Source organism: Aythya ferina (genome assembly GCF_964211825.1).
Source record: "Aythya ferina genome assembly, chromosome: 1".
Lineage (NCBI taxonomy): Eukaryota > Metazoa > Chordata > Aves > Anseriformes > Anatidae > Aythya > Aythya ferina.
In genome coordinates, this window is record NC_140296.1 from 92,947,557 (window position 1) to 94,021,962 (window position 1,074,406).

The window sequence follows — 1,074,406 nt, forward strand, 5'->3', positions numbered from 1 at the left end:
TTTTTTTTCCTGTGTTCAGTGCCTAATTAATAAAGGCACGTTATATTTTGGCAGGGTGACTGAAAAAAAAAATAGGAAAGCAAATGCAGAGGTCTGGGATCAAGTTACTGTGGTAAATAAGATAGCTGACATCTAAAGAAAATATGCGTATGTATACAAACAAGGAGGGTTGCAGTGCTGCAGATAGAGTTTCTGGAAGATTAGTTTTTTGTCTAGACACATGTATGTGGTGATTAACCTTTTAAGTAGGGAGGAAAAGACTTTTTGCCTCAGTTGCACATTGAGTGCATCTGCTCAATATTAATACCACGGACGTTTGCATTCAGGGTACATTGAATCAACCAGAGCCATTTTAACAACTAGTAATCGCCTGACTGTTTGATAAGAATGGTGTCTGCAGGCGATCGCCTGTTGCAGAGATCTCTCTGACAGCACGAAGCCCCTTTGTCCTGTGTGTGTGATCCTCGGGTGTTCTGTGCTCTCATGCTGACTCATCCCTCCTGCTCTTCCTGGCCCACAGAATCTGGCCCAAGCAAGTCAGCATCTTGCCCTTCTGATAACAATTGACCCTAACTAATTAAGTATCTAACTAATTAAGTATCCCCCAAAACTTAAATGATCTGCTTCAGGAGGTAAAAATGAAGCTCACTGGAAGGAAGGGCTTTGAGGAGGCCAGGCAATTGAAAGTTCTCAGAACCTGCCAGAAGGCTCCTTTTAAAAATGATCTTGACTTTCCCTGCAACCCTTGCTGTGGTGTCTCATCATCTCAGTGTGATTTTATTACTAATATTATTAACATCTCTATGAGAACAAATCTGTATCTTGGGTGTGCTGCAACACGGAAAACTCCAAAACAATTTTTTGGAGAAGCTGGAAATCGATTCCTTTTCAGACAGAACTTACCTTGGAGAACTAGTGAATGCCAGCTGCTCTCCCAGCTAAGCCTTTTTCAGACAAATACCAAAGTTATACTGATGCTGTTTCTACCTGCACAACAAATAAAAATACGTAAGGGATGTGCAATCTAGATTTCATTTGCCAATTTGTTACTAGCCTTTTCATCTATAGCATATGAAGGTTACATTTTTTCAGCCGTGTGTTGGAGATTTTGCATAACAACTGTTCGGTAACAAACTGGAAATATTTTGAGCCAAAGGAGCGATGTTGTGTAGTGTCGTGTATTGTCATTGTTTATTGCTGAGACTATTATTTAATTGAATGCTGTCTGTGGCACATGGGCTCTGAAGTAAAGGAGCTACGAGGTACAGAACTTTTCCTCTACTAGTGTTTTTATTTTTGGTCCTCAATGTATCAAACTTTTTTTTTTTTTTTTTCTTTAAATCAGGTAGACTTGCTTCAAAAGCAGTAAGATCCTGTAGTTATCCGTAGAACTTTGTGCACCTCAAAATATGCGGGAATATGGGGTAGCATCCTAAAATGTTTATTCTACAGCTTGTTGCTGTACAATAACAGAAAACAGAGGAGATTGCATCCTTCTCAGCTATGGTCGAAGATGAGTTCTCTCTGGAAAACCTACTGTATTGTGCCATTACACTCTAAAATTAAACTTTTCTTTTGAGATGTGCCAGTAGCAAAAGTATTTTGCAGAAACCTACCAGTCAGTTTCCTACCTGTCTAAACAGCTAAGTATCTGTACCTTTTTTGTTGTTCCAGAAAGTGTTTGAAATTACCAGCTGGATAGCAGCTGAATTTATTTCTGGAACTGAATTTTCTGTCAGTTTGTCAGAGGAATTTACCAGAGTTCTGTACACAAAAAGATGCTTCAATTCCTCACCTGGAAGACTGTGAATGGAAACAATGCCACGCATCTAAATGACAGTCATATAAAAACTGTGGGTATTACAAGAAAATGGAGAGGGAAAATAGCTTTGTAAGTGGGGTTTTGTGAATTCTTTTTCAGTAATGGTATTCCCTTGACACTGTTTAGACTATTTAAAGTAATGCTCTCTCCTCTTAATTACTTTAGGCCTTACATTTGTTACTGTTATAGGCATACCTGTTGGAAAATCCTTAACCCTTTGTGTTTTTGGCATGCCCATTCATGGCTGTTGTGAGTGTGCTGGCCTGATCTGGCGTAAAGGGAGGAGGAAACTTACTGGAGGAGGGTCCCACCAATCTGCACCACAACCCACAGCAAAGCTCTGCTCTCAGTAGTTTTGGACAAAGACAGTACAGCTGAGTGACTGCATCTGTGAGATTAGCTGCCAAGGTTTGTATTTACACAGGGGCTTTTGCCCTGTAGCAAATCCAAAGCATCATGTTGGCAACAGGACAACAAAAAAAAAGGCGTTTCCATCACGTTTGTCATCAACTCAGAGTGATTTTCTTCAGTGCTGAGATGCTACTACCGTATTCACACTGTACATGGGAAGAAGCTGTCAAATTTTCTTGATTAAAACTGTTATAACACTTCTAAGAAGCCACAGTTACTTCTCAATGCAGTGCAACAGTGGTTGGAAAATACATTTTTTTTTTTTTTCCCTAAAAAGCTTTGAGAAAGCTGTTTTGGATTTCTTTTCCCTCCTGGGTCCCAAAGTGCTACTCTGCACGTGCAGTGCCGACAGTTGCAAAATGCAGAGGTCGACTCAAACAAATTCAGCGCACAGAGCCCTGCTGATGACTGACACTGGATCATTTTCTAGGAGAGGCCAAGCTCACCGCTGCTAATCTGACCTTCCTAACAGCTAAGCTGAAAGGGGCAGAAGGGGTGTCCTTTGAGAGGGGCAGGGGAAGCCAAGACTCTTCCAAGCGACCTCAGTGTCTCGCTCCTGGAGTCAGGATTTCATCAGCATTTGTAGTGTGGTGCTGTCGTCTTTCTGTCTTACCCATTTCAAGAAAAAAGATTCAAAGCTGGGGAAAAAGAGGCAATGAAATACATTGGATATACAACTTTTTTAATAATAATAATAATAAACCAAACAAGAAAAAAAGAAAACAAAACAAAACAAAGCAAAAAAACAGAGAACACATACTTAACCTGCTATACAGAACCGTGTGGTAAGATATGGTGGATGCTGTCCTGTTAACTAAATATTAGTTATTATTACGTTAAGATGCTTTTTTTTTTTTTTTTTTTTTTTTTTTCTAGCAGAACCTATACTGTTAAGCGTAGAGGGGAAAGTGGTAGCGTGTACTTAGTTTACCATACATTAACTTCAAAGGTAAAGCACACTCAGTGCGTTATATGCAGCAACATGCGGGCCGCAAAGTGTAAGATGCACAAATGATAAGAGTGTATAGCAGGTCTACATTTCATCACTTCTGGAAAGAGCTTGTGGGCAGCATTTTCTCAAGCCTGAACGTCCTTTCTCACGCACAGAAGAGACCTGCTCCGTCCTGTACGTGCTATCTGCATGCAAGTCTGACGTAGGAGCATCACGGAGGGGATGATATTAGAATAAAGAGGGGTGCTTTACAACCAAATTGCAAAACAACAACAACAAAAAATCAAATGAGCACATTAAAGGGAAGGGTGGGGAAGTTCCTACCCCCGCTCTTTGTTGTGCCAAGGAGAGGGGGATAGAAAGAAACGGCTCTCAAATCTGCTATATGGGCTGTGCTGTGGATAGGTTAAAAAAAATACAGTAACTGCATATGGGAGCTTTTCTTCCACACACACACCTGTGTTAAGACCATGGTCTGAGTTTTCAAAGGAATAAAGACCTTTGCCTGCCATACAAATGGCACCTGTACCCAGGAGCCCACATGACAACAGAGAATTCGGGATGTGTTTTCAGAGTAATTATGGGTACATACGTCAGGTGTTTGGATAAAGGGGGGTTCTTCAGGGAGCTGTCTTAAAAAGTAAAGAATAGTTCCTTTATTGTCCTCCTGCGAAGTCTGAACTGAAGCAAACAGATTTTTGCTGTGGAACAGTGGAATCTGTGACAAAACACCATTTATAAAGACGGAAAAGAGAAGAGCTCAGATTGCATAATCAAAGAGGAAAAAAAAAAAGAGAAACTTTGTCCTGGAGGCAAATGCACCTACTTCTCATTCACTCTCCTCCCTTTTCCACTACTTTTCCCATGAAATACATGCAAATCCCAACACGCAGCAAGTTCTCCTCCAGGCACGATATACTTGTGTGGTTATGCAAGTCAGAAGCGGGTTGAATAGTGAGAGATACGGGGCGCTCCTGGCTGAGCAGCCGTGGAGAGGAGCGCTGCTGCCTTTACCGCTGCTAGAAAATAACCCGGTCACCCCTGAGCGCGCTTCCAGCGAAGGCATCGCTGTTGTTCTCATTACATGGCGCGCACGTTTCCTGGTGATTTTGTTAATTTTAGTTAACTTCGTCTTCTTGCAGTATTGGCGGTGCTTCTGAGTCTACACAGTGGAGAAAATAAATGAATAAATAGATAAATAAATAAAGGGCGCGAGCGTTTTATCAGAAGGAAGAGTGGCTTCAGGGGGAGGTCAAGCACAGCGGGCGCCTGCTGTTACCGACCAGCGCCCCCAGGACATCACACACCCGGCTGCTGCCCTTCCTCACCCACTCGTGGGCTGGGGCGACCCCAAACCCGGCCCCGGCCCCGAGAGACCCCGAGGGGATCGTGAGGGGCCATGAGGGTGCCGTGACGGGACCAAATCCCACCCCCCCCCGCCATCTCCACCCTAACGTGGAGGCGGCTCCTGCGCAGGCGCGCCCCGGCCCGCCTCAAGGTGGTGGCGGTTGCGGCCGTTGGGCGGGCGTGAGGCGAGCCCTGGCCGCCTATGGCGGGGGCTGAGGGGGCAGCGAGGGCTCCCTGCCGGGGCTGTGCCTCGGGTCCTTCGGGCAGGGTGCTGCGGGCACCGGCCCTGGCCCGATAGAGGAACCGTCCCTGTGAGAATTTTGTGGCAGTGATGCTCATTTCCACGTTTGGAGTAACTTTGTTGAAGTACTCGACGGTGAAATCTTGCAGGTTAACAGTGTCTACCTAACACCACAGAGTTGACGCGCTGACTCCTGCGTGTTTTTCCACTGGCACGCTCTATATTTTTAACTAGCATTACGTTACTACCTGACTTCTCAGCAGTCGACTCAGTAGCAGCAGCAGTGGAGGCACAGGCAGGCTTTTATACTGGTGCTTTAGGCTATTGGAAGCCATCCGTCTTCCAGATCTGTATGTGCTGATAAGGGATGATACGAACCTCCTCCCACCTGCTTGTTGCCATCCTCCTCCCAGAGTTTGACTGGGTTTTTTGTCTGGAAGATGTTCTACAGTGCTTCTGTGGAGTTAAATTATGGTAGTGGATGTTTGGGACGCTGATCATAGGGCTCCAGCTGTATGGCTGTAAGGAAAATGTCACAACGGGGGGCTTCTGGCAGGGTGTAAATGTTTGTGAAATGTGGCCACAGATTCCTAAAATAAAGTGTCCAGTAATCAAAGAAAAAAAAAAATAACATTTATGTCATTCAGGAACCTGTAATCTTAACTGCCGTTTTTACAAGGGAAATCTACAAAAATGTGATGCAGTAACTAAAACTTCTCTGTACTGCTAAAAATTGTAGGCGATGGCCCCTGGAAGCAAATTTAAGAACTCTGAAATGATATTGCCTTGTGAATGGGAAGAATGCCTCTTTGTAGGAAAACGCATGGAGGAGTTTTGTGATCACGTTGCAGGACACTTGAAAGAGTATCTACAGCACACCCTGGAAACAGCAGGTGACTTTTGTTTCATGTCACACAAATCGTGTTGCAGTACTGAAGATTATTTTCTAGGTTAGAAAGTAATACTGACTTCAGTTTACACAGACCTTCATAGCTTCCCAAGGACTTAGCTGCCCAAAGCCCTTAGATGAAGATTTACAGTTGCTTTTTATTTGAGATCTGATTGTCTTGGATCTTTGTTTCTATTGATAGCTGTTATTAAAATGGAAAGAGACTGGAGAGGTGATCTGGGAACTTCTGCTGTGGGTTTTTCTAAGGTTAGGTCCTCTGCAGGTTGAATTGTCTAAAACAGATTTTAGAGAATTACTTTTGAATGGCAGAGTGCTTCCCTTTCAGGCAACCGGCCTGGTGCTTCTGAATTCCAGGTTTGAAGTAGCAGTCTTATGAATCTTAATAGAAAAACAGAAACTTTTATTGTTCATATGGTGTTTGCCTTGTTTGGTTACAAACACCAGTGCTGTTTTATGACCGGTGTTGTATTTTACATCTTTTTAATGGTACTAAGTGTACTTAAAAGGAAAACAAAAAATCTGATTCTGCAGAAAATTATAGGCAGTCCCTGTGGATGTAACAGCAATAATATACTAGACTTGTTAATATAACTATTTTGGCTCTCGTGTATCCTGCTCTTTATTCTTAACACTGTAATCAAGTATAATTACAGGTGTAGACATTTTAATTAAAGGTGAATGAGTTTTAATTAAAGGTGAAAAAAGTAGAATTGAACCAACATTAACAATGTCTGTGTGACCTAAACCAGAGAGTACCATAGTATATACCTAAGAAAAATACAAATTTTTACAAAATTTTCCTGTTGAATCTGTTAAGCGCCTTTCTGTAAAAAGTTGTGTTTGAAGGTACAAAGCACTCGAGTAGTGCTACAGCTTTAAGATAGTGGAAAATCTGTTTGCCACTGAGATTTGCAAGTTTTCCCTACCACATTATCAGCAGATAGCAATTACCAGCATCCCTGATAAGGCTACTTACAGATGGTGGGGTTATTGCAAATGTAAGTGCTGTTGGTGTTCTCGCTGTTGCAGCAACGCCTGCAGGTTTCATGCAGAGTTGTGTAAAATGTTGTTACTTCTTTCTTGTGTTTAGAGCATTACCGGTGTTGGTGGAGAAACTGTGAATTTGGGGCAAAAGATCCCAGAGAGCTGATAACACACGTCAATTTTCACAGTTACCACACCAAACTGAAATTCGTGGGCTCTCGGTTACGGGCATTGCACCGCGACTTGCCAGCATGTTTGCTGACCAGCCGTAGCTGGCATCAGTTACCACAGACCTCGGAGGAGTTTGTCTGCAATTGGGAGAACTGTAATGTAAGTTGTGTATGTTGAGATATTACTGACTTTTCTGATTTCCTAACTTTACCTTTGGATTTGACTCACTACTAGGATTTTTTGCTCAAACTTACCTCTGTACAAGGCTTCCCACTACCCTCATAAATTAGATCTGGGGGGTATTATGGTAGCACTCACAAAAATGTAAACAAGATACTTGTATAGCATATATGACTTCAAATTTTCTTTCTCTTTATGGTGACTAAATTTTTCGTGCTTTAAGAGCATACATGCAAAACTGTAATATACCCAGTTGAATGTTAAATTAATCGATTTGGTAGCTTCTAGAGAGGTCCAGAGAGCTTATCATTTATCTAAAGAAAAGTGTCAGAATATCTGATGTTTCCTTGGTCAGTTTGAAATGTTGTTTTTTGCTTTTGGTTGTTGTTGTTGTTTTTAATTTTTGACTGGAACAGAAATCAAATGCTTGCAATAGGCTTTTCATACAAGTCTCACATTCAAATGTGGCCAGGATTGGTTTGACCTAAAAATGGGCTGTATCTTGACCACTTTGTGGTATCCTGTACTAAAGAAAATGATTATCCATTCAGTTCCAGCTGTGCTATTTGTGCATCACATGAACCAAGATGATTAACAGCTGCTATATTTTTTTTTTTTTTTTTTTTTTTTTTTTAGAATGTTAATGTTAACATAGTGCTGCATGTGCTCTTCTGTTTCTTAGAGGTGTTTGCTCCTGATCAGAAGTGGTTTCACACTGATGTGATATTATAGGGTGATATTATAGGGAAGCACTTTTCCCTGTCCCTGTTGGACTCAGAAGCTCAGCTGTTATTCCTGGCCAGTGAGCATTACCTTTGCATCTGTAGATGTGATGCCTTGCAGAAGAGCTTTTCATACCGCCCCCTTCTGTGTAGCTGTTGCACAAATTAGTTTTTAGACAGCTCATCTACACTACTTCTGTCTCTGAGGTGAGATAAATTGCCGCTGTGTATCTATCCAATCTACACTACTTTTTGCCACGTTGTATGAGTTTTTGATTTAATTTGACTTAAATGATATAATTGAAACCAAAGTGATACTGGAGAACAAGATACACCTGAAATGAGTTGTGCCATGGGAAAAAAAAAAAAATGTAAAACTAGACAGTTTTGTAAACCTTATATGGGTAAATCTGATGTAGGCTTAGTAACATCAAACTACAAATCAAAACAAAAACTCTGTTTTTGAAAGGCCTTTCATCCTGTTACCTTCTGTCTCCCAGGGCCCTCCAATGACGCATGGGTTATCATTCTTAAATCCTTATCTATGACTTCTTCATATCAAAGTTGTGTTAAATTTAAATTTATGACATAAATTACGCTGTTTGATGTTACAAACAAGAGCTAATGAGGATGAAAATATGTCCGTGCAAGAGACTGTCAGACTGGTGATGCTTTATATACATGCTGTATCCCTCACGTACACCACACTGTTGAATTAGAGTAAGTGTAACGTTGGAATGAAAATGTTTTTGTTTCCTGGTGGTAGTTATAGTCCATGCTTTGTTTTGCTAACCTTCTCCTTACTAAGTATAAGGTTATTTCTAGTTTCCTCTTAATGTTTCAATTTACAGATGGTTTATGCCAGAGCATATGTAAAGGGTGAGTGTCTGGTCAGGCGTATGTTATTGTTGGACAGAATGCCCAGAAATATCCATTTGGCTCTTTTGGCTTTGAGTTTAGAATACCTACACCCAAAAAATGCTTTGATATCTCTCTTTGATTTTTTTTTTTTTCCTTTATATAAGGAATGACAAAATCTGCGAGCAAAGTTTATAGGGAGAGGTAATTCTGTTGTCAGTCAATCTGTGAGAAATTCTCCCTCTGTAAGTAAGCTTTTATTCACTGTTGGATTAAGCATGGAAATACCCCCCGTCTCTTCTTTTTAAAGCTGTGTGCCTGAGCATATAATACAGAGCATTATTTATGATAACTTTGGGATGGTTTGCATAGTTTGATTACAAACTATTACAAACAAATGTTATTTCCATTGTGCCTCCTAGCTTGTAGGAGTCATATTTCTAACAGTAGTTATTTTAAGGTATCAATACTTTTTAATACATACTAATCAGCCTTTATTTGCACAATGCAACAATTGGTCCATGTACTTTAAAAAATGAAGTTAAGAAAAACTTCCAAGCCCTCTAAAGTTTGATTTTACTGCATCTGTCAGTAAACACAGTCCTTGAAAAGCACACTTAAAAAAAAGAAAAATCTTCGTGTTCATCAATTTCATGTTCTGTTTTTCATTTCTGTAAGCGGGCGCTTGTGGCTGATGGACTCCTTTAGTCCATAGCATTTTGCTAAATCTTTTTATACATGTTTTTTCAAGTTCAAACTATGTTGTGAATTTTATTAATTAAAAGAATGTTTCCCAACTTAGTAGGCAGGCTAGACTAGACCCAGGAGGTGGGGTAGGGCGCACTGCGAAGGAGAACTGTGAGGGCAGGGAAAGCTGCTTACATTTCCCACCCTCCTGCAAATATGTTCCCACAGTTATGAATATAATTCTCTTTGAAAATCGGCTATACAGCTTCCCCCAACTGTTGCGGTGCCTCCTACCGTGTCAGATTCTGGTTCCCCAAAGGTAAAGCTCCTAATTGCGGCAACAGCCCCCAAAACTTCTCTCCTCCTCTATGTACAAATAAAGAAATGCTCAAGAAAGTTCCGGGGAAAGACTCACAGAGATGGTGCCAATAAATAACAGCGGGTTTAACCCCTCTATGGTCACTGTGATGAGGAAGTGAAGAGGCTTTCCATTGCTGTCGAGCTTAATCCCTTTAGTTGATTCACCTTAATATGCCTGCATGTTTTCATATACACAGGACCTTGGATTTCTCAGATCATGTTTCAAGCCCTTCAGAGGAAATAAGGGCTTGTCTTCCCCGAGGAGCTATTGTGAAATACATTGGAGTATGAATTAAAAATGCAGCAGTTCTCCTGCATTAACTCCTCATGCGAATGCTCTGTTCTGCGCAAATAATGCCTTTTAACAGCTTAGCTTAATCCACTCTCCAAAGATTAGGATCATTAAAAATATAATACTAAGTGAATAGTTTTTCATTTACATATTTTTCCTAAAAAGATAAATCTCTTTCAATCTGAATCAACTGCACATTATCTGCAGTGGCAATACCAGCATAAGGAGGGTTTTTTCCCCCCCATTTCCTCTCCCTAGCATTTAAAGCCAGATCAATTCAGATCAATCAGATTCTGTTTAATGCCAGATCTGTTTAATGCCTTGTCCCAATTCAATGTGTAGCCTCACAAAACGGGGCTAGTGCAACGGGGAGGTTAAGGGGTTACGTTATTGGGAAATGAGAGAGGGATACTTTAAGCTGCCACTGAGGACAGTCTGCAGCTGGATGATGCCCTTTGTGACTTTAAGAAGGTGCAGCATGCAGTGTGCTCTCACTGCGGGTGTGGATTTTTGTGGACTGAGGAAGAGGCTAATTAAAGTCGAGTTGCCCCTTGTCGCACACACCGACTGGTGGAGCGCTCTATCTATAACACCTAATTCAGTCTAATCATCGTGCAGCTTTCCTATTTCCTTCATAGCCTTCCCGTGAGCAGGTAGAAGTGAAGAATGGGTAGCATTCCCTCAATTAAGCTAGACAGGCTTCAACTACGTGATGGTAGGTCCAAATTCAGGTTTTGTGGTGGATACTGCCGAATGTTCTACATTTTTATAACGATGTAATTTTCTTTCTGTTGGCGTGAGTTAATTAAATGTTACTGCAATATTTACTGATGTCTGGTTTCTAAAAGCACTTAATTCTATGGTCCTGTCAACTGATTTCCTGCCAAAACTGTCTTAACTTCTCCATGCTTCTTTTTTGTTGTTAGGTTGCTTTCAATAATCCAGAGTGGTTCTATCAACATGTTGCTCATCATGCTTATGCTACTGAGGAAAAAACTGTTACAGATCAGAAGAAAGCTGTTTATTGTCACTGGAAAGGTAGTTCATATAAAAATTTAATTGCAAAAAATAGTTTCTCTGCAGTGTTTCTTATAAAATTAACTGAGTGTTACGTATTGCATAGGACATTATAAAACCTTCAGATTTTCTTTTACCTAAAATAGTTGCAGAACACTTTTATTTTATAGCATCCATGATTTAAATAGAATAGTTCATGTCATCCAGGGGACCAAATGCATTCAGCTCCCACTTAGAGTAAGCTGAGAAATGTCAGTACTGACCAGGGCTGGGTTTCTTCATAATTCAGTCTGTGAATGTCAGTTTGTATACCATTCAAAGAGACTTTTCAATTATATTCTACCACTCAGGACCAGGAATGTTTCCCTCACGATAACCTTTGATGAGCTTACTCTCTGCTTACTCTCACCTGTCTCTTCAAATCAAGGGAAGCACACCTATTGTCATTATAGTTTTTCTCAACTCACTCTGTGGTGAGAAAGAGCATTTCTAATGCATTGTCTGTGTTGCTAGCTACCTCTCGTGTTAAAATTATCGTCATGGCTTCAAAGCAGATGTTCTGCCCTTGGCTCTGTTGTAGAAGCCACATTCCATTGACACTCTTTCATAGCAGATGCCTTTATTGTTTGAGTAAGAACAAAAGTATGGACTGCCATCTGATGTACATGCCATTCAGCTTCAGACCTACAAAGTGTATGAGCAGAGCCTCCCAAGAAGAGAAGGCTTTCTGCTCAAGAATAAAGAGACTATTTGTTGGACCCTGGTCCTGGAGCAGATTCATTCTGTTTGCTTTAAACCTGGCAATTTAACATGTATCAACAAAGTACTGGTTTGACTGGAATCCTCTTTATATCTAACCTATATCCTCTTTATATCTAACCCCCCACATACAAGTCTTTTCAATTTATTAAAGTTACTTTTTGGATTAGGTATTCACTGTGGTGATGGCCAAATCCAGTCCGTGGATGCAAGGCAACATCATCCCTTTCCATCATGAGAACAGATGCACATTTTTTTTTTTTTGGCTGGGGAACTTACTCCAGTTTCCTGATAGTGTAAAATCTGTAGTTCTTAGAGGAAAATAAAATCACATATCTGTGTGATCATAGCTTTCAAAAAAATATCATCTTATTAGAACAGCTGAAAGGATTCGTCGGAATCTATGGCGTGAATAACAGAATGGGTAAAGGGAAGTGTGAAAGAAAAGGAATACAACATCTTCAAATATGTTGAAGAAATGCCCTGCTGCTAGGAACAGTGAAATCTGTTCTCCGTGTTTGTGGAAGAAATGATGTGAAGTAATGAGCTTCAGTTGTAACAAGAGAGGTGCAAGTAGGAAGTTAGGAAAGTCATTTTAAAGGAGGATATTAAAGTACTGTAGCAGTTGCCTCTTGAACTCATGGAAGTTCTCTGTTACTCAGGAACTGAAAAGACCTCTTCTGAGACCGAGATCCTGCCTCAGAAAAATATATACATATATCCTGGGTGTTGTGGGGTCTATATTAGTCTGTGATCTGGACATTCAGGGTGGTGATTAACTTTTGAAAGCAGCATGCAGAATCATCATGTCCAGGAAGTGAAAGACAACTTTTCATTCCAAACCCCAAACTTAAGAAACACACACAGGCAAGTGAGGTCTCATCTCCAGTTGGCATGGAACACGGCCAAGCCAGGAAGCTCATTCAGCAAGTCCAAGGCAGGGCCAGTGAGGTGCAAGGCCCCGCACAGCATCCCTACAGTGCACGTACATGCAGGTCCCAAGACAGAAAACTTAGTGTGCATGAGTGGAGGTTTCTTGCTGCTCTCTCTCTCAACTTAGCTGTTTTTTGTGGAATTGTCATCGAAGGATATGCAGCATCACCATATTAGAGCAGACCTGACCAGAAGTATTCTGTACTCAGTAAAGATGAAGGAGACACTGATGATCCTATTTCCTCGTTGTAGGCAAGGTGAGGTTTTAGGTTTCCTTTGTCTTTTAATGAAGGGTCTAGGGCTTTGCCCTTTGCTAAGTATGGTAATCTGAAGCTCAGAGGTCCTTTCCAGGAAGTTGTCTCTATTCTACTGCCTGGTTTGGATGTGGGTTGTTATCAAGACTATGGCATTGTTGCTCTATTAGAGGCAAAGTCCCCATGAGTAGTAAAAATGGAACTTGGAACTCATGATGCACCTACTTGATTAAATGAGCTAGGTGAATCATTTCTGTTAAATTAATTTTACATATTAATTTCTGAGACCTAAAGGTACCCAACCTATCATTGAGTTTGATTCACTTGATGACCATTTTCATGCATCATCCACAAAGAATCTTTTACCTTTTCCTACCTCTTGTTCTTGAATTTGAATTTAGTCTTCTTGACTCTTAAGAGTCTCTAATTGGGTCCAGGCTGTTACTTCACCTTTCTAAAAATGCACTTTTCTGCATAGCTGTTATCTTTAGTAGGTAGATGAGTCTTGTGGCAGCTTCTCCTTATGTGATACGGCAGGGTATTCTTTCACAACTATCTGAAGTTTTCTACCGAGAGCTCTTCTTGAGCTTCATTTACACCAACACATTAACCTACTAGACCCTTATGTGTCACATGTCAATAACCAGAACTTTCTAGTTGTGTTGTTCTTGCTCTGTGTCCACAGTACCAGTCTGTTCCTGAGCTCAAGAGGTCTGACACTGCTATTTATATGCAAAGATTGCTTGGTGGATAGCTGACTGCTTGTGGTTAACCACTACGCGAACGTGTATGTAAAGATAGAAAATGTGGAGATAAAAAAAAAAAAAAAAAAAAAAGAGGTCAGTAAGCGGAGTTCTTTGACGTGTGTTCTCTACCCCGTCTTATTCTCTTGTTTCTCAAGGGAACAGAGAACATGCATTTTGCTGGGGTTCTGTGATAGCAACAGAGATAGTAATGAATTTTATCTCTGTTCTACTTCATGAACATACAGGTAGAGTCAAAAACTTTGATGCCTGATGGTTGAAAGTATAGGAGCATGCATGCTGCAAATTCAAAACTAGGATTTTCTTAAGGAGGACGTGTGGACAACAAAGAATTGTCTCAAAGAATTCTGATTACTGACAAATAATATGACTTTGTCACAGATATTTGCGGGGCTAAATGTCACATGAGGTTTGCAACAGTCTGGTGGTGGTGGTTGTTGTTTCTCCCAGAAGAGGCTTTACTTTGGGTTTCTAAAAATACAATGGTAAGACATGTGTCTTACTGTTTCTTTTCAAGAAATACTGTAGCACTCACCTGCAGCTGTTTTGTTTTTTTTTTTTGTTTGTTTGTTTTGTCTATTTGTGCTAGAGTGCTTAGGAGTATTTAAAGGCAAGCACAAGCTATGGGATCATTTAAGAACCCACACGCAAGAAAGAGTTGTAGCGTGTCCTACTTGTGGAGGAATGTTCTCCAATAACACTAAGTTTTTTGATCATGTAAAGAGACAAGTTTCAGAAGATAGTAAGTGGATATGCTTTTATTTTGTGTATGTTTTAAAGAGATTTTCATTTAAGGTGTTTTATAATAAATGTACAGATGTAGTCTCATAAATAATTCTGTTCTTCTTATAAGTCAATCTCATGAAAGCATGAGTATGTTGGTGATGGAAAGTAAAAGCATTCTAGGTTATTGACAGAAGAATTGACTCAAATTTCAAACTGTTAGTGTTTTGAACGCTGTTATCTGACTGAGGATGGAATTAAGTTACTGATAAAGAATCCTCCTCATTAAGCCTAAACTCTGCTTTTTTCTGAAGAGTATTGGTAATGAAAAATAATACTGAAACTGTCCCAATGTTGTATTAGCTTATTCACAAAACTGGCAGCTATAGATTATTAATTAATATATCTTTCATAAGTGATTTGTATTGCCACTAAATAATTTCTATTTAAATTCAGAACAAATATTTGTTTGCCAGAACTGTCACAAACATTTTGCCAATGAAAGGCTGCTACGAGATCACATGAGGGTACATGGTAAGTCAGAGCTTTTTAAGATTAAAACATGCTTTTCTCCAGGTCATCTTATAGAGCTTTTGATTAACTACAGAGTTACTGAGGTATTGTTGTATCAGCTAAGAAGATTAAGGGACAAAACTAGGACAACTGGGTTACAAATTCTGGAAAGCAAGAATTTCATTGCCAGTCCCACTAAAGCAAGGGAACTCCCTTCTTCATGCCTTCTGATGAAAAAGTTTAAGGCGGATGTTCAGTGTGGGCTTTTCTATATTGCAGTAGCTTCCTGTGCAGATGCTTTTTCTTCACTTGCATCCCTGTTTACTTGCTTTCATGACTGGGCAAATGGTTAAAGCCAAAGTATTGTTTTAGCTTGAGCTGCAGCTCTGCTCACTTCGCAGTACATAATCAACTTCACTCAAATGGCATAGTCCTTCATTGACCTAACCACAATCTCCCTCAGGTCCCCAAATTATTCCCACAAGTTATACTACAACAGCTATGACTTGCTGGGAAAGAATCCTACAGCATCCAAGCACAAGGAAACATGTGATATTGCTCTTGGACATACAGGAAATACAGAAGCCGAGAAGCGGGTGGGTCTTTGCTTTGGGAACAGGAATATTTGAACCATGTAGCCAGACCTGGGTACCAGTTATTTAGGTTGTATAAACATATGAGTAGCAATGTGCAGACTTGCTCAGTCATGGTAGATTCTACATTCTAGTTGCATTTGTAAAGAAAACATGATTTTTCACTCTCTGCAAATCAATGCATTGATGCTTAACAGTATGCATTTGATTTGGTGCTTACTGTGAGCTACCAAGATTAACCATGTTCATATTTAAATATATTTACACTTGACGTGCATCTACCTAAAATATCTTAATTTTAATATTTTATGTCAGAAAGTAGAGAGATTTTTGTTTACTAGACTAGTTATATTCCTTTGTGTCAAGGTGATTTTGGACAGAAAATGGAAATAGATACAAATTTATTTATTTGTATTAGCTAATGAAGCAGTTTAAATATGTTGAGGTTGCTTTTCTTTGTTTAATTAAAGCATAATACACATTAAAATAGACTTGATATCTAAAATAAGACGTGTGGTTAACAGGGCTGTTTGTTTCTGGCCCCTCTGGCTGCATCTAAACCTTTGTGAACTGTACAAGGGGCCTGGCTGGCCTTGTCCCCTGATAATTCATCTTGTGCCCTGCTTGCACAGCCAGGGAAAATCACAGGGTGGCTGGACCTAGGAACAAGGATGATGTGATCCTGTGTCATGTCCCAGTAAACCACTGTGAACCAGCTGCAACGTGAACTTGGCTGAAGAAGCTGTGAAGCAATCCTGGGTCCAATTGTTTAGGCACAACATAAATCTCTTCAGACATTAGAGCCAGTTACTTTCTCGGTTCATGATTCAGCTTTCTTTAAAAATTCTGGCAGCATACATGTCTGCTAGTGCAGACTGCCAGTGCAGACATGACATTTTAAGATTCTTACTCCAGCATATTTCTTAATAGCTTTTGGTATAGATAAATAGTGAAAATTATGCCCATCTATAAGAAATTAGCCAGAGATAAGTTGTGATGTGAATGCAAAGTCTGTGGGTATTTTGAAATTGCTCCCCACATGGATACATTTATGTGCCAGAAGACGAAGTAAACTGTTGGATACTACCATTTCAAGAGACTTCACTGGTGCAGTTCTACAGGTTGTTACTCCAGATTAATTTTGCACTTGAAGCTATTTATTTTAGGGAGAAAAAGAAATTATCCTACCTCAAGACAAACTTTGAGGAAAAGTGTTTATGCAGGGATTCCAGAGCAGTTAGAACACATTACACTTCCTTTTTTTTGAGAAAACATGAACACTTCAACTGCATGATTTTCACTGGCCATCTGCAGAGCACCGGTCTGATTATAAAATAAGGCATTATTTCAAGGTCCTAAATATAACAGGTTTTGTTGAAATCCCATACTTCTTTGTTAAGATTCTTCCTACCACATTCATCAGGTTGCTGATTCACACGCAGCAAAGCAAGCATTTGTTCAGCTTAAGATGCTGCCGTCCTGCCTGCCAACGTGCCAGAGGTTCTCCCCTGTTCCAGAGTCAGCAGAGCAAACCTGTGCCTCAGCCACTGCAGTTCAAAGTCTGGCAGCTCAGCAAGCACCTACCATTATTATGCCTTAAGCAAACGCATCCGAATGTGAAACGGGGAGGCGGAGGGCAGACACATATTCCTTCTGCCACCTTTTTAAAGAGTGGTAATACCTTAAACATTAAAGGTAGATTTGCCAGTGCTTGTCTGTCAGAAGGCCTCCAGACAACGTGCACCTTTTAGGAAGCCTCCCAAAGTGCTACAGGCAAGAAGATAATCATCCTTTTGTTAGAGCCTGGAGAGTGAAACATGATCCTCTACATCTTTTTCCCTTACCTTTTTTGAAAGTAACTCGAAACATTGTAATGTTATATATACATATAAAAGATTACTGGTATTTGACTACTCCTTCTCTTCTACCTGTGTTCCATTTTTATCTCCTTTTTTTCTCTGTATATTTTGTTTCTGAATTATTGTAATCTGTTGATTCTAATGTGAGCTTGTAATACATTTTCTTGTCATGTGCCATAGTGGACTGAATGTCCTCCTGTCATACAGGACTGAAAGTATCTTTCTTTCTACAGTTAACCGTGTTACGTGCCCGCTTTGTGATGCAGTATGCACAAGCGTCTCCTCACTGAAAGCACACACCAGATACCGACACTGTGATGAACGTCCTTTCCGTTGTCACCTCTGTGACAGCAGGTCAGAAAATTTTAAGGCTTGTAGCTCTGTGAGCAGAACTGTAGAACTGAGTTAGTTTTTACATAGGAGTTAACAGAGATAAGAAAACTTTTCAACCATTAAAACAGTCAACTGGTCAAGGAAGAAATGTAATAGATTTATCTGCTGTTCATCTGCCTTCATCTGTTAAAATGTTGTAGTTCATGAACTTCTGGTAAAGAAGGATTGATGTTTTAAAGGGGACTTTTCTTGGCAAGACTGTGTGGACTATAAAATGGTCCATGATAATGGCAAGTGGAGATGTGTGGCAGTAGTGCCTTAAGCGGTGGGTTTTGCCATTCTGAATGGCCGCTGGACATTTCCTGGGAGAGTCATAATCTTCTGAGTGACTTTTCAGCCACAGGTTCACTATACCTTTTGCTGTCTGATTTTTCTGTGGTGGTTTCTTTTCTGCTTTCATCATATGATGCCAAACAACAATAAAATAATAATATTTCTTAAAAAAAAAATGTAAAAATATACCACTGTGATGTGATAGACCAAGTTGTGTATGTAAGCACTAGGCTGGCAAATTATGTGTAACTTTTGCCAGGGAAGATGAGAGGTCTAGCCTTTTTATGCTGAAAGTAGGGTAAAGTAAACAAGTATTTAAGTACTCTTGTGTTCATACTGTGGGTGGACACAAGGAAACAATCTGAATTTCTACACCAGAAATAATGAAATGACTGATCCGTAATGGACAAGAATTTTCTCAGTGTGAACCGAAAGAGAGGCTGATGCCTTGCAACATAGTTGTGGAAAAATCACCTAGATTTGGGCATGCCATGGATGTGTGGGAAGAAAGAAGGAATGGAAAATGAAATACAAAGCACATCAAAGAGGTGTCTGCATTATCCCCTTTTCACAGGTGGAAAAACTGAGGTAGAGAAGAGAAGTGATTTACACATATTCCGCTTTCACTTGTCATTGTCAGAGCCAAAAATTACTACCTCCCAGTCCTAAACATTAACCACAAGACTACTCCTCTGTACTATTATATCTGTTATTTGTTTTACCTTGTTTTCAGTTTTAAGAACGCATACGATCTGCATAAACATGTTGAAACACACAATGATTCAGATGCCTACAGCTGTGATGTTGAAGGATGTGGTTTTACTTCACGGACTTTACAAACTTTGAAACAGCATTACAAGAGAGCACATGTGGTGAGTATATTAAATAGCAGAGTAGAATATATTGCTATAAGTGATACTAAGTTTCAAATCTACATGTGTTTAGTTTCATATGAATGAAGGAAATATTTCATTTTTCCATCAAATCAAGTATCTATTTGCGCATATTTCTAGGACTCTTGTAAGTATTATAAAAATACCTGATTCATCCTTCCCTATAGATTTCAATTGCTTACTTTAAGTACATGCAGTTGCATACTCACAGTCTTGAATTCCAGCCAACCCCCCACTTATGTTTTTTTTTTTCCTCTTCTTTAAAACAACATGCCAATCCTAATCTGAAATGCAAAATATTTCAGGGATTAAAATCCAATGTCACCTTTCTTCTCATGTTGATACTCCGCCCTTAGAGCTAATATGTAACCTGGAAATAGAGAAACTATAAAGCATGTAATGCTTACATCACCTCTGATCATGTGAGTCTTTCATCACAACATTAAAATATAGTTTTGGCTGCAATAGTTCATGCACGTATTTTGCCTGTTTCTTCAACTTTCTGAGTTATGACCACTGCTATAATGTAAACTGTAAAGGTTTTAGAGGAACTATATTGTCTCACTGCTACTGAAGATTTGTGCAGTACTGAAGGCATTAAAGACAATTTACATGTTCAATAAGGTTCCTTAAGCAGACAAGTTTGCCTAAAACTCACACATTTTAAACCTTTTTGAAGTTAACTCCCTAAAAGGTTTTTAGCTAGATAGTGTACTTTCCCCCTTTTCAACAAAGGATTAATTGTCCTCATGTAGATGTGCAAGTCTTAAATTACTCTAACGCTACTTCTTTCCAAGAGCAATGGTATTCTGAAATACAAATGCCACATCTGTCAGAAATGTTTCTGCTGGAGTTATTCATTGACCCTACATCTTCGAAAAGCACACAATCTCAGCAGTCATTCTCGTTTCAGGTATGTCACCAGTTGATTCTTGTTCAGATTATAAAGTAACTTTTTTTTTTTTCTTCTTTTTTAAGGTTTTGTATAAGAGATCCACATATTTAATTAAATGTTGTCTTATGTTTGGTCCAGCTTTAACTATTCTGTGAAATATTGTGAAACAATTTATATCTTAGATTTTGCTATCATGGTGGAAAACCTAGTGTAAAGATGGTCAAAATGGTTTTTTTTTTTTTTTTTTTATAGCCTTTACCACTAGGAGGTTTTTGTAACCTAGATTGTTGAAAGAATTTTGTTTTTGACCATGTAAGTTGTATCCACCAAGGAAGTAAGCTGTGCATAAATATATCACCAGCTTCTGTAGTACAAAGAAGTCACACTCTCCATTTTGGGACACATAAAATATAATTGTGAATAGGTATTTCTTATTTTATATTAAGTGATGTGTATTTGATGAAAAATACTTATTGGAACCCTATTGCACTTGTCTCTTCATACAGTGTTTTTTGTTTGAGTACAACATAATAAATAGCAATCTGATTCATCTTCTACTTGCAGACATTTTCAATTTTGGCAATCATATTAGGTGGCATTTTCTGCTGTAAATACTGTGTTTGTAACTTGCATTTTCAATGCTATTCCCTTAGGTATAAAGAAGATGATGAGGGTCACATGAGTTTGAATTTAGCAGTATTTAATGCTGTCACAAGCTTAGGTCAGACTCTTAATAACAAGATGATAATAAATAAGTCACCAGTAAGTCAAAATAGTTTGGGAAGAGAAGGAGGGGACTCTTGTGAAAGAGAGACTTCAACAACAGAAATACTTTTCGCGCAACTTCAGCCGTGGTCACAAGCTACTGGAGAAAATGTTCTGGTAGAAGCAGAGTCTTCTATACTGGAGCCGGTGTATTCGGAACTTCAGACCGCAGTACAGACATTTGAAAGCTCTTCTACTTCCTCTAGAGTTGATGAAGCCACACCAGTGAATGTGAAGGAAAAACTAATAGAAATTGACCTGGGCTTGGGAATTCAGATGGCTTTCTAGTAATATGGTGTTTTTGTGGATTTATCTGTGAAAAGTATACTCTTCAGAAGAGGTGTTTTTTTTTTTTTTTTAAGCAAAAAATATTAAGAAGTTTGCACTTCTATCCTTGTCAAAATCTTGTGTATAATACTGTCTTTTCTCTGCTTTCATGTTAAATTATTCTAATGTGCTTAGAGTTTATATATGCAAGACACACAATATTATGCACATAAAATATGTTCATTAATAACCCTTTGGAGAAGAAAGTTTTAAGTTTCACATATTCATATAGCATATATATGTGTGTGTGTATTTATTTATTTATAAAACAAATATAGCCCTTGGGGGAAAGCATTGACACAATACACAAGACAAAGTTTGAAATGGTAGGGAATACATCCCATTATTTATTACTCCACTACGCTATTTATTAGAAATCAGATAACAGCTTGTGTGATATATACGTATATAAGTTACATTTCTTAGCTTTATAGACTTTAAAATTATTTCAAGAGTTATTACAGAGACAATTTTATAATGGACTTTTAAGCTACAATTCACTGTTAAACGAATGCATTAAAATGAAAACAATGGCTATGTATAAATAAAACAGTTAAAGATGAATTTAGGATTTATGTAGAGTTTGCTGTAATTGAAATTTTATAGCTATTTGTTGGGTGCTGCAGGTACAATGACAAGAAAGCAAATGATATTGGCAGCGTAGCTAAAAATGCCTTCTTCGTTTCCATAAATATTTCCACATAGCCATGGTTATTCTGACCCACTAGGAAAAGTGCTTGCTAAAACATTATTAATCTGATTCTTGTATTAAGGGCACAGACAAAAAGATAGCTATCTTTCCTCACAGTAAAAATGAAATCCGATGTTGAAAACATTTTTAAAACAAGAACTGAATGAGCCCTGTACAGCTGAGAAGGTGGTGGTCAGGCAGCTATGAGACTGATTTTCAGTGTATTAGCGCTGTCCCTGGAGAACCCAGAGGTAATCCATGGGAACACATTGCTGTGCTGTCTGCAAAGCAGGAACTCTCAAGGCGGTGGTGGATGTCCACAACAAGGTGGACACTACAATCACTGTCCCTTACCAAATGATCATTTCCTTACCTAGGCGAACTGATGCTAAGGCCCCAGGACAAACAATCCAACCTGCACGTGGGTGAGCCCCCAGCCAGCAAGAAGGGAATGAGTATCAGACAGACTGGGAACGGTTTGGACAAAGACAGGCTGTCTGAAATTGAAATGAGAATGAGCTGACCGTGCAACTTCAAGGCAGCCAAGGATTCTGGGCACTTGTATTTCGAAGGATTTACACTCTGCATCTTCTGTGGAAAACTGCAGTTTTCTAGAGAGAAAAGAAAAAGAAACAAAAGGCCCCTGTCATAAACACAGATCAAAAACATCAGCAGTGGAAATCTCCCATAGCCATCCATGTCGTTACTGCCTTGAAAGTTTCTGCTTTGCAGGCAGCTGAGATCTTTGTGCCCAGATTTTAGCATTATTAAATTATGCCTGGCTGTAAATTGTGGCAATTCAGCTGATGTTTCAAGAGCAGTTGATCCATCTGTGCAGAGGGGGCAGGCCAGACAGCTGTGGGTGGTAGCCTGATTTTAATCTGCCTTTGTGCATGAATCAGAGACCCGACATTTTTAATACTTTACAATACAGGTAAAACTGACTCACGTTTCTCTGGGCAATGAATAGGCACCACTATAGCCTCTGGGACTTCCCCTGCTAAATATCAAAGGCCTGCAACAGACAACAGAGGTGTTAATGCTTCCCAAAGAAAGAGTCCTTTATAATGGAAAGTATTAGTCAACCAAAATACCGTGGAGCCTTTTCCAGATCTTTTATAATAGTTCACCAGAAGCCTCCAATCCATTATCCAACAATTTTCTCCTTTGGGCAGATGCCCATGCCTGCCTGATTTTGGAGTTTGCTGCCTTTAGTGCCAGCTGTGCTGCAGGTACCAGGGTGAATTAACACAAGGCTCATTCAGGACCAGGGCTTCACACGACAGATTTAAACATGGTGTTACAGATTTGGTTATGAGCTTGAAAGGCAAGAACATGGCCTACAAGTTCTACATTGCTGCAGCTTTGTGTGATCCCATCAAATTCATTTTTGAAGACAAAACTGTGGGGGCAGGTGCAATGGGATGATCATTTGTTAATGGAAACCTATTTTGAAAGTTGTATTTTCAAATCGTTTTCCATAGTTATGCTGCTTAATGACACACTAGAGCCTTATGCTATTGTGGCTTGGGTACCCGCTCCACTTTATTATTATTCACAGTGTTTGCATTCACACAAGGGCCTTACAAAGCTAAAAAGTTAAATCAATTTTCTTGTCAGTCATCTAGTCTAGAATTTGCATTCGTACTCTAGTTTGGATACAGAGGCTTTGTTAACACTGTTGTATTTACTAGACAATAGTAGTTTGTGACAATGGATTTCAAAGATACCTTTTCAGAGTTTTTTTCAAATTGATGTTAAGATTTTGGTGTTACATTAGCACTCCAAGATGCTGGCTTGCACGTAGAAAGAAAAATAAAATATCCATCTGAATTGAAGAACTTCGAAATGATTTATTTTTTTTTCCCTGAGTTTGATACCAAATTATAAAATTTTCGTGCCAGTTGTGCTTACTATAGTGAATGTATGTAAATCCATTTAGTTTTGAAAAGTGGTTTTTAGTTTCTGCTTAATTTCCACCGTGACTCTGAAGTTCCCTCTCACCTGCCAGCGCTGCTGTGTCTGGACGGGTCCCGAGCGGTGTTTCACAGCAGTGCCCATAGAGGGTGCCTGCAGACTGGGAGCTCTGAATCACGCCGCGAGTTGGTGGCACCCGCTTGCGTGCGACGCGGGGCACGAGTTCAGCAAATATCTTTTTCGAACCCGCGCGTTATTCAGCGCTTCCCGGTAGACAGAAGCCCTGCGAAGAAGCGAGGAATCGTGCGCTGGCATCTGTGGGACCCAGCTCGAAAAACAACCTGTTGCTGAGCGCATCAGGTATGAGGTGGACGTGAGTCACGAGGGACTTGTTCTCCTGGAGCCAGATCATCAGATAAAGCCAGCTGGCGAAGGTCCGACGGAGTCTGTGGAACAAGCGTAGTGCATAACTGCGGGTCTGGCACGGGACCGCTGTGGATTTCAGTGGGACTGGGCCGGCCCTCGCCTCTGTGGAGGGAGAAGGAGACAGCTTGCCAGACTGGCAAAGAAACCCTTTGATGATGACCTAGGAGATGGTGCCCTGCAGCGCAGCTAACAGCAGGAAAAAATGTACCTAAAAATGATGGTGTCTGCCAAGAAGCAGAGCAAGACCGAGCTTGAGGAAATCATGCAGAACGCCTTTTTTGTTCTCAGAGGTCTGAGGACGAAAATTTAAAACTAGGCATTCTTCTCCCTAATACCACAGAAACAGCACTATTATTCATTGCTTACGCTAATGTGATTAATCTGATTAATCTTTTTTTTTTTTTTTTTTTAATTGTATTTTTTTTCACTTTGTACAAGCTCTCGACCATCACAAACAGACTTGATAATGAGATATATTTGCAACTGAGGTTGCTTAATCCTTCTCACTTAAATTCCTGAACGCAGGGCTTTTTCTTATCCTTGCAAAGGAAAAATGTTAACAAAAATAGTTCAATAGTTTCTAAGGAAGCAGTTATGAAAAAATACAGTATTTTTCCTTGAAAAAAATAATCTCCAAGCTGGATCATTAAGTAGTTCTATTATTTTGCACATGCTTTAAAGTGTAGCATTTGGAAGAGGAGTATTTGCTCTAATCTGGTTTTTGGCATGTAATTCCACAAAGCAAGACATGTTAAAAGCACTTTGCAAAGCCTACCTAAAGCCCTGAAACGGTAATTTTATTAAATCACATCAAATACAGAGCATATTCTGTTACTGTCTCCACAGTGAGGAGCTTATGTGATCTTAAGCAAATTATGATCTCCCTCAGTTTTTTGCCCATGAAGAAGTGTCCTCAGGTTTACCAGGAAGCACACAATTATCAACCTGTGCTCCCGTTGGCTCACATATTGCCAGCATGAGCACTAAGAACTCACTGGTAAAGGTCCAAGGATGGTCCCCAGCATGCCTTTTAATTCGTGGCTTACTTGTGTATGCTCAAGGTGTAAAGGATCTGATTCTTGGGGTGCTGGGCAGGCAGCGTCCATTCATTTAAACTCTGAACTAGGAACTATTCATACATGTGCCCGTCTCTGGGCACTGAGAACCACAGTGTGCATTTGACTTCAGTATGATTACCTATATTGTAGGTGATTTTTTTTTTCAGTGGATATTTTAGTGTAAGAATCCCCACCCTCTTCCTTCTGCTCTTTCCACCTCCACACCACAACCCTCATTTTTTTGTGAGGGTGCACTTTGCATGAGATCGGCAAGGAATTCCTTAAACTGAGTTTGCCGCTGCATCTGCTACCGCGTGCAATTGTGCCCCTTTCATCACCTTCTTTGGAGGCAGTTCCCTTCCAGCCTGCTTGCCTCCCTCTCTGTTGACATTAGCCTGTGGTAAGTCAGGCCAGCTTTCTCGCCTGTCTGAAAACTAAGCAAGGGAGTGGTGTGGTTTGATTTATTTACTTTTTTTTTTTTTTCTTCCCCTCATGTGAGATCACGGAGCTGATTCAGTTACAGTTCAACCATCGAATGCTAGTACAACTGTGTGAGCACTAGTGCCAAGACAAAAGAGGGGACGGCAAACCTCCTTCAGTGATAATGTCGTTTTAGATCAGCTTAAGCCAACTGCAGTATTGCAGCGTTTGTGCATAAAAACCTAAGCCACAGTTTAAGTGTTTGAGGAGTGGATGAATAGATGGATTTGTATTTTATCTTTCGGAAAGCTGCAGATCAGTGCTGGTCTGTATCAGCTCTAAAGCTGCTGTTACATGGTTGAAATCTGCTGCCCCTTCACAGAGCATCTTAGCTGTAACAAGAGCCAAGGTGCCCGCCAACCTTTTGAAGCTTTGGGCTGGTTTATCTCACACGCATCAAGCAAACCTTTAGAAGGGTATCCTTTTAAAAAAGAAAAAGCCAAAGCACTGTATGAAATCCTGTTCTCTGGACCAAAAAATACTGCAAGTAGAGAAACAAGAGTAAGAAGGGGAGTTTTCTCTGTGATGCCCGTACATGCACATGAGAGGAGAAGTTAAACAAGACTGGTTACCTTGCCACAGAAAGATACATTAGGCTGGTTTCACATGATTTGTTTTCAATAAATCTAGTATTGTCTGCTCTTTGCCATCCTGGCTATCTGCTAGCATGTTTTATTTATTTATTTTAACTGGGGAGCTGACTGCTGTGGGATTCCTTTGCCACCATCTTTCTTTCTCTGCTTCTTAAAGAGATTTAAGAGATGCTTTCTCTGCTCTTCTGGTGCCCTTTTCCAGTCTTCCTACACTTCCCCAACTAAAACCTCTGAGGCTGTGTAGCTGTTCTCTAGGCACCTTAAGTGTGATTTTTATTTAGGCTTAGCCTTTCTGAAAGCACTTGAGTAATCTAAATTCTCTCAGACCAGCTCTTTTGATGTTCTGTCATGAGCTCTCCATTGCTGCTGGTGTGTGCTGAATTAGCTCTCCAGTCACAGTGCAGGTAAAAGGTACTCAATCCGTTTCTTGCTTAAACTCAACTGCAACCTGAGTTTTGCATAGTTCATTTTGTTTTACAGTTTTTGCCATCTGTCTAATGAAAGAGGTGCTTGAATGGTAATGTATCATTAGTGGAATAAAACATTTGGTGTGCTATTGGCAAGTCAGTCATGTACACCTCCAGAAGGCACAGTGTCCAAGGCCCTGCTTCAGCAAATTTCTTCAATTTAAGCAGAGCTCCTTGAGAGCACAGAAGTCCCTCCACATGGATCCTGCTGAACCCAAATCAAAACAAGGAACAAGTCAGGATAGCCAGGAGGAGGAGGTCAGACAGAGGTGTACTGTTGGGTCACGCAGGTGGCCTAAGGGTTTGTCTCTGCTCACAGTTATTTCTTGTTCCTAATGGATTTATGTATATACGGTCTCATTCAGAGTAAGCAATTGTTTCGTTTAATCCAGAGTAAATTAAGCAGGAAGGAGTCCATGTGGAATAAAGCCCTGAGAACAGACTTGATGTCCCATGTCTTGGGAGTAATTAAACGTTTCTATAGATTCTTTTAAAATGGAGCTTTGTAAAGACAACAAAGTGACTTACTTATATTACCCCAGCTTTAAAACACATTGTCCTCTGCCTGTTGCCTAACCCGCCAGAGTAAATTGTACACTAACTGCCTAGAACAACAAACCCGGGTCTGATATTCGTTACAACAAACAAACAGGAGCTTTATTAACCTTTAGCCTTGTGATAGGCATGAAGGTCACGATGCAGATAGCAGAAGCCTCCTTAGGATTACATGATGTACCAAAGGTTGCAGGCTCCTTTTTCAGCTGCAGTGTCTCAGCAACTGATCACACCTCATCCATCAGTCCTGCAATTAGACCCCAAAAAACAATTCAGGGACTGAAGTCTGCAGCTGGGCTAATCAAAATCCCTCATGCCAAGGCAACTATAAAGCACAGACACAGGAGTGTGCCAGGGGAGGTTTAGGTTGGATGTCAGGAAGAACTTCTTTACCGAAAGGGTTGTGAGGCATTGGAACAGGCTGCCCAGGGAGGGGGTTGAGTCACCGTCCCTGGAGGTCTTACAAGACGTTTAGATGTAGAGCTGAGTGATATGGTTTAGTGGGGACTGCTAGTGTTAGGTCAGAGGCTAGACTGGGTGATCTTGGAGGTCTCTTCCAACCTAGATGACTCTGTGAGCGCACAGCAGCACAACCTCCCAGAGCCAAAGAGGCGCCGAGGGACCCCCTCCGGGGCTGCCCTCCCGGCAGAGCCCCGACCCCGGGGTGCAGGAGCCGGGGAGGCAGCAGGGGGCGGCCGCCCCCCGGGGCCCGAGCCTCTCCTCCCCGCCAGCGCCATGGCGGCGGGGCCGGGCCCGGCCCAGGAAATGACGGCGCCGCCTCCCCCTGCTCGGCCGCACCCGACTCACCTGGTGCCGAGCCGAGCCGGGCTGTGCTGAGCCGAGCCGGGCAGGGCAGGGCTGGGCAGGGTCGGTCTCAGCCATGGAGAGCGGCTCCCCCTGGGCCGTGGGGCTGCTGAGAGCCTTCGAGGAGAGCGAGTTCGGCAGCTGGGAGAAGATCGGCTCGGGGGGCTTCGGGCAGGTGTACAAGGTGCGCCACCTGCACTGGAAGACCTGGCTCGCCATCAAGTGCTCGCCCAGCCTCCATGTGGACGAGAAGTAAGGACCGGGACCGGGACCGGGACTGGGACCGGGGCAGGGAGGGGTGGGAGGGCTCGGCTGTGCCCGCTTTGGGAGGAGACCCCCAAAACCTCGGGGATTTTGCTTTCTTATTTTATTTTATTTTATTTTTTTTGGTTCGCCTACGCAGCACATGCGAACGCGTAACAGCGGTGCAGACGCTTCCAAGGCCAAACTGGGTTGTCCATGCTGTCTGCCCTGCTGGCGTGCCCTTGTTTTTGGGGTGGCGAAGCAGGCGGCGTAGCCCAGAGCCTTGGGAGCGAGTGAATGAAGCAAGCCTGGCCTCACGCACGCAGCCCATGGCAGCCACGCATGTGACCAGAGCGGCAAAGACAGCCTGGAAATTCATCATTCCCCAAGCAAACGTGGCATTTATCGCACTCAGGCGAAGCCCAGGCCACCACGAGATGTGGTGGGGCCGGGAAGAGCGACGCTTGGCCGCTCGAAGCAGCTCGGCTTGGGAAGAGCTGCAGTGTGAGCCCGCCTGTGCGCTTGGGGCCGCTCGCAAGGCGTTTTGCCCTGCCCCGGTCCAGTGCTTCAGTCCTTGTGAAAGGAGTGGAAACACAGGATGGGGTCTGGAGGCTCCTTGCCCCTTGCCAGGGCAAGGCACCGTGTGGTGGGAAGGTGCTGCAGCTTGGCCGCCCCCGATGGAGGGCACGGCACGATCCCAAATGAAGGGGGACGGAGGGTTTTGGGATGCGCTTTGGAAGCGTCCCGCTGGTCTGAGGGACAGTGGCAGCTTCACGGCAGGTCAGCATCTGTGCAGGAGGTGGGGAGCGCGGCCAAGTCGCGCCGATGGAGCTTTTCCAGCTCCACCTCGATCGCTGGGATCTCCGCCAGCTCACGAGCTGATTCTGCAGCTCGCTCCATGGGGTTGAGTCTCAGAAGGTTTCCCGTGCTGCAGTTCCTGCAGCAGCAGGAGATAAGCTGGCCCGGGATTGACGGTGTTTGTGAGCCCGTCTTCTGCAAGAGTGCTGGGGTAGGGGGGCGTCTTGCCAGCCTGAATTTGCTGTAGGCATGGGTTACATAGCAGAGTGAGATGCTTCTTATTCAAAGGGGAGAGGGAGAGTTGAATGTCTGCGTTGGGTAACTGTGCTGTCTGTGAATAAAATGGGAAAGACCTCAGAGTGGCAGAGGATGCGTTATCTGGTGAACCCACAGGCCCACCTACCTTTAAAGCTTCAGAGTAGGTTTCAGACTCGATGTGTACCGAGACCTAATCAAATGGTACCATAGCTGGCTGATTTTGCCATTGAAATTAAAGCATCCCTTAAATATAAGGTAGAATGTTTTTTACACTTTTTGTTTGTGGAATATGTTTAGAAACATATTCAAAAGTTAATTTTTAGAGTATAGCAGAAAGGATGTCGCCGCCTATTGTAACGTGAACGATTAATTTTGAGAGATGCTACCAAATCTCTGTACCGGTATTCGGTGTGCAATAGAGATCCACCCGTCTTTCAGGGGTTGTGAGGTTTGCAGATGTGAGAGAGATTGTATGGACGTGATGTATGGTGAACAAAAATTCTGTGGGAATCTGCGAACTTTGAGGGCAGGGGACTCCTGCAGCGTGCAGCTCATCTTGGCAATCCAGTTACTGAAAGATGGGTGTATTTGTTTTACTACTGAATATATTTCATGCACTTAAGGGGAGTGGGGAGTGTTAATTAGAAGTTGGAGGGGTCCCTGGCCTTTGAAAAAGCTGTTTCTGCAGAATAAAACTGAGCTGAGATTGTGAATTCGTGGAGGGGGCCGGGGGGGGGGGGGGGGGGGGGGGGGGCAGGCACAGACAAAATAAAACACCGCCCCTGTAGTTCACAGGCTGTTCGAGCTGGTTGAAACAAGCCTGTATAATTAAACTGTTAATCCAGGAGGTTCACTTGACAAGCTGTTTCTTGGAACTGTCTGGAGACACAGAGTTAAAATTACAAGTGATATCAGAAACATTAACTGCATAGCACTGAAGCTTTCTTTCTTTCTTTATTTGGTACCACATTAAAACCCTGTTTGTAATGGTTTGGTGGTGGTAGTGCTCTGTAGTCTCTCCTACTGTTTCTGCAGTAGATTTGGAGTAATTCCCTTGGCAATTATCTCACTGGAGAGTGAAGTGGCCTCAAGCAGAAGAAGATTTTATTCTTCAGAGATATTTTTCCCTTTAAACCCAAGCCCTCTCAGGCTGTCTAGCCAAATTCCATTTCTAAACCCTTATTCGTTCCCGCTTTCTGTCCCCTGACATCGTGTTTCCCACGTGCAGCTCCAGATGCCCTCACTGTAAACCTGAAGAAAAGAGTGTGTGGCCCAGAAAGGTGGAGGAGGGTACGCCCAGGACCTGCAGTGGAGAAAGCAAAGTCTTTTTTTCCTTACCTCCGTTGGCCAGAGCAGAAGTCTAGCTGGAGAAAAAGGGGGCAAGCTGTGCAAGAACAACCTGGAGGTGAATTTCTTGTAGCCGAACCTAATCACGCAGGCCCTAACGAGCCCGAACAACGTAGCGGTTCCCAGAGAGGGCTCTTGGCTAGGTGTGCAGGGTGGCTACCAGGTGTGGAGGTGGCAAGGTACGCCTCCGTGGCTGGGACAAAATGAGCAAAGCCCTCTGCAGGACCTGGATTTCGAAGTGAAGTGGGACTTAGAAACTGAGCTGGTTTTAGGAATTTCTTGCTGTTAGCAGATGCTGCGTTTATTCAGGTGGCCGATGAAGGAGCCTGGCGAGGGCTGCCCGGTGAGCTTAAAGTTGTATTTTTCTGCACAGAACACTATCTGTAGGGCATGAAGACTGGGTGCATGCAAATGTGAGTACAGCTGTAATTCTCGCAGGTCTTGCAGCAGCAGGGCTTGTGCTACAAGCGTCGGGCCCCGCTGCATCTTTGGGAGAATCCACACAGCGCGGCCGCAGCTCGGCCTGACCCTCAGCAGGAGCAGGGGCTGCCTCGGGGGTGCCCGAGGTCCCACGTGCTGATTTAGCTGATATTTCTAATTGCTTTGAAAATGGCTGATCATGGCTGTCAGCATCTTCTCTGGAAGATGTTATCTGAACCCAGGGATAGATCTCTTCCAGTGCGTGCCCCTGTCCCCTAATGCTTTGAAAGCGTATGTACCCTTAGATTTAGGGGAGCTGAGCAGTCCTGGATGCAAACTTTTCTAAGAAATCACTGTAATCTTAGAATATGTGGAGGGGGAAGGGAGACGAAGTGGTTAGAGAAGATAATTCTGACTTTTTAACCACGTAGGTGCCAAATAAGAAGCAGTAACAGAGGCTAGGCCCATGCCTCTTGACTTAGAAACCTCACAAGCATCTTTTTTCCTTTGGAGGGAGTTTTCTTGGTGATTATTGGAATAATTTCTAAGCACTATGAGTAACTGAGCAGCATAAAAAAAACAGACTTTGATCTGCTAAAACTGGACTTCAGCGATACCACAGCGTCCTTTGCTGTAGCATTAGGGCTTGGATGTTGAGGCGATGGGCACACCGACAGCGGGGCGGAAAGGGCAGGTAGGGACCTTTCATCTCAGCCTGGTCTGAGGAGCTGCTTGTGCTAATAGGATTAATGCAAATGCACTCCAGCACTTGACTAACGATTTAGTTGTATTCGGGCTCTCTTATCTTTTGTCCCTTTTGTCTTTTTTTTTTTTTTCTTTCCTATTTTCTGAAGCATAAGTGGGGAGGTCTGGTCTGTGTTTGAAACCTGTACCGCAGTGGCTATGCTGGATCACCAGAGGTTTCATTTTTGAATGCTGCGATATCGGAAGACCCTAAAGGTGGTGGTGATCGTACGTTTGTTTATTTATTTATTTAAACAGGTGAATTGGATAAAGGATGCTTGCCTGTTAATTAGTCAATTTTTTCACTCGACTAACTGAGCGTGGTCGAAACAGAAAGGGAAGCTTTTTATTTTGCTGGAAGTGGAAATCCTCTCTTTGCTGGGGAAAACAGGCAATTTCGAGCAGCTGCTCTCTCTCTCTCTGACCTTGGTGACTCTTTCTGAGCCTGTCCTTAGCCAGGGAACCCCTGGTCCCCGTGAGCCCGGCGGCTCCTGTTAGGTTTGAGCTGTTGCTGGGCTCCTGCTCTGCCTCGGAGGGCTCAGACGGGTGTTTTACATCGTGACTCCAGCACTCAGCTCGCTGAAGCCTGGTGAATTATGCTGGCTATGCATGTGGCTTGGGGGCAAGGAGTTGGTTGTGTTATTCACAGGCGCTCCCTTCCAGCATGCCAGAGAGCAAACTGGGTACTTGTCTACAAAGGCAATTATTTCACAAGCAAGTTGCTGTAGGGAGCAGCAGGAGCCAACATGGTTAATGGAGAGAAACGATTTCACTTATCTTTTTTTTTTTTTTTTTCTTCCCAATATCTTGTCCTTACCTCTTAAGTTGTTTCTTAGCCTGATCTTACCTCGGAAAAAGGTCTGCTGCTTCTTGCTAGGTCAGACCCACCGCTAAGGAGAAAAGTTGGGCATATCAGATCTCTGCAGCCCGTGGGTGCTCGGTACCTCCTGAATAACGAGGATCAGCCTCGGACAGGTAGTGCTGCAGTGCCACGGCTGGATTTGGGTGGAAGGGAGGCTTTTGCCTCATCCCCCTGGTCGCAGCAGGGAGCTTCCCCTCCTAAAGGATGAGTCTGAGGGGCTCTGGCTGCCAGCCCTGGCTCTGTGTGCTGTCAGCCTGTGTCAGCAGGGCAGCTGAAGCAGTGCTGGCTGTGTTCACTCCTGGTGGAGGCAGCCTCCTGACTCACAGAAAGCTGCTGGCTTGAGCCCGGGGAGGTATGGCAGTGGCGAACCTGGGCATTACACAGCTGGGGCTTCTTCCTAGCCGCCGACACATCAAAGCGGAGAGGCAGGCCGTGCACGGCTAGGGGGATTTGTGCTGCTGAAGTCTGCAGCTTGCCTGCGGTTCGGCAGCTCTGAGCTGTCATCGGCAGCACAAAGCCAAGCCAGTAAATGTGACAACGTGCCTGGGGCAGAGGCTGGAGAGATGCAGCCTGGTCCAGCCAGGCAACGATCACGAAATGTGTTTTTCAGTTTCTTAATTTCTTAGGAAATTAAACGTGGTGTGCGCTTTTTTTCGGGAGCGAGCAGCCACTCCATCCTTTACCATATTTTCTCTTCCACGCAGGGAGCGCATGGAGTTACTGGAAGAAGCCAGGAAGATGGAAATGGCAAAGTTTCGCTACATCCTCCCTGTTTATGGCATCTGCAAAGAGCCGGTTGGCTTGGTCATGGAGTACATGGAAACAGGGTCCCTGGAAAAGCTCCTGGCTTCCGAGCCTCTGCCCTGGGAGCTGCGCTTCCGAATCATCCACGAGACGGCCGTGGGCATGAACTTCCTGCACTGCATGTCCCCTCCGCTGCTCCACCTGGACCTCAAGCCTGCCAACATCCTGCTTGATGCCCACTACCATGTCAAGGTATGCCTTGGGCACTCTGAGCCCAAACCCCGCTTTGGGATATTCCTGCTGTGCCGAGCTCAGAGGCCAGAGAGAGGCCCAGAAGCGTTCCTTTTGATTTAGGAAAATGCCCGCCAACCCAACCGCTCCGATCCTCAAACTTGTCTACCTGATTTACGCACCATTTTGGTACATAAACAGAGGTGGAGTTGCAGGGCCTGTGAGAAGGTGGGTGCTAGCATAGCAGACTCGGGGGTTGTGAGCCCAGCGCCTTCTGCTACAAACTTCCTCACAGACAGGCCATAAAGCAGATGAGAACACAGAGATTCACGCTGCTTTTTTCTCCAAGTCATCTCTGCCAGTTCTGCAGCTCCCAGTGGCAACCTTGTTCTGTCTGGGTCCTTCTGGCTTTGTACGTTGCACTAAATACCCAAATCTCATGTACAGTGGGAGTCTGGAGAAGCAGAGCCTTCCTGGAGGCAACTCGCTGTCTTCTTTCCTTTGCCCAGAGCACATACAGTGAAAAAGTATCCCTGTCGTGACTGCTTATGCATACCAGAGGTCACTTAGGGAAACGTTTCTGGCTCTATCAGTATGGAATTATTTTTATCATCCTCTTCCAGAGTAAGCTAGCATGTTTGCTGGCCTTCTTTGTTGGAGGTTCTGTTCTGACAGCTGGTCTATGGAGATTTGTTTGCTTTCTAATTCTTCCTTTTGGAGAGGAAAGAGACTGAAGTGTACCTTTTCCCTGAATTTTGTTTTTATTTTTCCAAATCAGTAGCCAAATTATTGAGCCTAGAAGTGCAGGATTAACCATACCTGGGTGATATAATTCAGCACAAGTAGTCACAGATCTTTCAGCACCATCATCCATCTTCTCCCTGTCTTCCTGTCCTCCTCAGTCTGGCCAAATGGCTGTGGATTTGTTGTACTATTCTAAAACTGAAGTTTTCAGGAAATGGAAATACCTTCCCTGATGTCTTGAGAGGGTTGGAGCCATAGGAAGCATGTGCCTAATGGAATCAGTCTGGACACAGTCACCTTTTTTTCTAGGGCACTTTATGGTTTACTTGTTAGGAGGATTTTCTTCTTGAGGTACAAGACAACTACAGACAGTCCTGGTATGATGGCCAGAACATCAAGATCTGAACTGTACGAAGTATATTCCCACACGCTGGTGCTCAAAGGCCTTTGTTAAGGATTTATTTACCTAAACTTTATGCACGCTTGCATAACTTCTTAAATTCCTAATTCTTGACTCATCTGTGAGCCAAGATGTGAAGGCTGTATTTTTCTCACCATTTCAGGAGGTTGAAATCTTGCCTGATATCTGCCTCCTGCGTAGCCTATATCTGCACAGTAATACGAGGGGGCAAAGTACAAAATGCACACACATTTTTTTCAGGTGAGGTCATTGTCAACATCCCTAAAGTGTTGCTGCTTTGTGTTCCGTATGTAGAGCATGTTCTTCAGACCCTTTCCATTAAGCTCAGAAAAAAATGGTCTGATCCCAACCTTTTTTTCCAGCCAGAGCTCTTCTAGATCTGCAGGCATCGTGGAAACCCCTCCATGCAGCAAAGCAGACGTAGGAACCCACATGCAAAATAGGCGATGTGCATATTCTGTGAGGAGTTTTCACTTTAAAAATGTGGCCCCAAACCTCCTTTTTGTGTGATGTGAAACTTGTAATTAAATTTCAGACCCTGCAGCTTGATTTAATGTGCATTTTCTTGCTGGAAGGCTAATGAAGCTAATGATTGAAGTGTTTTTACTTTTTAAACGTTAGTGTTAATTTAGTAGGTGACCTGTCCCTAATAGGATCCTGAAGTGTGTGAAGAGATGTTGCAGACTGCAAAAGAAGAGTTTGGAGGTAGGGAGGATTTTTATAAGCTGTTTGCCCTTGAGCCAGGAAACAGACAGACTTACAGTGGAGTACATTAGGAATGCTTCTGTGCCATGTTGCTAGTTAAATGGAAACACACCCTTCTTCTTTTACGAGCACAACACTTACTGTAAAAACCCCAAGTGAGGATGATGACTAACGCAGTGGTGTTGCACACAACTTATCATCAAGTGGGTGCCTCCGTATCATAAAGCCGTCTCCTGCGTGTTACATAAGTGTGGGTGCTGAATTTTGTTATTGGCGGGGTAATTAAGAGGGTGAGATTAGCCTGAGCTGGGATGCAGATAGCTGTGTATTTGTTAATTTTCTCAAAGGCATGCTGGGGGATTCTCTGGTGATTTTAAGTGTATGTATGTAACGTGCAACTTAGGATAAGGCTTTGCTATCCTCTGTAGGATGCCTCCTGTCCCGAAACGAGTCTTAGGTGGGAGCTCCCTTCCTCTCCATATCTGGGTTGCCTTAAGCAACGTGGTTTTCTTGGGAGGATTATTGCATACCCAGGCAAGCTTTGCTAGCAACAAACAGCCTGCGTTTTTTTCCTTAATTTCAGCCTGTTGCTTCTCTCTGTCAACAAGATCCACCCTGCCCCTTTCTCTGGTGTTTCACACATGCTGCCTTCAAATACTTACAAGCTGCTTAACACCTCGCTTTCGCTCACCTCTACCACATCTAACGAGCTTGTTCTTCAGCCTGCTGTCCCCTGTACAAAATCAGGATCCCTCCTCCAGCTCCCTGGGATGTGGCAATTGTCGGCGGGGAAGCAGTGCCGCATTCCTGCGCTGCCCTCGCAAGCGGTAGCACACTCAGTGCTCGGAGATCCCATGGGATCTCTCTCCAGAGCCCTCCGCAGGTGAATACAGCCCCTGTGCAAAACCTCTCCGCCTGACTTGTTGGCAGCTGCCGTGCCCACATGCTCAGTTACTGCTGCCCAGGTTTATCTTCTTAAAAGAGTTACTTTTCATTCAGGTTTTTAAAATGAAGCTGGCCTGCAGCTTAATACCTTTGGGGAAAAACATTACTGTCCTTGTTTCTCTTATACAGCTTATATGTATAGGTACATACACTGGCAAATCCCACCAATTGTTTTTCATCTCCAGATTTTCTTTCAAAGAATTTGAATCAAGATGAGCTCGCAGTTCCTTTCCCCTACTTTGATCCAACTGCAGCCAGGGTGAAGTTTGCTGCTGTGCTGTGCTGGCAGCACCCAGAGACAACCTCTCCATGTTTAGTCAGTCTTCACCTTTACTTGGTTCAGCTGAAGGAAAAGGCGGCAAAATTCGTAGAGTTTGAAGTCAGAAGAGGCCTAGACAGATAGAAAATGCGTTTGTCATAAAGCTTCTCTATGTACTGTAGGTCAAGGTAATAGCTGGAGGCCAGGCTGGTGACAAGAGGTTCTCTTTCATTAGACTAGCTGATGCAGTTAACACAGCCACTTCTTTTTTTTTTTATCAGCTGCAAATGCTTTCCTGTTATTAGAAAGGAGAAGAGGCTTTGTTTTCTGTGTCCCTTCTCCATTTCCCACCCCTCCTGATCAAGGTGTCTGGGGCTTTTGTTACCTGGCTCTTTGATGCCAGCCAGCCAAGCTGATTCTCACCTCGATCAATTCTCTCTAGTAGTGGCAGAGGAGAGCAAGCAGAACCATCCCTGCTGTGGCAATGCACATTTATGATGGATTAAAGTGGATGTTTGACCGTGGTTTCTGCTCTTCTGAAGAATCATAGAATATCCCAAGTTGGAAGGGACCCATGAGGATCATCGAGTCCAACTCCTGGTACCACACAGGTCTACCCAAAATTTTAGACCATGCAAACATCTCAGCTAAAACAGATTTTAGAGTTAAAGCTTCAGGACATGTTAGAAAAGGATAGGAACACAATCTGTTTTAAAAGGACTTTGTTTTGTAGCTAACTGAAGTCTTTCTACCAGTGTTTCTCAACATACACGATTGAAGTTGAGGTGCTAGCTGTGTCTACGTATGGAACCAAGAGAATTATTTTTTTATTCCTAATGTTTTGTATTCCGAATCTATAATCCGTGTAAGTCTTTTAAAACTTTCTTGCATTTTTTAGAAAAACAAACAAACAAACAAACAACATTTCCACCTTGTCTTCAGAAAAATAAAGAAGAAAAAAAAAAAACAAAAACAAAAGCCCATCATCAAAACCCTGTGGACAAATACGGTGGCATCCTCAGTCACCAAGTGCACAGACAGTTGGACCAGAAACAAATACCAGGAATGCCAGCAGAGATTAAAAATTAATCTGCTTTATGTTACCTATTTGTTGAAGGAAACCTTTGGGTGAACTCTGTCCCTGAGTCCATTGAGGTGGATTCCTGAGCCTGATTTGCAGAAAAATGACATGCAGCATCAGGAACTGCGTGCGTGCATTAGGGTGGGCTATTGGGAGCCATCAGTTTCCAGGCATTGTTTTTGTTTCTAGGAGCTAGATCCCTGCACTGCTTGGGTTACATGTTTTTAAAAATAAAAAAAAAAAGGAGAAGAAAAAGAGGGGAAGAGAGAGATTTTGGTCTCTACAGAAGCTGTAAAAAATAACTTGGCCAACTCAAGCATCTAAAATCTTGCAAGTGAGTGGATTTTAGCAAACTGCAATGGAAATGTTTGCCATTGACAGAAGCAGCTAGGCTGCGTGCACAGAACACTTGATTTAAACCAAACCAGTAAAAAGGTGTATGGAAAATGCCCTTCAGATCTGCAGCCTGGCAGTCATGTTGCTGGGCTGCGGGCCGGGGAGCACGTGCAGCTCCCCTCCCCAGTGGCTGCTCACGTGTTTCTTTTCATGCAGCCCTTTAAAAGGCCGAGAGCACCTGAGCTGTCTGAACATGTACAATCCCACTGCCTGTGTGGGGTTTGGCCCATGTTTCTCCTCTTCTTCCTACCCCTTCACCGCATGTTTTGCATGCAGCAGTCTGTCGCCTCCGTGTCTCCCCTTAACTCCGCGGGTATTAGGTATGCTTCTGAAGCGTGGTGGGATCCATCCAAAATGAGTAAGGCGAGGAGCAAGGCTACATGCAGAGCATGACACACAGGCACAGGGCAGGTGCTGGGGTGGGCTTGGGGCCGGTGGGGATGTGAGGAAGGAGCAGGGACGCCTGGTGCGGCAGAACCAGCAATTTCAAGGCAGGAGAGATAAGGCAAATGGCTGCCTTCCACCCACTGCGCAGTTCCCACTGACGTTAGAAGAAGCTGCATGACTAACTAACTACCCCATGCAGCGTGGAAAATTTACCCTAAAGGGACTCGGGAAAGCCACAAGGGCTGTCTGCGGCATCCTGCTCCTTTATGTCAGCCTGGCAGGTGACAATTCTCCGTGCGCCGGCGCTCTCTGCTGTGTTTGGTGCGACTGGGGCTCTGCTCTGCGGATAAATTGCCTTTTATTTTGTGTAAAACCTGGCCCTTCACAGCCAGGTTTGCAAGGGGAAGCTGTGCTGGCCTGGAGGGCTGTGTGTGGGGTACACCATGTGCTGTAGCAGTTTTTTGGTGCGTAGGCTCGGCGTGAGGCCTGCTGCGTGCCCTGTGGCATAGCTGGTGGCCCGCCGTAACGCAGCAGGGTCACCGCGCTGCCTGCAACTCATCTTCTCTCTTCACCTACACAGCAGGAAACCTGGCATTGTTCGGGCAGAGAGGAAGGTGCCTTTCTGTAAAATTACGCCTGCGTGCCATGTGGATTTCTTGAGGTGTGTGTGCAAGCCCTCTGCTTCGCGTTAATCAAAGCAGAGCAGCGCTCCACCAGGCTGGATCTGTTCGGGCTTGCAGGACTCGGAGCGTTTGCTAACCTGACACCGAGGGCTTGCACGATGCTGGCGCTGTGCTTTGGTGCTCCCGTTGAGCACCAGCTGCCCCCAAATCCTGTGGCTTGCTGGGGCCATCGATTTGGCTCTCACCAGGGCAGTTGACTTGTTGATCTTGCCTGCTTGCTGGGAAGAAAATTGCACGGGAATCTGCTCCTCCAGATGACTTCACATTTTTGTCGTCTTCCAAAGCCATTCCTGCGTTGCCCTACAGATTTAAGATCCAGGCAGGCAGCAGGTGGGAAATACCTGCGTGCTAGGGTGCAGGCCCCCTCCTGAACGTCTCTCCCGAGCTGTTTGTTCCTGGGAGAAGTTCCTGCCGAGGCTGCGTGGGCTGGTTTGTTTGTTTTATGACAAGGGGAGATTCCTGGCATCTGTGGAGTGATGGCTCTGCAGCCTGCCTCCTCTCCGGCAGCGTGGGGCTGGCTGCAGTTTTACCCCTTTCCAATAACGGGGACGTGTTGCAGCTAGCCTTGCGGTTATCTTTAGAGAGAAGCTTCTGAAAGGGTAGAGCCGGAGCCTCTTTCAGAAAATAAAATGAAGGTTTTTTTTTAATTATGCCTCTTGTTTTGAGGGAAAACTTTCTCAAAGGAGAAGTTGTGAAGATCAAAAAGGTGCTAGGGGAATGAGTCATTGAAAAACCTGAGCATTTATTAGATAAAAAGAAGATACATGTCTTTTTTTTTTTTTTTTTTTTTTTGGTGGTGGTGCTGGGGTTGCTTGAAGGAGAAACCTTATCTAACGTGTAGACCAAAATCAGTGGGCAGAGTGGTCAAAAAAAAAAAAAAAGGCTTGGCTCTTCTTGAAATTTCCACTTAACATAATAGACATTTTTGACCAGTGGGAAATAAGTAAGACAAAGGAAAATTCCTTGCCTATCTGTTTGCTTGATGATTGGTATGCCTTTGAGAGCAAATGAATGCATATTTGTTTGACACTTCAAATTAAAGTGGAGGTGTGTTTTCCTTTTTCTAAACTTGCTGTCACTTGTTTAGTTCACTTCAGCTGTGTTCACTGCGTCACTGCACCGACTTGCTATATCTGCTAGTTGCCAAAAAGAATTCCCCGTGTGGGTTCAGTGTGTGTGTCTGTGTGTTTTAAACCCTTTGTGCCTCTGGTGCTGGGCTTGGTCCTTGCTGGTATGGTCAGTGGAACAGTGATATCTGAAAGAGCAATTCTCTTGCACTCATTTTCAGACCACGAGCTCGAAAATAGGTGCTCAGAACAGTTCAACATAACATACAACGTGATGTTGCTTATGGAAAGGGGGTGGCGAGACCAGGAATTGCATTAACCTGTAGTTTGCACTAGCTGAATTTTGACTGGTTTTAAATTGCAATAAATTGGCTGACTGTTTGTTGTGTTTGCTGTGTAATGGGCTGACATGCCGCTGCTTGCAAAAAGCTGCTTAATTTTTTTTAGCTTAACCATAAGAAGAAAAGCCTACCACAGCGTAATGCTTCCAGAGTGTGCTCACTGTTTTTTTGGGGGTCATCTATCATTCTCTACAGAAAAGTTTTCAGCTCCTCTGAAGTCTAATGGTAGCATGCACTTAATTCTCTCCCCTCCTCCTCTGTCTTTTGCAGATTTCTGACTTTGGACTCGCAAAGTGCAATGGCTTGTCCCATTCCCATGACCTCAGCATGGACGGCTTGTGTGGCACAATTGCATACCTTCCTCCCGAGCGCATCAAAGAAAAAAACAGGTGTTTTGACACCAAGCATGATGTGTACAGGTCAGTTAACTGAGAAAACACCTAAAAAAGGGCTTTAAATTAATGAGTCCTCTTTTTTTCTGTTTATAACACTTAATTGACCACGAAGCCCCTAACTCTTGTTTGAGCCTCGTTTTGCAAAGGCTCGTGTTTAGTTCTCTTTATGCAAAGTCTTTACAACGTAGAAGACTTTTAACAAACTGCAGCTGATTCTGGTCTTCAGCATTATGGAAATCATTCTAAGAAACATTTATTTATTAGCAACTGTCATGGGAGGCACTCAGGGCACCTTAAATTTCCCCGTCAAAAGGTACATCCTGACCTACTTTTCTAGTCTGTGACAAAATTCTTAGCTATCTTTGGTGGATTTCATCACTATCTCTTTGGTTTTTCTTTCATGGTAAGGTTATTAGGAAAAGGAAGTCATAGATGTAGATTAAAAGAATGTCATGTTGGAAGAGGAATGTTTATATATTTTTTATAGTTGTCTTGCAGGGTAGAAGTATTAAATAACATCCCCAGTAATTCTTTGCTGCTCTCTGATCTTGTTAGTGTCTTTGTGGAGTAATTGGTAGATGTTAACAAGAAATCAGCATTCTCTGGCAGCTCTGTGTTCACTGCCTCAGGTCCCTCCCTCACAAACTAGACTTTCAGATCATGGTTCTTGGCTGCATCTCGCTGTGTGTGTTTCTCAGCTGAAATGCACACAAAAGTGAAGGCCAAGAAAAGAGAACTTACCAAAACATGTTATACTTCTGTATAGTGGTAGGTTTTTTTTGTGGTTTTTAAAGCTTTTCTAAAAGTATTTTTTTGTATTTGTTTGTAGCTTTTCCATTGTGATTTGGGGAGTTCTTACACAGAAAAAGCCTTTTGCAGGTAAGTCTGATGTGTTGTGTGTTGTGTTGGACTTCTTTTTCCCTTTCTTCCATTGATAAACACGCTTCCCTCCCCACCAGCCCCAGTTTACAAGTATGATGCATGTCCTCCAAATTCCTACAGTCTTATGCCATCAGCATATGTAAGATCTCAAATGCCAAGCGTAATTTTAAGTCCTCCTTTGACCTACATCCTAAAAGCAGAACCTATGGTGCCACGGTGTGCCCTGATGTGCACCTTTTTTTGCAGTTTGCTGTATTTTTTGTTGGAGTTTGCTGTACTGATCCATGTCAGTGTGTGGCCTGCTCAGACTTCTGTCAGATGTTGGTGGCCAGCAAGGAACAGCACAGGGCAAAGCCAACTGGCAGGCAGCCATCCTGTTTTCAGAAACAGCTTCTCTGTAGAGAGGCTCTGGAGTTTATTTGTAGATTGTGGGTGCAGATTTAAAAAAAAACAAAAAAAACAAAAAAACTCTGCCTGTGAGAGTAAGCTTTGTTCCGCCCCACAGTAAATGTACCAATCTACAGGCAGTTATTTATTCTTTATGACTCTTTTCCTTTGTATGCAACTAGCCTATGTATAGCAAACGTGTTTGAGCAGGTTCCAGTCTACTATTCATTTTTCTTCTAGTGAGAGATCCCGTTTAGCCCAGTGGTTGGCTTAAGAATCAAGAGCCACATTGCTTCACTGCTTGACCTGTGGTCTTCCTTTACCTTTATGAAAAGTTCGGGTACCTGGTCTTTGTGAAAACTGTTCTTCAGTTTTCTTGTAGCAGATACGGAAATCCAAAGAGATGTAGCAAAGCACTGTTTTGGTGTTGTTTTTTCTTTGGTTCTGCACCTTTTATGGGAAGAAAAAGCACACAGTCGCTTACTGACGATTGATTTTTAACTGATAACTGGAAGTAGATGTTACTGTGTTGCTGAATATGGTGTGGGAGAATAGGTCCATTTTTTCCTTTTTCCCCTGTTGGCAAAGAAATCTAGCAAAAATATTGCATGAAAAACAAGTTTTTGCCTAATACACTGTTAATGCTGTTAGACAAAAGAGAAATCCTTCCTTTTGCTGCGAGAGCTTCATTTGTGTGCTTTTGCTTTACAGAGGAAAACAACATTTTACATATTATGGTAAAAGTAGTTAAAGGCCACCGCCCAGAGCTACCTGCTGTTTCCAAATCCAGACCTCATTCATGTAATAACTTGATCAAACTGATGCAAAAATGTTGGCAAGATGATCCTGGTGAACGGCCAACATTTCAAGGTAAGATTTCCTCGTAACTTGGCCGCCTATTTCTTCTTCTATGAGTCATGTTATTGCTCAGGACTCTGCTAATCCTTGGGGTAAATGCTGTGAACCTTTGTGACAGAATAAACAGAGCACATTGTATGGGAGAGACAATGATACAGGCCACTTATTCATTCATGGAGGAAGAGATTATCTGGGGACAAGTCTGACCATGACAGCGTTATGTAAACACGTCAGGAATAAGATCTGTACTGAGCCAGTTGATCTATTTAGCCAGTACCTTGAGGGGAGGTGGTTTATGTTCAATTCTGATCGTTTGTATCAGGGTATATGCCTGTCAAGCTGGACTTGGTGTGCTTTTTTTTCTTTTCTTTTCTTTTCTTTTCTTTTTTTTTTTTTTTTTTTTTTTTTTTACCATACCAAAGTGTTGAACACCCTGGCTCTTGGAATACACCATTGTGTGCTAAGAAACAGAATTGCCTCTTTTTGTTTTTCTTTTTTTTTTTTCAAAACAATTTGTGCTTTTGTTTTTCTGCCCATAACAAAGGCAGCTCTGCTCAAAGGTTTGAACTCACCCAAAGCACCTGTTACAAACTGAGGTGTGCAAAGGAGTGTAGCGAGTACTATCTCTTAGTAGCTTTATTTCACATTAATGACAGAGATTTGCCTCTTCCCCCCACCCACTTCCATGTTCCTGCCCAAACAAAGTATGGGAACTAATGGGAAGAGGTTTTGCATCTTTTTGGAACATATTTTTAAGTCTGCTAGCAGTAGACTAGTTTACAGTCCTGCGGTGTGGCCATCACGTACCATAAGTCTGGTCTGAACGTGAAAATGAACTGTTCAGTCAGTCGTTTGCACTTTTTGGTTAGCTGCAATTCTGTACCTACTGATGAGGTGCTGTGTGGAATAGCCAAAACAGGAGTCCTCCTCCTAGAACATCAAATAGCCGTTAAGCTCTAGTGATAAGAAAGGCAGCAGGGCATCTCAGGAGAAGACTCCTATTTAATAGCAAACAAACAAGACAAAACAAACAAAACCCTGTCTTTCTTTCTTCAAAGAAATCACTTCAGAAACAGAGGCCCTCTGTGAGAAACCAGAAGATGAAACAAAAGAAATGATAGCTGAGGACGTGGACACCAAGAGCTCCCCGAAGCAACGGTCTGAGGTATTTTCTCCTATCTAGTGTTAAATTGCACTATTTTTTTTTTTCTTTTTTTTTTTTTTTTAATGAGAAGCAGATACTTCTGTGACCTGTACCTTCCAAACAACCTTTTCTTTGTTGCTTTTTAACACCTTCTTGCCTGGTAGGAGTGGGTCTTGCTGAAGGCCTGGAATGCAGAAGTGGCAGTAGATGTACAAATCAGCTGCACAAAACTGAGTGCCAGTGGACCCTTGGGCTGCTGAGGGACATCAGGACAGTTAGGAAGTAAAGGCTGGAACTGTGTGGGTGTGTCTGATCTTAAAAAACGCTGTAGATAAAAGAGCCATGTGGCTTTAGTGGCTGTGAGAGTACTGATGAAAGCTTCTCTCCTGCATCTGAAAGTTTTCAGTGGCCTTATTTGTAGGATTCATTTAGCAAGAATGGTGCTTCAAGGGTATCTGCAAGCTAACAGTGAGGTTTCCTCTCGCAGAAGCTCAGTTTTCCTTGTTGACCTTTGTAAAATGCTTGTGTGCTTCTCTTGAAGGGGATGTCTGCGTTATCCCAGCCGAAACAGGAGCCTGTTCTAGCATCAGTTAAGGATTACAGTCTCTCAGAGTTGTTGTCCCAGCTGGATTCAGGGATTTCACAGACTATGGAAGGCCCTGAGGACCTCAGCCGCAGCTCTTCTGAATCCAAACTCGCTGCCAGCGACAAGCGGCTTTCAGGAGTTTCGTCCGTAGATTCCGCTTTTTCGTCCAGAGGCTCCCTTTCCCTTTCCTTTGAAAGAGAGAGTTCAGGTAATGGTCGGGTTTTTTGTTTGTTTGTTTTTGTAATTGTTTGGACTAGGGCATGGGAGTTGGTGGGTCAGAGAGTGGTCATATGGAGAATAACATTCTGGAAATCACTGTTAGCCTTGCTTTCTCCTGCTGTCAGCACTACAAATTTGTTTACAGGAGGTAGTTATTTAAATAAAATGGGTGAGGAGGCTCCTAAACACGGTCTAATGAGAAACAATAAATCTCATTTACTTTTGAAAACAAGTGACCTGAATCCTCATCAAAGCAATTACAGAATCAGTCATGGAAAGGCTGGTTGGAAGGGAGGTCACCTAGTCTAGCATCCCGCTCAGAGTAAGACTAAAGCCAATGCCACGTGCCAGAAGAGCTTGTGGCTTCTTCAGTTATACAAAGCCCAAGTCTGAGCACCTGTCTTTGGGGAAGGCTCAAGCAAGTTTCTCAGCAGCTCCCATGAACATTGTAGTAAAGACCACCCTGTTGTGCACACACCCCTCCATTTTCAGTCTGCGCTGCAAAAAGCAGGCGTCTATTTTCCACTTCGGCAAACTATGACTAGTGCAGGGAGACCAACCACAGCATCCTTTGTTCTTAGTTTCATTGGAAACAGGATAAGGACAAGTGTGGGCTCCAAATCTGCCCTGTGAAATGGTTCTGAAACCTCTGCAGGTATGGCAGTGGGAGGGGGAGGCAATTTTTGCAGTCTGAAGTCATTGCTCAAAGCCACCAGCTGTTCTAGCCAGGGACACGTAAGGATTGGCAGGTATCAGCATTGTGATGTTGTCTTTTTCCATCTAGATATTGGTACTACAGACATACAGAAAAGGAAGCTAACGGAGGCCATTTTAGCTGGAGACACCAGCAAGCTGATGAAGATCCTCCAGCCTCAAGACGTTGATATTGTTTTAGATGGGAACTACAGTCTTTTGCACTTAGCTGTTGAAGCTGGTCAAGAAGAATGCGTCAAGTGGCTCCTCCTCTACAATGCTAACCCTAACCTCACCAACAAGAAAGGATCCACCCCTCTTCACATAGCCATTGAGAAGAAAGTTAAAAGCATCGTGGAGCTGATTATGGCAAGGAAAATCAATGTTAATGCCAAAGATGAGGATCAATGGACTGCTCTTCACTTTGCTGCCCAAAACGGGGATGATTTCAGCACCAAAATGCTGCTTGATAAGAATGCATCCTTGAATGAGGTTGATTTTGAAGGCAGAGCCCCCATCCACATAGCCTGTCAGTATGGCCAAGAGAATATTGTGCGGATCCTGCTGAGGAGAGGCGTTAGTGTGAACATCAGAGGCAAGGATGACTGGGTGCCCCTGCACTATGCTGCCTGGCAGGGCCATCTCCCCATCGTAAAGCTCCTGGCCAAGCAGCCAGGTGCAAACGTAAACGTGCAGACCGTGGATGGGAGGACCTCGCTGCACTTGGCTGCTCAGCGAGGACACTACCGCGTCGCTCGCCTGCTCATAGACCTGGAGTCAGATGTCAACATACCGAACGCGCTCTCGCAGACTGCTCTCCACATAGCTGCCGAAACGGGCCACACGAGCACGTCGAGGCTGCTCCTTAAGCATGGTGCAGACATCGAGGCGGCAACAGCGGAAGGATGTACGGCTCTGCACCTGGCCGCTCGCAGTGGGCATTTAGCAACGACGAAGTTGCTGATAGATGAAGGGGCCAGTGTCCTGGCCAGAGGCCCTTTAAACAGGACAGCGTTACATCTTGCTGCGGAAAATGGGCACTCTGAAGTAGTAGAAGAACTCGCCAGTTCGGGAAATATCAACGTTTCTGATGATGAGGGGTTGACAGCTCTTCATCTGGCTGCACGAGGAGGGCACACAAAAACGGTTGAGGTTCTTCTGAAGCACGGGGCGTTCACTGACATGCAAAAACCCACATTTCAGACCCTGCTGCGGCTTGCTCAGCAGAGCAGTAGTAGCTCAGTTACTGTCTTGTTAAGTGAGACTTAATTGAAAGGTATGGGACTTGCTACCTTTCTACCTGGTGCGAGAAGGTTGCTGGAGCTTGACCCGTGAGGGCCTTCTCCAGCTGTGCAGTGACCTGCTGCTCATCAGCAGTGTCAGCAGATGGACTGAGGGGCAACCAGCAAGAAGCTACTCACGTTTGAGTGTGGGAGTGAGGGCGCACATGGACTAAGGCCAAATACAAGTTTAAGAGCTGGAGTGCATCACACTGTGGTCTGGATCATCCATTGCAAGTGTGCCTGCCCCACCTGTATAGTAATATTCCCCTCCCAAGGATGTTGTGAGGGTCAGATGCAACTCGTGGGTTCCCCCCTGCTTTTTTTTTTTTTTTTTGCTTTTTTTTGTGTTTTGTTTTGTTTTGTTTTTGACACGCTGAACTAATTTAAGAACTAACATTCTACTTTCTGATTTTCCTCAGAAAAAGGATGGGGTAGATTTCTGGCTTATTGCAGTGATCTATATTTTGGGCTTAAAGCCTTTTATGATAAAATAAACCCAACACAGATCTGCTTGAAATGAATGCAAGAGAAAAGGAAAAGTCTGTTTAAAGTATAGTTAATCATGAACCTTGGCTGATCTTCATTGTCAGAAGGTACTCTGTTTAATTGGAGACACATTGTTTACAGATTTCCATGTAATCAAAACAGTTGAGGCAGACTATCATTAACAAGGAAGGATCCCAATGACACATAAGCAGAAGGAAAAGCTTAACGCAAGTATCTTCATATACAGCACCACCTTGTATGTGTTCTGAGATTGCTAAGCTGAACTAGGTGCTTGGAGGTTTGTCTCAAAAATTCAAAAGTTAAAGATTCCATACGGGACTGCAACGGGATGGTATATTTTCACATCGTTATATCTATTTGCAGAACAATGTTTGGAGGAATATGTTAGAGAACTATAGCAGCCATGCCACAGTACATGTCCTAGGAGAATGAACTGTGTGTTGACTACACTGATATACTGTGTATATAGTATTTCTACCTGTTGTATGCTTTTTTTCTACTGAAGAAAATAGATTGCTTAGAGTGGGTATGTTTTAATACGCCTTTTAATTTCACTCTTTTCAAAGTTCAAATGTGATACATTATTAATAAAAGATTGTGTTCCATATCTGCTTGTATTTTGTAGTTTTTTTAAGCAACTGAAGACCCAGCAGCCAGCAGCAGCACGCAACTGTAATGTGTTTAATGATGCTGAAGGCAAAATAGTTGAGTTGTAAGGCACTCCTCTTTCTACATTCCCCTTAGGTTTTGCACAGTAGGTTAGGAACTTGAACGAATGGGAGGTGTTACAGACATTTATAGAATAAAGACTCGCATAACCTAGCCTGTATGTGCCAAACACTTTGATATACAACTGGGATGCTTTCCTCTAATGCTGTAACTGTTGAGGGAGTTTGGTTTTCTTCCCCATTTTGAAGCAAATCAAAGGCATCTGCATCTTCCCTTTGTCACTAAGCGCTGTGACTCGTGGGCTGCTCCTCAGCAGGGCATTCCCACCATGCATGCCACAGGGCAGGCACGTGTGTTGTGCTTTGCTCCTACCTCCTGGGGAGCCATGCTGCTCCTGCTTTCAGGACCTTTGTTGCAAGTACCTGGCATGCGAATGCCAATGCCACCTCAGTATCTGATTTTAGGAGTCCACATGATCTTGTGGGAATCTAGCCTGAAAGTCAATACTTTTTTTTTTAAAAAAAAAAAAAAAGAAAAAACAAAAACCAACTCATTGGTAGCAGTAGTAGCTGAGGGCAATGAAAAAGGAGGGCAGGTGCCTGCAGAGGGTGTTTGCTACTGCTTGAGATCGTTCGTGGCTGTAAGTAGGGTGTCTCCCTGTACCTGCCTGCAACTCCCCTAGCTAGATTTCCTGTAGCATAGGGCTTCTCACTTTATATAGGTGTGTAGATGTGAACTGCTCCCTATTCAAGACATTTCATTGCCTGCCTACTGAAACCATGTTAAGAAGCAGGTAGTGAGGCTGAGCTCATGCCAACATATGGAGGTTACAAAGCAGTATACCTCTTACCGGAGCATAGCAGTCACAGCCAGCTTACTAAACATGAAGGCAGTGAAACTTCTCTTTAAAAAAAAAAAACAAAAAAAAAAAAAAAAAAAAAAAAAACATTGTAACTTTCTTACTGCTTCTTTCAACCTCTTCTGAGACCAATGCAGTCGTCATGTTTCATTAAGCTGTACTTCATCACTATCTCTGCATAGAAAAGTTAGCCACAGACCTCGTACTCTCCCAAGTCTCTGTGCCACTGTGATTAAACATTTGGCTTGGCCTGGGACACGCCATACACTTCTGTTTCAAAGTCCTCCAAACAAACAGATTTGAGATACTTTAATTCCAGTGGTATTTGCCTGAACTTCAAACGAAGAGCTGTAGGACTGGGTAACAGCAGTCTTGTGCCTCCTAATAATGCCAGTGCATGCCAGCTAGACAAAGGGAAAGTACACTTATGCTTTTAAAACAACTCGAGCACTGCTTCGCCAGTACATTCCTTCGGTACCTAATAATAATAGCGCATTAGCTTCTAATTAAACATGAAGCCACACTTATGAGTCTTTATTTTCCATGCAGTCTTTCACAATAACAGGCAACAGCTATGTATTACATAGAAGGCAACAGAGCCGTCACTGGGAAAAAAACAACGAAGGGATTGCCCGACGTGCTGCCAGTATTGTAGGGGGCATTTTTCCCCGTGATCCAGCCTGCCTTGGGGGCAGGAGGGGTGAAATAGCAGCATGGTGCTATATTAGCACTAACGCAGCAATTATGAATTACTGCTTTGTAAAGGTCTCCTGCGGGTGACTTTCCTGGTCGTGCGTGTGCTGCTCGCTGGCTGGCTCAAGTCCCAGCTGGACTGCTACCTGGAGCTTACAGGTTTTTCTTTCTCTTTTCCACACCTTAGCCATGTTCCTTAAAAACTACCTCAGAAATACTCAGGATGGCCCATTGGTGATATCTGGCCATGTCACTATGGCTGAGCACGCAGCTGATGACTTATTTTAGACTGCTAGCCTACAAACAAAAACTCCATGTAAAGAAAAGTATATCTATAACCCCCCCCCCAGGCCCTACTGTAACTACACAGTTGGTATCAGATTAGTTATTTTTACTCCTCCAGTTGGCCGAATATACAGAGCTGCATTGAGGCTGGAAGGAAACCTGCTCCCTGCACTGCTCTCCACCAGCTTCCCTCCCTCGCCCTCAGCTCACGCCCCAAGTCAAGCAACGGCAGGGGTGGGAGCCATCGCCTCGCACACAGCCTCTGCCCACTCAGCCCTCTGGCTCGAGCAATCACACAGCCCCCTAAAAATCACACAAAACCCCCGTGTGTTCAGCGAATGGTTTCAGTTTATGGTGTGAAAGCAAGGGGGGTGCTGCAGATGGGCTCCAGGTGCCCGGTGCTGCTCCCTGCAGCAGGCCAGGGCTGGCAGGAGCTGGGCCTGGCAGCAGGGACCGTGCCTTGCATCACCACCCCGACCCAGGCCTCTGATGCTGGGGGCTGAGGCAGCCCCCAGTGTGTGCCCTGTCTTCCCGGCAGCCTGTTCCCAGCACCCGCTAGGGTTATTTACCCGCTCCTCAGAGCGAGGAGCTGCAGCGCCGTGTTCCTACAGGCCTCGAGAGGACTCAACAAGCCTGCGGTTCAAACACGCTTGGCGGCAGGCGAGGGGAGAGAATTGCTGGGCGATTGCAAAGAGGCCCGGAGGCAAACCTCAGCCCTTTCATTCCTGCCTCCTCGCTTGCACCACCTCGGCTCCGGGCAGCAGGGCTGCCAGAAAAACAAGGCGTGTGGGAGCCGCGCTGCACCGCCAAGGTCTCCTTCGGTGGAGGGGTGAAAACCCGCACGAGAGAGGCGCTGAGCTGCTTTGCATGCGAGTCCTGGGGCCCATGGTTTCTGATAAGATGTCAGCAGTGCTCAGCCCCTCCTGCTCTTTGGCCAGAACCGCTCACACGTGCGCCCAGGTCTCTGCATGAAGCCTTCGACTGCTTTTGCAACAGAGGCTGGGTAGTGCAGGAGGCTGCGTGGCCACCGCGCTCTCCCCACTTTCAGGACGTGCTTCCAACCCCAGGCTGCGGCCAAACACTAAGTAATATCTCCGGGGACCCAAGCTGGGGAAAGGCTCCCAACCTAAAGCTCCTGCTGATTAAACTGAGGGCAGCGGCGCAGGAAGCTGTTTCAACAGAGGAGGGAGCAGAGGGCAGATCCCAACACGTCGGGCGGCCTCGATAACGCCGTGGCTCGGCGTCACGGGATGCCGGCAGCCAGACACGGGGCAGCTGTTGCAGGGCAGACTACAAGCGGCACGGGGAGGTGGCTCCATGGCTTTGCTTCATCAGGGAAGCTTGGCAGGGAGGCTGAGGTGGGGAGGCTGCAGCAGGGAGGCTGCTGGCATGAAGCCTGCCTATCGATCCAGGTCCGGCTAGCAGCACCTTTGCTGCCACCGTCATCCCATCAGGGACGGCAAGATCTTGTAGGGGACCGCACACTAGGCACTTAAGAAAAAAAAAGAAAAAAAAAAGAGGGTTGAAATCACCGCCGCTGCCACCTTATTTGCCTTTTGTTTTTGAAAGGCTGTGGGAGAGAGTTTTGGGCTTTCCATTGCAATTATGTAGAGCAAAGACCATTTAAAAGCTAACAAAAAGCAACTTGTGACCTGCATGGAAACACTTGGCTTTGTGAGGCTTGAGAAGAAACATGCAAAAGCACAAAACAGATACTAAAACTGTGGCAATGACAAGGGAAAGACACTCCACACTCTTCCTCGGAGGGCAAATGGGCAAGGGTCCATTTGCAGGTGCTGCCCCAAAGGTTTTGCCCCTACATCTTCCTGGAGAGGGGGCATTGGCCAACCAAGTAGAGGCAGGGGTCAGTGACCTGATCCTAGCTGTCATGACAGAGCATCCTCTGAATGCACAGTCTGCCCTGTGGAAAAGCAAGAGGCAGTGGAAGACAGCTGCAGAGAGCAACCCAGGGCCGTGACAGGATGAAAACGGGGCTGCAGACTCACAGTATGGCATGAGAGAAGACCTTGCCAACTGAGTGCCACCAGTCTCCATCACTTCATTGGATCACAGGAAATCCTGACAAAAACAGTTTTCACCTGGGCTCATGCCCTGACTCTGCCTCAAAAGGACAAGGTCCAACAGATTTCCTCTTAATCCATTTAAATAGGATCGCTTTCCTTAGTCCACCAACAGACTAAGCATGCCAAGTCCAGTACTGCCATTCCTGATGTTTGCTGTATGTTTTAAAACCACTGGTGAGACTGGCTTTGTCACGGCATCATCTTGCTTTTTGCAGAGATGCTTAGCTAAGGGCATTGCAGGAGACTAAGCAGGCCACAGTGATAATGGACACTGGGGACTTTTATCAGAGTAGCTATATGCAAAAGCATTTGTACAATGTGGTTTGGGCATTTGCAAATTGAAGTCTAGTAGTTCATGTAGGGTGAATATAAAGGCTGACTTCAGTCTAACCTGTATTCCCTCTGCCAGTTTCAGGGGCTCACAAAAATCTCTAGTGTCTTCCTTTAAATATATATGTATATATATTAATGCAATCAGCAGGATAGTCCATGCCAGCTTGAAAAAGATGCTTGATGCCTTGAGAGTAACTTAGCCTTGACCACCAGCTCCCCAAAGTAGAAAAACTCATTCCCCTGTATCTTCCCACTCAGTTCTGATTCTTGAGGACAGCAGCAGCCCTCAGCCTGGAGCAGCCCTGGACCATTCTCCCTCCACTTCCAGCTGGGGCAGGACCTCTAGGACACGTGGAAGGTGCCTGGCTCTCTCCCCATGTTAAAACTCCTGTTTTTTTCCACACAAGGCTGCCTGCAGAGAGCCGTCTGGAGGAGAAGGAGGAGGAAGGTGCACAGCACAGCCACTGCTGTAGCAGTAACCGTGGCAGGGGAAAGCAGAACAGCAAAGGGACACTCAGTGCTGATGAGCAACTGGGGCTTCTCTTTCCATTCGACCTAGGGCTGTAGTTGGATGATGGTTTGTTAAGGAAAGGTGGCACAGCCCCACCAGGCTCTGACTCAAACCACTGTCAGCACCACTCTAGTTCTCCCCTTGCCCTTAGCCTTTCTGTCTTTGGCTCTGCCAGTATTGGGTAAAGAGAGAACAGCTGCAAAGAGCACCCTCCCCAGACCAGTGTGATGGCCAGAGAACTTTCTGCTTGGCCTGTCTGCTGCAGATGGTGGCTTCTTCAGATGCCATCTTCTCTCCCTTCTCCACCACGGGTGGTAGAGGTGATGCTCTGTGGCACCATGCAGCCTCCTTCTAGCCAACATTTCTATGCAAGCACAAAGGCACCCCAAAATACCCCCCACAGGGCTTAAAAGCCTATTGTTTCTGTGTAAAAGCCCCAGAACCGTGGGCCGAGGTGTGCCACGCAGGGCCCTCATGCATGCCACCAGCCAGCAGGCAGGGCACTTCCTCGGCTGCTCTCCCACCCTCTCCTGCCCTTTACTCGCCAGCTCCCAAGGAGATGTGTCGCACACAGGTGTCACAACAACGCGTTACAGCTTCCCAGAGAAAGACCCGAACCACTCAGCCCCATAATGAGCACACACCAGCCCCGGCTGCCACTGCGTCCCTACTGCTGTTTGCAAACAATTAGCAGGGACGTGGGGCAGGGTGAGGCTGGGCGAGGTGAGAGACCAGAGGCAATAAGGATGTGATCTGAAGCTATTCCTGCTTTTTAATGCGGCTGTTTCTTCACTTTGATCACAGGGATGGCCCGGTGTGTGTGCATGTGTACCTACCTACACAGGCACGCGCACTTCCCTACCCACACATGCAGCCATGCGGGCGCACACGTGCCCACGCTCTGCCTTCACACACGTGGGCATGCATGTGTTTGCACACACAATCACAAATGCTACATTCCCTTCGTATTTTAATGGTGAAAATTAGGTGCTTTTCAAGCCAGGGAGCTCTCAGACCACCACATCTAGCAAACTCACCCCAGTCCAAGTCCCGTACTGCAATTCTTTGCTTTCAGAAACAGGCTACAGAAAGCACAAAGGAGACAGCAGCAATGCACTGAAGTTCATGTGATGCTTTGCTAACCTAAGCCCGCCAGCCACTCTGTAACACACCACTGCAGCTCTCCCCTTTAGCTACTCTATCCCAGCTCCCTGTGGTCTATCAGAGCATCCAGATGGCCAAAAGCTGCCCTGGGGTGTATCCCTCCAGGCTGCCAAGTCAGACACATCACAATGCAGCCACAGCCCTGCAATCCAATCCCTCGAGGTGCTGCTGCTGTCAGAAAGAAATCAAATCCCAGCTGCAAAAACAAGAGGCAGAAGCATCCATTTGTGCAGCCACAAGCACTGGTTCAGTTCTTCCTGTTTAGGAACGCCCAGCCCAGTGAACGCAAGCTGGATCAGAGCAGCATTCACCAAATTCAGTGTTTTGCCTCAGAGTTTTCAGTGTTAAAACTGAAGGAAGAATCCAAAAATAATTCTGCTCTAAGCAGCTGGGAAATAAAAGGCCCAGAGGGAAAAGACCTTCCACATTGCAGTAACTTACCACTGTGTTTGCATTACTTATAATAAATATATAAAGATTTCCAGAATCCTACACTGTTCTTAAGAGTTGCCATTTATTGTGTGTACATATATAGACATATGTATATTGTGTACATATATAGATAGATATAAACACACTGAAGCATCTATTTGACCAGTCTAAAGGCATACTGCATTTGGCTTCTGCTTCCATTTCTGGTTGTAGCAGAGTAAGTCGTGTTTTCCTTCTCTCCAGCAGGCACCTGAGCTACAGGACACAAACTGTCATGGTTTCCCCTATGATGCCACCCATCCACAACTGCTCCAATCCCACCCCATCCAAATCACCCAAATCCAAATGCAGCAGCCAGGGCCTGGCCCCAAAACGGTGCATAAGGGTGTGGCTCCGGAGTCCCACCAACACAAAAGCTGGAGGAGCTGGGCGAAGGGCTGGCAGCAGCTTATCAGTTTTTGAATCTCGCATTTTTACATTCCCTCCCCTATCCCCCAGCTGCCTTCTTCAGCATGCTTTTCAGTAACTTGCTTTGCTGATGTGTGATTGGGCTGACTTTTACAGTAATAGGAAGTCTTTGGTCCATAGGAAAGCTATTTATGAAGTACATTTATTTATTGCATATTTCATGCCCATGCATGTGTACAGGGAGCATCTAGCTGCTTGTGCCCCTAGACCCCTTCCACAAGCAGCAACACACCAAGCCTCCCCATGCCCTACTGCTGTTTCTCCGAGCTCTGCCTCTTCTCCTAATGGCCTCTAAGCCCTAAATATATTTCAGATTAACACAATTTACAGGGGATCAAGATGCAAAGGGGCACGCCGTCGGCCAGGGCTGCGCCCTGCGGCCTTGCTGGAGGAGGATGTCTTCCTCGAAGGCCTCCCGCGTGGCTGTAATCGCTGCCTTCCATCAGATACGGGTGCTCCTCCACCACTCACGGAGAGGAACCAACCTGGGGAGAGCAGCAAGCAAGCAGCAAGCGAGCCAGTGCACGCCAGCGCTGCAGGAAGCTTGTTTTCTGGCTGGGCCTGTTTTGGGGAAAGGCACGGGCTGGGTCTTGCAAGATGTCAGGGCCCGGGGCGGCTCTGCTGCCGGGGAGGACAGGCAGTATGGTGCTTTCTCGGCTGCCAGGAGCCAAGTGGTTTGGGGTTTGCACCCCCAATACCTCTTCTAACTTGCCAATGACCCTCCTGAAGAGCCAGCCCCGTTCCCCTCCTGTTTTGACCTAAAGATGTTTTGCTGCAGTGCAGTGAGGCTGCGGGCACCAGCGCAGAGCGTGGCTGCGGCGCCTGGGTTGTGACAGGGCTGGTGTGTAATGAGGCTGGTAATGCTACATCGTGACACACGTATGGCTGCCGGATTTCCACTGAACACGATTGTTGAGGAGCCAAGAAGAAATAATCCTTTAACTATGGATTAAACTTGGTCTATTTGGCATCCCTTCATCCGTTCAAGCCATTGGAAGAACGTGGGCCAGGAAGTGGGCCATGTTCCTCACCAGGAATGTTCACATCCAGCCGAGATCTTCTCTAACATATCTGCAGATAGGAAGTTAAGAGGCTCTCCAGGGAATGGCTGCTCCAAGCCAGGGCTTGCTTTATGTCCAAGTTGCACTTGATGCTGATCCTTTGTCTTAAAAGACCACCAGGCTACAAACGTACCCATCCCATCTTATTCTGGCCCCATTCTTGACCACAACCTTGACCCAGCAGGCCTTCAAGATAACTCCTAGATGCCAACGCTTGCTAGCTGTGCTGTAACCCTGGGGTGACCCAGCTGTCCCTCCCGGTGCGTAGGTGTACCTACAGCCACCGCACATGCCAGCAGCCCAACCTCCTCCACTTCTTTGTCTTAGGTGTGCCAGCTGCTCCGGAAGGGTGCTTCAGGCTTGCTGTCTTCACCTCCTGCTCCTCTCCTTGGGCTTGCCCTTTGAGCTGTCAGTGACTGAAGACATCCAGAGTTGAAGGGTGAAGCCTCAGTGACTCACAGGGGGAAAAAAAATAAAAAGAAAAATAAAGGATGGGCCATGTGCTTCAGCCCCCGTTGCAGGTGTTTTCTTTGTATCCTGCAGGGCTGTACTGTGTGCTTCTGGAGGCTGGAGGCTGTGGGTGTCTGCTCCCCTGGAGAAGCTGTTCCAGAGGTTTGCAGGAGTGAAGCTGCCAGTAGCAACTCCTGCATTTCAGTCTACGTGACACTTGGTCCAGTCACTGCAGATTTTTTCCTCCCTCCTCTGCAGGGACCTTCTTTTCTTCTTTCTCTTTCTCCTATGATGAAGGCCCTCAGAGATCCTTCATTCAATTCCTTCTGTCTTGGCTGAGCCACGTTTTTAAGGATATGTCTCTAGAAGCAGTGACATAGGATGAGCTGCTGGTAACTTACTGATTCAATGAAAAGGAAAAAAAAAAAAAAGAAAAGAAAAAAAACACCAACAACTCCTGAAACAGAAATATGGAGGAGGAGGCAGAAATCAAAAAGGCATCTGGAAAAGAGCAGCACATTGTGGAATTATGCAGCATCCCTGTAATAAAAATCAGTTATTCAACTACCTGTGAGGGCACCTATTTGCATTATTCATAGGGTATTAATTACACAAGTCTTAATTTTTCTGAATGTTTGCCATTACAGCTCAACACCTGCAGCAGGTAGCCCAGCAGCGCTTTGCTGCCTCTGCTCCCCCCCCAACACAGTCTATTCAATTTTCTCCTCCTGCCTAATTATGACAATTACTTTCTTATCCTCCTCTTTTATTTCCTTTTACTTGCCTTGCCTGAGCCAGCTGTTACAGCTTTAATGTTCTTGTAGCAAAGTTGTTCTCTGCGAAGACCCCACCCGAGATGGCACCGTGATATCAAGCTGGTATCAGGTAACAGCTGAAATCAGCTCTCCACCAGGTGTTTTTCTGACAGCTCTTACCAAAAAGGAGATTGTGGGTTTGTTTGATTTTTCCTCTGACTGCTGCATCTCCCCATGGCCTCTTCTTACCACCCCCTACTGCTCAGCAAGTGCTGGATGAACACAGACAGGCATTTTTCCAGAGGTGGCAGGTATCCAAACACGGTGCCTGGGGAAGGGCTTGGCTGATGGCCTAAGCACAGCAGTGGCCCAGCTCCTCCAAGCTGAAATCCATGGCACCAAGTGTCTAAGCATCACTGAGTGCTTACGGCCTCCTTGTAGCAGGACCAGGCACCCGCTGCCACGCTGGCTCCTCTCCTGCATGTCCCACATCACAGTGCAGGGGCTGCATGCAGACCACAGTGGGTAGGACCAACAAAGAACCAAAAGAACATGCCTGCAAATGCTGGATATGTATTGCCAAGTCAGAGAAGAATAAAACAAGGAGAATGGGGCTAGTCATCCCAGTCATTTAGATTATCCATTACATAAAAATTTTCACGGCCCAGTGGGATGCAACACGCCCAACTCCAGGCCTCCAGTAGGCCTCAGGCATGCAAAAACTCCCTGAACAGTCAGTGGAAAGAAAAAGAGGAGACCCCAATGTGTTTATTCCTCCCACATCAACTTGTGTCTCTCTGTGAATCGAGTGACCTGTGCTAACCAGTGAGGGAGTGCAGACTGCCCAGATGAACCCCTGGGAATTGGGGTGTCCAAAGTAGGGAGAGCCAAATCGCTTCAAGGCTGCCTACGCTTTGTTGTTAAAACAGATCCAGAAAGAGCCAAAAGTAAGAAGCTCCTGTGGCATGCCTCAGGGTATCACCAGAGTTATCAGAGAGGTTTGGTCCAGGAGCTGGAAAATTGTGCTCATGACTGCTTGCTGTAGAGACTCTGGAGGAAAGAGGAGGACTGTGGTGGTGACAGAGCCAAGTATCTCATCTGATGGGTCCTCCTAGGGCGAGCACTCTTTGTGAGAGATTGCTGTCAAAACTAATTGTCTAATAGCTTAGGTTGGGCTGAACTGACCAGCGTAATGGGATAACAGTAGGGCTAGGGTTATGCCTATGGACAGGGACAGAAGGAACTGAAGAGCCAGGTCTACTGCAGTGTTAACAGCAAGGACCAAAGATCTAGACAAAGTCCTGCTGTCTATAGGGGTGAATGGGTCATCAACCCTTGAGCCAGCAGTGCTTCACTGAGGTGGTCTCCTGTGTTAGAGTTGGGCCTTAGGGCAGCAGGATTGCCCCAACAGATGGTCCTATGATGCCCTGGTGCTTTGGGACAGGTTTTTGAGGAGCTCTAGGTAATTCTGAAGTTGGATGAAGACTCCTGGATATAGAGAACCTCATGACTAAAGGAGTAAATTGGATAGTCATTTGGTACAGATGGGTTTGAAGAAGTTTAGAACTGAACACAACCTAAAGATAAGGGAACCAATAGGGGTTATCAGCATGTGTTTTGTTTTAGGCTATTCTGATAAATCTAGAATTAGGGTTAAGAACCATAGGATCAAAAGAAATAACCCGAGCAACATCTCCTAGGTGAATTCAGGACAGTGGTAGTAGTAGGGACAAATAACACCCAGCCTTCCCATTAACACCTAGCTATTTCCATTTGCCCTAGACAAAGATAGTCTGTTCCTGGCTCCAGTTTCACATTCAGTGACCACATACTCTTCACAATTAGTATAACTTCTGCTTTTCTGAGACCTAACACCTGTCCTACCCCTTGTCTTGAGCCTACAGCACAAACCCTTCCACTTTTATGCTTTTTTTTTTTTTTTTTTTTTTTTTTTTTTTCCTGTATACTAGGTACAAACCATAATGCCTGTTCAATTAGTTGAATATGGCCCAGAATGATCAACACTGAATTCAAGCCAGGAGGCACCAGCTCTCATTTTAGCCTTACAGAAAAACCCATCCCACTTCTGAGCAAATCAAAGCCACTTTACCTCCCCAGGATGCAACCCTTATCTTAGCCAGACAGGCTTTGGAGATGCTTGAATTATATCAAAATTCAGCTTCTGCTCTTAACTCTCTAGTCCAGTGATCCTAAGCTAAGCCTAAATAGATCATGACCCTTTTGCCGCAGGTGATGCTAGTCTTACCTGGACTACAAGAACCAAGCAGAAATGGCAGCTTTTTGCAAACCAGCTTGAGCCCTAACCCTGACCATTGGCTAGATATCCTTGTTTACAGACCCTGGTACAAAATGAATGAGGACTCTTTCACCATATGATAGCCATCCCACTTTTACATCCATCAGGACCCAGCAGAGCATTAACAAAGCCCAAGAGACCTTCAGCCCATGCTAAGCCAAATGCTAAACATCATGCCTTCTCACATGCTTTTTTCAAAACACACCTGAACAAATCAAAGGCCAATGTCTTCCCTCGGGACACCACCCTCACTTTTGCTTGTTTAGCCTTGCAGGCATATACAACATATCGACCCAGGCAGTTCTTTAGAGCATTCCCTTTCCATGCAGTCCACCAGACATAGGAGCCACGAACACCCACCCACATGGCATCAGCACTAATCAACGCCTAAAGGCAGTGGAAGCGCCCCAGAAAGCTCAAGGCAAGACCAGGACTTCATCCAACAGGAGCCAAGAAGTTTCCTGTATTTCCATATGAAATTGAGGGCCTGGGATATGAGCTTGTGCAGCATCCTCAAGGGCTTAATTGTGTTGTGTTCTTTTTTTTTTCATAAAGACAAGCTCCTGGAGGTATTGTGCTAAGATGAGGGCCAGGCTTAGGAACATCAGGGTCTGAAGAGCCCAAGTAATTCACAAAGCTCAGATAAGTAGGAGGAGAGCTGGCATTAAAAAGAGAAAATTACTTTTAGACTATTTTGGGATAAAGTAGGCACTCCTACATATGTGTCTATGGGCACACACTTAATGCTTGGGTTGGAAGAGCCTGTTTTCCTGTAATTGGCCAAGTGGGAAGGCAGGCTGGGAGATGGTGTCACACTGTCGGGGTTATTCAGCCCTTCTCACCATCTCAGCGAGCACTATCTGGCAAACTCACCATCAGCTCCACCCTTGGGGCCTTCCCAGCTCCAGCAGCAAATCTACTTTTTTAGGCCATGCTGGATCTCCTCTGCCCGATGGTAATTTCCTCAGCTCCGGCATCTGGTGTCTCCTCACCACCCTTGGGCGAACAGCAGACACTCACCACAGCTGCCAGCAGCCTTCTATTACATATCAAAGGGGGAGGATTGGGCAGGATTAGGGATCAAAACCATGCATGGAAGATCTCAGACTGCTGCTGCTGCTGCTGAATCATTCAAAGCTTGGAGGCTAGGATTAGAGATGGTGCCACTGGAAGCCACTAGCTCTGGCTTTTTTTTTTTTTTTTTTTTCTGGGACAGGGAGAGTTTGCTGGGTTGCTATTCCATGGCAGAGTAGTTTTTAAATATAGGGTTGGCACTCTGGCCCCAGCTGTAAGCCAAATGATAAATCCTGCAGATTTGCATAAATACTGGTGTCAGAAAGCCTGGATGGCTTCTACGTAACTGTGGGGCATGTGTGGATCTCCTGGTTATACAATAGCAGAAGCAAATAACTTAATAGGTCTGTTGTGAGTAAAGCCTGCTTCAAAGGCTGGAGTTGAAGCCCTGATTAAGAAAACCAAGGGCTGAAGAGCTATGCTGATTTACACATTTTGCAACACCTCCCAAGGTGGAGTGAAGGCTACTGGTAATAGCAGCAAGCGTCTCCTGGTTTGTCTTGGGGCACAAATTGTTCTCCAGGCAAACATGGACAAGCCTAGAATTGGGCTTAATTTTAGGCAAAGAGACAGCAGGGACTGAAGACCTCTTGCTTGTTGTTTTCTCTCTAGCCTAGAGCATTACAGTGGGTGCTGCCCTGACAAGAACTTACCGATCTGTTCAGCCCTCAGTGCCTGGCTGGTGCCTTGTGTTGGTCGGGGTGCTGTGGGTAGTGCTCAGACAGCAGCCCTGGGATATCCATAAGGCTTAGCCCAGGGTCAACACCAGCAAACCCCGCAGCCTTCACTGGGATGTCCAGCAGCACCTTTGCTCCTCAGCCCTGGCACGTGGAGCCATCTGAGCATAAGACCCCACACTCCCACAGCAGCACCCAGCCAGGCTTTTTACCTCCCTCCCTGCCACAGCTGGTGTTGGCCTGGATGATCACTTTGGATTTTTCCATTTCTGTTTTGTTCAATTTATAGCCTTACGATTTTTAAAGTTAAAAAGGAGATGAAGCTTCAGTTAGCAAGGTTGTTTTTGCATATTCCTCTGCTTACATTTACAGAACCCCCCTCAGCTCCCAATGATTGCTTTTCTGCTTCAAGTTAGCACCGTTAGAAATTACATTGAAGCCGATGCCTAACATGAAACAATACACACTACAGTTTATAAATTAACATTTTATTTCAGTAATCCTTCACATGAGAGGTACACGGGCTCGTTTATGTACCCCTGCCCACCTTCATGTGCAATTATTATGCTCCTGAATTTTAATAGATATTGGGAACGCTCACCGGAGTGAGAACAGACTCTCTTCACTGGCCACAAACATAACACAATGGCAGTAACATTTTTTCCACCCTGCTTATTTTTGATCCTGGCTTCTTATTTAATAATAAACCAGGCTGTGAACGCTCTGACTCATCTCTTGTTTTCTCAAAATAGTGAGAAGTTCTATTTATTTTTTTAATCAGTAACTACCTGAGAGAAAGGAATGCCTCATATGATAAAGGCATTTAATTAGTTTGTTTGCTGGTAAGAAAAATATGTAGGTGGATGTGGGCTAAATGCCAAGCCTAAGTGGTCTGGCTTTACTGACAGTTCAGCAGAAGAAAAAGATTAGACGTCATGGAAAAAATGACTCCCTGAACAGGAAAAGCTGGACATGTTGCATATTTCTCCTCGTGATCTAGCTTTGTAACAGTAAAAGGAACCACTAGCACTAGCTAACAGAATGCACTGAAGATGCAAAAGGGCCACAAAACAGCAAAAGGGCAACTGAATCAGAGGACTTGGCCAAACACGTGAGATTTCGTTCAAGTATCCTAGTTTTCACTGTTACCTTTAATATTATTATAGGAAAAAATGAGCACTCCCTCATGTGCCCAGACTGCACAAAGGCCAATGTGCCAGCACTGTTCAGGGGCACGGTGAAGTTTTGGCTACACTACACAGGTTTCCAAGCAGACTCAAACATCAGGTGACTTTTATTTATAATGCAGACTGCTCTACAAAGCAGAGTACTATTTGTAACAGGGTTTGAAAACAAACAGCGCTCTATCAGTCATCCTAATCTTGGTTTTAATGCTCTTCACATTCCTGTGGATGCGAACCACTTGAGATACAACATGCCGTAATCCCAAAGCACAACAAACACGGAGATCTAATACAGGAGCACGAGCCTGCTTAGCCCTTGGCCGTTCTTCCTGAAGGCCACGACTGCATTGCAGCTGCAACTGGACATCCTTTGTGTTTTGTTCACGAGCAGATCCTTCTGCTGTGCTGCTGCCGAGGAGCTATTCCCAGCGTTTGAGTTCACACCATGTCCTGGAGCGGAAGCACGCCTGTCTGCACCGAGCTCCTCTCCAGGGCATTTCAGACAAAGCTTTCCAGCTGGCTGCTACATCAGGAAGGTATACTCGTGTGTTTTGGTTACCGTGTTTTATTGCAAGTCATCCTTTACCCTTTAGACTCGTCCCAGGAAACAACTGGCCGTCCTCGTGCCTTTCTGGAAACCCGTGATTCTTATCACGGTGACCTGTACTACTTTGTGATCGCTCAATTAACTGCCACCTTCGGATTGTCAGATCAGTTTCTATTCGCCAGGTTACATACTGAAATGTCCACGTTTTGCTGCCTCCCATTTCTGAGGTGAGCTGTTTACAGCACGTTGGAGGAACCTGGCAGCTCGGCTGCTGCTCCAACAACACCTGCTTTTGGGAAGGCCAGATGTCAGTTTGCTGCAAGGCCCCATCCCTCAGAGAGGTGTGACAGCTGCCTTAAAAGACTCACATCCATCCCCCCCCATACTGTAGGGTCTTGTCACAGCCCCTCCTCTTATATGTCCATGTTTTCCCCTTTCACAACTGGGGGCTTTGCGTGCACGACCACATGGGTTCTGGTATGTAGCTCAGGGGTGCAGATCACAGTTTATCCACAGCCTCAGCTGCCACCCAACATCCAGTCAGGTGTGTGTAGGTGACAGGTTTGCAGTAAATCTCCAGGGCAAACTGAGCCCAGGTGTCTCGTTTTGAGGACCAGGTCTGATATTTCCAGTAGTTGTTCATGATGGTGCAGGGACCTGCTGGATGGGAGAGACAGAGATGTGAACAGAGAACAGGAATCCACCTCAGGTCAAAGGCCATGAACCATGAGCAGATCAAAAGATAAAATAATTCGGGTGGGTGGTCTGGTCCTGACCAGCACAGACACCTGTCTGTCACCGTTTTTCCTCCTACAGGCTCTTCCCTTGCATAAGCTTCTCCTATCCCATTACATCTCTCATTTCCTTCTCGCCCCAGCAAGGCTTCCTCCCTGTGCTGTTGCACAACTCCCATTTCCCTGGGAGACAGCTGGGAAACCTACCTGCATCGACAGCGACTGGCTCAGCACTGCTCACTGCTGAGACAGGAGCCCCGAAGGTTTTGCCCATGCCACAGGCTAAAAGAGTGCCACCTTGGCCGCCGGTGCAGCAGATGCAGCTCAGGTACTGGCAGGAGCTTGTTCCCCCTGGCACGGTACCAGAAATCCTCCTTGCACCCAGGCAGGGTTTGCAAGTTGTTATTTTACTCCATCGCATCAAGAGAGGTGTTGGACACCTTAAACCTCGTCTGGTTATTTACCTTTCTAGGGTGTCAAGATGGGAAGAAAAGAGCCGGATTGGCTCTGAAGTTTCTCCTCTAGGAGAAGTCAGAAGTGAAATCCTGGGCTTATAAATCTGTGTTTTACCCAATCTGCCCCTGCAGAGTGGGGCTGAAGGCTGGCACCCACAGCTTCTCCCTGCTACATCCACAGGCTGCTGTCCTGCCAGGGCATGCGGGCTCCTGCGAGTTAATTTATTCCTTCATATTTTATCATCTTCTCTCGGTCACATCCCCTCTGGCAGGATGACACAACCATCATTTTGCAACCTGTTGCCTGCACTCACACCAGCGTGGTGTCCCCTCCTCTCCTGCCATTCCCCTCCCAACCTGCGGAGCTTCTCCCTCTACCACAACCACAGCAACCACACTGCTGATCTGAAAGCTGACTGTCTAACGCAGCGGAGGGAAACCTCCACCCTGAGATGCTGACAACTTCACCAGCTCCATGTAGGCTGATGCTTGGTTTGGGGTCACTGGGTGCCACAGGGAGGCCGAGCTCAGCAAACTGAAGAAAGGTGGTGCTGTGGGGTGGGAGGTGCTGGGCATGGGGGATCAGGGCCATAGTGGGTATGCAGCCCATTTTTATAGCCTGTCCTTATTTTTAGTCATTTGACTAGCATGTTTTGATACATATGTCAAATCTTTCTGTCTTGAAAAACCTCAGGTAAGCAAACTGGATGATCAGATGTTGTACATGAAAGGAAAAGAGTTGAAAAGTGAGAGGAAGCATCAATGTGGAAATGCTTCGCCTTGTCGACACACAAAGGCAGATAGATTAAAAACACCAATTAAAAACAAAAACAGGAATGACAATTTCATTTTAGTGAAACCCGTATTGACATGAATAATAATTCTGAAAAAAAAAAAAAAAGTTTAGTCCATAAAACAACTGCCCCCAAACCCACTGCAAAAAAAGTGTAAAGCCCAGCTCCTCCCACGCTCCTCCATACTTTCATTCTTCCTTCCTAGTGATGATCTGGAGGAGAATGGTGAGTTTCCTGGCCACAGGAGATGTGGCACATGGAAGGAGGTGCAATGCTGACAGAAAGAGAAGTAGGAGAGGTGGGAAGACTGGAAAATACATTCCTTAAGGGAGAAACCAATACTTGATGTGTACAGTAGGAAGCTCATGCTCAGCTTTCACTCAAATGCCTTCTGAGCTGAAAAATGAGTTAGCTAATAACCTGCACGTTTCCTGTACAGTTCATCTGGGAACAGCATCATTTACTTATCATCAGAATTTTTATTTAGACACTGAGTAATACGCTCGACATGTAAATAGGTCAAAGGCACTATTCGAATGGCAAGTATTGATCCCAAGATAACAACTTCATAAAATTTCACCTAGTTAAATATTGACACATGGAAAAGAGCCTACATCTGGGACATTTTTCACTCCTTACGTTGCACCAAATTATTTCTATCCCTTATATCACTTTCTCCCCGTTATTTAGAATTATGTGTTTTTTTTTTTTTTTTTTTTTTTTATCTCATCTTTTGCCTTAAAAGACACCTTGATTTCTGTTGTTTGTTCACATGTTGGTTGAACACACTCTGCACATTATCCACTTTTCCCTATAGATGCACAGGGGAGGGATGTGCTGTACCCAGTGTCCAGTAACCAGCTGGCAGGTGACAAACCCCTTCCTCCCATCAAGTGCAGCCCCAAGCAAAGAGCATGCCATGAGCTCACCAACAGAGTGGAGGAGAATTAGGGAGGAAGAGGAGTCCTGATCCATGCTGGAACTGCTTCAGAAATGCATAATAACAGCAGCAGCACAAAGAGCCTCAACACCAGCAGCCGAGTCCCCCTCTTGCTGTGATGCGGTGCGGGAGTGGTGTCAGTGGGCAGCCTGGCGTGCGTGCGTGCACACAGACAGACGCACGGACACACGGGCACAGACACACTGATTTGTCATCGAGTGTGCGTGACCAGTCCTCAGCACGACCGGTTATCAGCAAGACAGCTACGAGAAAATGATAAAGGTCGAGGTAATTACGCTTGCTTTTCTCATTGCTGGGTAAATATTGTGGGACTCATTCTTAAGAGTGCTGAGTCCCTTGAAGTTCACCCAAAGTCACTCTGAGCCTTGAAGGATCTGAAATATCAGACACCCATGAATTAAAGAAAACGGATCAAAATACACAAGGGAAGAGTTTTTTATTTTGAGAAAAAAATATATATACAATTCTAATAGAACCAAGATATTTTGCAGAAAATATTTTATATGTTTTCAAGAGAAAAAGTGATCAGACAAGTTTTCACATAGACCAAATGGAATGAGAAAATATTTTGTACTGACAGTGATTTTTTTTATTACATTCTCACTACTAAAATATTTGAACTTACATAACTGTAGAGCATAAGATATCAATACTCTCAAAATGGAAGTCTTTGGATAATTTTCATGAAGAAAAACTGAGTTTTGTTTTGCAAGAAATGTGGACTTCTTAAGCTCACGCAGGATTTAAGTGGCAACGTTGGACTTCAGAACAGAAGTACTAATTCTTCAGCAGCTCCACCACTAAAAATGTGTTTCACCTGATTAAGTTCTGTGGTAAGGCCTGTAATAAAGTCAGGAACCAGATAAAGATACTGTTCTTTAAAGAGAGGGGAAAGAGTCTGTAACCCATTCTTGCTTGGAAAAGGGTTTAACTTAATGTATCTTTCCACAATGACTTATTTCTTAGACTGGACAGAATCCTTTCAAAAAACACAGAGAAAAACCTTGTGGCATGAATCAAAACCAATTAATTTCTCACTTTCCCACAGGGAGAATTGGCCATTGGGCGTTTTCATCTCTGCATCCTTAAATTGCTACGTCCCGACAAATCCCAGGATAAACCTCAGCTAATCAGATCACACAGTCTCACAGGTTTCAATCCTTGAACATCTCATAAAGTTTACACCATAACACCAAAAGGTCCTTGACACCTACAGCTTAATTTGCTGCCATTGATCGCTCCACTACCTCATCCACTTCCACTTTAATCAGATAGGCTGCAGTGTCAGAGACCCACTGAATTAGCTACCTGTGGCGTAACCTTGGATGCGTAATACTGAGTTTTATATTAATAAAGGCTGATATCACCATGATGCACTCCTGAGACAGATATGAGATGCTGAAATGGGTGGGGTAATGGTGAACTCCACCCTTTCCATATATATTCGTTAATAACTGGTTTCCCTTAATAACGCTCTTCTAAAGGACAGACCTTTTCCTTCCCAGCAGCCATACATAAAACCCACATAAGCATAAATGGAGATGTTTCCCATCAAAGCATTGCTGTTGTGCCATGTCAAAAAGTACATCTCCATCAAGCCAGGGGCAGGCAAAGAGAAAACCTTGCACTGAGCTTATGAAAGTGAAGTCAGTGGGCTCTGTCCTGCCTGTGAATGAGCCCTTGTGGACAAGATATTACCATTCCCATACACACCCCACTCTTTTCCAAAGGTAATCTCTTCACTGAGGAGGAGCCAGAAAAGGATTTATGCCTGCCTTGCACCCACTTGGGTTTACAGCATCGTAATGCAGAAGAATCAAGGCCCAGATTTGCACACTGTATGTTTTTATCATTAAATTCCTGCTAACTAGCTTACAAGTCCATCTTGCAACCCGCTTTTGCTGTAAATAATTTTTTTTTCTTTTCCCTCTGCTATTGCCACACAGCATGTCATTTTCTCTCAAGCCCTCCTAAAACTTCCCCTCCTTCTTGCTGTGCTAGTTTCCATATAAGTTAATTGGAGAGAGATCACCAGCTGAGTGAAGTAAGGTCTGAACACAGCTTTGTGTCATATCTCGCCTTCTGTCTGTAAGATAAAGCTGGGTGGAGCGCGGAGAGGAAGGAGGGCAGAGGGGAGCTGGTGTGGGGCAAGCACGCAAGACCCGGGAGGGAGGTACATGGTACGGGGCGGGTGAGTGGGGAGCACTGGGAGGATAGTGACAGACCCTGGTATCTGAGTTACGTACGCAATCCCTCCCTGCAGGGAGACAGCTGTGGCAATTTTGGCAACGTGGTGCAGCGATGGAGGGATCTGCGGGGGGACAGCATGGGGCAGCCCAGGAGGTTTTGTCTCCTCCTGGAGAGGATGGGCAACATCCAGGTGCCGTGCCAAGCCTGGCCTTGACTCAGCACGGCGCTGGGTCCGGGACACGCACCTGGCGGAGATCAGAAAGGACCTTGTGCTCATCACACAGAGAGCATTACGGCAGCTGGAGGGGAAGGCAGGAGGGCCAGATCCTGAGGTGATTACTCTGACCTTAGTCAGTGGGAATTTTGCCTGAACAACAACTGACTAATGGCTCTGTGTGTTGGCACACGCATGACACACCGCTGCGTTTTACATGGGAGTTGTCTAGATTTCTAATTAGTTTGCATTTGTCCTGGTTGCATTTTGACAAAGCAGCAACAGACAAGCCTATTTTGTCCTACACCCCCCTGTATTTAATTGCATCTGTGATGCATGTAGGAAATGCCTGGGGGGCCTTGCTCCACACCACAGCGTGGCTCCAAGCACACAATGCAGGCTCACGGAGCTACCAAACCCCATGCTCACAGCTGGCTGTGGGCTTTGGCTGTGCTGCAGGGATGGTGGAAGGGAAAGTTCAACTGTTTTTTGGGTGATAGTATGGCGCAGGAGCATTTCCACCATCCTTGTGGACAAACTGGACACAGGCTGGACACAGTGTCTCCCATCCAGGTCTTCTCCAAGGCTCCCAAGTCCCCTCCCCTCCAAGCATCTGTGTGGCCTGAGGCTCACCTGGCCGTGACAGCTGCCCTCCCAAGCCTGGTTTCCTGGCCATATCCCTCCGGCCCCTCTGAGCTCACCCTGGAGTTGCTGTGCAATGCTCCTCACATGTTGTAAGGTGTTTCAGCATCTCCGAGCCACCAGTAATAAAGGTGAAAAATAAAACTCTCAGCCCCGCAGATGTCTGCCAGCAAATGTTACTGCAGAACTCATTCTGTTTGAGGCTGAAAGAATGTAAGTACATGACAAGGTTTACAAGATGCCTATTGCTACTTTGGATAGAGAGAAGAAAGGATTCCTCTAGCAGCACCTGCAATTTCATTACCTAAATCCAAAGGAGGACATCTGTGTGTCATTATCCAGCAACACGCTCTCAGTCAGGGATTTAATAGCAAGATACAGAAAAGAAAAATGCCATGTGTGCCAAACTAAATATTGGCTTTCTGAAACATAACCTTTTGTGATAACAACAGATCAAACCAGAGATCAGAGTGCAGTGTGTACTCCAGACAGCCAAACAAGAAGTCAGATCGTGATGGAGGACGGGAGGGTTCTCCTCCCTCTCACAGCCTCGCCGAAGCTGATGGGAACATGAGGAACGGCTGAGCCCAACGTGATGTTCGACCTGAAACCTTCATCAGCTCTGACAAGTGCAAGCAGAGTACATTTGGCACCCTCAAAATCTATTTTGATCTTCAGATAAGATCAGTTTACTAAAACAAACTTAGAAATTGCAAGCTTTAGTTGCTGGCTTAACAAATGAGACCGGTTCCAGAAAAGCTTTTAAGGGCATAGGTCAAGCACGCAACACCAAAATTAATAGCAGCAATTTAGGATGCTGCTACCTGCTGAACTGTTTGTAACCCTTGTGCTGCATGGCCAGCCAACAGCAAGGCTGTTATGCAGACAACATACCATTGCCTTGACCTGGCCAGCACTGACCTGCTGGGATAGCTCAGAGCCTAGGGTTAGGGGCAGACACTTGGGACCAAGCGAGCCAAAGTGCAGGGACATGACCTCTCTGCCACCAAAGGCAGACCGCTGCTGCAGAAAGGCAGTTTGCCCTTAAACCACCGCAAACATTCCTGTTCCAAATGTGGTTTTTGACCCCATTTTGCTGTTTAACTGGCAACATTAGGAGAGTATTCGAATAAAGAAAGAAACAGAGATTGAATTGATTACACTCCAGGCAGGACTGTAACACATGAGGGATTCCTTTCCAAGACAGGGAGGAATTCAGGCTTCCAAAATGACCAACCCAACAGTTGCAACTTAAGAATCCTGCTCAGTCTGAGCAGACGCCAAATTTCCTATCCAGCTTGCATGTGGGGTGACGGACACCCCTCTGGTCTCATTGGCAGTATGCTTTGGCATCACCATTGGTCTTAGTGAACTTGCTCTGTAACTTGGTATTTTACTGAATAAGTGTGTAGAACAGTTCCTTGGCTGGTAGGGAAGTTCACACTGCTTCTATTTCTGAAGTTACCACACATGGTAACTCAGTCACATTACAACAGGATATATAAATCCTTGCATACATAAACTCTTAGGGGAAAAAAATGCCATTACTCACTTGGATTTTGTCATTGTTTGACTGCTTCACAGACTAGATACAGGTGGCAACAAGTGTACGTGCACAGTTCCACAAAAAAAGTCTTAGCCATTTTGGTGAGTAATATAAAAGACACAGAAGCCTGCATTTTCTGACCAAAATAATTTTGGATGAAAAAATACTCCAGCCTCAGAATCCACTTTTATTATTATTATTATTAATATTAATTCATTGGCTTGTTTGTTTTGTGCAGTTTCAGGTTTTTCTGGACAGCTTACCAGAATTTTCTAAGATGTGGACCCATCATACGGTACAGAAATTCAGGAGTATGCTTCCCTCATTGTTTTCTGCTGAGCTGAACTCCTTAGAATAGTTATATTTTTGTTATTATTATGATTTTTTACTTACACAAGCCATAGAGCATTTAGTCACTGGAGATGTTTTTCAACATAGAAGCTTGGTTCCAGAAGAAAAAAGGACACAAATTGCCCTAAATTCAATGCCTAGTGGACACCTGAAAATCCAGTGGCATCAGGTGAAAGGCTCTAATCTGAAGCATTTATGGACCTTTTTCTTTCTTTCTTTCTTTCTTTCTTGCTTGCTTGCTTGCTTGCTTGCTACCTTGCTTGCTTGCTTTCTATAGTTTTGTATTCACCGTAAAAGCAATTAAACCTCCAGAGAGGAATTCCATCTTATTTATCTATAAATACCTAATTATATGCTCGTATCCACAGAGATACAGAATAGTCACCTACCCTAAGTGCTGACCTCTGTGCTTTTTCAAGACATTCCCATGATGACAACAGACCTGTGCTTATATGAACATCTCTCTTGATTTCACTCTTTTATACAATTCAGTATCACTGATAATCAAACACAAATAAAAGATTATTCTCCCCTCCCCTGAAAAATCTCAAGTATTTCAAGGGTGGATGAGTACTTTGTCTGGGAAGCAGGAAGACAATGTGTCAACAGACAAGTTGCCTTCCAGAAGTATTAATGTTTAGGGCACAAAAACAGATGTGGCGATAAAAGTCTCACAAGGGCAATTCAATCCTGAAATTAAGTTGAGACACTCATCAGTTGCTGCATCTGCTTACTGTGAATAGTCTCCTCTCCTGGAGAAATTTCATCAAGAAGAAGAAAAAAAAATAGTAGAATATAGGGAAATAGTCTCCTACAACCACACCCTGCAGAAGCATTTCCTTCCTTTACTAGTTGAAAAGTGCTATACTACTAATTTCTTGGGTTTACATTTTTATATATGTATATATTTATTTATATTTTTTGTCACTGTGGATTAGTACTGAAGTTAATAAATTTCTCTGGAGAGAGGTTTAAGAAACAATGTCAAGAAGGAGTGGCTTGTTTGGAAACATAGTGACACAGCCAGACACACTCAATGTCAACACATATTTCAATGCACTTGCACAAGAAGATATTATGGGAGAGGTCTACACTGTAACTGGATGAAATACTTCTGTTTGAATCAATAATGTATCATCATCACGATGCACATTGGCCTGTATCAGGTTCTACCTTATGGCTTTGGGACAGACATTCATTACGAAGCCATCCTTTTGTCATGAGGAACAATAGGTCATTTCTTTCAGCACCCCATTAGTGATTTGTCTACAAATACTTGAGCTCTCAACTCAAGCGTACAACTGGCATAGCAGCCCTAGAGAGGATTGCTTCATTTAGTAAGAAAAAGTGAGCTGTGTCTATTAATTAGATTTCTGTGTTGAAAGATACCATTTTTAAATCTATGTATTTCATACAAGTGACCTAAGCTTCTTCTTCTGCTTCTTCTGACAGACTTTAATATGTGTATACATATTAATACATATGTATATATACATATATATGCGTATATACATATATATGCGTATATACATATATAATATATGTAATACATATAAAAATATATAAAATATATAAAAATATATAATACATATATAAATATATAAAATTTTTGAAATAATTGTCCTGTTCCTCCCTGACTCCCCACCAAGAAACCTGGTATTTTGATTTCTTTGATTAAGGTATTTCAAATAATACAGTTTTAAATCCAGGTGAAAAAACTTCAAGGGGAAAACAGAGTCTATTTCAGATTCTTTCAAGCTAAAAATTGTCAGTGTTTGTGAAGATGTTTTCTGTTGTCTCTTTAACTCAATAAATCAATTCAGAAATGTTTCTAGCTGATCTTTGCTCCTTTACATTTTCCCTTTGCTCCCCACACTGCTGCCTTCCCGTGTCTCTCTTTTCCCTCCTCTTCTCCTTGGACAGGATTTTGTCATGGACTTTTTCTTGGCTTTCTGTGCAGCTCAGGGTCATGGCCCAGATTTGTCTCAGCTCCATCCCTGCCACCACTGCAGGGTGACCATGGCCTCTACTCTGCCCCAGAACGACTTGTGCTCGTGTTCCCTGCCCTGATCCAAGGCAGGACCTCACATCAAGGCTCAGCAACTTGCTGCTACCAGAATTTGAAGCTCTTGCTCTCCTTCCTTCCTCCTCCACCCACCCCACGGCAGGCAGCAGGGCAGAGGACACCTTGACTTTTGGGGTTTGCAGAGGGAAGGCAAGGGAGGGCAACTAGGAGTCAGCCTGTGGGCAGTCACCTCCTCCTCTGCTTACCTAACACACATCTGGCCCACTTTCCGCTCTCTCTTTTTACGAGAAGCCTATTGGTCACATACAACATCTGGCATTATTTAACCATCATGTTTGTCTTTGCAGAGCCTGATCTTGCTGCTGACTCCCACGGCGGTTGACTCAAGTGCACCATTTGCTTAAATAATTTAGTTAAAGACTATATTGGTAATATCCTCAAAAGAAGCACAATCAGCTTCTTGCACATGCTCTCCGCTTTGCATACCTAAATCTGCGACTGGCCCTCTAGAATCACCCCAGCATACAAGCAATCCCAAACTTTATGGAAACATAGATCTTTACGTGGATGTTAGGACTTGGTTGGACGTCTAACTAACAGCCTCAGTGCTACTACTGAATGCAGATCCAGTCTGCTCTTCACGACAGCTGAAGAGAAGCTCCACCAAACTTGGGCAGGAAGACAGAAAGGCAGCAGAGCATGATGTTCATAAGTCTCCTTTGCTCTCCTTACACATCTAGACTCTAAGTGTCTGTTGGAGGGTTGCTTCTGGTTTTGTTGTTTTTTAATGGACACAGCTTTAGCCCTCATTGTTGCAGGTGAGGTCTGCCAAAAAAAAGAACGAAGAGGAGATAGTCCCACAGGCCCGAGCTTGCACAGCTCTCCAAACAGTGACTCAGCAACCAGACCTCTCTTGGCCATCTCACAGTAACCTCGGCACGGCAGAGTAGCAGCGATGACAGTTCAGTGTCAGCATTAGTTCTTCAACAGAGGATCCTGTCAGTAGGATAAGCAGAGGCTGTGGCAGGTGTACAGACCAAGAAGAGGTAGGAAACTGCAAGGAGGGAACTGCAAAGTCGGAGGAAGGGAGGACACAAAGATGGAAATGGGAGGGCCAGGGCACGGATGGAGAGAGGAGGAGAGTAGAGTCAGGCAAATCAGAAGTAGTAGCAACCTAAAGGGCTAGCTTGTGAAGAAACCATTAAAACAGAACAAAACAAACAACAAAAAAACACTAATTAAAGCCTAGGGAGAAATTATATCCTTGCTCCCTCTATGCAAGCTTCTTCTTGACAGCAGGGATTCTTCTACAGGGAGAGACAAAACAAAGAGCTGACCTTTGAGCTAGACATTCCTATGATGAGGCTACACATAGATCTACTGCCCCAGAGGGGTCTCGGGGCTGGGACCCCCCAGCACTGTGACTGAGGGAGCACGACCAAAGGAGACACCACATTGTCTTCCCAAGGGGTGAGTGCCTGGGCAGAGGAGGAGGTGGGTGAGGTGCCAGCCTCCTCTGGCACTGCCATCAGATGTGGGCCGTGATGGAGCTGCCTGCCTCCCAGCAGCAGTCACTGCCGAGCTTTCTGCTCCAGCCTGATGCTTGCCGGGGACTTTCAAAACATCCAAAAATGTGAGAAATGATTTATCTTTTCCCTAACGCAGCCGGCTCCCCTCCCAACATCTCGCAACACCCCAAGGGCACAATTAAAGCCTTTCTGGATAAGAGGAACACTCCCTAGAGTGCTAATCATGCTGGAAAGATTGTTGGAGAATTTGGAAACCTAGAGCTTATCTCCTGTGCCATACAAAAGGAGATCTGCTTCTGCAGACATCCTAATCTGCAGGATTCTATTTAAATTTCGGCTAATTCGCAGTCCCACACTGGGAATAAGAAAAGGCTGATTAGCAGTTGGGTGAATCAATAAGTACCGAATGGCCTAGAGAAGTGGGAACATTCATTTTGACTCTAATAAAACTGGGAAAGCTGTGGGTGGATGACTAAAGGGAACAAAGGGCTGCTTAACAGCGTTGAGCTAGGGTAAAAAGGCCAGGAAGAAAAGCGCTTATAAAACTTTATGACTAAGAGCAGAATGAGATGAGAAAGGCACTGGAAGATGTGTTGGGTCAGGAAGCACGCCACTCAAAAGCCACGATGAGTCACACCGATTCGTGCCTTTTAGGACAGGAGGTCTTCTTTGCTGAAAGGGTCGAGCTCCCCTCTTTGATGCCCCCCAGGGATGGGCTGATATCCTTCAGTGAATCCATGGGACTGCTCAGGGGAGGGCCGGCCTCATATTTCAAGGCAAGATAAGCACCAAGGCGCCGGAGCTGCTGGTTGCTCCAGAGCTGCATTAAGAACCTCGGCACTTGGAAGAGGGAAAAGATTGCCCAGAGGAGGCTTCGGGGCAACAGACATGCCCTGAAGGACTCGAAACGAGGAGACAGAGAGGCAGCTCCAGCCTTCGGGAGAGGAGGCCAGGAGATCAACCAAGCCGGAAACGGAGCAACCCGGGGCCAACGTTGCAGCACTTTGTCAGGGCCTGTATTTCTTCTGCCCGGGCTTTGTTTGCCCTGTGGCTATACGGGGAACTTTCTCCTCTCAAGTTGTCAATTTGCAAGTCTCGTGAGCCTTTAGCTTGCTTAATAATCTCTTTTCTGCTAATACATATTTTGAGGAGCAGCCTGCCCATGAAGAACAATTTCCTTCTAAAAGTGCCGAATGGTTTCAGGATTTTGAAACTGCAAAAATGGAGAGCTGTTGCTCAGGCTTATTAAAAAGCTTAATGAAACATTCAAATCAGATTGTTTCCTGTTATGCTTCAGAATCAGTATACAGTATTAAAAAAACAAATACAGCACTGGGATAGATACCTAGGGTTTTTGTGACTTGATCAGCTTCTAATAATTTTGCCTTCTTTTAAAATCTAAAATCCCAAACCACTTGGCATCAGTGTGTAGCAGGCCAGAGACGACACTCAGCACGGATGTGCAGTTCCAAGCTCTGTCACAAGGTCACCATTCCCCTCACAGAGATTCAGCCCAGATTTTGGCTGCTTTCAAAAACTTTACAAAACACAAGCCTGCTGTAGCTACACAGAAAGCAACCAGTGGTGGTTTTTTGTTTGTTTGTTAGTTTATTTATTTTTGGTAAGGCTAAATATGTTTTTTGGACACTTTAAACCACAGCCCTTTTCAACACGCTAATTTTCTTACTGAAAGATTTCAAAAATCTTTGTTTTCTACAGAAACTTTGAACTTCTGCTACCAACAGAATCAAAAAGACAACAAAGAGGATGAAGCTAGTTTGGTGAAGCAGACACACCTGGGGTGCTGCCCAACAGCAGAAGTAAACCCTCAGCTCAGCTTTTCATGGCAGATGATAGAGTGATATCCAACCTCCAGCAAAGCAAAGGGGAAGCCCAGAGAAAGTAGTAGGAAAGCAGTGCTTGGGTTGTTCCTAGCCCACCTTACAACAACAACAAAAAAGTCCCAAAAGAATCAGAAGAAAGTCTCCTGGTTTCCAGACAAGCTTTGTAGACTCCAGAGGTTTGCAAGTTCAGGTAGAATTTGGCTATATATGCTTGTGCTTGGATATTTTCAAAATAATCCTGACAAATACTGAAGTACCTGGATTGTTCCAGTTCCTTGGACAGAACAGAGCTGCTTATGTGCCAAGCATGAAACGCTTCAAAGCTAATCCTTCTTCTGGCTTTTAAGATGCACAGAGTGATCCATGTGCTCGCAGGCAGACAATGCATTTAACAGGGTATGTCAAAATGTATTCAGAGGACATGTTTACTCTCATACATTTAAAGATGTCTCATTGTAGCATGGAAACAGTGATGAGTGCTTTGCTTTTGACACAGGTATGCTCTCGGGGCCAGAACCGACTTTCAGGGCTGTTCCACGGGCATGTGGAGGAGGAGGAGGAAGCCCGCAGCTTTCCAAACCGCAACAGGGTGCTCCGGCTTTGTTTCCCACACCTCAGGACTACAACTCTCCTATGGGAAACTGCAACTACTCAGGTCAGGTTACTGACTGAGGACACCTAGTGGGGTTTTGCTTACACACCAACACCACAAAAAAAAGTCATTTCTGCGAGACTGATTTATAAAGAAATATTACTACCATTATCCCCTTTAAAACAAACAAGCAAACCCCCCAACACATACTTTTTTTTTTTTTTTCTTTAATGTAGTTACTGATGCTATAGAAAAATCCCAGAGTATTTTCCCAAATGTTTGCTAAGCTTGGACATTCCACCACACGCGGTTTCATTTTCATTTTCTTTCCATTTCTTTGATGAGCACAGTGTTTCTCACCTAGGTCAACAGGCCACTGTCATATTTTGAAAGTGTTTTACGGACCTAAGCCCATCAGCAGAGTCGAGCAGGACTAGCAAGCTCATCAGCTCTACTGGTTAGTAGGGGCCCATCGCCTCAAATTAGCAAAACACAGGATGGGAAACAGTAATTAAAGTTGTGGGTGGGCAGAACTCTTATTTTTTATCCATTTTTAATGGCTAGAATATTATTCTGTTGACAGTAAAACAAATAAAATAAATACTTGAATGAGACTTTTATGGTTGAATCACTAACATACTGTGCTCAAGTAGGTTATTGATGTAGATGCAGTTTGGTGAGATTTTAAAGAGGATGCTGTAAAATCCATCCACAGTTTCCGTTTTCTGTGGCAGGATTGACAAGATGAAAGCATTTTAGGATGCAATATGATTCTCAACAGAACTTTTTTGTGGGCTGAAGCACCTTCGGATTTCTTTGAGATGAGCATTTTTGTTTTGTTTTACTGCAGTTCTGTGAGAAATTGTTTAAAAAGCCGAAGTTAAATGCTGTGTGTCACCTCATGACTCGTAGTCCATCTTCTGCTTTAGTTCTGAAGCTGAGCTTTTGTTAGATCAGTGTTCTGGAAAAATGATTGCCTGTTCTCAGCTCCTTCAGAGTATCGATTTAAGGTATTATCTGAAACCATCAGAAATGAGCAGCTAAACTAACAAACTTTATCTACTTCACTGCAGATTTAATTAAAAAAAAAAATCCCCAAACACCTCCTCTTCAATACCTGATGGATGTGCTCTGAGTACCCGCACTGTTCTTTCACCCCACCAGATAGATCATGCAATGATTGATAACTCAGCCTGTGCTCCAGCCTGCCCCTTAATTGCCTTAAATACCTGTTTCATCATATTCTCCTTGCTGGTTCCCATGTTTGAGAGGCAGGTGAAGCCAGGCAACAAAGATGTTTGATGGCTTCAAAGTAAAATAGAGGCAAATAGAGACAGCAGAACTTCTTCCCACCCCTCCCAATCAAACCTAAACCCGAAACACACTTCAGTTTATGAGTGGATAGACTGGGGAAGGTGATTTCTCCTCCTTTCTCTCCCATGGCAATGCAAAGCCAGCAGCCCCCAGGAGAAGCAAGCACCAGCCTGATATGGGTCAGAGCAGCCAGGGTGGAAGAAGCAGCTCTAATATACTCTAATGACAGACTTCACAGTGGAAAAACCAGGATAATTTAGGATCTCTTCCTAGTAAGAAAAACAAGGGAAACTGATAGCTGGACCACTATTTTGTCTCCATCTGTGTGAATTCACCCCAATGTGCAGGAGAATTCGCTGGTATGAGACAGTACTGTTACTTTCTTAGTGTGTGAAATCAACCTGCCTTTATTTTGAGTTAAGTAAGTGCCGAGTACATGGAGGGTACAAGGGCCATCGTGAGCACAGCAGCGTGAGGAAGAGAATGAGGAGAATGGATGAAGCCCCACAATGGCTTGTTCGCTGAAGCCCTATGGCTAAAAAGCAGGGTCATGTCCCCGAATACAAGGCAAGCACTAGATAAGGACACGGCTCCTTCGGGGAGCTGAAGGATGACGCATTTTCCATTCACTTAGGTGCTAGGTCAGCCTTTCTGAACCAGATTTCCTTTCTACCCACGCTGTGTTTGGCACTGTCTTACTGAATGAATTTCCATTATCGGGTACTGATAAGAGCAAGATACAGGCTCCATTGTTACCCCAATTTTTCAATTCCTATTGAGAGAATCATATCATGTTACCAAGCGAGCAGTTCGTGCCAGGAAAACAACACTCTGCAGTCGTCCATTTGGAATAATAAGCTATGAAATTCACAACTTTGGTAGGAAAAGCAGAGGTAAGATGAGCTCATGAGAGCATGAATTAAAACCTCTCAGCACTGCTGAGGACTGTGAACGCTAGCACAATGCTGCTTCTTGGGCGAGACATGCCTGTTCATGAGATGTGTGCTTTTGTGCTGAAACAGTCACAGCAGCAACACACCACTGCTTTTCTTCACAGCTTCCCAGAACACAGTCAGCTGATTCCCAATGACTTCAAAGCTTACCTGTAATTATACTACAGTGCAGAACCAGACATCTGCTGGGTTATCTCCCTTTCAGATGCAGTATAGCCAATGGCTCTCTAATACTTTGTTCGGTGTTATCTAAACTATCTCTGATAGAGGAACTTTTACTATCCCTCTCCCTTGGAAGATTAGGGCTTCTCTGCCACTCTTGGCGTTAGGTGCTGTGGTTCCCTGGGAAAGGTAGCAAGGCTTTGCCCTGTCCCTTGTTCTGAGCAAGCCATGATTCACTGTGTAAACAATACAGCCCAATAAACACTCAGACACGGGCTTGACTTTTGCCCCGCGCCTCCTGGATTCTCTCTAGGCAGCTGCTGGGCACAGGGCAGAGTTACTGCCAGCACTACCCTTGCCCCCAAATGTGCATGCACTTCAGATGTGTACCATGATAAGGCAAGATTATCAACAAATAAGGAGCTGCTGGGATGAGAGGATTATCCTAATGAAGGCCATGATACAAGGCAGTCTTTTTGGCTAAAGATCTCACTTTCCTGCACTTGCAGTGGGTACAGGCAACCTATAACCGCCCCTCTGCACCCTGCAGGCACTGTGGCTGGCCATGCCATAATCCCACAGGGTTTCATCATCGGGAAAGTCTCCTGACATTGAGGCTGTTTTCTTTGCCTTCGCAATGCTTCCCTACCTGGCTTAGAAATTTAAATGTGTTGCCAATTCTTATGATTTTATCACAACTGTCCCACTTTTTTTTTTTTTTTCTTTTTTTTTTTTTTTAATTAAAATCTCAGTTCCCAAAGGCAACCAATTATGCAGGAATCTCAAGTTTCATTTCAAAAAAATGTTTCCAGACCTCAGAAATGCTAAGAAAAAGTTTGAAAAAGAAAAAAAAATCTAAAGGTTAAAAAAAAATAGAAACAAAACAAACAAACAAAAAAGAATTTTCCTGATTAGAAACAAGAAACCCAACTTTAGTCTAAAGTTTTTTTTATTATTATTATTTATTATTTTTTAAATTACTTTTACCTTTTTTTTCCACCTGGAAGGAATAGGGCTGAAGAATGAAGCTTGAGTCAGTTTTGACTGTCTGGGACTACTAACACTGAATTTTACAGTTAAGATGACAAATAAAATCAGATTAGTATAAAGAGGTCAAAATCTCATACGCAAGGAGGAAGGATAATTATAAAACCTGTTTATTGTTCTAATCCCTGTTATGAATGTCTCAGATTAATTGAAATTTAATTCTGTTTTGGTTTTGCTATTGTTTATGCAGCACTAAGAGAACATCAGACACTTTACAAAAACTGCAGGCTGACTTAACTGAAATACAAATACATGACCTTTATATGAGGGATGGAAGCTGAGTGTTCTTTAATTATGTTCTCTGGCTGGTCCCAGACTGTACCTTTCGCTAAGCTGAATACCATTAAAGACACAAAATGCATGCTTTGTGGAGTACTGGCACCAGAGGAAGACAGAAGGATTCAGTTCAACAATAGCTTTCCTGTTCCTACAGGACAGCTAGTGTCCTGGCTAGCAAAATGCTTAAATATCACCAGTTCCTTGCACGTGTCTTTGCTTCATTACAACCATGCAAGATCTCACACAAATGCATTGCTCCAATTACCTCCTCTGATGGAGTCTGTCAAAGAATTTATTTATTGCTGCCCTGAAAGGGCACTTCTTCAGGTGAGAACACCATTACAAAAGGCACCATATAAATGAACACTGCAAAAACATACCTGGCCAGAGAGGACTTGAAATTTGCAGCCAAGAATTCAGGCAGTGATATCCCAGGTGAGAAAGTGGACAAACAGGACTAGGTGGAGAGAGTAAGGCTGCAGACTGGTCTAGACATAGCAGAGTGGCCACTAAGGAGTTTGGAATTTTATTTATTTATGTATTTATTTAACAACATCCACTGAAGTGGCACATTTGAAAAACACCATATGACATGAGCCCTTCAGCTCTGTAGCAATGCAATGCATGACTCCAATGCACAATACCGGAGAGAACAAAGGCAAAGATGATCTGATCAGAATTAGGCTCTCAAAGGGAGACTCAGTCAAGGCGAATTCTCATCCAAGAGCTGCCCGACTGAGGTGCAATTAAAATTGCAGCGTTGCATTTACTTGGAGGGGGGAAGGTGTGCTTTCGGTATTCCATTTCCTTGTTAAGCAGCCACATACTAGTGTGTGAATGCCAGACATTTAATCACAAAGGTATGTGGAAAGCATGCGACATCCACGTTCCCACAATCCTTGATGCAATTTTTGTTTGTTTGTTTGTTTGCTTGCTTGTTTTCTTCTCCAATCTATGCAGTTTTAAGAAAGAAAAAAAATAAAATAAAAAGTCAATGAAAGAAGCCAGAGTCCGGACCATTGTTTGCTCCAGCTGCCCCAATGGGACTGCCCTGACCCGACAGCACTGGAGCCCCTGAAAAGCTGTGTGTGCGGGGAAGCCACAGTTTGCTGAAATGTCTCCTTCGCACTCTGCATGACAGACACGGTACGAGCTCTGCAAAGCCCTTGGGCAGCCCTGAAATCTAGGCAAGGGCAAGGGGACCCTTCTTGAAGCTCAGGGTCTGCACCAAGCACCACTCAAAATTTAGCTGAACCTCCAGTTCTGTGTAAAAAGAGCAATTTTAATTTAATTTAATAAAAGATCATCCCGAAGGGGATAGGATTTCCCTTCACAACGACGATGGTTTTGGTCTCTGGGGCCCTGGGCGAGCTCTGGGCCCCATGGTGACAGCGCCCGGCCCGGCTCCAGGCCCTGCTCCCGCCCCACCGCCGGGCCGGCGGCGCCCTCTGGCGGCCGCGCTGAGCATTGAAAAGGACCTGCAAAACATCTGGGAAACTCCTAAAAATGACAGCTGCAGGCTACTTTCCCATGTGATGGAGCTGTAGAGCTCTGGCTCCGCACAAGAGAAGGCTTTCAGCTGCATTTTAGGGTGGGCCACAAGCTTGAGCAGGGGGTTGTTGCTGCGTGGTAATTTAGTTCTTCTGCAGTGACCAGGGTGGGTCTTTTGCTGCAGGGGAACAAGTCAAGACAGCTTTCATGGTTGTCCAAATTAGCACGTGGAGATAAAACCTGTCTTTGGCCTCACTGCTGCTGTGAAGGGTCTCTCATGGTGCAAGAATGGAGAGACATAATGAGAAGTGATGAAGCCAAAATAGCAGACTACAAACAACCATACCAGTCAATAGGACTTTACTTGCAGAAGTTTGATTCTTTTCTATCTAAAGTATATGGTCAGTTATGCTTGATCAAGTCTGTAAGGTCTGTAACCTTTCAGCGCTTATAGGTCAAATAGCGCCCTTGTTTGTGAATTACAGCTGCGGGCAATGGCTTAATTCCTCTGTTCCAGACCTTGTCAAGATGAAATCATTGCGGTTTCTTGTTCTAGTCTTCTATGTTCTCTGCATGCTTCACGGCTGCCCTGTTATGTGTACACATCTTTCTCCAGTTCCTCTCTCCTTTATTGCATCTCCCTTTTGATTCACCTGCTGCTCCTCCACACAACCACCTCATACATAACTTTGTTCCCCTTGAACGTTTCTCCTGACCTCCAGAAAAAAAAATGTTACTTGCCTTTCTGCCTCTCTCTACCATCACTAATGCTTCACATCGCTTAGTTTCTAATTCCTCATTCTTTCCTATTCACCCTGCAATACTCGTGGAATTGCAATACATGGGACATAAGTTATTTAATTCTGAGGCAAAGTGTACTTTACAGTTTAAGACATCAGAAGACCAGATTTTAGTCAGATGAGGGCAGTGTTACAAAATAATGTTGGTTCCCAGTTTCACACGTCACTGCTTGTCCTCCCAGTATAATTAAAAAAAAAAATCTGTTTTACAGCAGGGCCACAGTGACATTTTTCCAGAGGCAGCAAGTGCTGTGGTAGGGGAGAGAGCAGCCAAGGACAGGAAAAGAGTCCTCAAGCAGAACTTGCCTGCCAAAGGCAACATGTTGCTGCAGCCCAAGATTTCTGCACTTTTTTTTTTTTTTTTTTTTTTTTAAACCTGAAATTTTAAATTAGAATGACTTGGCCCCTGTACATTAGAGTTATTTTGTACATATATCACTCTTTTATCTTACTCTCTAGCCCCTTTCTCTTACTTCTCCCAAACAAGTTGCCACTAATCGTTTGACCTACCATAGAATGGTAATTTCTTTCTTTATGACAACATGACAAATGGCAAGGATGACAATTCCTGTTTTAGGATAAAGGCAGATGCCAGTCTCTAGCATATGATAAATCTAACAAATATTTTATGTGCTTACCTGGGGAGGGGATGGATTAGGTCAATGGAAAGCCCCTTTGTCAAAACTAACTGAAAGCAGTGTTTGCCAGGGTAGAAGTAAACTTATGTAAATATCCAGGGGCATTTCTTTTTGAAAAAGCCCATTTAGATAGTTCATTTCCAGTGAGTTCATTTTCAGTGCAGTAAGCTGAGAAGCAGCTGCGGAATTCCCAATAGTGGTTATATAAAAGTTGTGACTAATCATGTGGGGAACATTATTCTTTCCCAGTTTGATTCAGGCTGTGGATCTTTAATTCTTCCAGCCTGATTATCCAGTATCTCCCAGTTACACAAATAATGAAAAAACTCTTCCCCAAAATAATAGGTAACTGGAATACAAAATAAGGAGAATGCTCACATGCAGCTAGCATTTCATGCAACAGACTATGGGCTGGATTAGCAGGGGCCATGGCTGAAGAAGGATCACGTAGGTGACTGGAGGTGTACAGGCTGAGGCTGTATGTCAGGGCTTCACCATAGACAGGAGAGGAGGCCTTAATCCGAATCTTCACGTACCTGTGTACACAGGGCCTGAAGCTCATTTCAGTAACTGTCCAAAATCACTGCTAAATGTCTTGATGAGGCACAGGTGTTCAGAGAAACGGCTGATTTAGGCAATTCTTTGTGGAGCTGGATGTTAAAAGTTGGGGATATTTTGCCTGTCTACTTCCAGATGTGTCCACAGAGCGCTTCACAACCCCCTACAATGTAATTAAGTGTAGGGCACGAAAAACTTTGTGTTACAAAATAGTAAAGAGACTTGCCCAGGTTTATAGAGTAGCTCAGTGGCAGAGAGTACAGTGAAGATGAGGTAACTGCTCCTTGTCGTGGTCAGGCAAAACAGAAGGGCAGAGAATGGCTTTCCATCAACTATTGGGAGCATTTGGTATCCATGTAGCCTATTCCATGGCATTCCTTGCACCAATAATTATTAATTAGGTTGGTATGGCACGATTAGCTGATTTAATAAATAGCTGGGCTGCTTAGATAAAGCCCTTGCTCGTCCTCTTCCTACATATTGCCTTATGCCTAACCATGTGCTTCAAAAGGCAGTCCCAAATCAACGAAGCAATTGGTGGTTGAGTTTTTAGAAGCCATTAGATCAGTTTAGATTAATGTTAAACTTCAGCTCAGTGTACTTTTTCTTACAGCATAGCAGCTACCTAATGCTATTCCCCTGGAACTCAAATACCTTAAATTATAAAATGTATATGATTAATACTAACACAAATAAAAAATGAAATTACTACATAATTATTACCCAGAGGAATTCTTACCTAATAGCTTACCCAAAGGGAGAAAGTGGTATCTGTAAATTACAAACAGGCAATTGATTTACAATATCTCCTCTGTGAAATACGGGATTAAGATCATTTCTCAATCATTTGTCAGATAATGGCCTGTTGGCACTCACGATACCTCCGAAGGCTGCTCAACTCCTCGGTAGTTGCTAGGGAACATTGCTGCAGCTTAAAGGAGTGTAGCCATGCCCATTGTTCTGCTGTCATTTACCTGCTACAGTGACATCATTTGGGGTTTATAAACATTTATTTAGTTTGTGTGCTTTCAAGGGACCAATTGTTGCTTGAAGCCTCTTTAGTCTGCAGGTTACTCTCAGGATGTATACACCAGACAAATAAAAATGAACCTATTTCAGATGTGAAACTGTAAAGTCATGCTGACAATACATACATAGACATAATTCAGGAGTGGTTGCTAGAAATCATAATTTCCCCAGAAGTTACCTCAAAGAAATTCAATGACACTACCTGTGCAAAACACTGAAAATTGCTCTCAAGGATTGGCTGTCCAAGCCAGATTTCAATCCTGCCTGCTGTAGTAGTTTTATCAAGATCAAAATATTTCACTAGCTTACTTACAGAAATGTAATCCAAAAAATTATTATTATGCAAACATGAAATGAATCTGTCACCAAAAATCAATGCTCTGTCTCTGTAACCCTAAAACAGAGTGTTATCTTTAAAAATGAAGAAAATGGTATTATTGAAAACTGAATTCAAAACCATTACTTATTTTAAAATGCCAAAAAGGGGGAATCAGCCCCAAATTCAGGTATCTTAAGCTCACGTTACTGACTATGACTCCACTGTACAATCAGCAGTGGCTGGAAGGCAATTCATCTCATGCTAATGTAGAAACTTTGCTCACACAAGGTCATCTACATGGCAGAAACCTAAATTTAGACATCTGTATTTGGAACCAAGTCCTACCCTTGTCTGTCTGTCTCTGTCTACCTTCTCTCCACAAAGCCTGTTCCCCAGTCACAGAAGGAAATTAGACAGATTTGTCACATAGAAGATTCTCTCAGCTTTTCTGAACAAAAAGGTGGGATTCTCCTTCCTATCCAATCCTATTCACTCAGAATGCCAGGCAAACTAAGCCTACAGCCAGAAAAGGCACAAAACCAGCCACAGAAACACCACAACCTGACTGTGCCATTATTTATATGCGCAGCACCCTCATTGTTCTCAGTGAAGACCCTTCCTTTTGTTCAAATCTGGAGAAATCTCAAATGCAGGTGCAAGGTGATGTGTGGGAGGGGCAGGGGAAGTGGGGCAGTGGAGAAATGTAAATCCCCAATTAACTGTCTTCTCTGATTACTGCTACTGGGAAAGGGGAGAAGGGGGAGAGAAGAGGCTGTGTAGGTTGAAAGAGGAAGCAGGATTTATCACCTCATCTGGGATTTAATTCCATTAACCATTAACGAAGGGGACAATCCTGGTGCTTCCCTCAGCTGTAGGAGCTTTCCAAAGTCCCAGAAAGAGGGAAAACGTAGGTCCCAACACGGTTATGTCTCCAAAATGAATGGATATGGCTCCATACTCACCTGAGGAAAAGAATAGTATTATGAAATTTTATAGCTTTCTCTCCCCCCTCCCCTTTAATATTTATCCATTATTATATTTAATATTGGCAGTTATTTTTATAGGTAACCTGTTGTTTAAGACAGCAGGTTTTACTCATTATCCTGGTTCAAACATGGTTAACCATGCCATTTGTTCTCCCAGCTGTGACCAGAAAATTGAACACTGTAGAAGGAACGGGAAAAAAAATGGAGCAGATCCAAAAAGGCTGCTGCCAACAGTACAAATACACATGATAAATTATGACAAGATGTCACTAAGCTGTTTTTACCCATTCTCCCACATGTTGATTTAGATTGGAGTACAGGGGAAAACAATACTTGATGGATATTCCATTCTCTTGAGACAGATAATTGCCTGTAGAGCGTTTCTGGATGAGAGGTGATGATGCTCAATGACTGCTTGTTGGCAGTGTTGGGGCTGTGCAAAGAGCATAGCACAGGTTTGTGTAACATGCACATAGTGATGGCTGTGTACATTGTCAAGCCAAACGAAGCCAAATTTCTTTGGTCTGTCTTTTTCCTCTTCTTTACTAGAAGACCTATCTGATATTTATTTGTATAAAATATAATCTGGCCTCCCCATCTTGGTGTCTGAGTGGCGTACTTGTGTTTATTCTCACAAAACTGAGCAGGCTGCTACTGTCTACTGACATTTAACATCTGAGAGAAGGAAGTCAAGAAAAAATAAGTTCAATTCTCCTTGTAGAGCCAAAGTACCCAAATTCACTGAAGCCTGTCCAACCCCCTGTCAGCTGCCAGCTGCCCTGGTACTTCTCGGCTGTGTTACCTGGAGCCTTTGGTCATGCCCAGCTGCAGAGGTGCTGTGAGATGGGCCACAGGTTGGGAAACATGAGCTGGGACATGGACAAGGAAAAAGACTTCAATCCCCCTCTCATCAGATCCGTGGCTGTGACTGGAAGGTGACTTCCCTATGCCAGGATGGTGATCAGATTATTCCATATGTATGAAGGTTGTCTGCCTTAGGGACATCTTCACCCTTGGAGCCAGTGTTTCCTTTGATTTCTGCAGGATCCAGAAGAGTCCAGTTATATCCACATCCTTTTCCTTGTCTCCTCTTAAAATGAAGACAAGTGGTGAGGAGAAAAGAAAGCTCAGGTCCTGCCCCCCCAGGAAGGAGTACCTTGGCACGCACAGAGACGCCTAGGGATGTCTCCAGATATACAGCTTCATGTTTTCCGCTTATATTTCTGCAGTCCGCTCGAATGCATTATCTCCTTTTGGTAACTATTTCCATGAGCCCTTTGTTTAAAATGCTTATTGTATGTAAAATTTGTTCAGTGTAACTTGAACTCTGTGAGTGCCACAGCCTAGCACGTGATGGGCACATTGTCTCGGCTGCATGCCAGAGCGGAACAGAGTTGTGCAACCACTAATTATAAGATTATAAAATAATAACACTTTAGAAGCTCAACAGCCCAAAGGTAATATTACTATTCAAAGTTTTGGCTTTATGAGGCACCAAAGGGCACCTTCAACTCAGAACATTCAGCTGTATGTTCAACTGCTAATATCCTTTATCTTGTTATGGCAATTCCTTAAAAAAGACAGATGGAAAAAATATATTCTCTTCTTTATGACTGATTTTGAAATTACATGCTCTAGCATGGAACTTTCAACAAATGACTGTATTGTGCGTGTAAGATAAGACAGAGAATAACTCTAATTATTTTTTTGGTTTAACTTTGTGCCCAAAGAGGCTGCTAGGTGCATTACCTTCTTCACTAAATTAATTTGGACAAAAAAAAATAACAGAAGGCAAAGCTCTGGGACACTATGCTAAAGCAAGATCTGCTTGGATCATAAAACACAATAAATAAAGGAAATGTGGAGAAATAGACCTGATATTCTACCTGAAACTCAGGCTAGCTTTTCTTCCTCTTATTTCACTCTACAGATAGGTCCTTGCACCAACTATGCAAAGGACTCCTGTGCAGTTTATATCCTGGATATAAACCACCAAAGTTCACCAAGGACTTTTTTCACTCTTCTTAGAATTGTTTCACATTTGTCCTCTCTTGACTATGTAAGAACTAAAACTAAGACAATATTCAGACAATATTCTGCCTATATCCCAGAATATAGGCAAAGTTGTAGGATCACAGAATAATGGAGGTTAGAAAGGAGGTTGTTGAGTAATCATAATAGGGCCAATTAGCTCAGGCTGCTCAGGGCTTGTGCCACTGAGTTTTCAGTATCTCCAGGGATGGGGATCCCACAGCCTCTTTGGACCCCTCTTTCAGAGTGTGTTGGGTCTGTCTGAGCTGGAGTCACCTTTTCCCTGCAGCAGCCCACACAGTGCTGTGCTCTGCACTTGTAGCTGGAACAGCACTGATATCACTCCAGTGTTGTGTCTATTGCTGTGTAGTGCTGGCACAGCATCAGGACTCCTTCCAAGCCCCCAAGAGCCAGCAGGCTGGGGGTGGGCAAGTGATGGGGAGGGGACATTGCCGGGGCAGCTGACCTAAACCAACAAAAGGGATATTCCATAACACCTGATGTCACACTCAGCAATAAAAAGGGGGGCTCTCGTGGGGGAGGGGGCTGTTCCTCCTGAAAAACCACTACGTGTTTTGAGGCCCTGCTTCCCAGGACGTGGCCAAACATCGCTAGTTGATGGGAAGTAGAGAATATTTTTTTCCCTCTCTCTGTGCTTCCGTGCAGACTTATTGTTTCTTTTGTTTCTTTTTTCCTCCCCATCCCCTTTCCCTTTAATTAAACCTTTCTCATCTCAAACCTTGAGTTGTCTGTGTTGTATTTTCTCCCCCTTCCTCTTTGAGGAGAGGGGGAGTGAGAGAGCGGTTGTGGTGGAGCTTGGCTGCCCACCCGAGTAAAACCACCACACAGAGTATGACCAGTCTCATGGTGATAGTTTTTTATTAGTATTTAATCAGGTTTTCCCATGTTTCAACCTTGTCCTGTCACTCTGCACTTCTGAGGAAGGCCTGGCTTCATCTTCTCTTCAATCTTCCACTAGGTCAGTCCAAACAGTGATAATATTCTCCTTGAGCTGCCTCTTGTCCAGCCTGAACAGTCCCAGATCACTTTGTCTCTCCTTGTACATGTCCTTGCACTCCAGGCCCCAACCATCTTGATGGCCCTTTGGTGGACTTGCTCCTTCTATAAGTCCGTGTCTTTCTTTCTTATACAGGGGAGTACCAGACTGCTCACAGCACTCAAGATGTGGCCTTATGAGAGCTGAGTGGCTAGCTAACCCTTCTCAATGTCCCTCTCAATAGCCATCATATCAACTGCTCTCCCAGTAGAAACTTCCAGTGCCCTTTAATCCCATTTCTTAGGTTATTAATAAAGGCATAAAACTGAATTGGTGCTAGTATCGGTCCCTGAGGAACACTGCTAGTAACTGGTCACCAGTTGGACTTTGTACCATCGACTGATTACAAACAATCCTCTGAGGCTAGCAGCACAGATAATTTCCCACATGTCTTGCCATCCACATATCTTGTCCATATCTCATCAGTTTTGCAATAAAGATATTGAAGAAAACAAGTTAAAAGGCCTTACTTAAGTCTATGAATACAGCATCCACTTCTCACTCTTCATCCACAGAGCCAGTCATATCACCATAGAAAACATTCAGGCTGGAAGGGCACAGTTTGCCCTTGGTAAATCCATATTTCCAATCAACTTTTTGTCCTTCCTATGCTTGGAAATGCCTCTATCAGTTTCCCAGGGACTGAGGCAGGGCTAACCAGCCTCTAGCTCCCCAGATCCTCCTTCTTGCCCTTTTTGAGGATGGGTGTGACATTTGCATTTTTCCAGTCATTGGGAACCTCCACCATGACCAACGATGGAGAGTGGCTTTGCAGTGGCATCAGCTAGGTCCCCTGGATGCCTCCCATCTGTTTCCATGGACTTGTCTATGGCTAATCAGCTGGAGCTCTCACTAACTCCATCTGCCTGAACTTTGGGTATGGATGCACTCCCACAGCTTCTGCCAGGAAGTTCAGGCACCTCAGAGGCCTGACAGCAAACCTTATCAGTGATAAACAAAGGAAAAAGGGCACTGAGTATGTCAGCCTTTTTTATCCTTAGTCACTGTCCCCAGCCTCACTGAACAGCAGGCCTGCGTTTTTCTTAGCTCTCATTCTTCTGTGGATAAACTTACAGAAACCTCTCTTGTTGCCCTTCACATCCTTTACTAGGTTCACCTCCAGGTGAGCTTTGGTTTTCCTAACCCCATCCCTGTGTGCTCAAGCAGTGCTTCTGTACACTTCCCAGGTAGCCCCTCCCTGCTCTCTCTTTGAATTGGGAGCACTATACAAATATTTAGAGCTTTAGACTGTTTTACACAAACATCCCACTGCAGGTTTGTACAGTCAATAATAGATCGTTTTTGTCCTCAATTAATTTTAAAGTGAAGAAGTTTTCTGATTTTCCCATTCCATTTTTGATTACATACCAGATTAATTTTATGGTTATTAATTTTCTGTTATTTCTAGCTTATGTCTTTTTTTTTTTTTTCTAAGACTCTTAATATCACCTTCCCTTGATTTGTCCTGACACTGCCTTTGACTTTACTATTCCTTGAAATTTTATTAAAGCAACATCCATATATTCCCTTGGATCTATGTTGAGCTAGTGTAATTGTGGGGAACTGAAAAAAATGTGTCTGTCATGATCCAACTGAATCCTTGCGTAACTGCACTGCCTTTAATTGGTTACACCTGGGGTTAATTTCACCCAGTTCCTAGCAATATAAATTTACTACATTTAGCTTAGGGATATGGTTTAGTGGGGACTGTTAGCATTAGGTCAGAGGTTGGACTTGATGATCTTGAGGTCTCTTCCAACCTAGAAATTCTGTAGCTCGATACATCAGTATTATTAGATAGGTGTTTTTAAAAGCTTGTAATGCCATCCAATCTGGTAAGTCTTTATGAGTTGCATGTTACTATATAGTAAAGGGACAAGGCATAGCAGTCTGTATTTTGCAGCACAGAATGCATCAGGTTAACAAAGGAGATTTTCCTCATTCTGCCTTTTAAACTGAAAAGAATTCTGTGTGGTTATACTACTTCTCTCTTACTTGGAGTTAATGACATGACTAACAGATTTGACTAAGTTTCATGGGGAAAAATCCAAGTGGATGGCAACTCATAATCTGATTTTTAGGTGGGACAAGCCATCCCCATCTACACTGATATCCCCCAATCCCATTTCACTGTTCTCCCACACCCATAAACTAAAGCAAGCTCTCCTTCCAATATTGCCTAGAATTGTGATTATTCTGACTCTTGTGATTCATTCAGTTTACCTATGTAATAGTATGTGCATGCATTTAAAATGTAAATGTATTAATCTTATTAAAAATATTGCTTGATAATATAAGGGCTTATAGCCAAAACCAAGAAACTGCAGCAACAGGAATGGTAATTTACACTGTTCTCTATACATACAGTTACATTTTCAAATAACAATAAGTGGTGTGTATAACAATGAAAGTAAATCTAAGTAATGAATAAGAAAATCCACACCTATTGACGTTACTGTGATAATAAATGTCTATTTATTGTCAGCAGTTAGGTGAAGGCAAAACCAATTACTTTCATCTTTTCAATTTCCTTTAGTGGAAGGCAACCTTTAACCAGATATACAGTAGAACTATATATACCTATATTTCACCTTTATGCAGGAAAGCTCTTTCACTGGGTAATATTGAACAACTAGAATAGCATCACATTTTTCACTAAACCCACATACTTTTATTCTTTGAAGGCATACATCTGTCTATGTATCTATTTATTTATCTATGTAGGAGTCAAACATGCAAACCTTTACTCTTATTTTCTCCTTCTCCAAATTTAACAAAAACATTTTTATTCACTTTTTTTTTTTTTTTTCTTTTAATAACATTTCAGTTTCTACTCCCATTGAGTCCTTTTCAAAAACCTTTTTTACCTCAGGTAAATCTTGGTATTGACAACTCGGTCAATCAAAAAATAAATTTTGGACAGAAAAACAAACAAACAAAAAACAGAGAAAAGCCCATGGTTTTTATTTCAGTTTTTAGGAGCAATCTAAATTCTATCAAAAAGATTGTCTCCCAGCTGCCTGACTATGTTTTGGATTACAGGGAAAAATGTGATTCTCTGAAAATCCAATTTCTTAGAGCTGAATCAATTTTAATAATTTTGGCCAGAAAACAAGGGGAGGTGGGAAAGGATTCATGAAATAGAAGTTTTTAATTTAGCAAATTATATTTTTCCACATAACAGCTGTCCAAGCTTTTTTTTTCTATTTTTTTTTTTTTCAAGAATACTTAGATTTCATAAATAGCTTGACTTCCCCCCCCCCCCCGGTTTTAATTAAGCTTCTTTACATACACAAACATCTTCCATCCACAAATATATATATATATATATTTATATATATAAACCTTAAATGTACAGCTCTGCTTTGGATCTTTGGACTTTTGCTTATGTTCATAAAAAGAAGTACAGTGGCCACACAGTTTCTGTCTTCCACATACACATAGCTTAACGTAGCGTAGAGCAGCACCGTGACAGTACCATGCTCAATAGGTCTAGCAGCTCCAGTCACAGGAATGTCTGGGATCTTATCTACACTGGGGGAAAAATGCACGGGGTTAGAAAGCAGAGGTGTCTCCAGGCTCACTTTATTGCCCTCTGCATTCCCCACCCACCACAGAAACAGCTTGCCCTGCAGCAAGGGCTGGCCGCATCCAGCACACCTCAGGGGCAGTGCCCCCAGCAAGGGGCCCTCGGCTCACAGCCTGTTTGCTTTGGGAAATTTCAGTTCTTCCAGCTGACAGCCAGAGCCATGTCACAGGTATTAACTGTACTTCACCTGTGTTGCAATCAAGGGCAAAAATGCTGCTTTGCAATCTCAGCCTTGTGCTTTTAAGTGAGATGTTCCATCAGATTAGCTGCAGCAGGAAACAAGTGGATATAAACCATGGGTCCGTGCTGGGCTCTGTGAGGTCAGCCTTCCTTGCTAAGGATGAAGGTACATTGTATTCCTTTAAAAATGAAGTACCTTACTTGGTGTGTGACAATGAAATAAACTGTACTTTAAAGAAGATGGCTAATGCAGTTTCTTTTCAAAGTATTACTTTTTGTGATTGCAGCGCAGTCTGTGAGAAGCTGGATTTTTAAGGATTTTTTTAATTTTTCTTTTTTCATTTTACTTTTTGCTTACAGACATTAACATTTTGACGAGCCTTAGTATTTCTCTTTATGTACCTTGCCAGCATCTACCTCAGCAGAAGCCTCAAGCCATCTGAAGACAAATTCCCTTTTGCCCTTGTAGGAGGTAGAAAATGAACCAAATAAAAAAATAAATAAAAATACCAAAGTCTCAGTTCTCATGGTAGATTTCTTCAAGAAAAATAAAAGGGGGGGGGGGGGGGGGGGGGGAAGAAAGCAGCAGCTTACAAACAGAAGGCATGAAGGGAAGATATATAAAATAAATAAATAAAATATATATAAATAAAAGAGGGAAGCCTCTTTTATTAAATAAAACAACTGGGATGGGCAGAGAAAGAAGAGGGGAGGGTGCAGGAAAGTGGTTTACAACAGCAAATAATGTCAGATTCTTGGGTGAAGGAAGAGCTGTAGCTTGCAGCTACTGATTATTACAATATAATGTTACTTATCCCAAGGCAGGAAGTTCTTGATTTAAAAGTTACCCCTTTTCAGTTCACCTGCTTGCATGGTTCTTAGGACCCCAAAGCATGTAGAAATTCCTATATTTTCTTAAAAAAACAAACAAACAACAACAACAAACTGCCTACTTTTTAACTTTCTTATCATCCAGGGAAGGTTCCAATCCACTAGCTGTACATAGCTCTTCAGGCCAGTGTCTCCCAGTGGCTTGGAAGAACTGCCGGACCTTGATGCTGAGATTGTCTACAGTGCTGGTCACAGGACAGCGTGTGGGCCCACAGGCCCCTGGTCAAGCCAGGTGGCATACACTTAGGTCAATCCTTTTCCTCTTCTGCTTCAATCTGCAGAAAAAGAACAGCACTGATGCACTCTGCTCCTTTGCCATGGGTTTCCACAGGAAAGCATAGGCATGTCTCCTGTAATTTCATCTAGGAAGAAGTGAACGCTACTTATGGTGCAATATGTTTTAGGAGTAAATATTTATGCATGTATCATTTCAACTTAGGTAACAAACAGTCAGTTGTGGTGGATGAACAGGATTTGGTGTGTGAAACACAGCATCAGATCTCAGCATTCCTCTAGTTCCTCCTAAGGGATGTGTGACACTTAAAAACCATCAATACCAAAAACATACACAGGCATGAGTGGTACATGTTGTCCTAGCATCTCACACTTCAGGTGAAGTTATCTGCAGAAAAGCTACACAAAACTGTGCCCAGCAACCTTGACTTATGTTTAGCAGAATGGGTAAGACATGCACTAGTTTCTGGAGCACATGCTAGCTTTAGACTTGCTAACACGCAAGAGAAAAAAAAAAACCTATCTTGTGACACAAAATAGCTGTCTTTCTGTTTGTTTACCACACAGCACTATTGAAACAAGTCTTTCAAGTCATCTTGTAGCAGACTGCTTTATGCAATACTCTATTAAAAGTTTGTCAGATGAGGGTTGTTACTACATCTCCCCCCTTATTTTTTCTGCAGCTGATGCACTCCTCATGTGAAAAGCCTGTTCCAGCTGCCTGCCCTTTAAGGCTGACAGAGCCAGTCTGCCTGCCCAAGAGGGTATCTGTCTGTCAGTTGGTCTCTGGAGAATGTGGAAGACTTTTTGCAGTGAACTCTCTATCTTCCATCTCTCAAACCATCCTGTTGGGACTCCTGTTCCCTAGTTTCACCCTTTCATGTTGCTTTGAGTTCAAATGATCTGGAACAAAGCCAAGCAGAGGGCACATTTGATGCGGGCAGTGTCACAGAGTCAGCAAGGTTCTTCCTAGAAAAGAAAACATCCTTTTTATTCAGCAACCCAGGACAAAGTCTGTCCTCCGAGTAGGCCCTAATGGAGTAGCTTGAAGAGACTGGGAACAGAAGAGCACTCCCAGCTCTGAAGAGCAGGGGTCTTCTCCAAGACCACTCCAACTGCTTCTTATAGGAAGCTGTTGCTGCTCTGTGGTAGGGTGGGATATGGGGAACAGGTTGCTGGTGCTTGTCACAGGTGCAAGTAGCCTACTGTGAGCTGAGATCAGAGCCAGTGAATCTTCAGGGTCATATCCCTGTCAGGTCAGCAACAGCAGAAAGGGTTACTACCTTAGCAAGTATGGTAACACTCAGGTATGTCTTCCAGATCTAGTCACAACATCTTTAGATACAGCTGTGTATGTTTAAAGATTCACTTAGAGGTCTGATCTACTTCCCTCTTATATTCAGTCCTCATCGTGGACCTGGGGGTCATTCTGGATAGTCTTCTTCCAGAATGGCAGATTCTCTCTTCCAAAGCATTTTTTTTTCTTGCCACCAGTCAGGATTATTCTTGTTTGGAGAAGCATAGAATTTTTCCTTCAGGATTCTGAAAGGATTTTTTTTTTTTTTTTTTTTTTTGTAGTGGCATCCTTCATGGAGCCTGTCACTGCAGCCGTGGAAGGTAGCACAGCACAAGATGGACCATCTGTGATTGCCCACAAGGAAAAAGAGGAACACACCTGCCTCTTTATCATGAGGAACTGGGCTTTGAAACAAGAGAACCACTTTGAGAAACAGCAGGCTGTGCTTGATCATCCCTTCAGGAGAACATTGGCTGGTAGCATGCCTGAGCAGGTTGAAGCCCTTGTTTGCAGTGAATACAGAACAGCCATCAGGAACTGGTTAGGACTCACACTGCCCTAGATAATCACATCACTTAAATAGGTAGAGAAATACTAAGAACAAGGATGAGATACCTTGATCCCAGACTTAGTTGTAGACCTACGCACATCAAGCAGCAACTGTGAGAAGAATTTCCCAGTATTTTTTCATAAAGACAGAGATCATAATGCCTTTGACCTTCCATATGCATTTTAATATCTTCTTAAGACAGGCCTGAGTAAATATCAAACTGGGATGTGGTACTGACAATCCTGAAGACGGTGAAGAAAGACCAAGAATGCATAGCGATGCCGGCTCTGCACTCACCTTCAGACTGAACATAGCTAAGTCTGAAAATACTTGTCAGAAAGCCTCAGGGGCTTCGTAGTCTACATCTTACCTTAGGTCAGAGATTTTCTGGATGTGATAACAGAAATATCAGCAAAGGTACCACACAAGTACAGTGGCTGCTCTGTCTGCACCAGGCAGGAGAACTATCTTGATTTGGCAGAGATCTGTTCTCTCTGTTTCCTTTTCCAGGGCACAGAGTTTTAGTAGGTCACATTAGGTATTTGGCAAGGTTGTTTTATGCTCACCTACGAGATGACATAAGTAATCTGTCTGCATGGACCACAAGACTTGAGGGAGGGTAGGGAAGAGTTTTTATTTCAGCCTTAGGGTCTAGCTGACTCTTCCACAGCACTTTCAGTGGCTAAGTTGGGCTTTTTGCAGATCTGCCATATCCACCAGCCTTTGAACATAAGACAGAATAGATCTGAATACATTGTGGTGCATTGAAAAGAAATCTCTTGTATAGGTCTATTATTCTTATGGGCAAACATCCCTAGCAGAGTCTGGGGGCAGAAATCCCATCAAGGCCTGTGGTACTTCCTAGGAGGATACGAATCATAGAATCAAAGAATCATAGAAAGGTTTGTGCTGGAAGGGGTCTTAAAGACTATCTGTTTCCACCCCCCTGCCATGGGCAGGGACACCTCCCCCCAGCCCAGGCTGCCCACAGCCCCATTCAGCCTGGCCTTGAGCACCTCCAGGGATGGGGCACCCACAGCTTCTCTGGGCAGCCTGTGCCAGCGCCTCACCGCCCTTAGCAACAGTTAGTATACATTGTGCTGCTTATGTATCTTTCTTTCAGTGTGTGTTTTATAGTTCCATCAAAAGTCCCCATTGATCCTGTACTTGTGGATCTTAGACAGTTCCTGGTTGGCTCAGTCATGAGACTTTTGTGAGCTTTATGCAAAAGCCAGGCAGGAAAATCAAGTTTTTGATACAGAATAGCACTAGAAAATAGCTTCAACTCAAGGTAATTTGCAACTGCTGTACTCCTGAGGGAAAGCAAGACTGGCAGGAGAACAGTATGTGCTGTTTATAAGAGGCTGTGAAGATCATAGTCTCACACATAGCCAAAGGTGTATTCGAAGCACTCTCTGTAATAGTGTTCCTTCCAGTTCCTTCAGTGGTTACCTACGCTTAGAAGGTAGCTTCTTATTTGTGCAATTTGGAGACGGAAACCTAAAAAAAAAACTTCAATGTTATTATGGAGAATTGAATGGAAGGAAAAAGAGAGAGGGAAAGGAAAGGAAAGGAAAGGAAAGGAAAGGAAAGGAAAGGAAAGGAAAGGAAAGGAAAGGAAAGGAAAGGAAAGGAAAGGAAAGGAAAGGAAAGGAAAGGAAAGGAAAGGAAAGGAAAGGAAAGGAAAGGAAAGGAAAGGAAAGGAAAGGAAAGGAAAGGAAAGGAAAGGAAAGGAAAGGAAAGGAAAGGAAAGGAAAGGAAAGGAAAGGAAAGGAAAGGAAAGGAAAGGAAAGGAAAGGAAAGGAAAGGAAAGGAAAGGAAAGGAAAGGAAAGGAAAGGAAAGGAAAGGAAAGGAAAGGAAAGGAAAGGAAAGGAAAGGAAAGGAAAGGAAAGGAAAGGAAAGGAAAGGAAAGGAAAGGAAAGGAAAGGAAAGGAAAGGAAAGGAAAGGAAAGGAAAGGAAAGGAAAGGAAAAACAAGGTTCTTCAACCTTCGTTTTTGTTCTGCAGACCAGTAATTTGCCACCTGTCTCTACTGTTCTGGGGGCCTGCAAAGCACAGCCACGAGAGGTATTTCACGCTATGTAACACATTCACTGTGAGGCTGGCTGAGATTCTCATCCTTTGTGTATCACAGCTACCTTCTTCAGAAAGTTTCACTGAAGAGATTTCTTTCTTGTGGGTTTAAATCAACCTGCAAGCATGTGTCCAAGCATGTGTCCACAGCTCCTGCTGTTAAGGAAGGTTCAATCTTTTAGGCACCTCTGAGAGAGGTACACAGAATTTTTTCTTTAGACTTTTCTTTTTCTGCTCCCTTTCCTTTTACTCAGGTGATGGGAGGGCAATCAGGACATCTCTCACTTCCAAGAGCACCCTGAAGAAGATGCCAGTGTTAGGGATGTTACCCCATAATAGGAATGACAGTCTACCTGTCTTTCCCTTTGTGGTTTTAGCTTTGGGTATGCAGCTATGAGCATAATGGCATCTACAAAAATGGACAGCCAGTTTCAGGGGCATTTCACAGGACTGCTAACCTGCATTAGGACACTGAATGTCCCCAGGACAACAGGATATGGAAATGTCCTGGCTGAAAACAGACAACTGTTACTTCTGGGAGTGAGAGACTGATTTGGGGGTGTACATCTGACCTGTTTAGAGCTTTGCGAGGTTGCTGTCCTCTCTGTGTTCTAAGTCTGTGAGCAAGAGACACTGCACCATTAATAAACACTTGCACCATTAACCTATGTACTGCCTAGCCATATTTCAGCATTTAATGCATTCACAGCAGCATACTCCATATGGGGCCTGCTCTGCCCCAGGAGGGCTTCCTATGCTGTGTTTAGCATCCCAGTTCATCTGAGGCAGTGCAGCTCAAATACCCTTCTGTCTGACTGCTTGAAAATGCTGCTGACCATGATGGTGTGGTCTAACAGCACAGAAACATTAGAGGTCCATCTTTCCAGTTCTTATCATAAGGCTACTGCAGCCTGTGCCCTACTCCAGCACCAATATCAGCCAGCTGTTCTCTCAGTCCATTCCCTGTTTAGGGGACTGGGTTAAGGTTAGTTCAACCAGTTAACTCTCATGAGAGCAGCCAAAAAGAGGGAGGAAACAATGCTCGCTTTAAGGTCCATTTTGCAACTGCCTTTTCCAGCCTGGGCTGAGCCTGGGCACCCTCCTGGACCTGTGCTATCCATACTGCAGGCCCAGCATCTGGCCCAGTAGCATGGCATGGCGTGGTGGCAATGCCTAACTCAGGCAGCCTATTTTGATATTGTTTCCTGTTCTTACCGGGCTCTTGTAGCTTTTCTAGCTCCATCATATACTGCTACATTTTTTGGATCAGCGCACTCATTTCAACACAGGGTTGCACTAAAAATACACACAGATTCTGGGTACATAGGGTGCAGTGGTCTCTTTGAAGTCTTCTGATAACTGACTAGCTCTGAATGTCTGACAGTCGAGGGGTTTGTGCTGAATGAAATGACTAATGGTCATCTGGATTAATTTGTCAACTGTTTCATAGCTAAGACACAAATTGCAAGTCTCCTCAGACAGGGTTCAAACACGTGGTGTCTTGCTGAAATACAGGAACTCTCCTCAATCATTAGCTCCATACCTACCCTTCTGGTTCATACTATGGGCTGCTCAAAGTCGATTTTTTGTGGATTATTTTTTTCTGTTTTGTGGGTTCATTGCCCTAAATTCATCTCATGGTTCCCAACAGTCACAAGGTAAACTCTTCGCTGAGTTTCATCTCTAATTTCTGCAAGGATATGAGAAAAATCATGTTTTCTGGGTGGAATCCCACAGTTCTTGTTTTAAATGCAGTACAATGTTAAAAGATGGTCTACTGACTAGGCTTTCCTAACAAATCTCAGTGGTATCAAGACACACAAACAAGAGCAGAATAACATAATTTTAGGGGGATTCTTTTGTATTTATAAACCATAGAAAGTTTAAGGCATTAAAAATATTAAAGCAAACAAACAAACAAACAAAAAACCTGCATATTGTCTAGCTCTCCTAAAGGCTGAAAACATCTATGACCTTTGCTGTGGTCAGGAGTTCAACCTTGGTTGTTCCTGCTGGTTTGGAGAGATTATAGCGCTGCCCCAACCCACAACCCTTTGAATTAGTCCCCCAAGTTTGAACCTTCAACTGGTTACCGATTGACCCTCCTAGCTTCTGCAGTTGTGCTCTCCTGATAAGCCGGTCTCCTCAGGAACAAGCCTGGAGAGCACAGCAAGTGGCAGGACACAATTACACAGAGCTATTCTTGAACACCCATGAACTGCAGTCCACAGTCATAACTCTCTCTCCTGTCTCCACACACCCAGTTTAAGGAAGATTTAACTCCATGTTTTTGTGCAATTGGCATCTGGCAATATTCATGCTCTTTTCAAAGGTGTGAAAATACTCTTTATTGTGCCAGAGTAGTTCAGCAGAACTAAGTTCCCTGGAAACAGGGCATGGGATTGCTTAATCTTGAAGATGAAACAAGAGAGAGAGAATAAGGTAATGCTTTCAGTTCTTGTATAGGTAATGCTAACAGCTGAAACATGTACATAGACATGGGGAGAAGTTAAACAAAAACAGAGGCGTACAGGAGTAAAATAAATGAAAATGACTAAATGCTCACATAAATTATTGATAGATATTTGCAATGTGCCTCCCACAAAATCTGAATAAGGGAGGACAGTTTTATAGAAACAGACTTAAAAGAAATAAAACACAAAATGGAAATACAACCCCTCAGTACAATTACAACCCAGTTGGTGCACGCTTGCCATCTGTGGTATTAGTTGGCAATGTAATAGCAAAAAAAGTGGCAATATTAATGCAGTCCACATACATCTTGTCTCACAGAAAATCTTTTTACTCCTCAAGTAACATTCCTGTAATATTCCATGCATTTCTGGGTACAGAAGTTCCCATATCTCTGAACAATTTTTAAGCTGTGCAGTCAATAGCAACACGAGCTTTAGGAAAGCAGCAGCAAGAGATCAACACTATTAGAGAGAGGTGAACAGAATCATGTGGAAAGTGAAATCTGCCTACCAATATAGAAAGGTGGAAAGCATTTGTTTGAATAATAGAACAAGACTGGAAAAAAAGGAGAAATTTAGTGTAACATAAGAAAAAAAGCAAAATGGTAGAACAAAGCTTGGGGACATGGAAAGTTGTCCCAGACAGGACTTTTCATGGGAAATGAACTAAGTAACCTATTTTTTCATGCCTTTTGCTCCCCTAGCTTCTCTATGGATAACAGAAAAGGAGGAAAACAATCTGAGAACAGATACAACATGTTAATAAAATTAACTCTCACTGAATCTACTTTTCTTATATGGATTCCATCTATGCTATCTATTCTATTTACTCCTCAAAGAATGTGCAGACAGACAAGAAGATGATTGGGATTTTGTGAAGAGTCTTTATCAGCCCCACTTTTCCAATGTCATAGTTAGCAACAGTGGTAAAAAGTTACCACTTAAACATGGGCTTTGTTAGCTTTGTATGTTTTTTTGGGAGACACTGTTTTCTTACCCAATAATGTTGTTTTCTACAGAGTACATGCAATATTCGTAGAATCACAGAGTTGGAAGGGACCCATCGAGGAAATCATCGAGTCCAACTCCTGGCTCCACACAGGAATGTCTAAATGTGTTTCATGGTACCTATAACTTGAAATGTTTTAAATAAATCAACAATGAAGATGCCAGCCATAGCTGGTATTTGTTTGGTATTTGTTTAATGAGTACTGTTGTTGTTACCACAGAAATATTTGGGAAAAGAGGTCCATCACCAGCAAAAACCTGTATTAGCCAGCCTGTACTCATTTCTCAAGATGAGTTCAAATTACTTTCTGAAAATTATTTACCTGGTGGCTGTAGAGCAGTTGATGACCTATGTCCAACCAATCCCAAAGAAAGCAAACACTTCCAGTTAGCTTCCTCTAGCTTCATATGAGGCTTTGATATGTTTTGATGTGTTTGGGATTTGATACCAAAGGTGTTATAAAACTAGTAAGACAAAGTTTGATAAGTAAGTGGTTAAATCAACATAGGAATTTCCTGTTCTAAAACATGCTTGCTTAGTGCTGAAGTGTTGGCAATTACGTAAAGGTAGAATTAAAGCATAAATCTTTCACCTCTTAGAATAAAATAGTAATGCTATGGCTATAATTATTCATTAGAAAAGATCTGCTTCCTCATGCTGCTTTCTCTAAAGGTAAGTATTTTGGCTTGGTTTCATTTGCGCCTTTAAACACGAGACTTTTTTACACAGGTAGCAGACAAGCAAACATAATTCTTTCTGAAGGAATTAATGCAGCAACTGAACAAGAATAAACCAATGAAGAGAGTCAGACCTAAATCAAGAATGATGAAGTAAGACAAAGAAATCTAAACATATGTGTATTCTAGTCATTAAAGAGGAAAATGTAGCAAGTGGTAAGACAGCTGGATGTATGATGTTCTTTTACTAATAATGTTTATACAGAGGTGTGGAATAGTAACTACTGACTCAGAAAGTTTCAAAAACACAATTTTTTCTCCACTCCAATATGTACCCATATTGCAAACAGGGCTTCACTGAGGCACTTCAGTTTGTTTTTTTTTTTTTTTTTTTTTTTTTGAGTGAACTGTAAAATGTTGCTGGAAGTCTTTACTTACAACCATAAAGTTATCCTGCAAAAACTCATGGAAAAACGTCTAGATGCTTTCTTGGTAAGCAGAACTCCCTGAAACTCAAGGAACAGCAAAAATACCCTTACTAGGAATACTGGTTCAGATTTAAAGAAACAGAAACCAAAATCTTGCATTTGCATATGTAAATATCACTTTCCCATAATTGCAATTAAATATGTTTTTCCCCCCAAAATTTGGCTTGCTGGAAAATACAAGAACATGAAGGTGAACTGCATTTTCACTTGCCTATAGCATGCCTGATCCAGTGAGCTGGGTCAATTATTTTGTTTGTGACCGATCCACGATTTACAGTTTTCTGACTTCATCTCCCCAGTTTATCATGGAATTAAAACAATGTTCAAATGTTGATAAAAATCAAGTACTTCTACCTGATGCAGGAACAGACCATAAAAGCTTGCTTAGCTGCAGGTAAATATAAGGAGGACATTTTATTTTTACCCTTTTGTAGCAGTCTAATCAACAAGTCTCTGAGCACTTTTACAAATATTTGGTTAAATGTGAAAATAACTACAGTGCTCCCAATAACACATACCTTTAATTCCCTTTTACAGAAGAAGAAATGAAGGCAGATAGGGACAAGTCAGCCAAAGCTATGCAGCAAATTTGGAGCAGAAGTAGGACTGAAAGTGAAGAAAACCCTAAGTCTTTATTATTCAGACAAACAAAAGGCAATTCTGTTCGGATACAATTTATCTCTGGTTATCTCATGCAGGTATTCAGAAAATTCAGCTCATCTAATTCCTTTTTTTTTTTTTTTTTCCTTCTGCCTGGAATTATTATGAAAGAAATCAAACTCAGTGGAACAGTGGTCTTTCTGGATCTTTAAAAAGAAGTTATTTCTTGATATAAGATGTTATGAGGAACACTCAATACTTTCAAAACAAAATATCATTAAATGATCAGTTAAGAAAATCTGGCTCCTCTAAATTGATAGTAATTTTCTCCAAGGTTATATTTAGATTAAAAACATAACATATAATTACTAATTAAAATAAATAAATAAATAAATAAATGTGGTTTGTCTTTTTATTTTCCCTGTCAGCATTTTTCTGTATTTATCAGCAAAACTAGTACATCTGATCCTAATTTCTACTAAAATACTAGTAAGTATTGAGTCACTTTCCTTTTGCAAATTCCTATTAAGTATTTTTAAATGCATCTCACAATGTATTTGTGTAATCTCTTTTTTTTTATAAGAACGGTAAGACCAATCTGCATCGAAACTCATATTCACTGATGCATTTAGTTGCTTCAGGCCTGTTTGCTGGCACAAGAGTAACTATAAATCTGGTTTAACTGGCTGAATACATCAGATTTATGGCTGCTTTGTGTTACAGGTGCAACATATAGCTAACAACCAGATCAGTGAAAAAAAAGTCCCAAGTATCAGAAAAAGTCATACAATGAATTAAAGTTGTCATTCAATTTCTGTGCCACAAGACCATCGCTATTTGAATGTGGATAGCAAACCAAATTTATAGGTCAGATCCCATTCTGATGGAGGAAAATGCAGCTGCATTAACATGGTACACCCAGAAAAAATCACACAAAGAACAGTATTTGATCTTTTATTTTCTTGTTTTACAATAACAGACAAGAAACACATTGAAACTCCATGCAGTTCAAGGCAAATTAAGGTCACTTATTATCCCTGACAGTTTCTTCCCTCTGGGAGAAAGCAAAGAATTTCATAACTCTAAGACTTTCTTTGTTTCTGTAGGGGAAGTGTGAGAGAGAAAGAATCAAGAAAATCCTAGATAATTTTCTGGTTTTCCATCTTTGTAGGGCTTGAAACTCCAGAAGAACTTCCTGAATGGTTGGGAAAGAAGTGAGAATGTTCCCAGGGCCACGCCTCTCTGATCTGCAAGTGTGCGTTACCCTCTCCCGGTCCCAGATAACAGGTAATTGGTTTCAGTAGTTGTGTTTTTTTTTCAGCATCTTGAGTTAATATGTTAACAAAAGACTACCTTTTGTTTCACAGGTGTTCAACAGTTAGAATAAGAAATGATTCTTGGAGATGTCTGCCCATTTACTTTGATTTCCAACTAGACCTGAAGCAGGTAAGTTTATGTGTGTTTGTATTCTTGATAATACCAGCAGATGCAAATGTACTACCAAAGTCAACATACATTTAGTTTTAGCTTACTTATTAAATAACTACATTTCCAAATTTTGAGAGCTTACTGATGTAGTTTTGTGGATGAATGCATAACTGTAGCATCTCTCAGGCAGTGCTGAACAGAGGTGTTTCTCATGGTGCTGATGAAGAAATGCCATAATGAGATTCCCAGTGCTTAAATTTGGGTGAAGGCTGTTGAGTTAGTAATAGTGGTGAGTTGGATTAGCCGGTTTGTCATCTGAATGGTTTTGTCAAACTGGGGGCTTTGGCACCGAATTTGCTTGGAGATGCCTTTAATTCTGGTTCTCTTGGTGGGGTAAAACAGTCCTGTGCTGTGGTCCCAAAGTGGCAAGGACAAGCTCATCCTGACATGCCTTAAGGAAGCATTCTGTAGCTTTGCTTTAGAGAAACTTTATCTCTCGTGCCCTGAGTTTTTTATTGGACACTAGAAACACATGCAAAAAATCAGACGTAAGAAAGAAAGACAATGGAGTGAATTATACGTTGGTTATTAACAGAGTAGGAAATGAACTGTGTTGATGGAGGACTGCGGGAACAGTACAAGTTATGATTAAAGGGTGGGCAGACTTGCCTTAAACAATAGAGTAGAAGTGGGAAGCAAAGAATGACAAAGTTTTCCTGTGGTGGGATGGTGGGTGATGCCAGACACTTAAGATCTGTTCATTTACATGCTGAAATTCCGATGCTTAGCACAAGTATACAGGAGCATTAACATCCGAGCCTGTAAAAACAAAAGAGCACCCTCCCCTGCCCCTCACATTCATAAATGCACATTCATAAATATGGAGGAGGAAGCGGTTCACTGAGCGCTTAAACTATTAAGTGAGAAAAAGGTGTTTGGTGTGAGCATGGAGACAACCAGTAGCAGGCTGGATGACGTCTGAGTCCTCGGACACCTGGAGATCTGGGCTGCTGGACAAGACAGAGCCCCTCGAGAGCAGGACCCCTCTGCAAGCATGCACTGGCCCTGAAACACCAAACCCAGCCCTGCCCTGTCGAAGGCGGCTCGTACTGCGTTACTAAAATGAAGGCTTGGCATCCTGTGCTGCTAAAAGCCAGCTTGAATAATTAAAAGCCATACACACACAAATATTTTGTAAGAGCTTACAGGACCACGACTAGTCCTCGGCTAGAAAAGACGAGCTGAACAGACCTTTCAACTTCTGCTGCCAAGAGGAGGCAGTGTCCCCCTCCCCACCTCCGCCTCCGCCGCTCCAGCTCGTGTCCCTTTGACCTTTGTTAGCAAACTGAGTTAAGCTTGCAGAATATTAACCAGTTTAAAAAAAAAAAAAAAAAAAAAAAAAAAAAAAAAAAAAAAAAAAGAGGCTTTTACTACGATAGAGCACCAAAATGTCAACCCTTCAGTGAGCCAGAAACCAACCTCCCAGCCTGAAGCAAGAAAGAGAAGAACTGGGGAAATGAGGGAATGCACTTTTCCCTGACCAGCTCAGCCGTTCTGCCTGAAAAGAAAAGGTGTTAACAGTGTTAATCAACGGGCTGCTGGCGGGTGCCCAGGTCTTCAAGTCTGTAACTAAGCAGGGTGCCATTAATTGTAATGGGGCCGCACTGAATCCCTGCCATGGCAGATCCGGTATTATTTCGTGGTCCACAAAGCCATGTGGTTACCCATCTAAAGCTTCTCCTCAGCAGGTCATACTTATCCATACCCTGCTACCCTGTCGTCCTGCTTACTTTTTTTTTTTTTTTTTTATAACTCCTGAACTGATGTAATACATTAGAAGTGGCTACATATGGACAACATCAATATATAGAGGGATTTTCCTAGGTATTTTACAACTCCCTTTCTCCTTACCTTTAGCCATTGTGCTAGGTATTTGGACAAATCCAAAGGGGGAACTTAAGCACAGAAAAATTGCCTTTGGAAACCTAAATTGTTAGGCATCCTAATAACTGAGGGAGCTGTCTTGAGAGAGGAATGGAACACACCATCAGTACAGGAGCTTCCAAATGATCTTCAAAGAAAAAGTGAATTTTGAAGGTGAAGGCACGTTCAGATTCTGCCTGTAGAGCAGCACAGCTCTCCTTGATGGTCATGGGGCATCTCTCTTTTGTGGCTGTGGTGACATGTGGCAGTTTTCAGGGCCATCTCCCTCTGTCCTGGCAAGGAAGCTTATCAGGAAACCTCACGACCAGGCACCCTGCTTCAAAAGTAAAATATCTTTAAGCTCTAAAGGCCACTGGCAGATTTAAAGACAAGGCAGATTTAAGGACACGATTGGCAGATTAAAGACAAGGACAAGCCAAAAAGGTGAAAACTTTAGAGAACCATTGTAGGCATGACTTGGGACAATCTTACATTTTTCTTCAGGAGAAATTCAAGACCAGTTTCTGCAACTAAATCCACAGTGGAAAATTACTGAATTTCACCAACTCCTTTTGGGAAAACATGAGCAGAAATAGCCCCACAAAAAGGTCCAGCTGGAAAGTCTGCGCAAAAGTTTAAAGATGTTTCAGCAAATGCTTCCCACGTATTAGTACTAAAAGATCAGAATAGTAAGTTCATAATGTCTTTGAATAAATATTAAGAAAGCTTAGTAAAGCTGGAAAAATACTGAAGGTATGATTTTGGCTTCTTGGTGCCCTGGATGTGATTTCTTGATGTGCGTTTGAAAATATAAACAAAGCCCAAACACTCATCATGCCATGCTTCGGGACTTTCCCTTATCTGGAGTCTCACTGCAGAGGTGTTAAGCACAGCATGCAACGATGCTGTAGCTAATTTGGGGCTGTTATTAAAGTGAGTGGAAGTTCTCCACGCACCTATGAACTTACGCAGTTATACTCTGAGGCTTTTGGATGTAAGTCAATTTTTATTGAACTTGTGAGTTCAGTTTTGGCAGAGAACAGCCTTATTCTTTTCTAGATCTGCTTTACAAGTGAGTTAACCCAAATCACTCGAGTCTTATAAGACTCTGACTTGAGACTACTGACAGCACTAATCTTTTAAGAGTGCCCCTTTCTTAAGCAGACCTCAACGGTAAAAGAAAAAAGGAAGTAATTTCCCAGGCCAATTTTACGAGCGCTCGCTATCAGCTTGGTTTAGGGAAGGGCTGAGGCTCCTGATTTGCATACGGCGCTTTGAGAAGCAGACGGATAATGAGTACTGATTACTGATCTTTAAAAAACTCCGTCTCAACCCCCCCGCTCGGGGGCTGGTGTCTCTCGCTGCCCTCTTCCCTGTAGCGGGTTTGTTTTGCAGACGGGCGCAGGAGGTAGAGGAGGAGGGAAGAGGAAGAGGGCTGGGGGAAGGGAAAATCCCGGCTTCCCCCTGCCGGTGCCCAGCCTCGGCGGGGGCAGGTGCCCGCAGGTGGATGCGGTGCCCGGCCCCTTCCCTCCTCTCCCCCCGCCCCAGCTCCTCCCCGGCCGCCGCTGCTCCCGGCCGGCGCCGCGTCCCGCTCCGGATCCGCTCCGCTTCTGCTCCGCCGCGGTGGGGGCGGCCCCAGGTAAGCGGGGGCTCCCCCTTGCCCGGCCCGGCCGGGCCTCGGCGCCTCCGGGGCCGGGGGGCTGCCCCTGGACCCTCACTTCGCCGCCCGGTCCCGGCCGCCCCCCTCTTCCCGTTTTTGCTGGCGTTTAACCGAGGCTTGGCTTTTGGGGGCGCCGAGGGACCCCGGTGGCAGCGTGGAGGCCGTGTCCCCCACCCCCGGTCCAGCCGCTTGCCTCCTTCCCAAAGGCTGGCCCTGCAGCGGTGGGTGAGGCGAGGTGGGACCTGGAAGCCGGTAACGTGCTTTTTTGGGGTGCTGGGGCCAAGCTGCAGAGAGCTCTGTGTATGCTAAAGCCGCCCCAGCTGGTGCTTCTCGAGGTGAATGTTATCTGTTCGTGCCGTCGTGATGAAGGGAAGAGAGATGCTGTGAGATGGGGCAGCTCCTTCGAGGTCACGGAGGCCGTGGCTGTTCCTATGGAGGTTAAACCAAACCTAATTCTGGGACCTCCTTGCTGTGTCACCGCCGTTTGGTTTCTTGTAAAAGCGCTGGCTTTTGGCTACAGGTGGCACGGTTTGTTGAGTAGCATTTTGGAAGAGCAACGTTGTTGATATGAGCAGAGCGCCTTCCAGGACGATCCATCTCATCAAAACGTCCAGGCCAAGACCTTGAGGGTTGGAATAAAGCCCCCCCTCTGCACGCTGTTTTGGGCAGCTTTCTTGGTGATCACACCTTACCGGCACCTAGAGTTTCACTGCAGGTTTGCAGGGCTGTGTGTAGGTCAGTGAATTTGAGAGGCTGCTCTCACACTGCGCCGTTGTCCTGAGTATCCCTGTTTGCCCTGAGTTAAATTACACCTTCAACGCTTCAGAAAGACCTGGAGGGAGCAGCTTCCCCTCTGACGGCTGATTTGTGCTAAGTGGGGCAGTGTTAGGTGAGGAACGAGACGGATGCTGTGTGGGACATCGAAAGTTTACGTAGGGCAGCGGATCTAGAGCAAATCTGTTGTGGCAGTCCAGCCTAGGTCGAAATGGTATTCTAGGAAAAACAGATTGAAGCAGCATTCTGGGTTGCTGGTTGGAATATTTCCCTTGGAGATGCCACTCCTGGAGGTACAGGACCTTCCCCCGCTGTGTGCAGTCTGCCTCAGTGCAGGGTCTGCCCACCCTGAGCATCTCTGGTGCTGCATCTGCAGCTCGGCTGCATCTGCGCCACTGCGTTAGTACTTGTCCTGTGTCTTCAGTGCGTGGATCCCTAAACCAGTCCCTGGCAATGAGGGTTCACCCTGTGCGTTGGATTCAAACCTCCTGCTGGTCAGCTTGCTTTTCTTCCTTATCTGCCATAGACCCCTTGAAAGTGGTTTATAGCCCCTCAGCAGGTGGAGCTCACAGGTTGAAAACAGCTGACCTAGACAAATACCTAAATAAGCCAGTTTTGTTAACATTGCTAGCTTTTATTTATTTTTCTGCAGGGTGGGTGCCTCCTGCTAAGTGATAACCATGTCTGCAAGCTCATTTGTTTGCAACTTGGATGTGGTAAATAGGTGTTCTTCAGAGCTTCCTCCCTCCCCGCCCCCCCCCCCCCCCCCCCCCCCCCCAAAGAAGCAGCCAGAGGCTCTCACTGCTGCAACCCGAGACTTGAATTTTGCTGCTATTGAAGCTGAGGTTGTTTGCTTCTGCTATAGGGGAAATGGGCAGAGGCAGAACTGGGGGTGTAATATAGGGAAAGAAAGCACCGAAATGCCAGGCTGGCAGTTAGAGCATCCTCTAGCAATTCAGTGATCAGTGTATGAGGTGCTGGGTGCCATGGGCAATAGCTGCATCCGTACCAATGGATAGATCCAACTCCCACCATACCAGGAAATCTGATTCTTTTGGACTCTTGCCCTCCCTGTCTTGGAAACAGCTTTTAGTAGGGCTATAACTCTTCTGCCACTCATCATCCACTCAGCTAGGCAACGCCTTCTCTGCCTCCTTTCCCACTCCACCTTTCCTAATTGCTTGCATGTGACTTTTTTTTTTCCCCCCTTATACATAAGCATCTCATTTACTCGTGATAGGCAGTTTCATTGGTAACGTTTGTTTTCAGGGAAGATAAATAGAGCATTACTCATACTATGAATACAGCATCCTACAACAGTTTAAAATGAGACTGGTACGCGTAGAACTTAATACCTTTTTTTTTTTTTTTTCTTTTGCCTGTGAAAGTAGTGTGAATCTTGGTTTGCTGGCCTCGAGAATGCTGCTGTATTGTGGACTTTATTTGAGTTTCTGGTAGAGCTTATCAAGAGGTGCTGTGTGTTTTTTTTTTTTTTTTTTTTTTTTTTTTCTTTTACCACCTGTTGATAAGTGGTTCTATAGTTTAATGATGTTTTAGGAGCTAATCTGGAAGAGCTCCAAAGCTATTTCTTAGGAAACCTAGGAATGCTGAGGCTCTATTGTGGCAAACTGACTTTCTTGTAAGTATTTGCAGTCTTGTATAGTACTCTGCAAGACCATAGAGTCACAGAATATCAGAGTTGGAAGGGTCCCACAAGGATCATCAAGTCCAACTCCTGGCTCCACACCGGACCACCCTAAAACCAGACCATGCGTCTGAGAGCCTTGTCCAGACGCTTCTTGAACTCTTGTCAGGCTTGGTGCCCTGACTACTGCCCTTGGCAGCCTGTCCCAATGCCTGACCACCTCTGGGTGCAGAACCTTTCCCTAACCCCCAGCCTGACCTTCCCCTGTCCCAGCTCCATGCCATTCCCTCAGGTCCTGTCGCTGTCCCCAGAGAGCAGAGCTCAGCGCCTGCCCCTCCGCTCCCCTTGTGAGGGAGCTGCAGGCCGCCATGAGGCCTCCCCTCAGCCTGCTCTGCTCGGGGCTGAACACACCAACACTTTAATATTACTGCTTGGGCACACTGAGCAGAGCTTACCCTTATTGAGAAGGTTAGTTGAAAAGTGAGAACACTGAAATAACTCAATTTCAATTACTTTAGACATTCAGGTTCTTGTTGATTTGGTTTTGACCCATACAGAGGTTAAATTTCACCCCAAAGGAATAAATCACATTTACTGCAATGATAAACAAAAAAAAAAAAAGGGAAAAATATCCAGTACTACTTCCAGATGTATTAAGGAAATCTTGTTGATGAAATTATATGAATATTCTTATTTAATTTATTTCCTCTTTGAAAAGTAAATGGATTTTTAAACCTTTTTATAGTTTATTTATAATTCATGATGTTTTTAATGCTGCTTGTTAAACAGGGACCTTGACCATGTTTATTTTTTGTTGTCCAGGCAGTAAAGGCAAGAATTGCCCATTGTGTGAAAAGATTATGCAAGTAAATTTGGAATCACCTCTTTGCTCATTTGCTCCCCACCACTTACTATCACGATTGTCTACCCTTAGCTACTGAAGTTTCTTTGATAACATAAAATGGTTGGATGTAAACTAATAAAAGCATACTTCCTTTCTAGTATCATCAAGAGAAGCCATAATTTGTTGGTTTATTCTGTATTAAGATTGAGCTTTGCACTCCATTAACATTTTAATGAGTATGCTGTATTTCTTTATCTGGATAATAAGAATGGATATTTTTGGGTATGAATTGGTGTTAGTCACTGCTTATCTAGATTGGATACTTTTATGCTTGCTTCTCTTAGAAGCTGAACTTGTCTTTATGCATTTGATTTTTAACATTTTTTTTTTTTATCTTGTGTGCACGTGTTTGCTTTTACATAGGTATAGTTATCAGGAACTGGTCTGTTTTTTACTTATTTATTCAGTTGATGGTCTTTATCATAGAGCTTAGCAAACAGCTAATAGCATTTCTGCTTAAGGAAATGGCACAAAATATGCATTGAAGTAGTAAAGAAATACAGGAAGTGTACTGTTAGCAATATAATCTTGGCATCATTAGCCAATTGACTGAATTTACAGTGTTCTATTAGTATGGTTGAAGGTAACTGTTCCATCTTGTTGACTTACACGTGTCACCTGTATACAATATATAGCTATCTCTATGGAAAAGGCTGTGGAAACTAAGGTAGCTGGTAGTACGTGCAGAGTTCTGCACCTCTAGAAGCATGGTACTGTTCTTAATTAGCAGTTACAACATGGTGAGTGATAAGGAAGTAACATTTTTATTTCTTGCATGGAGAAACTAGGGTAAAAGCCTAGGGTAAAAGTCTGGTTTTATGAACAAAAATGGGACTCTATCTCCTGTTTGTTTTTCCATTGTAATTTTTTTTATTTGTCTTTATGGGATGTTGACTCCTGGTTATTGAAGGATGCACACAGTATAAAAGGAGCCATGACCTGTTGCTGCTGCAAGGAGGCGAAAGCAGAGGCTTGCCTTCATCTGGCAGTAGCAAGGTGAGGGGCTAAGGAGGACGGGGCGGTGAGGAGCACCTACTGCTGAGCAGCGCCACTCTGCTCAGTGCTTTTCTTGTCCATGGGACAGTGGTCGAGAGGAGGAAGACAAGCCTTTGGGGGACTCATGTTCTAGGGAGTCTATATCCAGTTAAGTAGCAAGTTATCAAACCAAGTGGAGACCTATCAAATTACCACTTTTTTTTTTTTTTTTTTTAAATATACAGGATTGATTTGCAGGAAGTCATTGAAAACTTTTTTTTTTTTTTCCACAAAAAAAGTGTTGGATTCAATTTGTCTTGGGTGAATCTAATCTTTTCAATTTTCTCCAATTCTGACAACTTTTCTTGGGAAAAAAAAAAAAAGATGCAAGTTTTCTAAGTCTAATAAACTGTGACAGAACTGTACTTATAACACTCCTTAGACACATATTAGAAGGAGCTAAGATATTTTAATAATGGCTTCCTGCTGTGAGACAGTGTTCTATAGAATAGGATGGCTTGGGTTAGAAGGGGCCTTGTAGACCATCTACTTCCACCTCCCTCCTGCCATAGGCAGGGATGCCACCCACTAGATCAGGTTGCCCAGGGCCTCGTCCAGACTGGCCTTGAACACTTCCAGAAATGGGGCATCCACAACCTCTCTGGACAGCCTGTTTCAGTGCCTCACTTCCCTCTGAGTGAAGAATTTCCTTCCAGATCTAAATTTCGTTCTAATCTAAATCTTCCCTGTAAGTCCCCTTCAAGTACTGAAAGGTTGTAATGAGATTCCCCCAGAGCCTTCTCTTCTGTAGGTTGAACATCCCCAGCTCTCTCAGCCTTTCTATGTAGGAGAGGTGCTTCAGCCCCTTGACCATCTTTGTGGCCCTCCTCTGGACCTACTTTAACAGATCTACAACCTTCTAGTGCCGATGGCTGTATATTTTATACTCTTACCATTGGCTATTATTAGAAATGTTCAACATCTTTGATGATGACCTTGATGAGGGAATAGTGTCCACCCTCAGCAAATAGGCCGATGATACAAAGCTGGGAGGAGCAGCTGACATGCCAGAAGGCATGTGAGACCTGGACAGGCTGGAGACCTGGGCAGGAAGTAGCCAAATGAGGTTTAACAAATGAAGTGTAGAGTCCTGCACCTGGGAAGAAACAACTGCTGGGCTCCCCGGTACAAAAAAGACAGTTATCTCCTGGAAAGAGTCCAGCGGAGGGCCACAGAGATGGTACAGGGCATGGAGCATTTTCTCTATGAGGAAGGGCTGAGAGACCTGGGTCTGTGCAGCCTGGAGAAGAGAAGACTGAAGGGAGATCTTAGCAATGTTTATAAATACCTGAGGTGTGGGAGACAAAGGGAGATGGCCAACCTCTTTTCAGTGGTTTGTGGGGACAGGGCAAAGGACAATGGTCAAAATGGAGCACAGGAAGTTTGGCACCAACATGCAAAATAACTTCTTTGTGGTAAGGGTGATGGAGCACTGGAACAGGCTGCCCGGGGAGGTTGTGGAGTCTCCTTCTCTGGAGATATTTAAGGCGCATCTGGTTGCCTAGCTGGGCAACCTGCTCTAGGGAACCTGCTTTGGCAGGGGGGTTGGACCTGATGATGTTTGGAGGTCCCTTCCAACTCCTTCAGTTCTGTGATTCTGTGAAATTATAGCATTATTTCTTTGCTTTCAGAGTTGTGGAAAAAAAAGCAAACTTGATTTTTGGAACTTCTGGAATGCTGGAGAGCCAAGTGCTTGTTCTGCTTAATATTGGAGTAAACTGAAGGGTTTGAAATTCAAGGGCTTGACAGCATATGAATGATGATTCCCTTTCGTTCATTGGCTATGCTTTTCCCAGTGCTGTAAGGTGTTGCATGACAAGCTGATCTGCAAGGCTTTGCACCCTGGACATTGTCTTGTTCTTTGAAGCCCACTGCAGGGATGACTTCCATCCCTGTGTTCTTGCATAGGGATCCCTGTACCCTTTAACTCTGCCATCTCACTTTAAGGAACATTTGAGGTTTCTTCAGATGTACCTGGTAATGTGCCATTATAACTTGGCACATATTTGGGGAAGTGACTGCTGGGGGAAGGGAAGGTTAATTCTGTGTTCCCACCAAACTTTTTTCTTATCGATGTGGGTTTCCACTACTTTTATGTGGGATGTAAATTTTAAATCTGTCAGATGTGTGAGCCTGAACTATTGGCCTGAGATAAGGCAGCACCATGCTTTCCAGCTCTGTCGCTCTTGGAATGGGGACTGTTTGGCAGGTCAGTTTGTTTTTCCATGGCCCAGCGTGCTTATCCGTGAATTTGCTGCAGTATCCTTGATTTGTTTGTAAAACTTTTTGAAGTGTCTCAGTGATGTATGTTCAAGAAACCTGGATTGTATCATTATTGGATGCTAGCCATCTTTTTTTTTTGTATTTGAAACGCGCAATCTAATGGGAGTCTAGTGTTTTTGGTGTAATCTCTTTTTAATACCATGGCAAATAATTTCATTGAAATGTGTATGTACCTATGTCTTGCCTATGTTTTGTGGTGTGATAATGGAAAATCTCTTATTAGAAGTTAGAGAGGAAGTAGTTTAACAAGAACTGAAATGGGAGAGGTGGTTAACAGCGAGTTAAACAACAGCGATTTCTTTTCTTTTTTCCCTGTAGTTAATTAAAAAAATAGAATGAGGAAGTCTGTCATCTGCCAGCTTGTAAAGAATTTCAAATTGAAATGTAGAAAATATTCTTTTTGTTTGTTTGTCATGCCTGGCTTACCTCAGAATCACCTAGTATTCTTCCTTCCATCTGTTAACATTAAATTTCTGTACCTTTTTTCCTTCCTTCTCAGAGAACAAGGAACAACAATATCTTCCTGTGAAGTGTTACTCGTCCTCTGAGTTTAGGCAGAACTGCATTTCCCAGCTCTACAATGAAGAATTGACTAAGAAGTGATGCGACATAAAAGAGAAGTCCTGCAGACTTAGTCACCAGTCTTGATGGACTTACTGTAAGTAGGAGAAGGACTTGTTTTCTCTTGTCTTCCATGCAAGTAAGAGTTCAACTGTGTGTTATTTTATTTGTTTTTTGGTAGCACAAATACGCAAATACCATGATCAACCTTCCTAAACTGTCACGAGGTATTGGCATGCTCTGGGTGCTAAGCTGTGGTTGACATCTGCTTCAAAGACACTTGAAATTCAGTTCTGGGTGAGGTGACATCTAGGTGCAGGCTCTAAAACAACCTTCTGTTTTAGGCTAAATTATGCTGTGTCTTAGTGGAGCTGCTTTTTATAGTAGCGGCTTGCAACAGGGGTGGTGGCATTGTGCCGGTGTGCGGGGCTTGTTCTGGAAGCTGGAGAACTGTGTTGCTTAGTGTATGACTGAGGCACTTCCTGTGCTTTTTCTCATGTAGGGTAATATTATGAGAGGTCTCTGTAGATTAAATTATTTATTAAAATGCTTGCGTATGGCTGTGTATAGCCACCTGTGTTAGAAAGGTGACAGCAAACATTGTGCATTTCTTGTGTTTCTGCTAATCTTTGGTTTTACCTAATGTTAATGTTTAACTTCAAAATAAACTGCTATATGCCTGAAACTTTGGATGCAGCTCCTTTATTTTACTATTTCAGTAAGATTTGTATTGGTGTGGCATGCTGTTTCACTGCCATGCTTCTTTCCCCTCTTTTTGGTGTGGTAGCCACAAAGTATAACCAAGAAGAAAACTGTTTGCAACACAATGGAGTGAAAATGGTGTGGTTTTCAGGGATACCATCTGTAGCATTATTAAATGAGAAATTAAATTTCTATTTCCTTATGCTTTGTTCGTCTTCTTGTTTCCGTGTCATAAACTTCAGTGATACATGAGTAAGTGTTGAGAGAGGCAGGAGGAACTGTGCCTGGTGCTGACAGCAGGTGGGTTGCTGCCAGGGTGCTCTACAACGCTCCTCCTGTCAGTGAGGGTGAGCACTGCCTCAGTCTTCTCGGTTTGCTAGGTGCTCGTGTTGATGAATAGTGGCCACTGTATAATGCTCAAGGTTGTATTGAGAGGCTATTGAGATCTGATTTCAGGCTGTACCTTAATTTATACCCGCTCTTGAAATACTTCCCTATTTTTTTCCTCTTGATTTGGCATTTTTTCAAAGGAAAAACAAGAGAGGTGGATAAAGCTTTTGGTTATGATCATTTCCTGTTCCTTTTTTTTTTTTTTTTATAGGTTCAAGCTTTACTTCCAAACACTTGAGTTGTTTCAGTACTACTGACAAAGGAAAGATGACCTCTACTGTAGTAAGTAAACAAAATGCTTCTTTTTTTCTTTCTTTAATGGGGTTTTATTTCTTTACAAGTAACATACTATTGAGTTATGTACTGGTTAGTAAGTCTTTTAAAATGTGGATATAAGTATTTCTTGTGTTTTTTGCATGAAGGGAAAGATACACTGTGGGACAGGTATAAGAGGCTTGAATTAACTAGGATTTCAAGTGCTCGGATACCTCTAGGAGAGATTTATGCTTTTAAAGATTATGTTTGAGAGAGATTAGCATGGCTTCTGATTTAATTCTTAAATCTCTCACAAGTTAAGTATTCCACAACCTGTTGTTAAGCCAGTGTGTTTCAGAAGTAGCTCAGGTGCACTAGGTCTTCCTATAGGACAGAATGGCAAGTAAGCATTTTTCCTAGGCATGGACAGCTGAGTGCACAGAGGCTGTTAGTTGCCAGCATTTCTTTTGATGGTGGTATTGCATAAAACAGTCCGTGCTGCTTATTTGTTTGCTGTCAGATGTTCCAGTGAAATAGTTGGTACAGTCACCTGGTGGGCTGGGTTCAAAAATCCTTTCTAGATGGAGTTACTTTGGACCAGGAAACTGATCTCTTAATATGCCTTTGGGCATCACTGTTATTCTTATTATTCAAAGTATGAAGTATTAGGCATGTGCTGTAAATCTCTCTCCATGCAAATTTGAGTCACTGGTATGTATGAGCATGTGTGGTGGATTCCTATGGTAGCAGAATTACTTAGTAGGGTTCTGTATGGAAACGGTATCTTAAATTTGCTTCGTCTTAATCACAGTCTTGCCTTTCTTTTGTTTCCTTTCCTGTAATGTTATCATTTAGGGCCCACCGCCATACTTTGAAAATCGTGGCTTTCAGCCAGAAAACTATTCTGCCAGGCCACCAGCAGGTGCTAACCCATATCCACCATACTTCTCTACAAATGCTCCATCAGTGCCAACCTATGTCCCAAGAGTTTCAACCTACCAGTCGACTAGTCCAGTAGCCCCTTCAACTGGGAGGACTTGTTCATCAGGCAAGATTTCTTGGGATTTTTTCCAATTTTAGGCTTAATGTCTTCCAGAGTAAGGGGGTCTTCCCTTCAGATTCCGGTGTTGAAGGAATATGCAAGAGCCTGCTTCCTCCTTGTGGATGAAGAAGTGGTGGCTGGGATGCAGGTGTAACTGCATCCGCAGTGAAGGAAGGGTGTTGGAATGGAGAAAGTCTGGTGGAAAAACACCATCTACTTTTAATTTCAAGGAAATATACGTAATGCTGGTCTCCATGTTGGAAATTTCTTATTTGTAAACCTAATTTCCCTTTTTGCCCTTGTTTCTGTTTCAGGTGTAAAGAAAACCATAATAATTATAATATCCATTTTAGTAGTCATTTGTTGCGCAGTTGGTGCTTTCTTCATTTGGTATTTTGGTAAGAATTACTTTTTTGTTTTGTGTTCAGAAAGAAAGGAAGTAATATGCTTATGGTTAGAAGTATGCATTTTTTTATCTTCTTATGCTGAATTAAGGATAGGAAAGACTTTGTTATCTATCTCATAAGAGATAAACTGATGTTGCTTGAAAAGCCACAACTATGTGCTTTTAAAAATTATTTTTAAGTAAACAGTGTTGCTATTGCTTTCTTTTCCATTTGTCAAGTAAATGTTTTTGAGATCAAGCGATGTCATCACCTTTTTGACTCCTGGAGCAGCTTATTCAGTTGGCTTTTCTGGAAAGCTACAAAGCGTCTGGGAAAAGCTGCTGTAGTACAAGTGTACATCGCAGTAGCTTTGCTGCAGAGCAGTTTGATGTCTTACAAGGTTTTTTTGCATTGGTGGATACCTGGCATGTGACTGTCTGTGGACAACTGATCCTACAGTACATTTCATTAGGGAAATGACTACTGTATATCGTCTCCGACATGAAACTCTGTTCTAACTTCTAACTTGACTTAAATTCAATGGAAGGAAGGGGACTGAAGTAAATTTGTGTAGCTTAACTGGTAGAGTGTAAATGATTAAGATGTATTTTATTTTTGTAAAATGGGATATCTCTCGGAGCTGAAGTTATTCATGATATTTGTCTCTTTGATGGCTTTGATTTGAAAGTATGTTAAAGTTGTGTGAGCCCAGTCCATGTAACCACCGTAAGCTGGAACACAAGTGATATGTTCTGTGCAGGACAGGAAAGGAAGAGAGAAGGTAGTTTATTTAAAACTATTAGATGACACTTTTGTGTTGTTAGGGTTTTTGTTTGTTGTTTTTAACTCTGATTTGTATGGGGTGAACGTAGTCTCGTTTTAAACAGGACTGAAAGCAACAGGATGTAATTGGAGTAATTTCTTTCTTCCTCCTTTTCTGATTATAAATGCTATGCTTTATCAGCGTGAAGTTAATTCCTTTTAGACAACTTAATGGTGTTTGTTTATTCAAGGGAGGCAATGGACAAAATCCAATCAGCTGCATCAATAATTTAATTTGACAAGCAATGTAAGGGAGAGATAGCAATAAATCTTCTGTTGTGTCAGGCTAGGTCTCTTTCTATTTCTGAGTTTGAGCTTTCTGATGCTTTGCTCCATCAAACTGGCATTCTCCTTAAGGTGAGAGTTGGCGGTAGTTGCCTCAGGCTAAACTGATGTTCAGTCTAATAACCGTGCTGCTTTCTCCTTACAGTAGAGAATCCTTGCCTTGGATCGTTAGAGTGTGGGTCTTCGGGAGTGTGCGTGTCTCCCTCAGATTGGTGTGATGGAGTGACCAACTGCCCAAATGGGGAGGATGAAAACCGTTGTGGTGAGTGCTGGTGGTCAAGGCAGGGGACCTGTAGCCAGCTGCAAGCATTCTTGAGCAAATCCCCTTGTCTAAAGCTTGCCTAAGTTACCATAGGGCTGGCTTAGGCTCAGTTATATCTCTAAAATGCTTTAGGAAGTTTGAGTGCTTCAAATCCTATATTTAGACCTTCAGCCTGTTTTTGGTCCAATTGCACAGCTGAAACAAAATGGCTGGCTCAGCAGGTCATAGAATAATTAAGGTCAGTATAAACTTCCAAGATCAGCTGGTCCAACCATCCCCCTACCACCAATGTCACCCCTTAAACTGTGTTCCTAAGCACCACGTCCAACCTTTCCTTAAACACCCCTGGGAACTGTGACTCTACCACCTCTGGGCAACCCCTTCCAATGCCTAAAAGCTAAGCTGGTTTGATATGGAATAAGCTTTAAAATATTACCTTCTAATTTAAATCTACTTTGTGCAAACCTGAATATAACATTGGTTCTGGAATGAACAGTCATAATTGACTTCTTAGTAGAACTTCAGGTGATAGTGGAAGTCTTTTTCCATATATTTCACATTCCTTCTTCTCCCAATACTTTATTTTCAACTTTATAACTGCTTTGTGTAAGAAAGCTTAGTCTGATTAATGTTTCCAACTCAAAAGGTGTCAAGAGGAGTTTTGGTGTAGAGCTGAAAACATAAGGTGGAAATGGATTCAATTTACCCATTCCAAAGGTGTGGCATCTTGATTCTAACACCTGTGTTTTGCTCATTCTCTGTTTGGGAACTCTTCTTCTGTACATGCTTCATGCAGTGTTAGTATTTACTGACATATGCTCTAAAGCTGTTCCTCTCCGTTTGGTTGAATAATGTGTTTTTGAAGAAGCTTGTTCAGTCTGCTCTTTCATTTGGACTATTTTATATTGAATTATTCTGAAAATAAGTACATAGTAGGGCATAGAATGTCAGAGTTAATTGCTCCTTGTTACATTCTTTGTCTACAGGCGCTTGTCTGTTTAGTGTATTTAAGTTATTATATATAATAACGGTTTCTATTTTATTTATACATAATACACGGTTGTGTAGGTAGATGATAAAAGTGCTTGGGTATTTCAGTCTTCTGCAGTGGTGGAATATGAAAAAGAATTTCAAGAATAAAAACTGAAATGACAAGATGAAAACTATGTTGTACACTTGCCTTTTAAACTGGTAGTTATTTTAAATTGCCTTGCATAAAGGAATTAAATCGCTGTTATATTTCTGTCTACTTGGTATTTAACCAGAATTTGAGTAGATGGCAGCATTAGATTAACACCGGTTTATAGATGCAAGCAAATATAATGGGTATTAAATAGCTTTAAGTAGAGAAAGAAGAAGTATAGCATGTGCGGTGTTCTTATATTCTTTTTTTTTTTCTTACTTTTCTGGCAGTTAGACTTTTTGGACCAAACTTTATCCTTGAAGTTTACTCACCTGTCAGCAACACCTGGTATCCTGTTTGCCAAGATGACTGGACTGATGATTTTGGAAAGATTGCATGTAAAGATATGGGCTATAATGTGTAAGTCTAACCCTTATCAGTCTTTGAAAATGCATAGAATGGTTAAAATTTCCCTCTTGCAGTTTTTAAGAATACATATGTGAAATAAAAAGCGGCTGGCAGTCTCCTGAGGACACACATAACAGATGCTGGTGTGAAGAGCAGCATAAACGTTTGTGGCCAGAATGCTGTCCATGTTCTCCCTGTGTAAACGCTGTAGCATAAATTCTTCCACAGCTGAAATACTTTGTGTTGCCTCTCTTTGATGTGGTTGGCAAATACTGTCTTCTGGTGGGGGTGGGGTAATGCAGTGAATTTATTGTCCAGGAAGAACTTGCACACCTGAATTAAGGTCTCTGAATCAGCAATGCCTGAAGTAGTTTCCGATCAGTAAGACAGCCCAGCAGCTACTGTACAAGGCTGGTCCTCATCCAGAAAGCCCTGCAGAGCAGCAGCACTTACTGCCCCTGCAGATGTCCCACAGAATGTGGCTGTTACATCCTATGGGACCTGAACTTTGCTATGCCCTATAAATGTACCAGCAAAGGCATCTCTTCATTATGTTCTGTTTCATAAGGCTGAAGATTCCTACCATGTACGCGTACTAGATAAAAATATTTTAATCTAATAACTGTCTGATGGGAAACTGAGATTGAATGTTTAAAGAAACCTGTTTGTCTGGCATTGTACTGCTCCATTGGGTTCTGTGCTTAATATAAAATATATATTAGTGTTGTTCACGTCAGAAGCTCTGGCTTGGCACCATTTATTTTCACTCATTTGAAAACTGAAACTGCTGTGTTTCTTAATAGGCTTTTTCTGTTTTACAGAGATACATATTACTATAGTCAAGGAGTAGCAGCTGAAGTCAGCTTTAAAAGCTTTATGAAGCTGAACACAAGTGCTGGGAGTACAGACTTGTATAAAAGGCTATATAACAGGTATCTTAAGACAAACTAATTACCTTTTATAAGGGGTATCTTTAGCTGTTGTGGGACACACAGCTTCTGCCTACAGCATAATGCAAGCACTTCTTTCTCTGGGGATTGTTGGAGGGAAAGAGGCTGCCTTTTAAATCTGCTTGCAGCAACTGCTCTTACCTCTGTTTAAAAGCACATCTGTCACTTTTCCATCTTTCCACTCCTTTTCAAAAAACAGAGGTGTCCCATCCTGTTCCCATGCTGTATAGAAGGTTGCCCTGTCTACTGTACCTTAACTCTGAAGCCTCTCATTTCCTTACCCGTAGACTGCTGTACCTGCAAGGTTTCTGTGGCTCCCTTGTTGTTCAAAGTCTTCTATGACTGCTTCATAAATCATCTCAACTTTATCTTATGCTGTTCTTTATCTTGCTCCTCAATAGGCTTACAAGCCTTTTGTGCTGCCTACCTCTACTGGAGTCTGCGGGCTTCCACATGACAGTTTTGGTGAATGCAAGAAATGGTGGAGGCCAGATGGGTGTTGGTAGGGTAGCTGGAGAGAGTGAAGAAAAGAGGGAAGCCTCACCAGGAAGATGAGTGAAGGCAGGGCACATAGCTGGAACGGGTAGGAAGCAGCTGGAGGGTGAGCTTTGCCCGCTATTTGCCTTGCTAGCTGCCTAAAAGCCTGTTTCATTATTTTTTTTATTTCTATTGCAGCAATGTCTGTACATCAGGACATGTGGTTTCTCTACGCTGCATACGTAAGTGTCCTTGTTTTCCAGACCTTTGCATGTTCACACCTTTGAACGCTGTGGCAGTAAATCTTTCTGAATCGACGTAAATAATTGCCGTCTTTTGATGTGTAGATGATTTAACCGTGCTTCCCAAGCTTCACATTTTAAGGAACAGAATTGAGGAGGAGACAAGGGGGATATTAGGTCCCCAGTTGCTCTCTCTCTGTTGCTTCTGGTTCCTTTAAATGGCTTGCCCGTGGTGCGCTGTGGTGGGAAGTCTGTAGTGCAGTCACTGACATGTGGCCATCAGGTGGACACCGTTCCTCACCATAATAACTGTGGTGAGGTGACTCCTGGGTGTTGCCTGTTCCATTGCACAACACAATGTTGTGTGTTTATGTGGCTCATTAAAGATAGTCAAACAGCAGCACTCAGAGCGTTCAGTGAACCACCCTCATGTGGTTCACTTCTGAAGTGATGAACTGAGGGCAACAGCTACCAGCGAGGCAGGGCAGTGTTTGCGATGTGAAGGGTGCCTGGGCCGTGTGAGGCTCAGCCCCGCTCGATCCCATGAGTGAGCATTGTAGGGTGATGGCTGGGATGTGGGATCAACCAGTAGCAGAGTCTGCTCTCCCCTCTCTGCTGTGCCACAGCGAAGCCTGGGCTGAAGAAACCACCTTCGAGACCATCTCTCTCTAACGCCTGTCTGTGTGTGCCTGATTCCCCAGAGTGCGGCCTGCCCACCAAAAGCACGGCCATCATGAACAGGATCGTGGGCGGCAGCACGGCGGCGCTGGGGCAGTGGCCGTGGCAGCTCAGCCTCCACGTGCAGGGCACGCACGTCTGTGGGGGCTCCATCATCACCCGCGAGTGGCTGGTGACCGCGGCTCACTGCGTGGAGGGGTGAGTGCCATGTGGGTCTGCCTGCAGGTGGTCTTCCTTGCTTCTGGCTGGCAGGGGGGCAGAACAGATCTTGCAGCTTTCTGCTTTAAAACAGAGTCAAATGCAGGCATTGGATATGGTATTTTAGCTATATAGACTTAGTGTTGAAGGAAGTATTGGAAGCTGCAGGTAGTCTGATTTCTACAGGAAGAAAATTCTGTTTTGCTTGTTGAAGGGGGAAATTAAATTGGACGGATGTGCTGGGCACGGACACCCACCCAACTTAAAAGGCATATTCAAAGCACCAAACTGATGCCAGACAACACAATGCCGTCACAAAGGCATTACACTTTGCCCCCAAAATGTCCAACATTACAAAACTGTAGATGTGATCAGTTCAAACATGTCTGTACCCTTTATTTCCTCTTATCTTTATGCTATAGAGTCAAGCAGTAAAGCCCAAGTCAGTGTTAACTGTAGATTTATACCTATCCAAGGAACACTTTTTGTAGGCATTGCAGGCATGAACAGAAGAAAATAAAAAGAAAAGCTTTGTCCCTCTTTAATGTGAAAGTACAGTTTTAAAGGACAGTTAAGGGTGTTTTGTGGCAGATTGTTTCCTCTTCTATTGGAGGAAAATCCAGTAAGCAAAAACATTTTAACGGTTGGTTGGCTGGTTCACAGTTTGAGACGCCGCCATGGAAAAATAACTTTGTCTTTCACCTTGAGAAAGGAATGCAAGTGTTTAGTTTTATGTGAAGATCTTATCCCCCCCCTCTGTTTTCAAGTGTGAGCTCTGTAATACGCAACGTGTTAGGAATGGCAACCAAAGTGTAGCTGGGTTAAAAATAATACGTGCTTTCAGGATTTTTTTTGTCACTTCTGAGTGAGAGAGTTTTAACAGTTGTGGAAAGCTTTCTACTGAGCATTTGTAAATTGTACTGGATCACAGTAGCTACTTAAATTACATCTAGACCATATGCTTAGCATTTTTTTATTTTTAAAAGGCAACAAACACCACCAAAACAAAAAACCACAACCCAACCAAACAGCCTAATAACATTTTCAAGATAATGAAATTCCTTCACTAGATCATGTTTTTACTAATTCTGGCTTCTGCTGTCCTTCCGTGCTTTGGATAGTGCACAAGTGATAACACTGACATGTGAGACTTTAGAAATAACAACTTGATCCCTCAGCAACTGAAATCAAAAAAGAGGCTTCAGTGTTGCAGTCTCAGCCTATAATTTGCTGTGCTGAGTGACTAAGGGGATAGACAGTAATTCTTAATCTATTTGAAATATTTTTTGTATATTTATGAAACTAGAATCAAGCTTTCACAGACTTAGTTATCTTGTACTCTGTCTTTCAGGAAAACTGACCATGAGATTTTTTTTGATTAAATTAGCTCCCTTTTATGCTATTTGTCCATTTCACCTTTTTTTTTGATGTGTATGAGACACAGGTATCTGGACAAGGATGTCTCTTTTTTTTTTTTTTTTTTTTGAGGGGGGCATGTTAATATGTTTGGATTAACATCAGTAAAAATCATGCTGTTAGTTGGCTGATGAGGAAAGGCTGGCCAAAAACGGAAGGCGTGAGTTACTTTTTAATTTATCTTCAGAAGTGGTAGTCAAATGCATGTATGTTCTTGGTGATGGATGCTAAAGACAATTGTTTGAAGTTTGTAAGCTGAACTCCCTACCAGGGAAACAAACCTTTTAACATTTTTTTTTTTTCTGTAGACAACTTTCTGACCCATATGTCTGGAGAGTTTATGCTGGGATTGTGAGCCAGAGTGACATTACTTTAAGAGCTGCATATAAAGTGCAACAAATAATTTCCCATCCAGATTATGATACAGACACTAAAGACAATGATGTTGCCCTTATGAAGTTAGAGACACCGTTGAGTTTTACTGGTAAGTATTCTATTCTTCTTAAGGAAAAAATCCAATGGCAATGAGCACATCTCCTAAAACTTCTGAAGGTAGTGAAGAAATCTTCCTTGCAGATATTTACTCATGGGAAAAGCAAAATGTGGGTAGAGGCACCTTCAAGTGCCCTTTGATTTCCTAAGTAGGGTTTATTTACGTCTAGTACCAGGTAAGGGAGTTTGGACTAGGTTTAAGCTTGTTCGCTTTTCCTCGTGGTCAGTAATGTACATTTGCTGCAGAGTGCTGTAAGGTGTTCAAGTGTTATCACTCCTGTATGTGCAGTCTCAGAGAGTAAGGGTGGAGCAACTGACTAAATGGTAAACTAAGCTATATCAAATAACTACTGGGGTGGGGGGGAACACACACCACCCCCACCCATCCCACACCCACAAAGTCCAAAGAAACAAAAACCCTGTCCTAAGAAGTTCCTGCTCAGAGGGAAGAACATAACACCTCACGTTAGTAGGTTGCTAACCTTTTTTTTTTAAACACATAAAGCTGAAAGGGGCTTTTCTTAAAAGTAGATGCATATTCTTTGTAAGCAATCAGGAACATGAGAAGACAAAGCATTATTTACGCTTTTAAGTGCTTTATGTATATGGGTCCTATATGTGTATAGGTGCTTTATGTACAGGTACTGTATATTTCAGTGCATCAGTTTAAAACTACTAGAGGTAATCGGGAGGGGCTCATCTTCTGCTGGGTGTAGGGAGGTTGCTTTTACCAAGAAAATTTGTCTTTTTTTTATTTCTGCATTTTATACTTCTTGTATACAGGCATTGAATCCTGCTTGCGTTATTTTCAGCAGGGTTTTGTAAACAGAATGAAGCCAGCTGTTAGAAGTCTTTGTTCTCTTCTTTGTTCCCCTTTACTGATCAAGAGGACTGGTGTTAATTGTTGATGAATTGAGCTAGAACCATTAACTGTGTTTGCTCCTCACTTTGAGGTCAGGATGCGGTAGGTAGCCCTCTGGGAAAGGGCTACTGCTGCTTGTGTTGCACAGTATTGTATTATCCTTAAGGAGAGGAGAAAAAACATGGTGTGTGTATATATTTAAAGCGAGTTATGGTCATGCTGAGAAGTTTCATTTGCACTTTTTTTTTTTTTTTTTTGCATTATACCTGGACATCTGGGATTGCAGACTGTCACTGTGTGTTTTTTTTTTTGTAGATACTGTACAGCCAGTTTGTCTGCCTAATGCAGGAATGACGTTCCAGCCCAATCAGCAGTGCTGGATATCTGGATGGGGAGCAGAGTACCAAGGAGGTAAGAGTGGTTCTGGGATGTTCGGGTCTTCTACAGAGCTCGTCCTCTTCTGGCTAGGTAAATGTATAAGGAGGAGAAAGAAAAGGGAAGCAAGCTTTCTTTCAGTGCCAGAAGGTCCTGGTCTGTGGTAGGCATGGGGGGAGGGGGGCGGGGGGGCAGGCTGTTGGGGAAAATGGACTCTGAATTTGGGTATTGCTGCCCCTTTGTTCTGGGCTGTGAAACAGAGAACCTTCTTACCCCTTGCTTTGCTCATGGGCCTTTAACAGCCCTGTGTCTTATGCAGTTGATTCAGGGTTGTGGTGAGCAGGTCCTTGTTCTTTTGCCTTAGGGTACACCGACAGCAATGCGGAGTAACTTCCTGACCTCTGGGAAGGGAGTTGTGGTGTCAAAGTGTTCTGTGTGATAGACCATATGTCTTAAGAGTCCATGCCAAAGTTTCTAGCGGGTTTATTTCACCTTGAACAGTGCTAGCTGCTGGGATTTGTAATAGCAGTGTGACCTGAGGCTTGTTCTAATCTTGTCTTTCTGTGTGTGTGTTTATGTGCATGTTTCAATTTTAGGTAAAACATCAACTAACTTGAATTATGTTATGGTACCTTTAATAGAACGTTCTAAATGTAATTCTATCTATATCTATAATGGTCTGATTTTGCCTACAATGATCTGTGCTGGATATCTAGAAGGAGGAATTGATTCCTGTCAGGTAATTATTACTAATAAACACTTGATAATAATCTGGCCGATTTATTTTTCATCTTCTTAGTAGGAATTTTGTCATCTATTAATTAAAAACAGATCCTACAATTATATATTTTTATGACTAACACTTTGGTTGGGCTTCCAGTTCATTTTGTGGCATCCTGAATGGTAGCAAGTGCTGAAGTCTTGCTATATATGCCAAGAGGGTAAGGTGCCACTTTTTAATGCTTTGAGGATGTTTTGTGATTGTGTACTTGAAAACGAAGCTCTTTGTAATCACTACAATACCCTAGCATTACACTTGTGAACAAGAAAGTCAATGAAGTCTTATCTCATCCAGTGCTTTGGGCAAACAATTTTCCTTCCTATGGCAAACAGTTATCATTTAATACTGTAATTGCCATAGCATTTTGTTTTAGTTGTTCTTCTGAAATGGTCTCTAGCTTTTTTGAAACCTAACCTGTAGTCCTGAAACGAAACGAATCATATTCTGTATCTTTCCCGATGGTCAGGCCACTGATAGTATGGATGTTTTGTGCAGGGTGACAGCGGAGGTCCTCTGGTAACAAATGAAAACTCCGTGTGGTGGTTGGTTGGAGATACCAGCTGGGGAAGTGGCTGTGCTACTCCCAATAGACCTGGAGTTTATGGGAATATGACTGTGTTTACAGACTGGATTTATAAAAATATGCAGGTAAGATATTTTGGTCTTTAATATTTTTAAATGCCCCAAATATCGAAGCTTAAATTTAATTATTCATATCCTGTGAACTGCCTGATAAAGCTATTCCATTGAAAAGCATCCAAATAATGGATAAGATGGTCTGTTAGCACAACTATAAATTTTTGTTTTTTTTTTTTTTTAAACAGGCAAACAGATGACAATGCTGTCTGTCCTTGTTGATGATCCATGTTTCTGAGAACAAGAAAAAATGAAGCCATGGGATATTTATTCACTTTTACAAATGATTTTTCTCCTTGAATTTTCTTTTTAAAAATAACATGAAGGATTGCACACTCGGTTCTGTACTGGCTACAGTGACTGATTTTAATCAGTGAAGGATTATCACAATGAGCACCTTTCTTCTTGATGTGGTGCCTGGCAGAAAGTTGTTCTGCCAACTGCTTTCTGAGATGTCTTTTTTTAGTTGAGTACTTTCACTTGATAATCAGGTACAGGTTTATAATGGCAATTGTAATCACAATTTAACGTAAGATTTTTGTAGCTGGATACCGAGAAGGTTTAGTAGCATTTTAAACTGAATGTTAAGTAATGTGAACATTGAATCTCTGAGCTGCTGGTTGGCAATTTTAGAAGTGAATGTTTTGTGGTATATATGAAGGGAAGTTTTCATGCACTACGGTAGAGACACAGGAAAAAAAAATACTGTATATTCAGGTAGTTAAAAATCCTCAGGACCTTGACTGCCGTCATTCAAGTCAGACTGTTCTGAGAGAGCAGCCTGGCTATCTCAGTAATTAAAAGTGCTCTTCTGCCTTAAACTGCTCTGAACCTGGAAAGGGCAGGACCTGCTGTCACTTGATGTGGACCAAGGAGAGGGATGCTTTTGGAGCTGCAGTGGGAAGCCAGGAGTTAACCATCCTGACAGGGGTCCCTGGCTGAGCACATCGTGATGACTCCTGAACTCTCCCTGCTGTGAAAGCTGACGTCTGGTCTGTCCTGTCCTGTCCAAGAGTCTGTGCTGCAGGCAGCGGACCTCTGGCTGCAGTGCATGTCCAGAGGCTGGATGTTCTGTGAGAAGAAATACAACCCCATGTTTCTGCCTAACCAGATGAACTACCTCATTTATTAAATTTGGCTTTTAATTCCTTAGAGCTGTCCTTTGGGTACCTGTATGATGCTTTTAGCAAAAGGCAGTTAATATCACAGTGCCACCTCGACTAGGATTTTGAAAATAATTTATAGCCAGTACACAGGATCAAAAAGCCATAACAAGTCACATTTGTTAAGAAAGATAATTTTTTTTTTTTTGAATGAAATGACTCTACTAGTCTTGTTTTCTCTTTTGGTACTGAAATGCAATTATCTTGCATGTAAACACTGCACCAAATAAATATATTTTTTTCTACAAAGAACTTTCCTTTGTAGTGTTTTCTGTCTGGAATGCTTTGGAAGCAATTGCTGAATTCAGTGTCTGAAATCCTCTGAGTATCTGATTTAAGAAAAAAAGAAACAAGAGGACAAAAAAATGTAAGAGGGTGATCAAAGAGATTCCTTTAACTCCAGTATTTCAGGTCCTTAGAGAAATCCAGAAGAGCTGGATGTCCAGGAATGCTGGATGTCTTCAGTGGCTGGGTCTGATGAAATCACATTTCTGGTGAAACTGAGGTAAAGGGAAGCTTAGCCTGAAGGCAGTGAGTTGAGGCACTTGCACCCTGTTTTGTTATTGCATTTCATGCAGCCTGAAGCAATGTGCATCTGCCTCTTTTCTCAAGGTGCTACAGGGTGTTTTCAATGGCACTAGTGTCAAGTGTGCCTCGGGGTTTACAATGAAGTAGTCATTGAATTTGAAGTACATTCAAAACAGAAATTAAGTATGTTCATTGTTTTGGTATCAGGCCATTACATGGCTCGTGAACTGCAGTGTTGCAAGTCTCCAGTAGCAAATGTGGAAAACTGTTAATAGTGCTGAACAGGGTTGTAAAAGCTGTATCTTCCAGTGGGGTGAGGGCTGTGCTGCAGAAGTCAGCCACCTGCTGCTGCAGTGTGGTGAAGAGGAGGCTTCTCTTGTAACCATCTTGGAAATTACTTCATGACAAACTGTCATAGGCATGTGTTTTTTTAGCTCTATGCAGCCCATAGCACAGTTCTGCCCATAAATCCTCCATGTGAAAGATGTCACAAATACAGTGCAGTATTACATTTTGTCCCTGCTCCCATGAAACAAAAGACATCTTTTGGAAAGGTTTTCCTCCTCCTTTGCGGGGTAAGATGACAGGTACCAAACTCCATGCTGAGACATCCTTCCAGTGTTCAGTGTCCATAATGGATTAAAACACCCAGGACATCCAAATCCAGCTGTCCAGTGAATCTTCCATCAGACCCAAAAATTCAGCCAAGGCTCCAGGAATCCAAAAGAAAAGAGTCTTAGGGTTTCTCTACAACTCTGAGATCTGAAAAAGGAGAAGCAGATATAATATAATCCTGGGGATATACTTATCAGATGTAGTTAACTGTATTTCCCATTAGGTTGGAACTGTTGCATACCCACTGTGCGCACCATCTCTACCTCCTGGGATGAGACTTAACAGTGATGACACCTTGCACAGGCATCCTTCAGGCAAGGGCAGGAAATAAATACAGCAACCAGCACAGAGCGAAGCAGAGGAACGCTAGGGATGGGTAGTAAGTGCAAAAACAACAGACCCACCAAAACTGGAGTTCAATCTTTTATTTTAAAAAATATTTCAAAATATGCACAGTAGACAAAGTTTATAAAATGAACATTTAGAAATAGGATAACATTCATTTAACCACATCTCTACTAATGGAGCATTTTAAACAAGAGTAGGTGTTTGTGTGTAACAGACTATGGAAAATAGGACAGAATGGACCACTCTTGAAAATTTGAGAAACTGGCAGTAAAGGTCAGTGCTGACTTTATGTTTCAGAGGGTTTTAGATCAGTAATACTAGAAAATCAAAGCAGAAAAATATGTCTGAAAAGTGAAGAAATCTACAGACAGCTAAAGTCCTTCAGACATTGGTAGGCTTTGCTGAGCCGATTAACTTGGCCACTGAGGTAATTCCTAATTTTAGCAGCTTCACTGTCCTCTTGAAGTAAACTGTTTAATTTTTCCCTTTCTTGCAAAAGATGCAACATTGAGGTCTGCAAGTTGTCGCCGAAGTCATGAAGGACAGCAGATAGGATGATCAGAGGAATCTGATTGGAGAGGCGTTTATTTGCTGCCTGCAAGGAGGAAAAAAAAAGTTACAAGATTTATTTCCCAAAAAGAAAAAAAAAAAAAAAGGGGCTATAGGTAATCTACTAAGTGACAGCATGTTTTAAACTGTTATATTGAGTTACTGTTCAAAAAGTGAGTGCTTCTAGGAACTAAAAAATGTTTCCTGTTAGTCTCTCTCATGCCTAAAAATCTAAAAGTTAAGATTTATGGGAATAAATCAGCTGTTCCTTTTTTTTTGGTTGTTTTTCTGTGGATAAGAGCCAAGGTATTTCATTCCCTACTTAGCTCTATCGGCTATCATTTTTAAGATTTATGCTAGGACATACCCACGAATAAAACTTGTCAACAATTTCTGGTATCAAACCTGTTCTCTCTGAACACCACCAATCTGTTATGGTACTGGAAATTAAATTGCGCTTTGTTTGTTCCCCCCAAAAGGTAGCAGATTTCTATATCTAGATGGGGTTTCAATGTGATTGTCCTTTTGACTATGACGGGTTTGGAGTAAGCTTTACCCTTAAGGGAAAACATCTTCAGCAACAGTGAGACTGGGCTGCAAGTACATCTATTGGAAAAACTATAAGAATTTTCTACATAACCTGAACAACTCTCTGGCCTGGTTTATCTATGCAAATGGAAACAGATTGTCCTAGAAGAAGTTGTGAGGCCATTTCCATAGAGATGGCCTCAGGGCATGGGGGCTTAGCTGGTGCTCTTGGGTGATGGGAGGTGCAAAACCTCTCCGAGGCTGGGAGGGAACTGAACCCAGCCTTGGAGGCCTTAAAGGGTTTAGGCCACCATCTCCAGAAAAGTCTAAGTTTTTTTTTGGCTTCAGATATCTTTGGAGCTCAGCAGCTGCAAATCTTTGATCTACAAGGATGGGATCATACTTATGGTGAAAAATACTGAAGACTAGATACTCAGTTTCTCTTACTAGTTTGCAGAGATCTCGTAATAAGGAGCAGTTCAGCTGAGTCAGCAAGAGACTTACTGAGCCTATGCATCCTCCAGGCACTGCTGACTATTGCTGGGGGGTGTAGATGCCTTAAAAAAGGGTGTTTTTCTGCAGCAGAGCTCTACCCAGAACTCTGGCAGACCTGCCATAGGTGACATGGGTTCATGCTTGCCAGGTTCATGCTTGCCATTTGCAAAGGCCATAGGTGCTTAAGAGCTTTCCCCTCATTTCATCTCATCTCATCTATTTGGCCTCTCATAAGTTGCATGGAGATGTGATGCCCTGGCATCCATTGGTGATTGTTGAAAAGGCTGTTTAGGGCATTTACAAAAATGTACAACTCAAGACTTTGTGGTATAGCAGAGGGTATTGTGAGGCTGGAGGGAAGAAGCTTATGCAATTCTGCTTTTATCTCTTGCTCCATTAAAACTGATGGCTTTCTCTCCCTCTCAGTATGGAAATCTGGAAGAGTAGCCCGAACGTTTAATTGCAAGAATTTGGCAAAACCTTGCTATTGAAATTCAAGGTGAACCACTACCTAAGTTACTGCATTATTAATATTAAGTTGGTGCTTTCTGAGTGAGTTCTATGAAACAGAGACCAAAAGCACCTTCTGATACTATGCATTCTCTTTGCTTTCTTGCTCTGAAATATTCTTTTATTAAAGTACCCAATTTTCTTTGCTTAACACCTGCTGAGCTATCTGCAATGTGTTATATTCACCTGATCTCTATATAGAGCCAAATTCATTTTAACCAAACATCTGATTACCACTCCTCCCGCCCCATGAGTTAGTACCCAACTGGCAGCCACAGCAACCACTTTCTGGAGGTAGCAGGATATGCATGATCAAAGCTCCTTTACTGGAATACGGGTCTTGCCATCATCTGAGTATCAATAACTTTTCATTACAAGGCTAACAGCTCTCCCCCATCTTCTCCTCTCCCCTAAACCAGGTAAGTAACAGTCCTTCCATCCCCCCAGCACTTGTCCCCATAGGAAAAGCCAGCCAGAGAGCATTGCTGTGCTGGCTTGTAGGCTGTAAACTCACAGTAAAATAGGCCTTCGTGTGAGAAATCATTTCCTGGATGAAGATGGCATTCTTATCTGAAACGGATCCAAAACTGATCTTCTCCTTCCCACCGTCTTTGCTGAGTATTTCTGCCTTGGCAGAGTTTAAATCATCCAAGTAGATGTTATCCTGGCAGTATACGATTCTCTCCATTTTAAACTGGTTCCGGATGTGATTTTCAGCATTCATTGCTTGTGTATTTCTAATGACATCAATTCTGGCCTAGGGAAAAAAAAAAAAAGTTCTGAGATGCTTAGCAGTGTCCTTGGGGCAAGATGAGGTGGATGTGGTATTCCACACCTCACTGCAACACTGGCTAATCCCAGGTTGGCTCTTGGTGCATGCAGTAATGCTCTAGCTGCAGGTTCCTCTGCCACTGCAGAAAGAGCAGGAATAGGCAGCATTTGGTCTCTCCATTAAACAGGAGTGGGTTCAATCATACCCTGGTGCTTGGACCCTGAGGGAAAATACCAAGATTGGTGGGAACAAGCAGCAACTGCCAGAAATTAGTTCAGCCAGCCCTCTTTTTTGCATGCCTTTTGGATGCTTTTGCATGCATTTCAATTGCTTGTCCCTCTTGCACTAAGCTGTGATAGCAGGCACTGAAATGAAATCCATTTCCCCTCCTACTGGTCTCAAAAACTGCTGTTTCCTGTCCGTTGTCAGCAAACCAACCTTGTCTACCTCCTTGCTATCTGGCATCTTCATTAAAATAATCTGATGCTTTCTGGCCTTTTTGGTGCTTCCACCTAGAAGCCTGCAGGAGCAACAAATTCCCGTTAGTCATCCTTAAGGTCTCCTAAAATGCTACCTTAGCATCCCTGCATCAGAATAGTTTTTTTTGTTTGTTTGTTTGTTTGTTTGTTTCCAGACTCTGCCAAAACCTCTTCCTTTCTTAATTTCTCTGATTGTGCTGTGCCTAAAGATGCACCCAAAATTCCTCTGTGCTTGGCTGAAATAGGTTATTTGCTTGCTGTCTGGTTGACTTGGGACTTTGGTAGGATTTGGCCATGCAAGTCACATAGCAAATCACCTGTTTCACTCACATTTGCCTTTGAGTTTCCCTTTAACCATTGTGCCATGTGAGTGGGCTCTGCTTTCTGGCTGGCCTGCGATGCTTCTCACCTCTTCCTCAAAGCTCTTTCACAGAAAAGGTCTTTGAGGACATCAATGTCATTTAACTCCACCCCAAAACCTGGAAGCCTCCAAACTGTGAACAGGAGTATGCTGGCTTTCATGGTTAAATGACTTTTGGCTTGTCTGCCACTGTTCCTTTTTGTCAAAGGTGAGAAGCTTGCCCTGGCTAACACCCTGGCTTTCCTTTCAGAAAGCAACAAGCACCCCCGCAGTGCTCAGAGGCTACCGACATGCTTAGAAATCATTGCAGGACTTAGAACTGAAATTAATGATAGACTTTTCAAGGCAGCCACACCACATTTTCTGTGCACAGAATGCAAAGAAAAATGCACTTTCATTAGTGTCATTACAAACACGTTTGTTTTCAATTTCTTACTTACTTTATACAAATCATAGACTGTCATGACATTGCATGGTTGCATATAGGTAAAACAACGGGATAGGTACCATAAGCATGGCTGTATTTACAAATTACATTCTATTTTGCTCTTGAATTATCTCGGGTTATAGCTAGTTCCTCACCTGAGCAGCTCTATTTAAATTTTGAAAATTAGCAAAATGCTTGTTAGTGAGCTCCAGAAATTTCTCTTCAACCAGTCCTAAGGGAAGAACAGACAGACAAAATAAAGTCAGGTAAGCAAATAAGTTTTTAAAGCTATTGGCAATACAAGGCTTGGGAAAACCACTTGCTTTCTGCAGTATGCCCTTATAACTAATATAGACAGATGGGAATTTAGATTTCTAGGTTGAAGAGCATGAGCCATTCAAGACCTCCTGTAACCACTTACTTATCTTGTCAGAGATTAAATATTGCTGAGATTTCATTGATAAAGCAATTTATGTGCTTGCAGCTGTGTTTGACCAGGTGGTTCATCACTTGGCCATGTAAGCACACCTCAGAGTGGCCTTCCCAGGGAAGCACTGAGTCTGGCACAGATGCCAAAGCTCCCTTCTAAGGCAAACATGGGAATAGTGACATACTTTTTCCTTTGGTGTTTTTTACTGGATACGTAAATCCCTTTCCCCCCCTCCCAGCAGTCGCTGTTTAATGTATATAACATGCAAAGAACTGGCAAAGAAGCTAGAATCTTGGTTTAGGTTTTGTGCATGCCACTCCTTGCACCTGGGAATACCAACCAGCTTGGCTGGTACCAGGTACTTCCACTGCACCACTTCATTACAGTGTTATCTATTATAGTTAACTAACTCCCCATTCCCAGCCATGGGGAAGCGTGTTAACAAATTCTGAAGAGCATGTCAAAACAAAATTATCAGGCACACCAGCGTCACCCATGTGATGGCCTCATGTGGCCTGTAAAACATACGGATCACGTTGTTCAGTATCACAATAGCTGGCTCCTCTAGGTCTAGGATTTGCTCTTTTATAATGTCCTCAAACGTCCTGTAGTTGATGAAGCCTGGAAACTCCCGTCCACGGTACTGGTCTTCATATTTCCACATTTTACTGGGTATGCTTTTTTGAACTGTAATATTAAGATAACAATGCTTTACTACTAAGTCACTGCATAAATTTCTGATTAAAGAAATTCTCTTAAGTTTCTTAAAGAAAGTCTCTTTCTTGTCTTTGAAAATGCTCTTGTGAATAACAACTACTGAGCCCATCTTTCAAGCAACGTGGTTACTGCAGAATGGAGCTCAGAAATACTGGTTCTTCGTGGAGATGCTACCCTCACAATATTGGCCAGTACCAGTCACTGCTGAGTTCAAAACCAAACCACAACAAAAAAGACCAAAATTACAAAACATGAATAATAACAACAATACCAACAAAACTAATTAATTACATTGTATAAATATTATTATTGTTGTATTTTCTGTTATTGAGAAGAACGGTTCAGAGAATCAGCACCCAATTCTCTGCCAGGGTTCACAGGCTTGCTTTTATTGCTCTGCTGAGAGAAGAGAGGCTCAGACATCTCTGTAAAGACAGCAAGCTGGGTCTCTGTTCCTAAGAATCAAAGCATAACTTGCCTTGCATAACAGCAGATAAATGCTCCTAGCTTCTCTCAAATAAGGTGTAAATGATGGTTTCCTATACTTACCCTTGTCAGCATTTTCCATGAGAAGTAGTCCCCATGTTTGAAATTCTTTGCGGAGTTTTGCAAAAAGTCTGATTTCATTTCCAAACAAGTGTTCCTCTCCACGTATCACCCGAGAGACATCTTGATTAAATAGCTTGATCAACTGTAATGAATTAAAAAGAAAAAACGAAACAAAACAAAACCACAATGTACTAAAGTTTCATTTCTTCAGACTAACTTATACCTGTTAAGTAAATCTGCTGTTGTGATGGTGAGATAGGATTAATTGAAAATATTCCTTCCTTAGAATTTTTATGCTCTTAGCCTTTTTTTTTTTTTTTTTTTTTTTTTTTTTTTTTTTCTTTCCCTGTGAATTCTTAGAACCATTTACTAAATTGTAATGGACATATTGATATCAGTAAGACATTTATTCTCACGAGTGCTGTAAACAATGGAAACTCTTCAGAGAATTTCAGTGAGCTGGGCAGAAAAGAGTGTAGATTTTCATTCTCTGAGATGCTTGATTTTGACCAATCAAACAATTTGTTGTTGAGCTCTTTCGTCACATAATCAGAGGAAAAAAATTGCTAGACAGGAACATGAAGTCCTGCAGTCCAAAATTTTTGCAGGTATAATGTATTCCTGCCAGAGGTCTGCCTAGGTAGCTCTCAAAACCCTGCAGTGACAGATCCAAGAAGCTCCCTGGTCCATCCTGTTGCTTTGCTATCTTTAAAAAGGTCTGCTCAACTCTGTAACTAAATCAATATTGATACTTACATCTGTGAGGAAAGCCAGCTTTTCTGCTTCTACTGTGGGTGTGCCTCGTCTGTATTTATGTAGTTCCTGCACTGATTTTTGCAGCACCTCACGTATTTGGTTCTCTATTGTAGGCAAAGTTTTCTGGAAGGTAGACAGGAAAGAAGGACTGTTAGGTAGGCTGAACACATCTGGTTTGGGAAGGAAAACAAAACAGCTGCAGGAGTGACCTAGGCCTGTACATGACCTTTGCTGCTCTCAAGTCAAAGAACTCCATGTCACCTGCATCCCAAGCGTCACGGTGGGATAGCACCACCGTGCAAATGTGGCCTTATATGTCTCAGGGGCTACCTGAGATACCGGGGTGGACCTCCCTGCAGAGGAGCTGCAGTCTAGGCTTCACATACAGTGAGCCAAAAAGTGTCTCCTGGCAGCTTGTGATGGGAATGTACTGATCCTTCTATTCCTGACAAATACACGGTTGGACATGTCTGTTTGATTGCTTTTTTAATGTAAATTTACATAAATACAGATTTTTTTCCTCCTTCAGGGCTGAGTTTAGATGATTGTTGTATTTTAGCATTTCCCTTCATGGAACAGCTTATATTATTTTGGATATATTTCTATAAAATAATAAAATATATTATTTTACTAGTATCATAAAATAATTACATCTTAATTGAGATTTTGAAGACATTTTCACTTGATAGAAATTACTGTGTTTTAGAAAGCTGATAGTAGTAACTTGTTGCTCACCCTATCAGCACTTTACAGACAAAAAAAGTATCATGACTGCCATTTAAAAGGCAGGGGTTATAATACACAAGCAGATTAAATGAATTGCTTATTGCCAATCCTTTGCTTAAAGGCAAATCTGAGGACATACCATGGTTTTCCTTGCCTCTAACTCTCACCTCAATTTGCTCTCAGATTGCCATATTGAAGGATAGTTAAGTATCCTTTAAGTATAAGAAGGATAGTTATGTATGCATATAAAGAAAAAAATATTGCAGTTCAAGGGGGAAGGGTTGGATGTATTTTTAGGTAGTAACTGGTACACATAGCTTAGTATGACACCTCTGTTACTTACAATAATATGTGCCACAAGTTCATTTGTGAGCTTCATTGCCAGATGAGGAATAGTAGCCTTGTTTTGATCCAGAAGAATGCTGCAAAAAAGGGGGAAAAGGAGGTTTGGGACAGACCATGTTTACAAGGTAAGGAGGCAGCACTGATGATGTTCTGCTGCACACACTGAGTAAAAAAAAAATAAAAAATGCGGCAGCAGCCAAGGGCTCTGTGGAATCCACATCTTCTCTGCAAGATTTGCTTAACAACCACTGCAACTAGTGGAGCCAAAGGAAACAGAGAAGAATTAAAAAATGGCCATTTCTAACAACAGATTATTGTACTGCTGTTATTCCTTCATGTGGGAAGTATGCCGGTTCAAAATCCTTTTTACCTGTTATTCTTCATGTAATGATTGATTTGCTGCTGAGTTGTTTTCTGGGGAAACATCAGCACAAACATTATCTTTTATCATACTGAATTTTGTGGTGTTTTCCAGTGAACAGAAATACTTCAGTACTTAACTGGTTGTGCTCAGATGCATAATTTGACTTCTTTGGGACTATTCTGATCTCCTGAGGTTAATTGCACTTGGAATCATAGAGTCATCTGGGTTGGAATAGACCTTCAAGATCATCAAGTCTGACCATCAACTTGCCTACTGAGTCTCATCAGCAAACCATGCTCCTTAGTGCCACATCCACGTTTCTTAAATATCTCCAGGATGGGGGCTTCTCCACTTCCCTGGGCAGCCAACCTCTCTGTGAAGATATTCTTTCCTTCATCCAACCTAAACATCCCAAGTGGCCCAATTTGAGGCCACTTCCTCACATCCTACCACTTGTCACCCGGGAAAAGTGGCTGACAGACTCCTTGCTGCAACCTCTCTTCAGTAGCTGTAGAGAGCAGTGAGGTCTCCCTCACAGCCTCCTCTTCTCTAGACTAACCAACTCCAGTTCCCTCTGCCCCTTCTCGTAACACTTGCATTCTCATCCCTTCCCTTCACCAATTTTGTTGCCCTTCTCTGGTTGTGTACCAGTACCTTGATGTCCTTCCTGTAGTGAGGGGCCCCAAACTGAACACAGTACTCAAGGTGTGACCTCACCAGAACCAAGTACAATGGGACGATCACCTCCCTTGTCCTGCTGGCCATGCTATTTCTGGTACAAGCCAGAATGCTGTTGGCCTTCTTGGCCACGTGAGCACACTGCTGGCTCATATTCAGCCGGCTGTTGACCAATACCCCCAGGTCCTTTACTGCTTGGCAACTTCTCAGCCAAACTTCCTCTCATGAAGTCAGAGTCAAGGAGAGTTACAAATCAAACGTGCAACAAAAATATATTTTAAAAGAGTATTTGCCATGTAAAATTATTCTGGCTTACTAGAAAGCAATACTACATGGACAATGAGAAATAGTGAGTATAATTAATTTTTGGTTTTAACCCTAACTTAAATCTCAACACGTCAACAGGAAGATTTGAAGTGACTTTAATATGCTTTGGGTTAGGTCCTTTATATGAGAAGTACCTGAAGTATTTGTGAGTCTCGAAGAATTGTCTCTCCTGATCGATGGCAGATGCCAAGGTCAGTTTGTTGTGGATGTCACGTTGACCACGACACTTCACAATCATGTAGCCTTTTCTGAGGGGGATGACCTCATTTTGTACTATGCTAATGATGGACTCTTCAGTTCCTATGTCCACCAGATCAGGTTTTGTGAGGATCCCTGTGAAGTCACCCAAAGAGAAAGTTAGTCAAGTACAGAAGTTGACAGTGGAAGAGGTGCAGTAGGACATCTAGCTGTCAGAGTGGAAATGTTCCCTGCAGCGTTTTACAAAGCAGCTGTTCTTCGTTTCATTTTCTCTTCTAGAAAGCTCTCAGCTCCTGGACCTTGCACTGTAATATTTGCTCTATAGTAGGGTTCCCACCATGCCTATTGCTTTGCAAACCTTTTTAGCAGGGAGCAGCAAGGTTTTCCCACAAGTAACTCTGAGATTGTCAATTTCCAGTTATTTACAGTGGGAATGCCAGTAAGACTCAAAACTGAGGTATGTTTAGAACTACTCCAGCTTTGTAAACAGTTTATTTAGATATTTTTATTTTATTTTATTTTATTTTATTTTATTTTATTTTATTTTATTTTATTTTATCTTATTTTATTTTTATTTTATTTTATTATTTTATTTTATTTTATTTTATTTTATTTTATTTTATTTTATTTTATTTTATTTTTCCCTTCTAGTAGCTTTGAACTAGAACTTTGCAGTTCTGGTGTGCAGTGCAAAACATTTGACCTTCATGGAAGTAAAAGATTCATACTTGCAGTCAAAAAAATATCTTACCAAGTGTCCTTTCTCCCTTAGGGTCCACCTCTTGAGCCATTTTCAGTGCTTCTGTTGTTGCAATATCCACATTACATGGCACCACTATCAAATTGATTGTCTCTTTGTTGCTAATAATTTTTTTAATTAGCATTTTGATCTGAAATGTAATACAGTAGTAATTCAGTGAAATCAAATGCTTGCATGTAGGATATGAGCATTTCTAGCAATATAAGCCACCTCACTGTCTGATGACACGAAGTGTCACATACACTGAGAATGCTATTAAATAGTAAAGGATAACATGGAAATGTGTCAACAGAAGAATGCAGCCTGTTTTCCTACATAAAGATAAATCAAAACACCTAATGTGAATGAGAGCAGATTATTGTTAGGCTTGTCCTGAAAAAAATATGTAAATTAGAGAAAATTTAACCCCTCATACTATGTAAAATTTAAACTCATACATATCATCTTTCATTAAGGAAGTACTAATGATATTTCATAAATAATCTCACATGAGAAAAATGAGTTATGATGCCTAGTTACACACTTATGGAGTGAAAGGAAGTCACTATCCTGACATGAAATTTGTGTCTCTGAAAGGAGAAAAAATATCTTTGGCTTACCTTCCTGTGGATGATTTGTGAAAAAACATCTCTCATGACACCTAGTTGGTAACATTTCTATGCTTCAATGCCAAAGCAAATGAATTTTTCAGAGTTTGTGTTGTATTTTAAAAGGCACACACAGCTCTATTGTGTTTATACTGAAGCAATTTAACTCTTTATTCTGAGTATTGGTAAAGGTGTCTCTTCTCTAATCCCCATTCATCCCAATTTCTGACATGATAAAGTGCTATAGCACAGACATATAAGTGCTATATGTCTGAAGCATGCAGGCAGCTGGGTACAATGGGGCAGTGTCACATCAAACCTGCCACTTTCTTCTGAATACAATGGAGAGGTTACTTTCTGATTGTGAAATGAACACTTTCCTAGAGAAAGAAGACCAGACGGTCTATTTTGTCTATTCATCCATGTCTCTGTTTTAATGCTGATATGTCTAGTTTAATTTGTTCTACTTTTATTCCAAATTCTTGTGTAAAGGTATTTTAGGAGAGACAATATAGTCAGCTCCTGCACAACACTCTCACAGCCGACCCCATCTTCTGGAGTTTTGTGTTCCCCAGCATTTCCTCAAAAAGCCACCAGGGGAAGCATAGAGATATCCTCCACGTTAATGTATATTCTTTATACTACAGAAAGGGTCTCTTCTGATCTGGTAGGCGATGAGAACAATGAGCATGAGTACCCTTCTGATGTATGTTGTAAGCAAGGGATGACAGTACACCAAGCCAGTAAGAGGGCTGATCTGCATTCTTGCTCAGGAATAACATAGGAGAACTCAGTATTTCCCCAGCACTGGGAAGACACAACCCTCTTGGGATGCATCTATCCTCCAGCCTAGATGCATCCTAATTCTAGATGCAGTCTAGCCCAGGGGCAGTGCTGTGTTCAGAGACCTGGGTCTGTGTGGATGGGATGTTCTGTGCTGCCCTGGCAGGCACCTGGGGTGGATCCTGGTCATCGCTGTTCCTATTAGGACTGTTTTCCTGAAGGCCTGGCTGCTTGCTAGCATAGCTATCATTCTAGTTCAGAAGCCCAGAACAATTATTGCAATGTCCTGCAGCACAGATCTGTATGTAAGGTAGGTTACAAAAATGAGTCTTTCCATAGGTTGGCATAAGAGACTGCATTTTACCTGTTCCCCAATGTCTTGTGGCTGATTCCTCATGGCCACTCTGGCAATTCCAGGAAGATCAATTAGTGTCAGGTCTGGGACATACGGGGAACAGATTTCTAGGGAAATTAGTTCTCCACTAATGTTGCCCTTTGTACCAGCCACAACATCCTGAGCTGCAAGGGGAAAAGAGCAAAGCAATGAATACAGGCTTCAAACGATGCATCAAAGTGAGGAAGAAGTGGGAATCCCTGGAAATCTTTAAAAGACGTTTAGATGTAGAGCTTAGGGATATGGTTTAGTGGGGACTGTTAGTGTTAGGTTAGAGGTTGGACTCAATGATCTTGAGGTCTCTTCCAACCTAGAAATTCTGTGATTCCATGATTCTGTGAATATGATGACTTCAGGAAGTACATACTACCACCTAGGCAACTAGTCATTTTAGGCATGATTTTTTTTTTTATTTTTTTTTTTCTTTCCCAGATGCAGGCATGAATGTAAATCTATTTCTCTATTTCTGCAAAAATCCAAGGAAATTATTATTGACTATGTGGAGTCCTTTTGGAATGGGAACTGCAGTATTTCACAGACCATATGCTTGTGGACTGCAACATATGAAGACAAAATACATACAAATAATTAATAACAAAAGTGATAGGATAAGGTATTATTCAGTTGCAGAAATTATTCCTCAACATCAAGATACTTTGTAGACATTAATTCTTGGGTGTTTTAAAAGATCAGTAGGTACTATTCTATATTCTTCACACGTTGATAGTAACGTTGAGAGGCCAGGCATTTTGTCCCAGATCTTATAAGGCAACGATGGACTGTGAGCAGCACTGAGGAGCAGGGAGACACTGTGACCATTCTCATTAAAGATTTTCAGCTCTGTAATTAGCTTATTCAAATCATACCACCTACCTTGCAGTTTTTGAAGGATATATTGAAAATCTCCAAATAACATATTGAAAAACTAATGAAACATTACATTGAATAACAACATTGTGGAGCTGTCCTAGTCAAGGAAATATGAACAATCTCACTTTCACATTTAGGGCAAGTGCTTACTACCTTTTAGGTATGAAAAATGTTTTCTTTTACCACAGGAAATACAATAAAAGTAAAGATGTGACATGGGAAGGGCAGTACCTGAGGCTGTGGTCACACTAACTGATGGGAGCTCTGTATGCCCTTCACTCTGTCATCTTTTAACTTTCTCCAAAATCATTGGATTTCCAGCCACAGACATCACAAGCATTCCTCAAGGTTTTGAGCTGATGACACAAACCATTTAGGGCTTCTCATGTTTCAAGCTTGACAGACACACTCCCCAAACTGGGCAAATGGCAGCTATCTGAGGACATGGCCTGAGCTTTTATCAGACATCATGGACCATCTTCATCACTGAAGCAATAAGTAGCACAACTTTCTTAACCTACATGTATATTGCACTCCCTCACCTTCGTCTGCTTTGAATTCAGCTTTTAGCAGCTATGATCCCTGTGTTAGTCCACAGACTTCAGCTCAGCCTAGGAAGCAGAACAAGGGTTCAAAGGAGATTGAGCAATTCAGATCAGGGCAATATGCTACAACTCACCATTTCTTATTGCATTCTCCACCTCTGATGCATGCTGCAGATCTGTACTGATATTGCGGTAAGAAAGTTTCCCTTTCCATTCCTGCGAAGTGGGTATTTTTTTCAGTTTAAGTTCCAGGGGACATCGAGTAACGATACCTACAGTGATGCCAAAGACAGAGGTAATGCCATTAGCAGTTGTGATACATGGGAGACAGAGAGTGTGTGCGCACAGCATTGCCTAATATTTCAGAGAGCTGTAAAGAAAAGTTTCAAGGGACATGGCCAAAGGACACTCATCTGACTTCCCACTTGGTGTCACCAGCATTATGTGATGTCAAATGTGGCTTGGCCAGCCAAGTCTTGCCTTGCAAACCTACAAGGATGGAGATTTGTTCCTTTCTGCATGACCTGTTTTGATGCTGTGCCTACATATTATGAAATAAAACCTTTTTCTCAAGTCCAGCCTGAAAGCCTAAATGTGCTCAGATATTGACAGCCAATACAGGACTTGTAGAACCCATGTGTGTGCATCTACATGTATGTAGATGCACACACATGTATGAAGCTGGAAAATTAATCTTCCTGAGCTGCAAATGAAGTCTTCCAATTATCTTCTCTGATATCCATATGCTAATAAGCAAAGATATACATTTTTTGCCAAACAAAAAAAAATCTGTAGGAAAATCTTGGTCCAACAAACAAACAAACTAACTAACAAAAACCAGAAGCAAATTTCCAAACTAGTCACTCTTTGCTGGAAAATACACATGGTTAGATGATGCTGCTGCCTTTCAGCCTGTCTACAGTTTCAGGCAGGTATCATAGAATCATAGAATGGCTTGGTTTGGAAGGGACCACAAAGATCATCTGGTTCCAAATCCCCTGCCATAGGCAGGGATGCCACCCACTAGATCATGTTGCCCAGGGTCCCATCCAGTCTGGCCTTGAACACCTCCAGGGATGGGGCATCCACAACCTCTCTGGGCAACTTGCTCCAGTGCGTCACCACCCTCTGAGTGAAGAATTTCCTCCTAACCTCTAATTTAAATTTCCCCTCTTTTAGTGTAAAACCTTTCCCTGCTTGTCCTATCATTATCTTCCCAAGAGTCCTTCTCCATCCTTTTTATAAGACCCCTTTAAGTACTGAAAAGCTGCAGTGAGGTCCCCCCAGAGCCTTCTCTTCTTTAGGTTGAACATCCCCAGCTCTCCCAGCCTTTCTTCATAGGAGAGGTGCTCCAGATCCTTGATCATCTTTGTGGCCCTCCTCTGGACCTGCTCTAACAAATCTACATCCTTCTTGTGCTGGGGGCTCCCGGCCTGGACACAAGTGTGCTATACTACATGCTTCTTATTCCTGCTCCTTTGACCACCCAAACCACATGACCTGTTTGGGTAACACTACGGTGCCCCACCTTCACATCCATTTCTTCAGCTGGAAACCAGAGCTAAGAAAGCCCCTGGAGTCTCATCATTCAGATATAGTCTCAGTCATGGTGTTATCTACTCCCAGATACCAGGAAAAAAACACCACCATCAAAAAATGTTTCACTTTATCAGAGTGAAATTCAGGTGAGAACCTGAGAAGGTGATTTCTTACCGTTGCCCCTAGGAAGAGAAACACCAGACAGGGCTTCGAGGATGGAGCTTTTCCCAGAGCTCTGGTCTCCAATCACTGCGATTGCAGGCAATGACAGGTCTTTTTCTATTCCAAGTGCTCTCAGGCTGTCAATGAGATCAATGCAAGGCCGGATCCTCTCCTCATACTGATTGTACAAGGTGTGTTCTGCTGCCTGCTGGAGTTAAACTTACAATGATCTTATGAATTTTCCATAATTTTAAAATAAATTATTTCCACAAAACAAAACAAATAAAACCCCAATATCCTTCTTGGCACATTTTCCAGTTCATCATTCTCTAGTAGACCTTATGTACTAGCTTCTGGCTGTACCTCGTATCACTATGCATCCTTGCACCTCCATGCTATAAATGGATGATTGTAAATATATCTAAATCAGTTGAGGTTGGCTCAGTGACTGAAACAACCTTGGTAAAAATAATAAATTTTGTATGCTGTCCTGAAAGGTGAAAAGTGAAAGGGGATTTCAACTTTAATTTTTTTTTATTTTTTTTTTAATAACTGACATTTTCTTCCAGTCATCTACAGATGTACTGAAGGATATGTATGCAAGTACAGACTGGTCACTGTAATAAAACAATTTAGTACAGAGAAGATTATCAAATCTTTGTTTTGAAGTTTGGAGATTTAGTTGTTGAGCAAACACCAAATCATTCTGCTGTGGTGTTCTTAGTAGGTGGCTAAAATCTCATGATATCATGATAATCTCATGATATCTTTTCTCTTTTTGCCTTTTGAATTATTATTATTATTATTTAATACTAACTGCAAGGTATTTTACACATGCTCTTCATTTTCATGAAACCAGACTGAGTAATTTCCAACCCTTACCCAGCTGGTCCACCTGCTGTTAAAGATGTCTATTTAAGTGTATAAAGATCATCCTGGTGCCTTCTCTCAATTCCTCTCACTGTATTCCAGTTGGCCATCTCCAGAAATGCAATTTTGAGAATATCAGTATTTTACAGACCGTAACAGGCCACCACCATCACTTTTTTTTATAAGAAAGCCACCTCTGAAAATATCTGTCAGATGTAATCAGAAAGCAGATTTTTCTTTCAAGATAAGAAAGGGGATACACGTCCCTAGCTGCAGGAATTTAAAAACCATATTGTTAACTCTTCCCCAGTATCTTCATTACAGTGTTTGCTGGCTAGTAAATCCCAACCATTCTCAAGGAACCCCATTAATTAAAAAAAAAAAAAAAAAAAAAAAAAAGACTTAAAAAAAATCTTTTCCAGTGTTATATATACAACAGATTATTTTTAAGATTTCTTTATATTTCTGTTGAAGGTTGCAGAGCCTCAAATAAAGAGTATCTCAGATTTTAGGATTCCCATTTAATGCTTGCTAATTGTTCCTAATGAAACAGATGTATCTCACACATTAAGTTGGCTGCTATGACTCTGCCGTGCTTTTTACCACACCTACACTATTTATGCCTTCTGATTAATGGTAGGCACACATCTTCCCAGCTACACAAATGAGTGCTTGGCCTTGATCCCCAAAGTTCTCCTCTGCTTAGACTTAACAAGTGCCTGAAGGAACAGAAAATTTCATTTGGAGCACAAAGTGAAGCACAAAGGCGAGCATGAGAAGATCTGTGCTGTTCCAAGCTGCTTGCCTTACCACGTCCTGTTCTCCTTCGTGCAGATTCATGGACACCTTCTGCTCGTGTTGAGACTCTCTGGTAGTCTGCTCTGGCACAGGAAAATCTATTTCATCATCCAAGTCTGGTGGCAGTGGCACTGCAGAAGCTTCTGTACATACTGGTGAGAAAAGTGATTGAAAACCATCTTTCATCAGGTTAGGACTGCGTCTTTTGGCCATTGATTTGAACTTGGGACTTCTGCTGTACTGGCTGTACATGTTCCACTGGTCTTCTGGCTTGCTATGTGGCTTGTCTGTGTTACGCTGAGTAGTGATTCTTATCAGCTCCAACCACTCTTTTGTACAGCTTCTGAAATCAAACATGGGGCACTGAGTGACTCCAACTTGCAACAGAAACCACAGCACAGAAAATCAAAGCACTGTTTTTACCTACTGGTTCAAACCCTTAGCAGAGATTAAGTGGCAGAATTCTTTTCAAATCAGTAAAATTGGTCTCCAGAGTTGAAACACTTCTCCCCACCTCACTTAGGCCTTTTTTTTTTTTTTTTTTAAAAAAAAAAAAAAAAAAAAAAGAGAATTTGCTACAGGGTAAACAAGATTGTTATTATTATTATTATTATTTTTTTTTTTGGGGGGGAGGAGGTGGTGGTTTCACACTGATGGCTAGCTAAACTCCAGAACATCCTCTCTCATTCTCCCTCCTCAAGAGAACATGGGGGGGGAGTAGGGGAGGGGGGAGAAGAAAATACAATGGAAAAAGATAATGGGTTGAAACAAGGACAGGGAGATCACTCACCAACTACTGTCATGGGTAAAACAGACTCAGCATAGGGAGATCAGTGTAACTTACTGCCTATTACTAGCAGCCTAGAGCAGTGAGACACTAAAAGCAAACCAAAAACACCTTCCATTCATCCACCCTCATTTAAGTCCTCCCACCAAGCAGTGCAGAGGAACAGAGAATGGAGGCTGGGGTCAGCATAGTCCCATATTCCAGTGAAAATGAATGCCAGGGATGAGGCATATTCCTGGGAAAGTGATTTCCAGAGAGAATGATTTAAAGAAATAAACAGAACAAACAAACAAAAAAGCATTATTAAAAAAATTAATATATATAATATATTAATATATATATAAATAATATAATAATATAAATATATATATATATATATATTAACCTGCCTGTCTTTCCCAAAATCTGCTTATGCTAAACACTTGGGAAAATTATGAAGTTTTGAAATTATGAATGATAAAAAACACATTTTATTTTTTTCTGAAAGTAACTCCTGTCCTTTGATGTTTTTAGTTGAATTAAGCATACAGGTTTTGTCTTTTTAGCAGATGTCAAAACAGGAAGATTAGACACAACATAAGCTATTTTTCCAATGCATAAAAGAAGTTTACAAACAAATTACTTCCTTAATTGCTATTCAGTCTCTTTTTAATAAAGCAGTACTTTTAAAAAATATTCCTGTCTCCTTTAATCGACATACAATATAAATGTTTACGAGGAAAAGCTTGATTTTTTATCAACAATAAAAGACAACAGAACTACTTTCATTTCCATATAGGTATTCATTTCTCATTTTCCTCACCTTTTTCCACACTTCCCCTTTCACTCTCGTTTCACTATGAACTTGATCTATTAATGAATTTTAAGTTTTTTTTTTTTTTTTTTTTTTCCTTGAATGATGACTCAGAGCCTCATCTGTAATAAACATTCCCCATTCACAGGCAACCAGATTCTTTTGTGTTTTTCTATTGCCACAGAAAATAAAGTACTGATGATAATGTTTCTGATAATAATCCCTTCTACTGCCCCTCTCTCCCATTCTCCACCCTCTTTACAATTCAGTGGAATGAATGCATTCTACTCGTTTTGGTTTTAACATAAATATTACCCAGGAACAATTGTCCATCACTTTTGCATTATTATTTATATTCATTGTGCTGAGTTGAGAGCTGTTCTTGTACCACTATTAGCATATGGCCTCACAGGCATGGATGTAGTTCCTTCAGACAGTGGCTATGCAGCAAGCTTTATAGTGGCTAGGATGAGATGCAGAAGTGGTGAAGTGAGGCCACCAGGAAACAAAAAAGAAAAAAGAAAAAAGGCTCCTGGAAGATAAACTTATGGCACCTGGGAATATTAGGGACTCTGAAAACATGGTGATAACTTTGAAATGTTTTGCTGCAAGGGCTGTTTCTGACCATGTACATAATAGCTTCTTTTAGCAAGGAGATAAACAGCTGCAGTGGTTAAAGCAACCTTCTGAAGCTGGCCAGAGTCAACAGGCAAAACCTGGCACCTGAAAGACATGTACTGATTGCACAGGTCAGACAACACCCTGCTGACACCAAAACTGCCATGGCATTGGTACAATACTGGTTTCCTCAAACTTTAAGATTTTGCCTGCCTCTGTGCCAGCAAGGTCCTCCTGTACCATAGGAAACTCTTCCGGGCAGGATGACCCAGTGAGGGTGGCACAAATTGCCAGCCTGGAGACAAGTTGCTTCTTTTTCCTCTGACAATCCTGGCTTTACATCTCCAGAAGAAGTCACAAAACCTATCACTGAATCCAAAATGCAAACCATGGTGCTGAGACTGCAGCCTCCCTCCTCTCTTCTGAGCAAAATTTATCCAGTTTGTGTCCCGCCAGAGGAGCGCACAGACCTCTGCGTGACCACAGGATAGCTGTGCAACCTGCACAGCCTTTTGTGTTGTGATTTTTAATTCTGTCTTCTCAGAAAAAAAGAAAGCAATGAAATGCTCACAATGTTATACGCACAAACCGCTGGCTAGACCATGCTACTGAGCACTGCCTCCCCACGTTACATATTTTAAGGAGTGTATTCCAATTTAAATGCCATCTTTCGGTTGTCTTCTTTTAAAGAGAGTTAAGCCAAACTGAATATTTTTTTGTTTTAACCTGTGCTATATTACTATAGGTTGGTAGAACTACTAATTTCTTTAATTTTTCCCTACCCCAAAAAACAACAAATTCCTCTCCTAACAACCTAATTTTTAACCACACTTACTTCAGATTCTTATGCAGCCTTCTCACCAACTATTAAAGCAACAAAGACAGCAACTAAAATCATATGGTTATTTTTAAAAGAAGGTAAAGGAAAAGTTGTACCTCACAGTACCTGTCTGGCAGCAAGGAGAAACAGTAACTGTTCTCAATTGCTTTGGGTGCTTTTTTATGTACAGGCTCCACCTACACACTCTGACAAGAACTGGGAGAAACGAAACTGGTGCTCCCAATTAACAGCTTTGGAAATAGGAACTTGATGTCTTTTTCCTTTCTGCACTGCAGAGGCCAGAAATGAAACTCCATCCTCATCCTGTGACTTCTCCCTGCAGCGGGACCAAAATATGCAAAATAGGGTGCTGGCAAGCAACAGCTCCTTGTCTCACCCTAATAGGCTGGCTCACCAAAGTGGCCACTCTGCACCTCTGTTGCTCACCAACAATATTGCCTGGCACCTCTGCCATTTGTCCTCTGGTCCCACTGCAGCGGAAAACAGGGAGTTTTGTTTCTGGTCTCTGCTAAACATCAGGAAGAGAGCTGGCTGGTGTGTAAAGAAAAGGATCGGGGAGGAATTTATTGTTTACCGGGATGGGGAAAAAATCAAAGAAATTCATGTCTTGCTGCTGCCCAGCACCCCAATTTGTACAAATGGCAGGAGGCTTGTGTGTGTGTGTGTGCTTTTGGCATCTCCATGCCTGCCCCTCCAACTTGGCCCTACTGGCAGGGCTGAGTCATTGCCGCCCTGCGCTGCTGCCAGGCATTTCTCAGGGTTGCTCATCAGTTCAGGGCAGGTGAAGTCTCCAGTGTTTCCGCACTGTTACTCAGAGTCATTGACTGTCTTCACTCTCCTGCCCCCATTTTTGGTGTTTTATGGGTTCTGAGCTGTTAGGCAAAATCAGCTTTCTCTGTTATTTCTCATTTCCTCTGTTTCTGACTGCTGCTTTTATCAGCCACTCTCAATTCCATTTTTTTTTTTTTGAGTGATTCTCAAATTGCCCAACTTTCCCCTGCAGATTAGACTGACCAGAAATGGCACTGTTGCAGTTTCAGAGCCAGCCCATCTTCCTCCCTCCCTGTCCCACCTGCTGCCACCCCCGGGTCACCACTATTAGGGCTGGAGCAGGTCCTGGCCTCCCTCTGGCACTGGTCATCATGCCCTTAGGCATGTAGGAGACAGACCTGCAAGGGAATAAGTTCCCACATACACCAACTGGGTTATTAATTTTGAGCATTGCCGATGGGGTTGTCTTGGTTAAAGGGTTTTGTTCAATCCTCTGCATGTTTCAGAGAGGAGTTCTGAGCAGCACCAGAAGGATTCTGCAGCTTGCTCTGCAGGAACAGGACAGGGTTCTCCTTTCTCCCATTGTAGAGATTTAGGTTCTCCTATTTTCTCCTGAATCAGCGTAATAACATCTTTAACACACTGGAAAACCCACTGGGAAATAATGCATTGAAAACAGGTTTCATCTTTATGTAATGACTTATACCAGCATGTCCCACCTGCAGTACAATTCCACGGATTAAGACAACACAATAAAGGATGTATAAAAATAGATTAAACTGAATTTCATTCAAATCTCAGCTGTACAGAGTATGTTTGGAAATAATTTTGATGAAGAGAAAAATGGGACATACTGTAAAAGTATTGATCCTTGTTGAATCACACAATATTTAAGCCTGTGAGCAGCAGCTGTAGGAAAAGCAAGTGAAGAGAACAGCTATGTCACTGTACCTCCTAAATATGAACCATTTGCTGGCAAATCATCTTGCTGTGATGTCCACCATGGGGGACTTAGGTCCCATCCAGGCAGGAGGCTGTTAACAGAGGGTAGAGCTGCTGGTCAAAGCACATGTCCTGTAAGAGAAAGGGCAGACACTTCTGTAACCTTGTTTTGAGAGAGGAGATGGCTCCACTTCATCATGCTGCAATGCCCAGGAGAGACTAGAGTGTCAAGCACATCATCGCTGCTTCTCCACGTTTCTCCTACCCTCTGCTGAGCAGAGAGGGAACCTCCATTTCCTCAATTTTACTGCATCCCTAATGCAGGTAGAACCAGCCCTGGCAGCTGAGGGAGGTGGTGCTTCCCTGCTGAGGTGCTCTGTGAGAAAAATGTGGAAAAGGAGTGCTCACACTTGGAGTGGACCATGCTTTGGTCCATGTAAAACAGGAAGCAGCAGGGAATTTTTCCTTCACTTCTTTGACAAAGTACCTCCGGTTATTCAGTAAGTGCGGTGTTCCAGAGCAAGGTTATTTGGCATTGAAGAAGCAGAAGAGATCACCCCATGGCAGATTATCTATGGAGGTGAATGAGAGAAGATAACCTGGCTGTGCATTGAAATCATCAACAGCTGGAGATCCCTCAGAGTAGAAGAGGGCCTGGCTTGGTCAGCAATTGCATGGACTGGAAATGGACAAAAGCTCAATGCTAAAAGCCTTGCCTATATTGCTTTACCTAGAGACGATACGAACTCACTTTTTCTGTCTTTCCCTCCAAGTCTCTTGCAGTAATGTGGCTTGCAGAGGCAGTGCTGTTTTGTCTAAGGGTGCATTTTACTCCATCTCCATTACATGCTTTTGAAGCAAATCTCAGGGTTGTCCCCAGCTATTGCATTTTGCCTCATGTCACAGAGGAGACTTGGAGCATCCTTTCTGGATTGCTTTGGAGCCAGAGAAAGCCAGCAGATGTGCTCCAAGATCATACCTCATATACCACAGCCACTTGCAGGTACATGGTCCTTGAGAGCAAACAAGATCATATGAAGCAACCTCCTCCTCCTTCCCATGGACTGTTCAAAGAGTATTTTGACACACAGACCCTCTCCTGTTGGTGTATGCCAAGGGAGGCAGGCATGGCCTAGGTGAGCTGGCAAACCACGATGAAAAACAGATGGGCTCTGTGGTCCCAGGGACAGAAGAACACAGGTCCACCCGAGCAGGACCATCAGCTATGCCAGCCCTTGGGTGACTCTGCTCCCCAGCCCTGCCTGTCAGACTGAGTTATCTGCTGTAAAGCTGGCATGCCTGGCTGTAATATACTTGTGTGTTCTTATATGTGATAACAAAGAACACTGCGTTTTAAGTGAAGGGGGTTAAAAGCCTGATCCTCCATGTCAGGAGAAAGCAGTCTCAACAATAAATGCTAGATTCCTTGGTGTTTGATAATGGCCAACTGCAAGCTAATTACCGCTGGTGCCTTCAATAGCAAAGGAATGACTTATGAGGAGTCATGTGTCTTTAAACAGGAAGAGAATGCCTACTTCCCATTCCTTCAGCGTGAGGCTTTGCTTTGAACACGTCATCTACAGAAACAAGTTCAGCAAGAAGTTATTTCCTGTTCTGGCTTTAACTTGCTGAGTAAACGCCCCTGTACATGCACTGAGTACTGGCAGTGGGGATCCTGTCTCTAGGCCGGGATTTAATGGCTGGTTGCAGAAGTTGCTTTTTAACAGATAATGAATATCCAACAAAATAAGGTCCCTTGGGTCGCAGATGCCAGGGTGGTGAGCATCTGTGGGAGATCAGCCACAGATGCCGAACCCAGAGAGACGATGGGGCTCTGGCTGGGAAGCTGATATATTTATACAAGTAAAAGTCAAAGCATCCCAATGTTTGCAGAGCTTTTCTGTGAGCAGGGGCAGTCTCTTGAAAGGCACTGAACAAAGCTGTGGTTTGTTTCCCAAGACGACTGCACAGAGCACAAATGAAGGCTGTAAGGTTCGTTCTAAGAGAGTCCACTGTGTGCCATCATGTCTGAATTTAGGGAAACAACTCAACTCAGCAGGCAGGGGTGTTATTCTGGGAACAAGGAGACTTTAATTAGGATTGTGCAGAAGAATTCTCTTCTGAACCAGGGCTTGAGTTTTGCAGCCCCAGAAGGTTCTGATTTTAGGGCTCACTCTGCACTTTTTCTTTCTCTGCTCTCTTTGACTCCTCAGACATTTATCGTTGCCTTTCCCTTTGACTACGGTTGAAAGAAGAAGTGAGGGAGTTTGCTTTTTGCCTTGCAGCATCACTAAGATGCTGCTGCTATTGGAGGAAAGCCCTGTAATTTGTGTGCAGGGGTGTGAAAGAGTGAGCATGGATCCTGGCTCCCCTGATAGGCAGTAGTGCTTTTATGCAAAGCAGAGCTCTGGGCAAGTATTGGCCACGTCATTTCAGGAGCAGCCTCCTCTCTCCTCCCTGTGTTTCTGTGTCATGCTTACTGGAACTCATTTTCCACAACATTGCTTCCAGATTGCTTCTTAGAAAAAACCCTGAGGCAATCAAGTCACTCTTCACACAAAGGTAGGGTAGATGAGTCAGCACACCAAGCCATAGGGGTTGCAAGGGACTTCTGGAGATCACTGAGTCCAACCCCCCTGCTAAAAGCAGGTTCCCTACAGTAGGTTGAGCAGCAAAGTGTCCAGGCTGGTCTTGAATATCTCCAGAGAAGGAGACTCCACAACCTCCCTGGGCAGTCTGTTCCAGTGCTCTGTCACCCTCACCATGAAGAAGTTCTTACAACATATTTGTGTGGAACTTCCTGTGATCCAGCTTTTAGCCATTGCTCCCTGTCCTGTTGCTGCACACCACTGAAAGGAGCCTGGCCCCATCCATTTACCTCCCGCACTTTAGATATTTATAAACGATCACATCACATCTGTCTTCTCTTCTCCAGGCTGAACAGACCCAGGTCTCTCAGCCTTTCCTCATGGGGAAGATGCTTCAGGCCCCGTATCATCTTTGTGGCCCTCTGCCAGACTCTTTCCAGGAGATCCCTGTCTTGTTTTGTACTGGAGAGCCCAGAACTGGACACAGTGCTCCAGGTGAGGCCTGACGAGGGCAGAGTAGAGGCAGAGGATCACCGCCCTTGACCTGCTGGCCACGCTCCTTTTAATGTACCCCAGGATGCCATTGGCCTTCTTGGCCACCAGGGCACACTGCTGGCTCATGGCCTACTTGTCATCCACTCAGGTCCTTTTCCTCAGAGCCGCTTTCCCCCAACCTGTACTGATACATGCAGTTATTCCTCCCCAGGTGCAGGACTCTACATTTGCTCAAGACTCTATGTTGAACCTCATCAGGTTCCTCTCTGCCGAACTCTACAGCCTGTCCAGGCCTTGCTGAAGCTGTAGTTGCATGCAAAGTTCTGTAAGCCCATTTGCTGTTTCTATATGATCCACACACTTAAAAATACTGGGAAACCTGTGACCATGCTGGTGATCCTTGCAGAACAAACATGAGAACTTGGACAGAAATGGTTGCAGACCACCCCATCCACACTGCACTTGGGAGAGGAGTGAAGAAAAGTCTAGACTGCTAATAAATCATGCTGGTGTTGGGATATTACAGTGAGTTGTCAGCACATGGAGTCCTTCACTAGGGGTGGGGTAGAATATGATGTCAATGTTGATGGCTTCATCCTCCCCTCATTTTTTTTTTCCTCCCTCTCTTCCTCCTTGTACTTATGGTCATTTCTATGCTCACTAGCACATATTTACACCTTTCTCTTTCTTCATTGGTATGTAGTTCCAGGTTACATCTGAATTCACAATATGCGGTACCATTTACACATGTGAAATAGCATTTCCTTGTTCTATTTACTTCACATACAGCCAGTTATGTCCAGCTCCAGCTCCAGCTCTGAAAGTTTTTGTGTTATTTATTTTTTTAATTGACCATTAGTGAGTTGGGTTTCCAGTGCCAAGCCCATGTCCCATCTCTTACCATCCTGCACCTGCACTCCTTGATATCACAGTCCATTTCTTTACTTCTCGAGTCCTCTGCTGGTTGTATTTCCCTACATTGCATCATTGTTTTGGAGTTGCAGATATCACATTTTACTATTTGTTATTGCTTTTTGTGTAAAACCATGGTTGTACCATGCCAAAATAAACAAAAGTAAAACAAACTAGATATAGATACCCAGTCAATTACAGAAACAGTTGTCATAGCTTAACCAAGTAGGCAGTCTACAAGCAGACCATAGAAATTTCAGATAGAACAGATCTGACAGACCCCAGTGCTGAGGCCTCACAAATGCAGCATAAAGGTTTATAGCCTGTGGGTATTAATGACAATACCAACTAAAAAGCTATGTGATTACAGCATGTTGGAGTATCCTTCATCTTCTACATTTGTGGGGAGTGAAAGAAATTTGTGCTAGCCTGCTGTTGTTTAACCCATGAGACAGCTGAACAGCATTTGACCTTTCCCCCCTTCCCCCCCCCACACACAGTGGGATGGGGGAGTAAACTGAAAAGTGCAAGAAATTACAGATTGAGATAAGGACAGTTTATTAAGGAAAAATAATAAAAGAAAAGGATAAAAAAATAATAATAAAAAAAGCCAAGAAGAATAAGCAAAGGAAGTAGCAATTGATGCACAATGCAGTTGCTCACGACTGGCCAAATTATGCCCATCCAGTCCTCAAGTGATGGCAGCCCCCCAGCCAACCCCTCCTAGTTTGATTGATGAGCATGACACCACATGGCGTGGGACATCTCCTTGGCCAGTTTGGGCCAGCTGTCGTGGCTGTGTTCCCCCCAGTTCCTGCTGCATTCCCAGCCTCCTTGCTGGCAAGGCAGTGCAAGAAGCTGAAGAGTCCTTGGCTCTGTGCAAGCACCTCTCAGCGACAATATTGGTGCGTTACCAGCATTATTCTCATTCCAAATACACAGCACAGCACCCTACCAGCTACTAGGAAGAAAATTAACTCTCCCAGCCAAAACCAAGATGTAGCCTTAGACCCTCTCCTCCAGAAACACATGCTTTGCTATGCCAGAACAGCTGCAGACTCATTATATTTGTGTTATGAAACTACACTTTCACTCTCCAAAAGCATCATATACTTTTACAACTACAACAATACCAATAAAGCAACGGTCAGTTTCCAGCAATATCTTATTCAAGCCTTCCCATATGCTCTGCTATGCAGCATTGTTTGAGCTCAGCAAAACAACACACGTGGGGATGTTTAATTTCGCCTACTTGCAGTAACACCCCAAGCTCCAGGCTGTACCTACATGAACACAATCTTTGCAGACACATTTCTATTTTAGCACCACGACTAGATTCCTTTGCAATCCCTCTGACCTGTTGCCTCCTCTAGCACCCAAGGCTTTTAGCTGCACATTTGTGTTGGCAAGGCACACAGCAACAGGGAGCAGCTAAGGAACACATTCATGCTTGCCACCTCTGCTTCTGTTAACAATCCAATTATTTGCCAGTAGCCTGGAAGAAAATACTTACTGTGCTCATCAGCAAGCAATAAAACATTTAAAGAGCTGTATGAAAAAAAAAGCAGTAAATCTTAGGACAAACAAAAATACCTCAGCAAATAGGTCAATCTTGCCCATACTATTTCCTGCAGCAGATGGTAATCAGGGCTAAAATTGGTACCAGCTGGGGCATTAGTGCTTCTGGATGTTTACAGGATTTTTCTAATGAAGTTATTGTAGGGTTGATATCTTTCTTTCTTTCCTTCTTTTTTTCATGACAAAGAATTATAGGTGAGATTATAAGGAGAAAAAAATTTATAGAGAAATTATAAGGAGAACAAGAGAAAAGGACTAAAAGTACGATCGACAAGCAATTAAAACTAGGAAGGATTACTTATTGCTAGAACAATGCTTATGAAAAATTCCAAAAATTATCAAGAGGAGTGCCTGTTATTTGTTTTGGCTTTGAGAGTCATGCATCTCAAGGGCTGATTAAGGCTAGAGGGCTTCAGTAAACTGTTGAGCTATTGACAGGGTGGAGTGCTGTGTGTATTGCTAAGAGCTTTGCTGCACTGCAATGCCAGAAAGCAGGGGTGGAAGTTCACAGCTGGCTTGAAGCTGGCTTTGGCAGCAGTTGAGCTGGAGCAGTTTCAGGACTGTGGTGACAAGTCACAACAGACTGAAATGCTGTGACTATATGGAAAGCAAAGAGCAATCCTACAATCTTCTTTATAAGTGAAAAGAGACCATCAATATTAGGAAGATTTTGAAGGGAAGAATAAAACATCTCTCAAGAACCTCCTGGTCTAGATCAGTTGTGCTAAGCCATGGAGCTTTTCTGCAATTTGTTTGAATGTTGGCCATGGCTAATGAAAACTGTGCTTGAGCTGGTTAAAGAAGCTTGCCTACAGTTTTGCAGATGGGCCTATTTCCTCGAATGCCTTAAATACTTTTTTTTTTTTTTTTCCCTCTGCTTTTGGAAATCCTTACCCTTGTTATCTGCTCAGTCCTACCTGAGAACAGGCTCCAACTGGTAGATTTACCTGCAAGTTCTTCTGTCTGCAGGAGAACATCAGTCCAATGACACCTGAACCCAGGTCTTGTGATCCAAGCCAGACAGTAACGTCTCTGTTTTCTCACCTAACATCTTCTTGCCAAGCCCCAGTACCTCTCTGGGATAATAACAAAAGGGAGGCAGTGATGCAACCAAGTCTGGTCAGTCACATTTATGAGAGCATGTGACAATGTAGGAGTGTTTATTCCAGCAGGGTCATCTGATGGAGGATTTCTAAGCTGGAAGACAATCATGAGAAACAAACCTCCCAGCCACACTAATTGGTGGGCTAACAAGCTACAAGTACCACTTCCAGGAAGGATGAACCTTGCAACTGATAAGATTGTGAACCAAGGGGCCCACCCTCGGAGGGTGCAGAAATTGCAGAGCTCAGTAAACCCACAGTGGGAGCAGGAGGAACAAAGTGTGTTGGGGGGTACAGGTAGAAAATATCATGAAAGGGCTGGTTGTGTGTAAAGTAAAGCTGGTCAGACCGTGGGTGTGGGTGCCCCCAGCCTGTGGTGTCAGCTACTGGAGCGAGTGCGATCCTAGCTTCAGCTACTGGGGTGAGCAGAGAGATTTCCTGCTCCCAGCCGTGGGATGGGAGTGGTGTGTGTTCCCAAATCAGCTACTGGGGATTGGGACTGGCATGAGTGAGGCAAGAACAAATACTCAAGGTCTAATTCTGTCACTTTTAGTTCTTGCAGGCAGTAAAATCTGATCATGTAGCACAATAATGAGCCAGGATGGGAGGAAGACTGGAACTAGAGACAGATGTGACTTCAAAGCATGAATAATCCTTTGGAAAGGCTTACATCAGGACTCAGTTCCTCTTTTCCAGGTACAAGTTGTCATAGACCTTCTGGCCTTGGGGAGAAGGTAGAAGTTCAGTCTCATTCCTGAAAACATTTTGGTAGTAAATGTCCAAGAGATAGAAAGCAGCTATAGGAAGTATAACTTCATTAGATATATATATTTTTTCATAAGTACATGGCTTATGAAAATATTCCGCAAACTTCCCAGTTGGCAATGGATAGCATTACACAAAGAACCTAAAGCAACAGTTACCACTGAGAAACCGAAAATGTTACCTATTATTTGATCGGTATTTCCTATTACTGCCATCAGGCCGGACTGCAAGATCCATCAGGGATTTTTAAGAGGCACGTCAGGACCCTGAAACACTTTTGATTCTCTTAAACAGAAAGATAAAAAAAGGCTTCTGTCCTGGTACTCCATTCTTTATAGGATTGCTTCTGTCACGTTTACACTGGAGAGAGAGGTGGGGATGGCAGCTACTTTGTTTCCGTCCAGAAGTCTATCTAAATGCCCAGGATATATGAAGGGCCTATATGGACACTTCCAGAGAGGAATGCTGACCAACAGGCTGCTGCCTGTGGAGATGCTTGAAATGGGAGCCTGCTGCTGGCAAAGCACGGGGGGGGATTTGGCACGCCGCCGGCAGAGCTGCTGGCTCCGTTGCCAGCTGCAGGAGCACGGCCAGGTGGCAGCAGGTACCTGTCCGGTGTGGCAGCTCTGGGGACCCTACAGAGCCGGGATGTGGAACGGCACTGCTGCCACCTGCTGCCGCTTTGCTTTCAAATGCATAAACCCATCCCTGAGCAGTACTGCTGCCTAAAGCTCACGTTTTCCCATTCGATGTGTGTACTATGGCTTAGAAAAAGCCTGGTTCCTCTGAAGGCTTTAGTCCTGTTTGTTGGTGGTGACACCCATCCTTTACTAACCACGCTGAGTATTATTTCATGAGGCATGATGAAGACCACAGCGCTTGCCTGACCGAGAGGAGTGCAGCAAGTTGCTTCCTACCTGCTGCTTATGGTCAACGATGTTACCTCAATTCAACAGTGCTGTCCACTGATGAAGTTTGCTTGTGGTCCACAGTGAGTGACAGAGAAGGTAAGGAGATCTGCGCAAGGGATCCTATGCACTATTGCCTCACCTTCAAATAAAACTAAATATTTAATTTCCTGATTTTTGTCATCACGTTGAAATCCAAAGCTATTTAACATTTGCCCAGGTCACCTTTTCAGAATTACCGTTCCCTGAAAGTGCTTAAATGCTTTTCACTCCAATTTAGAAGGCAGTTCTTTTCAACGTGCTCACTGTGTATAAAATTGAAATCCCATTTTCAAACCAGTTCTCTGTAAGATTGCTTTGATTGTAAGATTGTTCTTAAAAGTGATTGAAAAAGTGACATCTTTTTACTCAGGTGATCACTTCTCTGTGGTTTAATGAGGTCAGAGAGGTATCAAAGCTGGTGAGGCTCCTCCACCTACCATATGTAAGCACTGGGGCAGGAGTGAAGGAAAACAAAGCCAACAGCTCCTCAACACTTCACAGTATTACCTGGCTTTGTCTAGGTGACCCAACTGCATCTCTGAGAAAGTGAAAACTTGACGGAGCATTTTGCAGGGATGTGTTGTGAAGAGCACTCTGGTAGTCAGCTTTGATTCAAACTGCCAGGACATACCTTTTCCTGTTGCCCACTTGTAAAGAATGGAGCACTGTGAACTTGCTCCATAGGGATGGGCAAAGAAACCAACCCCTCTCTGTAGAAATAAAGGCACTAAAAGCTTCCTTTGGAATTGTTAGGTAAGGCACACACTGACTGAAATGGCTCTTGCTCTGTAAATCACTGGTAGCTTATATGCACTGCAGGTGCTTCTACCTAATTAGCTAAGAAATTAGAAGACACACAGTTAATAGAAACTAATTGTATTGCCAGCTGGGCAAAACGTGTCTTGACACATTCCCCACAGACCCCAAACAAGCAGTACCTGTGTGATCTGGATTTGATGGGCAGGGTGTTAATAATGCAAAGGACTGTGCTTGTATCTGGTGTCCCTGTTCCCAGGTACATCGGAGCAGTTATCTAGTGGGTGGATGTGCAAAATCGAATGCCCAGGGCCTTCTAACAAAAAAAAAGGTTGTTTGGGCAACGGGGTAACATTCTTGTCATGACATTAAGAGGGGATTTCTTTGAGGGTGTTAAGGCTTGTAAGCAAACACAGGAGCAGTAAAGCAAGATGCTGTTGAGGCTTGGTGATGGCAGAGCTTTGGTTGTACTTTGTATTTTGCTTTTTATCTCCAAAGGGTAGCAGCAGTACATGTTGTGATAATTGCTAAACAGAAACTGATGTAAAATTTAATTGTGGGCTGGAGTAGAAGGCAATCACTGCCAAACTGCACTGTCCCAGGACTGTCTCAGAGCTCGACATCCTGAGGCTCACTTACCATTATTACTGTAATTACATTATATCAGGCATGTAACAAAGGGTGATTATGATGTAAAGGAATAGTTATGATGTAACTGTTCAGCCAGTAACATGAACGCTTCCTGAACAAATTACTGATCATGTGAAGGTGTACACTTAAGAAAATGAACATACACAAGCTGTATGCATTAGCACAGATTTGTCTGACATGAGTGCTGAAGTAAAATTGGTTAGATCACTTTATCAGACGCACAGGTGAGATGTAATTTATCTGCTATAACATCCCTAGGAAGCATTTACAGAGCATCTGCAGCCTGCTGCTTTGAATCTCCTGAGGAATAAGCTCTGGAATATCTCTAGAGCTCCAGAAAGCTGCAAGTCTTGCATGCAAAATAGATGCTTATGATATCTCTCCTTTCTCTTGGTAAAATATAAGAAACAGCAGCAGATGCAGAGTACTTTTCTTAACTGAGAACTAGCCTGAAACTTCTGGCAGATCTTGGGTTTCTCATCCAAATCTCTAGGTTTCAAGAATGCATCCAAATTTAGGACGTGGCACAACAGTTCACTGCAAACAGTGCATGTACTACTAGATATGTAAAATACCAAAATGAGGCCTTTTACCTATGAAATCTGTAGGACGAACAAGCAAAAGAACAAAAGAAGAATGACTTAAATGTATAAAAATATTGAAACAGCCATTTAAGTACTCATTTTTTCACTGACTAATCAGTTGCAAGGTGATAAGGAATAACCGTTGTGAGTCTGCCAAAATCAAATTGTGTTAAACTAATTTAGCTGCTTTGTTTGGCAGCGTCCCTGGGCAACGGAGCAGTTCTTAAACTGGCAGCAGAAACTCTAGCTTTAGGGACTGTGGAGGGAGCTGCTACCAGAAAGCAAGGAACACAGCAGTGAGTAGTGGCAGCTATGACAAGGGTAGAGATAGGGAGCACTGCTGTGAGGGCTTTAACCCTTTTAAGAGAAAGCAAGAGCAGACTGAATCCCTGGCTGTTGGCAGCCACCCCCTCAGGTCACCACTTCAGATCTTCTCCTGCCCAAAGTCTGGAGTGCAAGACTATAGTACAGAGCTGCAAAGGCTGCTTGTGGCCCATTTGAAGCACAGCATGTTAAGAAAGTTGCTGCTAAATGAACATTTCAATGATGAGAAGAATGTCAAGAAAGATTAAAACGCACCTGGTAGATTCAGTCCAGGAATGAGAGGATGAGGACAGTCTTCAAATACATAATAGACGGGCGTAAGGAGAACGGTGTTAAGCTATTCTCTGTGCAATTGGCTTGGCCCATTTAGGTTAATTCTGTATGTTCAGCTGTAAACAGTGAAATGCTACAGGAAGCAACTTCAAACAGTTGAAAACTGTTTGAATATTACAAGAAGCAACGTGGCATCTGCTTTATTGGATGCTTCTGAACAACAGGTGGGACAAACACGAGTTAAGAACAGTCCAGACATACTTCTTTTACTTCAGAAAAAGGAACATTGAATAAATGGATCCTACAGTTCCCTTTCATATATATGTTCCATTCCAGTTAGCATGAATAACACTTAAGCTTGCATGAAGTCAGTACAAATTTTTAAATTAAGTTAAACATACAGGAAGGGAAAATAAAACAAACCAAGTAAATTTGCAGCTTACATTTGCTAAAATAATTAAAATATTTTGGTCTTTACATGTTAACAATGTTATTCTATATAGTTAACATTACCAAAAACAGCTCAACAAACATAACAACTCTTTCCACGCTTCTTCTGAAGAGAAGCAAAGTTACTAATAAATTAACATAAAAATAACTTGTTTTATTGCTAGTGATTTTATATTACCAGTTATACCAGGTTCTATTTGTATGTTAGTTTTTATAGGGAACCAAAAAAACAACATGTATTGAAAACATAACTAACAAATTACTATGGGCAACGTACAATCACTTTCAATAATCCTGGTATTTTACAACTGATTGCCTGACCACTGTAATTCTAAACCAGAGTATTTTATTCCCACTTGTCATCAAAATATCTATTGTTTTCAGACTACAGAAAAACCTCACAGTTGAAAGCAAGGGTAAAACCTGTACATGACTTATTTTACAACTGCTGGTCAGATGCTTACTGCGTTCTGGATGCAGCCTACTAGTCATACTTATAAAAATATAGAAATATCTTTATTGATGAGGGACACATTTGTTCAGATCAAGTTCCTTGGGATACAGCCCTCTATCACAATTTCAGCTGGCCAGCCACTGTATCTGTTCTTGTCTTCATCAGAGTGGTTTATCTGTTTTAAAGTAATAACAATCTTTATCATCATCATCAATACTTGGTTTATCATTTACAAATTAAGTTTGTTAAATCTCATTTCTGTCATACAGATAAGCACTTATGGGCTTATAGAAAACAAATACAACAAGGTCACAGATGTAAACACAAATCTGATATAAAAATGGTATTTTTAGACTTCCTGAAGCCTGAGGACAAGTTATTCAAAAAAGTTTTTGTTTTTTTTTGATGCAGGGATTGCTGTTCATGGACAGCCAATTTGAGACTGCTCAGTTTTGATATAAAAGCAGTCATCATTTTTAGGAAGTCCTTGGAATTTGTCCTTTTAGAAGAAAATGCAAGATTCTATACAGCATGTCAGATTGGACATTCCAAAACTGAGACTATCTAGAATCATCGGTCACTTCTGAAATTTGTCTACAGAAACAAAAGTCTCAACATGATTTAATGCTGCAGTGGTAGAAGCCAGTAGTGTACGTGGCCCAGATTAAAAGCAAAGAATGATGACACATTAGAGAACTTGATTTGTACAACTGAGGCTTACTGAACAGATTACAGTTAAGACAGATGCTCCATGAAATCTGCACCTGAAGGTTATACGTGATATACAGACAAATACAAAGTGAAAATAAAATTAACCTGACCTTTTCTCTTTGGATATCATCTGGCAGCTTGAAACCTTTGGCAGCTATAAAAGCCCAGCTTGACCTGAACTTCATATTCTGTATTTCTTTACTTCCCAGGGCTTCTATTAATGTTTTGGCATCACTTCGTAACCTAGGAAAATTTAGAGAAAACATATTAAAAATGCATAACATAAACAACCTGAAAAAGAACACAGTGGCTTCATGGTTTATGTCAATAGGTCAGCAGAAGCAATAATAAGAAGTTTAAAACTTCCCGAGTGCTATCTTAGTAGCATGCCATTAAACTTACAGAACAAAATTATATATTCCTCTCTGCTTCCCTGATGTTAATACAACTTGTTTGTAACAGCACAATGGAAGTAAATTTTGTCTCAAATACTGTTTGATATTTCATCCCTTTTTAAATATGGACAAGGGCATCAACTGTTTATCAACCAAATGATTAAGATTGTTCCTGTTTAATTATGATATCATCACTTCAAAACAAAATAACATACAATTTGAAAGGACTTGAAGAATCAGGTTAAGATGTAAAAAGGAATGCTAACTACATACATTCCAATTAGAACGGTAGATAGCTTCTTAACAGAAGAATGTGACCCAGAGGTAATAGCACGGCCCTTTATGAGAATAACCGTTGTTTTTAAACAAGTTTAACACACTCCTTCCATCTTTGGAAGCATCAACATACATGATATGGACAAGCACTGAATGCATATGAAATCAAAACCTAAAGAGAAGCAATGAGAGAACAACCCTGACTACATGATGAAATAAATCATTCCTTTACACCATTTCAAAAGAGTGATTGTCAGACTATGTGCTGCTCTCTCTCTCTATTCTCTCAAAATGAATTATTTGCTTACTGGGTGCTTCCATCGTCATGAGTCGCCATCAAAAGCAGGGACCCTTGTGGTGCATTTTTGATGAAAGTCGCCAGCTCTCCTGAGTGCTCTGTTGAATTAATTACACGGCTAATTATTCATTTCTCCCTTATATACACACATAACAAATTCCACCTACTTTCTATTGCTTTCAAATTCTCTTCGCTTTTTGGCCTTGTCTATTCAAAATGAGACCTAATTAGGCAATTATTCTCTTTGCAGGCAGAGGACCTGTCTAATTCTGAAAGATGGAGAAAGCTGCTAGCTCTCACTGAAGACTAGGAGAGCAAAGTTAGATCTACAGTTCCCAGTAAAGATACTTCTGAACCTCTGAAAAATAAAACATTTATACACAAATGTATAGATGGTTTCTTATGTTTACCTCATATAACAAAAGCAGGGAAAACATGGAATAGTCCAGCAGAAGTCACTGATATTCTGTGCCTTTATTTTTGTGTGCTAACTACTATGCTAATTGTAGAGCTAAGTAACACACCCCATTGTATGCCTGTTTTCATTAAGAGGGGCTGCTTATTTGCAGCACTAAGCTATTTATTGGTTTTGTAATTGCTAGGCATACATTATATTCTACAGAAAATAAGCATCTTGTGTAACAGGAACACTGGGGACATGGCTGTCTACATACTGTATATAAAACTGTAGCCCCATGATTAGACCAAGTGTGATTTCTATGCATGCATGTACATGCATGTATGTGCATGGCCATAAGCATTCTTAAGTGGTCAAAGAATCAACTGCCAGTGCCTCACAGCATTCTGTTTCTCCTTACTAGTTAGTAAGGAAATTTGTATCATTCGAAGTCTGGAAAATGTATTGAAAGGTATTCTTAAAGTAGATCTTCTTTCTAGACGCATTGAAGGATACCAAGACACAGACTAGCATATTTTGTATGATGATTTTACAACCAGAATAGAACAAAATATAGCAGAAAATTGAATTTGCTGACTGAGATACCACATCTGGATGTGGTATCTGCAAAAGTGCTATCCTTACCAGACTGAAAAAATAGAGAGAAAAAAAGGACAATTAATTACAGTAAACATTAACTAACTCAACCAACAGGAGAAACACAGTTTTTAAGGCAAAATTTTTTGTCAGGAGACCTGGCCACAGCATATCCTAACAAAAACAACAGCTGTTAGCTTCTAGCTGATCCCTTTCAATGAGACAGTCATTTAAAAAGCAGGATAAATATGTAATATGTCTTTACTTAACACTAAAACATTAACAAAAGCTCTACTGTGCTTTTTCCTACCTCCTTCCCACATGTCAAAAAATTTTGCTGATATCACTTTTCCTGTTTTATCTGTAATTAAGAAAAAAATGAAATATAAGCAAGAATTATTACATTTAGTCAGCATACGCAGCAGTTTCAGCTAAGGCAAGGCATCTCCAGTTTTCAGTATTATTGTGCTTCTGAGTTACCTTTTGTTTGAATTTTAAATTGGAAGGAATATAGAAAAATGTAAGTTTAAGATTTGGGTATAATATTTTGTTTTGTATAGTCTCTGCCTGTGGCAACAGTCAGCTGAAAAAAATTGTTCAGAAATCACTTCTATTACAGCACAGACCTGCAAATTGTCAAAGAAAATCACACTGGAAATAAATGAATTCTCCTTTCAACTAAAGGAAGTCACTTGCAGACTGAATCTGAATCATCATTAATGATTAAAACATTTTTATTACTTTTTATTTTAAGGAAGGAATACAGTTTATTGTGCACTTTCATGGTCTTATATATACACACATACAACACTAGGTCACGGCCATACATTGGCAAACTGGCTAAGCCTGGGTGTATGTGAATGGGCCTATTTGGTGCCCTGATTCAGATGTGCAGGCTCTCATACTATTTGAATCTCAGTGGACAGAAACTCAACACACAGACATCATTATCATGACAAAAATTGGACATGCAAACAATTAGTCATTCCAAAACATTATGGTCAATATTTGTAGTTGGTTATGCTGCTGTTGAGATGGTTATTTTTGTTTTCGGAACACATGTACAATTGGACATACTTTTCAAATTTCTAAATTCATGTCAACTGAGCTAATTTACTTTGGTTATCCTATACCCCTGCTATGTGAAAGGTATTTTTCTATTTATTATACCGTCAACTTATTTCTTATCATAAGATCCAACAGTTCCTGATTTCTTTATAGCATATCTTCGATCCACACATGGTAAAATACTGGAGGAAAATTCTTCCAATCACAGGGCTCTAAATGTTAGGTTTATCACACTGACAAGGAGAGAAAGTGGTAAAATCTGTCACTAGTGAAACAAGATCCTAGAACTGGGCTTCTTCTAAGTGGAGATCACCCAGGAAAGGGATAGGACTATAGTATGGACAGCGGAGGTCCACACAACTCTTTTTCTCTTTCTCTGTTTGTAACTTGGGCTTAATAGCTCTGTCTTCCTTCTTACAAAAGAGCACATTCATTCAGAAAAAAAAGAGAAATTTTGAAATAAAATATGAATGTGGATGCTACAAGAAATTTATTGGACACACTCATTAGTTTGACTGATTTAATTAGAGGACATGCAGAAAATATGTTTCACTACAAATTACTTTGAGACACTGGACAGATTTACCTGCAGGGGGAGATGGATGGGTAGCTAAAATGACTATGTATGTGATGAAGGAAGTGCTTTTTCAGTCTTTTAAAATGTGTAAAATTTGATATAGAACTTCCTCATTCAAGATGGATGCAAAGGCATCTACGTCTCTATGCTGAAAGCTCACTGTTAACTGTTTACCTACTATAACCAGTAAAGCTTTTAAGATTCCTCACTGGAAACAAGAAAACATGCAGTAGTTAACTGGAAAAAATACATCACACTTCATAGTCCCAACCTCATCACCATACCCATTCATCTAAATTAAAATGGTTCATCCAGATCTGGAACAAACTACAGCTTCTGCTCCTCCTATGAGCAAAGACATATAATGGCAGTTTAATTTTAATCAAGCCTTGAATTTCTCTTTCCAAGTCTTGAATTTCTCTGGAAAAGGAATTTGTACCTTGCAGCAGAACTGCAATTCTCAGTTATGGTTTGCCCCATCTGTAGAGCAGTAGATATGCTTTAAAACAAGGACAGAACCTGAAAACTGAGTGTTACTGCTGGAGGTCACAGATATTTTGCTATGTTACTTAAGCAGCAGTAATTTTTTCTGACAAAATACACATATACCACTTCTGTATGCACATTTGTTATTTTCTTATATTGATTATGAACGTTTCTTTTGTTTATCCAGAATACTACTACTCATGCAGTATTTTTTCTTATATTTAACACAAATCAAGTTTGCAATTGTCTTCCTTTTCTTCCATACTACCTACTAAAAAAATCCCAACATTTTAAATTTATTCCATTATAAAATGTCTCCAACATTTTTTTCTCTTACTTACAATTCACAATGGCAATGTTTATACCTCTTCCAACATTACCCTTCTCTTCACTTATAATCCTGGAATTGAAATAAACATAGTATCAGTAAAATTCATCCTTCCAGAGGCTCTGATCCAAAGTCAGATTCACCAATGCTAAGTCACTTCTTGGTATTCTTGTTTTCTTCAGTTATTTAATTCAGGAGTTTGTAGTAAACAAGAGCTATGGCTTAAAAATCTTGCGTATTATGCCAGTTCATTTCCTTCAAAGATGCACAATGAGTCTTGCAAAATGAGCCAGATCAAGACAGATCTTTTTCTACTTTTTCTTTCTGTCTGCTTTAGTACAAAGCAAACGTAAGAAAATGGTTTTTGTTTGTTTGTTTGTTTGTTTTTGGTGGTAGTAGTCTGTGTGGACTACATCAACAAGAAAAATCACTTCAGGGTTTTAAAGTAGGTCTACTTGTCCAGTTTGAAAAAACTAAGAATGAAACCGACTTTCAGAAGATGGTGACCATTCAACAAGTTTTAAGCTGTCTATCCTGAACCACAAAAATCATAGTTGAAATGAACAGCTGAACGCAGCTTATACAGAGGAACAAATAAAATAACCTGAGATTTAAGGATTAAAAAAAGAAAGAAAAAAGATCTAAATAGTGTCATCAACAGTTTGGAATTATTTCTATCTACGCTTAAATGACTGAGAGGGCACGTCTTCTGAGCACTCATATTACAACTACTTAACAATAAAAAATTATGAGTCAGTCAGAGCTAATAGAAGAAAGCCATTCGAACACCTAGGAGACAGGGCAAAGGGAAGTATACTACACAGAAATTACAAGGTCCACAAGTGGAAAACACACCCTTCAGTGAAAACAGTATTGTTACAGTCACCCATATGACAAAAATGTTCTATTCAAAAAAGTAGAACACATAGGAAGTAGAGAAAAATTTAAGACAACTTAAAAAAAAGGTGTTTATAAGTATATATTCAAGCTATCTCCAAGTTATCTTTAGTCCCTATATCACCATTTTTGAGCTTTTATTTTAGGCCAGAGTTCCATGGAGAGATGGATTGTCTTGATTTGAATCATCATCGCAAAGCCCATTTGAATGAAGGAAGCAGAGATGTTGTATTTAAGATGGACCCCATGAGGCATGCTGCACAAAAAATACCATAAAAAGTGAAACCTCAGACAGACATAAGGAGACAATAATTCAGAATTGGAACAGAAGGGGAGAACTCACATGCTCCTAAGAGTCTTACAGCATACTTACTAGCACTTAAAAGGGAAGATACAACAGTGGCCTTCTTATTTTTTGCATATCTTTTTGAAGAAAGAAACCTTTTCTTTCCCTTGGTAGGAGCCTACTTGCTGATAACGTACCAAAATGGAACACCTTTCTTCATACTACAAAGCACTTGCTTATATTTATAGTCAGGCTGGTACTTACAGCTCATCCTCAAAACAGATTTTAGCCAGATTTCCTGTGCCACCACCACTACGAACCCGATAGGCATAGCTATCAGGTAAGCAGGGAGACCAGTGATCACATTTTTGCCTTTTGGGAGCTGGAGCTACAACAACAAACATAAGAAAATGTTTTCTTGAATGCCACATAAAAAATTTCTACATGGAAAGAACCACTTAATGTCAACCTACTGATCTCAAACTATATATATGGAGGCCAATCCTGCCAGTTTTTCAGTATCCTGCCAACATTATCATAGATTTGCCTGGCTTTAGGTTATCGTTGGCTTTCAAACAGCTGTTGGAACCAAAAGTAAGCTTATTTAGATAAAAAAAGGTCCCATATACTCGATTCAAATCAGACCATACTAATTATTCTGTTGTTTCATTTAACAGTAAATGAGGGCTAGAGGGATGAAGCATTCGTAATGATAGCTTCAAGTAAATAGTTATAATTCTAATTTTAAATATTTTTCACACAAGAACATAGTCACACAAAGAGAAAAATGTACAAATTAAACCACGCAGTTAGATCAGAGGAAGAAAAATGAGAACTACGTCACAGTCTGGTTAGTTACTCTAAAATACGTGTGATAGAACCAGAGCTGCTGCTGGAGCTTTGCACATGATTACATGCAAACAAATAAAGCACTGTTATATTACTAGTCAATTCTTTGCATTTGCATACTGCTAAATATAGGCTGACTTTATCTTTCATCAAAGATAGTGTCTAAGGAAGTTCAGACTTGCACTAATTAATTAACTTTACACAGCCATCTCATTCTTACAATAGTATACTAGTTAAAAAGCCATTTGTCATTTACACTGAATGTTAGGTAAAAGAAAAAAAAAAAAAAAAAAGGAAATACAATTATATACCCTTCAACACTGGTTTCTTTCCAATGTCTTGAAGATAAACGATAGATGTTGACATTGAGTCTTCGGATAAAAGAACAGCAAATAAGTATCCCATGTACCAAGCCAACAGTGATGCCAACAGAAGCCCTGAGAACTTCACAATATCTGCCAAGAAGAAAGAGAAAACCACAAAGACATAAAGATATACTCATAGCAACACACAAAATAATGTATTTTTTCTGGCATTGCTGCAAAAGTGGCCTTCAGAGATGCAGCAATAGAGAGTTTGTTGCATTCCCATCTCTGACAACCCATTTCATTTCTAAAGCTCGATCATCAAGGAGAAATACCCCCCCCCAATCCCCTCAATCCACGACAATAATACTGCAAAGAAACATGAAGTTCAACTCAGTCCTAGCAGAATTTGACTCTGAAAAGTAAGTACCAGATACCACACACGACTATACAGGTAGTATGCGTTTACCGCTGGTTTTGTGCAACAGGCAGATGCTACAGGAAGGGTTTAAACACCTGCACTGGCCAAGCAGGGAGCTCCCTTCACCCCCAGAGGTAGAAGACAATGACGGCTTTGCTGACACATGGGATCTGGATCTAGATGACTCAGGCATCAAGCAGGCTCAGGAAACCTTCTTCACCAGCAGCACTGTTGGGCTGGAGAGCTGTGCTCTGGCAGAGATTAAGTTCTCAGGCTCACAGCCAGGCACCACAGCTTCCACCTCAAAAGTTGGCAGACCTAAGCCTGTATGCTGACAGGTGAAGGCTTTTTTCCCCCCATGCCTTGAAGACAATTGTGAGGCACCTCCTGATGACCACAGAGCCCTGTCAAGCCTGGCACAGGAGGGATTTCCTGCTGCAGATGTGCTCTCACTGGGGACAGGTGGAGAACCAGGGTACCTGCCCGGCCGAGTCGCTGGGTGCTGCAGGGCTGAGCACACTGGACACGGAGAAGACACTGAGCAACAGGCAGCGGGAGCAAAAAACACACTTTGGTTTTTTTTCCACAGCAAAACCACACTTTGTGGAGCCTGACCGCACGCAGCTCAAGAGGCTGTGGGGAGGAGGCTTGTGCTGCCTGATCACCTGGGCAGCAACCACCTGCACTCTTTGAGAGTTGGTTCCCTCAGGAGCAAAGGCTGAACGAGCGCACCCCTTGAACGCCTGTTGGTGAGTGTCTGTGCAGCACTTTGTTGGGAAATGTGGGCACGGGGTGCCTCAGAGTCAGGGATCATTCTACAGAAACGCAGCATCGTGGGATGTGTGAGGTGGGAAGGGACCCCTGGAGGCCACCTGCTCCAAGCCCTGCCCAAGCAGGGCCACCCAGCGCAGGCTGCCCAGGGCCGTGCCCAGGCGGCTTTTGGAGATCCCAAGGAGGAGCCCCCACAGCTCTCTGGGCAGCCTGTGCCAGGGCTCCTCACCCGCACAGCACAGAAGTGCTGCCTGCTGCTCAGAGGGAGCCTCCTGGGCTCCACTTTGTGCCCGCTGCCTCTAGTCCTGGCGCTGGGCACCACAGAAAAGTGCCTGGCTCCGTCCTCTTCGCTCTCTCCCTTCAGGTATTTATGGACATTGATGAGATCCCCCTGAGCCTTCCCTTCTCCAGGCTGAACAGCCCCGGCTCTCTCAGCCTTTCCTCACAGGAGAGGTGCTCCTGCCCCTTCATCATCTCAGTGGCCCCTCATTGAACTCTCTCCAGTCTGCCCATAGCTCTCTTGTACTGGGGGCCCAGAACTGGACCAAGCACTCCAGGTGTGGCCTCGCCAATGCTGAGTAGAGGGAAGGATCACCTCCCACTCACCTGCTGACATGATCAGCCTAATGCAGCCAAGAATACCATTATCCTTCTTAGCACCAAGGGCACATGCAGACTCACGTCCAACCTGGTGTCCATCAGGACTCCTAGGTCCTTTTCTGTGGAGCTGCTTTCCAGCTGGGTGTCCCCCAGCATGTCCTGCCTGGGGTTGTTCCTCCCCAGGCGTAGGACTCTGCACTTCTCCTTGTTGAACTTCATGAGGTTCCCGTCAGCCCATTTCTCCAGCCTGTCCAGGTACTATCAGCAGCATTTTGCAGGACAGGCTCTGTTTTCACTCAGGCTTCCCTACCTGCCCTTTCTCCTCCGTTAGGGCAAGGAGAGTAAAGTCAGCAACAGGGGAGCCGGGAGCCAACCCATCACATCAGAAGGCTGACAAGAACAACTGCATCATCAGGGCACCAGGACTGCAAAACACCAAGGCTTTGAGGTCGTGAGATACTTCCTGGTCTTTACATGTCCCGAAACATAATGGTCCCTTAAACAGAAAGTTGAAAATTCTGAGTTTTGCAGTCCTGAACATCTAGTTTAATAAAACCATCGGCCAAGAATATCCAGGAAGTTCACTTTGCCAACCTGCCAGTACATATTGCCTAGCCGTAATCTTCCTTGTAATTGCTTACACTTAAGAGGACGTTTCTTTTCTTCCTGGAACAGCCCTCTGCAAATTTTATGATTTCTGCCGCTTCCCTGTTTTTGCCCTCTCTGGAATAAAGCCAAGTTGTTCACTTCTTCTCTTCAAGTCTTGTTCTGCAGGTCTTACCACCTTCCGTTGGCTGCCTAACTGGTCTGCATACTGTACTGCAGAAGAGACATCTGGTCCAATACACACATTCTGGTGGCTCTGCTTCTGTTTATTCATGTCAGAAGGAAGTTTGACTTCTTAAGTAGAAATTACTGCCTCAAGTTCAGTTTATAATCCCCCATAAAGAAATCTATTGTTCTGCAAGTATTTGAACTCTCTAGCTATTCCCTATACTGTATTTTATGTGACATTATTCCTGTATCGTACCTAAAAAAAAACCACAAACAAACCAAACAAAAACCCACACATGAAAAACAAAATACAGAAAATACTAATTGGTAAAGTTAACACTGAACATTAGTAAGGAGAGTCACAAAAACTGAGTGTTCTTTATACTAGCAGTAACAGTTTCTCTCTGACACAGTCATCATTAACAACTGAGGTAAAATTGCGGTACTTTTGCCCTTGAATCTCAAAGAGGAAGCACAGAACCACAGAATGGTTGGATCAGGAGGTACCTTAAGGAATGGTTTTGGGTGGAATGGACATTAAAGACCATCCAGTTCCATCCCCCTGCCTTGGGCAGGGACACCTCCCACCAGCCCAGGCTGCCCACAGCCCCATCCAGCCTGGCCTTGAGCACCTCCAGGGATGGGGCACCCACAGCTGCTCTGGGCAGCCTGTGCCAGCGCCTCACCACCCTCACAGAGAAGAATTTCTTCCTTATATCTAATCTAAACCTACTCTCTTTTAGTTTAAAGCCATTGTTCCTTGTCCTATCATTATATGCTCTTGTAAAAAGTCCCTCCCCAGCTTTCCTGTAGATCCCCTCTAAAACCCTGGCAGGTTGCTATAATGTCTCCCCAGAGCCTTCTCATCTCCAGGCTGAACAACCCCAACTCCCCCAGCCTGTATTCACAAGAGAGGTGCTCCAGCCCCCTCCTCTGGACTCACTCCAACAGGTCCACATCCTTCTCATGTTGAACGCAGCACTCCAGGTGGGGTCTCAGAGGGAGACCCAGAGCAGAGGGGTACAATCACCTCCCTTGGCCTGCTGGCCACGCTTCTTTTGATGCAGCCCAGGATACGGTTGTCTTTCTGGGCTGCAAGCACATATTGCTGGCTCAAGTTCAGTTTTTCATTCACCAACACCCCCAGGTCGTTCTCCTCAGGGCTGCTCTCACACCCGGCTTGTATTTGTGCTTGGGATTGACCCAGCCCACATTTAGGACCTTGCACTTGGCCTTGTTGAACTCCATGAGGTTTGCACAAGCCCACCTCGAGCCTGCTCAGCTCGCTCTGGATGGCATCTCTTTCCTCCAGCATGTTGACTGCACCACACAGCTTGGTGTCACCCTCAAACTTGCTGCTCTGTATTTCACTGTCCATGTCACAGACAAAGATGTTGAACAGTGCTGCTCCCAACAGCAACCCCTGAAGAACACTACTTGTCAACTGATCTCTACCTGGACATTGAGCCACTGACTGCAGCTCTATTTGAGTGTGACCATCCAGCCAATTCCTTGCCTACCAAGTGGTCCATCCATCAAATCCATGTCTCTGCAATTTAGAGACAAGGATATCATGGGGGACAGTATCAAATGCTTTGCACAAGTACAGGTAGATAATATCAGTTGGTTTTCCTCTATCCATCAATGCTGCAACCCCATCATAGATGGCCACCCAGTTTCTCAGGCATGATTTGCCCTTAGTAATGCCATACTGTCTGTTGCCAGTCATCTCCTATTTTCCATGTGTCTTAGCATAGTTTCCAGGAGGATTTGCTCCATGATCTTGCTAGGCACAGAGGTGAGACTGACTGGCCTGTAGTTCCCTGGGTCTTCCTTTTCTCCCTTTTTGAAAATGGGGGTTATGTTTCCCCTCTTCTAGTCAGCAGGAACTCCACCTGACAGCCACAACTTCTCAAATATGACAGACAGTGTCTTAGCAACTTCATCTGCCAGTTCCCTCGGGACCCATGGGTGCATCTCATCAGGTCCTATGGACCTATGCAGCTTCAGGTTCCTTAGGTGGTCTTGAACGTGATCTTCTACAGTGGGTGGTTCTTCATTCTCCCTGTCCTTGCCTTTGCCTTCTGTGACTTGGCCTGTGTGGCTTCTAGAGTACTTGCAAAAAAATCATTGAGTACCTCAGCCTTCTCCATATCCTGGGTGCCAGGTCTCCTGTTTCCTTCAGGAGAGGGCCTACATTTTCCCTAGTCTTCCTTTTATCCCTGACTCACTTACAGAAGCATTTCTTTCTGCCCTGCTTGTCCCCGGCCAGATTTAATTCTATCAGGGCTTTAGCTTTCCTCACTTGATCCTTGCATGCTTGGACAACTTCTCTGTACTCCTCCCAGATTACTTGTCCTTGCTTTCACCATCTGTATGCTTCCTTTTTGTGTTTGACCTTGGCCTGGAGCTCCTTGTTCATCCTTGTGGGCCTCCTGGTATTTCTGCCTGACTTCCTCTTTGTTGGGATGCACTGTTCCTCAGTTTGGAAGAGGTAATCCTTCAATATTAACCTGTTTCCCTCCAGAACTTTGTCCAATGGTACTCTACCAAGCAGATCCCCAAAGAGGCCAAAGTCTGCACTCCTGAAATCCAGCACAGTAAGCTTGTTGTATGCCCTCCTCACTGCCTTAAGGATCTTGCATTCCACGATTTCATGGTCACTGCAGCCAAGGCTGCCCTTGACATAAACATTCTCCACAAGCCCCTCCTTCTTCGTGAGAATGAGGTCCAGTGTAACACCTTGATTTGTTGGCTCCTCTGTCATGTGGAGAAGGAAGTTATCAACACACTCCAGAAGCCCCCTGGTTTGCTTATGTCCTGCTGTCTTCTGTCCACAACAGACAGCAGGATGGTTGATACATTTATCAACTCTCCAGCACAGTTTGTATTCAGTTCACAAAACTGCTGTAAAACATTGCCAACGAACTTCTGGTTTTGTTTTCTTGGATTCAGAAGCCAGTGAGGGACTGCACTGAAGGAATCTATTGGGTCAGAGGTTGTGGATCCTCATCAGTATTACATTCAGAAAGAAAGACCAGTATGGGTTTCACATGCCACAGAGAGGCATGTTGTCAGCAGTTAACAGGTGACACAGGTTTTCCTCCTGCCACCTGTACAAGGAGAGGGATCAGCCACTCGGGGATATTGAGCAATACTTAGTGTCTGATAGATGAAAGGGCAGAGGGGCACCCAGTGGATGAGAAGGCATGGGCGATCCAGATGGCGGTAAGGAAGGGCATGTGAGAAAGCACAGGGAAAGATCAGTCATCCCACTTGCTGGCAGGTCTCACTTCCCTTCCTCCATCAGCAGCTTGCTTGTACCCTGGCAGCAATTTAAGTGCAATACATTCCTTTCCGTGTTTAGCTGACCAGATGTTCACGCTGCCACACCTCACTCATACATACCCACCTCTACAAGGCAGAGTTTTAAAAGGGGGAAAAATCGCCTCAGTTCTTCTGACCTACGAGTCTTGGTGTCGATTTGCTGTAGCGTTGGCCAGGGGCTTGCAATTCAGGTGACTGCAACCCGAGCAAAGCCGAGCGCTGCGGGAAAACGAGGGGCGCCCTGTGTGGGTGGTGTTTCGCAGGGCCAGTTACCTACCTCCTGCACCCGAAACCCCACAAACTTTGAGGAGGAAGAAAAGAGAAACGGAGGAGAAACCAAGCCCCCTTTCCCCGGCGCAGGGGCAACCCAGACCCTGGCTGCCCTCAGGGGGCTGTGGCGGCCATCCCGCCCTGCCCGCAGGGGCTGGCGCTGCCTCAGGACCCACCTGGGGAGGGCGCAGGGCAGGACGAGGCGCCGGCAGCCCCCGCACCCGCTCCTCACCCGGCAGGGCGAGCTGCCGCCGGGCTGCTACTCACTTTGCCGGTTCAGCCACATTATTCGGGACGGGGATGGGTTGGTCGCCTGCCCCCCTGCCCGCCGCCGTCCCGCGCAGCAGCTCCTCCTCCTCCGCCTTCTCTCCCTCAGGGGCTGGGCACTGGCTGGGCAGCCACCAGGGCGGCGGCTCGGGAAGGGGAGCGGCCACCTGTCCGCACCGCCCCGTAGCCCGCAGCCCTGGGCGATTTTTATTTCTTCTCCCCGGAAAGAAAGCAGGAGGCTTGCCGGGGGTTGCGCCGCTGCCCCGAGCTTAGGGCTGCCCCGGCCCCGAAGCGCTACCGGGCAGGGCAGGAGCTGCCGCCGCTGCCATTTTCCGAGGGAGCCGCGAAGCCTTGCTACGACTGCCCCGTTAGCTGGTGTTGGGGAGGGCTGGGAGACATGGAGGTCTCCCCTCACCTCCTAGGCAGGGGCGATGAAGGGCCAGACACCGGTATTAGCTGAGGCCGCTCGTTGAGGGCACGTGAGAGTAGGAGGAAGAGGATTTATTGGTGAAGCAAACTGCCTTTTGCGCTCGTAGAGTACAACCGTGGCTCCGCTCCAGAAAAGATAATGCCCCCAACATGATCATACAGCTGCATAAGAGATAGTGCTCAAATTTCCTGCAGAAAGAAAACAGCTTACCTGCAGAGTCCGAAGCAATGCTCATGCCATCCAGCAGTCTATCTGAGAAGTTGTTTTGCCCCAAATCTCAAAGTGAAACAGTTAATTTTGGTGAAGGGTCTAGAGGGCAAGAGGGTGCATTGGGTTTATGTGGCAAGGTTTTGGTAGCAGGGGGGCTGCAGGGGTGGCCTGTGTGAACAAAGCCCAGCAGCTGCCCCATTCCAGAGCAGCACTAGCTCCAGCCAGCTCCAAAAGGGACCCACTGCTGGCCAGAGCTGAGCCAGGAAGTGACACTAGTTGGGCCTCTGGGAGAGCAGAGTTAAGAATGGGGAAAAAATGTATCCAATAGCAGCTAGGAGAGAGGAGTGATAACACACTGAGAAGACCCAGCCCTGTAGCCTCCAGGTCAGTGCAGCAAGAGGGCAGGAGGTGCTCCAGGCAGGCAGCAGCAGTTCCCCTGCGGGCTGTGGAGAGGCCCCTGGTGGAGCAGGCTGTCCCCCTGCAGCCCATGGGTCCCACATGGAGCAGATCTCCACGCTGCAGCCCCCCCATGGGTGGAGAAGCCCCTGGTGGAGCAGGTGGATGTGGCCTGGAGCAGGCTGTGGCCCATGGAGAGCCCCCGCAGGAGCAGGAGGTCTGGGGGGAGCTGCAGCCCGTGGAGAGGAGCCCATGCAGGAGCAGGGGGTCTGGGGGGAGCTGCCCCCACCCGTGGGGGCCCCGTGCTAGAGCAGTTTGCTCCTGGGGGACGGACCCCGTGGGATGGAGCCGTGTGGGAGCAGTGCTTGAGGAGCTGCTGCCTGTGGGCAGCCCCCACAGGCTCAGTTCGAGAAGGACGGCATCCCATGGGAGGGACCCCACAGGGAGCAGGGACAGGGAGGGACCCTGAGGGAGCGGTGGAGACCAAGCATCAGGGACTGACCGCAGCCCCCATTCCCCAATCCCCTGCACTGCTTGGGGGGAGGACGTAAGAGATGGTGGGTGGATGGAAGGTGTTTTTAGTGTGCTTTAATTTCTCACTGCTCTAGTCTGCTAGTGATAGGCACAAAATTATATTGATCTCGCTACACTGAGTCTATTTTGCCTGTGATGATAATGGTTGAGTGTTTTTCCCTTTCCTTATCTCAACTCTTGAGCCCTTTCCATCATATTTTCTCCCTTTTTTCCTTTGAGGAAGGGGAGTGAGAAAGCTGTTCTGGTGAAATTGAGCTGTAGCAGGGCAAAACTACCACAGATGTATGAGGAGCAGCTGAGGTCCCTTGGTTTGTTCATCCTGGAGAAGAGGAGAATGACGGGAGGCCTCATGGCAGCCTGCAGCTTCTTCTTGAGGCTAAGAGAGGGGCAGGTGCTAAACTTTGCTCTCTGGGGACACTGACAGGAGACAAGTGAACGGAGCAGGGAGCTGGGACAGGCAATGCCTTAGGTCTATCTGGTGTTCCAGCAGATGGTAGCTGTGCACTGGCCAAAATGCAGAGTAGGATCCCATTAGGACCCACTCGCCATTCCAGATGCAAGCCCTACCCTTGGCACCTATCATGGCCACTGCCATTAATTATATGATTAGTAATTAATAATAATAGCAATTAAATGATTAGTAATTAATCAAAGATGTAGGATGCAGAACACTTTCAAAATATTATTTGTTAGTTCTGTAGCGATTCATTCTGTAATTTGAAAGCTTCGAAAAAAACCCTAAAACAATCTTCACTCTAGATACTTGTGAGACTGTAAGACCCTTTGGTCTTACACAGAAGCAGCATAGGACATCTATTCACAAAACAAATTACTGCTGCAGATGCAGCAGTACTAGCAGCTTAGTACTAGCAGCAATAGCTCAGTACATTATAGGTCCAAATCCACTTATCTTTAATAGTGACCTAAGCTTCTCAGAAGAGAAAAGGAAGGGGAATGACAAAATGAAAGGAAGAGGAAAATCCCCCTCTTAAAGATGGATACTGTGATATGTCCCTGCCTAGGATATCTGTAGTCTGTTCTCTGGAACTGCTGCTGTCAGTACAGTCAGTAGGCCTGCAGGTCCCTATCATGCGCAATCCCACACAGTCAACAGCCAAGTCTGGATGTAAACAATTCTGTATGATTCTGTGACAGTGTGGGAAAATGGTGGATTCAAGGTAATCAACAAAAAAGAATATAAGCAAACCAGAAAACTTTATGCAAATATATCAGCAGTTAAAAATCACTATAAAACAGTCTAGAGAACATTTAAAGTATACACCAATAAAAAATATTCTCAGTGAGACTATGGAAAGCTGAAGTTAGTGGTAAGTATATGTTTAAAAAAAGCTTCACCAAAGGAAACGTAAGTAATCACAGAACTGAAGGAGTTGGAAGGGACCTCGAAAGATCATTGGGTCCAACCCCCCTGCCAAAGCAGGTTCCTTAGAGCAGGCTGCCCAGGTAGGCATCCAGACAGGCCTTAAATATCTCCAGAGAAGGAGACTCCACAACCTTGCTGGGCAGCCTGTTCCAGTGCTTCGTCACCCTCACCACGAAGAAGTTTTGCACGTTGGAGCAGAACTTCCTGTGCTCCATTTTGTGTATTCTCCATGTTCTGTATTCTCATGCAGAATACTTCAGAACTGTGCTGGGTGCATAAAAATAAAGAAGCTGAACAATCACAATACAAAGTATTGTTTACTCATAAAAAGTAGTTTATTTTACCTGCCAACTATAACAATTACATGTGCTGATATTCATGTATAAACTGTCAGTGCAGATTCTCGGACTCTACGATAACCCACATTTCTTAATAAATGATATTGAATTTCTTAAAAAACAAACAGACACAGACAAATGAGTTAAGGTCTAAGCATTAATTACTTTTAAGCCTCTGGAAGGAAAGCAAAAAGCCATTTATTGTTTTGGTGTAGAAAATGAAGAATAGTTAATGTTCACAGTTTAAACATCCATCACAATTACATGTCCTGAAAAACTAGACAGTACTTGAATTGAAAGCAATTATGCACATCCTTGTCTATATTGCACCATGCTGATCAGAAAACCCTGTTCTTGCAATAAATTCTTATTGCCTTGTTGCAAACTGTCCTGGTTTCAGTTAGGACAGAGTTAATTTTCCTCCTAGTAGCTGGTAGGGTGCTATGTTCTGGATTAGGATGTTGTGTTGATAACACACTGATGTTGCAGAGCAGTGCTTACACCAAGCCAAGAACTTCTTAGCTTCTCACTCTGTCCTGCCAGCAGGCAGGCTGGGGGTGCAGCAAGAGCTGGAAGGGGACAGACCTGGGACAGCTGACCCAAACTGGCCAAAGAGTTATTCCATACCCTCTGACATTGTGCTAAACAACATATAGGGGTGGCTAGCCAGGATGGGGGCCCGGCATCAGCTAGGCATCAGTCAGTGGGTGGTGAGCAATTTCATTGTGCATCACTTGTTTTGTACACATGGTTACTAGTAGTACTATTATTATTCTGTCTTAATAAACTGTCTCTATCTCAACTCACAGGCTTCGCTTTCCTGTTTCTCTCACCCATCCCAGAGAGGGAGGGGGGGGGAAGGGTGAGCGATTGGCTGTGTGATGCTGGTTGGGTTAAACCACAATACTGGAATAGATTAAAGCCTCTTCAAGTCAATAAAGATACCTGCCTTCAGCTCCTCCCACTCTCCCTGACACTCAGAACTATCCTGCCTCAGGACAGATCTCTGGATGACACTCTTAAGTAGTTGCTTAACCTTAGACAAATCCTGAAGTGCATTCAGGAGACATAACGATAAGAACATGCTGGTCTGAACATCCCAAGGATAGTCCGAGTTTTGGAAAGCTACCATAGCTCTCCTGGTGGAGAAGAAAGGGAGAGTGAACAAGGGGGAAAACACATCTTCCCCTGACCTTACCTCAGAAACTACATATATTAACATCTACGCCTTTCATGCTTTTCCTTCAGGGAGCCAGTCTACGGAGAGGTCGGGGGAGATATCCAACAATAATTTCTTTCTCTCAAGTTATCTCCTTGAAGCTAAAACCCCGAGTAATTTAAAGGCTTTTGACTTGCATATTGTGAAAACAGCATTTCTTTTATGAACAGCACATTCTCACAACTTCTACTTAGTGAAAGTTACGATAATGCCACCAGTATATATCCCAATCTGTTTCTACTTACCACAAGGCAAAATTTGAACTCATATTAAGGCACCTTTTCCACATTGTGTGTTGTTGAATCTTAACAAAGAGTTAAGAACATTCTTCAAAGTCAGGCTTACCTGTATGCGCTTGAGCTTCTGGGGTTGATTTTCTGCTGCTGTTTTTTTTTAGGGCTGGAAAACAAGCTTAGAATCCATGTAAGCAATTCCACTGAAAACAAGACAAGGTGAAGGAAGTACTCAAACTCCTCAACATTAAACAACTGAGGAACTGAGTAACACTTACCTGCCAGCTTCTGAACTTGAGTCACTGCCACGCTGCTTCACAGTGACTTCGCACCACCAGGGTCTCACCAGAGATCTGGGGACCTTGCAGTAGCACGATTCTCAGAGAACCCCTTTCCCCCCCATTGTTTGTATTTACAACTCAGGTAGCCATGCCTTTAACGGCAGCTTCAATTTTTCATCCTTTTCTCTCACAGTCTCTGCATGGTCACGCTGGTAAAACCACAGGGTGGCACGGGCCTTGGTCCTGCTCTGCTCTCTTCCTTTCGCAGAAGGACGCTTTCCCTGATACCTCAGACACTGGTTTCTACAGCTTGGGAGGAAGATAGTCTCTCCTCACTGGTGGACCTATTCCAGATCTTTCTCCACAGCCGAGACGCAGGCCTGTAGGGAAGAGGAGAGGCTTTCTTCATACTGCTTTTGACTTACATGTTGTGAAAGTGGTATTTCTTTTAGGAACAGCAGAGTCTCGCAACTTCCACTTAGTGAAAGTTACGATAACTCCACCAGTACCTTCCCCATCGATTTCTACTCACCGCAAGGCATAATTTGAGTGCACATTAAGGCACCTTTTTCCACACTGCCTGTTGTCGAATCCTAACAAATAGTTAAGAACATTCTTCAAAGTCAGGCTTACCTGTAAGCACTTGAGCTTCTGAGTTGGTGGGGCTTTCTTTTTAGCTTTCATTCTCATTATATTTCAAAGGGCTGGAAAGGGAGCTTAGAAGCCACGGAAGTAATTTCACTGAAAACAGACAAGGTGAAGGAAGTACTCAAACTCCTCAACATTAAAGAACTGTAGAACCCAGGAACACCTACCTGCCAGCTCCTGAACTTGGGTCACTTCCACACTGCTTCACAGTGACTTCGCACCACCAGCGTCTCACCGTACCGAGAGGGCACCAACAACGTAGCTAGCTCATAGAGTCACTAAAATTGTTTCACAGAGATGGGAGAAAACGTGAAGAAAAAGCAGCCCACCGGGGAACACTGAATCCGCTCCACCACAACAGCAGAAAAGCACCCTAGAGAACCTGAGCCTCAAACTCCCCACTGGGAAGGCAATTCCCCACAAGTCCTCAGGCTTCCTATAGAGCAAAAGTCAAATGATACACACCTGTCAGGTTTCACCTCACAAGGGTGGAGCCAAGAGACCTCCTGGAATAGGCTCATCTACCTGGCTTCAGTCTTTTAAGCTCAATTGCTCCTTGTCACTAATAGAAATAACCTGACAAGGGGCTTAGTGGTTAGAGCTGACCTAATGAATTAACTACAAAAAGTGCACAAGGGTCATATTTCTGTTAGTCATTCTGTGAGGACAAGTAGTACAGAGCCTGTTTAAATAAATAAATAAATAGATAGATAGATAAACAAACAAATGAAAGAAAAGACATCAAAGAAAAAAGAAAATGACCTTAAAGGCAAAATTGCCATCATAGATTTTCATCTGTCTAGTCATGACAGATAAAGAATATAGCAATCAGAGTTACTTTTCTTGGCATTAATGGTATTTAAATCTGCTTTTCTGAGATGTCTTCTTTATGCAGGACTTTTCAAAATCTAGCCCCGTGACCTCTGACTACACTGTTTACTTCCACTGCGTATAAGCTATCACGTCTGAATGCCAGGATCCGGATCGTCACTCACTATTCAGGTCAAGGACTGGGCCGAAGGTTTGGGCTTTGATTTGGTTACATGCCTACATTGCTGTTTCCTGGCAGGTCATGGGAAGAAGATTGGCTGGCTTGAGGGAGCTCCTGTACACGTGGCTTTTAGGCTGCAGCCAAAGTGTTTGTTCCTCTAGATCTGGAAGTCTGAAGAGGGTTGCAGTCTCCAAGCTCAGATACAACCACATGTTAGTCTGGCGCAACTGATTTTTGTGTTCCTTGCACTGGCTGTGCAAGGAACCTCCTCTCCAGAGGCAAGAACATGCGTCTCTTTCGTGCTCCTTCATTAGTGTCGCATTAAGGGGTGTAGCTGATTAACCGTTATGGGACCGGTCGGATTCAGGGTACCGAATCTGTCGGATACACCAATAACGCGTTAACCGTCTGGGGTCCGGTCGGATATTCACCAATAACCTGTGAGCCGTCTGGGGTCTGCTTGGATTCAGAACACTGAACTATCACGGTCACAGATTCACCAAGAATGTATAACCACCCTTACCCTAGTTGCACTTAATGAGAGCTATGACAATGCAATCAAGTGTGATTTATTACAGCAACAGATAACCAGGTTCTTTGGATTGCCGGCGATAGTGCCTGTCTGTAAAAGCAAGCTAGCATGCATGAAATACACAGGTGTTACAGGTGCGCAGCCTAGAAATTAATGCGTTAAATGGATCAAAGATCCTAGAAAGATTTATTGTTATAAATTAGACCACACAATTTACTGGTCTATTGAAATTATTTTATTAATCAAGTAAGCAGACACAAGCAAAACAGCGCTGGGCGGCTGGGGAGTCTCCGCTCCGCAACAGCACGCAACTTCCCCTTTCCAGTGTCACTGTTTTATAGCACTGAAGTTCTGGCTTGTCGAGACTTGTCGAGACCTGTCGAGACCTGTCGACTTGTCGAGACCTGTCCTGAGATTGCGCAGTCTGTTGTTGGGAGTCGTTGTTCTTCCTCCGGTGATCATGCGTTGTGCTTGTGTTCAGGTGGGGGCAAAACAGGATGTCTTGCTTTGTCCCCATGTTACAATGCCGTGAGTTGTGAAACCTTATCTCCTCAGTAGATTCTTTAAATTCTCAAGGACAATGAACAAACCCCTACTAATTTATCACAATCCCTCCTTTTTCTTTTTCAAACATATTTTGTTCATTGAATTTTTGCAATATCTGCTTACTGAGCATCAAAGTTTCTGCGTTGTCCTCCTCCTGCTCAAGAGATTCATACTTAGCACGCACAAGCATAAGATGAGCAGCTTCTAATCGACTTTTCACAATTGCGATTACTTGATTGAATATACATGGTCCAAAAGTCAGTGTTAATATAAGTAACAACAAGGGGGCCCTGCTATGGTTGATAGCAGGGTAGTAAGCCAAGGTGAGTAATTAAACCAGGATTCATACCAATTCTGATGAGCCTCATTTTCCCTTTTGCGTTTTTCTAATCCTTCCCGCAATTTAGTCATTGTATCCCTTACCACCCCAGTATGATCTTTACCAGATGGTATTCAGCCACTGTGTGATGGGTATACATATACTCTTCAGTGTGGTATAGAATCCTTGGTATAATGACCACCTGTACACAAAAATCATGAGATGTGTTAAACAATTTTAAAGATAGGCAAGGAGTGACTCCCAACAATGAACATACCCACCTAGTGTTATTTGCAGGAATTAACCGTTTATGTGTTTGGTCCATTCTTATTTTTATTTATTTATTTTTTTTTTTCAGTGGCATGGCACAGATCATTTTTCTCTCTTGGAACTGTGCTGATACATCTACCTTTTCCCGTAACTTGGGTCAAAGTTATCCCGATTTCCTGACTCCAATTGCACTTGGAAGAATTTGAATATGGGGGCTTAACACTTACACATAGCCAGTACCCTTCGGTTATCTCCTTGGGTACAACCCCTTTCTTTTTTTTCACAATGCTTGGAAGCAGTGTGGGAAAGGATAACTCTGTCAACTTATTAGAAAACACTGTACTAGGTTGGGCAGTCCCAGGTATATTTACAGTCTGGACAACCAAACCTTCCCCTAGTAACTCTTTATTAGGCCCGACTACCTTGGAAGTCTCGGGTTTTCCCTTCTTTATTTGGATGAGTCCTCCCCTATCTGTTCCGTGTTCGTAAAATCTGACATTTTTCCTAGTACCCAGCTAGTATCGTCCGAGTTTGTTATATTTATATATAGAACCTTGCAAATTTCTTTATTTCCGTGGAAGGTTCCTGTATACCCTATACCATGGCCTCACCACCTGTAACGGGGATCCAATTGTCGGTTACAACTTTGCAGCCCATATCCCACTTGTAAGAATTTATCCCGACCAGCCCCAAGTGTCCAGTCTGTAGCAATGGTTTCACACCCCCGGTATGCACAGTAATACACGTTCAGGCATTTACAGTACCCCTTTCCCGGGTTAGAACTTGGGCAGAAATAAAATCCCATATATTCCCAGCATCGGGGCCTCGAGATCAGCTGACATAGTGTAGAAGTAAAGCTTGGCCCCCCCCCGATGTTATCTGGGTTGCAATAACCTGTTGATCTTCGAATCAACTTAAAGTCCATTTAAAAGGTTGGTGGGAGTGGTGTTGAGTCGCTATGCAGGATGAAATCAGTGCGAGAACCCCCAAATACCGATAGGAATGGCTGAGGCCCATTTCTTTCCCCACTTATTCACTCCTCTGCCTCACTCGTCAGTTGGGTTGCAGCCAACTACGAGGTTTTAGTTCTTCTCGGCAGCAGTAGTGTTCTTCAGGGGAGAGCCTCTACCTTAACCCACGGTACCTATCGAGTTTGTCGCAATGTGAGCTCCAGGTCTTTGTTTCCTGGAGCGATCTCCCACTTCTCGTCACAGATGGGTCCTTTAACACGGCTGGCATGTGTCCATCCTTTCTCCGCAGTCCAAAGGGCTGTTTCTGTAGTAAGCAAAACAACATAGGGGCCTTCCCCATCGTGGTGTTAAAAAGAGTCTCTTTCAAAGTCTTCATTAGAATTGAGGGTGATCAAGTGGCAATTCCAAGTCATAGGGCATACCATATAGCATTTCAAAAGGAGAAATTCCTACATCAGTTCTGGGCTGCATCCATATGTTTAACAGTGCAAGGGGTAAGCATTTTACCCAAGAAGCCTTAATTTCCAGCATAAGTTTTGTTAGTTGTTTCTTAATTTCACCATTCATTCGCTCTACCTTTCCAGAAGAGGAGGGGTGCCAGGGGCTGTGAAAATCCCACTCAATCTCTAAGGCCTGCTTTAATCCTTGCAGTAAAACTTTACACTCATTCAGTCACATGGTCAATTAGGACAAACAAGTAACTCAGTAAAGTCTACCTGTATACTTTGGAAAGGTCAAAGCCCTGGCTCCTGTCCCCCTCTAGATAGGTTACAGAAGACCTTTTTTATTTACCTTTTGACATATAGTACATCCTCTGCATGTGTGCTTCCCTAAAGTATATATTTCTACACAGACATGCTTTCTTAGAACAACATCACACATTGCTTGCACCTCCCAATGACTCTTCTGATGTAAAACAGTTAATATTTGCCTCATTATCACTTTATTCAGCATTTCTCTCCCATTGGGGAGTATCGATTTTCCTTAAAATGATCCACATATTTGTAACATTAATACCTCCTTGGGAGGTTGTAATTGCTCCAAAACCTTTTTTAGAATTTACCCAAATAGATAGGTGGCCCTGTAAACCCCTGAGGTAAAATTGTCCACCTATATTGTTGCTTCCACCCCCATTTCAGAGTCTTTCCAGTCAGAGGTGAATATACGTTTGCTCTCAGGGCCTGAGAGCACTCCATTAATAACACTGTTATTCCAGTCTAACAATTTACTAGTTGAATGCCCAATTTAATCATCAAATCCCTTCCCAACAAGTTAGTTTCCGCCTTGGATACATACAATAATTGCCCAGTGATCATTTTATCCCCTGGTCTCAGCTTAGTATTCCCCAAAAGTGGCACTGTTATCCCAGTACCTTCTACCCCCATCACATTTAGGGTTTCATTAGTTAATTTAATCCCTGAAGCTTTACAAGTCAGTAATGACTTAGCTGCCCCAGTGTATTGGGTTTGCTGGCAAGGTTCGGGGGGGGGGGGGGGGGGTGGGAGTGGGAAACTGCAGTGGCAGCCCCCGTGAGAAAAACCCAGAAACCTCCCCGTGGTAGGTAAGGGACAATTTCATCTGGCCCCAAAGGGGCCCACTGCTGCCCAGAGCCAAGCCATAGCAACACAGTCCGTGCCTCTGTGAGAGCACATCCACGAAAACAAACAGACAAACAAACGAACAAAACCCTGCTGCTCAACAGCAGTTGGGAGAGCGAGAAACCCCCCCGCAGACACCAAAGTCAGTGCAGAAGGAGGGGGAGGAGGCGCTCCAGGCGCTGGAGCTGAAGCCCCCCTGCGGCTGCTGGAGAGGCCCCTGGTGGAGCAGGCTGTTCCCCCCCTCCCCGATGCTTGGGAAACTGAACAAACATCACAGCAAATATGCAAATATACCAAAACTTCTAGACTGTTACTTAGATAATGCCTACATCACCTTTCCCTGCTCATTCAATTTCAAACAACTCTGTTAAATACTACATGCCACACCTTTAACACCTTCAGCAACCCTTTTAACACTTCCTTTATCTTTCTCCAGCCCGTACTTTTCTAATACCAACACCAAAGGCTCAGTCAGAGTCCAACTTAATTCCATACCTTTTCCCTCCAAGATACTGAAACAACATATCAAGCAATATACCATATTTCATCCCATTTTCCTTCTTTCCACAAAAAAACAACATTAACTGTAATATGGTGTTATAATTAATAGTTCCATTTAGGGGCCACTCCGCTCCATCCTCTAGTTTATAAAGTGGCCACCATTGATTACAATATTTGATAAGAGTTCTTTTACTTTCTGTACACTCTCACCCCACTATATCCCTCCAATGTGTTAGTATACACCCTAGGGGGCTTTTCCTCGAGGTTTCTTTGCTTTGAACATTTCCTATTGTAATCTACAGTGGTTAATATTCCACTGTTTTCCTAGAAGCTCTTTACTAGTCAATCCCAATCCCTCCAAAATCCACAATATATAGATACACAAATAAAATCAAACCACTGTAAATTAACTGCCTGTTGACAATTACACTGAGGACATTTAAACCTGATGAGCCGATAATATGCCTGGGCAAATTTTGTTCCCTTAGACATACACCTCAATGGCAGTTCTTATATTTACATATTTACATATTAACATATGAATAAAAGAATACTTTAACAAAAATGCCCGGGCTTTTATATATACAATATACAATGTACAGTTATTATTCCAGTTAGAATTATTCCTCAGCAGCTGCAAACACTATGCCAGTTGCCATTAGAGCTTGCTTACCGTCCTCCTGTCCTTTTCTTAAAATCTCGGACATCCCCGGAGTTAATGGGGATGGCCACATATTCCATTCCTGGCTGGGGTCCCCCCATCGCTATTTCTCGTAGAGGATATAATCCCTCCCTTAAAGCAGATTTCTGATTTCTTGCCCTGCTTCTGGTTACTGGCCCCTGTGTTTCATGATCCGATTCCGATTCTCCTGGATTAGCTAATTCGGGGAGTCCATTAAGGACGGGAGCCGTTGGTGCGGGCAGTGGAATATAGGGCGGGGGCGGTGTTGGGACTTCTAAGTCCTTTCTCTTTTTATCCCGCCCTCCTTTTTCTTTTAGAGGATATAGATGCATCCTCGTATCTGAATTTATCCAGAGGTGCACATACTCACTTTCTTCTAGACTAAAGGGTTCCTTTGAGTTTACATAAATATTTAGGCCTGACAAACCCAATCTTCAAAAGACCCAAATACAGGCCAGTAAAGGTGGTCTCCTCGAATCTGTTTACCACCCCAAACTTCAACACAATAATGTATCATTTTTTACTTTATTCCTTCCCCGCCTAAAAGGGGAATCATCCCAATTCTTAATCATTTGTCCTAACGGACTATCAGAAGGAACAGAGGGTATCCCTACAGCATTGGATCCCTCCCTCATGGGGCCAGAAGGCTTACTTTTCTTCTGTCCCATCTTCCGGAGCACCTTCACACACACACACACAACGCTTCCCCCTTTTCGTGGCCCAGTCCCTCGCGGGAGGTGGGAACCGCACTACCGAGGGGTCCGCACTCGCTTCGTCCGCACTTGGACGTCTCAAATGTCGTGCTCCGGGATACCCAACCCCAACCGAACGGAACACCGGCCTATACTTACCCACCCCGTGGGTCTTCGTTCGGGCTTCGTGCACAAAGGTTGCCTGGGGTTTACCGGTTTTATTTGCTTGTGTCTAATTTTGGGTTCGTCGGTGAAGGGTTTGATTGAAAGTAGTCCTAGCGAAGGCCGCTGAAATCAGCGGGGCGCCCCCTCCGAAGGTCTTTCAATCAGATTGCCTTCATCCGAGTCACGGCACCAAATTGTTATAAATTAGACCACACAATTTACTGGTCTATTGAAATTATTTTATTAATCAAGTAAGCAGACACAAGCAAAACAGCGCTGGGCGGCTGGGGAGTCTCCGCTCCGCAACAGCACGCAACTTCCCCTTTCCAGTGTCACTGTTTTATAGCACTGAAGTTCTGGCTTGTCGAGACTTGTCGAGACCTGTCGAGACCTGTCGACTTGTCGAGACCTGTCCTGAGATTGCGCAGTCTGTTGTTGGGAGTCGTTGTTCTTCCTCCGGTGATCATGCGTTGTGCTTGTGTTCAGGTGGGGGCAAAACAGGATGTCTTGCTTTGTCCCCATGTTACAATGCCGTGAGTTGTGAAACCTTATCTCCTCAGTAGATTCTTTAAATTCTCAAGGACAATGAACAAACCCCTACTAATTTATCACATTTATAACTGTTATATATGGAGTGGTAATTCGTGTCGAGAAAATGGTTGATATTAATAAAGAAGGGGAACTTTGGGAATGTGGCCATGGGCGTTGGAAAGCCCCGTGGTTGAGATAACATGAGACTCTTAACGACGAGGCCACCAGGAATACAAAAGAGTTTAGAGGGAACAAAGAAGGGTGATTCAGGAGACTCCATGCAGTCTCCGGTTTCTTGTTCTCCACTTAAGGCATGGATGTTTCTGGGTGTTTGCTGTTGTCCTTACATTCAAAGTTGTTTGAGCAATGAAAAGTTGTTTTGAAAAGAACTGCTGTGGAGAGAAGGGTATAAGAGGGGAGCCTGCCCTCAAGATAAAAAAAAAAGGCAACGCGATGAAGTTACATCAATAAAGAAGCAGGAAAAAGAAGTGAAGAGGAACAGGCTGGCAGAATGGAGACCAGGACGGGAACAGGCACTTTGATTGCCTCATGAAGATAGGTTCGGCCAAACTCAGCAAACTGCTCAGAGAAGCTCGTACAGATAGTCGCTGGAAATAGGCGCACTGGAGCTGGAGAGAAGCTCGAGCTGAGAGAAGCGGACCTGTGCACACAACTGCCTCTCGCTGGTAAGCAGTTGCGCGTTATGGGGAATCATACGTCCTTATGAACAAAGACTGTCCTGGTAGCCTTACAGCTTATTCTCCTTATTAACAATCGGACAGCTTATGAGCCTCAAATATGGGACCAAACTGAGGTCAAGGTGTGGGACTCTGCAACTAAAAATGACAAGGTTGCAGTGGGATTTATCGGCACCTGGCGAGCAGCCTCTGAGGCCTTAAAGAGCCATGTGGAGCCACAATCACAAACGTGTGGCTTGCCAGATAGTGAGGGAGCTGCGGGCTCCTTTACTGATCCGACTGCTACGCCATGGGCCCCTCTGCTGTTACAGCCATCGAAGGCTTTTGCTGTTGCGCCCCCTGCTGACCTGAACGTGCCTTTTGACCCAGGCCTATTGGCCTTCACAAGGAGATGGATATGCTTTTCTTCGATCTGGGAAGAACGGGATACATAAGGCCTGAAGACCGAGTTGCTTGACAACTTAAAGCGAGACACATCGCTCAAAAGGAATGGAAAATGGAGACTGTTAAGTCATGGAACTTAAAGGATTGTTTGCTACCTTTCCTGATTGTACGTATGTATAGGCATACTTGCGTTTAGTATGTAAAGCAATGTTCTGTATATTTAGAACGCTTGATGTTTGTGTGTGAGTGTTGGTGGAGCGCACACCCAGCACTGTTTACTTGCCTTTTATGCCTTTTATAGCTTTTATACCTTTTAGAAATATTTGTTTTATAAATATTGCAAAATTCAGATTGAGTTGAGACCTCATTTATAACAATAACCAAGTGTTCAAATCTCACCCAAAGGCATTCCAAATGGGCGGGGGGAGGAGGGGAGGGGGGGGGAGAGTCTCAGCCCGTCGACTGGTCCCAGGAGTCAGGGGGTCCTAAGGATGTTGTATTCCCTCGGGGTGGTATCTCCCCTGATGGTGGTATTTTCCCTAACATCCCCTCTCTCTTAGGCCAATTTATATTATTTTCTCTCTTTTGGGTGGAGCTTGAGTGGCTCTAGTCAAGCATATCTTAGTTATGATTGGTGAAAAGTTCTCCCGTCTCCGTTTAAAGTATTAGGCTCCGAGAAATTCAGAGCGCATGCTCGGTGAGGGGTGGTTGCTGGTAAACAAAGCAGGATAGATTAAAGCCTCCTTCTTCAAGTCAGTAAGATATTGGGCTACAAAGATGGCGAAGGGCCTAGAGGGGAAGTCGTATGAGGAGCGGCTGAGGTCACTGGGCCTGTTCAGCCTGGAAAAGAGGCGGCTGAGGGGAGGCCTCGTCGAAGTCTACAGCTTCCTCGCGAGGGGGAGTGGAGGGGCAGGTACCCATCTATTCTCTTCAGTCACCAGGGATAGGACCCACGGCAATGGTGTCTGCCTGAGGCAGGGGAGGTTTAGGCTAGACATCAGGAAGAGGTTCTTCACTGAGAGGGTGGTCGCACACTGGAACAGGCTCCTCAGGGAAGTAGTCGCTGCACTAAGCCTGTCAGTGTTTAAGAAGCATTTGGACTGCGCACTTGGTCACGTGGTCTGAATTTTTGGGTACACCTGTGTGGTACCAGGAGTTATACTCGATGATCCGTATGGGGCCCTTCCAACTCGGGATAATCTATAATAAATCAGGATAATTCTATACCCGCCTTTGGTTTCAGTGAGAATTCAGGCCCTGAAAACAACCCAAGTTTCTTCTGGATGGTGTTTTTTTTCTGAATAGGGTAACTTCATTTCCCATTTGAAGACTTACGAGGATGTAGTAACAAAAGTTACAAGGGCAGAAAACGGTACCTGAGGCATAGGCTACTTTGCAGCCGGCAGCAGACTATAGATATGATATTATCATTGCAGACAAATAAGATCTATGTAATGTGAAGTGTTCCGGCGTGCTTACGCTCTGCCAAAGGCCAGAAAATGGGACCTTCATTTTAAGACTGTATGGAAAAGGAAACAGAAACAACAGCAATAGAGAAGGAAGTTTTCCTTCACCTAAAGTTTATTATTATACATAGGGCCGCTCCTTGATAGGGAAGGTCTCCTCACAGGCAATGACATAGGCAAAGCAGAGACGCTTAACGCCTTCTTTGCCTCTGTCTTCAATGCCGATGATGGGCTTCGGGACTCAGGGTGCCCTGAGCTGGAGGACTGGGACGGTGGGGATGACAAACTCCCAACCAACCCTGAACGTGTGCGGGATTTGCTACTCCACCTGGATCCCTACAAGTCCATGGGTCCGGATGGGATTCATCCCCGGGTGCTGAAAGAGCTGGTAGACGTCATCGCGGAACCTCTCTCAATTATTTTTCGACAATCCTGGGAATTTGGAGAGGTCCTGGTAGACTGGAAACTGGCAAATGTTGTGCCGATTTTCAAGAAGGGTCAGAAAGAAGACCCTAGCAATTACAGGCCTGTCAGTCTCACGTCAGTGCCTGGTAAAATCATGGAGAAGATGGTTCTCGAACTTATTGAGGCGCACCTGGGGGACAAAGCAGTCATTGGTCCCAGCCAGCATGGGTTTGTGAGGGGTAGGTCCTGCCTAACTAACCTGATTTCCTTTTATGATAAGATCACCCGTATGGTGGACCAAGGGAAACCAGCTGATGTGATTTTTTTGGACTTCAGCAAGGCTTTTGACACGGTTTCCCATGGGATCCTACTGGACAAAATGTCCACCATACAGCTAAATAAAAACATCATACGATGGGTGAGCAATTGGCTAACGGGCAGGGCCCAAAGGGTTGTGATAAATGGGGCTGCGTCAGGCTGGCGGGCGGTCACCAGTGGGGTCCCTCAAGGCTCCATTTTAGGGCCAGTACTTTTCAATATTTTTATAAACAATCTGGATGTAGGAATAGAAGGTATTTTGAGCAAGTTTGCTGATGACACCAAACTTGGAGGAGTTGTGGACTCAAATGAGGGTGGAAAGGCCTTGCAGAGGGATCTGGATAGGTTGGAGAGCTGGGCGATCACCAACCGCATGAAGTTCAATAAGAGCAAGTGCCGGGTCCTGCACCTGGGACGGGGAAACCCTGGCTGGACATACAGACTGGGCGATGAGACACTGGAGAGCAGCCTAGAAGAGAGGGATCTGGGGGTCGTGGTAGACAGCAAGTTGAATATGAGCCAGCAGTGTGCCCTGGCAGCCAGGAGGGCCAACCGTGTCCTGGGGTGCATCAAGCACGGCATCGCTAGTAGGTCAAGGGAGGTGATTGTCCCGCTCTACTCTGCGCTGGTGCAGCCTCACCTCGAGTACTGTGTGCAGTTCTGGGCACCACAGTATAAAAAGGACATGAAACTGTTGGAGAGTGTCCAGAGGAGGGCTACGAAGATGGTGAAAGGCCTGGAGGGGAAGCCGTACGAAGAACGGCTGAGGTCACTGGGCCTGTTCAGCCTGGAGAAGAGGAGGCTGAGGGGGGACCTCATTGCAGCGTAAAACTTCCTCGCGAGGGGGTGTCGAGAGGCAGGAGACCTTTTCTCCATTAACACCAGTGACAGGACCCGCGGGAACGGGGTTAAGCTGAGGCAGGGGAAATTTAGGCTTGACATCAGGAGGGGGTTCTTCACAGAGAGGGTGGTTGCACACTGGAACAGTCTCCCCAGGGACATAGTCACTGCACCGAGCCTGTCTGAATTTAAGAAGAGATTGGACTGTGCACTTAGTCACATGGTCTGAACTTTTGGGTAGACCTGTGCGGTGTCGAGAGTTGGACTTGATGATCCTTAAGGGTCCCTTCCAACTCAGGATATTCTATGATTCTATGATTCTATGATTATTTTGCAACTCCTGCAGGTGTCCACAAGAAATTTTGCCCCTGCCCCCAAATTCCCCCAAAGAAAAGAAAAAAAAAAACACAAAAAAACACCTTGTGGCATAGAGGTATAATTTCAGTTCACACCAGAAGACATTCTTCTCACTGAAGCGCAGTTAAGCCCCACAAAGTGCCAAAAAACCTGCCAAAAAGTAATGCATTTACAAGTTAGTTTTACATGTTAGCACTATTTACTTGTCTGGTCTTGCCTGCAGGGCTTGATCTATCTGGGGGGGGAACATGTAATGCCGTGCAAGGTTGTTTGGGTGTATGACTGACAACACGACTTTAAAATTTTGAACTGTTTGTATAGAAGCAAAATACAGAAGAGTACACTATCCCCAAGGGAAATGTAGAAACTACCCATTGCTTCTCAGGTTTAAAGGTAAAAGGTGTAAGTATCCGTTAAGGTGTAAGAAAAAGTGTAATCAGCTCTTTGAGTACAATTCTTATGTACACAGGAACATTTTCCTCTCCAGTTTCCAACTTGGAGTGCAACATTTTTCATCATGCTCTTAGATGAGCATTCTGATTCTAACAGCGGTTCCTAGTGCAAATTTCCAGAGAAGAGAGGAGCAAACCAGTCCTGACTGCTTTGGATGGGATGGAGAGAGCAAACAAGCGTAAATGAAGAAAATAAACCTGTAGGAATGTCTTCAGACAATTGTCATTGTCCAACAGCTTTAAATGGGTTGAATCCTTGAAAGCTAATAGAATCTCAGGTAGCATCACTGAATTTGAAGTAGTAAGATAGACTTGCGTTGGTGCAGAGCCTCAGTCACAGTTTAAATTGGCACAGCCTCTAACTTCATGAGAATGGAAGAGAAAAGCCTATCTTTCTACCTTCTCAGCTACTGGTAGCCTAAGAAAAAAACATAAATATTTGTTAAAATTAAAATGTAATGTCTCTGTAGGACATTTCACCAACTAAATAATATTCAGAAGTAACCAGACTACAAATGAAAGGCAAGATGAAACAGAAGAAGGTACGTGCATGTCTACGTTTACTTGGCAATTGACACGCACCACAATCTGCAGTATGATTTCTAGTGCCTTACACCATTCCCCTTCCGGAGAGAAAAATGGGATTCCCATCTTATTTAAGGGGAGTGCAATCCCCCTCAAAACCTGAGAGTCTGGCTTCCGCTACTGAATACTGAAAAACGTAAGACTGGGCAGCACTGAACTCAACTGAGAAGGGAGGATGAATCTCTTTGGATCTTCATGTAACAGCAAGAAAACTCAGATTCCAGCCCTAAGCAACTATTTTTAGGGACAGGCCGGGAGCCTGTTCTTTTTAACCCCGGGTCCATTTCAGCATCTTCACGGCTAAAGAAATGATTGAGTGTTCTGTTGAATCATGTTCAAGGCGGAAAAAACTCATGTTCCTACTAACCTAAAGAGCTTAATATCTTGCTTCTGTCCTTAAGACGAGTTTTGGATTCAAATGTACTCCCTCCAAGATGAAGAATTACCTTTACTTTGTGGGACTCATATTTTGCATAGGAGATTTGTTACTTCAGACTTCATAATGTCTCTTCTGGATGAAGGGAGTTTGCAGATGTATAAAAGGGCAAGACAACTTCCAAAAATACTTTGCATTTCCACAAAACTACTTGAATGTATTCTTGCCAGTGCAAAAACTCCTTTGCAAACCACCACAGATTAGACATTAGTGCTAAAAATTTGTGGAATGCATTGTTTAACATTTTTCTGCATACTTCCAACTTTATGAGCCGGTCATGCTGAGATGATAGCTTGAGGTCCCAACCATGGCTTAGGATATGCTGTCCACCAGAGAAATTCCTCCACATAAGATGTCTTCCTTAGGAATTAGGTACTCTGTGGCAATCTGATTTTAAAGTTCCTTTAAAATATTCCTAGTGTTATGTGTTAAATCACACTGACTTAATCCAGAACTTTTTTCAGCCAGGGTTATTGACCAGAAATTCTTTTTAACCATAAGTAGTCAAATTTTATTCAATAGTCAACTCATCTTTCCTTTCTTTTCTAGTCTGGTTACTACTAAATATTACATATTCGGTGAAATGTCATAAAAAAAAATAAATTACTTTTTTATTTTAACAACTTTTTTTTTCCTACATATTCCCCTCCCGTATAGATCAAGCCCTGAATGCAAGACCAGACAAGTAAATAATGCCAACATGTAAAACTAACTTATAAATGTATTACTTTTTGGCATATTTTTTTTTTTTTTTGGCAATTTGTGGGGCTTAACTGCGCTTCAGTGAGAAGAATGTCTTCTGGTGTAAACTGAAATTATGCTCAATGTCTTTTTTGTTTGTTTTGTTTTTTCCTTTTTTTTTTTTTTGGGGGGGGGAGGGTGTTGGGAGACACATAATAATTCCTTGTGGACACCTGAATTGTTGTATTACATGTTAGAATTACATGTCCTGAAAAATTAGATTGAGTACTTGAATTGTAAACAATTCAGCACATACTTGTCTATATTGCACTGTGGTGATCAAAAAACCCTGTTCTTGCAATAAATTCTTACCGTCTTCCTGCAAACAAACTTAAAAGGTCTAGATGGGCCTAAAAAACAAGAGAAGTGTGAATGACTGATAGTTAGAAGTGTGAATGACTGATAGGTATTAATATGTGTCAGAGTAGACAGTTTTACAGTTTTGGATTCAAAAAGCCTGAAGCACAAAGGGTGCTGGTAATTTCAGACACACAGGAGAAGTTTAAGCATAAGAATGAACTGAAAACATCTAGTGATCCTGTGAACAGAGCTGTGCAATGGTAGGTGGGCTTCACTGAAGATTAGGACAGTAGGACAGTAATAAGCAAAACCAGACAGCTTTCCAGTCTGTGAAATAAAAACACCACATTAAACAGTTTGTACTTGCCTGTCATGCTTGATCAGTCCCCTTGATTTATCAACATGCCTACAACTTACTCCCATTAAAGAAAAAAACTCAGCATAAAAATAATAGGTTTCTAAAATAAGGGTTTTAAGGGAAGGGAAGAGGGTTAATTCTAAATGATCAGTATGTTAAGGACCTTTCTTAGGTCGGATATTTAGGGGGAAAAAAAAAAAAAAAAAAAGAAAAAAAAAGGAAAAAAAAAAGGACGTTTAATTGAATTCAACCAAAGCAACAGAATTTGCTGCTCAAGGACTCAAAACTTGCATTTGAAAAACAACACTCGTGCGCCACCTCCCGGGGTTCAAAACGCAGCGCACTTAACTTGCTCTCTAAAGGTATGAAACCAATGTAGTCTGAGAGGCTGTCCCGTGACAGGGACATTCAGTTTGGGTGCCTTCTTGTTCTGGAGCTTAGGCAATAGTCCAAAATACTTCAATCAATTCCAGATGATCAGAAGCTTTATCTTCTCGAGTTAATTGTTGCCTACGCGTGTTTTTTTTTTGTCCAATATGGAAATGCACTGACAAATGATTGAAGAAAGAATGTCTCAAGTCATCTGAGTGTAAGCAGGAAAAATCACTTCGGAGCTAAACATGCCTGCCTCCTCCCCTTCCTGCAGGGTTCAGCAGTTCTGCTTTCTTTTCAGAGCTAAAGCCAGAAGTTAGCATTGAAAGTCTCAAAGTACTAGGAAGAATTTGGATGGATATGATTTATCGGCTTTGAAGTTCATCTTAATAGGATTTAAAAAGACACGCTGAATGGTTTGAAAGAATTAATCATTTATTTTAAGCAGCAGAAAATTTGATTTTTACATAGTATTTATCTGAAAATGGCAAGACCTGAAAGTACAAAATACCAACTTTTGGAAAATTCAGTAATGACGTTTGGCAGTAATTGGGATAGACAACCTAACATCACCTGAACACTAAATTAAAAAAAAAAAAAGAAAAGACTGTACCATTTTTTTATGATCCACTTTACTGATCCTATTTTCCTTTCACTCCATGTTACATGGCACCTATTACAAAAAAAAAAAAAAAAAAAAAAAAAACAAAACATATGAAGAAATGCCTCTACTAGATGTACTAGATGGAATCATTCCTTAAAGGTGAAAACCTTTCCACACTTCCTGAAGAACCATCAAATAACAGTTGACATGTTGTTGGTCTTAAAAGGTTTCTGTATCTCCATATAAAATTTTCAATAAAAAATGTAAACTGCCTGTTTCAGATAAATCTTATTTAAACATTCCACCTTATGTAGTTTTATACACACACTGAGTATTGGCTAATGACGCATTTTTTTCAGGACATATTGCAGTAATCCATGCCTTGGTGCTGTCAGGAAATTGTTGTTTGTCTTTTCAGTACCACTTCAGCTTGACTTGCTTGAATCTGTATTTTATTTTATGTTTTTTCCCAGAATTTTCCAGAGGACAGCTATATTGCAAATACAGCCATTTAAACATTCAGTTACATGACTTGCCTCTAACAAAACAGGAAAAAACATACCCTTTACAGGTTTGACGTATTTCTGTGAGGGAAGGTAGCCTTCAAAGAAGAATATAATGATTAAAACAATGTAGTTTATTCAAGTATTTTGCTTACCTACAGATCACTGTAAAATAGCAGTAAGGCTGAATTGTTCAACTTGAAAAAGCAGAAGTTTCTCATTCAGAAAGAAGAACCAAAATCATTATGGTTGGTGGGAGACAAAACCAGACAGGCCTTCAATGGGGGCCATCACCTGCTTAAAGAATGGCGCTGACTCACTGTTCCTTGTGGTCCTCCCTCCCTCCACCCATGTGTTTCAAAAGGGCGGAGAACTAGGAAAAAGCACAGGTACACATCAGTGGTTTCCAGGGCTTACTCCCTGGAGGTCTGCCCCGTGTTATGCAGCTACAGATCTTAGTTCTGTATGCTGGGAAATAAGTCCAAGAAGGGAAGAGTGTGCCACACCAAGTGCTTTACAGTACTGAGAAAAGAATAACAATCTGGGGCCAAAAGTACGGGACCAGCAAGGAAGACCAGTAGCTAAATATGTCCAAGTGAGAAGTGAAAGAGGTCTAGGGGTTGGAGTCAACAGAACTCTACATCCTCAGCCTTGATCTGGAAGTCTAGGAGAAGACTCAATAATTTGGCATTTCACACAATCGGCCAGCCTCAGCTCACCCTGGTCCCTCTGTCAGTTAGTGCAAGTCTTCATGGTGGCTTTTGCAGTACAGATTGACCCCATCCAGTGGTTTGGCTGCAGCCAACAAATAGATTTCAGGAAATGTTCCTGAGGATCCATTACTGGGACTCCAGATTATTCACAAGCCTCATCTAAAGTCTAATTAGGCTCCAAAAGACAGAAGATCTGACTGGCTCAGATGATTGCTCTTATCCCATTACCATCTGTCTTCTCTTTTCTGAACAGCAGAAAGGATTTCAGTAACCAGAAATGAACAATTTTTTTAATTAGAGTCAAGTTTGACAGCAACTAATATCTTGCTAAATTGTACAGATGTTTCTTAAAAGGATCAATCACTTATGCTCTTAATTTTTATTAAGTGAAGCTATGAGCAGCTTACTTATTCCTCTTTCTTTAATTTCCTTTACTTTCACATCAATAGGTCATTGTACTGTCAATAGGTCACTTTATATGACGAGGCACTACTACTACTCGTGTATATGAGGCTCATGTCAGAGGTCAGAATATGACAACCAACCAACCAACCTTGCTGTTCAGAACCTCTATAGAAATGAAAGAACATTCCAACAGCACAATAGTTCGGGATTATTGGACAACTTAAGAACTCTCCTTGAAAAAGCACCATGTTAAGAGGCTATCAAAAAGGTTAGTATACAAATGAGTTATCCTTCCATGAAACATAACGAATTCATAGAAACAACAAGTTAGGGCCTAGTATAACCATCGTTTGATTTCAGCTGATGAAGAGTTAAGTGTTAAACAATTGATAGGTTAACAAGAGATACAAAAAACAATAGCTCTGTGGTTACAACTGACTAACATGCATAACATCAAAGCTGAGAACTGGAATGGCACCCTGCATTGATACATTGCTTTTAAGTTGGTCCAACATACAAATCCTAAGTGCAAGGTCTATGTTTTCTTCAGCTCTTAAACTAAGCCAAAAAGGCTATGATAAGATTTCTAAAACCTGTGAAGGCAGTGGGATATAACTAACATGTTCCCATGCCTGAACTCAGGTTTAACTACTTTAACTCAAATCATGCATCTTCAAATCCGTAACGACTGAACTGATTGTATCAATTATCTAAAAGGCTACATTCAATGAAACATGGCTTTCTGACATTTTCATGGTACGATACTCCATTCACATTAGGAGAATGCTGGTTCTGCAACAAATATTTATATGTGTACCAGGAATGATTTGGAGTGCTGTGATTTGGAGTACCCTGTCTTCCATAATAAATAGAGAATGTTTTACACCACTATCCTTACCCAAAGAGTTGCTTTTTGTTTTGTTTTGTTTGTTTTTGTTTTTTTTTTTTTGTTTGTGTTTTGTTGTTTTTGTTTTTTGCTGTTGTTGTTTTTGTTTGTTTGTTTTTTTGTTTTGTTTTTGTTTTGTTTGTTTTCCTCTAGGTATGGTTTAATTTGATCTCTGAAGTTAGTTAGCAAGAGTATAAAATGCCTCATGGAACTCTACTTTAAAAAAATGTATTGGGGAAAAAGAACACTGGTGAGACACACTTGGTAACACTGTAGTCTATCATTGCATTTATTCTTTCGTAGAAAAATGCTCAAGAGCATTATTTTTCTTAATGTGCCGTAGGCTAAAATGAACCCTCAAGGGCCTCTATTGCTCTTCTTGTTGCCAGAGCAACAAAGCAATACTCACCTGAATATCTGCCAGTGTAAGTATCAATTTACAAGCTGAGATGAATTTTGTGCTGCTAGCAGATGTCACTAACAGCATTTTTACTATAATCCAAATTTTAGGGGTGAGGTATGCCATGAAAACCCAAGAATATATTACTGTTTCATTTATGCTACTTGATTATTGCTCATATAATTCAAGTATTTCTATTAAAATGTCTTGACCAATGACATTTGAAACAAAAGGGTAAAACTGAAAGGCTTTTATGTGAAATCCTCTGCACTAAGAAGACTTTGTTAAACAACTCAGAAGATATCTAGCTTGTCGTCAGAAAGCACACCAGCAACCTTTCCCAATAAATTCCTTTGTAAAACTCCTTGTTGTAATGGAGCAAGAGAGCTTAGGGAAAGGGAAGAACCTAATACATACAACTGTTACTACTTTATGAACTGAAAGGGCTCATTGTTTACCACTGTATCAATCCAAACATGCACGATGTGTTTCTGTTTGAAACAGGTGACAAAAGCATTACTTGTATTACTGTCCCGTAGAAGAAGGAATATAACTTTGAAATGGTTTGCTGTGTGTGGAACCCAACGCAGGAGGATGACGTGGAACCATATCAGAACTGGAAACTTCACTCTTTTCAGAGCAAAGTCTATTGCTTTAAGAAAAACCCAAAGGCATAGCTTCTTCTTTTTATAAAATGCACTACAAATTCTAATTGTAGGACATTGTGAAAGAGACAAGTGGAAGATATGCTAGGGAGAAAACACCTAAGCTCTGTTGTTTCTTACATTCCTTTTAATTAATTGCTTTTCTCCCCTTACAAACTAAGAGGAAGAGGAGGAAGGAGGCAAACTCAAAATTTCCTCCTACTTGCAACTCCTAATTCCAAAAAAAATCAACTTTTCCATATGTTAGATCAAAACATGAATCATTACACTTTATGCAGCCAAACAGTCTGAACGTGCAGGAATTAAAAAGAAAAGGAAAACACAGGGACTTCCAGTTATGAACTGATATACACATTAGTTTAAAAAACAGCAGTGCTTTATTTTCACACATGGTACTTGTACTTCTGTAAAAGCATCATTCCTGAAAAAAAAAAAAAGAAAAAGAAAAAAATAAATCTTTGCTTATTCCCTGCAGAGTCAGAGAGTCAGAAACAGAGGCAGTGTGAATCAGAAAGCTGCATGGAGGGATTACAGGCAGAAAAAAATTCTAGGCAAAGGATTGGGAGATTCTGAGCTAAGCTTCCTTTTTTTTTTTTTTTTTTTCTTTTCTTTTCTTTTTTTTTTCTTGTTACCCACACAGATTTGTAAACTGCTGTGCAATTGAAATGCAAAGGATTTTTTTTTTCCAGTTATTTATCAAAGAGATAACTAGTACTTGTCACTGGACTCCTCAACCTTGCATTGTTTATCTTTTGAACCCACTATGCAAGTGCTCTGGAAAAATGCTCTGGAAAAACGATGGAGGTGCAGTGCTCACTGACTAGATACACAAAAAGTTGTTCTGTCTGCAAAGAAAATGCCATGTTGTGACTTCTACATTAAAATCTATGCTTGCACAATGGAGGTCTGGCAAATACTTTCCTTCCTTCTCTTTCCCTTCATATTTTTCAGTCTCACTGCATGTGTTTTCAGTCAGTCAGTACATAGACTTTTCATTTGACTGACACACCACTGGAGCTAAACAAAAAGCCTCCCACCGTTGCTCATGTTTAAATACAAGCCAGCATTAAGGCTTTCACTTCACAGTCTGTCCATGAAGACATACTTTTCACTTGAACTTATATGTTGCTGAGCTCAGAAAAGAAAATCATTGTCTTTCTCATTTTGTTGTTTTATTTTTGTTATGCATTCCTAGAAATAGGAAAAGAGATGACAGAACGTGGACTTTAGGACTATAATGTCTATATGTTTGCAATCCAGCCTTAACTAAATATCACTCATCCTAAATTAAAACAAAACAAACAAACAACCACACAAACCCCCACATTAGGGGGAAAACTGAAAGGCTTTTTTATGCAGCAAAGTGGAAAGTTATGAAGTATTAATTTCTATAAAATCAACTACTTAGAAGCACAGGAGTTACATTTGGACATCCTGTGTTTAAAGACCAGTTCTAAGTCACATGCTTACCAGTGGTAGCATCCTTGTAAAATTAAGAGAGGTAGTCTTGTTTTACACTAAGGCTGAACAAGTTTGTTTCCCAGTTTTTACCTCCTCAAGCTATTTTGCAATGACGCTCAGGAATGGTGACCCTCTCAAGTGGCAGCAGTAATTCTGAGGAATGAAAACCCAAACTGACATTTCTTCTTGACCTCATTTGCTTTACTGCTGCATATGTCTGACCTTTCTCTTTTGCCCGCACCGTAAGCACAGCTTCAAAATGATGTAAACACAAAGCAGTATTCATTTAATATGATTAGTAAGAAAGGTTATTATTTTTTTTCTCTCGTTTTCCTTTTTTTTTTTTTTTTTTTTTTTTTTTTTTTTTTTTTTACAGTCAGGGTTTGATTAGTTAGAAAATACTAACAGCTCCTTTGTTGTGAAAGAAGAATGGACAATTTTGTTCAGATAGTGGAAGAACATTATGGTGTTGTTTTTTTTCTTTCTCTTTTTTTTTTTAAAAAGAAGGTACTACTGAGAGCATAAAGGCTCTTTGTACTGCAGTAGCAAATCCAGTACCGTAGCACTTATGAGGTGGTTAACAGTGCTTTGGTTCAGAATCAGTGTTAGAAAATAAAGCGTAAAAAGTTATGATATTGGGAGGGATTTCCACAGCAATTTGTAATGGATGTAAAAAGGACTGAGGCATTGGCTTCTTCCTGTTGGCAAAGTACTTTGCTCTTCATTCTGTTGAAGTCCCAGGTTTCACAACTGAGGTTCTCATTTCCATCGGTGTCGCACTAAGGAGGACTCATCATTGACCACGTCGTTGTCAGTGTAGCGATGCTGACAACGTGGTGGAATAAGCAGCAGGATGATCAGTGCAAGGAGGATAATCCCACACAGGCTCATGAGAGCATAGGAGGCAATCCACAACACTGGTTCATGGAAAGAAATGACAGAAACACAGTTGCTTGCAACATCTTCTGTTGTGAAGGGACCTTCAATCTCAGATACTGGAGAGCCATCGACTTCTGAGAAATTACAAAATGAGAAACATTAAGTCTGTAAGACACCATTTAAAAGCAAACAACAGCAGATCTATCCTAAATAACTATATACCCCTCTCCCTCCATCATCATGCATCTCAGCATACTTATTTTTAATCTGTTTCTTATTGAAAAAAAATGCTAGTACTCCATGTTTATGAAACGGAAATCTGAGGTATATGGAGACCATAACACTTCCACATCTACATAGGCTGTCAATGAGAGAGCAGAAATTTAACTCATGTGTCCCACAACCCAATTTAAAAGCCCCAGTCACTGGATCACCTTTTCTTTCTGAACTAACATTTCAGAAGCATCAACTTAATGAAGCTTAAAAATTCTACATTACCAATACACTGGAGTAGTTCAGGGTATGGGGAGCTTTTGTTGTTTCTGGCGTTTGCAAGAACACCTCAGAGGATTCTTAGATCTTCTATGTTAGCTACCTCCCAAGGTCTTAGGGAGAGCAGCATGCAGGTTCTTTAGCTTCACAGGTACCTTAGAGGGCCATATCCTAAGCACAAGGCACTGGGCAGAAACCAGCAACATTAGCCTTGTGACTGGTACTGCTGAGATGAAAATTTAGAAGGAAGAGGAGGTAAAGCAGGGATGGCTCAGTAACAGACGCAGAGGAAAGGGGAATGTTGGAGGGGATGCTCAATATCAGTAGTGATGAGCTGGGACATGAAGGAGCAGTGCTGTAAACAGGCAGGGAGAAGCTAACCAAGCAACTCAAAAATGGATGAGAAAAAAATAAATCAAGAAGCATGAAGGGATGCCTTGGAAGCTGTTTTTGAACAGCCACACATCTTGGTAACATCACAGGCTGTGTGACTTGTTTCATTACCATCACAAGCCAGTACTTGTTAAACCAGTATTTACTGAAAAAGGTTATGCTGCCCATGGTTGTCACAGTAACCATGGCAAGCACAGCAAAGTTCCCCTGAGTTGTGGACAGGGCTACGTGTATTGTAAAGGCAGAGCAAGGGAGTTGCCTAGGGCAACAAAATATTCGGAGCATTTCATACCTGCAGGTCTGTGGCTGGGGAAGGATGTGTCTTTTAGCTTGCTTAGGGGGACCAGGAGCACAGTTAGCCTGTGCATTTTAGAAAATTTTCCAAATGGTTGTATTCACTTTTCTAGTCAGATACTCCAAGACACATTTGTGTATTTCTTATAAAGTCCTCGGTTTTAAGCTTCCTGCTTCATTTCTTGTTCATTTTACACACACGCATGCTCATGCGAAATCATGAGTGACCAGTAAATGAGATACTGTAAACAGTATCTCATATTTACATAGAGATATTTCAACAAATTTCCTGGAAGCACAGTTAAAGAGATTGGCATGAAATACGCTTTGGAAGGAAATGGAGAGATCTGGTATTCAGTCCCCGGCCTCCCATGACCTCATATTATATAAAGGTTTAAGTCTCATTAGAATTAATTCAACTTAACGGTAGGGTGCTGCTGAAGGGGGCAGTCCTGCTTGCCCTCGCTGCCTCTTTTGTGTTGATGTTAGTGATGGGTAGGTTGCAAGGACAGTCAGAGCAGCTCACTGATCTGATGGAAAACACACCTGTCATAACAAACTAATGCCAAAGCCAGGAATTGTCTGTGGGATCATTCACTGAACCAACCCTTTCTCCTGCTGCAAGTGTGGGAAGTCTTTAGTGGCATGGCGCTGTTAAAGTGTGCTGGGTGAAACCTAAGGTTGTACCCAGAAGCATCCTGACATTGGTGAGTACCAAACATGTGTATCTCAACTCATCAGACTGTGTATCCTGTATCATCAATACATCTTTGCCAAGGCACTGCTGTTGCACAGGTATGGTGAGGGAACTGCACAGGAATGGACAGAGTTGCAAAAGACTGCCTCGAAGGTCTGTGGCAGAAACAAAACTGAAATCTGTTCCATTTGTAGTCCCAGTATTACATTTTTTCTGCCATGCAATTATTTCGTGGAGATGTTTCACTCCCTGTCAGTCCCCCACCATTTACTCTGTCTCTATTAAGTCCTTCAGGAAAACCAAACTAAGCCACATATAATACTGATATAAAATGCAAGGCATAATTATTACTATTTAGGAATTCAGTATTTTGAAGAAGAAGAAAAAAAAAAGCAGTACAATTTTCCATCTTGTAGATAGCTTTGAAAATAAACAGTCCCTAATTACTCATTATTTGGCTTGAGTACAATAACTACTGTTATTAAAAAAGGCAATACAAACTTGTTGCCATAGTGGCTGACATTGTAAATTACATTTTGAGAATGCTTGATAGCAGCATAGCCTCCACTTTCTTCCATCCAAAAAGAAAACTTTTCCTTCACCCTCTTCTACCCCCAGGGAAATTGAAAGGAAATAAAAAAGGTGAAATTAGTCTAAATTGTTCAAACAAACCCTTAATATAAATCAAGTCCCATACTTAACCTATCATACATTAGATAATAGGATATTTTGGCATTTTCTTTTTTAGAATACTTGGTTCTAGCTACTTACAGTAATTTCTTGACCTTGAAAACAAATGGGATTTTCTATGTTATTGATGATTACAGGACAAAAATGGCACCTCTGGAAAAAATCTATTTTATAACATCTGTGTATAGCTCAAAGTTGAAAGGGTCAAACACTCTTTCTTACTACCTTGGAAAGGAAGCAAACCTAAAGTTAGATCGAGTATAGCACAGAATAGTAGAATGCTGCCTGGAAGGGACCGTTGGAGATTACATCGTCCAGCCTCCTATACAGAGCATGACTGTTACTATCACTTGATCAAGTCAGCTACAGCTATGACCAGCCAATTGCTTAACCTCGAGGACAGAGAACCCATGATCAATCTGGGCAATGCGTTTCCTGTTTCAGTGCTGTACTTCTTTCCTTCTGAAGAAGGATTTCCTAACGTTGAACTCAAATCTCTGAATCTAACTAGTGGATGTTGCCCTTTGTTACATGGTTTCACTTGCATTTAGCCTTCATGCATTCAACTTGGCGCCCACCATAACTCCCAGCTCTATTTCTGCAGGGCTGCTCTTCAGCCAGCCCCTTCCCAGATGGTTCTCATGCAAGAGGGTTCTCTTGTCACGACGCAGAACTCCACAGTTCTTTTTTTCATTGAACCTCATGAGGTTTCAGCTGCTCAGTCCTCCATGTTACTATGACCTTTATGGCTTGAAGCTCTGTTATTCACCATGACAGCTGTTCTTCCAAGTTTAGGGCTTAAAAAATTGGTGAGGGTGCATTCTGCCTCATCACAGTTTAGTGTAGAAGTCACTTATGATTGCAGTGCTTGGTGCAATTCTTCTCTTCAAACACTCAAGCCTTGCTTCTGTGATTTTCTCGTTTACTACAAAAATAGCAAGGGGTGTAGTCCTACTTGATGCTGAAGTACCATTAGGTTGCATCACTTAACATGGTGATCTGAACATCTGGTCTCAGGAATGGGCCTGACCCCAAACTTTTCCTACTCATCCTTTAAATACTAGGATATCTCTGAAATTAAAAACAGACAACTTGAAACGATTCGGAATAATTAACAGGTAATAAATAAATAAATAAATAAATAAAAGGAAATAATTAACAGGTGGAATAAGTCCTATAGGGCTTCACCTAATTGAGGAAAAAGCAAATTTTCCTGCCACAATCGATTAGCTTCCCACTGCTTTCTAACTAACTTTCATCGCATTTTTTTTTTTTTTTTGGGGGGGGGGGTACATCCTGGAGAATGAAATCAAAGGAAGGAGAACTGAATAGTAAGTAATTTCTCATCTCAAAACAAGTCTCAACAGAAACTTGGAGTTCAATGAAGTTAAGGGCTTTAGCCTTATTTTCTGTTTCTGCCATTTTTAAATTCAGCACATACCTGTTTAGTACCTTACAAAAAGATAGGCTTAACTTTATTGGTAACATACGACTGTAAACAAGAAAGTACAAGTGAATACAAAGAAGCACAACCCCACCAAAAAGTCCTTTATATTTCTCTATTTTTGATGATTTATGCTGCCAGTAATTCAATTTAATTTATGCCTGCTAACAGACTAAAAAGATCCAAATAAATTACATTAATATAGTTGCTATGAAGGACATGGCTGGCCTCCGCAGGAAGCCAGTTAGGCAGCTTAACCCCTCACCCTGCACTGACTGCTCACCACTCAGTGCACAACCACTCACAGTTGTGGTTTTCTGATGAAAGCAGTGTTAAATATGGAAACCACAAGCTGTGAAGAAGTGAATTCAGAAATAACTGGCACATCCAGAAAGTCATCTGCCCCATGTGAATGAAGTCTGACATATCGGTTTATCTTGTCTCAGTCAGTGGTTTGTATCACCTGATTACTCAAGAAGCTAAGTTCCCATGATGTTAGGTTAGACATGTGCATGAAACATGGACAAAGAAACAATAATTAAATGCAATCTAACACCAGCCAGGGGTCATGATGTGTCCAAGCTCATGTGGATTCATATTTCTAGTCAGCAAGCTCAGTTCTTCTGCTCTAGAGGAGGTTGGCAGATCTACATGCAGTGGCCAAACTCCGTGTTTCTGTTTAGCAATATTAGCATTAAGGTACTATTATGGTTCCCTGACCATTTTTCTCAATGTAGACGTGCTCTCAAAGCATTTCTTATGAGCACCAGCAGGCTAAAGTGCCCTGCCAACCTGATGTCAGTCAGTATGTTGTGTCAAAATGCCCCTTCTCCTCTCCATTAATGACTGCAGCATGACAGGAACAGGAGGCAGCTCTAGGCTTGCTAAAATTGCAGTCAGAAAGCAAACAGAAATGTGACAGGCAGGAAAACCTGGCCTGTAGTATTTGTCTAGTTACACCCTCCTTCCAGATGCATTCAAAATGTCTTTTGTCACTGCAGGATCTCTCACAGAGGTCTTCATTAAGCAACCTGCATCTATGTCTGGATTTTTTTTATTTTATTTTTTGCTCAGCAAGCTCAAAGACAACAATTTGAACCCATTAACAATGGAGAAATTAAAAGGGGAAAAAAAAAAGGCTTTTAGAATGCCCTAGAACTATAACTCAAACTACCTAGTGTCTGTCTTTTTTACCCCTCAATTACCTAGTTGCATTAAGCACTCAGGTACTTACTGCCCTTACCTTCCCTATCATAAATACTGGGGAGTAAAGTAGCACAATCAGTCACACTCCATTTCTCAAGCAGATAATAGATGCTACAATGTTTTTTCTGGGCATAGACCACCTCTGTTTGGGATAGTAACTTCCATATGGGTACGCAGCCTTTCCCTACTCTGCAGTTTGTATGTTCTTGCAGTACCAAGGCAATGTCTCATCAGAAAGGAGAGGATACACCAAAATTTGTATTTGTCTTTAGCTACCCTTAGTGAGATAAGATGAATCATGGAAAAGCAAGAAAGTTAACCAGCACTGTGAAATCATCTTAAAATTATCAGTGCTTCTCTTCAAATTTCTTCAGCAGCTAATGAAAATGTTAATGGTTTTCTATTTACACCAAGAAAACTATTTGTTTAGAACTAACACAAACATCACGAGTCTTAATTTGAGTCCCATTTTCATCTTTGCCTTGAGCATTTCTGAAGGGCTGAAAAGGCACAATTTAGAGAAAAACGTGAGTAAAGTACTTCACATCACAATGCAAAAATTAGTTAAGAATCCATTTACATGAAAATTAGAACAAGACTACATAAATAAAGCTGCATTAAAAATAAGGATTCTCTTTCCCCAACTGTACTGGGGAAACTGCACACACAGACATCTTAGAAAGAATATCCTCTCAGTGGGAAGAATGCAGCTAAGATATCCAAAGCTAATGATTTACTTCATACCAAAAGACTGTTGTGTGCAATACAGTCTTTGTGTGTTGTTTTTTTTTTTCTCCCCTTAAAATCTGAATGCCATAGGATTGCTCAAAAATATTGCCCTCACACTTCATTGGTAACCACACTGTCTCGCATCATGTAAGGGACAAGGATGTTTTTTTGAGAGTAGCAGGTGTTTCCTAACTTAGCAGTCCTGAACAGTATTTCTCTTACCTGCACATGGACTCACTGCAAAGCCCACTCTCCTCTGAGCTCTGTCAAATATTACGTAGAAGCCTTCCATGACTGTAGCACCAATAACCAGGGCATTCGCAGATGAAGAGATCCCAAATCGGTAGCACTGCAAGTTCTCTCCTATTCCAAGGATGGGTTGAATATAAAGCTATTAAAAAAAAAAAAAAAAAAAAAGTGTAAGAAGCAACACCACACACAGTATTTACAAGATGACAGTCCAGACCTTTTTTTACAATCAAGCACACAAACTCCACTGGTAATCAAGAATTAATAGGATCAAACAGACTTCTGTATATAATTTAAATTTAGTCAAAGTGCTTACGTGCAGGTAAGAGGTAAAGCTCTTGGAAGTCTATGATTCAATTTGAACATAATCATTCAATACATGAAGAGCACCAGCAAATTCACAGAAACCATTTTTTATTGTATGTTCCATAAGGGGGGATAGGTAAGAAAGAACTTGGAATGTTAACTTGAATTAGAGAAAAAAACTATTATTTAAAAAACATTATCAGGATACAATTGACTCAGAGCATTCTCTTCAGTGTCATCTAGATGTTTCCAGATTCAAAAATTCAAGTCACATTTTACCCCTTGTATCCTCAGGGAAGATGAAAGATTGACATGCTACATGATCAATACAGAAAAAGCTTATCGTGAGGCTTTACTATATTTCAAGTTAAAATGTACTTAAAAGGTTCATTCTCCCCTTTGCTCCTGACCATCCCCAGAGGTATTAGGTTGTATTAGTAATCTTAGAGTATATGAGGCTGTATTGCAACCTATATAGGGGAAAAAAAAGCCAGAGAGCAAAATGAAAGTGGCACAACATTACATTCCAAAAGCTGGCATGGAATATTAATAAAAGATAAACCAAACAAGTAATATGAACTGGCAAAGAGATCATACAGGCTCCTTGCCAAGAGTGTCATTTTCAGGAGAAGTGCTCCAACTCAGAATGCCATGAAAAACAAATCAATTTGCTTCCCCCAAAATGAGAAGATCAAAATGAGTAGCGACATTCTGTATCAATATCTAATACAGCTAATGCTCAAGAAAACAAAACAAAACTTGCATATTTTTCCTGACAATTTGAAAAATTCATTTTCAGCTGCATGGACTCAACTCAAGGAAACTTTTTTTTTTCTTTTTTTGGCGTTAGGTGTTGAGTCTTTTCTAATACGCATGTTTCTTTGTCATTTTTCCCTTTTAAATTTTGATCTAAAAAAAAATCATTAAATTCCCTCACATGCAATAAATTATTTTTCTGTTACTGCTACAAATAGTTTCTACTTTTTAAGAGTATATGCATTACAATAGTAAGAATAAATGTGTAACTGAATAAACAAAGAAAGATGAGACCTGTGGCAGGATAGAGATGCGAAATGACCTGCTGGAGTTCTCATCCCTCATGTAAATGGAGAGTTTGGGAAATAAGGACCAGGGTCTTTCAGTTTTATCCCAGCAAGCAAGCTGTGTACCAGTCCAGAAACCAGAAGAGAATTCTTGTACCTATGAAAAAATGATGCATACAGATTACATACATTTTGATAGATTTTGATAGCTCTGCCCCAACACAAACAATTTAAAGAAGATAGTTTTTAAAAACACAAAGCAAAATACAAACTACATGAATGTTTAATGAGCTGCTTCCATTCCTCCTACACATTGTTTTGTAGTCAACTTAACTTGAAGACATAAAAATGTCAAAGGAGGGCTACAAGGATGGTGAAAAGTCTGGAAGGCAAGATGTGTGAGGAGCAGCTGAGGTCCCTTGGTTTGCTCAGCCCCAAGCAGAGCAGGCTGAGGGGAGGCCTCATGGCGGCCTGCAGCTCCCTCACAAGGGGAGCGGAGGGGCAGGCGCTGAGCTCTGCTCTCTGGGGACAGCGACAGAACCCGAGGGGACGGCATGGAGCTGGGACAGGGGAGGGTCAGGCTGGAGGTTAGGGAAAGGTTCTGCACCCAGAGGGTGGTCGGGCACTGGGACAGGCTGCCCAGGGCAGTGGTCACAGCACCGAGCCTGCCAGAGTTCAAGAAGCGTTTGGGCAAGGCTCTCAGACACATGATCTGATTTTCGGGTGGTCCTGTGTGGAGCCAGGAGCTGGACTTGATGATCCTTGTGGGACCCTTCCAACTCAGATATTCTGTGATTCTATGAACTTCAGGGTTTTGAAGCCAAGGGATAAGCCAAAATCCCCTAGCATCCAAGGGAATCAAGGTCTGTTGGTCAATGAAAAGAAACACATCCCTCTGTCTCTCTTGCTGCCCTTCTACCAACTACCAGTATAACTTGACATGCTTTTGAAATAAGGTTGATTAACAGTGTTTCTTAACGTATCCTTGACACTATCAAAGTGAACACATTAAACCCCTACAGAGCTTCTTCCCCTAAGACAGAAATCTTGCCTGAAGTGCATACTGCCTAAAACACACAAAGTTGATGTACTGCCAGATCAGAGGAAAACACTTCATTACTTGCATGCAATGCTTCATGCTGGCTTGGCTCTGACTCCCCTGTGAAGCAACATATAAGGCAGTATCTTGTCCTGACATTGTAGAGCCAAGCAGCTCAGGTGCAGAAGAAAGGCGGAATCCAGTCTTTCTAACATCCTCATTTGTAATTATCTGTGATATTGATTGTTTTGCAAACAGCATCTCATACATTAGCTATATGGCATTTTACAAGTGACAAGTGTTCGCACCCTCCCACATCCTTGCCAATTAAAAAAACATTCATTAAGGCTGTATTAGAGGCCTTATACTTCCAGGTGCTTCTTGGGCTAAAAAGCATACTCTCATATAAACACAGAATGAGACTTACAGCCACAAACAGCCTGGTTTTACACTTAACTCTCAATGCACACTTCAGTAAGTCTCTTGGCATAGGACAGAAATGCTCTACCCGTCATGGCCAAGTCTCAGGTCACACCTGTTAAAACACAGTTCTCCTCTCTTTCCATTTCCTATTGGAAAGCAAAGCTTGTGATGCGAGAAGAGCTTCCAGGTAGCACCCAGACCAGACAGACAAAATCTATCAAGTGCTCTATTTTAAGCACCTACTTTGATTTCCCAGTAAGGCTGCTTATTACAAGGCATTTCTTTGCCTTACTTACGTATGCTGAACAAATGCGTTGGGAAGGATTTGGCTTTATGATACCCAAAAGGTTACTAAAATAAAGATTTTAAGTGTATGTGAGCCTTCCCTTCTCTAGCTTAACAACTTAGCATTACTTTGACTGTGTGAGGAGACATGCTGTTCTGACTTCAGCTCAGTGAGGTGCAGTAGCCGCCACTCCTCAGTGGCTCACCTCTACACTTCACACCTGCCATCATCAAACTGTATCTGTAGCTGCCCCATAAAAGAATTCAGTCCATTTAAGTGGGGTTTAAAAAAACAATCTACACCATCAAAGAGCAGAAAGCCCACAGACTTTTTTTTTTTTTTTTTTAAATGGAGCTGAATAAAGGAACACTACACGTGCAGTTATGCCAACATACCTGAGGGGGCAATAACATCTTGCTGGGAAGCTTGTAAGAAACAGCTAGGAGCAGGAACTTGTTAACCTGGTTCACCTATGGTCAGAGCAGTATGTCTGACTACAGCAGATGATTTTACATTTCAGTGATACATAGCCTGCCTGATGCACAGGGCACTAAGAGTGCATTTGTGATGCCATGGTATAACTGCTGAAAGTATCCATTTTGCTACCATTGCTCTTACAATGCCAGAAGCTAATCCTTACATCTTGTAATTATTTTCTTATTTAATAGACTATATCTCCTTTGTTTAGAGCTGTGAAAATAACTTCTGGTGTGTGTAGAGGGAAAGGAGTACAAGGTCCTTGAGACTAAAAAGAAACCCTAGAAGAGAATGAATTTTTAACAGAATGAATAAAAATCATGAGGTGAAATGAGTGAGTGGTTCCCTTCTAATATTTTATTGATCAGTTGACTATTTGGCATGTGGAGGGCTCTTGGTCAAATGCCCTCCCGACCAACATCGGGGAGGAATCTAGACCACTGTAATCACTTCACAGGAGGATGTGTACCCTTATTACAAGAGCTCTGGGGTTCCATTCTCCACCCATTGGCAGCAATTTTCCCAGTCAATATTTAAGTGCTTTGAAAAGAGTAGAACTTTTCAATCAGGGAGATAGAGCTACATAAGATAATTCATATATTTATTTCAGATATTGGACATGTATTGGCAGTGAAGAACTCCTCAGGCCAAATCTCTGCTCTCAGTCAGGCAAAGGGTCTCAGTCTTGAACTATCAGTGTACAGGCAAATACCCTGCCTTTTGGTCAACTGGCCAACAGCCTGCTTACTGCATTTACCATGATTTGTCCATCCTAGCACTGTCCATTCCTGAAGCCAGGATAAAAATATGAAACTTGTTGACATTGAAATATCTGAGATTTATTCTTCAGCTTTAACCTTCTCAATGCTGTTAATCGTATTCAAACAAAAATTATGAATAGCTTTTGTTAACCAGAAAACACTGCTCCAGTTACTCTATGCTGAAATAAGTCCGCCATGCCCTTGCCCTACTTCTAAAGCCCACTCTATTTCCAAAGAAAGATACTTTTAAACATAAATAATGAAGTTCAAAAGCAGCTTTCTTGGTATGAACAATCCTTATGAATGGCATCCATTCTAAACAACAATAAGATTTATATTTGGAAATCAACTGCTTGCAGTAGCAGGTTCTTTTACTTTATAAACACTGTGTTTTGAATGAAAGGACTGATTTTTGTACCCTTAATACTATGCATTGGAAAGACAAGGATTAAGTCCATATTTCTGAAACATTTAGAGCAATATACTCAGTCTCCACACTGTTTCTGATGCATTTTTATACATGTGCCTCTTGCCTGTATTTGGACTTATTCTCACCTCTCTTTCCCTCTTCTCCCTCCATCAAAGACCATCCATCATTTTTTATTTAATAATAGGAGTACACCAGGAAAAGTTCTTCTCTCAAGTCAGAGACCTCCTGACTTACCTGGCAGATAGCAAAGATGACACTCCTTTCAAAGATCATGCGATCACTTAATAGGAAGTTAACATTTCAAGCAGAGTTAATTACATTAGCTTACCAGGGATTTGCGAGCTATTGCTTGCACAACAGCACTGAAGACTTTCTGGGGCAGACGGAGGAGAGTGGTCCCACTGTCTACTATCGCTTTATCAGCATTATACTAGGGAAGGAGAAAAAAGAGATAAATTACACACTGTAGTTAATGTAATGAAGATTAAACTGTTTCATAGTGATTACAAGGCTGTTCCTTTTTGGTAGCTGTCTTCATAAAACTGTACGTCACACTTTTCAGCAGCTCTCTTGAGCTGATAGCTTGAATTCAAATGAAGCTTGAGAGCAAAAACAACGTAATGACAGCCTAGACACAAGAGTGAACTTATCTGCACTAGTCAAAAAAATTATTCCATCTCACCACAGCTGTTGCAAGTGGCCAAAGTGTCCTAGAAAGAAGTATAGCACAGCCTCTCAGAGATGTACACTAATCCACTTTACCTCTCATATGTATTGGGCACAAAGCACTCTCATGTTTAGTTCAGGCACAGGGTAAGCACACTGATGTGGCTTACATACATGTCCATGCCCTGAATTTTGGTCTCAGCTATAATGAAAACAACTCACTCTAATTTAAACATAATACAGCAGCTTGTTTTTAATAACTAGTGTTTCTACCTTGAGAATAGTCAGGGAGCATAAGTCCTCATTACATGTCAGGTTTGGTTCTAACTCAAGAGTACATCTTGTCTCTTAACTTCAGACAACCATGAAAACACAGGCAAAAGCAACTACAAAGAAACTGGAAAATTTCAATCCTGCTGCTCCAAAGTCTGCACAAAGTCCCTCAGTATAAAATTCTCTTCATTATAAAAACCCGAGTCCTCAGGCTGATGAAAAAACCTCTGATGAAATATCAGAGGTTTGATATTTAATCAAACTTCAGATACACTAAAATCAACGAATAAATATTTTAAGAGCTACATATTGATTTATGGACCCTTAAAAAACTTAATTAATTAAGTTAATTGTAAAAAGAAAAGGCAAGCAGCAGTGGCAGGTATTCGCATTAACTACTTTTGTTACGAGGTTAGGCAGCAGCATCAATATAACCAAACAATTATATGTTTATGGCATAATCAAAAGACAAGAGCAAACAGACAGCATAAACTTTTAGGAAGAGGTCAAAGAGAAAGTGAATTCTAGATACATTGGTTTAGATATTATCAAGTCACAGGCACTATCTTCAGTGCAGTGATAAAAATAAAACCCCACATAAACTGACTGACTTTCTTTTTGAAAGAAGAGGTGCTATAGGCTGCCAAGCAGCACTGAACGAAAAGCAAACAGGAAAAGCACTGATATGCACCACCTGCCGTTTATCCCACACTCAGAAACATTTCTGACGAGGGGAGAAAAATATTATGGCATTGTGGAATTCATTTTAACATATTTACAATACAAATATGCAATCGCCAAGATCACCACCTCAGGAAAAAAAAAAAGTGGGTAGATGCACAGCCTAAAAGGGCCAACCACTAACATAAAAAAGCATGCAGAATTCCTGCCTTATAGATTTCCATGCTGTGTACAATGTACTTTCTGTGTGCAGTAACTTCTCGCCTTCTCAGTCTTGCTGGTTAATATTTAACAGAGCACCCTAGGCAGTGTGCACCAGTGGCAGCTTTGTGCTTCCTCGGCCCTGCTCTGCCAGGGTCCTGGCCAAAGCTGCAGGGTTATTCTGGCCCTATCCCCAGATCTGAAGTGCAGGGGACTGTTTTTTCCTTGCCAGGAAAGGAGTAGTCTCTGGTGACTGTTACAAAAATGTTCCATTTCCTAGAAAACAATTAGGAGAAGACAGGGCACATAGTTCATCACTCCACAAAAAGAATTATGCATCCTTGGCAAGCCCTTAACTAGCTAACTTTTCATCATACTAGCCTTAATTTACTACTCTTCCCCTAAACTTCTGCTGGGAAATATCCTTAAATCAAGAAAGGAATGATGCTTTTTGTACCAGTGATGTGCATACTATGCTAATACATCCAAGGTGAAAGCAAACCATAGCTTAGAAAGAGTAACAATAAGAGGAAATTTTCATAACACTGCTACATTTTTAAGTGAGTTGTTTTTTGGAAACAGCATGTATTAAACCATCAGCACAAGGACTCCTCTTCAAAATATATTGATTGTTTTTTAAGGTAGGAAAGAAAAGCAAACGTATTTATGTTAGAAACCCAGCAGTTCTGCATTCCTAACAATATAATAGAGAGAAATTTAAATAGGCCTTGGTCTGCTTATTAAGTTGAAGGTGATATGATCAATTTTAAATATTTTATATAGAAATATGAATTCCATATTTTATATGGAAATATATTTATCCCTATGTAAGTTTTTTATCATTAATTTCACATAATTTGTAAGAACTATTAAAACTTTAGAATGATCATATTCCACTTATTTCCAGCTAAGAGAACAAGCACAAGACAAAATTAAGATGTCTTAGGAAAACAGGGCATGAAAATTATAGAACACAAATAGCAACAAGCAACAGCAAGAAACAAAGGAAACACACACATATACATATCCAGAAAAACAAAACGGCTTTGGAGCAAAAATTCCACCAATATAGTCTTATCAAAATGATTCAGTGACTACAAAACATTATTCCTAATATGAACATGAAACATATACATGAGGAAAAATAACTGGTAAGGCTGAAGTGAGCAAGATATGGGTTTGGGGTTCTATGACCATGGGACCTTGTTTGAGGATCACTGTCCGCTTGGGAGGGACACTAGTGGAGAAAAGACAGTTTCGCTAGTAGGATAGCTAACCTTGTTAGGACGGCTTTAAGCTAAGAAGGAGGGAGAGGGTAACCAGTAGCCCCATGAAAGAATGAGTGATGCACAGGGCTGCTGAACAATGGGCATGGAGTGATATAATCAGAAGGGATCACAAAATCGATGATAGGGGGCTTCAGAGGGGTCACCTCCAGCACTTACAGGCTAACAAGGAAAACGCCTACAAGACAGCATTATGGAGAAACCTCCAAATATTTTCTAGGAACTAAACATGCTGCAGTGTCCCCTTTTAAGTGCATACGCATGCAGTATGGGCAATAAAAAAAAAACGAGTAAGAGAGGTGCACGTGTCTGCAGGGCAAAGAATTCATGGCATCACTGAGACATGGTGGGATGGTTCCCATGACTGGAGTGTTGGAATGAAAGGATACAGGCTCTTTAGGAAGGACAGGCAGGGGAGACAAGGGGGCATCAATTGCTCTCTATGCCATTGAGCAGCTGGAGTGCATGGAGCTCTGCCTGGGTCAGGATTAAAGGGAGGGCAGGGACAGGGGACATTATAGTGGGGGTCTACTACAGGGCACCTGACCAGGAAGAACAAGTGGATGAGGCCCTCTACAGACAGATAGGATCAGTCTCACATTCATACGCCCTGGTCTTCATGGGGGACTTCAACCACCCCGATATCTGTTGATTGCAAATACCTCTCTGCAGTCCAGTTCCAGGTTCTGTCCTCCAACCTCCAGCTTGAGAATTTCAACCTGATAATACCACTCCTCTTTGATAGGTGTGTACCATATATCACCCCTGTAGAGACTTGGTTCAATGCCACCTAGAACCTGAGGGAAAAGAGAAAAGAATTCACACACTTTAAAATCCTGGATGTTTAGTTCTGGGGCAAGTACAGGTAAAAAGAGAAACGTTTCATTGTGATAGCACATCAAAATCTTAATTTAGCACAATTTCTGTGGATTTTGCTAACAAATTCTTTACCAATCATAGAACAGTTTGAAACAACTAGAAATTAAGATGTTGCTTCAGTAAACCACCATTCCAATGCTGGGCCAAATTTCCAGGGCCTTCTAACAAACTCACACGGATTTTCTTAAGAAAGCTCTAGTATTTCAAATCAAAAACTTATCTTTGGTGGTTTAACGTAGGCAATGTATAAAACCAGGACAGAACTGAAAACTTGTACATTATAAATCCGCTTTATCAGATCAAAAAAGCCTTAATGCTGCTTATCAACATTTCATTTTTTGTATGAACGGACGAAATAGAATGTGACCATTGTGTTGTGGCTACCACTATTAGCTTCTATCAGGACTTTCATTGAAGCTGTCTGGGAGCATACCAGACCATCAGACTTTGAATTGAACTAACATAAGAAAGTTCTCTCTTGGGCTTCATCTATCTCAAATGATAAATGTAAATCCCATTTACAGTAGTATGTGAATTTACAGCAAAATAACTATTCGTGATTAATTCCTTTGCTGATATGTTTATTTCAGCATAATTCATGAAGAGTTATTCCAAATAATGATTTCACATAAATAATAGCCAATTCTTGGAACCACTAAAATGGGTGGAAAGACTTCCCTGATTAATAACAAGGGAAAGATCTGGTCCTCAATTTTTTCCTTTGCTCTGTTGTCTAAAAAAAAGACAAAGAGCCTTGATTCCTCTCCCCCTTTTCACATCATATAAAAAAGTACTACAGCATTTTGATAAATCTGAACAAGCTTAGTAGTTAAGTAAGGGAAACACAATAGGTAAGGAAGTGCACCATTAAATTTATTTTTTCTTTATTGAAATGAGGATCCAAATGCCGAAGTTTACTCAAACTTGAGAGAGAAAAAAAGAATGGGGAATGAAAACAAATAGATACTTTTAATTTTGCTTAAATGCTTAACTTTGCCTTAAAAGAATGTAAAACATTTCATATATTTAACTACTAAATTTGGAAGAAATAAGATAGTCATAGAAAAGAGGGAGAGAGTTTAACAAAGATACATCTTCCCTCTCAGATTGACAGATACCCACAAGACTACCTCCGTTGGTACCGCTTCCGGAAACAGGCAGTCCAGCACCACACATCTGCAAAGAGAAAATGTTGGGGATCTTTGCCTGCCTCACAAGAGAATCAAAGAACGTCTCCACAGAACTTGAAGGCTTGAAGGTGAAGAGAAAAAAAAGATATATTAATGATTGCAAAAGTATTCATTATAAAGTTTCCATGTAGAAATGAGCAAGTCATTCAAATAGGACTACTTTTAGCAAGTAAATTGAATTTCTGACAACCAAATGATGAAAATCCTATATAAGTCATTAAAAAAACAACACCTGTCATTTCCCTTCTGTTGTTCTTAAAAGCATTTTTACTCTTGACCATTGTCACAGAGATCCCTAAAGCATGAAAGTATTTTTGAACTGCAGTTTTCAAATTCAGATACTAGTTTTAGTTTTCAGGCAGAAACTCTCAACGATATTTTCTGCTTGCAAGACTCTTTGGGTTATTAGAAGAGACAAATATGACACGCCCTTCCCACCTCCCATGCTTAGTTTTTAAACACAGTTTAATTCTAAAGAACTTTGAATTCAATGCCCTCATTTCCTCTTCTTTCTTTTAAAGAACTTTCTGTCTAAGTTCAACTGATTACTGACTAACAGGTCATTTCCTACACTGTATACCATGCCTACCTTTGCATCTATTGGAGTATTGCAATTTCACTGTAATTCAGATTTCTGTGTGAGTACATCTGATGAGAGGCAGGGCCACTGGTTAATTCGCAAGGTGCCAAGTGCTCTTACTGCACAAAGCATAAAGCAGCCTCTGAAGCTAACATTTAAGTCTTTGGAAGAAGGGAAAAATAAATACCCTGAATGCACTATTTGCCCAAAGCAGAGTCTAAGAAGCAGCTCCTCCCTGTCTGTCTGTTGACAGCGCATGACAGCAGCTAAGGCAGAAGTCAATACAATGATCACACAGCTCTTGAATAAAGCTTTTTAATTCCAGAGTGCAGACAGTATTGAATCATTTATTCTAAATAGATACATCTCAGTTTGTGAATTTTTCAGACAGTTCTGTGTAGGCTGGAAGCTATGACTATGTAGCATTACAATCACATTTTCAGTTTTAGGTTGTAAACTTACCAATTTCAGTCTATAAATTTTAGGTTCAAATTTAAACTTCTACCTGAATTTCTTACCTCCATAAGAATAGAATGTGTTTGGTTTATGCTCATAAAAACAAGGTAGCTAATATTTGTTCTGAAATTACCCACATTTGCCCTCCATCTCAACCTTTACTTAACGAATGGAGAATGCCTTAGAACAAACTGCCAAGGGCTTTGCAAGTTCATCAGTCCATTGACAAGTCTTGAAGGACATTATTAGAGCCCTAATAAATGCTTCCCACACACATACTAGAAGCCTTGTAACCTTTACTCTTGCACTTTGGTACTACAAGCTCAGTAAAAGCTTATTCATTACAGATGAGCTAAAATTGGAGCCTTTACCACCAAAAAAGACTAAATCCTCATATGGGACTGTGGTACCATCACAAACCAATTTGTTCTCTCTGGAATTTAACAAATGCAAAAGATCCTCAGGAATGAGTGGTTGGAAGGGAGGAACTTTGTGCTGACAGATCACCTACCCTCTTTACTTTAATATTTAGATTTCTATTTATCATCATTGCAAATGATAAAAGCAGGAGAAAGGATCATTTACCTTGGCTAAGGTGCCATAGGCAAGACCAAGAATCCCATGCCATTGAACCCCTGGTAAGAAGAAATTCTCTGATTCAAAAATGGTTGCAATATTGATGGTGTAGCTGCCATCAATTCCTTTGGGGATAGTAATGACATCTGTACCCAGCACTCCAGTCCAGCTTCCTTGACTGTACTTAACTGTGACATCGATCCCTTGAGATTTGTATGTACTTGACCTTCAAAAGGAAAAGATACACTTATGCATGTGCTGTTTATTTACAATGCAAGACAACAAAATACCACCCAATATTATTTTTTCCCAGAGAGGAAAAATAGTGAAGTCTGCAAAGTTGATCACATATCCTTACAGAACAGGGTCATATTGTAAAAGCAGTACCATGTGATAATAATAATAATAAAAACCCTTGAGCTCCTGTTTTTATCCTGAAGCCATCAATGACTCAATTTTTCACAATGTGATTTTTTGTTTTTGTTTTTAATCTAAGATATTACACCATCCAGTGCAATGTGTCCCTGACTCGGACTAATCTGTCACAATAGAAGCAATACTCTTTAACTAGGGATGGAACATATTAAGTGGTGCTAGGAAATAAAAAGCTTCTGAATTCTAATCTAATACTGAAATGCCAAGTTAACTGAATAGCTATAGACTACTACCTCATTAATAGTATTAAAATTCTATTTTGGGTAAAATAGAATATTACGGTGAGCAACAGCAGTAAGACACAGGTTGTCTAAATCTGCAGTCTGGCCTGCCTATAAAGAAGTAAGCAGATTTGGATATAACTAACAAATGATTCACTAACTTATAGGAGGAAAGGAAGGAGTTCCTTCTAGACAAAGATAGCTAAAGCAAAGGAGCAAAGAAAAAGAATCCTGTTTAGAAGGCTTAACAAAAGTATTATAGAAAACACCATGAGATTTTTCATTTTAAAATTCTATAGTAAAAACATAGCCATCACCTTCCATCTGCGTCACTACCATAGTCCTAGATCCCCTACAATCTATTTTGGTCCCATTCCTTGGCATGCAGTTTCTCCTTCTAGAGACACAAATGACCATGCTTGCTTCATCTGAACAGACTTTTAGCTTGACACACTTTTTAAAAGTAATTTTAAAAGAAGTACATGTGTGTAACACAATAGAAAGGTGATTTATCAGGTGCGGACAGCTTTATCCACCCAGCTTTAATCTAGCAGCTGCTCTGACAGAAGCAGCTGTGAAGCTGTTAGGTCTGTGGCTGGAGCACAGGAGATGGGAGCTCGCTGACAAGAGCCGACTCGGAGCCAGCTCATCCATGGATAGCTTCACAGCCACCCCTACCTGAGCTAGCCAGAAGAAAGCTGGTTTGATTTTGCCTGCTTTGGGGAACACTCTCCAGATGGCTACACAGACAACTCCCAACCTGTTTGAACACAGATCTCATCTTGTGGAGCAACTTGACCGTATGGACCATGCAAGTGATTCTCTTCCTATCTAAGGGAGAGGGGAGAAGGAGTAAGAGGCCAGGCTCTAAACCCGACTAGTTCTTGATACTCCCAATGCCTAAGCCTTCAAGGGTCTTCAGGACCCAGTGGCTTGTAACATCCAAGACAGCAGAAATAAATCAGGCAATAGGCCATGTTGATTATAGATCAAAATGCACAAACGTGCCTGAGATTCTGGTACTTACTGCCTGTATCCAGTCACTGCTACTACGGTTTTAACTTTATATGTAATTTTGCATTTCTGTGACATTTAGACAAAGGAACGTCTCTGCTCAGTCATGGTCTTCAGAGCACCACTGTGATACCAGAAGTATCTTTTATAAATCGAAACAGAGTCCAAACAACTAGTGACATAAAAGAAACCAGAGGGACCAGGAAAAGGAAGGGAAAATACAGTGCTGTTCATGTAGAAAAGTGTATGGCTGTGCAACTGAAGAGGAATCATCTAAAACTGGAGAGAAAGGTGAGTACCAGGAGAACATCTGCAAATACAGACTGTACATATGACCAGCAACAGTAGGAGCACATAAGTCTTCTTCCCTCAGGTAGGAGGCAAGAAGAATCCCTCATGGATTGCACTCTGGAACAGGATACAGAAAGACTGGGATCATGTATTGCTGATGAACTTTTCTGTGGAAAGGCAGGACAAGTCACCTCCTCTGTGCCTCCCTACCTGTAGAAATGGGTATGAGTATGGGTATCATTTCACTTATAAAGCAATGTCATATTGGACACATATTGACACAAATGTCATATTGGAGGGGAGGTCTTATTATTTACATCAAGGAGCAAAATTCCTACTGTCCTAGGAAGGGATCTTATGCAGTCCTTGTGGCAGTAATTATATTCTGTTCTGCAAAAACATTTCCTGTTCCATCTTACTGACTGTAATCAGCCCATGTTTTTCCATCTCACTGCTCCAAAAGAAGGAAACGTCTTTAGAGGTCAAAATGAGAGAATTGTTTTAATTCAGAGGTAGAGTGCTTTGAGACAAACACACGGCATAAGAAATTCCAAACAAACCATTTTGGCTATGATACAAATATAAAAATTCAACTCTTCCAGTAGGACAGAGTGTACCTTTGCCAGAGGAAAGGATAAAGGTCTAATAGATGATAGTTCTGTGGTACCACCACTTCCTTCTCCCTCTCCTTAGCAGTTACCGTCTTCTCTCCATAGCACCAAACAGAAGAATGGTTCTCAGACCTTGAATAGCTCTCCAGCCTTATCTCAGAAAACTAGCAAGGAGTTCATTTCCTCATGCAGAATTGCTCATTTCCAGTCTATATCACTGGACAAAACATAGCCAAAATATTATTTCTCATGTCATTCTATATTTGAAGGATGCTTGACAAGGCAAAAGCAAAACCACTAGGCAGAAAGCCCTGCTTAACACCGACCTCACCAGACATGCAACTCCTTCATTCCATGCTCTTCCATTGCCAGTCTGCAATAAACCAGGACTTCATGTTTTCTTGTTTACCCATTCACTTTTTCCTAAGCACCCAATCAACATCTCTACAGAAAGCAATGGGAAAGAAGGGATGGAAAGAAGCAAAGGACCAAAAAATCTGAACAGAAATTTTGATCCCCTCTCTAGTGATAGATGGCACAAAACAAGTGATTCAGGGCCAATGACTTTAAGGCAAAGCAAAAGTGAAAACCCAACAACCAACCTAACTGTCTAAAGAATATTTCACAACCTAAATTACTGTTTTTTAACCAACAAGTCCCATTTAATTTGCAGGGGTTCTGGAACAAGTTTATAATTTACCCCAAACCATAAAACTTACAGTGCACACGACCAAACACACAGGATCATCCTGCAAAGCAGAAGCTTTGTGTTGCTAAATGGTATGTACTTAATTGTATTATATCAGTTTATTGCTCATAATTTTCTTACCCGCCTACCTCATCAAATGATCATCTCTCTAGTAGTTTGCTCTTGAAACTTTATACTGTGAGGCAGCAATACTCACACTGAAATAAGACTGGATATTATTATAGATACTACTGCTGAATACTGACAGCCTGAGTATGTCACTCTTTCACATAACACGCCAACACTGATTTAGTTTCAAGTGTGAAAATCCTTTTATAAATTTAAGTAGCTCTTTTATCATAAGTAGCACATTCAACAAAACCTACTTATTATTTTGAACAGCATGAGAAACAAATACTGTGACTGCTTTTTTCAGTTTAGGAGGACAAATCAGGCTGTTGCCCAAAATCTTACATAACTTGGTAACTTATAAAACATGATCATCACAGCAGACTCAGAAATTTTCACAGCAGAATTTTGTAAGAGCCACTCAAAAACCAGTCATGAAAGAGTTCATGAAAATAGCTCTATTTATTTTGTACATAAAATGCCAGATAATTGAATAATGCAATTATATGATATAAAAATGTGACACATAACGTGATTTAATAAATTACTTCCAAAACTGCTCAGGGAGGGTTGTCCTGAAAAATACACATGCCATGTTCTTAGAGACTCTAAAACAAAGACAACAACTTTTCTACACACCCTCCCAATTTCAGTCCAAAAATAATAACACACTTAACTTTATATTTTGATAATTTGAAAGATATTGGCAATCAGGAAATTCAGACCAATCACTGTATTCCTCCAACACAATATTAATATTCTAATAAGCACACATCTAACTCAGTCCCACAAGATTTATTAACTTAACAAATTACTAACCCTTCACTCCCCTTGTCTTCAATTTGCAGTTTATGACTTTGATATGGAAGCACTTCATAATGATAAAAGGAAAAACTGCAGGACTAATTACCAGACAAGAGGTGATGTCTTTATTTAATTTTAAAGTGTCCCAGATATCATGGAACAAAAGTACACATAGACTATTTGTTTCACTTACACACAGGTAAAGGTCACTCTTGGGTCATTTTTCAGATCTGGCTGATGTGATAACAAGGCCCCTGCCTACCATCTGTACAAAATCGTGACTACAGAGAAAAGACTGTCCTAAGGCCAGTCTCAAGAAGAGAAAGAAGCAGGGCCCAAGGCCCTATAGGTCCATTGGCTTCACATCAGCTCAGGAAGAGACACAGAAACAACCTCCTGCAATCCATTCCTAAGCACATGAAGGACAAAAAGGTACAAAGGGACACTCAGTGAGCAATTTCACAGACATATCATGGCACTCTAAGACACTACATTAAGGAGCATAGCTGGCATTCCACACCTGGAATACTGTGGCCAGCCATGGGAACCCAGTTCAACGGGGACAGAGAGAAATAGGAGAGGAACTGGCAGAGGGCTACCAAATAGGCCAGGGACCTCAAACACAGGAGGAGAGCTTGCAGGGACTGGGCCTGTTTTGTAAATGAGGCTAAAAGGAGAAGTCATAGCAGCTTACACTGACTTGAAAGACAGCTACTAAAATGACACAGACAACCTTCTTTGTCAAGCGATCATACAAGGGGTATTACCCCTTGAGTAACATTTTTTGAGGTTCAGTTTGGATATTAGGTAGTAATTTGCACTCCTGGAGAGTGTGGCCCACCACTGAAACACACTGCCCAGAGTTCATGGATTCTCCACCCTCAGAGGCTTACAGGACTTGGCTGGACTCAGCCATGGCTGATCCAATCTAATGACAGCCCAGCATCAGGGGCATTATGTACTAGGTGACCTACAGAATTTTCTTTCAAAGAGCATTTAAACGTCTCACCGATTCAATAGGGCCAAGATGCCCCCCAGATGATAGTTATGCTTAAACTTTGAAATGAAAAAATCACGATGTAGCCAGGTTCAAGCATGCTAATACCTGCACTTTATTCTGAACATATTCCCATTCTCCATCAATCCAAACCAAACCAGGAACTGCTATTGCAATTGCTCTCTTCTATTATTGCTTCAGTTTGAATCATTTGATAAAGCACCCTTAACTCTCCAGGGACTAATTTTCAAGGTTTCATTATTAATTTTGTACCAAAGTTCTGAAAACACAATGTACACAGAGAACACTGGTAAGAGGCTGTAACCTTCAAGTGATTTCACAGTCTTTCTCAACACAGAGCATCTGTTGTTGTTGCTGTTTGTAACAGTGTGTGGTTCTTATAAGAGGCCTTGCCCTTCCAAAGTAACGTCACTGAAGAGAAAAGGGAGAAGGAAACACTTGTGCTTTTAATTCCTGACAAGTAAGTTTCCTTATAATTGTAGCCACTACCTATGGAAGGGGACCGCTGACAAGCAAAATTCTGCACTAGTGCAGAAATAGCTCTCAGGTGCAAATTCTGGACTTTTCAGACCTATGTGAAGTATCTCCATTAACAGCTGAATATGTGACAGGAGGTTAGGCTTTTGTACTAGGCAGCATGGAAATACTGACTTTGACTCCATTATCAGTGCATCTTATCGGAAGAAAACAATACCCCATGTTAAAATACATGAAGAGGTAATGTTCTCCTGCCTCCCTGTCCTCTAAGTAATTTGAACCATATTCTTCAGCTAAAGATAGACACTGTTTTGTAGAAATTTACCTGAAGTAATTTAAACTAGAGACAGGCAGAAGGGAAGGAAGAAAAGAGGAAAAGTGATTCAGACTAAGCTGTGCTTGGCTATGACTAATGTCAGCTCTTGCTAAACAGCAAATTTTGTGCATAACAGGCACCAAAATCTCCAAGTTGTATGTTATAAACAACCCAATTCAGCACAGGGTCTGTTCCAATCACTGGCTGACTGAGGTCCTTATCCAAACTAAATAACAAATTAGTTTTTGACTAATCAAGTTTTGTGTCAAATGAAATGTCAAGCAGCAGATAGGACTACTGTTTTTTATTTTATTTTTTTAAGAAAAGGGAAATAAATTTACATTTCTAATTCCTTCCAAGACTATTTGGATAAGAATTTGGTGAAGTTGGTGTGATTTTAGAAATGATTTTTACCCTGTGATCTTCTTCCTTTTTCCCCAGCTCTAATCAGTATTGGGTCCAGATCTCAGTCTTGCTGTTATCAGTGAAGACCGTTTGTGGTGTCAGTCTGGACTCTGCATCAAGGAGAACCAACCTTCTGGTTCAGGCAGCAAACACCCCAGTGTCATGGGATGTCAGAGAAGCCCCACAAACTTCCTGATCATCCTCTATGGCATGGAGCAGTCAGAATCTAAAAGACATCCTATCCCACCGAGGCGTGCAGAACAGGTACTTACAGCTCTGTATTGAAGTAGGAGGTGACATCAGGATCAGGCACACCTGCTACAGCAAAATTACTGCTTCCAGTGTCAACCAGAATATTTAACTGCCGAAACAGAAGAAAGGAGAGGTGGTTTTCATATTCAACTAAACAAACAAAAAAAAAAGAAAAAAAAAAAGAAATCATTAAAGTTTTTTGTCTAAGCTACCTTTAGTTTAAAAATGAAGACGACAGTTGTCCTGAAAAATAAATGCAAAATGTCACTTTGGGGAAAGACATGCTGCTGTGGCCCCTCTAGAATAGCTGATTATAATCAAATGCTGTAAAATAGTCATGGTCACAGAAGGGGAATATCCGCCAAGCCCATATTTATTCAGCAGATGAATTCATGACCATCTCAAATTTCTTTTTGGCCAAGTCCTTGTGTCTCAGCAACCTGTCTCATCAGGGACACATGCTGCTTTGTGCCCTCTTTAAAGTACTGCTTGCCTTAGGGCTGATGAGGTTTCTAGGTGAGGTCTGAGCAGAAAGAAGCAGAAACATGAAGCTTAGCAAGCACTGGGAGAAGGTGTAACTCCTTTTGAGCGGTAGCAACCTACCACAGTCTTCACTGCCTGGGAACAGGAGGATGGCAGACTTACAGACACAGTGAAAAGCACTGATTAGTCGGCAGCTTAAGAGGGGGACCACTTGTTCAATTAATTGGGAGGATGACTGAGGCCAAAAAATGACTAACAAAACCACACAGAAAAAAATGAGACCTTCCCTTTCCCCATTTGGCTCAGGTGACCAGTCAGGTTCACCACAGCTGTGTGAACACTTGTGCTAGCACGAAGCAGGTCACAGCATGGGAATGAGCTGAGATGCAGGATAACTTCTTTCAGCAACATTGAAACTACAGCTTGGGAGTGTCATTAATGATAATTTAAGTCTGTCACTACCAAAAGTGGTGGTCACACTTTTTTCCTGCTCTTGGCTGGATGTTTCCCATGGCTTCTTGGCATAAGTACTAGTACCCATGTGGCTGTGCTACAAATCCACTCAGGTTCCTTATCTACAGTTGCAAAAAACATTAGTAATCTGTCTTATCAGACAGCTACTTGAAAAGAGATGGGAGGAGCAGATACTAGAAAAGGGTGATTGCCCTTTTCAATTTGCTGGATTGTAAGAGAGAAAGATGGGGGAAATGAGCTCAACGATGACAAAGGAAATGGAGAAACAGAATCAAATTCAGAAAGGAGTGTAAAGACATAGGAAGATAAAGCACTTAGAGAAGATATGCTGAATTCTTCTTTAATAGATTTTAGACTGAGCACAGGAGAAAAAAAGTGTGAGCTGATGTTTAAAAACATTTTTGGTTTGCTCATGGAGGAGGAGGAGGAAGAAGGTTGCCCCTGTTTTACCTAGTAAATAAAATCTGGGACTGAGGACTGTTAAAAAAAAAAAAACAAAACAAAAAAAACCCAACAACAACTAGTAATCAATGGGACTCTCTTTTGAACTGCATGAACTCTGCCATTGGTATTCCCAGCCCTAATCATACAAAAATTTTAAGACTAAACATAAACAAAACCACAACTTCAGTCAAGTTATTTACTTGCCTCACTGCATCTCAGATTTTAGATTAAGTGAAAACAATGCATTAAAATTTATTTTGCAAACAGACATGCTAGACGGACTTCTAGAAAGAAAAGGACATATCCAAGTTCACCTGGCTCCAGGAGCTGAGGCTTTAAAAGAAAGTAAGAACCTGTGAGGCATGACTTGCAAGAAAATCCAAAGTTTGCTTCATACTTTGTTTCACCAAGATTAAAATCTAACATTCTGTCAAACACCTAACAAAGTAAGAACTGTTCTTTTTTATTTTTTTCCCCTCTCTTTTTTTTCCCTCTCTTGGATAGAAATTGTATTAAAAATAAATAACAAAGAGTAGCTACAATGTGTGCATCTATCAGGACCAACAAAAGTTGCCTCCAAGGGGTGCTGCAGGGCTTAAATTAATTAGCATTTCCAAGGCAGTCTGTGATGTTTGAGTAATGGGCACTATACGTCAACTGAATAAATAGATATAGGTGTTACCCTAACTTCAGTAGTATGTATGACACTGTACATGGAGGAGGACTGGGGAAATAAAATTAAAAAGAAATAAAATAAAAAAAGCTCAACCGCTAACTATGACTTATATAAAAGATATTTTACCCCCCACACCTTGAATAAAATGTTACTATCACAGAATTCAGAAATCACTGAAGAAAAGGGCAAGTTTACTGCCCACAGAACAGAGCGAATCAACATTTCCAAAAGAAAACTGGTATCTCTCCCCTCCAAAAAAAGGGGAAAACACAAAGGCAGCTAACCATGCAGGTCCCAGCCCACTCGGCCTTGGCCACGCTCACACGACAGATCGCTATTGAGGCTGACATTCCCGATCTGCATGTTTGTGCATAATGAGACGCAGGCGGCCAGGGCAGACACAGATTTATTGTGGCCCTTACAATAGTGCCAGTGATTAGCAGATCATTTTGGGGTGGGTATAACTGACTGGGTGCTCTTTCTCTGCCTGCCGCCCTTTCGGTCCGAATTTTCTTTAGTGCCTCCACGTCTCATTAAGATCCACTTTCATGTTGTCACTGCCGGAGACTACTTTATTCTGTGCCAGTTCTCTGACAGTTTAACTAGGCTGCTGGGCAGCTTCCAGACCAGCTCTGGTAAGTCACGGGGTGGCAGCTGGAGGCCTCATGGTCCAGGGCTGCCTGCCCTGCCCCGTCTCCAGAGGTCAGCCCTGCCCAGTCCCCTGGAGATGGAGGCGAACACGCAGCACGCTCGCTCCCCAGTCGCTGCACTTCACCACCCGCTCAATGCCACCTGAACACATTGAGCTGGAGAGTGGCCATACTTCTCTGTACCTTCACCTTTCCGTAGCAGGAAGGTACTGATGTTGAGGGAGAGCCAGCAGGGGTGTTTGCATCCTCTTCAACAGCCTCCTGGCAAAGCAGCAGAGAGACCATGAACCAGAGCTCTCCTTGCTGGCAAAGCAGGTCCACTGGATTTATGACAGCCACCTCGAAAGAATCGTGTCCTGTCACTTACAGCTGATTAGTGATTGGCATGTTTTGTCAGAAAGTGTCAGGTGAAGTCAGATTTGGCAAAAGCCAAGATCAGAGAGGCACATCTGAATGAAGCAATGAAGGAGAAATTGTCCAAAGGCTGCTGACTGATCATGTGCTAGTCATAAAAAACGAAAGACTCCTTTCCTTTCACACTGCGAGGCACAAAAGGAAAGCCTACAGTTGGTGGTGGATTTTTATTTTTTTTTTTGAACATTTCCAAGTTCAATTTCAGATCTATACAGCAGATATAAAAGCCCTTTTTTTTTTTTTCCCCCCAAAGATCACCTTTACCATAGCCGTGTGTGATATATGGAGTAATAATTCATGTCAAGAAGATGGTTGATATTAATAAATCATTAGGAGATGTGGGAGTGTGACCATGGTTGGGACAAGCCCCATGGTTGGTGATAACATCAAGTTCAATTTCAGATCTATACAGCAGATATAAAAGCCCTTTTTTCCCCCAAAGATCACCTTTACCACAGCTGTGGGATGTGAAACCTGCACCTCATACCATACTAGGAGATTATTTTGCTGGATGCATTTCCTGAATAATATGGCTATTAATGAGAGGTTAAAAAAGACTCCTGGGTATAAAGTGACCATGATGGTAACAACCACCTGAGCCATGACAAACTTACAGAGGAAATCTGCCACCCTATCTGTATGCCATTAAGTTGTGCTCAAATCAAAAGCTGTTTACTGAAAGTTGTGAACATGGAAATGCATTGCCAGAGAGGCAGAAGTCTCCTTGGGCCATGCATCTTATATGTTGTTTTTTACTCCAATTGGTGGAGATGCTGAAAAAATAAAACAGTTGTAATAATTCATTTCATCTGGTAGTCAAATACATTGTCAATACTTCAAGGATCCCTGAAGCTTTCCAGTATTTGATTTAGCATCAGCATCAAATAGCACTTACGGTATACTCTCCTGCTTCAATAATTTAACTTACTACTGTCTTTATTTTTTTTATTCTTTCCACTGCTGAATATTGTTGTATTTTGATACCAGTAAAATTTTTCTATTGATCTATCATCTTTTTTCACTCAACAAAACTTCTTTTGTCTGTGGTTCAGGTACTAGCCCTATCTCTTACCGCAAGTGATGTCGATGCAACGTCATCAACACTAGGAGTCATCTATCCCTACTTTAACTGCATCAGTGAGCAGTAATGTGCAGTTTGCAAAACACACCATGTATTCAGAAAGTGACTTCCTTGTCCTCTAGCAGGGACAAACCTTACCTTTGTTCTGACCTACACTGTACTCAGACTTGGTGAAGTTTCTCTTTCCTGTTTTAGTCTGAGGTCAGAAGTTTTTTGTAATGCTCAGAAAAACATACAAAACCAATCCCACAGGCTGCAAGTGCATAATGCATTTCTTTGAAGCAGCTCCCTGTGTGGCTTAGCATACACAGTCTTTGCCAGGTGTGGAATCCCAGGGCTTGCATGCAGCCCTGTTGCACTGTTGTTTTTGATGTAATTCCCCAGGTAACCCACCCCGAGACAGTGATAATCTTCATCCCCATTAAAAGAAGGGCCTGTGGAAAAATACACTATAGTTTTTTTGAGTTAATGGGCCTGATTCTTCTAGGTCAAGCAATGAAGACTTATCACTGAACAAAATGAAACAGACTGAAAAAATGCATTTGGATCTTCATCCCTGCTTCAGCTGATGCTTGGGGGAATAAAGAACAGAGTAAGACCTGCAGAGTTAGACCCATAGATATAATAATGAATCTCATTCAGTTGTATGTTTACTCTGGGGCTCAGTCAAAATCTTGATGTTAGGCAATTGACAGCTTCCATCATGCAAGCCAGAAGGTCCAATGAAGCTGGATGTGTAAGAGACCACAATGAAAACTACAAATGAACATGCCTTCCCTGGGATTTTAACTTGACCGAATGCCCTCCCTTTCTATTCCCCTCTCTCCCTTCCCCAGTGAAGTGCGACCGTTTCATGCTAGTAACATTCATATGCCGTTCAAAATCTTGTCCTGCTGTGCTTTCTTGATTTCTCCCACACACACGCTTAAAATAGGGTTTATAGTCCTACTCTGCTTGATCGAGTATGCCACACAGTGAACCATCACAAAGTAAAAATGTGTGTGTTTTTTTTTTCCACATTTAGAGACTATAAATAGGAAGCATCCCATTACTGGCTCATGTGCTGTTGCCACATATCATGATGGCTTAGCACAAGTCCACACCATCTAAAAACCCCATAACTTGCAACATCTCTTAATTCCCTCTCTTTCTTATTTTGTCCCATACATATTAGACCCTACAGAAAAAAAAAAATTTGTTAGACAGCGCTTAAAAAAAAAAAAAGTGCAAAGAAGAGCTACATTTCTTGTTAGAGATTAGCAGCTAGAAATCATTTGGGTAACAGCTCTTCTTTTTTAAGCTGGTTAATAGATAGGAAAATTAGTTGCCAATTTAAATATTGCCTCATTTAACACAACGATTCCTAATTACATTATCAGCCCATCTGGCAAGAATTGCTTACAACCATCATGCAAAACAGAAAACACTCTAGGAACTATATGCTGTGTTTGCCTACAGTTATTATGTGTTATTATTGGCACAGACTGTCAGTCAGGTTATTTCAGCAATTTGTTTCTACAAATTAATAATGTTATAATATAAAGTGGCTTTTTAAGAAGAGCTACTGTACACTACTTTCAGTGTAATCTGGAATTAGCATTTACAGCCTAATTTTTAGTAAACTAATTCGGAAGACCAAGGTTTAATGCAGATTCTTCATCTCTTCTTTTTAAGATATGGAAATAAAATCTAATTAAAACATGAGTTAGGGGAACCTTTGGAAGCATGTCTAGATGTAGGGGACTGCAAAGTTGCACATAGACTGAAAAATCGTCAGTGACAAAAACACTTCTGCTTGTAGAATTATGTATATTTTGCTGGAGAGGCAAGACTGAAACAAAAAAGGGGTAAGTTTGTCAGTCCATACAAAATACTGGCACACTGCTGCTGAACACTGGAGCAGGGACAAGGTTCTCAGATTTTAGCAGTCTCAAGAACAGTCCCAGGACTGGAACAGCCCAGTCCTTGTTACTCTGCAGCACTTCACAGGATGTGTGTGGTGGGAAGGGACCCCTGGGGGCCACCTGCTCCAAGCTCTGCGCAAGCAGGGCCACCCAGAGCAGGCTGCCCAGGGCCAGGCCCAGGTGGCTTCTGGAGATCCCCAAGAGGAGCCCCCACAGCTCTCTGGGCAGCCTCTGCCAGGGCTCCTCACCTGCACAGCACAGAATTGCTGCCTGCTGCTCAGAGGGAGCCTCCTGGGCTCCACTTTGTGCCCACTGCCTCTTGTCCTAGTGCTGGGCACCACTGAAAAGGGCCTGGCTCCGTCCTCTTTGCTCCCTCCCTTCAGGTATTTATGGACATTGATGAGATCCCCCTAAGCCTTCCCTTCTACAGGCTGAACAGCCCCAGCTCTCTCATCCTCTCCTCACAGGAGATGTGCTCCTGCCTCTTCATCATCTTGGTGACCCTCTGTTGGACTCTCTCCAGCCTGCCTCTCCCTCTGCTACTGGGGAGGCCCAGAACTGGACCCAGTACTCCAGGTGTGGTCTCACCAGTGCTGAGCAGAGGAATCCAGAAAACAACTCTGCTGTCTGACTGACAGCCTGGCCACTGGTGACGTTTGAAAAACACCCCACCCAGAGCCAAGCAACTCCCTACAGCTTGGACTATAACACACTTCACCTTTGAGGAGGAGGAGGAAGCAGGAAGCCCATGTTACACTGGATCTGGGAGGAGAATTTCCACGTGGTGCATTGAGGGGTGTGGGGGGTGTCAAATCACAGGAGACAAATTATTTGCTACCACCCCCCCCCCAAGAAATCCTCCTGTTTTCACAAGAAAGGTCTAACTATTCAGATGAGATATGTGAGGCAGTACAAAGAAAAAAAATGGAACAGAGATTAATGATTTTCTAATGCAGTTTGCTAAGCAGGTGGTGCCCACGTTTCACTGCAACATCATGCTTAGGACACCGGAAGGTGATCTATTGCAGCTTGAAATCTTGGCCAAACCAGAAAGTCAAGCGAGTTACTAAAGATTATTCCTTCTCTGGTGATTGCAGGAAGTTTGTCAGAGAAAGTGTAGAACATAAAGTACATTATGTAGTAAACTGGAGAACAAATTGTAAATGGAGGCTCTTCAGGGCTACACTAGATTAAGCCACAAGAGTTTGTTTGGCATTTGCTGTCATTCCCCTCACCATATATTCAGTTTGTGTCAGGACCTATGATTTGGTCCCCTATTTATACTACCCTTACCTTCACTCTCCCCACCAAGCTCCTGAAACTCATCTGTTACGGGGCACTGTCACACTCACATTGGGCTAACAGAAGACAGAGTCTTCTGCCTTCAGTCTTTTCATGGTCTGAACTGAACTGCTGGACTGGGAAAAATACCATTTCTTTTTTTTTCCTCTCTGAAAAGCAATAATCTCTTTCTTAACCAGAAGATGAAAAGTACTATCAGGATTAGCCAATCTTTCCCTGCTTAAGAGCGCTGTGTGTTTCTGTAGCTGACATTTGTATTAAAAACACAAATGCTAAAGATGACTGATTGCTCTGAAGTATCAACTTGCTAAACTAAATTGTGAGTTGAAATATGAGCGTCTGACTCTGGGACTGATGAATAGTCATTTTGAAGAGAAATATTACAAGAAGTGCTTTATATATATTATCATTTTGACAATAAGGGAAGGCTATTATGGTTTAAAGACCTCCCTCCCCTCCCCAAAAGAAAATAAAATTTGGCCAATCAATCCTGGTAAAAAAGCAAAATATCTATTCTTCATTTCTGCGCTCTCCTTTTCACCAGTTCTTTCACTTTCCTAAACATTAACATTCTAGCTGCACATGCTGTCTCATGTGGTATCTTATTTTTCAAGCTGAAATTTATTTGCTGTGTCTAGATTTATCATACAACACATCCATCCTATTCATGCTATATGAACATGCTTCGCTGTTGAACATGAGCTATTACTTGTTTATCTTAGAGCTGTGTGAATCGTAGCTATTTTGTCTCACTGCCTTTTCAGAAAAGATTAACCTTTTTTTTCTCTTTTTTTCCCAGATATAAGTCCCTCTCCCGTATTACTGACTTGGACACCCAATAGCTGACAAAGTATTTAAGTGTGTGAAGCAACCCGCTCACTCACCTTAAACATTTATGCCTCAACCGAAGGCATGCCCTCTTCCAGACATTGTGTTTTAAGGAAAATCTGGACTAGTTAGAGGAAGTTCATTAATGACAATCATCTAGCAGTCTACAAAAATCTGTAAATAGACATTGGTAGGCTCAGACTAGTTTGCAAGGCTGTGAAGAACTGTGATCGTCTTTTAACATACGTATGATTACACATAAGCTCGTTGTCTCTTCACCAGCCTATTTCTAACTTCTAAAGTGAAGTAGGAGAGAGCTAGCTCTTACTAACAGCAGTAAGACACCAATATGCTCACAAATTTCAGTGAGGAAAAAGTATATTTGTTTCTATATTTATAGTAAGCATGTTTGTGAATTCGAAGATTACTATGTGCTCATGTAAATGGAAGATAGAAGATAAAAAAAAAAAAAAACACCGTGAAAATTAAGAATGAAAGCAGAATACATCAGGTATTTACACATAATTATACACAAAGCCCTGATTAAACCAAAAGCAAGTTTCCACCTGTTAGTAGATGGAAATCCATCAGTTTTCCACTAATTACAATACAGCACTGAGAGACAAGAGAGAGAGGATGAAAACCACTGGAACCAACTCTCCCATCTAACTGCAATGCTCGCAAGGAATCTCAGTGCCCACTCAGCCTTGGTTTAGAGGGATGGACTATGTCTGATCTCTATGCAACATCTGAATTAGAAAGCATCTCATCTAGAGTTCACTCCTCCTTCCCCAATGACCGAAGTGGCTAAGGTGTTGGAGAGACAGCTATTAATTTATAAATCCAACAGCTAAAAAACAAAAACCAAAACAACACACATTAGGAGAAACACCTGCAGCCTCCCTCTACCACCAACCTGAGACTTGGAGATATGCTTGTGAATGCCACAACAGATTTCACAGTCACCCTCTCAACCTGGAGCCTGTTCTTGCTTTGAAACCACCAAACACAGCCAAGGTAGAGAAGACCTCATGGGCAAGGCTTTAAGTTCCTTGGACCGATGGCCACCCAGATGAGATAGCTACTAGTTCATGGAGAGGTGTGCGCTGTAGGTGGACTTGGGGAAAAGGGCAGTTTAAAACTCCCCAGTAAATAGCAGAGCAATAGAGATGGGGGAAGGAGTGCACATCTGTGTTTCACAATACAGGAACACCCGCAAGCCATAAAGGTTTTCACTGTCCCCAGCCAGCTCCTCCTCAGTAAGCCTCTACGCACTTGTACCCACGTGCTTAACCACACTTCATTCCTTAAGTAAAAGAAAACACTGCCAAATACTTTCAGCTGACCTGAAGCTAAACTTTCACTGTAAAACTTACAACCATCTCACTGGAAAATAAATAAATAAATAAATAAAAAATAACACATCCACCTCAAGTGTCTTAAGCTAAGTGTCCTCTATGTCTGTTCTGTTTACCAGTATTTCTTAGGGCATAATTCTTCTAAAAATACAGTACTATGCCAAACAATTTCAGAAGTTTTTTTTTTTTTTTTTCTTAATAAACAAACAAACAAAAAAAAAAAACAAACAGGAGAAAGGCACTCATCATACTAATATAATATCATATTAATATAATACCTTTCAAAATATGATATCCAAGCAGGGTTTTGTGCTCTGTGTTGTTGTTTGTTTGTTTGTTTTTTTAAAGGAAATGAAATCAGTAAACCTACGTTAATGTATTATATGCAGTGAATTAGTATAGTTAGAAGCTGCATACAGCTTAGAATTTCAATTTTCTGAGGCTTTTGCTCTCCAAAATTAGCTTCCAATTTATTTTGTTAGTTCTCCCTTTTCTCTTCCTCTATTGTTCATTAGAATCAGAGAAACTGTTGTGTGATAAACCTTGCATTTTTAGTCTTTTTCTACCTAGCTTCAGAAGTCCTACCCTGTGTTAAAAAAAAAATCAAAAAAAAACCCTCCAACTGCAGTGTCTGTAAGATTGAAAGAGTTTTGTGCATTTACGCAGAACCACACTACAACAAATAAACTGAAGAAGGCTTGACCCCACTAATCTTATGACCTTCCTCATGCTGTACAAGCTTCTACACTGTGAGTCACTATCCATGTTTACCATGCCAGTGGGAAATGATATAACTAATCAAAGGCCACATTTCAAGCTTCAACAAAGCTTATGAAATCCATTCTTAACACTACAGTGAGTGAGAGGTTAGGAGGTATCTCTATCCTCACAAGTGCTGTTGTATTTTTTTAAATCTCCCTTTTGTCAAATACACCATGGTACCCTTACATTTCAGTGGTGGGCAGTGCTGGCAGAAGCCTCTCAGGAGAGCCTCAGTCTTGCTCCTGTACTTCCTCATCCATTTAAAGGTCTCCCTCACACCAAAGATATGAATCTCAATCACAAATTTAAGTAAAGCCCTGGCTTTCATAGTGCACCAGAGATGTGAAACTAAGCGCCAAAGCTGCTCCCACAATACTTAAGGAGTTTTTGAAGTCAAAGATGAACTTTGAAAAAAGCTACGTTTTGAAGACAGGTAATGAGAAAAAGACATTTGCAGGATAGCAGTGAAAAAAAAAAAAAAAACACAACACACAAAACAACAAACCACAGTGTTTTAAGAATGCTGAATGCTTGGCCTGATCTCAAATGCCAGGCCCTTTTCCCTCTCCTCCCCCTGTCAGCTCACTCCTGCAGATACACGACTGTGTTCAGGTTTTTTCCTCCCTGTCAAGATGTTAGCTTTGTAGACGGGTGTTTTCAAGTGAAGGTTTTTCAAAGCCTGGAGAGCTGCAAGGAGGAAAGGTGAAGGAAGGACAATCCTGACATGACACATTGGGCTGAGCTGCTCTCCCCAGGCAGGCTGTCCTCATCCAGGTGCCGTACTCACACTGTAGGGCCGCCACTCATTGTAACATCCTTCCAGTTGCACCTAATGACTCGCTTCAGGAAGATCTAACTTGTATTTTTCAGTGCTCTTCTTAAAACAAGACATTGAATATTTATACAGTATTTTTCATCCATACTCTTAAAACACTGTAACAAAACCAAAGTGGATAAGCATATTTTTTATTGGATTTTCTCTATCTATACACCTCAACAGTGAAAGAAACATTCCAAAAACATGAAAAGCAATGGAAATGACTACATGAGAATGCCCACCTCACTGCTGAAGTGGAGTTTGTGGCTGCGAGAGCAGCCTCTCCCTCCTGGAGGCCAGAAAACCACAGACTAGCTCACAGTCACACATCAGCATTCCTGGATTAGCCAGGATTGTTGGACACAAGGAAGTAAAAACGTCAGCACCTTCCTTGGAAAACCAACTATGCAGCTCCTCATATTTCAAGTCATGACCTCTGCTATAAAAATGCCACAACTTGTACTTCAGGACAGGACTTGCAGCACTGTTACATTTTGATTAACATAGGAGAACTTCTATAGTATTTTACATGGCAGTATAGGGGTGTTTCCACCTAGTGAACAGAAGAGACTGGTCCCTGCATTTATACATCTTCAAACTCCTTTGAACTATCTCATCCCCATGTGCCAGAGCAGCTCCAACCTCCATTCCTCCCTTTCTGCCCCAAAACAGCCACCATCACATACTTCTGCACACCTACTGGGTTGCTGCCATATAGATAGCAAGGGACACGACTGGATCAGCTACTGCAGGAAAGAGGTGAAAGGGAGGGAAGAGATCAGAAAAACCACCAGGTCCAGCTATGTCAAGCACAAGGACTATAATTTGGCTATTCAGATTGCATTCACTGCTAGAAAAGCTGTGCCACATCTCTGGGGAAAGGTGTTGGGTCAAACAGCTGCCCGCTGCTCCGTGCTGTCTTGAGCGGCCATGGAAAAGTACACAAGCAGCCCCAGGTCTCCAGGCAGAAGCAAGGTGATGCAACTCCAGTGTTTTAACTTCCCTTGTAATTAATACAGGGAATGCAACAGACGGAAGGCTTCTGCTCCCCATTCCACCTGATCTATTTAGGGTATTACCAAAGAGTAGAATTTGATTGCCATCGTTGGCATTTCTTGGAATCATACACTGGTGTTCAAAGGCACACAGAGAAAGCAGCTTTCAAATCCATAACACCGGGAATAGCTACTTGATTGGGAAACAAACAAACAAACAAGCTGCTATGCTGTGTCACAATCATGTGTTTGATTTATTAAAAATAAGTACAATCTTTTTTTTTATTCATATTTATCCTAACATTTTTACTTAAAAATTGGCAGGGCAAGTTAAAAGGCAGATTTGATTTTCATGTGAAATAAGATATGATTTCTTATTTGCAAAAACAAAACAAAACACCATGCTACTCCCCATGCTCTTGGACTCATTTATTTTTCTCTCTCTTTCTCAAATATGCACACTTTACTCTCTTTACCCTGGCTAATACTGTGGAGGCAGCAGCTCTGGGAAATGAACTGGCTTTGCCTGTGGCTCATACATCATTACAATTGTTAACTAAGTTCCACTATAAAAATCTTTATTACACAGGAGAACACAGAAGCGTGCAAGAACACAGCTTTATTTTCAGATAACAGGTTGAGTTTGTAGGTCAGGAAGTTAAAAGACTTTTTTTTATTCTCGCGGGTTTACAGAGGTTGCTTCATGCAGAGGAGAGATTCCTGGTACTCTTTCCTCCAAATATCAGTCTGTATGTAGAAGTAAACTACCCTCTGCTTCAGCCAGGAGCTAAAAAACACTGTCTGATGATGGTTTCTCAGGATCTGCAGCAGCCCAGGGTTCTAACACTTCACATACTACCTGGAAGGGCTTTCCTAAAGTCTTGCAGCATGCAGTCACACTGCTGCCCACGCTGAAGCTCAGGCCAGTGGAGTTCTAAAAGTCTGGCTATTGGCAATGGCAAACACTGCAGGGCACACCCACCATTAAGAAAGCTTCCAAACCTTAATAAAAATGTGCAGATAATATCACTGGTATTTGGGCACTTGCCGAGACAACTCTGAAACAATAAGGAGAGAGCCAACGAAAGTTAACTTTAGCTGGAACACGTAACATGCGCCAGCATTCATGACTACTGCTGCTGAGAACTTTTACAATTTTTTTTTCATACATTATTTATCTCACCAGTCCAAATGCAAAAATCTGGCATAACGGATTGTGTGAAATGATAGTGCTATTCCCTGAAGGACTTTGCATCTGCGAAGAAATGAGAAGATTATTCTGTGACAGATAAACTGAAGCAGTGTGACTGCATCAGATGTTTTCTTGCTACAGCATTTCTCAGACTTCTTGAAAGTGTGACCACCTTTGGACTCCTCTGTCTCTTATTTGCAACCTGAGAGTCACAGAGAAGAAAAACGAATGAAATAATAAATAAAACTCTCTTTATTCACAGGAAAATATCAGCAGGATTGATGAATCAGTTTCTGACAGGCCTCACACTTCCCTCTCACCTGTGGCAGACATCTACCAGTCAGCACACAGCTTTCCGTATCATGCTCAGGCAGTATGACAACACTGCCTTGAAGCTCCTCCAAACTGGTACAGAGTGCTCTGTCTTGAAAAGATGTTTCAATTATCAATTTCTTAAGCTGCAAACACTGACAGTCAAAGTTTCTGTATTAATAGGCTGATCACAGTGGAATTTTTGAATTTATGTTTCCAATTAAGTAGAAAACAGTAAGAGGAAAAAAAAAAAAAACTCTAAAGATTTTGCAGTCAAAGTTGTAATTTGGAAAACAGATCTGCACTTGAAACTTACACTTTCTTCCCTAATACTATTTAAAATGTCGGGGTGGTGGAGGGAGGTCGGGCGGAGCAGGACCCACCCTTCCATATCAGAGCTTTGTAGGTAACCATTCTAGTACTATAAAAGCCTCAGATGGCCAATCTTCTCCAGCATGCAGACTCCTATGGCAGTGAAGTGAGAAACTGGAAGAGCCTGGGCTGGGGAAAAAATCCCCTCACCTGGCCCTGCTGTGAGGTCTTGCGCAGGCTCCGAGGTGCTGGCCTCCAGGCGGCTCGCATCGGCAGATCCACAGACAAATATCAGAAGGAATCACCTGAGGGAGAGCTGCCAAAATGGTCCGATTGCTTTTCCCCTGTCAAATGGCAGGAGCTGGCCTTTAATGAGAGAAGGCTTATGGTCTGGCCCTCGAGTGCAAAGGTTACTCTTAGCTCCCCAGTTGTCTTTTTTCTTAAACAAACAAACAAAAAAAAAAATGGGAAAAAACCATGCTAGCAGGCAATTTGAGATCCCTAGGAATTGATTCAGGTCTTTAAATAGGAGCTTCCCAAGTGTTCCTGCAGCACTAATACCTTTACTCTTTTAAATTAAAACTGGACAAACATTTTCCCTAAACACATGCAGCCTAGCTTAACAGCAGTTTTTGCTAGTAAGTACAAAAATAAACCAACCATAAAGCTAAATAAAATCAACTAATTTTAGTACACACAAGCTGAGCGAAGACGACAAAAATCCACAAATAATTTACTTTTAACAATTAAAAATTATTAGTAAGCAGTGGTGAGTGGAACAAGGATTGCAGAGTGCAATTACTGTCTTAACAGATTCTCTTCAAAAGAGCCTTTTAATTATGACACATTAATCATATCCCATGAATTCTAATTTTTACTTGTATAAGATTTTTCCAGCTCATTTATTTTCTTCTGATTTGCTTTCCACTGTACCCCACAGACTTCACCTACTCGAGAAGGACTCTTACAAAATAGAAACGAAGATCCAGAATATCTTTCCCCTGCTGCAGCCCTGTAAAGCAGTAGTAGTGAGAGGTCCAGCTGGCCATTTTTTTTTTACTGTGATGTAGACATATGCAGAGAAAAGAAGACAGATAGTCAGCTAACATGGTATTTTAAAACTAAGGGAACTCATGTGCAAAATACTGCAAATAAAATCTATTCCAGTCCTGGACTATTTAAGTGCTTTGAAAGGCACTGAGCCAACAGATACAAATTGAAATGTAAAACTTTTTTATTTTAACAGCAGCCTGGTATCTGTAGAACTCGTACACCATTTGCTTCACAAGCTCAGATTTGCATAGTAAAATGAGGCTGAAAAGCAGCAAGATGCATGACAATCCCATCAATGGCAGGAAAAAGCATTTCCTTTTTCTGGGGCAGCTGAATGCTACCTCCTTTACTTTGAAGACAATTTCAAATCCTAATCTGGTCAGAAACAGGAGCAACAAGTTCCTTTACTTATTTACATAAATTATGATTAAATCTATATTTTACAGCAAGTAAGAAATGGGAGAGTGGTGCATTTGATTCATACTGGAGATGCACATGTGCAGGGCTATATAATTGTCTCAGCTTCATCTTTCAAAGGTAGTTGCACTTGACAATGACCAGATTATATTTCAGGTCACTCACTTCACCTACAATAAGTGAGAAAATTTCAAAGATAAAAAAAACGTGGAGACAAAATGTAACAGTTAATGTGTCTGCACAGACTAGAAGTCACAAGTGCACTTCACAAAAAGAAATACCACTACAAAATGTAGTAATTTTTAAATGGGTCTTGCCAAAGACTGTCCCTAGACCTGACTGGCCTCTGGTCAGAGCTTATAAATAAATAAATACTTTCTTGATAATCCCAAACATATTCCATGTGGGCTTTTGTTCACTGCCTTGTTTTCGTCTCACTCCTACTGTAAATCCCAGCTGATTCACTCCTGCATAGTAGACAATATAGTTATTTGCCCACTGGCTAATGTACCCGTTCCAATTGAACTGATGTTTTTGCCTTGGTAGGGGATGAAATGCATGGAACAGTAAAAGCATGAACCTGCCACCTCTTGCCTCTTCCCTGATCTTCACAACAGACCTTCTGTCACAACCCACCAGGAACCACCAGCATGATTGTTATGACCAGTGACCACAGATAACAGCTTCCAGCATTGCTCTGAAAGTGAGTGACTTAAAAGAAGCAATCTTGTGGGAAACTAGTGGGGCTCTAATCGAACCTACTTGTGCTGGGAGAGGAGCACATCCTGAGGAACAGCCATGATGAGCCTCCTCCCTCCAGTGTCACTGCACATAGACATCGCAGTCCATTACAACCCTCTCAAAAACACACCCAGGCAAAGCCTTGCTACAAAACACTAACTGTACTATACTCATGGTTTGGACTATTTTTATAGTACAGGTTCCACGACTTCCATGCAGGCCCTTTGCAAGGACTGGTATTGTATGAAGAGGGTGCCAGAATGTTGATCTGTAAAGGCAGGGACACTTTTGTCAACCTAAATCTAGTATGTTTGTTTACTTTGTCTTTGGCCAAAAATATATTATGCCTCACCACATTACACCACAGTATTAGTCCTGTCTCCTACAACTTTCAGGTCCTTGTCCTTTTATTTTGCTGGGATCCAACAGCAATCCAAAAACAAACAAACAAACAAAAAACCCCAGACAAGTAAAAAACAATAGCAACAACAAAACTACCCAATTTATCCATAGTACTTATCCAACAGCAGCAACAAACCCTATCCAACTGCATTTCCATAGTATTTCCATTAGAGGGATCTGGAGGGATTTTGAGGCTGCCACCTCAAAATACTCCAATATGCCCCAGTACTTGTCTTTGCTCCTCAAGCCTTCCTCCTTTCAGCTTCTATAAAAAGCTAAAAAAATCAACAGAAAAGGCACATGTAACTATTAAAACCAACAACAAAAAAAAAAAAGAGAGAGAGAGAGATAAGAGAGATTTGAGTTGGAGCTTGCGTTCTGTCATTTGAACCTAGATGGATAACATTTTCAAAAATCCTTGTATCTGAAAAGAGGGTAAACTCTTCAACAAAATTAAGACAGTAGAGCTAAGCTTCTCAGAGAATGACACAGCTTCAGAAACCAGGCCCTTACCACCTATTATAGTAAGATCAGTGCAGTGATAAAATTGCAAAAGTAGCTGATTTTTTCCTCACACTATTCATTCCTTACAACTCTCATGAAATAAGAGCTATTAACAATTAAGAAAGAATGGCTGCATGTTCAGAACTTGCTAATGTGCATGTTCATCACCTTCAAAATATCAGGCTATAAATTATAAGAGTCCGTGACACACTTAAGGTGTTTAATACATATCCTTCTTTTCTCTAATAGCTGGAATAAATTGAAGGAAAGGTAACCTCTCACCAATTACATGGAATTGAAGTTTGTGTTTTGCAGCAACTCTCACGTTAACCTGCTAGACCCAAAACTCATGTTAACCTGAGCAAGCTTACAGGAGAGGTTTATGCTCACCCCCTGCACAGAACAAACTGCCATAAAGAACAATAAACAAAACCTCCTCATGCATAGAATGAAAGATTTAAAGTTCAGAAAGGGCTTGTGTGTTCAGAGCATAAATCAGATCCTGTTGTGGTTTCAGTACCCACTAACCAAAGCACACCTAGAGGACTCTGAGCTCTCAGAAGGTGCATGCTGAGCCTCCCTTTGCAATGATGTTGCACTTACAGTATTTACATGATTTCACCAAATGTGCAGTTTGGAAATACAATGAGACAGGCAGGTTTACCTCTGCTTCATATAATCAAGACTAACATAAGTGGCAAGATGAGACAACAGTAGGTTCTTTGCTAAGATATAATGCTGTCCAGATGGACTTCAGGAAAGCTGTGAAGAACACAGGGTGCCTTAGGAGTTTGACTATTCCATTTGTCAAAAGTTTGTAAGAGAAGCAAAATTAATATGAACAGAACTGTGGTGAAGAAAGTGGAAAAAACCCTAGATGATCTTTGATTCTGTTCCTCACAGGGTTTCTCAGGGCAGGCAAAACAGTAAAAGATAGAGCAAAGGTATTCCATCAGATTATTTAAAGAAATAAAAAGTAAGAGCCATGCACACAGTTCATATTGGACCCTTGCCACCTCATATTTAAATCTGGCATTGGAGAAAGCACACCAATGCAGACAGGTGTAAAGCATGTAATCCATCAGAAGTAGGACACAATACATCCTTGAAGAAAGAGACAAATACATCACACTCTTCAATACAATACAAAACTTTTTCCTTTTTCAGCTTTCACATAATTCCTAAGTAGAGCTGTATGTGAATTAATAAGAATTAGCTGGGGAGAATTAGTGACAGCTGACACTGATCTGGTAGCTAGTCTGGAGATCTATTGTTAGGATACTGTATCGTAAAACTGGAAATGGTCAGAAATAGTTTGGCTGCAAACACTTTGCAAAACTGGACTGACTGCACTCAAATTTCGTCCCTTGGAAAAAAAGAAAATCTGACTTCACACAACTACTCTATTTTTATATTGGCAGAACAATTATTTCAGAACTGCCATTGTGAAGCTCAGCTCTGTACTGTGTTTATCTGCTGTATGACAAACCAGCATTGAAATGAAAGCCAAATTGCATGTCTTAAATGACCTGAAAAGAGAAGTTCTTTCATAGTAGCTTCCTTCCAAGAGCAGAAATTAAAAAAGGGAAATTTTCCTGCAAACACAATTGAGCAGTAATACAAGTTCAGCAGTGCTAAAGTCCCCTGTGAAACAAATGTTTATCCCCATACCGGCACAGCAGGCTTTCAGCACTAAATGCACGCTTGCAAAGTTACCAGGCACCAGCAGTCCTGTAACCACAACATTAAATCTTGTGCCTTTTTTCACCACCCGCTATTTGGTCTCGGTCCACTGCTGCCTTGCTTGCATTCGCTCACCCCCTTGCCAAGGCGCTGTGTGGAGCGGTGGCTCTGCTCCCCACCTTTCTGCTCCAGTTTCTCCATAACTCTTCCTCACTGGCAGGATTTCTTTTCCCCCAAGGTGAAGTGTCAGGGCAGCAGTGCCCTGTACGTGGGCTCAGTGGTCCTGGGAGGGAACTGGGTGAAAAAGAGTCAGTCTGGGGGAAGAGTCCCATGCTGGAGGGCTGGAGGGGAGAAGGGAGGTGTCCAAGCATCACCGTACACCGCAGCTTCTGATGGGTGGCAAAGTCAGAATGGGAGGAACATTTAACAAGAAACATCCCTTTCCTACCTGATCATGCCCCACTCTGACTTCAGTGACTGCTTGCTCAAGGAGTTTAACATGATCCCAGCACTTGGCAGGGCCAAGATATTTGCTTTTAGTGTGAGGACTGTGAAGGACGCAAGTGGAACCAGCCTGTAGCAGCTTTGCAGCTTTATGCTATTTGTTGTAGAGCAGAAAAGCAGCAAGCGCATTTGTGGTCTTAAAGTATTCCAGTTTCAGGCAGGAAAGAAGATAACAAATTCTTACCCAAAGCAGCTAATAAATTTTAACACCGCTCTACTGAGTTGCTACGCACTGGGGTCTGACTTTTTGGAAACCCAAATGCATTTATAACCTTACTTGCTTACATTTACAACCTTGGTGGGCCTTGTCCTGTGAATAAAACTTTGTACATGCTAACCACCAGTAGCAATCTTTTAAATAATTAATTTTGAAAGAACTCAGAACTTAGTTCGAAATAGTAAAAGCTTTGCAGCTGGATTCAGAGCTGTTTTTCAGATGTAAAACCAGAGAGACAAGTTTAACTGAAACCTCACATCACATGTAATGCAAGCAATACTAGCTGTTAAGTGAAGTCTCAAGGTGCACTGAGGGCAGACATCCAGTTACATTATCAAGTGCCTGTCATATTTTTCCTTTTCCATTTCTTTCACTTTCAAAATCCCTGTAGACGTGTAAGGAGATGACATCCTTTACTTTCACTATTTCTTCCTAAAATTATTTTTTAATCTAAGACAGACTGAATTGCATTATTAGCCCTATCAAACCTGATATCTGGATTCTGGCAGAAACCAATATTGAATGTTCCCCTGAGTAATGAAGACCACACGATGCCACACTAACAGAGCTCACCACACACGCAGCCTGTAACATGGAGGGAAAGATTATTTCCCAGCCTCTGTGGCTATCGGGCCACGCTTTGATACATTGGACGGGGTCGGCTCCTTCTTAACTACATGTATTGATCGTACAACAACGCAACCCTGTTTAAATACAGGTGTTGAGCCTGATGGCACGGAGCAACAATCTGACCAACCCTCTTACGTCCAGGTGTAAAAAAAAAAAAAAAAAAAAAAAAAGTAAGGATCCCACAGAATCGCAAACATTTAACAGCCGCACGCTCCCCGTTGGCTAGGCGTTTCGGCATTCCTTAGCTCTTTGCCAGCAGCCCGGGAAGAAGAAAGGAGAAATCTTCTGTGCAGGGCCAAGGCCGGGGCTCGGCCTGCGAGAAGAAGGGAGGCGAAAAGCCCCGAGGGCCGGCAGGAAACGAGCTGGGCTCAGCTGAGCAGCCGAGCAGCCGTCTCGGCCGCCCCGTGACTCGGCGGGGGAGGCTCGGGGAAACTTCTCATCCCCCCTCCCAGGGCTGGCGCTGCCTACCCGCTGCTCAGCTCCAGCGGAGGATTTGGAGCGATTCTCGCCGGGGGAGGGCACTGCGAGCACATCCCCCCCCCTCCCCGGAGCGCCCAGACGCGGCTTTAACAGAAAATAGAAACACACCCGCGCGGATGGGTTACTCTAAGCTGCGATCGCGACGCTTTGCAATGGGGGGCCGGGGTCTCCGTCCTAAGCGGGGGGTCCCCACCCTTCGGGGGGGCGGGGGTCCCGTCCTAAGAGGGGTCCCCCCTGGGCTCGGCAGCAGAAGTTGCGTCCCGCCCGGCACGGCACGGCGAGAGAAAGTTGCGTTTGGGCAGGAACGGGGGAGGGCGGCAGAACCCAGCTGCTGAGATGCGACCCCCAAAAAATATCCTCCCCCCTTCCAGAATATCCTCCCCCCTTTCTCCCCGGCCCACTCCTACCGCCTGCGGCGGGGTCCCGAGGAGCATCTCCAGGTAGTACCCGCGGCCGGAGTCCCCCTGCAGGTTGTCCACCATGGCCAAAAAGTTGATGCTGCCCCCGGGCTCCGAAGCCAAGGCCAAGCCCCCCGGCTCTGCCGGGGCATCCCGCTGCCGGCCCCCGCCGCTCCCCGGCCGCAGCGGCACCGGGGCGGGCGGCGACCCCCGGGGGGCGGCCGGCTGGGACACGCGGAGCGGCAGCGAGAAGAAAGCCCGGCACAACCCCGCGGCGCCGGCCAGCAGCAGCAGGAGGCTGGGGGCGACCGGCGGCGCCCCCATCCCGGAGGCACGTCCCGGCTGTTGCGGGGCTCGGCAGGGAGGCAGCGGTCGCCTGGTGCCGGGCTGGAGCAGCCGGCGAGAAGAGAAGGAGGAGGAGGAGAAGGAGGAAGGCGGGAGCGGCTTCCCCACGCCCCGGCTCCATCTCCCCCCTCCCCTAGGCGCCGAGCTCCTCCTCGCCTTCCTCCCGGCCGGGGAAGTTGTGCTGCTCGCTCAGGCAGCCCGGCCTCCGCCGGAGGGGAGGCGGAGGCTGCGAAACTTGGAGGCTCGGCCCCGGGGCGGAAAGTTTCCGAGAGCCCCGGGGGGATGGCGGAGGATCCGTGACCCCCGGGGATCCGCGCTGTGGGGTGGCGGTGTCCGTGTGTCCCTGTGGGAATTCATCTCCTGAATCAACGGCGCCTTGCCATAAAACCCGGCACGACAGACGCCTGCTTGTGAGAAAGACCGACTGCAAGGCTTTAAATGTCTTCATCATGCGCGGAATTAATAGCGGCAGGCCAGTGCGGCCTTTCGGGGGATGGGAAGGCTTGGCCAGCTTTGCCCAGGTACTTTGGTGTCCTAGGCACACCCTAGGCAACTGCCCGTTCTGTCCTTGGGTGTAAACCTGCTCCAAGCGGAGATCTCTCTCAGCGAGGGATTCATCCCTCCCTGCAAAGGAAGAATCCTCCTTAGGGTTTCCAAGTGTTTCAGTGAACTTGAGTGAAGTTTCTTATGGACGTGCTGGTGCTTGCTCCCAGGAAGACTGAGCAAACCCTTTGCTGGAAGGGCACTCTGGTTATTCGTAGCTAGCACCAGAGATGCTTGCAAAGGGTAATGCTTGCAAGGCGATTGGAACCCACACACTCATCCTGAAGGAAAAAAGGTGCCTTCACTTTCCTCACTGACTTGTTTTCTATACCCTGACTTGTGATTCAATTTCTGGAACCCTTCTCCTCGCATTGTAACTCATCCCTTAGATCATTTCAGTGCTGCTGGGGTATTTCAGCACAAGGTGTTGCAGTCCCTGACATCCACCTCAGAGCTCTCCTAAGGGAGGAGAAGTGCTCTGTCATGCTCTCAGCCTTACTGTGCTGGAAGTGGGAAGTGAGCAGTGGGATTGTCCTGACAGAGAACTTGAGTAGAGGGCATAGATAAAGGTTGCTCTGTTTTACTTGTGGGAAACAATGCATCTTACTGAAAGGCTCAATTGTGCAAACTCTGCACCTCCCTGGCCGCAGGAAGCTTTCTGCTTGCCTGACAAGTAGGAAGGTGAAATATTGCAGTCCTGCTCTGTGTAGCTCCACCTGCTCAGGACAGAAGAGCTGGGAAGTGCTGCACTGGAGGGATGGCAGCTGAACACCTGGGGGAGCAGCAGCTGGGCTCAGAAGAGGTTATCTCCAGGGTGCTACAGTAATGGCTTTTACTGATGCGGCTGGGATAGCAACGGGTTATGCTGCAAGGCCTGTCTGGTCAGAGCTGAGGCTGAAGGGGATTTCAAGTGGTTAGGGCTCTTCATGGGTGAGCTGAGAGCTGGATAAATGCCCCAGCCCCTCTGAGAAAGGAAATGTGGGAAAAAGCCAGGAGTATAATTGAACACCCCCTCAGAGTGGAAGGGATATATTTATAACAGTCAGCAGCTATATACATTTTGTTTGAATTCTTTTACAGTACAGTAAGCCTTCCCCCCGCCACTGTTGCTAAGATACATTACCATACTTCTGGGCAAAGCAATCCCTGTCAGAGGAAGTGTATAGTTCACGAAGTATAGGAGATACAGCATAGCCTTTAAGTGTTCAAGCAAAAATTTGTCTTTTTTGTCAGACCGTTTGTTAAAAGTTCCTCATGTGCTGTTTTGTGCAGATGTTGGTAAGTCTTACAGCACATGTATATCAGAGAGCTGCTGCATGGGGTGTATGTGTAACCTTTCCATCCTCCCAATCACATCATCACAGCCGGGCCCGTGTTTGTACAAAACAGCAAGTTGTGCAGTTTCTGTCTGCCTTCATCTCCCCTTTATTTACCTAAGAATCTGATGAGGCTTAGACTGTACTGTGTGCAGGTGAGTAGACTTTGTGCACTTATGAACAATAGCGGGAGGGGGCCTTGTAAGAGCAATACAAACAACTGCTTTTGGAGAAGACATAATAAACTCCTCCTAGAGAGCAGAACATAACTGTATACAATGTTCCATAGAGAGGAAATCATCTGTATGCAATGCAATTGCATTCAATGTGCGTGTTTATTTGTTTGTGTGCCACATACACAAAATAAATGAAATGTTGGAAATACATACAAATAAAGGAGTGTCTGGAATTCTTATTTTATAGAATTTTTGAAGAATCTATTTTTTTCTTTCTGTATTTTTGTTATTCCAAATATGTACCTTTGAGTAAATAGCTTTTAAAAACCTTTAAATATCAGCCTGTGAGAATAGGTCTCTTTAAAAAGTCATTATTTCCCATGTCAATTTGCAGGTATATCTTGACTTGGATCCAAGTTTGCATTCATTTACAGAACCACGGAATCACAGAATAATCTAGGTTGGAAGAGACCTCCTAGATCACCTAGTCCAACCTCTGAAACCATTTGCTTTGCTGGTATTATGGTGCTTAAAACCTTGAGCCACTTGGAAGTGAATTGATGCACATCTCTATAATATAACCTTCCACCAGTATTTACAGAGTACAGTGTGTCATAAACATGTAACTGTTGTGTGTTATGGACAAGGTATGTCTGAGGGACATATGTGTCTGAAGTCTGAGGGACAGTTGCTATATGGAGATACTAAATTAGGGCTGTTGGGAAAACAGGAATGAAGAAGGCTGAAGATGCAGAGGAAGTGCTGGAGCTAATAGGAACAGAGGAACTCTGGATGACTAAAAAGAGATTCTCTCTTTCCAAAAAGGGAAGCTATTAGGGGACTGCTTAGACTGAAGTGGTTCTCAGTTGTGCCTCTGAAGAAGTCAGGCTGACCTATGCTATCATTATACAATGATAAGGCAAGATGGACACGAAGACTTCTATTCTAAAATTGCTTTGTCTACTTTCCATGTTCCTACTGTTAGCATAATCAATACTTCAGTTTTAAGAAGGCTGCTCTTTACCACTAATTGCACACTGATACGGAAAGAAACCTAGCTGGATCTGCAGTGTACAAATGGTTAATTTGAAGAGTGCAATAGCATTAGGAGAGGGGAGATTTTGTTCTTGCACCTCACTGGGAAATGGTCTTCTCTGTTTGCGGTCTTCTTGCATCAGCCTTTTCATACTTTGGGCCTAGTCCAGGGAAATACTGCTGGCAAGTGACAGAGCAGTAATCAATTAAGCGGCAGCAGAGACCACATGGTTTGGCTCTGTTGCATGTCTGCCAAGGCAGAACGTCTTCCAAAGCAATGAACAAAACAGCTGCCCTGTGGGGTGAGATAGGTGCTGTTCAGGAGAGCTATTCCAGTGATGCTCCTAAGACTCTAGTAGTATCTCATGTGCCAAAGTGAGGGGCGTGGACAGTCCGGGGTTTTGTTTAAGGACTGAGCATGTGCACAACGTGTAGAACTAGCCCCAAATTTATCTTGTGGCTGAAGAATACATGGTTGGGTACTCCTGTGGTCTTGTAAACTGTGGGCCTGGAGTAGCTCATTGCTAACTGGGAGGGTGGGTGTTTGAGTATCTGCTCCACGTCTGAGGCAGACTTCAGAATTCTGGTTGAATGCATTGACCACTCACAGAAGACTGTTGTTTTTCCTCAGAAAGCTCTGCAGGCATCCTCGACTCTATTCTCTAGCTGGCACCACAGAAGAAATCATTTGTGGGTTAGACCTTAAAATGATCTGATATCGACCTTCTGATTCCAGACATTCCTACACCACAAATAGGCAATAGTTATAAATTTATAAACTATGAAAAATTAAACATGCAGTGAACTATAACAGGGCTTTAAAAACACCATATTCAGAGCTGGCACATACTGCTGAGATTGCTCAGATATTTTCATAACTGTGTGGGGCTGCAATCTCTTTGCCCAGAATTGATAGACTATTCATTTAACAGTAGGAGTAGAAAAACGTGCTAGTTAGTGGATATTCAGGAAACTAGCAACGTTGGTCAAGATTTTTCAGAAGTGCTTAGACCTCAACATTGTTTACTGGAAAATGGAGGAGATGGGATATAGAATCCTTGTGAAAGTCTGGGCATTAGTCACTTTTGGGAGGTAAATGCACAGAGTACGGTTTTGTTCCAGTCCATCTGTGTACCAGATGTTCAACAAAGGAGGTTATAGGCATGTTCCTGGCTGCACCCTGCTTAGAAGCTGCAGCCAGGATCTGTTTGTAAATAACCTTGTCATTTAATGGAGCTGTGTGTCCATATCTATGTCCATCCTTTGGAGACACTGAGGAATCTTATAACTAATCCCATTGTCCACATGGCCAACTCAAAGCTGTGAATTTACTGTCTGTCCTTGTTTTCTTTGTGGTGTTCTGCTTATCAAATTCATGCTGAAAAGTTCAAGCACTAAATGATCTCATGAATGGCAAAGTCAGTTCCTGTAGCCTGTCTTTATATTTGTAGCCTGCTTTTTTTTCTTTTTTCTTTTTTTTTTTTTAATCCACCTTTCCTTATCAACCTGATGTTGATCATGACAGAGTCCCTGAAGACTGGATGCAGCAAGTATGTTTGGCCATAATCTATAAAGAGCTGCAGTTTCTTTAACTTATATTCCATAACTCAGTGTCTGCTGGTTGGACATGGAGCTTCCTTCCTTTCCCCTCCTCCTGGACTAATAAATTACTGGCTTCTAGTTTAGATATACTGAGGTAGTAAATAAAATCTGAAATGCTGAAAGCTGAATGTGAACCACAGAATTCAGGCCAAGTGTCTGATTGACACTTGGATGAAAAAGAATTTGAAATTATGATCTAGCTATCTGTAGTTACACAGAATTTTCACAGAATCACAGAATCACAGAATTTTCTAGGTTGGAAGAGACCTCAAGATCATCGAGTCCAGCCTCTGACCTAACGCTAGCAGTCCCCACTAAACCATATCCCTAAGCTCTACATCTAAACGTCTTTTAAAGACCTCCAGGGATGGTGACTCCACCACTTCCCTGGGCAGCCTGTTCCAGTGCCTCACAACCCTTTCAGTGAAGAAGTTCTTCCTAACATCTAACCTAAAACTCCCCTGGCTCAACTTAAGTCCATTCCCCCTCGTCCTGTCACCAGGCACGTGGGAGAACAGGCCAACCCCCACCTCGCTACAGCCTCCCTTGAGGTACCTATAAAGAGCGATAAGGTCGCCCCTGAGCCTCCTCTTCTCCAGGCTGAACAAGCCCAGCTCCCTCAGCCGCTCCTCGTAGGACTTGTTCTCCAGACCCCTCACCAGCTTCGTCGCCCTTCTCTGCACCCGCTCAAGCACCTCCATGTCCTTCTTGTAGCGAGGGGCCCAAAACTGAACACAGTACTCGAGGTGCGGCCTCACCAGAGCTGAGTACAGGGGGAATAGTAGTTAGTAGGATTAATTAAAGATTTATTATTTTTTTAATGATTATTTGCAATCTGATAATAGGATCTTTTTGTTTTGTTTTGTTTTGTTTTTCTAGTGTTGAAATGATCCTTTATTTATAAAATTTGCCCCTTTTTTGTTCCAAAATAGTAGCAGGGATATGGATGAAGTATACATCCCACGGGAAAAACAAACAAACAAACAAACAAAAAAAACTATTACGCTGCTCCCAGTGACCTGGATCTAAATAATCTATTCTGTGATCCATTTCTTTCCAATGAAAAAATAACCTAAAACTGGAGCTCTTTTTTTTTTTTTTTTTCCCAAAATTCTTAGAAAGATTGAATTTCTTCTGTGAAGGCACATAAAGATGAACATGTGCATGAAAAATGAATATGTTACTAGTGAAGTAGTCCTCAAGCACTGAAATATTCTTGGCATCTAAGCCAGAGGGAAAACCCAGTGCATCTGAGAGAGGTTTGCAGCTATCAGCTTGGCAAAATAAGGTTTTATTGTTATCCTTCTGGGCCTCTGGAGACCCCTGAAATGCTTTACTGGGGCTAGAGAAAGGTGAAACGGAATTGTGTTTTACAGAACCAACTCCAGTAGCAACTGTAATGCTAGTTCATGATGTTCCAGGGTATATTTAGCCTTTTGAGTGTTACTGCTAATGATAAGCCCCAAATGCTACTTAAAACTCACACATACTTTTGAAAACCGATAATGAACTGTTTTTAGTGATGAATGTTGGTCTTCCTGTAGGATAGAGCTAGAAAACAGTTCAGGTACTTTAAGGTTAAACAAGTCAATCAGTTAAAGGACTGTTATCCTACAGTCACCTGGTAATGATAGCAGATGAAATGATCCAGATAAAGTATGTCCTAAGGCAAAACACTATGATCCCACTTAAAAAAAAAAAAAAATCCATGATCTTAGAAAGTGTGATTACATTATTAATGTGTAAAATTGTTACGTGCCTTTGCACTTCAATTTTTCTCCGTCTTTACAAAAATTCATTATTCCTCATCAGATACAGGCTTATAGGTCTTCTCATAATTTATGTCTCCTGCCGTTTGTTTCAAGTACCCAACAATGAGAATAATTATGCTTGCCTTTTTGTATTCTTTGTTTTCAGGAAACAATGCATCAGGGAGGCTGTTTCAGAGACAAAAACTCTCACAGGCAGACAGCCAAGAGGCAGAAGTCTGAAAACAGCTGAAAAAACTTCAGGTGATTCTTCCCTCATTTATTGTATTTAGAGCCCATTGAGGTAAACCAGGCTGATTTGTTGCTGATAAGGGCAAGATCTGGCCATTTTACTTCAATTTTTCTTTTATCTGTAATAGTTTATACTACTGCTTATGATGCATATTAAAAATACATATTACTTGGAGCTGGTTGCATGACTTCTGGTTGATAATGCCCAGCAAATTAGAGAAGCTTATCGCTGTGCTAATCTTAGAGGGTGAACTTTTTCAGGCTGCAAGTCTGCCAGAGACTTATACTGTTTTGTGCAAGTTTGTTTCTGGCCTTTCTGAGAAATGCACTGGAGAAAAATACTGTGCTCTGCAGCTTAAAGAAAAACAGTCTAGTGGGAGAATCTATTTATTTATTTATTTATTTATTTTTGTGAGGAGCAGATCTGGAATGCCTAGGTACTAGAAAAAAAAAAAAAAAGTCTGAGCCTTGTCTAGTTATTATCCCCCCCAAACCTCAATTTACATGTGCACAGCAGCAACCCGCCTAACAGCTTATTTCTTCCAAAGACTCCTTTTACACTGAACTTGTTCCATCTCTTTGTTGGCCTTCATCTTCAGGCTCAGGAGCGCTGTTTGGTCCTCACCTGGGGCTCAGTAAGACTTTCTTTGGAGTTACTGCTCTTTGGTGCTGCACTGCTGGATGCAGGAACAGGGATCTTAGAAATGACTATACGCCTCTGAGGAGAATGCAAGAGGACAAGACAGCTTCCACAGTGATATGGAGCAGGGCTTGGTTTGGCAGGAGCCTCTGTGAAGAGGAGAGCTCTGAAAGTGCAAAGAGAAAGGGACATGCACAGCAGCATGACTTGGAGGCAAAGAAGGGGTGCATATGTGGGAGCAGCAGGAGCAGGCTATCAGCACAGAGCTGAAGAGCCTGTGGTAATTTTCAAATTCTTCTTAACGAATGAGAATATGAGTGCACAAATCCAACATGCCTCAGATGTATTAGTTTGTTAACTAATTAAGAATTTCCATAAGGGAATCTTTTTTTTTCTTTTTTTTTTTCCTCCTCTTTTTTCTTTTATCAGATCAAGTAGACCTTCTGGATTCTTACAGGCATGTCATTGCTTTTTCCTTCATAGTCTCTCTCTGCTGGATGAGTTTATTGACTGCATTTTAATGCCTTCTGAAGAACCACACATAAAAAAATACTAAAAAAACCCAACACCTTCACAGTACTCTGGTCTCCATGGCAAAGGTTTGGCTGCTATTGCTTTTGAATATGAATTTCGGGATATAGTACTGATAATCCTATTAGTCTGTCTAGGAAACAAAAAAATATGAAATGAAAGTTGACTCAGTGTTGCAGGTAATCTCCTTTATTGGACTTGTATGAGAATACATGTTTCAAAGAGAAAAAAACATTGAAAAATGGCTGTCTCATATTTCAGAAAGGCTGAAGTTCCATATTTTGACTGTACGAAGGGACTGGGTGTGTTTTAGGTTACCTTATGTTCACAGTACCCTATCCATCTCCTATACCCTTTATGGGTATAACAAATGAGAGCCGTATCATGTGGTTTAGGTTCACTCTATTAACTATAAGCTAACTCTGCATTATATAGTTCATGATTACCACTTGGATTTGTAAGAAAGTTGGCAGGAATGCCTTCTGCTAGGTGACTTTGCAAATGTGGCTGTGGCTGCTACATGTAGTACCTAGGAAGTTGGTGTTTACTGTACTGTCTCTCTCCAGGGAACCAGAAAGGAGGACACAGCAACTCTTTGAGGCTTGGCAAAAGAAAATCAGAGATGTCACTTCCTACTCCATTCCTGCCAAATACAGTTAGAACTTTTGCTGCGGAGAACATCATTTAAGGATTGCAATTAAACCTTGACATGTGAAATACTTAATTTTCAGCAGCTGATGCCATAAACAGACTGCAGATACTAGGAATGGAGTATAATTTGTTTTTCTTGCAATGAATACAAGGTATAAAGTGTTTATTGACTTAAAAAGAAAAACTGAACAAACAGAATAAAGAAGAAAGCATGCACGGATGCTTTGAAGGAAAGAATGTTTTTATTTCATACTTTGAAGAAATTGTTCAACTAGTTCATCCGTGTAAAAATGTGACCCCTCTAATGCTGCCAAGGGCGGTGAGATCAGGGATAATCTGTTGAGGAAATGCAGCTCACGCAGGCCAACAGGCATGTTTTAAACTGACAACACCATTGTTTCAAAGAGGAAAACATGAAGGGGAGAAGAAGGGAAGTGGAAGGGGAGACCAGTACTGAAGGGTCTCCTTCAGCATGAAAGGAAATAGAAAGGGAGACCAGTACTGTTCTTTGCTTGCTGAATAACCCCATTACCTGTTCTGAGGAATGTTGTCTCTGCTCTTTGCTATAGAAACATGTAGATTTGGGGGACAGTCAGACTGCTGTATATTCTCCCCCATAAACTCCCACAAAAAAACAAACAAACAACAACAAATAAAAAACACAGCTGAATGTGATTAAGATGCTGAATAATAATTAATAAGCAGGGAGAAAGCATGAGAGAAAGCTATTCTGACGGTCTTAATTCTCACTTTAATGTAGGGCTCAACTTCATGTTCCTCGTGTTCTTCATGCTCTTTTAAAGTAGTTCTGGTATACACATGCACATGTTTATCTGTATGCATGCACTGTCTTTGCAAACCCTGTAGTCCAAAGAATAATTCTCAAGCCTAATGGGGGAAAAAAATAAAGCTTCCTTTGTACTTAGGAACATGAAATGATTCTGTCTGTTTTTTTCCCCTAGAGAGGCCTGAGTCAGTGAAAATGTGGGATTGGAGTGGAATGTTTTTTCAGTATAGTTTTGACTCTTGCAAGTAGAGCTGTACTGGAATTCAGTAATGACTAAAGAGCAACCTCTTCTGAAGTTAGCACTGGTGATTGCTGAACATTTTCCAGTAGATCTACAGGCCATTTTAAGACAGAAATAAACAACGCCTTATTTGTTTAAAACTGCAGCAAAAACAGTTGCTGCTGAAACTAATCAAGGTACATGTAAAGCACATGTTTTCCTTCAACTACAGAGATTATTCTTCTAAGATACGTACAAGTATATAACTCAAGTTACTTTAACTCTCTGAAGTTCATTTGATCAGTGTTTTTGTCTTACACTTTTCATTTTTCAGTCTCACAGAGAATTTATCAGTGCCTTCTCTTATTTCTGGTTGTCCTTTCTCTATATTTTTTTTGGTTTCCTACTATGTAAGCTGGCATTTATTTATTTTTTTTTTCCAGACATGCAAGAATGCAAGAAGATTACTTTCTAAAGCACCTTTCTTTTCTTTCCTTATTTTCTGTGGACAGCAGACTAGAAGAGTCTTTAGTCCTTGTTCTTGTTATCGCCCTGTGACTTATTTTGGCTGTAGTCATTTAACATTTTCATTTTGCTGTTTTTAAAGTCTCCCCTAGAGCTGTCTGGGCTACAGCTGAAGGTTAAAATTCCCATTTTCTTGAGTGGGCAGTGATGGTATACTTGTAGCAGAGATAAGTGGTGGTGGTATTCTATGCACTTTAGATGTTGCTCCTTCCCCCTGTCGTATGACTGCTTTGCCCCTCTGGGAAGAGAAACCCCAGACACAAATCAGTGTAAATCACCAAGCTAGGAATGCACTAAGTTAGAAAGAGATTTCACAGGTGAAAAATGTAACCTTAATGATAGTCCTTAAGCATTAAGGAACGAGCCCTTGAAGCTCTTTAACACTCCTGCTCTGTGTCATTCTACTACCACACATTCTTGCCTTACACAGGAATCAACTCTTCTGAGCTGTGTTTAACACTGGATAATTTCCTTCTTCTTCATTATTGTGGTACTGGGGTTTTAGCTCATCTTTCTTCCAACCTCACTGACTGAATTTTCTTGAGTTTTTGACTGTTTTGAGGTGCTTCTCTTAGAAGGTTGTCCAGGGTATTGTTTCCAGACTGTATGTTATCTTTACATTTACCCTATCAGCAGCACTTTTGCTCCTGGCCAGTGATATTGGAATGCTCATAGCACCTAGGTAAGTTTCTTCTTTCTTGTCTGCTCACATTCTCATCAATAATTCTGTTTCTACCTCCCTTATCTTCCTCTTGGAGAGATACAACTGTTTTAAAGATAACAAAAACAGAAATTCATTTCTTCCCCTCTGATTCTCACTATTCATCTTTCTTTTCTCAGTAGCAACATTTGTGTCATTTTGGTTGTTATTGCCAAGAAAATACCTTTTTAAAAACAAGTGGTGCTCTGCCCTAGACCCTTCTCTCCCACACTGTCAAAACAGGCATGTATATTTTTAAGTACAGTCACCAAGATTCTTCATTTTGGTTCAGTGGATAAGCTCCTCCATGTTTCTCTTGTTTTGTACCTCAACATCAACCATATTATCTATGCCTATTTTTTCAGTTCACTACATACTCTTTGCAGTCTCTTAAATCTTATGCAGATCAGACTGATTTTTCACTTTTTGCTATTCCTCATTGTTCCTATCTTGTATTAATACTATCTATTGTTAGTCTAATATTCTTACCCTCTTATTATGGTTGTTCTGTTTATTCTTCTCAGCTCCCTTACCACCTGCCAATTCAAATGTTTCATTTTAGCAGAGTTTTCTCATTCCTTAACATTTCTACATCATGCTTTTCTCATTTTGTCCTTTGGAATTTTTTCATTACTCCTTTCACTTCTCATTTGTTTCCACAATTTAAATCTCTTTTCAAAAGGAATTTCTATGTTCTACTACTTAATCCCCAGCATACTGTCTCTCATATTTCCTCAATGCTTGTTTTCTTTAGTAACTATACAGCCCTGGACAGTATTGAGCTTGCATGATGTTTGTGCGTTGTTGTTGTTTATATAATCCTCCTCCAAGAGTCATACTAGAAACCATTAATAAATGTATAGGCCTTTTATTTCCAGGTTCATCATTACCCTGATTATAAGTAGAAAAAGAATAATTTCAGGATTATATTTCCCAGAAAGACAAAAATATCAGGAGACCCCTTTTGAAAGGGACCAAAGATAAAAGAACTCACAAGTATCTTCTGTAGTGCCTGAAAAAATACTGCAGTGGAAGTGCAATCCAACAGTGGAAGGAGAGAGAGAGGAAAACCTTGAAGGATGTACAAGGCCCAGCTAAATGCAACATTTTGGGCTGCAGAAATTTTCTTGACTTTTTACGTCCTATCTGAAGCACACGGAGCAAGAAAAAGGCTAAACGGGTGCTATGCTGGAAGCCTAGAGGCAGAATCCAACTGTGAAGGTCAAAGTAAAATACATCTGGTTTGGGTATACACCATACTGTTTAGGGTCCTGATTTTATCTTGAGCCTTTTGTTATTTATTGTGTGTCTCTAGCACCTAGATCCTGCAGACAGGTACTTTAGGTCTAAGTCTCTTCTTTCATTAAAAAAATAAAAATAAAAAAAAATAAAAATAATAAAAAAAAGCTTGCTTCTACCCTTACATTTCTAGAGGAAACAACATGTGATGTGAATATGTCTGAAAGGTTCATAGACCAGAATGTGGTTGCTATATGAAGACTTTTTATTTTTTAATTATGTTAGGACTTTTAAATCCATGTTCATGATTTGGAGGACAGGTGATTTGTTATTTGCCGTCATATTCACAGTTTTAACATGTGGAAATAGTTCCCTTTCCTATCAGAGATGAGGAGATGTAGAAGGATCGCTTCTTTTGGTAGGCCTTTGTAATAGGAGGAACAGTGGGGGAGAAGAGCATTTCCATACAAAAAACACTGAAGGAGCTGAGTTTACATGATACGATTACTAGGGGAGAGGCAGAGTTGTGTGCAAACTGAGGAAACTGGAAGAGAGTTCTGAAAAACTGTTTCATGTGCTTGCATGCCTGAGAGGATAAAGATCTCTTAAAGTATGCTTAGCTGTAAGTCCTGAGTGGGCTTATGCCTGCAGTTCAGAGATGTCAAGCTTGGAGACCTGCAATATGGCATGCTAGCTCTTTAGAGACCTGAAAGAATGGCTGGCTCCACTGTGCAGTTCAGTGATGCACAGCTGTGGGGATTTAGACCAAGCATTTGATCTCCTGTTTGGCTTATAAGAACCAGCATAGAACAAGGGAAAATAATGACAAAGCTTCTTAGAAAGGGACAGGATATGTTTAATGTAAGGGGAGCCTGAAGAATCCTGCACTTTTTGCTGCGAGGAGGAAAATGCAGATAAATGAGTCAAGTAATGAGGATTGGTCAGGAGATTTCTCACGAGGGTATCATGATGCTCATTAGCCTTGAAGGCGAGACTAGCCTGAGGCCACTTTCAATATGTTGTTTAAACAGTGGGCCTAGTTCAGGGGCTCTGGCAGCTAATTTACTGCTGCTTCTATGACACCTCAGGAGACTATCTAATTGCAGAAGTAGTTTAGCCCATGTAAGGGAATTCTTTAGTTTGAATGTCAAATTGTAGAACACAGCTATAGTGCTTTTGGACCTCGGCCAGTATGTGTGTGTCTTGATACACCGAGCCGGGTGGGTTTGCTGGTCTGGAGAACATCTGTCCTGTGGTCCCTTGAAAGATGTATACATGCTGGACACAACTCTTGGGCCTTTTCTGTCTCCTGTACTGCAGTGTCATATAGTTTACACTCACAAAATATCTCCAGAAGGAAATGTTCTTCAGGAGAAAAACCTCTTTGTAGTTTCTTCCATATCCCAAAAGAGTATTCAGGCAGACTTGCTGCTGGACTGTATTATTAACACATCATAAGAATTGGCAGCTAGTCTAGTCAGGTTAGTCTGAGATTAGGGGACAGAAGGGAAGAGGCTTGCACATGCTTCCCACCTAACTGCAAAAGCAAGGCAATGTTTGCTTCAGGGTGCCTGCATACCTCTCTGGGCAAAAGTCACAAAGTGGCATTCTGTCCATGGCTGGGTCCCTTTGTCTTCTCTCCTCCTGTCCCCTGACATTTTTGCTCTGCTGAAATATATCTGAATGAGCATTCCTATGTACATAGGGACACAATCATTTTAATATCATACAGTCATAGAAATATCTGGCTGGATGGGACCACTGGAGGTCATGGAGAACAGCTTCCTACTTAAAATCAGATTATTCCTGACACTAGGTCAGATCAATTGGGGTTCTCTCCAGCCAGGTCCTTCTGTAAACCTCTGAGGATGGAGAATCCATGATCTCTCTGAGCAGTGTGTTTTCACAGTGTGCTGTGCTGTCTTATATGTTCAACCTGAACTTCACAAAACGTAACATTTAAATGTTACCTCTTCTGTTATTTCCTGACTCTATGGAGAAGGGTTTTTTTTTTGTGTGTGTTACATTTGTAACTGTCTTTCAAATCAGTGTAAGTTGCTATGAATTCTCCTTTCAAACTTGTTTACAAAACAGGCCAAGATCCCTGCAACCTCTCCTCACAGGTCCAGAGCTTGAGGTCCCTGACCTATTTGGTGGCCCTCTGACAGTCCCTCTCCTGTTTCTCTCTGTCCCCATTGAACTGGGTTCCCACAGCTGGCCACAGTATTCCAGGTGTGCTCTCACCAGTGCTGACCAGACAAGGATAACAAACTTGCTTGAGCCTGTTGTAGTTTACTGTATGCACAGTGCGAGTGCACTGCTGGCTTTTCTTCGGCCTGGTGTCCACCATCACCTGAAGTCCTTTGGAAACAACTGAAGAGTCCCTTGGAAGCAACTGACAGTTGCTTCCCAGCTTATGGTGATACATGGGGTTGTTTCACCTGAGCTGCAAAACTTTGTCCTTCTCCTTATTGAATGGCATGAGGTTCCTGTTGGCCCAATCTTCCACTTCTTCAGGGTTGCCTTGGATTTAAGCTGTGCCATTCAGCATGCCAGCTATGCTCCTTAATGCAGTGCCTGAGAGTGCAGTCTGTCCCTCAGGTGAGTTCTTGGTGGAGATGTTGAACAATTTTCCCTCCACTGATGACCCCTGGGGCACTCTGCCTTACACTGTCATTGATCTTTGCTCTTTTGGGTACAGTGGCATAGCCCAACGGTCTGTTTGTCCAGCTCTACAAAAATAGGAATGCTGTGGAAGATGGTGTCAAAAGCCTGACTGAAGTGAAGGTGTGCTATAGCCCCTGCTCTCTGCCCATCCCCGTAGCAAGTCATTTTATAGAGGGCAGTGGGGTTGGTCAGGCAGGGTGATAGGTCTGTGAAATTGCTCAGTGTCCCTTTGTACCTTTTTGTCCTTCATGTGCTTAGGAATGGATTTCAGGTGGCGGTTTTTGTGTCTCTTCCTGAGCTGAGGTGAAGCTAATGGGCCTGTAGTGCCTTGGGCCTTGCTGCTTTCTCTTCTTGAGACTGGCCTTATGACAATCTTTTCTCTGTAGTCAGGTCACCTTCCCTGATTGTCAAGATTTTGTACAGATGGTAGGTGGGGGCCCTGCTATCACATCAGCCCGCACTTGCAGCACCCTTGGGCAAATCTTGCTGATCTGGGTTAGTTTTTCTGTATAGTCTTGTAGTGGGTTTACATGGCAAGGTTTTGGTAGCGGGGGCTCATGGTGGTGGTTTCTGTAAGAAGAACCCAGAAGCTGCCCCGTGTTAGGTAAGGGCCCCACCGCTGGCCAGAGCTGAGCCAATAAGCAATGTTTGTGCCTCTGTGAGAGCATATTTAAGAAAGCGGGGGGGGGGGGGGGGGAAGCTGCTGCTCAGCAGCAGCTGGGAGAGAAAGCAATGAGAAACAGCCTTGCAGATGCCAAGGTCAGTGCAGCAGGAGGGCAGGAGCTGGAGGGAGCTGCCGCCCACCCGTGGGGGACTGGTGCTGGAGCAGTTTGCTCCTGGGGGATGGACCCCGTGGGACGGAGCCGTGTGGGAGCAGTGCTTGAAGAGCTGCTGCCTGTGGGCAGCCCCCCCAGGCTCAGTTCGGGAAGGACGGCATCCCGAGGGAGGGACCCCACAGGGAGCAGGGGCAGGGAAGGACTGTGAGGGAGCGGTGGAGACGAAGTATCAGGGGACACCCCCATTCCTCGTTCCTCTGCACTGCTCGGGGGGAGGCAGTTGAAGAGGGTGGTTTTAGGGAAGGTGTTTTGGTTTCTTTCCTTTGTTTCTTACTTTTCTAGCCTGTTAGTAATAGGCAATAAATTTATTATCTCCCTATTCTGAGTTTGTTTTGCCCATCACAATAATTGTTGAGTGATCTACTGGTCCTTATCTTAACCCTTGAGCCTTTTGCATTGTATTTTCTCCCCCTTTCCCTTTGAGGAGGGGGAGTGAGAGTGGCTGAGGTGGAGCTCAACTGCCCATCCAAGTAAAAACACCAAAAATCTGTAACAAGTTACTCTTGCATGGCTGGCTACACTTCTCCTTCTCAAACTCTGTGATAAGGACAGCAGAATTAGACAAGCCTTTAACTCTGAAGACTAAGGAAAAAATTAAGCATTGAATACATTGCTACTTTTGCATTGTGTCTCTGTGTGTGTACACTGAAGTACACACTGTATGTGCATACACTGTTGGGATGTTCTCAGAGGGTTTTTACTGTAAACTGCTGATACTGATTTAAGAAAAATAAAGTCTTGCATTGCAGTAGATCAGCCCTGTTCATATTACTCAAAATTATGTCTTAGCTGAGGTGCAGCATCTTCTGTCTGAAAATGTTTGTTGAAAATTTCTTAGTTAAGCTTCATTTTGATGAAACAGTCATGCTCTGCAATTGTAGAAAACTCAGAAGAATGTGCATCTGTTTTAAATACTTTCCTTGAGGTGTTGTATGGTTTCAGAGCATGTTAATACTGATAATGACCGTAGCTCAGCTGATGCATAGTAATTTGTTAAGCTGTGACACAATGTCGTCCTCAGAGTACTTTGGAGGGAGCTGATCAAAAGTAACGTGAGAGTGTTGGACTCCTTCATCTCCAGAACATTTGCTCTATTAAGGGCTTTTGTGTTCCCACCAGGATGAGAGCAATATAACTGTGTGTGACTTATATCCTCCTTTTTTATAGTTCTAGTAATAGGTAGTGATCTGAACAAGAATAAACTGGGGTACTCTTCTGTCATTTTAACTAAGAGATAATCAAATTATCTGAGAGATCTGAAGAATTTGATGAAGGTGGACCATAACTGCAAGACAAAGGCATGCTTTTGAATAATGGGAACTTTAAACAGTTATGTTACAGCTTATGTAACTTGGTAAAAAATTTAGATTCAAAGAAACCAGCCTTTTATTTAAAAAAACTCTTTCCCACTTCAAAGATCAAGAGGTTTCTTTATGAGAAAGGAAGGCAGTGAATTCATAACAAACAAGTCAAACCACAGATGCTTTGTGTAATAGTAACCTGTTGCAGGCAACAGAGATGAAGGGCTCATTTCCTCTTAGTGTAGGAATGACTGAGCTGAGGACACACTGGGGAAGCCACACCAGACCATGCACTTTCTGAGCTCAGAGCTTGGCAAACATCGACTCAACGCCTGGAATAAGTCCAAACAGTTTTGGGGAAGTTATAGTTACCTGCTTTGCATCCACCTGCCAGCATTATCTCAATGTACCCTCCTCCAGCAGGAATCGGGAGAAATGCCAACAAAAGGCCATTGTGTTAGCTTTTCCTGGTGGAAAATGAGCTTTGTATAAAGCTTCATGTTGCCTTGTGCTATTTCTGACCTTCCACAACATCAAAAGGTAAGGTTTGTATCCAGGCTAAAAATATAGCTGGGGATATACCCAGTGTTTCAAAGCATAAGTTTAATATGCAGAATTAATCTCACAAAGAGTACTTTCAGTCACAGTACTTCCGGTCAACTATACTAACAGTGAGGTGCACTATGGATTTCATTTTTTGCTTGGAACTATCTGAAGTGTAGTAATTTTGGTAAATGCTGGACCTTGAGTCACAACATTTTAAGTAATACTATTTTGTGAAGATTGCTAAACACTTCAATCTCTTTAATAATTAAAACTTTTGAAACTAAATAAATATCCAGCAGGTCCTATGTGAGGCAATTAGTGGAGTGGGGTATTTTCTCCAAGGCAATGCTGTGATGATTTGAAGTACCAAACTATCACATCTGCATGTGAAAAATTAAACAGACTCACATTTTTTATCATCATCAATACAAATGAAAAACAAAACAAAGCATAAAAATGCCCTTAAATATCTCATAGTTTTCATGCCTTTAAACAAAAGCTATTATGGAGTAATGGTTCAAGAAGTGAATATGGAGTAATGGTTCAAGAAGTGAAAATATCAATTATTTTTTATTATTAAAACTCAGAAATGTTAAGGAACTAACTAATTATTCAGGTGGAATATAGTTTGTTGTTGGTGGTGTGTTTTTTTTTTTTTTTTTTCTCCATTCAGGAACTGTTTATAAACTGTTTCTGAATTCTGCAAATCAGTGGCTTATATAGATGAACAATTTTCAATTTACATGTGCAATCTATTCAGTTTGACTGTTTACCCTCTGTGATATATGTGTGGTTGCATGGCTACATAGATTTTCCTAGACTGAAGCACAGATTTTTTAAGTAGAATGCTGAATAGTAAATATTTGTGCCACTGCATTGAAAAACTTGATTATGTGCAGGCATTTTGGAGAGAATAGATATTTTTCAAGCATTCACATGAATCAAAAAGCTATTCATTGGAATGTTTATGAACTTCAAAGCAGGGGTACATGAACAGAAAAGAGCATAAGAGTGCTTCAGAATTCAAAAAGGCATTCTTAAATATCAGTTGGCTGTGCCAGCCTTAGGCCAAGTGTCACTGCTGTCTCTCTGCTTACTGTTTAATATTCTGGTGATATAGGTACTGAATATTTGGAAAGGCAAAGCGTTCTGTTTTTGTTAAAATATTTATGTCATCTAGGGGTTGTAATCTAGGGGACTGCTGAGATCTGCAGGCAACCAGGAAAGGGAACGACGGTATTAAAAATGACTGTCATCCTTCACAGACAAAATTTTTTATTTTAATCTCTCTTCTGTAAAGCTGTCTTGAAACTGTTAGACTGGATGAATGATCCAGGTAGTCAGGGAGAGTTTGAAGGAATTGCCACCTGTTGACTGTTGAGGGACTCCAAAATAAGGCTTTGGAGGGATGTTTTGTGGTTTGTTTACTTGGAATTTCGCAAGTTTCTCTAAACTGAAAGGGACAAACTAAGAATAAGCTGACCACTGGTCAAACTGGATAGTTTCTACTACAAATGTCATACTTGAAGCACGGTGTGTGTTGTTTGATCAATAAATTACATGCAGACTCACCACTGATCTCATGATTCTTCAGCCATGAAAGAAATAATGTAATTGGGAAGGAGTATCCCATGATCGAGTGTGTTTCATTCAGCACTGAATCAAGTGCTACTTCTGTCCATGAAGATTTTCAAAACTCTCCTGAATGAGGCCTGGAGCAATGCTATCTAACTGTGAAGTTGGCCACGCTCTGAAGTGGAGGTCGGATCAGAAGTCCCAAGTAATCTGAATCTTTCTATCATTCTAAGTGCTGAACAAAGTGCCCTCCAGAAGAAGAAGGAAAAAAAAAAAAAAAAAAGCAGAGGGCACAAGAAATGAGATTGATATCTGTTTCTTACTTGGGCCATAGGACAGCATTCCAAAGAGCATGACAGCTGGAGTCTTATCCCCTGATTTCATTGAGCTGGTGCACTGTTTCTTTATTCAGCCTTGTTTTTTCTCCCATGGACTTTTATCTCATGCCTAAAGTCACGGGAAGTGAAGTTTTATGCTGCATTTCTTCTGAGTTTATCAGAGAAACGTGGCTTTGTATTATGTTAACTGTCTTGGCTAAAAATACTTCTAACGTGTTTTTAAACAATATAAATATCAGGCTAGGAGAAGAATTGTTGTGTAATTAGATATAACAGTATGAAATGAAGACAGAAGTGTAGGAGAGAGAACAGGGAAGCCTTTCTTTGAAAGACTTCAAGGGAAAAAACAGAATTGTTTAAGTCATTTAAAACTAGTCTCAGAAGTGACTTGAGATTAGCCCCCTATAGAAATATTTGAGATCCCTTGTCTGAAATTACTGACCTCTTGCAAGTTAGAGAGGACAGCATATAATAAAGTCTAGTCTTTCTACATCCCAAGGATTTCTGCAGTAATGCATCAAAGTAACTTTATAAATAATATTTTGTTTTGCAAGTTGTTGTGGGTTAACCTCTGCTGTCTGCCAGGTGCCCACCATGTCGCTCTCTCATTCCCCATCCTCAGCAAGGCAGGGGAAGAAAATAAGATGAAAAAGCTCATGGTTTGAGATGAGTACAGGAAGACCTTTCACCAGTTACCTTCACAGACAAAACAAACTTGACCCTGGGAATATTAATTTACTGCCAATTAAAAATAGAGTAGGATAGTGAGAAAAGCAAACAAACAAAAACCCCAAACAAACTGAAAACACCTTCTCCACCTCGCTCTTTCTTCCCGGGCTAAATGTCAGTCATGACATCTTGACGCTTCTACCTCCTCCAGGCCCTGAGTAATTTAGTGGGGATGGGAATGGGGCCTGTGGTCTGTTCATAACACGTCGTCACATTTCTCCTCACACTTTTCCCCTGCTCCAGCATGGGATCCCTCCCACAGTATGCTGTCCTTCACAAAAAGTTCCTATGTGGGGTTCCCACAAACTGCAGTTCCTCAAGGACTGCTGCAATATGGGTCTGTACCACAGGGTGCATCCATCAAGAGCAAATTGCTCCAGCACAGGTGGCAGTTCCCACAAGAACTTCTGTTCTGGTGTGGGCTCCTCTCCATGGGATGCAGCATGGATATCTGCTCTGACATGGTCCTTCATGGGCTGCGAGGGACAGCCTGTTTCACCATGGTCTTCTCCATGGGCTATCGGGGAATCTGCTCTGGTGCCTGGAGCGCCTCCTCCCTCTCCTTCTTCACTGACCTTGGTGTCTGCAGGGTTGTTTCCCTCATTCACAGCTCTTGTGCAGTGTTTCTTTTTACACTTTCTTAGATATGTTATCACACAGGTGCCACCAGTGTTGCGGAGGGACTCAGCTGTGCCCCGCAGGGGGTCCATTTTGGAGATGCCCAGAACTGGCTGTGTCCAGCATGGGGCAGCCCCATGACTCTTCTCACAGAGGCCACCCCTGCAGACCTCCCCAGACTACCAAAACCTTACCATATATGCCCAATACACTTGTGCTGGCCTAAGCCTTAGCCTTTCTTAGCAGAAAGGGCTTCTGCATGTATAAAAGCTAAGGTATGTTTAGTATATTTAAAATACACTGTTGGCTGCGCTCTTACATAAGTCAAAAAATGTACTGAGAGAAGTCCAAGTGGGTTACTTAAGTAATGAATGGATGGCAGTAACTATTACAGAGAAAGAAATATAGGCTGGTGGGCTGATTTTCTTAAAGCTACAGGAAAGGAGTCCTGGTGTAACCTCTAATCACCTGGGGCAGTGCAGCCATCTGACCAGAGGGACTACTGATCCAGGGAGATAATCATTTGGTTGATGGTGGTTCATGACAGCCCAGATCACATGCTTGCTTAGCCTTATAAATTATCTTCTGTGAGTAAGCAGATGTCACCAGGTCTTTCTTAAAGTTGAAAGGGTAATATTCAGAGATCTGTTTGGGGCCAGCACATAAAGACATAACATTACTTTGAAGAGCCATTACCACTAAAAAATAAATTAAATGAGAGTGTTATCTTTAGCTTCAGCCTTGAACAATTTTATTAACTACTTCTAGAGAACAGCTTGGGACAGAAAGAAATGTTGTTTTGCAAAATGTGCAACTTCATTCTTGACCAGGAGGAGAAATTAATAAATTATTAACTACTTGCACAGCTCACAAAGCATTTCAGTTGAGGAGGGTCTGTGTTAAGAATGATCATAAATTGTATGGCTAGGGCAGCTGTAAGATGCTGAGGACTGGGTTTGAAAGTGTTCAGGGATAACTCTGTGATCTATGAGAGAGGGTCTCTGAGTCTGACAGTCTTTGCATGCTTCTGACAAGTATGCTGGTGAAATCTCAAGGGGTTACTAGTCGTGTGTGTTGCACAGTTTACAGATATTTGTATTACTGAGTGAACCACGTCTGAGAATAAAGTGAAAGGTAGCTGTTGTAGTCAGTGAAATGACAAACGATGAAGGTTATAAAGGACTTTGCATTTTAAAGCAATCTCAGTGAATAATGGTGTAGGAAATATAGACTCCTTGCATGCTGATGTATCAAGTCTCTCATTTCAGTGTCTCATTCAAATCATGAAACTACTTAGAGCAGTACTTTTCCTTTGATGATAATAATGTTGTGCGTATGAAGCAAGATTTCATTTTTGTACTACCTGGAATATTTACAGCTAGTATTTTGTTATATGCTGTTACATGTGAAGAAATATTTTGTTTATCCCCATGAGGTGTTAATGTGTTAGTACAGAACCTCATGAAAATGCAGTTGTAGCAAGAGACAAGAAGATGAACCATTTAGATTGTCTCACGCATAAAAGTGCCAGCCTAGCACTGGTGTCGGATCAACGGAAGAACCGGATATATCTGTTGTGGTCTGCTGTTGGCAATTCACTTTACCAGGTGAAATGTCTGTGATGCTGAAAGTGGACTTCCTACTGTCAAATACCTTAAATACAAGGACTTTTAGTTCAGAATAGTTGTTGTAATGTTGTGTATTAAGAGGACTGTATCCTGGCATTAGTACATTCCTGCACAGGAATTTGCTCCACAAATGTAAAAAGCTCTCTTCTCCCTTGGAACATTGACTTCTCTAAGTTCTGGTCTTCCTGACCACTGCTTATGTTTCACATTGAACAACATTGTTCTGAGACATGTAAATGAGATAACCAGTGCAGCTGATGAAGAGCTCAGATGTCTGCAGTATAATCTTACCCTTGTGACTTGAATGCTTTCTCTTTCAGAAGAGAACACTTAAAAGTACTGTGAATTTTTGTGGTTCTATTTTTGCACGCTATCTGAAAGAAGAGCACTGTTTATCTGTACAGAAATTTATTTGTCTTTACATATATGAACAAACCAACAAGCTGTTTATTTCCAGACGTAGATTTCGAAAGGATGGGAGCATCAACTTCTATGTGGAAAATTGTTTGTTTTGGCATTGATTCCTTATAAAAAGTAGTAACCGTAATGAAAAAAAATTATTTGAGTAATAACCACGCATCGTGTGTCACTTATGTACATTCATTTTAGCTATGCCTATTTTATCAGAGAAAAAAAAAAAAAAAAAGAAACATACAATTAGGAAATGGATAACGAATTTTTCATTAATTTCTCCAAATAAGCTACATTTAAAAGTCCTTTGGTTGTTAAAGAGAAGTCTAACTGGGAATAATTTTCACTTTTGAACAATTTTCACTTTCTGGTCACATTTCAGGATATATTCTTGTTTTCCATTACACTAAAGCAGGAAGAGTCCAAGCCTCTCAAACAGGTCGATTCATGTCCATTCCCACCAGATGTCAGTATGATATAGATAAAAAGAGGCACTAGCACAGAAACAAATACTTCAGCTCTGCAAAACTCTTATGCCAGAATTTATTAGTCATGGCAGTCTTGTAAGGCACATTTGTCTCTTCAGGCCCAGGATAACAAAGTCTATAAAGAATATTCCTTACTCTGATGGTGTTGGCACTCACCCAGGATGCCAAAATACCAGGCTGAGTCCCTGATTTTGAGCTCCGGGCAGAGTCTGGAGTGTAGGGGTGTTCAGTACTTATGGCAGCTGGCAGGAAGAAGATTGCATTTGTTTATATCTTTTTTTTTTTTTTTTTTTTTTTTTTTTTTTTGTCATACTATTTTCCATGATACTTGTGGCCAAAATATAAAACAAAACAAAACCCCACAATGCTGCTTCTTCCTCTCTCCAGCACCCCCTCTTGAAGTTCATATTTCTAGACCAGTAATGATAGCTAATTGGAACATTTTGTCCTTACAGTGCTTTCCATTTTATTTTTTTCTTTCTATGGTATTCCAACAGCTATCTCCCCGCCCCCCCCCCCCCCCCCCCCACACACACACACATACCTCATCTCTGAAACTGGCCTTAAAATAATCTGAAAAGAAAAGCTGTGGCTATGTGAAGGCCATTCATTCTGTGAGGAAACTGTGCAGCTTTGAACACCAGGAGAAATAAATAGGGAGTCTTCTTGTGGAATCATTTGTTTTTCTCATCCACCGTGTCTCATTCTTGGTGCTGAAGGCTCCAGAATCCTGCCTGCATGGGTGACAGAAAGGCAACAAAAGGAAGGTACTATTCAAATTAACAGGCCATTTTTTTTTTTTCCCGCACAAGAGGATTCCTGTCCAGAGGTGATTGTGCCTGGGATTAGTAGGTGGACATTTACTATGAGAGATAAAGGGATTTTATTGCTCCCCTTCCAATCCTCACAAGCTGTCTTGAAATATATGTCTACTGTTCTCCAGCTTTTTTTGTTTTTCCCACAGCTTCATGCCTGTGGCTCTTCCTTGTCCTGTGACAGGGGAGTGATCATAGCTGGAGGCAGTGATTGGTCACCTCTTTCACATCAAACTCTGTTTGCCCCTGTTTTGCAAAGTAGGATTGGAGAGGACCAGGCAGGAACTCACCCAGGTCCCACCATCTCAGACAATTGGCTAATAGGTCATTTAGTCCAGGAAAGCCCAGGGAATATTCATTCTGCACGCTACAAACCCACACACTCCCCAGCTCCTTGTAGCAAGTTGAAAAACTTTCACACAAAGTATGCAAAAACTTTGAGGTGCCAGAAAAAAAAGATTAAGAGAGAGAAATGCCTATCTCATTCCTGGGGAAGAGTTTAGGATGTATCTTCCATCTAGAGTCTTCCTGACCTTAAAAGAAACATTTCCATCTACTCTCCTTTGTGGGGAAATGAAGTTCCAGAGGTGGGGACTGACTCCCTTCAGATCAGCCTTGTTATTGCAAAGTCTGCGTCTTCCATAGTCCTAACTGGAGTTTAGTCCAGCTCCCATAGACAGACTGGGTAAGGCACGAACAGCATGGCATTGCTTGTATTGTGCAAACTCTGAAATTCATTTTTCAAAATTACTGAGGACTGTTGTGCAGCAGACTTCTTTATATGCCTCATTATACTTTTTTTGGCTAGTGTATTGCAGGCTGCCATATGGCTCAATATAAAAATCTTTATGGGTATCTGCTGTCTCTCATAATACATAAAGATATGTTAATTAACACTAATTAAATCAATCTAAAACATATATGAAACATAGCCTTACAAATTAGATAATTGAAGTATGTTGGCCAAGTCCTTAGCTTTTGGCTAAATACTAACTGTTCAAAGTTGATACCTCATGAAGGCACTGATAACACTCCTACTCTGTGCATGGTTATGATCTGTGGATATTCTCATGCTGGTAAGTTTTCTTCTTCGAAGGTACAGGAACAGGAATGTAAGTACATGTTGTTTTGAGCACAGCTCAAAACCACAGCCATATAACATAAGCCATCAATTACTGATTCAGACATTGAGAAAAAGCAGGAAAACAATTAAACACTTAGAGAAACACCTTTCCTCCCTCTCCCCAGGATCATCATCACTCCACCACCTCTTCTCCCCTCTTCTGTGTCTCCACTTCTCTTGTTCCTGTGTGTTAGAGTAAGTCCCTACCAACTCCACTGGGGAGGCAATGGGCAGCAGGAGGTGGGATCACTGTGTAATTTTCTTCTCTTCCTTCTCCTCCTTCTCCTCCTTCTCCTCCTCCTCTTCCTTCTCTTTACTTTACTTTACTTTACTTTACTTTACTTTACTTTACTTTACTTTACTTTACTTTACTTTACTTTTTGCCTTCTAATCTTTGCTTCCTGATCTTTTCCTCTACCGCTTCCTGCTTCTTTCTGCTCTGGTGAGGGATCCTCCATGAGCTGCAGTTCTTTCAGGGATGCTCTGGCATGATTTTTACCTCAGGGGTGTCCCTGCTTTGTGATGGGTCACCCACAGCCATAGTCCTTCTTGGGTGTTCTTACTCTTTGACTGTGAGTCACCCACTGCCGAAGTCCCTTTGGAATGTCTCTGTCCTAGCATGGCTTACCCGTAGCCACAGTGTCTCCATGATGTCCCTGCCCCAAAGTGGGTTACCCATGTGCTGGCATTCCTCAGGGAGAAACTTTCTTTGACACGTAGTGCATCCTTCTATCAGTGTTTCCCCAGCTGTGTCCCCAGCAACCTCTTCCACATACCCCCCTCTGTCATTTCTCCAAATCCGTCTTTTTACTTTTTTGTTCACAGGTCTCCTTTGGTGTGTCCTCTTGTGTCTCCTGCCACTTGCCACCATTTCTTATAACTAAGTAGATGTGCCATCCGCTTCTCTGACTGGTTAAAATTTTGGAGTATAGGGTGCTTTCATCTCTTTCAAAGCTGTCTGGACCTGGCTGTGATTAGCCCTGGACAGTTCATGGCCTCCTCCCACGCAGGCCACTCTGCAGTCCCATGCAGTACCCAAACCCTGCCAGTTATGCTGGTACAACCATTCCCAGTGGGGCATAAGTGTCCTAGCTTATCGTCCAGGTGTCTGTCCATATACAAACAGTAGCTGTGACCATGTATTCCAGGGACTGACAAAACACATCGTTCTAATGTCACCCAGGCATCTCATTTCTGCTTGGCTCAAGCCTGAAGTCAGTCCTTGGGCAACTGCAATTCCTGTGTCAAAACTGTTACACATTGCAGCCAATTATTGGTGCTCAGTAACAGCCCTTGCTGTATCACCTTGTATCTACATATCTCTGTTGGGTTCCCATACTCTCATCCCTTCCTCTAAGTTGGTGTGAAGGTCCTTGCAGCTCTTGGACATAAGAAGATTCCATCAACTGGCTTCCCCAGATCAACTATATGGGTAACCTTGTTGTAAAAGGAAATTAAGTTCATTAAGCAGGATTTCCCCCTCCTGAACATGTGTCTGAAACCGATGATAGTATTGTCCTTCAGGTGTTTTTCAGTAACTCCTAGAATAATTTCCTCCATTGTTTTATCACAGAATCACAGAATCACAGAATTTCCTAGGTTGGAAGAGACCTCAAGGTCATCGAGTCCAACCTCCAACCTAACGCTAACAGCCCTCCACTAAACCATATCCCTAAGCTCTACATCTAAACGTCTTTTGAAGACTTCCAGGGATGGTGACTCCACCACTTCCCTGGGCAGCCTGTTCCAGTGCCTCACAACCCTTTCAGTGAAGAAGTTCTTCCTAACATCTAACCTAAAACTCCCCTGGCTCAACTTAAACCCATTCCCCCTCGTCCTGTCACCAGGCACGTGGGAGAACAGGCCAACCCCCACCTCGCTACAGCCTCCCTTGAGGTACCTAAAAAGAGCGATAAGGTCACCCCTGAGCCTCCTCTTCTCCAGGCTGAACAAGCCCAGCTCCCTCAGCCGCTCCTCGTAGGACTTGTTCTCCAGGCCCCTCACCAGCTTTGTCGCCCTTCTCTGCACCCGCTCAAGCACCTCGATGTCCTTCTTGTAGCGAGGGGCCCAAAACTGAACACAGTACTCAAGGTGCGGCCTCACCAGAGCTGAGTACAGGGGGACGATCACCTCCCTAGCCCTGCTGGTCACGCTGTTCCTAATACAAGCCAGGATGCCGTTGGCCTTCTTGGCCACCTGAGCACACTGCTGGCTCATATTCAGCCGACTATCAACCATCACTCCCAGGTCCTTCTCTGCCTGGCAGCTTTCCAACCATTCCTCTCCCAGCCTGTAGCTCTGCTTGGGGTTATTGCGCCCCAGGTGCAGGACCCGGCACTTGGCCTTGTTAAACTTCATGCAGTTGACCTCAGCCCATCGGTGCAGCCTATCCAGATCCTCCTGCAGAGCTTTCCTACCCTCAAGCAGATCGACACACGCACCTAACTTGGTGTCATCTGCGAACTTACTGAGGGTGCACTCAATGCCCTCGTCCAGATCATCGATGAAGATATTAAAGAGGACCGGCCCCAGCACCGAGCCCTGGGGGACGCCACTAGTGACTGGCCTCCAACTGGACTTGGCTCCATTCACCACGACTCTTTGGGCCCGGCTATCCAGCCAGTTTCTAACCCAACGAAGCGTGCGCCAGTCCAAGCCAAGAGCAGCCAGTTTCTTGAGGAGAATGCTGTGGGAAACAGTGTCAAAAGCCTTGCTGAACAAAAGCCTTTACCTGACACTGAAGTGAGACTGACTAGAGGGAATGGCCTCAAGTTGTGCCAGGGGAGATTTAGCTTGAAAATTAGGCATTGGAACGGTTTGCCCAGGGAGGTGGTGGAGTCACCATCCCTGGGGGTGTTCAAGGAAAGGTTGGACGTGGTGCTTAGGGACATGGTTTAGTGGGTGACATTGGTGGTAGGCAGATGGTTAGACCAGATGATCTTGGAGGTCTTTTCCAACCTTAATGATTCTGTGATGTGAGCATATTCCAAGAAATATTCAATGTAGCACTATTTTTTTTCTTCTTTTTCTAAAAGATTTCTCCAGCTTGTGTATTTCTTTCAGATTACTTATTTATTTGAAGGAACCAAAGTGTTTGCTGACAGAGGCATAAGACCTTTTATAGGCTAAAATAACAGCAATCTATCTCCTGCTATGGCTCTCTGGCAGCTACTAAATCAATGACAATAAAACATCAATGGTTAACACAGTACAGTGTTTTCTGAAAACAAACAAAGATAGGAGTGCTCATTATGTTTCTATAGTTAAGCACAAAAGGGTACGCAGCCTAAAACTGGACATTCAGCATCTACGTTATGTAGAAAAAAATCTGGCATATTCTTCTCAAAACTGCAGTGTTAGAGCCAGACCGATAAATAATTGTAGGGGCCAAATGGCAAATTTCCCAACTTTGGCAGTGATTTCCTGTTTGACCTTGAGAAATCACTTCCAACCCTTGATGAAGTCATGGGTGCTGCTATTTTTCTTTTGGTAAAATGAGAATAGCATTATTTTTTGATCAGTTATTTGAGCATCCCTGAGGGAAGGCACTAAGAAAGTATTGATTATAGAAGTTGTATTATAAATGTTTGCTGGAGCAGAATTCAATTCATAGCTTTTCCACAGGAACAGGAGAATCAGCATTGTGAGAGAACTTGCACATGATGTGAAGTAACTTGGTTTTTGAGTTCAGTTTATTTAGGTTGCTTGCAGATAAATCCTTGTTTGGAAAGAAATGATACTGGATTTTATTTGGTTGTATCTTTGTCCTATTAAAATCATATAGTATTACATTTTGATCTTTGTGGTGTTCCTTAAAAGGACTGAAAGTAATAGTAAAATATTTATTTTGTTTGGAATGCATTTTAAACAGAATAAATATTTATTGTTTCAGAAAGGAGTGTGTGTACATTTTCTGAAATAACTACTTAAGCACAAGATATGATTTTGCCAAAATCATGTAAAAGTGATATAAAAAAGGCTCATAATTAAAAATAACATTGTTGCTTACTTAGAAGAGAGAACTGTAACAAGTTACTGTATTTCTTTTTATTTACAATACACATTGATGGTGAGGTAGGAAGTAATGTACACTAGCCAGTGTGACTGTAGGAGCAAAAGCACTTGTTAAGATTAAGGTTCATTTGCTGTAGAAAATAACATAGGTGTCAGCTGAAGGGTAGCCATAGAGTTGGAAGAAACATCCAAAGGTAATCAAGTCTAAAGAAGATAGGTAGACCTATGTGATTTCTGACAAATGTTTTTCTAACATACAACTAGATCTCTAGTGATGGAGAGGCAGCCTCACCAGGAAATCTACATTTCTACTTTGCTACTCTTTTCAGCAAAATATTTTTTCCCTACTGTTTAATCCTTCTCTTTCCTGCTGCAACTTAGCCTTCCCTCCTATCTATTATTTCCATGAAGAACGGATTATTCCTTTTCTCTCTGTGACAGCCTTCTATTTATTTGAAGATAATTAACCTTTTTTTCTTTACTCTTCCCTTTAAACTGAATATCCTACTTCTTTGAGGGTTTCCTCCCCTTTGGATTCTTCTCCAGTCCACACTTCCCTGAAGAGCAGTGCCCCAGCCTAGAAGCAGCATACTGGCTGTGTTTTTGCAGAACAAGGCGATTGATTCATGTCTCAAAATCCTTACTTCTGGTTCTGTATCTCAGTGTGACACTTGCTATTTTCACAACAATGTGACGCTGCTGACTCATGCTCAGCTTGTCATTGACTGTAACACCTGCATCCTTTCTTGCAGAGCTGTTACCTAACCTGTTCCCTCCACCCCCCTACCCCCCACCCCCCCCCCCCGGTTCTGTATTTGTACAGTCTGTTGAGTGTAGAATATTGTACCTGTTGAACTTCATTCTTTTTCTCATTTTGCTAGTTCGTAAATATAATTTTGCATTCTATTCCTCTGTGTATCCTCTAGCCTTATTCCGTAGTCATAGTTATTAATGAAAACACTGAACAGGACTGAATCTAGGGTTAGCATATGTGGATAGTTCTTTCTAGACTAGGTTTTACAGCTTGATTATGTAAATAGTATGTCAGACCATATCAAAAATCTTATTAACATTACAGCAGAGGACATCTTCTGCCTATCCTATATTCATAAGACCCCTTTCCCTTTTATAGATAGAAATTGTATTGGCTTGAAATGAAAAGCTTTTGGAAGCTTACAGGTATGTTCTTTTATCCCAGACTATTTACAGGGCTTATATTTACAAAGACCAGTCTGCACTTCCCTGTTTTTTTTTGTTTTTGTTTTTGTTTTTGTTTTTTGTTGTTTTTCTTCCCCGTTTTTCTTTTTTAATGATGTGCACAGTTATGCCCCATTACAGCTTTCTACTACCACCTCACCTGTTTTTCCTTGTCCTCAAAGATGATTGCTAAGGCTTCTGAGATTGCTTGTGAGAATTCTGTAGAAACCCTACGATAAAGTTCCTCAGGCCAAGACAATTACTATCTTTCTTTCATAAGGGAAGGATCCTTTGTTCTCTCTTTTGTTATGTCCTTTTGTTAATAACAGTAACAGGATACTTTACAGGGCACATGTTTGTAGTGAAGACTGAATGCAAAAAGAGCACTAACCATACTAACCATTGTGGTCTTTTCAGCATCATCTGTCAGTCACTTTACCTTCCTGTTAAATAGCAGAGTAACACTTTCCATGCTTATAGTAAACAAAGCTTTTTTTTTTTTTTTTTTTTTTTTTTTTAGCCTCTCTCTTACTATTAATGTAATGGAATAACTTATGGAATGATTCTTGTTACCCTCTGTGTCTCCTGCTCTTTGCTGTCTCCTCATGTGCTTATGTTATTCTTTTATATTTGTCCTTGGCAATATGATTAAATTTCCATCTACTCTGTTCCTCCATCTTATGTCTGACATCAGTGAGCAGCTCATGATATACCTAAATTGGTCTATTATGCACAGTAGCAAAATGAAAGATAAACAGTTTCAGCTCTTGATAATTTTGCCAAAATTACTACCATGCAAGAAGTGTCAGTTTCTGAGAACTTTTAGCATTCATTATTTTGGGAAATTTGACAAGGTGAATGTTAAAGACTTGCTTTTCTCCCCTCATTTTCCCTCTCACTGCAGAACAATAGCAAATGCCTTTGAAAAAGTTCTTTGATAAGTTTTGAAGTAGGGTAACCTGTGGTTTAGTCTACTCTGCTGCAGAGATAGACCCTTGCTAGTGCTCTGTGTCCAAAGAGAGACCAGATGTGCCATTTATACTACATATCTTACTGTCCAATGGTTCCTAATTAAGGCAATGCAAATGACTAACAACAAATGGCTAACACTAATACAATCCAAGAGCTGACTTCAGTTTGCAGTTCAGCTTTAGATCCATATTTGAACTGCCAGTGTGGTAAAATAATTTGTAATAACTACTGTAATGACAATCATCGGCATATCCCACTGAGGTGACCAGAGAAGCTTATTTTAATTCAGCATCTCCTTGTATATGAAAATGAAAGACAAAGATTAATGCACTTCTACTGAGCATATTTGAACATCAGTAGTGAAGGTACATTAACAAGACAACTCTCTAAACCCAGTTAGCTAGAGTAGGTCCCAAGGATGCAGTCTTACCTTGTTCGAGAAATGTCACCTAACATTGTAACATGTGTTACCAGGAAACATACTGTTTGATCATGTCAAAAGCCTTCAAGGAACCAATGCTTAGATAACCTAGAGATAGTTTGCCCGAAGAGTTTTAAAGGGAAATCCAAGGTAAGTTAAGAGAACTCATTTGTACAGTTTGGAATTAATGTGACTCATCACAATCATCTAGGAAAAATTCCTTTAAAATGAGAATAGAAAGAAGAATATGACCTTAGATGACTAATTTCATTAGTTTGACTAATGTTCGTTGAGGATTTTGAAGATTTAAAGCACCATATGAGGCTAAGTATTCTTTTAGACTGCTGCAGGGTTGGATAAATGATCTCACATTTCTCACCTGCCTACACTCCATGTTTCCACCCCCTCTGCTCACAATCTGGGTTTTGCTGCTCTCCCTGGCCTAATGTCTCAGTATGTTCTGACTCCTCCTTCATAGTGCCAAGATGCACTGAGGAACTGGCTTGAAGTAAAGGCAGACACAGATTCGTGTTTACTTTGTACATACATGTATACTCAGACATTACATAATTTCTACGAATTCTTATATATATGTAAAGACACAGTTGTGGGAAAATAGAAATATGTATCAATTTTTAATTTCAGTGCACTTGCCATTGAGCTGGGACCTGTGCTTGGATAGTGTCTTGGAAGATGGTTGGCCCCCAAAGCAAAGGCTGAGGTAGTGCTTTGTGCAGAATGGGAGGTTTGTGGCAGGGGCTTCCTCGCATTCTGTGCATTGCTTGAATGAACAGGAGTGTGCTGTTCTTAGTCAATTCTCATTCCTACAGGAAAAAAAAAAAAAAAAAGTCCTGCAAGGCCCCGTAATTTGGCTAACTACTCAGGCCTAACATCAAATCCTTGGAGACATCATGAAGAGGCCTTCATTCTGCAGCAAACAGATTGGCACTGCAGTGATGATAATTGTAATTATCATGAGCATAATAAATAAATGGCAATGTATTTTGCTAGCTTTAGGGGCTTGAGTAATCTGGCAAACAGCTTGCTGCACTCTGTCACACAATAATGATATTCACTGCCAGCCCAGGAAGTTTACCTAGGGGCTGTGACTCATGTTTGTTTTGAAAGGCATGGCATTAAAGGCCTGTGAATTATGTCTGCTGAGAAGAACACTGATTTAAGTAATTACAAATGCGAAACTAAAACAAATCCACGAGGCAAAAAAATGCTAATTGATCACACTCTTCCACACACTTTAAGTCTTTATTTGTCTTTAAAGAAGTTTTTGCCATAGGGCTAGGTTCCTTGAGACCATTTAATTTCTGTCTGATTACTGGTGCAGTACTGTAAGTCTGCCTGCATATGTGTGTGACCTCCTACCCTTACCTGAGCAGGACGTGTTGCCCCATCACTGCTCTCCCTGCCAGAACACAGTGGGGTAAGGAAGTGCTCAGTCAGCTCAGGGAAAATGAGACGCTGGGTGAAAAAGTCCTGGTCAATGCCAGGAGTGAGTCCTTCAGATTTCTTTTCTTACCACTCATTAAAAAATTGGTTAACGGTCCTCAGGGTTCATATTGGCCCATGAAAGATTCATGAAAGAGCAAATGCACCAGTCCTGGGCATTTGCTAGTGCTGCTCCAGGTACAAAGCCCTGCTGGACTCCCACAATTCACAACTGAGTTGTGGGTCACAGGCCAGGGCAGCCAATGGACCTGCACAAGAACCAGGAAAGAAACTTTATTTTTGTTTTGGAAATGTGTGGAGCATCAATTGAGCTGCACTGGACTGTACAGAAAGAGCCAGCATTGTACTTCCTTTTTATATTCATAATACTGAAGTTATGCTTATAAACATGTGCAGCCATTTCCTACCAACAAAGGGCTGCTATGGAGCTAGCAATTTGCCATCAGAACTACACATCTCTTCCTATAGTGTACCCTCACCCCCACCTCTCCTTCCTTACTGAAGCCTATATCTTTATATTTCCAAAAAACCCACAACAGTGCCATTTTAATTGTGACAACCTTGGTGGTTTTGGTCACAGTCACAAGCCAATTTTCACTGCCTCCTCACCAGCGTAGTTACAGCAACAGCAGTCTTACAGCCTGGCATGAGGGAGTTTCTTCAAAATCGCACAATCTGTGATACAAGAGAGGTTCCATTTGCCACGTCTGATCACTTCTCATCGGCCACAGTGGAGCAGGCATCTGAGGCTCAGACCATTCACTGCTGCAGACCTTTCAAGTGTGTGAATCTTCTGGGCTTACCTGTTCAGCATAAAGTATTTTCTGTACCAAACTCTAATTCTGAAGATATACAGCCTCTTGTCTGTGAAGTTCTAAGGCTTTAAAACGATCAGGAAGAGGAAAATAATCAAGGCACTGGAGCATCTCTCCTGTGAAGAGAGGCTGAGAAAGCTGGGAATGTTCAGCCTGCAGAAGAGGAGGCTCAGGGGGATCTCATCAATGTCCATAAATATGTCCATCAAATGTCCATAAATACCCGAAGGGAGGATGCAGAGAGGACAGAGCCAGGTTCTTTTCAGTTGTGCCCAGCACCAGGACAAGAGGCACTGGGCACAAACTGGAACACAGAGAAACTCTGAATACCAGGAAACAGTGTGGGAAACAGTACTGACACAGGCTGCCCAGATTGCTGTGGAGTCTCCTCCTTGGAGACCTTCAGAAGCTTCCTGGGCATGGCCCTGGGCAGCCTGCTCTGGTAGGCCTGTTGAGCAGGGGTTGGAGCAGATGGGCTCCCTTCCCACCTCACCCGTCCTGTGATCTTGTGAATTATCTGAAGTCTTTTGCAATCGATCATTTTTCTGAGAGTGGATTTTCATGACTGACTCAGACTAATCTAAGTCCAGGTTACTAATAGTCCTGTCCTTATCCCTGTTGCTGGGTGTATGTTTCTAGCCATCTTTAAAGGCCACTAACTCCAATGTTTTTCAGCTTGTTGGGGTCACTGTGTACTGACTTACTGTAGCATCACAGTTGCTCTGATTCTAGGAAGGAGCCACTGTGTAACCCTGGATTTGGGGAAAGTTGAGGCTTGCCATGACTTGCTACTAGGGCAGATAAAATGTTATAGCAGGTAAGCTGATTTCTGGGGGTGCATTGGAAAGATGCTAGGCAGACATTAAACATACATTTTTTCTTGTCTGAGAAGTTATCGATGTACATGTTTTAATTCAAAAAGGTAGTTAGTATAGAGATGGTTTCTCATACTGTTTATCTCACCTGTAGGCAACTTCATCAGCTGCTAGCAAACAAAAGGTCTCCTTTGTGCTCAGAGGACTGCCAGCATTAATGTTCTGCCATTTTTATGCTGTAACAGATGCATGACGAGCACCTAAAATAAGGTGCACAAACTGAAAACACATTTGTGTCACAGATGGCTAGTTAGTCAAATGTTATGAATGGCACCTTAAGAGGAATGCTTTAGAACAGGCTCTGATAACCAAGAGATAAAATACATTTTTTTTCCCCTTTAAAAATTGCTCCCTATAGTGTAGTTTTAGGCCACTGAAAAATTTAATTTCACTTCTGCTTCTGATCCTGCAAACAATTGGGTAGGCGCTTAGCAGCTTTGCTAAAGAGGCCAGAGTGAAGAATAAATTATAGCTTCAATCATTTCTTGTGTGCTGAACTGCAGGTTTCAGTAGCATGCTCCCTGGGGCTGCAGCGGGTGAGTTGTCATGGCAGCATGATGCTCGGTGCACGGGCTCTCTACAGCAGGTTCTCCTCCTTACTCTGTGTTCCTCCACTTCATGCCATGCCATCCAGCATGCCTGGGGTTCAAGTGCTGGGGCTACTAGATGCATGACTTTGCTGGTAAACTGAGAGATTTTTTTTTTTTATCATCAAACCTCATTACCTCTGCCAGCCTACCAGTTTCTCACTTGGGTATTGTTTAGAGTCACTGGCAACCTTTGCTATTGCCAAGCTTTTAGTCAAGATGAGTCAGGCTAAAACAGACATAGAAGAGTAATGTGTAAGACTTGGAAAAATAAGTTAAAAATTGTTTGCATTTGCCTTCTAGCTTCTGAATTATTCACAGCACATTTGTTAGGCACTTCTTTGCAAACTTGGAGGCTAGAAATCACTTGAAAAAAAACAAGGAAGTTGAGGTACTGATATAGTCTCTTGCCTCTAGGACTTCAGACATGAAGGAAAACAACATGGCTAACCAGAAAAAGCTAAAAACTGCTGCAGCTGCTGGGTACCCCACAAGACAGTTGCAGCTCTATATAGTAGTTCTGACATTGTCAGCAGCCTTCTAGCAAGGAAGGCAGCCCTTGGCCAGGGTCACAGCGGCCCCATTTCAGCTGGGTGACCCCATATTCTCCTGGATCTGTCCTATCATTTCTTGAGGCCTGGGGAGGTTTGTTTTTCAAAATTTGCTTCCATTTTTTGTTCATTCTCACAATATACTATAGTTATTTTTCTGTTGTGTTTAGAACAATTAACCTGGTTTCACATCTTCCGCCAGCATTAATTAGAAAATTTCCAGTATTTAGTATGCATGGCCCTTCCATTTGCAGACCTGTCAGAAGGGCTGGCATGAAGATATAGGAATATGTTAGGAACATGATATGTTATCACTGTGTATCACTCATGCTTGATATTTTTATGCATATTGCATTATCTATATAATGCATCCTATTCATACTGTATACCTTTAAAATAACACATTTAAGAAGTTTTAAGGTTGCATATGGTAAGTGTTGCAGTAGCAGTAAGCACTGAAATTTCACAGAGAAATAATGAATCTTCTTTCGTAACCAAGGGATGCTATGTACTTAAAGCATGGCGAATATGAAGTAATATATACTAAAAGCAGTAGTTCAAAAATACATTTCCAGTTTATAGGATGGTAGCTCAATAATAATTCTTTCCACTATCAATGGGATATGTTTTGATTCAAAGTTCCATTACAGAAACTGCCTATTTCTGTCAAAGTCTTGGCTCAGAAGATTCACTGTTGATCCCTGTGAAAAACAGGTGATTGGATTTTACTCTCATTATCCTGCCTATAGTTGTACTGAAGTGTGTTTTAAAAATATGATTCTGGGAAAGGAGAAGGGAGAAAAGATGGAGATTATAACAAGCCCTAAGCATTAGAAATCAGACAGAGTCTCCTTGGGCAGCCAACTAACCAATATCTGCCTCTGATACAGTTGATGTTAACCAGTGTCAGAGCAAAGAGGCCAAACCAGGAGGGCTCTAGTTCTCATTAAATATAGCATTTCCTTCTTGTAAAAGGATTATCAGAGGGAAAAAAGAAAACAACAACAACAAAAGCAAGCAACAACAAAACACAAGAACCCATACGGCATTTGGGTAAATAGAAGTTGGAGTGGAAAGACTGGTTGAAAGTTGGAGTGGTACAGACTGGAGAAGTGGGCAGAAAAGGAAATAAAGATTGGTGTGGGGCAGGGATTTAAGGAGGACAGCTTTTCATAACCTACTTCTGTGAAGAAAAATGCCAATGTTCATAAAGAGAGAAGGAAGACAGATGAAAAATATGATGATTTTTGCTTTGTTGGTGTTGCTTGTTTTTAGCCTTTCTGTATAAAGAAATGGTTGGGTAAGTAAAGCATGGAGGGAAAGACTTCTGTGTAGGGTTTTACAAGATCACTGATACATGAGACACCAAATCTACAGGAGATTTTATCTAAGTGTTGTAGGTATCAGCTAAAATCTATTATGAGATGCAGATCAAGTGCTTGGTAGTTTCATATGCTATGGAAAAGTTTGGGGAGTGTAAGGGCATGTTCCTTTTGGAACAAGTGTTGGTCACTTGAAAGAGTTAAAGGACAATCAGTGCATTTCAATTTTTGAAAGACCTTGAGAAGTAGGGAATTCTTTTTCCTATTACCTCTTTTCTCACCCAGTAGGCAAGAATGAGAGAGTTCTCCTCTTAATTTAAATAATGGCAAAAGCATTAAAAAAAAAATCTGTGTGTATTTAAAAAGATGCAGTGATTCACTTACATTCTAACAGCTTGCTTTCCCCCCAGGAATTAAACAGCAGCTACTAAGGAATAACATTTTAAGTTCTTCAGGATTGGATGACACTCAGTCAAAGGTGTTACAAGAAATGGCTGAGGCTTTGGATGAAAATTCGTACTTGACTTTTAACAAGAAAGTTGCAAACTACTTGAAGAAGATAGTGATATGCTAATTTTTAGAAATTATAATTGGTATAAGCCCAGAAAGTTTAAACAGGTTCATTTGACATTGTTTCCAAGAAAACTCCCAGAAAACCTTTTGCCTCACTGGGGTGGGGCAAAAATTAAACTACAGTTGTGTAATGAAACCAGTCAACATTACTTCCAGGTAGATTAATAATTCTCCAACTTTATAGCTTTTAATGAAGCAAGGAGTTATTGTTGGCAGGATTTGCTCTGATTTCTCTGAGGTTTCTGAATGGCTCCGGCCTGCCCCTTTGATAGAAGAAAAATTAAGTCAGTTACAAAGGGAGCAGTAAGGTGGGTTAAAATCAGCATTGGTAATGGACCATGAGAGCAGTGCAGGTAATGAGGGTGTTAATATAAGGTTTCTCCAGAAATCTGTTCTTGGTTCAGTGCTATTTAGTATGTTCAGAGCTAATCACAATAAACCCCAGGTGATGACAGAAATAAATAAACAGGAAGTGGAAGTTAGCCTGTTAGTGGTACAGGCTCGCCTCAATCTCTTGAGGAGGTGGGTTCATCTGAACAACATGCATTTTACTAATGTGACATGCCAGGGCATCCATCCAGGGACAAAGAAAGGAGGGCTCACTTATCAGACGAAGCAGTGTGTTTCGGAAGCAGCAGATCTGCACAGGAGGCGGAGGCACTAACAGGTAATCAATCAAGCATGAGCTCCAGTGCAGCATCATAGCTAAATAGCAATGAAAAAGGAGGCAGGGGGCAGTACTTCTGATTATTAGCGAGATCACTCTGGGAATACCATCTGTTCGGGTGTCAACACTTTAACAAAAGAGTGGTGACAAGTTAGAGCCGATGAACCATGTGAGGTCTGCAGAATTTACCTTATCAGAGAGCAAGTTGAGGATCTCAAATATTAGTCAAGATAGCAAAAATTGCATTGAAGTATTAGACAGTTTAACCTGTCAAAAGGTGGCTACATAAAACGGCCTGAAATTCCAAAGATACCAAATATTTGCAGCTGTTGTTGACATAAATAACTTTTGCAGGTGCTCAGCACCTCCCGGAGTATTTCTGCTTAGGAGCTTAGCCATGAAATCAGGAATGTGAATTTTATTGACTGATTCTGAATTTCTCTTTTACAATCAGGGAACATGGACAGCAATATTTTTTATTTATATTTTTTTTAAATATTTTTTTTGGTCTTACACCTTGAAGTCAATTCCCTCTCCTAGCCCAGAATTTTCCTCTGTGACTCAGCTAAAGGGAAGGCATCTATCTCCCCAGGCATGTGGCATCCTACAAGCTGTCCTGGCCTTAGATGTGTGCACCTCTACACTCATTAGACAGAATAACTTTGTTTTCTTACAAAGCCAAGCCTCAGTTCCAGTTGAGCAATCTGCTATCTATGCCAATCTTCCAGCCTGATATCACTGACTGTATTGCAGACTTTTCTCCTTACTCTGCCCAGGCTTTCAGTTTTAGTCTGAATATTCCCCTTTTTGGAAAATGATTATTTAGCTAGGCATCACAAGCTAGCTTCTCTGATATAACCTTTGTCAGGGTATTAAGGTATTTTTCTTAATGGTTATATAACAAATACATGTATTTTCTCCTAGCACTAAGCAAACCAGGCAAGAAAAGATACCAAGTTCTTGTGTGTATTAACACAGGAGTTCAGTGCAGCTTTACAATCTTTCCTCCAGATACATTTACCAGTATCTATTCAGGGAGCTGTACGAAAATACTGTGGGTACATTGACATGTTCTCTTGAAATCCTCACACTGTTCTTTGAAGAAAATGCATCACAGAAATATTTCAGGTGTCGTGCTGCCCATGAGTCATGTATAAAGCTCTCGCTCCAGTAACATTTTTCTTCCAAACAGTGTTTTTTTTTTTTTTTTCCTGCAATCTGGGACCCTAAGTGTTTTTCAGAGTTCCTGGTAACAGAGCTTCTGCTCACACAGCACTGTGTCTGGCAGCAGGAGCATGCACCGAGCTCTCCCATGCCGCTGGCACACAGGTGAGCAGCTGCTCCTGCCCCCAGCCTTGGGAAGCCATCTGGGCTCCAAAGCAGGACCTCAGGCAGGCGGGTGAAGGCAGTGGTGGTACTAAGACCATGCACTGCAGCAAAACATACATCCCCTGTTCTGTGGAGGAGGACAATAAGAAAGACAAGCACAAAAGTAGACAGAAGTCTCTTAGTTGCTTTTTCAGTTGGGTGAGAGGTTGCCATACAGGAGGGAATTAAGCCATGTGACGGAGAAGAGGCTGTGGGATATGCCACCCACTGGGGCTGCTGTCACTACAGCGTCAGATATGATGCCCGAAGGTCCTCCCCACTGAGACACACTGAGGAAAACCAACAGAAAGGAAGATTGCTAATGAACTGCTTGAAGGGAATGAAGGGAATTGGTAATGAAAGAGAAGAAATACATGGTGGCAGGGGAAAAGAAGACTTCGCAGATCAAAGATAAAATCTGATCACAGTTTAGATAGTATTTTTTATATATGTATTTTTCTTCATAAATGACTTTTGGGAGGAAACTGCTTGCTTTCATACAGTTTTTCATTTCTTTCAAGAGGTTGTAGGCTTTCCTTAGGACTATACAAGAAAGGAAACTCTTTGCAAAGTCTATCATTTTCAAAACTGAAAGCTTTTCTAGCTTAGCAAAGAGGGAGGGAGAATGTGGAATGTAAACAAAATAGAACAAAACACAACCAACTCTCAGTTGGTTGAGTTTTCAGGTGTCAGATTGTGTCCATAACACCCACAAAACAAACTTTTTTTTCCCTTCCCTGGCAAATAAAACAGAAAATCCTGTTCTCTTCCCTTGCCCTCTCCCAGTTTCCAGTTGTAAACCACTGTGACTATGGGATGGATGTGATGGGCAGCATGAATATGATGAAGGAAGCAATATTGAAGGGGAACTACCCAGAGAAAGGGGCAGGGAGAGCAATGAAGGCAGAGGAAAGCTTATCTTCAGCAGCGACCGCTACTGGGGAGAGAGGAATAGAGCTGTGAAGGAAGGGAGGCAGCAGGGTGGGGGCTGTAGTGTGTGAGGAGTAGAGTAGAGCTTAAACCTGGTCAAAAGGAGGAGGAGTGAGGGCTTGAGATTTGAGTTTGTATCACAGTGAGGGTAGATGCTTCAGTTTTAGGATACTGTTTTGTTTGTTTGTTTTTAAGAGAGATTGACTTGTAAAATTCAAATGTTGTTTTGGGTTAGCTGAGCTTCACAGTGAGATGCTTTTTAAACTTTTTATTGTTGTTTTTGTGAATAAATGCACTTTTCAGAACTGGTGTGTTTAAAACTCATTCAGATATAGTGGTTGCTCGCCAACCCCTCCAGGTAATCCTGCATGCGTATTTATGTCTGGCTGTCTGCTAGCAGCCAACTAACTGTGCTGAACACATTTTGCAGGTGAGGAGAGAGCACCAGGAAAGTACCAGGTAAAGGTGTGTAGTTCAGGCAGTCATTGTGAAGACAGGAGAAACTACTGATTCAGCACTGTAATGTTTAGGTAAATGCTACAACAGCTATTTAAAAGAGAAAAGAGAGACACATTCTTCTGTATGACTCACTAATCACTGTCTGTGCTGTAGAGCCTGGAGTACAAATTCCTTTTGTCATGAAAATGCTTGCTCCTTTGATCCCCACAACATCATTAAACAGTTCTAAAGAGTAAGTAAATCTTTTGGCACACTCTTTGCAAAATAAGCATGTCAGGATTCAGACGCATGTGGGTGTGTTTGTGATGCTGAGGAGATTGATACTGATACAATTTTTAGCAGTGGGTGCAGACTGTGTATTGCGTTGGAAAGAGAGAGAGGCTTTCCACCTCCTTTTCCAAAGCATTTATGTAGAAAATTGAAATGCACAGGGTAGCCATGCAGGATCACTACACAGAGGCTGCCACTGCAAACTGAACACTATTTTGTCCATCAACGTTATGGCTATGCATGTAAACCAGCCTATCGACACATAGTATGTGCCCATCAGCATGCTACCCAAAGTATTTTTGAAGAATGCCCTCTGTGTTCTCATAATTCAGGCAAAATACATAGGTTTTGTTTCTGGAGTGTCAGATGCTGTTGAGGACATCGCCAGCTCTTTCCCATGACCAGACAATGCTGCAGACTGGTGGAGCATAAGCTTCAAATTATGCCCTGTCTTTGTGGGGACCTGGTGCAGGCACAGTGGGTTTTTGCGGGGGTTTCTTCCTTTATCAGAGCCCATGTGCATTTGAGTTTGTGAATCACTGTCTCAGCTGCTTTAACACCTGGCAATGGTGGTCTCTTCTGGCTCTGTGGACATGAGCTGAATGCCTGGGTCGACCGATCTGCAACTGGTAAATTTAGGGCAGGGGGAAATAGTTATCACTAACAATTTCACCAAAGGTTCTGTGATATCTATGTAGTAACTTCACAAGGCTTTAGCTAAAATGGGAAAAGCTTATGAGCTTACTGGAAGACTAATGTAAAGCTAAACCATTCAAAGAAGAACGACTGTTTAGAAGTGTAAGAACAGCGTTCTCATGCCACATAGCGCTCTGTGTTAAATAAGTTTATACCCTTCCAACATACCATCTGGCAGCAAATAGTAGATTGGTTTGCATCCCAGCCTGTGATCTTGCAAGAAAAATTAAATCATATATAATAAAATGCACTTTAAAAAGACAACATTTTCAATAATGTTCAGTGGAACTAATGGACTTAAAAGTGTTTCCAGTTATCTGTCGGAAAATGTTTGGGTAAACAAGTATCTGCTCTCAATTGTGGTGTGCATTGGCATAAAGGGATTTATGTCATACTCAGAAACACTGTTGTTTGTGCACATATGCACCCTCCAAGTGTTCAGAACATCCAAATCTGCATTTGTGTCTGAGCCACTACAGTGGGAGGAATCGGATTATGGGTTTTAAACTGGTGTAGGCTACCCAAAGTGTGTGCGCAAATGGTTGTGTGTTTGGGAGAAAATGGAGCAAGTGTGCTTTTTTAGGAAGTCAGAGGGGTCCATACTGGTTGTAGTGTGATACAGTCTGTGGAAGTTCATGTGCCCAAAGCACCTTAGAATTGCCTTCCCTCTCTGAGCTGAATGCCCCAACATTTTAGGGGAGATTTATTTATGTCTATGTTGGGTAAGGCAATTACTCCAATTTAAAGCATCTTCTTTCTTAGTAATATGGTAATTCAAGGAACACTTTGGGCTAAATTCAAATCCATTTAAAGGATGTAGTAACTATTTGTTTAATTTTTTTCAGCAAATCAGGCAAAAATCTTTTATGTCATTAGATCATGTATCTCTAGGAAAATAAACAAGATAAAATACATACTGATGTAGCTGCCCTTATTAGGTTTAATACAGGGAAATTAGACTGCCCACTGGATGTATAATGAAATGATTAGGTAGAACCTTCTATCTAGCTGTATACACAGGGCTGCAGAGATTTGATTAGGTTATGTGAAAAATAACAACGGAGACTCAGCTTTATAAGGAGGATGGGTTAAAATAATTCACTAAGAAATTGCTGTAATTAAAAACACTCTAACTGGTATCCAGAGTCTGTTTGTCTCCTTTCATTAAGGGTACATTTTCAGGTTTACATTAATATTCTCTGTGCCTTACCTGTGTCTGGGAACTCTTTCATTTGTCACTCCATGTAAATTTAAATTCGAGCCTCCCAATCAGTTTTTTGAATTGCTAGGTTATTGAGTAAGTATATAATTCTTAGCTTAGCCGCTGAACATCTGTTGCCATTTGTGTCCAATATGTAATTACAGCAGGGGGAGCTGGACAATCGGAGATTAAAAAGATGCTGCTTAATCTTACACCACATGTTTCCACTTAAAAAGAATAATACGCTAGAGAAATCCCATTGTAACTCATGGTATATCTGCTTCTCTCCCTGTTCCTGCTCTGTACATAAGATTTCATTTAATTTCTCTCTGAAATCACTGAAGGCCTTGTATTTGGACCTGGGAGTGCATTTACTTAGGCCTCGTGTCGCCTGTGTGTTACAGCATGATCAGAAGGTCTCCATTCCTGTTTTTTTCCCAAATGAAAAATTGTGGTTTTCCTGTCCTCTGTGTGTATACGTGTATTTCTATGGACTAGAAATGGAGCTGAATTTTTATCGAGAGAACCAAACATCTGGGGAAAATGGGCTCTAGCATTAGTAAACTGGGCAGAAAGCTTGGATGTGGCTGCCTCTGGAGGCTGTTATTGTAATCTGCCCTCAAGTTTTGTGGTTAAGGCATCAAATGTATCTATGAAGGAGACCATGATGTGTCTTTCCCTATTCACAAGATTGGACTGCAGAATTTCCAGCAGGACTGTTCAGATGCATGTGCATTTACAAGAGAACAAGAAGTAGCAGCTGTGGTGTGGTGAAGGCAAGTGCTAGGAAAGGGGCAGAAGGCCAGTGGTTGAGCAGTCATCAAGATGGCACAGTATACTTTGTCTTACTGCAAAGCAGTGTTATCAATGTCTTTTCGTAATTACATTTATGCAAATGGGTACATAAAAGCGGATACAACACACTGAGCTTTAAGAAGGGACTGGAAGAGAAGAATTGGATGCTGTATGGAGCAAGAAATGATACTGCAGAGGCAAGCAACATGGCAGTAAAGAGTCACAGTGGTGTTTCACCTAAGTGTGAAAATGTGTGTTGGGCACAACCGCAGAACATTCGTGGACTTTGTCCCACGTATATCCCATTGGAGATGCTGCTGACAGAGTACTATACTTGCTCAGCAAGGCAATATTCTGAGTGTTTTCTGGATACTTGGGCATGAACCAAAATATTCCAACAGCTCATGCAGAGGAGGGAGCTCTGATAGCAGTTCTGTTGGGATATTTAGCTTCTGCTAAGGAAGGAAGCTGAAGAGAGGCTCACTTAATCCATGTGTTGTAAAGGCTTTCTTGTGATCCTTTTTCTTCCTGCATGTTCACCGCGGCAATGTGCTTCTGTCTGTTCAGACCACTGAACTATTTTCCTGCCCATCCCTCTCTCTCCAGGTGTGAACATAGTCTTCACCTCTCTACAGAAGACCTGCACAACCACATTCAACAGCATCTCAACATTTGACAGTCTTCCTAGGGAGTTTCATGGGGCTGAAACTGAAAAAAGACAGTGTACATGGAGTTCAGATTTATGCCTTACTGCTTTAGTGAGGGGCATATCAGGACAGCTACTCCACCTCAGCTAAAAGTTGTCCAACATCCTCTACTCAATGTAAACATCAGACCCTTCAAAAACAGGAACTCGAAGCTCTGACCAGACAGGCATATGCATGTTGAGTAACTTGTTTGAATTGTTTGCTGGTTCCGTTGAGAAGGTATGTGGAATAGCAAGATATAGGCATTGAACTGGAAGATGACAGATAATTTACTTAAGGTGTGGGTGTGTGGATGTGTCTGTCTGCAGTTTTTGTGCTGCTTAACTGCCAGTGGTACTTCAGTATTGTTTTACTACACTTATAAACCTTGCAGCACTTTTGAACCATCCACAGTAAGAGGTAGGAAGGCAAGAGACAGCACTTGCATTACCCACACAGGTCTCCATGCAGTTGGCAAAGCTCATTCTCAGGCAATGTTAAATTTGCATCCACATTTAATACTGAAAACCTTACTTATTTTGCTGTAATATTATTGTTTTCTTGCTTTCCTGGTCACTCACCATTGGACTCCACTTGTCTTTGTAGGTCTATTTTTCCCCAAATCTTCAACCAACCTAAATTCCACCAAATTTTGATTGCCTCAGAAATATTTCAGGAGCTTTTCTGTAAGTTTACATTTTTCAAGTATGCTGTATAATACATTTTTCCGTCTTGTATGATGTCCTTGTAAAATCATGTCAGAAGAAACAATGACACTTAGCACACTGCAATTTAATTATCCATTAAAGTTCTTCAGGAGCCATGTTAGTCTGTGGACCAAAATAACGGTACAGGCATCTTTGCAAAGTTTCACTGGGTTTTGTCAAGGTCTTTAAGGTCCCTTCCAATACAAACCATTCTATGATTCTATGAAGATGTGGTTTTTGGACTAGCATGTTCCACTGCTTTATCTTAGTTATGCTTGAAATCCTTACTGATGAGATTTCTTGGAACACATGAACTCTTCCTTCATGTAAATACACAGTAGCATCCAAAGGAAAAAGTGGTGATTAAAATACATACATGTATTTAAAGAGCAAATGGTGTTACTGTAGCTGGATTGCATTATTTTGGTAATTCTAACTTAAAGAACTCTATTCAGTGGAAAGATCATAAGGAAAAATCAAGTTTGTCCTACTCTACCCATGCATTAAAAATTAAGTTCTAGGTTTCCATCAATATGTCTGCCCGCACTAGGTGCTGACCTGATCTTGATTTATTTAGCATTGTGTAGAGACTTCGTGGCCAAAGCCAGGCTATGACACATACCTTTGCTTTTTTGTGCTGCCCACAACCTTGAGATTGTCCTGTGGGGGGGGTCTGAATGTCACATAGGTGTGCTATTTCTCAAATGTTGCATGCTCTTTCAGCAAGGAAGTATGTTTTATTTTTCTGACAGTATGGACCTGATTTCTTAAACACAGAATGTGTTGTCTGCCCCTCCTCACTGCTTCCTTCGAAAGACACCTTTAGAAAACGATTGCAAATTCTTGCAGAAGGCTTACAGTGACAACACTGAGAAGACTCCAGCTCTACAAGAAAATGATTGATGGTCAGTGGTAAGCACCCGCATATTGCGTCCCTGTTGAAACACATTCATTTGATCTCAGGGGCATTCATTTAATCTAAACTGCGTTTTGCAAACTGGAGTACACTGCTCATGTTATAGTGAAGTAGGTTTTTTTGACAGTGCCCATTTGTGGGGAATAGTATATAACATGGAGTGTGTATTACTGAACCTGTCTTAAAGTAGAAAGATATGGGAGTTTGCTAAAGATGAGATATACTTCCAAAGTCCTGTTCCCTAAAATGCAGGTAAAAATAGCCAAGCTCTTCCTTTACAGATATCACTTAATTTGTTCTCCCTCAGCAAAAGCACTTCAGGGGCTGCAGAAACTGCAACTTGGTTCTCTTTAGAGAGAAGAATTTTATCTCCTGTCTCATTAGCTTGCTTCAAAGTTCATATTTTTTTCCCTGTGCCAGTCAATGTTTGCAAAGCTTCCAGTCTCAGAAACTCCTTAAAACTTGTTTTGCTGAACCATAGCCATGTTAGTGTGCTTTTCCATTGACTCCAATAGGCTCAGCATCAGGCCAATAAAGGCTATTTGTCAGTGTATCCATGAATTATATTGACCTGTATCGTGCCAAATTTCATCAGTGTGTTTGCAGTTCCTAAGCTCTATGGCACAACAAGAATGTTATATAGTTGGCACTGCTTGGAAATTGCACAGCTTTGTAGTGCTAGGCAAATAATAATACTATTTTCTATCTGCTAATGGAAGACATGAAATTCTTTTAACAAATCTATATGCTGCTGTTCTGATGGGGGCATTTGTCTCCCCCCCTCCCACCCAACAAAATGGATTTTCTGACATTTCTGTGACCTCTTAGAGAAAGAATTAGGTGCACCAGTTACCAAGCAACAGAAAGTCAGGCAACACACTTTCAAAGCGCTCTAATTGCCCATAATGGTAAGAGCAGCATCCACATTCACAAAAGCTTCATAGACTTGATACTTATTCTGCTGCAGGAACTCATTTACCTTTTATCATCAGTATGGTGTTAAGCTGTAATCACCAGAAGGAGGAGATACAAGTCTGAAGGGTCTGTGAGACTTGGACCTGCTCTGCATATAGAAGGCCATAAGGAACAATTGTCCTTTTCACGATTCATTTTGTTTATCTAGGATATTTTAAGCACTTAACTCACAAGAGGGAAGGCACATTCATCTCTACAATATTAAAATCTAAGTGAATGTAAAAAAATAACTCACAAAGCATTTCCGAGATTTAAACAAGAAACCAAAGGAAGTCTTTGAAGGACAATGCATTTTGACAATTTATCCTCTAAGGTTTTAAAATGACATGTTTCTTGAGTCACACAATGAAATCTTAATGGAGGGAGGAGAAATATACGGTTGAGTATTAGAAAGATTTACTCTTTTCCCACAGCTTGTACCTGACTGCATGTGAGAAATCAAACTGTTCGACACCTCCTCATATAGCACATCTGGGTCACTGCGTGCCACTCCTTGAAGCTTTTCCTTCAAAGGCTGGAATAGTCTCCATCTACTCCTCACTACCCACTTCTCTCAGGGGCTTTAAGAAATATTTTGCTTCAAGCACCACATGGCTTCTCATGGAAACCACCATTATGAAGGGGCAATCCTTGTCTTTGCCACTGGGCCTTTCACCTTTACCTCATCATTTCCTGCAAAAGATGGTGTTGGCCATGGGCTGGGGCAAGCGGCACTCACTAACTTCATGATCCCACTGCTGTGCCTTGGTGAAGCCCTTTCAGTCCTGAATGAGAGAGGTTGTATGTCTGTGCTCTGGATATCAATAACCCTCTTTTCTCCACTCTGGCAAAAGCTAGATTTAGTGTTCAAATGGGGCTTGCCAGCATTTCTGTATATACATTCATTTATTTTCAAGCATACAGGTGTATTTCTTTAGAAACAAGTAAAGCTCTAGGGCTTCATTCTCATGTTTTTTTTCTTTTGTTTTTTTCTTTTTTCTTTTTTTTTTTTTTCTTTTTTCCCCCAGGGTTAACTGCAGTGACGATAATAGACATTATGTTGGCATAAGTAAAGGCAGGGACCAGAAGCCAAGTATTTTGGCTTAAGACCCAAAGCAAAGCATACTCTAGACTTAGCATGGCATTCTAAGTAAGAAAACACCTCACACATGAGATATTTCTGTAATATTTTTTTTTTTTTTTTTTCCCTTTTGGCTGTGCTTCTGTCCTCTCACCAGAAATGAAGTTTAATGGAGTAGTATCATACAGTGGAGGTGAAATGGCCAGGGGCTCAGTCATGCACTCTGTCAAATGCCATAGCTCCAGTCCAGTAAAGCCCTTAGGCATATGACTGCTTTCAGAGAGTCTCACAAAATGATACAATACTTCAAATTGAGCCATGAATTACCAAAAAACATGTATACAGGATAGGTAGCTAGTCACTATTTTGAATTGTTAAGAGGGAAAAAGTGAAGCAGAGGTTAAAGTATCTACACGCACATAGACATTTGAGCTCTGTTTTTCTATTTTGGACCTTTTTACTTCAATGACTATGTAATTACCATAATTTCCAGTGGAGTTACTTTGAAATTACTATGTAGTTTACTGTATCTGTCTAATTAACTTGTCTCACAACTGTAAGTGGAATGTACCATCATTTCCAATCTGGAAAGCACTTCTTTGGAACCATATTCTGACAATTCAAGAATATTTCTGCTATGTTTTCGGCTCTTAGAGTAGCTATTGTTTAGAAACATACAGTCTTGAGGCTTGAGAGTAAATAGAGAATTATTGTGTTTGCCTGGTGCTTAAAATGAAGCCATTTTTCCTGTGTTTGGTTAACCCACTTTTAATAGGAATTGATCATACTGTGAATTAGAACTTCCATTAGGAACTACATGTCAGAAAAGCACAAGTGGTTCTGGTTGAATTTAGATTTTCACTGCTGGAGGGTGCCTGGGAGCATATTTATGCTGACTCTTGCTGTTAATGTGGAAATATAAGTGGTATCCTCCTGGAGTTATACGAACCCCTTAAATCTTACCTACCCTCTTTTTATTATAAATTCAAATATTAACCTTGTAATCAGCATTGCTGTTGGTAAATATGTCAAGAAATAAATATCAAGACTTATCTGTATGAACAAGGTTTACAACTGAGAGTAAAATGGGGAGAGCAAAATTGGAGAGGAAAACTGCAGAAAGGTTCCCATCCTAATATGTTTTATTTTGCCTCATTATTGCAATCATTGTGGAAACAAACTTTACTTCTAGTACATCATTACTGTACTTTGTATGATATCCTGATATCAACAACAGTTGACTCAGCCTTGTGATAGGAGAAAAGTATACAGATATTGTTATCCAGTTATGAGAAGCCTTTGTAGACAGCTTGATTAAAGCAAAACAAAACAAACAAACAAAAAACAACAGCAACAACAACAACAACAAAAAACAGTTCATGTCCTCTTGCATTTTTGGCAACACACTAATGAAGGTTTATGCAAGTTCCTGATGATAAATTTGCTATCACTGCAATGAGGGCAGTGAGAGAGTGAAAGAAAATTATGATATATACATACTCTCATGATGTATGTGCCCTCTGGAGAAAGAGATGCTCTGGCTCTCAGCATAATTCTGCATAGTTCTGTTTTCTTGTTTTTGGAAAGATTACAGACCAGAAAATAAGGGTTTTCTATTGCCACTGAAAGGGAAGATCGAGAATGTGATTTTCATTGCTCATTCTCCCCACCCAAAAGCACACAGACACATTTGTAAGTGTGCTCTCCAAACTGTTAACACATGTAAAGGATTTCTAAGTCTCAAACACTGTTTTCTGTCTTTCTCGAAGACTGCTGCAGGGAATGACTTCAATATATGTTTAGTTTTGATTTACTTTTTCTCAGTGGTTAGCATTATATTACATGGCAAAATATTAACTGTCCGCCATTAATTTTCTTTACCATTATTCCAGCTTTCTGAAGTTGATAAAGTCTCTGAAAAGTTTTCATTTGAACTTTAATCATCCTCAACTCATGCCCCTGAACATTCCCTATGTAGGTTTCTTATGCCTGACACTAAAATGAGCAGCGCTGCAACCAGGTCTTATGAGCAGTTGTACCTGTTACCTCACTTATGTACAATGGTTTTGGCACCCATCAGTCAACTACCTTAGTAGCATGCCAGGGGATCTGGTACCTCCAAGGAGAAGTTCCTTTCTGTGGTGTATATGAGGGAAATGAGAAAATTTTCCATACTGAAATGTTTCACAAAGCAGGGAGATATGTGCTCTCAGAGCACATGGCAAATTAGCTGGGTCTGTATGCAAAACCTTCCAGGGACTGAAATGAATTGAGGGAAACTGAGAGCCTTTTTACATCCTTAACATAAAAACATACGTTCACTTTCTGAAAGTTCAAAAAAACTTCTTTAAGAGGATAGGAAAATCCTCTTAAGACAATGGGGAATACTCTTAAAGAGAATGGGGAAAACTAACTTCTAACTCCTTCCTTCATTTTCTTCATCTAGTTAACTGTTTTTGAGTGACAAAAGTGATTCATATTTTCTTCACACTGTTTTCAAAGACAGTTCCACATGTCCTTTGCAGCAGAAGCCCATCTGTGAAGCTTTTTAGCTCTGCTTCTTACCTCCAGTACCTTCAGCTATTGTCCTGACCTGGAGATCCCATTTCTTTTGTGTTCAGGATGAAATCCAGTGCTGTATGAAAAGGATGATATGAATGTATCTGTCATTTGAGAATTCACATTTCCTGCTCTGGAAATTGGCAGAGTTTCCAGGTTCTGGACTAGCAGCTCTCAGCGTCTCACTGGCTGCAGATTCCTCTAGCTCTCAAAAATGGAAAATTGCTCTGGATTTGTTCCTGGAAGGCACTATGAGTTTGCAAAAAATGATTGCTGCAGAGGACCTTATCTGTATAGCAACCCTTGTTGGCATGCTCAAGAAAAGTAAGTTCAGAACTGTTGTGATATGTACCTACAACTGTATTTCATTTATTTCATAAATACTATGCAATATTACAGGCATAGATTAGTCAGTAAAGTCAGATGTAGGTGCTGGCTGGGGCTGCTGGCACTTATCACGCAGATAGCAAGTAGCAGTAGTAACTCAGTCCTACCAGGAATGGCAACATATATCTGCCACCTTGTTTGTGTGCTGCCTCCTCCTAGTCACCTGGAGGCTAACGTCAATGGAAGATATACCAGTTCCAGTCACGCATGTGAAATATTAAAAAATCAGTAAGCTGTAGAGATGGCATCTCTGTCTTCACTGTCAGAGCCTCCTCCTGAATACAGTAAGTACTGTGTTACAGCTAGAGAACAACTTGTTATCTAGCTTGAAAAGTGGCAGTCTGATGCAGATGTAACCAATCAATGTCTGATTTTCATCTATTTGACTCAGAAATTGTTCACACTTTTGGCCCTCTGAAGCACGGGTTCTACCACATATCATGCTGTACCTGTTCCTAATTCCTGAGAGCATTGCTCATGAGTAACTTCTGTACCTAACTCATAACAAGCCACTCTTGGAGATGTGCTCTTGGGTGAGGGTTTTTTCACACTGTTTCAGAGAGAAGAAGACTGCAGAAGACTGGCTGTGGTCCTAGAAACTATTTCAGCGACCACTCAGATGCATGGATCTGAGGTTGCTCAGGGCCTGGTCATTGTTACAGCCTTGTTGAGCTGGGATAGCTCTGTAGAGCTGGGATGTGTGCTGAGCACTGTGCTGGGCTCTGGGGGCTTTGTAGAGTTGTGCAGCCCATTTCTCTTTGGGAGAGGGACCTTTAATGTGAACTGCTCTTGCTTCTTTTGGTTTTGATCACCCCAGGTATCGCCATTGCTTGCAGTGATAATAAGTACTGCAGGGAAGGAAAAAATGGCCTTTAAAAGCCTACTGATACTATTTCATGAAAATACTTTTCTTTTAAAAATAAAGTTATCTTCTCAGCCACGGTAAAGATGAATGAATGTTGAGGAAAATATTTTTGTCTTGGTGAGCATCTTTCTACAAAATCCTCATGCCCAAATTATTTAGAATTTTGGCTGTCAAGAGGCCAGATCTTCAGAGTCCAGCCCTCTGAAACAGATAAAATGGGTGAAAAATCTCAAATTCAGAAGCCTTTCCTTTCCCTTCTGATCTTCTCCTTATCCAGGCACATATAAGTCTGTTTGGCCTTTTCTGTTTTTCTGAAAAAGTCGACATGAAAGGAGTTAAGGAACCAGCTTTTTGACTTTGACCTGATTTGTCCTCACTGTCAGGAAGCCTTTGCATTCTCACCTCAGACCCTTACCATTCATCCATGTGTCTTCCTCGAATGGGGTCAGTATCCTGTTCTGTGAAATGGATTTGCAGAGCATTAACCACAGGACAGGCTCCAGCCTTGCAGGTCAGTTCCTCACAAATTTTCTATACTTACCTGGGAAGCAGTGTGGCCAGCCCCATGAGTAGAGCAGGTAGATTCTTTTTCACTATATTATTATATATTTTTTCCAAGGAGAGCTACTCCTTGCCTTCACAGGTAGCAACAACCTGCTGTTCTGCAGACATGACCTTCAGTGCTGGGTAGGCTCAGAGAGGCTGTTTATGCGCACAAACTCTTGGAAAGTGCAAGCTATCACAGGGTGACCAGGTTGCAAACTCCTGGGTGCTACAAATTAGTTTTTAGCACTTCATAGAAACTCTTCAGGTGTTTTGCGCAGCTGTTATCTCCATCTCTGAGGTTTGTCTGGAATGCTTTGACAACAGAAGGCAGGAATCTCAAAATAACCTGTTCACTGTCTTCAAGAAGTTCATCTAAATGCAATGCTGTCAGTGAAGGTATGTTATTCTGTTTAAACAGGTTCACTTCCTGGATGTTCTTTTTCAAATCCTCAGTGGTAAAGGGAATGTAGGCCCATGACCTCAGATGAATATCCTGATCATGTCCACCGTCCTGTCTGAAGTAACAGCTTTCTCATGAAAAAATGCAAATGGTATTATCTCCTCATCTATGTCCCACTTTTTCCATTTTTATATCAGTCCTCACTCTTCTTTCTCACATGTGGTACAAGTGTTCCACGTTATTTGACTCCTCATCATGCAAAGGTGTTGTCTGGTCAGAAGCACTATGTTGTCTTTGCTAAAGCACTAACTAGGTAGTTTGATACAGCTTTCAATGAGACATTTCATGCTAACCAAGGAAGATATGCAACGTTTACCCATGTATATCAAAAGATATGATTGCATGATAGAAGTTATGCATGAGTTAGGAGCTAGACAGAATTAAAGTTTCATGGATCTCTTTTGTTCCTTTTTCTTTTTTTTCCAGCAATGCAATATTTTGAATGTAATTCTTAAAAAAACAAACAAACAAACAAACAAACAAACAAACAAAAAAAAACATGAAATCAAATCATATGAAGCTTTACTGAATCCTTTATATCAGTATTCATTCAGATTCCCAGCTCAGATCTGAACTAAATGTCAGGGAACTGAAACTCTTTTCTTCTATCTTTAATCCATGAGAAAAAAGTACAACACAGACATTGCTAGTGGGTCATATGCTATTTACTAGCAACAATTGCTTGAAGGATATGTCTTAAATTTTATTTCTGACTTTGGGGAGTGTGGTCACTTAGAGCTGTCACTGACAAGCACATTAACTTGGTACATTTGTGTGGAAAGACAGCATGAATCACCAGTGGAGATGTGAGTGGGCCACCTTACAGCTGAAGTCATAATTTCATATTTGCAGGAAGTGAAATATAAAACTAGTAAATGTTCCTATTTCTAAAATGGGCATGAGATTATGTTTGTCTAATCCTCCTATGAAGAATAAAGCTTGACCAGTGGTACAAGCAAGGAAGTGTTATAGAAACATTAACCAGTCTGTGAAAACAGCCATTCTCTTGGATCCTAGAGACACAGTCTTTGTCCTTTGGAAATTATACACAAGCAAATAAGGCATTTCTAACTTTGTCTTGAATTTCTAGTTATCAGTGCCCTCTTCTTCAAAGAGGGGCCAATATATCTGCACATGTTCTGTATACTGGTATGTTGAACCTTTCAGTAGAGGTTATCATACCTTCAGATAGCTATGAAAGCCCAATATGACTGCGTAATCTATACACTTCATTGGAACTTTTGGAGAGCATTGACATGTCTTTTTTTTCATCTTAGGCATCCACACGAACTGATGTTTTCCAGAAGACTAGGTGCACATCATGGCCTGTATCATGCATGTACATTCTGTATGCGTTATCTTCCAGATTAACAGAGGGGTAGCTAGCTCATGTCCTGCCAGACCTCCATCTTTGCATTGACTGTATAGAAAGATCTGTGGAACCAATTCATGAAAGATGATATTTGCAAGACTTTTAGAAGTAAAAGTCTAAGGAATGTAGCCATGCACATGCCAATGAAGTTGCAGATGCTTCTAGGATTAGCTGAAAGCATTAGCTGATATCAGCACTAGGCAGCCCTGCAGAGTTGGCTCTATATCCAAAGCAGTTCTAGTCCAGGCATGAGATACCTCCTCTTTGACAAGAGCAAATAACTACTTCCTGTGTCATACTACAGATATGATAAATATCTAACAATGCAGTAGTCCTTTGTTCCTGTTCTACAGAAATGGATGCTCATTTTGGTCTCTGTATTACTTGAATGAGCATACAAAAACAATGAATGAATCAATGAGAACAGGAGCAGTAGTTCAAGGCAACGCGAAGGAATTCAAGGTAATGCAATTCTAAGGTATATGCATGCAAGGAAAGAAACCAGTCTCTGAGATTTGTGGACCAAATGGGGTGACTGTGCTGCACAGACTCCTTTACCCACTAGCACAACTTGGGATATGTGGAATTTGGTCCAGTACAATCCAGTTCTAATGAAATCCCCTGCTGTACCACATAATAAACAAGAGGTGTTGACTGACTGTGTACTGATTGCAGTTTATGAAATGAACAGCAGGTGGGAGAGAAGCAATATGCATCCTCTGGTAGACCTCCAGATAACAATGCTACATCTGAATATATGAAGCACACTAGTCCTGAAAAGAAACCTTTTATATTGTGCTACTTGAAAATGGGAAGTGGGAGGGAGCAGAGTAGAGGGGTAAAGGAAAGGGGAATGTGAAATAATGGGATTTGTTTATAAGATTTTTCTTTACAGTCTCTTTGGTCCTTTTCTTATTTCATACTCATATTTCTCTGTTTCCTGACAGTTTTGTCATCTGTCAGCCCTTCCCAAGCAGTATGCCTCCAGATGATATCTACCCACCTTGGTGGCAGGAACCTCCCTGGCTATTCATCTGTCTCTTGCTTCCTGCCTTTATGTTCTGTCAAACTGTTTATTTCATATCAGGTTCTCTGTGCCCCATCTTGCTGCTGCCCTTAAGCCTAACCATCCATTTCCATTAAAATCTAAACATTAGAATCATAGAATATCCTGAGTTGGAAGAGACCCATAAGGATCATTGAGTCCAACCCCTGGCTTCACACAGGTCTTACCCAAAAATTCAGATCATATGACTAAGAGCACAGTCCAAATGTTTCTTAAACACTGACAGGTTTGGTACCATAACTGTGTCCCTGGGGAGCCTGTTCCAGTGTGTGACTAGCAATGCCATGTTTGATGCACCCCAGGATACAGTTGGCCTGCCTGGCTGCCAGGGCACACTGCTGGCTCATATTCAGCTTGCTATCAACCACAACCCCCAAGATCCCTCTCTGCGGGGCTGCTCTCCAGAATCTCATTGCCCAGTCTGTACATATAGCCAGGGTTGCCCCATCCCAGGTGCAGGACCCGGCACTTGCTCTTGTTAAACTTCATGCAGTTGGTGATTGCCCAGCTCTCCAATCTGTCCAGATCCCTCTGCAAGGCCTTTCCACCCTCAACAGAGTCAGAAACTTCTCCAAGTTTAATATCATCAGTAAATTTGCTCAAAACACCTTCTAGTTCATCCAAATCATTTATAAAAACGTTGAAGAGAACTGGCCCTATATTTGATACCAAATTGCACAGGTAGGCATCCAGATGGGTCTTGAATATCTCCAGAGGAGACTCCACAACCTCTCTGGACAGCCTTTTCCAGTGCTCTGTCACCCTCACCATGAAGAAGTTCTTTCACATATTGGTGCGGAACTTCCTGTGATATATTTTGTGGCCGTTGCCCCTTGTCCTACACCCACAAACCACTGAAAAGTGGTTGGCGATATCCGTTTGTCTCCCACACTTCAGGTATTTATAAACATTGATAAGATCTCCCCTCAGTCTTCTTTTCTCAAGGCTGAACAGACCCAGGTCTCTCAGTCTTTCCTCATAGGGAAGATGCTCCAGGCACCATATCATCTTTGTGGCCCTCCACTGGACTCTTTCCAGGAGATCCCTGTCTTTTTTGTACTGGGGAGCCCAGAACTGGACACAGTACTCCAGGTGAAGCCTGACCAGGGCAGAGTAGAGGAGAAGGATCACCTCCCTTGACCTGCTGGCCATGCTCCTTTTAATGAACACCAGGTTCCCATTGGCCCTCTTGGCCACGAGGGCACACTGCTGGCTCACGGTCAACCTGTTGTCCACCAGGATCCCTAGCTCCTTCTCCACAGAGCTCCTCTCCAGCAGGTCATCCCCCAGCCTGTACTGATACACATGGCTGTTCCTTCCCGGGTGCAGGACTCTACACTTGCTCTTGTTAAACCTCATTTGGTTTCTTCCTGCCCAGCTCTACAGCCTGTCCAGGTCTTGCTGAATGGCAGCACAGCCTTCTGGCATGTCAGCCACTCCTTCCAGCTTCATATCATCAGCGTACTTGCTGAGGGTGGACACTGTTCCTTCATCAAGGTCGTCAATTAAGATGTTGAACAAGACCGGACCCAGCACCGACCCCTGGGGAACACCACTTGTCAAAGGTCTCCAACCGGACTCTGCACTCCCGATCACCACCCTCTGAGCTCAGCCAGCCAGCCAGTTCTCAACCCACCTTACTGTCCACTCCTCTATCCCACACTTTCTCAGCTTGGCTATCAGGATGTCATGGGAGACGGTATCAAAATTCTTGCTAAAATTAAGGTAGATGACATCCACTGTTCTTCCTCCAGCTACCCAGCTGGTAATGTCATCATAGAAGGCAATGAGGTTGGTTGAGCATGATTTCCCCTTGGTGAATCTGTGCTGACTACTCCTCATAACGTTCTTCTCTTCCAATTGCTTGGAGAGGGCATCCAGAATAAGCTGTTCCAACACCTTTCTGGGGACAGAGGTGAAACTGACTGGCCTGTGGTTTCCTGGATTCTCCTTCTTGCCCTTTCTGAAGACCAGAGTGACATTGGCTATCCTCCACTCTTCAGGCACTTCTCCTGTTCTCCAAGTCTTGTTAAAGATGATAGAGAACTGTTCAGCAATCACCTCTGCTAGCTTCCTCAGCACACATAGATGCATCCCATCAGGACCCGTGGATTTGTGTGCGTTGATCCCACTCAAACACTCCTGAACCACCCCCTTCTCAAACAGAGGGGAGCTCTCCATTTCACAGACTCTTTCTCCTCCCTCCAGGGACCAGGAGTCCCAGGGGAGACTTTGAAACAAAGACCGAAGCAAAGAAGTCATTCAGTAGCTCTGCCTTCTCAACGTCCCCTGTTACCAGGATACCTGCCTCATTCAGCAGGGGACCCACATTATCCCTAGTTTTCCTTTTACTGTTTACATACTTAAGAACAACAACAACAGCAACAAAAAAACTTATTATCCTTTATCTACTTTGCCAGCTTCATCTCTAGGTGGGCTTTAGCCTTCCTCATTGCATCCCTGCAGGCCCTGGCAACACTTCTATACTCCTCCCAAGGGGACAGGCCCTTTTTCACATTTCATAGACCTTCTTCTTCCTTTTGATCTTGTTGATGAGCTCATTGCTCATCCATACAGGTCTCCTGCCCTCCTTCCCCAATTTCCTACTCTTTGGGGTGCACTGATCCTGTGCTTGGAAGAAGTGCTGTTTAAATGTTGCCCTGCTCTCACAAGCACCATTGCCTTCTAGCAAACTAGCCAATTAGATACTCCCAAATAGGTCCCAAAATAGGTCCCAGAAGAGGTCAAAATTGGCTCTCTGAAAGTCCAGGGTAGCAATCCTACTTTTTGCCTTACTTCTTCCACCAAGTTCCATCTTGAACTCCACCATCTCATGATTTCTGCATCCCAAGCTGCCCCCAACCTTCACATCCCTAACAAGCCCATCCCTGTTGATAAGAACAAGGTCAAGAAGAAGCAGCACCCCCCACCTAGTTGTGTCCTTCACTACTTCTGTCAGAAAATTATCTTCAACACATTGTAGGAACCATTTGGACTGCTCGTGCCTGGCCAAGTTGCTTACCCAACAGATGTCCAGATGATTGAAGTCCCCCATGAGAACCAGCATTCTGGATCATGACGCAACTTTCAGCTGCTTGTAGAAGGCCTCATCAACCTCCTCCACCTGATCTGGTAACCTATATCACACCCCCACAACAGTGTCACCTATACCAGCTTTCCCTTTAATTCTCACCCACAAGCTCTGCATTTGTTCTTCAGCCTCCCCCAGGTGGAGCTGGGTACATTTTAATTGCTTTCTCACTTAAAGGGCAACTCCTCCTCCTCCTCAAATAGAGGGGCCTTTGAAGGCTCCCTTGGGCAGAGTTTGAGGAGCATCAGTTCCTAAGGTCTAAGTTGTATTCCTGGGGGGGAAATGTCAATCTTGAGTATGTTATTCACTGGAGAAGAATGCTTAGCAGGGGAGTGATTTGGCAGGCAGCTATGTGAGAATGGGAAAGAATATAATAACAATCCACAACACAGAAATCATGTGAGAGACTTGGGGTCAGAATGAGAAAGTACTCAGGGATGAATCCTGAGGACCTGGTAGCCTAAGGGCTCTTGAGATTAAAACCTGGCCAGATGCACAGAAAAAGCTCCAGAAGGTGGGAGAATGGAGTGAACAATGTAGGTAGTACAAAGTTGTATGTGAAGAGGGGATGTGAGAAGAAAAAGCAGACTGAAACTAATGATATTCACAGTGTACTGGGTAGCGAGACAGAGGGTTGGAGAAAGAAGGACTTTCAGGAGGAGTCAGGCCCAGGCTGGAAAGGAGAGGAAGAGAGATGAAGGAATAGCAGGCAGGGAAAGCTACCTGTGTTGTAACCTAAATCCTAGCAGGGGCAGGCTTTGAGAAGATGTTTTTTAAGTGTGGCTGGCCACTTCAAATAAGAGTATCCAGGGTGGAAGAAGGAGGAGAGATTGCTGTTATAAATTCAGAATATGGGAGCTGGGGCTTCTCAGAAAGTCAGCTCCCTGTTAAGTGAAAAAGTGTAGCTCAAGGGTTGAGATAAGGATATGGGGATCACTCTACAATTATTGTCTCAGGCAAAACAGACGCAGCACAGGAAGATTAATAAAATTTATTACCTATTGCTGACAGGCTGGAGTGGTGAGAAACAAAGAAACAAGCTGGGAGTACCTTCCCCCCACCCACTCTCTTCCACCTCTTCCTTGCCTTGAGTAGCGTGTGGGGGCTGTGGTCAGGCCATGGTGCTTTGTTTCCACCACTCCTTCACAGTTGCTATCTCCCCTGCTCTGGTGTGGGGTCCCTCCCATGGGGTGCCGACATTCCTGGGCTGGTCCTATGCAGGTTTTTCCACAGGTGGTGGCGCTTTGGGAGCTGCTCCAGGTGTGGGCCTGTGCTACAGGGTCTATTCATCAGGAACCCGGTGGTCTGGCTTGGGACACACAGGGGACCTCCCCCTTCCAATCAACTTCTCCTGCTTGGGCTACAGCATAGATATATGTTCCACTGTGGTACACCATGGGCTGGAGGTGGGGAGGGAGTCAGCCTGCTCCACCATGGGCCTCTCTGTGAGCTTCAGGGCTGCCTTGGCTCTGGCACCTGGAGCGCCTCCTCCCCCTCCTTCTGCACTGACCTTGGTGTCTGCAGGGAGGGTTTCTCACTCCTCACTCTCCCAGCTGCTGTTCTGCAGCAGTTTTTTTGTTTGGTTGTTTTTTTTTTTTTTTTTTTTTTTCTCCTTTTCTTGGATGTGCTCTCAGAGGCACAAACTGCATTGCTGGGCCCCTTTGGAGCTGTTTGAAACAGGCCCTTATCTGCCACAGGGCAGCTGCTGGATTCTCCTCACAGGGGCTATCACTGCAGCCCCCCTGCTACCAGAACCTTGCCACGTAAACCCAATACACTAGGGCAAGTAGGTCATTGCTGACCTGTAAAGTATCAGAGTTTAAATTAACTAATGAAACCCTAAACGTGATGGGGATAGAAGGGACTGTGATAACAGTGCTACTTTTGGGGGATACCAACATGAGACTAAGGATAGAATTATCAGTGGGCAATTATTGTACATATTCGAGGCTGGGACTAACTCGGTAGGAAAGGACCTGATAATGAAATTGGGCATTCAAATAGTAAATCATTAGACTGGAATAACAAGTGTTATTGATGGGGTGCTCTCAGACCCTGAGAGCAAGGATGTATTTGTTTTTGAGTGGAAAGATCCTGAAATGGGGAAGAAGCAACAATACAGATGGACAATTTTACCTCAGGGATTTACAGGGCCACAAAATTTATTTGGGCAAGTTCTAGAACAAATTTTTGAGCAATTCCAACTTTTGGAGGTGGTGTTACTGTTACAATATTTGGATGAACCTTTATTGTCAGGACGAGAGAAAAGAGTTGTGAAGGAAACCACCAAAAAGCTATTCAACTTTCTCAGAAAACAGGGCTTGAAGGTATTGGAAAATAACTTAAAATTCATAGAAAGAGAAGTCATGTATTTAGGGGATCTAGTGTGTGAGGGGGAACGAAGAATAAATCCAGAGAGTACTCAGGGAATTGTTGAGCTACCCCTACACAAAACTAAAAAGAACTAAAAAGTTTCAAGAGAAAAAGATCTTTAAGGAATTAGGAGTCACAAAGTCCAAAGGAAAATAGATGCTTCCTGATGGGAGAGAAATGTTGAATAAAATGCTAATGAGGCAAATATTAACTATTTTACATCAAGAGAGTCATTGGGGAATTCAAGCAATGTGTGACTCTATGCTATGGAAATATGTATGGAAATATGTATGTATATATATATACTCTGGCTGACCAAGTATGCAGAAGATATGTAGGATGTCAAAAGGTAAATAGGAAAATTATCCACAGTCAGCCCCAAATGGGGTGAGAACCAGGAATTCTACATTTCTAAAATGTACAGATAGATTTTACAGAATTCCTTAGAGTAGTTAGATTTAAATACTTATTAGTCTTGGTCAATTATTTGTCAGGGTGGGTGGAATCCTTCCCTTCGGTGTCTGTTACTGCAAACATAGTAACTAAAGTAATTCTAGAACAAATAATTCCCAGGTATGGAATTGTTGACAATATTGCCTCTGATCAAGGAAATCACTTTATGTCAGAAATATTACAAGGGCTAATGTGGACTCTAGGAATTAAGTGGAAATTTCATACTCCTTGGCATCCTTCCTCTTCTGGAAGGGTGGGGCAGATCAGACAGTAAAGAAGCAATTAACGAAGTTCTGGAAACTCAGCTTTCCTGAATGGAGTCCTTACATTTGGCACTTCTACAAATCCAAACTCCACCAAGAAAAGATGTGGGAGTTTCACCATATAAAATATTATTTGGATTGCTGTATCTGGACAAAGGGAATGAATTACCTCAATTTGAGACAAAAGATGCTTTTCTGAAGAACTATATACTCAGGCTGTCCTCTGTCATCTCTGAGGGCCTGTGGATCATTAGCTCAAACCCCACCCCTGCAAGCCCTGATCCATCCATTTCAAGCAGGAGATTGGGTTCTGATGCGAACATGGAGAGAATCGAAACTGCAAATTGAGTGGGACAGACTGTTCCAAGGGATTCTGACTACTGAGATGACAGTAAGAGTGGCTGAGAAAGGGTGGACTCATTAATCCCAGGTAAAAGCATCAGTTAACCCTGATACCAGAGACTGCATTAACAAAGACTTTTAAGGTTAAAATTGTTAAAACTTACTATGGCAAACCTTTAACTTCTCCTTAGAAGAATTCTTAATTAATGAGTAAAAGGAATTGAATTACACGGAACTAGAGTGTTTCCAGGGAACACTCTCTGGAAGTGGGAAAAAAAGAAGGGCTGGGGGGGAGAGGTATTTAATTCCCACCACAAAAACCCTTATTTGTGATTTTTATTTTATTTCTTTATTATTATTTCTTAATTATTGTAGGGGTATATATAGAAACTATGTATTTTAATATTATTTTAGTAATATCTATTCTCAATGGATTAGTGATAGAATGGAGGGGAAAAAAAATCAGCATTTCCAGTTAATAGAGAACATCTCTCGAGTTCTATTTCAAAATAATTGTTGAATTTGCAACCAGGTGCCTAGAAAGACTGAAAAGGCCTTGTCCTTGATTGCTATTCCAGCAGCAACTGTGTCTGGATTCTCTAGATTTCTAAAAGCATCAGATCATACTCAGTCCCAGGAAGGAATAGATTTTGAAGCTGAGCTCAGCTCCCTACACGTAATCCTGGCTACAATACAGTGTGTTATGAAAGGTGCCTTTTAAACAACACTAATAGAAACTCAGGGGGCAATAGTACTGACCCTGTATATGTAGATATTATCCACAAAGTAAGGAATAACCCATACTGCACCGAATATGGTAGCTACCGGAATGCTAATATACATAACACACACCAGATACAACATGAGAATCCTGTAACCGGATGACCTGTCCTGAATGGCAATGGGTGGTACTGGTTATGTGGCCATTAAGCCAGTAAGATGTTGCCCCTAGGATGGAAGGGAGCTTGCACCCTGGGGGCAATAATTCCAAGTGTAACTATTACTGAAGACCTACAAAGCCAAAGCCCATTTGAGACCACACGCAGAATTAAGTAGACTCTAGATAATCCTCTAGTAAAAAGAAACAGGCCATTTCACAGTTTTGCAAGGTGTTTTTTACCTTGGTTAAGGATGAGTGAATTAGGAAAAGCTATTGTAAATATCTCAGCTATAACTGAAGAACTAGAAAATAACACTCTGGATGCAGTCCAGGCATTACAAAAGGAGGTAACAAGTTTGCAAAAATTGTACTTCAGAATCGAATGGTATTAGACTATTACTAAGCTCACAAGGAGGACTGTGCACTGTAATTAATGCTAGTTGCTGTATATATGTAGATCAAATGGGATGAACTTGATTGATCTCGAAAATATTTGGGGAAAAAAAATCATACATAGAGTGGCTTAGAAACATTTATGAAAAACTACATGTTTCTAAACATGTTTAGAAACATTTGTGAGAAACTAACTTCATGGTTACCTGAATGGAATTGGCTCAAAAAACTATTTGTTGGTATTATAGTAATAATGGCACTGTATATCTGTCATCCCCTGTGACATCCAAAGAAGAATATTGAACCTTAATGCTGGAAAAACTCAAGAGTGGGGTATGTGAAGAGGTGCAAAAACAACCATGGGAGTAAGAAAAGAAGGGGGGGGGGGGGGGGAATTGTTGGAAACAAAGTTGTGTTTTTGCAATAGGAGGTGTTCTTGCAGTAGAAAATTCCACTAACCTTGCATGTTCAAAAGTGATTGTGCAGCATAGCAGTGGGGAGTATGTTAAGCAGATAAGGGGAAGGTCCCACTGTCACAAAATAAGAAGGATAGCTAAGAAAAACAGGATGAGCAGTACGAAATCAGTAAAAAAAAAAATAAATAAAATAAATAAATAAAATCACAGGCCCTCTGGTCACGGGAGAAGAAGGAAAAAAAAAAAAAAAAAGGAAAATGAGAAATTAATGGTTGGTCAAAAAAAAATTGCACTTATATGGTATAGAAGTGCATCAAGGAGGTTGTGAACCTGTAGTACTTAGCCAATGAGGAAATGGGAGAAATTAGGTGTCGGGTAATAGGGAATATAAGGTTATGTTAAACTTTTACTGTGCGCTCCTGTTTGTAGGACGCCCGCCGTTGCAATTGCAAATAAAATAGCTTCACAGAAGATCCTGTCTGAAGAAAACTATTGAGATTTGTCTCATATTTCTAACAGGCCTTCGAAGGCTTCTAAAACAGACCTTCGAAGGTTTCTAAACACAGGCCTTTGAAGGCTTCTAAAACAGGCCTTCTAAAAGGCTTCTAACAGGCCTTCAAAGGCCCTCTAAGAGGCCTTCTAAAATGCCTTCTAAGAATGCAATTTATTGATATTGAGTATCAATTAAAATAATACAGCCTTTTCAGGGAGGAGGTCATTTGTGTGATGCTTTATGACTGTTGATTTGCGGTCAGATGGAATGGTCATGAAAGGGCCGTCAATCAGGCAAAGGTCATAAAATGCACACGTCAGCAATTAAAATCAGCTGTATTATGTGGGCACCCAGCAGGGCTGCCTAGTTAAGGCCCTGCCAATGTTTTGATTATTACAACTCTTTACAAGCATTCATGCTGTTCCTCTTGCCTCACACCCACATTTAATATTTGACCCTTTCTCTCTTCCTGTGTGGCTTAACTGCTTATCCTGTGCATTGATTCTCCCCTGCAAGATGCAGTTTCCTGTATATTTCCCTCCCTCTAAGTCACACTAACCACAGAAATACAAAATTGCCTTATTCTTTTCCTGAAATGTAGGCCAGATTTCTCCAGTACCAGAATTCTGCCAGCAGTGCTTTTCTACCTGCTGTATCTATTGCATTTCTCCAGTACCAGAATTCTGCCAGCAGTGCTTTTCTACCCGCTGTATTTATTGCAAGCACCTTGTCTTACTGAAACGTCACCTCTCTCTCTTCGCATTTCTCACCCCTCCCTTGCTCCTGCCTTGCAGAGGCAGGCATTTTCATCACCTGCAGGCTGAAAGGAGAAAGGTACCCTAGGTACCCTAGGATTTATGCTGAGCTTATCGACTGCAGTGGCACTTTGCAGGATCGCCAGGTCTGCCTCCCTGCAGCTGCTCACAGAGAGACTGCATGGAGACCGTGTCTTTCTCTATCACCTTCACGCTCACTGCACGTGCTTGAATTCCTCTTTTCAGTGTGCCTCATGCTTCTCCCTGTTGTGTTTGGGTCCCTCCCACAGATTCATCTCCCATACCTTTATAGTTACACTGACTATTGAGCTCTACCAGGGGAAGATTTTCTGGGCCACAAGTACAGACTGTTGTGGGACTGTCTTCTCCATGCTACAGTGTGTATTTGGGGATGGTGTGCCTTTTACCATACATCTACCACACCTACCACCTGCACATGTATTGAAAAGACTGTATGATGCACAAATATTGAAAAGACTCTATAATAATTTTTGAGTACTCACTTGTCTTTATGTCACTATAATACTCCTTCACTGTAACACTTATGTTGCTTAATAAAATGACATGAGTGTAAAACTATCTATGGTGTTTCTGATTTTTTTTTTTTTTGGGGGGAGGGGGGGTGGGAGTGTAGACAGCCTTCAAATAAATCCTGTGCTTCTCGTTTTGTGATGTAGATTTCATTTTGGTTGAGAAATTACCAGAAGGACCTAGTGGAAAGATCTCTCCTGCATTCTCTTTGTGGCCATCTCTGATCAAGGAATGAATCAGAGACTGTGATTGTGTCACATAAGCACAGGCAGGTAATGGCATTTGAGACTCTCTAGGGTATTCAAAACAGCAGCCAAGAGCTGGTAGATGTGATGAAGGCCCTTGAGGAGGCATGCATTTTCCTGGTGAGGTAGTGAGGAGTACAGTGGCTAAATGATCTCCACTCTCTCTTGCAGCTGAATCCTTCAGTGAATGTCAAAATTAGACTGTACTGACAACATACCCACATTTTATGTTGCCACTTTCCCACCTGGTAAGAAACTTGGAAGGTGCAGGCATACTCTGCTTTAGATTTTTCAACTGCTTTGTTTCCCCATGCTAATTAGAGGCTGCAGTTACTATCCATGTAGCCTTAGAAGAGCAACAGCTGGTCTAGAAGTTCAGGGAACAAGGAGGGAACTTTTGAGATGTTTTGTGAAGCTCTGGATGAATCAGAGGAGTTCTGGAGAAAAGGCACCTGTCTCATGAGAAAAGTTTTGCATTCTGTGAGATTTGAGCCTACACTAATGGTTTAGTAACACTCACATTCTTTGTTACATGCAGGCTATACCAGCTGGCAGATCAGCACAAGGGAGCAACGCACCTGCTTGTGCTGCCTGCATGAGGCATAGTGAAGAGATTTTGTTCTGTTTTGCATGAAATGCAGTTTTTTTGCACAACAAGGTGCAAAGTAATATACTTTAAGTAGTGAGTTCCAAACTTTCAACTTTTGTTCTGGCTTGCTGAGACATATATTTTAAATAACATATTATAACGATGTTCTGGTAGGAGTTTTGGAATTATATAATCGATGAGGAACGCTGAGTTTAAAGATCACTTTTTTATTCTCCCTCCACCCCCCCTACTATCTAGCACATATAGAAATAAAATCACCCAGCCAGCTGCGCACCCCTAACCTCACAAGTACTAGGAGTGAGCTCTTCTGCCTCTCCAGTGCTGTGCTTCCACTTCCAAGCACTTGTGGCTGCATGTGATTCCCGACCTCATTGAAATCAGCAGCAAAATGCTAGCTAGCTTCATTGCTGCAGGATCTAATATTCATGGCAAATACTTAGATTCCAGATGGCTAGGAAGATTTCCATATTCCATGTGCATTATTTCCATATTTTGTAGAATCATAAACATATTTTGCTTTTATCTGTGGTATTTGTTTTGTTGTGGCAGTGGACAGTGAATTATGTCCTGACACCGATGTTTCCAAGGCACTGATACCAATTTCAGAAATGTTTCAGAAAGTTCTCTATACTCATTTAGCTTTAAAAGTACTTACATGCACACAGTTCTGTGTGAGGACAAGCGAGAGAGGTTAAGCTGCTTGCTGAGTCACCACTAAAAATACATTAATTTATACCTTGTCAAACCATATTTTGGTAATTTATTTTGGTGTCCTTTTCTCCACTCCTTTGGTAAATGAATAGACTCTGTTGATGCAGTAGGCCAAATTAAGTGTATTTTTTCTTGAAGGAAAGAGTTTGGTTATTCTGTGTACGCAGTAGAAACCTGAACAAGAATTTGTCCATATGCTACTTGGAAAAATTAACTTAATGTTTGACTATTAAGGGCACACATTAAGCAGTGCTAGCTGATATAGCAAAGCTGATAAAGCAAGGCCCACCTGGTCAAAAGCCTCTTTACGCCCTGTATGAGCTGAGCAGGGCCTTGGACTCAAGGTTGGTGGCAGTGAAAGATCCAGGGTGGGAAGAAGATTTCCCCCACTAGCACGCAGCTCTGCCACTGTAAAATGAGGAAAGAGGAGACATGAGAGGGTGGGAAAGAGCATGGGCACTGGGGGAGGGATGTGAGACAAAAACAGGAGGAGCAATTCCAGGGTTTCATTGAAGTAGCGAGTCCCAGAAAGGTAGCAAGATGACAGCATGGAGGGTCTGTTTCTCTTCTTTTATGAGATCCTCCATCCTAGGAGTGAGAAGGGTACCTGCCTAGGGAGGAAGGCAGGGAAATGACACTTGACAGGAGGTATCATCAGCATGCCAGTCATGAGGCAGGGAATCAGCAGCAGGGTGCTTTCAAGAAACTTGCCTCTCTTTGCAACCTTTAGCAGCCTCATCTGTGCACCGTCACGGAGATGAGAGGTACGTGACGGCTGTGCTGATGAGGTGACAGTCACACTGATGGGGAGGTTCAGGGCTGAATGGCTTCCTGGAGGTGTGCAGGTGGTTGTTGATGCTTCTGGCTGATGTTTTGGAAGAGGTACTTTGCTTCCCTTCTAGCTTAAAGAGATGGCCAAATACAAAGGAATTAAATGTCAAAAACGCACGTCAGGACAATCCTAGATAAGCTAGCAAAAGCCAAGAAATTCAGGGCTGCTTGCAGCTAATGCTGTGATTTTTGCCAACCTGGAGAACACAGGGAAAAGGGTAGTCCCAAGGTCACTTCAAATCACAGGGCTTTGTGAGGCATCGTTCCTGTTAGCAGAGGAGTGGAGCTGGCAGATGAGACTTGCAGAGGTATGGGCCTATAAAAATACATTATTAAAGAAAATCTGAATGAAATGGCAAACAGAATAGAAAATAGCAAATAATACTTACAGCATTAGAAATTCATTTCAGTTTTATGGAATATAGCTTGGGTATAAATATAAAGCATTACATTAAAATTCATAATAACAGATTATAGTCTTCTCTCCTATCTGTACCACTGCAGACAGTGTGAATGCAAGAGAGCTAAGCTGAGCAATTTAGAGGCAAGATTGATAATTCATGTGGCAGCTAATGGTGGCTTCCTCCATTCACCACTTCAAAAGTAACCAAGATGTAGTGCCACCATCCCCAGTGACAGCTGTCCAGATATGTCAGCCTGACATCAAGGATCAAATTGCTGCAGGTGCTGAGCAACACAGAGGAGCTGTACTGATGGGTGACAGCAAAGATGGAGGCATGTGCCTGACTCAACATGAGCTTCGTCTGCCAATGCCAGCTTTTTAATCTTCTACAATTTTAATAGATGTTTTTCTACAACTTTAAGGTATGCTAGTTTCTCTTTAAAATTACTCCAGCTGAACTGGACACATATCTACACAAAACAGAAGTAGCAGCAGTGCAGCTAAGATTTTCTCACAGTTTTCCTTTTAATAAGGCTTTACTAATCTTCTTGCTCTGTTGCTGCCAGAGGATTTTGGTATTGTGTCCTATGTAAGAGACAGGAATTGCTTTCTATTTCCTTGAATTTCCAGGAGAGCACCTTTAAAGTTGCCAAGGTGGGAGGGGAATGGATGATGTTAATCTGTGCACAGGGTAGTGATGAATGTAGATGCTTGTGGCTGCATTTTCTGTGGCTCAGAGTCTGAGAAACCATTGCTGTTCCTAAGTTGCATTAATGACAGGGGTAACATTTTCAAAAGCCTCTAATGGGATATCTTTTTTTTAGTCAGTTGACAGATTTGAAATTTTTGCCTGAGGTACTTATTATGTTTGAACAATATTGTAAAATATTTTTTTTTATTCAAACATCATGATTACTGTCCTGAGCTCCAAGCTCATGTGATGTTTCTTGTGAAGCTAATCTGCAACCCAGAGCTGTTTTGCATTAGAAGACTCTTTGATTCAGCAATGTGAGCAAAGTGCTGCTGTAGGGAATACCTGGGCTGAGGAATTATCTGAGTTGTCTTTCTCCAAAAAAGAGCACAGAATTCTTCAAAAGATGATGAACGTTTTGTAGTAGATGTTTCATAAGACATGAATGGTATTAGCATTGTGATCTGGAAAGGCAGAAAAAGCTCACAGTTCTGACTGATGTGGGTTCGGGCATGGACATTATCACTGGAGAACAGAGTTGCAGCATGGAGGTAACAGCATTGTCCCCATAAATACCTGGGGCATTTGTGCATCCTAGTAAATGCAAAAGAACATGGAAGAAGACATGTTTGACTTCATCACCCACAGCAAAAAAGTGCTGCACAGAACAGGTACACCGACTCACTGTCCAAAGTCAGTCATTGCTGTTGTTCTGAGGTCAGAGGTGAGGGTCACTAGGGAATTTATGCGGAAATCTGATCATTCCTGATGGCATCTCATCTGCTCTGAGATAAGTTTTGCTGGTTTCTTATCGGTGTGCACCAAGTGCTGTGACTGTGGCTGTTAGCAGTGGAGGCCAGAGCTTTCACACCAAGTCAGGGAAGGCAGGGTTCCCTCCTCGAGCTGTGAGCTGGCTCTGAATGTGCCTTTACATTTCCAGTGTCCTGCCTGGCTTCATCAGCTCTTGGTGGCTGTCAGCCCAATGGAGCTCCAAAGTGTTAATTGGTGTCTCATCAGCAGGCCACCAAGAATCTCTGGAAACCAATGCCTGAACTCTCTGCTGCTTTTGTTTGATGTGCTTGCATGAGGCCTTGTGTCTTTGTGTTAGTGCTTGCTACAATAAACTTGTATTGATCCACGTCAGTTCAGGCATTTTACTTGCTATGCTCAGCGAGCAAACATCCAATGGTCACAGGTTTTGCGAGATCATATTTAATATCATCATAAACACTCATAAATAAAGATGGTTATTACTGTTAATCTGTAGTCATAACCTTGAAACTAACAGCCTGGGAGATCTGAGCTTCAAACGGGTGGGTAGCACTGTGCTGAGGAAGAGTGTGTGCAAATTGAAATGTTAGCATTGGCTTCATCCCTGGCTGTGCAGCTGAGTACATTTTATGCTGGACAATGGTCCTTTCTGGGAGAGGGAAAAGGAGTCACTTCATCATTCTGGGGCCGTATTCAGCAGCACACAGTCCACAGTGAGTCATTGCTGAAATGAGTGGCAGGGCAGGAAATCCCAGCTGTCGGGAGCAGTTGGCTCCTGTGCAGTTATGAAACATTCCCTCTGTCGCCTGAATCCCCCTGCCCCCAACTCTCCCCCCCCTGACACCCCACAATTCCACTCCCCCAAGATGAGCAAGAGGTGATTTTTACCACCTATTTTGTGTAGGTCTGGATGGCTGAATCAAGCCCAGTATTTCTAGCCCTTGTGACTACACAGGGAGCTTAAAAAAAGTAGCAGGAGCAATGCCTGACTAGTGTGGTGACGGCTCCTGTAAGCAGCAATAGCAATAGCTCTGAGATGTATGAAATGCCCAAATGAATCTTTTGGGTCAATTTGAAACCTGAAGTTGGGAAAGGCTGACGTAGCTAATTTCACTGCTAATCAATTTAGCAGAAGGGTCTGGTTAGTATGGCTTTGTCTTAATCCTAAATCATTGCTTTGGACTTTCCCAAGGGTCTCCTATATGCTTTACTCTGAATGTGAAAAGCTCCAGTTTTCTCTCCTTCACTTTCAGCTTTGAACCTGGAGCTTTGCACTTTCTGAAGAAAACTGCAGTGTGCAGAACACTGATGATATACAGCGGGATAAAATAAACTGAATTTAATGTAGTATAGATAATGCAGTGGATTCTGCATTACTGTATACTTTTTCATGTTTAATCCTAAAAAGGCCTCTCCACTGAGATTATCTGATTTTTCTCTAGATGGCATTTTGCAGTTTTTCTTCATTTTTTTTTTTAGCCTAGTTTTCTGGGCCTGCACAATAACAGGAGACCTTTGATTATTCCTTATAAAGGAACTAAATATATTTGAGGACAGGAGTGAGGATAAATTCATAAATAGAGGAAAGCCTACATGAAGGGCAGTCATATAGATGTGAAAGAGTGTCTGGGAAAATATGAGCCTTTCTCTGCCATTCATAGGTGAAGGTATACAGATCCTCCTTATATTAGATACTGGGGGCCAGATGCAGGTAGTATGCATATGACTTCCATGTCTTCTCTTGCTCCAAAGCTCTCCAGTTGGAGCTGTATTAACAATGAGCCATTCTGAGTGAAGCCATCCATCCATTCTGGGGTGAGTGTACCCACTGACCATGTAAGTCAGGGAATATTGAACTGATCGTATCTTGGCTTACACTGCAGCTCCCAGCACAGCTGCAGGAGCTGTCAGAAATGCAGGAACTTATAGCTCAGAAGTGAATACGAGTACATGACCTTTGGTTCCATTGTCAGTGAGAAACAAAGAATTTTTTTAACCATGGTCTCAGGGACTTCTGGCATTCCTTTGGGGTATGAGTGGAACTATGGACATGTATAGATTTTTTTATCTTCCTTATGCTTTTTCAGCATTATGCTGAAATAATGGGGGGATAAAAAGAGAAAATTATTTTTTCTGGATGTTTATTTTGGAGACATTGAGATAACCTTCCTCTCAGCCTCATAAAATATCTTATGAATCAAAACTGTAACTTGAAAGGGGAGAAGCAAACATACTGTCCCCCCATATTACACCAATGGACTAAAACCACAGGAAAACAAGGGCTGAAGAGTGCAATGCAGCAAACGTTGCAAAGATTGCAGCCTGAGAGTTTTCTTGTTGGATGATCAGAGAGGGATGGGACAGGACGGTATGCACGCATTCTCTGAGCTTTATATTCTAAATCCTCTCTTTTAATCTTTACCAGACAGAACGATTTCTGGGGAATGAAGGCACTTCATACAAAGAGAAAGGTGACATGACACAGAATACCTGTAAGCAGAAGCTGTCATGTGTTTTTGATCATTTTTCTGCTGTAAAAAAACACCCTGATGCATCTCATCTTTCAAGAAGTAACCATAGTTGTGTCTCTCATTCTGTCTAGTTCCTTGTTAATGTTCACTGCTCCAGCCCTTTGAGCTTTCCAGCTGCTACACATGGGGTGAGCTGTGGTGCCAGGCAGACTTTCCATGTTTTGAGCTTTCCTATACGGAAAGAAAGAATACAGTGGGCTATAAATGGGAACACAACACAGTGGTATATGGGGCACAATAGGGCAGGATTGTGAGGATGCTGGAAAAGAAATTATTTTCTGAGTCTCAGAAAGATACACTGCAGAAGTAAGACATATTGTTGAAGTGGGCTGTTTTTATTTATTTATTTTACTTTTTTTTTTTTTTTTTTTTTTTTTTTTTTCAGTTTCTTTCCATTACCTTCATATAGGAAAACCTTCATAAACTGGTGGGTTCAGTAATCCAGTAAGCAAATATTTTTTTTACAAGCATCTCAGATTGTGACCACTCTGTGTGCAATTGCGAATGCACCCAAGGAAGCAAGAACACACCTAGGACAGAAACCACAGGCACCATCTGTCTTTAGTTAGGAAGTGCAGTCTTTCTGCTGCTTCTCCACCCCTTTCGACTCCCCTCTTCAAACAGATTCCAGCTATTATATGATCCTTATATAAAGCTCCATTGTTCCTCCAACAGATTTCAGTACAACAACAACAACAACAAAAAATCATTTTATTTTCTCACTGATTATTATGTGAAGTTTTTCAGCAACTGAAATTAAATGGCCACCATTCTTATGCTGTAAATTACTTTTTTCTTTTTTTTTTCTTTTTTTTTTTTTTTTTCCCCGATAGGGAAGGGAGATGGGGGAGACACAGGTCACAGCCAATATTGTTTAAAATGCTTTTTATTCATTAAGCTGTTTTCAGCGATAAAAACAAGCTGTTACTATTAATGGCAAATGACTGCACACAGCACATTCACTCTAACAATTCACTCACACGGTCACTTATCACACAGCTTCCAGCTGAAGCAGCAGCTTTGAAGCCAACCTCAACCTTTTACTCAGAAGCAGAGGGTTATACTGGTACCCTGGTGGTTTCTGCAGAGTTTTCTGGGGAAAGTCCTTCAAAGGGTCCGTTCTTTCCACAGGCATATACAGAGTCTTGCAGTCTTTGCATACAGCAGTTGCCACCTTCTTGGATGTAGTCTGACTTACACAAGCCACTGTTAGGTGCTCATGTGTGCACTTGGCTGTATAACTGCAGCCAACTCTTGGTTCTAGATGTATCAATTCTTGTACGTTCAGCGGGACTATTAATCTCCAGGACTTCTCAGTTCTTGGGGAACTTTCACTTATTACATTCTCAGCATGTCTTCTTTTTGGCGTGGTGTTTTCTTGCAACATTTTTTTTTCCCATTCAAACTTATAGGTAGCTATAGAACCCACTCACACAGAAAGAGCCTTTATGACACTGAAGTATTACATTATAAAGTTTAGTGCATATTTTATTTCTTTGCCATTAACAGTAAGAAGCAACACATTAATGACATGGAAGTAAAAAGAAATAGTGGTAGTTATTACGTTCATCCATCACTTATGCCAAACAGTGCTGCAACAAGGAGCATAAGCTGACAAAACATTGCTTCAAGCTGTGCCATGTCAGTTAAGTTTCTGCAGGTGAATACTGCAAGATCATCCCCGTGACTGCTTTCTCTGAGGGACTGTAACCAGTCGTGGATGAAGTGGTTAAGATCAAACAGATCATCCATTCTCTCAACCCTTTCCTCCTTCCTCAAAAGTGAGTCAAAGTCAATACATTTTTAAAGCTAAAAAGAATTCATGTGAAAGACCAGACATAAGCAATACCATCCACCTTACATTGATGCTACTCAGATATTGAAAGTGAAAAAATTGAGAGTAGACAGGAAAATGCTGTATTTATCCTCAGTGAATTATGAAGTGAGGCTTGGTGTCACGCTCTCCCACCTCAGGAAAATGAATAGCTCCACTTCAAGTGTAAGGCTCCTTCCAATGTGAAACCAATTTTCTAAGCATCTTTCTCTTGATGGGACTTCCTCAGCAAGATCAGGGAATCTAAGGTGTTGCTAATGTTTAAAACCACAAAGAGTAAGAGGAGACTAAAAAAGTGAGTTTCTATAGTGAAACTTCCACTGCACAAAGTCAGAGTAAGTTTTCTGCAGGCCAGAATGACTCCTTCATCTAAACAAGTCAGGCAAGGGAGAAATTCTAGGTGACACTAACTGCATCCCAAATAGTGCCTGATATTAATGTGGAAACTGAGGACAGGAAAACCATTGGGGTGTTTGACTGTTTTATCATAATACCTAAGGTAAAGGATGCTTATGCTAGAAATCTCTACAAAGTGCATACAATGCACTTTTCCTGAGAAAAGGCTCTTGAAAGATGACCTTTGTGCCAGCGTGTCCTTTGGATTGGAGTATTCAGGAAAGGCGTGCTTATTTCCTTGCTGCTGAGGTCTACACACATCTCCATAGATGGCAGCCATCCTGTTTCTATGAGTTTTTGTCCAGGAAGAATAACAGAGAAGCCAAATGAAGAGACATTGTTGGAGTGCTACCAGAAAAGGGGAATCAAAAGAATATGGCTTTCTGCAATATAGAGCAGGTCGGCAGGGGGTCAGCAGAAGGCTGAAGGACTGAGAAGGTGATGGTACCTGGCAGTAGAGAAAAACCACCCTTTTAAGCAAAGGAAAATGTGTTCCCATGGCACAGATCTGAGAAAACTGATGTTTTGTGAACACCAGAAGACAAGATTTGTATCATATGTTTTCCTTTAGGTTTGAGCAACTACTCAGACAATATGCATTTCATTCTTCGTTTGTCACCAGAATGCCTTGATGGAATGTCAGTCTCTAAATCTGTCAGTTCTTTTGTCTGTTTCTGTATTTTGAGGGATATGTCCTTGTCTGCAGTTCTGGAGAGAAAACCTAGGAAATGAATACAGAACCCACTGCTGCTCTTTAAAGTTTTTTTTTCCCTTTTTTTTTTTTAAATTTATTTATTTTTCCTATAATGTATGTGTGCACCCCTGGACTAATCTTGAATGAACTGACTCAGGAGAGAAAAAAACGTAATCCTTTGGACCATTGAAGGTGTGTCTGTGCCTGTGATCCTGGCTCAGGTCTTCTCTGCCTTGAGGAGTGCAGGCTGCCATGCTCAGGGTGGCATCAGTCCTGCACACCATGCATGGGCTGTGGGAACAAGTGGCCTTACCAACTATGTCCTCTGTCTGCATCAGCAGAGATGTTAGTACTATCAATAGCTCCTGGGAAATTAAGCTGTTAGTGAGCAAAATGTGGCTTCTCCGTTGTTCTGTGGGTAATACACTCTATTGATCAGATTTATTCACTAAAGCATTGGTAAAATGTCTAATGGCATGTCCGAAAGCAGAATGCTTGGTGACTGTTGTCCCTTCTACACTGGACTCAAATGCCCTCTGCAGCCAGAAAATCTGAGGCACCTTTTGATAGCTGAACACAGTCTATTGCAGTTCTTCCTAAAATTTTTGAGGTGTGTGTCTTTTAGTGATTCTAAGATTCTGAGCAGATTTTTAATTCTTTGTTTTGGATACAGTATATTGCATAATAAATCTGAAAACAGTCTTTTTTTTTTTTTTTTTTTTTTTCTGGGTCAGCTGTCTATCGTTTCTGCTGGTTTCCATATTCTTGCTGATTCCTGTGAGAATACTCAAAGTATAGAAGGAGAGGTGCATGAACAAACAGGTCAGTCACGTTGCTTTCCTTAAAGATTTAAAGGGCTCACCTCTTACTACAAAAAAATGCAACTTTTCCTAGTATTGTACTCCGTGCTTTCCTGCTCCTGGTCCCTCCTTTTCTTTTGTTAGCTAACCTGTGTGAGTGATCCCCTTCATTCCCTTATCTTCCTCTACTATTGGAAGTCTACTTTCCTATCCCTCCTCTGATCAACCTGCCTCACAAACACAGCTATCTAGAAGTCTTCTCAGTTTAAAACTCTCAGTTTCTGTCCCAAATCCTTCCCATTCCCACCTCTATCTGTATCTCCATTTCCTGGTACATGGTTCTCACGTAAACAATGAATTCTGGTTTTGTCATTTTGTGGAGTAGCAATTGTACTTGGCTCCAAAACTAGTGGTCTCCATACAAAGATATGTACAAAGGTTTTATGAAGAACAAACAAAGAAACAAACAACATAAAAGAAAATAAATAAAATAAAATAAAATACAAATAAAATAAAGAGTATCTGAATGCAGGAAGTATTTTTCCTCTGGTCAGCCTTCTGAGTGGCTAGAAATGAAAGAATAAATGCCAAAGGTAATAAATATGAAGCTACACTACTTAAGATATTGTTAAAAAACAGCCTGGGGTAGAGCAAAATATATTTATCCCTTTTGTATAAAATTATTCTACGTACAGAAAACCTGAAATGCCAGGCAGCAATGTCATGGTTCAATACAGAATAAAACAGGGAGGTTTATTTATTTATTTTTTTAAACAGCACTGCCTCATGATCTGTTCCTGATAATGTCAGGAAGTCCAGGAGGGTTGCAAATCCACATGGTGAAGAACAGGCTGGCAAAACCCTGCTGGTGCCTTTCCTGAAGCAGGAATAGACATGAGTAGGTGCAAACTTTGGAAATACTGCACTCATGCAGTGTCTTTCAAGTTCCTATACTTTCCTGTCCTCAAGCTCCATTTGGGAAATGACCTCATGCTGCAGTGGGAAAAATGCAAGCTGATGAAAGAAAGCCGTATGGTGACAGAGTTTGCTCTTTAACAACTGCTGCTGATCAGGCCTTCGTTCTATAATTTCTTTATATGAATAACTGCTGATGAAACTGAAAGATTTTTTTTTCCACCAGAAGAACTAGGTGATCTGGTCCACAATAAAACTGATTTGCTTGATTTAGGTGGTACCACGAGGAATATGTAGATAACATGTTAGAGAAACTTATGCCTGCCATGATTTCTTAAAAATCCTAGTTCTAAGGAAACAAATGCTGTAAAAGTGAAGGTGGAGATACTTGTGAAGACTTTAAGTGAAACTTAGAACAGAGTCTGTATGATTGACTCTGTACAATATTCATACATGAAATATAGAATTCCAAACATGATCTGTAAGTGAAACGTAACAGTTAATTTACTAACTCTCATTAGGACTCACTTTTTTTTTTTTTTTTTTTTGCATGTACCCTTTGTGGTTTCAGTAGATTGTCTAGGCTGAAATTCCAATCAGACCAGTATGAAAGTGCTTAAAGAAGATTAATGGACTAATTTTGGTGTGTCTAAGAAGCTAAGTAAAATTTTTTCAAAGTACTTCTGGTATTTAGATGCAGATATCAATAGTACATGTATTCCTGAGATTAACAATATGTATCAAAAAACTGATGCATTACTTCTTCCTTCAATCATCTGGTCTTGAGGACAGTAGTTTCTCGGAAATAGTGTTTTAAGAGAAATAGTAATTAGAACACTAAAAATAGTGAAGAACAAAAATAGTGTTCTAATTACTATGGTGGCTGCATTTTGATTACAATGAATCATAAAATCATAGAATGGCTCGGGTTGGAAGGGAGCTCAAAGACCATCTACTTCCAACCCCCCTGCCATGGGCAGGGACACCTCCCACTAGACCAGGTTGCCCAAAGCCCCATCCAGCCTGGCCTTGAGCACCTCCAGGGATGGAACATCCACAACTTCTCTGGGCATCCTGTGCCAGTGCCTCACCACCCTCTGAGTGAAGAATTTCCTCCTTATATCTAATCTAAATCTCCCCTCTTTTATTTTAAAACCATTCCACCTCATCCTGTCATTATCCGATTGAGCAAGCAGTTGCTCCCCATCTTTTTTATAAGTCTCCTTCAAGTACTGAAAGGTTGCAGTGCAGTCTCCCCGGAGCCTTCTTTTCTATAGGCTGAACAGTCCCAGCTCTCTCAGCCTTTCTACATAGGAGAGGTGCTCCTGCCCCTTGATCATCTTTGTGGCCCTCCTCTGGACCTGATGATGATATGTCTCCTTTGCTTCATTGTCATGCCATAAGCATTTTGCTCTTTTGTCAGTATTTTAGCTCTTGGTGAAGTTATGTTGCTGCTTAATTTTTGGTATCATTTTTATCTTGCTTTGAAATACTTGAGTTTTCAATACTTAACCTCCTACCACCTCTACCACTGCTTTAAACTTTAAGCATATTCAGTCTGATGCATTAATTCAATGATTTAATCACTATAGCTAATTGAAATGGATGGTATGTTCAGGATTACTTTGAGATCCAAAAGTTTGATCTAATAAAAACCCAGAACATTTTCTATCTTCTCGTGAACGTTTCTGCCTATTACGCAGTCCCCCTTGGGGATAGGTTTGAATTCCTTACAATTTTATTGGGGTGAAAAAAAACCAAACTAATCCAAACCAAAACCAACTAAAAAACAAAATAAAAACAAACAAAGAAAAAAAAAAAAACACCAAAAAAACATGACTTGGGCTGAAGATATTATTTTAAGTGACAGCTTTTTCTATCTTTGTAACAACCCTCCTATTTGCAATTCAGTGATGGTACGGATCATCAGCTTTCACTTTTTGCACAGTAGACTGCAAAACAGCTACTCTGTGTATTGAACGCTGAAAATTCAAGCTGATAATTGTTTTCATAGAGAACTTCATTTTGAGATGCTGTGCCTACCCACCAGAAATTTCTAGCTCCCCTAATAATTTGCAATTCCACTATTTCCCTATTATATATCCAGTGACTATGGATTCCATTTAGTGTTTACTTCTGCAAACACAAAAAGCCTCCATCATGCCTTACTCCATTCAGGCACCACAGGCTTTGTTTTGTCTCTTTTCATAACTTTCTCAGAATACACAGCATGTATCTCACTCAAAGTTCTCATTAATACCCTTTACATTTTTAAAATAAGTTTTTTATTTTAAAAATAAGTTTTGTTCACTATGTGGAAAGAATGTAAAAGTTCTTTCTGGATATATACTAAGATAATTAAATGTACTTCAGGGTGATATAGGAATTCAGCAAAACGTGAAACAGGGAATAATTAAAATTATTACTCCTTCTTAACAATCACTGCTGCGTTTTCTTTTGTAAAGAGTATCATATATATGTGACTGTGTACACACACACACACATATAAAATGTCAGGGCAGAGGGGAAAAGGGAGGAAAGTAATTTTACCTCAATCCTATTCATTCAAAGAGATACCTAAATGTTTGTCAGTGATGGGAACAAAGTCAAGGTCAAAGGCAGTGGCCACCAGATGGGCCTGAGATAGGGCTCCATCACCATTTGCCACCTGTGCTTATTTCTAAGTTTTCACACTAGAATTATTACAGAAAGCAACAGCTTTATGTAAGCAGGGGGTCAGAGATAATATTATTGCTAAAATCAGAGCTGTTTCTTTATCTCCCCATGGCTGGGCAGAAGACAGAGGCAGGAGGTAGCTCCACATGATGACAAATTACCAAAGTAGGTGTTTTCTGGGAGAAATGAGTGCCTGGCCCTGCTCTGCAGCCCTCCTATCATTTCATACTGCTAACACTGAGAGCATAGGAAAAGAAAAACACAAGGTGTACATCCTTGCCTAGTGTTCAATACAAGGACCAGTGGGTGAAGGGAGTCCTGAATCTGGACTGCTCTCCTCCTTATCCTTTGTTCCCTGTCTCCTGGGCTCAGATGTGGCAAGAAAGCAGTACTGCAAGCTGTTTGGGCATCTCTGGGCTGAAGTGCTCTGTGGTGTTCGTGGAGAGAGGCAGAGGAATTTCATGAGAGGTGGAAGACAGAAAAAGGCAGACAGAGTCCTTGGAAAACTTCATAGATTGCTCAATATCTCCCTTTCAGCTTGCTTCTCACACATCACCCAAGACCCCTCTTTGCCCTTGACCACTCCACTCCCTTGGATATTTCTCTGTGATTGTCACAAAAATGGAGTCATGTCAACATGCATGAACTGGACAAAATCAGTTGTTTTGCGCCTTGTACTCACAATGGAAAATAGAAAATATCAGTGTTACATATACTACAAATCAATCTGAGCTGGTCTGGCAGGGTGACATTGTCTCCATAAGTGTCACCTGGATGAAAAACACAAGGAGTCATCTTGAACAAGCCTTATCTATACCTTGTTTTACCCAGTTCACCTGTCTGTATTTTAAGCCATTTCTATGCATTGTTAAGACATTAGAGTACAATTTATATATATATACATGTATTTCATATATATACTAACACTTACCACCATATCAAAATGTCCATGTTATCTCATTCTTGTAAATACAACTTGGGCTTCAATCCTAATCAAATACAGTGCTAGTAAGCATCCCACATATTCAAATGGAACAAATGTATCAAATCATTATGTTATTTTTGAAGAAACAAGGAAGTGTCCAAGGACTCAGTTTCTTCTGCTTGCATACCTGCAACAGATCCAATCAAACTATCTGCTTGGCTGTGTAGTATTATTTTTCTATTTCTTAATCTTCTCTTACACTTGTGTTTAGTTTTAAATTAAAGAGAGGTACACTGGACAAAGTAGTTCAAAACTAACTCAGATACTGGAAGCCTGCTGTGTTTGTATTTTCTATCAAATTACAGATAATGTAGCTTTCTTAACAGCTCTACTCAATACAAAATTGAAATCAGATATCCCTACAATGTGTTTCACCTGATAATGAGCATATCCCATCTGAAGGGCAATGCACATTCACATTCACATTTTTCCAGTTTATATTGCTTTATGCTTTTTTTTTTTTTTTTTTTTTTCTTATGCAGAAATAATGCAGATAAAGTGTAAATATAACTGGTTTTAAAGCCTGTTACACGAAGGCGTCTGAGAAGGTGGGATATAACTTTCCAAGGCATACCAGATTCTATCACTATATGAATTGGTTACTTCTTTCAAGGGTAGACATCAGGGCCCTGAGGGCACTAACAGAGCAGAATGGCTCTGACCAGCCTCACTTGGGACCCCCTTTCCCTGCTCATGGGCATGGAAATCACAAGGCAGACCAACAATGAGGAGGTGTAAATAATCTTTTGTAATAAAGAGCAAAGGTCTTGTCGTTTGATGATAGTGACATATGCTAATTTTCTCACTATCATGAGTTATTGAAGTAATGCAAACTGCTCTAGTTAAGATTTTACCCATTATTATTGCTGTAACACCCAAAGGTTTAAATCAGTATCCTTCTGGGATATTGTTCACTTTATGAACATGCACTAGGAGTCCAGAGAGTTTATACGCAATGTACTGAAAAGCATAGGAAAGGGAAAATCATCATCTTTGCTGGGAGGGAGCATCAACATATACAAGGTCAAACAAATGCCAATCAGATGTATAGAGATTGAGCTAATCAAGCATTGGCAAAAGGAAATGGATGTGATGAACTTTTCATTCCCTTTCAGCCCTCTTCATGGTAGTCTTCTCTCCTCATTTTATTTTTTCTTTAAGGTTTATACACCCTAGTCCTCTAGACTAGCTGGCTGGAGAGTGGAAATGGAGATGTGAAAGGAAGTGGGAGAGACAGCAGTATGGTGAAGTCCTTCATCAATGCTGGATGGCTTGAAGCTGGGGATCTTTGCTGCTAGGAGCACAGGAGCGATCATTCTTTAAGCTCATGAACGTGAACTTAAAGAAAGTCAGTGAGTTAACACAGGAGATTTGTTGTATTAACTCTAATGTTTTTCCTACTGTAAGTAGATTAGTGTTAAGACAGTGCTTGCTCCTGATTTGCTAGGAAACCTAGGATGACTCTCTCAGCTTTTTCATGAACATAGTAAGACCTGTGCGTGATGGTGTATCACAGGTGAAATGGCTGTAACCTGTGTCAGAGAGAGGTATGAAACATTTGCTTTCTCTAGATATTTTTGGCTGTAAAGTTTGGGTTAACAATACTTTTCACTGATTCTTCTGGCAGACTCATGCCACCCATTAAAGTAGGTCATTCAGATTTTTTACACTTAAAAACCTTCCACAAAATTCTCACTGGTGTACATGTAAATAATCTCTAAATGATGCACAGCTACCAAATTTTAAGAAGTTTCACTCACTGACATACTCATTATTCAGATAACCAAATATTCAATCAGTCTAGGGTTTCTCCTAAAGCTTCACAGTTCATGAAGTTTTCACTGAAGAACTTTCCTTGCTTTAGATTCCTTCCCTGTACTGTTTGGGAAGGCACATTCATCACTCCTGTCCTGTCTCAAATCAGAAATCATCTGCTAGCACAAGTCATTCAATAACTTGTCTTTCTAGGTGGGGTAATGGCAAGTGGTTGTCAGTGTTAGAGCAGGAGGAATTAATGTTCTTACATATGAACCTAAAAATTTGTCTGCTGCTGTAGCAGGATAAAATTTGAGTCAGCTCTAATACTTTAGAGGTGGTTCACAACAAGGTTGTTGTGAACGTGAAATGTTTATGCTACATATGAAGGACATTCAGTTTACACATGAAGAAAAGTAGTTTAGAGAACTGTGATGCCTTCTCATGTTCAGGACATACTCTCTCTGGCAAAAAGGGATAGTTTTTATAGCAGGAAAATAAATACAAATAATTTACTTTGTAAGTATTTTATTTATCTGAAAATAAAGTTTTCTTACTGCAGCAGGATGAGTCAAGCTGAGCCCTGCAGAAGAGACAGAGAGGTTGGGGGTGTGACCTTCTGGAGCCATATTACAACCAAGCTGATCCTACTGGGACTCTGCAAGGCACAACAAGTGCCTACTAGCTCTAAGTCCTCTTATCACCTATCTTGGCATTGAAGGTGACCTTGGAATTTGTCCCACCTGATGGAGATTCCGTATGTGTTGCAAAGGAGCTGCTTCACCTGCTACAGAGGCTGGAGCTGACTGGGGCAGGTAGCAAGATGTAGTTCTCTGCTGCAGCTGGTCCTGCATTATTGGCTCAGTGTAGTGAAAACGAAGGTGTAGGTGGGGCCAGAACCAGCAGCTGATGGTTTAAAATCAACCTAGAAGCTGAAGGCAGTATTGTCACTGGGCAGTATCCCTGACTGCATGCAGTTATTCACTTCAGCTTTGATGGTTGTGTTCAGTAATGCGTCTCCTCCCCTTAAGTCTCTCTTGACCCTATGCTGCTCAGTCTGTGACCCTTGGGCTTTTTGTCTTGTTTTAGGTGTCCTGCATTTTCTAACAAGAAAAGGAAGCTTTGTCAGTTTGGTGGATTCACAGCCTGACTTGCTGCCATCACACTGGCCCATGCTTTCCACAGGCAGTAAATTTATTTTATAAAGAGCTAACAAATTTCATGAGAGAAGACATTCTTTTCAAAGGTACACTGATATACAGAAATGGTTATTTCACATCTGGAATCTCTCTGTATGGGAAGTTTACATAATTTTATAACTCATCAAATTTAAGAGATGCCCAAGCACACTGAAAATAGGACCATCAAATTGTAGGAGATAAAATTTTCATAGAAAAAGAAAATTCCAGCAAAATAAGCAAGGTCTGTGGTGTTTCTGTCATCCAATAGGAAAAAAAAAAAAAAAAAAAAAAAGATATTCAAAAACAAACAAACAAAAATCCCCAACCCAATACTGCCTTTTATTTTTTAACTCTGTTTAAGAAAAAATGAAAATTTCCCAACTTCCATTAAAAAGATAAAAGATGAAAAATATACTTCTCCACGTTTCATAGAAAACTGCTCTGTTAAATCTAAAATTTAAATCATAGTGTTTGATTATCAGTACTCACCAAGAGGATTACAGAACAGTCATTAAATCTTATTACAAAGCGAAGTGCAGAAAGTAATTGCACATATTTGTAAGTAGCTTAGAATTGATTAAAAATGCATAAAGAAAAACTGCAAAATTTTCTGCAGGCTCAAGCCTACTAGCCCCTCTGGGTAAACACACATCAGCTCCTTCCTCCAATAACCGTCTCTGTTTCCTCCTGATGTGGCAAGATGAGGATTTCTCCCTGCTTTAAGGACAATGACACTGTATGTGCGATGGCTTGAATTGCTGTGAGCTGTAGGAGATGGGGAAGGCCTATATTCATGTTAAAGTCAGGCAGCTTTAAGAGAAGCTCACAAATTTTAATTTAAGCCATTCCTCAGGCTAAGCCTTTCCTTCTCCACCCCCATCTTCCACCAAGGGCTGTTTTAAAGCTGTGTTTTCAAAGCTGTGTATGGGGAATTAAGTGCTCCGGTTCCATGACTGTTAATGTGATTTTGTGAGCAAATACTCTCTACTCCAGCACAGTGCAGATACCATAGTCTGCTATGAGGTTTTATACATTCCTTGAACTCAAAGGAGCTGTGCCAAATCAAGGTAACTTTAGAAATGTATTAGCTCTGAGTAAGTTGCTGGCACATGGGGCTTTCTGCTGTTTGTGTTTGGGCTGGTCAAGGAGGCAGACTTTACTGGCAAAGGCTGGGCAGGAAGCAGGGCTGGGAGAGTTGGGTGCATTAGTTGTTTGGATGTCACACAATGAACTAACTTAAACAACTTTCTGTGCTCAGTTTTGGTCACTTGTGTAAAGATGTGTCCCCCACAAGACAGCCTTTGCCTAAGCCATGACAAATTTGATGTATAATGCAATGCAAGCAGTAGTCTGGTCCCATGCAATCCAGGGCTCAGTATGCAACTTGTTAATTTTAACTTTGCATTTAAGCTACTCACATGTCTCTCCTGGAAGTATTCAAAATATTCTTGTGGCACTGTTGTGTCATGGTTTTCCTTTCTTCTTGGATTCACCTTTTCTCAGCAAGCATGGTAGCTGGTGGTTAGGTAGTAGGTTACTTTCTGATTCTTTTTTTTTTTTTTTTTTTTTTTTTTTTTTTTTTTAATCAAAATGCTTTTTCCAACATAAATCAAACAAACCTCATATTTTTCATTTTGAGCCCAAACAGTTTGAGGAGAGAACAACACCAGTGCACAGGAGGAGAAGGGACATACCTTTTCCATCTTCTCTCTCTTGTCACCTTCAACCTGTGGCAGCACATAGACAGAGCTGGGACTGGAGCCTTTAATCACTGTGAACGAGGCAGAGAGAAGCTTGGCCTCGAACCTGGTGTACAATCATGAGGTGACTTGTGGTGCAGTCTCTCTAGGATCATTTTTTGATCACAATTCTCAGAGCTAAGGCAGTTTAGTTATGCTCTACTGTGCCCATTTGTGGGGTTGTGGTAAGGAGGGCATGCAAGGTTTCTAATTACCCACCGCATATTGACAAATTTATGAGATTTCATCTTATTTTCCTGTCTCAACTCTGACAATCATGTGAAAATAGAACTGAAAGGATTACAAAAGATTTTGCTGTTCTGTATTTATTTAGAACATCTATAAGGGCTTTTGAATAATCTTTGTAACTAGGAGAAAAACGCACATTTTGTCTACTTATCTTCAACTCACTGCATAGAACTAGACCTGGATGGCTGTCCTTCAAATTAATACGAATTTAAGAACTAAAGCATTACATAATGAGTTGAGAATATATCTCTCAGAGTTTACTATTGATTTACTGTCCTAACATTTCTGAGAATTACCCGTTGCATAATCTATAGAACCAAATGATTTCTTTGCAAGGTTACTGCTATCTCTTAAGGTTTTATCTAAAGCCTTGAAAACTGGTATTTTTTCCCAAAGTCACATAAGAATCTTATGTTTCTTTCTGTTGTAAAGAAAGTTGCTTGCTACAAGGAGTGTGCGGACAAGCTCAGATGTCTGAAACTCCGGGAGAAGCAAAGGCCTAAGGGCCAGGAAGCTGGCCACAGAAGTGACCTGGCACTGGCGGTGCCCTCACTGACAGGCACTGCCCTGCAGGGTCTGAGCATGGTGGCTGGACCTGGGGTCCATTACAGCCACCAACAGGGTGAAGATGTGAGCCAGGGCCAGCATCCATCTAGGACATCCAGTTGTGAACTGAAAAAGACAGGGCCAGGATCAAGGGCTGGAGACAAAGCTTTGCTCTGGGCCCAAGGGGTTCATCTAGGGGACAGGACCAGAGGCAGAGAGAGGGACAGGCTACAATGTCTCTCTGAGGGGTCCATTGAGGAGATGAGCTGTCATAGTATAGGGCTGAGGCCCATACAGGAGGCAGGCCCATGCGCAAGGGTGGGGGTCCAGGATCAGACAGGTCAGGGACATTGAGGACTATTAGTACTTTTAGGTCACTGACACTGAACCAACCAAAGGCCAAAGAAATCTGAATATAAAATGAATACACAGATTATTTTTTGAACTCATAATTTTTAAGCAGGTTTCATTAATAAGGAAAAGACAGGGATACTTCCTGAAACATAGTTCATTAAAGAACATGTGCTATGCCAGAAAAGGCTCACTGTATGCTCTGGTTGCATCTACTTTACTTTTTCTACACACCATAGGATTCAGCACTGATGACTACTGAACACAGATTACTGTGCTAAATGAGTCTTTGGTCTTACCCAGTGTATCTGTTCATATATTCTTATATCCCTCTGGAGAACTATTTACAAGACACCCACAAATAATAAATGCATTAAAATAAAGAACTGCAGAATTTCCTTTTCAGGCTATTTCCCAAAGCAATGATCAATGGTTTTCTACTGAGTTCTTACTACCTTACTCTGTCAGAGATACTCCAACTCCCCTATGAGGAACGTGAAGTGAAGTTCACCCCACACAGCCCTACTGCCTGTGGGCTCAGATGTCCCTCAACAAGAGAGCCACATCATCACTTAGTCTTTCTGTTTCCCATATTTGTGCAGTTCCAGTAGCAGCTGGGCACTGCAGGAAGTGGCAGTTCTCTGGGGAGATTATACCTCTGGAAGCAACCTAGATATGGGGCGAAAACAGTGGACTCTTATCTCACTCTGCCAGCTTGATGTTTACTAGTGATTACATGCATCTACATAGAAACCCACACAATATGCACACTCTCTGGTCTCCCCAGTTGCTGCTACCTCAGACACACAGGCCCCTGTGACCATGGTCTGACTCTGCTTGCTGGCACATAGATATCCTCATGAAAACATGCACATAGAATAGAGAGCCCTTGATGCAGGAAAATAATCAGAAGCAGTTTGATGAAAAGACAGAAGAGACATCAGTGATCAAGTACAGAGCATGTCCTGGTAGGTGTACTGATCTGTATCCTGTTTTCACATGATCAGCTGTTTTATTCCCTTATCCGTCTGTTTTCCCATTGTTATTCCTCCCCCAACCTCACTGAACCTTCCCTTTCCCCTCCTTTAGTTTCTCCCTTAAATGTCCCACTGAAGTCTTAGGCAATCCCACGGTGCTCTTCCCATATTGCATAATGAGTGCCATACCCATTGTGTATTGTGCTGAAAGGTGATTGGGAGTGCCTCTCCTGTTGACTCATCTTCATGTATGTCACCCCTGAGACCATGGGACTGACAGCTCTCCTGAGATGGCTCAAGCCAGGTTGGGTCAGGGATTGAGGAGATTGTTGGAGTTCATCCATCCTCATTCGTCAGTGCTCCCTTTGGTTTAGTCATATAAGTGCTCCCTTTGGTTTAGTCATATAACATAATAATCACAGAGCAGACGGTCTTCTCTTCTGTATTCCACTTCTTCCCTTGCAATTGCTTGAAATAATTATTCTTGTCCTGAAAATAAATATTTGCCCCTATTTTTCTAGCTCATCCTTGTTGAAAATGATGTAGTATGTTTAAATAATCAGTAGACCACTGTGTAATTGGAATGTGTGTAATTTCAGTTACAATAATTATTATTCTAGAGGTTTTCTGGGTTTTTAACCCATGTCAGACAAAGCTACACCTAGAACAACTCCCTTCTGAGCATGGAATGCACTCAGGCCTATGGCCTGAAGCCTCACTGAAAGCTCAGCCCCCTTCTTCCTGGGTCTGACAGCATCTGGGGCCTCTGGCCAGGCTGCACTGCCTCATGGCATAGTCTGTTTTCCACAAGGGAGTTGAATTTCCTACTGGTTCCTTCTTTTGGGACATCTCACTTTTAAAAAGCTAAGATGGTTTCTTCCAGGTGTGGAAGAACTGTACCTGCCTGAGTGAATTTCTGGATATTGACTTGCAGCTACCATCCTGGCTCTGAGACGTGCTGTCAAGGTCAGGTAGCAGAGAGGACTCCTGATATAATGAGATAGAAAGCAGTAAAACAAACCTCTGAAGTGCCTTAGATATGAAAAATTCCCAGGCCAGTGCTGAGAGGACTGTAAAAATCCTCCCAAGTGTGCTAACTGCCCATTGATTAAAATAAAATAAAATAAATAAAAATTAATTTTTACAGTACTCATTGACATGTCACATATACCAGGAAACCTGGGTGCCTGTTCCACCACTAAATTATAGCTATAGGCTGGGTCACCTACAGATTGCCAACAAGATTTTATTACTTGTGAATAGTAAAAATAAAAGTCTGTCTAAGAGAAATCCCAAACAGAAAAAGCTGCCAATTAGCAGGTTGGTTTCTATGATTCTGACCTGGTAAGCTCCTGAGCTGATTCCCAAGGGCAGCCAGTAGGCTCCTCTCAGACCCAGGACTCTGTGTATTTCTTCCAGTCTGGTCTATAACATCAGCAGTCAGAGATTCCCTGCAGGTCTTCCTAACTGGAGATGAGCTCTCCATTATATTTTGGTGTCTGAGGAGCTGTGCTTCATGCTGCTTTCCAGGTACTTCATTTTGCTTAAGTGAAGCAACAGTGTTACAGGTTCCCTTACTCAGACTTAAGAAGCATCTGGGAAAAATGGGCTTTTTCTTGGAGTTTCTGAAAGTCTTGACATACTCCCTTTCAGTACTAAGGAATGGGAACTTCTGTAACAGATTTGTATTTGTAAGTGCATTACTTAGGAAACATCTGCCTATTGTATTTAAAACTCTTGATCCATTAAAACTTCATATTTTGTAGCAGATCAGAGATTTCAGTGGTCCTTTGGCACTTTCAGATTGTCACCCAGCAACATTTCAGAGTTATTTACCCTCTTTTCCAGTCACATCTCACAGCAATGAAAGAAATTTCATGAAACCCCAGAACTGTTTGCTTTGACGTACAGCTGTAATAAGCCTGAAGCCAGCTGATTACTACTGAAAGGGATATTTTGAAAATCCTTTTGGTCCTGATTTAGGAAACTGTCTCTATCCAGGGATCACAGTTCAGCATATGCTTTAAATGTGATGACAAGCCATGGAAGTCAAAAAGGTTTCTATGTACATGCTTCCATGTGATCCTGAATCTAGTCCTTTGTTGGTAAGAGGTATCCCTTATTATTGCTCTCACTCTCTTACACTATCATTTGTTTATCAATAGCAATGGAGAATGGAGGAGGACTGCAGTTTCTTAATCACTGCCTGGAGAAAACTGTAAGCTGATCCCAGTGTAAATGAGCATGCATGAGAATTTGCTTTAATAATTTTCAGTCCCTTTGGTAATGAAGAAATTTTGTTTGATTTTTGCCATTTTTGTTTTTAATCTTTTTACTTAGTGTTTTTAGGCAATCACTATTTCAGTGGCTTATGTTCTTGGATTTTTCTTTTTTTTTCTTCTTCCCAGGAGATAAAAACATTAAAAACCTCCCCTACTGAAGTCAGTGGTAAACTCCCACTGAATTCAGGATTTTACTCAACCAAAGAGTTTCTTGCAAATAAGGTATTTAGATACTGCACTCCAGGGTGATATTCACAAATTTAAAACTGTTTCCTCAAAATAAAAATTCTTATATATTAGCATGAGAAGGCCCTAACTGAAATGTTTCTTCTTGAAAACGGATTCACAGCCCTGGAATTTAAAGTTGTCACCAAAAACTGCTTTGACAGCAGTGAACTCAGCTGTCCTGGCTGTTTTACACAGTGCCAAAACAAATGGTCAGTGGTTTGAAAAGGAAAGAAAAGAAAGAGAGAAAGAAAGAGAGAAAGAAAGAGAGAAAGAGAGAAAGAAAGAGAGAAAGAGAGAAAGAGAGAAAGAGAGAAAGAGAGAAAGAGAGAAAGAGAGAAAGAAAGAAAGAAAGAAAGAAAGAAAGAAAGAAAGAAAGAAAGAAAGAAAGAAAAAGAAAGAGAAAGAAAGAAAGAAAGAAAGAAAGAAAGAAAGAAAGAAAGAAAGAAAGAAAGAAAAAGAAAGAAAGAAAGAAGAGAGAGAAAGAGAGAGAGAAAGAGAGAAAGAAAGAGAGAAAGAAGCAAAAACCAAGAATGAGAGCGTTTGCCTTCCTGCTTGGCAAATATCAGATAGATATCATTTAGGTGCAGACTCAGGTCCATTACACTTGTGCAAATCTCAGCCAGGCAGTGGTGCCAGTTGTGGACTTGTGAATCCATGGAAGACTTTCAAGTCCCAAGTAGCCTTAATCAGGTACTGATCCCAAAGTCACACCTGCCTGGGCTACACTTTGCTCAGAGGAGTTTCCAGTGCTGGAGTCACCATATTATTTTGCATCCTTCAGCTGCTTTCTGGCCACAGGTTGAAAGTCCCCCCAGTCACCCAGGGCAATGACTGCATGAGGTCACCTGACAGGACATGGCTTGTCCCCTGGCAGTGGAAAGTCCAGGTGACAGGGTGCTGAAGGGACCATCATTTATGTCAAGGGCTCATTTTGAAGGCAAGTCCTCATATGTTGGCCCAGGGGCATAGCCACCTTCTAGCTCTGTAACCCCTTGCCTTGGCCTGCATCTCTTTGTGATGGTGGAAGAGAAAGACCATAGGAGGAAAAGGATGAAGAGAAGAGTTCTGCACAGCACCTTCAGGACTGCTGGTCTGAGCTCTGAGGATGGGAGAAAGAAGTCATATAACATGTCAGAGAGAAAATAAACAGCTAGGTGGGTGAGCCTACAGCAGAGTGAGACCTAAGAGGCAGATAACTGCATTGGTAACCCTAAAGCTGGCTCCATGATCCTGTGACACACTTGCTTATTGGAGAGGAAACTAGGAATGTGTGAGAGTAGTTCTCTGATACAGTGAACAGGTGGATGAAAGGATTTAGGGATGAAAAGGAAGTCCAATGTACCTACACAGAAGAGAGATTTGTTTCTGAAAGGCTTTTTCTCTGTGTAACACAGGAGAGGAGAGGAGAGGAGAGGAGAGGAGAGGAGAGGAGAGGAGAGGAGAGGAGAGGAGAGGAGAGGAGAGGAGAGGAGAGGAGAGGAGAGGAGAGGAGAGGAGAGGAGAGGAGAGGAGAGGAGAGGAGAGGAGAGGAGAGGAGAGGAGAGGAGAGGAGAGGAGAGGAGAGGAGAGGAGAGGAGAGGAGAGGAGAGGAGAGGAGAGGAGAGGAGAGGAGAGGAGAGGAGAGGAGAGGAGAGGAGAGGAGCTGGAAGGGACCTTCAAAGATTGACTAGTCCACATGCCTGACCACTTCAGTACTAACCAAAAGTTAAAACATATTATTGAGGGCATTGTCCAAATGTCCCATGAACAGTGACAGGCATGGAGTAACAACCACCTCTCTAGGCAGCCTCTTCCAGTGTCAGACCACCCTCACAATAAAGACATTTTTCCTAATGTCCACTCTGAATCTCTCCTGGCACAGCTTTGTGCCAGTCCTGCCAGTGGTGACAAGGGAACAAAGACCAGTGCTTCTCTCTCCACTTCCCCACCTCAGAAAGTTTTAGAGACCAACAAGTTTGTCTCTGAGCCTCCTCTTCTCTAGAGAAGACAGCCCAAATGTCCTCAGCCTCTTCTCATAGGACACCCCTTTAACAGCTTTGTTGCCCTCTTCTGGAGTCTTAAAGGTATCTTAATGTCCTTTTTATATTGTGGGGCCCAGAACTGCACACAGTATTCAAGGTGAGGCAGCACCAGTGCTAAATATAGTGGGAGAATCACCTCTTTCGACTAGCTGGCTCTGCTGTGTTTAATGCATCCCAAAATGTGGTTTTCCATCTTGACTGCCAATGCACACTGCTGACTCATGGTGAGCCTGCTGTCAAGCAGCACCCCCAGATCCCTTTCTGCAAAATTCTTTAGCCAGTATACTTTGAAAGGTATAAGTAATTTCTTTTAAGAAGGAAGTAAAACAGAGATGCTTTGTGACTGAGAGAACCCCCCAAGCTCCTCAGCTGCCATGGCCATTTCTATTTTTATGACACATGGGTGGAATAATAGATAGGGCTGCATGGGTCATGGGGATGCTGATGAAAAGGAGCTTATTTAAATCTGAGAAGATTAAGCACATATCAGCTTTGTATGTCTGTCTTCCATGCAGACTAATTAGTGGACATGGGAAGATGAACAATGAGAGAGAAAGATTCTGAGAGAGATCTACGATATGACCTAACCTTTAAAAAATGACTACCGAGCTTCAGTATCTCTCGGTCTGCATTTCTCTATGAACAACTCTCAGTGCATCCTAAAAATTAGTCCGCTTTAAGATGTCACTGGATATGCATCCAGTAGGAAATGGCACACAAAATCATAGGTCATATATCAGATAAATATCAGGAACTGCAATTATAGAGATGTGCATTCTTACATATGCCTACGTACACGTACATAAATCTGCCTGCAGATCTAACTAGTGCAAACAGGTAATTCTAGCTATTGTTCGACTGTATGCCAAACCTACATAAAATGTACCTGATTATGGTACAAGAGCTCTAAAAATAAAATATTAAGGTAAAATAATACTGTACTCTTTATACAAGTACTTCAAATGGAATACATAATACAAAATATTGATTCAAGAGGGTTGCTGTATTGAAAATCAAATGAGTTTTTGCCAATGCTGAGAGCAGACAAACCCAGCATAATCAGCCTGTTCAACTAATCATTACAGCAGTGCTGTTGGTAGCACTCTACTTAACAGTCTGTCAGCAATTCCATTAAAAACCTTATTTTTCAGGTTCTTATATTTTGGCCATAAAAAGTTGCTCCAATTTGAAATTAAAAATGACTTTAGAGATGTGGTGGAAGAAAACTCTGTTGCCCCTCTGCCCCAGTTGCTTTTGAAAGGTCTGATGCTAGGTCATCAAAGTCAGCAAAAATTTTGCCTTTTTTTGTCAGTAGGAGTAGAATTGAGATGAAACGGTCTCTCTGTGATTAATTGCAGTTAACAGTAGCTTTGATTTTGACCTTAGCTGAGCTTACATTCTCTGATATGTTTTAATCACCAGCATGTGAGGAACTTTGAGGTGTCTCAGATTTTTTCCTCAAATCATAGTTTCCTATGGTGCAGTCCTTGGGAAGAAAAAAACAAAAACAAAAACAAAAACAAAACAAAAATAATAATAATAATAATAAAAAAAACAACCACTTTTGTGATGTGATGCTTTGGTAAATGAAGGCCAGCACTGTGGCTCAGATTTCAAGTCCAGTTCAAGCAGTTGCCTTCTGTGCCAAAATGGGACCTTCCTAGTATAGCACTTATGCTGAAAGCTGGCACTGGAGGCAGTGGACTTTAGGACAGCAGAGTAATCTACTATCTTGAATAGTGCAATGTAACATTTATAAGATTTGACATTTAGCTGGACGAGATCCTGAGCAACCTGATCTGACATTGCTTTTGGACCTGCCTGGGGATGGTAGTGGTTTGACCAGGTACCTCTTGAGGTCCCTTTTCACTTCCATTACTCCATGGCTCTGGGGAGTTATTTGTTATGCAAGACTCTGTAATGTCTGCTAATACAGAGAGCTGGTCAGATTCCTGTTCACAGTAACATATAAATATAAAACTTTCTGTTGCTTTAGGACATTGAGAGTCAAGCTTTGCTTTGATCCATTATAGTTGTGATTATATGTTGCTGGAAAAATGGCTTGGCTTGCTCTTCCATACCCAAAGTGAATGATTTATCTGACATGCTGTGAATTCAAATTTTTAATTCTTTGTCTCTTTGGGGACCACTTAAAACTTTACTTACACAATAGAGGTATATTGAGGTTATTAAAAGGTACTTTTTAGATTTCTTAGACAGTGACTAAGAAACAGCATGGCAGCTACAAGAAAATAATCAATATGAAGGAACACGTGAACTGAGAAGTACATCAAAATGTCATAAACTATGCTAGATCTTAATATGATAATTTATTATTTGCAGTCATGTAATATAAATCACACCAGTCTCTGTATTCTAAAGAAAGTAAAACTATCAATGTGATGAGAAAAGTATCAGTTTCCAAGTAAAAGTAATGTCTTGGTTTGAAAGTTGGCAAGCTTTGTGAAACAGAGAGGGGAGACTATGACCCTGTAGAAAATCTGAAGTAGGATGACTTGTTGAACACTGGGAATTTATTTCCATTCCTAAAATGGCACAGCAAGCTTGTATTCGAGTTATGACAGATATACATCAGAGTAAGAAGATAAAAATTATCCCTATATAAAGCTATGTGTCGCTTTGTAAAATGAAATTGTTAATAAGATCAAAAAAAAAAAAAAAAAAGATGATGTATTCATCCAACTATTATGATATTTTGGTCTAGGTCTATTGCTTTTATAATTAATTGTTTACTGGCTCAGGAAGTTTCCTGAATACACACAAGTATGTAGAGGAGAAGCTTTTCCCAAATTCTATGTAACTCTTTACTTATTGTCTACTTAGAGTCAAGCATGCCCGATTCTTCAGTTACTGCTAGCTCCTAGCCAGCTCACCTACTTTTGAAACATCTATTTGCTGCCATCATTTCAGTGACTGCTGTACACTTTGGTTGATTTTGATGCTATCTGTTGGTCAGTGTTGAGGTAATTTCTAATCTTGGAACAGGTGTTTGTTTGTTTGTTTGTTTGTTTGTTTGTTTGTTTTATAAGACTGAAAACGTTCTACCGTGTGGCTTTTAAAACTAATAAATAAATAAATTAACAGTAGTTTCTGTGCTCAGCCACTTTGCAGTCTTATACCTTCCTCCTGAGTCAGCTACTGTGCTTGTTTGCTCCATCATTATCCTGGCTGAAAAATGTCAGAGTGATGGAGTACCTACGAACAGTTTCCCAGAGAAAAAATGAAGGGATTTGCTGAGTGAGCACGAGATGTGTTCCATGGAGAATCCTAATATCTGGTGGCAAAACCAGGACAGAAACAGGTCCCCTTGCAAAGAGGCTAACCAGTGATGGAAACAGAATTGTCACAGAGCCTAAGGAGCAGAACCATTTCTTACAGTTTTTATTTTTCTGATGGTTGTGACAGGGCTCACACACAGACATGCACATACATAAAGTATGTGTATATATATTTATAAGAAGAAATATGTACACATGCATATGTATATAAGAAAACCACATCCCCAAAATGTTAGAAAAATGATAAGAACTACTGGTACATATTTTAAATGATTCCCCTCTCCATGTGTCTTGACACAACATTTAATTACGTGACTGCATACTAATTTTTCCAGAGGCAGGCCGTACCCTTCAGCATATGTAAGAAGCAGAGTCCTTGGAAAGGGGTGAAATTCTTTCCAGTCTGACTTGTTGCAGTGGAGTTTCCTAATTGTATTTTTGAACAATGTTTAGAATTTAAAAAATAAATAAATAACCTTACAAAATTATATTTCCACCCTCTCCTGTCCCTGTCCCTGATCTGCTTTGCTCTTCCTATGTATAAGCACATTGGTTGTAGGATTGGGCTCTACCATCAGTGGTGTGGTCTTCTTTCAGTGGAGAGTCACAAGCAGCTATGCATAGCTGCTGTTTCCACCAGCAATGCGCCTGAAGACACCCTTTGCTATTTGTATTGAGTGGACAACAGAGAGCAGGACTGATCTCCAGGTCTCTGGCAGCAAATGTGCTGTACTGGCGATCACTTTCAAGACTTGTCCTAAACAGCATCTTGCACTCTTTTTCCTTTTCACACTTTTCCCACTCATTCCTCCCTAACTGCTCCTTGCCATTGCTATTTCTGCCTATTTCTTTATCCCCACTCTCTTTTTTTTTTTTTTTTTTTTTTTTTTTTTTTTTTTTTTCCTGAGAGGCTTTATCTCTGATAATGAATTTAACATGTTTTCCTTTCCTTCAGCCTCTGAGGCCCCAGCCAAGTAAACTTTTGAGAACAGAATAGTCTCCCTATCTTCTTTTCCTACTAGTGATATCTCAGTAGAAGGGCTAGCAATTTTAGGAGGAAATCCTGCTCAGCACCTCCATCCTTACATGTAAGCATTTATTCTGCTTGGCATTGAGAACCTGCAAAGAGATGGAGGAGGCAGGCTTAGCTCACATCTGTTAGCTGCCCAAATGCAGCACAGAACAGGTCATTCTGCATTAATGAATTGAAATATATTGTTTGCTGTTGAGGTTAATCCCTAACCAACCCAACAGCACATCACTGGGCCTACTGCAGGTCCACCTCTCTCTACTGTACCATCATATTTCAGGTTCCTGGATTTTGGTAGAAGAATACTTAGAATCTGTAAAGAAAATGGTTACATTTTTTCCCATTTCTTTTCTTTCTTCTTTTTTTTTTTTTTCTTTTTTCTTTTTTTCTTTTTCCCCCTAGCTGGTCAGTTATAATTTGTTGAGAAATGCTTGAAATACTTTAGCTGAAACCTCTCAATAGGATCATCGTCAGAGAAATACTCTCTGTGAAGCCTGTAGCCTGGTCATCACTGTTCAGTAGCATCAAAGGCAGCAAAAAGCAAGGGGTTTAGATTGGAAAGCACTGGGAAAACTTCATTATCCCCATTACTGCATTACCAGCCTTCTTCCTGGTTGCATCACACAGCTCTCCAAATCACAAGCAGCATTGTAGAAGTGGGAGAGTGGGGGCTTTAACAATCTATCTCCACAACCTTCTGGGAGACCTATGGCCTGAGTTAATTATGTGTTGACAAAACCACCTTTGGCAGGTTGCCTGGAGCATTGTAACCATGGAGGATCATTTCTTGTCTCTTTCTGGGTGCTAAAAAGAGGTAATACCCATACGAGGAAGCCCTGAAGCTTTCTAACCCAGATGCAGAACAACAGGAGCTGTTCTGTAATTCATACTGCATACAAAAGGAACATGTTCACACCCCCAGAAACCCTTTTGCACAACGAATAAGTGTTAAGACTCGTGCTGAGCATTACTTTCCAAAGTAAAGCAAAAGATTTTCCTGTCCCCAAGTGGATCTGAAATGAATAAGAGGAGGTGTCTTCATGCATGCTGCTTGGTTTCTTGCATATTAGTTTCTCTGTGTAAATTGGCTGTCTTTTTACCAACAATTATTGTGTTCCACTGATGGCAAAACTGCCAAAATCCTTTGTGGAGGTGGAGAAATTAATTATTTTTGCTCAGGTCTGAGAGTATCAAAAAGGGAAACTTGAAACCTTTGTTCTGTTCAGTTTTATTCTACCCAGCTCTTAAGAATACAGAATGATGCTGTTCACTAGAGAGAGATGTACTGTATTATTTCAGAGGTTTATTGTTACCAATATAATTTGGGAATGTGCTTTGCTCCCTATGGAAAAAGAACTGTTTCACAATGTACTGTACTTTCTCTTCTGATGTTCTTGGTCCTGCTGGATGAATGTGCAAGCAGTTTGGATAGGACATTCATTCTCCTACAAAGTAGATAAAAATTATTCAGAGGATGTCCCTGGTCACATACTGATCTTGTTTTTTGTACAGTGGAGCCCACAAATAGCTATAGCAATGTCTCCTATCTCCTGCCTCTCTATACTTTCTATGATGTTAGGAACCATGCAGGTGTAGTGGAGGTGGCTATCAAACTTGGGGTTGAGATGTTGCACAAAGCAGGGTGCTTGAGTTGTCTTTCTATGTCTTAAACACTTCACAGACACAAAGTGTCATAACAAATTAACAAACATTAATTCCATAGAGTTCCTGTGCCTGGAAGTGTCTAGAGGATGTGTCAGTAACATGGTATGAAATAAGGTATCACGGGGTTCACAGAATCCTGTACCAAACCAACAGAAGCCAGCCTGGTTTCTGGGGACACCTGGTTTTGGGAGGGGACCTGCCACCCAAAGATATGACTACTAATCCCACCCTTGCTCAGGAAATACAGTGGGGTGGTTGTCCCTGAGTTCCATGACACAACTTTCAGGGCTGGCGATCTAGGGTATAATGAGATGCTACATGAAAAGTTGGGGGTAGATGGGTGTTCTCAGGGTTATTTTCATGCATGGACATGAATGGGTTTTGTTTTGTTTTTAAATAGTCACATTTCAGAGAATAGTAACATTAATTTCTAATTCTGTTCTGGCGATTATTATTTTCTCAACAGGCACTCAAAGCATTTTTTTGAGGAAATCTTGCTTTTAACCATCTCATGGTATCCCATCATCCTATGGTTACACACCAGCAATTCCGCCAGCTCCTACCCATCAGCTGTCCTTTACTCCCTCTTACATTATGCCCCAGGCCTTGCTGTTCAGAAGTTCACTTCAACTGACGACAGCAATATGGATGTACTGCAGCTGTCCAGTTGCAAAGAAAGGTCCACCACTTAACATTTGGCAGGCATCTGACTTTTGTGCCTTGTAGTCACATCACAGTGTCGTTGCACACTGTAATGACCAGGGTGCCTTAATGAGGAAAACCTCTCGCCACTGCTGATGCAAAGTTGACAAGTAGGACATCAATACCCAGTGAGGTCAGATGTCCTACCCAAGACTTTACTTACTGTTGTATTAAAACTTTACAGACACAGGAGAGGGAAGAGTGTGGTGCTTTTTTGCTCAGTGTTGTGTAGGTTTTCTTATTAAATCAGAGAACAGCGGACTGTAGCCACCAGCTCTTCCTCAGGAACACAGCCCAAGCAATGTAATTTGTTTGGAATGGGGCTGTGTGTTGGGAGAAACTGCCCTCACTAAGTGTTTCTAATACCCCTTTAACTAAGATGGACAAATGCTCACTGTCTGAATACACAAATATATTTTGTATATGATTTCAGTAAAGTTTTGGTCCAGTTTTCCTAAGTTTAAGGCTTACACATATTCCTGTGCACTGCTTCATCAAGTTCCAGAATAACAAGAGGTTTATGTGTAAGACCATTTTGTCTCTGATTTAGAATACAACAATAAACCATTTAACACTGTTCTAAGAGGGGAAAAGTCATGTTCTCTTAAACCTGAATTTTAATGACTTTAGAGTGAAAACCAAAGTGAAATTAAAAAGAATTTTCAGTGCCATAGATGGCCAAGCCAAGAGGGGAAAGTATGTTACCCAATTTGTTAGGTTCAGTTTGAAATTTTACCACATACAAAAAGCTTCACCCTTTCCCTTACATAAAGGACTTTGTTAGGATTTTTTTGCAGGAGCAAAATTTTATGCCTTGCTCATCTCACAAATGGATCTCAATCTCCTATAACCTTAATAGCAAAGGTTACAAAAGGATTCTTCAAAATTCAGTTTTCATAAGGAAAAGCCCTGGAGAACAAATGATATTAGTCCCGAGGAAATTACTTTTACTGCACGTATGTGACTGTAACAGACTGAGAACAAAAATCGATGGCTTATCCGCACAGCAAGAACCCTTGAGATTATGGAAAAGCAGAGCTTGAATAACTTATTTTACTTTCTGAAAAAGCACTGGAAGGAACACAAAACAAAACCAACACAAAAAATCAACCCATTCTCTGTGTAATGCTCTGTGCTTGCTGCAGCCTTATTTTGCCCATGTATATTGCAGTGCTGCAGAGTACCTGTGCCTAAGGGAACACTAACCTTTTCCTCAGGTGCAGAATAGGAACATGAGAAATTTAAGTTTTTGTTCCAGTGTGGATTTCCTGAGTGATATTCAGTAATTCATTTAATCTTACCATGTATCAATTCCACACTATAACAGGAGGCTTTTATTTTCCATTCTTTTCAACAACATTGTGAAAATGTATCGTAAAAAGTTCAAAAGATAAACAGCCATGGGAGCTATATGTAATTATATAGATAGATAACTCTTCTTTCTCCTCTTTTTCTGTTTTCTTTTAGATATCTTTATTTGTGATTTTAGTAGAAAGCAATGATACAGAAGCCTGTACTACTCTAGAGTATCTTGAGAACTAATTGCATTGGAGTGTTTTTTCTGTGTAAGGAAATTGGGTTTCTCTTCTGGCTGGAAGCAGTATACAGACAGTGAAAACTCCCCTAGAAGGGAGTACATGGGCTGAGTGGCTTTCAATACCTTTATATGATCATTTGAGAGGGGAATATTGGTCTGCAAATTGGAATAATTTAGGTCAGTTTCTATTGTGTGTATATATATATATATATATTTTTACCAGCTGTCCTGGACAACAGACTAATGCTAGTTTTGAGTTTCTGTACAGACTATTCAGTGTTGTCAAGGTAATTTGCACTGGTCTGCAAGTCTTCTGAGTTTCTATTAAGTCAAGTGGGTGATTTTAAGGGAGTTCTTCTGCCTCAATCCATTCACAAAGCAAACCCTGGCAATTGCTGTTGTGCCTTGGAGTTGTTAAGTCGGGTTTTCTCAACCTGTAATTGCTTTTACTGTAAGCAGATAGGAAACGATGCATATGAGTTAGTGACTGTTCTGTTCATGTTTGTCTTGTATAGGTGCAATGGATATATATATATATATTAGCATACTTATTTTCACTAGAAGTTACTTTGGTTTTGGGGGCTTATGAAAAGTTTCCGAGCCCCTTCTGAGCCTATTTAAACGTTTAATCTATTTTGTAACATGTTGTCCCTCTTCCTTGGGGTACAAGATGCTGACACAAAAATGTTTGAAGACTTTATCCCAACACCCCAAACTCATTTTCAGTCCATGGCTTCTTAGGAGCATTCGGCATTTGACCAGCCAAGATAAAGCATCACTTGACAGAGTGACTGACAGCTTTACTCATTTGACGTGATGAGTGCGTGTCAGTCTGTCAGAGCACGCACCGTCGCTGAGCTGGCATAGGGTTGGTAGCCCTGTTTTCCTCCCTATTTCAGCCGCTCCTGTTTAATCACAGGTTTCCTCTTTTGTCTTTCCCAGGCAGTGTTGCCATGGTAACGGTGTCTCTTGACCATGCTGCCTTCCTCCCATCAGGGCTACCCCTGTCAGCCTCCCATCAGCAAGGTTTCACCTATATCAGAAGCTCTCCCTTAAAGCTACTTTACCAGCATACATGCGGGTAGTTGTCATAGCCCTTGGTAGAGGTGTCTCTGGATGTTGCAAGTGGAGTTGCCAGGCTGGCACATGGTTTTACATTGCACGCTTCTGCACATTAATCACTGGGGAGTAATTTCCCATGCAAGACATCTACAGCAAACTGCTCTTGGAAAAGTTCAGCTAAAGCTATAGCTTTCTGTTAAGGTTTGTAGGCAGTGACGCAGCATGGTAGACACAACACTCTGCATCTGTCTTTTTTAAATAAGCCAAGAGTTTCTGTTTTCTAAAGTGACTTATGAGTTTGGTTTGTCAAGCCTGTATCCCTTGAAAAAACCTGCATTTTCAATATTTGTTAGGTAAACCAAACAGAAACAACCCTTCCTTTCCTTCACCAAAAATCTCCTCTTTTATTTAGACTTGGCCTGATGCTGGTACTCTCCAGCCTTGATTCACCAAAGCTAAACATACAACTTCAAAACCACCTGCTATTGCCAGGATAGAGATTTTCCCAGGCATATCATACAAAAAAAAAAAAAAAAAAAAAAAAGTTATAGTGTTTTCTATTTTTTATTTTTATTTTTGAATTGTTGCTTGCTGGTTGCCCCTCAATCATTTTCCTAAACCCTTTTAGATCTATCTGACTTTTGAAACAGATTAATTCAACAGCTTTACATTTTTCAGTAAGACCCAGTGGTTAGAAGAACATTTTATAGGGTTTGAAGATTGTATTGAAAGGATTAATTTAAAATAAAAAAAAAAGTTTCCATAAATATCTAAATGCATAAATGAATATATTTTTAATGAATTATGCAACAGTCTGTCACAACAGGCTATTTATACAAGAGATTTCCATTTGACAAAAAATAATGCATCTGTTTATTAAAATAAGGATTAGTCTTATGTGTGTTACATGTGCATGCTGTTTTATACCTTTTTGTGAAGAACAGCAAGTTCAAACCTAAATGATAGACTCCATACACAGTGCAGCTAGTGAACAGGTATATGAATATGAGGTAGAGGAAAAGTATAGATAAAATATAGAGAAAGTATCTGGGAAGACATGATATAATTTATTCTGGAAACCTTGCTATTGAACAACAATTTACCTAAAACTAAGCTGAAACATATCCAAGGTACAAAATTAAGACTGTAAGAGAAAATTGTATACATCTAAAGATGTATTAGTAAACTGGATTCCCTCTTTATGTAAGGTAGTCACTTGATATATGGGCCATGGGTGCTGCCTGGCATCACTAAAAATTCAGTGGAAAACTAGTGAAAGTGGTAGCTTATTACTCTAACTGGTAGACTGAGTAAAATGGTACCCAACATATCTAATAATCTTAAGTATAGAAACATAATGATAGGATCTAAATTAGCTGATAAAAAAGAGTCACTAGGGAGGCCACTGTGAATAATCCTCTGAAAGTGTCATCTCATTGTCTACAGCATTCAAAAAAGCAAGTTGGATTAGAAAAAAGGAAAGGATAAAAACTGGAGAGGAAAACCTCATATCTGTGCCAAACTCCCTGGTGTATGTATATTCTGAACACTTTACAGTTTTGGTCATACTATTTCAGAAATGTCAGTGAACAAAAAAGGTGTGGAGAAGGCAAAGAAAAATGGCCAGGGATATAGCATAGATTTCCAGCTGAGTGGAAAGAGTTGAAGTACACCACGCTTCATCTTTGAAAAGAGAGAAGCACCAACAAGGGCTAAAAACCCACAAATGTTGTGAACAATTTGAACAGGGAGTTACTTTTGCTGTTTCTTATAACACGAAAACAAGGTGACTAAATAGCATATTTAAGACATAAATATTTTCACTTACCATTTAGTAGAAGCTGTAGATCTCATTTCCACAAGATGTTGTGGATTTAGAAATATAACTGGGCTGAAAAAATATAATTGGATTAAAACCAGGATTCAGCAAATTCATGGAGACACCTTCACCAGTGGCCACTGAGTAAGAAGTTCAGATGCAGCTGTGGCTGAGAATCTGCTTGTGTTGTTAGGGCAGTATACCAGGGCAGGAGTGCTGTTTTCTCTTCCCATAGCACCACTGGAAAATGAGGTTCAATCACCACTTTGAGAGAAAGACTTTGCACTCCACATGTACTTTGATCTGGTCCCACTGGTCTGTTCTAATATATCTTCTGACATGATGAGATGGAGATAAGAGTGTTCCCCTGTTCAGGTTAGCTTGTCTTTCTCGACAAGGCTGAATAGACTGGAGCAAGTACTCTGCTAACACAGCTCCAATGCTCCATTGCTACAGAACTATTTCGACTTCTCAGTTGCATAAGGCTATTTCTCAATAGCTTCAATTTCTATGCTGACGGCTTTGTGCAGATATAGTCAGTGTTCAAAATTCATATCTATTTATTGTCTGAGGGTTGGATTTTCACTAAAGAAAAACATTATTTAATTAATGTTGTTATTTTATTTAGTGATGAGTTTTTTAAAACAACAACAAATCCAATAATTTAATTTAAGTGAGAGCACATAAAGTTACTAGTCATTATAACTTAGAAATGTCCCTGACCTATGAAGTAGCGGTTATAAAATGAAATATAATAGGTCAAATTCCTGTAGAACTGTATAGAGGTTGAATTTGATTTTAAATAATACTCTAAATCTTTTCCATCAAAGCTCTCAAAGTACTTTGGACTTACATGACTTAAATCTCAGCTGGGTTTTGGAAGCTTTTTTTCTGAAAAAATATCACCATAAAATGGTATTTTTTCAAGTTCACTTTTATAGACTTTTTTTCCCTGTTGCTTTGGACATAAATTACTTTTCCATTCCTGGTAACTAAAGTCCTGGGTAGCATTCACTGTCTGGAAGTAGCTACAGGAAATAGAAAAATTACAGTTTATTCTGATGCAGTGGGGTACCTATGAAAATGTTCCTATGCACAGCAGTCCTATTGAGACTTTCAGTGAACTCTGTTACACTATTCATTAATTACAGAAGAAAATCAGGTCAAGAATAGATTCCTGCCCCAGAGATTATTATGTTCCTGTTACAGCCATGTTGTGCTAAGAAATACCAAACCACATCTTTTCACTTCAGATAAATTTCAGTTTGCACCGCCAAATAACAATATATAGTGTAAAAGCCTCTAACCTAAGCCAGCCTGTGGACAAAATTTCTCCAGATAGACATAAAATTGTATCAAGAACAAATCCCCATATTTTTTTCTCCAAAGCTAGTAAGAATTTTACTTTTGTTTGCAGTAATAGTAATGTAACTTCAGCATTGATACCTACTTGAAAATGTGCAAGTTCCTGCTTTTTCATATTATTCTCTGAATGAAAATGTGAATGACTCTGGTTCTTCATTTTGTTTTCAGTTTTGGGGCGGCAAGGCAGATGGGAGCTCTTATTATGTTTAAACTGTTTATGCCTGGAACTGCAAGTGGAATGTCACATACTTCTTCATCAGCCATAATGAGTCAACGTATGTGAAGAGTTCAAGATGTTCTCTTCAGCAAAGCAAGGCAGCATGCAATGGAGAGAACAACTCCATGGTTTTGTGTTCACAAATAATTACAAATACTTAAGGAAATGGCAGCGCTACATATCTGAACAACATAATGCTCTTCCAAGGTCAGATAGCAGTGTTAGGTGCATAATAATGACTAGTGCAATGTACTAAACTGAAGTACTGCTCAGTTTTACTTGTCTCACCTCAACAAGGATGAAGAAGTAAAAAACACACTGAAGTGACAACAAAAATGATTAGAGGTATGCAGAGAGTTGCTTGAAAGGTAAGATTAAACAAGGTAGAAGTAGCTAATTCCTAGACTGTGCAACAGGAAACATGATAGGTGTGTAAGAGATGGGTCTGTAAGAGAAAGTCTGATAGAGGAAATGGATTGGACTCTTTGTTTACTTTCTTATACACTCATGCACTGGGTAGCTATAGAATGCCAAGTAAGTAACAGCTTGCAAAACTCCTATCAGGTTCTTTTTCCATATATTATTCAGCACAGAAAAAAAAAAAAAAAAAAAAAAAGGAACTTACTGCTACAGGATATTATTAAAACAACTCACTGATAGCAGTGAAAACAACTGCAGTAGAATATGAAAAATGGAAACACTTATTTTCCAAAGGACACAGTCTTATGAGAGCTCAACCCTTGCACTTCAGGACATAAATTAAGAACTAATTAAGTGGGAACACAAATTAACTTTCATCTTGGTCATAAGGGTATTTATTGCTTGCGCTCCAAAGCCCTGTCAGGCAATGGCTGACGCTGGTGATGTGTCTGACAAGATGTGACACAGGCCTGATTTGGTACAGCAATTTCTCCAAAAAGTAGAGAGCAGAAGGGTTGTGTTATTCCTATCATATATTATCTAATATGCTTGTCAACCACAAAAGTGATGAAGTATTAAGAGGTTATGTTTTTAAGAAGCTTCATATTCCAAGAGACTGAAATATAGAGTAGGGTTTAGAAGACAAATTCTTTGGAGCTGAAGTTTAAGTGGGAAGAATGAAAAAAAAGTGGTAAAGCTTGGATCAGATCCCAGTTGTCTGATCTGTTCTGCATTACATGGATTTTTCTCAATAACACATTCTCTAAAGTGTTATCTAATGATACCATCACTGGCCTGAAAGGTCCTTAGTTACTCAACATAAATGTACCAGGCCTGCTGTCCACAACACGTGACTGTACCTTGAGGTATATGTTTAAACAAGTGAGCTTAGTTTGGTATTGCACAGCTGACCTCTCAGCTCCACCACTTTGCAGTTTAAAAGTCTGAGCACTTACCAGGTATTTGGGCAGCTTTTGCAGCCTGCACTGAGCAGCATGTTACTGCAGCTACATTGCCACAATCTATAGAAAATAAAACAAGCTTGGAGTCACTTTTCAGTGGTGCTGGCAAAGCTGAATGAGGTCATCCTCATGGAGCCAGTGATCAACACTGAAGATAGTAAGGAGTGGAGGAGGGCTGAGCTGAACCACTGAGGAGAACTGGATGAGGAAGGACAGAAAAGCTGCACAACTTTAGGAGCTGCAGATAAAAGCAGGAGAGCTGGAGGGGTTCGTGGAGTTTCTGTGGCCCTGAGAGAGGCCCTTGGGTGTTGTAGGGTCTTGTGGAGCCTTTGGAGGGCTGGGGGTGCTTGCAGGATATTTCTTTCTCTCCTGTCCCTCAATTTGTCATTTCCTGGAAGAACCATCCCCCTGCTTCTTTACTTATGGCTGTTTCTTTTATGGTGCTGGAGCTCCTTCCTCCTGCCCCAAGTGACCATGTACCTGCATACCCTTGCAAGAAGCCCCTTCACCCTTCTGCAGTATTTTCCTTCTCCTCCTCTTCCTCCCTAGGCAGCTTTTGCTCACTTGAGCTATCTGTGTTGCATGAAGAGGGAGGGCTAGGGACAGGGAAGGGGCAAGGTCTTCTGCAGCAGAGGAAGGGCAAATATAAGTGAGTGGGGAGAGCAGTGGCAGAGGATGTGGTTGGTTGAACCTGGAGGGTTACCACAATCTGTTGCTCAAAGGTCAGTCACTCTCTCTCTATTTCTCCGAAGCAGGGACTCTGGGATGCATAGTAGTCAGCTGCCTTAGGCAAATGCTGGCTTTGTCTATACATAGATCCAGTCTTGTACATGGGTACATTTGTCTGAGCTACAGTCACCTCTTTGACTTACAGAAATAGTCTGAGCTCACCCTGGGAGGATGGTAGCTGGTGGTGGGTGGGAATTAAGGGGAAGGATTACTGTTGCGCCTGCAGAAGGCTCCTGCACATTGCCAAAATTATTTGTCTGAGACTTAGACAAACATCTTGGAAAAATCCAGTCAACATACTTGTATGCATCCCACAGTCAAAGCGCAGGCACGTATTTATCAGAAACCTATCATGTACCAGATGGTAGAATAAAGTGGTTGTTTAAACACACTGTGACTTAGGGTAACCTGGCATAGCACATTCTCAAAATATGCTGCATGTGTTTCTTCACAGATCTCAACTAAAGTATAGCAATGAATATCTTCTTAAAAATCCTGGTAAAACAACATGTCTTTTGTTTCTTATGTGTTATCTAAGAGTTGCTACAGCAAATACAAGGAAAGAGATCTGTAATTGGGCTTCTCTGAATACAAGCAATGCTGAAAGAGTGATTTTCTTTTAAAGTAGGGGCCTCCAACCAGTGCAGTAGGTTAAGTCTTGGGGGACTTGCATGTCAGAACTTACCCAGAGCACTAAAGTGCCATGAGGTTGACTGGCTGCTCTCCACAGAAGCCCAAATCTGTTCTCTTCCCAATATTCTGGCCCAGAATGTATACATGAGCTTTGCCTATGCACAGAGATTTGTTTAGATTTGGTTAGCATGGAGATAGCATGCTTCCGGAAGTGGCATGCTGTAGTGAGTTCATGTTCCCCGTTTTATGGCTCTGTGGGGAAGCTATGACTGCCTGCATGGTCAAAATGCTCTCTGCCTAGCATCTGTGCTTAAAAGACAGCCGTTGGTCCCCACCTAACATGGCTGTGTTGACTCAGTTCCAGTGTTGGGTTATAAGGTAAGTTCAGGAGTTTCATAAGACAATGATTGCAAGCAGTTCTTTTTAATAAGTAAAGCAAAAATCTACTGGGAAAAGACAACTTATTCTTTGCAACATGCCACAGCCTTGTCTTGATGGGTCAAATTCCTGTGATTCAGAGCCCCAGAGGAACTCCCCAAAGCTATAATCATTGAGAATATGCAATTTGTAAAGCACCAGCTTCCTTGGGGGTGAGCATCTCTAAGATTTTCATCAAACCAAGTATATGGTAAGAAAATGTTTCTTATTGAATTTTGACAAGTACACTTTCATAGTTTCTTAATTACTTTTCTCAGTTCCCAAATATTCAAGTAAAAAGAAAAATAGAAAATATTGCACTTGAATATTTGGTACAGGTTTTATTGTTTGTATTTTTTCTCTGTTATATAACTGCTTTTCCCTTCACTTGAAAGTGTTATTACTCATGTGTGATTCATTATCCTCTCCCCCACCTCCCATCTCTGTTTTTTTCCCTTCTGAATATGATCTACTAAATTTTATGACAATATTTTCTGAATTACTTTCCATTTCTGCTAATGCTGTGGAGGGAATACAGGCAACAGAAAGCAAGCAGGTTTCTAGTCTCACTTATCTATTATGTGAGGAATTATGAACTGAATTCTGCTTGTGGAATCTCCTCTTCAAATAATGTCCAAAGAGGCTTTTACACTTCAGCTAGTTTTCCTTATAACAAATTTTGGTAGCCAGATTTATTGGTGTGATGCCCATGCTAGAATCCACAAACTTGGCTCTCAGAATTTTCTGGGTGACAGAACAAATCTCTGTGTAAACCAAAAGTGGGCTGGATCTGAAAGCAACTGCAAGACAATAAACATGCAACTCTCTGTGCAGTTGTACAGAATCACTTTCTAGAGAAAAACATCAACAAAACTTCTAAATCTGTCAACAGTAGTTTTATCAGTAGGCAAGATTTCTTGTGAGTACTACCCCATCCTGTCAAGCATATGGTCAATGACTTGCTGTGTCAAAGGAGCAATAGCATGTCTGTGAAATGCAAAACACCACAGGATCAAATAAAGCAGAAAAAAATACTAAACAACACAAAATGCATTGGAATGATCTTTTCTTCCAACGCAAGGCCTCGCATAAAATCTGAATTTTCTTGATCCTGTTTAGTCTTTTTCATGAAATCTACTTAAACTGTGCCTTGCTATTTCAAATGGCTTTGATATACATGTATATACATATATATATATAGATATAGATAGATATCTTAAAATCTGTTTGTCACTGCTGCTCTTTTCCCATGAGGTAAACATACGTAGTTCTTTGCCGCTATCTGAAGTTTATTTTCCCTGTCCCTGAGAATTAAAAATAATGATAGCTTCTTCAGATGTTTGCCAGGAGTGTTATGAGTATGCTGGATTGGGACCAGAAGACAAAGGATGGCATCTTGATGCTGTATCCAGCCTTGCATTCTGTAACCTCTGTGATTTCACTGTTCTTCATCTATAACTACAGGGTCCGTTGCTGAGGAAAACATGGACAAAACCGTACAGTTTTGCATTTAGACTTTAAAGTCATGTGATGATACCTGGGCACTAAAGGCTCTTCTCAAGTTTGTAGTCTGTAGAATAGGATTTTGTAGGGACTTATGGTGATGGAAAGCCTACCAGCCATAAAGCCTGAGACTCTGGCTGGATAACCTTACGGGGGCATGTGATTTGGTGTCCTCGCCATAAATTGGAAAAAAATAGGAGGAGTGTATTTTATCAAAGTGCTACTTAGTAGTTAGTTATTTTTATATTAATTATGTCAGAAAGAAAAGAGAGCAAGTCATATCATCAAGATTAATTGTAGAATAGGATTAAACACTTGTTTCTCACAAACCTAATTTATAAACAAATTTAACATATGGAATATGTTATAAATGGTGTCCAATATGTTGATAAATGGTGTTCATTAGATGAATACTCAATATCTATCCCATTTCAGGTATTAAATGAGATTGCCAAAATAGAAAAAAAAAGAACTACAGTTTGAAATAAAGCAATTTTTATTTCATTGTTATTTTTCTATTAAGAATCTTTATTATATTTTAATATAATTAAAATAAGTAAAAATAATATCATCAACTTCTAAAATAACTTCTAAAATATACAGATGAATAGTGCTTCATAAAACGAAAGGTAAATGAGTGAAAGCATGCATATTATTAAAATATGTCTGTCACTAGTTTTAACAGTAATTCCCTTTCTGTGTGAAAGAAAAACTATTGTTTGTTCAATCTTCATATAGTGCAGAACATTCTGGTCTATGACTCTTGGGCACTGCAATAACTGGTAATGAATTAGTAGAAGAAATAATGAGTTTTAGAAACCAATGTCTTCAACAAGACATAAGGTACCATCATGGCATTATGCAACCTATTACAACAAACACAGAAAACTTCAAAGCATATTTTCATTCCACAATTGTAAGATAATAGTAGATCATTATTAAAATTTAGTGATCAGGCTTAAAGGGATAATTCAATAGTACATGATTATTTAGTAAAGAAAACCTTCCTCAAACAATATTCTTGTCTAAGTAGTATCAAAAATGTTTAAAAAAGAAGAAAAAATACAAAATTAAGTAAATTGGATAGGACATTATGGTTAAATTAATAAAGAGATTCTCTTAAGAAATGGTGTTACTAAATCAAAGTATGGGATTTGGAAAGAACTCTTGAGGTCATTTGCCAGTTTCTGCTTAGGGTCATGAAGGCATCCTTACGTGCATTATTTCAGAGAAGATAGAATATTTTTCAAGAAGGTCGAATTACAATAGCTGTGTTGTATGAATGTCAAAACGGCTAGACGAGCTCCAATATAAGAGGGTTAGTGTTAAAAATACTGAAAGTTGAAAAAAAAAATCAGTCCTGTTAAGTACTATAGAAGGAAAAAGTTGAACGTAATTAACATGAAGAATTGTTTGCCTTAAGTGCAGTGAGGTATTTTTATCATTTTATATTGTAGGTAAGAGATGCTTTCTGAAAATATTGTCAAATGCCAAACTCATATGGCAAAAAATGAATAAATAGTGACCAATTTAAAGTACAAAAAGGAAAGAATTAAAGAAAGAAAGAAACAAAAACAAAACAAAACAAAACAAAACAAACAAACAAACAAAAACCACCACAACTCTCAGCTTTGGTATTTAGTTAAAGTAATCACTATCTATTTTAATTACAGACCCAGGATGGAAATGCAGCAGAATTTAAAAGAACATGGTATTTGCACACATTTAAAAGCTTCCCTAAACAGAAATGCAGGACACATTGAAAAAGAGTAGAAATGGATTTCTGCATTTTATATAACACAGGCAGGAAGGTGTAAGCAAACCTAAGAATTGTAGGAAAATTCTTCTTTTGCCCCTCATACACATAGATGATAGCTATTGTAAAAGGGAGAGTGCTAGTTTTCTGTTTTGCCTATGTTACTTGATACGCATATACAGGACATAAGGGGCTGAGAATGAGCTAAGTTGAACTTGCAATAAAATAACGGTGTTGATAATACTAGTAAATCCTTTGTTGTATTTAAATTGGCAATTAGTTTTAGTATGGCTAATGACATAGTACTATGACAGTAGCATGGGTATGGCTTTAGTATGGCTAATTGCCAGGACACCTCTACTGCCCTTGCAATTCTGTGACCTTTAGAATGAAAGGCAACCTTAAGATAATAAACTCAGAAAGATATGACACAGTATGTGTTGCTGTAAGGTCCATACAGAGCATACTGTTGTCAGGCAAACGCACTGCAAAAATTATGACCTCATTGCACTTTAGCAATAATAGGAACTGTGAACAAGGTAACTTATTAAATTAGGTTATGATTAAATTCAGCTTAAAAGACAGAATGCAAACCATATCTTCTTATAGTTACAGTATTCCCCATGTGAACAGAGACAATTAGTTACCAAGGCAAATTTGCCTCAGATATCAGAAGTAAATCCTATAATCCAGTCTGATTATTGTTTTCATGAGAAACATTTAAAAATCTGAAGATTGCTGCAGAGTAGTCACCTTTCTTTTTTTGCTTCTGTTATAACCTTCTCAGATACTATATGGAATAAGAATCCTTCACAGAGATCTGTGGAGGCATGGTAGGTATATTGATTTTGGATATCCCTAAAATCAGAGCCTGGCATGAGTCTGAATCTGTAGAAAAATGATTTGAATTCCAGTCAGGCTGCTATTCTAGAAAAGCAATTTTTTCACTCTTCAAGGATAGGTTTTGACTTCCTCTGAAGCTGAGAAATTCCCAATGGAGTCTTTTAGAAATAAATATTGATTTCTCCTTTTCTCTGTCCTTTAGACTAAATTGCAGTAGTCCCTCTCTTATCCGTCCTTGCATTTTTTCATATGGTTGTCAGTTTATGTTGGTACATTTGATTATTAGGAAAGCTCCAAAGTCCTAATTCTGTTACTCATAGTTCTAAATAGTTCTTGTCTTAAAGGTTTTAAAGAAAGTGTCTCTTCCTTAGGAAAAAAAAGCATCAAAGGACTAAACACTCTATATTAGGTAACATTCCAAATATATCATCAGTTCAGGAAAATTCAGTTCACAGTACATTTGATTATTCTGTGATGAAATCAGGTATATCCATCTGACTCTGGACAACTTTTAAAATTGATTGGAACTCCATCCAGATGTACATGTATCAGTCATGTGGGCCCATGTGAACTGCATGAGGTTCAATAAGTCCAAGTGCAAGGTGCTGTATCTGGGATGGGGCAATCTCAGACACGAGCACAGACTGGGAGAGGAACTCATTGGGAGCAGCCCTGTGGAGAAGGACTTGGGGGTTCTGGTGTAAGAAAAGCACAACAAGAGCAAGCGGTGTGTGCTTGTAGCCCAGAAGGCCAACTGCATCCCAGGCTGCATCAACAGAGGGGTGGGCAGCAGGTGGAGGGAGGTGATTGTCCCCCTCTGCTCTGCCTTGTGAGGCCTCACTTGGAGTGCTGCATGGAGTCCCAGCACAAGCAGGATGTAGATCTGTTAGGGTGGGGCCAGAGGAGGGCCACAAAGATGCTCAGAGGGCTGGAGCATCTCTCCCATGAAGAAAGGCTGAGAGAGCTGGGGCTGTTCAGCCTATAGAAGAGAAGGCTTCAGCGAGACTGCATTACAGCTTTTTAGTACTTAAAGGGGGCTTATAAAAGAGACAGTGATTTTTTACTCAATCAAATAATGACAGGACAAGGAGGAATCGTATTAAACTAAGAGAGGGGAGATGAAGATTAGAGGTAAGGAGGAAATTCTTCACTCAGAGGGTTGTGAGGCACTGGAACAGGCTGCCCAGAGAAGCTGTGGATGCCCCGCCCCTGGAAGTATTCAGGACCAGGCAGGATGGACCTTTGGGCAATCTGATCTAGTGGGTGGTGTCCCTGTCCCTGGCAGGGGGGTTGGAGCTGGATGGTCTTTAAGGTCCCTACCAACCTGAACCATTCTTTTCTACAGCTTTCTATGGCCAAAGGCATGCCAGGGAGCGATGTAATTTCTCACAACTAGTGCTCTTCTTGAATGTCAGGTATCTACTTATGGCAAGACTGAGAATGGACCTAGATATAAAAATGAGACTGTTTGTCCACAAGAAGATGTCTTCATGCTCTAAGTTTGTATCCTCTGCTTAATCATGTGTTATTGTAAAATTGGTAAGAATACCTGTATACAACTTGCAGGACTTCTAGCAATATTAAAGCATGGAGCTTTGCATGAATGTATAGTTCTTGTAGCTTGAGAATTAGAATTGTTGGCTAGTCTCTTGATACAAAAAACATTTGTGCCTCTGTGACTGTGTGACAGTGGAACAAAAAATACTTGAGTATTTACCACACTAATCTGAAAACCTGGGACCTTCCATGGAAATAACACTTCCTTGCACGTGCAAGGGAATGACAGGGAAAGTGGCAGACTGGTTATTTGTTCATAAATGGAAAAACTTTCCCCCAAATAAAGTAGAATGACTGTTTGTTTTAGTAATTCCTAGCAGCCTGGAGGCATGCCTGTGGCCAGACACATCATTTGCAGCTTCCTGGGTGCATTTGTAAGCACTCATCATAAAAGGTCCCATTCATTTTGATACATAGAAGCTTGAATCAAAGCATTCTTTATACAAGTCTTGAAAAGATGCTGTTGAAGTTGTGCTTTGAGAATAATTATGGTTGAATCTTTGTTCCATTATATCTTATTAGATTAATGCAGCAACACAGCCACATAAATAGCCAAAGCTGAAATTAAGTCATGGGAAGAAAAGTGTAAGAATAAAGGACTGTCCTTTCTTTTACTGTCTTCTGGAACATTTTAAAGGGACTATTTGCTAACAACAATATATTTTTCTCCTAGAAAATAAGATTCACTGAAGTCTAAGGGCTTTAGCTTAGATTGCAAGAAGAAAAAATAATTAAACAAATGTAATACATTTAAATGTGAAAAGGACAGTGGTGTGTGCAATTCTGCACATGATGCAGATCCAGTTGTTTCTTTATATAGCTGAAAAATTTCATATCCCTCAAAAGCTTTTGTTCCAGTGTCATTACAGGAGACTGTTTCATAGCAGCTCCACAGCTCTTGAGAGTTATTCTTCCAATGTCCTCAGGCCATACCTATTCGGTGTCCTGGGCATTTGGTAGGCTGACACATGGAGATACCACAAGAACATGAAGTGATGAAACATGATGCAGGCAGACTGAACTTAATTAATGGGCTTTCAGCAAAGCCGCTTCCAGGTAGGACTCCGTCCTATACTTACAATAAATTGCCAACTTACCCCAGGGCATTTTTGGTTTAAATTAGCCTGGTGAGATAGTTATTAAGGTGTGTGCCCACTAGAACCTCTGGCTTATCACTGTCTCAGGAAACTAGAACTTATATCAGTGCAGTAAATATGATGAGTCTTTGAAACTATAAATCAATTGATCTTGGAACAAGTGCTCTCAGTAACAGTGGATGCTGCAGAGGAGGTAAGTCCTTTGGCATGCCTGTCTTCTCTCTGGAGCACATTAGTTTTGCTTGTGCTATGATTTGAGCAGTTGCTCATTTTTCACATATTGCATCTGGAATGATTCCAAAGAAACTGGGAGATAGTTCCATTGACATCTGGTTACTGACATATTAACAAGGACTTTGGCTTCCATTTCTCACATTTCTTCCTAAGATCTTTATATTGTTGAATAGTACCAGCATGAGGGTCAACAAAACTTCACAGCTTCCTGCAAAATCAGGAACTGTAAGAGCTGGTCACTTTGAGGTGTTTCTATTCCATTACATGATAAAATATACTCTTATTCTTTTTTTTTATTTTTATATTTTTTTTATTTTTATATGCTGATATAAAAAGAGCTTTCAGATTGATTCCTTGATTCCTGCAAGTGTTTATGCTAGGAGAGATCTTGTTGCATATGTTCACAGAGGGTGAACATAAAAGGGGCCCAAAGATAGACAAAAAATCTGTTTGATTATCTGACAAATAGTTACAGAAACACTTTGCATATTTACCCATTTTATAAAAGAAACATATTGCTATGCAACAAAAATATGTTTACTGTAAAATGACATAGACAGTAGTGCTTGCAACATACTTGAAAGAGTTGGATTTCGGAAGCAGCTCATTTGCATGGAACACAAGAACATTTGAAGGCTACGAGACAGCATCAAGGGATAAAATAAAAACACCCACTGGGACTGATCTCCATTAATCTTAGTTTAGTTTGGTTTTCTTTTCCTCTCAGGAGTGAATGTTTGTTTAACTATTAAATCAGCTCATGAAATCATTCTGTTCTCAAAAGTATAGTGAGTAAGTGCCTTGCTGCCAGATTAGTCTAAATACCTCTTGAATTGATGCTAACTTTTATTATATACATAGCAACTTATATTTCTATCCCTTCATACAAAATAAATGCATTCTTACTTATGGAGTAGTGGTCTTTCTCAGTTACAGCCTAATTTTACAAGCTAATTTTTTACTTAGTTATCCCAATAGATGGCTGGCATTCATGTTTCAGCCAGGCTGTGCCTCAGTGAGGCATCAAACTGAAGCCAAATTGACGTAGCACTTTGCAATCTCAATTTTGTTAGTAAAGAGAATGCCTAGAGTTTAAAAAGTGTTGGACCTTTGATATGGAAGAATAAGATAGTGCAACAGAGAACTTTTAAGCTCAGCAAGATGATATTTTTTAACTCTGTGAGATCTGTGTAACAATCTCTATGTATCTGAATGAATGATGTCTTCAAGCACTAAAGTTAATAGTACGGTAAATGTAGCTTTTACAATGCATACATATATAAAAGAGAAAATAATTGTATTACGTAACTAAACAACTAAAATCCTTCTTTCCAATCCAATACTTTAAACTGTTACATGAGAAAAAAGAGGATTTGGAAACCTAACCAACAGAACAAGTTTCAGTTGCTTTTAGTTAATGTGAGGTTAAATATATTTTCCTCTGTGACTTGGTAGCAGAACAGAGACTTTCCTCTCTGGATAGCTATGTTAGATAATGCCTGGGTTTAAAAATGAAAGCCATTACCCTTTGTATATAACTGTATGGCAGACTCTAGTTTCTTGTGTGTTTTCACAGAAAATGTAAACTTTTGCTGATGGTCACAGTTGAAGAGATTAGGGTTTGCTGTTGTATTTGATTCTATAGCTTATGGATTTGCAGATTTGAACCTAACAGTGAAAATAGAAAATTGTCTTACATTACTCTTCCAGGAAGCATCGAGATTATTCAGTGGTATTTGCTGAGGCTTGTATTATTCCTGCTCTGTGCCTTGAAAAGTGGCACTGGAGTTGTTTGAGTCTAAAGAGAAGGAAACTGGATGCCAGCCATATAAGCAGGTAAAGTTTCTTCTCCACTGAGTTTCTTCTCCACTCTGGAGAAGGTAAGAAACAGCAAGTTAACATTTTCACAGGGAATGTTTGTGTTGGCCTATCTCATGACACACACACAAACAAAATGGCTACAAAAATTGCAGCATGCCCATCAATGGAGAACATATTTTGTTTTTCCATAAGAACAAATTGGACTACCATGTGTCAGTAATAAGTAAGATAAAAATATTAACAGCAATCCTGTTTTGAGATACGGAAGATCAACCGAATTCTCATGTTTCTTTAAAATCATTTTAATATGATTAAAAGTCACCTCTTCCCACAGCTATGGTGTCTTTTTTCATATGTAAAATTCACGCAATAGTTAATAAAGATGTCCAGTATCTCTCATAATAAATTATCTATCTCTAGATAAGTTTATGGTGACAGTTTAAAGCACGCAGTAAGAACAGATGTTAATAGTAACAAAGGTGAGACATAGGTACCTATAATTAGGCCATGGAAAAGCAATTATCACCTGTGCTGCTAGGGGCACCAGTGTCCCAATAGATTTTTTTTGTTTTTTATGGGGTACATCTTGTCTGTACCAGCAATACTGTGTGGGATGGAGTTCCAGCTGAGAGACATTTCATTCAGAGCAAATATTGAAACTTTACAGATGGCTCTCTGCAGCTGTATTGAAAAGACAAACAGCCTCCAGACAAGCCAGCCCCACAGAGCTTTTTACTTGCTGAGTTTTAACAAGGTAAATGAATAGCTAGGCAGATGGAGAACCAGAGCTGGGATGAGAAAGTAATGGATGTTGCTGGAAACAGGTGTGCTGATGTTGCTCGAAGTGGACCCCTTCAGCTCACTGTGCAATGAGGAGGCAGCAAGGGTGCATAGTGCTCTGCCGAAGCCGAGAGCATGACCCACCAAAAGTCTGACTTGGCAGCATTACAGGCTGGAAGGAAGCAAGAGGGCTGCACATGCACCCGGACAGGCAGAACCTGGCTGCCAAATCCTGCCCTGACCAACCCCATGGGGAGTGCCTGACCTCTGCTGACACTCAGCCTCTGTCTTGCTCACAGAGACAAAGCTCAACTGGTTAAACAGGCTGAGGTTCTCTCAGCCAACTGGTGCTTAAAATCTGCTACCTATGACTCAGCTTTCCTTTTGCCCCCTTTCTTTATAACCATGGCTGCTTATCCGACCACCACAGCCATTTCCAGCTGTGTCCCTTGCCTCTGCATCTCTCTTTATTTCTATGAGGACATGCTTCAGGCATAAATATCCCTCAAAGTATTAATTGAAAGGTGAAGAACCAGCTGCGGCTCCTGATTTGCCTTTGTTTGTATTGATAATGTCATTCTTCAAAACTGTGGAAGTTTGATCAGCAGAGTCTATCTTTGCTGCAGAAGGAGGCCAACAGCCACTGAGAAATATGTCTGGGATGCTTGCTAAATCTGTCCAGTCTCAGCTAGCAAGTACTTAAACTAATTTTTGGCAATAGCTATTTAAATGGCCAAAGCTTAAAATAAGCAACATGATAAAGTCTTCCCCTGCATTCCACTTTTCTACCCTAAATTTTTTCCCCCTTCAAACTGAAAGTCTGTGGTCAATGGGGATAAGGCTTCATTATGTAGGTGGAAAACAGGAAACATATTTCAGATGACCTGCTAAACAAACTAATCTTATTCAGAAAGAAATATCTTCCTTTTCCTGGATACATAGAAAATCAGATGCATGGTAGGGCCAGAAGTGGGAAATAAATAAATAAATAAATAAATAAATAAATAAATAAAAAGTGGATTTTGCCTTGGGTTCAGTTCATTACAGAGAATCTCACTCCTGTGCAATGAATGAGGAGAATTCATGTCACACAGGTCCTAGGTAAGTGCAAATTTTTGGTGAATATCGTGCCATGTTTACTGTGAAACAGAATTGTTATTTTTAGAAAGGTCAAAAATGAGCTCTTCTACTAAAGAGTGGATTTCTCTCAGTTGCAAGGGTCATGCATTATGATATGTGAAAAGTTGAAAAGAAGAAAAAAGACTAGTATATCATGAATTTATAACTTCATTATGTTTTTGTTTTTCAGCCTAAAGACATTGCTGCATACCCCATGAACATGCTATATACCTTTAGGGCTGCAATAGAAGAGACATTTCAACTCCCTCAATTGAGTTGCAAATAATGGAAGATTTCTCCACTGAAGCTGCAGTCAAGCAAAGGTAGTTTGGTTTCAGAGATGATGCAGTAAGCCAAAGCAGATTTTGAAATCATGGTAGTTTTCTACAGTGCTCCATAGCTCTATGAAATAAGCACACATGGGGCTTTGGGCTCCTCTTCACAGCCATGCCTGGACATCCAGCTTTTTTCACAGTCCCATATCCATCATTCCCTCTGTAGTCATAAAGTTTCAGGGCAGACATGATTCTAGCACAGGTCAGTGGCCTCTTTCCTGAGGCTTATTTCTCTCTTACAAGTAATTACAGAATTGTTCAGTATGAAACAAAATCATATTTTGAAATCATTGACTGTATTTACAATTCATTCAATATCTTTTTCCTGTGTTGCTACCATTTATCTATCAATAGGTTCAGTGGTCCCGCCTAACAGATATTGTGGGGCAACCTGGTTTTCAGTGTGCCTTCAAGCTGCTGTGCGTGTAAACATGCAAGTGTACAGTCACCTGAAAATATCAGCATGTTTGGTGTGTGAGCATCAGCAAGAACATAATTCATTTTGTCACCTATGTGAGATGCTGCAGTAAACTATGTGTAAAAACTTATTGGATAAATACATTTTGTGCCATAAAATTCTGTCACCTGCAAAAGCAGGTGTTAATGCTTCAGGAAAACATTCATATTGTAGACAATGTTGCAGATTGCAGAAAATTGGAGTGTGTTTGTGTTTTTAAAGCTCTTCCTTTAGCATTTGATTATTCTTTCAGGGCCAATGTGTTGCTGCTGCTTATCTATACATTGACACGATTGGTTCCACATAGAGCATTTGCTTGTATCTAACTTTGTTTGCAAAGACTATTTCAACATGATGCCGATGGGGGTGGGGGTGTGAGAGGAAGACAGAGAGAGAATATTTTTAATTAGTTTTGTGTAGGAGGGAAGGAGAGGACAGATGTACATTTTAAATGTATCCTTTTTTTTTTTTTTTCTTTATACATTTTTCTTGTGATATCAAGCAGCAAATAGACCAATCACAACAGGCGGGTAGCTTTATTTGTTCTGTTTTTGGAAGACTTGGCACTGCTAAGCACTCTTATGATGCCTTATTGTTGTTCCTGCTTGACATTCCCTGTCCTTGACATCTCCCTCCCCTTGAATCGATGATGACTGCCATCTTAGCCCTCAGGCTTCTGCACGGCTGATTTCTATTGAGCTAGTCTTGTTCGCTGTTTCTTGCTGCCCTACTTTTGCCCCTCACCACCCCCTCTTATAAAGTCTACGGCAACTTTAATTTGGCTTGTGACCGTGGCTGCTGTGGAGAGCTTTTTGTTTTTTTGAAAACAGGAGGTTTGCACACCCAGCAGTATTTCTGGTGGGCTTTTCTCTGCTCTGGCGAGTGGCGTTTGCAGAGCATCGAGGGAAACGGCTGCAACCAGGCTGCATCCTGCTTCTAAGCAGTCTGACACAAAATGGCAGTTTGAGGCGATCACGGTCACTTGCCTGGATAATGTATTTGAATATAAAAGTGAACAATTCACAGTAGCAATGTAGTTTCTCAGTGGATATGGCTATCATGAGGTAATCGCACCCATGGGGATTAGAAGCACTCGTCTGTTCTTGATTCTTGATCACACCCCAAGGATGTGATTATCCCATGCCAGTAGTCATATTTCTTGTTATATCTTATTGCTTAATTGCAACATCTTAAAAAAAAAAAAAAAAAAAAAAAAAAAAAAAGAAAGAAAGAGAGAGAGAGGGAGATCAGGTGAGATATTGCTGAAATCACTGCAAGAGAGTTTGATAGTTTCTGAGCTTCTAGCTATGTTTATTAATTACCCCTTCTCAGAGAATATCCACAGAGGCATACTTTCAAGAGACATTCCCCCTGTTTCTCACACAAACAGATATGTGGCATAGTCTCTTTCCTGGTGTCTCATGCACTGCTGCAGGCTCTTGATGTCAAAATATACCAGCTGAGAATTTAGGATAAGAACAGCCATAGGCTTTCCTCTGGTCCTCAAGACATTTCAAGTCTATACTTTCCTGATTAGTATAATACCCTGTTTTATCAGGACCACAAATATTTTTTCTCCTGGTCTCCACATGGTAACTTTTACAGCAGTGCATGGAAAGCCTTAGCATAACAGAAAACAGAAAAACATAGGAAATTCACCTGGGAGTCCTCTAACCTATATTTACTTTTTCCATAGTGAGAAACATTTGAACAATTCCTTAACATTTATAACTGCACATCTATTTGAAATAATTGAAACGGAAACGTTAAAAGAAATTACATTTTGCTAATCCATTTACAATGGTATAAATTGCTTCTCATAGCCAACTGCCAGGCTGGCTGTTTTATTTAATAACTTTAATGCTGAGGTTCCCTGAGGCAAGGAGACAGTTATCCCACCAACTGCAGAAGGTTTTACTGAAGTGTCCCCTGGCTATTGTCCAGGGACTGTGCAAGAGTCTAGCTAACAGGTTCACTTGCATTCCCCATCTCTGACAAATACAGCTGTTATGTTTTAATGCAAACTAATTCAGAATGAAATAGAAAAAGGCATAAACAAGGCATCCTACCAAATCAGACTGTTTTATTATTATACATTTGTGTCTGGGAAGCTAATAATTTATCATTGTAAAATATTATATTTTAAGAGCCTGGGACTGAGCAATTATGACCTTACCAGCAGAATCACAGATGTCCCTTAAATTTAAAGGACTCTCAGAAAGAAGCAGTGTCTGGAAGGACAACTCACAAGTACAGTCATTTGATAGTCATTGCTCTACATAACTGTATCTATGGCATTTATTCCTAAATTCAGTAACACTATAGAAGATAATTCTTTTTCTTCTCTCCATGATTTCAGGCTGTGAGTAAACATGGCTTCTCTGTTTAGGAGTCACCTAACATAGGGAAGATGAGAATCCAACCCATTTCCCCTGCTGTGAGCTCTGCAGTACTCTCAGTCTCTTTTGCTTGTCCTATGAGGGACAGTGTTAGATTTGGGCTTGGCCCTTATCACATTAGTTCAGCATACTGTTAATTGCTTCCATCTGATATATGTTAGAGGAACACTGGGTTTCTCTAAGGATTGAGAAGTTGCTGAGTAACACACATGAATCTGCTTTTCAATAGTAAGACTGCACTGCTATACATGTCCAAATGCTGTAAAATGTTAATTGTTTCTGAAGCTTAAAGGAACATGAACTCCCTTATTAGGGGGCAGACTGCAGAAAAACCTGTCAAATGAATTTTTTGTAATTATCAGAAATAGAACACAGAGAAACTAGCAAAGTATATTAAAATGTCTGTGGAATCCATGTTTTTATTAAAAATAATTAGCCATTGCTAATATATTGCTAAAATAGCAAAGATATAACCTGCTATGTCTTTGTTTTAAATTGTATCAATCATAACTTAATTATCTTTGAAGTATATAGGATCATGACTGTTTGTTGTTGTTGTTGTTGTTGTTGTTATTCCCCTCAAAGAAGTGCATTTTTATTTTCAGGAATGTTGCCCTGAGGACAAGATTTGAAATTGTTCTCAAGCAGATAGTATAATTAAGGATTGATCTGCACAGTGGGGAGAAGTTGGATGAATCAGATGCTGACGTTTCTTTCTTTGCACTTTTTCTTTATGATTGAAAGTACGGATTCCTCCCAACTAACATAAGACACTTAACTATGTTGAAGATAAAGAGTTAGGAGTTTAGATATCCTTGATTGTCAAAGATTGTCAAAGACAGATAGGCACTTCCAGATGGCAATTTATTCTATATCTCATCATTGGCTTTAGCAGGAGCCTAAGGCAAGTATTCTCCTGACTTAGACACCTCAGGCAGGTACCTGAGGTTGAAATAGGATGAAAGTAAGCCGAAAATTTTGGTTTGGTTTAGCAGAGACTATTTCTTCTCAATTACCTGACTTGGAAACAGTGATAAATATTCACATGGCAAATCTGCAGTCATAAAGGGAGGTCTTTAGCTTGTTTTCAATACCTTGATTCTCTCCCTTAAATATATTTTCATATTAGTTTTAAGAAGAGTTCAGCAGTATGTCAGGAACTGGTCTTGGGATCCCCACTGAAGGCATGAAACCTTTAGTTTAAATGCCCGTAGTTTGATCCTAGCTCTAAATCAAACTTCTTGAAGAAATGTATGCATTGTGCTGTCAACATTTTTATGCAGAAAATACTGGGTCCCAAGGTCACAGTATTTCTTTCTACATATAGGGATATATAGGGAGATGGATATCTCATGCCTTTTTCCTTCATGCTACAGTAGAAAATAATATCTGAGGAAATTAATCTGCTTTGCCACATGTGATATTTCCTTTGTTAAAAAATTATGTCCATGATAAATCAATTAAAGAACAGATTTGAAGAGACATGCACTGTGTCTTTCAAAAGAGTACCTGGTTGAGATGGCTAAAAATATATACCCTGACAAATAAAAATGGTTTGGGATATGAGTTGCCTATCAAGCTCTTTCTGTGCAATATGAAACTAACTATCAATTATATATAATCATCCTGTCACATATAACAATAAAATGCAAAAGGCCATAAAATAACAGCACAGAATATCATAAATAACACTTATGAGGCTTATCTGACCGAAGACGGGGAAGAGCAACAGAAAGATACAGGTCATTATCTACAGATGCTTATGAAATTTGTTTTGATTACAAAGAAGAGGAAACAATAAGATAAATCTGAAAATAGACTGGAATGTAATCTAGGGGTATTCTGTAGATTAACCTGACTCAATACTGTAAATATCTTTTACTCTGTGAAACCTCAATCAACATTAATCAATTTGATAAAGCTGCTGATGCTCTCTAGTAATATATATAATTATTGAACTTTATAGAATATTTTTGTTGTTTCATTGGTGCAACTAAACAAATGTTTCTCTGTGATGCATTCTCTAGGATGCTGTGAGAATCATAGAACAGTATTTACATATCATGAGATTTAGTATCTTCCAAAAAAAGAAAAGGATTCATGAAGAACAGCCTTTCCCCTAGATGAAAGGACATTCTCTCTAATGGGCTCTTCACAGGAAATTGAGGGAGGAGCTCAGTTTATAACTCTGCAGACCAAGAAATCAAGGCATCCTGAATTTCTTTTTGTGAACAGAAACCCAAAGTTTTGGTATTACCTTTTTGACTCGAGGAAACTCCCTGCAGTTTTATGAAACTGGTTTAGCAATATTTTTTTGTGATTCCTAATTTTTAGTTTAAGCTCTGATCCTATCTGGCTTTAAAACTTGCCAAATTCATCTTATCTACCAAAACAGAGAATTTACTTAAGAGATTAAGATTTGGAAAATTTAAAGTCACAGTCACCTTGTTGATTAACTTATTCTCTTCAGTGCATGACCAAGCCCTCACTTGTATCTTGATTAAGCAGTTTCCCTTTGGTGATGCCTGCCCTGGTATTAGTTGGGACTGAGTTAATTTTTTTCCTAGTAGCTAGTATTGTGCTGTATTTTGAATTTTTGATGAAATTAGTGGTGATAACATGCCGATGTTTTAGTTTTTACTGAGCAGTGCTTACACAGAGCCAAGGACTTTTCAGCTCCTCATGCTGCCCTGCCAGTGAGGGCGCTGGGGGTGCACCAGGGTTTGGGGAGGGACGCAGCCAGGACACGTGGCCCAGACTGACCAAAGGGATGTCCCACACCACATGGCTTCATGCTCAGCAATAAAAACAGGGGAAAGAAGGAGGATAGGGGGATGTTCAGAGTGATGGTGTTTGTCTTCCCAAGTGATCATTATACAAGTACATGTATGTGATGCGCCCTGCTTTTCTGGATGTTGCTGGACACCTGACTGCTGATGAAAAGTAGTGAACAAATTCCTTGTTTTGTTTTGCTTTTGTGCATGGCTTTTGCTTTCCACAGCGAACTCTCTTTATCTCAACCCATGAGTTCTAGCACTTCCACCTTTCTGATTCTCTCCACAGTCCCACCTGGGGAGAGTGAGTGAACAGCTCTGTGGTGCTGGGCTGCCTGCTGGGGCTAACCCATAATGCTGCCTCTCTTCTGGCAATGCAAAGTTTATGCTTTTCAGCTGAAGCTGGCCATAAAAGCCAGACTGCCATCTGAGGTACTCTTCTGGAGTATTCTTTAGTGTCATGTCAGTTTTCAGTAGTTTACCTTCCTTACTTCATTTGTTGTTTGTTAAGTGCTTAGTTAGACAAAAGCTAAAATCAGAACCTACATGTAAAAGAAAATCCCCGTAGTTATTACTGTTGTTTCACAGTCTGGCACAAACTACATCTCTGCTATTTCCCTATATTACTTATATAATAGATCTTATGTCACCTCTTAAAGTCCAAGTTCCTTCTGACTAGGCAGATATAAATTATTTCTCAGAATTAGTATGATTGTGACAAGATTTAGATGTACAAGGTGGATACAAATGCCCAAGAAAGCAGGTGTGTCCCATTGCAAGGCAAATTTGGTCTTTTACCTGTTATTTTTGAACAGCTCGAGAACTGAGAGTAAAATTTAGTTACATGACAACGATAACGAGTAGAGGACAAGCATCAGTTCTGTGCAAGGAGGGAGGTTGTGGTGGGGAAGTTGTATCAGAAAGGTAAGAAACAGACCTAGGAAATGATTGCTTGAGGGTCCTTTGTTGTCACTAACGCTCATTAGCTGGTGAAGTTCTTGCTGGCTTATTAGCTGTTAGATCCTGAGAAAATAAAAAGAGATGAGCTTGAAAAACTTTAGGACTGTGCATTTCTAAGTCTTTTTGGTTATATTGCAGAAAGAATAGTTAGCAACTCTCTCTCTTTCACGCATTTTTTCCCCCTGAAGATAAGCAGTTCTAATAGGCTAATTTGAGTTATTTTGTTATTTTACACCTCTTTTATGCTCTTCGCTGTAGCCTTGACCTCATGATTACTGAGTAAGCTTCATAACTGTATCTGTATGACTGCTTCAAATGCATGTTCAAATGCATTCAATGGCATGTTCCCTTTTTAAATTTTATGGAAGGAAGAGAGACCAAGAGAGATCTGATCCATTATGAATGGCTCTGAGACATTAAACCAGTCTACGGGAGAAAATCTGAGGTTAGTGCAGAATTAAACCTTGTCACAAATTTTTGAAATGAATTGATTTATTTAATTGATTAATTGAAAACCTTTCTAAAATTCTCTGAGAGAAGTTACAGGTTAGATGTCTAAGAATTGTTTTTCAGCCAAAGAGATTGGTTTGCGGTTTAGGTGTGTTACAGCTTCAGAATGTGGCCTTGCACTGAAGAAGTACACCATGAGGGTGGCAGTAAGAGCGGTCTGAGACACCTTTCTGGAATCTAAATCAAACAAATCTCATAGGAGACTCTTTCAGAATCTATTTCTCATTATCTTATAGATAATCTAGAGCCGGGGCTCAGAAAACCTTGTCATTCATCAGGGCTTTCACTGAACTGCTGAATCTTGGTGCAAAGGAAGGGTCCAAGAAAAGCCCCCAGTGCAGGAAGCCTTTCAGCTACAGATTGTTAGGAGTGAGGTGAAGTGTACAGGGAGTCCTGGCTTCATACATGGCTTGCTTTTCTCCATCTGCTACTAGGAAGTGGCTACTATACAACTCTGTGGAAGGAAAACAAAAACAAACAAACAAACAAAACACACCACCAACAACAACCAAAAAAAACCCACAGACTTTCTGTTCAGTCCAGGAAGCTTCTCTTGTCGTGTGGTTCTTCCTGTTATCTAAAGACTAAAGAATAACATAGACCATGCTGTGACTATTCTGAAATCTCACAAAGAGGGTAAAAGAAAGTCCTTCTATATTTTATTAAAAGCATCTTTCATAATGATATATATATATATTAGTTCTTACTTTATCAAAAACCCTAATTTCTGCTGAATTGATATATCTTATACACATCCAGAATCTGGATTGTCTGGAAGTCTCTGGCTTGTGACTCCAGAAAATCAAACAGCCTGAAGGTGGTAACAAGGTCATGATTAGAGATGATGAGTGGTGTTCGTATGAGTTGGTTTCCCTGCTCATTGAAAACCTCTGAAACTAAAGTTGAAATTATTATAATAATTTTCAAATTTGGAGTAAAAACTAAGCAGGTTCCTTTCCTAACACTATCACTATTCGTTCAAAACATGCCCTATTGATCTCGCAAGAAGAGGTCAGGAGAGAAAATGCTTTCAACTTAAATATTTTTTAGCATTCTAATGTGTTTTTTTTATTACATGTAGATCAACCTCAACAAAATATATTTCCTAATCTTGCTCTGCAGGGCAATTTCTATTTTTCTTTCCAGATTATTCCAGCTGAATGTCAGATTTCCACTGCAAGCTACTTAAAATGGACAAAGATTTAGCGGTATTGGATTGACAGCTTGAACCAAGGTCTTTTTTGGAGCTGGTGTGTCATCAGAGAACAGAGCACATGTATGCAGGGTAATTTCTGAGGATGCTCTTATTTGGAAGACCCCTTGGAGCAACCGGCTATCGAAGTTTCTTACCCAATCTGCAAGGAGAAAACAAATAGAAAGGAGGCTCTGAATCACAGCATGCTTAGGAAGAAGGATAAATTTGCTGTAAAGCTCACATGTGAATTCATTTGCCTTTTGAAGCCTTAAGGAGGCAACTTTTAAATCTCTACCCAGTCAGATCAGAACATGCAGCTATATCCAATCCATAGGAGAAATTACAATCATTTTGGCTAACATATTCTGACACAGTTAATAACCCCAATGAAGGCAGACCCAAGGTGACTTACTTGCTGTGTATTGTTGCACACAATATATTAATCAGAAAAGCTCTGCTTGTGGAACACCTTGCAATACATCATTATGCTGGACCCAGCAACCTCAGTCTCCTGACAAAAAAAAAAGGGGGGGGAGGAAGAGGTCTTTTGGGCTAGGTGAACAATCTTGTTTGAATTTTGATAATGCAAATGCATTTTGATTTATTGCAATATGGAAATCCATCAGGGGAATATCATACTTCCCCTGGTATGAATATCATGTAAGTGATAACAGCCAAATATCAGAACTGGAATGAAGAGAAAAAATATTCTATGGGTGACATTGGGTGGTTTGAGGTGACAGACAGGTGTCTGCAAAACCAGACAAAAGCCATGGGGAAAATATAGGAGTGTGCCTATCTAGTAAGTGTGTACCTAGCTAGTAAGCCCTGATACTTTGTGGCTACTAAATCCTGTCTTTTTTTTTTTTTTTTTAATAAATGTTGAAGTCAACTCTCCTTTCATCTTTGTGGTAAAGAACAAGATCCTGTCTTCCTGTGTCCTTTTTATTTCTCAAAATACAGTGTCAGGTTTGGTCATATTTATTTATTTCGGCAAGATTTGTGTGTATGTGTATGAATTTAGGTTTTCCTGTGTATTTCTCAGAGTTTTGTTTGTTTGTTTGTTTGTTTAAATTTTTGATCCTTAAACGAAGATGTGTAGAATTAAGTATTGCTGGTCACTTGTTGTCCAGAACAGTGTATTGTCAAGTCTGTACTTCTTTCTCTTCCCCGAATCTCAGAATTCTTGCTGTATTTCATAGTGTTTCCTCAGCTGCTTGAAAGGTTAAGTATGAAGTTAATGAAGTTATCACCTCTGAGGAGAAAGACGAAACCCTCTTATATTAAATGAGGGCAGATAAACAGAAAATATATTAATTTTTCAAACAGTTTATTGTAAAAAGTGATCACTCTAATTGAAAATTAGAGATGTTCAGAGCATTTACAGACATTCAGGGTGCAGTTTTCAGTCACCCTCAGATTTGGCCAAACTTTGTTGTCCATAAAGTAAAAGGGATGTTTCCCAGAATCCTCACTGGAAGCAGGATTTAATCCACTACTTTGTCCTAGGTTATCACCTATGTACTCTTATAATATTGATATTTGTCAAAATATGAACATCACTAGGTCTGCTTTATGGCTCTCTGCAGGACACTGGTGTAGAAATGCGAGCGGGTTCACACTGTCTGTTTTAATATCTAGTTAGAGAGATTCTGTCTCCTGAGAAGTATGGCTAGAAGAAGTCATAAAGCACTAAAAGTATATTAATGTACAGTTTTAAGACAACTCATACAGCCTCCTTACAGTCTTGGTATCTCAAGAGTGCTTGTTTGTCAGAGCCTTGCAGTTGACCTTCAGGAATCTCTTGAGCATATAAATGGAGCTGTGATGTATAAGAGCTTCTTTCCTTAGATGTTGTTTTGACATAACTTGACCCTGAGTGTCTTTTTGAGAATGTTTCAGGATTAACAAAATAACAAAGATGGTAAATTCAGTGATTTGGATGTTGCTAATATTAGAGTTGCCTTGGCAATGACAAATAAGCTAATTGGGATATAAAGCACACTACTCAAGGAAGTCATTCTCCGTCATTAGAGGCAAAACATGGATGATCAAGTCTGATATATTTAAGATAAACTAAATTTCTGGCCTACTTCTAATATATATTCTAAGATCCTTAAGAAATCACTTCCTAGAACATATAGTAAAAATTATTATTATGTAATATTAATGAGATTTCAAATCCTTAAGGACAGTCATTTCATAGGATATAGTGAAAGTTCAGGGTTTGCTAGCATTGTAAAAATTGATTTAAAGAAATTAAGAACATAAATGAATACTCTGAATAATAAATATAGCATTCAGGGTCCCAGGATAGAAACAAATTATCCTTTAATAAGGCACACAAAGTCTCAAGACGGAGAAGAGATACCTTTCTGTGCCTGCTTGCTAATAGATTTATACGTATTTTGTTGGTGTGCTTCATACTGAGCAGTAGCCAGATAGAAAGATTGCTATTTTTTAAGAGCAAAGGACATAAATATCTTATTATAATACTGCTATCAACAATTTTACATAAGTGTATGGTTGTAAAATTACTGTGAAAATGTGGTATTTTATTATCAAATATTTTTCTTTTACTTCTTCCATCATTTACTTAACTTGTTTTGATTGTCTGCATGTTGTTTAATGAAGCCTGTAATTGCTGGACTTTGTTAAGCACTGATAAAATAATAAACATACTATTATTTCAGAAATAAGACCTGAATATTAATTATTTGGATGTTAAAAGTATGCTTATCAACAACAGCAAAGATTCTCTCAACTATAGATTGGTGAGCTTTGATACAAACTCTTTACAGTGAATTTACAAAATCTTTATACTGCCATATGAATACTGCTGCCCATTACCCAGTGTTTTTCACACATAACCTTTCATCTCCTGAGTCTGAGCCTCCTCTGAGTTACTGCAGGTTTATGCCAGAGTGATTCCATTAACATAGTTCCTCATGGAGTCATCTGGATTTACAGAAGTTTAAAGTAAAATCAGTAGACTGCCTGGGGAATTCTGTTGGAAATGTATCTTGCCACAGTGAAGAGTGTAGACAACTTGTCCTGTGACAATTTTGGGTTGCGTGAATGCTAAATTTCAAAACATGTTTTAGTGTTCACTTGGTCTGAATCTTAGAAAATTCTCTTGCAAGAAATGTGATTAAAATTAATTATCTGACTATTTTTCAGAGTTTGTAATTTTTCTTCTCCTTTGTCACACTTGGTTGTTGTCACAGATGGCCAATCTAGGGGTTCCCTTATTTCCTTTCTGTCTGGTGTGTATAGTTTGTGTGTGTGTGTGTATTTGAGGTTTGCATATCAGGCAACAGAAGAGAGGTTGTGCAGTCACAAAGAGAAACACAAAGAGAAAGTATCACAAAGAGAATGACTATTTCTATCTCTGTTATTAAATATTCTTCCTTGGTATACTCAGTATAAATATATAACACTGTCTCTAGGCATTTATCCTTGTCATTCCTTGAAGAAGCGTTAGACTTTTCCCGTTCAGGAAAACAGCTTTGCTTTTATTTTGTAAAGACACACATCTTTCTGATCTTGTGTTAGTACTTTCTTTTGGATGTTGTATTTCTTCCACTGAAATCATGACCAAAGAAATCAAAAGCATTGCTGAAAATGCTTTTGACTATTTTTTTCTGTAAAATTCAGAAAATAAAGGAAAAAAAAAATACTATAAAGTTGCAAAGCAGCTACCAAACACACTATTGCACTAAACAATATTGGTTTTATCTTCTCCTTGCCATCACTTCACAGATTTCTAATCAAGACAGACTCTTGAACTCCGATGGGAAATTGGTGAAAATAAGAAAAAATTCAATTATTTTCATGTCTAAGCTACTAAAATTGATTTTTTCAGATGTTATCAAGATGGAAGTGTAAACTAATGAGTAACTGTGAACTAATTTCCACATTCACTGGGAATTTCAGAGTTCATTGCATAAACACTTAGCTTTTTTTTTTTCCCTTAGATCAGCAATGTAAAATTCTCTGCCTCATTTCAGATAGTGTAATTAATGAATCTCAAATATTCTTAATGCAGTATTTTAGTTTGTGCAAGTACATTGTTAAAAAGTGGAAAAAAGAAAAAAAAAGGTAAGCAGTATGAAAAGACACAATTTTAGAAGGAGGAGTAAACAACTAAATAGGTTTCTCAGTCAATTATCCTGTCCTGTCCCAATAAAAAAATGTTCAATATTTCAAGATATTAAAACTTTTGTAAGCTTCCACTTTTACAATGTACTAAAGTAGAAATAGTTATTCTTTCTTGAAAATTTATTTATTTATTAAAAAAAAAAAGAAAAAATATAAAATTTTTGATTAGAATAAACAACTACACCACAGTTTTAGAGCTGGAGTTTACAGATGGCCCAAACTTTAATCCCAAATCTGAATATGTCTGGAGACTGGGACAAGATTCAGATTTTTTGACTTGTATTGGTATGTACTGTTTCTTTCACCACAATAATAAGATTACTGTCTGTGTGCCATTGCAACAGATCATTGTTTTTAAAACACGGTGTATTTTAACTGATGTGATGCCAATACGCATGTAAAGTCTTCCTAAGCTTAAATCCTGATCTTGAATTGCTTCTGCTCTTGGCAGACTTAGTATAGCCTTCCATGAGGACCTTCTGATCAGCCACTCACACTCATGGAAAGCTGACCAAAAAGAAAATATCCAACCTAATTCACTTTTACTGTGAGGAATTCAGGACAGATTAAAACAAGACATTCATAATACCTGTGATTTCCTGTTCAATGGGGGAAATATTCTTGAGATTTTTGACTGTTTCTATTGAAGACTCAGATCTGGGCTTTACTGTTTCCTTTAGAATCTGTAAAATGAGTGAAATGAGTGATGTTCTAAGAACTGCAGGCAGATTGTAATATAGCTAGCACCACTGTCACTTGGCAAAATAGGTTTCTGTTGTTCACAGATCAGTCTGTGATATAGTCCTTCCTTTGTGTCTGACCACAAAACCTTTGAGTCCAATCTCATATTCAGCTGCAGTTTTTAGTTCATACTTTAGTACACTGCCTCTCATTTAGTCTCCACAGCTTCAGAAATACTGTGGTTGTTTTGACCCCTTGCAGGAACCAAAAGCTACACATGTCAGGGCAAGCACTTCTGGCTTCTATTCAATGGTTCCTCAGATACCCTACTGTTTTAGGAAGGAGGTGTAATGTACATTGAGGAGATGAAAAGCGCCATGTTTATCAATACTTGCTTTGATGGGTAGGATAAACCTTAATCTTACACCTTAATCCCACCATCTACCTCAGATCTGATAAAAAAGGGGTAACTCATTTCACTGGAGCTGTCTCCAAGATTAACTCCAAATATCAACGTGGTTGTACTTTGAATGTCTCCTCCAACAGAGAGATGTGTATGGATTTTCCAGCTAAGGGTGGGTCTAAATAGGAACTGTAAAGCAAATGGTGGGTATTCTGGGATCTGACCTCCAGTTTATCTCAGCTCTCAGAGCAAGCTTTTTGTTTAGCTGAGATATGAAAACACTGATGCCATGTGTTTTAAAGTCAGAGCAAACATGGAGCTGTCATAGACCTCATTTTGAGGGTACTGTTCATCAACTGAAGATACAAGTCCTTGAAGTTGATCTAGGTGGTGGTCCTTGACCTGTGACAGCACATTCCACTTATTTGCTGTTTACATGTGATTTTCACTTATGGATAGAAAAGATAATAAAAATACCAAGCATTTTTAGTTTAGGTTTGTTGATCCAAATCCATGTTAGTTTGAATCAGCTTTTTAGACTAGCTGTAAAAAATACTGCTGCCTTCTCTTGTCTGCTGTAAACCTCCCTGAAATAAAACCATGGTCTGATCCCTCTAGACTGAAGCAACAGTGTCTTATTCTCTCATTGTCACATATCTAATTCCTGTATTTTGCCTATGAACATCTGAAATCTGAGACCCCAGATCCATTAAGTGTCTATTTACATGTACAATCTTATTCATCTGAGTTAAGCACATAGATAACGAGAACATAAGAGGGGAGAAAAGCATTAGGCAAGAAAAGGCAGATACAAGTAGCCTCACAGTTAAGCACATGTTGGTGTACTGATTTTAATGTTATTAAAAATTGAAAGGGAGAAAGAGTGTTGTTCCATGAAGATACAAAAACACTGTTTTCTTTTGTCTGCTTGCTATAGTATATGTTCTTGAGTTTAGCTTGTTCAGTTTTGCTTTCTTTGACACAACATCACAAAACAAACAAACAAACAAACAAACAACAACAAAAAAACAGCCAGGCGTTTTGGAGACTAGATGTTTGTGTGTAGGTCAGTTGTGGATGGCTGCTTTCTTACTGAGTGATTAACAATAAATATTCCTGTCACAAACACTGGCTTGAATTTTCTGGAAAGTAATTAATTGCACAAGTAGTCAACTAATAGTGGCAGCTGCAAGACATAACTTAGCCTTTTTCTTACTAATGTAAGTGCTATGCTTATGCTAAACTGTTCTGAACATCTCCAGAGTATTTTGCATGTCTGAGAATAATATTCTCCATCCACTCCAAATTCATGTTGGCAATTTATACAAGCATCTTATCACATTGTGAGGAAGATGTGAGAAATGGTGGGGAAAGGAATATTATGGAAGAGGATAAGTGTAAGGATATGTTGCTGTTCTGTCCATATAAATTTGAAGTTATTTTGCAGTTATTCTGCACATCATTATGAAAAGAATGGCTTCCAGCTATCAGCTTTGATCTTGGTGTACTTTACTATGTAAAAAAGATGATGTGACAGAAGGGATGGAAAGAGAAGTTTACCCAAGAACTAATAGAGAGATAGGTAAATGTGCCAGTTCCTAAACAATAAAATGTTCTTATCTTGGTGACCTGAATGAATATGTTTTTACTCTGTTCACCTCCCTATTATACAAACAAGTTCTTTAAACAGGATTGTCAATGCTAGTAATTTATAATACCTGCATCTTACACAAAAACTCATCTGTAGCTCTCCCAAAGTGCATTGCAAATGATGTATAGATTATTAATTTGTTGAGCAAAACCTAGGTGAGATATTGGTTTTTGAGATGTGAATATGTTAGCATAACTTTTCAGTATGTGGACATATTAAATCCTTTAATAGATATGAAACTAATTGTGCAAATTTTGTTTTCCAAAACCTGGGAGGGCATAAAGGCCTGAGAGATTAGATATTCCTATTTCCTACAACACAAAAAAAAATCTATTCCCACACAAATTTAAGGAAGCCATTGATAAAAATAAATAAATAAATAAATAAAATAAATAAATAATAATAATAAAAAATCAACTCAAGTCACTTATTAGAAGATGTTCTACTTCCATCAATCACTACTGGTTTCAGCACAACTATTTCTCCACACAATCCTTACTCACAGAAATTGTAGCTTCTAATCAAATGTTCACTTAAGTCTTAAATAAAATAGCCAAGAACTACAAAAGCTAGCAGTACCTCCCAGAGACTAGCTCAGTATAACTTTTGAGACAAAGGCTGATTTTTTTTTTTTTTTAGGGAAAGAATGAAATAAAAACTTCACTGGGAAACAATTCACATCCTTAAATGATCATCAATAAATCACCTCTTTAAATAATTGTCAATGAATCTGAACATTCCTACCTATTCACAAATATCCCCTACAATTACGAGTTTCTTCTGCTTGCTTTATTGGACTGATAATGACTAGTAGTCAGCAGTACACAATTTAAATTGGCAGTCCACATAGCACGTGCAAGGGGAGAGCAATTAACTGAAATACTGAAAAAAAAAATGAGTTAATTTTCATTCAGTGTATTTCTAAAAATACTTCCAGGAAAATAAGCAGCTAATGTTTGCTCTTGTTTCATTATTCTGGGAAACTGGAAAAAAAAAAATAAAAGGAAAAAAACTTTTAAAGTTGAATGGAGCACAGTCATGAGTGAGTTGATTAGCTATGCAGGGCGTTGCCAGACATCTGCAAGAAACAGTTCAATAACCTGTAGGAGATGCAGACACGACAAGGTACTAGAAACACATGAAGGATTTGCACCAGAAGTTATATGAACAATCAGTCTTGGATTCTGCTTAACTCCCCATTCCTGAAGGCCCCCTGAAGGTATCAGAAAATGTAATCTTTCCAAAATGATAAACAGCCCTTTCTCATCTTGGTAGTTTAACTTCAGAAAGGTGAACACTACCTGTTTATTTGACTAAGTAGTAATATGTAGAGGTGTTTTGTGAGAAAAGAGCCCAGCTGCCTTTTATTCTCTGAAAACGTAAGTTCTGCTTGCTCAAGAGTCTCTCATAACAGACAGACATAGGTGTTGCCACAGTGGTGCAGAGATACAGACAGATATTGTTGTGTCACCAGTGAGACTGAGCTGACCAGCTGAATCTATAATTATGGTTCAAGCTTTTTAAAATATTGTTTTTATTTGATAGTAAGGGAGTAAGATATAAAGCCCTGTTATTCAGGCTGTAGTTCTGCTTGCTTTAATGTCAGCGGGTAAAACTCTCTTCAGTTCTGTTTGTACTGAATTACACTGCATAGATCATTCTCAGTTCACTTTCTTTTAATTCTTTAGCACTCCTAACACATAACTGCATACTCTATGTAAAGCTGGCAGCAGTGGGGAACAAATTGATGTTACTCTTTTCTGTCAATTAAAATTTCAGGGGATTGAGTGGACTGGAGGAGAAGGTGTCTGCACTTTCATGATTGCTACATTTCAATCTCGGAGTTTCAAAATTGGCATCTCCCTCATTGTGTAGCAAATCCCTGAGGGAGAACCACAGGCTTCTAGTTCTGTCCCATTCTGTGTTATAAATGGACTCCAAAGCAGACTCTCCTTTACACACTGTCCTTTGAATCCTGTGACTCACCTTCATAAAAGCTGTCTTGGTCTTGCAGTGAAATTGCTCCTCAGCTCTCACATCTGTAGTACTGAGCAGCCAAGAGGAAGGGAAAGACACACAGCTCTGTAACCCTGCTCTACTGTACACTGTCAAAACCTGCCAACGGTTCTTCACGCAAATGAGCTTCCAGCTGACAATGTATGTTTTTAATTTAACTCACATGGTTATACATGGGCAGGTGAGAAGGGCCCATTTCCCTTTTTCATTTCTTTTTTTTTTTTTTTTCCCTGTGCTGGTAAATGTATTTCATCTTGAAACTCTTGCTTTGGATTAAAAAGCTGTTGCCTTTGGCACTAAAGCTGCACAGCAGGCTGAGGAAAGTAAAGCTTCCTTTCATTGCCATGTTTGAAACTAGAAGTCATCATATTACTTTAACAAGCAGAAATGAATGAAAATGTTTAATATGATTATGCAAGCATGAGTAGCCGTATTACTGTGTTCTAACTGCTGCAGATTTTGCTCTGTGTGATTCCTCATGCTGGAGGATAACGTGATTGTCTATTTTCCACTAACAGTCAAGTTAGGATTTTGATAAGTCTTGTGAGGTGAACTCTCTGGTGATCCATTTACCACCTTTTCAGAAATACAGCACCTTAAAAAAAGGCTCGAACTGTACATCTGGAGTTAAGTTTTGCTGCCAATGAGCATTTCATACCTCACAGTTATGTATCATTAAGTCTTTGCACACAGGAAGAAGTAACAATCTTCTGTGTTTGCTTCTGTTGTGGGACTGCGTAGAATAGAAATTAGTTCTTGGCTTGTGACAAATCTGAGCAAACCACTCAGAGCATAGCCACTTGAAAAAATCCCTGTCACAGAGAAAGAACAGCATTAGCTTGGGTGCCAGAAGCAACGTTATCTTGTGAGCATGGTGTTTCTCCAATTAGTTGGCTCTGGATGTATTGTGCTGTATTGTGCCACAAAACGTGTCATTAATTGCTTTGTGTTTCACCTCAACACCAATTTGGGTGCTGATTATGATTGGTGAAGGAGGCTGGGATTCATCTCTTCTAATTTTGGATATTGAAGTGGGAGCTGGCTGAGCCTTCTTTGCATAGCAAAGAGAGAGAGAAAGTGCACCTAATGATATCAGCCTCACCTCTGTCTTAGCCGGGAATGAATATTCTGATGTTGACCGTTTCTCTCCAGACTACAATTTCTCCTTAAAAGATTCTTATTTTAGAAAAGGAATTTTTATTTAGAATAAATTACAGAATTACAAAATCAGAAAATCATTAAGGTCGGAAGGGACCTTTCAAAGTTTTCTAGTCCAGTCCATCTGTTAAAAGCAAAGTCAACTACAGTTGTGTCCAGTTGGGTTCTGAATACATCTGAGGATGAAGAGCCCACAGCCTTTCTGGGAAATGTATTCCCAGTGTTCAGTCACCCCTAGCGAAATAAATAAATAAATAAATAAATAAGTTTTATAGGAATTTAATATATTTCAGCCTGTGCCCATTTCATCTTGTCCTCTCACTGGGCAGCAATGAGAAGAGTGTTTCCATCTTTTTCACTCCTTCTGCCAGGTATTTGATAAGATCCTCCCTGAGTCTTCTCTTCTCCAGGCTAAACAGTCCCAGCTCTCTTGGTCTTTCCTCATGTCAAATGCTCCAGTCCATTAATCATCTTTTCGGTCCTTTGCTGGACTTGTTCTAGTGTGCCCATGTCTCTCTTGTACAGGAGAGCCCAGAACTAGTACTCAGATGTGTCTCAACCAGTAGTGGGCAGATGGCAAAAATCACCTCCCTGGACCTGCTGGCAGTGCTCTTCCTAGAACCCAAAGCTGTCCTCAATTTTGCCATAAGTGAATGATCTCTGTGAATTTTTCATTTTTATTATGATTTTTTTTTCTACCAAAAAAAAAAAAAAAAATCCAACAAAACACCTTGATTAGTCCTTCTAGCATTAATATTTTTTCTCATGCTTCTTCTCTGACACAGACAGGCCTAACTGTACCCAGCCTCAAAGCTTGTCAGATGTGAATCAGAGCCTTGCCTTGTTAGTGCAGTAATTAGTCCATGGTGATAAGACCTCTCTCTTGGTGCCTCATTAATGTGGCTTTATGGCTTTTGGACTGGGGCTGACTCATACCTGGCCAACTCAGAGGATGGGCAGGATTAACACAGAGCTGTCTGCATCAGACCGTGCAAGTGGGCCTCTCTAGGTTGTAAATAAATTAAGGAAAGGATTGTTGGTTACAATGGTATTGAGCTGCTGATTATAAGTGAGTACTACAGGTGCTACTACAGTCTGGATGGTAAGAATATCCACATATTCATGCTAACATCTTCATTGTCTAAGAAGGGACATTATTTATTTTTATTTTTATTTTTATTATTTTTATTTTTATTTTTATTTTTATTTTTTTTTATTTTTAATCTTTGGAATATGGACGCACATAATTTAGTGTTCTGATTTTATCAAGTAGTAGTGAATCTGAATGATAAATAAGTATGCTATGATTTACCCTTATGAGTTTTCCTAATACTTTCTTTTTACGCCTTTAAAATTAATTACTGAGAGAGATAGTTACTGAACCATAGTGCTTAAGAACTGTTTTGTCTCCTTCTCTTCCACTCCCAGCCTCTTTGCAGAGTGAGACAAAATGGTCACTATGCACATTACTTTGGAGAAAATGACCTATACAAGACATAAAGTAGTGAAGAATTGTTCCCATATACTTGGATTAGTGGTTCTGGGCTAAATTAAGCTCACTGCACATGTGCAATGCACCAAAGTCAATGTAAGGATCTCATGAAAAAGTCCAGATTCTGGTAGTTATTCTTCCAACATACACTGGGGTCTGAAATTGCCATTGTTAAAAAAAAAAAAAAAAAAAAAAAAAAAAAATCAGCAGAGGAGGGGATAGACTTACCTATAGAAAAAGTACTAAATGCCCTTTCATTGCAAAAGAGGACCTAATAGTAGTTTTTCCCATTAATCCATTAGTCACTCATCTTAATTTTCTTTTATCATTACCAAAATAATTGAAAACCCAGATCTATATAGGTAAGTTCCTGCAGGCTCGTAATTGTTTATTGTATCTTTTGAGCCTAATTAAGAATCAGGTACATATTGTACTAGCCTTACTAGAGAAAACTAAGAAAAAGGTATTGTCTGTGTAGGGAGCACACAACACAGTAGGGCTAGTAGGCACAAGAAACGAAGTGGATTAGGGTGTTTTGGAAGCACAAGGGAACACTTAGAAAAGAATTCAGTTAAAGTTACAGAAAAAGTTACCATCTGACAAGAAGGACCCAGGGGCGTTGGTTGATGAGAAGCTTGACATGAACCAGCAATGTATGCTTGCAGCCCAGAAAGCCAACAGTATCCTGAGCTGCATCAAAAGAAGCATGCCCAGCAGGTCAAGGGAGAAGATTCTGCATCTCTACTCTGCTCTTGTGAGACCCCACCTGGAACACTGCATTCAGCTCTGGGGTCCCCAGCACAAGAAGGATGTGGACATATTAGAACAAGTCTGGAGGAAGGCCACGAAGATGATCAAGGGGCTGTAGCACTTGTGCTGCAAAGATAGGCTGAGGAAGTTGGGGTTGTTCAGCCTGGAGAAGAAAAAGCTCCAAGGAGACCTTATAGGGGCCTTCCAGTACCTAAAAGAGGCTTACAGGAAAGCTGGGAAAGGGCTCTTTGTAAGTGGGTGCAGTGATAGGACAAGGGGTAATGGCTTTAAACTTAAAGAGGTTTAGATTAGATATAAGGAAGAAATTCTTTACTATGAGAGTGGTGAGGCACAGGAACAGGCTGCCCAGAGAAGCTGTGGATGCCCCATCCCTGGAGGTGTCTGGGCAACCTGGTCTGGTGGGAGGTGTCTCTGTCCATGGTGGAGGGGTTGGAACTAGATGATTTTTAAAGTCCCTTCCAACCAAACCATTCTGTGATTCTACTATTCTATGGTCGCTTTCTTAACTAATAAAATTTTATCATGACATCATCAGGGTATAGTGGCAGAGAGAGGACCTAAGAACAAAGAATGGTTTTCATAAGTCTTGCAAGATATTTTTCCTTCCATAGACAGGAGAGACTGTGAATAAGCATACAGGCAGATGATATGGAAATGGATATAAGGATGATCGAGGCCTGGAGAAAACAAAAACAAGAGGTTGATGGTTTGATGACTAGCAATGAAAAGATGGCTTCATATTCGGGTTTCTTACTTGAAATGGAAAGGATTTTTTTTCTTGAAGTAGAGAGTTATGAACATTTGTAAACAAAGTGGGCTTCTGTGACCTGTCTTAGGTGGAACATCATATTGAAACATTCACCCAAAGGCTATTTTAGGTTGTGAATCTTGGCATCTTTGCCTGCTTTCTACGAGAGATATCATTTCACATTGTCAAATGCCATTCAGAAGTAAATTTTTTTCCATAGTATTTTAGATGGTAAACTTTGTCTTTGTTAAAAGTGTTTTTAAGTCCATTTGTTCAGCATTTTTATTTTAGCCTTTAGACACCTTTGTTCTTTACTCACAGCAAGTAACCTATGTGTCCTGCAAAGCTACAAGATCTTGTCTTCTAAAAATGTATGAACATTTCTGATTTACAGGATTCACTTGGATCTAGAAGCCTGTTTTTTTTTTTTTTTTGTCACTCAGAAGACATTAGCTTATGTAAAAGCAGTTGCATGTTCATTTAGCAGTTGTATACACAATACTTGCACTTCCTTGTTGTAGATGAATTCTTGATTTACAAAGATACATTAAAGTTTGAGATCAACCAGCTATTCCGTTAACCAGCAGTTGCTAAAAAAAAAAAAAAAGCAGTGCAGTTCGTGCAGTTCTTGCTATAGATGTTGTAATTGTTCTTACTGTTCTTGCTATACATGTTGTAATTATTCAGGCACCGAACCAGGCTTTCTGTGAATCAGTATTCAGTTATAGGAACCTCAGTGGGAAAAGGTGCTAAAGGGATAGTTCTGAAGTTTTTTTTGTAATATACAAGAATGTTTCACAGATGATTTCTCAAAAATGGGAAGCTATGAAGTTTTATCATCAGATGTCATTCACAAGTCTGGTGTTTCTCTGTTTTTCCCCAAGCGGTATAAATTAAGACATTATCACTATTATCTGCAATATACTTAGATAAATCTCTATTGCATTGTCTTGCAGAGATGAAATAAATCCAGGCCATTTGGAGAAAAAATGGCATTCATAAATAATATCAGCTTATCCACAGATAACAATACAGGATTTAATTTGAACCATTTAGTACCAGGTTACAAATCTTCAGCAGTCTGTAAGTCAGTTTTATTTTTTGCAGCAATATAAATTACTGTGGTTTGATGGCTTGATTTGTTTGGGTTCACATAAACTCCCTGTGAATAAAATCTGCCAATTTTCATGGCAATATAATTTTCAAATGCATATTTTTGTATAAGTGTTCAATACATCTTGGTGCCAAGAACCTGTGCTTATGCACTGTCCAACATACAACATTATACCACAGTGGTATCTTACAATAATATTCTTTGAAAAATTAGCTGTAACCCTAAAAGCTCAGCTCTTGCACTGCACACAGGTGAGACAGACTGTCATCCCTCCCCTTTCTTTACCACACCTTTGCAACTTTTAACAGGAGCCTGGTTAAGTCAAAGGACTTGTGCCCAAGGATGTGGAATAAGATAGCATAGAGCTGATTGTGGACTTGCGTCAGATTTTACAGGGTGCATGGAAAATGTCTTCTTTTTGCCTCATGTCACAAGTTGGAAACTGTTATTGGGTGTATATTACTGTTGTTAGTTGGGGGGGAGAGGGCATATTTTAAATTATTGGTAGGACAGTAAGAATGTGATGTGGTATAAGTATGAAACTCTAGCTTTCTGATATCTCTACAATAAAAAAAAAAAAAAAAAAAAAAAAAAAAAAAAAGAGATGAAGTCAGGAAAATATAGGAATGTAAGCCTTCTCATACAATATTGACCTTAGCTTTGTCTGCGCAGCCATTGATGTTAAAGTGAAAAAGGTGCAAGAAACATAGAAGGTGCAAATATAAAACTTTCCCCCCAAGTCTGTCACTATGACTACTAACAACTACGGATTTTATTTAGACTTTGGAATTAATTACCTCAGGAAGTCATTATGGCAATTGTAAGCATCATGCTCTAACGTTTAAGACTATCTTCAATTATTGAAGTTATAAAGCTTAGGATTCCTGAGATCTATATAAAGTTTGAACTCTATGGTGAAATATGATCTTTGCCTTAGTGACTTCTAGTGGCAATGAGATTCACAGTTTATTAACTTATGTAAGGAAAAGTTTCCTCTTAGTGGTGTTAATTATAGTCATAGGCCTAGCTTTATAAATTGATCTTTTTTGCTATGCTAGGCACACCTCCTTTTGCTTTAATAGCTATAAAAACAAAACAAAAGATATTTTAAAATTATTTTTATTATCATTTTTTTAATAAGGGCACTTTCACACATCCACTTTTTATCTTATTTTATTTTAACATTTAATGTTAAGAGCAAGAAATTTTATTTTAAAGAATAGAATTGAGTGACAAACTTACATGTTTGGCAAATGTTTCTACCTTTGAAGCAATATCAGTGGAAGCCTGGGGGAGACAAAGTTTCAGAATGTTAAAACTACAAACTTTCTTTTTAATAATACATGAAGCTGCCTTAATAAATCCTTATGGAAACTGTAACAGCAGCAGCTAATGACTGGTTTTAGTTAATGACCCATTAACATGTTAGCAAAGCAACCACTAACTGTGATACTTGGCGAGAATCAGTTTCAAAGGGACGATTAATATTAAAATGTGATGTTGATTTATTAACCAATACATTTGAAGGTATTACTTTCTACCTGGAGCAATGAACACATACTGCAGTGGCAGTGTTGGTAAATCAGTAATTCTGTGAGGGTTAATAATCTGTTTTTTTCCAATCAGGCAACAGAAGAAAGAAATAGCTGTCCCTCCCCAGGGATGTTATTTGCTGAGGCAAATTTCAGTCTTGGATGGTGCTTTAAAACAATGTTGCTACTGTGGGTCTTAACAGGGCACCTAGAAATCTGAGTCATGTAAAAGCCAAAGATATGAAGACCTACTTTTGCCTAATGAGGTCAGGGAAAGGGACCTTCCATTAGTTCTTTACTGAGGAGGCCAATATAACGAATAACATTTAAAAATAAACAAACAAGCAAACAAACAACAACAACAACAACAAAAAACAACAGTAAGTAAACTGTCTTGGGATGTCTAAAGCCACTGCTTTTATGTACTTAATAAGTATTTTTTGGACATATGTTACAGGCCAAGACTCCCATTTCTGTATAGTTGTGCTCTTGCACAACAGAAAGCCTTCTTGAATTGTATCCTCGTGACTATGCCTGTTGTTGGAGTCAGTGCTTCTTTGGCACGAATAATATCTGTTATGTGCCGCTAGTTCTCTTTCTATGTGTATTTCAAGTTTGTGTCATGTATATATTTGCTTTTTGCTTTATTTCCACCTCAGATAAGGTAGAGGCAAAGAAACCCACCCTGTGCTTAGAGGGGTAGATAACCAAGTCTGTGTAGGGATCTCTTGAGGAACAGGTTCCACTTCCTCAGGTGAGGCTTCATGAAATTGCTGTCTTTTGCACATCGAGTTTTATGTTGTTCTACAAAATTCCAGAGTTATTGATTGTGGCCTTCATCCTCATTGCTTCTCAGAACTGAAGGCTATAAATCACCCAAAAAACCTTTCCCTGAGTTTCAGTTCTTCAGAACTGAAAGACAAGCATGTTCTTGGCACTTTCATTACCAAGATTTGCCTGCCTGAGCAGTCACTTGACTTCAGCAGGCTTCCTTCCTTCATTCCTCTCTTCAGTGTGTCAGATTGTGCCATGTCCCAGATCCCCATGTCCTTTCTATCAGGAAAGCTCCAATGCTTTGCAAAGAATTAAACTTTTTTCTTCTCTAACTCTACAAATGGAGTCACTCAGATCTAGAGACATGAAATGTGCATTTGAGGGCTACTGCTTCCAAAACATCCTAAGGGCTTTAAATCCACACATCTAACTTAAGTGTATTTATGTTGTAGTTAGATCCCTTTCCCTTGTTTGTAAATAGCATTGTGGTAGGGTTCAGCTGCTCAAACATGTCTCCATGTGGTACACTGTGGGTGAAATTACAGTATCGGTTACACCACTGGAACCAAATAAGAGGCAAGGTCCCTCACATCCATCATGGGGTGCCAGAAGGTAATGGCATGTCAATAGGTACTTACCTGCCTGGACATGCTTAGGCACAATAAAGCATTACAAAGTGGTCAAGCAATAGCTATTATAAGTTAGCTATGATTCTAACTGGCATCCTGCCAGCAATGTTTTGGCCAGTCAGCTAAAGAGAATATTAATCTGAGGTTAATCCATAGCACTGTTTTCCTTTGCAGTTTGTGTCTGTAATATGTAAAAGTGTGCATTTGAGCTTTTTGAACGTTTGCTAGTCAGCATGAGATGCCTGTCTGCTGAACAGTTTGCTTCTCCTGAGGCCACTTGACCATGGAAAAGTGAGCCCACTTACCTACAAGGTTCTACCAGCACAGTGAATGCAGATGAAATTGAAACAGAAGCCCAGTAGCAATTTGTCCATGGAGAAACAAGTTCTCTTGAGTAATCCAAAATACTTCGCATTCCCCTGAGAACCTTTGCACACTAACAGTACCACTGTATAAAGGTGATGATGACAAAGGCAGACTCAATTTATTATTGAGCTGCTGTTCAGTGGAATCTTCGCATGTTGAATTTTTTCATCTCAAATCCAGAAGATGTGAAACAACTGATCCCAGTGAAGGGCTCCCAACATGCAGTACTGTCTTGAACTTTGTTCCTCTGAAGAGAAAGAAGATACACATAGGGTTACTGCCATGTCAAACCAAATTAGAAGTTTAGTCATGCTGTTTCCTTATTTGTGTCACCTACTGTTCTCAGTTGCTGAGAATCACTGTAAATACAGATACAGAGACGCTCTCTTAGTCAATATGGGTAGTGTTTTATTTCAGGAGAACGAGTTGCTTTTTTTTTCTTCTTCACTTTTTTTTTTTTTTTTTTTTTTAAGGAAATACTTGTTTAAACATTTGCTCAAGAAGCTGTCTTCTGCCCAAAAAGTCTTGCCCTGTTTTTTGAGTCTTTCTTTCTCTTTTCCACCAATGAACAGTGGTAAGACGCAGCTCTAATAACCTGAGGAGTTCCCTGAGATTATAAAGGAAAATGGAGCCAGGACACGTTCAGAAAGCCAACTCTGCACTTCAGTTTATAGCAGTAATGGAGCCTGAACTGTTGTTCCTTGTGACAAAACAGCTAATGGTGCCTGATTTAAAACAACCTTTGCACGTCAGTGATTCCAGTGCCAAAGACACCGGTCATTCTGGTTTCAGGCTTGGGTAAAGCCTGAGACTGAGCTATGTATATCAACAGTGATCAGATAGAGATGACAGTGAAGATTTTTTGCTTCACTTTTTTTTTTTTTTTTTTTTTTTTTTTTTTTTTAAGACTTCTTGGCCCAGCTTGGTATAGCTGATGTGGCCTTTATTATTATTATTATTTATTTAAGAAATGACAGCAAAAATCACATTGCTGCTTTTTGGCATCTCAGAGAATGCTACTGCACAGTTGCTCACCTGCCCTGAGGCTATGCTTCATGAGAATTCACAAGTCTGAAGTGACCCCTCACCTCCTCCTGTGTTTAATGGGCAGCTAAAGCAGCTGAGGTGCTGAGGACAGGCAGTGCTACTTTAGGCTTACTTACAACACCTAGCTTTGGTTGTCATCTAATCCAGTTCTGATGCTTTGAATGAGCAACTTGGTTAGAGCCTAAGTGAGGCTGGGGCTTGGATAAATGCCAGCTTGCTGATTCTCTGCCTGATGAAGACTGAGGAAAACAACTGGAAGATTTGGCAGAAATTACATCAGCATCCCTAATTGAGAATGTGCACCTGCCACTTGCTGTTCAGATCTATAACTCAGGTCTTTCTAAAATTACACCTGCTCCTTTCGCATGTTTAGTTAGAAGCTGTTGACAAGATTGTGTTTTATTATCTCTGCAACTATTTTTTTCTCTGAATGTGGGGTGACAGGGCTCAATGTGAAAGCTGTTTGGAACTTCAGCTGGCGAAGTGAGGAGAGCCTGGCCATATACTCACGTTTAACTAAACCCAGATGCTACAGAAAGAGGGGGAAAGATGACAGCCTTGCACATGAACATGGTTGCTGTGAAAAAAAATGTAAATTTGGTGGTGGGAAGGGGCTTGTTAACTTACTGAACTAGCTTTTGTTACAGCTGCCCATAGGTTTTAGATATTCCTTTCCCTCTGAAGGGGACCCAAGTCTAGGAACTCTGATGTCTCTGTGAGAAAGCCTCCTTGGGAATAATTGTAAATAGGCAACTAAAATATACAATATTATATACAATCAATGGGAGAAAGTTAGCTGGGTATGTAGTGTTCATCCTTCTCTATTGTCTTCTTTTTTCCCCTCTTCCCTATTCCTCACATTTTGTTCTTTTAACATATGTATATTCAGAACCACGAATAATTAAGATAACAGTATTACATGATGTTCATCCAGCCTGAAGAGAAAGTTGAGGTAATTTTAGGTAATTACAGAGGGCAAAACTGATCCCCAGTTACCTTCAGTAAGGTATTGAAATAGCTTTCACATGAAGATAAGATCTTTCATAAGATCCTTCATAATGTTATCTCTTAGAACTATCTCCATAACAATATATATGGTATTAGAGAGATATATATAGTTATACTTGCATTTGTAATGACTTGGGTACTTTCAGAAAGAAAAAAAAAAAAAAAAAAAAAAGTGCTAGGCAGATAATAGAAGATCTTGAAAACAAACTCAGAATATGCTTTCATGAATTAAAATTGAAAAATATGTTTAGCATATCACAGGGAATGGAAGTCTATACATTCTCAGGTTGAGGTGTATCTTGTTCTATTGTGTTAGTCAAAAGCAAACAAACAATAAACAAACAAAAAACATAAGCAGAGTGCTACTGTGGGACTAGGTATGCCTACATTCACCTCCTGGCTTTTCTTGCCTCAGAACATGCATGAAGATTCTCAAGTCTCAGGGATGCTAGTGACATGAAATCCCTGATTTGCTTCTTGGCAGGTAGTGGTCTGCTGCACTTATTCCTACTGAAGTATCAGAACAGAGTAGAGGAATTGTTCTTCCTCTTGACCACCTGTATCACCCTCTACCCAAATGCTGAGAGTGCTAGCCTTCAAAGTGGGAGATCCATGTTCCCTGCTTGATTTGGAAAAGGATTCCAACTCTTTTGCCTCAGAGAAGATAAGGTTACAATGGCACTGTATGATAACTTTTAAATAGCTCTCACCATAGCTATGTGAAGAGAGTATAGAAGATTACTACTTTGGGAAAAAATAGGAGCAGGGTTTAAGCATCCAAGGCAAGTGAACTACTGTGAACAAGATAGGGTAAATAGATTCAAGGTTTTCTTTAATATTTGATGGAAAACCCAAGTCTCTGCCAACTGTTGGGTGTAGAGCAAGTACAGAAGTCTACTGTCTCCTCTTCTGCTTCTCCTGAGAGAGGACTGATGTGGTGTCAGCACTCAGCCACTGAACACCAGTGACCATTGCCCAGTTCATAGGCAGTGGGCCCTTCTCTCTTAGGTGCTTCCCATCACTTGAGGCTTCTCTCCACTTATTTTATTTGAACCTAATTCTGCAGTACCTAGTTGTTCTACAGTACCAGGATGCCGGATGCTATAATGGGTTGTGATTTCTTATATATATCAGTTCACTTAAAATTTAACTTTTGCAATGATGACGAGTTCAATACCTGAGTCCCTTAATAGATTAGCCCTTGACTGCCCTGTGTTTCAGTTCTTCATTGATACAGGCATTAACTACAAAGTCTGAACTCTCAGTGATGCTGTGGAAGACAAAGGCATGAAAGATTGTCCAGTGCAGAGACACAGTTGTGAGAGGGCAATAGAAGCAGATAAGGTAAGTCATGAGGAAGAGTCTGGATCACATCTCTTTGTAACAGAAGGGTTTGGATCACATCTCTTTGTAACAAAGATACAACTATCATCTATCCACTCTGTGGAAGCGCAAAGCACTTCCTGGGAAACTGGATTCTGCATATTTCAATGTTACTCAATCATCATGAGGCTTTCAATAGCACTCATTGCAGGGTGAGACTGTGCACCACTAAGGAGCATTAGGAAGCATCCCCCAAGAAAAATGGTGGGAGCAAAGCATTAAACAATGTTCTTGATCTTCATGTTTTAGCATTAAATTAATTCCTAGACATTCAGTATTTATTGTCATGACATTTACAATATGACCTCCATGCTACAGGTTTAGGAAATCAACAGCTGAAGTATTTAATTTAAGAACCAAAAGCAAGACTATCTGATATTTTTCTCCTCTGCTGGCTTACCAAGCCGTCTTGATAGATTTAAATCAACAGGAGAGTACTTGTTTCACTACTGATCATTACTTCTTAAGGAAATTATATATAAAATTCCAAGGAAAGATGTTTCTGAATAAAGGATTCCTGCTGTCCATCCTATGATAGAAAAATAGTACTGTTCTATAGAAGACTTGCTGTTGTTTCCATATATTTAATTTAGGTAAGAAGCAAAAGGAAGTCAGGTCCATGTTTAGAATCTTACAAATAATAAATCCAGTATTTTTGCAGTTGGTCTTAATTTGAATTTTGATTTTTTTCCCCTTTCTTCTTTTTTCAACAATCCTTTAACAGGTATTTTCAAGAGTTATATTTATTTGCAGGGCTACTAATATATTGTCACAAGTGGTCTCAACTCAGGGAATTTCACTTAATTAAATTTATTGTCAATGAATATAAACTTTTAATTACTAGTTTGGGTATTGGGAAACAAAGACAATCAATTAAACAAATACTTAGGGAAACATCTTACCTCTCTTTCCCAAGGTTCATCTTCACTCTAGACACCTGGATTGGAACCTCTGGATTCTTCTGTGGGCTCCAGACCCCTGGGGGTGCCCCTTTCCTAGTGTGATTTACCCACCGGCCACAGTCCCTTCAGAGACAGACCTCCTCTTGTGTTTTCTTTTGTGCATCCTCATGTGTCTCTTTTTGTGTGTGTGCCCTGTCCCTGTGGTTACCACCCTTTATTAAACCTTCCTGGTTGCAGATGCTGCTCTGGCTGCATTACTGGTGGGTGATGCTGGACCCAGCTGTGGTCTCCACGGGGCACTCCTGGCCTTTTCCCACACATCCTGCATCCCCCTGCTACCCAACTTCTGACAATTATGCCTATTACATATATAGGGAATACACATAAATCATGTATATATACGTATGAATCATTTAGTCAAGTCTGTAGATATCTTGCCAGTCCAAAAGTTAAACAGTAACTAATTTCAGACTTCAAATGCTTCAGGATCTTTACATCTACTGTCTTGTCTTATTCTTTTATTTCCTTTTTTTTTTTTTTTTTTTTTTCTTTTTTTCATGTAGTACATCTTCCTTTGTTGTTGTTGTTGTTGTCGTTGTTCTTCCTGTTGAGTACTATGCCTTTATCAGTCTGTTGTTCAGTTGCACGTATAACCACGTCAGGTATTCCATACAGCCTCTTCAGAATGAGGATGTTCCGAAGACCTATCCCCATTTCACCTGTGAGCCCATCTTAAAGGCCTGTGCCTGTTTTGTTGCCAGTGTGACTACCATTCTGTTCTAGGGAAAACCACTTTAAATATTCTTTTACCTTAACTTGCTGCTCAGCTGTATGAATGCCTAAGGAGAAGTTTCATTTCTCCCAGGTGGATAAGGAGCTAAATGTCTGCAGGACCTGCATCTAGGATCTGTGGTCCAGGTTGCAAGACAAACTAGTGCTGTCACCTGTCTGGGAGAAAATATTAGATTCCGGAGAGCTCTAACACACTCCCTCATTTACTCACATATAAGTGAGAAATCAAGCTATTCCATTCACTGAAAGATTTATGACTCAGCAAGGATATTGCAAGTGAAGAAGGTCAATATTCGGGATCCTTCCTTTGAAAATACAGTTTTGTATGACTGATCAAACGTCCTTAAAAACGGTAAGCACCGTCCTACGAACAACCCAATGTAATACTTTTCCCCAGTGGCCCCTCCAGCGTGCCGTCTAGAACGCCTCGACGACGACGAAGCATGCACTTTGTGCGCACACAGCCGGCACCGCGAACAAATTTACCTTTTACAGCGCACCTGGCCGGCGTTTCTTTTGCTCTCCGGGCTTTTTCTCCTGCTTTAAGACCGCGGAGGGCTGCAGGCGGGGCTGAGCGCTCGCTGCGCGGACCGGCGGCCCCGCAGGCTGCCAGCAGCCCCCGGTCCAGGCGGCCGGACCCGGTGCGCGCTGCCTGGCGGCTCCGGCGGGGGCATGTGGATGTTGGCCGTCGCCTTGCTCCACAGCATCTCGCACGGTGAGCACTGCGCAGGGGGTGGGGGGTTCGGTTCCCCGCCGCGGGGAGAGGGGCGAGGGCTCCCTGCGGTTGTGTTGGCGGCAGGCTGACCTTCCCCGGGGGAGGCACGGAGGAGCCTCCCCCCCCCCTTCCCCCCCCCCCTCGTTTTGGCAGGTTATCATTTTGGTTCTTCTGAAGCGGCAGCCAACTCCGTGCCGCCGGTCGCTGCCTGGGAAGGGAAACTAACGCGGGTGGTGTTTGCGAGGTCCGCGCTTAACGCGGTTTGTGCTCTCGTGTGCTTTTAGAAAGCTACGTGTAAGAGCTGTGAGTGTTATTTCTGGTGGGTTGCATCTAACAGTTTCCTCGAAATCCTTATATAAATACATCGTTGACACACCAGATTTAGAAATGGGTTTTTAAAAATATCTGCTGCCTTTACAGAAGTATACTTGGTAAAAGAAATGATTAGGGTAAATATCCGAGTCACAGAGGAAATATCTGTTACATGATTTAGAAGCATCCGCTCCCTGAGAAGTCCTCTCTTAATATTAACTATTAAAGACGAATACTATATCCCCAGTGTCTTGTAAAGCTTGTTTGGGTGAAGCCATTCCTCTCTTATGTGAAAGGTTTGTAATCCTTCAGCTGGATGTATACACATGTATTTTGCCATTTTCCCACAAAGCTTTGCCAATGACCATCAGTCATGACCTGAAACAGCTGCTGATCACTTCTGGAAACCATACTGAGTGCAGAGGTTTATGATCTGAGTTCAGAAATGAAAGCCTGTACTTACAGTGCTGAAGATACCTGATGAAGATCTCAGCATGTGAATTTAAAATTAATGACAAATGTTAACATGCTAATTCTTTCTGAGTTCTCAACAGACAAAAAGCCTGAACCTCATATGGAAAGAGAAGTTCATATTGCTGCAGTTTTCTTATATTCAGAAATTCATTTTCTTACTGTAATTTGAATTAACTAGTCAAGGAAACAATAGTTGAAATTTTTAGCTTATACAGCAGGATGTTTCAAGTGTACTGAATTCTGTGATTTTGGAAAAGGAGATGTTACATCCATTAACTCTTTGATCAACCCTTAACTTACATATAACCATAAAAGTTAGTGAATTTAATAAATCAGCCTTGAAATAGCTTGGCAACATAACTAGGTGGTGACTCGCAGACCAGGAAAACAATACAATATTCATTTGAGTGAAATCAAATACTTATTTTATATTACATGGAGTATTGATGTATACCTTGCCTCTTAGGATTATTTTCCTTCCTCAGCATCTAGTATTTTCTTCTGTTAATTTTTTTTTTTTTTTTTTAATAATGCTATTTTGGTAGGAAATCTTTTTAATCTGTTTATTGACTTTTAGCCAACTGAGTATAACTTTTTTTTTTTTTTTTCCCTCCCCCAATCTAAGCTTTCAGGCAAAGGTATGTAGGCCAAAATAATAACAAGTAATTCTCTCAACGTTGCTGTGTAAGAAAGGCAGGAGATGTTATGCAAGACAGGTGTACCTTTTTAAGACTTCTAGATTAACATTGAGCTAAAAAATGCTTAAAGCCCATCATGTTCTAGTCCTATCATTTCACAGAAAGAGTTATTAGAAACAGACAGGATCCAGGTTTATACAACAGAAGCAGGAAAGTATTCTGTGTGAGAGGAATCTCAGGTGGGGAGAGAGAGAGAGAAAATAATATCTTAAAGAAAGAGATGAAGTGGTGAGGATGTGATAACCATGTATAAACCATAATGTAAAAAAATGGACGTCCTTATTTGCTTTGCAGAACAGGAGATGTAGAGGCTAACATCACTGCTCTATGCCTTCTGTCAAACAAATGAGTCCTCCCCACCATATGACTGTGTCCTGTGTGCTGTTCCTGCATCCCAGGATGCTAGGTGGGGATCTTTTATTTTTTATTTTTTGGTAGTTTTGGAAAAAGTGTTCCAGAGCAGTGGGAGAAAAGGCATTTTAGCTACTTCCCACTCCTCCAAATTGTAGTCTTTTCCAGGCAAGGTGGGCATACTCATTTTCCTTTTCCCTTTTTGTATCCTGTAAAAATGATATTTACAGTGATTACTTAGTAGTAGTCATTTTATAAACACTTAAACTCAAAGAAAAAAACAACAATTGTGGTAACTGTTAGTAAATGTAGGATTTCTAAACAAGCCACTATTATCTAAAAATAAGTAGTGGTGGTGAAGAGACCACTGACAGGTGGATGTACTTAATCAAAATAAAACCACCCAAGGAAAGCTGAGCAAAACTACCACAGCACCAATGTGAGGTGGACCTGAATCAGCTTCTCTGTGGAGAACAAAGCCAGCTGTTTTGCTACAGAATCTGAGAGGGACTCTGATAAATATTGTCCATCCCGCCTGCCCAAAGCAGAGGTAAGCACTATGGCAGGTTGCACAGGAATAGGTCCTGTCAGGCTTTCATTGTCTCCAAGGATGAAGACTTCACAGCTTCTCTGGGCAACCTGTTCCAGTGTTAAATGACCATTAGTGGACATTCTTGTTTTTTCAATCCCTTAACTGACTTTGTAACCCCTCACTAGACCCTCTGCTACATTCATGTCTTTCTTAGACAGGGAGCCTAGCTCTAGTACACAGTACTCCAGATGTGGTGTTGCCAGTGATGATGTGATAATGGTGTTTCTTTTCTTCTCTGACACCAGTCCAGAATACTGCTGTCGCTCTTATTTACTCAGATGTTTATTTTACTGTGAAACCCTTCAGTAGACAAGGTACACCATTGCATCTATCAAATGTTGCTTTCCTCTGTTGCTGATGTCCTTCATAGCAGCACCCTACCAAATATCTCCCATGAAGTACTTGGAGTCACTTCCCAGCTCCAACCAGTATATCAATTTCCACTTGTTAGCCAGACTCTCAGACTAGTATTTTTCTGCTCTTGTCTTTTTGGAAGGAAATTCTTATATAAGATCTCCATTAGCCTCCTTCAGATCTTGCCCGTGGACTTACAGTTGCTTCAAAATGTGGCAATGCTTTGCTGCTATGGTCAGTGGTAAACTTGCCTTAATTTAAGGTGTTAATGGTGTGAGTTGTTTTAGCTTCTTTGTATAGTCAATGAAAAGAGAGAAACAAGAATTTCAGGTGTGCAATTTGTGTTCTACTTTGGTTAACCACACTAAGTAGAGAGAAATAACCTTAAACGTGCATGTTTCTCCCTTTTGACTGCTAACAGGGACGAAGATCTCTGGCAGAAAGCGAGAGCATGGACAAGAGAACTTTGCTCTATATTTTTGTGTTTCTATGGATTACTTCTTAATGTGAACGATATGAAGAAAGTACGCATCTTCTGCTTATCTGGAAATATTTTACATTAGTGAAACTTATATTCAGTATTCGAAGGTAAATACAAATGCTGTTACCTCTATAGATTTTTCTTTTATCTGTAAAAGCAAACAACGTTAGGTTATTATGAATAATTTTGACTCCACAGTGCATTTTCTAAAGTGGTGTGCAAGCACATAGTCTCCTGGTGGTCTGTGATAATGCGTATAAGATGTGAAAGACTCCAAAAAGTTAACAAAAGCAGAGGTTCCCAATTAGTTCTGATGACCACACCTGCAAACAACAAGTTGCAGCAGGGCAGAGGCAGATGCTTTGCACCTGGAGCCCCTTTCCAGAATTGGTGAGAACTGTAATGTGACCAACTCTGAACAGCTGGCTCAGCAGTAGGTCATCTGTGTTGAGGAAAAACTTGGGATCCATAAGGTCAGCCTCTGTGAAAGTCTCTCCACTATATGTAGTCTGTTTTGGTGAACTGTCAGGGGGTTTTATGTTTTTATTTTCTATCCCCTCTCCAATCTTGTCCCTCCTCACCAAAATACTTTCCACCTAGTTGTTTGTGAAGACTTCCTCCAATGCCTTGCTGTCAAATGTTTATGATCTCACAGAACAGTCTTTGTTACAAAGTGGGAACAAGAATATTTTATGGAAATAAGAAGCAGAAAGATCTTCAGAGGCTGAGCTCTGCTTGTCACAGGGAAAGTCTATATGGCGTGAAGGGGGAAAAAAAATCACCCATACATCATTCATGTCTCTCTCTAAGACAAATTCTGATATACCAGAATGAACATTCCCAACACAGATATGTGAATGGGGAAAGTTTGGTTTAAGCTCGTGCTCCTGACTCTTGGGGCAGACCATCTGGAGAACCTATGACAGTCTGCTTTTGTTCTTGCGATGTTATCCATGACAACAAGTTGGCGAAGAAAGCATTCATCACAGGCTGTCCCTGAAGCAACCTTCTCAAGGAGCAGACTGGAGCTCATGACGCAAGAAACGCTTCTGGCCAACTCCTCCCGTGAAATGCACACCAATAACTCAATGGAAGCAGGAAGAAGAGCAGATGGAAGGGCTACCGTTGCCCCACACGAGCAAATGCAATTTATATCTGTTTCCTTTCCTCATTTTAACACCCTCCCCGGTAGGCTGTTGCTTGGCAACCCTGCCTCCTTGCTCCACAGCTGCTCTGCATTTCTTCTCCCCCCCTCAGCCCTCACGGCTGCACTGGGGTTGGGAAGAGGCATGACCGCATGTGCTCCCAGCAGTCTGCAGGCAGAGATATTGCCTCTTCGTCAGCACTCTAAAACAGGTAGGAGCTGCACAAGGAGGAAGATGAGAGGCCAGAGGACACTGCATTTTCTGAGGCATGGCGAGCTCTGCTCTTCCTGTTTCCTTCTGCATACTGACTGTGGCCGGGGGGGTATTGGCTCCCAATAATTCAATTCTTCTTTTGTTTATGTGGTTGCCATTCTGTGCAAGCCACTGGCATCCTGGGCAGGTAACAGAGAGAAAGCAGTATTTGGCTCAGGACCAGGTGCAACCTTCTTCTCATATAATTACAGTGCTTAATGAATTGCACTGTAAGAATTATTAAAAAAAAAATAAATCTGCAGAGCTCTGAAACAAAAACTAATTTATTCTTTTTTTTTAAAAAAAAAGCCTTGTAGAAGCTGCAATACTTCTTTGTATTTCCTTCCCCCCCATTCTTTTTTAATAAGAGGCAGCTCTGTATACATACATGCCCATATTCAAACCCAGAGTAGTCCTATGACTCTTTTTTTTTTTTTTTTTAAAAAAAGACTCAGACTCTTATCCAAATAATCAAAAACCAGATTTGAAGGTGAAATAGCACTCTTGACTCTGCCATTTCATGCTACAATATTATGATATATACTGTATGGCATAGCTATGCCTATGATTTCAGTATATGTAGTTCACTCCATCGTATCTTGGTATTAAAATCATTTTGTGCTGTGGTCTTTAATGTCTTGTTTTTATACATACATCAAACACACAAAGGGTTTAGTTCATCTGTATTTGGAGACTTTTAAATGGATATCTGCAGTGCCACAATGCTTGTATGTCATGTTATACTACTTTCCCTTATGAGAACCAATTAGTACCAAGAGAAACCTTTATGCCCTTCTGCAAGCCCAGTTTTTCACCCAATTGTCTTCTGTTATCTTATATGCTGTGTCCCAGCTTTTATCTGGGAGGGATTATGTGCCCATAATCCTTCCTCCTCCTTTCCCCCCCCCCCCCCCCCACACACACACACCTTTTCTATCATAGGAACAAACTTGTCTGTATGAAGATATGAAAATAATATATTTTTTTTCCTGGCCTTTTCCTTCTGAAAGAGAATATTTTTCTTGTAGTTGACTGCTAATCCTGTAAGTAGGCAAGAATCTTACCTTTTTGTTTGTTTGCAAGGTGTAATGCAAAAGAAGTCTTCAGGCACACGTGCAAATGATAATAATAGCCCTATATTTTGATGATCTTGTTTTAAAGAGGAAAATCTGGTATTTTCCTCAAGAAAACATCAGTCACATAATTCTAAAATTCTACCCACAGACTGGATTGGATTTTTCCATGCCTTACTCTACCATGTTTTTCTAAGAAAACCTCTATCATAGGGAAGGAGGAGAGAAGTTGACAATGTTTGAACATACTGGCCAGTTTCAGTTTGGTTGATGAGTGTAAGAAAAACATAGTTAATTCATTGCATTTATGTGTGTATAAGTAACATTCACCTGGGCAGAGAAGAGAAAGTAATCACCCTCTAGGTTCTTGAACACATTGGAAAATAATAGATATTTGAGAATCTACTTAGGTATTCAGTCATCTGACCAAACACCAAGATGAAATTCTTGGTGTTGAAAATTCTTGAATTCTTGAAATTCTCTTCTCACTGATTCTGTGCTCACAGAACCACCTCAGAAAATAGGCTGTCTTGTTTTTGTCTTCCAGATGTTTATGGAATGAGAGCTGCAGCAGTAAAGAGGGAAGGGAAAAAATATTAATTTTCTGTTTTAAGCTTGGTAGGCAGAAACAGTCTAATAAGTCATCTACGCTGTTTTGCAAGCTGCTGCATATCAAGACTGGTTGATTGTATGCATATTGTAAAGACAGATCAGGTTAGAAAGTGCATTTTTTTTTTTGCCAGATAACAATATTTTTGCACATTATCAATTTAGAATAGTTAATGGCTTCTCACAAAGCTTAGGAAGCAAATTGTACTTATTGCCTTATTCTGGAAGGTGAACAAGATAGATGTCACTAGTATAGATGCTCTTAAAAATAATTATATGCAACTGTTTAGATTTCTTTGTCCATCTTGAGTATTCCCAGTATTCAGATTAATGAACAGCATTTCAACTAGTATCTTCATAATAGTACCAACAGAACTTGAAATTGCTTTTAAATTCTTAAGTCTCATGGAAAATATTTAATTTTTGCAGCTTGTTCTGATAAAAATGGCTGACTGTGAGCTTATAGATACAAGCACTAAGCTTAGTAGCCAGTGAATATCAGAAGGTTTAGCGATTGGTTTTGACAAGCATTCAACATTTATCTGAATCTTCCCAGTATCAAATCGGGCATGAAGTCTTGTGAGGAAAACCTGTTTTCATGAGGCTTTTGATTCTTCCATTTCTAGACCAATAGAAACTACTGAAAAGCTTTCCCACTTCTGCTTCTCTTCTATTCTTAACCATTGGCCCCTTCATGCATCTTGCTTCATTATGGCTACAGTGATAAAGTTCTGGACTTCCACAAAATTTGGTGAAGACTTGTTCAAATGTGTTATATTCAGCTTTAAAATAGATTTTATTTAGAAAGAAGTCTCGGATCTGAAAACTTTGGATTAGTATTTACTTTATCCAGATATTCACAAGTTCTTTACATGACTCCTCTTTACGTGTTTTTATTAGAAGGGGAAAAATATAATTACTGAAATGATCCAGGCTTTGTTTCTTTACTGGTGCTCTCTTGGGGTGATATGCTTCTGCTTTTTTTTTTTTTTTTTTTTTTTTTGGTTTGTTTGTTTGTTTGTCTTGTTTTTAAGCTAACTGGGACTACAACTCCTTCAGTAGAAGTAAAACCAGATCTTACTAAAATGAAAATTGTAACTAAATTTATAGCTATAGTTGGTTTACTTGGATGATAACCCCCATTAATTATCTTCATCTAGTCTACAAACTAGGTGACTGACATTTTTGTTTCTATTAACTGTGCTGAAAGAACATACTCAAGAAGACTACAGTCAGGGAAAGGGCTCTTTAATAAAGAGACCCAGAATGACTTAGAAACTGAGGGAGGAGTGAGCGTAGGTATCTTTTCTTCCAGAAACTGGACTGATCAGTCATCTAGATTCTTGTTTCACCTATGCTCAATTTTATCCACTAGCCCCTCCCCCCAGGTCTTCTGGCTGTTGAGAACTATCTCTGACACCATGCTTTCTCTTCACTTTTTGGACCACAGGGATCATTTCTTGTGTCTTCTCACAAAATGGGAGCATGATGTACACACGTTGCATTTACATATCTTGCCATTTAGCCCTTTCCAGGTTTACTGAACTGAAAGGTAGAAGGCTGGGCTGATCATTGTCAGTCTGATTGTGCTAGTGGTATTTCTCTTTGTACTTTATGTTGGTGGCTCAGGACACAGCATATCTTGAATGTTTACATCCAGGACTGTCAGAAAGTATGCTGATGTTCTCAATGCTCTATTGAATTGGATGGCTCAAATGTTTTGGGGTTTTGTTGAGGTCCTAATACAGGATTTTTTTGCTTGTGTTTTCTGCAGTATATTGTAATCTGGACTGTTCAGTTTTTGAGCTACGCTTAGGATGATTGTCAACTGGTGTATGCTGTTGCCATTTCAAGAGGTCTTACTCAGAGTCTGCGTGGTAGCTGCAGAAAGCTACAGAGTAAGGATGATCAGCTTGTTACAGTCAACCAGTACAAGATCTAAACCCTGTTTAAGAACTTAATTTAAGACCAGTGTAAGCTTTCAGATCATTAATCACAGCTACAGGAATAGTTGCACGGGATTTATTATTATTATTTTCCAGAAAAGATGCGTAATTATCACATAATCACTTTATCACATAATTTGAAATTATGTGCAATTTCAAATTGAGCTCTCTTGCTGGAAAATGCTTGAGTTTGTTTTAGGGAGAATTCTATAGTTTCTATCCACCTGATCTAGAACACTTTTGTTGGCTTTAATCAAATGGAAAACCACAAAACAGGATTCTCCTTGGTTGATGACCTTAAGTAGCCTTGTTTGCTATTGAAGCCTGGTCATGCTTGATTTTTCAGACTTGAAAGATAGCATTCTGACCAATTTCTTGTACTCTGAAATGTACAAGTTATCATATAGTCTTGTTTCTCCACTTTGACAGATTGTTTAATTTTGGTTTCGGTCAAGTTATTCCCTGAGCAGCAGAGCCAGTGAACCCTGCTTTCATGCCAGTGTGTCCTGTCTTCTCCTCTCTCCCTTAAACCCAGCTCGGAGCTATGTCTGAATATACCGAGTAGCTGGCTGGCTGATGGTTAAAAAGAAGTTATATATCCATTGAAAGTTGGTCCCTTGCCTTTAACAGTCACAGAAGAACAAATTAGACTCTTCTAGTTTGATGCTGTTGTTGCTTGAAATGCACTGAAACTTACAGAAAATCGCTTGAGATTTCTTTACATGAAACTGAAATTTGTCAAGGGCTTCCAGAGTTATGTAGATGAGTAAAGGAGGTAGAAAGCTAAAAAGATGGTATGTTTGTTCTGTGTGGTACAGCACTGTTTCTCTTAAGCCCAAAGTATATTGGGCTTCAAAATGGAAAATAAAGCAGTTCTGAAAGAGCTGCATGAACTTCTCCAAAATACTCTCAGATGAACAATTATGCATTTCTGCTAGTCACTATCTCTCCTCTAAACAAAAAGATAAAATAATAGTCATTTTTAACAGAACTTCCCTCCCAGTAAAAACAAACTTCCTCTTTCTTCCTTGCAGATATTTATATTTCTTTTATTCATTTTAATAGCATCAGATATTTCTTTGCACCAAGTGACTTGTCTGGATACATTGTAGCCTTAAGGGCAACCATGAGCAACTTGTCCTTGCCCAGTGTTAGTTTCATCTCTCCTACTTTCACTTCAGGACTTTGGTGTCTTCTGGCTGATATCCCAGCCGAAATGTGATGCAGGGCATGTCCGTGATGGAATTCACTGTGTTTCAGTTATGACTTTGGTTTTCTCAAGAATTAGAGTGCAAGGCTTTATACAAAGCTTTGCAAGTGCATTTTGGTCAGTTCTTTATGTCTCTAGAAACATCTCCAGACAGATTCTCCTTCCTGTCTGGCTGTCTTGCTGAGTTTTTTGTTTATGTTCATCCCACTGTTTTTAGAGAGGGGTCATCCTTTCTTGCGTTTCATTGTGGTGAAACAAGGCTGAGGCCATCTCTGCCTTTATACAACTTTTTTTTTTTTTTTAATTAATGATGTCATATGAAGACACCCAAATGTGAAGTGATCCTGCTTGGTACCACATGGGGATTTTGCAGGTTGAGAGTCTGTATAGCTTTATTGTGTTTGCTTTTCATTTTATAGCTTAAACTCAGAGCAGCCCTAATGCTGTTATGTATTTCACAGTATTGATTTTTTTTTTTTAGCTGTCTTCCTTTAATATTTTTTCACTTCTTTTTTTTCCTTTTTAGACCAACCTTCACATTAAAAGCGATTTCTGCATCTTTTCTTTCTTTCATAGTTACAGAGACTGTAATTTATTCTTTCTTTATTGGGGGGGGGGGGAGTGAATTTGTTACCACAGGAAAAAAAAGAACCACATGAAAGGCCAAACTATATCTGGGGCTGTGGAAGTTCTGGGAAAGGCAGAAGTTTCTTCCCCCTCTTTCAGCTGTGCAAAGACTCCTAGTCAGTTCTTGGACGTGCTCGCCTGCCTGGGCTGTGACCTTCCAGCAGGGCCCCCTCCTCCGGTCCCCCCCCACGACTTGTCAACACATTAGTCATATACAACTCAGCTGATGCCAAACGGCCGCAGTTCAGCCAACTATTGAAAGGCAGGCTATTCCTCTGCGTCCTTCTATTGGTCTTGGGTTTTTTTTTTCCACCGCGGAGCCTCGGTGCTGCTTTAAGACTGCGGGAGGCAGGGGGCCGAGCAGCGGGACCGGCGCGATCCGACAGGCGAGGGGAGAGGAGAGGAGAGAAGGGGAGTGGAGGAAAGAGGAGAGGAGGGGAGAGGCGAGGAGAGGAGATGTGCCCGCCTGCCGCCGGGCCGCCGGGCGCTGCGTGAGGAGCCGGCTGGCCGGGGCTGGGGTCTCGGCGCTGGGGGCTGCGGGCTGCGGGCCGGCCGCCTGGGCCGGGGATGCTCGGGTGCCGGCGCCGGAGGCCCCGCTCCTCACCTGTGGCCCTGCCGGCGCGGCCCCGCGGGCGTCTCCCCGCGCCGAGGACGCACCTGGGCGCCGCGCCCCCGCCGCCCGCCCCCGCCGCCGGCCGCCTCTTCCCCCGCCCGAGAGCCGGCAGGCGAGCGTCGGCGGAGCCGCGGGGCTGCAGGCGGGGCTGAGCGCTCGCTGCGCGGACCGGCGGCCCCGCAGGCTGCCAGCAGCCCCCGGCCCAGGCGGCCGGACCCGGTGCGCGCTGCCTGGCGGCTCCGGCCCGGCCGTGGGCGCGGCGGGCGAGGGGCAGCGGCGGGGGCATGTGGATGTTGGCCGTCGCCTTGCTCCACAGCATCTCGCACGGTGAGCGCGGCGCGGGGGGGTCCCCTCGGCTTGCCGGGAGAGGGGCGAGGGTCGCCGCGGCGCCCTTTGTGCCGGACGCGGCCGCCGGGAGAAGGGCGAAGGCGCCTCGGGAGCCGCCGGTCCCCGCCGGGCGGGGGAAGACGGGGCTGGCAGGGCTGGGGATGGAGGCGCTTTCCCTCGCCTCCCGAACCGCCCGAGTGCGGAATTTTTGCTAAGTGCCGGCTGAGTGCGCGGAGGCTGTCTGAAGGGCTTTCATCCCCAGCTTTCGCGCTGAGACCTTTCCTGCTTTTACCTTTGCTTCTTAATCGCCCCGCGCTTTCACCTAACAATTTCATTTTTTTTTTCTTTTCTTATTTTTTTTTCCTTTCCTTAGTATTTTTTTTTCAAATACTTTCAGATTATTTCCTCTCCGTTATTTCACTAAAAATCTACCTGCTCCCCGGTAGTTTGCTTTTTTATCCCCCCCTCAGTCACTTATGTAAAAATATGCACGGATAAGCATTACATCATCTGAAAATGTTCGAGACAGTCGATTATAAAGTTAGGAAGGAGAAATTAGAGTGGAGATGTAATGAGGATAAACCTATTCTGTTTTATTTTCTCTTCATTCTGCAAACTCTCTGACCTTTTTTTTTTTTTTTTTTTTTTGTAGCTTCTCGAGTATTATTATTTTAAGTAGTGGATGGGGGTATTTAGGAGCACTTGGTATATGTGATTGAAAAGAGTCACATAAAACATGTTTAAACTGCATAACTTTTATTAAGATGTGTGTTATCGGTGCGGTTTTAAGGATGGAAAACAAATTCTGCTGTAGTGTGTGATTCTAGCTATTCCACTACATCACCTGCTTCTCGGATTTGAGAACATAGCATTGCCTGTAATACATTACACCCTGACAGTTAAAACAGAAAGATTAAACACACAATTTCCAATATAGGCAAAGCAGGTAGAGTGGGAAAATGATTCTTGCATTGAATGAATGGGAGAGAAGCAGAGGGCAGAGCGTAAGGCTTTCCTGGAAGATACAAATAATTGAACCTCTACCAGAGGGTGAGGGATGAATGCTGGATGAGGGTGTCTTCACATCTGCTTAAGTATACACTGGATGAGAAAATGCATTGACAGGCATGGCCAGTCCAGTGCAACTAGCTGGATAGGTCATAAATCAGGAGGTGAATCTTAAGCATGTGTTTAGGGCTATCTTGAGATTTTTTCATGTTCCAAGTACTGCAGAATGCAAAATGACTGAAAATCTTCAAACCTTAAACTTTACATTTTTTCATTTTGTCTAGCAGTAAGACAACTGCAACAAGTTTTAACATTAAGAGGTTGCTTGCTTATTTATTTATTTATTTGTGTCAGGCAGCACTGTGCCTTTCTCTGTTCTATTCAGGCAGATCTCTTGGAAGGAGATACTCGCTATCAATGAGACAGAATCAGTCTGAAAGTATATCTATTTTTTTTACCAGTGCCGTTCAGTTAATCCTAGATTTGCACAGAAAGGAACACTCTTTCTATACAGAAATCTTACGTTTTTTAAAAAGAACATATATACTTTCGTCTGCTGTACTGATTATATATATATATATATCATATGCTCCAAGTTAGGTAGTTCCCTTCTCCCCCAAAGGATTTTGAAGGAACCGAATAATTTTACTTTACGAGGTTGAAATAATATAGAAATTGCTTTAATTTACTCCTTTATCTATGAAGTAAGTAGTAATTTCACTTTCAGTATCCATGTGTTTTTGGACCACGGTCAAACAGGAAATTGGATTCCAAATGTTTTTGTTTTTAATAGTGTAAAATGTAAGTGGTACATGCATCTGCATAGATTCTATACTGTCATGCAGCGATGTTTATGCACTTGTGCCTCCAGGTTACTAAAATAAAATATTTTATGTATGCTGGTATTGTAAGATAAAAGCATTGTAGAAACACTTAATGGATGGTTCAATGATTCTTTGCAAACTTAAGTGTTTTTATTTCTGACATCATACCTGATGTCAATATAGGTATGCATTTTGAACCTTTTTAAAGGAAAATTTTGGAACTGACACCTATCTTCATATTCAGTAGTACTAATAATAAAACCCAAGTTGTTCAGTTTTATTTCTGACTATTGTATCAGAGCCAAGAGTCAGAGAATAATATTTTTAAAGGACTTCAGGTTTTAATGCACTGTCATATCAGATATGTATCTCTTTGAAGGAAATGACTGCATATATAAATAGAAATGTCACATATACATTTGTTTTCATTATTCTATCTATAACTATATCTAATTCCATTGTGTGAGAGGTAGTGTTCTTCTATGACTATATCTTTGAGGAGGGGGGAGATGCTGAAGCTACCGAAGCTTATTTAGCTTCTTATTTAACTCCTTATGGAACCATACTGAATTAACTTCAAAAACAAGTACATGTATGAGTGGTTTTCAACTGTGTTACATCTCATTCTAATTTTAACCTTAAAATGTGTAAGATTGTTCATGTTTATAATCTGTGACATTATGTGTTTTTTTTTTTTTTTCTTTTTTGGGGGGAAGGGAGGAATAGGTAGCTTAAACCCATAAAGTGTTAATTCATTTTTTAACCCTGTAGTTGTTGTCTTGGGCTAAATTTCTACTGAAGATAATGGAAATTATCAGAATAACAATAGCAAGATTGGCCCCCATATTTCCCTGCAGTCACTCAGCACAAATACATTTTGTCAAATTAGATATGAGTGGTGCCACTGGGTAGGCTTTGTGTTTGTAAAACAGCTTCCTTCTGGGGACAATAAAATACTGACATGCTGTTACATCCAATTAGTATTTCTGAAACCTGAAACAAAACCTTCCCAAATACCCTGTTAAAGTTCTTTGATTTATAAAGGCTTTAAACTCTCCATGCTGAGAGTTTCTTAAAAATACAGGTAACAGGTACTGTTAACCACAAACGTACTGCAGCCCTAGTAAATGCATTTCAACCTTAATAAGTGCACGGGACTGTACAGACATCAGTGGGAGCTATGCAGCTGCATTCACCACTGTGAAAACCTGAGTCATGCTCAGTTACAATCCTGAGCAATACTTGAAATTATCTTCAAGATTACTGTACCTGTACTGCCTTCTATGTTACTATACTGAAGTATTCCATAAGCAAACATGTACATTCAACGGTGCTGATGAAGAAAGTCCGTTATAGCCTGGTCATAACCAGTAAGGGGGTATTTTGCTGATAGCAGGGAGGGGAGACTATGAAAAGAGAACACCCTCCTTCAAAATCCTGGTTATAATTTTGTGTGATAAAGTTAGTTCAGAATTAAGGGTGCTCTTTTCAGAAATTAATATCATCCAATAGCATTTAATCTGTGGTATAGGTATGCTGAACCAATTTGCAGTCTGCTTTCTGGCTGCATTACTTATGTGCCTGGTGTCCAGAGTTCTGCTGAAATGAACGGAGCATCAGGAGACACACGATGCAGTACAGTTGACACTAAAAATAAATTCCCATTAAAATGACTTCCCATTTGAACCTGCAAGTCTAGAGTACACACACATCTCTTTCCCTCTCCCTGTGTCTACAACTATGGGTTTTAGTAGTGCACTAGAATACTGAGAAGAGCAGCACACTGAGCTGAGAGCAGGGGTTAGGCTGGAGGAGGAGCAGCATCGATAGTGCTGGTGGTGCCAGTGATGCACTCCAAAGAAAATGGTGACTGTGCTAGGCACGAAACATTTAAGGAAGAGAAATCATCTCTAAAATCTTTGTAGAAACATTGTAGTATGTGTATAGCTTATGTGGAACTGCATAACCAAATCTTTTCCTTAGAAGTGTCACTGCATGTGCAGGAAGCATTGAGGTGACTGTATGTTTGTGGAAAGCACAACACAGCTGATGGTGTTTCTAATCTTGTGTTACCCATCAGCTACAAATAGCTATTAATTCATTACCCGATGTCTAATAGAGAAATCTGTAATAGCTAAGAAGTCCAAGCACACTGGAGATCTCTATTCCCATTTCAAAAGAAAGCCTTCACCCTGGGCTGTGCTCAGGAGGGATGACCCCAGGCCTTAGCGTGGCTTGATGCAGGATGCTGCCGGCACGGCTGAGCTGGTGCCACACGACACTAGTGGGCAGCAAACCACACGAGTCTGGCGGCATTTCTGACAAGCAGTGAAAATGCACGGTACCCAAAGGAGGCGTTTTGTCTTTTTTTTTTTTTTTTTTCTTTAAATAAGTGGTCACTAAACTTTTTGACTAGTGGACACTGCATTTTCTTTCCACAAGGGCTGAATAACAGATGTGTGTGTACAATGAAGGTCGTTTTGGGAACAGTTTAAAGTTAGGTTGATTTCTGTAAATGATAAAAACAAAACCATAAACCCTGCGAAGTAGCTTGCAGCTATGTGCTGGTTTTCTTGCTGATTTCAGGGGCGTCTCCTCAATGATGCTGCATCCAGAGAAGTTTTGAGTTGTTTTCAATTTTGTTTGTTTTTGAGTAAATTTTGTCATGTAATATACCATTAAATTAGATTATTTGGGAAAATCTTGTGGGTTTTAATGAGCAGCTCATCTGTAAAGTTCCTGTAGCACATGAGCTGTGCAAGGCTCTGATTACAGCAGCAGCTGTGCTCAGGATGGACCTCAACTTTTTGTCTCTCTGCCTGGATAAGTGTCCTCATGAATATGTCATTTTCTCAGGGCCAGTGGTGATTGGAGAGTGAAAATAATCTCTTTTACCTATTCAATAAACATTGAAAAGATAACAAGAAAAAGATATGAAACTGAACGTCTTGGGGGGGGGGTGGGTGGAGGGAGGTTGCGGGTAATGAACTGAGGAGTAAAACATATGGATAGCACTCTTTTCCCTTAAAGTTTACTATAGTTAACGTGTCAAATCAAGGCCTCTTCAAATGTACTACTCATTTAGACTTTGATTTTAATTGAAACATGCTATGTCTTGGTCTGTCAGTCTAGAGATCTTTCAGATTTCCATTGGGGAATGCACTAATTCCAGCTTTCACTTTAAGAACTGGAGAAGGAAGAAAAAACATGTTACATTCAACTTAATTATGCTAAGGTACAATTATTTGATTTTTTTTTTTTTTTTTTTTTGAAATTATTTCTTTTGAGTTGCTGAAACTAAAAGTAGTAAAAAAAAAAATCAGTTTAAGCAATACAGGTCTGTAGATCAGAATACTCAATTATTTCAAGGTGAATGTGTAGGTGTATGCCATTAAAACACTTGTTTCACAATATAGCTTGAGATATTTCACAATCCATTTTAAACAGCACTTCCTTTCTTTTAACCTGTTTTGAAATCAATGAAATTAAAATTTCAAACAACTTTATTATACAAAAGAAACTCCATCTTCTCAATCTTTGTCTTTCTTTTAAATGCACTTCATCAAACAACTGATATTTTCAAAAATGAAATCTCATAAAATGAGAGAGATTTTATAAGAGCCTATCGCAGCACAATGTTTTGGAGCACTGAAGAGAACCTCTTTAAGAACAAGCCACAGATTCCTCATGTACTGTGGGCTTCAATTGTCATTGCTTTTCTTTTTATATCACCATTCACATTTTTATTATCTCAAGTATTTTTTTTGTTAGAGTATTGGATTACTCATCAGAAAGAGGTTCATCAATGGGCATTTATCATAGTGAAGTGGGCAACAGATATTATGATGCACCCAGATGAAAGAAAGAAAGGCAAATGGATGGACAGAGAGGGTGACAAAGATTAACAAGTCTTCCCAGCATCCCTGTTTAAGCTATTTTTACTTAGAAAGCAGGGAGTAAGGTTTAAGAGTGAACCGGCAATCCTATTTATAGAAAGACATTTTTAAATGCAAAGACTCGAAGAAAGAGAGTCACCTCCATACTAAACATCAGCCTCCCTGGAGCTCCCTGGTAACTGAGGGAGGGAGCAGCCCGGCGACCCAAGCTGCATTGCTGATGTGCCTCTGCTGAAGCTTCCAGAAGGACAGAGCCTACGCAAGCACAGGGGCATGGGCCACAGCATGGCCTGAGAACTGATCTGAAAATAGCCCACGGGTGCATGTCAGTGTGGCAGATGCACAAGGACACATGCAAGGAAATGGATTTGCACCACCTGAGAAACCGTTGGACTGATTAATATTCAAAGCCTTAACATGCAGGCCGCTGTAGAGCTGAAGACAACTGTTCTGCTTGTGTATCTCTAAATCTCGTGTGCTGGGAATATAGTTCCTTCTGATATCAATATCTATATTTATACATAGTTTGTAATTGCTTAAAAGCTACTGTGTATGGAATATCTGGCACTTGTTCTGCTGTCCAAGTGTACTGATGCTATTTTCTTCTAATTAATCGCATGGTAATCCCATGCAGAAGATTTATGGCTTTAGATTTCTGTTTGTATTAGGCTAAAATGTATCCTTGGTAACCTCCTGTCATCTAAAGTAATTTTTGAAGAAAGTTTTGAGGAGCCCTCCAATATCTTAAGAATATCAGAAGCATGATTCCTGAAAGGACCAAGAATCTTTCAATGCAACTGGAATATAATTACGTTGCACGGTGGCTTCAAATAGTCATTTATCTATGTAATCTACTCGCAGTGATTCTGTAGATAAGATCATAGTGCTGCTCTGTCCATATAAATATCTGTTGGCATGAAATCTTTACATGTTGTTTTGCCAAGAAGTGGCTTATGCTAAACCTGCACATTAAGGGTGTTTGTCTCCATCATTTGTGAATGGCAGCCCTTCACCGTCCCACTTTATTGGTGCTACAGAATTAAAGAATTTGCTGAAAGTTGTCATGAAAGAAAGGGTTTAAAACTGCTTGCGTATTTTCAGCTCTGCTCTTTAGAGGCATCTCCATTATAACATGTAGTTCAGTCTCCTGGAGGTTTAATAATATGAAGTTAAAATACCAAATGTAAGTCTTTTGACACACATATTTTGTTTAACCTGACAGAGAAGACTAGGTGGGGTATTGAAATGTACAGCCTTGGAGAAACCCAGGTGCTGTTGCTGCCATGTGTGCTGGACTGGATGAATTGCATGGTAGGATTTGAATGCACTGAAATGCTGGTTGATCATTTGCTTTTTTTCCAGACCACAGGAATGAGATGCATAAAATTAAAGCTCTGTTTTTTGCTTGCATGATTGCTTTGTCCATCAGAAATCGTTATTTATTATTTTTATAAGCTGTATTATATTCTAAAACTGAAAGCATAAAGGAATTCCCTGGGATTTTCTCTGGGGCTGTTACTTGGGATTTTGGCCCTGACCTGGGAATCACACCTTGAATGCATAAAGTCAGTCTCTTGAAAATGAAGAGGTGAGTGCATGACATGCTGTTAGACCACTTCTGCCTTGATCTAAGGATAGGGGCAGTCCTTGACAAAATCCTTTTTGTTAAGAAAAGCTGATTCTGATGTCCCTTGAGGAGGAGCTTAGTGAAAAAAGTGTCATTCAAGCAGACCAGACTGAGGTGGCACTCAATTTAAACAGGAAAGCCTAGTGTGGTTCACTTTCCAGAACGTCCTACATCTCCAGCTGGCTCTACACTTCTCTTCCCATTAAGTAGTTTGCTGTGGGTAGTATCAAAATATACTGGTGTTCATGTATTCCAGGGAAGAGAGGTGGACCATAGTTTGTGTTGCAACTGCAGTTGAAAGACATGAAGCTAGGCCTCACTATGTCATGATAGGTAGTTAATTTAGGAGATTCTCACTGAAGTCTCTGTTGCCTCAATATGTCTGTAGAGCTTATTGGCATAATAAAGTGAATCCTGGTAGTCTAGAGTAATGATCTGCTTTATACTAGTTCATGCTTTCAGCTGTACATATTTGGGAAGCTTCCTTTTGTACCTTTCCTTTCTTCCTAGGTCTGTTGTATGACTCAAAGGTTTCTCTTTCATCTTGGCAATGTGTGTGTGTGTGGTGTTTTTTTTTTTTCTTTTTTTTTTTTTTCAACCTTATTGCATAGGGGGTTCTAGAAAGCAGCTTTTTATCATTACAAGGGTGAATGGAAAGCACAGAGAGTAAGGCTCAACAAGTGATGGGAGATGCTTGCCCTGTTTGGTTGTGATATCAGATGAGGATGGCGCTTTTTGTTCTTGGCTTTTTGTGTGTGTTAAAAAGTACATAAATTGATGCTTGGGGGGAGAAGGGAAGGGAGGGGATATGAACAGGTGGATAAGGTGAGGGAGGGAGAAGGGAGAGCTTCAAACTGTGTAGAGATCTAGACAGCATTGCAAGTTGTATGATGAGAAGAGGCAAGGCAAAGAGCCTGAAGCCCTGTGGGGCAGCAGGAGGATGGTGTCCAGAGGCCAAGTCTGAGCGCATATACATTATGGCAGGAGGCTCTGAAGTCTTTGTGCTTCACAGTTTGCAGTGGGGAAGGCAAGGCTGAACCAGCTCCTTTGCTAACAGGAACTAACAGGAACCATGAGTAGGGAACCCAACAAGCTGTTGCTTTGGGACTCCCCATTGCTGTTTCCTATATCCACATTGCTGCTGGTCTGTACCAGGGAGCAAGCTGATATTCCACGTGGGTCCTCTGTGCTTTGTGAAGGGAGAGGTCAAACTCCTGACTGTTTTTATCCTTTACCTACCTGTGTTCAGCCTTTTCTGTCATTTATGTCTGCTCATGTTGTTTCAACTGTGATACAGGCTTAATTTGAGGCCTTATGCACTTTTATCTCCACCTTATTCTTACAGTTGTTTGTATTTATTTGGGCAGCAAAAGTATTTCTTGTCCCTAGAAGTTTGTCCACTGAAACAACAAATGTATTTGTGCGAGTGAAGGGGGATCAAGGACAGAAAGCAGACCTGTGAATGTCAGTGCGGCTGTAAGGTAGGATGTGTGAGTCCCCTGTCTGAGCAAAGGACAAAGAAACTGAGCTCCTTTATTGGGCAGAAGGGAGATAATTAATCCTCAGAAAAAGAGGCTGAGCTGTCAGGCTTTCACAGAAACACACTGGCAGCTGTGATTTGTTGTTCTGCTTTTGGGAGCCACAACTGGCAGGTTTGGTGCAAGGGGGGCTGCTTGGAGCATGCGCCCGAACACCCGGCCCTGCTCCTCAGACCCTCCCTGGGTGTTGGGTCCTGCAAGCTCTGTGTGATGACAGAGGTAAAGGCTTTTGTCTGAAGGTCTAGAGGCGAGTGTAAAGGTGATGCAGAGGAAAAGAAATACCCATCTGAAGAAACTGTAGCTATAGCAGTTCAGTGCATATTTATTATGTTCAAAAGTTAGTCCCTAGTGGATAAAAACAATTATAATATTCCTACCACATCTCAGAATATGTTTCTATAGAAGAGAAGAATGCTGATTTTTTTTTTTTGGTGATTACAAAGGGAGTTAATGAGTTTAAAAATATATATTTTCCTCAGCTCCATAATAGCGGTCTGACTGCTCCTTAATTTTGAGAAGTTTTGAGATTTTTTTTTTTTTTGATCAGTAAAATGTGTTTTTGTCTCAGCTGTGTTCAAAGGAAAAAAAAAAAAAAAGCTTGACCACTATATAATGCAAATGCAGTTACTCTTGTACCTTACATCATCTCTACCAATCTTGGTCCCTAGTGTGGACATTCATTAGAGGAGGGGATTATGGCTGGCTGAGTACCTTAGCTCTGGCATTTCCAAAGACCAGTGAATTGGGCCTTGTGCTCAGAGAGTTCTGTTTAAAATGAGGAGTATGTATTAAATAGCTAGCTCATAAAAAATGAAAGAATTAGGACATGGCACAATGTTGGTGGTCTCATGACATCAGAAAGTGGATGAAACAGGGAGCTATACTACTGATACCATCAGGGGATGCTATCGTTTGGCTCAGGCCTGTTGCACTCTTAGAGGGCAGTAAGAAAAGAGAGATTTAGGGAGATCATAGAATTGTTTAGGTTGGAAAAGACCTTTAAGATCAAGTTCAGCCATCCACCAAACACTGCAAATCCACCTCTAAACCATGTCCCCAAAATGAATGGTGGTGGTTTTCTTGTGTTCCATATTATTTCTGACCATGGTGCAGTCTTAAGTAACATTACCAGCTCTATGTCGCTCCCCCATCACTTCACTGTACTGCTTTTTTTGTGTGTGTGAAGTGATGTGGAATCTCCTGTCTTTGAAGACAGGGCTTAGAATGAAACAAGCTAGATAGTAAAAACAACTTAAAGTTATGTGATTTTAAAATATCTTACTTTTTAATAAAATTACTTTTGCTTTTTAATTAAATGGACTCCATATATGCTGGTATATGACCTCCCTCTTTGATCTGGGAAAGTTTGCAGGATGGTGGTTCTACCTTAATGCTAGTGAGAAACTAATTTATATCCTTTTATTAATTCATCTATCAGTCACGTTTCTTATTAAAAGTGTGACAGTGCCTTAAAGTGATATACTGTTGACACAGCTCTTTGCTGCTGGGCTGCTTTTTGGAAATGTCAGCTGCAGTGGAAAGCTGCACACTATGCTCTTGAGAGTCTCCAGGCTGCTTGCACCAATTGCATATAGTGCCCAGTATGCAGAAAACCTAGGGCATACTGGCCTTATGTGGTAATTGGTTACCTTATTTTATTAATGTGCAGTCATTCTTAGAAGGCTAAAGGGTTATTAGTATAGCTCTGTAAGAGGGATATAATCAATTTAAATTAGCTCACCGTTGAGCCTATATGATCTGGCATCTTTAAAATGTAGGTAAGCAGCTCATCATTTTGATTTCTTATATAATATTGTAGGAAACTTTTTTCCAAGTCCAATCTTATCTATGAATGGTGCAGTTCATCACTTAAATATTTTTAGTGTCCAGAATAAGCAATTTGAAAAGATAGTTATTTTTAAGAATAAATTACTTTTTCTTTTTTTTTTTTTTTTTTTTAACATAAACAAAAGATGATTCCTATGATCCTCTCCACCCGGCATTCTGCTTCTCCCCTTCCACCTTCCCACACAATCTTCCAGGCTTCCTTCTGTCCATACATATCTTTTCCTGCCCACTCTCCAGACACAAGTGTTGTTTGATTGTTTGGGTATGCATTGGGATGATTTTCTCACCTACCCAGGTTTCTGTTTTAGAAAAGTGATGTGATTTTACCAGGAAATCTAGACAATATTAGGCAGAATAACTCTCTTAATATGTCTTCCTTTCAATTCTCACCCTCAGCTCTAAGCCGAAAAACCCAGTAGTGCTGATTTAGACTAATTACTTTAAATGCAGTTTGTAAAAGGATGCTAATACTTTGCTATATCCCTGAAGGTCGTCTAAGTGATCTATAGTTAAACATTCATGTGGGAGACTCTTGGGGGAGACAGCAAGGAATGATTATAATGGAAACACTGTGGGCTAAAGTGTGTGCTCATGCTCAAGTCTTCATCTGGCAAAGTAGGGTAGCGGATTGTTTCTGGGGTTTTAGAGCTATTCCTTGTATCTGAATAAGGTATAATTTGTAGACTCAGCTTCAACATCTCCCATGCTGGAGAACTGTGTGTGGTACAGGACCAGAGTATTTAAACTGCTTTTTCAGCACTGTGAACCTCCATCTCTGTTGTGTTTCATTATGGAAAAAAATAAAAATCTGTGCATGATCTTGCGTCATTAAAATGTGCTGGGTGCCCAAGGTGTTTCTTCATCTGTTCCTCTAGCAGCTTTTCCCCTCAAGTGATTATGCTAATTAGTGTTTGATCAGATGATTAAATTATAATTCGATTAATCCTGTGCGCTAAACGCTCTGAATGCATTTCCATCGCCTGAATGCCTTGTGCTTAAGCATTCCTGTTTGCAGCTTGATATGAAGCTCTTGCCTTTTCCTGTACCTAATGGCTTTTTCTATTTTAAAAGCACTATAGTTCCCTTTGACGTTAGGAAGCAGAGGAATGGGCTTTTGTTTCCTACTGTACTGAACAGAACCAGAAATATGTATGTTCCCTTTATATGAACCAATTATTTCTAGGGATTATATATATATATATAAAAAAAAAAAAAAAGATCAAATATGTTTTTCTTTTAATACATACCCCTCATGTTCCATTCATAATATACTGAGGCAAAGCAGTGATATAGCTAAGTCTTCTATCCATTCCCATTATGAGTTGTGCTTTCCCCTAATAATTCTCCCCTTTTCAAAGCTGAATTTTTTTTTTTTTGGTCAAGAAGGCTCTTCTCTGCAGAACGTATTGGTATGTGTGTGACTTGGTGGGGAGGGGGGGGAAGCAGAAGGATGTTTTTCCTCCTTTAACTTACTTTCCTATCCCTTTTCATCCAGGCTTATTTCTGCATGTCACCTGTATGAGATAATCTCCAGTCGGAGTGTAGAAAACAGGACACAGAATTTATAACCTTGGTGCCACTGTGAGATGAATGTTTAGCTGCAGCATTGCTTTCTTTGTCTTTGGGGTCCTGCATTTTTAGGTTATTTAATGTGACTAAGATACACGGATTGGAGAGTAAAAAAAAAAAAAATCATAAAAAGGAGGTACTTAGGGTTTAAATATTAGATGTAAACAGTTATTACATAATTGGATGTGTTAAGTCATTTCTCCATTTTTGCAGACGTAGGGTACTCTCTCTGAACATCCATTGCTTCCTCTGTCAGAGACTGCTGGATAGTAATGAGTGGCCTGAGTTCAGAAAAGAATGCTAAATTTAAATCATTTGGTTTGTTTCCATTCTACAGTGCAAAAAAATAAATAACCCCAGCATATAGCAACCTTCCGCCCTCTCTTTCTCCCTCCATTTCTCTCCTCAATTTTCCTCAGGGGACATGTGAGACAGATTGAAAATAGGGTTGCCAAGACCTTGTCTAGGGGGATTTGGCTTTGCTGTACCCCAGGTGTGGGAAGGTAGAGCAAAGAAATAGGAATATAAAGGATGTTTTCTCTTCTCTCTCCCTCTCTTTGTTTACCTTAAAAGCTGTCAGAGACTCATAGAACTCCCGTAACATCTTATTTCCCTTCTTTCAGACTGTCTAGGAAGCAATTTTACCTGTGAGGTGACTGGCATGTTACAATCTATTACCAGCCATAAAACAACATGGGGTAAATAAGTCTCCATAATTAAGGTCACAGAGGCCAAAAGCACCTTCATACTTTAAAGCACAGCCATGTAGCAGTAATTGAATATTGAGATCTCATCAAGCTTATAGTCTATGTCTTGTCGATGAATTCAGCCTCATCTTTCGCCGGGGCCCTAGCCCGTGAGTCTCTCTCACCCTTGGCTCACTTATGTATGGTTTTACCTTGGGTAGTCAGGTGTGCATCCTGGGCAATTGTCTCACTTACTTACACTCTCCAACAAGGTTGTGGGCAGATGTTCATTCTGTAAACATCTGTGCAGATTTAAGGAGCTGCAACCTTTGGATGCCTACTTCTGCCTGGCAAGGAGGGGTTATAGTTCCAGTTCCTGCAGGTTACCCTTTGAATAGTGGTGCTTTTTTTTTTTTTTTTTTTTTTTTGAGTGCTCTCTGATCTCTTTTAATAACAGGCTAAGATTAATGCAAACCTCCTGTTTTAAATTGCAGCTGATATAGTTGTCTGTAAGCAGGACCACTCACATGAATCACTCTGCTGTCATAGCTGTGTGGGGTAGAAACCTCCATCTGGAAAGCAGTGATGAGTAGCTGGAGGCAGTAATGCCTTCAACTGATTCAGATAAATAGGTCTGGAAGCAGGCTTGTGTCAATGTCCCCATTTTTAGAACTGAAAGAATTAGGCTAAGCTGAATTAAGGCTCTAATTCTAAATGAAAGTGCTAGCTTAGGGTGGTGCTTAGCTCGTTCTTTTTTAAAGTTTAATTTCAGATTCATTTCCTGAGTCTCCCTATGTGGACAGGTCCTCAGACTCTGCCTAGCCTTGGGTAAGCTACTTAAGCTTGTGACCTGAGGATGTTACTGCAAAATAAGCTAAGCTGTGTGGGAAGTGCTCTAGATATTCCATGTAAACTAACCGTATGCTTGCTCTTTTTTCTTAATGGAAATCATCTTTTGTGTGGTCTTCCACAGCAGGCAGATGGTGATCTTCATCATGGTGATCTTAGAGTAGGGTAAGTAGGAGTATCCAAGTAGGAAACTAGCAATATGTCTGTGGAGGATGAGGTTCCCAACGATTTCTTCTTAACTCTGGATCTCACTTCCTTATCTGTGTGGTGGGAACAACTTTTATACCCACCTGGTAAGCAGTCTTTTGGCTGAATATAAATATCCTTAGCTCTTCTGACTTCTAGATGTTGAGAAAATCGTGTCGTGCAGTATGCATGTGCTTTTGAAAATGCCATCTCTGTGTTATTTAGCAGTCCTTTCCCTGGTAAATACACATGCTGATAATCTAGCAGTAGAGGTCAGTACTGATTTGCATTGGAGAAGCAAACCTAAAATAAGGAGGAAGAGGCACCTTCTCTAACCTACAGTATACAAAAATACGACCCATTTTTTTGTTAATGGTATCCACTGCTTAAGTTGTGTTGTTCTGTGATACCTTCATATAAAAAACTAACAGTGGATAGGATGACACCACCAAGGTCCTTAGGTTTAGCTGTTGCTATTTTAAGCATACAATCTCTTCCTAAGTGTGTTAAACTCTGCTTCAAGAGTATCTGGACTGTAGTTAGTCTGGCTTCCTACCTTCAAATAGTTACAAATAAAGAGGGATTGTGAAGATGGTCTGTCCTGGGGGACAAGTAGTTCTGAGCTCAGTGGTCCTAAGTCTTGCACAGAAACTTGATAAATTTTGTTTTCATTTTAAAACATGGTACTGAATGCATCTGTTCTTTGTGGCAGGGATAGATCCTCTGAAACAACCCATAGTATTAGCAGATTTGTAAGAAAGTTGCTGTTGTCTGACACACATGTTGTCCTTTATGGGAAATAGTCACACTTCCTCAACCACTTTTAATGGATGTAAACCTTCCTCTTTCACTCTCCCAGATACTCTCCCTCACCTTCTCACTTTCTCAATGTATTTGTGGTCAGCTGGTTTGATTAAAGTTGAGTGTGGTGATTTAAAGCTTATATCAGCTTGGTGTCTTCAGATTAGGTTGCTCTTCATAGTTGCCAGTGTTGTGGTCTGGTGATCAGGGCTGTGCACAGTTTCACCTGGAAGGGTAAAGGAGAAAAAGAGCAAGCCTGCAAGAGGGAGCAGCTCCCTCCCTGTCACGGTACTTGAAGCCTGTGCTAGTGCTGGGGAGAGAGACCATCACGCTTGGTACCCTTGTCCCAGTTTCTAGCCCACCTGTGTATATTGTTTGCACTATTGACTACTCAGAACTTATAATGTCTTTTTAGAAATTGCTGCTCCTGTGTTGCACGCTGAAGTACGTAGTATGCTTAAGGAAAATGTAATCAATTCTCCTTTTCTTGTTTTTATTTGCAAGTATGTGCAAGGTGCAACTTCAGGCTGGCTTAGTGATTGTTGGCATGTCCAGTGTTTAAATGTGCCATTTGTAGGCCTGAGAACAGCATGATGTGGGCTGCTGCCTTTTGGATTCCACCCCACAGCAAGCTGTTTTGAGGACCCAATGTAGAAGAAAAAGTAACTTTCACTCTCTTCATCCCTAAAACAGTTTACAGTTAGGATTTCTCACATTACAGGCATCACCGGTCCACACTGGAATTGTATGGCTGACCACCTCTCTTGCAGAGGGAAAGAAGTGGGTCAGAAACTTATCAGAACCTAGCAAAGCCTACAGCTACTTTCTCATACAGTTTTGGCCCTAACTTTTAAAACTTAGTCCTGGGGTGTTTACTTTTTTAAAAGCTCCATTGCTTTATTCCAAGTATTTTTTATTTATTTTTTCTGCCAGAGAAAATATCTTCTGTGTACTCCTTAAGACTTCACAGGCTTTTTGCTTTTCCATTTTCCTCTAGCCTTCAACTCCTGCAGATATCTAGTCTGCAAGAAGCATGTGCATTTAGAGTCCTGTCCTGTCCAACTGTCTTGAAAATTCACTTGCCATGTATGTGGCTCTGTTTTCTCGTTTGCAACAACTATTCTGTGCATATTGAGAAAAAGAGAGGGACAGGGAGGTACTAAAATGAGAAAATGGTTCCATGGCACAAAACTGATTTTTTTTTTTTTTTTTTTCCTTTAAGAAAAAAAAAGTCTACTGAAAATTCTGAGTTGGGTCCATGAGTCCCTAATAAGACTGTCTGGGGAGTGGGGTGTGTGTCGGGGAACATACAGCACGTGGGTTATCCAGTGTGTTGTATTTTCAAGGAGGAATTAGTTCTACTTAACTACTATATAAACTTAATCTGTGTACTGTACATACTTAAACACTATACAGTTCATATGGGGAAGATTTTCTTTGCTGTAGGGCGCAGAAATTTTAATTTTAATTTTCTTGCTTTTTGTCTTTACCTCTGACATTAGCAATAAATAGTACTGTAATAGCTTGCACCTCAGTCTACTTCCTCCTGGTGGCTTCACCTCTCCTGCCCTGGATTTTCTCTGGCATCATCTCATAGCACTTGTTAGTTGCCAAATATTGATTTGAAAGTAAGGAGAGCAATTCACTTATGTTTTATTTTCCTTAAGTCATTCCCTTTTCTGTCCTCCACCAGTCACACTAGAAAAGTAAATATTCAAAGATAATCCAACCTCAGAGCTGATTAAAATTGAATAAGAACTTTTACTTTAGCCTGCCAGAGAGAAGCTTGGATTCAAACACCTGGAGTGACTTACTTTTATTCCCTCTTGGAAAAACTAACTTAATCAAAATAAATGTGATTCCACAAAGTCAATATTTCTTTCATGTTGTGCCTGTGCTTTCATCAGGTTGGTGTGTGTATATGTGGGGAGAATGGTTAGAAAGAATATTCAGAAAAATGCTTTCTGGCAAAGAAAGAGATCACAGTTCAGATCAATGAAATTTCCATGGAAAAGAGAATTGGAGTGATTTAACTTTATCAGCCAGAAATCTTACATCTGGGACCAGTTATATCTTACTGGCAACTCTAGTGAATAAACTTATTTGAAAAAATATCATAGGAAAAAATAATTTTGTTAAACCTCAAAAACAAAACCTGGCATGCAATTTCAAAATGAACACATGTATTTTTACAAATCCATTTTGACTTTTGATCATGATAGGTCATAAAAAATGTGAAGGTCCTAGCGAAGTGGTGTTTAATTTGTTGTGCTGTGGTACATGATTGCAACGTGCAAATGTATGAGAAAATGTGTCCTTTTGCAATTGAAGCTCTCAAGGGACACGTGTCAGCAGTGATGCATTAGCAAAATACTGAAAATATGCATCTACCTGAGTTCTGTTTCCTCACCAGTGTACCCAAACCATTTTAATCCTCTTATTTGTGAGACCCTAGCCAATTTATTAGGTCTGACTAAAAGTCACAGTATTAGCCCTTAAGCCATACCCAGTTTGATCTGAACTATGAGGAATCTGTTCCTAGACGTGTCTCTTTGGCCTGTTCTCCTCCATGCTATCAATTCAGGAATGACACAGTTGCTTTGTATGTGCTGGATATGAGGAGTTGGTCATGATACTTATGTGTCTATTTGATCTTTTGGGGTTTATTCCAGGATAAGATTGTTATAGCCACAATTAATGATCTCGAAGTACTGGGGCAAAATCAAGACTCATTTCTGGATGATGCTATAGCTAATATTAACATCTGAAGGACATGCATTAGTGCTTGCGTGAGGAAACCTCTGTGTGCTTTATTATTATTATTAAGCAATCAGGGCAGCAAGAAATGCTTTCTAGATCCTCTTTGTGTATGTATTTTCACTGCTTAGCTCTCCTAAACCAAAGTTCCTCTGTCCAGACTGGGAAAGACATTGTTTATTTCATATCATAAAGAGGTATGGTGCTCCAGGACATAGGAAACAAGATTGAGCAACATTATATAGCTTTGTGATATGTGCTGAAGTACTAAACATTATTAGAGGTATTTGATATTACAAAACATCCTGTATTTTCTAGTACATGTAGCAAGTAATTGCTTGTTCTTGACTGTATTCCATTGTTTTTGGGTCTAGTTAACAGTTGCATTTGTTAGGACACAGTTGCCCAATTAATTAAGATATTGATTGGAATATGAAACACTGCATGAGGTATTATTGACAAAGAGCTTCTATTGCCAGCCTGCCCTTCTCTTCATTCAGAAAGAAAAAGAAAAGTGAGCTTTGAGTTATCCTATGTGGTCATTTTTTTTAAGGCATGGTATGAACATTTTTATAAAAACTATTAAAAAGAAATTAAAGAAAAATTCCAATTTTATGTTCATGGTCTGTGGTCTAACTTATGTGACTGAAGAAATATACATAGTCCGTGTATACGTGTATATGTAGTCTATAAACTTCATAGACTACTGATATACTTTTAGACATACTGATTGACAAGTCATAAGTAGTGCTCCCAGCAACATTTTAGTTCTGTGGATTTACAGCTCATTATCACTTATGCTATCTAGTAAAGATTTAAAAGTGGTACATTTTTGAACCTGAAATAGGAAAAAATGTGACTAAAATAATTACCTCCGAAATGTGTATTACTAGTGTTATCGAATCCTTATTTTAGCAGAGGTGCGCATTAGTGTTTTAAAACTGAGTAGCAATTGACATAGTTTCAGTGGAAATATCTCTGCATTGAATTTGAAAGCATATTTGATCTTAATGGCTCCATAGTAGGCAGAAGAACAGTGTTACGGTGTCTAGGCATTAGACCTTAGAAGACCTAAGCTCAAATCCCCTGCTTTGCTGCATATTTTCAGATGTGATGTCAAAGAATTTGTTTGGTTTCTATAGGTGCTGCTACCTCACTAGTTAATAAAGGTGTTCTGTGTCTAAAGATTTTAGCTTGAACGTGGTCAGGAATGGCCACGATATGGGTACACCATGCTAGTGGTTAGTAAATAGAAATTTGAAAGAAAGAAGAGTTTTTACTGGGGGGTGAATCATTACTGAAGAGAACAACCCACAGAAAGTCTTATTCTAAGCAATATAGCATTGTTCTGCAGGCACTGCAAACCTTGGAGATGAAGGAAGTACATGTCATAAGGATGAAAGTAAATAAATTACCCCTGTGTACCTTAGTCTGAAAAACCTAGAATGCTCCAGCTATATGCACATCCGATTGCACTACAGTTCATGGTTAAGAAGGAAATGTGTTATTCGGGTGAGAAATAAGTTCCCAGGTATCAATTTTATTTTTCCTTCTCTGGATCAAGGGAGCTCTTTCAAGATAATCTGATTTCAGCATTAACTGTGAATTCCTCTGGCTGCCTCTGGAAAGCTGTGCTCTCTGCGCCAGGCAGTAATTGCGTTAATCATCCATTTTTAAATAACCGCATTTGAAGTTAAGTTGAGAATTGCTTTTCAGATCTTTAATTTGCTTTGGAAAAGTGAAATAATTCCCACAAGGGTTGTGCTAATCAATATTCCAAAGGCAAGTAACCTTTGCTAATACTTGAACATGGGATACTTGATATTGTTCTGCTTAAAGAATTCTAAAGAAAAAAAATACTCCAATTCCATCTGTGATTTGGCAGGTTAATAACTTTTCTGTCTGCCAGGCATAAGGATTTTTAGTAAACAGGAGATTCATCAAGTGCAGAATTGCATTGTATTATCATCTTTTCATTGTTGTTGTTTTTATTTTAAGCCTTCTTTCTAATATAAATGATGACAAATTGCGTAGTTGTAAATTTGAAAGTCCCTAAATGGTGTTTTTGTCAAAGCCTTTATGCTGAAATGCTTACTTGGAAAGATTTTAAACCTCAAGAGCCGGGGGAGGGGTTTTAATTATTATGCATCATGACACAATGCATTATGCATCATGGTTGTTTTTCTGCTTTTTAAACACTTGTTATGGATGATGAGACTAATATAAATGGACATACAGTGAGAGCTGCTGCAAAACCTTCTTATGATGTCATATTCTGTTTCCAAGGAATTTCAGCACTGCTGTACTATGAAACCAAAGGATAAGTAAACTTAAAAAGGCACTCAAAGAGTGCTAGTAATTAGCTGCCAGGTAGTCATCAAGGCAAGGTTTTTCCAATGGTCCTTTCCTGGTAAACTGGATAACAAACCCATTAGTTGAAAACTAAAAATGATGGAGTGTGGGTGATGTTGTCTTGAAATTTGACCATACTTCCATTGAAACCACCTGAAAATTACTACTGAGGCTCAGAATTTGCTTTCTTTAACTTGCTTTTCCCCCCACCCAGGCATGCACACTACTGAAAATATAGTGGTGGTGAGACTGATTAAAGAGCTGATTGGATACAATAGATTCAGTGTTAGAGCTGCTCTTTCTTCTTTCCTGCTCCCCATTCACACCCTGCCCCAAATAAATGGTGACTTTTCCCTTGAAAACAATCTGATATTTAGGTGTTGCAGAGGTAGAGAAGGAAAAAAAGGGAGAACTGTGTATTCTTTTCTTTAATAAAACCTATTTTTTAATAGTCACAGAGATTGCCTGGGCTGCATCCTGTAGAGATTGAGGGAGAGAGAGGAAGGCTGGTTTGTCTGAATAGATATTTAAGGAGTCACAGCAGGCAGTGGATTTGTGAGAGGAAAAAAAAAAAAAAAAAGATTCTACTTCCCCAGAAGGCAAATAGAATACAATATTTCATATTTGAGGGTTGGGGAAATGAAATTTCAGTGTCATCATGGACATTACAGAAGATATCGCTCAGTGACCCACAGACAGTTGGCAACTGCATTTGTCTCTGAGATGCTTATCAGGAAAATCTCAAATCCACCCTCCTCTGGCCCCCTGTATAAGCAGAATTAATTGGCTGGCAGTTGTTGATTTTTTTTCTCCAAAAAGGGAATAAAAAAGTCCTCTTCTCCCTCTATGTATGTATGCTATGTATGCTGTTTCATAAAGGCTGCTTTGGTTCTGCATAGACTGCTGCTGAGGAATACATTACATTTGTAGGAGGATGGTGTCACCTTCACTGCCCAAGCCTGAACTGTGAAGTCACATACTGGTATGTGAGGAAGGGCTGCAGCTCTGCCTGTGGCAGTGGTGCCACACACTCCACAGCTGGGAATAGATATCTGTCTCCGGGCTGAAGCTGGGGGTGCAATCTGGGGCTCTGCCATGAGACATGAAAGCAAATTTGGGTTATTACTTTTTTACTTTATTTTTATTATTATATTCAGTATTCCTAGAATTTTTTATATTTGTTGTTACAGAAAGATAACTACTGCCTCCCCCCAAATTTAATAAGACAGTAAAAATATCTTTGCTGTGTTTCAGTGTTGTTACTCTGCAGTAGATGTTGGAGATAAAATCTTACCTCTTGCTTTTTCCCAGTAGCTCTGGCTAACCTTCTGTAATGATGTAGAAAGAAATGTTAATCATGTAGTCCCTCCTTTTCATTGCCAGGGAGGGCACTGAGTGGAAGCCCATGTTCAAGAGCAGGACCTGCATGTCTTTGTATCTTGTTTTACCTATGCTGGGATAGCAAGAAAAAGCCAGCTCTAAGATCCTATTATCTTATATATCCTATAATACATCTTATAGATGTATTTTCAACCAGTGAGAGTTCTGTTCAGTGTCTGGGATGTTTAGAAGAGCCTCTGTCATGTCAGCTTATGTGTTGAGTTCTTGGCAACTTCCACTTTACTCTTGGGCCATGAGGTGCTTTCTTTCCATCTCCATTTATTTTGCCCAATGCAAGCCTTTGAACAGTTCATCCACATAACTTCTCTATGCTCTTCACACAGGATTTCTTCTTTGTTGTCCTATTGAAGTTCCCTACAGTGTCTTCCATGTGCAGCTACTTGTTCAGTCCTAACTTTTCATTGTCTTGAAATGTCCTGGGACTTGCAAAAGATCCTTGTTTAAACTGTGATTATAGTCTTCTCTTTGCAACTCCTACATACTCAGAGAGGTGAAAAGAAAATAGGAATGGAGATTATACAGTAAGCAACAAGATGAATAAATCTGTTTTTGTTTTGTTTTCTTTGACTCTTTTGCTCTGCTTCCCTTTCTGTCTGCATCTTCCCATCCCTTAATGTTATGCCATAGTTTATCAGAGAGATTTTCAAAGAGGATATAGGAACATAGCTGAAAAAAAAAGAAAACAGCAACAAAATTTGAATGGCTATGTTTCTTCTAGACCCTCTTGCGCCATTTCCTTGATGTTAAAAACCAGTGTCCTGCCAAAAGACACATTGTAGTTCAGGTTATTCTAAAAATCCACATTTCTTAGGATGGGCTGTTACTGCTGCCATGGTAACCTGTCTCCTGGTCAAGTTGGATGGGCATGCTGTGTTTAGCTAAGATGGATGTGACTTGACCAAGCCTGGTGGTTGTACCCACACAGGTAACCTTCCTTTACTGTGGAAGAGCACAAACAGAGAAGGAGGAAAGAAAACTTTTTTTTTTTTTTTTACAAAGGATGTTTTCTGATATCCAAAAAGAGAGCACAAAGCCTGAATTACTTGTAAGATGCCAAGCAGAACCTGCTCTGCTAAAGTGAGAGTTCATCCTTCATTCCTGCAGGTGAGAAAATGGATCCTGTGACCAATGATCTTCACAGTAGTGAAGTATGTGGGAAAAAAAAAATGGAATGAAGAGAAAAGTACAGAGCTAGGAAGGCTAGACCAATAATACAGCTGTGAAATCTAGCCAACTACATTTTCTCTTTAATTCTGAAAGGCATCAGTTCTCCTGGACAAGTCTTGCAGTCCCTCAGCTCTTGAGGGAGAAGTGATTGAATGGTACTAGCTTGACCCAAGAAAAGAGAAAACTGGGCTGCCCATGTTTTCCTTTTCTTTGTAGAAGTTTCTGAAGAGAATTATTCTTATTTCTCCTCCTTTTCCCTTTCGCGTCTCCCCATCTGCAATATGTCCTGTTGTTTTTTCTTCTCCCCGACACACCCTTCCCTTCAACCCCCTATAACAAAAGAACACATTTAAATGCATTCACACTTTGTCTTGAGGTTTATTAGTAGACAGCATGGTCAAGCATATCTGTTCTTTCTTCTCAAAACCTTTATTTGAATGCAAATACAGCAATATGGATGTGAAGTTTCTGGCTAATAATATAATCTACATTGCATGCAGTCACAGAAAGGGGTTCCTTGCCACCTTTCTTTCTAACAGTGGTGGTGGTTGTTACCTTTGAACATCTTCTGATGTACTTTCCTCAGCCTGAGGTTTTTGAATGTGTCCTGTGCAAAACTGAAATCCCTATTGTTGTTAGGCACTACTGGGTGAACCAAAGGAAATGCCAATACTGTGAAAAAGTTGTGCCAATTTACAGGAGGATTGTTCCCACTTCACTGTGCCCCTGCTGTTTCAATGTGTTTTATTAGGCTGTAAGAAGATCTGAGAAGAAAGGACAACTAGGATGTGTTGCTGTGCTGCTTACTCAAATTTGAGCATGTTCAGCACACGTGCATTGTTGGTTTGCTTTCGGTCCCATTAAATTTAGTCTTCTTTCAGTCAGCTTCTGTGGGTGTATTGAAGTTGTAGTAAATTGCTTTACAGAGAGCTATACTGTCTTTACAGAGAGCTAGACTTTTTGTCTTTTAGAAATAGTTTATGGTATCATGGCTGTGTAAAAATGCCATAGTTTTGTATAATAAACCTAAATAAGAGTAAGCCTACACAAGATATTTTTCTTCTATGTGTATCAAAAAAAAAAAAAGTTAAAATTCATAATGAGGCACAAGACATTTCTAGAGTACTGGTTGATCTTTTTTTTGTTGCTATAAGGCTTAGTAGAAATTTGCTAGAATAAAATCCATACTGTTTAGACTGAATACTGGCAGGGAACATTGCAGCTGAAGCTATTGCTTATGTGTGATGCTCAGCTTAGCAAAGGAGAGGGCTGCACCTAGTAGCCACAGATTAAATGACCTATCAAAACTCATTCCCCCCTACCCCCCCCCCCTTTTTTTTTTAAAGCATTATGGTGAAATGATTTTTTTCATATTTTTCTGTATTTTTTATTTGTTTTATTTTTCATCCAGTTAAGTTCTTGTTCCAGTGAGTCCTTTTACCTTGTTTCATTTATGATAAATGCCTCTGTTTCAGAATCTTCCTGTGCTGAACGCAACATAGAAGCATGTGACTAGACATGAGGATGAAAGAAAAGCTATCCATTTTCTATTCATTTTGTGAACAAAAATGTTCACAGAACTTGCCCTAAGATATAGAAAGAGAGAAAGGAAACACATTTGGAGAATTTTTGGCACTTTTTTTTGATTTTAATTAGAAAATTTGACATCTGCAAAATAAAGTTTCCAGTTGTTATTAGCTCTCAAATTAGTATTCTCCATTTTAAGAATGCTTCCTAAAAATTTTCGTCAGATGAAAATGGTATACTGAGCATAAGCATTAAATAGGTTTTTACATAATTAAGAAATGAGCAGCAGGCTGTGACTTTGAATATTTGCAGCACAGAATGATGATTCTCTCATTGCTGAGATTCTATTAAATTTGACAATGAGAGAATTCATGGTTGACTTGTGCTTGGTGGTCTGTCAAGTCTGAAGCCAGTGCCATTTATTGAGGTTTATAAACTCTTTACAGAAGCTAGATTTTCCTTTGTACGCTTTTTTAGTACTAAGGTTAACCCCCTTTGTGACTTAACACCTATGCAGTTAATGTGTGTGTAGGGAGAAATGTCATTAATCAAGTAGCAACAGCTTCCGAGCCCAGTGAATTCTGATGAATAAACTGTGGAGCTATGTTAAGATATAAATTAAAAAAACAGAAGACTTTGGGGGATGGAAAACAAGTACCTTTGCCAAACATATCTGATCGCATCCAGTTTGCCAAGTTAAGCAAAGAATTTTAACATGAGGAAATAAAGGGGAGAAAGCTGTTTTTTGGAGTATAAAATGTCTGGATGCACCACTTATGCAGATGAATGTGACAAAGTAGAGGAGAAATCAATATTTAGAGATTTCTGGATCTTTCTTGCTGGAATGCTTTCTCCACAAACAGAGAACAAAAGACTAATATTCATTTGTTATTTGCTTGCATGGAAATCTTGAGGTGTTCTGAATTGTATGCAGTGTCTGGGAAATTTTTATCTATTACTGATGAATTTTACTAGTTTGTCAGCTGTTGCAAATGTAATTATATTTGAGTTGACAGTTGTTATTTAAAGCTTTAGTTTCAGGTGCATACATGCTTCCCATAAATCTAGCTTTTTATTCGTTAAAATATGGTTCCTATTGTCCTTCCAAGAGCAAATTTTAATCTGTCTGGGATTAAAACGGATGCATCAAAATAATTTTGTGCATTTTGGAAATGTTTAAGTTTAGACCAGTAAAAATACTTTGCATCTTCTTAATCTCAAAATGTGACAATGTTTTATGTAGGTGGCTGCAGAAAGAAGAGGAAGAAAGGGTAAAACTAAACTGTACCATTGAAACAGAAGTTTTCTTCTGTTGGCTAAAGCAAATTATGTATGTTCTATAATTATGTTTTCTGGAGCTCCTGTTAGTGTTGATGAGCTAAATACATTTATCAGTGAAAGAATAGGCCTTGTTTTATATGTCTATGTAGTTTAACATATTAAATGTACATTATATGGTTTGTAAAGGCACTATCATGTCAAAATGGCAGGATGGATGAGGGATGGAAGGTTCTTCTGGAGCCTATAGTATGTTATTTAGTTACTTTCAAAGACCGACTCTTATTAAACTGAAGTTATTTTTATACAATGGAATCTTGTTATTCTACCCCCTTAGTTGTGATCTTCACCCAGCCTTTGTTTGTTGTATATTTCTGTGGCAGCATATTAAATAGTGGGACAAATGCAACATTGTCTCTAGTGCTTTAAACAACAACAACAAAAAAAACAAAAGCAGCGAAAACCTCTTTTTACCAGGTAACTTTTTCTATTTTTTTTTTTTTTTTTAAGGCAATTTAGGAAGCCTAAGTGGTTGCATTATATGTACTTGCAAAGATACCTTCTCTCCAAAGGAAACTTCATCAATATCATTTAATGCAAACCAGTGGTCTTTAAGGCAATGAAGATATGAGCTTTGAAGAAGACAAAATACTGATTGGAGTGTTTGTGATATTTTGCATGTGAATTTCTTGGGGTAGGATTTTAAGAGAAACTGAATTATGGTGGGACATTCCCTTCCTGTGTTCCCCCCAACACTTTCCTTTTCCTTGTAACAGCAGTAGCTGAGCTAGTATGAATGATATCTTTTTTGCAGCACTTAAAAATCAGTGAGAAGACTTAAAAACTGACAATTGTGGGCCTATCTGTGTGTACTTGGACTGCTTGTCAAGTGTACAATGTAATTATTAAAAAAAAAAAATTCCTCTAAACTTCTTTACTGAAAGTATCTGGATGAAGGGGGAGCTGTGCCTTCCTTTCTGCAGGTGCTTTCATAGCTTAATAGTTCTGGATTGTGTTCTGCAGATTTTCTTCCATAAACAAAAAGTTTTTCATCACGATGTCTTTCTCTTCTGACAAAATGAACATTGACTTCCATCCCTGCCTCTGTTCTCCTTACTGAAGGGAAGATCTCTCTCTCTTAATTTCTGAATGAGAGATCTGTCTCTGTAAGAGTCTGAGGTGGTATTTCAGACACAGTGACTGAATTCCAGAACGTCATATTCAAGCCTTTTTTTTTTTTTTTTTTTTTTTTTTTTTTTAAAAAAAAAGACAACTCTCCAGATGAAATAATTTTTTAGCTCTGTTATGAAAGATTTAAATTCCTCTTTCTGATATGATTTACACTGTTCTATTAATTATTGCTATTATCTATTTCATCATTCTTCATAAAATTCACCGGGAGTGCAACAGCAATCCACTGGGCTAGCGTTAGTGTTGGGCACTTCGTTATCTTGTTTCAGCTGTTCGTACATGTTTTGCTTGGGTGTTTTCTGGGTGTGGTGATTTCAAAAATACCTCTGCTTATTTGGACACTGAAGGGTGGGTGTTGTAAAAGAGATAATCAAGTATTTTATAGCTGTTCAGCTGTGTGGTATTAGTTTTGTCCATTTCTGTTTGAAAATGTCTTCTAAAAGATGAGAAGTGTAATGTGGTATAAAGTAAAGTTAGGTACCAATATCACAAGATTATATCTGCTTTTCATTTCTCTAAATCCTGCCCTCCATTTCTTTTTAAATTATTTTTTTATGCAGTCCAGCCACGAGTGGCTGATCACATTGAGTTGTTCTCTGTAACTGACAAGATTAAAAGTATCGTGTACAAGTCAATATGAAACCTTAACCTCCTCTATAGGGCTACTTGCCAGGGAGCTACTGAAAGAGTGAAGCATAATTATAACACCTCCCCCCAAAAGGGGTGCTTTTTAACATTTTGGGAGGGCTTCTGCAGGTGGTGAATGAAAGTTGGTTCAGAACCAAACTTCTAAATCTGTAACAATAAAAAAAACCTGCAAATGATAGGAGAGCACATGAAATCTCTCCAGCACTGTACACCCTCACCAGGCATGCTGCCAAAACCACAGCTTTTTAACTAAACAAACAAGTGAAAGAAACCCTTAGGCTATGGAACAAGAAAGTTTTTGCTTCTAACAAAGAAAAACAAAATTTGTTTTTGAAAACGTAGGATTTGTGTAACCAACTGAATTAAAACATTATAGTACCTGGGGTCATGGGAATCCCTATGGGCTGTTTGCTTCAAGCCTTATTTAAAGGAGAATCTGTAAAACTATTTTTGACCTAAATAAAGCAACAACCATAACAAGCCTTTTTTTTTTTTTTTTTTTTTTTTTTTTTTTTTTTACGATGATGATTCAATAGGAGATTGTCTGCTTTGAAAACATTTCTAATATGGTGAGGGAAACATCAAATGAGATTACATCAAAAGGTGAAATAGAGCCCCCCTAAGGGGAATAGCTGCACATAATTCTGTACAACTTCCACATTAGAAATAAACAGTGTATTATAACAGCTTTGCATAGAAAGGCTGAAAAGTCGTATTTATTTTCTAAAAAGAATTGAGTCATTCCTGCAATTCAGATATGACAGTATGGTAAATCATTCATCTTGAATTCAGATTTGCTCCTGTCCCATGGAGAGCTCATATTTTTGTGGTTACCAAAAATTATGAGCTAGTGGACCATAAAACACCCTACAGAGAAAAGAGAGGGCCCCAAATCAGAAGTGACCTATTGTCATTGTCTGTCGTATTTTACTTGGCTTGGCTGTTATCCTTTAGCATCTCAATACTTGATTGATTCACTCTGCTCATAGAATTTGTTTGGGAGGTACTCTGGTGGTAGCTGGTGGTAATAGGTATATGATTAGACTTTTTCTCTGTGTTTTGTGGAGGGGTGAGGTTTGTGTTTTCTCTGTGTATGAGATAACAGTGCAGCAAATCTTTGGATAGTGGGTAGTGACAGTAAGGGCTTCAAACCCCATGGGGACCCAGTGACTCCTGGTGCTTGGGAGCCATGAAGCCCCACGGAGAACACGTGTACAAGCTCCAGTATGTTGGTGAGCTGCAACCATGGTGGGGAGATGGCAGACAGTGAGAGAGGAAGCTGCAGGAGGTTTGCTGTGAAATACTCCCTTTTAGCTCAGCTCCTGGAACCACAGAGGTCTTGCAAGATGGGTGTGTACACTGGGGGTGTGTGGTCTCATGGAGTAAATGCAGAAGCAGTAAGTGTGCGTGGCTAGAGCTAGAATCCAGCAGGTGAAAAAAGAATGACTTGCTCACATGAGAGAGTAATATGAGGGAATTGCAGGGATGGTGTAGAGAGTGTTCAGGTTAGTGCAAATCCAGCAAACAGGTGCAGTGCCAGAGTCCTCTGAGGCTGACTGCCAGCAGGGTGAATGTGGAGCTGAGCCCACTGGGCTGAACCCTGCGTTTCATGCTTCCTAGGCAAAGCACTGTCCTCCAGAGCTAAGTGTGCTGTTGGGAGCCACGGGACAGATCTCCCTGCAGCTCTGGGGTATGGGAAGTGCACAGGTGTGCTGCATTTTCCTCTCTGCTGGGCTGATGAAGGAGCTCAATCCCTCTCTCTCCTTCCTCTTAGTGGCACAACCATCCTTCTGTGCGCCAGTCGTGTTTCCTTGCTGGGGCCATACAGACAGTACACCCTCAACTATGTGCTTGCAGCAGAGGGCATTGCACTTTCCATCGCACCTCATGCATTAATTTTGCATTAGTTCTCCATGGCAGGTGGGTTTATTTCCTCAGAGCAGTAGCGTGTGTAGTTTGCTTCCTGGTGTAGAGGGGAAATAGCAGGAGCCAGTGTGGTAAGCTCTTTGGGACCTGTGGTTTCCCTGCCCTATACCACTTCATCCCTGTTCACTCACCATGACAAGGGGACTTTTAAGACCTCAAAGCAAATGAGTATCAAAAATCGTTTGGAAAAGTTGGCATTTCCTAAGATTTACAGCTCTCTAGCTTCTGTAAAATATAGATTTGTGTCTTTTTAACTCTTAGTATAAAATTCTGAATTTTTCTCCCCTGTTCATTCATTTCTGAATGAATTTTTAGAAATTCATTGAATTTCTGAAATTCAGTAGTGCAGATTTTAACACTCATTTGTATTATTCTTCACATTAAAATCTTTCTGGTTCAAGCATGGTATAAATGTTGGGAAATCTTAAAATATTTCTATATGAAAACTAGGGTTCTGCTGCCTGCCAAGATCTTACCTTGTTTGCACTGTTTGCCATTTTTCTGAAGCTTCACATCCTGAGCTTAGTGATTTGTACAGAACTGTAGCCTTTGTTGTACTGTTACTAGATGCGTTGGGATAAATTGAAGCTTAATTTCTGAGCTGTTCTGTAAAGCTTTCTTTTTTAAAAAAAAAATAATAATAATAAAAAAAATATATATATGTATATGTTTGTGAAAATTATCCAGTCCAAAGATTTTGTTTGCTTGTTTTTCAGTTTGTTGACATGTTTGTCTTGTTCCACAAATGCAAGACCTTTTATTTGTTGCTTACAAAAAAACCTTTTTAACCTGTCTTGGATGTTATTGCACATCTTTATACTTTTCCCTTTTCTTGAAAAAGTCAATGTGTTACAATCTTCGATTTTTTGATGATACCCCCCACAAGGGGGATGATTCTGACACCTGAGACCATGTCACAAAGCTTAAGTCTCATGTTTTTAAATGTAAAAATATTCAGTATTTTTGAACTTAGGATTTTAAAGCTAATATTCATAACTGGGGAAAAAAGTAAAACCAGAATCCTTTTGAAAAGGTTTTTTAGAAATGGCCTTGTTGAGATAAAGATCTTATTTTATTCATTTCTACTACTTATACTCTGAATCCTACCATGTTAATAAATAAATAAATAAATAAAATCTTCTCCCTATTTCCTTGCAGTTTGGACAAATGCTAGGACAGCACAAGACACGTGGTGCTCAGGCTGTGCTGAGACATTGGTGCAGCCTTGTCCAAGCACCTGTGAGGGGTGTCCACACCCCTGCCTGAGGCCCTTTTGTGCCATGCAGGGAGGTTTTGCTGCTTCTCAGAGTGTCTGGAGCCACCCTTGAGCACTGTCTGGAGAGGAGAGCAGTCTAGAAGTTATTTTTCCAATTTTCTTCAAAAGTTCCTGTTTCCCAAACTACTTTAGGCAGTTCCTCCTCTTTTCTTTATTCTTGTTCTTCATGTGAAGAAATTGCTCACCTTGGTCAAATCCAGAAGTGACTGTGGGACTGTACATTGGGCATAATTTTCTTCTCTTGTCCTGCTGTGGCAGAGATGAGGGGGAAAGACTTGTGCTCAACCAGGGTTGATCCCAATTTTGCTCTCCTCACCTCTACATGTAGATCAGCGTGTACATGTGCAGTCATAGCCATGCCAAATGTCTCTCTCCCTCTCTTTCACACACAATTCTAGCTGTTGTTTGTGCCTTGAGTGGGTTAATACATTAAAATTGACCGAGTTGTGAATGGGAATTGTCTGAATCTCTAGAGCAAACTAAAACAAGAGTGACATGAGAAAAGCAGTCATCAATTGTTGCCTGATGATAGAGAAGGTTTTAAAAATCAAACACTCCACTATAGCCTGACTGTGCACAGAGAAAAACCTAATTAATTATAAATAAGATGAATAAATAATTTAAATGTATCACTTATTTCTCTTTTATAGTTTAACTCAAGAAAAATCATTTCAATTAGAAATTTCAACTCAATCTGAAATGCAGAGAGGCATGATGGTTCAAGATGGATGTGAAGTCCTTTACAATTCTCCTTCAAAAATCTGTGACTTCTTTTTACAACTAGGGTGATAAAGGGGGAAAAAAAAAGATTCCTGAGAGACAAAAACAAGCAAAATTTCCTTTGATAGGGTAACAGAATGTATGTTTAATTTATGAATTAATAAGCATGTTATGTGTGATGTCCAATTTGTCAAAAATGTCTTATTTCCCTTAGCATTCATGTTATATGTATGAAATAGATGCAGTTTTTTTTTCTATTAATTATAGTATCCCATTTCCTCAAGAGTAATGAAAGATAATTCATTCCTGTGCTCTGACCCTAACTGGCTCCTTGGTATTACTGATGAGTTTTTTTTTTTTTTTTCCCCCATTCATTTCTGACCTTGTGAAAGTATTTATGTTGGACTCAGTGATGATGAATGCAGAATGAACAAGGCAGATTAAGGATGAGAGAGTAGATCTAGAGGGTTCGTGTCCCATCTCCTTGGTGACATCAGCTTGTGTACACTCCTTAACACTCAAACCTGAGGTCACTTGGCTCTTCTGGAAGATCTTTGGGCCTTGAAAAACATCTGTTGGCTATAGCTGTAAAAAACGTTTATGATACTGATATCTCCAATGCTGACTTTTCCCCCCTCTACTTTTATGGCTTTTAATAATTTTAAGGATTATAGCTAGGACTATGTTTATTTCCGTGTAGATCTTTGTTTTTGTCTTACTGTTTATTTTTCTCAAGTTTAAACAGGTATGTCTGTATCTGTTTGGTGATGACTCTATTCTAAAGCACAAAATATGGTCTAATTGCTTCAAATTACTGCTTTTCCTTTCAGTAGTTTCTTGTTTTGTATTTTTTTTTTTTTTTTGAGCTACTGCTATGTAATTTCCCTGTTTGCTTGGATCTATCACTACACATTCTCCTCAAGAAACAGGCTGCTCACAAGTTATACTGGTGTATGCTTTGTTAGGTTAAAAACTGTCTGGATAGCTGGGCCCAAAGCGTTCTGGTGAATGGAGTCAAATCCAGGTGGAGGCCTACTGGTGTCCCCCGGTGACTAGTGGTGTCCACCAGGGCTCAGTACTGGGGCCAGTCCTCTTTAATATCTTCATCAATGATCTGGATGAGGGCATTGAGTGCACCCTCAGTAAGTTTGCAGATGACACCAAGCCAGGTGTGTGCGTCAATCTGCTCGAGGGTAGGAAGGCTCTGCAGGAGGATCTGGATAGGCTGCACCGATGGGCTGAGGTCAACTGCATGAAGTTCAATAAGGCCAAGTGCCGGGTCCTCCACCTGGGATGCAATAACCCCAAGCAGAGCTACAGGCTGGGAGATGAGTGGTTGGAGAGCAGCCTGGCAGAGAAGGACCTGGGAGTATTGGTTGATAGTCAGCTGAATATGAGGCAGCAGTGTGCTCAGGTGGCCAAGAAGGTCAACAGCATCCTGGCTTGTATAAGAAGCAGCGTGGCCAGCAGGGCTAGGGGTTGTCCCCCTGTACTCAGCTCTGGTGAGGCCGCACCTCGAGTACTGTGTTCAGTTTTGGGCCCCTCGCTACAAGAAGGACATCGAGGTGCTTGAGCGGGTCCAGAGAAGGGCGACGAAGCTGGTGAGGGGCCTGGAGAACAAGTCCTACGAGGAGCGGCTGAGGGAGCTGGGCTTGTTCAGCCTGGAGAAGAGGAGGCTCAGGGGCGACCATATTGCTCTCTACAGATAACTTAAAGGAGGCTGTAGCGAGGTGGGGGTTGGTCTGTTCTCCCACGTGCCTGGTGACAGGACGAGGGGGAATGGGCTTAAGTTGCACCAGGGGAGTTTTAGGTTGGATGTTAGGAAGAACTTCTTTACTGAAAGGGTTGTGAGGCATTGGAATGGGCTGCCCATGGTAGTGGTTGAGTCACCATCCCTGGAGATCTTTAAAAGATGTTTAGATGTAGAGCTTAGGGATATGGTTTAGTAGTGGACTGGTTAGTGTTAGGTCAGAGGTTGGACTAGGTCATCTTGGAGGTCTCTTCCAACCCAGATGATTCTGTGATTCTGTGACTATACAAAAAATACATATGCTTACATCTGTGGACAGTTGCAGGTGAGAAATATTGAATGTAGTGAGAAGAAAAAGTTTTATTAGAACTTGTTTGGAAAAATGCCAAACCTAAGTTCAGTGTGGATGTTTTATTTAGGCTAACATCAACCTGCTGAGAAGTACTCACAGAAGTTTGATACCCTGCCATATCCCACTTCTGATGCATTTAAAATTCTAGGGATATTGGGCTAATGTACAAAGTGTTCAGCAGATCTCCCCCCTTTCACGTGTACTCTAAACCACCATTAGCACTTTTTTTTTTTTTTTTTTTTTTTTGAAGGTATTGGCACAGCCTAGACAATTTCTAGAAGAAAGAAAATGTTTATAGATTATACTAAAAATAGATGACTGGCAAATTAGATTGAGAGATTTGCAGATTTTAAAGGTTACACAGAAGAAAGATTTAATGTGCAGCACAAATACTGTTCTGTGGCTGGGCAGAAGCTGAAAAACAAAAATAGGACTAGGAAATTATATGAATCAGGACGGAATCAGATCATCAGAAATCTTAAGAAGGTGCTGTGTGAGGTAGCATATACTAATTACGGGAATAATTATCAGGAAAAAGAAGGGAACAGGAAGGGTGAAATCAAAGAGGAGAGAGCAAAGCTGGCAGAAATAGAAACAGAGCAGCAGCATCTTATGACCGTGACTGAAAAGGAAGGTGTGTATACTTATGATATCTAGCAAAGCAAGATGGCGTTATTTATACAACTGTCTTAAAGGGAGTGAGTAATTAACATAAGTCCATATTCTTCAGGTGAATTTTGTAGCACCAATGAAATAGCCATAATTTTTTGTTTCTTTCTACAGGGTTTGAGCATTTCTTTCTGTGGAGTTTTCTATCGAGTGGCTGACAGATGTTTTTCTGTCCTCACCCATAACTTTAAGATCACATATTTTAAAAGTTGGGTAAAATGTTCTGCGTGCCATTTGGTGATACAGTGGCTTGATTAAACAAAGCCTGCAGTAAGGAAGGGGTGAGAGTTAATTTGAGATCAAGGTAAGACATTTAGGTGACTATATATAAATGACTATCTGCTTGCAAATTAGGTAGGTGGCAAGCTCTGATTTAATCGGTTGAATGCTAGCTATTATAACCAATGGGGAGCAGGGAGCTACTCAGCACATCCTGAAGTTGACCTCAAGTTGGAGACTTAGTTGCCCAAGTCTAGTTGGTTAGTATCCCTTTTGAGTTCTGTGTCATATTCCACAATCAGCTGTCTTGGGAGGGTTGGGTCCTCCTGCAGGTCCAGCTCTGCGTTGGTGTCTTGTAGAACAGAACTCTAGATGTTGATCTTTAGTCAACTAGCTCTTTCCCCGTTTCTATTTCTTCTCCACCTTGAAGTGGTCGTGGTCAGCTACATCTCTTCCTACATGCTTTGGAGACATAATTTGGATAGTTGATAGGCTATGATGGGATATGGACTCTTGGATTTTGGTGTCTTAACATTAATTTAACTGAAACCTACAAAGAACAATATAGCTATTCATGTAATAAGTTTTGGTACTATCTCACCCAAATCATGTTAGAAAGATCTGGGTTGTTTCCATCCTGCTCTCAGGTGTGGAAATCAATCAGAGGTTGCAAAATTTTCCTTATTTCTAGAGATCTTTAACTACAGTCATTGATGTTGCAAGTAAACCTTTTAACTTCACATCCAATGCTTCTGCAGATGTTTCACCAGACCAGTTACTCATTGTTTTCTGGGCATGGTTGCTTAGCAAGGAAAAATGAAAACCTCAACAATTGTTTCAGTCCTGTATGACCTTACAAAATGCTGAGATTGTATTATGTGTATTAAAGAATTCCAGTATTCTTTAACATTATTTTGTGATCAAATTCTTATAACCCTTAGATACAAAAGCTTCATATTTTTTTAAATATTCCAGTTTCCATTTGAATTAAGTGTAGTGCTGTCTCTTGGTACATGGAAGTCCTGATGTTCAACAGGCCAGGTGTGCACATCTATGTTTAATGATTTGGTAAGGCTCTTCTACCTTTCTCTGTTCTGAATTTCCTGAGAAGAGCTCATGAGTATGCATTTCTGATGAAGCATTTGATGGAAAAACATTGTAAAATTTGTTCCCCTTCCTTATTCAAAGAACATTTTTGTGCGGATGTGGAAAGCCTATATTTCAGCTTATAGAAGAATCAGACAGCTAATGGGGGTGGGGAGTAAGGTTTTAGAATTAAATTGAGGCTAAAGGTGTACTGGAAGAGAAGTCTTAAAGAATAAATGCTCTTTGCTCTTAGGCTTTCTTCAGCTCTTTTCTGATCTACTGAGGCTTTTAATTCCAAGGGCTTATTTTGTTACTTGGAGGTCTGAGATTTCAGCATTTTCCCAAGGCTATATTATAGACTCATATGATAAACATATTAATGCTACAAATATTTTGTTTTATGGGTAATAAAACAAATGTCACTTGTGGTAAGTTATCCTGTATGTTTATCTAGTTCAACAGATGTTTTAATGCCCTTTAGCAATCATATTAGCCCCTATTAGTAGCTAGTGCATGAGAAGTTGCAAAAGCATCTCTGGAGAGGCAGTGCCACTTCAGGTTGACTTATCAAGGGCCTGTGTATCAACAGGCTGCACCATGTTGCTGTTTTTATTATGTGATAAACTGGCTGGGGAATAGTTTCCTCCTCATACGATAATTCTTTTGATTGCATGATGGAAAGGGGTTTTATTTTATTGTAGTGAGTAAAAATAAAAGAGAAAAGTCTTTATTGAAGAATAACCAATATAGGATACAAAATCATTTTTTTTATCAAAGGAAAAAAAGTTGCTCTGAGTAGAGTGTACAAGCTGAGTAGTATAAGTCAAAATCCTTTTCTGTAGGAAACATTCTATTTAGTGTATGAAATAAGAATGGATGAAGATTTGACCAAACTAAAACAATTAGGAGAGCTGGGAATAGGTATAAGAATATGTTGAATGATGTAAAGTATTCAGATGTCTAGAAAAAAAAAAAATTACCCTGTTTTCTCACCTTACCTGTTTAGTGTGGGTCAAGCATTACGTAAAGAAAACCCTGAATGCCTGAGGGTATTGGAGACATTTGTTAAAGTTTATAACAGAGCTCTTACTTCGTGCTGTAGCTTCCATCTCCATGACGTGTTGGTTTAAAACAGTGATTTGTTTATGGAGAGATAAGATGACCTCAGAGTACTATGGTAAAGTTGTACCACACTGGACTTTTTCCCAAAAGAGTGACAGGTGTATGTTCTCTGTGGTGGTTGTGTCCACAAGGGCTGCTGGAACAAATGGAGAATTTGACTGCTACTAGGAAGGCAAACAGTATTATTGCATGGGGAAGGGGGGGTATGGACGTATGGACACATTTCTAATTGTGGCCAAGACTCTTGCTCCATGCTCCACTGAAAAATAGATGCTTATCTGTTAATATTACCTAAGGTCGGTAAGTTAGTCCTTCTGTACTTGATCCCAGGCTCTACAGCCCCATAAATGCTTTGAGAGGCCATTTTTGCTCTCCTGGCTTGTGGCTCTTCCATAGGTGGTGAACTGAGTGCCTAATGTCTCTTGAGTAGTTTTGTTCACAGCTTTGATGTGAAGTTGTTTTATGTCAGGTGCATTTACTGAAAGTAGTTGTGTAGGTTCTAGCTGCAGCCTAGGAGATCATAGCATATAGCTTGCGTGCTAATGCATATTGAGAGAAAAAAAGGTCACCATAGGCCAGACCCTAAGTACCTTTTGGGATCTTGTAGCTGAGATATATTCATTGTCTGTTTCCTTTTGCTTTTTAATTTGTTTTCCTTCAGAGAAGTATGTTGGCATACTTATGTTTTCGTGTTTCTTGTAGTGAAATGTTTGTCTGAATCCAGCTTATTTAGTACACAGTTATATAGACTATGTTCCTACCTCCAAATGTTTCCTCCTTGGGCTCAGTGAATTTTAATAAGGTCCCATTAGTTTGAATTAAGTATAGAAGTAAATTGGCTATTATCTATGTGGTTGTTTTGCTTGTAACTTGTATATTTTTGTGTCATATTCTTGTGTAATATTACTGAGGACATGAAACTGGAGAACATTTCTGTTTCTTCAGCTCCAGCCCCCTGTGACAGCAGGCAATCATAACATCATTGTGTAATCTACCTATAAAATGTACTTGTTGGGTTGTTTGTCCCTCTTAGTTGTATTGGGATAATTTGTTTTATTTTGGCTTTAAAACATTTTAATTTTCTTACCAAATACCTTCACAGTTAACTTTGTTTCTTTACTTATATTGTACTTGAGCTTAAGCATCCCTCCTACTTTTTCAGTGTGCATCTCTCTGATGTAAATACACTTGGAGGAGGACAGTATTTAAAACTCTCTAATGCATTATGAATTCTGTGCATTATGAATCAAATACCAGCATAGCTGATCAAAATTAGATTTATTTTCTTCCAAAAAATATAATAAAGAGCGAACCATTGAGCATTTTATTTTAATTCTGTAGGATTTACCCAGCACCTTTTGATAATTAATGTTTTTGTTTTTACATGTGATATTGAAATATACATGAAAATTCATTGATTAAAGAAAGCAGAGAAAATTGTTTTAATCCCACCTTTTAAAATAAATCTTTTGCTTGTGTTTATAACAATATCTCGTTTAAAATCATTGTTTCAAAATGCAAGGTAAAGGGCTTATTTCATTTAGTGGTATGTAAATATATAACTTGTGTTTACAAAGGTATCTGTCAGTGCCCTTACAATGATTTCAACCCTTAACCTGGATTTTGGCTCACCATTTTAGTGCAGGAATGAAAATATAACCTCAGGAAATAGGGTGGAAAATCTGTCTATATTACTGTGTCATCTGACATTCTAATCACATACAGAGTTCATCAGTGTGCATTAAGGTAGTAGTTGATTTTTAGCCTAAAATATTCCCAGTTTTACAGCTGCTTTATTTCCCTTATCAGCCCTCTACCATTTTGTAGTTGTACAATCTCTGATATGACCATTTGTTGTGCACTGGGAGAACCTATGACAACCTCTGTCTGCCTGCATCCTGTAAAGGGCACAGATGCTGTAGAAGTCTGTGGAAATGTTCATGAAGACATAAAACTATGTCTTAAAACTATGTCATAAAATTATCACTCAAAGCTGTCCTGTTAAGATCATTTTACATCTTGGAAACATGCCCCCATCCTTTGCCATTCTCCTGTGTCTCAACTTTGGTTTTAAAATAGCATTAAATGTTATGTTAATGTCTCCCTTAAAATCTATCCTTAATACATGTATTAATCAGGGTAAAATACAGTATCCCAAAACATCGCTAGCACTAAGCATTAACATCAAGAAAATATGTGTAGGTTCTGCTTAAATGAATATCTAAACCTTTTGTATTCTTAAGACAAGTCACCTGTGTATATTTTTTTTCAGGTGCTTTATAGCTTAGGCAATTTATATGCACTTCCTGCATTAAAATAAAGGTAATTTTGATAAATTTTGCTGTTAATTCTATTATTCAAAGATTAGTGAAACTGTGCCATTCAAAGCAATGGGCATGCTTAAGATTCTCTACTAGGTTGTTAAGCATTACATATACTCATTTCTTAACATGGATCTCACTTTCATAATGCAACATTACAGTAATATTTTTATAAATAATAGTAATGTATCTATCACCTCTAACTGCATATAATCTGAATAATGACTAGACACCTCTTCTGTCTCTGTGAATATTTCTGATGGTATCTGAGATTGTATGTGACCTATATATGTGTCCTTCTCCATTGTAATCAACGTTTCTTTCACTGTACATCTGTCCTGTTCATCCATTGGCCTTTACTTTGCTAGGATTGCCTGTGGAGTTTGAAGGCACAAATCAAGCGTATAATATTAAGGCTGCCCATTTTTCTCTTTTAGATAGGCACATAGCATTCCAGTCCTGAGTCCCTCCCAGTGGCAGGAATTCATGTGGAATAAAAGATTTGGAATGAAAGCTTTGAAAATGAACATCTTTTAGTAGTTTTATACTCCTAAATCTTTGTCTCTGCACTTGGAGTAACCTAAAAGCATTTATTAATATTTGATGGGATTGTGAAAGCCCTAGGTATGTAGATTTATGGAAGGTACAAATGGCTCATCTGAGCTTAAACATTCTTGGTCCCTATCTTTTTGCGAAAGGCATGTATGCCCCTTAGAAGGGGAGTGCCCGTAAGAGGACTCAGCTTGATGAAAATATACGCCATTGCATACTTATTCCAATAATTTGTAGGTGATGCTAGTATGAGATGAAAGCTTTCACATTTTACTTAGTGAACTGGATGAAAAAAAATCTTTTGTCTCATTTTTTAAAATAGCTTGGCCAAACTTTGCAGTAATCTACAGATATTAGATCATTGCCTGAATCTCCATTCTGAAAAGGGGTTTGCTAGGTTTTTAACAGCTAACAGCAAGATCTGTTAGTATTTTTGATGGGAATGAACTTTGATTTGTTAAGCTAATGATTTGTAAGAAATTAGATTTGGGATCTGGAAAATTTGGGTTAAGGAAAGGTCAAGGAATTAAAAGATTATTATAGGCAATAAAAACCAGATGGAACACAACATTATGCAGTGAGGATGAGTTCCTGTCAGGGCAGGGCACATGAAAGGCAAAACACCCAGGGGAAGAATGAATGTGAATTTGCCAGGACCAGCAAAGCAACTGATGTCACACAACGTGAGAATGAGGTACCTTCATTTTGTTTCTGCCGTGTAGGTGCAATAACAGAGCTCAGGCTGACATTTCTAGTATGTTACTGTTATTCTCTAGCCCCAGATGTGCTGCTGTCCTCCACTAATATCTTTCCATCTGGGTGAACAGTTCAATTTATATATGTAAAAATAACTCTACTAATCCATGTGACACTGTCCCACAGCATCCTGCTCTCACTTGTCTAGTGCATTGGCTGACAGCTATCTGGGCTATCTGAAGGGTGCCTTTCAACCCTCCTTTTCTCTCATAATCTCTGCTTTGTGAGGCTATGAGTTCAGGTGATATAGTTCTGCTGCACAGGGCATGTGTGTTCAAGAAAAGTTAGCGGCTGGCTAGTAAGTGGTAGAGCTGAGCTGCGAGTTTTTTGTGCACAGCACCAAATGTCCCTGGTTCAAGCCTTGCACCAATGTCAGCCACACAGCAATGTCATACACCACCATGGGAGAGGTGAGCAAAGCAGGCAACACCAGTGATCAGGCCACCCACAGATGGACCCATTAATCTGTTCAGTCTTGCTGCCCATCAAAAGTGAAAGTCAAACTTGCTGTGGGAGCCCTGCCAGATTTGAGTCATCATTGTGCCTGTGGGACTTGCACTGGAGAAGATTGCTGCTTGTCCTGGGAAAATTAGGCAAGAGTGACACAATAATATTTTTGTTCTGTGTGTAACACACAAAATATTGCCATTACACATTTGTCCTGTTATTTAATTTGTGCTGGTAATGTGTATTGCTCATTCTTAATGGCTGTGTTTCCTTGGTGCTTCTGCAGGAAATTATTAGGCCAGTATTATGTAATGAAGGTTACTTAAGCCTACGCATGTGGTGTTGTCTATAATAAAACCAGGGATTAGAAGGAGCATGTGTTCCAAGATAAATAGAAAGCTTTGGAATGACCCAGAAATAGTTTATCGTGACCTTATTTAGTGATGGGACAACTGAGGTAAAGGTGATCTATGGCTGGTGCTAACTTGTCTCTACTGACTTCTAACTTGCAAAAAGATCCTCCTTCCATGAAGAGGATAAGTTCTCTAAAGCAAAATCTCTTTTAAAAACAGAAAGTCAGTAGGCTGAAAAATGTATGTTACCAATTTGTATCCCTGTTTAGTTTAGAGGTGGCAATGCAAGCTATAACAATGAGTGTAGCATGTATTCTTGGACATAGTTGCAATTAAATAACGTATTCATTAAAGTTGCATTGTAGTATTTATATAATTTATTTTAGAAGTGCAACAAAAATGAGTGTGTATGAACTCATGACTACAGAATTTAGTTAGAAGGTTCCATTGTGCCATCTTTAACAGAAAAAACAAACAACAAAAACAGGAATCAAAATGTTCTGTATGACTTTTTACTCACAAGCAATAACTAAAAAAGTAAATAAAAATATGTATTTTTCTTTATACCCTCATTTGAGGAGAGGAAAGGATTGTCTTTAAAATTATTTCACTTTCCATTATTTAATAACACTGAAGATTTCTTTCCTGAGCTGTTCCATGTCTCCTAAATTTTTTAAAATACTATTTTCCTCAATACTCTTTTTCCTCCTCCATACTGCTAAGACTTATTTGTTTAGTGGCTGAACTTACATAAACAACCAGCCTTGATTTAAGGAATCCAGATGATTAGCAGTTTAGTAACCTGTTTGGTGCACTATCCCAATGGTAATGATTCTGTTTTGTTTGTTTGTTTTGTGTGTGTGTGTGTGTGTGTGTTTGCTTTGCAAATGCATGTTTATTACTTGAATTTTGCTGACCTCTGCTTTCAGTATAAAGGCTGAAAAAAAATAGTGCCTCTTTTTCTTGAAATTCTACAGCTAGAAAATGCACAGTGAAGCAGCTTTGTCTCCATCACAACTTAGTGCTGAATGTCTGCATGTTAACTGTTTGAACAGTCTCTTCTTTGGTAAAATCTTAAAGCACAAAAGTGAGATTAGAATATATTTGTCCTTCATTTTCACAGCAAAGCTGCAAGGTTGTACTTGGCAGAGGTCTTGTTTTTCAGAAGGTGTCTTTCTGAGGACTCTAAGGTCCGTGCTTGAGAAAGTATAACATGAAGTTTTTGGATTAAGTTCAACTGGCCTAAGTCTGGAATTCTGACATCTTTTATAATTACAGTCTGGTAGAAATGTTTTACAGACTTTTGTGATGGTTATTCCCTAGTCCTTTTTTTGTTGTCATTTATTTTCCCTCTACACACACTAATTTTTCATCCTCTTCTTTTCCTGCCTCCCTTCCTCCTTCCAATTTCTTACACCTTTTTTGTGTCTTCTCTTGCTAGCACCCCTCCTGCTTGTGTCCATTTCTGATGAAGAAATAATAGAATAAAACTGGGTGCATTATGAGTTCTTTATATCAGTCAATTAAATTTTTGAAATGGGGAAGAAAAGTTTGTTTTTGTGGTTGAACTGAAGTAAGAAAGATGAAGTGAAACTAATTTAGAGATGAAGCATAAAAATGTCATTTAATTTGAATGCCGTCTTGAACTTGGGGTCTAACAGCCTAAACATATGAGGGACAGGGAGAGGAGTGAAAAGTTGTATTTAATTTCTCAGGTTAAAATAATAATATTATCTTAAATAGCGAATAATATTGCTATGAAATGGCCACTGTTTTGTTTAGGAAATGTTGAAATAAGTCTTTCAGCAATTTAGATAAAGCACTGAAATAATGTTATGTTTTAAAATATTTTCCTATCTTCATCCCTTTTTTCCCAGTCAAAACTCTTTGCAATACTTGACCTGAAATAGTGAATCCTTTCAACACTCTCTGCTTCCCCCAAAATGGTTTTGGCACTTTGTAAAGGCTATTAATAGCTTAGACAGCAATATCCATTGCTTGATCTATCATCTACGAAGCTAGCCACTCCTTTGTAGAAGGCTATCAAGTTGGTCAGCCATGACTTCCCCTTGGTCAATCCATGCAGACTATCTATGATGATTTCCATGCTCTTCATGTAGAAATGGTCTCTGGGATTAGCTACTTCATTATCTTCCCAGTAATGGAGGTGAGGCTGACGAGTCTGTAGTTTGCTGGATCACTGTTCTTGGCCTTTTTGAAGATAAGAATGACATTCGCTTTCCTCTAGTCCTTAGTCACCTCTCCCAGTTACAATGACCCTTCAGAGATTATCAAGTATGGCCTTACAGCATGAGGTCAGCCACCTCGAACAGCACTCGTATAAGCATCCCATCAGGGTCCATGGATTTATGTATGCTTTGCTTAGGTATTCTCTGACCCAGTCCTCTTCCAGCAAGTGTACGCCTTTCTTTCTCTAGACTTTCCCCTGATCTCTGGGACCTGAGATTCCTCAAGGCTGGTTTTGCTAGTAAAGATGGATGTAAAGATGACATTCAGTACCTCAGACTTTTCCAGTGAAGCTGCCTAGAGATTTGACATCATACCTTTTCCTGTAGGCATTAAACTTTCTTTTAAAACTAAGTATTTTCAGACAAATTACTTTCTCTGGAGAGACATCTGTATTTAGAGATTCTGATGAGAAGAGGACACAGCAAGTGGTGCTACTGATAGCAAATGATTTCAGTTCTTCCTCTTCCAAAATATAAACATCTGCTCTGCTATATGTTCATTTTGGGGTTTGGGCTGTTTTCTTTTTTTCCTCTTTTCCTTCAGTTCCCTCCTGCAGGATTTTGTACTTTACTGGGATACTACTCCGTGTAGTACAGCTCAGACTTGATACCTTTATGCCTCTTTTGTTCTTTTTTCTCTTCCAAGTTGAAAGCGGTGCCATTCTCACACTGGAAAAATAAATATAATGAAAACAAATCAGTCTGCTCACAGATACTGGCTTTTTCTTTCCACCAATAGTAATACGAGGATGCATATACTAAGGGTCAGTTTTGTCCAAATGAGAAGTATAGATCTAATAATGTAGCAGTATCATTTTACTTTTTTTTTGTAGATATTTCTTTTTGTCTCTTTACCATAAACCTATTTTCCATGTAAAATCTTTTACAGCTTTTCTCTATTATCAAATGCACAAAAATTTGATTTTCTGCAGCATTTGGCCTCTAAATCAGTTCCTCTGTACTTTATATTCATAATGAAAGGAGTTGCTAGCTTACACCTGTGAGGTAGAGGGCTGTAAATATGATCAATAGCTATTTGTATTCTATTACTTTTATCCTAGTTATATTCTTATGGGCAGGATGTCAAATTCATTGTAATATTATTGATTAGTCAACATACTATAATAATGACAATTCAGCTTTTTGTCTTGATGGCAGGTTCATGGAGAAATTTGGAAACCATTTGTTATGTGAATAGTGATATAAAACCTTGACATTAACACCAACCATGCTGCGTGTTCCCTTCAAGTTTTTAGCGCATTGAACATCACCTTCCATTAAGTTTAAGCATGTCATGCAGCTGTACTTTAAAGAGCTTTACTTGTTCGTACGTTAAAAAAGATGAGGCAGATGAATATGTTTTGGATTTCCCATGCTGCCAATGGATTGCAGGAAGAATTCAGCTTTCCTTGGAGTTGTGGTCTAATTGATACTTATTAAAAATAATGAACTATCTTACTAGTTGTACTTTTCTGCTGCAGATTTAATTAGTGTTCGCCTCCCCTCCTTCCCCCTCCCCAAGTCCTTTGCTAGGCTGACAGAGCTAAGAGGAGGGAAACTGAAGCAATTTGAAACCTTGTTAGAAATTTATGAAGTGCTAAAATGTTTTATTCCCAGAGGCTGGTTTGCCAGCTGTCACTGGTGAGCCATTTGCTGCCTGCCTTAGAGTGAGGATGCCTGTGATAGCAGGGGGAGGCAGCAGGCCACAGCCAACATGAGTGTGTACATCATTTGGCAGATTATACACTCCGTAATTAGCAGGAAGTAGAGTGAAACTAATTATTTTTCTCCTCAATTGGGCCAATGACATTTGAGAGTAGGACGGATGTTGTGCTAGATGGGGAAAGAATGGAGGTGGTCCTCTATCTCCACATCCACTGCATTGGCACCCTCTGTGCTGGTGGGGATCCCACTCCTGGATGTTCTACTGAGCAAGGAAAAGTACCTGTACCTCTCCCATGTGCAAAGTCTGTGGCCAGCAGTAGGAAAGCTGTGTATTTGCTCTGCAAACTTCCCCCCCCCCCCCCCCTATTATTAGTGGTATGTGAACATGATCCCTTTTGGCCACAGAAAAGTTAGGGAAAGACACTGTTCCAGGTCACTTCTTGAGCAATGCTGTATAGGATGGTGTGCAGGCCTTAGGAAAGAAGGTGCATTTGTCACTTAGTAAGTCCCCAGCAGCTCTGCATGTGAGTTTAGAATGACTGATTTGGCTGAGAAGTAAACTTCCAGTAGGCTGTCTAGGCAAGTCAGTTTTGGCAAAGGGATAAAGAGTCTATTAGTAGCTTTAGTGTTGAATTTTAATTTGTTTCATTAACGAGAATGAAAATCACCCTGCTTCCATGTTATAGTTCTCTATTACAAGGAACAGTCACCCCTTGCCTGCACATCTAAGCTGCAGTTTGGAGAACAGATATCTTTTCTCCCCTATAAGCTTGACCTTTAAAGTTCATTTCTGTCTGTGCATTTCTAAAGGAAGACTTTTACAAGGTCAGTTTGAAGACCTTATTATTTAAGTGGAGTTACTTGAAGCACAGTGCACGAAAAGCATACTTCTAGAAGATGAACAACTAGAAAATATATTAAGGGGGTTAAAAAAAAAAAGTAGCTGCTGATTTCTGCCTTCAACACTGGGTGAGCTTTAGTGTTTTAAAAAGCAGTCACTGTTTTTTGGCTTTGCATTTTTTTGACTACCTAAAATCATTGCTTTATATTTTCAGATTTTAGGCCTAGGTTCTGTTCTCCATCACCTGGGTCATTTGGCTTGTCCTTTAATTAGAGTAAGAAGTGCACTTTTTGTGTGTCTGTATGGGGGTTTCTTTTTTTCTTTTGTTTTCCCCCACCCCATCTTATATTGTTCCCTCAAGTATTGTATTGATCATATTCTTAACACCTCTAATGACATTCCCTCAACTCCCTCCCTAGGCAGATCATTTCTTTAGTTAATTGCTGTTAAAGTTAGTAAAAACATAATGTGTGTAGCCTTATTATTTTCTTCCCCTCATTTGGTTTCAAGGCATTTTGTCCTCATTATGCCAAATAGGCCTGAGGAATTCACATCCATGAAATACAAAGACCAGGAAAAAATGTGTTTGTGTATACTTAGAAAGAGAAGCCAACAATAACAAGGCATTTAAGTATTGGCTATGTACAAACTGAGCTGCATGCTCCGTGTAGACAGTACACATCCTTAAAGAATGACCCATTTGTAAAAAAGCTTTAAAAAATAAAAACAAAACACCACCTGCAAAATGAAAACAAAACTCTTTTTCTGAAGAAATACCTGAAGAGTTTTTCTGAAGAATTTAAAAGTAACTATTCTTTTGTATGTTTTAGTTTGTGTTGACTCTTGATCTTAAAAACATAAAAGAATCTGAGCTTCTGAGGCTTGAGTCTTGAATGCATCAAGCAGACAATACTGCATTTACATTATATTGATGTTTAAAGTGTATTTAAAGACACTTGACTTTCACTTCTTTACCTACTTCCTCTTCTTATATGTGCAGACAATGCACTTTTATGGAGTGCTCTTGCCTAGTTTTCAGCTACCAGTGTTTGTGTCGCAGCATCTCACATGGTCCATAGAGGAACCTTGAGAATCTTTGGAAGTGTAGGTGAAACTCAAATGTTTAAAGTCCTTCATCTTCAGGCATTCGAATTCACTTTTACATCACTGTCTCTCTGACATCCCGAAGTGGCTTATATTGCACTGCCTGGGTGACCTCCCTGCCCTCTGATGGGTAGCTGTGATGTACTTCTTGTCAGAGCTCACCGCAATCTACCTTGCTAATGTAAGGTAAAGTCCAAATGAGAGTAGAGCTAACCTCAGTTCTTCTTTTACACTTTCTCCTCTTTCCCTGTTAGCACATCCCACTACCAGTGTTCTCTCTCTTGCCAGCCATAGGTGGGTTGGAGCTGTGACAGCCAAGTACAGGTGGGTGAGTGATGTATGGGGGCTCACCTGGCCCTATTGTGAGCTCAATAAGGGCAGTGCAAGAGCAGGCTAGCTGGTAAGGCTGGGTAAATTGGTGGGCAAGGGAGCCCTGCCACAAAACAGAGCATGTGTCTCTGTCTCCCACTTAATGCTATATGTTTGCTCTCCCTGTCATTTTGGGAAACTGGCAGATGTGCTTATGCCTGAAGCTTGCCTGGAGTATATAGGGTGTTGGAACACACAGGGATTCATTGTTTTCCTAATACTGGGAAGTTAGTGCAGCTTAGGGGATAATGGAACAATGAAAGATGAGTCAAACTGTTCTTCTGGGGATTGTGTCCTCCTGGTAGCTCTTGGAGAAGGCAGTGCTCTCTACAAGAACTAGATGGGATTGCTGGCCGTATTTATTGTGTTTTGTACAAGAGTGCTTGCCTATTCTCCTTTGCTTGGGGACCCTTCAAGCAGTTTACAGGTGTTGCGAGGACAGAAGTGGAGAAAAAATAAGGAGTTGTGTGGGGGGAGGAAATAATTTCCACTTTAGGATCATGAATTAGCATCCAAGTAGAGAAATGTGAGGTGTGGACAAGGAAGGAATAGCGCTGCAAGCAAAAGGGACCAAATGGAGGTTGACAGCAGAAGGAAGGCTTGCTGTTGGATGCTGTCAGAAGAGCAAATAGCATGCTAACGTGTATTCAGAAAGGTGTGGAAACTAAATGGCAAGAAGAAGTGAGACTGTAAATACTGAATGATATCCTAGCACTAGTGAAATAAATTGCTGAACTCTCACTTGACTTCACTGAGCCCTGGATTTATCTAACAATGAGTTTTTTTTTTCACCCCATCTCTAAAAGAAGTCCAGAGACACTACACAAATGATTGAAAATGAAAGGGGACTTCCAAGTGGTGGGGAGAGACAATAATATGATTACAGTTCTTAGTTGAAGAGGTGTCATGGCTGAGATGAAAGATGTAAGAAACATATAGCACAGAGAAGATGAAGTGGATTGTCTTAGGAGTTAAGAACAATAGAACATTGAAAGAAATGAAAAAGAAATAAAACAAAACTATTTTTCCACAGTATATAGCCTGCTTATTTCATAACCATAAAATATTAAAATATTGGGGATTGAGAATTTGGCAGGTACAGGACAAAAAGATTGATTTTCATAAGATGAAAGGCTGGCTGAAAAAAATGTCCAAAATAAAAAATAGGGTGAAAATACAAAATTTATCTTTGTTTCTGACGGGATGAAGGACAAACCTCCTAATAATCCTTGTTTTTAATTCGTGACATTTTGGGTGGACACCAATCCAGGCTCTTTCAAAATTAAGGAAATTTGTTTTGGAAGGTATCTGATTGCATGTCTGTTTGTTACAGGCCTTACTTGTTAGATTTACTAGTTGTTGTCTGAGATGGCCTAACTGACGAGGAAGATCCCCTAAACAGAAAAGAACATTGAGAAAAGAAACTAAGCCTAGATATGAATCTTTGTTTTTACTTTTCTTCACCTGTTTTTGAGCTTTCTCTGTACTTAGTACTGCACCGTTACCTGCATTTGCATAATAAATTTGTTAAAAATACCTAATTATTTTACAGTGAAAATCTTAGTCTAGCTTTTAAGATTAAATACTGTTTAAAAAAAAAAAAAATCTTAGTGATCAGAATTTGTGAGAAGTTTCTGTATTACTTAACCTTCAGCACCTCAGCTGTGCATATAGGCAAAATGTTTTTCTTTGTGTGGAATAAGAATCAGTGTTTCCTTTCACCTAAGCAAGACAGATCTTTTGTGAGTTGCTGCCAGAAGAGTGGCCACCAGTGGCTGAGCTCTTTGAAGCAATGGTACCCCCAAAGTAAGCTGTTGCAAAGTAATCTTTATAATTGCTTACTTGGGAGCAGGGTGGCTCAGTGGTAGCAGAGCAGCCACATCAGTGTGGAGCTCCAAGTAGCCAAGCCTACTTAAGCATCAAAGTGTGCTGCAGGTATGGTTGCACTGCAGCAAAACTTCATCTGTTGCTGTTTTCTTAAAGCAAGTTTTGTGGGGGCTTGTGTAGAGCTGTGGTTGAAGCAGTGTGACTACAGCTAGGTAAAAACAGCTACTCCTGTGCTTTGCAAAGACTGGTGTAGCCTTGATCTAGGGAGAGGCGGGGTTACACTTCTTTAACCTTCTGCATGACTAGTGCTGCATGTTTGTAAGACTCGGCAGTGCCCATAGTGAGGTTGGCAGGTACCTCAGCTTTTTCTGTGAATCTTCAAGCAATTATTATATTTCTTGCACATCTGCCTTCATTCCCCTCCTTTACACCAATTATAGAATCTTAACGTAGACCTGAAAAGAAGGTTGCTTGTCAGTTTATTTTTCCCACTTAGATGGTTGCTGTCAGACTGCTTCTTGCCTAGGAACTTCCTCATGTCTGTTGTAGAAAGACACAATATCTGAGCCACGTCTTATATGATTAAAACATGAAGCTGCAATTTTAATAAATATAATGCTGTAATAAATTGTTCCGTAAAGATATGTTTTCTTTAATAATGAGGTCTATAGCAAACCACCTGAGTCTCCAGATGAAACTTTCATATATTCCTCTTCTTTTGCACTCAGTTTAACATCAAATATATTCTTGTCCATTACATGGTTAATGAGTCATCCTACCATTCTGTTGAAAGTTAACATATACAGGCTTTGCAGAAAGCCTGTGTAAAATTTTAGTATTGGCAGAGTGAATTTGCACAATCTGCTGATTTATTAATATTCTGAAATCCATGTGAGCCACTTATGTATACCCTTCATTTCTTTCATGAATGTTACCTGTGCTTGTTATCAGGATAAACCCAAGTTTCATCCATATCAACCATACGATTGATAATTTCTACATAGTGCAAAACTGTGCTTCAGATCATCAAAATATGGATCAGTTAGAGGGCTTTTCCTGTTTACTCAGGTCTCCCAGGATAAGCCAGGTTATTGTTTTTCTGACCACATTTAGTTTCTTACACCTGAGATCCATTCTGCAGGATAATGTTTTGGATGAAGACACTCATGACAACATCTGAGGAGAGGTTGCTGGAAACTGCAAAGTGGGGCTCGCATATTGTCCCCAAAGTAGTTCACCTGATATTTTGTGCGTGTGTGTATTTAAGAGAAAGCAATTATATTCTTAACATCATTTACTTAAGATGCTCAGTTTGATGTAGCACTTGTGATCAGTGTAGCATGATATGCTTGCCTTTTTCCCACTAGATCAATCACATTTGTTTATTAGTGAGATATATACGTAGAGAATAAAGATCCCAAGGGCTGGAATCTGGAAGAAACAAATTAAAACAAATTATTTCCAACCTTTCTAAGGATAAGAAATACAGAATTTAAGATCCTGTTGAAATCCCTGTGGAAACTGTCATATTATCCTCTGAATCATGAAAGCATCAGGTTTCTACGTACATCTGTGGTATGATACATTTTATTGTTTTGTTGTTGCTTTACACAATCTGAAAAACTGTTCCTGTATTTGTGCATGTGTTTGGTCTTGTCAAGGATGGGGCTGTTGCTGTGTGGATAAATCACTGATTAGAGACACAAGAAATGCCTGCTTGCTGCCATTGTTCTGCCCTTCCATAGTTGCCTATATTCTCAAATATTTGTTCAATTTTATATTAGGTAAGAGAATTCTAAAGAAAATCACATGCGAAAGTAAGACTGTTCCCAAGGGTGACATTTTATTTGATCCAAATGTAGAGTTGCTTTATTTCCCCACTCTCAGGGCTAATGTTCTGGGAGGCTAAAAAGGACACCTAAGCTCATGAAAACTGATACAAAGGTCAATGTCTTCCCTTCCTTGCAGCCGAGTCCTTCATGTAATTAAATGTGCAGTACTTGAAGCTTACCTAGTGCTTTTTTTGTGTGTCATCTTGACTAAAGATGACAACAGATCAATGGGAGAATAAAAACAAGCCATTAAATATAGGTACAAGCTTAAGCCAAGTATTCATTTCACTATGGAACAATAAAACAAACCAGCACATTCAGAATTTTGCTGAAAAGGTTGTTAAAATACCTGATTATACACGATAGTGTTTGGCAGATATCTAGGAATGTTTAGTTGAGTGTTTTTGATTGGAAAAAAATTGATGTGAAGTATATTGGGAGTGGGATAGGTGTTGTGATTGGGTGGTTTTTATTTATTATTTTCAGTTATTTTTTACAAGTCTGGGAACCAGAGAACCAACAACTAAAGACAGTGCAATTCTCTATAGGCAGCCACAGTATTCCAAGTTGTGGCTAATGCAAGCAAATGAAGGGAATAAAAAGTTTTAGTTGTGCTGTAGCCTAACTACAGTGTAGAAAATAGGGTGGTAGCCTTTGCAGGGGAGTAATTATAATGTACCTGTGTGTCTGTGGGTTCTTGCACTGTCATTTCCAGCCATGAAGCACTGCAGGTGGGCCATTAGTTTGATCTAGCAAAATAATGATTATAGTACCAAGCACGGTACATTTGGCCATTAATTTGCCTGTTTTAGTGTACCAGCTGTTTGGTGTGTACACCTTTAAAGGTGATATAGCAAAGTGGAAAAATTCCAGAGAAAGTTTAAAATTCCAGAGAAAGTTTAACTATTTGTGTGTGTATATCAATATATGTGTGTGTGTGTGTATACTCTTTCCTTAACAACTTTGTCACTAAGGGAGAATATTATTATTTCTTCCTTTTGTAATTTACCAGTCAGGTGATCTGATTAACGTTTTCAATTCATAGAAAGGAATGGTTTAAGATGATCATAACCATCCATGCCAGACACTACATTCCCACATTTCACGTTACCATTCCCAAAGTGGTGGAATAAAGATACTGTCTTCCCATTCTGGGAGGCATATTTTTTAGTGGAAGAAAAGGAAATTCCCATCTCTCCTTCCCCTCCACCTACAGACACTTGAGAAAAGAAATTTTTGAAAATCCTGGATGAAAAAAGAAGAGAAGGAGAAAGATGAAATAAGATTCTCTGATTTGACCCTCAAAGTTGAAGTGACTGACCTATGTGCTCTTTGTACATTATTTGCTCTGTATTTGTGCATGCAAACAGTCTCTAGGGATAACTGGTATTTTCCTCTATGCGGACTTTGATATGACAAAACAGTGATAAAGTTTCAAATAATAGTTGGTGGATTAAAAAAAAAAAAAAAGAAAAAAGAGCTTTCTATCTGAATGTTCTACCCTTGGTGTTTCTCTGTCTCCATATGAGAAGCAATATAGGAGTGATGAATTTAAACTCCATTAACACCGCTGTACATAGTTACAGTGGTTTTTTTGTTGTTGTTGTTGATATTCCTTTTGTGTTCTATCTGTATGAAAAGCTTCCCCTTCACACAGTATTTTGGGTGAAATGATGGCTAGGAAGCCAGTATTTTTAGTCATTGGGGTTCCTGGTCTTCTCTTTTACTTACCTTTTTCCTCTCATGCTGGTTTCTCAATGCTGTACTGATTAGTTATGTGCTGGTATTAGTAATGCCACTTCTAGGACTTGATCCCATGGGAAATGCTAGTCATGGCTGATTATCCAGAAGCCCGTTCTACTCAATGAATTTACCAACCGCTGCAAACCTACTGCCAGCTTAAACCATTATGCTGCACAAAACTATTTCCTTTTGTAATAATGCTTTGAACTGGGCATAAAATAAAAGTATTTACAAATACACAGGAAGTTCAAAAGCAGCTAAAATTTCTTTCTTCTGTTCTGCTATGATTTGCTTTTCCTCTGTGTGTAACATAACCTTCATACACCTACAGCTGAACACACTTTCAGAAGTTGCTGTTTTCTGGCAAGCATGTCCACTTATCAAGTCTATGGGAGCAAAGAACTCTTGTTATTCCATAAAATAATTCCCATTATCTCCAAATAGTGTTTGTGTGTACTCTGTTACATCTACCTGTGGTTACACATATATATTAGATGTGGATTCATTTGTGTGATGGGAAAGCAGACTACTATCTTTCTATCTTAATCTTGTTATTTACAGATACAGCAACTTTAAAGAGATAAATATAAGTTGGGATGAATATAAGTTTAAATAAATAAATAAAGTAAATTAGACGATTTAATTCCTGTTCATATTCCTGTTCCAGCACAAAGTGTCATTAAATTGTGATAGTGATTACACATAATGACTACTTGATGCTTTGATTTTGCTCAAAAGATCCTTTTTATCTCATCATTATTTACTCTTTAAGCTCTGCTTCAGATTCTACGTTGCTGTCAATTTATAAGATGCAGATACTTAATTAGCACTGATTAGAAACAGGAGTGTGTGTGGGAGAAGCTATTTTGCCAAATACAGTCATTTTATTAAGCCTTAAATATTATGATTTAACGTGGTTGATGAATGAAAAGGTGTATTTGCAGCTTGTTAAGGTTAGTGTGGTCACACTGATTTGAATGCAGACAATGAAGCTGATGGGAGAAAAGTACATTGTTATGGTTGGGAGCTTCCAGAGAAAGTGCTTTTGCCCTGGCCTGGCATAAAATGTAGGAACTGGAGCTATAATGATTTAACAACTACCAGCAACACAGGAAACAATAAGAAAAGACTTGCTTAGAAGTAGACTTTTAATAAAGAGCTAGATAGTAGGACATCTCTACTAGCCTTTTCTTGAAAGATGTATCGTTTACCCAGACTCAGTATAATGCTGAAAAATAATACTGGAAGGAAGGAGCAAGATTTATGAGAGGAAAGGGAAATCCATAAAGGTAAGTTGGGAAGGTGACAAACCAGAACAAGATAAGGAAACTGAGATGATTTGAAAATTAAGGATGGAGGAAGTCAATGAGTGTGGAAGAACATATCATTAGTGAAGACGTATCTTGCAGGGCTGAAATTCCGAAGGATGTCCATGTTCTGTCCTTCAGTCTTCAGCAAATAGTGGTAAAGTCAAGGTGAAAAACATTGAAGAACAACCTAGAAAATTACCAAATAAAGCAAATATTTAAAAATGTTCAACTGTGCCAAAGCAATTCAATCCTTAAGAAATCAGTATTAGGAACTTGATTTTAAATTATTTTAAAACTTCTGCAAGGGCTCTCATTAAGTGTATTCTTTCATGCATACTGCACTGGACTGAATGTGGTTAAGCAGAAGAGTACATTAAAAGCAATCTTCAAAATGTGTGTTGTGTCCCAAGATGGAAACAAACAACAAAAAATATTAAACCTTACCTCATGAAATGCCTGTTCATGATAAAACCAGATTTTGAGAAGCAGCTTGCTTAAGACATGAAAGATCTGGTGAGAATGATGAAGAAGCAAATGAAACATCAGGGAGATAATGTTTTTGCAGAAAAGCCACATGAATTCTCTGTGGTGACCTCTTCGACTTTTCCATTTGTGACGCTCCCGGCAGCAGAGATGTTTTAAAGTTGGATTATTGGTCTCTGGTCCATATAAAGTGTGCAGAAGGTACAAAACTGGACATGAATTCCACGATTTGTCTGCACTGGCAATTCTCAAGACCTAAACTGCCTGCACAGAGAGGTTTCACAAGAGCAGCTTTTCAGTCCATTGTCAGGACAATTGTACTTGATATTGCTGCACAGCTGAACTAGAAAATCCCTAATAATTCTGTGCACTTTACTTCACTCCCCCACTTTGAGGCATAAAGTCTTTGCCATCCTCATTTTCTTTGAAAGGTAATTCTCAGGAATGATCCAAAACTGCAGTGCAAGTGGAAGAAATTTTAGAAGAAACTCAGCCATGGATGGGAATCCTTCAAGAGTTGTAAATAAAAATAGATATGCAATTACATACAGAAAGTGATTTCTGTTAACCTTTTGCTTATATTGACTTAGATTTTCTATTTTTATTTGGGTATTTAATGTCAGGGATTTTTGTTGATTTAAAGGACTATGGTGGAGAATTATAGGCTGGCAGGTCTTTGTCTACTTGAGAAAGATCAAAGTTATTAGAGCACATAGGTAAATGCAATATACTGGGGAAAGAAGTTTGATAGAGTTTTTAGGGAATCAAAGTGGATAGACAAGGAGAATGCAAGAAAAAAGGATGCAAAAATGCGGTCAGTATAACACAATTAGATCTTTAAGAAGTGTTCATCAAAGTGTCATGTGAAATAGTATGGAAGAAAGATGCCACAGGATAAGAGAGATCCTTATGAAGATAAATGATAGCCTAGAAAACAAACAGGAAACAAACATGATTTTCATGCTGTAGAGAAATCACTGTCAGGAAACATCTGGATTATGGATTTTTCAACATACGCATAAATGAACTGAAGAAGGTCATAAATCATAAAGTGAAAAGGTCTTCTGATAAAATAGTATTTATGATAGCACAACACTATACAAGTGTAATTCCCCATGAGAGACATCACTGGGGAGTATAATGGAGAGTAAAGTGAGTGTTGAACACTGCAAACAGAAAAAGTAGTAGTGTTATAATGGACTTCAAATTAGCTGTTACCACTAGGAAAGTATGAGAGACTGTTCCCTAAGTATTCTGTATTAGCCACTGTTGGAGGTTGGATGATGGGTAGACAGAAGGTTGGGATGTAACCAAGAGACAGACAAGCCTTGCACAGCCTAAGGACTATTATCTGTTTATCTGCTGCTGCTGTTTTACGTTGACACCAATGACACAGCCAGGAGCAGTCTGAGGAGTATCAAAAGAGATTACAGAACCTTGGGAGTGGCAGTAAACAACTCGGGCGCTTTTTTTTTTTTTTAATGAGTCTTGCCAGTCACAGGAAAGGGGATTGAAAGGGCCAGTCAAATCTGGCAAATCAACAGATGGTTTTAGAACTGGTGCCATAACCAGAGGTTTAGCTGATTAGACTATGGGATTTGCTTTGAGAACACTGGTCTGCTGGGAGCTGATGGATCCACTTGTCAGAGAAAGGGAAGAAGATCTTTGGTCATAGGCATCAACAAGGGCTTTCAACTAGAATTTCCAAGGGAGGGGAACCTCTACTCCGCTCCTTCCAGTTCAACACTGATGTCAGTGATAAATGCCCAGAGCCTGTAGAAAGGGCCATGGATCGGCAGCAGAGCACCTGAAGAGCAACAAAGGAATTTCAGCCACTCGAGACAGTAAGCCACGTTCACCACAGGCCCAAATTCCATCTCTCTATGTCAATACATGGAGAATAAATATGCGTGCCTATAAGGTTATGATGTCATTGGCATTATGGAGTTGAGCTGGGATGGCCACCATGACTGGAGTGTTGGAATGAAAGGATACAGGCTCTTTAGTAAGGACAGGCATGGGAGACAAAGAGGGAGCATCAATTGACCTCTATGCCAGTGAGCAGCTGGAGTGCATGGAGCTCTGCCTGGGGTTGGGTGAGGAGTAGACAGAGAGCTTGAGGGTCAGGATTAAAGGAAGGGCAGGGACAAGAGACATTATAGTAGGGGGTCTACTACAGGACACTTGACCAGGAAGACCAAACAGATGAAGTCTTCTACAGACAGAAGCAACTTTGTGTTCACAAGCCCTGGTCTTTGTGGGGAACTTCAACCATCCTGGTATCAATTGGAGAGAAAAGACAGCAAAGCATAAGCAATTCAGCGTGTTCCTGATGATAACTTCTTTCTCCAAGTGATAGAGGAGCCAATCAGGAGAGGTGCTGTGCTGGACCTTGTTCTCACCAGCAAGGAGGGTCTGGTGGTGATTGTGAAGCTTAAAGACAGCCCTGGCTGCACTGACCATGAAATGGTGCAGTTTAGGATCCTGAGGGCAGGGAGGAGGGACTAGTCCAGTCTGCCCTGGACTTTGGGAGAGAAGACTTTAGCCTCTTCAGGGATCTGCTTGGTAGAGTACCATAGGACATGGTCTTGGAGGGAAGAGGGGCCCAACAAAGCTGGTTAATATTTGAGATACTGGGAGAATGATGAACCGACCATCTGTAGGAAACCATATCTGAGACCAGCTACGGAACTTGAAGCTGTGCAGGACCTGATGAGGTACATTAATAGGTCCTGAAGGTACTGGCAGATGTAGTTGCTAAGCCAATATCCATCATATTTGAGAAGTTGTGTCAGTCTGGTGGAGTTCCAACTCGAATGGAAGAGCGGAAAGATAATCCCCCCCCCCCCAAAAAAAAAAAAAAAAAAAAAAAAAAGGAAAAAGGTAGACCTGGGGAACTACTGGCCATTTGGTCTCACTTGCATAGCAAGATCGTGGAGCAGATCCTTCTGGAAAGAGTAAGACGTGGAAATTAAAGAAGAGATTGGTTATAGTGAACATGGTTTCACTAAGGGCAAATCATGGCTGACAAATCTATTGGCCTTCTGCAATGGGGTTACAGCATTGATGGATAGAGGAAGAGCAACTGATGTCATCTACCTGTACCCATGCAAAGTATTTGACACTGTTCCACATGGGATCCTTGTCTATAAATTGGAGAATCATAGATTTGAAAGATGGACCACTCAGTGGGTAAGGAATTGGTTGGATGGTCACACAAAGAGTTGCAGTCAATGGCTCAATGTCCAGGTGGAGATCAGTAATGAGTGGTGTTCCTCAGGGGTCAGTACTGGGACCAGTGCTGTTTAACATCTTTGTTGGTGAAATGGACACTGGGATTGAGTGCACCCTTAGCAGGTTTGCCAATGACACCAAGATATGTGGTGTGGTCAATGTGCTGGAGAGAAGGGATGCTCTCCAGAGGGACCTGGACAGGCTCAAGAGTGGGCCTGTGCTAACTTCATGAGGTTCTACAAGGCCAAGTGCAAGATCCTGTATCTGGGCTGTGGCAATCCCAAGCACAAACACAGGCTGGGTGGAGAATGGATTGAGAGCAGCCCTGAGGAGAAAGATCTGGGGATGATGGTTGATGAGAAGCTGAACACGAGCCAGCAATGTGCACTTGCATCCCAGAAAGCCCACTGTATCCTGGACTGCATCAAAAGAAGCATGCCCGGTGGGTTGAAGGAGGTGATTCTTCTTCTCTAGTCTCCTCTTGTGCGACTCTAGCTAGAGTACTGAATTCAGCTCTGAGGCCCCAGCATATGGATGTATTAGAATGAGTCCAGAGGAAGGCCACTAAGATGATCAAGGGGCTGGAGCACCTCTCCTACAAAGACAGGGAGTTGTTCAGCCTGGAGAAGAGAAGGCCACAGGGAGAAGGCCATAGTGAACTTCCAGTACCTATTGGGGGCCTACAAGAAAGCAGGAGAGAGACTCTGTCAGGGAGTGTAGTGATAGGATGAGGAGTAGTGGTTTAAAATGAAGAAAGGGTAGATTTAGATTAAATATTCGTTAAAAAATATTTACTATGAGAGCAGTGAGGCACTGGACCAGGTTGCCTAGAGAAGCTGAGGATGCCCCATCCCTGGAAATGTTCAAGGCCAGGATGGATGGGGCTTTGGACAACCTGGTCCAAACCTTCCAACCTGGTGGAAAGTGTCCCTGCCTATGGCAGGGGTGGAACTGGATGGTCTTTAAGGTCCCTTCTAACCCAAATTATTTTGTGATTCTATGATAACGTTTTGTTTTACAGTTATACATTTTTATTTTTTTTATAAAGATTTAAGGATTAAAGAAAGATTTAAGGATCTAATAATTTGTTTCCCTCTCCTTTATGTAGGACATTGTCATCCTATTGCCAAAACTAATTTAATACAATTATTTTTTGCAGGTATTCTTAAGGCATGATCTTTATAAATAATTTTTCTAGGGAAGCTGGAAAGGAACAGATTTGTTTGGACTCAAGTTACAACAGCGTAAGAAAAGTACATAGTGCTGTTAATTGAATTGTGTAAGTCTTAAAAAAAAGAAAAAAAGAAAAAAAAAAAAATTCATGTAGGCCAGTCCCACTGAAGGCCACTGATGCTATTTACTATCCTTTTGGATACATTTATCAAAACGTTTCTTTAGACTAACTCTTTTAAAGTGTACAGTTGGAGAAGAGAATGCCACAATTCAAAGATGATACCATTGCATAGTGGACTGAATATATATATATATTCAGCTATGGTGCATATTACTTTGTCTAATGCCAAAAAAAAACAACCAACCAACCAACCAACCAAAAACAAACAAACAACAAACAAAGCATACACACACACACACACAAAAAAAAAAAAAAAAAAAAAAAAAAAAAAAAAAAAACAATAAGAGATTTGCTGCCATGAGGATGTAGGACCTTTTTTCCCTCACTGCCCTTGCGTCAGAAAGTGATACTTTGTTATTTGTATAAATAACATTAAATAAATGATGTAATAAATAATTAACATTTGAATGGCTAGAAAGCACAGACACAAATTGTCACTGGTATTTAAATGCTCAAACCACTGGAATTCAGTAAAGCTAGGTTTTGCAGTTGCTGAGACTTTGAAGCTTGTGACTACCTTGTAGTGACACTGAAAATCTGATGGGGGACTGAAACAGAGATTGCTGAGTTGCAGCCCAGTGTTTCATGTATTCTGTTTTTGTTTTCCAGGTAAGCAAAGAAGCTTTTAAGGCAAAATATTCTTGAATTTTGTCAAGAGTATCTAAAATGTCCATATACTGCCTGTTCAGTGTTTTCATATACATTTCTTCTTTTTCTCAACTAATTAGCATGCTAAACTTGCCACCTCCAAACTCTGAATGTTATCTTGGGATCATTCATAATGTTAAACTACTCTTCGAGAAGTTATTTTTATTTTGGTAGTATCTCTCCTCAGTTTTAGGTTTTATGGAAAAAATGTGAGGTGTTGTCATTTTATTTTAGATATGTTTATTTTTTTCATCTTAAAACCTTTCCTTTTGCAGCAAAACCAAACCTCTGAAACTTTTAACTGTCATCAAGAAAAATAAATGTACTGATGTCCTTGGAAATAGATTGTGTGTATTTTGAAATACTAATATTTTCTGTATGTTTTTTTTGGTATGAATTATATATTAAGCCCATGGAAAAGAAAGCAATAGCCTGCAGCTGTTCAGATAGAGAACATTGCAGAAGTTATAGTTTGTTTGTTTTTGTTAAGAAGCCAAATTAAATGCTGAATATTTGTTTCAGATCTGCCTTTTTTTTTCCTCTCAAGTGATAGGTACAGTGAATGTCTAATTTCGTTTTTGATGTTTTTGTTATTAAGATTTGAGTAATTTGTCACAACCCTAATCTTCCATAGCAGTAGTCATGAAAACCAGTACATTATGCTTTCTTTTTATTTAGTGAGATCTAAACAAAAATTAGTACATCATGATGATCTCAGAAGCAGTATAGGAAAAATGTGAGCAATAACTAAATGCTAATGAGACTTCTTTTCTTCATTATGCCTAGTTGTGTTGTAGTGTTTGAGCTACTTAATGCCTACATAATTACTGGTTTTGTTTTGATGCTTACTAGAGCCAAATCACTTCAGGCACCTTTCAGCAGTTTGATTATTAAAATATTCAGTATTGTATACAACTTGAGTTCTCTTTGCAGAAGTGGGGCTGTCTGCTTACACTTATTGTTACTGGCTGCTTATGGTGACCAGAAGTAATTGTTACGTGGTGGAATCATTTTGTTTTGTTTTACTATTTTTCCCCTCCCCTTTATTTGAACTCTGCATTACTTGAGAGCCATCCCTCAAGCAAGACAGGCAGCTGTGCCCCCTTTGCTCCAAGTTCCTCTGCCAGTGCTGCACATGGTGTGTGGGAAAGGCTGCTCTTGTTCTTCAGATGGGATGTTGCTGTGACTCAGCCCAAGCCAGCACTGTCTGATATGACGGGCAAACTGTCAGAAAAAATACAGTCAAATTGAGCTCTTGTCCCCGTGGGTGAAAAAATCTAGCACAGTTGTGAAGTAGCATTAGTGTAGCAAATCGTTTAAGATGTGCTGCATGTTCTACAGTGGTTTGAAAATGCACAGCAGCCCAGAAAATCCAAATGGCAAGTGGCTGTGCTCTTAGAGGGGTTTCTAGACCAAGCAAAGGTTTGCTTAAGACAGCCTTTTCTAGAACCAGGGTTTTGATCCCTCCAGAGTCATCCATAATGATATTGACTGTCTTGCCTCTGACCCAGGAACTTCTTCCATTGCTGCATTTTCAGGAACGAAGCTTGACGTGTTCTGCTTCTTCAGACTTTTGGAATAAGAACTAGTGGAAAGGGGAAGAATCACAGAGAAGGGGTGGGAAGCAGTAAACTCATGCTTCCTGAATAGAAATTCCCTTAAGCCACAATACTATATGATGTATGATGCAAAGAATTCACCACACTGATATTATATTTTGTCTGATATGCTAGTAGGTGATGATGGTGACGTGGGACCATCAAGACTACAGGTTTTGTTCAATATTTCCTGACTAGGAAATAGAGAAAAACACAGTACTACTGTTTAAAGGTGTCTGGAACAACTCTGTTTGTCAGGCAGTACAGCAGGGGTAGCTCTAGCTATCCTCATGCTTTGCTTATCCCCATGACCTGGTGGGTAGATTTTGTGTTTTCTTATAGGGAAGAAACTGTTGTTCTGAGCAGAACAGTGTTTATGTTGGAAAAGGTGTGCTACCAAAGCTTTGACCTGATTCTTTCTGCATTTTATTTTAATGCTGAAGGATTTAACAATGTTTCTGTGTGACTTCTTGTGGTAAAATCTTGTACTTCATATGCTGATACCTGTCAGCATGTGTTTCAGATGCCTGTGCTTGTATTTACTATATGAGCTCGCTGAAGGTGTCTGAGTGAAGAGCTGTGCAGACCCAACCTAACTCTAGACCTCCATTCTTATCTTTCATTTGGGACAATATTTTTTTCCCAAATGTTCAGTTCCTCCAAGGAGAACATACTTTCCCTTCAAGTGTCTGAATAAGGAGGAATAATGTGCATCAGGACCTTTCCCTCAGCTTTCATCCTCTACTTTGTGTCCTCTGATAGTTGAATAATACTTTTGCTGATCAAAACTTTAAGCTTATTATCCTATTGTAACAACGGGGTAGACCTTTGAGTGGTACATGCTCAACCCTGCTATAAATGTACAGAAAATTTTACTAGAGTCGGTGTCCTGGAGTGATGACAAAGATCAGTTTTAATTTGTAGATGGCAGGGCTCTGCTGAACTTGTGGTAATCATTGCTGGTGAGGGCTTCTGAAGACTTCCTGAGGGCAGGGGAGGATGGAAAGCTTTCAGGGTCTGGTGGGAGACTAAGGCCCACCCTTGTTGTGGACCTTACCCGCATGAAGTGAAGGTCACATACATGAAAAGTCAGAGAAGAGACCATCCCAGAAAAGCATTCCAACTGTTTTCTGAATCCAGATGTTAAACCTTGCAGGCTCTTGCATAGTGTTAGAACATTCATATGAGATGTGATGAAAATGACAGAAAAATTAATAGGCTGTGGGACTCATACTGTAGTTGACTGCTCTGGTCTAAAATACACTCATATCTATCTGTGGGAGATCTTCTACATCATTTGCTTCCCCTGCAAATTTTTATTTTACTTCCATCTTTGTGTGGAAGATGGAAGTAAAATTATATATATATATATATATATATATATATATATATAAATTGATTATTTCTTACACAGATCCAGTGAGAAATATGCTAGCCTTTGCTGTTTTTTAGTTGTAAAACCCTCTTATCCTATTAGGATGTGATGCAGGTGGCTAGCAGTGTACTATAAAAGAAGTATTAGGTCTGCTGCAGTGTTTTCAGACAAGCCCCAGACTGAAAACTGATAGATCTCAGCCAAAGGATCCTTGTAAGAAATGACTCTGTTTATGGAAAATATGGTAATTTTGTAAGTCAGTCAAAATAAAAGCTATACAAATATTGATTAAATATTTTTTTCAGAACTCCATGACAAAGCTAAGTAACTGTATTCCTACTGCTCAAATACATATATATGTATATAATATATATATATATTTATTTTTTTGAGAGAGGGAGAAAAGGTAAATATGAGGCTCTTATTTCTGTATTGTTGCTTTTGATGATCTCACAATGTGTCCTTTATGAGAAAATAAGTGGACTTAAGGTTATGAATGGACTTTTCAAGAGCATGTTTTTTGTCCCTAAACTGACAACTATTTATTTGTCTTTTCCTTAATCTCTCTCTCTCTCTTTTTTTCCTCTCTCTCTTAGATAAAGGAAAATAATCTTACCTACACATCTTATTCTAGTAAGCACTGGAACACCTATCCCACATAGGCTGAATAGGTAGATATTCATTATTGAACACACAATTAAAAGTAAGCATTTAACGACAAGTAGGTTATTCGTTTTTAGCTGGTTAAAGGCTCTCATGACTTGTTTCCATTGCATTTGAGCATTAGCCTGTATGCTCAGGTCTCTACAGTACACTCTGCTAAAACCCACACTTCTCCCCCTTCCAGAGATATATCTCGTTTATGAGTTCTACTTCTTTTTATGGTTTGACCTGAAGACCTTTTCTTTTAATTGTGGAAGATTGCTTTGATTTAATGGAGGCTGCTGTCCTCTGAGAATGATAATGTAATGCTTTGTGATTTTTCCTGTAGTGTTTTTTTTTTTTGGTACGCAAAAACAATTGCATACTTAATTATCCTCATTAGCGGTTCTGATTTTGAAACTGATTCAAATGAATACCCTTTTGGAATAAAAGGTTGAGTGCTAGCATATTGAATCAGAGTAGCAATTTGAAAAAGCATAGTCAATTTTTTGTTCCTTTTGGACATGTAATTTTGTAGTGTTTAGCCCTAAAAAAATACTGGCTGCAATTACACAACACACTACATAGGAAGCAGTTCTTCATTTAGAGATTACATACTGTGGAAAGAATTTTGGCTTTCTGAATGATACCAATTACATAATCATATACATTTAAGCAGCAGAAAAACTAACCAGCTCATCTGTACTTGCTTCAGACTATATCCTTTTCATTTTATTTCCATTGCATCATACTGGAGTAACAATTGTAACAATTTACATGATCAGATGAACAGCAAAAAGTCAAACACCCATGATATGCTTTCATATGCTTTTTTTTTTTTTCTTTTTTTTTTTTTTAAACCATGGTAAGCTAAGTCTTTGTAATAACTACTGAAACTGACTGAGTGAAGTTAGTGAATAACTCAAAGTTTGTTTACAAACATAGCCCATCTTCTGGGACACCCTCTGCCACTATGCTCTGAATATCAAGTCTGGGATAAATATCCAGAAGGAGTGATCAGGATTGATTTTGTCATCTTGCTTCATCAGTCTTTGATAGACACCACAAAGAGAAAGCAAGGAACATTTTAGTCAAATTCAGAGGTTTCAGGTTTCAAAGCACTGGTCTGAGGTGCACTGTCTCTCTCCCTTTGCCTTGTTCTGATCAAGGCTCCTGCAGGTGCTAGGGCTCATTTCAAGCCTAGCAGGGTGGTCTGTTGTGGACTGCTAGCAGGTCACCCATGCACAGCTCTCGTTTTGGACAAATTAGCATTTTCTAATTGAAAAGTTGGTGAACAAGGTTCTTCTTGGTTCTGCTTGTTCACAGTTTAGAAGACCTCAATAAGAAGTATTGGAAAAATTTGTTTTGCTCAAGCAATGGATGCTTAAGCAGTTGTTAGCAGAAGATTATTTTTTTTTTTTTTTTTTTTTTGGGGGGGGGGGGAGGAGGTGGAGGAAAGGAAGCGGGGAAGAAAAGTTTTTTTCCTGCCAATTTTTCTCGTGAACACCTGTGATCTGACCAGTGCGAAGCACAAAAGTTATATTCCTTTCTGTAGGAGATGACAACTACAGACAATAAATATATAAATAAATTCAGGCTTTCTCAGCAGTTTGCAAGAAAGTGGCATTGATCAAAGAAGTCAAACTGGCTGATAGCAGATAGACTTTTCATTTGATTCCATTGTTGACTTGATTTACAACTGTTGTATGTGGTGTTTAATTGGTGCTTTTGTATCCACTTATAATAGTGTAGTAATGTAATAGTCATCTCTGTTAATTATACTTGTAATCTCAAATCTCAAAGTTTGTACATTTGACTTGATTTTGTTTTCCATATTCAGGCCATTTTGTGTTGATCTAATCTTTTTCTCATCTTTTCATCATTCTTTAATCATTCTTTCTCATCTTTATTATTGTTGTCTTCTTTGTTCTTTTAGTTTATTTTAGTAACACATATTTCATAGCCTGGTCAGAGTTTTATCTAGTGCTGTTTTGCTATTCCCTGGTCTGGAAGGTAGCTATCTTGCCTTCACCTGTATCTCATTCCCTGCATGAGCTCTGTTTTACCTCTCTGTCCTCAAATTGTCAGGAATATCCAATCCTTCCATTTTAGAGAGGTATATGAAATTCCTGCCAGGAGTAAAAATCTAAGCCAAAATTGGAAAAAGGTCACTCATTTTACTCTTGCTGTAATAAAAATTATAATATTTAGCAACCTTATACTTTAGTCATTAGATAAAACCCCTAGAGGGAGACATGATCACAGATGGATTGTTGCAATTCCCCATCACTCTGGTCTTTTCACAATAGCTGAAGTAATTTCTCTAGGTTACTTTGCATAGCCTGTTACTTGATAATTGTGCACTCTAAGCAATGCTATTGTTTGTAGATGTCCATTTTTTTTAATTTTTATTTTTTATTTTATATTAGTCTTTCTCTCTCTCTCTCTCTGTCTCTCTCTCTCTCTCAAAAAGTGTCAGCAATGGTGACATAGTAAGGCACCTTGAAAAAAATTCATCCTGAATAAAGATGTAGTCTACCTAGACTTCAGCATGGCCTTTGACATGGTCTCCCATAGTATTCTCCTGAAGAAACTGGCAGCCCATGGCTTGTATAGGTACACTCTTTGCTGGGTTAAAAGCTGGCTGGATGGCCGAGTCCAGAGAGTAGTGATGGACAGACTGAAATCCAGCTGGCAACTGGTCACCAATGGTGACTGGTTAGTATCTTTAATATCTTTATTGACAATTTGGATGGGGGAATTGAGTGCACCCTCAGTAAGTTTGCAGATGACACCAAATTGTGGGGAAGTGTTGATCTGCCGGAGCGTAGGAAGGTCCTGCAGCGGGACCTGGTCAGGATGGGTCAATGGGCAGAGGCCAAGGGGATAAGGTTCAACACGGCTAAGTGCCACATCCTGCACTTTGGCCACAACAACCCCATGCGGTACTACAGGCTTGGGGCAGAGTGGCTCGAAAGCTGTACAAAAGAAAAGGACCTGGGGGTGCTGATTGATGTCCACCTGAATGTGAGCCAGCAGTACACCCAGGTGGCCAAGAAGGCCAACAGCATCCTGGCTTGTATCAGGAGTAGTGTAGCCAGCAGGACCAGGGAGGTGATCATCTCCCCGTGCTCTGCTCTGGTGAGGCTGCACCTTGAGTACTGTGTCCAGCTTTGGACCCCATCACTACAAGAAGGACATTGAGGCCCTGGAGTGTGTCCAGAGAACAGCTACAAAGCTGTTGAAGGACCTGGAGCACAAGTCCTGTGAGGAACGGCTGACGGAACTGGTGTTGATTACTCTGGAGAGGAGGAGGCTCAGGGGAGACCTCATTGCTCTCTACAACTACCTGAAAGAATGCTGTGGGGAGCTGGGTGTTGGCCTCTTCTGACAGGTAACTAGTGATAGGACTAGAAGGAATGGCCTCAAGTTGTGCCAGGGGAGATTTAGATTTGGAAATTAGGAGAGACATTTATTCTCAGAAAGAGTAGTCAGGCATAGGAATGGGTTGCCCAGGCAAGTGGTGGAGTCACCATCCCTGGGGATGTTCAAGGAAAGGTTGGACATGGTGCTTAGGCACATAGTTTAGCGGGTGACATTGGTTATGGTTGGTCCAGATGATCTTAGAGGTCTTTTCTAACCCTTATGATTCTGTGATTTTAATAACATAGCTCACCAACACGGCACCCTGCCACTCATCCAGACTGTCTGTGGCTCTTCTCTGCATGAAATAATTTTCATATTTGTGATTGTATTTGTAATACTTCTTCTACTAGTTTGAAAGGCACACCAATGCACTCTGCAATGTTTCATTTATTATTTGTGTGTGTGTTTATGTGAAAAAGATTATTTAGTACACTGTATTGTTTGGATGTTGAGAGGGTAATTAACCTACATGTATGATATGATCCTATAATTCAGTATCTTCATACATAATTTATTGTTTAGAGGTATCCAGACATTTTATTTCAAATGTTTTGTGCTTTTCTGGTTGCTTTTTCTTACATTAATTTATTTAAACTGTCTTAAAGAATATTTGCCTTTAACAGTGAAGTATCAAATTTTTATTTTCCTCTGATGAGGAGGAGTTTAATATGGTGCTTAAGTTCTGTTCTTTAAATTTCTCAATTTTTTTGTTGTATTTGGGTCCCAAAATTTCCCAGATAAGTTTAAACACTAAAAGTCAAATGCATATTTTACTAATAACAATGGCACTTTTTTTGTTGTTGTTTAAACCAATGACACTAATGACAAGTAGAATATTGTTCTTCAGATGTGTACACTTTTTCCTTAGCTTTAAAGAAAACTAGATGTGAAGGTATTCAGAACTAAGTTAAACTCTGCCTAATAGCCATATGTTTTTGAAAGATTATGCTCTTAATCTCTCTTTAAATGGTGGAGATGAAGGACCAGATCAAGTGCATGATTTGCATCCACCAAAGTGGGGTCTGGAGTGTTCTTAGACTGTGTTTGTCATTCTATGTTAGCTGTGAAGGAGGCTCAGGATGGCTACTCTCCTAACCTAGGCATGATGCCTGAGGTATCTCAGGAAATAGCATATTCCAGAAGGCACACTGGCTCCTGTTCAATTTTACTTTTTATTTATTTCCTTAAATTTTGATTGAAGATTGATGTGTTGTTGAGACTACCTGTGTTCCTGGTCACCTATTAAGTCTGTATCTCATCCTGTTTTGTACCTGCCGTATGTGTGTGACAGTATGCCAGCAGCAGAACTCCCAACTGTCAATTTTTACTGGAGTATGTTGTCCCATGATGGTACTAAATAGTTCCAGGCACCTACTGTTCCATCTGCAGACTACAAGTGTCAGTGCTGGGAAGAAGCTTACTGAAAAAGGGATGTTCTAATTTGCAACAGAGGTGAAGTTTAGACTTTATTCTATACTGTCCATTTTTATGTTTATACTTTTATTATATTTTGGGGGGGTTGCCTCCAAATTTCCCGCATTTACTTTGCTGGTATTTAGCAGTGAGAATTTTTTAAATTCTAAGGTGAGACTTTCTATGACCTACTAGATCTAAAGAAAATAATTAATTGTTTCCCAATCCATCAGTCCCATCACTGTGGAGAAAAGGAAAGGAAATAAGGGAAGTGATTGGCCTGCTCCACTCTGCACTGGTGTGGCCTCACCTCGAGTACCGTGTGCAGTTCTGGGCACCACAGTACAAAAAGGACATTAAACTGTTGGAGAGGGTCCAGAGGAGGGCGACGAAGATGGTGAAGGGCCTAGAGGGGAAGCCGTATGAGGAGTGGCTGAGGTCACTGGGCCTATTCAGCCTGGAGAAGAGGAGGCTGTGGGGGAACCTCATCGCGGTCTACAACTTCCTCACAAGGGGTAGTGGAGAGGCAGGTGACCTTTCTCTGTAATCACCAGTGATAAGACCCACGGGAACGGTGTTAAGCTGAGGCAGGGGAAGTTTAGGCTTGACATCAGGAAGAGGTTCTTCACCAAGAGACACTGGAACAGGCTCCCCAAGGACATAGTCACTGCACCAAGCCTGTCTGAATTTAAAAAGTGATTGGACTGTGCACTTAGTCACATGGTCTAAGCTTTTGGGTAGGCCTGTGTGGTGCCAGGTGTTGGACTTGATGATCCTTATGGGTCCCTTTCAACTTGGGATATTCTATGATTCTATGAAATATTAATGTCCAGGGCTGTGGCAAACTTGATACTGTGCTGTAAGACTGGTAAGACTGTTGCTATAAACCTGCTGTAGTGCAGAAAAGGAGTCATCTGCTTAATTATATAATTTATATTTTCTACTTTTATTTTTATTTTTTTTAAATAATCTCAGTGCTCTCTTTGCTTCAGACTTTCACTTTGATTCATATCTTTTATCTATATTTCATGCTGAATTTGATTAATCAAAAGGATAAGGAGAGATTTTTTCCTTTGTTTTTCAGTTGCTATTCGTTCAGAACCAAACTTTCCCCTTGAATAAGCATTGTGGGAATAGTACTCAGTTTATGAGTAGGACAGGAAAAATAATATAAGTATCAAATAATTGTTAAGATTTGTTTTCCAAATATTTTTAAGACTATGTTGAGTTGTCTGTCACCCAGAGGTACCTCAGTTCTTTCATGTAAAGATAACTGTGGCTTTAAAAGGTCAATATAGCATATAGAAAGAAGGGTGTGGAAGAATTTGAAAAACAAAGAGCTAGCTGTAAAAATCAAAAATATTATCTGAACTTATTAAAACTGGAGAAAGAAAGCTAGAGAAAAAGAATATGATGAAAAGGAAATATGCAACACTAAGCTGCTCTAGTATGTTCTGGTCATCTTTCATCTGTGTTGTAGCTGGTGCTGATCCCTCCAGGATGTGAGGTCCTACACAGACCAAGCCCAAGCCTGACTCAGTGTGGTAGTTTATGCAGCGTCTTCTCTCTGGTGTCTTGGTGACATTTCTTTCAATCCACTAAAAAGGATTATGAAGAAACATTTTCAGCCTATTTTGTCTTGTGCAACATATAATGAAGCCCAGGCAAATGACACCCTTGTAGGCAGAAATACCAGAGGTGTTATTTGCTAGGCTCTTATGTAAGACTTTTGCATCGACAGCATATGTATATGTAGGATCATAATGTCCTGGAGACCTAAGCAAGGAGTGACATTACCAGATAAGAGTAAAGTTAACCTCCGTACAAACTAAAAAAGCTAGTCCAGTCTCTATGTCTGTCCAGTCTGTTTATGTCTACCCAGACTAACTGGCTGCACAATACTCAGTCTTATTTTCTGTTGCTGAGTGTGATCGATTTACAGCCCCACCGACCAGCTTGTCTTGAAATAAGCCAGCTTACTTGACAGGAGACTTCTCAAGTGCTAAAAGAGAATTTGTATCCGGTTGACATGTTCAGCACTTTGCTAAGCAGAACACGGCAGCGCTGTCTCTCCTGAAAAGGAAGAGAAATTTCCTTGGCTATTATACTTTGTCAGTTCTCTTTATCACTTCAAGTAGTTGAGTCTAAGAAATTTTGACTGAACTTGCAAAAAATACATCTTTCCTTCCTATTCTTGTTGTATGAATAAGATTATGGTATCTATTTAGCCTAAGATTCAAGAAATGTCTCTTGTCCTGTGTCTATCGATCTGATAAAATCTTTATGTGCTTCTCTAACCATATGGATAAGGAAAAAGACCTTCACTTTGTTGCCCTGAAAAAAAATGCATACAGGTGTAGATTGTGTTTGTCATTTCGGGGTTGGGGTACCCAATGAGTTCTGAGATGCAGGCTTCCTCCTGTTTCCCTCAAGTATTATTGGTTTCAGTAATAAATAAATAAATAAATAAATAAATAAATAAATATTTTTTCCAGAAGAATCTTTGACTTTCTTTCCCTTGGACTGCTAACTGATACTGATGTCATCTATTCCAAAGTGCTGATACTTTTTTTTGTCCAGGCCAAGTGTAATCAGATGCCACTGCTGCTCATTTGAAGTCCAGCTTAGAGGTTTCATGGGGCCTATTGTTTCAGAACTAGCTTTTGGGGAAGGCCTATGCCTGTTGCTTGGGCACTTGTCATTTTAGCCATTGTTCTGGAGATAAAACATTTTAAAAACCTTGTTTTCAGAGCAGTATTTAGGTAGTATGAGTCTAATATTTTTTTCCTCCTTCTGTTCTTACCTTTGTTTTGGTTCATCACTATTTCTATTCACTGTTTTATAGCTCTAACTTTCATCAGATTTCCCTACCTCTCTCCCTTGTAACTTTTAGTCTGAGTTTGCTGCTGTTTACTGTAAAATACGGTGTTTAATTGGATTGCATTTTACCATTAAGTAACATATAATTCATATAATTACATATCGTCTTTTACTTGCCTCAGTTTCAATTAGGTTTTGATGTATCACTTGTTCTGTTACTTAGCTAATCTCTTTCTTCCTATGGAAAATTGCAGAGAAATATCTTTTTAATAAAAGACCCTGAAATCTCATTTTTGTTGTTGATTGTATCCAAGTAGCTTATGCATTGTTTTCCACTACAAAATGCATCTGGATTGTCAGCATTGTGTATATGTGTGTATATTACAGCACCATAGTTATTTTCCTTGTATCTTTGTGTGTTTGTCTGCCATTAAGATGAATGTGTACCAGATGCTTCTTTAAAACGAAGCACTATTGTGCTGGCTGATGGATGGAAAGTTTGTTAAAAGTAGTGAAAGCTTCTACAGGGGATACAAAGCAGCTGGAAAAATTCATTGTTATGTGCTGCTAGTATGAATCCCTAGTTTGGCTGTGCTGCATTTCGATTAGAAAGTTAGATTCTGTAGAAGTGTCAAACATAGTTCCCGATATTATCTATTTTTATGGCATTTGCAATTTGGTATTCACCTTTCTTTGCCAGCAAGTCTGCCATTTTATATGAATGTTGAGAAGCAGTTTAACATAAAATTTGGCCAGTGTGAACTGTATTTATTACCTCTATGTGAACACCTTCTTGGCCAATGAAAATTAAAATGCCCTATTGATTATTTCCCTTGTATTTGTAGAGAATAGCTTGTAGAGCAGATGAACAATGCCAAATTCTATTTTTTTTAGTTCTCTATTATGTTACCAACAATACCGTTCTCTGCTTCAAAGTACAACTATAATTAGAAACGTATTATGTAAAAGTGGCACCATCTTATTCAGCTGTGCTTCTTCTTGTGTTTAGTCCTATTATGTGTCTTTTTGCTTTTCTGAAACACAAGTTTCTGCTAGAGCTGAGCCAACTTCTTGCAAAAGACTTATTCTGAACTAGCACCTATCTCATCTGTATGCACGGAATTGTTGGCTCCAGTGCTTGAAATGTGTTCTTTCTAAATCTCCAAGTGCCTTTCATCTTGTTATGCGATGTCGTTTTATTTGGCTGTCTTCTGCATGTGAGATATCTTTCCCTATTGCTTTAGGAGAGTCTTTCCTACTTCTCTCTCTCTAGGGACTTCCAGAGCCAATCCCAACATCTTTTAAAGTGGACTCTGCTGACAGTCAACACCAAGATGACATTTAGAAAAGAATCTCTTCCCACCTTATGCCTCCTTCCCTCAAATTGCCTGGAGAGAGAAAGAGAAAATAGTCCATTTTTTGTTCCAAGCTATTACAAAACTAAGTAACAGAGGTAGACAAAGTGCTTCATGGCTTCATCTTGGGATTGCTAGTTATTTCTGGAGGACAGTAGCACCCATCTTGTGTAAATAAAGGTTAGACCTGAAATCAGTCTTGTTGATGCTTACTTGGGCCTGATGAATTATAATCACATTTTCAAAAACATACTTCTTACTTGACCTGCACAGGAAAATCACGTCAGAATCTTCTGTACTCAACACATTTTGAAATATGCATCTTTTTTAGTAAAATTGGTAGATTTTTGTGGTGAGCTGTATATACAAATGTACTATAGGGTGGTATTATTGATAACATCTCTTTTTACTGAAAAATAAAAATCTTGTCTTATGCTGATTTTCTCTCAAGCAGAAGAGCAGTAGAAAAGTATTTCAGATGAAATGTCAGGCCATCTTCAATCTGTCTGAAGCTTTCAAACCATCTGGGTAATAGCTGAATATCCTATGGAGGAAATGTGCAAAAGAAAGAGGGTTAATCCTGTGTTCTGACCAATACTGACATGTTTCAGTGTGACAGAAACTGTTGTTCATGGTTGGGCAGGGGACTACAGTCACACAGATGGCAGAACCACCATTACAATAAATGTGCTTTGTACTTAAGTTTTTAAGTCTTTGTTAGAAAGACCTGGGCAATTATGTAATGTATCTATTAAGTTGTATCTGTATTAAAAATAGGCATGTATTGCTATTTAGGATTTACAGGGATTTTTCATTGTTTGCTTAGTCCTCCTTATTACTTTATAAATCATTCTGCCATGGAAGGACTGTAAAAATAAATCTGTAAGTGCTAACAGAAACAGCCCATGCTTCAGGCAGGAATTTGATATTAGAAATTTCATGGAATCAGATAACTACTAGATTTTTACTGGTGTTACAAAAAATGCTACATCAGCAAATGCAAAAATGATCAGATTTATTTCAGTTCACAGTACAAAGTAGGAGTTTCTCCATTTCATCGTTGTATCCAAACCGTTTATTGGGTTTACTTCAGTGTTATTTTCTCCTAAAATGAGAAAGGTTTTATTACAGTTTGCATTAGGATCCAAATATTTTGTTTAACTTCCCTAACATCATAAAAGTTTACATTTGATGTTGTGACAAATAACAGTCAAGTTGTTTTGTGTAGCTGAAATTTACTAGATTTTCAAAGTCTTTTTTTTTTTTTTTTCCCCTTTCTTTTGTCTTGCAGTTTTCAGTGAAGATCTACACGCCAGTCTATATTTTGTCAATGCATCTCTGCAAGAGGTAGTGTTTGCTAGCACCACAGGGACATTGGTACCCTGTCCAGCAGCAGGGATCCCCCCTGTGACGCTCAGATGGTATCTAGCAACGGGCGAGGAGATCTACGATGTCCCAGGGATCCGCCACGTCCACCCCAATGGCACTCTCCAAATTTTCCCCTTCCCTCCTTCAAGCTTTAATAACTTAATCCATGATAACACTTACTATTGCACAGCTGAAAATCCTTCAGGGAAAATCAGAAGTCAGGATGTTCACATTAAGGCCGGTAAGTACAGTCTTTTATGTGGCTCAAATGGGATCAAGGTGGGAGGAAATTTGGGTGTTTCAGGCAGTGAGTAGCCAGTAGTCTTGCATCAAAGGAGATGGGCCAAAATGGTAACCTTTGAAACTCTCAGAATATTAAGTGAGATAGTGTATTCTTCTGTCTTCAAGATTTGATTTTATTTTGATGGTGAAAAGTTAGTTTTCCAAAGATAATAATCAGTTGAGCTTCTGGACAAGTATACGGAAAAATGAACCAATAATGAAGTAATTAATCAGACCATGTTTACTCATTAAAAAGCTGTGAGAGAGAAGGAATTGGTATTGGTAGGATTTTGTATAATATTTGGAAAAAAAGTGAAATGCTTGCCTAATCACATCCCTTCTTGGTGTGTGCAGACTGGGTCAAACAGTAGAGAATTAAAGAGGGATCAAAATCAGACTTTTTGTTACAATGCATAAACATATGCATACTTTTTGAAGGTTTTGTGTACCCACTTCAGCTAATTAAAATATTCAAAGAAACAAAAAAAAAAAAGCTAGTCTGGAAGCTGACCTTTGCCTAATGCAAATTTTCATAGACTTTTTGTTGGTGGTGGTGGTGGAGCTGTGATAGTCTTTTCTTAGAAAAGAAGTATCTTTTATTTGGAAATATGCCTTCACAGGATTTATGTAGGGAAAACCGCGAACAGTTACCAAGTAGACTTTGACTTCTTGTTTGTAAGTAAGAGATTTTTTTCTGCTTTTCTTAAAAATAAGCTACTATTCAGAGATTAGTAGTTTATAGTCGATTAGAAGGCGAGTTTGGTTCTGTTTTTTTGTTTGTTTGTTTTTGTTTGTTTGTTTTTGTATTTCTGTATTTTGTTTAATGAATTTTTGGACATGATATCTGTCACACTTATATTTAGGAAGAACATAATGTTGGTTGTCCTTTGTGGATTTGTTAATACATCCCAGTTTTGTACTTTTGGGGCATTGTTTCCAATTTTTCTATTTTTTCAGATAAACTAATGAGATGTTATAAAGAATGCTAAAACTCACAACTTTGTTAGGTAAGGCTCCGAACTAATACTCATTTAGTTATGAAAGCATAGGATTTAGATGACAGAATGTGGCTGTGTCCATTGCTCAGCATTGACCCATTTATCCATGGAATTCCAAAAGAAGTCTCCCTGTCCTGCTTTAGAGGAAAAACCTCCCAAATGGAAGCAGGGTATGAAAAAAGACTTTGCAATAGGTACAATAAACTAACAACTGTTTTTAGGCCAAGTCAGAAATGCCTTTTTTTTTTTTAACACCCTTTCCTCTCCTTTTTAGCCTCTTACCTCTTGGTCCATTATTTATATAGATAATCTGAAGCTTGGATAGTAAGTTATACAAGTCTCCTTTCTTCCTATGGACCACTGTTGTGTGCCAGAGCTGTTGTTGTGCCTGACAGGAGACAGTATCTATTGTCTTGGAGACTTTAATAATCTCCAGAGAAAGGAATATACAGTTTTGAGAAAGTCTCCTATGTGTAACAGTAAATGTATTTTATGTTCAGATGGTAAACCCTGTGGAGCTCAAAGATGAAATGATAAACTTCATTTGTTTTTGTATTACTTTCAGTCACATTTCTGTTCAAATGGTAGTAGAGATAAGCATTCTTACTTCCTGATGATTATGGTGTTTTTGCATATGATGCACCCCACTCCTTCCCCTCTCCCCAAACCAAATGAAACAGAAAATCAAAAAAAAAACACTCTAAAGAGATAAACCTATAGCTAAAAAAAGACAGACTTAGCTCTCTTCCAGACCAGTCTGACAACGGAATAAAGGTGTTTACGTCCCTTTCACCTTCAAGCTTTTCTGTGCAATAATGGCAGGGAACTATTTATTTATTTATTTATTTTAGAAAAGACTGAAGTTTTCGTATATATTCATGTCTCTGGGAATTGGGATTTTCAAAACAATCAGCAAAACATCCATGGGAACTGGCAAACTATTATCTGGAAATAACTGAGGAGCCTCTGAAATCCCAGTAATGTAAATTTCTCAAACAAAGAAGTGAATAATAAACCTCTTTCCAGTTTTTGTGCCCTACAGGTGGTTTCTGTGTTTGCTTATGGAAATATCAACTGGTCAGTCAGCTGAAAATCTCCAAATAATACGGGAGATTTTCAAAATGGCCAGAAGTTTTGGGAAACAAACAAACAAACAAAAAATAAAACAAAACAAAACACATCTTTAGCAGTGTGTTAGGATATTGCTGTTAAAAATAATAATAATAAAAAAATAAAAATAAATAAAAAAACAACACTTGCCTGTAAATGATGGAGTGTGAGCATTAGTCAAAAGTCAGCCTCATATATATGACCTATGTTCTCTGGAACACTCCCTCCAGTGTAGAAAAAGATTGGGGGGACTGCTTCATTACAGGGCAACCACCGTTGTAAATTCATTGCATTAAAGGTACTTATAATATTATCAGTTCAGCAACTGTGTCTTTATCAAAGGTGTGTTTATAATAGGGTTAATAAAAATATCTTTTTGATTAAAAAGAAATTGTTGACTTTTTTTTGAGTAGTCTATCTTATCACAGAAGATGGATTTATCTTGATTTTTAAAAAAAAAAAAAAAAACACAAACAAACAAACAATATTTAATTTATCATTAAATTTATTCACTTTTGGCTACAGTTCCTAACTGCTATATTGCTACAGTCTTGTTTAGGGTTGAGGTGGGGATGGAGAATTCTGGTCTTCCTTCTCACAGTGGTGGCACTAAACCTAAAAACTTGCTACTGTTTGCATTTGTGAAAAATACAGTTACACTTCAGTACACTGTTTGTTTGTTTTCTTTAAAGACACTGAGTAGAAGTGACCTTTAAAAATTCCTATGCTCCTGGTGTATTGAAATACATGCACAAAAGCACTTACTGGCTCTTAAGTCTAGATTGTAATTGGTAGAGCTCAGTGTATGTTTGCAGGCAGGGTATATGGGCAAGAAGGGCCACTGGTCAGCATTGCTGACTTAGTTACATTGCTGCACTGGGATTGTTCTTGGCAATAATTTTTACCTTCAGACACATACATGCCTCAGACACATCGTTTTACAATGCATTCACCCCTATTTTCATTGAAACTCTCACTTCACCACTACCTCAAGATACATAATTACATGTATGTTGGCTGCAGTGATTTATTTTCTTGCACCTTCACCTTATGATACTGTGGAGGTGCTACAGTACTGCTTGTCCTTCTTGTCTTACCCACTCACTACTACTTGCAGTATATAACATGTTTCTTCTCTGCTCTATCTTCTCCTCTGTTAACTATTACTTGGAGGCTTTTTACCCCTCCGTCTTCATTGCATTGTTTCAGTGTCAGTTTTCCTTCTTTCCATTCTTTTACTCAGTGAAACTTCATCTCATCCCAGCAATACTAGTTTGGTGTTAAGAATTTGTCATGTTCTTTTTTTTCTCTTTGGCTAATTATTTAATTCTTCCATTTTCCAGTCAAATCACATCCTGGATCTCAGTGCTCTCAACTTTGCTATTTGAAACAACTCCCTAACACAGTTTCTGTTTTCTTATCACTGGCTTATTTCTTTCACTGCTGGTCAACTGAATGCATTTCTTACCTTACCTGCTATCATTTCTCCGTGTCTCAGAAACACTTTGCTTTTTCTCTGGCTGTCATTTTGTGGTAGTTTTACTCAAGGGGGAAGCTGAGCTCCACCACAACCACACTCTCACTCCCCTTCCTTGAAGGGAAAGGGGGAGAAAATATGATGCAAAGAGCTCAACATTTGAGATAAGGACAGGGAGATCACTCAACAATTATTGTGACAGGCAAAACAGACTCAGCATAGGGAGATACAGTAAGATTTATTGCCTATTACTAACGACCAACAGAAGTGAGAAACAAAGGGAAGAAACCAAAAACACCTTCCCCCCATCCACTCTCTTCCACCTCCTCCCTCTGAGTGACACAGGAGAATAGGGGCTGCAATCAGTTTTACAGCACTTTATCTCCACTGCTCCTTCTCAGCCACTCTTTTCCCCTGCTCCAATGATGGGGTCCCTCCCACGGGATGCTGTCCTTCCCCAACTGAGCCTGTGGGGACTGCCCACGGGCAGCAGCTCTTCAAGCACTGTTTCCACACGGCTCCATCCCACGGGGTCCATCCATCCCCCAGAAGCAAACTACACCAGCACGGGTCCCCCATAGGAAGCAGCTCCCCCCAGGCCCCCTGCTCCTGCGTGGGCTCCTCTCCATGGGCTGCAGCTCCAGCCCAGGGCCTGCTCCTGCGGGGGCTCTCCATGGGCCGCAGCCTCCTCCAGGCCACATCCACCTGCTCCACGGGGGGCTCCTCCACAGGCTGCAGCGTGGAGATCTGTTCATGTGGGACCCATGGGCTGCAGGGGGACAGCCTGCTCCACCAGGGGCCTCTCCGCAGGCTGCAGGGGAAATGCTGCTCTAGCATCTGAAGTGCTTGCTGTCACTGACCTTGGGGTCTGCAGGGCTGCTTCTCACTCTCCCAGCTACTGTTGTGCCAAATTTTTTTTTTTTTTTAATCTCCCCCTTCCAATCCCCCCCCCGCACACGCACACTTAAATATGCTCTCACAGAGGCGCAAACAACAATGCTTATTTGCTTGGCTCTGGCCAGTGGCAGGCCCATTACCTGACATGGGGCAGCTTCTGGGTTGTTCTCACAGAAAGCACCCCTGCCGCCCCCTGCTACCAAAACCTTGTCACATAAACCCACTACATGCTTGCATCGATTTTCTCTTTCAGTTTTTCAAAATCCTCGATGACACTGTCCTTCTCTTCTACACATTGGATGCCTTATTCACCCACAGTAGTTGTATGTAATTTATACCTTTTGATAGAGCAGAAAAAAATTTGTGATGGAAAAGGTGGCATGAGAAACAAGACAAGCAGCTGAAGACTTAACTGCCTATATAAATATGCAGTTCTTGCAAAATTCTTTCTCTTTGCTCCCAGGATGACATAGGGAAGGAACACAAAAACATGGTGAAGTGCAAATTTGGAGTAAATGCAAAGATCTGGCCTCTTTTTTTTTTTTTTTAATTATTTTGCAGTCAGCCTCGCAATATAATTTAATCAGATTAAAAAAAAAAAAAAAGTCACACCTGAATAACATTCCTGGGGGAACTTTGTGATTCTAACCTAAGAATTAGGAGGTATGTGTGATTATGATTTCTTTAACGAAACATGTACTTCTGTTTTCAGTTTTACGGGAACCCTATACAGTCCGTGTGGAGGACCAGAAAGCCATGAGAGGCAATGTAGCAGTGTTCAAGTGCATTATCCCCTCCTCTGTGGAGGCATACATCACTGTTGTCTCATGGGAGAAAGACACAGTCTCGCTTGTCTCAGGTAGGCTTTTATGGCTTTCTTTGCCACTTGGCAATGGCAGCTGTGGTTGCTGGTTTTTGTTGTTGTTGTTGTTTTTTTGTTTGTTTGTTTTTCCAAAAATGCCTAATGTTTGCTTTGAATCAATTATAGCTGAATGGTGTGTCATCTTTGCAGTAACATATTTCACATTAGCGCTGCTGCATCCTTATGACTGTGTGTGACATGAAGGTTTTAGACAGCCCTACTTGTTCTAGCATGCTTGAGGGGGAAATAACATGTTTTTTGTTTTATGCCAGACATAAAATTAGCTTCCTGGTACTGTAGCAATAGGTTTATGTTTTAACTTTGATAAGGAACCCCCACTACATGCCAAATAAATTTGAGTGTCATAAAATGTGTTTAGGTGTAATTGTTTTTCAGTAGTAATGTTGATTAAAGAAATTCTGAGTTTAAGTTTATGTTTAAATATGGTATGTAATTGGTAGTCATACTTTCATAATATTTTTATCTAAAGTATTTTCATAGGTAACACTGGAGTCTTAGGCACATTGCAAACTGGGCTGTAAGCCAAACACATTGAAGTGAAAAAATCTATTCTAAAAGTTATATGTATTAATCTATTTACTGCCAATTTGTGGTATTGCTTAGGAAGTACAGGGACTTCAAGCAGGGAATATCCAGCATTTTAAAGCATAAACATTTTAAGAAATTCTTTAGAGACTATATATATACATTAAACATATTTTTAGTATGGTACGTATCTAAATTATATATTACACACAGTGCTTCTGTAGGTATACATACAAATGATTTACATGTACAGGAATTTGAAATATATTGTTCCAGGGTAGTGCACAACAGGAAAAATAGTTTAAGTTAAATGTTGCTACAGAGGATGTTTAAGAGTATGTTTGTGTTTATGATCCTACAATGTGGGGAAATGTTTTTTCACTTCTCAGCAAATTAATAATCTTTCATTTCTGACAAATGTGACATTGATGGAAATATTTATGTTTTTATATGACTCATGTTGTAGATTTTATTTCTCTTGGTAGTTTATTGATTTCTTACATAAGCATTTTTTGGTTGTTTTTTAATATTCTAAATAGCTCTCTAAAGATTTGATAGCTATTTAAGTGCAAGATAATTCATGATCAGTTATCCTATATTACTGCCATGTTGTTTAAGCTTGGTAAATCTACATTGTTACGTTCCTGGATTTTGGTCTGGCATATTATTTTTGTCACTGGGCAGCAGACACAAACGTGTCTCCACAAACAGGTTTTTAAAATCTGAACTGTAGAACTTACCAGTGGAACAACTCAACCAATATAGTAAGGTTGTAGTGAACGTAATAATGAGCTTTCTATTATTCTGCTTATAAAAATACAGAACTATGGTTAAGGTTATCTAATCCAACAGTGGGTGGATGCGTCTCCTTGGCTTCATCTTAAAATAGGCTAATAGATGGTTCATATACATCTGTCCATAAGAGAATTGGTTGACAGAAAGAATATGTATACCTACATAGTTAACTACTTTAAGATTTTTAAAAATTCATTCATTTTATATTACAAGAAAACATTAATATTTTTTCTTCAGGAATAAGGACATACAGGTCTCTGTAACCCCTTCTTTAGGGAAGAAAGTGTGACATTTCTGCAGACCATCATGACTGCTTTGTTAAGATAGTTTCATCCTAGTTAGTCTATCTTGATTTTATCCTTCAGACTTCTGGGGGATAAAAGTGCATAACAACGTTTAACCACAGAGACTGCCATGGTTCTTGTTGACTAGGGTACAATCACTAAGAAACTATTACAGTTTTCAATACTTAAAAACAGTTTCTAATTATCTCACTATCCCCTACTTTGACAGTTAGAAACCTAAAATATCTGTTTAACATATTGGATCATATCACATAAAAGATTTAGTTTCAGAGATGAAATCACAGGTTAGATTACAGGTTGATGCTATCTGTTGTGCAAGGGCAAAAGTGAGACAGGAAAACGTTGCTCCAGTTTAACCAAAATGATTGTAAGATTTGTTTGTTTACCACTTACAGTCTTTAAATGCAACTTAATAGTGACAGCATTTAAAAACCAGAGCCCATGTGTTTTATATATAAAATATATATATATATATATATATATTAAAATTGCATTGAGTTTTGCTCGTAATCAATTTTGCAATAATCTGGCCATGAACTCAAATGGTGGATATTGATCAAGCATGTCTTCTTGGAATGTCAGTGCTGATGAATAAGATGCAAGATGTAACACAGCTATTGAGCTATTTTCCACTAATGATCAGTATTCTGAGGAAATTTATATGCCTACTTATACAATCATTATCAGCATGTTTTTTGTTTGTTTGTTTTTGATTGTTTGTTTTTTGTTTCCCAAGACAACAACAACAAAAAAAAAGTGGTGAGGCTTCTTATGTGAGTGGTTTAACAGACAAACTTTTCTTCTGGAAGGTCTTAGTCCCAGTGCAATTCTTCCCAGTATAATTTAGAATAAAATTATATTTTGTTTTTATAGAATTATATATAATGATAAAATTATATTTTATTATTATATCATATTTGTATAAAATATTTCATATACCTGAATATCTGTAGCACCATTCTGACTGCTAGGGTAGAAAAATTTGTGGGAAAGATACTTTTGAACCAGAATTTTTTCTTTCAGCTGTTATTTACTGTTTTAGATATCATTCCTCCTTCTATGCAAATTGAGTATTTTAAAGGAAAAAAATGAAAGTGATCTTTACTGTTAAAAAGATCTAACTTTTGCAAAGAACATTTTTAGATGAATATTCTTTGATTAAGACTTTTTTTTTCTTTCTTCCCGTCCTGTTGCAGAACTGGACATATGGGTATATCTGCTTTTGTTCTGTAATTCTTAGTTATCAGAAGAGAGCACAGTGAAGTTCACAGTAGTCAAAATATGTAATAAATATCTGGGTAAAAGCATCTTCTGTTTCCTGGTAGTCATGCCTCCAGGTTACTGTAAAGTAATTGGGCGTTGAAACTTACTAAGACGTATTGCTACAGCATTTCCAAGGAGTGATTGGATAGGTCAGGCTCCTTGTTCAATAAAAGGTGCCTACTTCTGAAGCTAGTAATAGTGAATTCCATGAATTTTCCGTGCAAAAGAACAGCTGTGGACTAAAAAGTTTTGCATCTGCCAGAGAAATGGCCAGATAGTTGAGGTTTTGATCCTACCTTTTGTCTTTCAATATGACAGTAAATCTGAGGCTAAAAAGCTTTTTCAGATGAATCTATTCTGGGAAAAAAAAAAAGCTAAACCTCAACTCCCAACAATACACAGAAATATTTTCATACAAGAAAGATCCATTTTGAATAATATTTGTTAGATGAAATATTTAGCCATCTCTGCTAAACACAGCTGTATTGCATGCTCTCACGATAGACACAGCAACAGGCCTTTGCAGTTATAAGTCCACTACAAATGCATGAAATATATCTAATTTTCCCATCTGTGTCTCCTAGAAAAAGGAATCAAACATTCCAGTGGTGTGTGTAGTGCCTAGCAATCTCTAAAATGCTGGCAAAATAGAAGGACCAACAGCAATTTTGAGAAGTCTTTGTGAACATGCAAAGTGCATGTTGTCACTGTACAAAGCTCTGCAGCCGTATCTTCAGGATCTTTTTTCAGGAAGATGCTTCTTGTCTGAAGAGTTGTAAATTGTCAGTTGACTTGAAACTGAGTCTGAAATTCACATGAATTATAAATAGTGTAATAATGTGCAGTTTTCTGCCTTGTATTTGCATCAGTCACCAGCTCTTATGCATTTTCATTAGATGACACTAAACATAAAAGCTTAAATAATCCTCTAATGTTGTATGACTGATAACTGCATACAGCTTGCTTAAAGGTCATGTTTCCTTTCCTTCTCATTGCTCTCCTTCACAAACCATTCCCACAGAAAGAGACTTTTGGAACCTGTTTTGTGTTGACCTTGTAACCATTGAAAACAGCATAGGCCCTGCAGGACCAAAGAATGCAATGAAGTACGTTTTTGCAGGCTACAGCTGTAAAAAAGAGGAATGATAGCATAGAAATGTGTCATGGGTGCAGACTGTGCTCCTGCTGCTGTTGAGCAACTGCGAGGCAGGTGGGAGACTATGGCTTGTCTTGTCTTTGTTCTTCACACACAAAATAGTGAAGCTGGACTAGAGAGGAAGGCAAAGACATAATAACTGCTGATTCTGCTCTGTCTGGGTGAAAACAAAGAGCAGAGTCCGTTCATGTGTTAATTAGCCCCGGAGAGAGCAAAGGATGGGTGTGGTTGTAGGGGAAAGTAGGCAGAAAGGAATTATTAAAAATAAAGGTCAGTAGAAAGGATCAACAAAGAGACAGAAAAGAGAAGAATGAAGAACAGATGGAAACCAAGAGAAAGGCTGAAGATTAAATTTTGGTCAGTGACTACATACTGTATTTTCTTTATGAATGCTATCCTGGTGCTGATAACTATGAGGCATTTTCCAAGTATCTGAATACCTTAGTGCCATGAGCAGGATCGTGAATAGGTTCATGCCCTAACCTTTCTGAATTCCTATTTTCCTGTCTAATGACATACCTTGCTAGAATCTGTCCGATATACATAGAATGCAACTGCTTTAAAAAGGCAGAAGAGAGACAGATAATAACAACTGTGCACCATGACATATTTAAATTTGTCCAGAAAGAATAGCAGCTCGAATGAAAGGTGTGTAAGCATGAATGGAACACAGCTCCCCGAAGGACTTTGACTGACATGCAGACGACAGCCGATGAGCCTTTCAGACAGCACACTTTACTTCGGCCAGAAATTAGACACAGTGGACCACAGTTTGAGAAGTGTCACTGATGTACAATGACCTACATTTGATGTAATGAATTGCATTATTTATTTACATGCCATTCCTCAAGTCTTGTCTTTAAAAGGCTCAGAGGCTGTTGGATCTCTTTCTGCACAGAGGGCTTTTCTGAACTGCTGCGGTTGACAGCAAGCAGTCAATGTTTGCCAGTAGTTATCACGTGGCGGCATCTGAAATGCAGCACTGCAGTTTTTGTTTGTGCTGGGGTTTGGAGATTACAACACTGATTCTGTTTACATAGAGTGATCACTTTTTTTTTCTTTTTTTCTTGTTTTCCAGCTATGAGGTTTGTACATAGAGGGGAAGAAGAAATCTCTCTTTATAAAGAGTGGTCCTGTGTGCAGAGACCCGTGCTCAGAATTAGATTATTACTGATGATCACACTGGTTAAGTCCAGCCATTTGATTGAGGCTGTGTCTAGTAGAGATGAGATGTGATCTTTCTTGTTTTGGTTTGATGTCAGGGCTTAAACATGGTTGCCAAACAACAAGCATTCAGCAGACACTCAGTGTATGCCACAGACTGCTCTTAGATGCAAGCTTTTTTCTCGGTCCAGGTGCAGTTGGCTGAAGTGTGATTTTTTACACTTTGGCAATGTATATAAAACAAAAAAAGTTATGAGTGTAAACTACCTTCTATCAGAAAGATGGCAATGGGATTTAAACCTGCTATTCAAAATTGTGATAGGGCAGAAAATAAAGCAGTCAGACTCCTATATCTACTGAACTTCCTTGACTCCCTGGAAAGATAATGTGTGTAGTTTTCAGCAATGCTCAGGTCAGACTGTAGTTTTGCTTTTGCAGTAATGTGTTTTTTAAGCTTCTTGAAGAGGTGTAAAGTGCACATGCCCATCCCTAAAGACAATATGCAGCTTCCTCACTTTCTCTTTCAACAAAGCTGTTTTCCTATGGGACTTTGGAAAAAGTCATTTGCTACATTATTTAAGAAATGTCTCTTTACCTTCATTTTTTCCTAAGAGCACCATTCTTTTAAGATCAGACTATTTCAGAATCCTAGAAAGTGGAGACAGTAAAAACTTAGCACTTCCTGGTTGTGCAAACATTTTAATGCTTTGCTTTGACTCACTGTAAACCAGGATTGTAACAGAACAAGGCAATGTACCTCAGCTCTTCATTGAAGGACCTTTCTTCTGGCTACTCTGCAGCATACGGTCCATTGTTTCCTGAGACATTACACTGGAGTATTTTGATCAGACTAGTCATTCTAAAATTAGAGCAGAGGGGTAAATAGGATTGGATGCAAGGGGTTCCATGGCTTTATAGATGTTTAGAGTAGCTTGGAGGGATGAAGACGGACAGCATCTGACTCGCATGTCATAGGCTTGTATTTTGATAGCACAGAAGATAGGTGATAAGACTGTAGGCAAAGGAGTTTGCATTTAACTGTCACAGGAAGCATACATGTGAAATTGAATTGTTAATATCACAGACACTATTGTTGTCCTCAGAGAAGGAACTTGCGGATCTTCTTTGGCATGACTGGATATTGTGGCTGCTCTGAGGGTGGGTATTTGTGAGAGACAGGGGAGAAAACAGTACCTCAGTGTGGTATCTTATTGCCTAAAGTGCTGAAAGCTGAAATTTGTTTTGTCTCACTCCAGCCAGCATATTTAATACTAGTATGCTTTGCAATTAGTAATAATATTACTGGCGTTTCAGTAACAAAATGTGTCTAGGGGACAAGTATGTTGTAATCTTTTTTTCCTCTGTTTTGGATGGCCCTCTACTTCCATCAGTTGGAGGTATCCTTTCCTTCTATTCACTTTAAAAACAAATAAAAAAATAAAATACATCCAACACCCCCTCAATCCTCTTTCTTTATTTTTTCTCAACCATCTATTTTTTTTTTTTCTGTGCTTACTCAATTAAGAAGCATGAAATCTTGATTGGATTCAGGCCCCCTTCAGAATTACATCTTGTGCTGTTGTGAATTAATTGAAAAGAGAGGGAGAGAGGGAGGTTGTAACTCTGCTTTCTTTGTTAGGGCTTCAAATATTTGATATGGTTTATTGATACACATTTCTCTCTCTCTTTCCATCTCCATGAGTGTGTGTAAGTGTATACACCCACATATATAGATACCTATCATGGATCTCTACAGGCCTAAGAGTCTGTTGGACCACACAAAACATTATTACATGTGATGCCTCAACTGTTCTGTTTTACCACCTTGTTATTGATGTTGCAGGTCATGAAGAGGTTTCTTTCAGCATGGTTGAATTCAGTGGCACAGTTAGTTTCTCACTGGAAATATCTGTCGTATGATCTTCCCTCCAAATGTTCTTGAAGTTTCATTCATTTTCATGGGGTGAATCCCATTTTATCATCTGGCCAGACCTTTCTGGCCTCAGTTCCTGAAATATTAATTCTCTTTGGGGTTTTTCTAAAACCTCTAAATAAATATGGGCTGCACTTTAATTAATGTGGTGTTTACCAAATCTTTATTAAAGGTGAAATCAGAGCAGACCGACTGGTAATCTTCATAGGGGTTCACTCAATTTTCCATTTTGCCTTTGTTCTTTGTTCACAACTCTTAAAGCAGGTTTTGGTTTATACAATTTTCCTGAATATTTGAAGCAATATATGTATTGACTTGGTATGATATACAGGATATTTTTTTTTTGGTGATATTTAGACAGCAAGGCCTACTACTATCAAACTTCACACCAATGGGCAAGGAACAGTAATATATGTGGGTGATATATATGCTTATATAAATGCTTTTTATTTTATTTAGTAGTGGTCATAGCAGTGTTTTCTTCTTTATAATCTGCTTTGCTAGTAGCTTGTGATCTTGTCACCTTGAATGGTAACAGATGAACAGATGATCAAATTAAGTGCTGTACGCTGGGGTTTCCCAACAAAATCCTATCTAACCTGAGCAAACAGCCAATGAGCTCTGACAGTTTTGCTGTGAGGGGACAAAATCGATGCATGAGATTCATTTTAATGAGTGCATGCCTTACTGCCCAGGACGCATTGTACCATACAGCTTTCACCTACGTATGTGGTTTAGTTGCACTCTGAGAGGGGTAAAATGTCAAAACCACCACCAGCCATGATATTGATCTGTATTATTGTTGTTTTTAATGCATCATGGAGACTCCTAACAAGTGACATCTGTAAGAAACAAAAAGAGACACTTGTTGTACTAGCTAACTGATTTCCAGCAAAATATTGTTGTACAGCACAATGTTTTCACTGTGGATAAGCCTGCAAATTTTTAGAACTATAGATAGTCATACAGATGCTCATTTGGTTTGTCTTCCCCAATGAGAGCAAATTTATATCTGAAAGGTTCATTAGAAGAATGAATCATTAGAAAAAAATGAAGTGCCTGTGGGGTAGATCTTTGACATCAGCATCCCATCTCTGCTGTTTCACCTGGGTTGCTAAATTGTAGAGGCATATTTTAATACCAGTATGTATGTTTTCTCTTCAGACAAAGTTTATGATGAGGACCAGGAAATATTTTAGTTAGAATCCAAGTGAATTTTTACTGTCTGTGATCTGATAGGTGAGCTCAGGCTGTGTGACTGCACTGTGGTGGAGCATGCTGTGCTCTGATGCAGCAAGGTTGTGGATCCAAAGGCTAAATACTTTTTGATGTAAACAGTGGCTGTACCAAATTTCTTTGGTTTTGTAGAAAACTTAAAGCTAGTGAATTTCTCACAAAAGTCAGAATGCAGAAGAAGAGAGATTGAAGTGCTTAGATGTTTTTTTTTTCCTCAATAAAATTGCACTGAAATTGATATTAGATATTGTTTTTCATGGAAAAAAAAAAAAAAAAGTCTCAGTTTGCTAGTTCATGGTTTTTTTTTTTTTGTTTGTTTGTTTGAAATAAACTCTCCATGTTTTTACCATGCACTCAAATACTGTTTATGTTGAATGAGTCAAAATGTTTACTGCAGGCCACGGAGCCCAACGTGATGCCATGCTTTCAGCTGGTGAAGGAGTGTGATCTGCACAGACCTGTCAACAAAAGCAGGTCAGCAGGATTGAGCAAGAAAAAAAAAATCAATAAATCTTTGAATTAATCATGTAGCTGCCAGAGAGAATTATGGGTGCATGGAATGAAGGAAGTAGGTATATATCTATGGCAACTATTCTCTCCTGCCTTATCGTATCCTTTTCTTTTTTTTTACACCTGCAAGTTTTCTCCTCTCTACCTCCATCTGAGTGGTCCTGTCTTTATTCTGATACCATCATGGAATACTCACCACTCATTTTAAAGTGACTAATTCAATATGGATTACAAAAAGCCCTTACTGTTCTCTCTCTTCACTGCTACTTTTCTCTCTGACTTTTGTGTGCACTCAATATGAATTAATACAGGAATTTCACCTCCACGTAAAACTAAGATTGCACATCTTGTGCAGTGAAGTAGAGCAAAAGCAACTGCTGCTTCAGTGAACAGAGGAGTTAAAAATTCATGCCCATGCTTCTGATGTCTCAGGTGAGTGGCCATCCTCCTTGAGCCCTTCTGCAGCAGCATGGTGGGGGATGAGCCCTAACCAAGATGGGGCTAAACCCATGGGCCAGGTCCCTCATCCTAGGGCTAGGCACCTCTGTCTCACAGGGAGCCATGGCCAATAGACATCATTACCAAAACAGAACATTTCAAACCCTGATCTCTGAAGCTGGGCCACAGTTGGATGCAGTCATGAAGAATTAAAAGCAGCTCAGGAGGGAGCAACCCGACACCAGGGATGTGCTGGAGAGGACTGTAAGGTATTATGAATTAGGAGATGCATCCTCTTGGTATATCTTTGTGGCTTCAGCTCTAAGCTTGGGTTTCATTCTCTCTTTCTGTGAAGGATTTATTCTTCACTGTGGTGCCCTGGAGGGACTCTTCTAATATAGCTTCCCCATGCAAAACTTTGTTTTAGCCTGGAGAAAAGAAGGCTCAAGGGCAACCTTATCACACTCTACAGGTACCTCAAAGGAGGCTGTAGAGAGGTGGGGGTTGGTCTGTTCTCCCACGTGCCTGGTGACAGGACGAGGGGGAATGGGCTTAAGTTGCGCCAGGGGAGTTTTAGGTTGGATTTTAGGAAGAACTTCTTTACCGAAAGGGTTGTTAGACATTGGAACAGGCTGCCCAGGGAAGTGGTTGGGTCACCATCCCTGGAGGTCTTTAAAAGATGTTTAGATGTAGAGCTTAGGGATATGGTTTAGTGGGGACTCTTAGTGTTAGGTCAGAGGTTGGACTCGATGATCTTGAGGTCTCTTCCAACCTAGAAATTCTGTGATTCTGTGATTTACTGCTGCCCTGCTTCTGAGTCTGGTAGTGAGGAAGGCTGGTGAAATTAATGCTCCAGTGTCTTTAAATCCTCACCTGCTCTGAAGACAATGCTCTCCTGTCCCTCCTCTGTGCCCAACAAAACTCTCCAGCTGCAGAACTTGGTCGTGCTCCACCACAAGGATATCTTCTTGGCTCTCTGCCCAGGGATCAAGTCTGTCTCTCTTTCATCTGGGGAATAACCTAGTACTGGATGCTCACTTTCACTGCAAATTCAAATTCATTTTCCTGTTTTTTTCCATACCTTTCTTTTCAAATAGATTGTGATATTCATAAAATCCTCAAGAACAATTACCCTGCTACTTGTGGAAGGTCAGGGCAGCTCTGTGCAGGGATTATATATTCCTGCAGGGAAAACAGAGCTGACATACAGCGTTCTTTTTTTTTTTTTTTTTCCCTTCCAATTTCATGCCTAGTTTTTTTTTTTTTTTTTTTTTTTTTCTAAATGTTTTTCCAATTTCTCCATTAAAAGAGAGAACTGAATTCCTGACACACTCAGAAAATGCATTTGAGTGCAGCTGTGGATCTGATTTTTTAATGTTTGAACTAAGAAAGACAGATTATAATTTTTTAGGGGCAGAGAATATTTTTAATGCCCTTCCTTTGTAAAATGTCCTCCCCAACTGCATCTAGTTAAATATTATTGTCTAATAAACACACATTTTACTTTACAGAGGCATAACCCATAGAAAAGTAATGTATATTTTTCTGATATATATATATATATACACACATATATATATTTTTCTGCAAGCGATCAAGTGCTAACTTGAGTGCTAATGATGGAAAAAATATTTCTCTCTGCTTTTTGGAGTTGCATTTGTTTTGAGCATGTAAGCATGTCTGTACTGAGGACTGAGAGTACTCCATTTTCTCTTCTGATCTATTGCAGTTTTTTACACAACATGGAGGAGAAAAACATTTATTTAAAATTAGAGAATGTTTGTAACATGTAAAAGAAGAAAAAAGGCATGAACTGAAATGCTGAAATTAACTTGTGGAAAAAATATAGCTATATTGTCAGTAAAACAGATCCCTTTAATGTATTAAATAAGATGCAGGGTTTTTTTGTTTGTTTGTTTTTGTTTTTAAGGATAAAACTAAACAGAAATATTCCATATGAAGAAATACTGATTATAGTTACTGTGTTCTGAAAGCAAATCACTTCTGTAGGTTATTTGTTTCAGTGAAATTTCAGTGCAGTTGTCCAGCGAATGTAACAATCTTTGTATTTATGCACAATATAATTTAAAATATTTTGAGATCTTATTGTATTTTTCTGAAATATTCTGCAATTTTTTCTAAATTATAACAAAATAACTGAGCAACTGCTGACGTGAGTGGAAAGGTCAGGAAAAAAAAAAAAAGAAAGAATTGGGAAAAAACAGCCCCTCTCATAAATTCTATTGTATTTAAATGCATATACCTTGTGGAAGAATCCAGTTAAATAAGGGGATTAATGTAATTCTTTTTACTCACATAGATGTTTTTTGAATGTATAAATATACTAAATATCTTGAAATCTTTTTTTTTTTTTTTCTGAAAACAAAACATGGATTTTCTTGGAAAAACAGAGCAAGAGAATCAAAATTGTTCTTTTCAAAGTGGATGTTTGTTACTTGCAAAAAAAAAAAAAGCAAAAAGCAAAAAAAAAAAAAAAAAAACAATTGTAGGGATGGAAAGCAAAAGTGTACCTATAAATAGGAAGTGTTTGGATATTGTATGCTGTGCCACAGCACTTTTATAGAATGAGTGAGAAAAAGAGAATCTCTCTAAGCCCCTCTAAATGTCAATTCCCAAAAAAAGACTTTGTGAGTTGCTGTATGCATTTTCAGAAGGGATTTAAGAAGTTATTTACTAGATTTTGGTTTCTTTCTCTTTCACATGTAGTCTTTGTTTCTTTGTTGCATGAGCTTTGTTTGTTGATAGTACTTTGCATCTATTTTATTTTTCTTTTTTAAAGTGCTAAAAAAAATTAGATATCACAAGGCCTGTAGAAAATCAGAAAAGCTTGTATTTCTGCCTGCTTTGGAGTCTGTTCCCTTATGAGAAATTCAAAATCCCTTTAAGTTAATTCAATTTCTAAGCCTCATTTTACATAGATGGAAAACCAAACCAAACCAAAACAAAACAAAACAAAACAAATAAACAAAAAACAACAACAACAACAAAAAAAACACCAAGCTTCAAGATTTCCTGTTACTCATGGAGGCTGTTGTGAAAGCTTGGGCAGGCTCTCCTAAACAAAGTTCTTTACTTGGGCCCATGCTTTCTACCTCTTCCCAAGTGCTAACAGCAAAAGGTGCAGATTAAGTGTGAGGGAGTTTTGTAGGAACACGTGGTACTTTGGTGGCAATATTTTATATTCCCATGAATAAACCCAGTACCACATGTCCTCAGTGCTTCAGATTTATGCAGCACTTATTACCTTGGACTGGAGCAGCCTGTGTGAGGACCTGGAAGATGAAGCTCAGTGGGAGAGGTGGGTTTGGAAAGCATTGCTTAGAAAAGTAGTCAGTTGAAAGAAGATGAATTTCCTTTTGCTGTGGCATTTTCATTTAGATTTATGTTCTTATTACATTCGATACCTAAGGGTAAATTGTTGTAAGGAAACCACAGGAACATTAGACCATAAATGTAAATGTCCTAAATTTGTCAATTGTATATATATTTAAAATCAGTGCAGTTTTAATCAATGATAATTATTTGCTTTTAGAATCAGAAACATCTTCCTCTTTCCTGTCTTAAGGAAGATTTATTTTTTTTCTTTCTTTCTTGTGATTGATATCCATTGCAGGAGACTTGTGGGATTTCAGGTCTTTCTGAGTTAGCTGTACATTTTTTCTGTCAATTACTATGTTAGGAAAAATATGTACTTGTATGGCTGAAAACACTGCCTTCCTGTAGGAAAAGTCATGTTGAACCAAAACAAAGAAATAAAAGACTGCAAGGGTTGCAGGAAAAATGCTACAGTATTTTATTTAAAATATTTTCAAAATGAAGTATTTTCCTTTTCCTATTGAAAAGTTAAAACTGTCTCGTAACTCCTCACATAATTTTTATAGAGGAAAAAAAATTGTAGGACAAAATTTCCATGATTTTTGGTTGATTGCTTCGTTTTGTTATCAATTATAGCAGTGTTACTTTTTTTTTTTTAATCATTTTGTTTGTTTGTTTTTGATGTGCTGCTTATTTTTCACTCTTTTATGAATTTCTGCTTTGGAAAAGGAGTACTGAACATTTTGGGTTAATTTAAATAAAATGTGGATGCTAACATTCACGTAGGTTACTTTCTTTGACATAAAATTGCCAGAACTCAGAAAAATTTTGTGTGTAACCACTAAACTGCACCATTTATCTGAGCTGCTTTTCTTAAATAAAATCAATGCTATTTTTGCATTTCCCTAATGGGAACCTATTAAGCTAAGTACACAGGCATTTTTAACCTCAGACACATTGCAGGGGCAAGTCAGTATGGGATTCAATCCAGCATATTAATGAGGAGCATTGCAATACATGATCCTGTGTTTGGGCAGCTTGGCTACTGGATTTAGAAACAGTTTGTTAATGTGCTGTGTCATGTCAAGATGCCAGTCTAGAGGGTAGTTTAAACCCATCCATCTCTAGTACTCCAACAGGTATTTCTTTGCCTGCTTGACTGTTATTCGGAATACTTTTAATGCTTCTGTTCAGAATTCTCATCTTTTGGAGTTCACAGATGGCCATAAAAAATAAATTCTGGTTTGAAGCTTGGCTCCATATGATTTCAGTTTGAACTATGAATGATCTATTAGGCCACTGTATATTTATGGCCTTTAAAGTCAATAGGGATGGGAACTGCAAAACAGTTTAGGAAAGACTGGCTGTATGAGTGTATACTATGTGAATTGAAATGAGGGGGAAACTAGAAGAGCAGGGGAAGGAAAAGTGGTTTATATTTATTCTGATTTGGGAAGTGTATTTTTGCTTGCTTGTTTTTAAGAACAAGGAATAGACAGAGTTTCGAATAGAACAGCAGTAAAATGTATACGAGAGATCAAAGCCAGCAGACTGCAAGCAAAAATAAGGCTCCTTTCCTTCTTATACTGCAACAGGTATCTTCTTAGCTTTATATAATGTTGACCTAGAAAGACTAGGAAGAGAGAGAGGAGAAAGCAATTAGGCCAGGTCTCAGCATAACCAGCTGCCTCTCACACTTAGTCCAAATGTATCCATCTGTTCCCAGGAGAGAAAGTTTCTTTCTATTTCTAAAACAACAGGGAGAGGTCAAAACGTGACTTCTGGGGGTTTGGAGAATCTTAGAATTGAGGTAAACTAGGGTTATTTATTTATTTATTTATTTATTTATTTGGTTAAAAAACTTTATTTGAGAAACTTTTATGATTAACATACCATGTTTTCCTATATATGTGAATATATATATATATATATAAATGCCCACTTCCTTTTTCTCTCCTCTTCCACAAGGCCTTACACTTTCTTTGCTAGCATAAAAGTGTGAATTTAAACAAAGACATTTTTGTGGCATCCCCCCTCTTCCTTACCCCTCCAGACTAAGGACATTTTAAGAAATTGCATGATGTCTGCAAATAGGAAGTGAGGATTTTTAAAGGAAGAAGGATGAGGAGAAAAAACATTACACATATTCTGTTGCATTCAGTAACTGAAAGTTGCAGGGAGAAGTTGGGACAAAATAAATAGTTATCTCTCCATCTGGTGGTGTTGTGACTGGGAGATAGACAACTACATTGGGGAACAACACTGGATAGGGGCTGAGCAGAGCTTTATGTGAGTTATTTCCTTTACTGATCTCTGGCAGCCTTACTCTTATGTGTCAGTTTGTGCTTTTGAGGTTTAATTATTTGGGAAATCTTTGACTTCTACATCTATTTTACAAATCTTAGGCAAAGGGATTAGGGTGTAATCTCCAACCAAGTATGTGAAGGAAAAGAAGGAACTAAACATGAGTTTCTGTTCTATTTCTTTTGGGCAACTTTTCATCCAAAGTGACCAGCATGCTTCTATTTAAACGCTTCTAAAATAATAAAATTCATTAAAAAAAAATGCTGAAACTAGTACATCCTCTAAAATACTTAAACAGCATAGACTCAAGCAGTCGAATAATGAACTGTACTATGCACTTAAAAAAAAAAAAAAAAAGCTGATTCAAAGCTTTATTTCTTGTTGTTCTGTTGAATCATCAAGTTTCATCAATAGGGCTTAAACTGATAAAGTATTTTGATTTGAACTTCCTTTAGTCATTATGACCCCTATCACTTGGAGATAGCTGATAACACAATTACTGCTATTCATTGGCAGGCATTGAAAATCATCATTTGCACTTATGGGGAAAGGGGTTCAATGTAATTAAGAAATATGCCAGACACTCATGTGAAGCCCTATCTGTTGATCACTGTAAACCAATAACCATCACGGTGGCCTGTAAAGTAGTTTCCAATTATTGCTCCTCTGTGCACTTCTTCAAGCATAGCACTCCCAAATCCATCAGAGAAGACACAGGAGTTTTTTCCATTTCCATTTTTTCTCCAAAAGGTGTCTTCAGTTGACTCCTGGTAGCTCGAGGATTGGCCCTTGGAAATGTCAGGCTCCAAAGAAGAAACTGGATAGTCTTACATAGACACAAGGAGTACCTAGGAAATGGGCCTTGTGGTAGATTATTTTCTGGTTTATGATCATTTAGTTAGGCAAATTTTGGTTCTTGGGGGTAGGGAGCTGAGGTGACAGCAAAGAGCATGCCTTCAAGATGTTTAGGCTCTGCTGTCTTTGTAGGCTTAGAACATGACAAATTATAGGATTTGCATTCAGATTTGTCACCTTGGATGGTGGTTATCTGAGGGATGTTAAACTTGAATATGGGGATAATTTGTGGATGGTAACATAGCATTTATACTGCGGCCTTCAGAAGGGTGAACCAACCTTGGAGGAGTGTTCAGCTGTGTCACAACCTTTCCAGAGCTCCTACAACAACCGCAGGCAGGGGTGGAAAAGGGGAGCAGAGTTGTACATGGTTCAGCGTCTGTTGCAGTTGGCTGCTTCCTTCCCACTATCCTGTCTTATAACTTTTTCTTATTCCAGTGTTAGATGGAGTCATATCTGTAGATATCAAGTAAATCATTTTGAAGAATCCTTTTCATTGCTTCCTTGATGATGAGTTCAGCTGAAATTTGCATTTCTGAATATTTGGCTAAACTTCAGGAAATGCCTTTATAATATGGAGAGCAAAGCAGTGGAGTAAATTTCAGTTATTTGACGATATGTTAAGATAGTTGATGATAGAAGGGCCCATTGTCTGAAGAGTCCTGAAATTCAGCAGCTGTAGCTCAAAATAAGCAGCAGCTATCATGGCCCTCAAGTGGCCTGTGTTAGCCAAAATGTAGATGTTCTTGTACCTGGTGGTAGGGTAGATCAGCCTTGTTAGATATATTCACCAAGTGAGTTTCCATGTCTGTTTTTCTTGAGCCATTGTCAAGATCCAGTATAACTACGGGTCCACAAACTCTCATGCTGCTTTCATGTTGCATGAGCAGTCTCAGATGTCTTTGAATTGGAGCCCTTACGTAATAGCAGTGGGCATGACTCAGTTTTTTCTAATAATAAGCAAACCTTTTTGTTTTATTTTCTGTAATTAAAAGGGTGACTGTAAAGTTACTTTAGAACACTTAAAAAAGACAAAAAGCAGTTAGCCCCTTTCCCCCTCTCTCTTGGAAAACAGTGCAGAATAGTCCTTGGATGTATAAACTGTTGAATTGGCAGAAACATGGAAATGCTGTTATGATAAATCACAAGCACCCTTCAGTGGCTCAGAGGATATTAAAATGTCATAGTGAAGCAAATCAGCATTCTCATTCTTTACTCCTGTCTTTGAGGATACACTTTGCAAACTATGGGAAAAACAGATAATTATGTCTAGGAATTAGGGGGACCTAAATATTGCTGTACAGCAGTGAACGATTAACAATATTTCTCACATAAGGCTTTACACTTTGCATATATAAATCTCTTCCTATGCAGTAAGTAGTAATTCAGTAAGTGCTATCTCTATTCTGCATATACAAAAACAGACATTACATGAGCACAAGAAAGTATGCTGGAAAGAAAAAACAAAACCCAAAAATCTCATGGGTCGAGGTAAGGATAATTTAATTAAAGGGAAAAGGAAGTTTGAAAACAAACAAAAACAAACAAAAACCCAACAAGCAAGCAAAGGCTGTGTGGAAGCACAGAAAGAGAGAAAAGAAATTACTCTCTACTTCCCATCAACAAGCTATGTTCAGCTGCATCCCAGGAATCAGGGCCTCTTTACATGAGGAGTTTCTTTGGGAGGACAGACATCTTCATAATGAGAGTCCCCTCCTCCCCCCTCACCCTCCTTCCGCTTTCCCACCTTTTATTGCAGAGTGTGACACCACATGGTATGGAATATCCCTTTAGTTGGTTTAGATCAGCTGTCCTGGTGATGTCCCCTCCTCACCTCTTGCCCACCCCTGGTCTGCTGTCTCTTGGTGGGGGTTGGAGGGAGTCTGATGCTATGCCAGTATTGCTCAGCAATTAACAAAACACTGGTGTGGTAACAGTGCTGCAAGTGCAGAGCACAGCACTGTATAGGCCACTGCAGGGAAAGTTAACTCCACCCCAGCCAGACCCAGTACAAAGCCCTTGGGAGATATTTGTGTAACTGAGGTCAAAACACATCCCTGTAGACAAACATACGTCTCTCTCTTCCTCAAAAATTCCTGTGATGATGGATGAACCTAACTTCTATGAAGTGAAATTCTGAAACCTATCTTATGTCTTTCAAACAGAAAGCACCTACGTAAGAAAGCTATCACCAAGAAAATCGCCTGGTTGAGTTGGTTTTTCCTCTTTATGTGTCTTGTTCTAAGTTCCCTGTTCGTCTGACATTCCAAAACAATATTGCTGCTCTCTGAGGAAAGAATATTATTGCCTTACAAATACAAAAATGGAATGGAATGGAATGGAATGGAATGGAATAGAATAGAATAGAATAGAATAGAATAGAATAGTTCAGTTGGAAGGGACCTACTAAGATTATCTAGTTCAACTGCCTTGACCACTTCAGGTCTAACTAAAAGGTAAAACATTATTGAGGGCACTTTCCCAATGTCTTTTGGACACTGCCAGGCACAGGAAATGAACCACTTTGCTAGGAAGCCTCTTTCAGTGTTCAACCACCCTCACAGGAAAGAAATTTTTCCTGACATCTAACCTGAACCTCCCCTGGCACAGCTTTGTGCTGTTCCCGTGTGTTCTGTCATTGGTGACCAGGGAGGAGAGGCTAATACCTCCCTCTCCACTTTCCCTCTTCAAAAAGTTGCAGAGAGCAATGAGGTCACTTCTTGATCTCTTCTTCCCCAGACTGGACAGCTCAAGTGTTGCCAGGTGTCAGCCTTTCCTCACGTGACATGCCTTCCAGCCCTTTTACCAGATGAGTTGCCCTTCTCTGGACACATTCAAGGACCTTAACGACCTTGAAGTCACACCAATGCTAAATACAGTAGGAGAAAGGGGCCTCTTTTTGCTGGCTGGCTAGCTATGCTGTCTTAAATACATCAAAATGTGGTTTGTCCTCTTGTTGACAGGCCACAGTACTGGCTCACATTGATCCTGCTTTCAAGCAGCACCCCCGGATCCCTTTCTGCTGAGCTGCTCTCTAAGATGTGGAGTAGGAAAAAGAGAAAGACAAGTTCAGCAATGTGGGCCTGAACTGAATGGTAGGCAGGCTATTCCTCAAGTAATGATGCCAGTGCTTGCACACGGGAAGTCACAAATGACACTGTAGTTGCTTTAACTGTAGGTTTCATATTACCATTGTTTGGTAAAGCTTTTAAAGAAACTTTGCTGATGTCAGTTAGGGAACTTGACATTTTTATTTAAGTGTTTCTAATCTAAAAGATTTAGTTGCCTTGACTTCACACCTATTTTCCAAAAATGTAGTGACTAGACAAGATCATAAAAAGCACTATAACACCTGTTGACAGAGCTGATTATTACTGAAAACAATAGAAAGTAAATACCTTAGTATGTGTCAGAGGTCACTGAAAAAGCATATTCAAGGCTCCTGATGTAAAGCAGATAGATATTCTGTTATCTGTGGATGTTTTGAAGAGCAAGTTGCTCTTTAATGGGATCCTCTTTTCATTGGACTGTCACCACTGACTGCTCTATTATCTGTTCAATTATTATACATTTCAAAAAATATGACTTGTTCTGAAAAATTATAGTTAAAAAAAATGAAATGAAAGTTTGGAAAAATGTTGTAGCTGTTACACAATATGCTAGCTGATGTTCCTATTAAGAACCAAAGCAGCTTTTGTAGAGGGCCTATTTTATGCAAAGGCATACATAGTTCTTTTCTTTTGCCTCAAAGGATGGATGATTTGTATTTTAAAAGGAAAGGATACACTTGACCTCCATAATAGTTTTGTGTTGGAAAGGCTGAGTCACCCAGGTTTAGAACTGCTACTACCACTTCCTCTTCCACAAATGTGTGCGTGCCTTTTTACAGAATATGCTGTATTGTAGTTTGTGCACAACCAGACTTCATGGTGACAGGAAAATTTGCATTAGTTTCATACAAGGGGGAAAAAGAGGGCAGACAAGAACAATAGATTATGTATACTGAACATTGCAGTGACACATGGACAGTACCTGAAGTGGTACTGAACAATTATTAGTTCAATTATTAGTGGACAATTATTAGTGAACAAAAATACTGAACAATAATCATAAAAATGATTAGCAATGTCATGCTAATATAACCTTGATGAACCCTGTGTAGTCTCCTTCTTCATGAAAATATCATGTATTTCTTCCTGAATAAAAGAATAAAATTCAGGATAGCTTTTTTTTTTTTTTTTTTAATTATTATTATTTAATTTCATCAAAAAGTGCATTATAAAACTTCTATTTGTTTTAAAACTGTGGCTATTGATCAGTGTGGAAATGAATAGTGACCTCATTTTGCAAAGTTTCTCAATGTTGTTGTGTAATGAAAATATTTCCAGCAGTATTTTTTTTCCTGTAGCTAAGCACAGGGTCTTGTATTATTGTTCACCACAGAATACTGATGTAGACAAGTCAGTCTCTAAGCTTCAGCAAATGAGACAGTTGCCTAGGGCAGAGACTGCCAAAAGGGGCTAAATGTCCTTGGCCACTCTCTCCATTTTCCCACTGCATGGGAGAGTCTTGGGGGGTGTTCACAACAGCCTGCAGTTCACCAGTATGTCTAGCACCAGGTATCTGCAATGCAAATTTTTGCATTTTGTAATGTAACATAAAAGTGACCGCTCCAGGTGCTGTTGTATGACAGGATGGTCTGGATCATGACCACAAAAGAAAATGCTATGGACATTTTATTCTCTCCGAAGTCTCATAAGTATAATCTTCTGCAGTTCCTCTGGCAATCCAGTATTTCTTTGTCCTGCCTTTAAGGAGCAAACGCAGCATGCTGCTGCATCTCTGAGCTAAGCAACGGTCTGTCCTTCGGGAAGGGAGCTGTTGTTTTGCTCTATGCTGAGCAGGCCTTGAGAAAAATTACCTATTTTTCCTTACTAAAAATTGAGTGCCATGGGACTGTGACCTATGGTTGTGTGTGTGTGTATACGTATATAGGTAAAGGGAAGGCAGAGGAGAGAAAGATGAATAGCGTTCCTATTAATTGCTCCTGCTCCTACTTGCTGAAAAATGTCTTCTTGGAGAGATGGTTCAGCAGTAGGTGACTGCAGCAGAATATGAATGGGGACTATATGGTCTTTATGCTACCCTTTGTAAATGGATTATTGCCTTCTGGCTGTGGTTTACAGTCACTAGCATGATCAGCTTGTAAGCAGAAGGTTGTGCCTTCCAAGCAGTTTCCTAAAAATGGAAAATCTCTCTTGTGTATGCATATTTAAAAGAGAGATACTGCCTTTATTATGCAGACAGAACACATATAAAGGTAGACGAGGGCTTCATATAGCATGGTTATCTTTGAATTTTCTTTCAAATAAAGCAAGCAAAATTGGGAGCATATTTCTGTGTGGAGGTTAGAGAAATGTGTGTCTCATCTAATGATAAGCAAAGGACATCTGGTTATACCATCCATCAGTCTATTGCCTAGAGCAACAGATATTCATGTTTGACATCTCTGTCTTTTGGGAGGGGGAGGAAGGAAAGGAAAGACTGTTTTATCAAAATGCAGGAGCTGAAGTTGTTGGCTTCTTGTGCTGTTTTCCCCAAAATTCTTTCTAGTTGCAGTTGCTTTGTTCACTGCTTGTGGACAACACTACTTAAATAGATGATCATGTAATACATCCCAAAAGATTATATTAAAATAATTTGAACATTAAGAAGGTTAGAACATTAGCTTTAATTATTTTTCTTGCTTTAAGTTACAGAGGATTCTTTACTTGAGAAAATCTTTTTTTTTTTTTTTTTTTTTTTTTTTTGGTTAATGTTCCAAAAACATCCTAAAAGATAAAAACATTTTATTTAGTCTTAAATATATTGGCAGTGCTCCTCTAAATTTTGACATGGGTCAGTGGATACTGATTGACAGTACTAAAATCAAGAAGAAACTCTTTTCCTACATGGTGATGTACAGCTGGAGCTAGTATCAAGTATGTGGTATTTGTAAGTCACTGCCTTGAACGTAGCTCCTCTCTGGGCCGTTAGTAATGAGAAAAGGGTATGGCAATGTATAAAATTGGTTGTATTCAGTTTTATGGAAGGTTGAATTAGAAATGGATATCATTAGTTTTAAGAGATTTTCTTATGAATTTTTAGTGTAAAAGCATGTCTGCACACATTGAAGAAAATTTTCAGTTGAATCTAAAACCTTCAATGTGAAGCCAGTTATGTTCATGACAGAAGATTTCTGCAAGTCTCCTTGTTGAGAGATAACTCATTTATTTCAGGTAAAACTTGTTTTCTGTCTGTCTATATCTTGGTGGAAATGGCAAATACAAGTTTGTACTTGTGCATTTAATAGAACTGAATATGGCAATGACTGATATGATACTTTAGTAATAGATAAAAAGAATCTGTAACTAGGGTTTTTTTTTGCAACTGCATGAATAATTGAATTTCTGTTCTGTTTGGCTATAAAACTAAATAACATACTTTTTTTGAAAACAAAACCAAAACAAGATATGAATCAAAAATACATTTTTCCCCATTTTTTCCTCTGTGTATGGAACAGAAAAGATAGAATGCTTCCTGTGAATAACACAAAATATTTCATTCACGTTGAAGCAAAGCCTTTGTTTGTGTATTTTTAGCTAAAGCAATAAACTACAAAGGAAAAAATTTGAAAAAATTGTTTGATTTTGTTATTTAAGACAGAGAACACCTAACTGTATATTACATTCTCCAGAATTCAACTTTTTTCTTCTGTTCTTCCCAAAACTGCTATCAGCAAATGTCTTCCACAAATTTAGACCAATTTCAAACCTAATTCTATTTTGAACCATGCATCTCAGGCTTCCGTGCACTAGAGGGCAAGTTCTGCAGATAGACATCTGCTTGCCTCTATTTTTATTTATTTTTTTTTTCCTATTTGTATAGCACTGATGGAATCATTCATAATTTTCATTTGTACTGTATTGAGCACCTAGCACTTTCTGCTATGGGAACAGTTTTATAATCATATTGTGCTGTCCTATTTTGCAGATGCAAAAATTATAATAAGCAAATATGAGAGCAAGTCAGTTTTGTTTGTATTCAGTACTTATTTGCTGTGGTGGCAGGGATTTATAAAATCCCAGAAGAAGATAAGTAACTTAATTTCTGGCCCTTCAGAGCTTAATTGCTGCAGTTTAAATGCAAATGTTATTATTTCTTTTATATTTAAATAAAGATTAACATTTCAATAATAGGTGTTGCTTGAGAAGCTGGGCTTTCTTTTTTCCAGTGTCTAAAGTTACAGAAATAAGATCTTGAAGGTGAGAAAATAGGTATTTGAAGCATGCAAAATCATTACTGTTCCATGCAAATTATGAAGTCATGGTTTTTCTGACTCATATTTTGTGAAAGAAACATGGTTTTCATTTATTTTGTTTTCAGTTTGATGTGTTTTGAAATATATGTAGTTCACATTTTTTTTTCACTTACGTGTTTAAGCTGCTGAAAGTACTTTTTTTGTATTGCCTGAGATCCTATTGAACTATAAAAAGCTGGTGCAGAATTAAATAGAGGAATACAGTGGAAAACAGTGGAATATAGGTTGTTAGTATGTGGTGTTGGAGGACTTTTTAAAACCTTGATGTGTTTATAAAAAAAAAAAAAGAAAGAAAGAAAAGAAAAAAAAGGTAAAACCTCCTCCAGCTAGAAAAAAAAAAGGAAAACACAAAGATAAAGGTATGCCTTTAGAAGGGTCACACAAAGTATATAAAGCTTAGGCCTAAGTAATAGATCAAGAATTAAATTAAATGACTTACAAACAAAATTCCACTTATAGCTTAGAAACTTGCAAGTTCCAGGTCAGTTTAGGAAAGTCACTGTGTTGGATGTTAGAAATTGGAGAGCTTCTGAATAAACTAAAAATATCTAATTTCTAAGGGCAAATATTTTTTTCAGGCTTTTGTTTTCTTATTTAATCAAAATCTAGCTACTCTTCTATGAACTTGAAGATAGCAGTATCAAATGTGCTTAAAGTAAATATAAAAAGCTTAGAGGTACTTCATATTTACGTAGTACTGTTATATTGTTGCAAATGCACAGCTATAATGGAAGTAAAAAGCTGGAACCTCCAGGACCCCAAAAGATCCCTAACCCTTAGAAGTCTCCTGTCTGTGCAGGCTTATGCTTAGTATGCCAATGCCTATTCCTGCTGAGGGCAGTACTCTGTGACAATGGCACGCATGGACAGATATTGGGTAGGAAGGATGGCCTCAAAGCAAGGATTAGCTTTTTTGTGTAAACCCATGATGAACCAATCAACATGATCATGAGAGAGGGCAACAAATCACTTCCCAGCCAAAACAGGTTAGCTCTCAGTGTGCTCCAGCACAGGATGATCATAAAATCATAAAGGTTGGAAAAGACCTCCAAGATCATCTGGTCCAGCCATCCCCCTACCACCATGTAGGGACACGTAAACCATGTCCCTAAGTGCCACATCCAACCTTTCCATAAACGTGATGTTTACTTTTGAAGTTGAGCATGGCTTTTTATCATTTATTTTACTTTTAAACACAGTTCAGCATCTGATGGGCAGGTTGTCTGTTGGCACACTGCCAGTAGCACAACTTTAGGCTGACTCTGTGGAGATAAAGCACATTAGGAAACTCATAGCATGCATGTACGAAAAGAAAGTAAGCAATGAAGAACTGAGACTATTTATATGTTTTCTTGTTTATTTGTTGTATAGAAAGTAGATTAAGACAATAAATGATATAAACCATTCACGTTTTTTAAACCATCATATTGTGCAGCCTCTTGCTCTGCATTACAAAGTAACTCTGTCTTATGAAGAATGATAACCTGCTTCTAAGGCCCATTCTAATTATACACCAACCTTGAACTCTTAAATAATCTTTGTTGCATGATTAGAAATTAGATTCTTGTTTGACATACCCTTATCCTTTACAATATATTTTTTCTATAGCTTTGCAGAAATATCAGGAACAGGAATGAAAGAAAGGTACATTTTAAAATGGACTAAGAAGGGGAAAGGAGGAATTAAAAGAAGGAAGTAACAGAAATACAGATGAAGGTGTATTAGTAGCAGTGTTTCTTCTGTCCCAGAGGATCTTAAAAAGCTTTACAAAAATGTTCAAAGGAAAAATGCAAACGTCTCTGCTAACCTCTGTGTGGGTAGGTGCAAAGAACTTCTACTTAAAAGCCCTACAAACCATTCTAATTCCACACTGAGTGATAGATGTCCACAAAGATTTGACCTTATCTTTTTCATCCGCAAAAATAGCCTGTATTATCCAGATTTGTTTTTCCAAAGGCATGGTACTATCACTTGGTTAGTTTGGATACACAGACCATAGTTGTATCATCCTGGTGTTTCTTGGTGTAATTTTCTGAGTTCTGTGCAAAATATTCACATAGAGTTGAAATCAAAATGAGTGACCTTATAAGTAATATCTTAGAAAACTTTGCTAATTTTGAAACTTCAGGAGAGTCTCTTCCAAAAAGATCCCACTTGTTAGTGAAATTTATAGGGTGTCTTTCACTACTGATTAGTGTGGTGCTCTGGTCAAAAAAACAGTATCTATTTGGCTTGGGTACCATGCAAACAGCAAACAAAGTACTATAATCCCTGTCTCTATGGTGTGGTCTCTATGAGTGTATTAGCTATGTCTGATTGCAGATTGCAGCGTGTTGCATCTGATGCCTCTTGCATTAAATGAGCAGTTCAAACATTGTTTACAGTTTAAGTTTCACGAAGAAGAGCGAATGATCACCAACTTTTGGGTGAACCTCTGTGTTCTTCGGTCTGAGGAGAAATCTCTGAAGGATGCATGGAAGCAGGGCAAAAAGGAATTGCAGAGCCCAAAGGAGGACAATGCTCCTGCAAGGCGATCATGGTGTTTGACTTGAAGGTATCTAGTAAGGAGAAAAAGCAGGAGTACTAGCCCTCAGCTTTGCATGAGGGGTGTTGCAGGATGCTGATCAGAGCAGGATGAGTTTAATGCAACGGGAGAAGGCAGTAGAGAAAGTATCTGCTGTGAGACAGTAAGACGTAAATTCTCATTACTGCAAACAATGCATTTGATTAGCTTTGGAATGAAAAGGTCTCCAGATGGAGAGAGCACTGACTTTGTAGTTTGCTAAAATGGCAGGTGACATGTAGTCACAAGTAATTAGCTGTAATTTTAAAGGCTGTGCTCCCACACAGAGTGGATGGACAGAGGGTGGGTATTTTAGTGCATTCAACGTTTAAAAAAATAATTGTCTTCACAAAATTCAATATTTTCTTTGCTTTATAAAATCTCCTGCTTCACTGCTGTAATTCTAGCCAGTTAGTTGATCTCTCATTTTTGACTTAAGAAATTCTTATCTTTATGCTTAAAATTATATCAATGTGACTTAAGTAGACTACTGTGGTATGATCACCACTGTGTAATAGATATGCAAATGTTAATAATACAGATGGCCTTAAGACATCTTGAAAATCTCTTTTTAAAATGAAATGTGGATGCCAGATGAAGTGAGGATGTCAAATTTTATCAATTTTGTTTGCTTTGATACAGTGACAACGGTATACAGGTACAGACACTAAGGAATGTGCTTACAGACTTAAATTTGACAGGCTTCTCTGAGCATTTTTCCTGCACTGAAATGCGTATCTTCAGAAATATTCATGAAAAGATGAAAGATCATGAATTCATTCAAACAACTATCACTCCAGCCTTATGTTTACTACTAAGTGCAAATATAAACTAAGAAATACAGGAACACGTTTGAGTTTCTAAATCTCTGAAATTTTAATGAAGGCAGTTCTTAGGTGGTTGTGCAACAAAATCTGTCTTCATCTAGGAGGTTATTTTGTTTGTTTGTTTGTTTGTTTGGTATGTGTGTAGGAAGGCTAAAAGGAGTTATGTTTCATTAGGAAAAAAGTCATTGCTCACAGTAGAAAGCAAGGTTTACTAAACAGGTCAATGCTGAGATCAAGTTCCCTCTTTTTGACTGTAGAACAATTCTTCTGCTAGAACTCTAAGATGACACATATTATTTTCTCCCATGTATCACTTTTGTAATATTTAAAGAATTACTGGTAACATGGTATATGTTTTTTATTTTAAACTAGAGAAGAAAATTATCCTCAGGGAAAGATCTGCTTTCTTCTGCACCCCCCCCCTTTTTTTTTTTCCCAGCACTAACCTTCCACTTTCTTGTTCCTATTGATGTTGAAATGGGAGACCATAAGGATACACTTCATAGATACCTTGCCAACAGCAAAATCTTACTGGACAGAATGCCAGTCTCTTCTGAAATTATAGGATTTATAGCTAATTCTTGCAAGTTGTTCCTCTGATGTGTTGGCCTTGTTTGTTTTTTTTTTTTCTTTTTTTTCTCATTGAAAGATACGATCTAATATGTAATTCTTTTCTGAAATTGGCTAATCTATAATAATGTAAAGAATAGAGTATTAGATACATTCTAAATAAGAAAGCTTGAGTGGTATTCATAGGAATAGAAAACTACCTCTAAATATATCTTAGTTTTGGGGCAGACGATTACTTTTATGTTAATCTGCCTGAAGGATTTGCATGGGAAGATGGGTGAAGAGCTGCAAAGTTCAAAACAAGTAAGGTGGAAGTAGTTCCATAGGGGAACACCGAATTCAATTTGTTAACAACAGTCTAATGCAGTGCAGATTCAAATCTTGCAGTCCCTGTCCCTTTCTAGGATCAGAAGAACCTTGAAAAGATTATTTAGAAATTTACTACTGAAAAACATTTACTGTCAGGTAAGGTATGATTCATGCAGTTAGAATTAGATAAGATTTTTTTTTTTTTTTTTTTTCTGGTTACTGTGGAGAAATTCAGCCTGAACCTTTTGGATCAGTAGCCAACCCTTGCGCATAACTTTACATCCTCACCAAGTGACATTTGTGACATTCCCTTGAAATCACTTGTATAGTGATAATGTTCTGGTCCACTTGAAAGAGAGAGGGTGCTACAGGGTAATATTATTTGTTATCATCCTCCAAGGATGTTGTCCAGCTTTGGGTCAAAGGAAGAGGTATCATGTCTGTCTTCCCACAATTCTTCCTGCAACTGCTCTTCAGGATATTTTGTTATCATCTGTCTTTATCCATTGAAGTTTTCATGGGTTAAATGTACTCTATATTCAAGTACTCTTCAATACCATGAGTATTTGGCCACCTTTAGTTGAAAGGTTTGGCTCATGTTGACATTTATCTCTCAACTTTCTGTTTCACTATGTTATTTACATAGATCCAGTGCCTAGATCTTGGACTAAACTTCCTGCCCTTCCCAATCACAGTGCAAACTGAATATGGCTTTGTGTTACTCCTTCCCCAGGCAAGTCTCCAACCTACACCTTGTCACCTCTATTTCCAAGGTCTTCAGAGGCAAATGAGAGGAATACTCTTTCTGCTCCCACCCTTCTGTACTCTATATACTGGCAAAGAGCTACGCACCTGGTTTAATCATTCTGTCCTCAGGCTGAGATGATGCAGCCAACCCAGGACTTTCATACAATTCCCTTTCACATTAATTCCTGTCTCATGTCTTAACATTGGCAGCCTCTGAAGCAATAGCAGAAAGTGATGAATCTCCAGGAATGACATAATGTGCCCTGCTTGACCACCATTTTAGTAAATTTCACTTGTGAGAACCTTGGGCACATTTACTATTATTCTTGGCAAAGAAACACGTGTTTTTTGACCCCTAATGCTTTTGCAATCCTTCTGTTTTGTGCTTGACATTGTTTTTGGCTGGGACAGTGTTACTTTTCTTCATAAAGGCTCATGTAGTCCTATGTTGTAGATTTTTGATGGAAATAGCAGTGATAATACACCAGTGTTTTTAGCTGTTGCAAAGCAGTGCTTACACTGAGCCAAAGACTTTTCTGCTTCTTATGCTGCTCTGCCAACAAGGAGGCCGGGGGTGCACCAGAAGCTGGAGGGGACACAGCCAGAGCAGCTGACCCAGACTGACAAGATGTCACATACCATGTGGCATCATCCTCAGCAATAAAAGCTGGGGTAAAGAAGAAGGAAAGGGGTGTGTTTTTGTGTGTGCGTTCAAAGTGATGGTGTTTGTCTTACCAAGGAGCCGTTACATGCGATGAACCTACCTACCGAGGCAAAATAGTGAATTAATTCCTTGTTTTGCTTTGCTTGTATGCACAGCTTTTGCTTTACCTAGTAAACCATCTTTATATCAATCCATGAGTTTTCATACTTTTAACTCTCTCGTACCCTTATCCCACCTGGGCAGAGTAATCAAGCAGCTGTGTGGTGCTGAGTTGCCTGCTGGGTCTAAAGCACAACAGTGCTTTACCTTTTTTATTTGTTTTGATAGCCAGATAACATACCTTACAGTTTTTGTAGACCTCTGCTACCATATTTTTTCTTTAAAAACTCTCTTAATTCCCAAAGGTATGTTAATTTTTTCCTTGGCTTCTGCTCTATTTCTTCCATATATAGTATCTGTTGATGTCTTTTTTTTTTTTTTTTGATTTTTTTTTTGATTTTTTTTGACTTTTTGCTTACATTCATGCCTCTGCACATCTCTTAGTGGCATCTCTTGGGAAACATTTTCTCTTTCTTCATGTTTTAGTCTTGAAATCAGTACTTGAATATAGCTGTATTTTACAGATTGGCTATTTTGCTATAATTAAGCTTCATGAATATGAAGATTCATGTAGTATTCCCATGGTGTCCTACAGTTAGGTTTAGCAGTAAGATTTTATCTCATCTCACTGTAACCCATTATCATGTCACTTCCACTAAATTGCAACACTATAAAGATTCTCAAGAAATGCAGAGTACGTACTTGCTAATTTTTGTTTTTTATTTTTTAAGCCTATATAGACTGCAATGGCTGTTTAGCAGACAGCGGAGTCGGAAAAGGGAGGAAAGGGTTGACCAATATCTGAAAATCATTTTACTTACAACTCTAGAAAGAGTTTGGAATTTAATAAAGCCTATAAAAATAGATAGTGTCATCTACTGAACAAAGCCATGGACTGGACGTTTTGAGCCCTGATTGAATTTATAGGACTATTTCTGACTTTCTATGTGATTGACTTGGACTGTGGCCCTTTATATCTTTTTGCTTTTGAGCAAGTTTCACCTCATGTTCTTTCTCTATTTCCTTATTTATTTACTTATTTATTTATGTATTTGTAAAAGAGTGTCAGATTTTCACAGCAGGTACTGGCTTTAATTACATCACACAGTGCAAGCAACTCCAATCTCAGCTATCTTTTAGGCAGTGGTATCATGCAAATTGGGATTATATTGGAATACTCAAAATATACTTCCCAGGACATTTCTGAATATGTGGAGCACAAATTTATCCTTTGCACAGGAGTGATTTAAACCTCAAGTAAAAACATGCATGGTATCAAGTTGTCATAGGAAAAACAAAACAAAGCAACAACAACAAAATACAAACAGATATTTTCTTTCTACAAAAATTTAAAAACTTTACAGGAAAATATAACAATAAAGAAGAAAAGGGTTGAGAAATAAGCTGAAAATACTGTATAACATTAAAAAAAGTAACAGTTACATTTTTAATCAGTGTATGTACTTACACACAACTTTTTTAAAGGATATTGTATATATTAGAATAGAATTGTAGATTATTTTTATTCTGTTTTTCAATATAGAATTAGTGACTTCAAAACATGACCTTCAGAATTTGTCTTTAACCTTCTAGAGTTAACTAGCATAGGAAATAAGGAATCTTTCCCACCCTCTTGCCTCCTTTTTATTTTTTTTTCTCCAATAATATTTCTGACTCAAAGTATTGATATAACTTGCTAAGAGATAATTATATATGTTTCAGAATAACTTGCTGATCAGTTTTATAACTTTCATCTGGTTTATATTCCACATAGTTTTAGCTTTCAGCAATATGCAATTTTGGTGTATGATAGGGAGGTCTCATGCTAATCAGATTTACTTATTCCCTCAAAATATAGTACAGAACATTAATTTCATGCTATTTCAAAATGTATTATCCAAGCACCAATTCCATTCAGAGTCACAGAAAGGCTGATTTAGGATTTGGAGGAAAAAAAAAATCCCTGAAAGATGGCAACATAATTTTCAGTTCTATGAAACTAGGTCTTGTCAGAAAATCTGATCTCACTCTTTCTTTTAAAATTGTTTTAAGATTCAAAAATATGCTAGACGAGAAGTACTGTGATAATGGACTGTAACATTAAGTAATTAACTTACTGTCACAAAAGTAATTAAAACATTTATCAGCAGACAGAAACTACATAGAACTTTCTAAAATAGTTTGCAAAAACCACCCCAGGCCACATAATATGCTTCAAAAGTAACAAGTACTGTGAGTCTCTTCTTGGCTCAGTGTCTGTCAATATATTTATCACCTGGAAGGAAACATGAAATAATTCTTGCTAAAAAGTATCTCAGCCTGAGAGCCTACATGCTAGGCAGTGAAGTTGGGAAATCTTGTTCAGACAGGGTGGCACTTGATAACATAGGACATGTTGTGCACAAGAGTGACGTAGAAGAAAGTCAACACTGGCTCCAAACTAGGGTTGGAGCATAGCAATGTTTCTCCATCATTTGGTTGTTTTAAGATAACTGTACACGAGGTTATGAGAACAACTGTAAGAGTCAAGAAGGGAGTGGAAGAGTTTAGATGTCTGTTTCCTACTCTGTGTCTTAGGATAGCTCAATGAATGGAAGCTGGTGAAGACTTGCCAGTGCTACTAGCCACCTAACTAACATTTATAGGCAGAATTGAGAGCAGTGATCCAAATTATGCTTAACAACTACGTTTGTCTCAATAAAATAGGCTTCTTTGAACACTTTGGCTCTTTTAACATAACAGAACACAAGTCATGTTGTTGAAGCAAAAGAATGTGTGTCAAACATATAGGCTGGAATGGGGTCTTACTTGAGGAAGGTGCTTTGGGATGGTGTGTGTTGTGTAATTTGGCTTGCACTAGTGTGGTGAAACAATTAAGCTGCCATGAGAGCAAGTAAATACTAAGTAGAGAGAAGATTATAATACATGTATTTTGTATTTAGATTCAGTGGCAAATGCAGCTGAATTTCATATTTTGGATGGTGAACTCTTTGAGAGAGTTTAGTAAATGATTAATAAACTGTCCCAAAAGGAGAAACTGAAGGAGTTTGCTTTTCAGCTTCTTATTGACTATCTAGATAGAAATTATTTATTCAGAGATGTTGAGTAAGACCAATAGCTAGAAGGTCTATGAGGATAAAATGCAAAGGCTGAAGCTAGTTAACAGTGGGAGTGAGAATAAATTCTCACTTTTTAAATTGTTTTAACAATGAAAACAGTCCTTTAAAATTTGGCATTTATATCAAGGTGTAATGACTTGCAGAAAGATGTGCTCTAGCACGACAAGAAATTATGAGCTTGGATCACCAGGATAAAGATATGATCTATGCTGAGATTTGTGATTATTTCAGATCAATTAAAAAAGAAGTCTCTCTTAAAAAAGAATAAACAAATAATAGTGTGTTTTCCAGGGTACTGAACATGAAAACCATTTTGTCATACAATAGGAAAGATCTTGTTAAGAAACTTAAAATGCAGTGTCAGTTTAATATAGAAGTGTACACTGAAGAAAAAAACATAGTTGAGTCACTCTCCCATCAATTAGTATATTCACTTCTGCGCATGTAGTTTTCTGTAAGACGTTGCTTTTTCCCCTCCCCCTCTTTCTCTCCAGTCTTCCCACCTTCCTCCATGAGTGAGAATATTTGCTTCATTTGTCTGTTCATTGGCCAAGCATGGCAAGAAGCATAAATTGTGCGAAGACGTATTTTCAAAATAATAGCCTTATTTCTGTCCTAGAATGAACAACTTCTCAAGGACTGATTTTGATATATTATCCATTTCAGCTGTAAAAAAAAAAAAAAAAAAAAAAAAAAAGCTCTGTAGAGAAGAGATTGTCCAATATGTCACACTAAATTAAAAACAGTATTTTTTGTGATATGAACTGGTGTTCTGGAGGGGTGGAGCTGTGACTGTTCAGCTTAAGCTCCTCTCAAGGTAAATTCCAAACTGGATTTCAGAAGTGCTGCTTATTTCTGAAAATATCCTTTTCAGACAATAATTTCTACATGTAAGTCAGAACACAGAATGAACTGTGCAGAATGTTACAGAATACAATGTTCTACAGACCTGCATTTAATTTACTATGTCTTCTCGGGAAAGTAGTAATTTTGTTCTCTTCAGAAAACACAGAAACAAAAGTAAGAAAATGTTCCTTTTCTCACTTGGGGCCATATATCAAGCATGCCTCTTAAATGTTTATATTTGCCTCTTAACTTTGCCCTCTCTCCTTGTTTTGGGAAGCCGCAATATCAGAGAGCTCAGAGAAGGTCATGCTTTGTACATGTGTCAGGCTTGATTGTAATGCCATGCTTCATCCCTAACTTTTATTTTCCCCTGAGGACAGACAGGCAAAAAGATTACGTTTAATAACACAATTAGCTTTCCTGAAGCCATTGTGCCAGATGAAAGATACAGCCAATTGATGGTAGAGATATAAAAATAAACTGTCCTATTCCCTGAAAAAATGTGTGTAGGAAACTGTAGGAATTGTTCAGGCCATCTTTTTGCACTGAAATACATAATAATGCAATTTAGTTCAGTCTTGCCAGCTTCAGGAGGTATTTAAAATAAAATAAAATAAAATAAAATGCAACTCCAGCTTGTTTGACAGACCTATGACTGATAGGGTAAGTGACAATAGCTTTTTGCTCAATGCACACCAGGGAGTGTCTAGAAATCTTGTGAAAAAAGATGGAAATGCAGTGGTGTCAAGTTGGTTGGGGAGCTGAAAAGACTGGTGGTGTTGCTAAGAGATAAATGGGATGCATGGACTTCAGCCTGTGAAACAGTGAAAACAAAAGTAATTAAAATAAAATGAGGAAACATTAAGACTTCCAGTCTCTTGTTTGGGTATGATCAAGTGATTTTCTGGGGTTTATAAGGTGGCAAGGTTTCCAGTTAGAATTATTCAGCCATATGGAATGAGTGATACATACTCTGTTCATACGTAAATACATAAAGTGTTGGTTTTTGTTGCAGTTGACCAATAGCATGAGAATATGATGTAGTGGCACGTGTTTGATCTAAGTAGCTTAGGCGGTTAATAGTTGTGTATAAAGTTCAGAATAGCAGTAAAAATAAAAATAAAAAATATTGGTCTGACAGTCTGACCTCATGCCTGCTGAATTAGTTTATCAATCTGCAGTTTAGTGAAGATATTTTCCATATGTTGCTGGTACTGCTTTTTTTTTTTTTTTTTTTTTTTTTTTTTTTGTGTGTGTGTGTGAAAGCCTAAAGAAAGCAGACATTTCACCCCAAAAAGAATAGGCAAGTGAGCTTGCCCAAAAGAATAGGCAAGTGATTGCTACAAATTTTACAGTATGCAAATTCTGATATATATTGCAAAGGATTTTGTTGTTCATGCTAAAATTCTAGGCCACCCAGGTAGCTTAGGTCTAGAATGTTTCTGATTTCCTGATACTTATTAAATTCAGCATGTAAATGTGCAGAGTTCTATTACGAGACTTGATATGTGAATGAGACACCTTGGGTTCATGAATGATGTTGGTTTCCTTCTTCCTTGGATGGAAGGGGTCAAGGTTTAATATCACATAGACTTAAGTATATTGATCAGAATGGAAGAGTTTGAATGAGCAGGTTTGAAATAGCTTAGAGACAGCTTAGCTTTTCAAAACTAAGGCTTAGACTGGTAAAGAGTAACTCCCAGGCTAAAAGGAGAAGTTCTGGTGGAGTTTTCCAAATGTATTTGAAATCTATGTGGACAGGACTATGTAGCTTTCATGGTTTGCAGTAACTCTGATCAGGCAACAAGTAGTTTTCCTTTCAGTTTATTCATGACAGTACTTCCTCTCTGCCATGTTCTCAACACATTCCAATGGAATTTGATATTGAGTAACTCCTATAATCTGGTTACAACCCTAAAAAATCTCTGAAGTGCTTTAAACTTTTTTTTTCCCCTGAATTGCTTGCAGATATAATATAATAACTTAAATATAACAGCTTAAATATAAATATAAAGTCTAAGCTGTAAGTTCACATATGCCAGTGGGGGTTCAGTAACATTTAATTGATGGGCTTAAATGACAACGTCTTCTGCTCTTCAGATGGCCACCACTAGAACCACAACTGCATCTGATGTTTTATGATGTTCTTGATAAGATATATTAATAGAAAAGGTCTGACAAAGGTCTTGAAAAAACGTGTCTAAAAGCAACTGCCTGAACAAAATGCAGTTTCCTGAAGATGTACCATTGGCCAGAGATACATTTTTTTTTTTTTTTATAGTTGCTTTGATTACACCACTGTTTTCTTGGACTTTATGATGAAAAAAATGGCTACCACCTTCTAGAGAAAACTGATGTTTGCCGAGTTGTTAATACAAACAGCTTCATAAGGCTGCCTATTTTTCATTCAAGACAGTGAAGAAGATTGTCATTGGTGTCAGAAAGAATGGTATTATGCCAAACACAAAGGGCGGGGGGCAATTGCTCACAGGCCACTTAATTGTGGACTAATGATCCACATTAGTCCAAATGTGCCTTCCCTCCTCTGCTGCCATTGTGGTACTGGTGTTGAAACAATTTGATGATGGCAAGGGATGATACCAAGGAAACTGGGTGGGAGGGAGTCTTTTCTCTGAGAAATGTAAGGAGGATGTGGGAAGGATGGTCCTGGAGCTGGGGGTCTTCTTTGGAGTGATGCAGTGTCAGCGTGCAGTAAGAAGAGAATAAAGTGCAATGGCTGAAGGACATGACTTTGGACTCTTGGGAAGATATATCATGAGAGTGCATAAGGGGTTGCTTTTGTCACATAAAATTTTGGAACATGCCTTGTTGGAGGAAGGGGCTTGGCTCTCCCTGTATGTGGTACTTGGTCCTTTCTGTTTTTCCTTTTGCAGTGCCTAGGATAATGGTATCACAAATAATCATCCCTGATGAGATATTAATGTTAGCAGAATAGTTTAACAGATCATCTATTTGTACTTTGGTATTTCTGGGAAGTCAACCAGATTCACTCTCACTGACAAATATTCATATAAATTCACCCATAAATCCACAACACTCTTATTTTCTACCATCAATTCAGTCAGTATACATTATTTACCTGATAGTTGGCCCTTTTTTTCCCACAGTTAACCTTGTCTGTCTTACTCAACTCTTTCAACACAAAGTATATTTGAAAGCTGATTTATTCTGTACTGAATAGGGAGTACATGGAGGCTCCAATTCTATGCATCATCCAGATACTTTTTATTAAATCAGCCATGTACATCAATAATCAAAAGAAAGACAATTTTTCCAAATCTATGGACTACTCAGCTGAGTCCCCAGCTATGTAATCTAGTCTCTGTTCAATTTACCAGCAACCCATTGCGTTTGAAGCAAAGAATACTTTCTCAGTTCAACATCTTTAATACTACCCTTTCTACTTATCCACAGTACTGTGTAAAATATAAAATACACTTTGCCCTTTAAAATGGATTTTCTTTAGCTTGGCTATCATTATGTTTCTTCGTGAACCTATTTGTATTTATTTGTACTAATTAATGTGGCAGTAGCTTTTGCCCAGACATACCATGCTTACCAGGTAAGACGTTAATGTACCCATGTAAGACAGAGAACAATGTAAGTAATTCAGTGATATCAAATAAACAACTTCTGTGTAGCTTTGCTGTTTTAAGAATACCGCCTTGCTTTCGTTTTTTTCTGTTATGGCCTATAAAAGGTATGATACCTCACTTCCTTAATCTGCTTTAAATCTCATCTGAGATTTAAACCAAATTTTATTGTCATTTATATATGTTTTCACTACAGCCTTCCAATATTAATTGCAAGCAACATAACCATGTAGAAGAATTTTCCTCCTTCTCCTTCCCCCACAAACAAGCTCTTCTGTGGCAATTAGTCAGTGGTTAGGTGCTTGTATGGATGACTTTTGGTAACAAGCCTTTGGAACCCTATGGCTGTGAACATTTCTAATACACTCTAACTTAGAAGAGGGTGCTGTAAAGTGAAAGATTAAATCTTAATTTGAGCATAACTCAGACTTTGTCTTCCAAACCTTTTGCACAGAAAGTGTAACTGAAATTCTGTTTGTACTTGCCAGAGAAGTTATATCTTTACCCACAATTATTCTGTTTTAACCTTGAAGAGCAAACGAGCCAAATATATAAATATATATCTTCATGAAAAATCTCCATGAAAGAACATCTGATGATAATAATTATTGTTTTTCTGAGACAAGGCTCATAATTGAGTCTTGATAGGCAGCAAGTGAGTCAGCAGAAACCTTATTCATCTTTTCCTGGAATAGGTGCCTCTCCTTTTACAGAGGACAACCTTAATTTATTTTATCCTGCTGGAAAGCTCTCTGCACAGGTTGCTTTTTGTTCTCCAGGGCAAAAGTAACTAGTTGTTTTTCTTTATCTAAGCACACTTCTGCTTATAATCCCTCCCTCCCTCCCCCCTCAAAAAAAAAAAAACCAACAAAACAAACAAACAAACAAACAAACAAAAAAACACTAAAAGCAACAACAATGGCAACAATAACAACAAAAAAGCAACCTTTAATATGCAATATTTTATAGCAGTGAATAGTGTGAAATGCTGATCATGGGGGAAGTGTTATCATCTGGTTCAGAGCAACTAAGAAGATCTGAGCTCAGTTCCCATATTTCCCACTAGTCTTCTCTATGACCTTTAGCTAGGTAGTTAAATAAATTGGACACAAGTAGCTAACACCCCTTCAGCTATTTTGGATATCTTGCTGGGTGCCAGCTTGTATCACTAGGTGCAAAATAAGATAATGTTCCTGGAAGTGTTGTCCACCATTATGTCTGATCTCTCTGGTGGTTCCTGTCATGCAAATGGTAGCCACTAACAAGTGGAATGAAAAATGACTCTGTTCTACATTTCCTATATCTAATTATTTCATTTTCTTTTCTAAAAAACAGACAGGGGGATGAAAAGCTTCTTGGTGTGACAGTGGACTAGTTTATAATGAAGCAAGTTTTTCAAAATACCTTTGATTTTGACATTTTTTTTTTTCCAGAGAATGGCATGTTAAAATGCTACTAGTTGGCTGGGAAATGTAAGTACTGTATTTGTCAGAAATTTCTTCAGGAACCTGACAGAACAATGGTACTATATATGACAAAGTACAATTGGTAACATCAATAACTTTATATTAGCTGTTATACTGGTGTCTGTTTTAGAACAGTTATTACAAGAGTGAGTTGGCAAGGCAGCAGCTCTTCAATTTAACTTTCACCTTTATCCAGTCATCTTGCTGGTCTCTCTGTTTCAAGTAATGTTTTCTCCTCCCTGTTCCTCTTGTGTGATGCATATTAGTACTACCTGTACCTGTTGCAAAATTTACCTATGTGCTAATTTTTGCAAGCCATAAAAGAAAACATACTAATTTCTTTGGACATATTTAGAACCTCTGTGTTATTCATCATTACCAAAGCTCTAGGTGGAAGATAAAAATGGGAGAAAATATTAAAAGACAAGGGAAGCAAGCAGACTAATTCTTTATAAAAGAGAGGCAATTAAATGGTTATACTTGAAGAACATGTTTTACATTTGTCAACTCTACCACTCTCTTTTGATATTCAAAAAATATTGTACTTAGAAAGACAGCTTTCCTTTGCTACCCATCCCCCTTGATAGTCACTGTAAAACTTGTTCTTTTGGTCCATTTTTCTTCTCCCTTCACTTTTTTTCTCTGTGCATTTCTAAATATGCATCTTCTAAAGAAGCTGTATTACAGGCTGGCAAGGCACATTTGATTCCTCTTAATAATGTTTGAAGCCAGCTGATGGGGCTGTGCTAATTACCTTGGACTCAGTGTGAGGACGCAGACAGCAAGGAGGTGTAAGGAGTTAGAATCATCCCCTCCTGCTCTTCCTTCAACTGGAGTAAAGGTCTGCAGTAGTCAGTGCTGAAGGGAAAGGTCCAAGGGAACAGAAAACCCTGAGGTTTCTCTGTGTAGCGTAAGAGAAAAAATACATGGGGAGGTATGAGGGGGAAAAAAAAAATAAAATAAAGATGCATCAGCTCACTAGGGCTGGTGAGTGCCTTTTATTTCTGAAGGTGGGGTTGGTGGCTAGTTGTAAATGTCCTTTGACTTCCGGGGAGATGTAATACCATCCTATTTTTCTTGTTTAAACACTAGTTGGTTTGCAAGGAGGGCACTTACTCTTGAGTGCTGGAAACTCTCTGCTAAAAGTGACCCTCATTCCCATACACACTTTGGCTGAAATAAGTTGGTTTCTTTAAAAAAAAAAAAAAAAAAAAAAAAAGATGATATATCCATCTATAGTGCCAAGCAAGATTGGGATCAACTGTCTTTCCACTTCAGCTTCCAGAAAAAACCCACTCCTTTTACATACGATAGTCCAGTGCAGAGATGTGCAACACAGTCTGAGCTCAAAACTATTGAAATCCTTTACAAACCATCTTCTTACCACATATTGAAATATATCAGTTACAGCTTTTATTTGGAATGATCATCAGAGTTAGAAAGTTAAGACTAGCAGTAGCTAACACTTAGTCGTAAGGCAAAACCAAATAGCTCATTGTAGCACTCCTTGCAACCATGTACATATTCCAAGAGGGAAGATCTTTGTTTCCTGCAATCCCTTAGTATAAAACAATATAACAGAATGACAGTCTCTTCAACCAGTAAGTCATACCAGGGCGTCAGTCAGAGCTTTGAGAAGAAGAACTAATTTAAGAAGGATTTCTACTTGTTTTGGTTGTTAGTAATTTAAAAACAAAGAACAACAACAAAAACTGTTTCTCATTCCTTTGCCTTAATTTGCTGGGGGTGTTAAAAATGGTGTAGCTAAGAAAAAAACAAACAAAAAACTGGTCTCTGACTGCTCTGCATATTCCCCCCTGCTGCCTCCTGCACATATCAGCAATGCATCTTGGTAAGGTAGCTCATTTTATCTGACTGGTGTCCCCCAAATACCTGAATATGTAACAAACCAACCAACCTCTATGTCTTTTTCTCAGCCTACTCATATGCTTAAATGGGGTCAGCACACAGCAGCAGAAGCATTTATGCAGGTTATAATGCGGAGCAGGGACAGTAGTGGTGGGTAGTGCCACGAGACCAGTGCAGGTCTGAGACCAAGGAATTGGGTCTAAGGGTAGGAAACCCCGCTGTGAAAAGTGGAGAAAACAATAGCTTGGCTGCATGCATGGGAATCCCAGCAGCCAGAGGTATCTTGGCACACAGGAAAGCCATGAGGGAGTGTTGAATTTGAACTTTCTGGATTTCCCACAATTTTTAATAACTGCCTTCATATAGTGTATGTGTAAGTAACTAAGGAATGTTTTTCCTCTCATTCACTTCATTTTAATTTTAAGAGGAAAACAAATACCCTTTATCTTGAATACCCTCAGGACAGTCTTCACGGATAGTGTTTAATAAGGAAAGTTGACATAGAACATTAATAAAATAAAGCTTTAATAGCGTTACCTTGAATCAGTCTTTGAAAAAAGAGAAGTTGGCAGTGAAATTACATTGGTCATCTATCTTTTCAGTCACTGGAAAAAATATTTCCCTCACAGCTGAGTCAGAACCAGGGAAGGGGAATATATGCTTTAATATTGGAGGAACAATATGTTTAGTTTGCTCAGCAAAGAAGTTAGTGTTCTGGCTTAGTCAGCAAAAAAACAGTTCATAAATACTTGCGGTGAGTCCATGTGAGTTTTGCTTAGAAGAGTAAAAGAAGATTTAAGTGTGCTCTGCATCCCTGGAAATAACAATTATTTGTACATATTACTTGGTTGGTGATCTGTTTTCTCTGGTCCTGTTATTTTGTTCCATAACAAACTGAAATTCATTCATATTTTCATGTCATTTAAACATTTTTTACATATTTGGAATTGAGATGGCCAGTCACATTTTACCATTTGCATTAGGTTGGCTCAATTTAGGCTTTATAGATGCTGTATCTTTATAAATGGTCCAATCAGAAAAGGTAAAGAAAATTAATCTAAAGTGGTCTCTAAACAAGTTTTCATTAGATATCTAGCAAAGAATTTTATTGTACTGTAAACAAAGTTTATAATTGTATATTTCCATTCATACTTTATCAATGCATTAGCTTTGGTTTTAGCATTCAAGCACTTAAAACAAACAAACAAAAAACCCTTTGCATAACAATCTGAAAGTTCAATTTGTGCACCATAACTTTCAGTCCATTTGCCACAGAATCATTTTGTTTTCTCAACAGTTGTTTGACTTGTAGCACAGCTTGTAGTGGTGAGACTGTAAAATGTGTGTGTATAACTTCTGTAGTAAAAGTGAGTTTTATTCATTTTTGTAAGCTGAGACACATTGTTGAAATTCTTGTAAAGGAACCAGACGGTGGCTGCTTATTTCCCAGATGGTTTATTCATCAAACAGATTATGCAGCCTTTTTCTTTTTTCTTTTTCTTTTTTTTTTTTTTCCCTAGCCAGTGGGATTCCCTGTCTTCTGCTGCATGCATTACATGGGATAGATTAAAAAAAAAAAAAAAGTTTTAGCTACCCTTTTACTTCAAAACATACATAAAGTTATCTTTATAAAAACATAGCATGTTATTTGGTGAACCAAATATAGAATATAAGTTACGTTTTATCTCATGCAACTCAGATGCAGGATTTGAGCAGAACAAGTCTCATGCAACTTGAATGAGATTCATACTCTAAAAGCAAACTTTAACTTCCTTTTACATGGCATATTGCTGTTACTGTATAAGCTTTTTCTAAGATGGTCATATGCCTTTGCATGATATACTGCCAGTTCTATCTTTAAAACACCACCATCACCACCACCACCAAATCTCTGTTTTTGCCTTACTTAAAATTTATCCTCTTGGACAGAAGTGGAATATTCTTAAAGTTGTTCTGAAAGCCATTCAAGAATACTATTCAGGTGTTGTTTAGCATGTAATTAATAATGCAGACTTCTGTGGAAGCAATGATGGAACAATTCTGATCCTCTGAGCATCGTCCTTTGAAAAACTAAAACATACAAGAGCAGAATAGAAAGAGAGTGTTATTATCAATAATGCACACAGGAGAGATGCTTTTGGGTTATCCCATCTAACAAGTTTGTCGTACTTACTTGAGGTTTACTGAGTGTTATTCTGATTAGAACAGAACAGAACAATTCATTTGGAAGTGACCTTCATAAATTATCTAGTCCAACTGCCTGACCACTTCATGGATAACCAAAGGTTAAAGTATATTACTGAGGGCATTATCCAAACATCTCTAGAACACTAACAGGCATGAGACATCAAACACCTGCATAGATAACCTCTCCCACTATTATACCACTGTCACAGTAAAGAAATTTTTCTTAATGTCCAGTCTGAAATTCCCCTGAACCTCCCCTGGCACTGTTTTGTGACATTTCCATGTATCTTGTTTCCTCGTCTCCTTAGGAAGTTACAGAAAGCAATGAGGTCACACCTCAGCTTCCTTTTCTGCAGACTAAACAACCCAAGTGTCCCCCTCTACCCTCGTAAGACATGCCTTCCAGCTCTTACAGCAGTTTTGTTGCCCTCTTCTGGATGCTTTCAAATACCTTAACATCTTTTCTATATTGTGGAGCCGAAATATTAAGCTATTCCTGTGTAGATCTAAGGATCAGCATCTCAAATCTGTGCTTCAACTTGAAGACCTTGTCTAAAACCTTAATTAGTGAAACAAAATAAACAAACAACAACAAAACAAAGCAAATGTCAAAGGACACAAAAGTAATCAGAGATCTTTTTACCACTTTGTTAGTACATATTGAGTTATCAGCAAGCAGTTGTACTAATATAGTGATACAGTATAAAAAAAAAAATGAAGTCCGGGTATAGATGTACAGATGCTTCAAATTGCTATACATTAGTACCAAGGTTAAGTAATTCTCAAAACCCTAGCTTTGAAATTTTCCATCCTTTTATGCACATTATTCATTTGACTAGGAAAATCCTTAGGAGCCAAAGATGGAGAGTGCCAGGTGTAGTTAAGAGTGTGTAATTAAATATCATTAAGAGTATGATTTTACAACTAGACAGAAATTCATTTTCTTCTGTGACAATAAGGAAAACGCTTTTTTTTTTCTCCCACAGTTTTTTGTTGAAAATTAGAAAAGGGAAACTACTAGCATATTTATTTCATTCCATCTAAAGCATGGCTGAAGTGAAATACATCTTGCAGTTATTATGAATATAGTATAAAAAATACAGCTCTGACCTTAGTGCTATCCCTTGTGGCTGGCTGAAGGGTGCTCCCAAATGTTCAGGTAGTGAATAATATTGCAAGGACAAATTCCTGTTGCCCTTTGCTGGGCAGAAGCTTGATTTGATTTAATGTCTCAGCTCCACAGGTACAGATGTTCCAACTTAAGAAACAGGGGACAGTTAGATTTCAGTTCACCACCTGATTAAAATAGCTTTCTTTTCTATTAATAAATATAACCTTGATTCTACACCCATCTTCTGTTTGTTTAGAAATTTCCTTAATAGCCATATACACAGACCTAAATATGCGAAGGTGCCAGCACCTTGCAGTTATGAACTTGCTAAACTCTTGCAGTCCTCTATTACTGCACAGGCTTTGCATCTTCAGCCACTTTTAATGCTTTATGTTTGTTTGTTTGTTTATTTATTTATTTATTTATTTATTATTATTATTACTTTTGTTATTTTCTCCAGCTGCAGCAAACTATAGCTCTGCCTGCCTGCGATAGTAGCGGCTCTGCTTGCCCGATGCCGCATGGCTGCACAGGGTGCACTTCTAGAGTTGTTCTCCTTCCCTGTCAGGAGAAGCTGGAAGATATACCCGACAACCTGACACATTCCATTTACCCACAGCTCCTCTAAAATAAATGCATTCATAGCCTTGGTTTTCAAGCCTAGTTTGAAAGTAGCTGTAAGGATCTTTGTCTGTGACTTTCACAGCTACTCTTCTTTTCCTTATGTCTACTTCATACATATTAACTTATGATACTGCAGCCTACCAGAAACTTTTGGAACTCTTCCATCAAGACCATTCATGGCTGTTTCAAGCCTCCTAATATGCATAGCCTCATAATTTCATCCAAATCTTTTGATGTTGATTTTTTTTTTTTCCCTCTTTACCATCTCTTGTAGGGTTTTTAGAGGCTCCGATCTTTCAGAGGTCAGTATGGAAGAAGGAAATACTAAGAAGTACCTAGTACATATTGCTCTGGGAAAAGACTAGAGGATGTAACTAATAGATACTTGGAAGAGAAAAGATTAAAATATCACATACAGTCAAAGCTAATATCACTTTTTCAGGGGAAGCCTGTCTCATGGTTACCATATATTTCAGGCCTTGTAAAAGCTGCTTCATGCAATGCAAGTGATGCTACGTGCTCTTGAGTTTATTCATGTTCTCTTTACTTCTATGGCATGATAGAAAAACCTTCCCCTTTTCAGGTGCTGTGAAAACCACTGTCTATGAACTGTGAAAGGGAGCAATAGAAGCAGTGCCTAACAGCTTTGTATCAGACAAAATGGCTGGCAGTAGGAGAACCTTCCAACTACAATGCTGTCCATGGCACCTGGTTAATACTCAATTTACTAGTAATACTGAGAATTTGTTATTTTAAAGATGCTGCCATAAAGAGAGGAAGTTTTTTCTGAGACATTATACTTCTAAAAGAAATGGGAGATTATCTGCTGCTGCCTCTTTTAAGGTTAGCAGCCATATTTTATGATGGGACTAGTTCAGATTTTCTTAGGGCTTTGATAGCGTCATAAGTTCTTTCAGCTGCTGTAGGGTTATACGTGTCATTACCTGTAAACTTAAATCAGTTACTACATCTTAACCAGTTATTACATCTTAAACTACATCTTAAATCAGTTATTACATCTTAACCCCAACATTCAAATCTTATATTAACTGCTGGAAAATTCATCAGTCTGTTTTTCAGGTTTGTTGCTTTGACTCATTATTTGGGAAAAAATAGTTAAAAAAAAAGAAGTTGGAAGATGGGAGGGATGGCTAGGGGGTTGATGAAAGAAATTGTGCTGGAAAGAGTTGAAGAAAAACAGAGGATATCTTCACATAAATAGTTGTTTGGACCTTGGCCTTCAGACACATTAAATCACTGATTGCATTCCTCGGGCAAAGCAGGCTTGATCTGCTGCCTAGCACCTTGTTACAAGATGTGTTAATTCTGTAACGTCAGAAGGATATATTGATATAAACACATATATTTATTTATTTTTCTCTATCCACAACTTTATTGAATATATATATATATATATATATTAGAAATATCTGGGAGACTGGTACAGGTCAGTCTCAGTGATGCAATGTAGCCCTGCTCTGCAGCTGGGACTTTGGAAAAATGAGCAAACTGTGACTTGAATACTTCAGTCTGTTTTTCTATTTTTGTTAAGGTCCTAGAAAATCTTTTTTTTTTTTTTTTTTTTTTTTTTTTTTTGTGTGTGTGAATGCAATTAAAATAGGAGGTTAATAATTGGCAACAGAGGGATAACTATACGTATAAATCTCTCAAACTGCCTAGTTTTCATTCGGGATACTTTGCTCTACAACTCAGTCCACCCACAGTGGACCCTCACCCATCCCACTTCCTAATGGTATCCTCAAACATTGGGAGTAAAGGAAGATTTGTGCAACATAAAGACTAAAATATCTAGGTTTAGATGGGAGGGGATTGGGAAGAAAACTCCAGCATCTTTGCATAAAGAAGGTCTTGCCTCCAGCCTGTTCTGTTTTCCATGCCTGCTTAACTGGGCTAACAGCACTGATGGTTCTCTGTAGCTCCCACCCTGTAGGCTCTGATCCGGCTCAGATGCTGCTTTTGACTAAAGCCTAGTAGCTGCAATAAATATAAACCAATTTGTGCAATAGCTTAGCAATATGGAGCAGTGCCCACAAGGGAAGCTGCCTGTGAACCGAACAGCATTTGAGACAGACTTTCTAGAGAAGGCTGGCCTTTCTTGTGGCATCTCACCCCTCTTTCTCACCAAGCTCTGTAAGATGCAGCCTGATTTTAAAAGAAGGGATGTTCATCTTGGAGAAGCTGGGGGAAGAAATTGCTGTATTCCTTTAAAAGCATAAAAATAAAAAAGGCTGTTCATTTCTTTCATATTTTTCCTAGCCTGTAATTATTCCTAATCAAACTACAACAAACAGTAAACACTAAAAATGAAATAAACGCACTGACAGTTTGCCAATAACGAGCAGAAAATGTTCCATCTGTCTAGCAGTGAGTAAAATGTGTGTAATTACTGCTCATTTTTCTTCTAATTGCTGAGTTATTAGTTTAAAGCTTATGCACAACTGGTGAACAGTGCCGACTACCCATTCTCTAATTACAGCCCCTGCTTTGCTGTGCTTGAAATCAAGAAAAGCAAAAAGCAGAAAATTTGCATTTTAAAAGAGTTGTCTGATTTAACCCCTCTGGTAGAAGCATCTTTTCAATATTGGCCTTGCAGGTCAGATCCTTGGCTGACAGAAATCAGCATCTAGGTATATCAGCTGACGATTTGTCTCTCAGTGGAATTATCACCACGCCTTTCTTTCCTATTTTTTCAAGTCTACATCTTAATTTCTAGTTTAAAGAAGATTAAATGCTCTGAAATTTATGGTAGGTCAAGGGAAGTAATTTCAATGAGGAAGCAAAATTGTGATAGCCACAAGTTAGTAGTACTTACATTACTTTGTGCTTCTTTTTCTTTATCTGATTATCTCAAAGTGGGTCAGATGACGGTATGTCTATGCTTCAGTCTGCTCTTTAGCCCTAAGATAGCTGAGCTGTCTTTATTTGCCCTGGGAAGGCTAACTCATTTAGAGCCAGGGTGTGCCTGAGGTGGCAGATCTGTGGTCACACAGTCTTGGCCACCTTTTGTCCATCAGGTTTTCAGATGGCATCTTGCCACAGGGGCTCTGAAGTCCATGAGGGTTAACTTACTTCAAATTAACTTTGAGTGTGGTTCAGTATAGCAGTATAGCTTCATGACTTGCATCTGAAGCAGGATGAAGCCACAGATGCAAGTCATGAAATGAGATGCTAGAAAAATCAAAAAAAAAACAGGACAGAATTCATTTTTCTGGGTGAGCACTGTGTTGGTATGGTTTAGGTGGTAAAATCTCCCTCTCCAAAATCACAGCACCTAGTCCTATCAGCAGTACCTCTGTGTGGATTACCCATATCTACAGAGTAGTTGAGATGCCCCTAGGATATAATGGTGGTTATATCCTAGTGGCAAAAACCCTCCCAGAAACTTAGTAGGTGTGAAGGCTTCCTGTTGTCTTGGCCTGATTTTTGGCTGCATGTGAACCACTCAGTTTAAAACCTTCTGTTTTAATTTGCCCATAAAATAAAATAAAAACTCACTTTTCTCTAGCTAGTGTTATTTCTGGTGAACAAGATGTGAGGAAATTCTGTGGGAATCCAAACGGTATAAACTATGAAGAAAATCCAACTAGCCGTTGTGCCTCCATACAAGGTTTGTTTCATAGTTTTTAGTCCTGATCTTCCAATACAGGCCATCTGTTTCTAAAGAGAATAAGGGATGTACCACCCACGTTCACATTCATTGAAGAATAAGGTCAATTAAAAAAATATTGAAGAGAAACTATGCATCAAAAAAGTTAGAATTTAGGCACTATATTTAAGGGGTTATCTTAGCTTTAAAAATAGTGATGAACTGTGTGAAGTACTAATTGCCTGGGATAAGCAGTCAACAAAAAAATAAATAAATTGTTTTTGCTTTAGCTGTAGCTTCAGACTTTAGAAAGCGTTTGCACATTTGCTTGCCCAGGAAGATGTCTGAGGAGAAAAACGGTTGTCTTTGATAATGGCAGATGTGAATGCACAGCAGCCTTGCCTTGATGTGCCTGTGTAACTCTTGCAAATGTCAGTGACAAATGCTTAACTAAAGAGGAGGAGAGGAAAGATTCTGTACATTCATCTGGTTTTAAGAAACAAAAGCATACAGGAATCACACCAAGACAAAACAAAACAAAAACACCCCAAACCAACCAACCAACAACAACAAAAAAACAAACCCAACCCTTATTAGGATGTGCTGCTTTGGCAGAGAGCAGGGTGGTTCTGGTGATGGTTTAACCTTGTCGTGGGACCAGAACTGCACATAGTGAGAGGTTAGGATTTGAGGAAAATGATGGAAGAACAATAAAAAATTATTTAAGCATTTTTTCTCTGTGGCTAGAGAACTGAAGCTTTCCTCCTGCTTTTCAGTTCTGAATAAATGTATTTGCTTCATGGTCTCACATGCATATTATGCATAATCCTTTAGATATGCTTGCCAGCTGTGTAGTAGAGATAGGGGCTGCTGGGACTTTGCTACTTTAAAAATGGTGGAGATACTTCACCAAAAAAGAGCAGAAATAAAATAATTATTTGCATAATCTTTCTAGAGTCACCTAGATTTCTTGAAAGCAGCTTAACATGTTTGGAATAATCTATTAGGGAAATATTTAGGGAAAAATACTTTTCCTTCTGACCATATGCATTTGATTTTTCTCTCTTGGTCTAACAGATTTAAACTGCTTTATATTCATTTTAAGAACATTTTATTTCAGAATAATAAATCCTATTTTAAACACTGTAAGTTCATTCTCCTCATGCAGAACAACAGGGAAAGATTTTTTTTTTTTTTTTTCCCTGCAAGATTAGCTCACTGCAATTTATTTTAGCATAGGTACTGTACTTCTGAATGTTCTTTTCAACTCAATATATATGAGCTTTTTCTGTTTGTTGCACTGTTTGTTATGTTTTGCAAAGAAGAGAATACCCCTTTCTCTGCAGAATTTCAGGGAAGAGGGGACAATGTGAGCATTATACAGATAGGTAATCTTCACTATAGTTATACTGCTTTCATACAATAAGGACTGCATGTGTAAAGGTCTTTATTTTTGTCAACTATCTCAAAAATATTTTTTTCTTTATTTTTCCCCTCCCTCCTCCTAGAAATTAAGATGAAAATTAAGTCCAGAGGAAAGGTAGATATTTTTCTCTGAAATAATAAGATCCTTGTGTAGTTTTGGGTCAGAGCTACCAGTGAACGAAAACTGGCACTCAAAAGACTGTCGTTCTACCAGAAAAAGAAAAAAAATCCAATTTTAGATTGCATTTTTGTGCTTGCAATGTAAACATCTGATATTTTTTTTTTTATTACAGTATAATTGCTCAGTATAGCAGTGTAAATATCCAATAAAAAATCAAAACTTATGTAACATAGTTGTTTTTTTAATAGAAAGGAGTTGAAACATATTTTCTGGTGCGCTAAGAAGACTGCATAATGGATAAGTGGAGAAAATATTCTGAACAGCTTTGTGCAGAACACTTCTGCGTTAAAACAGTGCATTTGTATATTATGTTGTGGCATTGTACATGTATATTTCCTTGAATATAAGGATAAAGGTTTCTATTAGAGATTTCTAATCATCTCTGTTGCAAATACAGCAGCTCTTTATTCATTGCTTTAAGGACTGCTACAAGTGGTTAAAGCTGATTTAGCTATTCATAAAATATCATTTGCCATCAGAATAGAGCTACTTTTGAACCACCCTACTTTCACAAATTAAATGAATTTCATATCTCATGACTCTGCAGCATCTATGCTGAGGCTTTGGACAGCTAAAGGGATAGCTAGAGCTGAATGCACAGACCTGGCATAAATGGCACTGTGTGTTTATGCACAAAGGAACAGGTCAGGCAGTGCAAAGAAAGTACTTGGAAGCATGAAATAATTATCTGATTCATCTCCATTGGAGGAGTATGCCTTGCTTTCAGGATCTACAATGTAGGCTTTCTTTCACCAACTTGATATGCCAGGGTTAATCTGTTCATAGGCTCTAGCTTTGTCTGCCTAAGTTGCATTTATGAAGCATTTTTGCGAGAGTTGGCTTGTCTGGTGCTTAAGACCATTTTAAATGTGTTTATTTTTGTTTTAACTTGAAGTGATTCACTGGTATGAAAAAAAAAATTTTAGATGATATCATCACCTGTGAGGGAAACCTTGAACATATCTAGAAAAGTGTTTTCAGCAGTATTGAACACTGAGGAAGAGTGAGAAATTTAAAGAAAACGGATATTTCTTGGCCAACATTTTTTTAAAAGAAAAACAAATTTACAAATAAAAAGTTAACTTCAGGTTTTTGAAAAGGTGTCACAAACCATACAGCATTGAAAATGGTAGTAAAAGCTATAAAAATAGCCTTGCATCTACATGAAATTTTAAGAAAAATAATTTTGAGGGATTGTTAACACCCTTTATAATAGAAGATAACTATCAGTTTTATTGTAACTGTAACATATGTGAGGATATTTGTTTAATTCTCCAGTTGTCAGGCATGAGGTTGAAAGTTTTTAATAGCCTCTGGCTATCAAATCTACAGCCTAAGGCTCCTGTTTATAATTTAATATGAGTAATTTATTATGAATAGAGGAAAAACAAGAATTGCCCAGTAGCTATGAAAGCACATTTACATTATAATTATTAGGCACATAACAGCTAGAAAATAGATAAAAGGAATTTTAGAGTAGCATTGGCAGGAGAATAGTATCATCTGCTAAGATAAAGCAGAAAAATATGGCTCTGGAGAAATTATGTGTGAGGGAAGCTGTGGTTATAGTCAAAAGGTCATCCTCATCTCAGCTGCTGACTTGGTTGTAATGTAAACCACTTTCAGAGAGTTTTGTGTGACTTAGGAACATCATTTTTCTCTGCTGTCTGAGCTTGTGCACAATAGTTACAGAGGCATCAGTACGAGTGGTTTTCAGGGCATATGACTTTGGCATCAGTAGATGTGTAGGTGACTTTTAATTTTGCTTTTCTTTTGAATGTTTCCACTTTCAGAAAACTCAGTTCCACAAAGCAGCTAAAATATGTAGTACTCCTCCCTAGAAAACAAAACCCTCTAGACTAGATTTCCCAGAGATCTTGGCACTGAAGAACACCTACATGGACCTCAAGCAACTGGTCATATTTTCTCCAAAGTGTCAGTGTTCACTGCTCTCAAGTGGGAGAACAGCTGAAAATCTTGTCCATGTTATAGAGCAACTGAATCTCTGTTCTGACTGTTTAATCGCAGAGAGTTATGTTGGAATTTCCATATATCTTCAACATATTTTAATGTCTCATTTACTTAAATAAGATCACACACTAACCATTTAGATATTCAAGTAGATGCCAAGGGTTTGCTTTCTGAAGGTTATGCAGACCTACCTCTACCTCTGATGCAGACTCACTGTTCATCTGTGACAATTTAAATACCCACAGACATATAATTGCAGCCTGAGAGTTTCTGGGATTGTTCCCCGTGACAATTTCTCTTCCCACCCACCCTCTTTTTCTTTCCACCTCTCTCCTTTACCCCCTCTTTCTTGTTGTTTCTTCTGCTAAGGACTGCCATTCATGCCTCAGATTCCTGGGCATGGCCACTAGTATGTGTCCTCATGACCCTGAACACTTGCTTGAGGTCCTCATGTATGACACCTTGTTGGATGAATTATTTGCCATTGTCCAGAAGTCTCACAGTGTGTTTTGACCAGATGATGTGAGTTGACATGTGTCCTCCTTCTTCCCCACCCAAGTCACTACAGCAGGTCACGGGTGTGAATCATTGCCATGGGTCCTGCCTTCTGCAGCTAATGTTTATATGTGAGATGCCAACAAAATTCAAAGATAGGAATAAGGATTTATTTTGTAATTGTGAAGTAAGATTCAGGAGTGGGGATATTTTGCCAATAATTTGGAAATAAATCTCTGTTCACCCTCCCCCCCCTGCCTTTTCTTTAGGTGAGAAAAATTCCATGAAAAGGGGTAGTTGTGATAACATGTGATCCTGTCCAAATGTGAGACAGTTATCCTATTCCTGGTGCACTTTGTGGGAAAAGCTTCACTGTGATTTAACTCATGAAGCAGCGAAGCACCACACAGCCACGTCCCTTTCCAGGACACAAGGTTCCTACAGAGGCTCCACTGACAACGTTACTAAAATAACCTTTGTGCCAAAAACTCTGTGTTTTCGGTCACTATGAGCATTACAATCTGCATATGTCTACTCTTGTCAGGATGTTTCAAAGGCAAGCTCATAAGCTCTCAAGGTCTTGTGTGATTTCACAATTCCTCAGGAGCGTGGTACACAATGATATGTGGCTATGCATTACCTCATTCCAACAGCAGCAGAGACTACTCCCTAGCAAGGGGGTTTAAGAAAGCAGGATCAAACCTATCCTTAGAGACTATGAATAGAAATATACCTCTTAATTTAATGTTATTTTTGCATTTGGCTGTAGACAACAGACCACTTTTTTTTTTTTTTTTTTTTTTTTTTTTTTTTTTTTTCCTTTTTAATAAATTCTGGAAGAGTTAGAATGTGCCCATTTTATTCCTGCAGTGAATCTGTCCTTATGCAACAATGACCTAGGAAAAAGCATATCCAACAAGGCAGTGAAATCAGAAAGTACACATCTGGGGATAGCAAGGGGACAATAACATTCAAAATTACTTGAATAAAGTAGAAGGCTGTGGCAGAAAGATGATGCATGCAATTGAATTCAGAATAAGTGAGAGCAATGAAGCTACAAAGGAAAAACCAGAAGGAAATAAGATTTTTAAAAGATGCTTATCACAGAACCCTAATCAAGATAATGGAAGTACTAAGCAAACCCTGAAAATCTTACATTCTTACAGATATTACACACCACTTGTCACATCATTAAATGCAATTTGTAAATGGCAAAGAAAGCTGTCAGATATGCAGTGTTCTCTCTGTCTGCAAAGAATACTCACAGGTTTTCAGTAGAAAAAAAAAGCACTGTCTATTGAAGTCATGGAATTTGATTAAGGTATTCAGTCCTAGCCACTGCAGACCACTATGTACATGTTTAAATGTCTTCCTGCATTGGAGCCTTCATTTTTTAATTCAACTTCACTTTTATGAATGGTAGTAAATATTTTCATTTTTCCTGCATCTTTAACAATAAATTATATTTTAAAAAAGCATTAGTTTTTAGTCAAGAATTAAAACATGTTTGATTCAGCTTCTGCTGGTTTAATATTGCCCATGTGGTGAAAATGAACATGGAAACATCTTCCTTCAAGTATCTTGTTTTCTCCAAGTCTCCAAGACATGCCATTTTAAGAATTGTGTCATTATAGTGTAATGTTAAACAACTGTTCTCTGCTTTTGCTAATAGTGACATGAACATACCTTGATTAAGACTTGGAAGCAAATCATCTCTGTGTTGACTAGGTGCTTCAATTACTTAATTCACAAAGCAGAAAAAAGATATAATTCATAGGAAGAACTTCTTCACTGAAAGGGTTGTGAGGCACTGGAACAGGCTGCCCAGGGAAGTGGTGGAGTCACCATCCCTGGAAGTCTTCAAAAGACGTTTAGATGTAGAGCTTAGGGATATGGTTTAGTGGAGGGCTGTTAGCGTTAGGTTGGAGGTTGGACTCGATGACCTTGAGGTCTCTTCCAACCTAGGAAATTCTGTGATTCTGTGATTCTGCAATGATTTGCTGAACATCAAACACACCATATACCTTTCTAAGCAAGACAAAAATGATAGAAGAGAATAACCATTGCTGCCTTTCAAGGATTCCTGTGGTGATAGAACTGATTTACATTTTTAGTGGGCTGATTAGCAGAGATTTTGATGTTTAGATGCACCCTTGAAGTGATTTTCATGTATGTTGCACTTATCTGAAACTCATTTGGAGTGAATTTGAGTTGTCTGCAGATGTGTGACAGCTTCATCCCTCCATTTTATAATGGAAAGAACATCAAGAACAGGGTGGCCAGACTTTATGTTTACTTTAAGGTATTAGGTTGTGTTCTGAAAAGTTAGCCTAATGATTTACTTGTACTGGGCTCACCGTGGTTGCTCACCTTTGCTTTACTCAAGCCTGACAAAGTTGATGGCCTCTGAACATCAAAGGGGCTGCATGGTGCCCATGTTGTCTTGTGGGGGACCATAATTCCCCATAATTCCTCCAATTCCTCATACCCTGCAGATACTTACTGTCCTTACACAGTGAGTTTGCTGTGCTTATTCCCTGTATTCAGGGAATACTAATTGCTACGGGCTTACCTCACAGGAAAAGTTTAAGAGAGTGGGTATATTTTGAACAACACCTGTCAGGTGCAGCACTGTGTGGGGGAAAAAGCCTCTTGCTTTGTTTTATTGTCACTGATTTCTGAGGGTTGGTGCACTGGAAAGCCTCCTACCCTCAGTGCAGTGCTGGTGCTGTTTTTTGAGCATGGAGGTGGCTCCTTGTACAAGCTGAGATCTGGTAATGGGAAAATCATTGACTGCCATGGGGATCTGAAACCTCTCCTATGAATGGTGATGCTACAGTACCCTCTAGCACCCCAGCAGTCCCAGGCACCCCTGCCTTGGGGCTGAGTTGATCATTTGCGAAGTGTGGAGTTTCAAAAACAGAATAAAATATATATTTTAGAGTTTCAGTAGGAAATCCCAGGGGAGGTAGAACCGTGTGCCTGTATCATATGTGGAGAAAGCTCTTGTGTCAGTGGGTTTCATTAGTATTTGTTTGAATTAAGTTGCAGGTCCAGGAGCATTTACTTACTATATAGAGGAGATCACTCTATAGTTCTAATTAGACCCTGCCATGCAATTTGCTACAAATTATTAGAAATACTGATGTAAAATCTCCTATTTATCTTGTCTGTAATGTGAAACTTGTGAATGTTAAATTAATTGTGTCCAGAAGAAGCTTTACAATGGTAACCTCCATAACACTAGTCTGAGAGTGCTTGAGACTATTCTGGGAAAAGCAAATATACTTAATTACGAAAAGATTTAAAAAGGACTAATATTCATAAGAGCAACTTCAGACAGAAGTTGACTGAGGTAATGCCACAGAATTGCCATTATAGGATGATTGCTATTAAGTTTTTGATTACCCAATAACAGAACAAGCAGTACTGTGATTAACTGCTCATAGAAAAATAGGGAGCAGTTAAACTGAAGGAGTGCTGTCATAAAATCCAGAAAAACTCTGAGCTGGATTGCTGCAGATAAGTAGCTGCTGCATATGCTATGTAAAGCACATAAACTAAGTAGTAGCTTCCAGCAGAATTAATGTAGGCCCAGCAGGGACTCAGAGCAAAAGAATAAAACAAATAGCACTGGGCCATTATGCTGTACTGTTGTGTCAGAGGTTTTAAAACAGTTGTGTAATAAGCATCTTTTTACTGTCTTCTGTGCCTACTGTTTTACTTTTTTTTTTTTTTTTTTATTGCAGAACAGAATCCTTCTGAAAGTCTGCCTCTTGGGCTTTCTTTCTTTCTTTCTTTCTTTCTTTCTTTCTTTCTTTCTTTCTTTCTTTCTTTCTTTCTTTCTTTCTTTCCTTCTTTCCTTCTTTCCTTCTTTCCTTCTTTCCTTCTTTCCTTCTTTCCTTCTTTCCTTCTTTCCTTCTTTCCTTCTTTCCTTCTTTCCTTCTTTCTTTCTTTTTTGGATAATGATCAATAGCACTATGATAAAATCAGTAATTTCTATCTGACTGTATATTGATAAGCAAGTTGGAGAGAGGAAAGGGAATGAGCGCTTAGGCTTACTTTTGCTTTATTTTAATCAAAGGACATAATTTGTATTAGGTAAATGTTTTGAATATAAGGTAAATATTTGGCCTTCTTCCACCATAGTACATTGCTGCTTGTGTTTGAAATAAACATCCATAGGTAGGCCATTTGAACATAGTTGAGAAAACAATAGATCTCTCATATGGTAGATGTGAACCATTCTTCTGACAATAAAATATTATTTGTGTCTGTTGGTCCAGCCCAACTGGTGGTGAGAATCACCTGAAAATATAACCCCGCCTGATCTGTGTACCTTATGCAATTATTCTGTCGTAGGCACAGGATGTTGCCACATTTCTCCTCCTCCTCCTCGTAGGAAGAGCTCTGACAAATGTTCCTCCCCTTGCTATGTGATGAGGTGGTAAATTATTCTTCTCAAAAGTTCTACAAATAATGGATCCTCATTTAAAACCATCTAATACTTTCATCTAAAGAAGCAGAGCTATGGGGATATAGCAGGAATACGGGCTGGTAGTTGCAAGATCGCTACGAAATTATGGAAGGTAATTGTCAGCGTCTGAATTCCAACCAGCTAACTGCAATAAACCTGTAGTACCTAAAAGGTACCAGAGGCTTCCAATGTTTGGCAAAAACCAGCAAAGATATAGCTGACACTTCAGGTGCCTTACTTACTCTACTCCATTGCAGAGGTCTTGTTCTAGCAGTTGCACATCTGAGGGGAAAGGATACTGTTAGATGAGCCTCATATTGCCAAAGAGCAATGATGACTACAGCTTTAAGCATCATCAGCTTCAGAGGTGTGTTACATTGGTTGTTTAAGTAAATAATTAATATTAATGAAAGAAGTGAAAAAATGGTCTCTTTGTATACACAAGATTGAACTTTCTCATGCTTGTGCATCCATTTAAGAAGCGCCAATATATCTATGCTGAGGAGATGGAGTTTACTTGTACAAACTCACTTAGAAATTGTGTGGGCCATGTATTCACCTTCTGTAACTCATGTGCCTTGATATTTACATGCATATGTGAGAAGGGGATGAGCAGGTGTCGGTGGAAACAACCCCACTGAAGCACAAATGAAAGCTTAGTTTGGAACAGCTTGGAAACATTTTAACATTCATATTTTTTATGATATTCACTTTTCACAGTGTTATATGAGAATGAGACTAAGTAGCTTTGATTCTGGGAACATTATTTTTATAGTTGGCTTCTGAAGGTATCCTTCTAAATTTTAACATTTCATGAAAAAAAAAAAAGATTCGTTTGCTGTAGATGAAGCCTCTATTAATATTTTCTCTGTTCAAATCATATTTGCACAAAATTGGATCATTCATTTTATTTCAGAGCAATGCAAAGAATTATGAAATATATACAGTACATAAACATTAACCTTTATTAACTGCTTTAACTAGTAAGTAAAGGGAGAAGAAAATGTTATCTTCTAGCAAACTCTTTACAATATCTGTAACTTGCAATATTTCTTGCTTATAATCTTTCTCTAAATCTCTAGACATTTATTGTTGAAAATACACTCATTCATTATTTGTTCTGATCAACTGTGGGTTGTAGCTAGAAACACCTTTAGGACCTTTTTTTTTAAAAAAAAAAAAATTTGCTAGGTAAAATAGCAAATTATTATAGTGAAAGGCAAATTATGTATGTTAAGACAAAAAAGCTATTTTGAGGTACCATTTCCCATCCTAGCATTACATATTACATCCTTTAAAAAATAAAATATTATTTTAATGGAAAACACCTAAAATAGGAAGGGATTATATGAAGACAGAAGTGCCTTATCTTTCTGAGTTGCAAACTTGGAACTGAGAATACGTGAAAGAGAGTGTTCTTATACTTCAGAATCTGTATTCATTTTAATGTTGGTCTGAGGTTCTGCCAACACTGCAAAATAAAGAAACTATCTCAGTGTACATTTCCATATATTAGTTTTTTTTTGTTGTTGTTTTTTGTTTTTTAATTTTTTTATTTTATTTACCCCAAGTACAAATAGCAGTGGAAGAAGCTTTCCTTTGGTTTGCCATACCTGAGAAACATGCTTAGAGTGGTGCAATTTCCCTGGGGTAGTTTCACTGATACCCCTCAAGAAAGAAAGAAAACCATCATATGCAATATTCTGTTCATAGAATCGTAATATCATAGAATTGCCTGGCTTGGAAGAGACCTCATAGATCATCTAGTTCCAACACCCCTGCCATAGGCAGGGTGGCCGTCCACTAGATCGGGTTGCTCAGGGCCTCATCTAACCTGAACACCACCAGAGATGGGGCATCCACAACCTCTCTGGGTAACCTGTTCCAGTGCCTCACCACCCTCTGTTATATAAATCTTTTTAGGCCAAGAGGCCTGTGTTCCCAGCAGGTCACCCATAGTTTCCTCTAGTATCACCAGGTGAACCTTGCTTGAGGGGACTAGACATCTTTACGTTCTGAGCTGAGAGCCACCCAGGAAAGAACTCGACATCCTTGGAGGAGCTGCTGACTGACACTCACTGAGCTCCCCAGGGTTCAGGCTTCTTTCTGAATTTCTCTGTGAAGGAATCAAAGTCAAGATATGCCCCAAAACTGGGCTGTATTTGTATCCTTCTGGTGTTCACCTTTGATAAGGGCTTGTGCCAGAGCTCTGCTGTGAGTCCCTTAATGTATCAGAAAGGCTGAAATATACTTGTGAGCATATCCTGAAAACAGAGAATTTGACCATTTCCCTCTTCTCCTCTGCACCCTCTAACTGAAGTGATTTTGATCATATATTGATCAGTATGTTGTACCATTAAGCAGTAGATGTAATGAATTTGCCCCCCAGCTGCCAGTGCCAACCACATATGGGATAATAAAATACAGATCACAAAGAGGGTACATGCAAACCGTATGTGAATAAACACTTTTAAAGTGCATTTTAAATAGCATTATTTATATTTATATAAATTTAGAATTTTATTACAATAATAAATGGAAAAGAATTATAGGGTGAAAATGCCAGATAGCACAGAAAACTTGATAGCCTGGCAAGTTTATATTGACTTGACACAAAGAGGTTACAGAAAGTGTTCAACGTGCAGTTCATATTGAACCAATTTGAGGGTCTTTATTTTACAGCTGGTGGAGAAGGTGTACTTTCCACTGTGCTGATAAAATGTCACCTGTTGAGCTCTGTGTAAACTGACCTTTTCTGGATGGTCACATAGCAGCTGGGATGCCATCTGCATAAAGTGAGATGGCAGGTGATAGTGAGGGAAGAGCAAATACTCTTAGCAGCAGTGGCAGCAGCAACAGCAGCTAGGACCTTTCAGTTGTGTTTGTTTTACTTGCCCCAGTGTTTGTCAACAGCAGATGTGCTCAGGAAGTTTTGGTCTTGAAACTGGACTGAAAGGGAAGAAGCCAGACTCACTGTGTGTATACTGATTTATACCATCAAATAAATAATAACAAAATAAGTCCAAGTTGCAAAAAACATTATAACAGGAGAAAAGCCAGGCTGAGAACACAGTGTTCTTTATTAATGATTCATTTCTTTCATACTTCTCTTATATTTTTATTTAGAAGCAAGTCAGTGTTTATCACTGGCTTGTCTTACCCTTCAAATCATGCAGCTTAATCTGTATATTGAGAATTTCTTTATTATCATAAGAGTTATTACTGTACATTGAAATTTTAACACATTCATAAATTTTAGGTTTCTAAAAGCACAGAAAGCACTATTGGAATCTAAACAAAATATATTAAAGTAGACTTCTTATGGTTTCAATCCTTGCTAAAATTGTATTAGCAATATTTTCACCTCAGAGAATCTTTCAGGGAAACTTGATATTTTCCCATTTCCTTTTAATTATCATATAAATTAGCTATACTTTTGGGAAGAGTGGATTTAGGGAGTCAAATAAAGATTTTGGTCATTTCACTCTGTTATTAACATTTTATTATTAGCTACAATCTACAGCAGAAAATGAAAGAGCAAATATTCCAGTTGAAGTGTATTCAAATGCACTAATGACAGGTTAAGAATAAAAATCCAACAGATATTTAGCTGTTGCAAGACCATGCTATAAATTATAAAACATTAAAAGGTACAGTGCTATTTGTAGAGTAATATGAATGCAACAATTAAGAGTATGAAATGTGACAATGAAAAAAAAAAACAAAAACCTTCAACTTCGGCAGCTCATATTGCAAGCAAGAAGAATAGTTTAAATGCCATCAGCTTTATGGAAAGTTTACAAGCTATGCAGGCTATAGCAGTTAAATCCCAATTTTCAGTAGTGATACATAACTGCATTTAGAATAATCTGAACTGGGGTTTGGGAAAGAGGATGTATTACTCTATCAACAACTTCAAAAAAGAAATGAAGCCTGGGAAGAATATGCAGAAATAAAATAGGGAAGGAAACTGCACCACTTTAATGATAGCTGCTTTGCCTGTGAATATTAAAAGTAAAAGCTTTTTGCCTTGTGACGATATAAGGAATGCTTCTATTTTACAAACAAACAAACAAACCACACACAAAACAAACAATCAAAGAAACAAACACCATCCAGTGGCCAATGAATCTTCCTCTATTCATTGTCATGCACAACAAATTTAACGCACAATTTATGTCCCCCAAATCAGTTTTCTGTTATGAATGGGAGAAAACTTCCAACTATTCACTTGGTCCCTTTGTTTTACTTTTAGAGTATTCAGATGGTTAAAACAGCAGAAATGCTCCAGACATCTAGGAGAAATACCATCTTGTTCTTTAGGGACAGCAACAGCATAAAATTGTCACTTTGTTCTCCTTCCTATGTCTTTCTCTATGTTTTTACACTGGGTTACTGCTTTCTTCCTCTAGTATACTCTGAAAACCCTTTAAGGCAACTGAAGGCTGATAGAATAGGTAACAATATTAAAAAGGAAAAGGAGTGTGTAAGAAGGATTTAATAGGACTGATGAGAAAAAGAAATAAGCCCATATTTTTGCCATGTCAACAAAAACACGAAAGTCATAGAATCATTAAGGTTGGAAAAATACCTTCAAGATCATCTGGTCCAACCATCACCCTACTACATATGTCACCCACTAAGCCATGTCCCTAAGCAACAGGACCAACCTTTCCTTGAACACCTCCAGGGACTGTGATGCCACCACTTCCCTGGGCAACCCGTTCCAATGCCTGACTGCTCTTTTCTGAGAAGAATGGTATCCAATTCCTGCTAGAGGTTGATAGGAAGTTTGGTAGAGATGTGTCCATCTGTGCAAACCCACACACATGCCACATGAAGCAAAATCAATTTGCAGAGAGGCAAGGGAGATAAAATTTATTAATTCCATAAGAAGGGTGCTATTTTCTTTCTTCTTCTTGAAGTTGTTGGGTTGCATAGAGAATTGCAGGAGCTAGTTTGCAGATGTTGTCACCAGAAAACAACAATCTGCAAAGAAGAACTTCTTTGAACTGTCAGGGTGAATTTAGCTCATCACATATAAACATCTATGATGTAAATGCTACCTTGGAGTAAGTCATCTTATATTATTATTAAGAGACAAGAGTAACAGATGTTTCTAGGGAGCGATTCATCTTTTCTTGAGGAACACATTTATGTCTGGTCAGAGAAATTGTGTCCTAAAAGCATCTGTTTTTATCCATTTGCTAAAAAGAAAGCCTGGACTTAAGAGTTTCAGACATAGACATTAACAGTGAAGCTGTAACATTAGAGGAGATGAATCCTACATTAGTGTTTAGTTCTGAAGGGTTGAGATTACTGCATGAAGAAGAGATTGCCTGATTCTCCTCGAAACACTGTGAGAGCAGATAATGGGACAAGAATTTCTGATTCTCTTTCTGGTCCCTGTGGGAACCCTCTTGTGTGCTAGTGCCAACAAGATTTATATGGCAAACCACATTACTCCAGACAAGCCAGGCACTGAGGAAAACAGAGGAGTCTCAGCTTCAGCCTGCCTGGCCTTACATCAATAACTTGCTTTATCAGTTTTCCCTTAATGAAAGCTGTGGAAGAAATATTTTGTCTCCCATACTGCACTCTTGCTTCAAGATGCACACGGTCATCCTTATTACATAGATTTAGGAAGCGCCTATAGGTGATTTTAACTGATGGGGATAGAGACAGTGATAATTTTTGAGCCAGCACTTTCCTTCTATTTGTTTGTGTAATCCAAAGACATTTTGAGGATATTGAATTTCCTTGCTACTTCAGAATGATCTATGATAAGATAGTGGCACCCTAAGCCACTATCTTTTACTTAAAATAAAAAAAAAAAATAAAATCAAATTCATAGAAAATATGTAGTGCATTTTGGTTATTCGTAGCAGCTACTTGTTTCCTTGGCAGTAATTTTTAGAACACAGTTTTATTTGTAAGAGAATTATTTGATAAGGTAAGGGAGAAAAAAGATGGTGTGTGTCCTGTGTCCTAATCTATCATTGCTGTTGGTTATTTCTGGGTCAAGCAACTAAATTCCTGCTACAGAAATAACCACTTCTGCTTCTCACTTTCCTACCAGTTATTCTAGATGAAGCAGCACACAAACAAAAAAAGACCCACTTGTACAGTTAGGGCCAATACATCAGTTTCTGTAATCTGTGGCTTGGCAGACCTTTGGCAATTTATGCTGTTTGAGGATGTGATCTGCATCTTTTATTTGTTTCTGAAAATCTAAAAAATGTCTTTTATTTTTTATTTAACTTCTTCATTTGCAAAATGCATTCAGCTTTGCTATCATTAGTGAGGGATTCATTCCTCCAATGGTGAGACCTGTGAAAAACGTCAGAGAACTTTTCCAGGGCCAGCTCAGATCCTATTCTGCCTTCAGCATATATTTGAATCTACTAATGCCAGACAGAATACGTTCAACCCCCAGCCTCTTACCTGTCCCTCGGAGGCAACCACTGAAGAGCTACATTTTTCCTATCTTAATGAAAAAGTCCTACATTAGAGGCCCCCTTCTCTTTATGTTTCCTTGCTTTTAACTGGATTCCAATTCAAAGCAAGAGCCCTTACATGCAGAAGAACATTTGTTTGCAGAGAATAATTCCTCCCTGGTGTTTGTCACATATTTATTTTGTCTCAGCATTATAAAAAAGGGTCTTGTTGCTGACTCAGAAGGAGCTCATTATGGAAAGACTTCACCTTTCAGTTGCAAAAGATGTTTCCTTGAAATGATAATGTAATGAGTGTTAGATCAGCCGTATGTAGCCGTTAGGCTATTCTTTTGATCGGTTGGAAATGCATTTGTTAAAAAGCTGCTTTATTGATTTCCTGGCTGGTTTTTATACTGTTTGGATCATCTATACACACACACACACACATCACATTTTTACCACTTCAAAGTGGTTAATAAATTCACACTGCTCAGGAGATTGAACACGAAATGGAGTGAACCCTTTCTATAGAGAACTCTGTTGTTCAACCTTTGATAGAAAGAGTCTTAACTGCATGCTGTCTCCTTTACAATATTTTTAAAACAATCTGCCACAAAGGGAACAGCATACACTAAAGCAAAATAATGTCACTCCCAGGCATATAAACTGAATAAGGGGCTGTAATTAAAATTTCAGTAAGTACGTGTAACAAAATATTACTGAGTTTATAGCAGGCTCAATGCAGATATTGTTTCCTGCCAACCTATCCACGTTTACCATTTTCACTTTGTTGTTTTTATGATATATTAGCACTATAAGTTCAATACATGGTGAATGTCAAAGATGAAACCTTTGCCTCTTCATATAAATTGCTAGAACTATGCAAAATATCTCTAGTTGGATTTCATGAACTTTATTGGCTATGGATGATATCTCTTGGATCACAGAGCTTAACACCACTGTCTGAACTCCTCCTTGTTTATAGGTCCCTAGTTTAGACAATAAGCAAGCAGGTTATTGCACTGAACCATAGAGTGAAGTGTGGACCAAAATTTGTATTTGATGACATTTTACAATATAGTCTCTGGTTGTTGTTTTTTTGATGTTTCTTTTTCTTCTTCCTTTATTTTATTTTTTATTTCCTTTTGTTTTTTATTGGTTTGGTTTACTAAACAACCTACTAATATTCTTTTGGATCACAAAGATGAAGAGCCATCCTTGAATTACATGTATATAGGTGAGCCTTGTGAATGTAAATCTTAAGGAATTGTGTTAATTACTCTGTTGCAATTCACCTTTGAATCCCCAGATGACACTCATTACAGAGCTTGTCTCTTCCTCTTCTCTACTTGAGTAGAGCTGCAAACCTGTGTCTCATAACAATGTGTTGATAACGTTAGCACCCAGCTCTTTTACCATGTGAGTTCTATTAAATATTATCTAAACATTGACTGGGTATTTAACACAGGCCAAATGGCCGTGCTACTTATTTGAGTGGCTGGCTTTTGCAGTGTTGAGGGTAGGATATCAAGTCAGAATCTGTTGTCTTAGCATGAGTTTGAAGAGTGTTCAAGTGGTTAAATTAAAATGTGAATATTGGATCTTTCTGTTGTTGTGAAATTATTGAAGTTATCAGATCTGAAAGTACATAAATGACATTATCTAGAAGGACTTAAGGCTGTTTTTATTATTTAATGTATAATATTAATAATATAATATCCACACATATGCAGTATTAAAGGAACCTTGAGCAAGCAGAATAGAATAAAAATATTTAACTGAAACCATTTACATTAGAGTCCTTTATCCATAAAACAGATAATAGACTTTCCTACCTCTCAAAAATATTGTGAGAATAAATACTTTAAATACTGTATAGAACTGGAGTATTATGGTAATTGATGCCATATGTCCAGCTATGATAGCTAGGGACAATTTCTGAAGAGACAGGAATTTTATTTGGAGAATCACAGAATTGTTAAGGTTGTAAGGGACCTTAGGAGGTCTTCTTATCCAACTTTCCACTGGAAGCATAGCCAGCAAATCTTTCCACTATCCAGTTGTATTCTATGAATTATAGGTATCTGACCTTGGAAGAGATGAATAGTCATCCTAAAAAAGCACCATTTAATGAGCTTTCATTTAAGTTCATTGGCAAAATTGAAATGAAGCCAATTGGAAAATAAAATATTTTTTTCAATTCTTGAAAAGATACACCAGGCAATACAGGATTGGGTTGTTTTGTTTCTTTAATTTTTTAAATCTTAATTATTATTTGTTTTTAGATTAATAACTATATATATTTTTTCCAATGGTAAAACTGGGTATTTGCTTTTTGGCCTTTCATTTCAGGAAGATACAGCCTAATAAATGCAATCCTGGCGCATTTTGGTGTTATCAAGTTAGTATTGTTCACTAAAGCAGAAAAATATTTCTAGTTTCTGTCCCCTTTTTTATTCCTTTTCTTCTAAAATAATTAAGATTTATTTTCTTCTAGGCTGCTTCTTTTCTTAACTAGATTCAGATGTATAGACAGAATGAAGAAAATCACTATAGTTTTTAAGGGAGGATTTTTTATTTCTAGACTTGTGGCAGCTTTTTAAGTGGTAGTGTTTTTCTTCATCTGATAGGATATAACTTACTGATCTCAGGAATTGTATTTCAAAACATTTACAAATACTTAAGATTTATCTTTTGGGCTAGTGAATATATATATATTTTTTTTCACCTAGCCCAAGTGAGAAATCAATCCCTCTCTTATAACATGCATCTATAGAAAGATGTTCTAATGTGCCTGCTTAGCAAAGTGACAGGAATACATGCCATAATTTACCACATTTTGGTCAGTGATTAACAGGAAATGATCTTGACATACGTGGAGAAGGCAACTATTCAACAAATGGACTAATCTATCCTAGTATATTAGTAGTCATCTTTGATGAAGATAGTTTCTAGGTTAGTACTCACACACACACACACACACACACACAAAAGACAAAATAATAAACCAAATGCAAAAAGACAAAATACAAAAATAATAAACCAATAACAACAGCAAAAAATCAATATTCAGTTTTAAGAACTATTTGCATGGCTGTTTATATTAAACTGGGATAGTATATTAAAAATCTACATGTATATATCTGATAAATGTACTTTTAAAAAGTGCACAATATACCTATCAATTTTTGAGCAGTAGATCTTTTTGTAATTTTTCACCTTTCAAGCACTGAAACATCATTTTTATAAATTACGTTTTTACCCTTTGATCATCTCTCAGTCTCATTTACTTGCATTTTCTTTTAGATCATTGAGTCCTTTGAAAGCTTAGTGGTCTGTACAGCACTTTGGACCCACGTTGCAAGCTCTGCTCTAGATGCTATGCCTCATTAAGCATATGAAAATGTATTAATATATTTCTAAATAAGTGTAATATTCCCAGCGTTACTTTTCCATATAAACAGTTGCTCTTCTTGCTAGAGGTGTGCCAGGAGTGTAAGGGGAAATTTCTGACCCTGAGGTCGAAGTAATGACCCAAGAGACAAGCTGTCTCTCTCTGTTGCATGCACTGTGTGATATCCACACAGGGAAGAAGTTTTTGAACTAGTACTTCAAAGCAGAGGGATCCATTAGCTTTAGAAACCAACTCAACCAATGTATAATGAATGGCCAAACAGTGCTCATGATCTAGTTCTTTATTATTATTTATTTTTAGATTTTACATTACTGCTACTTCATCATCTTGTTTATTCTCCTTGCTGTTTGAACTATGCAGGAAATACTGTTCATTTCCCATTGGAATTTGAGATGGGATAAGGCCACGTTATCTTGTTCTTGATAAAGCTACTGTAATTTTTATTCTGACAACTGAACATTGTAATATGTCTGAGCAGTTAACAAACACCAAGGAATGATTATGAATGTGTGCTGTGGCTTGGAAATACAATGGGAATGCTAAACAGAGTTTCAAGTGTATATGCTAACCAACAAATAGAAGGAGGGAGGGAGGAAAAAGTTTAGCTCTTCTGACTGATGTGTGATGACTATTAGGAAGCAGGAAGCAGCAGTATGCCGGAGCCCTAAAAGTCAAGCAGCAGTATGCCGGAGCCCTAAAAGGGCCTGGACCACAAAGGTTACAAAGCTCTGAGTGCTCAGGAGGAGATGGGGAATCAACTGACACCAAATGCACAGTGGTAGTTTAACTGGAGACTTTGCTGTCATTCTCAGAATTTGTAAGTCTCTCTACTGATTTCTTCTGAAAGTAGAATGTTTTTTGGATCTCTATTGAGAGTGCTTTCCTACTTCAAACCTGTGACAGAAGGAATTGTTGTTGTTCTTGAATTGTTCCTAGGGTATGTCAAACAGCAGTAGTCTGCAGGCAGCACTGGTGAGATCATGGCTGAATTGAACCTCACTCAATCTCTATGCTAAAAAGGATATAGAAAATTAGAGCCCAGAAAAAAGCTCAGAAATAATCTGACATGCTGAAAATGCACCTTGCTGTGAGTAAGTTAAAGAGCAAGATCTATTTTCCTTTTCAAATGTAATGTTTACTTTTCAAGAATGGTTTTACTGTGATATAAGTATATACTCAGGGAAAAAACTTTTCTAATTTAATGAAACTACCATCAAATCTGTAAACTACAGGCTTGTTACAACATTCTCATTTGTTATTTTTTTTAGGGTAGTTCTTTTGTAGATTTAGCCGATATAACCATGGGAACATGCTGCAAAGTGTTGTGGTCATTTATTCATCCTTTCATCTTTCAGTCCACTCCTTGGGTAGCCTTCTAAAATATGTTTAGGACAGCTGCAGGGTGCTGAAGAGAAAGCAGAAATCACTGAGGCAAAATGTCTGTGCTGTGTGATAGGAAGGATGAGGTGTTGATAATGTTGCTGCAAAATGCTCTTACATGGATTAATCTCTTTCTTAAAACAAGGGTGACAATATTCCTTACTCCACCTGGCCTTTTTCCAGTTTGTTAAAGTAAAGTGAACAGAATGATTTGCAACTAACATAAATGGTTGTTAGATAAGGCTTACTGGCCACATCTGTACTGCTAAATAAAGCAGGACTAGGGAGTGAGCTGGAGTACCAGACTGTCCAGTGCTGATTGTACAAAGCCTGCCAACTTGTTAGTGCACTCTTGGGCATAATTTTCACCAGATAGCCAGATAGTGTGGCCCATAGTCCTGAGGAGACCATGCACTAGATCCCCTTGCCAACTGAGCAGTAAGGGTAAGACAGCAGCAGTCATAATCCTGCCATTTTACACTGTTCTACTTTTCTATTGTAGAAAGCTTTGCAATCTCGGACTCCAGAAAGTTGAATCCTATGAGGCTCTTCCCCACAGTTTTAAAAATACTGCTGTGATGAGCAGCAGACAGGCTTCACATTATGTCATGTTCATTTGAAATGGGAAAAGAGGATGGTGGAAAATGAAAGTTCAGCCATACAAAAGTCCTGCTACAAGGACTGGAGGACAGCAAGTTTTATGTAGAATGGATTCAATAATGAATTTGACTGAGAGGCTACAAGCATGAGTCCTTGCCCTGTCGTATTTATGAGTATAGATGTAATAAACTCTGACCTCTTTGTGTCCAAATGGTAGTTGATTTTCCTAATGAAAGTGGTGAGATTGTATTGTTGAAGGGAATGTGTGACTTGCTTTTCTAAAGACAACTTTGCCACATGCAACTGGACTCTCCTTTCCTCTAGTATATAATATTGGATGCAAACCTTACATTTGAATCTTGCAGGAGCATAGTGTGCTCAGCTGCTCATGCTACCTGAAAGAGGGCTGTTTGTTCCCCTTGCCTGAAGCACCTCAGTGATGAAGATCTGTAGGTATATCAGTCTGGTGCTGTAAAATTTACAGTGGTATTTTGACAGAGATGCCTATACTAGTTCACAGACAGGCAAATAGAATATTTGTGTTTGTTCAGTATTGGTCTAGGTTTATTTCTTCATGGAGCCTTTCCTTGCCAAATAAGAACATGAGAAACAATGGAAGTCTTAACAAATATGTCTTAGGGTCAGGAGAACAACCTGATGACTCAGAGGAATTACTTACAGACAGTTTAGAATGTTCTTTCATTGCAAAGTACAGTTAATATCTGTCTTATACCAGCTCAGATAGTTTTTCTCTCTGCGATTTTTTTCCATCTGAAGCAGGTCTTGAAATCAACACGAAAGCAAAAAGGCAAAATGTACCTTTTCTGTAAAGTGCAGAATTGAATAGCCAATAGAGCAGTGAGGTCATTCTTTTTTTAATTGTAAAAAGGAACTTAACAAAAGGCTTCAATTATACTTCTGATTACTGTTTTAAGGCATATGAGGTCTTCTCTAAATTCCTGGCTTTTGGCAAATGGTGAAGCTGAAATACCTCACTTCACATGTTAAAAAAGTCCCCAAAGAAATACTAAAAGAACCAAACAAAAATCTAACTCAGAGAATCTGATAAAATTTCATTATCCCGTAGAGACTTTTACTGTTGGGGAGGACATTGAATTGATGAATACGTAAAATTCTAGAACAATAGCATTTTAAAATCAATTTTTACATTTTTTTTCATCCATAAATGCACTGCATAATTAGTACTCTTCTGCCTTTAAACTCATAGGAAACATTTGCTGAAAATGAGCAACAGAGCTCAAGGTCAGAAACCTGTTGGTATTATATCGAGATGTTCTGTACTTCCTAAACATTTACATCTTTAAAGGAATTTTTTCTCAATCAAGGTGATATTTTGGAAGTTGAGCACATGTTCATGTGTACGCACACATGGGAATGATAAAGCCTTTGTACTGAATTCTGCTTTATTATTATTATTAATTATTATTATTATTATTTTCCAAGCTGAAGTGCACTGGTTTAATAGCCAATGCTTTGCTACAGTTAACACTTGTCTGGAAAATAGCCACACATAAGAATTCACTGACTCAGAAATGGGAGAAATAAAATCAATCAGCAAGCCAGTGAAAACAAATCTGATGAACCTCTGAGCACTGCTAGCATGGATGATATTCTCAGCTTGCAGGTTCAGCTTTAATGAAAGCACCAGCAGGGAGACAAAATTGGAAAGAACACGTTGTATTGTTGCCATTTTTCTTCCCATATTCTGCAATCAGTGGAAACATATCTGGGTAAACAAAATTCTCAGTGTTGGTTTATCTGTCAGAACAGTCTCAGAAGTTTTGTAGAAGGAGGACAGTAGTCCCTGTGCTTAGTACCTTGAAGGATCAGTGAAAATGGAACAGTAGCATCCTCAACATATTATTCTTCTCCAATTTAATTGGGGTTCCCTTCCCTTCCCTTCCCTTCCCTTCCCTTCCCTTCCCTTCCCTTCCCTTCCCTTCCCTTCCCTTCCCTTCCCTTCCCTTCCCTTCCCTTCCCTTCCCTTCCCTTCCCTTCCCTTCCCTTCCCTTCCCTTCCCTTCCCTTCCCTTCCCTTCCCTTCCCTTCCCTTCCCTTCCCTTCCCTTCCCTTCCCTTCCCTTCCCTTCCCTTCCCTTCCCTTCCCTTCCCTTCCCTTCCCTTCCCTTCCCTCTTTTTTCTTTCTCTCTCTTTCTTTTCTTTTCCCCCACACAAATTGACATGGGAGAGCATATAGTACATGCATATATATGCATAGTAATGGTTATATTACATTGCCCAGAGAAGCTGTGGATGCCCCATCCCTGGAAGTGTTCAAGGCTAGGCAGGATGGTCTACTGGTACGTGTCCCTGCCCATGGCAGGGGGTTTGGAACCAGATGATCTTTAAGGGCCCTTCTGATCCAAACCATTCTATGGTTCTATGATTATATGATAAAACACATATACTTACTTAGAATTGCAAAGTGCAAAAACTCCTACATCATATCCATAGGCATCTTTCTGAAAAGGTATCCATTGCAAGTAGCCTTTAAATGAAAAGTAATGTAATTTAATGCACCTTTATATTAAAGCATGGCTAGTGCCAAGAGATCATCAGATAGTAGTGAGGAGATTGAAGAACTGCAAATAGTTAAATGAGAAACTTTGACAGTACTGTAAAAACAGCATGTAAATAATAACCAGCAAACACATAAAGTACTTTAAGAGAGAGAGAAGAAAATGGTGTTTGCAAATTAACCTGTTAAATGTTACTAATATGAAAACATAACTCTGTAAAAAGTCAAATCATTTTATGTATGTAATTTTCCTTTTTTCTTTCATAAGGAAAGTAATGGCAGTGGCTTGTTGGCTATGAGACTGGACTATATGGCATATAAACATCATGCACTTACACATAATTCCTTCTGGCTCTGTTTTCTGATTGTTATCTATGAAGAGAGAATACAGGTTTCCTGCCTTGCTATATGACCTATGTACTCCTCAAATCTTTTCATATCTTTCTCTTGGTCTGAGTCTATGGTAAATTTTGAGGAGCTATGTGCTTTTCCTTATATTGAGTAGATGTTAACACAAGATAAATAAAGAAATGACCAGTTAACTTTGCAACTTCAGTGTACAATTAGCTGACTTAAGTATCAAAGAAATGGAATAATTCTTCGATTCCCTTTTCCATAACTTGAAGTTCTTGATTTCTTGTTTTCTGCAACTTGAAAATGTTGATTCTTTTGAAGAGGTGAATACATCTCCATTTATTTATTTTGTTTTTTAACTTTGAGGAAAAAATTAATTGAATTGATGTTAGCATAAATATTTTCATATGAAGCAGTCATTGTGTATGCTGGAAAATGCATTAAGGACAGTAGGTGGCTGAATGCATCAAACAAAATCAGGTTTGATGTATGATGAATTTTAGCAATCTGTTGAGTTCTTATATTATGACTGGAAGGGGAAGAGATCTATCAGTATGCAAATTAACTTCATGCTAAAGCAAGTATCTTCTAGTAGGCAAAATTAAGGTGTGTGTGAGGGCTGTACTCGTATTCAGGTTCAAAGGGTTCGTTCGAAGCACTGTGTATTCTATGAACAGACATTGAAATGGCTGACTAAATGACAAACATCAGCTGATGCTGAGTTGCAGGGAACGTAGGCTTTGTTGGTGTATTTTTTTAAGAAATAAATAAAAGTAACTTATGATTAGATGACCAGATGCTGATAAAAATGTTTTGCTATGTCTGTAGAGTAACTACATCAAGAATGTTGATAGTTAAGGAGAAGTAGCAAAAGGAGTAGAATTGGGATGAGCAGTATCTTCCCATGCACTTATTTTGCATGGGAAAAGGAGCTGTCTATAAAGAAAGTGTTGCATAAGCTTGCTTTGATCATTCAGGTACATGGGGCATCCTAAACATTCTGGAGCTCCGTGAGCAGGGAACAAGGAGATGAAGTTAGCAATGGTATGGAACAAATTTTATGTCAAAGGAAACTGCAGCAGAAATGAATAAAGGCAACTTGTGCAGTTCTCTGCCCACCTCTTACAAAGAAGACACAAAAGTCAGAAAGCTCTTTGGAGCTTTTCTGGACTCACTGATGCAGAAAGACAGAGGTGGTATAGCCTGCTAGAGTCTGAATGTTTCTGTTTTAAGAGAGTAAGGGAAGTATTTCCTGTCAGTTTAACCTTCAGGAAAGCTGGGAAATCTTATCAGACTGGCAGTTAGCTGGCCACATGAAATGCAGTCCACAGTCAGAGACCATAACTCTGTTTAACTTAGTGAGCTTATTTTTGGATCTGTCATGGTATCTAACTCTTCTTATGCTTTAATCTGCCTAATGACAGAAGAATGACTACATAGTGCCCTGTATTCATTTCAGTATGTCAGTAAAACCTTCTCTGTGCCACGCCTGACTCTGTGCCTATGCAGGAGTTCTATACTCTGGTGTTTTATTTTGAAACAGTAGGTGAGGGAGAAGCACAATGTGGGTGGCATCAATTTAATACTGTGTTTTGCTTCTTCAGCTGACCTAAAATGCTCTTAAGAGATCATTTTTCTTGAAGAAAGTAGGACAGACTTGTCCAGCTGTGATTTTTAGAAGCTGCTTTTTACAATGCACAGGATGCTGTGGGGAGCAAACTTTCTGCAGTATTAGGTCTAACACAGAACAGAGAGTCACTGTCCCATTTAACTACCTGTTCTAACAGGCAGGCCCACCTGTCTCTTCTGGTAGTAACAATTTGTTTTCATGGCACATGCTTTGGGGGTTTGCCAGGCTACTTTCCCATTGCAAACTGTAACCTCTACATTAGTGTATGTCACATCCAGGTATGAGATTTTATTTTTGGAAAAAGCATTCTGAGATAATAATTGATTTGCAAGCAACAAAGTTTTTAGTGCCTAGTGAAGCGCACCATCTTCTAGTTATTTGTGATGTGTATCTAGATTTATTAAAAGCTGTTGCAGCTCTGCTAAGAGTGATAAGCCCCTTCCCTGCTTTTCTTTCTTTATTTTTAGAAATAGCTGTATGCCTGTATGTTATGAAGATCTGAGTACCTGGATTTGTGCCTCTAATAATTCCACTGACCAAGCACTCAGAGTTAGTGAATTTAGTGGTGGCATAGCAAGTTAAATACAGCTGCTACTGGATGGGTTAATCATTTTTCATATTGCTTTTTCATGCATTTTAAACAGCACTGGCAATGCAGAATTGCATTGCATCAAATATTTCATGTTTGATGGATAGTATGGCCTGAATTATATTTCATGATCCAAGTCATAGTGACAAGAACATAAACAAGTACAAACAGAAAATAAACCTTCAGTGACCATGAAGTGAATGTGTGTTGTATACAACGTTATGATGGAAGTCTTCTCTTCCAAGGCATCGAGGCTGCTAGAGTTCAAGAAACATTTGGACAATGCTCTCAGACACATGATCTGATTTTTTGTGTGTCTGTGTGTGTGGGGGGAGGGAGGGGGGAGGTCCTTTGGAGTCTCAGGAGATGGACTTGATGACCCTTGTGGGTCCCTTCTAACTCATATATTCCATGATATTTTCTGTTGTTATAAATGTTTTGCACATTTCAAATTTTTTCTTTTGCCAATGAAAAAAATGCCTTCTCACACATGCTTTAGGTCTAAGATCAGTGTTCATTTAAGTGATAATTAACTTAACGGGGTTTGGAAGTGAACATAATGCACACTGGAATTTTCTTTCTGGCACAATTTAATATAGTTGGCCTAAATATTATGCAATTGGCAAGTACCAGGAAGGTGCTTTGCTCTTTTCATGCTGTAAATGAATCTTAAGTATGCTGAGGGCCTTTGCTGACTTAATCGACCTTTTTTTTTTTCTAGACATCCCTAGAACTTGGATATGTCCAAAATTAGAAAGGATCCAGCTGTGAAATGAGTCTAAGTAAGAAGAAAATAGGTTACTCAGTTACAAGCCAAGTTTGGGGAAACAAGGGAGGGATGAAATGCTGTATCTGTGTGATAGTTGTTGAGGAATCAGTAGAAAATCAAGAGCACATAGTCTAAGCATTCAAACTATATCTCTTTGCTAAGGGTCAAATGGTGCATTATGATTTACTCTTGCAATAGATGCTTTTTTATTGTCTTTGAACCCTTCAATAGACACAGTGCTGAAAAAAAATGAACAACGGATGCCTGAAATTTCAGACAATTCTCTTTCCAGTATTTGCCATGTTCTACTATTTTTTCCCACATTTTTCTAGTTCTGTGCAAAGACCAAACAGGAACATGACAGAAAAATAACAGGGGCACAGCATTTGATATTCGCTGTGCTTCTGGGAGATCTGAGGAAGGCTCTGAAGACCTGTGCTATCTAAGGAAGCAGTGCACATGTGCAGCTGGGCCCCCAAGATGGGACCAACCCTGGGTGTTGGCAAAACATGGTCCAAGTCACCTTCTGTATGTGATTTGCATCAGGGATGCTCAACAGAGCAAGTGGCCAAAGAGAATCCATGTTGTCGGGATGGGGCCATATTTCCACGTCCTACCAAAGTCTGCCTCCTTGTTTCCCTCCTGCATTGATGACCTTACAGCAAGGTCCTGCCCCATGACCCACTATGGAATCTGTCTTCTCTTATCCATAGCATTATTGACTCAATTTTCTTCTGGAGCTTTCTGCTTTAGAACTGACTTTTGTTTACAAGGTGCGTGTGTATGCATGTTCCATTGGACTGTGCATGTAAATATGCTTAAGCTTTTGGCTGGCTGAGAGCAATTTAAAGCTGCTTTCCTAGAATATAGGGATGTAAAGTTTAAAAGTGAACAAACAGCTACTTGTGCAGAAATGTTATTTGTGTGCATGATATCCTCTGTATTTTGCTGTTTATTGCTTTGTGTTCCTCCTTATTCTCTTTATTTCTGTTTTCTTTGTGTTTACAGTCTCCCTGGCTTATTAACTCTGCAGTGCCATCTTACTTTGCTGGTGGTGACAGGCTGTCATACCACTGTAGATTTCCCCATTACAGAACCCTGCTAGTGACAAACACTGACTCATCACACGGCACAGGTCCAAAATCACAATTGGAAAAATTAGAAATGCAACCTCTGAAGCTTCCCTCTAAGGACTACCCTAAACTCCCGCAGTTTTTGCCCTCCCTTCCTCCTGTCTCTTCTGCTCACTGCCACCACCATGACTACAGTTCCCAACGTGACTGGTTCAGAGTCTCTAGGCTGCAGCAAGTGTCTGTGTGTGCTCCACTGCTGTGTTAAGCCAGAGAAACATGGCAAGCTGCTGTGGGCAGGCAGAGCACTCACGAACAGGTGTTCACTTAACCTGTCTTTTGCTTTTTCCTAGTTCTTAGTGCTTCTCTCCATGAAGATGGGGCTCTATAATACCTTCATTCCCAACATGTTAATTGTAAGCCTGGAGGGTTTGCCTTGGAGAAGGCAAGAAGAGAGATGTAGCTTTGTATTGGAGCACTCCTAGGAAGGATTGGCTTGGTAGGGTGTGAAACTGGCATTGATACAGAGAGCAATGCAGTTTACAGCAGACAAAAAAAAAAAGAAAATTTTACTGCATTCTGTGTCTGAAAAAGAAAAAAAAAAAAGCAAACACAAAACAAAATAACAACAATGACAACAAAAACCAGTTGTGTTATTATTTCTTTCTATCATGAAAGTCATGGATGATGGTCATACCATTGCAGAAAACAGTATATCAAGTTGATGGCAAGAACCTAGAGGAGGTGAACAATGTCAATTGCCAGGGGAACCAATTTTATTTTCCAAAGAGGGAGGTGAAAGGGAAGGTCATCCAATACAAAGGTGGGAAGAGACAGAAATTACATTTTGCCAATTAATTAACAACCAGCCAATCTATAGCCTGTAGCTTTACTGCAGACCCATAATTGGGAGCAAAACCCATGCATTCAACCTTCACACCTTCCAACACGTGATGTAAGGTATCAGTGTGTGACAAATCATCAACAGAGGACACCTGTGCTGTCATGCATGATACACCTAACTGATCAATTTAATTCCTTAATTAATTATTGATGGATTTTGATGCCTCCACTGCTTTTATTTTTAAGATTTAATTTTAATTTATTATCAGTGGAATGCAGTAGTTTATTTGAAAAAAGAGGGGTAAAATGAGAGCTTTTCTTAATTAAGGCTGCTGTTCAGAATCTTTATTGAGAAACATTTGAATGAATATTTCACAGAACTTCATTAAAAAAAAAAACAACACAACACAACACATTAGACTTATTTTAAAAATAGAGGAAATCATGATGAAGAGCACTAAGAAAGAGAGAGAGATGAACATGAGGCGAAAAGCATTTTACCAAAAGGATCTCTGTTCTCCACAGAAGGCCTGCTTCCTAACCTGCATCTGCAGGCAGTACTGACTGGAGAAATTAGTTGACATTTTTTCCCTTTCCCCACTGTCTCTATCCCTGAGGACTCAAAGATGTTTAATTTGATATGCTTTTGAGTTCTTCCTCTCGCTCTCTGACATCTCCAGAGATATTTTATCATGCGAGACTTAAAATTTAGATGTTGTTAACCTATTACCTTAGCCGAGCTGGTATTTCATTGCTTTCTTCATGAAAAGATAAAACAAGTAAGAGATTCAAAATGTATGCAAACATAGTTTTTTAGAGGCAAGCTATAAGCAAATACAGGTTTCAGTAAGCAAACACTACTGCAAGCTTCTGATTCTGCTTTTCCATGGATCAGTGGGTTAACTATGCCTATGAGAAGGCTTTCAGTTGTGTGATGGTTGTGACAGGTATTAGATTGGAAGGAAAAAGAGACAAAAAGGACTATCACTCAAAATGGCACAAGGCTGGTGCTTAATGAAATACAATAAAAGAATTGAGCATAGGCAGAAAAGTTTACCAACATTTTACCAACTCTTTACCAACATTTTAGAGCATTAGTGGGCCCTAATAAATGAGTTGGATGCTCAGCCTTGTCTCCTCAAACTTATTCATTAATGCCTTTTTTTAAACCTATTTTTTTTTTTTTTTTTTTTTTAACCTTACCCGCCTGAAGAAAAAGAAAGAACTAAAAACTAAAGTGAACAAGAAAGCCTCTTTGAAGGATCACAAAGACCTCCTGATGTTTAGAACTTTTCAGAACAATCTGCAATACTGTGAGATTCAGCATACAGATACCCTTAATGTTCTGTGATGAGCCAATATTCTGGTGGGTATTTCATTACAGGAGAAGATGATGGTAAGCAGGGGAATGGTGCACTGTAAAAAAGAAGCCTAATGAAGTTGGCAGAAAAAGCCCTAGTTTTGAAGAGCTGGCAGAAACTGCCCTTGCCGCAATGAAGACCTGCTTGGATGGCAGTGGAGTATCAGCCCCATTAGCCATTGTTTTTAATGCCTTTGCATCCTGACAGGAGACAAAGCAATTTCTCTGGCACATGGTAATCTTCGGAGTGAGCTGGACCTAAGGCTTGCATAAAAATGTCAGTATTGTGTGGTTTCTAGCTGTGGAATTTTGTCAGCAGTTTATTTTACCTTGAATTAAATGGATGGTGCATGGGAATAGTGCAGGAAAGTGAACAGCAGCATCTTGCACGTAGTCCCATGAGGTGCTCTGTATGTTCGGTTCCAATCTTTGCATTATGATTTCATGATTTCAAGTCTCAACACTCTAATGATTTTTGTCTGTTGAGGATGCAGAGCTGACTCTTATTAAACCATGAAAGAAATCTGGAGATAGGGAATTTAGGGCTTTGGATAATGGAGAAGACCTGCTTTTATGAAAACAGGCTATCATGCTTTTAACAAAGCTTGCACTTCACCATCATCTTTGCTGCTTAAATCCAGCACCTCACTGAAATGAATGAATACTCATATGGCTACTCATATTAATGAGAGACAAACCTGTGATACAAAGAATAAGATACATGTTAACACATGGATTTTGTAATTTCATTATTATTTATTTGTATTATCTGTAATGTTGCAGCTTTTCTTTTTAAATACTGCTGCAGGCTTAGAAATGGTGCTGCCTGAGTTTATATTCAGGTTTCATTTTTAAAGCTGTGTTCATAGGCTAGAAAAGTATTAAATAATGAAGCCATAGAAGCAGAACTGCTGTAGAGGAAAGATTCGGCTGCAAATTCTGCAAGTGGGGAGTCAGAATATACATTTTTTCGTTTATGCCTGATTTTTAGAAAGCATAGTGGAGGAGGCACAGATGCCTAGTTCAGAGACTTAAAAGAACTCCTTTATTTATCTTCCTTACTTCTATTAGGGGTTGAACTTAAGTGGATTGTGTTTTGTGTGTGTGTGTGTTTATTATTACTATTATTATTTTTTTTCAATGCTCAGATGTTTGGAGTGTTTGATTGAATCAGAAGATGGTTTTGGAAATGAATGGTGTGCACATGGCAAGCAGTGATTGATCCATAAGGGATACAGAGAAAGAAAAAACTCTGCATTTGAATTATTCTGTCTATAGAGACCATTCAACATGAGGTTTTAGGCTTTTATTTTTTTATTTTTTTCTCCCCTGGAACATTTCAATAAATAACTTTTTTTTTTTTTTTTTTTTTTTTTTTTTTTTTTTTGCGGGTGTTGATTGACTTTCAAATGGATTAGTTTGAAGAACTAGAAATAAATGAAAATTGCAAAGGTTTCTCTTTCCTCTTAGGGTTAATTCTCGTCCCTTCTTTCATTTTCATGCTGTAATATCAACAAAAACTCTATTACACTAAAATCAAAATAGCTGGGGGGAGGGGGACGAATAGAGAAAGACAAATAGAAGGTCAGTAGACGTATTTATTCCTGCACACATTTGCTTTCCCTCTCCTTATACTTCATATGTTTTTTAGCAGTTTCCATCAGGTAGTATATTATCTGATGCAGTGTCATTACATTGTAGGAATTGCAGCAGTTCTCCAGTTTTCTAGATGTCATCCTGCCAGATATGTGAGCCTACAGCAGTTTGCATTTGTTACCCTTTCTGGTGTGCTCAAAATATCTTCTAGTATTCATGTACAGCTATAAAAGATTGCTTCACAGACAGATGAATTGAACCAGCTTGTCATACCTATAAAAATCAATGTATTTTTGGAAAGGGTAGATATATGAGGAATAAACCAGAATCTGGGGATTCTCAGCTTCTTATAGTTCTGTCAGAAGTCTGAATTATTATAACAAAAGTCATAGGTCTTAAAACGAGCATATACCATATATTTTCCATTTTGGTAGAAGGGGGATCTCCAATTAGGAAAGGTGGGAATTGTGATCCCACTGACAATGTCTACCTTTCACATACCCATTGTTCTGTGTGCCTCGTTCTGTGACACCTGGCTATGATTAATAACTACCTTTCTTATGGCTTGGAGAAAAAAACAACACACACAAAAAAAAAAAAAACACACACAACCGACAAATAAAATGCCTGAAAAATAAAACAAGTTTTCCTCTACTCTCCCAGTTTCTTTTTAAATCGTGGCAGAACATACAAGTCTGCATATTTTTGTCAGTACTGTGCTTTCTGATACTTCATACAGGTGCTGTTTTATAGTGATATTGAGTGCAACAACTCTGCAGAGCACCCAGGGAAAAAAAAAAAAAAAAAAACAAACACCTGTACTATGCTCTGTTAGTGCTCCTTGCCTAGCATAAAACTAGAGGCAAGCTGAGAAACGGAAAATAAAGAAAATAATGTATTTTATGGAAGAAAACATTTAGTTCCAACAGATATATCCCATTAGTGTTGTGATGACATTAGATGCCAGGATATTCCATTTTAACTAGACCATAAATTTGACTTTGCCTAAAGGATTTATCATCAGTGATATCTGTGACCCAGTACCTCCTTTATGGTTTGCAATCTCAACTTTGGCCTCTCTTCTAAGACATCTTTTATCAAGAAATTGGAACTTGGTACTCTTGTAAATTAGGATTGCAGTGCAAAGCTGGATTTTTGCTGCCTCCCTCCTGTTGACGAATGTTCTTTCTTTTAATCTAGCTAGAAGTCATGAAAATGAATTAAACATTAGCTGAATTGGTGAGCTAAATGTCAAAATCCTTTCTGTATGAAGGGATAAAGCATTTTACCTCGCAGGTGTCTAAACAGCCACTTGGTTAGTTAAGATTAAAGATGAACAGCATTATTTTGTTTTATCAGAAATGAAATAAACCTGTTTTTTTTTCTTTGTTAGTTTGTTTTTGTTTTCCTTAGCAAACGTTTCATCTATAAAAACCTTATTCTTCATCTGCAGCAATTACTAATGTCTTTTTATACCTTTGGGGAAAAAAGCAGATAGACAGAGAGACAAGAATAACTACTCCAAACTTAGTAATTAATCGATTTAAAGAGAAGTGATATGGCAAAATGATGGATACTTATAGATATAAGTACAGACGTACAGATAAAGGACTCGAGTATTTATCAGAATTTCAATTTTAATTTTAATCCCTGGCTAACACTACTGGTTTAAATGCACTCTTGCTTTTAGAGATGCCTACCGGGGTGGAAATGTCATTTATGATGGGGGCATTCCTCTCAATTAGGACTTCAGTGTTTCTATAAGTCAGATGTTGCAAACAAGAATAACTTCTGTTGACTGATATTACATGGTGACCAGTTCTTAAGTTAGATAATCAGAGACCTGGACAGAGGTAGAAAAATATCTAAATCAATATCTAAATATGGCTTCTTTTCCCCTTACACCTGGCTAATTTTCAGTTAACATTTCCTATACAGATGAGCTCAGCTAGTGCTGTAAAAAATCTGTTAGTAAATTTCTTAGTGTCTTCATAGAATAGAGTGCAAAAAAAGCAAAGTTGAAATGCTGGGGTAAAAGAATAAGTTGAAGAAACCAAGTTTAGAGTTAGGCCAAATTTTGCCATAAAGAGGGTTGGATCATTTTATGAACATAAATAGAACATAAATAAACAAACAAGGAAGCTGCAGTTACCACTTTCACAGTAGATGAGTACAGGACTCTGCCTTATTTGCATGGGAAGCTTTACTAGGGAGTTATTAGAAGTGCTTACCTGCTCACAGTTCAGTGAGATTCTTTTCGGTTTGATTTATTCTCTCAGTGCTTTGTCAGGTTTGACTCCTTCAGCTTTTGCAAGTCCTTCTGCTCTGGGAAATCCTCAGGGATGGAAATTGCACTGTACTTCCCTTGGAGCAGGGGCTAATTTTCACACCATAACAATCCAGGACTGCATAAAGGGAATTGTTTGAAGCACAGCCCACCAGTGCATGAGGCTGTGTACATTACTGCTGTGGCACCCCCTTCCAGACAATATCAGCTCTCCTAGGGCCTATGGCAGTGTTTCTTCTTGCAAGAAAGTGAATCAGTGCCTCGCTTCTCCATGGGCATATGTGAAAGGTAGCCTCCAATTAAGATATCAGACAATATCTCAGAGAAAACAGTGATGTCTATACATAAGGGAGAGAGCTCTTGGCAGCTGAATAACAATAGCTCCTCACTCCATTGCCTTTTGAAAGAGAAGCACAACTTTCCTTCTTATCCTTATCTGAACTGTGCTTATGAGACAAGAAACATCCTTTCTGCTTTTATTTTTCTCATGTACTCAGCATAATCTGATAAAAGTGAAAGAATCAAAATCCACCACCTGATGTGGAGAAGTATCATTTACTGCCTTATTGAGCTCTCAGTTTTGCAGCTGTCTAGACAGTCTTTTCCATAGGATTTTGTTGCTTGAGTCCAGCTGGTCTTTCCCCTCTGGGCAAGAAATGTCCCATGCTGTTTGATGAGGTGACAGTGATCCTCTACATATTGTTACCCTTACATACATGTGCTGTTGTAAAAACATAAACAAGAACTGTGTATTACCTTTCTAGCATTTTTCCTGGAATGGGATTCATTTTAAAAACCTATTTGGCTGTGATCTCATTCACCCTTGTTAGTGCATATATCACACTTAGTCTTTATAGCTGTTGGCTCCCAAACTCTCTGGTGGGGTAAGGACAGTGAGGACAGGTAAGGACAGTGAGGACCAGGCAAGTGCTATATCTGTGTCCCTGAACATGTGGCTTGAAACGACAAGTTTATCCTTTTGGATGTCAAAGGCTGACATACGGTCATCCATAGGGAACAGGCCTGCTAGGAATGTGACTGGCCTGCGGTCAGTTAGTCATGTGTGATCTGTGCACTCATGATCTTTACACATACAGTTATTTCACTGAATGTTTTCCCATTTTATTGATAGATTTGTTTTGATTATCCAGGCAACAAACTCAGTGCAGTATTCTTTTGCCTACTCTAAGTGCTTCATCATCCAGGGGTCCCAGTAGGTAGGATGTACACTATGGATGTCATCTATAGATGTCTATGCTGCATGCCATCTGTTATTGCTCAAGGTTTGTGTAATCCTACAATCAACATAGTTTGGAACGGATCTTGACAGATCACCTGGCCCATCTCCGTGCCTGAGGGTAGGAGACACCTTAAAGTCTATGCCATTTCTGAGAGATGCTGAGCCAATTTTTTGCTAAACTGAAGGTCAGACCTTCATGTCACCTGTTCTTTCCCACATGCACCCTGCTCTTGCTCAAAATGTTCTCTTGAACAGAACCTAAGTCAACTTTGTCAAGCTTATGGTGGATGAAACAAAATATTTCTTCTTTCTACCTGCCCTTTACACATTTACTGTGTTTGAAGACTGCCTTTTACTCTTTCAAAGTATTTTCTTATTTAGACTGAACAACATCCTTTCCTTCAGTCTTTCATCCTGCATTTTGTTTTCTAGACCTTCCAATGTTTTCATTAGTCTCATCCAGAATATCCTGCTTAATGTATTAGATACTTGTTGTTCCAGATCAGTATTCGTAGCATTTCATTAATAAATTTTTCAGGAGATGTGCCCAAATTTAGGTATGTCTTCAGGATGAGGTGAAGGAGACCAATGTGTTTGTTGATGTCTGCATCTCTGGTGGGGTTTCCAAACGCTGGTATGAAAATTTGGCATGCTGATGCCTGTGCTTAATGTGTACCTCGGCACAGAAATGATGCTGTTATGCTGCTATAAAACCATTTTCTTTCCAGGACATTGAAAAGCAAGCAAAACTTCATATGATACTTACTGCTTTAATCAACCTTTGAATAGTGGCATTTCAGTCTCTTGACATGTGCTGTAGACTACATCTTCAGTACAAAATGATGACCTTCATGTAACTTTCCCAGTACTCTGTGAAGTATGTCAAAATGTTGCCTGTCCTCTTTCCCTTATTGCTGTTGGTCCAGCACCACATACAAAAAATTTTTTACTCTGCCTCTATGAAATCACCAATATTTTCATATGAGAACTTTCAAAATAATGGGCAGAAATATATTTTGTTCTAATCTTTCACAGTTGATCATATTATTGAAGATTTTCATTATATAAGATACCCCTGGTAGGTTTGCACTCTCTCTTCACCAGTCTTTCCTGGTGAATGACTCAGATTCACATCGGGGTCCAAGAGGTTAATGCACAACTGCACTGTGAATAACTGTGTCTGCCAGTTAAGCAGAGGAAGCTAAAAAGGAAACAATGAAAAAGCATTTACTGGAGCCTGCTGGGTGATTAGGTGGACCGTAGACACAAATTAGATTTAAACTCATATTTTTAGAGCCTTGGATGTTTGAATCAAGCCTGCCACAGAGATAAAACACTCTGTATCTCCAGCAAGACAGATGCTTGCTGTCGAGAAGGGGATCATGGCAGTTCAGCAGGGAGTTCTTTGCCAGCCTCTTAGGAGCAGTCAACATTAAATTCGATGACCTGTGATCTAGCTGATAATCAGAAATAAGCAGGACAGGAAAAAGGAAAAAAAAAGCTTTTTAGTGAGACTGAGTTTTTAGCTGATATGCACTTAAATTTGATGGGGTTTTGTTTAGTTTCCAGAATATCTCCACTGAAAAGAACAAAAATGCTTCAGTTTGGCTGCTGCATTGGCTGAAGAATTTCTTTCCCCATATATTTTTACACTAACATTTTATTTAATCATCTGCAGAACATAATACAGCTCTGGAAAATAAATGACAGATGACATTTTGGCTTTTCTCAGCTACAGTGCTTGCATCTAAAAAAGATGGTAATACTGGAACAAAAAGTGTTTGTTTTTGCTATTGCTGTGCTATTGATAAATGTTCTGTCTTTTCATCTTGCTTCAGGAAGAAAGCATGAATTAAACATTAATTGAACTGTATTGACTGCCAACATGTAGAAATCTTATTGTAGATGTTAGAGAGTGCAGAAGGCTGCAGGGCAGATTGCTGTTTCTTCATTGATTATTTCAGTGGTAAAAAAGACTTGTTGACAGAGTGCTGTTCTTATGTGAGTAATATTTACTTCCCATAATATTGCAACAGAGGTGAAAAGTATACAAAAGACACAATGTGCAATATATGTTCTATATGACACTGTGGGGTAGGAAACGCTGCTGATCTCTGTTTCAATTTTTCTTTACTTCTAACTGCATAAAGATTTTCAGCTTCTCTCAAGAGAAAGATATCATACAAAATTATATCCTACTAGTGGCTGTGAATTTTCTTCCCCTTTGCTATGTTTTTTTTGTTGTTGATGGTGGTGCTACAAATCTATGTGCCTTTTCTTTCTTGTGGCTCTTCTCTGTGTACAGTAATAGGCTTTCCAGTACCCATAGTAACGCATATTGAAGGTGACGGGCAAAGAATCCCAAAGCTGAGATTCTTGGCCTAGATGACTGCACTAGAATTTAAACGAAACATACAGTAGTGTCTGCATGAGAGACCCCTTAAGCGCTGAATCATTGGATGAACGGAGGATTTTAAAATATGCTGTGACTTGAAGACTTCTATAATGTATACGTAGAAGGGAATCTGACTGAAGTGATGCTTTTGCTTTTGGGGTTGGACAGCCAACATTTGCAAATAGCGTAAAAATAAATACAGCTCTGAAAAACTGCTAGTGCTCAGAGCAGGTGGTCATATACTGCATATAAAAATACAATGTGACTCTCACAAAAACTGCACAAAAAGGGCTTTCTGGATGAGAGTTTTGCTTATCTGTGAGGGCTGTTATTATTAACCCTGTATGATACAGTAGCATTTTCACACTGTAAAACATAAATAATTTTCAGTGTTTCCCTGAAACACTGATTTTTTTTTAATTTTTAAAAAAAATTAAATTAATTTTTTTTTTTAAATTTAAATATTTTTTTAAATCTTCTTAAGTCTTCCTTCCTTCCTTCCTTCCTTCCTTCCTTCCTTCCTTCCTTCCTTCCTTCCTTCCTTCCTTCCTTCCTTCCTTCCTTCCTTCCTTCCAATATAAAACTGAAAGTTTGAAAGTCTTAAGGAATTTTGATTCTGGTGGTACTAAATATTTAACAACTTTTTATGTTGACAGATTCTTTGGAATCACAATAAGAACAAATGTTATTTTCTTTTTCCATTCCAGTCATGCCTATCAATATCTTGCTTGAGTTATAGCAATAACTAATAAGTGAATAATGCAGCTTGTATATCTGTATTCATTTTTCATATTACTGAGTCTGGATTTTGGGGTTTTTGTTTTCTCTCTGTCCTCCCCTCCATTTTATGATAAAATTAATTTCTTGCTGGGTTGCTGGAACACTAACTGCAGGCACTTGCAGTCTCAGGCTAAGGACAATGCAAAAAGCAGAGGACTTAAATCTCCCTGCATGTCTCATGAAATCAACCCTAAGTATAAGCAAACACCTGCAGGCATGAAAAAGAAAGATCACTTTCTACTCTCCACATCTACATTTAAAGAAGTCCATCTTCCAAGGCTGTCAGTAAGGACGATCATTGGTGAATTGATAATGTAGAAATTCAATAGTTTAATTCATCTAAACTGCACTTGGTATATCTCTAATATACCTATATTTTATCCAAACTACATGTGCAATAACATTTACTGATACGAATGTATTTCCACTGAGTTGCCATTGCCAGCACATACCCATCTCAAATTTGCTGTGGTACATGATGGAAATAAGTTTTCAGATATTGTATATGAAGATGAACTTTTCTTCAAATATGGTTTCCTTTCCTTCTTTTGTTCCTGATCTCCTCCCCCCTCAGAGATTTGAGGATTGAGGCTTTGATAAGAAACAGCAAGAAGAACCTGATACAGACAACAGATTAACATGTCTATATCCAGTTCTGCCTAAATCTTTGCAGTCTCCTGCCTCAAAACATAAAGCTTTTATTAAGGTTAGGTGATATAAAAGATTAAAATTGAATGCATTCCAATATCAGAAGTTTGAGGGATCTAGAGCAAATCTGATCCTTTACTTACTCCATCTGTCTTAGAAAAATGGAAACATTAGTGAATGTAACGTCTGTTATTTATGAGTTGTTCCCTAATTCCTTTCATTCTGTAAGAGATCAGGCACAGCTGAGCCAGACTCGGAGCAACTCAAAGGTCTGCAGGTGTTCAGTGATACTTACTGCGAGGATCCTAGAGAAACGGTTAGAGTGGGGGAAACTTAACTCAAAGGGCGCGTGGTCCAACTTCTTACTCTCACTACAGTGAAGCCCATCCTGGTCTCGTGTGTTGTGTGTAACACATTCTCTTGGTCACATCATCCAAGTAACTGGGTACAATTACCTCTATCTGGGGTTTGAACGTGGACCTTCAAGGACCATGTAAAATCTTCATGTGGACCTAGTAATTCCATCACCCACTCCCTACCTGAGAGATGCAGGTCAAGCCAGAAGAGAAGTTATTTTTCTGTTTTAATTAGCATGCCCCAAAAAGTCTGTGACAAAAGTTTTTTTCTTCTTGAGGTAGTTTGATACAAAGTAGGCTTTTGCCATAGCAGCTACATGTTTGTGATGTTTAGCTCCTGCAGGTCTAACTGCATTCAGAAATGACATCTGCAAGTTTCCCTTTGGAGAGCACAAACTTGTTATGCTTCAGTCACTACATTAAATGTTCAGCTTTTATTTTTAAGTTTCATCTTTTAGCATCTTGTTTTCAATGTGTCTAGTTGAAAGATTTCAGTTCTCAGAAGTGGCACTTCAGAGTCGTGATCTAGACCTTGAGGTCCCTGTTCTAAATCGTTGCCAGCTTGTCAGATTTTATATTTGAGGCGTGCTTGTGAAATACAAGTTGAAACCTTACATGCCAGTATCCTAGATTATGCCACACACTACTTTGAGCTAAAGAATTTTGAGGCCAGGTAATAATTTAGGCATCCTGCTAACTGGCAGTACCAAGAGTTTGGTATTGTAGCAGATCAGTTTCATCAATGCTATGTTACTTTTTGGACTACTTTGTCTGAAGAAGTAGAATGAATTGTTTTCAGCTCATGTTATCTCTCAGTTTTTGTTGTTTTTGTTTGTTTGTTTGTTTTTATTATTATTATTACTATATCTTGGACCTGATTTTCTATTCACTTCCATGAATTCTGTGGTGTGGTAAACACAAAGATATGAACCTAGGATTAGCAGCTGGAGCCTACAGCCTAGTAGATCTGTGAGCCCAGCTTTGCTTTAGTCTTTAAGCTTATCTCAGGTTTGCCGGAGGGAGCATGGGCCATGCCTCTACAGCTGCAAAGCCTTCACCTGCCTGTTGGACCAGAGCTGTGCCTGCTGGGGACCAGGCTGCACATTGCTCTGTACCATTGTCTCTTCTGTCTGCTACCATCTACTATGTGTGGCACAGAAAAATTCTCTGTGAACACGTCATCCTCTGCTTCAAATTGCATACCTTTTGTACTCATGTCCTTGTCATTATTTTAATTAATATTTGTCTGATAACTCTAAGTACTTTGCTTGCTCTAACTTGTAAAATGTGTGAGTTCATTCAATCAAACATTAATTCAGTCCTTGAAAGATATTTGCATTACAGATTGATCATATAGTTTGCACTAAACCATCATATCAGTGTAACCGTAACTGCCAGAAGCAGCTGCTTTTAATTGTCTCCAATGGTGACCTGTCAAAAATTGATCCTCTTTGTATTCTGAAACCACAGTGAGTACTTTCTAAGGTAATTACCTAGGTGACTCTCAGAAAGGAAGATAAATGCATGATAATAACTTCTAACATAAAGAATCTGGTAATTATCAGTGTGAAACTTAACTACCTGAACTGTGACTTTTGTGTGTGTGTGTGTGTCTGTACATGTTTATGGTACAATAGTGAATTGGATTTCAAGTTCTACATTAAAGATTTTGTTTTTCTATGTGAATGAACGAGCAGTAACATGTTGTATAAGTTGAAATCTGCAATGTTATATAAATAATGTTGTTGAAATGAAAGTATTTCAGATTTTGAAAACTGATTTTGTAACATTAGAACTGTTACTAAGGAGAGAAGTTGGATGTAGTTTTCCTTGTCCAGGGATAAATTCACCTCTATGCAAGTGTTTTGTTTTGTTTTGTTTTGTTTTACTAATTAATTTAATAAGCCTCGAATAGCAGTTTGTCAGCATAATATATCATTATGTCATTATATAATTTATATTCATTATCATTATTTATATCATTATATATATATTATATGATATATATATATATATATCATAATATTCATATTGTATATATTATAGCATAATATATCATTAAATATGAAAGAACAGGGACAGATGTGCCTTTGAAACTCCTGCTGGGTAGAAATTAAATTAGTGCTCTTACGTTATGTTTTCTGTATAGTCTGCACTCTGTATGTGTATAATTGCCATTAATGTTTTTCATGTGTTGTTACAAAAGTATAAACAGGTCCCTTCCTGCAAACCCAACATGAACAGACTATATAACACACTGGAAAACATTCACTTTTGGTGTTGAGATTTTGTTTTCTTAGTCTTACTAATCCTTAACCTAGCTACAAGTTAGAACATAGCACATTTCAGAAAGCCATACTATATTAGGAAAATGTTCTTGTACAAAGTAAAGTACTGCTTCTTATCACTACTTTTTTTTCTTTTTACTTTTTTCTTTAAAAATATAGAACTGCATCTCTATTTCTTCCTTTCTTTGTGATTCAGGTTTTCTCTTACTTTTTCATTTACTACATATTCACTGCAGTACTTCTGTTTCACTGAAATGTTTCTACAGTTTCTTATCTTATCTCTCCACTTATTTGAAAATAAAATACGTGATCTAAAACTGTAGCATTCTTAATTGGTTAAATACATTCAGTTCTTCTGTCCTGAAATGCTATTCTTTGCTCTCTAGATCAGATTCATTGCAGTTATCTGCTTCTGCCAGTGACAGTTGAAGATTCTTGATGGTTTTGTGTTTTTTTTTTTTTTTTTTTTTTTTTTTTTCCTCCTTCTTCTCAGCTAGCTAGTGGTATTAAACCTGTGTATTTTTTCAGGGAGCTTCAATTTGCAAAGGCTGAGCAGGTCAATCTATTGTCCTTGCTGGCGGCCCAAGATGATGCTGGCCTGATGCACAATAGGCAGCCTTTGAGGGTCAGAGCCTGCATGTGGCTGATAACAGTGCTATTCTTGGCTGGAAAACACCATGATTAGTGAGCTTCAGTTTGTCTCAGCATGGGACTGGAGCTCAATGGCAAATCCTAAAGATGCCACATTTAGGGATCTCGTCTGTCCTGGCTTTTTCTTTAAGAATGGAAGCTTCAAACTCAAAAATCAACGCACTGCTTCTTTGCTTTTTGATAATTTGTTTGTGCATTATTTTTTGTTTGTTTGTTTTTGATTGAAACCTATAGTAAATAAGGGTGGGAGAGTGTGGAGAGTGCAAACGTCAGATTTGCTGCTTCATCTGTATGCACAAGGTATGTACAATTCTACTAACCTCTGACAAGCAGGAGTTGTGCTTTCTGATTTCCATCCTCATGAAACCACTTTCCTTCCCCTGCCCCTGGGATGGAGCAATCCCCTGGCAGGGCATAGGCTGGGGCCTGCCTGGCTGAGGAGCAACTTTGTGGGAAAGGCCTTGGGAGAGAATTGGTTGGCAAGCTGGACAGGAGACCACAATAGTAGGAGAGACCTAGGAGCCACTCTTAGGTGCATGGCAGGAGGATGAGGGAGAACAAGAAATAAAATCTTCAGGATGATTGTGAGGAAGACCCATCAGGACAGCTGGGCAGGTTGCCATCTCTGTCCTTGGAAGTTTTCAAGACCTGACTGGAGCAACATGGTATTTGTTTCAGAGCTGACCCTGCTTTGAGTATGGAGATGGATTACAGACTTTGTGAGGTCCCCTCCTATCTGAGGTATCCTGTGCTACTGTCATCTTTTTTCTTTAAATGCCTTTTGGAAAAAAAAAAAATCACCTCAAGCCTAACTAGTGAGAGGAAAAAAAAAAAAAAAAGGAAAGAGATATGAGTCAAAATGTTGGGAAAGGTTAAATATTTGGATTTTTTTTTTTTTTTTTTACAGAAAAGGTTATATAACATTAGAATAGGCTGCCCAGGGAAATGGTTGAGTCACCATCCCTGGAGGTCTTCAAGAAGTGTGTAGATTCAAAACTTAGTAGCATGGTTTAGTGGTAGATTTTATTATCAGGATAAAGGTTTGACTAGATGATCTTTGAGGTCTTTTCCAGCCTGAAAGATTCTTTTATACGTTAATATTAAAAAGTCATTATTTCTACAGATTTAAAAGTAAAGTCAATTTTAAAGTGCTCAGATTAGGTATACATAGGTGGGAACCATAGGGAACCTTATAAATGGGATTTACAGTGTATGGATCCATGCAGGATGTGTTAAATGTAGGAAACCAGACACTTCTTTCTTTAGGCTTAGAAAAGAGTTACAATCATAAACCAAACATCAGAGACAGTAACCATCTTGGATATGCAATTTATTAATGCAAGATCTATTTAGGAATGTAAAATTTTAATTACAATAGTCCTAAATTTACAAAATGCAGTGTTCTAAGATAGACTGCATACAGTATCAGAGAAGCATAGTACAAGATTTCAAGAACTTGAATAGGAAGAAATGAATGAGTATAGGGAGCATTATGTGATTTAGTGGAAAGAAAGAAAATGTTACAGCTACCTTGGGCATTCTACAGTTTAATCATTGGAATTACTACAAAAGAAAAATTTACAGAATGGGGAGCAATAAACTAACTTAAAAAGTGTTGTGAAATCAAAGGATAATGCAGACAAGAAAGAAATAAATGTGGTAAAAACAAAACAGAAATGGATGGCTTTAAAGTCCTATGTGGGAAAAAGCAGGGTGAAGAGGAACAATTTATCATGGTAGGAAAAAGCTCAAAAGGAAAAAAAAAAAAAAAAGAAAAATAGAGACTAAACTGTAAATAGTTTCACTAATAAATGAAGAGGTAAAATGGTAATGCTTTAGACACTTAAGCTATTAAGACTCTTCAGGAAGTATCTTCACCTGTAATATGGAAAACATACAAGAATGAATGAAGCATAGCAAACATTTTGGTCTAAGGTTATGAAAAACTAAAGAAGACAATATCTCTGCTTAATGGTATTGACACATTGTTATTCTCTTCTTCACTTGCTAGCAAAGGTTAGATAATAAAATGTCTTTCAGGAATGCATTCCTAAATCCTTGCTTTGACATAATCTACAGCATTACCAGTACACCATAAAGTGAGAGAATCAAAACTGTGCCCCAGTAGTCAAATAAGTAGGAGGAAAAAATCATGTTTGCAACATTGTTATTACCAGCTGCATAGTAACTTTATGGTTTTCTTTGTGTTATATGTTCTATAAAGCTTCCCATTGTAAATTAGACAAATAACGTAGGGTTATTGCATACTACTCAAGTTGAGTAGAGGTAGATTGAGTAATGCTTATAAAATGTTAGAAATGCTGGGAGCTATTTAACGATAAATAAAACTATAAATATAGAATTAAAGCATGTATGCTTCACAGAACTCCTGTTTTATTAATACTTTTGATACACTCATTGAACAAATTAATATTAAGGGATTTAAATAAGAATTTGGCATCTCATATTCTCACAGGAGTAATGTACATATTCATACCTGGACCTCTTAGATTTTTTTTTTTTTTTGGTGATTCTTTTCTATTTTGACTTTGTATGATGTTTTGTTTTCAGAAATACTGATGAGATGCAGTTTGGCATGATCTGAAGTTAATAAAAAAAATGAGTAAATTAGTTTAGTTACTTTCATGCTTTTGTTGGTTTTGTTTGTTTTTGGTTTTGTTTTTATATTTTTAATGTGGGAAAGCAAGTAGGTACTTCAGCACATGGTTACTATTCTTGAAAAGTAAATCCTGAATATTATTCTTGTTAAGACTTGTGTTTCTATGTATGTGTCAACTGGAAATAAGCTGCATAAATTATTTTTGCTAGCAAACTTTCAAGATTTTCCAGGTAACAAGAGCCCTAACGTGAGGTATAAACAGCATGAACAATAAAAACAGAAACTAATACAAACAGAAAACTATGGGAGAAGTTATAGGATTAGTAACTGAATAGTTTTTAGGGAATTGTGCAACTTTAGTTTAAAAAAAAAAAAAAACTTAATGGAATTTTTTGAAAAGTCATTGAATTGTCATGGATTTAAATAAATTTATTACAAAAAAAAAATCCAGTAATTAGAGAGAAAGGTTAATAATCCTTTTTTATCATCTGAATGGACTTAAGTGAAGTTGTTGACCTTTTTTTTCTAATGCATAGTTCTGTTCTTACTGATTTAGTGTAATGCCTTTAACACTTGGTAGTGACCAAAACTGAACTTGTGCTTAAATGGCCTCTCAACATACCTTATGCTAATTTATCAGCTTGAACTTGATCTAAATCAGTAGATTTAGATCACAGTGAGTGAGTGGGTTATTTTCTGTCTTGAATAGCAAATCCATTAGTTTAACTGAAATTTTGCACCTCTGATGAGTTCTAGTACAGTGTTAGCTTCCTGGTCAGATTTGATCAGTTTCCTTTGTGCTGCCTGCCAAGAATCAGTGCTGCATATAAATCCAGTGTTATACATATTCTCACCATATGCCATTTTACTGTGCTCTCCTGTGTGTTTCCAAAGTAAAATATCTGCTGTACGGAGGAAAATGAAGATGTGCAGGAGAGTCAGAAATCCTATCAAATGGTTTCTTCAGAACTTTCAAGAAAAGTTTTACTGTAAGTCTACAGAAAGCTGCTTGTCTAAACCATTTAGTGTGAGGTAATATTGATTGGGGGAAGGATGAAAATGTATAATAATTCCTCTAAAGCCTCATTTAATCAGACAGAAATAACAGTACTGGGTTAAGGGACAAGCAGTTAAACAATATCTAAATTTCTGGGAAACAAAGACTAGGAGGAAAACAGCAGTAGCAAGGAAACAAAAACACTCCTACTCTAGAACAGAGGTACCAAATTATCTATGATGAGGAATCTTACTATACTAAAATAAATTTATGGCAAAAAATGGAGGAAAATAAATTGTGGTCTTTTTTTTTTTTTTTTTCTTCTTTTTTTTTTTTTCATTAGAGCTGGAAAAAAGGCAATCAAATGTTCTTGACTATGTCTAAATAGAATCAGCAGAAAATCTGTTCAAAGAGTACTGCTAAATAATTATCATATGAATTTTTGGTTTTGGGAAATAACTACTACTTAGTAATAAACATCACTACTGTAGGTCTAATAGGAGAATAACATAAGGCAAAGACCAGCTGGCATAATTTTCTTCTCACTCGCACATTTCTTTTTACACTGGACTAATTCTATCTCTTTCATTGGATCTATTCACGATTTAAAGAGCTACAGTGAGAAGACAAGGAAGTCCTCCATATGCTTAAAAAATGCCATCAGATACTTCTTGGTCATATCATGACCTTTGGGTTTACCCTAAAACACAAAGTATATACTCTTGTAACAGGAGGATTGTGCAATTCATATAGACAGTGTTCTCAAGTGTAGCCTTAGCACCACTGAGACTGTCAGAGTGATTTGTGGAGGTGAGTAGGTGCCTTGAGCATAGTGATATTTTCATAAATACCTAACTTTGTCTTACTTTGCTGTATATTTGATATCTTAATACCTCTAGAAATATGGCATTTTGTTTTTCTTCCTGATGCTCCTAGTTCTTTCTTAAGCACAGAATGTTATTTTTCAGATGGATAATTTGAGCAAAAAATAGTGATTTTTCTTGTGCAGAAAATTTCCTTTTATATGGTTCTTCAGCTGTTTAGATAAGGGTGAAAAAAAAATATGTGGAAAGAAAGCGCTCATGTTAGGATTATGAAACAATTGCAGCCAATCTAAATTTCGCATAATATATCTCTGCTTTATTATTCTTGTCCTCAGTAAATATTTAGTTTTAAGCTCCCCTTCAAGTTTGCCCTGAGTCAGATTCCACCTGACACAAATTATTTCTTCTGAATAGGGAGGTACTTTATGAAAAGGAGATTATGAGCTACATGGTGAAAGGCTGCTCAGACAAAGCTGGTAATAAAGCAGGAGCAGAGAAGCTCCAGACGACTTTAGCTAATCAAATGCTAATCTTGCCATCATGTCTGCTAAACAAAACACAGCAGGTAAAGTTGAAGTTGAGGGCCCTGGCTCTAGATGTTCTAGCTAGAAGTTCTAGCTCTAGATGTCTACTTTGGTCTCTGTGTTTCCTGCACCACTGCAGCATTGTCTCAGCTGGTTTATTTCAGTGCACAAGGCTGTACATTGTAGCAGACTGCAGTAGAACCACTCTGCAGTGAGATGTAGGGGTTGAGTGCTGATGGTCCTAACTTCTGAAGTAAACCATCTCTGCTCAACACAGTCCTTATTCTCCATTTCCATGTAGTTACTAATTCTCTAAATCCGGTATAGGAATTTCCAAGTCATCCTTCTCCCCACTCTTCCCAAGTGATCTGTTGCTTGTCCCTTCCACAGGAGATCACACAGTGCTTTCTTGTGATCTTGTTTCTTGTGTGATTGTTAAGATCTGAGTAGTAAATTGACCTGTTGAAATATCTACAGCTGCACTTCTAGGTTAGTATACTTCACTCAGCTGATCACTCCTCTCACTTTGCAGGAGGACATTGACAGCTCTGTTGTGTGATATGCTTTGTATGATGAGACTGACTATGAAAAGTTTTAATTTTAAACAATAATAAAGACTTGTTAGGATTTTACTTTACTTTAGGACATGATGGTCAGTAGAACTCATCATGGATATGGTAGGGAGAATATAAATCCTTCTGATAAGAAGGATCTCCTAAATTTGATCTATCAACAGAGGAACTGTAACGAGGAAGTGGAGTTTGATGTGTGTGGGAGGGAGGCAATGTCAACATTTACTGCTTCCAAGTCATCTTCTGTTTCTACTGTACTTCTGGGCAAGTTTTTTGTTTTCTTGAAAATCTCCCCGGATTCCTTCTCTTTGCAAAAGATATTTTGTGACATGAACTTTAAGAAAATATTTTCCTCTCTATTCTTCACTGTATTATTATAAAATACTTACAGGAAAAACTCTGAAACTAAAGTTGTTCATAAAGAAATATAAAAATGTAAAGAGTTAAAAATAGCAGGATATTTTTGGATTGATACATCAGGTTCTGATGTCTCAAGCAATACTCTTAAGGCACAACAAGGTCCATTAATTGCTAGAGGCAGCATAAGCTTCAGTAGAAAAAATCAGCTACCTTTATTAAAGTCTGTAATAACAAGACCTTTGAGACCACATTGATTAGTCTCAGAAATGTGATTGAAGAAAGTTGTCAAGAAAACTTCCCTGGCTCATGTCTCTTTAGAGTAGTTTTAAAGTCTTTTCTTCGGTATCTTAGTAGGTTTCAGAGTTTATTTTAGAGAAAATATTTTCTGTCAAATTTGCCCTTTTATGAAACATAAAAACTAAACACCCATTGTGTATCTGTTAGTCCTTACATTCTTGGGAAAATAAAAGAGAAAATCTCCATAAAAGCCACTAAAAGCAAACACCAAACTGCAGGCATTATTCTCTTGTCTAAGGTGTTGGATTCGTTGTCATCTTGAGAAATGTAGTTGTCCTTTAATCCAAACACCATTTTATGCACATAATAAAAATGATTTCTAACCAGTAGTCACATCTAGCCATTGGCTCATAAATTCTTACCAACCCCATCTTGTTGTCCCTGATGAAGGACGTTTCTTTACTTGAAGCCAAGAACACTTCCAGCAGGCACTCACGTGTTGAGTTATGAAACAAACAACTGTAGGCATCAGAACTAACAGAGAAGAACTGCCTAGAACAGTTAAACTAAAGCAGAATTAGCTTACATGAGTCTTGTCCTCTTCTCTGAAGTCTTCTGAAATAAAACATAAAATTGTGTTAGCATATGTACATAAATAAATGCATGTATGCATGAAAATGCAATGCTTCTGGAGTTGTAAAAAATATTTAAAAGAAAAGAAAGAAAGAAAAATAAAAGTCTTCTGCCAATTTTGTTCATTTGTCAACTATTACATAATGGAGAGTAAAGTCAGGTGATAGCAAATAATAATAAACATACTGCAAACTGATTACTAGACAACTACTCAATAAACCTGGTTTATTGCAACAGAGAAACTACTTTCCTGGAGCAGTTATGACCACCTCTAAATCAGTTTTCTAAGTAATGTGTCAGTTCAGATTCCATAAAGCTGCATTGCTCTGACTGAGAACACGATGTTTTTTGAAGATGCAGTTAAAACATAGACAGATAAGATTGAGTCTCCCTATAAGTTCATTGTCTTACAGGATTCTCTACAGTTTAAGTTGAGCCTAGGAATGTCCTCATTGTCCTTGTCTGAAGTTTTATTGCATCTAAACAGCATATTAGTGTTTTTAATGCATTTTGCCATGTATTTTTCTACCCTAGTTAACTACTTTTTGCTTCACTTGGAAATTCTGGAAGGTAGGGCTGCTTGATATACAGGAGTTGTGTTACAAAGAAGGAACTTATTCCAAGCAGGAAGAACTTCTGCTTCCAGGGTCCATCTTCTCCATTGATCCAAGCCAAACAAGCCATCTTGGTCTCCTCTTTCTAAGGAACTATAGAAGTTGGTAGAAGTTGGTGAGTTATTTCACCTCAGTCTAAGGCACCTGTCTTGGAACAAATCCCTTTGGAATGCTCTTGCTGTCTCTATTGATTAGAGGGTGCCTACCTAATCATCTCAGACTGCCTGGTTGGATAAGGTGAATCTCACTCTAGATTTGTATGTTTATCAGGTGGTTCTCTCATGTGATTTCATACAGGAAGAATGTGGTTGGAAAACTTTGGTCTGTCTTTAAAAAACTTGCCTGGTGTTTTTCAAGTCTGTGCTGCGATCCTAGACTGGTCATGATAGAGCAATCTTTCCCAGGAATTTCAGCCAGCTGGTCTTCTCTCTTCCTATTCAGTTAGCCTAAGTCCTGTATTCATCATTTTGCTGCCCTTGAATTGTTGTCACAGTAAGCAAATTGAACTTTCCATCATTCTATGTGTGCCCTGCCACACCATGGTGCTGATTAGGAGAGTTAAGCAGGCTGTCTCTTCTTTCATTTTGGCCAGAAAAATTAACTATCCCTTTGTTCACATGCTTTCTGCAGTGGATTGATAGCAAGAAATGCGAAAGAACAAATATCCCTCTGTATCACCTCAGTAGCAAGCACCCACTGAGAATAGTTCAGCACTGGTACTCTGCTCACAGAATAGGTATATTCAGAGAATATGATATAATTTGATTGACAGCTGTGACAGGGTCAGGGAAATCTACAGAGAAATCTACAGAGAAAGAGTTACTGGGAGCAGAACTGTGAGTGTGTTTGTATGGGGGGAAGGAATTTAGTGTTGTCAAAGAAAATGCAGGAATATGGGGGAAAATGAGTGGTGGTAGATTAGTTATGTTTGGGGAAAAACAGAAAAGAGAGAGAAGAAGATCTGAAGTAAGACCAGAACGGGCAGCCAAGGAAAGCAACAGAGTTTTAAGGAAGAATAACACTTTGGGCAAATAAGTATTGATGGACAGTGGTATCAGTCACTAAATTAAGGAGAAAGTAAACTAAGCATAAAATATTCCTTAAAAATGGAGGGAGGAGTCATCAAAATAGGTACTAATGGAGAAAATTAATGAAATTAAAAATTGACTTCCTCATTTGATAGAGTGGTTAATGCCAACATTTTACAATAACTTGAAATCTTTATTAACATTGTGTGCACCACAGCTTTTGAGTGTCTGACAAAATGCTAGTAAAACTTCACTTGACAAGAGTATGCATGCCTCTGATTCTCCTTAGTGCCAGGATTTCAGAGTAGTCAAAGGCAGTCCTCAAGTTTTTGGCAGTCTTTTAGGTATCCCAGCTGCCAATCATTAAGCAGCTTGAAATTCAGACTGAACTCTTCTACCTGACATGATATCCAGTAGGGAGCCAATTTTGAGAGCAGAGGACAGGTGTGTTATGTCCAGGCTCTAGCTTCCTCCAGGCTGATGGTTTTATGCCTAAATTGATTGTGCTGTTTTAAGCCAGTCAGGCAATAATTATGACTTGTATAAATCTGAAACCTTTTATTTTTTTTTCCTGTGGGGGCAGAAGTGGTAACAGAAAATGAGTCAGGACTAATCAAATAATCCCAGCTAGTCTTTAGGGACTGTTATCTCCGATTAGGAGCTAATCTCATCTGCTGGATGGTGGGTGGTGTTTATATTGAAATAGTGATACAACCAAGTAATCAGAATTGTTATTAATACTTGTTAAAAAGATGGGCTGTGTTTCTGATGTGCATGTGTTTTTGTTTTTGTTGTTGTTTTGCTTTTTGTTTTTTTTTTTTTTCTTTTTGGGGTGCTATTCCAGGATAGCTTCTGATAGCTTCTGTTTTCTAGCCATTGAAAGACATTACTCGTCCTTTATTTTTTTTAAAGATCAATTTAATTGCTTCATTGCGTTGATTTCCAGAACCTTAGCAGTAGGGTTAGAAAGAATATAATATAAGAATACTAATTATTAAATAAATATCCTTGTTATTACACCATTCTTAAGCAATATCTGCAAAACCTTAATTGTTAGTTAATATTTTTAACTATCATAAAAAATTCTGCGCTGTTTGTCTCATTCTTTACAGTCTTATGAGATTTTGCTGTTTCTGTTCTGTTGGCTTTCCATGCTTAAATAGTGTTTTTATCTACTTAGATCTGCAAGATCAGTCATTTTGTGACCTTGAATGTCTGTGTGTCTTTGTATAGCAGTAAACAGAACAGAATCCCACTGGCATACTGAGTAATTATGAAGATTATAAGATTATGACAATATTTAGTTATTATAAGATTTAACTGTAATAGGTTAACCCTTTCAAAGTTCCCCGTTAGCAGCCTCGTGCCATCTTTGTGGATCAGCTTTCCTTTCTGGACAGTGTCTTTTATAGGACAGGAGAAAAATCTGTAGACATGAGTTAGTGTGGCTCATCCTGTGAGATGCATCCTGACCGTAGGTGCTGCTTGGAAGGGAAACAAGAGGCATGGAAAGCCCAGAACTGTTTCTCTCACAGAGACTTCTAGCCATGCAGCTCTTTGCTCACTGTGCATTTGACAAGTCATGCTTTGACAAGTCTTAATATTTCGGTTAGGTTAGTTGTTTTTTCTTCTGATGGAAAATTTGAGCTTGGATTCAAACTCTTTCATTTTGAGTACCTTCAATGAATATAAAATATTTTGGTCTTTTTTTTTTTTTTTTTTTTTGGAAAGATTTCTATTTTCCAGTCTGTTTTATTCCTTGGTGTTTAATGATAAGCAAATAGTTATCTTAATTTTTAAAGATCTATAGAAGACCTGGAGTAATTGCCATAGAAAATATTCACATAAATGAAAACAGTCACTAGTAGCTAGTATTTACACTGAATCCTAGAGAAATTTTAGAAGCTGTAAGTTATCAGTTATTCTTGGAGTTCATGACTAGACAAGATCCCTCTTTAGGTAATCAAGAAAAAACAAAACTTACTTGATATTCACAGAAAATCATATTTTTCATTTTGAGTAAAATGAGTACAGGAATTCATGCAGGATCCACATTTACTCATATTTACTGATATTTTAATTGCTCTTCCTCAGGGGCTGAGAAACAAGGCCAAGTGAATCTCAACAGTAAGGAGCTGGAAGCCAAGCTTTCTTTGGCATTATGGCTGTCACCTTTTTTTCTTTTCTTTCTGCATTTTTTTCCCTTATGTGTTGCAACAGTTTCATTGATGGAAGTGTGGTAAGCATATACATGTATGGCAACTATAACATTGGCTGGTATGATTGATGTAGAACATGTCTTAACCTATGGACAAGAGTGAAGTTGCTGAAATTATTTGGGTTTATATCAGCTATAAATATGTTTGTTAGTTGTGTTTTATTAAACAGACATATAACTTTTTAAAAACTCAAATCATATAAGCAGTCTTTCTCATAGTTCCAAGTGAAAATGAAATGAAAGAAAGTAATTAAATAATTATACTAAGAAATAGGTGAAACTGTCATTCATTTTGACAAGACCTTCCTTGTCTAACTAAAATACATCACTGAAGGTCAGTTTGTTAGAGGTATACAGTGGAACTAGAAATTAGCACTGAAGAAATACTGAATAAAAATTACTTTTTAGTACTCACTGTTTCCTTCTGTAATAATGTATAACAGGCATGAAATGAACTACTGTGAGAAATGTCCTACAGAGCATTAGAAGGTGGTTTCTTTTCTTTTTTTTTTCTTTTTTTCTTTCTTTCTGATGTTTCTTGAAAATACTTATAAACATGTAATTTTCGTCTTCTATATTTATTGCAGAACAACATCTCGTTGAAAGTATGGAATTAGAAATTCAGGATTGCAGTCATTTTAAAAACTGCTGTGATTCTACTGAACTGTCCCATTCACAAAACTCTGTCTTTCCTAGAATGTATGGACATAGTGCACTTTTTAAATAGATTTATTAAAAAATTGCCTTAAAAATGTGACTTCTCAGAACAGTTTGGCATGTGTATATATATAAATGAGCACAAAATGTTCAAACTAAACAACCTCCTTGGAGACAAAGAGGTTAAGAGGCCAAAGACATTCTACCTGGATAATGTGTTGCTTTGTATATTTTCACAATGATTCTTTAGCTTTTAAAATGCGGTCTAAAATTTTAGTTTGGTCTATATGTTGAGTAAGCTGATAAGGCAATATGCTTAAGCAGAGTGCTGAATCAGGTCCCTCATTCAGATATGATCTTCATTTCAGTATGCAGAAAAGTTTTGCTACTATAAATGAAACTGGATCACTTTAAATCTTTTTTTTGTGACCTTTTCAAACTAGAAGTATTTTTATATAAGTTTAGTGAATATAAGTTTGTTGAGTTTTTTTAAAGCATTTGCTTTAAAAACAGCTCTTTTTGCTTTTTTTTTCCTATATTTTTGAAACTGTTTCTAGTTTATTGAAAGGCACATACCTAAAGTAATATAAATGTTAACAGCAGCTGGCAATGAAAATCCTTGAAGATGGAGGGGGGGGGAGGGGGGAAGCCTTTTGTTTGCAGGCTTCCTGCAAAAAAAACCCAAAAACATTGTCTACCATTTGTGTGAATCTCAAACCAAGGAGTCTTAAACATAGATCTTAACTGATGAGAAAATTTAGAGATGTTGTTGTTCACTTTCCCTCTTATATGATATTTGACATTTTGGGGTTAAAAGTAACAACACACAAAATAAAGTATTTTGAAAACAAACTTGTAATTTGAACTCAGACAAAAGTATACAGGCTTGGTAAGATTTGAAAAGTGTTTAGAGTAGTCTGTATGCCAAGCAAACAATTATTTACCATTATACTTTTTTAAAGTGCATCTTTATTTTAAGTAGTACAGTATTTAGATGTAATATCTTATTTATCTTTAAATATTTTACGAGTTATATTTAAAGCAAATTCATTTCATTTACTGTGTAAGAGATCCCAGGAGGCATGTCACTCATGTCACTTAAAGCTTTATCTGAGTTTTTGGTGTGTTTTATAGAATGCTTGAATTTTCTTTATATATATACACACACATATATATATGAATATATATATATGAATATATATATTTTTTTTCCAAAATAATGTTCTGTTCGAAACAACTCTGGAAGATTCTGTAAAGGTCATGATTGCTGCAATGCATTTCCTGCACTCTTTTTCATTTTTTTTTCAGCATTTACAGAATGCTTTTACAGCATTTCCATTTTGTGAAAAACTTTACACAAAATATTCAAGAATGGATGGAGAGAAAATAAGCAGCAACAGGGATGATATATACTGTGGGCAGTTGGATAGCTGAATCTGAAACAGAAAAGGGCAGAGCTTGCAGAGAGAAAAACAGAGAGAATAAAAGAATTAAAAGAGGGAGGAGCTTAAAGATATGAGGAAAGAGCCCCCAAAGGAATTTATTGTTGGCAGTAGTGCAAATTTTTCTCCTCTGCAGAAATAGATTTACTTGGAAGATATACCAAGTGATGTTTTAATGATGAGTACTGTAGTTAGCAAGTAGGCAAACTGCTGACTTTGACTGGTAGTTATTAGTTATTCATCTCATGTGAATTGTTATTTAATTGCATAATATTACTTCCTATCCAGTGGTTGAAACAAAGCATGCCTAGCAAATAGAATAAATTAAAAAGAATGCAAGTATAGCTGAATAGGCATGACACGTGAAAAATCTTTGGAGCTGCTCAGTATATTGCAGGTATTCATCAGGAGGAAATCAACATAACACATGCCAAAGAATCTGTACTCGGGTAGTGCATTTGGTGACAAATGTCTGCTTTTCTCCCCTTCCATCCAGCTATAACCAAATCTCCGTACCTCATAAATGAAATTATTTGTTTTGCTGAACATGAAGCATAGTATGCAGAATGCCTCCCATCCTCCATTACTGTCCCGGTTTCTTCAGTTCTGTGAGTCAGTGGAGCACTGGAGGTCAGCAGTCGGTCTTGCCCAGCATGAACTTCAGGAGTAAATGTCAGCAAGCTCCTAAGCTAGCAGTGGATTTCTCATCAAAGTTTAAGACCCTGGTAAAGCTCTTACTGATGCTGTGGTGATGATCAACATGTTGTATGTATTTCCATTTCAAAAGAAGATAAACCTAGGGACTTGACTGAAATAAAACAACTGTGCAAGAAATACTGTGATCTTACCAGTCTTTAAGTTTCTCTAATATAAACCATCCATAAGAAGCTTTGTCCTCTTAATCCTCGCTGGTTTTTAGACAATTTGTTGTCTAACAATTAAGTACAGATGGTTTGGAGCTGTAATGCTGATAAACAAAGATGCTTAGGATTGCTTCAATTTCCGGGTTGGATTTTAACAGTAATCTACGTCTGAAACATATGAAATCTGTTTTTACCTGAACTCTAATGCCCGTTTACAGATAGTTGACATATTTCAGTGATTACAGTATGTATATAAAATACCATGATTATGTTTAGAATCCTAGAATGACTTGGGTTGGAAGGGACCTTAAAGATCATCTAGTTTAGTGGATGAATAAATCTGTAAACAGTCTGTGTAACAGTGTCCAGCTCTTCAGCCTGTGGCACATCGTGACACGACTTTCTGCTTCTTGTAGCTGTGCAAGAAGGGTCTTCTACCGTCAAGGGAGGTTTGATTTTGCAGATGCAATACCACAGTGAAGAAACTGAGATGCATGAGAAACTCTTCAGAACAATTATTTAATGTGGAGGAAATAGCTGAAGACTCCCAGAATGATTCACTTGATAACATCTTTTTAGGAAATTCTGCCTTTCTCTTCTTAAAACATAGACATGGGGAAAAGTAAAAGTTTTAAGCCTGTGCAAGATTTTCATTGATTCAGAATTTTATGGGGACACCTGATCAGTTTCGAGGTTTCAAATAACACCATTGCCACGAGTCTATAAGATAGACATTTTAAGTTGATAAAAGATCATGCCATATAATTTTAAATTCTATATAAGCAATCGCCTCTGTGTGATTTCTGACTGATGGGTCTCTATTTTACAGCAGCTGTACAGCGTCAGTCGCAACTTCAGTGTTGACCCCTAAGTTTTCTGCAGCTTTTGACAAGATGAGAGCTTTTATGTCAGCAGGAAGCGTGTCAATAAGACATCACACACACATTACACACATGTTCAATACAACTTTCTTCAAGTGGTATTTTGCTTGGGCCTTTTAGGTAACATGTGAGGAGGGATAAAATATCTGATAAAATATCTGATAGCTGATACTGAATTTGTTCTCATGCTTCAAACATAGTTTTGTTGAACACATATGCTTGCCTTTTGCTGGAGAAGTTAAGGGCCATCTTCTGTAATAGTGAAAATTAATGTGGGTGTTCGAGCTAAAGGAAGCAATGTTGGTTCATATTAATTGAAGATCTGTCTCCTTAATGTTTGGATATCAAAATTTAAGGTACTATTTAGTGTGAATTGACTCCTTTTAATTAACTTCTAGCATTAGAATACAAGGAATTTTGTTGAGACCATTCTAAATGCTTTAAAATTAGTGATTTAATAACATATGAGACCAAATTAGCTCTTTGACTACTTCTGGATGAGGGAGCAGGGAGCTGCTTAAGGAAGGAGTCAGCACGGGATAGTCTACAGGGAGACAACAACCCAGCCAGGACCATTTTGGACAAGCTGTGCTGGAAAACTGCTCCCTGGCCTCTTCTGGAAGCTTTCCATAGTGGCAGGTGCTTCAAGTCCAGAAAATATGGAAGTTTTCACTGCTGTTCCAAAGTAGCAGTCATGTGTTGTGGCAGACTCTTTCTTCTTCATTTTCCTTCCAGGTTGGCTGGCTCAAAGTCTCTTGCTGGCTTCCACTCTGTTTTGGGTGTTGCTGCTAGCTGCAGGGTTCCTGCCCTTACCTTCAGGGACAAGTACATGCACAGCGAAGAAAGTCACCTTTCCCTTCATAATCGTTGCAGCAGTCCTCTCTCTCACTTCTGTCCCTGTAAGCAGATCCTGAGCATTTATTTACTCCTCACTTCCAGCGTTGTTTCAGCCTTTCACTCTCACCTTGCTCCCTTGCAGTAGTGGCACTGCAGGCATTTATTTTTTTTTTCTTTTGGGATTCAGTATCTAAAGGCTGCATGCTATGGAGGACAGAAGCAGTGGCTGACCTGTATACCTAGCTATTTTTGTCAGTATTAACTATCCTGTTCAAAAAAAGTGTACTGGCAGCAGAATACCCATCATTATACAATTCTCCAAAAGTGTTTGAGCCAGTGAAGTATCTTCTCAAATAAATGGGCAGAATGTGTGTATGGACCTTATTCCTGTATATTTCTATTTTTTGTTTGTTTGTTTGTTTTGAGAATAGTGAATCAGAGTTAAACCTGCATGTAGGTAGCCATGTTCTTGCAGTGAAATTGTCATCACTGGTTTTGTCTCAAGAAAAAAAAATAAAATCCTGTCTGACTTCATTTTGCCACCATGACTAAACAAACCCTGCAATGTGCACAGGAGTTGGTAGGTGAAGATATGTGTGCTTAGTTTTCATAGGAGTTAATGTTTTAAAAGAATGGAATGGTCATGTTTGTAAAGCATTCAGGTGCTCTGATGAAGAGCACAATATAAAAATAAAAGCTTAAAGATGAAGAAGAACCCATTTCATTCAGCTGCAGTTTACATCTTCAGAGAGCCAGTAACTATTTTAAGGATATTCCTGTGTTTTGATTCTCAGTAGCTTTCCTTATAAATATAAATAATAGAAAATCAAAAAGAGGAAAATTAGCTTTATAGCAAAATGTTGCCAGAGGCCTGCTACTATAATAACCACACATCCATAATTCATAGGGAGCTTGCAAGAAACTGCAGCTTTCTAGTTTCTTCTGAAAAAGGTGAATCTTTTGTGAATTCCTTTTGCTTGGAAGTTTGGCTGCTTTTCCAACCTGAAGCACAAACAAAACAGTATTTCCCCTTCTCTATGTTAAATGGAAGATGTTTAGTTTCATCTAGAATATTACGATTAGAGATTTTATATCCTGTAACACAGCAAAAGAAAATGCATTCTTGCAACTGTTATAAAAAGGCTCATTTTGTTTTTATATAATTATGTGCTGAAAAGTTTCATTTTAAGTTCAGAGTGATTCTTCTTTAAATCCGCTCTGAATTTTGAGCCTGAGTTTTCTTTCTGAAGCCAAGCACAAATACTATAGAGGCATTCACAGTATCTTCTGCAAAATTTGCTGAACAGTACAGTAGATACCACAGCCAATGGCTAGGCCTTATGAAATAATGAAGTGCTGCAATTGCTATTCACTTAGGATGTGCCAAAAGTCTGTTATGTTCCTATTAGAACAGAAGAAAGGTGAAACAGATCCCATGGCGTGTTCCTTTCCTGCTTAGCTACATCTGTGTATGCTGCTTTGAAGTATAGATGGTGAAAGGAGTGCATTCCTTATGACTCCTTCACAGCTCTTTGCTGTTTTACAGTGTTATATATCCTTCCTGGTTCTTTGCTAAGTGACTAGCACTTGCAAGGCTAACTGTTGGGTCCTAAGTTATGGTTCATTAATCTTTTTTTTATTTTTATTTCTTTATTTTTTTATTATTTATTTATTTATTTTTTTGGTAAAGCAGTCCAAGAACTAGGAAAGCTGATCATCTTTTCTGTCTATAGCTGCTTCACCATACAGGAATAACTGATTGTGCCAATTTTTATTTCTTTCCTCAAAAGAAAAGCCAGTTTAACTTTCTGTTTCTATGGTCACAACTGAGTCTGTTAGCCTTTGTGTCTTGCCCAGTAGCTAGACTTTTTACAAAATTAAGGGTCTCTACCCTGACTTCTGTTTTCAGTCTTGAGTATTTATTTCAAGGGAATGATTTTTTCTGTAATACTATGCTATTACAGATGGATGTGGTGGAAAAAATATGCGAAGGTATTTTGGAGGAGCATTGCCACCAATGCAGGCTGACTAGAGTGCTGTAGCTGTACAAGACATAAACAGCATAAGTGGGTACAAGAAGCTCTTGTTTCAGTAGTTTGTGTTTGCCTATAGGTAATGATGTAGGATAATTGAACACAAGAAACAACAAAGGAAAAAAAGTTTTTCTTCTTTTAAATCCCCTTTCTAGTTCACATCAGAGATGAGATCTATAACAGAGATCTCTACATTCAACATGGCTTGCTGCCAGTGAAATGCAAATTAGAGCCTGGCTTCTGCAAGCTTCAAAGCCAGGCAGAAAACAAGACACTGCATCTTTAAGAAGTGCTTATTTGGCATTTACTTATTTAGTTAAAGATCATTGCCAAGCAGAACTCCCGTGGGAGGAGTGGATGGCTCATTGGGCCTCATGGGGAGGGCGGTAATTAAACTCTGAAGGCAAGCAATGATGTTAAGCTAAAAGCTCATCTTTAAATAGTAATACACTTGCAATGTAAAGTGGAAGGCCCTCGGGTGCCTGTTGACATAGCGTTAGGAGCTGGCACTTTTTTATATAAAAGCTAAATTGAAGAAACTGTTATGAGCTCATCTGCATAAAGCAATATGATTCTGCCTGAGGGTGTGGGCAACAGGGAGTGATTAGCAAAACGTCTTTTTCCCTGCTACTCTGTTGCTCTGCTAACACGCCACTTGTCACTGAGAAATTTGAGATACCATATGCCAACCTGTGTCTACGGAGACCCCCTTGCTGATTGCACATTGAAAAATTCCTCTTCAACACATGAGGTGCTGTCAAAAGGCATTTCTGAGACTGCACAAAACATGCTGGAAAGAAAAATCTCGTGTTGCCTTCCTATTCCTTCCTCTAGTGTTGTATCTGACCCTTCCGATTCCAAACTTTAGACCTGAAGCAAAACACAGCTAGAGAAGAAGAACTGGACATTCTATGCTGACCTTTATGTCCTCCTCATCCCATGTGGGTTGGACTTTTTTATGCAGAATAACCTTCAGCATGATGATACTCCAGTTCCTATAGAGGAATCACTGCCAGGTTGATTTCTGTGGAGATCTGGATGGGGGCATTCACTTTGCTTAGCAGCAGTTTCAATTCCTCATAGCTTTGTCTCCTGGGGCAGAGAGGGGGCACCTGATAGAATGATATTAATAATGAAAAGAAAATGAATAACAAGCAATAATACAATTTCCTGTCATACCAGTTGCAGAACTCAATTACTTAAAATAAATGAAATAAAGAATCCTGTAAACCGTAGTTCAAGTGGCAATTTGTGTGTGTGTGTGTGTTTTGAGACAGAAATTGCTTTTTCTGTCTTAACAAAATATCCCTAATTTTCCGTCTTAACATTTTGATTTTCATATCTGATGTTGAGTGGAAGATGTAATTAGTATGTATAATATGTGCATACAAGTACACACTGAGCTCTTCAGAAACATATTTTAATGTGACATTTCAATATCCTAGATAAGTGTTCTACCTACATTTCAGAACTGAAAAATATGCAGGGATGTCTTCACTTTTAGGTTGTTTTGTTTTTCTGTGAAACTGGATGTACTGCTGTAGTAAAATGAAAGGCTGTCTTCACAGAATCATTGAATGGTTTGGGTTGGAAGGGACCTCAAAGATCATCTAGTTACAACACCCTTGCTATAGGCAGGGATGCCACACACTAGATCAGGTTGCTCAGGACCTCATCTAACCTGTCTTGGAACACCTCCAGGGATGGGGCTTCCACAACCTCTCTGGGAAACCTGTTCCAGTGTCCTACCCTCTGAGTGAAGAATTTCCTTCTAACCTCTAATCTAAATCTCCCCTCTTTTAGTTTAAAACCACTCCTCCTTGTCCCCTCTTAAGTCTTCATTTTGCAGAAGATATGCTGGTGGATATTCTAAAAAATAACTTTTGAAGGCATAGAGATATTTATAGATGATTGTCAGATATTCTGAATTGTGCCCTTTGAAATGACATCAAAAACATCTGATGTTTTACATAATATAGACATAATCTATCCAAATGGTGGCCTGCTAGATGACTCAGCCTAGACCCTAAATGATCTTGGATTCATTCTAGCAAACTTGTGCCTGTTGACATGCTGTGCATCAAGAGCAATCACTGAGGTTCTCTGCTGTGGAAATGCTGAAGTTGGTTGCTTCTAGTTTTTGTTGCATGGAAAGAGGTTGGCTTTATTGCATCACGTGAACTGAAGGTCATTACTTAAAACCAGTCCCTTGGACATTTTGGAGATTATATTTCAGAATCCAAGCAAAAGTATGCTTCTTTGTGTGAACATCCATGCACTTAAAATACCAAACAAAGTATATTCAGTAGTTTAACAGTGGTATATGGGACATTCACCATTAACTCACTGATTCTCCTACAAGACTGATAGTGAATAAAATAATTTCTGTCATCTTTCATCAATGTAAATCTGTTCAGTGTTAGGTGAGCTGTCTAAATGATCACTTATCTAGAGGTCCCGTTGATTAGGACAGCATGTCTGAACCTCAGATACACTTCATGGGTCATACTATCGATGACTGTTCACGTAACAAATCCAAATACTGCCAAGAAGCTGAGGACAAACTAAGCATTCATCTTTGGGAAGTCTGATTCAAGCATTTAGCAACAATACGGAGAACTTGGGACATATTCAGTCTGAAAGGAATATGAAAGAGGATCCTCTTGTAAATGGGACTGAAATATAACGACAGTTTAAATTTGGAAAGCTGGTGTAACTATTATACCAGTGCTGTTTCTAGCCTATGTGTAGAGGATTTCAATGCCCCAGGCTGCCTGTTTGCTGAGCGTGAGTGGGGAAGCTTGTTTATTCTTCCTCCCCTGTCATGCCAGTTATGACAAGAAGAGACATGAAAAGCTCAAGGGGCTAATCAGTTTTTAGGCTCTGACCCACATTTTGAGTTAGCAGTAATTATGAAATATAGGAATTCTCATGTCTTATTATATCCTGAGAAAGGCATTCCACAATTGCTCCAGAATTAACTCTGTGTGAATGAGAAGTTAATCAGGCTCCATATCTTTTTGAGAGAAACTAAACAGTGGAAGGGAATGAAAACAAAATGCAGGTGATGATGATGTGAGTGAAAATGTTTCTTTATTTCTTTTTTTTTTTTTTTTTCTTTTCTCTGTTTTGTTTTGTTTAAGCTGTGCCAGGTACATTAGAGGAAGCACAGAAAGGAAGACGAGTGCATAATCTGGTCACCAGGTCACCAGCTCTTCCAAAAGATAAATTAGAATCACAGAGTCATAAAATCAGAGAATATCCTGAGTTAAAAGGGACCAATGAGCATCATTGAGTCCAACTCCTGAATCTGCACAGGACCACCCAGAAATCAGACCGATATCTGAAGGCATTGTCCAAATGCTGCTTGAACTCTGGCAGGCACGGTGTCATTATCCCTGCCCTGGGGAGCCTGTTCCAGTGCCCAAATACCCACTCAATATATCCCATAATATCAAGTTTATTTTAGCAACATTGTAGAACAGACCTGACAGACAGCTTTCCACACCAAAACATCAGAAACACACACATCTCTCAACCTATGATGCTTTATTTTATTAACATGGGTCTGTTTTGCACAGTCTAATGTGGAGTAAGCAAAGAAACAAAAGTACATCCACTATAATTCCCAATAAATGGGATTGCTGCAAGAGTAAGATTCCCTGCTTAGTGAATCTCTAAAATTCATGTGAATGTCAAAAAGGTGAAGATGAAAGCCACACCATAGTATGCAGTTTTATTTGAAGGATCTCTAATTGTACTTTAATCTTTTCCCTATTATCTGGGGCATTTGCTGAATATTCTTGAATTAAGAACCAAAGGTGTTTTCAAATGTGGCAAGGAGGTTTCTGCTTCATTTTACCATATAAAATTACTAATTTCTTGTCTGGGAAAACTCTAGGAAGAGGTAGTTTCTGTATGTGTTTTTTCTTTGCATACTATTAGACTTGATTTTAGAACAGATTGAGAAGGGCATATGCTCATAGTACTTGTAAGTTTAGGATTTCATATTAAAAGAAAAATATTCTTTAATGTATCATGAGACAAAGCTTAAAAAATCCTGTTAGTGTCAGTGATGGTACTTATTTCTCTTGTCCTCCCTCTCTCTGTTCTTTTTTTGCTCTAGCGGCTTTGACCATTGATGCTAATTAGTACTGAAAAGGACATTTTTGGCAAGGCTTTTAAATACAGCTTTTATCTACTCTAGCAACAGACAAAGTTGTACTTAATGGTATTTGACATCTAAGAGTGACTGCAAGTTTTTTTTTTTTTTTTTTTTTTTTTTTTTTTTGTTCTCCTAAAGGTTCTCGTTATTCTTCTAATTTGTTAGGAAATCAGATGTACTTTTATTTTATTTTCAACATGCTTCTATGCTTGACTGAGAACATGCTGTGTTTACATGACTATATGATATTAGAAAGCAAATATGAATGGTATCAGTGTGGTGTTGAGTGTTTAGCATCAGATTTCTTTTTATCAGGCTTACACTGAGCATTCTGTTAAGCTACTGCTTTTGTTATACACAGTTTTTAAAATTTTGAAATAATGTATTATCTTTTTTTTTTTTGAGTGTTTTAAGGCAATTCCTCTTAACATCTTCTGGTTATTGGCCTGAATAGTAGAGTTGGTATACATTTGCAAAGGGACTCATGAAAAATAATTGATCCAAATATTGCTGTAGGTATTTCCTACCTTCCAATCTGCAGTGGTGTTTTTGAATCACTGTAACTATTTTCTTTAGACAGATATTTGGGATTTCTGTGTGGATGTTGATTTTGGCCAGTTAGCATCGCCAGATGTGACTGTGCTGGTGTTAGATTACAAGCGTAGCCATTGAGTATAAATGCCTGGAAACTGAAGCACTAAAATTACTACAGCCTTCAGAATTGATTGACTAGGCATTTAACATGAATCCTACTCACAGAGACCTTTCTGGTGACTGTTTCTGTTTCACTACAGATATGTTCCAAATCTAGTCAGTCTACTTCTGCTACCTCAAACCATTATTTTTTTCTGTTTTTAATTTGTATTGAAAACTGCTAGAATTAAGCTGAACAGGATGTAGAACACATACACACTTCAAAAACAAAACGAAGCGAAACAACAACAGCAAAAACTCTTAGTAAAACTCTTAGTAAGATATCAGACACTTATTTTAGGTTCAGTTGTAGGTCTGGACTTGGCTACAGGATGGCAATTATTAATCTATAGAAATACATGCATTCATGCATCCTCCTTTGGCTTTCTTCCTCTTTCATTGTTTTCTGTAATTATTTGTCCTGGTTTCAGTTAGCACAGAATTAATTTTCTTCCTAGTAGCTGGTGGAATGCTGTGTTTTGGCTTAGAATGAGAAGAGTGCTGATAACACCCCGATGCTTTAATTGTTGCAGAGCAGTGCTTATACTAAGCCAAGGACATCTCAGCCTTTGCTCTGTCCTGCCAACGGGCAGGCTGGGGGGGTGCAGTAAGAGCTGGGAGGGGACAGACCCAGGACAGGTGACCCAAACTAGCCAAAGGGGTATTCCATACCATCTGACGTCATGCTAAACAATGTATAGGGGTGGCTAGCCGGGGGGAGGGGGCCGGACTGCTCGGGGTTAGGCTGGGCATCGGTCAGCGGGTGGTGAGCAATTGCATTGTGCATCACTTGTTTGTACATATTATTAGTAGTAGTACTATTATCATCATTGTATTATTATTATTATTATTATTATTATTATTTTCCTGTCTTATTAAACTGTCTTCATCTCAACTCACGAGCTTCACTTTCCATTTCTCTCCCCCGTCCCAGAGAGGGAGGGGGGAGGGTGAGCGAACGGCTGCGTGGTGTTTAGCTGCCAGCCGGGTTAAACCACGACATTATTCTAAACTAGTAGAGCTCATTTCAAGACCAGATTTTGAGAGACAGAGAGAATTTGCATTTCTATTAGAGAGGGCAGCTCTACAACCTGGAATTGTTCCAAGCTACTTTCCAATTCTTTCACCCTTCATCCCTCTCCAGAATTTAACTGCCCAAACCAAAAAACTGATAGAACATTATCAGTGCAAACCCTCATGTGGACTTTCATGAACTTTTGGTTAGGGTTCTTGGCCCCCCAGGGGTTATAGCCATCTGTCATCAGAGAACAATCTAACTTACACTGGCAAGCTGGCCCAAGGAAAGGAAATATAAAGATGAGCTTTCTCTCATTTTTGCATTTCTCAGTTGCATGGCATGCTCTGCCACAGCCTAGAGCTATGGTTATGGCCCTAACTGTTGGACTGAATCATGGATAGTTTGTCAGTAAATCTCAGGGTTTTTCCCCCCTCAGTTTTCTCTATGCAGATTTCCTTCTGAGGCTGGTTCCACTGATATAATTTCCAGTTAAATTGTATTATTTTCCCAGAAATATTCTTTTTCAAACCAGGTAAGCAAAACCCAGAAGCACGTTCCCTTGCTCTGTACTGCCATATTGAAGTTGCAGTTTGGATGCCTCCCCATAGGCCAGACTTGTTGAAAAAAAACATGTTTCTCAGAAGACAGCAGAGATTTATTTTGGTCAGCTGTTTGGTGTAGTGAATTGACTGATACTGTATGGTTTACAGCAGATACAGCTGTATGAGAAAGCTCGGTACAGGAAATAACAATGCCATTCAGCTCTCAAATTTCAGTTCTCACAAGGCAACCTGTGGGTCCTGCTAGAAGAAAAGCTACATTACCCCCGGGAAGAGTAAATCTTCAAGGAGCTGACCTGTAGGTGAGAACGGTGATACAAATCTCAAGTGCCATATAACCTATAGTTTTTTTTTTTTTCTTTTTTTTTTTTTCTGATTGAAAACAAGAGTTTAGTGACATTCCAAAAAACAAACAAACAAACAAACAAAAAAAACCAACAGTTTGGGAAATGGGGAATTTTTTTTCATTTTGATTGTGATTCTAAAGATACATATTTCAGAATCTGAATCCCTTTTCAATGAACACCTTGAACACCTGTTCAATGAATAGCATTGGTGTACCATCTTTTAGCCGCTATACAACATTTACAAATGCAATTTCTGACAAACTGGAAATGCTGTATTTTGCTCACTGTCAAAACTATATTAATTTTTGATAGATTTCACCTTTTTCATATTAAATATGTATACGTCAGCTGTGTGATACGCTGGGAGGTGGGTGTCTAATTCTAATTGAAATTGATACCCTAAAGGGCTGTGCTGCGATTCATGACTTCAACAGGCTGGAGGGCTGGGCCAAGAGAAAGCTCATGATGTTCAACAAGGGCAAGTGCAGGGTCCTGCACCTAGGGAGGAATAACCCCAAGCACCAGTACAGGCTGGGCTCCTGCTGGAGAACAGCTCTTCAGAGAGGGACCTCGGAGTCCTGGTGGACAGCAGGCTAGCCATGAGTCAGTAGTGTGCCTTTGTGGCCAAGAAGGCCAATGGTATCCTGGGGTGAATTTGGAAGAGTGTTGCCAGCAGGTCAAGGGAGGTGATCCTCCCCCTCTACTCAGCCCTGGTGAGGCCACACCTGGAGTACTGTGTCCAGTTCTGGGCTCCCCAGCACCAGAGGGACATGGAGCTACTGGAGCGAGTCCAGAGGTGGATTACAAAGATTATTAGGGGCCTGGAGCACCTGTTACACAAGGACAAGCTGAGAGTGCTGGGCCTGCTTAGCCTGGAAAAGAGAAGACTGAGGGGAGACCTCATTCATTTGTATAAGTATCTGAGGGGAGAGTGTCGAGAGGATGAAACCAGTCTTCTTTCAGTTGTACCCAGTGACAGGACGAGAGGCAATGGGCACAAACTGAAGCACAGGAGGTTCTGGCTGAATATGAGAGGACACTTCTTCACTGTGAGGGTGACAGTGCACTGGCACAGGTTGCCCAGAGATGCTGTGAAGTCTCCTTCTCTGGAGATATTCAAAACCCACCTGGATGCCATCCTGCACAATGTGCTCTAGGTTATCCTGCTTGGCAAGGAGGGTAGGATTAGATGATCTTCGGAGATCTCTTCCGTCATCCTGTGATTCTGTGATTGTGTGCATAACTGTTCACATATTGAATTATATATAAAATATTTCCCACATGAAATGTACTCACTGTGACTCAATAATCTGTGTAAAAGAACTTTTTTGCCTTTCTATATATAGACCTTTTAGTTGTGGATGAGGACAACATAATAATCAGCATTTGTCAGGTGGGACAATATATTCTGGAGTTGAAATTTGTAGCAGTTAACTGAGATGCTTAAATGAAGATTGGTTTGTGGCTTTAGGGAGCAGCAAAATTTGGGATAGTGCTGTCACTGGAGTGAAATTCTGTCATGAAAGACCTTTAAATCAGGCCTTTTGAGCCCAATCCAAAAATCTAATGAAGTCATTCAAAAGTCTCCCATTGAGCTGAATAGGCTTTGGACCATTACCTTTCAGAGCAGCAGCTTTGCATCAGAGCATATTAGGGATGTAGTAACTAAAAAACAATCCCTACTGTCAGATTGCAGTGCCAGCTTTTCACGTAGCTCTTAGTTGACATCTTATTTTCAAATAGGTGTCTGAAGTTTTCCTGTCAAATCAGAGTGTGAAAACGTTTTATATACCCAGTGTAGGCACATGCATTTGAAAATATGGTTCTCAGGGGCATTATATAATTTGTAATACCTTATATATACCAAGTAATTCTTTTTTTCATTTTTTTCTCTTTTTTTTATTTTATTTTTTTCTTGGGGGGGGGGGGGGGGGGGAGGGGGGAAGAGGGCTGGGGATTCTGTGCAATCAGAACTATGATATCCAGCAATGAAAAGTCAAAGAAACAAAAAGGACAACTATCTGAATGTCTTTTCACTTCCTAGTTCTGTTCACACTTGATGAAAAGGTAGTAAATAATGAGAACCTTAAAACTTTAGGAAGTAAAGAGACTTCTTCATCTTCTAAGTATCAGACATCAGCATTTTTTTTTGTAGATTTTATTTGGTTTCTTTTTTTTTTTTTTCTTTTTTTTTTTTTTTTGCATACAGCAAATACAACTTCCTTCCAACATTTCTGACTTCCCAACTTGTTTAAAACCCTGCTATACTAAACACACAAGCCTGTTTAGTCCTGGGAGGGTATTTTTTCAGCTATCTTTTTGCGTTGATGGATTTTTTTTGTTTGTTTCATTTTGTTTTGTTTTCTTCTGATTGTATTCCTCACATTTGCAGCTCTTCCAAGATTTACAGATCTTACGTCAAGCCCTGATCTGGAAAAAAAAAAAAAAGATCACATATGAACAACCCCAATATTGTTATACCCTAATTACAGTAGCCTCGTGGACCACCTAAGCTTGAGAGAGATGAAGTTTTGACCTTGTCCCTAAATAGTGTCAATTTTATATACAGTTTACTTCTTGACATTTCTACAGATTGCATGGTAATGGAGTTTCAGTATCTGCAGCAGTAATGTAGAATAAATGTTCACTGGCAAAATGGTCTTCAGTATTCAAAAGGCCTGTTGAAGTATTGCATTAATCGGATTAGTTTTCAGCTACATTTTTGAGTGGGATAAAGAATATTCCCGTTAAGTTTTCATAGCTTCTTTTTCAGAATCACTGCTCTGCCTCATTCAGAATCAAGTGTTTGACATTCAGAGCATTTGCCTATACAGTCAGCTGGAATGCACAGATATCTTTTGGTCTTCAAAAAGATTGAATAAATTGTAAATATTGATTATTTAAAAGGATGGAAATAAGTATTTCAGAATCCTCTTCGAATCACCTCAAGATAAAATGAAATGCCAACAAATATAGAGCACTTAAGCAGCAGACTTAACTAATAAAGGGTATGAGTGGATAGGAATAAAAAAATATACATGTCTTTTGACCTAGCTAAAGGTTATGAGAGGAGAGGAATAAAAAAAATAAAATAATTAAGGACATTAAAGATTCTGTTGCAATAACAAAATGTTATATATAATCTCAGATAAGTATATTTATCAATTCCTGATTTTCTAGAACTTTGCCAGGAATCACCTGAGTTTTCACTGAAATCGAATAAAAGTTCTAGATAGTTACAGTATGCATATACCTAAATTCTTATATAAAATAAAAGAAAATGAGATATGTTTCTGGAAAAAAATCTAATTTGTTTATTTCTTATAATTGAAAATACCTATTATTATTCTTAATAATAACAAAGTTATTGGCTTTATCTAATATTCAGGACTTCTTCATAAAGATATGAGTTAACCTATTTTATGTTTCACATTAACAAGAAGCAGAATATATAAGAATAGCCATTACTATCAACAATGACTGTAATAGATTGAAAAACAGTTGCACTGAAATAAAAAACAAACAAACAAAAAAACAAAAAAACAACAACAAAAAATAAAAACCTCCCACCAACCTTTTCCTCAAGCTAGGATATTACTTGCAGATTTTTCATTTTTTTACAATGGTACTGTGTGCTTATCTCAGGGCTTTTTAAAATGGATTTCCACTACTTACAGTGGAATCAAGCACAAAGTGTGGAGACCACTATCATGTCAATCAGTGCAATTAATATTAAAGAAAGAAAACATAGATTTTTATTTTTTTTTTTAACATGGAAATGAGGCATACATTCCCTAGATCCATAAGCCAGCTTCTTCCAAGTGCACAATAACATGTTACATAAAATACGGGGTGATGGAAGGAAACGTATAATACTGAGTAGTGCAGAGCGTTTATTTCTCTGTGAAATCTGATACCCAGTGATTTCCTGGAAGTGCAACCACGTATGCAGTTCACTTACTTGCTTGTTTAGTAGTATTGCTGGAATTTGTGATCTGAACTGATAACGGTCTGTTGGAGTGGGTAGCAAGGTGACCTAACTTCTGTCACGTACACAAAGATCTAAGTGTGTTTAGAATATTTGGAATTTCTTCATGTTTGTAGCACAGACAGAGAGATAATCCTGAAATCAGAGAGGATCCTTCTGATGTCTTAATGAAAGTCTGTTGAGAATTGGCTCAGCTGTAATCTGCAAAGCTCGCCCTTTGCAGTAGATGTTATGCTCCACAAAGCTTGTTAGATTCTTGTTGTTAAGAAAAGAATTGAGAACCTTCTATTTACACTGAATAAGATTCAACCACACTAAGCCTCTGCAATGACACACCCTACAGACAGCACTCTCTGGTGTTTCCCTACAGCTTGTTAGACATGTCAGATAAAACCACCGATAAGGTCATAAGGCATTACTCCAAATTTGTTACAGATTTCCCCAGGCTTTTGTTTTTTTGGTTGTGTTTGGCCTGCCTACAACTTTGGCAGTCATCCTTCCAAGAGATACATGCCCTGTTCTTTTTCATCTATTGCTTCCTAGAACCAGTCATATCTGTCTGCACTCTTGCCTAGAGCTGCAGGTGCCATTTCTGCTGTGCAATGAGAAAGGAGATTGCTTAAGGCAAAGACAGCATATAAGTGCAGCAGCATTCAATGGTGATGGAGAACCTAGGGACATGAGAAAAAGGGAAAGCACCAGACCATGCCAGCTACTTAATCTCTGGCATTGCCCAACTTCTGGTAGCCTGCTTCCTTTTATAACACAAATAAAATATCAAAATACATTTTTACATGCATCTTCCTACAGGAGAATAAATAAATAAAAATTAAGTGACATCTTTATCATATTCACCACTTTCAGTCTCATGAGTTATCAGCTGGGTTTTGGACACCATCTAGCTGCACAACAACATTCTGCTTCAAGAACTCGTGGGAATTGGTGGCAGCAAAAATGTTTTGTTTTGTTTTGTTTTGTTTTTCTTTATAAGGGTTCAGCAAACACGAATATTAAAAAAAAAATAATCTTTGTGCCAACGATTTCAGGGAGGAAACCCAAGATACCTTCAAGTTCCAAGAAAGACCTTTCTGGAGTAGTTATAGACTTTTTCCACCCATTTCCTTTCTGATTTTGCTGCATTTTGACCTTTTTCTTTTTGCCCATGCCCTTTACATGATCTACCTGCTAGGCATAGTTCTCTTTTTCATGTATCCATGTCAGCTGTTTTTGCTTTCACTTCCCTATTGTCAGGATGGAAGCAGGGAGGAAAATCAAGAAGATGCAGTCTCTCTACCTGACCTACTGACACTGTGCTCCCAAGGAGGAGCAGTCATAGGAACAGCTCTGTTTGCCCTCAGATTACAGAACACTCACTACAGGTTGAACACTGGAGGCCTTTGCCATTGAGTTCTATTGACTGCAGATATCTATATTTTGGTTCAACTATAGAATATCAAATGTTTATTCTGTGTGACAAAAATGACAGGTAATTGTAAGTGGCAATCCAGAAATGAGTAACTTTATAGTGAAATATGTTTGTTTGTTTGTTTTTCTCCCCACAATGAATTTTTCATATCTGTAGAGAACTTATTGCTGTGTTTCAACATCCTAAAACTGTCTTTTTGTTTATTTTTGGTACTGCTAGCATTTTATTATTATTATTATTATTATTATTATTTATTTATTTATTTTTTTGTATATTAGTAAGGACATGTAGAAAGCACAGAAAAGAAAAGAAAAAAAAAAAAAAAGACTTTTCTTGCTTTCCTGATTAAGATACACAAACGTTTTTCTTGGGATTACCTACTACTTCGGAGTTTATGAAAAGAATATGTGAGAAACATGTATTATGGTGCAGAAAAAAGGGAGGCGTTGCTGATGTCACAATGTTCTCATTTTCTTTAGTTGTCAGAGTAACCATTTTGGGCCATTCAGTCGTATTATATAAATAAGGATTTCAAGCTAAGAACAGCCAAAGAAACAAGACAGGAGGGAACATTAAAAATGCAAATGATTGGTATCAGTAAATATATTGTGTGAACTTTGATAATTAATTTGCACCAAAATTAAGTTCTGTGCCTAGATCTTTAAGATGCTTTTTACTAGAGGATTCTAAATGGAGTCCTCATGCACCCAGTTTATCTCTGATTTCTGTTTTACGTGTTATCTTTTAATGGGAGCCCAAAACAATGGTTTTTGCCATAGATCCTTATATAAAACCTTCAGTTTATTGAGAGTCATATTAAATCTCTTGGGTGAAACCCTGACAGAATCAAAGAAAATTGAGAACAGTTAAATATAAGAAACAAAACATATTCTCCTTCTAGTGGTTTCATCCTGATGGACAGCTGAACTCCACCACAACCTCTCTCTCACTCCCCCTACTCAAAGGGAGACTGTCAGGGAGAAACTATGATGGGAAAGAAAAAGGCTTATGGCTTGAGATAAGGATAATTTAATTAAAGGGAAAAAAAAAAAAAAAAAGTTGTACAGAAGCAAAGAAAGGGAGAAAACAATTATTCTCTACTTTGCATCAACAAGTAATGTTTGGCCACATCTTGGGAACCAGAGCCTTAATATGCATAGTGATTTTTCAGGAGGACAGGCACTTTCATAACGAAAGCCTCCCTTTCTCCTTCCCTTTTCCCAGCTTTTATTGCTGAGTGTGACATTGTACAGTGTTAAATATCACTTTGGCTTAGGTCAGTTGCCCTGGTGATGTCCTCTCCACACCTTTTGGCCACTCTTAGCCTTGAGATGAGGAGAGAATGGAGGTGGGCAGGGTTTGGAGAGAGGCTTGATGCCATGCTAGCATTGCTCAACAATAAACAAAACATTGGTGAAATATCACTGTTGCTCAATCTACAAGTGAGAGCACAGCACTGTAAGGGTTGCTGTGAGGAAAGTTATCTCCATCCCAGGCAGACCCAGCACATCCTTCTACCTAGTATGAACATAGATCACAATCTCCAAAGGTGATAATAATTATTCACAGTTTGGTTGTCAACATTTATTTCTTTCACTCACGAATGCATATGGTTTCAGAATGTCAAGCTTGCTCCTAAGTGACTTCCAGATGCGATATCATTTTAGGAAAAAAATTAGTTTATTCCAAAGAAGGGGAACATTTCTCTTAGATCTGGTATGAGTAGACATGACTGAGGAGAGGGGAAAAATCCAGCTTAGTAAATTATTTATCTATTCCCTGTCTTCCTATTCAGATTTTATTTAAATTTGTGTTCATATATTTTAAGCCCTCAAACTAGATTTTTTTTTTTTCAATCCCTACCGGGAAAGCTTGTGTTCACAACAGCTTTAAAGCTTTAAACTTTAAACCAGAGGTCTTGTTGTATGATTGTTTTATTTTATTTTATTTTATTTTATTTTATTTTATTTTATTTTATTTTATTTTATTTTATTTTATTTTATTTTATTTTATTTTATTTATTATTTTGTTTTCCCCAGTGCATATATTTTGAATGGGCAATATTTTATATTGGTTTGGAAATTAGGTTAGAGATGTGAAGTATTCTCCTCCGTATCATGTCTTATACCACTGTAATTTTTATATTGAAAGAGTCCTCCAGAAGTTAATCCAACCCAATGACCTGCTCAAAATGGGTTTAATCAGATCATATTTCTCAGGATCATGACTAGTCAAATCTTGGATAGCTCCGAGAACTGAGGTCCCATAAACGCTAAACAAATAAACAAACAAACAAAGAAAATAATCCCTGATTTCTAATAAGAATTTCTAGTGTTCCAAGTCATGTTCTTTGCCCCTTGTCCTATCTCTGTATACCTCCAAAGAAGTCTAGTTTGAGCTTCTGTGTATTCTGTGATCAGGGAGGTCCATACAGCAGTAAGATATCCCCTTCACCCTCTCTTCTCTGAACTGCATGCGCCTATTTCTCTTAGCTTCTCCTTATGTGTGATGTTTTCTAGCACCATTACCTCCACAGGGATCCTTCCAGTATGTCAGTATCATTCATGTACTGTACACATCTCTAAGAACTATATGTAGCTTTTTTATCCCTAAGTTCCTAGTTTGGAATCTTTCTGTCTTATTCCCTAACATTTTGGACACCTTTGTTGACCTTTATTTGTCTGCCAAGCTACAAGGTCAGCAGAGAAGAAGAAACTTAAGATAAATTTCATCACAGCCCATGGCTGGGATTAATAGCAGTTGCCACAGAGCAATATGCTGTGTGGGGGTGGAGTAAGATTTCTACCTGCTGTGAAAATTTCCATTAAAAGCTGCCAAGCATATGAAATTTTGCTGCTTTATTGCCATAAACAAATAACATCTCCTCAGCAATACTAATATCAGAAGTTTGCTCATTAAGTGTAAAGAGTTAGGTAAAAACTTTACTGCAGTTCAATTTTGAAGAAGCTGATGGCAAACCATGCTTTTCAGCTTTCAAGAGAACTGCCTGTGCCTCCCACTTCTCTTTGTTTTTCTACTCAGCCAGAACTGTAGGTGAGTGGCTCAGAGTTTTGCTGACACACCAATACCTATAAAATAGTATGTTGTACTGATGCGTGAAAAGCACTCAGCATTAAGTTTGTGAAATAATCAATTATTCAGTACTTCATCACATTTACTGTCCACTGAAGGATCTTTATGGCAATAATGAGGTCACTGCAATCAGCTTCTCTGCTTTTGGCATTTCATCTACAAAACCTACACACAGACACACACACACACACACAAAAAAAAATAAAAAAATTACAAACACCTTAAAAGAGTATGGTTGGGAGTCTGGTCTAGTATCAGCAGCATGATTGCTCTTTAATTTTCTATATTGGGATTCCTTCTTGGACAGTAAAATGCACTGATATGCAAAAGAGAGGAGACTGTTTATTACAGCAGTGGCTTTTTATTGACTTTTCTGGCTTTGAATCATGTCTGCGGAATGGTATTAGATGTTTGGTTTGAGATTTTTTTAAGCAGCTTTCCTAAATTAAAATAGGACAACCATTTCAGTGCTGCATGGTACATCCCCTCTAAAGGAAGAGATGCTATGGGGAGAACAGCAGTCAAGAAATCAATCTGCAGCATTGACATTTCCACATTTTTCTGAAAATTTCAGGAATTTAACTTATTTATTTATTTATTTATTAAGCAAAAGGGACTGATTTGCAAGATGTTATAATTCAACATTGTTTATTTTGCTAGACTGCATTTACTTCACAGTGAAACAATAGTGGAAATACTATATGGTACTGAAGAGTCATCCCCATGAGAGTAGGCAAGGGATTAGTTGGTATTAATTATTAGATGAAGGATATGAAAACGAGTTACATTTGTGGAGGGTCCTTGAAATGACGATGTTGTTTGCTGTATTGCTGTGTCTTTGGGCTTCTCAAGGGAGGTTTGTGCATGCTGCAGTTGCATTTGCAGAACATGCAGGTGCTTACATGTGCCCAGAGCTGTAGGAGCAACTGTTCTTCATTATAGTTACAGCGTGCTTCTGTAGACCTACCTTCGTATGTAACTGGTCAAAACACGACAGTAATTTTTAAAGGTATTTTAAGGAGATAAAAAATGGAGTCTTGTGTTCTTTTTATTTCCCTTCTCCCCATTTTCTCCATGATGTATGAGGAAGATCTGAAACTTGGTTTGCTGTAATCTGAGATAATTCTTGTTCTTTTCACAAGACTTCAAGCATTTGATGTAACCTGATTGCTGACTGCAGGACAATTGAGAGTGCTGTGGGAGAAGGAGAAGGGAAGTTGTTAACCTGAGAACAAATCTTAAAAGGCTTAAATGGAGCCTGTTTAATTTGTATTTATTAAATATCAGTGGTTAATGGGCACTTTAGAGACAAAAAGAAAAAAAAAAGAAAATAAAAATTAAGAAAATTTTCAGGAAGATCCAGAGATTTCCATCAGAATAAGCAAAGTCCAAACTAGACTTTTCTAAGTTTAAAAATGCAAGCAGAAGCAGATGTATTAGCTTGTAGTCAGACAGACTGATAGGCTGACAAAAAATGTGTTGACGTATGGATGTAGCAAGAATTCTGCATTGCATGTCAACAGAGAAATATTTATTGGCACTACATTATATTTATAGATGCAAGACCACAGCCTAAATATAGTACTATTTTAAAATACAGTGCTAGAACTCATTAAATATGAGTAGGAAATTTGAAATACAGTTTTCTTTTAGAGATATCTTGCTATTTGCTACTCTTTCATGTTAAAATCATATTAAATCCAGTAGGTTGTATTCAAGTCCATCACCATGGAAATCCACTGACAGTGATTAATTTACTATGAGAATATTTTAGCCTTGAATCAGTTGAAAGCAATATGGAGTATTGGTGAATGTCAGCTCAAATTTACAAGTCACAATTCTAGAGCAAAAACAAAAACATTATATGAGGAATCTTGTCAACAAATAAACCTGAGATCCTATGGCTGCTGTGAAGACCTGAAAGAATCTGAATATTACATAGCTCTGATAAATGCAATATTTTGTTATACATAGCGTGCTGAAATGGCCCAGGATTCTGGGGAGTCTGACCAGCAGTGAGTTACAAATATATCCCCTGGCCTCTTCAGAAAGCAAAACCTCTTATTTATGTTATTAAATAAAAAATAATAAAGTAAAATAATAATAATAACAATAACAATAATAATAATAATAATAATTAAAAAACACTGGTGGCTTTAGAATCATTGCTTTCAACTAGTAAGATATTCAGAGAACTTGAATAGATTTGAAAATAAAACTGAGGTTGATAATAGCTCTTTCATGTACCTGTGTATATCTTCTAGGCAGACATATCTTCAGCTCAATAAATAAACCAAATTTCTTTTAAATTAGAGATATAAATCAGAGATAATACTAGAACTGATTTCAGTCTGTCTTACTCAAGTAACAGGTGACTAAGTTTAGAGCTTCATTCATAAGGATAGCAGATCTCAGGTAGGGTCGAAATGTTCTCCCAGATATTCATGGATACCAGAACCCAAGCTAGAGAGGTTAAAGCCACATCAGCTATGCCTAGGCACACTGCAGTCATGCATTTGTGTCTAGAGTCCATGTGGGTATAGCACTTTCTTTGTCCTTGATGTGTCTGATAGAGAATTTAAGCCTCATATTTGACTATGATTTCATCCTTTGCAACAAAGATATAAAAGAAAATTATGGAAGTCAGAAAGAATGTTCATTTATGGGTTAAATAAATAAGAAATAGATAAAACAAAACTAAAACAGGAATGAAACTCGGATCCTGCTGGAGATGGCAGTAGTTTTGCTGTTGATGCCAATGGTGACAATCAAAATCATAAATGACACAATAAAAAGTTTTCACAAAGAAATATTCTTTCCATGTATTCCATGTGTTTCTTTTAATATTTTTAATATAGCTCTTAGGCTAATACACAGTTGTGAAATCTTCTTCTATTAAGTGAATCAGGTAAACATTGTTGTGTCTGAATGCACATATGAACAAAATTATTTTTCCTTGTTTTTAAGCTTTTTCTTCAGATATCTACATTAATCGTTAAGCTAAGGAGAGAGTAAATGGGAAGTGCTGGTGCACATAGTTAAATATTTATTAAAGTAGATGTAGAACTAAATGAGGAAAAGTGAAAAAAATGTGAAGACCTGGAGGGGCAACAGTGTATGAATTTATCTTTCTAAACCCTGAAAGAATATTTCAGCAACACAAAAAAGCTTCATTTTCCTTCCTTGATCAGCTTGTAGCTGTTAAAGTGCTGACAGCCAGCATATCGGAAGATCTTGCCTCCCCTCTGAGATTGGAGTGGGAGATAAAATATCCACAATAGGAAAAACAGTGGGATCTCAACTGCATTCAGAAAAACAAACAACTGCATTCAGAACAACAAATAAATAAATAATAATTATTTACTTTGCCACAAAATGCTTATCAGTTTTTCAGTTTTATATGAAGGGTACAAGACCTACTGGCTTCTGGTGAGATGTGCATCTAATCTGTTTAGATGAAAATTCCAACCTGTTGTGGATTTGTCTCCTACCACTACTTCCTGTCTCCACACAACTGTGCATGGACCATTTTCCTTTTATTGCATAAGTCACTTGTACTTAATCCATGCATTTTTTTATCTTCTCATTGTAATCTATAGTATCCTGAAGACATGGTGGGCTCTTGACTTTTTGTCAAACTGAGGTAAAATCTTAGGTTTATAGCACCTTTGCTTTTTGCTGAACTCCTTAGACTGTTACAGAAAATAAAAAATAGTGACAATGTCAATAATACATCCTCTTTCTGAAATCCTCGCCCAGCAGAAACATGATTTGCAACACTTTAAGTGACTTCATATTTAGATGATTTGAAGAGTCCAAGGTTAGCATGTTGTCTGATGAAATGATAATAATTTTATGACTGTAAGGAAAAGTCTCTTAGACTTTTTTTAAAGATGGAGCCAGTCTGGGGTGGGGAGGTCTCCCATAGAACTGCGTAATCTTGAGGCACATAAATTTTCCTTCTCAGGCTACTGTTCTCATGCAGCTGGATGTTCTGTCTTTTGCATGGTCTTGTGGATTGCAAAAGTGTAAATTCCTTTAATTTGTAAAACTTATGTCCGTTTATTATATTTCTTAAAACACAGTTTGCACTAAAGGAAACAGAGTTGTCCCTGGTGTCTTTTGAAAGAGGCACATTTTTATGCAAAATTTAGTCTGTATGTAATGGAAAATATATAGAAAATATGTTTTTGTCAACAACGGGAAAACAAAAAAAAAAAAAAAAGAAGGATAAAACGTGGATTTTTATTTTTCATCTTCTTCCAATTTAAGTAGAGAAGCTCAGGTGGTTTGCTCACAAGTGACCATTATCTGAGACTGACTGCTAATGCATATAATTTTGGATATCTCTCAGAAAGGGCTTCTTCTCTTTCATTTAGTTCATGAAGATTCTTCCTTATCTGACTTCTGTAGTAGAGCAAATCCAAATATGCAAAGACAGAACAGAGAAAGTTACTTTATTTCCATGGCAACATCAATTCACATTCTGCAGGTACAACAGCTGCCAGTTAGTCCAGTCAGTGAATGAAAGCTCCTGAAGGCTCTTTATACTGCAACATTTGGCCAAAAATAACTTGGCATGCCACAATTTTTCCACAAACCCACAGAGAGAGTGAGATTAAACTGACTGGCAAGCAGAATGTCAACTCGTTTAGTGTCTTCTTGCTAAGAGGAAGAAAACAGCCTCTCTAAACATTTGAGAGGAAAAAGGAATGTTTATGGTTGGCACATTATTTTCATGGCCTGAAAAGTAAAATATTTATGCTGTTGAAAGGAATATGAAATATCTTCTGTCTAGTTCACCCCAAGGGCACCAGGTAATTTGTTTTCCAGCAGAAAACTATTATAATTACATACATTCTGATGCAGAATTAATTAGCATTTTTGAAGTTACAGTGATGAAACTAGGCAGTTATTTAAAATGAATTCTGATGGAAGTAAATCAGTTTTTCTTAGTCAGACTTAGGCTTTCTAGTGGCATTTTCTGAGAGACAGAATTATTACTTTCATAACCATTTCATGATAAAGTACTATCAGTAATTAGATATTACCATAAAATACTAAAATTGGTATCACTGTTACCTGTCTTGAGCAGATTTTAATGGGAAACAGGTGTTGTATGAGTGCTTCATAAGAGTATTCAGTATGAGGCAGTAAGAAAAAAAAAGGCTTTACAATCCTGAGCTGATTTGTTGAAAACTGTGCAAATAGGCCATCCTCAAGAAGGACATGGGGTGATGTTCTTGTGATGGTAGTTTTGGGAAAGTGAATGCACTTAGTTCTTGCAAAAGAAAAAATGGTCATTTCACCACTTAAACTTAGGCAGAGATAAAAGGATTCCTTAAGATTGGTTGTTAAAATCTTTCTAATTTAAACTTGTGTAGCAAAAAAAAATAAATAAATAAATAATAAATAATTATAGTATTTTCTTGAAAGATTTTGCCTTCATTTAGCTCCAAGGTTCTGCAGACCTGCCTATATATTGAGTTTACTGGAGGGTTACTGCTTTGGGAGGTAAATGGTCAGCCAGTCAAATGAGTTAGATTTGGATATAAGTTAGTTTTAGGTCCACATAGGAAGTTATTTGGGATATTAGCATTTTAAAACCTCTCTGTACGTGATAGCAGATTTATACATCACTCCAAAATGCCATTGTAAAGCATGTAAAGCACGTAAAAAGCATGCCAAATATGAACAAGTTCAAGTAGTTAAAAGGCTAATTCAAGCTCTGTTTTTGTTTTGTTTTGTTTTGTTTTTGTTTTTGTTTTTGTTTTTTTTCCAGCTATAGAAGAAAGATTGCTTACACAGATGCATAATAATTATATCCTGTTATTGTTATGTATTCACCATTGCTGATGTGGTGTATATACAACATTGTATAGTGTATTTAAATCACTACAAGTAGCTTTTAGTATAGTAATGTATTCACTATTGTGCTTTTCACCTTATCTGTTGAAGTGCTTAGTAATTTTTGATAATGTTTGATGCTTATATAATGTCATATTTCATAAGTAATTGTTTCTTTCACTTATGGCCTATTTGTTTATTTTAAAACTTTTTTTTTTTTCTATAACAATCAATAGTAAGAATCCTACTTTGATATTTTTAAGATGCAATGTGGTAATATTGCTATCTAAACATTCTCTGGGAAGATCTTTAAGTTAATGTATTCCTTTGGGAGTACTGCTTCTGAAACCTTTCTCACATATGGGTTGGTAATGCATCCAGGAATGTTACTGTGCTTATTTTATTTTAAAAGCTGATGTATACAAGGACCTTTTATTATTATTATGTTATATTTTTGTATTTATGACCTGTCCTATGGAGGGTGTATGATATACATGTTTTATCTTTTACGTGTTTTACCTGAACACAAGCTGACTCACAAGGGTGCATTAAGCACAGGCCTTCTAGTATGACACCTAGTGGGCAATCCACACAGATATTCCTGGAGACTTCACATTAGGCAAGGATGATTAGCTTTTATCAAATCTACAAACATGGCATGTGAGAATAATATGTGAAGAAGGCATAAACATTTCCAGGGCATTCTTATTGATGGCGGTGTGCGATATCTATGACCTGTAATGCACTGCTTTCCTGTCATTTAAAGGAATATCAGGTATTTTCCATCTTGTTCACACCATTAGAAGTTACCACAGGCCATTAGAAGGCACATCAGTGCAAGATTGCTGCTTTTAATGGTACCTGTAAATACAGAAGAAAGTCGGACAAAGCAGTTCACATTTTGGTAATACACCACTAAAACACAAAAGAAAAAAAATAATAGCAAAAACAGTAGGGCTATTCACTCATCCCATTTTCATTAGGAAAGAAAATTTGCTACATCTCTTGTCATTCAGACTGAAAACATCCTTGTCAAGTAAAGTGTTGGTATCTCATTCATTAAGCAAATATAACTTGAATTCTTCAGGGTGCTTAGAAAGGTTCCAACCTCCATTTATAGTTTCTGCAAAATCAGAATCTTCGTATTTTCTAGCCTGTGTCTTTGCTGTTCGACATGGGTACCTTTAAGATTCTACTTATTCAATAGCATTTGAAAAACCTTACTTTTTTTTTTTTTTTTTTTTTTTTTTCTATTGAGTATTTAGCTATCCATTGCTCTGAGAACTAGAAGGAGAGTTGTCATACTCTCTGACAGATTTGGAACTGAGGCATAGAGAGAGGAAAGGTAAAAGAGTGACCTTAGAGAGTCAGAAACTGAGCTCTTGATTCTCACTTCAACATACTAATGCCTGGATATTCCCCTGTATGTCTTCTTAGCTGACACTCCTGTGTTTTATCCACCTCTTCTATTGCATCTAGCAAATGAGAGATGTTGTTAGTACTTCATCACACAGAGTCACTTATCAATGTTACAATCCTCAATGCAGCGTAAAGGTACCACCTTTGGAAGCTGTCTTTTAAACTATTTTTGATAGAGCTAGGAACAATCTAGCAGAGTGAAGCTCCATGTTGACTCATTTGAAACTACCTCAGATATACTCTCCAGCTGTCTTTAGCAGTGATAGGTCAATAACCAGCAAATCCTGCTTGTAGTGAGGTCTAACTAATTAAGCAGAATTATTAATTAATTTAATCTGCGACAACTTAATTGTGATAGCATTCTGTCAGAATATGTATCTCAAAAGAAAAACATTGATGCTATGTTGTGCACTGTTCAGATAAGTATATTTTGAAAAGTCCAGGTGTCCTCTAGAGAGAAGGCTGTGCCAAAAGGTGAGGTTGAGCAAAGCAGACCCAACACCATGGAGCTGTGGGGTAAGGACTGACGGCTATGGAATTATGAAAGAAGTCATGTAACAAGTTATCCTATCTCACCAAGAGAGATCAGGATGCCAACTTCTTAAATCTTTTATAGGACTTACATGTATTTTGGTACAGATGAAGGCTGGCTTTTTGTGCTAAGGCCAGTGTTCCCAGATTCCCTTTACTGATTTTGAGAGGTAGAATTCATTGTCTCAAAGACATCGGGCAGAGAAACATATTTCTCACCATGGACTGAACCTTTACAGTTCTCCTGTTTCCTCTCATTCTTGAGAGTTTACATGGAGATTTGAAGACTGGTGCAACTGGAGATGACTGGCGGTATAATAGGAGGAGAAAAGCTTGATAAATTAATGGCATTGAGTGAAACTGTATGGTAAATAAAGGTATTAAAAGCAAAGAGCAGAAATCTGTTGATGATGCAGTGAAAAGGCAAAGACACAGATGGGTGCAAATAGAAAACAGGCCACATTTTATACACTCTGGAAAAGAAAGAGATCCTTGCTGCACACAAAAACAGGGGACGTCTATGGATCATTCTGGAAATGATTAAATTTCTCTATAAATATTTAAGCGATTCAAAATAGTAGACAACTGCAGACATTAAAATGCATAAAAATTATATTTACCAGTAATGGGAAATAAATGAAACCAATTGGAGGGAGTTCACATCTCGATTGCCTGGAATTGGGGACCCTAACAGAGATTTAGCCCCTACAGCTACCCTGGCACCTATCCTGTTTTCTCTCAACACCGACTCTTATCTGGTGCTGTCCTTGGGGTCAAGTGAGGATCTTCTCCTGTCTCTCTCTCACATAAGTACCAAATATAGATTGCCACTACTACTGAACATTTTGCAGTCTTTAGTGAGAGACTGACCTAGATTTTCTTGTGGATCTTCCTACACACCATGGCTTAAAGGCTATAACCTCATCCACCCTCCCCAGGCTACAGATTCCATCTTCTTTGAGGCAGAATATCTATCTGATTTTCTCTAACCCTTCAAACTCAAATTTACAAAACCATTTTTTCTCTCCTTGTTTCCCTGCCATTATGCTGTTCCATCTCCTCCAAATAAAGACAAGCAAATAAATATCTCAAATCATGGTAATTTTAAACATATAAAAATATTCATGAAATACAAATGAGACTTAATGGCTAGGTAATGAGGTATATTTAGCAATACATGAAAATATAATTTTATGCCAGGTAATGAGAAACTAAACACAGAATAGATAGATGGATGAATACAAACATAGGATCCTGTTCCACGAAGAAGAATTGCCTATAGATTGCTTATGCTACTCCTAAATAAATGGAGCTTCTGCTCCATTAGCAAAGGTGCTATTAACTTAGGAAATAAACTGAAACTGCAAATTTAAGTATGTTAGCCTTAAAAAACCCTAATGGCAAAAAACCCTAATAGCAAAAATGGTCTTAGGATCACCAAATACCTGTTGTTTGTTCTTTTAGCCATTCTCTACCAACCCTCTCATTTCCTCTCAGAAAACATTTAATTTTGACTATTACTTATCCAAAATTGAATATTTTTTCCAGGGATAGCCTAATTTTTGTCAAATTTATATGCCGCATTTATCATGTGAAGTCTTATAAATAATTGTAGCAAACTCATGATAATGACACACATTCCCCCCTAAAAAATAAGGGCATAATTTAAGTTAAACATAGAAAACTGGTCATATGAAAGATGAGGCAGAACACATTGGACTAGAGCATTCACCATTACCAGAAAGCAGACATTTTTGGAAGTGTTGAAAAAGTAATTGCAGAGATATTTTGTCTTTATAGGAATAATTTTTACTTTTTACTTTTTCATTATTGATTAAATGTTGTTTGTATTTAATGCATTTCTGAATATAGTCAATATTTTCACAACAGAATGAAATCATAATTCTTTGGAAATTATATTTTTCTGTTCTTTTTGTTTTGTTTTGTTTGTTTGTTTTTTACCACAGGGAAAGTGAAAAAGTCACTTTCTATTATAAAATACATATCTCATTAATCCATGATTTGCTAAAAGAAAATAGTCTGCCTTTCTTGGACCTAGTTCCACAAATCTCCTGAGTTCTTAGGTATCAAGATGGGTCACCAAGTTCATGTGATGTGGTCACATATGTCACATTAAAATTGGTGCTATTAGATAACAATCTACAAGAGTATGCTGACTTTGCACAGTGAAAAGCAATGTTGGATTTGGAAACTTTCCTGAAGCTTTTAGTTTACTGAAGCTTTCAGTTCCCTGAAGCCCCAATGTGCTAGAAGAAAGAGCTTGGGGATCTAAGTGAGTGTGCTTTCCAAGTAGCCCATTTTGGTGTTTGCGCGTTCCGTCCTGAACTATGACATAGACACTAAACCAGACAAGTGCAAGTAGGTATCAAGAAGGTTTCAAAAATTCAAGCACAGTCTGCAAGACTTTCCTTTTTTCTTTTTTGCTGTTTTGCAAAGCCATCACTTTAGGTGCATATTAACCTGATCTGACTAGGCATCAAGCTGAAGAAAAAAAAAAGTCCAAGAATATGAGCATGACCATTAAGCTAAGTTCTCTACAGAACAATTTAAAAATTAATTACAGCTGAATCTTTCTTAACCTTTGACCTTTTAATCTCTTGCCTTAAAGAAAATGATAAAAAGCCCCCAGTCACATAGTATCATTAATCTGTTTTTCTGCAGGTTGAGAACTTACAGGTTAGTGCTGGTGTTTGGTACTTACATTGACTCATTAGTGAAACCTACATTACCACCTCCTGGAAAATGAGATCAGCTGCCTAAATTGAGCATCTTTAATTACTTGGAATATTCATATATTTTTTTAACCTTTACTCAAAACCAAATACAGCATTGCTATTATTGTCCCAGTACACAAGTGCTGGGCATAGAGATAAGTCTGGAACAAAGCTCTGACAGTAGTCATTAGTCTTTAAGATTAACAGAGCAATTCTATACATTGGTTACATATTAATGAACCATGAGTTTAGTACACCGTAATGAATGTTTCTCCAGTAGTCTGTAAAGATGCTTTGCAGCAGCACAAGTCTGTTGAATGTATTTGTTTCCATGTGCTGTGAGAGACCACTCATCACTACTCACGTGATCTTATGTCACTGTGCACATGAATGAAATTGAGGCCAAAAGATTTTTATTTGTCCATGCTCATTAATTGCAAAAATATATTTATTTCATAATCATCAGTAAAGTGTGAGACCAAAATGTGTTTCTTGTTGGCCACTGAGAAACAGCAAACTGCACTTACAGTGATTTTTTTTATTATTATTATTCTTTTTTAAATTAGAAACATTTTTTGTCACTGTTCCAGGGCAGACTTCAAATGATATTGTTTTGCAAGTGGAAGTCCCATGGAATAGAATAGTTTAATTGGAGTATTAAAAACTGAACGTTACTCTCTGACCACCATGTCTAGTCTGTTTGCTTATCAGCATAGTCTACTGTGATTAATATAAGTGGGTATGAAATGGAGGAAATTCAACCAGGAGAATGCCATTATAGTTAGATTTTTTAGTTGTGAATTAAAGTGCCATTTAAAAAAAAAAATAAATAAAAGTAGATTTCACGATCAGAAAGACTACCACATTTTCAAAATGATGGGAAAACAATTAAGGTTAAGTCTCTTGTTTCTGAAGATTGCAAAGAATTTAGTGTGAAATTCCTTAAAAGATCTTGGAAACAGATACCACTTCTTTCAGCCCAAAGGGTTTATATAAAGTGCTGTAACATTAATCAACTTTCAAAAATCTAACTTTTGTCCCTATATTGCTTTATGCCAGAAACGAAATCTCCACAATGCAATGTGAGAATGTTAATTGAAATTTAACATTTTCAAAGATTCCTGGGGTATTTGAATCACTGATTCTACCCAAAGCCTAGTTTTAAATATAAGAAATATAGTGCCAGGGAAGTAATAATTCTTTATTCAAAGATTATATATTTCTTCTTTTGAGAAGAAGATCATGTCAAAGAGAATACCAAGTGATTCAATCACTGGTGGTATGTACTCAAATCTGCATTTATTGATTATCACTCTAAAAGTGTGTTTTTGCAATAATGAGAACAGGAAAACTGTGGCTTCTTTCCAAATGTTTTCCTGGAGCAGGCAGATGATATAAAAATATTCAGCCAGGGTTATCACCATATCAGCTCTACCACTAGTAACAATATTTGGAGGGCTCTATCTGCATACAGATAGAGCTTGTTGCTGTTCCATTCATTGTAGTCATGACAGAGAAAAGGTTCTCCTGTAATATAAAAATCCGTTTAGTTTGTAGCTCGATGAAAGAGACACCTTTTGGAAATTAAAATACAGGAGGTTTGAAAGTCAGTGAAAGGCAGACAGACTATCCCTAGATAGACACTAGGTACACTAGACACTATTTACTATTCCTTTTATACTCTGCTATACTATCAGTACCTTCTCTTCTCTAGGTTGTTCAGCAGTCCTTATAGCAGACTTCCAGTAACTTAATGGGGGACTGTAGGAAAGCTGGAGAGGGACTCTGTCAGGGACTGTAGTGATAAGACAAGGAGTAATGGTTTTAAACTAAAAGAGGGTAGATTTAGATTAGATATATGGAAGAAGTTCTTTACTCTGAGGGTGGTGAGGCACTAGAACAGGTTGCCCAGAGAAGCTGTGGATGCCCCATCCCTGGAAGTGTTCAAGGCCAGGTTCGATGGGGCTCTGAGCAACCTGGTCTAGTGGGAGGTGTCCCTGCCCATGGCAGGGGGGTTGGAACTTGATGATCTTTAATGTCCTGTCCAACCCAAACCATTCTGTGATTCTGTGATATGTAAACATAGGCAGATATGGAGGTACTGTGCTCTATCTGGACAAAAGTCACTAGGGAACATTGCTGATATTGTTTTTATTTGAATTCCGATGTGTCAAGTTTTGAATTGTTTCAGACATTACAGTGGTAAGTAAAGGAGAAGAGATTCAACTAGATTTGGTTCTTCATCCTACAGCTTTCACATATTAGCCTCCAAATGCCATTTGTGAAAGAACAGAACATCACAGGGTTATAAATTGAATTGGTACTTGATTTTGAAAAGTTTTCTAATTTTAATGACATAGTTCCTGTAGGTATGTGACACGCTAGGTATCAAGACCTGGGTGGGTAAGACTGAAGACGTGGCAGCTCAGTGAGAAAATACACACTTGCTTATTTGCTTATTCTCATTATCGAATAGTGGTGACGAGGCTGTATTTTCATATCATGAATTTGTTAATAGCTTTCCTTTGGTAATTTAGAATGTTTGATGACTAAAGTAATTGGAATTTACCTGTCAAAGTTATAGTCCCAGCCAAGGCTGGTGTGCTTGCAGTAAAGCAGAGGTAGATTGAGTCAAAATAACTTGCTGTAGTGTTTCACTTACTGATGTTCTGATGTAAGACGTCAGGGAAAAAAATGAAAGAAAAATAAAAACGAATCAGATATTATGATATGTCAGGTGACTATATTTTCAGAAATACTAAATGCAGAAGAAATAAGTGATAATCTTGTTTGCCCTTATGGATAGCATACGCCAAATAATCTAATGCAGATCTTGATAACAACACACTTTAACTCAAGTATTGAAATATGTTGCCTTGAAACTATTAATATTGAGATAATTATATTTCTTATCATAATATAATAATATTTATTCTCATATTTCAGTGTAATTAACTTTTAATTTATATTTTCTAAACTGTTAAATGCAGATATGCAAATATACTGAAATTTAACTTACATCGATAAATAGTGGTCAACTGGAAAAACACTGAAACAAGGAAAATTTTTAGCATTTCTTCTGTGAAAACTGTTGAAATTAGGTCTGGGTAATAATTGTCTTTTTGCTTGTCTGCAAACTTGAAAACAGAACAGTAAAAAAAATCAATGATGTAGCTCTAATATATTTTTTTTTAAATCTCCATCCACTCCCCATTGAAATGAAACTCAGAAAATGATCTGTTGGGCCAATACCAATGTACCAGACAGATGAAAGCTAGACATTTCCTTTCCTCTTCCCTTTGAAGCATGGTATTACAAAATAAATCATGTTAGTATGTATGTTAAAAAGCTTAGAGTTAATTCATGTCACAAAAGCAAGTGAAACAACAGGTGCCACATATTGAAATCTCAGGCCTGGACACAAACAGCAAGGCTTCCTTGCTGACTACGTTCCCACAAACAACTAACTAATTCATGTAAGGAAACACAGAAGGTATGCCAGCCTTACTTTGGGCCTGAAGAGTACACAAACACTGTTCAAAATTCTGTCAACACTTAATCACTTCTCTCTCAAGATGAACTGTGTGGCCCTTTGTTATGCCCGTAGTATCATTCTTGCAGGAGTGATAGATGCCAATGTTCACTTTCTATGTGTAAGCAAAAAAGAAACCCTAAGAAAAATGAGGAAGAGCCTTAAAAAGGTAAACTAAAAAGGACAGCTTAAGTCTTTACAGGTGTCATGACAGCTGCTGAAAGATAAATTATTGGAGACAATATCATCTATTAAAAAGGTTTTAGAAGGACTATCAGAAGATTCCATTTTTAAACAAGGGAGTAGAGGAGGATTAAATAAGTCAACCTTAAGAATTCTACTCTTATGTACAAAACAGAAGAATAGGAAATTACCAGCTGAACTTATTGTGTAGAAACATAACGTGTCAGGCTAAAAAGTTTTAAGAGCAACTTGAAAATCTACTTTCAGACACAAGAGAAACAGGAATTCTGCCAGAGTATGCAGAGGTCCAATAGATTCCGAATGTGTGAAAGAGAAGGTAAGACTAACAAAAGGAAAAAAAAAATAAATAAATAAATAAAATCAGTTGCCAAAGAGGTCTATGGAATGAATAGAGAAAATGAAAGGTAGTGAATTACTAGCACCAGATATTCACAGGCACCTAGAAAACCAGATCAAACCACCACCACACTGTCAGTATAAAAACCTGCTTAAAAGACAGAACACTTCTTTAGAAAGTCACCAGGAAGTTTGAAGGTGTGTGAAGAATGAGCTGAAGTTTTTCTGGCTAAGAGATGGTGAGGACCGATTCTTAAAAGTTAAGTTATTGTGTGACAAAGCAAAAGGCAAAGCTCAGTAATATAAATATGTGTATGTATGTGTAGCCGTGTAGCCATTAATATTCAGTCATAAGACCTTGAGGTAGCTGAGTTGTCAGAACCTTAGTAGTTCTCAGCTCAGCATTCTTTCAGGTCAAAGACAGACTGTATTTTAGAAATTGAGAAAAGACAAGACTTCAAAACAACCATTACTATATTATTGTGTAAATTCATGGTGTATGTGCACATCAACCCATGCTGTATCTAAATGCAAGGAGCAACTTGATTCTCTTCCACCTCAAGAAGTACAATCAGAACAGATTCAGATGAAGGTAGCAGAGTAGGTTTGTATGAATCCACTTGTGCACATAGAGTGATTTTATAGAGGAAGACTTCAGTCTGGGAAAAGATTGCTGGAGAGCGTATGACAGAAGACCGTAAAATCCCAGATGTCATGAAAGATGAAGTAGTAAATCTTGTCCTATTTCTGTGTACTCCTTCCTGCTCCAAAAACAAGCCTTCAGATTACATTATCTGGTGGTAGATTTGAATGAGCAGTGGGATGTACTTCCTCACACCTCACATAATTAAGCCAAGAAACTTATTGCACCCGATGTCAAAGATACTACAAATTCACATGGATTTGAAAAGTGGTTGGATAATTTCATGGCAGGAAACATCTCATCAGGGACTATTAAATATAAAGATGACATCAGAAGCACAGAAGGTCCCCATATTACAGGCTGCTAGAAAATGGGAAAATATTCTGCTGAAAGATTGGTATGATTACCCTGTTCTTAGTCTTTATTAGGCTATCTACTGTTACTTGCTATCTAAGACTGGATGATCTGACCCAATCTGTCTGGCCTTTTTTTTTTTTTTTTTTTTTTTTTTTTTTTTTAATAAAAATTATCTCTTTTTTAATGAAAAGTAAAAATTTTTGCAAAACTGCTGAAAATGGTGCCCCTTAAGCAGTTGGATAAAAATATGTAGGAGACATAGGTCCATATGCTTTCCAGTCAGAAAGTAATCCAACCCTTATTGTATACCCATTCACGAGGAACAACACAGTCAGATAGCTGTAGGATATTTATGTTCAGATCAAGCTAAAGCACAGTCTCACTCACTTTCACTTTGGGCAAATAAGTTAATACTTAGTAGTGCAAATTCTGGAATCCTGAAATCCTCCTAAATTGCTTTTGAAACTATCAGACCAGGGAATCTTTCCCTCTCTTTCTTCCTCTCTGCCTCAGTGACTACCTTAATATTTCAAGATTAGTCTGAAGAAAGATCAACCTTAAGGAAAAAAAAGTAATGATGCTTTTGCAGATATGAAAGAATTTAATCAGTTAACCTTCATATAATCCGTTATGCAAACTAAAAAGCAAACAAACAAACAAAAAAGTGCTTACAGACTGCTAGTCAGTATAGTCTCCAAGGAGGGGATATGTATTTCAAGCTTCTTCAGTCAGAGAACAAATTGATCATCTGTGTATTGAAGTGCTTAAACGACTAAACAGTTTTGTGAAAATCAGCACTCAGATCTTTTTTTTTTTATTTTATTTTTATTTTTTACTTAGTTGAAAATATTTGGCGAATTTCAACCAAATTCACAAAGAACTTGAGTCTGAATAAATTGCAATTTTTTGGTAATTATATCAAGTTCAGAAAATGTTCTTATTGTTCTTCCTTGAACCACTGTTCAAGGAAGAAAGAGTCTTGTTTATGTTATTAAGATTGGAGAACATCTAAGTTAGAAAAACTTTGGATTGGAAAAATCCAAGTTATCCCCATTTCTGTGAGAAATTCTAATTAAAAGTGTCAAGTCTAGTATAGCTGTAATAACAACATAGAAAATTTCCCTAACATCTAAAATTTTCAAACCTTAAATAAAGGGAGTGAGTAATCCTCAGAATTATATGTTACCTACTGTAATACTGATTCTATGGTTTGAATTTTGTCATCAGGTTTTTAAGGGTTTCTTGTTTGCTTGGTCATGATCAATGCAAGGTTTCAGAACTTCATTTTTGTCAGATTGTGCCTTAGCTTATGAAAATATAAATGAAAGCAGAATTTGTCTTCATTTGAAAGATAAAATAAATGTAATTTTTGAAGAACAAACCTCAACATAATCCAGGACATTTGCTGTAGCTTTGTTGACTCTCCAAGGTTAACCAGAACAAAATCCATCACAACTACAGTTTTTTCCTGCCAAATTAAGTTTGATATGACTGGAATCATACACAAGGATATGCTGAGGAAAAAAAATAAATATATATATATCACTTATCTATCTATCTATATATATATATAGATAGATAGATAATATATATATATATAATATATATATATATATATTTAAAAATAAATATATATATATCACTTATCTATTATTTTCTATGTAGCAAGCCATAATATTTGAATTTATTTGAATTTTAACATATTTTGTATGCTCCTTAGTAACCATTGGACTAAGTGAACACTTATATATAGACCTGCATGCTGAAGGGCAAATGTGAGACCATCATGTCACAGAAATTTCCGAGGGTGGCTCTCAAGCCTTCTTAGAAGGTGATTGCTAGTGACAACCCATTTCTACAATATAGCAGTTGTGATCTTTCTGCACCATTTAAGGACTTGCACCATTACTTCCACACAGACCTCAGAAGTCAACTAAATCCTTATTTAGAACTGAGACTAACCTCTCTGCCAGTTTCTAAAACTATGAGTTTCTAGTACATAGGCTGAGCATTCTCAGATTTTTCTTAGATCCTGTTTGTCCCTACATAGTAGAACAAGGTATTTTGTGCCTCTCTGTTCTGAAGACTCTGGGAGAAAGGATGTTTCATGACTCTATGTGTTAATGCTCCCTAGTAAGACAGGGTCCTGGTGTTGATGGAACCTTAATAATAATGTAATATTTCCCCAATGTAACTGACAATTTGTGAGTCAAGTCACTTGTAGCTACTGTGTAATTTATGGTTGCATCTTTTATATTAGTCCACCTTGACAGAGAAGTAAGAGCATGACCTTTTTCATGCTAAGAGATATGTAGGTGAGGAAAGTGCAGGTTGGGAAGACTATTAGCATGGAGGGAGTGGAGAAAGTGAAGACATAAAGGCTCTACCAAGGGGGAAGAAAATTTTTACTCTCTGCTTCCAAAATGTAAACACACTGCTTTTGAAATATGAAGAAAGTTCCATGAAAGATTCACAAGCATTAATTTGTTAAATAATCTCACATTACCACAATGCTTGAAGCCTTTTTAGTAAAGGAAGTCAATAAAAGGGAAAAGCAGAGCTTTATTTGCACACATGAACAGGCACAAAGCAGGATTTTCAACTGGCACTGAAGTGATGAGAGCAATCCCCAAAGAACGCTTCCTCTGGACCAGTCCTTGAATATTTAATAATGGTGAATTACCAGAACCCTTCAACCATAATGAAGGAATAAGCAGGCAATTAGAGCAAACTCCAAATCCCTCACCCTAAAAACCCTCCAGCCTTTTAACTCCCTCACTGCAAGTACCATTCCCTTCTGATTTCTCCCACTTACTTAGAACTCACAATGACAAAACACTTTTTTTTTTGTCTCATAGAAACCCTCATCCATCCCAATCTTTCTCAGAAAGAAACTATATTAGTATGTTCTGTAGCAAAATTCAAAGCCACTACTGCTTACTGAAGTTTTACTGTAGCATACTGAAGTGCTATCACAGCCATTCTTATATGAAATGTATAATATACTTTAGAAACAAGTGTAGGAAATTAAATGTTTAAGACTTTCAGTATATGAGTGAAGCAACTCGTGCTGTCAGGAGTGCCTTAGGACATAAGCAGTCAATTGCATGTTGGCCTTCTTTCTAATAGTTAGTTAGTCTTAGACAAACCTGGTAAAACTGAGAAGCAAAGGGTTTATGGTTGCAATGATAGCTTCAAACTCCTTCAAAATCACTGAAATCCTTAGAAGTGAGGAATACAATACGCTGGAGATATAAATGAATATTTGGACCTGAATTGAAAACAAGCTAGATGATTCATATATATTGGCTGGTATCAGCTTTCACGTAATTTGAAGAAATAATTGTCCAATGCATCTAATTCAGAATTTTCTTCTGTGGATCTTACCTCTAGATTGGTTGTGGGATTTTCAGTCTTAAGATCTACTAATAAATGGATGTAGAATAGAAAATAAGCCCTCATGGCTTATGGCTTTTACTGAAACGGAACTTAAAGCAAATAATGAGAAACTGCAACCAGACTGAAGAGGATTTGGATCATTTAGGTAGTTGGATCAACATATGGCAAATGCAGTGTGGTATAGGAATATGTAAAATAATTAATCTAGGCAAAAGAAAAAAAATTATCCACTACACTGGAAAGGAAAGAAGTTTTGGTTATTATTAAAAAGTAACTGAAATAATCAAGACAGTACACAGCAGCAGGGAGCTGTGCAAACCAGTCATTAGGCTGATTGAGCAAGAGGCTAAAGAGAAAACGGGTGATCTTATTCCTGTTTGGAAGATCTACTTTTTACATATGATCATAGAATTAAGAAAAATCAATATTTCCTCATAAGTGATGCTTAAGACCTTAAAAAATATACTGCAGTAAGTATTCAGTACTGTGAAAATGACACATAATTGTGTAAGAAATTTTTGGCCACCATCTAGTATTTTGTATGTGGCATTGCTCTGTAGGAGCAATGAAGTAGGAATGATATTATGGCACTGGAAAGACCACTTAATGAAACAGGGTAGCACAAATGATCCCATACACAAAAGTTACTGTGGTTAACCTTATTCTGTGTGGCTCTAAATAAAGTTTGTGATATTCAGAATCATGGTTGTTGTTGTTGAAAGCACCTATTTTTCAAATTAACAAGTGACAAACCTCTCCACATTCAAAGAAATAGAAATTAGGAGTAAACGTTACTGCATACCCAACAGTAACTGCATACCCAACATGGTGTATCTTAATAATTATGGAATAAGGTCTGCTGTGAGGGAGGGCAATTTTTTTGAGCATGATTCTCCACTTTATGTGCATAAAAATTCTCCAAACTATACCTGTTTTTCGTATGGCCTGATGAAAACATGATGCGCAGATGGGCTTGGACCTACTCACACCCATCTGAAGTCATGTCCTCTGAGAGACAGGAAGATGGCAAATGTTGGTGACAAAGGGAAAATGAAGGAGAGTAAACGAAGACATGCAGTTTTCTCATGCAGTGGACTTAAACAATAGGAGCTATGGGATGTATGGTTCCTTTGTCAGGCATGTTTTAGGGGTGTCAGCAAGAAAGTAATGACCAGCCATATAAAGTATAAGGGCCAATGAATGAAGAGTGTCCTAGTCCATGGTTCCTAAGGGGAGAATAACCACCTAAACTCAAAACACGATATTTCCTGTGTTATGGTGAAAGAGTAAGTGTCAAAATATACATTATTTTTGTCAGGAGGCACATAAGACTGTCAGCTCTGTCTTATTAATTGCTGGCCTTGATTTTTATTCACATATGCTCTGCATAATGTCTTTAGAACTGCTTTTCATTAGTAATATTACAACACTTTACTCAATATGTTATTGAAATGGTTAGCTCTACATCTGCATTGCACTCTCAGGGTACTCAGATTTCTTCATTTAGGACTCTGTTCTCCCAATGAAAAAGAACATATCTTTAGAAAATAACTACTATAGCTTCTGGGTAAGCTATGATTTACAACTGTAACTTTTAATATGAAAGCATACTTTTGAGTTCTAATTCATTCTGAAAATCATGTACAACAGTTGGCCTAAACTGAACTTTCAGAAGCCTAAAGAAATGCAAGTAGTTATGAACATAGATTCTTTCATTCCTCTTCTAAAGTGTTGTATACAGAAAAGATGTGGTAGACTTTAAGTCAGATAGAGAGACGGGAGAGTTGTAGCTGAAACATCAGAAACTGAAATTTCATAATATTCATGATTTGGTTATTCCAAAGCTTATACAACATTTATTGGCAATGAATTGTATCAGACAGGCTACTCCTTTTATTAAGAGCTTGGATTCATCATCTTAAATCAGCACATGCACATGAGTCTTTTCTACTACCTTGCACAAAATGAAAGGTTTTCCCTCCCTGCTCATTCTTTTGATCTGCAGCAGAGAAGTCTATACTTAAAGCTATTGTTGCTGTTATAAACATAAATTTTTATGCTTGCAGTATTTTTTTCTGGACAGCAGATAAAATTATCTTCCAGTTTCTCAATCTGTTAGTTCTTCTCATGTGTGTATTGCATGGTGTTATCTAAAATCACCAAGCTGACAATGGAGTTTCCTGTTACTTATATAGATTTTAAGGAACAAATTATGTTTTATAAGCCACACTTCCATCTTCTTCCTTAGATAAATAGTAGAATATGTTACAAGTAATTATTCTGAAGTAACTTTTTTATCGCTGTAGCAGAGGATTTCTTGCTCTTCTCTTCTGTTTAATTGTCCTTAATTTTGTATCATATTATTGTGGTTATTTCCACCTGGTTTTGCAATAGTATTTTGCCAGAAATTATATTCCCTCTGCAACTGGTTTGTTCGGGGCTCTGAATCGCTCCTTTGATGATTACAATGATAGAACAATAAAACCATGTTACACCTTGCTGCAGCTTGCTTTCATGTTGCAATTACTATCAGCTTCCTTGCAGGATAGTGAAATGTTTTGTGTTTTGTTTTTCTGACCATTAACTATTTGAGGTAGATGTACTCGTAATATTTCTCCTTTATTTTTGCCCTTTTCATTTTTTTTCACCATTCTTCAGAGCTGTTGTGAATGGAGGTGTAATGAGAAAAGAGAAGACTATTAATGAGACTTTATTAATGTTGGCAACAACTCCAAGAGACTCTTCTTTCTGTGTGAAAGAAATTCACTTGTAAATATGAATACTGAGAAGGTTAATACTGTTGTTCAATATTTTAATATTGAGCTGCTCACTGTTTTTCCTGTTTGTTTGGTAACTTGCCAGACTGGAGTAATAATACTTAAAGTGCAGGTAACTTCCTGACTACCTTATTTCAATGATCAACCCTATGTTGCTAATTTCAATGAATTTCATGGTCCCATGAATAGAGATGTATGCCAAGCTTTAGAAAATATGGAAACTTTTGGTAGTGTTGCCAGTAATGGCTTTGTTGTGTCAACAAAGTGATTAGACAGCTGTACTATGACCTTGGACAAGTTGTCTTCCTTGTAACTCAGTTTTGTCTTTTCCCTCTCTGTCTTTCCCCTTTAAATTGTAAATTCTCTGAAGAAGATTCTGTGACAGGCTATGTATATAGTCTTACAACATGAATGATAATGGTTATTGTAGATGATATTGGGTATCTGCTAGGAATATCTCCTATGGGGTATGTTGTTATAGATAGCATTTTGCTCTTTTCTTATATTTTTAAAATTTACAAATGTAAATGTGAGCTTTTTTTTTTTTGCTTTTTTTTTTTTTTTTCTTTTGTGCTGGGCATAGTCAAAAAAAAATATGTTACTGGTGTCTAAAGGCAGTGGGTAAGAAAGAACGACACATGGAGACTTAAAGGGCATAGCTCTTGTGTCACTTGGTGCATCTGCAGGTATATGAAAACCTAGGGGCTTAAAGTCTCCTGGCACCCTGTGTGGCTTGAAGTTCTGCAGCCTTTTGTATTTTAATTCTTCTTCAGGTTATAATTTAACTGTATTTTTAAATGATGAAATCCTGGTTCACTTGGTACAGGTAGCAATGCTCCCTTGTTTAAGTTGCGCTCAAATTAAGATTGTACAACAGTTTTGTCCTTAAAGGGTATTTGGAAGAGATAGGTAAGTCAAATGGTTTAATCAGTGACAAAAATGTGTTATGTGTATATAGAAGGGGTTCTTTCTTTCCTTTTACAACTAGGAAAAAAACCATTGTTTTAGGTAGTGTGGTAGTTTTACTCGGGTGGGCAGCTGAGCTCCACCACAACTGCTCTCTCACTCCCCCTCGTCAAAGGGAAAGGGAAAGCAAACACGATGCAAAGGGCTCAAGGGTTGAAATAAGGATGGGGAGATCACTCAACAATTATCGTGACAGGCAAGACAGACTCAGCATAGGCAGATAGTAAGATTTATTGTCTATTACTAACAAACTAGAGAAGTGAGAAACAAAGAAACCAAAAATGCCTTCCCCCCATCCGCCCTTCTGCCCTCTTCCACCTCCTTCCTTCAAGCAGTGCAGGGGAATGGGGGGACGGGGGTTATGGTCATTCTATAGTACTTCTTTTCAGCCATGTAGTACCTCTTCTCCGCCACTCCTTCTTGGTCACTCTCATCCCCTGTGCTGTGGGGTCCCTCCCATGGGATGCAGTCCTTGCTGAACTGATCCAGCATGGGCTTCCCATAGACAGCAGCCCTTCAAGAACTGCTCCCATACGGGTCTGTTCCACAGGGTCCATCCCTCAGGAGCAAACTGCTCCAACCTAGGTCCCCCACGGGTAGCAGCTACCCCCAGGGCCTCCTGCTCCTGTGTGGGTTCCTCTCCACAGGCTACAGGTCTGACCTGGAATCTGCTGCAGCGGGAGTTCTCCACAGGCTGCAGCCTCTGTTGGTGCAGGTCCACCTGCTCCACCGTGGTACTCCATGGACTGCAGGGGGACAGGCTGCTTCACCACCCTGTGGTCCTCACCACAGAGGACTGCCACAGGAGACTTCTGCTCTGGCGCCTGGAGCACCTCTCCCCCTCTTTCTTCACTGACCTTGGTGCCTGTAAGGCTGTTCCTCACTCCTCTCCTTCTCCCAGCTGCTGTGTGGCACAGTGTTTTTTTTTCCCGTCTTAAATATGCTCTCAGAGAGGTGCAAAACAACGTCACTTATTGGTCAGCAGTGGGTCCCTTACCTAACATGAGGCAGCTTCTATATCCTTCTCACAGAAGCCACCTCTATGGCCCCCTGCTACCAAAACCTTCCCACTACACTGCTGGAAAACAAAGCCTCTTGTTTGAATGGAAGGACTCATGGTAGGGGTGCTCAGAGCACGTGAGCACCGAGCACCATCCCATCAGCTTCTCCTGATCATGGATCCTACCTTTGAAGGGATCACCTGGAGTCACAAAGACACCTGCCTGCTCCTAGGAAATAAAACAGGAGGTGTTCTGGCTGAGGTCTCAGACCCAGGTAGCTCAGTCAGTGCTGCAGGTAATGGCATGTGCTGCTGCACTGTGGGGCAGAGGGCGTCTGCTCCTGGCAGCAGAACAGCCAGTGCTTTACCCAAAGAAGGTGCAAAATTTCCTGTGCTAAAAAACACTTTCTCTGGTATTCAGAGTAGCTCGGACTGCAGAAGTGGTTCTTAAATATGCTCTCACAGAGGTGCAAACAACATCACTTATTGGCTCAGCTTTGGTCAGCAGCAGAGCCCTTACCTAACATGGGGCAGCTTCTAGATTTTTCTCACAGAAACCACCCCTATGGCCACCTGCTACCAAAACCTTGCCATGTAAACCCACATGTATAACCCCAAAGGTAGGATATTTAAGTCTCTCTAACATCTGTTAGAAACAGATGTAAATAATAACACCTGTAAATATGATCATTTATATGATCATTTTTTTAAAATCTGTTTTAGAAACCATTTGTAGTGTTTGTCCAAACAAAAGTTCTTGTTAAATTGTTGTACATGAACGTGAGAGAGTCTTCCTTTAAAGGATTATTGCCAGAATATTCTTTTACTAAGGAAGGGGATAGGAGTTGTTCAGCTTCTGTTGTCACTTAAGGAAGGGATAAAACAACATTTCAGGATTCCTACTTCAGGAATAACTGTGAGCTAAGCTGCTATACTAATGATTAACTTTATAACACTGAATAAACAAAGTGTTGTAGAGTTGGTCTAGTGCTCTATTTCAATCTAAATAATTAAGTGATGTTTATTCACATTAATGATGAGGACACTCCTGCTCAGTGATTGATCAACAAAGCAGCCACTGAAAAGTCTTACCTTGAGATGTAAACCTGCAAACTTCAAAACCAAGAGTAAGTTCAAATACCATTTCTTGTGAGTTCTGCAGTGTTGTACTCTGTGTTGTCCCATTCCACACGAACACTACTGTAAATCAGTAATGACTTCCCTGCAGTCAATGTAGTAGTAGCAGTACAAATTACTAGAGAACTGGTACTGTAAATGTTGGTTTGATTATCTAAAAGCAAACATTTATGCTAAAGCTGATAGTACAGAGTCTAAGTGCATAAATTACAGAAAAGAATGCTTTTTTTCTTTTTAGGTGAACAGAACTTTCAAAATGGTGAGATGAAGTTAGGAATGGAACACTAATAATAATACAATACAAAATAAATTTAAAATCCGGCAGTACAAAATGTTACATTAACTTTATCATGCTGCAGGCTGCAATATTTATAAAATAACACTGCTTCATATTTTTGACAAGTTTGTTGAACCAAAAAAGAAAAATCCTAATGGAGCAACAAAATATTTTGAGGAAAAAAATGAACAAAACATGAACAGAGTAATTGCTAGCAACAGGTCATACGTAACAACTACCTCAATATAAAATTTTACGCTATAATTACTTTTTGCCTTGGTTCTAGAGGCTACAATTATTTTTTGTGAATGTAAGAGTTCATGTGATATATTTGATTTCTCTTCATTTGGGAAAGGAAAAAGTTGAAGACAGACAGAAACAAGTGTGAAATATACTTCTCTTCATGTGGCTTACCTCTCATACATTGAGGAATCAAGTTTATCAGAATACTTCTCAAGATTATCAGAATACTTATGTTAGAAACCTTCTTTTACCATCCTGGCCATTTTCTCTCTTGCAGCAGGAATTCTGTGTTCACAAAGAATTTTTCAGTTGGCTTTTTATTAAACCAAGCTTACTTAAATTCACTAGTGAAAGACCATATTTTACATACGAGGGATAATGTCTTTGCTGGATCCTGATCATTCATAACAAGGAAGGAAATTTATAGCTTATTCTGTTCTATTTGTCTTCCCAAGCGCAATCTTGTACTGCAATATGGGGATGAATTGTAATTGCAAATTACTTTTCTGAAAATTGATTCTTAAATGTTGACTCTCTATGCCATAAATGGGAATCTTACAGACTTACAGAAAACTGAAATTATTTTTATTGTCCTTCACATAAATAAACCTAAGGATTTTTTTTTTCCCCAAATGAATAAATCTGTAAAGTGCTTACAATTGAATTTTGGGTTTTCATAACCTTCTTCTTGGGCACCCTTGTCCACTGCTGCACTACTCTGTTATTGGAAACTTTATGTGGTATGAATGACCAGTGAATTGGTATTATGAACTTTGCATCTAAGAGGAAAGAATATCTAAGAGGAAAGAGCTTATGTTAAAGATAATGTTATAGGGTCTAATTTAATTAAATGATTAAAAATCAGAGAATCCTCTTAGAATGTGTACCTGGGCACAAGAAGGAGAAGTTGATTGAGAATGGCCAGCATAGATTGACCAGGTGTGTATATTTCCTGGACAACTTTATTGCCTTCTGTGATAAAACGGCTGGCTTTGCGAGTAAGGGTAGTGGTGGATGTCATTTACCTTCAACTTTAGGAAAGTTTTCAACAACGTCTGAAAAAAAAAAATCTTGTATCCAAGTCAGGATTTTGTAGTATGGATGCATGCACAACTGCATGGATTGCAACAAGTTGGATGACTGGGCTTAGAGGATCTTAATTAATTGTTTGTATTTAACTGAATTCTGATAAAAAGTGAAGTATCAGAGGAGTCTGTGTTGGGACCTGTACTGATTAAAATCTTTATTAATGACCTAGAAGAAGCAATGAAATGCACTCTCATCCTGTCTGCAAATGACACCGAACTGGGGTCAATATATGCAAGAGCTGGGTTGCCAGACTTCAGGGCAGGCTTCAGGGATGGGACATCAGGAACCTTGTTAAATTCAACAAGGAGAAATGCGAAGTCGTGTCCCTAGGATGGACCAAAGTCCTGGCAGCACACAGGCTATGGACTGCCAAGCCGAGTACCAGCTCTGTTGGAAAGGTCCTGAGGGTGGTAATTGGCATCGATCTGGACATGAGGCCACAGCATGCCCTGGCAACAAAGAGGGCCAACTGTACCCTGGGAAGTATGGACAGGGGCAGCCAACAGATTGTGGGAAGTGGCTATTCCCCTCTATTCAGTTCATTAAATCTCATCTGGATAAATGTCAGAACTTAAGGGGTGAGCTAACCTATTGTTTGAAAGGCAGGCACAAAGATAACAGAGAAAAACTCCCCCCTCAGAGAAAAGGGTCACAAGTTGCACACTGGGACATTCATGTAGGACATTATGAAAAAGAAAGAAAAAGTTAATAGCATGGAAGTGCAACACAACTGTTTTATATATAGCAACAAATACCAAATGACTAGGTTGCTAAGTTAATTTTCCAGATGTAGAAATTACTGCAGTTTTTTATGGTTTCACATTTGCTGTACCATTTCCAAAATCATTTAGAATGAAAGATTAATACTATGGAGCAGAATCCTGAAGTTTGAGCAAATTCTTTTCTGGAGACTCTTTTTTGATAAGTGTTTGGACAGGGTCTGTTGTAGCACCATGGTACACAATGGTGGCTCTGTGGCAGAGTGGCACTACTATTATCAATGATTATGTATCTAAATCATCTCCAATAACAAATGATAATAATAATAATAAAACTTACAAATATGAATAGGACATTAGAAAAGGTTTTCTACTACATAACTTTTTAACCGTGGAATACTTTCTAAAATGGACATCATGATACACATTCTTTCCTAACAGAAACACCTTGAACCCCAATCTCATCTTCCACTGTAAATAAAGAAAACCAAATACTGTGATATATTGTGAAAATCATGGACAACAGAATGAGCAAAGTTATACTCTGTCTGCTGGTAGTGAGGACACAGCTGGAATACAGCTGTGGAGAATCTGGAAGGCCTCCAGTGGAAGCAACGAGGATAGTCATGAGTCTAGGACATAGGACTCTTTAAAAATGAGTCTTTAAAAATGAGTCATGAGTCTAGGACATAGGACAATTTAAAAAATAATTTCACCTCTTAAAGATAGACTTTAAATTTCTTGAATTCTAAGAGCATGTGTTACTTGGCAATAAATTATTTTTCTTGCATTAATCAGATTTAATTCACTAGAGTATAATGTTATTATAAATATATACATATAAATGTTGGAAGAATATTAGACCTTGGATAAACCCTTTAATGTCTCTGATATCTCTAGAAATACTTATTTTTAAATTTGGATTCTCTGTCATGACCATAGACCTTATCTTACATAGGTGATCTTTCTCTTTAGGTATTGTATGGAAATGATTACTTCCTTTCTTTTCCTTGATAAGTTAAAACACAACTAATTTTATTTGGAACAGGGAGATAAAGTGGTAGGAACTGAACTCTTTTTTTCCCCCCCTGTGTTCTGGAACAGAAAGTTATGTTTTCATTTTGATTTCTTCCTGAAATATTAAATTGCATTGTTATTTTACCTGGAACAAGAGTGTGTTGTGTGTTTTTTTTTTTTTCTGTTTTTTCTTTTTTTTTTTTTTTAATGTTTATTTTAAGACATCTTCCTTTTGCCAATGCAAGAGAAGTACACCCAGAGGTTTTCTAATAGTTCCCTCTTTTCCTTTCTCTTAATTGAGTTATGACTGACTGTCCTCCTCAACTCTTAAGGGATTAAAAAGCATATACCTCTCATTAATATTTTGTTAAAACTGCAGAGTATATTTTTTCATCAGCACACCTATAGACCAGGCAAGGCAAACTGTTACTTTTATTTTTTTTGGCCTCTAATACTTCACCTGTGTCAAATATCCTAGGGCAGTTGATAGAGCAAGTATTTGGTACCCCACTTCATACCATTGGCAGAACAGCCAGGAACTGTCCTCAGCCCAGGTCATTTAGCCTTTCAGAATTTCAAAACATGGAAATTCTGGCTGGCACTCAACAGTTTTCAGTCCTGTTTGAATTAGGACATAACAAGCTAATTTCTTACAGGAAATCCTTTGCCACTCTCAGCTTGTAATCTTTTGCTCATTCCACAAACTAGAAAACGTGATCAATTGCGGTGGCATTTAACATGGCACAGTAGGAATAGAACAAGTATGGACATCACTAGAGATTAAAGGCCGTAACAAAAAATGTTTTTTGTTTGTTTGTTTGTTTGTTTATTTCATGACTTGTTAGGAACGAACAAGTGCAGGAACAAGTTAGGAATAACTGAAAGGAGTTTTGAAATAAGTGGATGTACTGAGAGTAAAGCCTCTCAGTTCTGTTTTTAGAAGTAAGAACAAGTAAGCAAGAAAGGAGGAAAGCAAGGGTTAAGAAAGATTTGGGGGAAGAATAGATTGATACTTCATTCAACTTTAGAATGTACATGTTCAAAATGTGATGAGCAGTGCAAAAGCAAAGTTCTTGTAAAATGAGCATTTACGGACATCTTTTTGTGATTTTTATTTAATTCATCTGCTGAAGACTAATTCTGTAAATAATAAAGTGTCATGGTTTAACCCGGCTGGCAGCTAAATACCACGCAGCCGTTCGCTCACCCTCCCCCCTCCCTCTCTGGGACGGGGGAGAGAAATGGAAAGTGAAGCCCGTGAGTTGAGATAAAGACAGTTTAATAAGACAGGAAAATAATAATAACAAAATAATAATAACAATAATAATAATAATAATACAATGGTGATAATAGGAAAGTTATAATAATATGTACAAACAAGTGATGCACAATGCAATTGCTCACCACCCGCTGACCGATGCCCAGCCTAACCCCGAGCAGTCCGGCCCCCTCCCCCCGGCTAGCCACCCCTATATATTGTTTAGCATGACGTCAGATGGTATGGAATACCCCTTTGGCTAGTTTGGGTCACCTGTCCTGGGTCTGTCCCCTCCCAGCTCTTACTGCACCCCCAGCCTGCCTGTTGGCGGGACAGAGCAAAAGGCTGAGATGTCCTTGGCTTGGTATAAGCACTGCTCTGCAACAATTAAAACATCGGGGTGTTATCAGCACTCTTCTCATCCTAAGCCAAAACACAGCATTCCACCAGCTACTAGGAAGACAATTAATTCTGTTCTAACTGAAACCAGGACATAAAGAAAAATACACTATTTGTATGAAACTCATGAGCTTAATTTGTGCAACATTTTTATGCTAAAGATCAGCCTTTAAATCGTGATCTACTTGAAACTGTCATTACTGATGTTGATGCTGAAAACAAGATGTCTTAGCATAACACAGTGCTAAAATAAATTTGGGTGTACAGACCCTTTGTAAAGTGTTGAAGGGGTGAGGAGAGTATGTCTGCAAAACAGTGTGTGAAGGCAGAACAATGTTTGACAAGCTGAAAATAGAGGAAACCTTAGACGGATGTTCTTTCTAATTTGTTAGATCAATTAATATAAACCAGAGCAAACAGAATTCATCAAAGTAGCTTGATGGGGTGGCAAGTCTGGCGGTTAGGAGGTATGAATCCCATTGCCTGCAGACTGCCACCTCAAGCCTATAACCACTTCTAGCTGATTTCTTTGTCCATGTAAAATGTCATTTTTGTCCATTTCCCTCCTTGGATACATATATGATGGTATTCACAGGGTTAAATTTGAACCAAACCTTCTTTAAGGACTACAGTTGTATGTTCATTTCTGTGTTTTAGCTGAATTAGCTAGAAAAGATGTTTTTTTTCCCAGTAGATATATCTGTGACTGGAAGGAAAAGGAATGAAAATCACATGTGCAAAGATTAAAAAATTTTGAATGACTATCCAAATGCCTTATAGATAACGCACCATCTGCTGTTAATTTTTCTTATTGCTCTGTACAGAGACAAGGGAAAAGAAGCTTTCTCTCCACTGGGAAATTCTGCTTAATTTAAATTAAACAATAATAGAATTTATATTACCTCTTAAGTAGTTGCAGTTGGGATATTTTAAATCAGTCTATCTGAGATGCTTTTATAAAGCCACACTTTGTCTTTAAGGATTTTGGGCCACTACTAGGCAATATGACAAAGCAGATGGAGCAGATACTCCTGTGATATAAGTGAGTGGTAGACTGGAGTGTGGGTCTTAATTCTGCTTTCTCCCCAAATTGTTGGATGCCAGTCCAACTGTAGAGCAACCATAAGGTGGACTAATTTTTAAGATTAGTATACAGAGAAAACTATGTGTTCAGCTGAGCTGTAGTATTCTTGCTTTTCTACCACTAATCTGTTGAGATGCCAAGAGATTTTTGGACCTCTAGGTCTGTAACAGGTAGACTTGGGCTCTCCTACTGCAGAGGCATGCAGAACTCACACTGTCTGCATCATTGCTGTATAACTGGTGAGTCTGTTTTTAAGAAAAATCTTGAACCTACATATAATTGGCAGTCAAAATCCCCCACAGTATTAGGTATTGATATGGTTAGACAGGATGCAAAAATTTCCTCCATATGAATAAGGAATCAGTGGAAGGAAAGGAAGGGGTCATTGAAGAACTTGGATCATGTTACTGCAAGTAGATCTTGTACATTTTAACACTTTCTAAAGACAGATGCTGACTGAGTTGCTTGACCATCACAGTTATTGAAGTGGAGACCAAGGCAATAAATGGATATTGAAATGAGAATCATAAAATAATAGAATCACAAAATCACAGAATGGCTTGGGTTGGAAGCAACCTTAAAGATTGTCTAGTTCCAACCCCCCTGCCATGGGCAGGGACGCCACCCACTAGATCAGGTTGCCCAGGGCCCTATCCAGCCTGGCCTTGAACACCTCCAGGAATGGGGCATCCACAACTTCTCTGGGCAACCTGTTCCAGGGCCTCACCACCTTCTGAGTGAAGAACTTCCTCGTAACATCTAATCCAAATCTGCCTTCTTTTAGTTCCCATTCCCCCTTGTCCTATCACTATCTGCCTGTGTGAAAAGTCACTCTCCATCTTTTTTATAAGTCCCCTCTAAGTGCTGAAAGATCACAATAAGGTCTTCCTGAAGCCTTCTCTTATCCAGGCTGAACATCCCTAGCTCTGTCAGCCTGTGTTCATAGGAGAGGTGCTCTTATCATCTTTGTGGCCCTCCTCTGGACCTAGCATCCTGGCTTGTATCAGAAACAGTGTGGCCAGCAGGACTAGGTTGTCCCTCTGTACTCAGCTGTGGTGAGGCGGCACCCTGAGTACTGTGTTCAGTTTGGTGCCTCTCACTACAAGAACGAAATCAAGGTGCTCAAGCATGTCCTAAGAAGGGCAATGAAGCTGGTGGAGGGTTTAGAGAACAATTCTTGTGAGGAGCTGCTGAGGGAATGCTTCTTCCAAGCACCAAGACAAGAGGAAATGGCCTTAAGTTGTGACAGTGGAGGTTTAGCTTGGATATTAAGAAACATTTACTCACTGAAATTGTTGTGAGGCATTGGAACAGGCTGCTCAGGGAAGTGGAGTCACCTTCCCTGGAAGTCTTCAAAAATGTGTAGATGTAGAGCTTAGTGACATGGTTAAATGGTGGACTTGGCATTACTAAGTTAACAGTTGGACTAGATGCTCTTAGAGGTCTTCTCCAACATAAATGGTTCTGTGAATTCTTACCAGCTCCTTCAGTATCTAGATCAGACAAGCTGGACACCTGCTCTGAATTACTAACCTAAGGTAGTATGCAGCTTTTCTGTGATGGTGCAAATGCTTAATACATATTTGCTAATGCCAAATATCATCTGGTGCTATTTGCAAATGGTGCTGTTGCAAATATGATTCAGTATGAAAGAGCTCAGAGCACTTTTAGAGCTGTCTGTCACAAGCCACCCAAGCTTATACTAAGATGTTGTATGTTTTGCAGTTTATCCTTCATCCAGCATTTTTATCATTTATACATTTTTTATATAATTTACTATACTATATAATGTACTTCTGATGCATCTCAGAAATCAATTTTTTGACCTACTCTGTTGATATACTTTCAAATCAAAATAATTAAATAGATTAAAATACTTTTATGATTTGTTCGGATCTAGACATTTTTAAAGATCTAGATTACATGATATTGAAATAGCTGCTTGATCTGACACAAAGCAAGATATTCTTTTAATAATTACATCAGCATCACAGCAGCTCTGCTTTAATTAAATCTTCACAATTAGACAGGCTTGTTATTGTATGTCATTAGTCTTCTTAATACCATTTTACCTATTATCACCTCATTTTCAAGAACACATCTGTCAGAGGGAAGCTACTTTTCCACCTCACTTCATTGCTTACTGATTTACACCTAAAAGGCTTTAGGCAGTTATGTTAACAATTATGATTTGACTTGGTGAAAGTCTAAGGAATTAAAAAAAATGCACCAGTACATTGAGCTGAATATAAACATGAAGAAGAGATTTTGGAATTCAGCAAACTTTTTCCTTTTGGGGTTTGCATAGCCATTTGCCTTAATTCTTCCAGCCCCATACTAGGAGATACCTTAATACAATTTTTTTGCTAAGCTTGCTTTCTGAACACAAAGATGCAATGAAATCACTATATAAAGTTGTTAAAATGGTAGCTGAGCATCACTATTTTTCTTAGTTTTAAATCTCTGGAAAAAAAATATTAAAAAAAAAAACACAAACATAATTAAAAAAAAAAAGTACTTTGATTTTGAGCATGTCAAATATTATACAACTTTCACTCACCCTTATATCTGATATTCAGCTTTTGCACAGCTTTACGATTTGTTTGTGGCATGAAAGCTGGACAGAATTATTGCTCAGCCTGACCCTGCATCCTTTGGGGTTTTATGAGCTTCTAGTAAAGTTCATGGCCAAATTAAAATGCCAGTTATGCAAGTGTGATGTTATTTTATTGCCAGTGCCTGTCTTCAAAGAATGGAATAAAATAGCAATTCAGAACCTACTATGCAAAGTGTTAGAAACAGCTTTCCTGCTTGATAATCTGTGCTTTTATTTCCCCTTGTGTAGGAAGAACTTTTGGTTTCTCTCTCCTCTTGCATGCCATCTGTGGGTATACTTAAGAAGCACTTTTTTTTTCCAGTGGGGGAAAAATGACAATAGTAATATAAAGTAACAAAGTGTTAATTTATGGTTCTGAAACAACACATCTTGTAGGTAGTAAATAAGGAAGACTGGCATAGGCTCCATTGGGATACTGAGAAATGGTTGGCATTATGAGAAAAATTAAAAATATAAAAGGTATTTTTCATTTTGTATAGTAACCGTCTAGCAATTGCATATTCTGACTGACTTCCAAGGAGCAAGTAGCGAGCCATGACTACAATATTAATTCCGGTTATCTACTGATGTCTTCTAAGCTGTTTGATCCCCTTATCTCCATTTGATAACTCACACATCTCCTAAAATAGTACATTTAGCATGTCACTGTGAACTGATCCTTGGATGTAAAAATATTTTGCTGGCAACTCCTTGACTTTGAAGGAAATTCCACTGCAGTCACTAGTCCTGTCCCATGCTCAAATCTTTACTTGGATCAGCAGTAATGCGAAGCCTAAGATGTGAAACCAAAACTGCTGAAAGTACCCTGACCCCCTTTGTGGATAAACTATTACCATAGTGTCCTATTGCAGGGTTCAAGTTTAACCTATCTAATAATATTAATTTTATTCAGAAACTGAAGGTAGTGTGTGACTGACATCATGGGTGATATGGGGCGTAGGCTGGCTGGCCGCAGGTTACCCCTCCAACAGACCTTTGTCCACATCACTGTTTGCTTGTTCATCAGGTTCCAAAGCCTTATACCTATTGTAATGGGCACCTGGAAATGTGAGGTAGGCAGGGGGGGAATTCGCCTCCTACCCTCAGTGGAAATCTGCTTCCACTCTCTTCTGTATGACACTGAACTGGGGGAAGCTATTGAATGCTTTGAGGGATTCGAGAGATCTTGCTAAGAGATCTTGACAAGTTAGAGGGCTGGGCAATCACCCACCACATGAAATTTAACAAGAGAATGTTCTGGATTCTGCACCTGAGATGGGGCAATGCTGTTTATACATATGGACTGGGAGATGAGAGCAGTCCCACAGAAAGTGGGGCTGATGGCAAATTGAACATGAGCCAGCAGTGTGCCCTGGCAGCCAGGAGGGCCAGACAGGCCTGCAGTGCATCAGGCACAGCACTGCCAGCTGGTTGAAGGAAGGGACTGTCCTGCTGTGCTCTGCATTGGTGCAGCCTCACCTTGAGTACTATGTGTAATTCGGGGCACCACGGTATAAGAAGGACATAAAACTAGCAGGGAGCATCTAAAAGAGGACTATGAAGATGGCAAAGGGTCTAGAAGGCAAGATGTATGATAAGTGGTCTGATATTTGGGTGGTCCTATGTGGGTCCAGGAGTTGGATTCAATTGTCCTTCAGGGTTCCTTCCAACCCAGGATATTCTATGATTTGATAAATAGAATCTATAGATAACAACGTATAAAAATAGCCATTAATTTATTAAACTCTTACCTCCAAGCTACTTTTTCCTCAGAAGCAAGTTCACTATTTTTTCCAGACATTAACACTTATTTTTGTTGGCTGTGTGGAATTTGCAACCTAAAGGAATATTCATTCGCTCTATACTCCTATACAGTTATGATGATGGTGTTTCATCTGTCTGTCTTTAAGGGTATGAGAGAGGTAATATTTGTAAAGAGAAATATTGGTAGTGTTCTTTAGATCAAAAAAAAAGACAGAAAAAAAAAGACTCAAAGAAGTACCAAAATGTTTGTGTGTTTCTTCCATTTGTTTCAGTTGATCTAATGAAAGGTATTACCTCTCCTTAAAATCTTACTTCTCTGAAACTCAGTACAAACAAAAAGAAGATGGTTTCAGATAAATGGGGGAAACAATGAAGCAGTGAGATTGTCAACATGGTAGGTGCAGTGAGCAGCAGAAGCTGTTAAGTTTCCATGGGCAACTTCTTCCAGAGAAGAAGAGTCTTAGGAGAATGTCAGAAGGAAGTCGGTGTTTGGAGATGGTTGAGGACTGCTTTCCAGGTGCAGGGAGGTGCAGGGAGTTGACATCTCATGGCAAGTGGATTCCAAAATCACCCGTCCATGGTGATGAAGAGCATATGGTAAGAAATCAAGCACCTTGTTGGAAATGACAAATATCTTTTGATTGATATGACTGAGAAAGGGGAAGACAGTGGTGAGAAAAGAGAAAGGTGATATGGACAAAGCAGCAGATAAGGAAAAGATTTCTCCCAGCAGCACTCTTGTTAGTTTTAAGAAAGATAAATTATGTTTGTCAAGACCAAAGAAATATAAATTCCAAAAATGAATGTATGAAATGATGTAATGAAAATGATTCAAATCCCGGTTGCATGACATACAAACAACATCAAAGCAACCCTCATCCATTCTCTTTTACTACAAAAGATTTACTGTTCCATATCATTTTTTGAAAATTCCTCCCCCTGAAGTTTTAAATCATGTGAGGTTAGAAAATATGGTATTATGCCTCTGCTAAAAGTTAGATTTTTTTTTTCTCTGTGTGTAAAAAACATTTACCTAAAGCTTTAGAGGCATAAGTTTTAACTATTGTAAAGTGTGGTATCTTCCAAGAAATCTATACAATTTAAGCAGACAAATTGGAGCAAGATCAACCAAGCTCTTGTGAAAAGTTCCAATAGGTCAACATCTGGAATCCCACATCATTAATGAACTCAGTAAACTGACACAATCTATATATCAGTACTTCAGATTGGTAAACTCTGCCTAGCTTAGTGATCCATCATGTTTACACAACACTTGTGATATTTTCCACAGATTAGCTAAAAAAAGAAAAAAGAAAGAAAAAAAAAAAAAAACACACAGGAAAAAAGGAGGAAATTAAGTTGTTTATTCATTTTTCATTTTCATTTTTGAAGTATTGATGGAAATGAGTCCCTCATTAAATTACAAACTCTCATTTCACCAAATTCAGTCTTGTTTTGTGTTCCCCCCCTCGTTATCTTTTAAATATGCACTTGGAAGACTGTAACCATTTCAAAACCCCAGCAACCCAACAGGGTGAATTGTAATAGAACAGACGAGTAATATACCCATGAGAACAATGCTTAAATTTAAAAAAGCTGACAGAACATACTGCAGTGAGCCAAATAGCTGTCATGATAAGTATGAGGAAAATCAAGAGAAATAGAGTTTATTTTTGGTCCCCAGCTAAGCTTCATCAGGTTTATTCCCTGCCCCACCTATGCCATGGGTTTTAGATGTAGGTTAGGAACAGTCACATCAGCCTTTAAGAATGATGTTCTTTTTTAACAACTAAAACTTTAATACAGGGGGAGTTGTCTGCTGTGTTATCAATTAGAGCTTCTGTCATTTCAGATTCATTGATGCTGGAGGTTCCCAGCTGATCTATAAAAATGCTGATCAATCTTCAAAGGAAAGATTTGGGGCTGTTTGACATCTCTCATGGACTCCTTCCTATTTTGAATTTGAAACAGTACTAAAAATGCCATTCTGCTCCTTTTTGTATCTGATGTAGTAAGAAGGAATAATGTAATCATTCACACATTAAATAAAACCTTTAAAAATAAACAAAACAAACCTCATTGCAACTAAGAAAATTCTACAAGAAAGAAATGACAAAAGTGGAGAGAATGGAGAAGCTCCATAATGTTATAAAGCTCTATAAAGTCATAAATCTCCATAAAGTAGAAAAAGAAGAAAATATTTTTATTGTTAGTTGTAGACATCATATAATTTGCCATTCATTTGCCAGCAGTAGTGAGAAAATATGCTGGCATTCTAGTAGTCAGGTTGTCAAAGTGACCTTTTTTAATGTCACACGTCACAGAATTTCATGTCACACTAAGACAATATGACAGGACAGAGCCAAGCTTTTCTAATATTTCCCCTTCACCTGCTCAAAAGTGCTTTCATCCTAAAGAAGAAGAAGGTACAGTATATTCATTGTTTGATGATTCAGTAGCCACTATAACAAGAAAGGTCATATAGCAGAGCAACTTGTGTTATATATATATAAATATATATATATAAAGAAAAAAAATAAAATGGAAATAAAATGGGAAAGCAGTATGGTGCTTTAACATTAGGTGACAAGAAAAAACTTGAAATGTCAGAGCTGGTTTGGAATGTCAGGCAGATTCTTTATGCAGACATTGTTGTAAAACTAACAAATGCAACCTAAATGACAATGTCCAATTCTAGCTCCAGTTTACAGCTGGTGACTGAGAACACAGAAAGACAAGGACTGTGCAAATAACAGATCCATTTACGGAGGTAGACATACAGGTAGTATGTCTAATTTTATCATAAATTTTAGAAATCAGCTTCGAATAGATTATAGGCACACAGATTAGTAGAATTTCATTTTTTTCCAGATTTTTCTGATCTTTTTGTTGTTTAATTTAAAACAGTGGGAGCAAAATTATGGCATGAAGAAGATTCTTAATTGGGTACTTGAGTATTTCATATTATTCAACTCATTGCAAATATGCAGTGGAACACAGTTAAAATGAATAAAGTTATCACATAGTTTTCCAGTTCTAATTGTAACAGGCAGATGGTCATTTTTATCAATGATTATTATAGCACATTTATGACCAATTCTTTAATTAGTGTAAGTGTAAATAATTCATGCACAGGTGCATATTTTACTCATGTTGTCACATGCCTGGGTATAAACAGGTACAACAGAGGCTGCATATTTAATACAATTTGTTACTGTTTTCTAAACTTGGACTGTGAAGTTAATTTCTCTTATCAAGGTGAAAACTCAGCACAGCTCATGTCCAAAACTAAAGAATACTTTTAAAGATAGGTTTCTGAAAAAAAGATGACTTACCCGATATTGTTTCTATTTCCGCTTGTGCCCATATCCTCCTAGCTCTCCCTTCCAGCCCCAGAAGCTTTTGAACCTGCTGACCAATAGGTTCTGTTTGAATGAACACATATGACTACAGAGATGGTATACAGCCCTGCAAGTTCTGTTGAAGTACAAACAGAGGCAGAAGACATGACCTGTGTTCTTACTGAGTGGGACTCAGGGTTCAACTTTTATAAGGTTCACAAGGATCTGAATAGCTTCTGATAGCTTCTGTGAATACTCTAATGGTGCGAATAGCTTCAGTCTTCATACTCTATCACACAACAGAGAATCCAGCTCTGCCATATGAGTAAGAAACTTGGTTTTGTTGCCTTTGCTGCTCATGTAAGAAATTGTCAACTATAACATACTTTTCTTCTTTTACTCCCTTAAAATGAAATGCCAGATTCTCAGGTTACCTAGATTAGCTGCAGGAACTCCATATTGAAAATCTGGATCTTGATCCTTTTATTTTTTTTTTTTTTTCTGGAAGAGTTCAAATTAGTGTTTCTTAAATGCCTTAAATGATTATGTAGTTGTAGAAACCCTTCCTTGAGTCTGTGTATTATGTTCTCTTAAGGTGGAGACAGAGCAAATTCATTCCTCTGCGACTGAGTAAAGCAGTAAAATGAATCTCATCCCAACTGTTATTACATAATCAGGCAGGACAAGCTGATTTTCCCTTTCTGTAGGCATGGATCACCCAGAGGAAACAGAGGAGAAACACAGAAAGCAGGAAATACCTAGGTGTTGACTACTGCTTAACCAGGCTGTCAGAGGAGGTAGACATGGTGTTTGTATCTGAGTGGTCATTGATGATCCAGTCGTGAGGAAAATAAATAAATAAATAAAAGCTAGCATGCCATTTATTTTTCCCCTTACTCTACTTGTTTTGTGTTCTTTTTGTTTGGAAAACTTTCTGGTGATTTATACATTAATTAAATCCCTTGGAAGTCAGGCTCATATCATCTTGATGCTAGAGAACAATAATTGGAGCCTAGCAGTTGTTAATATGAATAGGGTGTACAATTAGGAAAAAAAAAATAGAATTATGAAGTTAAATATTAGCTTAATATATTAATAGTACACAGTATTCGTTTATGTTCAAAATAGTATTGGGAAATTTATTTTATTATTACTTTTATCTTTTTTTTTCTTTTGAGAAGGGAGGAAAAGGGTATATGTTTTTTCATTTGCCAAGTTATAATGACTAAGCAATAGCCATAGCTGAGAGTGGATAACATAAAAAATTTCCAAGGATCTCTCCTAAGTTTGCAGTCATGCCATTTTCTTTTCACTAGTTCTTTGATTGAAATTGTCACTCTCTGTTCCTTGTATCTGCTATCACTTCCCTTACCACATAACATTTTAGGATGATTACAAATGCTTAAACATTGCCAGAGCAGAAGCATGGAATTTTTTTTTTTTTTTTTTTTTAATCATAACAACTGGCTTCCAGCTGATTTGCAAGGAGGGGTGCCTTCCTACATGTTTATCCTTATTCATCCTGTAATTATAGCAAACTGACTGTAGGAGCTTTAAAAAACACCAAAAAGAACCCTTCACATGTGTGGCAAATAATTTCCAGGCTTTAAAAGGAAAAACTGTAATGATCTTGATTGGAATTTGAACTTTGATATGGTAACTTACAATGAAAACTCAAAAATATAGTGAATTTGAGTAGTTTTATGAGTTTATCATTTGGTCTTATTTGAATTAAATTCTGCTAGATACAGTTTTTAAAACATACACCTTATTTTGTGTGTGTGTGTGTTTTTCCTTTAATATCTGTTTTGGAATAGATTCTGTCTTGTTTTGAAATCAGTGGTACACTCTGGGGAGACAGAAAAGCCATCATGTTTTTGAAACTTTACACCAAATTGGAATTATTTGACAGTACATGGTTCAGCAAGAAGTCCCACAAGATGGTTAGACCTGCTTTTAAAAAATTAATTTCAAGAATAGATGTGCTGAAATCGAGAAGACCGATCTCCATGGGCTGACTTAACTCAGTCCATTAGATACAGAAGTCTTAGCTGCAGATGAGAAAAGGCTGGTAATAGTGACTGCCAGGAACATCTAGATCTTATTTCATTTTTTTTTTCTTTCTTTGCTGGCAACAGTGAAGAGAAAAACTAATAGAATTTAATAGTTTGAGTGTGCACAGGTATGTTTTCAATGGTTTATTATGGAATTTCATGCCTGTCAGGACCATCAAGAAACCGTTCCAGGAATTTTTTATCACACCCTTTGCAGATGGTCATGCTCTGAAAATGGATATCTGTAGGACAGATTACAGAAATAATATTTTTTTAGGCATATTTACATTAGTGCCTGTAATAAGTTCACATGTTCAAAAAATGCCTCTCCTGATTTATTGTCATTAGGTCCTCACAGCAGGTACTAAATACATCTTACGTTTCTATCAATGTTAATTAAGTAAAAATTTGCCACGCTTGGGAGTCAACAACATGTTATTGTTGTGACATCTAACGGAGGGTGATGCTGAAGATGACCAAACAAAGTAGTACATCAGACAACCTTGTCATCTTAAGCTGAAGAAAACAAGGAAACCATGAAGAAGGGAGACTCTTAGCCTTGAACTAGCAGAAGCAAGGGATGAAAACTAGAAAACAAGGAGGAAAACAGCTGAAGGAAGATTCCAGACTGATCAATGGCAATCTTTTCCTTATTAAGGGTGGTTAACATATTAAAAAACACACCCATCAAAATGCAAAAGTATGGAAATTTGGTGTCCTCCATCCTCTGGATGGAGGACATATGCATATGCATTACAGATAAGTTAGAAGAGCTAAGAGATAAGTTAGAAGAGCTAAAACAACCAATCAGTTAGTAGCTAGAGGGAGAGTTTTATAAGTTAGCTGTGTGTAAACAACGATTCAAATCAGATGGGTGCTTCTTTTGTGAAAGATTGCCAAGTACCTGATATTGCAGAATTATGTAACTGAATTATTTTATTAAAAGACATTTGTGTGGGTTCCTACTCTGTGTGCTTGCTGGCTGGATGTACTGGGCACAAACCTACAGATGACAACCGCAACAGCCATGGCAACCAGAAGCAATATATGAAAAGGTATTTACACCCTTTCATGCAGAAGCAAGATAGCACTGTAAGTTATGTTTGTAACCTCAGGGTTCAATTGTAGCCTGGGCTGCTCTTAGGACCAGTTGCAGATGTAGCCTTAATGGTGTCCTCACATCAGTGCCTGGTGCGAAGTGTCTTAGTTTGCTTTCCAGTTCAGTTTTAATGTGGTCATCTAAGCTTCAGCTGCTTCAGGACACTGTACTTTACAACTCCAGATGTGGTTATGGGCAATCTGCTCTAGGTGGCCCTGCTTGAGTAGAGGCTGCACCAGAAAACCTCCAGAGGTCTCTGGCAAGCCAAAACATTCTGTGGTTTACTTGTGTGGGGCTGCTGAATGTACAGCATGTATTCTCATGTGGCTGCTGGAGGTGTCGAGCATCTTTCTTGTAGGTGATCTGGGTGGGAAAAATGTGATGCTAGCTCTCCGAATTTTGATAGCTGTAATCTTTTTCTGGATTGTGCTGTATCTCATGTCAAATCTAAACTGCTCATTTCTTGGTGATTTGAGGGGTTGTTGCACTCTCCCAGTGGGGATGCCACCTTAGCTGCAATTCACAGAAATGTGAAAGGCTTCTAAATACAAAGAGGTGTAAACTGCTGCTAGGATGTTATCAGTGACTACTCCCCAGCTTCCCTTATAGTCTGAAAATTACACTGTTGTATTAGCATTGCAATCTGTAAAGCTCAGATTTTTCCCTGGCAGATTTCTGAGTTTGGGCAAGGAGAACCTAGAAAATGAAGGTCGTCTCAGATAGTGTCTTATAGTATATCTGAGACTCTTACTAGGACAGTATGTGCACTTGTAAAACCTGTGATAGATATCAAAATAAAGCAATATAGTATGTCTTTGCTTTATGAGTCCTGTAAAATCTTGTTTGGGTCAAAAATAACTTTACCATGTTCTGGGGATGTCTCCATAGAACTATTTTCCTTTAGCCACAAGTGATAGGATATTTTGACTACTACCTGACAACACTTTCTTTCAAGTGTTAAAACTTCAGACATGAAAGCAACCTTTTCAGTACTGTATGAGCAAAGTTTCATGAGATACATGTGTTCTCTTCCATTTCTCTGTAAGAAAAACATTTTCCAAATAACAGTGATGTGCAAAGAAGCAGTGCACTGCTTTCTGCCCTGTTGTTTTGAGTAATGATATCCAGCAATTCCTTGGTGGGTGAGGCTTTGCTGCAGTCTTTTGTAAGGGAGTTTTATGCTTCACATTTGAGAATGACAACAAGGTTGCTAGACTCCCAGGAAAAAAAGAGCTCAAAGCAGTACCTCCTTTGTGTATTGGCTTAGCTTGGAGGAAGCTTTAGGCATCTCGGTAAAGCAGACACAACTGAATTATGCTGCCCTAAAGATGAGGGATCTGAATCATAAGAAGTGACTAGTGGTAGAAGGAAAGGGAAGACGACCTTAGAGAGGCCTTGCTGCAGCAGGGGAGGAAGCAGCAGGAGTAGGTGCAGTTCCTCTGCAAGAGGTCTCCCTGCCTGACTTATCATGATGCTTGGCAACACTCAGTAGTTACTCTTCACTATAGATTAAGAATGGCCACTCTTTTGCACTGAGACTAAATGAGACCCAAAATATATGAATATTATGGTCCTGGTCCCAAAGACCTGAAAATCTAAACAGGGCTCGCTACATAGTTGCTGCCTTACGCAACTGTGGAACATAGTTGCGTATAAGAATTATAATTTTTTATGAAACAAACTCAGATTGCTGGGAACAAACTTATGCTTTTTCACTTCAGTATTTTAATTCAGCAAGTGGCATGAAAAAAGTTCTCATTATAACATAATGTGCTGTAAACAAATAGGCTTTTTTTTTAATGTAATGTTGCAAAAAACATGGTGATGAAATTGCACTGCAGATTTTGAGCATTATTGTGATCTTGATTTCCTTCCAAAGGTATTTGGATCCATCTTCTTGTTCTGGCTTATTGCTACTTTACTGAAGTAAATAGAATTAAAAACCACTCATTTCTGCCAGTCCCAAATCTTACAAGTGTTTTGGCTAATGGAAAGGGAAGTAACTCAGGTTTAAAAAAAAAAAAAAAAACAAAACAGTTTTACCCCTCATTTCTGGAATATACATATGTATAAATTAGGTGTTTTTTTTTTTTTTTTTTTTTTTTTCGTTTGGTTGGTTGGTTGGTTTTGTTTTGTTTTGTTTTTTACAACTGAAATGCTGTACAGTATTGTGCCCTTCCTCTTTCTTAAGCTCTTAGACTTGCTGCGGTCCATGAAAGGCAGCATGATGTCATTATAATCACAGAACAATTTTCTCCCTACTGGAAAGAAATTCATTGTTCCCCCTCAATGAAAGAAAATTGAAGCTTTCAATGTTGCAAATAAAACAAAATACATTTAAGTTGCTGTTTTCTTTAACTACTGTATGCTTCTGAGGAGCAAGCAAGAAGTGTTGCATTTTGATAGCAAATACCTTTCCTCAATCCTTGTTATGTTAAAAGCTGTGGTCTTGGTTTTGTTCCTCCCCACCACCTGCACAAGGGTTGTGTTTGTGTGCACGTGTGTAGTTTTTTTATGATCCAGGCAGCACCAGCAAAGCAGCTGCACTGCTTCAGGTAACAGGATTGACTGGTCCCTGAATGTTTATGGATTAGTCCCTAAGAGAATCTGAAGTACTTGAGTTAACTACTTAGGGTGACACACATTGTCTCATCAGCATTCAGAGCTAGTGCTGAAGTGGGAAAGGGAAGGGAGCATGTACCTGGTAAGCTGTCAGCCTTGTGATCAGAACAGTCATAGGTGTCTTGTTGCAAAGGAGGATGGTAGTAATTTTTTAACCACCTGCAACATTTGCTGTGCAAGTGCCTGTGCTCAGTAAGAGATTTACACATAAGCTATGAACTCTGTCTGAGAAGCTTAGTTCCTTCATCAAACTGGGCCAGTTTTTGCATAACGTGTATAGTCAGTATATTAGATGTGAGGGCTTTGATCTCTCCTCCTCATGGAGGACTTAGCTGTTGACACGGTGATGTTATTTTGACTGTAATTTCCATACTCTGAGGCTAATCCTGTGGTTGCCTTATGGCTGCTTGAACTAGAGGCCCAAATGGGGGTGAACGAGATACGAGTGAAGCACAGTGGTCCCCTTGGTCCCTGCTAGAGCAAGTACTTTTCCATCTAGTGTAGGTGCATGGGAGGCTGACACTTTTCCTTGCTGAAGCACAGCTTTATCACTTTGAATTTATGATATTGTAACTGTATTGTATTTTTATGATATGCTCTCCTTGGGCATAAATTTCTTGTCAATCACTGAAGAGGCTTTCTGCTGATCTGGCATGCCTCCTGCATGAGGCAAGCTGTTATGGCTACAAGCTGCATCTCCAAGAAAAGGTTTGATTTCACTTGTTTTTATGTGGCACTAAAGGAGTTAACCAAGATTGCTAGATGGATGAATGACCCAGAACCTACTTATTTAGCTTGCTGCTCTCCCTTCATTTTAAGAAGAGATTAGAGAGCTGTGCATAACCTCTTCATTACTGAACTAGTAACTATTCTTTCTCTGTGAACCTCTTGTTTTCTGGCTGTAAAGAGAGATCACCAAACTGAGAATACGTTTCTTCATTTCTGAAATTCATTTCAGTTCCATGTATAGTAGCAGCATCCTTATTCCTACGTTATCTCAGTTCTGGCTTTTCTAGGCTGCAGAGGGTCTGGAGCAGATGAAGATTAAGAACTTGCTGCTTGTCCAGCATAATCACAGAATGGTTAGAGTTGGAAGGAAGCTAAAGGCCATCTGTTTCCAGCCCTGGAACACCTTCCACCAGACCAGGTTGCCCAAAGCCCCATCCAACCTGGCCTTAAACACTTCCAGGGACTGGGCACACATAGACTCTCTGGGCAACCTGTTCTAGTGCCTCTACACCCTTATAGAGAGTTTTTTCCTTATATCTAACAAAAATATACTCTCTTTCAGCTGAAAGCCATTAGCCCTTACCTTATAACTATACTCCCTGATGAAGTCTGTCTCACCATTTCACTTGTAGGCCCCTTTAAGTACTGGAAGGCTGCTATAAGGTTTCCCTGGAGCCTTCTCTTGTCTAGACTAAAAATCCCCAATAAAAAGAGAGGGCTTTAAACCTGAAAGATAGTGGGCATAAAAGCAGACTGACTAAAAAGTTATTTCAAAGGAGGAAATTAGTCATATTGTCTGCAGAAACAAAAACCTACTTGCAGTAAAGCCCCAGCAGTGCTGAGCTTACTCAGAAATGCAAAACCTACAGGAAATACTGAGTAGGGTGTGGAATCAAGACCATAGTGAAAACAGCTTTCAATCTCTATTTTGAGAGAGGCTATGTTAATTAAATCCATAATATGTGTTTTTTTTTGTTTGTTTGTTTTTTGTTGTTGTTTTGTTTTGTTTTGTTTTCTTTCTTTTTTTTTTAATATAAAAAAAAAAAAAAAGAGAGAGAGAAACATGTTGTATCTTAGCCAGGACAACAGAGTGACTAGTTTTGCGTTGCTGACATAAGTGTCAAATTAGCTTTAGTGTGTCTGAATTTTACCTCTGGGGAAAATATGCTGCATTTACAAAGTAGCAGGGCACAGGTCACATTGTGTGTATTCATAACTATGCAGGGCTGTTATTCTGACAATCTTGTGCAATGTGTTCATATTTTTAACCTATTGGTGAGATACTAAGCTTACCTAATGTACTAGGACCTCACTTCTAGTAAAATAGATGTCTTAGCTTGTCAAAAAAAATTGTGTTGTATAGGTGTATAGGATGTGGTAGTTGAGATAACAGAATTGAGACTTATAATGAAGAGCGAGAAGCATCGAATGCTAGAACATGTAATCTCTTGGACCATTCAAATAAAAAGCATATGTGATACTGTTCTGTTTCAAAGCAGAAAATGAAGTATGACTTGATGATTGTGTAGCACTGATATATTTTCACTGCATTGTATTCAAACTCTACAAGATTTCTGTGGAATTTAAGGGTCATTCTTTTATTTTTATAAGAGATTTTGTGTAGTTAAATGTTTTTCAAAAGAATCGATGAAGAGGTTTGTATTAGTTCATCACGGTATGTTTAATATTTCTGTGTGAGGGGAAATAATAGTGTCTACGAGACAACATTATAGAATTAGCTGTTTAAATCAGACTCATGTTGTAATACTTTAGAACAGGTAAGAATATAAGACACAATCAGCCAAGCCACAGAAACAACATGACTAAATTTTCAATTTAAAAAGATGTGAACAGCTTTGGATTGTACTTTAATGGGTCTTTGGAAAAGCACTATGATGTAGTTACAAGCTCAAAATAGTCATGGCATTTTCTTTTTTTCCTTCCTTTAATTTTTTTGTTCTCCTTTTTTCTATCTTCATCTTTTCTCCTCGACTTATAGCTACAGACCTTTTCCTGAACTTAGCTCTTGAAACATGGATAAAACATAGGAGCTCCACAGTCACCCTCACCACACAGAAGCTACCACTTTTAACTCCTGCTTTCAGCCTGGTGTAGCTGCAGCTGCAGCATCACCCTTGGGTCTGGGGGTGATGGTGGTGGTGGAGTGTTGTTTTATATTATTTTTTGGTGGGAGTGAGAAGAAGAAAGAATAAACACTGTTTTATTGTTGTCTCTAAAGCAATTGCAGACCAGGCTTTATTAGGAAGCAAGGAGGTTGAAAAGAGCTGGCTGCAGCAGGTTACTTGTTGCCTAGTGACACCATCAGACCTATAAACTCAGGCTTAACTCCAGTTCTCTTAACCCTCTACAGTCCAGAGACTGCATTTATACTAGGAAATTCCTGTTCTGACCAGTAAAGAACCTGTATTTCCAACAACAACAACAACAAAAATCTGTACCACCAGATGCCAGTAAGAATCAGAGAGAGATGGACAGCTTGCAAATGAAACTTAGAAAAGGTTAGTTTTTTTTTTTTAATGTAAGGCAGAGATAATTGGTTATGTCATCTTCCAGCACAACTGAACCTGGTAATGTCATACAAATATAACATGTTAATACAAGTGTGAGGCTTTGTTTTGCAAACAACATCCTGTCAGTGAAAGACGAAGGGAACATCCTCTCCTCTTGTGTGGCTTAACTCCTTATAACCATTTCCCTCTTAGTTGTATATGTAACAAATTGATTTCTGTGGTATTGTTGTTTTGTCTTACTGTATCCGTTGCTGGTAAGGGTTAAATTCCTATTTCTTCTGTAGAAGATAGAAAACTTGCACGCAAACCCCACCTAATTAGTGAGATGTCCATTTGCTGACAATTGTCAGGGAAAGGTTACAAGGCAAAGGTGCTCTATCTGTGCTTCTTAAAGCCATTATTTAAGAATAACTACAGTTGCTAGTTAGCCTGTAGGAGCTGATGGTTTTAGACAACAGTATGTTATAGAACGTGCTTTTATATCAAGATAACTTAAATTTTAGAATTTTTCCTTTTGACTTATTTTCACTTTTTCTATGATGCTGTATTTCAAAACACCGAAACAAAGCAAAAAGTTCATAGCTCAACTGCTGTCTTTCCACAGTCTAATATAGATGAAAATGATTTTTAGCACTATTAAGCACTGCACCAGTTAGAACTGAGAATTGTTTAACTTTGAAATCATAGTGTTAGTGGGAATGAGGTCTTTCAATCAATATTGACAAAAGCTGTGGGCCTTAGAAAATGTCTCTCCTGTTGTAAGAAACCATATTAGAAGCATACAAAAAAAATATATATATGCAAAATTAGGGATTTAAAAGGAGACCCATCAACCCATCAACACTAAGGTAGAGAAATGTGTTGATTGGGATTCCCTCTTACCAAGCCGTTCCTGTTTGGATTACTGGGTTGGCTTTTGTTTTGCTTTGTTTTCGTGAGAACTTCTTAGGAATCTGTAGGATTACCTGGGCAGGTTTGTCAGGTTTTCCAAAACACAGAGTACTGAGTTTCTGGTCCCTATCTTACCACCTGGTAATTACATGGCTGCATTACCCTTGTACTTTGCCATGGTTTAAAAGCCTCTGCTTCACCATGCTGACAGATCTGGAAGATAAGTATGGGCATTAAGTTCGCAGGATAATTGAAATATCAAGCACAGGTTGGACACAGACGACTTTGGGTGGCTTAAGCTGAGAGCAGTAGGGGTAACAAGTTTTTGAACACACCCCAAACCTGATTGATGGCAGGAAAATCTACAGTTTCATTCTAGACTCACTGGAAAGTGAAATATTTCTCAGACTGATTTTTGTGGAATTACCTGACCCAAGGGCTCTGAGCCCTCAAACATAATGTTTTATTTCACACAGATGCTGGTCAGATAGTAACTAACAGAAATTAAATGTGAAAGAAGTGATAAACTGAAACTTCTGCCCCATCAATTTTATTTTCTGCTTTTGTAGCCTGTTCTTTTTTGGTAGCAACTGGTTGGCAATTAAAATGTGATTAGCATGTAATGGTAACTGTTAATGTGGAAGCACTGAAATTTCTTGTCCTGGTGATTGCTTTCTCATTAGCAGCAAGAATTATTGTGAGTGTTTAACTGCTAGTCAAATCTATGGAGACAGTGAATGCTGAAGTTTCCTTTGAAATCATGGACAGCGGTGATTTCTGTAACAGGCTTTGGCCCTACAGAAGGTATAAGACATGCTCTTCAGTGAATACCAAGCAGTTATTAGAGTGGAGGAGTGAAGACAATTTCTAGGCTTCTGATGAAACAAGGCCATAAGGGATAATCTTCAAGTAACAATATATTTTTCTTAACTCCAGAAATCTTTGTTCTAGCCTTTTATTCCTGCTCTCTTAATTCAGCTATTGTATATTTCGGTGTATAATTTCTTTCTCCTGTAATTTGGCTCTGGTATGTTCCTTACAAAATTAGTTTTGCTTATACAGACAACTATTGCCTGAAAAAAAAATTTAGTTACTTGCTCATAATATAAAGTTAGGAGGCATTATTCATACTGAAATGGATACAGGAAAAATAGGATGAAGATGAGGCAGTAGCTTACAGAGAAAAGAGATGGATGAAATGTGGTAGGAAAAAAAAAAAAAAAGAGAGAAAAATCATTTACATGAGAATTTTATCCTATCTTTATTTTCTTATTGGCTGAAAATATGAGGAACTTACTAATACAGTGTTAATGTACAAGCAGATTGCAAAGTAACTATAAGCAACCAGTTTTGGTGAGACTATGAAAAAGGCAGATGTTATCCTTGTTGAACAAAAAGAGGTAATGTCCAGTTCATTGTGCCTAGTTTTCTTATCTTGGGCAGCTGATTTGTTTCTGCCTTCTGCAACTGTTGTGCTGATGTGCCTCAAGGGTACCCCAGATTTATCATGAACCTCCAGATTAGCTTTGTATCATAGAGCCATTTGCTTGCATAAGAAACAGTGTGACCAGCAGGGCTAAGGAGGTGATCGTCCCCCTGTACTCGGCTCTGGTGAGGCCACACCTCGAGTACTGTGTTCAGTTTTGGGCCCCTCGATACAAGAAGGACATCGAGGTGCTTGAGCGGGTCCAGAGAAGGGCGACGAAGCTGGTGAGGGGCCTGGAGAACAAGTCCTACGAGGAGCGGCTGAGGGAGCTGGGCTTGTTCAGCCTGGAGAAGAGGAGGCTCAGGGGCGACCTTATTGCTCTCTACAGATACCTTAAAGGAGGCTGTAGAGAGGTGGGGGTTGGTCTGTTCTCCCACGTGCCTGGTGACAGGACGAGGGGGAATGGGCTTAAGTTGTGCCAGGGGAGTTTTAGGTTAGATGTTAGGAAGAACTTCTTTACTGAAAGGGTTGTGAGGCATTGGAATGGGCTGCCCAGGGAAATGGTGGAGTCTTCATCCCTGGAGGTCTTTAAAAGACGTTTAGATGTAGACCTTAGGGATATGGTTTAGTGGGGACTGTTAGTGTTAGGTCAGAGGTTGGACTCAATGATCTTGAGGTCTCTTCCAACCTAGAAATTCTGTGATTTTGTGATTCTGTGACAATTTATTAGGATGTGTCCTGTTGACTATAGAGATAGGCTGGGTTGTCCTGCATGTGTACAGGGTTTGTTTATCTGTGACAGATAGCCTAGTCTGCTAGACATTCAGAAAGTCAGTAGATCACCATCCAAAGCACAGAGAGTACTTGGTAGAGATTGTATTTCCAAAAGAGAGATGGAAGCTTTAGTATTATGTGAATCAATGTACAATTTAGTTTGGAAGTTTTGCTCAATCAGTAGAGGTCAATTCAAATTGGAATAAGTGTAGAGAAGGCCCACTGACATGACATAGGGACAAAAACCATTTATTAGGACATAAGGTTAAGAGAGGGGATGGTTTAATTTATTACTATAAATATGGCAGGGAAGAGGGAAATGTTATTGCCTTCTCTAAACAGAGCAATGTGATAGTGTCAGGGAGGTGTTAAGCTAAAGGAAAACATTAATATTAATTGATACCAAATACATCTAGCCTGGGAATGGGAAGAAAGCTACGAGGCATCAGCAGATGCAAAGTTCTGAAAAAGCTTTTCAAGAAAAATCAGTGTGGATAAAAAAAGATGTCTGTGCGGTACTTCCTTGGCCTATGAAAGAGATTGATGGGTTTGCTAGAGTAGAAGCCAGAGTGGGTTACAAGACAAAGTTCCTTCAACTTCCATCTTCTTCTGAATAATCTCTAAAGAACTGTTGCATGAACTGAATGAAAATAAACTATAATAAACAAAAGGCATTTTAGGTTAAACGAGACTTTTTCTTCATTTAACTGTAAGAAAATATGATAAATGTACAAAAGAAATTACTAATGAAGTTAATAGAAATAGTTGGAAATAGGGTAAATTGAGAAACAGAGATTATATAATTATTAAATATGTAAACTCTACAGCTATCCTGAATTAAGCTGTTATTTAAATGTTTCAATCTCAAGGAGACCTACTAAATGATTTATGGGCATGGACTATAGTTCTGTATGCCAAAAAAAAATAAAATATCGCCTACAATTATTGATCAGATAACTTGAATATTTAGCTATGGTTTTCCAAATAGATCTGTGTTGTTCTTCATGATTGTTTTTCCCTTTCCATTAAATATCATTTGGAATAGATCTTGGTAAGAACATTCTTATGTCCTAGAAAAACTACAAGTTAAAGTTTTTTCTCTCATCCTGTAATAAGATATATTGAATATGTATCTGGGTCTACATTTGGTACATTAATCCATATCAAGCTTTCAACATTTATTTTGCAAAATGGTCTATTCCAGTAAAATACTATTTTTCACTGCACAGTTCCTAACTGTCTCTATCTGCATCAGTGAGCAATTCACGTTCCTCAAATAATTCTGTCTTTTTTATTGTCTGGACCATCTGCTGTGCTGTGAGCAGCTACTATTTTGAGCTTTTTCCCTTTAAGTACAAGTTTCAGATTAAATTAAGCCTTTGTAAAAGCTGAAATTATCACCAAAGCATGCTCATAATTGTTGATGTCCTTTTGTGGTTCTTTTTTTTTTTTTAAGTCTTTTTCAGAAATTTTGGGCTCTAATGATAGCAGCGTGAAGGAAGGGATGATGTAATCATTCCTGAACTGTCTCAAAGTGCATTTTTAATAGATTGCTTACAAATAATTTGTTAAAGAATGTTACCTGAAGATTACTTTAAAAAAAAATAAGTATTGAAAAAGTGTTGTGGTGAAAATTCATCCAGGAGTACAGTAATTCATTGACATCATTGCCATAACAAATAGGAAGGAGAAAAATTGAGGTTGAGGTAGCAACTGTCATACTATATCTGATGGTACCCAGGTATCAGGAGGCCTGTTTGCCTTCCTACATAGCTAGTAAATCATCTTCTTTTAAAAATTTTTACAGATGTTGTGATTGACACGTGAAGAATACAGGCACTCCAGCACCAGTTCCGTAGGTGATCTGCCACTAGTAATGTTGCTAATAGCATAGCTTGTAAAGCTACGTCTACATTATCTAATTCAGTAATATAAGGGGTTGAGTGAGCTAGTTCATGTACTGGAAATGGTATAGCCTTCTGAGCTTGGCACTTGGACTGTCATAATTTTTCATACTTCTTTTTGCTTCATTCCAACGACTGCATGAGTTCACTTACAGGGTAGAATACAGAGCAGTGTAGACACATTCATAGTAACCAGGAGGTCATTTTACCAGGTGTAGAGACCAGATAAAGATGTGTTTTGTAGGCACAGTATCAGCTTGACCACAGAAGGTCTATATAAGCAGAAGATGGAATAAGATAAAGTCCCTTGTACCCTCATTTTAGTCTGCAAGTTAGCGTGGCATAAAACATGAACTTTAAATTACAGATTTTTTCCCCAGAATTTAAGTTTTGATTCCCCTTCTGCTAGTTTTGTAGTCTCTGTGAGGTGCTTCAGATGGAGAATAACAACTCTTCCCCCTCCTTTTGCACTCTCAGATTGCACCTAGAGGCAAAATGGGAAAATCTGTACATCTATTCCAATAAATGACTGATACGGATCTGATAGAGTATATGAAATAGTGTGGAGATTTTGCTGTAACTGTTGTAAATTATTATTATCTCACAGGATATACTTGAATATGAATTTGAAAGTCAGATTAATATTTGTTTTTCATTTTTTAAATATTCCCTGTTAAAGGTGCTGTAGGATGAGCAGTTGTTCCTAGCTTGAAAGAGAGGAAAATGTACTACTTGGCTTGCTTACCCATAGAAATGTGTACTAGCGTAGCTATGAAGTACTTGTAACCAGAAGAAATGCTCATTGTAAATCACACTTATGGTTAATGCCCATACCAGGGGAGAAATGGTACCAGCAGAATTGTTTTAATAAAAAGGACTTTTTTTTTTTTTTTTTTTTTTTTTTTTTTTTCCTGCAAGGGTTTTATTTTACTGCAGGTTCCCTTCAGATTTCTTCAGTACATATATATGTTGATTGTCTATTTGATGTATTAATCTAAAGCTCAGAGACATACTGTGTGTATGTGACTATATCCAGCAAATTTTATCTTACTTGAAAACTCAAGATTAAAACTGTGAATTATCTAAACAATAGCAACTACTGTTTCTTTTAGCTCTCTGTCAGTAGTGAAACATGGTATTAATTTATCCCTCACTACTTGAAAACTTAATACATCATGTCTTGGTTTATTTGCCCCAGTTGTGAAGTTGTCGTTGAATATTTTGTAAATAAAATGCTCTGTCATTATGATTTCAATGACAGTGATGCACAAAAATACAATGTAAAGGCATTTTTTCAATTTTCTTGATAACTAAGCAAGAAACAAACAAAATCCCAGGTGGGCAAAGTATGCTACCTAATATGCTACTCAGTAAGCCTATTTTTAGTATAAATATGTGCTACACTACTTCAGCATTTGTCAGCAATGCAGGAGAGATTAGTGTATTAAATCCAGAAGCACCAGCATACTTTTTTCTAGGAGCTCAGCTCCACCGATGTTGTCTTTCTACTCATACCTAGTACTACTGTTGACACTGTTGTTCCACCTATATCTAGCAATACACACTTGTTGCTTACAGAAGCCTGTATCTCTTAGCACTTCATATGCGTCAAAACTTAAGCAGCCTTGGTGCATATCAGTACTTGAGCAGGTACATGTAGAAGCAAATCAACATTTCTGCTGGAAATGGAACAGTTGGTTTTATAGACAACACTTAAATACTTACAGTTTTAGACCTATGCTCCTCCTGAATGATGAAACGTCTAAGCAAACAGTGCCTTCTAAGAGCACAGCTACTACCTTCCTCCATTTGACTGATGCTATGGGGTTCAAATTTGAGGGATTAACCAGTCATCCAGTAAATTTGGATTTTGTGATAGTCACTTATTTTTCGATTTTTGCATTAGTTCCAGCTACTACAATATATTCAGATGCTTCAATATTTAATTGTAAAAGTATCCTGACAGAAGAAGTAGTTCTTCCAAATGACAGCTTGAAAATCATGATAGAATTCATTGGCATCATTAATATTATATATAGTGCAAGACACCCATAATTATTACTTGGTTCTGGCAAGTTATGTTTGATCTTATCTTAATGCATCATACCGTAGCAAGCATTTAAGTTATTCAAAGCCAGGTTATTAGGTATTTTCTGTGCATAATTTTGACTGTGAGACAAATAGGATGGATACAAATTTGGAATGAGCAGAATGAGGGAGCTCTTCATATTCTTCATTCCTCAGATGACCTGTTAGTCTCCACATTTTCTTTCTGCTTGCTTGTTGTTTTTGAGAAATAATAAGCAGATGATATCTAAGTAAATTGTTAAGAGTGGCCCTTGACAGTTTTATTATTGCTATTATGTTATGGCATATTAAGTTTTTAATGAAATAAAAATATGGCAGATTGCCAAATTAGGTGATGATAATTTCAGGAAGCTGTAAACAGGTTACTCAGTAGTTTGTAATTGCTGCAGGTAATTTCACATCCAAGAAACTTCCACCTACTGATAGCAATTAAGATCGCGTTTTGTCTACTTGCATTGATAATGAGTATCTGATCAAGGGAATTTCTTTTTCTGTCATGCAGTATTTTACACTGATTATTTTACTCTGTTAGGAGCAGCTCTTTCCTTTTTATTTCATGTCCTGGAAGGTGCCAGTGGAAGTTGTTGTAACAATATGTAACTTAAATATGAATAATCTCACTACATGGAACCAGAATTTCTCTGTTGGAGAGATATGTGCCTGTGTTGAAGATGAAAGTTTCCTTTGCAGGGCTGCCTGGTGGAAAGTGGTCTTCTAGAAAGAACCAGTACTGGTTCCAGTCACATGAAAGGCGCTTATGCCAACAAATGCCAGAGATATCATTATCCCGAGGGTGAATCCCTGAGGATGCAGCCTTGAGATGGCTGATAGCCAGGAATACCAGCATTGGTAGCATTAGATGATCCTGAGTGACCCATCCTGGGAAAGAGCACAACTTTGGTGGTAAGGCACTGGAATGTGTTGCCTGGAGAGGCTGTGGATGCCCCAACCCTGGGAGTGTTCAAGACCACTTGAGGCCTTGGGCAACCTGATTTAGTGGGTGACATCTCTACCTATATCAGGGGAGCTGGAACTAGATGGTTTTTGAGGTCCCTTCGACCCAAGCCATTCTACGACTCCATTCTATGATTCTGTGAATTGGGCGACTGCAGTGACTCCTTGAGTTCAGCAACTTCCTGGAGTTTCAACCCAGATCAGGAGATACAGCGCTGCAGTGTTACCGTAACAACGGCAGGGGCCTGTCAACACCTCTCTGGCTAATAGTGACAAATGGCACTTATTACATCAGCACTAATTTCATCCGATCCCTTTCAGATGAAGATACTTAGTCCTCACTGATCAAATTCTGTCGCTGTAATTACTGAGAACAGACCTTATTAAATGACAGCACTCCTTACTCACGGTTTTGTCTCATGCTGAAGCTCAGAGCTTCCTCAGGTTTCCTACTTTGGGTAGTAGTGGTGGGACACACTCCCTGTCCAGAAGTAGTGGCAGGTGGCAGTGCACTTAGGCCATGGAAAGTACAGGTAACTGGTTACAGCCTGGATCTGACTTTCATATTTTAATACGTATGAAAAAAAAGAAGTCAGACCTTCAGAACAGATGAAGCAGAACTGTTAAATGCATATGAAACTGCTCAGTCCTTGCTATGAAAAGAAAAAGTTCTTGTTTACAAGTTCGTGGAAAATAGACTAATTTTGTGTTAACTGCATTTAGTGGAGAGCACATGCTGTGGTTAAACTCTCACTGCACTACTTCATTTTCCAGGTTTAACAAGAGACTTAATACAAGAGGAGTGAAATAAGTACAGAAAATAAACTTTGGGGGGGGGGGGGGGGGGATTTAGACTGGTAATCCAGTGGATGCATGCTAGTCTCTGCCACAGTGGAAAGTCTTAAGCAGTGAAGACAAAATCTGTAGGACATCAAGAAGCTCCACTCACAGATAGGACCCTCTTGTCACACACACACGTTTTTCTCCACATACTTTTCAATTTAAATTACCAGTTTAAAGGAGCATCCATGTTAGCACTCAAATTCAGGTGCATTTTGAAAAAGACGAGTGTGAACAAAGTGCACTGAGTTACATGGATACTCACAAAGCAAAGAATTATAAAAAAGACTGTCCTTCATTTCTGTTATTGTTTCTGCAAGGAGTAGTACTTCTCTTTTATAGATCTCCTATGAAAATGTATGTGCGGCTATTATTTTTCACAACGTTATGATAATATATGTGATATTTTAATTAAATGTCAAGGTTACTATTACTATTATTGTTTAGTCTTCTCATTAAATGACAAAATCATGCAAGATTTCTTTTTCTGTGCTCTTCAAGGTTATATACTTCTAAATATGTTTAAGTGATAACAGTAATTCTATTGTTATATAATAGTAACATAAGAAAAACAGGAAATCATAAATATAATGAAGGTAAATATAAAATCGTGATTAGTAGGTCAGGTTACAGCTAGCAAGAAAAGTGAGATGATGAAACAACTCCTCGATATAGGTAAATACATTGTTACACATTTCAGCATTTTTCAGATTCTTTTAGTAAAGTTACAGTTTGGAACAATTGCAAAGTTGGTCTGAGGATGATAAATGTCTGCATCTGTTTGCCATTTAGAGGCTAAAGTGAAACTAAAATCAACTTATCATTTACAAATTTATATTGGGCTTTAATCATTTCATAGCTTTCTTCAAGTCTTCTTAGCTAGACTGAATTCTAATTAGTTATATAGTATATATTTTTGAAAACTTAAATTGTAAAAAGATTTTGGAATTAGATTTACAAACTTACATTCAGTCTTTGAATGTGTGAATAATTCAGAGATTGCTTCAAAACTAAAAAGAAAAAAAAAACTCAAAACAAACACAATTAATATGCTAAGTTCCTTAAATATGAATAATAAAAAAGAATAAATAATGCAAAAAATGTAATCCTACCAATGTCATCTCTCTGCTTTCCTACCAAATAAGTCCAAATATGAGGTACATTTTAAAAGTTCAGATATTGGGAGAAAATATGGATTGTTTTTAATCGAGTAAAATAAAAAATTTCTGGAAAAACACAGAAAATGTCTCCTAGTATGGTGTAGTTAATTATAACTGAATGAAATTTTAAAGGTTTACACTTGCTATTATAATGTGATTTGTGTTTAATTTTGAAAATCTTCTATGTGTATAGAACCATAATCTGTCCTTATTAAAGGAGATCTATTCACAGTTCTTATTAATTTTAATGTTGTGATTTTTTTTTTTTTTTTAATCTAGGTAATTAGATCAGTGTTGAAATGTGAAATTATTTAAAATATTGGCTTTATTGTCTAAGTTCTTTTTGGACTACTAACAGAATTACCTGAGTTATATGAAGCTGCAGTGTAACCAGCTGATGGGATTCTGTGGAGCTCCATTTAGTGCAGTATGAAGCGCATGTATACATACACTATGCAAATTTCACAAGGGAAGCAAGAAAATTTCTCCTTTCAACTCAACTTCTATTTGTGTTAGCCAGTGAGCTCCAGAAATGAAATACAAAAGTATTGTAGAAGCTGAACCTTGTCTTCTATATATCAGTTGTATATTTTTAGTTACTCTTTTATTTTGTTGTAGCTCTTTAGCAAGATTCATATAGATTTTCTAGCAATATATTACAATCAATTCACAAGTAAGAGACTATTGTGTATGCTCTTGCATTAGAATTTTCTCATTTCCTCTAAAAACTTCATCCTCCAGTGTCAGTTCTTTTTCATCTGCCTTTGAGCTTTATCATTTCCAAAAAATAAACACTTTTAAAATTTCGTCATTTCTCTTATTACTTTTCTCTATCACTTTAATACTCACAAAACAAGTAGCTTAAGATATGCCATGAGTTAAGTTTTGAATTCAAGACTTTTTTTTTAATTACAAATTAGTTGTGTGATGTCATAGGATTATCTATTTGCCATATTTAAAGCTCATTGAAGTCAGGAACCAGAATCCCTGTGGTTTCAGTGCATTCAGTATTAGGCTGATGTAAATGCAGTAAAGGAGTGAACTTAAGATATTGTCAAATGTCTGGAAGACTGGAGCAGCTGTATTTTGTATTAGGGTAGCAGTTGCAGAATTTTTGTCACTCACTTTCTTTCATGTTAAGGAAATTCTCTTGTAAGTGTACAATGATTTCAGATTCCTGACTATCATGCACATATTCCATGCCTGACATGCATTTTTTTAATCTTCATTTAATTACTGGAACATAACAGTGGTATTTCAAGGCAATGACATTTGGTTGGTCCTCTGGGAAAATACAGCCACAAATCATCTCAACACAAGAGTAGGTCAAATGGTAATAATCAAGTCATATTCATAACTCATTGGAAGTAGACTATTCTGAAATTGCTACCTGATACAGAACAAATGCCTCATTAATCAGAAATGCATCAACTTAAGAACACTAGTTATGTCAGATAGAGTTATGAAAGATTACAGGGAATGCAGTGTGTACAATGTTACATTGAAGTGGATGCAATTTTGTGTAGGCTTGTCCTCCAAGCATGTACATGTTTTCATCATGGGAATATGGTCTGAACCTATGCAAAAACATTGTGTGAAAAAGGAAGCTCTGCAGCTTTAGACACTGAAATAATATAAATAGTTTAATAAAGGAACCCTCTTTAGAGGTTAGAGGTTACTCACAATGTAGTGAGTAACTTAATTTTAAATGCACAAATCCCAAAGTCCTCCCTATGATAGAATTCAGACTGAAGAAAAGAAGGAGCTTAGCTAGGGCAGAAAAGATGTCAGGGCTGGAGAATGAGCTTATGTATACTCTATATATGGAGAGCGTAGGCTTGTAATTTACCTGTATATATATACACACACACACCAGATTAGGCAAATATGCTGTTTATATACATATATATATCTGCCTTAGCTTTAGGAGATATACATACATATATACCTAAACTTTAAAGTGACGTGGATGTAGCCCAGAGTTCACTTTTTCTGTGCTTTGAGCTGCATGCAATAGAGCTCATATGTATATAAGCTAACTACCTGCTGTGTTCACATAGTGTTAAGTCTAATCTAAAATCCTTAGTCATTCAGCAAAACTTCATACCCAGATTTAGCAAAATTACAGAACTACTGGTTCAAAGGGAGTGGAAGTTCAGCTATCTTAGAGTATAGATAATACTTTTTTTAATAAGCAATTTACCATGGACTGTGGGAATGGTAGCCTGAGATTTAGTTGGTTGATGTTTCAGAACCAGCTCTGAAATACAACTCTGATGTCCCTGAAATACAGTATATGCAATTTATACGCATATATTTGAAGTCACAAAATTGCATTTTTGTCAAGGCCTTAAACAAATAAAAATAAAATCCAACAAAACTGTGGTACAACTTTCCACAGGCATTTTGATGACTAAAATAAAAATAGAAAAATGTTCTCAAATGATTCTGTATTTACATTACGTGTGCACAATCCCTAACTTTTCACCCATGTAGCTCCACAAACATTCACATTACTTTATGTACATGCCCCGAAATGTCTTCCTTTTAACAGTACTGACCAGCTGGTCCCTTGTATTGCATTTGAGCCTTTCAGGATCTTCAGTTGAAATCTGAGATCTTATGCTTACTTTGGTTGTTTAAGACCTTTCCCAAAACATAACAGCCAGAGCCACTTTTAACAGAGCTGTAGAAAGAGGTCTTACTCTTGTCCTGAGGTAATTCCTAGGCTCCTTGCGTTTTCACTTTAGAGGACCATATACATACACAGTAAAATGCTTTCCCATTTCTGCATCTGTGCTGCTGGAAGGTTCATGAAACTTGTTTCCCAGTCATTTCACTTTTTATGTAACTATGTGCTGAATAGTACTGTCTCCATGCATTGGTGGACCCCACTATAGGACTTTTTCACTTAGATTTTATGTACCTTAAACATCTCAAATTCTTCTGTCTTTCAGTGGTAGTGTTGAAGTTGGGCTTAGACATTTTTTAAGATGTCAAAAATTTTTGAAAGGTAAATGATTGATTAAGATTATGTAGAATTGAAATGTTTAAGTAGTGTTTTGATACAGACATCTCAACTGAATGGCACAAAGACCTCGCAGGTGTGCACAGGCATACATGTAAGGTTGCTTTTCCTGTTTGTGACTCACACAGGGGCTATTTTATTGTAGCTTATTTCTGGAATTCAGCTATCTGTATTGTGTTGGCTTTTGAAAAATAAAAAGTTAATTTGTCTCTGATTACGTTTACACTGTGATGAGAGTGTTTCTGAGCTCAGATACATGACCTGGTTGTATTGACTCCAAATCAAGGTGATAGTCAAGTGCCTGTGCTCTTCCCCTCACCCCCAGTGGTCTTTGAAAAGAAGTTTGTTTAGGACCTTGAAGTGTAAAGTAGCATCACATACTGCATATTCTCAGCATAGTTTAAGGTGCCTGTGTTAAAAATCCATCTGCATAAAAGAAAATTTAGTTCTAATGACATTTCAGAACTATACTAGTAGTTTGAAGACTCACCATGGAGGAAAAATATCAGCCAACATCAGATGGCAGAAAGGATGTAAAGTTTAGAACTATTGTAAGCTAAGTGCTATAGCTTTTGGTTTTAAAAACCACAGGAAGATCATTCTGGTTGTTAAGTACTGAAATAGCAAATTCTTTCATTTCCTTATACATTCTTACATGGATGGAAATATAGCACTACTGTTAAAACAGTATAAATACTACCTTGAGCCTTTTGCAAAATGTAGTAATTAACTCATTTGTTTTCCTATTGATAGTGAAATTGAGTGTCTAGTTGTGCCATGTTCAATACTTCTGTCTTCCTACCAGTAAAATTACTCCAAGAATATTTGCAAACAAACAACAAAAAACAAACAAACAAACAAAAAAAAAAAACAACATAACTTTCTCTAATTAAAATACTAAGCATCTGAAATTCTCATAGTTCCACGTTTCTAATATTTTTCTACTTAACTATTTGCAGTACTAAGACTCAGTATTTCTTCTTAAATGTTTAGTCTCTGGAAATAATTTATTACTTGGCATACAAAAGTATTTTTGGTAGAAGTAGGTAAAACCAAGAAGGCTGAGTCATTCTATACTTCTTTGATTCTGGTTTTCAGGATCTTTAAATCAATTGTTACCTGACTGTCTTTTGATAACAGAAATAAGTGGTTTTGGGCACCAGCTCCAAAAATGTGGACCTTGTGTACTTTGAACACTGTAGCAATGGTTAGTTTATTTATAAACCTGTATAATTTTGTTACCTGATAACCAACAAAGCTATGGAGAACTGCAAAAATTCAGAAGACCTGTGGTTTTCCCTATTCAGTTTCCCTTTGGTCACGTGTTGATTTTAGTATCTGCTTTGTGCCCATTCTCATTATGAGCAGCATTTCTGAGGAAAATACATTATGTTTGGTAAATATGTGTTTTGTAAAATATTGAGGAACTGCATAAGAAAACGTTTTGAATATGCTGTTGTTTGTATTTACAAGGTGACTGATATGTATGGTTTTATGTCCTTTATATATACTGCGATACGTTATGAGTTCTACATGTTTTTTAATATATATTTTAATACTGAAAGAAAGTCAAAATGTTAAGTATATTATTTTGTGTTACAGGCATAATGAATAATATTACATTGTTTGGGAACTAGAATTATTAATATTGCAACTACTTTTAACACTGCTTCAGAACTATTTGTTAATTGCTTACAAAAGTTCCTCATCCCTTGGCATTTTTTTGTTGTGTAGCCCTCAGAATAATCTTTGAGAGTTCTATTCATTTGTTTCAGGCTCTGCATTGCTTATTTTGTGCTCGGTGCCACTGTCTAGCTGTGATAACTGCTCACACAAAGGGATGTGCTTAAATAAGTGAGCTCTTAAATACGTGAAGTCTGGATTTGATATTCATATTGCCTTATGCTAGTGCTTAATTCAGGTGTTGTAGCTACTAACATGTATGTTAGGTAGTGACGCTAAGCAGCTGAAGAAAGTTGCCAATGCATGGCTGGTGAAACATGACTCTCTGCAGCCAGCAGCAGTGAAATAGGTCTTCTGCTTGATTCAGACACATGGGATGCACAGCTCAAACATAACACTACGCCCCAAAGTCAGAATAGCAAAGCTGAAGTGCATTCTCCATGGTTAATGCCCACTGTCCTTTCAAATAATACCCAAAAGTATTCATGCTTGTTATTCATGCTTTGCATTTTAGGAAAATGTTTGTGCTCTAGACCTGAATGCAAGGTACCTTACTACTGGATTTATTGGAGGCATTCCTTTGTGCAAGGAACAGTTTACATGTGGAAGCAGTTGCTATTCTCAGTTGAATAGAAATTTGGTAAAGAAGATAAATTTCTGGTCAAAATGGATTCAAAAGGCCTCAGTAACGAGGAAAATTGTATCTCTGACTTTCAGTTTTGCATTTGAGTGAGATTACTTCCGTCTGTGTTGTTAAAAGCTGTGGGTGCATCTCGCATCTCTGTCCACGCTGGAAGAATGTTCTGCTTGTGGCCCCCAAGCTAGAGCTCAGGAAGCCCAAGGGAAGCCTTGACAGGACAAGGGAGAGTGGTTTTGAATTAAAAGAGGGAAGATTTGGATTATAGGTTAGGAGGAAATTCCTCACTCAGAGGATGATGAGGTACTGGAACAAGTTGCCCAGAGAGGTTGTGGATGCCCAATTCCTGGAGATGTTTAAGACCACCAGGTTAGATGAGGCCCTGAGCAACCTGATTTAGCAGGTGGTGTCCTTGCTTATGGCAGGGGTGTTGGAAGCAGATGATCTTTGAGGTCCCTTCCAACCCAAGCCACTCTGTGATTCTATGCCTTGACATGAATGCAAAGAGTTTGCTCATTGTTTCTCTGTAAGTGACCTATTGTTTCATTGTTTCTCTGTAGTTGACCCATTCTGCACACAAGTACATAGGATGTGATCTGTGACAAAGTTCAGACTACTGAAATGAGAGAAGGACAATGAAGAAAAAAATCTAAATTGAAAGACAAATATAGAAGATACCCACTGATCAGTATTTTTAGCATGCCTTAAAGATATGTTATTTAGATGTTTGACTTGCTTAAACTCACAGTGAAATAAATGTTAAATACTTATTTAAGACTACTGAAGTATATTGCTTGGAGAAGCATCCTTTAAAGAAAATTGCAGTTAAGAATAATTACACCGTAAAATTAAGATCTAGATAAGTTTTCAGCACTCTAAAGTTGTCTAGACAAATGAAGTTTTCCAGGTTAAATCTAACTCTACATCATTTTCAAACCTGATAATTTTTTATTTTTTATTTTTTTAAAGGAAAGGAGGAGAGAAACCTTTTTATCTTTAAAGGGAAAAATCATGAATAATTTCAAGTGAAAAGTAAATTCTAGGACTGTGGCATCTTGCTAACACATTGTGAGCAGGGAAAAAACAAACAAACAAACAAAAACAAACAAACAAAAAAAAAAACAACAGTGAAATTGGATAAATAAATGATTTGTTATAAATTATTTGTGGGGAATGGTACATCTTCTAGTTACCCATCTATCTTGCTGTCTTGCATTTATAATGATTTTTACTGCTGTCGTTGCTACAAGACCTCTTCATTTTTTGAGGATTTGTTCTGGTTTCTCAATCAGGTGAAGATAAACAAACTTGGCATATTATGTTCCAATTATAGAATGGAAAACTACATGAAAGACATTTCCCACACAAATGATAAGTTGGTCATTTGTTCAATTGTACAATAGGAGGAGACGGTAACTGGACTGAGAGATGAATTTATATAAGAATATTCATTTCCTGTTCCTAGTTCTGTTTTCTACTTTTTCAGTCAAGACAAAACTAAGCAGCTGGGGGTTGTTTGTCTTGTTCCTCTTCCCTCCAACATCTTCCACTTTGTGAATGGGTCTCAATGCATACAGGAGAGTCCTCCAGTGGCATTTGCATGTCTGGGTAGCCAAGTAAGGTACCTAAATCCATGCTTTAGAAGTAAAGGGCCTAATCATTTTCCATGATAATTATAACACTCTGCTCTTCAAATTCATGTATTCAGACATTGGTATCTAGACAACATATCAAAGTATCCCAAGGATCATCTTTTTGAGTCTGGACCATGAGTATATCATCTTCATCAGTCATATTTACTACATGGTGATGAAGAAATATGAACTCTATAAAGGTGACAAATGTGTGTACATGTGAAAAAGTATGATTTTTATGATTAGATCGATTAGATGTGATTAGATGCAATATATATTTTTGAAGAATAGAGTTCACTGATCTGCCCTGCAAAGGAACTGTGAGAAGGGAGGAGCATAGATATAGTAATTCACTACTTGTCTTGAAGCAGGAGAACCATGTAAAACCAACGTTTTATTTATTTATTTTTTACCTAGCAAAGACTCGGAATTGCTTGAGCAGAGATATCTGTCAGCACATAAACCAGAAAACATGTTTTAGGTTTGGTGGCTAGTCCTGACTGCCTCAGTTCAGTTCCTCGCAGTGTTCCTGTGTGAACTGTTTATGTTTGTAATTTTGTGTGTGCTTGAAGTGAAGACTACAATGGAAGGAGATTCAACTTTCAGGTTCAGTTTTAACTCTGTGCAGAAAATTATGCACATGCAGAGTTTGATTTCCCAGAATAAATATATGATAAATAAAAAGCATTTACTGCTTCTCTACAAAATATTTCATCTTGCTCTAGGTGAATGTTGTTTGAGATCTCATCCATGCCTGGTCAGACAAAAGTGTAAAAGCAGTCACAATATACTATACAACAACAGATTATTTGATAGATACTGGTAGCAGTTTGGTTCCTATCTAACTGAACTTTTCTAAGCAACTGCCAGATAATCTCTTTTGGACATGCTAGCAGAAAATGGACATTTGAAATACATATTTAATAGATGTGCATAGAAGAGAAATGTACATGTGAGCATATCTTTAAAAATGTTTCCTTAAGGGTGATTTTTGAAAAGTTAACATATTCTGTCTTGTCTTGGAGATTTAACACCATAAATGCTATTCAGCAGTGTAATGACTCACCACATAAACACAAAAGCACTGGTATGGTGGATTTACATGCACTTGGGAAAAAAAGACACAGCTTCTCGATCAGACTAATGGCTTGGAAGTGGCTTCAGGACGAGTGCTGGTAATCGCATTTGACGGTCTGAATTGATGGCTGATGGCTTGTAAAGGGCAATGCACTGGAGTGATTTCAGGGAGCTTTTAATAATGCTTAGCAAATGATCAGGCTGCACAGTCAATCATTTTGTAGATGCCAATATCTTTCCCCACCTCTCAGTAACTTAGAACCAAAGAGAAAAACAAAACTAAAGGAAGTACAGAACTGTAGACTTAGTCAAGATAATCAGTGTCTATAAGGAATAATAATAATAATAATAATAATAATAATAATAATAATAATAATAATAAAGGACAGAAAGGAGATGAAAGGAATAAGCTTTATACAGACAAGTAATAAATGTAATTTTCCCTTGAGATTTGTATGCTACTTATGAATTCTTTGAGGATTCATTTTCTGTTTATTAGTGTAATATTAAGAAAGACACAATTAAAGCAATGTTACACTACAAGAGGATGCTGAGAAGCATCCTGTCTTAATATAGATGTTCTTTCCAAAATTTTTCATGTCCTCTTCTGTTGGCACGTAGTAGACCTAATGGATGGCCATAGTCCCTTAGAAGTGGGATCCACACCCTCTCTATTCCATAATGGGACCTGGGAAGAGCTTTTTCTCTCTTCTCATTCACTTAGATTCTGAGCAAAATTTATTGGAATATCTGAAAACCTAATACTAACTAGGTCAGTGACTTCTCTATTAGAATTCAAGTATATTTAAAATAGTAATGATTTTTGAATTCCTCCATTTCATGATTACTTATAATACTCAAAAGAAGATTTTTAGAAGGCATAATGATTAACAGGAGATCAACTTAATTGTATGTATTATGACTATTTCCTAACATTCTCTTACAGTCTTATTTTTAGCTTTCTGAATTCCCTGTTGCCTAGAGCATCATTAGAGATACTTGTGGATATTACCTGTAGGAAATGGTATGGGAAATAGTACTGTAATGCTATCACCACAAAGAAACTACGGTACTACATACGGTGTGTAATAATTTCATTTCTGATATAGAGTAGGTAAAGAATTTTCCAAGTAGCAGTGGTAAGCAAGTTGGAGTGTTGCCATTTAACAAGGTAGATGACTCACTCCACTGTGAACTGTTGAGTCCATTTCCTTTAAGAATCCATAGGAGACAGTCTAGATTTGTCAGTTTTATGTCCCCAGCTTATTTAGATTATTGACTGCTGAGACATTAATTAATAATTTTGACTGACACCTCATAGGATTTAAATCTTTCTATGATCATTCATTTTGCATGGTGTTTTGTCATTAGTGAGACCGGAAGAATCATAGAATATCCCAGGTTGGAAGGGATCCACAAGGATTGAGTCCAACTCCTGGCACCACACAGGTCTACCCAAAAATTCAGACCATATGACTCAGAGCACAGTCGAAACACTTCTTAAACTCCAACAGGCTTGGTGCCATGACTACATCCTTAGGGAGCCTATTCCAGTGCATGATAACCCTCTCAGTGTAGAACCTCTTCCTGATATCCAGCCTGAACCCCGCCCTGTCGCAAATTGACGCTATTCCCTCAGGTCCTATTGCTGGTCACTAAAGAGAACAGATCGGCGCCTGCCCCTTCAATCCCCCTCTCAAGGAAGCTGTAGACCATGATGAGGCCTCCCCTCAGCCTCCACTTTTCCAGGCTGAACAGGCCAAGTAATCTCAGCCACTCCTCATACATCTTCCCCTCTAGGCCCTTCACAATCTTTAGTAGCCCTTCTCTGGATGCTTTTCAATAGTTTCACATCCTTTTTGTGTTGTGGTGCCCAGAACTGCACACAGTATTTGAGGTGAGGCTGCATCAGTGTGGAGTAGACTGGGACAATCCCTTCCCTCAACTGACTAGTTTGATGTGCTTGATGACTAGCTTGGTGATTGTACTTGTTCCCCCCAGGATACAGTTGGCCCTCCTGGCTACCAGGGCACACTGCTGGCTCATATTCAGCTTGCTACCAACCAAAACCCCCAGATCCCTCTCTGCAGGGTGCTCTCCAGCATCTTGTCTCCCAGCCTGTATGTATAGCCAGGGTTGCTTCTTCCCAGGTGTGGGAATGTAAAATCTCACAATTGATTGCCTGTTTCTCAAAAGCTGAACTGTAAAGCTCAGTTCCACCATAGATTTCGGTTTTAGGGGAACTGATTGAGAATATTTTTGGGTGAAAGACAAAAACTACCGGTGTTGTCCAAGAACCCCTTAGGAAACTTCAAGTTTACCCACGACAACACTTTGTGTTATTGGTTTAATTGAATATATATGACATTTTAGTTTATTTTTCTACACATGCTCTATGTCTCTGCAGCTCTGCAAGAAGACTGGAATAAGACTATTTTTTTTTTTCTGTTTATACTCGTATTTTCCTTAGGCTCATGTTTATGTGTTGTTGATAGGATGTATACACTGTGACTTTTTTTCATTAGTGATCTCAAATTGCACAAAGGGATGTTTAGACTGGATATTAGGAAGAGTCTCTCCATGGAGAGGGCTGTCAAGCAATTGAACAAGTTGCCAAGGTAGAGTCCCCAACCCTGGAAGTATTTAAGAGAAACGTGGATCTTAAAGAGATAGTATGGGTCATGGTTTATTGATGGGATTCAGTAGGTCAAGTTGATGGTTTGACTTAATGATCTTGTCTAGTTCATAACAGAATGGTGGTGAATAGTCTGGAAATGTGTGATAACTTTCTCTGGTGGCAAAAACGGTTGTTTTAAATAATGTTGGGTTTGTTTTTTATTATTATTTTGTTTCTTAATAACCTGAAGCCCGAGTTTTATGGTCATAAGCATGTGACCATTGATATCAGTCAGTAGTTTGGGTACTGTTTCCTGGCAAGATACTTTACAGAGAGAGTGCATTAATGAAAATCAGAGAAGGAAGAACACTCAGAGTGTTCTTGTGGATCAAACTTGCACAAATAACTGTTCACCACATTACTCCTTGTTACCCTACAGGCAGATGTTCAACTACTATAAGTAGCTCTTGCACCATTCTACCACAAAATACTTTAACTGGCTTACACCTTATTATTAACATCTCCTGCGAATCTATCTGCTTCCCTACTTGTCCGCTCTACTATTATTTCCCATCCACCCCGCAATACAAAATAAATAGTAAATTATTTTCTTTAATTTTCTATGCTTCTTCGTAGTCCCTTACAACAGCAGACCCATCAAATTGGTGTATATTCATTTTATGTGACTTAGATTTTCAAAGTCCAAAATCTAATGTTAGCTTTTTTTTTTTTTTTTTTTTAAATGCAGTTATTGGTAGATATACAAGTAGCAATATTATACTCCAGAATTCAATCTTTCGAAGAGTTTGGAGGCCAAACTGTTATATTTATCTATTTGTTACAACTTTTCAAGGACAGACCTGCCTCTTAGTCTCCTTTACACACGTGTAAGTTAGTAATTCTTTATTCAAACTGTTCCTTAAAGCTGTCTCTAAATCAAGACAACTGCGGTAAGAACAGTAAGCAGAATACTTGTCCATCTAAAACCTTCTAGTGGCTACAGTGACACTCTGGCAAACCTATCCATGTAATCCGAATAGTAAATTTGAAGAGAAAACAAAGGTTTTCACTGTGCATTCGGTGGCTTTAATAAACACTGTAGTTTTGTGAAGTATGATGTAGTGCATGGATAACGATACTCATTGTAATCTTCTGTCTCCTTGTACATACATTTCAAAACATAACAATCATTTAAAGGTCTTTTACATATTTACAGGCAATACTAGATGGATTGATTTTCTGTTTTCTGTCTTCTTCACTGTTAACTTACTGCAAATAAATGCAAGAATTGTGTCAAGCTAGACATTGAGACATTTTCTATTAGAAAGTGAAGATTCTCAAAGTTCCATCAGTCCAAAATGGTTTTGTCCTTGTAACCCCTTGTGCAGAACTGGAAAGAAACAAAAAGGGGGAAAAAAGAAAATGAAAATTGATCTTTTCCTTTATTCCCAGCTGTGAAACCATCCATGGTCAGAAATTCAATTGAAGTGGGGACATAAAAGAAAACAATAACTGTCTCTGCCATTAGAATTTAGGAAAAGAATGACTTGGGTCATCAAGTTCAGTTCCACAAGCATAAATACATAAATACTGAAGAGTTCACAGAATATCTATTCTTAATCTCTCCTCCCTCTACTCCCCTCCCCCCCCCCCCAAAAAAAAAAAAGACAAAAAAGCACTCCCTAAAATGGTCTTAACAGTTGGCACACACAATCTAAAATTATATATATGTTAAAAAAAAAAAAAAAGTATGAAAGTATGATACAAGAGAAAGGATGAAAGAATGATGTCCTATAACCCTCCCATGGCAGAATAGTTCTCTTATATAAAAAACAAGCAAACAAACAAACAAACAAAAAACAACAAAAACAAAAAAAACTTTTAAGTGATGTAGAGAAAACAACAAAAACACAACAGTAGACCTTGCCAGTCTAGTTGGTATCATAAGTCTTTATTGATCCCAAATTAGGAGACTATCTGTAATCCTGAGCATTCAGACAACAGATGCCAACTAAGCACTTTGTATTTTTCTAAGCCTTTGCACTTCAAATATTATTTTCTGCCAAGTATCCCTTCATTGTGCTGCAAGGGACCCACTTTGTGTTCAGAAAACAATAGATACATCACAGAACAGTCTAGAGGAACAAATTTTCCTGAATACTAATGCTGATAATGAACAGCAGATCTGAATTACAGGATTAAAAAAAAAAAAAAAAAAAAAAAAAAAAAAAAAAAAAACATGCTGAGAAATATTTAAAAGTGCCAATTTTCTTGAATTGAAAGCCCAGAACTTTTCTTCACAAGCATTCATTTCTGAACTTTCAGATCATGTTAGATAATCACTTCCATCTCCTCCTCAGGCTCCATCATGAAACAAGTAAGTTTTCCCTACTTTGTTTGGAAGACTTTCTTTTCATCTCTAGATCTTTATCTAATCTGCAAATGTCTAGACTTAAGTTTTGTTCATGGCTAATTCAAAGCCATTAAATCTCATTCCAGTAATGCTCTTTAAATTCAATAATTCTTTTGTCTCTTTCCCTGGTGTGTATACCCTCAGTGATACTTATTTTATTATTTTACTGTAACACTATTGACACATTTATTACTGACTTTTATTTAGTGGTGTATATAAACCAGATTATTAAAATTCCTTCTAAAATAATACGTTCTCTTTTTGCTTAAGCACTATGTAATTGTTTTTGTTATTCTTGTTTGAGATGTTCTTTGTGAACATAATCCACCTGAATTACAGATGATATTGTACATGAGCTCTTACCTACACCTACCATAATGGTATTACTGCTTCTCATTGTCTGCAAAGCCTCCTTAACTGTTTAATCTTAAAATTAGGAACCAATGTGAATAATATCAGTTTGGCTTCTGAGCAAGATATGGCTTTTATTTTAACATGAAAATCATTTTTAAATTGGAAAAAAAAAAAAAAAGAAAAAAAAGAAAATTCATGCTTTCGTAATTCTGAAAGGATGATTAGTGGGAAACCCCAAGTATCTCTGCTAATTTCATAGCAGAGATACTGTCCTAATCCAGTCTGTAACCAGGAACTACAGAAGTTAGAAGGAAGATTATGAAGAAGATACGGATCTAAAATTAACAAAACTTTCTCACCTCTGACCCTCTGAGTCTCAGAAGATATATCTTTTATAGTTGGCCCACATTATGCTTGGATAAATCTATCAGTAACCAGTGAGACCAATTCTTGTTCTGTGTGAGTGAAGTTCCCACTGTATACATTTTTAATATTTTCTCTGTTCATTTCTGGAAAGGTATTGCTTCTTTCAAGCCCCTGCCTCATTATTTTAGTATAGGATATTCTGATTTTCTTCTGTGAATACAATACATTTGCTCTGGTCAGAAACTCAGAAGTAATGATAAAGTTAGAGAAATGGTTGCTCGTGTCCTGGGAGTTTCTTTACTCAGAAGCTTTTTAGTGCAGAAGGGGACAGACATGTATGGCAATGTGCAGAGGTAATTTCATTATGAAATTTTGATTAAGTCACATGAAAAACCAAAAGCATGTGTCCTTGAATTATTAGCTGGAACCACTTGCAGAAGTGTTCTACTGAAGGAAATCCCTGCAAAGCTGTGGGCCCCGCTTGCCTTTTAGGAACACAAATGAAAGGATGTGGCTGATCAGAGGAAGGTAATGGGAGCAGTTTCAATGGTAGTGGACTTCAGTTCTGCCACAGTGAAGTGCCTAATTCCTACACATCTGCAAATTCTCATGGGAAAGACAGACATTCTGCTTTCTTCTCGACAACCTTTCAAACTATTTTCACCTTCCACATTTATGCCTGGGATTTATCCTAGAATTCCTTTATCACCTATCACTTTGTAATTAATTGTGGAATTTGTTATGACTGTCCCGATACTTTAATTTTACATTTTCTATCGATTCTGAATTAGTTTCCACTCTTTGACAGTGTATGCGGTTACATCTTGACCCATTAAAATAAAAGAACTTTTTACAATATCAAGTCTCCTAAGTCTCCTAACTTACCATCTTAAAGATACCACTTTAAAGTTGGGCTTCCAGTTTTGATTCACTGTTTTAGCTCTTCTCTGAATCCTGCCAAATTTTCAGTGTTATTTCAGTGAAGTGAGATTTAATTTTTCACATTTTTCAAGTTGTTTTCATAGTAAATGCTTCCATAAGTGGAGCAAAGGTGCACAATTATGAAATCTTCAGATATATTTTTTTGAACTTAACATTTTATTTGAATGCCATCTCTCTCCAGCAGACACTGGGACTTCACTGAGTTTTTCCCCACAGATTCGTGTGTGCCAATGACTTTTCACGTTGTTAACTCTAGGTCATGTATTATACATCTCATCTATAATTTACCATAAAGAGGGACCTTCTATTATTTATCACCTGTGTGAAGACATTCATGTGCACACATGCATATATGTGATACTTTCTTAAATACATACTCTTTTTAATGTATAAATATTTAACAGAGGTTATAGTCTACAGAAATATTATTCTTTAAAATTTCGGATTTTTTTTTCCCCAAATATATTTAATATGTACCATAGGGCACACTATTGAAAGAAATAGGTAATGTATGTCAATAGGATATTATTTTAAATGTGAGGAAGAATTAAGATCATTTAAAATTTTATCATCCTAACAAAGGTACGTCCTATTTCACGGTATTCCAATTTCTTGTTCAGAACTCACTGTCTTTTTAAGATTTAGTATTGGCCATAAGTATAAGTTATATATTAAAAAGAGACAAGGGTTTTTTTTTTTTTTGTTTTTAAAGTATTAAACACTGGACACTACTTCAATTCTGTTCTGTATGCACTATACAACATTAAGTTGGGACTACAGTGCAGTTAGATGATCAGTATGGTCCTGAAAAAAAAAAAATCACACTGTATTTCATGTAAGCACTGTCTGTTGTTCAGAAGACAAGCTATAAAGCAAGCTTTATAATATGCAATCTTCTATCAGTCAGCCTTCTTGTACACAATAAAATTCAGTGCAATTTTTGTCTGAATGAGAGAGAGAAGCCTGGGTTTTAAGAAAGCATCATCTGAGTTAAAGACTTTACTATGTTGAAGGCTTCTACTTTAATATATTATGTCCCTAAAAAAAGATAAGTGCAGATGATGTTTGAAATTGTGTTAATCACACAACTTGCCTATGAACGTTCAGGTATTTGCATTTTCTATTTAAATTGAAAGCGACTCTTGGAAATCTTAGCTAAAAAGTATCTCAGAAATTAAATGAGAAAGAGTAGCCTTTTATTGAGTGGTTTTTCAAAGCAGGAAGATATTTATTAGTGAATAGCTGTTACTTCTGGTAAAGGTCTCTCCCTGACCTTGTTTTTAGATATCTGCATTTGCATACTAGAATTTAAAAGTCGTTTTTATAGAGACTAGGTAGGCCTGCAGAACAGAATCCAAGTCACCCAAGTAAAATTGTCTCTCCTTCAGTACTTATTATTTCATGGGGATAGTCTGCAGGTATGCCTCAGAAGAAGAGCTAGACAGGTAATAGGAAGAGTGTAGAACAGTTTCAGCTTTAATACCTCATTTTGAAAGATTAGGTCAAAGGAAGTCAATGTAACAGGTAGGTCACAATCAGATCCCATCAAACTGCTTACAATTAATTATTCAAGCCTTTCTTTGTGCTCTTGTCAATTTGAACAGAAAAGCTGACAGCTGTTGAGTCTCTATTGAAGACCAGCCTTAAATCATTATTATTGAACTGCTACTTACTAGGCTCTCGGGCCAGCGCTCCTGTCAGAAAGAAAGAAGAAATGAAGCACAGAATATTGACTTTTGGATCTTTCGGATATTTTATTTATTTAATTTTTCTCCTATCGTCTGTTGCATTCTTTATTCTTCAAGGTGCTGTACTTTTTGCAGTGGCCCCTTTGCTCCAGAAAGAATGTAAGTCAACAAGGCTCAATTTACAGGGATTGCATATATGTTACACCTTCTTAATGATAATGCTCTAGGGAGGGGATACTATGCCTCGGCTGTGGATGTGGTGTAGAATGCAAATTCTAGGGTCAGTGATACAAACTCTTGGGGTTCTGCCTAGGAGAATTTGAGTGAAGAAAAATTGACTTTCTCCTGGGAGATAAAGACTGTGAACTATGAAAGTAATAATGCTGACCCAAATAACGGTTGCTCGTAAGATTGAACCAATGCAGAATTTGCTTAGAATAAAAGCCATGCAGCTGTCAGATTTTGCTACATTAATTTTCTTTTTATAAGATTCATTTATGGCTGCTCACATCCCTAAGCCACTGGCTGCATGAAAGACTATACCCAGATTACAGTTGAATATCAAGAAAAAAGAAGAAAAATAATTTTAGTTCAGAGCTTTTTCATCATTACGATTTTGCTGTCTGGGTTTGAAAAACAGGGATAATTATTTTAAAATGTTCTTATCTCAGGGACACTAACATTTTTCAAATGATCATTTAAAATGTCAAGTCCCCAAAACTGCAGTGTGTTTTCTCAATAAAAAGAAGTGCATTGACGCAAATCAAACATCCCTACATTATATGCCTTTGTCCAAAAGAATACTTTTAGACCTTATGTGTTTAAATCACTGTGCACAAGTAAGAACAAATCACAGATGCAACACTTTAAATCCTTTTTAAGCTCTGTTCTGATGTCTTAAATGACACATATGTACTTCACAGGTTTCATAATGTACCTATGTGAATGCACCTATGTAAAGATGCATTTTATCCACATGAACTAATCTTTTAAAAACAGATTACATGGGTGCGTTTGGCCTTTGTTGTTATAGACAGAGTCTTCTGCAGCTGGTCATTGATGCATATGCCTTATTATGTGTGTGCTCCCCCAGTTGTGCTACACTGACCATGAGTACAAAAGATGCAATTTAGATATAGCACATCTTGGACTCACTGAACATGTACATTTTCAGGCATTTCTGTCAAGTCAGTCTTGTTTAGGCAACTTTTATGATGCTCACAGGTTCTGGGAATGTGAGAAATGTCAATCATATAAATCTTCATGGATAAGTGTTATTAACATGGTCAAGGCCATCTGTACTAATATAAGATGCTGATAAGCAAGGCCAGTCTGACTCAACATGTTCTTTAATGGCATATGAAGTTAAAGAAAGAGAATGACTGCTCAAGAAGACTGCTTAGGATCCAGACAATACTTGTTTATCTGCTTTGATATTTATTTATTAATTTATTTATAATGCAATGCTCTTCTTCAAAAATCAGTTTCATAAAAACAAATGTTTTGGAAGCTCAGGAAAATCAGAAGGTTTAAGAGAGGCTTGCCTGAAACAGTAGTCTGGCAAAAGGCTGTATTTTCAAATTAATGTATTTTCAGGTCTTTATGCAGAATGAAAAACAATGCAAACAAAAAATGGTACAGTGGGCTTGTAAATTCTCTTACAATTAAAATAGTAGAATAGTAGTAATATTTAGCTCAATCATAGAGTTTTACATGTTCAAGCTGTGTCCTTATTATGTACGTACACAAAGGGTTGAATAGTATCTGGCAAGTCTTCAGGCACTGCATGTAAAATGAGAAGTAAGAAAGGATGCTTTTATGCTCAAAGCCCAGGACCAGGATACAGGATTTCCAAATCTGCCTCAAACACACAAGATAGCATTGGGCATACCAAGTAGTTTTACTGTGCTTCAATTTCCCAATCAATTAAAAAATATGCAAATGATGAAAATTACCTGAGAAATGTGTATGAGCATATTTGCATAATGTTTCTGATACCCGGAAAGGCTTCCAAGGCCTGATTTCCTGAACAGTTCATAAATAAATATAAAGGTTAAAAAAAAAAAAAAAGTATTTACATTAATTCTAAAGGAATGATGCTTATAATCGTTTTCTTTATGCTGCCAATCTAAGGAAAATATAAGTACAGAATTAAAGTAATCTATTTAGGGTCTGGATCTACACATCTTTTGTACTTTTATCTTAAGTATATCTTTGAAATTAAGTTGAACTGAAATAGCACATAAGTCTTGAGTTGATGCTCAGCGTAAATCACGCTATGAATTTAATCCTGGCTGAAAAGTTATGCTTATTGAACACTGTTTATCATTAAAAAGTTAGTTTGCCAAAGATGTCTGTAAAGAGCCTAACTTGACAAAGCACAGAAAATAAACAGCATGATAACCTTATTTACTTGCATTATAATATAATTCACATTTAAAATATTTCTGTTTATAAAAATATTCTAAGAATTCATAAAAATTTGTAATCCACAAGAATGAGGTCTGCAAGCAAGCTAAATCCCCATATGTTGATTCAATGCAACCTGGAATCAAATTCTGCAGGAATTATTTGCATTTATTTTGATACAAAATTGGTGGTGTTGTTTTGTTTGTTTGTTTGTTTGTTTTTGTTTTTTCTTTTTCAAAGTTGATTATATGTGTGGCTTATCTTGTATAATACTTAGTTGTTAATTTTCTAATATTTCTTTACATGGTAATTTTGTTGGATTACAGTCAGCATGAGTCCTTTTGTTTCAGAATACAATATGGAATAGATTTTACATGTTGCTGCTCCTATTACTGTGATCCTGATACTGTATCGCTTCTGTTTAAAACACTGTTTCAACAGGGACCCAATGACTATTCTCATTCATTCTATACTGAGGAAAATGTATGGCAAGTCCTAAAAGATGGGACTAGCCTGACAGGAGGCTATTTTAAAAATGCAAGCATGTTAAGTGTACTATGAGTTGAAAGAAGTTAAAAATATATATGAAATGGATATCTGTACCTTGCCTATGTTGTTTGAAAGGGTAAGCCTGTAACAGAATCAGGTTCCTATCATATGCCGTCGCTCAGTATGTTTAGAGTCCAAAACAGTGGGCATGAGAGAGGACAAGTTCCAAGAGGAAAAGTAGCATGGAGCTATTGGTAGGGGATTTAAAAATGATAATAATTAATTTTTCATAGAGCTGTTGAAAAGCAGCTCTATAGACAACATTATCATCACGTTTAGAAAGACAGAAATGTATATCATTGGTTTTTTTCTACCCTTTAAAAATTATTCACTGACTACTGGACTGCTGTCCCCAAGGAACTGGCCAGGAGTCTCCAGAGGGAATTCCACTGAGGGTCTCCTATAGTGTATATTTTGATTATTTTTTATCTGAAAGACACCATAAGTTTCCTTTATCAAATTGAGCAAGAAAGAAAATAACTCCTTCACAAGTCATGACCCTAAAACCAAATTAACCTGTATAAATTTCCCTAATTTAACACTTTCAAAATAAGACATTAGATGAAAAAAATATTCTAGAATGTACCATATAAGGCTTTGTCTGTTAGTGATTGTATTCACCTTAAATAAATATTCTCAGTGCTCATATGTCTTGTGAATTTCTGAACAGATTTTTTCATGAAGGGAAGTTGGTACTGTTTCTCATTAAACTGTTTCCTATAAAAGTGTTCCTTCAGGTTGAGATCCTTCATTACCTTCATAGTTACTTGCAGAATAAATGTGGTTAAACATGTGGGGCCACAGAGCTGCAGCAGCTCTAATTAATGTAGCGTAATATTGATTATTAGCAGTTTGTTAAAATAATTCTGCTGCTGGTGGCACTTTTAATTCTGTGTATGCAAGGCTGTGATTTATTCTGATCATATTGCCTATAACAGTACATATTCTGCATATGCAATGATTTTGAAGCTGTAAACTATTAAGGTGCACACTTGATGATGGTGACATAAACCAACTGCTGTTCATGCTGAAGGAGGTGGAGCATGTTACTTAACAAGCAGGGTCTTGCTTGTGTTTAAATATACATGCGGCTAGAAGGAGAGATGGGTTATGTTTCTGGATGTTGCAGAGAGTAAAGTGCAAGTTTATCTGTGCTAAGCTACTGGTCAACTGTAGGCCATTTATTTATCAAGGATGCACCAGCAAAAGCCTGAGAGAAGAAATTTTAATCCTCCAGACAACTCTATATATCATGGACAAAGATGAATCCTCTTTAATCAGAGCCCTTAAAGCTAGCTAGTGATTTAAAATTATCTGCTTTCTTTCTAGCTGAAATAAGGAAAGCAGCTTCTACAGCAATATGTGCAAGGACCCAAATCACCTAAACTGTGTTGTTAAAAATTATGGCAGTTTTATTTAAAGTCCTGGAGGACTGACAGTTAACAACAGTGGGTAGAGAACTGTAGCTGCTCATGCCTAATATATTCATAAAAGATTAAGATGGTGAACAATTAAACACAAACATTATGTGATCAGTCACGTTTATGCCATTTAATCATAAAGTCGCAACAATTAACATAACATTGTGTACACAAATATACAGCTCCTGCAACCGTTTATGCTTAAAAGAAAAGATTATGTTTATTTCTCCTTTACAAAACTTGAATACTGTATACATAATATAAGTGGAAATGATACTGTCAATTGGCATGAAATATATTTTTGCAGTCTCAGAAACATGGAGAGAGCAATAAAATGATCCTCTTTATGGTCTGAAGTGTGTAATCTGTCCAACAATCTGGTTTTTAGAATAGCCATTATCATAGTATCAAAACGTATTCAGAAAATAATAGAGCTGTGCATTATAATAGCACTAATGCTCGTATTTCTTTCCTTTTTCTGTGGTTACAGAAACACAAATGTACTCATATTACTGTTAAATTTTAAGGGGCTAAAACAGGAATAGAGATACCAATGGCTTTCAGAACCTGTTTAATTTTTGAGCATTGTGTTCAGGCCTCATCTTGTCTGAATTTGAATCCAGCATGGTACCACAACGCTTGTTCTTATGGCAATACTGTAACTGAGTCAGCAGATTATCTATATCAGCTGTTTATAAATTCAAAACTGGAGCTTTATTTCCCTATTTTCCTCTCCTCCCTCCCTCCCTCTTTTTGTTTCCTGCTTACTTGATTTCTTTGCTTTCTTTTTACTTTCTCTGTCTCTCTCTCATTTTAATTTTATGCACCTTATGGTTCTGTATGCAAGAACTAGGCAGGTTTGTTGTCTTAGTGTAGTAATGTTGTATGCAAAATTTTAAGGGAAATGTGGAAACTATAGCTATTGTACAAACTAAAGTACAAGAGACAGTAAACCATCTTGGAACAGTATCTAGATTTGACTAAATCTATTTTCTTTGTAGAGATACAGAGAGAATGTTGGTCCCTAATATTATTGAGAATTATAGGTGCCAAAATAATAATAATTCTTGTATGTTAAATATATACCTTTTAGTTTTTATGCCTTCAATGATTCGATAGAAAATATTTCATGACCTTGCTCCTTTTGTCTCAGGCTGATTTAGAAGGATGGTGATGATGGTGGACAGCCTAGACTTTGAGCAGCTCTGACCTCTGCTGGCTGAGGGGCAAGGTGACTGATCAGTAACTGATTTATTTGCATCCCCAATGTAGACTGAGCTGCCAACACAACAGAAGTTTCCCGAGGGGAGACCTGACTCTGGTAGAGGAGGTGAGGAGGGTAAAAGGAGTTAAAGAGTGATGGTGTGAGAAAAAAAAAAATCGATATTATTTTTTAAGTTATGAGTTCTATACAAATTTTGGAAAGTTAAGAATCTGTCTACGTTACAATTAGAACCATGTCAGCAATAGTGTTGAAAACATTCATGAACGTCCTCAACTTTTTGTGGAGAGATAACCTCAGTTACTTTTTATTGAACTCAGGACAGATTATGTGTCCAGATAAAAGAGAAAAAGCACCTCATGTGAGGCTGCTGGCTTCTCTTATAAATTCTCAGGTTTTATTCTGGGAAGAAAAAAAAAAAAAAAAAAAAAAAAAGGTTGCTTATAGCTGTGGAACTGAAGAACTCTTCAGACCTACAAGCTCAGTCTAGCAGTACAGATGTATTTCAGAGAACTCTGAGGAGTTTGGAACAACAGCTCACATGTACCATCAGCCTCTTTTGCCACTTCTCATGGCTTTTATGCCTATTTCTTTCCTTGTCTTGGGAAAAAAAAATGGGAAGATCAAAGACCTTAATTCCTCAGGAGTGACATCTCCCTCTGGTAGTACTTGAGAAACTTTGTCACTGAATTTTTCACCCAGAAAGTGAGTCATGCCTCTCCATTTACTTAAATTAAAATCTGTGAGAGTCAAGAACCAGGCCATGTAGTGCAAATAGGTATTCAATTCAGCAGGTATACCTGAAGGGTGGAGGTGGTAACACAAGGGAGGGCTAATTTCAGTGTAATTGATTAAGGAAGATATTTGTCCCTGGGCTGCAGAGCAATACTATAATTTCCCTTTCCTGTTCTCCTGGAAGTAAGCTGTGGGTTGTGTCCCTGACAGGGAGAGAAGCAGTGGTCAGTGCACTCCAAAGGGGCAATATATAGACCCCAGTGCTGAAGGAAAACAAGGAACCAGAAAAAATCACTTTATCCTCTGTAAGATCTGCTAGTGGGACCTGTAAGCTTGGCTACATCCACAGAGGGGAAGGCTATGCTGAGCAGAGTGTAGCTATGTTTTGACCATCTGCACCACCTACTGTGAGCAACATCCCAGGCACCTCTTGCAGGTTGAGAACGGTGCTTGGAAAAGTGAAATCCATACCTCTCTCCTTCCCTACATTCCTCTCTTTCCTCATCTAATCATTGGTTTGTGTATCAAATGCACTGGCAGGACTGTGACTTCAGGGTACAGTTTCAGCATGGCTGCTTCTAGCACATTTTCCATGCCCAAAGCAGCAGATTGTTTTGCTTTGAGAATGATGTTGTAGCAGTACTATAAAACTGAGTTATAGGTTACACTCTGCTTTGGCTCTGCAGGGAGGTTTCTCCCCTTGCGTGCACAGGTCATGCTAGAAACTTGCTAGCAGAAGCAGTTCTATCCAGCAGAGGTGACAAGTACAGCTGATAAAAGTTTATTTGTTCTATATTATCATTTGGCACACGATTAGAACAGCCATCTGTTCCCTTAATTTCTATCAACCCAATTTAGACTGCAATAACATAATGCCATAAGATGTGTTTCCAACAAAGTGAAAATCAAATATGATTTTTAAAAACATCTTGAGGATAACATGGCTCCTATTTAAAGACTAACAGCATGCATATGGGGAAAGAAGGTATTATAAAAGAATAATTAATGTTACAGTTTTAAAATATTCTCATTTTAATACAAGCATATTTTACAGTAATTCTACAGGAAAGTGTTCACATTTTCTTATGAATTATACATGAGAACAATTTCACATAGGAAACCTAAACAGAATTATTTTAACTTATTACTAAGACCTGTAAAATTTTATTTTAATCTCTGATATCATACAGTTTAATGGAAGGCATTAAAACCTTACATAAGAGCAATTTCATAATTGTTAATGTGACCTCCTCTCATTTAAAGAAATGAATACATGATTTACCAATGCAGCTAAACTTTAATGAAGTCACTAGGTTATACAGAATACTAGTCAGCAGATAGTAAATTTAGGGGTATGCTTCTAAAATGTCATGGGATTTGGCCCCTTGGTTGAGGTTGGTCAAGGCTAGATATGACCCAGTTTCCTTCTGTTTTTCCCTTTTTCTTCACTTCAGGGTCTTACTAGTTCAAAATATGTACTTTCAAAACACAGATTTTGATAAGAGCTCAAATAAAAACATAAAGTTTCAGTTAAGGAATGAAGTTTAGTTAAGGAAACACATGTTGATAAAGTATACAAATGGACCATGTGTTTGTATGATGGCAAATAATCTTATGGTTCAGTGAGTTATGTAGGGAGATTGGATTGTGTGATAAAGATGTCATGTATGAATATGTAGCTTTTCATACAGACAGTGCTCATGTGAAGAAAGACGATAGGTTTAATCTATAGAATGGGGGAAATCTGTCCTATAAGTCTGAAAAGGATACCAGAATTTTTTATCAATAACCAAAGCAAGTCATCATTGTGCAATTTCTGGATGCATAAACATATGGAATATTTCTGTAAAAGAGAGTGGTGACATTTTGCATTCGCTATTACCAGAACTGTTAATCTGCATGATCCAAACTTTAAAAAGAATTTCAAAAACTTGATAAGGTGTTGGGCAAAAACTGCAGGAATATTTCAAGATATGAATTATTCACAGTAAATGAGTTAGGAAGTTCAATCTATATAACTAATTAAGGAGATACGTGGTTTAAGAGGTAATTTCTTCACATTCTGTAAGTACTTAAATAGAAGATTTCTGACTGCAGAGGAAATCTTTAATGAAGGCACAGTAAGATTTGATATCTGGGGTCAAAGCCAGATAGACCACAAACAATACTCTAACTTTCAAAAGTGAGAATAATTAACCACTGGAATAATTTACCCAGGGGTACCAAATGCTCTCTACTACAAGAAGTCTTTAATCATGACTAATGTCTTTTTAAAAAGCTGTAGCTTAACTTCCAGATATAGACTTGATGCAGGAATTAATGGGTGAAGCATGAAAGGTGAGAATAAATGACTCTAATAGTTTTTTCTAGTCCTTGGATCTATATATTTTTTCAGTCTCTGCAAGACAAAGTTATGTATCAGTGACAGATGAGGCCCTGAAGAAAGAATGATGGGTTCCTTTTACATGTTTTTCCACTGACTTGTTTACATCAATCTACATATCTCAACAAGCTTATTTGTAAAACATTTAAATTTTAAATAATATGTTACTATGCTTGCCTACTTCACCAGGGTAGTAAGGGTTGTTAATGTCCTTTGAATTCTTTAAATGAAAGACATACTGAAGATATTGGGCCAGGTCTTCAAAGCCTCCAAGCATTGAAAATGAAAAAAGACGTAAGCTTTCAACATCTCTGAAAATCAGATTATGAAATTATTATAATCAAGTTTTCAAGGCATTAATACAAACACTTCAGAATAATAAATGGGAATTATGAGATATATTTTGACACTCTTCTTTTTAATTGTTGTGAAGGAGGCTTCTCTGTCTTCCTCCCTTGAAGACTGCTAACAGCCAAACAAACAGAAAGCTTCAGCTTATCTGAAAGGATGTTCCTCCGGCCCCCCCCCCCCCAAAAAAAAAAAGGCTTATTTGCTATATTAAGTAGATGAGTCAAAAAAATTAGACTTTGTTACAGGAAAGTGAGAGCAATTAAATTAAATGTGCCACAAGAACAGAACACTCCCCTAGATCAACAGGGTAATAAAAGCTTGTCGATCCCTATCCCATTGCATTTCTAAACACTTTTTGAAGTACAGAACACAGAGAGTTCAACGCTTCAGGTTTGTCACCATTGACAGTCTGTCGGTTTTAATGAAAATGCTCTCCGTTTAGAAGATGACAGAAATTACATGCATTTCCACTCTTATTTTTCTGTCATCGTTTCTGTCTTGCATTTTTACAGTAGAAGGTGGAATTGGTTATTAAAGCATTACATAAGTATGCAAAATATATTAAGAAGAAGAAAGAAAAGAAAAAGCTTTAGCCCTGCAATTATATATAATGTGTTGGTGAGAAATGTGTATTGTGGGATAACATCTGATGTGTGGCAATAACTATTTATTTTTAGTTATTTTTGAAGAGGAAGAGGCAAATTCTCTAGATAATACATTAAATGAAGGTTTTATTATACGATTGCCTGAGTAATTTCGAACAGGAAGATGATCTAAGCAGTGTTAGATAGCTCAAGTACATTCATAACTTCTCTAGAAAACATAGCAAGATAACACTGAACAATTTCTTGGCTCTGCATAGCTTTCACAAGCCCATTTTAATAAGTGGCTGGCTTTTAATAAGTGTACCAGCTCTGCTTGACAGAGATGTAAAACTGCACCTGAGGAAACTTGCTGCCAGGACTGAAGAAGGAAGGCTTCACCTGAAAGTATGAGGCAGTACTACAGGATCTGGAAACAGCCCACAAATCTGTGCAGAGTCTTCAGCCTGGCAGTAGCCACTCCTTATGTTTCCCCAGTTTTGATTCCGGTGTAAGTATTAGTGAGAATAATGGGCACAGTGTTGAGACAGTGAGGAGGTGGGCTTTTGGTAGGTTTAAGGAAAGCTATGAATTTCATCCTCTGTGACAGTTACTTCAAGCTTATCCTAAGCAGAGAAACAAATTTAATTATTAGTGGTGGCCTGTATAGAACATATCTCATATTTTTGCAAGCTTTAGGAAAACAGAGAATGCAATTAATTTCTAAGCTTTGCACACACATTTGTACAGTCTTGTACTTGTGCCTACTAATGGTATTCGACAGTGCAAAGTTTTGTAGAACTAGAATTACGTATATTTAGCAAAGCTAAAATTGGAGCCCAGGAAAAAAAAACCTACATGAAGCCATTGTACAATGAGCACATTTCTGCCCATCAACTGTTTAGTTTCCAGTTGCTTGACTTTTGAAGGTTTACTGGAGGGGGCAGATGGGTCACAGCCATCCTGTTAGCCCCTTCTTATCTCACTTGTGGTCCTTGTCCTCTGATGTTACAGCAGCTGAGCAGCTTCTCCACTGACATGCACCCCTGTACTGTTTGATAATCGAGTTACATCCTAGCTTGGAAAACCTGATCTGATTCTTGATCGGGCTCCAGAGGATAGGTCTGCATGGTGTGTACAGCCCCTAGTCAGCAGCCCATCACCCCTGCCAGCCAAGTTGCATTGCTGTGGGCAAACACACGTCTGAAGTGGCTGTGCTACCTGAAATACAGAGCTGCATAATGCTCACACAGCTGGAAACAGAAGCAAGAGATTGCTTTTGCCACATACCCATCATTAACCCCAAGTAAAATCCTTAGATTTGATTCCTTTCTCCTGAAGCTATCATTTCATGCTCCCTAAAGACTAAGGGAGACAACCATGCCTTAATTACCTTTAGCCCTTGTAACATATTTATTAGTAAAGGTAGATTTGCTTTATGAATATTTCAGTTGTGCAAAATCTGCATGACGCGGGAGTCAAACAGCCCAGGGTTTTCACACCAAAATTCTAAACATCCTTTCTCACCTAGAATTATGGATGAATGTAAACCTGGTTTAAGGGTACAGATGTTGAGCACCTATGTTATGAGGAGATAGGATGGAATGGGCTGAGTGATTGTATCTGCATAATTGGGGACTGTGAAGAGGAAAGGAGGAAATACAGGACACTGTATCTAGGAGTTGTAGTGTGAGAATCAAGCAAAAAAAATTGAAATTGTCCTCTGGCCATCAGAAAGTACAAGCTCTTTGTGAATTGACATGAATCTGCCTCCCTAAAAGGAGGAAGAATTCTCAGCTGTGGCTTTCAAAAAGCTGTGGCTTTTCCTGTATGTCTGACAGGAGGTAAAGAACAGCTCTGTGATTGTTAAGAGATGCACTAGCACGTTGCCAGAATACTTGCAGATTGGATGTTTTCTGGTTGCTCATAGCTGTTAGTTGCCAGATATTTGTAGAAAATGCACTCAGGTTGTTTGCTCAAGCCAAGCTATTTTGCAGACTAGCAAATAAATAACTTGTAATAACTAGTAATTGAGAAGCTAGGTAAAACATATTTTATGAATTTAACGTATTTTTATTAACTGTGTATATTGTTTCATCCAAACATTACAACTAAACATATTGAAATATAAGATGCACAATACCTTTGCTTTTCTCATGTAGCCTTTACAATGCCATACATCAGATACCTGGCTGTGAAACTGTGAAATATTACCTACTCAGGTGCTCTTCCTACTCTGCTCAACTGTACTTAAAGCAGAAGTTTTCCATATGTAAGCACTTAGGTTTTCAGGGGCATATGACATCAATATGGCCTTTGTATCAGGGGGAACCCCCTATTAGGTTGGAATATAGTGTTGTGTAGTGTCACTGATAGCTCGTGGCTGAGGAAAGCACACTTGCCTCCCAGTCATTCCTCTTCCCTTGGGTCTTCCCTTGCCCAGCTCTCCCTCTTGACAGCTGGGAGTAGCCCAGCATCTTCTGTGTCTCCATGCTGTGGATTCATTTTGTTAATATATTTTTAATTAATGGCACATACTGTTAGAATAAAGCAGGTAATTTAGAAGATTATGAACAATATGGTTCATAAGCTTTTCCGAAAGTGCTACCTGACTGCTTCCATCTTTATACCTTGACTTTCAGGAGAACAGGGCTGCCAAGACAAGTAGCATGGTTATTTTATAATTCAGTATACATACAAGGATGAGAGAGGTGAGCTGAGGTTGTGTTATTCAATATTATCTGTCCTAAGGGTCAGTCATGGTTGTATTTTTTTTTTTTCACTTCTTTTAGATTGTGATTTAAAGGAGATTGCCCTCTGTAATAATACCATTTCCTTTCTGTCTTTTCTCTGCTGGATTGCTTTCCCACTGATTCATTTTTGAGCAAGCACCTTGACTACACTTAATTATTAAAAAGTCATTGCTCAAATAGAGTTCTGAAGAAAAGGAAATATTTCTTACTGCACATTACTGAATATTAGATCATAATGTGTTTCATCTTTGTGTATTCTCTCCCTTAATTTGGGAGACACATTTTTTATAATACATGGATAGAGGTATGCATGTTTTAAAAGCTTCCAAATGCCTAGCAGAAAATAGCAAAGACAATGAGACAATGTTTCTATCTTCCCCCCCCCCCCCCCCTTTTTCTCCATTGTGAAATCTTTAGAAAGGCATACATAGCTCAGACTGCAGTATTTTTTAAAAGAAAAAAGTGGTCAGTCTTGTGAGACCTAAGTGTGCAATGCATTCTAACCACAATACTTTCCATTTATTCTAATATGGGGAAATCCTTAGAGTAAACATGTACAGTGTAGGTGTTAGCTTTTTAGTGTCCTTGACCTTAGAACATGCATTTTTAACAGAACAGACGTACCTGTGCAGCTGTCAAATTATCAAAACTGCAAGAGTGTATATATGTGCCATGACATGTTCTGCACCTTCTGTAGTTAATAATAATAAATATATTTTTGAAGAGAATTTCAGATTTTTTTTCTCAGTTTTCTAGTGCACCTGGCCAACAAATGTCATTTCAGCTAATATTGTTCAATTATTTTCAATACGAATGAAATCTGGGACAAGTGATGAACATATCAGTCTTGTTCAGTCTTAAGGAGACATTGTTTTTTAAGGGGACTTTGCTGGGCTTTTTCTTCCTGAAATAAACTTTTCTGTTTAGATTAAAAAAAAAAAAAAAAAAAAAAAAAAGTTAAAATTGAATACTTAGATATGAGTTATAACACATCCCGTGCTTTTATGGTTTATTAAACTTCTTTTAGACACAGAATCTGTGTACCTGCTTACATTTTGGTTTTCTAATCACAGATTGCAATGCTATTATAAAAAAATAATAATAAAAAAAGGCCTGCAGCAGATCAGATACTATATTAACTCATCTCATGCTGCCTAGCTTGCAACTGGCACTGGTATAAGCAGTGTGGACATATAACTGGGTATATGTGGGTATAACTGCACTGGGACAAGCAGTGTGGACATATCTGCAAGGCTGGTGTTGCTGTCCTTGTGTTTTCTTTTCCCACCACACCTGAAGAAGGCTGTGAAGCAGGGCTGTACAGTATGTGGTTCTTTTGGCTGGACAAATATTTGACCTTTAGCAAATACATGTAGGTCCTGTATTCTTGGGGTAAAAACTTCCTCTTTTGTGAGTTTCTCTTGTCTTCCTTGACTCCTTTATTTTTACTTTTTGATCCTTTTTTTTTTTTTTTTTCCCCCTCAGTTTTCTGGTGTATCTGGCCAACAAATGTCATTTCAGCTAATATGGTTTAATTATTCATGTCATCTCATAAAGTCCTTCTAATGTGCACAACTCTGCTAGTGAATTACCGTATCACTCTATGATGTTAAGTTATACCAGATTAAATTCTTTACCTTATATTTTATTTCAGATACCTCTTGGATATTTTTTTGTGATTGTGATATAGACCTTTCTTTCTTTCATTCCTCACATTTGCCTTACAGATCCTTACAGTTTCAATAAGAAATACATGTGTTAATACCTTTATATGCATTTGCAGAGAGCACTTAGTAGACTTATAATTTGCAGCCTCTAGACTCTGGCAACAAAACCTTCAGGACCCTTCAGCCTGCAACCTCCATTCCCCAGTGTGAGCAAGCAGAACACATTAACAACCTGCAGATATTTTAAACACTGCAAATGCTTGTGTCTTTCAGGACCTAGATTTCTCATCACATCCACGGGAGCCTTGTATATTTTAGATGTACAGAATGAAGATGGACTGTACAACTACCGATGTATCACAAGGCACAGATACACTGGAGAAACACGACAAAGCAACAGTGCAAGACTTTTTGTATCAGGTGCTCACTTATATATATACGTTACATATAAATATATATATATATATAGCATTGAAATAAATACTGTATGTGCCTCTCTCTAGTATGCTGAACTGATATGGCAGGATCTTGATCTTGTATTAATATGCACCAACAACCAAGTTGTCTATTAAATAGAAGGTAGAAGTGAGCTTATTGCAGCTCCCTACTTTAAAATCCACTTTTTTTTTTTTATATTGTTATTTAATTTTACTACTACTAGTAGATATTTCCAGAGATTCAGTAGGGTACACAGCATGTCATTGACATTTAGTACAGTGATTTTTAGTAGGTTTAGCATGCTTTGTAAGAGGACTGTGGATGGGAAAGTAGACATTCACAGTGGAAGTATCTATCTACCCTAGCTTCCCCTTTGAAATCAAAGGGGAGCCATAGACACTTTACAGAGTAGTGTATCTAGCCTATTTCAGCTGCTTCTATTGGGATGGGATGAATTGCCATATGGTGCCTATTTTTCTTTAATCACAGCAGGAGCTCATGGTATTTAGCTCAGCTGTAGGTATTTCCACTGCAGGAGCTTCAGGTCAGCTGAGGTGCATTTCAACTTTCCCCTTTCATTTCAAATGCTCCTTTCCCAGGGTAAGTGGTGTTTTCCTCTAATTCCAGAAGGGATCTCTAGCCAGTAAGGGTATGTGACCTGGCTGAGGCCACTAAGGGTGCTGCAGGTAGACTGGGGGGTTAAAAGGTGGCTGTCCATCAGCAAAGCTTAGATCCTGGGCAAATGATCTTGTGCAGAAGGTAGAAAAATTAGAAGGTAGGTAGGGTATTGTCATTTTTCCTTCAAATTGCCAATCATCTAATGATTGTTGTGTGTGTGAAGGATTGCCAGTGTTCCCTCACCTGACCAAACACATGGGGTGGTCAATATGTTATTGCTCCAATTCCCCCATTTTATCTCAGTGAGAGATGCCAGTTGTGGGTAAGGTGAGGTGAGAAGGAGGAGTGAACCCTAGGCCTGTGTCTGAAGCTCTCTCCCAAGTACATCTGTATAAGAATAGCCATTGCCCATCTCCCCTTACTCTCCCTGCTGGGTGTCTGTAACTGCACTGTATGTTTGCATGTGTGCAAATCTACAGTTGTATTCCTGAATCCATAGTTAGCTGACAATAGGCTTTCTCCTATCTCTCCCTGTGTCCTTGCCTTACAGAAGACGTACACCATCCCACTGAATGCCCACACAGCTTTTTCATTTTCACTGTTATTAAGTTGCCAAATAACCTTACAGATCCATCAGGGTATGGTGACCTTCATAATCTGAGAGTGTGGACGTTCTCCTTTTAACCTTGTCGTCTTGTGTTTTGCTCTTTTTATCGGGAAAACAAAAACAAACAAACAAACACAGCACCTAGTGATTAAGTCTCAACTCTCTATCCTCTATTTGAGAGCAATAAAGGAGACAGAAGTGGACACAAGGTCTTGCATTAGTAGTACTTGTCCTACTCTCCTCCAATATGATAATTGCTGAAAGATTTGGAAGCCCTTTGAACACACAAATCAATACTTAAATATGCTAATGCTAAAAATAGTGTCATTGTTCAAGTTAGAATAACTTACCAGTCAGATCCAGGAGTTTCTTCCTTTGATGCGTTTCTCCTGTGGGTAAAACTCCTGCCTGTGATTTTTCCAGCCAGATGAAGAAATATTTTTCCTGCACAATAATCTATCTGCTTTGGTCTTATAAGGATAGACATGATCCTTTCCTTCTATCTGGCTCCATAATATGGTCTGCTTCCGTATGAAATCATGCTAAGGCTGAGCCAGTGGTAACATAAATAAAATCAAGCTTGTATCTTGGTTACCACAGGAAAATTTGTAGTTATTTCACTGAACAAAGGGGTAAAACTGAAAGCTCTGTCTTGTTCATCTTTCATAACATGCACTCTAAAAAATGTGCCCTGTCCAGACTTCTATTCTTCTCTTCTATTCTTCTTCCACAGACCAAATCAAAATAGGAAGTTTACCTGTGTATTATAGTTGGCTTTTTTGAATTCTGTGGGATTAATTTTTCTCTTTTAGATCTATATAGGGCTCTGATTTCCAGTCCTGTTAATCTACTGATCAAGTGCAGCAATTATGTGCATTTTGTCTCTTAATACTTCTCTAGCTACCTTTCTTCTTTCATTATTTTTTAGAGAAATATACTATGCTTTAAAATAGTTAGTCCTTCCAGAGCTGAGATCAGAGAATCCATGAACATAGTCATGAAAGGTCTACTTGCATGAGACCTACATTTTTGCCTGACTTTTACAGCCATAAATATTTTTAGCTTAATTGAAGATGAAAAAAATTGTTATGGATATTGATTATGTTCTCTTGGTCATCTTTTAAATAAGAATTAAATTTTTGTTTGTTTGAAAGAGTGAGGAAGGCAATGTGTATATGAGAGAAAATACAAAGGTGAATAATTAGTATGCCTGTAATTGAAGCAGAGTTCTAAATTTCATTTGCAGTAGAAACATTTCTTTGAAATCATGTGACTTTTCAAAATAAAACAATTCCCAAGACCAACAATGTGGTAAAGAATATTTCTATGATGCCCATTGTGTACATTTCAACAAATAATTCTGTCAAGCCATGAGTTCCAGCTCCTAAAATCTTAAACTCTTTTCACCCCCTGACCATCAAGAAAAATAAATAAATAAATAAAAAGACCATATGATATTGAAAGCGTAATGAATTTCTTGCTCTAACCTTCCAAGAAAATCCAAAGGTGAATGTTTTAGTATGTACAACAATATTTTGCCTCATTTTTTCCCTGTTGTCCTTGCCAGAAGTCATTTGCTGATGACTGCTAAAGCACAGTAAGATAATAACTCAAAATACTCCATATTACATATTCTAATTGGGGTGTTTTACTTTATTGTTTGCCTCGTTGGAGGTGATTGCATATGAACCCTGGGATTTCTTTTGTGTTTTTTTCTTTTTATTTAGTTGGTTAGATGTACTGTATGTTCAGACTAGAAGGATGCCCAGGGACATTCCAAAGAGATGCTTTTACCATCCATTTCAATATATAAGAACAGAATACAATAAATTTGAAATATCTCCTTTATAAGAACCAGTTCAAGGTTTCTCAAGTACATAAGCAAATCTCAGTTCAGCTGTTCTGTAGATGGGGATTCAGGTAGGGTTATTCCTGCTCAGGTTCAGTCCAAGAAGAGAAAAGGGGAAGTGGCTTTGACCTGGGACAGATGACCTGGAAACAGGTGGGCTTTTCTTGAAGGGTGAGAAACAGCAGTTACAGAGAGGGGTCATGCTTCCCATCATGGCTCAGTAGCCACCTCCTGGGGGCATCATACCTACCTCCTGGGGGCAGCCTGCCTGCCTTCCCACTCCCTGACTTCTGCTGAGGCAATGGCTGCTTTGTTTTCACCATCAATTTGTTATCTGAGGTGGTTTCACAGTATCCCTGAGCCTAGCATTGAAGCATGTGTGGTTCTCTACAGCAAAATAGGGGTCTGTCAACTCATGGTCTTTTTAAGTCACATCTTTTCCTTACCTTAGTTCTTTCCCTGGTATCCCCCGTCTTGTTTGAAGTCCACATAGTACTTTGTATTTTTGTACTTAAAGGATTGTAAATGGGACCACATATATTCTCCACAAAGCCTTTTGAAGTTAAAAGCATATGGAGACAATACGATATTACTGGGAGCTTTTGAGTAGGATGTCACAGGCAATAATTCTAAAAGTCACTTCTACTTTTTCATTATTTAATTGTTATTTTCAACTGAAGAAACTGTTTTCATGTGGACGTAATATTTCTAACAGCCAGAGATGTAATCCCTCGCATGCTTACATTTTTATGGAGTTAATTCCTCAGGCTAAACAGAGGAATCTGTGCACAGAAAACATAGATGTCTGATGACCCCAAAGGGGAGAAAAGGAAAAGAATAATCAATTAGTCAAATTGACATTGGCATTTCCAATAACATCCTGGCAGAGTGTGCCCTCACTAAGCCAGACATAAACAGCATGGCAAGCTAAAAATAAACTCCTTGATGCCAAATATGGACCCAGTGGCTACCAATGCATGCAAAATCATCTGTTTAACTACTGGCTGACTTGTTTCTGATGAGACTGACAAGTAAATTGCTGTAAAGTGAATGCGTTGTTACCTTTAGTGGTTCAAATTTCTGCTGGTACCCACAGAGAAGGAGAAAAAATGTGGTTATCTTTAATTGAATTTGGCATTTGGAGTTTCATTTAGATATTCATACAAAATTTAATTAGCCCATTTGTTTACCATCACAATTTTAGTTTCTGGACTGATAGTTTAACATGCATAGTGATTATATCTAATAGAGTACATGTATTTTGCCAGGTGTGGCTACAGCTCATGAAAATATAGCTAAATTATTTATAAACTTAACTAACTCAGGTAGGGATTTCAATATAACTTGGATTCAGCATAGAATGCTCATTTAATCTCTCCAGCTTCTGACAGGAATCTGCTGCAGCTGCTTTGAGCAGCACCTGAACTAGCTAAGTCAAAGACCACTAGAAAATGCCAATGTTGTAATCACATCTACACCTAGAGAACTACTATGTAGATATACCCAAAGGAGATCAACATGTCAGACAGGAGCCAGAAGAGTTGATCAGCATGTGGAGTTTCTCTGTGAGAGGAAAATCCTAGCAAAATATATTCATGCAATAAGCAAATTGTTAAATGAATAATTGTTGATGTATTGTTTGGTATTTCTATCACACTAGATCCAGGACAAGCTTCCATCATGCTGCTCAGAGCTGTAAACCATGTCAGCCTCTTTCTCCAAGAGTTTTCAAATTAAAAGAGCTGGCGTCACAAATAGGGTACTATTTTTGATGGCGGACATACACATCTTGTGAAAGTACTCTACCAGACTTCTGTGAGATGCATAAATACTACCAGTGTTAAATAAGCATGTTTATATGAGAGCTTCTTTTCTCAGTAAGCTGTGCACAGAAAGTTGGAGTATTAAGTTGTAAATTGTTCTTGTCACCTTAAGTTCATTTTACAGAGAAAAAAAGGGGCTGGTCTGTCAGTTAGGCTATAGATAGAATTTCCCATGTCTTTGCCCATTTCTTTCCTGACAAAGGAATATATTGCTCCTTTAGTTCAAAGCCTTTGGACCACTGAGAAGCATGGAGAGTGTTTTGGCTTTGCTCTAATAGAGTAGTGGAGGGATAACTGTCATAATTGGTCAGGCAACATATTTTTGGCTCTCTATTCCTCTGAAAGGGGACATGAACGATGACCAGGGAAGTGGCTGCCATCTGGAAAAAGTCCAATGGGAGAGTTTCCAAGTAGACATGAGATGTTTCAGTAGCACATGCTGTTGGAACTCAGCCACCACCACTGAGATATTCCAGGCTGATGGCTGGGGCACCGTAGCTAACTGAAGTACATAAAACACTGGGCTAGTGAGTCAGAGAGGCAGGAGAATTAATATTGATATATTGCTTAGTGAATGTAATAATTGTAATACTCCCACTGAAAACCACTATTTATTCTTTCAGATCCAGCGAATTCAGCTCCATCTATTCTAGATGGGTTTGACCACCGTAAAGCCATGGCAGGACAGCGAGTGGAGCTGCCTTGCAAAGCATCAGGGCACCCCGCACCAAAGTATCGTTGGCTGAAGGACAACGTTCCCTGGGAGCCTGACAGCAGGTTTCGGCAGACAGTTACAGGTCTGCTGATAGAGAACACGCGTCCCTCAGACTCAGGCAACTACGTCTGCGAGGTGTGGAACAACTATGGTACTGCTGAGATGATAGGGCGACTATATGTAAAACGTAAGTCCTTGCCTGAGTGAAGTTCTTGGACTGCTTCCAGCTTGGGCATTTGCATGTGGGAAGATGTTGCTATGCCTTACTGAACCTTCTGTTGTGTTACTTTACCTTAGCAATGCTTAAACTTCTCAAAGTTGTGCAACATCAGAAAGTAGGCTCTGTGGAGATGAGTTAGTTGGACAATTGAGCGATCATAAGTGCAAACAGATGCAATTTATAATGTAGCTATATAATTTATCACACAGAGGATATGTAATTTAGAAGCTTCAATTGGATGCTTAAAAAGAAATTGCAAATGTTCTCATGAATAAAGCTGCCAAACTCTTGTTGCCATGACTCATGCTGTTCAGTAATATTGAATACTCATACCTCCTCTCAGTTGAGTATTCATGTGTGAATATTCTGAATGTTTCACAAATTCTAGCAAAGATAATTATTACTCAGAAGCACTGCACTGGAAAAGTGTTATTCTTCTACTGTTAAAAAGAAATTATTTCCTGAAATAGAAATAATGCTTTGTGAACTAACATTTCCACCTGTACAGCACAACTAGCAAACTGAAAAGGGAGAAGTTTGTGAATAGTTCAGGCCATTAACATGTCTTCACCACTAATTACACATAGTGGATTTGGGCAAAATAAATCAGATCAGTAATTTATGTATTATAATAAAGGATCTTTGCTGTTACATATATGCATAAAAATTAGTTTAATTCAGTTTGCCATGTGTGACACAAAGTCAAAATGTCCAGAAACATGATGTAACAGTGTTGTTAGTAATACTGAATGCATCCTCACACCCCAGTGATGTATTTTACTTATGGACTCAATGGTCAGCCAGACCATTAGCAGTTATCAATGGGTAGATATCTAATGGATAGTGTTGACATGAAGAAAAAGTTGGGGAAAAAGTTACTCTTCTCTGTAATGGAGGATACTGTTAGCGTTAGGTCAGAGGTTGGACTCGATGATCTTGAGGTCTCTTCCAACCTAGAAATTCTGTGATTCTGTGATTCTGTGATATGATTCACTTTCTTGACTCGTCTTTAAGATGTTGGTGGTACTTTTCAGCATACCTACTTTGTTTAATTGATTGTTGACAGTTTCAAGGCTTTGTGGCCTTTTCTTTAAAAAACATAGGGATATGCAGTGACTTGTAACATGCATGTGATCATAGATTAACTACTGATCTGGATCATTTTGGAGGAAAAGTCTATTACATAAGTGTATGTGATCTGGAATGATGGGGACCACGGACCCACATGTGTTTTTTTTCCAGGCCTCTGTTCCCAATTGGCCTGTAATTTTTGGCAATACATATTGGAGAAGCACTAAAGATTTATTCTAACTTGCATGTTACAAAATTTTCTACAAAGTGAATGAGTTAGTTGAGGAATTTTTTATGTATAAGTGTGAGTATATATATGTGTATGTATGTACGTAAGCTGGCTAAAAAAATAATATAAATAGTATGTGTTTAGTATCAGAGATGATATCAGCATTGATTATCCACAAGTGAAGAAGGAAATGTGTTATAAATTTCATTCTTATTTTTAAAGTCAGTATTGAACATATAATACAACAGAATCTATTATAAATGTACACTTCAAACAAGTCCCTCATCTTTATAAGGAAGTCAAACCTAAATATACAAAACATGAGATCAGATCTGCATTCATTAATGCCAGTAACTAATGGCAGGATAAAGATTGTTTTCCTTGCATTTACATTTATGATTTTTCTTCAACACCATTCATTCTTTTTTTTTTGCTGCCACATAAAATGTGCATTACTTATGTCCTACAGCTTTTTAAGGATCACTTGAAAATACTGTACTCCTCCCACATCAAAATGGAAAATTTAGTTAGCCCACACAAAGAAGTACTTGGGTGTGGACAGATTCCACAGATCTTTATAGTTACACTTCTGGCAACATTTTATTGTGGATCTTCCAGTCTTATAAACAACTCTCCTGGTCCTTGGCATTTACTATAATTCAGTTCACATCAGATAATATGAACTACATGCCTTTTGGAGGAAATGAAAATGGAAGATAAGCTTCAGGATTACACCTATTGCACCAATTTGAAAGTCCACACTGAACTAATCTGAAATAGTGTCCTACTCTCCAAAAACATGTGTAGGGCTATTGATAAGCCCCCAGTAAAAATGGTATTACTAGTAGATTTGTTCCTTTCATTCATTTAGTCATAGTCTAGGGAATTCTATCATATGTTAAGTAGGTTTTCACTTATGTTTTGTGTCATGGATGAAAATGCTTTTTTTTTTTTCAAGCAAAAATGATAATCTGTTGTTTTTTGTTGTTGCTGTAGTGTTCTGTTTTGTTTTTCTCAGAAAGGCATGGATGTGATTTTTGTTCTTACTTGAGAGTTAATGTTATTCACACATAAGTGTACACGTATACTTAATGTTCTTTATTTCTCTTTCCCTCCCCTTATTTTGATTTAAATCTTCAGAACCACTAAAAGCCACAATCAGCCCACGGAAAGTAAAAAGCAGTGTTGGTAGCCAAGTGTCCTTGTCCTGCAGTGTGACAGGAACTGAGGACCAGGAGCTCTCCTGGTACCGCAATGGTGAAATCATCAACCCCGGTAACAATGTCCGGATCACTGGGGTCAACCGGGAGAACCTTATTATGGATGGCATGGCTAAGAGTGACGGTGGAGCATACCAGTGCTTTGTGCGTAAGGACAAGATGTCTGCTCAAGATTATGTTCAGGTGGTACTAGAAGGTGAGTCGCAACCTGTTTAGTGATTCTGGTCTCCATATTGTATATGATTGTCTTTGATATCACTATTGTAAAGTGAGGGACAGGAGACCCTAAACAAGAGAAAAAGCTACCTATGAGCTGTCAGCAGAATTTATTGTGCCTCCTCATCCTGAAAAAAAAACTAACAGAAAGTGTCAATTTGATAAAAATACTTCTTTTAAACAGTCTTTCCCGTCTTTCTCTTTGGGGGACAGTGCTTATTTTGTACACTAGCTTTTCAGCAGGACATGAGATAAGAGTTCTCTATTCAGCTCCAAACATCTTCTTCTAGGCATGAAGAGAGAGATGAACATCTCCTTTTCTGGTTGGATATATTGGCTAAAGACCTGAAGATCATATTAAGTTACTGACACAATATGCCACATGATAAACAAGTGAGGAAAGTAATCAATTTGTACAGAGCCAGTTTGCTAATAAGGCTGTAGTGCAGTTGTGGCATGGACACTATTTTTAGAGTCTTTATAGAAAAAGAAGAGATTACCTGCCTGAGCTGAGTTACCTCGGCAACCATCTCCTGTGACAAGAAAGCCTAAAGAGCATATTGATAATCTATCATGATGTCGAGAGAGTGCAGGTTATCAGAGAGCAACAGCAGGAAAGATTTCAAAGACACTTGGGTCTCGCTGGGAAAATAATGTCTGCTTTTATCTCAAAAAAAAAAAAAAAAAAAGCCTGTCACTTGAATTGAAAAAAGGGTGGAGGGTGGGGGGAGGGAGAGGGAGGAGTCGCAGAGGTGTGCACACTCAAAGATTTATTGGTCCAGTGTCAGTTTCCTTTCAGGGTAAAAAGCTTTTTTTCCCCATATTGCTGCTGCTTTGTTTTCTGAGGAATGACAGTATATAATATACAGTAAAGGAAAGGAAGAGAGTCAGAGATGAAAATAAATAAATAAATTAGAACTTTGTCACACAATTGATGGGACAGAAATAAAAGGGGGAGGAGGAAAGAAGAGAAAATTATGAAATCAAACAAAATGAAATGTACCTTTTTGCATGCTGAGTTCTTTCAGCAGTCTGAGAGTGTCTGTGCTTTATGATTTTCACTATGTGGCAAGCAAAGGAATATTTCTGTGCTATTTTTAATTTCACTGTGATTCAGCATGTTTTGAAGGGAGGGCCTTGTATACGTCTTGCCAGTTCCCTCAGTTTCCTGGGTGATGTTGCACTGAAATTCATATATTAGAATTGTGATTTCCAGGGGTATCATTATGGTTCAAGCCCCCCAAATGTATGGATAGCATGTAGCAAAGTAAAGTGTGTGTGAGGAGGCAACACACAGTGCGCACAAATAGCACATCACACAGAGAGTGAGGCTTCAGTCCTGTCTTGACATCCTTTGTCCTGTGTGAAACTAAAATAGTGTTTAAAAAGCTTCATGAACAAGGAGAGTTTTCAAGTGACTTTGTCCCTTCTCTAGGTAATGAGTACCCTTTTCCTGTTGTCCTGTTGCAGGTGCTAACACTGTAGGAACACTGAAGTTAGTTTACTTGCCACTTGGTTCTTTAAAACCAGACAGTAGCCTACAGCATTGTTGTCCAAACTTCTGACTGGCTTGTTTCCAGTGTTCTGCCTACTGATCTTGATACATGGCCTTTTGCACTTTTGCTCCCAATTATAATGAAATCCCTTCTAGACACAGCTTTGAAAGTATAATTTTCAAAGGAGAACAACCATGCATTACATGATCTCAGAAAGAACTTCCTAACTAATAGCAGAGTGTCAGCATTCCTAAATGTTACACCACCAAGCTCTCTGGTTAGGTGATTATATAATCCTGCTTCCTACTTCAAATCTCAAAGTCTGTGTATCCGTCCATTCTCTTTATTCATTTACCTGGCAGAGGCTGAGTGAGTTGTGACATGGACCACACAAGAAAACGTTTGAATGCTCTCATCACAGAGGGATATTTATCTGTAGCACAATATGACCAGAGAAAGAAAACATCACTACTATTACTGGCAATCTGTATTCAGGAGAAGCTTAACATAATACTTCTCTAAATGGGGTATTGTGGGTCAGGACTAAACTGAATTGACACAGCTGTGTGAAATTAGCCTATACAAGTTATGCCTGGCTCTTGTCAGCAGGGTTCATCCTTAATTTTTAAAGGACCTGAAATGTACCAGAAGAGGTAAAATTCCAATCGTGTTAAGGCTTTGCTGCATGTTGTTAGTGATGAATTGTCTATGACTGACACCTCTCTGCAAGAACCTGGCAGTTCATATAGCTGTGCAGAGCCCTGGTCCATCTATTCAAGTGCTTTTCCTTCAGTGGGGTCCATACAAGTGTTCTTAGAAGATGACAAAGACACCTGCAGTAAGAAAAGTATTACTTAAGTAATCTGCTACTAGAATTTGTTTCTGTCCTTCAGTGATTAGAGTTACATCCTGGAATACAATTATTTACATCTTTTCTAAAAAGATCTTGGTTTATGTGATTAGGCTTCAGGATAGAGGGAACAGATTTACAGCATGTAAGTACTCATCTCTTGCTTTTCTTTCCCTTTGGCAGATGGAACTCCCAAAATCATTTCAGCCTTCAGTGAGAAAGTGGTGAGTCCAGGAGAGCCTGTCTCTCTTATGTGCAATGTGAAGGGGACCCCTCTGCCTACCATCACTTGGACACTGGACGAAGATCCCATTGTGAAGGATGGAAGTCATCGTATCAGCCAGATTATCACCTCTGAAGGGAACGTGGTCAGTTACCTGAATATCTCTAACACTCAGGTCCGAGATGGTGGAGTTTATCGCTGTATTGCCAACAACTCTGCTGGAGTCGTCTTGTACCAGGCTCGAATAAACGTAAGAGGTGCTTGTCAAATCAGCTCCTCAAAAAAACACACATAACTCATTGTAGTGGAGAAGAAGATTGTTGCATGTGTTGAAATGAGTCTTGGAATGCCAAAACCAACTTACTGTTTTCCCTCTCCTATTCCTCCCCCTCCCCCCCCCCCCCTTTTTTTTTCCAACCCCACCTTCCTAGCCCCATCTAGAAAGTGTATGATATGGTTAAATGTTGGAAGATCTCTTTTGACTTGTGTTCTATATTCTGTTTTTCCTATATCCATTTTTATTAATTCACAGTTTCTTTTCTTTAGTCCTACTGTGCATGATTTTCTTCTTTTCCTTTCCTCCTTTACTTGTCCAACATTCATTGTAATTATTCATGTGCACAGTACTTTAGCTTGCATTTTCAGCTTTACATGGCATAATACCCATCCTCATGGTATTATACTTTATATACGTCAAAATAAATGCTAACTTTGTCAGCATTCTCATGTGTAACAGGGTTTTTGCTTTGTATCAGTGTTAGTATTTCACATTAATTAAATCATCCTCTGCCTTTTAATTTGTAACGCAGCGAAGATTTTATCAGACAAGTGTTGGATAATGCAAATATGTATCTCCACGTAATTGGTATGTAAGCTGCAGGGTGAGTTAAAACTAGAGCATATAAAGATTAGGGAAACTGCTTGTGGCTCTTAGAAGCAAAAACTGTCAAATACTAAGAAGCGTTGTGTAAGCTGCATCTGTAAATGTTAATAACTTTAGTATATTCAGAAATATATACAACTGTTTCCACAAGCAAATGCACATTTAAATTGTTTTCAAGAGTTCCTTTTTACCATTCCAGGGCCAGCAAGTATTCGACCAATGAAAAACATCACAGCAATAGCAGGACGGGACACCTACATCCACTGCCGCGTAATTGGCTACCCATATTATTCCATTAAGTGGTATAAGAACTCTAACCTGTTACCCTTTAACCATCGCCAAGTGGCATTTGAGAATAATGGGACACTGAAGCTTTCAGACGTGCAGAAGGAAGTAGATGAGGGTGAATACACATGCAATGTCCTTGTTCAGCCCCAGCTGTCCACCAGCCAGAGTGTTCACGTGACAGTAAAAGGTAAGATTGACTTGGAAAACTACAGTGGAGCTAATGGCTTTTGTGGTTTATAGAGACAGAACTGCACACATACGGTTCTCCTGTCAGTTAGATAATGAACTCTTAAACAAAAATCTGAAATTATTCTTTATATTTTTAATGATGACAGATTATAAGCAGACACTGTCTTGTTCTGTCTCAATTTTTACCTTCCTTTATTCTTTCTGTGGGGTATATTCCCTTTGCTTTCCAACAGGAAGCCTTACAGAAATACATTTTCTATAAGCAGTTTTCACTACAGTAGACAAATGTTTTGTCACCTAAATTTCACTGGTGACTCTTTCTCTGCTGGATGGCCAAGTCCACATTTTCATTAGCTGGGGGCTTTCTAGCTTTTAACAAATAAGATGAGAATTTTAAAGCATGTCTTTCTACTAATAAGCAGAGACAGGAACTACAAGCATTCACCTTTCTTCACTGTTATTAAGCAAGCCTTTTATTGTCTGCTGTAGAAAGTTAACAAACATTATAAACAAATGTGACTTGAAATTCTAACAGGATGGTTAAACTCTATTCAAATAGTTCCAAACAAGGATGTTCAGATGGACCTGAAAGATTTCAGCAATAGACAAGAGCAAATTTTTTATTTTTATTTTTTAGCATTTTGTTCAGGCGATTCTGATCTTGGTGATGTTTAGACCTATTCACAAGGACATAGAAGACATGGATCCTTGTTTTGAGCAATGGGACCACTAAACAGTGAGCTTCACATGAGCCTGTAGGAAGAACTGAAATATAATTTTACTATTCTTGAAGTCCTTGGGAACAGAAATAGAGGACATATCTAAAATGACTTTGTTACAGACATTTATCTTCTATTTTCTTTCTGTTTGGTTTATTTAGCCCTTTCTTGTTTTCAGTTTTGAGTGAAGTAATTGCTATTTATTTCAAGAGATTGGGGGATGAGCCTTAAAACACTAGCAATTTTTTTTGTGAAAGGTGTGGTAACTCATGTACCTGAAACCAACAGGATCACTGGTCACATCCTGAGTCATAAAAAAACTAATGTCACTATTTCTTTTCACATTTGTGATACTTTCCTTGACATCAAAATAATATTGCAGATCTATTGAAGTAGTTGAAGAAATGAATACCAAATTAATAACTGTGTAGCTATTGCATTGACAGCTTACTAGGGTAAATATGGTGATGAATGCCACTTCTTAAATGATACATTCCTTTAAGTGATGATCAGAATGAATGTAGCCAGACAGAACAATCCATCAGTCTATTCATTCAGCTTGGGTAGTTGGGCAGCCAAAGCTGGCTACAGAAAAGGTGTTTTAGGCATTTCAACATGCCATGGACTTTTTCAAGATATATGATATCGTTATCTTTAGTTCAGCTTCTCATATTATCACTCTACTGATTTCTTCTTGAGAGAAACAGAAAGAGGATTATTGCCCATGCACAACACCATGGGTCCTTTGGGTTGTTCTCATTACTGCTGCAAGCTTCCTGAGTGACCCCAAACCAGTCATCTGAGGGTTTATTCAAAATAGGTGATACTTAATGGGCTGCTGTTTGGTATTTGGTTTCCTCCATGTTCCATTCTGAAGATATAATTACCAAGTTACTCATGAATTTTTCTGAGATGATAATCTCTGTGATATCAGAATGTTTCAGAAACAATTTTTTTCAAAACCCCCAAAGAAGGTGATAAGGACCTCTTTGGCAAATGGCAGCTGAGGCATAGACAAAACTTAAAACTATCCAAATTTTTTTGTATATTCAATTTCAGATGCCCACAGCTTGATTTCCTCCTCCCCCCCACCCCCCAGTTTACCTGATGTTATATAGAGTTTATACGTTCAATGCACTGCTTTCATCAAAATAGGAGTCTTTTGTCTTTAATACGTTCCATTATACATACAGCTTGGTAACCTGATGGGAAAGATAGATTTAAGTCATTTAATTAGCACCATCTGAGAGATCTGTTGCAAAGGTGGATTCAGATTTTGGCTCTACAGGGTAGCACTTATCTCTATTACACATACAACTGGCCATTCTTGTCAGCAATCCTCTGCCTCATTTACTGCCTACTTACCAAATTCTCCTGTACATGAGGCATCCTTATTCTGTCTTGAATGAGGATTTGTCAAAAGCACCGTCCAAACAAAGATATACAACAGCATGAGCATGTAATTATATGCAAGAGGGCTGCCCATTCTGTACAGTATTTTGAGGTTTTTAAATATCTAAATGAAAGCAAAATCGTGAAGACATTCTTTGCAAACCACTGTAAGATCTCAGAACAGAAAGTTTTTTGGCACTAACTTCAGAATGAAATCCTGACTGCCAGAGAACCTAAGAGTGGGATTTGAAGAGCCTAGCTCTGCACCTGGGAGGCTGTCAGGAAGCCAAAATCTTTGAGCTGGGCATCTATGTGTTATTCAGCCCCGAGCCAGCTACTTCTTTGAGTTACTCATTAGAAGAATCAATTAGGCACTACATTAAATCATTTGCCACGTTTTTAGGAAGAGTTGGTACCCATGTCCACAGAACCACTTTCCCAAGTGGTCTGCGGACTCCAAATGGCTGGCCCAGAGAGATGTGGTATGCCACCCCTCCCAGCCCCTTGCCTGTCCATTGTCTAAGCCCCAGAATCTGGATCTTGGAAGTTAGTGGCCTTGTAAGCTGGCTGCTGGAAGCTGAGTGGATAAGCTGGCAGGAAAATAAGCAGGTTTCTGTTTGGCAGACACAGAACTGTTGGAACTGTTCCAGAGTCCTAACGGAGCTTTTTGCAAATCAAGCCATCTTGGCAAATTCTTTTTTTCATTTAGACAAATGAATTGGCCAGTTCTGAGTTCTGACAACAGCCATGAAATCTACCCACGCTGTAATGCGTACATAATGGGGAGGCTATGGCTATACTTGCATACTTAATTTCTGATATTTTATACTTGTTGAGTGCTTTCATTTTCAACTGTAATAATCTTTCAACATGTTTTGTTCTGGCCTGCGTGAAATGCAATTTCCTTCTAGCTTTGGTTGTAGGGTAAGCTAAGTGTCCTCTTCTTCCCCTCCTGCAAAATGGAAACAGCATTTATGACATCCTCAGAAGTAATCATCAAGATTAACCTCGTTAAGGACACTGTGCACGTCCTTGTCAAGAACAGAATTATTCCTAGCAGCACTAGTCTCTTAGTCCTTATTTCACCCAGCTCTAGTGGTTTGCCTGTGAGATTCTTATGCTTCTGCTGGCAGAAGAGGACTATTACAAGATGATATCTTAGGTACAGGAGAAGAATATTTTGTTGAAGAGGTAGACTTCTGTGTTCATTCGTCCTAAGTATGACCTGTTCTCCTCCATTTTCTCCTGCTCTTTCTTGTCCTAGTCCTGTCTACACTCCATGTCTTTCCCATCTCTGTCTTTATTTTCCTGGGGCCTTGTTCTCATGACTCAGAGCTAGTCTTCCCCTCAGAATTCTCAGCCATCCTCCCAGTCTCTATTTATACTCCAAACTTTCTGTCAGTCTTCATTTTCTCCATTTCCACAGTGTTTCAATCTGTCTCTCCTTCATGTGGGTCTTCACCCTCTGTCAGTGCCGTATCCCACCCCACTATTTTTTTTGTTTCAGTCTCACATTCCCAGCTTTTTTCCCAACTACTCTTTACCAGCCTCCATCACCTGCAATCCCACTGTAAGCCTGATCCTGACTTCTGACTTTCTCCCACTGCTCTTAAATCCAGTTTTGCAATTCCCTTTTTTTTTTTTTTTTTTTTTGTCCTGGACACTATTTTGAATTTCTGCTCCATCTCTCATTGCTGCTGTCTGCATGCCCAGCAACAGAGACTGGTATCCAACACTCGTCTGGGCCCCCAGGTTTCCTCCCTTTCTCTGTGCATTCAGATCACTTTCTTGTCCATGCTTCCTGGGCCTGGTATGGGCAGCTGTACAAGCACTGGAGAGGGAATTCTGTTTGCCTTGATTTGTGAGGTCTCAGCAGACTATACCTGTGTGTGTGGCTGTAACTAACTTAGCCACTGAGGGTAGTTCTAGGATGTGTTCAGAGTCAATGATGGAAGCTCTTAGTTGTTCATTATTGGAAAATCACTTCTGAGGATGTAGTAACTGCCATTTGTTTGTCTTTTTACACAACTGTTTGTGCTCAGACTACAAACTTTGGGCACCCTTTTAATAGGAACACCAAGAACATCTGTGATAGTGCTGTCACCTGCTGAGGTTGAAAGCCATGGGGCAGGTTGGACTGCTCAAATTCTCATAATGTTTTTTTATTTTTTGCTTTTATGGTAGGATCAAAATATCATTCCTCTTTTTCCACCCTTTTTCCCTTATTCCCTTATTCTTGGAAGTGGCCAAACAGTTGTAGCTGCAACTTTCCAGCTGAAATGAGTGAGCCTGAGGCAGACACCTGGCCTGGAAAAATACTATCCAAACAAAAGTCAAACTGCAAGCAATTGAAAGTAGTCTTATAATGGGAAGTGTTGGCAAACAAAATAAAAGCTTATATTACTCACTCCATCTGTAACTTTCATATTTGCACTGAAAAACAACCCTTCAATTGGCAAGGTGGTAAAATAATATTAGCAATATCACTTCTGCAGCATTTTAGTGGATCTGGAAGCATTTTAAAAGCAGGAGTGTCATTATCTCCATTTTTTTTTTTATTATGAAATTTATAGTAATAGTTTTCTCAGCTACGGTAGAAGCTATCAGTATTAAGTGATGATTTTCTTTTCATCAGTCTCATGGGATACACTTCTCATGTAAACAGCCTGCTGCTATTCACACAGAAATTAATTGAAAAAGAAGCCCCTGAGAGGAAGGGTGCAGCAAAAAAAAAAAAAAAAAAAAAAAAGTGGTGTCCAAAAGTGCTGTTTCTGATCTTGATCTTGTGGCTTCTCATTACCTGGTGCTGAAGCGATAGCACTTCACCTGTTGTGAACTGCATAAAATAATTGTACCAGCCTGTTTCTTTTTAGTAAACATGCAAACCGAACAGGGGCTGTTCCTGAAAAACTCCATGTTGCAACTGTTTGAATAGATCCTCCTCATCTCTCCTGGAAAGGATTCAGCCTTTTCTAATATACAAAATTATATACCTGTGGTGGTTCAACCCAGCAGGCAGCTAAGCACCACACAGCCGTTTGCTCCAGCCACCTCTCTCCTCTCCCTCCCCCCCCAGTGGGATGGGGAAAAGATTGCAGGTTGAAATAAAAATAGTTTAATAGGACAGAAAAGGAAGAGAAATAATAATAATAATGATAATAGTAATAATATATATGAAGCAAGTGATGTACAATCTTCAGCTGTAAAAGAAGTTGAAAAGTGCTTGAATTAGTGTAAGCACTGCTTACTCGGCAACAAGTAAAAAATCAGGATGTTATCTACATCTTTCTCATCCTAAACCCCATACACAGCACCATACCAGCTACTATGAGAAAAATCAACTCTATTCTAGCTGAAACCAGGAAAACATTTATATAATACATAGTATAATATCAGATATGTGATATATATTATAATTTATATAGAATTATATAGAGATAGATTATTGATGGATTTGCATTACAGATTAGTTCAGGGAGGGCTATTCTGGACAGTGAGATGGACAGGTATAGTCCGGCAGACAAAGAAGGGAAAAAACCTTTGAGGGGAGGATCTTTCAAGGGTCCTTTGGACCATGGTGCACACTGTCATCAAACAGTTTGTTAATTTATTTATGCTCCTTTTAATGTATAGTGTGGATTACAGCATGTGTGAATTCAGTTTCCTGCATGTATGCAGGACATAACTTCTCATATGTCCTTTTGACTTAATGTTTCCAACAGTTTGAATGAGAATAAACTTTTGGCTTTGATGTTCTTCAGAAACATCTTTCACTGTAACAGATCCTGCATTTCTTTCTCTCACTCTCCCATGCAATATTTTTTTTTTTGATCCCTCCAAGCACGTTCCAACTCCTTCAGGAAGAAATATTCAGATCTCCTGAAGTGACTGGAATTGTCATATGCAGGAATCACAAAAGGTCCATGTGATGAGAATGGATGTCCAGTTGTGCAAATGATCCTGCAGAAATCCACTTGATAGTCATTCTTAGGTAAAAGATATAAAATGAGTCTTAATACTTGAATAGCAATTCAAGAGGATCTGTATATTTACACTTGGGTCTTTCAAAAGCTAACACTTTTCTCTCTTACAATGCAGCTTTGTTTAGTTTGGGTTTGGAAGAAAGCATGTTCTTGCATTTTTGCATTCAATTATATTTGAAATATATATATATATATTCTAGAATTGTTCTTAAAACGTTAATGACTGTTTTGTCAACTTAGTTTGTGCTATCAGCAGTATATGTAAATCCATATAGTAAGTAACTAGAAAGCATGAGTGTGCATGCACACAATAGGTATGGAATATGCTACCTTAACTTCAAGTCAGTGTATAGTACATAGAAGGAGATGATGGGGAAGGGTGTGTGTGGCGGGGGGGAGGGGAATGGAGGACATCGACGCTGACATAAAAGAAGGGCAGAAAGGTACAAAATCAGCTGCTTATGTACAGTCATGGAATAGCAATGAAGAGGAAGAGATCCTTCTGTTGAACTCCTTTCTCATCTAAATCTGAAACTTTTGGACCTAGTGATTTAGTTGGGTTCAACTTTTCACAGCATTACCTGAGGACAGAGATCACTTTAGATCACGTAGGGGCTAAACAAGGGCAATAGCTCAGGACCAGGTTCCAAAAGCATATGAGAAATAATGTACTGGGTAAGTGCTTCTGGATGTACAACCTACAAGAGAGGCCTTTTATCACATGGCACTTTAACAATGAACATAACAGCTTTTCTGTTAATACGTTCTTGCAGCTCTTAACTTATCTTTACGTTAGGAAAGTATTCTCTTTAAAAAAACATAAGCAAATGCATCCCCTTGGGCAGGGAACTGAGCTTCTCCCTATCCTAGATATTCAGGGTGGTTTCTATGATAAGGGCATGCTTCCTTGCCGTCACAATGGAGGCTGAAAGGAGGTGGTTTGATAGATGGATGAAAACTGACATAGAAGCACTCTTTGCTTCTATGCAACATTTTAACTCCTCTCTTATTTTGGAGGAGCAGGGGGGGAAGCCTGTCACTACCAGTGTTTTATTGCAGGAAGCCGGAGTGGGGGCTGAGGCTGGGAAAGGTGCACCACAGCATTTCCTAAACCACACTCTGTTGTGGTAAGAGTTTGAAAACCTTTGAATAATGGCTTAATTCTGGTAACTAATGAACCTACAAGTGTATGGAAATGTTGCACAACAGCAGAGGCATTATGGAGATTAGTTTGGTTCTTTTCTTTTCAATGCATACAGTTAAAAAGGCCTAAGAATATAACGGTATTCCCCCTTTTCAAGACAGGATCCACTAGCACTCAACAAGAGAGCAGCATATTTAGCTCAGATTGGTAAATAATATTAACAGACAGTTTGGTGAATGATGTGCCCTACTGATAGGCTCAATACATAAAAGAGGGAAGCAGAAAAATGCAGTGCTTCAGCAGCTGTGTGCAATTGCTCAGCTGTCACCCACAAGGGATGGCAGTGCTTAGGAGAAACAAGTGATGGCTGATAAAACTTAAATATAACTAGACTGTGGCTAGAGTCTGTGCAAAGACAAAACAGTTTTGATTCTTGCAATCTCAGTGCATGAAATCTGCATTCACGTATTTGCTTTAGAAGCTTATATAGTTTGGTGGCTATTACTTTGCATCAGCCAATGGGCCTGTGTTCTGTGCATTCATTGCGAAGGATACTTCACTGTGTGAGCACAGCTCCTTTAACAGCGTTGTTACAGGAAAATCCATTAAGGAGCAGTTTTTAATGATAAACAAGAGAATGACTTTTATCTTACTATTTTATTGCTGCAGGAGAGCAACACTGTTTTCACAAAACTGCTACAGGAGACAGGGTATCTGCAGGATACTCTGTTTTAGTGAATCAACTCAGCAGATCCTTCCAACATAACTCCTATGGAACAGAGGGCAAGAAATTAAGGATGTTCCTCTGCTAATGGAGAGCAGCATGGAAGCTCTCCTTTAAAGTAATCTCCCAGAGGTAAAGAAGACCTTGCTAGGTCACAAAAACATAATTTAAATTTTCCTGCATTAGCACTAATGAGTCTGGCCCATGATCCTCTTCTTAAATAGACACTTAATTCAAGCACTCGTCAATAAAGTATTCCCAAGTCATTGCATGGAGAAGAGATTTTCACTCTTTTGCTTGTTGTGAGTAAAGGACGAAGTATCTCTTCCATATACACATGCACACACAACATTTTTATATGTAGTTAATATGTAACATGTTATATATAATAGTACAATTTACTGAACAAACAAAAATACAAGCTCAGAAATATGGTCAAACAGAATCTATACATAAAATAAGAAAAATACTTCAATATACTTTAAAGTATTTAAAACACATTTTAAATACATCTGCCATATGGGAACTTTTCTCTCAGATTCAAAGCTGTATACCTCCCTCATTTTTTTTTCTTTTTTTTTTTTTTTCTTTTTTAAGTGCTGTTTGTCAATGATAATGCTTTATTTCCAAAAAAAAAAATAATAATCTCAAAGTGTGATTGTTAATCAAGCAGTATATTTTCTTCTGTTAGGAGTTTATGTTAGCATTTTACTTCAGAAATATATACAAGGCAAACCTTGTATTTCAGAAGTGATTTGCCTGACTTTGTCTGTGTTTTATTCACTTTCTAAGCTTTTAATAAGTGATTTTTGGTGATTTTTGCCTTCTGCAAAAGGAAGATAATTTATCTGCTGTGTTAGGACATCAGAATCTCCTTTTACGAGCCTCAACTGATAAATATTGTAGCTGAAAAACATTATTGCAAATGTTGAAGTTATCCCTAGACTATCTACTTTTTTAAAGTACTGATTTTACATTACACACTGATTTTCAAAACACGATCCTTGTCAAGACTGCAAGATGCTGCAGGTTGAATATACATTATATGTTATCAAGCAGAAATAAATGTTGGTTTCCTCTATATCTTAAAACCCTAAGCAGAGGTAAAAAGTACTATCTGTAAATATTTTACCCAATTTCTGAAATGCTCTGCAGGCTTCTGCTTAAATTTTAGAGTTGGTAAATGCAGCCTTACAAATTATTATTTTGTGAGGAATACTTTATTTTAATGTGACCTAATGATCTTGCTCCTAGTTTTTTTTTCCATCAGGGAGATGAAGGGTGAGGATGCACTGAATAATCCTTGAGCAATATGTTGTTTGACTCCTGATATATTTTGTCCATGAAAGGTTGGTTCAAATCTATTACAAGCTCAGCAGAAGATACAGAAGCAATTTACTACTTTGTCCTGAATTTTAGTGTATCTTTTGGTAACAATACATATGAGAAGGATTTGAGCAGAAATGTGGTGGCCAACACAGTCAGGGTGGGGGGCCTGTTTGGCATTTAGCAGATAGCAGCACTCATCAAGGGGAAAGGCTTTATCAAAACCTCCTGACAGTCTCATACTTAAAATTTCTCATTCCCACTTACAATGTAAAATGTGTGTCAATAATACTGAGAGAAATTTGGTCATCTTCTGTTGATGCACAAGGAATCCAAAATCTCAATTATTGTGTAAGGGATGCCAAGGCAATTAGAAGAGGCAGGCAGACATTTTGTCTCACTGTGTAACACTAGGTCCCAAGAGAAAAAGAAAAAGGAAAAAAACCTGTAAGAAGATGTTACACTCTGCATTTGTGTACCTGAGGCCTGATGTCACCTCTCTGTGACAGATGAGCGTGGCTGTAACTTCTCCTCATTAAATGGTAACATGTCTAAGCCAAAAGCATCTTAGCACCATTTAGCATCTTATTTATCTCCCTCTTGCACTGTGATGCTCATGTACACTTGTATAAGCCATTGAATAATGTTTTTGTCCTTCAGGGAGTTTGGTAGCACTTCCTTAATAGTGATCTTTCTTACTCCTAATGGAAGAGCAGCCGCAATGTAATGGTCAGAAATATCTGTCTCTGTATCCCAGAAGAAGGAGACTGGCAGAGCAGTGAAATTGCTGCTAAGAAATTCAGTGGGCTGGCATACCTCGCAAAAGTTTTGAAGAGCATTTCTGCTTCTTTTCTACTTCATTTTCAGTGAAAACACAGCTTTAGTTTTGCTAAAGGGAGAAAGGACAAAAGAAACACAAATAGATAAATCCAGCAGCTCCATTTTCTTCTGAAGCTAACTGATACAGAGCAGTATAAATGTTCTGCTGTGGGTGTCCTTTGATCATTCCTGTTAAAGGTGTTCAAATGCAGTACAGACTATGTATAAGTAATCTCTCAGGCAAGAACAGGCAAATGCACTCCTATGTCTAAGGTACATAACCTCAAAGAGTCTTCTCTTTTGATAAGAGAGTATTTGAGTATTGGCTGCAAAGTTGGTTTTATAGTCTTCTTAGGAGTGACTGACAGAAACCTATTTTAGACCAATGCTCTGGTTGCTAGAGTGCTCCCCGGAGACTGGGAGAAGGTTCAAATTTATTCATCTGGGTCGGTATTTGATTCCCAGTCTGCCTGATTTGGGGCAAATGTTTCAACCCAAGTTGGGAGAAAGTAAGACTCCCCCATTACTTCCTGTTTTGTTTACTGAATCCAAATCATTACTTCCTTTGTTTTTATTTACAGTACCTGAGAACAAAATATTTCCTTAAAAGTGAAATTCTTCCCTATAATTCAAAAAATGCTTTTGTTTGTGGTTTTTGCTTGTGTTTTTGTTGTTGTTGTTGTTGTTGCTTTTGTTTGTTTGTTTTCTTTCCATCCACAGAATAATAAAGGAAAAATAAATTCAAGCAAACTATGCTTAGCAGGAATTAAATGCCAGCTTGAGAGTTTGTCTTGTACTGGTCCTCTGTTTAGAAATCATTTTTTACTGAAGTTCTGACCTACAAATACTGTATGTACCTTTCACTGCACAAGTCCACACAATCTTAGTGAAAATTGTGCTTTGAAACAGATTGAAAAAAAAAAATCCAAGAAGAGTTATAGAAGCTTACACTCCCTTTCATTATGTCTCAGAGACAAAGCTGAAGCCTCTTCCAGGTTTGTTGTATGATCCTAAACAAGGTCCTCACACCAAATCCTGAAAGCTGATGAGATGATTCTGGACTATCCAGGCAATAACACTGGTGAAAGATCTTAAGAGTCATGAGCTGGAAATGGGATTTTTTTGGAGAGGGGTTGATTACTCTTGCAGGAATCTGCCAGCAGTTTCTAGTGTCTGTAGAAGCCAGGGATTTCAGTGCTTGTTGTCTCTGCTTAATGCATCTGGCCAAGAAAAAGAAAGCCAATTTTAAAAAGGCGTTTGCAAAAGTTGTATTTTTTTTTATGACTATCAAGTATATTGTTATTACATATTCTATTACATATACTATTTTCAGGCACGGGACCGTACCTGCAATAGCTCCTCTTTTCTATTTTGTTTCAGTTCCACCCTTTATTCAGCCTTTTGAGTTCCCAAGGTTTTCCATTGGGCAGCGGGTCTTCATTCCCTGTGTGGTGGTCTCTGGAGATCTGCCCATCACCATCACCTGGCAGAAGGACGGCAGGCCCATCCCAGCCAGCCTTGGGGTGACCATTGACAACATTGACTTCACCAGCTCCTTAAGGATTTCTAATCTTTCACTGATGCACAATGGGAATTACACCTGTATAGCTAGAAATGATGCAGCAGCTGTGGAGCACCAAAGCCAACTAATTGTGAGAGGTAAGTAGATGTAAATACTTTGAAGGGCACCAATTAAGTGGACTTCATCAGTATTTTGTAATGTCATCTGTTTGATAGGAATTATAAAACAGAGGAAAATATGGTAATCCCTCTCCTCATAATAGAGAGCACACAGAGCAGTGAAGCATAGAAACTAATAAGACTTTTCTATCTAAAAGAAGTGAGTCTTGAAACTAATCAACTCTAAAGTGTACAGGGCTGATAGGGGAGCCACAGGAATGACATTCAGAAAAATTTTGACGTGCAGACCAACTCACTGGGATCAAGAGTTTGAAATGGTACCAAATTCCTCTCTGTTATTTTTCTGGACTGATTATCACCATTTTTGATTTATAACAACCTCTTCTATAACATTATATCTGAAAAAATAAAATAAAAGAAAAGAAAAACACAAAACATTACATCACCTTAAAAAAGCAAAACATTGATGTTGACTTCATGGAACTCCTTTGTTGGTGTGTTGCTGTTCTTTCTCTTATTTGTTTGTAACTCAGCTAGCATGGTCCCTTTGATCATGCTGACTTCACATCATTTTGCTTTGAAATAAATGTTAATATAGAATTTCAGTAAAGAAATATTTAATGTGGAAAAGATATTTTAGAAAGATACCTCACCTCCATTATCTTATGCCTTTCAAGTCACACCTTAGCTAAGCTCCCTAGAGACTACACCTTATGATACACTTTCAGACTTACTGTGCAAAGCTTCAGAATAAACAAATTGCTTCTTTTTCTTTCTGAAAGTTTTTCAAAGCATTTTTTTTTTTTTAATAAGGCTATTACACTCTTCTCCACCATCTCTTTCTTGCTACCAGGCTATTGATAGCAAAAGGGCATATAAAGTAATACTGCAAGTAACCCTGGTTATTGTGATGAAGATCACTACATCTTATGAGTTTTACCAAGGTAATTCTTAAAATCACTTAAGGACTTTTTTTTTTTTTTTTTTTTTTTTTTTCCATCTTTTCCAGGCCTTTTTTCCCCACCATAAATTCATTTGAAGCTTAAACTGTTAAGCAGCTTTTTTTTTTTTTTTAAAGTCAAATCTTCCCATTGCCTGAGTTCCTAATGGACTTAGTTTATACTTACAGAATTTTTATGTTTACTTTTTCTTACGTTATGTTCCCAAAACTCAGCTGCAAATGGGTACACTGCTTTTTCACTAGATTTGGTATGAATAATACTTGAACAGGTATTTTTTTGTTGTTGTTGTTTTTTTTGGGGGGGGGTTGGTGTTTTGTTTTTTTTAGCTTCACTGCTTTTAACCTTTTAAAAGTATTATTCAGTACAGTTGTCTATTGCTCTTTCCATCTATCTAGTAATTCTTAAATGAAGTAGTTTAATTAACTATATGTATTTCATTATTCTTTTCCTGTGCTGTTCTGTTGGTTTTTAACCCTAGTTATCATTCAAACAGCACAAGAATTTCCTCACCTCTTTTCCTGAAGAAGGGAAAATTCACAACCTATCATAACAGACAGTGCACTGGCTATGTCTGCTCTACATAGAAATGCCCATCTAATAACAGCTGAGATAGTATGTGATATGCAGTAACCATACTCACTGTTGTGAGAAAGTTGTGGGAAAGAATCGTCCTAGCAACTCAGTATGGGTTCCTATTCTAAACCCAGGTGTTAGGATAACCTTTGTGATAAAAGTTAATATAGGTTGTAGCACTGAAAGACGGTTCTCTGGAAACACTGTCTGTTCTGTTTTCTTTACCAAGAACCACAGGGCTATAACAGCTCAAGAGATCCCACGTTAGGATTTCTGCTCTGCACCCCAATGATTGGGGGAAGTCCTGCTTTCTCATAAGAGGAACCCTGTTCTCCCTGCCTTGCCTGAAGTGCAACTGTGCAACTTTCCCGTCTCCTATTGTCTTCTTCTGGCGAGCCATTGCTTGGCCTGGCCTCTGCTCCCTGGACATAACTGCCTCTTACTGTCTTGGTCTCTCCCTGCATATATCTGGTGTTAACTCAGCTTTCCCTCCTTGTCCAAGTAGTGGGAAGTTTTGCTTTCAAACTCCTTTCACATCACTGACACTGATACCTCTGTCCTCCCCACGTGTCACTACCCTAATTGCACCTCTCTTTGTAAGATGGCATTGGTTCGGTGCTTTTACCTAAAAGACATCCTATGCGATAGAAGGTAGCTTTTCACTCTGTTTTGCCTGGAGGCTTGGAGGAGCTTTCTGGAGTCCTGGTACTGCCATTTTCTTAGGAGGTTATGAGGGCTACTTCATTTTTCCCCTCTTGCATATCTTTCTGCCCCAGCTAGTGCTCTGTGGCAGCCTTCCTTAAGACCTTCTCTCTCTCTCTCTCTCTCTCTCTCTCTCTCTCAATTTAAATGGTAGTGGCTTAATCACTTTTAGTTATGCATCTGGGATAATAATTCTCACTCAGAGGAGAAGGGGGAAATATAATATGATATCTGACCTGAATTTTCTGCCAAAAGTCTGGGCTGCATATTGAACTTCTGCTGTCTCATTCCACATAGGTCAGAAGACAGTCATTAGAGGGTTGTTTGTGGTCACTACTAGTCTCCGTCCAACCCAACCTATACACATTTTAATAAATATTTGATTTTCTGCTGTTTTTTTCTCCAAGCTTTCCAATCTGTCCTCATCTGTTTGTTCATGAGTGCTGTATAACTGAAATACAATATTTTTCTAAATCTACTGTGCAGTTTTTTTCTAAATAAAGGGAGAAGAATTGGTGCTTACATTCTTCTTGTTTCTAATCCATGCTGTGTGATAGTTTTTCAGCAGTATGATTTAAACTCCATTGTAGTTTTTTGTTTGTTTGTTTGTTTTTGTCAGGGGATGTGTTCAGGGAGTATCTTATTTATGTGTTTTTTGATATGCAAGTAGACAATGAATGAGAGAAGAAAGTAGAAGGAAATATGACTGTTCACCACAAAGTTCCAGTCATTGTTTTCTTTTTAGAAGTAGACATAAAAATGATGAAGACTAAACATATTTCAAATATATGTGGGAGCCTATATCATTTTACTGTACGTGGAGAGACTTGGAAGTATCATCCAAATCCAATAAATTTCTAAGATGAATGGAGAAGCCCAGGCCAACAGCTTGTTGTTACATTTTAAACACTATTGAATACCTAAACTTTTGCAGAATCCATACAGCCACATAAATTCTTCAGGTTTGTAACCTGAGACTTTTTTCCCCTGATATTTATCTGTTAGATCATATATGTGCCCTGTTGTTAAGCATTCATATTTTTCTGTTATTTTTAAGTCAACTAAATAGATTTTTATATAGAGATTATATATATAGATTATATATAGATTTTCTATATTATTCCTACACATATTTTTCATGTGTAACATGAACTACTATTTTGTTAGAAGTATAAAATATAAAAATATAAAAAGATAAACAAGAATCAGTCTCTTAAAATATGTGGACACTGTATGGTGTATCTTCACTTCCATTCCTGTGCTGAGTAAAAGCAAGCAAACAGTGATGAAAAGTCCTAAAAATACCTGGCAAGCAAGACTGGATTTTCCCTGCCTTAAATATCAGAGGAAAATGACCAGCTTCTACAGGGCTTCCTCATAGAGTATAGGTAGGCAGAAGATGCCTGTTGAGAGATATACAGTGAGGGTAGAAAGTTGCTGAGCAGTTGTGAAACTCTGGACAAGAAGCCCTCAGGGCAATCTTGGGTCTCTGTCTTGGATCTCTGTCACAGGTTTCTTGGAGAGGAGGTGCAAATGAAACAGCCACATTCTCTGGGCATAGATCTGCCAGTACTTCTCCCCTCCACAACTTATCATCTGATTTCAGACAAATCCAAAGAGGAGAAAACACCTCCAGTTGATCTGAAAGCCTAAAAACTTAATAAAACTATTAGAAACACCTTTATTAAGTGTAATACTAAATACCAGATAACGGTGAGCTCCAGAGAATGGCAAGCTCAGGTGAGCTCCTCTGCAAACACAAGAAATATTCCAGCTACAGTCTATACTCAGTCATGAGATAAAAATCCACTTAAAAACAGGCTTTATTAGTTCTTATATTTAGGGAATGTCTTGTAAAAGTTCATGAATTATCTTTTGGGAGAAGTCTACTGTCTTTATTACATCCAGAGAGTGCAGGTAGGCAGTCCAGGTGAGTGAAAATAGAGCTTTCATTCTCATCATCTTGCACGGCACAAGATCCCAGCCCATTCTTCTGGAAGTTCATTTTTTAAAGTTTGCAAGTTATAAGGTTTTCTCAAAAACTCATAAATCATTATTAATTTGATTATTTTATTTATTGTTGCATTCCTGATTTGCTAGACATGCTATTAACAAAAAAGGAAAGGAAAGAATAGGATTCTGTCATGAAAGCCACTCATGGAAATTAGGAAAATATCTTCTCTGTTAAATACTTACACATCATGCAGAATTAATTAAGGCTTTACTCATTATGCTTGTCTTCTAAAGAGTGATTAAAAATATGTATACAGTTTATCATGTTACTCATTTCTAAAGGGTTTCCTAAAATGAGAATGAAATAATTATAGAAAGAGGTGAAAAATATTTTAATTGATTGCCAAGTAGAAAAAGTTCATAAATGTATTATGATGTATCAGATGCTGCAAGAACAGAGAATTCAATGATAGCAGTGGGTGCGTAAATCACTATTTTAAAATCCTTGTTAGTGAACACATCATAAGTTAAAATTGAGATAAGGTCTTTAAATACCTAATAACCCCTCTTAATGCAGTTAGTACATTAAGTGTAAATGTGTTTTCATTTTGCGCTTCCCAGGAATATCGAATTTTGTTACATAGTTAAGTACCCAATGAACAGTCCCTGAGAATCCTATGTCCTAGTCCCTAAATCCTAAGTCCCTATGAATCTTCCATATAGGAAGTATCAGCCTGCTTTCTGGTGTTTGGAGGTGGTATAATGCAGCAAATGCAGTCTGTGATGGAAAAGCAAGGGGGAAAGATTTATGGCTGGAGCTAGTGTCATTTACTTTCTTTGCTGGTGTTTACACTGCAACTCTGAAAATTATTGTTGAATTATTCACTTCCTATCTAATGTTCTCATTAGATAAACCTGATCAACACAAAACCACTAGGCACTGTCTCATTTTGCGAAAGTACATCTTTTTCCTTGAACTGCATAGCAAATGGTTTTACTAAACCAGCTAAATTGACCCCTTAGGTCCAATGACCAAATTTAATAACTGTTCATCTTTGCTAAAGTACAGTGTTTAATGATCTCATTCATTAATACATCAATGGGCGCTTTGGCTGATTAAATTTCGTCCATCATTTTGACAGTATGATCTAAATGTAAAGTACAAATATTCCATGTAAAAATGAAACATTGTATTCTAGCCAAATGTCATAGATTATTTCTTAACTTACTCCAGTAGCCCACTGCAGAAGCTCATATTAAGGGCCTTCAGGATTGCACTTGAGTGTAACGTACTCATCACTGTACTTGGAAGCCAGAAGTGCCTCCAGAGATTGGAAGACCAGGAAGATGTGTGTGAGTTTGTCACCTGGTCTCTGGCATGAAGCACAGTCAGAAAGAATTCTTGGATTTATATAAAGCAAAATTAAATTAGGGAATGTCAACAGGTACTCCTAAATTAATATAAATTACTAGATTGTAAAGTCCAAGTGAGCAGCAAGGACATTGGTAAGCAACATCTTCTTAAGATACCAACTCATATTTTCTCATCTTATCAGGATTGTTTCAAGGAGACAATTTACACATTTTCCTTCCTTTAAAATGACAATATAGCATTCCTGTTATCTTCAACATCCTATTCCGATTTATCTCATTCTTTGTTTTCCCTGTGTAAGATCTTGAGTCTGTTAGTCATAATATTGATAGAAAATACCTTTTTAGGTCCTTTGAGTTCAGCCATTAAATAGTTTGCATCTGTCAACTTACTGCTCTTACACTAAACAATTCAACAGCTCATTTCTCGTCACAGATCCGTGGGCTGCATTAAATGAGAGAAACTCACAGTTAAAGCAATTTTAAATGCCCTCTTTATGGACTCAGGGGACTGTGCTGCTGAAACAAAGGTGATAATAAAAGCAGAACTCTTCAGTCATATTTGTGAGCTATTTCAGAATATTTCATTTATAAATGGGCAGAAGAGGCTCGCACATTTATGACTGGAGAGAGGAAGAAAACTAATTGTTTTCTTTTCTGTGTTAACTCTACTTAAACACATCAGACAACTGAACTTGGATAAGTTCTTACTAAGTCTTCTTTAAGGGCTAATGAATTCCTCAGAGATAATGAAATACTGAATGTACCTCTACAATATAAATCTAAGTATCAAAATCTATTTCAAGTAATTAACTCTTTCATCTTCCAAAATATGCTGGAACATAGCACTGAAGTTATTCATTTGAAATAAAATTAAGAAAAAGAGACTACCAATAGGGAAGAAAAATAGAAAGAAAAATACTCCTCTGTTTATTTCTTAATCATTTATATATGAAGAAAAATCCTGTGGTTTTACCTAGACAGCAATACAGAAATAATCAAAAAGTCATTGAATAAGTAATTTTGTTTTGCTGTTGCATCATTTCTGATTTCTACTTGCAATCACAAAACTAACCATTAAGGGTTCATGTCCTCAAAATCAAAACAGCAGTTGGCACTTTTCTAAGTAGTTCTAAAGGAAGGCTGTTTGAATTATCAAGGAACTTTCACTGAATGCAAATATTGGTGCTGTTACCAGATGAGGGCACATTTTTTGCCAAGGTTGAAACCTACTCTGTAGATTGAGCGCTACAAGGAAACAGTCTGATTGCTGATTGTGTGCCCGGTTCTGGAACTTATAAGGCAAAATTCAATTTCCACAGTTACCATTCTGATTATCAAATTCTGCATTGAAAGTAACTATTAGAATTGATAATACCAAGAATATCAGAACAAAATCTTATGCTTTTTAAATGAATATAAATATACTGGGAATACACCAAAATATAATGAAATTAATATGATTAAAAGCCTAGTTCAAAGCTTGTCAGTATTCAAGGTGCAACACATCAAGAATGCCTACACTCCATGAATTTATTAAAGATGTGGAAAGATGGATTTCCATAGAAATGATAGAAATGCTCAAAAAAAAGCACATTTATCCTTGACATCTATCCATTTTTTTCTGTATATTGCAAAAGGGATTAGACATACATTACCAAAAGAGATAACTTTCATGCAAATAGTATTTTAAAGACTGCTTGCCTTTATTCCATACTATGCAATCTTGCTTAACTTCTTCAGAAGTTTCTTCATGTGTCTACCCATTTAATACAATAATCAAATTGTTTCCTGAAAAAAAAAGAAATAAAATAAAATAGTAATTCTTCCCAGTGTCATCCAGAGGAAATAACACAGTACAAAGAAAATGTTTTTAAAATAAGGAAAATAAACCAAAGTTAAAAAAAAAATGTAAGGGAGAATTTTAAAAATATTATACTCTTCACACTTTTCAGCAGTAGAGGAGTCCAGTAGTTATCAGTCACCCCACAAAATCAGTTGTGATCAATTGTAAACAGTTGTAATGAGTTGTAAATTATAATAATAACTTCTTCACTGAAAAGGGTTGTGAGGCACTGGAACAGGCTGCCCAGGGAAGTGGTGGAGTCACCATCCCTGGAGGTCTTTAAAAGACGTTTAGATGTAGAGCTTAGGGAAATGGTTTAGTGGGGACTGTTAGCGTTAGGTCAGAGGTTGGACTCGATGACCTTGAGGTCTCTTCCAACCTAGAAAAATTCTGTGATTCTGTGAAATTCACTGTTAGGACTGATACAACTGAAGCAAATATTTAGGGATATAGGAGATGGGTAAAAAGTAGTATCTTTCAATTTCAGAAGAGGCACAGCTTTAAAAGTCATCTTGTGAAGTCAAACCCTAATAGTTACATTAACAATATATAGATGATACCAGTCTTTCTTTTGAATAATCTCATGTGAGTAAACTTGAATTTTAATTTCTGAATACACTTAAACCCTTGAATTGACTCATTATCCACTGGCTAAAATTCCATTTCAGTTACTTTCTGCCTATTGGAATACTGTACACTTCCATTCACTCCTAGGTGATGCAATGATGGGTAGCTAGGTCTACCAAATCAAGAAGGTTATGGATAAGAAGACCACGGAACTGTCCTTCATCAGGTCCCCTGGTACAGGATATGAGAATCACACCGGGAAGTGTGTGACTTCTCCTTTTGTGTGAATATTTTCACCTGTAACATTTCTGTAAAATTGTGTATGGGGAGGTCCTGAAAGTAGTCTTTATCAGCAGATTTAAAAGATGATAGGGCAAAACAAAGGTCTTTAAATATATAGTGGACCAGTATGGGCCTTCTGGTGTTCCTTAGACAGAAGCTGTGAATGCTGAGGGACTGCAAAAAGGAATGGGCTACAGAATATTCCTCACATCCCCTCCATAAATAGCATGTCCTTTGCTAGAGCCAGCATATAGGCATGCATGTGCCGTGTTTATCATAAGGTTGGACTTCTATAAACATATGGGTGGACTTCTGTGAACATAAGTAGTTTCTCCATACACCTTAAACTCCAATATCTTTATTTACATAACATCTTTTAGTCAGTATTGTGTTGTGTTTTTTTTTTTTTTTTCCTACTTTAATATTTATTTTATTCTCTTTATGGATAAGCAGCTTGTAATTGACTTTTCATGAGCTGTGAATAGAAAATTATTTACAGTTCTCCAGGTAAAAGTAGCTGATGCCACTGTGCTGAGTAGTATAAAATCAAACATATTTGTACAACTAATTATACTTTTAGCCTGTTTTGGAAAATAAGTACTTGGAACTCCTTTGTGTTTGGTGATAAAATGAACAGAACAGTGAGAACTGAGCTACTGAAGTGAATGTTTTCTATGAGTAGGTAATTAGAACAGGGTAGGTGATTGCCCACGGCAGCTGTTGATGGGGTTTCATGTTTGGTGCTTACCAATCATGAATTAACAGAACATATGATTTCTGCTTGTCATGGTGGCAGCTGTTCGGAAAGCTGAAATGTTTGACAGCAATAAATAAAGCAAAGGTTTCCACTACAGAAGGAGATCTGTCCTAGTACAAAGGTGGCTCTTGCCTCTGTTGTTGTTGATTCCTTCTGTTTCTTGTTGCCAAGTTCAAAGCAAGTGGACCTTCTTTGTGCATGTTTAGGCAATAAGCAGTATTTACTATAGCTCTACGATTCAATGAGTAAAAAGTCCGGTTAAAGGGATTGTTTCCTCTCTGGAATAAAGTTTTCATCTTTTAAAAATCATTTGTAGCTGTGAAGATGGAAGGAGAAAATTGGAGAGGAGCACTGCATTATGGAGATAAAGGGAGGAAGGCTCAAGCCTTTGTGAGAAAGGTTCTCCACACCTGAAGAATGTCTTTAGATACCTTCAAATTTCAGCACTCCTCTCCCACACCCAACATTGACAGATCAAGTTTCTCATTAAGGAAAACTTGGGACTGTCTGGTGTAATGGGATGTGCTATTTGCTTCAATTATGAGAGTGTTTATAATAATAATAACAAAAAAAAAGTAATTTATTGGTGATTCTACTATGTTTCTGCCATACATTTTTTTCCTGATGTATAAGCAGTACTGTACCCATGGCCTTTACAGTTTCAGCGCCCTGAACAAATAGTCACTGTACTGCTGATCCCCTTCTACATGGCTTTACACTTCCTCACATTATAGCCCACTCACTTACTTCCTTTATTATATCTGGCACTTCTGGTGAGGCAGATGATAGAGTCTGATAGGGATTTGGGAAGATGCGTCATGCCAAAGCAAGGAGGGATGTCTTGGCTTTCTGTCCTCCTGCACCCAGCTTTCAGACAAACTCAGCCCTGGCTGGACCTGGGAAGCTGTGAAACCATGACCATATGTGTGTCTCCAAGTGCACATGCTGCAGTGGCCCTAACGGTTAGTTCAAGGAATGATTGATTAGAATTTTTCCTTATTGTATTAGATTTCTGTCAGGCTCAGTCACTTGACTACGTTTTCCATGTATTACTCTAAGAAGCCCTAAAAAGAAGAATTTATGGAATAATACAAATAATTGACTGTTTTGGCGGTATTTACATGTTCATCTCTGAACCAAAGAACAGCAGGTCAATGAAAATCTCTGACTTTAGCTGACTTTTCGATACAACCATTAAGCACCCTTTTTTTTTTTAATAACTTCTGTGGTTCTTTGAACATTCTTCAGTTTTCAGCTCTTCATTCAAACTTTTGACAAATATGGAGGTTTTATTGACAAACAACATTTTGTATCTATCCTCCATGGTAAACTGTAGGTAGGTCTGGCATTGTCACTAGTTGTTTTCTTGCAGAGTGACTGTATTCAGAAAATGTACAGCTTTTCCTTGAGATGAGCAGCTCATTTTTTTATGTATGTATAAATATATATGTACTTGACTATGGCTGGAAAACTTGCACTGGTTTTATGCTCCCCTAGAATAAGTCTAGTAATGCATGTATGTATACTTTGACACACATACACCTATTTCTAGTAAAACTTTTTCTCTTCAACTTCACACAAACAAAATGTGTTGAACCTTCTTGTGGTTACTCTTGGAAAGACAAGTCCTATCAGAATTTATAGTGCAAACACCCTCATTTTAATATGAAATGATCTGATTGCTGTTACATGTTTAAGGTTATTTAGGATATATATTTTATTTCTTCTTTTTCTAAAGCCTGCCAGTTCATTGTTATGAAGACAAACAAACAAACAAAAAAACACCTTCAGTCGTTTGACATCTGTCAGACCTCTCCCTTTGTAAACAACCATTTCTTTTCTGACCATGATAGTTTGGTTTATCTGTTAGTTCATTTTGTAATCTCTCCTACAGAGATTTTCGTTAACTTATTTTTGTACCCTAACAAGAACAATACTTTTGTGTTCCTTGGCCAGAAATGCATACTTTTTTTGCACGGTAAGTAAATAATTGCATAAAACTTACTTTACTATGTCACCAGATCATCAAAATGCTGTTTTTAAATTTTGCATTAATTCTCACTTCCTCCCACAGTGCCCCCTAGGTTTGTGGTTCAACCAAGTGACCAGGATGGGATATATGGAAAAGCTGTGATTCTCAACTGCTCTGCAGAGGGTTATCCTGTTCCTACCATTGTCTGGAAGTACTCAAAAGGTAGGATTCCTCCTGTGATCACTAGGGACAAATTAATTCTGATTTAGCAAGAGCTTACTTACCACTCAGCTAGAGGTTTATAGTTCATGTAGTCAAAAGCTAGCAGGGTGCAATAAGGGAAATATCAGTTATGTTTATACTGGTCTATCATTTCCTAAAGCACATCATACTGGCAACTGTCACAGATGCACGACTGACCTAGATGGACTTCTTGGTCTCCCTTAGAGACTTCCTTGAGCTGTGAATGTGCACGTGTTAGCTACGGCCTCAGTGGGAGAGCAAGGGAGTGGACAGCTGAAAGAAAAGAGATACTGTTTTAATTGAAACAACCTTAGAACAAGGTTCACTGGCAGCATTTGGCTGACTTTTTTTTTTCACTTTAAAATCCATGATAACATGGCCAATCATATCTTTTTAGCAAAGAAGAAAGGTCAGGTAGCATTAGCATAAGCAGTAATTCAGTATGCGCTTTACATAATGATTTAACATTTTCTTCTCATGTAACAGAGCATTAGAACTGGCCTCACTTGACCCTAAGTAACCATAGGAAATTGACTGCCTTTTAATTAAAATTTGCTGCCTGTTAGATATCCTCCTTTTGCCCGTTGCCTTCTAGTTGGTTTTAACAAGAAAACAAACTCTCCAAACTCCGTATCGAGTGTACACAAGTTAATTCTCTAATTATCTTTATATGTACATCAGATGATATACATACAAGCACAAAATTAGGTGTTGTTGAGAAGAAATACTTATTTCATGCTCCATGCAAATTTTTGTTTCCATATGATGTAAGTATAAATTATATTTGAAGAAATATTTTGGGGAAGAGAAATGTTCACATTAAAACCCATTCTTGCTTTTATTCATACTTTCCGTGTCATGGAAAGAAGAGTGCAGCTTTCCAAATCCCATTGATTATGGGTTTTTAATTAAGAATATAGGTCACAAAGAAGCAATTCTGTTTTGTTTGTATGTTGAAGAAGGAAGCCACATCAAGCTAACAGAGTTGTAATTAACTGTGAAGAGATAAGCAGCCCATTTTAATAAAAGAGAACAGGACAGTGGTTTGATTTTAGGGATACTCTACCAACAAGGAACTATTTTTCATGTTTTTGATTAACAGCTCTGAAGTATTTAAGTCACAGAAAGTTTTAGAAGATACTTGATGTAGTAGTAGACATCAAATTGCAGTTTCAGTTTTTGGCTAAAATAACTCTGGCTGAAAAGGTCAGTATTTTTACAGAAGCCTTTATTTTCCTAAAGCATGATTGCATTTTCAATACCAGGTTTAATTCAAGTGCTGTACAGATCTGCAGGCTATGTGGCACTTTTTGTCTTAAAGAGACCCTTTATATGATTACTTTATGAGCTGTGTTTATATGAAATTCTGAAGTAATTGCCCAGGTGAGGCCAGCAGGAGTAAAACAATCAGTTCATAATTCATTTGTATGTACCACAATAAAGCACAAAGGACATCTGGACACCTGCAGGCAAGTTAGTGTCATTGGCCTTTTGTGTTGGTGAAGAATGGAAAAAGAGTTCATTTTTTTTTTGTACATTGGGATATATAAATACCAGACTTGCAGTTTCTAAAGAATAATAACAGAGATCAATACAGACACACCATAATCATCAATAACGTTTTAAGTCCATCAGACTTAAAAAGGTGATGGTTACTAACTGAAACACCAGAGGCTCTGTCTGAACATCAGAAAATACTTTTTTTTACTGTGCAGTTGACAGAGCACTGGCAGAGTTTGCCCAGATACTTTGTGGAATCTCTTCCTTGGAGATCTTCAAAAGCCCCCTGGGCATGGTCCTGGGTAACCTGCTCTGGGTGGCCCGGCTTAAGCAGGGGGTTGGAGCAGGTGGCCTCCAGAGCTTCCTGCCAACCTCAACCATTCTGCAATTCTGTGATTCATGATTCATGAGCTTTTGCAGGTACATGCATGCAGTTGCTGTCATTATTCAGGACATATTTCAGCTGTAATAGCAGAAAAAGTGTGTGTGAAGAATTAAAAGCCTGTGCAAATTCTTATGCAAAATGTTGCCCAGGTTTGTGTGTCCTCAGGACTAACAGCCCTTTCCCTTCTATGAGCACCAAATTTTTCTCAGAACTTTTAATGTGGAGAAACATAAAAAGTGAGTGAATGCATCTATCCACTTGAGCAATACATTGCAGACAGGTAGAATTAGTGAAGCATAAATGTGCCTTCCAGCTAAGTGACAGGAAAAAATGGCTTATATATATAAAAAAAAAAAAAAAAAAAAAAAAAAAAAAAAGGAGAGGGATAAGTATATGACTAAAACAGTTGAAAAATCAACAATGGCAACTGATTTTTGTGAAAGTATTATCATTTTACATTTCTAAGTTCACAGTATCGGCCTTGGGAACCTTCAGTGTAACTGTATGTCCCCAAAGCAAACTTGTCTAGGAATAGAAGAATTTTACATATGCATGTCCAGTCTTTTTTAATATTCTTGATGTTGTATTCATGGGTTGTTATAGCTTGCAATTTTGTATTAAATCATTCCCAAAAATATTTACTCATTGTATTTCCTACTGGTCTGACTCAGGCTATTATATATAGTACTTAATGCTGACAGAAAACAACTTAGTGTGCAGAAGATTGAATAAAAGAATTACATTGAAGAAGGCTACTTTATGATTTTTCCACAAAATTCTCTCTTCTGCTGATAAAGTAGGTTGCAAAGCCCTTGTTACAAGAATTGTATCTTAATATACCTTGAGACAGTTCCTGATGCTGTAAGAACCTGAATTTGTGGCAGACCTCTGGATTGCACAGCAATGCTGGCAGTATGGCAGTATCTAGTTCCCTTCCTTAAATCACCAGTGTCTTGTTTCCAAGGCAAAGTAGGTCCAATAAAACCAGCTAGGTTTGGGATTTGGACCTTTCCTCTTTGATTATGACTAACTCTCCAACAGAAATTCAAGCGTCATCAGACAGTATATCCAATAACTCTGCTAAATGTGTAATTCTTAGCTTGTTCTCCGTGGTGGAAGGGAACAGTGCACTCATCTACAATATTAAAAGATGAAGTAGCCATTCTCTATATTTCTCTTTCCTGGCTTTTTATTTAAGCAGAAACATGCAAAGGTGGGAGGAACCTTCCTCTAGGAAAGGACAAAGACATTGTGCTCTATAAACTTGTTAAGTAGTCATTGGTGAAGACATGAGAGAAAACGTATGTGGGCCCATTCCTCGTGGCTGTGTCCAACCAGCTGCCCCTTCTTGCACAGTTCCATATCTTGAAGAGAAGAGTTTTAGTGTGTGTCTAAAAGTGTACACATCTGATGGGTTTTGAAAGGTTGTTTCAGTCTTAAGATTTTATTTCTTAATACCAAAGTTAATACAGAAATCTTCGGCTTCCTGTGTTTCTATGGACTTTCCATTTTTATTTTATTACCAAATATGGAAATTCATGTCTGATTAATTTCTTTATTACTTTGTCTTTTTTTTTTTTTTTTTTTTTTTTTTTTTTTAATCAGTCTGAATGAATATTGACTCCAGACATGGTGAAACAGGGATTTTATGTCATCAGTCAGTCAGCAGTAGGAGGAAAAGAGCAACACAGTCACTGATGTGTTTTTATATGTTACCCAGAGTTTAGTAAACAAGGTCCTAGAGGTCTCTTGAGTATTCCATGTTTACTACAACAGACATCCCTCTTAGTCATAAGAAATTCATCTGGTGTATGCATAAGGGATGCATACTTGTATGACTGTTCAGCTGTAATTGTCAATAATTTATCAGCCACTAAATGTACAACAAATGTGCCTTTTTATCCATGAGCTGTCTGAAAATCTTCATTTTCTCTCTTCCCCTTCTGCTCCTGCTTTCTGCCTTTTTTGTCCCCTTACCTTTAACATGGGAAATTATTCCTACCACTATATTCCGAAAGCCTTTCTTCTTTCCATTTAATGAATTTGATTTTGGCAAAGAAGTACTCCATTTGTTCCAGTGGTGCCAGAACCATTTGTATTTTAATTGAACTGAGCCTCTAAGAACAGGAAGCTATAGTTCCTGCCTTATTAAAAAAAAAAAAAAAAAAAAAAAAAAAAAAAAAAAAAAAAAGAGAGAGAGAGAGAGAGAGACTTTTCTTCTTAACTAACCTACTTTTATGTTGGTCCTGATTTAGGTGCTGGCGTTCCTCAGTTCCAGCCAATTGCACTGAACGGTCGTATCCAGCTTCTCACAAATGGTTCCTTGCTGATTAAACACGTTTTGGAAGAAGACAGTGGATACTACCTCTGCAAGGTCAGCAATGATGTGGGAGCAGACGTCAGCAAGTCCATGTACCTCACTGTTAAAAGTAAGAACTAAAACACTTCTCTGTGATCCAGATATTACCACTCAGTGAAAATGGCTTGACTACTGCACTACTGCATCCTTAGTTTAGACTTTTTTTGTTATTTTTAATGATAATGTTGTACTCAGCTGCACATGGTAGCATCTGAAAAGTCTATGTGGTTGATAAAAAACATTGCTTAGTAGAGAGAGAAAAGGAGATTTAAAGATGTAAAGGGTTAACACCTCATTTCAAAAATGTGTTTAACTTTTTTTGAGGTACAGTTGAATAGTAAATGGGAAAATAAAAAGATATATTATTTTTATCAAAGGAAGCAAAATCCAACTTGTTCTCCAATGGACAGCTATATTTTAGACCACTAATGTTTGTTTTTAAGGGTGTTCATATGCAGAGAATGCATAACTAAGTTCTTTGAAAGCAAGAGTGTCAACCTTATTAGATTTGCAAGCCCAGTACTTCAAATGTCTTCTCCATTCTCATTTACCATACTGGCTCTGTTTTCCTAAAAATAACATGATATCCCAAATCTCTCAAGTAAGTACATTAATTGCATATTTCTTCTGGGGATCAGTAGAAGTGCCAGCTTATGTGGCTTTCATAACAGAACATTTCTGGTCCAATCTTTAACTGTAGTAGCAATGCACTGCTGTAATATGCTAAAGAAAAACAGCTTTCCTCTGGTTGGCAACTATGCACACTGCCTGTCTGATCACTGCATGCAGTTTCATGTATGATAAAAGAGCATCCCTTATCAAGTAAGAGCAGGAGCTTCCCTGGAGAGTCAGTTGCTGTTTGAATCTAATGAAAACCCCTCTGGCTCTAAGATAGCAGGAAAGCACGTCTGTACATCCTTATACATCCACACTAACACATGCACTGCTCCCAGCATGGCTATTAAAGCAAATGCTGTTAGTGTGTCGGTGCTTGCATAGAAAAGGAATGGCTTTAACTTTAATCAAGTACATATTAAGAACAAGCTGCTTTCAGGAGTGACTTGATGGGAGTGTGCCATGATGGACTCATGTATAGCTGGATCCCCAGGTCTAGTAGCATGATTGTGGCACAAAATACTTGCACCTAATCAGATGAAGTAACTCCAAAGTGAGGGTCTGTACCTGCCTTTACTCTCCCGTGTACTGTATCTTATTTATTGTTTTATTTTTCTCCATGGTTATTCTGTCTCCTTTTCCCCCTCCTCCAAAAAAAAAGTTTCTGGACCCTAATCCTTGGTAATAGCCCTATTACTAGTCCAAAGCCTCAGGCTTCCTTCATTAAATTCACAGTATTCTTAATTAATTGTTCCTGCATACTGCGCTACCCTGCTTCACAAGGTCACCCGAAGTACCTCCTTTATTCAGTTGCAGAAGGTGATCAGGCCTGGTGAAAACCTGTGAAAAAAAAAAAGAAACAGCCTTCCAAAATGTAAATAAAGATTAGCATCAATATATCTTGCTTTGGCTTCCTTCTGATAAATTGTCTTCTTACTTTCCTTCAGTCTGTATGTAGGTTGTTCATGAGAAGCAGCTCAGATCACCTGAGAAAGAAGTTTATGGTCCCTTGGCAATGTCCTGCTCTTCTTCTTAATTCTCCCTTGTACCAGTGACACATCGTTTATACAGATGCTAATTATTGATAACATCACTGTGAACTTAAAAACACTTATGTGCAGGTGATTCTTCTCCTCCGCATTTAATGAAAGTTTCCAGCTACTCTGTCAGTAACATTGCTGGATAAATTTCTGCCTTCCATAGTTCTTATGACTGGTCTTCTCTTAAATGAGAGTGGATGTTTTAGTCTTACAGCATTTCCTGTGTCACCTCTTTGTAAACAGAAACAATTTTTTTCTCGGTGTAAAGACAGCTTAAGCTTCTTTAAACCAACTTAGCTTGCATAACAGTGTTCTTCAAGGTATGAAGGAAATGTTAGTAGCTCCAGATACACGTTTATTTAGTGCCTCAGAGTTTGCCATGTGATGCCCTTACCTTAGGAAAGAAGATACAACTTTTTGGTTGAAGGGATATTGTATGAGGAGGAAGTGGAAAGAAAAAAAAAAAAAAAAGTTGAGAGGAAAAGAAAGAGGCTTCAGGAATAGTAAAAGAAATGTGTAAAGAAGGAGCTGCCAGAGTCAATGCTGAATCAGGAACCACAGGGCTAGAATGGCAACTGTGCAAGCAGAGAATCTTCATTCAGTGGTTCTTATTCTTCCCCCTTCCTTTTTAACAAATGCACATAAAAAATGTGATCAGTGAGCTTTTATTTTCTTTGGAACCAAGGATAAGTGATTCTGAATAGTTATTCACTAATACAATATTACAAAATTATGGTAGAGATCTGGAATAAGGAATCTAGTGCTATCTTGAGAAATGACTCCTGGTGCTTAGGATGAGAAGACTTCTAACGAATTTCTATAAGAGATAATGAGCCTTTAACATGAAGGGAAGAACTAAAATTATTTAAAGGTTGCTTGAGAGTCACAAGGGAAGAGATTTCTGCTTCAAATGGGCTGCCTTCTTGCCTTCATCTCAATTATCCTCACACTTCCCAGTTCTACTTTAGGAGCTATATATAACATGATAGAACAGTATTGCACAATAAATAAATAAATCCCTATTGGAAAGCAAGCTTTCTGTAAGGTATGTATGATCCTATAAAAATAATATGTTTGGGGCACTCATGTTAGCCCTGCCCCTTCCTAAATCGATCATTTATTTCAGTGTTCATATGAAGACTGAAAAATTTTAATCTGATCACCAAAACATCTCCAAGAAACCCTGTCTGACAACAAAACAGAATTGTTTCATTAACTTTCCTCTCAAATATACTCTTTAACTATTTGCATTATGTGTTTAACACATCAGCCTAAAGCCATAAGCTCCAATCAGACCCACACTTCCCTCCAGCAGGAGCATATTAATCCCAGCTAATACTTTTAATGTTAAGTTTCACAATTTAAACATTAAAAAAAAAAGTTATCTTTTGTATTTTGTTCTCTTCTCTCTTTGTTTCGGAAAGGGAGCCTGGTCAGAGTGTAAAAAGAAGTTTAGTACCCTGTTCCTGCAGCTGCCTTGAGTCTTGTCTGTGGCAATTTAACACTTCTGTTGCTTCTGCCTCCTTTGATGCCTCTTGTCTAGTCAAGAGCTGTTTCTCTCCATCCTTGGACAACTCATGGAACAAAGGAACCCTGATTGCAAAACTAGCTTTAACTGCAAAAGAAATAAAATAATAGTTATAAACACAAACAATCCCAAAATACACTTCCGAAGGGAGATTCTAAATCTAGTGAAGATGTTTCTTCAACTGCTATCTAACAATTGTTCCACCATTTTGCTGCAGCACTGCAGCATTTGTTTATTAAAATGTCTAGGAGTCTATGCCTGGCTTTCTCCATGAACTTGATCTGGGCAAGATAAAGGTTCACTTCCCATGTGGCCATTCAAATGAGTTGCTTTGCTGTAACACCTGCAGTAATGCCAGTGATGGAGAATTTGCTGTGTTCCGCTCGCCAGGGGGCCTCTAAATACTCATCATAATTGTTGGGAATATAATTCCTTATCAAGAATACAGGAATGTTGAGATCTGTCTGATTGCTATTTTTATTTCTGTGAGAAAATAATAGCATCTATATAGAGATCAAAAATTGCTAATCAAAAACGCATATATTCCGCAGGTAAGGGTGGCATTACCTGTTGCGCATTTGCAAAGACAGATTATTTGCAATACATTATACACAATAATAAAAATCACCCTCCCTAATACCTTCAAAAAATGTTTGTAGGGAGAACAGCAACCATACTGCCTCAAATTCCCTTGAGCCCAGCTATTCCAATATTTTGTAATCTATCTCTGCTCCATTTTTCATAGTTCCATGGTCTATAAATAGTATTTTCTGAGGCAAAACAAAACAAAGTCCCCTAGTCTGATTGTGTGCTCTGTTTCACTATTTTTCTACTGACATTCTCCTATCTTTGATCAAAGAGCTTTTTATTTATTATCTTCTTCAAACCTATTTTGCATTTACCTCAAGTAAAGTGAATTTTTGTTCAGTGCACAAATTTGGCCAAAAGTGCTTCTATATCACAAAGTGTCTTTTCTTATGAGCTGGCCAGCTGGCTACCCTTAAATATCTTTGTCTTTAACCTCATTGCAGGCAGCTGTATCTTTCACCACCTAGTTTTGGCAGACAAAGGTAAAATCTGTGTTCAATGGTGATGATGTGAGCTAACTAGAGTATAGCTCAGTTCTAATTTCCAAGCCAGGGCTGATGGATTTCAATACTCTCTCCCTGTTTTAATTACTTATTTATTTTCATTAAATGCACGGGTTAAAAGAAGCTGTAAGAAAGCTACAGTAAATCTTGGAAACATGTAAATTCTCCCTAGACACGAGTACTTTCTCTTGTTAGTAAAAGAGCCCATTTTTTTCCTAATGAGGTCCTTCCACTAGGAGAAATGAACAAGGTCTGAATGCTGTTTTCTGCCTCTTCAGACCATTGGCACAGCTTTGATTTAAGGACTTGCACTTTAATCACCCATCATGTGTCATTACCCCGACAGGCGGCAGCAGCCGCAAGATACAAGCTCCAATAAATTGCACTGAAAATCGCTGAAGCGATCCTTTGTTGATTTTCCTTTACAGCTATTCAATGGCAGATCAGCTGTCATAACAACACAGTGCCTGTGGCAACAGGGTGAAATTAAACGTGAAGTATGTTCAAGGTAGCTGGTAGAAAGCTGGAATATCCCTTTTTTTTCTGTAAATTCAAATGCTTTCTACTTCTCTCAGTAATGCCAAGCCTGTGGCAATTGGCTAAAACGAATGCTTTCTCTTGTAAGATAATTGTCAGATGCACTGCAGTACAAATACTCAAGTGCTTTTGTATGCAAATCTTTGCAATACTCTCATTTAAGAAAAGGAGAGGTGGTAAGGACTTCTGTCTCTCTCTCTCTTAAAAAAAAAAAAAAAAAAAAAGGAGAAAAAGATTATAGCAGCCTTTTTTCTTTTCTGGGAGGGTGGCTGCACAGCAATGTTTCTGGCAGGAAGGTGAAATATGAATTTATCTTTAGCTAGCTAGCTAGCTAGAAAGTGCACATAGGACCCACTATATCATTTTGTATTTGTATCAAGAATATCATATTCATTGATTTTTTTTTTTCCAGAGTTTTTTTTTCCATCTCTCGGTGTCATGTTGTCTAAATATCAACATTCAAAATGACACATGGATGGGCGTTATTTTCAGAAGTTCTCTTTCTATTGAAGTAGATACATAGTGGATACAGAGTATTAAGACTTTCTTGAAAAAATGATGAGTTTAAAGCTGTGGTGATCTTATCTTTTGAAAACCTTCATATCTTCACTGTTCTTAGAAAGCCTCATAGGCAGTAGGATTCACAGTGTGTGTACTCCAGCTGCTTTTTTTTTTTTTTTTTTTTTTGGAGTTACTGAGAATACTAAGAACATCACCAATACTTACACTTTTTTACAGCGTGTCCTGCTTTCTCAATCTCAATATCTCTTTTCTCTTATTAAATTACTAGTTTATTCAGAGAAAAATTTACATGTCTCTTGTAATGAATTTGGTGTTCAGGTTTGGCCAGCTGTTGTCAGTAGGTTTCTGAGCAGCAGAATTTATTCCAGATCAAGGATTATGGCTTTTATGTACTTGAACACTGCTGAAACAACACCTCAGAATATTGTCTGCTCTACTGTTCTTCTCCACTTGAGATGCTGGTCTTGCAGTGATTGATACGAGCTAGAAAGATAATCCATTCACAATAATGACTTCATCGAGGAAGTAAGCCCAAATGTTTCCGTGTACTGAAACTACACTGTGCTAGAATATAATATTCTGGTAATCTTGGAGATCTCTTGTCTGTGAAGAAATACTCTGGAATTTATTCTTACTAATAATTCTAAAGGTTGTTTTCTTGATAGATAATTTAAAAAATAATTATTCAGATTTAGGTTTGCCTTCATATGAAATGTAAATAGACACTTCTGGAATGCAACATCCCAGTAAATTTTTAAGGAAAATACATGCCACTGAATTTAAGAGTATTTGACAGACAGAATTTCAGGATTACTCATTTCTGAGTTGCTCATTATAGAACAGATAGAACATCCTCAGAAAAAGATCCTTTTTTTTTCTTTTTTTTTCTCTCTTGTTTTCTTAGAATAGTAAGCTATGTAAATTTTGGAGTGGTTCTAAATCTCAAAGTCAGCTATATAAATGTGTGTCTTAATACAAACAGTGTTAGGACACCGTTGTAAGAGCTTATTTCTTTTTTTTTTTTCTTTCTTTCTTTCTTTTTTTTTTTTTTTTTTTTTCTCCTTATAATCCACGTGGTAATGACTAAAAACTAACCATGTCTGTAATTCAGTAGTGGTGTCCACTGGTTTATATAGAGTCAAATGGATTTCAAATTCAGCACATATAAAGGTGTGCAGTCATTTTTTCTTGAATGTTTACCTTAAGAGGCATTTAATGCTTATGGTGTATATGGCTCCCCAGATTTTCATGCTTGTGTTTGTATTCAACCAAACAATTTTCCTGAGTAACGTCTTAAAATACAGATGATCCTGTGAATACATTACTTTAAATTACAGGAGGGAGGTGGAGTGGTATGCAGTGTTTGCTGGGTTTAATGTTGGCTTCTTGTAGAGGAAGTGCAGGCATGATTTATTGTTGCTTATTTTTATATTTGCAATGTCATCAGGACTTGGGCCTATTTTACTAACAAAGATTAAATAAACTTCAATCGAGAGTGCATTGTAAAGCAATAGTGGGATGTAAATTAATTTAGCGTGTATGTGCTCTACACATGACTATTTCCACTTCAGAAGAGTTAGCTGATATAGTACTGTGTTTCTTATCCCTTTCCCTTCCCCTTCATCCACTCCATCCCTACCTTTTCCCCTCATCTCTTTTTTCTGTGTCTACCATACTAACTTTAAGGTACATCTCACTTATAAAGTTGTAGCCATGTTCCAGTAGGATAAAACCTCAGGTTCAAAGAGGACAGAATCCTCATTTTTCCTTTTCTTTTCTTTCTTCTGTCCATCCTCATCTACCCATTTATTTATTTATTTATTTATTTATTTATTTATTTATTTATTTATTTGCAACAGCATGAGTCTCTTTTCACTCAGACTAACTTCAGTATGATTTTGATCACATTCTCTCTCAAAGTTTATCTGAAAAAAGGGAAGACAAAATTCTACACATAATGAGAAATGAATGAAAATGGAATGGTATCTGCCACAATATGTTTGTGCATCACTTCCTTATAGACTTTGAACAGGCAATCTGTAAAAGATAATGTAATTCTTTTTTTCTTCCCTTGGCCTGTTCCAGCCTGACTGTCTTTTTGCCATGCTTTGCCAAGGAAAGGCTTCTTCCCATACATTCCCCCCCAACTAACCCACACCTTAACAATGTGCAGAGTTCATCAAGGCACAGAATGAGTGTAACAGCCGGTTGCATGCCAGACTTTGCTGATTTTTTTTTTTTTTCATAAAAAAAGAAGACTATTCTTGTTTCTTAATCCGTTTGAATGAGTGACCTCATGGTCACCACCATTCCATATTCACCCTTCCAACTATCCATGTCAGAGTTTTGCATTAATCATTTTATGTGAGTCTTGGATTCACAAAATGCTATTTGAGCAGCAAAAAGTGTGGATGGTATTTAAATCATAATATTTCTTCTTATATACCAAGGGTTATTCTGCACTTTGAATGAGCTTTGAATGAACCACAGTCTTTTTCAGCACAAGACCTGTTTCAAAAGGTTATTGACTAGTTTTGTTTACTGAATGCCATCATAGAAACTGCATCATAACTCTTCTTAAATTAATTTATTTGGGATTTAGGGTCATTAAAATGTTTCTGTTCTGTTTTCCAGCAATGATTGGGAGTTTGTTCCTTTATTAGTATGTGTACTAAAGTGTCTTTCTTCCATAGCTGATTATTAATTCATAGCTTTAATTTAATGTAAAAAATAACATTTACATAAAACAAGGAAAGAAAGAAACATTGAGTTATAACAACAATAACAAAATAAATTGCTGTAGCTTAAAAATAAGTAGGTATAAACTGTACTTGAATATCAAGTGACAGAGACCCCAAATCAGTTACATACATTTTGCTGTATAATTCGCTTGCAGCAACAGGAAAAAAAAAAAGAGAGAGAGGAAAAAAAGAAAAAAAAAAAAACAGTGGTTTATATGCAAATATTTAATGCTTTGTATAAGAAGAGTTTATTTCTTTTTAAATATTATATCAAATGTCGCTATTACATGAAGACAATCTTATGCAACTGCTTCTACGGGTGCAATTTTATGCTTTTCTTAAAAGAAGCAATTTTGTCTTCAAATATAAAGAAAGTGTCATTTTCTGTAGTACTTTTTGCTTGAAAAATAGGGGGTTTTTTCTTCCTTTTTTTTTTTTTCAAAAAGGCTTGCATGGTAGCTTTGTTCATAGTCTTCTGTGAAAATCCAGCTATGGTACACAGTATAAATATTGTGTACAGATTCTGTGATAATCAACGTAAAAACAAAATTTACATCTGGGAGGCATGCAAAAGGAACAGAAAATTCAAGGTAAGAAAAAAAGCCGTCTACAAGCTAAAAATGCTGTGTACAAAAGAATTTAAGGCATTGTTTTTTATACTCATTCCTGCTGTGCATGTCAGGTACAATCAGAATGAAGGATTTGTAAATGTAGATTTTCTTTCAGCAGTCTCAATGTATTTGCCTTGTGCAAAACAGGTTTCCTTCCCCCTGAACTGTGTTCCTAGCCATTAAGATTCAACCTCTGCATAAGCACATGAGCTCCTCTCCACGTTGTTCTTTCAGTTATTTTTTTGATATGTGATGCTTGAACATTTCTTAATCCATTGCTGTTATGCTCTTTGTGGAGGAAAAAAAAAAAAAAAGTGTCCACTTATGACCATATCAATTGATTGATTTCTGAGTATCTCCACAGTATGGGTACCTGAAGAAGCATGGCTCCATTTTCAGATAAATCTTATTAGGATCCTGCAGGGTTAAGAAATGAATCGATTAGGTCTAACAAACCAGGAGCTAATGAATGAATGAGCTCTTACTGTTGTTGTAATTACTTATGGTTAATCTAACCAAATCCATATATTTTTTTAACTGTTTCCATCAGGCTACAGAATAATTAATCTTACATTCATTTTTCTTTTTCCTTTCCATATTGAGTTATAATATTTGATCATGTAGGAATTGTGTTGTCCAGGCACTATGTACATCTTTATGAAATTCATTTTACCTTCTCTAGCATCATTTATTCAATGCTTAACTTACATCTGGTAAATTCATAGTAGACCCCAGGAAAGCTGTGTCATATAATGTATGGATGTAGGTGAATACACAATCAAATTAAGAAAAGGCAAATGCTTTTTCAATGGGAGAATAAATGTTATACTTCCAACTATAGTTCTTTACTGTTGAATTAGTATTTTCCATTAAAGTTGTTGTTTTGTTTTGAAATATGCAAAGCCTCCTTCTGACTTTGCAAAAGAGTAAGTAATGGTATCCGTTAAGCATTTAGATGTTTGTGAAAGTTGACCACTGTCCACCTTTATCAGAACATTAAAACAGCAGTCTGTGCAGTCACAAGTAGGTTCATGGGATTGCCATGATGAAATTGTTTTAGCTGTGGTTGCTGCAAAGCTTCACCATGGCATACTGCGTTGTGCAAGCAGATGTGTTCTCAGGTGATCTAGGAATATGCATGAATATGTGGACACCTGCACAAATATGTTATTTATGTTATATGTTATTCTCACCAAATTAAAGAATGTAAAAAGGAACAACAACAAAATCTAGACAAGATCAGGTATTATAGTGATTTTCTGAATGTACTTCTTATTCTACTTACTTAACTGTAGGAGTTTTCAGAGAGACTCATAAAATGATTGGTCTGTGGTTGATCTGATGAAAGTGACCGTCTGATTTCAAATCATTACAACAAAATAAAATCACATATCTAGGTCTTAGCAACAAAAAAGTTTTAGAGCTATGATGGAAATCTTGCCTTTATTAAAAAGAATATTTTTTTCAGATGTGGCACTCTTATTAATTTTTTTACATTAAATTTATTCCCTTTTATTATATATTTCCTATACATTCACCCAAAGATATATCCTTAATATTATATTGTTAAAGCCGTGTCTTCATTCTGAAAGTAGAGCCCTGATTTATAAAAATGATGTGCATACAATCTTTTTTCATTTCATCAGAGATGCTGAAGGATGAGCAAAGCAGAAGACTAGGAATTTAAGCCTATGTTGCTAGGAGTTAGTTTGAGGTTTGGGTTTTGTTGGTGGTGTTTTAAAATTTAACTTAAGCTTTTAAGGAAAAGCCTGTGTATATATATCGTATGCCATACTCTGTAGGTATGTGTAATCAATCTTCAGCAAATATTGTTAGTCTTTGGCAATAAATACACCAACTAACATCAGTAGGCATGCTTTCAGTCAGCACCACAAGCTCTCTTAGTTCCAGCTTCCCATTCTGCCATTTTCTTGTATCAGCTAAAATACATTCCTAAATCATATCACCAGTGACCTAAGCAGAATTTGTTTCTACCAACTGATGCATCACATTGAGCAGTAAGTACCTTTGAAACAATCCCATTCTCCTCTTACTTCCATCTCTCTCCTCAAAAAAAAAAAAAAAAAAGATTTTCATACCAAATGTATTTTCTGAAGATTAGCTGATATAAAGTTGTGATCATGAAATGGGAGACTGCTTTCTCAAAAATAATTCTTTTCCCCCTTCCTTCAAAAAAGGATACCTCAACAGAGGTCTTACATAAGTACATTCTGTTGCATGCCTTCAGAGAGTAAAAAGAGCATCTATTAGATGACTATTTTTTCCTGACTTTTAATTACTAATCATTGATTTTGGTAATTGCATACATGTACATACACAGTAATGCAGCAGGATTTCACTTCTGTGGTCTTATCTCGAAACTGGCTTTTTAAATGAGTGCCTATTACTGTAAGTGCTCCATAAGAAAGCAGTGCTCTGCTATTTTTGTCTAACTTTGCAATGCAGCATATCTGTAGCATTTTCTTCTGGTACAAGCTGGCTCTTTGCCATGCACTTAGAGGCATAAACCCATACTTTTAGCAAGGAAAATCTGCTATCAGATTTTAAGTGGTGACTTGCCAAGCCAAAATAAGGAAGAACAGACTTTTCATAAGTGGTTGCATATTGTTGTTGAAAATCCAATTACCGTTTGCTAAATGCTCATCTCTAAGATTTAAATAATAGTTAAATGAAGTTCCTAGCTTTTAAGGAAAATGGGCATGTGCTTAAATGTTAAGGAAGATCATTGCAGGAGTGCAAAGCAGTCTAGGCTGCCCTCGGGATTTTACTGACTCTGTGTAACATTTTTATGTGTTCTCAGACATATTTCAATGAAGGTGGATAGACCAATGTGAACAAAAAGTTCTGGAGTTCAATTACCTATAGCATCTCTTGCCTTTCAGGATTGACTTTGTTTAGGCATTCCCAGCTGCATAACTCATTGTGCAGAGTTAGTTAGCTCCCTTTCCAGTTTGAAAGCCTTTAGTGTGGATGTAGAGACCTGCCAGAGCAAAGAGGTATTCAGATAACTGAGAAAGGAGGGAACAACCTGGTGAGGAGTGAAAGTTTGGCAGTTTCCACTATCTAGCTTGACTAGGAATGACAAGGGCTCCTTTTTCTCTTGCAATCTGCTTTTAACCATTGCTAGCTAGTTATTTATTTGATGAAGTAGATTTATTTGATGTAGCAGAGTGAACAGCTCTTCTAGAAAGGGGAACTCAGATATACATGTACAATCAAGTGAGCACCAATAAGCTGATGGCTTGGCCTCCACTGAGCTGTGGTAGCTATCCATGCCTGCTTAACATGGGTGTGATGCAAGGTAATTACTCAACAATTAAAGAGAAAGAGGCTGAATTTCCTCCCATTTGCTGTAGGATAGTCATGTGGACCTGGGCAGTTACCACAGCTTTGCTGATAGATGGTTCTTCAGACGTTAAAAATAAACTGTGTCTTTAGGTGTTTATACACATATACCAATATATGCTGTCTTCTCCAAATCTCTTTAAGTTCCTTAGATCTTGTCCATATTCACGATTGTTTCTGCTTTTGCTGGTTATTGTAGTACACTCTAATAGCAATATGACATAGCTGTATTAATACAAATCTCTCACATGGGTACTTTTTTCTGGAGACTTTTTGCAGCTTAGTTGAAATTACTTCCAAAGGCATGGGACACATGAATGGATAGATGAAACCCAAGGCATTAACCTGAAAAAAATTATGCCCCATCTTCTGCATATGAATGAGCAAGCTGTATCTGTGAATTATAGGGGATTGGGGTTTAACATGGAGCCATCCAGGGACACCTTTGCCTGGAAAACACAGGAGTCAGAGTGCTTTTAGGGGATACATCATGTACTTCCAGCCTACCGAGGGCAAGACAGCCTGACTCACCAGTACATTAACCTGTTTCTCACACAGCATGATGTAAGGTTACCCAGTGAATTCCACATCAATGCTGAAATAAGGGGAGTTATACCAGAATAATTATGCATTTCTACTTCCCTCCTTTTACCTTACAACAGAATAACTTATTCTCATGCTTTCATGCCCAGAAGAGGGAGTGTCATACTGTATGAAATGTTATGTACTATCTATTTAGATCAGGTTGTGGGGGATCTGTACATGAGGAGTATTCAGACCTTTATGCAAACCGTGTAGTGACTGTTAAGTCTATCATACTCTATGTCTATCATGTAATATTTTCTCAGCAGAAATTGTCCATTTGCTGTAAATCTGATTTATTTGGCATTTCATACACCTCATTTAAATGTTTTTGTTTGTTTCTTTCTTTTTCAATAAATACATTGGAAATCTACTTTTATGCCCCTCCCTAACAGAAGGAGCTTTCTTTTGGAGGAACAATCATATTTTGCTTATTTTTAACAGAATCACAGTAATATTTTTGAAATGCAACAGTTCTATTAATGGTAAATATGTGTACAAATATAGATATAACATATTTGTGAGGTAGACAGAATGAGTTCCCAATGTTAACTCCTTAATTATATCTCATGTCAATTGGTGTTAATACTCCTCTATTAGTTACTGTTTCAGGGATTCAAAGGTTGTATTTCTTGACTTTTTATATATTTTTGTAGTTTACATCATAAAAATGTATTTGTAATTTTATTCCCTGTCACTTAAAAATGAATAATACTCATTGAGATAGATACAGTGATTCCAGAGTTACAGAAGGAGAGCTAATATGTACATGTTCAGTATTTCAAGCCTCAAAGTGAAGTTAACGATGCATATAAATCATTATTTATGCAATAAATAATGATTTATATCAGGTTAGGAAGCTTCCTAACCTGGTACGCCCCTCTGACTATTACCCCCTTTTGATAGTCCAGGCGGGCAGTGATAACATCGAAGAGAGAAGCCTCAAGGCTATCAAAAGGGACTTTAGGGGGCTGGGTCGGTTAGTGGATGGAGCGGGAGTGCAGGTGGTGTTTTCATCCATCCCTATGGTGGCAGGGAGGAGTTCAGAGAGGACACGGAAAGCCCACCTGTTAAACACGTGGCTCCGGGGCTGGTGCCAACGCAGAAATCTTGGGTTTTTTGATCATGGGGCACTTTACTCAGCACCTGGCCTGATGGCCGCAGACGGGTCCCTATCTTTTAGGGGAAAAAGGATCCTGGGCCAGGAACTGGCAGGGCTCATTGAGAGGGCTTTAAACTAGGTAGGAAGGGGGATGGGGCTGAGGCTAGGATTGTTGGGGCTGTGCCGGGGGAACAATGGCAAGGCCGGAGGATAAGGCAATGGCCCAGCTGAAGTGCATCTACACCAATGCACGCAGCATGGGTAACAAACAGGAGGAGCTGGAAGCCATCGTGCGGCAGGCAGGCTACGACTTGGTTGCCATCATGGAGACGTGGTGGGACCAGTCTCATGACTGGAGTGCTGCAATGCCTGGCTATAAGCTCTATAGAAGGGACAGGCAGCATAGAAGGGGTGGTGGTGTGGCTCTCTATATTAGAGAGTCTTTCGAGGCTGTAGAACTCGAGGTTGGGAATGACAAGGTCGAGTCCCTTTGGGTTAGGATCGGCAGGGACAACAAGGCTAGTGTCCTGGTCGGGGTCTGCTATAGACCGCCGAACCAGGATGAGGAGACGGATGAGGAATTCTACAGGCAGCTGACAGAGGTTGCAAAATCATCAGCTCTTGTACTCGTGGGGGACTTCAACTTCCCTGACATATCCTGGAAGCACAACACAGCCCTGAGAAAGCAGTCTAGGAGGTTTCTGGAGAGCGTGGAAGATAGCTTCCTGACACAGCTGGTTAGTGAGCCTACCAGGGGAGGTGCCCCGCTAGACCTTCTCTTCACAAACAGAGAAGGACTGGTGGAGGACGTGATCGTCGGGAGCTGTCTAGGGCAGAGTGACCACGCAATGGTGGAGTTCACTATTCTTGGCGAGGCCAGGAAGGGGACCAGTAAAACCGCTGTATTGGACTTTCGGAGGGCTGACTTTGAGCTGCTCAGGATATTGGTTGGTGGAGTCCCTTGGGCGGCGGTTCTGAAGGGCAGAGGGGTCCAGGAAGGCTGGGCGCTCTTCAAGAGGGAAGTCTTAATGGCGCAGGAACGGTCTGTTCCCACGTGCCCAAAGATGAGCTGGCGGGGAAGAAGACCGGCCTGGCTCAACAGAGAATTGTGGCTTGATCTTAGGAGGAAAAAGAGGGTTTATAAGCTTTGGAAAAGTGGGCAGGCCACTAAGGAGGACTTTAAAGAAGTAGCGAGGCTGTGCAGGGACAAAATTAGGAAGGCCAAAGCTCATCTGGAGCTCAATCTGGCTACTGCCGTTAAAGATAACAAAAAACGTTTCTATAAATACATCAACACAAAAAGGAGGACTAAGGAGAATCTCCATCCTTTACTGGATGCGGGGGGAAACTTAGTTACAAGAGATGAGGAAAAGGCGGAGGTGCTCAATGCCTTCTTTGCCTCAGTCTTTAGCGGCAATACCGGATGTTCTCTGGATACCCAGTACCCTGAGCTGGTGGAAGGGGATGGGGAGCAGGATGTGGCCCTCATTATCCATGAAGAACTGGTTGGTGACCTACTACGGCACTTAGATGTGCACAAGTCGATGGGGCCAGATGGGATCCACCCAAGGGTACTGAGGGAACTGGCAGAGGAGCTGGCCAAGCCGCTGTCCATCATTTATCAACAGTCCTGGCTATCGGGGGAGGTCCCAATCGACTGGCGGCTAGCAAACGTGACGCCCATCTACAAGAAGGGCCGGAGGGCAGACCCAGGAAACTACAGGCCTGTCAGTTTGACCTCAGTGCCAGGAAAGCTCATGGAGCAGATCCTCCTGAGAGTCATCATGCAGCACTTGAAGGGGAAGCAGGCGATCAGGCCCAGTCAGCATGGCTTTATGAAAGGCAGGTCATGCCTGACGAACCTGATCTCCTTCTATGACAGAGTGACGCGCTGGGTGGATGAGGGAAAGGCTGTGGATGTGGTCTACCTTGACTTCAGCAAGGCTTTTGACACCGTCTCCCACAGCATTCTCCTCAAGAAACTGGCTGCTCTTGGCTTGGACTGGCGCATGCTTCGTTGGGTTAGAAACTGGCTGGATAGCCGGGCCCAAAGAGTCGTGGTGAATGGAGCCAAGTCCAGTTGGAGGCCAGTCACTAGTGGCGTCCCCCAGGGCTCGGTGCTGGGGCCGGTCCTCTTTAATATCTTCATCGATGATCTGGACGAGGGCATCGAGTGCACCCTCAGTAAGTTCGCAGATGACACCAAGTTAGGTGCGTGTGTCGATCTGCTTGAGGGTAGGAAAGCTCTGCAGGAGGATCTGGATAGGCTGCACCGATGGGCTGAGGTCAACTGCATGAAGTTTAACAAGGCCAAGTGCCGGGTCCTGCACCTGGGGCGCAATAACCCCAAGCAGAGCTACAGGCTGGGAGAGGAATGGTTGGAAAGCTGCCAGGCAGAGAAGGACCTGGGAGTGATGGTGGACAGTCGGCTGAATATGAGCCAGCAGTGTGCTCAGGTGGCCAAGAAGGCCAACGGCATCCTGGCTTGTATCAGGAACAGCGTGACCAGCAGGGCTAGGGAGGTGATCGTCCCCCTGTACTCAGCTCTGGTGAGGCCGCACCTCGAGTACTGTGTTCAGTTTTGGGCCCCTCGCTACAAGAAGGACATCGAGGTGCTTGAGCGGGTGCAGAGAAGGGCGACGAAGCTGGTGAGGGGCCTGGAGAACAAGTCCTACGAGGAGCGGCTGAGGGAGCTGGGCTTGTTCAGCCTGGAGAAGAGGAGGCTCAGGGGTGACCTTATTGCTCTTTACAGATACCTTAAAGGAGGCTGTAGAGAGGTGGGGGTTGGCCTGTTCTCCCACGTGCCTGGTGACAGGACGAGGGGGAATGGGCTTAAGTTGAGCCAGGGGAGTTTTAGGTTAGATGTTAGGAAGAACTTCTTTACAGAAAGGGTTGTGAGGCATTGGAACAGGCTGCCCAGGGAAGTGGTGGAGTCACCATCCCTGGAAGTCTTCAAAAGACGCTTAGATGTAGAGCTTAGGGATATGGTTTAGTGGAGGGCTGTTAGCGTTAGGTTGGAGGTTGGACTCGATGACCTTGAGGTCTCTTCCAACCTAGAAAATTCTGTGATTCTGTGATTCAATACAATCTGTATGCTCACTCTATAAAAATTATATACTAGAGGCAACAGAAAAGTTAAAGAGATCAACTGTGTATATAAAGCAGTAGGACAGGAGAGGTGTACTCAGGTCTCCCAAAGAGAGACTGAACCAACTGAAAGTAGTGGTGTCTCTTGAAAAAAAGGTTCGTTGGTTTGGTTTTGCATGAACATAAGCAACTACCTTTGTTCTGGAAAAACCTGTCTAATGCCAGATGCATTATTGACTCCAGTTCAAAATGTGTGCTTTGGGGGCTACCAGGATAGGCAGGAAGTGGCTCTGTTTGTGGATCCCTATCTTCCTCCTCTCCTCTCCCAGCCGTGTGGCTGGCGTGATTTAAAAGTCGCTGTTCATTCACTCGAAGATGTTTTGGAGGTTCATCTTTTAAACAGAAATGGAAAGGTTGGCCAGCAAGACACACATGGAGCCAGCTTTTCCTTCTGTATCTGTGCTTCTCTAACTAAGTGGAGATGCTGTAGGTTTTCATCTGCTTGGAGAATTCAGCTTCATTGGCTGTAGCTTCTGCAAACAGCATATTTTCAGATGGCTTAACAGGGACCTGGTTTCATTCCAGTCTTTTTAGACACAACATAGGCAGTTTTCTTGAGGCCTAGGACTGTGGCAAGTTGGCAGTTTTGTTCGCTACCAAATATTCTTGTGTGGCTGCTTCTGAATGCAAATACCCCTGTGAAAATTCACTTTATGCCCAAACACAGCCTTCTAAAAAATCAAATAAAAAAGTGTCTGAGAAATTTTGCTAGCCTTATGGGAGTGGAGTGAAACATTGGGCTTGAAAACAAATTTTGGGAATATGAACATATTTGTTTTTATAAACTCTAAGTGGTGAAAAGCAGGATTAAGTTTATAGTGAAAGCACAACAGGCATTATTCTAAGCCCATGGTATGACTAACATGAGGACATTAAACAGTCATATATATATAAGTCAAAAATACGATGGCAAAAAAAATTTACCTGGTCAAGAGGATGTCCAGTACAACAGTGAGAGACAGAAAAGATTAAGCTTATATAAGAAAGCCTTATGTGTCTGAGACTGCCTTTAAGATAGTCTACTTTTTATGCAGCAGACAAGGATATAAGTGTATTTTTCTGTCTTGTGGACTATGGGAGAAAGACCCACTCCAGTGTATCTGCTATCTACACATTTTCGGCTTCATTGAGTTAGTTAGGTTGATGAAATGTAATTGTTTTCTGGCTACCACTGGTAGGAGATAAGTTGGAAAAGGGTTTTGGAGCACTGCTAGGTTTCTGTTCCTCTCATTGATCTCTACAAGATTAGTCTATTCTAATAAATCTTGGATTTTAATCCAAGCTTCTATAATGTAACTGAGAAATAAATGCTTCTTAGTTAATGTGCCTCAATTAATGGGTCACCCGGTGTAGCTGTAGCAGGTTGCAAGTTAGTAGCTTTCAGGATCTGAGCCCTAATAATTACAGGTTTTCTTTCCTTTTTTAGATGAAATTGATTCATAAGCCTTACTCAAATGAATCGCTCTTGTAGTCATTAATTATAGTATACACATGTTAATGACATCATTATCAGAAGATAACATAATATCCCAAGGACCACGTGTCACAGTTGTTTCCTGTGCAAACAATTGTGCTTGATAACACAGCCTGTCACAAAATGTCAAAAGAAACCACATGGTGTCTTGAAATGGTTGTGAAATTATCATGTGTCACAGCTATGTATGTCATAAACAATGCCATCATGACTAAATTTTTCATTAGTTTCTTCAGTGTGGGATACTGAAGGGAACAAACAAAATCCTGAACATATTAAGTGAAGCACATAATGCAGCAGTGAATTGTTTAAAGCATACCCTGTGACTGAATTAAAGTACATTAGTCATGAATCAAGGATATGCATAATAATGGGCAATATTAAGGAGTTTCAGATTTTTTTTCCTTGATTTTATAAACATAGAAAGGAATTTATTTATTTATTTTTTTAATATTCTACAGATTAGGTCTCATTTAGCACATCTCTTTTAGCTTGTATAAGTACTGAATAATAAGATAGTAGAAGTTTTCAGTATAACTCATATTCCAGCAAATTAAATCCTGGCGAAGGAAAAGTCAGTTACAGAACTCCTCTGGACTTCTGCAGGATCAGAGTTTCACCCAAGCAGCCTACCATTGTCTAAAAATATCAGCAATCTCACACTCCTGCAAAGATGTCCTGGTGCAGCAACCTTTTCAAACCTGTGGTTGGCACATGGTTTTTCCTTTTGATTGTCACAGACACAGAGCTGCTCATATTATCAGAGTCAGTGGGCCCAGCATGGGTCCCACAGCATTTATCTACATTCTCCTGAAAGCGTAAGGTTTTTGAGATACATTAGTGTTTCTGCAGTGCATGGGATTATCTCCAGCTGGCTGATCAGCTTCAGCACAACTTCAGTCCTACTGGACACAAAGCATTTTTCCAAAGCTAGTAAGATGTCTGCCTCTCTCTTAGCAGTCTCTGCACTCTGGATTTGAGAGGAAGTGCTGGAGTGGGCATTCACTTCACTCTTGGCCAGGAAGCTCCCAGAAACACTGATGTGGCACAAGTGAGGAAACTGGCTCCTCCAGAGATTAGTCTGTGGACAGTATATCCAGAGTTAGTAAAATCAGCTGTGCTTCAGTCTAAACTCAGCTAGCCATTAGACTCTTCCTATATGTAGTTGAGTTTCATCATATTTGAAAGCTGTCTCACTCAGGATGAATTGCACAATGGTGGTGCTTACTTCCCTCTCTATACTGTGACCCCACGATCTTGCAGAGATCTGAAGGCAGGTGCAAGAAATTCCTGGAGGACAGCCTGGTGATCGTACACACATACTGGTTTTGACTCTGCTCAGCCCAGTGCATTAAGAAAGACTGAAATCCTCTTTTATTTATTTATTTTTTTTCTTGTTACCTGTACATTTTGGCAGTGTTGCAATCTTCTGAAGTTTTCCTTCTGAACTATAAAAGTAAAAATTGATTAATCTGTATGAAATTTTGTTTTCCTGTTTTTCTTTTACAGAACTGAGAAAAATAATTATTCTCCATCTGTGCATAATTGCCAAGACTTATGGGTTTGCCAGGCACAGAAAAGTAGAGGGATTTCCCCCATGCTGCGCAGGATTCTTGTTACAGGGCTGCCAGGAGCAGTCTTTCTCTAACACTGCCTTCTCTGTAGGGTTATATATGGGACCCATTGACAAACAGCTTGGTAGAAAAGCTGTTCATATCATCATCTTCCAGAGCTGTGCTTTTTTTTAATCCACAAGACTGTATCTTTAGATGCACTGCTGATAGCAGTAACACTGTAGTAGTCAGGCAGTAATTAGCTGTCAGTAACAGTGTAGAAGGATTTGTCTCTCCATTTGCTTTCTCTCTTTTGTTTCACAAAGCATGTGCTCCTGATACTGGTGCTATTCTGTATGAAATATGAATATGAGTGAACCAGTCTCCCTGAATCAAGTCCAAGATGGCTGACACACAAATAATTCAGAAAATTTGAAGTTGAAAGACTGGTCTCTAAAGAAATGGTTTAGTTTACATCTTTGTGCTCTGTGGTACTAGTTGATCCCAAAACAGAAAGAGAAAACTGTCTCACAGGCTGCTCTTGAATTATGTATTTTTCTTTACCAGGAGTAATGACATGGTAATTCTTGACAGATGATGTTTTTGTGCATTTCCTGAAAGGTTTCAATAAGATTAAGATAAGGGTTCATATTCCTCTCTGTTTTTACCTGAATTGGAGTACCAAATCTTCCAATGTTTCTACAAAACTAATTTTTCAGTTTTACAGTCTTGCAGTTACCAGCTAGCTCAGCTCTAGTACATGCAATAAATTACCAGTGACCCTTTTTTTTCAGCTTTTTATCTCAAAGTCCCTTTCTCTACAAAGGATGCTATCTAATTAAAAACACAACAACAGCCTGTTCAGAAAGGAGGTTAGACTTTTGGGGAAAGAAACTGTGTGATATTATAGGGATTTATTCTGGCAAAATCTGAGGCAGGTAACTAGAGCTCTGGATAGAGAGGTGTAAGAGACTGGTGAGATTTATGAGACTTCCAGAGCTGACAATAGAAACTAAAAGAGTTACTGGAGCTGCCAGCAACTTTGCAAGCTTTTGGGAAGAAAATCAAAGGATTATTATTTGTTAGCAGCTGCATTAAAAATGTATTTAACTGACACATGGCTGAGAAGGCTTCTACTTTCTTTGGCACTGCAGATATGACTGCATGTTTTCTTTTCTTTTTTTCGACCCCCCTCCACAGTTCACTAGAGTTCAGCTCCCTAATGAGCTCTTCATTGTAAGACTAGTTCTGGGCTTTCTGTCTCTTGGTTGATATCACTCATACAGAACAACTGAGTCAAGTACACAACGTAAATACAAAAACATTTCAGGAACCACACAACTCAAAAAAGTTTCTGAGTTGTCCTTGGAAAATTTTGTTAAATATGTTTGGATCTTTTCTTTTCTACTTGTGTAACTACCTCAAAGACAGCAAACATATGCCACATGTTAAAAGAAATGCTATTAGAAATGATTTGCTTTCTAGATAATCAGGGCATATTGCTAGGAAGACTTCAGTTGCATTCAGGAATGTTAAGCAATTTTTCAAAACAACTTGAGCATCTAGAAATAAAAGAATGAATGCAGCAACATCTGTCAAAGCATGTGGGAGATCACCTTCTAGGAAATTGGAATTTCGATGCAGAAAATGGAGTAAAATGAAAATATCCTACATGGTATTCATCAAGCCTAACAGAAAGATGAGTCTTCTTTCTTGCAGTTTTCCATGCATTCACTATTTTCTAGCCAAGTACATAACTAAAAATAATGCAGGAATAGGAGAAGTAGCATCATTTACTATCTGCATAACCCTGAGCATTGTGTAATCCCCTGTATTGAAGGTGATTGTATCTTGTGGGAAAACAATATTTGTGTAATTAAAGTATGTATCACCAAACACAACTGCAACACAGGAGACTGGAAGTTTCAGTTCTTCTGTTTATTGAAATTGTAAGTGCTTGAACTTGGCAGGGAAAATAAGTTTCTTTTCTACTCCATATAAGATGAGTCCGGATTTCTCTTTCTACTTTAACTCTTACATATTTTTAAAGTCTGCCACCACTAGAGCCTGAATCTTCAAAATAGACTACTATTATTCAAATTGCAGGACTAAATACTAGTGGACGATGAGGCAAACTCTTTGAGCCAATTGTTTGATTTGGAGAAGTAGTCAAAGAAGCCAGGTTGTATACTCCTCCTTTCTCTTTCCTGGGAATTGAGGGAAACTGTTGTCCACAAGATGTTCTGAAGGCATCTCGTGATCATCAATCCACTTACTAGAAGGAGAAAGAGAGAAAGAAGGGAGGGAGAGAGAGAGAGAAAGAAAGAAAGAAAGAAAGAAGGAAAGAAAGAGAAGGAAAGAGAAAGAGAGAGAGAAAGCGAAAAAGTGAGAAAAAGGAAGAAAGGGGTGGGGGGGAGCACTCTGCTTTCAGTAACCTTTTCCTTGTGTAGGTAAAGGAAAGATGATACAGGAATCTGCTTTTGTCTCAGTTGAAAGTTGTAGTTGCAGCTGCTTTGACAGTGACAGCACTTGCATTTTTAGAACATTCGTATTCAGTTAATAGTTTGGCATCATTCTGATATTGTTATTATTTTAAATTCTCTTACTAGTAAAGCAAGTGAAAAAGAGATGTTATTTTCTGACATCTTTCAATTCTGAAATCTTGGTGAAATACTATGGGACAAAGGTAAAACTCTTTAATAAGGGATTTTTCTGTCAAATTTCAAAGAACAGCCAGATTGTCTATCAACTAACAGAGAGCAGAAAAGTGCAAGTGCTTCTCAAGATAAAATCTCAGAACGTTCTTGACAGAATTTTAGGTAATCTGATAAATCTTTTTCTTTCTTTCTTTCTTTTATAAGTAGTTTAAAAAAAAAAAAAAAAAAAAAAAAAAAAAAAAAAAAGCTGGGTTTGAAAAGTTATTTGCAGAGGAGTAGCAATATGGCTATACAATGTGAGATTGTGTCCTACCCATCATTCTGGCAGTCTGTTCTTAGCAAGAAGTCTAGAAGCATTCATCCATAGGGAAAGCAGAAGCTGACTAGAAATTAGTGAAAACTTTACTTCATGGTAGACAAGAGAAATTTTATTTATATTTTACTTGACAAAACTATTTTTTTATTTTCTTACGGAATGAATGGATGGAAAAGGTTCTTCACCAAGAGTGTGGTAAAGCACTGAAACAGGTTCCCCAGGGAAGCAGCCATGGCACCACTCCTGCCAGATTTCAAAAAGCCTTTGGACAGTGCTCTCAGACACATTGTCTGATTTTTTGGGTGATCCTTTGGGGACCCAGGGGTTGGACTTGATGATCCTTGTGAGTCCCTTCCAATTTCAATATTCCGTGATTCTATGAATGAGTCAAGGATGTATTCCTAGCTGACCACCAGGGAATCCATGTGCCTTAGACTGATTTTAGGTATTTGAGCTATTGTACTAGTATTGTTTGGCTGGGGAAAAAAAAAAAAAAAAAAAAAAAAGCAATTTTGAGAATTTTCACAAATTTTCAAAAAAAAATGCATTTTGAAGATTTTTGTAAGCATATTCATCTGATTTTTGGAACAGTTTGGAACTGGAATATACATTTTTATTCCTCCTGATTTCATGATTTCATATCACCACTAACTAGGAGGTCTCATGTGATGAAATATCCTGGAGTAGGTGAAGAAGCAGTACAGAGTTATAAAAAATATTTTACCATTTCTGTGCTTATGTCACAGTCTTTATAAGATAAATGACTCTATCTGTTGCTTACTATAGGGTTTGCACAAATAAAAAAGAATAAAAGGTTTATCTAAGTGGTTAAGCCATTGATCATGTGTCTGATCAGTCAGGTCATGCAAGGAGTTGAATAGCCTTGAAGCTATTCAACAGCTGAAGCTGCAAATGGAAAGCAGTGCCTTTTGCCTCTTAGTATTTGAAAGCTGTCTCTATTCATGGTCAATGAAGTGGCATTACTATTGAACAAGTACTTGGTACTCTTGGTACTCTGAATCCAGTTTCATAACAGAGACAGTTTAACAAGAAGGGAAGCTTGCACAGCAGCTGATAACTATTGCATTTGTTTATGAATAAAATAAACAGAATATTTCCATGTCATAGAGAAATTATAGTTATGACTTGCTAAAAATTATTACTCAATTTCTGTTTATACGTTCTGACATGTTTGTGAACAGAAAAATAAAATGTTATATATTTCTAAAGAAAAATTAAATAAAAGACTCAAAAATATTTAGAAAAGTCCATCCATTAGCTCCCCTATGATAGATTTCGTGTGTAAATCAATGCCTGGGAACCAGAATCTGAGGAACCAGAGTAGCCATAGCTGACTATGAATCCCCCTCAGGAAGGTGATAGTAAAAGGTGAATGAGGAGCTGGTTAAAAAAAAAAAAAAAAAAAAAAAAAAGAGAGAGATTGAGAGTGAGAGAGAGAATATTTTCATGTTGACCCTGTAACTAGCTGCTTCATTGATTATATTCAATGTCTGTTGCATTCAAAATGTGAAACTGCGTTTGACAGCATGATTTCTTTCTTCCTTTGCCAGTAGTTGAAATATTACCATTGTCATTTTGGCAAGTGAGTGTTCATTTTGCCAAACACCCTTGTTTGGCAAAAGTGTTCATTCTGTATGTGCAAGAGGGGGTGTGAATTCCTATTCACTTGAAAGACAATGTAAAGGAAAAAATTAACCAAGTCTCTTGAACTCCTTGCAAAATTTGTGCTGCGGGAAGGTATTATACAGGAAAATGACCTGCAGCCCCCATGCAACATGCTTTGCTCATGAGATAGATGGGTATAATTTACTCCTGCGTGAAACACTGGTATTTATGATGTCTTTCCTTGGCAAAGGGTAAACACCATCTCCAGATAAATAGAGGGTTTTTTTTATATATATATATATTTTAATGAGAGTATTGAAAAGAGAATTGTTCAGGACAGCTGAAGGTCAAGTGAAAGACATAAACAGGGTTGCTTTATTTTCTTTTCCAGGTAATCAGAATAACTCTCCTTATGTGACTGCATGAAAAACATTTTTTCCTGTCTCAGTCACACATGCATGCAAGCAGAAACACACACACACACCTTGACCCCAGTTATATAGGAGTACCCTTGTCATATTGCTGGACACTGTGAATACTGGGAACAGCGGTGTAAAATTTGGCTTTAAAACTCATTTGCACCTGTTTTCTGGTTCACAGCTGGATGAGCATATTGGTTCCTCTAAATAAGCCCAAATAACTATAACCCTGCTTCAAATTAAGGCCTATTTCCTCTGGCCTTAAGCATTTGGGTACTGAAGCCAAATTGTCAGCTGCTGCTTTTGTCTGGGAGCTTTAATAATTGTTCAGTGTAATAGTCTCAAAATCCTCAGTGGAAAGACCTATCCTTTAAAGTAGACAAAACACTGCAAAGACATATTAGTAATAAATGTAAAATGCACAAAAATTTCCCAAGTCAGGTCCTAATTTTAGAGTTAATCGTAACAAATGAGATTTTTCATTTCTGATTTTCTGCTGTTAAGAACTGCTGCTTATTTATGGGCACATGTAACTCACAGAAGTATACTGAATATCTTTACTTTATAAATATTGTGTTTCTCTAAACTATCTTAGTTTTTCAATACCAGCAATTCTCTTCTTCCATAACACGTATTTTAAAAAATGTTGTTAAACACACAAGTAGTCTATCAGCTTTTCTTACACTGTGTGGCTTTTAAGATGGTTCCTTCTCTTCTAAAAATTGTCTCCTTTTGCTGACCAGTTGAAGAGATCTGCTTTTCCCTGTAAAAAATTTTGGCATGCTGAGCAACCAAAGTAGAAAACAGACCTAGTATTGGAAAACAAAAGATAGATTAGATTAAGAATCAAGTTTGTTGTTTTTCAGCAACAAGTAGAGCTAATAATCCATAGACAGTCAGACCATTCCCAGACAGTCTCAGTGACAAGGCCTAATGTTAGAATTTTGATTGGAGAAACCAGATTGATGTCCATTAAAACAAATGTATTCAGAGCTTTTTATCAGTTCTATATTCTCCCCAGTTGAACCTCCTTTCCTATCTTTCCTGAGGTAGCAGCATTTGTTGACATCCTAAATAGCCACCTGAAATCAGGTTGACATGAATTCCTGATTCTATGAACATACTCCCATGTATGTTCATACATCCATGAACATACTTCCACATGTATGTGACTACTTTTATATATATATACAATGTCATAACACCCTTGTTAGCATTAATATGCAGAATACAAATGTATATTTATTTATATTCTTTATGTTAATTTATTTATATAGCAAATGCCTACATTAATAGAGAGTTGTACCTTGCTGATTTTAGTATCTTTGACGTTTGTCCCCATCATCAGAGTATCAGATGCTACTGAGCTACTTGCAGCTATCCAGACAATAAAAATAGAATTCATCTGAAAGGTTAGGAAAGACTAGTTCTACCAGAACTCTTTCTTATACATCAGCAGATAGTATTTCATGGTTTTTTAGCTCATAACTGTGCTGTTATAGACCTAAGTCACTGTGCTTAAAAGTATACTTACTTGCATGAATGAACAGTGAATGAAAACTATTAATGTCCCAGAATGCACTACTCACCAATACTCATTTTTGTTAGCCAGAGTTTCTTAGTGTGTTTCTGCTTCATCTAAACCTGTCAATACCTCAATTAGCGCTTGCTTCCCTTCCTCTGTGATGTCCCTCTGTGAGGGACATTTCCACATGTCACTTTACAGCCTCCGAAATCTAAAAAACCCATGGGAATAGTAGGGTCATAAAATACAGCCTGATCAGAGTTCATGTTTTCCAGTGATTTTCTGTTTTAAAAAATAAAACAAAACAACGACAACAACAAAAAATCAACACCACCACCAGAACTGTAAACTGTTTGGTTGTTTTTAATGAAAAAAAACAATAACAAAAACAAAAGACACAAGTGTATCTTTTTTTTTTTTTTTTAATTAAAAAGCATATATAGAAAGTTTAAAGAATAACAAGTTCTAAGAAAATGAGTGCCCTACCATGTGATTTTGCAGTCTGTGCTTTAACTGATTTGTGTTCAGTAAGTCTCAAAAAATTAGAGCACTGTACTTTACAATTATGATAGTATTAAACCTCTAATATAACATTAAAACTTGATGCTGTCTTGATGGCAGATTAAATTCAATTTAAGATCAAAGCATAGGACAAGATATGTAAAATTATATACTGCTGGTTTTAACTATTTTAACAGTCCTGTTCATTGCAAACTGACTTATATACAGGGAGAAGAAAGATGGCAATTGATCTGGAATAGAAAGTGACCCAAAAGAAATTTATACTTAATGTATACGTGTTTCTAATACAAATTTTTAAGCATACATACTTTTCAACAATAGTGATAATAAGAATAACACCATCCATTAATTTCTTGTGAAAGAAGATGGTCTAAATTTTCATAAATCACAATTATTATTAACATATGTTAATGTATTTATATTTTAATAGATCTTTGATCACTTATTTTTCTTGACAATTAGACAAGCTCTGAGAATACTGATTTTCCAGTGTCTCATGTGGGTTACCATAATTTGTCATAAATTTCCACAGGCTTTTACTATAACTGACTGCAGGGAACAAAGCTGTCAGCTTATCATTTCCCATTTTCTTTCTCTTGGTTATTAGGAAGTGCAGTTAGACAAAATGGGAATTGAAGCTGCATGACAATGCAAAAGAAAGTCATTCATTTCAGTACCATGTCAAAGTCAAAGGAAAGAGCAAGAAATATAAGAAGCTGCTGGTCTCATGTGTATTATCTGAAGACAGCAGTTTGCACTATACAAACATAAAGCTAATGCAAGAAAAGACCTCAGGAAGAGGGAAAAATTACCTCTGCGATTTGAGAGAAAAGACCTTTTTTATTTTATTAATGTGTCTTTTGGTTAAAATTCATAGTTGTCATGCAAAATAAATCAACTTCTTTTCTTATAATGTGACCTGAAACTGCTTCTGAGTGAATAAGATATGAACCCTAAATGTTCACAGCCTTTTCCATGACATATTCAATCAGATCATGAGGTGCTGGTGAAGCTGCCAAGTTCTCAAGACATCATTGTCATTCTTATTAAAGCTTAGCACCAAACAAGGCCTGGTCTAGCTTGGAAACACATCTGAATAGCTCGGAAACACATGTTTGAATAATATTTATAATCAAAGTAACTATACCATTGGAATACCTAGCTGAAATCATATCTTAGAGTGAACAGATTCCTTATTCATTATAAGTCTTTAGATATTTTTTTCAAAGATTACCTTGCAGAGATGTTCTAATGAATAGAATAGAATAATGAAGTTTTTACATATTGCTGAGTTTCATGTTTTGATACAGGATATGTAATGCAAACTTAGGTTGCTGGGACATGGGCTGATCATGCCTGTGTTTACTTTCCTTCTATTATTATGTGATATCATCATTCTCATGGATGTCACTCTGCTAAATATAAAGATGCAATTTCTGCTGTGCACAGTACCTTTTTCCATGACGGTACTGTGTTTCCATGACGGTGCTGTGCACAGTACCTTTTTCCATGACGGTACTGGGTACATACCGTTCTTTCAGAAAATTGTTATGCTAATAAAACTGCTAATGAAGCTCTTGCTTATTCTCCAGAAATCTGCTTATGTAACAATTATTACTGGAAAGTCAGTAGCCCTACTTTTAGGGCAGGTTGAGAGTCATATGATTCGTTTTGCTTTATTAACAAAAATATCAGGAATACATTCATCTGCATTTATTTTGTATATGCTGTAGATTACTGAAACTAACACTGAATAGATAATTTAGCATGTCACATTAATTCATCAAGTTTTTGTTTCTCTCCTCAAAATTCTCAGGTTTATGCATTTGAAATAGTTTCCCCTAGTCTGAAACCTCAGCAGTAATTAATTTCAAAGGATTTTCTTTTTCAATTTGGAGTTTATACCATATTGATTAGTTAGTGACTAGGTGACTTATCTAATGTTTCTATTTGAGAGTTGCATAGCTCACACCAACACAAAAAAAAAATCATTACCAATTCAAAGCAATATAATAAAATATGCATTCAGAATTCACTTTCATGAAATATTTAAATATTTGAGATTGAATTTTTAAAATATTTATCCTAAAAGAATATGTCTATGAGAAGGTTCACAATAAAGAGCACAACTGGATCACAAACATGAAGTTCATTTTCAAATTTACTGAATATTTATAGAAAATAATTTTAATTATTCACTGCTCATTTTCATTATTCTACTAAGGAAAACAGGAGTTAAAAACAGAAGGAAATAATTATACAACCATTATTTTTGTGAAAATAATTTCTATTCATAAAAACAGGATGCTTACTTTTGTGTTAACATACTTTTTTCACCTTTTGAGGCATGCAGTATTCTTTGATTTCTAGTCTTACATATCTCTTGAGGATGAGGGTTAAGAGCAATATTCTCACCTTCTACAGAGGTCATAGTTTTGCCAAGTCCCATTGAGGAGTCCCATCGATTTAAAATTCACTGCTAGGCTCATTGCACCATTTGAATTCTGGAGAAATGCTGCTTAAGTAAGCAAGAATGTCACAACAGAAAGGGAAAGCTGAAGTTAAGAGAAGAATTTCAGTAACTAATTTCATCAGAATTTCATCTGTCATGGAGAGAAAAATATTCTCAATGTGGTCAACCAACATGAGAGGATATGCTAAATTTGGCTTAAATGTTAAATTAGAATTAAAATTATTATTATTTTTTTCAACATAATTCAACTTTAGTGCAGCTTTCTCTTACCCATGTCCCTATTCTCATTTTTGATGTTATTTTTACGTAGGGTTGTTAAAGCACATCACAGGGCCATGATCCTTTGTTCTAGAAGTTGTACAAGAAAACCAGAAGTGGTTCATCACCATGCTCATTAGAGTATTTCTGTGCATTTCTCTGCAACTGAGCAAGGCATTACAGGTTCTTGAAGGATCAGTGTAAAGAAAAGGCTTTTGAGGGCACAGTTTGTCTGGTTAGATAAACACCACTGTGAAAATCTTTCCATTGAGGAAGTCTATGATGACTACCAAAGTGCTTGCAGGATGAATCCCACTGTGATGGCAGATATTTCACTTTGTGGAGCTGTGGGCACAGCTGCTGCCTGGATGGGTGCAGGCAGACTCCAAACTGGCCTGTTCATGCATGTTCCAGTAAAGAAATCAAGTTACTTGGTATTTACAGTCAGGGAAGAGATCTTAAGACCACAAGTGGAGACATGGTGACATGCCAGGAGCTGCACCATTGACAGCAGCCAGCATATGTCTGTTATCAAGCACACTCAAATTCTCACTGCATTCAGTTATGTACATGTCACTAAGTCATGAGATTTGTTTATCTGCCACATCTTTTCTATTCTCTTTCTCAAGAGCAATTTTAATCTTCATTAATGTTTGGATATAAGCAGCACTCCAACTTTTAAAACAGCTCAACACACATTGTACAGTGTCATATGGCATCTCCCATTGATTTTGTTGTTGACTGTATTGTATTCCTCTCCTCACTACCACCAACTTGCTAGAAAAATTGCCATTTGGAGTCTATAGATAGTTTAGTTTAGTTTAGTTTAGTTTAGTTTAGTTTAGTTTAGTTTAGTTCTTAAATGTATTGAGAACTTCAGTCAGTCTTAGAGTCATTTAGGGTTCCGCCATGATATTTAGTGTTTAATTACAAATTAAAAGTCTTATCAAGATAATTAAATGTTTTCATTTTTATTTTTGGCATTCAGTTTCTGATGGACATTAAGCAGTAGCAGAGAATAGAAAGTCAAATGAAGTAATTTTTACTGAATATCAGGAAAGGTCCAAATTAGATTTTTTTTTTTAATTGAACATTTTTTAAGAACAAAAAATTTCATCTTGACCTGTTCCATGATCATTAAGAGTAATTTATACTGCTGATTTATGCAATTCAATTTTTAATGATGAAGTTGTTAATAGTATAAAGTAATGAGGTTATTGCCTACAGGACTGGTATGAAGAAGGGTAAGATAATGAATTGACCTGGAAAAAGGAGTAAACAAATCAGCTTTCCAAATGGAAACCCAACATTAAACAGAGAAATCTACTAGATTAATGCCACTGGCATTTAAATTGAAATCACCATAATCTATAAACTATAGCTTCTATTTGGTCCAATAGACCGGCTTTAACATTGTCCAGCTTCAGAGAATGATGGGGAGAACCCCAGAGGAAATAGACTTGGATTAGTTTGTCCTGCAGGAAAACTTACTCCAAAATCCTGGAATATGACACTATGCATTCCTTACATATGCCCAGTAATGTTACCTTCAAAAAGATCTGCACACATTATGGCATCTGAATCACCTTGATATACTTCCAAATGCATCTGCTTAGATGCATAGAATCATAGAATCACAGAATCATTAAGGTTGGAAAAGACCTCCAAGATCATCTGGCCCAGCCATCCCCTTACCACCAATGTCACCCACTAAACCATGTCTCTAACCATGTTCAACCTTTACTTAAACATCCCCAGGGACGGTGACTCCACCATGTCCCTGGGCAACCCATTCCAACACTTAACTAAGGCATCCTAGGACAATATCACATTTATATATAAAATACATACTCAGTTTGCTTTTTAAATTTTTTTTAGATTTTTTTTTCCAGAAAAGAAGGAGCATATTCAACTCAGTTATTTGCATCAATAATCTGATTAAAGATAGTTTGAGGACGAAGATATACATTGCCTAAAATATCTTTGGGAACATGGCTTTGTTACCAGAAATCTTTTGACAACAAGGAAGATAAAAAGAGCTTATAGTTTAGGATCATTGGAGATAAATGTGAAAAGTAAAAAATCAGCTTTGGAGGAAGGGGAAATATTTAGCTGTGAGGCATTGCCATGACAATAAAGAATCAGTGTGGAAGATTATGTGAGAGGAAGGAAAGGATAAGTATGGATAAAGCAGTATCAGAAGAATAAAGTTATCTTTTTTTACATGTTTTTATGCTGTTCTTATTAAGAAAGTTTGTTGGGAAAAAAAAAAAAAGCTTCATAAGACAGCCTCTGTTTTTAAAAAAGGAAGTGAGATGGTCACGGTGTTTGCAGTACTGTGGGACATCACAGGACTTCACATAGACACTTGTTCAGGAGAGCTGAATGTGGAACAGCAGACTCTGAGACAGATTCATCAAGGTCCATGGGATTTAAATTCAGATCCAATCTTCTCATTTTCTGTGGGGGCATAGTGCCTGAGAAGCAGGAAGAAGTGAGCCCTGCCAAGGACAAGGCTCACCTGCTCCAAATGTTGAGCCCTCTTGCCCAGATGCATGGACACGCTCAGTTACCTTGTGGGGAGGCACATGCCACCCCTCAGCTCCAGGGTGGGCTAAACACATGCTCCCTCCATCACAGGAGATCAACAGGATATTTGGAATAGGAGATAAGTAGGAGATACTGATGGGAAAGAAGATTACAGTTGTAAAGAAAATAATTAGGGCATTTGAGGCATTGGAAGGATTTCATTAGAGAAGTAAAATGAGACTGGATAAAGAAAATGTTGCTGGAGGGGTCAGGGAGCATGTGAGGAGGCTGCAGTAGGAAGAAGACAGAAAGAGGTGAAGGGGAGTGGAGTGCATTTCATTGAGGGGAAATGAGGAAGATGTGCAGAAATGCTTCAGATGAAGAAGGAAGGGATGTGTGGGAGTCTTGGAAAATTATGGAAGAAAGAAAGGGTGTGACACAAACTAATGATGGCAACGTGAACTCTTTAATAACCTGCCACTCATCTGAATTGGTTCTCTGACTGCATGAAGGGATATATTGGTCTATTTTAAGTGCTGTGGAAAAGGGCAGATATGTTCGAGTGCACATACTTGTGCATATGGGGCCCACAAGCCTACAACTCCGTAGGCCTCGTAGTTTCTTTGTTCAGACACAAAACTTTGATGGACTGAAAAAGTGACCTTTTGAAAATAACCTCCTTGTGGGTATCAGTGCCTGGAAAGACTCCAGGTAAACCTGAAGATTTTTCCGTTCTCTAGAAGATGATATCAGTCATTTCAATTTTGATTATTCATCATATCTTTGAGTGCTTCTCTTTGACAAAACTGATTGCAATCTAATAACAAAATAGTCAAACAAGACATACATTGTCACTAAAGGACTTTAAGACCTTAAAGAGACTTATGTCTCACACAAGACCTTTCTAAGGATTCTTCCTGTAATTAGATCCCATTCGTAATTCTCACCCACGCTCCATGGCCTTGATAATTTTTGAATCAATTTATTATGGTTCAGGAGTCCTTTGTACAGAAAGGGCTGCATCCTGACATATTGTCATATCCAAGCATCAATAGTTCTGACATGTGAAAAGGTCATGCCATCAAACATTAGCATTTCAAAACAGCAATTATAGTAATTCATTTCAATACAAATTAAAATTTTTATTTTATTTTATTTTATTTTATTTTATTTTATTTTATTTTATTTTATTTTATTTTATTTTATTTTATTTTATTTTCTGTCTGGTAGTAATAGATGTAATCTATACAGGAGAAAGAATTAGGAAGGCCTCAAACCAGGTTCACTGCCAATGTCATCTTAAAATTGAGACCCAGGGAAGTTAGGATGGAATGAGTAAATCGTACTGATAAGAAGGGGCAAGTGTTCATGCATAAAAATGAGAATAGGACTACTGCAGGAGTCAGCACTGGAGTATAAGAGCTTAGTGAAGGGATTATTTATTGTCACTTTATGTAAGTTGAAAGGAGTGGACTGCTACTTTCAGGAGAGAACAGTTCTGTGTGGTACCCAGGGCTTTCCAATTTCTCCCAAGCAGGTAAGTTGTCATAACTATAAGACAGACTTACAGACTTATTTCTTGTACTCACAAATGCCCAGACGCTATTCATCAGTGGACAAATCATATGGTAAGAAAAAGACTGACTAGTGAGGACATAAAAGTGACCATCCTGTTTCAGAAAAAGAATTATCCTTCCAAATTGTAAAAAACACTTAGATTTTATGTCAATTCTTATGAGAAAGTATTTTTTCAACTTTAAGAAGTTTAAGAATCCTGAATAGTTAACGAAGTTGGTGATTGTATCCCAACTGTTCTGCAAATTCTGAAAATAACTTGCAAATATATTAAACGCAAATCAAGACAGGTTTGTTTTCAATATATGTTTATTTAATTATTTAATTATACCTGAAGTTGAGTACAGTTTAACTATGTCTTCAGCACATACATGTACATGTAGTGTAAGGTGCAGAGCTGCTCTTTTCATTTTGCACATCTTCTGGCTTAATGGAGCTCTCATTTTGATAGGCCATTACTGTCATGTACAAGGATAGAGCGTATATCTGTCAGCAAATAAAACAGGTAAATGTACTTTCAGTTAGCTTTGTGCATATTTGTGATAAATGTATAGTAAAATGTTCACCAGAAGGTATAAGAAATTTCTATCAGTTCTTTATTGGTCCAATTTCTGCGTGTTTGTTACTTACAGTACTTTTATGTGCTGTGCATATTGTAGTTATGGTACAAATTGTCCTATGGGCAGAAAAATAAATGGAACCAAGTTTCATTTGGATGTGCATCTTCTGTCTCTATAGACACACTGTCCAGTCTTTGCTCTTCTCTGGTAAGTTCCCTTTGAGGCTCATCTTCTCTTTTAAGATTTTCTTACATAAAATTGAAAGTAAAATCCTTTCATGCATTTTTGGCCATCTGTTCAAATATGGACAAACTGAATGAGAGACAGACTGGACGGTCAACCTTTCTGGTCAGAGTAGTCACATCACTGAAGGACCGTCTTTGTTGCTCTGTCTGTTTTTAGTTCCAGCTATGATAACTTCCTATCCAAACACCACACTGGCAACACAAGGTCAAAAGAAGGAGATGAGCTGCACAGCACATGGAGAGAAACCCATCATAGTCCGCTGGGAGAAAGAGGACCGAATCATTAACCCTGAAATGTCCCGTTATCTTGTTTCCACCAAGGAAGTTGGAGATGAAGTAATCTCTACTCTGCAGGTAAGAAAATAAAGTGACCCGTGACTCATTTACATGTGTGAGACTGTTGCTTGGTTTGATTTTGATTTTGATAGGGATGCACAGCTACTTCTTTCTAGAAGGCCAAAACCCCACCACTTGCTCTATCTGTGGAACAGACTTGGAGAGCTAGGCTGACTACTGTTGCTACCAAGAGGAAGTACAGGAAACGTTGGCGTCCCATCTCCCAGAAAAATCAGTCACCATCTCCATCACCTTATGCTACAGAGGCAACAAGACAGCAAGGCTGATTCACAGCCCCTCCATCTTTTCTGTCTCAGGAGCAACATGGTTCATGCCTTGTCCTGTCCTTCCTGGGGCAACATGGCTCAATTTTCAGTACACTGCTGATAAGCGTTGAGTGAATATCTGACCATTAGATGTGATGTGTGTCAGGTTTAACTTCACCAAAGTCATTAAGCTATTCTGATATAAAAATAGAGTCTTTTAAAAATATTTTTTCTCCCTTTTACTCTGTGGGGCTAGTGAGCCATACATGGACAATTTTACAAAGTAAGGTTAGTCATCAGATTCAAAATGAAATAGAAGGAAAAAAGCACATGTAGATAAGTAGTATATCTACTGCTGCCAGTAGTATTTGGCATTTATGTACAGTAGCAGAAGTCACCAAGCCATGTAGCAACAGGGTGTAATCATCATCTTCACTTCTGCTTCTCTGACAGGCAGCAGTGCCATCTTGACTGATAAATGTGGGGTTCCACTAACTTCTAAGTAGCATATGGGTTAGATTGAGAGGCTACATGAGTAGCACTGTTGTTTTGGGGACTTAAGACCATCCCAAGGTCATGGAAGCAAAGGAAACTCATGGTGTTCTGGTGTCACCTATAATGGATAGGGTTATGATATTAGTCTCAGTATACAACTTTGTCCACTCAAGTTTGAACTTTTCCAGCACAAGCAAGTTTCCAGTCCATTCCTTTATATTTTTACACATACTTTAGGAAATATAAAATATTTTTAAATACATATTTTAATTCAAAAATATCCATTTTCCATTTTTCAGTCACATTCCTAAAAACATTTTTACTGAGCTTAGGGAAATAACTCTCCAGCTCTCTGCTGATTCTACCTATATTCTGTTGTAACTCTTAAGGTATGTCTCTTTCTTCACTAGCCAAAAATTATGTTGGATGACATCCAGCGAAAGTTTGGTTTTGCTTTCATTGAGGGAACTTCGTCATTGATTTCTATGAGGAAGGATGTGTGAATTTGTGTATATTAGTACATTTGTGTTTTGAATAATATTCAAGAACATAATAGACATTTAGACTTTTTTGCCCTCATTCATCTTATTGGCTTTAAAAAGGTAGTGCCTGGATGCACAACAATGTTTATTTTTTTTAAGGCTGGAGACCTGCTTGGAGAATTCCCTTCTGAAGCTGTTGTATACAGTAGTGGCATTCTACATCCATATGTTACATACAAAACCTTTGACTTTTGAGAGATAAAATACCCTCAAACTAGAAAACGTTGGGATTAAGGTTGTCTCTGAAGCCTTTAATTGAGTGCTTTTGTGTGTGTGCATGATGATGTGATCCTTAGTTGTATACTCAGCTTTTATTTTTTCTGCAGGACCCCTGCCTCAGTCAGGCATGACTTGGATTTTCTCTGGAGTTGAATTAGGGTTAAGTAATGAAAGACACTGTGTGATGCAAGGCTGATCATTGAAACCAAACTTTTCACAGGTGGCCAATAATTTTGTGTTCTTTGTTTTCTAGGTACTTGCCTTGAGCCCTTGGGGTCTGATTTGCAGAAGTACTAAGCCCTCATAGCTGCAGCTTAACACAAAGGAAGCTGTTATGAACACATGAAATGCTATTTATTGCTAAGGACTCCGAGGGGGGAAAAGAAGGCCCTAGATGTATCAAATTGGGCTCTGAAAACTTTCGTTCTTCTATCTTAAATCTCAGCCACATGTGCAACTTAACACAGATTGACAAGTTACCACATCTCAGATGGTAACTCTCCAGTATCCTTGTAGTGCATGGGAAATAAATCCATTTATCTTAATCAATGGTGAATAAGAGTTGCACTCATATTACCTTGGCTTCACCAAGGAGTAAAGAGCACATGGAGTTACCATGGATGAGCTACTATGTGGCAACTTGTCAAACACCCACAAACATTATCATATGTCTGTTTCCTTAATTCCTCATACAAAATGGTGGTAATACTCTCCATGATGTCAGGGTTTATGAAAATAACTTCACTCGTGTTTCTGCAATGGGAATTGCATAGGTGAATGTCACAGAAAATGCTGTGCGAGAATGAATACGCCTGTCTTCAGGGCACAGTTTGAACTGTGTGCAGTAAATAAAGTGTGAAGAGCACACTGAACAATGATAAGAAAATGTCATTTGGAATATGTGCTCATTTATAAAATCCTCTCCCTCTCATGCTTTGAATGAAGCAGTGGTCCTGTAGAAAAATATCATTATGATCATGTATGTAAAGAAAATACGTAATTGTCTACATTATAAAATAACAAATTGAAAGGAAAGACCACCCAAATTTTATTATGAGACATCACGCAGAATACTGCATGGTTCACCAGCAGTATTTGAACCTTTATTTCCTCCACACAGACTTCAGTGACTTGAGTTATTTTCAGAATTATCCGGAAAATTTTGGAGGCAGCAGAAGGCACCATTTTGTATGGCAAATTTTAGCCAACTATTAAATACTTGGCAAACTTGTGAGTGACTGGGAACAAGGCTCCTGATGAGAAGCTACAGGAATAGGTGGTTCTCCAACTCCTGACTACACATGTAGAGCTGATAGCCTACTTCTTCAACCCAGGTGTTCCTAGTTTTGATAAGTTACAGTATTTTGGATGCTTTACTATGCATATGTATGTATGTGTATAACATGTAATATCTGTTTACTGCTGTCAAGTAAAACAGTTTGTACAATTTTTCTTGCACCATACAGAAAAGCTGTTGGTTTATTTTCTCTGCGTGCTGTTCAATCAATCACTTCTTTTCAAACCACCTGTAGATTTTGCCAACTGTACGTGAAGATTCTGGCTTCTTTTCCTGCCATGCCATCAATTCTTATGGGGAGGATCGTGGAATAATTCAGCTCACTGTGCAAGGTAGGAAGAGGACAACATAAGGAAAAAAACACAGCTATTGTAGTACAGTAAGTGTATGCCATGCTCAGAAATCTGTTGGGGGAGGGAGGCTCTGGTTCCTAATTAAATGTATTCCTCATTGTCAAAGAAATGAGGAGCTGCATTAAGATGCTCAGTCTCTCATTTTCCAGCATTACAAATTAAATCGAAACAAAGGATAAGCTCCAGAGTCTTTCTAGATCTGTACAAATTAATAAGGAGAGGTGTTTTTTTTGTTGTTGTTGTTGGTTGTTTTTTTTTTTTTTTTTTTTCTTAAATACACTAGCTGACAATCTACTGAAGATACTTAAAACTAATATCTTCAGTAGGAACAGTGGATATAAGGGGTTTACTTTGGGGAGAAGGGAGAGAGGGTTACATTTGTTTTTAAAGAATAAATGTGCTTAAAACACAAATAAAGCAAAAACAATCCGATTTTATTTCTTTAAAAAAAATGTTAAACCCAATGGCGTCTACAAACAAAATATTTCAAGTTTAATCAGTCAAAACAAATTGTAATCAGGTTGTAAAATGAAAGCTCTAGGAATCTACGTTGCCTACGGCTGGGGTTCCCCTCCTACAGGCACTCAGCAGCAAATTCTGGAATGGTTGAGGTGACAGTGTTGGAGATGCAGAGCTGAAGCATGACTTGGCCACTGGCCACTCATTTTTCTGTGATGCTTGTTCCTGTGCCTGTATGCCTTTGAGCATGCACACAGCAAATTTCCAGGATTTTCAGATTTCTTTCTCCCCATTCTTTAGTTCACATACCTGCAGATTTCACTGGATGAATCACAGAATCATAGAACACCCCAAGTTGGAAGGGACTCACAAGGGTCATCAAGTCCAACTCCTAAAGCAGCCTGTCAAGAAATTCAGGTGGAGTTTGGGAAAAAGTTCACAGCAACACCAGAGCTCAATTAAACTGACTTTACAATTTAAAAAGACATGAGTTTGGAAATAAATGCAAAATACAATACAAATACATACAATACAAAAATACAATACAAAAAAATATTTACTTTCTTAATTCTGTGGAGGTAGAAGGAGGCTTTAGTGTAGTTAAGACTTCTAAACATACTTTGATTCTTACTCCCTTTCCTCACCAAATTTAGCACTTCCAAGTTTAGCATTCGTATTTCTACCATCACCTTCAATGTAAAAACTGTAGAAGTATAATTGAAATGTCATGTTCAAGGCAAACATCTTTCCCAGAATTAATAGTCCAATCTGGAGTGCTTTTAAGGAAAGTGTAACTGTACGTAGCATATTAGATGGTTAAACAGAAGTTAGAATTCAATGTTATATCTGTGACTCTTAGCTGAAAAGTGACTTTTGCTTCCTCTGTTGAGTATTCTTCTGTGGGTGATTAACTGGCTCAAGGTACTAATGAGTGACTGGAGAAAATGACATGAAAGCTTACCACCAGTAAGCCGTGTGAGTGCCACACTCATTAGTGTTATCTTATTATGGGTATGGGCTTTCTTCTGACTAAAACTAAGCATTCGTGTTTACTCAGAGCCCCCTGACCCTCCTGAGATAGAAATCCGAGAGGTGAGAGCACGCAGTATTGCCCTCAGATGGACCATGGGATTTGATGGAAACAGCCCTATCACTGGCTATGATATTGAATGCAAGAATAAGTCAGGTAAGAAGTAATCTTCCCTTGAAGAAATCCCTGTCACTTAACTTTCTTCAAGGCATTCATCATTGAATTTGTATTGTAAAAGATAATTAATAAACTGAAAGTTCCTGATGGAAAATTTTACCAAGATTTATTTAATCTTTCACAGTATGATTTATCTTCATTTGTTGTCTTTTTCTGAGGTAAGGACATTATGTTTAACAATTGCTGCATTTTCCATTTACCTGAGAAAGCTACATAAAAGTAAGGGGGAAAAATTCTGTGTAAGTAGTAGTTGGTAATGGTGTTTTTTCTAGATGATTTTTGGTCCCTGATACAGTCCCCAATCTTTTTTCCATTTGGATTTTTTTTTTTTCATTTCATTTTCTGTTTTTCCCTATAGAAAAATACCTGCCTTTACAATTAGCTTCTCTTGTAGTGCTGATTTTCAGTTTTCTATCTATATGTATATGAGTACATGGCACCTTACCTGGAAATTTAGCAGTGAAATTGTGTAGTTATTATAATTTATGGGTGAAGAAAGCTGTGTGGTAGTTTTGAAAACTCACCATGATGAGTTTTCAATAATGTACTGGAAATACTTTGAGGGATAAACCTCTATTACTATCAGGACAATGAATGAATGGTGCAGCATAGTCCTCTGCACTGAACAGCTAGGACTACTTTTCTTTCTTTGAGAAAACAAAGGGAAAATGTTCCTGCCACAAAGGCAAGGGTGGCTTACAGATATGCCTCAGTGGCTACAAAGTCACTAGGAGGACGGTGAAACTTTTGTTCTGCCACCTATGCTGTTCCTTGCTCAGACAGCCAAGAAAGCTCTCCAGAACAATGTTCTTGGAGATGGCTTCTGCCTGGCTGTGACAACAGCTGTGTCTTAAACTCACTGTAAATGCTGGAAAATATTTCTCGCTTAGTTGCATGGTGTTTCTTTTTCCCAATCTTCCTTCACAACCAAGATGTCCAGGTATTTTTCTTTTACTGTTTCTCCCTTCATCAGAAGGTTTAATTCTGGTATAATTAGTTGACTCCAGCAGGTGGTTTGCATACATATAGTGATATACTAAAACTAAAAGCAGATTTCAAAGCTGAGTCTAATGCTAAATTTTCCATCTATTTTACTTACCCTGGGGACTCAAAAATGGGTCTGCAGTGGGATGCATAATGTAGACTTCTGAAGGAAAACTGCAAAACCTCTCAGTTTCAGAGACTCAGTTCAGATGACCACTTATCAACCATGTCAACCCTCACCATGCCATCAGACAAAAAAAGACACATTGTGTACCCTCTAATAGCGTGAAGCTGTATATTGCATATGTATGTATGTATGTTTGCTTTTTTTTTTTTTTTTTTTTTTTTTTGGGGTCTACTTACAGTGCAAGAGCAGTATGAATAGTGGAATAGTGGGAGCTCAGAATTTCAGGCCATTTCAATATTTAGATACACTGCCTGTCTGTACAGAAATGTACCTGTGGCACTCAGATCTGGTCCTTCATAGAAACTACTGATGTGTAGCAATCAGACCTTTCTATCTGAAGTGTACAAAATGTTTTGAAGATAGAAACAGGTAGGTGGGTGCTTCTCTTTCTGCCTCTCTTCTCATCCTTTTTTTTTTTTTTTAACTTTTTAATTTCAGCTTCAGGGAAAGCTGAAGAGCAGAATGACCAGTTCTGTTTAGGTCCTAATCTGAAAACAGATGATTTTTTTTTTTTTTTTCTGCTTTCTTGTGCTAAGGTAAACCCCTGCTTCTTCAGGATGCAGATGCTTTTGCAGAACTGAGGCTTTTTTCCCCCAAACCTGCCAGGGATGCAGGGTGTGGGGACTGTTAGTGTTAGGTCAGAGGTTGGACTCGATGATCTTGAGGTCTCTTCCAACCTAGAAATTCTGTGATTCTGTGATTCTGTGTTGAGCAGGCAGTCTCAGCTGGCTGCGGTGTTGGACCGTGTCACTAGATGGCACCGCAGGCAAAGACAGATAGCTCCTCACCCGGGCGTGGGAAGAGGTAGTCATTTCACTGAAATTAGAACTGAAGCGCAAATAGGCCTAATTGTCTTCTGTAGAGCAATCCCAAAGCTTCAGCCTTTATTTTAGGAATGAGTGAGAAGCTATTGGTTTTCATAAAATCATAAATGTTTCATAAATCATTGTGTCAGTGTGCATTTTATATAACACCAAGAAGTGCCTGGGTGTCACATTTCATGAGTGGAATAAAAATCACATTAAAATTTCCACGCTTAACTTTAACTTTTTGCTGTTGTTGTTGTTAGCCTATTGCTACTTGTTTTCTGTGCTTTTTCAGCCTTCTAGGTGAGTAGATTTTAAACCACTCTGGAATGGCAATAAAAGGAGCCAACAGTCAGTCTTAATACCTCACTGAACAAATACTTAACACCTGTAAGCAAGAAAATATTTTTAGGATTTGTCAGGAAAAAAAAAAAAAAAAATCTTATTAACACTTTTTAAAGTGTTTTATTTATTACTTTTTTTTCAACTGAAAGCAATTTTGGAGACAATTTGATTAACTTTTTTCTGCACTTACTCGGTTGGGGTGATTGCTTTTGTTCATTTGCTTTCCTCTTCAAAAAGGGGATACACATATCAAAACGTAGTTCTGAAGTTCAAACCTTAGTTATAAACAAACATTGGAAGCCTACATTTATAAGTACAGAAGACTGAGTTTTCATCTCTTTCTTCATGGTATGCCATTATTTAATCTACTAAGAATCACAGGAATTTTCAAATCCATTTATTTGATTTCTGCAGTTAATATATACTACAGGTTTTCACCATTTAGAGGTCAGTATTTGAAACAACTGCTTGAAAACTTAAGCAATGTATTAATGTGTGGACAGTGTTAAAAGAAAATATCCACATCAAGGGAAATTTAGCACATTCTCCAATTCAAATGTGTCTTTTCTTTTCAATTCTTTTCCTTTTGGCATGGTATACTTGAACAGAGCCTCCTTCTGTGCTTGTAGAATGTCTGACGCAACAGAATGTAACTGCTGGTCAAGATTTCCCAGGGATACAGAAATAACTAATGTTATTACTACTGCTGTAGTTTAGTACAGATCCTGGTATTGCAATTTTGCACACTGTATTCAGAGGTCCCCAGATCTTTTCATGGCCTCTAATGCAGACCCCTTGTTACCATGCCACACACCAGCCAGGTTGAGGACTCTCTTCAAAGCTGAGGAGAGCACGTGGGCTTCACCACACCCTAGATCAATCTCATCTCCCCGTACATGTTCTACAGTTTTCTAGCTTATACAGAGATGTAAAGTTCATACCTGTAGAGAGCCTCTCATTTTTGGGTAATTCTTAACCTACAGTGTCTGAAATCTTCTTGTTTTGGTACATTGTGGGTGTTTCATACTATCTTTTGAAGCATTTGGCTTTGAAGAGCTTCAGATGTGAGCAAATGGTTACTGTGGCACTTGGTAAGTGACATATTTTAAAGCAGAGTGTCAGGTATTATGAGCCATAATGTAGGACACTGACAATACTTATCTATTAGCATGTTGAGGAAATTCTGTAGAGTTTAAGAAAACCAACTGAAAGCAGTTGGTGCTGCCTGCAGGTAACTCTTCTCGAGCTTCTGAAGGTATCCTACAGAGGAAGTTTTGGCAATCTCAGTTACCAAGGAAAATAAATCCAAGTGCATTTGGTTAGCACATAAAAGGCTGATTCCTAAATGTTTTCTGGGTAAATTAAGCCACACAGACAAGCAAAAAAGGCTCTGTAACCAGTGAAGTTGCAGATGTCATTGTGACAACTTGCATACCTTCTAGCAAGCTACACATAAAGAATTTACAGTGTGTGCAAATGTTCTGTATCTGAGTAAACTTTCTATTTTTAAACTAGTCTTTCTCATCTGCTGAGCTTTCTGTGATTCTCCCTACAGTGACCTATACTGTAAAACACTACAGTAGAGCCCCCAGCGACATCCCCCTTAGGATGCTGCAGAGGTTAAAAGAGAAACATTGGCTGCTGTAAGAAAAGAAATGATGGATGGCAGCTCAAAAGAGATATCAAGATGCTTTAAACAGATAGATTCTGCTATTCTGTTTGCAGAAACAAACTGCATAGATCTGAGGGGTCACTGGATTTAGCCAATTTCAATCCATTTTTCTATTATGTGTGTGTGGAGAATTTATTAAAAGCATAACAGACAGATGAATAGTAACTATGAATAAAAATAATGTGCTCCTTCTTTTTTTTTTTTTTTTCTTTTCAGATTTATGCAAACATCTAAGAAGGTTTTTAATTCCCCTTGTTTTAAACTGTTCTTATATCCTAACATGAGTCAGGGCAATAACATCAGTGCTGGCGGGTGCTGAGTCCCATGTCTAAGCCAGCAAGGTACTCCAAGCTTGTGCTAACTGTGGTCTGAACTCCTGGAGTTTGGGACCAAACTTTTTACTTGATCTCTGCTAATCCAAGAACTCTTCATTCCTATTTATGAATTCTCTTTCCCCACCTTTTGTGAGCATAACCAACTTCCACACTGAATCGGACTCCTCTGGGGCAGTAGCTCCCATCTTTTTCATAGTTGTTCCACTGTAACAGTACTAAAAAACAAAACAAAACAAAACAAAATAAAAAACCTTTGTACACACAGACACAAAGCTGGAGAATCTTTGCTGCTCTCACTAACCCTCAAAAAGGCAGAGGATCAGCTATTCTCACAGACTTGTTGGTGTCCCTTGGGCTGAGATCTTATTCTTTACAGCACTACATTTGGAGCATTTGGGAGAGCCATGAAAGAATGGGATCACTTGTTTTTTGTATATAGCACCAGGTATTAGCTGAGTTAATTCTACAAGGGCAGAATCCTGCTGCACTAGATGGTTTAACTGCAGACTTGTGTTGGTAATATTAACATCATATATTACATGTCTGTTTTGCTTTAATCTCTGATTAAATAGACTCTTGGGATTCTGTTCAGAGAACCAAAGACGTTTCCCCTCAGCTAAACCAAGCCACTATCATTGACCTCCACCCTTCCTCAACTTACAACATTCGCATGTATGCCAAGAACCGCATCGGCAAGAGTGAGGCCAGCAATGAGCTCACCATCACAACTGATGAAGCAGGTACACTCTGGTTCTGTAGCGTCTAAATCGTGCTGGGAATTATTGTTCTCTGACATGAGGAGTCTTTACTTGATATTCTACCTCTGTTGCTGCAGCTACATCAAAAGAAATACTGATTTTTTCTCATGAAACACTGTGACTTTTGTAACTTCATCATGCAGGCCTGTAATTAAAGTAGTTCAGTGGCATCTAGTGGTCAAAGAAGACAATATGCTCCAAATTTTCATCTTTGGTTATTGGAAAATGCATACATGTATCTGCAGTTAGGCATCACAACCAGCATTATATTTCTATGTATGGTTCAGCCCCTCTGGATCTTGTGGCTTTCTTTAGATGCTCAGGTATTAGTATAGGTAACTAATTTAAGTTACTCCCATTTGAGAACATTTAATCTTCAGGAATGCAAAATTCCTTTGTCTATTTGATCCCCCATCCCACTCACTATCTAGTTTTCTAATTACTGTATAAGTCAGTTGGTTGTCATTAATTAGGGTCATCCTCCTGTTCTTTGTTTCCATTTATTCTTCTATATCATTACAGATTTCTGTAGCAAGAGAGCTGTTCCTGCATTTTCACTTTAATGTCTGGAGCCTCTCCTTTTTGTACTCTAATTGCTGTCTTCCAGTGCTGTCTTATGTTTATTTCTTAGGACTATGCCTCATACATGCTCTCACATCACAAGTTCTGCATGTTACATGTGACACTGGAGAAGACTTATGAGAGAAAAGTGCTACAGTTCTCTTGAAGCAGTTAGGAATGAAAAAGTTGAATGGCTATAAATACTTCTGCCAGATACATATTGCAATTATACATAACATGCAAAGGTGCACTTTTAAAAGTAGCAAAGTAGGTTCAACTCCCTTAGTTCACTGAAACTGGATAAAGTTACCCTGAAAAAATGTGATCAGACAGGAAGTTGATTATTTGCTTTTGAAAACACGTTTTTATCTTGCTAATTTTAGTTTTTCTGCTATTTTATCTGAAGTCAGAAATGCTTTCCTCTTTGGGGATTTTGAAAGGAAAACCATAATGCAGATAGCTGGGTGACTCTCCTGGCAGTGAAAACCCTATTTCTTTTTCAAGATTCGTGTTTGTCTAGACTTTAAACACTTGGTGATGGATGCCCAGTTCAGTTCATATGAGTACAATTCTATAATTCCCACTCATTTTCACCATGGGTGAAACTACCACAGTGAAAATATACCCCTTGTGAGGAGAACATGTTTTTTGGTTCCAAGGGACCTTTTGAATAAGAATAGGATGCAAGGGCTCACAGTGCAAAGCTGAGTAAACAGGAGACAACATGAGATGCATTTCTTTTTTCACCAGGTGTTGTTTTTCATCCTAGTAGAAGGAAAGTTGTGAAGAACATTCACATCTTTATGAGCTTTCAGCGAACAGCTTTATTTGTGGTGGATAGTCTGCAAAATATTTCTCATTTGGTCATGTTTTTCTCTTATTTTATTCAATGAAAATGTGAAATCCCTGTAGAAAACAGATTATCCATTCTTCTACCTGGCATCCTCTATTCCCCAAAATGCCCATATTTCCTTGTCAATAAACATCCAAGTAGACTGTTGGTTCTTGGATCTACCCTTCTCAGTTGTTCACTCATGCTTAGAATATTTCTTACTTGCTGAGTTTTTTCTGTGACTGGTAATTAAGTTGTCACAATCAGCAGTTGACCTGAAATAAATCAATAAATAAATAAAATAAAATAATTTTAAAAAGCTTCCCCATGAATAGAATGGAACCTTATTATAACATTTTATTCAATTCTTTGTAAACAAGTTTCTAAATGATTGATCCTTTTGTTGCTGTTTTTATAAGCACCATCTATTTGGAGAGACCAGTGGTGTGGAACTGTATTCAGAAGTCACTGATCTACTTAGGGAACAATTGGTAGAGGGGAGGTCAGGCCTAGGCAAAGTATGTGATGTTTGCCTCCTGGGTTTTGATTTCAGGTGGTGTGCAATGCACAGGACTATCATTTTTTGATCACTGTTTACTTCAGTCCTCTGTTTTTATGATAGCAAATGGAAAATAGTATGGGTGAAGGAAATAAGTGAGAAACGAATAAGAAGGGAGCAAAATAGAGGTACAAGAAAGGCAATATAAAAACTGAACAACTCGAGCCAGGCCATTGGCAAGTGTGTGGATGACATATCACATATTACTGTAAACTAAGTGACCCAGCACTAGCTATTAGAAAGAAAGCCATAAAGGGTCTCTGTGGCACATGGACAGTCAAGCTCTTAGTTTCATACTTTCATGCAGCTAGCCATGATTTCAAAGCTTACAGAACATATCTTTCTCTCTGTACAACCCCAATTTGTTCCTGTGTTGGAAAATGCACTGCAAGTACACTCTTTCACTAATGCTTGTCAGGAGGAAAAAAAAAAAAAAAAAAAAAAAAAAAAAAAAAAAAAAAAATAGGACTTTTATAGCAGTTGTTTAATACTGAAATCAATAAAGCAAACTGAGATTTCTGGGTTATGCCTTTGTCACAAAATCTCTATGTCATTAAAGGCATACAATAAATGACCTTTTATTTAACAACATTAACATTTCACCATGGATGCTGGGAACAATTAACTATTCAGGCCTGTAAAAACTTTTAGGGTCTTTCAAGGAAAAGGCAAGACTTTAAGGATCACATTTTAAAACCCATTTATTGGATCAAATGCTTTGCTCAGATTCCACTACATTATAATGTTCCCAGAGAAATGGCATTCATGTTAGTAAGCAGGGGGGACAGAATCAAGGACAGGATTCAAAAAAAAATCATAGAGACCTCATTTTTGCCAGTGGACTTTTTCTCCTCTCCTTCCTGTACATGAATTCAAGGAGAATGGAAATAAAGTTCTTTCAAACTTTGAAAATTTTCTCTATGAAGGACAGTCAAGAACAGATAACAATAGGGCATATTTAATAACTTAAACATATTATAGGCTGCATTCTGGGTCTTCCTGCTTTCATCAGTTAAATGTTCTGGTTCCTTTCACTACAACTGTCATTTACTGCTGCTCAACCTCTAACTGCCCCATCTCATCTTTTTTATTGCCTTACTTCCCTTGTCATGCTATTAAGCTTAATTTAGCTTTTAATTGAGGCCACATTCTGCATCTAGGGAACTCTCATGGAACAGCTTGAGATTACTTCATTTCTTTCTTCAGATCTTCCTTTTGCAATGATTTACCTTGCTGAGCAAGCAATTTACTTCACACCTCTCTGTTCAGTACCAGTCGATTCCTGATCTGCTTTGTAGCTGTCCAGCTGACAAGCAGGTGCCTTTTGACTCTGGGCCTTCTCATTTGTATTTAAGACATCATGCACACCCTTGGCAGCATATCGATAGTAGAGGAAACCCCTCCTTACTTAACATGGTCTGTAGCAGACTTCTTCCACCTGATAGTTATTTTTTGTCTGATTCCCAGGCTGGGATACCTACATTGGTCAAGAGGAGGGGTGCAAAGAAGGATTATAATGTGTTCAGGTTTTCATGTATAAACCATTTGATATCTGGCTGTATGTGCTCAGTCTCCAGCAAACAAAGGGGGACCCTCTGAAAAGTGCAGCATGATGAAGGCTGGCTGAGGAGATCCACTCTTACCTACTTTTAAATGAGTTCTGCTACTTCGCTATCACTGGGCTCTAACTCTCAAAAATACATCTTCCCTATTTACAAAACACAAACAGCATTGTGAGCATATCACTAAGAGAGAAAAGTCATTATAATTCACTCTTATTTCATTTGCCAAGTTGCTACATTTAGTGTTGTATTTCACTGTTGATTACAGATGATACCTGAATAAGTAAGATGCTAGGCTCTGGTTTTCTTTGATCGAAGTAGTGTCTTCAGTTTATCATATGGTACTGTCACTGTCCAAGTCTTTGTGATGCTGGTGTGTTAATATGGTAGCATAGCTTATGAAGTGCAGAATTCCAAGTTCTGTTAAGACAGATTTGATGTATCTCCTTTCTTTCTTTCCAGCTCCCGATGGTCCACCTCAGGATGTTCAGCTTGAGCCCATATCTTCACAAAGCATTAGAGTCACCTGGAAGGTAAATACACACAGCCAAGAATAAAAGCTCTGACAATATTTTTGTGTATTCAGAGAGTATCCATTGAGATAAGTATTATAACTGTGGATCAGAGTTATTTTATTTGGGGGAGACCTTGCAGATCTTACCAGAAAATCTTACAATATTCATCATTAAGGCTGGTGCATTATTTAAAGAAAGAATATTTCAGTGGAGAGTAAGAGCAGCAGACTCTTGCCTCTACCAATGAGAATTACATCTCCTACTTCTGGTTTCAGAGTTAAGGCTATATGCATGAAAAATGAGCACTTGCAGAATTCCAGTGTGGTTTTGGGCAAATTTTCCTCATACCATTGGAGCTAATGGGATTCTTTTTTTTTTTTCCATTGCAATGGACTTTGGAAGAGAGCCGTACTGACATCGTATTTGCACAGAACGAGCAATATAGTGTCTCAATATAGTCCATGAAAACCGATGAATCAGATAAACTGATTTAAAAATATCAGCAACTGTTATTATTAAAAAGTTCTCACGTGTCTTGTGATTCAGTTCATCTTCTCTAAATTTTGATCAGTGTTCTGACAACCACATAATGTTTTAAATGCTTTCAGGATGATATCAGAGATATTTCAGCTATGTTTGAAATGGTTTTGTGTATGATCTATGCACAGTGCAGGTGGACTTGTAACTGCTGAGATGTTCAGCTTGTACAGAGAAACCTCATCTGACAGAATTTTTCAAATAGTTTAATAATGTTTTTAAAACAGTGTATTAAAAATTCTATCTCCATGAGACATTTCAATATTAAGCTCAAAGAAAAAAAAAAAAAGTAGTCTTCATCAGACATCTTATGCAGAGGACACAAATATGATGCTGATTCTTGGATTTTGAAATTACATCAGAACTGGTTTTCATTAGATGGATTGCAGAAAACTGAAGGCTTGTGTTCTCTAGCCACAGGGTTACTTGGTGGGTGAAGTAAAACACAATAATGTACTTATAAAAAGCATACATGAAGCAGTGATTTAAGTTCAACATAGTAAGTAGAGAAAAGGAAATAAATATTAAAGTAATGCATAGTGTTCAGTGATTCTCAACAACCAAAATAAATGCTTAATGGGTTGTTGCTTTTTAAAGCACTTGAGAAATGTAACTGCAATCAGATCTATCCAACTATAACATCCAAGACTCTATGCATGAACTTGTTTTAATGTTTTCCCTTTCTCTTATGGACGTGTGGGTAGTCAGATTGAAAGGCTTTGCTTGTTTTTTTAAAGCTCACTTTGGGGAAAATTTTCAAAAGCAACAACAGAAGATAGGCACCATTGCTTTACTGCTGGAGTTTATAGCTGCCCTTTGTGATTCTGAAGATGCAAAATTACATTTTATAGATGCAGATATGTGTGGACAGCCACAGGACAATTAAAATTTCCATATATGTTTTTACAACACTGCCTAAAATATGATTAAATTTTGTACTTCCAGGCTACACCAGCTACAACCGAGTACCCTGATTTCTAGGTGTTGTCTGTAGAGCAGAAGCATATGAAAAGAAGAACTGGAGTTGTATATTTGTGTAAACAATTCTCAGGATCATGTTAGGAAGTTTTGTGAATGCTTGTCAAGTAATGATCAGTATCTGCTATAGCAAAATAATCACAGAAATGAACTATGTATTGAATATATATTCCATTGTTCCAGCGTGTCTCATGAGCTGAGTATAGAGAGGGATTTTCACAGCTGGAGTTAGCTCAGGTTGTGAGATACTTGTGACCTTGGAAATGCCATCTGGTAACCCTGCAGCACATATTAAGACCAGAAAAGGTAGGTCTATGCTCCCAGAACACACCCCCGGTGAACCTGGTACCATGTACTATGCAGACTCTGGCCAGACATTTGGTGTTTGCTGCAGGCAGCACTGCCAGGCTGCACACCCAGTCTACAGGGTCTTATTCCCAGAGACCCAACCCAAGTTAAATGTTAAATTTGTGTTTGCACAAAACTGCTGTCTGCCTCTTTTTCTTTCACAGCCAAGACTGTCCATTCACAGCACCATGGTGTCTCTACATCTGCCAAATGGACAAGATGGCAGATCTTTAAATTTATTAACCAGCAGTGTCTGACACGGTCAAGCAACACAAAAGGAGCTTTAGCAGTGGGCTTATCTTGCTAGTATGTCCTCTAGCCAGCGATAGCTTATGGTCCCATTGTGCTATATGACCCTGTGATGTGCTGTTTTGCAAGCAGCAGAAACTTGAGAGGTCTTCTTGTGAAATGATCAACAGCAGAGGGCAACATTGACACTTCACTGAAATTCTGCTCATTGTGATCTTTGTACTTTCAACACCCTGAATGCTCAACTTGAAACTATTTGCCTTGATTTACAATCATTGCCTTATCTGATGGCAGGTGTGGTGCTGGATGCAGTCAAAACCTAATTCTTTTCCTTGACCTGGAAGTTCCATTGCAGATAAAGTTGAAGTCAGAGCTACCTTCCTGAGGGGTTAGTGCTCACTTAGTCCCACCTTTACTGGACAAGTTATTTCATGAATGACAATTTGTAGCAGCTGTCCCCTAATTAAGAAACCCCAAGACAGGAGTGAGCCATTCACTTTCCTTGAAATTTTACAGTTCTAGCCCAGGCAGATCACTTTTAGTCCTTTACTCAACAAGGTACCACAAGACATCCTGTAGCTGTGTCCCATGCTGAATCCTGGCTTTTGGGATGCAGTACAGAGACTGCATCCCAATGATGCAGTACAGAGAAGAGTAGGACTGCTGAAGGCATTTGTTGTATTGTGCAACATGAAGTACTTGAGAGTAAAGAAATATTCCCATGAAATATTTTGTCATGGAGGGAAAAAACATCAAGTAATAGCCTGGTCTTTTTTTTTTTTTTTTCAGAAGCATGTGGAGCCATGGAAACATATGATGACATTATAGAAAAGAGATTGTGTTGAGAACCATAGTTTTGTTTAAAGTTGAAAAAACTAATTTAAATACAGTGTAACAGCAAAATGAGCAGAGAGCAACATATCAGTTATATTTTATTTTACTAAGTACTATTTCTTCAGCTTGCTGCCATCATTAATCTTCATTTAAAGTTTATTTTAGCCCTCTTTTTAGAAAATCCTAGTTAAGCAAATTTTCATAGGTCTATTCTATTTAATCTCTTCTCCATGGTAACCAATGATAGAACACAAGGGAACAGTGCAAAGCTGTGCCAGGAGAGGTTCAGACAGGATGTTAGGAAAGGTTTGTTACCCTGAAGGTGGTTAAACACTTGGAACAGGCTTCCTAGTGAGGTTGTTGATGCCCTGTACAAATGGTCAAGCAGTTAGATTAGATGATCTTTGTAGGTCCCTTCGAACTGAACTATTCTACCTTATTCCATGTCTATGTGTCCACATAAGATGTTGGGTAACAGACTGAATTTTTAACACTTTTGGTAGCTTATAATAATGCAATGAGAATGGAAATTAAACAGGAATTCTCATTTAGGAAATAACATGAAAATATTTGTTATTTTTTCTTGTAGCACTTTATAAAGTAAAAGAAACTATTATATATAGACATATGAAATATTCATTCTCTTCTTTATGCATGCACACAATTACTTTGTCATGCTTTGCAGAAGTCCTCTGTGCCTTACTTTAGAAATATTGCATTTTATGAGATAAGTAAGATCAGAGACTGAAATGTTTTCATAACGTTCTACAACCACTGACAAGCTTAACTATATTTTTTCCCGTGAACACCTTTTAATGGACAAATGAATTTTCTACTCAAAATAGACCTATAAACAAGGTGTATACATCAAATGTGATTTATTTTGTGCAAAAAAAAAGTCAATCCAAAATAAAGCATTTAGATAGTGCTAACAGGGAACATTTGAAGTTTTGTGGAGCAGAATGTTTCAGTGCTTTGTTCCGAAGTGACTCTGAGCTTGTTTTTCATTGTATGTCTTAAAGTGGGAAAAAAAATATAGCAAATTTTTTAAATGTTACTTAAAGAACAAAAAATCCCCTGACCTAAAACAATTACAAAAATGTTTCATAAAGAATATGAAATTCACCGTTTTATTCCAATTAAAAAATGAGAAAGTACATAATTACAGAATTCTCAGTGGAAAGGCTATTTTGATTTCAATTCACTGAATTCAGAACATTTTAATGCATGGTAAATTTATGATTTATCATTATGTTCCATCTGCTTTACAGTATGATATGTGTATATATGCTATATAATTCTGTATTCCAGTATGTAAAAGGTGTACACTCACTTCTCTTTGCACGCAGTCCATGCCTTATGGTATATAGTGTTGTACATACAGTATCTTAATGTGTGCTGTATGTATCAGCAGGTAGCATATACCACTCACTAAACAATAAGAAAACTTCATTATCTGCTGTAAGTATGTGTTTTGCGTTTCCTTTGCGAGCTCAATATGCAGTGTGTGTTTGTAGCAAAGGCTTTTGATCAAAAGTCTCCTGTGGTAGTACCTGGGAAAGTTCTGTTTGCAGCCTTTAACTCTGAGATGCTTTAGACCTTGAGACTTGCACCTGCAACAGTGCTCAAGTTACCATTTCAGTCAAGAAATTCCATGCAGACTGTAGAGGATTTGCCAAATTATGGCGGAATCTAACACTGATGGAGAGAAGCGATGTCCTGTAATAATTAAACTGGTGCCTCCAGACTTTTATGCATTTAAAAAAGAGACCTGCAACGTTGTCTGAAAGCTCTAATTCCTCTAATAATAATGTTTGAGTTGTCTGCTACCTTGTCCAAGCTCTTTTTCTTTTAGTCAGTGTGAAATGTTTATAGATTAGGTTAATTTGGCCTTTTTGCCTCTCTTCATCAGTACTGACAATACACTGACATATTTATAAAGTTTTTCACAAAACATAGAAGTATTCCAACAAGAAAAATATATTTTCTTAGATTACAAAAATAATTCTAATCCTTGCAATGTGCCTTACAAGGAGTTCAAGCCCTGAATCTGCAGACTTTTGCATGCTAAATCCTAATTTGGTCACCTACACCTGAGCAGAACGCACCATGTTTGTAGAGAGCTTATCAGAAAAACTGAAATAACAGTGGAGGTATTATTCTTGCTTCAAGTTTTGCTTCTGTTTCTGAAGGCAGCAGGAAGAAAGAAAATAAATCATCTTAAAGGATAATACAGTGAGTCAGATCCATCCAGTGATACCTTTTGTATATGGAGAGGGTGATTTTTGCAAAGCAATGATTTGTTGGTAGAGGATGAAAGGCAAATTCTATGCTGGTTTTATTAGCTCCAGTGAGACTTTATTCCAACACAGAGTAAATGTGCTGAAATAGACAGGTCCTGTGGCAGAAAAGGATATTCTTCTTGAGAAAGTGTTCCTCAGCAGATTTATCTGGATATAGTAACAAGAGAAAATTCTGTCTGTGCCAGTTGAACTCATCTAATGCTTCTCTTCGATAAGATGCGTCACAAAGACCTTTTTTATGGGTCAGTGGAACAGATAAGCTCATGGGCATCTGGCGAGAATTTGAAAGAAGGCTGAAGGATTTGGAAGAGCTTTTTGTCCATGGATTATAAACTGTGCCTTAAATTTTTTATACTAATTGCACGTAATATCCATTAGAATATCAGACAAGAACATAATCAAATATTGAAATCACTCCACTACTGTTTAAATGCAATCAAAACATGTATTTCTGTCAATAATGGTCTTTTTTCCTGAGTTTCCAGTCCTTATTTTACTGTAGACTACATTTTTTACTGCAGAAATTATTTCCACTACTGGAGATACAGGGAATCTTGTCCTTCAACTGAGAACTACAGTACATAATTACGGCCAAAAAATGTGTACTGTCCATATTCTTGAAAGCCAGATATTGTACACCTTGTTTTCATAACTATTCATTATGCAAATCCCAGCTTTCCAATTCATTATTGCCTTCAGCACTCATTATCTAATCATCTTTCCACACTACGCACTGAGTGAACAGAAGCATATTTCAAAGAACAGCATAAAAATCTCCTCTTACTTCTAGCTGAATAAACTTATATGACTGCCTTCAACAAATCTATAAATGACTTACTAAAGACTTAGCAAGTGAGTGGTAGTGGCTTCTGACAAAAACAGAATTAGTTGTGAATTGTATGCTTGTAATGCAAATATACCCTTATCAACTCAACTTTGATTGATTCATCTAGTAGAAGAACAAAATATTTTAAATTTAAATTATAACTAAAAAATATTTTCTTATCAGATTTTTCTGTGTATGAACCATTTAATAGTCTTTCTTTTAACATAGGAATGCACTATGAGAACATCCTACATTTATATTTATATATCATTTTAAAATGTTTCTATGTCATATTCAGAGAGGATTTTTGAATTGTTACCTAGAAATAGACTTGCATTCAGTGAAAAAATAAAAGTTAACTTTGTGTGTATTTCAAAATTTTTAAGGGGGACAACTTGACTTTGGCAATATATATTTAACATGTAATTTTTCATATCCTTTTTAGGCTCCAAAGAAACACTTACAAAATGGAATTATCCGTGGATACCAGATAGGTTATCGGGAGTACAGTGCAGGAGGCAATTTCCAGTTCAACATCATCAGTATTGATACCACAGGGGACAGTGAAGTTTATACACTGAATAACCTGAAAAAATTCACCCAATATGGCATGGTAGTCCAGGCTTGTAACCGGGCTGGAATAGGACCTTCTTCTCAGGAAATCATCACCACAACTCTTGAGGATGGTAGGTCCTTGACAAACTGCTATTTTGAGTCACATTATTTATTTATTTATTTATGCCTTATTACATTTGCTGTTGTGATTATTGTAGAGTGGATAGTAGAAAACCAGTCTTCATAAATGTTAGATATAGTAGACAGCTGGATGGTAAGAGGTTAGCCAATGAGCACGTACAATTCACATTGTAAGGGATGCAGAATATATTGAGGGAATATATTCCAGCGTGGATAATATTGACTAGCTTTCATTAAGAAGCTCATTGCTCTGATGTTGTCACATTTGCAATTTTGTGACCTCATTGTAGCTTCAAAGTGCACTTTGAGATACTAAGAAGTATAGCTCAGAAAGGTAAAGTGGTACTGTTAATTTTGTAGACTTATTTTGTTTTCAAATTAGTCTGCTGTGAAAACAGGAGCTCTTGTATTACATCTTGTCAACCTAAAAAGGGAGAGGTGTTTTTCAAGGATATCCAAACTAATGAGAGAAAAATCATCATTTCAGACAAAATGTGAACTGTCTAATCTAAGGAACAATTTAGATTTATTTTTTTTTTAACTATGTAAAATGCATTCCTCAAACAATGAGAGGGAGTCCTCTAGTGGAAAAAGAGAATGATGCTATATGCAAAGAGAGACACAATATTTTAGAGAAGTATAACAGAAAACTCTACATATTCCTAAAAGATAGTGTAGGTCAGGTTTTCAGCTACTGTATATTAGTGTCAGTGTAATGAAGGCAGTGCCAGCTAGGAATCTGTCTTTTTATGTGTGGGAAATGGAGCAGCACATATCTACTGCTCTTGAGAGCTATAGATTTTGAGGCATATACTTCATGGAAAGCTGGAGTTTTCCATTTACTCTGAACATGTCCAGGACTGGACAGATCACCACAAGGTATCAGAAGACAGTATACACATATACATATATTTTGTATTATGATGTGTAATATTTTTTGCTAGAATTTGAATTTTCTTCAGAATCTGGCATGCATATTTACTTTTTTTTTTTTTTTTTTTTTTTTTTTTTTTTTTTTTTCTTTAATGTCCTCATTCAGTTTCAGGTCACTCTCAAAATTAAAGATGAGCTTTAAGCACCAAAACCTAAGACTGGAGTTATTGCTCTGATGTTAAGTGACCAAAAGGAAATGCCTTATATTTCACTGACTTTTTCCACTTTTTCTAAATGTCAGTGAAAATATTTTATGAACATTTTTCACAGTATTTTTTCTAGAAGTGGCCACTTTTCCCCTGCACTGGTTTTAGGAGATTAGAATTGTTCAGAAAGATGTCAATATGGACACAAAATTCCAAAAATAAGTTTAAATAGTTTACAGAATATATTCTGCATATTTCAGCTTTAGGATCCATTTCAACAGACATGACAAAGAAACTATTAAAAGACTAGTCAGCTAGTGGGAAAGAGTATATCAAAAGTAATTCCAGGGAAATCAGCTGCACTTGCAGAAACCTGGAGATTGTAGCAAGAATAAAGGCCTTGCATTTTTAACAGTGTGTAACTGCTAATTAAATACTGGGTGGAGGGATAGTAATCCAAACTGAAAGTGCAGCTGAAGGGGATTCTGCTGAGAACAGTGAAGAGTGCTCTTTTATATAGATTTCTACTAAAAGGCATACATGAATGTGGTAAACATTGAGTTGTATTCATCAAATTAAAAATGATGAATATCTTCTTCCAGTACCCAGTTGCCCTCCTGGGAATGTGCAAGCCACTGCAACATCACCAGAAACAATTTCTATTTCTTGGTCAACACTGGCAAAAGAAACCCTAAATGGGATTCTGCAAGGATTCAGGGTTATCTACTGGGCCAATCTCTTGGATGGAGGTAAGAGAATTCAAACTGTCACTGAGTAACAAGTCATATATAGCATTTGTATCACTTATTCTCTGTTGTGAAGGCATTGTACTTACTTTTTTCTTTGGTTTAGAGAAAGCTTCATATACCCATGAAGGAAGCCACCTTCTGTAGAGCTTTAACATGGTAGGGGACATTGCAAAGTTGACAAGAGGGGTCTTTGAGGAAGGCTTTTACCATGAGGTTGCAACAGTCCAAAGTACCCAAAATGACTCAAGCAAATTTCATCACAGTTGCATAGCGCAGAAAGTGTTGCGTTAAGGGGTGTAGCTGATTAACCGTTACGGGCCCGGTCAGATTCAGGGTACTGAACCAGTCGGACATTCACCAAAAACACATTAACCGTCTGGGGGTCCGTTCAGACATTCACCATCAACGCATTAACGGCCTGGGGGTCCGTTCAGACATTCACCAAAAACGCATTAACTGTCTGGGGGTCTGTTCAGACATTCACCAAAAACGCATTAACCATCTGGGGGTCTGTTCAGACATTCACCAAAAACGCATTAACCATCTGGGGGTCTGGTTAGATTCAGAACACTGAACTATCACGGATAACCACCCTCACCCTCGTTGCACTTAATGAGAGTTATCACAATGCAATCAAGTATGGTTTATTACAGCAACAGATAATCAGGTTCTTTTGGATTGCCGGCGATAGTGACTGTCTGCAAAAGCAAGCTAGTATGCATGAAATACACAGGTGTTATAGGTGTTACAGGTGTTATAGGTGTTGTAGGTGTTACAGATGTTACAGGTGTTATAGATGTTATAGATGTTATAGATGTTACAGGTGTTTATAGATGTTATAGATGTTACAGATGTTACAGGTGTTTACAGGTGTCACAGGTGTGCAGCCTAGAAATAAACGCGTTAAAAGGATCAAAGACTCTGTAGAGATTTATAAGCAAGTATTCAGATCTCACCCAAAGGTGTCCCAGTGGGGGGGGAAGAGAGGCTCAGCCCGTCGACTGATCCCAGGAGTCAGGAGGTCCTAAGGATGTTGTCCTCGGGATGGTATCTCCCCTGACGATGGTAAATTCCCTAACATCCCCTCTCTCTTGGGCCAATTTATATTATTTTCTATCTTTTAGGTGGAGCTTGAGTGGCTCTAGTCAAGCATATCTTAGTTATGATTGGTGTAAAGTTTTCCCGTCTCCGTTTAAAGTAATAGGCTCCGAGAAATTCAGAGCGCATGCTCAGTGAGGGGTGGTCGCACCTTGGAGGCGGGTAGCTTTTGGGATGGAGGTGTGTTTTGGTATTATAATGATATTATAATGAGCAAAAAGTACACTAGGGTACAACATTTGTCAAAACATGACAGGTCTTTGGCTTAGGGTGGCAAAAAGTGCAGCTTTGTGCACAAGAACAATCGAGGCCCCACCTGATTACAGAGCCTAGCCGTGGTGTCTCCACTCCACTCTACGCTCCGTGCTGTTCCTTAGAGCTAGCACACCAAGTTTCCCCAGCGCGATAGCATCTAAGGTTGGGAGCCTAGGAAACACTCAAGTAATGCAGTTATGCCCTACCCTGAAAGCCTCTTCAATGCTGTACCTTTTCCTTAAAATGTGAATGTTAGTTTTATTTTCCTAGTTACTTCAGGCATTTACACCACAGAAAGTCTTTCCTAAAGAATGATAGAAAGCTAGAACACACTTGCCTAATCCCACATTGTATTTTAGCTTGCCTAGTTATCTGGCCTCTGTTGGTATGGCAAAGGTAACTTGGACCGGAAAAAATAACCCCAAGGCCTTTTGCTACTGCTGGTAATACCAGTCAAAAATATTTGGGAATAAGCCACCAGATTCCTTTGTATATTTAAACATAAAGATAAAAAATATATTAGAAGCATACAAACAATGCAGACATGACTGACATAAAACTAATTTTTTTCAGTGATGCCTGCAGTATTTGGAACAGATCTTAAGTGAATGAGTACACATCTAAGCTCCTACGTGATGTCTTAGAACATGATGAAAAAATATGATGTTCATGTAATGTCTTTTTGAGTTTTATTTTCTGTCCTAAATATGTTCCAAGCTTTTTTGCCGTATGGGTTGTAGTTCTTAGCCTGTTGCAAAAACAAATCATATGAAGTGCATAATCTTTCTGTGAATAAATCTGATTTTACTGTGCTTAAATCTATTGTTAGCCGGTATTACTGCCATCAAGTGCTTTGCAGAAGTACTTGATACATATTTTAAAACAGAGGCTTTTTTTTTTTGTTGTTTCTTACAAGAAAAGTTATTTCTTAAAACTGGAAACACTATGAAAATAGCTGACTTTCTCTTTTTTTTGCATTTGATAATATATAATATTTTAATATATAATAATTTAGCATATGCAATTTAATATATAATAATTCTGTAACAATTTATAATAATCTCTTCTTGTTATCTGTTTTTTATAAAAATTCTTATAATTTGTAGAAATTTTCAGTTTTTTAAAAATATGAAAAATTTTGATACTGAAAACTGGATCTTCTTTGAACTGTAAGAAGTCAGAACACAAAGGAATTTATTTTAATTGAATATAATTCATTGCTATTTTGTAAAAATGAAACATTATGTCTCTGATATGATTTTCAGTCCCCAAGATTTTTACAGTAGGTACTGATAGCTGGGAAAAGGCTGACCTACCAAATAATTCAAATTCCTTTTTATTCTATAGAGCTAGGAGAAATAAAGAATGTCACCACCACACAGCCATCGCTGGAGCTTGATGGTCTGGAAAAATATACCAACTACAGCATACAGGTGTTGGCTTTCACACGAGCTGGAGATGGAGTGAGAAGTGAACAAATTTTCACCCGCACTAAAGAAGATGGTAAGGAGTAAAACACTTTCTATTTCCACTTCCACAAGATGCTTGCATGCCTCAGGCTTTCAAAATAATGCAAATATTGTATAGGAACAGCCAGAGTGATATTTCTGTCTGAAGGTTTTGAATTGGGAGTGTGTGGAGAGCAGTCTGCACCCACAACTTTTAAAACAATCTCAGTGTTTCCAAGACTCCAGTTCAAGTTAGCCAGAAGTTTGTAGATAATTCTAATGATGTGAACAGGTTTGTCTCTATTTTTGTCCTGAAATACTTTAGGATTTTATATGAGAGTTTTGAGAGTTTTTGAGTTGATTTATTCAAAATGATTGAAAATGGAGAAAGGTTGAAAGACTATTCTGGGACTTTCATGCATAACTTATATGCATCTAAGAAGACCTTCTTCAGTATAACAAAAATTTCCTCCAAACACCTCTTCTTTCAAAAGTAAAATGGAGGACAAAAATCTTCTGCCATTTTTCATAGACCAGATCATGGAAACTGTAAGTCCTAATGTTGAAAATTTATGAAATTCTTTACTGAAAAAAAAAAAAAAAAAAGTTTCATAAGCTCTTTTCTATAACTTTAGGTATGGAAATACAGAAATCAGTTCAGGTTGTCTCAGTGGGATGCCACATACTAGGCTATTTCTCAAGGACCACAATTTCAAATTCAGGTTGTGAATTTGAAAGGCCCAATTTCAAATTGGGGTGGGGGAAGAGTGCCCAAATACTTCAGCAAAAACTTTAGAAAATCTGTGTGCTATTAGATAAGAAGTTCTTGGCAGAACTAAACATTCACACAGTCCTAGCAATGAAGTTACTTAACTAATATTGGATTGGAAAATTCTCCTGTGAATTATGAAATGTTTTTTTTAAGGAAATTAGTCAATAGATTTTTCATTGTTACTCATCCAGTTTACCGGTCATTCATGAACATATGAATATATTTTAGTTTTTTTTTAATTACTTTTAATAAGATCTACAGAAGCGCATAAGGGAGTAAATTCAGTGATTAACTGGTTGGTGAATGTTATGATTTTTTTCCAATAAAGTATTAAGGGATTCATTCTAAAATTTACTTTCATTGGAAAGCTGTAGATGTAGTTGTATCCAAGGGGTATAATACAAATCAGAATTGGACTTCTAAACATTTTTCTCACATTATCACAATTTCCAATTGGAAGTGTTTCTGTGTCTATTGTTCCCTCTCCCTGTCACATACACCATTCCATCTCCACTGATCTGTCTTCAGTTCAAAACAGTTCTGAAGCACTTTTTCTGAAGTCCTCCCCACTCCCCCCCCCTTTTTTTTTCCACTTTTCTTAATCCTCTTCTGCCTAGTTTGCTTCTCCCTAATTCCAGGTGGCTCTTTTGCTCTCTCTCTTTCCAAGATCAGACAGATCCTGAGATCTGGGAGGCACATAGTCTCTGCCTGTGTTTGGCTGCTGTGCAACAGCTCATCTCTCATTTTTAATCCCTCTGGCAATGAAGCCAGTAGTTCAGCAGTAATTCACCCTGAGGCAGTGTGACTAACCTTTTCAGATGTTTTGTGATGTCTCACAGTAGTTCCACTCATCAAATCTTTTGTCCAGAAAAACTAAACTGAAAGGTGTTGCCAGGAAATGCAATGATTTCATGTTTTGCTTCAGCTTCACAATTTTTTAAGAGCAATAAAGGTCTAGTATGGAAAATGCATAAAGGGCTGCCATTAAAAATATGGTCAAGCCCAAATCCCACATCTAAACATCCTTTAGGCTATGGAAGCTAAATGGGAAAAGAGCACTCATATTGCCAAAGTATACATGTATGCATCTAACAGGTGCCTCAGTCCTCAGGAAGAGCAGGCATTTCTTCTGTAATCTTCAGTGAAAAAAAGAGGCTCCTGTGGAGGATTATTCAATAGGCCTAATTTCAGTCCATCTAAAAGATCCTGCTCTAAAGTTAGTTTTGAGTAGCCTCTCATAATGAGGAATATAAGTAACTGAAATCTTAACACAGCTTAGATATGGAAACCTTGTAGTTCTGCTCCCAGACCTTTTCTAGTTAAAAGTATGACACAAAATATTCTACCCTCCTCTAATAAAAGTTTGTTAATCTGAGTCATTTTTGAGTAGTTTCCAAGCTCTCTGCATCATTATTACTATGAGGCCATCTCACACCATTGATTTCTTTTCTTTTTTTCATTTCCTTTAGATTAGGGGAAACTTTTCATTGTAAAATCAATGGTGCAGCATGTTCCCTCACCACTGTTGAAAGGCAGATCATAAACTCCTGTTACTTCCCTGCTGGTGTTCAGCTTAGAATCATCAGCCCAAAATTTCTTTAGCAGGCCCAAAATCTCCAATGTGGCAAAATAAGCATGTCCCAGGGAATAAAGCAGTCGGTCTGGGTAAAATGAATTTAATGCTTCAATTTTGTATAACATTTGATACTGATTTTAGACACCAGAGGTCAGAGACCACTGCTGATCAGCTTACAAAATGGGAATAGTTGTAGCAAATAGCAGGAAAGGAGTTTTCTTCTAAATGTGATCATGTTTGGACTTTTTTTTTTTTTTTTTTAATCCCCATTAACCTTCTGAAAAAGAAACTGCTTTTCTAGAAGTCCCTTTTGGCAGAAAAATAAGTGAAACAGAAATGTCCAACTTTTAGGAACTGATTGTGGTTTTGTCACTTTGCACAGAGTTTCTAATAAGCTGGTTCTCTTCTTCATCTGAGAACTTATTTTACTAAATCATTGAAAATTTACATAGTTCATCAAATTTTCTTCCTCTCAGTGTTCAAAGTATGGTCTCAAAAGCTACCCCACTTGGTAGCGATGAGGATGACAAATTCCTTCTGGTTCTGCACTGCGAATGAAATATTGTGAAGTTGTAATTGAGCTTCACATACAAGCCGGACACATCAGCCAACAGCTTGGCTGGCAGGAGCACATATGAATTTGTACAGAAAGGAGCATTGGAGGACATGGCCTCCAGAACCCCATCCCAAGGAAAGCTTCCTGCAATTGGCAATTTTTCCTGGCACAGTTGCTTCTGATTTAGTGCTTGGTAGAGGTTTGTGTGATGCAGGAGGATGCATGTTTCTTTTTTACATTGGTTTCTTTTCAGAGGTTGCATATCATATCTATATGTTTTATTTTCAGAGGTCTCTGACTTTATTTTATTGACTAACAAAAGAAAGTACAAAACAATAAGTGATCCCCTTGTCAACTGGCAGAATTTGATAGGAATGGTCTAATTGATAGAGGCCAGTTAAAAGGGAATGAGGGATGGACAGCATCTGTGAATGTATTTTAGCTAACATACATCTAAATTGCAGATGGAATATTTATATGAACATAGACACCACTGGAAAATGTTGGGATTTTATTTTGTTTTGTTTTTCATAAATGTAACATTGCATGGGATGGTCTTGTGTAGTTTGGTTTTCTGATATATTGGTGATATCACTCTTAGAAGCAAAGCACTTAGTGCAGTTGCCTCCCTGCTGTGCAGTACTGTGAAGAAAAATGGTGATAATCTCACTGCTTATGGAAAGGGGAATGAGAAAGTTCCTGGAGCTCCTCCCCATTATCCCACACATCTAAATACACTGTTCCCTGGACTAGTCGTATCAGTATAATTGCTTTTCTCTGCGTTTGCATTTCAGTTGCAGTGTTAAGAATACAAAGTGTTCTCCTCCACATGAAAGCTGTATGCTATTTCTGTGTCTCTCAAAACCTTGTTAGCTGGAGAATGAGAATTTAAAATCCTTGATCTTAAATTTGCCAAATCTGCTATGGAAGAAGGAAAAGTCAGCTAAAAGAAGTTCTCAGTGCTCAGCCCAGTTTTTTCTCCATCTTCTTATCACTGTTTTACCCCTGGTGACCAAAGAAAAAAGAATCTCGTATAGAATACATTTAGCTTGTCTTTTTCAGGATCTGTGGGAATTAGTATTCTAAATAAAGACTCTGTAGAGCTCAGTGAGACAGCCCAGGTGTCTTACTACTGGGGTCTCAGTATGGCTGAGCAAAGCTACAGGGTGCAATGAGAGAAAATGTTTTGTTAGCATAGAAAGATGTTTCTTTTCTCACCAAGGAAAGGTAGGCACCACATTCCCCCAGCAGAATTTCTTCAGATTTGAAAGGAAACCATGTTTAGTAACAAATGTTTCAGCTAGTGCTGCGTTAGCTCATAATAATCTTGTTTAGGTCAAGGGAATGACGATGAACAATGACTTTACCCTCTGGACTGAGGACAGAGGTGGTCTGTAAGACATCAAATGAAAGCCTGCAGAATTCTTGCCAATGAAATATAAATGCTTCCTCACATGCTTTCATTTCCACGTGTGCAACATAGCAAACATAAGTACTGCAACAAAAAGAGTAATAAAGGAATATTTGGAATAATTTTGGCAGCTGCCAAAACTGTTACCCAATTCCATTCCCTGCACCGGAAAGGTGGAAAGGGTCCTCAGATTAGAAAGGGTTCAGAAATTTGACTATATGGCTACTTGAGTTCTTTCTAGCCTCCCTTTCTGCTAGTCTCTATACCAAACAGAAATACTGTCCAATGACAAGTAATACCTTCCACATGTGTCCATTGACTGGAAAATGCTAGATGAATACTGAGTTAATCCCTCAACAGCTGACAGCCACAACCAATTACCATCAGAACCTGTCCCTATAGATCACACCCTAATTTAACAATAAATTATTTTAACCTCATACATCTATTTGCAGTGATTTCCAGAAAACATTACTAACCGTAAAGAAATCCTCCAGTGGGTTAAGTAATTACCCTGGAGAGCTAGCTTTCACTCTTCAGCAGCAGGAGCAAATAGCATTTCTAATGAACTGGGTATAAATAACAAGTTGAATGCTGTCAAGCATCAATATTTACTCTGCATTGGATAGAACTGCTAACTGAATTAGCCCCTTTGCAGCAAGGGGCTGGGTTTGCATGCAATTATAATCATGACATTCTCAGCTGATGCTTTATTAGCTGTCTCAACACATTATAAATAGAAAATGCATATTCAGAAATGTTGCACTGAGTAGTGCTTATCCATCAGTTTTCTTGCATCTTCCACTAGTACCTGTGCAGACATAAATTTGAAGGTTTCTTTATATGATTTTTACAATCTGAAATAGTTAGCTACATAGCTAAGCAAAGTTAGGTCCCAGACAGTCTGACTTCTTTTTATAAGCAAATTTTTGTACCAGCATAATATCTATTTATTTAAATGAGGTAGAACAAAGATTAAGGACCACCTATAAAGATGAGCTTGCTGGAGAAGGTTTTGTCTATCTGTAGTACACAGACAATGTTCTTAGTTAATGTAGAGAAAGTTGATCGAGCTCTGGAATTGTTATTTTACCAGAAAATCTAATGTTCTGCTTGTTTTATTTGAAATTTAACAAAAATATGAAATTCCTCATGACCCAAAATGTCTGCAAGAAGAGAATCCATCAAAATGTTTAATTTTGTCTTTAATACCACATGTAATAATTTTCATACAGCATATCTATTTTAATAATTTACCATAAATATTCTGCACATGCAGTATTAAAATATCTTCCAAATTGTTATGATTGTAAATCTATTTTAAAGTATTCTCCTCTCAGTTTTTATTTATTTTTTTCCAGGAAACTTTATTTTACCCTTCCCACTTGGTTTAAGTACAAGCTTATATGTACATGTAACTTCATGGGTATTCTAGCATGCAGTTTTGTTCACATACAGGAGCAACTGCAAAGTTAGATAAGACTATACAGCATAACATAAGCTTGAAAAATAAACAATGCTCATGAATTTAAAGTCCTTCTCAAAGTGCAAGTGTGCAAAGAGTTAGGATTATGTACCAAGAATTTAACATTTCCTAGGTTAAGTATTTTCCAGTTTCAGAGAGAGTTGTTTTTCTTTTTGTCAGTTTTCAATAGCTTATAAAGATAGCTAGTACTAATAGCAAAATAAATATGTGCTCACATACTGCAGTGTTAGATACAGGTCTGAGCTGTTGAGGGCAAGGCTAGAGGAAGGAGACTGTGAGGCCATATGGCTGCTCGCACATTATGCTACTGGCTGTACCTGGGTCACATCAGGCAGTGCTAATTGCACAGGAATACAGCTCGTTTGCTCTCCACTTCATTAAATTCACAGCTCTACTGTGTATAGCCATTAAGCTGTTCACATGCCTATTATTTATACGGCATATAATCATTTGGCATGAGTCATGCCTTCAAAATTGAGCTAACATTTACAGTATTATGTTGTTTGGCAATTTTCACTGGCCAGAGCTGATGCAGTTTCATGTATTCAAGATGGGGGTGATGCTACACAGAAGTTTATCTGTCAGTGGCAACTTCTTCTTTGGGGCTCTCTAAAGCAGAGGCTTTCCGCTCCCTCTAAAGGAGAGGCTTTCTCCTCCTACAGATAGGGGAATAACCCTTCAAACCCTCTCCTCCAGCATGGGCAGTGTGGAGGCTGCTTCTTAGTGCAGGGTATCCCCCTCAATCCAGAGGTGCAGGGTTACCAAAGCAGCATGCTTCTCTGGCCCTCTCTAACACAGCTTTTTTCTCCAGTTCCAGGTCCTCCTGCTGGCGTTAAAGCAGCTGCATCTTCAGCTTCCACCGTCTTTGTGTCCTGGCTCCCTCCCCTCAAGCTCAATGGCATCATCCGGAAATACACCGTATTCTGCTCACATCCCTATCCCACAGTAAGTCCCACAGCACAGCAACTGAAAGGAAGCACAGATTTGCAGAGCTAAAACTGTATTTGCAGATGTTCAGTGCTTGATATTTTCCTTGTCACTTACTTTCTTGCCATTTGTTTTTGTTGATTTTGGTGGTGCTTTTTTGTTTTGTGTTGTTTGTTGTTGTTGTTTTCTCTAAGAGTAAAGGGGGATTCTGGGGCTAAGAAGTTAGTTTATTTTTTCCCACCTATCAAACTTTTACAGTACTTAAAATATATTGCAGAGTTCTGACTTACAAAATGTTTCCTAAACAGGATCAGCTGCAAGATTTGTAGAGCTCTGTTATATCTGGCAACATGTATTTATGTTCCTAATTGCTGAATTGGATTTGTGTTTTCATCTTACTTTCATACCTTTTTGGCCTGGGTATTCATGCGTGAAGGAGCATAATGACTTATGAACAAACATATTTGCTTGTGAATAAGCTTATTTGTGGCAGCAGTATTTGCTCATTCTAGGTTTACACACTTACTTCCTGAGAATGCGATGAGAAAAATTGAATCGATTATCAGGCATCTTTTTCTCTGAATCACAAAAGAATCTAGCTATCATCAAACACAAGGGTCAACCATTCTTTTTAAAGAGCAATGCATATTTATTTTAATACGCTTTGACAAATAATGTATTTAAGCTTTATCCAAGGTTTTGATTCAGCTTTTAAGTAGGGGTTGCCATCAAATGTGGTTTGATGCAAGTTGGAAAATGTAATCTTAGTTTAATAGACAATAAAGGTATTGTTCCACTGCTAGTAAGAGTTTGACAGGAAACTTCCAGTTGTGCCTCAGGATTGTTTTCAAAGCTTGCTGAAACAGTAGAAGGCCTGACATATGTCTGCATGGCACCTTGCAAGCAGACACAGCCTCACGCAGCCCACTCTTCTACCAAGTGAACTAATTCTGCAAGTACTCAAGGAGGGATGGAACGAAAACAACATGTGAACTGATGGCTAAGCTCAAACTCAGACATTCTGCTGTAAACAACATTTATTGGTCATTTATTAGGCTCAGGACTTGAGATCATTGCTTTACGTATGATTTGGGAGTGCTGATTCCTAACTCTATTAATTTAATAATTGTAACTGTGCAAAACAAAATGTCTTGACTGTATGGTTAAAGTGCAAACTGACCAGAGATTTTTCTATCGTGGCTCATACGTTTCTATGGTGTGCAGTCAGTTAAAGAGGTCACATTTTACAGAACTGGACCTTGCTTTTACGGCTTTCATCAGAGTGGAAAGTAAATGCTTCACCAGTGGTTGGAAGGAACGCCAGATGGTGCTGCTGGCTTTTGTTAGCTACTTAACCACACACAAAGCTGCAGTGTTTCTTTTTTTTTTTCTTTTTTTTTTTTTTTTCTTTTTTTTTTTTTTTTTATAGTAAATTTACATCATCAGGAAAATAAACTTCCTAGCTTCACATTTGCTCTCCAATTTGCTGCTTTTTCATCTACAGAACTACCTTTTCATGACTACTTATTGTATGGGTATATTTTGGAGTACCTCAGAACAAAATGTGATAGATGATGACAGGAACACTTACATTTTTTGCTTGACCTGTACTGAATTCTACTTGTATATTTTTGTGATGTATATTATAGGGTGATGAGAGGTTGTCATTGTATTCCATAGCCCACAGTAGAAGCACTTGGAGATGTTTGCAGTTTTTATTAATTACTGGTATACACTTACATAGTTATCCTACTGCTACCTGTGTGCTTGAAGGGGTGTGTGTGCATTTATATCTGTGAAGACAGTCCCTGTACTATTTCTTAGTAGTGTTTCACAGATCAGCATAAAGGGAGGCTTTACAGAGCTGGTCTGTATCAGTCCTGTGTCATGAGCAATGCAGTGATCATACTCAGTTATCTGTTTCCAGAAGCCAGGTTGCACTTATCTTTAAGTGCAAGACTGCAGGACACATTTAACATAGGACCCCTCACCCACAATTTTATTTCTAACAAAATGCTTTGTTATCTTTAATCCATAAAAGGATTGTTAAATAAAAATATATATATATATTTTAGTAGAGTTACTTTATGAGCTAGTTTTACAGTCGAACAGGTGTGCTGCAGAGGTGCTTGCGTGCCAGCACTCCTGTGCAAGTGTGGTCTATGTATCCCAAGGAAGTTCTTGTATTCACTGTTCATAGAGACAAGCAGCTGACTGAGAAAATGGTCTTAAATTAAGTTGGGGAGGGGAATAAACAGAAGACCTATTTCCTCATCAATTCTCCTGCCACCATAGATTTTAAATGTTGTAGTTGGAGACATGGAGCTATATAAAATTCCTGAACAGACTTCTTCCCTCAGTCAAAGCCTTAGTAGCAAGATAACTTTGCTAAATATCTGCCATTTAAATAGCAGCACTGGTGAAGTGAAAGAGAAAAGAGCAATGGTAAATGAAAACTTATGGGGAAGTTATCATCTTTGCAGATTAAATTTTACAAACAGTATGTGGCTGCTGAGAACAAGTCAGTACAGTACACTTCAGACAATGTTCTTTGGCTAACAAAATTGTCAAATTTCTTTATTATAAAAATGTTCCTGTGGCACTTATGTCACCATAAGGAAAACAAATTAACTCTGTTGGTGATATTGTGCACATTTTTACTACAAAGTACAACCCTTATGAACTTGAGATACTCTAAGATGAAGATTTGCTGTCTCCTGCACAGTTCAGTTTGCTTTGCAAGGGTAGAAGCTAATAAGACTTTTGCTGCCCCTGTTTAACTATTTTGAATCTCAAGGACAATATCTGCCTAGGATGGTTCAAGCAAGTAAGACTGTGTGGAAAAATAAAAATTATTCTCCACTACAGTCTATTCTGTAGGAAAGATAAAGGGCAAACAAGGATCCAATGTTACCCTGTTTATATGTATTGCCTATATTATTATATAGACATTATTACATGTATGTAATAATGTATTACATGTATTTACACAACAGGTTTGAGGCCCTAGAGATTGAGAGGCCAGTGCGTGAGGAAGAAGTAGCAAGTGTTCCCAGGAGGATGCCTAGGGCGAGGAGGTCGACTCCACGCCTCAGGACTGACTCCACCAGGAAAGACAGGAGGGTTATTGTTGTTGGAGACTCGATTCTTAGGGGAACAGAGGGCCCTATTTGTCGGCCTGACCCTACCCGTAGGGAAGTCTGCTGTCTCCCTGGGGCCAGGGTCAGGGACGTTGCCAGGAAGCTTCCCAACCTGGTACGCCCCTCTGACTATTACCCTCTTTTGGTAGTCCAGGCGGGCAGTGACAACATCGAAGAGAGAAGCCTGAAGGCTATCAAAAGAGACTTTAGGGGACTGGGTCGGTTAGTGGATGGAGCGGGAGTGCAGGTGGTGTTTTCATCCATCCCTACAGTGGCAGGGAGGGGTTCAGAGAGGACACGGAAAGCCCACCTGTTAAACACGTGGCTCCGGGGCTGGTGCCAACGCAGAAATCTTGGGTTTTTTGATCATGGGGCACTTTACTCAGCACCTGGCCTGATGGCCGCAGACGGGTCCCTATCTTTTAGGGGAAAAAGGATCCTGGGCCAGGAGCTGGCAGGGCTCATTGAGAGGGCTTTAAACTAGGTAGGAAGGGGGATGGGGCTGAAGCTAGGATTGTTGGAGCTGTGCCAGGGGGAACGATGGCAAGGCCGAAGGATAAGGCAATGGCCCAGCTGAAGTGCATCTACACCAATGCACGCAGCATGGGTAACAAACAGGAGGAGCTGGAAGCCATCGTGCGGCAGGCAGGCTACAACTTGGTTGCCATCACGGAGACGTGGTGGGACCAGTCTCATGACTGGAGTGCTGCAATGCCTGGCTATAAGCTCCATAGAAGGGACAGGCAGCACAGAAGGGATGGTGGGGTGGCTCTCTATATTAGAGAGTCTTTCGAGGTTGTAGAACTCAAGGCTGGGAACGACAAGGTCGAGTCCCTTTGGGTTAGGATCGGCAGGGACAACAAGGCTAGTGTCCTGGTCGGGGTCTGCTATAGACCGCCGAACCAGGATGAGGAGATGGATGAGGAACTCTACAGGCAGCTGACAGAAGTTGCAAAATCGTCAGCTCTTGTACTCGTGGGGGACTTCAACTTCCCTGACATATCCTGGAAGCACAACACAGCCCTGAGAAAGCAGTCTAGGAGGTTTCTGGAGAGCGTGGAAGATAGCTTCCTGACGCAGCTGGTTAGTGAGCCTACCAGGGGTGGTGCCCCGCTAGACCTTCTCTTCACAAACAGAGAAGGACTGGTGGAGGATGTGATTGTCGGGAGCTGTCTTGGGCAGAGTGACCACGCAATGGTGGAGTTCACTATTCTTGGCGAGGCCAGGGAGGGGACCAGTAAAACCGCTGTATTGGACTTTCGGAGGGCTGACTTTGAGCTGCTCAGGACACTGGTTGGTGGAGTCCCTTGGGAGGCAGTTCTGAAGGGCAGAGGGGTCCAGGAAGGCTGGGCACTCTTCAAGAGGGAAATCTTAATGGCGCAGGAACGGTCTGTCCCCAAGTGCCCAAAGATGAGCTGGCGGGGAAGAAGACCGGCCTGGCTCAACAGAGAATTGTGGCTTGATCTTAGGAGAAAAAAGAGGGTTTATAAGCTTTGGAAAAGTGGGCAGGCCACTAGGGAGGACTTTAAGGATGTAGCGAGGCTGTGCAGGGACAAAATTAGGAAGGCCAAAGCTCATCTGGAGCTCAATCTGGCTACTGCCATTAAAGATAACAAAAAACGTTTCTATAAGTACATCAACACAAAAAGGAGGACTAAGGAGAATCTCCATCCTTTACTGGATGAGGGGGGAAACTTAGTTACAAGAGATGAGGAAAAGGCGGAGGTGCTCAATGCCTTCTTTGCCTCAGTCTTTAGCGGCAATACCGGTTGTTCTCTGGATACTCAGTACCCTGAGCTGGTGGAAGGGGATGGGGAGCAGGATGTGGCCCTCACTATCCATGAAGAACTGGTTGGTGACCTGCTACAGCACTTGGATGTGCACAAGTCGATGGGGCCGGATGGGATCCACCCAAGGGTACTGAGAGAACTGGCAGAGGAGCTGGCCAAGCCACTATCCGTCATTTATCAGCAGTCCTGGCTATCGGGGGAGGTCCCAATCGACTGGCGGCTAGCAAACGTGACGCCCATCTACAAGAAGGGCCGGAGGGCAGAACCGGGAAATGACAGGCCTGTCAGTTTGACCTCAGTGCCTGGGAAGCTCATGGAGCAGATCCTCCTGAGAGTCATCATGCAGCACTTGCAGGGCAAGCAGGCGATCAGGCCCAGTCAGCATGGGTTTATGAAAGGCAGGTCCTGCTTGACAAACCTGATCTCCTTCTATGACAAAGTGACGCGCTGGGTGGATGAGGGAAAGGCTGTGGATGTGGTCTACCTTGACTTCAGCAAGGCTTTTGACACCGTCTCCCACAGCATTCTCCTCAAGAAACTGGCTGCCCTAGGCTTGGACTGGCGCACGCTTCGTTGGGTTAGAAACTGGCTGGATAGCCGGGCCCAAAGAGTCGTGGTGAATGGAGCCAAGTCCAGTTGGAGGCCAGTCACTAGTGGCGTCCCCCAGGGCTCGGTGCTGGGGCCGGTCCTCTTTAATATCTTCATCGATGATCTGGACGAGGGCACTGAGTGCACCCTCAGTAAGTTTGCAGATGACACCAAGCTATGCGCATGTGTCGATCTGCTTGAGGGTAGGAAAGCTCTGCAGGAGGATCTGGATAGGCTGCACCGATGGGCTGAGGTCAACTACATGAAGTTTAACAAGGCCAAGTGCCGGGTCCTGCACCTGGGGCGCAATAACCCCAAGCAGAGCTACAGGCTGGGAGAGGAATGGTTGGAGAGCTGCCAGGCAGAGAAGGACCTGGGAGTGATGGTGGATAGTCGGCTGAATATGAGCCAGCAGTGTGCTCAGGTGGCCAAGAAGGCCAATGGCATCCTGGCTTGTATCAGGAACAGTGTGACCAGCAGGGCTAGGGAGGTGATTGTCCCCCTGTACTCAGCTCTGGTGAGGCCGCACCTCGAGTACTGTGTTCAGTTTTGGGCCCCTCGCTACAAGAAGGACATCGAGGTGCTTGAGCAGGTGCAGAGAAGGGCGACGAAGCTGGTGAGGGGCCTGGAGAACAAGTCCTACGAGGAGCGGCTGAGGGAGCTGGGCTTGTTCAGCCTGGAGAAGAGGAGGCTCAGGGGCGACCTTATCGCTCTCTATAGGTACCTCAAGGGAGGCTGTAATGAGGTGGGGGTTGGTCTGTTCTCCCACGTGCCTGGTGACAGGACGAGGGGGAATGGGCTTAAGTTGAGCCAGGGGAGTTTTAGGTTAGATGTTAGGAAGAACTTCTTCACTGAAAGGGTTGTGAGGCATTGGAACAGGCTGCCCAGGGAAGTGGTGGAGTCACCATCCCTGGAAGTCTTCAAAAGACGTTTAGATGTAGAGCTTAGGGATATGGTTTAGTGGGGACTGCTAGCGTTAGGTCAGAGGTTGGACTCGATGATCTTGAGGTCTCTTCCAACCTAGAAGTTCTGTGATTCTGTGATTCTATGTACAACTTTCTCTTTTTTATTCTGCAAATACAGAAAAAATACAGAGCTATGAGTACTGATGTATTTACATACAAGCTGTCAGCTGGCCCTAAGTGCTAATTGAGTTAGATTGCTCTTTCTCAGCCTGGAAAATTGCAGTCTAAGGTCAGTTAAAAAGCAACATGGAAAGAAACGTGGCATGTGCTGAAGGTAGAAGAACAAAGGCTCACTGCTGCAGGAAGAGCTGGGAAAGCATTGCGACAGATACAGAAAGCAGGGAAAGGTTAAGACATGAGTAAATATAGATCAGCTATATAATTATATAATTAGAGTGTCAACAACCACTATGGCATCACTCAGTAAGAAATACACCTTAAAATCTATTTTACTGCCTTGATTAGAAAAATGCTGTTGTTTTTGTGGTTGGGATTTTGCTTTTTTTTTGTTTCTTTTTGTTTGGGGAGGGGGGTCGTTAGACAAGCAGTTATTCGTTCATCAGCTGTTCAGTCATAGGATCAGACGTGTTAAATGGGCTTATCCTGGTGGTTCTGATGAAGCAGGTCATTAAACTGTGCATTGGTCTTCTGCTCCCTCTATGTGATGCCTAGAGATTAATGGAAAGGAGTCATGTAAGTAGAACTGTGCTATAAAAAGACAATAAAGGGAGACTGCTTTCCTTCTCAGTGATTTTCCTTTTCAGGATACTGTCAGTTGGTTCTTGTCTTCATTCCACTCATATTAAGATATGGAATAAGATGACCTTGCTATCACTCTCTGATTTCCTGGTAGTGAAAGCTAAAAGCAGAACTTGTTTAGACAACTGTGCATATAAAGTGTCCTGATGTGAAAGACATACAATTCTGCCAATGGCCTAAAATGCCATACTTGTTTTACTGGAATCTTTCCCACTGTATAACTGAGGAGACATCTTGGTGGCATTCTTATGTGCAAGTCTGAAAAAAAGAAATACATTATCTCTCTTGGTGTTTGGTTTCAGTTATTATATATGTATGCTGCATGGATCTGGACTGCCATTTTTAATCTTTTATAGAATAATAGGAAAATTTAGATTGGAAGGTACTTCTGGATTTCACCTCGTCACCCTTCTGAAAGCGAGTTTAATCACATCAGATTGCTCAGACCATTTCCCATGTCAAAAATGGTTTCCAACCCTGCAGCTTCATGAAGAGCATGGCTCCGTCTTCTGTGTGTCATCTGATCAAGTATCTGTAGGCAGCAATAAAGTCTCTTCTGAGCCTTGCCTTCTTAAGGCTGACAGACCCAGATAGCTCAGCCTGTCCTGGTATCTATGTCCTGCACTCCAGCCTCCTGAATATTGCCTGGCAACCCTGTTCTGTACTTGCTCCAGTATGTACAGGTCATTTTTTTCCTGGAGAGCCCAAGACTGGACACAGTACGTAGATGCAGTCTCACAAGTGAAGAGTGGAGGGGAAGAATCACCTCCCTGGATCAGCTGGCCTATACCATTAGGAATGAAGAGCTGCTAACACCAGGCCTGTTTGTCTGCAGAGCTGCCTCTTGGACATTTGGCCACCAGGTAGTATTGGTTCATGGAGTTATTCCATCCATGATTCAGGTCTTTGTATTTGATTTCTGAACTTCATGAGTCTCTGGTCAGCCTGTCTAGGTTGCTCTGAACAACAGCCCTGTTCTCCAGCATATAAAATATTCCCCCCAGTTTTGAGTCATTCACTTACTTGCTGAGAGTGTACTCTATTCTGTCACTAATGAAAACATTAAACAGTATTGGTCCCAAAAAACGATCCCTGAGGGATGCAACTAATTACTGTCCTGTACCTGAACTTCATACCTCTGATCCCAGGAATGTGGACAATTTTCAGCTTTATTGTCTGCTACTCTATCTGGTATTTCACCAACCTGGTGACAAGGAGGCTGCAGGAGACTGGGTCAAAGACCTTGCTAAAGCCAGGGTACACAACATCCAATGCCCCTTGTTCACAGTGCAATTCACCTTATCATAGAACACAATCGGGTTTGTTAGGTGTGATTTGCCCTTGGTAAATCCAGATCAGTTGTTCCTTCCTCTCCTTCATGTGTTTAAAAATGGGTTCTAGTGGGATTTTCTCAATAACTTTATCAGGTTATTGAGACTAGGCTGACCAGCCTGTAGTTATCTGGATACTTTTTCTTGCACTTCTTGAAGATGAACATGGCATTTACCTTTTCCTAGTCTTCAGAAACTTCCTCTGATTGCCATGGCCTTTCAAATACAACCAATGTTAGCTTCACAATGGCATCTGCCACCTCCTTTATCACCTTCAGATACATCCCATTTGGTGCTATGGGTTTCTCTATGTCTAATTAAGTGATTCTTAAATGCTTTCTAACTCAATCTCCCTCTACTGTGAGTGCAGCTTCACTCCCACATACTGTCTGAGGAGATTCAGTGATCTGGAGACCTGAGTGTAAACTTTACCATTTAAAACTGGCAAACCTCACTGAGCAGTGAGTGTGTCTAAACTCTTCCTAGACTTCATCATGCTGGTTAATTACTTAAAGAATCCTTTTTTTGTCGTTGTTGCACTTCATCTGCCTTGGTTATTTCATCTCCATCTGAGCTTTTGCTTTTCTAACCTTATCCCTACGAATATGGTGTGTTTGTCTTCCTCCCAAGCAGCCTGCCCCTGCTTTCACCGTCTGTGTAACTCATGTTACTCATGTTTGAGCTCAGTTGAGATCTATGGCCTTCTGCCAAACTTTCTCAATTTCTCATATGTTACAGAAGACCGTTCTTGCATTCTGAGGATTGTCCTTGAAGACCAGCCAGCTGTCCTGAGCCCCTTTACCCTCCAGGACAGTTTCCCATGAGATCACTTCTCTGAGGATCTTAAACTCTATCCTCCTCATCACCTCAGCCAACGCTGTCATAAACCTTCACATTTTCAGCCAGTTCTTCCTTGTTTGTAGGCAACAGATCCAACAGAGCATATCCACTAGTCAGTTTACAGATCACGTGCAAAAAGAAATGGTCTTATAACACTAGCAATCTCCTGGTTTGCTTGTTTCCAATCATATTACCCATCCAGCAGTTTCCACTATGGTTAAAGTCACTTAAAACTGCCAAGGCATGTGCTTGTGGGGCTTTGTTCAGCTGCTTAAAGAAGGCCTGATCTGCCTTATCTGTAGCAGACACCTACTATAATATCACTAGTACTGGTCTGTCCTCTGATCCTGCCGCAAGACAACATTCCATGTATTCATGACACTCTTTTACACAGTGAGCAAGCTGTCCTTCACACATTCCCAGACATCTTTCCTGAAGAGTCTGCATCCCTCCATTGCAGCACACCAATTATAAGTGCTATCCACCATGCTACCACAATCTCGGTGAGGTTGTAGCTCTGCAACTATACACGGATTTCTAATTGTGTATTCTCTAGAGCTACACGGAGTAGAATACAAACATATTAAATGGGTCCTAAACCATGCAGCTCTTACAGGAGAAAGGTCAGATGCTGTCATGTCATGTTGTCTCCTGGACACATCTGCTTTGTGCCTTGTGCTCTTCTTTGTCTGTTATAGTCACTGTCCTCAAGCACACCTACTTTGAAGTCCCCTCCACTAAGTTAGCAAGCTTGTTTGCAAAGATGTACTTTCCACACTTTGCCACATATACTTCAACCCTGCTCAATACCTCTCACTCTTTGAGGAGAGTCCTGTAGTTGTACAAGATGTTATACATTTTTTTTTTTTTTTTGACACAAGATTTTTCTTGCTTTTGTCTGGCAACTGCACAAATTCTTACTCCATGTGTAGTGGTGTTGTATCATACTCTCTGACCCACAGCTTCTCTCTGGTCTTAAAGACAAATAAAACTCTTGGAGAGCAGTACAAAAGCAATTATAAGCAGGAAGTGATTGTTGTTGTTCCGTGGAGACTTTGTGGATAAAGGTATGCTGAAAGTCTCTTAAAAGAGAGGGAAAAGTAACTGTCAGGAGAGGACTAAGCAGATAAAGTTACTGGTGAATGGAAGCTTATTTAGAGTCAGCAGAGTCTGTGAGGTTGAATTTTAAATACCTTCTCATTGATTTATGTGCTACCAGCAGTATTTATCACTGTGCATGCAAAGTACATTTCACAGCATGAAGATATTTATGTTTACTAATTCTTGTTCTTTATATAGTATAGAACTAGTCTATAATTTGGCGGGTTATTATAAAAAAAAACATATTTAGAATGGTATCTAGAAGATGTCCTTTTTAATACACCACACGTAGTGTTTACAGCTTTTTCATAGTTATGTCACAGCTTTGTTACCAGCTCCCAAATATAACACATTTATTCTTTTAATTGCTTTGCCAACTTTAAATTTTTTGCCTATCTTATTTTTGTCATGGAGCAGATCTCAAGAGAGATGTGACAGAGTATAAATTAATTCTGCCACTGTGCTGTTTGATGCAATTTTTAAAAGGTCTCCTTGCAAAGTCCTACTAAAACAAATTTGATATTGATTTTTTCATAAAACTCTGGTTTTGTCGCACTACCTAGTCTCACATACACATATATCAGTATAGTCTAACAATAAGTCCTTGGCATCAGTTGCAGCTTATTTCAGCAGGTATGGATTTGTCCCATTCCGTATTGTACAGACAGTAGAGGACTCGGGACCAGAGGGGGTCACACAATTTGTGGTTTGACTGAAATGCTCTGAACAAACCTGGTGACTTCTTGGGGCTACCAGAGCAGGCAGTAGAGCTACTGTCAGCCCAGAGGAGGTCTCATGACCTTCCTGTGGTTACTTGCGTGTGACACCACATAACTGCTTCCCTGATCATGAGCCCAGGGATATAGATGAGCACTCTGGCCCCAGTGGGTTCTGCAAAAGGACAAGCAGATGGTATATATCTGTGGCTCCCAAGCAACAGAGTTCTTGGCTACATGAGCTACCTGGAGATCTAGACAGTGGACTGTCTCCTGGGCCTAGTTTCTGGAAATGGATTCACAAGTCTTTCCTGCAGGTGGGAAGGCAGGGAGCCACCTCAGCTCTTTACAAAATCTGTGTCCTTCACTTTCCAACATTTCAGTTCAGAATTGAAGAAAAAGGAGAAAAAATGTACACAGAAGATTCATTCTGTTTTGTGCACAGCTTATAACAGTTAGCTTCAATAGCACTGAGTGAGAAACATGTCATATTTCAAAACACGAGCCAAAATACCAAGACCTGATTAGAAAACGTTATATAACCAAAGTGATGTCCGTTTTCACTGAAAGTGTGAACTGGTTGTTGTTGGCAGCTCTGACAGCCTGCTTAACTGTGGAAGGAAGCAAGGCAAAAAACAGCAGATTTGAAGAAAAATAGTTGTCCATAATCCCAAGAAAAAGTCTGTAGGCAGAGTTTTACTTCATTAGGGAATTCACTGAGAGAGCACACTCACAGGTCTGTCTCAGAGACATAGTAACTCAATCTTTGTAAAACATAGTAAAGTACTGATTTCATGTTAACCCAATTCCCTTTAGGTAAAAATTACCTATTGTAGCCCCCATTACTGATAACTTATCGGTCAAATAAATCCTAAAGTATTGTTTCCAGGTGCAACAAAGGTCTGAGGTAGAGCAAGGTAAACAATTCTCTGATGCTGTTGTGCAAAAACTGTAGGTCTCTGTATTTCAGCCTTATAGAACTAAAAGCTTACTTTTATTACAGATGTTTTTCTATGCTCATTGTAGGCCACTTCTATACTGTTGAATGAACAAGGGTTGTGGAGCAGCTCCTGGCCCCAGGAATAGGTGACATTGACTGACAGCAGTCAACAAGGCTTAGTACTAGCCCCTTTAAAGCAGATTTGTTTTGAAGAGAGCTGTTTAAAGTAGTCCAAAAATGAGCCAGATTTCAAATTCAAAAGCAGTGTGGACCATTGTGTTCAAGGTCCTCAACATACTTCCTGGTTCTCCCCCATTTAGCAATGAAGATATAAAACTGATCATTATAGGAGGCAATGAAACCAGGGGTTCCTTATTGTGCACAGGAAAGAGCAGCATACATGTATTTATCTTTCTTGAGTCAACTTCTGTTCAGTGGTTTTGGTAGTGACCCAGATAATGAAATAGTGTGCCTATTAAATTTGCAGGAGATACAAGACTGAGGGGGATTGCAAGTACACTGGAGACAAAACTAGAATTCAGAATGATCTTGATAAATGGGGAAATTGGTCTGGGAAGAAAAATAGATAAAATTTAGTGGAGGTAAAAGTGCATGAAAATGGGTACTATGAACAACCAATTATAGAGGTAGTAGGCAGAGAGCCAGTGGCTAGATTCTTCACAGGAGGATTTTTAGGTTATTTTGTATCACAAGATGAACTTCATCTAGCATTATAATACTGTTGTGAAAAGCCAAATGCCATGTTCAGAGATTGTCAAATAGAGATTTAGAAACTGTATTTGAGAAGCCTGTGGAGCAATGGTAGATGGTACAAATGACAACAGCATATATTATTAGCAAAGATGTGATTTCTTGGAAAAGTTGAAAGCACTGGAGTTATTAAGTCATACAAAGATAAGGGTACTGATGAGGAAAGGAATGACAAATCTTCATGCAGATTAAAGACTGGTGGAAATATGAAGGTTAGAATTCTCTGTGTTCCTAGTAAACTGGAAAAATAAGATATGGGCTTAAACTGCAGCAGGAAACTCAAGGTAGACTTTAAGAAAGCTTTCTAATAATAAGATTAGTTAAGCAGTGGAATAGTTCATGCAGCTTAGGGAGTTGCAGAATCTTCACTTATTGTAAATCCTCAAAATCATGTTGGACAAATATTTTTCCGAAATTGTGCAGCTATAGTTGAATCTGGCATAGAGAAGGAGGATAGACTTGGGTGAACTCTAAAGGTCCTTCAGCCATGATTCTATAGTCATATTTTATACTTAAATTTGTAGTGAAAGCACACGTGCTACTCTATGTAGTACAAATATATATATTTAATTTTAACAATCAGGCACCCAGCATTAAGGTAAATAACTCATATGTTCTCGTACTTCACAGAACACTCTGCAAATCTGCCTTTCCTGCTTTGCACTCTTGTCATAAAAGTCTCCGTATGGCTTTCTCAGTTCACCTCCGTGTTTCCTCACAATTTGCAGAGAACAAGAACATATAGATCTTCAATGTGCCTACCTTACATCAGAAATTGTGTATATGCGGTTGTAGACAAGGTACAGACAGGCTTTGACTCATGTAATCTTCCAGTACAGAGTAAATGATACCTGTTACCTTAATTCCCTACTTGGGAAATTCCATGTTTGCTTGAGTACTGTTAAAAACGTAATTTTTGAATTCACCCTTTTGATTTTTTTTTTCCTGTTTGTGTTAGAAAATACAACAATCAACCAAACAAGCAAAAAACAGTCTAAGGGTTCTGAGTTTATGCACATCTCCTATTTATTTGCCAGGAGATGGCATACTATTTCAAAGCATACAAAGCAATGCATACCAGTTCAGCTGAAGTTGCATCAGAAGAAAACAATACTACCTGCAGTGGCTGTTCCTCAGGATCTCTTGCTGTTGCCTTGTTTGAGAAGTAGATTGACTGCATTCTTGTAAAGGGCTTTGATTTGACTTTATTATGCACAGCTCTCACTGGCTTTTTAGAGTTTTGTCCCTGTCTGTGCTCCTTAGACAGAGAGATGAAGATGGGAGAAAAATTAGCTTATCATCTATAAACTAAATTTAAAAAAATAAAAATAAGCAGTTGAAAAAAATCCATTGAGCAAGTATGTTACTGCTTTTGGGATAACATAACAGTAAATGTTTCATACTGGCACATGGAAAGACCAGTATGTGACAAGGTGACATTCCTTTAATTCTTTTTCTTATTTCAATTGTTTAATCTTCTCTTTGCTGACAAAGCTCCATTTTTTTTCTTCTTGTGTAATGAAAATCTCTAGCATGTTAGTCTAATTGAAATGACAAGTAAAAGTTACAAGTAAAATTGATTCTTTGTCACTGGAGCATCCCCAAGTGTTTAACAGAGAATGTTAGCTGAGGAAACAGAAGAGATATGTTAACCAGTTAGAAACCAAAATCTTTTGCTACAACAGTTTCTTTTAAGAAAACAAGAACCACAAATTTAGTGAAGATATATTTTCCAGAATCATTTTTAAATTAATTTAATGAATAATTGAATTTATATTTGAAAGGACTACAATTGGATATGCATTAATAAAGCCGATCCTCTGTAGGAGGAGGAATGGAATTAAAGACAAGGCATTTAAAAAGACAATAGAGAAACTAATTCTGTGATTCTTCTGCCTTTGGAGCCCCAGGGAGAGAGAGATTCTCTACTTTGAGATTCTCTCACAGCTGACCACGCTGCAAATGGGAATTTTGGATGGTTGGTTGTTTTTCTCTTACATCAGCCCTGAGAGCAGGAGAGTTTTGTAACAGTGCTGTATCTCCAAGGCTGAGATTTTCCTTTTCTACTTAGATTCTCTCTTTGTCCCAAACATAAAATCTCTACTCCCCAAGTTGTGTTTAGCAATTTTATACAAGGTTCTTGTCTGTCTGACTATCCTAGCTTCTGCCATGGTAGAGGGGAGCTGAACAGTAACGCATTTCAAGCAGGAGATCTGCAGAATTATGGCTGCCTTTGGAAGAGTCTAGGGAAAAAAATAAAAAAATAAAAAAAAAAATAAAAAAAAACAGTATACCTTTAACTGGAATGATGCTTGCTGGAATGAAATTTTAGCAATGCAGAGGTCTGTAATGGTTTACCATATTCACGTTCTGTCCACGTGTTTTAGAAGGTTTTTTTAGCTTGTGCAAGATGGCTGCATTAATGAGTGGAACCTAAGTACCAGAGACAGCCTAGCCTGTTTGACTTTCAAATTAACCCTAGGAAATACTGCTTCATGAATATTAAAATTCGTCTTCCTGTGCTATGATCAATACATTAATTTTTATGTATAACCTCACAAAGATCCAGCCTGTCAAGCCACAGGCATTTGTCCAATATTCTCATGTAAATGTCAAGACAGATGGCTCTCAAAACCTGTTGTAATATTTCATATAATAATAGGAGTGTCTGCCTGCACTGACCTCTTCATATCAGAAGTGGAAACCCAGGCAAATGCTTGCTAAATGGGACAAACTGACTTGGCATTTTGACAGGAGCAATGAGATTGTCTAGAAAGTATAGTGAGATTGTGAGCTGGAGCAAACCAGTCTCCCCAGAAAAGTTTATAGAGGAAACAGGTTGTGGTCTCACAGAAGCAAATAGAAGCACACATTTGTATAAAAGCCAAGGAGGTAAATACTTTAGTTAATAAGCACATTATCTTGATGGAATGTTTTCCATCTTACTCAAATTAAGATGTCTTCAGGACAACTATTATTGAGCTAGTTATGAGCTCACTCTAGAGTTGAATGTTGAGCAACACTTAGAGAGCTGATGGGGAAAAATAGGTATGTCTAAGGCATGATTCATCCCACTGCAGTGTATGTGTCCCAAATAGACCAGAAGAACCTTGCCTTAGATGTGCATGTTTCTTTGCAGTGTCTCTAACGGGAGTCAAGGTTTAGAATGGCATAGATCTATCTACATGTCTTCACTGTAGATTTCAGAAGGAGATGAGATGAATCCACCCTCCCCTAGCCACAGGATATGCCAGATCAAGAAGAGAGAAACACAGTGACACATTAAGTAGCTGAAACTGGCTGCCAGTTTACACTGAAGAGTTATTTAAAGACACCTCAGAAAAATAAAATCATTTATTTGGAATTCACTTTGAAGAGTCAACTATATATCCCAATGCTTTCAGCTCAAACTACCTTTTGAAATGCTAATCAGCTGAAATTGGCCTTTACCAGCAGCAGGTATTTGTATATCAAAGAGTTTCCTTGCACACCTTCTGTCAGTCTGAATCAAGTTTAGATTGCATTAAAAATAACATGTCAATGTAGATTCGCAGTGAAAGTTTCTTTTCTACGTCATTAATATTCTAATTATTTTTAGCCTGACATTAGTTAGCTATTGCTATGCTTAATATGGCATAGGAAAGTGAGCCTTTATTATTCCTTCTAATGGTTAGTGACCTATCTGTTTTTACATGCAAGAATTACAAAGCTCATGTCAGAAATGAAAATGGCTACACTGAATACTGTAATACTGCTGAGGCATGATGAAGTTTCCCTTCTCCTCCACGAAGGAGTAGAGCTTCTTGTGGACTATATGCCACAGTGCACAAAAATATAAATCTATATTCTCCAGACTCAACTAGCATTTCCTCCAGTGCATGTACTTCTTCACTGCTAATGCAGCTAAGTAGTGGAGATGACCTTCAGCTGGGAATCTTTGAATGAAAGTAATTTTATGATAAAACAAAACTAGACTCGTGGGAAGTTTGAATAGTCTATTACAGAACAGTTTTATTTCTTGATTCACTCCATTACTAAGGGAATAAATCACCAAACCCAGGGATAAGGTACACTAGCACAAAGGTTCTAGGTGACCTATGGAGTAGTAAACTCCAGTTTTCATAGCAGATGCAGTGCTGAATCCTCTTCTGTTTAGTCTAAACCAAAACTGGTTTGTCAGAACAATTCACGGTACAAATTTGCCAAATACTTTAACTTAAATTGCTTATCCAACCCTGTAAAAATAAACAGACACATAAAAATCCTAAGCTAAATAAATAAATAATTTGTAAACAAAATATAGGCCCAAATTCACTGAATATAAATTGATTGCAATGAGTTACTGTGTCTGCTCTGTTTATTGCCATTCACCATCTGTGTGGAGCAATTGATACTCATTCCAATTACCCTGAAGTAACAGGTTTTGTAGCACTCAGCTTAGCAGACTTTTCCAAATACCATTTATTTGAGTTTGGAAATATTTGTCTCTCCTGTCACAGGTGATCAGCGAGTTTGAAGCCTCTCCCGACTCATTTTCCTACAGAATCCCCAACCTGAGTCGGAATCGCCAGTACAGCGTCTGGGTGGTAGCAGTGACTGCTGCAGGAAGAGGCAACAGCAGCGAGATCATCACTGTAGAACCACTAGCAAAAGGTATGATGACAGCACTTTTTAAGCAATTCAGAATTTTACAATGCTAATTACTGTTATAATTGGCATGTGGTTTATTTAGGTCTCATTGCTTACTAAGTATGGGATTTGTCAGTAGCAACTTCAGTTCTCTCCAAAAGTTAGGTGACAACTCTCAGCTAATTACCCAAGCTTTTGCAGTAGTCAGCAGAGAGAGAAAGAATGATGTGGTCCTCTAGGGGGTAATTCATCCCACCTACCACAGAAGGAAATAAATAGTTTTTTTGAGCATTTTTTATCTTCTTTTGTTGGGTACAGAGAGTTTTCAGATGATCTCCCTCCCTTTCTGAATGTGCCTCCTTTTTTTTTTTTTTTTTGGTCACACAAGATAACTTCTTTATAATTCCTCTCTTTACTAATATCTCTTGTGTACTCCACAGGTACTTTGCTACCTTCTGTGCTAAGCAGTCTGATTAGTATATCTAAACTCTGAACAATAGTTCTCAACTTGCATTTTTATTTTTTTTTTTATATTAAGTTTGCTGCTTCTATTTCAAATCTGAATATGATGTGCCTCAAATCTTCCATATTTTCTTCCAGCTGTATTTGTTGTTCTAAAAAACATATATTACTTGGGCCCATGTATTCTTAATTACCTGTTCTGTGAGACATGATGCTCACAACACTATTGGTCCTTAGTTTGGAAATAGAAACCTAACATTTTATATAAGAAGGTGAGAAGAATTCAGTCAGACCCACTCTTTAAACGGGGTATTCGGCCTGATTTTCTATCTTTTCCGTTCAAATTGGTAATATGAGATCATTTGACAATATGAACCATGTAGTGCACAGGTCCCTAAAGTTGCAAAAGTAGATATATTTGATTGACTTTAGAGTTTTAAAAGCCTGCTATGCTTCAGTCATATTGCTAATGATGTAATAATGTAAAGTGTCTAGTGCTTTACAAAGACAGATACTTCTTTAAAAAGCATTACAGAACTTCAGCAAAATGCCACCAACATGAAAGCATTTTCTGCATGGAAGAGCATATGCTGTCACCATAGGGAGGCTTTCTGTTCCTACCTACTCAGATGGTAGCTAACCAATTTGATGACGGAAAATTAACTATCAGAGCTATTGTCATGAATACCAGTGATGGTGTTTGGAGGGTACTATTTTAACACAAAAAAAAAGTAGTTACCAATACATAGAAGTTGAAAACAGAGCTCCTCCGGCTTCTGATGGGAACTCACATGTCTTCTTTGCCATTTTTTTTAGGCCAAAGTTTTTACCATATGAGATGGATATTTTTCAACATGACTGTAAGAAAGTTGTATGAACTACTGTGTTTTCCTACTGTAGAACACCATGGCAGATTTGTTGGTGGTAATGTTGGCAGGGTCTAGCAAGGTAAAATGGCATAATTTGGAAGAAACAGGCAAATGCTTGCTCCCTATTACAGGTTGGTTTTGCCAACTGGCAAGTCACTTTTACCTTCAGCTTCTTTTGATATCAGGCAGTTTCTGTACATTCTTTCAGAAAATCTTTTCTCTTATTAGCTATACAGTGTTAACCTGAAAGGTTATGAAAAGTCTAAAGGATCTGAAAAGTCTGAAGCTTTTCCATTGTTGAATTCCTTGTAGGACGATTGCATACAACATTTTGAACATTGGTGACACCAAAGCTGAGATCTTAAAAGGTGGATGAGGAACATTGGAAAAACACCTCAAGGAAGCAGGGCTAAGGTTTCGATGTGTGCTTGTATGAGAAGACAAGGGTATTTTAAGGAAACGCAATTATTTACTTCAATATAGGCAAGTCAGTATGGAACGGATGTTATTTTGAAGGACAATAGAATGCATCCAGTCAAGGTTAGAACTAATAGTTATACTCTGATATAAAATTTTAATTAGATGATGCTAGAGGAAAAACCTCTCTTACAAATACACGCTTTGGACTGAAAAAAAAAGTGATGAATAATTTGTATGAAATTTAACAAGGCCAAGTGCTGGGTCCTGAACTTGGGACACAACAACCCCAAGCAGTGCTACAGACTGGGAAATGAGTGGTTGGAAAGCTGCCTGGCGGAGAAGGACCTGGGAGTATTGGTTGATAGTTGGCTGAATATGAGCCAGCAGTGTGCTCAGGTGGCCAAAAAGGCCAACGGCATCCTGGCTTGTATAAGAAGTAGTGTGGCCAGCAGGGCTAGGGAAGTGATTGTCCCCCTGTACTCAGCTCTGGTGAGGCCGCACCTTGAGTACTGTGTTCAGTTTTGGGCCCCTCGCTACAAGAAGGACATCGAGGTGCTCGAGAGAGTCCAGAGAAGGGCGACGAAGCTGGTGAGGGGTCTGGAGAACAAGTCCTATGAGGAGCGGCTGAGGGAGCTGGGCTTGTTCAGCCTGGAGAAGAGGAGGCTCAGGGGTGACCTTATCGCTCTCCACAGGTACATTAAAGGAGGCTGTAGCGAGGTGGGGGTTGGTCTGTTCTCCCACGTGCCTGGTGACAGGACGAGGGGGAATGGGCTTAAGTTGCACCAGGGGAGTTTTAGGTTGGATGTTAGGAAGAACTTCTTTACTGAAAGGGTTGTTAGGCATTGGAACAGGCTGCCCATGGTAGTGGTTGAGCACCATCCCTGGAGGTCTTTAAAAGCCGTTTAGATGTAGAGCTTAGGGATATGGTTTAGTGGGGGACTTGTTAGTGTTAGGTCAGAGGTTGGACTCAATGATCTTGAGGTCTCTTCCAACCTAGAAATTCTGTGATTCTGTGATTCTTTTGAAAACTTAAGGAAAGTGGCTTTTCTTTGGTGGTTTGCGTGTTTGCTCTCCAAGAACTATTGGCCCCAAGTAGGACTTGGAAACTTCTCACTTCCACTTTCATTGGCTCTACACAGGTCAGAGTACTCAGGGAGGTAAAAGAGAAGTACAAGGTTACGGTTTCATGCAATAAATATTTAGCTCTTCTATCTGTCTATGGCACATGATATTGTTGAAGCCAGAATTATCCTCTATATGAAAATATCTTTTAGACAGACTTTAGGCATTGGAATAGGCTGCCCAGGGAAGTGGTTGAGTCACCATCCCTGGAGGTCTTTAAAAGATGTTTAGATGTATAACTTAGTGATATGGTTTAATGGAGGACTTGTTAGTGTTAGGTCAGAGGTTGGACTAGGTAAACCTGGAGGTCTCGTCCAACCTAGATGATTCTGTGACTGTGTTTCTGTAATGTGTTGTGGAAATTTTGATGGGCATTAGGAATACTGATACATTGTGATTTTATGAACTTTGGATATAGCCAGGTTAGAAATTATTATATCGTGTACAAGATTTCCTGTATGAATGCATCACTGGGCCTTTTAGAGAGTTGGGAGAAATGGTTATCAGTGATGAGGACGGTGGACACACACATAAAGAAGGATGGGCAGAGTTAATAGCCTTAAAGATCTTTCTCTCCCCAACACATCTGAAACAAGTAACACATCACAGTTGTAGAAGCAGTTGTAAACTAATTTTGCCAAAAGAAGTGCAAATGGGATGCAATATGGGGAGGGGAAAGTCTCCAGTTCATGAACATTTGACTGACCATTATTCTGAACTTGTTTGCTTCCTTCTTTCTCCACTTATTTCACAGTAACTGTCCAAACAATGGTAATATCATGACAGCTAATGAGAGTTAACTTGGAATTGAATTATGCCAACTTAATTATAACCTCCTTAAGAACCCCTCTGAGAACAATGAGAATGACTAGATAGGGGGTTGATGTGAAATGGCTAGTCCAATTTAAATGAAAGCTTAATTCAAGTTAACATTTCTTCCTTTAGTGTCTCAGAACAGATTGTTATTCTCTGTAATTAACTGTCAAAAATAAGCAAATACAACCCCAACAAATGAAAAGTAACTACAGAGATAAAAGTTCAGTCTCCATGTAAGCAGATTATGTCCCCCCAAATTATGCTTCATTGTTGTCTTGGAAGTTGTGTTTTTAGCCTATCAAATATATATAAAAAACAGAAAACCTTGCACGCACCTTGTTCTTCTTGTTTTCTGATCATGGTTGATTAAGAATGGCATTTCCCAGCAACATGACGATGACAGAACTAGATGTATAGTAATCTAATCCTTTTGGAAGAAATCTCTGACTTTAATGTTAAGTTTCTCCTGTTCTTGTAGACTACCTGAGCATTAATGTTTAACAGATTTGTCTCCTAGTCTATGTTGCTTTGTGTATTTAATGTTTTTAAACTGCATACAGGACTGACATGATACTATACACACCTTATCAGTCTGTTTCTTTAAGAATTCAGCGTACAGGAATACACACTATATTCTTTGAGAAAGTAAATGAAAGAGACTCCTAACCCATGGTATTAACCGATTGCTCTTTTGTTTGGATTAAGCTGCAGTGAACTGCCATGGCTCTTGTTCCCCCGTGCCTTTAAAATCTAGTTGTGTTCTCTAGAGAAAAAAAATATGTTATGGCATCTTGCAAAGAAGTTATGGACACTTCTTCCACGACAGTTAGAGTAGGTAATAGAATTCATAATTTAAACAACTAAACACACAGAAAACCTCATTATCATGAAAAAGCTCACTCTTCAGTGAAGGTACCTCTCTATCTTCAATTAATGACTGTATAATTTGAAATAAATACATGTATGTGGTGGTTTTACCGTGCTGGACAGCTAAACCCCACAACTGCTCTCTCACTCCCCCTCTTTTAGATGAGGAGGGGGAGAAGTAAAGCAAAGAACAACTCATGGGTTGAGATAAGGATAATTTAATTAAAGGGAAATAATAATAATGATTAAATAAAGATTATTATGAACTAAACAATTTAACTAAAGGGAAATAAAAAGGGAAAGGGGAAAGGGAAAAATAAAAAGAAGGGAGGAAAACAAACAAATAAAATAAATGAAGGCTATATGGAAGTGCAGAGGAAAGAAACGACTCTCTGCTTCCCACAAATGAGCGATGATTGACCACGTCCTTGAAGCAGGGCCTCAACGCACGTAGCCGGTGTTCAAGAGGAGGACCAACGTTTTCCCAACGAGAGCCCACCCCTCCCCTCTTCTTCCTGTTTCCACCTTTTATTGCTGAGTGTGACATCACATGGTATGGAATATCCCTTTGATTGGTTTATGTCAGCTGCCCTAGTGATGTTTCTCTCCTCACTGTTTGCCCACCCCCTAGGAGGGTTAGAGAAAGGCCCGATGCTGTGCCGCTGCTGCTCAGCAGTAGGCACAACACTGGTGTGACAACACTGCTGTTCCAGCTACAAGTGCAGAGTACGGCACTGTATGGGCTGCTGCTGGGAAGGTTAACATTCCAGCCAGACCCAGTACAATGTATGAACAGACATGGTCCTAATCCAATGTCATGCCATCCAAGGTCAGGCTGGTGGGTAGGTATTTGCGTAGCTTTGATAGCAACAAGGCAAGGCCTACAGCTGAATTGCCTACATGCTACACAACGTTCTCTTGGCTCAAAAGGGAGAGTTCTATGAGACTCAAGGTATTTCAACCTTATGAATACATCTTAATATTCCAAACCTATTACTGTCAGATGAACTTCACTAGGCATTTATTTTGTTACTAGTTTTCTATTGTTTGTGTACCTGTTAGCAGTCTCAGAACATTACTAGAAGTTAAGCTATAAATAAAATTGAAGTTAAGAATTTTCATGTTGTTTTACCACCTCGTTAAAAGCACTCAGTGCATGAAAGAAATAGATAATGCATAAGAAGCTGTGGCTATTTTCACAAAAATAGTCCTCTATGCTTTGTAATGTGCGCTTCTGAGTTATGATCTGCAATCCTACCACTGTCCTATGCTACTGTGAAGTTTGTATTACTTCTGCACATCACAATGCAGTGAAACACACAGGATATTGAAAATCAGAACTACAACAGAAATGTGCTCTAGAGATATAGCACCAAACCTATGACTTAATGAAGTATTCACTGTTAACTACTAAAAATAAATGAATATAAAAAAAAAAAAAAGTTTGGTAATAATGGTGCCAAGTCATGCTGAAGGCTTCAGCAGGATTCCTGCATTATACATGCTTTGTTCTAAAGTGGCAGCAGTTAGAAATAGCTGAATATTTTGAGAAACACTGCTGGAGAGGTGGAGAAGATAGGGAGAAAAGGATTAATATCTCATTTTAAATGAGATTTCAGACTTCATGGTGCAGAGGGAATGCCTGCATGGAACAGGAATTCGAGTTTCTGACCACCAGTGTTCAGAATGCCCTAGAGTTACTAGGAGCGGGCCAGATGCGTTTTGTAGGCAGTCATTGCTGACAGCATCTCCTGCTGCTTTTTAAGATTGCTCGAGTGCCATTAGACATCTCCTGCAACAAAAACCTAACGTCACTGAAGAAAAATGAGCCTTGTAACACTAATTTCAGTGGCATCAACATTTCATATCACATATGCAGTCTTTGGGTAGAATGAGCATTTTTCAGTTTCAGTAGCTAATTAGCCCATGGCTTGTGGTAGTATAGGCCTTTGTAAATCTTTTCTAGAAGATATATCTTTAGGAGTGCCACAGTGCAAAGCAAGTCTATTTCATTATACTTAATGACCATTCATTGTCTTAGCATTATTCAGGTGTATCACCTCCTTGAGGTAGCACAAGCAGAAACACTGAGGCTAACCATCAGAGCAGCCAGGAGGGAGCCAGGTCTGTCTGTTCAGCTCCTGTAATGCCAGGAGTGGACATACCAGTATTTGGCAGCTTGGAAAGTAGCATTGTGGCAACACCTAACCTGGACTTTTTCTGTTAACTAAATCTTTAAAAAGCTATTATGTTTTCAGTTAAAATTGTGACCAAAGAAATATCTCTTGGGAAACTTAATCTTCCACAAGGCTTGAAGAGAACATAGGCTATACTGTCCAAACTGGTCGTATAATCTGTGAAATCATTTCTTTTTACAAATATCTCAAATCCCACTGCAGCCCATTGAAGTAATTTCCCTTCACTCTAAAAGGTTTGCTCCATTATGCAAGATTTTTTTTTTTTAATATTATTAGTAGAGGATAAAAACCCATTGAGATGAAAAATCACAGTTATATTTGATGCTAGCTAGCATTTTTCCAGTTGGTGCATAAAGGATTATTAAATGCAAGGTCTGATCAATGTGGATGATTAAAGTAGATCAGGATTAAAAATACAGTATTTTAAGTATCTGTATTCAGTATGTGTCTTTGAAATGTATGTTTAAAGTCCAAAAAGAATTCAGTTTCTATCAAGTGTCATTTTTGAGTAATAAATCTCACTGAAACTTAACACAACTTTAGCGTTTATGTATGTTATAGACTGAAACTACACAGGTGATACTTTGTTTATATGTTTAGCTGACCTGAAAGGTGACATGAGCAGAACTGATTTAAGTGTCTGTTCATGTTTGTGGACTTCACATATACTCTTTGAGGTGTATTAACAAATTAACATATGAAGGTTTATTTTGCTTAATTCAGTAGCTGTTGTAACAAGCCTGTCCATCTTAAAGTTCATGGGAAAATGTCATGTTTAAAGAAAAAAAAAAAATGTTTGAATTCTGGAGCCAATAGGGCAATTGGGAAATATATTTAAAATATAAATTCTCACTAGAACTTGGCATTAAAATAAATTGAGCTTTCTCAGTGAATAAAAAAGAAAGTAATATTTCCAGGCACTGTATTAGAATCTGTGCTTTCTCAGAAAACAGGGAAGAGAAACTTCTGTTGACGTGTCTTGAGCTCCTTTAGTCTCAAGGTCATAAGCTAAAAATATGTAATTATCTCTACATTTTTCATAGGTTCTTTCATAGAACATTTTCCAAAAAGAAGCCACTCTTATTTCCACATTTGAAGTCAGTGTTGTTGTATAGCTTAGCCTCTACAGAAATACCTGACAGATAATAATACAGAAATATTAATTTGTGGTTGTCTTTTGAGTTCTAATACAAACTTAGTAAACCCAAATTTTTGTTAGTTTGTTTGTTTATTTAAACACATAGTATGTTTGTTTATATTACTCTGAGGATATATCTACACACTTGAATGAACTTTTCTAAGGCACCTAAAAGCTTCTCTGTGTATTCAATCCAGTATTTCGGAGCTCTGTATAAGCTGTTCTAAAATCAGCCATGTTCATTTCTGGTAATTCTCAGCTGCCAGAATGGCTTCAACTTGTCATTGCAAAAAGTGCTGAATACTCCTTTCTGGCTCCACTCCCTGACCAAAGCGGTGGCAATAAGCCATCTTGCCTTTAACTGACCTGGAAAAAAACTACCAACCCAGTTTGAATTTCTTCTGTGGAATCACGCTTATGCCACCCCATTAAACAGTATGATTACTGTTGGAAAAAGAAGTTATCTGTAGTTTTAGTCTCAAATGTTGACTAACACCACCCTGTTGCTAGGGATAAAAAATATACTGGACTACATAATTGCACAAATCATCTCATCCATGGTGAAAAATCTATTTTTCAAGAATAAAGACCAGTTTGGACAGCAGACAGCAAAGTATATTTCTGAAGAGCTTGATATGGTCCATTTCTACAAAGAGTTGAGAGAAGTATGTTTATTGTAGGTAACCAGAATCACCAGTTTAAAAACAAAAAAAAAAGAAAAGAAAAAGAGAGAGAGAGAGAGTTAACAAGAAAAATTATGATCACAGAATTATAACTGAGACATGGAAAGAGCTTTTCAGAAATTACCTCTTTCATAGGAGAGGCAAGTTAAAACAAAGATAGCTCCTGAGCCAATGAAAGCGTAGTTTAGTAATTAAGAACTAATCCCAGTAACCTAAACCTGACAGAGAAATTGAGAGTACGTACAACTTTCTCCTCAGGAGTATAAGCATTGGTTTTCTCATAGTTTAAATGAAGCCAAGACTTATTATAACAAATGTCATGGATCAGTAATTTAGCTTTGGTAAGATACCTGTCAATTGCAGACCCTTCCTGCTGGAATTTTGGAGAGAAGCAGCCATTTCACATAATTTTCATCCATAATATTTACTACAAAGCAGACAAAGATCAGCAAAGATGATCAATAACCAGTTTTACTCTTTTGTTCTACAAGCACTCTTCCAGTCTTCCTTTTCGTTTCTCTGCTAGTTATTTGTCTTCCAGATACTAAAACTGCAGCATTTGTTCTTAAGTAAGTAGCTGTTATTATGAATTAAGTGGAGTAAGTTACCTAAAAGCATGGCTTTGAAAGAGATGGGTTCGTGTTTCAAGGTTTAGTTCTTCGTGTGTGTGTTTCCCTTCAAATGACTGTATGAATGAATAAGCACCTCATTTCAGTCTTCTCACTCTCTCTTGCTCAGCTCCTGCCAGAATTTTGACGTTCAGTGGCACGGTGACAACTCCCTGGATGAAGGACATTGTCCTCCCTTGCAAAGCTGTTGGAGACCCAGCTCCAACAGTCAAATGGATGAAGGATAGGTAACCAGCAACTAAATGTATTACTCAAGTAAAGTCCATGTGCCTAAAATCCTGAAGATGTCAATGCTTCATGACAGAGAAGGATTAGAAGATAAGAAAAGGGTCATTTGTGGGGACTGCATACAGTCACAGTAGAGCAGAAGTTCAAAAATTCCTTGAACTAAAAGTGATTGGATGTGGTGATTAGAAGGTATCAAAAAGAGAAGAAAAGTTATGAAGAAGGGGCAAAAGTTAAATGAAAATGTTAAATCTAGATGACCTTTCTCTTTTAACTTTAGGGCCACAGTAGCATTTCAATCTCAGAAAAAAAATGTCTGATACATTTCAGTCACACTGTGGAGTGTATAAACAGTGTATAAACATGAGCCTTGCACATTTCTTGTTTTCCCTTATTTTGTTTTGATCTGTAGTTTCACAGTTTGACAGAGTCACACATGGAAACACACATGGACAATAATTTTCATCCAAGCACTGTGTAAGCAGTGATACTGCAGTGCTCTGATGCCATCTTTTGGATTGATACACATAACCTTTTTTTTTATATACATATATATATAATGATGTACTTTGTAGCCAGGAACAGCCTTTTATTGTTACATTTTATGAAAGAGCAGATAGAAGAAATGAGTTCTTTAAGTGAATGGCAGGTGTTTCCCAGCAGAAAGTACTCCTTTGTTATCTTTATAAAGGAGGACCTCCCACCACCCCATACCCATCCAAATTTTCTTTTCATTCTTAGTTGCTTCAAAAACATCCAATTCTGAGTAATTTTGTAACTTCTTTAATGTATGCATTTTGTTTCCTGTGAGGTAGTAACGGGACACCCAGTCTAGTGATGATTGATGGGCGAAGAAGCATCTTTAGCAATGGCAGCTTTGTCATCCGTACTGTGAAAGCAGAAGACTCTGGATACTACAGCTGTGTGGCCAGTAACAACTGGGGATCAGATGAAATAATTTTGAATTTGCAGGTACAAGGTAAGAATCTATGTTGTAATTGTTATCACAGCTATTAACTGCTATGTGATTGTAATACATAGGTATGTGTGTTAGCGGGTATACATAAAATATTAGTACTAATCTATGTTAATAAAAATTTCATTCTTCCAAATTAATGAAGAAAGTATTATGCATGTCATTTTGACTCAGATATCAGTATTTTCTTTTATGGTAGATGTTTTGCTTTTGATGGAATGATTAACAAACTTGCAGTTAAGTCTGCATGCAAGATTTGGACGTTGGATTGACAACTGTTTGCATTCAGTTATTTTCATGTTATTTACCAAGAAGGTATGACCTTATGTCTTCTTCCAATAAAAAGTAGATGTATTTATTTAAAAATTACAAAATTCGGAAAGAGAGGAAAATCTTGTCTTTAGCTTTTAAGAAGCTGTCAACAGAAGTTTACCTCTGTACTTACACTGGGAGCAAAAACTTCATTATCCAAGAGCAGAATTTTTCTGATGGAAAATATGAGGAAACATTTAAAATGAAATTTTAAATTCCCCGTCCCAGGTCCTGCACCTGGGAATGGGAAACCCTGGCTGCATGTACAGACTGGGCGATGAGACGCTGGAGAGCAGCCTAGAAGAGAGGGATCTGGGGGTTGTGGTAGACAGCAAGTTGAATATGAGCCAGCAGTGTGCCCTGGCAGCCAGGAGGGCCAACCGTGTCCTGGGGTGCATCAAGCACGGCATTGCTAGTAGGTCAAGGGAGGTGATTGTCCCACTCTACTCTGCGCTGGTGCGGCCTCACCTCGAGTACTGTGTGCAGTTCTGGGCACCACAGTATAAAAAGGACATGAAACTGTTGGAAAGTGTCCAGAGGAGGGCTACGAAGATGGTGAAAGGCCTTGAGGGGAAGACGTACGAAGAACGGCTGAGGTCACTGGGCCTGTTCAGCCTGGAGAAGAGGAGGCTGAGGGGAGACCTCATCACAGTCTACAACTTCCTCGTAAGGGGGTGTCGAGAGGCAGGAGACCTTTTCTCCATTAACACTAGTGACAGGACCCGTGGGACCGGGGTTAAGCTGAGGCAGGGAAAATTTAGTCTGGACGCCAGGAGGGGGTTCTTCACAGAGAGGGTGGTTGCACACTGGAACAGGCTCCCCAGGGAAGTGGTCACTGCACCGAGCCTGTCTGAATTTAAGAAGAGATTGGACTGTGCACTTAGTCACATGGTCTGAACTTTTGGGTAGACCTGTGCGGTGTCAAGAGTTGGACTTGATGATCCTTAAGGGTCCCTTCCAACTCAGGATATTCTATGATTCTATGATTCTATGAAATGTCAGGATAAGGTCAACTGGTACATATTGCCAACTTCTTTTCATATCCATGTTGAAATTTATATAATGTATTTATTGGAATAGAATAGAATAGTTCGGTTGGAATAGACCTTTAAAGACCCTCTAGTCCAACTGCCTGACCATTTCAGGGCTAACCATATTAATGAGGGCATCATTATTGAGGTGCTTGAGCGGGTCCAGAGAAGGGCGACGAAGCTGGTGAGGGGCCTGGAGAACAAGTCCTACGAGGAGCGGCTGAGGGAGCTGGGCTTGTTCAGCCTGGAGAAGAGGAGGCTCAGGGGAGACCTTATTGCTCTCTACAGATACCTTAAAGGAGGCTGTAGCGAGGTGGGGGTTGGTCTATTCTCCCACGTGCCTGGTGACAGGACGAGGGGGAATGGGCTAAAGTTGCACCAGAGGAGTTTTAGGTTGGATGTTAGGAAGAACTTCTTTACCGAAAGGGTTGTTAGGCATTGGAACGGGCTGCCCAGGGAAGTGGTGGAGTCACCATCCCTGAAGGTCTTTAAAAGCCGTTTAGATGTAGAGCTTAGGGATATGGTTTAGTGGGGACTGTTAGTGTTAGGTCAGAGGTTGGACTCGATGATCTTGAGGTCTCTTCCAACCTAGAAATTCTGTGATTCTGTGAAATTATCCAATTGCCTCTTGAACACTGGCAGACATGCGACATCAACCACTTCTCTAGGAAGCCTGTTCCAGTGTTTTACCACCATCATTGTATATATTTTTTTCCTGAAGTAAATAAATTTTTCCTAACATTGTTGATATGTGAAAAGTAATGACAATACAGGAGTACACATTAACAGTAATGTCAGAAAAGAGCATATGAATTTGCATACCAAGAATTTACTACTCAGGAGATGATCTTATTCACACTAAGGCAAAATTTGAACAAATGCTCAGATGTTATTTGTGTTTTAATTAGCTGCAAATTTTCATATCAGAAAATCAAGGGTTAAGAACTGAAAGACAAAACTGTGTAAAAAATTTAAACATAAATGAGAGCCTGTCTGCTCTTGTCTTAACCAAGGATGTCAGCCAAATAGACACTTTGACAGAAATAATTTGCATTTTTTTGCAACTCAAAACAGTTATTTGATAAATGACTGTTAGGTGGGATTAAGATCACATCTAATAATTTGAATCTATTTTCTATTTTTAACTATTTCCCATCCAGTTCCACCAGACCAGCCAAGACTGACTGTGTCCAAAACTACATCTTCCTCCATCACTCTTTCCTGGATACCTGGAGACAATGGTGGCAGTTCTATCCGAGGTAATACAATTCAGGTTAATTGCAACTTCTTCATAAATTGTCATATGTTGACAGGATTAGTATATAATTATGATTGGCTCAAAAAATAAAAAAAAAATAAAGAAAAACAAAGCAATCTGTATTGCTGTCAGTTTTTAATGTGCACCATCATAGTGATAACAGCTTTCAGCAAATTGCAGTTTCTCTTGTGGTGTTTTAATCACAGATTTAATCACTTCCTTCCAGTGTATCCTCATCTGTTATGACAGTTACACTCTCTGATTTTCTAGACATGTAATCTCTAACCATTCATTTTTTGAGGGTCCAGGTTCATCATCTGGTCTTTATTGCTGATTTAAGGGTATTTAGAAATGCCTATCCCTTTCTTTTCCCTTTGAATCTATCATTAAAATGATATTCAAGCTCTTTTAACGGAAGGCAATGTATGTATTGCTTGATGTCTTTTAGTCAGGGGAGAGCTGTATGTCTCCCTGTGCGCAGGACTTTTTTAGCTTCATGACGTCTTTGAAATTATTTGTTGTATTATCTTCAGAATTTGTGATTCATGTCAGGTTTATCATTACCATTTGTGCCTTGCCTGCAGGTTATATTTTGCAGTATTCAGAAGATAACAGTGAGCAGTGGGGCAGTTTTCCCATTAGCCCTAGTGAGAGGTCCTACCGTTTAGAAACATTGAAATGTGGCACTTGGTACAAGTTTACTCTAACTGCGCAGAATGGAGTGGGGCCAGGACGCATCAGTGAGATCATAGAGGCCAAAACACTTGGAAAAGGTATGTTAATTTGCATCCCCCTTTGCCCACCTAAAGCTTTTGCATTGTACTTTAGATCTCAGTTCGATTAGATGATGGGTTTGGATATTTTAATATTGGGTTTGGAAACATTTCCAATTGTGTCCATTTTGTCAGTGTTATGACAGAAATGGCTGTCTCTGTGAGACTCAACATGTGTATCAGCTCATATTTTTTCTTTATATCAGTTACAATTTTGTTCAAAAATGGGTTGATAGATACTTGGGAAGTCAGTATCGCTGCTATCACAGGCTATAGCAATTTCCAAGAGGAAATTGTTTCCTGTACTGATGTAAAAATTCAGGATGTTATTTGTCTGGGTGCTGAAGTAAGAGGAGAGTACGTTTATATGCAGTGCAAGTGGAACCAATGTCTTATTTCTGCTCTGAGCTAATATTGCAAGAACTATGCAAGTAGCAAACACCCTTTGAACAGAATAGGTGCCAAAAATAAAGGAGAAGTTTGCATAAAGTTCTGCAAGGCAAAACAACTAAAATTTATGGAGTTTTCAAGTAACTGAGCAGTGGGTCCCATGGTCCAAGTTGCTGAGGATAGTTCTACATGAATATGTCTCACAATTATGAACAAATTTGGCACACACACAGTTAAAGATGAAGTCCAAGGAGTGGAGTAGTTTTGCATAATGCCCTGAATATAACCCCATCTTGCACCTCTTCACACTGGTTATGACTCTCTGATTTGAGAGTTGTTTCATAATAAGGTCAGTTTACAGTGATAGGTATGTCTCTCCTACATACTATTCATCACACCTGTGCTGTTGCAGATCTCTAGAGTGTCACAGCAAGGTGGAAAATTTTATTTGACACTCAATGGCATAAGGAAGACCTGGTATGCAGTAGATGTAACTGGTATCGCTTGCTGAAGCTCAGGAGAGGCAGCAGATCACCTCTGTACATGCTGAGATCATTGGTGGCCAGGGAAAATGATCCACTGACTTTAAAGAAAGTGACATGTAGAGAACAAGACGATGGATGTTCTAGATTTCTTTGACTGAAATGAGGAGAGATTTATGCATGGTACAGGTAACATGCAAGTAGTTCATGAGAAAGCAGATTTCTCACCCTTTTGAATTTCTCTGGGATTTGATATTAGTACCTGTGTTACATTTACAGACTGAACAAAGTATTGTGTGATTTAGAATATTAAAATCATTCTTGTTCATGTGAATGATGAAGAAGCATCTCTATCTAAAGCCATTAACAAAGCCAACCAAAATAAATCAAAATCCACAGCAGGAATCACCAATTTCTTTTAGATTCCTGTAGACGTGAGTATATATTTTGGAACATCATCAAGAAAGGCAAAAATAAAAAAGGCCTCATAGGATAAGATGCTGCTATGACATGGGATAAAACATCATATTATAGATGATTTTTATTAGCTTTGTTGTAGTTTCCAAAAGTAAAAATGTTTTTTCTGCTAAGCAGTTAGCAGAATAATACTTTTAAGTACTCTACAATAATCTTAATGTAAATAACATTTGCTTATGACCTGTTTTGTCCACCTACTGTTATTATTTCAGTTCTAAAGTGCCACTTTAACTGTCAGTATACCCCTACTACATGGAATTGTCAAAAAACTTTATATATCATCTGAAACCAACATTAGATCCCAAAGCAAGACCAGTATGTAGAAATGCCAACCTGCCAACCCCTTTCTGAATGGAAATATCTTTTCCTTTTCTTTTTTTTTGCAAGGCAGTAAACAGAAGCATTTAATGATATGAAGTTTCTGCCCTAGATTCACAAGCTGACTTTTGCCAATAAGTGCAAACAAAGAAGTCAGGTCCATACAGAGACATATGGATATTTTTCACATATGGATTTGAAAATCTAGGTTTTTGAGTCTGGTACATAGTGTGAGAAGAAGGCAAGGGGAGGGGGGGAAGGAGGTAGCAGGGAAAGAATTGAATATATAGATATTGAGTCTGGTACAGCTAGAACTGTACCAGAAATAATATATTTTAATATTATTTTTTTTGAGAGCCCTCTATCTGTAATACTCAAGCGTTTCACTTGAAATATATCATTACGTCCAGAGCCACAATTTTCGAAGGAACAAGAACTCTTTGCTAGTATCAATACCACAAGAGTGAGGCTGAACCTGATAGGCTGGAATGATGGTGGCTGCCCCATCACCTCCTTCACCCTGGAGTACCGTCCGTTTGGAACAACAGTATGGACAACTGCTCAGCGGACATCCTTGTCAAAGTCCTACATACTGTATGACCTCCAGGAGGCAACCTGGTATGAACTGCAAATGAGAGTATGCAACAGTGCTGGCTGTGCAGAGAAACAAGCCAAATTTGCAACGCTTAATTATGATGGCAGTAAGTATATCTCTTTAGTTACATGTCCAAGGTACTGTTTTTATTCTGACTTCTTGTATGATGCTTTTGCTTATGTCTCTCTGTCTGTCTGCTTTTTTTTTGTTTTGTTTTGGTTTGTTTTGTTTGTTTGTTTTTGTTTTTTTTTTTACACAAAATCCTTTTTAAATCTGGTTAGCTGTGGTCTAAGAGGGGTAACTGTCTCAAAGATGTAAAATGCCTATAGATTTCATGACACTAGGCTGCCAGGCAGAAAAGAGGAATTGTTTATTTGTCCTCACTGAGGAAGATCTCCAGCACCAAAATCAATCAACCATCAGACACATAACCATAAGACACCAGGTGTCATTACTTCCAGTGCTCACAGGAGCACTTGCTAGTATTTCATGCATCTCTTCCACAAGATTTTTGTTGTCTATACAATTGGTTCCTGCAGCAATTTATTACGGTGACTTGCCTCATTGCCATTCCATGCAATGTCCTTGTGACACAGCTCAAAACCTGTTATGTGACACAATGGAGCAGCTAACTAGCTTGTCTTCTGGGAAAGCCTCCGGACAATACCCTCTGAGGGCAAAGCGATGGCAGTGCTATTATCCCTATTTACAGACAGGGAAGAGTGAAACTAATGGGTGTGACAGATGGCTCTGTCATGCTCAGCAGCAGGGCACAGGGGATGGAGGAATTGTTGCATCCTGCCTTTTTGCCAAGGGTTACTGCCCACTCTTGCATAATCCAGAACAAGAGGGTGAGAGCAAACACGCCAATTTGTCATTCACTTCAGCTCATATCCTGCTGTATTTATTGAAAGTGATGGTGGCACATGTGTGCTTCTGCTGACTGTAGTGGGGAATGGTGGTATTTCTGGCAAAACAGCAGCACAGATGGCTCCAGATGGCGATCTCTTGAATTGTTCTAGTGTGAATTGCCAGAGCTTTTCTGGAGATGTTCAGTGTAATATGTTGTCATGTTGCCAGAGATATTGTGCTGCATTGTGCAATCACTTTGCTACATCTGTACTGTTAAATTAAACAACAGGGCTAGTGAGCAAGTTCAAACAAGAACAGATAATTGCCCAGCTACAGCACCAAATTGCTAACAATTCATAACTCTGTATTGTTAACACATTTCCCGGCCACAGAGCTGGGAAAACCAGCATTCTCCAGGAGAATCCCCTGCTATGGTTCATGGAAGAGCAGGCGACAAGGCCCGTTCCCAGCCAGAAGTGTAGGCTATGTATCTGTCAGGGCTTAAACCTCTGCACCTTTCCCATCTTCTAATGCTACCACAGTCTTTGCACTTGCTAACCATCAGTTCTTGCAGATAACGAACACATGCTCTTGTAGCTGTCCTTTCACGAATAACACTCACCACACTGAAAACATGAGGGGATGTATCATTTTGATAAGCTGCCACAGGGCCCTCATATTATTTCAGAAACTCCAAAAAAAATTGAGATTTTTTTTTTCTCAACTCCTGAGGCCTATAGGAAAAGAAGATCCAAGTACTTCCAATACAAATGCTGACAGATCTTGCTGGGAACCTGTTTTATTAAGCAGTAAATGTCAATAACTTCTTCAAATATTATGGGCTAACTTATTTCCATTTTACTTAGCTTATCTTCTTTCCTTTCCAATTTCTTTCTACTGGAGACATAACTTTCAGTTATCCTTTTTTTTTTTTTTTTTTTTTAATATTCACAGCTATTGTTACATTTATATGGCTGGGATAGTCTTAAGACATATCTTAAACTGCGATGATCTGCAAATGCAATTCTGGAACCTCAAACTCCCACTGATAAAACTGCAATCAAACATATTCTTACAATGACCTGATCTGAAATGTTGTCAGACTCTGATTTTTGTCTACATAGCTTGTTTTCGTATGTTGTGACCTGCATGCCATTTTGATTTTGTGTTACTCCATGGCATCTTTAAAAGTGAGAAAATGAAACAATAAAAATGGTTGCAGCATTAAATTTCCTGGGCCACTGCTTTTGGTCAGCTTGAAAATTTTTCATTTATGGCATTGATGGTTTTATTTGTCAAGCATGCCTTGCCAGGACTTTATTGTGCCTCAGAGAGGCAATATGATCTCAAATAATAGCCACAGCATTGAGAGGGGAAGACATGACTAGAAAAGCAAATTTCAGTTTTCAAGTTTTCTGAATTTGTTATATTTGATGCAGAACTAAAATGATAAGATCATCCTTATTATCATTAAGTAAACTGAAACTGGTGTATTCCCACATAAAGTGTTTTATGGAAGAGCTTTTTCAGTGCTTCTAAAACAAAATATGTCCCTACAGAGTCCCAGCTTCCCATTCATTCTTTGATAAACTGTAGCCTTAAAGGTGCTTCAGAGCTGGAAAATGATGTCTGCCAAGAAAGCAGTACGTTCAAACAATAATTCCTACAGAATCTTTTTGCTTTCATAGACAGTGATTTTTATTTTTTTTCTTTCACAAAAACCATGCCATTGGAAACTTTCTGGCCAGCATTTGCTTTAGAGTACTAATCCTTCCTCTACCATTGATTCCTTCTGTGATATGAGATTAGCTCCTTCCAGCTTCTAAAGGTCACAACTGCCCTTAGGGTAAAGCAGATAGAAGGATGGTTCTTTTAAGATCTAAGAATACTCCTATGAATGTTCTAGGATACAAAATGCTACAAATGAGTTAGAAGCATTAGTTGTCTTAAGCTAAAGCCTTTGCAAACTTTGTAGAAGTCTTTGAGTTACATCTTCTTTCAGTCAAGAAAATTTTCAGTTTGTTTGAACTTCAATAGCTGATCTGCACTAGAGCTCCTGAGAAATATCATGGCTAAGTATTCTTCACCTGAAATCTCTTCACGATGAATTGTGTCAAAAGGTTAATGACAGGCCTATGTGCAGGTCTTTGCTTTCTGTTCATAGATATTTCAGCTAACCACTTTCAGCTTGCAGGATGTTGTGACCTCCCTGCCCCTTGTTTTTCAGAACATTTGCACTCAACACTTAAGAAGATATTTTTAGCAATGTGGAGTTGTAGTGTGTAGCACTGCAAAGGAGCTTCCTGACTCAGAGATCAGCTGCTCAGTAGCCCTGACATTAAATCAGATCAGCTTGGTAGCAGGTCTAAACTCTGTTAATTGATTTTAGCCCACCAGGAGACTTTCTACCATGAAGAACACTTAGGACACAGAAAAACACTTCACAGTCCTAAAGTCACAAGGTTCAATGGGAGATGCTGAAAGGACATAGGGGAAAATTGGGTCAGAGACATTTAGATTTCAGTTCCTATGAAGCACCAGTAAAGCAGGCTAACAAAAGACAACGATGAATTGACCTGAAATTTAAAATAAATAAATAAATAATCCCAGTTTGTCTGGGACTTTACTCTGGGAAAACCTTTCACTTTTTTACTCCTAGCCACAAGCTAGGATTACAACAAATATTGAAATGGTATTTTCTCAACAGATAGCAGGTTTAGGTTATGGCAATTTTTAATTCCATTGGTGAATATCCACGCATGGATATTGTGGAGGATATGTAAACTTGCAGTTTAACTGAAATTGAAGCCACTTGAATCAAAGTGTTAGGGAGATCAAGACATAATTTCAGGCAATATTGAACACAAAAGCCTTTAGACAATCATCTGTGTCACACTAACTCAGTGTAGTTTGTCCCTTTAGTATTCAGCAGGATCTAGAGGCAGTTATTAGTATTTCCTTCAGGAATTCACAGTCCTTTCCATTTCTCTATCTAATCACTTTCTTTGCCTTTAGTTGGTTAAGACAAGAAGAAAAAACCCTGCTGTGTATTTATTCCAAGCAATGGAAAATTAGAAAATGATGGAAAATTATGGGAAAGAAATGCAATAGAAAATTAGAAAAATATTCAAAATGCAACTGTAAGATTTATCTTTTTTTTTCCTGAAGTACTTGATATAGGTTTGGATTGTTGCAGCTTTTTTGTTTATCTCCATCCCTTAAGAGAATTGTTCTTATTATATACAACTCAAACAGCTCTTATAAACAAACAAACAAACAAACAAAACAAAACATACCTACAAATCCACATTTCCACACATTTCCAAAACATACCTACAAATTCACAATTTATCACCCTTGCATTGTACTGCCTCATATCTTTTTTCACTTTTTTTTTCTTTTGTTTCTGTGATACTATGTGGTACATAATGACTTATAACTATATCACACAATTCAGCAATTAAAATGTAAAAAATATACCTGTTTTTCTTTCTCATCTTCCTTACTTTTTGCAAGTAAGTAGGCAATTTTATGTTTCAGTAGCTGGTTAAAATTGAATAGCTTTCATTGACAGTCATCGCAGTTCACAATACTTACGTATTTGTACCCATTTCAAACAAATCTGCATTTTATAGCCTCATTTGTAGTTGCATGTATCAGTTTAATAGTAATCAGGAAATGAGTGAGAAACTTTCCATACCTACATAGTCTTCCAAAGAAAATGCTGTATTCTTCTCACATCCCCTAGAAGTAAAGAAAAAAAGAATAGAGAAGTTCAGGTATTACATATCACCAGGAAGCCAGGTATATTCAAAATGCAAATATGTCCCAGAATGAAAAAGAGAGCTGCCTGCCAATGTGAGTGCTTTGCAGATTCATTTCCTTCATTTCACTCTCAAAATTTGCTCATTTTTATCCAGCATTACTCTCCTGTTTTAGTGATAAGTATGTCAGACTCTCTTTAGAGAATTAGCATCAGGTTGGCTATCTGAATCTAAGATCAATAGCACTGCTGAATCCTTAAGACATTATAAAAGAAAGTAGAAGATTCATGTGAAGCGTGTAGCACAGAATGTGTGTTGTCATATATGTCCCTTACAAAGAAAAGCCAAGCAGCGAACATAAATCTGTAGTAGCCATGCTACTTTTCCATAGTAAAGATTAGCATAGGTAGCAATTCTGAGATGTCTTAGAAATTAGGAATGATTTAAAGTACTTAAAATTAATTGTAGTACATAACTGTGTAATGAACATGGACTTCTTTTCCAGATTTTTTTGTGAAAAAAAAAAAAGTCATGACATTGTTGACGTATACACCTGTTTATGCCTCTCCTCAATTTCTAATAATTTGAGCCCCTGATGTTAGTGGCTTGCTACCAGTGTGACTGATTATGCATGCATAGCCATTATACATACAAACGTAGAATCCATCCCAAACATGAGAAATCCTTCTTTATGTTTTGCATGTGGTTGAAGCATATAATATGCCATATTTCCTGAGAACTCAATCTTTTGTCTTCATTAATAGGCATCTAATATCATGACACTGTTTCCAGGTACAATCCCTCCACTCATTAAGTCAGTTGTGCAAAGTGAGGAAGGGCTGGCAACCAACGAAGGGCTAAAGATGCTGGTGACCATTTCCTGTATCTTGGTTGGTGTCTTGCTGCTTTTTGTGATGCTGCTGATTGTGCGAAGGAGGAGGAGGGAGCAGAGACTGAAGAGGTTGAGAGGTAAGATGAGAGCTGTGGCACTTATTCCTACATATGCATACTGTCCAAACACAGAAGGACAAGTAGGGCTGCATGTGACCAAATGGTTCAATCCCCAGTTGGTATAATTTTCCTGTAACATGTAGCAGGTAAAACATATGTGCTTTTTTACAGAAATTCCTTCTTTTATCATTTTATAGTCTAGCTGAAAACAAAAATGAACCATATAATCATTGTTAACCGTTATTTTGCATGATGAGGGAAAGGAAAATAATTCTCAAGTATGGTGTTTGGGAATTTTGTTGTTTTTCTTTTTTGTTTTTCTTTTTTTTTTTCTTTATCTTGTGAATAGTCTCAATAACCTAAAATCTTTTTTTTATTATTATTTTTTTAAAAACTAAAATCAGATGTTCTGGAGATTTAAGGGTTTCAGTTTTCTAGCACATTTTTAATTAATTCCAGAATTATGAAATTAATGTAGCCAGATGTTAGGCTAGAAAACACACCCAGATATTCTCAGATTTGTTACCATATTGTTTTCCTTATGATATATTATAACAAAACTCTTAAAACAACTTTTCACTTTTCACTCACCATTCATTGTAGCTGAAAGTCCTTTTCTCTAATCTTTATTCAAATTCATGTTTCCTATGTGAGTAAGTCTTAGATTTTTGAATTCATTTAGCTGTATTGGATTTCTAGTAAACACCTCCAGCTGAGTCCCAATGAGGTTTTTGACCCTTGCACTCTGCAACTTCTGCACTTGGCCTTGTGGGCTTTGTAGTTGCACATGATAGTAAACATTATATTCAAAGTATTTGAAAAATGCCATAAATAAAAATAAATAAAAAGCAACATGATTTATCATCCACAAACACGAATCTAAGGATTTCTAAGAATGACAAAAATGCTTAGTTATTTGTATTTTAACCAAAATATGCTTATGATATTAAAACCAGGGCCAGCCTTGTGTGTTCCATCTCACCTTTGCATTTGTTCTTGTCTCTTTTGGGTCTCATTTTTCTCTTGTAATGATATTTTGGGTATTTTTTGCAATGAAGACAGAAATAAAGGGCCCTTAGGCATGGGCAAATTTCTAGATCAAAGAGGACAACTAGCCTTATAATTCAGACACAGCTCTGGAAATTAGGGCATTTGGATTCTTTAAGTTGTTGTATAATAACTTTCTCATTTGAAATTTTTTAAGTCATTTACCTCTGAGCAATATTTTCTTCATCAAAAAAGTGGTGGAGTAAGGATAAAGAAAATATTATTATCTTATCTTCTGAGAAATATTGTGTAATTCCGTCCAGTAATGAGCAGGATATTTTGAGCAGTTTGGCTCCAGGAAATCATGGCTGTGAACATCTAGTTTTTCTTAGATTCTTGAGTTACAATCCCTTAAGGACGGCTGATGATCACCAGCCAATGTGGCTTTACTATAATGTAAGATTTATTTGAATTATTTTCTCTCAGAATATAGGAATTTAGAAAAATATTTTCACTTAAATGTAGCCAGTGACAAAGAAATCATCACTCCTTTTGATGGTCATCAGTATTTAACTACAATTTCTGCAAAAGTTACATCTCACTTCTCACCTGAATTTGTCAAGCTACAACTCAGCCTCAGAACCATTTAGTCCCATTATACTTCTGTCTGTCATGCAGTGACTGAAATTCTCTTTTGTATCACATTTTTGGTCTTTGAGGATATTCTTTTTATATGGTAGTGATCAAGTAATTTAATATTTTAGTTGGTAAACTAAACAGATGGATCTTCTTGATTTTTTTCTCTAATTATTCCATCATTCATTCCTTTCAAGACTTTTCTCTAGTCTCCTTGTTATCTTCCAGTATCTTTCCTCATCTGCGTAGGTTAGGAATGAATTTAATATTCCAGTAACAGACACATCAGCACCAGATATAGAGACAAAAAATCTTTCTTCTTGTTCTTTATATTATTTTCTCCATACCTGTGAGAATCTCCTTTTTGGCTGCAACATTATACTAAGAGTTTGCCTTAAATTTTTTATCCACTGAGATGACAATTCTCTAATTACAGTGAATAGGATAACATTCTCCATTGTACAGCTAAGACTTGTATTCTTGATATATATAACCATGTGGTCATATGATGTAAATAAATATAGATAAATTACTAGCTTGTGATCAGCCTACCTGATCATCCAGATTGCTTACCTATTGCTTTTATTATATTTTAGCTATCTAATTTTTATGTCATTTTCAAACTTTTATTAGATGTTATCTTATTTAATTCCAGGCCACTGAGAAAAACTACCAACAGTGTAATGTTCCATGGTACATGAAGACAATAAATACTCTGTTTAAAATTGTATTTTGATACATATCAATTTATATGTTGGAAATCATATACAATGGTTGCCAAGTTAATTTTTTGCATTATTGCTACTTGCTTAGTAAAATGTTTTTAAATAAAAAAACTTTGTTCTAAAGAAATATAAATATAATATTTAGAACTTGCCTAATTCTATCTCAGTGAGAGTTTTTTCAACATCAACATTCTTAGTGAATTTTATTCTCATCAGAATTCTTAGCTTGACATGGCTGATTGAATAATTAAGGTCAATGAATATAGACTTGTAGTCAATTTCCTTTCATTCATTTCATCAAGACTCATACCATTTTTTCCATCCCCTTTGCTCATTGCCAAGATCAGATCGACAGTAATTCAGTTTTTTCTGTTGTTCATTCTTTTTGAAGACTGACCTAATGTTAGCCATTTCTGCTCTTCTGGAGAATACTTCATGTTCTAAAAGCCTTAGTGTCAATCAGCATTGCTGTTAAATCCTGAGTAATTTCACCAAGAAAACTCCTGCTTGCAAGTTTTCCTGATCTCCTAACTAAAAAATGTTCCTCTGTAGTAGTTACGGTGTTCAACTTTCTTCTGAATTCTTTTTGAAGGGAAAATGGAAAATATCCTGTCATTATCACTTGATATATATTATCTGGTGGGGTTTCTTGAGACTCAGGACACCTTTTTCCTAAATCATGATTCTAAACCCACTAGCTATTTTCAGTCTACATCAGAAATAATATTTTCCACTGTGGGACCTTCTAAGCAATTTTTTGCAAGTAACAACTTGCATAATTCTTGCTTTTGTTGCTCCAGGGGATGTTTTCTTCAAACCTGCTTGACAAAGAGGAGTGGGAATTGCAGATTTATTTGCAGTGTATTCTTCATGCAAACATTTAGATTTATGCTTACAGACAGATAGGGTCCTGGTTCCAGTTTGTGGGGTAAATATGGCATTAAAGTCTCTCTGTTCTTAATCATTTTACTGCCTGTTTTAGCATATAGGAATGCTTGTCTTCCTATAGGAACCCTTGTCTTCCTCCTGTGCCATACATAGTATGATTTTATTTTTCCAGGAGTACTCTGTTTAGAAGAAAAATGTAGTTTCCAGCAAAACCCTGAGTTTTTGTCCAATTTAGTAGTTCCACAGGTCAAGGCACAAGAAGGTCAATTGAGTGCTGGAGTTCATGCCGTGATTCAGTAGGTCAGCACACATTAGAACAGAGAAACCTGATGACTTATCACTTTCTCTCCACTATTAACCTAGCTCCACTACCACTGAAATAGTTTTCCCTTTGTTTCCAAACTCAACTCACCTTAACCCAAGCAGAAAGTGTCAGTGCAGCGTGGCTGTTCAATAGCGGCTGCGTGCTATTTAAAACTTTATCATGGACCCTGATTTCCCAAGTGGCAAGCCAAATGTGCTAAGTATTTTAAAGAAGCAAATGAAAGTGAGGGCCGCTGCTGAGTCTATGCCTGTTGGTGCAGTCATGTGACAAAACCACTGAGAGAGGTTCGACTTTTTCACTAAGGGTGATGCTTGGCTGGGACAGGAGATTGTCACCTTCAGTCAGTTATCCATAGTTTCTCTGAGCCCTGTTTTCCCTACCCAAAAGCTAGGAAACAGGTCCCTGGCTGGGATATTGATTCCTTTTATGAAGCTTTCTCAATTTACTGATGAAATGTGTCATGTAGGACATATACAGTACAGTAGTCTGCAGCCTATACCCATTATTTTGTGAAACTAATATATCTTCTGTAGCTGATGTTTTGGACACATTGTTATCATATTCAGTTACTTTAGGGTTTGTGGTTTTCCTTTGACAAATACATAAGATCCCTTATCTTCTTGGCACGTTTGTTTTGGTCCAGTCCTACACCAGACCGTGTGTCCAGTAAAGCCGCCATTATCTTTACTAATACTGCTGTCCATTGCAACAACTTTCATCTGTTAAACCCTGCTGACTTTAGTATTTTATTTTCTGCAGTACTATTTCATTCAGTTTTTGATATATGTAACATGATCTTGCATGAAGTCTCATGCTATTTTTGATTGAAGATGCACAGACAATTTGATCCTTTGCATCTCCTTGACCAAGAGCATATGTAAATGTGCATTTGAATATGACCCACATGTTTAATAGTGAAAACATAACATCTTTCCCAGATGCAGCATGGAACACAGCTGTGCAGCATCTGAGAATATATGAGGGAATTTGTTTCAATGCAAGGGAAAAGGCACAAGAGTGAACATAACTGTGTGCAGTTCCTCCAGTGTGTTTCACCAAACTGAGCATACTCATCTGAGCTGGTCACGCAAGGCGCGCTGACAATCTAGTCAATACAGTCAATGGACTGAATTACACACTTCAGAACTCTGGGTTCCTAGCATTTTTAAAACATTTATGGTTGAAACAACAACAACAACAAAAATTCCATGAATATTGTTATTTAATCCTGGGAAACAAATCTAGAAAGGAACTGAAGAGATCAGTCAATCTTCCAGTCTGTTCCTTTCATTTTCCTTGAGTTGTGCACTACTTGCACAAATATCCACAGTCTTCAGTCAAAGATGTAGTCATTGCTTTACAAATCCACTCTCTGGGTGAAAGAAACATTTGAATATTAAATCACCATTACTGGGTGTGCCAGAGGGAGAATGTGTGCATCAAGGCTCTACATGATCCCAGTGCTGCTACAACAACAGGAAACATCATAAAGCTTGTTTAAAATAAAATAGAATAAAATAAAATAGACTTAGAATCAGATTTTTTAATTTTTTCTTCTTTTTTTTTCCCCCTTCAAAAGATCTAAATCCCTTTCTAGGTCCTTAAAAGTCAGTAGGAAAACTATCTCTGGTGTCATTTGGAGCAGCAACATGCTGGTACTTTGCCTTATGACTGATGATAAAGATGTTGTCCTCATGGTATTGTGCTATGTAGAAGCACTTACAGGAGTGTTCACAGCAAAAGTCAATCCCATAGCAAAAAAAAAAAAAAAAAAAAAAAAAAAAAAAAAAGTCTGTATGCGTAAATGTAGCGCTGTTTGAATAAGATCAGACATCTCAGACAGAGTCCTTCCCTTCAGCAGGAATCTTCCATTCTTTGTGCTGAAAAGGAATAAGGGGAAGATTAAAAATAAAGGAGTGGAACAAGCAGACCTAGAAGAAGCACAGAATTTCAGCTGCCATTGTGAGAAATGAAGTCTAAGACAGGCAAGCTGGCACAGTGTCAGAGAAACTGAATGCAGAAAGTTGGTGGAAGATGTTTTGTTAAAAATAAAAAGAGCACTTTGTTTATCCCTTTTAAAAACAAACATAAACGTAACCAGAGTGATGCATTAAGTTGGTGGTTTGTTTCTGCCTGCATCCTCTGGATTTTAAAGGCAGGAAATTTAATAGGATCACAGACAAAGAAATTGCAATAGGTGTAGGAGACCCAAGAGGTGATTAAGGAATAAAAAGGGTTTCAGAAGTGAGAGGGAGAAAACAAAGACAAATCCAGTAAATGTCTTAGAAGATGCAGATAGATTTACAAGCAGGAGATAAGAGAAGAAATTTAAAGTTTCACCTAACAGGAGAGTTCCTTGAACTGGAAATGTTTTCTTCTCCTATTTGCTTTACTTGGTTGCACAAAAGGCTGCTTTGTTGCTCTGTGATATTGTTATTTAGGGACTCTGGACTCAGCATTTTCAAGTGAGTTTGTTTAGTGGAGAACAAAATGTAGCTGTCTTTTTGCCAGATAATACCACAGAAATCATTATTGTATGTTTATAAAGTTTTACAGGAAGCTACCTGAAGAACACAGGGTGAACCAACCTTCAGCTGTGTACTTTGATCCAGTATTTGCCATAATAATGATATCCCCAAAGGGTTTTATGTTAATAATAGCAGCAGTGACAATGGGAATATTTCTCCATCAGCAGCACCTCATTTTGCAGGGCTGATCCAAGTGGGAATCAGCTACCTCCTGTTTTGTATACCAACAGCCCTCTGAAGACCCAGAAGTTTTGAATTATTGCTAGTTGCAAAGCATTCATACCTGAGAGCAACCAGTCTCTCCTTGGAGACCTCCCTTGCACCTCCTCCATGCAGTCAGGTTGAGTTTGAAAATGGCAGGCTGGTAATTGCTCATCCAGATCACCTTCAGCTCCTGCCCAGAGATGGATTTCAGCATTTCTGTCCTCTTGCCCTTTCTTCCTTCCTCACCCTCTCGCTTGCTAACCATGGCATGAAGGAACAGAGAGCCCTGCTGGTTGTTAAAATATCTGCATTTGTAAAGAGTGTCTGTAGTTGTTTCCAGTTAAAGTCTATTTTATTCCATGCTCCCTTTTCTTCAAAACTAACAGTTGCTAGTATATCTCTAAGCATTTTCAGTGCTACTGAGGAACTAAACAGGGCTCTTTGGGGCAGAAAGATCTAATGTAGTGAAATGCAGTTCCAACAAAAGTAGGAACTTTTAGGCACTATTTTATCTTCATTACTGATCTGAGAATTGACAGTAGTCTTATATATAGCTGATTCAAATCACTTCCTAATAATCCATCTATCACATAAATTTTCATTTGTGATACAAACAGATAGCAACTCCTGACATCTTTTCTGTTTTCTTCTAGATGCAAAGAGTTTGGCTGAAATGCTTATGAGGTAAGAATAAATTCAATCTTCTTAAATTGAAAAATAATTGTCAGTTATGGCATCATATTTAAAAATTACTGTAGGGACAAAAGGAGTCTTTTATTCCTAAAGCCTTTCTCAAAACACACCATTTGACTCTCTTTTAAAAACTAGGATACGCTGATGGCTAGAAATATGAGAAAACAGTTTGTGGTCAGTCCTGTAACAGAACACAATAGTAAAATTTGCCACCTTTTGTATTAGTGCATTAAATTATAGAATACATGTGGGTTAATTTGAACATTTTTCCTGTTCAGAAAAACATTTGCATAATATGTACCAAAGAAATTGCTCTTTTGAGATCATGGCTTTGAAAACAGTAAGTGCCTGGATGTGAATATCTCTAAACTTTATAGTTTTATTTATATAATACTACAGTTATATTTATGTAGCTGCTATACCCTAAGGTGTATAAGAGCAGGAAAATCCATTTATTATTTTTCAGTTCTGTTCCATCAGTTCAGCACCCAGAAATCTAATTCAGTTGTGGAATTGCAACAGAATGACTATTGTGGCATCTCAATTTCTTCAGAGATGGAAATTTCATATCTACAGTGTTTATTGTTTTATCTGGGGAAAATGTTGAACTTTAAATCTGCTGCATATATTTGAAAATAGGATCAACAAGGGAATATTTCTAAGTTCAAGTGAGCTTTGGTTTGCTAGAAAATCTTTTTTATTTTTAAGCAACAAATTTGAGAATGTCATGGATATTTTATCAAATGAAACATACGCTAAACTTCCTCACTCATGATAAGCTTCACCTGCTATTATAAGAATACACTAACCCAAGACATGGTGACAGATGGTTTTAATGTGAACTCAGCTCTATGACATCAGTCTCCAAATACATCTGAATAGTCCCATTGATTTTAACAAAACTGGTCATGCAGTTCAGGTCACATTGTTCTTTTTTGCAACTTAGAAACCCCTGCTAGCAGCAGATTGTAGGTTTAAGCAACTTCAAGGAGATATGCTGTGACACATTTTTCATGATACAAAAAAAAAAAGGCACAGATTAGCATATACAGTATACCCGTTCCCTAAAGAAACCCATCATGGACCTCAGTATGCAACTTCTGGATGAAGATATTCAGTCCCATTGACAACCACACATAACACCTCTGCTTAACTCTACTGGTCTTATCACCACCTCTGTATGGCAATTTCAGAGCCTCACTCCTCTGACACTTAGAAAATTATCAAACTTCCAACATAAATGGTCCATTCTTCCCTCTGACAATGCTAACCTTAAGTTTAAAGATTTTTTGCTCCCTGTGCCTGATACATTCAGACAGCAGTCTGATCCCTTCCTAGCCTTTAGTTGAGAGCTGCTTTTCTACGTAATTGTTTTCCACTGTTTCTTTTTGCTTCTCCTTTCATTTTCTCCCATTCATTTATTTGAAAATAATATTATTTTTATTAAATAGTCATATTTTATACTTCTCTTAAAGTGTGAACAAAGGCAAATGACTAACAAGGCAGGACTTTAAGGTCCTACATATGGAGAAGCCTCTTAACTTAGAACTCTCAAAGTGATGCTATTTTGATGAGCTTTCCACATGGTACATGTTCAGTTACTTCTGAAACAGCTATGAAATACTTCCAACCAAAAACCTGAGCCACCCACCAACACTATATACTCCTGAAGATTTAGCATGTTAATAATGAAAGGATAAAAAGCCCTTTCCAAAGTAACAGTAACATATTATAAAGCTTCTGATATTTTATATACATGTATTTTAGATTTCACCAAAATCTGCTGTGTTACAAATATCAAGAAAGAGGGTGGTCATTGGTTGTGCCTTGCCATTTGAGTATGGGATATAAAGAACAGAAGATTCCCTGCTTGCTAAGAAGGTGTGAGGGATAGAGAGAGCTTTGTGTACCTTCCCATTTGAGGAGATTTTTATAAGTGTGTGTAAAGCGGATTAAGAATGGAGCTTGAGTCTTGGCTTTGAAAGTTGCCAGCTTTGGCTGTTTAAGTCAAATATCTGAGGAGCAGGGTAAGCCCCAGCAGTTAGCAGTTTAATAGGAACTTGTTGCTCATACTTTAAACTAGCAAATAAAAATCTCTGCTGGCATACAATCACAACTTCTTGACCTTTTTTGGGGTTGAAGCATAGATCCAGCCAACTTCTTTGTAGTTGTTCACTGTGAATTGGTATAGCAATTGGCTGAGCTTTCTAATTTTGAACACAGGGTAAAGAATATTTTATCTCTGAAAATACCCTTGACTGGCAGATTATTTACAAAATTTAGTTTCTGGTATGTTTTTACAATGATCAGCTTAGACATCAGGAAACACTGAGGTGGCTTGACTCTTGATTTGGCAGCAAGCACCCAGAATGACTTTACAGAGTGATATATTTTATCTCTTTACAAAGCTAGCTTGATCTAACACTGTGCTGTGCATACAGACATTTTCAGTCACTCAGATAAGTATTTTTTTATTATGTATCTAGGAAGACTATTTAAAGAGGAGATATTCTTATAACTATGTGCACTTGCACTCTTTCAAAATGCATCATGCACTGTACTGGCTCTGGAGAAGGGCTTGTTTATCCACAGACTGTACATAAAAGCTCTGCTCAATCAGATCCAAAGGCACAGGTGTAGCCAAGTATTTGTCTATAATAGTGGCCCAAAGCAGACACTTGGGTAGAGGAAAGCAATACAGCAAATACATACTGACTCGTTCCCCAGACAGGCTCCTAGTCTCTAACAGTTTGGAGCTCAGAGGTTCAATGAACTGGAGAGAATGAGCTATATTACACACAGATCATTACAAAGTCTGACAGGTAAAGAATAGACACAGCAGACAGGTAAAGAATAGACACAGCACATGTTTAAATTTTAAGTTGTATCTGTAGATGAACGAAAATACATGTAGATGTGTTTCCTCCCTTTAAAGAATTAATTGTTGGGCTCCTCATCCACCAGGCTGTTAAAATACTTGGATGCATGAATTTTGCTAGGTTAGAAAATCCTTGGGCACCAAATTTCAAAATGGCAATACTAAAAATCTTTGCCTCACTGCCAAGTCCTAGAGCCACATAATTGCTGTTGGCATTTCAGTTTTTTTAAGCTGACAGTTGAGTTATTGTGGTCTGCAGAAAATAATTTAAAATTCATTGAGCCAGAAAGAGGTTACATGCTAATTAGCAGCAACCTTCTTGGCACTGCCAATTGCCTGTTCTGTGTTTGGACACTCCATGCCACAGTGCTGCCACATGGAGAAGTAATTAGACCAGTAAGAAAGAGGAGAGAGATCACACAAGATGAGGCATAACTCAAGATTAGTAATAGGGAATCTTCCTGAACATAAAAAGGCTTAGGTTTCAGTTCTGACTTGAAGGACTTTCCACACATTTTGCACTAACCTCTCCCTGGAGCCAAGAATAAATTCAGAATTCCCTCTGGGCAGGTGAACAGTACAACTACAAAGCTGGGGAACTGTCCTCCTGCCCTTTGTGGTGCAAACAATTCTTTCTGCATGGTTGAATACTTTGCAATAGTAGGAATACAGAGTGTTTGTACTGCAGAAGAGCTTCTAGCTCTAACCATGATGCTGGGGTTAAAGCATTCTGTATTCTGCATTCTCTGAGGAAGATGTGTGATTTGATCGCTTTGCCTCCTAAAGCTCTGTTGAGCAAGTGAAGGGTGCAAGGATGCATTTATTGGACTTTATTTTGTGCTACATGAGTTGTATATGTATCTGATTGAACATATCCAATAATTATTGAATTATTGATTTTTATTCGAAATTGGATTTCACAAATTCAGTTTTCTGTTTGATCACAGGTTTGTTGTGTGATCTTGGACAAGCCCAGTGTGACCTGACTTTTCAAGGGCATCTATTCATGCATATTTGGCACGCAGATAATATGTTAGTCTCCAGTTCTCATAAAATTTCAGCAGCTTGAGTGGAAACCAATAGGATAGTGGCATCTAACCCATGCAGAGACTTTGAAGAGACTTTGAGAACGTCATTGTGGAATTTATCTGCATTTGAGAATCCTAAATGTCTTTGAAAATTTATGTGGTTAATAAGATACTGTGACTACTATTCTCCACTGATTACATATGGAGACAAGTCTGGCAGCCCTGGGTAGCTCTCCTGATATTTTGCTTTCAGAATGATTAAATGATGCACCAGTTGTAGGCTGTCTGAATGCATTTCAGCTATCCATCCGTACTATCAGAGCAATAGTACTGCCTGACCTCTGAAAGGCAGAGACATTAAAGTTTGTGAGATGGATAGATAGTGATCATGCTGGGGACCACAAGACGAGGGTAAAACAGAAGGTGAGAATCAGAGGTGTGTACCTGTGTGCCTGGAAGATCTTAGTCCTGGATTTGTGTCAGAATTTCTGACAACTGAGTGACAAGGAAATTCTTCATAAAAAGGACATAAAGGAACCCCCAAACCTAGAATAGTTAGGTCATGCTGGCATGGAAACAGCAGGAAGTTAAGGCAAATTTCTAGAAATGTGGTCTCATCCAGCATGCATCAAAGTGGCATTAAACTCCTACGTAGAGGCCCTCACTTAGGAAAGGAGTGAGTTTATCATCATGCAGCTTAATAGTCCTCTGAAGATTCCATTAATAACAATAATTCATTGCCCAAGGAGAATTAAAGTGAGTGATTCACAATTACTTTGCACCAGAAAATGACCCTCTACTGAATTTTAAAGTCCTTTTATATGTGAGTACTTGAATCACACCAATAGGTCATTTGTCTTAATTTTTCTCAGCCATCTTACCTAAACAAGTATTTGCAAATCTTTCTTCTTCTCAACAGAGTAATTACACCTGAAAGGGTAAAAAGTTCCTGTGTTTTTAGTGCAGTCTAAAGATTTCTTGCTGCAAGTTCTGTACTGGAAATGGTTGTAGCACTCAATTTTACTATCCCTTTTCATTTGCTTTTGGTAGACAGTTCATTTAAGAAGTCATTTTCTGGTACACAAACTTCAAAATGAAATTGTTTCAATTTGCATGATGATAGAATAATTGTTTTAGATTTTTTTTTTTTTTAGAATATCGCATCAATCAAATAGAAATAATCCATGAATGCAAACAAGATTTGCAATTTTACTCTTGCAGCATCAATGGACCTAAAACCTTTATTTATTTTGTACAATTTGTTAGTATTAATTAAATCTCTAGTCATTTGTTTGCTTTTTCATTTATCAATTCTAGTGACATTTGGAATTTATCTGAGGAAAAATAATGGAAAGTTTAGAAATAATTAGAAATTACTACAAGACATCTTCCTAGCAACCTGTTTGATCAGCTACATATTTCTTTACTTACATTCATAAGGAATGAAAGAAAAGGTCAATCTTACAAACTTTTTATTAATTTCCTTATATGACAACACTTATAGAAAACTATATGAAATTTTCAAACAGATCCCTGCTGAAAAATAATAAAACAAACCCTCAACACTGTGCATTCATCTAAATGCCTTGCCGTGTGCAATAAAATAATACTGTGTACTTGTTCTGAAGAGGGGAATATAAAATGTATGAGTATTTTGCTGATTTGTTCTATTATTTTTAGTTTGAGCTGGGCAGACTTATAGTTAGCAAGTTTGCAAGTATCTTTTCAGTTAGGCTGAATCTTACTGTTTGCCTCTCTTTTGTTTCCAGCAAGAATACCCGGACATCAGATACACTTAATAAGCAGCAGCAAACGCTGAGGATGCACATAGACATTCCCAGAGCACAGCTTCTGATTGAGGAGAGGGACACGATGGAGACCATTGGTAAATTATTGTTGGGCTTGTCCTCACCAGTTAATAAAACAAGCACAATAGTGGACATCCTTTATCTCACACCTTTCCTCTGATTGCATGCATCAGGAAGGAAGAGGTGCAGAGTAATTTGTCACATCTGTGAAATTAACTGTTTTTTTTTTCATATAATAGAATGGCTCAGGTTGGAAGGGACCTTAAAGATCATCTAGTTCCAATTCCCTACCATAGGCAGGGATGCCACCCACTAGATCAGGTTGCTCAAAGCCCCATCCAACATGGCCTTGAACACCTCCAGGGATGGGGAATCCACAGCTTCCCTTTGAATCAGTTTCTGCTTTCAGTAGTCTCAGTATAATATTTAAAATAATTCAGAACATTAGGAAAGTGAAACTAGTGGAAAGAGCAGCTTGGAGAAAATGAAGACTGGCAGTTTAATGATTTTCGTTTTGATTCCTCTATTGACTTTGACTAAACAGTTGGATCATTGGCATTACATATAAGGAAAATGAAAATGAAATTCTGAAACTACAAAATTGGTATTCAAGGATTTCAAACAGACATCTTCTAAAACTTACATGTTGCGTATTGTATCCACTTGTTATTATCAAGTTACATGATCAACATATTGATCTGTTTCAACATTTTGTTTATCTATGCAAAATTCAAATCTAAAATATTTCACACATCAGAAAACAATATTTCTTGTGTGGCTGGCACATAGCTGAAGTGTCATGTAAACAGATTTGTTTGCCTTTTTCAAATAGTCAAAACACAAGATGTCAGAAGTCTCAACAGAATAGAAATATAACCTGATTTCATGACTCTGTGGGTACAGACTGGAAAAACACTCCAGGATGACTGATCTTGTTGGACTTCTAACTTTTTGGGGTCAAAATCCATGTAGGGAAAGTCTTTGATGGATGAGAACGTAGCAGCACCTCAGGGACTGCATAGCTGGAGAGAGTTCCACAAACCAGGAGCAGCATCTCTCCATCTCCTGTCCATGCCCACACTGGGGAGGGACGAGCTGTTTAATCCCACACCCTGTCACACCTGATAGACACATTATGGGGTGCCATTTCACAGTGCAGTGGATTTGAAGAGGAGACCTACACTTCACCTGAAAAACATACTTTTTATTTTTTTAAATTTGAGCTTCCCAAAGTTCACCATTTTGATGCAGTCTTTTGTGCCAAGTTTCATCCTAAAGACAGCTTTTACTTTTGAGTTACAATTGCTGAGAAATAGGGGGTTATAGTGGAAATACCATTAGTACCTTAACTATAACAGTGTGATCAGTGCCTTGGAAATAGACAGCTCTACACAAAGCATTCAGAATAAGTAGTCACTTTGGCAGGCTTTGACATAGTTTACTGCCAAGAGGCTTTATTCCCAACCTGAATAAGAGCTCATCTTTTGCCAGAGACAGAATAATTTGGTTTCATAATGCTCATTCTATTTATGGCCTTCTTTGGGTAAAAAATGCTAGTTATGTTTTTGTGAACTGTTCACATTAACAGTGTCTTGTCAAGATTAAAAATAAATTAAAAAAAAATGAATGTTTAGAAGTGGATCACCCTCTGCTCATCAGTAAATGGATAGAAGCCCTGTTGCTGCCAGTACCCTCAGAAATGCATTATAAAGCTGTATAGCATAGCAAGAATAGATAAAAAGACTGAAAAGAATGTAAAAGAAAATCTGATAGCATGCACATAATTGTTCTGCGAATACAAATTCAGTGGAAGATTTATCACTGTTAATTCTTCCACAATCAAGTAGACCAGATTCCTCTTTAAAGTGAAAGAAATACAATAAGGTGTTCACAACTGGAAAAAAAAAAAATCTGTAGAGCACTAGCTTTCTGCGGGCTGCAAGGTCTGTACAGAAATTTGGTGAAAGTACCTTAGCTCTTGGGAAGCAATAGGCAGCAGAACTGTACAGCAGCAAAGGTCAGTGCTCGACCTTTTTTCCAGTCCTTCCAAAGGTCCAGCTTCATGTTACAACGTTCTTTGCAACACATAGGAAAGCCCACAACCAGTAGGACTGACTATACTGTGAGAAACATATATGACTTGTATAAAGCTCTCCAGAGCTCCTCTTTCAGATCTACAGTAGTGAGGTTTGTTGTAGGAAGGACTCTTTGGTGCAGAGAGAGCTAGTCGGGCTTAGTCCTTAGCTTGCAAAACAGCTTTTACTGGACTTAAGGGTGTTTAATTGTTTCCGTTGTCTTTAGCAGGGTACTGAGGTGCTTAAATTTAAGCAGAACCCTAAGACAAGTCTCGGGTCATGTCCATCATTCTGTCTGTGGGAAAAAAAAAAAGATCACTAGTAGAGGGGTAGTTAATGAAATTACCTAGCGATATTACCTATTGCCTAGCTAATAAAAATATTAATAATAATATGTTGTTGAAGGGATCAGCTGAGTCCTCTGAAAATGAAGAGGAAATAGGGCAGCATAGAAAAGATGGAGAAGAAAGAATTATGGCCAAACATGTTTACACACAACAGAGTTTTTGGAAGGATGCTTAATGGCCTGTCTCAGTTGCACAACTCCAAGGTGAAATCCCAAATAAAAACAGGAAAATTACACTTATTCCTTATTTTTTTTGTGGAATTTGCAATTAAACACAGTCTCCCAGGCTGTTGTGCACACTTAAAAACCATCTCCAGCCCTGCACAGAAATGGAAACTGCATTGTCTTTGGTGAAGCCCAGATGAAAAAAAAATCTTGGAACTTATTTTAAAACTGTTATGGAGACAAAAATGAATTTCATTATTCAATATTTGATGAGTATTTTTGCTTGCAGATGACAGATCAACAGTTCTACTAACTGATGCTGACTTTGGAGAGACGTCTAAGCAGAAGTCACTGACTGTCACCCACACAGTACATTACCAGTCTGTGTCACAGGCTACAGGACCACTGGTGGATGTTTCTGATGCCCGGCCAGGAACAAGTAAGATTATAGGAGGATTTGTTATGTGGAGAGGAGAAAAGTGTAAGAAAATGAATGTGGTACTCCTGCATTTGTATCCTTATGTGTTGGGTTTTTTTGTTTGTTTGTTTTTTGTTTGTTTGTTTTTTCTTTAATCTGAAAGTTGAGAGAAATCTATTTAGGTCAGCAGAGAACATTTCTTGTACAATTACATTTAGTAATTCAATATGGTAAAAATTGCATATGTATCTGAAATGTAGGTGTAATTTGAAATAATTCATACTTGGCTTTCATTAAACCAAATTCATGCCAGTTTTTAATTTCTAGAATTTATTGAGTAAATTAGCTTAATGGCTTTTAATGTCTAATGCATTTTTTTCTCAGTGATCAATCTGTATTGTATTTCAAAATGTCTTCCGTCCTTACGTCTCCATCAGGGAAGAAACACATTTCTCATTATTGCTTTTCTGAAAAAGTTGTATTTCCAGTTTTAGTTATTATGGTAAATTACTTTTCCCAGACATCTTCATGTTGAGTTACAGTGATTAAAAACTAAAATAAATAAATATGCTTCTGCAATCCATCCTTCTTAATTTCTCTCAAGAATGTATTCCATATCTATGTAAATGGAATTTATTAGATTGAAGGAATACATTCACTAGCTGTATGCAATCTCTAAAATCTCTTGGATTATTTTCATCCCCTGACAGTTTTAGAATTTGTTTACTTGGTGAGTTTGGTGAAGATAAATGCTGAAAATTCAGATGTGAATCGCCTATAATGCAAATTACTTGAAAAAATCTCTATTTAATTTTCATTACCACCCCAGTCTTTATTAATTATAGCTGTTGTAGTCCTGACCTTGCTGATTTTCTAGCTCAGAGATCTATAAGTTATGGTTCATTATTTCTTGAGGACTAGATTAGTACAGTCATTTGGAATCCCCTTTTCATCTATGGAGAGTCATGTCATTTGAATGAGAAGACTCAAGGTAAAACATTTGTTTTCCTTCTGGTAGCACTTTTCTCCACCCTTCGGTTCAGGTACATGCTGGCACATGAAAGAGCGGAAAAAAATCATCCATTTTTTAACACGTTAGTAGGTCAAGTTTATCTGAGCAACCAATGTACTCTCAATTGTTTTGAAACTCTACATGTTCTAATAAAGAAAGAGCTACCACTCTAAAATTGCCTGCCTGTCCCATACCACAGCAGTCTCTAGCACCAGACTCTTCCACTCCTATTCCCTTTTTTATGTGTGCAGTTATGTGCTTCAGGCCACTGGAGTCATTGAGACTTCCCTCAGATTGAGCTGGGATTTAACTCATGTGTAAGGGTACGATCTGCGTCCAGCCTGGCTTTGGAAACAGAAATCCACCAACATGTTTGTTACTTAGTAAAGATCTGATTGCAGCAGTGCACAGAGCTGGGCCGAGTGCTTTTAGGTAACATTCTCTGGTTTTAAGACATTAACGTAGCTTTGAGAGAAGCTGGGCTATGAGATTTTGTAAAGCTGCTTGTGCAGGATGCTTGGCTCAGTTTGTGGCAGTGCTGGTCTGAGCATACACAGTAAGTGCCAAATTTCCCATTAGAGCCCTTTCTAAGTTGCCATCTAATTCTTTTGTATTTATGAAACTTTTCCTTTCATGAACCTTTTTGCTGCCCACGTCAGCATTCTGCCTCTGTGTTTCAGCATATGATAGCAGGGCTGTCTTAACAGCTGGGGCACCAGGTGTGTGCTGTTTTCCATCATGTAGGCAGTGGACCTTGCAGAGTCCCTGCTACAAAATCCCTTACACAGGCACAGCACAGCTGGTGCAGTGCTCCTGCTCAGCACATGTTCAGCAGGACTAGCGCTGACCTCCTGCATGCTGGCAGCAGGCTCTCCTACCCTTATCCAAATTGTGAGTGAAGGCCTAGTGAGTCAGAGCATCCCTGCCCACCAAGCCTTCTCTGCTCCAGACCAAACAGTCCCAGTACTGTGCCCTGTGTTTTCTCCCATGAGCACTCTCCCTCTGACAGTCCCTTCATGGCTTTCCCTGGAGCAGGTACAAGGTTCACTTCTGGCCATGCAGTAGCCCCATGACAACTTTCCACAGCCACCACAATTGGTGGTTTATACTGACAGTCTGCACTGGGAGTTTCGTGCCAAGTGTGCTTTTGGGTGTTATCCACGTGAGGCTGTTATGTGTTGCATGACCAGCAGGATCAATCATCAATGGCACTGAGCTCATATATTTCCAATGCTGGGGTGGGAGGAGGGGTGTAATATGTGAAATATGAGAAGGGACAGACCATAGCTGGTGTTTGCAAATAAATTACTTGCTTAGAAGCAACAGGATACCTATTCTTACTGGGAATGCTTACGAGAAGTAATGCTCAGAGTCATTATCTGAGTATTATTTTTTTTCTTTAAATTGCTTCTGCTGAAGTCTGTTACCTCAAAGACTGATGACTTCACCATTTGAATGCCAAAGAACATTTGAATATATTTGAATTTTTCATTTCTAATACCTTTTCTCTCTATTGTTAGTAATAGCCTTCAAAAAGATTCAGTCACTTTCTGTTTGCCAAGAAATGCTTTTTTTCTATTCCACTTACTTTGTTAGAGTGTATCAGCCTCACTTTTACAGAAGAACTATTCTTAATAAAACCATAGAAGTCAGTTTTTTTCAATAATTCATTTTCGCTCAGCTGGTCACCAGATTATCTCTAGGACAATAAAAAGTAAAATGTTGCAAGCCTTACAAAAGTAACAGATTATCTTTAAAGTTTAAGAAATTTTATTTACTGTTTTTTAAAACAGTCAGATCTTTCAAAGCCTGTCACTAATGAAATTCTGAAGGATCTAATATAGGCTATGTCATGCATCCTGGCTGTTTGCTAAAAAAATCTGGGAATTGTAGCTGATTAATAACATAGTATGATAAAAGTATTAGTGAAATGGCTGGAATAGAAAATTATGCCACCACATTCCTGACCACATATTTTTACAAACTGAGGGCAGGTGCCTGTTTTGGGGGTTTTCCGAGGGCACATCTACACTGATAATTTACCTGAGAATTCACTTGAGATGTGTGAAATTCCTGACCAGGTCTATTTGCCACATGCTGTTTCACATCTCAGAGAGGTTTTGCTGCTGGAGAACTGGTTGTATTGGATTAATGAACATGTCAATGGGAGGCTGGCTCAGTTCTTCAGCTGCTCCCTTTTTATTAGAAAGAGGGTATTTCAAGAAAGAGCTTTTACTTTTTTTTTTTTTTTCTACAAAGAATGTTTTGTGTTCTTTTTTAACCAAAATGAGTGGCCAGTCCCTTCTGACAGGGCTTGTTTCCTTGTCTATTCAAGAGCCTAGTGGAAAAGACATTTTCTGTTATCCGTCACAGATCCTACCACAAGGAGGAGTGCCAAAACCGGACCCACAGCTCGCAACCGCTATGCTAGTCAGTGGACCCTCAACAGACCTCACCCCACCATATCAGCTCATACCCTCACCACAGACTGGAGGCTTCCCACCCCCAGGCCAGCAGGATCCGTGGACAAGGAAAGCGACAGCTACAGTGTCAGCCCCTCACAGGACACAGGTACAGGTCTCTCTGCAGGGCTGCTCGCCAAAACTGGGTTGGCAGTAGCTGCATTAACCATCTTGGTCCTCAGTATACTTTGTTTGGTGCTTGGGTGCTGCTATTTATTCCTTGCCAGTAGTCTCTTTATAATAGTTGCCACAAATGCATATAATTCCAATGATAACAAATACTGTGCCCTTACTTTCTCATGCCACATGCATAATGGAGCCCTTTGAAAGATATGGTATTTTTCTGGTAGCCGAAGCTCTATATATCCTGTGTCTGAAGGAAGAAGTAGGAGAATTTGCTGCATGAAATGTCATTGACCAGGAAGGGGCAATATTAGCAACCAACAGTATGTCTTGGTCAAAGGCAGAAATGTTTTAAGGTTTGAGCTACACTGAGGTAAGTCTTTTTTTGTTTTGTTTTGTTTTGTTGTTTTTTTCCTTTTTGCAGTCATGTATTGTGTTCATAGGGATATTCTAAGCAGAAAAAAAAAAAAAAGAAAAAAAAAAGAAAAAAAAAAAAAAGAAAAAAAGAGAGAGAGAGAGAGAGAGGAATGTCTGTAATTTGAGTCCAAACTAAAATCCATTCATAGCACTGAATATTGTAGCAGTTAGCTCTGATTTTCCTGAGAAACAACGTAGGCTTTTTTCCTCTAGATGGTAAGAGGGGAGACACTGAATACATATTCTGCCTGCAGTCTTCATCTCTCCGTGATGTCTTCAGATTATAGACCCAGTTGTAACAGAATGATAAAGTTTTCTCCTCCTGCCCTCCACTGAACAAGTGACAAAAAAAATATGGTGAATAAATGAGTAAATGACTAAGCAGAAGAGTAGTCACGAAGCAAATCTAGTAAAGGTTACACTTGAAGAAAGATAAAATAGCTTTCAAGGTATGCCTGACAGAAATGAATCTGGGCATACAATGGCCTCCTCAGAAGGAATTGCCTATCTTCTGTTCTGATTTGTAAGGAAAAGCATGGGTTGTGTGAGAACGCTGTGTTCTTTAGAGAAAGAGCAGTAGGTGCCGCTCACCTTTCACCATGAAAACTAATATGACTGCTTTTATTCTCTCTGTAAGAACAGACATCTGACTTCCCTTGCAATCTGTAATTTATAGGTTGAAATTCTCATCATTTCATAATTCATTCTCTCAAACTTGCAGACCTGTATGTTGTCTTCACAGGGTAATGCCATTCAACAGATACCTCTAGCCAGTTAATGAACTTCTTCCTGATTTCTCCAGGTAGAAGGATCATGAGGCTTTAAGGATTTGTTCTAACACCTATACAGATAAAAATATGAATATCAGATGTTATCTCTGAAACTCTTATCATAGACATTCCTGATTTCAGGTGTGGTTGCACATGTTCTATATTTCATCTCCTAAGGTTATTTCCCAGTGAGTATGGCAAAAGGTAGGGAATTTAATTTGCTGTCTGGTTTAATTGACAAACTACATGCAATTTTGTAAACATACTTCATAATGTATAGTTTAGCATGGCTACTTTTCTACTCTGTGCCAGCCCTTGAACACCTAGAGATTTATGTAATTGATAGAAATGTATAGACCATGCTCAGGAAATGTTTTATTGTGGCAAAATGTAGCTGTATTATGCATTTTCATTTCTGGGGAAAGTATAGAATCAGTGTAATCTAAGTGCTTCAGATGTTTAAAATTTCCAAATAAACATCACAGTAGATGTAGCCAAATAATGTGTTCAAGAATCAGTTGAACTAATAATAGAATCATAAAATCTTTAAAGTTGGGAAAGACTTCCAAGATCATCTGGTCCAACCATCCCTATACTACCAATGTCACCCACTAAACCATGTCCCTAAGCACCACGTCCAACCTTTGCTTAAACACTCCAAGGGACGGTGACTCCACCACTTCCCTGGGCAATCTGTCCCAATGCCTGACTGCTCTTTCTGAGAAGAAATGTCTCCTCATTTCCATCCTCCCCTGGTGAAACTTGAGGCCATTTCCTCTAGTCCTATCAGTAATTATCTGTGAGAAGAGGCCGACCCCCAGATCCCCACACCTTCCTTTCAGTTAGCTGAAGAGAGCAATAAGGTCTTCCCTGAGCCTCCTCCTCTCCAGACTAAACAACCCCAGTTCCTGCAGCTGCTCCTCGTAGGACTTGTGTTCCAGGCCCTTCACCAGCTTTGTAGCCTTTCTCTGGACATGCTCCAGGGCCTTGATATCCTTCATGTACTGAGGGGCCCAAAACTGAACACAGTACTTGCGGTGCGGCCTCACCAGCGCAGAGTACAGGGGGACAATCACCTCCCTGGTCCTGCTGGCTACACTATTCATGATACAAGCCAGGATGCCATTGGCCTTCTTGGCTACCTGGGCACACTGCTGGCTCATGTTCAGGTGAGCATCAATCAGCACCGTTAGAGCCTTTGATCCCTTTTCCAATAAGGTGTTGAGATTTCTGAATCTTGTTGACACAGTTGACATATGGCAGAATTTAGCATTTCATATAGAAATGATTCTGGGTTTACAAGGTAGTACTTTTTAAGCTCAGTAGAAATGCATTGCAGCCATTCATAGCTCTAAATAATTTGAAATGTTCTAACTAGATGTCACGAGAAAAATTATGATGAAACTAAATTTCACATTCACCCTGAACTTTCAGCGAATCTAAAGTAGGTGTTCAAGCAGATCCTTCCTGGAATAGTCACCCTGGGACATGGGATATGAGAAACTGCGAGTTCTGATCTTCATGGACCAAACTGGGAGCTCTACATGACCATCAGTGTTTACAGACACTGCTTCATTCCACTGGCAAACAGCAGCCTTCCCGGAGCTTCTGATTGATGAAAAAAACATGGAAAGATATGGTTTTGGTCTGATTTACAAATCAAATGGAAAAAGAGAATGATGTTTCTGTGAGAGTGAGAGGAGTGGGGAGGGAAGAAAAAACTAAAAGCCTTAAGTTCTGTCCAGCTCAAAATCTTAAGCAAGTTACAGCATATTGTTGAATCACTTGTCATTTTAAATAAGGCATGGTCCCATTTACCAAGTGTTCTTTTCATTCTGTGAAAACTGGTGCAAGGACCCTAGCATACAATAAAAAAGATAAAGGTTTGCAATAACAACATAGTTGCTTCTGGCTGCCATAGAAGACCCATTTTTATGAATTAGCTATTACATTAAGCCTGCTTATGTAATGTCTGGAATTGTACAGATCTTATAAGGAAACATGACTCCTCCCTAACGAACTTCTGAAAGTCCTATGCTCTTCCAGCCTATTGAAATAGAAATGCAATGGGTGCAACTGACTGGTGATTTGACCCCTTAACTATGCAGAAACCAGTGTTGTATTTCCAGAATATTTTTAGTGTATCAGTTGCCATTTACATCTTCAGTAACAGTGCTTATTTAATAGTATTGAAATTCTTAGAAAATCATTAGCAGAAACAACAGCTTCTGGGTCACAATAGCCCATGAGTCAAATATGAAGCCCCCATTAACTTCTGCAGCATTTAAAAGAATTCTTGAATCACTGCAGACTGGTAGCTACTAAACAATATTGCTTTCTTAGGACCATTTGTTCTATATAAAATGAGTTAATATTTCAATTGGCATCTAGACCAGACATAGGTGTATCAGTCACTCCCTTTATATTTGACCTTTGTTCTCAGGAATTTGTCAAAAAAAAAAAAAAAAAAAAAAAAAGATGAAAAAAAGGATGAAACAGATACAAAAAAAAATATCTTTTCCACTCAGACGTCACCTCTCAGAAATATCTGTGAGATTCATTAAAAGGATAATGTTAAACTATTCCTGTTTTTGCTAAATCTGTTCTGTGGGCTTCTAACATTTTTAAAGCATTTAACTTTCAGATAATTTATTTTTTTTTTAATGAAAGAAAAGAAACCTTTTCCATGCATTAAAGGTTATTTTTTCTAAACTATGAAGTTAATGTTAAGCCACATAATGCTGCTAGCGGAATAAGACTTCACTTTAGATTATCTCTAATTATCAAGCAACTGACTAAACTTAAAATTGTAGAGACATTTAAAGCAAAGCAGACTTATTCAAATCACCATAATAATTTCAAGGGTTCTGCATTTTATTAAGAAACACTGTCATGCTTTTTTGTCTTCTTCCAGAAAGTATTTTACAGGCTTTTTCTTTCTCCCACTGTTTATCTTTTGGGTGTTTAGATCGAGCAAGAAGCAGCATGGTCTCCACAGAAAGTGCCTCCTCAACATATGAAGAGCTAGCAAGAGCGTATGAGCATGCAAAAATGGAAGAGCAGCTGAGACATGCCAAGTTCACCATTACAGAATGCTTCATATCAGACACGTCGTCAGAGCAGCTCACGGCAGGGACTAATGACTACACAGACAGTCTGACCTCAAGCACGCCGTCAGAGTCGGGGATTTGCAGGTTTACCGCATCCCCCCCCAAACCTCAGGATGGAGGGCGAGTGATGAACATGGCAGTTCCAAAGGCACATCGGCCAGGTGAGACATTAAAGAGCACATTTTGTGGTCCTTGGGGGTAAGCATTTCACCCCATGCCTGTACTGGTTAACAGGACAGGTTATATCACAAGGAAGAAAGAAGGTGTGTAATATATCATGTAATTACTTACAGAGATAATTGTTTTTTATCCAAAATAATATAACATTTAAGTGAGCATATTCTCCCACATACAGATAAAGAAGGAATCTGGAAATTTAGGAGCAGAAAGGCACAATCTAGGCCAATAAATCAATTCCTCTACAGCTGCAGCCATCAGGCAATAAACCCTTCTGGGCTAAAAAAGACCATATGGGGGTTCATATGCCCATCTCCAACTCAAACCACCCACTAATAAAACATGTCTTACAGCAATAATTTCTGCATGAGGGCAAAGTTTGCTATCAGAACACTTCATAAAGACAGATTGTAGAAGATGTACTATCCCTTCTGCCTTGTAGCTTGGAGAAAATGTAATATCCTTTTGGTGATGTTGTTCAGCTGTTATACTCTCTCTTTGACATCTCCAAATATCAAGTCAGGATTATCTAAAGGAGGGAAAATAAAAGCAAAGAAAATGAAGACAATGCAATAGCTCAAGGGATATAGAACTTTATACCTTCAGACAAATTTAAACCCTACTCCAACTTCAAACTGTCTGAAGGTATCTTAGGGACATCCATCTACTGATCACAATCAAATTTCTAGTTCAAGAAGAATGCTATTTTTAGTGATACCCTAATGTACAATAGCACAGGTAGATTATTTGTGATATTCTGATTCTATATCGTCAGTCTTTGTTAGAGAACACATGACGTGACATAGTGGAGAAAGATTCAAATGGGAAAAAGACAATTATATTTGTGTGCTTACTGAAAACATGGTTTATTGTATTGTATTGTATTTTTTCTTATTTTATTTTTATTTTGTATATATATTTGCCATTGTGGATGGAGCTACTTATACACAAAGAAAGTAATCAGTAGTGCTGACACATGTAACAAAGAGTAGTGAATAGACTTTTGCTTAATATACACTATAAAATGAAGCAGTTGTTCTGGGGACAGAGGAATGGAAGATAGCCAATGGTATCAGGAAGGTCATTCGAAAGTAGGACCTGACACTGGAAAGAAAAAAAAATTAAAAAAAAAAAAAAAAAGGCATAAAAGATTTCCAAAGAGAAAGCTAAAAGTAGAAAACGTCAAGAACAAAACCAAGCAGAAGATAGGAAGTTATAATAGACAAGGCAGGAAATTACTGTATCATACAAATAGATAAGAGGGAAAATAAGTAGAAAATAATATAGTGAGAGAAATGACTGATTTCTCTGTAGTCACAGAGTAGAACCACATACCCAGAAGCTGTAAAAATAGATAAAGACAGAAATAATTTTCACTTCTAGGTAAAATTTGTACTTGTAAATATTTGTACTTGTTCTGCTGAAGGGAAACATTCACAGCTAGGTCAAAATTGCAGTCCTCTCCTTCCTATCAGTTAAAAAATATTTTCATAATTTCTTTAACAAACAGTTTACTCTCTTCCTTTCATGTTCCATATACATTATTTATGTATATTTAGTATTTGGAAATATTCTAATATATTCACATAAAGATGATTTTCTTAGGGGCATACAGCACTAAAATTTAGTCTCTGGGCTTAAGTTAAAAGCTTCTGTTGTTGGAATATCATCAAAGATCCTCTAGCAATCTACACACTTGTAGCCATCTTTACTCTGTCTGTTAAATGGTTTGAATTTGAATTTGTACCTGCTATGATTGGCATTAAGCTTTATTTTGCAGTAAGAAAATTAAATATTCCATGAACTGAACAATTAGTTTCAATATCTTGACAATAAATTTAATGTTCCAGTGGAACTACTTAAATATTGATCCATAATTATTGAATGATCAATTATTAAAGGATACTTTATGACGGGCTTTAATCAAAACATATTGGTAAAGAGAATTGTCGGTAGTAACAGACAGACCAGTATGTTTAGTGTTCAAAATCAGTAAGAAAATACTTACAGGGCATCTTTACTCTTTCACCCACTGCTTCAGAAATTCTGCAGAAGTTCTTGATAATTCAAACATAACTGATCAAAGTAACCTGTACATCTGGGAACAGGTATAAGAAATGTTAATAATAATAATAATAGTAAAAAAAAAAAAAAGAGACATAAAACAGATAAAGTAGATGATAACATCTGAAATTAAACACTGACTATACTCCTTTAGCCTATCTTTATTTTTCCTTGAACTCAGTGTTTTATTTCAAGATAACTTTTACCTATTTTGGTGGTGATTGCTTTTCTTCTCCTCCAACTCTATCTCTGTCTTCTACAATGTCACTTTAAATAAATTATGCTTTCCATTTCCTAATGTCTTACCTCACTTTTAAAACTTCTTGTAAAGCTACCTGCAGCAACTTCCATGATTGCAACAGAGGTTTAGTGTTCTGCAACATAGAGTATTTGTTTTGCAAAATAATCTCCAACTATTCTAAGTCTCGGAAAGATGGTAACAAAAATTTAGTTTGGTAAACAGGTCATTTTAAAACTACTTAATAGTAAAGATACAACTTTACTCAAGAAAGGCAATGATGGAGTTGATTTCAAAAGACTTCTTTCAGCTGTAACAGCACCTATTTCTTACCTTGTTGCTACCATAAGTGTTTGGGGTAAGCAAACAAAAAGTTACAATTTGAGGTTTGGTTTCAGAAGACCTTCATGTGAGGTTCTGAAGGCATTCCAGCTCATGTCAGTTTTCTTTCTTGCTTTTGCTCAGCATTTCACAGGACTGTTTTGTACCTGTTTGGTCAAGCCTGATTATCCAACAATCTGCTTTATCTAGCAGTATTAGAAATCTCATGTCACTCCACGTTGAGATTGTTAATAATAAGGAGAAAGGAGCTTGAATGTTCTTTGTTTGCAGGGGGAAAAATAAAGGGGTAGGGTATCAAGATTCAATAGCTTGTATTCCAGGGGTTGACATCAGCCTGATTTGATGTTCCCAACTTCCCCACCATTTTCATTCAGAAATTGAATCATAACTTCTGTGCCTTCACTCACTCTATCACCTTGAATTAAATTTGATGGCTCATCAAATGTCTAGGAAAGCTTAGTAATTGATCATTTCCAGCACTATAACTATGAATTACAACTCTCTTTTCAGAACTTCTTCACTCTATGCACTACTCTATTTCTGCAATTATTAGCAACTATTAATGTGTAATAGTTGACTGCCTCGTATTCTAACTCAATGTAAGTCTTCTAATAGACCTTTTCCCTTCTAGTCAGGTGGTACTGCAGATAGGCAGTTAGGTTAGCAATCAGAACTGCTTCTGTCTTCTCCTGGATTTCTGTTCCTTTTTCCTGATGTGTGGTTTATGGAATCAAGAATCAGTTTCATGAAGTCAGCTCAGACATGAGAGGCAAAAAAGCATGGATTATGCCATGAAAAAAGTAATACTATACTTATAAAGAAAAATAGAGTAATGATGCCTAATGCTGCAGTAACTAGCAAATACGGGAATGAAGCAATTTTGTCATACTGAAGCTGAGATATGCACCGTGACTTCAGAATGATCTAAATATTTGGCATGGTTATACTTTTTTAACTCAGACTGCCAAACATATTGTGCTGTAGTACATGTCTCTACATATCAGCTGAAGTTAATGCATTACAAAATCACAGAACGATTCAGACTGGAAGACAGCTCTGAAGGTCACCTGGTCCAATCCGATGCTCAGACAGGGCCAGCTACAGCCCCTTGTCCAGGACCATGCCCAAACAGCTTTTGCAGATCTACAATGAAGGAGACTCCACAGCTTCTGTGGACAACCTGTGCCAGTGCTCTATCACCTGCACAGTAAGGACATGTTTTCTAGTGTTCAGTCAGTGCCTCCTGTGTTCCAGTTTTTGCCTATTGCCTCTTGTCCTGGCACTGGACACCACTGAAAAGAGCCTGCCTTTGTCTCCATTGCACCCTTCCTTGAGGTGTTTTTATACGAAGAAAGTTCCTCCCTGATCATTCTCTTGTCTACACTAAACAGTCCCAGCTGTCTAAGCTTTTCCTCATAGGAGAGATACCACTGTCCCTTATTCATCTTCAGTGGTCCTTAGATGGACTATGTCCAGAATGTGCGTGTCTTTCTTGTAGCAGGGAGCCCAGAACTCCAGCAGTGCTGCAAAGGAACGATCATTTTGCTTGACCTTCTGGCCACACTCCTCATGCAGCCCAGGATGCTGTTGGCCTTCTTGCTGTAATGGTACGTTTCTGCTTCAAGTCCAATTTGGTGTCCACGAGGGCATTTTCTGCAAAACTATTTTTGTTTTTAGCTAACATGTTCTGGCACATAGGGTTGTTCCACCCCAGGCAAAGGACTTTGCACTTCCCTGTGTTATACTTCTCGAAATTCATCCCATTTCTCCAGCCTGTCCAGGTCCCTCCGGGTGGCAGCATCAACCTCTCATTTATCATTCACTCCTAACAATTTTGTGTCATCTGCAAATTTGTGGGTGTACCACATTAAAGCTCATCTGTTTATGTATGTCCAATTTGATTAAGCATTCTCTGACCCAGTCGTCTTCCACCAAGAGTACATATTCTTTGCTTCAGCATTTCCCCCTGATCTCTGGGGTCTGAGACTCTTGAAGGTCGATTTTGCTAATAAAGACTGAGGTGAGGAAGGCATTCAGTACCTCAGCCTTTTCCATGTCCTTTGTCACAAGGTCTCTGGCTCCATTCAGTAGTGGGCTCACATTTTCCCTGGTCTTCCTTTTATTACCTATGTACTTATAGAAGCCCTTCTTGATGCCCTTGAAATCCCTCACCAGACTCAACTCTAAATGGGCTTTCACTTTCCTAACCTCATTTCTGGATGCTTGGTCAGTGTCTCTGTGTTTCCTCCAGGTTACCTGTCCTTGTTTCCACCCTCTGTATACTCCTTTTTTTCTTCTGACTTTTGCCAGGAGCTGTTTTTCATCCATTCAGGCCTCCCAGCATTTTTGCCTGACTTCCTGCTCTTTGGGACAGACCTATCTTGAGCTTGGAGGAAGTGATCCTTGAACATCATTCAACTTACTTAGATGTGGTAGAGGTTACTTCTGTCTGTCTGTAGAAGCAGCTGTAGATGTTTTCTGCATCATTGTCTTGAGACCAGACCAAAACTTTCAAGTATACATTCTCCAATCTAAACAAACAAACAAACAAATAATTGGGAGTTACACTTTTCTTAAACTTCTGAAAAGTTATAACTACCAGAAATGGAGCATGGAAGTAAAATTTTTATGAATTCTCACATTCAGTGTTTTGAAAGCATGTCTTAGGCATCCTTTTCTTCTGATCTTTACAACTTCGTAGACAGATCTTTGAAAAGAGATGAGATTATTTGTAGGTTTTTACTTCACCATCAACAGTGTTATTTTTCCTTTATAATAACTGTGAATCTCACATGTTAAACCACCAGTCAAACTAGCCTTGCTGCCTAACAACAGATTTGGCATAGTTTCTAAAAACTGAAAAGATAGATGCAGATTTGCACACAAACTTTTCTGAGCTTCTCAGAACTGGCAAACCTGATCTGCTCAGGTCATGGAGCTGACACAATGGAGATGGTGACATTGCTCAGTAAGCCATTAGAGTGGTGATGTGTCCCAGGAGGCACATTATGAGAGAAAATTGGAGCAGTAGAGATAGCACAGCAGTACTTTAAACACAAGGGATAAATCAGACCCTTTAGAAAGGTGTTTTTTGAAATCCTAACATATGTTCACTGTTAATATTCTTCATGATATAAAATGATATCAGCATAGTTTACATTGCATTTTTCACCACAGTTATCACTAGCTAGAATTATCATTATCAAGATCAGGTTCTCAAGGAATTGGCACACTGGGCAATTATCTCAACAATATACTAGGGCCTTTCAGATCAAGACAGAGGCATGCTGTCTTACTGATATTCAGAGGTTTCAACAATTGCTACCCAAAGTTTACCTGAGAGGTTGACAAATGAGTCAGTCCTTCATTTTCCAAAGCTGTCATTCAAATATTCAGAAACTAGGCTGGACAGAAATTAGAAAGAAATATACACTTTTCCTACCTCCCAGTGTGCCGTCAAAAAGTGTGTAATGTAAAAAGGTGGAAGATAATTGCAGAGGTTGAAAAAGATTTCCAATATTGTTTTTCTTTTCTGTTTCAAAAATATTAACCACAAATTGAGTTACCAGAACAGTTATTTTTAACTGCAGTAAACATTGCAGTAGCAGAGTTTATTAAAAATAGATTTCTGTTATTATAATTTTAAATCTTGGTAATAGTCTCAACCAAGAAGCTTTTTTTTTTTTTTTTTTTTTTTTTTCTTTTTTTTGTGGACAGATCACTTGTTTGCATCCTCCGGCAAGGGAATTCATACTTAGAATTAATAATAGATGACCGGTGCTTGAATAGGAAATATCTAGAAAATTTCATCAGGTCTCTTGCAATTTGCAGAAGGCTTCCTTTAGCAGTGCTGCTGCAAAACTCAGACCCACAGATTTTTATAATTTTTTTTTCTGATGTTAATTGTCACTGGAAATACTCTTTGATTTTATGATATTATCATTAAGGATTAGCTTGACTTGATGGGCCAGACAGAAATTTGTCTACATCATTTTATTAAATAAATAAATAAATAAATAACAAGCTCATTTTGACAATCCCTCTTCCCTTCCTCTTTGGACATCCTATTAATTTATATTAATATTAATTTATAAACTCTGAATGAGAAACTCTGAATTAGAAAACAGATATCTGGGTATATCAGACTAAGAGATTTTTAAATCAATTTAAAGGACCAAAAAAACTTATATCCCAGAACTTCCTCTACAGGCTTTCAGCTGCTGAAAGGAATCAGTTTATAAAGAAACCTGCATGTGGGTGGAGAAAAAAATACAGGTGCACACAGGCAAACTCTGAAAAAAAGATTTTCCTGAAACTGATTTTGCAGCCATGAAGATGGCAAGAAAACCACATTGCTTGATAGGAAAGCTGAGTGCTTTCCTGGGTCCCTACAAAGCAGAAGCACCAGTTTGCTAAGCTGATACTCAAATAGAAGCATTTTCCTCTTGCCATTGTTGGGTTGTTGGCTAATGCCTGAGGGTAGAGCTCCATCCTCTGTCTGCCAGCGCTCCTGCTCAGCCTCTCCTTCCCAGAGGAGATCTGGCAGGCAGCCACTGCCTTCTCGCAGCAGCCAGAGGACAGGCCTATTCCTAGACAAGTTCTCAGTTAGCAAGTGCGGGCATTAGCACCTTCAGTGATGCCTGCAGGTGAAACTATTGAGCAGTGCAACCCAGTTGTTACCCAGAGAGGCCCAATGCTTGGAGGGGTACCACCGTGTGAGCACTCCCCTTATGCAGCCAGTGGGAAGGGAGAGGTGCACACTTTGGTCTGGGTTTCTTCAGCTGGGCATCTAAGTCAGGCAGAGCGAGTTTAGCCCTAAGGCTGCTGCACATTTTCTAGAAAAGGCACAAAAACTAAAATTCTTTCAGTGTTTGAGATACCTCAATTAGCACTGTTGACCCAATTTACAAATTTCTAACTGCTTCAACTCATTCTGCCAACTTGAATGGCTAAACCTTAGCTTACAGACAATTCTTAAGATACAGAATGAAAACACTTTACTAAATAATTGTTTACAAGTGGCCCTTAAAATAGAGGCTGGACCTCACCTGCAGTGCATAAATGTAGTTATAAACAACCAAGAGGAAGGTAAAATTTATGTTCAAGACACAAATCTTCTTTTCCAGTATTCAGTCACTACAGCTAAAAATAAGCTGCTTAGCACAATAAGGAAAATATGAAGTACACGTTAATAGAAAGCACTGTATATTTCCAATGTCAGCCCTGTAACCTGAGATAAAAAGATGTGAACTCTTTTCCACTGATCTATGAATTGAAGGGTGAAGGAGTTATTTCCCTCTTCCACTCCATGAAGACAAGTGCAACATAGTGATGGAGTCTATTTAGAGACATGCTTTCTATGGAGAAGTTGCTGACAGCACTCTATAAGCTGCAGCAGTAACTGAATCCAATACAAATTCTACCACGGGAGATTCACTAATAGCTGGGACTCTTGACTTAAGGCCTCCAGCTTACCTTTTGCCTCCTTTTCCCATGTATATTATTCTGCATTGAATGAAAGTGGAGTTGTACAGTTCAGCAGTTCATAGATCCAAAACCGAATTTCTTGAAGATATGGGGGGATCTACATTTGACATTTTTTGTTCAGGAATCCTGCAGCAAAGTAGGAAATGATAACATATGGGTTGTTTTCTTTTTTAGTTCTATGCTTGTGTTGTCTGGTTTCAAATGCAATGGAATATATATATATAGAGAGAGAGAAATGTATATGCACATACCATATATAGTGTATACATAGAACGAAAAATCATCAGCATGGCTCCACAACTGGAGACCAATGTCCAGCTCTGAGAAAACTACATAAGGAGACAATCAAAACAGGCAGGTGGCAAAACAGTAAGATAGGCAGAACTGTTGTTAAGGGGGGAAAATAAAATTCCATGCCTATGTTTCTAACTGTAGCAAATATTTTTAATGTGTATGTTAACTTGTATGTATAATTACTTACACATATGTGATATAAGCTGAAATTACACCCCTAGGTGAGCATTTCTAACGTTTTCATATAATGTTATCACATTAGATTCTCTTGTACCTGGAACACTTTCTTTTCATTTCCTCTTGTGCTGTTAGAAAACTAGGAATATGTCACAAAAAAAAGACTGTGCTATTTGTTTTTTATCATAGAAATGGCACTCTGGTGATGAGAGTAAATTGCCTTTATCCTCTCTTAGCTTTTATTTCTGCAGAAGCTATCAGGAGCTTTTTCTTCTGCTGTTGTGTACAGCTGAATGTTCTGCAGAGATGAAACCCATTTAATTCTGCATTTAATTTGACATGAACACATACTTGTGATCGTTGCCTTGCTTCTGGTGGACTTGTAGAGGAAGGTTCACATTGCAAGTTTTTTAACCTTGGCAGCACAGTAAAATAAAAAGGAACCTAAACAGGATCAGATCAGAAGCTAAAATGCTATGAGGTCAAAAAGGGAAACTATCAGTGTGAATCATGAGTTTAAATAGGGCAGCTGTTCAGTTAAAAACTCTCTGTATGGCTGATATGAAAATTCCATTTTAGGTAGCACACAAAAAGTTTAGCTTTCAGCTAAACTCAATTCACTGACAACAAAAGTAATTTGAATTATTTTTACAAATGTCATCTATGAATCGATGATACTGGTGTTTGGAAGATGTTTTATTTATTTATTTATTTATTTATTTATTTATTTATTTATTTATTGAAGGAGGTAAACAATTGGTACCTGTTCCTCAGGAACTGTACTGGGAGTGTCTGGTAACACAATCATATTTTCTTGCTGACATCTAATGTATTTATTATTTTGATTTGAAGATTAACCATGCCTATGAAAAAAAAAAAAAATCTTGCTTTAAAAAAGAAAATAGATTTGTCCTGCTCATACCATTTTAATTTTGAAAATGTCAAAGCATTTCATCTTTATATTGTTGAGGCAGTGTGTATGATTTCTGAGAGGCCTCTCAGTCAGCTCAAGGTAACCAGAAGCAATTGCTCCCATACAAACAAGAGCTGTTCCAGCCTTGCTTTAAGGTCCTTGTGGTTATTTATGGGTGCTTTTGCTTTAAATGACTTCACCCAGTGGGCTCTCCTAGTTTCTCCTGTGCCACAAGACATTACTGTAATTTTAGATTTAGAGGAGATCTGATAGATTATTGAAAATAATTTGAGAACTGATGTAACTAGAGAAAAAAAATACATTCCTAATTTGACTTGACTGTGGTGATAGTCTTTGCTATCCATGTAAAAGCTTCTTTTATGCTTATTTTTAAAGCATAGCCGTATGTACACATGGGCATATTTCAGTATTGTTTACGTCTTCATGCCAGCATCCTTAATTTAAATGTGAAAGGTGGAGCTCTTGCCCCAGTGGATTAATTAAAAAATATGCAATGCTGCACTTTGTCAGCAGCACTCAGATGATTCAAACTGATGGACCTGAGGAGGCCAAGCTACAGCAATCCATCCGTGAAGACATCTTCATCAGAGCAGCAGGGCAGGGCTGATATTGGTTTCCTTGTTGCAGCCTGACCTCTCCACAACCATTAGTGGAGCCTTATGCCTCTCATCGCAGGTGAGGTCAGGTTTAGCCATGAATTCATGTGCATGGCACAAAGCCTGTTGAGGTCCACAGAGTGGTTCCCATTGACTTCAATGAACCATAAGTAGGGTTCGAATTCCTCACCTCTCTAGCCTGAGTTCCCAGATATCCCAGGAATAAACCTGTGATGGAAGCCCCTTTCCATGGAGCCACAATCAATTTAACCCTAGGTGAAGTGATGCATAATTAAACAGTGTGTTCACTGCACAAGGATCAGCAAACCCATCTTGAAACTCCAGTGTTGCTAACTACAGGCACCTGGGCGAGGGCTGCAGCACCACTCCCCTAGCTCAGCCAGCAGACAGGAGAGGGCTGTCTCAGAGCATCCTTAAAAAATGCATGAAGCAGCTTGCGTGAGAAGACAAAGATGGGAACGGAGAGCTCCTGTACTTTGCTTTTCTATCACCATTTCATTATTTATTGCCAATTTTTTCTAACTTTCTGTTTCAGAGAATATATTGATTTACATAGTGAGGTCCATTTCACAACTTTTTTTTTTTTTTTTTTTTTTTTTTTAACTTAGACATTGCATTAAATCAAAACAGAAAGGCTCCAGTTCTGCAGGTGCACTTTCCCTGTGAGACTGAACATGCACAAGGCATCTCCATAGGTCTTCTGGCCCCTAAATCACTTCTTACTGCCTTACATCCCCAGCTCAGCAGTGGAGAGTCCCTTAAAAATAAGGCAGTTTGCCTTAAACAGTAAAGTTACTTCTGCAAGGAACTGAGCATCCTGACAGGTTTTTAAAAGTGTAGCCCCATACGTGAGACCAAAGTTCTGCAAAGTTCTTGCCCAAAGCAAAATGCAGTGCTTCAATTCCCATTTCAATAGGCATTTCAAGACCAGGCAACAATCTCATAATCAGGTCTCCTGGCATCCAGTTAGACAGATGAACAGTATGTTATGCTGATATATTACAGATGTATGAGCTCAGTTAAACTGTAGCAGCTATGCTTTTGCTTTAAGACATGTTGATTTAGGACTTTTTCTTGGAATTAAAAGGCTTAAATCTAAGTAACAAAATGAATCATCGTATTTAAAAAAAAAAAAATCCACATTAGGTTGAATTATCATTTTCAGTCACTTAAACCTAATCTCCAGTAAGTATAAATCAATTTATAGTCTTGCTGAAATCAATACAGCTACTCTGAATTATAATGGCAGAAAATTTGGCTCCTGAATTACAGTTTTCCTGATATTCTGTTGTTTCATATGAGATAACTCCAATGACTAGTCAACAGCAACTGTTGATTTTATTTTTGTGTGTGAAACTTAACTGATATTGTTAGTGTTTTTATGGCAATGACAGTTTTAGTAGATTGCAACATGCAGCATTTAACTAAGTGCTACAGGTCTTCAAATGAGCGTGCAGTATTCATAGAGAAAGAAAAAAGAAACTCGCCAGATATAAAGGACAGCCTCAAAAGTGTGTTAAGGGATTCCAATTTCTCAGTCTAGAAATGGGAAGCTCAGCATGTTTTCCTAAAGCATGGTGGCTGTTTCCTAAATGTGATCACCTGAACAGGATAAAATCATGTAAAGACATGATTTTATTTCATCTGCTAAAGAAATGTCACCTCCTTTTCCAGTACAGATCAACACTGACTTCAGGGAGTGGAGATGGGTTGTTTAAAGCATCCTTCTGAACTTTTTGATTGTTCAGTTGTTTCATTGTGCTGCAATGTTTCTGAGAAAGTAATAATTATTAAATAAAGAGCATTGAGAAAGTGGCTCCACACTGAACAGACCTTGGGGGAATAATAAAAAAAAAAAAATTATCCTCCAAGCTTCCAGCAAGCATCCACCTCATCCTTCAAGTGGATGCTAAGCCAAGGCGGGCACCACAAAGCTCAGCAGGTGCTGGGAGTGGACACACTGACTGGAGATGGAGGGAGAGGGTGCATGAGCCTCCTCCACACTCTGACAGAAGCAGTTGTGAGAAGTGTTGTTGCTGATATAAGCCCAGCTCAAGCTACAGCTCTCTAAGAAAGCTCTGCCTGCTAGCTTTTAACAGTGTGCCAGGTTTTGAAGTGGCAAAGACTCCGAGCACTGCTTGTGCTCTTTTTTTTTTTTTTTTTTAATTCAATCAAGCCTCTCACCTTGGCCTTGCAAACTTTCCATCCTTTCTTCATTTCCAATATTCACTTTTCCTATGGCAAACTTCTGAAAAACAGCCTGTGAGTATCAGCAACCAGACTGTGAGTATTAGCAAAGGCTTCACTGATTTATTTACTGTGCTAGAGAGCTGGAAAGCCCCACTTAACTTTTTAATCAGCATGAAACTGAACTTAAAGCTAGCTGTCAGCAGCTCTGTCTCCTTCGCTTCCTTTCGCATGAGAACACAATATCCCACCAGCGCTTCCCCTTCAAACACAGGGCAAGGCAGGCGATGCTGAGCACAGTGGCACTTTGCAAAGTGCCACCCCCATAGCACTCCAAATGGCAGAAAGCCTCTGAAATCAAAATAACTGCATTAGCAAGGCACTTTACCCATGCTGATGGAGCTGTATAGATTCAGTTCTGGCATGATCACTGATCCTGCAAGATCATGCCAGGGACATCTTCAAGGGCTTTTTGTACACACTCCCTTATTCAAGTAAGTCATGTGAGTGCCCTATTCACCCCATCTTTTTCTTACCTTTGTTAGTGAAAATACCCTGTCAGAGTCACCAATCCTACATTATAAACTTTTCTGAAATAATACTGCAAGCAATGTGGAATTTCTTTCACATGGCAATCAGACCTTGAAACTCATCAGGCAGTTGTCAGCACTGAGGGGATCTTTTCTGGAGCTTTGTGAAGGAAAATTGCTTTTGCTTTAGTAGAAGTTATGATTCATGAGCAAATGCATATAGCTATCACATAACTACTTGGTAAGAGTATCTTTTTTACAGTCTGTGATGATCTCCGTATTGAATATAGCACAGATTGTTAGATTTTCTGGAGTAGATGAAAGCAAAAACGCATGTAAGCTTTCTAGCATTTGAAAGAGTGAATCTTCAGGAAGAAAAGAGTGCATTCGGGTTTGGTTTAGTTCTGCAAACAAGATAGCTTCCTTGAATAAAATCCCAGAAAAGATAGGCAGTGGTATGTTTTCCTCCATGTAGCCTGTGAAATTCATCCCAAACCCTCCCGTACCTGGTGCTAACATCCAGAAGAAAAATAGACACTGTTTTTCAAAACTTTTTGTATCACCTTGGCTGCACTGAAATAAAAGTATATAATTTTTTTCAGTGATGCACTAACTCAGAAAATAGTCCCTTTTTTTGTAAATTACATTGTTTTTGATAGGCATGGTAAGTGATTTTTAGTATTTTTTTGCACATATTTATTGAAGGTATCATTTTTTTAAAGGTACTATACTAAGTAATTCATTAGAGAGTTGGCCACTTTAAAAAAAAAAAAAAAAGAAAGGAAATAAAGTCCGAGATTGTTCTGGCTTAAATTACCACATTCAGATTAGACTGGATGCTTATTATTATTTGTATACAAACTCCATTTTTCTAAATGCAGAAAATTTTCCTAAAAAAAAAAAAATCATAAAACTATGTTTTTGAGTAATTTTTGTACTAATTAACCAAAATGCATGAATTATTAAACACGCTCATTTGTAGTGCTCATGCACTTGAAAGGTTTGCTTTCATTACTAATAAGGCACACACACCACTGAGAAGAGGTAATTAGAGCATCAAAGGCAGTGAGCCATCCTGAAACTTCATAATGCTTTGCCTAAAAAAAAAAAAAAATTATTGTTCAGCTGAATAGTAAGAAATCTAAAAAATGTCTATACAGTTGTGTCCAGAAGAATGAGAACCAAAATCTTTCCAAGTAACTCCATAGATATGGTAAGAGGCTTTTAATCTTCTTTAAAACACCTTCAGAATTGATGAAAGAATGCCAGAAGTGAAGCTTTGTGGTTATATTTCAAGGGCTATGTTTTTAAGTCAGAAACATTAGTCCTTATAAATCAAAGACTTTCTTTCATACTATGATACCGTTTCAGTCCTAGCAAAGAAAAAGTTACCTTCTCTCTTTTTTTTTTTTTTTTTTTTCTTTTCCAGTAATTTTAAACATTTGTTTTATTTTGGAAGTAGTTGCAGGGAAAGATACTTCTTGATGATTATAAGTAGGACTGGCACTTTTTACATAAATGCCCATAAATGTGTACATCCTAATCAAATTATTAGTGCACTGTTAAGTGATGCCAGAGATTGTGCACTGTGTATCTAGCTCTGGAGAAGGAGTTGCATCCTCTAGTTTCTCATTACTATAATCCTGTTGAAACTTTGCCCCCAGTCATTTAGAAAATCGCAGTAAAGTGACTGCATATTTTTTTACACAGATTATTGACTACACCTTCCTGTGTAAATTTATGGAGGGGGAAATTTATTTTTTTTTACATAGCCCGAAGCTCTTAACTACATGTGAGAAATGTCTAGACAGCAGCTTGAAAACCAACCTTCATCTCTGTAAGGTTCAACACATCCTTTTTATAGTCCGTGCGTACCCATTGCTCTCAAGAGACGAGGATGTGTTAAGATATGGGAACAGCTGACTGAGAGGACAGCTAGAGATTGCCAATAAGCCATGCTCCTGATGCTGCTTTGCACTGACTCCTTCATAAAAAGTTGACTGCAAGGCATAAAAGTAAGGGGTAATGTGCATGAGGTGGCCTGGCTGGTCTTAGTGGAGCCGTGTGCATTGTGCCATTGGACATGCTGGGTGAGAGAAGTGCAGCCTGCCTCAGGACAGCAGAGATCTTCAGGAAAATGCCCGTCACTGTGAGAAGCAGGGATGGAGGTGCAGCACAGAAAATTGGGCCTCACCTGATAGGCAAAAGGAACTGCTGTGTTTCGATGGGGGGTTATCTACAGGATCACAAGAGAAACCCCACTTTCTGGCTCCATCAGTCTCTCCTTGTTTCCCCTGATAAGAGGGAAGATCATACTTTGGTATTATAGTTAGTTGTAAGATTTTCCTGCCTAACAAAATCACTGCCATCTCAGGAGCAATGTCTCTTTGAGATAAACCATGCCTGAGGCAGCCAAATAAAGATCCTCATTGCCTTCATTGTCAAGCAGAGATGGGGACACAACCACCCTCTCCTACACTCTGGAGGTACTTGTCTCTGCCCACCACTGTGGCTGCAGTAAGGCTTCTTATTTAGGATGCTACAGAAGATACAGCCTGAGGGTCTTCTCCCTGCAGCCTGCAGGGAGTGGGCATTGCAGCAAGCTCCACAGCTGCTCAATTCGATGCCTGTAGTTAAGCAGAGCAAGTGGGCACCTCCCTGTGCTTGCCAATTTGTGTGTCCGTGTCCTGATGTACTTCACCCCAGCAGCAGGCACCTTGCTGTCTCAGCTGAACTGGCCCTCGTGCACCTAATGTGTCTGGCGTGGAAGGTACTATAGGAAAATAAGGTAAATGAGTAAAACCAATTAACGTTACCACAATCCATTTTTAAGCAGTAATCGGTGTGATTATTTCAAGCCTCCCCCTCTCTCTCAATCTTATGTAAATGTTGCTGTTGTCAGCCTAACCTTGAGATGTGCACTGTGGGGGTTAAATACCCTGCGCTGTGCATCCGTGTTGGAGGTGCAACTAGCATAAAGCATATGGTGTCAGACGGTGCCTGGGGAGTTTCTATAGGAATAAACAGTGATTCTGCCCAAATGTATCTCCTCAGCAATTCCTGGTCTATGACCTGAAATCATGGGTAGAGCAGATGCTATTAGTCTTTCAGGTAAGAATTGCAGTAAAGGACCTGCTTTATTTTAGAGCACTGGAGAGCTTTTAGCTTGGTTAGGAAAAATGAAATTTTTATAGGCTGTTTTATTACGAAGAAGTGCTTTCCTGGTCTACTGTTTATGCCACTGGCACAGGTCAGCCTTAGTTTCTCAAGCTGTAAATAGCTCATGTAGACACAGAAATGATAGGTACAAGAGTCCTCTACTTTATACATTCAGGACGCATCCCATCTGTGGTTAAGGCTATGTTTTTTATATCAGCCATAAGAAGGAATCTATATACCTGCAGCAGAAGCCTGTAAAGAAGTGAAAATGCTGTTCCTGACTGTGCCTGTAACAGTGCTTTTTTTTTTTCCTTTTTTGTAAATATGTGAGGTTACACCATCAAATATTTTTAGAAATGCATTTCATTATGTGCTTGATTGCCCCTCATTTCCTTGAAGCAATTTTATGAATACCTAACAGGCAGGGCTAGAATAAATAAGTCAAACTGATTTCTGTAGCAGTTCTAATAGATGTGCAGATACAGGGATGGTAATGCTAACCACTGACTTATTCCTGACAGCAGGTCCAAGGCATCTATTGAAACTCAACAGTTTAGCAAAGGCAAATCATTTGGTATGAGCCATCATCAAACCCAAATAGAAATGCTCACAAATCAGGGGAAATAATAAATAAGGGGTCCTGAGAAGGCTACTTCTTGCATGTATTACCTGTTTCTCATTCTCACACCAGAATATGTACTGACAATACAGAACAGAAAGGAAGAAGGGTGAAACGAGCCAGAGTGTCAGCTTCAGTGCATTCTATTGAAAAAAAATAATAATAATAAAAAAAAGCATAAGCATATTGCTGGCCATAGGACTGTTAGTGGTAGAAAATCATTAGTGGCTTAAACACAATGATGATGGATGGCAGGAGAATGTTGTTATGTTATGTTCTTTTCAGTTTACCTCCTTCATGCTATGAGTGCATGTAAAAGACATTGCGCTTCTTACTATAATCATCCTATTATGATAGCAAATACGAACAACAAACTCCTAGGGATCTGCCCACAGGGGTTCCTTGGCCCACTACCCTTGACTCTGCAAGGTCACCGCATAGTAAACAGATGAGAGATGATACATGAATGGTAAATGCTGCAGCTCGGTTGATTACAGATCCTTCACTGGAGTAGCCAAATGCCTGGTGGCATTTGCCAAATGGGCAAATGGCTGGTCTGAATCCCCCAGCCAGTGCATGAACTATACGTAAGGTGGTGTTTTTCTCTTTTGCCTCCCCAGGTGATCTCGTGCATTTGCCACCGTACCTCCGGATGGACTTTTTGTTGAACCGTGGCGTGCAGGGCACGAGCAGAGACCTGGGTTTGGGGCAAGCCTGCTTGGAGCCACAGAAAAGCCGAACCTTGAAGCGCCCCACCGTCCTGGAGCCAATCCCCATGGAGGCATCCTCCACGAGAGACGTCCAGTCATGGCAACCTGGTGCTGTGGCAACGTTACCTCAGCGAGAAGGAGCTGAGCTAGGACAGGCAGCAAAAATGAGCAGCTCCCAAGAATCCCTGCTGGACTCCCGGGGCCACTTGAAAGGCAACAACCCCTACGCAAAATCTTACACCCTGGTATAACAAAAAGAGCATGGCTGGACAGTGGCTGTAAATATTTACACTGAAAAAAAAAATCCAATGAAAGCTACCTTTTTTTTATTGAATTCCAATATTTATAATTAAAGAAGAAGATTGCCAAAATATTTGACAAAAAAAAAAAATAATATGAGCGACAGACAGTGCAAAGACTCTCTTGCTTTTTTTCTGTCTGAGTGTGAGCTTCATCTGACTGGACATCTGAATTTTTGCGTAAAAGAGTCCAGTTTTCTGATCTTCACAAGCGTTTGTGTTTTTACTGATTTTCTACGAAGTGCATGGAGACTTAACTAAAACATTTTAACTGGAAGTTCCATCAGACAAGATTAAAAAGGGAAAAAAAAAATCACTTAAAAATCACCCTGTTTGTGAATTCAACAGGAACATGGGAAAACAAAAAGTCTTTTGTCATGTTTTGCACTTTTTTTTTTTTTATTAGAAAATGGGTCCTTGATTGTTCTTTTTTTGTTGTTAATTAGGATGAGTGATGTCAGTGGAGTGAGGGGACTGATTTGTTTTTGGTTTTGTTTTTTAATATTAATTTAATGAGACACTCTTTGCATTTTGTCTATGCGAAATAAAAGGGTCTTCTGCCTTTATTTGTGATGTCTGCTTCCATTGACTTCTGCTGTACTTTGCTTTCCCTAAATATAATAACCATTTTAGTACTGTCCTCTGAACACCGTAGTCTTGTACCTTGGTCAGAAAAGGCAAGTGGTGTCATGCCTTCCAAAAAAAAATAAAAATTAAAAATGGGGTTCACTCTCCCACAGCATTTTTGCTACCCGGGACAGAGAGCCAGAACAGCACAAATGCAGCCTGTTCCCCATCAAACTTACCTAGACCCTTCACTCCCTTCATCTGAAACGAGGAGGCTTTCATTTTGCTTCAGTATATTTTGGATCAGAAGAAATGTGTTGACGTTACTTTACTTACTCCCTGGGGATGGATCTCTGGGAGGCTCCATTTGGGAGCTGTGCTCACACAAATGAGTTGCTTATGTAAGGACTGGGGAAAAAAATGCAGTTTTTCCCATAATAGGAGAAAAGGGAGGAAAAAGTTATTCTAGTTTGAAGATCAACATGGCTTTCTTTGGAGGGAAAAAAATCTTTTTACAGGGGAGCTGCCAGCTCATATTACTTTATTGCATCTTTTGATTATATGAGAAGTAATTCTGCTTGTTTTATAAGAAGTATAAATGATTGAATACTCATTTTAACACAACAATGTTTGACCTGTCTTGCTAAGTGCCTCTTTGTGTGTGTTCTGGCTACCTTTTTGTGCCCTGATCAAGAGAATATGGTGTGGAGCATCCCAAATTAGTGCCCGTATGAACACACTGTTCAGTGCTAGCTGGAGATATTAAATGGGGTCTGAAAGCAATAAAACCCAGTTAGCTTCAGCACACTGGGAAAATCATGCAGTTTCCCTGGTTGCTGACAGTGTGGGCACTGCTAATTCAAACATTTCTGCACTATGCTCAGTTCAGGTTGTTTTAAAATAGAAAAATGCATTTATGTATAATTGTTTCATTACTATTATTAATGCAATTATGGTGTTATAATGGCACTAACTTAGCAAAGTACTTAAGTGTCTTGAAATGAATCAAGTTGCATTTGCGTCCTTAGTTCTGTTAAGCATAAGTGCTAAATTTCTGGCAAGTCCTACAGAAGAAGCCAAATGAAGATGTCCTTAAGGTATGTATGTCTTATGGATCTACCAAGAAGTGCTGAGATCTCACTCAAATAAGGAAGTATTTCCCATCTAGTCCAGTTATTTGACTGATACGGTGATAAAGCAAATTTTAAAACAAATAAAACAAAACAAAACAAAAACACCTTTTGCCTATGTATAATAAGAATAATATATAATTAAGGTTTTCCCATGAACTATTTCCACACAGAATGAAAAAAATGTGTTCAAAAAAGGTTACTTACTAGCTTTGATGGCTTATTTTATTTCATAGACAAATGTTTTGTTGATAAGAACCTAATTTAAGCATACAGAGAGAAATTTATTTTACTGTTTCCCATTGAAAAACTACATAGAAAGCTAAATTTTTATTGTAGGTCTGACTTTCAGGCAATCCAGTTATTTCCGACTCCCACAAGAGTCTTTCCAGTATGCTCAGTTTGAGCTGGCTGGGGCATCACCACTGCACTTACACATAAAAATGTATTTTATCAGTAGTGTTCAGGACTTTGTGCTCAGGCCACTTTCATCTTCCATTCCAGCTTCCTTCTCATGTCCTCTGAAGGAAGGTGAGAAGCTATTGGGCAAATACGAGGCTGAATCCTTTTGTTCTGGTGGCTCTTTGCTGCCCTCAAGCCCAGGGATGCCAGGATGCCAGCTGAGTGGCGCAGGGCTGCAGCAGCACTCGCTGCCAAAAATGCCTTCAGTGACAGATGAGAAAGAGCGTGAGTTGTGGGGAGGAAACACACACCTTTTAAACTCCTGGTGACTGCTGATCATGGAAATGTTCCAATATCCCCCACATTACATTTGGTTGTCAACCTGGAGCGTGCCAACTTAACAAGGCTTTCTCCTCATTTGTGTACAAGATGCTTGGTATTATTCATCCTCCTTAGGCAGTGAAGGCTCCTTTGGGCCCCCATTTTCAATGAATTTGATGGCAGACCCCTAGCTGGTTAAAATGGGTTGAACAATCTTCTCGGCTTCGGGGCTTTATTGGCTTTTAATTTTAAAAACAGCACTAGAACTGCAGAGCTAGTTAAACATATAACAGAAGCTGTAAATAAACGCCTGCCCTGCTCTCATCTAGTCAAGGTTTGGAGGTAGGAGTAATCTCTTTGCTCAGATTAATACATCTGGGAGCAGCCCACTCTGCAGAATGCATTGGTTGATAGGAACAAGGTAAGAGAAAATGTGCTGATGCGTCTCTGCCAGCACTCTTAAACACTTGGATCCCATGGGATCCATGGATCCCATACATCTGCATGACAGCATGTGGATTTCATTATACCAAATATTCCCATCATACCAAATGCCCTCTTGGAAAATATTCATGGAAGTGTAAAAAAATAAAAAAGGGGAGGGGGGGGGGAGAGGGGGAGGATGGCATGATGGCATCAGCATAAGATCTAAAAAGAGAAGCCCTAAAGTACCAGAACATCTCGTTATCAAGACAAGCACATCTTGCATGAAACTGTGACCCCCCTCCTAGTCTCCTCAGGGAGACAGGAGACTTGCAAACTACTTTAAAAGATGAATTTAAGAGCTAAAATTCTTCCATGTCTTCTGATTACTAAAAATCACACCTCCTTAGAGAGACTGATTCTTTTTCACATTACACTTTTCCCCATGCCCCAACCTCAGCTAACCCTTTAATGATTCACAGATAGTAATTAACTCTCCCTTTTTGTCTTAAATGAGTTAGCAACTCCCTCACTCCTGTCTTTTCTAAGAACCCTTTTATCCTTCTTTATTCCATTACTGTTTCACTTAAATTGTCTTATTAACACAATTACATTAAACCCAATACAGTTTTTCCCTCTCCTTGTTTTTAGGTAGGAGCTTGCATTTCTGTTCCCAACCAAAGACAGTTTTGTACATTTAGAAGTACAAAAGTGTCCTTTGGTTGCTTATTTTTTAACCAGGTGAGATCCATAGCTGGGTTACTGTAGCTAAGAGTAGCTAGGAGTTATGAGCAAAGTGATGTATCATTGGTACCCAGTGGTGTCAAATACCATAAAAAAACAGATCCAACTGTGGTTACCACCTGGGACAACTGGAGAGTACAGAGGAGCTTTGTGCAAGCAGGTTTCACCCTTTCCCAGGCAGCTGTGGGATAATGTCCAGCCCTGGTTCAGAGCTGGGTGAATGGAAATAAGCTTGTTCTGAGTTCCTTGGTTTAAATAATTTGGGGTAAATATCTTTAAACTTGGACTCCCAAAAAAGACTTTTTCCTGGACAGACAGATATGTATGAAGTGGATTTTTGGTTGTTTTGTGTCTGTTTGTTTGTTTTTCCTTGCTTTATTTTATTTTATTTTATTTCTGAAGGCATGAACAGCAAGCAGGTGGGGTAAAGGGGGCAGCTGGAAAGGCAAACTCCTGCACATTATTTTCCTGGCTGGGATGAAAAGCCAGGGTACATGGCTTCCTTCAGGCGAGAGCCATAGCAGTGTGTGAAGACACTGTGCTTCTTCCCAGGGGTGGTGCAGGGCTGCAGGGCAAACAGCAGGCACAGCTCCCTGCTGGTACCAGCAGAGTTGCTGCTTCTGGTGAGAATCAGTGGTGCTCAGCTGGCTGGAGCAAAGCTGCTCATAGATGCTCACCTGGATGCTCGGCTGCCTAAAATGCTAACCCAAATACTCAAGCTTTAAAATAAATGGAGCCAAGAATATTAGTGAGGGAAGCAATGGAGGGGAGCTCTGTTTCAGAAGAAAGAAAAAGTAAAATAAGCATACAGTTCAAACAGCCCTTCTTTGTTTTAGTGTTATTCAGGTTATTTCGGGTCATAGTAGCTGCTTAATGGGCTCTCGTGGCCAGCCATGAGGCCACAGAAGGGAAAAGAGAGTGCTTTCCACCATGACATTTTTCTGGGCTTGCCTGAGCCTCCCAAGAGTGAGGGGTGTTTCATCCCCTACATCAATCAATGGGGGTCTGTAAACTTTCCAGATAGCCTTCAGGTCTGGAGAAGGTCAGACACAGTTACAAGACCTGGGAACTTTCTGTCCAGTGGGCACAGCTGAGCTTAAAATGCATGCTTGTCTCTGTAGGATTTGTTTTTCATGTTTTTCAGGAGGAAGGATGCACCAGGTGTTTGTTCTGGCATTGCTGGATTAGAAACAAACATTAGTAGCCTATATATATATATAAACGGGAATTACCTACGTGTATAAGATTTTGAAATCTCTGGGACTGAGCTTGAAAGAAAATGATCACTACCCTCACCTATGTAAGACTAATGCCAGAACTGATTTTTGGATTATGAAAACATACTCCATGTGGAATTTTACTTTGAGATAAATTGTTGAATTCACAGGCTTTAGTTTGAAATTGCCAAGTTTTCATTATCTGAGTCTCAGTCAGAAGGTATAAAGAAAAGAAACATAGTTCAAACCTTTGGACAACTTTTACTTAAGTGAAAACAGGTAAGATGGGTGTTTCATGAAGGGACATAATAGTGAAAGAATAGATAAATCCACAATACAACAGGAAAACAAGGTGAAAAACCCAGAGAAATGCAGGCATTAAGGAAAACTGTCATCAAAGCTGTAACATACAGTAACATCATTTGGGAATGCTGCCCAAGCTACTACTTTTGGGGAGTAAGGCAGCATTGCATCTGGGGGCTTGGAAATACAAAGCACATATTGAAATGTGTGTTGTGACAGATCATCCTACAACTAGAGCCTTGTTAGGCTGATGGATTCAGGGTTTGGAAATCCTCTTTCTTCCTACCTCCTGCAGCCACCCCCTCCCTCCTGCCTTGCCCTTGATTTTCAGAGGTTTCCAAGGTTGCAGAAGCGTGATGCATCTGCCTCTGCATCCTACTGAAAGTCTTCTCCTTCCTTTCATCTCCACTGTCTGGCAGCAACTCCAGGATCTCCAAGCCCCTCTCATGTCACAGCTCCCACCCCTGGGTGCTGGAGCCCACCCATGCCTTTGCACACCACCATGCTGGTGACTGATGTCCGACTGTCACCTCCTGTTTGGACAGCCGGAGACCCACAGCAAACTGGCAACTCTCTGAGACTGTGTTGGAGGCCAGTAATGCTATTGCACAAGTGTCAGGCAGGGACACTTCTTCTTGTGAAGGAAAGTATTCAAGGGCTGCAAGGCTCTGCTCTGTGCTAGCTTCTTCACCTCTGTGTAATTGCTCCAGCATTAGTAACAGTAAAATTATATGCTTCTGTGAGGAAATTTAAATTAAATGTAACCTAAATCAATTTGAACTTTAAAACACTGAGCTCATACCACTGTCTTACCTATAGAACAAATTACATTTAAGCCCTCAAGGTCAGGAGCAAAGGGAAAGCTTAATTAAAATTGGTGGCAGAGTACATAATCACACCTGAACCTACATATAAACAGATGAAGCACCAAAAGCCATTTATTTTATTCTGGTATCCTTTCCCGGACTCTAATAAGATTTTTTTTTTCATTTTAAATGGCAACAGTTTCAGTTGTGTTTCATCTTACACCTGAAGAAATGAGTGGCTGCATTGGCAGGCTACTCTCCACTGAGCAGAAAAGCTCATCCATTAGTCTCTGATGTGTTTGTCCATAGCTCTTTGCACTTGCAATTAAATCGTCATCCTTGAAGGTGAACCCTTTCAGGTATTCATAAGCAGCATCACCTCAGGTGGAGCAGCCATGAACCACAGCACCAGGCAGCAGGGAGCTGACGAGGCACTGTTAAAAATAACCCTGCAACCTCCCCATCACTGCAAAGAGAGCCCAGACAAAACGAGAAGGAGGGGGCAAAGCTCATTCCAGAGCAGTGCTTACTAGAGGAAAAATAGGGATTTAGTAACTGTAGCAAAGCTAGTAGGAGTGGGCATTGCTTGTGTGGGTGGCTGGTGGCATGCAGGGCAGCTCTGGGTTTAGGCCGCTCCTGGCTCTGCCCAGGCCACAGCACAGCAATGCAGAAAGGGAATGGCCCAAACAGGGGTAGTGGGGACAGCGGGAACGGGATGTCTTGCAGTCATTTCTGGTTGATCTGGCATCACAGAGCCAGCTGTCACACAGGGTGACATGAGGGGACAGGGTGTGACTTACTCTGACTGTGACTAGAAGAGATGAATAAGGAGTGGATAAGGAGTAATAAGGTCTGGGTGCTAGAAAGAGCATCAACCTTGAAAGTGCAGCTGTGAACCACTGCTACTAATTAGGATTACTCTCAATAGTCTTGTTGCATACCTTGATGATTTGGACTCTCACTGGAAAAGACCACTTAATGGATCCCAAGTTTCCATGACAGTCCCTCATTTTCAGTAACATCCATCATAAAAGCAGCCTGGTCTCCTGCCAGTTGGATCATTTGGCTCCAGATACAAGAATGACCTGAGTCTGAGGCTCTGAGGCCAACAAACCACTGTCTGAATCGGGGCTGGCATTCTAGGGCGTTCCCCTTTTGTTAACAATTTTTGTCATGGATTTGGTGTCTAGCGAGGTTTGTAGGGATTCAACTTTTAGGTAGGAGCTTCAAGAGGCTCTTCCCAACACCAGGGCAGATTCCACCACTTTGGGTGATCTTGGCAGTTTCCCTCAGATGACAAGAAGCAGCCCACACCACCCTCTACAGCCACAACAGGCTGGAAATAGAAAGGAAACATTTGTGGTTTTCTTCTTATAAAATAACAGAAGGCAAATTTCAGAATTTCATTTCTGGCAAGCTGCACATTTCCCTTCCCTGCCCCGAGAGGGAAAAGACAGTGTTTCAAACATTCTGCTGTTATCTAAAGAACATTTTTGGCCACATCCAATGATTATCCACTCTATCCGTGCTGCACTTTCTGAAGAAGGGAACAGAGAAGGGCTGGGGCTCAGCAGCCTTGATGAAATTAGCTGATACTTAGCTCAGGTTTAAAACACCTTTGCCACTCTTCAGTTTGGGTCCCTATATAGCACTTCTGTAGCTGTGTGTGCTGGGCCTGAAAGAGGCTGGAAGTTTTGTCCTGTAGGTGAGCAATTGCTCAGCTGGCCAGGAAGATGAAGAGCAGAGCAACCAGATGGTGTGATGGGTTTGAACTTATTAAGGAGCTCAGGGTCCATGGAAAGCAAGGTGTACCCCTGGGGCAACTTCCAAACACTAACAAAAAGCACTTTTTGAACATCCCCTTGCAAGTAAATGAAACAATTTCCAGCTCATGAGCTCTGAAGCAGTCTTTAGAGCTCACTAAGGAAGCAAAAAACATTAGTCTAGGCCATGTTAGAAAAGAGCAAGCTTTGCCCATTTACCTAGAAATGTATTGGTTTGTTTCTTGCAAGGTTCAGTAATAGAAATTCATCTCCAATGTCTGCATAGGCACAGTAAAATACACGTTCAGGTCTGACAGGCCAAAATCTTCCCTATTTTTACAGTCAGTGAAGTCCTTGGGACTTGGGGGATTAGGATAAGAGAAGCAGGCAGAGAAGCTTGTAGAGATAAAAAATGACAGAGGCTGAGCGCTAACACCTTGGCAAAAAATTGCCACAATTTTAAATTCATCAGGAATTGCCATGTAGACATGTTATGTGCAGCTGATGTCTGTGTCAAGATGATGCTTGACAGCACAGTTTTTCCTTTTGCAGCTTTAATCAAAATTGAAAACTTCAGCATTTAGTAATGGTGGCAGTGTCAAATACTATTGTGGCTCTGATGGGGACATGGCATAGCCTCAAAGATGGCAAAACATTAAGGTCAGATGTCTCTGAGCTTTTCATTTAATCTTATTCCCACCGAGAAGTTGGGACTCTCCACTCAGAATAGGACACAGCAACATTTCTAGTAATAAGACATCAGGAGCTGTATATCTTACAGAGGGAATGCTGCTGGTATAGCATTTCATTGGCATGTCTACAGCACATGTCAGGAGTGTAACTAAATGCCGCTGAAGCCTGAATGCTTTATCTGCCCCCTGCCATACCTATGAGGAAGGGAAGGCTGCAGGGATCAGATGCTTTCTTCAAGGTCACTCAAGGTTTTCATGCAGGGCTTGGTTCTGCTCCACCAAGCTTGGTGGCAGATTGCCCAGGGAGGTTGTGGGGTTTCCATCCTTGGAGGTACTCCAAATTCAAGTGGACAAACCCCAGATTACCTTTATTGGCCCTGCTCTGAGTAAGGGAGGGATAATCCCCAAGGTCAAAACTATTCTGTGATTTCCTGGTGAGCAGAACTGCACAGAGAGCACTGGGGCCGCGAGGACCAGCATTCGTCTTTATAATTAATAACAAAACACTGGTGGTTTTCTTTCCTGAACATTGGGAAAGAAACAAATACTTCCACATCTGGAAAAGAAATCCATTCTCTCTGGTTCTTCAGTGGCACACCTTGCAGGGGGGCAGTGGGAAACCTCCAGCTTTACGTTCTCCAAACCTGGTCATATGTGGGCTCAAAAAAACAGTTGAAAGTTTGTCCTCCATCTCCCTACATAGTAACTTCCTGTGATAAAGGATGTAGGCGATTGCTACTTCATCTCACCATACAGAGAAATTCCAAAATGTTTGGGAGTGCTTGGACACTGGTGACAGCAGCTGTGAAAGGAAACGAAAATCATGAAACCTCCAGGGAAGCAATGAATAGTCGTATGTTCAGCTCAGCTGCTGAGTGGTGAATTCTACATAAAATATCGGTATTATAAATGAAAATAAGGAGCAATTTCCCAGTAATTTTCCCAGGAGTGGGCTGGGGAAGGGGGGAATATAGTCTCATGAAGTTGAAACCTGTGTCATAATGTATTTAGTCACATAAGAGTAAGTGCCATCAGTACCGTGGGGTTATCTAATTCTGGCATTTCCCAGCTTCATATGGTTGGCTTTGCAATGTAGTTCTTACTGATGTGCAGAAACATACTGATGTTTTGCTAACCAATGACCTTGTCTGAAAAGAGCATCTATGGTATTCTAATGACTTTCAGATAACTTTTATATCCAATGCTTACAAGCAGCAGGATACACTTGGGCCCAAACCTAAATACGCTCTGCCTGAAGAAGTGTCAATTTTAATTTCAAAAAAATAAAAAATGAAATCCTTTGCAGGTTTACAATGAAGGATGTCAGTTACAATCCAGAACACTCCAGAGTGTTTGAAAATATCTACTGAATCAAAATATACATACATGCACATATATATTTAAAATAAATAAATAAATAAATAAATAATTATATTTCTATAGAGAAAAGATCGACTGATTTGTAAGCAATTCAAATCTTTCCTATATTTCTAGAAAATGCTCTTATTAATCTTACTTTTTGTACTACAGTATTTACCACGTGGTTTCTACAGGCTTTATATCTCATATGTGGTTAATGTCACATGTTTGCAGAATATGTCCAAAAGGTCAGTGAGTTTTTACTCCGAGACACCTTTATTCCAACACTGTTCACAGAAGAGCATTTCCATGCATACAGGAAACACGCCAGGATTACCATAAACTAAGAGTATTGGCCACATCTGATCACTTCGGGCAGAGCATTAATCCTTTTAAGCAGTTTAGCAATCCCCTTAAAAGAAGATTCAAAAGGACAAACACAGATACTTCTTTTAGACACAAAACACTTTCGATTTGCAAAGACAAAACTGTCCTTATGGATCCTGCGTACCATGCTCCAGAGATGGTGGTGAGGGCAGTGGTGCAAACCTGCTGCTGGTGGCACCCCTTGGTACCTCTGGGGACAACCACTGGGAGCACTGACTGATGGTTGCTGTGCATGTCCTGGCTCCCAAGGTCAGGTACCACTGCAGGGCAGTCAGGCTGTGATAGTGAAATAATTTCACTGAAGGCTAAGAACACTGCTGCAGGGTGGTACGTAGTAAGTTTTTTTTCAGTGCTTTTTTCTTTTTTTCCCATGTTTTTTTTTTTTCTTTTTTTTTTTCCTTTTATAAAAGCACATACATATTAAAGGTCACAACCTTTTCTGACATTTCCATTTCTCTTTTTCTGCTGGTGCAGCTTACAAATTGAAGCCAAAGTGTAATCCAAATAAGAGTTTACAGAAGTCCTGTGTTTTCTCTTCTTGGCTACCTCTGAGCTCTGGCTAGTGTTCTGGCATGTGGCTGGTCATAAGTGCTTCCAAATGCTGAATTTGACCCCAGTCAACCCAAACAGCATCCTTCAGACAGCAAGAAAACAGCTCCTATCTGACAAACAGAAGAGCAGTATGACTATAAAAATAAGGATGTTACATAAAGCTTTTAAAACCATTTGAATGTATATCATAAGAGAATAATGAGACTAATCCAAATTGACTCCATAAAGACTCCATGCTTTATGATTATTTTTTTTTTAATTGCCATTACACATTTCCCATCCTGGATTTAACCTGCAGAGAAGCAATGACTTCTGCTAGCCAGCCCTTTCACCAAACTGCTCCTGCAGAGAGACATCCCTGCCTTCCTTCCCTGGTACCCAAGAAAGCTGCCACACAACATGAACCCATGTTACCTCCATACCCCCAGCTGGATAAAATAAAGACCACTCCTTTTCCAACAGATGACATTATATTGATTTATATTGCCAATTAAACCGCTCACCCTCTTCTTGGCATTGTGCCCATTGAACAGCACTCATTGTGTGTCTGTGGAAAAGCACTGTTATTTTCTGGCTTGTGTTTGGGTTGATTTTTCGTGTTTTACTTGCTGAAATCAGCAAAACTAAATATTTTCCATTCACTCCTTGCAAAATCTGTTTGTCCTGGTGTGATCCCAAACACCACAAAGCATAACACAGCTCCTTTGTTCAGTCACCACACTGTGCCCTGAGATGTGCTGGTACCTGTGGTGACTGAGCAGAGAAGGCTTCGTTAAACCTATCAATCAGCAGATGAAAAGCCTTCCTTGTCTTTACAATGCGAAGATGCATAGGCAATTATCTTTTTGATTTATCACTGCCTGTATCAGGGCTGCTGACACAAGGCACAGAGATATTGTACTTTGGATGTCAGAAAGAAGATGTGGGGCATTTTTCCTGGCAGTCCAGTTTGGAGGAGCATCTGGACAGCAGCCTGGAAGCAATTTATCAGCTCTGCAAGATGAAGCCCAGAAGCCAAAAGCCTTTTTTCTTCTGTAAGAACTAGCTAAAAGAGTTATCTAAACCAGATTCTGCAGGAATGAATTATTAAAAGGAGCTCATTTAACATCACTGCAATCTGGCTAAAGTAGACAGGTCAAAGTGCTTTCCCAAATCTTATTGACTTCCCTAAATGTCCTACCAGACATTTAGAGGACAAAAAAATGGGAGTTTGTAAGCACAAATATTTGTTAGAGGAAACCTAATACAAAGAAAAATGACCCCTGGAGAAGGAAAATAGTTAAATGAGAGCTCCTGGTGAAAAACAAATAAACTGGTTTAGTTTCATTTTAAGCAGTTTAATAAAGAAAAAAAGTGCTCTGACAGCTCTGTGATACACCAATGTCTGTGGTGCATAGGGGCTTGCATCTGGAATCATGTATGTGTTCTCTACATATGTTAAAATAGACACACATGACAATATAGGGTTGTGCATATAGGCAGCCATTGTAGATCATCTCTGGACTCGGGAGCCAGGAGAGGTGGTTCACCTTCTCCTTTGCCCCTCTCCTGAGCTGGGATAATGCCTCAATGGGTCAATGCTGCACCGTCTGCCTTGGAAGAAGCTGTTGTGGACTGCCCTGGGGCTCGGAGACAGCAGCTGGAAAACATCACACACATAGACTGGCCACTATTCAGAGGTTTCAGAATAAATAGATTCAGTGATGCAGGGGTTTTATTGTTGCTTTTTAGAATAAGCAAGCTAAAAAGGCAGTAGATGAAAGTATGAGAAGGTATCAAAGAAAGACAGCAAATGACAACACACCCTTCCTGCAAACCTTGCGTCCATTCTCCCAGTTCTTCTAGCAGGATTTTAATTTTCTCCAATTGTTCCTCTGTGCAATGCTGCTCAGTTCAATTTCTCACAGCCCTATTAGTTTTGTCAGCAGGGCTTTTAACCTCTGTTTTTTTGTAACCACGAGTCCCAGATCATCAGGCAAAATGCGGATGCGCATAAAGACCAGCCTGCGAAGCTCTGTCTCCATGGCAAAGCACTCGTTAATTCAGTGTGGCCAGTATTTTTTGGAATGTGTCTCAGATATCAATGTATGGGTTACTACCACAGTTAGTTACACACTCCTAAGTACTTTAATAAATGAATAACAATATAGAAACATTTTAGGTTTCCTTGTTTGTTTCCCTCTCTTCTTGTGTTCTTTAACTTATATGATAGCAAATAATAGATACCTCTAAAATTCTTACCATAAACATTTTTTGTATTTCCAGTGGGACAGTCCAAAAACTGTGTCAAACTGTCCCATTCAGTGGTGACATTGGGTTGACCTCTGTAGCTCCAGAACTCAGAAACATTGCATTACTGGTTAGTTTGTTTTAGAAGCATTTCAGGAGAGAGTAAAGGAGGGTGTTTGGTTGGCACATCCACGTGCACACCTCTGTAACCAACCATCTGTGACTTGCTGAATCCTTGTTTAATATGGGTTGTGTCTTCAATACGTCTAATCATGAAAAAGGTTTTTCATGAAGCATGACAGCTCAGATCAGCTGTGTGAGAAGACCAAGTACCTGCTTAAATTCTTCATTTTTCTTTTTCTTCCTCATTTTTCCTCATGTCTTAATAGTATTTTGTATAACATTAAGTATTGGGATCTGCAGTGACTACTTTGCTTTTATGTTCATTTCTAGAGAAGGATGACCAGTCAGATTTTTTAGTATTTATAAACAGGATGATCCTTGGAAAGCACTGCAGCTATAAATTGTATGCTTTACATAGTAATGCCAAGACAGATAGATGAAAACATATGGTGTTTTTAATTGCCCTAACGGACATAACAATTTCCTCAACTTGGTCCAGAATCAGTGTAAATCATTTTTCTAAAAGAACTGCATTTTGCAGCTAATCAAAGTGGTTGATTACCACACAATTATTTCCTAAATGAAAAAATGCACATTATCATGAATATTCACATAAGACTGAGAGACTTATTAAAGACCCCTTTGTTCTACAATAGAACGACACTGACTTGTTGAATAAGTTCTTCCTGAAAAAGTAGGTTTTGGTTGTTGTTTTTTTTTTACAGATGTGAGAGGCCAGAAATGATACACATACTTTAAGAAAAGGGGCAGTCCCTTATGCCTTGAAGGAAAGCAATGAAACAGAACCATGAGATCAAACTAATTTTCTGCCTGGATTTTCAGGATTGCTGTTCTTTATCATTTTCAAAAGAAGAATCAAATCCCCAAATGAACTTGCATAAAATTGCTTGTTCTTTTCAGCTTGATGGACTAGTTATTTTTAGTCAGGTTTAGTCACTGGAAACAAGCTTTTTTTTTTTTTTTTTTTTTTTTTTTTTTTTTTTTAAAGAGATTGAGTTTGCACAGATCTTAAGGCTTTTTATACCACTTTGGAAGTGCAGCAAAAACACAGCACTTCTGATTCTTTCAAAATATCTTTAATGCTTTTATGAAAAACTCCAGAAAACCTCTTCAAGAGACAATGTTCTATCTGTAAGAATATTAACACTTCTATTTTAGCAGTTACTGATTTTTTTGGCTATTTTATCCAAAACCCAGTACTTTAATACACTGCAAGACAGACTAGTTCATTTTTGTTGTATGTCAGTACCTATCAGTTTTAGCTTACGTCAGAAAAACTCGTCTAAGTGTTTTTGAGTTTTTTTGTTTGTTTGTTTTGTTTTCCAATGGTTAATGATGTTCCTAACAGCTATTTTCATCTTTTGTAGAAAACTTATTCCCTTCAGTAATGCATTGCAGAAAGACAATTAAGAAGTATATTATGCACTAAGTAAATTTTTATACAGGAGAGACTCTCCCTCATACTGCTAACATGCCCACGCCTAAAAAAAATCCTAATTCACACATAATTTGCACCAAGTGTAGAAGGTCAGACCGCAGGAAAGCTGATCACATATCACATGGAAGGAAGGAAGGAAGGAAGGAAGGAAGGAAGGAAGGAAGGAAGGAAGGAAGGAAGGAAGGAAGGAAGGAAGGAAGGAAGGAAGGAAGGAAGGAAGGAAGGAAGGAAGGAAGGAAGGAAGGAAGGAAGGAAGGAAGGAAGGAAGGAAGGAAGGGAGAATCTGATTAATTTTCAGCCTTGTTTTTGCTCTCTGTAGAAACTGAGACCCAAGCCTTTGATTTCTGTATACAGTTCAGGAAGAAGAACTTTTGGGGGGTATGTGTACACACATAGGTGTGTTTATGTATATATTCATATATGTGTATATATACACATGTATATTTGTACTTTAATATGTTAACACACATTTCAAGAAAAGACATAGAGACACAGGTCATAATGCTTAGAGTAGTTCTATGTTGGGGGCTGCAAAAATGAGCTGTTTGGGCTGACAAGTTGCATATCTAACAGAGTGTGTATGCCACCTAATGCTATAGGGGTGAGCTTGTCTGAACCATGACTCAACAAATAAGCATTGCACAGATATCTATTATATCCTGCCCCACAAATTTTCCTTCTTATTTTGTATTTTATTTCACTGAGAAAATTTACTCACAGGGGCTTAAGCACCAGCACCTGAGGTTTATTCTTTCTTTCACACAGGCAGGCTGAAAGAGCAGCTTTTGTCTCATTATATGGCTTTTATGACTTGGAAAATGGATATTGCAATCTCAATGTGCAATTGATGCATGGTGCACAGATGCAGTGCCTTGGAAAACATTTGCATTGACTATCATGATGTTTTCCTAATTAGATGCCTCTGAATGCAGCTCTATTTCCAGTATGGTTTTTACGTCGAACTGCACAACAAATCCAGTTCAACTGGCAGTTTAGCTTACCCAAATGCCATCAACAGAAGTTAGCTGAAATAAATTGAAGAGGCAGTAATGTGCCTGTAGCATTAACATTAGCATTTCATGGCCTTTAGCTAGCTCAGGCAGTAAACAGACTTGAATCGTGAAAAGTTTCCTGCTTAAGCGGACAGAAGGGTCTGATCACTGAAGGCTGATTGCTGCGTCTCATCAGGCACCAGCACTCGGCTTTTTTGATGGGTTTCAGAGTATCTTGACAATGACCATAAAGTATCTTGCTCTCCAAGAGAGGGTTAAAGGTGAGAAGGAAAGCAAGGAAAGGTGAAATGAAGGATGGACGCCAAAGAAACTGTGCTTCCCACTGAGCTAATGGAGCAAGCAGTTCAATAGCGGTGGCCATAGCAGCACTCCCTCCTAGTTACTGATTGGAGTGACGGAGGATTGCTGATTGAAAACTAGCCAGCACGGGCAGTGATTAAAGGTTTTTCCCTCCAGTCACCCTTCAACAGACAGATGACGTGAAACACAGGCTGTAAAGAGAATGAGAGGATGTCTGTTCAGATTTCTGGGGAAACTCTAAAGAGGTACCTACATTTTCTCATGTCATTCTACTCTTTTCACCACTGCTGGATGCAAAAATGCTTTTAAGTACCTGAAGCTGCAAATAAAAAATACAGCATGATTTTAACTGCTGCCTCCAGCTATTTTCCTAGAGCCACAGACAGGCAGGGAGATAAATGGTCATACTGTCAGAAGAGCTGAGCACTCAGCAGCCCTGTCTGCTGAAGACTATTTGGAACTGATTGAAAGTGGCTCTTCTAGAAATGATCCATCATGGCAAGAAGTGTGATTTTGCCCAGCAATTAACACCATGGCTTTATCAAGTAGCCGAACAGAAAGGTACAGTGAGCCAGGCAGCAGGCACAGAACTGATGGAGGAACACAATGGTAGAACAAAATGGTGCCAGAAGCTGAGCTGAAATGGGCTCTGCTGAGGGAGCACGAGAGGGAGCAAAAGAAAAAATACTCACCTTTGTGGAGGTCCAAACTGTATTGAGTTATTGAGTTATTTTTTATTTTTCTTTTCAGGAACATGAATTCTTTCAAGTATTGGGACTGAACTATTGGGATAAAGTTTCAAAATGGAGTTGTTTAAAGAGGTGAACTGTATGGTCCTTCAGCAATTGTTTATTGGAGCCACTCACTAGAGATAAGGAAGGAAGGGAGTGGCTTTCTGCCCAGGCCGAGACAGACTTCCTTCCATAAATTTGATTTCCAGTGAATAGGGACTAAGTTTGCCTCTGACAAGAAATCCTTTAGCAGAGGGGAGAATGTGACAGTGGATGTGAGTTTTATGGCACCCTATTGCCTGTGGGCTGCACGTTTGACCAACAAAAAAAAAAAAAAAATCCAAGGTGAGAAACTACTAGTCAAAAGAAACTCCTAAAAGACAAAAAAAAAAAAAAAAAAAAAAAAAAAAAAAGACACTTTTAAAACCTGAATTCCTCCCAGGAGCACTGTATTCAGTGACTGCACTGTATGCCAAACACTGGGTCTCCTTGGCAAAGATGGAGCCATTAGCTTTACAGGCTGCTGTCCATGCTCCACCACCTTGAAGAGCAGAGCCCAAGCTGGTGGGGGCTTTGCGAGGCTGTGCTGCTGAGGCCATAGCTGGAGCGGATGATCACAACTAGATAGCAATATTGAGAGGGAAGCAGGGTCCTTTGGGACCAAGCACGGCAGGAAGCAGGTGACAAGTGCCATCCAAACCCTGAATGGGGATTCCCTTGGACTATGCAGGTAGAAAACCCTGCCAGAGAGGGTCTGGGACAAACCAGAGAGCAAGGTGAGAGCTAACACCACCTCCTGATCATTTGAGCTGGGTGCCACACACAGCTTCTCTTCCCCCAGACCATGTCTTTGAGAGCAAATCCTAACGTAGTGTCATAGAAAAGCTTCCATGTGTGCACCCTTACAAGCAAAGGGTCTTCAGTTTTTGTCATTTATGTAATTTGTCTTCAGTCACAACAAGAACCACAACTCTAAATATATAAATATAACAACTCTAAATATATAAATAAATAAAATAAATAAATAATAATAATTCTGTTCCAGAATGTTGCAGATTACCTAAACACATGCTAGCTTTACCCTGACAGGCTGGGCTAGGTTTGCTCTGCTATTTTACCGTAGGTTAGAGTATGATGATCAGTTTATCCCATGATTTTTTTTTGCAGGCAATAAATACTGGCTATATACGGCAAAGCTTCTGGAGCCATTTGTTAGCCCAACACACAAATGAAGCAGAGTAGTCAGCATGACCATTGAGGCTAGGTTTGAGGCTAGGCTTGATTTACGCCAGCTGTTCAAATTACAACCTTTTGTGTACTGTGTGTGTAAAATAACGCAGTAGTAATAATCCATCAGTGAGGCAAACTGCACCTTCAAAAAGAAGAAAAGGCATTGCGCTTTTTGCACTGAGTACACAAATGATGTTGCATGGCTGAGGAGAGAATGGCCACGTGGCTGAGGACAGCTTCAGTAGAGGCCATTTCCAGTTCCTTGACATGGTACCCAAGGCACAAGGCAGCCTGCAGAGAACTTTATCTGTACTAGGAGTTTATATGTGTAGCCTGTGAGAAGTATACTGTGTGAGAACAACTGTTTAAAAACTCTTTTTCTTGCTTGGAAATGTGGAAATACAGAAGATAATATGACTGCTTAGAGCATAAAAACATAGCATGGAATAGTCTTTGCTCATTTTTATCAATAATATGACAAGGACAGAAGGTTGTTTTCCAGGATTTTTCACCCTGTACAAAGACAGGTCTTGATAACAAGCACATTTCATGCATTATCAGCAATGTATCAGTGCCTTTTTCAGCTGAAGAAGTAAGCCAAGATTTATTGAATAGAGTGGTATTTGTTTTTCTGTGGCCACTCAAGCTAAAGCAATATCAAAATGTTTCTGAACTTTATCTCTTGGTATGCAATTAGCTGAAAGGGAACAGGTCTGCATAATTATTTCTAAGACTGAGGTGAATCATTAGCAATGTTTGTAAATATAAACAGTATGCTACCATAAAACTGCCCTTAAAACTGTTTGACAGTGTATTATGATGTGCAGCTGGTAACACTGAAGTTAGCTTTGGAAGAAACCAATCTACCTTCAAACTAATAGGGCAATTAATGAAAACTTGCTTAGCACATACACTGCAGCAATAGCAAACCATGTTCCCACTTAGACATCACTTTATCTTTAAAGCCTTTCAGACAGGAGGGTTCAGTCACATTTCCATATCTGGCAGCAGACTTCATGTCAGCCTTGACCATGGGGAATTTTTGAGAATACTCAGCTCTGCAGAGGAAAGCATAAAGGAACCTGGAGACATTACAATTTACTTTCCTATATTAATTTATATTTGTTAAATTGTAATTCTCAAGCCTCCTGAAGATGGTGAGATGGAGACAGATGAACACTGCTTTTTAATACAAAATCTCTAAGAAACTATGACAAAATTAGAGCAATCTCATCCTGCATGTGCTGAGGTTTGACAAAATGTATTAACTTAAGGGTAAATTACAACAAAGAACAGATGACAGATTACTTGCTCATAAAAGTAGCTCCTCTTAAATAAAATGCAAAATTATTGAATTCACAGCTGCACATTTGTTCTTAAGTAGTTGAATTCACATTCTGATTTCTGAGAGGAAAAAATTTATTCACTGAATGAACCACATTTTCTGGAGGAAGAGAAAATGTGACTTTGGAAACTAGACGTGCAGAAGAGGGAAACTTCTAATTGACTTGTGTTTGTACAATGTAGGCTATGAACCAAAATGTTAAGTAAAATGTGCATGTGTGTGGGGAGGTCATCAGGAGCCCAGTATTAGAGACAGTCCTGTTCTATTTTCAAACACTTTTATTTTTCAAAATTCTAGCTTTCCCTCATGCTTAATAGTCATGGCATTTATCGTGTAAATTCCTAACTCAAATATATTAGCAGAAAGGCGACCTTGCCAGATTGCAGAAATATGCTAAATATTAAATCCTGTAAGGCTTATGCCTCACTCACACATGCAAAGAAGTTTCAAATGATTATGAAATACAACATTATTATGATTTTATTGAACTTGCATAATATTTTTAACAAGACATTGAAGTTTATAATAGCTGAATTTTACATATCACAGTCATAGAAAAAATCAGGAGAAAAATATCCCGGGATGCTAAGGGAAACATACTTCTCTAAACAATCCCTTTTTTTTTCATGTTGTCCCTTACTTTCACCCAAGAAAGGCAGGAGTTGTCTTACCAAAGACCTCTGTCACTCATTTCTCTTTAGCCAGATACCAAGGCAAACAGATCATCCACCGGTTCCTCTCACTATTCCTCTCCAGGAATTCAATTAGAGAAAATGACTGCCTGGTGAATATGCTTCCCATTAGCTTCCCCTGGACCTTGAGCTCAGATTCATTTGTAAAGCAGAAATAACCCACTCAGGAGGGTTCTTAAAAGAGTAATTTCTTTTAAAGGTCACACGTGCACTTTTAAAAGAACTGAACACCTGTGCGGGAGGAATTATTAGAGCTATTACATGAAATTCAGGTTTTGTAGCCATCAAAACATCAAATCTAAATGCATTTGTGTTTCAGAGTTTTTAAAACGTACATGTTTGCACCTATATGGGCAATACATACAGCTAAATACAGCAGCTGCATATGATAGCCAGAAACACCTCATACCTAAATATCTCATATCCAGCGTGTTTTCAAATTGGCTGCTTGTCCATGAAAGAGAGCTAAACATAACCTGTTCTCTAGCTGACAATTTAGTTAATGACCTTAACTAGACAGCCCTGGAAGGCCTGAAGTTAAATGCCACAGCTAAAGAAAGGTTTTATCCCTATTTTTCTCCTCACTCTCACTTCACTAAATGTGACAGTTTCAAGACAAAAGACAATGGCTAGAGCCCAGTACCCAGAAGAAATCCCAGCTGGTTCAATTGTTCCTTTACTGAAGTACAAAGACAATCATCCATCACCTCGTTGACAAAATTTGAAAAGGTGATTCCTCTAAGTAATACACATTTTTTTTCCAGGACAAATAGTGCCTTTATGTGACATCATAAACTGCAGGGTAAAAGAAAAAAAAAAAGAAAAGAGAATTTTTAACCCCAGAGACCAAGATTAGCATCTTATTTTAGCAATACAGCTGTTACCAAGGCAAGAAGCAGTACACTTTTCTGAAACTTCAGCTGAATGATGTAAAGCAGCTAGTGTTGCACTGAGTGGGAAAATAATACGGTTATTTTGCTGAACAGAGTGTTTAAAACGAAATCTCTCTTAGATCAATTAATTTGGTTGATTGTATGTAGGTGTGGAACAGATGTTTCTCAAGTATTTGGTCACAGAAGCACAGTGTTGGGCTGTGGCAATGAGCTCCTTTTCCTTCCTTCTTTTCAAGCTAGAGGAAATAAGAATCTGTGAGAATTATCCATTTCCCACTGAAGATTTCCAACTGATATTTGACTTTAGAACAAAAGTCCCTAAAATGCTATGAAATGAGGTCATAAAACTCCTGGGTTATATAACAGCCTCTTCTCCTCACTAAAAGTGATGCCTTTAGTACCATTCTCTTATTTCTCATTTTTTTTCCAATTTACGTGAAAACTGGTTTGGAAGCAGTCTATCTCAGCACCTGGCCTCTGTTGCTGAGGGATTTATTAGATGGATTTCTAAGTCTCCATTAACTGTGACTTTCTAGTTTATTAACTATTTACATTTGGTATCACATAAGCATGTCTAACATAAGCACTGCTGGAGTAAATGTAGGTGCTATATAAATAATGAAGGAGTAAGGAATTGGATCAGCTCTATCTAGAAATGGGATAAACTCTTCACTACCTCAGGCAGGAGCTCTTTCTAAAGGACCAAACCGAGGTGAGCTTCTTGCTGGAGAAAGAGGCTGGACACTTTCAAGGCTGTGTTGGAAGATGGGTTACTGCAGCCACAGAAATGTGTGTCAGGACCTTCATAGGCAATGGATCAGGTTGGTTTGCCCTCCAGGAACAGAAATTTCAGTGACAGGAAAAGGTTGTATCCCCCCAGTCTACCACCTTGAAGCTTGACTGAACAGATGGGTCCCATTCAACTGCAGAAGTCCAGAAGGACATGTTTCTTTGTCAAGCTCAGCTCAGCCTGGTGTGGACATGGTCAATCAAATTACATGCATATATGTTAGCAAGCTCTCTCTCTATATATATATGAACATATATATATGTTCATATATATGTGGTATATATATGTGGTATATATATATGTTCATATATATAGAGAGAGAGCTTGCTAACATATATATATATAATTTTTGGAAGTCCCATTCCATTACTACCATATTATGTGAAATGACATGAAAAAAGATGAATCTGAAGCAGGCTAATTTCCAGGTAGGCAATGAAAATTTAAAACAAATAAATAAATAAATAATGGACAGAATGAATTGGGGGTATCTGCGTGGAAGGTGATGGCCAATGCATGGCTTACCAAGGCAGGCTTAGAGCTCTTTACTCATCAGTACTGTCAGAGCCTTTTCTAATACAGCGGAGACAGCAGCAAGGAGGTCAGAGGAGCACATTTACAGGAATGAGGATTACCAGGCTGTTGTACTCTTCCCCTGATGAATGCACATGCCTCTCATTCATCTTGCTCTTTGCAATCCCAGAAAGATGTGCTTGGTAGCTGTACCTCAGCAGTGCTATTTGCACCTGTCAGGAACTACAGGCAGTACTGCTCTGGTTGTGCTCAGTTCACATTTTCAAGCTTTCTTTGAATCTGCACAAACTGCAGAATCAGTCTGTCTGTGACTGTAAGATTTCTGGAGCTGGGCATTTTGTCCTGGATAGGATCCACTGACCTGTGCTACAAATACTTTGATCAAGCCCTGCCCAGCTGTGAGGAGCTGGGAGCTTTCATGGCAAGGAGCAGACATGGGATTAATACTAACAGTAGTGAGGAAAATACCTGTTCTACAATAGCAGTTTTTTCTCAGATGTCTCCTTGCAGGTAAATCTTACACAACTGCTAGTAGGAACAGATACATAACAAGAGAAAAATTGTCTGTTTTCATTTTCAATGCAACAGACGTATCAAGAAAACAATCAGATGGCACTGCAGCTTTGTTTATAAATGGATGGCTAACAACTGGAAGCTGGCGCAAATTAAGTCAGATTGATTTTGTTCTAGGTGAGAGCTTGCTGATAACACTGAAAGGCACTATGAAGAGAGGTGCTGTTCACCCTGGTTGGCAGAATCCTCATCCAACATGAAATTGTTGCAGTTGAATATAGCACATTTACCCAGTCTGTGAAAGGTTTTCAAAAGCACACAGGAGATTAAAGTGTGTAAGTGCCAATGCCTTCAAGTGGTACTTGCTTTTGTGAATTTAATCCCAAGACTACAGTAAATATAATGAGACATACACACACACAAACAGTCTGAATTGCTATCTAGCTTTACATAAGTTTGACAAGTCTTGCTTTTGTTTTAATCTGACTGATGCTGTAAGAAGAAAACAGACAAAAACCCCTGCTTTTTCAGATATTATCAAACGGGAAAATAACCTTCAGAATAATATTTAGCTTGATAGGGTCACTGATGCAAGTATTCTTAACTACTAAAAGAAAACAGCAGGTAGAAATCAACAGGTTAGTTTCTGTCTGAGAAGAGGCAAGTGAAGGGAGCTAACTGACCTAGACTAATCATCTCACCTAATGAATACCACTGCTGACAGCCCATGAAAATGGATTCATAAAAGGGAATAGCATAGCCTAAAGCATGCAAACAAAAGTAAACTTCTAACATTGATTTACATCAGAGTCCTCGGCCTATTTTCTAAAAATAATAATGTTGACTCCAGCAACCTAATCAAGTGTTATCAGTAGTTTATCAACAGAAAAGCTATTCATCTGAGAATGTTTTAGCAAGAAACAGCAGGAAAATCAAGAGGGAGTGAAATCTGGTTGCTAGTACAGAGAAAAAGCTACACAAATGCATGACTGTTCATGCCACAATAGTTCAGGCACTCCCTGGAAGTTTTGCAATAGCTGAGAAATCAAATTTCTGTGTAAATGCCTCTCTGTTGGCCATGTGGTTTTGTATTCCTGAGGTAAAAAACATTTTTCAGTGGCATTTTGCAGGCATTAAATCTGTCACCTGCGCATTGTCAGCTATTTTCAAGGCAGAGAGTCAGAAGGACTCTCCAGAACTGGCAAGCAGGCTGCTGTTCAGCAGTGACAGGAATTGCAAAGGGCATTGGGTTATGTCTTCAAGGTTTTCTCATGAATATGCATTTGAATGAAGCAATCTGTTCCCTACACACGCACACTTTGTGACCTGTTTTGTTATCATTCAGGAGCACGATACACCTCACCAAAGCTGCCACCCTAGGGAGGCTGAGGAACCCTGTTTGGTGGGACACATTTGCATATGAGCTGCCCACCCATGCCTGCGGGCACGAGTGCAAGAAGGAGCTGTGGGTACTCTGAGTTTTAGGGGTCATTCAGTACATGCAGTGATGAATTTTGAGGTGATAACTCTCAGTACCAGCTTTGTGGAAGCAGATCCAGACCCAAAATTATACCTCACCTTTATGTGCCTGAACATCCTCCCTCATGCCGCAGTCCTCAGCCTAGTCCCCTGTTCCACATCACTGGGCTGCTTGTGCAGCGTGGTGGCACACAATGCATGATGTCAAGGGCAGACATAGTCTAAGTGTAAGTCACGCTGGTGCACACAGGGCTGTTCTCCTGTTTTCCTGTGTACCAGCTGCACATTTATGCTGCATGTTTGAGCTAGAGCTCTGACTGTGCATTGGCACTGAAGGAATGCTGTGCAGATGAAAAAAGGGATGTTCAGCACTTTGTGTTTGTTTCATCAAAATCTGCTTCTGTGCAGGAAAAAGAGAATTTGCCTTCTCACTGGATGCTTTCAGGATTTCCCTTACTCTTTTATTCTCTTTCTTTTTTCTTTGTTGCCAGTCCTAACCTTGAAGCCTTGGCAGCTATAAACTATAAATAGTATTGAAAATTACTCATTTAAATTAGTCTTATCGAATACAAAGCTTGCAGGATTTCAATTGCAATGCATAGCACAAAATTAGGATAAGGGACTTTCAATTCAGAAGAGGGGCACTAACTCATGTACAATTGTAAGAATGGAGCAAATGTAGGTACCTCTGCATCTCTTTAACTATGAAAAGACAATTTACTTCTTTTGTGTAGAAGTATATAGAATATGATACTTAATGCATGTTTTTTCCTTGTAAGCATCGAGACAGTGACAGTGGAAAAGCAGAAACAGAGGAGTTAATCATCCATCTTTTTGCTATGTAGTAGATGTCAATAAACTGGACTTTGTGTTCCATTCTATTAAAATCCCAGTGTCCCAGGCAATAACCTATCTTTCAATAAACACAGGTCTAATGTCCATTGAGATGTGAGCTAATGCAGAGTGGAAAATGACTTCTCTGTTTACCTACTTCCAAATTGTATTTTATCCCTTTTCATTTACTAGATAAAAACAATTGATTGCCTTAACTTATCCATTATAAAGAAAAAGCCTCTGTGGTCAGGGGAATACTGACAGCAGAAGAATTCTAGTGGGAAAAAAAAATGCTTTTCCCTCTTATACAATGATTTTAATTTCTCTAAATACAATGCCTTCCAATTCACTTTTTAAATCCCAGATCCAAGAGATGTTTCACAGATTCTCCAGAGACTGTAGGTACCATATGTCAGAGGAAAGTTTAGAGGGCAAACTGCAAGATGTCTGATCAAACACTGAGATTTTTATTTTTAACTCTAAGACAAAATTCACACAGCACAGCTGTGATCCCTAAAGCCTGCCAATTGTCTTGCATAACTTGAACACATTGCAATGCCTCAGCACTTGCGATGTTGCCCAGGTATCCCCTAAAGACAACATTGCATTGTTTAGTTTTACATAACTGAATGGGAAATATCTAAGTAATTCATCATAAAAGAAAAAGAGTGAGTGAGGAATGAAATACTCCAGCTCTTTGTCAGGCAACCACCTCCTTTCCCTGTCATTGTTCCCCCTCCACCCACCTTTTCTGCTGTAATTCTCTACCCACACCTTCCACCTCCTCCTTAATGCACTGTCATTATATATGCCCCTTCCACCTCTCCCACAGGAGCTCACTTTCCACTATAGCAAATCCCTTTGCTCACCATGCTTTGCTAGTGTCTCCCACCAGTGTCCACTTCTTCCTCTTCCCCAGCCCAAGAAGCTATGATTGCTGTTGGGTCTGCTCTGTACTTAAAGGAAATGTGTTGACTCCACAGCCTTGTGGCTGCCCAACCAAAAGGTCTAGTGGTGGTGCTTATTTTTGAGCTGCCTGGTGTTTTGCCAATGAGGTTTGCCTGTTTGGGTTAGCCTAATTCTAGCCAGGGAGAGAGATGCGTGCTCCCATCAGCTACCAAATTACCCTCCAAGCTAGCACTGCCTCAAGGCTGTGCAGGACTGGGATGAGTTTTGTGATGAATTTTTGCGATGAAAATTTTTGTGATGACATTTTTGGGATGAATTATCTGATTATCCAAGATAAAACAAAACCCAATGCCATATTCCTACAAAGGTGACACATGTACTCCATATGATATTTAAGTGAGGACCAAGCATGTTTCCCATGTCCGGCTTGTTGGCAGCAAGTGCTCTTGAGGACCACCAAGGCCCTCGGTGCCAAAAGCAAATAGTTTTATGCCATCAAGACAACTGAGTTTGGCCACACCAGGAGGAGGATTAAAGGTACAGCCATGCCACACAAATAAATATTTCATCATGGCTTGTGTGCATGGTTTGAGCTATTTTAATGCATTTTGGAGAAATGCCACAGTGTTCTGCTGGTCTGTCCTGTGTTGTAACTATTATAATTATTATCATGATGTTACATTATTGCCATTATACTGTGAAGGTTTGTTGTTGTTGTTTTTTTTTTACATTTTTCATTACTTTAAATGCGGACTTGGCTCTCAAGTAAAAATGGCAATGGTTGAAAAGAAAAGAAAAGAAAAAAAAAAAAGAAAAAAAAAAGAAAAAAAAAAGAAAAAAAGGAAGAAAAAAAAAAAAAACACTACAGCAATAAACATTGATATCATTTTGCCAAAAGCTGCAAAGTAAGTTCAGAAAGTCACTATACTTTGTGCTCTTGATGAGGCCAATGTGTCATCCCCTCAAGCACCCTCTCTCTGTGTCACATTAGTCCTGAAGGCTTCACTGGGAATATTTATGGTGGAAACTACTACTGAATGTGAGTAATAGTATCAGTTTGGCCTTTGTGAAAGAGCATTAAATCACAACGCACTGAGAAGGGGCAAGAGTTCTCAGGCTTATTTCAAGGGCTATATTTAGATATGCTTATTCAGACTTTTCTTATCAAATAATTAGACAATATAAGTAAAGGCAAACTAGCCTGTAAGAATAAAATAGGAATTCATTAAAACCTTTCCTGAGCTTCCAAAAAATAAAGGTTGATTTGGAGATCACTGAAGCCTGCACCTGATTGTAATGATTTAGTAATGGGGGAGGGGAAAGCATAAAAAAGTCTGAACCAGTTACAATTCCTGCCCAATTTGTGGGCCAAAGAATTGAAGATAAAGACGTTTACATGGATTTCTGTATCATCCCAGTATTGCATAGGTGCAGTGGGACTGTAAAGTTAAGAAAGGTGTTTTACCATCACTACAGTCTCTTTTAAAAAATATATTTTTTATAAAGAAAGGAAAAATCCTGACTAGACAGAGAGCTCAGAGAGACTCCAAATTCCTGGGAAATTATGTTTAGACTATAAGCCAACAAAATAATGCTGTCATGGAAAATGCCAAAAGATGTAAATTTGTGGTAAGGGGACTGTCACTTGTAAAATAGTCGAAATGATTATTCTGCTGTGCTTGATACTAGTTACATTTAATTTGGGTGGCTACATTTCATTTTAGACACAAGGATAAATTGGCAGTTCAGAGGAGAATAACAAAAATGATGAAAAGGTTTGGAAAGAAGACCTACAAGATAAGGTTAGGGAAACACAGTATAGGTGGTCTGGAACAAATGAAATGGCAGGAGGGAAGGTTTAGGTTAAATACAAACAAACTTTATAGCTTTTAGAAAAGTTCAGCCATAGAACAGGCTGCCAAAGAAGGTTTTAGACTCGCCATCACTAGAGATACTAAAAGGCAGGAGACCATCTGTCAGGGAGAGTTCAGGGATAATTAAAAAGAAAAAAAAAAAAAAAGCGCTGTCACAATTTAGAAGTTGGGCTAAATAACCCATTCATGACTAGACTATAATGGACTAGAAGTGGCATGGGTACTCTTTTTAGGATAATTTCCTAGATATTTTCACTGTGAAGATTGCCTTGATCATATAAACCAGCACAAGTCAATTATGTTGATTTCAGATGGGGAAGGATATTTGCATTTGAGTATTTACAGGGGATAGATATCTAAATATTAATGTAACCATAGCAAGAATGAACTCCTTTTTTTTCCCCATCAACCTTTGCTTATGTGTATAGTGTGTACCTTAAAGATGATATTGAAAAAAAAAAAATATTCAGGTTAAACCCGTAGTTTATCATCTCTCTTACTATTGCAAGCAAATAATGATTTTCATGTTTAAAAAGATTTTAGATCAGGTTGAAACTGGTCGGTAGTAAATGGTCAATAATGGATATAAAGCCATGACTGCTTTGCCATACTGTTATGGCACTGAGATGACACTAGAGTCTGAGCATCTCTTTTAGCCTCACAACAAACCATTGACTTTCAGGAGACACCTTAGCAAACTTCTCCATGCTGCAAGGCATCTGCTAGCTTGTGGGTTTTACTGACATATTAAGCAACCTAGCCCAAGTGGCCTTCAGAGGTGATTCAGCTGAACCGCTGTGACTTTGTTTTGGAAGTTTCCACAGTCAGCTGCCAGGTCTGAAATGGGAGCTGGCAGGTAATAACTGAGGGTAGCAGAAGGCACCTAAGATACCTCTCAGATGCAGAGGCCTCCGGTTCTGTCTAAATGAGAACACCACCACCTAGGGTGAGATGTGCACCACAACCATGTCCCAGAAGTGGGTCATTACATAGCCTGCATGAGTAACACTTCCTCCCTCCTCCACACATACTCCTCAAACTTTGTTTTTTTTTGTGACCGAGGAACACACTCCAGCTGGTCTTCTGAGGTGGATGAGCAGGGACCATGGCTGTAGGGATGGCTTCCATTCTTGCTTGGGAATGCCTCCACTCTTCTGCATTTTTCCTCTGGATCCAATGGGACTAGTATTTGGGAAACACTACATGACAGGTAGGATTCACTGGGGTACATACACGTACATACCTTCTGGCAGCAGCCAGCTTTGCTTCAAAGAGCCCTTGTTTCTTTGTAGTCCTGAAACAAGCCAAATGCAAAGGCTCATTGTGAGAGACTGTGCACTGTTCTGTTCTGGTGCTTTGTTTTGGGAGCAGGGGATGTGTAACATGGACATGGAAACAACATCTATTCATTGAACCCCACCAAATTCCTGATTTTGAGGGTTCCCAGACTCTGTTGCTCAGACACTTCAGGTCTGCGGTCAGTGCTGAGCCCAATGGCATGGCTGCAACAGAGCATGTGGCACACCGGGGAGAAGCTGGCAGAGAGCAGCTTGCAGCCTCAAATGAAACAATCAAACAAACAAACAAACAAAAATTACCTGAGCTGAATAAAAATCACCTTCAGATGATTCAGGGAGTTTCAGCAGAGCTCTCTTTTCAATCCTTTCCCAAATGCACTCCTCTTTTTCTCTAACAATTCCCTGCCTCCCTTCCCTCTCCATTTCATACTCCTGTAAATGGTTTCTCTGACATATTTGCACGACTGCATGTGACCATTGGTCTTTGGAACAATTTCAAGCAGGCTGTTGTACGAGCTGAAGTATTGCTCCTTGGCTGAAGCAGATTACTCAGCTGCTCCTGACATCCACTTCAATAAACAGGCCTGGTGGAAACACTGCCCATCAGGGAACTCATCACACACTCCCCAGACCTGGTGGGGGTGATCTTTGCAGTCACTGAGGCACAAGACACAGCACCCATGACTCAGCTGGGTTGCCCTGTCCCCAGAGTGTCTCTGCCCCACCATGCAGACACAGAAGCTGGCCAAGGCTTGCTTTGATCTGCACGGCATGCAGCTTGGGTGACTAAGGGTGCATCAGGAAGGGGAGGTGAAGGACACATATTTATATAGGTCCTGTGACCTTCTGGTAGGCCAAAGGCCCACAGCCAGGCAGGGCAGGGCTGTGGGGAGCTGGAGCCCAACCCTGCTCCAGCCTCACTTGGGCAGGAGCAGACAGCCCTGGGGCCTTGTGTGGTCCTGGGTGCTGGGCAGGTGGGAGAACCCTGGGGTGGGCAGGGACAGGCTGGGCTAACGCTCTGACATGACCTTTCTCTCCTCATGGGTCTCAGCAAGCCTTCTGTAAACCTAGGAAGTGAGGAATGAGATTTTTCATGTACAAAGGATTGATATCATGATTTGTCAGCTCACTTTTCATCTTTTTTTTTTTTTTTTAGGGGATTTGTAAGGATGTTGCACAACCTGTGTTGTTGGAGTTCCAGTGGCAAAAACCCACTCCTGAAAGAGCTGGACATACAATCCCACCCTTTGGCCTCCTGTTCCTTAACCAGTTATTTCGCTGCAAGGGGACCTTATCATTTATTCCAAGGCTCCTTAATTTAAGAGACATTTCTAAACTTTTTGAAAATCCAGATGCACCTGGGTTGCCATCAGCAACCACCAAAAGATTCGTGAATTACAACTGCTCTCAGGCCAGTGTTGCTCTACTATGGTTGTATGCCTAAGGCATACCATAGCTTCTGCAGAACCACCTAATAAAGACAGTTTTTATAAATCCACAAATACTCCTAGAACTCTTCCTAAAATCTGCTATTAATTTGCCACTGCTTATTCCCCTAGAATTGAGGTCAGTGTGAAGGAAGGGTTAAACAAGACAGCTGCTGTGTATCTGAGTTCCTGTAGAAGATGTGGGTGAATCTCACCCCATCCCAGCAATCGGTTATTATTCAATTTGTCAGTTTACTCCAAACTCTCTCCTACTGACTTTTCAGTTTGACAATGAATTCCTCAGATTGATGCATTATAAAAAAGACCCCTGTTGTGGGAACATCTGCTGTGAGCGTTAATGCAAGATTAATTTCTACTTTCTGCATGACCTCAGCTTGCCTGCATCCCCACAGTCCTTCAGTAGGCTACCAGTTTGAGGAGGGCTTGTAGAAAGTTTCATTTATAACTCTACATTCAGCAAGCTGCACGCTTGCCTTTCTGTATTTAAATTGTTAGAAGTCACTTTTTTTTTTTTTTTTTTCTTTTTTTTTCTTGGGCATTCCTGTTCTTTCTGATAGCATTTCTTTCCTTCTGATAGTCTCCTTTGCAGTTTAGCTCTATAGGCTATTTTCATGGTCCAGGCATCAATGTGAACAAAGGATTTCTAATGTTCAGGCAATTGTTCTGATCATTCAACCATAGGTTATTCTCTTTTGGGACAATCTGATAGGTAATTTGGAGCAGAAGCAGATGTGTCTGGGGAGGATGTAGGTGTACGTGGTGGGAGTGATAACCCTGTTTTCTGTAACATATACTGCTCTGAATAATCCTTCATATTACCTAGAGGAACTCATGGGATTTCAGCACAGATATCCACCTTATTTAAATCTTGCTTTTCATGACATGGTTACTGCCAGCTATGTAGTGCCAGTTAAATAGAGAGCTCAGTGAGTGTTTGGTAGTTAAAGACCCAAGTTAATGCCTGGAATGTGTAAATGTCCTCTTTTTCCCATCTTAGTGGAGCTCGTGGTTGAATCAAACTCCTTTCCTCACCTCAGTAACATGCAGAGAGGTCTTTGAAAAGCATGATTTAGTGTCAAGAAAGGAAATTAAAAACCGCCACCTTGAATATGCATAAAGGATGAAAAGCAAGACTTGGGAGCAAGAAAGCTCTCCTCTTTTGGAAAGATGAGCTGAATCTGCGATGCAAACATTTTATAAAAAGGGAATTGTCTGGCAAGGGCAGCCACAATTAATATGAATATCATGCCAGTTCACTATTTTCTCATTACGTTTCACAGTATATTAAGACTGTATTTGTAAGATGTGCTCTGAACTTCACATTATAGAATAGCCCTGCTGCTGAAAGAGCTATAATTCATTTACTAACAGCCCTTGTTGCTGTGCTTCAATAATGTAATCGTTTTCGTTGTGTCCCAGCCATATGATTATTCCTGTTGTGTAGGAAATTTAAGCCCAAGGAATGTCAGATCAAATATAAAAGCCTAGTGCTTACCCATACTTTTTATTCAATTAAGTAGCCATTACAGAGCTCATGCTATTTCACATGACATAATGCAGAACGCAAATGTAGTCCTTTATTACAGACATATGTTCATTTAAACAAAATGGCACCAACACAATCCAAACCCATTACAATTTTTAAATTATTACGCTAAGGTGATTATTAGATGGTGACCAGTCTCTGTGAAAGGTAATTGGGGAATCTGTAGCCTCCAGAAACTACACTTTGAGAACAGCAGCAGTGTTGTTAGAGATTCATTTGTGAAATTCATAAATGCAGAGCAACAGTGATGCTAAAATGTGCTCGTGGAGTGGCAGCACTCAGTTGCAGTTTGGAGAATGCTGACTTCGCACGTGTTGTGCAGTGAGTCAGGCATATGGCCAGGGTCTGACAGACAAAGGTGCCTAAGGCAGGGTCTGGGCAGCACTTTGTGTCTTATTCCTAAATGAGGATTTTAAGCCCTGTCCATCCCTGCCCCATTTTGCTGTGTTTATTAAACACCTCACATGCTCTCTCTACACATTGCTTCTGCATTGCCCACAAAATCCGTCAGGCTTCCTATACCCAGTATTTGAGGGTGCCTCTTAACCAAGAGGGTACCAGAGCTCCTAACACCGACCATCACATTTTGGCTTCTCACTAAATTGTTGCTCAGTACCCTAAGTGTCTTAACCTGTGTAAATCTGAGGGCTTTCCCTCTGCAGTCCAGCTTTCACTCACAGCTCTACACCTTGTCAGTATCACTGCTATGGGGGTGGGTTCTCATGGGAAGTGATCACCACCAGCATTTTTTTTTTTTCCCTCTACGCTCACCCCTTACTGGTAGCTTCCAATTTGTATGAGAGGCCTGATGATCTGTCCTGGTGATCAGAATATGCCTGCAGGAGGTGAGAGAGGAGGAAACGAATGCCTCCAGACAGCTGGGAATTATACCTAAACCTCTCACACCTGAAGCAATCTCAACTCCAGGCTGCTCAGTTAAGGGTAGGCAGGCTGCTACTGTTCAGCCAGCATGCCTGCCTCCACCAGCTTAGAGGTGAGGATCATGCTGCTTTCTTGAAGAACTGCTATAAACACCAATCCTGCAGAAAACATGCCTGTCTCTGATTTCCCCAGGGACGAAGATGCCTATTGGAACCCCTAAACCTGCTGATGAAGCCAAGGATGGGATTTTTGACACGTGCAGTGCATGCCCAAGTTGCTCCATCTAAATAGCTCCATTTGCTGAGTACAAGCTACTTTTAAAATCATTTCTGAACCTTCCCTGTGCACTATATAGGCAGCTAATTCCTGATCACGTCTGAAGCCAGGCAAAAAACTTACATAGGTTCAGTCTGGAATTGGTCTGTTGCTCTTTTGCAGCAGGGAGAAAATTGAAATTGTTGTGGCTGTTTTCTATTAATCAGAAACTGGGCTAACACAGTGATAGAATAAGGGGCTCACACAAAATCACTTTAAATTACAAATAGCATAGGTAGAGACAGGGAGTCTTATGATTTACTCATCAAATACTGAAAATAATATGAAAAGACAGAGATGGGATAGAAATAGTTACTGATTATGTAGCGAGTGAACAGCTGCATCAAAAACAGTTTAGAGGATCAGTTTGTTATTTTACAAATAGAAAAAAAAAAAAGCTTTCTGGAATTTGATTTTGCTTTTTGTATTTTGCTTTTTTTTTTTTTTCTCCATAAGTCAACGCACATCCAAGCTGGGCAATTTGAACATCATCATCCAAAGAGGGAGGAAAATGACAATTTCCTCACTTAAGCTACTTTATTGACATAATTACAAGACAAAAATAAAAGCTTATGGCTTCCTACACCTCTTCTCTTTGTGCCAGCTTCTGTCTGCAACTTTTTACTTTAAGCTCATTACAGAAAAGTAATTTTAGTGTCACATTTGGCTGGCAGCAGGAATTCTCCAAATGAGGTAAGCATGGCTGAGGCACGTGCTCTCATACCCTCAGCAAAAGCCTTGTAACATACGGTGCTGTTATGTCTCCAAGCTTTAAGTGAAGAGGAAAATAGGCATCTGGGCTGGGTTCATCTGTAATGCCGTGCTTGCTGGATTAATGGGAAAAGACAGATGAAGGCAGACACTTTAATTACTTCACCCTAACTTTTTATTACAACATCAAGTAAAATGGTGAGTTACAGAGTATAATGGGCGTGAAACACCTGGGATGAAGTCACACACAAGCTCATGGTTTGTTATCTGCCAATGGGGTTTTAAATATTGATCATTTCTGTACATGCATCTTTGTGTTATTTCTGATTTTCTTGATAAATCATTTCAGGATTACTTTGATTCAAGCTGTGAGGTAGCTACTAGGACTGGGACCCCGCTTTTTTCTTCTGGAATTTCCTGAACTGGGACTGTATCGCCACGGCCGCCCGCTCTGTCTCTGGTGCATCCATGTCTATGTCAAATTCCTCTTGAACCTTCTTCTGTCCATCTGCCCAAAGAAAGCAAAACAAAACATCAATATATTTTTCAAACAGAGATAATCACTGTGAATGCCCATGTGAAAAAGCCTGTCCCTGTCTCCTTCACAAACATAGACATGATGATGGGGAGTATATTCAGAATGCCCTGGGACCAGTTTTGGCAAACATAGCTGATCAAATCCTCCTCTCTCCCCCAAACAGCAGCATCTTGGACTGCCTGTTTATAGTTATGCACTGAGGAGTGACATCCAAACAATGCTCTGCTCAGCAGTTACCGAGCATCACCCTGACATCTGAGGAAGTCCTTCCCTGCCCGCCTAATTAACAGTGGGGGGCTGAGGGACCCTTCTGTGCCTCTAGCAGGCAGAAGTTACTTTCCCATCTTTACTTCAGAACAAAAGCACATTAAAATATTTTATATTACAGATAAAGACCCTATTCCGTCTCCGGTGTTAGAGGAAGAGAGATTACTTCCTAAGTCTAATTTCCATCCTTTTCACTTGTTTCCTGCCTCATCCCTTTCAGCACGTAACGCTCTTTCCCTCTAAATCATTTATGTTCAATCTCTCTTTCTGCCACTGTGCTGCTCCCCTTCACTTCTCTCCAGGCTCAGTTATTGCCTTTCAGCCTTGATCTTTGGCTCCTTGCCTTCTTTTATTCCCGGTCCTCAGCTTTTTGTTCAATTGCATTCTATCTCCAAATGGACAGCCCAGCTGACTTGGCTGAATTTTGTTTCATCCATCTATGTGTTAAAAGTGCAGCTGTGGGAAAACTCCTGCCCTCATTGCAGAGATAACCCAGATCTACCTGGACTAGCAAGGAAAGAACACATATTCACTCCACCAATCTCATCATACCACTGCGTTTCTCTCTTCTCTATGAAGTTGTTTGTTGAATTCATTTATATAGTTGTTGTATGCCAGACCTGCAGTGAACGTCATGCTAAGAGTCTGCAGACAGCTCCACTTAAAGCAGGTGTGGGAATTCACCTATTTTAAACCATTTTTCTTTTTTACTCTTGACATTAATACCTCAGGGATGCCTACGCCCAAGCACTGTTAATGTACATCATGAGAAACACTTTCAAATGTGTAATTAAAATGAAAAGAAAGTTATTCCCTTCTCTTTTTCTCCTTCTCACTAGAAAACAGGTAAAATTTTCCACTAGTAACACTGCATGATTTTAGCATGCGTCTTGCAGTATAGTATTCCTTGCTCTTCCTTCTTGTTATTATTTGGAACTCTTTTTTTTTTTTTTTGGTCTATTTTCCACGATCAGAATCTACTTTGAACTTGGCAAATATTTTAAAGGAAAGGTTTTGGAATATTCTGTACTGATTTTAATTTAACTACCATAACCAAATAAATGCAGCTATGTTAATGTAAAAGATATGTCTGCTCAGTATTTTGTTTTATCTAAAAGAACATCTAAGAAATGTGAAAATAGAACAAGAAAAAGTCTGGAGAGGAAGAATAGCTTGAGAGCTTATCATAACTTTGATTGCAAGGTATAAAGGTAAAAAGGAAAGTGTAGTTATCAAAACTAAGACTTTATGGAAGAAAATGAATTGTACTAATATTGCAACAATCTTCTATAGCAATTCAATCCAGGAATCTCTACAGTTTGTGTAAGTGTTCACGCAACACAACCACGTTAAGTACAGAAATAAAATTATCACCTTATTCAGAAATGAATTCCTTGTGCTTGCAAGCTGTTGACACAGCCAAGGAGGAAAATGAACTCTCATATTAAAGGCATGATATAAGCTGAAACTTAGAGTGGCTTCTTAAAGAAACAGAAATGTCTGTACTAGTGCCTAAACTGATATTGATAACACAGCAACATGCTTTGTGAAAATTTTCCCATTACCAGATACCATCTCCTCCACATTGCTGTGTATGCAACTACAGAAACCAAGATTATTTTTTAATTTAAATATTAAAAAGAATCAGTATTTTCACAATGACATAGCAACATTTTGTTGGTATTTTGGGGGGTTGGTTTTGATTTGGTGTTTGTGGGCTGAAGGGAACTAAGACAAGTACTCACAACATTTTATATGGAAACAAATCCAAAAAAAAGGTACTTAATACTCTTCCTGTGACAAACTAAGAATCTGCAGTCAGAACATGCATATATAGACTTTTCATTTGAAATTTTTGAGTAAAAAATATCAATAGCATGATCAGCTCTAACAGTAGCCACATTGTGATATCAGCGATAAGATAATAAAAACTGTTTTATTTTTCTGTATGTCAAAATCTCCCTGCCATTAATAGGGGCCTATTAACTTAATGTTATTCTGAAGAGTATCATGTACAGAGAAATATTCTTGATATATTTTATCAAAAAATATACTAGCAATGAAATAATCATTTAATCAGCTTTGAAATTGATGAGACTCTCATACATTTGCTTCATGATTTTTATTTCTGTTGTAACATTTTTACCTTTAGGTTAATCCCTAGCTCACTAGACACAGTACTCAGTCTCAACAGTGGAAAACAAAAGTGGAGTTTATGCATTAATTTAAGTTTTTCAGTATATAAATTCCTGTCATTTAGAAACGTCAATAGGGAAAGCTGTCTGGATGGATGAGTAGACACAATTGGTTTTGTATCACTTGATGAAATCTGGCTTGTACAACTCATGTCCTACAACAGCCTAGTCTTGGCAGTATGTTGCAGTGGTGACTCAGCAATCTTACCTTATGATCTTATAGACTCAAAAGAAGGGCATTTACTATTATTTTGCTGTAGAAATTAATCTTTTAATTTCTTTATAATTTATTTTTTAATCAGATAACATTTGCCTGATCAGAATCATCATTACTGCATTAAAATTAACTGTGCTACAATAATTCACCATACAACATGAAGATCTATTTTACTTCCTTTTATTTTTGGGCCCATTCTTGTTGAAATCTAAGCCCAAAATCCTTACAAATTCTTTCTGTATCTCTGTTCTTCCAATTAATAAATAGGAACATTAGGACCCTTTGTTTTCAACCATGATTTAGAGTTATAGATTTAAAAAATCAACACTGGCTGAGACATTTATATGGCTAATTACGATTTTCATTGCTTGCTTACAGATGGTATGGAAAAATATAAATATATATGTATATAAAATGATCACACATGCATAACGTACATTATAATACAACATGTATATCATCTAGACATAATGAATATGACATACCTGTTTTCTTACTCCCTATGTCCATTTTTATCTTTCTATAGGCATATATGTGTATATACACATTTGAATATATAGAGAATGTAAGTGAATTTATAGAGAAATACACAGACAGATTTGTTTAAAGAGTTCTAAGTCCCGTGTTAAAATTAAAATAGCTAGATGGGGTATTCCATAAATTGTGGGAGTGGATTGTCTTGCAGTTCTCCCCAAAACAGTTTCTATTGATGACTGTCAAAACACAGACACTTTAACAGATGGATTGTCAATCTGGAGAGAGAATGAAACGGTGTACCTTCTTTGACTTTGTCTATGCTACGGGAAAAAAAATTTAGCTTTTAGCTTGAGTTGCTTTACTAAAAGTAGCCTAATGATTCAAAATATATCACACCCCACTAACTCCACTGCTTCTGCTTTACTGGATGGTCAGAGATAAAAGCAGAAGTTAAGAATTGACCCACTTAATTACAACAAAAACCCTGCCTGTACATGGGACTTGAACAGATTAGAGATGACCTCACTTCACCAGTTAAGAGTGACAAAGCCTTTTTTTACCCTTTTTACTATGTATGCACTTATGCCAAAGTAGCTTTACCCATCAGTAGCGCTCATACATTTCAAACATTCAGGCTGCTGAATTTGTACATTCAAATCATGGAATTTATGCAGAAAATTGAGTGCAAGCCCATACAAATGTCCCTCTTTCATACACCATCTCTCACTCCTAGCTTTTCTTTCATAAGGGATCGTTATCTTGGAAGTGATCTAGTGATCTGCAAACCCGGACAATTTTCACCCTCCACAGGCCAGAGCATAGGCAAGCTCTTGCACAGAGTTTACAATTGGACTTTTTTTTTTTTTTTTTTGTACCAGTTTGGGCCAACAGTTCTGTTTGATAACAAGCCACCTTTATCTAAGCTACCTTTACAAAGTCATAAAGGTAGATCTGAATTCCCTCCCATCCCTGTCACACATTCACACTTTTGTTGATAGCCACCCTTTCTAGACTAATTCAGGAGTAGATATTTCCATTTAGGTGGAAAACATAAAATTAGGAAAATGATAATTTTACACTTAGCTGCAAATTCAACTTGGATATCGAAGGATCTCTGGTCTTCTTTCACAGGCCCACATGAGGAAAGTAAGATGAACAAGACTGTATTCAGTAGTCTTCAATTCACAAGGTAGTAATGATTTTGAGGGGTTCAGAAATTAAAAAGGGTTGATAACCACTTGCCTGCACCTTCCACTTACTAAGGGGATTTGGTTTCATTAGCATAATAAAAAAAATCCTAATCTTTCTCACCACACTTAGCTATTTCAAGGCTTTCCATGGAAGATTTCTTCAGACTTGGTACAAATTCCCTCTTCTAGATAGTGACTTCCACTTTTCTTATGAACGGGCCATGACAAACTGGTAGAGACTAGTTTGTAAGAAACAGGGAGTCCTTTATACAAAGTGTCCCATATGGGTTCTGATCACCACCAACAGTGGATGCAGAAAGAACAATCCCAGCCCTTGTCACAGGGTGGCCATAAGAAAAGTCTATCATCTGCTGAATTTTTCAAAATCATGTGCTTATTGTATTTGCCATGTCAGGCAAATCTGAGCTCTGGTGGAATGAACTCCAAGGAGTGCAACATGAACTTCTTGATGAGCCCCACCACTGTAATGAGCATTCATGCCCCAGCATACTACTTTGTAGGACTAAAGACTGAGACAACTTGCGCAGTCCAAATTTTACTTCTGTATATGCAATAGTCGTCCCAGCAGGAGAGCCTGAAACTACATCTAATTTGCATTTTTCCAAATCTAATATCCTGAAAGCTCATTTCACAGCGTTGCAAATGAAAAAGATCTATTTTAGCTCCATTTCTAGATGAAACATTAGAAAGCTCTCTGTAATCTGCCACAGTGCCTCATAATCCATTGCAAACATTGGATGGATAATGAAACCGCCTATAACAAGGAAAACGATAAAATCTTACATGTTCAAATCTACCCAGCAAACTCTGGAGAAATGTGGTGCAAGTGTAATTATTCACAAGTATGCCTTCAGCTATTTCTTTCACTTACTTTTTTACTATAAAGAAAAATGAACTATGACAACACTGGAAAAAGAAAACACTGCTTATTCCTTATGGGCCAAAAGCCTGAAGAAGTCTTTTGCGACCTTTGAATAAAGGGGTAAGAGATTAATGTTTCCTAGAAGTGTTCATTGATGGATGAAAGCTGGTTGGCTGGATTTGGAGGAAAAGAGGACTCACTTTTTATACTCAGAATTCCTCCATCATCCAGATGAAATAAAGATTGTTTGTCACTGCCTGGAAAAATATTCAGCATGAAAAATTGCATGGGCTGTAGTCTCTAAGTGGCATTTCACATCTTAAGTGCTATCCTCCGCCCCTGCTTACCCAGCCCACATCCAATAGGAATTACGGGACTATGCTGGAGACGGAATATACTCATAAAAACACCTCATTTTTCAGGGGGTAAACTGCAGCATTTGGAAAAAGACTAAATGAAATGTGGGACAGAATCACAGTGCCCCGTAACATGCTGGAAGCGGTATTTTGCCTGAGGCAGGATCATTACCTCCCACTGTTCAAAAGATTATTCAAGCTGTGACAGTCTTTATGCCACCCTGATCCCGAGCTATTACACCAGGCTGCCCAATGAGGCAGAACAGTCCCTAATTAAAGAGGACCAAAATGGGCAGGAATCTCGTGGATATTGAAATTCATGTGGAGCATTATTTTTATGTGATGGGAAGAGTCTTTTTTTTTTTTTTTCCAACAGGACTGCATAAAGCAACCAGCCAGCTACAGAAAACACGAGTGCTTAGGTGTATGGACAGCCACATTTTAGTCCATGTAACTGCCAGTTTGAAAGCCAAGAGCTGACGTGGTCATTCTCTCCCCTCCATATTCAATTGAGAGGTGAGGAAGAGAAAGATGGGGTCTTGTCTTCTCTTAGAGGGACAAAAAGGAGAGAGAGCTAGGGGAGTCAACCTAGTCTTTTCCTTCTCTGAAAGATGAGGAAAAATAACACCAGAACTGACCTAATGGCTGATGAAAGGAGTCAGCCTACCTCTCAACAACAAAACCTCTCCAGTCAGTTGCCAGGGCCAAATTACACAGCAGTTGGCTCTGAGCCTTAGCTTTGGTCACCCGGCTGCTCCCAGGCAGGCTCTCACTTCACAGAGCATCTGAACAGATGGGAACGCTGGGGGAGTAGACGTTGCCCAAGCCCAGGAGAAAAAAGGAAGGTAGTACTGGCATGCAGAAGAAAGCCTTAATCTGCCATTGCCTCCTTTTACTGATTTATATCTTAACCTCTTCTTTTGTTGAATAAAATGTCAAATCGAGGCCTCTCTGAGATCATCAGCTCAGCCGCTACAGCTTGTTGCTCTCTGTGATATCAGGAACAAACATCTCCCAGATCTTCATAAGCATCTTCAGCATTGTACTTGTCCTACAACCTGGCTAGCCTAGTCTAAACAGCAACTGTTGAGGCAGGCTGCTGCAAGGGCTTTGCCTCAGCAACTCTCTGGTGATGGGATGATTCAAAGGGGATTTACTTATACAAAGAGTCTGTTACAGTATGGCGGGCTGATGGAAGTTCATTATCACGGTACCTACGCGTGTTGACCTCCATGATATTTCTGGTATGATTCAATTCCTATCACCTACAACTACCTTACTGAACCAAGATCAGGATGTTATTGGTCTTTCAGTCAGCTCTGCCTGCCTCCTGAGGTAGTATCTAGGTACAAATCACTTGGTGATAACATATTTCACATGCATGCTGCCAATGTCATGACACAACGATATGAAATTTTGGTCTAACTTTTCTAGATTGATGGAGTAGTTTAAAGCCATTGGTTCTTGTGATTAATTGCTTTACAAAAATGCTAGCAGTAATGCCAACACAGTACCAGGCCTCTGTACAGTCGATTCCATGTGAGCTCTGTGGCCCCATCACCTCCTCAGCCATAAGAAGCACAATCCCTTCAGTCCTCTGAGCAGTGACCCTGCAGCTATGCAACTCTGCCTTCTTCCCCTTCCTATCCATGTCTGCACAACCATGTATCACTAACTGACTCATATAGATAATCCAACTCAAATGTTCAGCTACAGCATTTCTTAAGAACAGAAATTAGCTTTGGAATAACATCTTAATTTTCCTTCTTACTCATTAAAAATGCCTCAGGGTGAGGTATGCATTTTGTGACAAGGAAGGCATCACTACATTCATTCCTGTTTTTTCACTTCATCATGAACTCAGACATTCAAGGGCCACCTTCCAAAGTCAAAGGCTCTCTGTTCTGTATCAGTAAACAGGCACTCAACAGTGAGGGAGGTTACGGGTTTATACAAAGGTGTTCATTTTTCACAGACAGTTATTTGAAGATGGTAGGTGCTGGAGAAGTGCAGTATCCACACAGCAATCATCTCTGCAACAAAGAGCAAACCTTGGAGCTCAGCAAGCTCCTTGAATTTCAAAAGCACACTATGAAGAAAAATAAAGGTTATCATTAGTAATCAAATTAAATGTAACAGCTATTTTTATCTGAACCACACTGACCAGCCCCTTAAAGTCACTCAAAGCAAGCTAGAAAAGAATTAACATCCTTCTATTACACCGTAAATTACAATTTGGTATCAAGATGACTTCATTAGAAAATCATAATCCTTTCTTCTTCGAATTGACCTTTACTTTTGTAATACATTGTTGTTATCTCAAGTTTGAAAAATTACTTTTGCTGTATAAAATACTGGTTGTTCTTCTATAAATTTAAAATGTTATTTCAGCATGAGGCTTCTGAAGTGTCTGATTAATCCTTCTTTCCTAGCTCTAATAATGTGGCAGAGAAGAAATATTATTTCTGACATAAGATAAATGAAGTAGAGAAAAATTACGCATATTGGGGTAAAATATAATGAAACAGAAAGGAACAGTAATAAAATTCAATCTACAAAAATTGTATTTTCAAGTAATTCGTAGCAAACTACAGATAAATTGATTTTGCTCAACAGTTAATATGGAAGCAAATACTGTTTTTCTTTAAATGCTAATATTACTTAAACAATCATTCCTAACCTCCAAAATAATTTATGTAGCATTTACAGACTTTGCAAATGGCTTACAAATGCATAACTGATGCATAGATAGGTATGTAAATGTTAATGGGGATCTAAAAGGTATTCTGGCTATGAAAATATAAGCCATAATTCACATTCCCATGGGGAAATGAAACTTTGTGGAAGTTTGGCTAGGAACAGTGCAAATTAAGATGTCCATTTTAGCTGCATAATCTCATTAGCTCTCTCTAGTAGCTAAAGCTGCATCTGAGGAGTGCTAGACTGACTGCCAAATCCAACCGGAATCTCTGGAAGCTAAAATGAAGTGGTGCTGGGGACCAAGTGATGGCACAGCCATGACCCTGTGTCACTGCAGAATGATGCTCCACCAGCAGGGATGCCCTGAGTCCCATCCTTAAGGAAACAGTGCTATGATTCTCCTCACAAATTCAGCCCAAAGTCTGCTTGAATGTGATCCCCAGTGTCCCATCACAGTCAAGTTTTAAAAATGAATCATTATGATGTGGTTTTAATGTCTTGTGCAATTTCCAGTTCTCCCATCCTCAGTCAACTCTGTGCCTTTAAGCAGCTTTGCTGTGGAAAGAGCTGCATTTCAGCAGCGTGTGAAGCAAACCGCCCTCTCGCCTCGCTAGTCAACCACTTGATTAATATATGATCAGCAACTTCCCTATTATGGTAGCATTCAGGCACTCCAAGTCCTACATGGGAGCCTTAATGTGGTAGGCGCTTACAATTGCAGAATGATAAATTATTCCCCCCTCTGCCACCCCTCAGCACTATGACCTTCCCCAAAACATCCTCAGCTGCAGATGTTTAAAACAAAGGCTGGAGAACCTCCTAAAGGCTGCCACCCAGGCTGTGGCTACCCCAGCACGCTACCCAGGGCCTCAGGTCTAGCCCTGTTGATCCGAGCTGTGCTGCACCACTTGGCATCAGAGAAAAGGCTCTAGCCCATTTTATTTTCTAATAGAGATGTTGCCTCCAGCACTTCAAAAGGCTTTGTAGCTCTAGACCACTTGGGAACTGATTCAAAATGAGTTGGCACATGCTATTAATTGCATGAAGACCAACAGTACCTGAGAGCCCTTGCAAGGAAAATGCAAAAGAGAGGTGTTCATCCTCAAACGTGACACTGCCTCCTTTGTTGCATAACAGCAGCACTTTCCAGGAATGTTTCTTTTTTTTTTTTTTTTTTTTTTTTTTTTATAATCCTTCTCTCTTTGCAGTTTAGCTAGGGAATAAGCTCACAGAAATGGCAGTGTTCACAATATGCCACACAGAAGTAGCAAAAAGGGGGGCTCAAATTCATGCACTGCCAAAGTAAGACAAGCTGGGGAAGATGGCATAGGTTACAGAAGAAAACCTGTCAATCAGAAGAAGGAGGGGAGTCAATCAAATGAACCACGCTATGGAGTCAGAAGGTGTTTTTCTTCACACACAAAATGAAGGAAAAGGAAGAGGGTGATTTTGCCCTGCTCATCCTCCAAGTGTAAAATGAGGGCAGTTTCCGGGCATCATTGTATACCAGCAGAGCTCTGCTAGCAACTAATGAGAGCTCCATTTTAAGTTTTCACAGTAACATTTAGAAAAATTGTTACTTGGGAGCTTAGAAAGTCACAGTGAGAAGAGATTCTCCTCTTGTAAAATTCATTGTCGTATTTTAATTATAATGTATTTAACTGCTTACTCAGCAGTGGGCAGTGTAAAGTGTAAAACTCTGAGCTTTGCCATTTAACATTATACACTGAAGTGAAGGAGTCATTTCAGTACCTTTGTATCTTCTGTGCCTTATCGTCTGGTATCTAGAAATGCCTTGTAAATAAGATTAGCCATAAGAAGCATTTACTTTACTGCGGAGATTAAATGCAAAAGAAATAAATTATGTCCAAACATTGTGACTTTTATTTGCACAAATACAGGCACTATTCTGGGTTGGTAATAGGATAATTACTTTGACACAGCCTCACCATGAAAAAGCCACTGCTTTAATACAAGTATGTACAGTGGTTTTTAACATCTCGCATTACATGGCAGCTTGGGGGTGCTTGGGCCATTCTCACAGTGTTGCAGGCACAAGTGGATATTGTAAAGTTAAAAGTGGCCTGGGAGGTATTTGGTGTCCTTTGGAGACAACTAAATTGTTGTGGAGTACCTGATCCAGCTCACAGAGTTGAACAGTCTTGCTCTTCTTTCAGGAGTGTATTTAGCAAAAGAGTTTGTTATCCCTCCATAAAACCAAACACTTGCTAGCAGAGCCCCAGAGATGGGATGGATATAAACTCCTGGAGCAACTCCAAGGTCACAGTCTGAGTAAAGACCAGCATACTCTGACAGACATGAATTTATCAAGAGACTCGGGCTTGTGCTGACTTCCACCATCACCCACCAGTAGGCCTTACACAATCCTGCATCAGGTGGCTTTGTAACTTCTCTTCCAGCATCCACAAGCACAACCAGTGCGGTGCTGGACTGATGCAGTTTGGCCAGTAGTAGTCTTTTGCTGAATGTGCCATGTAGTGAAATTCTCTCACCAAAGGTACAGAATTTAAATTTCTCTGGCTCTTGAAAGCTGCTACCCAGATGTAGTTTTCCACCATAAAGCAAAGCAATTCTGTTGCAGGAGAGTTCTAGGAAATTTCCACTGTTTTCTTTTGCTTGGGCTGATATCTGAACAGAATCATTAATTTCAGTTTACTATGTCTCCACTGAACACAGAAAGCTGCATTATATGTTTATTTCCCCTGCAGGCTGGTTTGTTTGACTTTCTAAAGAAGAGAGGGGCACCTCAGGAGAATATATGATAGCACTGAAATAGACATAAGGGGGAGAAAAATGGAGATCTTGTGGCAATATGGCTCTGAAAGAGGATGAGAAGGAATTATATGCTGGAGGGTGTTGTCAGTGTACTGCAGGCTGTCTCACCCAGCAGCCATTTGGAAAGCCTTGTTACACATCATGCAGAAACTCATTAGGCCAAACATTCACAAAATGGATTCTAGATTAAAAGCTCTCTCTGACTCCTGAGCAGAATGCGCCTAACCTAACATGTAGTTGTTTACATCAGAGCTCATCAGCAGCTTGCTTTAGAAAGAAACCTACTGCCCACTGGAGAAAACAGGCACTCAGAGGGTGCAATTCATCTGACCTACTTTAGGCATCCATTTTAGGATAGCATCGATCTCACCCTCAAATCCTCTTCCTATGTTACCTAGTTCTCTATCGGCTGCAAAGGGAGCTAGCTCACGGTGATGAGCTCCAACGTAGATATTGATACTTAATCAAATGGATCACATTCCCTGACTTTGAGATGTACATCAACTGTCAAGCTTCATATGGACAAACTTACTTGCTATTTCACATGAAATTCCTTCTCATCAAATAAATTATTTAGACCTTAATGAACAGTACTTTGCTGAAACTGTAGCAGCTAAGAAAACTTATTTGCTTCAGGAAGGAAGACAAAATAAAGAGAAGTACTGCAAGCCTTCTCATACTACTCTATCTGTGTGCTTCCATCCTACTGACAGTGAGCAGAGAACAGCTCACCTTCAACAGAGGGTCAAAATGAGCATTTGTCCCCTCTGCTTAGACTGCCAGTGAAGCTGCCAGTCATGCAACTGATTTATCCTCTCATGATCCCTCAGGAGCTGACTGAACAGTCTGCATACATTCCTCTTCTTACAGATAAATAGTTGAACAAAGAAAAAAAAATGTATCAGCATCTCTTGCCATCATTTCCATTAGTTTCAAGAAGAGTGGATTGTTATTTTTTTGGATGCATGTGTTTCTGTGTGCTAGGGAGAGACTATTTCATGCACAAAATCCCTTTTTTTAAGTGTACATCATTAAGACTCCTTATATTTCCCTAATAAGGGATTACAGTTAACACCATGACAAGCAATATTGAATACTTCATAAGAACAAGCAGACAAATGACAGTTGCTGTGAGAACTATAATTGAATTTGCAAGTTTCTGCAAACAGCAAATCTCTGCTCTGCTATTTAGCTAATGAGCCAAGTGATGGCTGCTGCCATTCTCCCGAAATGTGGAGATGCTCACAAGGAACTTTGTTACACCAAGCATGTGTCAAAGGCAGCCACCGCTTGACTGCAGGGATGAGACCACATAAAGGAGAAGAAATAAAATGAGTGAGTCAGATGTGCTGGGGAAGACCTTCTTAAAAGTATTGCTAGCAGCACTTCTCATTGCTGATCTGAGCCAAGGCAGGCCCTTACTGACATGAAGTCATCTGCATGGAGAACACACAAAACCGTAGGGACCACCTCCCTGTGCATTTCCCCAAGACAAATCCTCTCTCCTTTCCTTCCTGGGTCCCATGCAGCATTTGTGGGTGAGAAGGAGGCATGGCTTCTGCACTGAAATCCTAGATGATGAGCACTCAACTGAGAATTTGGATCTTACAGGGAAAGGTTATATTTATGCTCTATAAATGTCAAATAACACAAATTAATCCTTCATTACTCCTTAATGGAAGAAATAGACAAATATCATACATCTTTTTTTATTCTTTTTTTTTTTTAATTTTATTTTTGTTTGTTTCCTACTGTAGAAACCGATGCTAAAGTTAATAACATGACTATTATCTCTGAGACAGAACACAGCTCTGCTCTTCCACAGATTTCTTTTCATAGACTAATAGAAAAGACCTTACTGGCACACAGGACAATACTGTTAGGCATACGGGAGTAAAAAACGGCAATGAATAGATTCTCTGAAAGAGTGGGGAACAAATCAAGAAGGGCAAACTGTCCTTCTCAGCAGCTCACTCATTACTTATAGACAGTTACTGTACGGCGAGGCTGAAGCTTGGAATTCTAACAAGTCAATACCAAAGCTCTGTGGGATTTCTCATTCCTGACTTTAGTGTCTGTATTTATTGAGTGAGGACTGATGGTATACGGTAATGCAATTTTCCAAGCTTTTTCAAAGTAGCAGAGATTAATGAGCAAGGTCGGGCACCAAAAGCACAAGACAGTACTTCAAACCCTGCTTCTACTTTTTTTTTTTCCTTTGACCATACCATAAAAAAAAGAAAAGTAAAATTCCAAACCTTCGAGGTCCCAGGCACTGAATCAGCAACATCCTTTTTTGAGCTTGATGCTTTTTCAGACAAAGGGTAGAGGGGTTGTTCTCCCATTAGAACACAGCTATGTGTTCTGACAAGCATCTAACTAATATGTAGATCATTAAGGCCAGGTTGCAGTGGGCTTATTGTAATCATACTGACATTTCTTTTTTTTATATTGGTAGAAGCAAGCACGGTTTTCCAATAAAGTCCCTGTGAAAGGAGAAGGTAAGCCCGCATTTGTAGCATTTTATATATATCAGGAGATTGTGGAGCAGGGAGGGTAAAATGTTCTCATTTTCCTGACAGATGGTCCACTTAACAAACCAACGCAGTACACTGAGGACACAAGGAAAGGTTGTACGTGCCTAAAGCACAGTGCATTCCTGAGCTGCCAATAAAGCAGTGGCTATGAAGTACTACACTGGCCCGCGATCAAAGCTATTTCCCAGCCCTCAGAGCTGTACCTAAAGACTTCTGTCACCCAGAGTATTCCCTGCCTCCTTCTCCAGGAGGGGCTGTCCTCGCTTTTCTCCTTCCCATTCTCATCCAGCAGTACCCCCTTTTGCCTGGCAGTCCCAGCTAAAAGGGTTAAAGCACAACCACCCTACTAGAGTACCCTTTGTGTAGCCCCATTCGTCTTTACAGAGTCTTTATATACATGTAGGAGACTGAGACAACAACTGCGATCTGTCTGGGACTGCTTTTGTCCCCCCTGCATATAGATCTCTGCCTTGTGCTGAAAGGATCTACAGCCACAGCAACATGGGGAAAGGGCATTAAGCTGTGCACAAATTTCAGCAGGTGGTCACTGCACATGTTCATTCATTCAGGGGGGACACACACACTTTGATTTTTACTTGTTTTTTAATAAAAATATTCACATATTGGAGGGAGGCATGATCAGGTATCTCAAGCATAATAAAAACAAAAATAATAAAACAAAAAAAACAAACAATATCAAAAAAAAAAAATAATCCAGGCAATGAACTGGGAAGTGCTAGCACAGTAAACCTCCGCAAGGTTCAAAAATAAATTATTTGCTATAAATTTATACTAAATGTTTTACAACCTTGTGGATTCATAAAGTCTCCCTGCAACTCAGAAGGTGATGGTGGAGTTCGCTTTTTAATATAAAATGTTTTAAATTAAAAAGAAAACACAAAAAAAAGTTTACTGAGGTGAGATTGGACGACAAGAAGGCTTCCCTTTCTGTCTACCTCTCTTTTCACCTCACTAAGTTTTCACCTGATGCCTTTTAACAACTGCTATTTAAAAACAATTTTATCAGGAAGAGTAGGCATTGATTTAACAAAGTGCAGCAATTGCAATTAGACAGTTATTAAGCCCAGTGCCAGATAGTCTAAATGACGTGAAAATCTAACTGAGGCCAGGGAATTAAGGTTTCCCTCCTGCTTAAGTTGTGTGTTTATTGCACACATAAAGTTATCTTGAAAGAATATTAAGGTTATAAAGTTGAACACAAAAAAGTTAGTAAATGACAAACTACAGTGCAATTAATTCAGTTCATTTTGCATAGATGACTTTAATTCCGGAAAATTCTGTTTGAAATTCTTGACTTTGCAACCTCTGTAGTCTTAGGAGCATGTGTTTCCCAGATTTAAAGAAAAAATATATATATTCTGCTGCAACATATGGACACCCACACGGCTCGTCAGCATGACTGCTTGGAACTGTTAGATCCACCCCACGGACCTCTTGTTTTAATGAAGTAGCTGACAGCAGCAGTAGGTTGTTGTCCTCTACTTGAGTCAGCAGCAAATGGGATGAGTTGTGTATTTTGCCAACGGTTTTCATGTGGCAAACAGGAAAGGAACAATGAGACGATGAAGGATATGGGCATCAGAGACAGAGACTTCCTCACTTATTGATGTCTTCAGATGTGGTGGCCCTTTTTGTTCTACCTCTTGCATAACTCAGGCCTAGCCCCATATCTTCCCCAGCCTAGATGCTCATTATGGTTCCCAGTAGATCTCAATAATGCTTTTTCTTTATCTGGTTAGTCTTGGTCCCCACAACTGTACTAGGGCATGCCCTAACCTCAGAACTCCATCCTGGCCCATTCCCACACCAGCTAGCTGTTGGTCTCCTCTAGTTCTCTCATCCCATTCCATATTCTTCCCTCCCAGTCCAAGTTTCCATTCACAAGTACCAATCCCTCCCTAATATTCTGGGGTTGTAATTTCCTGACAAGACTTACTGAACTCTTTCATCAATACATCCTTTGACCTTCCTTCTCTATCTTTTATCCTCTCTGGATTCAAGGAAAAAGGTACTTTTCCTCCTAAGCAACTGTGGTGTCTTGGGAACACCATGCTCTCAGTTCCAGTTCCTGGGCAAAGTCTATCTTACAGAAGCAATCAGCAGCAATTAAACTGTAATTTCCTCAAGCCCTCTAAAGACAGCAATGGTTTAGTTGTCTTGGTGTGTAGTATTTGGCTCAGTAATGTTGAGTTTTCATTAAAAAAAAATTAACTGCTTCACCAAACGCATGCAAACGCAAGGCTCATCTTTCCAAGCATTTGTAACTTGGCAACATTTGAAGATAGAAAAGTCACATCCCAGATGGTAAATCTTAAGTTTCTGTTGAAAATGACAAGGGCTCAGAACAATCCAAAAAAAAAGGCCACCAGAAATTGTTTTAATTGGTAGACATTCTAGCATTTTGTTCAAGCCTCGTTTCTGGAAACAACTGGAATGACTTTGCTGAACCCTTCCAAAATAATTCTGCTTGAGGCAAGCAATCAACATGACAAATTTTAGCAAAATTTTGGCAAGGCTATATACAACTGAAAAGGGAGCTTTTATCCAGCAGAGTTCAGCAGTTCTTTGAATAGACCTTGCCACCAGTCCAGAAAATAACAAACAAAATCAGTGTATATAAAGTGAGTAATATGTTGCAAATTAAACGAAGTAAAGATAAAAGTTACAGAGAGCTGGAAAATTTTTAAATGGGCCAAAAATGGAATGTGAACTTTTTTTTTTTTTTTTTTTTTTTGAGAATTGACAATGATTCCATGAAGTTTTAACCTCAGAAAAAAATAGAAAATAGTTTGCAACTTAGAATGATTACACAGAAGGCAGAAGTTAATCAAAGCTCTCCCTTATACGTTTTGTGTTTGAGGATTTCTCTAGCACTTAACTCTGCTGCTTATTTGAAACTTGTATATAAAACACTTTCCCTTGTATGAATTTAAGCTTTGACAAATACTTTTTGAGTTCTGCTTGGATTTACAAACATGTCAGATTGTCAATAAAACCAATCAAAACCAGAATCTTAGCTGACACACACAGTTGACCAACCACAGATCACCACCTGAGCCCATGTTTATTTAATCTGTATAAATGTATTTTTACTTTCCCTGTTTCTGAGGATTACAAGGCCCATAAGCTTACAATGTCAACATCTAGAACAACTAGAAATTTTTTGCATTTCCTCTGCATCAGAGAACACAAGCTGGGCTAGTGCAATAACGAATTTAAGCTAGGACATAAGTCACTGACTGACACCTCAAGTGTTGGCATATGCAGAATGCAGTATATGCAGTATATAGCACACCCCAGAATTAGTCCCCATTGCTCTACCTAAAACCCACCTCGTTTTCTACACTGCTTGAATTTCAGACCTGAGTGTAAAGAAGGCAAATATTTTTTTCTCTTTTCTTCAGGAAACCAAGTGTTTACTCCTCCTTTCCTTCCTTCCCAAGCTGACAAGGATGAAAAGAGAGGACAATTGAAAGTGCTCTTGTTTATAATCTTCCAGTTTTAAAGACTGCTTTGCCTCTTCCTTAAACGTGATACTCTTCTTCCAGATAATTCTTTCCTGTCTACCCACCTGGGCCCTGCTTAAATCCAGTTTGGGAAACAGTAAATGTTTTGTGAGAGTGAAGAGAAATAACAGGATGAGGTGCAACCATGACTCCAAATTAGAGCATTAGTCAATTACCCTCTTCTGATCAATCTATGTTCCTCACCACAGACCCAAACAGGAAGTTTGCCTGGCAAAATAAGGAGAGGGTAAATTAGACAGCTAGAGGAAGAAGTAGCACTTGACCTTGCTGTGCTGCAGACAAGAAATTCCCTGGCGAGAAGAAAAGAATGAGGAATGAGACACAAAACACAGTCTCCCTCTCACAGGGAGACAGTAAGAAAGTATGCCAGGAAAGAAACAGCTTGCAGAAAAGATGAAAGGGAAACTTCAGCTTTTATGGAGATGGGAATAAAATAAGGAATAACTATCTCGACCCACCACAGCAGCATGGCCTGGCTAGCAGTAGGACCAGTAGCTTGGAATCATACCAGGACATCCCACTGCATCAGAGGCTTCACCCCACTCTCATGGGCACACTCATGTTCCCCGTGAGAATAAGGGGACATACTGGCAGAAAGGTATTTACTTACACAAGACAATGACTGGTAAAAAGCTTCAGGATAGTGAAAGCCTCCAGGACCTTGTGTAAACCAGCAGGAATCACTGAAGCCAGCACATCTGTGGCAATTTGCACCAACTGAGGATCTATCTGATCCTGTTTTCTGTTGCCTACCTCAGTCTATGCAACCTCTTCTGACTAGTAGAACATTTTTGTTTTTCCAAACCGATCACTTTCCTCTGAAGCTTGCCTCTGCCAAGGGGGAAACAAAACACCTTTTCTTTTCTTGGACTGACTGAACTGAAATTCTACATTGTTTTTCTTTGTTTTGTTTTTTTTTGGCATGCTTGGTCAAGCATAACAACTGTTTTGTCACATCCAGGCAGCATCATTTACAACAATAAAAGGTATTCCAGACACTTGAAGAGGAGGCTAACAGCTCTAGCCAGATCACTCTCTAACTCAGCAATTACACTGAAATGTTAAATTGTGATGAACAACAGTGGAAGCAGTACCCAGCCTCCTGCTTCTAGGCCAGAAACCTCACAACCACACAGCAGAATGGACCCAGTTGCTCTCTATCTCAGCTCAGGTTAATTAGATGCTAGTTTCTATTCTGAAATATATAATATCTAAATAGTCAAGAGATATGCCCTTAAATATGCTGCATGGTACTATTTAATCCTGGAGAAAACTACTTACAGGCTTAGGAATTACTGTGATCTCCGAAGAGTTGTGTGAAGTCATATTTATGGTAGTTACACCATCTTTCCATACCAAGTTTCAAGTAAATTTGGATCTATTTATACTTTGGAGAGGAAAATAATCACTTCTTAGTGATAATGCATCATGCCTACTCCAAAAATAATGGCAGCTTTGGTTGTGCTTACATTTAGGTTCATTAAAACCTGAAATTTAGAGCCAAATGCATTGAGAATTAGTAGTTCACACAAACATGTATAGAGGAGAAACTACAAAGAAACACTACTATCCCTTAATGTAACTGACCACTGGTTTTTGTGTGCGGCACTTTCTGCTGTGAGAAGAAAAAGACAAACAGAAAAAAAATATGTTTTCTAATTTGAATTTACTCTGGACTTCAGCCAGTCCACCATGTAATAAAGAAAATGCTATCATTAGCAGCAATAATCTAAAAGGGATGAATAAACACCAAAATTCTATAGTAATGTTGTTGCACCTGAGAACAGCCTCTAGATTGCATTGCTCACAAGGCCTGCCTGTGGCATGTCAGGTATGGAGAGAATAGCTAAAAATTAGTTTCTTTTTGAGGCTCTTCTGTAATGGGATGGCTTTTAGCCGAAAGACCCCAGAGGACTCCATCTTATGACTCAGTCTCTTGCTTTTTATTTATGTGGTCCCTCATTTGAAAACCATAAATACTTCAAAGACAGTTATGATGCTTTTCTCTAGCATAGGGCTTGAAAGAGGTCCAAAAGTCATTGCAGGCTAGGTGCATCAGACCTCCTGCATGTGGGCAGAAGAGCTCCAAGTCACACACCTGGTCCCACTGGGCTTGTCTGCCAGTGTGCTGGCAGTACTGTTTATGGATCCTTAATCTCCAGAGCTCTTTGCACTGGAGTCTAGCAGAGCTATTTCCTTCTCCTGAATTCAATAGAGAAAGGAACTTAAGCCAAGGGCTTAAGTTTGTCTGAGATGAGATAAAGTAGTGCTTATTGATAGAATGACTCATGACTGATTGGCAAAGCCTGTGTCTGTGCCCTCCACTGACAGCATCTGTCACGCACTGATAAAGAGGTCCCAAACCACACATCTTCCATCTGCCTTCCTACCCTCTTGTATAAGAGAAGCCAGGAATGTGGTGTGTTTTTTTTTCAACTTCTACTAAGTATCACAACATGTCTTTGCCACCCAGAGGCAGACCTCACAAGAGATATTCAGGGTTTAGTTATGAATAGATCCATTGTAAAGGTCACCAAGAAATTTTTGCTAGTGAAAAATCCTGCTGTCTGCTTTATGAACAAAATCATTAGATGAGATCATACTACACCTGTGCTCTGCACTGTCTGCTAATAATTAGTCTGCTGGCTGCTAGACCAGGAGGTAGCTGCTCCAGGATGCCAAACAGCCTTGAATCCAGCTTCCTCAGGCTCTGTCTAGATTTCTTTCCCTGGTTATCTGAGGTGAGGGGGAAAGGGGTTATCTGGTTCTCATCTGTGCTGTGTAAACCAGTATGGGGAGTACGTGCATCCCCATCATACCCCAAGATGGAGCCCAGACATAAGTGAAGCTCTGCTATTACACGTGCACTTCAACATCAGCATCTTTTCTCAGAGGTACCATACCCGATACTCTACATACTCCTGAGTGTTCAGTCGGTGAAATCCAAGGCAAGAAGAGTAAGCATATCTTCAAGCTATATTAATCTCTCCCCTCCTACCCTTCTGTTTAGTTGTACCACATCTGCCATAAACCAGAGAATCCAACCAAAAAATTTCTCCATGATTAATTTTTGCTTCCTGTCTTAAAAACAGACAGACTCTCTCTGCAGTGGCTCCAGGGACCTCAGCCCCAAAGCCTAAAGGCAAACATCCCTTTACCTGAACTTAATGGTAAGTATTGGTTTCAGAACCTCTGTCATTTGGTCTGAGTTTCGACGTTTTTATTTTAATCTGAGAGATGTCACATGCCCTCAGTGGTGATACTGTACAGACAGGGCAGTGTTGGGTGCAATATTCAGGGTCAGTACTGCCTGGCCCTACGCCCTCACCCCGAAATGGGGTGAAGCCCTGGTGTAATTGCAGTAGATGCAAGAGTGCCCCTTCATCTCCACTCTGCCTCCCTCCCCATGGGAGTGACGCAATGCAAATAGCAGCTTATGGACTGCCACTAAAACAAGGCTTATGCTGCTGTGTGCAGAGGAAAGGATGGAGGGGTGGACTAGTGTCCTCTTCATATCTAAGCACCTTTTGGCCTGAAGTATATATTTAAAATCTCTAAATTGATGAAGTCGGAAAAATAATAATGGAAGGTTCTGCCAATCTTAATGAGAATTAAATTATATTATCAATTCTGAAATAGAAAATTATTAGTAAAAATCATTTATGTAGCTGGAGAAATCAGCACGTATATCAAGCAGAAAGAATGAACAGGACAAGCCCTTAAAAAATACACAAGTAAAGAGCTGATCAAGGCTAACCTAAGCTGTAACCTACAAAGATAAAAGTCATGGTATATCAGAAGTAAATGCACCATCATTGTGCAATCCAACTAAAGATGCTCAGACAAGGGACACTGTCCTACACTTTGTGTCTGAAAAAGACAATTGGTGCAATATATTCTCAAGAAGGAAAGCTTCTGAAATATCTATGTAAGTAGAAACGACTTGGAGTAAAAAGGTCATTAGCAATGCAAAAGGCTAACTCTTAGCTGTTGGTCTGGCTATCAGCATGAGATCTGTAACTAAGATTAGAAACTGTGGAGCCAGGATAGTTACTGTTAGATTAGTACAGACACATAATGAATTCCAAAATCCTACAATAATGTATTGTTTTTCTGGCTATTAGCCCGGATTTTAATTAGTTCCCACTAATGAATACATTTGTACATGTCCATTCTTTATTGGCAGCTTTTAGAGGAGCTGGTAAATTGGTCGCTGTGGAGTGCCAGTGTTTCACTAATACCTAACAAATAATTAATGCTTTCTCTACCTAGAGTCAACTAGCAGTCTTGGGGTTTCTTTGGCATAAATTAGAATGAAAGATGATATACTCAAAATGCAGTTAGAGTGCTCATTCATCAGCTGCTGTTAAATAATGTTACTGCGAGACCCTGGAAGTACTGAGAGCTGAGTTCCAGTCTCTGGTCTACCCGCACCATATCCCAGGAGCTGCCAGAGCACCCTGCCCTATTTTCCACTGCAACTCTTGAAATGCCTTTTCCGTATCTGCTGCTATTTAAGATTTTTCTTTTCTTGAAAATTCCTCCTTGGAAATATGTATTTTTCTCAGTCCTTCCTATTCCTAACGCTGTGCAGACTGGGGAAAAAAAATGAACCAAGTGTGCTTGACCAAAGCAAATGCTTTCAGATCCAGTATCTTAGCTAACAAAGACCTCGAGCCAGGAAATATTTGTATGTTTTCACATCCAAACTGAATATTGCTGGAAGAGCTTGCATGAAGAAGCTAACATCATCCAGATCTAAATAAGGATGAATTGTTTGAGATGGGATTGAAGAGAAATTAAATGCCCAGGTCCAGAACTGTCATTCTGAAAAACCCTGGTCAGCATCCACTTAATTCCAGAGACACATGGGCTCTGTAGTATTATTCACAGATTCCTCATCCCTGACAGGGTTGAGCAAGTTAGAAGACATTTTATACCTAAATCAGATTAGGATCTCTGAACACCCAGCTCTCAAGAGAAGCTCATTCTAATAGTGTCATGTCACAGAAGAATCTGTTTCTCTCTGATGACAATAACTGGAGCTTTAGGTCTCTCACACATGTACATGTTTACAGCCAGGCAAGAGGAATTCAACCCCTAACTTCTAGAGAGGAAAAGAGTTTACTGTTAATTGACTCTAATGGCTCCGATTCAGCATAGGAACCCTAGAAATAATGGGCTGAAAAAAAATCTCTTGCATTGTATGGGGGGAATCTAGGTATTTTATACAAGGTCCTGGAATCCACTCTGAGTGCCAGGACTGGAGGTGTAGTGTTGCACTGGTTCACACTGTAGTGTCAAAGTCACTTTTGTAGCCTTAACTACTTTGTTCTGGTAACTCGTTCAGCTAAGGACCAAACTTTAGTCATGCCTATAACACTCCTGCTGCTCTACATTCTACTGCCTGCTTGCATAAGGGAGCCTGATAATACCAAATTGCAAGCTAATTTTGGAGCATCAAGTTAAGTGTATTAAGAAAGCCATGTGCTATAAATTAAAATCTTAAAAACCTTCAGAAGAAAATGATTAATACTTTACTGAACTAGTCATATGCAAGGAACTCATAAGTGGAAAAGCATTTTCATTTCATTTGCAAAACCAAGTCTTCTGGAAAAGAAAAACAACAGAACAAAACAAAAATCTATCATATGAAGTAAGGCAGATAATTTGTAGTCAAAAAGAAAAGTGATGTTTCCATAACAGTAAATTCTGGTAACCTCTGTTGTGCATTGATTGTGCTCCTCTTTCATTTTTTTTGCTTCCATTTAATTAAAAAGTCATGCTGCTGAGCTACATCCACCTCTTGTGGGCTTTTAATCACCTCTTGTTACAGTTTGGGAACATGGAGAGAGAGATCTGTAACTTGCATCAGTCTAGCTCCATGGACTTGCAGTGTAAATATGATAGTTTTCATATGCCATTGATTCTAATGCTGATACTACACCAAACCATCCTTGGTGATGTACGGATAGATTCATTTCAGAGATAACATTATTGGTCTTCCTAGGGTTATCTAGGAACAAGCTTGACCTCTGCCCTTCATTTGGGTCCCTATCAGCAGCAAAAGCAGAACTAAATGTTCCACTTCTAAGAGTATTGATGACAGCACGGTTTCAGATGAGTACTCATTTGTGGAAGCAAGCCAGTGCATGTCAGCTACGTCCCACTCATGGAAAGAGGTCTCATTCTCCCTGGTGCATAGTCAGACAGAGCACTGATAATTACAGACTGATTTCCAAAAGAAATATGGCACTTGTCAAAGGCATAATTTCAGTTCTGCCTTTCCTCATTAACACTTGACGGGAACTCCAGCATATTTATGAGCAATCTAAAAGGCAAAAACCACCAGCATCACCAAAGCTTTTGTAGTATTTTTTCTTAATTTACCACCTTTGTTTTGTAGGATTTTTTTTTTCCCCTTAGTGCCCTATCCTGATCTTTACACACCAGCTTCTCAGAAAGGATTAGAGCTCCTACCACCTTTCAGGTGCTCAAATGCCCACTGAAATGCAAGAATTAGACACCCCCTGTGTGCCTGAATGCTGGATCCAACTCACATTGTCATCGTGGCAATGACAAAGGAACCGAGACAAAATTTTACCAAACAGGAAAGTGGTGGGCATCAGCTAAGGAAGGAAACTAGAAGTCAGAAAGTCCAAATTCTGAATGTACGAGAAGACAAGGGCACAGTTAGTGCAAACATTTCAAAACCAGAGGACACAGGAACATACCAAGACCCTTGTAGTATGTTGAAGAGGCTTGGGTCTGGGACTTACACAGTGATGTAAGGGCTCCCTTCTTTCAGACAATTTCACTGTTCCTCTATGTCCTCACCCAGCTAGGCTTATTTGACATTATATACACTTTCTTGGAGTATGTGCACAACAACTAACACAACAGAAACAACATCCACTAGTAACTATTGAAACTAAGTCACCAGTGAGCATAATTCATGATTATTTCCTTGGGCTACTTCCAACCTCAGTGCTGCAGGATGGCTGCATCTCTACTGATTTCTACCTGCTGCAAACACCGTGCAAAGGACCAGACTGTATTAGTGACCATAAGTATATGCTTATGTACATGTGTATACTTCACAATTCAGAAATGCAGCTGTATTTTTGAGTGTACTCAGTTTGAGAACATCACATGTAATCAGGCACACACGCAAGTCTCCCGGTTTGTATGTAGGCACTGTGTGCACAACAAAGATCCCATAAATTAATCAAGTTATTCTTGTAACAAGCTGGAAAGAAAGAGATGGACTGAGACAGAAATTGTTATTGTTATCTCTATTTTTAAATACTTGGAAGGCACTCTGTTACTATGGTGGTGAGGACCATATAAGTACCTACACAGATTCACTTGTGGCAGGAGTGTTAAGCGTGAGGGTTTTTCCATCTCAAAGGTGCCAGCTAGCTGGGGACTGAAGGGGCCTCTAAGGGAAAAAAAGGGAGAAATCTATTTTGAAATCATTTTATATTTTTCAGTCTTTTAAAAGAACTTAGAAAACTGAAATAGTTCTTATATGGTTGTGCTGTTTTTTTTTGGGTTTTTTTTGTTTTTTTTTCCCTTCCCTAGGGAACTTCTGCATTTAATTTGCTTTCCTGGTACTCTTTCATTGGATAGGAAACCATTCTTTTCCTCTTCAGTGCAATTCTTTTAGGAGAAAAAAAAAAATACAAAAATATAAGGGAAAAAAAGTCTCTAAAAAAACAAACGTCATGGCAGAAAGAAGCTGCATAACTACCCTTATGTATCAACATACACGCAGACGTGCTTGTGCATAACGCTATATTCTTTGTGTCAGGAGATGGACTTATTTGGTAGTCATGAGTGGTTATAAATGATACACAAAATGAAAACTACCAGGGAAGTCCAAAGACTTTGCCTGACTGCTTGAGCACAGCTGGCTCTGTTAATTGCTGAAACTTCTAACAAGATGCTTTGAGAAACATTTAAAAATGAAAGTTTCTGCTTACCAGTTAAAGTGCAGCAGTAATACATGGTGTGACACCAGACATGTCAGATAACAGAAGAACAAGAATAGTATCTCGTCTCTCACAAGCATTATTTAAGTTTCAGTCAGGTATATTCACTACTTTGAACTCCACCAGACAATTCTCCCCAGGAAACCAGATGGCCAAATGTGTGTGTGCAGACATGTGGGGGTAGGTGAAGTTTCAGTATGGAAGGTGTTTAGTTTATCAAAAACACATAAAACGTTGTTGTTTTGAAGTTTTTGTTGCTAGAAAAACATCAGAAGTTGTTGATGTGAATTTTTTTTGTGAACTGTTCTTGTTAACACTGCTCCAGATAAATAAGCATGCAGCTTACTCTAGAGAGAACTTATACTAATCCCTGGCCTCAAGAAATGGAAATTCACCTAGGAGAGGAAATGAAGTTCATGTATAATTCCCCTCTTTTCCTTTCAGCACCTTCTCTAGGGAAGCTCTGTGAACAATCTGAGAGCCTTGTTATTAAAGGCTAAATCTGTCTTTAGCTGAGACACATCAGCTGCCTGAGGAGATGAGTGGACTCCTGGATACGCAGACCAGGCTGGGCAAAGGAGGAGACACAGGCCAGGAGAGGACCTGAGACATAATTGGTTTGGTTCTGGCTACACCTTATGCGTGGCTGTCCCCAGGAAATTGCCTGAAATTCAGCGGATAAGGCTGCCTGTGGTGTTTCTGCCATGTGTAGCTATGCCTTTGAGATGGGATTCATCCAGAACTACTTAACTTTCTTCTGCCAGTTAACTCATCTGAAACGCCTTCAGCTATGGATCATGGCATTGAGTTCACACAGGATTTTTACACCTTCATCTGAGCCTGAGTGATCTGTACATGATGAAATGCAAGTTACGTAACTATGCAAAGGGTTCATACACTTGTATTTAGGCTCTGTGAAGGTGTTACATTATTTGATGGCTGCATATACATTGAGGAATGTTGCTGAGACACAGACTTCCTATTTTAAGAGATGGGGGCTGAGATATGGCAACTAATTCTCCTCTCACAATTCCTAAATCCCCACCAGAACCAGGTGGGTATTATGACAAAATTTGGCTCAGGGCATAGATGGCAAGAAAAGGGGGAGCGGGACAGAACTGCTGGCAGGGAAATCATATTCTGTGAAGCATTTCTTTCAAGGGACAGAAGTATTTTAGCAGAGTACCATAGTGAAGAAAGTTAAGAGGACAAGGCCATTTCCTCCCAACACTCAATATAATATCCAGGAAAACTCAGTATTAGTTCCATATAATACTACCCTTCTTAACTTCTGGTTAATGCTATAGCAGTTGAGATATCAGAGAGAGAGAAAAAAGCAGTCTGGAAAGGTTTCGTTGTTGTTGGGGGTGACCTGTTTGTTTTTGTTTGTTTTAAATTGAGCAGTTCCTTGCAAGACCTATTTTGTCTTTTGCCACACAAGTCATATTCTGTGGGAAAAAGAAAATGCATGAGGCATTGCAATGTTACAGCTCAGTCACTGTCCTTCCCTGTGACTAAGGAATGTGACCTGGGTGGATATAGCAAACCATGTTCCATGAGCACATTTTAATATTTATACAAATTAGCCTCATGTGTTCCCTTCCTTTTTTCCACAAGTTCATTCATAGGGCTGTTCCCAAAACCAGTATATTTTTAAATGGTCATCCGAGAATATTAGTGGAAAATTGATTTTGAGTTCTTAAACAAATATTTATATTAAAGCATACTACAATAATGATGCTGGGCTCTGGCCAGGAATTAAAGCTCTGTTGATCTAAGAACTCCACATAAATAACTACGAAGATAATTATTTACTCTGCTGGACCTATCAGGTTTCTTTACTCCTCTACATGCACTGTGCACAAAGTACAGAATTTCCCAAATTCCTTGAACAGATAAAGTTGGTGAATGCACAGTTGACTACCCTGCAAGATGCAAAAGCACAAGAGCTTACTAATGAGATATCTCTATCCCAACACACACAATTCTTTACAGTTACCGTACATGTTTTCTAGAAGCATTCAGATTTAAGTGAGTTCGGAGGCCTCCATTTTAGATGTAAAGAAGAAGGATAAGGAAATAACAGAGTTCATAAAGTAAACTCTTACACAGACCCAACCCATGGTGTACCCTAGGGAGAGGAAGAAATCCAGAGCATTTATTCATTTATAGTTTTCTGATCACCCGAAGCCAAGATCATGTACTCACAGGACAAATGCTTGAGAACAGAGTAGAAACTGAAAACAATGGCTTCAGATTTTTGGGCACAACTGACCATCTTGTCTTTACTGCATAGGCCTAATCCACCATGACATGGAACTTAATGCAAAACATTTAATTTTCATTTCATTTAGACACATGAAGTTTTAGAATTCATCACGTCAAAAAACGTATTTTTTATTGCAAATATTCATATTGCTGAATGATAGATCTAATATTCTGAGAAAATGATTCATAGCTAATAGTCACGTCTTATGTACTTTCAGAAGAAACCTACTAATAGGAAAAGCGGTGATTCTAAATCTGAAGACAAAAATAATTGGTTCTGATCCAGCCATTACCCTGCTAGATATGCTAGACTGTTAAAAGTAGATTGCATGATACCATCTTGCAAGTTATATAGGATAAATGAAGGAGAATGCAAAACAAAATGAGAAGTGACAGATGTTAACTTACGAAGAAACTTTGTGATATTGCCAAGGCAGTAAGAACAGGAAGGTAGAAACATCTTGTTTTCATTTAGGATGCATTTGCAAACATGATGGGCCAGATTAGTCAAGCCAGATAAGCACAAAAAGAAATTCCAGCATCTTATCCTATGCAGATTCTGTTGGACTAAGCCAGATTCGTAACAGAAGGGGCATGTGGGGATAGTACTGCTGGGTTCCCTTTGGATTTTTGACCATAGAGAACAGTATTGTGTAACAGCGTTTCCAAGTTCATAATGGCACAACATGACTTAGCTTTCAGATAGACTAAGGTCCATCAAGACCCTGTGAGGTTTATGGTAGCTATACTTACATAGCTCCTATGTACAAGTTTCTATATAGGTGCTTCCATACGCATACTGCTAATATGCATTCCATATGCATTACTGCTAATTATGATATACTAGGGTGGTGTTCTTTGTAAGAATAGTCCTTCAACTAGCTCTTGCCCAGGAAAGCTAGTTTATATAATTTACTCCTAATAATATTTTTGTTCTTTCCACTCTGACAACAGAATGAGATTATACACACTTTCCTCAGAGCAATATAGTACTTTATTGGATGGAAAAGCTACTCAGCATTGTACAGTGCCCATTGAAGTTGTCAGAAGCTTTTCCACTGACTTCACTAGCCGTTTCCAAGACACTGATGTACCATGATAGCACGCTGTAATGCAATAGTTGTTCTTCCTTAGGAAGAAATGAATCATCATCTTGTCTTGATCATAAACCTGTAAGAGGACAAACTACAACTTGTTTAAAAGGTCAGGACAGACAAAAGTCAATGAGAGTTTTGCTGTTAGCCTTCAGTGTCAGTGAAACTTGCTTCATCCCAAGTGATTATTCAGTAGTTATAATCCAGATGTATCTTCAAGAACTACCGGCTTGTTGCTGCATAAAAACGGGAACATACACTAGTGTATACTGTACAAAATACAGTGGAGGTCTGCTAATGCCCAGTGCTCTGAAAGAGAAGAGGGATGCTACCACTTTGCAGTCTGGAAGAGGATTCAAGAAGGCAGCTGAAGGAAAATACTGTTGATGAATGAAGGTCCCATACAGTATAGGCACATTCTATTCATCAACATAACCAGTACAGTTCATGTACTGATTTTCTTCTCCTGTTATCACAAACTCTTACATCTGCTCCACATAATACTGGCTTTTCTGAAGCTCAGTCTTTCCCGCTGCACATCCCCCTAGGTCAACAAGCAAGGATAACAAAACAAGGCAGTGCCAATTCAGTAGAAGCATTTTGTGTGTGAGAAACACCTCTGCTGGAAGCAAGATTAAGAGAGGCCATTGCTGTGGTCATAAGAAATAAATATGACTAAGGATATAGTGTTGCTCCCTAACGAAGGTCAAACAAGAGCATGCATTCATAAACATCTACCAAACTGACCACTGACATAAAAGAAGTCTTCATAGACTTAGTTTCCCTAAATACTTCACAGTGACAGCAGTGCCATATATGTCTTCAAAGGAGAGTACTGATTGTAATGGTCATTGTTTTTATTTTCTCCAGTTTTGACTCAGCCTAGAGATGGACCCGAAATTAATTTTCCACAAAGTGTCTCCACTGTGTGAATCAATAACCCTGAAAACAACTGAGCATCGTTATTTGTTGTTAGAGCTAGCTTTCAGCAGCTTTTCCTGATCTAGTAATCAAAACCAAGGACAGTTAGTGACCAGATCACTTCAACTTTGCAAACAGTTTCATAGCATGACTCCTTATTTTAGACTAAAATCAAAGGGGATTTGGTTTCTTCCTCCCCACCCCCACCCCCTTTTCAACAAGAGGGAAAGTTTCATTTTGACACAGAAATGAACATCAGAAGTGCCTGATAGTAATGGCCACAATAGAAATTTAAGACATACACAAATCGCAGAGTTCTGGCCAAAAAACATGTTATGGAGGATTTATATTGTGCAAGTAGGTTTAAAGCACATCCCAATTTCCAAAGGAATAAATCACTTTTGCTTGAGTTCTAACTACACACAGCTAATAAGTGCAAAGAGCTATACGTTTTCTGCTTCTTTGATATATAATCCAACCTCAGGTTGAAAGTTCTGATTCTACTTCATGCAAGCATGTGGATTTTGGAGAACAGAAGACTGTTCCATCTCCCCTGTTACTCCTCTATTTTAAGTAGGTGACAGGGTTTTTTTGGTTTTAACTTCATTATAAAAAATAATAGACATCTATTTGTCCAAAATTCAGTGTGCATCTGCTTGTCTATATTATACATAAAACAGTGTGCATCTGCTTGTCTACTATACATGAAACTATGCTACAACTAACTAGAATCATATATTTGTGAATTAGTAATACAGTCCTTTCTCAGTCAAAATTCTCCTTAAGAAAAAAAAAGAACTTGCCTCTAAAAGGCTGCAGGATCAGTAAATCTTAGCTAAATTTGACAACAGGACGATTTTATTTGTAAAGAAATTCAACGTAAATGAGCTCAGTTCATAATGTGCTCTAACAGTAAGAGAAAAACATGCTTTCCATGCTGCCCAAATGGCTGGCATAATTTTGCTGCTTTCCTTTCCTGTTAACTTCAGAATGCAAATGGCTTTGCTGTCAGGGTACATTTGTTCCCACTAATTCAAGACACTATAACAAGCCAAAATATTTATTTCTTTTTTCCAGTCTTTAATTTGTATTTTATCACATTGGGAACATCGTTGACTGATTTCATTTACTGTAGCGTTATGCAAACAACCCTTATGGGAAAGTCACCTCTCTGTAGTAGGAAAACTAAGCATAAAGAAGACTGCTGATGTTTCAGGATGTGTTGCCTCAGAGGGCCCAAAGATTCTGTTCAGACCAACACAAAGGCCAAAGTGCATATCCAAAACAACGGCTCACAAATCTCATCCCAGAAAACCCTTGGCTCTTCAGAAAAGAGGCTTACATTTTTCCTGCTTTTCTCTAGAGAAGACAGACTACCAGAACATATTTTCTCTTGATTAGGACTGGATGATCAAACAGAAGCAAACAGAATATTTATATAGCTCAATCCTCATCCTGTTCATGAATGTCTACAAACCAATGTTGCATCATATTCGGCTGAGTCTATAATTAAAGCTGATCAAAATGTTTTCCTTCAAAAAATGTTTCTGATGGTAATTGGATTTTAATCAAGTGATCATTTGTATGTAAAGTGTTTCTGCCTCCTATAGGAAATAAGATTAGTTCTCAACTAAATAACAATTGTCTCCACTGAAAATTGTTTTATTTCCTTCTTAGAAAAAAAAATCCAATTAGAATTGATTGTGTCATTTATGGGGCAGAAATTGATCCCTACCTGCCCCTTTGTTAGAGGCCAAAAAAAGCAACAAATCACCTCTTATAACAGCAGAGCACACATCTGGATTCACCCAACTATGTGGAATGCTGAAGTTAGCAGCCTATTTGCCATATGGTCCCTCCCTGTGAGCAGCTCCATCCATTGCCTCTCTCTATCAACTCTCAAATGAGCCTGTGCAAGTGGCTTCTAACCTTGGTAGCTCAGTTTTCGGCTAAAATTAGGTGGGAGAATGAGACCACAAAAACTATGTAAGTCCTCATAATTCATTTACTTCTGCTCACCTTCCCCATTCAGATAGCAAAAGCTCATAGTATTGAACCTAATCTCTTGTGTTCTTTTTTCACATACCAAGCAGTGTTTTGTTCTAGCCTCATTTGTATCTGCACTGTCTTATACAGAGTCCTTTGGTTTACCATAGCACGAGCCCATAATCAAGTCTCTTCTTAAATACTTGACTTGAATATACAAAGGACACAATCCCACTAAGTCCTTCTAGTTTTTCAAACACATGCAAGAGATAACAGAAAAAACAAGGCTGATGCTGTCTGACATCTGTCATTACAGTAAAACCAAATTTTGACTCATTTTGGCTTTATATTCTTCATCAAGAAATATAGTCTACCCTTACCGTTCTCACCAGATGTCTTGTCTTTTCCATTTGTAGCTCCAGTTCCTTGTCTCTGGTAGAGAAGAAAAAAAGAAAAAAAAAAAAAAAAAAGTGTTTAGAAGAAATCTGGATGTGCATTTTCCCCTTGGAGTTACTAGCAGTTACGGCCTGATTTTTCTTCAATACCTCGGATAGTCACTCAACCCCATATAATGCTGTTTTGAAAAACTACCAGCCAGAACAGAATGCTTGGTACCACCTCGGCACAGCTGTATAACCATGCGTGGAACTGTACGCAATTAGCACCTGTTAATGATGGGCTACGTGTAGTCAAATGCAAGGGTATGGACTGCAGTAGGACATTCCCACAGGTCTCTGCCATGCCTCCATTACCATGTTTCTTTTGATCAGACCTTGTTCAGAAGACTTGCATTTCCCTTTTTGTCCAGAAGCAGAGATTGAACTTCCCACTTGAATTCACTAGGTTAAAGAAACAGCCTCACCACTCTCCATGAAGCAAACACTGATGTAAGTCTTGTTACTAAGTGACAAGTGGCAAATACCAGCACAGCCCAAACAGATACTCACAGAGGCAAAGCTGCATCAGTGTGGTTACACTTCTGTAATTTACTAGCTTAGGAATGGCTACTCAATGAAAATTATGCTGCATCCCCCAGAGACTGCCTCTTGCAGGTAGAATTAAGGTACTTTAGCAAACTAGTACAGTAAAATTTGCATTTCTTATGCAAAATTATTCATACTTGGGTATATTACAGAAACAGATTAAAGAATCCATCCTCTAGGGCTGTCCATGTGGAGGAAAAAAAAAAAAAAAACAAACAAAACAGGCATATTCACAGTGAATAAATCCAGCTGCATTCAGAGGCAGCACATTTTCATGTATCAGGGAAGTTAACAACTGCAGCTGCACTGCAAACCAAATGGTTTGTGTCAAAATATGGATGGTCATATTCATTCTGCTATGAAAAATCATACAGGCATACTTATCCTTTGGTATTTACTCTAGAATAGCTGGTTAAAACCTCCTCCACTGATCTGCTTTCTGTACTTCATCTCCCATGGAGGTTGAATTTTCAGGGTATTCTGTGATAATCATGGCATAAGTGCAAAATCTTCATGTCCACTCTTAGCTCTTATTAAGAAAGCCAGAAGGAGAAAGTTCTTGTTATCCTCCCGAAGGGGTTGAAAAGAGCTACATATGGTCTCTCATGCATCTACATGCCTATGGTGGGGTTTCTCATCTTTCTTCCTGTAGCAGACTCCAGTGCATGTCTCTGCTCCACTGCCTTTGCCTCTTATCTCACACTGTGCAATGAGACAGAATCCCTCCAGAAAACAACTCTGAGTCCATCATCACAGCTACTGTCTCCCTATGCAATGGAAATATATTTTTGTTTCTTTCTGGAGCCCTAGCGCCTACGACAGCAGAGAAAACTTAGTCAATAATGCTAAAGAATGGGATCCTAAAGGGATAAATATTTTATTTGTATAAAAGTATAAATTAAGAACAGCCAGAAGTCAATAAATCCACCCAGAAAACAATTTTGCTAAAGACGTTAACATTTTTGCTTTTATTTGAAGTTTGATTAATATTCCAATATTTCAGTTCCAATGCATATCTCAACCCAGATTTCATCACGCGAATTTACCATGACTTCCTAAAAAATAATATAACGGATTTTTACTATCTAAAAAATGGTAACTACATTGCCTTTTTTTTTTTTTTTAATTTATTTTGAAATGCTTTTTTCAGGTTGTCTGTCCTCCTGAGTGTTTCTGGCTGTGCTGCTTAGCTGTTATGAAGGCTTCTCTTCCCTCCCTAGGCTATACCTGTCAGGGTTGGTCTGCTGTTATGGAGTGCTGGAATATGGATGCACGCATTTTGTGTCTCAGGATTTCCCCTCTGGGAGAGGGGAAAGTTCTCATAAAGAAAGCAAATGAAATCTCAGCTTCAGTCGATAAAAATTTTTTCTATTAATAAGGTCAATATTGTTTTGTAAGTTTGAAATCAGTCTAAACACACTGCAGCCCTTTGTTTGGAGGCCATCGGACATATGGAGAACGATGCCTGAAAGTCTGTTGAACAAGCTTCTGAAAGCTTTTCCTTCTCTGCCACATACATATTTATTTCTATCTATAAGCTCTGTGCTGTTTTCCAAGTGAGTGCAACACATCTGAAAGCAAGAATCAGTTTCTTGTTAACAAGGCGTTGCAACTGTTATGAAAAAGCCATATACAGCATGGTCATTCACCTGTAAAGCCTTTTGCCTTTTGTTTCTCTACATTCAGTGGACCTGCTCTTTAAAAAACAATTTCAAGATGCTGATACTATTAGCACCTGGAGCCTCTTGCTCCTTTCTTCACCTTTCCTGATGCTACCACAGGCTGCAAAACAAGGCTTAGATTTTTAATGTCATCCAAAGCACAAGAGGACTGAACACGAGGAGGAGTTGCTGGGGGTATTTTCAGGAACCAATGGATGAAAACCCTTCAAAAGCTGGTATAACTGATATTGTCCTCAGACCCAAGAGATCAAATTAAAAACACTGAAATACAAGAAAAGCAATATTTATTTGTTTTGTTTTGTTCTGTTTTTCTGGTTTTGTTTTTAAACAGGCAACCTCCAAGTTGTAGATCATATTTTTAAAAGCTAAAAGCAGTCTGATTCTTCTGTTTTGTATAACTTGTATCCAGCTTCCCTCATTTAAAGCTTCTAAAATTTTCTAGATCCTCTAAGGCAAGCACTAGGACAGAAACACTGAAGAAACTGTCCATTAGGTATGAAAAAAGAAACATCAGAGCCAAAACGAACATGAGGGCAAAAACATAATGATTATCCACCAAAACGGGATAAACAATTTTGTTGCTGTGTTGCGTAGGAGGAAACATAGTTTATGACTGCTTGGGGCTATATTAATTTTTAACTCAGCGGTTTTGCAGAACATCAAAGGCACATCGTTAAAAATGTCTCCAGAATCAAAGTCACTCCCAATTTGTCAGAAGAGAGAGGAAGAAGGGCTCCTGCCATATGCCAAAAGCCACAGCAAGAGAAGAACAGCTTTACTTTCCTGATAAATTCTCATTGCTATGCACAACAGCTAGATAATGTTGTATAACAACTACACAAATTAGTCCCCTAGGTGTACAAACTAAGGTCAACATCGAGTTTTCAGCCAGAAGGACTTCTCAATAAGAAAGTTAAATTACTGCAGTAGAGTTTTCAATTCATTCTTCTAACCCATCCTGCACTCCCCAGCTTAATTTTTGATTTTTATCTTATAACACTCCCTTCTCGTCTTGAAATTTCCTGACCTTTTCAGATAGGCTCCAGCACCTCAGCATTAGGGATTGAATCCAGGTGTTGATTACTAAGTTTCCTGGGGGAGAAGGACTGTTTGTTTTTTGATGAGCTGCAGAAAGCCCAAGATCAGTGAGGTGAAACTGCCAGAAGCCCTGACAAATGGGGCTTTACAGTAATAACATTATTCTACTTTTTCATCCCAGTGCAGGGACGATACGATATAGCACACTGTATCCCAGCAAAGCAGTGGCTGCAGATTTTTAGATGTATTTTATTTCTACATTGAAGTAAAAAGAGCATGCAAAAGTAAAATTAAAAGACTCAAAACAGGGGAAAGGTTTTGTAAAGTTAATATCTGAAATGGCCAGTGTGGCCTCAACTCAGGATAAAAATAATTAATTTCACCGACATATGAAATATGTTATTAGGATGTTCTGTTCTCATAGACTAAAGGGACAGCAGTGAAATCTGTGTATATCCTAAGCTTTTAAGCCTCATTTTGCTACCAGGTCCATCTCTAACACAAAAGTCATTAGGTGTGTGACAGAAGGAAATACATGTTAGTACAATACAGCACAGAAGCGTCTGTCAGGGGTCAGCCAGCAAGGAAGAATTTAATCCGCACTGCCATCACCACCATCTGTTCTCCCTACAGAATCCTCCGTAAAATGTATAAATTGTACCCTAACTATTTCATCAGCGTCTTTTTTCATAGCCTTCTGCTTTAATCAATGAGTTCAGCTGCTTTAGCATCAGAATGAAAAAGAGTACTGAAAAACACGCTTTAGAAAAATTTACAAAGTTGGTAACTTTTCTGCAAATAAAAATGTCATGTTAAGTATCTGCTTAAGGACTTTCCATGTTTTCCATCTAAGTACAGCTTGTAATTTTCCTAGTCTTCAGCAGAATGAGGTAACAGCAATTGATAACCTGCTGTTTTTCAGAACTAAATATATCCTGTACAGTACCTTGAATTATTACAGTTGGTGTGGACTTCTTCTGGGAACGAAGGAAAACAAAGCTCATTCAAAGTCTTGCAAAGAACTACTCTATGTCAGAAACTAGATGAAGACCCGGAATTTAAGTATGGGCAAGAATCAAGCAGCCACGACCTGGAACAGGTGGAGATACACTCTGCAGTATTTGGAATTTATATAACTAATTAGGTTACATTGTTATTTACTGGAGATTTCTGGTTTGTTGTGTTTGACAGCCTTTTTAGGGTCATATATTGGCTTGAAACTATAGCACTCAGCGTTTGCACATTTAGGTGTGAGAAACATCATTCTTTGCCACTCTTAACCATACCTTGGAAAATTATTGCTAATAAGGACAAAAGATATTACTGTTAAAGTTAAAAAGTTGAGAATTGGAGAAAAAAAAGATGCTTCTGTGACAGGTTTCTGTTTACCAAAGTTCCCAAGGGATATCTGGCCTCTAAGTAATGGGGCCCAAACTGCAGTGACACTTCTTTATTTTTATTTTATTTGTGTGTGTGTGTGTAGGGGGGGGCGGGGGGTAGGAGTTATATATCAAAGAGCATAAAAATGAACAACTGAGTGAGCAATACAAGGTGCGTTACTGGAGAGCCATGCACAGACTCTACTCTCACACTCATTATCTCCAATTTTAAGTCTCCAAAACTAGTCTGTGGTATATCCAGGTGGTAAATCTCAAACAAACTGCTGTGGCAGTACAAGTTCATTCACATCTGTAACAGCTAATCACCAAAAAACACTTACAAGCAGAATTGAAGAGTCCCAGAGAAGCTTGAATATCATTATGAAAACTGTACTAGAAGTTAAGTAAACTTTCCTCACTTGTCCCTAACAAGTTTCTCCCACTTTTTTTCCCCACTACAGACCTTGTACTGAATATTTATGAGATGAAAGCATCCTTCAAAGCCCACATTTAAGGTAACGGCACCAAGTACAGAACATCCAGCCAATATTTTGTCTGAATGAGGGGTGAGTCTGATGACTTCTTACACATCTTTGCAAGAAGTCACAGATCATACCTTTTGTGTACCTGGACAGACTAGAAAAAGATTTATCAAGACAGGCTTCAGTACAAAGCAGTCCACTCCTTTTTTATGACCAACAGTTTCTGGTAGAAGTGACTTTCTGGAGACTACCACTTTTCCTGGGTGCTCACACCCTAGGATCTCAGTTCTTTGTGCAAGAGTAGAAACCCACAAAGCACTTTCTCCACGTGTCCCTTTACACAATGGGAATTCTCTATGGGCTGCTTTCTGTCCTGTGTTGCCTGGGCAGCATAATATTGTCGGAGCAGGAGTGCCAGAATCCATCTTTCAATACCGGCTGTCAAAATTAAATGATCCCTGGCACCCTGACTATTTCTGTTATTATCTTCATGGGTCAAGCAGTGTCGTACTTGACTAGCTCTTGATTGTCCTTAATTTTATTAAGGATCTCCTATAGCTTTTTTATAAATTAAAACCCCACAAGTGGTCTGGGATGAACCGATGTGATTCACGCTGCAGGAGCTAAAAATTAGCATTTGAGCGGTAATAGTTTTCTATAACTTTTGTAGTCACTAACAGCACATGAACATGCACACACATGCACACAGACATCCTAGCAAACAAGAAAATAGTCCTCAGAAATTAACAACATAGCTGTGGATAACTAGAGATGCACAGGGTACTGCATTTTCCTGGGAAGGAGGACACACAGGCTTAAGCACTGCCTATGTGGGGTGAATCCAGAGCTCCCGTAGGACAGCACAGGGAGGCATGCTGGTGGAGGTCCTGGCCCTCCTCTTGAACCACTGGACGGACAGCCAGGCACAGAAAAGCAATGGGAACTGAAATTTTGGGCCAGAGAGATGCTTTTTGGCTTGAGAAAAGCCCTCAGAAAAGGCATGTCTAAGGCACATGGACAGCAGAGCAGGAGCACCCAGCACACTTCCAGGGCAAAGAGGGATGCAGCTAAAGAAGGCAGGCAGAGCATCACTGCCTGGGATGCAGGAACCCACTTACAGTGCTGTATTTATAGATCCTAATAGTGCAGAGGAGAACTTTCCCTGTGCCCCACTTTCACCAACACTGCGCTGCAATTTATAAATCAACACAGGGAGAACCTGCTGATTTTGTATTCAAATTCAATATGATGTTCTAAACAGAGTATTTTCACCAACACCAAATGTAATCAACATAATTAGCAAAAATGGTAGCTTGCTTAATATTTAGGTTATTAGCATATCTTGAATTAAAACATTATTCAGCAGATATTTCTCCAAAGACATTGTAATCACTTTTTTTTTTTTTTTTTTTTTTGGAGGCAGGGATTAATGGAATCTTTGAAGTTAATTTTGAAAGCAGCTGCAAGAATGTATTTTCCAAATCCTGTTAATTACCGTGCCAGCCATGAGAAGTAATCCCTTATTTTTTTCTGCAGGAAACACAGGGCTTGATCCTGCAAGGCTTATTTACAGGGGTAACCCACATGTGGACAAGTACTTGTCTTTACTTCAGCAGCATTACTTGCTTTAGTACGAGTTGGAACCTCACTGCAGTACTGTGAGATCCCTAAACTTCACATTAGGTTTTGTCAAGCAAAGGGTAAACAGAGTAAAATTAACTGTGGAATAAGCCTTCAAACACCAATTGCCAAAAAATTACCTCAGCTCTCATTTGGACAAGGCTGGTACAGCCCATATCCTAATTACCCTGCAAATTGATAAAGAGGAAACATCAAGGTGACCCAAGAGGAATATTTCAATTACATAAAAGTAGATTGACTAAGCTGAGTGATATAAATGAAAAATGACTGAGGTTTTTAAGGTGGTCCCTTCTTTTTTTTTTTTTTTTTTTCTCCTATTATTTCTTATCTACTGGTAGCATCAGATTAGGTACCGTGGTTCTAGAAAGGGCTGTTTTGGGCAGGAAACCAGTCTTGAGAACTCCCACTTCTCCGTCTGACCCAATCCAGCCACGCTTCTCCATCCCCAAGACCTCATTTGTCTGGACACAAGTGTTTGCAAGGTTATACAGAAAACAGCAGCAGTACGATTATTGCAGTGAAAGGTTAAGATTTCTGCAGAGCTGTGCTGAAAACAAACATTGAAATGATGCAGCTGAAATAAATAAATAAATATAGAGCTTAATTGTCTCTTTCCATCACTTCAGTAATGTAATTGACATCTCCCACCCACAGCTGTTTCAGTCCAACAGAACAGGCAACAGCCTGCAACGTGGGGAGAGAGCACTGCAATTTAGCACTGGGAACCAAAAATCTGAGCAGGTCAGTGCTTCCTTCTGAGTACTAAACCATACCTTGCTTTGAAACATTCAAGAAACTTTTTCTCAATTTCTCTAAAGCACAGTGGGAACCACTATAATCTTAGGCTGCTGGCTACAGGGGGATAAAGATGTAATACCCCTAGCTCAAAAATGAGGGAGTACAGCGGGAAGGCAGCAGAATTTCAGTCTTGTGAGCAGAGCTGGAAGGTACCTCTGTTAGTCCCTGGCCCCTACGTACAACCCAAGAACAACACTAGCAAATTCTATGCCAAGCCAAGTCCTGCAAACCTCCAAGGGCAGAGAATCCAAACCCTCTCTGGGTGATCTGTTCCAGCACTGCTGGGAAAACATCTCTTTACATCCCACAAGGATTTGGGCAGTTACTTTTATACTGAGCTGGGTTTCTCCTAAAGACCTGGACTGTAGATGAATCTAAAATTATTGGTAAGAAGGATTTAGAAGTCATGGTGTTCTAATCAAAAAATGGTTTGGAGTCATTAAATTTTTTTAATTTTTAATTATTTTAGTGTTCCTGATGTGAAATATTTTGTTTGCTGCATAGATCCCCCAAAATTTAATCACTGGTCAGCTCAACGTGGATCTGCATCTCCCTGTGATGTTACATTACCTCCTAGAAATCTCTACCTGGCAAGGGAACAAAAACATAGAGCAACAGAAGTACCTGAAGCGCTGCATCCATGCAGCCAGGCAGTACCAAAACAGCTCCCAGACAGAAGCAGTCTAGTCGTGTTCAAATAGCTTGCCTCTGCTGTAAGCCTCGGCTGTCTGTGCAGGCAGAGCAGACAGATAATGGCAGCTGACTGTGGTACTTGATTAGGAGCAATTCAGAACCTTGGGGATCAAGTGTTTGGATTCAGAAGGGATCCTGGGTACCCTTTAATATTAGCATCCCTGGATAGGAAGAGTGCCCGAAACCAATTAAGGGGTCAGGCTCCTTGCTCAGGCATGATATAACTGATTATGGATGGTGGTTGTTTTTTTGTTTTTTTTTTTTTTCTTACAAGTATTTACTTTATATTTCATTCTTCCAAACCTTTCTGAAATTCAGGGTAATTTAATTCACTGAGATACAAGCCCAGCTGTAATTGAGTTAGAGGCTGTCTTCAAGGGACAGCTTGGTTATTAATGGCAAAAGTCTGCGCTGACAAATTGCTTCATATCTGATCATATCGACTTTAACATTATTAAAACAGACTGTGTGTGCATCTCCCCAGCCTGCAGAAGTTCTGGTCTTTTTGCTGTTGGCTTTTTTATTTCCAGCTGTACAGTTCAAACCAAATTTGTTCTCTCTTTCCATTTCCCTATATATTTCAGAGGTAAACAGATGTTACTACAGCCTTATTACAGATGTTATTACAGCCTGCTAGAGCTGGCCAGCTGGGTTTTGACAAGGTATTCATTACGGCAGCTTCCAGTTGCCACACAAAGCAACTTTCTGCCCCTACTGTAAGGCAAATCCTTCTGATTTTTCAAGACGACAGCAAGAGGAAGCAGCATGGACGTTTATGCATCGCTTTACCCCCCCGGGTGGCCTGCGTGGTCACAGACAGCTACCACAAGCATCCCCAGAGCCATTTGCTGTTCCAGCAGCAGGGAAATCACCAGACACGGATGGAGAGCACGCAGCAGCCTTGGCAGCGCACCCTGCCCAGGGGCCGGCCGCACAGAGGGATGACGCAGACCTGTTATCTTTGGCCCCGTGCCACCAGGGGATCCCTGCAAGGGGAACCCTGAATTGGCAGCTGAAGCAGCCTTTAAATTGGGCTGTGCTCAATGGAGGATTTGTCCCGCATTGTTCAAACCCGTATGGAAACCGGCCCTCTGAGACTTTGGGGGAGCTGCTTTGTTCAAGCACGATACAGCTCAGAACAAAGCTGCCTTGGCACCACAAGCCTAAACAGCAGCCAAGTGATTAGAAATAAACCCACCACACTAAGAAGGAGAACGACCAGGGTGATGCACAAGGTCACTTTGATTGCCAAGCGTCAGGGACAGCAATCATACGTGTTCATCCACAGAAAGCAGGAAAAAAAAAAAAAAAAAAAAAAAACGCTAGATCACTAGCTCTGTCCAAGAGCTGGCTGAAAAATCGGGATTTCCGCATATCAGAAGTTCCCATGACCCTGCATCTGCTCAGTGAAATTGATGCTACTATCAGCTTCATTATTAATAGCAGCAGAGAAATTAAGAAAGCAATTTTCAGTGTAGCTGTAGGTAGTTCCCAAGCTCATCTGCTCCAGGACTAAATGTTCTCCAGTTCCTGTAGTGCCCTAGCCTTGGAATGAGTCCAGGGGAAATCACCAAACCACAGGATGATTTGGGTAGGAAGGGACCTTAAGGATCACCCAGTTCCAGTCCCTCTGCCGTGGGCAGGAACACCTTCCACTGGACCAGGTTGCCCAAAGCCCCATCCAGCCTGGCCTTGAACACCTCCAGGGACGGGGCATCCACAACTCCTCTGGGCAGCCTGTACCAGTGCCTCACCAGCCTCTGAGTGAAGAATTGCTTCCTAATATCTAACACAAGCCTACCCTCTTCTAGTTTAATGACATTACTCCTTGTTCTATCATTGCACTCCCTGATAAAGAGTCCCTCCTCAGCTTTCCTGCAGGCCCCCTTTAGGTACTGGAATGCTACTGTAAGGTCTCCCCGGAGCCTTCTCTTCTCCAGGATGAACAACCCCAACTCCCTCAACCTGTCTTCACAGGAGAGGTGCCCCAGCCCTCTGAGCATCCTCATGGCCCTCCTCTGGACTTGTTCCAAGAGGTCCATGTCCTTCTTGTGCTGGGGCCCCAACTGTACCCACCTGCTCCGAGTGGGGTCTCATGAGGGCAGAGCAGAGGGGCAGAATCCCTTCCCTTGCCCTGCTGGCCACGCTACTTTTGATGCAGCCCAGGATACAGTTGGCTTTCTGGACTGCAAGTGCATATTGCTGGCTCACATCCACTTTTTCAAATCTGGCCAGACAGATTCACCAAAAGCTTCCCCACCACATTGTTTCAAACACCCCCCCTCTACAGTACTGTTACTTCCAATGCAAGTTCAATGAAAATTTGCATTTTCTCCACCCCAAATAGTTATCTGTCACTCCATCATCAGTCCCCCATTATGTACCAAGGTCCATTCTTCACTTTGTGCCTTGAATATGAAGTGGAAGAACAATGTTACCCAACTAGACGTTTTCACCTTACTAACACAAAGACATGACAACCGATCATGCAAAGACATTAAAAAGAGGACTTTAATGTGCTCCTCCAGGAAATAAAGCCATGCATTCATTGTTAATATCCTAACAGACACATCCTGTGACTAGATAGAAAATACATTCCTTAGAGAAGTTTCGTGCAGAAAGCAGATTACAACACTCATTTAGATCCAGCTTTGCGCTGTCTGACACACTGCAGTCTGACAAAAACATCTATTAATTTAAGTCTTACATGACATGACCACAAAATATAGTTAGAATTGAGATTTGCAAGATTTATTTTTTTGCAATTCACACTATTACTGCTAGATACTTAGCTAACTATGTTTTTGCATCTGTAGATCTGTATCATAAGCCCAGCTCCAGGATGTGCACCAAGCTTTCAGCCAAAGCAAGCAATACAAGGCAGAACTAAGAAATCACTGCACCAACTCCTGCAATCTTACGTGAGAGCTTCCTTTGGCTTGGCTTGGATGCCAGTGCTGTTCCATAGCTTGGGAAATGAGCTGAAGTGATAGCTAGCCATGTCTGACTGGACAATTAAAATCGGCATGAAGTTGGCCTGCCTTAGGCATTTGGCTGACCTGCTTAAACTGCAGCACACGTGTGCTGGCACATGCATTTCAAAAGTGTGCCAAGCCAACAATGTGCTTGCTCTCTTTTCTATTGCTGAGTTATCTGTCAGATCTAAGTGGAGTAGTGATACATATGAAGTAGCTATGAAGCTTCATGTTTTGTTTTTCCACCATTTCCAGAAAGCTGTCTGCCTAGCCTAATTTGTAGCAGTTTCCATCTTCTATCTCCCTTCACCTCACATTTCACTAATACATGTTAGGAATTCAAGGAATTGGCTTTCAGTGTTGCTCAGATTTCTTTCCTAAACATCACACAGTATCTCAAGCTCCAATAAAAGACATGGTACAGAGTATTTCAACTAGTGTTGAAATTCTGCTTTAAAATTTGATATGCAGAATATTCAGTAATTTAAAAATAGTTTAATCATTGGGATTTAAAAGAGAAGCATATTTGCTGCAGTGGGAAGGTAGAGACAGCAGTAGTCTCATTACTTATACCATTAGAAGTAGAGAATAAAAAGCATGAGAAATCAGATGAAAGGCATGCTTGTGATCTTTATAAGAATTGTTTTTCTGTCTCTGTACCTGTCCCCTACTGCTCCACCCGAAACTTGGACTTCATCACTGTCATGTTTTCATATTTAGCTAGGTGTTACACATTTTGGCTTATCTCAGGCCAGCCTCTCTCCCTCACAAGATAGCATTGCAGCTACCTCCTGACGTCTACTCTCACCTTGTCTGATTTAGTGGTGAGTCCCTTCTAAATATAAGCCTACCTTGCGCATCCAAAGCCCGGTGCCCCCACCTTCTAGTAGAAGAGGACACTCCTTCCTCCCTTCAACACAACTTCACCCTAGAGCTTACTGAGGGCTTTGCTGAAACACACACCACTTCTTTGTAGAGCTGGTCATGTAAAGCAGTATGTGGGTAGTAGGCCTGGTCAGACTTGAATCAGCTGAATACATCTGGCTTGGAAACACTAATCCACTGAGGATAAACTTTTTGTGGGAAAGTATTACCCTATCTATAAAAAGATCCTCAGAAATCACCGGTCTTCCTTCATATCCTGCATGTTATTAAGAAAAGGTCCAATCTCACTAAAATCCTCAAGGAATCAAAGATGCCTTCAGACCTATTCAGCTTTTTCTCATCTACTTTATACCCATCGTACACTTGCACCAACTTAGGAGTTAGTTATCATGATCTTGAGAATCTTTGCCTTGAAATTTATCTTCTGTAGTCAGAATGCCACCAACTCCAGTCTCAGTGCTTGGTAATCCCTCTAGTGTTAGATTTGTAGAGAACAAAGCACTGTCAAGGCAGATTAATGGCCATGATATCTGCTGTCTTGGAAAACTTATTTTGGATGTCTGGGGGTAGATGCAGATGAAAAGCATCCCCAGGCAGTACCAGCATCAGGTACTGTCTGCTTTCCAGTGCTCTCTCCAGGGGTTTTGAAGCTGTGTAGGTCCCTAATTTCCCTGAAACTGCTCTTCCACCCCCTACAAAACTAAGGCACTTTCTATCAAATGCTGCTTCTCATGTGAGATTCTGATTTAACAGGAACTTTTCAGCTGTCTCACCAATTCACTTGGACGGAGCCTACTAACTGTTGGCAAGATTAACAAACTCAAGCACAACACTGCCCTGAGAGCTGTCCTGTTTCTATGGATAGATAGGTCTGGTCAGCATTTACTTGGGTGTTTCTGAACTGCACCTTTTCTGTTGATGACAGAAGGCACCTAAAATCCCTATGAATGCATCTACATCAGCATACAGCTAGCCAGGATCCCTGCAGGTCTTCGCTCTTCTCCATTTTTAGGACAGCTGTGTTGTGTGGTGATCCTACACATAACATACCCCTGCTCACACACCCAACAGCATACAGCCTTTGAGTTTAGGCCATTATAGCCTGAACATTTGTTTCCCTATATCTGGTCCTGCTACTGCATTTTCCTGGTCCTGCTGGCACTATCAGGCAGCTGGCTCCACGCTGCAGCTAGAATAAAACCAGCCAGCATAAGAGCAGCAAATAAGGGTGGTAACAAAGCAGCTCGCACCTCCTCTCCACCAGACCCTTGGGCACCAAGACCCTGTTTGTGACACTAAATATACAATTGCTTGCACACACTTTGCCATAGCTAGCGCTCTCTCCCCACCCGATGACCCAGCACAACCCTCCTCACCCATTTGCTGTCTCTAATCTGGGAATCTCTGACGTCAGAAGGAAACCACCTTTAACAGCATTTTTGCCCCCCTCCCCTTCCCTTTATTTTTTACTTTCAGCTTTAACAATAGATCCCCATCACCATTCTGCCTGCTGTCACTGTACTCACAGTACCAGCTACACCTCTGCTCCAGGTCACGTTTCATGCACTGCATACTGAGGTGGTAACGTGGGAATGCTCAGTGTCTGTAAAACAATACTTTTCAAGAGGAAAGACAATTCAGCTGTAACTAGCATTCAAGGCATGTAGGCAGACAATTTTCACTTCTGACTAAAGTTGTGCTTTTTCCTCCATGTTGGCGCATAAATGAGGCTGTATGCCATGGTTATGAATGGAGCTGATGAGAAAGCACCAGCTGAACTTGGCCTAGGTGATACTTGCACAGCTTCCCCACATGGAGACCTCCCCCCAGGATCAGGCTAGGGACATGGAGTGGGGATAAACTGTGACATCCCCCAACTCCTGTCATTAAAAACAAGTTTTGCAATTGCAGTTCTTTTGTAGTTGCTTGCTCTGAGCTTACTCCATGAAGGTTGCCATTCATTTTCCTAACACAAGACAAGTAGGCTGTATGATCTCTCTTGCATCAGTTTCCATAAGAGAAATAATGAATAATTGTCACTATTAAAAGTAGAAGGGAAGAAAGATGTTAGTTATTTTTACCTGGTTTCTGTTTATTTAGCATGTCTATTTTTGTTAAACCAGTGTCCAAACAACTGAGAAAAACATGGAACACCTTTTCTTAGAAAAAGTAGGCTGTTACTCATCCTCATTATTTTCTGCAAGGCGTAGGATCCTTTTAAGTGCTACATGGCTCTGTGATTTTAAGGCTCTGTTGCAACTGACAGGATGAAGGAAGGCATAGCTTTCCTGTGATGCACACAGCCTTCTCCCAGTCCTCTTCAGCCAAGAAGTGGGTGTCTCGTGATTTACATACCCTGTGTCTAGGTCTAGCCACTCTATTACAAGTTCTTTTGTAGTGTAGTTATAGAGAAGAGAAAACCTGTAAACAATGAGACATCTTCCAAGTCACCTCAAAGAAAAAAAAAAAAAAAAAAAAAAAAAAAAGACAGACAATAGCAAACATTGGCCTGGAAATTAAGTATTTTATTAGTCAGTAATGAAATATCCAGCAAGCTTTGATAGCAGTTAGCTTCAGCAGGGACAGTGGTGGCCTACTACCATATGACATCATGAGCATGACCCAGTGTAGAAACTGTTGGAAGATGATTCTTGTAAGCTGGCCAATATATTAGATTTAGGGACATCTGACTAGAAAGTAATATGCTTTTGCAGCCTGGAACAATATTCTATTAGTCTTCATGCTGAAGTGCTGGATGGAGCTTTCCCATTCTACAAATGCAGCAGTTTTTAAGTTACTCTTACAAGGAAATATGATCTGAAGCATACTTCCGAAGCTAACTGTCCTTTATTAGAGCATTGTTTTAATCTGTTGGCATTACACACATTGCAAGAATACTAACATGATTCTTTCTAAAGAGTGCATCTGCCAGCTTCGCCAAATTAAGGAGATTAACTTCCAACCTCATTTCTAAGTGCTATTTTAGAAAATGCCTTATCCCACTGAATCCACTCTGATGGAAGGAGTGGGCAAAGTGACAGATAAAAACTTATTGTTCTCCCTTCTTCCTCCTCTCTTGAGCTGCAATTCATCACCCAGCTAATAAATAGATCTGAGCTAAAATTAAAAACTGATGTTCATGCGCCTTCCCTATCCCACCCCCATCCTACAACAGCTGCAGAGTTTCCTCCTCAACCCTGCCATGCTCTTGCTGCGCTTCAGAGCTATGCAGCTGTGTAGCTGTTGTGGTTATACCCTCAGTGAAGCTGGCAGTTTAACAGCTGGGGGTCTCCACAGTATCTGAAAAAAATACATACAGAAGGGTGTCATCTTCCCACACACACCACAGAAGTCTGGCTTGCTCAGATACCCTGCAGGACTGCAAGCACCTCAGAAGAGAACAATAGCTGCTTTAACTAACATGGCATATTGTCTCCCTACAAACACAAGTTTTGGGATTTACTGCTATCACGATTACTGGTGCTACAATCTTCACTTCGGTATTTAAATGCATCTGGTCCCAAAACCCAAGACCCCACAAGTCTTCCACCATTTCAATGGAATATATTAAGCCACATCCAGGAGAGCAATCAATGAAGTTTTCCTACTTAACTACCTGATCCAGCTTCAGTTTCAGGCAGAAACCTCCACGTCTGCCTAGTGTTTCATTCTTGGCCACATTCCTCTCCTTCTGTAACAGCCTCTTGGCAAGTTGTCTGGAGTGATTGAAACATACTCCAGGTTCTCCCTCAACCTGGAAGGAAGCAGACACCTTATGCTGCTCCACCAAGCTGGGGGCATGCCCACACCACCAGTTTTGAAAACAGCCACAGAAACTGCCTTGGTGGCAAGTGTCTCCTCCCACCCCAAAGGTGGGTGAAGCTCAGATTTCAAAGAAGTCTTTGACCCCTGTGTAATGGCACATCACGTTTCCAGTGATGCCTCCATCTTTGCTGATTTGACTGCCTGGGTACCTACCTGAAGGTGATCCAACCACCAAAATACACAAATTAAGTGCTTCGAGCTGCAGATGTGAGCCATTAGGCACATCCCATGAGATCTGAACTGACAACTGATGAGCCAGAAATACCCCGCGCATCCCCGTCACAGGTCACACAACCACACACCCTTTGTGATCCTTTAGGAGGTGGACACAACGCAGCACTTGGTGCAGAATTCAAGAGCCCAGAGGGAATGTAAGACAACATGAAGGAGCTTGCTGCACATCAAGGGAGACGTACAAGCTGGGGTTGTCTGTATTCAAAGTGTGACAAAAAAGCATTTACACACAGATCAAGTCCCCACCTGAGAGACAGAGTGAGACTTGTTAATTACATGTGCCCAGTGAATTGTATGTGCCCCATTGCTTGGTGTCTGCTCCAGAAGACAAGCTGGAATATTCTTGCTGCTCTCTGGTAGAGAGACTGCTCCCCAAATATTCAGAGTTGCTGTCTCAAACCCTGCCTTAGGTGGGCACGTCAGCACCCTGGCAATCAGCAGAGCACTTCTGTCAGGTTGTGTAAGGCTTTTCCAAGGCATGTTCTTCCCCTAAGCCACAGGTGCCTGGAGCATGCGTTGATTAGGTGTTTTTCCTGGATGGGTATCCTGAAGCTAGGCACACAGATGACACATTGATGCTGAACTCTGCCCCTGCCCCAAGAATACCACTGCAACTCTTTAATTGTTAGGAAACACTTTAATATCAACAGGAAATAAATTTATCCAACAAGGCAGTCTTGTTACATGTGCTTCATCCCTAAACCACAGGCACAGCATCCAGGGCTGTTAACACCATATCACTTGCATGTGCTCCTTCCCAAGTCCAGATCCGACTCCAGAAGCCAGAGTCATTCAGTGAAGGAGGCAGGTGTGGCAATGAATGTTGTAAAAATGTTTGTGTGAAGTTGTAAAAATGCTTCTTGTGAGCCTTCATGTGAGAGGCACTGTCACCATGACCAGGCATCATACCCAGATCATCAGATAATTAAATCACGGATAAGATGACAGGATTCATTGAAGTGAATCAAGCTAATGCCACTGCTGAGTCTAGATGCTCACTGGTGGTTGTGAATAGTGATTCAACATTATTCTATCAACCCAGTACCCAAGATCACTTGCCCCAGTTCATCCTAAGCAGGAGAGATCTTTAATGGAAGTGCTGCACCTGTCTCCTAGATGCTCACTGACAGTAGCTGACATTTTACAGCATTGCCGTTCTCTCTAGGCTCATTAAAGATGAAGGAAAACACCTACAGACCTAGAGAAAAGGCTCCTTGGTTATCTGAGGACAGATTTTCCAAGTTACTTCATTAAGCACTGAAATGCATTTTTAGGTGTTGAAGTTTGAGAAGCTTCCATGCAGCTAAGTGAACCATCTCCAGTTCACACCAAGATGCATCTAGCACTAAATATGTTTGGACATTTGCACAGTATTACTAGGTAAGCCCTTATACCTCAGCTTCCCTGGAACTATTTACAGTGCCAGAGCTTTGCCCGGCAGTCAGAGCATTTTAAACATTCAGACAAACTGCAGATGAAGTTGAAGTGTGGTTGTTGTTTTTATTTTCCTGTAGAAGAAAATTCTTCATCAGTTCTGAAAGGAGTTAGCCGCTAGAAAATAAAGTACTATAGTCAGATTAACAGCTGCTTTTTAATCTTTCTTCATTAGGAGACTGGTAATCACCGTCCATAACAGGAAATAAATTAATTTAGCTGGAGGCAGTAAAATAAGAAACCATGCAAAGTCTCAGCAAGTAACTTCCAAGGGATCTGAAAGCTCCCTTCAGAGGCTTCTACAACAGCATTTTAAGTTCCACTCAAATCCTAACAGTTATTAGCACAAGCAAAAACCTTCTCACCATCTCAGCACCACTTTCAGATAATCTTTCCATGGCTCCAGAGGAACCCTTTTTAATCACTGTCCTCAGATTTTCTGACAGATTAGGACAGAGAAAAATCAAAATATTTTTCAGTTACAGCATTACAAGCAAAATCCACCAAAACCCCCATCAAAATACAGCAAACAGATGTCTAAGGAGCTTCTGCTGATCTTTTTTTGCCTCAGTATTTAAGCAATCTTTCATACTGAGGTGGTTTGGACCAGTCCAGTTGCTTTCCCCTGCCCTTTGGAAACAGAATGGTCTTTTGAGTTAACAGCTGGCAGGCAAGCAACAGCAAGGGAGCTTTTCTTCAGTGGAGCTGTGGGCGATAAACACTCCAATGTTATCTGTTGAATGACAGTGACAGTAGGACTGAAGACACTGACTGCACTCTTAAGTGTCATCTGTATGGGGCTTAGTGCTGCACCAGAGACATCATTTCTGCCTCTGGAGGTGTGCTGGGAATACTATTCTGTTAGGCACTGGGAAGCACATTATGAATAGACAGCCCCTGTGCTGGGATTAGCAGTGATCTTGATGTTTATTGGGACTTACCTTGCAAAAGGAAGCAACGTAACTCTAATTATCAAAGGGTAATTACTGAGCAAATACAACCAGGCACAGGACTATAACCTAACAGTGCCTTGCACAGCTGCAGCAAGCACAGCAGCATCACACTACCATTCCTCTTCAGATTATTTTTTTTCCCCAAAAAGCTGTCTTAAAGGAGTAGCCAACAGAAGTGGCAGGAGTATAGGTACTTTAAAAGCCTACTGCATGAACCCTATCCAGCTGACTCAAATGCAGCCAGGAGCAAGGAGAGGTCACGGAAAGCGTGCTGCATTACACCTGGACTGTCTGATCTCTGTAAGCAGCAGAAAAGCATGGTGAGGATTTCCTCCACATTCCCCATTTAGCCTGACCTGCAGACCAAAAGGTAAGCTGCTGCTCACAAATCTCTTAGCCCACGCTGCCACACTGCTCTCCATCTGCCTCAGGTTTACTCTTCAAGTCACTTACCTAAAAATACACCGAGTGTAACATCTGCACAGTAAGTACAGCCTGAACTTACTTGGTGTTGCTTTTTGCTTTCTGCAGGTTGCTAGGAAGGGAATATCCATTTGTTAAAGCAGCAGCAGGTCTCCTAGGACAGGAGCTAGCCCCCAGAAATAGGTGCTGGATAAGGCGTAATTGTAGGTATCTCTCCTGATCCCCCCAAAAGGTGCACTAGAGAATTTGGGATTCTGCTAGCTGCCTCTGCCAGGCATTTGATCCACTGACTGTCAAGTAGTCATCCTGCCTGAATACACTTTTAAGAAAAAACACTAGTTTGTCCCAAGAGTGCTTCCACTGAAAGAAAAAAAGCATGACATTTTTCAGCTTATTTATTTACAAGCACACCATGATCCTTTCACGCCTGGCACTGTTTGCATTTTTTCCCCCTTAATTATAACCCTCCCCAGGACAACATTTACAAAGTTTGCACCAACTACAAGCCGGGCATTTTTCCTCCATCACCCCACACAACTTATTCCCCACGCTGCCCCTATGCAAAACCATAAACGCATCTTTTAAAGTATGAGGCTTTTTTTGCTAAGTTATCACCCAGCGGTGCACATGCTCCTTCAAAGCATGAAGCACTGCACCGGTTCATGCCCTGAAGGTGCACAGACACCTGTGGAGGCTCACTCACATAGGGTTTCAGCCCCCCCCATAGCCATGCACACCCCGCACCCGACCCCCTCCGGCCGCTCACCCACCTCGCTCATCTCGCCCGCGCCCCGCCGGCAGCACCCGCCCCGCACCGCGCCGCGCGCCCGCCGCCCCGCGTCGCCCTTTAAGAAGCGGCGCCGCGCGCCCGGCCCGCCCGGCCCCAGCCAATGGGCGCCGCGCCCCGCGCCGAGCCCCCCTGCGCCCCCCTCCCCTCGGCATCTCCCCCCCTCCCCCGCCGCCATTTCGAGGGGCCGCGGCGCCCCCTGGTGGAGGCGGGGAGGGCGGGACAAAATGGCGGCGGGTGGAGGGGCTGGGGTTGGGGTTTTTTTTTCGCCGTCCTCAAGACGGGTCTCGAAGCTGGGGCTGCTGGCTTTGTGCCTGCCAGGCGCAGAGGGAGGCGAGGGGTGAACTCCCCAGCCCGTGTGGCGGAGTGCCCTGGTAATAATGTTAACTCCTCTCAGAGGTGAAGTGGGGAAAGTTTCGGGGCGCTGCGCTTCTCACCCGACTTTGTCCTCTCTTACGGCAGGGCTGGTTGAGCCACGGTGTGAGCCCCGCTGCCGTCGCTCTCAAAACCTTCACTGTTACTTCATCGGGCTGCTTGCCAAAGAAGATGGGAAAGAGCGCTTTCGATAATTTCCTCAGAAAAATAAATAAATAAATAAGTAAAACAAAACTTTGGAAATTATGCAGTCCCACTCCTGCATCCATCTTTTGATGGAGCACAATTACTATATTTGGCAATACACATTTCAGATGCTCTGACTCATGTATCTGTGAAGAAATATAGATTCAATTTGCTCTGGGAATGCACTCAACTCCCTCAAATTTCTCTCAAATCGATAAAAAGAAGAAAAAAAAAAAAGTTAAAGCGGCATTTTGGAGAGCCCTGGATTGCCAACCTTAGCACACCCAGGGTTTTTTACATTGCAGTAGCCTCTTCATCACAACCCATCTCCAGAGCTGGCCTTGACGAAGGCAGCAGAAGAAATGTGGTGAGTCCTTCCTGGAGGCCACCTTTACCTTTCACCACGCTACCTGCAGAAGCTCAGAGGCTGCAGGTTGTCCTTTGTGCACAGGATGGGGGACACGCAAGCCTTTGTACATCCATTCACTTAGACTGATAAATGTCTTTTTGTACAAACTGGCTGCCCAGACTTCTGGGCAGGAATTAAATGCTAAATTGTGATTTATCCATGCTCTGGAGAAACTTACTATTTCCCAGCAAGGTAAAAGCCATTGTAGCTCTTCTCAGTCACAGAGTCGATTCCTAATCTCAGGCAGCCATCAGGGCTGTCACTGTCTTAATTCTCAGTGAGGTTACCTGGGATCCCAGTCTTGCAGGGAAGCAGAACTACGTCAATCTCTGCAGCATCGATCCAGCACCAGGTTGAGAGCTTTCTTTTGCCCTGTTAAACACAGTGGCGCATTTGCGGTTTGTGTAGTTTCTTGACAGGTATTCGATCTTCTTTAACTTGAGCCCGTGATGTGTTTGCGGCTATTCATGTTCTTTAAAAGAAAAGGTTCACAGCACGAGGTGTTTCGAGAAGAATCACCTCACCAAATGAATGGATAAATCCTTCCATTTACAATTAGGGATCACAATGCTGCAGGATCCATTTTCTTTTTTTTTTTCCTTTTTTTTTTTTTTTTTAATCTTTTTTTGAGGCTTTCTCAGGTTACTGGCTGTAGCAAATGAGGGGGAAGACCCTATTTAAATTATCATCTTCAATCTTCTTTTATTATATTAATTTCACCAGGACCTCCAGTGGCATCTGGCATTTTACAAAATTGATATTAATTGCCCTGGGTCTTGGAGCAAGTGGACCAAGTAGGCAATAAGCATAATAAGAGTTCATTGCATGAGCAGCAGTTTGTTCTGCAGCTTCAGAAGTGTTAGTACAGTGTGAGGACACAAAGTAAAAATGATGTTCACCCCCTGAAGCAGATTTGTATTATGTGAAAACGTTTTCCAGTGAAAATTAATCATTGGCACATTGCATTAGTATTTGTATTCTGACTAGAATGCTGTTGGTCTGTGAGCTTATGGGTACAAGGCACAATGCGAACAAAAAATTCCTAAAGGGTTACTTCTGACCAAAGAGCTCGCAAACATGGTAGGCGATATAGACAGCTGAGAGAAAATCTTTTCAGCTTCCACTGACACTGTTAGGAGCCCTTTTAGTTGCAGAAAAATAAAGCTGGATCTGAAATCCTCTTGCTGCTTACCGTAGTGAAGAGAAAAAAAAAAAAAAAAAAAAAAAAAAAGGCAGGAGCATGGCGCAGCCTCCTTTAGTATTGTGCCCAAACAAAATTCATTTCTTTCCCCTCCACATATTTGCTCATCCGATCCCACAAAATCACACCAAGGGGTAGCAGGATGATGAGGTGGGTCATATACACAAAGGCCACCACATGTCCTCCCTGGGTACAGCCACTGGCCACATGTCCTCCCTGGGTACAGCCACTGGCCGCAGTGGTTGCCAGTTAGCCAGCTGGGTTGCAAGTAGTCTGTGTTCATTTTGTAACTGCATGTGTAATGTGTGCTGGTGAAATATGACATAAAAATTTAATTTCTGTCCAAGAGCTGGTCTCTCCATCATTGAAACAAATGTGTCAGATTCAAGCAGAAAAGCCCAGAGTTATAATTCAGGCTGTACTCCACTGTGCGCAGAGAAGCGTGCTAACAGGGAAGGTACTTTCCACCAGATTCAGCATGGGAACATACAGTGTTTTTCTTTTCTGACCTGTGTCGAGGAGTTTTCAGGCTCCAAGAGGGGCATCCTGCAGAGCACACGGAGCTGCACCCAGGAAAGCCCAGAGGTCCCAGGTCAGGGCATGAGTCGATGTGAGCTGGCTGGCGTTTTGAGGAATGAGTTGACTAGATTATCTAGCAGGAGACGTGGAGGAGGGTGGCAGTCCCTCGCTTCTCAGGGCACTGTGTTAAATTGCAGTTCATAGCCAGGTGCCAAGCTTGCTCTTTGCAAATACAGCACTCTTCTTCCACAGCAGTGATGCTGAGGGGGATGGCAATGTCCTCCACGTGATAGCTCCCTGCTTTGGGGACAGCTTGCATGTACTGTGGCATGCAGTTCCAGTATATGGTGCACCAGCTGTGCTCCTGTTCTCTCTCTCCCTCTGCACAAGTCTTGTCCTTGCCTCATGAATTCGCTTTTCATACCCTGGAGAAAACTTCCACAGCCAACCAAAGCAATCTAGATATAAACTGGGGGTTGAAACACAATGTGCCTCTCTTAGTTCTTAGTGTGGCACTGCTGAACTTCACAGCACTTGGACATATGCTCACACAGACGCACAGATCCACCCTAATCCCAGGTGCGACCTGAGTTCGTACTTGTTCATTTATGAGCCAGCTTAGTTTGACATACCTCTTGCTCTGGAAAGCATAGAATTATGGAATCACGTAGGCTGGAAAAAACCTCTACGATCATCTAGTCCAACCTTTAAATGCAGCAGCAAGTTGAAATTTCTTAGAATAAAGATACCCCTAATATTCTTTTTCATTTGTGTTCTGTCATTTATACCAGCTGATGGCACCAGGTTTTAGTTTTGAGTTTTTTAAGTTTTCAGGGTTCACTGACAGCCTTTCTAGCCTCCGGCAATACTTTACCTTAAAGGTGCCCCAAAGCTCAGCTTTTACTAAAGTGCACTGCCAAGTAGTGACACTTCTAAATAGAGAAAATGTTCTAAGCTATTCTATCTTCCAGAGCCGTTATATTCTGAAAATTGACTATTAAAATACCACCTTCTTGTTCATCATGTCTGCACCTGCTATGCATTCAATCTTGTCTGCTGGCATATGACTACAATTTTACTGCCTCTTACTCCCACTTACCTGAAAGAATTAACACAGAGAAGAGCATCCAAGCTGGCTTCTGAAGCAGAAATGCTCACAGACTTCCCAGGAGTTTCACCTGTGCAAGAAGACTGAAGATGGCTCTTCTCTTCAAGTGTGAACGAGGCCTGCTTGGAGAACCATATGCTCCACATATGTAACAAAACAAGTAATTGTAGGCTCAGTCTTTGTCTGTGGCAATGCCATGTAGCTGCACAGTCTTGCTTCACTTCAAACCCCACCACTGGAGGTGCCCGGGAAGTGGGGTGGCTTTATTTAAAGTATGGCTAGCTGCAGGATCACTCCAGAAGAAACAGCAATAGAAAACACAGGGGAAGATAACTTCTCAGGCTGTTCTATTTTTCAGTCAAAATTTGATTCAAATCAAATCATCTCCCACCCCCCAAAAAAATCAATATGAAAATATGACTGTGCCTTGAAAGGTGTTCCATATTCCACTGGTGCTAAAATAGATTTGAATTTTGATTGTGACTGCAGAAACTGAAGTTTCTAAGTGCTCGAAATTGGTACACTGAAGTGAAACCCATGCCTCTTTCTCTTTTTCGTTTTATGAATTTTTCAAGAGATGGGTAGAACAACTTTACACAAACTTTCAGAAAAGGAAATCTGTGTTGCAGCTGAAATCAAGGATGCTGATTTGAAGTGGAAAGGTTTTGTTTCAGAAAGAAGTGCATTTGAATAGTGGAAAACAGAAGCGGATCTGGAACGTGACCTTATTACAGAGAACAGGCTGTAATTATTGGCTTTGGTATGCTCCTTGATAGCAATAGATTTAACAAGCATAGTCCTGGACCGTGTGACTGGTCGTTCATACATAATCAGCTAATTTGCCCAACTAAAAAATTGCAAATGTAGAATAAAAGCACTTTCCACAGGCTTAGCTCCCATTAGTATGCCTTTTTACCTTTTAATTAAGGAGGTAATGGCTGTGGGTAGTTGAGGAACAAAATACCTTTGAAGATCTGGGCCTTAGGGCCTTTGTTACAATCTAACCTTTGTTCCCATGCGAGAGCAATGAGTCAATGGTTCCAACAAAATCTTACCGCTGTCGGTGTCGCAAGTATAATTTCAAATATAATCTTGAAAAATTGAGTCTTTTCTCCAGAGATTTGCATGACATGATTTACTGTACAGTATGAGTCATCTTCTACCCTTAAAAAAAAAAAAAAAAAAAAAAAAAAAAAGCAATACCCAAATATAAGTGTCAATTCTCCAGTCTGGATAAAGAATTTTGAGGGATGCAATTCCTAGAAGTGTCCTGAACTTTGGTGTAAAGAAAGCCACTCTCTCAGTTTAAGTCAAATTCCTGAAACCTTTCAAAGCCTGAAGTGTGCTGTGGGTTTTGACTCTTTTATTGGCTTTTGATTTGCTGAGGAGAAAGGATATGAAAATGTATAGCATTCAGGTGTTACTTGGCACTTACCCGTGGCAGTTAACTTTTTAATTAAACGGTAAAAAGACATATTAATTATCAGTTAACAATTTTCAATCTCTGTACAGACAAAGGAATTAATGTGATTAAAAAGATCCACAACAATTACAGTTTGCAGTGTGGAGAGAGAAGGAAGTTTAAAGCATACCTCCTTCCCTTACTTTAGTGACTTTGGGGAAATTAAGGTTAAGGGCAAACTCCTGGTGTTTTCTGTGTCCTTTAGATTAAACAAGCAAAGTAAAAAATCAAATGGGTCCCCCTAAAATTCTCAGTAGTGTCTTACAAAAATGAAGGATTTTGTTCCAATACAAGCTGAGAGCATTAGGCGTTCCATATATCTGTACATATATGAATTTAGACAGCAAATGTCAAGGTGAGGTGAGATAAGACATCTAGGAGGGTATCATTGGTCCTGGGCTGTTGCATGGGAGCCAGGGTTCAGGGAGCCTTTTCCCCTCTGTGTACTCGCTAAATCCCTGTTCTGCGCAGAGGATGGATCTAGAAGGCTCCCAGCTTCAGAAGGGCTGAAGTACATTGCAAAGGTAACCAGTGCCAGTGTTCACCTCTGCTCAAAGCTCAGAGATTATAGTCTTCTCTCCCACCAGAAAGCTGGTTTGACCAAAAATGAAAGGCAGTGCTAGTGCTCTAAGACCCCCTCCGCTGTGCACCACACAGCACTGCCACAGTGATTGCTGGATCCACTGGATTCCTTGTTCTTGTTCTCTATAGTGGCATAGTGCTGAACTGCAGAAGGGTTTCTGTCCTGTTTGCTTTTCATCTTTAGACAGAGCAGAGGCTTCAAAACAACCTCTGATCTTTGTGTCACAGCACTCCCAAGTTTTGTCAGACATTTTACAGGAAAAAAAAAAAAAAAAAGTCAAGAAGTCAAGACATCCAAACTCTTTCTTTCCACTTGCCCTAGAAACATTTTAGTGCTGTATTGATAGTAATTATACATAACATATTCCAGTAAAAGGAATTTAAAGTCACCAGGTCAAGCGATCCATAATTGGTGGCTGCCAAAATGAAGATCCCAGTGCAAATGTATTCCAGCTCTGCTCTTACCTCACACAAACACAAATTTGGGTTCTTCATGTTCTCAGGGGGCAGGAGCCTGCCTCTGCTGGGCAGGATGCTCCAGCTTAGGGCATGAATCAAGAGCAAATAGTTAGATGGAGAGGGAAAAGTTTGTCATGTTTGGGCTCATGCAAAAGAAGATCAATAAAAAGAAGAAAGATTTGTCTCTGTTGCATAGCATCTTTTCTGATATATTTATAGATATCTGAAGTTTTGGAGTTCTCAGCCTCAGCTTCTGGTGCCTTTTTACCCTTATGTACCTGGCTTATAAATGGAGCTAGTTAAAATTACCATTGTATAAGAGGTTGGCTGGAGGTAGGAAGCTGGATATAGATAATTTCACAGACTGGTTTGGGTTGGAAGGGACCTTAAAGACCACCTGGTTCCAGCCCCTGCCATGGGCAGGGACACCTCCCACCAGACCAGGTTGCTCAAAGCCCCATCCAGCCTGGCCTTGAACACCTCCAGGGATCCACAACAAATATGGACTTGATTATCCAAAGGTCTCTCTTAGTCCTATTTCCTACCTTCAGCTTATTCACGAAATAAGATCCGTTCCACTTATCAAAGTAAGAATATTTAGTTACCATTCAGAAAGGGAGCTGGTCAAAGAAAAAGTAGGATCAGCACTTTTTTGATTTCTGAGCCATGAAGTGCAACAACAAACCAAGATAAATTGCACTGGCTTCTAGAAATATCCATTTAGCAACAGGCATACTCAGAGATACAAAAACAAGCACTTTAACATAGCCCGTTCTGTGTCACTGAGTTAAATCTCTCCTTATAGCAATGGTTAGAGGAGTATGAGGGGGGGAAGGGAAAGAAGACATAAAATCTGAGAGAAGAAAACAGCTATGCGTGTTCAGCATCTGAAGACCTAACCAGATGAGTAGCTCTGATGAGCTACCAGTATGAGTAACCAGATAAGCAGATGTGGCTTGTTTGACTGAGTCTTTTTTAATGAAATTATTTGGGTTTGGTTTAGTTTTCCTTAGAAATGTTAAAATAGAGATGGAAATAAAAACAACTAACAGCAAACTAATGGGAATGAATTACTTCTCACCAAAAGCATTTCACTTTTAAAAGATAAGAAATGCTTAGATCTGTTTCCTTCATCTTTCTTCTATAATGTCCCTGTTATCAATAATAATGCCTCGTTCTTCCATTTCCTATGGGCTAGTGGTGACATTTCAGCTGAATTGCTGATGACTTTTTGGAGGGCCTTGTCTACCTTCCACACCTGCTAGAAAGCGCTCTCACTCTGACCCAGTATCTCTAATTGAGGTGTTATTAAGTAGAGGTTCTTGTAAAGGTCAACATAACTCTAAAATAGATCCGTGAACACAAAAGAGACGTGGTTCTCTGTCCTGACTCACCACAGTGCCATTTTATTCAGCACAGAGTTTTCCCCGGCGTCATTTCCAAAGCACAGAAGGAAGAACAATGGCAAGCTTGGAGGGCTGAGCCCTTGGGGATCTCTCTGCAGACCGTGAGAGGACAAGTTTCCCTCCAGGAATTTCAGGACACCAGTGACCACCTAGATTTGCATCCTAGCAGAGCATCTCTCTTTTGCTCTCTCTCCCCCTCCTTTAACTTTCTAGTTAGCTAAGGGAAAAAAAAAAAAAAAAACACTCAAGCTTTTTTTTTTTTTCTTTTTTCTTTTTTTTTTTTATTCAGCTATTGTGTCTGTTCCCTCAGGGACCAGCACAGAAACCCTTCCCCTAAAAGATGAAAAACTTCTACAGATGGCAATGGGAGAGGGTGAGAAGAAGGCCAAGTCATGGGATCTGCCAATTCCAGCCTCACGGTCTGGGTAACCGGCACTGTGCAGTTTCTACAAACTTTGTTTCTTATCCTCCCTCATAAAAATGCAAGCTAGGTCATATGTAGCTTGTTCAACACTTGCTGCTGCACAGAAATTAAAAATAGCTGCCTCGTGTTACTTAGCACTAGGAAAAAAGCACCCTTAGATTTAATGCATTCTCCTGTAGTTCGTCCCTGGGCAGCTGCGGTGCGATGAAGTATGGAAGAGTCTGGCATTCACCCTGGGACACTATGATTTGACAAAAACAAAAGCCCAGTGTCCCTTACATCTTAAATTACCAGGAAAAAAATAGAGTTGTTTTAAGACAATTAGAAGCAGGTTATGTTCTTCAGTGGACTTGGCAGAGTGGCAGGGTACTAATATGCAAACTGACTCTTTTCCCAGCTGTAAAATTCGGTAATAGTCCTGTATTTACATTTTTACAGGCATTTTGTTTTTATGAATAATTAGTAGATCGGTTTGTAGAAATTACTAGGAGTTTCTGAAGGGCAGTGGAATCTAAAGCCGGGTTCTCTTAAATATTTAGTTTATCATCTCTTTGTATTTAAAGCTTCAGAAGCTGAAACTTTAATGACTTTATGTAACTGTAGAGCTCACCTGATATTGAGGAAAGGTATTAAATAACATATCTCTTATCCAGGGAAGGCCAAAAAACTTGCTAACTGCTTTTACAGAGGGCGTTGCCATTTTGGTGAGCAGAAACCTACCTCGCTTCTTGTTTCAAAGGGTTTCACAGAAGTGCCCCTCAGTGTATCCCTGGAGGCCACAGCACTTCCAGGGCTTTGAGGCATGCCCGAGCTGTATGGGAGGCAGAAAACCTCCCAGCCCAGGTCCTGAGGGCAAGGGCTGCCAAATATTGGTCCTGGGTACGGTGAGAAAACCCTGCTGCTCCTGCCTAGCCTGTGGTTTGACTCAGTGTCCTTAATGAATCCTGAAGCCTCGCTTCCCAATGGGGCTTGTTGTTGTTGTTCACTTTTGAGAGCTCAGCGTGGCGAGGCACTGATCAGGAGTGAGAGGCAGGTGAAAGAACACTTCATACATATCCTCGAGCTCTCGGCTGGTACTCCCTAATACCTCATTAAGCAGGATGGTTAATTGAGCTCTCTGTTCTGCATCCATAAACAGTTTGCTACTTATCTCCTTAGACCACATTTAAATTTGGTATTAAAAAGCAGCGAGAAAATACTTTCGCTGCCCTATGGACAGCATATCAGCAATATATGGGGTTCAATGGGAAAAGGCAATTATGATCACTATTAAACTAGAAAGCAAGTCCTGCATGACTGACTCTAGGGAGAGTTGTTAGCAGAATACACCAGCATCTTGTCCCAGTCGCTCCAGAGGATCTTTGGTGTACTGTCTGAACAAAATGGTTTCAAATGAGCAAGGTTTGATTTGCAACAGCAAAGACATGACAGTCGGCTTCTTTCTGCTTTCTGCTGCTGAAATGTGCTTCTCCCTCCCCTTCCTTGCTCACTTTCCTCCCTCCGTGCTGCAAAAGAGGAGGAACTATTTTGGACTGTCACTAAAAGCTTGGGCAGAATGCATTTCTTGTTTGTTTCAATTAATATAATGCAAAAAGATGGGCAAGTACGTAAACATCCTAAGTCGAGCCCATTTCCATATTAGATGTTTATTCCCCTTGTTCCAGTTTATGCATTTCTAATTCACAGAAGTGCATGACTGATGCCTAGAGAACAAAGTATCCATTATGTCCTTTTGAGTTTTCATATTATAAATTATCTTGGCCATAAAGTACATTCAAAAATGTACCTGACTGATGAGAATTGCTGTGCTGTGTGCACTGAAATGCCAGTTCTAACCCAGGGGGAGGAATCATTAATTGGGGTAATGAAATTGAAAGCATGATAATAGATGTAACCTTAAATTGTTGATTATGCCAATTGACCTTTTTGTAAGATCACTACACCTTCATAAAGTCCTCTTCCTCCTTGACAAGAAAAAAGCCAGCAACCCTGTGCTAGCAATTTTATTCATCTGACAACATTTTGTGAAGCGGAAAACATGGCAAAAGGAGCAAACCGAGTTCAGTGAACTCTTACCTATGCGGTCTCCAGCATAACATCAGCTCAGGCAGTGCGAGCTGAATGCTCTGCACTGTGCATCTACAGTAGGGAAAAAATAGCATAGCTAAAGTCTAGCACTTGCATGCAAATAGTTGCAATTATAGGCTATTTAGTTGGTGTTTCAAGTTAAGCTGGTCAATGACCCATGAGCACGTCTGGGAGCAGTGCTCCCCTGGAAGACTAAACATACAGAAAACATGAGGCAGCGTGCACTGTCACTCCCTTGCCCGCTGTCAGCCTTGGCCATTAAGCAGCTACAAAGGGCACAAAGGACATAGGTGTCTGCTAAGCAAATCTTGGCCAGCAGCAAAATTAACAACTAGGAGCAGAGTGACTTTAGTTGTGTGCTGTCGGTAACCGTAGCTTGTGGCTCTTCTTACAGCTTCCATTTCAGGGCATCATCACTAGCTTCATAATTGTCTGGCTTTAATTGTGTCTACCTCTGCTCTGTTAAAAGGAATTAGCTGTTGAAATTAAGGAAGCTAAGGCTTTGTAACTTATTATCTGTGAAGCTGCTGAGCGTAGCAAGAGATGAAAGGAAACCTCCCCGAGTTAGTTGGATGATCGTCCCAACACACGTTAGAAAGTCTTCATTAATTATTGGTGACGGGGTTCATTGCAATAATTGAGGAGCACCTGCAATGCAGGGCAAAACTTGTCAGCAGCCTGGCCACTGAGGGTAAAGAAATACAGATGTCCTTCCTTGGTATTTCCACGGTGCCATGTGGCACCTGCAGCACTTCGTAGGTGGCTGAGCAGAGCCAGGTCTCCTTATTAAACCCGTGGTGCCAGGAGAGGTGACAGCAAACTGAGGGCAGAGAGGGAGAGAAGAAATCTGCAAATGAGGTTTCTGGACACATGCAATTTTCTTCAGGCATCTGTTTAGGGGCAGCACTACGGCATGACAGGAGTGAGGGGCTGCACCGATACGCACAGGTTGCTCAGAGAGCACAGATTAATAAAGACAAATGGCTTGTCTCATCCTTCCCTCCATGAGCACGTGGCAAGCTGTTTGTGCTCCCGTGCTGCGTGACAAAGCGGGTGGCTGCCCAGCTTGGAGAATCCACCAGGCTAATTTTCAAGCAGGAGCTGCTGTCCTGCTACTCTTGCTGTCAACTGGCCATCTTCATGGTGGTTACTGGCTTCTGCATCAACGCTGCAACATGCAAGAGAAGTGCTGAGACAAACCCATGGGGCTACTTGGTTACCACATGGAGTACTTTTTAACAAATCGTATGGCTTTGTGGTAAAACCAAGTAGAGGTGTTGCCTCATCAAGGGAGATCCATTGCCTGTTGTTTGGAAGGACTGTCAGGAAACATCTAAATGATGCCCCGTGTCTCTGAAGAGTGATAGGAAGCAGCCCCAACACCTGGCAGTTCAACGCGCCTTGGGAATCGCTACTGACCTGGGAAAGCAAAATGCAGCCTGACACCATCCCTGAGAGCCTGCCAGCCGTGGAGCAGGGGGTCTGACTCCCAGGTCTCCCTTTGCCCTTACACGTTAGGTCTAAAATGAGTGGTAGTGACATTGGTGTGTGCAGCAGAGGGACCCGGGGAGTGTAAGCACATGGACCAAGCCAGTGGAGCTGAGACCATGGCAACTGTATCCAGCCGTGAAGTCACTGGGATGAAGGGGATCGATAGCACAGCTGAGCTGATCCAAGGTCAGAGCAGCCCCTGGGCTGTCTGTGCCGAGAAGCTAATGAGATGGAGGCAGAACAAAGATGGCTCTGGTTGGCTTCTCGAGTAAAAACATCTTGATATTGTTTTCCCTGGATTTTGGCATTCTTTCCCCAAAACAAAAACAAACAGAGTGTTTTGCTGGAACGTTATTTGAGAAAAAGCACTTAGTGCCCTCATTTGAGGGAGTGATCATACCACAGTAGCAAATAAGCAGCATAAATAGCATCTGTGTGACATGAGTTCTGATATGAGGGAGAATGCTGAAATTCACTCTGAACCGAGAGGGAATAATCTATTGTATAGCTTCTGAGCCAGCAAATATCCACGCTTGTTTAAATGAATAGCTATGCTAACCTAGTATAAACCATCCGTGATTTCTAGGATCGTGTAAAAGAGCTGTTAGCAACCCGCACCTCCTTGTCCTCACTCCACCAATAACATGTTGTTTTATTTCCTCTTTATTGACAAGCTTTCACTTCCATGTTGAGTTAATCTTACCATCTTCTTTCTCTAATTGGTTACATCTGTTTAATCTAATTGGTTACATTGGTTAAGCTAAATATCTTGGGCTTGGAGGGCCTGAGTATGTGGGAAGCCAGCTCAAGTTTTTTTATGCTCTCTGCCTTTTCCATCACCTTGGTGAATTTAAGAAATCAGTGACTGGCTGCCTTTTACCATCACAGTGGAAATTCCCTCAGTTACCTCTCCACTTTTTCCCAACAGCAATTTAGGAAGGTCAGTTTAAGTTTACATAGTGTCCTCCTGACATCCTAGTGGGTGCGATGATTGAAATATGCGGGCATCAGCATCCGTGCATAGGCAGGACAGAGCATGCAGGTAGGGGATGGGTGTTTTATTGGATCAGCTGGCATCACTGGAAATACTAGACAAGCTTTCTGACATGCAAGCCCTTCCTTAGGTCTGAAATAGAAGCAGCAATTTGTGAAGCTAAATACAAGCTGAGAACAAATGCTCAGATGTTAATTAGATACGTATCAATTAGCCCTTTGTTTAAAGAAAAGATATTCGGTAGCTGTGGAGGAAAAAAAGGATGGTAGAGAGGGAGGAAAGTGAGAGACAGTGAAAGTTTAGAAAGTTAAAGAAAGCTACTTATCACCTAGGGGGGGAAGAGACAGCTAGTTCACAGCCTGGGGAACAAGAGCGGATCGTGGTGAGTAGGAGGAGAGTATAATCATGACAGTCACATCTACCAAGAGCGTGCGCCTCCGTGTCAAGGGGCTCTACGAATTTCTCTGCTCAGCCTCTTCTGTAGCACAGACTTTTGGAGAATGATCTGAAAAAGAGCACTAAAATGCCAAAGATGTTTTGTGGGAAGTGTTCCCCTATTGGCAGCTAGAGTAATCTTTCAGTTACAGGTTGGCCATGAGAGACCATTCTGGAGCATACAGATTGCTTAGTTTTACTTATACAGGTACCATGAGGCCACTGGATTAATTTTATTGTATTTCTGGGATTGCAGGTGTGAGATTTAGAGAAATTCGGGAGGGAGAGTTACGAGGTGGGCCCCACTTTGGATGGGCAGAGGAAGATTAATTTTATGCAACACTTTGAGGGGACCATACTCTGGTTTCAGGGGTGCTTGTAAGAAGCTGTGCTCTTCCAGATGATGTCCATCCTTGTGAGGAAAGAGATAGCCAGGCTGGCTGGCTGGCAAGCAAGGAGTACCCACCTGGGATGCCCAGGTACTTGACTGAGAGTGGTCTATTGTAGGTTTGCAACAGCATGTATTATATATACTGCCGAAGAAATATCAAAAATAGCAGCTCTATTCAGTCAAACCAGTAAGAAACCAAATGTTTGGTCAATATTGTGCGTACCGTTTCCTAGGACTGCCTCTGTTGATTGTGCTCACCCCACATGAGGTGCTTTTTCATTGTAAAAAGAAACCTTCACGTGGAGCCAGTGTTATTTTTAAGTGGCTTTCTCTTCAGGTAGCCTGAATTCTCTGTGAATTATAAAACTGGAGGGACAACTTTAGGAAACCTGGCCGCAGAATGAAATGCTGGATATCTGTGATGCATTTTTTTTCATTGTACACACAAGTGGAATTCAAATCAGAACATTTTGTAAGGGAACGTGGAAGGGTTGTATACGATCAAACTGTGCACGCAGCCTGTGAGCAGTAAAAAACTAGGTACTTCTAGACTACTAAAATGTCCCCCAAGTCATAATTATAAATCAAGATGCATGTGTTCAAAAGATTGGTGTCTCCATAAAGTGCCCGAAATTCAATATTTTTAGCCTACTCTGTCTTCTGAAAGTGCCTGCATATTTTATATTCCCCGAGTGCTAAAAATTGTCTCTGTATTTTATGTATTGTTGTTTGTAGAGCTCTATTTGCAAACGTAACTAACAGCTAGTACTGGAGATGATATACAGGCTGTATAGAATGCCTGAGGAAAACAAATCTGGAAGCATACAAATGCTGGAACCTTCCAACTATAAATTTCAAGGACACTATAAGAATTTTTAACCTCATGCTAATTCTGTTAAGAGTATACCATAGCTGTGTGGGATGCTTCCTTGTAGCTCACAGGAAGGAAAACTGCTCCAGACTGTTTATCAGGCATGTTTCCATGGTTGTTGTACCTATAGATGCAAAAAAAAAAAAAAAAAACACCCACTTGCCATAGTCATTGAGGTGTGCAGTCAGTGAGGTGTAGTTCCTGTAGATGCTGTGTGTTATCCGCTGGAAATCATCTGCTGGCGAATGGTCCCTGGGGCAGACGTGGCACTCTGAAGCAAGGTGCACAGATGGAGGGCCCCGGACATCTGACTGCAACAGCTCGGAGCTGTCAGGGGGAAAGGGGCTCCCACACAATTCCCAGATGAGAGATCTGACATCGGTTCATTCATTCAACAGCAGTGCTGGGAGGTGCATTGGCCCAACCACAGCCTAAAAAATGATTTGGGAAGCACTCCTGGTGTCCTCCAAGGAGCCTCAAGTACCAGGTAGCATGGCATGGAAGTCTCCATGAGGACTTGTCAGCATGGATGGCACCATGGTGTTGACACAGGAGTCCCTCTTTTGGCTCACAGCATGTGTCCTCTTGCTGCTGTCCTCAACGCAACCATTTTTTTATTATTGTGGAAGGATACAGATTAAATGGAGAAAAAAAAAAATTGCCTTCAGTTCAAGGTTGGCTACGTTAATGTGGTACCAAAAAATATCAAAGCTAAGCTTGAAATCGAGGACTCAGAGATAAGCAACACAGTCTGTTTTGATTCCGTTTCAAAATGCATTCTAATCAACAAACACTTTCAGGAGGAAAACAACTGCTTCCATCCAGTTTTCATTTCTGTACTGCACAGTTACTCTTCTGATGAGAGGAGGCTCGCTAACCATGCATGTGCACAGAAAACCAAAGATCTGTGGCTTTTACCCCCAGGTCACAGGCTGGTGTTACCCTTGGCCCGTCTATCTTGTGCAATGGGTATTTCTGTAATAAAGTGGCTTTTTGTTGGTTTTTAGGCTACACTGAGCTGCATGAGCAACTAGGAGATGTCAGCAATACCAATACTCATACCCAAATATGACAGATCTTTCTCTCAATGCATGGTTAAGTCAAAGAAAAAACAGATATTCCATAGTGTAAATTACTTATATTTTCTCTGTATAACACTATTATTTACATTTACATAACATGTTTTTGGTACAGTTACATTCAAAGGGAATACATTTCAAAGCTCCTCCTTAACCAAACAAGACAGAAACAGTGGAGATGGACAGAATCTGAAAGAGCTTTGGATACGATTGCACATGGCAGATGATGAATTAGTCCCAGTGCTTGTTCTGACAGACTGAATGAAAATGTGACTAGCAGTGCAAAATCTGTCACAATTTAATGAGATCCTAAATGCTAAACATGCAAAATAACATTTTTTTTTCCTGAGATTAGGTTTCAAATATCTTATTTTCATTGCACAGATTATCACTGAGATGCAGCAACTTCTTTCAGCATTCAAAGAGCACCTGCATTGGCTCATACAAAAGATTAGCATGCAAAACGCTGAATAATTCAGAATGCCTTGAGTGGGTAGAAGGATGAGCACACTGGAAAAGAACCTGTTTTTCTGAAAGAAGTTTGTCTTTGCATTAAAAAAAAACTAACATGTTTAAGCATTTTTTTTAATGAAACCGTAGTTTTCAGATTGGGAACAGCCACCCTTTGTTGTGACCCACATCATGTGGCTGCCAAACTCAGCCCACAAGTATAAGAGAGACATAAAGCATTCAAGCAGCAACTCTTAAAAGTCAGGATTTTCAAATCCATATTTTTCAGCTCAAGATTTTTGCCTTTCAGTCAAAACAGGATTTTTGGCACATGGGTAATTGCTTTTTATTTAACACTGGAACAACATTTTTAAGACAAATACTTCTAACAAAACAATGTATTGATTTTTTTAAAAAGAATCACTTCTGATCCACAGGTAGTTTTGTTAGAAATGTTGAAATAGCCCTGATGAGAACTTCTCTTGGTTTTATTACAGAACAGAAACTGAAAAATGTGGTTGATCTATGAGCTTGAGATGATCAGCTGTATGTAAATTTTAAAAAAGCAATAGATAGTTTATTAACCAGTATTCTTCTGAGCTAATCAATCACTAGCAGTTCTAGTCCTTGAACTTGCTGTGGATAACCTGATATTTCTGTCTGATAGGAGTTTTGGTGATTCCTTCGAGATCCAAACCAGATTCTTGTTGTTGTAGAGTCCCATCAAACTCATTGTCTCTGAATTTAAGGCTGCCATTTGTGTCCATTATTTTGCTGAGCTATCATATACTACATTGCAGAGGTTACAATTTTATTTCATTGCATGATAAATAAACACAAAAATAATCTATAAATTGAGAGAACTGGTGGTGACCTTTCTTGGTCACAGGAAGCCATCCAAGTATAAAATGCAGCTGACAGATGAATTTCCAGAAGTCCATTCTAAACATGTGTCACATTTCTAATTTTCTTTGGGCTGACCAGATGATCAGTACGCTTTTGAGGCTGCCCCTAGGACAGAATGAAAGCAGTTACCAAACTAAAAGAAATCCTAGAAAAGCAGTCCCACAAGGGTCCTCAAGAGGTTACCTGCCACCCCTCACCCCAAAGCATTATGAAAAAATTAAATCTATCATCAGCAACCCACTCAGAATCTAAATACAAAGAAAAGGAGGAACGGCAGAATAAAAAAAAAAAAAAAAAAAAAAAAAAAAAGCTTATATAAGTCTCACGTGCATACACCGATGACAGTTTTGGGAATTCCTTAATTGGTCTTCTGCTATCTAAGAACTTGTGTGCTCTGCAGTCCTTATTGCTCCAAGCAAAAGATTTTGTTGGGCATTTCCCCTCCAGTTTTCTTAAAGAAACTAACCCATAAGCTGTAATAAAAACTTAACATCTGACATTGCTTTCCTAATACACTGGAAATTGCAACAATAAGCATGCCAGTATTTCATACACCTGAAAGAACATTCTCAACATCTCCATGTTTATCTAAGGCTGGCTTTTTTTTAAAGTTCCCATGGCTAGCATCATTCTGCTTCCACCGACAGCAGTCTTTTCAAGCTGACCCCAGTGAGATCAGCTCAACAGTTCTGAAAACACTGTCCTCGTTTGAAATCAGTGCTGTGGGTTTCCAGTCCCAATTACTTTCATGCTTCTGCTGCTGGCTACTGTTCCTTGCATTTTCCCACCTGGTCGCAGTCCCTTGGGCATTAATGGAAATTTCACTTTTCTTCACAGCTGAAATTTTTATCAAGCCTGAGCTGGTTCCCAACTATTGACCAAACTTCCTGTAGTTTGTTTCTCAATCATTAATCATGTACAGCCTGTACTGCCTTGGTATTCTTCCAGTATGAAACATCATGAATAATGTATTTGGTACCTCTACGTTATTGAATAAGCCGGAGAGGAAAATGTTAGATAACAAATGTGGACAACATTTCTCTGGTATTTAATGAGTCCCAGCACCTCAAGGAAAACCATGGGATAAATATAACTATCCTAGAAACATTTCATAAGACAGATGCCTTCTGTTCTAAACACAACTCTGTTCGCTCCCCTCCCCCCTCTTTTTTTGTTGCAAGAACATGCTGCTGTTTTCCAAATTTACCCTCCTTTACTGTTTATTTCAGCAGAGAGGAGCGGTGCTCTGGGAAGTAACAGGATTGCCTGTCTCTGCTCAAAAGACCTTTTCCAAGATCTCTCTGCTGCTCTTAATTTCTTATAGTTCAGCCATAGCACAAAGACCTTAGTGGTGCTCAACAGAGACATCACTCATTCATTGCCAGAGCACGTGAGAAGTTTCCTCTGGTCTGTGTTACCCTGGAGATTAATATATAATGTGATTTTCTCCTTTTATTGCAGAACAGTTACTTGGCATTTCCTGGTCCTTCAGTTACAGGTCTGCTAAGGCTGGCATTCTCACTAGGGCAGAGGTTTTGAGATGCTCTCTGCCACTGCTCCTTCAAAAAATTAACACGTTTACAAGTAGAGTGGAACAACAGAAAAAGAACAGCTGGAAAAAGCTGAAGGCAAGTGCTGTATTTGTGGAAAGCAAGCATTCCCAGATACTCTACACTGTCCTTTGAGTATAAAGTATACTGAACTAGTTCGCATGCCGAGTAACTGGAAAATTGCAGAGGGAGTCCAAGAGCTCCTCACTGAACACTGTCTCTGAAAATTCCTGGCATAGGCAATTATTTGAATCCCATACTTCACTAAATATGGGGGTGGGAATACTTTGAAGAATTTGTTGCACAAAAATATTCTTGCACCTGGATTTACAGATGGAACAAAGACACTAACCAGGAAGGTCATCAGGTAATGCTGATGAAAGAGGCAGAATTTATGGCCACTAGGAGGCCATAATACAGAAGATCCTGTTTTGTGTGTGCTTGTGAATAGGAGGCAGCCTGAGGACTTGCACCAGCTGGGTCTAAACGGCACTATTCATTCCTATCTGATAGCACTTGGGAAAATGTAACCCCTGCATTCCTCTTTTGCCTTAAAAATCTCATCTGCAAGACTGAGCCTTCCAGTCCATGCCTTGTCATGCCATTTCTCCTCACCACCAAAGAAGGAACCAAGCAGCAAGTTTGCTGCTGGGGTGGGGACTGTGCCCACAATAGACCTGGTTCCTCTCTGCCCTGCTGCATCTTGCATTGTTACCTGCTTTAGAGCAAATGCTCCGTGTTACTTATATTTTATTCTCACTGTGCTGTGATATCAATTAATGAAGAATTTCATGAATTCCTATCAATTCATGCTGGCTACTGTCCCATTTTCTGCGGAGCTTTCTCTGAAGTAGAATAGCCTCACAGAGGTTGCAGTTAACTATGTATAACTTTGCTGAAATTGGGGCTGCTGGTTCACTGACCTAAACTTCACTTTCTGATGTTGTGGAAGATCTCAAATAGAATGCATTATAAATGCAAAATACAAGGGAGTAGGATGACAAGAGCCATTTCATATTTAAACCTTTGTATTTCAAGACCTGCCTGTTGACTTCCATTCTGCCCCAGATGCCTTCTTAATAGGATTAGTATAAAGGGACTATTACACCGGGAAAAGTGTTGTATGGTTTGGTGGTTTGGTTGGGGAAACAGATGCCCAGATCTTTCCATCTCTTTCAGCAATTCCAGCAATACATGGGTGAATCAGAGGACAAAATGAGTGTGTGTATCAGCTGATTGCAGGGTTGAATCCTTCAGTCAATGAAGAAAGGACTTCTGCTACTGCAAGCATGTTGTAGTCATTTGCGCAACCCATATGACATCAGTGATATGAATGATGAACACACATCTGGCATTATGAAACAGGGCTCTGATCTTTAAATTGATTTGACAGATGGCAGCTCCTCAGACACTGACGCTGTGGAAATGTGTGACAAGCTGAAGGCTTTGCCTGCTATTAGCCAGCCAAAAAAAAAAATCCAAGTCTAACTGCATTAGAACAAATTGCTGAAATTAATGTGGTAGGAGTACTTCCAAATGTGTCTGCATGCATCACACATTCTGCTAACTGCTAGAACAAAAAATCATGGAGGCACAGCTTTCTGAAGGTTATTTTTCCCCCTTCCCTCAGTTTTTAATTCTCTTTCTAAATTCACTTCATTTACAGGAAAACACCCACCCAAAAACTCTGGATACCCTCAAAATATTTTAGATACACCCTTGCTTCAAATAGCAAACCAGTTCCATCCTGTCAACTCTTAGTACACTCAGCACATTTCCCTGTCCATCAACAGACACACAAACTGGCAATTCCTTCGTACTTCTTTGTCGTTTATTCCCACCCATGGAGCTTCACCGCTCCCCTTCTGCCACAGACACTTGGAAAAAATTATGCTTCAGTCTTCAAGCTGCACCTGCCTTTCCACATCTGTATCATCAATATTTATTACTCTCTTAATCAAGGCATGCTGACCAATGAATGTCATAACATGACATACTCTACAGTACATTTCACCAGTAAGGGTAAAATTATTTGCTGTCATCGGTTTATATTTCTGTTTTATTGGTCTTTTAATTTGATTTTGATGGCTTAATTTTTCTTCTCAAACAATCCATTGAGTCAGAGCAGTTATATACAACGCAATAAATGTAGCTACAATCCATCACTCATTACCTCCTCGGTATAAAACCACAACCACAGCTACATAATATTTGCAGTTTATAGAGTGTCATTTGGAGTAGTTAAGGAGAAAAATAGATCCGTCCCCATTAATAGTGACTCGGTCTGGACTGAAGAGTGTGGCTGTGGTGGTCAATCCAAGCCTTGGCTAGCTCTGCTGAAGTCAGCTGAATTACAGCACGGATGAACCTGTCCCACTGTAAACAAGCACTCCCTTTAACAAAATGGTCTGTTTTATCACAGACAGTTATGGCATATTAAATGGACTAATTATGATTCTTGTGTAGGAGACTGTGCAGTCCTGCAAGATCCTGAGTCTCTAGAGCTCCTTTGGTAGCAGTGGGACTTGCAAAATTTCCATTCCTCTGAGGTGGCCCTATGGCCCTTGCTCAGGCTAAGCTGTTCATGGGGCTACCCCAAAATCTGCCAGAGCCAGGATAAGGATTCCCCACACTGCACTTGGGTTTTGGAAGAAGCTCTGTGTAGTGGGTTAGGGCGTATGAAACAGCCCCCCAGGCACTTGGCCTGCAGCTTAGCCCTGGGACTGGGAGCAAGGATCACTCTCCTGCCATTGCTGACGGTAACAAAATATGCAATTAAGCAGCAGCCAGTAACTCTACTCTCCATTTGACCTTTTCTTGGCTAATGTAATCAAAAAGAGGACCTTCCAGCACCCCTGACTGATGCTCCCGGCCTCCTCTTCTAGTGGTGGGTAATTTTTTCCTCAGCTCAATAATTTAGTTCGATATTCCTCATTTTTTTTAATGTCTAGCACATCTTTTTCTTTTTTCTTTTTTTCTTTTTTTCTTTTTTTTCTTTTTTTTTTTTTTCCCTTCTCCTTCACTTAGGCATTACTTTCCCTGAGATGACTTGCCAGATCTTTTGTTCATGTTGTGAATTTATCAGTGCAGTTACCGGACAACATGTATCTTCTGTGAACATTTTGCTTTAGTTTCTGACTCAGTGAGTTTGATTGGCCCATAGCTGACCACCTACATGAATTTCTGTTGTCACTTTTTACTGTGAGACCCAGCAGGTGTTTCAGGCTTTGTTGCCCATGTTGGGTCAATGGGCAAAGACTTCTGAGGAAGCGAAATCTTTGATACAGAGTCCCCATTAATCTCTCAAATCATTTAAAATTGGATCCTTTTACATATGGAACAGAAGGTATCAAATTTAAAGCTGATACCCTCAGAGATCCAGGGAGATTTCTAATGCCTTCAGTCTGTGCAGGTGGAGCTTATACAAGCTGAAACTTCCCGTCTAGCTGTAGCGAGGTGGGGGTTGGTCTGTTCTCCCACGTGCCTGGTGACAGGACGAGGGGAAATGGGCTTAAGTTGAGCCAGGGGAGTTTTAGGTTGGATGTTAGGAAGAACTTCTTTACCAAAAGGGTCGTTAGGCATTGGAACAGGCTGCCCAGGGAAGTGGTGGAGTCACCATCCCTGGAAGTCTTTAAAAGCCGTTTAGATGTAGAGCTTAGAGATATGGTTTAGTGGGGACTGTTAGCGTTAGGCCAGAGGTTGGACTCGATGATCTTGAGGTCTCTTCCAACCTAGAAATTCTGTGATTCTGTGATTCTATGATCTAGTTTTCTCCTGGCAGAGGGGGAAACATACTGTGTAGCAGGTATGTTTTCCCTTGCCCAGTCAAAATACTTAGTTGAAAAATCTTCATTCACCATGATTGCCCTGCTTTCCATCTTGTCTCCATATCCATGAGTTTCTTCTAATTTTAATTCTGAATTCCATTCAAATTTTTCCCATTTGGCCCTCTTTTCTGGCCTTGTAGTTGTGGTGAATCCCAATACCACATAGTTCCAAGGAAGCCAGCTACAGAAATCTTAAGTTCACCTTGCAGAGAGTGAGAGACAAAAATTTAGGTCTTCAGTCTCCGTGACTCTTCCCATCAGTAGCTGGGTTCCTTGTTCCCTCCCCACACTGTTTCTGAGGGAGAACATGGGCTCTTCACTTCTTACTGACCCCATGGAAGCACCACAAAGGTGTTAGCTCATTTTTCCTGATTACCCAGGAGAGAGAATGGTAACTTGCTGGGAGTCCACCACTATACAGCCTCCTTGACCGCAGAAAATTGTCTGAGCCACCCCTCTTTGTCCTGGTTCTCACTAGTTCTCTCTCCATTTCTCTTTAAAAAATTCAAAAAAAAAAAAATATCCCCAAATCCTTTGGGAATATTTCCAGGATCCATATGGGGAAAGGGAACTGAGAAACACAACTTATCAGCAAACAGTTAAATGGCTTGCCACCTGATTTCTGCTGATTGACAAAAAATGTGTTATAATGAAGGAGCACCACAACGTTTATTATGCAATATATTGGCTACAGTGGTGATTGAACTTTATTAAAATGCATCCAGTAACTCACCTCTTTGTCAGAAAAGAGAGCTTTTGCATTTATCAGGGAAGGTTATGAATGTAAAAGACAAAAACACTGTATGTTGCCTGGGAAATGTTTCACTATGTTTCTATATAATCCCATAAACCTAAATCATGAACTGTAAATCCACAATTTTAGGTAAAACATTCATCATACAATATTTGCGTTTCCTTTATCAGCTCCTGTATGTACAAGATGGTGCCATCACAAAATGCTGAGAAGCCCTTTCACACTGAGAAGTAGTTTTTGTTTACGAGCCAATTTTAGATTGCTAAATATTCCTTCAACATATTAAAAAATATATATAAATATTTTTCACCTGCAAATTATCTCTCGATATCTTTCAAAAATCTGCATGCAGTTACCAAAGCAACTAGAAACCACCTTAGCAGATTAGTACCAAATATTGCCCAGGGACAAGTGGTTTAACAGAAATGGTTCAACTCTATGCTGTGTCCCTCTGATGGGTATCAAAGTTTCCCTAGATATTCAGCTACAAAGATCTCCTAGGCCATCCTACCCAGCATCTGACATAGAGGGCTGCACCTTTGTGTTTCAGTTTCATGTTTCAACCCTCAGCTGTGTTGAGCATGCTTTTCAGCTTCGCATTTATAATATTTTGTTTAACAAGTAATTAATGTCAAACATAATAACTACCAGCTACAGATACATCATTATCATTCCTATTATATTTACTGTTATTATTGTGATCATTGCTTTAATCATCAATTGAGTACTTCCTAAATTTTATTGTGTGCTGCAAGAACAAGACATACTCTGCTATGATTTATATGCAATGTCATCTCAAGACAGATTTCTGCATTGCACATGTTGAAACATATCTTCAGAAATAAATGAGTTATCGCTGTGTTGAATGGTGAACTTGGTACCACATCACTGCTACTTTCCCAAGAGAATATTGGCCACAAAAAAAAAAAATCATGAAGACGTTAAATCTATTTTATAAATGTATGGCATAAATTAAGATCCATGTTGCTGTTGTGCAAGAAGCTGAGAGCCTACCACCATGCTTCAGAATAGAGGCAGATGAGGATGAAAGAAATAGAGGAATAAACACCGAGCCCTGCTTCTTTATGCTTTTTGTCTTGTGGAAAGGGGACAACACATGAGAGTAGACTGGATGTTGGTTCCTTGCTTCCCCTTCCATCATTTACTGCTGAGATGCCAAAGGTCTCTTAGATTGGTGCTAGGCTCCTGACTGAAGAAACTTCTGCAGTATGGAAGTGCAATTGGAAAATGCAATCTTTAAATTATCCAGAGAAAAAGCTTTTTTACTGACTGCATCTGCACTGGATTTTGTTTGTAAAGGAACATCAAGCACCACATTCAATGGTGCCTCTATCTCAAATCCACACCTTGTCTAGTCTGGAGACTGGTGAGAAAAAAACAAACATTGCAGACATCTACTTTTGCGGCAGTACATGTGTAACAGCTGTCCAGCATTATTACACACTTGGAGCAAAGCAAACCTCCATATTAATGGCTTAATGTATGCAGAGGCGAATTCTCAAAAGCTGAGCCAGAGTTATTCTGTCTGGTGAGGGTGGAAGATGGAATTAGTGGTATCAAGTGGGCTGGTCAGAGAGAAGGTGACTTTTTAATCCTGGGAATGATGAGAAGGCCTATGGTAACACTGTCCTATGGTAACACTGTCCTAGTCAGGGCTACTGACTGTGCTGGGAGAAAGTCCCTGCTGACATTTGGAGAAAGAAAAATATGAGCAGCAATGGAAATGAAAAAGCAGACACAGACTGAGGAGCAACAGTCTGTGACTCTATAACTTTAGGCTAGGAGGTGGGGAGAAAGATGTAATAGGAATCTGGGGAGAACAGATGGTGGCTAAAGCATTATTAGACATTTCTTCCAAATATCTGGAGTGTCTGTTTCTCCCCCACTTCCCACCCCCTAATAAATCAATTTAAATGCAAGACTAAAACACAAGGCATGCATCATTATAAACAGAAAATTCACAAATGCTTAAGGGATCATTCCACTTATCCAATTACAGCTGTAATTGAGTTTTAAAATCTACATCCACCCAAAATCTATGTTTGGTTAAAGTACAATATGCACTGTGTGGAAAAATAATAATAATAATAAAAAAAAAGATTACAATTACCTTTTGTGCAGACCTGGTTTGTAAATCTGCATCACGGACAGTGAACTTTGTAGACATTGGAGGAGGAGGGACATTTCCTGTAATAAGAATATACAAAATTACTGTTATTCAGTATCCACGATAGTATAACCACATATAGTATAACCACAAGCCATTCAGGAATACAGCTAAATATGCTTTAATATTGTCAGCCAAACACTAGTTAATGAATATGAAAGAAGCCTATCTAGAAGCCAGCAGAATAAATTTGTCTGGGTTTATCTTAGTTTTCCTTCTATTTTTTGAACCTGCTACATTTTACAATACCACATGCTCTTGAAATCTTTCCACTGTATTTATTTCTTCACAATTTATTTGTTAGAGAGACAAGGGTATATGCCTGGATTATAGACTCTGCACAATAATTTTATGCCATTAAGTGTTTGATTAAACGTTTTGATAATAATGCAGTTCTAAATGCAAGTGCTGGGTAAAGCTTTGGTGGAGACTCACATTTGCTTTAGAAGAGACTTTGTGCTTAAGGACTAGAATTTATAATGCCTTAGTCATTTATCAGGAAAATCATAATTCACTAGCATATTTTTATTAATGAAGTCAGCAATGTGAGGAAAAGGACTGTAAAGGATGGTTGCTCAACTGTTTTCATGTGGAAAACGTAAGCCATTTAAAAACAAGCTTTCTTCCAACCCTTTCCCCCCTACCTGTCTGAATTTTCTACCCTGCAGTCACTGTGCAGGCTCTGCAGTCACTGTGCAGTAACTATTCTATAGAGACCACAAATAAATAAAATTAATAAGAACCATTGCTGTAAAATGTAATTGTAAGCCTGGTTTCTTAAGGAAATTAATAATATCTGCTTATGCTCACTGTGGATGTGAATCTCCAGCCACTTCAGTAATTCAATAGCATTTGAACTTATTGAAGAGTCTCAGAAATTCTGATATATTCAAAGTCTTTCAAGTCAACAGGTGAGACTGGGCATCATTGCTTCTCTTTTTCATGGAATTCCTTGGGGGAAAGGAGTGGAAGGAAAGACATGTTTAAAGACGTTCTTGCTCTGTTATGTGTCTTGTTATGGTATAACTGCTGGAGACAATGCGTTATGCTACTCAGCACAACAAATGGATGCATTCTTTTACCCATGGCTATATCATTCCCCAAGAATATGGAAACACTCTCTGAAAGTAAGGTGAGGATAGTGATATGATATCCTGAAATATCATTACCAAAGGGAATACTTTGGACAATAATGTTGCACAGATGAACCTTGCAATAACTTATATAATTAATTAACAAAAATATTATTTTTCAGTTGCAGGAAAAAGCTACTAACAAAATAACAAAAAATAAAAAGATAAAAAGCTAATAATGAATGAGTATTAAAACCTTCAGAGATTCAGCTGCAGTCAGGGATGTAGCACAAGTCCCAGGAGCTAACTGAAGGAAAAGAGCTTCCTCAAAATGTCAATTGTCATGTCTCCTGTGTTTCCTGTGGATTTCTTTTTCATTTTATTTCTTTTTTTTTTTTTTTTTTTAATTCATTTTTTGTTTGGTTGGTTTATGTTTTGTTGCTTTGCTTTGTTTTTTGTTTTTCAGTCCAATGTGCAAAATGTTGCCTAAATCAACAATCATATGATAGTCCAGTACTGGCCCTCAAAGGTATTTGGAAGAACAAAGTCATTAAAAACAAAACCAACAAACCAAAACAAAACAACAACAACAAAAAAATGCATAATTACAAGTAAATTCAGCTCCAAAGAACTTGGATGTTTTCTCAATGCTTTTGAAGGACTGTACTCCAGATGATCCAAAATTTTATGAGAACAAGTCCTTCATAAGGTGTTGTGGAATCTTGTTCTTTAATTACATGATGCGTTATCCAAACACTTGTGTGCCTGTGTTGAAAAACAGCTTGACGATATGTAATTCACTCACTAGGGATTCGTCCTGTGTGCTGTGGTTCCTCTGGAATGTATCCCTCATTTTCACTACCATTCCTTTGCCCAGTTTTTGCATGGCCATCTGTTTTGTTTGTAGTTGAAATTTTCCTAGGGAAAAAAAAATACTGTCATTAGAACTTCATTATGATATGAGAACTCTTGGGTAGTAGGCATCAGAGAAAATATTATATGTCCCACTTTTGAAAAAAATAGTTACAAAATACATCTGGGCCTTCCAAATATTCAGCTACTGCAAATCTCGTCCTATATAAATACTGCCTATGAAGTTCTGGATAGAAAGTTTCCATCAGCTGCTTTACAAGCAAGAAGGAAAATAGAGTAAGCAATCTTCTCAGAGTGAAGACTCTGTTCCAGATCACAAGCTTTGTAGGAAATTAATTTTTATCTCTAATTCTGAATTACAGGATAGTCAGTGGCCCAATAAGGAAATACCAGTCAAGTCATCTACAGCAACTCATGATTTTTGACTGAACCCACCCAACTGCAATAAGAAAGCATGCCAGCTCACATCTACACAGTTTGGCTCTCAGGTGATTTACCTGTACACCCCAGAGTTAATTTACTGTGCACATGAACATAGTCACAAAGAAGTTGATAGAACTTCTTTGGTTAAAGTTATGCATCTCTGAACTTGCATAGGTGACCTGCAGAGCTACACACTGAGAAAAGAGGGCATTTTTACTAAAAACTTATGCTAGGAAAAACACTACTATTCATTTGTTCTAACCACAGATTCCTCTCTGGGATGATCCCAGGTCCATCTTTGCCCAGCTTTCCCTACAAATCCAGGGACTTGTAGGGAAAGAGGGAAATATTCTCGGTTAGCAGTACTTGTGGAAGCTGTTGCATCAACTTATTTATGTGCAGTAAGAATCACTTTACAGGTCTGTAGAGCTTCAGATGAGTATTTCTGATGCACACGGAAGTCTGACTAGCCAGTTGTGACTACATGGTTACTTTTTTTAGGAGATAAACATGTCAAATACCACAAAGAAACCTGTCATGGTTGATAGGAGATAGCAATTGTTTAGGAGTACTACCTCCACAAGATGGTCTTCAGTCTATTTTATCTGATCCTTAGGTCTCAACAAATCCAGCATTGTAGCCAAGCCAAAATCAGTTACAAAAAAGTGTGGGAGGTACAGAAAAATAACCAGCCAAGTTAAAAATAAATGTTGTAGGAATCAAAACAATATATCTTTAGTCTCACTGTTTCTTCACTACTACCTCAACATAGCTTCCACAATCTGGACAGTCATTATTCTTTTTACTGCAGGTAGGTTCCCCCAAGGAAAAAAAAAAAACAAAAAAAAAAAAAAAACACTAAGCCTTTGTGCAACTGTCAACACTGACTTGTCCCAGCTAATCCATAAAGCCTGGACTCAGCCCAGTGCTTAAGCACGTGCTTTACCTTTTGCTTCACTCTCAGGCTGTAAGCAACTTCTACAAAGCTGGAATGACAACTCATGATTCAAGTTAATGGGAAAATAGGAGCTTTACTGTACTAAGATTTTTTCATGAATATTTGCTCTAGACCAGATTCAAAGACATTGGGAAAAAGTAATGCTAAGCCCTACTCTGGGTCTGTTTGTGTTGCCTGTAAGAGGCACTGTGCAGACCCTCCAGGGGCAGCATCAGCAAGGCAAGGCCCTGGAAAGGGCATGGACCTGGCCATAGCAGTCCCTGCAGCTGGGTAAATGCCTCCCTGAATGTACAATTGATTTTGTCATAGCAGGGTTGACCCTTGCAAAGGGCTTGTGGCACAACCAGGTCAGAATCGAAGCAAAAAGGTTTTGTAGTGTTGTATTCATACCAAAACCGATATGCAAGTTGCACTTGCTTTTGACCTCCCATTCCCTGCTGATGTAGTCCTGCCCTATTTATGTAGCTGCACTTGGTAAAATGATCGATTAAGCATCATAAACTAAGAAGTCACATGGAAGCTTACTGGCATGGCATGGTAGGATTAGCATTGTTTCCTCAGGAGAAAACAGTACTGTTGTTTTTATTTTATTTCATGTCCAAAAATAGTGTATAAGTGGAAATCTGCCAACAGACCTTTACAAAATTTCCCCACAAGAGGCCGTTAATGAAGCTAGGTATTACCAAAATGAAAGGCAAGGTGTTGTAACGTTTTGTAAACTCATTAAGAGACAGGGAGATAAATGCCCTGCAAGCACAAGCTGTGCATGAATTTACACCGCTCCCTAGCAGCTTAGAAAAGTAACTCTGGTAACCTCACTGACATTGCTGTTAGAGCTGCACTACTGATAATGTAATTATCAGTATTAATACTCACACCCATCAGCTCAGGATTTTTAACATTTTTCAACTCCGTGCAATGACGTACCAACAGCTTGGTATTCAAGCACACCTGGTAATCACTTGATTAAGTGTCGACACTCACCAGCGGGGCAGCTTATTATATTTTATGTTTCTCTTAATTTTATTTTGCTTAGTTTTATTTTACTTTATTTTATTTTACTTTATTTTATTTATTTTTTTGTTGTTGTTATGTTTTGTTTTATTTTATTATTTTATTTGCCTGCCAATCTGCCGCGGAGCCCCGGGCCCCGCTGCTGGGCTCACAGTGACCTCCTGTGGACGTGCCGGCAAACGCCCGGGACCCAGACGCAGGCAGCCTGCTGTTCACACCTTATTGAGCTTACCTTGCTTCACTTTCGTACGTGGATCCTGGGGGGAAAAAGAAAAATTTATTTAAAATGCTGGAAAATAAAACATGACCTACTAGAGAGCTCATCTCAGAGCGTGCACTGTGCTCCAGCTACCACGGGAGCATCTCCCCTCCTTATTTCCAGGACTGTGCAATAGCCCCGCAGGACAGCTTACAAAGAAACTGGAAATCAGGATCACAGCCCTTAAGATAGTTTTCAACAAAGAACTTCAAGACAGGAACAAAACGTCATTGGAAGTTAACGTGCTCCTGAAATGCCCTTGTTGTTAACATGAGTGGCAAAACTCTGTGCCACGGACTACTTTGGGACCGAGTTATAGGAGAAAGCAAGGTGAGAGTAGGGAGCATCTTAAGGTGGTCATGGTTAAGGGCATGATCAGTCTGCTTGCATTTCTGCTTACAGGTCTTTGCACTACACAAGGACTGTCATAAGCAGTAGATTTATATCTAATTTAAGGTACTTTTTAATGTATAGGCCAATTGTGAAGGTCCACTTACCTTTCTTTAGGCAGCAGCAGCGTACGACAACCACAATAATAATGACCAGGAGAATAAAACCAACAATTGAAAACACGACTGCAAGTGCAATAACCCATGTGCTTATGCTGTCTTCACTGTAACCATTTTCTGTTAAATTAAATGGATAAATATTGTTACATCAGAATGGATAAATATTGTTTTATCAGAGTCTCAAAACATTGTTTTCAAAATATTTAACTTTTCTATGAAAACCTATTAACTGCTTCTTGACTATTTAGCAAGGAGGCTGTGTTTTCCAGATGATGGTCTCTGTATTTATGGGTGGTGGCCAAGCTCTCAAAATGTTTCCAAAATAAACTTCTTTATTGCAATGGTAACTTTTCTGACAGCCATTTCTTTCAGAAAAAAATATTCCAATCAAGTATTCCAAAAATATTCCAACCAAAATTTTAGTTTGCAGATATGCTGAGTGTCCCATCATCCTTTGGAGGCCTTTTGGGCTGGGGATAGGGGTTAAGATTCAATTTAGATATCTATACTGCAGATTTTAAACATCTTGCCTAGCTACTTTTGTCAGTGGAGAGAAAATAGGTATTTTGGGTTACCATTCACCTGGCCAAATGTATATGTGTCCCTCTGGTTAAGATGATCAGTTCTGAAGAAGCGTCCATTTTTCCCCACTGACCACAGTCACAGTCTTAGGTGCCTAGTACAGGTGGAGATTTCTAGCCTGTAGATTTGACTTTCTGATGAATCCCACAATGGAATTTCTCCCACTAATTTCAGCAGGTGTTTGATTTTGGGACATACTTTGTAGGTCATCTATTTGGTCTTCACTTAAAGATCAGTGAAGTCCAAGAACTGTAGCACAGTTCAGGATACTGCAGCTACTAGCCCATCTTCACTACTGGCAGTTTAACAACATTAAATTATTCTTTTGTCTTTGCTGTAATCTACAGTGCTAGATGAGGTGATTTCAAGATAATTCAACATCTTGGTGAACCTGGTTGCTATGAGCAGGTTTCCTAAGAGAGCTTCTGCATCAGAGAACTTTGAAAATACCCCAAGTTTCTTACACAGCTGGATGTATAAGGAAGGTGTCAGTTCTCACTGCCGCATTCTCATCCTGCCCTTTGGTTTTGACCAGATATTTTAGAACTACATCTAATTTGTCTACCCTTTGAAAAGCAGCCCCCAAATCATTTTGACAGTTGTTTAGAGAAACGTTTCAGGTGTGATTACAGGTGTGAAACGCATCCAAACTCGACAATACCCATTCTGTCACACTGGGCTCATGATTGTCACGTCCTCATTAGAAGTCCCAGTTAACAGCTGCATGGTTACATTTAGCTGGCAGCCTCTGGGAAAGGTACCGCAGCCATGTAGATGTCTGGTAGCTGCACAGTGTCAGAGCTATTCCCCTGACGTATGACCCAGGGTACCCAATGCTTTACTTATGGTAAGGAATAAAGGAGCAAATCTATGAATTTGCCTGGTTTGCTTGAGGTTTGGAGGCTTCAGACTGCAAAGATACAGGAGCAGAGCCTCCTACAAAGCTTGAACCTTTGTTAGGAGTCTGAATTATCCAAAGCTCAGGTCATTATGATTAAGCAATTTGTTCCAGTCTTCTTTAATCATAATGCACAATCATAATATTTTGAATTTCTTCTGACAATTAGAGAAAACAAGCACTCACTAACCTGCAGACTAGTAGTTAAATCCATAGGCTGTAATCAGTTGTGATTACAATTGATGAGAAACTTGTTCATTATATTTTCATCCAGAAGTACCAAAACAAATATATATATATATTATCCTAATTCATTCCATAAAACATGCCATAGGGTTTCAAGATGGCTAAGATATGAAACATGTAGCTGTTTAAATATAGAGCTAAATTTAACCTCTGCAATGAAGGGAGGAGCAAAACACACCTACACAGGCCCATACGCCCAAGCTGGCTGCCAGACCAAGGTATTTTCCACCCTGTCAAGTTCATGCTACATGTCCAAAGAGGCTCTACAAAGCTGAAGTAAGGACAGGATACAACACAAACACTCCCAGCTCTTAAGCATAGCAGCTTCTCCCCAGTTTTGGAGGATCCAGAAAGAAACTGGGGCTGGGACCAGCAGGCATGAATACAGGAGCTGCCAGCTCAACGTGAAAGTAGGAATAAATCCACACCACATTACATTAAGTGTTTGGTGTGTACAAAGCCACCTCCTCATTCCATAGGGCCCATTCTCAGCTGCTGTTCTGACACCTGGTTCCTCCTAAAGCTGTCTAAGAATTTACTTGGGCAAAGTATCTGCAGAAAAGGGAATTTTCCCAGGCACATGCTTGTGACCAAGGAGAAAGGAGAGACTGAAAAAAGATGGATATCACTTCTTGGACACTTTGGAGTTTTCTGATAAAAACAGATAAAAAAACAGAGGAAGATCTGGCTCCTTGTGGATTCCCTACATTCACCTTCTGCAGTACAAAGAACACATGCAGTCAACACTGAAGCCACAAAGAGCTTGGGACCAGCTAAAGGACTCTACTGAGGACCTCATTTTCCAATAATAGCTCTGTGAATACCTCTGCTGTGATAACTCCATAGAAGTTCCCAAATCTGGGGCCCAGCAAAACTCTGCTGTGAGTGAGGTACCTCTGGAGGAGGAGCAACTGAAACTAATAATACAACAGTTTTGGGGAAGGATTTCTTAAATTTTTAAAGCTAATCTTCATTCCTGACACCATCTAGCTGAGGTTGAGTCTACATATGAAAAGTCAGACAAGCACTGAGATTTTACATGTGACATACATTAGAAATTTTCTTCTGCCATAAATGTCATGTCTTTATTTCATTCTAATAATCTGAAGACTTCATATTCTCAACTGCTGACAAATTTTGAGTGTCTGATGCTGCAAAATGATTTTTCCAAAGAGCAATGAATTATGTCCTATACAATCACTAATTATACACTAATTGTGCTTCATGACATCTGTTTTTCTCCTCTTCTGATTTACAATGAGTAGCTATGGAAACTGAGGGTGGATACCTCAGTACTTCACAAACAAGTAGGCAGGGGAATTTATTAATTTCCTCAGGATAGTTCTATTTTGCTTAGTCAGTAATTAGGAGCAATCTGACTACAAAATAGTCATAGTAAGAATGGTGAAATGACCTTTTTCAACTGCATTACAAAGCAAGTACTTCTGAAAAGACTTTCTAATACTGATTCATCCATAAAATAAAAGGCACAGTTACTCAGCCTCCTCACTTGTTTGTATGTAAAAACTTCTAAAACATACCCCTCATCAATCCACTATGAGAATGTTTTTGTATGTGGCACATTCACCCATTGCAGTAAATGAATCAGTTCATCAAGAGAAGCTGTCAATTTGATTATACAAGTTCATGATGCTTACCACATCATAAAAAGAAATGTAGATTCTAGGCCCTACTCCTCACAGCAGGCAGCTGGGGTTGTATAGACTTGTCGCAAAAAAAAAAAAACAAAACAGCCCATACGTCCCATGCATTTCCCATACCACAGGCTAAGGCTAATTTAAAGGCTGTCACCACAGGGTGGACTATGTCACACCATCAGTGGCAGTGTACTTATGCCCAGAAACCTCAGCTCCCTGCCATGTGATTAGTGCTTCAAGTTCAGTTTGTCTTGAGAGTCTTCTCCCTTACAGTTGAGACACTTGGCCAGTCCTAACAGATAAATGCTCCTAAGCATAATCTGATATTGTCTTCCTATATTTTCATAGGTTGTCAGTAAGGCCAAAGATTTGTGGTATTATGAAAGTATATATATATATGTTGACAACATTAGTAACAATGCTTAGGGTTATCAAAGTCTTGCTAGCAGTTCTTGCTGTCTGCTCAACATTCATGCTTGGCTTAGACACTGAATTTCCTTAAATAAAAGGCAATAATAAGCAAGCAATGCATTGCCCAAAGAATTCCATGTATATTGCTGTAGGACAATTTTTATTTTCCTCTAGGATGCAAAAAAGAACATGACAGATAAAGGAATGCAGGCACAATGGCTCTTTGGTCTAAGTGGACTTTGTGGCTCATTAGACTTGTACCAGTCCTTTCACAGAGGTGAAATTAACTGTACCTACGTATCAGTTTGTGACTATCAAGTCCTACTTCTATCACCTTTGCATATCTCACAGTGTTTAATTTGCAAATAAAATACTTTTCAAAACAATACAAAGTATAAAGGACTGTTCTGAGAAAATAGCATAGGCAAAGTACAACAAACATTCACTTACCTGGAGTAGAGTTGACAAAGAAAACAGTTATAGTTGCATTCTGAGGGCTAGGGAGTGCTTCTATATCAGCTAAACAAGTCAAAATCTCAGTGTCTGTTGGAGTCAAAGTCAGGACGCTCAAGGCATTGTGGAGGTCATTAGATCCTTGACTTTGCTGGGTAACATACCTCGACTTATCAATCAGAGAGTCATTTGTCATCCAAGTAATGTCTGGAGCTGGAGCCCATCCTAAGGCTTCACAAACAATTTCAAGTGTTTCATTCTCTTTAACTGTTAAGGTGCTATTTTTGATGAATAAAGATCCATTAACTGTGGGAGGGAAAAGATGTTTTTTTCCTTCAGAATAGTTATCTGCATTGTTTTCCTGCTGATAGTCTTAAATCTTACCTTGCTGCCCAAAATTAGCTATATCTTGAGATATGAATTTAAAAACGGTCATTATTAACACAGATATACCATATGCATGATATAAACATGCAGATATTGCAACTTCATAGATACGTTGTCCAGTGTGTCTACAGCACAAGTTTCAGCTTTCAGTATCTTTTCAATAAAAAGCAGAAAATTACACTTTTTAGGCATCCTTATATATTTATAGCTGAAGGACAGCATTATGAAATAACAATGTTTCTCTGTAAGTTTTAAGTATGCTCTTGGGTTTTCTTGGGAAAAGTTTACAGACAGACAATTAGATGTTCTCACTGCACTAAGCACCTCTTTGACAAATGGATAGTGTCTGATGGTTAGATTCCGCTTTACTGGCTGCACTCTGTCATTACTAAAGCTTCAGAGAGGAGGAAGAGGTCTCATACACAGGGACTTGATATGCAGAAGCTTTTGTTCCTTGGAAATGTTAGCTCGCAGCAGCAGTCATATGAAGAGCATTGCTTTGTGTCTCAAAGGATTTATTTCTACACACCATTAAATCAAACTCAAATAAGTGGGGTACGGACTGATCCCCAAGTTAGAAAGCAGGAGGGAGATCTGTCCAAAAGACAGTGAAGGTTCATGCACAAAGACATGCCTGTGTGGAGGGAAGTAATCCATACTGTTTCTAGCCGAAAGATTGTTTTTGGCTGGTGGGCCTGCTAACGCCTCCAGGCACTTTAATGAAATCCAATAACGAATAAGAGATATAACAGTAAAAAAGGCAGGACAGTTCAAACCTTTATTAATGGCACTTTGAATATGACTCTGAAACCTGCTTTGACAGTAAAATTAAGATAAAGAAGAAAGAAGACAAATGATGGTGAATGAGAGCACGTACTCCTTCACAGAGATAATCTGGGCAATCCGTCAGAGGATATCTTTAAGTGTGGTACAATGAAAGAGCTTTCTATTGGTAGCTATACATACCTTGAACAGAAAGAAAGGCAAAGCTGCTTTCACCAGTTTGCTGGGTGCTGCATTCAATTTTTCCAGAGTCATCTAGCTGCGTGTTGTGGATGATCAGCTCTGAGGTAAATTCATCATTATTGGTATAATTTTGAGATGTGAAGCGGTCTGATGTTTCAATAGGTCCTTGAGGATTAATGACAGTGAGGACAGGATTTGCCTTGAACAACCAAATCAGAATGACCCATCCTTTCATAACAGTGCAATTAAACCGGGCTTCTGAACCAGCAAGGACTGTTGCATTAGTAGGGCCATTTACAATAGAATAACAAAAGCCAAGACCTAGAACGAAGAAAAAAAAAAAAAATCACACAATCTGTAAATATATAAATACCAACAAAGACATCTGACTTAATTTTTACTTCCAGCAATTTAAAGCTAAAAAGCCAAGAGCCCTGGATGAAATAGCATTTTTAATTGGAGGTACTGGGGTATTGAGCACTTTGTTAGATATTGGAAAAGGCTGTTGACTCAACTGAGCTGGCACTTCCCCTCCAACAGCCAACAGTACATGATGCTTTCAGAAAAAGATTCTCATTTCATTTTCTATAATGCCCAGCACTCAATAGTTGAAGTCATTAATGGTGAATTGAAATTGTGACTTAGGAATGTTAACCACACAGCCATAAGCAGTGGTAAAATGCTATGTTGCTTTAATGGATCCCTAAAACAGTCATTATAAACCCTAGAAGTATAGGTTTACAAGGATTTTTCAAAAATTTAACCTGTAACCTTTTTAACAGAAATGGAGGGATCTTTCAGCTGTATCTTAGATTAAATGCTTTTCTTTAAAGATGTGTTTGACTTTTTGTCTCTTTTCCTATTCTGAAATCATCCAATTTTCTTTCTTCAGCAGTTCACTAAAGAGCAGAATTACCATTTTGCTGAAGGAAAAAAATTCCACTTTTAGATAAGAAAATATACGAGTTCTTTAGAAGCTAAATGAATAAAGGAGTGTGTAGCCAGTCCCTTCTCCATACCTCTTATTGCCACCGATTTTTTGCATCTTTACATGCTCTTTCCCCTATTTGCCTGCCTCCTTCCATATTTCTCTTGCATGCACCCTATACATCGTTTACCACCATCCCAGGCTTTCTTCTAACCAGATCTGCTTGAATTCATGAGTTTTTCCTCCTTAAAAGGTACCATGATTTGTAGATACTATCTTTCAGAAATGAAAGCTTGTTTCTAATCAAGGCATTTTGTCTTCTTCTCCTTGTCAGCAGACCCAGGGCCTCTCATTGCCCGCAGAGTAATGAAGGCGCAGCTGTTGCCCAGGCAAGTGGTGGATCCCGTGTGCATGAGAAGGCAGAAGCACTTGCTTCTACTAAGCAGAAAGTAAAGGATGAAGCCTCTTTCCAAAATGGCAGCTGTGACTTCAGTCCCTGAAATACCCATGGGAAGTGGGCAAATCTTTAAATATTTGTCAAGAAGATGACATCATATACCCTGAGGCACAAACCTTCAAAGATTAAGAGTGACCCAGATTACTCTTTGGTGTTTTAGGGACTGTGACTTGGAAGATCAGCATTGGGTGAAATTAGGAGCCTGCTTCTCTGAGTCTTTGTACTTTGTGACTCCCTTTGGGTTTTGGCTAGATTCTCCAGAACACGCTATGTCCAGGTGCAGTAGAGCAAAAACTGAGGTAATATCGATGGCTTTCAAGGAGTCCAAATCCTGAATGTCTCCAAGATAGAGATTTCACGAGCTCCCTGCAGATTTACCAGTGAGACCTAACTCACCAGTAAGTTTTACATCACTTACTGGCAAACGTTCATCCCACAGAAGCACCAGGACTGCCAGCATTACTTCTAATGATTCAAGCTGTAGCTCTGCACTGTTACAGCAATTAGACGCTACAGTCCATAGCAGTGTAATTAAAACCCAGTGTCTGCAAATTGAGCCTGAGCCTAAGTGTTCAGCTATTTTCCAGGAGAAAGAGAGAGTGAAATGGCTGTTACTCCCTTGATAAGTCAGGGCAATGAAGTGGTTTTAAAGATTTCATTCAACCCGGGTTTAGTGCATTTTAGGTAGTTTAATTATTAATGGATTAATTCACAAATTACTGAAAAAGTCATTTTCTATTCGGTCATTAGCTGACAGAAGAAGGAGAGAATATGCTGTATTGTTTCACACAAAAGAGAGATTTAACGCTTGCATAAATGCTGCCAGAGCCCAGTCTCAGGTACAATGTTGCAAACAGAACCTTGGAGCATGCACCCAAGGCATATGGCCCATAATCTCATTGCTCCAATGTCAACATCATTTTCTAATTCCCAGCTCTCACTTAATCCTAGGGAGTTTATATCTACCCAGCTTTGTGCCAAGAATCGTTCTTTAATATAAATAGCTCCTCTCTTTCCTCCCACCCACCACATGTGTTTACAGACAAGAGTCTTTTCATTCTTTGTTTTCCAGGTTTATACAACCTAGCTCTCCCTGGCTCATTGCTCGGTTGACTCCGAGTTCTCTCCTATTTACAAAAACCTTCACAAAAATTTTGCACATTCCTGGATTATGTTACCTCTGTCAAGCACCTCATTCTCCACAGTATATCTGTATGTGAGCAATAAAACATTACATAAAAAGCAAACTTCACTTCTACTGATAGTTAATAAAGCCAGATAAGATACGTTAAATGTTTGACTTAGATGGTTCTTTTTTTCCCAGTAACATTTACTCAAAGCTCTCTTCAGTCTTGTAAAGGTGAACTGAAATGTTATAAATCATGAAATAGCTTGAAGACTAACTTAGCAATCAAATCTATATGCATACATTCATACATTGCTTTATAAACAGTTAACCCAACAAAAAAAAAAAAGCCATTTTGTCTCTCTTCTGTTTGTGACTCTGAATGTTAGTGATTGCCCATGTCTGTAGATGGCATCGTTTACAGAGCTACCAGTTCTCTAATGAAAGTGCACTGAGAATGTACACTCCAGTGAGCACATACATCACATAATACATCCCCTTTCCTTGATATTCAGCACCCAATTGCCACTATTTCTGTTCATAACTGATATTACTGGGTTTGAGACACTGTCCTAAGCTCAAATTCATCTCTGAATTATATATATTTTTTGGACTCATATTGTCACCAGCCTTTACAATACTGCTCCCTGTACATCCATGGTGCCTACAACAAGTTGATGTACTGAGCTTTTTGACTCTCACACTTTGTTTGAATTCTTCCCATTTGGTTGAAGTGGACATAAACAGCTACCATGATGATAGACTCAGCTGTCCACAAACATCCTTAGAATTAACACTAAAATGAATTTAGTTGCTCATGAAGCAGGAGCTGCAGTACTTATTCACACTGCCCCCCTTAATGCAAGCTGATATCTGTGCATTTGTATTTTATTTCTTAGCCTGTGTAAACACTTTTCTTTCTTAAGGAGTATAATGGTTTGCCATGGCTCTGAATAAATGACTTTCAGTACTCTGTTAGCTGTTAATTAATCATTTGCTATGAGATCGTGTCTGTGAGTTCCACTATAGTCTTGAAATTTGTCCCTAAACATGAACAGTCAGGGATCATCTGCTCTAAAAATGTGTGGCTCATACTGCTTTTGTCTTGTTCAGACTGTCAGGACAGTATAGCAGGTAGGTATGAGTTACTTCTTTTTTATCTAATATAATCATTTTTTATCAGTCCATAGGTATGGTGGGATCTACATTTTTTTCCATCAACCAGACCTGCTGGAACAACAGATGGCTTTCCAATGACTTCCCTGAGCTAGAGAACAGATCCATAAGCCTTGGATAGGGATCCTATGGGTCGCAAGAGGATCAAGGAATGGAAAGTAGCTCAACTTTGCCTTCATTTGGATCTCAGGAAAGCCCCAGCACAACCAAAATGGAGTTTTATGAGCCTTCTCCATCTGTTGCCAAAACTTTTTTTGTGATTATAACCTTGCCTCTTTATCTTTTTGCTTTAAATTTTTATCTTGCAATAGCATGCAAAGTCCCAAACCAATAGCAGGTTCCACTGTCCAACCCATATACAAACACCGATAAAGTAACTTCTATAAGGTCAAAGAGGACATTCATGACAGAAACGTGATCTAAACACAGTTACCAGTGCTTTAAACCAGTGCTCTAATGTCTTTTGCTGGGCTTTGCTTCCTGCACTAGGGAGAAAATTTCAGCACTGGTTTCATTTGCATACTGCTTAAAAAATATCTCGCAGATGGTTGCTTTCAGACAAATTAAGGACTCAGGCTAGATTGCCATTGCACTTTACAGGAATTATGTGTTCAGCTCTTAACAGCTGGTTTAACATCTGCTTTCCCACACGCAACCAGTAAAATATCCCACCCAGACAAATAACCATACTGATGTCTTTGCAGTAGGGAAGTTTCAGACGGTCCTCATGATACTGCATTACCCCTTGAATTTTGAAGCACAGAGCTCTGTTGGGACACCTTCTTTGAGGCACATCACTTACACCTAGAAAGGGGTCACCAATGGTGAAAGTTTAAGTGCCAAGTGTTTGTTGCTCAGTCCTTCCCAATAGCATGTTAAATGTACATCAGTGCCTGATAAACCGCTTATCCCTTCCTGTTGCATGTATTCATTGTTGTTTTTTTTTGTTGTTGTTGTTGTTTTTTTTTGATGTTAACAAGACTTTAGAATGCTTATATAGGATGTTTCTGTCAAGTAACACTGGTCTATTGGTACTCAGTGACACATTTTGCCACCCACACAAACCTTTCCACAGCCCCCAAGAGTGTCTTCCCAATCTCTTCTCTCAGTCACTACTTGACAGATGCCTAATGCAACTTCTCCCAGCCCTGCTGCTGGGTTCCTCCTCCTCCTCCTCCTGCATTGTCTATGGTCTCCAATTGTGAGGGTCCCTGTGCTGGGAGCACCTCCAGTGTCCTGACAGCAAGCTGGGACCCTGCACTGCATGCCAACCCTGTGATCTGCAATGCTACTGATGCTGAAAAGCATGTGGTGCCAGCCAGAAGATGCTCAAACCAGCTGTGCCATGCAGCTATCTCTGCAGCCTAGCTGCACTGCATGGCCTTGTACCTCCTCAAATCATGAGAGCAGCAACACTTCTTCCAATAACTGCATTTCCTCTCCCCACGATGCACTTTTTCTCCCTGCTTTGGGGTGTGATCCCATGCCTGCACAGCGCAGTGTGGGCACTGCCCACTACCCCACTGTGGCAAAACAGAAGAAAATTGAGGCTTCCTTGCAATAATTACTCAATGTTCAAAATTACAAAATTTAGGGACTGCCTGAGCCAACAACTGCATCAGGACATATGGATACACCCTCCATGACAACTGTTTCACTTTTTTTCAGCCTATTTGTAATTTGGTATCACCCATATCCAGTGACCATGAGCTTCACTACTTGATGACATCCTGTGAGGAAAAGTACATACTTTCGTTTGCCTTAAATCTACTTTCTAGTCATTTTACTGCCTTCCATTAGTTCTTTTTTTTTATGAGAAATTGTGACCAGCCACTCCACTATTCACCTCCATATAATTATTTTAAAATATCTTTACTATTTCGTTTTTCAGGAGCAGAAAAATAATCCAGTCTAATGAATCCTCTTCTCATACCTTTGATAACCTCTGTCACACTTTATTTCTTTCTCAGACCTAGTATGTCCGCTTGGAAATGGAAGGGCTAACACAACTTCCAGTATTTGAGATAAAAGCTTTCTGTGGATTTTTCTAATGTCGTTGTATTTCTGTTGAAAACACTAAGTGGTGAAATTTTATCTCTTTCAGCAATTTGCTCTCTCTTTCCAAAGATATCTATACTTTTCCCCCACTATACATCTTCAGTTAAGTGATGCTTTGTACTGAATATTTTCTGCTCCTTTATTACATACTCACTTGGCATTGTGACATTTTCTGACAAATCCCCATAGTCTCTTTTTGCACTTGGCTGTCCCAAGTAATTTCGCACCACCTGCAAAGTCTGCCACCTCACAGTTCATACTCCTTTTCATGGGTTTGTTTAAGAGTTTGTTGAATATCACACATCCCAGTGCAACTCCACTGGGAACACCACTCTGCTCAAAGAACTCACCGTACATTGCTGCATTGTGTTTCCTTTCACCAGTTATACCATCCCTCTCATCCTTTCAGAGCCTCTTAAAACCCCAGCCAGACTACAAGAAACAAATCAGCCATGTCTCCATTACCCAACTACTCACTTTATATTCACATTTTCTTTAAAGCTCTGCCACCAGGATACCTTTTATCTGAATTCAGTATGAGACTCAGGCAAATGAAATGTAAATTGGAGGCCAAATAGGAAAATGATAATTTACACATACTTCTGGAAGCAAAATCAGCTGCTGATTTTTTTTTTTTTTTGAGTTCTCTGCAGACGTCCCATCAAGAGCAGTCCTGAATGGACAGGAGAAGGACAAGCTAAGGAGAGGGAGAAATAAGTGGGGACATCCCTGCTCATTGGAAGTGAGAGGGCAGCCTCGCCACTTCCACCCCACCCCATCCACTGCTCAGTCCTGCATACTGAAGCCCACTGTAAGCCATTAAAACATTCAGACTTTAAATGCAAACTTATCCATTTAAAACACTTTGAATAATCCCCCTCTGGGACTTACTGTTTAATCTGATATTGCCGGTAACTGCCATTTACATAGCTTTAAAATTAGTTCACACTTTTAGTCCACGATGGCTCATTTCATGGGTTATGAACGTGTCCTACCTGTTAGTGAGGCAGATAAGATGAAAAGAAGTAAAATGAATTTCTGGAACCCCTCCATTGGAGCATTCTCTCCTGGTCCCTAAGGCAGAAAGCCACCAGTGGTCATTCCATGTTTGAGAAGAAGCTGAACGACAGAACTCATCAAGAAATTTGGAAATCAGCTGCTGCTTTGTGTCCTCTGACAAGATGTGACTTTATGTGACCTGTATAACAAAAAAGGGGAGAAGATTAAATGAGGCAGGGTTTGGAAGGAAAATGGTATCTTTTCTCGGAACAACTGTTTGAAAAGAAGTAGATGAGCTTTCAGCACACAGACCTTACTTCAGCATAGAAACCTCCCCCTCCAGGCCTCACATCCCTCAGGCCCGCAGTCCATCCTGGCTATTACAACACTACTGCTTCAGGATTGACTGTGTCAGGGAAGCCCCGTCTGCATCATTAAAGTTAATCAGGAGCAGCTGGGGAAAATAATTCTCTTAGTTGCCTGCAATTTTGTGTGTCTGTGTGTGTGTGTCTGTGTGTGTGTGTGTCTGTCTGTGTGTGTGGTGGGTGCCCTGCCTGTGCCGTTGGCGGTGTTCTGGCAGGCTAATGAACCCTGTGCTCCATCACTTACTGTCACACAGAGCAACTGCACAGGGCCACAACATCCCCTGGGGCCGCAGAGGAGCAGACCTGTGTATGGAGGGGCTGTTGTCCCACCTGGGAAACAGGCATGAAGGAATGTCTTCTGTGCCAGGCAGTCTTTGGGGTGGGAAGTAGGAATACATCCCGATGCATCCCTACATCCCCAGAAATATTGTATTGCTTTTCCTATATGTTTTATTCCAAAACTAGGATTCAAAAACTATGCTCTTACTCCCCAAAATAAAGGACCATCAGCTTTCCACAGTGGACGGAGAGAGATAGGATACAGAGCTTGGGTGGGAGCCATCACCTTAATTCTGCATTATCTGTTTTTCCAGATTTTCTGATTCACTTCTGTGATACTACTCTCCTCCCCCTCAAAATATGTGGGAGGCACTTTGACTGTGCTACTTGTTTTACAAACTTCTCAGCTGGGAAATTCAAGCTTTCCATCGTGAAAGGGTTGCAGGCCGGAGGCTGCGGTTTTGTGGTCAGCTCAAACTTCTTGTCAGGAAAGTGGTTTTGATTTCAGAAGTGTTCTTTGTGGCAGTGCATAAATATTAGTATCACCACAGATATACTGTGTTTTCTGTCATAAGTGTACATTTTATCGCCTTCTTGCTTAAACCAAGACTGTGCCAAGGAACAAACCACAAGAGCTCTGTTCACTAATCTGTGCTTTGGACACGGGGGTCTGGCAGAGCTGAGTGTGGCAGCTGTGACGTGACCTGCTGGCAATTTGCTTTCTTTTTCCCTATTTTGCAAGCTTTCAGTTTGCCCCACAAATTTAAAAGGGCAGCGCTGTGAATTAATCAACGTTTTAAACTGAGCCTGTGTGCTGATGTCTTCATCTGTAGGTTGGGAAGGGGGTTAGTTTGCAGGTTGCTTTGGGTTTTCCGGAGGTATTTTGAAAGCCTGTGTGTTTCCTTGGCTACACGCTCACCTGCAGGGTTGCGTGTAGAGGAGCCTGGCACAGGCAGTTGAGGGGAGGGTCACATTGTGCAACTGGCAGGGGTTTCTCCTTTCTCTCTCACTGCCCTAGCCTCCCACACATACACACGCTAGCTGGTGGCATTTCAGTGTTAGTATTACCTGTGGTATTAACTGAAGCAGCCTGAGCAAAACACCATGAAACAAGTCCAAAAGACAGTGTCGTGTCCTTTTCTAGGAAGTTACCAACCCAGGTGACTCTCTGCAGGTCCAGAGAGCACCCTGGGAGCCAGCACATCCCTAAAGCTGGCAGCCATGGTTTGTAATCCCAATTATAAACTTAGTTGCACCAATATAAACTCAGCAGAGCAAATTGTTATGGAGGAAAACAAATGTGCTAGGACTTTGTGTACAATTCAGTCCAAGATCAGTAAATAACTTGGGGTGACATAAAATGACAAGGGAAAAAGAAGGCAATCCTAGCTTTCAGTTTTACCTTGTACATTTCAAAATGGACTTTCAAAGAAAAATTATCTCTTTGAAACAGAGTATTTTGCCTGATGGTAAATTAAATGCCTGGGGCTAGCCCCAGCCACTTTTTATCTCCGGCAGTGATCTTTTCCTGGTCCACAGGTGCATTGGCAATTGGTGTCGCTGGCCTTGCCCTGACCTGAGCCTATCCCACACCCAGACCAGAGGAAGGGGAGAGTATCAGCCTGAAGACTTGGCTGCCGACATCCCACCACCAGCCCCACTAAGGCAGGAGCCAGGGACAGGGTTAAGCTGTGTTTCCCAGCCACTCCCTCTGCCAAGGCAGCGCAGTGCCTGTGGATCGCCTCTCCGGAACGCCAAGAGTTTTTCCACCCGCTTTCCCTTACAGACCGCCAGCATTTAAAGCCACGTTCCCAGCCCTGTGCAAGCCCTCACCTTTTTTTCCTGGAGGAATCCTTCCCCAGGCCCTGGCCTAGCCGCCGCCACCTCTGTCCGGGAGTGCCGACCTCTTCCTGGGCTTGGGCTTCGGTGTGACATTGTCCTTTCGGTAGATAAGGGAAGGGTTGTGTCTTCCCCCCCAGCCTCCTCCCACCCGCCCCAATATGCATATTGTGGTGTTAATATTTAACCGGTCCTGCAGGAGGAAGGGCGTCATGCTGATGGCAGGCTGGCAGCAGAAAGTTGCAGATCGTCCCGACCTGAAAAGCTGGATTGGCGACGACACCTGGTGTCTCAGGAGAGGGCTGCTGGGCTGCCTGGACAGCAGGGCCCAGTGACAGACACGGTGACATTTACTTATCATATTCTGTAGCCACGAGGGTGTGCACTGGTGCTGCGTGCCCTGGCTGGAGCTAGTCCGGCTGTCATAGCAGTGCTTGCAACGTGGCAGGGAGCAGAGGCATGGGGTCCCATCTGGGTGATGGGGCTGGGGACAGAGCTGGAGACAAGACCCATTACATGGGACCAAGGGGACTGGTCCCCAGCCTGCGGCATTGCTGGGGCAGGGAATGATGGCCCCAAGGGCTGAGATGGAGTCCTGGGTGGTGGGGGGACCCCAGGGAGCTGCTGTGGGAGTGTCGTCGGGGACCTGGAGAAATGGGCCCTTCCTGTGAAGTGCAAGTTTATAAACAGGTGGTGAGAAAAATGGACTGTTTTTCCATCTTCTAGTGGGGAAAATAAACAGTCCCCAAGTGATTTGGGTTTTCCTTTTTTATCTTCCCTGCCGTACAGTTTTTGTGGATTTTTTTACACTATGTCAAGAAAATGTTCGTTCGTGTATTTTTATTTGATTCTAAAATATTTTGATTTACTTTGCAGGGTTAAACCAAACCTTTTTCTGCTACATCCATAGTCATTTCTGTTCATCAAAGCTGCAGTGCTGCCTTGTGAGAGATGCTCTTGCAACTGCTGCAGCCTTCTTCTTCCTCTGAGATCTGAACTGCATCCTTCATGTTACACCATCGTTGGCCAGTAAGTTGAATGAATGTGACACATCAGGAGATACTGATACTTCCATCTGACGGGAAGCTTAAATCATAAAGAAGGGACATGATTTTCCTGAGCTCTATTTCCTACTAAGCACAGTAAGAGTTCTAGCAAGTTGAAATTAATGCCATGCTGACTCTAAACAAAAAGGTTCACTTCAGCAAAGGGGAGGGCACCGAACATTCTATTTGGGGAATTTTGATCAATTTCCAAAATTAAATTTCAGAAAAAATCACCTTATTAGAAAAACTATCACCTTGACTTGTTAACAAAGAACAAACCTACTGAGACTTTCTGAGCAACTATATGTTTTTTTTTCATTTTGCTTCTTTGCTTTTCCAAACATGCCTCTTTTATCAAGTCTAAAATATTGCACTCTTGTTCAACCAAAAGCCTTAATTTCATAACAGTTTTCTTGAGATACTTTCTATGAATACTTTGATTTCCATCCAAATAGAACTATAATAAGAAAAAGGAAAACGTCAAATAAACAGTTTCCATCTCTGGTTACCCAAGTGGGAAAAGTGCAGAAGGTTAAAATGGATTGACTGGATTTTCAGTTTGGATTAATAAAGATAACTCTTTGTAAAAAAACTTCAGAAAGAATAATTGCTGCTTTTAGAACTTGTACAAAACTATCATTTGGCACTACCAAGAAGAGATTGGCTGTCATCTTTGTATTTGATCTTCAGGTAGATTTAAGCTGCTGTTAGATCACCCTTTAACCTCCCCTCTGCCAGACTAAAGCCCTGTCCCCTCAGCATCTCCTCACCACTACTGTGCTCTCAGTTCCTGGCCACTTGATCTCCTGCTTCTGGACCCTCTCTAGGTTTTCCATGCCCTGCTTGAACTGAGGGACTCGAAGCCATACACTGATTTTCAGATGTGTCTAGTAAGGAGCATAATAGTTTCTATGAACTTTCTGGCAGCTCATCTCTGAATGTGACCTGGTACATGACTTGTCATATTTACAAACAGTAGGTGTTGGTGGCTTGGATTCACCCCTGTGTTCATTTCACTCAGTTCTCCATCAAGATTTCCACCCACTACCATGTATGTGCTACTACTGCAGCATGTAGCTCAAGGTTGTTGCACCTGATGGGCAGAGTTTTGTGCTTCTTCACCTTGGATGTCATGATGTGTCTCCTGGCCCAGTCCTCAAGTTTATCGAGGTTCCTCTGGACATCATGTTGCTGCATCTGTGCTATAACACTAGCTAATCACAGGCTGATCGGCTGTCTCTTTACCACACTGCAATCTGTCATAGTCTGTAGATTAACCATATCCTTAAGCACCTCTGTGCATAATGATGCATATACCAGCCATCACGTTTTTTCATGAAACTAGGGTATTACCTCACACTGAAAGAGGTAGAAAATTGTCAATTAAGTGTTTTCAAAAGTTCAAATGGGATTGAGATCTACAAAGGGGTATCGATGCTTAGTTGTCACTACATTAGCTACATCCAGCATAGGGTCTTCAGCATCCCTACTGTATTGTGGGGATGTACTGTATTGTAGGCCTAAAAACTCTTTGATGTTTATGTTTCTCTGGGAGGGCAGCATGGCTGTGGATCCTGGAGAAACACTACTTTGTGCCTAAGTATTGAAGGGAATTTTCAAACATAGCATTCCCCCATCTCCTTTTTCTAAAGGGAGGGTTTCTGACTGATTGGACCTTGGAAAACAGCCACAAATGAGCAAACTGGTATTTGCAATGCTCTGGCCCATCTTTGACAGGAGGAGTTGAGCAGTGGTCCCCATTCTATTAATGCTTTATATGTTAGTAACTACCAGCTGACGTGCCTAAGCAGCTAAAGTTGGCCAGACCATGTTGGAGACATGTCCATGGAGCTTGGGCATGCATCTTTATCAGGGTCCATCATTCTTCTCAAAATAGGCAGACTGGTGGATGCAACACATATAAATCTGTATCTGTAGGCAGACTCTGAGTCAGTCTGGACTTACTATATGAGCTTTAGTACTCATGCCACTAGGGCCAACACAGGGGAGGTGAAGATATATTGGCAGCCATTCTGGAAGAGGTGGAGTATGGGGAGTGGGAGGAACTGCCCACAGGACCCTGAGCATTGCCAGATTTCTCCAAACAGGCTCAGCTGTCACAAGCTGGGGACAGCACTGATCTGGGAGGAAGTTTTTGCTTCCAAAGGCCCAGTTGTACCTCAGTGAGGCACTCTCCTGGAAGGCTGGGTGGTCTCAAGACTCACATTTCCCACCTCATGAAAAAATTACCTGATGACTATGGCACAACAGATCACCAGCATGCTCAGGGCAAGTGGTTTTTAGCTCAACATTCCAAGTTCACAGTTCTGCTGGGGCACCTCCATCTACGCAGAAGATAAGGCTTCATCTGTTCAGTACCTCACTGGTTTTCCTGTCCCTTCACACAGCCTGCTGGCCTCAGTTACTGGCATATCATTCTCACCCCCTCAATGTAGATAGGATTAGTTGAAGCCCACAGCAGGAATGGGGCGCTTTGTGGCCTAGAGCATCCACCACGTCTGGTTCTGGATCTGACCTGAGTGGGAGTCATCAGAAAAGCACCTGTCACCTCCACCCACGCACTGCCTGGCTTGGCCTCATCAGCTGAAATCCTCCTGGGTGCATCTGGTGCACAGTGACTGGGTTCAAATGTCCTTTGTTTTCCCTGGGGCTGCTTAGGCAACCAACACATGTATTAGTATTTTATTATTATTTTTCACTGCCCTTGTTAGTTCCTTCCTTACTTTGACTTTTCTAATGAACCATCCTATCAAGATGAATGCAGCCATTGGCATTGGTTAGTAGGTGCGTGGGATAAGACATTACGCATTGTGGTAAAGGGTACAAATCCCCAGCCACCAAGAACAAAGTACACATACAAGATTACCCATACTCATGAGTGTTTGAAAGATCAAGTCCTAAGTTTTCCAGCCTGATGCAAATGGAAAATCATTTTGTGAATCATCAGCCTGTGTACCATGTAGATTCCTACCTCCCACTCCAGTTTCTTCTAGACGCTTCTTTCCAATTCTCTCTTTTTCTTCTGCCTGTGAGTAGGAAGATTTTTGCCCATTTTTTTCCAACCCTTCCAAAGTCTTTTTTGCACACCATATCATTTCTGCTACAGTTACTCAAATGTGTAAGCTGCTGGAGCAACCCTCAGAAATTTTTTGTTCTGGGGTGTGTTAGCCTGGAACATATGTCTATACAGCCTGCTGTGCCAAGCCACGCTCTGAGTAAAATGGACTTTTTAAGAGTTGCCTAGTGAAGGCTTCTGTCATTGTTACTGTGGCCATAAGTGCAATTTTTCTTTTTCCTAACAGGAGAATTGGACAAATTGTCGTGACGGGAATTGAAAAGCAGTTAGACTGCTTTCATTTGTAAGTTAATTCTAATAAGCAGGAACACAGTGGGGGAAATCACCAGTCCCTGCACTTCCATGTTGTACATTAGCTTATTTAGCTGAGTCAAAGCAAGTATGATCAGAGAATGGGAGCACTGAAATAAGGAAGAGGCACTTACAACACTAAAGTTGATTTGACGTCAGTGCTAGAAGCAGGAATAAAATTCTTAATTTTCCTGTGGAAATTGGCTTGAAAAGCGGTACGAACATTATAAAGATTTTGAGAAATAGCTGTATATTAAGAAATACGTTTTCTTTTCTCTAGTGAAGAATAGGAGAAGTGAAACCTTTAGAAAAGGCTGGCATAGGAGACAAGCTGACTTAGGGACTGAATTATCTGTCTCTTACCTTGATACCTACATGATCCTTCTCTCTAGTAGCTGATCGGGTCAAAGTGATGCTAAGACGTGGCTTTTCCAATTCTGCCACATTTTTGTTTCTTTCTCTATGCTCCTACTCATATTTTTTTCTATTGTTTGCTAAAATATTCTGCCCTCTGTAAAGCGTTTCTCATTCACAACAGTTTTCATTTGTGTTAGTTAGCTATAGCAGTCTAAGTGAGACATACAGATCCCACTCTCCTGCTCTCACAAGCTTTATTTTTAAATATATATTTTTAATTCATCTGTTAATATATTGAAGACTAACAACAGCTTTAAGCTTTGTTTCTCTATTCTCCTTAATCAGAACCCAGATGCACTGGAGGAAAAGCTCATATTTTAAATGAAATGTCAATTTGTAAAAGATGATTTTGTGAGTGAACAGAAGAAAATTACTGGACAGATAACTCAACTATCTGAAAGATAGGGCTGTTTCCTGTGACATCACCTTTGAATAGCTGACGTGCTACAAAATATGGCTGTGTGGGCACTTCCAGAGGAGCTACAATCCTTATGAATACCAGTAACACTACACAGCATGCAGGACACCCCTTAACTGCTGCTAGCCAGCTAAGACACAGGTGTCCATCCTAAACTATTTATCATGGATGTTCTTCTGTAATCACTAAAGATAGGAAACCACTACCAGCTGATACTTCTCCCATCCTGAAACAGGGTTCTAAGTCAGGTAAGATACAGAAGCATAGAATCATAGGATCATTAAGGTTGGAAAAGACCTCCAAGATCATCTGGTCCAACCATCCCTCTACCACCAATGTCACCCACGTCCCTAAGCACCACATCCAACCTTTCTTTGAACACCCTCAGGGGCAGTGACACCACCATCTCCTTGGCAATCTGTCCCAATGCCTGACTGCTCTTTCTGAGAAGAAATTTCCAACCTGAAATAAATCACACTTTGGTGAGATTTTCCTGATTATTTTGACTACAGAATAGTTTGAAAGACTGGATTGGACTGGCTATGCTCTTTTAGAATGCAAAGGTTAGGTGAGACCAATCCCACCAACAGAAGATGTTTCCCATTGATCTGAGGAAGTGGGTTGTTGCACCTTGTCCTACCTCCTTCTCCTTGTCTTATCTGCCTAGGAAGGCAGGTCATCTTTGTCTTGACCTAAAGATTCATGAAATGATGCTACCATAATTCTAGGCCTCAGTAAGTCCTCATCACACTAATATAGCTCATCTGATTTTTTTTCAGTTAGATTTTTTTTCTTCAGAGTTTATTATAAAGCCATAACTCAATGAAGAGTTATTTGCTTTGGACCCTTAAGAAGGAGAGCTTTAAAAATAATCTTCTCCCAGATTTTCATGCACAGGAGGCCACACGATTGAATGCTTTATTTGAATTAATATTATTGCAGTTTTTATTTGACCTTAATAAGCCTGCACATCTGCAGTATTTTTTTCCAGTATTTTCCTGGACAGGATTCCTTCTGAAAATCAATCCTCGCTTCCCCTCTGGCAGGTATATTCCTCCTCTCCAGTACTGACATTGGTGATGAGTTGTAGCTGTTAAAATGAAAATGACATAATTTAGGAAACATATTGAAAATATTCAGCATGGAGTCCAGGCAACAATAAGTAAGTAAGAAAGAAAGTTTATCACAGAATGAAAGAAGATGCAGCTTTGGTGCTGTTAGGAGGAGTGTAAATCTGAGAAGGAAATTTTTAGTGCACTCTAATATATGAGTTACCCTAGCAACATTTTCTTCAGCTTCAGAAATGTTTTGTCTCTGGTCCAAACTGTTAGCTTAATTGCTTTGGTTATCATTCAGTTTATTCTAAGGAACTTTTCAATGCACGGTAGCATGCCAAGAAAATGTAAACATCGTTCTGTACACTCATTATAATCACTATTACATTCTTCATTATTGCTTAGGGTCATGATTTTAGACTCCCTCCTGAGCTTTACATGCACAACAAGAGTCTTCAAGGAGTTTGGGTAAAGTGCATCTCTACCCAGAGCTCCCTTAAACCTAGTACTCTCAATACCTATTGATAAGTCAGTGCAACTCCAGGCATCACATGAACAGTGCACAAGCCTCATCAGTGATATGCATTCATAAGCACTATGTCCAGGGCTACAAATTCCCCTGGACATTCCTGATAATACCAGGAAAACTACCACGGGGTATGAAATTATACCCTTTTTCTTTCTTTGCTGATATTTTTGCAAGGTTGCCGGTTATGAGAAACATTAATGCTCACTCTTCTGAAAATAGAATATTAATGAATATTCCCTAAGTGACCTACAGGCATGATCCAAGCTGACACTGCAAAGATGAGAGAGCAGATTATCACCATGAAAGTAGGCACTGTACAGGAGGAGCTCTGTCCTTTTTGCATTTTCATGAAATACATCCTTATGACTGACATCTTATTGCTCCTTTTGGGCATTCAGTTAAGATCACAGTGTATAAAAGGCAGCTTTGGTCTTGTGTTTCATTGTGGTTGTTGGTGGTGGTGGTTTTGTTTTTTAATTTGAAATATGTCTCCTATGTATTGTACTTGTGATACAGAGTCTGTGGTTGAAAGCTGCCTTTCACAGTAAGAAAACTTTAGTCCCTGGCAGAGGTTGTTTCAGATACTCAACTTCTCTTTATGTTTGTGTTCACTGCTATATTTTGGCTTTCTCTTATATGGGAGAAGTAAAATTTATTTTGATATTTAGCCATTACCTTTGTAACACTCATATGTAAAATAAGATTCCCCAGAAGCTTAGGGAACTGATGAGCATGGAAGGATCTCGAGAATATGGTAAAGATTTATGTTTTTAGGCTAAAGTTTCCAGTCCCTCTTCTCACCTATCCCATGCACTATTTTTTACAGCAAAGCTAGAGAATGCAGTACTGCTCAGATACATTGGTCTCCAGCAGCAACCCTTCTGCCCCTCAAGGTAAACGTGCCAAGCATGCAGGACCTGGCATCAGCATGAGGGGTCAGGACCCCGAAATGTGCTGGGGGCCCAGGTGAGCCCAGCCTTGGTACCTTTGTACATCCTTACCCTGGGCACAGAGGTCTGCTCCTCCAAGTGCTGCTTCTTGGCTGCCTCCCTAGCAGGAGCAAGCTGCATGGCTCATGCACACCACAGCTCACTCCCACTCCTGCCTCCTGGTTCTGCTCCCTCTTTAATTCCCTTGTTGCACCTTTGCTAGCAGAAGCACGTGTAAAAGCTGCAGGTCTCTTTATGTACTGGAGTCAAACATTTACTTACAACCACTGTTCCAGCAATAACAATTAAATTAAACATGAAGGGAATATAGCTGCCTGGAAGATCTACAAGCTGGAGGTGTAAATCACACCACATAACTAATTTATGACTTTCTGCGCCTACAGCTGTACGCTGACGTTTTTTAAGTGTAAGGGTGGCTGTGATTTCTAAGTGCTTTTGGCAATGGAAGAATAGGAAACTGACTGCATGTGCCTCTGTCCCTGCACCCAAAGCCATAAAGGAAGCAAGGCCAGGTTAGGTCAACAGCCAGACACAAGGGATATCACGTAAGTGATTCTGCTGGAGAAATCCAAAGAGGGGACTTGGATTTTTTTATTTATTTATTTTTTCCACAGAAATAATGAGCTTTCGATTTTGTGAAACATAAGGCAACAGCAAGGGCATTTCTGAAGAGAAATTGTCCAATTACATTTTTCAGTGAAAATGTACTTGAGTAAATTTTTTAAAAGGATAGCCTTAAACCACTGTATTATTAGACTTTGGAGAAAAAAAAAAAAAAAAAAAAAAAAAAACAACAACTATATTTTCTCAGCCAGAGCATGTTCAAAATACAGATCTGTTTTTTCAGGTTGGATCTCATATGTCCTGCATATCTCTGTCTTGTGACTGAGACGCTTTCCCTCTATGTAGCATGATACTATCTGTACATACTTTGGGAAATATATTGTTGGAATGAACTAAAGAAGTTACGGCTACCTACAAACAAAGAAGCAAAATATGCCAGAAAGTTAAGCAAGGACAAAAAGATAAATCAAAAGATGCAGGTAGTGAGGAAGAACTTTTCTAGTTGCAATTCCTAGTTCATAACTGCTTGTGTTTGGCAGACAGTCCGACTAGCTTAAGTTATTTGACATTTCTCTTGTAAGTGATAGGGGGGCAGAGCTGTTCTTCCTGATCTGAAGGAGCATGCCAGTCAAGCACAGTCAAACACTGCTGTCTACTGTGACGAAGGCAATGCTGTTTCAGGTCTGTGTTGTTTCTGGACCTGGATCTTCAAAATGGCATAAACTGTGGTTAAAACTGTATTTTTATTATTATTATTTTTTCTACCCTTGTTGTGGGTTTAATAATCTCGTACTTGACATTCTTGTCATTTTGGAAAACAAACAAAAACAAAACAAACAAGCAAAAGCAACAAACAACAACAACAACAACAAAAACACTCTGTGTTTCAAATCACAGCCTGTTTATACGATTCTGTTTTAAGCTGCCTTTGACTTAAAGGTGTACCATGTGCAGATTGTTAATGACAAGAGTGTCATGTGGCAGGACTGCATGTGCAATACTTGAGAAAGCATTCCCATTCTTGGTCACTTTGTTTTTCATGGGAATTACGTACTTGCCTTAGGAAGAGAAACCAACAACTCTTATTTTAGGATGTGAAAAATAAGTGTTTTAGAGAAGAGAAGAAAATCAATTGTAATTGGAAAAAGAGCAAACCTCCTGACTTGACTTCATCCCAAAATGTTAATATGTTCACGACTGAAAAAGAAGTGACCACACAAAACTGTGGTAACAAAATATTTTACTAAAATATTATACATTGAATATTTAGCTCAACATTCTCAGGTTCTATGCAAATAATGCAAACATTGTGTTTTATATAAACATTACACAGTATCTTGCACAAATCCGAGAAGAGCAACATCTCTGCCAGATCCATTATAGATGGTTAGCCCTTGTGTTCCACTCAGGTTTTATATAAGGCAAATGTTTGATTGCAAAAGTCTATCCTGTATTCTCAAAATATCTTGGAAGGGTGATACCTCTTCAGTAATGCTGAATCAGACAAGGTATGTGACCAAATCCTTCATGGACATTTTTGAAAATCCTAACCTAAATTAAGAACAGGTTAGTTGATGGGTTCACAGAATCACAGAATTTCTAGGTTGGAAGAGACCTCAAGATCATCGAGTCCAACCTCTGACCTAATGCTAACAATCCCCACTAAACCATATCCCTAAGCTCTACATCTAACCGTCTTTTAAAGACTTCCAGGGATGGTGACTCCACCACTTCCCTGGGCAGCCTGTTCCAATGCCTAACAACCCTTTCGGTAAAGAAGTTCTTCCTAACATCTAACCTAAAACTCCCCTGGCGCAACTTAAGCCCATTCCCCCTCGTCCTGTCACCAGGCATGTGGGAGAATAGACCAACCCCCACCTCACTACAGCTTCCTTTAAGGTATCTGTAGAGAGCAATAAGGTTGCCCCTGAGCCTCCTTAGGGTTAGGATTGTGAAAAGTATATTCATTTTTCTGTATTCAAAAACCAATCTTGCATTGGAAGAAATACATTATGCTGAAGTGCACTTAACCAGCTGTAAGACGCTATAAACTCTGTTGATTTCTACATGCCTTATTACTAAACGAGAAGCACTTAAGTAACTTTTCAGATAAACTTTCCAAAGCTATTCATAAAAAAATATGATTTAATGATCTACTGACCCAAGCAGCATAAAAATGTTAGGATAATGCACATAAGCTTCCAAGAATTTGTCTACGTTCTTTTATTAGCCTATAAAAAAAAAAAAGAAAGATAAGTGTATGCACACTGCAGTATTTTGTTTACCATCCTAGTTACATTTCCAACCTTTTTCTGGTCATCTATCATAGGAAAATATATATATTTTGGCAAAAGGCCACTGAACAATTTTGATTGTGTTAAAAGTTATGATATGTGGCTGAAGCAGCAAAAACTCATTTTATTTAGCTGATACATGAAAACTGACTATCTTTGTGGCTTTGTTTCAGTAAATAAATTTGCCTTACATGCAATCAGCTACTTCTCTTAAATCACCTTTTACAGCAGTATCTTATATTTTGAATAATTATTCATTTACTATGTTCTGATTTAAAGTAGCCTATTGAACTTTATGAGGTTTATGGAATCACTATTGAGCTTTACAAAATCACTTTCTAATTTATGTGAGCATACAGAAAATCATAGGCTAAGGAAAATAATGTGCAGCAACCTAAAGCATTCACTTGGGAAGCTAATTTCTAAAAAGGAGAGGAACAAACTACCTGAATTTGTAACATTTCAGCCTGTATTCATTTGCTTCTTATTGGAGATTTAGTGTTGGTAGGCCAAATGTTTCAGTGAGGCAGGACATTAAATGCTTAACAGCATATATTCAGTGGGGACAAAATGTTTCAAATACAGCAATAAGTAGGCATCTTGCACAGGTTGCTAGAAATTTCAAGTATGCTCCTAGGAAGCAGCATCCAGAATGTGATAGTTTCTTAAAACAGGCCTGAGGACCTTATTAGCTACAGTACAGTACCTTATTAGTACAGTAGCTATGAATTTAGCCCAAAAATATAGGGTTAGCATCTACAAATGTGATTAACATAGACAAGAATCATCTTCCCTGATTCAGCTAAGCAGGAACACTTCTAACTAAAATTAAACCCGTAGTCTATAAGGCTAGCTGAACCTATCTGTCAAGGGTAACATTTCCGTGATGGTACAAGGCCACAAACAGCTAGGGTAAGCCATATTTTAATGCTGTTCAAGAACAGTCATCCTTCAGTAAACAACACAAAATGTCTCCAGAAAGGAGACTTTACCCGTGGCCACCAACTCAGCGAGACAAGACCAGCAGCGGCACTGTCCCAGGAGCCAGGTGCCACTATACTTCTTGGATCTCAACACCTAGTGGAGGTGAAAAAGTAAACTCATCTGTATGTAAACAAAGGGCTGTTCTGCCCACACACATTGATCGGACTGGTCCTGCCTTCTGGGGTAAGGCTGGTGCCAGGCACAGAGGTGGAAGTGAAGCACATGTCATGGTGTGTAAGGGGAGGAGAGACCCACAAGGGACTGAAGGATTATTTCTCTGAGTACCAGAAGAAGCCAGTGTGAGCACCAGGCTTCACTGTGCTGTCCCAGCTTACAGCCCCTCCTGCCCCACAGGAGTGGGAGCTAGGAGAGGCCAGAAAACTTTCCTTTATGATCAGTATTTTTCCATAAGTTAAAATAATAGAGTCACAGAATCACAGGTTTGGGCTGGAAAGGACCTTAAAGATCATCCAGTTCCACCCCCCTTCCATGGGCAGGGACACCTCCCACCAGACCAGGTTGCCCAAAGCCCTGTCTACCCTGGCCTTGAACACCTCCAGGGATGAGGCATCCACAGCTTCTCTGGGCAGGTTGTGCCAGTGCCTCAAGACCCTCATAGCAAAGAATTTCCCCCTTATATCTAATCTAAAACTCCCCGCTTTTAGTTTAAAGCCATTGTCTCATCCTGTCACTGCACTCCCTGACACAGAGTCCCTCCCAAGCTGTCCTGTAGACCCCCTTTAGGTACTGGAAGGCTGCTGTAAGGCCTCCTCTTCTCCAGGCTGAACAACCCCAACTCCCTCAGCCTGTCTTCACAGGAGAGGTGCTCCAGGCCTCTGATCATCCTCATGGCCCTCCACTGGACCCACTCCAACAGGCCCATGTCCTTGTGCTGGGGACCCCTAATCTGAATGCAGTAATTCAAGCAGTACAATTGCCAGCTTGCACCTTGGGTACAATGACAATAAGTGGCAAAAAGACTTTTCTGATGTTTACATGGAAAGAATAGAGATTTAAATGCTGTTGCCAGGCTTGTCCAGTCTGACCCTTTGCACATACTGAAGGCAGCAGCACAAGTAGATGTGCTACAGCAGAGCTTTGAGTCCAAGGCCAAATACACCTGCAAATTTGGTATGGGAGGCAGGGAGATGCCATTCAGCCTGGAGCTGGGCTCCTCACTCGCCAGCACAGAGTATGTGCTAGGGGAAGGCAAACACCTCCTTTGCCACCCACCCAACCACCTGGTTAGCCATGTCCCTGTAAACACCATATGCGTGGCTATTTTCTGAATGGGAAACTTAAAATAGAGATTATTCTTCTACACAAAAAAAAAAAAAAAAAAAAAAAAAAAAAAGTCTTTCCTGTATTTTTTCATCATAATCTGTACTCAGGTAACTTTACATCAGAAGAAAATGAATAATATAATGTATATTCTATTCTCTACCTTATATTCTCTATATAAATATAATTCTCTTATTAAATACTTTTCAGGATGGGACATATTTCTGCTGAAAAATATTTATCCTGTTCTTCAAGCACAAGCAAGTGAAAAAGGACAGTTGGACAATGGTCACTAACATGAATAAAAAGAACGGAAAAAATACAAATAAATAAAACTAAAGTAATAAAAGTATTCTATATTAGAATTTATGTATTTGAAAGAGTGTCATAGAAAACCTTGAAAGACCAGAATACCTACGCCACTCCTTGCTCTCTTCATCTCTGGATCTTCCTTGTGAGCCCCTCAAAAAAGACTCAGCAAGGCTCTCAGTTCTTGCTTCTTCACTCATCTTAAATACCGAGTTAGACACCTACCTTTATTTGCACAATCCTTGCCCTGACTGGAAGCATGGGTGGTGTTCACCTGCCCACCACGTTGCTCCCAAGAAGGCCAAATGTGGCCAGGAGCAGCCGCCAAGTGCACTTCCCATTTCTCCTGGCTTTCACCGTGAGGAAGCCACAAGGCTTGGGCTGGAAGGAGAGCCCAGCACTGCCCGGCTGGGCGAGGGTAACGTGGGGATTGGGACCATGGTGTGTTTTGTGGAGCACAGCCTCACTGCTCTGTAGGGAGGGTTCTGCTCTGCCAGCTCCTGGGCCATGTCTGACCCTGCTTCCCCTCACCAGTCCTAATTCTGACCCCACCTGTCATTGCTATGGCCCACCATTGATCTCACAACCAAACTCACAACCATTATGATCTGGACTCTTGGTTGGGCCTGGCGGTTCTGCTCCCTCACATGTCTGTGTAGGGCTGGACCCTGCCAGCCATGGCAGGGATCTGCTCAGATCCCAGCTTGCTTCTCATAGGGAGCAGCCCCACTCTTGCTGCTCTCTGGAAAATATATTTCATGCACTCCCCAGGCATTAGATCTTTCTTTGCTGGTAAAACTGACCTTTTCTTTGTGTGGATCAAATGAAATAGTACTGAATAACTCATGAATTTATGAACTCCTGCCTCCCTGCCCAAATGTGTTTTCTGCTGCATCTGCTGTAAGGACTCAATTCCTTATCTATGAAACTTACAGACATCCTAGTGATTTCCTGAGTCTTTAGCTGGTAATAAAATAAGAAATGAGCTTCCTAGCCTGAATGTTTACCTGGCCATATTTTCCTACTAGGTCTTGTTTATAAAAGAAAAATCCTACTGTCTTTTCCACCATACACACCCAGTTCCTCACAGGGAAAACATCTAACTCAGATGTATTATTTAGTTCACTTTAAGGAATCTAGTTTAGCCTTGATAAACCATTTACAGTAGCTTTCAATCAAAGTGAGGCATAAATGTAAACGGCGTCTCCTGGGTCTATTGCAATAGAGAGACCTGGACAGTCTGCACAGACACTCCTCCTGGACACCTGGGAGAGTCCAGTGAAGGGTCACCAAAATGGTGAAGGGGCAGGAGCACCTTTCCTGTGAGGAGAGGCTGAGAGAGCTGGGGCTGTTCAGCCTGGAGAAGGGAAGGCTCAGGGGGATCTCATAAATGTCCATAAATACCTGAAGGGAGAGTGCAAAGAGGACAGAGCCAGGCCCTTTTCAGTGGTGCCCAGCGCCAGGACAAGAGGCAGCGGGCACAAAGTGGAGCCCAGGAGGCTCCCTCTGAGCAGCAGGCAGCACTTGTGTGCTGTGCCGGTGAGGAGCCCTGGCACAGGCTGCCCAGAGAGCTGTGGGGGCTCCTCCTTGGAGTTACTCAAAACCCAAGTGGTCCTGGGCAACTGGCACTAGGTGGCCCTGTTTGAGCAGATGACTTTCAGAGGACCTTTTCAACCTCAACCGGTCTGTGATTCTGTGATATAGATCCGTCTCTACCATATGATCATTTCAAATGGGTTGCATACACAGGGAAACAAATGCACATTTCATGTCACCTGTTTCATGTGTAGTCTTGCATGTTCACAAGGTGGTCTGCAATACCTAGGGTTATTCCAGGAGTGCTGCATGGGAAAATTCTTCCATCTCTGAAAAAAAATAAATATATATGTGTAGACTGAAGGAAGTATCCATGCCACTATGCAGTTTTGCCTTTGCAGAGCTCACTGCAAAGGCACAACTGCATAGCTGTGGTTCCCTATGCCAGGATGGGAATGCCCTGACAGCAGCAATCACATTTTCTTAAATGCCTGCACAGACGAGTGCAAATGCAGTAATCTATCAAGGGAGACAGAGAAGGTAGTGCAGTTTTTTTTCTCTGAATGAAGGAACCTTGATTATTAGTTTTTTTGAGGTTTTTGTTTTTTCTTTTCTTTTGTTTGTTTGTTTGTTTGTTTGTTTGTTTTCACCATAGATTTGTTCCCAGTCCTGTAGCAGCAAGATTTGGAGAGTTGATCCGTGGAGAGGATAGTTTTGTGTGCCTGCATCTCTTAGAAAAATAAAAATAAAAAATAATTGCTTATGTAGAGAAGGGATGGAAAGATACGGGAGTGAATAGAAGAGAAAGAGGTTACAGTGTTCTGAGGCAGAAATGGAGATTAAAATAATCGTGAAAATTGTCTTTAACATGATGGGTCTAGAATTAACTGGGAGTTTTGCTGGAGTCAAGACCAGCCCTGTAAATTCGGAGCATTTCAGCTTGTTAATTCAATCAGGGAATGTGCTAGAGCACTCCTCCGTGTTCTTCTGTCACTAAGTGATTCCAATAGCTCAGCTGTTCAGATGGTTTTACTTCATGGCACATCACAATTTTCTTAAAGCGAGAAACAGAGAATGTAATCTTTTCTGGAAAAAATGTCTGCTCTGAATGAAGCTCTTCCAGCTGAATGTTTAATTTGGCAAGGCACAGTCCTATGAATACATCCTCCAGTTTGATGAACAAAGTGCTCTCTGAAACATTATAGATCTGACTAGCAACATCAGTGGATAAAACATAGCCAGTTCCTGAACAAAACGGTGGGTAGGTCGTTCCTGGATATTCTTCTATGCTCACGTACCACTTACTCTCTCTCTTCCTTATGGGGTACTCGTGCAGTTTTAAAAAGCCTGTGAAGAATCCTGTGGTCCTATTTTTCCTTAGAAGCAGCTCGGTGAGGTAAAAAACATTGACAAACACATCTGTGTCGGTTTTCATCACAAAGCTGGACTGGTTACAAAACTTGTGAATCCACTCAACTCCCATCATGGTCTTCAAAGTCAGGTTGTAGTATGTGTCTATAAAGTCCTTTTGAATAATGTCTTTGTATTTTTGGCTTTCAGCAGCGATGTCAGCCTGCTGTGTGAGATTCACAGTGGTTCCCAAGAGGAAATACGTCACAAGGCGTTTGCTGGCCACCATTCTCTCCTTCCCCCAGGTTTGCCGGATGGCCATCCTGGCACTGATGTTCTGGTATGAAGATGTCACAAGGAGGACGAGAAAAGGTGGGTTCTTATGGCAATCTATATCTGGGAGCTGCAAGAAGTTTCCTTGGAATCTCCCAGAAGTCTTTTTAGGTAGTAAGTAATTCTGTTTTTTTTCACAGAATATACAGAGTTTGTTCAAATTCATGTACGAAAAACAGAAGCTGACACAGCTAACCCCTACAAGGAAAACAAGAATCTTGAGTTTTCTGAAATCCATCTGAAAGAAAGAAGAAGGAATGGCATATTAAAAAATATCCAGTTCCTTTCAGAGTTGTATACAAAACCCCCTGCATAGGGATTTAAAGCCAGGTCATTTCTAATTAAATGCTACCTTCATCAGCGCACTCACTCACACACTTTTTCTCTGAGGATCATTCCTACAAGGCATTCTGCTGGCAATCAAATTCACACTCGTGCTTCTCTGAACCTCCCCCCAAGCCCGTATATCCTCACAAACCCACACAAGAGGGCTCACCGACACCAGGCCACCCTGACCAACACTTCAGACCTGTCTCACAAGCTAGAGAGTGGAGAAGAGGTAGATATGTGCTCATGCCAGATGAGAGAGAATAACAGTAACAGTTGTTTGGGTTTTTTTAAATACCATATTTATCCATTTGTTGGAAAAATGTCTGGATGTTGAAGCCAGCAAGCCCTGTCCCATTAGCAGACCTAACCAGGCTCCTCCAATCTTCATCTTCTTCGCATCCTGTGGGGCTCTTGCACCAACCCAGAGACTGCTCCTGGTCTTGCAGCTGGAAAGGCCATGAGCTGTTTATTTGACATTGGGCCAGCTGTTTGGGAAACCAACAAACAAAACAGAACAAAACAGTGGGTCAGATTGCTGGGATTTTTCCCCTTTTGCAGAATTCACGTGACTCAGTAGGGCATGCTGAGGGGAAAAGGGGGTAGTGTGTACGCCCCTATGCTTTTAGGTGAAAGAGGTCCCATCAACAACAACACTAATTTGGTCATCCTTGTAACAGATCAGTGTGCTGCGTAACTGGTTACAAACCTAGTACAAATCCTAAGAGAAACAAAAACAATGGAAGTAAAGCAAAAAAGGCCACAGTGCCAAAAGGGATTACATATCTCCATAAATTAACCTGTTGAGGAGTCTGATGCCTGAGCTCCACAGTCCCTGACCCCACCAGCTCCTGTTTCAGAACACCAAGAATTCTCACTGGGGGGAAAAGCTTTCCCTTCCTCTTCCCCCTCTCCCTCCCCCCCCCACTACCTAACAATGCATTTGATCACAGAATCACAGAATCACAGAATTTTCTAGGTTGGAAGAGACCTCAAGATCATCGAGTCCAACCTCTGACCTAACGCTAACAGTCCCCACTAAACCATTTCCCTAAGCTCTACATCTAAACGTCTTTTGAAGACTTCCAGGGATGGTGACCTGGCCTTACATCCAAAAACACACACAAAAATGAGCTGACAAGCCTCAGAGATGCAGATTTCAGGGAAACTTGATCTCTGCCTTCTGAGGAGGACAGTTCTGCCTGGACTCCCCCAAGCCACTCTAGTGCCCTCAAATTGCTCAAATCCAGACACAGCTTATTCCCTTTCCATGCAATGAACAGGTTTTGCATTACAGGCATAAATATATTTTAAAGTCCAGCCAGGTGTGCCTAAGACCAAGTCCAGCTCACCTTACCTGTAAGAATAGTCCCATTAATTTTGAAAGGTATCCACAAAAGCATGAAATGAGCGGAACTGGAGTCCTGGATCCTGATACCCCTCCCATAGTGAAATGTATTTCTGTAATGATTCACTAATCATTTTTGAAAATGCAAACAAATTTCACATCTCTTCTACCACTTGTATTGAAAATGTTGTCTTTAAATTGAATATTCCTCAAATCTGTTGTTGTGGGTTTTTTTCATGTATATATAGCTTACTTGGGACTAAATCAAAAGTTGTTTTAACTAAATGTACATGTAAAATTGTGTGAGATTGTAGATAGAAGGAAATGCATATATATGCATATATATGTTTGTATATATGTATATATACATATGCATGTGTGTGTATATGTGTATATATAATGATGTTCTGAGAAAGCCAACAGAACTGCAGAAGGGGTCTACTCCTGTCAGCGCCTCTCATGAGGCTGTTCAAGGGTCTGCCATTGCTCTGTAGCAGGACTTTCAGGACATATGCAAACAGAAGCCCTTCAGATAAGCCCTTCCTTTAGTGGAAGCCCATTAAAACGTCTTCATAAATACTCAAGAGCAAGCAACCATAACACACCATGCTCACTTTACCTGATCTCAGCAGAATCAGACAGATGATGGCTTGACTGCAGCTACCTCTCACATCTCTTCTGGGTTTGGTCACTGGTAACACATCTGAAAAAAAAAAAAAAAAAAAAGCAAAAAGCTCCTGGGGTGGGTGACTGGCAGAGCAGTCCCCAGCACACATCCTGGCAGGTATCCTGGCAAGTATCCATCCTCCTTTTCAGTCTGCAGATGAAGAAGCATGCTGTCCATAGATGTGTGGGCTATGCAAATGCTTGCATATTTATGTTGATTTTAAAAGGTAGTTGTAAACTTTGAAAGTTAGACGTAATGCAAACATGCAGTATTAGCAGGTCCCTGCCTACTGCCAGTCAGGCAATGGCCTCTGATAAAAAATATTGACTTCCTTGAGCAAAGTCTCTTCTGACAGCTGGAAAATGATGGCTTTTTTTCATAGGATTAATCACCAAAACAAATACAGGCTTATGAACTAGGAATTGTAAACTTTTTTTTTTTTTTTTAACGGAAATTTCTGCATCGTCCCTCAGACGTATAAACAGCACATCAGGCATTCACAGTCTGGGGTCTCACCTTTTGCTGCCTCCCCACCCGTCTGCATCCCATGCTGAACCCTGGTCCGGGCACTCACCCTGGCTGCAGCAATGTGCCACTGCCACCAGCCCTGCAGACCCCCCCAAGCCCCACACAGGGTACTTCTTCTCTCCTTCCCTCTTGCAGAGGTAGGAAGATTCAAGGGACCATGTAAAATGAGTTATCAGGGAATTAAATCCCGCTGGCACTGGCTCCTGAGCCCCCAGCTCACCCTCATCCTACCTGTAAACAGCAGGGTTAGCTTAATGGGTGAAGCAGATGCTGTGTCTCCCTCATTTCCTGGGAAAAATGCTATTATATGAAGGATGGGTGGAGAACAATGGCTTCTGTCATGTTTAAACAGCACAATATGGGTACAAGTGCATTTAGCAATCATCCAGCCTTAAAGCACATTGTTCTACAGCACGGGTTAGGTATGACAAGACACGTGGTTGCTAAATTAAATTTGACTTCCGCTGTATTTTTTCTCCTTTGTCTGCATCTGACAAATAATACAGCCTGTGATTCAAGATTTCCAGCCTGTGAGCAGCTATCTTTATGGAAGACTCCTGGAAATGTTAGTTTGAAGTGAACAATAAGTCTACAGAAGATGGTCTAGAAAACAATGGAGACTTATTAGCAATCAGTCTATTTTCCATAGGTTATTTTGAAGAGCACCCTAGCATCAAAACAAATCTTTTAGGCTTTATAGAAAATCCTTTTGCATTAAGGTCTATTTGAGGTTTCTCTCTGATCTGAGTCAGAAATTGCAGTTTGTAATTATCTCAAGGCTTTTTCCATCTCCTATTGTTGCAACTGCAAAATATTTTTATGTAGCGTGTTGCTAAAAAATTACCTGCTTTGTGTCCTAGAGAGGGGTTTGTTCACCCAGCCTGGCAGGGTGTGTTACATCTCTGGGTGGATCCAGCCAGGTTTGTGCTAAAGCCTGGGACCAGAGCTACGGCAGCCTGCAACTGGGCACTGTCCTGGCACACACCTAAAACAAGCAAAGGAAGGAAAGGAGAAGGTAGCACGGGTCTGCGATCCCGGGCAGCTGAGATCTGCCTTTCATGCAGATGAACTCATTAGGTATTGGGGGAATTTGCAGCTGGGCTTGGGAAGGTCCCCAGGGACCTGAAGTGGCAGCTCTTTGCTGGAGAACCAGGAGCCACTTCCAGCCTGAGCCTCAGAGTGATCTGGAAAGCAGCAAAACAGCAACTTGGAACTCACTGGCACTCACCAAGATAAAACCTCCCTGAATTTCATTTCTCTCAGCAGAGAAGGAAAAAGGGGAAGATGCATCTTTGCTGTCCCAGGAGGTTTCCCAAGCATGATGGAAGTTTGCCATGCTGAGCAAATTTGCTAGGGTGTCTGCTACAACACTGACCCTTAATAAATTCCTTCATGTTGTGCCATGAATGGGCCACGTTAACTCATTTGACTGAGCCTAGTTATTCCATCAAAATTAATCCGTCACCCCCTTTAGGTCTGTTAATGAGTATAATTATCTAAACAGCACCAGGAGATCAGGGCTACGTGCCATATGGGTCAGGGAAAGCAATCCGGCCAGTGGCAGAGAAGGTAAGTAGGTCTAGAGTCCCCATGAGAAAAAGATTCAAAATACCAATTTAAAGAACTAAAGGTTGCTAGATTTTTCTGGGGCAAAGCTGCTGCTCTCACACTACTGAGTGCAGTGGGTGATCACTGTTGGCTTTGCATTGAGGTTGCAGGCCATGGCCATGAAGGACACAAAGCACAAGACAACCCAAGCCCTTTTGACCATCAGCAGGAGTCACCACCTTGCACAAGAGAGAAGCACGTGGCTGCTGCAAGGCAGACCCTTGAAAAAAAAGCTTGGCTGTCATTGAAACATGAAAACGGAAGTAAGAACCTCGGGCACAGCTAAAGCTAGCAGAGGAATGCCAATTTGCCTTTCCTAATAAGCAAAAGTAATGTGTGTCCTGGTGTAAGCACTACTAATACCTGCTAACTTTTGATTTTCGCTGGAACAAAGCCTTTAAATTGCTTTTTCAGAAGCTCAGCAGGACACAGAGAGGGATTAAATGCGCATAGATAATTAGAAAATGTCAAGTACAGCAGGAAACATTTATTTTTTTCCTAAACACAAGCATTTCAGAAGAGCGGGGGCCAGCTCTAAGCTCCCAAAGTTGAGGTCCCTGGCAAGGCAGTGGGCTCAGCAGTGGCTGGACCAACATTTCAAGGGGAGGAAAAATTCCTTTGATGGGCAGCTGGGTTCCCTCATTAGGCCAAGCTCAGAAGCTAGGGCCAGCCAATCCATCTGACCCATATCCGAAATAAAGCAATGCCTGGGGACACACAACTCTGCCTTGCCTCCTTGAAGCACGGGCTGACCCCTGCTCAAGAAAGTCCTTGGTGCCCACATCCCATGGGGCCACCACCCATGGTGGCTGATCCAGGCCATGGTGCCACCTCCAACTCAAGGCAGGTAGCAGCTGAGGCACTGTGGCTAAATGTCTCCTCTGTGATGCTTTAAAACATCTCTTTTCACTTCAGAAGGAACTACGCATGGCAACATACATTAACATCCTCACCCACACTGAAAGTCAAGATTGGCTGGCAAGGAGGATAGAAAACCAAAAAGGGTAAAGGACAGGGGAAAAACATATTTTGGCCTTTCTGTCAGATCACAGGAAGCCTTTTTCTCCCTGCTACTTGTCACCAACCTTCAATATCAGAATTTTCTCCTCTCGTCAGTCCATCAGCAAATCTATGCAAGACGTTGTTCTTGTGCTTCATACAAGACAGTTTCTGTCACTGAAGCACGGAGTTGCTAGGCATTTTATTTACAGCCAAATCCTGATGTTGTTTGTTTGTTTGTTTGTTTTGTTTTTGTTTTTCTCTTTGTTTTCACAAATAATATTATTTTATTCCACCAGTAGTGCCCATAATGGGATTGCCACCAAGATAGAAGCCACGTGAACAAGACTTGTGGACTCTGGTCCCTCACAAGGAATGCTTTTCCTATTATTTTTAAATGGAAAAACGTTTAAAGAAGACATTGGCTCTTCCATGTGGAGCAGGTGGCACTGAAGGTTAAATAGCCTGAGAGGAAAGTGGAAGTAGAGAGCCAGGCAGCCAAAAACCCTTTCTGTGCTGCAGGATCACACGTCAACCCAGGGTGCTTGTGGCACCAGTCCTACAGAGAGTTACAGACATCCCTAACCTTGCCTATCCAAAGAGTCCTCCTGTGCTGCAAGTGAGCAGCTACATGACGGATGGAGAAGGAGCGTTATTGTCACCAATCTGCAAATCCTACTGTGCTGCCTGGCTTGTTCTCCGTCATCATGCTGCTAATGCACATTTGGCCTATTGACCCTGTAATTGTACCAGCAAATTGAATTGCCTTCGTAGAAGATTGTGCTTGTTTTATTTACCACTTCGGATCTTACAAGGAATAAAAAAAAACATTTTTTTTCTTTAAAAAATGAAGAATAGAAACAAGTCCAGCTATGAAAAATTAAGTAGTTCTAGGGTAAAAAAACAGATTCAAGAGATGTGTTAAATTCTAAAATAATACTCATCCCTAGGAAATTCTATGCATATAGGATCTGCATTCAGATATATGCATACAACGTAATTTTTAAGCATCATGATCAACACAGCCTAAACACTGTTACAGTTGTAATATGTAGAAAAACTTTTTTTATAATAATAAAAGAAAGAACATGACCAAAAAATAAAGGAAGAAAGAAAAAAAAAAAAAAAAGAGAGAGACTTATAAAACTTTTTAAAATTCAGTAATGGAGGAAAAGCCTCTGAAGGTTTCACCTGCTTGCCCTAGATCTCCTAAGGCTGTGCTATAGCACAGACAGTTTTAGAATAGCTGCCTGACCTGCTGCAGCTCCTTCTCTCTTCTTACCTCTTCAGAGAGCAGTTTATGCCAATTCCTTCTCTGAATGATGTTTCCCATAGTACCCAAGGTAATATACTAGAGGTGGACTACAGCGCCGGTGGGCAAAGGAGCGAGCACAGCCTTAGCATGGCAACTCTCTCAGGTGCATCATCTAGGCACACAAACATTTTGCCACATAATATCCACATGCAAGAGAGGCATGAGGAGAGAACAAAAGTTCATGACTCCCATCCACCAGACACAGTCTTCCCAGTTCAGACACAGCAGCACCACCTGTGCAGATTTCCATTCCTAAAATGGTCCAGGCCAGAGGTGCACACCTCAGCACCCAGGTGGCCAATGCCTACAGGAGATCAAAGACTGCGAGCATGTTTTCACAGAGCTTCGGACCTTCTGCACCAGAGGCTGCATCTTTCTCCTTATTAAAAAATTCACCATGAGCTCTTGATGCAGCCATGACCATGTACTCGTAATGCTCATTTGGAAAAGTCAAAAGGCATCCTCAGACCAAAACACAGCACTGCTCTCAAAACCAGCAAAAAGTTTGGCAGGAGGTGGAGCTGCTCCCATAACACCACAGGAAAGAAATTCTGCATCAGAAGAGTCAAAAAGAAATACACTTCCAGGGAACTTAGCCAAGCAGGAAAACTAACTTCTGTTTTAAAATATCATTTTGCTTTTCCAAGCTTCCTACAAAATCCTCTTGATGACATCCTGGCTCTGAAAAAAAGCCCACCAAAATACCCATTTGTTTAGTTAATGGGGCCAGAGTCCTTTCTCAGGAGGCAGGGGGACAGCAGGGCAGCAGAGGCTGTGACAGGAGCTCCCTGTGCAAAGCTCAGGCTGTCAGAGCAGGGACAGCCACTGCAGTCCAGCACCCAAAGCTGTCACTTTTTCTCATTTTTAGGAGCATATTGGGATGGTTTTACTGAATACGGGCGATCAATGGAGAGCTGGCAGGCAACCATCAGAGAGGCGTCCTGCCTCGCGGGTGGAGAAGACGGCGGTGGCTCTGGGCGCAGCCTCCTCGCCCTCACAGACGGACCTTTACCCTTCTTGGTAGTCCTTTCCTCCAAAAGTTTAGTCTGAAAACTTTCTGTCTCCATCCTCCCTTCACACCCTCTGTGCCACATGTCTCTTTCTGGATTTCTCTTCAATGCCAATGCACTCTCTTCCCTTTTTATTATTACCTTATGAATCAATGGGCATAATACAATTACTGTTTTCACTTGCTACATACCAAACTTCTGATTGTGCCAAAGGTTAGTGGCTGTCCACAGCTGGATGCACCAAAGCAGCCTTCCCTACCATGAGCCAACATTGTTTCATTGTGCTGAACAGGAGTAAGGTTCAACTCACAGCCACCATCTTGCTTTCATAATGAAATAAATCAATGACAACAATTCTTCCTTCAGCTCTTGATTTCAGTGCTGTGACTCCAAAAGCCTGGTTCACTGATCTGTGGGAGCACTGTGCTTCACAAATTATACATATGAGTTTGTGTCCCCCAAAACTGATTAAGTATTGCACCTGCATTTACAAGTAGTGCTACAAGTTGGATTTTTCATCTCAATGAAACTGACAAACCTGAAAATGATATTTGAGACAGGATGAGGGTCTTGCTCTTCTCCCTCAGAAGCAATCTCAAGATATGTGAAGGAAGAAGGAAGAACAATGCAGGGAAGAAATAGCTATGCACACTGTACAGAAAATGTTTGAACCAAGAAAAAATACCAATGAAGACATTGTAACTCAAATCTTTTACAAACAGGGTGCTTCTCAGCCCAGCCAGTGCCACTGTAGAATGAGGACTTTGCAGGATGTTACCCTTTAGATGTGTTTTTATTTTCTATTTATTTCTATTTCTATTTTTCTATTTTTTCTATTTTTTCTATTTTTATTTTTCTATTTATTTTATTTTCTATTCTATTTCTATTCTATTTCTATTTTATTTTCTATTTTTTTCTATTTTATTTTTCTATTTATTTCTATTTTAATCCGGGGCAGCACTTGCACGGAGTAGGTGAGCCCTTCTCTGCCCTTTCCTTCCATCCTGTTTCTTGGCATCATTTCTTTATCAGTGTTTGAAGATTAATTTTTCCCCTACCAATACAACCGTTTACCTAAGTCTTTGCATTTATGTGTCTACTCAGGAGGCAAGCCAGTACTTTAGGAGGATGTTCCCAGGCATTATATATTTCCTGTCCTATAGCTCCCACCACCATATGCTTTCCACCACCATATAGTCCTACCCAGAACAGAGGCAGCCCAATATAATTATTTACCTGTGCTTCCCAGATCTTTTCAAGCATTTTCTCCAACGTCTCAGCAAACGCACGGGACAGCAAGGAAAACATCGCACCTCATCTGCCCAAACAGAACCTGCTCTGTAGCTGGGGGAAAGGTTCACAGGCAGCCAAAACATTCCCCGGTATTAAAACCTACCCTAAACACTCCAGCAAACGGGAGCAGGGGTTGCTACCTGCCTCCTGTCAGATCAGCGTATCTCTCCTGCCAAGGAGCACGATACACCTCCTGCCCCTTTTACCCTAGGAGGAAAGCTGCAGCCCTGAGCCTTGGGACGAGCTCCCCAGCACTTTGGGGTCGCACAGGGCTCAGCTCGGGCTCTAGACTTCGACACCGCTCTTTGGAGCAAGCCTTGCCACTGGCTCCCCAGCAAGTGTGATGGCACCTGCTGCCTCGTCTCACCCCGCTCTCATGGGGGAAGGCTGGCAGGCGAGCGGAGGCCCCACGCGTGATTGCAATCCTACCTGTGCTTGGCGATCTGCAGCTCTTTCCCTCACGCGCATCCCCCAGCTCTCAGGGCCATGCTGCGGCCAGTGGGCTCCCACAGCAGTCGCTCCGCTCTGCCTGCGCTCCGCTCTCCTCCCCACGCCGCCTGGCAGTCCCACGGCAGCTGCTGCGTGGCCACCTCCAGCCCCTCGTGGGCTGTGGGGTGAGACGGGGAAGGTACTGGTGCTGCAGTGGAAACCCGAGCTCTCTGCCTGTCTCTCTTTCCCTCCCTCTATCCTCCTCCTTCTCCTCCTCCTCCCTCTCCCTCCCTCCCTTCCTCCCTCCCTCCCACCCGTAGGTAACAGCCGCGCACTGCCACTGCAGTGGGATCGGCAGGGAAAGGAAAGTTAGCAACTGTCCACAAATGGGTTTATTCTGCATTTATTTGGGGAGGGAGGGAGGCAAAGACCCCCACGGTGATGCTGGCGCTGTAAACGGAGCCACAAATCCTGCCGGAGCAGAGATAACCCCTTGCAGTGCTGGGAAAGTTGGGCACCGCGCTCTGGGTTAAGAGCAAAGCTGCCTTGGTGTTCACAGCCCGGGGAAAATCTTGCACCCAGGCACCCTCTGAGCCATGGGGTTTCCCTTTAAAAACCTCGACAACCTGGTGAAGAGGGCAACAGGGAGCTAAGAGCACCCCATATCTGCCACACGGCTGCCTCCAGGAACTCATCACAAAAGGGAGTGATGCAGGATTTTCATCTTCACTGATGCACATTGACCCCCGTGGCTGCAATTAGTGAGGGAAAGTTTAACGACAACAGCTACGGAAGCAAAAAGCTACAGGCAAATACATTTCTTTCTTTAGGGCTGCAAGCTCGAACTGGATTGAATGCTTCCAGATAGATGTTGTGGGTAAAGAGGCCCATTTAATAGCCACCTTCCCGCTAACAACTCAGGGAGTTTGGACTTCCAGCAAGAAGTATTCCCTTTGATTTGTCACCGTCAGGTTTTGAAATGGGTTGCTCTAGCACGGCACAAAAACAAGGGACGAATCAATCACCACAGGCTGCTGGCAGCTCCCTTCCTCCTCTCCCTTGGCTCCAAGTGTATAGACAGATAGATGTCACGTAGGAGATGCACAAAATGTTGTTTCCTTCTTCTTTGCAGGAGAAATGCAAGAGGATATATTGGGAACCACTTCCAAACCTGCTGCAGACAGCACTGCTCCAATAGGGCGCACACAGCCCCGGGCAGGGTCACACGTTGAAGGGCTCCTGCTCACGGCAGGCTGAGAGGCTGGCATCTTTTGGGGAGGTGAGGAATAAAGGGGAACTCAGAGAAATGTAGGTGTAGTGCTGGGAAAAGCAGGCAAAACCTACCTCTTATTCAACACTGCACTTGGTGTGTAGGGCCACCCCTACGACAGGAAAGCGTTTAAGCAGAGTAATGTAAACATATGTCTATATTTCAATATAAGTCAACATATGTCTACATGAAATCGGTTCTCAAGGAGTGAGTCAGGGCCCAGATCAGCATTGTAGTTGAACTAAAATAGTCCTCAGCCTTCTCGAAAAGCACATAGCTTTAACCTGTCACATCAAATGAAAATTATATACTTAAACTATAATCTTCCTGTTCCCTTAGTCATCAAAAGAGGCAAGATCAAATTAAAAAAAAAAAAAAAAAAAAAAAAAAGGGAAAACATGGGGTTCTGAGAAGCTGGCTGAGAAGCTCACAGAGAAAGACATGGGGCTTGGAAAAGGAAAGTCTCTGCCTTCCAAACCAAATTTGTCCCCAAGCCCATCTCCCCCAGCATTCCCCATAGCTCCTTTCTCCTTCCAGCAGGACACTGGAGCTCGAAGCACTGATTGTGCTGGTGGATCTGTGTTGTCATCTCCTCGGGCAAGTGATGTGGGTTGGAAGAGTCCTTAAAAAGTGACAGGTAATATTTCCACAGCTCACTGCAGCACAAGGCAGGCAGAGGGAAGGTCAAACTGCAGTCACCCATCAAAAGGTGCCGTTGTTTGGTGGGGGATTAGCTTTGATTTGCTGTGGTGTTGTTCTGTAGTTGCTTTTTTTTTTTTTTTAATGTTATGAAAAAGTGAATAGGAGCTATGTCCTTGGGCTATTCTGAATGCAGGTGCTGATAAGATGGGTGAAGGCAGAGCAGTGCTTGTAGCTGAAGAGGGTGAGTAGCTTGTGGGCTGTGTACCAGCAACAGGTACTGGATGCACTGGGAGTTTCAAGGCTATTCACTTTATGCAACATGAAATCCAATTCTCAAGTAGAAGTTTTCAGCATCTTTCTACATTGAATCTACGTGCAGATTATTTTCTCAGTCAGGAGGAGAACTTCTGTTGGAAGTTTTTGGGCAAAGTTTGTCATAATGACATTAATAGCAGTGCAATTTAACCTCACGCGAGGAGCAGCGGTACCAATAAAATGCATTTGTATAGTAGCCAAATGGCTTCTACCCTCATATTTATAGTATTGTAAGTCCAGCGATGCAGAACCGCTCCTCTGGCAGACAGAGCAAGCTGTGCTGGTGAGCTAAGTACGTCAGTTACCTCACTATACATCTGCCTTCATCTACATAATGGCATCCCTGCTAGATGAAGGTGGGAGTTGTGCTCACTTAACCATACCAAAATACTTGAAGTCTCACCACAACTTGTCCAAACAAGACCTTAAATACCCAATGCCTGCCTGTGCGGCCTGTGCCACGCATCACTGCCAACAGCTGCCTGCGGGCATGGGAACATCCCTCTTCTGCTGGCCTGCTCCTCCCTGCCTCCCGCACGCCCTGCTCCGATTCTCTGCCCGAGGGAGCCAGCAGCTCAGGGTCTGGGGCTGTCTGCATGCAAACCTGAAAATACAAGGTATTTTCAGTCCGGGATCTGCTTGTCGACACGTTGCCTGGTGAACACGGGAATGCAGAGGACATCACTTGGTTTTACATCCCATTTCTATTCATTTCATGCTCCTGTGGTGGCATGGGGACAGGGACAGGGATGGGGACAGGGAGGGAGGGGACTGTGTGCTCCCTTGGCCGGGTTGGGGTAAGTCCTGCAGCAGATATGCTGTGGGCCCACTGCATGTGAATGAAAGCATTTTAAGTGCATCTTAAAGGGAGGTTATGGATAGCAAGCATCCCATTTGAAAAATACGTGCACAACAATAGTATGACTCTGTCTTATACTCATTCACTTGCTTCATACATTTTTTACAGAGCAGTTTGAGCCCAGGCCAGTGGACCTCCACTGTAGCACACCACGACATAACAAGAAGCCACTTATGAAAATGCCAAAGACTGGACAATCAGATGTAAAACTCTGACAAATAATTTCCCATAGGAATTTAATTCAGAGGGAAAAACCTTAAGTTGCCCAATAGCTGTTCACGCTTTATTTTGCATACAGGAGTTAAGGTAATCAATAAAAGGTCAAGTCATTTATTGAGAATAAGCAATAAATGATTAAATAAACTAATACTGCTTTATAATCTTCTCTAATTTGCATTCACAATGTATATAGTGAATATAGCATTATATATATGTATATAGTGTATATAGTGTATATAGTGTATATAGTGTATATAGCATTAGTTTTGTTTGCACGCTTAATGCCAGCTTCTACTCATTATTTGTAAGAAAGCCTGCTGCTGATATGTGAAGAGAACTGCATTCAGATGTGTAAAAGTAAAATGTTCTGATTTCCCTTGTGTATATATTGCTAACAATTTTTTGCTAGCTAAGCAAAACTCTTGCTATCTAATCCCTTCCTGCAAAGCACAAAGACCTTCGGAGAGTCAAAGAGCATCTCCAGCTGAGGTCTGGAGCTTGGTCCTTCACCATGTGCAGCAACACTCACTCAGAAGGATAGTGTAGGCTGCAATGAAGCTGCTTTTTGATTTTCTTTTTAATAAGCCGGCCAACATTTTCACCACAGTCTTCTTACGTGTTAGACGAGGGCTGCACCTGGTGGGTGTCCACACAGCATGGGAGGCTGTGGGATCATTGAATGGCTTGGGTTGGAAGGACCTTAAAGATCATCTGGTTCCAACCCCCTGCCGTGAGATCCTGGCTGTGGTGTGGAGGTTTGGGCTCCTGCAGCTTCCTCGTGACAGGACAAGGGGTAATGGTTTAAACTGAAAGAGGGGAGATTTAAATTAGACATTAGGAGGAAATTCTTCACTCAGAGGGTGGTGAGGCGCTGGCACAGGCTGCCCAGAGAAGCTGTGGGTGCCCCATCCCTGGAGGTACTCAAGGCCAGGCTGGATGGGGCTTTGGGCAGCCTGGGCTGGTAGGAGGTATCCCTGCCCATGGCAGGGGGTTGGAACTGGCTGATCTTTAAGGTCCCTTCCAACCCAAACCTGTCTGTGGTTCTGTGATTCTGTGGCTCGTTAACTGAAACCTCCTACACTGTGCTTCTGCTACTCTCTTGTGGGCTCTTTCCAGAGACACAGCCAGGGGTGCCCCACTGCTCCAGCAGCCTGTGACCCTCCAAGTCCCCCAAAAGAGTCCTTCCTCGTGGCTGTCTTGCAGCAGGTGCTAAGCACTACTTTACAACAACGGTGATAATCAAATAACATGCTCCAGGGCTTCAACTGACAGGAATAAGGAAAGGCATTTATTTCACCTTTTCTCACTGTATAATTAATGGGAGGTATGTGGAGCTTTTTTATTTATTTGTTTCTGTAGGCTTTTCTCCAATGTGAAGTGTAAAGAAAATTAAAAAATAAATTAAAAAAAAAAAAAAAAAAAAAGAAACAAAACAAAGACACTGAAGCACTGTCCTGATCAGGTACAAGAGACTGGGCCAGAATGGCTACAAACCCACAAAGTGTGTGCCTTGCTCCATGATTTCCCTTCAGGAAGGGATTTCTGCTCCCAAGACCACTGTCTCTGAGCTACTGAGTTTAATGCAGTTTCTTACTTATTTATTTATTATCAACCTGTTTCTCTGCTGGGCTGGCAAGAGAGCAATTGCCAAGGGGAAGGTATCCAAAGAGCATAGTTTTGATCTGGCTCAAAACAAAGGCCGTCAACAGGAAAGTTTCTGTTTATTTGGATCAAAATCAAGTATACCAAAGCTTTCACATTTGAAAAAATAGCAGTCCACAGGGACAGCCCAGAGGCAGGGTGAGCCTACCTCCTGGGCAATTGCCTGCCCTGGCAAGTGCTATGCATAGCCAGCCCCAGTGTATGATGTTGTTCGATGAGTTTAAAGCTGATTGAGAAATCAGGTGCTTTGTTATGTGTTTGCCCTAATGGATCAAGTGCACCCCAGCAGATGGTTTTGGTCTGAGCCTCGGGTTTCTTTAAAAAAAGCACCGGGGTACTGCAGCACCAGCAGAAGTGGCTCCTACACTATTTCCCTGCAGCAAAATGCTGCAAATCCAGCTGAATGCACCAAGCTAACTTGCTGTCAGACACAAAACTGGTATAAAACAGGACTCAAGGGAAATCTGACCCAGTACTACTTTCAACGAGATTTAAAATTCAGAAAAAATGTTCTCCTAAAAGCACAACAAAAATTAAATTATTTTTGACATCATTCCTCTTTGAAATGTTCCTGCTTGGTTTAAAATAGGATTTCAAGAAGTGAAACATGTTATTCCTCGAAGAATAAAAGGCCATTCGGCAAACACTTATTTCTTTAAAACATGTAATGGCTGTATAGAGCCTTGCCACATAAGCCTCAAATCAAATGCAAACTTTCACCTATTTTTTTTTTCAAGGAAACCCTGTTAATCAGCACTGCTCTCTCTCATCCACCTGTTTACAGAGTGCTCTGCTGCACTCTGACCCTTTCTGTTGCCTCAGAAAGGTAACATTCACAGAGATTTAGAAATTATATTTACGAAACTGTACAGGTTTGTCTCCTTTTCTCCATTTTTTTTTTTTTATTATTTTTTCCCAGATGAATGAGGGCAACTATTGCTAGATTGATAGGTGTCCATCTTCCCTCTGATCCCTCTGATTTCCAGGTATCAAACTCATGTCCTACATCAGCAGCTTCCAACTTTTCTTCTTTTTTGCTTGACAGACACAAGCGGAGGGCAGTGGTGTACCCAGTCCATCCTCCACATGGCAGAGAAACACTTCTTCCCCCTAGGGCACATCTCCTTGGGGCAGAGACTTCCATCATTGTTGTACATACTGGGCTGGTGCTTACAGCACTTGCCTTTACAAGGGGCACCATGAGCTCATTTAGGAGTTTCTCCGTAAAGCAAGTTGTCAGTGGGACCAGGAGCAGACCCTGCTCTCTTCTTCACCCTGTCCAAGCAGACAGCTCAAACATGACATCAAAAAGCTCCATGACTCAGCACCCTAAGCTCTTCTCAGCATAAGGGCAGCTGGATAGTGCAGGTCTGTCTGCCTCCAGGATGCTCGTGACTGCTAGTTTGGCTTTAGCCCTGGTTCCCCTTGACCCTCCTACAGCTAGCTGTTAAACATGGGTGTCACAGGAGTGCACACGGTATCCAGTTGAGTACTGTTGTGTTATTTCCAATTCCTCACTTGCCAGTTCAGAGCTTGTTAATCTTTAGCACCATGCCATGAAATGCAGAGGAGCAGTAAATGTACCTGGCCTTGTTTTCTCTTGTCCACTTAATCCACTCCCTGCTCTTTCTTTCCCCTTGAATGGGATTCAGAAAATGGAGTTGTAATTAAGAAAGAAAAAAGCTTTTTATCTGGAAGCAGTCCCCATGTTAACAACTGCAAAACATATCCTCTAACATCTTACTTACTCCATCAATTAACACCACGGCGTTTGTGCAGCAGTCCCATACACACAGCCCGGTGAAGGCAGCACAGCCAGGCTTTGGCTCCCAGCTCCACTTGCCAAGGACATCCAGACACCCACATCTCCCAAAGATGCAGGCACCTTCTGTTAAGGCTATTTAAATGTTTCAGGGTAATTCTGCATGTCCAGCTTGTGTTTCTCTCCTTGGTTCTTGGGCTCAGAAATGTGCCAGTGCCTGTACTGCCCTCAGCCTCCTCCAAATCCATCAGTGCGTGGTGTTGCACTTGTGCTCCTGGAGGTGGTCATGAAGCCATGCTACTGGTTACTAAAGGAAAAGACACTTGGGGTAAAAAGTAAAAATAAAAAACTGATGCGCTGCCTCAGATGTCTAAGAAGATTTTTAATGGCTGAACATAGCTAGCTCAGACACTTTAAATAGGCACACACTGCACTTCTCTGCTATATCTTGAAGGTTAACGCACACCCTCTGCAATGCACTTAGAGCACAGCACATTAATATGAAGTGACTTTCTTAGCATCATCTGTCACTTCCCTCCCCACTTTGCAAGACAGCCATTGCACCCTCCATTGCCACCCTGTAGAAAACAGCAAGCATCCCTTTACTACCTTATTTCCCTCAACACCAAAACCAATTCCCACATTAGGCAGTACATTTTCGCTACCATCAGCCACAAAATCAAGGCAAGCAAGGCAATGGCTCAAGCCAGCCCCAACGACTTGTAGGTTCAGGATACAGCAAGAGGGGCCAGACCAACAGCTTCAGAGGTAAGTGACTGGTCTGTCAGTGATGGTGCATGATCAAATGCTCTGTTCCTGCTCCATGCCACTTCTGCCACGGCACCACTTCTGCCAAGAGCCATCTCTTGGTGGGCAGTGGCTGCTCCACTGCAGCCCCCATCCCATGCCAGGAGCTGTTGCCTGGCCCCCCATGCAACCCACAGCCCCAACACAAGGAGCCTGCCCTTTGTGCTCCTTTTGGGAGCAAAAAGGGCAGGCCGAGGTGCCATCCTCTGAAAGCAGCTGACCTTCACCTCGGGCACAGCGATAAAGCCAGCTGCCAGGTCCTACAGTGCCAGCAGACCCTGCGGCGACCATGGGACAAGCCCCTCTGTAACCCAAAGAGGCTCATCACCTCGCCAGGGATTATCTCCCCGGGCATTTCTGAAGCCCACCTGCTGAGGCTGACAGGGATCAAGTGTCTGCCAAGCCCTCGAGCTGTTTGAGCAGCAGTGACAAGGCTTCAACTCGCGCCTTCAAGGCATTGTGCACCAAGATACCTGTGGTTTCTGCATGAGTCACTTTTGGGAAGATGGTGGTGCTGACATTAGCAATAGCAACAGTCAGGCTGAGATCTCCACAGGGGAAAAAACATACCGCTAATACATTACCAGATATATAGCACTGCCTGAGCTCACTCTCCGGAGCCACCTTTGACACCATGGTAGCACCACAGGCAGATTTCCACCCGCAAAACCCCAGCTGCTAACAGCAGACAGCTGTTCAAGGGCAGTTCCCGGCCACCTTACAAAGTCCTGCCAAGTATTGGCTCTCTCACTGCATGGAGAAGCCATGTAAGCAGTATAAAGGAGGCCTCTCATTTCTGTGCTTGTGTCTCTCCAGCTGCTTCTTCTCTTCAGGTGACAGATATTTCCAGGTTATGGAAATGTTCATGATGAGATCCTGTTTTTCAGCATGTCAGGCAGAACTGTCCTGTGTGTTGGGTATGTGCAGTCATATGGTCACCGTACCCTATCCTTGCTTTATCTCTCATGCAGGTCTTCAGGACGTGTAATGCATGATGCACCAGGTGCATCTGCTGAACATTCATATTCCTTTTCTCTGCATCAAGTTCCTTCTCCAGCTTCATCCTTTCTCTAGCCCCAATCACGCAGAAACTCTCAACACCCACCTTTTTGCTGGACGGAGCCAACCACAGCTCTGTCACCTCCTATGGTAAATTGGGCCACACAAGCCCTGGTACCTGGAACAGCTTTTTCCTGATCCCCCAGTGTGAATCCATCCTTTTGGAGCAGAGGATCAAACACCACCCCGTACCCAAACAAGGTGCCACCGCAGCCTTATGCAACATTACTTGGTATGTAATACCCTGCGCTTCTGAAAATAGCTCCTGAACACATCCACTCATCACATTTCTCCTTGCCACCACTGCATCGCATTACAGCTCCTCCTGGCTCCCAGACGAACCCATGCCACAGGCATGTGTGGCCCTTCTCCTCCCAGACCAGTCCCAGGAGGATGAGCACCCAGCTTGTAGCAAAAAATCTTATTTATCCCCAAAGCATGTGATGCTGGTTCTCCGTACTGTCAAATTTTACCTTGCTTGTGTCCTTTGGGGCCTGCCTTCCTGGCCCATTGCCCCGTTCTCCTCCACAAAACGCCTCCCAGCTTCTCGCCAGTTCTGAACTTCATCAGCACGCCATCCTGTGCCAGGCCATCAACTAAGCATGGTTCCCAAAACCCATCCCTGAAGATACTCTCCTCCATGGTCCTGCTGGAGCTGTTTCTTCCAGCTGCTGCAGGCATCTGTGATGGGACGTACTGGCTGCTTCACTGAAACCAGCCCCAGGCTGGCCAGAGGTTGGATATCATTTTCTATCACTGCCTCTAGATTTCATCAAAATCTGATTAGGAGCACATAGACGCTGGTACCAGACCTGATTAAGTTGCCTGCAGCCAGCATTAACACAGCATGCTGCATCATTAAAACCCAGCGATCTTGCAACCCTTATGGAAAAGTACTAGAGCATACGGGAAGCCAAAAATCCTCTGATAATCCATGCTCCATCCTCGACTGCCAGCAATCACTCACATAGGATAACCAGAGGCTGCTTCTCAGCCAAGGCTGCTGCTGTGGGGTCTCCCTGGCCAAAGGGATGCTAAAGAAGATGCTGGAAGAGGATGCATCCCCTTTGTTTGGAGTTTATTGTGTGAGTGACTCACTTGCTAAAAAATAAAAACAAAAAAATCTCTATGGTGAGGGAAGGATGTACAGGCTGGGCAGCAAGAAGAAAAGCCGCTGGTGTGCCTTGTGCTGCCTGGGATGCTAACTTTATCAGGGCGGTGTGGCTCCGAAGGCTGAGGCCAGCAACAGCAGGTGCGCACACAGCCCCTGAGCTGCTCTGCTCTGTGCTCACCTCTGCCTCTGCCCTGGCCTACTGAACCCACACAGATGCTGGAGGGTTTCTGCTGAAACACCATCAAGCTGTGAAGACAAAAAGAAATAAAAACCTTCCCCAGAAGGCTGGAAATTGGAATTGACAGGAAAACAACAATCATCAAGGATGCTGTATTGAAAGTCAGTGCAGCACCAAGAGCCTCCCTCTGCCACCAGTGCAGCAGTACCTGATACCGTTTAGTTGGTCATTTATTCTGCAGGCTGTGTAGAGTTGGGTGATGGCAAGCATTGAGGATGCAATGTGGAGGAGAAGGTGGTTTTGATAGCTGTCAGGTATCACTATACTGAAAAAAAGTAGAAGTGAGTATTTTCTAATGTCAGGTGGACAACTCAGACACATATAAGCTCATCAAAGAAAGAAGATGCAGTTATGCTTCCATCTTCTGATCAATGTATTGATACTTTGATTTTATGCCCATAAATTTTCTGTAACAAGATATATATATATATATATTTATATATATTACTTTCAGAGAGAAGGTAAACTATAAGGAAGTTAATTGGAAAGTCTGTGGTCCAAAATGTTTTTGGACAGGCTGGTATCAAAACTCAACTTCTCTTAGACTTGTTTGGTGTCATGACAACTCTATTGCTTGCAAAGTGTCCTGAAAGTGAAGGATACTTTTCCTCAGTGAAGCTGTGGTTACCATAATGCAGGTCCTGGTGTTCTCAGGTTCATCCATAGTCCCTCTAAGGTAGGGATTGCATAGCTCCATCCTACTTCAAACCATGGGTGCTATATGTTGTGAAGCAGGGGGATACACACCAGGTAGTCCACATCTAATTTGGACTCCAGTACTCTTGACCTGTGGCATGAAGCACGTCATCCAACCTCTGCAACTTATTTTCCCATGAGCAAAAAGGAGACAGTAACTCATTAAGGATGAGAGTCTCAGCTGAGTGTTGATGTTTCCCTGTTTGCTGTGTGCATGGCAATGACTGTGTGACTGCAGGAACGTCCCTCGTTCTTCAAGATATTTGACATCAAACCATAAACTTTCAATCTGTCTTCTGAACAAATTACTCTGTCGAATTTTCAGGTTTCCAGATTGTTTGTCAAGTGTATCTCCATCTTTCTGAAGTTGTCAAAGGATGCCGATAAATAGCTTATCTCCTTTAACACTGATATTCTCGCAGCACACAGAAGACTATTAGCAAGTCTTATTAGATGGGAGGCAGGTGAACAGATAAGGGGGATAGAAAGGTGACCAGAAACACACACCAAAGGCTAGCACAGTGTTGCCAAAACTACTGAGTAGTTTCGTTTCTCTGCAATAAATTTCCCTTAGAGTTTTCTCAGAAGAAAACCTCTTACATGATTTGGTGTCTCAGAAGTGCTCTTATACAAGAGACAACATGGCACAGGTTGCTGTCTGGACCTGTAATTCAACCCCCTATATTACTAGCAACAGACTGAAGCCCCTAATACTCATTTTCCTGCAAAGCAAGCCACTGAGTATCCCTGCCTGCCCGGGTACTTTGTGATGATACTTGTCATTTCTTTCGTATTTCATCAGTCTGTTAAATTTGGCAATCAATCAATTTAAAGTGCAAACAGCCACCACCCCATGGCATGCATGGATCTATAGGCTTGAAACCTTTCTAATGTTAGCTTGTTTCAGTACAGTTGAAGTTTCTAGCATAATTCATCAAGGAAAATACTCTACATACCGAAGTGTCACCAAAAGCAGCATGCTGTTTTGTGTTTAACTGCGGTGCTCCAGCAATGATTTTACATCCACAGTGAGATGCAGTGTCAGGCAGTCCCTGCTAGCCAGGTGGGGTTGTTTTCTCCCAGTAAATAATAAACGGCATAATAATGCATACAGTACGTTTTCTATTGAATCTAATTCACTAGCTCATGTACTTTTGCTGTTAGAAAAGTGGAATTAGAAAAGACTTAATGCTTTTCCTAGTTGCACCAAACCACTGCAGAAAGTGTTAAGCTTATGCAAGCAGAATTAGCATTAGGGCTAAAATCACAGGGCTCTCCTGCAGAGCAGCAGCTGGCTTTCAGTGAGGTTATCCTTTGCATACTCACAACCTCCTTTCGTCTGGCAGAAAAGACAATCAGCAAATGCTAGGAAGTGTTATCCCAAGGAAAGCACCGAGGGTCTGTTTGGTAGGTACGGCCGTGCACTGCTGGCTTTCTCACTAGGCACTGAAAGTATCCTAGGACTGGGTCAGTGCACTGTGTCTGTAGGTGAGGCTTAGCATTCCTCACATTCCCTGAGGGCCTTGCCAGATTATGCGCTCTCAAGAAGATGGTTGCCATATTTCTGCCTTAAAAAGTAATACCTGGATGTGTGAGGTGTGGTCATTTTTTTTCATGACTGAAGCCATCGGGCCTGCCCGGTGTACTGGCTATGCTGGGGCTCTTGGCTCTGCACCTCAGCAGGGGGAAGGCAGAGCTTACAGGACATTGTGCACACAAAGCTCCGCAGCCCAGGATACAACAAGGCTACTGCAGATATGCAGGTTGTCACACAGCACGAGCTCATCGTGTTGGGTTTATCTCATTTCCAGGGTGACTCCATATTTCCAGGTGTCTCCATAACTTCCTGACAGCAAATTGCAAAAGTCCACTACCCACAGTCTAAAAAAGCCCTCTCTTTTGTGCCTCGCACACTGTTCTGCTAATTTCATTGCACATCCTGGCTGTGTATACTGATTTTCTTTACAGTGTTGCAGTATTTCTTGACTAGCAGTTCTGCATTCATCTTATTCAGTGCCTTTATGATGTTCAAAATGCCTTGGCTTCCTCTCAAAATGTAAGAGTCTTTTTAGTCTCTTCGTGGAACAGCTGCTCCATTCTCTCGAGCTGTTTTGTTGTTTTCTTTGTGCCACTTATATTACCACATCTTCCCCGAAACGCAGAGCCCAGACAGCACAAAATGCTCAAGATGTCAGCTCGGCAAGGCTGTAAATGACAACAGAGTCACGCTGTCTCCTGATGGTGTCCAGCGTTTTGCTGGGTCTTGGCCGCTGCTGCAGGTTGAGCTGATGATTTCGGTGAGCTGTCAGCGAGGACTCCAAGGTCCTTCCCTCGCTGCAGCTGGCAGCTCTGAGCTCTGCATCACCTACAAGCATAAGAACAGCATGGGCAGAGAACTGCTTACCCATCTTTCGCCTCCCAGTGCTCTGCAGACTTCAGATGTATCCTGAACAAATAAATGGACCCGCTCAAGAGGTTCAGGAAACCTCCCCAGCTTTTTCTTCTACCTAATTTGTTCTGTTATTTTTATAGTGATCACACACAGCACTGGAGATCTCCACTTAAAAAGCCAGCCTCTTCTTGATCAGAGTTAAATATAAAGTTACAGTTCCTTTGGGTATGTAGCTACGGGCTACTTTAATAAGTACTTTTTATCCTCTCACTTCCCCTGTAAGCAGTTATTATAAATCTCCTAGCAAGTAATTGGACAAGGAGATGAAATCCAAGCTCCATCCTGCTCAGTGAACTTCTAAATAACAGTTAGAGCATGAATATGGATTAATTTTCTCTGTCTCCTCGACCCAGTGAATACAGATCTATCCCTGAAAACTGACAAGGCTGGGACATCTCTTTCCTACAAAGAAGATCATGTATCCTTGTGGCTAGGGTCTCCTGCAGGTGGGCTGCTGATGCCTCCGTAAACAACGATAGGATCAACCCCTGTGCTCTCCGCGTCCTAAATAAATATGTTAACCCTGGTTCAACCAGGTAAGAGAGGGAGAAAGTGCCTTATTTTCTTCTCTTATTTTGTATGAGCTTCTGATCATGCCTGATCTGTTTCTGCCTCTCTGGTGAAAGAGGAGTATGCTCATGTATCTTGTACATCCTATGGGACTCAGGTAAATGTATACACAGCACCAGAACCATTAGCAGGAACACGAGGCAAGGTGAAAAGCTAAAACCCTAATGATGGAGAAAATGTAATTTTACAGATACTAGTGGAGCTTGCTAGGATTAAATTAATACTTTTTACAGACAGAGAAGAGATGTGACAGAAAATGTTTATTTAAACTGCTATACAATGGAAATCTTAATCATTTTCAAAAGTCAGCTGGGGAAGAAGTGACTCACTTAGGTTGCAAGCAGGAAGCCTCTTTGTAGTTTTCAGTGCTGAATTTCATTTTCTCTGAATACAACATCACTTGTGTGAGTGCAGTTATCTGCTGAGTGGCAGCAGTGTTTCTGGCAGTACATAAACATGAAGAAAGACATGGTTCCTGCCCTGAGGAGCTTACAATCTAAAATATGACAAGGACAATACTATTCCAACATATAACAATCAACTGGAATATCATCAGTCAGATATAAGAAGACCCATTTTAACAAGCAATTGTAATACCAAATATATATACAAAGGCTGCAGGTAGGATAGGGTGGCATCTTTGCTGCTACATATTTATATGTTCACATGTATACAGGTGTGAAAGGTAGTGATAGTTTGCTTGAGAGGGTGACTTTTTCTTTGGCAGGGCTGCTCCAGTTTGTGCTTCCTGAACAAAAATAAGGAAAAGTAGAGCAGAATTTAGCTCTCTTTCTGTGACTTTACATATCTGAACACTGGACAGCATTAGGCTGAATTAATTTCCATGAAACAGACCCAGATCTGGGAGAGGCAGTGTGGAAGAGCTGACAGCTTTTCTGTCCTGTTGAGGCACTGGGTCTCACATCAGTGTGAGCACATTTGCTAAAACCTATGGCAGTTAACTCAGGAATAGAATTAGCTGGGAAACCCACCAGTTCTAGAAAAAGCTTGTAACACCTTGTGGCTGCAGTCAGCAGAGTGTCCCACCACCCAGAGGAAAATCTGCTGGAAATTCCAACTTTCTTGTAGATGATTTTATTTTTTTTTCCATAATAAGAGATTGTTTGATCTTTATTTCTGTGCACAGGAGATGAAACAGTAGAAGGAAGAAGGAAACCTGAAGATTAATACCTGTTCTGACAAAACGAGCTATGCTGGATGCTTGTACATCTCTATGGGTACAAGTTGTGCCTCTTAGATGCTTCCTGTTTTGAGTTTTTAAAGTCACTTTTGGCCCAGTTTCTAAGCAATCATAGTTAACAGATTATAGTGTCATACTTCTGGTCAGGTTCTTCACCCTTCCCCATTCATGATTTTTGAACATGTTGACCAAGTTCAACTACATCTGAAGGAGCGCTTCTTTTGAAACATGAAGCTCTTGAAAGTGTCAGTGAAATTAGAAAGAGGAGAGAGATGAATTCTTACCTGAGGCAAAAGAGAAGCTGCAATGAATAAGCAGAAAAGTGTACATTTGGCCTGCCAGTTGGACAGGTAGGGCATGTGTATGGTTTTGGTAGATTCTTTCAATTCCTGTATTGCAGGCATTTCATGCAACAACATACACAAAATTTTCAAGTTAACGTTTCTTTTAGAAGATTTAGAAACTGTGCTGGAAATCTCAATAGTTACCTGAAAACCTGTTCAAGAAAGAATGTGTCATAAGGAAGTGTACTAAGACTCTTCTTGCTCCTCCACCTCTTCCTTTTCTTCTCCTTCTTCTTGCTTTTCTTCTTCTTCTTGCTTTTCTTCTTCTTGCTTTTCTTCTTCCTTTTTTTTTTTTTTTTTTTTTAAACAGAAAAGAGTTGTAGTTGAGCAATTAGGAATTAAAGGAAAATAAACAGTCTTGAAATGCAGAGCTCTGCCTTTGCAACTGCTACATTTCTAGCAAAATCAATCTTAATAAAGCTTAAAAAATAGGACAGTAGAGTGATGTATGGAGTCTTTATTCTTAACGTGCCAAAGCCTTGTGCAGTTAATAGGCAAGCAAGGGAATATAAGAATCCTTTTCTGAGATAGGTTAGAACACAGCTCATAGTTAGGCTGTAAATAGATGGTCAGGATTAAAATGACAACATAAAATATATGTAAATATGGCAAAGAGTTTAATATATTTTGAATTAGATGCTTTCTTGGAGTAAACAAATAAAGATTCATGACACAGGAACTAAACTCCCAAATAATCCAAAAATTGTTTGGAGACCGATAACAAGACTTTATTTCTGTTTTTAAAGTTCTTTTTTTCTCTTTGTTTTATAAAGAAGAAAAGGCACAAGTTAGAGGCAATAGCCCTTTCCTTCAGTAAACAAAATGAACAGTCATCTGTAAGGTAGCATTTGTATAACACAGGTGTTATGTCTGTGTTTACTGTTTTTTAATAGCTAGCAAATTAAGCTTTAAAGTATAGTTCTACTCTGAAAAAAAAATAACAAAAATGGCACTGTAGTCTTCTCTGTTCCTTCTCTTCCAGAAAACTCTTGCTTAAAGGCACTTACTCTGCAATATAAACAGTTTTATCTCAAAAATGTCATATTTACATCTACTATCTTGATTACAAAAATTAAGGGAAAGTCCTCCCATAACGATCAACCAATTAAAGATTTCATAAATAGCTTTCAGTCAGGACTTTTGGTAGTGTATAAGCACAGAACTTAGGTTTTCTGTATGAGAATCATATCTGAGTCACTTACGTAAAAGCCTGTTTAAACATGTGCTTGGAACTGTTGTAATCAGAATCCTGTTTTGAGGAGTTGTTTTTAGAAAAAAATATTGCGTTAGGGGATCTTCCTTACCAAACCAGAAATGTAATATGAACTTCCACACAGGTCAGCCAAAGTTCTCCCAGTGAAATATTTTATCTTTCTGAGTCTTTCCTCAGAAAATTTTTTTTTTTTTTTTTTCACTATTTTTGAAATGGAGCTTGGGAAGCCCAAAGACAAGCAACATTTAAAAATGTGAATAACTTCAGTTCAGAATTCAATTACCCTTTACAAAAGAATACAGGCATTTTTCTTGCTTGAAGCATGAGGTAGTGGTGTCAGGGTGCGCTACCAAGCCTTCAGAGCCCTCATGTGCCTCACCACCAGAAACCTCCATGCTCTGCCCATGGGCTCAGGAGCTCCATTGCAGCTTCCAGACCCACAACTCACAATTCTGACAGGAGGCATCTGTATGTATACCCATGTATATATGCATGTATTGCCATTTGGAAGTGGGAAGATTAAGCGTGCCCTTTCACTTATTACAAGCTTGTAGTGGAAAACAGCCTAAAGTAATAATTAGCTTTATTGAGAAGACTGAAGAAATATTCAAGGCATAAACTTATGATGCTGGGCAAAGCAGAAAAGCATATAAGGATTTGCACTTGGGCCTTATGAACTCTGGCAAGGGAAATATACCCTTTGTAGGTAGAACTGCCTAAATTGTCAGCATGACGCTGTAATTAGCATGGTGGCAGTAAGAGATTTCCAAAGATCTAGCTGTCTTGTAAGCCCTTGATGGATTTTATTAAATAATCCATGAAAGACAATTTCTTTTCAATATACAGCTTTTAACGATTATTGACCTATTTTTGGTCTCAAGTATGACTATGTTATGACCAATAATTTTCTCTAGCAGAATATATAACTGGTATATTCAGTTTCATGAATAAGAATTTACTAACTTTTGAGCATTGATGAGACTGGAAAGGAATGAAGTGCACACAAACAAACACTGAAAGCAAAATGTCCAAAGAGCATACTATACCCCTGTTGCTGCATCTTCTTCCTTGTTTTCCTAAGTGAAAGATATAAAAAAAAAAAACGTTTAAAAGATAGATCAAAAAGAAAACCTCAGAGGTCATACAAGCAAAGCACAGGGAAAGTAAACATTAAATGTAGCAAATTACATGGAATTCAGTGGATTTATTTTGGGACAAAGTCCTCCAGATTAGCTCACAAGGCACAGTTATGCTAAGTGTTTACTTTGAAAAGGGGTCACAAAATCATAAGACACAGCTCCCTTTTTCTCAATTATTTCCAGTTAAATCTGCTTCATTTGCAAGCAAAGCATTAGAGCTTGAGTTTTGTTTGCTTTTTCATTGGTGGGGGGGTGGTGATGGTGGTAATTAGCTGGTCTTCAAAATCCAAGTTAAATCAGAATTATACAGAGATCTATCCATGTTATATATTGTCTCTCAGGATCTGGCTTGCAATGCTGTTAACTGTTGTAGGCTGGAACAGATGCCTTGGCTCAACGGTACTGAGGAATAAGAAATACTACAGACTGGCTTTGGACTGTAGATCGAGACAAAGTGATGAAGAGGGATAAAAGAGAGAAAATATAAATGTACAGTGAATAATATTTGATGTTATATACCAAGCTGATTGTTGGAAAGAAGAGCTAATCTTTCACAAAATTTCTAAGAGGAAGGGCAAACGCAGCGGCACCATGCAGGAGGTGTGAGTGGTTGTTACAACTTTACACAGAGTGAGTGGAGATAAGGAAGTGAGCTGCAGTGCCAGGGTTTATATATGGCCTGGGGAATTATGGAGACAGGATACAGGCTTGCATTTTAATATGATTTTTGAACATGTTTCTAAAATAATTCTGCCCTGAAGTGAGCCTAATCTGTACCACAAACTGATTTAACTGGGACACCACTTAAAAAAAGATTCTACCCCCCAAGCTAAAAGCTAAAGTTAAAATCATATAGTAAAAATAAAGAAAAATAAGTGCATAGAAGGTCACAGCCTTTTCCTCCAAAAACTCAAAAACGAAAGGACAAATTAAGGGAAAGGGGCACTATATTCAAGCAAAATAGTTCCTCGACCTTCTCCATCTCTGTGGGGATTAGGAATGGAAAAAAAAAAAAAAAAAAAAAAAAAAAGATTAGGGGGATGTCCTAATTATTAAGAAGGATAAGCTTGATGAAGTGATTAGGGAAGGAAAGAATGCAACAGGTTTAAAGTGAGAAAGAAATCATAATCAAAAGAAATCCAAGTGCACCTGTCCCTTGGTAACACAGGCTGAGAGCTGTTCCTGTCCCTTACTACAGTCCCTGTGTAAGAGATTTCTATCTCAACATCTGCTCTGGGCTTTCCTGAACACACATGTGAATAAGGAGCTGGAGTTCCTGAATCTGAAAAACTGCAGGCAGGTCTAACGTGAGGTGCATGAAGAACAACCTATTGCACTGTGCACTTATCCCTTCTGCTTCCAGGAAGCAGCTTCTGATGGAAGAAATTTGTTTTTCAGAGGGTTGGGGTCTCTTGCTGGCTTCCCCAAAGTCCTACCTGAGACAGAGATGGGGCTTCTGGACTCCTGCTTCTTCCAGCAAGGGCAGCAAAAGCAGCACGGGAGGGGTGCAGCCTCCACATGGACCCACACTGGCCCCACCACTGAAGTTTTGGAGAAGCTTTCTGAGACCTGGGACCTCTGTGAGGCTCCACAATTGAGAGAGCCACAGTTAATTTTGCCATCTGTCATATGTTCATTGGCAAAGACTGAGATACCTTTACATTGCCAAGAGTCTTCTAGAATGTTTCCATAGCACTTGCAATTCTCTTGCAGAGTCACTGGAGAAAAGCAGGCTGGGTTATGCCCTACACAGGAGAGTCGTTTTTCACCTTGCTTGAAATGGAGTGCTAAATAAGGCCAAAATGCCACGAATAATTTCACATCTATATATTAATTCAGAAGCTGAACATAAAATTGTGATACTTATTTATATTTCCACATTTTGATCTGAGGGTTTGTGAAAAGAAGTTGACATTCCAAATGGGACCTGACTACAGTTCAGAAGATGAAAGCGTGTGGCTGCAAAACACCACGGGCCACTGATAAAAAGGTCACCCTTTCAGAACATGGTACACAGAGATCAACTTTTAATAAGCCAGAAGAAAAAAAAATAAAATAAAACCTGTGTGGGTAGAGCAAACAGAAAACATCTATTCAGTGTGGTCAAGTTGTCAAACAAGACGTGCTGGGCTGCACAATGAGAGGAGGAGAGGGAAATACTAAAAATACTGCACTGATACTTCATGTGTCCTTTAGGGCCCAACATCCAATGGAGATACTCCAACGGCAGTCTCATGATCTTTAAATGTATTTGCCTTCATAAAACCCTGGCCACATAAGGAAATGTTATTCTAGCTCTCTTTTGTAGGGGAAAAAATGAGATTCAGACACAAAAGACAGAATTCATCCTACCATAGTTACCTCAAAGTTATTCTTCTCATTTAAACTAGTCCTCTGCATGCTCACCGTAGTGAATGAAAATACCAGAATTTCTAAAGAATGATTCATGCCATCCATGCAGAAGTGCTAATTACAATGAGCTGCGGCAAGGCAGACAGATGCCACGTCACTGAAGTGATTTGTCCTACGTGACATGGAAGTGGGAGGTAGAACAGGATGAAAGATGGCTTTTTGTTCATCCTTGGCATGAGCTACTAATACCTTGCGGCCTGCAATTGTGAGTATACTCTCTAACAATGAGTTGGACAGGAACAGAAAAAGTGCTTTTTAGTTCCCCTAGGAGCTAGTACACCGCTGGCACAATGAAGGTGGGTGCCAGAGCTGGGTGATTTCAGGAAGGCTTTTCTTCCCCCTTACGTAAGAACATAAGAACATTTCAACATTGCCAAGACCGTGCAGGTGAAAGAGGAGGACTTGGAAGACTAACCATGTTTTATGCCCTCATAACGACAGAACTACCAGTTCAAATGCACCCTCTTGCCCAGTGTTCACTCCTCTGCCACTCCCCTCCCTGTAAACCTAAAGGACAATATGTTTGCCACTTACAGCTCCTATCTGTTCTGTGAGAAATGGAGCAAGGTGCTTGTTGTGTAGAAGCGGTGTTGCACTGTCATCACAAAGCCTCGATACACAGCTGCTTGACATATTTGCAGACGTGTTCCAGCAGTTTGTTCTCATTTGAAAAACATTAGAGTAGATTGCTAGCCAGAACGGCAGGTAATCTAATCCAGCCAGGGGATGCACTACTGTTTTACGCTGGGTTTCTCTTAAAAGCTGGCATTTCTCTTAAAAGAAAAAGGTATTTGATGGCATTCATGTGCTGGCTGAATTTATAGAGACATGAAAAGTGCTTACATACAATTTAAGGAGAAATTTCAGTTCCCACTGAGGACTGTGTCTCCTTTCATCATCATGTAGGATCAACTTTGAAATGTAAAATGGGACTTCCAGTGCCTGAGACTTACATGAGGCTGTGGAAAAGGATGCATTTCCAGCCTAACAGTTCAGTCATTGTTAAAATTGGGAATGGGGAAAGTTGTAAAGAGTGAGGTACTTCCTTTGGAAAAACATTGCAGCGTTTATTTTTAACATTGCAACATTTATTTTTATTAAAAAAATAAATTAGTGAGAGATTATGCATTTGTTACTGATATTACACACACACACACACACAAAAAAAAAAAAGTGTATTTTTGAGATGTGTAAGTGCTTGATTCAGCAGTAGGCTTGCCTCTTTGGGAAGAGAGTCACCCGAAACTGCAAGATCAAAACAAAGCTATCCTTAAATGCCAAATTGGCACAGTGGCAGGAGAAATAAAGTATCGGGATTCCTATCTCCAGACACAGGGCCCATTTCTGCTTAGTCTCTACTTGGTCTAGACCCTGGCCAGTGAAACAAATATCCCACTGAGGAAGAAAACTACACAAGAGAATTGCCCCTTTTCACAGGATCCATCTATGCTTTCAACCATAACTACTTTACTGATGTCAGCTAACTGCAGGGGAATGTAAATGTTATGTTTTGCAGCTATTATTTTAGAAAGTTGAAATAACTGAGATGGTTTTGTCCAAGAATCTCTTGCACTGCAGCTTGAGATCTGCCTGTGTGGCTTTGATATCACAGCATAAGGCACGCAGGAAGGATAACAGTGGTCTCCATTTCTGCAGGGGCTCCTGCATGGGCTAGAGAAGACACTGTCAGATATGGCTTGCCATGGCAGCAGTCAATGCTGGTACCTGACAGCAAACATTAACAAATAGATTTACGAGCACTGCAGATGCTGGTCATTGACATGAGCCAATTTTTCCACATGGATAGGACTCAGATGTCTAGTTCTAAATTATTGTCCGTAATGAGAGTTGAGATCCAAGTGAGCGTTAAAAAAATAAATAAATAAATAAAATCATATGAAAGCAAGTGGCAAAGGGAAACTGCTAAAGAAAGACAATTGTTATCCATGATTCAGAGCAGGGTTCCCTGGAGTTTTATCTGTTTAATATCACCATGATGTCAAAGAAAATGCATCCAAAAGACAAACAGGAGCACTCTGCAATCAGTCTTCCCACCCTAAGATAAATTAGGAGGGCCTGCGGTGTTCCGTTTCTTGAGCTTAGCACAGGTAAAATCCTCAAATCACAAAGCAAAAAAGGAAAGAATTACCTGTTGATCTTCTGATGGTGACTGAGCAGACTGAGACTCTTCACGAGTCCCTTCATTTGCACTGTCTTCTGTGTGTGCCTCAGCTTCATTAGTGGTATCAGACTTTTCAGTTTCCTGGCAGCAAATAAGTCATTATTAGCCTCAGGACACAAACCCAACAATTTCTTTCCATACAACTCATGACTTTATGGTTTGGGGAAGTGTTTTTCTAATTTTACTTCAGCAGTCAAATCAAAATCGACCCTTTTGGACATTTTCCTTTGAAAGGAGCATGTGTTAGCATGTTGCTTTGTTGGTAAAGGCATGGGGTTTGTATACAGAAAACAAGAACTGAAGCACCTCTTCCTTCTCAGAGAACAGCAGATTCTCTAACTTTACTTTTGAAAGTTTAGTAGAAATGGATGCTCACCCTGATGGCTTCAGAGAAAAAAGGCTTTTTCACCAGCATGCACTCTAATTAAACTTCACCAGGAGGCTACAGAAAAGCAGTTGTAATAAAGGATTTCATGCACAGTCTCTTAACAGTCTTCTTTTTTTTTTTTTTTAACCAACAGGTAACTATCCCTCAATTCACACACCAATCTATAATATCTATTTATTCCAGCAGCATCCCAGAAGACTCTTCATTTCAAGTCCTGCCCAGGCGAGGTAGCCGTGAAAGGTCACACTGGATCACACACTGTGTCAGATAAAAGGAGACCTGTATGGCCTTGAGTGGAATAATAGGAATAGGATGAACTGCAATAGCATTAAGTGCAAAGTCACATTATTTGGGAGAGGTAGTTCTGGGACAGATATTAGAAACAGATGTTTATAATGTATTTTGGGACCTTGTTTGCTGATGATCATCAAATAAGAAAAAGATGGATGTATTTAAGTAATGATAGAGCACAATAACCGAGCTGCAAACATGATGCAACAGTGAAAGCAGTACTAAACATGATCCTCAGATGCACGAGGTGAATTATATCTGCTGGAGCTGAAAGCAAATACTAATGTCATTGTATGAAGCAAAAGTGAAACCTCCTCTGGATCACCCTGTACCATTCCAGTCATCCAGGCTCAAGAAAGAGATTTAGCCTGGAACAGGTGCAGAGGGGGGTCACAGAAATATCTGAAGGAGTGGAGAGCCTATCTTATGAAAGGGTGACAAAAAAAAAAAGTTTTACTACTTTAATCTATTGAATGCAATGCAGTGAGAGGACATGATGGCTCTCTAAAAATAGATCAGAGTAATATCAGGGAGGGATAGGATAAAGAAGAGCACTGAGGTAGATGCAAAATGAGTAAAACCAGCTGTAAATAAAAATTCTAACCATTGGCAGTGTGAAACTGGAAGAGCTTTCTAGTAGAGAAGTGGAGGCAATGGATCTCGTTCATTAAAAGGGAATTTGACCACTTCTGAGAAGTGTTACCTGGTGTAGTTGCCTCCTACAACAGAGATTTGGGGTCAGAGATCCTGTCCCATGCCATCTGAAGTCTGACACAGTATGGACAGAGCAGCACATCCCTGAACAGCAGAGGAGCTCCTTTCCCATCCCTGTGACCAAACCCTTACAACTCATCCACCCAATTGCTTTGGGGTTTTCTTTTTTTTCCATAATTTCATCTCTGTCCCTAGTGTTACACCAAATCCCCTGCTCATGATCCCCTGTCTTTAAGCTTCACAGGTCCTCCTCTGGTGTCCTTATTGTGTATGATCATGTGGGATTTCCTCAGCCACTGTACTTAGCCTGCGGATGCATGAGAGGATGCATTTCTGGAGAACAAGTCCTACGAGGAGCGGCTGAGGGAGCTGGGCTTGTTCAGCCTGGAGAAGAGGAGGCTCAGGGGTGACCTTATCGCTCTCTACAGGTACCTCAAGGGAGGCTGTAGCGAGGTGGGGGTTGGTCTGTTCTCCCACGTGCCTGGTGACAGGACGAGGGGGAATGGGCTTAAGTTGAGCCAGGGGAGTTTTAGGTTGGATGTTAGGAACAACTTCTTTACCGAAAGGGTTTTTAGACATTGGAACAGGCTGCCCAGGGAAGTGGTGGAGTCACCATCCCTGGAAGTCTTCAAAAGATGTTTAGATGTAGAGCTTAGGGATATGGTTTAGTGGGGACAGCTAGCGTTAGGTCAGAGGTTGGACTCGATGATCTTGAGGTCTCTTCCAACCTAGAAATTCTGTGATTCTGTGATTCTGTGACACTAGTGGCGCTACCTGGCTTTTAGCCCCAGTGCAGACTCAAGTGAATGCTGACTCTGAGATCTTTATCCCAAAATCTGGAGTGCAATACAAGACATGTCTTCCTGCTGAGATGCTCTGCTGAACTGGGATTAAAATGATAGAAAGGAGGTCAGGAATGTTTGGAAGCAGGTATCACAATAGAGTGAAAATAGACAAAATACTCCTGCAGATGTGTTTTCTTCCCAAAACTTCACTATCTGTAAAACTTGATGCCCTTTTTGTCATTTCTTTTTCCTGAATCAGGGAAAATATGTTTCATCTGTAAGAAGCTTGTAACATAAAGAGAGTGGGCACAGAGGCTGCCATGCCTTTCCCCAGGGAACAGCAGCAAGAAAACTACCAGCAGCCAGCACCACAGAAGCTGCCAGGCTCTCCCAGCACTGCCCTGCCCCTTCCCCACCGTCAGCAAAAACCTCTGTGGGGCTGCGTGGTGAACTGTAGTGGGAGACTGATCAAGATTAAAGCTTTAGAAAGACAAGCTTCTCCAGCACCTCACACATTTTGATCTCTCCATTACACAGCTACATGAATGTTTTCTTCCAGCATGTGGAGGATGCCTGATGAGTATCTGGGCGTAAAGAAAAGGAGATGGAGGACAGAGGAAGGACCAAAGACTACTTTTTCTGCCAATGCTGTTTCATCTGAAATGCACATAAAACTGTGGGCTCACTGCACTCTGCTGCTGGTGGCATTGTTATGAAAAACAGATCTACAGAGCCAATTGTTTGGCTTAATTTATCTTTTGCTTTCCCCCAAAAGATAACAAACTATTTGAAAATTTAAGTATGTAGCAACAGGTAAAATATTGAAATTCTCTTGTCCAATGCTGTGTTTATACATTTTTTCTGTGAGAAAATTATAATGTCCTTACAGATACTTTCTTTGTAGCAGTTCCTAAAATGTAAAGGTGAGTGTTCATGAAAACCGAATTGGTTAGAAATCTATTTTCAGCATGTATCTTCACATTTCATTGCAAAATCCCTGCACTCAATATTTTTTTGGCAGATACACAAAGCACATGAAGAGTGAAGATGGCATTCTAATTCAAATGTACCTATTGTGTAAAACTACCTCAGATGAATCATATACTTACTCAGAACATAAGGCAAATAAAAGTGGTGGCTGAGAGATCTGAACTCCAGAAGCAGTTTTTTTTTGCCAGCCAGGACACACACATGCATGCACACACATTGTTCTCAGTGACTATATGGACACCTGTGGCATTTGGAATACCGCCATCATACTAGCTCTTCAGAGCAATACAAAATTTATTTTTTATTAATGTAAAATGAACTCCTTTTCATTAAGATTGGCTGACTGGTTACTTTTCCTTTAAATGAAATACACATGCTGTAAATTTGTAATTCAAATCAGTTCTAGTAGAAGTCTTCTTGAACTAAAAGACTAAATCTCAGGTATCTATGGATTTGGGGATACCAAGATTTTAGGTATTAAGATTAAGAATACTAAGATTAAGGATTTAAGTCTATACAAGATTTGAAACAAGACCTTCAGCCTGAGCTTCTCTGAGCTCACAGAACATCTGTAAACCTCAATGATCTCCATACAAGCTGCCTGCTCTCTGGAGTTCAGGGAAATGGAAGCAGTATTGTGTTTTGGCTAATACAATTGTTTAAAAAAAAGAAAAAAAAAAACTGTTGGCCCCTGAAAATAAAAAGCAATTAATTGCCTGCATTCAAACCTTGCTAAGATACTCAAAGGTGTAATAATACAGCATACTGTTTGTCATCTTAGATTAAGTAATATGCATCTCATTAACAGAACAATTCACCTGTGTCATTTAAAAAAAAAAAAAAAAAAAACAATGTAGCCACTGCTTTTAATGGGCTCTTCATATATTAGTGATATTTCAGAGCATTTTCAAGAATTTTGAAAACAGTCTCAGGCTCATAAACATGATGAGGGTTTCAAAACAAAAACTTTGGGGGCAGCTGAGAATGACATGCATGACTCTAGACATACAAAGTACATTGATCATAGCTCAAATATATACATGTTTACATGTTGGCACATAATTGTCTGGTCATGCCCCTAGTCCAAGATTAAACGGGATCCTTCAGAAATTTATCACTGACTAGAGCGATCTTTGGGGACAGCATAAATGCCAGACTGCCATGAAAGATGTTTAAAAAATAGAATAGAGGTATATAAGTCCATGTATTCCTTCAAGTGGGAAGTAATTTCATATCAGTAGACTAAAGAACTTACTAACACAAACACACTGCCAGCTTCTTCTTTTAGCCATAGGGTGGTTGGGCACTGGAACCAGAGCAGTGACCACAGCACTGAGCCTGATGGAGTTCAAGAAGTGTTTGGAAAATGCCCTCAGACAGAGGGTCTGAGTTTTGGGTGGTCCTGTGCGAAGCCAGGAATTGAACTAGATGA

The 1,074,406-nt window shown here is 39.8% G+C and overlaps 11 protein-coding genes and 11 long non-coding RNA genes across 50 annotated transcripts in view; 12 read left to right on the forward strand and 10 right to left on the reverse strand.

Annotated features, from left to right (window-relative positions):
• The first annotated feature begins 4,680 nt into the window (after positions 1 to 4,680).
• On the forward strand, positions 4,681 to 20,924 carry LOC311442081 (histone H4 transcription factor-like). Of its 4 annotated transcripts, XM_084530847.1 has the most exons (10): positions 4,681 to 4,922; positions 5,513 to 5,666; positions 6,774 to 6,997; positions 10,864 to 10,975; positions 14,254 to 14,406; positions 14,844 to 14,921; positions 17,586 to 17,706; positions 18,752 to 18,890; positions 19,709 to 19,824; positions 20,460 to 20,924. In XM_084530847.1, the coding sequence occupies exons 2-10, from the start codon at positions 5,516 to 5,518 to the stop codon at positions 20,857 to 20,859; spliced, it is 1,494 nt and encodes a 497-aa protein (XP_084386973.1). In that variant the 5' UTR covers positions 4,681 to 4,922; positions 5,513 to 5,515; the 3' UTR covers positions 20,860 to 20,924. The 4 variants fall into 4 exon arrangements, with proteins under 4 accessions (XP_084386973.1, XP_084386974.1, XP_084386975.1 ...); XM_084530848.1 differs by lacking the exon at positions 14,844 to 14,921; XM_084530849.1 differs by lacking the exon at positions 14,254 to 14,406.
• Positions 20,925 to 27,881: 6,957 nt separating this feature from the next.
• RIPK4 (receptor interacting serine/threonine kinase 4) lies at positions 27,882 to 48,126 on the forward strand. The gene is made up of 8 exons (XM_084496170.1): positions 27,882 to 28,141; positions 33,266 to 33,557; positions 40,836 to 40,984; positions 41,790 to 41,839; positions 42,941 to 43,099; positions 44,146 to 44,252; positions 44,773 to 45,025; positions 45,821 to 48,126. The coding sequence occupies exons 1-8, from the start codon at positions 27,966 to 27,968 to the stop codon at positions 46,996 to 46,998; spliced, it is 2,364 nt and encodes a 787-aa protein (XP_084352296.1). The 5' UTR covers positions 27,882 to 27,965; the 3' UTR covers positions 46,999 to 48,126.
• Positions 48,127 to 80,915: 32,789 nt separating this feature from the next.
• On the reverse strand, positions 80,916 to 87,846 carry LOC311426700. 2 transcript variants are annotated; one of them, XR_014686973.1, is made up of 4 exons: positions 87,693 to 87,846; positions 87,339 to 87,574; positions 86,358 to 86,512; positions 80,916 to 81,667 (listed from the first exon to the last, which is right to left on the reverse strand). It is a non-coding gene; the product is annotated as an uncharacterized lncRNA (long non-coding RNA). The 2 variants fall into 2 exon arrangements; XR_014686974.1 differs by lacking the exon at positions 80,916 to 81,667 and having other exon boundaries at positions 84,076 to 86,512.
• A 20,693-nt stretch (positions 87,847 to 108,539) lies between these two features.
• On the forward strand, positions 108,540 to 130,096 carry TMPRSS2 (transmembrane serine protease 2). Its single transcript, XM_084506290.1, has 15 exons — positions 108,540 to 108,676; positions 115,838 to 115,996; positions 117,203 to 117,273; positions 118,102 to 118,294; positions 118,603 to 118,686; positions 119,927 to 120,043; positions 121,457 to 121,586; positions 122,396 to 122,506; positions 123,200 to 123,243; positions 123,945 to 124,119; positions 125,844 to 126,019; positions 127,205 to 127,300; positions 127,861 to 128,003; positions 128,541 to 128,693; positions 128,870 to 130,096. Exons 3-15 carry the CDS (start codon positions 117,259 to 117,261, stop codon positions 128,879 to 128,881), a joined length of 1,449 nt encoding a protein of 482 aa, XP_084362416.1. The 5' UTR covers positions 108,540 to 108,676; positions 115,838 to 115,996; positions 117,203 to 117,258; the 3' UTR covers positions 128,882 to 130,096.
• Positions 130,097 to 131,397: 1,301 nt separating this feature from the next.
• Positions 131,398 to 159,318, reverse strand: LOC311430533 (interferon-induced GTP-binding protein Mx). 8 transcript variants are annotated; one of them, XM_084507208.1, is made up of 14 exons: positions 159,127 to 159,318; positions 147,867 to 148,197; positions 146,199 to 146,394; positions 144,620 to 144,757; positions 143,041 to 143,195; positions 141,298 to 141,436; positions 140,483 to 140,681; positions 138,978 to 139,056; positions 137,909 to 138,031; positions 137,153 to 137,294; positions 136,415 to 136,573; positions 135,612 to 135,688; positions 133,932 to 134,174; positions 131,398 to 131,930 (listed from the first exon to the last, which is right to left on the reverse strand). In XM_084507208.1, exons 2-14 carry the CDS (start codon positions 148,104 to 148,106, stop codon positions 131,697 to 131,699), a joined length of 2,124 nt encoding a protein of 707 aa, XP_084363334.1. In that variant the 5' UTR covers positions 148,107 to 148,197; positions 159,127 to 159,318; the 3' UTR covers positions 131,398 to 131,696. The 8 variants fall into 8 exon arrangements, with proteins under 8 accessions (XP_084363334.1, XP_084363335.1, XP_084363332.1 ...); XM_084507209.1 differs by having other exon boundaries at positions 159,097 to 159,189; XM_084507206.1 differs by lacking the exon at positions 159,127 to 159,318 and adding an exon at positions 158,115 to 158,215.
• Positions 159,319 to 163,751: 4,433 nt separating this feature from the next.
• On the reverse strand, positions 163,752 to 184,337 carry FAM3B (FAM3 metabolism regulating signaling molecule B). Of its 4 annotated transcripts, none has more exons than XM_084528239.1 (8): positions 184,230 to 184,337; positions 171,966 to 172,109; positions 171,070 to 171,193; positions 169,636 to 169,694; positions 167,474 to 167,524; positions 166,180 to 166,267; positions 165,311 to 165,443; positions 163,752 to 164,664 (listed from the first exon to the last, which is right to left on the reverse strand). In XM_084528239.1, the coding sequence occupies exons 2-8, from the start codon at positions 172,057 to 172,059 to the stop codon at positions 164,575 to 164,577; spliced, it is 639 nt and encodes a 212-aa protein (XP_084384365.1). In that variant the 5' UTR covers positions 172,060 to 172,109; positions 184,230 to 184,337; the 3' UTR covers positions 163,752 to 164,574. The 4 variants fall into 4 exon arrangements, with proteins under 4 accessions (XP_084384365.1, XP_084384362.1, XP_084384363.1 ...); XM_084528236.1 differs by lacking the exon at positions 184,230 to 184,337 and adding an exon at positions 179,030 to 179,306; XM_084528237.1 differs by lacking the exon at positions 184,230 to 184,337 and adding an exon at positions 178,390 to 178,670.
• Positions 184,338 to 204,898: 20,561 nt separating this feature from the next.
• Positions 204,899 to 251,995, reverse strand: BACE2 (beta-secretase 2; the record flags this gene model as incomplete). Its single annotated transcript, XM_084511627.1, is given in 10 exon segments — positions 204,899 to 206,222; positions 212,256 to 212,424; positions 213,639 to 213,788; positions 217,376 to 217,477; positions 220,817 to 220,951; positions 222,156 to 222,284; positions 223,845 to 224,061; positions 230,517 to 230,605; positions 251,539 to 251,914; positions 251,916 to 251,995. Coding segments are annotated over 10 exon segments (1,701 nt in total). The 3' UTR covers positions 204,899 to 205,968.
• Positions 206,233 to 210,973, forward strand: LOC311432984. Its single transcript, XR_014690464.1, has 2 exons — positions 206,233 to 209,772; positions 209,817 to 210,973. It is a non-coding gene; the product is annotated as an uncharacterized lncRNA (long non-coding RNA).
• Positions 251,996 to 262,264: 10,269 nt separating the features above from the next.
• On the forward strand, positions 262,265 to 307,283 carry LOC311432976. Its single transcript, XR_014690458.1, has 6 exons — positions 262,265 to 262,582; positions 296,698 to 297,017; positions 297,384 to 297,463; positions 298,237 to 298,389; positions 305,211 to 305,312; positions 306,530 to 307,283. It is a non-coding gene; the product is annotated as an uncharacterized lncRNA (long non-coding RNA).
• Positions 267,209 to 274,649, forward strand: LOC311432978. Its single transcript, XR_014690459.1, has 3 exons — positions 267,209 to 267,265; positions 269,067 to 269,183; positions 273,905 to 274,649. It is a non-coding gene; the product is annotated as an uncharacterized lncRNA (long non-coding RNA).
• On the reverse strand, positions 303,577 to 305,507 carry LOC311432979. The gene is made up of 3 exons (XR_014690460.1): positions 304,788 to 305,507; positions 304,662 to 304,704; positions 303,577 to 304,557 (listed from the first exon to the last, which is right to left on the reverse strand). It is a non-coding gene; the product is annotated as an uncharacterized lncRNA (long non-coding RNA).
• Positions 307,284 to 376,874: 69,591 nt separating the features above from the next.
• Positions 376,875 to 379,928, forward strand: LOC311430356. Of its 3 annotated transcripts, XR_014688727.1 has the most exons (5): positions 376,875 to 377,117; positions 377,471 to 377,579; positions 377,984 to 378,060; positions 378,362 to 378,499; positions 379,248 to 379,928. It is a non-coding gene; the product is annotated as an uncharacterized lncRNA (long non-coding RNA). The 3 variants fall into 3 exon arrangements; XR_014688725.1 differs by having other exon boundaries at positions 376,875 to 377,579; XR_014688726.1 differs by having other exon boundaries at positions 376,875 to 377,579; positions 379,272 to 379,928.
• A 25,002-nt stretch (positions 379,929 to 404,930) lies between these two features.
• Positions 404,931 to 407,951, forward strand: LOC311444975. Its single transcript, XR_014698149.1, has 2 exons — positions 404,931 to 405,048; positions 405,866 to 407,951. It is a non-coding gene; the product is annotated as an uncharacterized lncRNA (long non-coding RNA).
• Positions 407,952 to 413,277: 5,326 nt separating this feature from the next.
• DSCAM (DS cell adhesion molecule) lies at positions 413,278 to 891,153 on the forward strand. 2 transcript variants are annotated; one of them, XM_084536387.1, is made up of 33 exons: positions 413,278 to 413,727; positions 487,009 to 487,326; positions 492,562 to 492,708; positions 703,064 to 703,210; positions 708,749 to 709,027; positions 711,501 to 711,776; positions 714,326 to 714,622; positions 715,448 to 715,723; positions 727,213 to 727,491; positions 738,561 to 738,680; positions 742,842 to 743,015; positions 777,717 to 777,913; positions 780,950 to 781,046; positions 782,584 to 782,712; positions 787,635 to 787,802; positions 791,797 to 791,867; positions 798,370 to 798,610; positions 800,302 to 800,448; positions 803,149 to 803,304; positions 809,862 to 809,995; positions 827,418 to 827,571; positions 836,861 to 836,978; positions 837,792 to 837,955; positions 840,456 to 840,554; positions 841,138 to 841,326; positions 843,404 to 843,694; positions 848,997 to 849,173; positions 856,102 to 856,132; positions 861,817 to 861,932; positions 864,731 to 864,880; positions 868,245 to 868,442; positions 872,612 to 872,914; positions 890,199 to 891,153. In XM_084536387.1, the coding sequence occupies exons 1-33, from the start codon at positions 413,685 to 413,687 to the stop codon at positions 890,537 to 890,539; spliced, it is 6,027 nt and encodes a 2,008-aa protein (XP_084392513.1). In that variant the 5' UTR covers positions 413,278 to 413,684; the 3' UTR covers positions 890,540 to 891,153. The 2 variants fall into 2 exon arrangements, with proteins under 2 accessions (XP_084392513.1, XP_084392514.1); XM_084536388.1 differs by lacking the exons at positions 413,278 to 413,727; positions 487,009 to 487,326; positions 492,562 to 492,708 and adding an exon at positions 559,472 to 559,626.
• On the forward strand, positions 800,933 to 801,365 carry LOC311444985. Its single transcript, XR_014698153.1, has 2 exons — positions 800,933 to 801,235; positions 801,328 to 801,365. It is a non-coding gene; the product is annotated as an uncharacterized lncRNA (long non-coding RNA).
• On the reverse strand, positions 872,500 to 907,182 carry LOC311444982. Its single transcript, XR_014698152.1, has 4 exons — positions 907,070 to 907,182; positions 877,998 to 878,105; positions 874,939 to 875,028; positions 872,500 to 873,459 (listed from the first exon to the last, which is right to left on the reverse strand). It is a non-coding gene; the product is annotated as an uncharacterized lncRNA (long non-coding RNA).
• A 15,253-nt stretch (positions 907,183 to 922,435) lies between these two features.
• On the reverse strand, positions 922,436 to 976,619 carry PCP4 (Purkinje cell protein 4). The gene is made up of 3 exons (XM_084536505.1): positions 976,564 to 976,619; positions 956,749 to 956,800; positions 922,436 to 924,909 (listed from the first exon to the last, which is right to left on the reverse strand). Exons 1-3 carry the CDS (start codon positions 976,570 to 976,572, stop codon positions 924,782 to 924,784), a joined length of 189 nt encoding a protein of 62 aa, XP_084392631.1. The 5' UTR covers positions 976,573 to 976,619; the 3' UTR covers positions 922,436 to 924,781.
• On the forward strand, positions 964,270 to 966,193 carry LOC311429849. Its single transcript, XR_014688409.1, has 2 exons — positions 964,270 to 964,314; positions 965,649 to 966,193. It is a non-coding gene; the product is annotated as an uncharacterized lncRNA (long non-coding RNA).
• A 16,212-nt stretch (positions 976,620 to 992,831) lies between the features above and the next one.
• Positions 992,832 to 1,021,802, reverse strand: IGSF5 (immunoglobulin superfamily member 5). 4 transcript variants are annotated; one of them, XM_084505511.1, is made up of 9 exons: positions 1,021,667 to 1,021,802; positions 1,019,186 to 1,019,388; positions 1,012,446 to 1,012,766; positions 1,011,090 to 1,011,398; positions 1,006,833 to 1,006,961; positions 1,006,309 to 1,006,333; positions 1,003,614 to 1,003,726; positions 1,001,679 to 1,001,755; positions 992,832 to 993,521 (listed from the first exon to the last, which is right to left on the reverse strand). In XM_084505511.1, the coding sequence occupies exons 2-9, from the start codon at positions 1,019,241 to 1,019,243 to the stop codon at positions 993,453 to 993,455; spliced, it is 1,101 nt and encodes a 366-aa protein (XP_084361637.1). In that variant the 5' UTR covers positions 1,019,244 to 1,019,388; positions 1,021,667 to 1,021,802; the 3' UTR covers positions 992,832 to 993,452. The 4 variants fall into 4 exon arrangements, with proteins under 4 accessions (XP_084361637.1, XP_084361639.1, XP_084361638.1 ...); XM_084505513.1 differs by lacking the exon at positions 1,006,309 to 1,006,333 and having other exon boundaries at positions 1,006,829 to 1,006,961; XM_084505512.1 differs by lacking the exon at positions 1,006,309 to 1,006,333 and having other exon boundaries at positions 1,006,812 to 1,006,961.
• Positions 1,021,803 to 1,021,887: 85 nt separating this feature from the next.
• On the forward strand, positions 1,021,888 to 1,023,832 carry LOC311422344. Its single transcript, XR_014685292.1, has 3 exons — positions 1,021,888 to 1,022,015; positions 1,022,549 to 1,022,701; positions 1,023,740 to 1,023,832. It is a non-coding gene; the product is annotated as an uncharacterized lncRNA (long non-coding RNA).
• Positions 1,023,833 to 1,027,825: 3,993 nt separating this feature from the next.
• Positions 1,027,826 to 1,059,761, reverse strand: B3GALT5 (beta-1,3-galactosyltransferase 5). 8 transcript variants are annotated; one of them, XM_084505524.1, is made up of 5 exons: positions 1,047,651 to 1,047,887; positions 1,040,421 to 1,040,504; positions 1,038,752 to 1,038,941; positions 1,037,742 to 1,038,364; positions 1,027,826 to 1,028,031 (listed from the first exon to the last, which is right to left on the reverse strand). In XM_084505524.1, the coding sequence occupies exons 3-5, from the start codon at positions 1,038,842 to 1,038,844 to the stop codon at positions 1,027,887 to 1,027,889; spliced, it is 861 nt and encodes a 286-aa protein (XP_084361650.1). In that variant the 5' UTR covers positions 1,038,845 to 1,038,941; positions 1,040,421 to 1,040,504; positions 1,047,651 to 1,047,887; the 3' UTR covers positions 1,027,826 to 1,027,886. The 8 variants fall into 8 exon arrangements, with proteins under 8 accessions (XP_084361650.1, XP_084361644.1, XP_084361646.1 ...); XM_084505518.1 differs by lacking the exons at positions 1,027,826 to 1,028,031; positions 1,047,651 to 1,047,887 and adding exons at positions 1,041,841 to 1,041,981; positions 1,059,620 to 1,059,761 and having other exon boundaries at positions 1,031,263 to 1,038,364; XM_084505520.1 differs by lacking the exons at positions 1,027,826 to 1,028,031; positions 1,047,651 to 1,047,887 and adding exons at positions 1,041,841 to 1,041,981; positions 1,059,616 to 1,059,716 and having other exon boundaries at positions 1,031,263 to 1,038,364.
• Positions 1,059,762 to 1,061,560: 1,799 nt separating this feature from the next.
• Positions 1,061,561 to 1,074,406, reverse strand: part of LOC311444947 (adapter SH3BGRL-like) — a 28,112-nt gene continuing 15,266 nt past the window's right edge. Inside the window, exons 4-7 of one of the 2 annotated variants that reach the window (XM_084536446.1) lie at positions 1,069,774 to 1,069,887; positions 1,065,120 to 1,065,149; positions 1,063,005 to 1,063,142; positions 1,061,561 to 1,062,063 (exon numbers count right to left, since the gene is read on the reverse strand). In XM_084536446.1, the coding sequence (XP_084392572.1) occupies positions 1,063,047 to 1,063,142; positions 1,065,120 to 1,065,149; positions 1,069,774 to 1,069,887 (240 nt within the window). In that variant the 3' untranslated portion in view covers positions 1,061,561 to 1,062,063; positions 1,063,005 to 1,063,046. The other variant, XM_084536447.1, reaches the window with a different exon arrangement.

Excerpts from the sequence above, each read along its gene's own strand:
- RIPK4 (XM_084496170.1), top strand. The coding sequence starts at position 27,966 with ATGGAGAGCGGCTCCCCCTGGGCCGTGGGGCTGCTGAGAGCCTTCGAG. Across the intron at positions 40,985-41,789 it reads ACCAAGCATGATGTGTACAG|CTTTTCCATTGTGATTTGGG; the intron begins GTCAGTTAACTG and ends ATTTGTTTGTAG. Across the intron at positions 44,253-44,772 it reads CCCCGAAGCAACGGTCTGAG|GGGATGTCTGCGTTATCCCA; the intron begins GTATTTTCTCCT and ends CTTCTCTTGAAG.
- TMPRSS2 (XM_084506290.1), top strand. Across the intron at positions 124,120-125,843 it reads GCGGCTCACTGCGTGGAGGG|ACAACTTTCTGACCCATATG; the intron begins GTGAGTGCCATG and ends TTTTTTCTGTAG. Across the intron at positions 126,020-127,204 it reads GACACCGTTGAGTTTTACTG|ATACTGTACAGCCAGTTTGT; the intron begins GTAAGTATTCTA and ends TTTTTTTTGTAG.
- LOC311442081 (XM_084530847.1), top strand. The coding sequence starts at position 5,516 with ATGGCCCCTGGAAGCAAATTTAAGAACTCTGAAATGATATTGCCTTGT. Across the intron at positions 10,976-14,253 it reads TGTTTATTGTCACTGGAAAG|AGTGCTTAGGAGTATTTAAA; the intron begins GTAGTTCATATA and ends TATTTGTGCTAG. Across the intron at positions 19,825-20,459 it reads AGCAGTCATTCTCGTTTCAG|GTATAAAGAAGATGATGAGG; the intron begins GTATGTCACCAG and ends CTATTCCCTTAG.
- PCP4 (XM_084536505.1), bottom strand. Across the intron at positions 924,910-956,748 it reads CAAGACATCTGGTGAGAACG|ATGGACAGAAGAAGGTTCAA; the intron begins GTAAGGGTAGAC and ends TTCTTTGGGCAG.
- IGSF5 (XM_084505511.1), bottom strand. The coding sequence starts at position 1,019,243 with ATGGAGGGGTTCCAGAAATTCATTTTACTTCTTTTCATCTTATCTGCC. Across the intron at positions 1,011,399-1,012,445 it reads TGCCTTTCTTTCTGTTCAAG|TTAATGGATCTTTATTCATC; the intron begins GTATGTATAGCT and ends TCCCTCCCACAG. Across the intron at positions 1,006,962-1,011,089 it reads CTTTGTCAACTCTACTCCAG|AAAATGGTTACAGTGAAGAC; the intron begins GTAAGTGAATGT and ends TTAATTTAACAG.
- LOC311430533 (XM_084507208.1), bottom strand. The coding sequence starts at position 148,106 with ATGTACAGCCAGTACAGCAGAAGTCCCAAGTTCAAATCAATGGCCAAA. Across the intron at positions 139,057-140,482 it reads GAGACTCACAAATACTTCAG|CATTCTTCTGGATCAAAACA; the intron begins GTACTTCTCATA and ends CCTTTTTTGCAG. Across the intron at positions 136,574-137,152 it reads CATGGAAAATGCTGACAAGG|TTCAAAAAAGCATACCCAGT; the intron begins GTAAGTATAGGA and ends TTAATATTACAG.
- FAM3B (XM_084528236.1), bottom strand. The coding sequence starts at position 179,054 with ATGAGCATTGCTTCGGACTCTGCAG. Across the intron at positions 169,695-171,069 it reads ATCTGTTTTGAGGATGAGCT|GATTATAAGTGAAGAGAAGG; the intron begins GTAAGTACCAGC and ends TTTCAATTCCAG. Across the intron at positions 165,444-166,179 it reads CATGACGATGGAAGCACCCA|GTTACGAAGTGATGCCAAAA; the intron begins GTAAGCAAATAA and ends AAATTTTCCTAG.
- B3GALT5 (XM_084505518.1), bottom strand. The coding sequence starts at position 1,038,844 with ATGAAGATTGGAGGAGCCTGGTTAGGTCTGCTAATGGGACAGGGCTTG. Across the intron at positions 1,038,365-1,038,751 it reads CCAACAAATGGATAAATATG|ATGGATTTCAGAAAACTCAA; the intron begins GTATTTAAAAAA and ends TCTTTCTTTCAG.
- DSCAM (XM_084536387.1), top strand. The coding sequence starts at position 413,685 with ATGTGGATGTTGGCCGTCGCCTTGCTCCACAGCATCTCGCACG. Across the intron at positions 841,327-843,403 it reads GGCCAAAACACTTGGAAAAG|AGCCACAATTTTCGAAGGAA; the intron begins GTATGTTAATTT and ends CATTACGTCCAG. Across the intron at positions 843,695-848,996 it reads AACGCTTAATTATGATGGCA|GTACAATCCCTCCACTCATT; the intron begins GTAAGTATATCT and ends CACTGTTTCCAG.